Source organism: Podarcis erhardii, assembly GCF_964252035.2.
Source record: "Podarcis erhardii genome assembly, chromosome: 7".
Lineage (NCBI taxonomy): Eukaryota > Metazoa > Chordata > Lepidosauria > Squamata > Lacertidae > Podarcis > Podarcis erhardii.
This window is the reverse complement of record NC_138511.1, coordinates 19,048,037-20,014,080: the sequence shown is the minus strand read 5'-3', so window position 1 is coordinate 20,014,080 and position 966,044 is coordinate 19,048,037. Positions and strand designations below refer to the sequence as shown.

The 966,044-nt window shown below is 45.7% G+C and overlaps 7 protein-coding genes and 2 long non-coding RNA genes across 45 annotated transcripts; 4 read left to right on the top strand and 5 right to left on the bottom strand.

Moving 5' to 3' along the window:
• Nucleotides 1–7,719: 7,719 nt before the first annotated feature.
• PLEKHN1 (pleckstrin homology domain containing N1) lies at nt 7,720–66,132 on the bottom strand. 2 transcript variants are annotated; one of them, XM_081871016.1, is made up of 16 exons: nt 65,749–65,983; nt 59,911–60,010; nt 41,347–41,493; nt 39,570–39,650; nt 36,556–36,643; nt 30,842–30,966; nt 24,512–24,661; nt 23,618–23,698; nt 16,282–16,351; nt 15,606–15,760; nt 14,810–14,995; nt 13,844–14,113; nt 12,809–12,958; nt 12,232–12,456; nt 11,881–11,929; nt 7,720–10,381 (listed from the first exon to the last, which is right to left on the bottom strand). In XM_081871016.1, the coding sequence occupies exons 1-16, from the start codon at nt 65,826–65,828 to the stop codon at nt 10,191–10,193; spliced, it is 2,148 nt and encodes a 715-aa protein (XP_081727142.1). In that variant the 5' UTR covers nt 65,829–65,983; the 3' UTR covers nt 7,720–10,190. The 2 variants fall into 2 exon arrangements, with proteins under 2 accessions (XP_081727142.1, XP_081727141.1); XM_081871015.1 differs by lacking the exon at nt 12,232–12,456 and having other exon boundaries at nt 65,749–66,132.
• A 6,176-nt stretch (nt 66,133–72,308) lies between these two features.
• Nucleotides 72,309–195,371, top strand: NOC2L (NOC2 like nucleolar associated transcriptional repressor). Of its 2 annotated transcripts, XM_081870920.1 has the most exons (21): nt 72,309–72,389; nt 91,216–91,330; nt 112,818–112,967; nt 121,036–121,215; nt 123,454–123,655; nt 135,217–135,327; nt 135,622–135,742; nt 138,753–138,843; nt 142,478–142,556; nt 144,851–144,961; nt 145,687–145,800; nt 147,480–147,668; nt 151,770–151,909; nt 161,491–161,602; nt 167,597–167,710; nt 168,806–168,907; nt 172,592–172,735; nt 174,233–174,346; nt 175,463–175,607; nt 191,333–191,473; nt 193,710–195,371. In XM_081870920.1, exons 3-21 carry the CDS (start codon nt 112,897–112,899, stop codon nt 193,829–193,831), a joined length of 2,403 nt encoding a protein of 800 aa, XP_081727046.1. In that variant the 5' UTR covers nt 72,309–72,389; nt 91,216–91,330; nt 112,818–112,896; the 3' UTR covers nt 193,832–195,371. The 2 variants fall into 2 exon arrangements, with proteins under 2 accessions (XP_081727046.1, XP_081727047.1); XM_081870921.1 differs by lacking the exons at nt 72,309–72,389; nt 91,216–91,330; nt 112,818–112,967 and adding an exon at nt 119,325–119,509.
• KLHL17 (kelch like family member 17) lies at nt 81,268–115,933 on the bottom strand. 2 transcript variants are annotated; one of them, XM_081871044.1, is made up of 12 exons: nt 115,404–115,933; nt 98,636–98,895; nt 97,252–97,373; nt 93,736–93,957; nt 92,126–92,242; nt 90,376–90,589; nt 88,744–88,888; nt 87,068–87,235; nt 85,820–85,908; nt 84,761–84,834; nt 83,232–83,413; nt 81,268–81,961 (listed from the first exon to the last, which is right to left on the bottom strand). In XM_081871044.1, exons 2-12 carry the CDS (start codon nt 98,844–98,846, stop codon nt 81,733–81,735), a joined length of 1,773 nt encoding a protein of 590 aa, XP_081727170.1. In that variant the 5' UTR covers nt 98,847–98,895; nt 115,404–115,933; the 3' UTR covers nt 81,268–81,732. The 2 variants fall into 2 exon arrangements, with proteins under 2 accessions (XP_081727170.1, XP_081727171.1); XM_081871045.1 differs by lacking the exon at nt 115,404–115,933 and adding an exon at nt 114,598–114,700.
• A 240-nt stretch (nt 195,372–195,611) lies between the features above and the next one.
• SAMD11 (sterile alpha motif domain containing 11) lies at nt 195,612–535,982 on the bottom strand. Of its 10 annotated transcripts, none has more exons than XM_081870871.1 (16): nt 535,920–535,982; nt 476,930–477,019; nt 457,633–457,679; nt 356,879–356,970; nt 307,202–307,380; nt 292,097–292,147; nt 271,512–271,636; nt 253,305–253,397; nt 242,148–242,318; nt 231,259–231,409; nt 219,744–219,859; nt 218,140–218,218; nt 215,694–216,391; nt 205,708–205,832; nt 200,026–200,136; nt 195,612–196,066 (listed from the first exon to the last, which is right to left on the bottom strand). In XM_081870871.1, exons 4-16 carry the CDS (start codon nt 356,948–356,950, stop codon nt 195,818–195,820), a joined length of 2,220 nt encoding a protein of 739 aa, XP_081726997.1. In that variant the 5' UTR covers nt 356,951–356,970; nt 457,633–457,679; nt 476,930–477,019; nt 535,920–535,982; the 3' UTR covers nt 195,612–195,817. The 10 variants fall into 10 exon arrangements, with proteins under 10 accessions (XP_081726997.1, XP_081726999.1, XP_081726994.1 ...); XM_081870873.1 differs by having other exon boundaries at nt 356,930–356,970; XM_081870868.1 differs by lacking the exons at nt 457,633–457,679; nt 476,930–477,019; nt 535,920–535,982 and adding an exon at nt 360,327–361,259.
• On the top strand, nt 268,032–271,257 carry LOC309347088. Of its 2 annotated transcripts, none has more exons than XR_014158837.1 (2): nt 268,032–268,276; nt 271,113–271,257. It is a non-coding gene; the product is annotated as an uncharacterized lncRNA (long non-coding RNA). The 2 variants fall into 2 exon arrangements; XR_014158838.1 differs by having other exon boundaries at nt 271,110–271,257.
• Nucleotides 535,983–540,427: 4,445 nt separating the features above from the next.
• On the bottom strand, nt 540,428–885,075 carry RERE (arginine-glutamic acid dipeptide repeats). Of its 20 annotated transcripts, XM_081870748.1 has the most exons (25): nt 884,913–885,075; nt 884,084–884,702; nt 770,697–771,167; nt 744,655–744,725; nt 743,720–743,782; nt 698,373–698,478; nt 697,264–697,360; nt 691,811–691,915; nt 673,338–673,386; nt 668,818–668,942; nt 668,261–668,360; nt 651,443–651,541; nt 615,245–615,325; nt 568,143–568,305; nt 566,395–566,487; nt 565,378–565,577; nt 562,649–562,813; nt 561,460–561,579; nt 557,578–558,947; nt 556,411–556,633; nt 554,717–555,440; nt 547,404–547,448; nt 547,074–547,220; nt 546,186–546,366; nt 540,428–544,520 (listed from the first exon to the last, which is right to left on the bottom strand). In XM_081870748.1, the coding sequence occupies exons 3-25, from the start codon at nt 771,019–771,021 to the stop codon at nt 544,487–544,489; spliced, it is 4,686 nt and encodes a 1,561-aa protein (XP_081726874.1). In that variant the 5' UTR covers nt 771,022–771,167; nt 884,084–884,702; nt 884,913–885,075; the 3' UTR covers nt 540,428–544,486. The 20 variants fall into 20 exon arrangements, with proteins under 20 accessions (XP_081726874.1, XP_081726868.1, XP_081726869.1 ...); XM_081870742.1 differs by lacking the exon at nt 884,913–885,075 and having other exon boundaries at nt 556,498–556,633; nt 884,084–884,865; XM_081870743.1 differs by lacking the exon at nt 884,913–885,075 and having other exon boundaries at nt 554,717–555,437; nt 556,498–556,633; nt 884,084–884,865.
• On the top strand, nt 688,325–694,151 carry LOC309347075. Of its 2 annotated transcripts, XR_014158822.1 has the most exons (3): nt 688,325–689,066; nt 690,090–690,215; nt 693,372–694,151. It is a non-coding gene; the product is annotated as an uncharacterized lncRNA (long non-coding RNA). The 2 variants fall into 2 exon arrangements; XR_014158821.1 differs by lacking the exon at nt 690,090–690,215.
• A 9,928-nt stretch (nt 885,076–895,003) lies between the features above and the next one.
• Nucleotides 895,004–918,081, bottom strand: ENO1 (enolase 1). Of its 3 annotated transcripts, none has more exons than XM_081871164.1 (12): nt 917,935–918,081; nt 911,602–911,695; nt 907,314–907,409; nt 905,352–905,410; nt 904,556–904,625; nt 903,236–903,369; nt 902,040–902,262; nt 899,482–899,679; nt 899,087–899,288; nt 897,556–897,664; nt 896,584–896,642; nt 895,004–895,667 (listed from the first exon to the last, which is right to left on the bottom strand). In XM_081871164.1, exons 2-12 carry the CDS (start codon nt 911,684–911,686, stop codon nt 895,598–895,600), a joined length of 1,305 nt encoding a protein of 434 aa, XP_081727290.1. In that variant the 5' UTR covers nt 911,687–911,695; nt 917,935–918,081; the 3' UTR covers nt 895,004–895,597. The 3 variants fall into 3 exon arrangements, with proteins under 3 accessions (XP_081727290.1, XP_081727291.1, XP_081727289.1); XM_081871165.1 differs by lacking the exon at nt 905,352–905,410 and adding an exon at nt 905,702–905,760 and having other exon boundaries at nt 917,857–918,016; XM_081871163.1 differs by having other exon boundaries at nt 917,857–918,015.
• Nucleotides 918,082–922,960: 4,879 nt separating this feature from the next.
• On the top strand, nt 922,961–965,443 carry CA6 (carbonic anhydrase 6). 2 transcript variants are annotated; one of them, XM_081871047.1, is made up of 10 exons: nt 922,961–923,056; nt 941,850–941,992; nt 946,303–946,482; nt 952,928–953,076; nt 954,870–954,965; nt 956,346–956,412; nt 956,624–956,781; nt 959,313–959,436; nt 960,417–960,515; nt 962,186–965,443. In XM_081871047.1, exons 2-10 carry the CDS (start codon nt 941,914–941,916, stop codon nt 962,797–962,799), a joined length of 1,566 nt encoding a protein of 521 aa, XP_081727173.1. In that variant the 5' UTR covers nt 922,961–923,056; nt 941,850–941,913; the 3' UTR covers nt 962,800–965,443. The 2 variants fall into 2 exon arrangements, with proteins under 2 accessions (XP_081727173.1, XP_081727172.1); XM_081871046.1 differs by lacking the exon at nt 922,961–923,056 and adding an exon at nt 941,535–941,680.
• The last annotated feature ends 601 nt before the right edge of the window (nt 965,444–966,044 follow it).

Below are 966,044 nucleotides of genomic sequence, written 5' to 3'. Positions count from 1 at the left end.
TTCTCATACATTATCTTGCTGCAATGCTTACAGCAATCTTAAAAGGTAGGTCTCAGTTATTGCCCCCATATTGGAGATGATGTTGGGAGGGTGGTTTGAGTTGCCTAAAGCCATCCTATTGTTACCAGGATTTGTATTAGGGATTGGCTCCTTCACAGATGCTTAGCCGATACTCTGAAATGGCACCTCTGTCTTCAGCTGATGTTCCTTCACAGCTTCCTTTCTGCTCCTCTGCCTAGAGTTGCCAATGTAGCTTTGGGCTCTGCTTCTATGCCTTCAATGCAAGGAGGGCAAGGAGCCCTATTCACCCCAAGGGCCACATTTCATTTTGACCAACTTTCCATGGGCCACATGCCAGAGGTTGGTGGGGCCAGAAACAACACATGTAAACTTCACCTTTGTGTAGTAAACTGGGCTCCACACACGCTCTCACAAGCCCCTCTCTGTCTTCCATCCAGGCAAGCAAGAGGCATGATCAGAGTTCAGGGACACATTCCAGGCAGGCAAAAAACATTCAAGGAGGGTGTGGAACAGACTAATCAGTGATGTGGCTGGAGACAGTGTGAGGCCTTGGGAAAATACTGAGGGTCAAGTAGAGAGATCAGGGGTGGGGCACATTCAACTGCCAGGCCTGAGGTTTGTCACTGCTCCTTTAACTTCTATGCATCAACCAAAAATTCAGCAAGTGAAATGTTAACAAAAATCCAAATAGAAAAATAGAAATATGTGTACACAAAATAAAGTTTACAGCATACAAAAAAAAGTGCCAAATGAACCTGCATGTAAATGTTTCCTGGTAAAGGAAACTTTTTTCATATCATGCCATGCTTTGGCTGCCATCTCTCATCTCTCACTTGGGTAACTTTGTAATTTTAGATGTATATTTCAACAATCTGAGAGCTGGTCAGTGACGGTTTAGTACTCTGCAGCTTACTAGTGACTCCTGTGGATGTTACCACTGTCGGAGGAAGATAGGGGCAGGGGGAACACACCGCCCCCAGCAGCATGATCCCGGTGGGGTGCCATCGTGGCTGCACACCCCCCCCCCGTGCTGGACGCCCCACCCCCACAGGACGTGCGCCAGCCGCAGCCCCGCTTGCTCTCCCCCCCCCCAGTGCTGGAGCATGAAACTCTACATATGCATTTAGGCTCTATGTACAAATGTACAAGTGGTCCTCAGAAAATCAGTTCATGCACATTCCTGCCTAAAATCCATACGTGGGTAAGCCTGAGTAAATCCGGAGAGGCAACTTTGCATTCACTGGATAAACACATGGTTGAGTGAACTACTGACTGACTTGGTTCACCTGCAGTGGTAAGCCAAAGTATGACTTGTCGTGACCACATGAATGTGCTGGCTTTCAAAGAGGAGCTTCACATCTTCTGTGCTCCTCCCTGGGCTTTTTAGGTCAGTGGAGAATTAAAGCTAAGACAAGGTTTTACTTAGTGTGTTGCAGTGGAGGCTGCTGTATTTCGGCAATTGGGGCACTGCCCCACCAACCTTAGTTTGCCCTCAGCTAGCCTCCATCTATCTGCCTTCCTACTTCCATCCAATCCAGTGGGTGGAACTGGATGCCCAGTCTTCCTCTTCCTTAGTCTCAATGTTGCCCCTTGCAGAACTCAGCAGGGAGGAGGAGGATGGGAGTAAAACTAGAATTAGTTGGCTCAGCTGCTCTGGCTCCTCCTATCATTGGCTCTGGTACCCCCTACAGTTGGGGTCCCTGCCTTCTGCCCTACCAATCTCAACAGGCACCAGTAGCACTGGCATCATGGCAGAAAGAAGAAGCTTGTAACTCTGCCTCAGCCTCTGCCTAAAGTGAGATTGCTACAGACACCTGGAATTCCTCCAGTTTCTTTTTGCAACTGGGCCCTCCAGAGTGGGGAGGCAGCAGAGGGTGTCCAACGCAGCCCGCTGCATCAGGAAGACAGAGCCAAGGCTGTCTTCATGGAGATCTTATCCGAATGGCATCGTTTAGTTAGCATGATTGCTGCTTTGTTCTCAATGGGGAAGTGAAGGCGAGCAAAGTATTGCTATCATAAGAGGCGAGGCAGCAGCCGCCCTCCTCGTGAGCAGATCCAGATGAAATGTGGGCTCCTGGGAAAAATGAGTGAGCGGAGTATCAGAAACCGCAGCCAAAAATGGGAGATTAAAAACCCAGGAGTTTCTGCTCGGCTTGTTGGAGCAGCAGCTATAGCTTTTCTTCTTTATCTCCCTCGACTTTCCAAAGAAGGGTTGGCAATTCTCTGGTATTTCAGAGTTTTTAATCTCTGTCTTTGGAAGCGGAGAAGTAAAAAATATTGGGCCCAAAATAGATGAGAAGTTAATTTGCAGACGCAATCAGTGTGGCTGTTTTATGTTATGAAAATTGCAGCCAGGGAGGAGCCTGAGCAGTCCCAGAACCACGAGGAGTGCTTAACACCTTCATCCTTTACCACAATAAGAGGGCCCATGGCTCAGTGGCAGTGGTCCCTGCTTCAATCCATCTCCAGGTATGACTGTCTCCCATCTGAAACCCTGGAAAACCTCTGCCAACCAGTGCCAACTATAGACTTGATGGGCCAATGATCTAATTAAGTATAAGGCAGCTTTTATTGTTCCTGTGACTTAAGGGAAGGGACATAGTTCAGTGGCAGAGCATATGGTTTGCATGAAGAAGGTCCCATGTTCAAGCCACAGCAGCCCCAGGCCAGATTGGGAATGCTCTCTGTCTGAAACACTGGAGAGCCACTGTCAGTCAATACTGAGCTAAATGGGTCTATTTAAGGCAGCTGTGTTCCTAAATCTTCTCCCTGGAGCTGCTATTTGCATTTCAAGGGAAATGCTCATTGCCTTGAAAAGGGTCGTGGCTTGGCATTTACGTCTTTTTCATCCCAACAGGCTCCACCCCTGACCCACCAAGTGCCATAGTCACCAGATGTCACTAGCCTCCACTGTTACCTCACTAGGCTCCACCCCTTGATCTTCTGAGAACCACCCCCTCCATGTGCATATGGTCTGAAAGAGGAACCTCAGACGTGGGTGGGCCACATGTTGCCACCCAGAACTATCTACTTGACCCTTGGGACCATCCCCAAGCCCCAGCCCTCAATAGTTCTGCTTTGAACCCTCCCAGTGTCTTTCTTCCCTGGCTTGAAATATGTCCTTGAACTTTCACCATGCCTCGTGTTTGTCTGGATGTAGGAATGAGAAGGGTACATGTTCAGTGTGTGTAGAGATTCAGTTTCGTTGCTCCACCAACTTTTGCCTCTGGGTCCACTCACCATGGCCATGTGCCCCCTCCCCCCTAAAAGTTGTAACAAAAAGGAATGTGACCCTTGAGCTAAAAAAATAAAATAAATTCTCCATCTCCCGAGGTACAGCTTTGCTGCTAGCTTTAGTTTGTTTCCTTTTCAGTACTTATGCACTGACAACAAGAGCTTGTTCCTGCTGCACCAGCAATGACCTTGATGAGTTTATCGAAAGCCTTTTTTCCCCTGTGCTAAGTCTGCCAAGATGAGTGCAATTGGCCGGCATTTAGAGACCGTTGTCAAGGGGGTATTGGACTGCCCTACACAGCCTCTGCCCTCACCCAGCATCTGACGTGCGTTACTGCCAAGCAAATGAAAAAGTCAGACAGGTGCTTTTTCAGTCAACATTGTCTCCAAGTTTCAGCTCGCAGACCATGCCAGCAACCTCTTTCTGCAAAGAGCCCCTGAAATGTAATGCTGAAGGTTGGTGATATGCAAAGAGCCACCAGGACACTTCCTGTCTGTGGATTAACTATATATATGCATTCAAGATGAAATTAATATGATGCATGTAAAAAGGAAACCTTTTACGTGGAGGTTAAAATTTTTTAAAAATCTTAGGGTGATTCCAGACAACCTGTTTACTGAGAATTCATTCTTATTTGTTTGTAGGGAAGTTAGACAATGTTGGCTATTTAGTGAGTGTTCGTTCTGATTTGTTTGCAGGGATGTAAGATGAAGTTGTGCCAAAGCAAGTCCCATCCCCCACTTTGCTGTGCCTTCTCCCATTACTTTCCTTATGGCAAAAAGTCTGTTCTATTGCACAAAGAAGGTTGATGCATAAGAGCAGCTCCAAAGCATCTCTAATTGCACAACCTGAATTTGCCAGTATGGGATTGAATCCCGCTAAAAAAACCACCCCAATAGTTCAGAAGTCCTCCCCCATAAATTGTTTCTGTATTGGCCTTGGGGACATTTGGGGGGGCATATGCTTTCATTTTTCATGTTTTTATGGATGCTTTATGGGAAACAATTCATAAACAAAATGAAGAATGAAGCAAACCCTGGGTCTCTCCCTTTCTGAATTTTGGAGGTTAAATCCTCATCTGTTTAGGGGTGGGGTGGGGGTGACAGTTCATTTGTGACTTGCAAAGGCAAAGCTGCAAATACCACTTCAGTAAATGTGGGAGGTGTTTCAATGTGTTTGCTGTGCTACATTCCTACGGGCAGTGTACTGGCAAAGCAGAGATGCGTTTCTTAAGAGGAACCATCGCTTCAGTGGCAGAGCCTACTTTGCATGCAGAAGGATCCAGGGTCAATCTGCAGTGGCATCTCCCAGGTAGAGCTGGGAAAGACCCCTGCCTGAAACCCTGGAGAGCTGCTGCCAGTCAGTGTAGACCAGGCTTCCTCAACCGTGGCCCTCCAGATGTTTTGAGACTATGAGACTACAATTCCCATCATTCCTGACCACTGGTCCTGCTAGCTAGGGATCATGGGAGTTGTAGGCCAAAAACATCTGGAGGGTTGAGGTTAATGAAGCCTGGTGTAGACAATACTGAGGCAATATCATTAGCTGGATTCAGCTTAAGGCAGCTTCCTGTTTTCCTGTGTCTTAAGGGAAGGGCCATGGTTCTCTGCTGGAGCAGCCCGCCTAACATACAAAAGTTCTTAAGCTAAGGGCACCTCTGACAGCATGTCTGGGGAGAGGCTGATCACTCAGTGGCAGAGCACATGACTTGCCCAAATCTAGCCTTCTTCAGGATATGCTATCTTACTCTGACCACCTAGCCACAACACACATTTAAAATACATGGTTATTCCCCAAAGAACCCTAGAAACTGCAGTTTAACTCTCACATAGCTGCAATTCCTAGTACCCATAACAAACTATAGTTCCCAGGATTCCTGGGCGGGGGGAGGCATGTGCATTAAATGTGGCTGCGAACTATACATGGGCATAGCCTGGAGGGGGAGGCAGAAGGCAGCTGCCGCCCCTAAATCTAGTAAATAAATAAAAAATGCTTAACTAACTGAGGTTCTGTCCCCCCCACAACATGAAGCCTGCCCCCCCAACATGAATCCTGGCTATGCCCATGGACCTATATGAAGCAATTCCCTCATCCCACCCTGGAAGCACCAACTTCTGTGATCCCCCAGCTACTGTCTGAAGGAGGCCAGGCCAAGCACAGGCTCGCTACCTCAGAAGTACAGTGGTACCTCAGGTTAAGAACTTAATTTGTTCTGGAGGTCCGTTCTTGACCTGAAACCGTTCTTAAGCTGAGGTACCACTTTAGCTAATGGGGCCTCCCGCTGGTGCTGCGCCGCCAGCACAATTTCTGTTCTCATCCTGAAACAAAGTTCTTAACCTGAGGTACTATTTCTGGGTTAGTGGAGTCTGTAACCTGAAGCGTCTGTAACCTGAAGCGTCTGTAACCCGAGGTACCACTGTATGGACCACCAATGGAAAACCAATGACTTTCAGAGTTAGAGCACAGCAGTCCTGACCCCCATAGAGTCAGGTTCATTCACTTCATTTCATTCAACTCCCTGTAATATCCTCTCTCTCTCTCTCTCTCTCTCTCCAGAATTCAAAAGCCACAGGTATAAGTAGCTGTTTGATGCTGGCTCCTGGAACTGTGACATTTCTAATTGTTCTCTTCAGTAGCTGGGTCTTAAACTGATGCTCTGCTTATATTTGGGGAGAAGGCCAGAAAAAGCTCTTCCTTCAGTGGCTGCCTGGCTCTGCCTCCCATTTAGTTGCCCTGCCCATCACCCCACCAGCTCCTGTATTCACTCGCCACCGCAGAGAGCTACACACCCGTGTTTGTCACACAACCACCTTTGCCTGAAGGGAAGTGTGTGGGTTTTAAAAAATGTGCTTGGGAAGCAGAAACCCTAGTTGAGAGTAGAAGTAGGGGAAAGGGTGACCCTGGTGCATACATAGATCTTAGGATTGGGTTGCCCAGTTACATCAATAGAAAGGCTAGGTACCTAATTGGTGCTCCCATAAGCCACATTTTTTGTTTATTTATTATTTGCAAGAACTAGCAAAATGCCTGCAGTTATGGTGGAAGGGCTCATAAATTCAAGAACCTCAAGTTGCAGTCTGTTTAGGTAAAGGTTAAGGTAAAGGGACCCCTGACCGTTAAGTCCAGTCGCGGACGACTCTGGGCTTGCAGTGCTCATCTCACTTTACTGGCCGAGGGAGCCAGCATTTGTCCGCTCCGCAGACAGTTTTTCCGGGTCATGTGGCCAGCATGACTAAGCCACTTCTGGCAAACCAGAGCAGCACACGGAAACGCCATTAACCTTCCCACTGGAGTGGTACCTATTTATCTACTTGCACTTTGACGTGCTTTCAAACTGCTAGGTTGGCAGGAGCAGAAACTGAACAACGGGAGCTCACCCCGTTGAGGGAATTCGAACCACCGGCCTTCTGATCAGCAAGCCTAAGGCTCTGTGATTTAGACCACAGCCCCACCCGCGTCCCTTGCAGTCTGTTTACTGTACTCCATAGAACTCAAGGGCAACAGTTGGGAATTGAGCAGATCCTCATCTGCATAGCCACACCCATTCCTTTGGATAGCAATTTCCTTTGTTTCCAGGATGGGGGCAGCAAGTGCTGTGTTTCTTACATAGCCAGAACAGCATCACCCATGCAGAAGAGAAAGGTAGCACTGAGCATGGGAGATTCCTAGGTTTGCAGGTGTACAAAAATAAAAATGTATTTTTGGGGGGAGGGGGGGTCCTTTAAAAGAAAGACACCTCTCTCAAATAATAGCCCAATGGAGAAGTGAACTAGGGAACATGAGATGTTGATGTGTGTGTGTGAGAGAGAGAGAGAGAGAGGGAAGCACTTCACACTTCAAAATTTGGTTGCAGATCCCACTGTACTACTGTATTAACATCAAGGGCACTGAAGTTTGAATACACGCTCCTGCAAGATGTACCATATTTACTCGAATCTAATGCTCACCCTTTTTTGGCTGAATTATATTGTGAAAATTAAGGTGTGTGTTAGATTTGATGGTGCATTAGACTTGAGTAAATACAGTATTTTACAGCCTGTGCCTGAAATCTGTCTCCACCCTTCAAAAAGCCAGATTGCAGGAGTGATAGTAATCTAAAACTAGGTGACCTGGAAACACAATCCCAGCATATTAGGTTTCCCCAGCCAGTGAGTGCACCTTTGATTTCTGGGGAAATCTATTGCCTCACCTGTACAGGAGATGTGAGAGATGGAACTCAAACTAGTTCTAATGATGTCATGCCATAAATTTAGGCCTCTACTGCAGGTGTGAGTTGAACTGGGAAGTACTGTACTTTGAGATTCAACATGGATTTGAAATGTTTTAGCATATACTATAAGGTCCTTTAATGGGGCCAGTCCAGCGGCTAAGACTTATCATCACAAAATTGGTACCACTGCTCATAGTCACCAATAGTCTCATTCTCCATGAAATCTAGTTAAATTAAGGAGCAAAAAGCTATGAACTGTTACATATATTAACTTTATTCGCAGTATGGTCTTCCAAGAACGTGTCAAGAGAACTGTACAGCATGTAAAATCCATTACATTTGCAACTTTGCTACAACACCTCGCCCTCCTTATACACACATGCACACATATACAAACACACAAACACACCCTCTCCGCAAAATCTTTGAAAATGGTTCTAATGTAGCTGTGGTCTGAGCCCTGAACGTTTTGACACCCACCGTCTTTTTACAAGCTCCTACATCTGCTTTGTAAAATAATATTTTATTTTATTTTTTAAAAAAATCCTTCTACTCTCACTGGGTCTAAAGCTACCCCTTCCTTGAAAATACAAAAAAAAAAAAGAAAAAAGGAGAGACCTGCGGTTTCAAATACTGTACAGAAACAAGCACCCCCAAGTTGGTGTAACTCTGGACCAGCTGGAAAGATGCAAGGCAGTTCCAGGAGCACTCCACAGAGTTTTGTCAACAATCACACAATTGAATAGCATTTCTTCCTCCCACCTCTCCCACTGCCCCAAGGCACCCGTGTTTACATATTCAATAAAACATCAAAAAAAACAACAACAACTACATGTAAACTTCGCTGGTTGCCGTCTGTTTAAAGTCATATTTATTTTTATTTATTTATATAAAAAGTTCAAGTAAGGAAGACACACCAGGCCCTTTCCTGATGTGGTGCCACCACAACATAAAAAATCATCCAGTGAGGTTTTAATTGTTAAGAGTGCTGGACCAAGGTCTGGGAGTTCCAGGCTCAAATCCTCACTCAGTCACAAAGGCCACTGAAGCTCAGGATTGCTAGGGCAATGAAAGGAGGGGCTAGGCATGGCATGCCCTGAACTCCCTGAAGGAACAGTGGGGTATAAATGCAATTTATAATAAATAATAATAATAGAAGCAGACTTGACCTAATTGGTTGCAGTTCCTTGCTGTGGGTTTCAGAATTTGGAACCCGAAGATTTGTGGCCTCGCAGAGCTTGCCTGTGCCACCGGGTTGGTACTGGAGCCTGGGATGAATGATAAATGCAAGCCCACACCAGCTCCTTTGGATGCAAAAGCACTCTTTTCTAAAGCAAGGATGGGGAACTGCTTGGACTGTCCAAATGCTGTTAGGCAAACAGAACTCCCAGTGATCTCAACATCACCAGGAAGGCCAGAGTGGTCCCCCATCGCTGCTCAACACACGGCTCCGCCCCGAGGCTCCAGGGGGCCACACCAGGCCCAGCAAACCTCTCAACTGAGTACCAGAGCACCCGCCTTCTCAATTCCTCTCCCTGCATGAACATTGTGACTATCTGCCTCAGTGCTGGCACTGGTGCTCCAGATGTGACCACCACCTTTTATTCTGAAATTTGCTCACTTGCAGTGCTGCAAAAACCAAGAGGTCCTGGCACAACGCTGCAAGCTGCAGGCACACAGGAAGTGCAGCACCCAGCAGTGAACTGTGTAACATTTGAACAGGGCATGTTCACCTGGGCATTGGATGGGCATCTTCCACCCACATGGGTCTTAGGCAGGCAAGAACTAGCCCTGCCTCTTCTTCCCCAGGTGGCTGTTGTGAATGAAGCACATTCTGCACACGATCAAGGGAGGCACAGCCTCCTTGCTTTTTGTGGAACATGCTATTCCAAAAAAGCAGAGGTCTGGGTTTCCCTGGTAAGCACTAAAGTATCAGGAGAATAGGAAGTGGCTGTCGGTGTCATTCCCTGCTGCACACATCTGCCGGTGTTGCAGTTTAACATTTTCAAATTATATATACCCATCAGCACACCTTCATTATAGACTAAGCAGTTCCCTTGTTTTCATAATACTTCTCTTGCCACATCCCCCTCCCCCCCAAAAAAGAAAATTGTCACAGCTAGCAAGTGACTTTTCTTCTTCCTCTTCTTGCATAAAATGGCAAGATCCGTTGGTCAGATGCAAAAATGTGGGCTTCGGTCTCCACCAGCTGCAACAATGAGGAGTGCAGGGCCAATGTAATGTTTTTATTATTATTATTATTATTATTTTCTTCATAGCCATTACCAAGACTCCAGTGTCCCAACTGCGTCCACAAATGCAGGCACAGTGGATTGGATGGGGGGTTGGAATGCTCTCACTGAAAGCCCAGGCTCCTTTTCCAGACCTGTTTCTCATAGCACCACAACAGGAAGTGAAGGAACAAATCAAAGCATAAAAGTGTGCCTACAAGTAACAGGAAGGGCCACTGCCTTCTCTAGGATACAAAAACTTCTTACTTCCAGAGGAGCATTTTGTTTCTTTTTTTAAAAAAAAGAGGAGCCTGGTTAGTCTTGAGCTCAATTTTCCAATCCTTATACTGCCCCAGCAACAAAAGCAAGAGGAGCAGAGGAGAGGCAGGCAGCCATGTTTCTTTCTGAAGCTCTTTGTTGCTGCCCTCAGTGCTTCATATCACCCCCATCCCCTTTTAAGCAGTGGTAGGTCTCAAGTCCTCTCCTCCCCCCTTCAGCAATGGTAGATCTCGTTGTCAGAGACTGGCACCGTCCGTCGGAAACCCGAGCCCTTCGCCTCGGTCTCCCATATGTTGTCGTAACTGAAGTCGCTCTGGAAACTCTGGAGCTCGGCATAATCGTGGTAGGCAGAGTCGAGGCGCTCTCGTCCGCTGTCGGGCAGGTCGTACGTTCTGAGGCTTTCATCTACAGAGGCAGTGGATAAATTGAGGCACAGGAATTAGACATAATATCTAGACATAAACACGGGGAGCTGCCTATTAAGGAGTAAGGTAAAGGTGAAGGGACTCCTGACCATTAGGTCCAGTCGCGGACGACTCTGGGGTTGCGGCGCTCATCTCGCTTTACTGGCCAAGGGAGGCGGCATACAGCTTCCAGGTCATGTGGCCAGCATGACTACCAGAGCAGCGCACGGAAATGCCGTTTACCTGCCCACCGGAGCGGTACCTATTTATCTACTTGCACTTTGGCGTGCTTTCGAACTGCTAGGTTGGCAGGAGCTGGGACCGAACAACGGGAGCTCACCCCATTGTGGGGATTCGAACCGCCAACCTTCTGAACGGCAAGCCCTAGGCTCTGTGGTTTAACCCACAGTTAAACCTGCATGCAAATGCACCTATTTGAGGCCCAAGCTGGGAATCGGAAACCTTGTCCTCTGGCCTGACATTAGCAAATGTTTGACTGACAGATACAGATCCCACCATTGTGGAATTCCCTCCCAAGAGATGCACCAAGCTGCCTCCTTCTTTTGTTTTTAGACATGCTCTGGAAACCTTTCTACTCTGTGGAATCTTTTTAGGACTGACTGGTACGTGGCCCTTTTCCTAAAACCCAACCAAACTATGTTGTTTTGTTTATTTGCAAGGATTTCTACGCCACCATCACCACGAGAAAATTGTCATGGCAAGATCCACAGTAAGATTACATTCATAAAACAAAATATAGTAAAAAAATAAATAAATCAGTAGATCAGCTTAATACATTAAACATAGCAGAGATCACCCTTTAGGTAAAACCTGCGTGTAAATAGGTGAGTTTTAAGCAGGGGCCTAAATAGCCACTCTGAACTTGGCCACACTTCTGCTTGTCCCTTGACTAAAAAGCACAGGTTGTTTGAGTGATTTTCCACTTATCCCATGTTTTCTTGGTACAGGTCCAAGCAGTTTTGCCTTTGCCCCACTGCTTTCGCCCATAAAACCCACTTTTTAGCATTAAAGCGGAACAACTGGCAAACTTGGAAAACCTGATTGTGGTTTGTTCTGATTTAGTGCTAAACCACAGGTTTTCCTGGGGGAAAGCAGCAGGGCAAATGGAAGTGTGGATGAGGCTTGTGTCTGGCCATCGGAACTCTCCCCATGACACTCAACCTTAAGCCACACCCCCTTGCCACAAGCCGCACCTCTTCCTGGCCTTGCTTCACACCCTGTGTGCTTTTGCCTGACCTGAATGTTACCTTGAGCTCCAAAAATTGCCTCTTATGCATAGAAACCATATGGCTTGTTTGTTGCTCTGCTCCCTTGCTCCTTCCGCCCCACCCATCACTGGCATGTGGCTCTCACATGGTTGCCCAGGTGGGAATGCGCTCCTCGGGAGGAAAAAAGTTCCCCACCCCAATGTATTCTTTTTTTTAGAGTACTTGGAGCTGGGATTGTATTGTGAGACAGCCCAAGAAACCTGGGACTCACCTGATTGCAGCATGGAAGTTGTCAGAAATTCATCCCGTGATAAGGTGCTCTGAATGGTGGAGGGAGAAACAAAGTTGGTGTTAACAATGTCACTTAAATAACACAGATGGAGTCCAGAGAGAAAAGAAATCTTAATAACCTGTAACCCAGGAGTTAGCAAAACCCAAACACACTAAAGCAGGTGTGGGGGAATCTCTGGCCATCCAGATGTTGCTGAACTACAACTCCCATCAGCCCCAGCAATCATAGCCAAAACCCAAGGATGATGGGAGTTGTGGTTCCGCAACATCTGGAAGGCCACAGCTTCCCCACACCTGCACTAAGGAGTACTCCCCTTTAGACTGTACTCACTGAGGTCAAACAATCGGTGTCTGGAGAAGGCATCACTGAGAAATCAAAAATGGACCCGGGCATGTTGCATTTCTTTTGAGGCGTTTGCTCTTGCCAATGGTTGTCAGGCAGAGGTTGGGAGTTCTTCTTCTGCACCAGAGGATTATGGGAGACAGGGACAGACACAGGTATGGCTGGGTAGCCATTCTGCTGCTCCAAGGAGCTCTTTCCATGGTGTTTCATGAACTTCAAAGGAAAAGGAAACACAGCTATATTTAGCTGGTTATTCCAATGAGATTCTGTCTGACTCTACCTCTTATGAAGCTTTGTTTAAGGAACTGCTGGGAAACCTGTGGCCCTCCAGATGTAGTTGGAATTCATCTCCCAACAGAACTTCGAGAAAAGTTACTGACGCAGAAAAGCGAGGGGATGGCTCTCCTACAGATAAATACTTATTTAAGCTCAAAGGAGCTTGTACTTATTTCAATTTATGTCACACTGGTGGCTTTCCCTTCACAGCAAACAATTTGGGGATTCCTTTGTTAAACTTTGGGGAACCTTTTCAAGGAATCTACTGTCAACTTAACGTGCACAATACCTCTTCAAGGAAGTTGGGGTCTCCTGCTCTGTGCGAAGAAGGGGAATTTGGTGTATAAGGGTCAGCGTACATAGGGGAGGAAGGCAGAGGCATGTTCTCCAGGTTAGTGGGAGCTGGGCAAGTTCCTCTTCGCAAGTTCCACGGTGGCAGCTACAGGAAGAGAAAAGAAGGTTAATGAATGTGATGCCTCACTACTTGAGCAGAAATTGGTTCCAGGGAAAGGTTAGTGCACCTGCAAAATCATATGCAATGCAGTGCATGCAGGGAATTACGATGTAAGCACTGGAACATGGGAAGAAACTGTATAAAATTACTACTGGTACTAGAAGGGGAGAACATCAGACCTAAGAGTTGAATTAGACTTACGAGTCACTTGTCCCCTGAAAGTCTCCAAGTGACTTACAATGCATTTTAAACATAAATATAAATGTATCACGCCATAACAACAGAACAAAACAACCCTCGTAACAGAGAAAGGAAGTGTTGGAAGCACACCACTAACAAAACAACATCATCATAGTTTATCAAAGGCCTGGGGCAAAATGTTATGTCTTTCCCTGGCGCTGAGAAGATGTCAATGAAGGCATCAGGTGGACCTCACTGGGGACACCATTCCACAGACAGCCACAACTGTAAAGCCCTCTCCCTTATCACACCTCTGAGCCTCCCTTGAAGTAGACTTAGTTCCTTTTTAAAAATGAACTTCCCAACCTCTGATTTATACTAGCAGCAGTTCCCCAGGTTTTCAGGCAGACATCTTTCCCAGTCCTGCCTGGACCTCGGCACATGTCCTGCCTCTGAGTTGCAATTCCTTGCTACCAACGTAAGAGCCTGCTGGATCAGGCCAATGGCCCATCTTGTCCACCCAGATGCCTGTGGGGAAGCCTCAAGCAGAACCCAAGCACAAGGGGGACTCTCCCCTGTTGTAGTTTCCAGCAACTGGCATTCAGAAGCATTGCTGCCTCAGACTGTGGAGGCAGAGCACAGCCATCGTGGAGGAAGTTTGAACATTGGTCCCATCTCCTGGTCGCTTACATTGTTCACATCCAGATGCAATGGGGGAAGAGCAGGATGGTGGTGTTGCTGAACCACGGTGGAGTATGGCTCATTGTACACTGGAGAAAGGACTTCCCCACTGGGATGCTCTGGGATGAGCTGGAAATGGTTCCTTTCCCCATCCTGGCTGTGGGGTTGTGGCTGCTGGGCCAGTGGCCCACATTTCCCTTTGGATTTTCGAGAGCTTCCTTTCCTTTTCAGCTCAGCTTTTGGCATCCCTGTGCTTGTCGAGACTGGCTTTCCTGGACACTGAAATGAAAAGGAGAAATCATGTGATTTGGTTATATGAGAACCAAGCTCTAGTTATGTGCGTTTTCCTCTAACATGATGTTGATGGATTACGTTGATGGATCTCCTTGTTGTAACATCCTCTTCGGTCCTGGCTCTCACTGTGTCAGTTTAGTTTAGTTTTATTAAACATTTATTCATTAAATTTATGCTGGCCTGTTTTTTTTTATTTTAAAAGATTTATACACTGCTTAATTGTAAAAACCCCCAAGTGATTTACAAAAATAACGCAGCAATGAAATGATCAGTAAAATAGTTAAAAGCAACCAACATTAAAAAAAAGTTATTAAAATCAGCAACAAGCTAAAAGCCTGATTAAAATCCATGTCAACATTCTGCATGTCTGGAGAGGCTTGCCTAAACAAAAATCTTGTTAGCAGACTCCAAAAAGGGTACAGCAAACTCTCCCAAGCAAAAACCAGAACAAAAGAGAAAGCCATTCAAATTTGTTTAATTTATTGAATTCTCAGAATTTAATGTTTCTTGATGCAGAATTAGGATTACTATGTTAGAGATCCTGCCCCCGTCACAGAATATATACAAGCCCTGGTGGTGAGGTTCCTGAACATCAAGGATCCTGCTCATAAAGGAGGTGGCATGAAAACCACTTCATGTCGCAGCTTATATCAGCATCTAATTTTCAAAATTTTTACCTACCCGGACTGGTTGAGCCTGGGAGTCATCAGCTAGTCGGCATTCTGGCATCACACCAAATGACTGCCTCTCGGAAAGGGAGCCCGCGCTGTTCTGGGAGTGGTGTGTGGATGTTGCCCCCTTCCCTCCTGATGCCCAGGAGTTTGTTCGGCCATCAGACGTGAGTGAGCCTCTCCCGCTTCCTGAGAACTGAAGCAACAAACAAGGAAGAGGAGGATAGGGTTCCCGGTTATTAAATATTGCATAGTTACAGCTGACTTTCTTTGGGCCAATGTGATACAGAAGGACAGAGTGCTGGCTGCTGGCAACAAAAACCCAGGTTCAAATCCTACCCAGTTATGGATTTATCTGGCACAATCTACCTCTCAGGGCTGTTGTTAAGGGAAAGTGCAATTAAAAAACTGAAAAGTGCAACAGGAATGGTACACAATAAACGTGAACGGCAGTTCTCACAATTAATAATGTAAGAAGAACCCTGTTGGATCAGGTCAGTGGCCCATCTAGCATCCTGTTCTCACAGCGGCCACCCAGATGCCCATTCTGTCACACATTGGCATGATGAAGAAATAAAACCCACACAGATCTGGGACCACTTTTGCTCTCAAAGACTCCCACGGAATGGTATGACAATTGTAGGATGCAAAAGCGACACAACCACTGGAGCAACTACATCATCTCTGCCCCCACTTTGATGGGTCAGTAGCTAGTGCACAATAAATGGATGGGGAAACAGCCAGCTCCTAAGTATTCTGCATAGGTTGTTTTGTTTTAAGCAAGCGGGGAGTCTGTGGAACCTTACCTGAGCCAGGTGGTGTGGCTTTGGTCCTGAGAAGCTCTCCGATCCAGAAAGGGAGGAATCAGCATTACGGAACTGAGCTGTCTTCAGGCAGTACAGCCATTCTTGGTAATCGTCATAGCTGGGGCAAATCACCCGAATGGAGTTGATTAAACGGCCTGCAAGGAATATAGATGACATTGCCTTGAACGTGATTCGCTCGGGATGTCACACCGGACCATGGTTTGCAAGCTCCTTAACCCAGTCCTGTCTGACTGGCAGTGGCTCTCCAGTACCTCTCAACCTCCAGAACCTTTCCCATCACCAGCTCTTTGATTCTTTTAACAGGAGATGGCGCTGGGGATTAAACCTGGGGCCTTCTGCATGCAAAGTACTGTGTGCTTTATGTATGTATGTGCTTTACTGCTGAGCGAGATCAGCGGCTTCTTGATGATTTCTGACCCTGGATTGCTACTTCATTAGAACAAACCATAGTTAAAGCTTCCTTAACCAAAGTCTGAATGGAGCCTATGATTTCTCCATTCTCTTTCAAATGCTGCTTTCCCCCCACTCCTTCCTTGTAGAGAAGTGTCCCTTCAACGACTTGGTCTAATTATCTAAGGCACCACAATTTCTGCCACTTCCTCGGCCTGAATTAAACAATCCCCTTCTCACTTTATGCTTGTGATTTGTGGCATACCTTCTATTAGGAAAGATGTTTTCTCGTTTTCTTCAAATTGCACCTGGATTGCATTCAGAGGCAGTTCTCCCTGTTGGCAGAGGGGGTGGGATGGGGTGGGGATTAGTAAATTTGAAAGAAAAAAATTAACACACACCTTCCAAGCCTGAGTTTCCTCCTGTTGAAAATATTTTAAAATAAATAAGCAAATGCTGTTGAACTAAACTGGAAAACATGTTATTCGCCTATGGCAAATTAAAAATCAACTGAGGAGAGATCTGCACACACACCAGAACTTTAGGATCGAGTAATTAAAGTGTTGGAAGACAGGAGTGCCTGGTGTGCTCTGGTCCATGGGGTCACGAAGAGTCGGACACGACTAAACGACTAAACAACAACAACAATTAAAGTGTATTAAAGCACCCTGTGCGCATGGTTTTTTTGTTTAACTGGATTTAATTGCGCTAGGACAACAGGCTGTGGTTTGGAAAGTGACAGGGAAATACATGGAACACTGTGAGATGAGTGAATGACTTCTCCACGCCGTGTATAGCTGAACTGTGGAACTCTCTGCCTCAGGAAGCGCTATTGACTGCCAACCTAGATGACTTTAAATGAGGATTGGACAAATGTGGGGGAGGACAAAGCTATCCATAGCTACTAGCCATAACGACTATGCTCTGCCCTCCACTGAATGCCAGTCACTAGGAATCACAAGTAGGCAGAAAATTGTTGACTCATGTCCTACTTGCATGCTTCCCACGGGCTTCTGGTTGGCCACTGTGAGAACAGGAGGCTGGATTAGATGGGCCCCTGGCCTGATCCAGCAGGCTCATCTTATGTTCTTACCAGTAAGGTGTGTAAACACCCTGCAAAGGAATCAAGGGGCTTTGCCAAGGTCCTTTTTATTGAGCACAAATTGTGATGAATGCACATGTTGGTTATCCTGGTGATTATACGTGATCCTTGCTTCCAGCACTACTTATGCCTACTAAAGTTTTGGGGTGGGCACACTGTGTGCCCCATAGCTTCCTGCTGGCATCCTGTAATTTTTTATACCACAAAAGTTCTGGTTTGTTTTTTGTCCTACTTTTGTTGTGCTATAGTGCAAGAGCAATAATGCACTAACATTGGGAAAGCATCACAGATAATCTAATAAAGTGGAATGATGCGTTGGCAGTCCTGTATAAATCTACCACTAATGTGCTATTATTGCATCAATGATACGTTATGGAATACACCTGCAAAAAAACACCCCCACCAGTCTGAAGGGGCCCAGGACGAATTTTTGTTTTCATACAACTGCCCCGTAAACAGATCAGAACAAATGCTCAATAGAAATCAAATATAGTTTAACCCCCATGTAAGCTTTGAGCAAACAAATCAAGATGAACGTTCAATAAACAGGCCATCCAGAAGCACCATGATAGTGCCTCCAGTCACTATTTTATGGGAGGAATTCTAGTGCATACTGGTTTGGGCATTTTATGAGTTGAAGCACTCTGTCTCCCTAGCACAACAAATCTACCTTTAAAAAAAAACACTCCAGACTTTTTGCAGTTAGGGAAGTTATCTGCCCATGTTATCTAATAATAAACACTGGCAATAAAAACAAATCTAAATGCTTCTACTCCAAAGCATAGCCTTAAAAAGCTGGGTCTCTGTCTTGATTCTATGTTGTCAAAGACGAAACACCCACATACAAGAGGAGCCTATCAGGACGTTTGAGGAAGCTCCAATGTTTGCAGATCTATTTGTATTTTTAAATGAAGAGAATCCCCAAAACAGCTGAAAGAGAACTGAGCATGCTCAGTAGCCAAAGAATGTTTGTGGGCAAGGGGCAAGGGATGGGGTATTTGCTCAGCTCTCGTTTGTGGGTTTCCCACAGGCATCTGGTTGGCCACCATGAGAACAGGATACTGGATGGGGCACTGGGCTGATCCAACGGCCTGGCTCTTCTTACTTGAAAATATGTGGACATTTAGACAATGCGTAATGCAACCTCAGAGGGATTAGGGAAGGAGGGGGCTTTAATGTTTAGCTGTTTCCTTTGACAAACAAAAACAGAATTAGGCAAATCAAGGTCACTAGTTTGCATAATTTATGCAGGTTACAGAATCCAACTGTTGGTGCGTGGACTAGACAGCCCTCCAGTGGGGTGGGGAGGTTTTCTGATTTACTTTCTTAGTATCCAAGAAAAGGTCATATCTCACTGGCACACTTAACAGAAGCACCCCACACTGCAACAATTTGTTTCACGTCTCGCTAGTGTGTTTACCTAAAAAAACAGTTGCAACAGATAGACTCTCTGCACTTTGTTCTCCGAAACTCCTGAGTCATCATCCTAGTTTTGGATGCTCCCCAAACATTGTTTACTTTCCAATACAGTTTGCTCAGGGTAATGGCTGCAGGGGACTCAAGTTTGACTTTCCAAGTGACCTCAGTTAAGACGAGGATCTTGGAAAGACCAAAGTTCTGCATGAAGACCGAACAAAACAAACGTGTGTGTCTGTGCAAGAGGCAGAAGCCAGGGGAAAGACAGAGGTGAAAGGCAAATTCAGAGAAAGATATGCGAGAGGGATTTCTGGAGGTGGCTTCATTACTAAAACAGCCATTCCAGAACTGAGCAGGGATACAGGAATAGAGGCAGGGGTCTTTCCTAACCCTACCTGGAGGTGCTGGGGATTGGGCCTGAGACATTTTGCATGCACAGGTGCTCTACCACTGTATTACAGCCCTTCCTGAAATTACATTGTGTGGATTGTTGAGAAAAAACCTGCAAGCATGAGCAGCACCGAGTCCACACCAAGCTGTCATATGGAAGTGCCTAGTGTCTTGGGGAGAGGCAGAGGGTACCCAACTGTCCACAGGGCACCTCCTGCCCTCCCAAAACTGCACCCAGCTCTCTGGTGCCACCCCTGACCTCAAAGGAATCCTTGCCTCCCCTGCGAAAACAAACCATTCCCTTCTGAGGTATGTCACTTCAATTAAGCCAGTCCGTGGAGCTTGCTCTGACAGGAACATCCAGGAAGACCCATCGATTCCTCACTGCCCCACAAGAGGCTTTGGCTGGCACAGGTTTTGCAGAGCAAGAGGCGTTCTCTGCCATGGCATGCAAAGGCAAGAGTCTCCCTCCAATCTCGATGACAGCCCTAGCTCCCAGGGCAGATGTGGCGCAAGCCTGGCAAACCTCATTCATAGGATGCCTGATGTGGCTGTTCAAGAGGGCAAGGTCGAGCGCAGTGTCAGATCTGGAAGCAGAGGCCTGCAAAGACATGGACACATCTGCAAAGTGCTAAGGCTCTCCTTAGATTCTTGTGAGGGCGCTGCTTGCACTTGGGTTCTGCTTATGGGAAGCGTTAAGTACTTGGTGTCTAGTCACACTGGGTGGACTGCATTCATTGCCGCACACACCATCGCTTGCACCAAACCCAAAGTGACCTAATTTAGTTTTTTTTTGTTTTCTTTCTTCTGTTCAATTGGCAATGCACAAAGCCGGTCCGGATTCCAGCATCGTTGGGCAGGAATGAGGAATTCATGTGCAGAAGGGCGATGCCAAGCCCAGGCATGCCCCTGGAAAGCCAAGTTCCTGCAGTGGCATCACAGGTGGATGATGCAATGGGCGACACAGGGCTGAAAGTTTGCACAGCTGCACCTCTGCATCAAGCTCTACTACAAAGCCTGATCCTACAGTACAGAGGGCTGGCGTGACTCCTGTGGAAGTTGGCCAATTAGGACAAATAAGGTCTTCCTTCTGCCTTCTGCCAATCCCTACCTACCAGCTAGCTTACTTACAATCAATTGGGGTGGCTCGGCCTGTCACTGGCTCTGGCTCCCCCATTCAAAGTGTCTGAAGTCTTGCCACAGCAGGAACAGCCCCCTCCTCAGGCCCTGGTTCTGACCAATCAAGTCCTGCTCTGTTTCTTCCTCTGCCTTGGGCCTGCCAACCCAAACCCAAACCTGACAGCAGTGCAAGGCTCATGACAACTACTGTGGGGATTTGGTCCTCCATGATCAGCAGGGAAACAAAGACCCCTGTCTGAAACCCTGGACAGCTGCTGCCAGTTTAGACAATACAAGCTGAGGCAGATGAACCAAGGCAGCTTCCTATATTCTTACGCTCTCAAGAGGGGAAATGCAGACTGCTAGCTTCAAAGGAGGTTTCTATTACTGGGAATCACAAATGGGGAGATTCGTGTTCTGTTGCTATCCTGCTCTAGTTGGCCACTGTGAGAACGGGATGGGGAGAACTTTGGCACACTTGGTTTAGAGAAACATGTTACGCTTTCACTTCTGTTTTGGTGTCACAGCTGTTTTTCCTGTTCCTCTTATCGTGATGCCAAGGTCTCCATCTAAAGCAGCAAGTATGTGCACAAAGGTCTGATGAGCTTCTTCAGAGCAGACACAGACAGGGCATCGTGCCATCCAGCCTGACCCATCATAGCTGCCCTACGGTGTGCATGAAACATACAACTGCTGGGTTGTGATGAATATGTAAGCCTAGCAAGACCCAGATTAACAGGCAATAATGGGCCTCTGGCCTGATCCAGCAGCCAGGCTCTTCTCATGTTCTTCATACTTAAATCATGTCTTTGTTCCTGCAGTCTTTGGTTTTGCCTTGAAGGCAGTCAAAGGTGGCTCTAGGGAATGGGAAGCCACCCAATTCAGCCGGCTGTCCATGACAGTTGGACCCTAGCACATTACACCCCACAAAACCACAGGCATTTTTCCCCCTGTAACAACTGCCCAGCAATGTGCTCAGAGAATCCCAACCGCTGTAAGGATTTGCTATTTTAAAAGGAATCTCAAGATTGGTTCTGCCTCCTATAACCAGACGCAATGTGAAGACTTCATTGAATCCAAGGGTTCATCCTCTCAAGTGTACATTCTGAGCTCAGTTGTGCATGCCGAAGTATAAAATGTACAAGCCTTGGATCAAGCGTGAGGAGTGGGCACATAGGGTGGCATCTAGTGCTAGTCTAGCTCAGAGTAGACCCGCTGCCGTTAATGGACATGACTAAGGGCTCATCTACCCTTCTGCTTGTCCTGCACCAAGTGGCTTCTCCCGTGCCTTATATGCACAGATCGAAGCGGATTTCTGTTTTCCCAGGAAAACCCACTTTTCAGCACTGAGGAAAACCTGATTGACACTTGCTCCAATTCAGCAGTAAAGAACAAGTTTTCCTGGGGGAAAGAGGCGGGACAAGCTGAAGTCTGGATGAGCCCTAATTTAGGCCCATCAATTTCAATGGTTCTACCCAGAGCAGGGCTTAGCTGCATTCAATCCATATAAAGGTCCTTTGCTGAAACAAAGGGAAAAGGACCCCTGGCAGGAATTTACTTTTTTAAAGGTACAGGTTCCGGATTTATTTAGTTTCTAGTCACTTTTCCATTAAAATCAAAGCAATTTATAATAGAAATTTCTAAAAACATATTTTTAAAAGTTAGAGAATATAAAGTAATATGCTCATGGGTAAAACTGTAAAAATCAAAACAGAGGTGGAACAACCCAGTCACCTGGTAAGCTTTCTGGTCCTAGTACAGTGGTACCTCGGGTTACATACACGTCAGGTTACATACGCTTCAGGTTACAGACTCCGCTAACCCAGAAATAGTACCTCAAGTTAAGAACTTTGTTTTAGGATGAGAACAGAAATCGTGCTCCAGCGGCGTGGCAGCAGCAGGAGGCCCCATTAGCTAAAGTGGTGCTTCAGGTTAAGAACAGTTTCAGGTTAAGAACGGACCTCCGGAACAAATTAAGTACTTAACCTGAGGTACCACTGTACAGCCTCTCTAAATAAGCCCTGGGTTACCCAGAGCCAATTCACTGCCAGGGCCCCACTGCTGATGCTTCCACTGGTGCCCCCCCCCTTTAGTGTGTCCTCCCCACCACCACAAATGGCCTGGCACTCTGAGCAGCACCAGGCAGTGAGATCTAGCCACTCTTAATTTCCCAGAATGCCCCTCGCCTAGCATTGCTCTGAGGAATTGTGGGAAATTCCTGCTTCAAGCATTGCTGCCACAGCCTGGTCCACCACCAGGGCCCAGTGACAGAGGAGAGGGCCCCTGAGAGGACTTTACCCAGATCTTCCTCAACCCTGTAGCTGGTTCTTTACGGGTGAGTAAGGATTTGAACCCCGGCCTCTCAGGTTGTATGTAGCCTGACACTCTAACCACTATACCACACTCGTTCCACATAGATGTAGGTATGCAGAGCAGCATTCAGCCATGCAAGCCTTCAACTGTGAGTATGAAGCGATACAGCCAGGCCAACACTGCCTCCATGAGAAGGAGGCCACAGATGGGCTTGGCCTTTGAGCCTTGGGTGAGGTCACTTCTCCAGCTTCAAAGGAACGCAAATGGAGCCACCGCCCTTCTGGTTCCGAGACAGCTTAACCACAAATATTCAGAAGCCATAGCCGGCTTTCCAAGCAAGTGGACGGAAATATATTCCACGTTGGCCAACTTTACCCTCGGTCTCCCCCCTCCCCCCTTTTTAAAAAGGAGGTGGCGGCAAAGTATTTCCTTTGCCAAGAGCACTTACAGCCAAGGACACAAACGCTAGCTGACTTGTCAAGCAGAGGCTGATGAAGCCAGCTCACCAGACAGGAAGCACAGGCCAGGGCAGAAGAAGCAAAAGAGGTGGAGCATAGCAGCCCTCAGTTCACATTTCACCTCTGCCGCAGACTCAAGTCGCTGATCTGTCTTATGGGGCCGTTGGCAACGGCTCTGCCTGGATAGGCCTCTAGGACAGCTACATATTCCTGCATTCAAATTCCTCAGGGTCCCTTCCAACTCTACTATACGTCAGATATAGAGAGTGGTATTCAACTATGTTTTACTCAGAGCAGTTTTAGAAACTGAGATATGAAAGCTAGGAGCTAATGGCACCTAAAACCTAGGTTATGGGTGCAACAACGGAATGTCTAGGTGTGGTTTTTTATAACCAGAATACAAAGCTGAAAATGAATGAACTGCAGCTAAAATATTATGTTCATTTTTCACATGGTCTCGTCCTTCCCCTGCCCACTCCCCTAATATTCTTCAGAGGGTCTCTTCTCTAGTCTAAAGTAGCATTCAGAGGGTCTCTTCTCTAGCCTTCAGAGAGGCATGCTCCCTTTCCTCACACATAGAATGAAGATGTCTTCTAGGATGCCTGCATCTTGCTTCAGAAATACTGTTTTGAACCATATGCAAATTTAAAAGCAACAGACCAACGGACTAAAACTCACAGTATGGATTGATTAAAAGGTCTTTAAACTCAGGTTGCAGCCCTACTTACATAACACAGATATTATACAGTATAGGCAGCATTAAAGGGTACAGGGGTGTGGAGGGTGTTGGGGGAAGCTCCTACCTTAAAGTAGAGGCCGTTGCGTTCTTCGGATACTATGACCAGGGTGGAAGGATAGAGGATCAGTAGTCGGTCATGCTGCTCCTGTTAAGAGACCAAGAAGATCAAGGTTCATATTGAGCTCAAATTGAATATTCAACCTGCCTAACTACTCACTGAAGCCAGAAGTGCAGAGGGTACAAAAAAGATACAGAATTAGGAACATTGGAAGCTGCCCTATACTGAGTCAGACCGTTGATCCGTTTAGCTCTATATTGTCAGCACTGGCTGGCAGTGGCTCTCCAGGGAGTTTTCCCCAGCCATATCTGGAGAAGCAGGGGATTGAAACTGGGACTGTCTTTATGAACGTTGAGGCTCTGCTGTGGAGCCACAGCCCTTCCCTTACGACAAAGGAACACAGGAAGTTGCTTTACACAGAGTCAGACCCTAGCTCAGTATTGTCTATGGTAATTGGCAGTGGCTGTCCTGGGAATTGTAGTTTGTTAAGGAAGTTGGGAATTGTAGCTCTGTGATGGGTAAATGACAGCTACCACTGTTCTTTGGGGGAAGCCATGACTGTTAAAGTGGTATAAAACTTGCTCTAAATGTATGATGCGGATGTAACTCCTAAGTCTGGAGCTGACCTTAATCCTTTTTTGGAGTTTCTGAAAGACTTAGGCTCCTCTGGGAAGAAAACAAACAACAGATTGGTGATACCTGAACCTGCTAGGCCAAAAGAACCCCAGCTTCTTTGCTCTTCAATTATAATAAAATTCCTGACGTTTGTCAAGGGAAGCAGTTTGCAGGACCACAGCTCCTATACCAATCAGCTGTGTCAATCACTGGAATTTATGAGTAGCAAAAAAAATGATGAAACTTAAATATACTCTGTGCGGTGTGGATCATCGAGGGTCCTACCTGAAAGGGCAAGTGTTGCAGCTTCACTTTAGAGACGCAAAGGATGTCGCCCAGAGACTCCCGCTGGGTGCCTCTCCACTCTTGCACAGCGGCATTCTGCACAGACCACCTCAGCTGCTCTCTTCTGATGGAGCTCTGCTTACATTCATTCTAAAGAGGAAGGAAGCACGACAATGAAGGACGCAGAACTGTCCGCCTTGGCTCAGTGCTGAGCACAATGGGTGGCTTGCCGGCAAGACCACTATATCCATAGTTTGCCATTTAGAGACTTGGCATGATTAAGTGGTATACTAATAGCTCAAATAAATAATATTTTTTTAGTTTGAAAACTTGTTTATTTAATAATAATACAACAGATAAAATCAGCCCTAAAAACAGTAACTTTCCTTAAAATGCCTGCTGAGCTAGAAAAGTCTTTGTCCAGCACCTGAAGTTCAGCAAGGTGAGGGCCTCTCTAACATCAGCTGTGAGGGAGCTCCACAGAGTTGGGCCCACAACACTTCTGGTGAAGTAAAAGCTGTGTGTCTGAGACATGGAGAATAGCTAACAGAGGGTCCTCAGAAGATCTCAGTGATTGGGCACAGATATAAGGGATCAGGTGGTCACTAAGGTATCCTGCACCCAAGTTGCAAATTAATACAAGAATTTATTATAGTCAGCCAGGGCAAGCTTTTGAGAATTGGTGCTATGGGCTGGCAGTAGTTTGTCCCCAGCAACAATATGGCTGCAGCATGTTTCCCATAACCAGCTGTAGCTTCTGGGCCTTACATCACTGCAGAAATGGGGCCTTTTTGGTGGTGGCATCTGCCCTCAGGAACATGCTCGGCAGCCGCAAATAATGGTTGCTTTAAAACGCCACTGGGGGGGGGCACATTTTTTGCAGCATTTCTCCAGACTGTAACGTTTTAATGTGCCGTTCTGTTATTTATTTATTGTTTTATTGATTTTTTTGTGGTAAGTATATTTTGGTTTTAAGATAAACCGCTTAGGGATCATAGATGTTAAGCGATAAGAAATTATTAACTGGGAGGGGTGGCTAACACCCCAGAGGACAGGATCACACTTCAAAACAACCTTGACAGATTAGAGAACTGGGCCAAAACAAACAAGATGAATTTTAACAGGGAGAAATGTAAAGTATTGCACTTGGGCAAAAAAAATGAGAGGCACAAATACAAGATGGGTGACACCTGGCTTGAGAGCAGTACATGTGAAAAGGATCTAGGAGTCTTGGTTGACCACAAACTTGACATGAGCCAACAGTGTGACGCGGCAGCTAAAAAAGCCAATGCAATTCTGGGCTGCATCAATAGGAGTATAGCATCTAGATCAAGGGAAGTAATAGTGCCACTGTATTCTGCTCTGGTCAGACCTCACCTGGAGTACTGTGTCCAGTTCTGGGCACCACAGTTCAAGAAGGACACTGACAAACTAGAACGTGTCCAGAGGAAGGCAACCAAAATGGTCAAAGGCCTGGAAACGACAGCGGCGACCCACTAAGAAAAACCACGGGCAAGGAGAGCTCGTGGCCGTGGGACTCGGCGGGCACCAGAAGCCCCCCCAGAAGCGGAGAAGGGACCCCGTAAGGGGCTCCGGAACGTAGAAGGGGGAGCGGTGCTGTGAGTTCATCGCTCTTTCTGCGGAAGCGAAGCCGCGCGGCTGCTGCCGATGAGCGCCGACCTTTCTTCTTGAAACATTGGATTTGCAAGTAACATACCCGTGAGTAAGGGGTACAAAATTTTGGACTAAATTTTTAAATTTGGCTGAAAACGGGAGGCGAGTAACAGGAAGTCCGTCTCCCGATCTTGCTTATCAGATCAAAGCAAAGACTCCGAGAAGCGGTGAAGCGTTTTGAAAGGAGATTGTAAAAAGTGGGGACTACCGTGTATTTGCAGATTTTGCATCTAAGGGACAAAGTGGAAACTTTTTTTTAAAAAAAAATTTTGTTGGATTTGCTATTGGAACCTTCCTCTCATTTATGGATTATAAGGATTAAAAAAGGATAACCAAGCCGTCGGGCTGCCGCCGCGTAAGAGAACTGTCAAACCGCGGAAACTGTTGGAGGTTGCAGAGCTTGGAAAAATTAAAAAATAAGGTGCGAGATTGGCTGCATTATGCTCAAATTCAAGAGGTTTTTAAAATGGATAAAAAGGTTGGGTTCCAGGTGGAAAAATCGAAACTAGAGACGGAATTGTTAGAACCAAAAAATAAGATACTTTCGAGAATGTATAACTTGCTGCTTAAATGGAATACACAGGATGAGACAGTTAAATCTGCCATGATAAAATGGGCACAGGATATTGGACATAACATTATGTTTGAGGACTGGGAAAGGTTATGGAACACCGGAATGAAATTCACGGCATGTAATGCCTTGAAGGAAAATATTATGAAAATGGTATACCGGTGGTACATGACCCCAGTCAAGCTTGCCAAGATATATCACCTGTCTGATAATAAATGTTGGAAATGTAAGGAGGCGGAAGGGACATTCTTTCACCTCTGGTGGACTTGTCCAAAAGTGAAGGCCTTCTGGGAGATGATTTACAATGAGTTAAAAAAGGTATTTAGGTATACCTTTCCCAAGAAACCGGAGGCCTTTCTTCTGGGCATTGTGGACCAGAAAGTGTTAAAGAAGGATAGAATTTTCTTTATGTATGCTACTACAGCAGCAAGAATTCTTATCGCAAAGCATTGGAAGACACAAGATTTACCCACACTGGAGGAATGGCAGACGCAGTTGATGGACTATATGGAACTGGCCGAAATGACTGGCAGAATCCGAGACTTGGGAGAAGAAACAATGGAAGAGGACTGGAAAAAATTTAAGGACTATTTGCAAAAACATTATAAGTTGTATGAATGTTAAGAAAATGCACGATTTAGGAAATTTTAGCTTCAGCAACTTAAATAGGTGAAATGAAAATTAAGGTATAAGAATTAAGAGGTGGAATTATGAAATAATTTTATTATGTTTAATTTAAATATATAAGAATTGGGATATAACATTCTGAACTTAGAAACATGATAAATTGAAAGATACAGTAAGTTATGAAATAAGGTAACAAATTGCTGATGTTTGTATTACAAAGAATGCAGGGTTTGGAGGATGCGGGGAAGTCCAGTTAGTTTGTTAAAAAATATTAAGAAAAGTTGAATTTTTTTATATATATATTTTTTCTTTTTTTCTCTATTTTTTCTTTCTTTTTTCTGTATGACCTGGATTATAAGAAAAGAAACTCAATAAAAAATATTTTTTTTAAAAAAAAAAAAGGCCTGGAAACGATGCCTTATGAGGAACGGCTAAGGGAGCTGGGCATGTTTAGCCTGGAGAAGAGGAGGTTAAGGGGTGATATGATAGCCATGTTCAAATATATAAAAGGATGTCACATAGAGGAGGGAGAAAGGTTGTTTTCTGCTGCTCCAGAGAAGCGGACACGGAGCAATGGATCCAAACTACAAGAAAGAAAATTCCACCTAAACATTAGGAAGAACTTCCTGACAGTAAGAGCTGTTCGACAGTGGAATTTGCTGCCAAGGAGTGTGGTGGAGTCTCCTTCTTTGGAGGTCTTTAAGCAGAGGCTTGACAACCATATGTCAGGAGTGCTCTGATGGTGTTTCCTGCTTGGCAGGGGGTTGGACTCGATGGCCCTTGTGGTCTCTTCCAACTCTATGATTCTATGATTTGTTTTTACATTTTTTAATTTACTTTAAAAAAAAGTGCTGCTTAACTGCAATTGTCTCTAAGCTGCGTACATGAAATATACTACAGAAAAGGTAAAAATAAGTTAAAACAATGAAATCAGACTTCAGTTGAAATGCCTACTGGAACAGCAACAACAAAAAAATCTTCAGTGGGCGTCGGAAGTTCAACAGGGAGGGAGGGAGGCTGTCGGATCTTAACTAGGAGGGCGTTCTGTAAAACTGGGCCCACAATTCTGAACGCAGAAAGGCTTCTGGTAGATGTGAGTTGTGCATCTGAGCTGTTTCACTATTTAAGAAATACAAAGGCAGGCATTCGAGACCAAGTGTATCTGTCATTACTACTGCATTATGCTCTTTCTTTTTAAAAAAGCATATATTCCATTTTCTGTTTCACTGTAGTTAGAACATTTTGGGGGAAACATACTTTGAGATAATGTATGGCTAGCATGCCACAGACAGTCGCTACCTGCCCACTGTCGACTGACTTCCCTAAAAAGACACTTGAAGAAAATAAATAGGATCTAAATCCAGTTATCCCGGTTTCCGCTTCAAATTCTTTTGACAAACTATTTGTCAATGCTTTTCAACCTGGAACATTTCCCCCTTTATACAGCTACGGAAGCAGCAACTGCAACAAAGACTGAGCTGTCCGGAGCCAGACTGGAAATAGTGAGGAATGGGGGGGGGAAACCCCCCCCCCCAATTAACCTGCTCCCTCTCTCTCTCTCTCCCCAGATACTGTCCGGGAAAGGATTGCTCACCCTGGGAAACAGACCGAAAGAAGCCAGTTTCACAGCACAGAAGAGTTTTTCTGTTAAGGTATTTACAGGGGCAAAAACAAAACCAGCAGGCCTCACCTGTGTTTGAGTCTTTCCTCCCTCACCACCCGCACCTCACAGCTGCTGGTTCCGGGCTGGTTTCCAGTTTGCCTTACTAACTCATCATTTCCCACGCTGACTAAGCCTTTGTTTAAGGAAAAGATAAAAACCCCTTGGCTCCCCACCCAGAAAAGGGCTGTGCTTGTGGCACGGGAGGCAGCAGAGCAGCAAGGGGGTAAGGGAGTTGCAAGGGGTTTCAAATCGGGTTGCAGAATGAGCTGCCTTGGGTGTTCCAGACAGACATTTTCAGCACTTTGTTAGCTTTACTAGGAAGTATTTGTTTATTTATTTGATTCTGTTTTATGAATCACTTCCCATAAAATATCCCGAAGCAATGTCACAGTAAAGACACCCACAACAAACAATTAAAAGCAATTCTGTATGTCGAAACAGTTCCCTGTGGTTGAACAATTCAATGTACACAGAAACATAAAAGCAATTCCATATATAACCACAGTAAAAAAAAAAAAAAACATTTAATTTTAAAAATCAATTACAAATCCAACACAGCACCTTTTTTTTTTTTTTTTTGGCCTAGTGGGCCAGATCTTTATCAGCCCCCACACAACCTGCAGCCAACTTTGATGTCCACTCTTGGGCATGGTTTGGGGAAATGCCTTGCAAGCCAAACTGCACCCACTAGCAGACCAAGACTGGCCCACAAGCCAGAGACTCCCCAACCCTACAATACAGACTGGGAGCAGCACTGATAAGCCTGTTTCTTATTCCACTGTTCCTACAGAACATGGGCATTGTGGGGGTTTGCCCCAACTCTTTGTGTCAGAACCCAGATCTCCTGTGGATGTTATTGACTGATGACAGAGGGGTTGTAGGTGCACATAATAGATGGATATAGTAGAAAGGCAGGAGAGAGAGAGATCACTGGGAGCCAGTGTGGTGTAGTGGTTAAGAGCGGTAGTCTCCTAATCTGGGGAACCGGGTTCGGGTCTCCGCTCCTCCACCTGCAGCTGCTGGGTGACCTTGGGCCAGTCACACTTCTGTGAAGTCTCTCAGCCCCACTCACCTCACAGAGTGTTTGTTGTGGGGGAGGAAGGGAAAGGACAATGTTAGCCGCTTTGAGACTCCTGAAGGGGAGTGAAAGGCGGGATATCAAATCCAAACTCTTCTTCTTCCTCTTCTGGTTCAGTATTGTATACACTGACTGGCAGCAGCTCTCCAGGGTTTTCAAGCAGGGGACATTCCTATCCCTACTTGGAGATGCTAGAGACTGAACCTGGGACCTTCTGCATGCAAAGCAGATGCTCTACCACAAAGTTACAGCCCTTCGTGGCTTAGGCCATGTTAGACGTTGGACAAGACTTGCTTTGATTTTAATGTGTACATAAATACTGGGCCCAGAAAATTCTGCTGGCACCCCATAGCTTGGAGTGAGCCCTGACAGAAAGAACCAGAGGTCTCCCCCCCCCCAACACACACACACACACACACACACACAAATTGCATTTACATGTATAAATTAACATATGCAGACTGTATATAAATTTGTGCCAAAAGTCCTCTACGTACCTAGCAACAAACTTACACCTAAGCAGAGATCTTGTTATCTGGGTGTGTAATTCAGCAACCCATCAAACTCATCTTGCTGTTTTGTGAGATTCTACAGTCAGATCAATATCAGGGCAAGGGAGGAGAGTTTGGATTAGAACAGGAATTATAATCTCCGTCCGTCACTCCGATTTTTACATGTTCACCCTGCTGGCATGCAGGCCATCCCCACAGCACTCACCTGAGCAAGGAAAGGCATGTCGAAGCTCCCTCCATTTAGATGGATCTGCTTCTCCAAGTGGTAGAGCCAGCGCTTCAACTCAGACCTGTTTGGGCAGTAGACTGTCAGGGGGTTCAGCAAGGGACCTGGAAAGGCGAAGGATACAAGGAGGGCACGTTAACAGGTTGAACATACAATGCAAGACGCGGGCAGGATGGTCTTAAACAACCCTTCCGAGGGAGCTTGGGGAGGAGCTAAACTTGATGATAAGATGTGGCACTTCCAGGCAGTTACTATTTCCGAGTGGGGTTCAATCATGTAGCAGAAAATTCTCTGTTTTTCTTTCTTTCTTCTTGTTGTTGTTTTTTTCTGTAAAAGGTAAAGGTAAAGGGATCCCTGACCATTAGGTCCCACAGAGCCACCTGCATCCCTACAGTTTTTTCTGTATTAATTACTTAAACAAAATAAATAAATAAATAAAATTTGAAAATAATAATGAAAATTTAGGCTGCAAATTACAGCTGGTTGGGAGCCCACCCCGCAGAAAGACCAGACTTTTTACGATAAGAGAAGTGACAGAAAATTGCAACTTGGATGGCTTTAAAAGAGGATTAGACAAATTTCATGGGAGGAAAAGGCTAGCAATGGCTGCCAGCCTTGGTGGCTATGTTCTATCTCTCTGGTAGAGGCAGCAATGCTTCTGAATATCAGTAGCTGGAAACCACAGGAGGGGGAAGTGGTTGTTGCACTCAGGTCCTGCATTTGCGTTTCACATTGGGGCACCTGGCTGGCCACTGTGAGAACAGGGTGCTGGACTTGATGACCTAAGAAGAGCCAGCCAGATCAGACCAGTGGATCACCTAGCCCAGCATCCTTTTTCCACAGTGATCCGGCAGGCTCTTCTTATGTTCTTACAGACTGGAAAGTATAAGGGTTACTAAGGGTAACTCTTGCTTTGCCGCAATGCTGTCTAACCTCCCCACCAGCAAATCAGAATGAGATTGCTCATTAGGTAGCCCAAGTTGTCAAGCCTCCCTGCAAACAAATCAGGATTAAGGTTCAGGTTGTCCAGAGGCGCCCACTGAGATAATAAACTCAGGAAATTACATGGTAGAGCACTTCCTGGCTTGCACTATTACCATTACATCTGCACAAGTTGCATAACTGCAGGATCCATCACATTCCAATCTCCCTGCATACTGAGAATCAGGACCGGGCCACATTCATAACCATACATGCAAAACACTGTGATTCCACTTTATAAACAAGTCACGGCATATCTGTAGCTTCCTGCTGAAAGCCTGTAACATTTTCATACCACAACTTTCATACCACATTTGTTTTTAGCTGGGCACACATAACTGGTTTAAAAAACAGCATGGTTTCTTTTTAATGCTGCCTTTCAAATAGCATTTGCATGCCCTTTGAACACCTCGGTACAGTCTGCTACCTTTCCATGTTGCCCGCTGCTGGTCCACACCAGCAGGTGCAAAGGGGGCCAGGATGTTTCCATATGGCTTATTTTTCCAAACTAGATGAAAACTGGTTTTGGGGAGAGGGAGAGAGAAACGCACAAAACACAGTATTTCTCAAGAAACTATAGGGTAGATGTGGACTGTGGCTAACGTGTTTGTACACAGTAAACAGGGTATGCAGCAGCCTTTGTTGAATTATAGCCTAAGTATGCTCTTCCATGTGGCAATAATGTGGTAGCATTGGGTAAGAATCAAATGATGTGTGGGTGATCCAGTATAAATCCACCACTAAATGCCTGGCTGGAGTTGGATCCTATCCTCCCAGCTGCCTCTGCCTGCTGCAGCCGCTCACACACCCTTGTCCGGTCATTACGATAAGCGCCAGAGCAATATTAACCTCCCACTTCCAGTCTGACCGATGCTCAGCTACCCATCATTCATTGCCCCGCCTCTTGTTAAAACAAATACCAGGCACGCTTTGAAACGACCTGAATGGCAGTGCTTGGAGCCTTGTGATAAGCTGACACTCAGCAAGCCGTCATAACAAATCATTATCAGCAGAATGAGTACTTTGGCCTTCTGGGGAGGTTTCTGTGGCAGCGTGCTTAGCGCAAACACTGATTAATTTGGCTTTGCAATATCTTTGGGAGTCAGGGAAAAATACAATTCACTTTATGTGGTGCCAACTGGGGAATTGAAGCAGAGAGAAGTGGGGGTATGTGTCTGCTCTACTGCTGCAATGCTTTGCCTTACAAGAGTATATAAATTCTCTCAATGTATCTGCACTGGTTAGAAATGTGAGAACTTCAGCAAAATGTTGCGGCATAGAGTGTTCCCGTTCAGTGTTCCAGCCCACCAACTAGTTGTGCTCTTTCCAATATACTCCATTCCATTCTCCCCCTAACAGATGCTCAGTAACAGATAGGTAGCCGTGTTGGTCTGCCATAGTCAAAACAAAACAAATTCCTTCCAGTAGCACCTTAAAGACCAACTAAGTCAGTTCTTGGTATGAGCTTTCGTGTGCATGCACACTTCTTCAGATACAGATGCTCAGTATTCTGTGGCAACTGAACATGCTGAGCCATCACTGAGCTACTTAGGGTTTTGTTTTGGTTATTTTTTCAGAGGGGAGTTGTCCTGTTAGCCTTATTTTCCTTAAGCATTTTTATTATGATTTTTGTTACACTACAGCACAACACAACATTATGGTATTATACCATAACAAGGGCATGGTAAAAATAACTCCCAGTCATAGATCTGCTCTCCTTCTGGCAAGACCTGGGTTCAAATCCTCACTCAACCATTAAGTTCACTGTGTGCTCTCGGGTCAGCTGGTTTCTCACCGCCTAGCCTATTTCACAGGTTTGTTGTGAGATTTTTCCTGCTTCACCTGGAGATAATAGTTATGGAATATTAGAGATTGAAAGGGACCAAGGGGGTAATCTAGTCCAACCCACTGCAATGCAGGAATCTTTCTGCTCAACGTGGGGCTTGAACCCATAATCCTGAGATTAAGAGTCTCATGCTCTACTGCCTGAGCTACTGCAGTCGTCTGCTCATCTTCCCAACCTACCTCAAGGCTAGCAGAACAGAACTATTCTCCTTTCATCCCTGGAACTTCTCATGTGAACTTTTCTTTTTCTGCTAGGGAAATGAGAACACCGCCCCGCCCCCCCTTCATTTTCATTTTCTAACTTTCTTTTTCAAGGGAATTGCCCTTAAGGGGAGGAGGAGGAGGTATGCCTTGTGATTTTTTAGATTGCAGAGGGGAAAAGTTCACACCCTCTCGGTGAGCCCAGGTGCTTATTAACACAGTACCTGCAAAACCTCAGACTGTACCCAATTTCTCAAGCCCATTTTGCATATTGGGATGATTCCTGAATTTGGGCAAGCTGCTGCAGCCTAGTGACTCAAAACCTATGTAGGTAGTGCGCCGTCATCTCTCTATCCCTGCTCCTCCCTCCCAAAGCTCAAAAATGGATTCTTCTCCCTGCCTTAACATGTAGCAGAGTCTCTTCATGACCTGTTTGAATTTGGAAATAAGACAGAGACTGCATACAGACCATACAGTTTAAAAGCACATGACTCCCCCAAAATAATCTTGGGAAATGTAGTTTGCTAAGAGCATTGGGGAACTGTAGATCTGTGAGGGGTAAACTACAATTTGTTTATTTAAAAATATTTATATTCCACTACAGTGGTACCTCGGGTTACATACGCTTCACGTTACAGACTCTGCTAACCCAGAAATAGTGCTTCGGGTTAAGAACTTTGCTTCAGGATGAGAACAGAAATCGTGTTCTGGCGGCGCGGCAAGCCCCATTAGCTAAAGTGGTGCTTCAGGTTAAGAACAGTCTCTGGTTAAGTACGGACCTCTGGAAGGAATACAGTGGTACCTCTGGAGGTACTACTGTATTCATTTAAAAAATAATAATTATATATGAAGCCATAAAATAAAAGCTACACAAAAAAGTTAAAACTCAGAAATCAGCTAACCATTATGGAAATATGTGCACTTAACTGACTGCATAAGCCTGATGGAATAGAAAAAAAAATTCAGCAGGCATTTAAATGTTGAAACAGAGGACGCCTGCTGAATATTTATTGGCAGAGTGTTTCATAATGCTGGGCTGATGACACTAAAGGCTCAATTATTTGTTGTTGTCAAATGAGCCTCACCAACTCAAGGAACAACCAATGACCTCAGTGATCAAGTTGAGATATAAAGGCTCAGGTGGTTTTTAAGGTACCCTAGACCTGAGCTACTCAGGGCTTTCTTTATTAATGCGAGGGCTTTGAACCTAGCTAGATAGATGGATAGTCAGTGCAGTTGTTTAACAATGGTGTATCATGTTGTCAGCCAGGTGCCCCCATCAGCAGTCTGGCTGCCACATTATGCACCAGCTTGCCTTAGTATTCTCAGTGTAGATTGGCAGCAACTCTCCAAGTTTTCAGGCAAGGGGCATTCCCTGCCTACCTGGAGTTGGTGGGGACTGAACCTCGGACCTTTTGCATGCAAGGCAGATGCTCTACCACTGAGCTACATTCCCTCCCCAAGAAGCGTGACTTCCCTTTCCCAGGGGCTCACCTGGGATTTGAACCCAGGAGCTCTCATACCCAAAGCGAGAATCATACCCCTAGACTAACAAGACTACAAGCAGATGCTATCAGGACAGCCAAGTTGTGTGGCCGTGTCAGTCAGCCAACCCTTCCTGGGACAGCAACCTGTCTGTTCAGTGGCTCCAAGGGCTTAGTCATTCCTGAATTGCAGCAACTGCTGCTGCTCAACTACCAAGAATGATTGTTTAAAAGCAGGAGGTAGTCAGAGAGAGAAAGAGAACCCGATAAAGATTGTGGACTCAGACAAAGGCCGATGAGTGGGTGTCTTGGCACTGCCTGCCTACGTGCTTCCAGGCCAGATGTGTTTTGGCAACAGCAGCTGGAATTCAATGCTTATGTCTTTGGAGAGGGCCAACATGTTCAAACTAAAGGCCCATTCAGACTTCCTTTTTTGCCGCATTTCTAGGCACAGGCCTGCTCTGTAAAGCTCCACGTTTCAGCACTTTTCTTTTTGCCCCAATGCTTTCCTGTGAAAACCCATTCTTTGCCACTGAATCGAAGCAAAGGACAGCCAGCAGAAAACCCGAATTGCCATTTGTTCCGATTCAGCATTAAAGAGTGGTTTTTCTGGAGAAAGGGGCAGGGCGAAAAAAGGGAAAAAAAGCAGCATTTGGGTGAACCTGTGCCTAGAAAGGACAGGGTAAAAAGGAAGTGTGAATGAGCCCTAAAATAGTAGCTCTCAATTTGTGGGGTTTAGAGGAGATAGAGCATAGCTTAAAAGTGGCCGGTGGAGGTCAAAGTTAAAAGGTTTGCTAGGAACATAAGGCAGTTAGAAAGAACCTGTAGGGACCAATTAAAGGTGCTCACGAAGTGTTTAAATGACTTAGGCCCCAGATATCGGAAATACATCTCCTTCCCTACAGACCTTGGGCGGTAAGCTATTTTTGGTTTTGCTCATTTCACAATTGCAAAAGTTTTGCAGCACAACCCCTAACTGCCCCAACACACACCCTTTTCAGCCCTACTGATATCAGCTATTCTGTAGGTTCCCACTTTGCACTGCAAAAGCATTTCACCACCACCATCTATTCTCTCCCACTTAAGAAAAAGCACCTCCTAAGGAAAGCATTCATTCCACAGTCACCACAGAAAATGACGTCATACCAAAAATAGGTACGTCAAAGAGTGGCTTGCTCTCACCTGTAATTTGAAAAGCATGCATCTCCTGTTGGGCGCCCTTTGGGTTTTCAAGCTCGTTCAGCTGAATTTCTCTCAGAGGCACCAAGCCCTGTGAAAAGAGAATGTAACAATCTTATATCTGTCAACCCAACTGTGTTTACCAAAACTCGCCTTTTAAATCCAGAAGTGTATCAGAATGGATTCAGGCTTTGGTTGGATGGCGCCTTGTACGCCTCCTTCCAGCAACTCCTGCAGCACAAGCTGGTGCTAAACATATTGCTCTGCTTTCCTTTGGACCGCGATCAGCGAGACCGAGAGGGGGGTCTTGTCGTCTGGGCAGCCCAAGGCCTCCATACACACTGCCCAGGCTTGCCCCGCCCCCCAGAGAGGGCACTTCAGTGCTGCTGATGCAGCGGTTTGACTTCACCCCCAGAGGTGTACTCCATTGTCTCTCGAAACGGATGGGTGCCAACAACGACAACTTCCAACAAAGCACCCTGGCAATTGCAGCATGTTAAGGGTGCTGAGGGTGGCGCTGTGGGTTAAACCACAGAGCCTAGGACTTGCCAATCAGAAGGTCAGCGGTTTGAATCCCTGCGACGGGGTGAGCTCCCGTTGCTTGGTCCCTGCTCCTGCCAACCCAGCAGTTCGAAAGCACGTCAAAGTGAAAGTAGATAAATAGGTACCGCTCCAGCGGGAAGGTAAACGACATTTCCGTGCGCTGCTCTGGTTCGCCAGAAGCAGCTTAGTCATGCTGGCCACATGACCCGGAAGCTGCACGCCGGCTCCCTCGGCCAAAAAAGCAAGATGAGCGTCACAACCCCAGAGTCGGTCACGACTGGACCTAATGGTCAGGGGTCCCTTTACCTTTACTAAGGGTGCTGAGGGTTGTTAGGAGATCCTGAACGAACTACGGTTCCCAGCATTCTTTGGGGGAAGCCAGGACTGTTGAAGTGGCATAGGATGCTTTAAATATATGGTACAAATGTAACGACTGGCCCAGTTCCTGTGTAACTCTAGCCAAATCACAGCTAAGTGTGAGCGGGGGGGGGGCGTGTAGTCAGAGCAAAAACTGTGACTGCCTTGCTCCTTCCCCAGTCCTGCTGCTGCCTTGCTACCTGGAGCTAAACAATGATTTGGCTTAGTATTACATCCAAAACTGGGCTCGTAGTTTTTTATCTTGTCCAGCCAAACCATAAGCAGCAAGCCAAGAACAAACTCTGGTTACAGTTCATAGCTTGCCTGGAGCAAAACTGCAGGCAAGCTAAGCAGCACAGTGGGTAGTAGTGTAGTGGCAAATTCAGAAGTGCACAATCCCTTTCATGATAACCACAGCCACACCCCTTCTTGGATTATACAATAAATCTTACAATTATACAATTAGGGACGCTATGCAACAATCAATGCAGATCTCCGTGTGTTGCCATTCTGCTAGATCTATTATTTTCTGTGCATGTGTATGAGCAAATGATTTGGAGTGCTCCAATATATTCCACTGCATGTTAACAGAATTAGGATACAATTATCTTGAAACTGAAGCACCTGGGCGCTTTCAGTTTTCCCAAAAGCTTAGCTTTGGAGCACACAGGGGCTGAAAAGCTCCCCTTCCATGCTGATCGGGCATCTCTAGGGTTCTGTATCCCATTTTTCTAACACAGCTCTAAGATGCTGGAGACAGGGACCTGCCTTTGTGAAGCCAGATAACTACACCAATCAAGTCAGAGGCAGGAGCAAAGCGACTGCGATTTTTAGCTTTGAGTACCTGCACGCTTGCTCACTCATGCTTAGCCATGGTCTGGCTTAGTGTTCTGTGCAAACCAGGCCATTCTGTGCAAACCAGACACATGAGTTATTCCCACGATGGTATCTATTTGAATAATGACCTGATGCTACCCAAGAAGGAGGCCTAATTGACACAAACGGTAGGGGAGCAAATAAAACTGTTATGGACTCTTTGCAACAGGTGACTCATTGTGATTCAGCCTGGAGGACATTGGAAGCTGCCTTATACAGAGTCAGACCACTGGTCTGTCTAGCTCAATGTTGGCTAGGGGGTGGAGAGCCTTTTTCAGCCTGAGAGCCACATTCCGTTTGGGGCAACCTTCCAAGGGACTGGGGCCAGTGGTGGGTGGGGCCAGAAGCAAAAATAGTAGCCCGCAAATGCTACTTTTGCAAAGTAGGCTCTCTATCCTCCACCTTATCAGAGTTCAAGCACACACTTTAGCCAGGCAAAACACTTGGGCTGCTAAGCAGGGCCACTGAGCAACATGGTCTGGAAGAATTTTGATAGTCAGATAGAGAAGCCCTTTTGAACCTTGGGCATGAGGTTTGCCACCTATGCTGTCATTTGATGTTTATGGTCTGTGGGTCAATATAAACACAAATAACCCTAATGGCAATTTCAAATGAAAGCACAGGATACGTAGGTTTTGTCATGCCACAAACAAATTGGTTCTCAATTAAATTCCCCACAATGCACTGGGATTGCTCTCCCATGGGTCCACAGAAGAAATAATTCTCAAAACAGCTACACTCTGTGCAGACAGGTCAATCCACTTTACAGCGGTTATTTGGAAGACCAGGACCAGGCAGAATGGAAAAGGCATGACTCAGCAATGTCAAGAGAGGTCTGGGGAGGTTTCGCACCCTGAATGCACCCAGAAAGGCAAGAGGCTTTGAGATCCAAAAGTGTTTTTCCCCTTGTCTTGGTTTGCTGCATGATTCACAACCATGCAGTGACAAACTCATTTGCCTTGGATAACCAAGGGAAAGAGTAAGTCATTGCAGGGGTTGTTTATCTGCATCTCTGGCAGAGGGAACTCGGAAACGATTTATTTATTCAGATTTATGCCTCTGAATACCAGTTGCTGTGAATTGCTGGTGGGCAACGTGTTGCTGCACTCATGGCCAGCTTGCAAAGCTTCCCAAAGGTCAGCCACTGTGAGAACAGGATGCTGGGCTAGAAGGGCCACTGGCCTGATCCAGCAGGCTCATCTTGCATTCTTATGGTGTGTTAAGAGTCTGCCATCCTTTACCTGATAGGTGAGTCCATTTGGACCGAGTGATTGAAAATAGAGGTAGGCTTGAAAGAGCTCCAGGTAGCAGTCATTCATCTCCTACAACAGAATGAACACATTAAAAAAATGTATTTCCAGGGGACAGAGATCTTTAACATTATGTACTTCAAAAATGCCTTCTGGGACTGAAGGAGACTTAAAATTAGTAAAATTTAACACTCTAATAACATAAAGAGAAGGAGGAAACTATACACAATTCAACAGAAAGGAGAAAAGGGCAGTGTTTAAAATGTATAGTGTGGCCGAGGGCCTTCTGGCGGTTCCCTCATTGTGAGAAGTGGTGCATGCTCTGGTTATCTCCCGCTTGGACTACTGCAATGCGCTCTACGTGGGGCTACCTTTGAAGGTGACTCGGAAACTACAACTAATCCAGAATGCGGCAGCTAGACTGGTGACTGGGAGCGGCCGCCGAGACCATATAACACCGGTCTTGAAAGACCTACATTGGCTCCCAGTATGTTTCCGAGCACAATTCAAAGTGTTGGTGCTGACCTTTAAAGCCCTAAACGGCCTCGGTCCAGTATACCTGAAGGAGCGTCTCCACCCCCATCATTCTGCCCGGACACTGAGGTCCAGCTCCGAGGGCCTTCTGGCGGTTCCCTCATTGCGAGAAGCAAAGCTACAGGGAACCAGGCAGAGGGCCTTCTCGGTAGTGGCCCCCGCCCTGTGGAACGCCCTTCCAGCAGATGTCAAAGCAATAAACAACTACCTGACATTCAGAAGACATCTTAAGGCAGCCCTGTTCAGGGAAGTTTTTAACATGTGATATGTTACTGTATTTTTGGTTTTTATGGAAGCCGCCCAGAGTGGCTGGGGAGGCCCAGCCAGATGGGCGGGTTATAAATAATAAATTATTATTATTATTATTATTATTATTATTATTATTATTATTATTACAGGGAGCCAGACACATGGCCTTCTCGGTAGTGGCACCCGCCCTGTGGAACGCCTTCCCTTCAGATGTGAAGGAAATAAGCAGCTATCCTATCTTTAAAAGACATCTGAAGGCAGCCCTGTTTAGGGAAGTTTTTAATATTTAATGCTGTATTGTTTTTAACACTCGATTGGGAGCTGCCCAGAGTGGCTGGGGAAACTCAGCCAGATGGGCGGGGTATAAATTAATAATAATAATAATAATAATAATAATAATAATAATAATAATAATAATAACCCAATGGTGTGTATTAAACTTACAGGGTCAGCTCAGGACATCCTACTTGATTAAGTGATCCTGATTCTGCACCACTGCTTAAGCAATGCCTTGCTGGATCAGATTCAAAGCCCATACAGTCCTGCATCCTTTGCAAGAATATCATAAACTAACAGGCACTAGACTGGCCATTCAGAAATTTAGGCTCCATCTGTATTATATGCTGAAAGCGGTACTATGCAGTCTCGAACAATCATAGCTTCCTCCAAAGTATTCTGGGAACTGTCATTTGCTAAGGGTGCTGAGAGTTGTTAGGAGACTCCATTCCTCTCCCAGAGTGGTTTAGCAATCAATCCTTCTTCCCAGGCAACTCAGAATTGTAGCTCTGTGATAAGGATAAGGGCACCCTAACAACTCTCAGCACAAGCTATAGTTCCCATCACTCTTTGGAAGAAGCCATGGATGTTTAAAATGGCATGATAGTGCTGTACATGTATAGTTTAGAATCTTGTATCTACACAGCCTTGGCGTTACTTCTCTCAAAGCAACTTTTGGCATCTGCCTTTCCTCCTCTGCAGAACTCACCTGACACTGCTGAAATTTAAACTTGACCTTGGAGTAATAGATAATCTTCCCCAGGTTCCGCACCACAGTCTTCCTCCTTCCCTTCTTGAACAGGTTTGGGAAACGCTGGTCCAAATTTTCCTTCTCATTTTCCTGGTTGGTGAGGTTCTGCAAAAAAAAAAAAGGGGGGGGTTAGAAATATAGCATTTTTATTAAGATAATAATAACTAAAAAGTCAAAAATGGTTCATCACAACAGATTAAATCCTTAAGAACCAGCCAGGTTTGGTTTTTTTTAAAAAAGATGGCATTCAACAAACTTTTACTCAGAGTAGGCTCATTGAAATTAATGAACATGACAAAGTGAGATCCATTAATTTTAATGGGCCTGCTGTGAGTAAAGGTTAGTGGAATAGGACCCAATGTGTTTTGACACAAATTTTTTCTTTGGTTACGATTTCCTATGAATGTAATTTGTTTTAACTAATTTTAATACTGTGTTTTAAATGGTTGTATCCTGCCCTGGAATATGCTGTACTGAATGGAATCGGTATGTTTATAAGCGCCACATAATACTTGCACCTCATCTGTAAGAATTTATTTTTTAGTGTGACAGCACCAACCCTTTGGAACTCCCTGCCTATTGATATCAGGCAAGGTGCCTTCACTGTATTCTTTTCAGCACATGGCATAGACATTCTTATTTAGACAAGCCTACCCATATATTTAGAAAGTTCATATGAGCTTTAATTTGTTTTATTCTAATCTACTGTGGTTTTAACTTTCTTCATGTTTTAAATTATGGTTGTAAACTTTTAGTGACGCTTTTACTGCTTTATCCTTTCTGTAAACTGCATTGAGGCTTTTTTCTACAGTCAAGCGGTATTTAAATCATATGAAATAATAAGACTAACAGCAGGTAATAAATGTATCTTTGGTTGTTATTTTTATAATGACTTTATTTTGGCTAATTGCCGTGTAATTTCATGTTATTTCTCAGTTGGGTTGCATAAGTTCTTTTGGTGATTTAATTTAACGAAAAGCTTTTGAAAATGGAAGAAAGGGGCCAAAAGAACCAGCAATCTTTTTCTTTTTTGTACTGGCTTCCCAACTGGTAAAACTGAGTTTAGAACTAACTGTACATTTAAAGCACTATGATCCCATAGCTTCCCCCAAAGTATCCTGGGAAATACAGCTTGCCAAGGGTGCTGAGAGTTGTTCGGAGACTCCCTATTCCACTCGCAAAGCTACATCCCCAAGTCCTCTATGAAGAGGGACTGATTGTTAAACCACTCTGGGAATTGTAGCTTTGGGACGGGAATGGCAACCCCCCCCCCCCAGCAACTCTCAGTACCCTTGACAAGGATTCTTTGAGGGAAGCCATGACTGCTTAAAGTGGTGTGAATGTGGCCTTCAGTTAGGAGTCTAAAAGCCAAACACCACTGGACTCCATTCTTTAACGTGTTGCCTGCTGAACTGCAATGGCAGTGGTACCTCGGGTTACAAAGGCTTCAGGTTATGTGTTTTCGGGTTGTGGACCGCGGGAAACCCGGAAGTACCTGAAAGGTTTACGTTTGGGTTTCACCACTCGTGCATGTGCAGAAGTGCTAAATCGAGCTTCACGCATGTGCAGAAGCACCAAATCATGTCACGCATATGCACAGATGTGGTGCTGCAGGTTACGAATGCTGTGGGTTGCAGATGTGCCTCCATCACAGATTACGTCTGCAACCCAAGGTTCCACTGTACTGAATTTCACACGTGGTGCTAGTTTCATGTGATGTCAGTCAGTGCAGATCATAGTGAGCTAGATCAGCGTTCCCCAACCTTTTCCTGACCTTGGCCCCCTTCCGACCTGGTTTCCTTCCTGTGGCCCCCCATGGGCATAGCCTGGGGGCAGGGGAGAAGCTGCCCCCCAATAAGTAAAAATCAATACAAACCTGAGGTTCTGCCCCCTAACAAAAGCCTGCCTCCTAACAAAAATCCTGGCTACACCCATGCAACCCCGTCCTACCAGTAGAAAGGTAGCTATTTAAATGTTGTGTTTGTAAATAGAAGATGTTTTATTTATAGTTTTTATAATTTATAAAAAAATACCATTACATGTTGAAGCAGAAAAACAGAATCATGGAGCTGGAATGGATGCCAAGGGTCATCTTTCTAGTGCAACTTCCTGCAATGTAGGAAACTCAGCTAAAGCATCCATGACAGATCCAACCTCTTCTTAGAAACCTCCAAGGAAGGAGAGTCTAAAACCTTGCGAGAGAGATCCATCTTCCATGTATTATAAAAATTAAACAACACTTATTTGACCCCAGTTATTTGACACAGGTAAACCTCCAGGTACAACCCAAAAGGTACACAGGGAGTTCTGTATATCTGGGAGAATTTTAAAAAGCAAGTGGTCCTCACCAGCCTGGTGCGAAAAGATATTGTCATCTGGAGGAGCCCTGGCTTCCTAGATAAAACACTACAGCCCCACACACCCTTACCTGGGAGTAAGGCCTACTGAACTCAGTGCAGCTTTCTTCTGAGTAGACAGCTATTTACTAGATGCAAGTCAGCAGCACCAGATGACCCCACTCGGCTGAGTACTGGGGTGGATTTCACCCCGCGTCTTGCAGAGCCGGGCAGACGCTGCCAACGGGCCCACCACTGGAAGCAACAAGCAGCTCTGGCTCACCCAGCCCTACCCATTGCCACCCTACCACTACACTTACCTGACCTGGGGGTTCTGGATCGCGGACTCTACCAGTCAGAACTGGAGCCTCAGCGATCACTGTTTCCCGCTGGAAACAAACTGCTCCAAGAAAATGCACATGGCAGAAAGGAGCGCTAGGCCCTGGTGGGCCACCCCCCATAGCCAGCCAATCAGGATTTTTTTTTTTTTAAAAAAAATGCTTTTTCCCTTTCCCCTTCTCACTTCCCTCTGTCACCACCTAGCCTCCTGCTGTGGCCCCCTATTTATGTGATTGTCATCTGTGGCCCCCTTGGCATATCCTGGGGGTCCCCAGGTGCCATATATAGCCCCCGACTGGGAAACATTGAGCTAGATGGACCAATAAGGCAACTTCCTATGTTCCAATTTTCTCAAACCACCTAGAACCAAGAGCCAGCCCAGATCAAGGGAGAGGTAACATTCTCGAAACAAAAAAGCTGGCAACCCTAAATTCATCACAGATGCCTTTCCTAAAGAACAAGTGGTCTGGGGGGGGGGGGTGTTTGTTGTACAGTCTCCATGCCAGCCAAGGATTTAAGGTTTGATTACTGCAACCCGGACTCTCTGCTTACAACCCTGGAGAGGAGTCAATGAGGGGGCTTAAAAACAAACTACGACTAATCTCCTCCACATCCAGCATTGTGATTAACCCAGCTAAGAGGCTTAAGAAGGTGCTAACTTAATTTGAGCCCCAAAAGTAGAGGTTACCAGACTTGGGTGAAAGTCAAGTCCTGCAGCTGAGCTGCAAGTACACACACACCCTTCCTAATTCTTTGAACTCAGCTGCTTGTACAGCTCTTGCTTTTCCTTCTCAACCTGGACACAAATCTTTACATGCCCATTAGCCTTTATATGCTAAATCTTTACATGCCCCCACAACCATATTTGATCCAATTTGAAAACAGAAGCCATATGAAGACATCCACACCATCTCTCCACCCACTGGTATGGGCAAAAAGAGGGTGACTTTGAAAAACATTCAACCGCACTGATGCATTTGACAACATGCAAATGCAATGTGAAACACACTGAGGGGGCAATGATCTTGCTGCCCTTTAAGCCAGTAACGTGTACACATGTACATATGGTGTTTACTGGTGATTTGTCTACAGGGATGTTATATGGCAAGCAGCATTCATCCCATGTTCATCCTGATTTACTTGCTGGGTGTTTATATGCCCTTGCAATTAGTTATTCATCCATCTTTTTCAAAGCATTTCTCCATCACTTTTCAAACAGCAAAAAGAGTTGCAATTTTTAAAAGTTTATTTGTTGTGCTAGAGCACCAGAGCTCTTTAATCCACGTTGAATGTGCAAACCTGAAGTTCTGGTATGTGACTCAATCACTCCCGCAAACTACAGACAGCCTGGAAGCAGCCCTATATAAAAACAATGCAACTTTTAAAATTCCTGGAGGAATATTGCCGTAATATATAGGGATTTGTATCACGTGGATGACCATTAAGGAGTTGTATTCTCAGGCCGCTGGTCTATCTAGCTCACACATTCTGCACTGACTGGCAGCAGCTCTCCAGCGTTTCTAGCAGGGGAAATTCTCAGTCCTACCTGAAGATGTCAAGGACTGAACCTGGGACTTTTTGCATAAAAACCAGGTACTCTTACCTCTGAGCTATGTGTGGCATTTGATCATGGGGGGCCCCACCAGTCTAACATGGTACAGTCCAGACAGAGCTTTACCATCTCGTCTTGTGTTTGCTTGCAAGCACTAAGGTTACGAACAGCTCAGAATTTAAATCCCTCCTTGAATAATGTTTTCACAGACACTCAGTGCTGATGGCCACTGTTTGGGCAAATGCGGACTCAATTAGCAGCTTTATGTTTTGTTTCCAAGAACACAAGCGGAACACAAGAAAAGCCCTGCTGGGTCAAGCCAGTGGCTCATTTAGTCTATCATTCTCTTCTCCCAGTAACCAAAAGAGGCCTGTGGAGAAACGGATGGTTTTTAAGAAGTCATCCTTTTCTTCAGCATACATAATACACATTGATTTTTGACCCACAGGTGACTCTGATCAAACAGGATGGGGAGGTTTTTGAAGAGCCTGCAAAACCTGTTTATCCAGGACTGAGGACAAAGATGCTTCTTGTTATACAGCTTTCAGCTGTCTTCCATCTTCCCTTGTCAGAAAGCATCAGTACTGTACTCCCTTCCCCTCCGTCAAACGCATGCAGTGAAGCTAAGTAAAAGCACCAACTAAAGTCCTAGCTTCAAAAAGGGAAAAGTCTTTTGCAGCCTGAAGGAGAGCGTGGGATCAAGTGGCAGGCAGATAGCACAATCCAGGCAGGGCAGGGCCCCGCAGCAGTTAGCCAGTTCTAATCCATATATGCCTGCTTTCTAATAACTGGTGCCAACAGAGACAGCTGCATGAGCCCCCTTGATAGATGAAGGCTCAGCAGTTATTAGCCAGACCAGCATTGCCCTGGGTGGTGCTTTGGTTAGCTCACTTCTCAGGAATGGGCCTTCACCTCTCTGCAACAGCCACTTCAGAGACCCGTCAACAGCTAGAGAGGAACCAGTTAACTGGTGACAAGGTGCTAATTACCCACAAGCCCTTTTTATCTTGGGTTTCTCTGACATTAGCTGGGCCTAATTGGATCAAGACATCTCAAAGCCTACGGACAGATAACACCCTTTGGGCTGCAGGATTTGGTGGTATGCAAAGGAGAAAACATCTATGCCTTAGGACCTCCTAAGGTATTGAAGGTAGCTCAAGCAAGAATGCAAGAGGCATACGTTATCTTTTGCTACTAGGTCAACTTCCATCAATGCCGAAGGTTGCTGGCCTTTGAGCATCACTGAGTGCTTCCAGACAGTTATTGCTTTTAGGCTGGATTCAATCCCTCCCAATCAGGAAAGTGATGAGGAAGTGTGGGCTAACATTTGCTTTATGTAGTGTTTAACCTCTGCACAAACAAATTGGAATGAATGCTCAAGAAATAGCCAGTGTTGTCTAACCTCCCTGAAGACTTAAGTGCAAGCAAACCAGGATAAATCCTCAATGAACACGTCTAGATGTGGAGCCAGAGCTACTCCTCATACAATTGGAAGCTTTCTAATGGTCAGCTCACATGTTACTAAAAAGAGAGGTGGCTGCAAGCATCTCTTAATTTCAAGGGCCTTGCTCCTCACTCAAGCTGCCAGGGAGGTGCTTCTTGTACTAAGTGGTAAGAGAATCTGGACATGTTCAGAGGTGCACTTTATTATCACCTCTCATGCTCCAAGCATAAATCCCAACACTGAATTCTGAGGCTTAATTAAGGCCCATATGCTACTTCTTCACTGAAGAAACCTGGTGTCACTTTGGAATTGTAAGAAACCGAAAGATCAGTGCCTTTCTGAATCAGTGGTTAAAACCAGTGCACTTTTGAAAGGATCACTCCACCATCTTGATTCAAACGTCATCCAACTGTGTCCAAACACAGATGAAAATCTGCTCCTTGACCTCAGGAGCCATAATGCAAAATCTGGTTACAATATCTTAAGAGGTATCTGAATGCACAGCAAACAAAGATATATAGTATTTTCAAAATACTGTATGCAGTAGATGAAAGCCAGAAGCTTATGCATCTCTGCTACACCAAGTTGCCACTGATTCATAATTTACATTTACCACTGCTGTGGGTGGTAGGACTCAAAGCAAAAACAAATAGTGCAATCCTGTGCATATTTACTTGGAAGTAAGACCCAGGGTCAGGGCTCCTGCATACCTGAGGGTCTACTGGGTTTCCTTAGTAGTGGTTACTGGAGCCGTGGCTCCTCTGATCAGCACCAGGCAACTACCTTTTATACGTCCTGAAATGCCCTAAAGCTCATGAAAGGGATTGTGGGAAATTTAAAATGGTGACCAGTCAACAGTGAGAGTGGCGGGCAGCGGGATTTGAAGAAAGGCTCGGACAGCATCAGCGGTAGGCTTTGCCAGACACTGAGGCCTGGCAGCTGCCCCAAAGCCATTCAAAATATAAAAGAAGTAATGTGTTACAGCCCTCTGTTGCTGAAAGGATTGCAAGCTTTGGAATCACACTAAATTCTTCTCCAGGAATATCTGCCCTTATAACCAGAGAAAGAGAGAGTTAGTTAGCTACCTTTCCGTTCAAGCAGTCCTGTGGGGGACAGATTAGAATCTACAGAGCATCAGTGAGCATGTATCTGGAGATGGGAACGGCTAAGCGACAATTAACGATTTCACCGAGGGACAATTAAAGTGAGGAGAAAGAGATTAAATATTTGCTGCTGGGTTATTGATCACCTGCCAACCCTGAGACAGATAAAAGGGGGGGGGTGCAAGCCAGTCAGGACAAAGCTGTTGTGAACACAAAGGCTCAACTGGCAGGGAGGTTTTCCCAGATAAAAGAGATATTGGGGCAACCGCCGCCAACTGCAATTTTGGGGAACTGTTTGGTTGTAGGAAACCGAGCTTCAAATCTTTGCTGAGTCTCAAAGTTCACTCAAGGCTCATCCACACTCACCTTTGCTTTGCACTTTCTAGGCGTTTTTTGTTTTGTTTTGGTCCTGGCGTTTTCTCCAGGGAAAACCACATTTTACTGCTAAATCAGAGCAAACGGCAATTGGTTTTCCATGCATTGCTGTTTGCTCCAACTGACAGGTAAAATGTGGCCTTTCCTGGGGGAAGTGCCAGGACAAAAATAAAAGCTTAAACACGGACCTGGGAAGCCCAGACCTGTGTCTAGAAATGTGGCACAAAATGAAGTGTGGATGAGCTCTCAGTCGGCTTAGGTGAGTCGCCCTCTCTCACCCTAAGTTACCTCAGAGGATGGTGCTATCCAGATATCCCAGGAAAGGCAGGAGAAAAACATGAGGGAGCAAATCCAGAATCACAGAATGGTAGAGTTGGAAGGCACCCCAAGGGTCATCTAGTCCAACCCCCTTCAATGCAAGGAATCTTAACAGAAGAGATTCTAATATACTGAACAGCAGCAAAACTGACATATCTATAGCAGGGATGGGGAACCTTTTTCACACTAAGAGCCACATTCCCCTCTGGGCAACCTTTTTGGAGCCACATGCAAGTGGTGAGAGGGGTCAGAGGCAAAAGTAGGTGGAGCAATGAATGCAAATTTCACCTTTGTGAAGTTTCCTTTTTTTAACAAAAATGTTTTTTATTAAATTTTCCATTTTAACAATCCAATCAAATCACATTAAGTATTCCAAATTATACAAATACATATCATATAGTCCAAATATTCTGCCAAATTATAATTTTTTGTTGGGGCTTCCCATGCTTCAAGTTCAGTGGGGTTCCAATCATCTTATATTTCTACTGCCTTGAGTTTCCAACCTTTGTGCAGTTTCCATGCACACTCACACAACCCTCTCTATCCTCCGTCCAGGCACATAAGATGCATGATCAGAGTTCCAGGGTGCATTGCAGCCAGGCAAAAACACTCAGGGAGAGTGCAAAGCAAGGCCAGTGAGGGATGCAACCCAAGGAGAGCCTGGGTAAAGTTCCAAGGGACGGACAGAGAAGGTAGGAAGGCTACATTTGAACTCTGGGAATGAGGTTCTCCATCCTTTATCTAGATGAGTGGCCTAATTCTTACTGAGGTTACAGACTGGAGGTCAGGCTTCCCATGACTGGACACTGTTCAATACAGAAAAGTTCAGCAAAGCCTGGAATGTCAGAGAAAATCTTGCATTGGGACCCTTCTTTCAAGGACTCATTTTCTATGTGCAGGGAAATTATTATTGTGAAGGAAATCCCCCACTAGCATCCTGAAGCGGTACAGCTGAGACAGAGGTTAAACACCTGAGGGAGAAGAAGGTGGACATCTGATGTAGCTTCCAACATTCCATCCTGCTCTGCACTGCGAGAGCGAAACTCACCCTCTATTGACCTCTCAGGGGCTCAGCCCTCACAGACTTGAAATTCCACAGAGGAGACTGCAATGCGCTCCCCTCTCTCTGCACAGACGAGCTGCGCTCTCCCCCAGGGGTCTTTACACTCTGAAAGCTCTCCTGCCACACACACAGTGCACTCATCCTAAAGATAAACAGTTATAGTAATGTCCATCTCCTCGTCACCGAGGATGTGCTTTTCATTCGAGTATTTTCCATGCTTCAACACTGAAACAGAGGCATAGCACCCTGCAATCTGCACCACTTGCGCAACCACCACTGGCATCCTATTGTCCTGGGCTGCATTGTCCCCAGCCTTAAGGATATAATTAGTACGTCTGATTATCCAAATTAAGAACATAAGAGGAGCCCTGAAGAAACAGCCTGCTGAATCAGGCCAGTGGCCCATCTAGTCCCACAACCTGTTCTCAATGAGGCCAATCAGATGCAAGACCAGAGTGTAGCAACGCACTCTTCACTTGCGAGTCCTAGCATACTGTGAGTCCTAGCATATTGCCTCTGAAAGCAGAGGTAGAATACAGCCATGGTGTCTAGTGGCAACAGATAGCCTTGTTCTCTGTGTATTTGTCCAAGGCTGCATGTACGCCATACATTTAAAGCACTCCCCCCCCCACACTCAAATAATCCCAGGAAATATAGTTTGTCAAGGGTGCTGGGAACTTTAGCTTTTGAGGGGTAAACTACAGTTCCAAAGATTCTTTACAGGGGTGTGCATGCTTTAAATGTATGGTGCATGCACAGATTATCCTCTTTTAAAGCCACCCAAATCGGTGTCCATCACTATTCTTGTGGCAGTGAATTCCATAGTTAAACTACACACTGCGTAAAGAAGTGCTTTCTTTTGCCTGTCCTGAAACTTTCAACATTCGGCTTCATTGGATGTCTGCTAAGTTCTAGAGTTAAATCAGTTACTGCTTTTCACACTGTGTCAAAGCTGCAGATGTTCACTTGTCATGTGTAGGAGGGCTGATTACAGATCTACAGCTGTGATTTTCAGGACTCTCCCAAGTGATACCATTTGTACCTTTTTCCTGTTTAAAAACGCCAAAACAATGCTGGGGTGCACATAAGTTCCTGCTACCATATCAGAGCTGTAGCCTGAGGAGGCACAAACGTAACTTCAAAAGCAACAGCAACTGAGAACCATCTTATTTTAGGCTCTCGGTGGGCCCAGAGATCAGGGAAGAGCAAAGGCAGGACCAAGAATGGAATTTATTGCACATGCAAGCCTCGGACAGAAGCATTTAACCTAAAGTTTCTCAGTGCTTAATTATCAAGGGTAACCTTTCATTAGCACAGTCACAGGCTGATGTGTTCCACTTTCTCTGCTGTAGAAGAACAAAGCTGTCCAAAAGGGTCAGAACCCATAATTAGAACATCATGTATACTCTGAGGTTCAGATACATGTGGCCACAAAAGTATACCGCAGTGTTTCTTCATTAAATTCACAATTCTCGGTTATATGTGGAGGCACATGTCTCCACTCGTATACCTGAAAAGATTTGTGTAACAGTATGAACGACTGGGCTTCTGTATGGTTCTGGCAGGATCTCCTCTGAAGGCAAACAATTCTGCTGTGTCAGGAGTGACTAAATGACCACAATCACACCCAAAACAGAGCAGTTATCACATATCCGCAGTGAAGGCTGATTAGGAGGAGAAAAGGCCACTGCAGTAAATCACACAGAGACACAGCAAGTAACCTCCTCTGTTGGTGAATCCTTTTTATAATTAATCACACATAATCCTATGCAAATCTACTCAAAAGAAAATCCAATTGAGTTCAATGGGGCTTTCTGGCACTTAAGTGGGTATATAGGATTATAAACTGACATATCGCAGTATAGATGCTTTGGAGTCCAAAACATCTGCAGGGCAGCACTTTGCTGAAGGCACCATATTCAGTGCTGGCAAAAGAAGTAAGAAAACATCTAGCTCTCTTTCAAGAGAATAACTTGGATTCATATTTTAAAACGGCCCCTTCCACCTGCTCCCACACACCCCAGCATGCTACTTATTTTGTGTGTTACTACAATCAGCCACACACCCAAATTTAATTAGACGCCCTTCTGGGCATTAAGTGGCAACCCAGATTTTCATCTTCCCCCACGTTCCCAGGCTTTCCAAGCCAATAGGAACTCACTCACTTTACGCAAACCACCAGCAACATCCTACTAACTCACTAAACCTGATTGCAGCTTCAGATTATGTCTCAATTGGAATAGCAGAAATCCGAGTAAGAATGGTTGGTGCGAATGGGTCTATAAAGTTTAGTTCCTGGATTGGTGAATCCTAGAAGCTCCGTTGCCACATTTAAGCAGGCAATGGCAAGAATAGTGTGCCATTGAAAATGTAGGGGTGGTAGGAATTATTCCCGCAATGGGCCAGCCTTTGCCCTTTAATGTCTTCTGTGTTCGAGAACTCCTGAGGTGTAGAATAATTACACTGGGCAAATTGCACAGATACTATACAATCTTGTTCACATGGGATGATGAAATAATTGTGATTCATTCCAGAAATATCTTTTGCTTTGTCAGCCGGTTCTGCACGTCGTTTCTGCGTCTAGTTTCACAGTACAAATCCTTCATCCCCTGAAAGGCTCACTTTTGTTTTTCAATGATTCAACAGGCAAAAAGAATTGTGAACAGTATAGGCAAGTAAGTGGCTTAGTATCACTGACATACTCAAGAATCAAGAGCGGCAGGGCCCTCCCCTCACAATCAGTCCAAGATATACTAACTATTAGGCGAGATAAAAAATGACATTTGTTTAAAATATTTGGATGTCTCAGGCTCAATCCCCAGTGCACCCAGCTAAGGCTGAGAAGGCACCCAGTCGAGCATCCCAGACAACTGTTGCCAGTCAGAGTTAGATGGACCCATCGTCAGGTCAGATCAGACCCACACAATACATTAAAAGCACATGGCACCCGCCCCCAGAAAATACTGGAAACTAATTTACCCCCCTGCCCAGAACTACTGTTCCCAGTACCCTTAACAAACTACATTTCCCAGGATTCTTTAGGGGAAGTCAAGTGCTTGAAATGCTGCCTATGTATCTTTACCAACTGGAAAGTTCTCAAGGCAGCTTACAATATATACAAAAAATACAAAAGTGAGAGATGTGAAGTGTTCTTAAAAATGAAATAAAAAAATGGTTCTGGAATTCTCACAAAATTCCAGTCAAGCTGAAACCTCACATCAGTAAAAACACCAAGGAGTCTTATGGCACCTTAAAGAGACTTCATAAATATATTAAAACACCTACTTTTGTGCATTCAAACAGTTTTGTCAGATGCTCAGACCACAAAAGCTGGTGCCACAATACCTTTGTTAAAAGGTGCCACAATACTCTCTTGATTGTTTTCATTGCAGGAAACCCTCTGGAAATCTTCTCATAATAGCACTACTTTTAGCAGTTTGCATCACAAATGGGTAAATAAAGAGGGGGGAATTCCAATATCAGTTGAGATAATTTATCTCAATTTGCCTAATGCAAATTGATCGCAGCAATATATTATTCACAGACAGAGAGAGGCACCTTCACACTAGATAGTGTCTTAACTGGTGAATCATAACACCATCAGTGGAAATCTGAGGTCATTTCCTGCTCCATCACTTATCAGAATAACCCAAGCAGGGGGTAAAGAAAGACAATACCAAAGGTATGTGGGAAACAGATGAATAACCTCAAGCTCTTAACGTTAATGTGTGAAGGCAGGGATGGGGAACCTGTGTGGCCCTCCAGTTGTTGTTGGGCTGCAAAACTCCCATCAGCCTCAGCCAGCAGGGCCAATGGTCAGCGACGATGGAAGGCATACTCCAGGAAAATTTTTATTACAGTATTATTATATGCTGCCCATCTGGAGGGTTACAAACTGGCCACTCCTGCCGTATCACAGTGTATATAGTTCCATAATTTAACTACATGCTGTGTGAAGAAGCACTTTCTTTTGCCTGTCCTGAATCTTCCAGAATTCATCTACTAATAGGTTGTACCCGACTAAGGCCCCACAACTCTTTAAACAGGCATTGCCCTTCCGTCCAAGAAGCCTGGGAACTGTGTTTTGTTAAGGGCACTGAGAGTTGTGAGGAAACCCCCCATCACCCTCACAGAACTACAATTCCCAGAGTGGCTTAACAATTGATCCCTCTTCCCATGGACCTCTGGGAATTGTAGCTCTGTGAGGGAAACAGGGGGTCTCCTCACAAATCAGCACATTATCGTTCTTGGGGAAGACATAATTACTTAAAGCGGTATAAGAGGAGTTAAAATCTGTTTTTTAAAATTTATTTCATGTATGGACCGCTTGAGTATAAAAAAAATTAAAAACCCTCAAAGCTGTTTTCGAAGCGATAAAACGATAAAATCAATGGGGGGGGCAACAGGCATACTTTTAAAAGCGCTAAAACAGATTAAAATTACCTCAACCTTCTAAGCATTTGGGCGGGCTCATCGAAACAGGAATGTTTGCAGCAGGTGCCAAAAAGAGTACAGTGGAGACGCCCGTTTGATCTCAATAAGCAGGGAGTTCCAAATTGTAGGGCTTAGCCAAGATTTTGGGGGGAGGGCATCAGTTAGCGATGTATTTTTATTGATTTTTACTGATTTGGGGGGATCTGCAACTTCCTCTCTCCCCCCTCCCCGGCTATGCCCATGTGCTGCCGCACTAAACAATCAAGTTCTTACAAATGCAAAATGGGTATTACCGTATGTGGCACCTATAGACAACTGAAGTGGTTGAATGGGCACATGTGTATGGCACAGATGGGGCCTAAAGTCCTACTCAGAGTAGACCTATTGCAATTCATTTCAGTGGTTTCACTTCTGAATAGGACTAGCATTGGTTACAATGAATGAAGAACCTGCTCACCGTACCAAAAATGTACAAACCACTAACCTCCTACACACACACACACACACACACATATTAATGGAATATCATCAAGGGCCTTCAGGCAGAAGACATTTGGCTGGTGGCCTAAATAGGAAGAAACCAGAGTTTGGGGTTTTTTCACTCCCTTTATCATCACTCAGCAGTATTTCCACCCCTCTGGGCTGTTTGTATTTCTCACAGACACTCATTCATGCCCCCCCACTGCTCCAAGTGGAGGTTTAGATCATTTTGGGTTTCTCTCAGCACCTCACACAAGAAAGAGAGAGGATTTTGAAGCCCAGTTCCTAGCTGGGGGTTGATTGAGCAAGACACGCACCGACATGTCTCGCTTTGCTCCGCCTTAGCTATAGGTGAGGCTAGTTAAAAATTAAACTCCCTCAGACCTTAGCTAGAACGGAGAATCCAATGACTTATACTTTAATCACCACGGATGGCCACCATGTCAACTTTGGACAGCCTATTGCGTCACAAGGGTTGGGGGTGGGGGCTCTGAATTAAGCGTCTCCTTGAAGACATATTTAAAAAAAAGTGTGGTGGAGATAATATTTGTTATCTAAACTTCTCTTCCTTCCTCACAGAGTCAATGTTGTTTTTGCCCCAGGGCATGCGCCACTGTGCTTGGGAAATGTAGCAAGACAGGAAGTGGTTGACATCGGTCAAGGTCCCCAACTGCTATGGGCCCGAATTTCCGCCTTTGCCAAAGGTAATTCACTCTATCTTTTCTCTGCCTCAGGCACACACAATATCACCTGGTATTAAGAACCCTGTCATCCTTTCACAATCTCACTGATAGTATATATAACCCTCATATACGCAATTGTTTGTTACTGGTGGAGTTGCAGGTTTACTACAACTGCTGTAGCTAATGTGTGGCATGAGAGAGTTGACATGACCACCAACATTAACTCCTCCATTACAGCACAATTGTATCAGCAATGTGTCAGTGGTGTATTTATCCCAATTTATCAGTTGTTCTGCAACACTACAACATTATTGCTGTCTAGAGGGGCTATAGGGCAACAGAAGTGTGATGAAAACTCATACAGAACATTTGTGGAGTTAAAAGTTACAGGATTTCAGCAGAAAGTTACACAAGTAGAAATGAAGCACTATTCCTGCCCCCAAACCTTTTGCAGACAGAAGCAGTATTTAATGTGGGATAGTGTAGGACTGCCCCAATAGCCTCGTGAGCACAAATCATCATAAACACAGAATAAAAAGGATGCCTGAATGAGCCTTTACAGGGTAAATGCACAGAAGATTGCAGCTATAGGCAATGTAAACCAGGCATAGGCAAACTCGGCTCTCCAGATGTTTTGGGACTACAACTCCCATCATCCCTGACCACTGGTCCTGTTAGCTAGGGATCATGAGAGTTGTAGGCCAAAAACATCGGGAGGACCGAGTTTGCCTATGCCTGATGTAAACACACCATTTGACCCATCATGGTACTCCATGTAAGTTATTCAAAATAAATTACCACCGTACTCTGGGTTATAGGCACCTGGCTGGCCACCGTGAGAATAGGATGCTGGACTAGATGGGCCATTGGCATAATCCAGGAGTGTCTTGTGTTCTTAACGGTGTGCACATGTGTGTTTATGCGTGCATGTGTGCGCATGTAAGTGGCCTACAACAACCAGCCACAACACTCCACAGATTAAGGTTAAAGGATGCAAGGCAGAATCCTTAATGATCTCATAAAAGTATTTAAAAGACCGAAGTTCCTAGAAGAGTTTGGATTTGATATCCCGCTTTATCACTACTGGAAGGAGTCTCAAAGCGGCTAACATTCTCTTTTCCCCTCCTCCCCTCTGTGAGGTGAGTGGGGCTGAGAGACTTCAGAGAGGTATGACTAGCCCAAGGTCACTCAGCAGCTGCATGTGGAGGAGAGGAGATACGAGTCTACCTATTCAATTCACACATATTTTTATTTAATAAGATGTATATATTGCTTAATAATAATAATAAACCCTCTAAGCAGTTTGCATAAAATAATATAAAATATCCATAAGAAAATATAGATAAAATCAAAATGTCAAAACAAGTAGACATATTAACATGGTCAAAATATAAATAAAGCCAACCAATTTCAAAACAGCAAATGTACATATCTGGGCAGGTTTGCCTAAACGTTTTTAGCAGGTGTCAAACACAGTATGGTATGTTAATGGGCAAGGAGCACCAAAGACTAGGTGCCCCTTCCCCATGCTATATGATGTTATATACCCTGTAACATTATACAGCATTTGTGGCTGTGCAAGCAGGCACCCATGGAATAAGGCAAGCCTTCAAGTAAAACAAGTGTTGAGGGGAGGTGGGTTATTGACTTGTGGGTTTTCCTCTCTCCCCCCCCTTTTTATTATGTATTTTGTGCTTTCATCTTGTATTTTTAATGTCACAAACCACTCAGAGATCTATGGATGAAAGGCAGCGTACAAATTTAATAAATAAATAAATAAACCATAAATATTTCAAGAGCAGCACCTTGAATTTGGCCCGGTAACAAATTGGCAACCAGTGGAGATCTTGGAATATGGGTGTAATATGCCAACAGGGTCTCTCACTCGCTTTGAGAGCCAGCGTGGTACAGTAGTTGGGAGTGTTCGATCAGGAGCTGGGAGACCACAGTTCAAATCCCTACTCAGTCATGAAACTCCCTGGGTCTGTAGTTATTTCTCAGCCTAACTTACCTCACAGAGTCACTGTGAGGATAAAATGAAAGAGAGGCAGAACCATCTATACCACCTTGAGCTCCTTGGAGGAAAGATGGGATATAAATGCAATAAATAAATGTCCACCTCAAGCCCCACTTCCATTTGCATTATAGGCAGAGTACAGGCACCTCATTTAGAATGTTGTTGTGGAATTCCTGAGCAATCTAGAGTATAGTTACAGATAGGTAGCCGTGTTGGTCTGCCATAGTCAAAACAAAACAAATTCCTTCCAGTAGCACCTTAAAGACCAACTAAGTCAGTTCTTGGGATGAGCTTTCGTGTGCATGCACACTTCTTCAGATACCCGTATCTGAAGAAGTGTGCATGCACACGAAAGCTCATACCAAGAACTGACTTAGTTGGTCTTTAAGGTGCTACTGGAAGGAATTTGTTTTGTTTAATCTAGAGTATGTAAAGCTCTTTAAACTCTCTCTAAAGCACTATAGATGCTAATTATTGCATATAAATGCTACTCCTTTCCAAACATGTAAGCGTATCCCCACACAGCAAATTGATGGGGCTTTCAGCTCAAGCCATCTCTTAGCTTGGGGTGGGTCTCACCCCTTTGAAGACGTTGACTATGGCCTACAAAACATGGAAATTAAAGACTTCAGGCAAAAGGCTACTTCATTGTGATGGCAGTGTCACTGTGTCACAGAAAAAAGCACTTCAGTGGGGCAGGAGAGGAGGCTGGACACATCTGCCTTGTGCTTGTACGAAAAGTAGTTCACCTAGTAGATTAACATCCACGTTGCATGTTTCAAGTGCATGATTTCCCCCAAAGAATGCTGGGAACCGAAGTTCGTGTCTCACAGCACCCTTAATAAAATACATCACCCATGATTCTGTGGGGACGAAGCCATGTACTTTGAATATGCTCTAACTGCATGGAGTGGTTGTCTCTTGTGTGCCTCCCACAAGGCCTAGCTCAATGTTTCCCCTAACAAAACAGACATTGGTAATATTTTTGCAAGTGCAGCGTTTACAGTCAAGGTGGAAAGAGAACATTAAGGGAGGACAAACAAAACTGCTCCCAGCACAAATCCGAGGGTGAGGGAAAAGGTGGCAGTAAAATCTACTTGTGGGTTTGATCCAACATTTCCAGAAGCCCTATCTGACCCTGCCTTGGCTTCTTGGCCATTGCAGTAAAGTGATTTCTTTGGGGGGTGGGGGTGCGGCACTGCCACTGATAAAGCTCCTTAGCCAAGGGCACAAGGGACCCTAGGTACGTCTCATGTGGAACCATCTGTGTGCGTTACAGAATTACCAGCTTTTGCACCCTGGGAAGGATGAATCAGCCTAATCCATCAACTAGCTTCCTGCTTTCTCAAAAGAACAGGGAGAGCAGCACAATCCCTTCCTCCCCACCTTTTTGTAGTCATAACTCCAGATATACAGGTTGGTGACAGGGCTCTGTCACCATCTCCGCCCAGGGAAATACAGCATGAGAACAAGCAAACATTCCTCAATGGAGAAGGGATCTGGGCTGCACACACACCTTTACACATTTAAAGCACACCCTCAAATACTAGGAACTGCAGTTTGTTAAAGGTGCTGGGAATTGTAACTTTGTGAAGGTAAACTATGGTTCCCATGATTCTTTTGTCTGGGTGAGGGGGAGTTTGCTTTAAATGTGTTAAGGTATATATACAGCCCTGATCCCCATTCTGAATTCTTGTTTAAAAAGGCTCAGGGCAGGGAAATATTGACTGTGGGCTGGCTAATTTGTTTTAATTTTTAATCATGGGTAATTAAAAGCTCTTGTGCGTCATGATGACAATAGCAAGCCCACTGGCTGGCCAGCAATCATGCTGCAACTTTCACAGTGAAACAATTCTAAAGACTGTCATCCGTAGAAGAAGAACCCTGATAATTAAAATAAAAGTATGGTAATGATGATGATGGTGTTTTTAGATGTCCTAAAAGTCAGCTGTAGCTTTCCTCCTTAAGACCTCTGGGAACTGTAGTTTGACAAGGCTGTTAACTATCCTTAAAACAGGCATGCCATTTCTTCCATTTCCAAAAACTCATTGGGGCACAGCATGAAAATCTGTTTAAACCAGGCTGGCTTAACTAGTTTAAACCAGACTGCGTTACAGCGTGCAGAAGCAATTTTATTTGCGGGTTGAGGATTTGTGCTTACAAATTGCATCTCCTCAGCCACAAACTCAGTGAGTGGCCTTGCTCAAGGCCCTATCACAACCTCGGTTTCTCATCTGTAAACGGAATACAATAGTCACTTATCTCACCTCAGGATGTCCAAGATTAAAAGAGGGCCTGAAGATACACAAAACATTGGATAGCAGAAATGCCACCACCATTATTCAAATTAAGATCACTATAGATCTCAGAGCACTTACCTGGCCAGGAATATATTGGAGTATCTTGTCTGAAGTAACATCCCTCTCTTGTCCTGGTTCAAAACCAAAAAGGCTGGCTAGCTTTTTTTTGCTCTCTTGTCTGAAAAGCAATTTAAAAAAAAAAGAGTCAGGCGAGATCAAAGCAAGCAAACAAATCAAATCAGCAACGCATCAGGGTGGAATTAGCAACTTTTATCACAAGGCTTTTAAGTGTCCGGACCTAATGAACAGCTGGCCATCAATAACATTTAGGCTTAGTGAATTTCTCCTTGGGTTTTTTTTGGCGGGGGGGGGGGGGGACTTTGTTTCATTTGTCCTTCCACAAAGGAATGCTTCGTTCGGTCTCATTCCTCATCATGGATGGTCAAAGGATTCTGTCCTTCCCAAGGAGTGTGTTAAGGTAATCCTTTTTCATCTTCACAGTTCTCTAAAAGAAAGATGAGGCATGCACGCTCTCTCAGAACACATGAGTTTGAATATGATGCAACTTTAACGTAAGTAGTATGGAAGCTCAATATCATCTACACTAAGTGGCAGCAGCTCTCCAGGGTTTTCAGACACCCCCCCCCCAGCCTTACCTGGAGATGATGGGGATTGAAACAGGCCCCATGTTCTGCCTCAGAATCTCTTTCTCAAGGCCACTGTTGCAACTATTGCTGCAGGGTGCAATCACCCACACCCACACATGGATACCCAAAAACAAATAAGAAGAATCTGCTGCATCAGGCCAGAGCCCTATCTAGTCCAGCATCCTGTTCTCACAGAGGCCAACCAGATGCCTATGGGAAGTCCAAAAGCAGGATCTGAGCACAACAGCACTGGTTCGTAAAAGTTACCTACGATAGCTAAATCAGTAAAAGTGATTTCTCTCCCACACACTACACCAACAAGCAAATCAGTGCAGCCCTAAAGGTTGTATCCAACCATGTCTTACACAGAGCAGACCCATTGAAATTAATTGACCTCCACACTCCAATTACTTCCAGTGTGCTGCTACCACTGATTTGGGAAGTAGTGTACATATGGTGTTAGCCACCAAAAAGGTGAATGCACATAGTTTTCTCAAAGGAATCCTGGGAACTGTAGTTTGTTATGGATGTGGGGAATTGTAGTTCTGTTAGGAGGAAATTAAAGTTATCAGGGTTTGAGGGGCGACAGTCCTGTACTTGAAATGGGTGTGCTTCGAAAGTATCGCGGTTCTACCCAACGTGTTCACAGCCTTAGTCATATTCACTAATTTCAGCAGAACTACTCTGAGTAAAGGCATAGCTTTAGAAACAATCCTAAGTCATTTTTGCTCCCTGATTAGGGCCCCACATAGCATTCCCCCTGGCTAAAACCAACAGTCTTGTTGCACCATTTAAATAACCATCCCTGCCATCCCTGATTCTTCTTTCAAGGTGACACCAGCAGTGACTCAGACCCCATTAAAAGGCATTGTTGGTGCCCAGGTGCCAGCTGATGTCATGGAGGTATTCCCCTTTCCCCACCCACCATCACTCTCAGTCAACATAGTTTCGGCTCTTGAAAGCAAATTACAACATTTTTGCTGCATGGTGATGGGTGTTTTTTGTTTTGTTTTGTTGTTCTTGTTTTATTCACATGCTTCCTTCATGCTACTCCACACAGCAGAAGCAAATGCTTCTCTGTAAGGGGCTGTTGCATTCCCCATTTGCAAACAGGAGATTGTATTCTTAAACACACACACACACACACACACACACGCGTATGCAGCCAGACACATCTTATGGGTACAGACTCCAGATCACTTAACACTGATTACTTGCCACTCAGCATATTTAAACCAGGGGTGAGGAAACTGCTGAACTCCAGATGTTGTTGGACTACAACTCCCATCTTCCCTAACCACTGGCCATGCTGGCTGGGGCTGATGGGAGTTGGAGACCGGCAACTTCTGGAGGGCCCCCCAATTCAATGTACTGTACTGGTTTTGACTTATAAGGCCTTGAGCGGCTCAGGACCACAAAACCTCAAGGACTACCTCCCCCCCCCCCCCGTATGAACCAACCCAGACCCTGAGATCATCACCTGAGGCCCTTCTCAGTGTGCCTCCTCCTTGAAAGGTCCAGAGAGCGGCACCACAGGAATGGGCCTTTTCTGTGGTGGCTCCCCACTTGTGGAGTGCTCACCTGGTGCCTTCATTACATATCTTTAGATGCCAGGCAAAAACCTTTCTCTATAACCAGGCCATTGGCTGATTAAACAATCTATGGCCTTTTAAACGTGTTTGTAGGAGGTGGAGTTATTGGTTTTTTTGCTTATTATTATTTATTGTTATGTTAAGTATTTAGTTTTTCAATTTAGTATTTTTATGCTGTAATCAGTCCTGTGACCTTCCACCCTTCTTCCCCAGCAATATGCCATCTCTAGTACTAGAGGCAACATAGCCATTGTGGCTAGTAGCCCTGAGAGCTTTGTCCTCCATGAAGTTATCTAATCCTCATCCAAGTTGGAGGCTATCACTACTCTCGTAGCAACAAATTCCAGTGAAATATGTGATGTGACAAGACAGTTGCCACTCCCCTAACATATATATTTTTAATTGGAAAAACCCCCGAAGACTACTGCAAACCCCATGTGTGAGCCTTTGTGTACACATATATTATTTCACTAATGTGAGCAATAGCTGTCAATTGACGTCTCCTGCTCCATTCATTTGTCAATATCTTTTTAAAGGTTTTCAACCTAGTGTCAACTGCAGCATCTTGAGGCAGTGAGTTCCATAGGTTAATAATGCATCATTCAATGCATCTCTTGCAGTCACACCACGGTGTGTGCATGTAAATTTTGTGCCATTCCCTATACTTGAAGTGTATTCTTGTGAGAGAATTCTGTCCTGTAAAGAACATTCAAACCATCCATTTGCTCTCTCTATTACTACTGTACTTTCACTTGAGTGCCACAGGTTGCAAACCTCCACACACACCCAAAAAATATTCAACTGGGGACCCCTTGTTTTCACATACCGTCTGGTAGCACTGATCAGCTAACTTGAGTAGCGTTACTTGCAACCCTAAACAAAACAGACAGGCCCAGCATCTGTTGCTACCCTTGAATTTTAGCAAAGCCCCCATCCCCAAACATCTCTTGGTAAAGCAAAGAAGCAGACAGAAATTTTAGAAAGAAAAAGAAACTCAAGTGATTGGTAAAGAGGCCTATTGATCTTAAGGGCAGACACTGATACCCCAAAATATGGTTACAAATACAAAACCACCTTAGCATATGTTCCATTTGTTGCATTTTGCAATATGTGTTAGTTTTCTTTGATGTGTCAGAACTTGTGGTTTGCAATGTCGCACCTCTTGCCAGGGATGGCCATGAAGTGCTAACTAGGGCAGGGCAAAGCTCTTACTTCCTGTGATATCCCATCATGCACTTCCCTCTTCCCTCTCCAGAAGGGAATTAAAGCCACATCAACAAGAGAGTTCTATGAATTCTATGGCAGTCCATTAACTCTTTTGTTGATGATGCTTTAATTCCCTTCTGGAGAGGGAAGAGGGAAGTGTGTTGCTCCACTAATTCACAACTACTCATCTCGGCGCCACCAAAACCTAACAACGTCAAGTGCTTCGCAGGTGGATACAATGTGCAATCATATTGGCATTTTCCACCCAAATGGCTTGATGGGCATTGGGGACACTGCCTGGACACACAGCATTTTCAACATGCTACGTGATTTTGCATTTGCCCACAAATCCTCTGATTTTTCATGCAACCATAAGACGTTTAAGTCTGGATCTTGTATATAGGAAGTTGCCTTATACTAAGACCCTAGATCCATCTAGCTCAGTATCGTCTGCACTGACCGTCAGTGGCTCTCCAGGGTTTCAGAAGGGATATTACCTGCCCTACCTGGAGATGTTGGGGATTGAAACTAGCACAAAATAGATGCTCCACCACGGAGCCACAGCCCTTTACACAATTACCAGCATCAGTTTCAGGGTTCCTGCCTGTAAGTTTACACCCACATAGACACCTAAAGAAAGAAAGCTCAGGCGCCTGGCCATTTGGGCACTTAAAAATCTGAAAAAGGCACATCATCCCTGGATTGTTTTTCCAACCATGTTGGCACCAAGGAATTTGGCCTAGTTTTCCATTCCTCCTCCACATATACAAACAGTCACTTAGTTTTACTGTGCAGGTTCTATGTAAGGCTAGATTTTGTCTGGTGGGAACTGTGAGGTGGGAAAACCATGAGAATGGCAGGGGGCTCAACTACATCCCTTTTGTGTTGTCCTTTCCATTGCAAATCTGAGCTAGTTTTGTGAACGCATTATGAAATCTCCCTTTTTAAAGTGCTGTTGTGAAGCCCTTATGCTGCCACGAAGTTTTCAAACTTGATCAGTATCGAAGGTAGAACAGGAGCATATAGCTTACAACAGGAGGTTCTGGTGTTCAGATAGACTAATCCACGTAAAGCCCACACTTCAAATAGCATGACATTCCTACACAGAGGGTGGTTCTGTGTAGGAAATAGCACACAGGGCTTATCAGCAATGATCGCATAATGTGCATGTTGTCCATTTTGCTGGGACAACTTCTAGAGGGGTAGCCACCGCAGACACAAAGACTTGGGCACCTTTAAGACTCACAGATTTATTGGGTCATATGTTCTCAGAATTCATGCCCACTTCACTTGATGATGTGGGCTGTAGTCCACAACAACTCACACTACTATAAATTTGCGAGCCATTAAATATGCCACAAGGCTCTAATTTCACTGGGTACACTGTACACAACACACAGTGAAATCAGTTGTGTGCCACAATTTACATTCAGTGCTATCCATGTAGGGAAACTATGGTGAAGTACCGTAAATTACTATTTCACTGGAGTTCTGAAACTGATTTCAATTATGTAATGAAGAAATATATATATATAAAACCCCCATCTTGTTCAAAACTCTTATCATTACTTCCCTTGATTACACACCATTTGCCACTTTGGGGGCTCACCATGTTTCGAACATAGAAATACGCCCCCAAAATAGCAGTAAATATTTAGGATTATAATTCCTAAAGGATTATAGGAAGGGATTGAGGAAAGGGCTGCCTTTCTAACACTGCCTATAAGCAAGGGAAAGTTATTTCCAGTGAGACTTTGAATTAAAAGTTCATTTGAAACATTCGTCTTTCTAGAGACTGTATCTTAAACTTCTGTTAAATGGCTATTGTTATTTTAACTAGACAAAAACACACTTACTGGAGAGCAAAGATTGCATACACACCATGTATTTAAAGCTGATTGTCCTCCCTGAAGAATCCTGGGAACTGTAGTTTAACAGTGCTGGAAAATGTAGTTCTGTGAAAGGTAAATTACTGGGAGGAGGGTTTGCTTTAAATTTATGCTGTGTGTTATTATGAGTTATTCTGCATAGGACTGCCCAGCACATTAACGTTTTGCAATCTAACTCGAACCTTTTAATTCTCAAGTGGGATATAATTTTAAAAACAATTCAATTAAACTGAAGCCGTCAGGGGTGCCACTCCAAAGGAAACAAAAAAAACACACACACACCCATTTAAAATAAAGGAACTGTTGTCTCTCCACACACACAAACACACACCAGACACCGTCCTGTATTCCAAGAACTCCACCAAATTCTTTGCGTGCGATATGAGAAGTGTGGAGGTACTGTAACACTTGTCATGATAAATCTCAAGGAAACGGACATGCACACATTGCCTGACTTTTCTTGAAGAAAGCGAGACCCAGCAAGGGAATTTTATTCCCAATGAGGCTTTCTTTTTAAAAGAACAAAACACGCAGACAGCAGCAGCACAGAAAACTTAAAAGGAAAGATTGCGGCGTACTCACTCTTTCCGAAGCGAGGGTTTCCTGGAGAAGGAGTATCGGAACCTGCCAGGTGCCTGGGGGACGCAAGCCATGTTCCCCATGTTTGAGAGCGACTTGTATAATCCAAGAAAGAGTTGCGAGGAGGGGGGAGAGAGGAGCAAAAAGGCAGGCAGGCTCAGGGAGCCCAGGCGTCGGAGCGTGTGAAGCCAGCGAGGAGGTGTGTGCTCTCTGAGTGTGTCATGCAGACACTTCCGTCTGCAGCGGTGACTCTTATGGGTGTGAGCTGGGAACTCTCAGCCATTTGGCCAAGGGCTGCTTTGTTGCTGGGTTCACTTCCCCTCCTAGTGGATCTGATCACACACACAGCATGAAGTGGGGAGTCCAGAAAGGAATTCTTTGTTGATTGTTGCTGCTGCTGCTGCGTCTTTGCAGGTGAAACTAATGAAGGAACTTTTAAAGAGGCAATTGGGAGAAACTCTTGCCATGTGTTGTGAGAGAGGGGATTATTGTAGGATTGCCATATTTCAAAAAGTAAAATTCCTGACACCTGCAAAGTTTTTTTTTAAGGAAACCACCAAAATTGTTGAGCTTTTCATGGGAAAACCTAACCCAAAAATAGTAATTTTAAGCTTCTTTAGCTGTTTCCACTGCTTTTTCCATTGCATTGCTATACATCAAGATTTTCCTGTCATTTTGCCGAAAATTCCCCCAACACGCGAAAACTAGGACATGTCAGAAATTTTCCTGATGTTTGGTTAGCCTAGGATTATTGGTTTGTGTTTGTTCTTATTTCTTATGCCTTTTGTGTTTTTAAAATTGTAATTTTATCTTGTGAACCGCCCTAAGATCCGCAGATGAAAAGTGGTATACAAATTTTAATCATCACCCCCCTCCATGAAAAACTAGAGGTGTGTGAAGGGAAGCACCATTACTAGTTTTCTCCTGTAGACAGCTAGGCCTGCTGAAATGTTCCGCCAAAAAAATTTAAATTTCTGGTTCATTTTTTTTTTTGGTCTGACTTTAATAAAACTGGAAGCACAAGTCTGCTTTTCTTTATTTAGGATTGCAGTGAACTTTTATTCAGAGTAGAAAGACCTCATGAAATGAATAGATTTCAGTTAGTCCTGTCCATTAATTGGTCTACTCTGAGTAAAAGTTAATTGAGTTGCAGAGTTTTCCTGCAAGTTTATTTATTACATTTATCTCTCATCTTTCCTTCAAGGAGCTCAAGGTGGCATAGACACTTCTCCCCATTTCATCCTCACAACAACACCCCTGTGAGGTAGGTCAAGCTGTGCGAAATTGCGACCGGCTTCATGGCTGGGTAGGTAAATTAGGTATACTGTGGAGCAGGCTTCCTCAACCTCGGCCCTCCAGATGTTTTTGGCTTACAACTCCCATGATCCCTAGCTAGCAGGACCATTGGTCTGGGATGATGGGAATTGTAGTCTCAAAATATCTGGAGGGCTGAGGTTGAGGAAGCCTGCTGTAGAGAATGCAGCAGACAGATTGCTGATGTTTTGGTTGAGAACATGTGACACCATTGGTAAAACAGCTGCACTGGCTGCTCCTCTGCTACCAAGCCAGGTTCCTGGTCCTTGTATTAACTGACAAAGCCCTGAACAACTTACCGGTAGATCCAGGGTACCTCAGGAGTTGCCTGAACCCTTATATTCCAGCTTAATCACTAAGGTCACCTGCATGAGTGTCGCTGGTCATTCCCGAGTTGGTCAGGCTAATTTGACAACAATGAGAAACTGTCTTGTGCAATATTCTACCAGTAGAGATTCAGCAGGTGCCTTCTATGCCAGCTTTTAAACACCTGCTGAAAGCCTTTCTATTCCACCAGGCCTATGCAGGCAATTAAGAGTACTGATGTTTGTTTTTCCCTTTTTTGTTTTAAAATTGCTTTAAAGTTCTTAATGCATTTTCTGCATGGTTTTATTGCTGCAAACCGCTTTGGGGCTTTTTTTAATGATATAGCAGTATACCTAATTTTTAAAAATTATAAATAAACAAACAAATAAATAACGTGGATTTGAGATAAGGTCCCCACCATTCCCTCATCCATAATACACTACAAGAATTTGGGTAGTTTTGAAACAAATTGTTGGGGGATTTGTCTGTTTTATTTACTTTTACATTTACTTAAATGTAGTATAAGCACTGGTAACTGGGAAACACTGGCCTGCGAGCACTCCAACAGACTTTGAAGAAGCATAAACTCAGGAAGAAAGGGAGAAACAAGCTAAGAGGAAGGCATGTTTGGGAAACTGTCACCGTGATCAACTCCTGCCCGGAAACCTATGCCTCCACTTGTGGAAGGATGTGTGGATCCAGAATTGGCCTCCACATTCACTTATGGACTCGCTGTTAAGACTGTGTTCATGGAAGGCAATCTTACTCGGCTACGAGGAGTAAGAAGAAAGAAGAATGGGAAGCTGGACAAAGAAGAAAGAATATGGGAAGCTGGACAGCAGGGCCCGAGTGCAACAGCCAATCTCCCTACCTGTGACTCCTAGCAGCTGGTATTCAGAGGCATACTGCCATCGCCAGCGGAGGGTGTACGTAGTACTCAATGACTTCTGGGCTTCTCCAGGAATTTTCATCTCCTTCCTATAAAATATTAGGTCCCCCCAAATAGAGAGATGAATCAAAGCATAGGCAGCCTACCCCTCTCTGGCTGACTCATGCCAGTATCTCAATCTGCTGCGCCTCACTTCATAGAATCCATTAGGTCTACAAAAGTGTCTCAGTCCTGCTGTGTGAACTAGCAACAGCTGCTTTCTTAACTGATCAGGGGGGAAAGGGGGAAGCTTTAGAGAAGCAAACAGATGTGAATAAAACACTTGGCCAAAAGGTTGTGTGATTCAATTTTCAATTTTCTGTAGAATGGAAACATCAACAGGGATAGCTGAGGACAGCTGAGCCGGTGTATGGCTAGAGTTTTGGACCCGGACTTGGGAGACCAGGGTTCAAATCCCCACTCAGCCGTGATGCTTGCTGGGTAACTTTGGACCAGCCACAGTCTCTCAGGCTAACCTACCTCGTAGGGTTGTTGTGAGGATACTATGAAGAGGGGGAGAACCATGCATGCCACCTTGAGCTCCTTGGAGGAAAAGGTGGAATAGAGAAGTAATAAAGCATAAAACAAGTTTAAAGCTGATAGGGGGAAGACTATCATAAGTGGAATGCTTCAGCGTGTCAACAGAAATCCATGCTGTCAAAGGAAGGAGAAAGAGAGTAGTGTTTAACAGGGTTGTTGTGAGGATAATATGGAACGCTATATATGCCACCTTGAGATCCATGGAGGAAAAGGGGGCTATAAATGTGATGATGATTATGATAAATACATTACAGTGACCCAGCACAGAAACTGAATATGGAAGAGGGAGCCTATGGTTGGAAAAAGCAAATGTTGTGCAGAAGTTGAGTGGGGGAGTTGAGGAGGTTCCTAATCTTTGGCTCATGCTGTTTTTTCTGATTTGAATTCCCTCCCTCCCAAGCTGCTTTCCGCCTGCAAAATGTAAAAGCTTACAAGTAAAATACAGTACCTGTAATATATATATATATATATATATATATATATATATATATATATATATCTCATTTGTTGCGGGGTGGCAATTTTAATTAGGAAAATGGCATATGAAGAAAAGGATTGCAGCCGTGGGGCAATTATCCCATTAGCTGCTCTGGGCATACGAACACAGGAAGCTGTCTTATATACCAAGTCTGACCGTTAGTCCATCTAGCTCCGTATTGTCAACACTGACTGGCAGTGGCTCTTCAGGGTCTCAGGCAAGATTTACTTTCAGCTTTACCTGGAGATACTGGGGAAAGAGCCTGGCACCTTCTGCATGCAAAACAGATGCTCAACCACTGAGCCATGCCCCTTCTGTGCAGCCACCAGTTTAGTAGCCCTGATAGAATTACAATTCCCAGCAACTCTTAACAAACTACAGTGCCCAGAATTATTTGGGGGAAAGAGTGTGCATTGAAGGTATAGTGTACACACAGCCTGGATAGGCCCATTGAAGCAGAAAACTTTTCAGCAGGCGGCTGTCTAATGTTAATAGGCAGGGAGTTCCAAAGCATAGGTGCTGCCACCAGAAGTGCAGTGGTCCAGGGTCATGGACGGGGTGTTGTTTTTATTTCTGCAGCAGGGTCTCCCCAGAGTCCCAGAGCTACCCAGTCATCAGAAAGGGGAGCTTTTTAGCCCCAGAGAAGAAAGTATTCTCACCCTTTGTTCTGATTGGAACCAATCCAAGTGAAAGGAGATGAGTCAGACAGTGGGGACTGGCTCCTAAGGTCACTCTGGAGAAGGCATGTGGGAGGAAAACCAAAAAGGAGTTACCGGTATCTCTTTATGCTCCAAAGAAACACTGAAACCACAAGGTGCTTCCATTTGCAAGAGAATGGGGAATCTTAAGCGAGCTAGCTCAAAACCTCATGGTACTGCCCAGGGCTCAAGGTCAAAGGTCATCTTGCAGATGATCATACATAACTGGCCCATAGCTGTCAACTGTTCCCTTTTTTTAAGGGAAATTCCCTTATTCCGAATAGGATTCCTCGCAAGAAAAGGGAAAAGTTGACAGCTATGAACTGTCCTGTTCCAAATTCCAGTGGACTGGTGAGATACGAGGCTCAACTGTTAGCAGACATTCAGGACATCTTAGGACCATTTATGGAACTAGACAATGACCCCCGCTGCAACTGGGTGGACATTCATGATCAGAGGGGCAGCATTGAGTCATGGTTTCCATGACTTAGCAGATATATAACATCTGGTCTCTGACATATGCATTTGAGTTAAAAGGGGCCCATAGTAATGCTGGGTGTAGACAGGAGAACACAAGTTCCTCAGCGAATAATGGAAGTTGGGCTGCGAGGCCTGGAAATGTGAGACAGAACAGTAAAGGACTGAGACCCTGGCATTTATCACCTTCCCCAATATCACCCAGATCCGCTCTAAGAAGTTCACTGACTGCAGAAGGTGCTTACCTAGGGAAGGGGAGCTGAGATTTGGTCACTCCCTTAATAATTCTGCATTTAAGGTATTCTCTCGGTCAAAACCTAGGTAACACAAGTATAATGGCACTACTTTGAGACCCCCAAAGAAGCTTTGTCATTGACTCAGAAGCTCCCAGAAAGATCTCAGTATTCTCACTTGGAACTTGGCAAGGTGGGATAATAAGTGGAATAAATATTTGAATATATAAATATGGGGTGCCATTTCTGTTATGTACAATGGAACTTCAGGGGAAAGCAAGCTTAAGTCACTCCCAGAAGATATTGGAAGACTCCAAATCATTTGCCTATGTTTGTGCACAGAAAATAATAGATTTAGCTGAAATGCAGCAGGGAGATCTGTGTTGACAGTAGCAATGAGTTCCCTAATGATAATTATTGCATAATTGTAAGTTCATTGTATAATCTTAGAAGGGGGCATGGCCGTGAGCGGGCATGTCTGTGACTATCACAAAGGGACCCTGAACTTGCCAAAAGACCACTGGCTTCCATACTGAAGGAACGACTCCTTACAAATGTGGAAGGAGCACTGAGTGGCACTTGTAGAAGCACAAGTTCTGCAGATCAAAGTGCTCCTACATAATTTGCGCTTTAGAGGAGGTATGGAATTATTGACACAAAGTGGAGGAGAGCACCTGTGGCGAGAGGTCACAGAGGGGGAGGTGTGAGCACTCGTGCTGCTAATTCTCCCTTGCAAAACCTCCTCTCTTCCCACCCGTTTGACATCAGTGTCAAAAACAGGATTTTGCACCTGTTGCCAAATATCTAGCATTCGACTTATTTTCTGGACATTTGAACCCAAACTAAACTCAGCTTCAATTTCTTAAAACAGTATCTTTTTAAAAAGCAAAAAGCAAAAAACCCCTGCTCTATCATGGGATCCTGCTCCTGGTCTCCTTTACCCCTTCAATTTAATTTTATTTTTAAACAGGATTGGTGAGCAGACAGGCTCCGTGCTTGGAAAAACTGTATGCAACTGGTGTTTTATTTATAGAAATCTGAGTCTGGATTAAGGGGCTGGAGAGCAATGTGGAGCAGGTGGGAGGGAGTGTGGAAAAAGAATCTCACTGGCTGATCTCACATACCTACTCCGGTGTTAGTTACACAAAAATCAACCCTGGCATTTCCAGGAGGGATCGGGATGCAAGCTTTCAGGTCACACAGAACTGTTCCTCAGGTTAGATGTTCAGTGAAAGGTAGTGGGGGAGGTGTTGGGGGGAGAGCAAAGTGCCTGTCTATACTTCAATGTGAATTGTGAACCACTTGTGCCTCCTTTAATTCCCCCTTGCCCATGCGCCACTTCCCTTTCAACAACTGCTGTCCCACACTTTCTCTTCCCTAAATCTGGAGACACCCTACGTTTTGAAAATCCAAATAGAAGAGCTACACCGATTGCATAGGGAATCTCCACATTTAGGAAGGAGAAGGCAGTAGATACTGCCACATGGGGTTCACAGCCCACCTTAAGACAAGGTATGGACATACCCAAATATATCTCTGGGCAAGAGACATACTTCTTTTTAATTATGCTTTCTTCTCTCCATCTTCAGAAAGGGGAAAAGCTGTACATCAGTGGCAGAACACCTGCCTTGAATGCAGAAGGCCCCAGCTTCAATCCCCAGCATCTCCAGGTAGGCTTGGCAAGGCCCCTGTCTGGGGTTTTTGCACGTATTATTTTCCTTTAAACTGCTTCTCAAAGCGGCCTGCAGCCTAAGCACCAAATATTGAAAATGACAATATGTTGAAATAAAACATTCCGGATAAGATCAAATATAGAATACACATCTAAAGCAGCATAATTAACAGGAAAATAATACCTGCTGCTTTCAGTGTGTATTTAACATTATGGATGGGGGGGGGGAACAAATGCAAAAATAGAACAAATTTGCCTTATGGACCAGCCTCCATTGCCTGCCCTACTTAGACAACTGTCTGCAGACCTGGCCCAAGGGTGCAAATCAGACGGGTGCTGTTTGAAGGACTAGTGGCTTGGCGAAATTGCAGCCCATCAGGATTAGTTGCCTTGCTCACCATCTTCGTGTAACAACAGTAGACGATGCCAGAAATATTTACTTGTCATGACCTTAGAGGACTAGCATTGCAGAAGCAACGCCCAACCTTGTGAATGTACCGCAGGGCTGTGGAACTTGTAGCCTCCGGAGGTTGTTTGACTCCAGCTCCCCACAACTCTAGCCATCATGCCCCAATGTCTAGGGATGGGAAGGGATTGCAGTCCAACACCATGTTGAGGACCACACTTTCCCTATGCCAGCTTTGCTGTCTTTTGTTGGTTCGTGTGGGGAGCAAAGCAACACACTTTCAATAAGTTATCCAAACTAGTTGGCAAGCAATAGACAGAAAGGCAACCTGTTCTTCCTCTTTACTGATTCCTCCTCTTTATTAGCTACTTTTGGGTGAAGTAGATCACTGCCTCCCAAGCTTTACATTCTGCTTCTTCTCCAAGTTAGTCCTCAAGTGTTGAGCTATACTGCGCTAGTGTTAACTTTTTGCCTCCAGCTTGGCCACATGTCAAACCCTTTCTTAGGCTTGTTAGCCAGAGAGTAATAAACTGTGAGTTTTCTATATCTTTTAAACCAGCAACCTTACCAGGCAATTTCTTTGTGCACACCACTGGAGCTTATTTTACAGTCTGGACTTGGGATGTACTGAGCACTGGCTCCTGTTTTCAAAACGCACTCACTCCAGCATCTGCAGCTCCCTCCAGCATTGCAATGATGGCATGTGGGGTTCTGCTTTGCGCTGACAGCTTTTTGCCTCAGGTGGGAATGAAAATGCATTTGAAAAATTTCCTCCTTTTCACCTTGGGGCCTTGCAGCCCACATACCTGCCCTAAGGCAGGAGCCGTCCTGGTTGCCTCTGTTTGACAGCAGGGAAAGAGAGTCCCCAGATCAGCTCATCTGGACCTTCAGCAGCTGCTGTCAGTCAAGGCTGCTTCCTTCCATGGAAGGCTGCAGCTTATTAATTCCAAAGGGGAGCAGTTGGTTTGAGACAAGTGGAGTGAGCCGCTTGCTCAGATCAGTTTGCTAAGGGGAAATCTTTTCAGTCCTGGCTGAAAACCTCTCTCCGTTTCTTAAAAAGAAACTATGACCTTTCTAGGAAACTCTGGTTGGCACAATGCCTTTGTTTAGAGAAAAGGGCTTTTCGAAAAGGCAGCACACAGGTTTTCGAGAGGGATATTTTCCTGCTGCTAGGCTACCATATTGCTTTTTGGCAATGTAGCAAAATATTTTCTGGGTGCTCCTTTACCAGGGCACCAGTTCTCCTAACCTCCTCCTTATGAAAAGGCACCAAGTAATTCCCACTCGCCCTGTTCCATATGAGCACAGCTTGTATATATGTTCTGCATTAGTAAGAAATAAATCCTTTTGTGTGGCAGCAGCCACAATTTGGAACTCCCTGCCTGCTGACAGCAGGAAGGCACCTTCACAGTACTCTTTTCAACACCTGCTCAAAACATTTTTGTTTAGGCCAGCCTATCCGGACACACAGACTGCTGATATGTGTTTTAATCTGGCTTTTAGCTCATTGTTGATTTTAATTATTTTCTCAATGTTTTAAATAGTTGTTTTTAACTGGGGGTTTTTATTGGTGATTTCATTGTTTGGTCCTTTGAAGGTTTTCTTTAGAAATAATCAAGCAGTATATGCATTTCATGAAATAGGTAGATGAAGTAGTAGGTATGCTCACAAAGCTGCCGCTTCAGGTAACTCGTTTTCAGGGCTTTCCTAAACCAGAGGTATAACAAAACAGCCAGGACATTCTCTCACGAAAGTATTGCTGATTGTTTAGAGGAGGGAGGAAGCCTGTCTGCAACCTGGTGGTTCCCGTCCCCCGTCCCCCGTCCCCCAGTCTGCTCCCTCTTCCTACCAGACCAGGACTATGAGTTGCATATAGCACAACTTCAGAGTCCTTCTCCTGTCTGCTAGGAATGTAGGAAACAGGCTTATGTACTGAGCTAGACAATTGGCCTATTATTATTATTATTTATTGAATTTACGTATCGCCCTATACCCAGAGGTCTCAGAGCGGTTCACATATTGTCTACACCAGGGATGGGGAACTTCAAACCGGGAGACCAAATGTGGCCTTTCAAGCATTGGTACCTGGCCCTCATCTGGTACCTCCTCTTCTCCCCAGACCACACCCCTCACTGGCCTTGCTTCACCATCTTGAATGTTTTGCCAGGCCAGAACATATCCTTGAAGTCTGATTGTGCCTATTGCACTCCTCCTTATTCGAATTGTTGTTGAATGTATATCCCACCCTTCGTCCTCAAGAAGCTCTGAGCAGCAAAAAGATAATCACAAATACATCCCAAGACAGTTTAAAACATTCTAAAGACTGCATTTAAAAACTTCTAAAAGCAGCTACAATTTAAAACATTCTTCCATCCAGTGATCACGGCGTGGCCAGGAACAGGATTTTTCAGCCACCCAATGCCCAAGTGAACAGGAATGCTTTCAGTTGTATTCACTTTTGTCTTGGGCCCCACCCACCACCGGCATGTGGCCCTCAGAAGATTGTCCAGAAGGGAATGCGGCCCTCAAGCCCACCCTTGGTCCACACAAACTGGCTGCAGCTCTCCAGAGTTTCAGACAGGGTCTCCTCCCCAGCCCTACCTTACCTGGCAATGTCAGGGATTGAATCTGGGACCTTCTGCATCCAAAACAGATGCAAAGCAGGTCACAGCAGGTGTGAACTTGCCAGGTAAGATACAAATGCTCAACTGTGCACACTTCCAGTCTTGCCCAGGGAAGGGTGGTGAGTGCAAGAAGTGGTGTGCATTCCTTACTTTGCAGGCACACCTTTCCTGCTGCACTCAGGTGTTGCCTGTGGGCTTCCCATAATAAGCATCTGGCTGGCCAATGTGATAGTAGGTTGCTGGACAAGATGGGATTGTTGGCAATCTCTTTCTATGTTCTTTCACACCCAGTTCTTTCACACACTGCTTTGCAGCCAAGGCACCACCGAATCCTGAGCTTTTACTCAAAGACCAGTGCTAAGTGCTGAACACTTTAGCACTGGTCTCCAGAGAACACTTTCCATGGGATGAGCTCACATTTGCTCTCACCTGCAACACATGTGTACAGGGATTACATTCATTCGTTGACCACCCCCACCACCGCCAGTAAGTGGCCACACAAACACACCATTCAATCAAGGTAAGCTTGTTTGAACGTATCTGGTTTCTGCTGAACCCTAGTAGCTTAAATTGGGAGTCTGAGGGCGCCCTCTCCTGGCCCATTCTATCTCAATTATTAGCCTTTATATTATGTTGGTGCATTTGACTCTCTTTCCCCACAGGCCAAGGAATCCTGGAAATCACAGTTTACCCCTTGCAGAACTATAATTTCCAGCACCCTTAACCAACAACAGCTCCCAGGATTCTTTGGGGGGAAAGCCCCATGTTTTAAATGTGTAATACGGCGGTGACCCCAGATGTCAAATAACTTGGCTGGGCTTGAGTACTACGTGCCTTGACATAGGGGGCATGATGTTCTGCCTCAGGTGGCAAAATATCTTGCACTGTTCCCTGGCAACTCTCTCTCACACACCCCTCACATATTCACCAAAGATTAGTTTAGTGAGGAACATGTTTGGTGAATGTATAAGGAGGGTTGTGTGTACAGCCCTATAGCCACTGGCCCAACGCCACCCAGGAAGTACAGATTTGAACCCAGGTCTTCCTGATCCTCACTGGACACATAGCTTACGTACACACCATAAATTCTGTTTAAAGCACATGACTGCCCACGAAGAATCCTGGCCATTACAGTTTACCAGTTGCAGAGCTACAGCTCCCAGCACCCTTATCAAACTACAGTTCTTAGGATTCTTTGGAGGAAGCCATGTGCTTTAAATGTATGGTGTTTACATAGCCAAAGTGGTATAGTCCAGGATTGGTTTTGCCCCCTCATCTGCTGTGGCTGTGTGTATGTGAATCAAGGCTCATTTCAGACAAACCCACGTATATCCAGAATGTTGCAATATCCAGGAGGTTAAAATAATTTTTAAAATGCAGTACTCAAGAAAAAAACTTTTTTTTTTAATTTTACACACTGGCTTGTATTGCTCATATTCCTGCCCCGCCCCTGTTATAGTGCAAAAATTCAAAAACACAAAAGAAAAAGAAAAGTTTAAATGCACATAAATAAATTGACACACATTTACAGATACATTTAAAACAAAAATAGAAGGCTCCTCTGACATTGGCTGGTTGAGCTAGGGGTTTGCACCATGGGTAAGCCAGAGAGCTTTTGGGTTGTGGCCAGCGAAGTTTTGCTCACAACAGACCCACTGGAATTAACACACTGAAGTTTGCCATGCCCTTTAATTTCGACGGGTCTGACTCTGAGCAGGACGAGCGCTGGACACAACCCAGTATTTCCAGATTGTTGTTAGGGAGCAGAGGAGTGCCAGGCTTAATCTCCTCCCTCCCTCCTCAAGTCAGTTGCTACGGTCTTTGGACAATACATGCTCAACTCTGGATAAAGAAACGTCCTCAAAAGGCAGCAGGCCTGTGCTGGACAATAACATACTCTGGACAAAAAGCACTTCAAAAGTCATGTTAAGATTAGTCATTTTGGGTTAGTCAGTTGTGGGGTTGGATTAAGAAATGGCTAAAGAAAACCAGACAGACATAAGAGAGGCGATGGATGACTCCCCCCCCCCATGGCCATAAAAGGTACTTCTGCTTCACAGTTTTGCTTATCAAGCCCACAGTCACTCTCTCTCTCCATTGTTCAGAGTTCACAATTGCCTAAGCTTCTTTCTTCCATCTCTCGGTGTCACTTTGGGCCAGATGGATTTAGATGCTCTCTTCCAATGATCAGTGGCTCCTTTTAAACTCAAGGACATCAAGAAGTGGACATCAGTCTCTCTCCCTGTCACCCGTGCAAATCAAGATGTCCAGCCTAGTTCCAATACAACAGGGTGTGCATTAGCAGGGTAACTTGAGGAGCAATTCCCCTGCAAAAACTTTTTCGTCAAAATGGGGCATCCATCAGTGTTGCTCATAGGCAACCCCAAAAGAGCACCTTCCACAAGTGAGGTGTGCAGATGACACATTTCAACAGAACATTGTTCAAAGGGGATGCACCCCCAGGCTACAGGAGAAGTTTCTTCAAAACAGATGCTTTGTGGATCTAGATGATGGCTTGCCACTCTTCTTGCATTATGCTGTGGCTCACAACCAGGAATACAGGAAACGGCCAGAGTAAAAGACAGGTACACCTTCCCTAAAAAGAAGACAAACTGTGGACTAGGCTGGTCCCTGCCAGTAGTACAGACTGATGAAGAACTCTAGATCTTTGTACTGCAAGGAGAAACCTTGAATATCACATCAGAACCGCCCCTTTGCAACCTGCCACCCAAGAGCAGCAAGTGTTACCTACCTCTTCCAGCAAAGGCATGTCATGTGTCCCATGCCACCAGAGGCAAGTAAAGTATATACACATAAAAAACAAGCAGATGATGACAGAAGGTGACCAACTTGCCCCAACCACCAACAATCAAAAAGGAACTGAAGGCACTGATAGAAAAATAATAATTGTGTATCTTCTCCTAAAACAGGTGTGGAAAACCTTTGACCCTGCAGTTGTTGCTGAGCTACAACTCCCACCATCCTCAGCTGATGGCCATGCTTGCTGGGGCTGATGGGAATTGTAGTTCACAACAACATCTGGAGCACCAAAGCTTCCTCATTCCTGCCCTAAAATGTATTGCAACTGGCAAAGCCCTGGCAAAGCTTACTGGTGGAGAGATTGTTTATTCTGCGTGCTCAACTTTATTTTATTTCGAAAAGGTACTTTTAGAAGTAACTCCCCACCCCCACCCCGTTCAAAACATGCTCCCCACTTGCTGTTCCATGCAACCGGTGTGTCTGTATGAAGGGCTAAGCGTATCAGAAGCTGCACTTTCCAGGAAAAACAATAGCACATGCAACTTTATGGACATAAATGTTCCCATTAAGTTACCTATGCAGTGCTGTTGGTAAGCAATAGGACCATGAGCTGGTCCTATCCCTGCACAAAAAGGTTTGGCACGAGCTCACTAAGCCAGGCTGGGTGCTCTTTGGTTAAAGCATGTTTAAATGCACATTTAAAGCACATGGCGTTTCCCTAAAGAATCCATGGAACTGCAGTTTACAGAGCTAGAAGTCCCAGCACCCCTAAACTACCATTACTAGGATTCTTTAGGAAGGGAGAAACCATGAACTTTAAATGTGCATTAAATCCGCTTTAAATGTATGGCACAAATATGACTCAGGTTCCACTCTCTGCAAAAGTTCTTGTCTCCCATTACCAACACTAGGCCAAGGGAAATACCCACTCTTATCTAAGATACAACTCCCTGTTACCCTAAAAAGATTCGGAAGCCCACTCCAGTGGCCAAAGAAACCAAGCCTGAATGTCTATTGTAGATTAATTAACCCTTCAATGCAGCCACACACTGTGCAAGGAGCAGGGCAGGCCTATCATAACGTGAGCCAGCCAAGAGCCCACCAGTTGTCTTTGTAAAGGCCTAGCCTGTTATTGCCACAGCAGATTGATCTGGTGGAAGGATATGGAGAGAGAGAAAAGGAAGAAATGGGGGGGGGGGCCCAAACGAACAAGAGATCAGATAGGAGGGTATATAAAATAAAAATAAAACCAAAAGTCTTTAGTGAGATCAATTAGGCCACAGTTGCAGAATAGAGTCCAGAGGTTACTGAGGTACAAGAACTTCATCCGTTGCAATGGATGTCTTGGGATGGGTCGTCTCGAAGCTCCAGTCTCACCCCGTTCCCAAGCTCTTGAGCTGCACACAAATCACATTAAGAGGATAGTGTATAATGCAGTGAAATGTTATCTTAAAAGCAAACTCTTTCCTCCATAAGAGATGTTTTCATGGTGTAGGTGGGTCTCCAAACAAGGGCACTGTTCAAGTTTACAGTACAGATGCTACTCAAAATGTTTGTTATGCTCCAGTGGTATGTCAGTGGCCTTTTCAGTGCAAGTTCTTCATATATGAATGTGGCATTAAAAAAATAAAGAAAAGAATTGCACGCTTTCTCTGTCACACACATGTAGTCGATGCAAGCTTTTCCAAAGGCAATCCTTCCAAGTCACATCACACAAATCACAGTCTATGAGGAATTCTTCCTACGTTTAGCACTGCTCAAGCAAAAATAGAAATGAAGTTAGGTGACGACTGTAGGGACTTCAACTGAAATTAACTGAACAGTGTACAATAGCGCTCTGAAATGAGCAGGATCTGAACATGAACTGTACAACCATACTGTGAAATGAGTGGCCGCGGCACAACAGGACCCCGAAATAAGCGGAATTTGAAGAGCTATTGCCACATGCCAGTCTGAAATGAATGACCGTTGCACCATAGTACCCAGAAATGAACATAATTTGAAGAGCTATTGCACACTGAGCGTGTGGAATGAATGGCGGTTGTCCAACACCACCCTGAAATGAGCAGAATTTGAAGAAGTACCATCCTGAAGTGGGAGGGACTTGGGCAATGCTGCTCTTGAATGCATGAGAGGTATTTGAAGAGAGGGCAATTGAACATCTCTCTGCCCTCTCAATGGGAAGGCTGGGCAGCCCCCATTCATTTCAATGATATCTTTATACCAACCCACCCTTCAGCTGCCTCCTCCATCCCACGGATTGCACTTACTCTCTATTTGACAAAAAACATACGTTATCATCACCTGGCTCCTCCTCCCTTTTGGCAACTGTCCAACTTTTTTTTAAAAAAAGGAAGAAAGAATAGGGCAAATAAATAAATAAATAAATAAATAAATAACATGGAGTGCAGAAAACCAGGTGTGCGGGAAATGAAACAAAAAAAAAAAAACTTAAAGAACTTTAGAAACGCAAGCGTCAAAAATTGAAAGTTAACAAATACAGAATAATATGAACACAGTCTCGTAACCTTGCTCCACCCTGTTAAAAGTTCCTTCATTCTCCCTAAGTACAATCCCAGAGCACCGTTGTCGGGCTAGCTTCTTCCTAATTATTTTTGGGAAGTGGGGTTGAGGAATCAAAACAGCAGAGCCAGCACATTGGCGGATGGCCCAAAACCCATGCCACTGAAGAGGGCAGGAGAACGTCAGAAGTGGTGGCACATAACCAGGCTGACAGAGCGAGGGACCACTGAACATGTTAAGAGGGCTTGTGTTGCAGCCATCTTCCCTCCAGCCCTGTTTTATTTTTTTTTATTTTAAGGCATCCCTTTCAATAGACACCAGTGTGAGAGAAATAAGTGCATCACCTCACGAATCTGTAAGAGTACGCTATAGGCTTGGTAAGAAGTTTTGGCTAATTGTGACATTCACAGCTTACATTCAGCTGTTGGTGTAACCGAAACAAGTGATCCTCCTGCCTGCTTTAGATGGGCTTTGTTTCTTTCTCAATTTCTTTCTTTCTTTCTTTCTTTCTTTCTTTCTTTCTTTCTTTCCTTCTTTCTTTCCTTCCTTCCTTCCTTCCTTCCTTCCTTCCTTCCTTCCTTCCTTCCTTCTTTCCTTCTTTCCTTCTTTCCTTCTTTCCTTCTTTCCTTTCTTCTCGTTGTTTAAGCTCCATTGCAGGAGGTGGAACCAGAAGTCATGTCCAAACATGGAAGTAGGAGATTATTGAGTCCGGTCTTGACAGGACCAGGCAGAACCAGTCAGGTGATGATGAAAGAGATGGTGAAAACCAGGAGGGGCTCTTGGTGTGTCTTTCTTTCTCTTTTCTTTCTTAAAGAAGTGTGGTCTAAATCCCCATTTGGAGCTCCACCACAAGAACCAGAAATGGCCCCCTCAGAAAGTTATTACTAAAAATGTATGGACGCAGCATCAACGCCTTCATCACTCTCTTTCTTCACAAAGAATGGCTGCCGCAGGGGTCAGGCCAGGCTGGCTTTGCACTCCGACAGATGCTGCAGTCCCCTCGAGGCAAGGTGCGACCGGACTCTTTGTCAAAGACTCGTCGAGGACACCGATAGGGTAGGGGAGGAAGGGGGTGGGAAGTTGAGGAGTTCCAGCACAGCCACGCCCACGCTGCTGCGGCGGGTGAACATGCACGAAGCCGCCACCCACTTGTTGGTGCGTGGGTTGTACTTCTCGATGGAGTTGAGGCTGGAGCTGCCATCGTTGCCTCCCACTGCATATAGCCACCCGTCCATAGCCACCAAATCATGGGTGCTCCTGAGGAGAGAAAGTCAAACCAATAGGTTACCAGCTGCGTGGATAGTGTCATTCTGCAATTTGGCCACTAGGTGGCACCGGATTTAATTTGTACACAGGAAACCAACAGCAGATGACCAAACATGGCTTGCCACTCTTCTTGTTTTATGCTAGGGCTCACAACTAGGAATCTGGTCATCACGTCCCCTGACTTTTTTCTGCACGGACCACTTGTAGAGTTGCAAAATATTTAGAAAAGAGTGACTGAAATGATCAAAGGGGTGGAGCGACTCCCGTATGAAGAAAGGTCGCAGCTGCTGGGACTTTTGAATTTTTATAAAATGGTGAGCAAGAGGAGACGTGACAGAAGCTGGTGAAATGACACATGGTATGGAGAAGGCACAGAGAAAAGTTTTCCGCCCTCTCTCACCACACTAGAACTTGTGGACGTCCAATGAAGCTGAATGTTGGAAGTTTCAGGACAGATAAAAAAGCATTTTGTCACACAGCTCATGGTTAAACTATGTCACAGGAGTCAATGATGGCCACCAACCTAGATGGCTTTAAAAGAGGATTAGACAAATGCAGGGAGGAGAGGGCGATGAATGGCTGCAATTGCTGATGCCTGTGCTCTGCCTCAATAGTCAGATGCAGTGATGCTTCTGAATACAGCGGTACCTCGGGTTAAGTACTTAATTCGTTCCGGAGGTCCATACTTAACCTGAAACTGTTCTTAACCTGAAGCACCACTTTAGCTAATGGGGCCTCCTGCTGCTGCTGTGCTGCCGGAGCACAATTTCTGGTCTCATCCTGAAGCAAAGTTCTTAACCTGAAACACTATTTCTGGGTTAGCGGAGTCTGTAACCTGAAGCATATGTAACCTGAAGCATATGTAACCTGAGGTACCACTGTACCAGATGCCAGAAACTGCAGGAGGGGAGAGGGCTCTTGTGCTCTGGTCCTGCTTGTGGGTTTCACATAACAGGCACCTGGTTGGCAACTTTGAGGACTGGATAATAGACTAGATTGGCCTGAGCCAGTGAGCTGTTATTACGTTCACTTGAACATTGTTGAGGGTCTTGACAGAGCACTTACTGACTTTTTCTGCCTGCCGTAGCAACTGCAGTACGCTGCTCAAGATGATTTTTAATTGCATTTTGTACAGGCATGTCGCATACCACCTGAATGAAGCGCATGAACCTTCATTCAGTTTGGGAATCCCTGCCCTGAGGGGCAGCTTGTGACACTGCAGCTCATCCGCAGCCTCTCTTTGGAATATGCTGCTCCCTACCTCCGGATGTTCATGGGTGCCACACTTTCCCAAGTGTTTGTTTTTGGATTGTAGCGCTCCACCGAGTTAAGGCAACTTGTCCCATCATTGCCTCCTGCCACGTACAGCATCCCTTCCAAAACAGCCACGCCGGCACTGCTGCGGCGGCTCAGCATGTTGGCAATCGGAGTCCATGTATTGATCTGGCAGGAAACAGCAAAGGAAACATATACATACATACATACATACATACATACATACATACATATCCATAGATTAAAAAGAGCAATCATATAAAACTTAAAAGTATAACTCAGCCACACTACATAGATACCTGGAGCAACAATGGCTATGTTCTATCTCCACTGTCAGAGGCAGGGTGCATCTGAATACCAACTGCTAGGAGCCACTATTGGGGAAATGCTGCTGTGCTCAGGTCCTGCTTTTGGATATCGCAGAGGCTGGCCACTAGGTTAACAGGATGCAAGACTACATGGGCCTAGGACACTGTTCTTCTTATGCTCTTACGAGCCACATGAGGGGCTGACTCCCCTGCTTGCTTTGCTTGCCAAATCCCCTACCCCCACTCCACGTGCTGCCCCTCTCGCTTGACCTGATCTGCTGCTGCAAGCCCATGTTGCTTGGCTGTTATGCCCATGGCTCACTTGCCCTCTTCAGCTCACTGCTGCAAGCCCTGCTTGCTCGCCCGCTGCCCCTCTTGCTCTCACGCCACCTGCCCCCCTGCTTGGGGGCCTCCTCCCACCACAAGCCTAGCTCACTCACCTGCAGCCCCGCCACCCATTGTCTCCAATCTTTCCCACAACCTGGAGCATGCTCAGCCCATCGCCAGCATGGTGATGGACTCGCACAAATACAGTACAGTATATGGATAGGTTATTTTCTCCTTTGGGGGGTAATATGCCCCATGGAGGACCTTAAGGTCCATAAATAGCAACACCCTAGAGATCCTGGGCCCTAAGGAAGTTAGATTAGCCTCAACCAGAACCAGGGCTTTTTCAACACTGGCTCCGGCCTGGTGGAACGCTCTGTCTCATGTGACCAGGGCCCTGCAGGATCTGATTTCTTTCCGCAGGGCCTGTAAGACAGAGTTGTTCCGCCTGGCGGAGTCAATTTGACTCCCTCCCCCTCTTTCTTTTTCCTTTCTCCTCCTGTGATGAGGCTGCATTTTAACGTTTTAATGTTGTATTTTAATCTTGTTTCTTAAGTTGTATTCATTCAACTTGTTTTGATTGTTGCTTGTTAGCCGCCCTGAGCCTGGCCTTGGCTGGGGAGAGCGGAGTATAAATAAAATTTATTATTCTTATTAGCAGTAGTAGTAGTAAAGGCACACACTGGAAGGCAGAAGTCGTGCGGGGCTTTCTGTCACCTGCTGCTCGAAAGTTCTCATTGCAATTCATCTTTGCAGCCTGCCCCCCCCCCCCCGATTTTCCTTCCGGCTCACTCTCAGTGGCTCCATCACCACCCCGGTATATCCAAAACTTCCCACTCTTTTCTCGATAACCCTCAGTGCTTTGCCCCTTCCTGTTTACCTGTGGCTCATATTTTTCCACAGTTGCCAGGTGTGATGAACTATCATATCCCCCAACAGCATAGAGGTTGCCATCTGCAGAAGAAGAAGATGAAAAACACACACACGTACAACCCATGCATAAATATGCAGCAAAGCAAGAATCCCACCCTAAAACACACATTCAATCCATACATTTGAAGCACGCGCCTTTCCCCAAAGAAACTTGGGAACTGTAGTTTGACAAGGGTGCTGGGAGTGGTAGCTCTGTGAGGGGTAAATGACAGTTCCAAGCCTTGGAACAAGTGCTGCATGAGCACTTGAGTGTACAGAAAAGATGAGTGTGCAGAAAAACACCAGGCCACAAGGACTGAGCAGCCAAGGCAGGCTCCTCTGGGAAGAGATTACCTCATGGAGCGTGAAAACACACACACACACACACACACACACACACACACACACAGACGTTCCTTCCGGCCACTTTGCAGAGGCTTCCTCTGGTGCAAGGGGACATTAAACATTCACAAGGCAGCTTCTGAACTGTTCCGTGCGAGCGAGGCAGCAGCCTAAACAAGGCCGCCTGCTGTTAGGATTAAGTTTGCTTTTTGGACAGGTGCAGAGCAAGTGGCAGGCCAGGCATGTGGTGCCATGACGACAGCAGGCAGCACACATGAGTGGAAGGGGAATGACTAAGAAGTCCCTGGGGCTTGGAGGTCAGCAAACTGGAGCGGAAGGAAGAATGCATGGCACACGCAAAAAAAATCTGTACAGAAAGCCCAAAAGGAGCCATTCCACAACTGGGGTTCTCCGTCAAGCAGCTATGGAACTTATTGTAGTGCTTAGCGCTTCAAAGCAGGGGTTGGTTTCAACCCAAGGGCCACAATCCCTTCTGGGCAGCCTTTCAGGGGCCACATCCCATTGGAAGGCAGAACCAAGGACAAAAGTGGGCCAGCATACTGGATAAAACTATTTCATACAATTGCTTTGGGAAAGTGCCAAGCCTGTTATTCTGGTATGTTCTTAAAACAGCAAGTGTTCTCTCTCTCTCTCTCTCTCTCTCTAATTTTTAAGCCAGACTTACCAAGAGTTGCCACGCGGACGTATCTCCTTCTGGTGCTCATGGCTGCGATGGATGTCCAGGTGCCTGTTAGGGGGTCATATCTTTCAGCACTGAGGCAGGTCAAGAGAGAGGAATAAGTAGAATATGGTCAATAGTTATGGTGACTGTTAAGTTGTGGGTGAACATATCAGACGACACAGCGATTCTTCAAACAGCTCTTGTTTATTCACAAGCCAGAACAGAACTGGACTGAAGGGTTCAGTCAGTCTGCTTATATAGAGCTCCAGTACAACGTAACTGTAACAATTTTCTAAAACTATCCAATCACTGAACATCACTTTCAATCCCTTATTTGCATAACTATCTACAGTATCCCCCTGCTGGCCCAGGGTGAGAACTTCAGTACATAACAGTGACCAAACATGCATTGTAAAACAAAAAAACAGAAAGAGGGACGGAATAGCAGTAGACAAGTTTTTTGAGAACTGGATCTTTACCCATTAATTATTGGAATGTGAACTTTTAAGATGATACATATACAAGTCATAATCAAAGTAGATCTGTGGAAATTAATGGACTTATTGGTCAAGTCCATTAACTTCAACGGATTGGCACTGAGTAGGACTAGTATTGGATGCAACCCAACCATCCACCCATAGGCAACTCTCAACCTACACAGAGGTTACGTTCTGGGGATAACCCCTAAAGCCAAAATACATTGGGTGCAATGGTGGGTGGGATTGCCAGAGGGCCCCCCAACTTTTAAATCTTTTGTTATCTTCTTGTCAAGCGCATAAAGCTGAATGTGCAGAAGTTAAAGGTGCATAAGTTGGAGTTGCCTGCATATATTCTCTTACAGTATTTAAGAAATGTGGTCAGATGGCATTTTTCCTAGATGTAAGGAACTTGTAATTTCAATTGTATTCGGTTGTATCCAACTAGGTTTTACTCAAGAGTGGAATCCCTGAAATTAGCAGACCTAAATTAGCCCTGTTCGTGAATTTTAACGGGTTTGCATCACACCGGGGCCACATTCACATCATACATTTAAAGTGCTGTGATGCCACTTTAAACAGCCATGGCTTTCCTCCAAAATAATTCTGGGTGCTGTAGTTTGTTTAAGGGTGCTGCGAGTTGTCAGGAGATCCCCTATTCCCCCCAACTAAGCTACAACTACCAGAGTTTCCTAAGAAGAGTGATTGATTGTTAAACCACTCTGGGAATGAGGGGTGCAAGGTGAATGGCAAATAAGCCAATAAGCCCTCTTACCTGTTGAGGCACGAGGCTCCGTCATACCCTCCTGCAGCGTAGAGGAGTCCATGCAGTGCTGCCACCCCTAAACAGCTCCGCCTGGTCCCCATGGAAACCTCCGTCTGCCACGAGTTGGTGACGGGATCGTAAGACTCCACTGTGGCCAAGTCAGAGGTCCCATCGTAGCTGCGGTGAAACAGAGCCAGCGTTACTATTGAATATATTAACATATTTATAGTTTTAGAATTTTAAAATAATTCTATTTCTGTAAAATATCATTTGATAAAATTATAAAAAAAATACTACAAACATTTTCTAGCATAAAAAATATACTGTTGAGATGTATATATTTAGGACCTACCCTGTTCTTCTGATTGTAAATGGTTTCAAACTGTTTTTAATGTTATTGTTTTAAATTGTTGTGACATGCCCTAGGACATTAGGGTGAAGGGCGGAAAATAAATAACAGCAGCTGGCTAGTTCTATGTTCTTATGCTCTGACTAGCAGCAGCTGTCCAGGTTCTCTTTTAAAATGGAGACGTTAGAAAAATGCAGTCTGAATAATGGCACCCCTCTGAATCATCTCTGCCTTTTGCCGCTAGCTCCTAAATCACGATACATGGGTTGCATCCAACTAAGTGCTACTCAGAGTAGACTCACTGAAATGAATAAATCTAAGTTAGTCATGTCCCTTAACTTCAATGGGTCTACTCTGATTAGATCTAACATTGGAGACAACCAAATGCTAATAAGAATAAGAATAATACATATTTATCACTTCATACCAAAATAGGATTCTAAGGGATTTATAAGTTATAAAAAAGACAGCTACACAAACATATCAACATCCACAACTAAAATGCACAGTAGAAGAATCCCATTAAAACATTAAAAACCTAAACATTCACAATCAAAACAAGGGTCTACCTCTCTGCCTGTGGATAAATGACAGGATATTTATGATATAAATACGGTCATTGGCCTTATAAGTACAGTGGTACCTTGGTTTACGAACGTAATCCGTTCCGGAAGTCCATTCTTAAACCAAAGCATTCTTAAACCAAGGCATGCTTTCCCATAGTAGCTGGGGACTCAATTTGCAAATGGAACATACTCAACAGGAAGCGAAACATGTTCTGCTTCCAAGGCAAAGTTCACAAACCAAAACACCTACTTCTGGGTTTGCAGCATTCTTAATCCAAGTTGTTCATAAACTAAGCTGTTCTTAAACCAAGTTACCACTCTATTTCTTTTTTCTTTCTTTCCTTTCTTTTTTCCCTTCTGGTTTCTAAAATATTATTGTTCTGTATATTAGTTTGATTCTTATTGTATTTTATGTTGAAATTTTTCAATGAAAAATATATTTTAAAAAAACAAACATCCACAATCAAAATAAACAATTAAACCAACACAATAATTAAAACAGGGCACTCTGGTCAAGAGATCAGAGTAATGCCTGTGTAAACAGGTGTGTCTTCAAAAGCTGGCAGATGCAACAGGGAATGCGTTCCATAACACTGGAGCTACCAATGAAAACGTCTGCTTCCACGTTACCACTAGCCGATAATCACCAGGCCGGGTTCCATAAATACGAAATTCTCCCTCCCTGACATCTATTGCTCCCTTGAAATTATGTGATGACAGCCATGGGGGTGGGGTGGGGGGAGTGAGAGTGGCTGAGAATTATTCCTTACCCGCCCACGGCATACAGCTTGTTCCCAATGGCAGCAACGCCCACCCTGGCCCGGCGAGTGGACATCGAAGCCACCATGTGCCAGCGGTCTGTCCTGGTGTCGTAGGCCTCACAGTCACCATGGATGGCAAAGAGGCTGCCGCCACCTGCACGAAAACAGAAAGCGGGGAGAAAGTGACAAGCTGGAAGGCCAGGGGGTAAGGCCAAGGGGCTCTCCGCAAGCTCATCTCGGGGCTCAGTTCACACAGCTGTTTCTGAGGCAACCTCCTGTCAGGACTGGGCTATAGGCAATCCATAGGAGGTGAGCCTGAAGGCTGCTCCCTGCAAGTCAGTGGTTTGCACATGTCTGGCTCTTAGCCTTTGACTCCTGGCACCTGATAAGCTGCCGCTTAGGTGGGCTGCAAAAATGTTTGGGTGCAAAGCAGACCAAATTAGGGGTTCATCCTGGGGAGAGGGCCACACAGAGAATCTGAAGGACTGGATTGGGCTCCCCAGAGACTGTACAATGTACTATCACATGATGTAAAGTCCCATTAAAGTTGTGAGGAAACATGGAGGGATGGTAGGAGGTGACCAGGGAGTGTTGAACAAGCCCCAGCGGGGTAGGGGGGAGGATCTCAATGGAAGCAAGTAATAGCATCCAACAGGTAGCCTCTGGTTCTACAGAGAGAATAAGGAATCTGTCACCATAAGTTGTTGGGACTCTTAACTCCCATCATCATTCTCCATCATGTAGATCAGAGATGTCCAACCGGTCAACCGTGATTGATAGGTCGATCCCTGGCTGATCTTGGTTGATCACGGGATCCCTCTCGATCGGCAGTAGTGAAAAGCAATGCAGTGAAAGTCCCTGCCTCCTTCCTCCATCGCTCTGTTCCTCCATTGTGTCAAATGGGTGGTATTTAATTGTATGTAGCTGATGAGTTAGAAAACTAAAGTATAGTTAGATCTTCCCCTCTCCCAAAAAATCTCGACAACTTTGGCTTCCCCCCTCGCAGCCTCTTGTGAGTTGGACGTGCCTGATCTAGATAATATATTGTATAGCCCGCCAACCAGTTATCGTGGGAAGTGCAACAGCAGAGATCATTCAGTGTACACCTTAAGGGTAAATTCTGCTGTTAGTCAACTAGCCAAGGAAGGGGGAATAGGTGGAGGTTTTGCTTAGCAACCTGGCAGAGCAGCATGATCTTTAGCTTGTGCTTGCATGAGGTAGCATGTGCTGTGAGTGGCTGTGCAGTTGTGAGGCAGTTTTCCCTGTGTTAGATTGAATATCTAACCCTGCTCTGTACAAGGTCTGAACTAAGAAAAGACAAAAACCTCTCCGTTTCTTTCTTCTCAAATTATACACTGATTTTGTCTAGTGGGCTCGGAAAAACTGTTATCAGGATTTTTCTCTCTGTGTTCCAGCTTGCTTTGTTTATGTGATTTTGCTTAACAGTTATGACTAGACAGAGACAATCTGAACAGCACCCACAGTGCTAAAGTGGAAACGCCTCCTCAACAGGCCAGGAAGTTGTGCCACCTGCTCAATCATTCCCCTCATCTAGTCCTTCCTTTGTTCAACCTCCAGAAGTTCCCCCTCTCCCCACAACCCCCAACATCCAGTTCCTTGGTCTTGGCCAAGCCTCCTTACCCACGGCAAAGAGCACAGTGCTGGCCCCCTCGCAACGCCGGGGGCGCGTTCGGCTGTTACTAAGGACGCCTCTCTGCTCAGGCATGAGATGGTACTTGAGGGCTTCGATGAGAAGGTCCTTGCATTCTGACTGGTGCCGCACAAGCAGCTCTGTGTCGACGTTGCTCATCAAGAAGTCACGGCTTAGGAGGGGAAGCCGGACACACTTCATGAGCTGGGGAGAAGAAAGGAGAAGGTTTGGGCGGGGTGTGAGGGGGAAGGAAAACTGCAGGGTCTGGAATGGGAATCATGCATGAACAGGGTCACTTTCGGACAACCTATTCCTTGGGCATTGACCCAAACTTGTTTGCACTAAGGGTTGCACCCAACTAAGGCTCCATTTGCACTATGCATTTAAAGCAGTATCAATTTATTCATTGTATTTATATCTCACCTTTTTCCTCCATTTGAACTCTGCTGTTCCAAGTCCTAGTCCAACTCTTTAACTACTACCCCAGTTGAAATGGCCATGGCTCCCCACAAAGCATCCTGGGAACTGTAGTTTGTTAAGAACGCTGAGAGTTGTTAAGCAACCCCTATTAGCTACAATTTCCAGAGTCCCCCAGAAAGTGGGATTGACTGTTAAGAACTGTTGCTCTGTGAGGGGAAATGCACTGAGAAATTCAGAGATTTGCACATTTTGGAGGACGATTGTGCTTTGCTTTCTGCATCGTTTCGGAAAGTGCAAATTAGATAGATTTGATTTTAAACGTGAACTGAATCGAATTCCTTCCCGTTCTTAACTACAGCGGAATAAAATCAGATGACCCATTCATTCTTTCTCTCTGTCTCTGTCTCTAGAATGGCATCCATCGGTAGGCGAAAAAGAAGGCTGTCCTGTTTTTGAAATCAGTTGTGCGATTATGTCATACAGAGGGGTCAATAATTCTGTTCGCCACGATGAGTATTTCCTTTGGTGAGTAAAATAAGAAGAGCCATCCTTCTCCAGCTTGGAGCTGGACAGCTAGGAGGAATAATCACTTTTGTCATTGTAAGGTAAAGGTAAAGGGACCCCTGACCATTAGGTCCAGTTGTGATCGACTCTGGGGTTGCGGCGCTCATCTCGCTTTACTGGCTGAGGGAGCCGGCGTACAGCTTCCGGGTCATGTGGCCAGCATGACTAAGCCGCTTCTGGTGAAGCAGAGCAGCGAACGGAAATGCCGTTTATCTTCCCACCAGAGTGGTACCTATTTATCTACTTGCACTTTGAGGTGCTTTTGAACTGCTAGGTTGGCAGGAGCAGGGAACGAGCAACGGGAGCTCACCCTGTTGCGGGGATTCAAACCGCCGACCTTCTGATCAGCAAGCCCTAAGCTCTGTGGTTTAACCCACAGCGCCACCCGCGTCATTGTACGGTGCTGTAAACCAACAGTGCAACTGTGGGAGAATCCTTGGCACCTGCACCAGCTTGGAGTTAGCAAAGAAAGCCTGGAGCTGGTGGCTTTGTTGCTGGGCTACTGAGGCACTCTGGTGCAGCTGCAGGGATGAGCCACCCCACCCCTCTACAAACTTTGGGGAGGGAAGCAGTGACTTGTCCCTGACCTTGCACAGAAGCTTAGCCTGAGGTCAAGGAAGGTATGGAGGAGAGCCTGGAGACCCAGCAACCACCATTTGGGGGGTCAGATGAAAATAGCAGACTCTTGGCTATGTAGCATGCAACCTCCCTCCCACATTCATCCCAAACAGCACCGAAACCCGCACAGCCACGTACCCTGGGGATATGCTGCCTTCGACTGTCCACATCATGCTTCACCCAGCTCAAAACAGCTCGATAGACTTCCTCCTCTGAGGGCACATTGAGGCTGTCACTGGAGATGAGATCTAGCACCTGTAGAGGAGGACCGGGGTGGGTGGAGGGGGGTGAAAAGAATAGAAAATTTGGATTATTTCAGACACTGCACTGGAAAAATGGAATTGAACAAAGTTGATCCCAAGAACTGCCAGCATTTCTAAGCAGGATCCAGATCAAGAGATTGAGATAAGAACAACATAAGAACATTAGAAGAGGCTCACTGGGACCTCAGCAGACTGCTTTAACTATGTTGCTGTTATAGTGGGATTGCTTGTTGGTTATTCTAATCGTGAACATTCCATTTTTTGTCTTTGGATGGGGTTCTTTTATTGTGTGTGCTAGTGATGGGTCTTTATAGGTAAGTGCTTGGTTTTATATTTGAAAACCACCTAGCAGGTTACTGATCTCTCATCTAAACTCACTAATGGCCCCTTTTGCTGGTAGCAGCTGCCCAAGGATTCAGCTAGTGGTCTTTACTGCTACTTGAGAGCTTTTTTAACTGGAGGTGCCAAGGATCGAGGTTCTGCATGCAAAGCAGATGCTCTATCACTAAGCTACATAAACCATAGGGACATAGGAAGTTGCCTTATACTCAGACCATTGGTCCATCTAGCTCAGTAGTGTCTACACTGACCAGCAGTGGCTTTCCAGAACTTCAGATTGGGGGGTATTAAACCTGGGACCTTCTGCATGCAAAGCACGCCTCCCCCCCCACTAAAAACAAAAAACACAGCCCTTCCCAATGCTTCCCATCTACAAAGGGCATCACGGTGGTGCCTGCCAAGCACAGGCAACAGTGTCCAAGGAGAAGCTGGCATGATGCCACCAGCAAAGGCAGGAATGGCCTTATGGAAACGCAGGAGGAGTTTTAATGAGAAGGCACACTGGTGTTTTCTTACTGCATAAGAAGCACATTAGGTCAGCACGTATTTACATGCACTCTTCCTATACCAGCTGTAAAGCTTGGCCTGTGGCTTGGAAAAGAGATTGGAGGCACTGAAGTTGCTAGAAGGGAGGTACCTCCCTCAATTTTTTAACCCTTTAGGACTACACAGGAAGCTGTGCTATCCTGAGCCAGACTCACTCTAGCCATATTTATATACCAGGGCGTTTGGACAGCATTCACGGTGTTGGTTTCCCACTGAATCCAGACATTTGCATAAACTGATGGGACTGAGTGTCTGTGTGCAAAACCAAACATGGGGGATGGGGGAATCGATCACTCATTATACCAGGCTTCCTCAACCTTGGCCCTCCAGATGTTTTGAGACAACAATTCCCATCATCCCTGACCACTGGTCCTGCTAGCTAGAGATCATGGGAGTTGTAGGCCAAAAACATCTGGAGGGGCGAGGTTGAGGAAGCCTGCATTATACCTTTAGTTTGTGCGACTAAAACGTTTTGTGGATTTCATTTGCAAAGCTAGATTGCAGCCTCAATCTCAAGCAGGTGAGCGAACCCTGGTGCTGCTTCGTACCATTCACGAAACCTGACACACAAGGCAAAAAAAAGGCTGTGCAATCTCTTACCTGCTTGAGAGGCAGAAGCATGAACTCTTCTGTCTTGGAGACATCCACAAAGTGCTGCAGGACATATTTGTGGGCCGACTTCAACAGGTCGCTGCAGGAGTGCGTGTCTGCGAAGCCCCGGATGCCCAGGCAGTTGGAGGGGTCCAGCTGGCTCAACAGAAACTTGCAGCAAGCATCCCGCACCCCATTCAGCTGGAGGAGGCTGGCGGCAGGAAGCAGCGTCTGCAAGGCAAAAAAGCCTGTCACAGGCAGGTATCTCACTCCCCCCAACCCTCGCCGGTTGTGACACTCTTGGTCCTAATACCACCGTGGAACATCCGCTTCCATCCTTCTCCAGACAGCAAGAAACAATCTTAAAAGCTGAGACCTACAGAGAAGGACTTTCCCAACATGTTACAGTTCTTGAACCAGGATGCTAGGGGTGGGGAGCCTTTAGGCTGCAGGCCATTTTTATTTAATATATTTAAGAAGAGCCCTGCTGGGTCAGGCCGATAGCCCACCTGGTCTAGCATCCTGTTCACACAGTGGCCGGCCAGATGCATGTGGGAAACCAGTGAGCAGTATTCAAGCGCAAGAGCAGTCTCCCCTCCTGATGTTTCCAACAATAGCTATTCAGAAGCATTGCTGCAGCCAACTATGAAGGCAGATCATAGCCGTTGCAGCTGGTAAACATCGTTAGCCCTCTCCATCAATACATCTAATCCTCTTTTAAAGCTATCCAAGTTGGTGACCATCACTGCCTCCTTATATACTACTATGTACTTAAAGACAGTTCCTAAGCTGTTTACAAAGTGACATGTACAATATATGTAACAAGGAAACAACTGCAGCTAGGATTCTCCATGTGCAAAAATGGAAAGAAGCAGAAATACCCACTAAAGAAGAATGGATAAGTGAGGTGATGGATTATGCAAAATTGGCAAATTTAACAGCTAAAATAAGAGAACCTAATGATGAAGGCTTTGTGGAAGAATGGAAACGCTTTTCGGATTATTTATGTGCTGGGCCCGGTGGTAACCCATGAAACACGGTGCAGGACTGGTCCAGAATCTGGAGGTTCCGCTATGAGTCAGTCCAACAGGGCCAAGGCAGGACACGAGGCAGGAAACCAGTTAAGGACAGGTACAGGTTCTCAGGCAGGATCTAGCATACAGCAATGTTGCTCCCGCAACCTGGGGGCGGAGTCGGACAGCTTTTTATCTTTGTCAGGGTAGCAGCCAGTCCTGACTCACCTCCCTGCTTTGCCCGAAGGTCAGCACCCCTCCTGTGAGTACTCAGGTCTCTCCTTCTTTCAGATCTTAGTCTCTGCAGCTCGGGAGATATTGGTGGGTTACTAGACCAAGGGGCCACCTCAGCCTCCCCTGACCAAACCGGTAGTGGAGCAAATGTAAGTGATGGCCCAGCTGAAGGCAACGAGGTAATCCCCGCATCTAGAGCCAGGGCAGGCTCAGGCCCCTGACTCAGCCCAGCTGGTGTTTGTTGCAGGGGAACCTGTGCAGACTGGGACTCTTCAGGATCAGGCCCCAGGATCTGGTGCAGACTGTGTCTCCTCTGGTTCTAAGTCCGAGCCCGAGTCCCAGGCCATCACAATTTAGAGAAATATTATGATATGGTGAACACGCGAGTAGGATTTGAATTATGAGCAACAGAATGGATTAAAGATTATAGCACTTTTGTTTAAGAGTTTAAGAGATAGAAGACAGGATATAGCAGAGGGAGAGAAACAGAAAAAAACCATGGAAAAGGGAGCGGGAAGTAAAAAAACAAAATGTTTTTATTATGTATTGAAATGTATTGTGAAATTTTGGAAAACTTATTTAAGAAATCTTCCAAAGGGGAAAAACACACAAGGAAACAATCTTGGCCCACCAGGGGGTCTAAATTGGCCTGTGAAGTCATTTCCTCCCCAAACCACACCCACCTGCTGATCAGCTAACATCTTTAGGTGACACCAGCTGATGGGCAGGGTCCGATCTTGCTAGAACTCCTTCCCACTGGAGGCAGTGACGGCCACCAACTTGGGTGTCTTTCAAAGAGGATTGGACAAATTCATGGAGGCAAGGCTATCAATGGCTTCTATCCCTGATGGCTATGCACTGCCTCCACAGCCAGAGGAAGCAATGCTCCTGAATACCAGGTCCTGGAAGTTGCAGGAGAGAAGAGTGCCCCAGCCCCATAGCACTAAGAACACTTCTGCTTCTTGCATTTTGATCAGTTGTGTGTCATCATTTTTCTTTCCATTTTTTAAAATGGAAAGCTGTGCAGTCAGCACAAACATAGCAGGAAAGCTTCTACTTTGGACCAAGGCTTCCCTCAATTATCCTGGTTTTGCGCTGAGCAGTCTTTCAGCCGCCACCTTCTGTTGGAACCTACAAAAACCCAAGAGAGATCCACAGATGGGGACAGAGAAGGGGTTGCTCCAGGCCAGCTGAGCCAGCCTTGTTGGAAGCACTGCAAGACCAGCAGCAAACAAAGCCCCAGCCAGCCATCATGTGACATCATCGGGAATTGCAGGGAGGGCAATGTGATAAGATTACAGGCAGGCAGCATCTGTGGTTCAGGAGCCTGGAGGTGCTGCTGCAATTTGGTTTTGATACATAAATAGACATTAAACAAGACGGACCGAGGAACCTCATATGGCCATGTGGAATGCTCCTTGCTCATATCCAAGATGCTCCATTCCACTCCTTCTCTCACCCATCTCTCCAACTGTCCCCTGGCTCAGTCCTCATTGGGGTGGGGCTTTTTTGGGGTGGTGTGGGGTTGAGGGGATCTTCTGTTAGGATTTCCGCCCCCAAGAAAGTTTATTTTTGTACAACTGCAAGAATTGAGGGTTCTCTGCAGGGGGATTTCTCCAAGCCTACTGATACAGACCTCTGTGCGCATGTGCGATTGTGACTACAAAAAGGTCAACACCCACCCCTGAACGCTGGAAACAGAAGGAAATATAAAGGAATGGCTCGCCTGGTGGGGCAGCACAGCAGCAGCTTTCATGGCCCTTGCACCCAAAGAGTTGGAGGCTGCAAAGGCACCAAGTGGGGAGCTAGTTTGGTTCAGGGCTCAGACCTGAATGTATGAAGGTATGCAGACCATCACACCTCAGGTGGCTGGGCAAGAACTTGCAGACCACCAAGGCTGGACCCTCATTGATGCCTTTGCTTGAAGAACCACATGACTCTAGTCTGGCTGGGCTGAGAGCCCACCAGAAGGGAAGCTATGGAATGGAGGATCTGTGCCTGTTTTCAGGTCAAAGGTTCTGAAGTACCCTCAAGGTGGGCAGAGCCAGGAGGAAGAAGTCTGGAGACCCCAAAGGCCTCGGCCTGCTCCCAACCTTTGTTGAGCAAGTTGCTCCCTCGGAGCTGTCCGTGGTCCTGCCACTTTCGTCAGTGGGCATCAGACCAGAATGCCACAGCAGTGTTGTTGCCGCTTAACAGCAGAGGGTGCAGGTGAGGCAGCAGTGAGGACAGTTCCCAAAGAAACCATAGAAAAGATGCTGGTCCTTCTGGTCCATCTTACCTGTACGTTCCCTTCTCCCACCACAATCTCAGCCGTGTAGGCATATTGAACCAGCTGCTCCAGTGCCTGTGGGTCGATATCATGGAGTGTTATGTGGGTCTGTCGGCTTTCACTCATCTCATCTGCGGTGGCAAGGAAACACAAGGGAACTCCGTGAGGACGCCATGGGTATCTTAAGCAGAAACCCCTAGGTGCTTTATTGTGGTCACTGTGCCCAGCAAAAGCCAAGGCCCATCCAGCCCTTGGGAGGAGGAGGAGCCGCAGATCAGTGGCAGAACAGATGCTTTCTTTGCAAAAAGTCCCAAATTCATCTCTGGGTAGCAACAATCACAAGTCTTAGAGGTCTGAGGGAAGCCCTTGCTTCAGACTTGGCCCCATCTGCACTATACATTTAAAGCAGTATCATATACAGTCGTACCTCCGCTTACGTATCCCTCCACTTACGTAAACTTCGGGATACATAAGCGGCAAACCCGGAAGTATATTTCTGGGTTTTTGCCATGTGTGCATGTACAAAAGTGCTCTACCACCGTGTGTGCATGCGCAGAAGCTGTCCCTTTGGTTGTGGAAACCTTGGGATCTGACCGGAGCTCTGGAACGGATCCCGTCTGCAACCGGAGGTACCATTGTAATGTTAAACTGTTGTGGCTTTGTCTAAGACTCCTGGGAGCTGTAGTCTTTTAAGAGTGTTGAGAGTTGTTAGGAGACTCCCTCCCGTTCCCCTCACAGCTACATTTCCCAGAGTTCTCTGGGAAGAGGGGTTGATTCTTTAAAAAAAGCCAGAGACAACGCTACCAATAGCTCCCCCCCCCCACTTAGAGACCCATGCTGGTTTATACTGGGTGGACTTCACTAACTTAGACCAATTAATTTCAGTAGATCTGCTCTGAGTAGGATTTATTTAAAATGTCTGCTATATATATATGTCGTGATTAAGGGATATCTTCTTCTTCTTATTATTACGTAAGTGTTTGCCACCCTTGGCTCCTTTACAAAGAAAGGCAGGATATAAATATTTTTTTAAAAATTAAATTAGTGCCCCACATAGCCCCTTTCCCCTTCTCCATGAGTAGTAACACCAGATTAAATTATGCACCTATCAAAGTTCATTTGCAAGTTATCTAATGCACCCTTTGAGAAACTCTGCTCTGCAGCTCACCTGAAAGGGAAAGTCTCAAAGCAGAAAGAATTTCAGGGTTAATGAATTATGTGCAGCAAGAGGAATGGCACCAATTAAAAGTCTACTCAACTTGCAGAATTTCTACAGGTTGCAGAATTTTTGCCTCAACTGGAGCAGAACATGAACCATCTGGGTGTAGATTTTCAAGGCAACTGAGGCAAGGAGCAGGCGCAAGAGGAAGAGGATTTGGGTAGAGATACTTGCTTGTGAACATGGCGTGGAAGTAAGGGCTGCAGGAAGCCAGCACCACTTTGTGGGCCTTGATCTCCTTGGTGGCCACATGCAGCACAATGTCGCAGAGCAAGGATCGCTGCCGCATGCGGTTCATGCAGACGAAGGCGTCGTGGTAGTGCCGTTTCGAGTTGTGGGAGATGCTGTGCCCATCCCGGTTTAGGAGCTGCATTCCGCTTTCCATGGCTGCAGGCGGGTCGTTCCTGGCTCGTGGCAGCGCCCTCTCAGCCTCTCTGGAGAAACATTTTAGGGAAGGATAAGAAGCAGATTAATCACAGTTTGGGGTCCTAAACTCTGCTCCTTGGTTTAAACAACAACACCCTGCAGCCGACAACCTCCTTGCAACATTTCAGCTACCCAACCGGAAGCACCCTATATGAATGCAAAAGTGGAAAATAAGAAGGTAAGAAGAGCCTGGCAGCTGGATCAAGCCAAAAAGCCCCAAAGAAGGCCCTGAGCCCAACAGCAACTCTCACTGCTTGCAATTCCCAGCAACTGGCGTTCCGAGACATGCTCCCTCCAATAGCGGAGGGAACAGCCATTGCCAGTCTTGCCCTCTATCAATGTGTCGAATCCCCTTCTAAAGCCATCCAAGGGGAGCATGATGAACAAGAGCATAAGAAGAGCTCTGCTTAATTGGGCCAAAGGCCCAGCTAGTCCAGCATCCTGTTCTCCCTGTGGCCAACCAGAAGCCCCAAAGGAAAGCAGGACCTGAGTACACACTGCCTCTGGCAATGAAGGCAGAACTCAGCTCTCATGGCTACCAGCCACTGATACCTTCCATGAGTTCATCCAATCCTCTTTTACCTCCATTCACTATGAAAACCAGATGCGGAACTATGATGCGCCGCTGGCCTGATCCAGCAGGGAACTCCTTATGTTATTCATCATTGCATTATGTGGAGATGATTTAGATCAGGCAAATTCATGGAAGAGAAGGCTATCAGTGCCTACTAGCCAGTATGGCTACATTCTACCTCCGCTGTCAGAGGCCATAGGCTTCTGAATGCCGTTTTGCTAGGAACCACAAGAGGGAATAGTTGCTGTTGTGCTCAGGTCCTGCTTGTGCACTTTCCAGAAAGGGCAGCTGGCTGCCCACTGTGAGAACAGCATACTGCACTAGATAGGGCACTGGCCTGATGCAGCAGAGCTGCTTTTATGTTCTACCTTGGATGCTGGGTGGAACTGGACTTTATCCATTTAAATACTGAATGGTGGGGGGGGGGGAGGCATACAGTTTTGCCCAAGGCTCCTTCCAAAGCACAAGCCTCCCTTCCGCTGCCTCTGAGCACCATGCATTGTGATAACCACAGGCGCCTCGCCGGTAATAATCATGAAAAGGAATAATTAAAACCACTCAGCAGCCTCACATCAGATCCGCCCACAGGCAGTAAGTCACACGCATGTTTATCCGGGCCTTGATATTCATCACAAACACCTCCACACTGCTGGCTGCGAGGGCTTATGAGTATGTGTGAGCGTGCCTAAAAATAACTGGTCCACAGCTAGGAAGAGGAAGCAGTTTTAATTCATTCTTGCCAAAAGCGGGAGACGCATATGCCAAGGAGAGGGAGGCGGCGGCAGCGATGACGAAGACGGCGATGGGGACAAAGAGAATCAGACCACGAAGCAGCGCACACATGCACACGCTACAAGCCAGATGGACAGATGGGTGCAGACGCAGTGAGATGCCAAGCTTCCTGCAGCCTCGGAAGAGAATGGGGGGGGGGGAGCACCAAAGCATACAGAGCGCTTCCTGTGATGGAGGAGAGGGAACTCCCGTCCTTGTCTGGAACGAGGGGAGACATCGAGCGGCGACTGAACGGATGTGACTCCTGAGAGCCGCCCACATACAGCTGATCGTGCAAGCTAAAGGCAAATGGGAAGAGAGAGGAGATCTCGTGAAGTTAAGGAGCTGCCAAATGCACGATGCGCAGCGGGCGGGTGAATTAACATTTGCAAAGTATGCAGTGGCGGAAGCGCAAGGTATAATTATGACGGGTGGAAGGTGGGCCATGTGCTCCCCTCCAGCAGCCTGATTTCAGCAGGTGAGACTTTTTCAGGGTGGGGGATAAAATGTATTTTTCGGCTCCCTAAATGCCCCCTGAGTGGGGAACCTTAGGCCTGGGGGCCAAATGCAGTCCTCCAGACCTCTCTAACTGGCCCTTAAAATTGTCCCCAGGCCACATCCCTCACCAGCCTGACTTTGCACCCTCTTTGTTTTTGCCCAGCTAGAATGTGTTATTGAACTCTGTTCCCGCCTTTTGTCTGGATGGAGGAATGTGGGTGAAGAAAGTAGCCTCCTATATGAAGGTAAAACAAAAAACATTTGTTGCTGCACCCACTTTTGCCTCTGGCTCCACCCACCACCGGCTCCTGGAAAGTCCCTCAGAAGGGAATATGGCCCCTCAGCTGGAGAAGGTTCCCCATCCCCATCCTAGCCTTTCCAAAAGATTCCACTATGGCAACATCACTGACTCGCGGTCATCTGGCTAGGAGATTTCACAGCCCCCATGTGCTGGCCTTCCTGCAGACCCCTCAGAGTAGTTCCCACCTCTCAGCCGTGCAGGGGGTAGTGACTTGGGGGCAAGGAGTAGTTCCCACCTCTCAGCCGTGCAGGGGGTAAGACTTGGGGGCAAGGAGCAACCATCTTAAGCAGTGCACTCTCCCAAAGGTCCTACTGTACAAGCTAGATGGGACAATTACAATAGTTTCAACCATTCAATAGCGTTGTATCAAAGCTTTGGTAGAGGGCCCAGGAACTGGTCAAATCATAAGGGTGTGCATAACGGTGGAAGGACTCTCAACTGGGCTTAGACTTTCATAGGGACAACCTCTTTCATGTGCAGGAGCTATCCTGGGTCCTGAAACATCCTAGCATTTGCATGGTCTATAGTGGTATCTCGGGTTACATACGCTTCAGGTTACATACTCTGCTAACCCAGAAATAGTGCTTCAGGTTAAGAACTTTGCTTCAGGATGAGAACAGAAATCGTGCTCCGGCGGCGCAGCGGCAGCGGGAGGCCCCATTAGCTAAAGTGGTGCTTCAGGTTAAGAACAGTTTCAGGTTAAGAACGGACCTCCAGAATGAATTAAGTACTTAACCCGAGGTACCAATCTATTTGTATATTTAATTATAGTAACACCCACCACTGCCACCCAACTCCCAACTCAGATAGCCTCTCCAGGAGGATACAGTGGTTGATGGCATCAAAAGCCACCAACCGATCAAGGAGAAAATCCGTCTCCTCCAAGAACACCTGGATCTGGTTAGCAGCCACCCGCTCAAGAACCTTGTCCAAGAAAGGGAGGTTGGCAACTGGCTGGTAATTCCCAAAGTTCTCAGAATCTAGGGATGGTTTCTTAAGAAGCGATCACTGCCTCCTTGAAACAGGCAGGAACTATCCTCTCTTGTAAAGAGGTATTGACCACCTCCCTAGCCCTGACAGCTGTCTCCTTCCTGCTGGATTTTATCAGCCAAGAAGGGTAAGGGTCCAGAGCACAGGTAATCGATTGTGCCGATCCAAGCGCCTTGCCAACATCCTCGAGCCAGATCAATGAAATTCAACCAACAAAACAGGATTAGGCAGTGCTCTGTGTATCTCTTGAGAGTCAATTGCTGTAACAGTAGAGCTAAGGTCCTGATGGATGCAAGGAATTTTATCCTCAAAATGCCTAGCGTTCTGCCACCACTTTTGGGCCAGTGTGCTGAAGACCCGGAAAAGCTCTGCCAGATGGTATAGTGAGGATGTGCAATGGTTGTCACGACAGCCATGAAGTCCTGAGCCACCCCAGAGCCAACTGCCTCAGCATGGATGTTGAAGTCCCCCAGAACCATCAGTCTAGGAGTCTTCAAGCACTGCCGCCAAGATCAGCTCCGTCATGGAGACTGAAGGACACCAAGGTGGTCAGTAAACCAGGAGAATCTCTAATCTGTCCCAATTACCTACCCAACACCAGGAACACACACTCAAGATCCCCATTCAGTGGGACAGAAAACCTGGATAGAGACACACAGAGAGAATCTCTATAGACCACAGCAACCCCCTCCCTGGTCCTCAAGTCTGCCCTAATGCTGTACTGAGTAGCCAGGTGGGCACAACTGGGTAAAACCAACTCCTCCCTGTTCACCCACCCAGGTCTCAGTGATGCAGGCCAGATCAGCCTTCCCATCTACAATCAAGTCATGGGTTCCCAGCCAATCTGGCATTCAACAGCAGCAGTCGCAGACCCAAGGGCTGGCTGATAGGACCACAGTTCTTCAAGTTGAAGGGAAGGCTGCCACACTGCACAGTCACCTATACACAGGATCTTTTAAGACAATGTGTTCAGCAATCCTGAGAATGCAGAACATAAACAAATTGTCTCTGGGCACAAATCAAGAGAAAAGGTCATAGCTCGGAAGCAGAGCATCTGCTTTGCATGCAGAAGGTCTCAGGTTCAATCCCCAATCGTATCTCTGGGAGCATTGGCTGGGAAAGATGCCCTGCCTGAAACCCTGGAGAGCAGCTGCCAGTCAGTGTAGACAATACTAAGGCTGATGGGCCAATGGCATGATTCAGTATAAGGAGGCTTCCTATGTTCCTGTGTCTTAAGGGAAGGGCCGTGGCTCAACAGTACAGCAGCAGTTTTGCATGCAGAAGGTCCTGGGTTCAATCCTTGGCATCTCCTAGTAGGGATAGGAAAGAAGACTCCCTGCCTGAAACCCTGAAGAGCAGCTACCAGTCAGTGTTGACAATATTGAGCTAGATGGGTCCAATGGTCTGACTCAGTTCCTGTTCCTTACCCTCTGTGTGAAGCCTATAGCCTCACTAGGAACAGACTTTGCTTTGAGATCCCAGTTCGTTCATGAAACTCCAAGCTCTGTTGGAGGTAGCATCTTTTCAGACATTCCGTCCTCGTCTTCTTAAAGGCTTTCCAAGAGGAAATGCAGCCCTAAGAGTGAAAAGGATTCCTCACCCTTACCCATCATCCTGAGCACAGTTGTTTGTTACAAGAGAAGTGCCTGGCTTTCCGTGAGAAATAAATCAAAGCAACAATTAAAGGATTCTGAGAGCCCTAATGAACCTATACCCCAAGAAAGTAATCGTTGTAGCTCTGAGAGAGTCACTGTTCTGAGCACACTTTTTTTGAATCTGTCTCCTCTGGGCACCATTGGGTTCTGTCTTGGCTCATTCATTCACTGCCAAAGCAGAGATGCTATGGAGTGGCATGCTTTCAAGAGAGCCTGCCCATGGCAACTCTGAACAAGGAACTCTTCTATTCAATAATGTAAGATGCAAAACAGTTATTGTCCTAAGCAAACATTTTTTCAACTAATAATAGTTAAGGAAGTGGGACATAGTGGGTTGCCTAGGAGCAACTTGGGAATGACTTTTAAACCATATTAATCTGCTGTCATTAACAGCTAGTTGTTTCATGTCCGTTTACATGCAATTTTGTATTGATTTTTTTTTTAATGGTGAAGTGCCCTGGGAACTATTTGGCTTAAGGGTAACATATGAACGCTTTAAAGTCCTCAATCCCTTCCCCCATCCCTTCTTAAATTAAAGCCTTTTGTCTTTTTAAAAGGTTGAACTTCAGAGCCACCAATGCAAAAACTCTCTCCAGGAGAATTCACTTTGGATTAATGTTCTAGCATATATGAATCTTTTATTGCTAGGAGGGGGATCTAAACTTTGTTGATATAACAATAAAGAGCAGATCTGTACATACACATCACTAAATCTTTTATCTAATTCCCTTTTAAAGCCATCTAAACTTGGCTACAAGGGACGCGGGTGGCACTGTGGGTTAAACCACAGAGCCTAGGACTTGCTGATCAGAAGGTTGGCGGTTCGAATCCCCGCAGCAGGGTGAGCTCCCGTTGCTCGGTCCCTGCTCCTGCCAACCTAGCAGTTCGAAAGCACATCAAAGTGCAAGTAGATAAATAGGTACCGCTCCGGAGGGAAGGTAAATGGCGTTTCCGTGCGCTGCTCTGGTTCACCAGAAGCAGCTTAGTCATGCTGGCTCCCTCAGCCAAAAAAGCGCGATGAGCACTGCAACCCCAGAGTTGGTCACGACTGGACCTAATGGTCAGGGGTCCCTTTACCTTTACCTTTAAATTTGGCTAGCAAGCTTCTAAAGTGGCATATATTGGACAGGGTTAGGCTAGAAGCTGTTCACCCTCTATTAACAGGTGCTCCTAAGGGACTATATCTATAACCAACAGGTGCACAGGCTAAGATCTGCTGCAAGGCAGACCTTTTGACCTGAAAATCCTGCCCACTGTACCCAGCATGACTAAAGATTATCATTACTCAATGGCTGTGTTAGCATGTTCACATTAAATTAGTCTTGCATATAAAGCCTGTGTTTCCAATGCCAGATGCCTCTGGAGAGTCACTGTTCTGAACCTCTTTCCAACCCTCCTCCTTAGGGCATCCTTTGGTTCTGTCTAGGCACTATTCGGTCACTGCCAAAGCAGAGGTGCTATGGAATGACCTGCCAGTGTGGTGTGGTATAGTGATTAAGAGCGGTAGTCTTGTAATCTGGTGAACCGGGTTCGCGTCTCCGCTCCTCCACAGGCAGCTGCTGGGTGACCTTGGGCTAGTCACACTTCTTTGAAGTCTCTCAGCCCCACTCACCTCACAGAGTGTTTGTTGTGGGGGAGGAAGGGAAAGGAGAATGTTAGCCACTTTGAGACTCCTTAGGGTAGTGATAAAGCGGGATACCAAATCCAAACTCTTCTTCTTCTCTCAGATGAGGCTGCCCACAGCACCTTTGTATGAGTAACATTTTCAAGCAGGAATGTAGTACCCAGAATGGCAACTCATGCAGAGATACAGAACTCTCTCTTTTTTAAAAAAAAACCCCACACCCAACACCTCACACTTAGTAAACTTTTTCTTCTTTTTTGGTTTTTAACCCTCAACTACTTTATAGCCTGGGAAGTGGGGAAGAACCTGGAAATTACTTATGAACTCTGGTCAGTAAACATACCTACTCTTAGGCTACTTAAAAACAAACAAAACAACCATTTTGCAAGGGAGCTAGCAGAAAAGAGAGAAAGCAACCCATGCTTCTTTCACTAGCCCACTGTATTTTCATGTGTGTTGTGTATTATGATGCTTTCCGTCCACTGTGTCTAGCTGGGAAGTCAAGCAGACTGGTGGATGGCTTGATCTGTCTGTCCTCTGCCAGCCTCCTCACTCACCTGCATGAAATTCCTGGTTGTCTGTGGTACTAGGTGAGCTGTTAAATGCAAGATTGTGCTAAACTATAATTTAGCATTAGAAGCTGCAGCAAGACTTGGGCTTCCCCTTCTTCAGTTTGACTGCAAGGAAGAGATTGGAAGCTTCCATTTCTATTTTAAATGAGCCACAGTTTAGTGTGCCCTCTGAGCTCTAAACTGTGGCTAATCTTAAATATGCATTGTTGAAACAAGCCATCTTTGTAATCTACAATTAAGATTAACCACTGTTTGTCTGGGTTAGGAGTCACAACAAGCTGTGATTTATCTAAAACCATAGTTTAGCTTTACCATGCACAGTCATTAACGATGGAAATATATTCTGCACACGCTCAGAGGCAGTTTATTATTCTGTTATTCAGCATGTTCTAGCCCCACAGTCCTAATATTACCCATCAGGTCTGCTTGTTTGGTTCAGGTAATGTTGAACAGCTAAGCCTTCCATCTTGGTTGAAAGCTCAAGTCTATAGTGTACTATGGAAGCAAATCCGCTATCTCTTTTTTGCAGCCCTCAAACCAAGCCGTCCTAAAAATAGTCCTGGTTGTTTCAAAGGACATGACGCAAACCACAAAATTAATCACCCTCTCTGTTGCTAACACAGGTAGCTTCCAATGCCAGCCGTTGGGTTCAGTGTGGCATTTCATAGAACCAAAGGCCTTCAAATCCAAACTGGTGCTTAAAATCAGTCCACATAATTGGGCAAAGGCAACAGGTGCCCTAAGCCATGCACAGGGAGGATCAAGGCGTTGGCAGGCCTACAGAGCAGGCTGCTTTGGGCTCCAGCAAGTCAACAAAACCCCGCATTGTGATTACTTTATTTATTGTGTGCGCCACTTTACAAAATATAAGAGGTCAGCTCCTACATTGAAAGGTTTGGAGCCTAAATTTTGACACAGGGTAACACCAGGAGGGAAAGGAGGCAGGGATAAACAGGGCAGACAAAATAAAGATAATTGAACTTTCCCCAGTATTTTGAGTCACCAGAAATGTGGGACATCTGCCCTAGAGAGGCCCAGTTGTTCAAACTCGCTGCTCGCATTTTGAATACCCAGAATGCAGCTTTCTAAGAATGCCTGTGGGTTGCAAGCGGATGCATACAGAGCAATAAAAAGTTCAGAAATGAGCATGGAGAGCCACCAAATAGTTCCAGGGGGGTGGAGCAACTCCTCTATGGGGCAAGGTCACAATGTCTGGGGCTTCTTAGCTTAGAGACGAGGTGAGCAAGAGAGGACATGATAGGGGTGGTGGAGAAAGTGGACAGAGGAGAAGTTTTCTCTCTTTCTCTTGTGATACTAGAACTCAGGGATGTCCAGCAAAGCTGAATGTTGTAAGATTCAAGCCAGATGAAAGAAAGTACAGTGGTACCTCAGGTTAAGTGCTTAATTCGTTCCGGAGGTCTGTTCTTTTTTTTTTTTTAAATAATTTTTATTAAGGTTTTCCAAATTAAAACAAATTAAATCCAATTTAAAAACTTTTTCCAATAACTAGGACTTCCCCTCCCCACCCCCTCATGTATTCCAAATCTTCCAAATAAACAATTAGGTTCAACAAATTCTTATCCCCAAATTGCAATCATCCTCCATTACCCAGTTTAGCGTAATTCCCATCCCCCTAAGATCGATCTATTCCCTTCCACGAGTTTCCCCCTTTCAAACATAATACCCAAAAAAAAAAAACAAAAAACAAAAAAAACAACAACATAGAATTAAATAATAATTTTACAACCTTTGGATTCCAACTTTCCCTCCCCTTTTTCCCTGTTACGTTCCTCCTAACCCTCCATCTCTAATATCTTCCTGGAGTTCCCACATTGCGTTAAACCCACATCCCTCTGATTCTTTGCCAGTCTTATTAATTGCAAATGTCCAATCATTAAATTACGAATGTCCAATCCTAAAAGAAGTCTAACGAGAAGAGGGTCCATTTCTTCTATCCAGATTTTTATATCCAGGAGTAAAAACTCCAATTTTAAAACCATAAGCTTGTCAAATCTGGATATCCCAAATATCCCCTTTCCCATTTCTGTCCAGTTCTTGTTATTTCCTTGTTCTTGTCGGCCATTCTCCTCCTTTTTGTTTCTCTGTTCTCCCACAGAAATGTTCTTTCTCCAAAAGTTTCTAATATCCCTGCAGAGGCTTGTTGTTCAGGAACAAAACATTACATCATGATCCTTTCATTTTCCAACAGATAGTTCCATTGTTTCCTATAGTGTGTAGACCTCTGTAGACAAAATAGTGTTCCATTTCTGCAGTTTCCCAGGAGATTAAAAGTTCTAATCAACTGCACATGTTTCCTGTCAAAAACACATGCAATATCCCTCAGCTCCTCTAGGTGGATTCCCGTAACAAAGTTCCCTTCCAAAGCCCATCCACCAGTCCAAATAGCTTGTTTATCCTTATTTAAACAATTTGAAACAATTTATACCCAACTTATATCAAATGTAACCGGCAAAGTCCATAACCAAGTCTCTGTTACATTCTTCCGTTTTGACAGCTCCTTGACAGCTGTCAAAACCTGTCAAAACCTCCGTTACTCTTCTCCAGGCATTTTCACGAATCGCTCCAGGGATTCCGGGGGGGGGGGGTTGCTTTTTAATACAAATTCCACTTTTCTCCTCCGGCTCAATCTTATAAATTTCCCTCGCGAAGTTGCTAATTCAGTGAAATAAGGTTACTCTCGATCTTAGTTATCCATTCCTTTGTTTTGGCTCTTCTACAATTTCGGGGGGGGCTGACTTCCTTTTTTCCACCTCCCCCGTTCGCTCCAAATTTTTAAAAATTTGTCCCCTTTTTTTTTTGTCCATATTCCAATTACTCACGGGTTCTTCTTTTAGATCCAAATTTTCAATAGAAGAAGTCAGCGCTCTCCGCCGGATGGCATGCGGCTGCGCTCGGCAGGGATAGCAGAGAACTCAGGCACCACGCTTCTCCCCGGCACCCGATCCGGAGCCTTTAAAAAGGCTCCTTCACGAGTCGGGAGGGCGCTAACGGTGCCAGCCGAGTCTCCATGTCCACGGCCTCCTCTGGCCGTGGTTTTTAAGGGTCCCCGCATCGCCGGTGCGGTAGGACCCAGCCCCTGCCGAGCAGACTCCCTCCGGAGCTCGGAGGGAGTCCGCCATTCGGCGCTGGCGCCAACCCGGAAGTCCTCCGGAGGTCTGTTCTTAACCTGAAACTGTTCTTAACCTGAAGCACTACTTTAGCTGCGCCGCCAGAGCACAATTTCTGTTCTCATACTGAAGCAAAGTTCCTAACCCAAGGTATTATTTCTGGGTTAGCAGAGTCTGTAACCTGAAGCGTATGTAACCTGAAGCGTATGTAACCCGAGGTACCACTGTACTTCATAGTTAAACTATGGATCAGAAGGAGTCAGTGACGGCCACTAACTTGGATAACTTTAAAATTAGACAAATTCATGAGGAATAAGCTATTAATGGCTACTAGCTAGGATGGCTATGTATTACTCCCACTCTCAGTGGCAGCCTCAGAGTCTCAAGCGCAGAGAGTGCTGCTCTTGTGCTCAGTGCTCAGGACCTGCTTACAAGCTTCTGATAGGTATCTGGAAGGCCACTGCAAGAACAAGACACAGGACCAAGTGGGCCTTTGGCCTGAATTAGCCTCAGGGCTCTTCTTATGCACGTCTGTTTGGAAACCCAGCTGAGCTCAACAGGACCTGCTGGAAGCGTGCATAAGATTGCAACCCCATTGTTCTTTCTGCTGAGTTATTGTTTGCTTTAATCCCATCTGTTGTTGGCTGTCTTCTTAATTGCTTTAATTTGTGTGGGTTTTTTTGTTTTTTGTTTTACTTAGCTTGCTTTTAGATTTTTAATTTGGTGCCGTAAGGGGTACTGATGGGAAGGTGAGATGCAAACATTTTAATAACGAAAGCAAGCAGCACTATTCAGGTGCTGCAAACCCCTTTCTCTGCTCTTGCTGTAAGACACGGATCCAGTTCCTCAATCCTACAGGCTGCCTCCCACTGGCTTGTGGGCCTGCAGCTTTGTGGTATAGAGCAGGAATAGTGGAGGTGAGGCCCAGGGCCCAAATGTGGCCCCCTAGCTCTCTCAGTCTGGCCCTCAGGACTCCCCAGGTGACACCCTTTCCCAGCCCTGCTTCACATCTTCCTTAAAGGCTTTTGCGTGGCTGGAATAGAGTCCCTGAACTCTGGTGCCTCTTGCATTGCCTGGATGGAGAAAGAGAGTGATTTGTTTGTATAAGTATTATAAAATCCTGCATGGCATGGAAAGTGAATAGAGGAAAATTCTTCTCCCTCTCTTGTAATGCTAGAATTCGTGGAAGCTGAATGTTGGAAGAGTTGGGACAGAGAAAGTATTTCTTCACAGTTAAAACTATGGAATTTGCTCCCACAGAAGGCAGCAATGGCTACCAACTTGGATGGCTCTAGAAGAGGATTAGATATACAGTGGTACCTCTGGTTACATACTTAATTCATTCCAGAGGTCCGTTCTTAACCTGAAACTGTTCTTAACCTGTAGTAATACTTTAGCTAATGAGGCCTCCTGCTGCTGCGGCACCGCCAAAGCACAATTTCTGTTCTCATCCTGAAGCAAAGTTCTTAACCTGAGGTACTATTTCTGGGTTAGCGGAGTCTGTAACCTGAAGCATATGAAACCCGAGGTACCACTGTATTCAGGGACGTGGGTGGCGCTGTGGGTTACCATTGTATTCACGGAGAAGGCTCTCCATGGCTACGAGCCACAATGTTTGGCCACTGTGAGAACAAGATGCTGGACTAGATGGGCCACTGGCCTGATCCTGCAGGTTCGTCTTATGTTCTAAACCTCTGCCTTTTGAGTGGTTGGAATGGAGTCTCTTCTGCAAAGGTAAGACATCTCACTGTTGGCCCAACTGCTTTTGTCCCTGGTCCCACCTGCCAGTGTCCTGCACACATCCCTTGAAGGTTGTCGATCAGGCAATGTGGCCTTCAGGCTTTAGGTGGTTCCCCACCCCTGTGGTAGGGCACATACTTTGCCCACAGAAACCTCTGCTCAGAAACCTCTGGATAACTCCTGCCAGTAGACGTAGACCATGTTGTTAGACTCCAAATCCCATCAGCCTAAGCCAGCATGGCCAACAGTTCAGGGATGATAGGAGGTTCCTCATCCCTGTATTAAAATTACCTGGGAACTGGGAGAACCATCCAGAAAAAGGAGGCTCACTACTGTGTCTCTGCATGAGTGGCTGTTCTGGCTTTTACTAAAATGGATTAAAACAGGGACGTGGAACCTGTGGCCCTTCAGATGGTGTTGGATTCCCATTAGTCCCAGCCAACATGACCAATGGTTGGCATTGATGGGATTAGCAATCCAACAGCACCTGGAGCGCCACAAGCACACACACCCCATGTCAACAATACTGAGCTAGGATAGACTGCTCTGGTATAAGGCAACTTCCTATGCTCCTGTGTTTACTAAGTTGAGTTGGCTTGGAATGAACTCTCTTTGTGTTCTAAGCTCCTCGGAGGCTAGGCAATGCCTTCCTTTCTCTTCCTGCTGTGTGGCATCTACATCAATAGCACAACAAAATAATAATCTGGAATTCACAAATGCTGGAGGAAATTTGAAAAAAGAGCTGCCTGCATTGGTGCCTATACATCCCTCCTCTCTTAGAGGAATCATAGAGTTGGAAGGGACCACAAGGGTCATCTAGTTCAGGCACAGGCAAATGTTTTGAGACTATAATTCAGATGTTTTGAGACTATAATTCCCATCATCCCTGACCACTGGTCATGTTAGCTAGGGATGATGGGAGTTGTAGGCCAAAAACATCTGGAGGGCCGAGTTTGCCTATGACTGATCTAGTTCAACCTCTTGCAATGCAGGAATGCATGGAAACTCGAACATGGGACTCAAACGCACAACCCTAAGATTACAAGTCTCATGCTGAGCAAAACGGGCCCAGTCCTGGGGCATGCTCCAACCTGTATCCCCCACCATCTGTCATCCTAACAGTGGAATAAAGCCTGCTGCTCCACCCAGCAGGGGTGGCATTGGGCAGGCAGTTTGATGAGGCAGTTTGATCCAGGTCTAAAATTCTGTGGTTCTCAACCAGGCTTCGCCAACCTGGCACACTCCAGATGATTAGGAATGAAACGTCTATCAGCGCTGGCCAGCATGGCTGAGCTGGTGACAGCTGTAGTCTAGAATATCTGGGGGGCACCAGATTGGTGAAGTCTGATCTGGAGCCAAGAACCTCTGTACCACATCCAAGTATTGCTAGATGAGGGTCAGAAAGAGCAACTCATTCTTGTGTGGTGCTCTGACAATGGGGCTTCTACCATGATGTAATTGAATCAGAGAACCGTAGAGTTGAAAGGGGTCCTGAGGATCATCTAGTGAGTCCAACCCCCTGCAATGCAGGAATCTCAATTAAAGCATACATGGCAGGTGGCCATCCAACCTCTACTCAAAAACCTCCAAGACAGGAGAGTCCACCATCTCCCTATGGAGTCTGGTCCACTGTTGAACAGTGTGGTAAAGTTATGCTGCAAAAGGCATGCATGGGTTCTGAAGCACTGTCAGTAGGCATCTTGCCTAGGATACCAAGAAATGAAATGTTATCCCCACCTGGGGAAAAATACCCTTCATTTCATTTTTCATCCCACAATGTCTGAATTAAAATGAGCAGCAGTTTAGTTTTGGATTGTGCAAGAATGTCTACTCTGTATGTTTCAGACTGAGCCCTCTAACTGGAAGGAAGCAGAGAGAAAGCAGTGACTCATACAGAGACACAGCAGGCAGCCTCCTAAAAGCAGAGGCAATTCATCTTAGCCTTCCTGCCATGAGAGTAACTGAATAAATACCTGTTAAGGCAAGCATTCCACTAAACTGAACTTCTGATTCGTTTTTTATTTTTTTTTAATTATTATGCTTTTTAATTTTTTGTTTTATTGTTTATTTTAATTAGGGATATTTTAATGCCCCAGTGAATTTGCCGGCTGCACTTGATTCAGACAGGCCACAAAGTTACCTGTCTGTCAGGAGAGATGGATTGGAAGGAGGCAAGGTCAGAACAGGCAGTCATGCAGAAATACAACAGTCAGCTTTTTCAGGGCAGGTAATTTTCCTGAATCACTACTTGAAAGAGAGTAAATGAACCAGTCTCATTTGATCATGAGATGTGGCAGAAGGATCTGTAACAGGGAAGATTGACTGGAAGAAGGCAACTTCAGACCAGAGACTCACACAGGGACACAAATGGGATCCTCCTCTGAAGGCAGGTAATTCCGTTATATTTGTAGTGTGGGTGACTGAATGCTCAAATTACATCTTGTGATGAAAACAAAAATTACCTGCATTCAGTGTAGGCTGACTGGAATAAAAGGAAGCCCAGAACAGCTATTCATGCAGAGATGCAATGGGCCATCACCTGTGTGTGTGTGCGCACTGGGCTGAAATTTCATTCTCAATAGTAGACTAACAGCTCTCTCACAGGACATTGGGTATAACTCTTTTATCACAATGATTTTTTAAAAAGAAATTGCTGGAGAGTTACAAAACCATTGCTTCTGAAAGACTGAGTTATGCTTTCTTAAATGTAGCAAGGGGAAGGAAGAGGCATATAATTTATTAGCATTATTATTATTAAAAAACAGAAGCAAATAAGGTGGGTGGAATGCATTAAACAATTAGGAACACCCCCCTCCATGCACAAAAAGGTCAGTTTTGCATTGCAATTTACACCCTCCCTCTAGAGGGGGTAATCTTTCTCCCCCACTTACGGTATGCTTAATATCCGACTCAAATGTTAACATGTGAATGTGATCAGCACATGTTGCCATGCAGGTACATTCACAAAGGGGGTGGGATTGGCTGGGTGCCCCCTTCCCTTCTCAGTGTTCTTATATACTAGGAGTTTTTTTCTGCAAAGAGCTAGGCCAAAACAAAGACTTACAAAATGTCAATTTTTAATGGGGGGGAGGGGAGGGGAGGGGAGGATGCAGTTTAGTGCTCCCCCAGTTAATACTTTCTCATGATTTGCATCATTACATCTCTCCCTTGCATTCCCAGCCTAGAGAGGAGGGTGCAGTCAGAAAGTGAGTGCAAACGTATTCCGGATGGCCTAAGAAACAGATTCCTTTGTGTCCATATTCCACCGCCCGCCCCCCACTTTCCATAGGGCTAAAATTGACGCAAATGTAAACGGACCAGGTTGAAGGCGATTTAACAAAAAAAAAGTTAAGGAGGAGCTAGATTTTTTCGTCCCCACCCCCGATCTTTTGATAGTCCCAGTTTTATAAATGGTCATATTTGTCTTTGAAAACGCAAAGCAAATAGGCAGTAGGTTAGTTTTCAGATGGGGCTGGTGGAAGAATTAGTTTTGCTTTGATATACATACACACACTGTATATATTTGCAGCAGCGGGATCCTGCCAGGATATGCAAACTCGGATAGCCTCCTTAAATTTAAAAAAAAATAAAAATACACACATACAAAACTGATCTGGGTAGCAGCAATGCAGGCTTCTGATACTGCAACTGGAGCTTTTGGGAACGGGGCGGGGGTGGGGGGGGGGAAGGCGCGCACACGCAAAACCTGCATCCCATCCCCACCCCCCGTAGCCACTCACTTCCTTTAAAGGGTTGTGCACCCGCTGCACCCCACAATGACAAATCCGGCTCTTTTCAAAAACATTAAATTAAAGGAGCGACAGCTAGACTGCAGTTGTCTGAAATACGGCAGTCACCTCAGATAACCCCCCTCGCCGGTACACCAGCGCGTGTCTTCAAAAGCTTCCAACCGCAACACGATCACCCTCACAAGCAGCGGGATCGGGGCCCGTGCTTTGCCCCATCCGATCGACGCCTTGCAGCAGATTATTTGAGCCGCAGTTTCTTGGAAACGTGCAGCCCATAACGAGATCCTCTTCCCCTGCCACAACAGATGAAGGATTTTGTGGTGTCTGCATTGTTGTTCGTTGTCGTCTCAAATCGTACAGCGCCTAGCGCAAAGCGAGGCAAGCGCTTGCAATCGCACGCAGCCATCCTATTTCCATCAAACAAGCCAGGCTGGGTTTGTGTGTGTGCAAGGAAAACTCGAAAAGAGTAACAAAGGAGAAATGAAAGCCAGCCCATTTCACTGGGGGAGAGAGAGAGAGAGAAGAGGCGGGGGAAACGGGGGCGAGGCTGCAAGCTTTAGGCACACTTTCCTGGGAGTAAAACCCGGTTGAGGACCCTGGGGTTTACTCTCGTGGAAGCGCACGGGCAGGCTGCGTGCAAAAGTGTGCGTTTGAGATGCACCGCCAACCTTCCCGGTCCTGCAAAATGCGGTACCCAGGCTGCGTGAGAATTCCAAGTGGAGCCATTGCAGGTAGCACATAAAATTATACAATAAAACGAGACACACACATCTGCAATGGACCCACGTTTAGGCTGCAATCCTGTAAATAATCTGCCTCTCTTGTTCAGAACCGGTGCTTGCTTCTATTATGAATTTCCCCCGTTAGAAATAATAATAATAATCAGAGAATTGTGAATAAAAGACCGTACTCACCCAGTTGACACCTCCAGGGCTAGAAAGCAAAGGTGCTTTCCGTGGTCAGGCACTTTGCTCTCCAGATTGATGGATTTTTTAAAAAGTTAGCCGGTGCAAAAATTGCTTTTCCCAGCTGATGGGGCGATTGCTAACAGCGGCAAAAGCCTCCCGCTGGATTATACTCCTCTCTCCTTCCTTACTCTCGCTTCTCTTTGCACATATCAGGTCCGTCTTTCTTTGCTTCCCTTCACAGTGGAAAAAACACCAGCACTTTCCCCCACCCTGGGCTCTACAGCAATAATCAAAAGGAAGGCTTGTTAGATTTGTGTGTCTGTGCTGGTGTGTGTGTAAAGTAGCCGCCCGCTCTGCAGTTTTGCAACGGTGGGTCGTGCTGTGTAGACTGTTCCTTGGGGAACAGTGTCCTTACATCAGCTGTTCTCAACCTTTTTTTTTGAGGTCACAGACCCCTTGGAGGATCTGAGGAAAGCTATGGACCCCCTCCCCAGAAAAAAAAAATCACTTAAAGCAAATACGCACATTTTGCATACATTTTATGGAAAATATTTTTATTGAACAAAATTAAGTGAAACAATAAAAAGGAAACAAAATGCATTAAAAATGCAAAAAGACAGAAAGGGGGGGAAAGCATACACTTAATTTTATTGCGTCGGGGACAAAACCAACCCATTTTTGTCCCCCCGAAGCCCATCTTTGGACACCCCCCCATGTTTGTTTGTTTATTATTACATTTTAATACCTGCCCTTCACTCTAAGGTCCCCTACAATAATTAAAATACAATATTAACACTAAAACACAATATTAAACATTATTTTAAACGGTTCAAAACAACTTATTTATTATTACATTTGTATCCCACCTTTTCTCCAAAGGACCTGAACACACTTCTCCCCCTCCCCATTTTATCCTCACAACAATCCTGTGAGGTAGGTTAGGCTGAGAGAGAGAGGTTGCCCCAAGGTCACTTAGAGAGCTTTATGGCTACTCCACACTGGTAAAACGCCTCCTTTGCATTGAGCACTTGTCATGCAATGATTGCTATTGAACATAAGCAGGCAAAAGCTCTGCTGGTAGAGTACGAGACTCTTAATCTCAGGGTTCAAGACCCATGTTGGGGAAAATATTTCTGCATTTATGTCTACAGTTCCATAATTCTTTGAAATTCTACAATTCTAGGATGCTATGAAAAGACACATAATGGGGTTGTACTCAACACCAGTCTTATTCAGTGTCATAAAAGACCTGTACCCATTCATTTCAATGGGTACAGTAGAATTTAACTGGATACAACCCAAAATGTTTAACTCTAGATATCAAATTCATTGCCAACTTTATTGCTTCTAGCCAAAAACCAATATGGTCCAAAGTTACATATCCATCCAAAAGATATAAACAAATTATTATAACTATTACTATTATTATTATTATTATACATATTTATACCCCACTTTTATCCTAATCTGAGATTCAAAGTGGCTAAAAACATTTAAAAACATGATAAAATACAAAGTAAGAAACACAAACATGTTAAAAATAAATAATTAAAATATATCAGAACACATTCAGAACCACAAATGTGATCAGCATCATCTGCACCTTAGTTTTTAAAGGCCTGTCTGAATAGGAAGACCTTCACTTGCTGGTGGAAGGATAACAAAGAGGGATCTAAGGTAATATCTATTGGGAGAGAATTCCATGCATAAATATTACACTACCTTCTCTCCAGATTAAAAAACAGGTACACTAAATTCTCTTCTCCACAGATTTGCAAAACAAGCATACATAAGATTGGACTGTAGGCTACTGTCTCTCACGCTGTGTAGACACTATAACTTTAAAGCACATTCAGAGCATAGTCAATGAATTCTGGGCACTGTAGTTCACTCCTTACTAAATTACAATACCCAGCAACCCTTAACAAATTACAGTCCCCAGAATTCTTTGAGTGAAATAATGTCCTTTGGATGTGCTTTAAAGGTGCAGTGTATACACAGCTTCACTATCCCATATCTGCAATATAAATAGTTTGCAGGGTTGTTGTAAGTATTGGGGGGGGGGGGAGATAAAGCAGGAAGATAATAGAGTCTTGGGGCACTTTTTAAAAGACTTATTGTGGCATAAACATTTGTGGACAAAATGTAAATGCTAAGTACTGTATCACCATTCCCTCTATTTCTGCTGTCCATATGGTGAGTGCCAAGCCTTATGTAGCAAAAACAGCACCAACCCAAACACAAGTGGAACATATCAGCAGGCCACATGGGAGACCACAAGGTTTTGCAGAAGGACAAAAATATCCCCAAGTACCGCCCTATCAGTCATTTAAGATCCACTAAGGGATGCCCTGGTTGTTATTCTCCATTTAGCTTCTGCTGGGTAAGGGATGATGAAAGGCAGGGCATTCTCAGCAGTGGCCCCTCTGATTACGAAACTCTCTCCTAAATCACATCCTTTTGCTGCCCCCCATGTTGGCGTCACTTAGGCACAAGCAAGGTGAACATATTATCTTTTCACCTATATACCTTTAAAATGTAACCAGCCTTCTTGCCAGCACTGTTGCTTTGTATATGTAGTTTCAGTGTTGTTAACATTTTTTCTGTATTGTGTGACCTATGAGATACAGTATTGCCAACTGCTCTGTGCTCCCACTGGGTAGGGTCATAGCTCAGTGGCAGAGCCTCTGTTTTGCATGCAGAAGGTGCCAGCTTCATCTGCTGGGAGAGGCTTCCTGTCTGTTTTAAACCCTGGAGAGCCACTGCCAGTCAGTACCGTATTTACAATACAGAACATAGCTAGATGGCCCTAACGGTCTGAGCTGGTATAAGGTGCCTTCCTATGTTCCTATGTCTGTCCTTCCTCTGGAAAGGGGCTTCTTTTTCCAGTGAAGCAAGATCTCCCATATTTTTTTAGTCTCAACTTCCTTTTCCACTCTCAAAGGGAGAAATAGATCACTTCAACATTTGGAGGGGCGGGGATACAGTTTCCTTAGCACAGGGGTCAGAAAACTTTTTCAGCAGGGGGCCGGTCCACTGTCCCTCAGACCTTGGGGGGGGGGCGGACTATATTTTTTTGGGGGGGGGGGAATGAACGAATTCCTATGTCCCACAAATAACCCAGAGATGCATTTTAAATAAAAGCACTCATGTAAAAACACGCTGACCGTCCGCGAGTCGGATTTAGAAGGCGATTGGGCCGGATCCGCCCCCTGGGCCTTAGTTTGCCTACCCATGCCTTTTAGAAGATCCACGTCTTACCCCCCCCCCCCAGCCCTGGGAACTGTACTTTTTTAAGGGTGCTTGGAACTGTAGCTCTGCAAGGGGTAAACAGTTCCTGGGATTCTTTGGGCTCTCACCAGTAGAGAGCCAGTGTCGTGTAGTGGTTAAGTGTGGTGGACTTGTAAGCTGGTGAAGCGGGTTCGATTCCCCGCTCCTCCACCTGCAGCTGCTGGGTGACCTTGGGCTAGTCACACTTCTCTCAAGTCTCTCAGCCCCACTCACCTCACAGACTGTTTGTTGTGGGGGAGGAAGGGAAAGGAGAATGTTAGCCGCTTTGAGATTCCTTAAAGGGTAGTGAAAGGCGGGGTATCAGGTCCAAACTCCTCTTCTTCTTTGGGTGCGGAAGGGATATGCTTTGAATGCGTGTTGTGCACAGCAGTCACTACGTCTCTCAAGCTCTACTTTGGGCGAGTCCCCACCGTTCCCTATCACTCGTGCAACAGTCCCTTGGCACCTCTAAATATCTGAGAGCCTGCAGTGGGTACGAGAAAAGACACATCCGCGCGCGCACACAACTCCAAGCTGTGAAATTCAATGGTGCAACATTTCCCCGGAATCGGGTTTGTGTGTGTGTATGTGTGTGCGCAAACGCGCCCGCCCGCTTCGTGCCCTGTTCAAAGCCTGATTCCGTTTCTTTCCCTCCTCTCGCCGGGCCCGTGAACCTAAAGATCAACCGCGGCCGGCTTCTCTTCCAGTCTCCTCCTCCTCCTCTTTCTTCCTCCTCCTCTTTGCTACTGTTGCATTTTGGGAGAGGAAGTGCCCGGACCACGTTGCTGCCGCTGGGACCGGACGGAGGCGCGAGCGCAAAGCATGGCCGCTTCCAGCAAGAGGTGAGTGTGGCTTTGCAGCCAGGTAGCCTCGCAGGCGTTTAACAGAGCTAGCTCTTTTTCTAGAAGATGCATAATATCATGGAATGGTAGAGTTGGAAGGGATCCCCGAGGGTCACCGAGCCCAAATTCTTAAGTAATTCAGGAATCTCATCACGCGGTCCCGCCTCCATTTTGAAACCGGACCGGTCCCACCTTAGCTTTGCAAATGTGCTCGCTCCCAAGATATCTTCCCAACTGTCCCCTTGGAGGGTTTGCATGGTTTGCGGTAATCCGGGCTGTGGAGAAAGAGAGTAATGGAAGTTCTCATCCGTTTCCCCTGCGCGTGTTTGCGGATTTCCTTAAATCGCGGGGGCTGCAAGGAACACCTGGGAAGTTAATAGAACATTTTTTCATCTTCTAATCCCTGGATCTGTTTTTATTGGAATTGGTTACTTGTGTGTCTTCATGATCAGTGTTTATGGGGTTGTTTATATCGTGTGTTTTAATTACAGGTGCTCATATTTTAATCTTTACGTAGTTGGGTTTTTATACTTCGCTTAGGAATCTGCTTTGGCCTTAAGTAGATATACAGATAAATTAACAACAACAATAATACAAGTAATATACTTTTTTTATAAAGCTGGGAATTCGTTTCATTGAACACAGTAGGAATTATTTTCTTTTTTTCCTGAGAAACAGTGCTGAACTATATGGGCCATTGGCCTGACCCAGGAGACTTCTTACTAGGTTTCAGGGTGGGTTACAGCAATTAACACGCAATGTTAAAAATGGTTTAAAACAACTTACAATCACCTTGAGGTATTCAGGCTCCTTGGCCACATAAGGTTTTATAGGTCAAAGCTAGCCCTTTGAATTGAACCCAGAAACTAATCAGATACAATTGCTAAACGATAATAAAAATAACTTCAAGTCACAATGCACAAAACACCACAAAACATGCAAAACCGTGTAAAAGGATCACATTGAGAAACAAGGATTCATAACTTATAAAATTAATTGTTTTAAAATATCCTTGAACTTCTTTCCTCCCAGCTGCTTCTGCTGTTCTCAAAAGTCATGGTTTGGGAAAGGCTCCTAGCTAGAGCTGTAAGGTGGGGTAAGGCAGGTGGAAAAAGCCATTGCCTGATGAACAGCAGAAAGTCTCTCTCCCCTCACAGTTCTTTAAATTTGTTAGTTGCTTTCTCTTGCCCAAAGTGACTTACAACCCAACAGACAGATAAAAAAAAACCCCCATAGATGCATTAAAATCAATTGCTGTTATATACATAATTTAAATAAATACATTTAATTACTAAATAATTATCAGTAGGCAGTGCAGTCAGACCATTGCAACTGAAAGAATGAGGTAGGAAAGTCCTCAGTTTGCCCAGGCTTGTGGCCATTCAATCCTGAGCTATGGTCCTTGGTTGATGCTCTTGACATCTGAAAGGCAGATTTTTCCAGCGATGTTCACACCTCCTTGTTTTTTGAAACTCTGTTCTTTGTCTTTTGTTTACCCATTTTGTCCCTTGCCTCCATGGGAACAGAAAACTCGCTGAGCTGAGTGTGGATGAGTTCCTGACTTCCGGATTTGATTCTGACGCGGATGACGAGTTGCAGGAGGAAGCCTTGAATTCCAGAGAGGATGGGGTTCATAAAAAGCTCAGCCAGAATGGGAAGGCCCCCGTCAAGAAGAAAGGGGGGCTAAAATCGAAAGCCATGGAAAAGTAAGAGGAAAACATTCCTTGTTTTTAGAATTTTCTAAAATGCTTTTCATTACATTTTGAAATGTACAAAACAAACCACAGAAAATATTTTTTTTAAAAAAAAACATTTGAAATACAGTGAAGTACAGTGCATTAGAGTAATAGTTTTAGCTAATTTTTATTTTATATATTTCATCTTTGTAAAGCGCTTGGAGACTCTTGTAGTTTGAGGGTATATGACTTGTTCAAATAAAAAATAAAATAAATGATATCCAACTACGGTTTACTCAGAGCTCCCCCCCCATAATGTTTTGTTTTTTCATTTTATAATGTATATACAGTGGTACCTCGGGTTAAGTACTTAATTCATTCTGGAGGTCCGTTCTTAACCTGAAACTGTTCTTAACCTGAAGCCCACTTTAGCTAAGGGGGCCTCCTGCTGCTGCCGCGCCGCCGGAGCACGACTTCTGTTCTCATCCTGAAGCAAAGTTCTTAACCCGAGGTACTATTTCTGGGTTAGCGGAGTCTGTAACCTGAAGCATATGTAACCCGAGGAACCACTGTAAAACAGAGAGCAAATACAGCAACAGATGAAAATTAGAAGATGAAAAACAAATCTATAAAATAGGCATGTAGAATGAGTGCAGTTGCACTTGGGTAAAAAAAAAAAGCCCAAGTAAAGACTTATCAGCGTTATCAATTTATCAAATATAGTTCCAGATTTGCCAGCCTTGTGAGAAGAGTCGTCTTGAAAATGATGGTTCTGCTGTATATGTAATGAAAGAACACCAAGTCATAAAAAGTGTCTGGTGGTTCTAGCCCTTGTTATAATGGAGAAAATTATGTATGATTTTCTCCATTATAACTATACCTTGGAAGTAAAACAGAATCCGTTCCAGAAGTCCATTTGACTTCCAAAACGTTTGGAAACCAAAGTGCGGCTTCTGATTGGCTGCAGGAAGCTCCTGCATCCAATTGGAAGCTGTGGAAGCCCCATTGGACGTTCGGCTTCCAAAAAGAGTTCGCAAACCGGAACACTCATTTCTGGGTTTGCGGCATTTGGGAGCCAAAGCGTTCAAGAACTAAGCTGTTTGAAAACCAAGGTACAACTATATTCAGATGTACTTAGAGGGGACCCATTGAAATTTTAAAAAGATAGAGAAAGGACGAATAGTAGAACTCATGGACATGCAGTGAAGCTGAATCTTGGAAGGTTCAGGGCAGATTTTTAAAAAGTACTCCATGCAGCACATAGACTATGGAACTTGATCTCCCTGGAGGCGATGATGGTCTCCAACTTTAAAAGAGGATTAGAGAAAGTCATGGAGATTGAGGCTGTTGTTTGCTTCTAGCCACAATGACTGTGCTCTTTTTGCGCAGTTAGAGGCAGGAGAGTACTGCTGTGTTTGGGTCTTGCTTGCAAGTTTCCTATAAGCCTCTGGTTGGCTGCTGTGAGAACAGGATGCTGGACTAGATGGGCCTTTGGCCTGATCAGCAGCCAGGCTCTTCTTAAATTAGTTACAATTTCAAACAGTTGTGTGCCAAACCCCTGAAATGTACAGTGGTACCTCGTTACAGACGCTTCAGGTTACAGACTCCGCTAACCCAGAAATAGTACCTTGAGTTAAGAACTTTGCTTCAGGATGAGAACAGAAATCACGTGGTGGCAGCGCAGCGGCAGTGGGAGGCCCCATTATCTAAAGTGGTGCCTCAGGTTAATAATAATAATAATAATAATAATAATAATTATTATTATTATTATTATTATTATTATTATTATTATTATTTATACCCCGCCCTCCCCAGCCAAGGCCGGGCTCAGGGCAGCTAACAAGCAATAATAAATACAAGTTGAATGAATACAACTTAAAAACAAGATTAAAATATTGAAACATTAAAATGCAGCCTCATCACAGGAGGAGAAAGGAAATAGAGGGGGAGGGAATCAAATTGGCTCCAAGCCAAAGGCCAGGCAGAACAACTCTGTCTTACAGGCCCTGCAGAAAGAAATCAAATCCTGTAGGGCCCTGGTCTCATGAGACAGAGCGTTCCACCAGGCCGGAGCCAGGGTTGAAAAAGCCCTGGCTCTGGTTGAAGCTAATCTAAGGTTAAGAACAGTTTCAGGTTAAGAATGGACCTCCAGAGCAAATTGAGTTCTTAACCCGAGGTACCACTGTACATCCAAGTTATAAGCAATTGTTTCTAAATCTCTGTACTTTCAAAGTCAGCTCTTGAATTTTATTTCATTTTATTTTAAAGAAACCACAATTCCTCTCCCCTGATCAGGAAAGTGAAGACAGGGAAGGCTTCCCAACACAAAGACCAGCTCTCCCGGTTGAAGGAACGGGATCCGGAATTTTACAAATTCTTGGAAGAAAACGACCGCACGCTGCTGAATTTCGATGCCTCCGATAGCTCTGATGAAGAGGATGGGCTTCACGTGTTGCCAGAAAAACTAGAGGTGATTTGTTTCCGTTTTAAAAAAATGTATAAGCTGATTTTCAGTGATGCTCTTGGACAGTTGCATCAGGTCCACCTAGTGATGCCCTTAACATCATTTTAGTGCCCATTGAATACCTCTCTCTTCCCCATGGTATTTGACAGATTATGATAAATATTTCAGCTTATTCCTGCTTTCTGCTGCTGAGGTTTTGCTGCTTCATTGGGTCTGTTTACGGGTCTTTGTAATGGCTTTGTTTTAAGCCATTCTTTGTTTTTTGCTTCATCTTGACTCTTTATTTTTCATGAGTTGTTTGGATACAGGTTTGTTTGTTTTTTGTAACAAGTGACTAATCATTTTATTTATTTGACTTATATACCACCCTTTATCATAAGATTGCAGGGTGATTCACAATATAAAAATACAAGGTAAAAGCAAAAATAAATAGTTAAAACACAATAAAACAACAACTCTGCCTTCCACAAGTAAAAAAAAAATACTGATCCACTGTTAGTCCTTACTTAAGTTAGACCCATTTCGTGGTGCTCAGCTAAATGTTACTTAGAATAGACCCATTGAAATTAATAAAAATGTGTATGCTATGTCCATTAATTTCAGTATGTCTATGCTGAATAAAACTTAGCTGAATACCACCCACTGGAATGAGTGGGGCTGCCTGTCTTAGGCCCATGTATTTCAGCGGGTGTTCTCTGAGTAGGATTTGGTTGGCTACAACCACATTTTAAAATGGCATTTTAGAAAGCATTGATTCCTTAAAAACAGAACACAATAAAACAACACACCACACAACGATAAAACAAAATGGCGGCATGAAGCCTCAGTCTCCGGCAGGGAGGGAGGGGAATTCTTGATGCTATGAAGAAAACACGGTGTCACCATTTGCACCTCTTGAGGCAGAGAATTATGGGAGACAGGCCATGACAGAAAAGGCCTTGTCTCTTGTCACCTGTCTGGCCTCGGAAGGCAGTGGGACCCAAGAGGAAGACCTCGGAGGCGAGCAAGAAAATCCATGGCTGGAGATGTTTTATTGACGTTATGATATGTATGCTGTGTCTGCAAAGAGTTTTCCCAGGCTGAGGACGCAAGTTTTGAGAAAGACCGTGCAACATCTAATAATGAAACGGTGAGTTTATAGTTCTATTCTGCATATACAATTTTCTACATTTGCTAAATGTGACAGTTTTGTGATATGGAAGGAGTGACATCTGACGTAAGAGGACTAAGTGATTTAAATTCTCAGGGGTGGGGAGCCTAGAAGCTGCTTTAAGATCCAGATGCTGTGAAAAGCAGGATATATTCTATGCTCATGATAGTATTTTATTCTCTTGTTAATTAGGCTGTTTTAAATGTACAATTTATATTATGTACAGTATGAGCAATGTTTCCTTTTGAGATGTTTAAGATTTTTTTTGTTAGCTGTTCTGCGTAATTAAATGCGCATTCTGTAGTTACCTCCTTTGTAACTATATTTTCAAATCTTTATATTTTCAAATCTTTGTAACTATATTTTGAAATATTTAAGATAGTACTTTAGTTTCCTGTTAATTGTGGTACTTTGAATGTGTCACATGAATTTTAAGGTGCAAACACCTAGCAGCCTCCCCCGCCCGCCCCTCCACAAATACCAGTCCTTCAACCTTCAGCAATTTAGGAAATATCCCCTTGAAAAATAGACAATTTATTTTAGTGGATATAACTTAGGGCAAAAGCAGGGGTATTTTTAGCCTCCAGTTGAATTGTGAGACTCCCTCCCAAATAGGTAACAGGAAGGTCTTGATAAGAACTTTACAATATAGACTGGCTGAGTTCTTTTCACTTGCAAATACCTCAAACCTGTAAATGGTTTAACTTCTGCCAGCCCTCTGCAAAAAATAGATATTAAAAAATGGACCTGACAAAGGGGTATCTGCTATGTAAATGGAGACAGTTCTTTGTCCATAGACTCTATGGATAAATGAGAACAGCATTTAAATAGAATTCTCCAGGAAAGCAATTAACATGTATCCTAATCTATGACTGACAGACTTTTAAGGATGTTTGGGATGAGAAATTTGATCTCTGAGCTTGGTCTGATTTACATGCACAACTCATTTGTGAGACTTTTGCATGATGTGTTTGGTGGTCCCTGACTAAAGGGCTGGGCAATTTCCATGTGTCTTTCAACTGGTTAGACACTTCTGCTATGGGCTTCCTTCCCCACCTCCCTCCATTTGCGAGCAGAACAATAAAGATCAGCCTTGCATTTGCCTCCTGGTTCCTGCCCTCCTCACATTCCCTGACCAAAACATGAACTTAGGGGATGTTAGGTCCCTTGATGGGAAGTTGGACTTTGAAGTCAACCCCATTTTTTTTGTAACAAATGTATATTTAAATTTGACTTAATGTGCACAAGGTTTTTTACTTAATTTTCCTGAAAAGGGATCCTTGTTTGGCATAACTGTGGGACTCATTGAGTTGTCATTTGCATTCTCCTATGTTTCCACCTTCCAACCTACCACCAGCACAGTGATGCACTTGTGGAATCGCTATGGATGCATTGTGGCATGAATATGGATTAGGCTTAAAACATTTGCTTTGGGGCACATTACTCTCTTTTGTGCAAGTAAAAAATCCCAAACTCTTAATACACTATCCAGTAAAGCCCTAGAGCTAAACTTGCAATTGTGGCCATAATATTGTGGATATGCCCTACTAAGAGCAGCTTCACACCAGTCTTGGACACTTACACCAGTTTGCAATGTTAAGGAAGGTTCTACAAATAAAAGCACTTTCTACATTCATGAGTATTCACTTTGGGCATGCTAATTACATATGTACAATCACGCAGAAGGCTGCAGCTTTGTTAGTAACCAGTCAGTGGTTTCAGGTTGCGCTTAATGGCAGAAGTTCCAGCTGCAGCAAAGTTTGGAGGAAACCAGCCATTAACAGTGGCAGATTTTAATATGACCATTTTTTCCTTATTATTATTAGGCTGCAAGTTACTTTTGCAGCTAAAACCAGACATAGGCACAAACACCTCCTAGCTTGCATATGTCTTAACTTGCTGCTCTACTACTGCATCAAAAATGATGGAAACCTATGAAGAATTATAGCCTGAAGTGGGTGCTACATCTGCACAGTGCCTCTGTTTTTTGTCTTGTGACATTATCCTTGCAAGACTCCATGCATTCAGGCAAATAGCCTGCTGCTTTACTATCTCTTTGATGAAACAAAAGCGATGAATGCTCTGGGGTGGGGTTTTTTTTGGGGGGGGGTTCATTTGTTTTTTGTCCATATGCTCTCATCTGTTCCGGTTTTAAAAATTGCAGCATGCTCTTATCTGTAATTAATAATGCCACAAACTCTTACAAAGTCTGTGTGGGGTGGGCAGGACTCTCTCACACAAATGACCTGGAAAGTCTTCCTTGTGCTCAGAGAGTTGGCAGAGGAGGAGCTGACTGTGGGGCTGTGATACCACCAGCAGGGTAATTGGACCAGGCTCCCATGGCTGATGTTTCAGAGCCCATGGAGCCCCAAGGCTGGTTGTCCAAATGCTGCACATCAAGCCTCACTTGCTGTTGGAATTGAATTACCATTCCTCCTCCTACCATGAGCAGAGATAGACTGCAGAAAGGCAAACAAGTGCTGTTCAGTAATGTTTTATCCTGGATTGTTTTGTTTGATGTTTTAAAGTGGTGTGAACCACTTTGAGATTTTTTAAATTTAAAATACAAAGCGGTTTAGGAATGAAATGAATAATAATAATTTCATTTTTCTTAACTTTTTCAGATAAGAAGAGATGGTGCATCTGCTACTCACCAAGCAGATGAATCTGCCAAGTCAAGCCCAGTGGCACAGACATTAAAAACAATGGACAGTGATTTGCGTACGAAGGTGGAGAAGCTGTTCAACATTGCATACTTCGTTGCAAAGGAGAACCTTTCATTTGAGCTCTTTCCAATGACATGTGCACTCCTGAGGAAGACTGGTATAAGACTAGGCGAGGAGCACACGGATGACGAGGCAGCCAAACAGATTGTGCATTACATTGCCGAAAGCCTACGTCTGGAACTCAGGGACAAATTGAGTAAAACAGAGTTCTTTGGGATTTTGGCTGACGGCTCAACGGATAGGTTGGCTGTGGCATCTGATATAATTTACTTTTATTATATATTTGAAGGTGGACTGAAGTGCAGTTATGGAGCCATTAGGGAATGTACTAGTGAGAATGCAGTAGATGGGACATCTGCAATTGAGTCAGTTCTCCGTGACTATGTACCCGACTGGAAAAGCAAGCTAACGGCGATAAGTTTCGATGGGGCCGCTGCTAATATGGGGACTGTGTCTGGCATAGCAAAACAGTTCCAGGACAACTGTCCACGTTTAGTGGCAGTGCACTGTGTAGCTCACCGACTGGAGCTTGCGATAGGCGATGCCTTCAAGTGTGTAAAATTTGCTAGGGTCGCCGAAGATGTTGTGTGTGGTATATACACATTTTACTACAGTCGTCCTGAAAGAACGAAGGTGCTGAAAGATATTGATGAAGTACTGAGTGAAAAAGTGCTTCGCCACATAGGTATTCGCAGAACCAGCTGGTTGCAGTCAAAGAACCGTGTTGTGAAGGCATTAGCAAACAATCTCCCACTAGTGGTGGCAGATTTGGAGCAGATTGTGAGTAGTTCTGGTGCAGAGTTGGACTGGAAGGAGGCAGAACTGGAGGAGTACTTGGAGCGTTTGAAGTCGGAACGGTTTGTAAGGTTTTTGTTTCTCATGCACGATGTTTCGAACACACTCCTGAGACTATCTGAGGCGTTTCAGAGGAAGTGTGTGTCGGTTAATGATGTTGAAATCAGTTTGGCTTCGGCAAGAGAAAGGCTGCGGAGGATGGTAAAAGAAAGTGGCCCTCAGCTGCGAAAATTCGAAAGTACCGTGCAATTGGAAGACGGCGTGTTAGTGTACAGAGGTGTGAAAATTGTTTGTAGTGCAAGTGAAATTGAGTGCTTTGAGGAAGATCGACGTGTCTTGCTGAGTTCAATTGTGGAAGGAATAGACAAACGGTTGGACAGTATCAGAAACGACAAAGTTCTACGAAATGTGGAAATATTTGACCCATGCAACGTACCCGAGCCAGTCGGTGAAAGGGACTCGTCTACAAGTAACCATGGAGAAAAAGAATTGAGTGAACTGATGCAAGCATTGCCTGTCCGTGTAAAAGTTGACAAGGAAGCCATCATGGAGGAATATCAGGATTTTAAAGTGTGGGCCCGGAATAAGAGAGTCATCACATGTGAAGAAGCTTGGCAGCGTCTTCAAGCAGAGCCAACAGCTTCTGATTCATATATTAATATATGCAAAGTTTTGAACTTTTTTCAGGTTCTCCCACTTAGTACTGCGGAATGTGAGAGGGGCTTTAACCAGTTAAATCTGATTAAAACAGACATTTGGAATAGTCGGCTTGTGACTACTGTTGACGACTTACTAATGATCCAGATGAATGGCCCCAATCTGGAGGTTTTCAATCCTGAAAATGCAGTTAATTTGTGGTGGAAGGATGTTGCTGTAGAGCATATTGGAAGACCAGACTTTTAAAAAGAAAAACTATTTTCAAAACTGAAGTATGATACCAATATTTTTTGTTGTATAAGCAAAATTAAACATGTAAGTTCAGTTTATTCATTCACCTTTTGTAATAAACTTTGCAGTTATTTGTCCTTGTCACAGTACTCGTAATAAATTGTGCAGTAATCTTAGCAAATGAATTAGTGTTACGCTACGGTAATGATCATGATGCCACTTAGAATTGGTTTATGGATTTAGCACTAGCACTACATAAAATATTACTGACATACAAAGCTGTGTTACATACAAGTGTAGCACAATATTTTATATAATGCGCATGCGCATATACATATACTGTTATTAGTTATTCAAATGACAAGGTTGGCTGCTATTCCTAAGGCTGAGCCCCATATAGGTTTATAGTGTCCCAGTAGCAATTCCTATTAAAAATGTGATATTGAAAATGTGTCACTGGTGTGAATTGTGTATTAGTTTGCGTGTTTTGAAAAAAGATGACTGGAATTGGTAAAATGTGCAACAGAATCATTAAATATATTAACATTGACAATATGTAATATTCAATTTTTGCTTTGTAATTGTAATAAAAAGAGGGGGGGGGGATAGACATTCCATTGTGTTGACCGTAACCTAAGTTAGAGGTGCTTGTGGCAACTGGCTTATATATCTGAGTTTCTAACATTGATAGGGTGTTATTTGGAATAGGCCCACTGAAATTAATAAAAATGAGTAAGTTGTGTCGATTAATTTCAGTAGGTCTATACTGAATAAAATATAGCTGAATGCTGTACTGGAATGAATGAGGCTGGCTGTCTTACGCCCATTTATTTCACTGGGTGTTCTCTGAGTACGATGTAGTTGTCATTTTAACATGTGGTAGCCAATTTTTAAAAAATCACCGAATCCTTAAAATAAAACTACACCAATAAAACAATGCACCACAGAGCAACAACATAAGATAAAAGAGCAGCATCAGGAGCTTTTCCACCCCCGTCATTCAGCCTGCATGTGGAGAGAAGTGAGGTTACAGGGAACCAGGCAGAGGGCCTTCTCGGTAGTGGCGCCTGCCCTGTGGGACGCCCTCCCATCAGATGTCAAGGAGATGAGTAATTATTATTATTTATACCCTGGCCAAAACCGGGCTCAGAGCGGCTAACATCAAATGTATAACACATTAACATAAAATCAGGCAATCAATTAAAACACATCCTAAAATCAGATCAGGATCAGAATAAAATACAATCAGACCTTAAATGCTCACCAGGCCCAACTGTTTGTGGTGAACTTTATATTAGCCTGTGAGAAAAATTGGGAGGCCACTTTCATGCAGGTTCTTATGAAAGGGGAGGGGGAGTCAGACTGAACCTCAACCAAAGGCCTTTAGAAGACATCTGAAGGCTAGGGAATATTTTGATGTTTGATGTCTTGCTGTGTTTCAATTTGTTGGAAGCTGCCCAGAGTGGCTTCCAACTTTGTTATCAATCCAAGTATTACTATTATTATTTATTACACTGGTCAACAACAAATTTGTTGTCTGTGTTTTTTTCAGCTGATTTAGGACGAATCTGATGCGCTGAATCCAAAAATCACATTGGTTTTGCTCAATCAGGTCAAGTTTTTGAGTTATGGCCACATGTTGGTTTTTTACGTTTTTGTTCACATGTACGCTTGTGTGGAGCATTTTAGAAGAAGTTGGTGGGGGTAAAATGCCATGTTGAATAATTGTTTTGATTGGAAATGATTATTTTAATGACAAGAAGTATTCAGGTCTGATAGTTCTGGGTGATTATGTCAAAAAGGGATCAGTTTGAAGTCATAAAACCTCGAAATCTTCCATAAATTGGTGTGGCAAAATATAAAGTTATTTTGGTATTAAACTTGGTGGCCAGGATAAAGCTTGGGCGCCACACATGGTGTGCAAGGCATGCACCGAGATTCTACGTGGGTGGATCAATGGCAAGAGGAGTCTGAACTTTGGAATTCCCATGGTTTGGAGGGAGCCGACAAACCATGTCACTGACTGCTACTTCTGCGCTGTTGATGTGACTGGGATCAACAGAAAGAACCAGAGCAGCCTCAAGTATCCCGATCTTCAATCAGCACGTCGTCCTGTAGCTCATTGTGATGAAATTCCAGTGCCTGTCTTCGGAGAACTTCCTGACATTAGTGACGAAGATGCCTCCAGTGTTGAAGCACATGAAGAAGAAGAAGTGGTTCTTGAAGATGATGCTCCACATCCATTTTCCCAAAGGGAGTTGAATGATATAGTTTGCGACCTCAGCTTGTCAAAGGACTCTGCCGAACTGTTGGCATCCAGATTGAAGGAATAAAACCTCCTCTCTGACAGTGCTCGCATCAGCTTCTTCCGCCACAGGCATCAAGAGTACCCCTGTTTTTTCTCGGAAGAGAAGGACTTGGTGTACTGTGCAGATATTGCGCAGCTTCTGCTCAAGCTTGGGAGTGCCACAGTACGATCCAAAGATTGGATACTGTTCATTGACAGCAGAAAGCGATCACTGAAATGTGTTCTGCTATACAACGGCAACCAGTTTGCCTCTATACCCCTGGCTCACTCGAGTACACTGAAGGAGAACTATGAAGCGGTGAAGTATGTGCTGGAGAAAATTAGTTATGATCAGCATAAGTGGTTTATTTGTGTAGACCTGAAGATGGTGAACTTTTTGTTGGGACAACAGTCTGGCTTCACCAAGTACCCATGTTTTCTGTGCATGTGGGATAGTAGGGACCGTGCTCAGCATTACATGAAGAAGGACTGGCCTGTGCGGGAGGAATTTGGTGCCTTGCAGAAAAAGGAACGTCATCAATGACCCTCTGGTGGAAAGAGACAGAATACTCTTCCCACCGCTGCACATCAAGCTCGGCTTAATCAAGCAGTTCAAGGCTCTGGACAAGGATGGTGACTGCTTCACTTACTTGTGCCAGGCTTTTCCAGGATTGACCATGGAGAAGTTGAAAGCTGGCATCTTTGATGGTCCTCAGATCTGTCAGCTCATCAGAGATCCAGAGTTCGGAAACTCAATGAACGAAGTGGAACTGGAAGCGTGGAAGGCATTTGTTCTGGTAGTGAAGAACTTTCTTGGCAACAATAAGGCCAGAAACTATGCAGAGCTTGTCAACAACATGCTGACTGCTTTCAGAAACCTGGGCTGCAACATGAGCGTCAAGATGCACTACCTATTTTCACATATGGACCAGTTTCCTGAGAACCTGGGTCCAATGAATGACAAGCAGGGGGAGAGATTCCATCAGGACATTAAAGAGATGGAGACCAGGTATCAGGGTTGCTGGGGCGCAGTCATGATGGCTGACTACTGTTGGACTCTGAAGAGAGACCTCCCTGCTGCTGAGCATTCTAGGAGTTCCAAGAAACGGAAGTTCAAGCCCTGAAGTTTGAAAAATGGTGAAGCAACATGCAATTTACGTGTACTTACCTTTATCAATGCCCACCATTCAGTTTACAGTAATCAATGTTTCTATCAGGTAATCAATATATGTTGTTGGAAAAACATTTTTTTTCTCTTAAAAACATATTTAGGATGATATGTGTTGACAAAAATCAGCTGATAATGCCACAAAAATGTAATTAATTTTGTCACAAGATATGATTTTTTTCAAATCAACGTAGCACAAAAACCTGACCTGATGGAGAGAAACGGATGCCATTTCCTGATTCAGCAGTGCAAAAATACCCTAAACCAGTTGTAGAAATCTAGACAACATTCAAAAAGTAAAAAATGGTTGCCCAGTGTTATTATTAAGCCTTGGTGTTTGGTCAAAAATGCCCTTGATGCTATGAAGGAAACAGATGGCACCATTTGCACCTCTTGAGGCAGGCAGTTTGGGGAAATGGGTTTTTAACAGAAAAGGCCTTGTCTCTCATCACCTGTCATGTCTCAGTAGACCCAAGAGCAAGGCCTCCCAGAGCTCCTGGGAAGACTGTTCTTGGAATGGGCTGGATCAGGCCTGTTTCCCTGCTAGTTCAGCATCCTGTTTTCATAGTGAGCAACCTGATACTTCTTTGAAAGCTTGAAAGCAGGATCTGAGCACAGCAGCATTCTCCCTCTTTGTGATTCTCAACAGCTGATCTTCATTCAGAGGCATAATGTTCCCCATCGGCGGAGGTAGAACATAGCCATTGTGGCCTAGCAGCCCTTGATAACTCACTCCATGAATTACTCTATATAGTCCTTTTCTGAAGCCATCCTCACTGGTAGCCGTCACTGGTGGGTCTTGCGGTAGCTAGCTTGTGCTTCGTAATCTCTTGAAAGCAAAATTATCTTACCTCATCTACAATAGAGTGCTGTTGGTTGATAGATTCAGCCCATAAATGTGCTTCAGTGGTTGAATTGGTTGGCACATGAGTACTGTTAGATTGTACAAGGGTTTACGATGGCTATATATATCCTGGACAAAAATCCTTACAGAGGTCACCCTCTGGAGTTCTGAGTATCGTAGTGAAAATTTTAGCTGATGTCATGAGCTCTAGGAAAAAGCTTTAGAGTAATGATGTGGATTTTCCAGAATTTTTTTTTCTCCAGGTACTCTAAATTTGTATCATGGTTATTTTTGGTTTGTATCACTCCACCTAGAGAGTAATCTAATTTAGGATGTTAAATGGGCCAGAGATTAAGACTGGCGGATTCTAGCCAACTAAATTTTACTCAGAGTAAACACACTGAAATTAATAGACTTATTGGCCCACATTTAAAGCACTATTATGCCAGTTTAAACAGTCATGGCTTACCCCAAAGAATTTTGGGAAGTGACGTTTATGAAGGGTGGTGAAAGTTATTAAGAGACCCCTGTTCCTCTCACAGTGCTACAATTGCCCAGAATTTCAGGAAAGAAGAACTGCTTGTTAAATCACTCTGCGGATAGTAGTACCATCAGAGGAATGGGGGTCTCCTAACCACTTTCAGCACCCTTAACAAATGACACTTCCCAATCAATGGATTGACAACATGATAACACTGGCAACATATGAATGGATTGCCTATAGACATAGACTTCGGATGAATATATTGATATCTGTAACAGGTTTATGCAGAAGGCAGTAGGTTATTAGCAGCCATACGTAAGAATAATAATATCACTTATATCTATACCATAAGCTGTAGAAATGAAATTGAATTTCCTTGGTGTATTACACCAGGCTTCCTCAACCGCGGCCCTCCAGATGTTTTTGGCCTACAACTCCCATGATCCCTAGCTAGCAGGACTAGCAGTCAGGGATGATGGGAGTTGTAGTCTCAAAACATCTGGAGGGCCGAGGTTGAGGAAGCCTGCGTTACACTCTACTTCTGGCACACTTTTTCTTTTCCACATTTTAAAAAAAATCCTTTTATCACATTTCTGTATAAGTGAAAGCCTTTCAATTAAATAGCAATTAAAACAAAAACAAGTGGCACTTCCCAGGATTCGTTGGAGGAATCCATGACTGTTTATGCGATATAATCAGGGCTTCTGTTCTGACAGTACTCATTACTATGGAATACTGTTGCCTTTTTAAGATAACACTTTGGCTGCCCATGGCAGCCATTTTGTGCTGTGACACTTTGGCACTTTTATCGAACTCCAGATGCTTTAAGACCACTATTTTCTCCATCCCTGACTGCCCACCATGATTTTGGGGTGTGTTTGGGAGTTGTAACCCAAAACCTCTTGAAGAGCACCAGGTGGGGAAAAAGACTGTGCAGATAGCCATCAGGTCTGCAAGGTTTTGGATGAGGCTGGGCTTTTCCAGCCCTACATAAGCATGCCAGCGATCGAAACTCTGGGACCTTTTGCATACAAAGCATGTGCGCTTTTTATTTTTAGCGAAGCATGTGCTGTAACCACTGAGCTTCCAATGGCATTTGAGGGGTGAGTACACAGGCAGAGAGTCCTCTTCCAAATCTGCCTTCCAGGTATCTGAAAAACCTGCTGCTGGTGGCTTATTACATCTTTATGATAACCTCTTGGCACCATTGTAAAATCTTTTGCAGGAAGCCAGTTCTGATGAAGATGATGAAGAAGAGCAAACCAGCAAACGGAAAAAAGTGGACTTCATCAATGTAAATTTGAAGATGGTGGAGCATTGGAAAGCAGCTGCAGAGGCAAGAGATGAGGCCATTTGATTTCCTTCCCACTCCGTTTTTTAAGGGTAGCACTGATTAAATTGGGGTGCTGATCACCTGTTCTTGTGCCCATCCTATAGCAAGTATCCTAAGAAAACATGCGGCACGCTCTCTTTGGTGTTAATATCTAGCGTGCCGAAGGTGGCTGAACTGTTACACCCTGGGACTGTCGGTTTCCACATTCCTCGTCTTAATTTTTAATGACGCGAAGAAAGCTGTATCTGTCTGTCTCTCCTTAATCATCTTCCCATTGCTCTGTCCTCTTTTCTACAGAAGCAGCTCACAGCAAAGCTCTTCCACGAGATCACCCAGGCTTTCAAAGCCTGCGTGGTAACAGCCAAGGGGGATGCCTCGGGGATGGAACCTGGCAAGTACAAAGTCACTGATGGCACAGGTGAGCTTCCAGCACTTCTCATGCTTGCCTTTTGCCCCTAGTGGTGATAGAGAACCTACTCATGCAGCGGAATTGTGTGACACATGGGTTTAGTGGACTGTACCATTCACAACGCGGGTGGCGCTGTGGGTTAAACCACAGAGCCTAGGACTTGCCGATCAGAAGGTCGGCGGTTTGAATCTCCATGACGGGGTGAGCTCCCGTTGCTCGGTCCCTGCTCCTGCCCACCTAGCAGTTCAAAAGCACATCAAAGTGCAAGTAGATAAATAGGTACCGCTCCGGCGGGAAGGTAAACGGCGTTTCCATGCGCTGCTCTGGTTTGCCAGAAGCGGCTTAGTCATGCTGGCCACATGATCCGGAAGCTGTATGCCAGCTCCCTCGGCCAATAAAGCGAGATGAGTGCCGCAACCTCAGAGTCGGTCATGACTGGATCTAATGGTCAGGGGTCCCTTTACCATTCCATTCACAATATAGGAGGTTGAATGGGGAGCGGTCATAGCTCGGTGGCAGAGCATCTGTTTCACTTGCAGAAGGTCCCAGGTTTCATCCCTACATCTCCAGATGGGCCTAGGAGAGACTCCCTTCCTGAAACCCTGGAGAGCTACTGCCAGTCAGGGTAGACAATAGTGGGCTGAATGGGCCAGTGGTCTGACTGCGTAAGGCAGCTACCTTTGTTCATGTATTTGAAATCCGTCAGGAAACAAACCTGTTACATCTAGAAAGTGGCACATCAAAGAGACGGCTGATCCAGAACCCTAAACTGCTAGTGTTCTCCATGCAAGGACGATAATGTCTGGTGTCAGGGTGTGTGGGTGTCATTTTTATTTCTTTATTTGAAGATTCCTAAAATGCTTCGGAGCTACAGTAATATGAAACAGGAAAAGCGGTAGCTTAAATAAGCAGTAGAAGCACAATGACAAACATTTCTGCAGTTGCGTAAAGGTAAAGGGACCCCATACCATTTGGTCCAGTCGTGATCGACTCGGGGGTTGCGGCCTCATCTCGCTTTATTGGCGGAGGGAGCCGGCGTACATCTTCTGGGTCATGTGGCCAGCATGACTAAGCCACTTCTGGCGAACCAGAGCAGCGCACGGAAACACCGTTTACCTTCCCGCCGGAGCGGTACCTATTTATCTACTTGCACTTTGACGTGCTTTCGAACTGCTAGGTTGGCAGGAGCAGGGACCGAGTAATGGGAGCTCACCCCGTCGTGGGAATTTGAACCGCCGACCTTCTGATCAGCAAGTCCTAGGCTCTGTGGTTTAACCCACAGCGCCACCCGCGTCCCGTAGTTGCATAGCTGGTACTATATAAAAGGGCTGGGTCACCCTTTGGGGAAAGCCTTCCCAAACCAAAATGCATGCAAGTTGTTAAAACCCGAAGTTGTCCCTTCTGCGGTTTGGATGGCGTAGTCCGAAAAGATCCTGTGTCATGTGATTCTGCTGCTGCAAGTGCAGCTCAAAGTAGCATCACCAGGAACATTCTTCCTTTGTTTATTATGTACTGTTCACTCTACCAGTATTAGAGAAGGCTTAACTGCTGCCTCTCAAACTTTGCCTCTAAGGTGAGATTAAGTAGGAGGACCTCCATATTCCCTTGTGCCGGCAGGGTGTCCACTGAGAACTCACTTCCTTTCTGTAAAGGTGCCTGTAGTCAGCTCCCTCTGCCCCAGGGGAAGTGCTGTAGCGAAGGGGCAAAGCACCTGCTTTGGGAGGTCTCAGGTTCAGTTCCCAGTGGCATCTCCCAAGCAGAGCTGGGAAAAGATCCCTCTTTGAAACTCAGGAGTGCTGCTGCTAATCAGTGCAAAGAGTTCTGAGCCGGGTGGACAAATTACCTGGCACCATATAAGGCAACTTCCCATGTTAAAAGCTGGAAAATATAAAACGGCGTATAATACAAAATGCTTATCTAGTAACATATTAAAAATAGAAATACTAAAGGCATGTCCTCCCCACGAAAAGATGGGCACTGCCAGAGAGGCCTGTATAGTTACCATATTATCCTGTACAGTGGTACCTCTAGTTACAGGCTCGATCCATTTTGGAGTGCCGTTCGCACCCCGAAAAGCCCATAACTAGAGCACCGCTTCTGCGCATGCGCGATAGAGTGCTTCTGCGCGCACACACGTGCAGCGAAACCCGGAAGTATACATTTCCGGGTTTGCTGCGTTTGCAAGCCGAAAAGACGCAACATGAACCTAATGCAACACGAGGTATGACCGTATAAAGGGTATTTAAGAGCTACCCCTCTGGCTATACAGGAGCCATTCCAGTAGGGGGAGCCAAAGGATCATCAGTTATTGCTAAAACTTTGTAGTGCTATTTCACCTACCCAAATGGTTCTGCAGGGGGTGCCCCACACATTCTGATATACTCCTTGTTTATGTGTGTGTGTGTGTGTGTGTGTGTACACACACACACACACACACCTCTGAGTTGTGTTCAAGGGTTAATAATTGGCCCAGTAGGTGCATGCATTCATTTAGGCAGCTGGGCATTTTGCAAAATGATTTGTTTGTTTGTTTATAACAGGGCAGTCAGGTAGGTCTTGAGATAAAAGATGCAAATATTTTCAGACTCGCATGCAAATTGGGATTTTACTTCTTTTGTGTGATTCTTAAGTGTTAGATGCTGCTGACCTTCCAGTTCATTCTATTTAATAGTGCTGCCCCACTTTTTTTAACCCCCCCCTTTAAAGTTCCTTGATCAATTTAAGTCCTGTTCTCATCTTCCCACACCCATTTGCCCCCTTTTTACCAAAAGTTGTGCCGTGTATCCTCATCACCTTGAGGACTGGGATCTTGCTTTTTAAGCAAAATAAGTTCTCACTGAGATTCCTAGGAGGGTTGATGTCAAATTAATCCTAATTGTAGAAGTTTAGAGATAAAACACATGCATGTGCGCACAAACACACACACACAGCCTTGTGTGTGTTCTAGAACTGCTTTGTTCCTTACTGCAAAGGAAGTGTTATGTCTGGTTACGTAGGTTTGTTTTTCTGTCCTGTTTAGTGTTCAATACCCTGGTGTCCTTCTGCATTCGCGATCTTTTTAAACTGCTGCAGAAATTGCTTCAGGTGAAAGCTGCAAAAAACAAATCCAAGTAAGTTTTGTTTTTTTTAATTGGAGGATAAATCTTTGTCAGTGACTACTAACAACCATGGCTATGTCTCATCTCCACTGCTGGAGGCAGAATGCCTCTGAACGCCAGTTGCTAGGAATTGCATCTGAGGAGAGTTGCTGTTGCTTCCACATCATGGATATTGTTGTTTAGTCGTTTAGTCGTGTCCAACTCTTCGTGACCCCACAGACCAGAGCATGCCAGGCACTCCTGTCTTCCACTGCCTCCCGCAGTTTAGTCAAACTCATGTTAGTAGCTTCGAGAACACTGTCCAACCATCTCGTCCTCTGTCGTCCCCTTCTCCTTGTGTCCCCCATCTTTCCCAACATCAGGGTCTTTTCCAGGGAGTCTTCTCTTCTCATGAGGTGGCCAAAGTATTGGAGCCTCAGCTTCACGATCTGTCCTTCCAGTGAGCACTCAGGGCTGATTTCCTTCAGAATAGATAGGTTTGATCTTCTTGCAGTCCATGAGACTCTCAAGAGTCTCCTCCAGCATGGATGTAGTCTTCCCAATAAAATCATAGAATTGTAGAGTTGGAAGGGACCCCAAGGCTCATCTATTCGAACCCCCTGCAATGCAGAAATCTTAGCTAAAGCATCCGTGACAGATGGCCATCCATCCTCTGCTTAGAAGCCTCCAAGGAAGGGAAAGTCCACAACCTCCCAGGGGAGAACATTCCACTGTCGGAACAGCTCTTACTGTCAGAAAGTTCTTCCTGGTGTTTAGTCGGAATCTCATTTCTTGTCACTTGAAGCCCATGGAGCATCTGGTGAGAACAGGATTTTGGACTAGGTAGGCCACTGGACTGATCCAGCAAGTCTCTTCTTATGTTCTTAACCCCCACCCCCAGTTTGTTTGTTTTTTGGTTTTTTTAGAATGCTACAGATCTTTCGGTGTCTAACTTCCCAGATTCTTGTCATGGCATAGAACGCAACTGCTTTATAATATGATCATGGGACATCCAGAAAGGGACTCGGAGAGCTCGGGGTAAAAGTATTTGATCCCCTGCTAAATTTGCCCATTTGCCCTCTTGATGAAGAAATGACCACTCCACGACGGGCAAATTTAGCAGGGGATCAAATACTTCCCTCCCCCCTCACTGTAATTGGTGACAAACTTTATATTTTGGAGATTTGTTTGGCCTGCTGCTGGTGTCAAATTAAATGCGTCTTCTCCAGCACTCTGTTCAAATGGTAATTTTTGGATCACAACTAGGATTGTCATCGGTCTCACTTGATGCTCTTGCTCTTGTTTTGAAAATATATCTATATTCTCTCTCTCTCTCTCTCTCTGTGTGTGTATTTCTTTGATTGCCCTTGAATCTTCCCATCGTCTCCTTCCCTTTGAGCTGCATCCTTTGAGAACCACTGCATTAAAACAACAACTAGGCACTGTACAAATCGGTCAAGCCCTACCCACTGAATCTGAATAATCTGTTACTTACTGGCTGTTTACATGTGTATATTGGTGTTCACTCATTTTATGGATTTGTAATCCCAACATTCAGGGTCGAAAACATTTCCTTTTAAGGAGGGTTACAGAAAGGAGTTTTTTGTTTGTCTTTTTAAATCAAGACTGTAGCAACCATAAAACGGTAATCAAAACTGTACTTGGAGAAGAGGAGAGAAATTATGGAGAGAATTTCATAGAAATGAAAGTTAGTTTATGGCAGCTTTGCCCAACCTGGTGCCCTCTGTCTTGGACTACAACTTGCCTTGGCTCCAGCCAGTATGCTTTGGCTGACACTGATAGAAGTTGTAGCCCAAAAATGGTCCGGCTCTGTCTAAGCCACCTTCCTGTGTTCCTGTCAGAGTGCTGGGGGCACGTGAGGTGCTGTACCATCTGCCAGTGGCTGGATGCCCTGTTCTAGGCACCTTTCCGTCCCCCTGCAATCTGTTACTTCTCTTCTCAAATGCTCTGGCTATCCCCAAGAAACCCTCATGTCATCAGAGCTCAAGGATCATGGTGCTCTCAGAGTGAGAAAGGTGGCTGAAGGTTTGTCTGGGAGTCAGGGTTGGATTTTCGAGCTCAAACAGGGAATGAATGCAAACAGCTGGGTCAGTGGAGGGTACAATTAATCCTTTATTGCTTGCCGCGGGCATTGATTCTCCTGCATTCTTTGGCGCTGCCATCCGATCTGGCTGGGTTTTTGGGTTTGGGTGTGTGGGATTAGTGTTGCATGCATGCTTTTCTGCACATGAACTTGGCTTCTGGGTATACTTGGCAGCTTTCCTGAACTAAACAAGGTCAGACCAGGTTAGATGAAAAGAGGCCTCCCACTCAAGAGCATTTTAAAATTTTATTTTATCGAATTCATATACTGCTTAATTGTAAGAAGCAATTGAACCTCAAAAGCTGTTTACAGAAAGAATGAAACAATGGAATAATCGATGAAAACAACTATTTAAAACATAAAAACATAATCAAAATGCCTGCCAACATTCTACATGTCCCTATGGTTGTGCCTAAATAAAAATGTTTTTAGCAGGTGCCAGAAAGAGTACAGTGAAGGTGAAGGCAGGGAGTTCCAAAGTTGGTTCTACTCAGAGTAGACCAGTTGAGATTGTTGAGCATGATTTAATTATTACAGTGGGTCGGCTCTGAGGAGACATCAGTTGGATGCAACCTAGGCTAACCAATTAAATTCTGCTAGTACTTAAAAGGTCCTGAGTTCAAATGTCAGGCCAGCCATGGATTCGCTGGATGGTGTTGAGCAAGTTATTCACGCCCTCTCTGCCTCTTCTCCCTTACTATAAAATAGGTGTGGCATCTCCCTGTCTCCAAGGCCTGTAGTGAAATCGAGGTAACAACTGAAGTTTACCATGACAGCATGCTATAGATGGCATATTTTATCTACACAGTTGTGTGCATAGTCTGTACTGCTATTTTATTTTTATTATTTTAGGATTCCTTCCAGGAAAAGCAAAATTCTCAAGACTTTAGCTAAACTTTGCAGATTTAGCACATTTTATGCTAAATTTCAGTGGCCATTGTCCAGACACTTTGAAGCCAACCTTCCTAGCGACGAGTGCTAGAAGCTTGTTTTAAAATGAAACTATGGGAGGGGCAGATGGAAGGTTGTGGTTCTCAGGATACTGATTTCTGCACCTAATTCTGCGAGGTGGTCAATTAAGTTTTACTCAAGTAGAATGAGCACCGCTAAGTGAGGTCCGTTATATAAACACACGGGAAGGCTGCCACCAATTTTCATCTTGCGCTGCTATGCCTAAAGTACGTTTCTGAGTACATTTCAAAGTGTTGGTGCTGACCTTTAAAGCCCTAAACGGCCTCGGTTCAGTATACCTGAAGGAGCGTCTCCACCCCCTTTGTTCTGCCTGGACACTGAGGTCCAGTGCTGAGGGCCTTCTCGGTAGTGGCACGCGCCCTGTGGAATGCGCTCCCACTAAATGCCAAAGAGAAAAACAACTACCAGACTTTTAGAAGACATATGAAGGCAGCCCTGTTTAGGGACGCTTTTAATGTTTAACTGACTATTGTATTTTAATATTCTGTTGGAAGCCACCCAGAGTGGCTGGGGAAACCCAGCTGGATGGGCGGGGTATAAATTATTATTATTCATTATTATAACACACAATATATTTCTTTTGTTCTTTAGGATGGTCCTTCCCTCTTCCAGTCCGCTTTGGGGAAAGCTTCGCTTAGACATCAAAACTCACCTTGGCTGTACCATCCAGGTAAAAGGTGGGGAGAGTTGATGGACTTGTTTAAAAAACTGCATCCGTCACTCCTCATCCCTGTGACAGTGCCGTATATGGAGTCAGACCACTGATGCCATCTAGCTTAGTATTGTCTGCATTGATTGATAGCAGCTCTGTCCAGGGTGGCAGACAGGGGACATTCCCAACCCTAGCTGGAGATGTCGGGGTTTGAACCTAGGACCTTCTGCATTCAAGGCAGATGATGTACCACTGCGATATGGCCCTGCCCTTAAGAGATAGTGATGTAGGAAGCCGCTTTACACTCAGCCCATTGCACAATCATGCTTTGTTGGCTGGCAGCGGCTCTGCAGGGTTGCAGATAGGGAGTCTCTCCCAGCCGCACCTGCAGATGTTGGGGATTGAACCTGGGGTCTCTTGTGTGCAAAGCAGATACTCCACGACTGAGTGATGCCTTTCCACTAGTTACAGATAGTAGCAGGCTCTGAGTTCTGTCCCAGGGCAGTTGTGTCTGTTGTGACCAATGGGCAGAAGATGGAGTGAGCTATGGAACAGATATGATGATGATGATGATGATGATGATGATGATGATGATGATGATGATGATGATTTATTTGTACTCCGCCCATCTGGCTGGGTTTCCCCAGCCACTCTGGGCAGCTTCCAACAAAGATTAAAAATACATTAAAATGTCGCACATTAAAAACTTCCTTGAACAGGGCTGCCTTCAGATGTCTTCTAAATGTCAGGTACCGTATTTTTCGTCCCAGAGGATGCACCGGCCCATAGGACACACCTAGTTTTTTTTTGGGGGGGGGAAATAAAGGGGAAAAAAATCCCTTTATTTCCCCCCAAAAACCAGGTCGGGGAACAGTGGGATGGCGGCGCTGCACCTCCCTGCTGTCCCCCGAGCTTGTGGGGCTGCCCGATGTCTGCCTGAAGGGCGGGGCGCTCTGCTTCAGTGCTCTGTGCAGCAGGCTGCTATCCGCAGCCTAGGGAGCCCTGCGGGAACTCCCGCGGGCTCCCCAGGCTGCAGATAGCTTCCTGAAGCGTGGGGCGCTCTGCTTCAGGGTGCCCCGCGCTCCAGGCAAGCAGGCTGTTATCCACAGGCTGCTATCGGTGTGCACCGACCCCTCTCACTCTCCAAGCTTCAGCGAAAGCCTGCATTCGCCCCATAGGATGCACACAGATTTCCCCTTCATTTTTGGAGGGGAAAAAGTGCGTCCTATAGGGCGAAAAATATGGCCGTTGTTTATCTCTTAGACATCTGATGGGAGGGCATTCCACAGGGCGGGCGCCACTATCAAGAAGGCCCTCTGCCTGGTTCCCTGTAGCTTTGCTTCTCGCAATGAGGGACCCGCCAGAAGGCCCTCGGCACTGGACCTCAGCGTCCAGGCAGAACGATGCGGGTGGAGACTCTTCTTCAGGTATACTGGGCCGAGGCTGTTTAGAGCTTTAAAGGTCAACATCAAGACTTTGAATTGTGCTTGGAAACATACTGGGAGCCAATGTAGGTCTTTCAAGACAGGTGTTATGTGGTCTCAGTGGCCGCCCCCAGTCACCAGTCTAGCTGCTTCATTCTGGATTAGTTGTCATTTCTGGGCCACCTTCAAAGGTAGCCCCACGTAGAGCGCATTGCAGTAGTCCAAGCGGGAGATAACTAGAGCATGCACCACTCTGGCGAGACAGTCTGCGGGCAGGTAGGGTCACAGCCTGCGTACCAGGGGGAGCTGGTGGACAGCTGCCCTGGATACAGAATTGACCTGCGCTTCCATGGACAGCTGTGAGTCCAAAATGGCTCCCAGGCTGCACACCTGGTCCTTCAGGGGCACAGTTACCCCATTCAGGACCAGGGAATCCTCCACACCAGCCCCGTCCCCTGTCCCCCAAGAACAGTACTTCTGTCTTGTCAGGATTCAACTTCAATCCATTAGCCACCATCCATCCTCCAACTGCCTCCAGACACTCACACAGGACCTTCACCTCCTTCACTGGTTCTGATTTGAAAGAGAGGTAGAGCTATAAACTATAGTTGTTGCCTCCAGAGGAAAGCAAATCAGGCCTGCAATTGTGGTTTGGCCGCTTTACTCTTAAAAGCTCAAACCATGGTTTGGGGTGGGTGGGTGGGGGTTCTCAGTTGCAGTTAGTGAAATCCAATGTCTGGCCTGGTCTCTCGGTTGAACATTGTGGAAGGAGGGGCACTTGTGTGCCTCTGACCAGCTTAAGAGAGAGATGTACAATTTGGTGAGATTGCAGCTTGTGAGCCTCACCTGGGTTTTAATGCTTCCTGCACATTCTGCCCATTTCTGCAGCTCCTCTCATGTTTGACAGAAGCCTCTGTGGGAGCGGCTGTTCTCCAGCACGTCAGCTCCATTGTGCCTTATTTCTTGACTTTTCCAAAACAAACTCGGATGCTGCTCAAGGTGAGTTCAGCAGCTGGTGCTTTATTTATTTATCTAGTTTTAATGCCGCTCTTCAGCCAAAAAAGCAGAATAAATACTCCCATAGCGGCTTACAAATGTCAGCGATAAGTGATAAGACAGTGCCTTCTAATCTAAAAAGACACGGCACAAAAGGAAAGGTGATTGGGAGGGAGGAGGAATCAAGTAAAGGCAGAATTTCTTAATTCAGAGGCAGCCTTTGGATGTTGTTGAACTAACAACTCCAGCCATTGTGGCCAGTGGTCAGGGATGATGGGAGTTGTAGTCCAGAAACTCCTGGAGGGCACCACATTGGCAACTTTGATCTTAAGTTCTTTAGAAGAGGAAGAAATACCCTCTGAAAGTATCATTAGAAGAGGCGCTCACTCCTGTGTGAGAGAGGAGATGGTAGTGTTCCTCAGAAGCTGCTTGCCAACAATTGTTTTGTAAGAAAATAAACATAATGAGTCAATAATTAGATTAAAAATGTGCCCCCAGTTATCAGAATATTATCAGTTGATACACACCTACAACTGATTGACTAAATGTGGCAGCCCTATTTATATTAATATTCATTGTTGTTTGCTCTCCCTTCACCCTAAGCTTCCAGGACAGGTTGTGTGGATAACAGAGGTGGTCTGTGTTTTGAGATGGGGTGGAAGCTAGTGGACTGGGAACCTGTCTGCTGGTCTCTGTGTGCATTTCTTAATTCTTTTCTTTATTTCCAGCAAGCTACCCGTCTCTGGAGCACAGGCGAGGAAACCGTCAGGGTGCTGGCTTTCCTGGTGCTCAACAAAATCTGCCGGCATAAAAAAGATGTCTACTTGAACCCAGTTCTCAAGGTAAGGTGGTGGAGAAAAGCCACCTCAACGTATGCATGCCATACTATTGATGGGAAGGCATTGGTCCCCTATTGTCTACTGTGAGTCAAAAGGCTCAGGATCATGACAGGGGAACCTGCAGCCCTGAAGATGATCATGGATTCCCACCAGCCCCAAACAGCATGGTTAGTGCTCAGGAATGATGGGAGTTGTAGTCCAGGGATACCTGGAGGACCACAGGTGTCATGGCCCCAGAAGCTGGCCCCTCTTACTCCCCTAAAGAAGACATGGATGAGGAGGAAATACACACTGCTGCACGCCATGGGCGTAGCCAGGGAGGTGCAACTACCCCCCCCCAAATATCAAGTAAATAAATAAAAATACTTAACTAATTGACCGATTGCATCACAGGTAACCTGGTTCTGCTCTCCCTATATAAAGTCTCTCCCCACCACCACCCTAATCCTGGCTATGCCTATGCTCCACAGCCCTTCATGCCCCTGCCGTGGCCTGAGGATAGAGCACTCCCACCTTCCTCAAACTCCAATGAGCGCTCCCCATAACACCCCTGTCCATTCTGTACCGTAGAAGTCAGTGCCTGCAGAATAAGATTTTTAAGCCAGCTTCAGAGTTCACAAGGAGGTTGGTCCAGCAGTAGTACAGTAATACCTCCATGAACGTCCGCCTTGTCTAGCGTCCATTCTGGCAACCGGAATGGGTTACTTCCAGATTTGCTGCTTGCGCATGCGCAGAAGCGCTAAATTGTGCTTCATGCATGTGCAGAAGCGCAAACTGCTCTGTGCACATGCACAGACGTCACACTTTGCCCTGCATCCTTTTCAGCTAGCGGCTGGGGCCCTGGAACAGATCCCGGCCGCAAAACAAGGTATGACTGTAGAGGCCTTGCCGCCATACACTCAGGGCCTTGGCTGAAACAATGTCTTTCCATAGCTCGGTCACCAGGGCCTACTGGGAGCTGTCCTTGGTCCTGAACTGCCTTGATTCCTCTTCCCTACACTGCCCTGGACTTCCTTTTTGCCTGCTCAGACTTGCCCTTCTTAACCTGTTTACTGCCTTCACTTACCTGGCTAGCACCAAGCCCTGCTAGAACAGGATATATATGAATGAATGAATGAATGAATGAATGAATGAATGAATGAATGTTTTTTGATGGTTAGAGGCCTATAAAGTAGAGCAGGATAAAAGCTCCCACCTGCCCCTCCTTTAGATCTGATGGCAGCTTCAAACAGTGGGCGCAGTCAGATATGGGCCTCCATATACTTTGCTGCTGCTTTTTAAAACCATGACAAGTCTGCCTTCCGGGGTACCTATCGAAGCCCAGCAGTGTAAAAAAGAAAGAAAAGAAAACTATTATTTTCCAAGAAGCCTTCTAAGTAGAGGATCTTTTTTTTTTTTATTTCAGTCGGCAACCGTATTGGATTTGAAATTCTTTTTCTACATTTAAGTTTAAGGCGCATGCATTTTTAGGGACTACTGTTGATTTGAATTATCTTTTGAATGGTTTTTAATGCTTGTTTTTAACGGCCTTTTATTGAATGGCTTTAATGTATTCTTGCCAGACGCTCAGAGGTTTTATATTACAGTCAAGTGGCCTATATACTTTTTGCTAAAATTAAATAAACTTTGTTCTGGTTTCTTCCGACCCCCGACCCCCGCAAACTCCACCTTTTTCTTTATAGCAAATGTATATTTCCTACGTGAAGAACTCCAGGTTCACCTCCCCCAATGTCCTCCCTATGATCAACTTCATGCAACGGACTTTGACGGAGATGTACTCCCTCGACACCTCCGTCTCCTACCAGCATGCCTTCGTCTACATCCGCCAGCTGGCCATCCATTTGCGCAGTGCCATGGCCATGAAGAAGAAGGCAAGTTACAATGCTGCTTTCCAAATCTCTGGTGTGACTGCATTTGGAATATTGTGCACCGTTCTGGTCGCCTCAGCTCAAAAAGGGTATCGTAGAGCTTTGAAAAGGTTCAGGAAAGGGCAACCAGAATGATCCAGAGGAGAGGTTTTCAACCTTTTTGACCAACTTCTGCGGCACCCCTGTGGCGCTCAGGAGCCCAGTTATGTCGCCCCTTGCCTGCAGAGCTGGCAACCTCTCACTCCTCCCTTGTGGAGTGTTCCCTCAGCCTCCTCTTCCCTCTCCTTGGGAGTCCTCCGGGCAGCTGCTGATGCCGTCCTTGGTCTCTGAGCTGCCCCCCTTGCCCCAAAGACAGGTGCCTCTTCAGGCTGCCCCTCAGGGGACTGGGACTTGCCTGTCCATTCCCAACAGCAAGGGCTGGCTGGGCTCCCTCACCTGCTTGCTTGCTTACTTTGAGGCTGCCTCAGCTCCTGGCAACCAGCACCCCCTGGCCAGCCCCAGAGGCAACATTTGCCCAGGGAGTTTGTAGCCAAGGCTGCTTCAACCAACAGCTGTGCAAGCCTTTGGGAGGCAGAGACGTGAGAGGGCATCAGAGGAGGGAGGGAAAGAGAGACAGAGGCCAGTGTTGCCCGTGGCACCCCTGACCATAATTCAGGGCATGCCAGGGCGCCACAGGAATTGAGCCACTTTCTGTGAGGAAAGATTGCAGCATTTGGGGCTTTTGAGAAAACACAAGTAAGAGGTGACATGGTATGTGAAGAGGGAGACGTTTTTCTTCCTGTCTCATAGCACTAGGTGAGATATCTTTGTTCAGTTCTGTGTGGACTCACACACCAGTCCACTGGTCAAGCTGCAGAGAGAGCATGGGAGGGTCGCTTTCCCTAACTTCCTGTCCCAGCACTTCCTGTTTCCTGTCTAGGTCCTGAATCTCCCCATTTAGTTCCATTGCTCAAGATACACCTGGTGTACTTGTAACTTATCGACTGTCTACACTTATCAACTGTCTCCATACCTTTAAAGCACTTTCTTACCCTCAAGGAATTCTGGGCACTGTAGTTTCACCTAGCAGGAATTGCTGAGTTGCAGTTCCCCTTAACAAACTGCAGTGCCCATATTTCTTTCAGAAAAAAGGATGTGCCTCAAATGTGCTTTAAAGTTACAGTGTGTACGCAGCCTTAGAGAGGTCTGATATTTTTTGTTTATCCGTCTCTTGGTCTTTATTGAGGGGGTGGTGGAATAAAATGAGATATCCCTCACAACAACAGCCTGGCTTTATCAGCTGTCTTCTGATCTGGCGTGTCTTCTGTTGATATATGAAATCTGCATTTCATCGCATTAACTGAAAGCCCCACCAAGTAGCAAAGAAGATTATAGAGTCTCCCCACTTTGTCCTCCCCCCCCCAAAACCTCCCATCTTCTTTTTGGCAACCTGTCATTTGCCCCCATTTTTGTATCTGTTGCAGCCTGGGTCCTCCTAGACTCCCATTAGAGCTGTGTGTCTCCTGTTCTCCCCCCGCCACTCAGCCACCAGAGGAAAAGTAAGATAGGGTGGGAGAGAGCAGGTAATTCCCCCCCCCCATCCCTTTCCATCCCCAGATTGGGGTCTCATCCAGTCTGACGTGGACTTAATGCAAGGCAAATTGCTAATCCCCTCTTTATTGGTGTTTTAAAGTAAACAATACCGACACAGATTAGTGGGTTGATTTACACCCCTGGTGCTTGCAGGGGTTGGTTACCATGTTAAGCCTTCTCTCTCCCCCCCTTCCCAAAAGATGCTCAGACATGGCAGATAAGCTGAGGAGAGATAACCAAAGTCTAGGACCTTAATTGGATCTGTTTGGCTTCTCAGACCCTCAGCCGTGAGCCAGACAGGACCCAAATCCAGTTAGTTCCAGTATTAAAGCGTGAAAACCCAACAGGAATTAAAAACTGCCAAGAGATAATAAATAGACCAATTTGGGAAGGTGTGGGAGGAAAGAAAAAGTTTTCTATGAATGCCAGAAACATAACAAAAGTTTTTGGTGTCCTTCGAGTCTAAATGAATGTGAATGTAAGATATGAACTTTCTGACAGAGGAGCTGTTTGGCAGTCAGGTGGCCGGCCTTGGAAGGCGGTGGACTCTCTTTCAATGAAAGTTCTAAGCAGAAGTTCGGTGGCTGTCTGTCAGGGATTCTTTTGCTGTGATCCCTGCATTGCAGTTCCAGTTCTAGAAGTCTAACAATTGAATAACCAAACAAAGGAGGTCTTGCAAAGAGAAATGGGAATGCAAAACCTACCCCCCCCGCCCCCCCAGCTCTTGCACACACCTGCAGTCACATCTTGCTTCCATCAACCCCATATCTTTAAAGCGGTATTATACCACTTTAAAGAGCCTCCTTCTGCTGTGTTGGATGGCAGGTTGAGAGGAGTTCCCTACCAGGACAGACTTTGCTCATGTGCTCGAGACATCGATTCCATAAAACATATTTTGTTGCTCTGTGCAAAATATGAGCAAGCCAGGGCTGAACTGATACTACCCTTGCTGGTACCTTTCCCGGGAAAATCAGAGGCTCACTATGTCAGGTTCCTATTGGAAGACCGGACAAATGCTAGAACATTAGCAGTGGCAAAGTTTTTATCTGTGGTTGCAAGAACCAATGATCCCTATATTCTGAACAAAATGCTTGTTTAACCTGGAGGTAAGCTGTATGAATTGTGTATTGCTTTGTAACGATTTGTTGGGTCTCTGGACCGTAATAAAGATTGTTGTTGTTAAAGAGCCATGGCTTCCCCAAAGAATTTTGGGGCTTGTAGTTTAACAATGCTGAGAGTTTTGAAGAGACTTCTGTTACCCCTCACAGAACTACAATTCCCTGAGTTCCCCGGGAAGAGGGATTGACTGTTAAATCACTCTGGGAAGTGTGGCAATGTGAGAGGCATGGGCTGCTTTAAAATATGTTTAGGGGACTCCTCTCCAATCTGGTCAATTTTAAAAAAGAAAAAGTTATCGGTGGAGGAACCAGCACCCCCAAGTGGCAGAAAAAGTGAGATGGTTCAGGCAGAGTTTTAAAATGCCTAGGATTTTTTATTTTTTTCTTCGAGTGGTGCTTCTTTAATCAGTCACAAAAATGGCAGTGGGTGCCAGGCTCCATAGTCCAGTGTTTCCCAACCTTGTGCCTCCAGCTGTTTTTGGACTACAATTCCCATCATCCCTTGCCACTGGTCTTGCTAGTCAGGGATGATGGGAGTTGTAGTTCAAAAACAGCTGGCGGCACAAGGATGTCCAGTAGTCAGGGATTATGTTATAATTCAGTGACATCTGGAGGGCCACAGGTTCCCCATCTAAAGGTTCATGGGAGCTAGGAGCACCATGCAGGAAGGAGGTTCCATGCTGTGTCTCTGCATGAGTCCTTGCACTGGCTCTCATTAAGACTGGTTAAAATGGGGAAGTGGAAACTGCCCCTCCAGATGTTGTTGGACTCCCAGCTCCCATCAAATCATTGACTTAAGGCAGTGTTTCTCAAACTTCAGCTGATGTTGGACTACAACTCCCATCATCCCTAGCTAGCAGGACCAGTGGTCAGGGATACCGCAAGTTGTAGTCTAAGAGCAGCTGGAGACCCAAGTTTGGGAAACACTGAGTAAGGTATTGGGAGCAAGAAGAGGAGATGATAAGAAGTGACAATTGTGCTTTTTTTAACTTTGTAAACAGCTTTGAGGGCCTGATGGTCAGAAAGCAGGATGTGCAATTCATATTTGCATTGATTTTGCATTGCATTTGAAATTGTTACATTGGGGCCTGCGAAAGGCATTCTGCCCCTCCTGCCGCGTTCTTCTGTTTTAGTGATGTTATAGTTGCTTCCAGGTTCGGTGCCGTGCAGTTGGGTGCTCGTCAATCGGGAGTTACCTCTATATCTATTGTATATATATTTCTATCATTCAGCGAATTCAATATGTTTTTAGAGGAATGTGATTTGTAAATGCAGCTAAATGGTAAGTAAGTAAATAAATAAATAAATAATATGAATAAGATCCTCTCCCCCCCCCAAAAAAATGTATAAATTATGTTTTTTCAGTGACCTCTGTTAGAAGATCTCTCTATTTACCTCTTTCCTCACCCTTCAGGAAAACTACCAGTCTGTTTACAACTGGCAGTATGTCCATTGCCTGTACTTCTGGTGTCGGGTCCTGAGCACCATCCATCCAAACGACATCATGGAGCCTTTGATCTACCCGCTGACCCAAGTCATCATAGGCTGCATTAAGTAAGTTTTTCGTTTCCTCTGTGTCAGGCTTGCCTTTCACTTGTTTGCCTTTTGAAACCTATGTGCTCATCTCCCACCTTTCCTCTGAGGAGCTCAAGCTGGCGAAGAAAGTTTCCTCTTATGTCTTCTGTTTTATCCTGTCCCCTGTTTCCACTTTATTCTCACAGCAACCTCTTGAGGTAGGTCAGGCTATGAGTCGCACCCAGTGAGCTTTCTGGTCTAATGGGGAAATTAAATCCTGGTCTCTCAGGTCCTAGTCTGACACTCTAAGTGCTATGCTTTACTGGGTCTCAAAACATACAAGTCCACTCTCAAAATATATTAATTTAGGAAAACGGGTGGAGGAATGACGATGGGACCCCCAGTCCCTTGGATTCAGGAACAGCACCTGTGGTGGTCATGGCATCTGCTTCAGTGGGCCCTCGGACCCATCTGGGTCAATTAGCTGAGAACCAGGAACTGCTCAACTCACCTGCCGCTGGCACTCTAGTCTCTGTCTCAGTTGGGCTCCCTCCTTTCCCAACTCCCAAGACAATGACATCTCCTGGTTGACCTGCTCATGGACATTGGTCTGCCATCTGGGCTTCGTTTGGAGTTTTGAGAAAGTGATATAGGTGCCAGTCACAAAATGTCTGCTGGGAGGTGGGTGGCATGTTGCAAAATGGCCACAATGTTGAAAGAAGGGGGTGGGGTGGGAGGAAGACAGGACCAACAAATATAATATAGGCCAGTGTTTCCCAACCGGTGTTCCGCGGCACACTAGTGTGCCGCGAGACGTTGCCTGGTGTGCCGTGGGAGGGCATACTCATTGAAATTAGAATTAGACTTTTGCCCCCCCCGCCCGCCTTCAGAAGAGGTCCAGGACCTCTTTGCTCCCCCCTGCCTGCCTTCCCGGGAGAGCGGAGAAACGCAGCGTGTTTCTCCGCTGTCCCGGACAGCTTTTGAAGGCAGGCAGAGGGGAGCAAAGACTTTCGCCCCCCGCCCGCCTTCAGAAGAGGTCCAGGGCCTCTTCTGAAGGCGGGCAGGGGGCAAAGGTCTTTGCTCCCCCGTGCCTGCCTTCCCGGGAGAGCGGAAAGTCTTTGCTCCCCCCCCTTCAAAAGCCGTCCGGGACAGAGGAGAAACGTGCTGCGTTTCTACGCTCTCCCGGGAAGGCAGGCAGGGGGAGCAAAGACTTTTGCCCCCCGCCAGCCTTCAGAAGAGGACCTCTTCTGAAGGCGGGCGGGGGGCAAAAGTCTTTGCTCCCCTCTGCCTGCCTTCAAAAGCTGTCCGGGACAGCGGAGAAACACGCTGCGTTTCTCCGCTCTCCCGGGAAGGCAGGCAGGGGGGAGCAAAGACTTTCACCCCCCGCCAGCCTTCAGAAGAGGTCCTGGACCTCTTCTGAAGGCGGGCGGGGGGCAAAAGTCTTTGCTCCCCTCTGCCTGCCTTCAAAAGCTGTCCGGGACAGCGGAGAAACACGCTGCGTTTCTCCGCTCTCCCGGGAAGGCAGGCAGGGGGGAGCAAAGACTTTCACCCCCCGCCAGCCTTCAGAAGAGGTCCTGGACCTCTTCTGAAGGCGGGCGGGGGGCAAAAGTCTTTGCTCCCCTCTGCCTGCCTTCAAAAGCTGTCCGGGACAGCGGAGAAACACGCTGCTTTTCTCCGCTCTCCCGGGAAGGCAGGCAGGGGGGGAGCAAGGACTTTTGCCCCCCGCCAGCCTTCAGAAGAGGTCCTGGACCTCTTCTGAAGGCGGGCGGGGGGCAAAAGTCTTTGCTCCCCTCTGCCTGCCTTCAAAAGCTGTCCGGGACAGCGGAGAAACACGCTGCATTTCTCCGCTCTCCCGGGAAGGCAGGCAGGGGGGAGCAAAGACTTTCACCCCCCGCCAGCCTTCAGAAGAGGTCCTGGACCTCTTCTGAAGGCGGGCGGGGGAACAAAAGTCTTTGCTCCCCCCGCCTGCCTTCAAAAGCCGTCCAGGATAGCGGGAAGCGCTTCCCTGCTATCCCGGACTGCTTTTAAAATGCTGGCGGTGGGGAGCAAAGCCTTTCGGCCCCCGCCGGCCTTCCTGGACCTCTTCTGAAGGCCGGAGGGGGGGGGGAAGGCTTTGCTCCCCACCGCCAGCATTTAAAAGAGGTCCCTGGAGATTTCCCTATAGGCTTTCTTCTTGCGAAGCAAGCCCATAGGGAAATTCATCTTGCGAAGTGCCTCAAAAAATGGAAAACCCTTTCGTCTTGCGGGTTTTCAGTCTTGCGAGGCATTCGTCTTGCGGGGCACCACTGTATATATAGTCAATATAGGCACAGAGTTAATTTTTTAAACATTTTCTAATGGTGGTGTGCCTCGAGATTTTTTTCATGAAACAAGTGTGCCTTTGCCCAAAAAAGGTTGGGAAACACTGGGATAGGCAATCCCAATCCCACACAGCTGCCCTATCGGGGAGGGGGGGGGAGAAATCTCCATCAGCCACTCACTGAGGCCACATCTGTACTATGAATTTAAAGCAGTTATTCCACTTTCAAGAGTCACAGTTTCCTCAAAAAAATCCTGAGAAGTGTAGTTTGTTAAGGGTGCCCAGAGGCATTAGGAGACCCCCTATTCCCCTCCCAGGGATACAATTTCCAGAGTGGTTTAGCAATCCCTTTTCCCTGGAATTCTTGCTCTGTGAGAGGGAAAAGGAGTCTTCTAACAACTCTTGGCTCCTTTAACAGATCATTGTTCCCCGAATGCTTTGGGAGAAATGATGAGTGTTTAAAGTGGTATCATATGGTTTTCAGCCCATATAAAAGGGTAAAAAGGAAGCTCTTTGCACCTGCAACGAAAAAGAGGGCAGGCGTCCAATCCTGGCACCCGGTGAAATGTGGGCATGTTTAAGGGGGCATGTTCAGTGTTGGAGAGGCTGAGCCCTTGCTGAAATTTTGAGGGTTAATTTACTGAGGCTTTTTGTGGGCATTATAGGACATACCAGCGGGCACACTGGTGCCCATGGGCACCATGTTGGCAGCTCTCCCTGGGTTAGAACACCATAAACCAGCACAAGCGCAAAGTATCCAGAATGAGTGATGGCCCCTGAAAAGGAGCCGCTTGAGATTTGTTGATGCTCTTGACATATTTCTGCAAACCTATACCTGTATGAAGAACCCTGAATGTTTTTGTTATTTGAAACACACACGTAACACACTCAGGCCCACACCAGCTGATTCCGTGCTTTGGGACCACACTTGGAGGCTAATGGGTGTGCAGTAAATTTTCTAAAACTCCAGCAATCTCCAGAAATCCTGTTAATGCCGTGTCCAGATTGCACGGTTGGTTTAAAAAAAAACAACATCTACGTTGCTTGCGTTTCCAGGCTCCTCTGAGTGTTGATGAAGATAAACAGGTTTAAACGATTTCCAGAGCTCGCCTCTCCCCCCCCCCTTCAATCTCTCTCTTTCCCTCACCCTCCGAGATGTCTTTCCGTCACTTAAGCGGGGCTTTTAATTGTCCTGCGGACGAGCTGAGGCAGTTTTCCACCTGTCTAAGCAGATAAATCAGCTGCCTCTGAGGCCTCTCGGAAAGGTGAGCTCAGCAGGTCCCTGGGAGGAGAGGAGCGGAATTTTGCTAGTGTCTGTCACATAAGAGGACGGCTCTTGGGATGGTGTGCAAAAGTTGTTGTTTTTTAAACAGGCCCTAAAAGCTTTGAAAATGGAGGGTGTTTGTATCTAGAGAGACCAGCTTGAATTTTTAAAAGTTCGCACAAGCATTAGATATCAGGTATGCTGTTTATTCTAGGTGCAGAATATGGATGGAGCATGAAGAGGTCCTTGTTCCATCCATATTCTGCATCTAGAGTAACCCGTGCAGATCGATTGTTTGCATTTGTACAAACTTTTTAAAAATTCAAACTGGTCTCTTATGAATGTTTAAAAGGGTTGTACCTCAGTCAGTTAGAGCATTCGTCTTGCATGCAGAAGACCCCAGCTTCAGTCTCTGGCATCTCCAGGTAGAATTGAGAGAGAGCCCTGTCTGAATCCCTGGAGAAAGCCACTGCCAGTCAGTGTAGACAGTACTGAGCTAGGTGGACCAATGTTTTGACTCATCAAGCTTTTCCCTTAAGACATAGGAATGGAGGAAGTTGCCTTATATTGAGCCCATCTCAAAAGACATTGGTCCATCTATCTTGGTATTGTTTACAGTGAAGGCAGCAGCTCTCCAGAGATTTAAGCAGGGTTATCTCCCAGCCCTACCTGGAAAATACAAAGGGCTGAACCTGCAGCCATCTGCCGAGCCTCAAAATGGCACTAAGAAATCAAATAGTTTTCAGATATAGCTCCTGCAAAATGCTAAAAGACACCACGAGTTTTCAGCTGAAAACAGCCTTCCAGTGCAGTTCTGGAAATTTGGTTCATCACCTGTCACACGTGAGGGTAACCTTTGACCCTACAGATGTTTTTGAACTGCACCTCCCATCAGTCCTGGCCATCGACCATGAAAAAACAATACAGTCGTACCTTGGTTGACAGATGCCTTGTGACTCGAACGTTTTGGCTCCCAAACGCCGCAAACCCGGAAGAGAGTGTTCCAGTTTGCGAACATTCTTTGGAAACCAAATGTCTGACACTGCTTCTGATTGGCTACAGAACCTTACTGCAGCCAATCAGAAGCCGTGCCTTAGTTTCCGAACGTTTTGGAAGACGAATGGACTTCCGGAACGGATTCCATTCGACTTCTGAGGTGGTACCTTGGGTTAAGAACTTAATTCATTCTGGAGGTCCGTTCTTAACCTGAAACTGTTCTTAACCTGAGGTACCACTTTAGCTAATGGGACCTCCCACTGCAGCCGCACCACCACTGAGCTATTTCTGTTCTCATCCTGAAGCAAAGTTCTTAACCCGAGGTACTATTTCTGGGTTAGCAGAGTCTGTAGCCTGAAGCGTCTGTAACCTGAAGCGCCTGTAACCCGAGGTACCACCGTATTTGATAAAGATCGATTTCTTAATGCCTTTCAATCCCTACCCCCCTCTACACCACAGTGGCTTTTCACAAGTTGTTGACTTTAAATGTGAGGAGAGGGGTGGAAAAGAAAAGAAAATGGCAACAGATTTTAGAAGGAACACTTCTGGCTTGTTTTAATTTTAAACATGGAGGGGGGGTTTGAGAAGTGCACCGTGCTGGTTACTTTTTTTGCCCAGAAGGTGGCGCTTCACCCTCGAGAAACGGAGCCGCGAAAGAAACAATAGTGGAAGCTAATGCCGTCCGTGGGAGCTCTCTTGCTTCAGGCAGGAACCAGGGCAGAATTTAAAATGTGCTTAAACAAGATAACTAGGCAGCACAGGGGTTGCCGACAGAAGCTGGAATTGACTCCTTTCACCCGCTGCCTCCGAAGGCCCCCCACCCTCTGGCGCATGGTGGAGGGGGGGGGGGCTCGTCGGCCTTCGTTTCCTGCGGTTTGACAGAGATTTGAGGGAAGAGTTGTGGGGCAGGAATGTGGGCCTGGGGGTTCAAGAGTGCTGTGTGAGGCTGCCAGAATGGATTTTGGCTGTCGCTCTGTTAAAAAAACAATGCTTTGCCAAGAACAAGTGTGTTTGTGTGTGTGTGTGTGTGTGTGTGTGGAGTTAGGACTGAGAAGAATATAAGGGCGGCCGGGGTGGGGGGGTTGTCTCTCCAAGTTAATCACATATACCCAGAACCACCCTTCTTCTTTTCTCTTCAAATGTTCTGTTGTAATGCCATCTTTTTTCTTTAAAATGTAATTATTTCTGAGGTGCCTCTTGCTGCAAATACTTTGCCCAAAGTTGCCCACTGGGCAGGCGGTTTGAATGTGGTTCATTTGTCGTTGACACCAACCGCACCGCAACCACATTCAGACATGATGCTAGGCTTGTTCACACATTACCCTGAACACAGGTACAAGCTGTCGCTACATATACAGGCGTTTGTGTGGAAGTGGGCACACTTGCCTAGCTCAGGTGCTGCCACTTTTAATATTTTCTGTGAAGAGCTCAAGGTGGCATACACCTCCCGCCCTCCCACAACGACCCTGTGAGGTAGACTTAGGCTGAGAAGCAGCGACTGGCCCAAAGGCACCAACAGATCTTCGTGGCTGAGTGGGGAGTGGAACCCAGATTTCCCTAGTCCTACTCCAGCACCCTAAACACTATGCAGCACTTGTTCTCAAATGAACACAGACAAGACACTGGTTAAACATTGCGTGTGACTTACTCCTCGACTGTGCAGTTCAACTGTTTTGTGTCCTCAGGTACACAACTGTACACCCCTACTGTCTTCACAGAATTCCAGAATGTTTTAATAAGCTTTTGCCCCACAAATATAACTGCAGCTACTGCTCCTCTTGGTAATTTTCTTGGTTGAGAGTAATGTAGGGAGCTTAGTGTTGCCTACACTGGCTGGCAGCGGATAAACATTTATGCTTTGCGGGTTCTGTGTATATAGAAGGTGTATCATGGCTTGGCAGATGCCAACGAGGAACACAGGAAGCTCCGTTTATACTGAGCCAGACCACGCGTCTAACTAGCTCAGTGTTGTCGACACAGACAGGCTCTCCAGGGTTTTAGACAGCAGCCATCTCCAATCCTACCTGGAAATTATTTATTTATTTGCATTTATATCCCACCTTTTTCTCAAAGAGCTCGAAAGTGGCATACAAGGTTCTCTCCCTCACAACTACCCTGTGAGGTAGGTTCAGCTGAGAGATTGTGACTGGCCCAAGGCCAGCCAGTGAGCTTCAAGACTGAGCGGGGATTTGAACCCTGGTCTCCCAGGTCCTAGCCCAGGGGTCAGCAAACTTTTTCAGCAGGGGGGCGGTCCACTGTCCCTCAGACTTTGTTGGGGGCTGGACTATATTTTGAAGGGGAAAAAATGAACGAATTCCTAGGCCCCACAAACAACCCAGAGGTGCATTTTAAATAAAAGCACACATTCTACTCATGTAAAAACACCAGGCAGGCCCCACAAATAACCCAGAGATGCATTTTAAATAAAAGGACACATTCTACTCATGTAAAAACATGCTGATTCCCGGACTGTCCGCGGGCTGGATTTAAAAGGCGATTGGGCCGAATCCAGCCACCAGCCCTTAGTTTGCCTACCCATGTCCTAGTCCAACACTCTTAACCACTATGCCACACTGTCTCTGTGAGTAATACTAGGCTAGCCCAGTGTTTCCCAAACTTGGGTCTCCATCTGCTTTTGGATTACAATTCCCATCATCCCTGACCACTGGTCTTCTAGCTAGGGGTGATGTGAGTTGTAGTCCAACAACAGCTGGAGACCCAAGTTTGGAAAGCACTGGGCTAGATGGATCAATGGTTTGAGTAGAAGATCGCTTCCCATGTATTAAAAGAAGGACTGTAGCTCAGTGGAAGAGCATCTGCCTTGTAAGGTGAAGGTTCCAGGTTTAATCCCCTTCATCTCTAGATTGGGCTGCAAAAGATTCCAGGCCGGAAACCCTGGAGAGCAGCTGCCAGTCAGTGTGGACAATACTGAGCTAGTCTTCCAAGTCGATAGAAGACAGTTTCTGTGTTCCTCAGGCAACCACCTATCTCGTACTGCAGCCTTTTCCTGTCTCACGGCTCACCGGTCAGCTGGTCCGGCGACAAACTCTCCTGGCACATACTTCATTCCAGGCCTGTCCCTCGCCGCTGGGAAGTTTTTAAGCCGGCTGTCGCCTTGCCTCGCTCTCTGAAATTAATGGCCTTGGTTTACAGTAAATCTATACCTTTTAACAGGTTTATCCCCCAATCAATTAATTCCTGTAGAAGGTTTTCGTCATCGCTTTCGCCGGTTGCCAGGTCTCGGGGGGTGGGAAAGTAGATTTATTTCCATAATGGATCCAGTGATAATTATTTCACTATTTGGCGGGTGGGTGGGTGCGGGTGAGGGTGAAGGGGTGGTGTGTGATTTATATGGTGCGGCTGATGCAGTTTCTCGCCCTCGTTGGTTTTTACAATCTCAGCAGTCGCCGTTGCCATTTTGTGGGGGTGGGAGTGGGGAGCAGTGTGATGTGATTTGCTTCTCAGAACAAGAGCTGTGATCGGGGAATGACTTTGAAAAGTGGGAAGGACTTGCAGAGGGTGTAGAAGCAGGAAGAAAGGTGTGAGTTCCTGTAGATCTCTCCGTTTTTTTAAGCGGAGCAGTTGTTCTGGGAAGGCGACCCTTGAACTCTGTCCCTGATTGTGCCAGGAACAGGGGAACTCTTGACCAGGCATAGGCAAACTCAGCCCTCCAGATGTTTTGGGACTACAGTTCCTATCATCCCTAGCTATCAGGACCAGTGGTCAGGGATGATGGGAGTTGTAGTCCCAAAACATCTGGAGGGCCAATTTTGCCTATGCCTGCTCTTGACATTCCAGATGTTGTTAGGCTCCCACTTCCCATCATCCCTGGCCATTGGCCATGCTAGTTGGGGTTGATGGGAGTTGAAGTCCAGTAATGCTTGGAGAGTCACAGGTTCCCCCATCCCTGTTTTGACAAGTCTTCAGATCAGCCACTCGTGCAGAGAGACTACAGGGAGGCACCTTCTCTGTTGTCTTTTCCGATGCTTGCTAAGGACATTTGTATTTCAACCCATCTTCTAAAAACTTTTTTGATATCTGCTTTGGACTTTCATGGATTTTACTTTATAGACTGGTGTAGTTTTTGATCAGTTTTAATATTTATAGCTGTTTTTTAAGCACTACTTTTATATATGCAGTAATTTCAGCTGTTTTTATATACGTAACTGCTACATATAGATGTCATAATAATAAAAAGGAAATGTTGCATTTCCAGTTTAATAAAATACAGGGCAGAAACTCGTGCAGAGACGTAACAGGGAGCCACCTTTCTGAGCAGTACTTCCCACTCCCAGAAGCCTCTAGTCCAGGTGTGGAGAACTTCTGGCCCTCCTAATTCTGTTGGACCCCATCTCCCATCATCCCTGACTGTTGGCCATATTGCCTGGGGTTGATGGGATCTGGGAGTCCCGACAACTTCTGGAGAGCTAAAGGCTCTCTACCCACCCTTGCTGTAAAGAAATAAAAATCAGTGGCTGAGGCCTTATTAGCTTAGTTACTGTCTCATGGACTTTCAAGCCATGCTTTCAACTCCTTAGTGTTCATCCCTGGCTCAAATCAAACCGAAGTAAATGCAAAACTGCATTTTGCTTATGTTCATCCATTGTTGCTGTTCCTTTGCCTTGTCCTGCTGCTGGTGGTGGACAAAGTGTGCATTAGAAGGCCTGTAGAAATACATGTGCAGCTGTTCTGCCAACAAATCAGAAGAAGAAGAAGAAGATTTTGGATTTGATATCCCGCTTTATCACTACCCTAAGGAGTCTCAAAGCGGCTAACATTCTCCTTTCCCTTCCTCCCCCACAACAAACACTCTGCTGTGAGGTGAGTGGGGCTGAGAGACTTCAAAGAAGTGTGACTGGCCCAAGGTCACCCAGCAGCTGCATGTGGAGGAGCGGAGACACGAACCCGGTTCCCCAGGATTATGAGACTACCGCTCTTAACCACTACACCACACTGGCTCTCAGTTCTCAGGTTTGGCTCTCATGGCAGAAACCTCTATAGCAGGATAGAGAGTTTTGATTCTGTGGCTGATGACCGTTCTCCTCTTTCTCTCCCTGCAAGGCTGGTGCCCACAGCTCGCTTCTACCCCCTGCGCATGCACTGCGCCCGGGCCCTGACCCTGCTCTCGGAGAGCACTCGGACATTCATTCCTGTCTTGCCCTTTATCTTGGAGGTGAGTGCTCTTTTCACCAGCGTGCATGGCGCAGTAATAAAATATAAAGCAGCTTCCTGTGTGTTCAGGACCTCTTCCAGGTGAGGACAGGGTGGACCACCAGCGGCTCTGCTACCAAGACAGCGTCCTCCGTGGATTTCAGTGTACAGGCTGGTCTTTCGGACAAACTGCTCCCAAGTTGGGCTCCGCCTGCAATATCCACTTAAATCGGCATCGCACCGCTTTAAACCATTATGGCTCCCCCCAAAGGATCATGGGAACTGTAATCTTTAAACCGTTATGTCTTCCCCCAAAGGATCATGGGAACTGTAATCTTTAAACCGTTATGTCTTCCCCCAAAGGATCATGGGAACTGTAATCTTTAAACCGTTATGTCTTCCCCCAAAGGATCATGGGAACTGTAATCTTTAAACCATTATGTTTTCCCCCAAAGGTTCATGGGAACTGTAATCTTGTAAAGGAGGTGCTGAGAGTTGTTGGGAGACTCTGTTCCTCTCACAGAGCTGCAATTCCCTGGGAAGAGAGGGACTGACTGAGAAAACCACTCGGGGAATTGAAGCTCTGCCAGGGGAATAGGAGTCTCCTAGCAACTCTCAGCACTCTTAACAAATCGCAGTCCCCAGAATCCTTTGGGAGGACGCTGTGACTGTTCAAAGTGGTATGATACAGCTTTAAATGCATAGAACAGTCTTGTTTAGGGTTTTCTATGTTAACAGCAAAAGCTTAAACTTGGCTTGGTACCAAAGCAGCAGCCATCTGGCCTGGCGATGAAGAGTTCTGGAGGACTCCAAAGCTTGCACACTGTTTTGAAATGTTGTTGGCCTGATAAAGGTTTAGCTGTAATGTCGATTCTTACAGGTCCAGAATGGCTCCCTCTCTTAAGTTTTGCTTTGCAGTTATTTCAGTTAGTTGGGCTTGGTAACCGAACCCAAGGGGTTGTGCTGAAGACGGCTGCTATGCTGCCCTCCACATTTGGGACAAATTTTGCGCATCCCCTAGGAATCTGCCCCCTTCCCCAAATTTGAGCTGCAAGCTGCCTCTTGAGAACTGCATCGTGTGGGGCCACATTTACACCATATATAAAAAGTGCTGTGATACCATTTTAAGCAGCCAATGCTTCCCCCAAAGAACTATGGGAGCTGTAGAACATTAAAAGGTGCTGCGAGTAGTTAGGAGACCTCCCCCCAATTCCTCCCACAGAACTATAGTTCCCAGAATTCCCTGTGAATTGGTTGCTAAAACTGCACAGTGTGTGTGTGTGGGGGGGGAGTAGAGATTCTTCCAACAACTCTCTGCACCCTTAACAAGCTACAGTTCCCAGAATAATTTGGGGGGTGGGAAGACGCTACAACTGTCGCAAGTGATATCGCAGTGATTTAAGCATGGGTTGCGAATGTGGACTTGGGAGCAAATCCTATAGCGTAACTCAGCTGTGTAGCAGCCTCTGTGCAGGATCTGTTGCTTGCATTCATTATGGGGGCCCCTCCACACACTGTCCTGCTTTGCTGTTCCCCCCGCGTCTGGTTATTTGTGCTCTTTGAAAGGGGAGGGTGGGAAGGAAAAGGAGAAATGGCAGACGGTGCGAAGTTTTGGGTGGGGAGGGGTAGTGGTTTGGGGAGAGGCCGTTGCCTGGGAATTAGCCAAGCCACCGTGGTTTGCTGGGAAGCGAGAACCCTCCTGTGGTTATTTTTTTATGTCGTTGCAAACGTCCGTTTGTTAACCACATCCTTTCCGCCTGCAGCGGCCAGCGAAGGCCCCCCCCCGCACTCTTCCTCTCCCTCTTTCTTTCTTTCTTTCCCCCCCCCCCTCTCTCTCTCTCACCCCTTGCGGCTTCTTGGCTGTTCCCCTCCGTGCATCTGTTTCCTTCCTCCTTCTCGCTCCCCGCTTGCGCTGCCGAGCTCCCAGCCCTCAACCTCCGGTAGATAACAGGGTCCCAGCGGCGACGCCTCCTCCCTCGTGGCAAGCCACATATATCAGCCCAGCCACCCCCGTGGTCTCAGCGTGCTTTTCCTCCTGGCTTCCGCCAGCGACCACATCCGATGGCGCTGGGCTCATGCAACAGGCAGCTCGCCCACGGCGGGTGGGGACGGCGCACACGGGCTGAGCGCCTGCGTTGGGGAGATTTTGGTTCATGACTCTTCGCCGAAGACAAGCAGCCCCTTTATAAGAAGGAAGTTTGTGTGGGAATAAGCTTCTCAAAATGTGGAACTTCCTTTCAGTCTTCTGGTTCCAGTATTTTTGTGAGAGAGATAGAGAGATATAGATAGATATACAGTGGTACCTCAGGTTAAGTACTTAATTCGTTCCGGAGGTCCGTACTTAACCTGAAACTGTTCTTAACCTGAAGCACCACTTTAGCTAATGGGGCCTCCTGCTGCTGCCGCGCCGCTGGAGCACGATTTCTGTTCTCATCCTGAAGCAAAGTTCTTAATCTGAAGCACTATTTCTGTGTTAGCGGAGTCTGTAACCTGAAGCGTATGTAACCTGAAGCATATGTAACCCGAAGTACCACTGTATATAGATACACCCCCCCATAGCTGTCAACTTTTCCCTTTTCTTGCGAGGAATCCTATTCGGAATAAGGGAATTTCCCTAAAAATCGGGAAACATTGACAGCTGTGACACACACACACACACACACACACACACACACAAACACTCAAACACTCATCCAGCTTAGTTTTGTTCAGGAGCAGCCCTGTTGAAATCAATGGACCAGGATTAGTCACGTCCATCAATTTCAGTGGGTCTACTCTGATAAGGATCATGCTGTCCTGACAACAGCAATGTGAGGTAGTTTAGGCCTCTGAGCTGTTGTCCCCATAGCAGCCTGTGAGCTGTTCTTGTCTAAGATTTGCAGGTTGGTGGGGGGGAGCGACTAGGCCACTGAATCTGAGCCAGCATTCCCCAGAAGTTAAGCACTTGTATCGCAGGCGAGGTCCTGAGTTCAGAGCATATGCTCTACATGCAAATGATGATCTCAGGCTGAATCCCAAGTAGGGCTGAGAGAGGCCTCGGCCAAAAACACTGGAGAGTGGCTGCCAGTCAGCGCAGACGATACTGAGCTAGATGGACCCATTGTCTGACTTGGTATAGGCAGCTTCCTATGTTACTGTGTTCATGTATTTAATTCCCCACCTCCCTTTCAGAAACAAAACTTGCTACGTGTCGAAAATGGCACAACAAAGAGATCGCCACTGCAGAACCCTGAAGTGCTAGTTTTCTCCATGCAAGGACTTACGTTGTCATGGGGCAGAGATTTAGACAGGCCTGGTATGTTCCTAAGATTCAGCCCCATCTTCTGAGGTCACCTTATTTCCACCGTTGAAATGAATTTCTCCGAAATCCCGGCGTGTGCTTTGCGTGACAAAGGATGCAATTACTCTTCCCTCCCTGCTGCTCTCATCCTAAAGTAACAGCAGGGAAAGGGGCCTTCTGCGGCTCCTCTTTTCTCTAACTGTGCTTCCCCCCCCCCTTCTGCTTTCCCCCGTGCCCTTGTCACCACCCGCCGCTGACAGCCTGCACGTCTCCTGCCGCCCCTCCAGGTGCTGGAATTCCCCTGGCTCCTGCCACCGGAGATAAGAGTCGTGTCAGTGATGGGCCTTGACAGCCGCCTTGGCTGCTCTGGCGCGAAGAGCACCTGCCCTGCCCCCCCCCCCGACTGGCGGCTTCTCCCTTCGCTCTCCCTCTCTTGAGGGGTGAGACATGTTTCAGGAGAGGTTGAGTGGGCCTCTGGAAGGATCTCAGTGTATAGGGTAGGGGGCAAGACCCGGGGAAGGGGGTCCTACTGTTTATTCTTATTCTTTTTCAGAGGATTTCGTAGAATCGTAGAATTTGGCTCTACTGAAAAGTTTATTATTATTGCTATTATTAGGATAGGACTCTGCTCAAAGCTACTGCTGTCAATTATTTACCTCCTGACTTTTGCTCTAAGGTCCCAGCAGGGATTGAAGACTTTAAATTACAGTATTAAAAACTGTTTAGAACAACTTACAATCAGAAGAAACAAAACAAGGTGGGTCCTTGCTGGGATTCAGTCCTACTTGAAAGGAGGTGGAGATTCGGCTCTATTTTACAGCTAATGATTGCTATTATTTTATTATCCGGCTCTGCTTATGTTTAAGAGGATGCTGGAGGGCATTCCTTATTCTTTGGCGGCACTTGGGAAGCTGATTTTATTTATTTATTTCCATTTAGGGATTGCTTCCTGGAGTGATTTGCTATATAATAAAAGCATATGTGAAACAGAAATATTTAAAAAATGAAAAAAATGATTGCATTTAAAATGATAAAAACTCTCTCTGTGTGTACACAGTACAGTGTAAAACAAGAACAATGCATACTTAAAGAATCAATTCACACAGACTGCCAAGAAGTTTGCTCCACCGGCAGTAGCCCTTGTTCAGACACTTAATACAGGAAGGCAAGTTTGGGTAAATTAAGGTGGGAAAACTTTCCCCCATGTCTCACTCCCTTCTAACTCGCCTGCTCCTCCCACCTCCCCATAGGGGGCAAGGTTGCTCTGACAATCTAAAATCCATCTCTTTCCCCCTCTGCACTCCTTGGGTGTGTGTTTTTGGGGGTGTGTGTAGGAATAAGGAAGGTTAACTGATAAGCTCAGAGAGTCACAAGAGGAGAGACACAAATGCACTCAGCTGACTTTTTAAATGGTGGGTCGCTGATGGATGTGTGAGGGCCCCATTGCTTGGACTCCAAGGGTGGGGGGTGGGAGAGAAAGAGAGGCCCAGGACACGGAAAAGGGAATGAATAGTGATTCTGGAAGATGGAGGGGTGGTGGAATATTGTTCCACCAGGTGTTGCACAGCAAAGGAAGACCCAACATCTGCATACCCTCCGCAGTTTAGCTTATTGAGCTCTGGCAGGGGGTGGGGCAGATTTGGGCTGCTGTTCGTACACACACACACACACACACACACACACACACACCCTAGTGCTAGGGATCAAATTGCTTCTGAAATTTAAGGGAGGCTTGAAAAGGAGTTTATGATACAGCACTGTCTGTGTTGTTTGGGGTTTGATTCATTGGTTTGAAATGGCAGGGTTTAGGGGAAGTGAATAATATAGGAAAGCTGCCTTATACAGAGTCAGACCACTGGCCAATCTAGCACAGGGTTCATTGCACTGACTGCCAACAATTCTGCAGGGGGTTTCAGACAGGGGACATTCCCCAGCCCTACCTAGAGATGGTGCTCTAACCACAGCAAGCCTTTCATCGCATCTAAATTATTTCTTCAGATCCTTTCTCTACCAGAGACCTCACCGGGGTGGCTTTGGGAGAAGGGCACCTGTTTTCTCTCTCACTTCCCAGCCTCACAGGGTCGTTGAGAAGGTCAGTGAAAATTACAGAGCATTGACCCCGCATCATCTCGTAGGCGAGAGCTTTGGCTTAGATGGCCATTCTGCTTGTGCAGCGTGATTCTTTGCTTTTTCTCTTTAACGACCCCGGAAGTATAACCCAGAAGCAAAACCTTGCCTTAAGTCTGGCTAGCGAGCCAGGTTCAGGCATTGCATTAAACTGTAATGTTTACTCACTCGCCCCAGAGCCGGAGTTCTTGGCTTAATGTGATGTGTGAATGCAGCTTCTGGGTCACCCCCAGGTGGTGGCAGGGGAGCTTTCAGGAAGTTGGGTGAGGGGCGAAAATTGTACCCACAGGAACTTTGACACTCAGTAAAATGGCATGTACACCAACAGCTTTGAATGGTGGGTTCAGTTAACCCGGTTTGCTAGGGGAAGATTCTTGGTAATGCAATGGGGCTTTCTCACCCCCCTGGCATTCCCCCTCAATATCTCCCAAATCCCCTCTGGAGGTTCAGTAGAGTCCCAGGACAGCAAAGGGGGTGGGGGTGGGAGAGGAGAATTGTTCTACCTGACAAGTAGAAATCATTGTGCCATCAGAACGATTATAATAGCATGACACCAAATTCCTTCCTGAGCAAATAGTAAATACTAGATTGTGTCTTTTTATCTCATAGGTTTTCCAGCAGGTAGACTTCAACAAGAAACCGGGGCGCATGAGTTCAAAACCCATCAACTTCTCTGTTATCTTGAAGCTCTCCAATGCCAATCTTCAGGAGAAGGCTTTCCGGGTAAGGGGCGGGCTTTGGGGGCAGAGATGGCGTGGTCCAGCCTCTGGCTTTTCGGAGTAGCAGCTTTTGAAATGCCAAATTTATGAAATCCTAATCTTCCATATTTGCTTGTGTGGTTATTTCTACTCCTCCCTTCAAAGAAACGTTCAAATAACTAGAAGCAGAAGGATTTGGGGGCGGAGGGGGGGATAATGATTCTTCCCCAGCCCTGCCTGGAGGTGCCAAGGATTGAACCTGAGACCTTCTGCATGCAAAGCAGATGCTGTACCACTGAGCTGCAGTTCTCTAGTAAAATTTTTAGTTTGAGTACTATAGAATTAGAATTGGGGGGACACCCTGCGGGCAGTGAATACAACCATAAGCCCGTTTGCACCACCTAATTAATTACGAAACCAAGTCTAATTAAGCATCACCAGAAGTAATTAATATGAGTCATTATATATGTAACGTCTGGACTCTGTGATTTGGCCAGCTGTATGAAAGGTGCAGGTGTCCTTTGTTATAAAAGAGCTGAACTGGTCTTGGGAGGGCTCACCCGTCTGATGTTCCATCCCAGTGTTGTTGGACTCCCAACACCCATCAGCCCCAACCAGCACAGCCATTGAACAGGCATGATGGGAGCTGTAGTTTAGCACCACAGCCGCTGCCACGGTCTCCTCTCATCGGATGCGGCTCTCCATTACCTGATTGATCATTGGTAACTGGTGATGCTTGAGGCTGAAGCTCAGAGCAGTGCTTTGCAACTGAACTATGGTCCTCCTTTTAAAAAGAGCATTAAGTTCCCAGTCCTCATGGTTCTGAATTCAGCGCTCCTTGAAATAGGTGCACAGAAAGCTGCCTTTCGCCTATCTACACTGAGTGGCAACAGTTCTCCAGGATTTCAGACAGGGGACATGCCCGGCCACACTGGGAGATGCTAAGGCTTGAAGCTGGAGCTTGAACTGGGTTTTTCTGCATGCCTGGCTGGGAGATCACCTGGGTGGAGAAGCCATATACTTTGTCTCGAGTTCAGTGGTGAAAGGAAAGCAGAATACAAGCACTTGCTTTTCCTCTCTCTTTCTAACAAGTCCCCCTCTCCTGCTTTTTCCCACACAGGATGGGCTCATTGACCAGCTATACGACCTGATTCTGGAGTATCTTCACGGCCAGGCCTATACAATCGGTTTTCCGGAGCTCGCCCTTCCAACTATTCTCCAGGTGCGTCCAGGTGTCAAAAAACTAGCCTTGGGTGAAAAGGCACCTCTCTCTCTGGGTTAGCCCTGCCCCTCTATAATGGGGATCCTGACTGAGCTTGTTCCCTGTGTATGATACTGCAGAGACTTGACAACCTACAGAAGTCTTGCTCATCCAGGAAGTTGTCTGGTTATTAGCGGCGAGCAAACGTGCCCCATTTCTGGTCTGCATCACTTTTGTATTTGTTCACCCGTCAGTCCCAAATTCTGCACTTGGAACATAGGAAGCAGCCTTATATTGAGTCAAACCATTGGTCTATCTGGCTCAGTGTGGTCTGCACTGACGGGCAGCAGCTCTCCCAAGGATTCAGACGGGATAGTCCCTGCCATGCCTGGATCTGAGACCTTCTGCACACAAAGCATGTGCTCTGCCGCTGTTCTACAGCCCTTCCCACAGAATAATCATTGTAGAAGTGGTTTTATTGGGGTGCGGCCCAATTAAGTCTTACTCAGAGTAGACCCCTTAACTTTAATTGAGCTACACTGAGTAGGACTAGCATTGGATGCAACCCATCGCCTTTAATTTGCTGAGTTTGTCGATCTTTTATATTTCATTTTATTGTGCACTGAAGAAAGTTTGCTTGTTAACTGTTTATAAAGCCACAACTAAATAACTAAGGATTGTGCCCCAATCCTACTCAGAGTAGACCCATTGAAATCTATAGCCATGACTGAATCTGGTTCATTAATTTTAGTGGGACTGCTCTGAGGAGGATTTAGGCTTGTCGCCAACAAAGTAAATAATTTAGTTTGCAGTTTTTCAAAACATGCAAATTCCATGTGGAAATTTTCATTTAAATACAGGTTTTTTTAAAGTTGCATTTTCTCCCCATGTCCACTTCTAAATAGCAGCCATCCAGTTCAGAATTGCCTACTTTGACTGACAGGGTTTCAAGCAGGAGACATTCCCAGCCCTACTTGGAAATGCTGGGGATTGAACCTGGGACCTTCTGCATTCAAAGCAGATGCTCTACCACTGAGCTACGGCCCTTTCTGAAAGTGACGTTTTTTAAAAAATGCCCTCACTGCTTCCCATTCTGCTTGGGTGGGAGCCCTGTCTGCAGCAGTGCCGTTGGGGGAACGCCTTTCCTTTCCACTCTCTTAAAGACGCCTCTGCAGGGCTTTGCTTTTCCTGGAATTCCACCCCCTGCACCCCCTCCCTCTGGGCGTGGGGTTGGACTCCCATCCTGGCCTGCCTCATTCATGAAACGCGGCTGTAGCCTGGAAGGATCTCCAGAGGAGACTGTTACAACCTTCTTTTTGCTAGGGAGTCAGGCTGTAGTGGGCAGAGGTTTGGTTTTAAACCCCTGGACCCTTTGCCCAGGGACCTTGGGGTGGTCTCGTTTGCCCCAGAAGGTTGTTCGTAGGGAAGGAAGAGCTGCCTGTCCTCCTTCAATCTCTGAGGATAATCTGAGCTGGCTGGCTGTTTGGAGCAACCCGGGGGGATGCTTGCAATTAGCAGGAACACGCAGGCTTCCAGCTTCATCCCCATCCGTATGCCCTGGGGGAAAAGACTGTGAGAGACAGAGAGAGAGAGAGAGGGGAAGTGGGAAGGAATCAAGGAGAAAGAATGTCTTAAGGAAAGAATTTGGGAGGGGGACCCTTCATTTGGATGCTGAGCTGGCTTTGCGTGTAGCAAAGTTCTGTGTCTGTGTCCAGTGCTTGGCAGTTGCGGTCAGATCCAGATGCCCCGGCCCCTGACCATTAGGTTCAGTCGTGGACAATTCTGGGGTTGCGGCGCTCATCTCACTTTACTGGCCGAGGGAGCCGGCGTACAGCTTCCGGGTCATGTGGCCAGCATGACTGAGCCGCTTCTGGCGAACCAGAGCAGCGCATGGAAACGCTGTTTACCTTCCCTCCGGAGTGGTACCGATTTACTTCACTTGGGTGGCTTTAACTATCATTAAACTAACCCCATTCCAGCCCCAGGAGGAGAGTAGGGAGTGTTCGTGCGAGACACCTATGCACTGCAGCCGACGCACTAATGTGTTGTGACACACAGTTTGAAAGCTCTGGGTTAGAGTGTTGGACTAGGGCCTGAGAGATGAGGGTTCAATTCCCCACTCGGCCATGAAGCTCATGGTGGGGTGACCTTGTGCCAGCTGCTACTTCTCAGCCATACCTACCTCACAGGGTTGTTGTGGGGATTAATGAGCGGGAGAGCTGTTGTAAGCTGCCCTGAGCTCCGTGGGGGGGGGGGAGGAGATGGGGTATGAATGCAACAAATAAAAAAAAGAAATAAAATAAATGCCAATTGCAGGGGGGCAGAGTTGATGTTGTGCAGGGGGGCAGAGTTGATGTTGTGCTCAGGTGCTCTTGAGAGCCAGTGTGGTGTAGTGGTTAAGAGCGGTAGATTCGTAATCTGGGGAACTGGGTTCGTGTCTCCGCTCCTCCACATGCAGCTGCTGGGTGACCTTGGGCCAGTCACACTTCTTTGAAGTCTCTCAGCCCCACTCACCTCACAGAGTGTTTGTTGTGGGGGAGGAAGGGAAAGGAGAATGTTAGCCACCTTGAGACTCCTTCGGGTAGTGATAAAGCGGGATATCAAATCCAAACTCTTCTTCTTCTTCTTCTGTTTGCAGGCTTCTCATTGAGGCATCTGGTTGCCCAACAGGATTCTGGACTAAATGAACTTTTTTTTGTTCTAAGCTTCCCATTTTTATTTTTAATTTGGGGAACTATGGCTGCAAGGCATATAAGGTACCAAGGAAACTTCTCTTGCACAGCTCCTGATCCTTTCAGTAGAGCTTGTGCAGAAGAACTGCCCTGGTGGATTGTGGTCCAAAAAGTTGGATCTCTCTAACCCCGTACCCTTAACTCCAAATAACATGTTTATAAGGAACATAGCACCATATCAGGTTCTTCTTCCCTTCTGTAGTATGATGTGCTGATGTTGTGATGCCATCCCCACTCACAAGTGAATTCCACAATTTTGGGTTTGACTCTGAGCATACCATGCTTTGTCTAGATGTGCAGCTTCTGAGCCCAAAATTCCAGTGACTAGTGGGGCAATTCAGGGGAGAGAAAGATGTAAATGGCTAGCTTCGAACAAAGTTCAAACCTCAAGCTGCAATCAGTTAGAAATGAGAGGCGGGGGTCTATTCCCCCCTCTCCTTCTTAGGGCCATGTAAGGCAGGGGTAGGAAGCTGCCTTTATACTGAGTCAGACCATTGGTCCATCTAGTTCAGTATTTTCTGCACTGACTTACAGTAGCTCTCCAGGTTCAGTTTCTGGCATTTCCAGGTAGGGGCCAGCCTGAAACCCTAGAGAGCTGCTGCCAGTCAGTGTCGACAGTAGTGAAATAGATGGACCCAACAGTCTGACTTAGTATAAGGCAACTTCCCATGCCTTAAGGGAAGGGCTGTGACTCAGTGGTAAAGCCTGCAGAAGGTCCCTGGTTCAGTCCTTGGCAGACTCCCTGTTTGAAACCCTAGAGAGCATCTGCCAGTCAGTGTAGAGGGTATTGAGCCAGGCGGAGCAGTGGCATCACTCTGTACAAGGCAACTTCCTGTGGGATCCTGGATCCTGCGTTCCATGCTTTCCTGCACTTTTGGCAGCTGTGCCGTAGTGCGAAATATAAAGTTGTAAGGAGCAGAGTTGGGGAATTTAATGGGATCAGTTCGTGGAATGTCTCCTTCCTTTCCTGCAGCTGAAGTCGTTCCTGAAGGAGTGCAAAGTTGCCAACTACTGCAAGACGATCCGTCAGCTCTTGGAGAAGCTGCAGGAAAACTCTGCCTACATCACCGGCAAGCGGCAGAAAGCCACCTTTGGCGTCGCTAACCGGGAGGCTGTGGTGAGTCTCTGTTTTCTCTCTCTCTCTCTGGCTCAGCATCTCGGGAGAGGGGCTCTGACTGCCGCTTGGCGGAGCCTCGCGCAAAGGCAGGAAGGAAGAGGAGGGCTGGGCGTGGATGCCGACTCTCGCTTGAGTCGACTTGTGAAAAAGAGATCAGTCCACAAAAGCAACAACAACCCAGAGCTCTCGTTTCATGACGCCAACTAATATTTTTTAAGGCCGCAGTGGAAATCCCTTACGATCTCTGGCCTTTATGATAAAATTATTTAGAGACCTCTGTGGCTCTTCGTAACCACAGCCCTGTAGAGTGGCGGGGGTGTGTGTGTGTGGAGCTTGTGTGGCCTTCCAGATCTTGTTGGACTTGTGTCAGCCCACAGCCAGCATGGCTCAGTGGTCAGGTGATGGGAGTTGGAGTCCAGCAAGATCTGGGGGGGGGGGGGTTTACAGGCTCCCCACCCCTGCATTAGAAGGTGGCAGCACTGTGATGGAGGTAAGGAGGGGCAGTAAAGGCAAATGATGGCCTAAATCAGGGATTGGAGGCAGGCTGTGTGATCCTCAAGAAGTACAGTGGTACCTCGGGTTAAGTACTTAATTCGTTCTGGAGGTCCGTTCTTAACCTGAAACTGTTCTTAACCTGAAGCACCACTTTAGCTAATGGGGTCTCCTGCTTCCGCCGCGCCGCCGGAGCACGATTTCTGTTCTCATCCTGAAGCAAAGTTCTTAACCTGAGGTACTATTTCTGGGTTAGTGGAGTCTGTAACCTGAAGCGTATGTAACCCAAGGTACCACTGTACTTTGTAGGTATAAAATGCATGAAACCGTTTAAAAACAGAACACTGTAAATTTAGCAAAAAGAGGTGGTTCCCACAAAACAAAATACCTTGACCGTCAAAGGCTGGGGTAAAAAGGTATGTTTTTGGCACGTAGCAGAAGTTGTTCGGCGAAGTTGCTAGGTGCATCTTCGTGGGGAGAAGAGTTCCACCCTTGAGGTTCCTCCATTCCAATGCTTCTGGGCTTTCTTGTTCAGAGGCAGTTTATCTGTGATGATCAGTTTCTGAGCGAGGATGTGGGGGAATCTGTTTGACTTGGGCTGACACACAGAAAGCTTTTTACACAGCCTCCATCTGCTGACAAAGTTTTGAGGTGGTTGGCCTTTAGGCTTACAGCTGTGCTAACCTGCGGGGGGGGGAGGGGGGGAGAAAACTTCTCTTGGCTGCACTAATCCAGTGGATCAGAGTGGCCTTTGGCATATCAAGGAATCATAGGGATGCCCAAACAACTGTGTGAACGACTCCTAGAATCCTAATGAGCTAAGCCTGCCCTCCCCCCTTCAGTCCTCAGCTGCACCAGCTGTAAAATGGGCATAGGAATGCAGACACTATGACATGCCTCCAGGGGGATGGGGAGGGGAAAGCTGTGAAGATATGCTCACATGCTGGCTCTTAAGATGGTGATCACTTGCAGCTGACAACGGTATTTTCTTGCTTACCTTGACAGGAGCAATGGGAGAAAAAGGTCAGAGAGGAAGGGACTCCGCTGATGACATATTATGTGCATTGGAAGAAGCTGAGGGAGAAGGAGATTCAGCTGGAGATCAGTGGCAAAGAGCGGGTAAGACACAGATGGGGAAGCTGAGGCTCAGGGGCCAAATGCAGACCCCCCCCCAGCCCTCTCTCTCTGATCCTCAGACCACACACCTCTTCCTAGGCCGCACTCCTTCCTGGCCTCCTTCGCACCCTCCTTGAGTAATTTTGCCTGGCTGGAATATGCCCTTTGAACAGAATGGAGATGGAATCATTCTTGTCAGTGTCCTTCTGAGCAAGAGATGGGAAACCTGAGACCTTCCCAGATGTTTCCCGACCACATCTCCCATCACCCCCAACAATTAGCTGTGCTGGAATGGGCCTGATGGAAGGAGTCCAGCAACCTCTGGAGAGCCACAGGTTCTCCTTCCCTGTTTGAATAAATAATCATAATAATGTGCTTCCAGCTTCCTGGAGCCTTTAATCCAGGGTCCAAAACAACAACAACTAGAGGGCCATCCCTATTGTAATCTTAATAAGAGCCCAAGCAGCCACTCATGCAGAGACATAACAGTGAGCCTCCTTTCTGGGTGGGGTTTTCGGCTCCCAGGAACCTTTACTGTAGGGATGCAGGTGGGGGGAGGACTATGGCTTCCCCTGATATTGCTGGGCTGCCAGCTGCGTCATCGCTGACCATTGGCCATGCTGCCCGGGGCTGATGGGAAATGGAATTCAACAGTGTCCAGAGAACCATAGGTTCCCCAGCCTCTGTTCTAATCGTGTGTGTAGTTCTCTTCAGTTAAAGGGCAAGGGATATATTTATATGGGCTGTCATGCTGCTTCTTTAGGCTTTTGGGAGCCAGTGTGGTGTAGTGGTTAAGAGCGGTAGTCTCGTAATCTGGGGAACCGGGTTCATGTCTCCGCTCCTCCACATGCAGCTGCTGGGTGACCTTGGGCCAGTCACACTTCTTTGAAGTCTCTCAGCCCCACTCACCTCACAGAGTGTTTGTTGTGGGGGAGGAAGGGAAAGGAGAATGTTAGCCGCTTTGAGACTCCTTAAAGGGAGTGAAAGGCGGGATATCAAATCCAAACTCTTCTTGATGGCCCTTGTGGTCTCTTCCAACTCTATGATTCTATGATTCTATGATTCTTCTTCTTTTGACTGAAACGGGGAGGACTAAAGTTTTCTGTTCTCCTGGCACAGATGGAAGATCTGAACCTACCTGAAATCAAGCGGAAGAAGCCGGGCGAAGAGAAGGAGGACGATAAGAGGGAGTTCAAGGACCTTTTTGAGCTGGACAGTGACTCTGAAGAAGGGGAAGATGCTGTCGGCGGTCTGTCTGTCAAAGGTACAGCAGGGACTTTGAAGCTGGGGTGGGTGGGGAGAGCCGCAGTCTCCCCTTTGGCCACTAGGGGTTTGCAGTTGTCTTGTTCTCTTGAAAGCGGGAGTTATAGCAGCCAAAGCACACCAGGAAAGCCCCCCACTCGCAGTTGCAAGGGAATTAGGAAAAGAGCATCCCTTTGGACACTTGCTGCCGGTGTGTTTTAGCATTTGGGAATTGCTGGCTAGTTGTGAGGTTTGGTTTTGGAAGGGTTTTTTTAAAATGTTTTCCCCCCCTAAATAAACACAGAAATATACAAAGGCAAAGCAAAAGGCTCTGAGCATTGGGAGGTCCTGTTAGCAGCCGTTTGGTGAGGCTGTTTGCACATCTTTATTTCTGCTGCTTATTAAGATCACTGGATGAACAGTTCAGCAGATCCTTCAGGTGGCTGTTAACCAGAAGGTTGGTGGTTCGAGCCCAACCAGGGACGGTTGTGGGCAGGAGTCCTGCATTGCAGAGGGTTGGACTAGATGACCCTCAGTGGTCTCTTCCAACTCTATGATTTAGCACAAGCCTGCATTCAGATTCCAGAAGGGCGTCTATGCTACTGCTGCTGTTCAAAAGAGCAGTTGGTTCTGCACTTCTTTCCTGGTTTACACCTTGGTTGCTTTTGGTTAACTAACAGCCTTCCCCAGCCAGGTGCGACTCATTCACACTAAACTGTGGTTTAACGTGACATGTGATCCCAGCCATTGTATCCAGAATAGAGACTGAGGTTTGTTTTGCTCCTGACTTACCTCGAAGAAGCCGCCAGGAAAAGGCTTTAGCTACAGATTTGTAGTTTCCTGGGAGGGCAAGCTAATCCCCATCCTTGGTTCAAACAATGCTAAATTAGAGATTGTGGTTTGCACCCTCCCTGCAGTAGAGGGAAGGAGCACAGTGGCCAAGACCAGCATGTTCCCAGTAAACCATGGTTTTTCTGTGACTTGCAAAGGGTGGTGGGTCAGTGAAATAATATACACTTCATAACACATAACAAATACAAGGTAAAGTCAAAATGAACTGGTTGAAAACAAGGAAGAAAAATGACCAGCCTTCACTATTACCTCTGGTGGTGCTGAAAGCTTAAATACAGTTCAGAGATCTTTGGGGGGGGGGGCGTCTTCTCGCTAGGCTCAATGGTTTCCCCTAACTAGTTCATTAATCTACTGGGTTGTCTCTAATGCTAATCCTACTCCGAATGCACCCATCGAAGTTAATGAACGTGAGACTAACAGAGGTCCATTAATTTCAATGAATCTACTTTTGAGTAGAACCCAACAACTCTGAAATCAGGCAGCAGCCTAAGTTGCATCACCGTCTGTGAAGAACATAAGAAGAGCCCTGAAGAATCAGGCCGATGGTCCATCTAATCCAGTATCCTGTTATCACAGTGGCCAACCAAATGCCTGGGGAAACCTGCTGGCAGGATTCGAGCACAAGAGCTCCTGTGGTTTCCAGCAACTGGTATTCAGAAGCACTGCTGCCTTTGAATGTAGAGGCAGGGCATAGCCAAGTAGCCAAGAAGCATTCTTGGGCTAGAAGCGGAGGCTCTCGTGCTGGGCAAATCACCCCACAGGCTTGCTTTTGAGCTTCCCTGGGACATGTGGCCAACAGCTGGTGGGAATAAGATGCCAGACTCTGCAGACTCCGTCAGTCCGTCCCACTGTGGCAGTTCTTAATGTTGTGTTTGGGAGTTCCTTGCGGTGCAAATCTGGATTTTAGTTCATGTTTTGGGCATGGCCATGTATGGGCGAGCCCCTCTCACGGCACTCGGAAGAATAAACGAGGACATTGGGCCTGTATTGATTTTGAGCTGGTTGCTTGGCAGTCTTTGCTGTCAGCATTTTTTTCTAAGCCGAGTTGAGCGTGACTCTAGAAGAGGCAGGAATGCTTCTGCTGCTGTGTGTGTGTGTGTGTGTGTGTGTGTGTGTTGTGCTGGTGGCAGGGGCACTGGGTCGTAGCAGGGAACGGTGTTCGGGCACCCCTGGAGAGGCGGTTAGGCCACGCATGGCTGGGCTGCTGATGTGCCCGCCTTTAAAGCTAGCTGCCAACCCGGCGACACCATTCTCCCTGCGAGGAGAGAGGCAAGGGAAATCCTGTCAGCATGCGGCGGGCTGGCAATGCGAAATGAAGTGACACGTTTTGGAGGCTGGCGAGCCTCCCTCGGTGGAACGACAGCAGGAGCTGTCACAGCTGGAAATCTCTTCTCTCTTTCTCTCTCTGGTTCCCCAAAAGCATTGAGGCCATGTTTGTTTTCTCGGCGAAGGGCCATTGCCCAGTGGCAGGGCATCTACTGAGCTTGCAGGAGGCTCCAGGGTCAATGGCATCTCCAGGCGGGGTTTGGAAAGAATCCCATCCTGAAACCTTGGGAGAGCTGCCAGCCATGATACCTAACTAGATGGGCCAGTGGTCTGACTCTGTATAAGGCAGCTTCCTAACATTCCCAAAGTTGCAACCCCCCTTGAATGCAGCCAATTTCTGCTTTATTTACATGACCTTTTCAGCACATGAGGAAACCCGGGCCGGGGGATGGGGCAGGTGGGTGGGGCCAGAGACAAAAGTGGGCGGAGGTTCGGGTGCATCCCTTTGTATTGTAGAATACAGTGGACGCTTGGGTTGCGAATGTGATCTGTGTGGGAGGCACGTTTGCAACCCGCAGTGTCCGCAACCTGCAGCGCCGCGTCCGCTCACACATGGGTTGTTATTTGACACTTCTGCGCATGCGCAAAGCATGATTTGGTGCTTCTGCGCATGCACAAGTGCTAAAACCTGGAAGAAACCCGTTCTGGTACTTGTAAATACCCTTGAAAGCAGCTGTTACATACTTAACGAAGACATATTCATATATGAATTGTTGCTATGTAGCAGATAGGGACTAAGGGCTGCCATGGAGAAATTGCCACTGATACAGGATGTAAGGAAGAAGCACAACATACTTTGTGTTTGCTTGGCTTTTTGTGTGTGTTTAGTTAGTGTTTAGGAATTTGTGCAGCTGGGAAATCTGCTTGGTTTTTTTTTAAAAAAAGTTATTGGGTACTGAAAGATGTGGCCTAGGCAGAATCCCAAGGGCGGAATACAGAGGTCTTTCTTTTAAAATCATTTTTCTAGCCCTCTTGATTATATAAATCAGGGGTGAGGAGCCCAGGGGCCTGAGGACTAGACAATTTACTCTTTTTAAAAGAAAAAGAAAAAGGTGGGGTGAGTCTGCAGAGATGGATCAGGATTCCAAGCAAAACTTGGGAGTGTTGCATTCATTGCTCAGCTATCAGGTAATGAGAAGCTTGGAAAATGGGTGAGCCTTCTTTGGAAACAGTATGGTATTTACATAGGATGGGGTGGTGGTGGTTAGACCTAGGCACAAATTCTGCCCTCCCGGCTTCTCTATTTCACCCTCTGAACCCTCCCACAACCTCCTTGAGTGCTTTTGCCTGGCTGGAATATGTCCTGGAGCCCTGCTAATGTCTCTGTATTGTCTGACAGTGGAATGTTTATAGCAGGCATAGGCGAACTCGGCCCTCCAGATGTTTTGGGACTACAATTCCCATCATCCCTGACCACTGGTCCTGTTAGCTAGGGGTCATGGGAGTACTAGTCCCAAAACATCTGGAAGGCCGAGTTTGCCTATGCCTGGTTTATAGTGCCATTGAAAACCATCTGCTTTTTGCATACCTGGAAATATAGCCTTCTGTACAAAGGTAACAGGACACGGGTGGCGCTGTGGGTTAAACCACAGAGCCTAGGACTTGCCGATCAGAAGGTCGGCGGTTTGAATCCCCATGACGGGATGAGCTCCCGTTGCTCGGTCCCTGCTCCTGCCAACCTAGCAGTTGCACGTCAAAGTGCAAGTAGATAAATAGGTACCGCTCCAGTGGGAAGGTAAACGGCGTTTTGTGCACTGCTCTGGTTTGCCAGAAGCGACTTAGTCATGCTGGCCACATGACCTGGAAGCTGTACGCTGGCTCCCTCGGCCGATAAAGCCAGATGAGCGTTGCAACCCCAGTCGGCCACGACTGGACCTAATGGTCATTGGTCTCTTTACCTTTACAAAGGTAACAACCTCCTCTTTTTGCTCCGCCCACTCTGGCCTCTGGCACCACCCACAACTGGCCCTTGGAAAGTTGCCTGTATGGGAATGGGGTCCTCGGTCAGAAAAAGGTTTCACACCCCTGTATCCAAAAAATGGGTTTTGTACAGGGAGAAGCAAGATGATGATGATCATAATAATTCTTACACCTCACCCATCTGACTAGGTTACGCCAGCCGCTCTTGGCGGCTTCCCACAAAATATAAAGGAATAAAACAAAACATCAAACATTTAAAAGCTTCCCAAAACAGGGCAGATGGCATAGTAAGGTGTTCGTTGGAACTCATGACAGAAAAGCAGCCGTGAAGGATTGATTGATTGAGGCAGCAGGTTCCTAGTCCCCATGAATTCACTAGAGAGCAAGCCCCATCTCACAGCAGGCTCTTCCCTTGTTGACAGAATGCGCTTCCTATTTATGCTATAGCTGTAGTTTCTTGGCTGTGTTCAGATGAGTGGAAAATAAGCCGTTAATAGCTTGGAAATTACCAATTTTCTGTTAATTAGCAGCAGCTCACAGCCCCTCTTCCTTTTTTTTTAATTAAATATTGCAGTAGTTAAGCACTCATTAGCGTTTTATAGCAACTATAATCTCTGCGGAGCAAGTTAGTCTGGAGAGCAGCCTGGCTCCTGATAGTTAACCATTGCAAACTTAGATCTCTAATCAAGACTAAAGGGTTGTACCTAATGTTTAGACCCATCTGAATTTAATGGCCTTGACTCAGCTTAGGTTCATTAATTCCAGTGGGTGTACACTGAGGAGAATTTGGTTGGAGACAACCTTACACCAGAGTGGGCCTTATCCCATTTTGACTTCCTCTTTCTCCATTTCAATCATGAGGGGAATAAGGCCCTTTGGAGCTGTATTTTATTCTATGGATTCCCCCACCACCACCACTGAAATATCATAGAATCATAGAATCATAGAGTTGGAAGAGACCACAAGGGCCATCGAGTCCAACCCCCTGCCAAGCAGGAAACACCATCAGAGCACTCCTGACATATGGTTGTCAAGCCTCTGCTTAAAGACCTCCAAAGAAGGAGACTCCACCACACTCCTTGGCAGCAAATTCCTCTGTCGAACAGCTCTTACTGTCAGGAAGTTCTTCCTAATGTTTAGGTGGAATCTTTTTTCTTGTAGTTTGGAACCATTGCTCCGTGTCCGCTTCTCTGGAGCAGCAGAAAACAACCTTTCTCCCTCCTCTATGTGACATCCTTTTATATATTTGAACATGGCTATCATATCACCCCTTAACCTCTTCTCCAGGCTAAACATGCCCAGCTCCCTTAGCCGTTCCTCATAAGGCATCGTTTCCAGGCCTTTGACCATTTTGGTTGCCCTCCTCTGGACACGTTCCAGTTTGTCAGTGTCCTTCTTGAACTGTGGTGCCCAGAACTGGACACAGTACTCCAGGTGAGGTCTGACCAGAGCAGAATACAGTGGCACTATTACTTCCCTTGATCTAGATGCAATACTCCTATTGATGCAGCCCAGAATTGCATTGGCTTTTTTAGCTGCCGCGTCACACTGTTGGCTCATGTCAAGTTTGTGGTCAACCAAGACTCCTAGATCCTTTTCACATGTACTGCTCTCAAGCCAGGTGTCACCCATCTTGTATTTGTGCCTCTCATTTTTTTTGCCCAAGTGCAATACTTTACATTTCTCCCTATTAAAATTCATCTTGTTTGTTTTGGCCCAGTTCTCTAATCTGTCAAGGTCGTTTTGAAGTGTGATCCTGTCCTCTGGGGTGTTAGCCACCCCTCCCAGTTTGGTGTCATCTGCAAATTTGATCAGGATGCCCTTGAGTCCATCATCCAAGTCGTTGATAAAGATCTTGAATAAGACCGGGCCCAAGACAGAACCCTGTGGCACCCCACTTGTCACTCTTCTCCAGGATGAAGAGGAACCATTGATGAGCACCCTTTGGGTTCGGTCAGTCAGCCAGTTACAAATCCACTGAGTGGTAGCATAGTCAAGACCGCATTTTACCAGCTTCTTTACAAGAATATCATGGGGCACCTTGTCAAATGCCTTGCTGAAATCAAGGTAGGCCCAATCCACTGTGTTCCCTTCATCTACCAGGCTTGTAATTTTGTCAAAAAACGAGATCAGGTTAGTCTGACATGACTTATTTTTCAGAAATCCATGCTGACTATTGGTGATCACAGCATTCCTTTCTAGGTGCTCACAGACTGTTTGCTTAATGATCTGCTCCAGAATCTTCCCTGGTATTGATGTCAGACTGACTGGGCGGTAATTATTTGGGTCCTCTCTTTTCCCCTTTTTGAAAATAGGGACAACATTTGCCCTCCTCCAGTCTGCCGGGACTTCGCCTGTTCTCCAGGAATTCTCAAAGATGACTGCCAGTGGTTCTGAGATCACATCTGCCAGTTCTTTTAATACTCTTGGATGCAGTTCATCTGGCCCTGGAGACTTAAATACATCTAAACTAGCCAAGTATTCTTGTACTATCTCCTTAGTTATTCTGGGCTGTGTTTCCTCTGCTGAATCATTTGCTCCAAATTCTTCAGGTCGGGCATTGTTTTCTTTATCGGAGAAGACTGAGGCAAAGAAGGCATTGAGGAGTTCAGCCCTTTCTGTGTCCCCTGTTTGCATTACACCATCTTCTCCTCTGAGTGACCCCACTGTTTCTTTGTTCTTCCTTTTGCTACGAACATACCCATAAAAGCCTTTTTTGTTGCTTTTAACCTCTCTAGCAAGCCTGAGTTCATTCTGTGCTTTAGCTTTTCTGACTTTGTGTCTACACGTGCTGGCTATTTGTTTGAATTCCTCTTTGGTGGTTTCCCCCCTTTTCCTTTTTTTTGTACACATCCTTTTTTAATCTTAACTCAGTTAAAAGTTCTTTAGATAGCCACCCTGGCTTCTTTAGGCACCTTCCATGTTTCCGTCTCATTGGTATTGCCTGAAGTTGTGCTTTTACTATCTCCCTCTTAACAAACTCCCAGCCATCATGAACTCCCTTTCCTTTTAATATTACTGTCCATGGGATCTCACCCAGCACTTCCCTAAGTTTTATAAAGTCACATATACTTTCCAGATATTCTGTAAATTTTCCCCAGTCCTCAATGAACTTGTGATCCCGTTGGTATCTAATCTTCCCAGTTAGTTTGTCCAACTCTGCATAGTCCATAAGCTTCATTCTCCACTCTTCAAGGGTCGGTAGTTCCTCCTGTTTCCATTTCTGAGCCATTAAAATTCTTGCTGCTGTCACTGCATATTGAAAAAGCTTAAAGTCCCTTCTATTTATCTCACATCCTGTTATTCCTAACAGAAAGGCTTCTGGTTTCTTTACAAATGTATATTTCAACATCTTTTTCAATTCATTATATATCATCTCCCAGAAACCCTTCACTTTTTTACATTCCCACCACATATGATAAAATGATCCTTCTTTTTCTTTACATTTCCAACACTTATTACATGTTTTAAATATTTTTGCTAACTTAACCAGTGTTATATACCATCTATATACCATATTCATAGTATTTTCCTTTAACGCAGTACATGCTGTAAATTTTATATTTTCATTCCATACTTTTTCCCAGTCCTCCAATTGTATATTATATCCAAAATCTCTGGCCCAGTGTATCATAACCGACTTTACTTCCTCATGCCCACCTAACAGTTTGAAAGCACGTCAAAGTGCAAGTAGATAAATAGGTACCACTCCAGCAGGAAGGTAACCAGTGTTTCCGTGCACTGCTCTGGTTTTGCCAGAAGCGGCTTAATCATGCTGGCCACATGACCCAGAAGCTGTACACCAGTTCCCTCGGCCAGTAAAGCAAGATGAGTCATCCACGACTGGCCCTAATGGTCAGGGGTCCCTTCACCTTTTAAGTTGCTTCTAAAAGGCTTTGTGGAGAATCACTGGGAGAGCTGGAGTAATAGTAATGTAAGCTTCCCCTAAAAACTGGACTTCATTGCAGGAGCCACAGTCCTGTCCAAGCCATAGGTTGGGTGGGCGGGGCTAGAGGCAAAAAGGGGCGGGGCAATGATTGCTAATTTTACCTTTGGGCACCGTAGGCCGTTTCCCACAAACAAACTTGAACCACCCCCCTCTACCCTCCATCCAGTGAAGCATTGTTGCAGTTGAAGGGCACATTTCTAGACAGGCAAAAACGGCTGAGTGGGACTTGTGAGGGGCATGGCCTGGGGGAGAGAAGGTGTGGCTTAGAGAGAGTCCCAAGGGCCAGATACAGAGGAGCGGAGGGCCGCATTTGGCTGCTATCTATCATCTATCTATCACCATGATGAATTGGACTAGTGATGCTAAGAGGAATGGATGGTGTGGGGAGCCTTGCTTCTGTCTGTGTGTGAGAGAGAGGGAGGCGGGGGAAAGAGAAAGGTCAGGGGGTTTGGACGCCTCGGGCCAGAGCCGCGTTGAATTTCCGAGAACGAGGCCCCGTGTAAGATGGCCTCCCCTCGCCTGCCAGATTTGATCAATGGCCTGTCTGCGGTCGCAGTGGGGAGAGGCGGCGGCGGACTCATTCCTCTCATTTACCGGCTGACGGAGCTCCAGGAGGGGAGGCTGGCTGCTGCGGGCGGTTATTAATGGCTTGGGGAGAGCTGGTGGATTGCCTTGTCACGAGGCAATTAAAGCCGGCGAGGAGCCGCTTCGCTGGCTGCCGCCTCTCCCCGCGCCGGGGCCCGTAATGAGCGATCTGTCCGCATTAAGCGACGGTGCGCCTCTAATGAACTTTAGCGCGTTCATTCATTTATCCAGCACGTAATCATATTACGCCAATTTAATATTGGGGGGTGGGGAGGGAGGGGGGAGGGTTGTGTGGGGCGGCCAGAGGGAACGGTCTTCCTCTCCTGCCCCCCCCCCCCGCTCCCCGGTTCGTTACGGGAACGAATTTCCTGGTGCGTGACTGTGCATACATTACTAGCCAGCCTGATCTGTAATGAGCAACGATTGTATATGTTTGTGTGTGTGTATGTGTGTGTGTGGTTGTGTGCCGGGTGAGGTTGGACGTGTTCCTTTTATCAGATAATTAGCCTGTCGACCCAAATGTCAGTGGGTAAGGAAGGGGGAGGAAGAGGAGGAGGTAGGAGGAAGAATAGATTATGTAATAACCATAGATGATTATCTCAGATTTTACCTCAGGGGAGTTTTGTGCTTCTTTCTCTCTTCTCTTCTCTTCCTCTCTCTTTCGCTTATAACTTGCATTTCCCTGCCTCTTGTACGTTTTTGACTAAATGAAAGATATAATTCACTAGAAGTGTGTGTGTGTCTATACATTTACTCTGCCTGTTTGTAAAATGCAGCCAAACTTGTTGTTTGTGGTGTGTTGTGGTTGTTTGTTCTGCTGTTGTTATTCCCACCCCACCTTTCAACTGAGGAATTCAGCTGACAGCATGGCTGAAACAGCATCACGTTGCAATAATAATAATAATAATAATAATAATAATACATAAATTAAAACACAACCTAAAACAATGAACAGAGCTCCAAAGACAAGATTAGCTTCCCTCTCTATCTGGAGGATTGTGACGGAATTTGCAGTACCTAGAAAGCTGCCTTATTCTGAGACCAACCCCTTGGTCCATCTGCCAAAGTATTGTCAACACTGACTGGCAGCAGCTTTCCAGGTTTTCAGGCAAGGGAACCTTTCTGAGCCCTGCCTGGAGATGCCAGGGATTGAACCTGGGGCCTTCTGCGTGCTATGGCCCTTCCCAAATTTCTCTTTTCCTCTCTCTGTCTCATTTTCTGTCCACATCAGCTCTCTTGAGGTTGACTGGTATAATTTATTATGTGAACTTCATGGCTAAGTAGGGATTTGAACCCAGGTCTCTGGTCTCTCTGGTCATTCAGCTGCTGCACTGCTCCCTCCCTATAACATTTCCAGCTGGAGAGTTAATAGACTGGTTGTCCTTCTTAGACCTACTCCACTGTGGGGATAATCTGTGTGTTTCTGTGTGTTTGTAAGGATCAGCATTTGGTTATTTTGGGGTAGGGAGCATCACCAGTTGCCCTAAAATACATATCTTCTCTAAGGTGAGTGGTGTTTACAGCTGGGATATCTCATTCGGTAGAGCATGAGACTCTTAATCTCAGGGTTGTGGATTTGAGCCCCGTGTTGGGAAAAGATTCCTGCATTGCAGGGGTTGGACTAGATGATCCTCGTGGTACCTTACAACTCTACAATTCTACGATTCCTTATGCCCATTTTATGGATGAGGGAAACCAACGCATTGAGTAGCATGATGGAGAGAATGCCATTTTAGGGCAGGGGTCGGGGGAATCTGGGGCGCTCCATATGTAGCTCGTTTCTAGCTTCTGTCACCACTGACCTTTGGCCATGCAAGTTTGGACTGATGGGAGCTGGATGTGACCTCTGGAAGGTCACAAATTCCCCACCCCTGTTTTAATCAACCTTAATCAAAGCCAGAGCAGCCACTCATGCAGAGAGATAGCAGGCAGCCTCCTTTTCCAGATGGTGCTCCCAGGAGCCTTTAACACGGGAATGGGGAACCTGTGCCCATGATGTTGCTGAACTACAATTCCCACCATCGCTGACAGTTGGCCACACTGACTGGGACTGATGGGCACTGGGATTCCAGCAGCCTTTGGAGGGCCACATGTATCCCATCCATGCCTTGCTGGATCTGAGCAAATGTCAGCCTCGCGTTTTCCTACAGCGCCTGGGGCGAAGTGCCTCTGGGAAGCCCCCAAATAGGACATGAGCTGTTTTGACAGTGGAACGGACTCCATCCAGAGATTGTTAGGCTCACCTTCCTTGGAGGTTTCAAAGCAGAGATTGTATGACCATCAGTTATGGATGCTTTCATTGAGATTCCTGCATTGCAGGGGGTTGGACTAGATGACCCTCGGGGTCCCTTCCGACTCGTAAGATTCTGTGATTCTATGACTGCAACAGCTCTCCCTGTTCGGGAAGGGCCATAGTTCAGTGCAGCGCTGACACTGAGTGCAGACTGTACTGACCCTAGATGGACCTGGCTGTCTAAAGCGGCTTCTTATATTCTTGTGTCCTAAGGGCTCAGTGGTAGAGTATCTAACTTGCAGACTGAATGTGGACAATACTGAGCTCTATGAACCAGTGGCCTCATCAAACAGCTTCCTATGGTCCTGTGGTGTGCAGAGTGTCCACAGTGTGGAAGCTCAAGACCCAGTATTCTGGCCAAAATGTTTTGATGCTGCAGGATTGGGACCACCGAACTCATGACTTGAGGCTGGGTTGGTCACTCAGGTGTTCAGTGGGAATGAAATGCCGCAAGACCTCTGTGCCTGGAAGGACTGGCAGCACCCCCACCCCACCCCACCAGTATCCACAGCCTGCCCCCCCTCCAACCCAGCATGGCATGAAACAGACCCTTTCCTTGCAACGGCTGCAAGCACTCCTGAGGGTGGGGTGGGGAGGGTTAAGGGCGGGGAAGCGTGGAAAAATTTCCCATCTTCTCCCCTCCCCTCCCGCTGCACCTCCAGTAATAGCTTCATCGTTAAAGTGATTAATGCTGCCTTTAGAGCGCTCGCTTCCCAACCAAATTGTATTAAAAGTCAGGCTAATATCTCCGGTTCTTGCTAGCAGGGATTCCGGTGGGGGAAAGCGAGGTGGGGGGCTAGATGATGTGAACAGGATGTTCTTAACTCCGTAGTGTCTGGGGGCATTGCTGTTCTTTCCTCTGCTGGGGGGGTTGGTGTGTCTTGGGGAGCAGTCAGTCAGTGGGAAAAAGGAGTGGGAGGCACAGGATTCCACAGTGGGTGGTAATTCTTCCAACCCCCCCCCCTCCCCGGGCTCGTCCAGAAAGGCAAGCCAAATGCTCTCAATCTGTCGTCATCATCTCCTGCAAGGAGAGAGGAGTGATGTAGGTATTCAGTCCTGCAGGCCAAGGTTCAAATTCCTTCTCTGTCGTGAGGCTCCCTGGGTGGCCTTAGGAGATAGACCCTCTTGCGACCTTTCGGGCAAAAAGGGAGATGAGAAAAATTAATAAAGCACTTTGTATGTTTGGAAAGCTGGTGGCTGGTTGGTTTGTAGAGAGGCACCCGTGTCCATAATGGGGCTTTAGACGCAAGAGTCTCTGCCCCAAAGGAGCTTACAGTCTGAACTTCGGTGAGGGAGAAAGAGTGGCATCAGATTAGACCCAGTAAAATTATGTTGGGTTATGTTATGTCACAAGATTTAGATGTGGTTTACAGAAAGAATAAAACAATAAGATTGTCCGTAAAAATAATAATTTAAAAACATCAGTAAGTTAAATCCTGAGCAAAATGCATGTCAACATTTTATGTTTCTGGGTGGGCTTGCCTAAACAAAAATGTCTTTTGCAGGCCTTGAAAGGGGCAGGGTGAAGGAACCTGCCCTGGTGTCAGTAGGCAGGGAGTTCCAAAGTGTGTTTGCTGCCATGTTCATCAACTTCAGTGAGTCTACCCTAAGTAAGAACTAGCACTGGATAGAACCCAAGATCAAGAAGGCACAATAGCAAGCAAATTCATTTGATTAAAGCTGGATTTCACAGCATGTCATTGCTTTATTGAATTTGTCACCCCTAAGATGTAGCAATGGGGCCAAGTGAAAAAGGATTAGACAGATTCGCTGAGAGAGCTGGGTCTATTGGTTGGCCATTAGCTGTGATGGACAGGAACCTTCCTGTTCAGAAGAGCTGATAAAGTTACAAGCTTGCTAGATCAGAGGAATGCTGTGGATGTAGTGTATCTTGATTTCAGTAAGGCTTTTGACAGTCCCTCATATTCTTGCGGAGAAGCTGGTAAAATGTTGGCTGGATGAAGTAATTGTTAGGTGGATTTGTAGGTAGTTGAACTGATGGAATCCAAAGAGTGCTTACAAATGGTTCTTCATCAACCTGGAAAAAAGTGAAAAGTGGGGTTCTGCAGGGTTCTGCCCTGGGCCCGTTGTTTTTCAACATCTTCATAAATTATTTGGATGAAGGTACTGAGGGGATGTTAATAAAATTTGCAGATGACACCAAACTGGGAGGGGTAGCCAGTGCTGCGGAAGACAGACTTGGGATCCAGAATGACCTAAACAGATTGGAGAACAGGGCCAAAATTAACAAAATGAATTTTAGTAGGGACAAATGTAAGGTTCTACACTTAGGTAGGAAGAATCAGCTGTACAACTATAAGATGGAGGACACCTGGCTTGCCAGCAGTACATGTGAAAAATATCTAGGAGTCTTAGTAGACCACAAGCTTAACATGAGTCAACAGTGTGATGCAGCAGCAAAAGAGGCTAATCCTATTCTAGGCTGCATCAACAGACATCTAGTGTCGCAGTCAAGGGAAGTAATTGTCTTGTTCTGTTCTGCTTTGGTCAGACCACACCTGAAGTACTGTGTCCACTTCTGGGCACTACAGTTTAAGAAGGATATTGATGAGCTGGAACGTTTTGCAGAGGAGGGTGGCCAAGATGATAAAAAGTCTGGAAACCAAGCCTTATGAGGGCTGGTTGAAGGAGTTGGGTATATTTAGCCTGGAAAAGAGGGTAGGACTCAAACCAGTGGCTTCAAGTTACAAGAAAGGGGATTCCCGACCAAACATCAGGAAGAACTTTCTGACAGTAAGAGCTGTTCAGCAGTGGAATGGTCTCCCTTGGGAGGCTGTGGACTCTTCTTCCCGCCCTGTGGAACGCCCTCCCACCAGATGTCAAAGAGAAAAATAACTACCAAACTTTTAGAAGACATCTGAAGGCAGCCCTATTAAACATTAAAAGGAAGCTTTTAATGTTTAATAGGTTATTGTATTTTAGTGTTTTGTTGGAAGCCGCTCAGAGTGGTATAAGTAAATTATTATTATTATTATTATTATTATTATTATTATTATTATTATTATTATTATCCCTTGGAGATTTTAAAGCAGATGTTGGATGGCCATCTGTCATGTATGCTTTAGCTGAGAGTCTTGCATTGCAGGGGGTTTGCACCTGATGACCCTTGGGGTCCCTTCCAATTCTATGATTATACCTCTGAATACTAGTTGCTGGGGCTGCGGAGGAGAGGGCTGCTGCCTTCCTGTTCTGCTTGTGAGCTTCCCTGAGACATTTGGTTGACTACTGTGGAAGGTTCGCCTGGTCCAAGAGGGCTGTTATGTTAAGCTTGGGAGAAGGGGTGTCTGTGAAAATGAAGATTTCATGGGCGGGGAAGAGTTTTGAGGAGAGATTTGAATGAAGAGAGAGATGTGGAAAGACCCCCGCAGATGTTCTGGTTGGGGAGAGTTGCAAAGAAAAAAATGAGCATGGCAGATCCACCCAGCTGCTCTCCTGTGATTAAGCGTCTCCCCCTTTCTTTCTAGAAAATGGTTTTTAAAGTAAGTTACATAAGCCTGCCTATGTGCCCCCCCCCCCCCCGGCACCACGCACAGCTCCCTGGCTGCAAAGGTAATGGGAAATAATCAAGGTGCTGGCTCTTGCAATTGCCGGTCGCAGCTGAGCTCTGTTCGGGAGCCCGGTTTGGGCAAGCTTCCATCGCCAGGCAGCCGCTGCAGCTGATAACCCCTTTCCCCCCGCCAGCGGCGTGTGATGGATTGGGCTGGGGAGGGGGATGGCAGAAGAGCCACTTTTTTTTGTTTCTCCTGCGCTTGCAGAGATAGGCTGCTCAGGTGCTTGTCAGGATTATCTCCCGCAGAAGGCAACTCTGCCATCCATCTTCTGCTTGGTCCCCTGGGGGGTGGAGAGAGCTGAGCAGTCAGGGAAAAGGCAGCAAGGAAATCTTTTGAGCCAAAGTGAATTTGGGGAGAGGGTGGGTTGTTTTTTTCAAGTCCGTGTAAACCCAGGGGCTAATGCAGCCCCCCAAACATCTCTCTCTGGTCCTGGGAACTTTTCCTAGGCTGCCCCAACCCACGTGATGGTGCACCATTTGGTGTTCTGCTCAGGTGGGACCTAGCAGAACTCAGCTGTGATTGCCAGCACCTTCATTAGGGCTTCAGGGGTCTCTGTGTGTGGCCTGTTGGATAGGGGGCATGGCATGGCTGGAGTGCTGTTCCAATAGGGGGCATTTTCCCGCATAAGGAAGGGGTGCAACATTTGGGCCTTTTTCAGAGTTGACATGATAGAATCATGCATGGTGTGCAGAAAGGAAACTGAGAAATGCTTTTTTGCTCCCACAAGAGTCAACAATGGCCACCTTTAAAAGAGGATTAGACAGATTTGTGGATGGTAAGGCTGTCAGTGGCTACTAGCCAAGATGGTGGTGTTCTTTCCTCCAGTGTCAGAGGCAATAGGCCTCTGAGTGCCAGTTGACTGAGTCGTAAGTGGAGAGTGTTGCTCATGTGCTCAGGTTCTGCTAGCAAGCTTCCCGCTGAGGCATCTGGTTGGCCCCTGTGAGAACCAGATCCTGGACCAGATGGGCCCCTGGCCTGATCCCCCAAGGCTCTCCTTGTATTTGTATATTGAAGACTGCTTTGCTATGATGTAACACAAAATTTGGTTGCAAGCCATCGTGTCAAAGAATATATAGATTCCCCCCCCCCTGCCCTTGTTAAAGCGAGCAACACATGTTGGGTTCTGACTTGTTCTGCTACCTTTGTGTCCGACATCTGAGACTATGCAGTTTCCCGTGTTGCAAAAGTATCTTAAATGTTTTGATACCCTTTCTGTAAAAAATGTTTTTGTTTCGGTCTCCTTGCTGCAGGGAAATCAAAGGCCAAGAAGGACAGTTTAGATGACACTTCATTTGGCAGCAGTGAGGAAGAGGATGACAGCGATGAAGGAGAGTACAAAGTGGAGGACGAAGAAGAGGATGACGACAACGAGAGCTCCAGTGATTCAGATGGTAAGAGTGCTGCCACAGCTTCCTTTGGAGGAATGACGTTGGGCATATTGGTGAGGCGAGATGTAGGCTTTTGCTCCTGTGCTCCTGACCTCTAGTATGGGATCTGAAGGAATATGCCTTTTACCTGTTACGTTTTTTGAAAATGGGTTTCCTTGCTACGCAGCTTGCATTTTGCCAGGTGTGTGTGTGTGCATTTGTGTGTGACACACACACATTTCCTGGTTGTCATATATCTGCACACCTCGTACTGTTTTGCTGGTGATCCCTTTAAGAGGAGCAGCTGGTGCCCATGGAGGAAGGTGCTGGGTAGGATCCAGCCACTTACCCGCTACACTGGTTGTGTGTGTGTGTGTGTGTGTGTGTGTGTGTGTGTGTGTGCGCGCGCATACCAATTCCATCGGTTTGGCCTGAAAAGATAAGCAGTGGAGGTCCTTGAAGCAGGGCCCAGGGTGGTGACAAGCAGTGTTTTTGCCTTGGGTGACAATCCACGCAAACAAGAGAAGTCTCCGCCAGGAGAAGGACGTTGCTTGTCAAGAGTGCCACCGGCTCTGGCTGTCCTTTCCCATTATCTCCAAGTGCGCTGCTGCCTTCCCCTTCTCTCTGAGGGGTGAGGTTTAAAGGATGCAAAGCCCTTTTGGGGTGGCGATGATGGTGCAGGGATGTCCACCTCTCCTCCCCCCTCTCCTTAACAAGATTTCTCTCCTGGCTTTGAGGTGAAAATGAGAGGAGAGAGCTGTGCCCAGCCCCACTGACTGATTCACTGTGACAGATGGCAGAGGGTTGGCACACGGACCTTGGTGCCGTTGCCCAGAATAGATGAACAGCAGAGATGGGAGCGAACATTGGCTGGGAACGCTTGGCAGTCTCCTTGCCGGCTCTTGGAGCTATTTCTATCTGGGGCTGCCAGAGCCTGGCAAGGCAAACGGCTCCCACAGCTGCCTCTCTCTCTCAGTGCTTGTTTTGGGGCGGATGTTACCAGTTGGCCCCTCCCTCGAGATGTGCAGTGACATTTGTTGGGGGGGGGGAGGGAAAAAAACACCCTTCCAGAACTGCAATACTGTAATAAGCATTTTAGCACAGGGGCGTATGCACCCATGTTTCTGCGGGGGCCAGCACCATGTGCTTTGCACGCAGAAGGTCCCCAGGTTCAATCCACAGCATCTTCAGGAAGGGCTGAGAAACGTCCCTTACTGGTGGGTCTCCCAAGGATATCAGACCTTTATAATTTTAAAGCATTATTTACCTGTTCTTCACCCCAAAGTCCCAGGGACAGTTGCAGCCATTAAAATTATTTAAGCTTGATTTTTTCAATACCAGTGATCATCTCAAGCTTTGAAATGCAACTTGCGTGACCTGCTTGGGCAGAGGAGCTTTGGGGTACTGGCCTTGTACTGTCAATAGGTATAGGGATCTTGCTGCCCTCTAGAAGATATTGGAGCACCAATTCCCATCAGCCAGCATGGCCTATTGTCAGGGATGATAGGAGTTGTAGTCTCACGACATGTGGAGGGCCTTGCATTTCTTGTGTCTATCTTAATGTACGATGTTGCCTAGGAGTTGCAGCCCAACCGAATTCTACTCAGAGTAAACCTACGGACCCAGATTCAACTAAGCAGTTGCACTAGTGGGAGCTGGTAGAACAAGTTATGCAAGCACAACAGGCCCCCACCCCGCTATGGGAAGGGTCAGTAGAAAACCCAGAACAGCCCATGTGGGGAGGAAAAGAAAGACTGTTTGGTCTGGCACGCAGAAATGCTTGTGCCAAGGGATTCCTTTCATTGAAATAAATGGACGATGCAAGCCATGGCCATGAATTTCAATGGGTCTGCTCTGAGTAGGATGAGCACTGCATACAACCCCAGGACTGTTCTCTCCCCCCTAAGGATGGCTGGGGCTGAGATTTCAGGAAAAAAGTCTGCCCCATGTTTTAAACTCAAGAGTCCCATTTAGAAAGAGCAGTGCAGAGCGGTGGGGGACGGGGGACAACAACTTTTTGCACCATCCTTCCCAAAACGCCTTGTTTTTTGATTCCAAATTGCAATAAGAGGAGCACAGAAGCGCTTGTTCACCCTCCCTTCCATCCCTGCTATCTGGAAGATGCAGCGGTGGCGATAAATTAATTAATGCTTGTGATTAATTAGCAATGAGCCGCTTCTGCCTGCCTCTTTCTCCCTCTCCCCTCCTCTTCCTTCCTGATAAGGCAGGATTTACACCTCTCTCTCTCTCCCTTCCACAGGGGGAGGCAAAGGGGCCGGCCGCAAGGGCGTCAGGAAACAGCTGTCACGGGCGGAGCTGAAGCAGCTGGCGCAGGGACCCGAAGACATGGTGGAAGACTTGGACTTCTCTGATGCTGACTGACAGCTGCGCCAACAGACAACTGGGATGGGTATTGTGAGGAGCAAGGGGAATGGATCTGGAGGTGTTGCGTTTGTGGTAGGGTAACCCCTGTGCCCCTTTAAAGCAGGGGCAGGAAGTTGCTCCGCTGAGGCTGCCTCCCTCGTCCCCCAAGGCACCACTTGAAACGCAAAAATCTTGTGCAGCAGAGTTTTATACGTTTTGGAGAAACACAGTAAAATTTGTGGCTTTGCCAGCAGCAGTAAAGTGGCTCAGGCAAGGAGATAAAAAGGCCCTTGTTAAAACCTGCCACTTTATAAATAACGTGGGGAGGGCGGATCCGCCACCTCCAAATCCCTGTTTTGTTGGAAGGAAACCAGCCCCAAGCCCACCAGCATGGCCAGAGCTTGTGTTGTCCATTATTAGCCAGCCACTGCTTCCAGTGGGGAAGCACCAGCAATTAACTGGTGGCAGGTATCTCCTAATATTACCTTGCCTATTCCACAGAGCTTCTAGGGGCACAGAGAAGTCTTTCTTTGCCAGCCAGTGCCCTCTGCCATTTAAACCCCACCCTGGTACAGCTATGCTAAGCAGATTCTAGGAAAGAGAAGGGCTAATAGTTGGGTGCCTGTGGTCTCTCTTCATAGTGGGCAGAAGAGACTCTGCACTGGAACTGTATTCGCTAGATTCACCTCTGCTTACCCCCGACTCAACTCTGTGTATTATTTTTTGTACTTTTGCAAGACTCTTAAGGACACGGCTGGCCCACGGAGCAACCAATTTATAAATTAAGTGATTTCTTTTTTATTATTATTATTTAAATCGATTTGCTGGAAAGCGTTGGCCTGGATGTGATGGATAACGACCATTTACAATATATAAAGAAGCGAAGGTACCATTGAGCGATCTGTTTGATTCCCCACCCCCACCCCAAACAAAAGTAAAAAAAAAAAAAATGAATAAGGGAAAAAAGGTTGAGCGTGCAGGTGTTTTCAAAACAGAAAGGGTAAGGAGAGAGAAAAGCGGACAAGCATCGATCACATGATTGTTTTCCATCACTGTACAAATTGCGAGGTGGGGAGGGGGCAATGTAGAGCGCCCTGCCCCGATGGGCTCACTCGGGTACCTGTTACCTGGTCATGGGGGTGGGGGACCAGGTAAAAATGTGCAACTCCATATCCTCTGCAACAAGCCTCTTCCCCCCTCCCCCACAAAATACACACACACTCCCCCCACACAAACAAAGTAAAAATGGGACACACATCTTCTGTACACACGCAGTTTAAGGTGTGGGGGGTAAACTCTGCCTCCCAGCCTCTCCCACGCTCATCTCCCCTTCTGCCCCCCCCCAAGGCTATCATCATTATTATTATTATTCTGCAAAACAAGTCTGTGCAGTGCCCAGCAAGGAGGGGAACTTTCACAGTCAATCTGCAATGTTTAAGCAGCATGAAAATGCAGTTTTAAAAAAAGAGAAAAGCACACAAAAAACTAAAAAGCCTGTACCCCACAGAGCTAGCTGTGCCGTACCATCCAAACTGAAGTAAACATGGACCGGAACTTGGGTGTTGGGTCAGTTGTCTGTCTTTGGTATTGTTTCAAAGTTGTTTTTTGAGCGATGCATAGACACCCTGAAAGAGGAACGGAACAGGTTCCAGCGAGGGACACATTTCAGAAGTGGGGAAGGAAGAGTGTTTCCTCCTGGCGGGAGGCTGCGGTTAGGGGAAGGGAAGAAGGGGGTGCTGAGGGTCTCTTCCCCAAAGTTGCATTTTTGCAAAGGCAACAAAGAAAAAAGCCCAAACAAAGAAAAAGTCACGGTGTCCCTTTTCAAATTGCTTCCAATAAATCTTTGGATTACGCCGACCCCTGCCCCTTAAAACCCCAACGCTGAATGCATGATTATTCTCTTGGTTCCTCGGCTGGCTGGTTCCAGTGCTGGAAGGCCCAGCAGCCCAAGCCAGGGACCCTTGCGAGGCTGGCTGGCTGGCTGACTGCCTGGGGCTGTGCAGTTTACGAGGGCGGCTTCGACGTGTCGCTGAGGCCGGCCAGCAAAGGGTTCCCGTTTTCCTGCTTTGGCGAGATGCGGCTGGCGGGGAGGAGAGCGTTGCCGTACGGGGAGGAGGTCACGCTTCCTGTCGACGAGGGGCGGAGGTCAGCAGGAGGCAAGTCACGGTCTGCGGGTCGCAAGCCCGGGGGCTGGAGCGGGAAAGCCATGGGGAAGCTAGCCATGTACAGCACCCGGCCGACTCTCTTGGCTACCTGTGGAGGGAAATTGCAAAAGGAAGAGGGGAGATTAATGGGTGGGTTGAGAGGAGAGCATGCAGGCTTGTCTTCTAGCTGCAGTTCGTCTTCTGGGGTCAAGCAATGAGTGCCTGGTGCTGCTGATTCCTTAGCAGAATCTGCACAGGTCAGGGAGGCAGCTATGGAGCCTGGGCGACCCTAGCAGGGGGCTGTTTTGACAAAACAGAAATTCTGGAAAAGGCAATGTGCACAAAGTAGGCAAATTAAAACCATGTGCATACAAGCTGAGTAATTCCACACGCACACATTGTGGATAGTCTTGGTGAAGGTCATAAATAAAGGGAAGTGGTTGGTGAGAGGGGATCTCCACAGGAAAATCATATAAACAGAGACTGGACACATGCTTTAAAAGTCTATCTTGAGGACTAGCACCTTGATTTAATGGGGCAGGAGAGGACAGATAGTCATGCTAAATTTCACATAATCCCAAATTGCACATGTGTACATGATTGCAGAACACATGCTGTGGGAGAGGGGTCATTATGCTCCTGATATACTTATCATCAGAGCACTCCATGAAGACCCATTTGCAGATAGGGCAAGTGAGCCCTCTTGTCTCCCTAGAAACCAGTTCTCAGAATTCTATCCCACACACCCAACATGTTCCTTGTCACCCTCAAGTGAAACAGCATCCAGCCTGCTGACATTTGGGGCAGAGTCACCTGAAATGTGACCAGGCTATTTCTTATTTCAGACACACAGGGATAACAATGGCTGGATGTGGAGGGATGTTCCACGGGGAAGCTGCAGTCTGCGTTGGGGGACCACTGCTGTATCCGGGCTTCACATTCTTCCTCCACGCACACTTCAAAAACATCGTAAGTCTGGATCAGGCCAGTGGCCCATCCAGTCCAGCATCCTGTTCTCACATCACAGTGGCCAACCGGATGCCACAATAGGAAACCTGCAAGCAGGACCAGCGCACAAGAACACGCTTCCCTACTCAGAAGCATTACTGCCTCCAACTGTGGATGAACCTTCTGGTTATCACACACACACACACACATGCACCCGAAGCCCTGAGCAATCTTGCAATCTCTCTGCCGGCCCCCCAGCGACACCACCCTTGGGAAGCGGACCATGGTGCAATAAATACATTTTGCCGAGGCAGGCTTCCCCCCGCCTCAACCACCACTGGCCATATACATTTGTTATATTATGTTAAAACAATAAGGGCAACTTTATTACTTTCCCTGCAGCCCTTACTGTTTACGAGGGGTCTAATAAAAAGGTTCTCTGGGCAATTGTTCCCTGTGGATCAATTCTGCAGGAAATAAAACTGATTCAAGGAGGAAAAAGAAGCAGCGGCGGTGGCAGCAAGAAATTCAGGAGCACCAATCCGACTTCGATTGCACACGCAGGTTGTGGAGTGTTTGCGGGAGAGATACGGAAGTGAAATAACTGGCAGTAGCCTTAAAATTGGGCTTGGAGTGATACAGCCATCCCTTGCCCAAGTTTTGCTAACTGAATAATACTCTGGTTGTTTTGGGTTAAATACGAACCTCTGTTTTTTATTGAAGCTTTAACAAAAACCAGCTGTGTAGGTGCGAGAGCAGGCAGGGGGCTTTTGGCTCAGGATCGAAGGTGATTAATATAAGCCCACATCCCTGGGGCAGACGGGAGGATAGGGGGAGAGACTCGGCAGCTGGGGAGAGGGCAGGGGGCTACCATTAAATTGTTGACTGTGCAAATGAAGGCTGTGATGGGGAAAAGCGAGCAGCCTTTATGGAGGAAGAAGAAACCAAGGACCAGTATGTGCGTGCAAATGATGTTAATCCTGCAGCTTTTGGTGGTGGGTGGCGGGTGATGGAAAAATTTGGGAGATGGGAAGAAAGAGATAGTGCTCAAAAGCTAGCAAAACACCTAGACCTCTGACTCCTATTTGAACCCTTTCCTATGCCCTGTTTCCAGAACGCACTGAGAAAAGGTGGGGGGGGGGGAGGTGTACTTAGAAAAGCACCTTCTACTGCACTTAGTGGAGAACCAGTGGCCCCCTCCAAGTGCTGTTGGACTCCCGTCAGGCCCCAAGCTATGTGACCAGTGATGAGGGGTGATGGGAGTTGGGAATCTGAAGGGCAAAAAGTTCCCCAGCCTTGTTCTACCAAAACAACTTATCGACCGATATGTGAGTGTGCAAGCTTTTGGGTTACAGTAGAAGGCAAAGGAAATGTATAAAGCTGCTATTGCAGGTGAATCCAGAGCCCCATCAGCACAGGCCTGACCTACAGATGCTATAGAATGAAGTGGCAGAGTGGGACCCTGTCAGGCTGCAGAAAAGGAATGCCATCCTTCCATAATACCTTATCATGGGATGTGCTTATTAGCTAGTTTCAACCTTCCAGGGAGATGTTGCCAACTCCCCTATGAGGAAGGCTTACTTACAGCATTTGGAACGCCTTAAAGGGACCCTTGACAAGTCCAGTCGTGGACGACTCTGGGGTTGCGGTGCCGGCGTACAGCTTCCGGGTCATGTGGCCAGCAAGACTAAGCCGCTTCTGGTGAACCAGAGCAGCACACGGAAACACCATTTACCTTCCTGCCAGAGCGGTACCTATTTACTGTATTTTTTTGCACCATAACACTCACTTTTTTTCCCTCCTAGAAAGTAAGAGGAAATGTCTGTGCGTGTTATGGAGCGAATGCCTACGGATGGCGGGGGGATCTGCTGCAGTCGTGAGCAGAGGATCCATGGTTCCCCTTCCTTCCCTCCTCATTGGCTCACTTTGAAACAGCAAAGCGGGAGAAGAGCCACTGAGTGGGGAGGAGAGAGGGACAGAGAGCCTGCTTGCTTTAAAGGAGCAAAGCGGGAGAAGAGAGGAGCCGCTTACACTCGTGTCCAGTTGGCTCCTTTAAAGCAAGCAGGCTCTCTGTCCCTCTCTCCTCCCCACTCAGCTGGCTAAATAGCAGCAAAGTTTTTCAGCGAGCCGGGGAGGAGGGAGAGAAGCAGAGCCTGCTTGCTTCTCCTCTTATACCCCTCTTCTGCATTATTAACAGCATCCTTCTCCACCCACCCCAAGCGTGTTCATTGTCCCTTGAGTGCTTTTCCTTCCCTCCCTACTTAAAACGTGGTTACAAAGCATGGATCCACATGGATCCTCAGGATTTTTGCATTGGGCTACCTCAAACTCACCGTCAGATCACATGTCTGTGGCCACAGCATGAACCACAAAAAACATACATCCACTGTTTCGTTTAGAATATTTTTTTTCTTGTTTTCCTCCTCTAAAAACTATGTGTGTGTTATGGTCGGGTGCGTGTTATAGAGTGAAAAATACAGTATCTACTTGCACTTTGAGGTGCTTTTGAACTGCTAGGTTGGCAGGAGCAGGGACCGGACAACAGGAGCTCACCCCGTCGTGGGGATTCGAACCGCCGACCTTCTGATCGGCAAGCCCTAGGCTCTGTGGTTTAACCCAAAGCGCCACCCGCGTCCCTTGGAACTTCTTAGGTTTGGAGAAACAGTGATGGCCACCAACTTTGATGGCTTTAAAAAAGGATTAGATAAAGGCTCCCAATGGCTACTAGCCACAGTGGCTGTGCTCTGCCAGTCAGAAGCAGTGTGCTTCTGAATACCAGTTGCTGGAAACCACAGGAGATGGGGAGCTGCTCTTGTGCTCAGGTCCTGCTTGCCGATTCCCCATTAGGGGATCTGGTTGGCCACTGTTAGAACAGGATGCTGGACTAGGTGGGCCACTGGAGGAGAGCATTCAAAAGTGTGATTCCCCCACCCTCACTTCCACCTGCCCTGGGTTCTGTTCATCCACTCACACACACAAACGTCTGGTTGGAATAGGCCACTTGAGCCCTTAGACCCCAGCTGCCCGCCGGACATGCAGCCCTTAATCTTATTGAAGACAAATGTCAACAGGAATTCTGGATTCTGAGGTTCTGGCCTGCTGCATCTTGAGCACTCTTACCTGTGACCTTATCTTCAATGCGGGTCCCAGTTTTAACCCCATGTTATTCAGTAAGTGCTCTTCTGTCAAGAGGGGCAGAGTCTCGCCGTCTATGGCCTGTTCCCGGAAGACCTGTCAGGGGCAGAAGCAGAAAGCAGTGTGGGTAAGAGGAGCCCAGAGGAGAGCTACTTGGGATCTGAGTGCTGTGTTTTAAGAGAAACACAGAAAGCTGCCTTATACGAAGTCGAGTCTATTGGTGAACACAAAGCAAGACTAACACACACACACACAGTGTATAGATGTGAGCCTATATCATTATTGTTTGCCAACCTAATGAGGTTGGGTCTACGTGTGGGTAAGGTGGTGAGCTAAGCTGCAGTGTTGCACTTCAGAATGCAGGTGGGCTCTGTGTGTGTGGATGCGAACCCCATCCTATGCTTCAAAAAGAGAGCATCTGCGATCACTTTGATGCAGACTGCTTCCTGCCCATTAGTTCTGTTAAATAAGGTTATAGACCAATACAGCGCCCCACCCCCCAGCAACTGGCTCGTCATAATGGCATGGGTATTTCCATCCAGTGACATAATCAGAGACTCGTGAACAATACGATATTGCTCCTCTCTCTCAAGGGGACCAGTTTTTTGTATTTGTTGTTCGTGATTTCTTCCTTCCATTTTATCTAATACTGGGAAACTCAGTAAAACTTTAAAGAAAGAAAGAAAATAGGAAGAAAAATACCCTGCAAAGAAAGCATTTGGATTGGGGAGGAAATGTCTACCCCAGGCCTCTTCCTTTTGTGCTTTGAATATTGTTTTAATGGCTTGTTTATTACATAGTTTAATTATTGATCTTTTTAACGTAGTTGATTTACTATGTATTTCAATTATGCAGTCGTGTTTTTTTTTAAAGGCTTTATCCTTGTTATTCTGCTGTTGACTTTTGTCCATTTGTGAACTGGTAGACACCCGGAAATTAATGGGCCCAGGTTAGAGATGTCCATCAAATCCAAGGGGTCTATTCTGAGTAGGGCCACTACTGGAGACAACTGACTATTACCTCATTTTGCCCTGTACTCTTAAAGCTGGCGATTCAGAGGCAGGCACAGATGGGAGCCTGCTGTTCAAGCTTTTTTCCTTAAATCATAATAACAAAAAGGAAGCCGACAGCAGCTTCCTCCCCTTCTGGATCTTCTTTTTATAGGTGGGCTCTTCCAGCCAAGGCTGCTCAGGAGCACAGTCTCCTATCCCTGCCCCGTGACCCAGCAGGCCAGCTTGGCTGACAGCCAAAAAACCATCCCTGCGCTCTGCCACGCTTGCTTCCAGGCCTCCCTGGAGCCCATGCCAAGCTGTGTGCGATGCAACGTGCCATCAAGACACAGATGGACGGTCCCAGGGGCCGAGAGCACCAAGGGGGGGTGTGTGTGTCTGTTTCCAATACAGGGTTGCGCTGAGCAAAGACAGCCTTCCTCCCACTGCCCCCTGCTTTATTCCTAATGCAAACACTGTGGCCGGCTTTTTTCTTTCGGTTGCTTGTTTTTTGCTGGCAAGAGCGGAGGTCAGCTCTGTGCCAGACCTCCCCGGCAGCTGCGGTTTTTGGAGGAGAGAAAGCAGGCAGACAGCTCTGCAGCGCTGGGTCTCCCCGGCGGCCTGGCTTTCTTGCACAGTAAAAACCTGTTAAATGCAGAGCCCCGCTGTGGACCAAAAGGAAAAAGAAAAAGGCCTTATCCCTTTAACTCGTTCTGTGCCAAACCCCTTTTTCCTCCCCCTCCTCCTTCACTACCTCCCCCTCCTCCAAACCTCTTGGCCTTCCTGGCTCACTCAAGAGACCTTGTTAATAGGGTGGGGGGATTGTATTTTTCTGGATCAGGCTGCCTGGAAAGCACCACTGTGAAAGTGCAACTCTCTTCACAGGGAGCTCTGGGGTGGCTGCTGAAGGTTGGAAGAACTCTCAGCAACCCTGCTTGCTGTCTTGTTCAGCCTGGAGGAAGCACAAGGCCGGGAGCTGAGAGGGCATGCTTGTCCTGCCCATGCCAGTAGGTGCTGCTGGCACAAAAGCACACGGATGGCTTCCAAGTGATTCTTGCAAGAGAGGAGAAAAACAGCGGGGAGGGCCTTTTAGAGTGTTGCCACAACTCTATTCTGCACTAGGGGTGCTATGAAGGAGTCTGGGTTTTGGACTGGAGAAAGTTAAGGGGTTTTTTTTGGGGGGGGGGGGCGCTGCTTGAAGTTCCTTAGTGATGAAAGTACACGTGTTTGAAAGTACAGGTAAATGGCCCAGAAAAGCTAGGAAATAGCTGGATGCTCCCACTTGGAAGATGGGAGCCATTTTGGCAAAGGTGAGTCAACACACTGCCATCTGACTGAAGGGACAAAGCAAACTAGGGAGGGATGTGTGTGTCAGAGAGAGACAGAAAGAGAAGGAACAAAGAAAAGCTGCAGTTTTTAGAATAGGACAGAGAGGAAGGTGCTAGGCCAGCTCAAGACCATTTTGATGGAAGGGAAGGACCGTGTCTCAGTGGTAGAGCATTTGCCTTGTGCCTGCTTAGCTTTCTACATACTGCATCCACTATCGGCAATAATACTTATGCCTAGCTAATGACATGTTCATTTATATTAAGGCAACCAGTTTTAGGTTGTATCTGAGAGCCAGCATGGGCAACATGCCAGGGTTCGATCAGATGCCTGTATTGGAGGCAGTCCATTCTAGGACAGCCCTGGTCCAGTATGCAGTATGCACTTGATGCTCTAGATCAGAACAGCCCACCAGTCTGTATAGCTCAGCATCACCCACAATGACTGGCAAGCAGATCTCCAGGGTTTCATTCGGGGCGACATTTCACTGTAAGATGCTATAGAAATGTCATGATAGTAATATATAGCAGTCCCACCTACACAGAGCCTTCTGCATCTCCCGCCAATTCTCACCCTCTCCATCCCATTCGTGCCTCTGACCCCCCCCCCAAAAGCCAGCTGCCACAGCTGCCGCCCTGCAGAAGCCCCAGCCTTAGAGGGGGCTTTAATGAAGCGTGTCATGAGGGGATTAGCACTTGCACAGTGTGCGAGACGGTGGCGGCGGCGGCGGCGGTGGGGGGGGGGCAGGGGGCAGGCCCTGCCTTGAAAATGCACCACCCGCCTGCCACCCAGAAAGAGACAGGAAAAAACGACGACCCTGTAAGCAGAAAGGGCGTCACAGCCTCCCCTGATGCATTCCCAATTGGCTGGGGGAAGGGGGTGGGCAAATTATTTGGAAAGCAGGGGGCCTGAGACCCGCAGGGAGGCCTCCTCCTTTCACTGGCAGGTGAGAGAGCCGGCTGTGCTTAAAGAGGCACGTTTTGGGGTGCCTCGTGGGAGGTGGTTTGAAAAACGAAATAAACACTGGGCTGTAGCCCAGTGCTCGTCCTACTCAAGAGTAGACCCATCAATGCTGTGGCTAACTTAGGTCCAAACACTTTAATTGGTCTAAGAGTAATAGACTTAGTTCTTAGTTTTATATTTTGCTTAGGACAGTTAGAAACGTGTAATAGTATTAATAAAGGTGACGTATTTGATTCAGGTTAGAAGCATTAACAGGTTTGACCAGTTCCTCCTTCTTAGCCCTGCTTTGTGGGACTCTTTCTTGGAAGGGGAACATGGCACACGGGAACAAAGGAAGCTGCCTTGGTCTCTCTAGTGCACCTGATCTCCAGGGTTTCAAGCAAGGGATACGCTGAGCCCTACCTGGAGATGCCAGGATCGGAGCCTCCTGCCTGCAAAGCACTCCTTTCCCTGAAGGGCCTTGCTGTTCTGAATGTTTGGCTTCCATAGGATCATAGGAAGCTGCCTTGTACCAAGTCAGATCACAGGCCCATGCTCACACTGACTGGCAGCCGCTCTCCAGGGTTTCAGGCAAGGCTCTTCTCCAGAGCTCCCTGGAGATGCTGGGGATCAAGCCCGGGACCTTCTGCCTGCAGGGCATGTGCCTCATAGGGGCCCTGGAAGCTGCCTTGTGCAGAATCATGGGACCAAATTGGTCCATCTAGCATCAATACCAACTGGGACTCCAGGATTTCAGACAGTCCCAGCTGGAGACGCCAAGGATTGGACCTGGGGCCTTCTGCTTGCAAATCAGATGCTCTGCCACTCAGCTCTGGCCCTCCCCTCCCTGCTGAGCAGGTCTTCTCTCTGTTCCAAGTATACAGCCACCTTCTCGTTGCACATCTCAGGATCCCTTCCCCTGAAGCTGATATTCTCTCTCTCAATGGAGTGTTTATAAGAAAGAGGCCTTGGCTGACTCTGGTGCCGAACGAACAGACGGGGTTTTTGTATCCTGACCGGAGGCCTCACACTGAGCCACTTCATGATCCCCGCCTGGCAGTGATGGATGTTCCAGAAGGGCCTCTTGCCTTGGGGCTTATTCCCCCACCCACCTTCCTCCCTGCTCAATGCACAGGGTTAACCAGCAATTTTAAGTTCTACAGCTCAGACCTCCAAGCTGCTTGCACATAATTATCAGAAAAAAATCATCAAAAAACCCAGGATGTAAATAACAGCCGTAGATTTAAAAAAACCGTCTGCACGCAAAGAATTATTGATATTTTATCATTTATTTAAATATTTATCATTTGTTGTTGTTTTTATTTATTTTTTACTTTTTATTAACAACATTTTATTTAACATTTATTTATTTAAATATTATTTGGACACAGTGGTCTTAACAATGAACACCCCCCCCCAAAAAAAAAATCTTTGAAGGTGTGGCTATCCTGAAGAGGATAGTTTGAATGATATTCTTCCCTGTGACGGATGAAACAACTTTTGTGCTGTCTCTGGGGTAACTGTATGCTGGACATTTGGATAATTTGTATGGATTAATAAGGATAAATTACGTTAAATTACAACCCCAATACCTGTTAGGGGGGTTGGGAATATCCTTCATTTGAAATCCCAGAGAGCTACTGCCAGTCAGTGTAGACAATACTAAGGTACATAGACTAAAAGTCTGACTCAGTATAGGGCAGCTTCCTTTGTTCTTATAATGGTAATACTGGACTATAGAACAGGGCTTTAGTGTGCAATCCTCTGCATACATACTTGAGAGAAAGTGCTCTTGAACACGGTGTGGCTTACTTCCATGTAGGACTGTGTAGTCAGCAGCGGCAGGCAGTATTTACGTACTGGTATTTAGGGAACATGGATGTGCATGACCAAGCCTCTGCAGACAAGCCACAGTAGACTTACAAAGACACGAAGAAGTGCAGACAGTTGTGGTACTGAGTGCAGTATTCAGCTTCTTGAGATGTATACTTTTTTATTAGAAAAAAGAAATGTTTTTTCAAAGATCCCATAAGTTTCTAGACCCTATGAGACGGAGGCAAGGCCTGGCAAAACCTCAGAAAGCCAGAGGCATTGAGACAAGATTTCCAGTAGCTGGGGGAGGGTGGACGCTTTAGTGCCCCATGACTGGGATCAGCAGAATAAATTTTGAATAATTTATTCAGCTTGCAGAATTCAGTTTGTTAGGATGCAGAATTAAAGCAAGCAAGCAAGCAAGCAAGCAAGCAAGCAAGCAAACAAACAAACAAACAAACAAACAGGGAACAGCGCAGCCCTCTGATAGAGCCCTCCAGGAATCTGAAAGCAACTCTTGGCCTTGTTGATTTGCAGAGAAAGTAAGAACCCAAAGCCCCAGGTTTTCCCCTCCCCTCCTGAATATTTGGGAGTTTACCTGAGTGTACTCGGCACAGCCGGACAAACCGCCCACGAAACTGCAGACGTCCTCCACCGTCCACTTGCTGACGTCCTCCAGCGCTGGGCTGTCTTCACCATCCAAAAAGAGACCTCCCATGCTGCCTGGAATGGGGGAGAAGGTTTTTAGAGAGTTGGGAAATTGGGGCAGGGGAGGGGGGGCAGAGGAAACATAAATCACGAAAGTCCCACACGGACAGCCACACTGCTGCCAGGCCTCCCTTGCTGCCCATTGCATTATTTTCCTCCAGCCACACATCCATCTTTAATGAACTGTCAATTAAAACACCAGGCAGGGTCAATTTGCCCGCCGAGGCCTCCTGGAGATTCCTAGCCCCGAGGGTGGGGAAGCCAAGAGAATGACAGCGGGGCTGGGGGGGGGATGACACATTTCCAACTAATGTCTTCAATGTGCTTAATTTTCTTCAGCTGCAGTCAAGGGAGGGGAGGTGGGGGGGGGAGTAGAATCCAGCAAGGGCTGCAAACTGAAAAGCAACATCAACAGCCCCCACCAAGGCCAGCCAGCAAAGGTCTCTGACCACCTCTAAGTATGTGCTCAGGACAACAAAGGAGTTCAAGGAAGTGGCAGCTTTTCAGGAACATGGGAAACTGCATTATACTGAGTCAGGCCACTGGGTCCATCCAGCTGAATATTGTCTACGCTGATTAGAAGTGGCTTTCTGGGATTTCTGGGAATCTCTCAGTCCTTCCTGGAGATGCTAGGGACAGGAACTGAGCAATTGGAAGAAGACACACTCAAAACAGAGACTCGTGCAGAGACACAACAGGCAGCCCCCTTACTTTTAGGGAACAGGTTGAAGAGCTCGCTGGTAGAGGGATGGCAATGCTACCTGCTGTCAGGCAACTTGTTATCACAGAAAACTACAATGCCAGGCGCATGGCTTAGTGATAAGAGCACCTGCTGTTTATGCAGAAAGTCCTGGATTCAATCGCTTGTTATCTCCAGGCAGGGCTGGGAAAGACCCCCTGTCTGAAACCTTCAGAGAGCCACTGCCAGTCAGCGTCAACAACACTAGAGGACCCAACAGCTACCACTGAATCTTGTTTATAAAACTGTGAAATCTTCCAGATTTGACAGAACTCTTGTTAGTGAAACGTGAATGCCTATGAAATTCAAAAGTCTGTATACTGCCCTAAGATGAATTAAGAGAAGGGATGGGGAACCAGTGGCCCTCCAGATGCTGGACTCCCACTCCCATCAGCCCCTACAAGCCTGGCCAATGGTCAGGGATGATGGGAACTAGAGTCCAACAACCAGAGGGCCCACAGGTTATGAGCCACCCTTGATCTTCAGCTGCGTACAAACCATACAGTTAAGGAACATCTCACCCACTTCATTAATACTGGCACCTGTAGTTCATTAAGGGTGCTGGGAATCGCAGACTGGTGAGGGCGTAAACTACAGCTCCCAGGATTCTTTTGGGGACGGGATACGCTTTAAATGTATGGTGTGTATGCAGCCTAAGTGAAGGCAGACATTTACCTCTTTAGTAATCTCCTAATCCGAGAGACTTGCGTTTTTTTCAGACCTGAAGCTGTTTTTGCCAAACATTGGAGATCTTTCTCTCTTTCTTCCTCTCTCTCTCTCTCTCTCCCTCCCCCTCCCCACCACCCACCCATTTGAAAGAGCGTGGCGCTGACTTGGTAAATAGAGGAAGTGGAATTGAACTCAATTATTCCAGGCACAGCTAAGGCTCCGGCGAGACGCCTCCATCTGCAGCCGGAGAAGCAAGCGTCTCCAAAGGGATCTGGCAGTAACAGCCAACTGGTTCCAAATGATGCACTTCCTCCTTCCAGAGGCCGGCCAAGGATAGCAGCTCGGCCGAGTAGATGGGAACTGTACTCGGCTGGGCAGCTTGAACCTCAGCGCTTTGGCTCTGCAACGGGGGCATCGCTCCGGACCCACAGGAAAAATAGGGCAGTGCTCTGATCCAACTCTTCCATGGGACCAGAAGCTGTTTTCCAGAGGGGCTTTTCCAGCCTCCAATTTCAGGGCTGGCTTCTCTTGCCAACTTTTTAACCAAGCCTGATAGGAAAAAAAACCTGGTTTTGCTCAAGACACAGAGAAAGCGTTCAATGGCAAAGCACAAGCTCTGGCTCCGCCTATCATTGGCTCTGGCTCCGCCTACTGTTGGCCTCCCTTTCTTCTCCCACCACTACTTCCAGCACCCATTGACCGCCAATGGGCAGGTTAAACATACTAGGACAGCTCCTGCACTGAGCACAAGCAAGCAAGACTTTGCCAAAATAACTCTTCTCCCCAGTCTAGGTTGCCTCTGGTCTAGTCAGCATTTTGTGGGAGGGATCAGGCATAAACCAGGTTTGCCTAACTATTTGGAGAAAGTACTGTTGCCCCAGGGCAACAAATACACTTAGAAACACATCCACAAGGCAGAGGTTTGTGGTTACAGAAGCGATGAGGAAGTATCTGGATGTAGTCTAACCTCCGTATAACCTATGTCAAATAAACTCTGCACATAAAGGTTCAGGGGAAGAACACTTCTAGCCTGGACAGTTATAGAGTTCTGGACGGCACCTCAGTGTAGCTCCCAGAACTGGATGAAGGGCAGACTAGGAGGAATCATGCTCAGAACAGCAACTCATGCAGATTCCCATCAGGCATCCTCCTCTTCCCCTCAGCTGGGAAAGACTTGCAGTTTGAAATTCTGGATAGCTGCTGCCAGTCAGTGTAGACGGAGATCCAACAGACCAGTGGATAAAGCAGCTTCCTGACATCAGGTGCCCATGGCAAGTGATTCAAATTCTTTCATTTGCCATGAAGGAAAATATTTTTTCTTCTTTTTCTTGAGGAAGAAGCACTCCCCAACACATTTTTTTTGGTGTGCCAACTCTCCCCTGAGCTCGCCTGTAAGAATCCACAAGTATTTTCCACACAGCCACACAAACACAGACCCTGCCAAAATATTTATCTCAAGACAGTTCATCCTCCCTTTCGCAGTCACCAGGAAAACACACGGAGAGAATGTCTGCTGGCGTAAAAAATTCTGAGCTGAAGGATGGGGGGGGGCAGGAGACAGAATGATTTATTGGCAGTTACTGGAGGGGGGGGGGCAAGAAAGAGGAGATGCCTGATTTTGCCAAAATAAACAAGAACTGGTCAAAGCTCTGTGAGGACAAACAGCCACAGCGTGCAGAGACCCAAAAAATACGCCTGGTTCAGCTGACCAACCCTCCTTTCAGGAGAAGTGCATTTCTCTCTCAAACTCCCCCTTTCAACGCTCTCCTCTCACAGACTCAGTTAAATAGGAACAACTGACCCATGCCCGTGGGGGGGGGGTGTATCCAGGGATACTGAGAAGGCTTGCTGGTTTGGTGCCTTAAAGCCCAAATTCTCACTCAACCTCGTGCCCTCCAGCTGCTTTGGAGGAAAGCTACTAGGAACACAGGAAGCTGCCTTTTACTGAGACTGGCCATTGGTCTATCTTAACTCTTTGCCGCGTACACTGACTGGCAGTGAACCTGGGGTCTTCTGCATGCAAACAGATGCTCTATCACTGAGCTGTGGATGAGAGTCGTGGTCCAAAACAGTGGAAAGGCACCTGGAAGCCTGCCCTTTGCATTCTGCAAATAACGAGGCGATTATTCTATTCCCATCAGGTCAGGCTCCTGATTTTAATTGGGTTGGCACTGGCACCTTGAACGGGCCCACCTCCTTGCCTCTGCCCATTTTCCTCCTCTCGGCCTCTGGGCCAAATCAGCACCACTGCCCACAAGGAGAAAGGCAAGGCAACTCCCTGCTGACGTCTTTTCCCCTTTTCGTCTCACATGCTTCACGCTCAGCTTCCCAGGATTTGGGCTCAGAGGACTCCTTTGAACAGCTTCGTTAATTAATTCCACACAGCTCTCACACCCGGTTCTCTCAAGGGATGCCAGTATGTGCGGGCAGAAGCAAGAAGTTTCAAAGCATCTCTCTCTGGCCCCACAAGATGCAGAGAACACAGGAAGGGCCCTGCTAGACCACAGACACTGGCCCCAGACTCGCAACTGGTTTCCCACAGTGGACCTGAGCAAAATCCATCGCCCTCTCCCGCTTGCCATCCCCAGCAATTAGTGCATAGGAAGAGAGGGAGCTGCCTTATGCAGAGTCAGGCCACTGGTCCACTAAGCCCAGTGTTTTCTACACTGACTGGCAGCAGCTATCCAGGGTTCCAGGCAGAGAATCTCTCTCAGTCCTACCTGAAGATGCTGGAGATTGAACCTGGAACCTTTTGCCACAGTTCTTCCCTGAAGATGTAGCAGGATAGGATGCTGCCTATTCTGGCAGCTGGTCCACCAAGCTCAGTATTGCCTACCTTGACTGGCAGTGGCTCTCTGGGGTTTCAAGCAAGGGACATGCCCAGCCCTACCCAGGGATAGAACCTGGGACCTTCTGCATGCGAAGCAGATGTTCTTAGCACTGAGCTACAGCTCATGCCGTTGCTAATACTGGCTAGAATTCAAGCTATGTTAATAGTTGTGTGGGTCAAGGGGCTTATAATGGATCATGGAAACTGCTTGCCACGCAGGGCCAGGTTATAAGGGAGCGAGAGTGATTACACCGCAAAGGATGGCTCATTATGGCAAGTGGGATGCTGCCCCACCAAATTCAGTCTACCCACTTGCCTGCCTTCTTGCAGGTGGTGGTGGACTCAGCAGGGAAGAGGAGAACAAAACTAGAATGAGTCTGCTCTTCCTTTCATTGGCTCCGGCTCCACCTACTTCAGGGTGCCTGGCCTTCCACCCCACATACCACCAGCCACCATTGCTTTGGAAGTGGGGCCCACACCGGCCCCTAGCAAAGGACTGCTAATTTCTGCAAGGTTGCGAGATTCCTATCCTTTCCCACCAATGTGGGTCCAAGAAGCCAAACAAGCCATAAAGACCAGGCACCTCCCCCCCCCCGCATGGGGCCCATGCCACTGACCCACACAGAAAGCTGGGATGGGGGCTTAATCCATCTTGTTATTTCTTCCCCTGCCCTGCCGAGAGCCGGGAGAGGTCACCGAACGGCCCCGGAAGGCTGGCGTTAATTGCTCTCCAGACTGCAGATCGATAGGAAGATTTTAGCTGCTTGCTGGCTCCATCCTTCACCTTTTCCAGAGGACGGGGCCGGCCGGCGGGCAAGTGGGCGAGGGGGGTGGCGGTGTATGAGAGAAGAGGTTCGCGGCTGAAACGAGATGAGGTCATTTTGGCAGCGGCTGGGGTTTTCATAAGGCAGCTTGGGGAATTGACCCGGCAATCGACTGCCGTGTCGATAATTTTCTGTCACTGGGGATAGAAAATGGCTCTGCGCCTCCAAAGTGCCGGAGGAGCCAGCCTCCTCCCCCTGGCTCGTCCCCCCCCCCCCAGCCTGCTCCAACACCACCACTGTTCCCCCTCCCTGGAAAGTAGCCAGCCTCATTCAGAGCCTCCTGGATCATTTGCGGATATTAAATCTCTACCCTTTCCCCTTTCTGCCCTCCATCTTCCCGTCAGCCGCTATCTGGGTCTTCCTGCTTGCATTATCTAGCTTTCATCCCCGGCACGAAGGCAAGGCAATGTGTACACACACACGACTCACACGCGCACGTTGTCTCTTGGGGAATGCATCACTATGAACACAGAAAGCAGCTTTCTACCGAGTCAGACCATCAGTCTGCCTAGAGCAGTACTGTCTACACTGACTGGCAGCGGCTCTCCAGGGTTTCAGACACAGATCTCTCCCAGCTCAACCTGAATATGCTGCATCTCTGCTCTGCCTCCCCAAGAAGAGTTGGCTTGCATGCGTGAACAAGCCACTGGTGATAAAACTGCCTTACCACCCAAAAACGCACAAACCTTTTTCAATGGACACAGTGGCAGATTCAGGGAAATTTAGAGAATCAAGAGTGAAGGAATAGGCCCAAGGAGCAAGGCTGGATGAAAGCGCTTTGGGGGCCCAAAATAAGGAACCTCTTCCTTATTGCATTGCAGGGGGTGGGACTAGATGTCCCCCAAGGTCCCTTCCAACTCTAAAATTCTATGATTATGTTATCCCCCCCCCCCTCAAAGCAACACATCAAATAAGGTACCACAAAATTAGTCTTGCGGCATCTTTTTAAAAACTCTATCTAGATGAGCCCTATTAAGCTTAAGACTTTCTGAAATTAATGGACCAAAGCTAGTCATGTCCATTAACTTCAGTGGGTGCAACCCTTATCAATTTATTACAATATTAAGTTTTGTTAATGATGAGAAAAACCTAAAACTTCTGAGCATGCAAAGTTTCATTGTAACTCTCACCAGAACAAACACAAAAACCATTTTGCTGAAAAGAAAATACTCTGTGCACGACAGCCACCTTCAAACATCTTAAGGCAGGCTTCCTCAACCTTGGCCCTCCAGATGTTTTGAGACTACAATTCCCATCATCGCTGACCACTGGTCCTGCTAGCTAGGGATCATGGGAGTTGTAGGCCAAAAACATCTGGAGGGCCGAGGTTGAAGAAGCCTGTCTTAACGGGTGTCACATGGAAGATGGAGCAAGCTTGTTTTCTCCTACTCCAGAGGCCAGGACTCGAACCAATGGATTCAAGTTACAAGACAGGAGACTCTGACTAAACATCAGGCCCATCTTTCTGACGGCAAGAGCTGCTGGACAGTAGAACAGACTCCCATAAGAGGTGGTGGATTCTCCTTTCTTAAGTTTTTTAAAGCAGAGGCTGGATGGCCATGTGTCATGGATGCTTTAGTGGAGATTCCTGCAATGCAGGAGCTTGGACTATGATTCTATGTGCCATTTCAGTTTTCCGTCACTTAACCCATCACTGTTTTTCCGCACTTCCCAGCTTGGCCCAGCATAACCTACCTCACATGGGTGCTGTGAAGATATATAAGAATGTTGAGGAAACAAGTGTCCATGAATGAGCCCAAGCTCTGCCCTAGTAACAATTACCATGCTGTTTTTTTCTCTCCACACCATACATTTAAAGTGGATGGCTTCCTCCAAAGAATTCTGGGAATTGTAGCTTAGTACTCACAGAAATACAATTTCCAGCACCCTTGACAGGTTTTTTTTGGGGGGGGAGGGGGGAAGTAATGTGCTTTAAATGCGTGGTGTGAACATCAGACTGAGCTACAGTTCTAGCAGCAGTTGTTTTCCTGCCCTACGTACCAGCTCCGCAAACCTCGTGGTACACCAAAAAGGAGAAACCAGGAACGCCCAAATCACAAATAGGCATTCAAAGCCCCCCAGCTGAAACACGCTTTGAAAACACAGTGAGGGGTTACAGGAACTGATATGGCCAAGAAAAAGCTACATCAGGGCTTGGAGAAGCACCGCCTCTCACTCGCCCCTGCCCATCTGGGACCCATGCCCTGCTCTGCACGCTCTTAAAAACCCACATTTCCCTTTTAATCAGCCAGTAAGGAAACGCTCTTGCCAAGCCGCCTCATCTGTTGAGGTGGCTGGGGGTATTCCATCACACCCAACCATCTGTCAGGAAGAAATCACTCCTTTCTGCCCCGCCTTTGGTGGCGAGTGCCGGCGGGCTTGCCTTGACCCGATGAGCTCCTCTTGAAAGGAGGACGGCTTCATCACCCAAGTGGCTTGCATAGCCTCCATCTCTTCTCCCCAAAGCAGCTCCCTCCTCCTCCCCCTCCCCCACCAACCCACTTCAGTTCCTGTTCCCTCTTTCTTTCCCTGGCTGAACATGCTAGGTAGCAAACAGGAGGAAGGAAAAGCAGAGGCTTCGAAAACAAGCCTGAAAGTTTCAGCTCGCGTTATGGCGGCACTCATTCACACAAAATGACATTCCCCAATCTGGTGCCCTCCAGCTGTTTTGGACTACAACTCTCATCAACCTAAGCCAGAACAGCTGCCATTAAGAAGACAATATGTGCACTGTGAAACACGGGAAGGCCCATGCCTGGGAGGTGTACAAGTGCTCCTTACTCCAGGGGAAATTTCCAAAGGCAATTGTGCACACAAAACACCATGGGTGCAAATACTGAGATGGTTAAGAAGCATTCTGATAGGACTAAAAAGGTGCCCCCCAAATCCAGCTCAACTATACTTATGTCATGTCTTGTGAACAGCCCTGAGATCTTTTGATGAAGGGCAGTATATATATCTTAACAACAACACCATTACCTATTCCTTTCCAAATCCTGAAAAGCCCGTAATCATTTTTGCAGGTCCTTCTCTGTTGCCTGCCCAGCAATTTATCAACATCTGTCCTGGAGGAGGGTTTTCCAAGCAAGGCCAGGTTGACCTTGCAAGACCAAAAGGGCAATGAGATCACATTGCAACCCACTCAACCACACCTCACCTGCCAAGCATCAACTAGAGCTGGATGCACACACAAACAACAGCGGACATTAGGAGGGATTCTGGAACAAAAGGGCTGTAAGCCCAGCAGCCAGAGCATCTGCTTTGCATGCATCAGGCCCCGGGTTCAGTCCCTGGCATCTCCAGGTAGGGTTAAGAAGGTCCCCTGCCTGAAATCATGAGAGCTGCTGCCAGTCAGTATAGGCAACACTGAGATAGATGGACCAAGGCAGCTTCATATGTTACTGAACAGTATTCATTGTGTTGATGAATTTGCTGTTGTTTGCTTTATATGCTATTGTGTTTGATATTACAGTGTTTGCAATGTTTTTTGTTTTAAATGCTATTGTGAGCAGCTTTCAACATTTGTTGTTGGAAAAGCGGAATACAACTATCAACTCAACTCAGCTAGGTCCTGAAATATAATATCCAAAGAGATGTTTAGGGTCAACAAAGCTGGCTCAAGGTATCTCTCTCCCACCAGCAAAAGATACAAATGGTCTCCCCCCTGCCCAGTACAAAAATCAGCACATATTAAATAAATTCTAACATTTAACAACACTTTTTAGCACCTCACAGGTAGGAGGGTGTAGAATTGGGTGGAAGTTCAGCCTGTTTAAAGGGCCTGGAAAGCTCATTGCTGTTATTATTTGTTAAGTCCCTTTTCTTAGAGAGTGACCCAAAGGGACTTACATTAAAAGCCATTAAGAACAACCAAATAAAAAAACCTAAAATGTAGGAAGAGCCCTCCTGGATCAGGCCAATGGCCCATCTATTCCAGCTTCCTGTTTTCACAGTGGGCAACTGGAGGTGCATTGTGGGAAGCCTGCAAGCAGAAGCCAAGTGCAAGAGCACTTTCGCCGCACCTGCAGTTTCCAGCAACTGGTATTTAGAGCCATTACTGCCTCCAACTCCAGAGGCAGAGCGTAGCCATTGTGGCTGGTAGCCATTGATAGACGTATCCTCCATGAATTAAAAACACAGCCATACAGGTAAAAGGCAGGATTTACAGAGCCCAAATATGTCACAATGCCACCGTCAGAAACAATTAAACAATAACAAGAAAAGAAAAGAAAAGAAAAGAAAAGAAAAGAAAAACAACAGTAATACTGTATGAGAAAAAAGGTTATTATAACCAAACAAATCAGAAGGAAATAGAGGCCTGCTCCTCTTTAATTTAAACGTGTATCAGATCACCTTTCTTGGCCAGAGCAGAATCACAGCTTATGCATAGTCAGAGACTCTTTAAGAAAGTGGAAATACTGGGCTGGTGGGTGTTGTCATGTTAAAAGAAGGGAGAGAGAAGGGGTTCTCCACAGCGCCCCCTCCAAATCTAGAATCCAAGGCCATATCCACACAATATATTTAAAGCATTTTTTTGCCACTTTTAGCAACTACGGACAATTCTGGGAACTGTAGTTTATTAATGGTGTTGGGAATTGGGAAGTCAGTGAAGCTCAGCACCTTCATCAGACTACAGTTCCCAGGATTCTGTAAGGGGAGTCATGAATTTTAAAGGAGCGCAAATGCACATGGTATGGCTGTGAACCAAATTCTGCAAACGAAGGCACACTCCACCTGAAAATTCTGCACACTCCCAACGTCTGCTAGCGTTCTTAAATGTACCAATTCCACAGACAACTGTTGCCGCCACCTACCTGTGTGGAAATAGGGGCTCATGGTGTATGGAAAGCCAAATGGCAGAGGCTGCGGAGGTGGGAGTGAGGCCGGTGGGAGGTATTTTGCCTCAGTTTTGTTGATGACTGGGCCGAGGAGGTGGCTGGGCGACTCGGCGCTGGAGGAGCTGCAGGGGGCGCTCTGGCTGGCAGATAAATCACCCAGTTCCTTGGCACCATCGCAGGCTTTTGCTGCCTCTTTGCATTCCTTCAGCTCGCCAGCCAGGCTGCTGCTCTCGGCCTTTGTGCTGTCCAGCTTCTCCTCGCTCACGTCGGCATCGCTCTCAGAGTCCTTCATCTCCTCGTCGTTGCCGTCAGGGGGGCGGCTCTCAGACAGCTCTTTGGATTCGCTCTGGCCAGGCGCCTCGGCCCGGTGGTGTGTGGACTTCCGGCTCCCCCTCCGACTCCCTTGTTCCTTGGGCGGGGTGGTGGAGGCGCTGGGGACCCCATGGTTGAGCGACAGGAGTGGGGTGTTATTATGGCGGAGCACCAGCATGGCGTTCCTCCGCGAGAGCTCGTCGCGGAGCGGGTGCCCCTCGGGAATGTCGTGGACGTTGCGCAGGGCTGGGTGGTCCGGCGGCAGGCCCGGGTGCAAGCTCATTGGGTCGCTGGCCAGGAGCCGCTGGCGGTGGAGGTTCTCCAACTCCTTCTGGCGGATGATCTCTGCAGACATCTCAAGCCTAAATGGATGAAGGCAAATGGGTGAGATGGGTTTGGGAGGAACTGAGAGGCTCAGGGTCAGAGTCCTACCTCTCTGCCTTGCAGCTGTGAATAAACTACCCCCTCTTGTCTCCAAATTGCAGTGTCCCACAATTAAAATGGGGTGTGAAAGTGATCTACCTTGCAGGGTTGTTGAGGGAAGGGGGGGGACCCATCGGAATACAAATGGAGTGTGATACTTGCACAAATTCAAAGCACTACATCATCTGAGGCCCTTCTTCGTGTGCCTCCTCCATAAGACGTCTGGCGGTTGGCAACACAAGAACCGGGGCCTTTTCTGCGGTGGCTCCCCAGCTCTCTCCAGGGAGGTTTGCCTGGCGCCTTCGAAACATATTTTCAGGCGCCAGGCAAAAACCAGGTCTTGGGCTGATTAACATTCTATGGCTTTTTAAATGTGTTTTGGGGGGGTGTTATTGGTTTGTTTTTGTTTTATTATGTATTTTGTGTTCTCACTTGTATTTTTATGTTGTGGTCTACCCTGCAATCTTCGGATGAAAGGCGGTATACAACAAACAACAGAACACAAAACCAATAGCAGTGGTTCAGCAATGCGTATTGGGTGGGTCAGAACAGACACACTGAAATTAATGGGCCCAACTGAGTCACATCCATTATTTTCAATGGATCTACCAACCCTTGGAAGCGAGTTTTATCCATCTCCCTTTCCAGCAATATTTTCCCACCCCGACATCCTTGCATCACCCAGGTAGTTCTGCTTCCCTCTCTCCCTGCTTCCAAGTGGAAAGGGGAAGCTGGAGTCTAACCTGGGGAAAACAAAGAGGGAGGGGGGGCACTGCCAGGCAAATTGCAATGCTTTCCAAAACTCCCACATCCCAGGGAGATTCCCCAGCCTCCCATCTCCCCCCCCTTAAGGGGAAGGGAGGTTGTCCGGGAGAGAGCCCTTGGAAGGGAACGATGATAAACGTGTCTGGCACGGCCTCCAACTCTTTGGCTCAATGAAGCGTACCAGCTAATCTCTCCTTCTCAAAGGATATGCATGGGAGATCAGGGATGAATTCATGGCCAAGGCCCCCACCTCCCACAGCTCTAGCTAGAATAGGGGTCAGCAACCTTTTTCAGCCATGGGCCGGTCCACCATCCCTCAGACCATGTGGTGGGCTGGAATATATTTTTTTGGGTGGAAATGAACAAATTCCTATGCCCCACAAATAACCCACAGATGCATTTTAAATAAAAGGACACATTCTACTCATGTAAAAACACGCTGATTCATGGGTCGAAGGCGATTGGGCCGATTCCGGCCCCCAGGCCTTAGGTTGCCTACCCGAGCTAGAAGAAAGGGAGTGGGCCTCCTTCTTCTCCCCCCCCCCCCCAAAGCTGCCTTACACAGAGTCAGATCCTTGGTCCACTTACTGTCTACACTGACCGGCAGTGGCTCTCCTTGGTGCCAGGAAGGGGGTGCTTTTCAGCCATACATGGAGCTGCCAGGGCTTGAGCCTGGGACCCTTCTGCATGCAAAACAACTGATCTACCACTGAACTACAACCCTTCCCTTCCGACACCTAAGTCAGGCCACTGGCCCATTTAACTCAGTACTGTCTACACCAACTGGTAGCAGCTCTCCAGGCAGGGGTCTCTCCTGACCTAACCTGGAGATTCCAGGGATTAAACTTGGGACTGTCTACACGTAGAGAGGATGCTCTCCCACTGAGCGGGGGCCCATCTCCATCAACTGTGTGCTTCTCACCTGGCAAGGTTCTGCTTCCTCAGCATCTCTTGTTGTCGTGCAAACATCTCGGCTTGGGCTGGCTGTAGAAACCCGTAACCTGTGGGTGGGAGGGAGGGGAAAGATCTGGAGGTTAACACAAATGCATGGTTGTTCAGAAATACTAATGTAGTGTTAAATTCAGAAGTGTATCATCCCTTCACAATAGTCAAACAAGAATTAGGGATGCATTGCAACAACTAATGCTGATCTATATCTGCTGCATTTCAGCTAGATCTATTATTTTCTGTGCATGTACATGGACAAATGATTTGGAGTGTTCCAATAACTTCTTTCGGAGTGACTTGAATTGCGTTTTCCCCAAAGTTCCATTTCACATAATAACATTTGCTCACCCTTCCCTTGAAACTGAAGCCCTTTGTTTGCAGTGTCCCTACCTACTTAGCTTTGGAGAAGTTTCCCAAACTTGTGTCTCCACTTGTTTTTGGACTACAACTCCCATCATCCCTAGCTAGCAGGACCAGAGGTCAGGCATGATGTTAATTGTAGTCCAAAAACAGATAGACCCAAATCTGGGAAACCCTACTTTGGAGCATATTGAACAACAATTCCCTGGTGTTCTTTCGAAATGCCTTCTCCAGAATGACCCTAGGAGTCAATCTTCAACTGGCTTACTCAACTCCTTTCACTCTGACTGGCTCCAAATCAGCAGAAAGGATTAGAAGACTTCTTCTCAGTGGCTAAAAAGCTCTGCTTTTCATGCTGACTGGATGTGCTAGGACGCTAGGGACAGAGACCCTGCAGCAGAAATAGTAACAGGTCTTTGATTTCCCCCCACTCCAGAACCCTGGACCACTGCACTCAAATCCAGCCTTATGACGATTCAGTCCTGTTCCTAGGCCTCTCTCAGCCCTGCTCCCCAATATCCTGTTGGGGATGCAAGGGGCTAGCATCTTGGATTGTTTGCATTCAAAAGCATGCACTCCACCTCTACACTATGCCTTCTGACTATGAAGGATGACAAAGGGGGAAATTGGAAACTACTCAATTTACAATTCCAAAAACAACACACAGGCAGCTGTGCTTCGAAATCCGTACTTCTCTGAATTTTTGCAATGCATTTCTCCAGACAAGTAATATACACAAAGGCACATATATTAAGGGAATATCTGAATGAAAACGAATATATTAGCGAAAATATATAGATACAAAAACGTGTGTGCTAGGCAAAAGCACATACAAAGAATGCGTATATAATTAGCACAGTTGCACACAAAAATGTTGACAAATTTTCATGAGGACTTTTTTTTTAAAAAAAGAGAAAAATATTGCAAACTGACGTGGAAGACTGAAATTAGAACTGAAAAAAGTAGGAGATGGAAGGCTGTAGCCAATGCCAGTCCGACTCAACAGGAGACCAACTGAAATTAGTGGCCACAACTTAGGTCCAATGATTTCACCAGGTCCATCTTGAGTTAAAACTTAGTTGGGATACCAAACCAGAGAAAACTGACATGGACAGATTTGTCCATTGCTAGAGGAAGAACACCAAAACCGCATACCTCCCTCGCTCCTTGAACATTTTGCTGCATGGCATAATCCTCAGCATAGACAGGAACACTCACCTGGCGTCTGACACAAGGCCGAAGGTACCCCTAAAAAGGGGGGTCTCAAGTGCGGGCCTAATGCAATGTGAGGAGCGTTCTGAGGCGACAGAAGAGGGGGTGGATGGGACATCTCCCTAAAGGGAAAAACAACACAAAGCAGAGGGAAGTTAAGCACTTTACTTGTGTGTGGGGAGCAGGGAGTGTTGGGCCGCATCCACACCATCACTTTAAACAGCTATGGCTTCTCTCAAAGGATCCTGGGAGGACCTGTAGTTTGTTAAGGGTGCTGAATTATGAGGAGGCCCCTCTTCCCTTCACAGTCTTAAGAGCTCCCTGGGAAGAGGGACTGTCTGTTCAACTACTGTTGACAACAAACTTTTTCAGCAGGTGGCTGGTCCACTGTCCCTCAGACTTTGTGGGGGGCCAGACTATATTTTTGGGGGGGAAATGAACAAATTCCTATGCCCCCCAAATAACCCAGAGTTGCATTTTAAATAAAAGCACACATTCTACTCATGTAAAAATACCAGGCAGGCCCCGCAAATAACTCAGAGATGCATTTTAAATAAAAGGACACATTCTACTCATGTAAAAACAGTCCACGGGCCAGATTTAGAAGGCAATTGGGCTGGATCCAGCCCCCAGGCCTTAGTTTGCCTACCCATGGTTTAATCATTAGGAGAACTGTAGCTCTGGGAGAAGAACAGGGGTCTCCTCACAACTCTCAGCACCCCTAACAAACTACAACTCCCAGAATTATTTGGCTGTTTAATGTGGCATGGTTGTACTTTGAATGTAGGGTGTGTGTATGTGGCCTTGACCAAGTCTGTAGAAGCTATACAGTTTTGACATGCCCCTGGCTCAGCACATAAACACAGGGGCATGCTATGCAACCCACAGTGAACTGGTGAGCTTAACCAGGAGTGGCAGGGACAAACATATGAAAACACAAAGTGGAGTTTAAATTTCTCACCCTTCTTGTAAAGCAGGAGTGGGGAACCTCTTTTGGCCCAGTGGCCTACATCTTATCATTCTGCTCCCCTTAACTTAGACAGGTGGGCGGGGACACCCACCTGCCAATCATCCAATACCAGTATGATGTCATTTGACTGATAGGTTGGGAGGTCCCGCTCACCTGTCAAATGTGACCCACAGGGTGGTGGTGGGGAAAAGGTCTGCTTTGCCTTCATGTTCCCTGCGATGAACACAGTGGTGGAGCAGCACCCAGCAGGAATGAGCCCTGCCCTCCAGCCGATGTCAGCTGATTGATTGGCAGGTATGGTAAGGGGGAGGGAATTACCTCACAGACCAAACTGGACCCCCTGGTGGGCCAAGAGCTGAACATGGGCCAGGGATCCTACTGTACCTGTTGTAAAACAGGTGAATTAAGCTCCCTTGGTATATTGTTTGGACCAGTCTTGACCAGGAGACATTCTCTTACTGGTCCAAATACTCAAACAACCCCCTCAACTGCCATACATTTTGTTCTATGTATTGTATTCTCAGGTGTTTGCTGGAACAGTTCACAGTGGCATTGCACAGTCTCCCATCCAGACAGCATAAAGCAAGGATGGGGAGCCGACTGCTCCCATCATCCCTGGCCATGTTGGCTGGAGCTGATGGGAGTTGGCGTTCAACAGCATTAGGAGGGCCACAGGATTCCCACCCCGGCAAAAAAGATTAGGCAGCTCCCCTTGGCTTCCTTCCATGCATGGGCTCTCAGAGCACACTCAAGGAAGCTATTTGACTAGCTGCAATGGCTATGTCCCGCCTCCACAGCTGGGGGGACCGGTGATCTACCCCGAATACCAGTTGCTGTGAATCACAAGAGCTGCTCTTGAGTTCAGGTCCTGTTTGAGGGTTTTCCCGAAGAGGCACCTGGTTGGCCACTGTGAGAACAGGATGGAAGGTTCCAGTTACATTCTCATGGCTAACGCCAGTGTAACCAGCTAAACTCCCCACTGGACAAAACATCTATGGCTAACAATCTTTTAGCTAATAAGCCCGGGAAGCCACAGCGATTTCGGAATGTTGGGTTTTTCTCAACTGGGAACAGCCATTTATTTTTAAAAGGGCAAAATTTGCTTGAAAGATGACAAGGAGCCAGCAAGCATGAAATGTGTTTCCTTCCCCTGGGAAATGAGCATGGGTCCAGAGCCGTACCCTGCTTGTCCCCCCCTCCAAACCAGCACCGGCTCATTACACAAAAGTAGCACAGGCTCTCTCTTCAATCATTAGTAGCTTATGGATGTTTCTCAACACCAAATAATGTACTTTGGGGGCGGGGGGAGAGGATTCTAGTGATTAAAGCTGCAGTGCTGTACACTCTCTTGTAGGAAACCCGGGGGCCACATGTCAGAGGTGGGTGGGGCCAGAGCAACAGGTGTAATTCTTGTGTTTGCACAGCCATACAAAAGTCAGAAGTTTGCAGAAACAGACACAGACACATTTCTCCGTGTTCCAACCAGGAAATCAAGAGACATTACTGTCCTGCAGTTCAATGAAAAACCCAACCATGCAAAAGTCCCTGAGAAGGGTGTGCAGCAGGACCGGTGCGGGGAGTTGCCTGGGGAAGATTCTTGAGTGCCAAATTTGGCCCCTGAGCCTGAGGTTCCTCATGCCAAGCAGTTCCTAAACTGAAACCTGCCTATTCTTCAAAATATGCACGCCGCCAAATTTTACTGTTCTGTTTTCCAACAGCAACAACAGATTCAAAAACGGAATCAACAATAAGTTCTTTTTTCAAATAAATAAATTGCAAAGTAAAGAAGAAATGGGTTAAAATGAATGTAAGTTGTGGGTTGGGGGGGGATGGGGAAACCGAAAAGAAGCAAGATGGACAGACTCACCCACCGTCAGTCAGGAGGAAAACTAACCCCCTACCCATACTAAACAAGGGTGGACTACTAGATTGAGTAAAATCTCATCTCACAAGACCATTTATAAACACACACCAGTCAACACACATTCAGAGACCAAGTAAGATAAAAACAGAAGGGGAGAATTTTTCCTTCTAATGAGACTGCACAAATACTACGTGCGTGTAGACACACACAGAGATATAACTGAGTGGATTAAAATTCTCCCCTTCCGAGACCCAGGTCTCCATCCCCTTGTTGTCTCCCCATCTGTCCCTCTCCCCCGGCTTCCAGTCTGTCTCGTCCCGCTCGCTCCCCCCTGCTCCCCTTCTGTCCATCCCTCCCCGTCCCCCCTTCTTGCTTGCCACCCCCCCCAACGCCTAGCTTTCAGCTTTTCTCTCCTTCCCTCCCTCCTGAGCTCTCCTCTAAACTAATTGCACAGCTCCCGGTGTCTGGAAGAGAGCCACGGATCGATCCGTCGCTGTTGAAATGTTAATGCTAATCGTATAACGGCTCCGCCAGCGCCTCGCACTTCAGTGGCAGCGCCAATTAATCTCAGGTAACGCGGCGCATGACCTTCGGGGCTCAGCGCCGGGGCAGCAGCCAAGCGATGCTTATGTAATTACACCATGAAGTGTGTAATCACCTGCCCTAATCCCCGAGGCCTCACAATTAGCCGGGGCCCTCGGTCGCCGGGCTGCCAAGTGCGCTGCCACTCCGGACAGCCGAGCGGATGAATAACGGACAATTAAAGTGGCCTGGCGGGGGCCGGGAGGCGCGTCCGCTCAATCGTAATTAGCTGTAATCATGGGGAGACGAGAGCCTGGCAGACGTGCCGCTTGTTTTATAAGAAGCAATTTGGGAAATCAAGTGGCGCTTAACCGTTTTGTGGCCAAGCAGGCACATCCTCGCCCACCCCACCCATCGCTGCCCTCCCGTAAACACTGGCAGCAAGTGTGTGCGCACGTGTGTCTCGCAGAGATAAGCACATCCGGCGAGGGACTGCTGCTCATCCCGACTCCATCTCCCCCTTTCCCATCCCCATCTGTGTGCCTCTTTGCCAAGTGCACCTTCTGCCAGGAACAAGCCTCCACTTCTGTTAGGCCAGTCTTCTGGTTCCATCAGACTCCTCCCACCCTACCGTTTGCCAATGAAACACCTCGCCTCCCGTATCAGAGGAACGCAGGGAGCTGCCTTAGACAGAGTCAGGCTCCACTGGTTCTGCCTAGCTCAGTATTGACTACACTGGCAGGAAGTGGGTCTCCAGGGTTCCAGCCATCGGAGATGCCAGGGATTGAACCTGGGACCTTCTGCATGCAAAGCAGGTGCCCTACCCCTGAGCTCTCCCCTTAAGACATGAGAATCTGCCTTATACAGAGTCAGTTCAGTTGGTCCACCTAGCCCAGGACTGTTTGCACTGACTTGCAGCAGCTATCCAGGGTTTAAGGCAAGGGACGTTCTGAGTCATGCATGCACTGTCAACACTGACTGGCAGTGGCTCTCCTGTTTCAGACAGAAATATTTCCAAGCCCTATTTGGGGTGGTGCCTCCACTTACATTTAAGTTTTCACTCTGAGCAGCTTCACTGCTGAAACAACAACTCCTTTCGAAACTGGGGAAATGGAAAAATTGAAGGTCACTAGAACTGGCTGTAGCGATGATAGTCACCAGCTATGCCCCCTTCTAGATAGAGATAACTTGGTCATGGCAACCTCTAGACTACTGCAATGTGCTCTACATGGGGCTGCCCTTGAAGACAACTCAGAAACTTCCAACTGGTCCAAAACGCAAGAACCAGGTTACTGGCTGGGGCTCCATTTAGAACTCATGCATCTAATGCCCTAATACCTGACAGGCTGTCCCCTTTCTTAGTGACCCCCTTGGGTGCCATAAACGACGGGAGAGGGGGGCTTATTTGTGATTCCGCCACCTGCAGAAGTGCAGGGAATGCCAGCTCCGGAATTGTACACATGTGCTGAATACACACCTCTATCCTGCCCTTCGGCAGTTACGGTGTTTTTGTTTTGCCAGACCCGCTTCTTTTGCTCAATTTATACTGTTCTGTTCCATGTGGAACTGTTGTACATCTCTTCTGAACTTCAATGATTTAATCTGTTCTCATAGTTGCAGATTCTATTGTTGTAACCTGCCCTGGGATTTTGCGGTGAGGGGGCAAGCAAGAAACCTTATAAATAAATACTAAATAAATAATGGACACATCCCCACGCCCCGATATAAAATCAAAGGTCAGCTTGACTACACTTAATGTAATTCCAAAGGAAGTGGGTCAGAGTGATATTGGTGCTCTGGCTAGGATTATTCTTCACTCCCCTCTTCTGTGCAAGGCAGAATCTTGACTCTTCTCCTGTGTGAACTTTTTGGCTCCAGACTCTATTTACAGCAGAGCCTGTTTTTCTGTCTCTTTGAGGGCACATTGATTGGCTGTGACTCTGGGGCTTGGTGTGATTGCCAGCAAGATAAGAGGGAGGGGAGCTGTTGCCATGGGGCTGGAGAAAGTTATGCTGTGGTTTGTTGCTGTTGTGGGTTCCCCCCTCCTTTCCCTCCCTGGCTGCACAGGTTCTGGAAGAATTAAAAGGACAACAGACTGAACAAATTCAGCAAGAGAACACAGGGCTGTGAATGGGATGTTGTGGGTCTAGGAAAGTAGCTGGCACAAAGTAGCTTTCTTGAGAATATCACCTGTCATTAAACGGGGGTCGGGGTGGGGGGACACATAAGTTTCTAGTCCTTATGGCTGAAAAAATAAGTCTTGAAAAGTGTATGGCCCAAAACTCCAGAAGTCAAGGGGAAAGGGGTGGCTGCATCAGGCCTTCCCAGGTGACGGGAGGCAGGCCTTTTCTCCTTAATCCTATAGTAAAGGTAAAGGTACCCCTGCCCATACGGGCCAGTCGTGACCGACTCTAGGGTTGCGCACTCATCTCGCTCAAGAGGCCGGGAGCCGGCGCCGTCCGAAGACACTTCCGGGTCACGTGGCCAGCGTGACAAAGCTGCAGCTAGTGAGCCAGCACCAGCGCCGCACACGGAAACGCCGTTTACCTTCCTGCTATAAAGCGGTACCTATTTATCTACTTGCACTTAAGAGTGCTTTTGAACTGCTAGGTGGACAGGAGCTGGGACCGAACGACGGGAGCTCACCCCGCCGCGGGGATTCGAATCGCCAACCTTACGATCAGCAAGTCCTAGGCACTGAGGTTTTACCCACAGCGCCACCCACAATATTATATTAATCCTATAATTGCCCTAAAATGAATGGCTTATGGAAAAGTACCAAGACCTGCAAAATAAAACATGTAGAGAGCAATTATGCAAATCTCTTCCGTTTGCATTATATATACAGGGACACAGAATGCAGCTTCTTAGGCAGAATTTCAGATTCTCTTCCTCATTTTAGCCGACACAATTATCTGTGCTTGCGTGTATGTGTGTGTGTCAAAGTCAGACTATAGCACTACAGCACTACCTTTAGGATGTGGTGGAGAGTTTTAGTGTGACAGGTCCACCACTGGTGTAGTAATTTGTATGATCACAGAACCAAGGGGGCATTCATCCATCAATACAGGGCAAATGGGTAGGGTTCTGGGTACACACCCAATGACATGTGACATACTAGCATTAAGAAAACAAATCAGCATTTGTAATGATTCTGTGTGTACGTACACACACACACACACACACACACACACACACCCTAGTCAGCGGCTGGCGTGCAAAGGTATTAGGCGATTTTAACTGCATGTTGCTAAATTTGATATGTCCTTTAAGAGGAGACAAATGGTTCACGAGGCTTTAAAAGTATTGACTTTTCTTTAACAATAAGCGCTAATGGCCTTCAAATAATCAATACTTTAAGTCATTACGGGGTTACACATTATACCGTTAAAAACCCGGTGTATTGCATTTTTTAACCCCCTCTCCTCTTCTCCAATCACAAGCTCCCCACAGGCTTAAGAGCTACCTTTTAACAAAGAGGGAAAGAGGGCAGTTGAAGAGGACTAAATTCTAGGTTGTGCTTGCAAGCAAGCAGGCAGGCAGGCAGGGTAAAGAGCCATTGCGAGGCTGCACCCTGCTTCTCAAAAATTGGCTGCCAGTTTGTTTCTGGGAACATGCTAGCGTCTGAAGTCTTTTCGACTGAGGCCCCAAATATTTGAAAGATTGCACAGGCCTTTTGGGGGCCAAGAGAGGAGGCTCTCTTGGTGGTTCCACTGACCTCAGAAGTTCAGAGGTTGTAGTGGCTTGGGAGAGGATGTTCTCTGTGGTAGCCCTAAGCTGTGGAATCCCCTCTGCAGAGAGGTAGCGTTTGGCACCTTCTTGAATCTTCATTAAATTGTTTCCAACGTGTGTACATGCACCTCTTTACCCTGGCCTCTCACACCTGTGGTGCCTGTTTTCAGGACCCACCCTACTCCTGTGACTGTTATTTGTTTTAACTGATTTTTATTCTGAATTGTTGTAACAAGGATGGGTGCAATGGGGCTGAGACTGTGCTCCCCACTTTACTGGGATAGGATAGGGCACTTCCAACAGGGCCGAACCAGAAACCGCCTTATGCAGAGTCAGACCACTGGACCATCCAGCTCAATACTGTCTGCACTGGATGGCAGAAGCTTTCTGGGGTGTCAGGCAGGGGACGTTCCTAACCCTACCTGAACATGCTGGGGGCCGAACCTGGGAGCTGTTTGCATATACAGTGGTACCTCGGGTTAAGTACTTAATTCGTTCCGGATATCCATTCTTAACCTGAAACTGTTCTTAACCTGAAGCACCACTTTAGCTAATGGGGCCTCCTGCTGCCGCCGCTCCGCCAGAGCATGATTTCTGTTCTCATCCTGAAGCAAAGTTCTTAACCCAAGGTACTATTTCTGGGTCAGCGGAGTCTGTAACCTGAAGCGTATGTAACCTGAAGCGTATGTAACCCGAGGTACCACTGTACTGCAGATGGCTCCATAGCCATTCCACATTTATTTTGCATTTGTTTAGAAAGCCAGCACCCAAGTTCAGTCTCTGTCGCTATATTCAGATTCCAGGTTGACAAGAGCTGTGAAAGGATGGTCTTTGATGAGAACAGAGAGCTGCAGACTAAAGGGGCCTGGTAGCTGCAGGTGCCATAAGCTGGGCTGGCTGAATGGTGCAATTCTAGAGGAGTGAAGGGCAGCTTCCTGTGGTTATTAGGAGTTTTCAATACCCAGCTGTAGTTGCATCCAACTAAGTCCTACTCTGAGCAGACGTGACTAACTTGAGTTCCTCAGAGTGAAGGCAGCTCTTTGTACCTGTGCTTGACTGCCTTACTCCCCGCCCCCCTTCTCCAGCCCTAGCATTGGGGGGGGGAGTATCCTGGTTACCCCCTCTTTTCCGCAGTGCCACCTTCGTAAAAGAAGCCCGAGTCACTGCCAGGCCTCTTCTTCCCTCCCTCCTCCCTCTCTGCCTCCAGCTAATGGCTGAATTCTTCAGTGGCTAATTATTCTTGCCGCTGCTGCATCCGTGAACTGACCTAATCCCTGCGGGTTCTCGACAGGAAGCTGAAATGGAATTTTAGCACCATGCCAAGACGCTTCCATTCCATCCCCCCACTTTCTGTGCCCCCCCCCCCGCATCACGATGTGCATTATTGCCTGACTCCCGGGAAAGGGAGAGACCATAAATCTACCTGCAGTTTTGTTCCAAGCCAGAGTCTTGGGGGACGGGTCTTGCCCCTCCCGATCTCCCTACTCTGTCTCCCCCCCCCCCCAGTCATCCAACCACCGCTATCCACCCCCCCAATTCTCTGCCTACCTGCAGTTTCAAACACCCACACCCTTTGGGGGAGTCCAGGCATACACAAAAGGAGCTTTGATTGACCTTGTTGACTAAAAAAAAAATAAAGGACCCTGCCAAAAGGTGGGGTGGGAGGAGGAGGAAAAATTAACCCTTTAAACATCTCAACTCAGTGGCTGCGTACACACCATAAAGTTAAAGCACATCCTCCACCCCCCCAAAAGAACCGTGGGAACTGTAGTTTGCTTTTCACAGAGCTACCGGTCTCAGCCGTGTTAGCAAACTACAGTTCCCATGATTGGGGAGGGGGCAGGGGCAAAGTGTTTTATAGCTAGGGCATATATACTATGTCTCCAATGGGCCTCCCCACTGCCCCCAAATCAAAGCCTTGAAGCAAGCTATTTGGCCACACAGAACACTTCTGAAAGGAGGGAATAATGGTATCTGATGTTAGCCGCCCTGAGCCCGACTTCGGCTGGGGAGGGCAGGATATAAATAAAAGTTCATTATTTATTATTATCATTAAAACAACACCAGTGTCTGGTTTGAAGGCTGTAGCAGCAGCAGCAGCAGCAGCAGCAGCAGCAGCAGCAGCAGCAGCTGCTGCTGTTGTTGTTGTTGTTGTTGTTGTTGTTGTTGTTGTTGTTGTTGTTGTTTCTACCATGCCCATCTGGCTAGGTTTCCCCAGCCACTCTGGGCGGCTTTCAACAGAACATTAAATACAGAATAAAACTTCAAACATTAAAAACTTCCCTAAACAGCCAAAGGTAGCAGGCTTGCTGAAGAACAGGGGTCGGTAAGGTTTACCTCGCCTGGGCGGTTCACCCCAGCAGAGATCCCTCCATGGGCCGGATCACTGCGCGCCCCTGCGATTTCCGCCATTGGCGTCTGCACAGATGTGATTTCCGGCACTGCAAAAGCGAATCCCCGTGCCACGCTGTTTAGTGCAGCATGCGGCGACTTGCCGAGCAGGCGGCTTGGTTCGGGGGCAGCTTGTGGGACGGTTAAACAACCCCCATGGGCCACTTGGTTGCCTACCCCTGCTGAAGAAGGTAAGCAGGCCTGGGGCTGGTCAACACCTGGATGAAAAGCTGGTTTGGAAACACATCTGCCGCCTCCAGAATCAAGAATACTGGGGTAGATGGACCCATGCTCTGATTGTGTCCTTCTCCTATGCTCCTTTGTCATAAGGGAGGACAAATAGGCAGAGCATCTGCTTTGCATACAGAAAAGTCTCAGGTTGAAACCCCAGCACCTCCAGGTAGGACTCGGAGAGACCCTTGCCTGAAACCTGAGACATCTGCTGCCAGTCAGTGTTGGCATTACTTAGCTGACTCAACATAAGGCAGCTCTCTATTTTCCTATGTCTTAAGGGCCATAGATCAGTGGCAGAGCATCAGCTTTGCACAAAGAAGGTCCCAGGTATAAATCCTGGTCTCTCCAGGCAGGTCTGGGAACGTTACTTTGCTGCAACCCTGGAGAACCACTGCCAGTCAGTGTTGATGCTACTGATACGCAGTCCCCTATCTTCCTAAATGCAGTTCAGCTCTTGGGTTTGGAGGGAGGGGGGAATATGCACACAGGAAAACAAAATACCGTCCGCATGCTGGAAGCAAAGCAAACAACCGGAACTGAAATGGCCCACCTGTGATGGACAAGAGGGCCCATTTCAGATGCATCTTGCATTCTGCCTCCCCCGTCCTCCGGCTCCACCAAAGTGATCTTTCAGCCAGTCATCTGGCTGATTTCCAGCGCACGCAGAGGTGGTGAGGTTTCCTTGCTGACATGCAGAGCTGAAACCAGCCCCTACATCCACATTCCTGACAGATCTGTCTCCAGCATGTTTTGCCTGCTTTGGGGGTGGTTATGGGGCAGGTCAAGCAAAGTACATCTCCCCACCACCACCCTGCGCTCTCTCTCCCCCTCTCTCTCTCTCTCAGAGGCCTGCTCATTTTCAGTCAAGCTACACCAGGCACACCCCGGGGTACACAGGAAGTGTGCATGCACACGAAAGCTCATACCTAGAACTAACTCAGTTGGTCTTTAAGGTGCTACTGGAAGGAATTTTTTTATTTTGTTTTGACCATGGCAGACCAACACGGCTACCTATCTGTAACAGGAAAAAGCAGCCATCCAAAAAACTTTGCCTGCTCAGATGCACCGAGAGCACCTGCTGCGCGTATGCAGAAGGCCCCAGGGTTCAACCTGCAGTGGCATCTCCAAGTAAGGCTGTGAATGTACCTGGAAAGCCACTGCCAGTCAGTGCAGGCAATACTGAGACAGGGGGCCTTTCCCAGCACTTTCTGGCGATGCCAGTGAGTGAACCTGTGGCCTCCTGCATGCAAAACAGGTGTGAAGCTATGGTCCTCTTATCCTTCGGATTCAGGATTCAAACCATGCTTAGGCCAAGTTAGACTGAAAACCCAGAGAAATTCCATGGCAAGAAAGCAACCAGTGACCCTCAAAGGGCCTCTGCCCTCATGGCTGTACCTCTAACTTCCAGCACTTTCCTAGAGCAAGAAGCATTTGCTAGGGAGAGATCAGCTTGGTTGCTCCCCCCGTTTTGTGTTGTGCCAAATTACTCCTGATCACTGTGGGCCACTGCCTAGGAACCTTTTTTTTCTTTGGTCAACCAGAGAGTGGGGTAAACATGCTTAAAACGAACAAACAAATGAGCAAACTGGGTCCTAGTCCGCTGTCAGGATTCACACCAGCCCTCGATTTCGATTCTGATCTACCAGTGATCCATATCCTGCATGTGCTACTTACACCCTCAAGTAGTTCAAGGAACCCCCACCCGCCAGCATGCCAAAACAAATTTCAGCTGGGTGGGCATGAGCCAGAAAAGGAAGTGGGTAGATGGGTGGGGAAGAGATACAGGTCCCATAAAGGTTGCACTCTACCTCTCGGTGAAGTGTGAATCCCGGTGCTGAGGGAGCCCCTGCTTCCTCCGCTGGCTGGATGAGTTGCTGGCAGAAGGGAGATGTGCTTCCATGGTGCTGGGGTTGCGCACTGCGGCGGCGGCTGCCACTTCTTGCCGTGCCCGGAGGAGATCTGTGGAGGGAGGGAGGAGAAAACCCTAAGTAAGCTGGTGTGCTAGATAGGGGCCCCAACCCTGCCTGGATGTGAACTGGCTTCACTACTTCCTGGCATGTGATGAAGAGTCTCTGAACATAGGCAGAGTACATTATGTTTGCATGGGAGGCTGCCTTTCACCATTGGTACATCTAGCTTAGTTTTGTCTGCACTGATTGGCAGCAGCTCTCTGGGGTTTTGGATGGCAGTTATATATCTGCTTGATCATTTGCAAGTCTAAATGGTGTACATAAAAATAAACCATACGGGGGGAAATAGCTCCTTCAACCAAACACAGACCTTAAAACGCCTGCTGGAGTAAGGAAATCTTTCTAATGCGCCTGTGGTTGAGCCAGGAGGGTGCCTGCCTAATCTCAGTCAGGAAGAAGTTCCATGGGCTTCGGCCTTTCGCACTGAGATGCCGAGGACTGAACCTGGTGCCCTTCTGTATGCAAAGCAGATGCTCCAACACTGAGTTTTATGGCTCTCTGCAATTAGGCTGCCTTCAAATCTGGAAGCAGGGACAAGCGCCTGCAGAGCAGATAGGGATCAGCTGCCAGGCCAGCTTTGAGCTCCAGCACCTATTGCAACTGGCTCTCCTCCCCACCCCCCGCCCATTTGACAACTGTTGTTGGGTCGTCATTCCCCCCGCCCCGCCCCCAGCATTCACTTTGCCACCAAACAAGCTGTTTCTGCTTTCATGGAAAACAACCTCCCACCCCACCCAAAAGCGCCTCATGTGCTTGGACTGCCTCTCAATTTTTTTTTCTTTTCCTCCCCTCTTCCTTCCTGGCACGACAGGGGAGGGCGGGGGGAAGCCCTGCAAATCTCTAACATCTGCAGCTGCTGAGAGATTAAACAGAAGGTGATGGAAGCTGAAGAAAAAAGGAAGAAAATAGAAAAGAACACACGTCATCACCCCCAGCCCCGGGGAAGGGAGCCAGTACCCTAAAGCCTCCATCTTCCATCACAGATCATGAAAAGCATCCGTCATGGAGTGCTGCAAGGCAGCTGGAAGATGCCCCAAGGCACAGCCCAGCCACCCACACCACTGGCCATGCTACTCCCAATCTATCCTGCAAAGACCCTCTCACTTCCATTTCCAACCTTGCAAAGATAGGGGACCCTTACAGAAATTCTTGTACCATCCTCTCCCCAGTTCCCCATGGCTCCTTCTTGGCCAGTTCTCCATTCTACACCCTTCTGTCTCCCTAGTTGCTGCGACCCCCCTCCCCTCCCCCACAAGGAACTCTGCTTCTCCAGTGCTCTCTTTCAAGTGCCCTAATGGGAATCAGGCTCCTTCAGAGCGTTAAAGGGGATTAGCTCTTAAGAGAGAATTAGTGGACAACAGTGAAGAGAATCCTTCCCGTCAACACTCAGGTGCAGGGAGAGAAGCAGGGGTGGGGGAATCTCCAGCCAGAGCAATCCAGCTGTTGTCTGCTGGCAGAAATAGGAGCACTCAAAAGTTCCCTGACTAAACGGGGGCCTTTAAAACCCGAGAGCAAACTGTGCAACTAAACCAAACCAAACCCAGGATGAGGGTGTCCGTGCTTGGCAGAGAAAAGAACGAGTCACTTTGTTGCTCTGGAGAGGGTCCTGTCTGCACTCCCCCCCCCCCCAAAAGGCCATCCAACCATTGCTAAGCTGCTCAGAGCAAGAAGTTTGGACACTGCAGGGCTCCTGGGCCCCAGTTAGTGGTGCATGGAAGCTGGATAGGTGGAAAGAAGGCATCAACCAACTAATCCATCAGTTTTCTTATACAACCACAGACTCGTTAAAGAATCAATCAGTTGTTCAATAATAATTTTTTGTTATTGGGCATTCATGATGCTTTGCTCTCGCTATGTCATTGGGGCATTTACATGTGGCGCCTGCTTTTTATGCTTTGCATCTACAGATGTTTTGGGGAAGACACACTACTTTATTCCAATCAGGGCATGTCCCGTAACGTCTTGCCGAAATCCTTTTCAGGGCTCAAATGCTCCTGTTTGATTTCATGTCCTGCTTTTGTTGCGCCATGGAGGGAGAACACCCACCCAGATGGGAATAATGCATCCACATTGGGGGAAAGCCTAATTAATCAGAGCAACATGCAGTATAAATCGATCACTAATTTACTATTATCGCATTAATGATATGTTGCAAAACACAACTGTGACAACCCTGCTCCAGGTTGCAGGCAACTCCCTTTTATGGAGAGTAACCCTACTGAAAATAACGGGCCTAAATTACTTGTGTACATTACTTCCAACAGGTCTAAGAATGTAAGAAGAACCCTGCAGGATCAAGCCAATGGCCCATCTAGTCCAGCCTCCTGTACTCACAGTGGCCAACCAGATGCCCGTGGGAAACTCTCAAGCAAGACCTGAATGCAAGAGCCCTCTCCCATCCTCTGGTTTCCAGCAACTGGTATTCTGAAATTATGACCTCTACTTTGAGGGTCTACTAACATGGGATGCAACCCCTGTCTGGAGTAAGCCCCCAAAGAAAAAGCTTCTGCTGAGCTTTGCAGGAAGACTGCGATCCTCGTTCTACATTGGGAAGATGGGCTGGAGCTAGAACAGTTGTTTTGACAACACAGGTCCTACAACCCAAACGTGCGTTCCATCAGGGGTTTTCCTGCTAGACCATAAAGTTGAGAGCCATCGTTGAGAGACTGATGCTCATGCTGTGAGGTCCACCCGGTTGGCTTCTTGCATCAAGTGAGCATGGTAGGAAATGTCCAACCTGGAGGGACAGGACACCTGCTTTTCCCCCTGGGGTTTTTCCCTTTACACCTGGATGGGCACTCAAGCACCCAGACCCAAGTGGAGTCACCTTCTGGGACACATCCACTTATTTTTTAAAACTGTAATCTTTTAAAAAGCAGTAAGCCTTAAGTTTGGCATCGCGGCTAAGGGAGACCAAGCGCTAACTCAGGAAGTCAACAGAGTCACAGTTAACTTATGGAACACTCTGCCACAAGGTGCAGCAATGGCCGCCAGCCAGGATGGCTTTAAAAGGGGAAACTAGCCCAGTTCACAGCCATTGGCAATGAGGGATAAATCGAACGTTCACATTCACGAGACAGGAGGTCACTGAATACCAATGGAGAAGGGCTATGGCTTAAACTCCAGAGCAGCCACTCATGCAGAGACACGGCAGGCAGCCTCCTTTCTGTTTCCCCAGCTCCCAGGAGCCTTTAGTCCAGGGATGCAGAACCTGTAGCTCTCCATATGCCGGCTGGGGCTGATAAGCGCTGGGGAGTCCAACAACATCTCTAGGGCAACAAGTTTCCCCACTCCACTTTTCTTTCGGCCTCTGCAATTGGGGGACAGGGGTGGGTTGATACCACCACCGTCCTCCCTGTGCTACAAAGATTCCCAAGACAGTGGTATGTGAAACAAGCCTGAACACACTTGAGGCCGTGCATAAATGCCAAGCACGGTCATTTCTTACCCATGCTGCCTCAATGCCAGGATCCCCCAGGTCTCAAGTGATAGAGGAAATGGGGCACCAGCCACCATTAGGTTCAAGTGTTTGTGGAGCTAAAAGGCAACCGTCTCCAAGGCAACTCCACCTATGCAGGAAGCAGCCTATTGGTTCTCCCTCCCTTGCTCCAGCCTGGCAGGGTTATAAAAGCTTCCAGGGTCAGACTTGGGCCTTTGCCCAGGCCACAGACAACCAAGCTCTGAACCTTTCTGTCTGCTTGCCTCGACTGGCCGGCACCTACCTCCTTGCTTGTCTTGCAGACTTGCGCTGCTGGCTCAACCACTTTCCTACAGCCGGACACCACCTCAGCCACCAAGACTTCCTTTCAAGTCCTTCTCGGCTGCTCTCTCCCCTCCTGCGCGCCCTCTGAGCAGAGGATGCAGCCTGAGCGGCTGGTAATAACTCACCCATCTGCTGGGGTTTCTCTCTCTTCACTCCTCGCCCCCCCCCCCGCCGCCCCAATGCAACAGCTTGCCTTTGCTTGCTCTAGTAGCTCAGCCTGGCTGGGATTTATTTGTATCTCAGCGGCCCTGGCCGTCTATATATTGCTCTTGCCACGCTAAGTCTGCCTTGACCAACGTCCGTCTGCACCATCCCTGGAGCTCGGCTTCCGAGCTGCAAGGCTCTTTGGGCGGGGAAAGGGAGAAAGACGAGAGGAGAGAGAGAGACAGGAAAGGGAGGTGGTGGTTTGGCATGTGCTAGCGGGACTGGAAGAGGCATCTGCCTTGGGTGGCTCTTGCGGCTCAGTCTCTCTGAATATGCAGGGAATTCCAAGCATGAAGACTGTGTGTGTGTGTGTGTGTGTGTGTGTGTGTGAGAGAGAGAGAGAGAGAGAGAGAGAGAGAGAGAGAGAAGGATTGGGGTGAATCACAGACATAAACCTGATAAAATATGCATGTGTATGGGAAGCCCGAGCTTTGCAGGTAGATTTTTAACAGGGACAAAAGAACCCTGGGAACTATCATTTGCGCCTCACGGAGCTACCACACTCAGTGCCCTTAACAAACTACAGTTCCCAGGATTCTCTGGGAGGAATCAGCATGCTTTAAATGTATGGCATGTGCACAGACCAGCTCAGTGGTAGGAGCATGTGCTCTGCATTCAAGGAGTCCTGGTTTGAGTCTCAGTATCTCAAGGTAGGGCAAGAAGATATTCCCCGCCCCCTGGCCCAAAACATCAAAGAATGTATAAGCAGGACTATGGACTTCTTTCTTTAAAAAATAAATAAAATTGCACCCAACAAATTAATGGCTTTAGACAAGCCATGTGTTTGCACCCAGTCTTGATTTCCCTGTCCGTAAAAGTGGAAAGAAAATGGTCACACCTGGAGATGATGAGAGAGAGGGAGGGGGCGGGTTGTCACGTCCCGCCTCCACTGTTTTTCAGACCCTCCTCCAGCCCTCAGGAGTTGTAGTCTAGCCACACCCAATCACCTAGGATGCTGGCAGGTGCTGATGGGAGTTGGAGTCCAACCACGTCTGGACTGATTAAGGCTATCCTACACAATTCCAACTGCTGTTTTTCATTGAAATATCTTCAGCCAAAGAACCTAAGATTAAAACCTAAGACTTAAAAGAGCAGTCTGTCTTGATCAGAGCACAGACGCATATAGTGCAGCGTCCCCAGAGAAGAGGCCACCACGAAGCTCCCAAAGTTGGACAGGAAAGCAATACCATCCAAAGGTCGTGTGCCTCTAGACATGCAGGTTTCCACAAAAGAGGGTCTCTCCAAGAGCAGGTTCACTAATCTTGGTATGAAATCTTGCCTGAACCACTGAAATCTTTGTTCCTCCCCCTGAAATAGTACTCCTAGTCATGCTTTGCACATACTCTGCACCACCATAGCGTGCACACGCACGCACGTGCACACACGCACACACAGAGCTTCTTATACCCAGTGATAATTTGTAAGGTAATGGTAAAGGTAAAGGTACCCCTGCCCGTACAGGCCAGTCTTGACAGACTCTGGGGTTGGTGCGCCCATCTCACTCAAGAGGCCGGGGGCCAGCGCTGTCCAGAGACACTTCCGGGTCACGTGGCCAGCGTGACAAGCTGCATCTGGCGAGCCAGCGCAGTGCACAGAAACGCCGTTTACCTTCCCGCCAGTAAGCGGTCCCTATTTATCTACTTGCACCCGGGGGTGCTTTCGAACTGCTAGGTTGGCAGGCGCTGGGACCGAGCAGCGGGAGTACACCCCGCCGCGGGGATTCGAACCGCCGACCTTTCGATCGGCAAGCCCTAGGCGCTGAGGCTTTTACCCACAGCGCCACCCGCGTCCCCATGGCCACCCGCGTCCCCATGTACTAGCTGCCAACTAGATAATTTGTACTAGCTGCCAATTAGCTCCCAGGTTAAGTTCAAGGTGTGCATGCATGAGACACAGGTGGCACTGAGGTCTAAACCACTGAGCCTCTTGGGCTTGCTGATCAGAAGATCGGCGGTTCGAATCCCTGCAACGGAGTGAGCTCCCATTGCTCTGTCCCAGCTCCTGCCATTCAAAAGCATACCAGTGCAAGTAGATAAACAGGTACCGCTGTGGCGGGAAGGTAAATTGCATTTCTGTGCGCTCTGGTTTCCATCATGGTGTTCTGTTGTGCCAGAAGTGGTTTAGTCATGCTGGCCATATGATCCGGAAAGCTGTCTGTGGACAAATGTCGGCTCCCTTAGCCTGAAAGTGAGATGAGCGCTACAACCCCATAGTTACCTTTGAGTGGATTTAACCATCCAGGGGTCCTTTACCTTTTACCTTATTACTGGTATGCAAAGCCCTATAAAGCTTGGGATTAGGATACCTGAAAGAGCTTCTCACTCCTTGTATACCCAACCCATTATGAGGTATCATCTTATCAGGAGGTTTGTTCCATATGATGTAGGAATCGGGTGTTCAGAGGGGAAGAACCGACACTTTAGAAATCCCTCCCAGAATACAGACAGACAGACTTGGGTGCACATTGAAGGATCATCCTTTCTCAACAAGCCTCTGAAAGAGGAGATCTTTATCCCAATCTGTAAACGTACTGGATTTGTAATTGTTTTTATATACAAAATTGTTCTTTAATTGTTTGTATAGATGGAATTGTTTTTACATATGGAAACGTTTTTACATATGGAAATGATTTTTGCTATTTTTGGTTTTGTTCTTTTTACTGCAAACTGCTTTGAGGTATTTTATGGGAAGTGATTCGCAAATGGAATTGAATAAAAACAAACAAACAAACAGTTCCTACATTTGTATCCATGTTCAGCGGAGGCCACGAAGCTGAGGCAGCTAAGCCTCTCTCCCCTTCCCTCCTTTTCTAAAGCAGGAGCAGTAATCCTTCCACAGCCAGGTAATTAGCAATCACTAATTGGCGGCAGTTTGTACCAAGAACTTTGGAGGAAGCAGACAATGCTTTATTTATCACCACCATTTGATGCCTTTATCCCCAGGATGCCAGAATGGGTTTGCAAAGGAGAGGAGACAAGGAGAGTTTGTGGGAATAATACTGGAGAAGTCCTGTTCTCACCAGCTCCCCTGGCTGAGCCCAGAGGTGAGCGATCATGTAAGAGTCACCTTTTCTGAGCATCTCATGAAGGACTCGAGAACATGCAAGTGGGGGGACAAGCAGTTGCCTGCCCACTCACAGCTTTGGCTTGCAGAGAGCCTGCGTGTGGTTTAGTGGTTAGGATGTTGGGTTAGTGCCTGGGAGACCAGTGTTCAAATTCCCACTCAGGCATGAACCTCAGACTGGGTGACTTTGCTCCAGCCACCCACTTACCTAGCTAGCTAGCAAAAAGGGTTGTTGAGAAGATAAAAATGGGGAGGAGAGGGAAAAGCCCATCTAGATCTGCATCCAGTTCTCACAGTGGCCAGCCAGGTGCCCCAATGGGAAGCCCTGGACTTGAGTGAAACAGCAGTGCTGGCAGCCATTGGTAGCCTTATTCTCTCCCTATCAGTGGACCCGAGAGCAGAAACTTCACTTAGGAGATTCAGGGTGCACACACAGCTCTGGACTCCAGTAACACCTCGGTGCTGGTCTTGAATTCCTAGAACTGGCTGCATGAGGTAGACGCCTAATGGAAGAGCTGGCCCAGTTTGGAAGAGGCGTTCTGTCCTGGTGTATGAAAGAAGGATGGATGCCTGTTTGATGGTAGAGACTGCAACCTGTCTTTAAAAGCACTTGCATTAAAAACTGTCTTTAAAAAAACCCACCCCTGCTGCCTGGTTCATAGGTAGCACCTTTTTAAGCAGATCATGGTTGCAATCCTATACCCTCTTACCTGGGATTCAATGGGGCTTATGTCTGAGTAAATCTGCATGCACGGTATCTCATTATACATTCAAAAACACCACCACAGAGCTGTCTCCAGCTAAGTCCTACACAGTGCAGCTTACTGAAATTATAATGCACTTAAGCCAGTCATGCCCATCAACCTCTGTGGGTCTACTCTAAATAGGGGTAGCATCGAATACCACCCACAATTACTTAATTATTAATCATACTAATAATATTGAAAAGCATTTCACAATGTTCCATGTTAAATCACATTCCTGCCTCCCCTCCATACCACATTTAAGTTAGATATTTTATATTTGTGTGTGTGTGTGCGCGCGCGCGCGCTTTGGATACAACCCCCGATTACACTATTAAATATTGCAAACCTAATATATACAACACACAAACACAGATTCTCTGAATGATTTTTAAAATGAGGGTTCCCCCACCCCGCCCTGAAAGAAAAAGAGAACATCAAGCCCCACCAGATCTCACACGCTGAAAAGCCCAGAGAATTTTCTCCAGCCAGTGACTGCACACCTCCAATGTTTATAAATTAATTATCTGAAAAAGGCTGGCCGTGCTTTATTGCAGTGGGGGCTGCAATTTAGAAGCCTGATGCGCTGCCAATTCCAAGAGCGGCATTGATCCCGAATGACCGCAACTATCCACCCAAACCCTCCTCCGCTCCCGCCTCCTCCCTCCCCTCCTCCTCTCTTCCAGCAACAGCCCTGCCTCCCCCTAACCCACCGCCTGCCCGCGCAGACATGCAGAGGATGTGTTATTTACAATGCTACACTCTCTTGACGGTTTGGAAATCAAGAGTGATTGACACACGGATGCTACAGGGGACGGCAGTTCCAGGCGCGGGAGAAATGGAGAATGTGAGGATTGATGCAGATGGAGAACGGCATGTGCAAGTGGAGGGGGGGGGGAAGGAAGGAAGAGAGGAGAGGAAAGGAGAGACAAGCAATTAAAGAAAAAGAAAAAAATGGCTCCTAAATTATTAAAGGTTAGTTGGTGCCACTGGGTGTGCCCGCAGATAATCAGTGCTTTGTGCTGGCAGGAATAAAATTTATACTTGCTCTCACTGAGCTTATTTCTCCCAGGGAGCTTCTGCTATTCCAGGGTGAGAGATGGAAGGGAGTCCATCCTCTTAGCCATCCAGTTCTGCCCCGGAGTCAGCCTTCTGAATAGTTGCTTGCCTGGTTGCCAATGCAAGTCGAGAATGGTTGCCAGGTGATGCACAGGTACAAGAACAAGCCTTTTGCAGGCTACTGGTTTTGGTGGACTCAATAATTATGCAATTTATGTAATTAGTTTCGTAAAAATTTTAAACAGTGATATAAATAATGTCCTTTTGGGCAGAAGGCAAACTGCAGTTGAACGGAAGCAGCACTGCAAGCGGCAATGCCTTCTCTGGCCCCTACCTACAAGGCAGGCGTGGGAAACCCTTTATTAGTCCAACTCTCATCTGCCCAAGACTCCCATCTGCCCATCCCATCATGGTTGATGTAAACTGCAATCCAGCAACATCTGGAGGCACAGAGGTCCCCCATCCCTGCATTAAAGGCAGAATTCCAGGGAGAACGATCTGTCAAACGGAGGATCCACCATAAGGAGACAATTTCCTTCCTTGCAACGCCTCTATCCCACCCCTGATCTCCCTATCTCATGATCTGGGTTGAGTTAAAGGGGCTGGATGCCTCTCCCAGCTGTTTCTGATCCAGCAAAACACCAGGTGAGAAACTGCTGTTTCAAAAGAACCCAGCTAACATCATCCAGATGCAGAGGCAAATAACTTTTAAGTCCCAATGCTGAGTTAAAATCACCGCCTGTTGTTGCCCCAGGACTTGGGTATATGATCACAGAAAGCTACCCTCTACTGAGTCAGAGCACAGGGTCCATCTAGCTCAGAATTGTCTGCACCTGGGGTGAAGAACCTCAGGCCCAAATGTGCCTCCCCCAAGCCTCTCTTGCCAGCCATCACCAGCATGCTTTGCACTGTTTTTGCCTGGCTGGAATGAGCCCTTTAACACTGACATGCCTCTCACACTTGCCTGAATGGAGGATGAACTAGTGGATGAACTGTGTGCAGAAAATGAGTCTGCTGCACAAAGGTAAAAATCTGCATGCATTGCTCCGCCCACTTTACCCTCTGCTCCCCACCCCACCAACACTGGCATGTGGCACCTGGGGAGGCTGCTAAAAAAAAAGGAAGTGAGGCCTTGGGCTGAAAATTGTTTCCCACCTCTGATCTGCACTGGAGAAGGTAGGGATTGAATTTGGTTAGCGAAGCAATTGCTTTACCAGCGACCCACGGCCCTTCTCTTAAGATACAGAAATGGAGCTGCCTTATACTCAGTCACACCGCTGATCTGTCCAGCTCAGTGTGTTGTTTATACTGAGAATCTGTTTTACATGCAGAAGGTCCCAGGTTCAACCCCTGGCTGGGAATGTCACTTGCCTGAAACCCTAGCAGGGGTCCGCAAACTTTTTCAGCAGGGGGCCGGTCCACTGTCCCTCAGACCTTGTGGGGGACCAGACTATATTTTGGAAAAAATAAATATGAACGAATTCCTTTGCTCCACAAATAACCCAGAGATGCATTTTAAATAAAAGCACACATTCTACTCATGTAAAAACACACTGATTCATGGGCTGGATTGAGAAGGCAATTGGGCTGGATCTGGCCCCCAGGCCTTAGTTTGCCTAGCCATGCCCTAGAGAGCTTCTGCTGGCTAGTTCAGACAGCATTGAGCTAGATGGTCCAATGGTCTGGTTCAACGTAAGGCTGCTTCCTACGTCCCGCTGTGACTAATGTGCACTGCCTGGGGAAACTCAAGTGGTTGTGGGAAAACTGCCTTTAGGGGGCCATTCCCAGTGTTTTCTTTCGGGGGGCTCCATGATAAGCTTCCCAAGGGGTGGTGGAAGTGGCTCAAAGCTCCAGGCAGGCACTCTCATGATAAGACAACGAAAGGAGGTCCTCACCACTATGGCTAGGGACTGCCATGCTGTTGGCCAACTGGTAGAGGCGCTGCTGCTGCTGCTGCTGCTCCTCGAAGGTGCCATGCTCATTGAGGGCGGACATCATCCTCCTGTAGTGCTCCTCGGGGGTCATCTGAGTCACGGCACCCTCCAACAAGGGAGTGTGTGAATTTTCTGAGAGGAGAAAAGATGAAACATGAAGAGGGTGTGTATTCATTTGTTGCGTTTCTATCTCACCTTTTCCTCCAAGGAGCTCAGGTGGACTGGGTTTTCCCTGCTATTCATTTAATGTGACTAAACGTTAGGAAGAACTTTCTGATGGCAACAGCTGTTCAACCGTGGAACGGACTACCTTCAGACAGAGGTTGGATGGCCGTCTGCAGAGGGTTTGACCAGATGACCCTTGTGGGTCCCTTCCAACTCTAAAATTCCGTGATTCTATGAAAACGGCACTGAAAATAGAAATCACGTATAATTGCCCCAATAACCATCATGAATCACCATGAATGGCCAAGGAAAAGGACTTCTGGGGGCACCCATAGATAAAAATCAGCCCACCTCTGGCTCCCAACCATTTCTGCCACCCATTCCCCCACCTCACCCCTGAAACAGCAAAGGTGCCTCCAGGTTCTTGCTGCAGCACACGGTGGAAGATTAAAAAACCAGGCCTGGAGACGTTTGTTTACTGTAAGCAAAGCTCAACAGTAATTACCATTTTCTTGTTTTGGCAGCTTCCTTCCAACACTGTTTTATCTCTGATCATCCCCACAGGCTGAAGCTTTTCATTACTCCAGAGGAACTCCCAACATCAGTGGTAACATTGCGGTGCGGGGGGTGGGGGTGGGGGGGAGAGCAAAGGCAGCAAGTGAGTTGGAGGGGTGACGCCCCCAAATGCATGGGTGTGCATGCTGCAGAGCTCCCATCAGAACAGTTGGCGCGGTTAATTGAATCAGATAACGATCTATTAAGGGAACTGCTTTGATTGTGCCTTGGGCCCTGTATCTATGTGCTTGTGATGGGCACAGAGGCAGCTGGCTTCTGAAAGCAGAGCCTTCCTGGCCCAGGAGGTGATGACCAGGCAGATGAAGAGAAAACCCTCTTGCTTGTTTTTTAAAAAAATGTGTCAAGGCTCCAAAAACAAAAAACAAAAAAAAACCCCACCCAACCCCCAAACCAGAGTGAGTGTGAACATCCTGGTGGACAGCTTTTGACAAACTCTGCCAAAGGGCACCACAATCTTTGCTGCAGAGGGAGGGTGTGTGGTGCCATTGTGGGGGCATTCATTCACTTCCTAACATTTTATACTCTGCCTTTCTAGTATTTAACAGAGCTGGCATACGGGAGTAAAAGACACCACTGTCACAACCTTGCCTTTTTCTGATGCAGGGCTAGATGACCTGTGGCTCTTTGGACACTGCTGGACTTCACCTCCCATCACCCCTGATCACTAGGTCATGTTGGGGTCCAAAAACATCTGGAGGAAGCAAGGTTGGGAGAAGAGACAAAGCCAATACACTGGGTTCTCTGTCTTCATTGGCCAGTGCCCCTTGCCTCACTGGCAGATTCCAGTGCTTCTCTCTCAGACGGGTTTTGCTGCATACATGCCATATGTTTAAAGCACACGGCTTCCGACCCCTGCCCCAAAGAATCCTGCAAACTGTAGTTCACCCCCTCACAGAGCTACAACCCCCAGCATGCTGAACAAACTATAGTTCCCAGGATTATTTGAAGAAAGATGTGTGCTTTAAATGTATGGTGCAGACCCAGTCAAATTCCTACCCTCGCATCAGGTCAGGACACTTTGAAAAGTTGTAAAAGGAAATCTGTATCTTTACGAAGTGCATCTCCACCAAGGGGCCCACTCCATAAACCAGAAGTGCCTGGCTTCTCATGCACCAGGATGAGAAATCTCTGCCTTGACTTGACGCACATAGCATTAGGAGCCCAGGGAACGATGTCAATGAAAAATGCTATTGCCGCTTCATCGCCATGATTTAAATGTGTATCCCACCTTTCTTCCCAAAAGGAGCCCAGTGTGGCAAATGCACAAATGATAAAGTAAATAAAACATCTTAAACATAATTCCAACAGAGATGTAGTCGGGAGGGGGTGTGAAATGTAATAAAGGCTTGTTGGAAGAGAGGAAGGTCTGCAGGAGTTGAAAAGACCACAGAAAAATGTGTCTAATAATTAACAGGAGGGAATTCCAAGGGGCAGGTGCCACCACACTAAAAGCCCGATTCCAGCGCTGTGTGGAATGGAATTCCTAAGAACTGCAGGAGGCCCTCATCTGCAGACCGTGGTGATCAACTGGGTATAGAAGGGGTGAGACGACCCTTCAAATATCCTGGTCCCAAGCTGTAGAAGGGCTTTATGCACCAGCACTGTGAACTTAAAACTTCAACCTGCACCTGGCACTAAAAGCCGTGAAGACCTGTTGACTCTGGAGAGGAACGAGGAGGGGTGGCCAAGAAGGGAAGCGCACAAAGGGAGCTTTGCCCATGGTGGAGCAGGTGGTCTACACCCCAGGGAAGGAAGGGGGAGCAGCCGCAGCTTTGGAATTCCCCTTCTTTCTATTCCTGCCGCCGCCATCCGCCGCCGCTCCCTGCTGCTGAATGACAAGGCCTCCCACGCTTGCCCGCCCACTTGGCTCCCTGGAGAGAAAGCTCAGAAATGCACCAACTGTCTCAACTCTGCTGTTCCCCCACCACCACTCAGAGCCAAAGCTTGGTGGGGAGGGGAGGAAGCCAGGATTTGGGGAGGGGGAAATCACTGGAGATTTGGATTGTGTCGTTGCTTTCGGCTGGAGAAAAAGACTTGGTGTGTGCAGAGGAGGAATCTGTCCCAGAGATGATATCAGGTGCAAGGCGGAGAGAGGCAAAGTGCAGAGAAAGGCAGGGGTAGGTGGGGGGGGGGGTTAGGATGTGATGTGTGGAAAGAACCCAAGGGATATTTCTTCCCGCTCTACCACCCATCTCAGCCCTGCGGCTCTGCTGTCTTGCTTTGGTCTTTAGCGCCGGCGGGTTAAAGCCAGGCGCTTGATCCCATCAAATCTCCAGACGTCTCCAGGTGTGACATCAGGACTCTGGCTGAGCCACTCAGAGGGCGCAACCGAGACGGCAGCAGCTGCCCTGGCCTTCTGCTCCGCCTGGCGCACAGATGCCGCTCGGAGGCGCCCGTCCCCTGGCATTCCAGCTCACGTGACAACTGTGTGTGAACTCTGCCAGCACCTTTAACTGGCGCTTCACCCCCCACAATGTGAGAACACTGTGAGAGCGGGATTAGGCGGGTCTTCAGCCTGATCCAGCTGCTGGACTGTTATTTTCACTCCTATAGGTGCCTCCCCTATCTAAGAATCTACTGAAGGTTTATACAGAAGTAGCTTATTCCTTAAAATGAACCACACAGTGCATAGTTAAACAACTACCAGCTAGATAAGGGACGTGGGTGGTGCTGTGGGTTAAACCACAGAGCCTAGAACTCGGCGATCAGAAGGTTAGTGGTTCGAATCTCTGTGACGAGGTGAGCTCCCGTTGCTCGGTCCCTGCTCCTGCCAACCTAGCAGTTCGAAAGCATGTCAAAGTGCAAGTAGGTACTGCTCCGGCAGGAAGGTAAACGGCGTTTCCGTGTGCTGCTCTGGTTTGCCAGAAGTGGCTTGATCATGCTGGCCACATGACCTGGAAGTTGTACGCTGGCTCCCTCGGCTAATAAAGCGAGATGAGTGCCACAACACCAGAGTCGGCCACGACTGGACCTAATGGTCAGGGGTCCCTTTACCTTTACCAGCTAGATATGGTGAATGCCACCAACTTGGATCAATAGCTATAAGGCACAATGGCTATGTTCTCCCGTCACTCTCAGAGGAAGTATGCTCCTCAGCCCTCTGTCCATTCGTCAGCCCCGAACCTAAAAAGTTTTCACATACAGGAGAAGAGGGAATGGGAGACCTTACTGGCTACCTGAAGTGAACCAAAACAGAAAGGCAACCTGGATTCAGGAACAGAACTTTGGATTGTTGTGAACAACTGCCTAAGGAGAAAGCAGGTTGCTAGTCCTCACTATTGTCAGAAGGCTTCAGCTGCTCTTGCTTGGCAATCCTGCAGCGACCTGCCTAACCGCCCCCCCCCCCAAGCATCCAATCTGGTGCCCTACTACCAAGACCCACAAATCCCAGTTTGCACCTGGCACAGAAATTGAGAATTAGAGCAGTGTGAACATTCCTGTCTACTGGATCACATAGGAAGTGAGAGAACTCTCCTTGACACTGCAATTCCCCCGCCCCACCAATGCTTACATTAGCCTAGCTCAAAATTCCTCCAATGTGTTGAAGCTTCTCCTGCACTTATTTTTGCTTAAAGAAAGAGTAGTGGGTGGAAAGAGACAGTCCCCATCTCAACAATTTTCTCTCTCTCTCTTCAGCCACCAGCCTCTTAATAATGCAACTTCATTTCCCATCTCCTGTGGAATCTGGGGAGTTGATCTCCACACCTGTGTCAGAAGTGAGGATTTTATTGGCGGGAGACAAAGAGGAGAGAGTCAGGAGTCTTCTCCTGGGGCGGACACTTCCTCCACGACCTGCCAGTGCGGCTCCTGTTCCGGGCCTCTGATACGCTTCAATTTCCACAATAGAGGCAAGAACGTTCTGCTCAGTTTGACAGCAGGCACACCTGGACGGCCCCTGATTCTGCTGAGATAGGGCTGGTCTTTGATCTCCAGAGGAGGAAAGGAAGAGAAGGCTACCTGCTTCACAGCTGGAAGCTTTGGAAGCCCCTACAGGTGTCTCCCCTTCCCTCTTCCCTGGGTGGAAGGAGAGAGCAGAGCAAAGCAACACATCCTGTTGCTTCTCCATCCTTTTCCAGAGAGCATGCAGCCACAGCAAGTGCCAGTGGGCTACGCTAGGGATGGGCATATCTGTCAATATTGGCATCATTTTTCATATCTGTCAATATTGGCATCATTTTTCCAATCTTAAATTAAGTTCCCCACATTCCCACGTCAGTTTGAAAACTGTAAGCAATTTCCAAAGCTAATTTATCAGCTCTTTAGTTTGGATTTTTCTTTTTACTCGAGATTCCTGCATTGTAGGAGGTTGGACTAGAAGATTTTGGGGTCCCTTCCAAGTCTACAATTCTATGATTCTTCTAATATTCACATTTTCCTGTGTAGTTTTACCTAATGTACCCATTTCTGCAAAGCAATTTTGCCTAATATGATACATTTTCCTGTCTATAATTTTCACTGAAATATGCATTTACAGGCACCCATTATACCCTATCACATGCATTTTTGTACACATGACCCGGCTAGAGGACTGCGTTGCAAAATTCAGAGAAATTTGAATTTCAAAAGATGGTTACGTTTCAAGTATCATTTCGAAAAGTGTAAATTTGGACGGTTCGCCTTTAAATGCAAACCATATCGAGTTTATCCCATATCCCCAACTATAAAATACTAATAATGCTGTATTGCTGTAATAGGATTGCTGTCCCCTCTGATGTTCACGCTTCAGGGCCAGAACAGCCAGGTGGGGAATTGACGATTATGGTAGAAAGGGGGTTGCAGAAGCAGTTGTCAAGGTCAGTGCAGCATTATCTGGTTCATAGGGGAGGAGATTTTAGGGCTGGAACACCAAATAAAGGAAGGGGAACTCAAGAAGGTAACTATCTCAAAATGCAGGATATTCAGGTATAGCAGCATATGCATACAAACTCACACCCTGTAAACTGGGCAACGAAACCCTTGACACGAGAAGCACTGTCAAGTTGCTGTGCAACGAAAAAAATGATGGGCTTTCTCACACAGCACCAGGCAATCAGTTTATGGAACGCACTCTCCAAAAATGTTGTTGTTTAGTCGTGTCCGACTCTTCATGACCCATGAACCAGAGCACGCCAGGCACTCCTGTCTTCCATTGCCTCCCGCAGTTTGGTCAAACTCATGTTAGTAGCTTCAACCATCTCGTCCTCTGTCATCCCCTTCTCCTTGTGCCCTCAATCTTTCCCAACACCAGGGTCTTTTCCAGGGAGTCTTCTCTTCTCATGAGGGGCCAAAGTACTGGAGTCTCAGCTTCAGGATCTGTCCTTCAGTGAGCACTCAGGGCTGATTTCCTTCAGAATGATCTTCTTTTCCTTCAGGTTTGATCTTCTTGCAGTCCATGGGACTCTCAAGAGTCTCCTCCAGCACCATAATCCAAAAGCATCATTTCTTTGGCGATCAGCCTTCTTTATGGTCCAGCTCTCACTTCCATACATCACTACTGGGAAAACCATAGCTTTAACTATACGGACCTTTGTCGGCAAGGTGATGTCTCTGCTTTTTAAGATGCTGTCCAGGTTTGTCACTGCTTTTCTCCCAAGAAGCAGGCGTCTTTTAATTTCATGGCTGCTGTCACCATCTGCAGTGATCATGGAGCCCAAGAAGGTATATCACTGCCTCCATTTCTTCCCCTTCTATTTGCCATGTCCAGTAGGGTAGATGACTTTGAAGGGGGTTGGACTAATTTAATGGAGGATAAGGCTCTTCGTGGCTATGGGTTATAACATTTGCAAGGAGTTTCCATGGTCAAAGGCACTATGTACTGGATGTTAGTTGCTTGGGATGAACAGTGGGAGATGGAGAACTGTGCTCATGTCCTATTTGAGGGCTTCTCAAGAGGCACGTGCCTGTCCACTCTTGGAAACAGGATGCTGGGCAAGATGGGCCTTTGGTCTGATGAGGCCAAATTCTCATCTCGTCCAGCCTCCTGTTCTCACAGTGGCCAATAAGAGGGTCTCAGGTAGCCCAGAGGCAGGGCATGAAGGCGGCAGCCTTCCTTCTCTGTTACTCCTAAGTAAAGCCCTGCTGGATGAGGCCAGGCCAATGGCCCATCAAGTTCAGCATTTGTTATAACAGTGGCCAAATGTTGCTGGACTACAGCTAGGGATGCCAGAGAATTCTGTCAGAAATGGAAATAGGAGTGGATGTCGACAGGGCTTGCTTATTCACCCGGGGTCAAGAATGGAAATCACTTAAGTTAATATGAGCAGTGTATAGTATCATCATCATCATCATCATCATCATCTGCTGTTGTTTTTGTTGTTGTTAAGTTTGCAACTTTAACTAAATAATTCTGTTTCCTGCATTGTTTTTTATACTTCCTACCCACTGAAGTTAATTATGTATTTGATTCTATAATGAACTGCTGTCGTTTTAGTCATGGTGGATAGCAAATTATGTAGGTTTTAGTGGAAGCTGAACTGCAGCAGAAAGGAAGCAGTCCTGATTGCCATGAACATTGCACAGGATGGAAACTGCTTCCACCTTACCCCCCCCCCTTGGTATATCTGGCTGGAAAAGGACACAGATGGATGGACGGGAGGGCGGGCACACACACACACACACACACACAGTCACCAGTCAACCTCACATAGGAGAAAGAAAACCCTAGAATCTATTTCATTTAAACTTCTGCAGGTAACTGGAAGCACAAAGATCATTCTGACCGATCTCACACCAGATCTGATAATCTGCTGCTTCAGACTGAAACTGTCCATGTCAAAGAGAGTGTGGTGGGATGGGGGGGGGAGGAGATGCCAATCTGGGCAGAAATGGAGGTGTGGGGGAAAGGGAGGTCTTATTTGGGGGTCTGGGATAAGCAGCATTGATTCCGAATCCAAAAGCGATAGATAGTCAGGTCTCGGGAAAGCCTGATTAAAGCTTAGCTGCCTTCCTTCTCCAAGAGATGGATTAAACTGCTATCACCTTGATTAATTTTTCAGAGGATGCAGCTGTTAAGGGGGGGGGGAGAGAAGGGGGAGAAGGAGGAGGCAGGAGTTCAGAAACAGCCTGCAGATGGATAGCACAAACGTATTATGAGCAGCATTTTACAGGTTAATACCACTGTTAGGTCCCCTCTGATAAGCTGGCTGGCATCACTGTCTTCCTTGGTAGCAAAATGCATTTCAGCATCCTACCTGGATCCTATTGGAATATTGATGTCTGCCTAATTGCAACTCCAAGGAGAAGAGAGGGAGAGGGAAGCAGAGGAGGAAAAAGGAGAGGCAGGCTGGGGTGAGGAGTGGGGGAAATGGTTTCACAGGCTTGTGGACAAGAGGAATGTGCACTGGAAAACCAGATTCTTCTGGGATATTATACTGTCTTTGTGGTTTTGGAGCTTCTTCCTAGGCTTCTGCAACTGCCCTGCAGAACAGAGAACCCTGAGGTCTCGGTTCGTCACTTAATTGCATTCCTTTCCTTTTCAATAAAGTTCCCACCTCTTAGCATTGTGAAGATAAGATATAAAATGAAAGCAAGGTAAGAGGGGGGAAATACAGTATATATAGTCCTTATGATGGTGAAGCTAAGATAAAATTAAAAACAAGATACGGCTAAAAACAAAGTTTCTAGTCCTTATGATTGCAAAGGGAAGATTAAAATAGAAATAAGATACAAGTAAAGTTTCTAGTCCTTATGATTGTGAAGACCCTGCCTGGCAAAGTAACAAAGCTGCAGTGACTCCAGCTCTAGGAACAACAGGGAGTAGGGAGACGGATGCTGCTGGCGCCTTCTCCAGATTTCCCTGTGCCTCTTCAAAATGCCCAGAAGCAAATCTCCTGGCTGCCCACAGAAGCAACAGAACTAAAATAAAAGCACAGCCATCCTTTTGTTATCTTATGCCTACTTTTCATAGAATCATAGGAGTTAGAAGGAACCTCAAAAGGCCATCTAGCTGAACCCCTTGCCAATGCAGGCACTCCCCTGCTACAACTTCCCCAACAGGCAGTCGTCCAGCCTCTTCTCATAAGCCTCTGTCAAAGGAGTGTCAGGCACCTCCTGCCATCGGAAAGTTCTCTCTAATGCTCAGTTGAAATTCCCATGCATGTCATTTGAACCCGGTTCAGGCCCTGCTCTTTGGAGCAACAGAAAACAAGTTCGCTCCATCATCTAAGTGGAAGACCTGAAAACAGGTGTGGGGAGGTAGCCTTTGGTCCTTCAAGAGGTTGCTGAGCTACAACTCTCCCATGGGTTGTGCTTGTTGGGGCTGGTGGGAGTTGTAGTTCAGCAACATCTGAAGGGCCAAAGGTTCCCCACACTCAAGGTGCATTAATGACAGAGTTTCAAGCAAAGATATGCTCTCTCAAGCCCACATTCGCAGTATGTTTGCACTCAGTAACGTCTACACTGGCTTGGTCATGTCCACAGAATGGAAGGCGGCAGGATCCCCAAGGATGTGCCCTACAGAGAGCTGGCTTCTGGCACCAGGTCAATTGGCAGACCAACTTTGCACTACAAAAATGTTTGCAAACGTGACGTGAAGGCTAGTAGCATCAATTCTGCTGTGGGGGAAACCCTTGCAGACGACTGCAGCACCTGAAGACAGACAGTCAGGTTGAGCATCCATAGCAGTGACCAGAGGAGAAATGACTGCTGGGAGGAGTGCAGAGAGAAGGAACGCTGTGGTGCATCTGCAGTAGCACAACCAGATGCCTTCATCTGCCCCAGCTGCAACAAAACATGTCTCTCCTGCATCGGTCTCTACAGCCACAACAGGCGCTGCAACCTTCCAACAGTTTGACTTCTCCCCCAAAGGAACATTCTTCCATTGTCTCCCAATACAGACAGATGCCAACAACCCTCAGTAGAAATAACATTGGCTGCATCCCTGCGAAAATAACAGGCAGGACCAATTTAGGTCCAAAAATTTTAACAGGTCTGCTCTTGAGTTGGATGCACCCCATGATCTCCTGTCCGTCCGTCCCCCGCCCCGTCCCTCACTGCCTAAAACTTTGATATCAACAAACTGGAAGGTGAAGAAGGCATCTTTCTTAAGCCTTAGTGCCCTTTTGAACGCATGGCAAGGTCATATCTTGGCACTTTTTCTAGCCCACAGTAGAGTCCTGCTGCAGAAGAGCCAAGGAGAAAGAAAGTTGCTGCTTAAAAAACTTATTTTCACAGTAACTGTTAAGGCAAAACCTTTCTGACAACTTGGGCCCCTCAATCAGAGTGCAATCTCCATCAAGGTGTGTGCTATTGACTGCTAATTAGTTTTGAACTTAAAACAAGGAAACCTCTAGGGAACAGGGACAGGGCTGTAGCTCAGTGGAAGAGCATCTGTTGTTTTTAATGTATACTTGACTTTCTTCAGTAATGTTTTCTTCTGGATTACTTTACTTGATTTTTTTTTTAATGTAGGTTGCAAACTGCTTTGAGATTTTTTTTCTTAAAAATACAAAGCGGTATAGAAATTAAATGAATAAAACCCCCCAGATTCTCTAAGTAGGGCTGGGAGAGACTCCGGCCTGAAATCATGGAGAGCTGCTGCCAGTCAGTGTGGACAACACTGAGCTGGATGGACCAATTGTAGCTTAGTCCTAGAAGAACTACAATTCCCAGCACCCTTAAGAAACTACAGCTCCCTGGATTATTTGGTGGGGTGGAGGAGTCATTGCCTTAAATGTACGATGTGTACACAGTCTCTGCCTCTCTCACACAGGAACCTGGCCTCGTACTCCCCCATCTCTGTGCTGCACGGTAAAACTGCTTTTGAAACTTAGGGGCTTTCAAAAGCAGATTGCAAATATGGCATTGGGCATGTATGCAGTTCTTCTCTTCAAAGAAATAACTGTAATTTTAAAAATCCTGTTGATCACGCCCAACTCCCCCGAGTGCGACTGAAGTAGCTGCTTGTATTCCATACGGAAGTCTTGAAAAGAAAATGTTTTACTATAAAAACCCAAACTCACAGGCAGGAGGGAGCGGAGGGGGGAAGAGAGAAAGAAAGGAAAACACCAAGGAAGGAAATGGGACATAGTAATTTTTGTAATCTTAACTCTTGCTAAGCGGACAGGGGGCGGGGGAAATCTTACAGAATGATGTTCTCATCCGGTACTAAATTGTTCATAAAGGAAGGAACTTACCCAGATCTTATCAAGTCCGGGGGTGGGAGCAGGGTGCAGGGGTCAGCATAAATTAAGAGCAATTCAAGTTAAGGGACACCTTCCGTAGCCAGAAAGCTGAGAATGGAAGAACCCTTTGAGCTTTTATGAAAGGAAATTGCAGCAGCGGCATGACTCGGGGAGATCCTGCTGCTCCCCCCCAAAAAACTCCTCTTTCTCCATCATAAACGCCAACTGTCCCAAGCTTCAGAAAGTGTTATGATTTTTTTTAAAAAAAGGAACCTACCTTTTGGGGACTCACTTCGAGATTTCTTGCTCTCCAGGGGACACTCGCTGCTGCTGTTGGGTGAACACGCTCTTCTCTTGCCTAAAACTTCATCTGGAAGGGGGGGGGAGAGGAGAGGAAGAAAGAGAGGGAGAGAGAATTAGATAGAAAGGCACACTCTTCTTTCCATCACCGCCACCCTTTCATCCAGAGACTTTGGGGGGCATGTTGAACACACACACACAAATCTGGCTGAGCGAGGGAGGAGGGAGGGAGGGAGGGTGGGTGGCGGAGTGGAAGTCATATTGAGCTCACGGATATGCTTTCCTAATCATGCAGCCCAAAGGGACCCGGCAACCCTTCAGCACGCTGATCAATGGCCACCGTTTCCAGCCATAAATTTGGAAATCTAGTTTATTTCCTTACTGAACTGCATCATTTGATCGGCCGCCTTTCGTCCCCCGGGTGTGTCCTCGCTTTTCATACCCTGATGCAAAACAGCTGGGGTCTTGGCGGGTGGTTGCGGGGGGGGGGAGAAAGAGAGAGAAAGAAAGAGTATTCACTTCCCCCTTCTCTCTCTCACACACACAAGCACCCTGCTCCTCAATCTTTCTTCAGTCTCTCTCTCTCTCTCTCTCTCTCTCTCTCTCTCTCTCTCTCTCTCTCTCTCCACCCCTTCGCTCTTGGCGATCGCAAGATCTTCAGCAATCTTCTCCCCGCCAGACTGCGCGAGAAGCACTCAGCCTCTGCATCCGTGCAGTCCTAGCAAGCCAACGCAAAATATCTAATATACAATTACAACATCTCTCTCTCTCCCCCCACCTCTCTTTCTCAATTTCCCCCTCCTGCTTTTCCCTTCTCCTCCTGTACAGATTTAAAAATCAATATCCTCCCATAATAATGCTGGGGAGACTGTTTGTCATCGTCGCAAGCATCAAATTCTCATCTATCAAAAAGGCTCTGCCTTAAAGGGACTGCAACCCCTCCCCCTCCCCCCCCAAAAAAACACCCTGTGCAAAACAAGTATCATATTTTGTGCATGTGTGCATGTGTTGCAATTCTGAAAAGGCTCAGAACATCCCTTAATAGGAGCAGAACTCTGCTTCCTGACAATTTCAGCTGCTTCTTTTTTTTAATGTAAACAACCCCCGACCAAGCTTCTGGTCCTTATGACTAATGAAATCCCAGGATGCAAAGCGGTGGGTTGAGAAATGGGCTTCAGCGTCTCATGTACCTCTGTGTGTCCCCCCAAACCCCAACACGACCAAAGCGAGAATTAATTATGCACAATTATGTTTAAAAAAGATGCACACGAAATAAAATTCATGTCATTTTGCTCAAGTCGTTTAATTTATCTTTAGATGCAGAACTGAGCTTTTCCTGGCATGGAATTCAACTCGGTCGGGTGGCGTTTATTTATTTATTTAAGCACAAAGTCCATACAGCTCTTGTGCATATTTCTTTGCAACTGGTCACAAACCACATGAAAAACTACCCTGCTTGGATTGCGGGGACGTTGATTGTATTGCTGGTTGCAGTCCTAATTGCCTGCTGTTTAACAACCACTGTGTTGCTCAGATTGGGCAGCCATTGCAAATTAGGTGAAACAGTATCTCTTGATGGAACAGTTTCTGTGAGTGTGGGAGTATGTAAACTTTCCTGTGGATCAGAACACTTAATCAGGGGGGAAGTTTTCCCTCTGCCACAGAGTTTTGGGCAGCGAAACCTTTTACCCTGTTTTTTTCCCCTAATGGCTGGCAGTTTTATCTCTTTGGACTGATTTTTGAACGAAACCTTCATCTATTTAAGAACATAAAAAAGAGCCTTGAAGCTGCATCAAGCCAATGACCAATCTAGTCTAGCATGCTGTTCTCACAGTGACCAACCAGATAGATGCCTGTGGGAAAACCCATCAAGCAGGATCTGAACCCAAGATCTCCCCTCTTGCAGTTTCCAGCAACTGGTATTCTGAAGCATTACTGCCTCTGCAGTTTGCTTTTTTAAAAAGGAAAAGGCTACTGAAACTTCTCCCCCCCCCCCCAATCATGAAGTGAGTTCTCCCCTTTTCCATATCAGTTTGCGGAAATCCTCATGGAAAATTCACCACCGTTTTAGTGCGTGTTTTTCCTATTGTGCACATTTACATGTACACACATTTTTGTAAGGGGATTGCCGTGATGTGATGCAATCTTTGCACATTCTTTTGACTAATACATGCATTTTATGCACTCTTCATCCTAACATCATGACTTGGCTGGAGGACTGCACAGAGAAATTGGGAAAAGTGCAAACTTCTAAGGGTGGCTGTGTTTTGGCTTCTGTATGGTTTTTGGAAAGTGCATGATTTGGGAGATACTTCTTTTAATGTGAACTTAATCAAATTCCTCCCTCATCCCTGCTAACAACTGAGATGCTGACAACCAACTTTTTGTTCTTGTTTTATTATGCATTTTGTGTTTTTATGTTGCGTTTTACCCTGAAATCTACAAATGAAGAGTGGTATACAAATTTAATAAATAAAATAACTACTGAGAGTCAAGTACTTTTTTTTTTTTTTTTAAGGCCAGTCTGAGGCTTAGCCTCTATGGGAAACATGTGAATGTGAGACTCTATGGGAAACATGTGAGTGTGAGAGCCAGTGTGGTATAGCGGTTAAGAGCAGTGGCCTTGTAATCTGGTGAACCGGGTTCGATTCCCTGCTCCTCCACATGCAGCTGCTGGGTGACCTTAGACTAGTCACACTTCTTTGAAGTCTCTCAGCCCCACTCACCTCACAGAGTGTTTGTTGTGGGGGAGGAAGGGAAAGGAGAATGTCAGCCGCATTGAGACTCCTTCGGGTAGTGATAAAGCGGGATATCAAATCCAAACTCTTCTTTGGGGTATTTCTCCCTGCCTTGCAAGCTTGGATTCTCCTGAACCTGGACATCCCGCTGGCCGGCACGTGCAACACACTTGCCCCTAGAAACGGCATCCATGACAACAGGACTGTTTTCGCCCTATGCCCCACCAGCATGGGGCTGGCTTCCACCCTCCCTAAACCGTGAAAGAACAATGGACCGGCAGGTGAAAGGCGCCCAGTTGGGGTTTCGTGCCACGGCATGCAGTTGGCTCTGCCTGCCCTTTGCCGGCAGGAATCAGCGGAACAAAGGGAGAGAGGGGGGGAAAGGTCATGGGAATTACAGGGTGTAATTTAAACAGAGGGCAAGCCATCAGCACTTGGGGAGGGGGAGAGAAGGAAAAGTGGTTGGAGCCTAGAGGCTCAGGAGCCAACATCTGACTGGCTAGTTTAAAATGAATATGCAATGTCCTGCAACCGGCAGACCCTCGTTGGGTCTTGCTGCCCCTGCTGGGCTCCTCTGCCCACGGCCAGAAGGAATGCCTTAGGTGTGTTTTCCCCTCCTAATATAGGAACTCCTCCCCCGCCCCACAGCCTGCAAAACGCCACATGCATTTTCACTCCTAAAATAGGCTCAATGACGCTAGTCCCTATGGGAGTGCCATAGCCTGCAAAATGCCCAAGGTAAATTTTCAGTCTAAAATAGCCCCAATGACGTTAGTCCCTGTGGCAAGTTCCCTTCCCCCCGCCCCAAAGTCCCACAGCCTGCAAAATGAATTGAGAGTTTTCACTCTTAAAACAACCTCAATGACGCTAGTCCCTATGGGAGGTTTCCCCACAGTCCCTTAGTCCGTAATATGCCCTTGGTGTGTTTTCATTCCTAAAATAGCTTCAGTGATGCTAGTCCCTATGGGAGGTTTTCCCCAGTTCTATTGCCCGCAAAAAGCTTTGGGTGTTTTCACCCAAATATGTTAGTCCTTAATGGGATGTTTTCTCCACATTCCCAGCCCATCATTCTCCACAACTCCCATCAGCCTCAACAAGGATGGCCAAGGATGGCTGGAGCTGTCGTTCAGAAACATCTGAACATTTAAATTTTTTCGATATTGTTATAAACTTCTGTGATATCTCTTTATGGTACAGCAATATATAAATATTTTTAATAAATAAATAAACAAACACCTGTAGTTCGGCAACATCTGCTGTAGATGAAACAAAGTAGAATATAAAACATTAAAAACATACACAACACAAACAACTAAAGCAACAATGCAACCAGTTAAAAAAAGAATCAACACTGGTAGAACTGTATAACAACAAGAACCTCAAATGCAAGTTTAAGTAGAATCAGAGAAAAGGTATCAAGCAAACCTTTACACTACAGCATTCCACAAATTGTGGGGGGAGCCACCACCAAGGAGGCTCTCGCTGCTACCTTGTGCTTCAGAATGTTTACAAGTGCAAACAGGTTCTAAAGCAGAATGGCAGATAATCACCCCAATATCACCATGAGCTCAAATCTTAATGAGAGCACCACAAATAGAACATCTGGAGAGAGCTGAAATGGTGAAGGAAAGCCTTCTCGGAGAGAAGTGTTTCACTTTGTACATCAACATTCTGGAGAAGACCAATTGTTAGGCAATGAGCAATTTGAAGACATTAAGGGCTCTGCCAGACTGATGTTTCATTACTGGTATATTCTGAAACATGTTCTTGACAGAGTAATGGTGCATTAGTGATGGATTTATTGTGCTTTTGTTCTGTGATGCTTCCACATTATTGCCATCCGACAGAGCTAAAGTGCAACAAATATGGGACAAAAATAAACCAGACTATTTGTGGATAAAAAGTAATGAAATTTCAGCAGCAAGTTACAGGATACGCACTGATTGGAAATGAAGTGCAATGTGACAGGCGCAAGCAGTATTGAAAAAAGGATTGTGTGTGACTGCCCTGATAGCATCAAGAGCACAAATCATCATGAATGTGCAATAAAAAGGATATCCGGAGGGGCCCTGATTCCCAAGGTGTGGTTTTATTACACGAACAGCTTTGAGACGCCTCCTCCCAAGTCCCTTCGGAGAAACAGAGCAGAGGCAGGGGTGGGGGTGGCTTGCTTTCACAGCCTCCTCCACTGCTCACCTATAACGAGGCCGTTTACAAGGAGAGGTGTGCAGACATGCCCTGCAAAATTCATTTTTACAGCCTGTGTCGGGTCATAAAAAGGTGGTAAAAATTCATAGTATGGAAAACAAGCCCAGCTGTTCGTCTTTGTGGTGGAAGAAAGAGATCCAGGTTCATTTTGCAGATGATGCATGCATAGAGGACGGTGCTTGGGCGAGTGGCTGGGTGTCTCTTACTCTCACTTGTGTATATACGAGTATCAAATGGTTAAGATACATGCCTAGTGTCAGTGCCAAGCTAACCATGGCCTACCTTGCAGGCTACGCATGAATGAAGACTGTGCTTGGGAAGTGGGTAGCGTTTTCTCTTTCTCGTTACAAAATAATGTATCTGTACAGTTCAAAAGCACGCCAAAAAGTGCTAGTAGATAAATAGGTACCACTCCAGCGGGAAGGTAAACGGTGTTTCCCTGCGCTGCTCTGGTTTCGCTGCTCCGGTGCGCCAGAAGCGGCTTAGTCATGCTGGCCACATGACCCGGAAAAATTGTCTGCGGACTAACGCCGGCTCCCTTGGCCTACAGAGTGAGATGAGCACTGCAACCCCGGAATCGTTCGCGACTGGACTTAACTGTCAGGGGGCCTTTACCTTTTTTTTACATGTAAGTATTGTATGGTTAAGACACAGGCCTAGTGTTAATGCCACACTTAACCATGGCTGAATTTGCACAAGCTATGCATATGTAGAGAATGGTACTTGGGTGTGTGATAGAGAGTCTCTTTTACTCTTATCATTTCAAAATTATTTTTGTGTCTATGTAGGAACCAATGTCATGCTCGGTGTCAATGTCATGCTAACCAGGGTTTACTGCTCCCTCACATCTCAACCTCAGCTTGCAGGCCTGTTTCATGCCCTGGTTAAGAAAGGAACTTTGGCTAGCATTAATCCCTAGAATCTCCAAGTAAAGCTGGTGATGTCCCCCTCTCTGAAACCCTGGAGAGCTGCGGCTGGTCAATGTAGATGGGTCAATGGTCTGATTTGATACAAGGCAGCTTCCTATGTTCCTAACCTAGAGAAAGGGTTGTAGCTCACTGGCAGAGCATCTGCTTTGCATGCAGAAGGTCTCAAATTCAATCCCTCACATCTCCAGGTAGGGCTGTTAAGGTCCCTGGTCTGAAACCCTTGAGAGCCACTGTCAGGCAGTGTATACAATGGTATGCTGAATGGATCTATGGTCTGACTCTGTACAAGGGCAGTTTCTTATGTTTCTCTGTAACAAAACAGATCTCGAAAGCCTGAAGTTTTCTCTGCATATGAGAATCTTTTCTTTTCCGAGAAACTTACAGCCAATCCATGTGCTCACTATCATGTTCTGAGGACACAACAAAGCCAAGAAGGAACTAAGGTGAAAACTGTTTAGAAAGAAGACCTCGTCCTTTAGTCCACAGGCATTTCAAGGTTGATTCATTTTCTCAGGGTCAAGAGTTCATAAATAAATCAAGGCGGTTGGAAGGGGCTCACTGAGCATTCACAGACTGAAAACATCCTGAGTTTCAAATGTTCACAAATTTGTTTAATCCAAGGCAGTTGGAATCTGCTCATCTCTATATTATGCCCATGGTTTCTGATTGCCTTTCTGCCAATTTTGGTTTCTTCTTCTTCTCAGTTTCGCATCTTTCCAATATGCAGTTCAGTTCTCCACTTTTCCACATCAATTTGTGGTTTATTTATTTTAAAAGTCCTCCTGAAAATTCACCAGCAGTTTAGTTTGAATTTCTCCTAATATACACCTTTTTGCAAGGAGCATTTGATTTATTGTATTTCTATGCTGCTTTCCATTCAAATCAATCTCAAAGCGGCTTAAGAACAATAAACAACAATAACATGATAGAACATCACAAATACAGCATAAATCAAATAATATAATTAATGAACTATCAATAAAACACTAACAATCTATAAAACATTAACAAAGCAGCAACTAAAAATAAACATCACAATTAGCAAAAGTAATATTATATGATGAACAAATCAATACAGTCCAATATACATGCATTTGCAAAGCAACTTCCCCTAATATAATGCATATTTGTCTGCTATTTTCATTAATGTACTCATTTTTATGCACACTTTTATTCATTTTCGTACACATTACTTGGCTGGAAAATTCTACTGCAAAATTCGGAGAGGTATGACTTTTGCACGGTTGGCTGTGTTTCAGTTTGCGTATTTTTTCCGGAAAGTCTAAGTTAAGAGAAGTTTGCCTTTGAATGCACACTGAATAGAATTTCTCCCCCATCCTTACTTTCAGGGAAGGGCCCAGATTCCCTGACACTAAATGAACTGTGCTGCGTGAAAGAGTACTTTCTTTTGTCTGTACTGAATCTTCCGTAATCCACAAAGTTCAATATTATCAATGGGAGAAAAATTTACCCACTTTCTTCTCACAATGCTTGATTTTACACACCTTTTACTTGTCCCCAAGGACCAAAATGTGTGGTTATACAAACCAGGAACAGTGCATTCTTAGCACACAATTAGAGAAGAAAAAGTGGGGTCCCCAAGCTTTGAGGTACAGTGGGAATGGGGAACCTCAGGTGCGGGGGCCAAATCCCTGTCCATTTGGCCCTCATGACTCTCCTCAGGCAATAAACCCTCCCAAGTTACTCTCCTCAGCAGCTTTGTTTTTACACACACACACACACACAAACACAGTGTTTTTTGCCTGGCTATAAATGCATCCTCGAAATCTGATAAAGACTCTTGCTCGCCTGGATAGAGAAGGCTGTGTGTGTGCAAACTAGCCTACTGTACAAAGATGAAATTCCCATTTGTTGCTCTGCCCATTTTTGCCTGGCACTATCATGTGGCCCCCAGAAGGGAATGTGGCCCTTGGGATGAAAAAGGTTCTCCTCTCCCTACCCCTGCCTTACTGGGAACTCTGCCTGTACCACCACCTTAGGCCCATTACTCGTCTCCATGGAGAACCACAAGGCCAGAGCCACTGAACTGACGCATCCTCAGATACCCGGCCTGACAGTTTGGCGATGACCATTACCATTTCGTTTTGTCAGGGCCTCGGCCTTTTCTGCACCACTTTGAAGGCGGCAGCAAAGAGATAGCAGCTTCCAGGGGAGCAGGCAGCATGAGCCGTGCCCTGAGCGTCGCTTAAACGTCCGACCGCACTCATTCAGCCCCCACCGGCCCGTGACAGGCTTTGACAGCCAGACTCCTTAATTCCTTTTTCTTATTCCCTTAATCTGTCATCTTTATCAGGCCGGGGAAGTGCCAAGCAGCGTGCAGGAGCCCCAGCCCCGATCAATCTCCACATTACAGCTGACAGAATGGTGCTAATAACTTATTGATCTCGTGTTTGCCGAGCCCCGCCGGGGCCAAAAAGCCTGCCATTGATTGGCTTGAGGGAAAAGGAACCTCTCGGGCTGAGCGCCGAGCGGAAAGCCTTCAAATTGTCTTCTTCCCAAGGAGCTCAAAGACAGAGTGAGGGGAGGCGAAAGGGAGGGTAGGTGGGAGAGGAGGGAGAGATGGGAGAAAACTCTCTCTCTCACACACACACGGTAGTTCCGGGGTTGAGAAAATAATGGGGAGAAAAGATGGGAAAGGAGAAAATTAGAGGCAATATTTTGTAATAAGGGAGCCACTAGATTCATGGAGGAGAAGCCTGGCAATGGCTACTAGCTAGCTGGAACGGCTATTTTCTCCCCCACTCTTATCAGAGGCAGTATGCCTATGATTGACAGTTGCTGGGAATTACAAATGCTATTGTGCTCACGTCTGGTTTGGGAGCTTCCCCTGGGGATCTGGTTGAGAACGGGGTGCTAGACCGTGATGGACTTTTGTTCTGATCCAGCAGCCCAGCTCTTCTTATGGTCTTATTCAGCATACCCTCGTAGGCTTACTTTAAAAGGAGGTTACACAACTTTATAGAGGGGAAGGCTAGCACCTGGCTATAGGCCACTGTGGTCCTGTTCCACCTCTGCTGTTGGGAGGTAGTATACCCATGAATACAAAGTTTGTGGGAATTTCAGGTGGGGAGACTGCTCATTGGGGCACTGTGAGGACAGGATATGCTGGGCAAGATGGGCCCTTGGCTTGATCCAGCACAGAACTTCTTGTGCTTCTAGGACTTTGGTACGTTTGACACACAAATGTGTGTGACGTGGAGGAATCACTACAAGATGAGTTTCTCTCTCAGTACTCATGGTAAAACTTCACTTATCAAAGTCCACCCCATCTCTCACAGGCAAGTTGCAGGTTTGAGGAGGCTCTTGAGATGTGATGGGATCCCCTTCTAATTGGATGTCCTCTTGAGGTTCCCTGGGGTATGTTAAGAGTGGCTCCCTTCCATTTTTTAGCTGCTATATACAGAATATCATCTCTCCTCCAGGCATCCACCATTTTGTTTTCCATCCATGATGACTTGGGGACATTTCTAGTCCCACCTGGAGATGGTACCCAGGACACCTGCATTCAAAGCAGACAATCTACCACCAAGCTACAGCCCTTCCCTTAAGACACAGGAAGCTAATACTGAGTCAGAACACTGGAACCATCTAGCTTAGTGCCGCCTACATTGGCTGGCAGCAAGTCACTGGGATTTCAGGCAGGCGACATTACCAGCCGTAGCTGAAGATGCTGGGGATTGAAGCCAGGACCTTCTGCATGCAAAGCAGGTGCTCTACCACTGAGCCACAACCCTTCCCCACAGCGGAGAAGTGGGGAGAGAGAGAAATGCAAAACACAAGAAAATGGAAGAACAGAATTCTAGAAGTGAAGTGTGAGGAGGAAGGGAGGGAGAGTGGGGAAGCCAGGAATGAGTGACTGGGAAATTGAAAATGGGTGGTGGTGATTTGCACTGCAAAGTCTCCCCTGAGTTCTTAATTGGTTGGGCTCTTCCCCACCCCCACGATGCAGCTGCTCCCTGGCCAATTAGTTTCCCACTGCTAGAGAGAGAGCACAGCATCCACGGTGGAACAACAAGTCCTCCTGGCAGCCTGTTCAATACCTCTCTTTTGCAACTGCGGAGGGGGGCAGGTCCCTGGTTAATTTATGAGCTGTGCGGTCACATTACCGGCTTAACCCTTACATCTCAGCGGCCTTCAGGTGCGCCAGAGGACTGGGCCCCCTTTGCTCAACTTCAGCATCTCACGATGTCAAGTCCATCCAGGGGAGCAAAGGAAGCTTTCTCATGCAGAGGCATAACCACAAAAAAGTGCTGGAGGCACAGAATGCAAGAAAAATGAGAGAGGATAAGGTTCTTAAAGTGCCCCCTCCCAAGTTTATTGCAGCTGTTAATGCCCGACACTCAGCTACATATGAGTAGGGAACAAAATTCAACGTATTCCCCCCCCTCATACTGTTTTAACGAAAGGAGCTGCTCCAGAAGAAGGAAAACTTTTAATTACAATAAACTTTAAAGGTAAAGGGACTCCTGACCGTTAGGTCCAGTCACGGACGACTCTGGGGTTGCAGTGCTCATCTCGCTTTATTGGCCGAGGGAGCTGGCGTACAGCTTCCGGGTTATGTGGCCAGCATAACTAAGCCGCTTCTGGCGAACCAGAGCAGCGCACGGAAACGCCATTTACTTTCCCGCCGGAGCGGTACCTGTTTATCTACTTGCACTTTGGTGCTTTCAAACTGCTAGGTTGGCAGGAGCAGGGACCGAGCAACGGGAGCTCACCCCATCGCAGGGATTCGAACCACCGACCTTCTGATTGGCAAGCCCTAGGCTCTGTGGTACTTTTGATAAAAACCCTGTTGTCTTTCTGGTTTTCTTATACTTGGATGGCTTTATAATAAGATTATGGCCCATCTAGTTTAATACTACACATACTAGCAGCAGCTGTCCGGGGTATCAGGTAGGGTGCCTTTGCCCAGCACACAACATTGCAAGAACCTCTAAAGAAAACTGCTGGCTGAAGAATCAGCAGGCATGATCATTCCTCTCCACTTGTATTCCATGACTGGGCGTCTGCCCAATTTGATCAAAGGCAGCGCTCCGTGAGCAGAGAGATAATAACTCAGGTTATCAGATGATAACCGCTATTATGTGAATAACTCCATATGGCAATTCACCCGTGCTCTAGGAGAGGAAAGCAAGGAAGCGATCTGCTTATATATGAAGGAAGCAATTTGCTTGAAAATGTTTCCCAACCTCTTAGGATCCCAGATTCAAGAAAACCAAAACAGCATGAAAATTGATCGTCCTGCCAGTTTGAAGAAGAGGGGGTGGGGAACCACAGACTAAGTAACTGGGGGAGGGGGCAATTTAAATCACCCCCATCCTCAGTTTAAACAAACACCAGCCAAAAGAGGGTGGAAAGGCTGTCATTGGTTCTCCTGTTCAAACAGCTCTTCCTTTTGCAGGAAAAAAGGCAGCAATGACTGCCTGAGATGCTTGACCAGGAAGGAGTTGGCTTTCTGCTCAATTTCATGTAATGAGCAATCAGTTATAGGTTTTCTTTTAAATTAAATAATAATAATAATAATAATAATAATAATAATAATAATAATAATAATATCAGGAAGGTACAGTCAGGTAGTAAAGCAAAAATCATACTTTCACCTCCCAATTTGCTCCTTTATCCTCTGGGATCCCAGAAGAGGAAAGGGCAGTAGCCCAGTGGTAAAATACCTGCTTTGTATCCTGGAGGGATGCTGCCAGTCAGTGTAGGCAAAACTAGCTAGATGGGCCAAGGATCTGTCTCAATATAAGGCAGTTTCCTATTTCTTATGTGAAGGGCTGTAGCTCAGGGGTAAAAGGGAGTTACAGTACAGCGAGACCTGTTTGAGAAAACAAGGACGTTTAAAATCTGAGTTATGAATTGAACAATAGCGAAGAACGCAGAGACTGACTGTAATGAGGGCAAAAATCTCAAGACATCTGGAACATGGGGAGTCCGCTTTTGAAATTTTTTATAATTGGAATATATAATTGGTGGTATTATTATTATTGTAATTTGGAATGATTTGATTGGATTTGTCATTAATTGGAGGACTTTATTGAAAATAAATAAAAAATAATTACAAAAAAAGAAAAAAAGAAAAAAGCATCTGCTTAAGACACTGGAATATAAAAAGCTGCCTTACCGTCAAACCACTGAGTAAATCTAGCTTAGCACTGTCCACAGGGACTGACACGGTCCTTCTGGGTCTTCAGACAGGAACTTCTCCCAGCCCTACCTCAAGATGCTGGGGATTGAGTCTGGGACTTCTACATGCAAAGCAAGTGCTCCAACCACTATGCTATGGTATGCCTCTTTCCCTGTTGCTTGCTTGCTTGCCTCCTCCTTCTCTCCCATTCCTGCCTCAAGTACACAAACTTCCCTATTTGCATGCATATCCTCCTCCACCCTCGTGCCAGCCAGGCAGCAAGCACAGCCCGTAGCAGACTCTGCACTCCTAATACGCTCTTCTATGGGGTCTCCCCTGACATCTTCACACGGCTCTAGGTCCCATCCTGCTTCATGCTCTCCGCATGCTCTGGTGCCCGTGTGCCCAGCACTGACAACGTTCAGAAGTTCAAATAAATAATTTGGAAAGCTGTTTCCATTTGGAAAGCCAGTGAACCAGATCATGGTAACAGAAAGCAAAAATAAACTTAAAAATGGCACCACATCATCCCTTTTAGCCACTGAAGTCAAAGTCACTGATTTTGGAGAAGTGAAAAGTTATCTAAACAAAAATCTTGCAGTAATGTTACTGTGCCATATCCCACCCCTTCCATGTTGCTTCATTTCTTTCCTTCCTATGATAATCACATGATAATCACAATCAGCAACCATAGGCTCAGGGTTCATGATCCAGGATCCCATGGGGGATGGCTAATAATAAGAGTCAAGACTAGGAATAGAGAGATTCCAATACAGTGGTACCTCAGGTTACATACGCTTCAGGTTACATACGCTTCAGGTTACAGACTCCGCTAACCCAGAAATAGTACCTCGAGTTAAGAACTTTGCTTCAGGAGGAGAACAGAAATCATGCTCCGGCGGTGCGGCGGCCCCTTTAGCTAAAGTGGTCCTTCAGGTTAAGAACAGTTTCAGGTTAAGAACGGACCTCTGGAACGAATGAAGTACTTAACCCGAGGTACCACTGTATTCCCATAATTTTGCTCACAGGATCGTTTTGAGGAGAAAATGTGGGAGGCAAGAATCATGTAGGACGCGCTGATCTCGTTGGAGGAAAGCTGAGATACTAATCAGAAACATAGGTCACATCTGTGCCATACATTTGAAGCACTATTATACCTCTGGGAACTGTAGCTCTGTGAGGCCAGCACCCTAATCAAACAACATTTCCCAGGATTCTCAACTACTGTTAAAATGGTATCATAGCGCTTCAAACATGGGGTGTGGATGCAGTCATAGTGAATCGGGACGATGTCATGATGCTATACAGCCAACCAGATCAGGCTGCAGAATAACATCACTGAGAGCAATCAAGGGTGAGGGCAAACACAGGGGCAACTCAAAACAAGGCAAACAAAAAACCCGTTCTCCATGGAATTCTGAAAAAGACAATGGAAACCAACGGCAGTTTTTCGGGAGGTACCCAAAGCATTTGGGGTGACAGCAGGGCGGTGAGAAGAGAAAAGAGCAAATAGTTTTGAGTCAGCCACAGGAAGAAACTAAAAGACCCCAGGGCTGGAGCATTCCCTGCGGACACACGCAAGCCGATCAGCTCCTTCTTTTGACAGGCGCTGTCTTCATAAGCTTCCCACCCCCTCCTCCTCCGCCAGCCGCCCATCTTCGCTTTTGCATGCCCTGGCAGAGTGAATTAGCCAAACTGGATAGAAAGGATTGGATTTGTTTACAGACACGCAGCAAGCTTCTCAGGGAGGCTCTAAGTCTGTGTTTGATGTGCAAACCTCCAGCTTTGCCGCCATGCCTTTGTCAGGCGGACCCCGGCTCCTGCGCTCATCCCTTTGTGTGTCGCTCTCAATTAAGATTAAAAAGGGCCTTATGCCATCATCCTCCCTTCTCGCACACAGAGAAAATCCCTTTGTGGCAAGAGAGCAGCACCTTGTAGGCAGCTTCGCATTTATCTGATCTGTTGGGGGGGGGTGCGCAGCGGCACAAAGAGTGGCGGGAAGCCGGGGAGCGGTGGCGGGGGGAGTCAGTACAGCTCAACCATTAGAACAATTGCAAATCCTGCCACTGCGGGGTGGGGGGTGGGGAAAGAGCACAGATCCTGCAATGAATTAATTAAGAGCAAATTACATTTTTTTAAAAAAAATCAGTGGTCTTTTTTTTGCATTTGTCTGCTGAAGAACTGTGGGAAGGGGACAACGTCAGTAGCCATGGACTGCAGACATAAAAATAACAAGACTGTAGATACACAAAATAGACTAAGGCTGGGCTTTTTGCAGTCCGAGGGCCACAGTCCCTTCTAGGTGACCTTCCAGGGGGCCACATGACAGTGGTGGGCAGAGCCAGAGGCAAATGTTGGGTGGAGCAATGAATGTCAACATTACCTTTGCATAGTAGGCTAATTTCTAGGGAGGGAGGAGGCTAGAGGGGGTGGCACCCAGAGCACTCACTCAGAAATCTGAATGTGCCTAATAAAAGTTGGAGACTCCTGCCTTATGTGGTATAAAAATTCACCTGCTACAACAGGCATAGGCCAACTCAGCCCTCCAGATGTTTTTGGGACTACAACTCCCATCATCCCTAGCTAACAGGAACAGTGGTCAGGGATGATGGGAGTTGTAGTCCCAAAAAACATCTGGAGGGCCGAGTTAGCCTATGCCTGTTTTACAACATGGACAGAAGTATTTTGTTGAATGCAAGTAGGGCTATACCAGGTGACTTCATCCTATTATTATTTTTTGTGGGCAGCAAACCCTACCTGGGCAGCATTTGCAAGATGTGAAGCAACAGCGGAGGATCGGCTACAGTTATCGTTTTTACCACCCAGGGATCTGCAGGCAAGTGACCCCCCTCTCCTGAAGCCACAGCTCCTCTTTGCAAGACCTATGAACTGCTGCACAACTCATGAGTAGCAGCCGCAGCCGCCAGTGAGTCCTCTGTGGCAACCATTCAGTGCTTTACAGTTAAAGAGCACTCAAGTACACTTGAGTACATAATATGACAATGCACTCAGTTCTCAAAAGCGAGTGCTATTTGCTTTACGTAACACTTATTCTGTAAGCCATGCTCTGCTTGAGAGGGAGGAGGAGAGGTGGTACAGTGGCGGCTTAAAATACTAAGGGGTTGTGTCCAATGTGGGCTTAGTCAAGAGTAGACCCACTGAAATGAATGGACCCAGGTTAGGACTAGAATTGGATACAACCCTGGAAAATTGGGCTGGGAATCTGGGGAAGGGGGGGAGAGAATTTGATTCAGATAGCACTTTAAAGGTGAATCTACTCAATCTGAACTTTCCAAAACAATACATGAACCAAAACACAACCAATCCTTGAAATTCACACCACTCCCAATTTTGCACTGCCAGTTCTCCAGCCAAGTAATAAGTTAAAAAAAAGAGAGCATGCGCTAAGGTGAAGTGTGCATAAAAATGCCTAGATATGTGTCAAGAAAACTGCAAAGTTCATAACCCCCCCGAGATCTCACTGTAATATGTGGAAATATTTTTTGGAGTGATGTGTAATAATTTGATTTGATATTTTTAAGCGAAGTAGTTGATGTGTTGCGAGTTATGTTGTTTTATGCATGGTGGGGAAAATGGAAATTAATAGTAATAGTAATTTAAAAAGGTAATGCCTAGATAAAGTCACTCCCCACCACCACCAATCATACTTTGGACAGAGGATATGACTCTGCTGGCAGGTAAATACAAGAAAGTGCTCTGATATATGGACTCCTTCCTTACATAGTTGCACTTGCATGAATGTCTGCACAGCAGCTGGGGTCTGAACCACCAGCCATTTTCCCTCTTTCCCTTCTCCCCCCACATAAAATGTTGCCTTGATTAACTGTGATTTAGTTTGTATTGTTTGACTATACTTGTTTCTTTCTGGAAAATTCAATAAAAATCTATTAATTAAAAAAACATGAAACCAACACACAAAAATACACTATATTGGGGGAAATAGCTTTGAAAAAAATGTGTCCATATTAGGAAAAATTGCATACAAAAATGTGTATATTGGGCAAAAGTCGCTCTCAAATGCTGACGAATTTTAATGTGCCCTCCCCACTTTTTAAAATGGAAACAGACACAGAAATGTAGAGAACTAAAGATTGTAAAAATGAGAGACTGAGACGAATAGATTCCAACATCCTTAGCTGAGAGACCGGCTGGGATGTTTTACTCAGTTACGCTCAGTGGTTTAATTTAGCCTTGTCCTGAGCCGATTTCATCAGCGAGGCAATGTTTGAAGGAGTTAAGCAGCCCCCCAGCCCCCTTCTTAACACAGCACAATCTCACCTCTGCATTCTTGCAGAGAGAGCAAAGCCAAGCCCCAGCGATAATTATAATAAATCTTTTGGTGCTGGGCAGGGAGCGCACGCCTAGCCCTGCTCCATGATTAAGAGATCCCTGTAATACCTTATGGTCCCCAGTGGGCTGGGCAGAGCGGGGTCTAGCTAAGCATTGCATCAAACAAGTTAAGAATATCTCAATCATTAAGCGGCAACCCACGGCAGCTCCGAGCGCAATCGATGGGGCAATTAGATTTTATCAGCACCTGCTTCCTTCCCCCCCTCCCCCCGGCCTCTCCTCTCACATGTGCTGGCTAGGCAGAAGTCCAAGTTACACCTACCTCCCCTCTGTGAAAAGACAAGGTACAGCACCAGATTTATGCTTCCATTTAAGAACATAAGAGGAGCCTTGCTGGATCAGACTGGGGGCTCGTCTAGTCCAGCCTCCTGTTCCCACAGAGGCCAAAGGAAAGCCCACAAGCAAGACCTTAACGTAATACCAACTCTCCTGCAGTTTGCAGCAGCTGATATTCAGAAGCACACTGCCTCTAACAGCGGAGGTAAAACACAGCCAACAGGGTTAGCAGCCATTGATACCTGTCTCCTCCATGAATTTTTCTAATCCTCTTTTAAAGCCATCCTAGTTGGCCACTGTTGCTTCTTGTGGGAAACAGCTCCATGCTGCTTGAACAAGTACTTCCTTTGCTCTGTCTTGAATCTTCCAGCAGCTTGGGGAACCTATATAGTCGTACTTAGGGTTACAAACCTTACTTCTGAGTACACACAGATTCCATTCTAAGGGCCTAAACACTCTTTCTCAGCTCAACCAACCTCACAGTGCTTGCTATGAAGATACAACAAGGGGCAGACTATGTACACCACCCTCACAGCTCCTTGAGGATACAAGGAATACAAACATCCTAAATAGTTATTTAGGAGATTGCTGAAGCCTTGGATTGACCCCAGGACACATCCCTGTTTCCCTGCCTCTCTGGATCCTTAGCAGTTACCTCAATGTTTCCCTTCCCCTATCTTCAAGGCCTAGTTATGTTCTGAGCAACCAGTTCCTAAGAACACAGCAAGCTGCCTTATCCTGAGTCAGACCTCTGGGTCCATCCAGCTCAGTATTGTCTACACCGAACAGCAGCAACTTTGTGGGGTTTTAGACAGGGGGGCGTTCCCAGCCCTACCTGCAGATGCTGGGGATTGAACCAGGGACCTTCTGACTGGCAAGGCAGACGCACTGCTGTGAGCTACAGCCCCTTCCTTCACCGGCTGCTCACAAAAATAAATAAAGGCTCACAACAGAGCCGCCATCCATCCAATAGCCTCACTTGTTGATTTATGCACCATCGCCCTTTCAAAAGCCAGCCCATCTCTTTCCCACCAACGCTGTCAATGAGAGGAAGGATCAGCAGAAGATACAACCGACCTGTCTTTCATTCTCTCCCTCTCCCTCTCTTTCAGCAGAAGACAAGCCGGAGCCTGCTAAACCCCACAAAAGGTCAGACCACAGCATAAAGTCGAGGCAGCCACTCAAGCAAGGGGGCCGGCGGAGATGGAGGCACCGCGCGACAAGCTTCTGATTAATGCAATTACAAACCCAACCAAGGTCTCTTTCTGCTTCACTGCGTGCTTACCCACCCCCTTCCCCGCCTGCAGGCCTCTTCGCTTCTCTGGCGGAGCGTGCTCTGAACACGCAGGCCTCCACATCACAGGATAAACACCAAGGAGAGGCTCAGAATGGCCCAGGTGAGGGTCAAAACAAAAAGTCACCTTCCCAGGTCTGGGGCAGCAGCCAAACATTTGGGGGTGGGGACAAGGCACAGGGGCAAGGAGGGAGAAGAAGAAGTGATCCAGGAAGCTTACCTGCTGCCCCCAAGCCAACATCCAAGCTGCTTCTCTTGAATTCGCACCGGCTCTGGGTCTCTGGCATAACGAGCTGGCGACTCTGGTGGAGGTTGGAGATGAAGGAGGTGAGTTCGTTGTCCCGGCTGTGGAAGGGAGAAGAAGGGTTTCACTTACACAGCCAACTGCTAGCAAGCTTCTCCTGAGGCTCTTTTACCCTAACTGCCCTCTCCCACAAGCCAACCCTATGATACCCAAAGACCTCCTCCAAATGTGCATTTGGGGTCATTTGTGCTCATGGTGCTATCGAGGTAGTCACATGCAATCTTGCATTTGTTACTGTTTATGCCTACAATTTTTTGGGGGGTGGTCATACTGCTCTACTTCCAGGCAGTGCAGATTTTGTAACATCCTGTTGAAATACTGCACATGATCTGGTTCGTTTTGGTCGCTCTTTTGTTGCACCACAGCCCCTCCAGACAGCAATAATATGGTAGTGTTGGTGGAAGCATCACAGAACAACTAATAAAGGAGAATAAATTTGCCACTAATGCACTATCCTTGCATCAAGAACATGTTGCAGAATACATCAGAAAATAAAACACAAGGCGCTAAGAACTGCATTCTGCGAGTTTCCTTTTCCCCTTAAATAGTGATCTTCTTGTGTTGTCCTTTCTGCTACCTGTAAATGAAGTTCAAAAGAAGAGCACCTGATTCCCTATCAGGTTGGTGGGCATAGAGGACAGGGCTCTTTTGTTGGTGGCCCCACACCTGTGGAATTTGCTGATCTATTTGAGATCAGGATGCAGAGACTCCATCACAACTAACAACCTTCAGTAGACCTAATGCCCATGGATTTCTCTTCTGCAATTCATGTTCCGACAGAGATACGAAAACATTCCACAACATTAAATAATTCAGGCAAAGCCCTCCACAAATTTCTCTTCTCCCTGACATGCTACAAGGACTACAGAGGAGCAAAAACATCCCACAACATTAAAGAATTAAGGCAAAGGCAATTCCCAAGAAGGTTCATACTCACACAGCCAGCGGCCTTACTCTGTGCATCGGCAAGACGCTGCACATGACCGCCCACACATTGGCTCCACGGAGACCACCCTAACCAGTGAGTGCTGGGGTGAGGGGACCAAGAGTTATCTGCCAAATTACCTAGCAATTGTCCCTCTTTAAATAGCCCTCCTTGAGGCTGAATCCCTCCCCAGCAATTGGACCAGCAATGCTGTGGAGCTGCTCCCATGAGCCCGTCCAGAGTGTGGGAGGAAAAGGGAGGGGGAGAAGGGGCGCTAATCTCCAGTCCAGCGCTCTGCTTAATCAGATAAAGTTTATGACAGAAAAGTCATTAGAGGCAGGTGCTGTCGATGGGCGTCTGGCTCATTCAGACAGTGGCGGGGGGTTGCGCTATCTGTCCTCTTTTGCCCCAACCCCTTGCAGAACTGCTCTCTCTACCAAACCTGACCTTAACAGGAGTCTTCAAGCGATGTTAGCTGCAATCCTAAAGGGCTACCCTGTTCCTTCAAGGTGGAATCGCCTCGATGCAGCCATCTAAGTTACCATTTACGTGTGAAGAAGAAGCTGGTTTTCACCACTGGCCATTTAAATCATACCACCCAATCCATATCTCCTCTCCCCTGCCGTCCTGGCTCCTGCCGACACCACGGCAAGCAATTTCAAGGCTTATCCCTTGCCTAGATACCACCTTCGAGAAGCATTATGCAAAATATTTCCAAAGGAGTTTAGAGGATTAATTTGAGGCGATTATTGGTTCCTCTTAATCGTGCAAATCAATATCTCCGGACGTCAGGGACAAAGGACAGATAAAAGCTGCCGTCAGCACAACAGGAAAAGGAGGGTGGGCCGACCAGGGGTGGGGTGGGGTGGGGAAAGAGGCCTGACATGGTGGACATGCCAGTGGGTTTAATTGGCTTATAACTCCATCATCACAGCAGTCTAGGTTGCAAGTCTGTGCAGCTGTTTTCCTCCCCTTCTTATGTGCAATGACCACAGAATGGCATGTTATGTCAGTGCAATGTTCCATAGCCTGGTTTGTACAGGCAGCAAAATGAAGTTCCTAAAGATTTACGTAAATTTATATTCTGCTTCGTCATTAAAAGATCCCTCAAAGCAGTTTACAAAAAGAATGAAACAATGAAATTATCAATAAAAAGCAGTTAATCACTTTGAGGTTTTCCCCTCCAATAAAGTGGTATATAAATTTTATGAAATAAATAAAAAGGGGAGCCCTATTTCCTCTCACAGAGCTCCAATTCCCAGAAATCCCTTGGAAGAGGGATTGATTGTTAAACCATTCTGAAAATGGTTCAACCAAATGCAAATCTGGGAAGTGGGTAATAAGCTCCAAATAACTCCCAGCATCTTTAACAAGGTACAGCTCCAATAATTCCTGGAAGCCGTCTTGAAAGTGGAATCATAACACGTTAAACGCATGGTGTGAATGTGACCTCAGTCTCTGCTCAAAGAATACTAGATTGTCAGCTTGAAGACTCCCCAACTAAATTTTCTCGAGAGGCTAACTCAGGGATTGCTATCCCCTAACACACACAGACATCCGATCATGTCACTCTCCCCACACCCCTGTGTGGAAACAGGCCAGGAACAATTTCATCACATGTTGAACAGTTCCTATAGACCAGGGATGGGTGACGACCAGCCTCTGAGACAAATGCAGTCCTGCAAGCCTCTCCATCTAGCCCTTGAGATATATCCTCTCCCCCAGGGCATGTACCTCATTGGACCTACTTCACAACCTTCTTGAACATTTTTGCTTGGCTGAAATGTGCTAGTGAACTCTGAGAGGCCATAAAGCAGCTTAATATGTAAGCAAGAAAGTCTGAAAACCGCCCACGAGCATAATGCAAGAACCTCTGAGCTGGGGACAGCCGGGGGGGGGGGGTACAGATGCCTCTCTCCTAAAAAGAAGAGACTTCCTTCCGATATGCAGTGATTTTCTTTCTTTTTTCTAAAACACAGCCAGCTCTCCCATGCCCGCCCGCCCTCCCCCAAATACGCACATACAAATCAGATTAGTCGTCTGATCCCTTCCAGCAACGTATTTTATATATATATATATATTAAAAACGGATTAGAAAAGGAGGCCTAAGAGAGAGATAGGGATCTCCTGAGAGGTTGAAGAGGAGACAGATAATCTCCTGAAGGACTGAAGGTTGCCGTAACCATTTTCAATTTGACCAAGTTTTTCCTCCCTCCACCCCGCCTTTTTGCTAATTAATGCTTTAGAAGGTTTTCAGCGTTGACAGCGCGGAGGAGAAAAGGGAGGGGGAAATACAGAAGGAACACCCAATCTCCCCCTTTCTCACAGACAAGCAAATCAAAGTATGTCCCCTATCTTAACAGTTTTTACTGATAAGTAATGGCCGCTTCACGTATTACGTCAGGAATGGGTGAGAAAAGTGGAAGCGGCAACAAAATGCTGCAGTGGGGAGTGTTGCAACTGAGAGTTGCAGCCACCTAGCCAGCAATGCCCTTTCCCAGGAGATGCCATTCCATTTCACCTCCCTGAAACAGACTCTTTGACTCAGGTTGCACGTAACGCTGGGCCAAGTTATGGTCATACCCAATACTAGTCCTACTCAAGAGTAGACACATTGAAAGTTAAAAGTTAAAGCATGCAGGCTCCCAGAGAGAAGACTGCGGCCTCTCTGCTTCTCTCATGGTCCTATGTTGCTGTGAGTGAAGCCTTGGTTTGGCTTAGTGTGTCATGCACACCCAGGCTTGTGGTTTGCCTGGAGTACGACAAACCACAATCCTCTGACTGGACAACACATTAAGCCAAACCATGGCTTAGCTGACAAAAGGTTTAAAAGAGCACTGGGCAAATTCATTGTGAATAAGCATACCAATGGCTACCAACCTTAATGGCCATGCTCTGTCTCCTCACAGGGCAGGGCCAGAGAAGCAAAATGTGTCAGGGACCAAGACTCGGGAGAAGCAGAGTATCCCAGAACACCTGCTCCACATTCCTCAGTTCACAGTAAACCTCAACCCACCTCTGTTTAAGAGCCAGGGCCCTGCAATTGTCAGCTGATGCCCTTCTCCATGTTCCTCCTTCAAGGTCCGGAAGGTGGAAACACAAGAACAGGCCTTTTCAGTGGTGGCCCCCTGCTTGTGGAATGCTCTCCCCAGTGAGACTCACCTGGTGCCTTCTTTCTCTAGCTCTAGGTGCCAGGCAAAAGCTTTCCTTTTTACCTGGGCTTTTGGCCCTTAGTTTGAAGGATCAAAGTATTTGCAGCTTCTTTTGGTGGGGCAGAATCTCCTAGACTTGTCTTTTAGTTGTATAGATGTGTGCACTTTTTAGGGCTTTTTAAAAATAATAATTGTATTTTTCTCATTGGTTTTAGTATTTATTGTAAGGCACTTTCAGCTATCTTTATGAGCAAGAAAATAAAACAACAACAACAACTTCCATCAGCCCTAGCCAGCATGGCCAATGGCCAGGGATGCTGGGAGTGCAGCAACATCTTGAGGACCACCGGTTCCCTATCTTTCTTTTAAAAGCTGCTGCTTAAACTAATAGCCTCCATCCCAGCCTGATTGGGGTTCTTGCTTCACGGACTATTTCAGGTTAACCTTGGGTGACATTCAAACATGGCAAGATGCTTTGCAAGTGACTGGCTACCAAAAAGACAGAAAAATGCTGCAATTCAGCCCATAACAAACAAATACAATTGTTAATGTCTCCGCCCAACCACCCCCAGATTAATCTATTGTCTGCACGTAATGGGACTAATAGTCCGCTTGCCTTCTCTCAAAAGGCCAACTATCCTAATCCATCCTCTGTAATGGCAATATAATGATTCACCAACGGCAACAGGATAGCTCTGAAGCTTACAGGAAATGGAGCTCGAGAGGAGATATACATGTGAGATGAACTCTGGGCAGAAAGATAACCTCAGCTAACCACACTGGAAGGATGAACATAGCCAGGTGTTTGTGCTGTTTTGCTGACTCTCCAGCGAGTTAGTGCTCCCCCTATCCCACTCACTCTATTTCTCAAACCAATAAAATGAAGAAAATTTAAGAACCTCAAACACCCATATTATGCATGACTGGCTCTCGACTGATGGAAGCTGGATTCTAACAGAAAGTTTGCCTGCTTTGAAATTTCTGGAAATCTTAACGCATATATAGGTGCATTGGTGTCGGCATGTTCGTGTATACCAAACTTTTTTAAAAAGTTTTTTTTTTTAAAAAAGGTATTACTTCAGTGCCTGAAATCCTGGGCAGCTGCTGTCAGTCAATGTAGACAATATGGAATTAGATGGACCAATGGCCTGAACCAGCATAAGCTTCCTATATTCCTAATAAATTAAGAATTGGAGGTTCCAAATTCAATCCCAAATGGTATATCCTGGTAGGGCTGGGAGAGACTCCCTGTCTGAAACCCTGGGAAATTGCTGCCAGTCAGTGTAGACTACATTGCGCTAGAGGGACCAAATGATCTGACTCGCTTCCTATCCATGTTAGTGAGATGTGCAGGTGTACACGTACACACACCCGGATATTTCTTTTTAAAAAACCACACACCTTGTTATTAACATTGCATTTTATAGTGTTAATCTGCCCTGAGATCTTATACTGAAGGGCAGGAAAGAAATCCAATAATAAATACACACACACACACACACACACACACACACACAGACTTACAGGCATTAGGAGTCAGACATGTCTTTAATGGGGAGAAGGATGAAGAGGCTAATGGATCGAGGCAATTAACCAAAAAATAAATCAGCGTCAGGATCCTTGCGTCTCTCGCGCCAAGGCTGCCAGGCGCCTGTGGGGTCTGGCAAGATGTCGAAGTGTTAGCAGTCATAGTGATGGGCTGTCAAAAGGGAAGGGAAGGAGACAGCAGTAGTGAGTGGGGGGTGCTGGGAGGGGGAAAGCTAAGAATACAAATGAGGGACAGGGAACCCGAAACCTGTGTCAGGAACAGAATCCCAATTCAAGCCTGCAACAGACCTTTGAAACTGGAATTGGGGAGTTTGGTTCCAGCTGGGGAGTGAATCTAGAGCTGGGGGGTATGGAGGGTGGGGTGGGGTGGGAGAGAAAAAAAATCTATTTGGTTTACATTTATAGGCGATTCAACTGGATTTGTACTTTTCAAAACATGAGAACTGAACACACAACCATCCTTTGAAATTTGCACTTCCGCCGAATTTTGCATTGCACTTCTCCAGCTACATAGCATGTACATAAAGGCATATAAAGTGGGATAAAGTGTGCATACAAACACAGGTATTGATGAAAACAACATGCAAAAACATGTTGTTTTAGGTGAACCTGCTTTGCAAAAAATGCATGTTCTTAGGAAAAATGGCATAAATACTGATGAATTTTCGCAAGGACTTAATTAATTATAACAGCAAACTGGGGATGAAAGAGGAATTCAAGATTGCCAAAATGGGAAACAGAGAGAAACTGACAGATTTGCCCATCCCTAGTGACAATGCACCATCGCATTGAACAGCTTGATCCTAGCTACGTGCCCCCAAAACAGTCACTAACACTCACTGGATATTTATTTGGGGAGGGGAGGGGGTGGAACGAAAGGAGACCCAGAAAGATAACGAGATATGAAATACAATGGAAAGCCATTCCTTTTTAAAAAAAGAAAAAAGTTTTACTCATCTTGCCATCTCTTAACGATCCTTCCTCCGCTGCAGAGATCGTATTAAATTTCCCTGATCAATATAGTCGCCATAAACCTGTCCCGACCCTCTGCCCTTCCTTAACATATAAAATAAAATCCAATATGCAAAGCAAGGAGCCGTGTTGGGGCCACGACGGCAGCAGCACAGACAGAGCTGAAGAACCACAAAGACATTAAGGAAATGGACGGAGGTATCTGCCTGTGCATCCACCGGGCAAAAGCTGCAGGGAAAGGCGCTTCCACCTGGCCACTTTCAATATTACCTGTTTGGTGTGGATGGGGAAACTTGCATCTCCTGACATTGCTGGACTCCAACTCCCTTCAGCCCCAGTCAGCATGGTAAGTACAGTGGTGCCTCGCAAGACGAAATTAATTCGTTCCGCAAGTTTTTTCTTCTTGCGAGTTTTTCGTCTTGCGAAGCACGGTTTCCCATAGGAATGCATTGAAAATCAATCAATGCGTTCCTATGGAGACCGTCCGGGGACAGAGGGGAAGCGCCGCGCGCCTTCCCCTCTGTCCCCGGACCTGTTTTAAAGCAAGGGAAGGGGCAGCGGGGAGAATCGCTTCTCCCCGTTGCCACCCCTTGGTTCAAAAGGGGTCCGGGGAGAGAGGGGAAGGCGCGCGCCTTCCCCTCTGTCCCCTCTTTTGAGGGTTCAAAAGGGGCCCTCTGTCCCCGGAGATTGCGGGGCTGGCAACGGGGAGAAGCGATCTTCTCCCCGCCGCCCCTTGCTTCAAAAGAGGTCTGGGGACAGCGGGGAAGATGCGCTGCGCTTCCCCGCTATCCCCGGAGCTTGCGGGGCAAGCTTCGTTTTGCGAAGCAAACCCATAGGGAGATGCGTCTTGCGAAGCGGCTAAGAAAACAAAAAACTCCTTCGTCTAGCGAGTTTTTCATCTTCCGAGGCGTTCGTCTTGCGGGGCACCACTGTAGTCAGGGACAGACCCAGTTTGTCACCACTGGCATGCATACACACACACAGGCTGGGAGAACTCAATGGCACCCCCCCCCCGGAGGCTTCACCTGGCGCAAAACACGCAGCTAGCTCCCCATAGCTACGGTTTTGGAGCTGGAGTCCAGCAACTCGTGACCCTTCAGATGATGCCAGGCTTCAGCTCCCAGCATCCCTGACCATTGGCCATGCTGGCTGGGGCAGATGGGGACTGGAGTCTGCACATCTGGAGGACCAGAGGTTCCCCACCCCTGACTGACATAATGAAAGGCTCTCCCTTGAACAGAAAAGGTAAAGGTAAAGGGACCCTTGACCGTTAGGTCCATTCACGGACGACTCTGTGGTTACGGTGCTCATCTCGCTTTACTGGCCGAGGGCGCCGGCTTCTGGGTCATGTGGCCAGCATGACTAAGCCGCTTCTAGCAAACCAGAGCAGGGCACGGAAATGCCGTTTACCTTCCCGCTGGAGTGGTGCCTATTTGTCTACTTGCACTTTGACGTGCTTTTGAACTGCTAGGTTGGCAGGAGCTGGGACCTAGCAATGGGAGCTCACCCCGTCAAGGGGAACAGACCCACAAATGCCCAAGAAATGTCAGTCCTTCACTGCCCTGTGCAGTTGTATTATTTTGAAGTGCAGGATATAACCACAGCAGCTCCCATCGTGTTTCTGACTGCATAGGTTCAACGTATACAGCTCACAGAGCTTTAACATAGGAGTCTGCCTTTATACTGAATCAGACCATTGGGTCCATCGAGCTCAGTACTGTCTACCTTAACTAGCAGCAACACTTCAGGGTTTCAGGTGGCAAAGTCCTATCAGGAGATGCCGGGGATTGAATCTGGGACCTTCTGCATGCAAAGCAGGTGTCCTAACCACAGAGCCACAACCCTTCACTCCCTTTCGCCGACTGAAATGGAAAGTTCCATGCTTTTAATGAGAAATGCAGTTTATTCTGCAATGCAAGAAATGTTCCCATTTTGAATGCCAGCATGAAGTAAGTGGGAATCCCGCGAAAAAGAAAGGCAGTTTTAACAGACACGCCCCCCCCCCCCCCGTTTTACTGTCCAGCTTTTCGTTAGTTCATCTAACAGCAACAGAGTTCCCTTTCATACCAGCCTCCTGGAGAGTTGCAGCTGGCCCAGATAACAGGGCTGATTGGGCTTTTCAAGCCTCGGCTGCAAATCAAAACCATCAAATCAAACTAGATCACACGGCATACTTTAGCAGGTTATTATATCATGAGCTTGTCGTCCCAGTGACACAGCATTATCAAAAAGCTTGCAGGAACTGCGTGCCTGGCAGAAGACTTGGAGCTGGAACGGCCCTACCATTAGGGACAGTGAGGCGCATGCCTCAGGCGGAAGTGAAGTATTGGAGGGCGGTGCTGTGTAGGCCCCTGTCTACCCTGTTCTCTACTCCCATCAGCAAGCCTGCTGCTTTATCAAGAGGTCTGGAATGTGACGTGAATGAAGAAGCCAATCCATAAGCTCAGAGCCCTAAGAACAGGATCTGGAGTCAACAAATTTCAGGACACATGGCAAACCTTCCTTACGCTTATCTCTGGAGACGAAAATGACTGAAGCGCCCCAGCCCAAGCCACACATGGCTAATTGTGACTAAATACTTTGGGGGAAATCTCAAAATATTTTCAGCACTGATGAATGAAATTTGAATACATCCATGAGATGTGATTGTAACTCCCTGTGAAACATTTTCTCTCTTTGTTATGATTTATCTTTGTTCTTTTACGTTTATAAAAGTAATACAAAAATGTTTTGCTTGTTTTGAAGCAGGCCTGCTGCCTTCAGGTGTGGTTGGAACGAACAGCCCCATTGCCAGTATTGAAGTAAAACTCAATGGCCGGCCAGTCAGCTTCGTACATGGAACGGGAGGAGGCGAAGCATCATCATCTCCTTTGCCTTACACTTAGGAGGTGGAGTTTTTCAATGTGACACTTTGTGGTGTAACTCTGTTTGCATGTACGGCAGCTCCACATCTCCAGGTAGGGCTGGGAATGAAGACTCCTACCTGAAGCCCCAGAGAGCTGCTGCCAGTCAGTGTGTGCAATACTGAGCTAGATGGACCAACAATTCTGACTCAGGATAAGGCATCATTTCATGTTTCTTTTCCTGTCAGGCATCAGCGGGGAGGGGGCAGGGTGTCAACATCATTTACGGCCTGGGAATTTCTGCACTCAACTCTATTCGAGTACCAAAAGGCAACTTCTTTGCAAACAAAAAACGGATCTTGTTGCCAAAGTTTCAAGAAGAAAAAGGGGGTGGGGATGGGTCCCCGATGGTGTCACGCTTTGCGAGGCGTCTATGTTATTTAAGAACGAGCGAAACAGGAGCGATGTATCAGTCAGAGCTGCCTAAACGAGAGCGAACACCAAGGGACGGGGTAGGCGTGTAAATCAGCCAGAGCCTGCGCCAGAAGAAAAATAATGATCTTTTTATGGATGCCATTAAAAAGGGAACCCCAGCCTGCTCTATAAATACTGTTGCAGCACGACGACGCTGCCTGAACAACCTTATTTAACAGAAGCTGGCGCCTAACCTGTGAGATATATGAAAGATCTCAAGGACAGTTTGACCAGGTTGTGGTGTGTGGGTGTGTATACTTGGGTGAATATTGAAAAAAACAACCTTTGAAAGCAAAACTTATCCAAGCTCTTCAAGAGCAACACTCTGATCTGGGTTTTCAGTCCAGGATGTGAACTTGGGAAATTCCCTCTGGATAAGCCACAGAAAATTGAGTACTCATCCCTTCTGGGAGACAGAAAAGGTTGCCTGGACCCATCAGACATGGCATTATGGGCATCAGACACACATCTCCCTCCTCCTGAGGCAAGTGGTTGTGGCAGACGGAGGAAGTACTGAGGAACAAAAGTATATTGTGTGGCGTAGTGGTTAGAGTATTGGACTATGACTTGGGATACCAGGGTTCAAATCCCCACTCAGCCATAAAGCTGACTGGATGACCTAGGGCCCAGTCACTGCCTCTCAGCCTAGCCTATATCACAGGGTTGTTGTGAAGATAACATTGGGAGGGAAAAACCATGTACACTACCTCAAGCTCCTTGAAGGAAAAGGTGGTACCTCCGGTTATGCACTTAATTCGTTAACGGAGATCTGTTCTTAACCCGAAACTGTTCTTAACATGAGCCGTGCTTTTGCTAATGGGGCCTCCCACTACCGCCATCGCGCAACTTCTGCTCGGATCCCAGGGCAAAGTTCACAACCAGGAGCATCTACTTCTGGGTTAGCAGAGCTCATTATCTGAAGCGTTCGTAAGGAGGACGGTACATAACCCAAGGTTCCACTGTATATAAATGCAATAATTAGAATGCAGCGTCCCTGCACATTAAGCAGAAATACAGGAAAATGGCTGAGGAACAGTCAACCACCCGTGCTGCATGACCCCAATAAAAAGAGCTGCCTGGATGAGGTAGACAGGTGTGATGACAGTGGAAAGGCAGTGGAGATCCAACAATGAAGATGTGGGGTGGGGGAGCTTGGTAACCGCAACCCCACAGGGCACAGGCATTTGTGAGACAACATGGCACCAAAGTGCTGTTAGGCCCAATGCCAATGATTCTACCACAAGGGCAGAAAATGGCAACCCAGAGATGTGGAGTGTGCCAAACTCGAGCTGTAGATTCACCAAGTCGCCAACGACTGATTCCCTCATGCTCAGTCCGTCAAATCTAAACTTTTCTCCCTCCCTCCCTCAAAAGCGACAAGTAACAGTGCGGATGAAGAAGCAGTAATATGGAGGCCCAAATGGACAAAGCAGCTAAGGGGGGGGGGAGGAATAGGGGAAAGAACTGAGGGTGAAATGCTAATGACCCCAAGAAAGGAGATTTTCAGGTCCCACCCCTATTCCTGTAACTGTAATATGTTTTATCTGTTTTTAATTCTGAAGTTTAAATTGTTGTAACCTGCTCTGGGACCTGCTGGTGAAGGTAAGGTAATAAATCTAGTAGTAACTTTAATTCATAGGGTCCCAAATGGGGGGGGGAAAGCAAAGGTGGAAAAAGACTACTGAACTCACAAATCAAGGCTACAGATGGGAAAGAATTTACCACTTCAGAGAAGAAAGACTAAAGGACAGCAGGCAGGGTTGGTCTGGAGAGAGGGATGACTCCCCACCCTCTGCCTCCCACCCAGGGGAGGAGTCAAAAGCAGCCTTTCTCAACATGTGGGTCCCCAGATGTTGTTGAACTACAACTCCCATCACCCCTAGCTAGCAAGGCCAGAGCTCAGGAATGATGGGAGTTGTAGTCCCATTAACATCTGGGGACCCACAGGTTGAGAACCGCTGGTCAAAAGGATCCAGAGGACCCTTCCAGTAGTAGGAGGCAGCTTACCTATAAGGAATGCCCTGGGGCAACATTGGGCAAATTAACATTAATGTCTGCCCACGTCCGCCTCTGGCCCTGCCCACACATGTGTGGTGCAGACCAGGGTTCAAATCCCCAATCAGTGATGAAACGGGATGGGAGTGACCTTGGGCAGCCAGAGTCACCCAGCCTATCCTATTTCATGGGAAAGGATATGCTACCTTGAGTTCCTTGGAGGAAAGTTGAATGAAAAAGTATGAGGTCCCCGAAAAGTTGCCTGGAAGGGAATGCGACTGTCGCACTGAAAAAGAGCGGTTCCCTCGCTATGAGAAGCCATGTTAAAAGGAACCAGGCAGAGGGCCTTCTCAGTAGTGGCAACAGCCCTGTAGAACGCCCTCCCACCAGATTTCAAACAGAAAAACAACTACCAGACTTTTAGAAGACATCTGACGGCAGCCCTGTTTAGGGAAGCTTTTAATGTTTAATAGACTATTGCATTTTAATACAGTGGTATCTCGGGTTAAGAACTTAATTCGTTCTGGAGGTCCGTTCTTAACCTGAAACTGTTCTTAACCTGAAGCACCACTTTAGCTAATGGGGCCTCTTGCTGCCGCCGCGCCGCCAGAGCACGATTTCTGTTCTCATCCTGAAGCAAAGTTCTTAACCTGAAGCACTATTTCTGGGTTAGCGGAGTCTGTAACCTGAAGCGTATGTAACCTGAGGTACCACTGTATTCTGTTGGAAGCCGCCCAGAGTGGCTGGGGAAACCCAGCCAGATGGGCAGGGTAATAATAATAATAATAATAATAATAATAATAATAATAATAATAATAATAATTGAAGAGCTTGCTAGATGCAGCCAACCAGATGCTCACCAGAAGCCTGGAAGCAGGACCTGAGCACAAGAGCCCTCACCCTCCAGAGCACAGTCATCATGGCCAACAGCCATCGATAACCCCATCGATTTGCCACCCCTATTCTAACAGCCTCACATTCTCGTACAACCAAAAGGATTAACACCCTCTGGCTGCGGTTCAAGGGATGATTCGCAGTAAGAGGCTTCCCCCAGATATCCTTGGCTTTGCACAGACCAGCCTGCAGGCGGGAAAGGCCTTGAGCCAGCCAGCAAGGTCAGCCCTCTCCAAAACTCCCCGTTCGGTAAGACCAGGACCTCTGAGTCAGCCGAAAGAAAGGACGGTGATCTGAGAGAAGCTGACAGCTCAACTTGATCTGAGACAACCCCCCCACCCCCCCGTTTCCCACTTATCGCCTTGCGCACAGCACGACAAAACCTCCCTAATCGCTCGCCGCATGGCCAATACCTTTCTTCGCTGGTCGATGGCGGGCAGAACAGCCCCGAGAGGATAAAAACCTGAAGATGAGCAACGCAAGGATTTGGGTCAAGGCTCTCAAGCCTTGCAATCGAGTGTCTAATCAGCGAGCAGCGAGGGCAGTGAGACAGGGAAGGAGCAAATGTGCCGCTGCAGAGCGCAAGAGCTCTCCGGTATTGAACAGAGGGGCATCGCAGCCTGCCGGGAAGCCGCGGGGTGGTTTTCATCCGAGATGCTCAGATCAGCCTTGGGCAAGCCAACGTTAAAGTGAACAGGGCTATGCAGCCCACCAGATCTAAAGAGCACCTCCCGCCTGCCTTATTCTAATGTCAAGCTAGGGAGGCTGTAAAAGGGCCCTTCTCAGCTCTGCTAGGCTTTGGGATTAAGCACATCATGAGCTTCTCTTCTGTTCAGACAGCAAGTGCCTGGCTAAACTATAGCACTCACTCCCGCAGGAGGCAGCAATGGCCAACAGCTTGGACGGCTTTAAAAGAGGACAGGCAAATCTATGCAAGAAAAGGCTATCAATGGCTACTAGTCACAACGGCTATGCTCTACCGCTAGTGACGTAAGCAGTATGCCTCCATGTGCCCGTTGCTGGGAAGCAAAAGTGGGGAGAGTGAGAGCAGGATGCTGGACTAGGTGAAACAGGCTGTTGCCTTGATCCAGCAGTCAGGCTCTTCTTAAAAGGTAAAGGTAAAGGGACCCCTGACCATTAGGTCCAGTAGTGGCCGACTCGGGGGTTGCGGCGCTCATCTCGCTTTACTGACCGAGGGAGCCGGCGTACAGCTTCCAGGTCATGTGGCCAGCATAACTAAGCCGCTTCTGGCGAACCAGAGTAGCGCACGGAAACACCGTTTACCTTCCCGCCGGAGTGGTATCTATTTATCTACTTGCACTCTGACGTGCTTTCAAACTGCTAGGTTGGCAGGAGCAGGGACCGAGCAACGGGAGCTCACTCCGTCACGGGCATTCAAACTGCCGACCTTCTGATTGGCAAGTCCTAGGCTCTGTGGTTTAACCCACAGCGCCACCCACGTCCCAGGCTCTTCTTAGATTCATCTTATTCCATCGGATGGGTTTAAAAGGCGATGAGATAAATTCATGAAGAGTAGAGCTATTGGTGGCTGCTAGTCACGACAGCTTGCTTCTCCCTCCACCGTTGGAGGCAGTAGACTTCTGAATACCCGCCGCTGGGAGTCACACGTTGTTGGCATCTGTCTGTCTTGGGAGACAACAGAGGAGTGCTCCTTCGGGAGTGAAGTCAAACTGTTGGAAGGTTGCAGCACCTGCTGTGGTTTTTAGAGAGGGCCCAGTGCAGTTGGTCCAAAAGGAAGGTCCAAGCGTAAAGAGCAACTTTGCTTAAAGGAACAAGGGGCCTTTTTTTATTGCAGATACACATCTCTGCAGTGTCTGCTCCTTGCCAGAGTTCTGAAGGACTCTCCGCCTCCCCCGCTGCCCCCTGCTGTCTATCTCCATTGGCTTGCCCGCCTCGACCGCTACCAGCACCTATAAATCTTCCCTCTCAACATCCATCAAGCACCTGTGTTATCGATCATCCCCTGACCACAGCGCAATGTGGCTATTAATACAAAGACTCGCTGACAGGGCGACATGAGGGGTGCGCAGAACGAAGAGACACCCCAGCGGACTTCAGAGGCACCCCAGCGGACTTCAAGCTGGGGGAAGCGATCGAGGGTTCCCTCAAAAGAGGTGGCTTTCAGTTAGTAAATGGTGTCCCCTTGCAACACGGCCTGGCTGCCCTGCCTCTTCTCCCCATGGAATATGCAAGCATGGAACAGCACCAGGTGCATTTAGCGGGGAGCATTTCTGCAGGACACTCTTGGTTCAAGCGGGGCAATGGTGAGGCCAAAAAAGGCTTGACAACACACAGCAGAAGTTCAATGGGCATTGCAAAGCTGGCCTAAAGTGGGTCGTCGCAAGGGTAGCCCAATGTTCACTTTTAAAAGCAAAACAGAGAGAGAGAAATAGAAAAGGGCGTGGGGAAAGAACAAGCCTGCACTGATAATGTATACCAGTTCTATACTAGTCAAAGTGTCATGACCTCCCACCCTCCCAACCCCAATTCCTGGGAATTATAGTTTGGTGTGACTGCTAAACAAAACCCTGTTAGAGATCATCTAAGCCAGGGGTGTCCAACAGGTCGATCGCGATCTACTGGTTGATCATGGGGTGTCCCTGGGCAATTGCGGGACCCCCCACCGAAGTTCGCCCAGAAGGCTATGTGGCCCTCAGGCTGGAAACAGCTCCCAACACGCCCCAGAATTCTTCTGCAATATGAAAAGGTTTTTCAACAGAAAGAGATCCTTCGGCCTAAGCACTCAGAAAAGCACATGAAGCCTGGAGGCGCATCAAACAGCAGCATCTCCTCCAGAGATTACTTCTTTCCTTAACTTTAAAATGCCTTTCAAATTAAACAACATGAGTCTATTTACTGCTTTTTCTCCAGCTGTTGCCTGAAAACCACACAAATGCACCAATGATGTGCGTTTTGGGGGGGAGGGGGACACCTTTCACTCGCCATAATGCCACCTTCCCATGACGGTCTGTTTTGATTGCCAGCCACCAGCAACCATTTCCTTGTTGATGTTGGCCTCACCTACAGGAAGAACGTCCTGGTATGACAGCTGAGCAACCAGCACGAGATGTCAAAGCAAAGACAGCCTGGGCCTGGCTTGGTCTTTGTAATGTCTTCTTTCAGGAAGATGAGTATCAAGAAAGAAAAAGAATCTAGGCACCCTGGATAAGGTCCTGCAGAGCCAAGCTTGTGTGTTCCAGAGAGCTAAGAATGTACCTGAAGTGTTAAATAGCTTCTGTAAAACAGGTTGTTACTAACACACGCACACACGCGCACGCGCGCGCACACACACACACACACACACACACACACCCCACACGATAGCTGGCATTGATCCTATTTCATCTTTTTTAAAAATCTTTTTTTAAAAATTGAGTTTATATCCCACCTTTATCTCCAAGGAGCTCAAGGTGTAGCATGCATGCCCAACCCCACTCCTCATTCAATCCTCACATCAACTCTGCAAGGTAAGCTGGGCTGAAAGGTAGGGCCTGGACCAGGTTCACACACAGTGAGTTTCATGGCCAAGTGAGGATTTGACCCCTGGTCTCTTCAAGTCCCACCCTGACACTCTTACCACTGTGCCACGCTGGCTCTCGCAATAAAGGTACATCAGCCTAAGAGACAGTGGCACGCCCAAGGTCATGGGGGTATTCAATGCTTGTCCCACTCACGAGTAGATACACTGAAGTTAATGGGCATTACTAAGATCTAGTTATTTCAGTGTGTCTACTTGAGTAGGACTTATTTGAACGCAACCCACATGGCGGGTTTCACGGCTGGGTGGGGATTAGAGAACAAGAACCCAACACCTATCCAATGCTCTCATCAAATTTATCACTCTCTCTGTATGCTAAGCTATGCCAATTGTCCCACCCAGCCTTGGCATATGGCCCCCAGATGGTTACCCAGAGGGAAATGTGCCCCTCAGGATGAAAAACGTTCCTCCCGTTGTCCTAAAGGTATGAGTAGAAAGTTGAAAAGTTCTAAGAAGATCAGATCAAGAAGCCAATACTGTAAATATACTGAAGCTGGCTCTTGTGGATAAAAAGTTCTCTACATAGAGAATTCTCTACACAGAGTTGTAAAGGACTGTGAGAGTCAGCTAGTCCCACCCCCTGCAATGCAGGAATCTTTTGCCTAATGTGGAGCTCAAACCCACAACCCTGAGATTAAGAGTCTCATACTCTACCAATTAAGCTACTCAATTTAAAACAAATCCAAGATGCAACAGCTTCCCTTCCAGTTCTCTTGTAACTTCCATAGTCTGGTGCTGACCTAACACCTAAACACGATTAGCACTAACCAGAATTTGTCATCCTAACTGAAGTTCAGAGCCTCCCCCACCACCATACACAAAGTAAAGCCACAGCTAGCTCAGCAAGCAAAGTCCTGCCTTCATAAGGTGTTTATAGGGAGACACCAACAAGACCCCTGCTGTCCCTTTGTAAACAGAGTCTATAGAGGTAGAGAAATCATCTTATCCCTGGCTTGAAACCCATTGCACCACCTCAAGGATCACCTTAACACTAGCCTTGGTTTCCAAACCCACACTGAGTCCATAATTTTGTCTCGATACAAGGGGAAATACTTAAGGCATGGCTTTAAGGTGAGCTTCCCATAGGTTATCCGGTGGGATGGTGGATGAGATGGGGCTTTGATCTGATCCAATGGGGCTCTTCTTATGAAATTGGATATCAATGCTTAGCCACAGTTAATATAAACCAGTGCTATGGTTGCAAAGGGTTAATGGTACTGTGACCTGTCTGTACCACCACAGGGTCAGCAGCCCCACAGTAGGAATGGAGGAGCAATTAGTTTTGCTGGCATTTTAATAATCTGCACTTCTCGAACCAAAGCATGAACAGAAATACAGTTTCCTTCAGAATTTGCAAATTTTGCAACCCAGCCAATGAATGTGTACAAAAATGCATAAATTAGACGGTATACATAAAAATGTGTGTATTGGTGAAAACAACAGACAAAGGTAGGGAAGATTGCTGAAGTCAAAGCTGCATACAAAAACGTGTTTATTAGGAAAAATTCACACTAGAATGTGGAAATGTGAAGAAACTCAATTTAAGAATGGAAAACGGAAGCAACGGAGAGAAACAAAAACTGACCACCCTGCTCCTCAGTTTCATAACCTCTGTCCTGTCCTACCCTTACCAACCAATTAAATGTTTTAAGATCACACGAAGGGCAGGTTTGACAGATGTGGTGATGTGCCACCCACGCCACCATTCCTGTCTACTGTCTCACCCGCCACAGACAAAACATGAAACATGCGTCAATCAGGCTGGAAGCACAACTTTGAGCAGCTGTTCCATTCTCCTTACGCTTGCTAATTTGGCCAATTCTCCCTTGCAAGGAGCCTTAATTCTAGCGAGAGCTAACCCTGCAAACACACCATATACACATTTAGCTTGCACCACACAGAGCTACAATTCCCAGCACCCTAAGCAAACTATACCCCCCAGGATTCTTTGGGGGAAGCCATGTGTTTTCAATGGCACAGCCATGATGAAACCTTTTACTTGTGTAAATGATCCAGGTATGCTTTTGTATACTTGAATGCCCAAAGCTCGTGTCCTAGACTATGTACACGTGCGCTTTTAAATTTTTATTTAGAACAATTGTCCCCAGCCAGAGAAGGCTCCCAGAGCCACTTACATATAAGCAATTAAAACAGCTGACGTAAGCTGCGTACACATCATTCATTTAAAGCAAATTTAAAGTGCATTGCTTCCCTCTGGGAACTACAGCTTACTCCTCAGATAGCTAAAAATTCCCAGCACTACAATTCCCAGGATCCTTGTGGCGGGGTGTGTGTGTGTGTGTGTGTGTGTGTGTGTGTGTGCTTTAAATGTATGATGTGTAGCCACTTATAAGACCCAAACGATTAACTTTGGATTCACAAAGCAAAAACAGGAGTCCTCAAGTCCACTGAAGATGCTCAGCTCCCTGAAGGGCTGGGCTAGGTGTTGGACTCCCAACTCCCATCAGCCCCCACCAGCACAACCAATGGCGAGAGATGATGGGAATTGTAGTCCAACAAATATGTGGAGATCATTACTTGGCTATCGCTATGCTAGGCCTTCGGACTACAGGTCCAACTTGGGATCCTGACAGACCACATTTGCATGATTTTTTGTTTGTTTGTTTAAGTGTTGGGGAAGTCTAAAAAGGGAAAAAGTATCACCATTTTGATGCTTGGGGGGGGGAAAGCTTCTAACGATGCTTTAAAAAAAAGAAATAAAGGGAATGGCACCACATGGAGCCGCTTCTTTAAAAAAGATAGAGAGACACACTTAAGGCACTACTATATCAGCTGTGTGAATGGCTTCAAAGTACTGAAGAGAAAAGATTACCCTGGAGACCTCAGGAGACTGAAATATTTCCCCTTTCAGGAAAGGGAGGGGGGTGGAAGGAACCTCCCCACCAGCAATGGGGTTTTGGCATCGAGAATGCATGGGACCTGTTTGTATCTAATTAAACATTCTTTCATCGAGGACAACCGAGACAGCAACTCCAAGGTGACCAGACTGCTTAGGGGGGAGGAGGCAGGGCACCTTTGCAGACTTGGAAAGGAAGATCAAAGGAAGGAGAGGAAAGGAAGGCAGGTAAATTAAGTCAGGCTGTTCCCAGACATGTTGCAAAGGGTAAGAGACAAGACAAAACAACCACAGGCATGTAAGGTAATAGAGTATGCGCGACATAGTGTGGGACCAGTTCAGGATAATGGTTAACCTCAGAAGCAGGTTGCCTCTGGAAAAAGACCTCAGTGAACCTCAGGGTTTCCTGGATCCGATGCCCTCCAGATGTTTTGGTCTACAATTCCCATCAGCTCCAGCCAGAACAGCTGGGAGTCAACATCAATGGAAAGGGGTGCCATGTTGGGGATGAAAGGCTGGCTTACACCCCAACCCACCTCACATCCCAGAAATACCACCTACCTAGAATAGACGGAGGACTAAGGATTGGCTTGTATGTGTCATGTGGCTGAACTGTCAAACCTGCTGCTTAATGCTGGGTGGTGAAATGAGGGGGCTTGTTTCAGAGCAGCAGTGAAGTTGCCTGAAAGGTTCAAGGGTGCTTAAGAATGGGTGGCTGACATTTTGTTTTTGGCCCCTCTTACGAGGATGACATCTCCTCCTAGAATGTCCCAGGTGTACTGTCTATCCAGGGGCGGTGGGAAGAATGCTGGCCTTGATTTGTGCCTACCAGCTTTTACCCAATTCATTTTGGAGGGCAAGAATTGACTGTGTGACTGGGAGGTATCGCCCCCCCCCCATCAAAATGGTGTTTCAATTAAATGAAAAAGAAGTAAAATGGTGTTGCTAGAAAGGATAGTTTGGCTGCGTGCTAAATCAGTCGTGTGGATCACTTCAGCCGTAACAAACTCTGCAGGGGTCTACGTGACTCAAATTCTCTACCTTCCCAATTGGTTGTGCAAATTACCCTTTTCTGCATTTAGGTATGAGTTTTGATTGCCCTGATGAAGACAAAAAACGAAAGCGGGGAAGAAGAAGGAAAACCAAGAAACCCCAAATCACAGTCAACCCCTACAAGAACAACCTTCCATATTTTTAAGTGGTACCCAACAATCCCACCCCCAAATGCATCGTTATATAAACTCTTGGCCTACCATACAAAGAGGGGCCCCAAAATTGGTACCTGCAAGAGGTCTCACGGAAAGAGATGTTCAGATCCCAATGTGCATGTATCCTGTTGAGAGAGGAGGAGGAGGGAAAGGGAGAAAGAGAGAAAGAGAGAGAGAACTTTCAGTCGCAGGTGCTGAATAGGATGTTACAGCTCAGAGAAGCTCAGGCTCACAGACTAGGGGGGTGGTAACACTCCCTCATCTTGTAACCTCTGTCTAAAGTATTGTGTTCACCCTCTCCCACCTTTTCAATGCTAAAAGACAGCGTAGAGTGTCTATCTGCACAGACATTTGCCACAAACCACTGTTTACCTTTAAACCTGGGATGCAAGCAAGCTTCAGTCCCTGACCTGAAACTCTGTCTTAGAGCTAGTCACAGTTAATGTTGGCACAGAGGTAGCACAATACTCTAGTTATTTTTTTTTGGGGGGGGGGATCGGGTTTGAAGGAGGAAAGGAACAGAGGTGACTGGAGCCTACTGAGACTGGTGGGGCAGAAGGGAGGGAGCCCCAAAGTAGGTGGAGCCATAGCCAATGTCAGGTGGAGCCATTGTTCTTCCTGCCAAGCTGTCAAAAATTGAGAACCAGGAGGAGGAAGCCAAAGGCCATCTCCAGGGATGGATGCTATGAAGAAGGAAGGTGTATGGTGGCTGCTAAGGGCAGGCTGAGGTTGGTGAGGAAGTGCCTTGTTCATCCACTGCAAGAAAGAGAACAGTGAAAAAGTAAGGCACTCCTGATCCCTTCAACTATTAAGGGACCAGGAAATGTTATGCCTTCACCAGGGCAAAGTACTGCTTTAAAAAGCGAGCTGAATAAGCTGGCAGAAAAGCACGTTGTAAGGAGAGCCCTGTTGCTGGATCAAGCCCGTGGCCCACCATAGTCCAGCACCCTGTCCTCACAGTGGCCAGCTAGGTGCCTGAATAGGAAGCCCACAAAAGCAGGATCCCACCTGAGATTCCCAGCAAATGTATTCAGAAGCACAGTGGATAAGGGAGGCTGGTGGCAGTGAGAGATCGTGTCTCAAGTAACAAGATGATCTTCCAGGAAGGAGAAGAAGCCGAGGCCTGACATGTATTAAGGAAGCCCAAACGCTGCCTTGCACCACACACACACACACACACACACACACACACAAAAACCCGGTCACACTCCCTCCAGCTGTAAATAAATCATTAGCCCTTTCCCCGCCTCTGAAATTAATTCTGCATGTTCCGCCCGCAAGCTGGAGAGACAAGATTCCAGACAAGAGGCAGCCTAAATTTAGATGCTGACAAGTGACAGCGGATGAGATTTCCCCACCCCCAGCAAGCCTCTGAAGACTGCCTCAGGCAACCTACTTCATTTCAGATTCAGATTCAGGATCAAGTCCCCAGGTGGGATGATGCTCAGCCCCTGACTGGCTACTGGAGCTCTCTCACAAACTCACCTGGGAAGTCCAGGCATAGTAGGGCTAGAAACACAAGGTGCTGCCTTACACAGAGTCAGGTCAAGAGTCCCCTTGACTTAACATTTTCTATACTGATTGGCATCAGCTCTCCAGGCAAGGGACATTCCCAACCCTACCAGAAGATGCTGGGGACTGAACCTGGGACCTTTGGCAGGCAAAGCAGATGCTCTACAACTGAGCTAAAGCCCGTCACTAACCAGCTGATGAATTTCGATCTCCAGGCTGGTTTCAGCTTCCCTCCACTTCCTCTACCCACCCACACTGTCTGTGACAAGTCTACCAGTCCGTCTTCCCTGTCCTGGAAAGACTCCTTTGTAATTTCAAATCTTGGCTTGGCTTGGCTGGAGCTCCCAGATCATCATTTTCTGCATGGGAGTTCTAGAAGCTGTGGATTCGCTTTCAGGCTTAGCTCATCAGAGGCCAAACAGGAGGACCAGAGTGCAACAGCACGCTCCCCAATTGTGATTCCCCACTTTTAAATGGCTCAGGACTCCAATACCTCAAGGACCACCTCTCCCTATATGAACCAGCCCAAACCCTGGGATCATAATCTGAGGCCATTCTTTCGTGTGCCTCCTTCACAAGAGGTCCAGAAAGTGGCAACAGAGGAACGGGGCCTTTTCTGCAGTGGCTCCCTACTTGTTGAATGCTTTCCCCAGGGAGACTTGCCTGGCACCTTCATTGTGTATCTTTAGGCGTCAGGCAAAATCATTCCTCTCTTCCCAGGCCTTTGGCTGATTAAACAATCTATGGCCTTTTAAACTGTTAAGGGAGGTGGGTTGTTTTTATTTGTTACATTGTATTTTGTATTTTTGTGTTTTTATATTGCAAACTGCCCCGTGATCCTCAGATGAAGGGCGGTATGGAAATTTAATTAATTAATTAGTCATTTAAAAAAAAAAAAACATTCCCAGCAAGTGGTCTTCAGAGCCATGCTGCCTCTGGCGGGAGAGGGAGAACATAGCCCTAGTGGCTGGTAGATACTGACAGCCTTATCCTCCATGAATTTGTCTAATCCTCTTTAAAAGCTATCCAAATTGGTGAGCATCACTAGATCTCATGGGAATGAAAAAGTCATTTATTTTATCTCGTCTTCATTAAGGATGCAAGAGAAGCCTGCTGATCAGGCCAGTGGCTAATCTAGTCCAGCATCATGTTCTTACCGTGGCCAACCAGAAGCCTCTAGGAAACCAGAAAGTGGGACCCAGCAAACAAACAATATTGTCTCTGACCACGGAGGCAGAACATAGCCTTCCTGGCTATTAAGCCATTGATAGCTCTCTCCTCCATGAATTTGCCCAATCCTCTTTTAAAAGCCATCCACGTTGGTGGCTATCACTGTCCTATGGGAGTGAGTTCCAATATTCTGCTCCAATGAGTATCTCCCAGTTCTAGCATTATGAGGAGCAGAACCTCTGTCTATTCACTTCTTCCACACCCTGTATGATTTTACACACCACTATCAATCCCCCCTCTTGCCCCCCTTTTCTCTAAACCGAAAAGCCCCAAATGCTGTAACCTTTCCTCACAGGGGAGTTGCTCCAACGCCTTGAACATTTTTGGTTGCCCTCTATCTGAACCTTCTCCAGCTTTCTACAATATCCCTTTTTGCATGAGACGCCCGTTTCCCCCCAATAAGGCTTAAGACGGCTCAACATCAAAGCCGGCTTGGCTAGCATCAGAGTCTATTTTGCAAGAGAGAGAGAGAGAGAGAGAGGTGAAATTAAGCGCTGCAGTGAGGAGCGCATATTCATAACTTGGCAACTGCAGCTATCTGCGGAGCTGGATAATTAAACACCCATATTTAAACAAATGAGTAGGTAAGAAATGAAATTAAATCCCAATTATCTTCTATCTCCTACCCCCTCTCCTGTCCTCTTCCTTTTCTGGGTAGCTTAACCAAGCTCTGGCTCTGTCGTCGTCCCCCCTTTAGTTTCTAGGGTGTTATCTCCAATTAGATTTCTGGGGCTAATGTGCGTTTCGCTTTGGCGGGTTATTCATTCAATTGAAATCAAATTACTAATAATTTGCAAGCTATCAAGCTGCACGAGTCGTGTATTTGGGTGGGTTGGAGGGACCAAGAAGGCTCCTTATAAATTACTAATAATTAAATGGGGGGGGGGGAGATTTGAAGAGGGGGTTAGAGTGGGGCGGGAGCTAGAAGCAAACAGCAGCAAGGCAGCTGCTGACGTTCCCTTTCTCTGCTGCAACCTCCCCTGCCCTTCCTCTAACACACAATCAGTTACACAGGGTTTAATAAGGAAAGCCAGATGTGTCCCTCAACAACCAGAGGCAAGGCTTCCTCTCTGCTTGGAAAAGGAGGGGAAGCAGAAGGCGGCCTGGGAAAGGGGCCACCAATCAGTGGTAGGGCTTTGTATGCAAGAGCTACCAGGCTCAATCTCCACTTGCATCGCCAGGTAGGGCTCAGAAAGCAGCTTGGAGGGAAGCTGGCAATCACTGTGTGCAAAGACAGACCAAAGGCCTGACTCTGCAAAAGGCAGTGCCCTCTGTTCCCGGTAGTTGCTGGCATCTGTCTGTCTATAGAGACCATGGAAGAATGTGCCGTGGGAGCAGCGGTGCAGAATATGTTCCTTTGTCTTAAGGAAAGCTCTTTAAGCTTAGGGGTTGCGTGCCAACTTTGTGTATATCAAACACAAAAGTACATAATAAAAAACAAAAGCAAACCAATAATCCGTATTTTAAAGAAGATAGGATGCTAGCCAAAGGGCTGGTCGAAGTGGAATATTTCTGTCTGGCGCCTAAAGGTGTATAATTAAGTTGCCAGCTGAACCTCCCTGGGGAGAACATTCCACAAGCAGGGTGCCACTGTGGAAAAGGTGCGTTCTTGTGTTGCCACTCTCTCGTGGAGAAGGCACACGAAGGAGGGCCTCAGATGATGATTGCAAAGTTCAGACTGGTTCATCTGGGGATAAGTGGCCTTTGAGGTATTGTGGTCCTGAGTCATTTAAAGTTTAATAGGTCAAAACCAGCACTTTGAATTGGGGCCGGAGACTAATTGGCAACCAATGCAGTCAGCCCAGGATCAGCATTATATGCTCAAATCATCTTGCTCCAGTGAGCAACCTGGCTGCCCTATTCTACACTAGCTGAAGTTTCCAAACCATCTTCAGAGGCAGTATACCGCATTAGAAGATCCCAGGTTCAATCCCTGACATCTCCAGGTACAGCTGTCTGGAGAGCCACTGTCAGTCAGTGCAAACAATACGGAGCTAAAAGGACCAATGCTCCAACTCTGTACAAAGCAGCTTCTTCTTCTTTTATTTTTTAAATAAATAAAAACATGTAAGAAACACGCGTATCAATAAATAAACAGGAACTATAAGCCAATACAAAAGTGACTAATTGTTCATTCTACTGAGAAAGTTACAACAGACAACCTGGCATTTGCTAAGAAATGCAAAAAAAACCAGACACAATAGTAATTTGGGTCCTCAATCCCGTAGGTATCTCACAAGTTTCAATGAGTTTGAGGTGGCCTTCTCGTTTGATCATACAGGAGCATAATGGATCTTCCTGGCAGCTTCTTAAGGGAGCAGATGTAGCTCTGGGGTAGAGCATCTGATTTGCATGCAGAAGGTCACAGGTTCAATCCTCAGCATCTCCAGGTAGAGCTAGGAGAGACCCATGTCTGAAACCCTAGAGAGCCAATGCCAGGCAGTATAAACAAAACTGAGCTAGAAAATTCAGTGGCCTGGCTCAGTATAAGACAGACTTCTATACCCCAAGTGTTGCATTTTAAAGTGCTGTAACCCACTCTGAAGTGTGGCGCTGTGGGTTAAACCACAGAGCCTAGGGCTAGTCGATCAGAAGGTCAGCAGTTCGAATCACCATGATGGGGTGAGCTCCTGTTGCTCAGTCCCTGCTCCTGCCAACCTAGCAGTTAGAAAGCATGTCAAAGTGCAAGTAGATAAACAGGTACCGCTCTGGCGTGAAGGTAAACGGCGTGCCCATGCGCTGCTCTTATTTGCCAGAAGCGGCTTAGTCATGCTGGCCACATGACCCGGAAGCTGTACACCGGCTCCCTCGGCCAGTAAAGCGAGATGAGCACCACAACCCCAGAGTCGTCCGCAATTGGACCTAATGGTCAGCGGTCCCTTTACCTTTACCTAACCCACTCTGAGGCCTTAGAGTGAATGGTGGGAACTAAAGTAAGTTGTAATTATTTCCTAAAACAAATCAGTTGTTTATGGAAGGATGGCTAGTCAACATTCCTACTGTTAACAGACAGACAGACAGACTGACTGATAGTACATAAAATATATAGATATAATCAGACAGTATGTCTTTGCTGGGTGAAAGAGTGGATAAAACTTGATAATAAAGAATTATTGGACTTCGAAGGTTTTGATAACAGATTTGGATGGCACGCGTACTTATGGTATGGGAAGATGAAAATCCATAAAGGTTTTGGGAACCACATTTTTCGGAGTGCGTTAATAGAAATATGGGATAGGTATAAAAACCTATTAGAACCAAGAGTTCCACGCTGGTTATCCCTGTTGGAAGTTATGAGTGTAAAGAAAATTAATATGAGAGGTAAATGGATTACTTATGGTGAATTGACAATGAAAGGAGGAGGAAAATGGAAATTAAAACCATATGAGCAAGTTAAAGAATATGTTTATGATTGGTTGCATTACTTTCAGGTTAATGAAATGTTTAAAAAAGATATGAAAGAATGTGGTTATGCAGAAAAAGACTCTAGTTTCAGATTGACATAATAAATAATGATTGTAAAATTCTGTCAAAAATGTATAAGATATTGTTGGAATGGCATACGAAAGATGAAGAAGTTAAGTCGGTAATGATACAATGGGCCAGGGATTTTGGTCATAATATACAATTTGAAGATTGGGAAAAATTATGGAAAGATAACTTAAAATTCACTGCATGTACGGCGTTAAAGGAAACTGTGATGAAAATGTTCTATAGATGGTATATAACACCAGTAAAATTGGCAAAAATGTTTAAGACGTCTAATAAGTGTTGGAAATGTAAAGAAAAAGAGGGAACGTTTTATCATATGTGGTGGGATTGCAAGAAAGTTAAAAGTTTCTGGGAGATGATATATAACGAGCTGAAAAAGATGTTAAAGTATACATTTGTAAAGAAACCAGAAGCTTTTCTTTTGGGGATTACAGGAAAAGAGATAAGAAGAAAAGACTGTAAACTCTTTCAATATGCTGCTACATCTGCAAGGATTTTACTGGCCCAGAAATGGAAACAAGAGGAAATACCAACGATAGAAGATTGGAGATCGAAACTGACGGACTATGCAGAATTGGACAAGCTAACTGGGAAAATCAGATATCTTAAAGACCAAAAGTTCATCAAAGACTGGGGGAAATTTGTAGAATATCTGAAAAATATATGTGATGTGCAAACAATGTTAGTGGGATTTAAAGAAGCATTGTGAAATCTAAGAGGTATTGTCAAAACAATAGATGTGGGAGGGAAGACTAAAGACAATACTAAAGGAGAAGGAATGTGTAACTAAGAGGTACAGATGGATGATTGTCAGAGAAGCTGAAGGAAGTTCGAAAAGAGAGAATTTGTTTGTTAAAATTGGATAAAATTGTTTATTTGTGTTGTAAAACAATAAAAAATTATTATTATATATATATATATATATATATATATATATATATAATCAGACACATTCAGAAATCTAACAGGCCAAGGTGTTGTTAGGTTCTTAAATGCCCAAGATGCAAATCTGCATAAATAGATAGAGTGCCTCTGGGAAAGTTTAGATGACTCACTGGAACCTGTGCTTTTCAGCAGGTATGCAAAAAGAAAAGAGAAGAGTTTAACAAACTGATAAGAAAGGCAGGAGATCTGCATTTATATCCGGCTAAATTTTCCTCAGAATAAACTCACCAAAATTAATGCACACAAGTTGGTAGTGTCCATTAACTTCAACAGGTCTACTAGAACAAGTCTGGCTGGAGATATTGGGTTGTATGCAATGCTAGCCCTACTCCGAGTAGACCTATTGGAAGCTAATGGACATGATGTAGGTCCACTGTAGTGGGATTTAGCTGGGGCACAAGCCTCAGGAAAAAGACCGCAACTTATACCAGCATTTTCACCCATATATGCAATTTTATGCCCTTGTAGATAGTTTCTGTGTGTAATATTTGTTGGATAGCCGAGTGTCGGCTCGCATATTATTTCACAGAGTGCGAATTTGGAGAGGTTCTCATTACTCCACCATCCCTAACATAGACCTAGGTGGTTTTGCTCTGGGGCTTGTTGGAAGAGGGACCAGCTTGCCTTATACAAACTCAGAAAATTTGTCCCTTTAGCCCGGTACTGTCTACACTGACTGGCAGTGGCTATCCAGCATTTCAGGCAGGGAGCCTTTCTCAGCCCTACCTGGAGATGCTGGATATTGAACTTGGAGCATTCTCCGGGCAAAGCAGGTGTTCTACCTGGCTCCCTTTTAGGAAGGGATTTCTCCCAGCACACACTCAGCCTCCCCCTCTGCGCTGCCTGCCAGTTCCACAGCACAATAAAGTAGCCATTTCCGCTCACTATCAAATCTAAGTCCTCATTAGACCCGCTGCCGCTTCCTGGCACTCTGGATCAAATCCAGCGCTCGTTTCCCAGACGGATCTTAAATGTATTTTATTTATTAGGGTGACAGTCATTACTATGAAGCGGCGGCAGCAGCAAGCAGCTGTGCTGGAGGAGGAAATGTCAGGAGAACACTGAAGGGCTAGGCTGAGGAACAGCATCACTGGCAGGGAACGCAGTGGCAAAAGCCCAACCAGAGCTGAACCTAGGAAGCTGGGCCCTTGAATGGTGGTACAAACAGGCCTAGAGATTTCTCCTCCCCGCTGTCCCAACCACAGCACCTCTCTATACTACTACTTCTTTAGCAATCACTCGTAGCAGAGTAAGATTGTCTTCCATGAACACGGTCTTAACCGTGAGTCTGTAAGTGACTGCGGAGGCCAGTTCTGGATCCACACATTCTTCCACAGTGGGGGCGTTGATCAAGAGTAGGGTTTGCCAAATGTGCCTTCCTCTTAGCACGTTTCTCCCTTTCATCCTGAGTTTGAGCATCTTCAAAGGGCATGAGACCTTTGGTAAAGGCTGTTCTCCAAATGGAGCGCTCGCAGGCCAGTATTTCCCAATTGTCCTTGTTTATACTACATTTTTTTAGATTTGCCTTGAGAGTGTCTTTAAACCTCTTTTGTTGACCACCAGCATTACGCTTTCCATTTTTAAGTTCAGAATAGAGTAGCTGCTTTGGAAGATGATCATCAAGCATCTGCACAACAGGACCAGTCCAACAAAGTTGATGTTGAAGAATCTTTGCTTCTTCCAGTTCCAGTAGTTCACCTGTCTTCCCAAGTGATGTGTAAGAATTTCCAGAGATACTGTTGATGGAATCTTTCAAGGAGTTGCAAGAATTTGCCGGCTGCAGCTAATAAAGAGATGCCTCGATAATTTCCGCAATCTGTTCTATCTGCCTTCACAGCCATTGTAACATAACACTTGTTATCTTCTGCCTGTTCTCCTGTTGAGGACTTCTTGGATCATTCTTTGTCTAGCTTCTAGCTCCTCCCCTTTGACAACCCTGGTGGGAGTATGGGACTCCCTACAGCTTCGCTCACAAGGGTCATAGGAACGTGCAAGCCCACTCACCACAACAAGGTGATGATCCAGTGAGTGAGACCACTCTATACACAGAGATGGGTGAACACACCAACTTTGATTCCTCTCAATTTCTCATTTTTCCAGTCTTAAATTTAGTTCTCCACATTTCTACGTCAGTCTGCAGTGTTTTGTTGTTTTTGAAGGCCCCATGAAAACTCATCAGCATTTTAATGCAAACTCCTAATAATATACCGTACATACTGTTGCATGGAATTTTGCATAATATAAATTTTAGTTTTGCAAAAGGGGGCAGATTGTCTACCTAACAGAACTACAACTTTAAGGATTAGTGCCCAAGTTTGCTTTTTTCCTCTTCCCTCCCTATCCCTCTTACCTTTAGTGATTTTTTTTAGATTGCAAGCCTGCAGGCAGGGACTTGTCTTGCTTAACTTATTGTATGGAAGCTGCTCTGGGACCCTTTTTTGTTGCTGAAGGGCAGGGCACAAAAACACTAAATAAACTGATTGGCTGATCAATTGTAGGGCTGGTCCTTCTGTCAATGGAAGATAAATCCCAGACCTTTGCATCTTACGAGTCTTTTATCATCATCATCTTTTTAAATTAAATTTCTATACACCCTTCATCCAAGGACTGTGGGGCGCGTTTAAAATATAAAACACAAATCTACGTAACATACACTACCATGACGACTTGCAACAAACACACCCACACCCACACCAGTGGGTAGATGGTCCCATAAAAGCCTCAAAAGAACAAGTTTGGCTGGAGATACTGAGCTGTATCCAATGCTAGTCCTACTTGGGAGTAGACCCTTTGGATGCTAATAAATATGACTGAATGTAGGTACATAAATTTAAATGGGTCTGCTCCGAGGAGGATTTAGTTGAGCATAATTCTCAGTAGAGAGATTCCTACTTACAAAGGTTGCCAGAGAAGATGGGAGCCACAGACCTGACCCACTCTCTGCCCCCTTTGCACACAGCTGCGTCCCACAAGTGCCAGAAACATGTAAGGAGGGTGGGGGAGCAGGGATGCAGAATGGGGGGTGGGGGGGAGAATGGGGGCTGCTTTGGTTTGAACTCCAATCAATTAGAGAGGCAAAGAGCAGCAGCCTTCAGGGATGTCAGAAATAGATTTCCACTTAAGAGCACCAGGGATGCGGCTGACAGACTGACAGCCCCAAACCATTAAAGCCTTCACGGAGGCTGGCAATTTTGCTATTAGAAGATGGAAGTCTGGGTAAGAACGGCGCGGTGACCCGGTTCACTGGAGGCAAAGTGGAAAGGAAATGGGGGCAGGGAAGGGGGGAAGCAGCGGAACGGGGGAGGATGGGGGGCGGACAGAAAGTCCCCCCCCACCGCTAAACCACCGAGACACTCAGCCCATCAGTCAAAATAACAGCGGCGAAATGAGGGGAATTCTAAAAACGTATACCTGACCCTCCCTTAACCTCATCCATCAATCTTTCCACACCTCCCTTGTTCCAATCCGTAGTCTCTCTTCCCAACCCTCTCCCCTTCTCTTCTTCGAATTTACTGCGGGCTGTACGGACAACTCCCAGCACATTGGCGGGACACCAATAAAATATCCCAGCTACCCCTGGAGCTGTTTTGCCTGCTCAACCTGCGAGACTGCCGATTTAAAAGAGCATTTCCCACCAGCCCCAAGCCAAAAGGACTGTTGCCAGTTTTAAAAGACGCGTTTTGGTGGCGTTTCTTCTTGCTGGTAGGGGCACTTGACGTCAGCTGCAGGGGCCTGCACCGAAAGGTAGATTTCTCCACGAGTGGCTGTTAGTCGCTGATAGAAACTGAAGACCGTTCCATCAGATTCCTATTCTTTGTCTAGAGTGGGTGGGCTGGAGTGAGGATCTTACGCATTCAAACACACATACTAATAGGATACAAAATGTTGGTCCACTTAACGCAAGCCAGAGGCAGAAAAACTACAGTGGTGCCCCGCAAGACGAATGCCTCGCAAGACGGAAAACCCGCTAGACAAAAGGGTTTTCCGTTTTTTGAGGTGCTTTGCAAGACAAATTTCCCTATGGGCTTGCTTCGCAAGACGAAAACGTCTTGCGAGTCTTTTCCCTTTCCCCCCCTTTTTCTAAGCCGCTAAGCCGCTAATAGCCGCTTAGGCGCTAATAGCCACTAATAGCGCTAATCCGCTAATAGGGGATGAAAAAACCGCAAGACGAAGAGACTCGCGGAACGAATTATTTTCGTCTTGCGAGGCACCACTGTATAGGGGACGCCAAATAATTGTGGGATGCCAGTTGATGAGAATCACAAGTGAGGAGAGTCCTGTTGCTCTTGGGTCCTCTGCCGGTGTGCCAGAGGCATCTTGTTGTCAAGAGATAACAAGATGATGGGCTATGATGGGCTACTGGCCTGCCCAATCCAGCAGGGCTCTTCTTACTTAGCTTATTTTATTAGTGACTCAGCTGGTTAGTTTAAACCAAGGGTGGGGAAGCTCAAAGTCCAGGGCTCCAGGCAGCGGAGGTATAGGATCAGAGTTTGCATTCTCCTAGATGCCAACCTGGGAAGGTAGCCCAAGCCCCATCTGCCCCTCGCTTCCCTCTACAGCAGGTGCAGAAACTGTGTTCTCAACCACTGGACCAACTTATCAGTCTCCATCCGTTCAATCCGCCAAAGCCTGTCTTTGCATGCAGGGAAGTAGCTAACTCACCGAGGGTTTGAGATCCATTGGATACCCTCACCTGGTTTTGCCGGCCACTCAAAGCCATTCCAAGGGTGTGGCCACCATCACATGCCGACAGCTTCTAGGAGCCACGGGTGAGAGCTGAGTGCAGGGTGGGGACCAAAGGTAGACACACTAACCCAGAAGGAGCACGACATGTCCCCCACAAGAGGTACTACCCCTCCCCAAACACCCCATAAACCCTGGACTGTAGCTACTGACCAAAGGTTAAGAGTCACCTCTGTTGCCCTACTCACTCTGGACCTAGCCACCACTAGCATGTGGACCTCATAAGACTGCCTACAAGGAAATGTGGGCCCCAGACTGAAAAGGGTTCCTCACTCTTTGTGGCATGAAATACCACCACCTGCTCTTTGACTTGTGGTCCCGTGTTCACTTAGTAGCCTACTTGCTTCCTGCCAGCTCTTTCTTCCTCTCTTCCTTCAGTAACTTTGCCCCGGAGCTTCGTGTCTCTTGGCTCCACTGCCCTCTTCCTTTCCAGCTTATTCTCTGTCACTGCATCTCTGTCGCTTCCCCCACCTCCTGACCATTTGTATCTACTAAGGATTTTCATCCTATCAGGCATTATGACCTTTCGCTTCACCTTTGGAAGCTGCAGTGTCTGTCAACATTCTATTCCGGCAGCGTTCCCCGAGCAGTAAGGAATGCTAACATCACAGGCAGATCAATGAATGGCTAGTTTCTCTGGGAAGCAAACAGTTTTCAGCCTATAGGCAGATAAATTACCTGAGCCCCACGTGTCAAGAGATAACCTCTTCCTTAATATTCCAAACCACACAGTTTGTAAATCATTCTCTGTTAAATATGGTAGTACTATTTTGAAGTGGTATAGAGGATCTCAGTAATCCTCATTCCTACCCTGTAAGGCAGGCCAGCACTATTTTTGTAGGCGGGGTAGGGGGGGGAAAGGAGCTGAGATTGAAAAACACTCAGTGGCCATATTCAGACCTCACATTAAACCATGGTTTAGTGGAGCCAGGCCTACTCTCAGGCTCATGTGTTCCTCCCTTCCCCTCACACATGGTCAGGAGGATGAGCTTGGACTAACCTGAAAAAGGGTTTTACTAATCTATCGGGGGCTACCAAGAGAAGAACGGAATGTTGCATTCCTATGCTGGGCATGGAAGAAGTAAGTTTCCTATCTCTAACAACCCCACTTGCTGCTAGCCCTCCTCTGGCAGACCACTCACTTGCAATTCCAGGTCACCTATAGGCCAGAGTGTAATTGAAAGAACGAGTTAAGGGATAGCAAAAGCTTCCAAGCTCCAATCTCTCTCAGTGGAGCAAAGAAAGCAGAAGAGAGGGAGGACAAAAACCAGGAAACATAGACAGACATCTTCTCGACACACTAAACCATGGCTTAACACAGGGCAGGGAACCTGCAGAGGAGGATTATTAGTTTGTTTTGCTTTTGTTCTTCTTTTTATTGCATATTTGTGTTGTTTTAACTTGTATTTTTATTCTGTGAAATGCCCTGAGATCTTCAGACAGAAAACAAACAAGCAAGCAAATATAGACATCTAAGATTATAGCATTCTGGACCATTGGCCAGGTTGGTTGGGGTTGATGAGAGTTGGGAGTCCAAACAACTGGAGGGCACTATGCTGAGAAAGACTGGCTTAAAAGTGCACGGCAAAGTATTCTGAACTCATTGGTCTCAGAATCAAAATCTGTAGCCAAGGACGTAGTCAACTGGGGATTTTTCTAGCCTCGAGACCTTCCATGAAAACAGAGCGAGGCTGAAATCACAGGTACACTGGGAGGCAAGCGCCACTGGTGTATGTTATGCACAAAACTGGGATGCAAAATCTCAGAGGAAACCACTTTAGTAGATGACCAAGCCAACGACTAATAGTTAAAACTTTCTCTCCTCTTCTCTCTTTCCTGACTGTATTTTCTCGCCAATGAGCCCAAGCAAATCACTATAATTAAAATTCTGAAGATAAAAGCATTTTATTGGTTTGCAAACCCTGGGTATTCATCTAACAAACTATTCACCTCCCTCCTTAGTAAGACAAAGCAGGGCTACTGGAACAGAGGCGCTGAATTAAATGGGTAGTTAAAAAGGAAGGATGAACAATTTGGAGATGCTTTGTGCCTGGCTCCATAGCACATCGCGCACCCATGGTAGGGAAGGACGCAGACCTATTGCCCAGCTTTACATGCAGAATTAATAAACTGCATCCACAACAATGGCCACAAGAAACAGGGTGTCAAGTCAGAGATGCTTCTTTTTCCGTTGGGGTGGGGGTTTGGGGGAGGAGATGCTGTGCCACTCCAGCTCCCCAGACCTCTGCTGTTGGTGACCCGGCAAAGTGGGAGGAAAACGGCTTAGTGACTGGCAAGCAACAGGCACATAAAACCCCCTCACACACAGAACTAGAAAAGCAATTACACGCCTTTGCTCTCCCATTCCTTTGTTTTTATAGGGCTTGTTTCGGAATCCAAGCAACTCTGTGCATTAGCGAGCGCAGGGAGAGGATGGTGGTGGTGATGATCAAGAATAGCTGTAATGATACACTTGGGGGGTGGAGGGCAATGAGACACAGCTGCAATACATTTTCATTGCCTCTCCGTTACAAGGTATTACACAATGCATGCTTTCCCAGAGGAATCCAAAGTCTGGACTCTCTTTGGGGATTGCTTTGTTTCCCCAGAGGGAAAAATTGTCTCTCCTCTACCCATGGCAGCTACATTGCCAGGGGTGTAGAATATAGGAAGTTGTTTTATACTGAATCAGACCATTGGTCAATCTAGCTCAGTATTGTTGGCACTGACTGGCAGAAGCTCTCCAGCATTTCAAACATGGGTTTCTCCCAGCCCTAGCTGGAGATGCTGGGGATTGAACCTGTGACCCCCTTGATGTGGGGTAGCATATCTGCTCCAATAGAGTCTTTGTCTGTACTTGTACACTTAATAAAGCAAATATTTTTAAATGACATTCAAATCTCCAGTGATCTCTCTAAAGAAAATCAAACCCACTGCCTCTGGAATCTATTATGACTCAGGGAAGTGGGGAAAGCACAACAAATATGTTTTTTACAGCATAACTCTTCTACAAGAAGTGTGATCACAGAATCTTACTGTCTAGGCTTGCTTTCAGGGCATGTGGATTTTTATGAGCACTACATGACATCACAGCATGCCAACCAATGGCTTTCAAAGGGGATATGCAGCCATCCAATCAGAGACTTTTTGCAGTCTCACAACTTGCAACCGCTGGGGTAGAAGCACAAATGATCAACTCACACTCAATGCTTTGGGGTGTGTGGGGTGAGATAGGAAATCACAATAAACAAAATTACCTTCTTTTCATGATACTAATATGCAAATCCTCCTCTTGCTTGACATCAGGGTGGTGACCGTTGACCTTGTCACTCTCCTCACTGTCGTCACTGTGTGAGAAAATGGAGGGAAGCTCTTTCTTTGGGGTCCTGGTAGGAGGCAAGGGGATGGTCCTCTTCTCAGCAAGGCGACCCCGATTCTGTGGAAGGGGAGATATCCGGAGTCGAAGGAAGGGAAGGGGGGAGAGAAAGAGGAAAAGATCAGATTAGGTGACTCAATCAAGATGTGCTGAAGGGGGGAGGTTTTTTAAATAAAGTCAGTCATCTGTTGGGGTGGCTCTGTTGACACCTCCATAATCCCTATGCAAAACAAACTATAGTTAATGTTAATGGTGTGAACAAACCATCATCAAAGCTGAGGCGTACAGCAGATTATCAATTAGACCTTCGTTTCTTACATTACAGAATGATTAAAAGCACCAGAAAAGGCTGCTGCGTCTTTGTGTGAATCTTTTGTGGCTCTTGGCAGGAGACTGGATTCCTATGCAATACTAAATTGTGGTTAGCATTAACTAATTTTGTAAACCAAGTAGATGCTTTAATTAATGAGTAATCTTTAAGCACAGTTAATAAACCATAGCTAAGCTGCAGGGCTCACAAGTACAGTGGAACCTTGGTTCTCGAACGCAATCCATTCGACTCCCAAAACCGAAACCAAGGCGCGGCTTCCGATTGGCTGCAGGAGCTTAAAGCGGAAGCCGCGTCGGTTGTTCGACTTCCAAAAAACGTTCAAAAACCGGAACACTTGCTTCTGGGTTTTCGGCATTTGGGAGCCGATTTGTTTGTCAACTAAGCAGTACGAGAACCAAGGTTTCATTGTAATGCTATGCCATGATTTAATAAACCATAGTTTAATGCACCATGGTGCTTGGGAACCCTGAGAAATGGGACGAAACAGCAGTGGATGGGGGACTGCAGAGGGAAAAAGTGGCAGGCACAAAAGGGTTAAATACCCCTCCCACTTGCCACTCTAAAAATGCCTCCACACCCCCCCCCCCAATATTTTACATACAGTATTCAGCAACCAACACAGGAAGGTTCCAAATATGCAACAAAGTATTCAGTTGCACCCTAACAAAAATGACACTCCTGGTTGTTTTTTAAATTGAAGCCATTCCTGGAAATCTGAGCACAGCACCTATATTGAGCATTTATTCCAGCAATTGATGCTTTTGCCAGGGACCCCCAGAGCTCAATGCCTAACCTCCCCGCTCCACCCCCACAGCTAGATGTCGCAGTGCACCTCTTTCCCGCTAAGTCACAATTTATCGCATCAATTAAGAGTCAGCGGCCTGCAAATTCCCAACACACAACTGCCACGGGACTGCCTCGAGTGCGGCTCCAGAAGCAGAGGAGGGGGACGGTGCCAATCTCAGCTCATAAAAATCATTTAATGGCCATTATGGTACCTAAGAGCAGTTACTTGGTCTCAGTGGCTGCTCAGGGACTCATCATACTTAACTAGAGAAGGGGGAAGGAACAGAGGGTGTGTGTTGGGGATTGAGAACAGCCCTCGCGGAAACTATTCAGAGCCCCACACAGAGAGAAATAGGGGGTCCTGTTAAGCTTCCTTTAACAGCCCTGCCAGGCTCACAATCGGGGGTGGCTCAAGTGCACACTTATGGGTCAAGTGGCCTGCATTTGCGACTCTAACACAGCCTCTCCCCCAACTTGGTGCTCAGATGCTTTGGACTACAGACACATTTACACACTGGACTTTCGAGCAGCAATGATCGGTTCTCATAGAATTGTAGAGCTGGAAGAGACCTTGAGGGTCATCTAGTCCAAACCCCTGCAATACAGTGGTACCTCGGGTTAAGTACTTAATTCGTTCCGGAGGTCCATTCTTAACCTGAAACTGTTCTTAACCTGAAGCACCACTTTAGCTAATGGGGCCTCCTGCTGCTGCCGGAGCACGATTACTGTTCTCATCCTGAAGCAAAGTTCTTAACCTGAAGCACTATTTCTGGGTTAGCAGAGTCTGTAACCTGAAGCGTATGTAACCTGAAGCGTATGTAACCCAAGGTATCACTGTACAAGAATCTTTAGCCCACTGTTGGGCTTTTTGCCCAACTTCTCTTCTGCACTAGGGCAGGGGCGTGCATACGCACACACACTGCTCCTGTTGCACTACTGCTGGCTGAATGCAGAGTGGCATGAAACTAAATTTTATTAAGTTGGGTCCATTATTTTCAACAGGTCCACCCGGAGTAAAACTTAGCTGAATGCCACCCTATAATAATCTGGAGTCATTCCTCCAGATTAACCTAACACATCAAAGTTAATGGGTTGTAGTCAATGCTAGTTCTACTCAGATTAGATTCCTAGCACTGCAAGCCAATGGGCAGGCTTGCAATTTACTTCAGCATGATTCTAGTCCACTTTATTTAACCACCAGTAGCGCGGATGTTTTGCAGATTACCAAATGTGTATTAAGAGTCCTGAAGACAACGGAATGTAGACAATGCTAGTGCTTTTCAGAGTAGACCCCACTGAAATTAACACAACTTAGGTCCATTCGTTTCAATGGATCTACTCTGAGTAGGATTTAGCTGCATGCAACCCAAAAATGTGACCAAGAACTTTGCATCAACATGTGAAACATAGTCCCACTCATATAACCTACTGCATTTTCTATTACTGGCACACCACCCCGAACAATTGAAAATGTTCACAAACATTCCATGTCATCACAACACCTCAGCCAATGGCTAAGAGGCTTGCAAATAACCTGCCGCTCGTCTGAGCCTCACAGATACCATAGTGGAAAAGAGTTTCCTAGTCACTAAAAATTAGGTGCTAGGAAAAAGTTGGCTGAATTCAAGGTCCTAATTTGTTCTGGGTTTGTTTCCTTCTCGGGGAGTAACACAGCAACTGAAGCATATATCAAACATCTGAAACATTTCACAGTTGCTAGTCCAGCATCCTGCCTGGGAAAACCATCACCACCGCCGGACATGCACAGCCTCCAAAAAAATTTAAAACGGCATTTTAAGAGAGTCCTAGCTTTGTTCACTTCCAGTACAAACACTGGATCAGCCCAAAGGAAGTCCCTTTGGACGTGGCCTCCTTTTATAACCCTGAGATAATCCTCCCTTGCTAATAAGAGTACTGTGCATCATTGTGTGCTGGGGGGCAGGGAAGAGACCCGAATTTTATCTTCTGCCTCTTGACTTATTATGTTTTTGAATGTGTTGATAATACAATATAAGAAGAGCCAAAGGTCCATCTAGCCCATCATCCTGTTGGCCAGCCAGACGAAGTAACACATTCAAAAAGCAGGACATCAGTGCAGCAGTATTCTCCCCATTAAAATTAATTAATCTAAGTTAGTAACATTCCTTTATTACATAGAATTGTGGGGTCGGAAGGGAGGACAGACATCATCTAGTCCAACCCCCCTGCAGTGTAGGAATCTTTTCCCCAACGTGGGGCTCAAACACATGACCCTAAGGTAAAGAGCCCCACGTTCTTCCGACTGAGCTATCCTGAGTTCTGTTAAACTGGTCTACTCTGATTAGGATTAATAATGACTACAAGCCTACCTCTTTCCCCAAATCACATCTCATATTTGCTTAAATCTGCAGCTCTAAGCTGAGAGCGTGTGTCATATTCTGCTCTGATCTGCATTAAAGGCAACTGGTGAAACTTATCAAATGCCACACAATTAAATCCGAGGCCTCCTTTGAGCCTGAGGGCCCGGCAAATGGCCCTCCCACCTGACCACTGCTCCTCGCTCTAATTGGCCCTGTTGAGAGCTAGAGTTTAAATATGCATTTTAATAATATGTCATTGCTTTGGTTTTATCCCCATGTTGAAGAGCACTCCGGGTCTCCCAAGAAGACGGAAATCAAAGATGGAAAGGAGGCTAAAATTTCCACTCAAAGAGGAGCAAGTCAAGGTTAGCCATGTTGTTAAGACAAAAGCACCCCCAAACCACCCACCCAAACTAACCCTTCCATCGTAACTCCCACATGAAGCCACATTTTCCCCAGCCCATTTAAAAAATAAAAAGAGAAGACAACGTTTTTCCGCAGCAGAATAGGAAATAACCGAGACGGATCTTCCAGATGAGAACGGAGGGTTGGAAAGTACAAGAACAAGGGGGAGGAGGAAAGGAAGGACCCCTGTTCTCAGAGGGAAGGTCAAAGCGTATCAACGCCCTGGTTGTGATGTAGCACAGCTGCCAGAAAACGAGGAAGGATTCCTTCCAGCAGGTCCCCAGCGAGCATTTAATTGATCCCAGAGACGCCGAGGCCTCAGCTAGGGCAGAATTTGCAATGTGTTGGTTGGGGGGGGGGAAGAGACGGGGGGAGAGTGAGAGAGACCAGAGAGAGACGCTTATGTGAGGTCATGTGGTGGGAAAGGCTGGACATTTGGGGGGGGGCAGAAAATATTGCATCTTGACAGAGGACAGGGCATCTTCACTGTGGCTACCAGTCACACTGGTTATGTTCTTCCTCCCCGGTCAGAGACAGTATGTCAGTTGCCGGCACCACCAGGTGAGGAGAGCTCTTTTGTGCTCAGGTTCTGCTCACGGGCTCCCCATACGCACCTTGTTGGTCAATAGGTCAGCCTCTGGCCTGACCCAGTAAGTCTCTTATTATGTTCATATAAGTAGCAGTGAAGGAGGGCTGTTGCCTGTGGGCTTCTTTGAGCCATATGGGTGTCCACTATGGAAACTAAATAAAAAAAAATTAGCACTATAGAAACTGTACTAGATGGGCCTTTGGCCAGATCAAGCTACAGGCTGCTCTTATGTGGAGAAAGGAAGCCAACTCCTGAGTAGTTTAGCTCCAACCAACACACTTTTCGCCTTCCTGGCAAATGAATAAATAAAGGCAGCTGCAAACACGTATGCAGGAGAGGTTGTATAGAGCTCAGTGGCAGAACACATACTTGGCATGCAGAAGGGACTGGGTTCTTCTCCTACCTAGCTAGACTCCGTCTCGTGGGTCCCTTGCCATCTGTAAAGATGCCCCCCCCCCATCACTGCCTGGTCATCTCACCGAGCCTCTTGGGTGGAGGCCGAAGGTGCTTTTTGCCTACCATCACCACAGACCACAGAGAGAGAGAGAAGTCAAATGAGCTCCATATGGAGAGGAGCCCCCAAAGTTTTCATTCCCTTGTTTTCATTCCCTTGTTACTGACACACGAAGGTTTGGTTGCCCTCCAGGAGCCTGGAAACCACGGCTGGGAGGAGAAAAGGGAAGGCCCACAAATTTCTTATTAAGAAGCCATACTAAGAGTTCCTCAGAGAGAGTCCTCTGTCCTTCCCCGATTCCCACCCCCCGCCTGTTTTAAAGCCAGCTGCGATTACCAAAAGGGTCACACCAGGTGCCCAAATAAGCCCCCCCCCCGTCTCTCCCCCAGGCCTTCATTACACATTGCAAGCCAGCATCTCAACGCCGCCGATTTGTTTCGATAGCAAATCCAGGGGCTGGGGCAGCCCTCGCCTCACTTCCTGGTGCTTAACCAGCTTTGCTATTAAAACCCAGGCCGCTGATAAAACAAGCTTCTCGGGTTCCGTGCCGTCCTCTGCTCCGACGCTCAAGTAATGAGGAAATGAATAAAAGAAGAGGCAAGCTCTCTCCGCAGGCTTTGCTGCCAAGCGCGTTTCCCTCATCACCTGTCAAAAGCGGCCTAGTTCCTCGCCCGATTGCTAATGCAGTGCATCTCTCATACGGATAGGAATTCACACTGTGCAGCCACAAATGAAGCCAGGCAACCCTTATGGCAGGAAGTCTTGAGAGAAATGGGGGAAAGTTAGGTAGAGCCCAAAGGGCACATCTTGCTCTGCAGAACACCCACATGCACAAACTTCCACAAAATGACAGGGGAGGAGAGTCATCTTGTGGTGAGGTCCTGTTTGTGGGCTTGCTTACCACCGGGGCATTTGGTTGGCCACTGTGGGAACAGGACGTTGGGACTAGATGGGCCACTGGCTTGTTCCAGCACTCAGGCTCTTATGGTTCTTATGCACTCAAGTGGAAGCTGCGTCGGATGTTTGGCTTCCAAAAAACTTTCGAAAACCAGAACACTTACTTCCAGGTTTTCGGAGTTCGGGAGCAGATTTGTTTGTCAACTAAGCCACTCAAGAACCAAGGTTCCACAGTACTCTGCTATCCTAAACATGTCTTCTAGGGACTAAGCCCTGCTGAACACACTGGGGCCCACTTCTGTCTAATCCTTAGGGATTTGGTTTCTCTCAGTTTCTCAGTTTTGGTTTCTCTCAGTTTCTCATTAAGTTCAGCTCTCCACAGTTCCCCATCAATTTGCAATTTTTATTTTTTTAAAGTCCTCCTGAAAATTTGCACGGATTTCTCCCAATACACGCATTTTTTATTGCAGTTTTGTCTAATGTACACATTATTGCAAAGCAATTTCCCTTAACATAATGCATATTTTACCCTAACATATGCATTCTGAATTCTGGGGCACTTTACCCGGCTGGAGAACTGCTCTGCAAAATTCTGAAAAGTGTGAACTTCAAAAGGGGGCTGTGCTTAGGTTCTTGTATTGTTTCAGATTGTTAAAAGGAGTTTTGCCTTTTAATGCAAACTGAATCAGATTTCTCCCCTATCTCTATTAGTAGCACAAAGCACTGTAGCATTAGCTGCCTTCTGCTATGGACTTGACAGCAATAGCCGATATGTGGACTGCAGTCCATGAAAATGCAGTCCATAATGAATGGCGGTTACTTTGCTGGTATTCCTTCCGAAGACTCTTCATATTTTCAAGTGAGATTCAATTGCGTATCTGCAAATTCAGGTTGCGTAATTAAAGTTGAGTTGTGGCTTTTGCCCATGAAAACCTGGTCCTCCACCACTACCCCCCCCCCATTGTGACTTCTTGCAATAAGGAAAGTAATGGGGAAACACAATGAAGAGTGTGAAATAAGATTTGCTTGTGGCACTACCGTCTAACCTCTCTGCTATCAAATAAAAATGAAAAAAAAAATCAATAGCCAGCATCATCTAACTTTCTCATAAACTTTGTGCAAACTAATCAAAATGAGTGTTTAACGAACAGGCCTGGATGTGACCAAACCCAGCTGCATGACTGGAAAATATCCTGGACCACTACTAGGCTCAAAGAAATGGCAAACTTTCTGCCTCTAATTCCTGTGAGACCATCTCCACACCTCCTTCCCTACCTAACCTGTCTCAATGATGGATGTTTTAACTCTCTGCCCCTCACTCCCCCCCCCCAAAAAAAGACTATATTGTGGAAAACATATAACACAGAGATGGGGGGAAATTGGTTTTTCAGAACCTATTTTTTAAAGCAGTCTTTCTGAAAATGCTCCAGATGTTTCATAGAAGGGAAGATTCTTAGGTCACATCAAGACTGGAGATCCCCTTTTCAGCACAACAGGAAGTCATGCTCTGAAGCTGGTCCTTCAAGAAACAAAGACATGGTAGCAGAGCATTGGGCTAAGAAACCTTTCTTCTCAGCAAGGAACAAGATTCCTTAAAGCAGAAGGCTGCCCCCTGCTTGGAAGTCTTCAGCTGAGAGAAGACTTTGCCACCAGAAAAGGAGACAGTTGAATCCAATTCACAACGTGCAGGGAAGAATTCAGCTTCTTTGAATTTATTTAAAGCAAGTTCCTAGCCCTTCTAGTTACGGAGCTATGTTTTGAAAGGGCGCTAACAACAGCGGCTGAAATCTCAGAAGTCAGAGGTATTTTCAGGAAACTGAGTGTGGCATTTCACTATCTCTCCTGATCCCATGAGAAACCAAAATAAATTATGCAAATTTTGAAAGATTGTGCAAACTTGGTCCACTGAAATAATTTATCCAGGTTACAGAATGTGGTTTTTCTTGGCACAAAACTTTAATATGAGTCTGAGCATGGAATTTTAGTGTTGCCAGTCCCATACAAGCAAAGATTCAACAGCCATCCTCACTTTTTGCTTTCAGGTGTCTCCTGAACATCTTTTTTTATGCCGAAGGGCCTTTGCAGATGTTTCTTTTTGTTATTAGCCAGTCACTTTAACAATTATCTGTATTGTTTTAGTGATGTATTTTAATACATTTTTCTATTTATTAAAAAGAAAAAAAATTCCAGGTAACATAAATTATCTATAAGAATAGCCCTGTTGGATCAGGCCAGTGGCCCATCTAGTCTAACATCCCATCTGTACTCACAGTGGCCAATCAGATGCCCCAATAGAAAGCCTGCAAGCAGGACCTCTGCTCAACCAGAACTCTCCCTTTCCTTTGGTCTCCAGCAACTGGTATGCAGAGGCATTTTGGCTCTGACAATGGAGGCAGAACAAAGTAATTATCCTCCCTTCCACATCGGATGTTCAGGCTGTGAGTACCAATCCATATGTTGTCAGAACAGCACTCTCCATGCCCAAAAGGGAGGTGTTGGCAGGCTTGATGGAGCCCTGAAGTTTACATAAATGCAAGACTTCTTTTCAAACAACAACAAATAAACCTTGAAGGCAAACCCCGAAACAGCCCAATGAGAACTGAACATGCTCAGTATTAACGGAATGCTTGCTGACTGCCTGGTGGTGTTAGGAATGGAGTGGAGCAGCAGGAATCCTGAACAGCAGCAGTCCATACGCTGCAACGTTTTGTTGCAGGTTCCACATACCATTGATTCCTCCTCCTCCATGCAAGGATTGGTTTTTCAAAATAATCTTGAATTCGGTTAATGCCGCCCAATCCCTTTTCTGTGTTTAGAAGCAAGCTTCGCTGTGTTTCAATAGGGCTTATTCCTCAGGAAGGATTGTAGCTTTAGCCTTCTGAACTGAGCAGAGAGTTTAGAGCAAAGAGGTAAATATTGGCCCTGTCAGCTCGTAAAACTGAAGCCACCCGGATTCTTCCGTGCTTTGCCTTAGCCCAGGACCTGGAACAGCACCGAGCTTTTCTGCCGCCCCAGGATACCAGTAAATTCCACCATGGGGAAATTCCACATGTCGGTTACTTTGGCAGAACATCTGTTGGGAGGGTTCCCGTGTTCCTAGGGGGTAGAAACCTGCCTGGGCGACCAAACTCAAAGAAACGTCAGTTTCTTTCAGCAGAAGCAGCTGATTTTGGCATCCTTTTTCCTCCAGCGAGTTGGAATCTGGACACTTGGAAACTGGAAGAGTCCAAAACCATCATGAAAACCGGAGAGGCCAAGTGTATTCTCTCTTTTTTGGTCTGGAACAGATTGAGTTTCATGAATTCTGGCTCCTGACTCATCAGCTGCCTACAACCCCCCACCCCACCCAAACAATCCCTGAAATCAGACCCGAGATTCTCTCCCCCTCCCCCAAGAGACAGTAGATTGACCAGCTCAGGTCCATAAATTTAAATGGGTCAAATTTTAGTCGGACTTTAGCTGGATACAGGCCATTGGGAAAGAAAGTGCATGCAGACGCTTGCTTTTTCAAAGGATCAGAGCAAAGTCAGGTCCAGCAGAACTGATTTGAGCCTCAGAAAGCACACAGAGCTGACAGACGAAGTGAGGAAGTACGTAACTCTTCAACTTGCTCTTTTAACTCAGTGAACTTTTCAACACCCTCTCAACCAATGGAGCAGTGTGGGTCAGGACGGTGGCCCAGAGGCTTTGTGGGTACCAGCAGGAAGACCTAAAAGGGCTCCACTGCCATGCCTTGGGACCTCACAATCTCCACTCACAAATGTTTTCAGTGCTCTGCTTTCCAACTAAACTCTTCCCAACCCAGAACATATTAAGAGTTTGCTAGAATTTATGAATTACTCCCGGCTTCCCGGCCTTCTGCTTGTCGCCAAGGAACTGTGATAAACATTTGCAGGCGCAGAATGGGTGGAAAGCAGAACTGGCCAAGTTTTCTGACCTTGGCGGTATTCAAGCTCCTCACGTCCTCGCTTCCCTTCTCCAGGTCCTATATTGCCTTACTCCCCGGGGTGGGGTGGGTGTTGTAATTTGGAAACTAGAAAGTTTCCTTAATAGCTTTGTCAAGGGAGCCCCTGAACAATTTTATTCCATCAAATCAGGCTTCGGTCTAAATTACTCTTTGGATCTAGATGCCACTTCGGCTAAAAATTCCTTATTGCTTAGGAAGGCAGGATTGGGGGTGGGGGGAGGCAGCTGAAAGAAAAGCCTGGGCTTCGGAGATAATCTGCTTGCATTTACTCAAGGTGCCAATAAACGAGCACTGAAGGCAGATGGTAAATTCTTTGCACCTTTCGACTCTTTTGATCCACATCTGTTCGAGACAGGATGGATAATTTCGAGAGGTCAAGAGAGCAGTAGCTTCTAGACAAGAGAACCAAGAAGCCTCCTTTCTGAACTTGCTCCTGCTATTATTTTGGTGGTGGGATAAAAGACAGCATCCCGACCACCTGGAAATGTGGAAGGAGAGTGGAAAGGATCAAAAGGGAGGTGTGTGGGTGTGTGGGTGAATATTCCCAGTTTCACATCTGACCTGGACTAAGTCACAGCGCATTTCTATGCCAGAATTCTCCCAACTGCGCACCCATATTGAGCATCCATCCTGATTTGTTTGCAAAGAGATTAGATCATGTTCGCTATTTAATGAGTTTTCATTCTGATTTGTTTGCAAGGAGTAAAAGCAGGTGTTGTCCCACACATTCTGCTGCATTTTCCCATCATTATTCATACTGCAAGAAGTCTGATCTTTTGGAGAAGCAGGTTTGTTGTGCAAGGCTTCCCAATCAACTATAATTGTCTAATGTGAATTTGCCCTTATTGACTAAACCCCGCCTGGAAGCACCCGTAAAGTACTTTCAGATCCCCAAGCTGGCACTTCTCAACAACTGCCTCATACAAAGTCACTTCTTACATGTTTTATACATTTTTGCAAGTTTTACTGGTGTAATATACCATCTATATATCATTTTCATAACATTTTCCTTTAATGCAGTACATGCAGTAAATTTAATACTTTCATTCCATATTTTTATCCAATCATTAAATTGTATATTATAACCAAAATCTCTGGCCCATTGTATCATGACTGATGTAACTTCTTCATCCTTTGTATGCCATTCCAACAATATCTTATACATTTTGGATAGAATTTTGCATTCATTATTATTTCTATTTGAAATTTAGAGTCTTTCTCTGCATATCCATACTCTTTAAAATATTTTTTAAACATTTCATTTATTTGAAAATAATGCAACCAGTCATATACCGACTCTTTCACTTCTTCATAGGGTTTCATTTTCCATTTCCCCCCTTCTTTAACAATCAAATTTCCATATGTAATCCAATTCTTTCTCATGTTAATTTTTTTTAACACTCATAACCTCTAAAGGAGACAACCAGTGTGGAGTTTTTGGTTCAAGTAGGTTTTTATACCTATCCCATATTTCTATCAACAATCTTCGGAAAATGTGGTTCTCAAAACCTTTATGGATTCTCTTTTCAGCCCATAAATACGCGTTCCATCCAAATCTGTTATCAAATCCTTCTAGGTCTAACAGCTCTGTATTTTCTAATTTTATCCATTCCTTTAACCAACAGAGACATGAGGCTTCATAGTACAATTTTAAGTCTGGCAAGGCAAAGCCTCCTCTTTCTTTTGCATCAGTTAGTAATTTAAACTGAATTCTTGGCTTCTTACCCTGCCAGATATACCTTGAAATCACTCTTTGCCATTCTTTAAAAGTCCCAGTCCCCTTGATTATTGGAATCGTTTGATATAGAAATAATAACTTTGGCAGCACGCTCATCTTTATCGTTGAGATCCTCCCCCAAAACGACAATTTCATTCGTCCCCACACTTCCAGATCTTTCTTTATCCCATTCCACACTGGTATATAGTTATTCTGATATAAATCTATATTCTTGGGGTTTATCCAAATACCCAAATATTTCACTTTTTTCACCACCTCTATACCTACTTGTTGTTGTATTATTTCTGTCTTGTCTGGATCCATATTCTTAGCAATTATTTTGGTCTTTTTCTTATTCAATATAAATCCTGCCACTTGGCCAAATCTCTCCACCTCAATAAGTATGTTTTTAATACTTTCCGAAGGCTCTTCCACCGTTATGACCAGGTCATCGGCAAAGGCTTTAACCTTATATTCATTCTGGCCTACTTCAACCCCTTTTATTGCCTCATTTTCCCTTAGGGATTTTAGAAAGACCTCCAGCACCATGATGAATAACAGTGGCGAAAGTGGACACCCCTGTCGTGTACCTTTAGTTATCCCTATTTCATCCGTAATCATATCGTTTACAATTAATTTAGCTTTCTGTTCAGTGTATATTGCTTTTATTCCATTGAGAAATTCCTTCCCCACCTCCATATATTCTAAATTTTTTAACATGAAGTCCCAATATATATTATCAAATGCCTTTTCTGCATCCACAAATATTAACATAGCTTGTTTCTCATTTCTGGCAGTCAGATATTCCAAAATATTAATTATATTCCTTTTTTTAAAAAATAATATTTATTAACATTTTAAAGACTGCAAAAGAAAGACAAAGAATTAAACAAAACAAAACAATACAAAAACAAAAACACCACACAACACCAACCCCCAAACATTAAATTAACAAAATCAAACAAACACAATTTAAAACACATCTAATAAGTTCAATATCTTAACTTTCATTTACTTGTTTCAACGACCTCCTCACACCTCCCTTTTTGTATTCCACTTTAATTAACTGTTTCAGCAATTCCTTTCCATCTTCCTCTGTTTTCTGTCCTGTAATTTATCTTAACATATTCTAACCTTATTTTTCCCTTTAATATATAATTATCTTAACATATCTCAACTTTATTTTCCCTTTAATACTCTAATAATCTATTTGTACTTAATTCCTTGTAACATTTCTACTAAAGCCATATAGCTCCTTTCCAACATTTTTCTAACACTCATTAATTTTACAATATTTTTATAAATAGTCTTTAAACTTTTTCCAATCTTCTTCCACCGACTCTTCTCCCTAGTCCCGGATTCTGCCAGTCATATCCACCAATTCCCTATAGCCCATCAACCTGGTGATCCTCTGTCTGATGCTCTTAACTCTTTTCCAAGTCCCTTCTGCGAGTCTTCTTCATATTTATACATGAACTTTACTTTGTCTTCCACTGATCTTATTTTCATTTTCCTTCCTTTGAGGCTAAAGAGTAGATCTCGGGGAAACTCCCACCTAAAGATGATTTTATTCCTTCTCGACAGGACAACCAAATCTCCGTAGTTAAATCTAAGATCCGAAAGGTATTTCAGGACGTCTTTCAAAATTTCCACTCTTGACTGTTGTTCTTCTAAGTTCCTCTGGTATTTCCAACAGTCTCTTATTTTGTTCTTCTCTTTTTTCCCTCCTCTTCCAAGTGCGAGAGCCCTCACAGTTTTAATCTCTTCTTGACCCAAGTCCCGGTCCCAAAAGTCATCAAATTCCTGTGTAAGGAAATCTATCAAACTTTCCTTCTCCAGTTCAGGTAGGGCTCTGATCCTCGAAATCTGATTTTCTTTAAATTCAATCATAGCAGGCATCAACTTTTGGTCATCAAATTGCATCTGTAAGGCTGGGACTCTCTCTCTCTCCAATTGTGTTACTTTAGGTTCAACGGCAATAACTTTCTCCCTAGCCTTCTCCGCAGTTTGCCATGTCAAAGTAGATTCCTGTGTCAGTTTCTGAATAGTTTCTATATTGGTATTCACTTTTTGTCCCAAATTGTCTATTTTGGTAGTTACCACATCCACCTTTTTGTGAAGCTGTTCCAGTGAGTCACTTATCTTACATAATACAACCACTAAGGCCTCTTCTGTCAACATTCTTAACCGATTCAAGGTCCCCAGAATCTCACAGGTTTTTATCTTGCAGCTGGAAATTCCCCCAGCTCAACTCTTGTGACAGTTTCAAAAGCTTCCTCTAGAGGGAAACAGTTCCTCTAGAGGGAAACAGTTTCTATTTGTATTAGTCCTTTTAAACTCAATTCAAACAATAAAGTTAGTTTCAATTTTCTGTTACTTTTACTCCTTTTTAAACGCAGCTGGAGACAATGGAAACAATGTATTCCTCTTATTTAACTAACTGTCAGTGAACGTTCTAATCATGGTCAGTCCTGTTGGCAGCCCGTTTCCAGGATCGGAGCAGTGGTATATTAACTCTGTTAGCTCTCTCCTGCAGGTATACTCAGTCCAAAACTTTCCCCCCTCTTCTCCTGCCACCAAGGGGGGTTTAGTATTTTTTTACTGATGGAAATTTAGTCCTTTACAATAGGCTTTCCGAGACTTCAGCTTGCATCCTCATTGCTTCAATCTATTTACAAAAGGGGAAGGTGGACTTCCTGTTTTAGACCTCCCAGTTTCGGCACCAAATTAAGACGTTTAAAAATCCAATTCTCCGCTCTACTCACGGGTAGTTGCTTTAAGATCAAATTGTCCACAGGAAAAAGTCAGCGCTCTCCGGCAACAGATATGCGGCTTCGCTCTGTGGAAGAAGCAGTCAATTCGAAGCACCGCGCCGCTCACCCCACGTCGCTCCGGATCCCCGAAACCACGTTTCCCCGCGAGTAGGGGAGGCGCAAAAGGTGCCAGCCGAATCCCACGTTCACAGGCTTCACCCGCCTGATTTCTAGTGGGTCTCCGTCTTCACCGTGGCGGCCAGACCCGGATTCCTACGAAGCAAATTCCTGCCGATCAGAGGAATTCCGCCATTACCGGAGGCGCTAACCCGTAAGTCTATTAATTATATTCCTTACATTATCTTTCATCTGTCTGCCAGGTAGGAAACCCGCTTGATCCTTGTGAATAGTTTCTTGCAGTATTTTTTTAATCCTTTTTGCTAAAATACTTGCAAAAATTTTGTAATCTGTATTGAGTAGTGAAATAGGCCTATAGTTTTTAACTTGTGTTAAATCCAAATCTTGTTTTGGGATAAATGTAATAAATGAGAATATTATCCATAACTTCTTTCAAAGGTATTGACAGGATGTGTTTCATTTCTTTATAATAACTTGCTGTAAATCCATCTGGTCCCGGAGCTTTCCCTTTTTAAAGTTCCTTTATAGTCTCTTTTATTTCATCAATTTCTATTGGGGCCTGCCTCATACAAAGTCAGTCTGCTGGGTCCATATGACCCAGAACTATCTACACCAGGCATTGGCAACCTAAGGCCCATGGGGTGGAAGCAGCCCATGGAGGTCACATAACCGGTCTATGGACCCCCGCCACCCGCTCGGCTGGCTCCCGTGTGCCACGCTAAACCGGCGCAGAGTGGGGACCGCCTTCCACGATGCTGGGTGGCCTCCAATTGGCTGCAGGAAGCTCCTGCAGCCAATGAGAAGCCGTGCATGCCTCCTCTGTGCTGGAGATCGCATCTGTGCATATACAGATGCCGAAATCGCGCACTCGCACTCCGGCCCATGAAGCGATCTCCGCAGGAATTAAACGGCCCACAGCAGGTAAACCTTGCCAACCCCTGATCTACACAGACTGGTAGCAGCTCTCCTGGGTCTCTCCAAGCCCTATGTTGATAAACATGGGATATTTTGCATGCAAGCAAGAGCTCTGTCACTGAGCTACAGCCCTACATAGGTTGTGATGGTATGGAAATGGAAACTCAAATTGTGTGCAATGGAGAGTTTATTCAAGTAAATTTGTATAGGCATTAGGTACCTTCGATATTTCACTCAGTTTCATCCAAGAAATGGCTTCTCTTTAATAATTGGACCAGATCAGCAGAAAAACAATGGAAAACAAAGCAGCTAATGTGGTGTAGCATTAAGGGGGTCAGACTAGGACCAGGGAAGCCAAGGTTCTAACACCAACTCAGCTATGATGCTCCACAGGAGATGTCCTTGTCAACCTAACCTGCCTCAAAGGGTTGCTGGGCCGGCTGCCAATTTGTTTCCAGGCCAAGTTCAAGGCTGAACCTGGGAGGTCCTACATGAAAGGCAGGTGCTTACCACTGAGCTAAGGTGCTTTCCCTCAGAGTGGTCCTTTAGAAAAAGTATCCCCCATCTTCTCCTAAACTCTGGCAAGTATCTGGGAGTCCACCACATGACCACCACCCAAAGAAGTCCTCCAAGTTGTTCACTATGCTGGAAACTTTTCTTTTTTAAGGAAGGCTATGAAATTGCAAAAGCCTCTGAGAGAATTTGTATGAAGATCTCCATTGGCCTCTGCCCTTCCATATAAGCTTTCTCTTCCCCCTCCCCAAGAACACGTAAATTCCACACCAAGCCCATAAGAAATATGTGTGTGTGTGCGTGCAGAAATTTAGGTTTCCATTCACAACCTGCTTGATGATTTGTCTACTACATGGGGGTGGGGGTGTAGAAGAGATTTTCCAGCAAATTGCATTACTTTGTTTGGTCAATTGGCCTACAAATTGATTTTCCTGTACAAATAATGAACATTTATGGTTATTTTCCCTATAGGCTTGCTTTATTTGCCATGTAACAAAGAGTGATTTTCCTGGATTTTTTGGAGACCTGAGCTTATCGCTGTTAGTAATTGTGTGTGCCTGTGAATTTGGGGGAGGGGGAGAGAGAAGAGGAGGAGGTTGCAGACAAAAGGGAATCGCTTCTTGTGTTGTTGTAGGAGATGCTCCAAAGGGAGGGAAAGCAAGAACTATGCAGGAGTGTGTGCTATTCTACACACTAACCACGCATTTACCATAATGGCTACTTTGGCCCTGGGGGAGCAGGATGGCACCATGAGGAGGGAGGGGAGGATGCATCGCTGAGCTTGCAATGGTTACTTGCTCAGTGGCAGAGCATCAGTAGAAGGTCCCAGGTTCAATCCTCAGCATCTCCAGTTGGGGCTAGAGAAGACTTTGGTCTAAAACCCTGGAGAGCCACTGCCAGTCAATGCAGGTAGACAGACCAACGGTCTGGCTCAGTAGAAGGCAGATTCCTACATTCCTTGTTCTCAAGGGATGGGGCCAAAGTTCAGTGACAGAGCACTTGGCTTTGGATGCAGAAGCAGCTACACTGTACAGTAGTCATTAATTTCACTCCCCCATGTTATCCCTTGCCGAATTACCTGCATATTGTTCCACGGGCATTTAGGATATATTACAGAATGTTAGGTGACGTAGCCCCACCCTCCACTCCTGGATGAAGGTGAACGGAAAAAGAACTAAGCCAGGCCTCCCAAGGACTTCCTAACCAAAACACAAAAAGGGGGGGGGATTGCTGGCTCTCATTAAGAGTTCTGCTTCTCAGCCTGGAGTTCACTTTCTAAAGCTTTTGTGGGGGCCTCTGAGGAAACTCGTCAAGCCGCTGGCGAGTGGGGATGGGGGACAAACCAGCAGCTCCAACAAATAGCAAGAGTGGCTAGGTTGGGGCAACATTTGACAGCTTAACAGGTGCACCGAACAGCTGCTATATTTAGGAATCATTAGCAAAGTACATGTCTTCACACATTTGCAGAGAGCCTAGGATAGAGTCAAGATACTGAAATATTTTTTTTTGGGGGGGGGAGAGACAAGGATGAGAGAAAGTGGATTTTGCAGGCCCTTCACCTGATCGCTCCCACGCCAATTCCGCAGGAGCCCACGTGCAGACAGGTGGAATTGAGGGATTAGAAACTGAGAACCAGAAGAAAGACTATTGCAATGTGCTCTACGTGGGGCTACCTTTGAAGGTGACCCAGAAACTATAATCCAGAATGCGGCAGCTAGACTGGTGATTGGGGGAGGCCACAGAGACCACATAACACCGGTCTTGAAAGATCTACATTGGCTCCCAGTACGTTTCCAAGCACAATTCAAAGTGTTGGTGTTGACCTTTAAAGCCCTAAACGGCCTCAGCCCAGTATACCTGAAGGAGCGTCTCCATCCCCATTGCTCTGCCCGGACGCTGAGGTCCAGCGCTGAGGGCCTTCTGGCGGTACCCTCATCGCGAGAAGCAAAGCTACAGGGAACCAGGGAGAGGGCCTTCTCAGTAGCAGCGCCCACCCTGTGGAACACCCTCCCATCAGATGTCAAAGAGATAAACAACTACCTTACATTTAGAAGACATCTGAAGGCAGCCCTGTTCAGGGAAGTTTTTAATGTGTGACATTCCAGGTCTCAACTCTGGAAATTTTTGAAAAGAAGGGCAATTAAGATTGACAGCAAGAGGAGGTGTTCCCTATACACATACAGAATTTGGCTAGATGGCATCTTGTACACCTCCTTCCAGCAACTCCTGCAGCCAGATGTGGCGCTTACCTCTGTACAGCAGGCTACATTCAAGCAATGCAAAATCCAGGTGTCTACACCCTCCCTCTCATCCAGGCAAGCAAGAGTCATTATCACAGTTCAATGAACTTTTCCAGCCAGAGAGAGAAGAGGGTCAGTGAGGGGCATGACATGAGAGTGGGGCTGGGGCTAGGAAAGGGCATGGCTTATAAGAGTCCCGAAAGCCTGATGGAAATGTATGGAGGGCTGCATTTTGGCCCCCAGGCCTGAGATTCCTCCACCTGTGCTTTACATGACTCTTGAAGCAGCCATAGAATTGTATGTAGACAGGGGTCTCTAGAAAAGGAAGCACCAAGATGGGGTTGGCCTGTTGGCTTAGCCTTACGGCACAGAAGATTTCAACCATGGCTGCATGTTAATTCTGCACAAGGGACCAGGGAGTAACGATTTCTGCAAGAAATTCTGCAACACATGTGAGGGTCCTGCGAATTAAGGACTTTTGCACCACTATATTTGACTTGAATGAATTTATTCCGTGTGGTTTTACTATTTCACAAGATCGCTTCAGTTAATTGTGGGGAGGGGAAAGGGTGGATACAGGGCAACTCCTGATCATTGCAGGAAGGGGGACTGGAAGGACACAGAAAGAGCCCTCTTGGATCAGGTCAAAGGTAAATATAGTCCAGCGTCCTGTTCTCACAGTTCCCAATCAGATGCTTAAGAAAAACTTGCAAGGGCCGAAGTGCAACAGCAACTCTCCCCACTTTGGAATCCCAGCCCACTGGCATTCAGAGCCATGCAGCTTCTGCCAACAGAGGTAGAACTTAGGGTTAGTAGCCATTTGAGTAACTTACCCTCCACATTCAGGCATTCCTCAGGCTGTTTTGGATTCTGCAAGGGTACCCCTAAGGGCTAGAAACCTATGTCCCTTTTTTTTAAAAAAAAAAAAAAAAGAAGAAAAAAATTTCTTGGGATGAGAAACTCCACAAATCGCAGCACAACCTGTGCTTTGTCTCCGCTCCCGCAGAACTGCAGTACAGGCGCCATTCTGGATGTAACCCCGAGCCGTAGCCCAAGGCCATAGCGCAGCTCAGCAGATCAATACACAGTTGAATAAATAAATGGGCCGCCCAAGTGTTAGTTCAAGCCGGCGCTGTGACACGCCCCTGACAATATCGATTCCTGGAGCAAAAGCACTGTGCAATGACCCAAGAGCCTAGCATTGTAGTGTGTGCCAGGTTTGGTCAAAAGCCGAGACACAGAAAAAAATAATGCCCCAACACCTATGCATACAAGAAACCCACCACACTATGCTTTGAACTAACCCGTGGTGGTTTGCCCACAATTCTGCTGGATTTGCCGCATGCCATTAACTTCCCACAACAGCCTGCAGCAGAAGCCAGAAATATTCTGCAACTGGGGTGGATTTTTTACTTGCAAGGGATTTTCTTTCCTTCCTGGCTTGTTTTTAAACCTGGGAAACACTCAAAAGCAGAACCCCACAGAGTAAATAGGATTTTCCCCTATCCCCCCCCCCCCCAGTCCTTAAAACAGAAGCTGTACAGCGTAAGGACATAATAAGAGCCAATCAGATGCCTCTGGGAAGCCTGCAAGCAGGACCTGAACCCAACAAGAACTCTCCCCATTGTTGATTCCCAGCAACTGATTTTCAGAGGCATACTGCCTCCAACAGTGGATGAAGAAGATAGCCGCTGTGGCTAGTAGCAACTGCTAGCCTTACCCTAGAAATCTAGAGGGGATACTAACCTATCTTAGAGACAGGGCCAGCACCAGCAACCTTAAGTAACCACTGAGCACCAAGACCGTAGCAGTGGTCCCCAACAGTGATGTGCACAAGAATATGTTCAGAAGCATATTTTTTTCCCAGCGCTTTTTTTATCCACGTGTCTACTCAGAGCAAATCTTAATTGGATACCACCCTTGAGTGGGATTGGAGGGTAGGAAGAGTGAACAAGAGGGATGCAACAAGATGAACAAACTAACAACACAGCAATAGTCAGACAAGGCAGAACTCACAACCCTGGCCCTCAAGCCTAACTCCAGACCCCCACCCAAATCTGTTCCTTTCCGCTTGCACAGCCATTGCACAGTGAATCCTTTATGCCTTACAAGATGAAATCACAACAACAGGCTAAGTTATCAGCACAACCCCAGAGGGGTGGGTGTGCGCGCATACACACACACACACACACACACGCACGCACAGAGTGATGGGGGAGATTGTCAACATTCACTTTGTATTTTTCTAGCCCAGGGTGGCCGCGCTTGGGGTCAGCATCTGGCTGCCTGTCAACCTCCCGCTGTTCTCCGCTCCTTTATTTATTTATCTCTCCCTAACCCAATTTTCCGGCTGGAATGGCGAGAGAGTGACGGCAAAGTAACGCGATTGAGGCGCCCCAGGCAAAATGCCTATTACCTTTCCTGCCTCCCCCTTAATCAATAAAGCCGTTTTGCTGCCTGCTTCTGAAGCAGAGCATGCCATTCTGCAACAAGGGCCCTCACACCATGAGCGTGTGCAATCCAAGCCAGAGGGGGCTGTACCTGGGGTGTGCATTTTAATGTGGCTACTCTTCATGGTTGTGTGAGATGCATGTATGTGTGTGTTTTCCATATACAGGGTGCAAAAGAATGATAGTGAAGGCTGGAGATGGGAGTGTGCAATTGAAAGAACTGTGACCTGAGGGGTTGAGTTTTCTATGTGAATCTATGGGTTGGTATATGTAGATCTGCAAATATAGATATGTAGGAATGTACGAAGGCATAATTTTCTCTTCCACCTTGTATTCCTCGCATGCAACTGTGAGAACAGGATGCTGGACTAGATGGGGGGGGGGCGGCATTCTCAATCATGCATCATTTACGGATTGAAAGGAACAGCAACAGCAAATACAATTGATTTCCATTCTGGAAATGGGACGAATAAACAAACAGTAGCAATTTCTGCTCCCATTTCCACGTTCAGCAGAATTCTCTAACATCCTTATATGGAGGTTTGTAGAGATAGATATACATATGCACACAAAGAATAAGAACCTTTGGGGCGCTCAAGCTGAATATGAAAACACTGATTCTGGCCTGCAATTTGTTTCCAGCATCTTAGTATTCCCAGGTATACTACCTCTAAATAGGGAGGTTCCATGTCTGGCTATTATAGCATATAGCTGTCTGGAAATCTCAAATTTCTTCATTTCCCCCCAGAAGTGTCTGAATGCCCCACAGATTACAAATATGATGCAAATAAACAGCCACAAGACAGTGGGCTTAGACCGGACTACTGGTAAACAATCACATAAGTTAGCTTTAAATAGTACAGTGGTACCTTGGGCTTCAGGTTACATACACTTCAGGTTACAGACTCCGCTAACCCAGAAATATTACCTCGGGTTAAGAACTTTGCTTCAGGATGAGAACAGAAATCATGCTCCAGCGGTGCAGCGGCAGCAGGAGGCCCCATTAGCTAAAGTGGTGCTTCAGGTTAAGAACAGTTTCAGGTTAAGAACGGACCTCCGGAACGAATTAAGTATGTAACCAGAGGTACCACTGTACTAATTTTTTGCACACAATTCTACTACCTTGGTTGCTTGAAGCTTTTGTTGTTGAATGCATTGTCCCATGAGTCAACTACAGTATTTGTTTACTGGAAAAAGATAGCTCTTTGCTAGCACCCTGACTGGGAGAGACAGCACCATCCTGAATTGTTCTGAGCGAACAGTGTCTTGTGAATGTACAGGTGAAAACAAACAATACACTATTGTCAGCAAACCATCAACATTGTGCTGCCGCCTGTAGTCAGAAAGGTGCTAACAAAGCGCTATCTTTTCTAGTGAAAAAACACTTGATAACCAACTAGAAAAGGATAGTACTTTGATAGCTCTCTACTAACTGGAGGAGGCAGCACCATGCTAACAGTTTGTCGCCAATAGTTATCTTGCCTGTAGCTGCTGAAGGCGATTGGGCGGATGGGGACGAATTTGCCAATATTGCCAGTGACAGAAAAGCAAAACATTGTTTTGGCAGGTGCCTGTAACTGAACACTGTCTTAGTAGACATCGCCCGGCTTAACATACCTCTCACTTGCCTTTGGGCAAAACGTTTGGCCCTTGCTGAAGGACGGCAATTCTCATTATGAGCAGGGTGGGGAGGGAGAAGAGCGGCGTTTCCCAACGGTAAAACTGTACCCTGCGATGCATTACGGCCCAACTGGTTTCCCCCCTCCTGAACAACCCACTGCTATTGACATCCTTCCAAGATCGTTAAAGCAAACATCAAGGAAAGGGAGAAATTTGTTTGTTTAAGGAGGTGCAAGTCTTGACAAAACAGACCCTAATCAGTTATTTAGATAATTGAAAAGCCGCCAGGTCTTTGTTACCTGCCAGGGCCAAACAGGAAAGGCTGGGGAGAAGGAGAGAAAAACATAGACACACAAAAAAGCAGCCAGACAAGGACTAGGGCTCAAATAGCATCCAGGTGTGGAAATAAGGTTTGGCTCACAGATGAAAACCACACAGGGCTCGTTGTTTCAACGGCAAAGCTTGATCTTCTGTCCTTTGCAATAGTTTGTGTTACGGCTGTAAACACAGCAGTCGGGTTTTGTTTTTTTAAGTGGAAGAACAAAGGGGTACTATTTCTTTCTTATCCTACCCTCCTCCCAAGGAACTCTCAAGGTGGCATTGGTGGTCCTCCCCTCCGTTGTTATTTTCAGAACAACCCTGTAAAGTAGGGTGAAAGTGAGCAAGCTTTTTTAATGTGCCTTGGGAGCTTCTTGGCCTAGTGGGGATGCGAACTTATGCTTTGCCCCCACCCTGCCCTTAGTCTGACACTCTAACCATTGAACCATGCTGCCTCTCATGGGCAAGTCTAACTTGCAGCGTTGGTACACCAAGCAGATTCTGAGCAAAGATGTTTAGCTAGTGATATATGTTGAAAGGGACGCGGGTAGCGCTGTGGGTTAAACCACAGAGCCTACAACTTGCAGATCAGAAGGTCGGCGGTTTGAATTCCCGCAACGGGGTGAGCTCCCGTTGCTCGGTCCCTGCTCCTGCCAACCTAGCAGTCCGAAAGCACGTCAAAGTGCAAGTAGATAAATAGGTACCACTCTGGCGGGAAGGTAAACGGCGTTTCCATGCGCTGCTCTGGTTCACCAGAAGCGGCTTAGTCATGCTGGCCACATGACCCGGAAGCTACACGCAGGCTCCCTCGGCCTATAGAGTGAGATGAGTGCCGCAACCCCAGAGTTGGTGACGACTGGACCTAATGGTCAGGGGTCCCTTTACCTTTATATGTTGAAAACCAGATTATTGCCCAGCCCTAGTTTTCCACACATTACACTCCAGCCTTCTCCAACCTGGTACCCACCAGATATTTTGGATCTCTCCTGACTGGGGTGGATGAGAGTTGTGGTCCAAACCCTCTGGAGGGCTCGTGGTTGGGGAAGGCTGAACTGATCGGGATCCCCACCCTCTCAACTTGCAGAATTAGAATTATGCAAACTATACCCCAATGCCTGTATGCTTTACACTGATAACAATATTCACCTCTATATCTGCAAGGATTTTTGTTTTTCCGCTCAGAGTGGACACAAAGTAAAACACTGAAAGAGAGGGAGCAGACTAGCTTCTCACAAAAAAAAAAGGGGGGGGGGAGTATAGTTTGAAGAAGCCATGTTTGTGTGGTGCAGAGTTCAGGTTGCTGCAGGAATATATTCAACAGCATGGCCCTATAGCACTCCAAGTTTGGAATTTGATGATGATGTAACAAAATTTATGCACTGCTTGGTGTATTATTGCTAACCTCAAAATGTTTACCAATAAAACTTTAAAACTATCAATTGAAAAACAGCCAAAACCAGATATTTTAAAATACAGTAAGCCCACAACATGCATGCATGTAACGCACTCGAGCTTTGTGTGCGTGGCAAAAAAGTATATAAAAAGGGGGCAGGGTTCCAGGAAAAACGACTTTCACTATCCCACCTGCCACTGAACCCCATGTGTTTTGACTATATGCAATTTTGGCTTTAAGCGCGATCCCTGGGAACAGAACCCCTGTGTAAGTTGTGGGCTTGCTGTAATCAAATAAGTAGCTCTGAAGAAATAAGACACATGCAACTCCTACATGTCTAGAAGGGCTGGCCTAAACAAAGATGCTTTTAGCAGGCACCGAAAACAGTACAGTGAAGTCGCCTGCCTGACATCAATAGGCAAGGAGTTTCAAAATGCAGGCGCTGCCACACCGAAAGCCTATATCTTACACGTGCAGAGCTAGTACAGTGGTACCTTGGGTTAAGTACTTAATTCGTTTTGGAGGTCCGTTTTTAACCTGAAACTGTTCTTAACCTGAAGCACCACTTTAGCTAATGGGGCCTCCTGCTGCCGCCACGCCTCCAGAGCACGATTTCTGTTCTCATCCTGAAGCAAAGTTCTTAACCTGAAGCACTATTTCTCGCTTAGCAGAGTCTGTAACCTGAAGCGTATGTAACCTGAGGTACCACTGTATCATGCAGTACCCGTAAAGGGGCTGATTCCACAGACTGAAACCATTGAGCGGGCATATATATATATATATATATATATATATATATATATATATATATATATATAGCATAAACTGGTTCCAATCCATAAGGGCTTCATATACTATCCGTAAGACTCTGAACTTGTCTCTTACTTCCCTACCCAGTGGGAGGGGGGAGCATTTATCCAGAGTATATATATTTTTAAAAATTCCAGTACGAAGCTCCTTGCAACAGATTCCGTACAGCGAGACTTCACCTGTTAGGGTTCCTCCAGGAAGGCTTCCATGGCACACATTCAAAAAACTGCCAAACATCTCCGGAAAGGGAGGAGGGGGGAAACGCAAACAAACCTCAAACAGGATAGATGAGAAAAACCTCAAAAGCTCCTTTGTCCCTTTTGGCCGCCAAAAGACCTGCCTTGAATGGTGGGTGGGCTGCTGCGGGCTCCGCTCCCCAAACAGGTAACAAGCAGACTTTTGAGATCGCTTTAAGGTACACCTCACTCTCGCCTCCTCTCTCCTGACTGGTATGAAGCTTAGGGAGAGAAAATGTGCTTCTGGCATGCCAAAGAAACATAGAAAGCTGCCTGAAACAGAGAGAGACTTTTGGTCCATTTGGGAAAGGGACCCCAAGGGTCATCTAGTCCCACATTCCACAATGATTTTTACTAGATTACCTGCCCACCAATAACCATGTTTACCATTTCTGACTTAAAAAAGAGAGAGTAAAAATAACCTTTTTTTTGGTAAAGATTGTCATTAGGGGCAACTTTCATTCACCACAGGTGCACATCTATTTACCAGCCAGCCATAACCCCTTCTTCATAAGACTCCTGCAAAAACAAAGCTGATGGGGTCAGGGAAAGGATATGAAAAGTTATTGATCCGAGGAGAATTCATTTTACCTACAAGGGGACAGGACTTTCTCACTTATTTAATCAAGGGCTGGCATCAAAACCATAGCGAATTTTAGTATTATCTAATTCTACCTAATCTCATTCGATCACTATTGCTCCACCACAGCTGGGAAGGGGAAGTCTTGCCTGTTCTTGTCTTCAGGTGCTATCTCCTGTTGCCTTAGCAACGCAGCAAAATGCCATTTCCACAGAAGTCAGACCTACCACATTCGTCTCCAGGTTTATTTTTTAAAATACAGCCCCTATATACGGATGTGTTTAAACCCATATACAGGGGTTGTACTTGAAAATAAATAAACTGGGGTGCAGACATACACCCCCTCCCCAAGAGCAAGCAGAGAAAGGGGGAGGGGGAATCTATGCAAATCTCAAAAACCACCAGTGAGAGATGACGTTAAGAGGAGAAAACAACTCATTTAGTTCAGTTTGGGCCAGCCATCATCCCATGGGGCTCAGAGTGGCTTATAATGATTATATCTTCCTAAATACATAAAAATGTAAGGTGTCACCACATTCTGCAGTTCACGTGGAGGTTTGGAGTCCAGCAACAACTGGAGGGCCACAGGGTTCCCCAACCTTGTTTAATCAGCCTCAGTAAGAGCCAGATCAGGCACGCATGCAGAAACACAACAAGAAGTCTCCTTTCTGGACCACATTCCCCATCATCCCTGACCATTCATCAGGCTGGGTGCCGGGGCTGGTGGGAGTTGGAGTCCAACAACATCTGCAGGGCCACAGCTGCCTCTGTCTTGCTCTACTGAAACCAAGCCTAAGAACTCATAAGTGACCCGAACACATTAATCTTCCTCCGCTTACTTTTGGCTTTCCATCTCTTTCCCAGCCCCCAAGGGCCAATGGTCAGGGATAATGGGCAGTGGGAGCAGCCAAACAACATCTGGACTGCCATAAGTTCCCCGTCCCTGATTTACAAGGTTAATTACGCAGCTGGAGCCCTGCAAGGGGAAGAGCAGCTGGCAAAGGCCATTCTGAGCAAGAAAAACAGCTGGTGAGGGAAGAGGATTAGGAACTCTTGACTCCTGCTCCGTTCAAAAACCACAGTCTCCCAAACCTTCTTTCCATTTAAAAATAAAGCACACGAAGGTTGGGGTTTTTGTTACACATATTTGCACTTATCATTTGCACCACGGCCCGCTGTAGTGAGAGGAAGAGGAGCAGCAGCAGCTAAAGGCAAGGGACGATGGAGAAGAACTGTAAGTGGATCCGAAAGAGATAAAAGACTTAGCACTGGCAGTTCAGAGCAGACTGAAAAGGACCAAGGATGACACCAGGAGAAAAGGTCCATGAAGGTTAGTATCGCAACAGGGGAGCCAAGTGCTAGCTAGCATTTCAACATAAGCACAGGCTCCAGAAGGAGAGTAGGCATGACCGGAAAAAAGTAGACAAACTCTCAAACTCTTTTGTGTGTGTTTTTAAAAAGAGCATTAAGAATAGCCTTCTGGATCGTGCCGATGCCCCATCTAGTCCAGAATCCTGTTCTCACAGTGACTAACCAGATGCCTGTGGGAAACCAGTGAGCAGGACTCTCCCCTCTCCTGTGGTTCCCAGCAGCTAGTAATCAGAAGCATTTCTGCCTCCAACTGTGGAGCCAGAGCACAGCCATTATGGCTAGTAGCCATTGATAGCCCTATCTTCCATGAATCTGTCCAAACCACCCAAGCTGGTAGCCGTCACTGCCTCCTGGAGGAGCGAGTTGCGTAGTTTGACGGAGAAGAACTTTCTTTTATCTGACCTACATCTCCCAACGTTCAGCTTCATTGGATGTCCATGAGTTCTACTGTTACGCAAGGAGAAAAACTTTGCTCAATCCATTTTCTGCATCTCATGTATAATGCTATAAACCTCTACCATGTTACCTGTCGGTCGCCTTTCCACTAAACTGAAAAGTCCCAAACGCTGCAACACTTCATAGGATAGTGGCTCCCCTTGATCGTTTTGGTCGCCCTATTTGGAACCTTTTCCAACTCTGCAATATCTTTTTTGGGAGTGAGGTGACCAGAACTGTACAGTAACTGTAAATGTGGTCACACCATAGATTTTTATAACATTATGATATTGGCAGTTTTATTTTCAATTCGTTTCCTAATGATCCCTAGCATGAAATTTGCCTTTTCCAGGGCTGCCACACACTGGGGCTGGCATCTTCACTGAGCTATCTGCTATGACCCCAAGGACTTGCTTCTGGTCCATCACCTCTAGTTCAGACTCCATGAGTGTCATTGTGAAATTAAGATTTTTTCCCCTCCAACATGTACCACTTTATACTTCTTTACATTGAATTGCATTTGCCATTTTGCTTGCCCAAAAGTTGTTTACTGTCAAAAAAATATAAAAATGCTGTTGAGTCCTCAGGATTGTTTTCAATAAACTTATGTGTCTCTGCTAGATTTTTTTCCTGAGCAGAAGAAAAAAACAACCCATGTCAATACCTCTTTTTTCAAAACCCAAGAACACCCAACTTAAAAGAACACATGCACACACCCAGGTCACTTTCAGATGACTCGTTCATTGAGCATTCATTCTCATCTGTTTCCAGAGAGGTGAGATGATGTTCCTTCTGCAAGTGCCCATATTTAGTGAAACCTGACCACTGTGATGTGAATCTGGGCTGCATTCACAACATGCATTTAAATCACATCCCTGCACAATAAAAAAGAATCTGGGTTGGCCACTACGACGAGAATGCTGGACTAGATGGGCCACTGGCCTGATCCAGCAGTGCCCTTCTAAGGCGAGGAAATATTCCAGGCCTTTCTAGATCTGGAGCACCCCATTGCAAGTGGGGTGTGAAGGTCAGCATCATAGACTTTCTGTTTTCAGGAAGAAAAAACTTGAAAAATATCCACAAGCACTTCCCCTCTCTGGATTTTCCCTTGCCGCACCCCCGTTTGCACACAAAAGTTTCAAAAGGCATAGAGCGCCTCCATCAAGAAAGCTGAATAAATTATGCAAAGCTTAACAGATGCACGCAGCGAAGGACGACAGTTAGCAAAACATGTTGCAACAGCAGGATTTTGCTTTCAGAGCCACAAAATTGGGTAGGGGAGAAGGGCTTGAGAGGTAGAGAATCTTTAATTTTATTTTTAAACTGACTGCTGATCATTTATAGGAAATTATACAATTGCTCATTTGCTAAACTGGGCTTTTAAATAATAAATCTATCCAGATAATTAAAATACCGAGACGGTCTGGTTGAAACGCTGGCCAATTTGGCAAGTCCGATTGGAAAGAGCTTTTGCTCAAGGGTGTCCTCCCCTCTCCGCCATGTGCAAAACGAATCAAGAGCAATTAAAACTCTGAGCTCTAACCATATCCAGAATGTGCGTAAGGCTCTCCTTCTGCACATCTGGGAATTCCCACCCTTCTGTCTCCTTCAGGCACGTTACAACGGAATCCTGCATCGGATTAGACTTTCGACCCATGGGGAGGCATGATTTCCGCTCCGTCTTCACTATCATCCGGGAAGCAAATGAGGGCCAAGGACAAGAGGTAAGGGAAAGATGTAGTTATAAAAGAGGAGGTTCAATAACGTTTAGTGTATCAACCCCATCACAAGAGAGCTAAAGGTGGCCCTAGTGTTGTGGGGCCCAGGATGAATCCCTGGTGTGTGGGAGACCCTGTGCCTGAAATCCAAAAAGCCACTGCCAGTCAGTGTAGACAATACTGAAGTGGATGAACCAATGACCTGATTCTTTAGAAGGGAACTTCCAAAGTTCCTGTCTCTTAAGGGACAGACCAAAACTCGGTGGCAGAGCATCTGCTTTGCATGCAGAAGGTTTTATGTTCAAACCCAGGCATCTCCCAGGTGGGCTTGTAAGATCCTCTGCTTGCAACCCTGGAGAGCTGCTTTCTGTTAGTGAAAAACTAGGAAGCTGTGTCCAAACCCTACACCGATAGTATTTTAGTTGCCAATTAAAGACATCTATTTGCTTGGGCCTTTGAGGCATAAATGCTAGCAGTAAAGTCAGCAGCTGGTACTAATTTTAATTTTTGGAAATGCAGTTTCCGATGCTTTCACTGCAATGGTTTTCTGTGCCCTGGGCTCCTACCGGAAGACGGGTAGTATAAAAAGGGAATGACTGTTATAGATGATGGACCAATGGACTGAAAGTCTACATGGATGTGTCTACCTATGCATAAGAATGCAAGAAAAGCCCTCTTGGATCGAGCTAAAGGACATTAGTCCAGCACTTTGTTCTCACAGTGGCCAACTAGATGCATATGGGAAGCCTTGACTGGCAACAGCAAGTAGAACTTAAGGGCAACACAGCACTCTCTCCCCACTTGCAATTCCCAGCAAGTGGTAGTCAGAGGCATACTGGCATGGGAGAGACCCCCTGCCTCAAAGCCGAAAGCTGCCTCTGAGAGTGGAAGGGACTGATCCAAAAGTTGCAACTCTTCAGCAATAAGACATTTCAGTGGGAGGAGGGAAGAGAAGAGAAACCAGGGGTCACCAAACTTTTTTCAGCCGTGGGCCACTCCACATCCTCAGACCTTGTGGGGGCTGGACTGTATTTTGAAGGGGAAAAAATGAACGAATTCCTATGCCCCACAAATAACCCAGAGATGCATTTTAAATAAGAGGACACATTCTACTCATGTAAAAACACGCTGATTCCTGGACCAGCCATGGGCCGGATCCGGCCCCCGGGCCTTAGTTTGCCTACCCATGAGAGAAACCATAGAACGGAAAGGTGGCAGCAGCAGTAATTCCCCCTTCTTGGTCAGCTCAGCACTGGCATCTGTTGTGCAGCCAGATAGATCCTTGCCAAGTGTCTAGATGGAGGAAACAGCCTGCACAGAACAGAACCACCAGCTAACATCCCAAGGAATTAGGTAATGTGTGGAAGAGTGAGAAGGGGGGGACAAAACTTTTTTTAAAAAGTTTGCATGTGCTGCTGGAAAGAGCGTCCTCCCTCCCACTCACCCACCTCTCGTGAAAAAAAAGAAAAGAAAAGCCAATATTTAAAGGATGGTGTTGCTTCTACATTTCAGTGGGGGGGGGGGCGTTGAGGGAGTTTTTCTTGATCCTATGCGGAAGATGGGCACAGAGCATCACTGCCCGTTGGGGAATTTAAAACAAGTGCCTTGCATATGTTCACAGTGAAGTCCCAGCTGACAGCTGGTTCCCCCACCGCCAGCCTGAAAGCAGTTGCCACGAGCCAGAGTTGGGGACACTGAGCCACCAGCAAATTAAAAACAGTCGCTCATGCCCTGAAGCAGTGGAGACAGCCCCCGAGCAGTTTTAATGACATCTCTAAATAATTTTGACAGCGAAATTACTTATCGGAGCTCACCTTTACACTGCCCTTGACACATCACTAACAAGATGAGGCCGCTTCCCCGACCTCCCCATTTATTAATTTATTTGCATTCCTGCTCTTCTACTACTCCTCTTCCCACACGCACCCACACAAACACACACACAAATTCCACCCCAGTCCCTCTCTGATTTTAACAAGCTCATCTGAACCTGGGTTGTGCGCCCCAGCCAAATGTGTCATGCCTGTGACTGAAGCAGCGCTGGCCATGAGAAGTGTTTTGTGGGTCTGCACATGAACTGCCATGGCTTCCCTCCGGCAGGAGTGGGGAAGCTTTTTCCAAGCCGAGGGCCACGTTCCATTCTGGGCAACCTTCCGAGGGCCGCATGCCAGTGGTGGGCAGGGCCAGAGGCAAAAGCGAGTGGAGCAGCAAACGTAAAAATTTTAACCTTTGCACAGCTTCTGCACAGGCTCACATAGACTCCCGTCTCTATCCTCCAGCCAGGCAAGCAAGAGGCATCAGAGTTCAAGGGCACATTTCCAACTGGGCAAAAACTCACTCAAAGAAGGAATGAAGCAAGGCTGGTGAGGGGCCAAAGGGCCAGATAGAGGTGTCTGGAGGGAAGAATCTGCCCCCCCCCTCCCCGCTCAGCCTGAGGTCTCCCACCCATCATACAAAATAAATTCCAAAATCAAACCACCACCACCAACAACAAAATGACCATCTCAACTCAGAAGGTCGCCAGCTAACTTCTACAGAGCTTTTTTAAATGCTTTCAAAGAACTAGAGCATGAGACTCTTTATCTCAGGGTCAAGGGTTCAAGCCCCACATTGGGTGAAATTCATGCATTGTAGGGCGGGTTGGACTAGATTATCCTCATGGTCCCTTCCAACTCTATGATTCTATGAACTGAAAACGTCTATAGGTATACAGGCTGGTGGCAACTGGGGAGAGTAACTCCGCTGGCTTAAGCAATCACACCATACAGTGCAAAAAAAAAAAAATCATACAGACAGGTTTTCACAAAATTGGAGTAATAGAATGGACTGGGGGATAGACTTTTAAGTTTCCCTCTGACAAGCGCAGCAGGCTTGACCAACAGTGCAATCCTGAACCATGTCAACTCCAGACTACGTTCTAGTGCAGTGTTTCCCAACCTTGGGCCTCCAGCTGTTTTTGAACTACGATTCCCATCATCCCTGACCACTGGTCTTGCTAGCTAGGGATGATGGGAGTTGTAGTCCAAAAACAGCTGGAGGCCCAAGGTTGGGAAACACTGTTCTAGTGAATTCAATGGAACTTACACCCAGGTGAGCCCAGTTAGGATTGCATCTTAGTTTCTCTATGATGTTCACCTTCAGTTTTCTGTGGTTTCCACTTTCTGTGCAGCAGGGCCCTACCAGCTAACCACCACGACTTGCTCTCCAGAAACCAGACTGCAAAGCGCACTTGCGAGCAGAGAACAGGCCACTCCTGCAGAGCAGCTCAAAGGAGCAGCTCACAAACACACTGCCCGTCCATTAAGCACTGGAATTCTGACTCTGAAAGCTGTCTCCAAAGGGTGCAATTTCAACGTTTCCCCCAATAAATCAAACTCAATGTACCAGAATAAACGCCAATTCAAGGCAGCGTGAAACCACAAATAAAGAAACCCTCACCATGCAGAATTAAAGGTCTGCAGGGACCAAAATGATTGCAAATGTGAATTCAGGGTGGTGTGGGGGGGACGGGGGGGGGGCAGGAAAGGAGGATTTACCATAACAAGAACACTCTCCTGACACACACAGAGTGAACCTTGAGAACCCCCTCCTTAACAACCACAGGTGTTTGCCCTCAACTGAGATGTGGGAAGGCTGGAGGTGCGAAGGCCATCACAACAATCCCAATACAACAATGTGTGTGTGTGTAACTACGGCTGAAATCCTATGCACATTTATCTGGGAGCAAACCCCACGAAACAAGCTAAGTCAGGGCTGCTGGGAGTTGCAACCCTTGAGAGCCACAGATTTCCCCATAGGAATGGGCTGCAACCTCAATGCTTGCTTACCAAGGAGCAAATCTTATTGCACTGATGTGTGCTTAGCACGTGCAATGGTCCCAGGCAGGTGTACACAGGATTGCACCTGAAGAGAGGGATCTTATACGCATTTCATCCCAATAAGTAGGCCCGCTGAGCTCAATGAGGTTTGCTTTCAGGTTCTAATGGAATGGGGAGGGGAAGCTGCAACACAGACTCTGGCAAAGTGCATTTTAGAGCTCCTTACGTGGGGAGGCCGCCTCGTAACTTTGAGGCCCTTTTCACACGTTCCACTGAACCCTCAAGGGAGGAGCGGGAGATGGGTAAAACGCTGGCTCTTGACAACGAAGTTGCATTCCCTGCAGGCGCGACCTCGCTCCTGCGAGTTCAAAGTAACGTATGCACAGTAACTCTTTCCGTGCGCCCCCTCCCAAGAGAGGAGAAGAGGCTGCTCCCGGTAAGCCGTTCTTTTTCTCTGTGCAAAAGTGAGAGGGGGCGGAACTGAAGACTCACCGAGTTTGCAAACTCCTCTCGGCCCCGTGCGGGTCTCTCCCTCTCGTTTTTCTCCTGCTGCTGTCGCTGCAAGCAAGCAAGCAGCTCGCAGGCCAGCCAGCCAACGCGGCGGCGGCGGCGGCGGCGTTGGCCTCGTCCTCCTCCTCCATCAGGGGAGCGGGTGGCCCCTTCTCCTCCGCCTGCCCCTGCAGTGACCTCCCCGCCCGCCTCCTCTCCTCTCCAGCGCCGCGCCCTTCCGCCCGATTAGCCGCCCGGCCGCCGGGTGGGCTTGCTCAGCTGCGTCGCTTGATTGATGCGACGGCGGCAGCAGCGGGAGCGGGAGAGACGCGCTCTGCTGGAGGAGGAGGAGACGCCGCCGCCAAGGCAGCCGCAGCGGGCGAGACGTCGCTGGGAAAGGAAAGCAAGCAAAGGACAGCAGGCGCTGCAGCCGCCAGGAGGCGGGGAACACTTGTCAGAGGTCACTCCCGCCGCATGTTGTATCGCGGGGGCTGATTATTCTTAGAGGCGCCTTTTCAAGGTCCCCGCGCTAAGAGTCGAGGCTGCAAGTTGGGCACCTTCTCCAGAAACATATTGCGCACCCACCGTTTCTCAACCGTTGCTCCGTAGCTGTCGTTGGACTACAACTCCCATCATCCCTAGTTAGCAGGACCAGTGGGAGTTGTAGTCCAACGACAGCTGTGGCCCCCAAAGTTGAGAAACACTGTAAAATGCATCTTTAAAACATATGACTTTCCCCCCAAAAAAGAATATTGGGAGCTACAGCTTGTTAGGTTACTGGGAGTTGTAGTTCTGTGAGGGGGAAACTACAGCTCCCAAGATCATGTGTTTTGAATGTATGTCGTGGATCTGCCCTTATACTGCTTGAATGGTTAGGGCTCCCTCCCTCTCCCCCCATCCTGGGATCTGTAGTTTCCTAAGAGTGCTGAGAGTTATGAGATGACTACACAAACTACAGCTCCCAGGATTCTTCGGGGGGGGGGGTGTCTGCTTTAAGTAACATATGATGTGGGTGTAAATTTTTTAAACCTCGCCTTTCCTGCATGGAGCTCAAAGTGGCATAACATGGATCTCCCCGCCTTTCCCATTACAGCCTCACAAACAACTCTGTGAGGTAAGTTTGACTGAGGGTGACTGGCCAAATATCACTCTAGTGAGCATCATGGCTGAGTGGGGGATCTGAACTCTGGTCTCCCAACCTTTGATGCAACAGAGAATGAAAAACAGTTGTGGAGAATGTGAAGGTTTGGGTCTCTGCTTAGGAACATTGCCTAAAGACTGTAAAGCAGCCTTCTTCAACCTGGTGCTCCCCAGATCCTGTTGCCAGACTCCATCTCCCATCAGCACCAGCCACTATGGCCAAGGGTCAGGGATGATGAGGACTAAAATCTAGTAACATATTAGGGACAAGAATCTAGTAACATCTTAGGGACAATGTTTTGGGGAAAACTGTTTTTTAACACATTTTTACAGGCCAACATAAACCAGACAGAGGGACTTTGTTATTGAGCAGGATATAAATATTGCAACTAGCTAGGTATATACAATTTTAGGGTGCCTGCAGATTGTTAAGACCAGGGGTCATCAAGGTTTACCACCCACGATTCTGGCGTCTACGTGGACGCGATTTCCGGCACCGTGAAAGCAGGTCCCCGTGCTGCGCTGCGCCGGTTTAGTGCAGCGCGCGGGGACTCGCCGAGCAGGCAGCTTGGTTTGGGGGCAGCTCATGTGCCGGTAAAACGACCCCTGTGGGCCACTTGTGGCCCATGGGCCTTAGATTGCCGACCCCTGGTTAAGACTATTCAGGCGCGTACTGGGAAATTTAAAGGTAAAGGTGAAGGTAAAGGTACCCCTGCCCATACGGGCCAGTCGTGACAGACTCTAGGGTTGTGCGCTCATCTCACTCAAGAGGCCGGGAGCCGGCGCCGTCCGAAAACACTTCCGGGTCACGTGGCCAGCGTGACAAAGCTGCACTGGTGAGCCAGCACCAGTGCCACACATGGAAACGCCGTTTACCTTCCCGCTATAAAGCGGTACCTATTTATCTACTTGCACTTAGGGGTGCTTTTGAACTGCTAGGTGGGCAGGAGCTGGGACCGAACGACGGGAGCTCACCCCGCCGCGGGGATTCGAACCGCCGACCTTGCGATCAGCAAGTCCTAGGCACTGAGGTTTTACCCACAGCGCCACCCGCGTCCCATTTAGGTTGGTGCAAAAATGGATTAAAGCGCTCGCTCTGTCACCCTGGCACTTAAGGAAAAAAACCCCTGCTCTTTTGCAGTTAGGAAAGTGACAAGGAAATGCATTAAAAGGTGTGAGATGAACAAATGATTAATGGGAAGATGCAGAGACACCCTGCAAGCAAATCAGGGTGCATGTTCATTTTTGCATAACCTTTTCGCAGGCTGATCAGACTGAAAGCTCAATACAACCACATATTGTCTAACCTCTGCATAACCTTTATGCAAGGAAATCCAAGATGAATGCTCAATAGTTAAGTGACCTCCATGAGCCTTACTTACCTGACGGTAGCAGCAGAGTCCTCTGTGTGTGTATTTATTTCATCAGAAGCCCAGGAAATGTGCTGGGCATGGCAGCCGAAATTCTTTTGGACAGACTCAGCAGGGCTCTGGAACAACTATACTTAGAGTGGGGCTTTGGTGCACCTCTTAAAGGACACACCCCTTGATCCTAATGCCTGACTTGCAGGCACAACCTGCTACTCCCATTCACAAGGTAAAATGCGGTCTGCATTTCAGCCTGTTCTAGTACAGACAGATTCATTGTGAGATTAGACAGTCTATCCAGTGCTGGCTCCAAGCTTGTGTGTGTGTGTGTGTGTGTGTGCTTAGTGGGAGGGGGTAGGGCTCTGGGCAAGGCACCTTCAGGGGGCCCCAGTGATGTGGGGCGGAAAATTTCCCCGGTGCTTAATTCCGCCCCCCTGCCCACAGAATATTTTGCTTTTCCTAAGTTCAACAGCATCACAAAGAGGGAGAGAGTAGACAGGCTGGCTTTAATTTGAGCTCAAGTCTCAGAAAAGAAAAAGGGCAGCAACAACAAAAAAATTGTTCAAACAGCCATACGCATAAACATGCAAACTGATAAACATAACACCAAAACCAGAAATGAAGTATCGGAATAAACACGTAGGAAATGCATTGCCATAATAGGTTGGTTGTAAACATTTCCTTGCAAAAATCAATACAGTATACATTAACATGTAGGGTCTTCAGAGGCCGTTCAGTAGCTTTTGCTGCCCTACAGCCTGTCAGACAAAATTTAACAGTCCTGCATGATGTATAATAAGTGAAAAATACAAGTTATGCTTCAAGGGGAGTTGTTACTTGTCCCCGACATTAGGGGCTCAAGATACTGAAAAGAGCTCCACACTATACATTTAAAGCAGGGGTCAGGAAGGATCACTCCCACGGAGATCATCCAGACTGGCCAGACTGGCGCGGCACGATGCCGCAAATTGCGTCTGCGCATGTCCGTGGCGCCGGAAATCAATTCTGCGCATGCCCAGAAACCAAAAATCGCATCTGTGCAGAAGCGATTTTCGGCATCTGGACATACGCAGACGTGATTTCCGGTATCTGTGCGTGCGGATACGCAGTTTCTGGTGCTGCTCGGCGAGTCCCAGCACTGCGCTGGTTTAGTGCAGCGGGAGGGGGGGGGCTCACCAAGCAGGTGGCTCGGTTTGGGGGCGGCTCATGGGCCGGTAAAACGGTCTTTGTGGGCCGCACGTTGCTGACCCCCGATTTAAAGCATACTCAACACAAATTTCTCCCAAGGAAACTTGGGTGCTGTAGTTTGCTAAGGGTGCTAGAAATGGTAGATCTGTGAGGGGAAACTACAGAGTCTCTAGGAAGCTTCCAGGGAAGTCGTGTGCTTTAAATGTGTGTTGAATCTGCTTTGGATTTATAGTACAAATCTCCTTTCAGATATAGGGTCAAAATTATGTCACCAGGTGTTAAAAGGCACCGGGGCCCAGATTTTTTTGCAGGAGTTCCATCCGATGGAACAGGCACAAAGTAGTGGTTAAGCACGTAAGTAATGGACTTGCTGCAGGTGTGAGGAACCTTTGGCCCTCCAGATGTTGCTGCATGCTTGCAGGGGCTAAGGGGATTTGTAGTTCAGCAACCTCTGGAGGGCCAGAGGTTCCCCATACCTGACTCACCAGGTGGACTGGAAACTCACCTTTAATGTGGGAGGAGCTGCACCAGGCAACCTGTGACAGTTGCTGTACAGATACTTGGGATCATATGTGCATGGAGCATTTCAAGAGAATGATGGTTAAGGAGCTGTGACCATGTAAAAGCTGAGCCTTGAGCAAGGAGAAGCTCTTCCCAGCTTGTGTCTCCTTTAAAGGGGGAAGCAGGAGACGGAAACATAGCAAAGCAAGGTTTAAGTGATAATCTGTCAGACACCTCTGTTTTAACTATGGCTAAAGTTCAACCACAGATTAGCATTATATGCAAACTCATCGCCTCAGTGAGAAGCAGGCCCAAGATTTCATGAAAGCAGACACAAACTTCACTCTTGATTGGTGTAACAGTAAGCGATGGAAATGCAGGTGAATGGGACAACCCTGATGAAGCCCGCATTTGTGTAGGATGTTCCTGTTAAGGGTCTTATTTTTAACTTATCTTATGGTTTATACAGTGGTACCTCGGGTTACATACGCTTCAGGTTACATATGCTTCAGGTTACAGACTCCGCTAACCCAGAAATAGTACCTCGGGTTAAGAACTTTGCTTCAGGATGAGAACAGAAATCGTGCTCCGGCGGATCGGCAGCAGCAGGAGGCCCCATTAGCAAAAGTGGTGCTTCAGGTTAAGAACAGTTTCAGGTTAAGAACGGACCTCCGGAACAAATTAAGTTCTTAACCCGAGGTACCACTGTACTTTGGTTTTGTAAGCTACCTTAGCTGTGCTTGTTACAGAATGGTGGGATATAAACCATTAAGATGAAACACATTCAAAATAAACCTTTACTCTCCCCCCCCAGACATGATGCTTTTCAGTGAGGGGTCTGCTCACGCATTCAGCTGCCAGCAATTGTGAGTAGTAGCCAACTAAGTCTTACTTGCAGGAGACCCATTTAAATTAATGGGATATACATTAGCCATGCCAATTAACTTCAACAGGTGTACTCTGGGTGGGATTAGCACTGGATCCAACCCCAAGTGTCCAGGCATCAATTGACGGACATGCATGTGGGAATCGGACCCTGAAATAGTGAATCATTATTTCATGATAGTAATTATGGGAGCTAGATTTGAACCTCGGACTCCTCTCACCGAAATCCTAAACACTGGTCCCAGTGAATGTGTAAACAAGTGGCATCTGTAATAAAGATGCCCTATGATGCAACCCCATTCACTGGGAAACACAGCCCTTTCTGCTTGAGCAACCCTAATTTGAAGGAATGGTTAGAATAAAGGAAGCTGAGCCAGACCAATTGGTTAGTATGATAGACACTGGCTGGCAGCAGTTCTCAAGGGTTTCAGCCAAGGTGCCTCCCAATCCTACCTGGAGATGCCAGAGATTGAACCGGGAACCTTTACATGCAAAGCAGGTGCTCTACTACTGAGCTAGGGCCCTTCCTTATCAGCCTCTCACAAGGTGAAACAGTTCTTGGATTTTCCTAATGAGGTTTCAGAGGGGGGGAAATCAGTCAAGAAGCCGCTTCAGGCCATGCTGCAGTGTGCGTGGGGTGTGGGTGTGTGTTGCTTTCTGCTGAGCCGATTTCCAAATGTGGATCTATACAGCCAGATGCAATTTCCTCTTCAAATCAATGTTCCAACCCCCACTCGCTCTTTCTGGGTGGCTGATGTGGTCTCCAACCATTCACAGTGGTTGATTAAAGCCCCTGACACTACAAATTTGATTTGACCCAAGAGAAAGGGGGAGCAGAGGGGAGGGAGGAAAAGATGGGGGGTGGGGTTAATTTAATTTAATCTTTGCAAGAACAGGGAGTTCCAGGTTAGAGAATTTCAATGCTCACCCCTTTGGCTATGGAGAGAGCAGGCGGGGGCCATTTACCCCTCCAAAGCAGCCCCTCCTTCTCCTTACTTTCTATTATTAAAAAATAAAGTTAACAAGTTTGGCTGTCAATAAGCATTCAATACGATAGGCAGGCATTTGCTGCAGTCTTCAATCTAGGTTTACAACGGACAAACCCCACTCACTTCAATGGGGCAGACTTCAGAGCACACAGCCTGAGAAAGTGTCGGCTGCAATCCTCAGACATGCTTGCTACCTTGCTACCCAGTGACTTTTCTTTCTGTGCAAATATGTCTTGGATTGTGCTGTTTGCCTTTCTCCACCCCACACCCCACCTGCCATGTTTAAGAAAGGAAATGAGAATCAAAGGTGGGAAGAGGCCAGGAAGCAGTTGTGAAAGAAAGCACATATGGGGGGGGGTCCCCAACATAGGTTTTAGTCAGCAGCCCCATCATAACTGTGCAAGTTGATTGTGTGTGGGTGCATGCATGTGTGTTTTTGCTCTGCGTTTTCAAAATGCAGCTCAAGGGACAATGGAGTCAAGTGCAATGCACAAATCAAGGTATTGGTCCTCAGATCTATTATACATCTGAGCTGGGGAACTACTGGCCCTCCAGATGTTGCCAAACTACAACTCCCATCATCCCACACCACTGGCCACGCTGGCAGTGGCTGATGGGAATTCAGGGCCAAAGACTCACCTGCCCTTCCTGCCCTACACTGTTTTGGATTAGGGTATCTGAAAGACAACCTTTTCCCATGTGAACTGGCCAGTTGGTTACACTCAATCACTGGAGGCCTTGGGTTTGTTTGTTTTTGTCCCACTGTCTAAAGAAAGTTGTAGTTAGTGTCAGGGTAATCAAGACAGGGCCTGTGGCAGCAGCCCCATTATGAACTTTCTTAGAGACTTTTCTAGAGACACTATAACTGGCCTCATCCCTGATGGTTTTTAGGTAGGCACTGGAAGTGTTTTTATTTTTTTGTTTTTTTCCATTTTGGTCATGCGTTCTTCACCTGGATGCTTTTGCAGGGTTACTTTTGAGTAGCTGTCTATATACACTGGGGCATTGTCCAAGGAGCATAGGAAGCTAACAGACCATTGGTCCATCTAGCTCAGAAGCCTTTCTACAGTGGTGCCTCCGGTTACGAACATAATTCGTTCCAGAGGTCCATTTGTAACCCAAAACCGTTCTTAACATGAGGTGCGCTTTCCCTAATGGTGCCTCCCGCTGCTGCCGCACCACTGGAGCGCAACTTCCGCTCACATCCCGGGGCATAGTTCGCAACCGGGAGCATCTACTTCTGGGTTAACGGAGCTTGCAACCCGAAGCATTCATAAGGAGGGCGGTACGTAACATGAGGTTCCACTGTATAGGGCAGGGGTCAGCAAACTTTTTCAGCAGGGGGCCAGTCCACTGTCCCTAGTGGGGGGCTGGACTATATTTTGAAAAAAAATAAAATGAACGAATTCCTATGCCCCACAAATAACCCAGAGATGCATTTTAAATAAAAGGACACATTCTACTCATGTAAAAACACACAGATTCCCGGACAGTCCGCAGGCCGGAGTTAGAAGGCAATTGGGCCAGATCCGCCCCCTGGGCCTTAGTTTGCCTACCCATGGTATAGGGTTTCAGACTGAGACATTTCCAGCCCTACCTGGAGATGCTGGGGCTTGAACCTGGGACCTTCCAAGTGCCACTGCATGCAAAGCAGATGCTCTGCCACTGAACTACAGAGCTTCTCCAACGTGGGAGGTTGCATCATGCTATTGGAAGACTCCCCATTGTTCTCCAGCCTTGCTAAGATTGCTGAGCATGCTGTTCCCAGAAGGGAACCAACCGTTACTGACATGACAGCATTTTAAAGAGAGTGGGAAGTGGAGTGGATTTTATTTGGTGGATGGACTCCCAGAAGGATACTTTGAAGTTAAATATTTCCCTGCTTTTGAAAAGCCTGGTGTAAAACCCATCAAGATAACCTCCCTAAGAAGTTAAACAGTAAAAGACAATGGCCTCAATCCAAAGCTACAAAAACACACACAAATTCTGCAATATTGTTGTTCTTTCTACTTCAGTGGGAAAAAGCTTCACACATCAAGACTTCAACAGGGTGGGAACATCCCCTGATGTTGACAGAAATAGGTGAAATCTTGCTCCTATAATCTTTGAGTATACATTGGAAGGCCCTGTATGCAGACCCAAAGCCAGTGGCGGAGCTCCGGCACCGGGGGACGGAGAGCAGGCAGGGGCGTGGCACGCTGCCCGTAGGAGCATGGCGCCCAGCATGGGCAGAGGGGACAGCCGTGATGGCACCCCCTGGGATCACACTGCCGGGGGCGGTACGCTCCCCCCCCATGCCTCTTCCTCTGCCAGTGCCCAAAGCCACTATCTTATGCATTTGTTGGTCACCTGCAGCAAGTTTAGAATTAACTCCAGGCAACCAGGTAGGGAAGCATTGTAAAGGCTGGTTTTCTTTTAGGCTGACATATGGCTAACTAAGGGATATTTAGGCACTTGGGTTAGTAAAATAGGGAGAGAGAAATAAATTGTATGAACTTATTTGTAAGGCCGATCAAGACAAATAGGTGTGATTTAAAGAAGATTATACATGCTGAAGGTGCCACTGATTGCATATTTGCAGGAAGGAAGAGAGTTAGCCACAAGCACAGAGTAGAAATTTACTCTTTGCCTTATTACTCCTCTCTTTACAGCAGACAGCATGCTTTACACTTCCTTTGTAAGTGGGATTCTCCATGTACAGTGCACAACTGCTTTTGCACAGACAGCTGTACACATCTGCACATACAAAGCAGCTTCTCTGGATCCCCTGCACAGTAGCCACTTGGCAAATTGTACACAGACAGGTGTGAGCATGCCACTCTTCCAAAATGTGCAGCAATCAGCCACACAAGGACCCATGTTGGCAAACACCTTGTGAATATGCACTGCACAAAATCGCCCCAGTCATTAAACCTAGTATGACCCTATGTAGAAAGTACCATATATCATAAAGGACCAATTAACGTATATTAATGCAGACTCAGCAAACCATGTGTCAAAAGCCCCTTTCCCTTCCCAACAAACCTTCCCTTCAGATATGTATTTTATATGTAAATAGCCACACAATATTTTATTTAGTGCACTCCACAGCTATAAATTGTGTTGCTGTCAAAACGCATGTGACGTTTTTCAGCCTTATAGAATCACCATCTCAAGGAAACCTGAATCTGTTGTCCTTCCAATTATCATTGTTGCTGTGAAACCATGAAAATGGCACACTGCTTATGACACCTAGGATTAAAAGCGGGCAAGTTTAACCTATAATACTAGAGTTATAAAACAAACTGTGAAACACTTGCTTTACTACCCAAACTTCCAGGCACTCCATGTTCCAGGGAGTTCTACATGCTATAAACTATTTTTGGCTACCAATTTAAAATAATCATCTACACCAGGAGCACCTTTATAGTCCTCTTCTCAGAGAGCTGCTGGCAGGGTGGGGGGCTGTAGCGAGAATGACATGGAAGCTCAATAATGTGGCAAAAGCACGCAAGCAAAGCTTCATAAGTTTTTGCCCTTCTTTTAATTAAGAGACTCCACAGCTCTTTAGATTGACTATTTAATCTTGTTCTTCTCTGCCCTGCTTGTGCCCATTCTTAAGGCATGTTCATACACAGAGTGGCTGTCTGGGACTGAGAGGCACCCATTTGACCAGCCCAATCCTTGCAAAGTGGCTGGCAAGTTTTCTGACCTCCGTTAGTCCCACACACACACAGAATGTGTGGGGTATTATTTGTCTGTCAGTTTATTTTATAAGCTACCCTTCATCCAAGAAACACAGGGCGGTTTACAGTATAAAAAAAAACCACAAAAATACGTAACGTAATAACAAACAAAGCAATAACACCCCACCCGACCCAGTTTAAAAGGTCACTGGTTGTTTAATCAGCCCCAGTCCCGGGTGAAGAGGAATGTTTTTGCCTGGTGCCTAAAGCAAAGGCCTAGCTACCGGGGGAGGGTGGCAGCCAGGTTTTTTGCCCCTGGTGAAGCCTCCAGAGGGGTGCCATTGAGGCTCCCAGCCTCTGTGTGTGTGCGTGGGGGAGGGTGCCAAACCGGGTCTCTGACCCTGGTGAAATAGAGCCTAGTTCCACCACTGCCTAAAGATATGTCATGAAGGCACCAGGTGAGCCTCCCTGGGGAGACCATTCCACAAATGGGGGGCCACTGCAGAAAAGGCCTGTTCTCATGGAGAAGGCACACAAAGAAGGGCCTATGGTGATTGAAAGGTCTGGGTAGCTTCATATGAGGAGAGGTGATCCTTGAGGTATTGTGGTCCTGAGCTGTTTAAGGCTTTACAGTATAGGTCAAATGCAGCACTTTGAATTGGGCCTGGAAACTAACTGGCAGCTCGTGCAGTCAGGCCAGGATTGGTGTTATATGCTCAGACCGTCCTGTCCTGGTAAGCAACCTAGTCACTGAATTCTGCACCAGCTAAAGTTTCCAAACAGTCTTCAGAGGCAGCCCCATGGATAACACGTTGTTGTCATCTAACCTAGAGGTTACCCGAGCATAGACAAAAGACATTAGGCTATCCCTGCCCAGATAGGGGTGTAGCTCAAATACCAGCCAAAGCTGATGAAAGCACTCTGTGCCACCAAGGCCACTTGAGCCTCAAGCAACAGTAAAGGATCTAGAATCATAGAATCATAGAGTTGGAAGAGACCACAAGGGCCATCGAGTCCAACCCCCTGCCAAGCAGGAAACACCATCAGAGCACTCCTGACATATGGTTGTCAAGCCTCTGCTTAAAGACCTCCAAAGAAGGAGACTCCACCACACTCCTTGGCAGCAAATTCCACTGTCAAACAGCTCTTACTGTCAGGAAGTTCTTCCTAATGTTTAGGTGGAATCTTTTTGCTTGTAGTGTGGATCCATTGCTCCGTGTCCGCTTCTCTGGAGCAGCAGAAAACACCCTTTCTCCCTCCTCTATGTGACATCCTTTTATATATTTGAACATGGCTATCATATCACCCCTTAACCTCCTCTTCTCCAGGCTAAACATGCCCAGCTCCCTTAGCCGTTCCTCGTAAGGCATCGTTTCCAGGCCTTTGACCATTTTGGTTGCCCTCCTCTGGACACGTTCCAGTTTGTCAGTGTCCTTCTTGAACTGTGGTGCCCAGAACTGGACACAGTACTCCAGGTGAGGTCTGACCAGAGCAGAATACAGTGGCACTATTACTTCCCTTGATCTAGATGCAATACTCCTATTGATGCAGCCCAGAATTGCATGGCTTTTTTTTGGTGCCGCGTCACACTGTTGTCTCATGTCAAGTTTGTGGTCAACCAAGACTCCTAGATCCTTTTCACATGTACTGCTCTCAAGCCAGGTGTCACCCATCTTGTATTTGTGCCTCTCATTTTTTTTGCCCAAGTGCAATACTTTACATTTCTCCCTATTAAAATTCATCTTGTTTGTTTTGGCCCAGTTCTCTAATCTGTCAAGGTCGTTTTGAAGTGTGATCCTGTCCTCTGGGGTGTTAGCCACCCCTCCCAGTTTGGTGTCATCTGCAAATTTGATCAGGATGCCCTTGAGTCCATCATCCAAGTCGTTGATAAAGATGTTGAATAAGACGGGGCCCAAGACAGAACCTTGTGGCACCCCACTAGTCACTCTTCTCCAGGATGAAGAGGAACCATTGATGAGCACCCTTTGGGTTCGGTCAGACAGTCAGTTACAAATCCACTGAGTGGTAGAAGTATCAGTAATGGCTAGTGTCCATTGAGACTAGCAGGGTGGAGAGTAGGGAGCCCAAACAGAGCCAGAACCAATGACAGGCAAAGCCAAATAATTCAACTTTTGTCTCCATCCTCCTCCTTCTCCTCCTCACTGCTAGGTTCTACAAGGGGCAATGCTAAGATTGAGGAGGAGGAGGAAACTGACAGCTAGGGTCAACCCAACAGGACTGGTTATAAGTAAGAAGATGGGAGAGGGGGCTGCCTGAGGTTGGTGGGGTAATGCGTCATTTGTCCTAATGGATCCATGTTCTCTTATTCACGTTCACTGGTGCATTAAGGATAGGGCTTTGGGGCAGAGGGTGACAGTCGTACTGAGCAGAAGGGCCTTTCAAATACAGCAGGGTTGGCTTACTATACTATACAGTGGTACCTCTAGTTATGAACTTAATTCGTTCCAGAGGTCCATTCTTAACTGAAACTGTTCGTTCGCTAATGGGGCCTCTTGCTGCCACTGCGCCAACAGCACACGATTTCCGTTCGTGATCTCTACCAACAATTCTTAGACCATCTATGTACCCCAATGTGGAAACCAGAGACAAAGGTTATACGCTTCTTACTACAGGGGAGAGACCAGGAGCTCACCAAGACAGTAGCTAAGTTCCTCTATTTGATTTTTTGCCGCCGAAGTACGCTACAGGACCCTGCCCTTGCTGGAGACCCACAGAGGTGAAATAGATTGCTCACCTCTTCTTCCCTTTGGCAAATGATTATACTGTTGAAATGGCAATGAGATCGCATTGGCCTATTTATTCTGAATGTTTGTAAGTGATGCCAATAAAGGTTTGATGATGATGATGATGATGATTTCTGTTCTCATCCTGGGGCAAAGTTCTCAACTCAAGGTAACTCTTCCAGGTTAGTCGAGTTTGTAACCTGAAGCGTTTGTAACTCGAGGTACCACTGTATTTAAAATAGGTGAAGTAATACACATTACCATCCATAGCAGATGTCAGGAACCTTTGGCCCTCCATATGTTGCTCAACAACTTCCATCAGCCCTTGTAAGCATGTCCAATGGCTGGGGGTGATAGGAGCTGTGGTTCAGCAATATCTGGAGGGTCAAAGGTTCCATATACCTGATCCAAAGCGAACCCTGCCTGCCCCTGGTGAAAGCCTAAAATTAACTAACTACACCACAGTTCCCATTTTGTGGTGAGGAGAGATACCACTTTGTACACTTCCTGTTCAGCACGACAGCACCCAAAACAGGGAAGGGTGCTCATAAGAACGCACCCTTAGGTGACAGTGGCTCCAGCCTTCCATTGTGGTAGCCGTGTTACATTTGTTGCAGCAGAAACAATAAAGAAACTTCTTGACAAGACTAAAAAAATTATTAGGACCTAAGCATTTGGGCACTAAAGAGCCCCACTTCGTAAGAGGCACAAACGGTGTTTAAAGTGAACTAGCTCTGCGTTACCAAGTTCAGTTAATTAGTTAAAAACTCCCTAAACTACACCTGTAAATAATTCCCATAATTGCTGGGCGAACTGAAGATGAATTAAGTTTGTTTTGTGGGGTAGAAAGATGTAAAGTTCATCTTTGTGTTCATTCTCTTACTCTTTGGGCCTGTAAGCTTAAATATAATAATTACTGGAGGAAATAAACGACCCAATTCCACTGTGTAGTTTTTTAATGCTTCCTTAGTCTTCTGAAGTATATTTTATACTTTGGCACAGCAACTTATAACATTTAGATATGGTGGCCTCTTTCAGTGGGTGAGATGTGCTGGACTCCTTTTTTATGTAAACACAGTATTTTTTTGTTTTTGTTTCATTTTAGCTGTATATTGGTTTTAGTTTTATTTTTAACTCACTTTGAGATAATAATAATAATAATAATAATAATAATAATAATTCTGAAAGCTGAATTTTTTTATTTTGCCAAGGATCATTTGGACAAACTGTGAACTGAAAATGAATTAAACCAGTTCACTCTGTGAAGGGACAGGCGTAAACTTGGATTAATCCCTTTCTGGATGTGCTGAACTTAAACTAGAACTGGATTATCTTGAATGACTTAAGCTACAGCCTGTTACAAAGGTGGGGATACCTATGGGCCCCCGATAGGTCATCAGGATTCCAGCCCCCATTGTTCCTGACACTGTCTATACTGGCTAAGACTGATGAAAATTTGAGTGCAACAGCATCAGAAAAGCCACAGGTTCTCCACCCCTGGCCTACAGCAGGGCTGCCCTTACAGATGACTCAGAAACCTCGACTGGTTCAAAGTGCAGTGGCCAGATTACTAACAGGGGTTGTCTTTAGAACCCATTATAACCCCAAATAATTCCATTGGCTGCCATTGTTTCTGGCCCAATTTAAGGCGCTGACAACTATTCTTCTTACCTATAAACCCTCTCAGGTGTTAAAATAAACAGGTGTGGGTGTGTGGTAGTTATGCTACCCTCAAATTCGGGGCATTCCATGTGGCAGCCCCCAAACTGTGGACTTCCTCCATGACAGAGGTGTGTCTGACACCTTCACCGTACAGCTTTCCACGAATGCTTGAAGAGGCAACCTCTTCACTCCGGCCTCTGACACTTGAGGTGTGTGTTTTCAGGACCCTATTCTTACAAGCAAAATTTGTTTTAGCTGCTTTTAATTCTGAATGTTAAATTGTTGCAACCTGCCCTGAGACCTGCTGGTGATCAACAACAACAACAACAACAACAACACATATTTTCCCCTCTCAGGCAGCAGGGTACCACGCTTCCCAAAGGAGCAATCCAAGGTTGTACCACTGTACAAAGAAGAAAAGCCCACCCAGTGTCTAGAGCCTGGGGGCTCTGGACTTTCCCCAGCATATCTACTGAAGCTGGTGAGTGAAACAGGCCTAGATTGCTCGCCCTCCACTGCCAATACAATTTAATTGGGGTAGGTAGGATCAGACTCTCCAAGGCTGAATAACTGGCCATCCTCAAATCAGCTCTCTTAAGAGCACATCTACACTATGAATTTAAACCAGCCTCAGATAGGTTTTGCTGTGATGACCCTGAGGTCTCCCTCATCGCGCACACAAAAAAATGTAATGGAATTTTTGGAAATGAACATACCACAACCAAGCCATATACTGCAAATAATCAGCTGTCAATAACCACATTTGCACTTCACAGACCCACAAATCCTCATTTGGCATTCAGTGCTCATTTACAAATGTTTATAGGTACACAGGTGCACTTCTTACTCAACAAGCCTCACTTTGTGTTATATCACTTCGTTTAACACCACCTTTACCAGAAAAAAAGAATAGGATGCCATGCAATTGTCGAAAAGTACAGGTGCGAGTCAATTCAGCAATCACAAACTGAAACCCAAACTCTATACTCTTAAGGACATCACACTCTTCAACAGCGGAGAATTACGGATTCCTGCTCCAGATTCTATACACATAATGTGGGTTGCAAATCCACTCTTTGCCCATAAATATGATTTGAAAGGTGTGGGGCTGGGATCCCACCCCATTGTTTCATCAATTCAATTTAGAGTACAGCAAGGTGGTAGAGTGTGCAAAACCAGCTGCCTTAAATGATCATCGGTGTAATCACATTTACGTGAAAGTATCTCATTGATTGAAGTATCAGCACAGTTGAGAACAGGGCCTTGCATTTAATTGAACCCTACTAATCATGCTATACATTATTCCCATTTGTAAAATACATTATTCCCATTTGTAAAAATAATATGATTTATCCCCCCCCGAACATAGTGTTCTCTTCTTTTTTCAAGATAAGATTGTTATTCCTGCAGTCTTTTGCCAACACAGTTCCAAAATATGCACATTCCAATATCATAATCTAACTTCAAATCCTCTTACACTGACTATTTTGCACTGCTGAATAATATACCAGAAAGGGGAAATGGATGACCAGGAAAGCTGATAGAAAGCTCGCAAACACTCGAGTTGGCATCCTTGAACAGCAGTTTTGCCTGCCTATTGGAGGCTGCAACCCTGAGCCCTTCTCTCTAACATGGGAGCTAAAACTAGATGCATTCAGCATAAGAACATCACAGGATATAGCTCTCTCAATTGTCACTGAGGACCACAAACCACTGTCTCCCACCAGCAGTCACATACTGTATTTTTTGCTCTATAAAACTCACTTTTTCCCTCCTAAAAAGTAAGGGGAAATGTGTGTGCATCTTATGGAGCGAATGCAGGCCGTGCAGCTATCCCAGAAGCCAGAACAGCAAGAGGGATTGCTGCTTTCGCTGCGCAGCGATCCCTCTTGCTGTTCTGGCTTCTGAGAGTCAGAATTATTATTTTTTGTTTGTTTTCCTCCTCCAAAAACTAGGTGCGTCTTGTGGTCTGGTGCATCTTATAGAGCGAAAAATACGGTAGATACTTAAAAAACAGTGTGCACACCGGCAGGGGTGGATAGATGAAGAAATTATCAAATAGAAATGTGGCCAAATATTAAAACAGAGAAATTATTTCTTTGCGTTCTCATTTTGGTTTTTCGCAATCATCTTACCACTGGAGACGAAATTCGACACCCAGGGCAATCACAGATTGGAGGATGTACCTGTAAGATTCCTTTGGACATAAGAGTCTTCAAACTTTTCCCTGGATGAAAAAGAAAAAAGAGGGGAATGGGGGGAATGGAAAGAACAAAACAAGTATTTAGTTTGGCTTTTAAAAAGAAAGAAAGAGAGAGAGAGACTGAGAGGCTTTGCACAAAACAAGCCAGCCTCTACCCACCCACCCCCTTTTACAGGGCCCTGGCTTGCACCCTAATTGAACTTTGTACCCTGTGGAAATGATGAAAAGGAGTAGCAGCGCTCATTAGCCCCTATCTAACCTTGTTAAAAATGTTCGCCAGGCTGAAAAATAATAGGGGAACCCTGAAAAGGAGAGGCCTTGGAGGAGCAGCGCTGCTCTGCACCCACCCCGCCTCCCCCTGCATCAAGCAAACACCATTCAAGATGCCTGCATTTGCAATTCACAGCCATGACGCCAGCACTCAAAGGATAAAACACACACAACTGAAAGCAGGTAAAGAAAGGCAAACAACAAGCTGAAGAGACAGGCGGGGAGCGCAGCGAGCTTAGCCCCCGTCGCCCCTGAAAAACTCTTTTCTCCGTCCCTTGAACACCAGCTCTCCTCCCCAGAGGAATGAGGGGACTTTTCCTGAAGGCGGCCGGAGGAAGGGGGTAGCAGCATCATTAGAGCGGAGGCAGCAACAGCCGCTCTCCTCCTCCTCCTCCTCGAGGCGATCAATAAACAAGGCGAGGTGTCAGTCACCTCCTAATGGCTCTTGGGACCCTCGGCGTGACACATGCAGCCCTCGGCTAATGACATGTCAAGGCGGACGCCTCTTGGGCTTCCCACCTCCTTCACCCAGCTCTCCGGCCCCCGCTTCGCCCCAGCCTCAGCTGCCTCCCCGAGCCCGGGCAATGAAATAAAATAAAATAAAATAAAATAGAGGCGCGCGGGGGGGGGGGTGTAAAAAAGAGCGCGCGCGCCAATGCAAGCCACAGGGGCGATCCTCGCCTCCTTGCGCAACAGCAACGACGACGCACCCGCTTGCCGCTCCACTTTTCCCGGGGAAAGTCGCTGGGGCGAAGGTGTGGGGAGATTTTGTGAAATTAAATTGTTAATAAAGGGGGAGGAGGAGGAGGAGGAGGGAAGAGGAGTAGCCGCCAGCACAGACCTCCCTCCCACCCACCAGCTCCCTCGCCGCCGCCACCCACCTGCCTCGGCGCATTGGCGGATCCGGACTGAGCGGCTGGGGTTGGGATTTCGGTTTCTATTCGCATCAGCCCTCTCCGAAGCGACTCCCCCCACCCACAGGCGCGCTTCCAGAGCAGAGCAAGGCAGGCGCAGCAGACCCGCGGTCGCCCCCCACCACCCGCTCCTCCGCTTAACCTCAGCGTCGGCGGAAGGGGCGACCCAAAAGCATCGAGGCCAGTCCCGGATCGGGACGCAAGCGGCAGATCAACAGCAAGCCGCGGAAGACGCCACACTGCGGGTTGGAGGAGGGACACCACAGGTCCACGTGCCTCTTGCCTGTCCGAGGTGGGGGGGGGACCAGCTCCGCTCATTGCGACGCCGGTAAAAAATGCAACCTCTCACAAGACACACACATACTTGGAAATCGGCCCCGCAGAGTTCAGAGGGACTTACTCCCAAGTTAGGATCGCGCCCTGTAAGAACGCCACGCTACGCGCAAACACGAAGCTTGCGTTTTTGAACATCCCTTTCCTCCCCCCCCCCACTCCAGAAAGCAGCGAGGTTGCTGCGCCTCACTTGCCATGGGGGGGGGTGCGGGCGAGAGGCGAGGCCACCGCGCGAAAAGCGCTCCCGCCCGTCGCAGACGAGCAGCAGCGGAAAGGGGGTTCTCCAAAGTCGCGCCCAGCCGCTCCGGCGCAAAAGCTACACTCGAAGAGCGAAGAGCTTCGGGGGGGCGGGGGGGGCGGGGTGACGGGGCGGGCGCGCCGTTCACACATACACACGCCGAGCTAGACGTAAACAGCTGTGCAGACACCACCGCGAAGGGCGCCCAGCGCCAAAACCACAACTCCGCAGCCAGGCGAGCAGCGCCTCAAAGGGGACGCGCCGTCGGGGCAGCAGAGAAAACAACGCGCAAGGCAGCTCCAAAAAGGATGGGCGTATGTCTCTCTGTCGACCTTTTGCTCTTTGCAGTCCTGCTTCGATCCCCCACTACCCGCACACAAAAAGAGCCCAGAAACACACACCAGACTCCGGGCGCCAAAGCGCTGGCGGCTTCTCGGCTCTGCCTGGCCTGGAGAAGTTGCAGCCTCGGGTCACTTCGGAGGCGCGCTCCAGACAGTCCTTCGCTCCGCGCCAGGCGGCTCTGGTTTGAAGTGGAGGAAAGATGAGTCTCTTCCAATCCTCAACCTCACCCCCCCCTCCAACTGGCGCGCGCGCACGCGAGACTCCGCCACCGCCCAACAAGTGCAAGCTCCCCCCCCCCCCACGGGCACATGCTGCTGCCGCCGCCGCTCTTAAAAAAAATAATCCACCCTCGGTTTTACTTGGCCCGCAGAATACAAGAGGCGCGCATCAATAAGTCTCTTCAACTTTGTAAGAACGCGCGAAAACTTCCGTCCCCGCCGTCGGTTCTTTCGGATTCTGCGGCGCATTTGCGGCGTTAGTTCGTTCACACGCACGAAAGGCGAGTTTCATGTAAAAGCGCGTTTGTGTCAGTGGACTTTCCAAAAGTAAAAAGGGCTGTTTATAAAAGGTGGGGCGGAGGACAAGGACGCACTTACAAACCCTCGCGGAACATCATCCCGCACACCCGCTGGCCGACAGCTGTTGCCCCCGCTGGGCATCCAGGGATTCGGCGGTGGAGAGGGAACTGGGAACGCGCCCCCTCGGAAAACCGCGGGAGTTTCCCACTTTGACGGGACTCTCTTCTAACACGCGCCGATAGTTAACGCGGTGACGCCCCTCCCACCGGAACGTCGATCTCCGGGAATGAGCAAAGGAGTCAAGAGTGCCTCTGAACATGAACAGAGCTCTTTCCCCGTAACATTCAGTGAACAACGACCAACCCACCACGCGATTATGGGATAGCGGGGCGCGGAGAGACTTGAACCCAAGCCACATAGCAGTTTAGCAGTTGCACACTATTTCCGGTAAAACGAAGAGCCCTGTGAAAAAATAAAGCTTACCAAGCCTGCCCCCCCCCCTTATCTGAGATCGGGACGATGCAAAGGCTTGTTCCGTCTACCGATTGCTGAGGGAGAGGGAGTTTCAGCCTTCTAAGATCATACCTACTTTTCCCCACCAGCCGCCTGACGAGGAGCCCTGTGCGCCTCGAAAGCCGGCACTTTCGCCCCCGAGAGAAGCCAGCCGAGCAAGCAGAAAGGAGCAGCCCCGTCGCCTGGCGCGCCCCGGCTTCCCGCCCCGGCTAGCTCGCTCTCTTGCCCGCCGGCCGGCCGCTCGGTCGGTACCTTTGTGCCGGATGCTCCGCTTCCAGTCCTTGGCGGTCTCCCGGCCGCTGACGAACTGGAACTCGTTGGGAGTGAGCCACTCTCCCCGGTAGCGAATGGAGGGCCCTTTGCTGCCCTGGCACAACTTATTGATGTAGAGGAGCGCCTTGTTCTCGCCGCACTCCACCTCGATGCAAGGCTCGCCGTTGTCGAAGAAGGGCTGGAAATCCGGGATGGACGAGAAGCGCTCCAGCATCAGGTCCTCGGGGAGGGGGTGCGGGTGGGAGTGGGCGGCGGCGTGGGGCGCCGCGTGGAAGTCCAGGTAAGCGCGCTGCTGCTGCTGGTGGTGATGGTGGTGCTGGTGGTGGTGGTGCGCAGCGGTGGCGAAGATCTGCTCGTAGGCAGGCGGGTGCGGGGTCACCACGGGGATGGCGGCGGCCGCCAAGGGGACCAGGTAGTCGGGCAAGGTCTCCATGGGCTGGTTAAAGGCGGCCAGCGCCAGCTCCTCGCGGTCCGGGCGCTCCCTCTTGATGGCCGGCATGGTGGCGGCGACAGCGGCGCGCTCAGCCGGCGGCGGCGGCGGCGGCTGCTCTTCCCAGGCTGCAAGTTGCGCGCTTGGATTGAGCCTCCCGCAAGAGCAGCAGCAGCAGCAGCAAAAGCAGCAACAGCCCCAGCACAAGCAGCACCTTGCAGGCGCCGGCTGGAGCGGCGGCGGCGGCGGCGAACCCGCTTGCAAAGCTCCCCAGCGGCGCAGCAGCCAAGGGGCGCCGGGATCCCGCAGCCAGCAACCCGAGCTTAATGCGCCCGGGAGGAGTTCAGAGCGGTGGCGGCGGCAGCGGCGGCAGATCTGCCCCTCCGGGTTAATACTTGACATCTTGGCCAGGGAGAGGGCGCCGCCGCCGCCGCCGCCACAGCTGCCGCCGCCGCCGCCGGAGACATGGTTTCGGTCGCCAAAGGTTTATTGATCTCCACGCACACACACACACACACACACACACACACACACACACACCCGCCCCCGCCGCCGCCGCCGCCCCCCCCCCAGCCGCGGATCGACCCTGCGCCTCTGCCTAGCGACCTCTTTTCTCTCTCTTTCTCTCTCTCTCTCCCCCCCACCCCCCACTTTCCCGCCTGGAGTATCCCCTTCTGGCTTGCCCTGCCAGCCCACGCAGCCCTCCCTGCTCGTTTGCCTGGCGTTTTATTTTTAATCTGGTTGTGTGCGAGTGGTTCTTTTTTTTAAAAAAAGAAATATATATTACAGTCACCTAAAATCTTGCAACCACCACCAGCAGCAGCCTTATTTTCTCTCTCCGTTCCACGCGCGTAACGCACTTTCACTCCCCTGCCCCGCCACTTGCAAAATACGTAATTTTTTAAAACTGCATTTTTTTATTTTAAAAATTGCAATTGCTCTAGCGCAACCTTTGCAACATTGCTTTCCTTCCCTCCCACACAAGCCTGCAACTTTTCCACAGGTCTGTCTCCCCGCTATTAATAATAATTTTAAAAAACCCACCCACATGCATCCACACGTGCACCTGCAAAAGGGGATATTTCTCAAACGACGCCCAATTTCTAGGCTAGAAATTAAAAGCAACCTAGAATTTAAATAAATAAATAAAATTAAAACACTTTCACAGTCGACAATTCCCCCTCCCCAATAAACAGCGCCCTTGCCTTTACTAGAAGTAAGGGGGTTCTATTTGGCTGGGCTTCCTCCTACAGGCACCCCTGTTAGAAACATATATATTGATATATTTTCGGAAGTCAGAGTGGAGTTCTGAGACACTCCGACCAAACAAGCTTTTCCCTCCGCTGCCGATTCTGCAACTTGCCCCATTTAAACAGCACAAGGCGCTTGCAAAAAAAGGAGAGAGGCGGAAAAAGTGGAAGGTGGGGGGACTGACTCTAGGAGAGGGGGGTAAGCGACGGACAACCACCTCCTTCAAAGAACCACACGTCTCCCCCGTGTTTTTTTCTAAAGCCCAAATTAACCTGGGTGGGTTAATAAAGGTTGCTCTTCTTACCCGTGGACTCTGGATGCCTTTGGAGTCAGTGGGTGTCACTGGGCTTTGCCCCCGAACCTGTTTTCAGCTGGAAGGCTCACTGCTGCCTTGGGCAGCAAGAGTGAAAGTCTCTGTCTCATCTCAACTCTGGTGTTTGGAAAGATTGGGCTTCTGGATTAAGGTAAGTGTGGTACAGGCAGCTGTGAGCCCCTGCACATTTTTTTTGAGGGGGGGAGATTTTTAAGTGATCTTCTCATGAGCAATCTTACTTAGAGGAACATATTCTACATCACTGATAGGGAACCTGAGACCCACCAGAAGATGTTGGGTTCACAACTCTCACCATCTCCAGCTAGCAAGGACAACTGTCAGCACCAGGTTCCCCACTCCACCAATGCATTGCCCATGTTGTCTTCAGGACAAGTGTCTTAAACATCATGGCAGTCCTCTGTCATGGTTCTCAGTCTGACTGCAAATTTTCACTGCAGAAGCCTGGATAGCTCAGTTGGTTAGAGCCTGGTGCTGATAATACCTCTAAGGAGAACAAGGTGTTCCAGGCCAGAGTGGGGCTGACCCCCTTTTTGGATACTGCCCTTGTGTTTTGGACAGTCACACTACGCAAGGGTCATTGTGTTCTCCAGACAGTACTCTTGGAGCCCAGAACCACCACCTCCATCATAAAACTGGCCCCATAAAACTCTTGTATTCCTGTCCTGTTTACGGCCTTCCCACTGAAGCATCTGATTGGCCAATGTGAGAACAAGATGTTTTTAAACACCTGGTTTTTTTAATCAAGAATTTTATCAAGGTTTTTTTTTTTGTTTGTTTGTTTGTTTTTGTAAACCGCTTATCAGGTTTCTTAAAGCTGAGCACCATATAAATTTTGTAAAATGTAAAATAAATAAGCAAAGGATGCTGGATTGGCTGGGCCTTTGGCCTGATCCAGGGGCAAGGCTCCTCTTATGTTAATCTAGGTCAGGAAAGGAAGTTACGGAGAACATGTCCTTGGGGAGAGCTCTACATCTAAATATATATAAAGCACATAACCAAAAATGTACAGTGGTACCTTGGGTTACATATGCTTCAGGTTACAGACTCCACTAACCCAGAAATAGTATCTTGGGTTAAGAACTTTGCTTTAGGATTTTAGACTGACGCTCAGGTTCAGCCTACAGGATGAGAACAGAAATTGTGCTCTGGCGGTGCGGCGGTAGTGGGAGCCTCGTTAGCTAAAGTGGTGCTTCAGGTTAAGATAAGTTTCAGCTTAAGAACAGACCTCTGGAATGAATTAAGTACTTAACCCGAGGTACCACTGTAATAACTGTAATAAGAGTTGAATTCAATGTTAGTCTTACTCAGAGGAGAACCATTGAAATTAATGAACAATTTCAGTGGGTCTACCCTGAATAAAACTTAGTCGAATGCAACCCAAAATGTGGAATTGGATCTCTATTTCATACTACATTTGTTCTAAAAATAAAAATTGGCAGAGCTAGCAGGGGCCAAGAAAAAAATGACTGTGGGGGTGGATCTGGGACCATCAGTTGCCTGTCCTAAAACAACTGTATTTGGCTGCTGTCGCAGACAGACTTGTGGGCCACTGTGTCCCTGTTCTGAGGATGATCCAGTCCAGATGTTCTTATATAATATAAAGCAGCTGGAGAAATAATTTTTAAAAAAACACACAAGCAGAACACCACCACCACCACCCAAACCCCACACCTTTTCTTGACACTCCCTCTTGTTGAATGCCTTGTGCATGGAGGAAGGAGAAAAAAGTGGTGATCTTGGTTTGTGGTTCACAACTTGGGTGTGTCAGGGAGATATCCTACCTAATTGCCACATTTACTGCTTTCCATTAAAAGTTTAATGGCAAGGTTTAAAATATTACATTACATTGTACTGCATGTTTACTTGCCAATATTTCGCTGTATTTGATTATTTCCTCCTCCCCCCCAAAAAAAATTTAATGATGATGATGAGGCAAAGCTTGGCAGGCAGCCTACCAGAAAATGAACTATTTCCCACCCTTCATTTGGAATATTTGAAACTGTTTGTAGACAAGCAGCCCCGCTAAAGCTCTGAGAAAAGAGTGATGCTCAGAGTTTTCTGTCTCCCTGCTGGTCGCCAAGGACAAACCGGCGCCAAAAGCGGTTTGTCAGAGAAGCCTTGTGCCAATCTTGTCAGAGCTGAAGGAGACTCTGAATGCAGGAGGGCACAGCGAGGAACTCCCCAGTTACAGCTGTGCTCTGTAAAAACAACTCGGTAACTTTCTGATGGTGCATCCATGTCCAGTACTAGAGCATCCCTTTGGGAACGCTTTGAGCTCAAGGTCACAAAGCAGCCCATCCATCCTCATTTGCAGGGTAACTGAGTGCGATGCAGCCTAACCTACCTCTCAGGGTTGTTGTGAGAAGAGCTGCGTACTCCTTGAAGGAAAGGTGGGATTATAGTGGACGCTCAGATTGCGAACGTGATCCGTGCAGGAGGCACGTTCGCAACCCGCAGCATTCGCAACCCGCAGCGCTGCGTCTGCGCACGTGCGGGTTGCAATTTGGCGCTTCTGCACATGCACAAAATGTGATTTAGCCCTTCTGCGCATGTGTGACTTCTGAAACCCGGAAGTAACCCATTCCAGTACTTCCGGGTTTTGGCACGTCTGTAACCCAAAAAAACACAACCCGAAGCATCTGTAACCTGAGGTATGACTGTATCCAAAATTACAGAATAAATCCATCAGCTCCAAAATTTGCCTATTCTGGCTACATAGTAAGAGTCTGCTGGATCATCTGGTCCAGCATCCTATTCTCACAGTGGCCAAACAAATGTCTGTGGGAAACCCACTAGAGCAATCTCTCTTCCTGAAGTTTCGAGCAACTGGAATTCAGAAGCATTACTGCCTATGACCATTGAGGCAGAACATAGACATCGTGGCTGGTAGTCATTGATAGCCATATCCTTCATGAATAGCCCTTGACATAGCATTATCCTCCTACAAAGATTTGTCCAATCCTCTCTTAAAGTGGGTTGGCATCGCTGCCTCCAATAGGAGCAAGTTTCTCAGCTAGTACAGTGGTACCTCGGGTTACAGACGCTTCAGGTTACAGACTCCGCTAACCCAGAAATAGTACCTCGGGTTAAGAACTTTGCTTCAGGATGAGAACAGAAATTGTGCTCTGGTGGCACGGCGGTCTGGCGGCAGCAGGAGGCCCCATTAGCTAAAGTGGTCTTCAGGTTAAGAACAGTTTCAGGTTAACAGCGGACCTCCAGAACGAATTAAGTACTTAACCCGAGATACCACTGTAATTGCTTTCAAGTGATTTAGTGTCAGAGATTGGGCAGAGGAGGAATGGCAGAGACCACCTCCCCAGCCTGACCCTTCCAGGGAGGAGGGAGGAGGAGGAGGAGGAAGAGGAAGACAGTTTAGATTTACAACAGGGGTTTGCAGGAGGTCACAGCTCAGAGGAAGATGAGGGGAAAAGACAGGAAAGAATGGGAGAGGAGGAGGAGGAGGAAGCAGCAGAGAGACAACAGCTGACGGACACGGTGTCTTTAGAAAGCATTCCAGATCCCCCTCTCCCAGAACCCGGCGAGCCGTGAAAGTAGGAGAGCAAAGAGCTCAAAGACAGAGGGCACATAGCAGCACCCCCAGAAGTGGCAAATGAGGAAGTGAGAGAGATGGGGGTGGAGATTCGCTGCGGACCACGCCATTATCCAAGAGGTTGGGTTCTATAGCCTCTCCCTCTAATTACTGAATAAAAAAGTAAGAAACCTTCCCTTGTCTTTATACTTTCCTGGGCAACCAGCTGGGAGTTGTTGACAGCATCCTGACACTCAGACTAAGATCTGCCTAGCTTTACTCCTTGCAATTCTAACTGGGTAGGCCAAGGTCTGAAGTAGGAACTTCGGAAGCTGCTTTAGATCCTTGGTCCATCTAGTTCAGCATTGTTGACACATTGGCAGGGCTTCAGGGGGCGGGGAGATATATTTCACAGCTCTACCTGAAGATGCTGAGAGTGCAACTGTTGTGCCACAAACCTCCCACTTACTTTCTGTAAAAGGTGATGTCGGTGCCAACTTGAATAAAATATTGGGGGGCTCCAGGGAAGCTCCGTCTTTCAGAATCAATCACAAGATGCGACACACACACACACAATTTGAATGGCAATGCCTATCAACTGGGGAGAGGCTCAAATATTTCATTGGAGGGGTGAAGACCCCTTGATCCCTAGGGGTTGGCTCCAATGCTCCCCATTTCTGGAATGTTCTCCTCAGGGAGGCTCGCCTGGCGCCTTCATTACATATCTTAAGGCATCTGACGGAAACATTCCCCCCCCCCCAACAGGCCCTTGGCTGTTAAATGATCTATGTGTGTACGAGGGTATTGTCATTATTACAGTGGTACCTCAGGTTACATACGCTTCAGGTTACATATGCTTCAAGTTACAGACTCCGCTAATCCAGAAAGAGTACCTCGGGTTAAGAACTTTGCTTCAGGATGAGAATAGAATAGTGCTCTGGCAGCAGCGGGAGGCCCCATTAGCTAAAGTGGCGCCTCAAGTTAAGGTGTGTTGTGTTTTAGGTTTTTATTGAGGTTTTAAATGGTATTCCTGTAAGTTGCTTCAAGTCACCTTGTAGGAAATGCAACTAACAGTAACTAATAATAATGATAATAATAATAATTCCACAAGGAGGGAGCCTCCATTAATAAAGGCCTATCCCTTGTAACCACTTGGCCAGCCAAGGAAAGCAGACACACTCTTAAGAGGCCCTCCAACCAACAACAATTTCAGATTTATACACAGGAAGTGTTCTTTGAGTCATTCATCTTCAAGAGGTGGGTCAACACCCCAAACTAAGTTTTGTTGCCGCTGTGACACCAAGGCCACTTTTTTCTTTCCTTCCTGGTGGAGAGAGATAAGGCCCAAAACTTCACACGTATGCTAAAAAGTGTTTTAGAACAAGTCCCATTTGCAGACTGGGGTTAAAGGTGGATCCTTGGTCTATAAAAGCTGGAGAATATTGCTTTAAGGTACCTTGGTCCCACACCATTTACGGTCTTAAAGGGCAAAATTAGCACTTTAAATTGTTCCTTTAAACTGTGGCTGGAAACCTGCATATAGTTCTTTAAACCCAAGTGATTAGTTCCTGTTAGCAATCTGGTTACCACAGTTTGGACCAGGTGCAATTTTGCAAGACCAGGGCTTTTTCCCCCCAGCCGGAACTCACTGGAACTAGAAAAAAAAGCCCTGTACAAGACTATTCAAAACATCCAAGTCCTTACAGAGTCCTAGATCCCTGGCCTAGACTTTTAAGCTTGATATGCCAGATACTGAACTCAACACTTTATGCATGCTAAATAGGGAGCAACAGTGACTTTTGCAACCTATCAGCTTGTCTTGAACGCAGCGGAAATAATGTCTTGCAAGGAAGTCTGCTTCCCACCCTACCCAGCAACCGAGCTCCTGCAAAGATTATCTTCATTACTTTGCAGACGAGCTATGGTCCCTGTATACTGTAGAGCCCAAACAGAATATGTAGCAGATTTATTCTGCTTAAAGCTAATGCAGGGACTGTTGAATTCTGTATTATTGTAAGCTATCACATTCTCCAGAAACCATTCCAGAGGCTAAATATAACACTCTAATTGGAGGTGGGTGTGGAGTCAGTAACAACAAGCATCTTGTTGGCCATTGTGAGGACAGGATGCTGGAGTAGATGGACCAGTGGCCCATTAGGCTAGTCCTAATCATCTGGAGGGTTGCAAGACCCTCCAGTGTTGCCTGATTTTAATAAAGCACCAAAACATCTCTCTGGTCAGCTGAGCTCAACCACATGAAAGGCCAGTGTTTCTCAGCTCTGGACTGGGTGGTGGTAAAGGAATGATGTGGAATCTGACAGGCAGTGCCACATCCGAGGCTGGATATAAATAAGAAGCCAAGTAGGTGGGTGTTGGCTTGGTATACTAGCTTCGTGGGGCTGTGACCCATCTGACTAGTGGGCCAGCCTCCATGTCCGTAAAGGGATTTAATTTGGGGGTGCGGACTGGAGGAAAGAGATACAAACAATAAGTAAATTTTGTATGCAAGTGTGCAAAATGGCACCCACCTTCTAATAATGCCCCTGACAGCCGCTGATAAATTTAGCTTCTGTCCCAATGGAGACCCTAGAACAGCATGGGTCTCCAGCTGTTGTTGGACTACAACTCCCACCATCCCTAGCTAGCAGACGTGCCAGCTGAGGCTGATGGGAGTTGTAGTCCAACAACATCTGGAGTGCACCAAGTTGTAGAAGGCTGTCCTAGATCTTTTGCTCCAGGCCGTGTCTAGCACCACCAGGCACATGAGGCCCCAATGTGCTGTGCAGGGCAGCTGGGCAAGCGCCACCAAAGTCCTGCTTGGTGGGATCAGCATCGGAGGTCAGACTAGCCTAAGGCCAGACTGCTTCATTAGGGGAGATGTTTTGACAGCTCAGAGAGGAACAGCCGCCAAAGGGGAGGGGGGCGTAAGGGGGGCTTTGGGTGGGGTGATGGGGCTTGAAGCACTGAGGACATAAGGTCTTATTTAAAAAAATAAAATAAACACCATTACTGGAAAGATCCCAGGTTTCGCCTGCTTTAATCCAGCAGAGACCGAAAAAGGCCAAAGTTCCACAGTGATTTCTCGGAACGTAAGAAGAAATCTCCACAAATGCAATAAACATTCCCCCTTTCGTGAGCAAGGCCACATTCACACCATACATTTAAAGCAGCATTACACCACTTTAAACAGTCACAGCTTCCCCCAAGGAATTCTGGGAGATGTAGTTTGTTCTGGGTGCTGAGATTTATTAGAAGTTCCGATTCCCCTTTACAGAGCCGCAGTTCGCAGAGTGGTTTAGCATTCAGCCTCTTTTCCCAGGGAACTCTGGGAACTGTAGCTCTGTGAGGGGGACATGGGGTTCTCACAACCCTCAGGACCCATTAGCAAACTACACTTCCCACGATCCTTTGGGGGAAGCCATGATTGCTTAAAGTGGCATGATAGTGCTTTAGATGTCTAGTTCAGGTAGGGCCCAAGTCCTACTCAGCAGAGACCCATTGAAATTAATGGACCTAAGTTACACAGTCTCACTGACTTCAATGGGTCTCTTTTGATTCTCTGCTATCAGGTGTCCCGTGGTTTTTTGTTTGTTTGTTTTTCTTTATTTCCTCCCTCTCTCTGCTGCCCCCCCCCATCCTTTTACTCTTGTTCCCCGGGCAAGGGATTAATTGAAGTAAACCCATTGCCATGACAACCACACAACGTGGAGCTTTAATCAAACAAAACTCCGATAAGATGGGAAAAGGGAAGTAAAGACAGAGAAAGCAAAACCAAAAAAACCCAACAACAAAATATTAAAGACCCACAGTGAAACTATACCAGAGACAGGTGGCCTCTCTCTGCCTCCACTGCTGACTTGGTGAATGTTTTATACAGAGTTCAGTCAGAGGCCAGGCACCCTGACCGTGAGCGGGGCAAAGGGGTGCTTGACACCAATGAAAGGCAAGAGACAGCCAGGTCAGGGTCTGGGTGGGGAAGCTTCTTCCAAACTGGGGGCCGCATTCCCTTCCTGGGGCCACATGCCATTGGTGGGTGGGGCCTGGGGCAAAAGTGGGCGGAGCAACACATGTACATTTTACCTCGGTGCAGCAGGCTAGTTTCTAGATGTACTCACACACAAACGTGTCTATCAAGGCAAGCAAGAGGCATGATCAGGGTCCAAGGACACGTTTCAAGGCAAGCAAAAACACTCAAGGAGGGTGCAGAAGGGTGTGGCCTGAAGAAAGCAGGTGTAGCTGAGGAGGGGTGTGGCATGAGGATAGCCCCAGGGACCAGGCAGAGAGCCCTAGAGGGCTGCTTTTGGTCTCCAGGCCAGGTTCCCCATCCATTTGAAGACAAAACCACCCAACTCCCTTCCCATTCTGTAGGCTTCTCTGTAGCATAGCACCAGTAATACCAGTGGCTAACGTGCCCATGCCTTTCCTAGGTCCTACCCCCAGTGGCATAGGGACACGGGTGGCACTGTGGGTTAAACCACAGAGCCTAGGACTTGCCGATCAGAAGGTCAACGGTTCGAATCCCCACGACGGGGTGAGCTCCCATTGCTCGGTCCCTGCTCCTGCCAACCTAGCAGTTCAAAAGCACGTCAAAGTGCAAGTAGATAAATGGGTACCGCTCTGGCAGGAAGGTAAACGGTGTTTCCGTGCACTGCTCTGGTTCACCAGAAGCGGCTTAGTCATGCTGGCCACGTGACCCGGAAGCTGTACGCCGGCTCCCTCGGCCAATAAAGCGAGATGAGCGCCACAACCCCAGAGTTGGCCACGACTGGACCTAATGGTCAGGGGTCCTTTTACCTTTACCTTTACACCCAGTGGTAGAGCTTCATGCTCCAGCACCGGAGGTGGAGAGCAGGCGGGGGTGGGGCATGCATTCTGGGGGCGTGGTGCGCTCCCTGCAGGGGCGGGGCCTCCAGCACGGGTGGGGGGCAGCAGTGATGGAACCCCACCGGGACTGCGCTGACGGGGGTGGTGTGCTCCCCCTGCCCCCTCTTCCTCCGCCAGTGCCTACACCCAACAGTCGATATCTGCCAGGCTATGCGCCACGAAGGTTTTTCCTAGCCAATCCTGCTTTTCTTTAGAAGCCAGGAGCTTGCTTCAGGCTAGCATGCACAATGACCAGCTGTGAGTCCGGCAGCTGTGCGCCCCACTCTGAAAATAAGCCAACTAGCCAATTGTGAGTGCTGGTGAGGGGCAACGTGTATCGATCAATAGAAAATGATAGACATGCATACCTATATGTCTGTAAAAGAGATAAAGGCTGCACATTTAATGCGCGTTACAGTGGTACCTCGCAAGACGAATGCCTCGTAAGACGAAAAACTCGCAAGACGAAAGAGTTTTTCGTTTTTTGAGTTGCTTCGCAAGATGAATTTCCCTATGGGCTTGCTTCGCAAGATGAAAACGTCTTGCAAGTTTGTTTCCTTTGTCTTGCAAGTTTGTTTCCTTTTTATTAAAACCGTGCATTCACTTCGAGGAGCAACTCATAGCACGCGGTGTGGTAGCCTTTTTTGAGGTTTTTGAAGACTTTGGTGATTTTTGAAGCTTTTCCAAAGTCCGTGCTTCGCAAGACGAAAAAATTGCAAGACGAAAAAAACTCGCGGAACGAATTAATTTCGTCTTGCGAGGCACCACTGTATTTCTCTCTCCCTGCCCACAAGGTAGCATGTGAACTGCAATCTAAAAGATACGGCACTTCTTCAGGCAGCGCAAAATTAAACTATGGAACTCGCTTCCACAGGAGGGGCAGCCATGGCCACCAACTTGGAAGGCTTTAAAAGAGGATTGGACATGGAGGAGAAGGCAGTCCATGGTTGCAGGAAGCAATGCTTCTGAAAACCAGTGGATGGAAACCAAAGGAAGGGAGAGCGCACTAGTGCTCGAATCCTGCTTGTGGGTTTCCCACTGAGGCATCTGGTTGGCCATGGTGACAACAGGATGCTGGAGAAGACTGGCCATTGGCCTGATCCTGCAGGCTCCACTTAAGTTCTTAGTTTACCAAGAGTACTGGGAACTGTAGCCCTGAGAGGGGTAAACTGCAGTTCCCAGGATTCATAAGGAGAAGTCATGTGCTTTTTAAATCTATGGTGTGTATGCAGCCATAGAGAGGCAGGAGAAGCCTACCCTTAACAATGATTATTTTTCAGCAGGAGTTTTTTTGGGGGGAGGGGGGAGGAGAGACGCAGCAATTTCCCTTTGGTCCGCTTCATCTGTCCCTTCTCTCTCCTGCTGACTACTCATCACTGACTCCCGCAAGGGCAGTTCCGAGACAGACACGCCTGCAATTCATCAAAGGGGAGGCATAAGTCTTCAATGACAGGCCTACTGTAGCGTATCACACTGATGCAATGGGATGTTAGCACAGCACAGCACAGCAGAGGAGGGGAGAGGAAACCCCTGGAGGTTGCCAGCCCTCTCGCCACAGCAAGCCAGTCTGGACCTCACTTTAATGAATCTGTGTGTAATTGCAGTAAAGAGCCAATCTCCAGAAAGGGGTGGACAAAATCTGTTGACTGCAATTTCTCACCTAAGTTTCTCACTTTCCCAATCTTTTAAGTTCAGTTCACCACCGTTCTGCACCACTTTTGCAATTTTGCTCACAGATCATCAGGGTTTCATTTACCTTTTTGTCAAAGTATTTCTATACTACCCTCTCATAAAATATCGGTTTGTGTGTGTGTGCGTGCACACAGCAATATATAGAGAGACATTAAAAGCAGGGCAGAACAATCATTAAAAATGACTGGCTACTCAAGAAAATCTTAAACAACTGCATAGGCCTGTCAGCATAAAAAGGACTTCAAGAGATGCATCTCTGTTGGAAGAACTGATGGTTGCAAGGAAAAATCGGTATAAAATGAGATTTCCTTGGATGCCAAGATCCAGGGTTGGGGCAAGTACTCTTTGGTGAGAGAACCCGAGCAGAGATTAAAACCACAAGATATTCAGCAAAGTAAAATGTGGGAATATAGGCTACTAGATCTTTAAAATATGTCCTTGTGAGTTCTAAAACTCCCTTCTTCCCTTAGCGTAAAAAAAGACCACACATTTGGTAAGTTAAAAATGGCTTACTTACAAACTCTCCAAACTCAGATTCATGTGCTTTTCCATACAGCATTCGGAAAAAGTTGCATAGGCAGTAAAAACTAACTTAGTTACAGCGGTGAAAGTTCCTAAATTATTAGTATAGGAACACAAGAATGGCTTGTGAGTGCCATGCGGCTAAGCTGGAGCAACCAGCTTGTTTTGGAGAAGTGTAAATTTCAATGCAAATTGAATCAAATATCTCTTCCAACAGCAAGCCATTCTGTTTTCAGATTTTAAAATAACGATAAAAAATATTCACCTTACTTCCAGCCTCTAGCCACCTGCTTGGCTACAAGACAGGGCCAGCTTTAGACAGATTTTTTCCTTTTTTTATTTTATCTGGACAGGGCGGCTTCTGTCTTTAACCCAATCACTGACGGGAATTGGGTGGCAGACCAGCTGCTCCCAGAGCCTGAGCCCAGGTCAAAGCAACATCAAAGACAGAATCACAAGGCCTTTCAGCTTACATTTGGCACCTGAGTTTCCCATTTCATCTCTCTCCCCCTTTTGTGTTTGTAGTCTTGAAAGAAGGTTCTGAGTTGCAGCACAGAAGTGAGGGGCAAGGTGGGAACCCACCATTTATCCACTGATCTGACAGCAGGACATGCCCCCCCCCCTCCTCCAACACATGCACACATGTCAAAGCACTCAGGAAGTGTGCCCAAACTTTGCTGGAGCTATCAGACAGGTACATTACCAGGCTTGGCACCAGTCACTAAGGCCCCAATATGGCAGAGCCTGCTGTTGACTACTGCCCTTGCTCCTCCAGTTTAAGATCATGGGAAGATGGATCAGTTCAAAGGTCCATCTATTGCAGCATCCTGCTTGCTTGGATTCTGATTCTGGACCATGTCAAGGACTGGCTGGGTGCGGAGGAATGGTGGGAAGAACCAGCTGGGGAACCACCAAGGGAAGAAGGCTCAGAGCCCAGGGCAGGGTGGGTGGGACAACAATGAGTGGTCAGAGGGAGAAGACTGGGAAGAGGAGGTGTTGGAAGCTGAAGGGGAAACAGGGCTTAGTGAGCTGGGAGAGTCATGGCAGAGAGATGTCCAGAATCAGAGGCAGAAGCTGAAGCAGGAAAGGGGGGGAAAGGAGAGTCATAGACAACAAGCTCCCCACACCACCACCCCCAGTCTCCCAGGACCAGAAGAGGCGTGAAGCAGGAGGAGCAAAGACAGGCACACAGGTGCACTCTCCACTTGCTCGGAAAAAATACCAGAGAGGAGGAGACAGGGGAGGTGGGGACCTTTAGTCTCAGCAACTGATCCATGGGGCAAGACCTGCTCGGGAAGAGTTCCTGTGATCATTAGGCACGGCATTCCACCAAGTCTGTGCAGATCCCGTTTTTGCTAATACAGTGGTACCTCGGGTTACATATGCTTCAGGTTACATACGCTTCAGGTTGCAGACTCCGCTAACCCAGGAATAGTATCTAGGGTTAAGAACTTTGCTTCAGGATGAGAACAGAAATTGTGCTTCAGTGGCGCAGCGGCAGCAGGAGGCCCCATTAGCTAAAGTGGTGCTTCAGGTTAAGAAAAGTTTCAGGTTAAGAATGGCCCTCCAGAACAAATAAAGTTCTTAACCCAAGGTACCACTGTAAAGAGTTAACTCCAACTTTGAATAGTGTGGCTTACTGCCAGCTCGCTCTGTGACAAACCAGACCTGGACATGGTTCTGGTTGCTGTCCCATTGGTGCGGCTGCTGACAAGTCACTTGTTGCCCAGTAAAAACAGGACAAATGCACACATAGGCAGAAGAACAGGGAGGGAGATAGAATTACAAAGTGAAGCCAAAAGGCTTAGCAGCGCAAGAGACAGTGAAAAGGCAATTCAGTCAAAAGAGTAAGGCAGGGGCATGGAAGCTTTTATTCCACAAAGGGCTGTGTTCCCTTTGAGGCAGTCTGCTGTGGCTGAATGCTGATGGTAAGTGATGGGCTATGCTCAAACCAGTGGTGAGTGACACCAGTTCTCAGAGGGGGTGTGGCATCCCTTATCTCTCACTCTCTTTCTTCAACCTCCTTCTCCCCTTCCTTGACACCCTCATGAAATTAAGATGAGGGTTGTGGGTTGTCCACCCTTGGAGCAAAAGATACTGGATGGGAGTAGGAATAAGCCACTTTCATCCGGCATGTAATTGGTAAAGCCAGATGAATAGTGTGTTATGTGATAAACAACTTTCTCTTGGGGGTGGGGAGGGAATTCCTGCGGCAGCTTAAAAACCAGCGACATAAACAAGCCACCCCCAGTCTCCATTGATTCCAAGCTCAATACAGTCAAATCTAGAAATGAGGAACCCATCACACCAGCCTGATATGTGCTGATTTATGCTCCATACCAACAGTGCATTTAAAGCACATGGTTTTCCCTAAGGAATTATAAAACTGTAGTTTGTTAAGGGTGCTGGGAAATGTAGCCCAGTTGGGGTAAACAATGGTTCCCTGTGTTGTTGTTGTTTTGGGGGGCTGCTTTGTTTGTGTTTGTGTGTGTGCAGCTTTTAACAGGGTCCTTTTCCTTGTGGGGGAAAAAAAGAACCAGTAGCCTCTAGGGTTTGTTGCTGGTGTTGCCATTTCTGTTTGTTTGCAAAGATGCCCATTGAGCATGAGGATGACACTCAGAGGGTTTTAGTCTATAAAGCAGCATCCGTTGCTTTATACTGAGCCAGACCATTGGTCCACCTGTCTTGGCATTGTTGACATCGACAGGCAAAGATTCTCCAGGAAGAAGAAGAAGAAGAAGAGTTTGGATTTGATATCCCGCCTTTCACTCCCTTTAAGGAGTCTCAAAGCGGCTAACATTCTCCTTTCCCTTCCTCCCCCACAACAAACACTCTGTGAGGTGAGTGGGGCTGAGAGACTTCAGAGAAGTGTGACTGGCCCAAGGTCACCCAGCAGCTGCAGGTGGAGGAGCGGGGAAGCGAACCCGGTTCCCCAGATTACGAGACTACTGCTCTTAACCACTACACCACACTGGGATTCTGCCAGACATCTTCACTCAGCTCTACCAAGGGACGGAACCTGAGACTTTCTGCGTGTAAAGCAGGTGCACTTACCACTGAAAAACAGCCCCTGCGTTGATGATAACATACAAAAATAAGATACAAAAATGAGAATTAAGAGCATAAGTAGAGCCCTGCTGGATCAGGCCAATGGCCCATCTAGTCCAGCCTCCTGTTCTCACAGTGGCCAGCCAGATGCCCATGGGAAACCTGCAAACAGGACCTGGGCACAAGAACGCTCTCCCCTCCTGCGGTTTCCAGCATCTGGCATTCAGAAGCATCACTGCCTCTGACTATGGAGTCCCAGCACAGCCATCAGTAGCCCTCTCTTCGTGCATTGGTCCAATTCTCTTTTAACACCATCTAGATTAGCGGCCATCCCTGCCTCCTGTGGGAGTGTGTTCCATAGTTTAACTAAGTCCTGCATGAAGGAATTCTTCTATCCCTCCTTCAGTTCACATTATGCATTATATTAGGGGAAATTGCTTTAAAAAATGTGTGTATGTGAACCGAAACTGCATATAAATGTGTGTTTATTAGGATAAACCCACACTAAAATGCTGATAATTCTTTTTATGAGGAAAAAACAAAACATCGCTGTGGAAATGTGGAGAATGTAATTTTTTAAAAAATGAAAAGAAAAGAGAGGAAAAACTGAGAAGACAGAAGTGGACAGATTTAACCGTCCCTAATACACATGGTATACCAAGGTGGCCTCCCGGCTTCTCAGGGTGAGATGGCAGTAGACTTGTCCATTCCTAGTAAACATACATACACAGATGTATCTCAGCCTCCAGCCATCCGAGAAAGGTCTTCTAGCCATTAATGCCCATTGACGGAACATCTTTACTAATAGCTCAAGAAAAGGCTAAGGGAAAGGTCACCTCATCCCTCAGCTGCTATTGCAGTGTGCTACCAAGAGCGGTGTGCCATGGTGGGGCGATTCTGCCAACCTCTTCGTCCTGCCCATGGTTTCTGGTGAAACAGCTGCTGTGGACCAGCAACATATGAAAAAGAAAGGCTTGTTTAAGGCAGCTTCTTTGTTTACAGTACTACACACAGGTCTGGCAGTTTGGATATCTGAACCTGTGGTGGGTGGGTGTGTATAAATGAGGTTTGGGTACTAATTTCTTGTGTTTGGATAAATGATTTTTTTAATAACGAGCGTTTGGATAGCGGGACCTGCGTGTATGTGTAAAGGAAGCCATATATCCTAAAGACACCACGGTCTCCAGTGACCTTCATTTCATGGAAACCGAACCCTGGGAAAGTGCAGGTACCCCTGGAGTCTCTCACTGGTCTTGACATAACTCAGGGCCTCATCAAATTATAGAATTGTAAAGTTGGAAGGGACCCTGAGGATCATCTAGTTCAACCGCCTGCAATGCAGGAATATGCAGGGGTGTGCACAATCGTGTTGTGAGGATGTGGCCATAGTTCTCAGATGCTGAACACAAAAATATTCATACTCTAAGGCAATTCTGTCTCTAAATGCACACACACACACACACACACACACTCATCACAGTTCTTCCTCTACTTTAAACTGGGCACGTCTGGAGTGGATGGTTCTAGGCTCCCAAAAGCTTCTCTCTCTCTCTCTCTCTCTCTCTCTCTCTCTCTCTCTCTCTCTCCCTCTCCCTCTCCCTCTCCCTCTCCCTCTCCCTCTCCCTCTCTGGCCAAGCCAAAGACAATGTAAGCTTATCCTAATGAGATTTTGAGCATTACTTATCCCTTCAGTTCACCGAGGTTAAGTGCTATTGTAACTCAGCGACGGAAGCGGACTTTACAACCATTCTTTCAATTTTGTGGCAGAATGAAACAAGCCTGTATGAGGATCATGATGAGAATATTTACATTATTATTATTATTATTATTATTATTATTATTATTATTATTAGCAAGCCCAATGTGTGTACGCTACTATCAGGCCTCCTAAAGGGCCACCCATGCCCAGAACTGGAGTGAAATTCAATTCAGTTCACATTTAAAGCTGAATTTATCAGATCTACACTTTCTGCAACAATCTGAGGACTGGAACACAACCATCTGAATCTTGCAATAAAGTTTGCCAACTACACTACGTTTACAAACATGCATATTTTAGGGGAACAAGTGCATAAATGTAAATATATCAGTGAAAATAATGTACAAAAGCTGCCTTATAACAGGAGATATTGCTTGCAAAAAGATGTGCATATTAAGGGAAATAATTAGGATAAATTCGCACAAAAATACTGGAAATTTTTCATGAATATTCTTTTTAAAGAGAATTGGAAAATTGCTGAAGAAATGTAGAGAACTGAGTTTAAGATTGGGGAAAATGAGAAACCAAGAGAACCAAAACTGAAAGATCCTTCAATTCCTACGCAGGGAAGAATATTGGAAGCTGTGTTGGTGAAAGGGCATTGGTTCATCTAGCCCAGTACTGTCTGCACTGCCTGGCAGCATCAATTCTTCAGGGCTCTTTCATCATTTGCCACCTGATCCTTTTAATCAGATATGCTGGGAATTGAACCCGAGACCTTTGGCATGCAAAGCAGATACTTCATCACCAACCTATAGCCTCTCTCCCCACCCCATGCCATGAGCTGCTTTCAACCAATACAAACAGTTGGTCTGTTTAGCTCATTAAAGTCTATTTTGGACTGTCCACAGCTCTCCAGGGTTCTAGAGTCTCAGCCAGGCAAAAGTTTAACTACCTGAGGATTTTCAGCAGAACCTTTGCATGCAAAGGGGTATGTGCTCCACAATTTAGCTAAAGACTCACACCCAATGGAAGGACACAGAAATATCTGCCTTATCCTTAGTCATAGTGTTTGTCAATCTAGTCCAGCACTGCCTGCTCTGAATGGCAGTGGTGTCTGGCAGAAGACTTCTGCCATCCAGTGGAGGTTGGTCCGCCAGGGCAAATGGGGAGCTGTTCCACTAACCTCAGCCAGCCCTCACTTCCCTGCCTCTTTTCTTACAACCAGTTCAATGGGATGGCCCTGCCTGTCAGCTTCCTCCACCTCAGTCTCAGTGTTGCCTCTTGCAGAACTCATTAGGGAGGAGGATGGGGACAAACCTAGAATTAATTGGCTCCGCCTGTCATTGACTCAGACTGCACCTACTGTTGGTCTCCCTGCCTTCTGCCCCACCAATCCCCATGGGCGCCAGCTGCCACTGTAGACTGGGCTGCTTCAAATCTCATTCCTTCCATGGACTCATTAGCTGGACTTGCGGCAATTCTCTCTCTCTCCCAACCCTCCCTCCCTCTTTCAACCTTCTATCTGTAGTAACAGTACTACCAGCCTACCTTGCAGGGCCGTTGTGTGATGACTGTTTCCAAAGGCATGCATGATGTTCTTTGTAAAGTATACTGCATTAGCATCAGTCTGCCTCAAGAGAAAATGGAGGGTGCATCCCAGGGTGAAGTCTAACTGCTGCATTGCAGCACCAAAGAGACCTCCCCAGGGTGCAAGCCTAGGCGGTGTGTATGGAGGTCCTGGGCTGCCCAGAAGACAAGACCTACCTCTCAACATCGCTCATGTGGTCCAAATGAAAGCAATATATTTGGCACCAACTTGGCTGCAGGAGTTGCCAGAAGGAGGCGTACAAGGCACCATCCAACGATCTAAGGGACTTCACTCTAGATTTGTGTACTGTTTACTTCTTAGGTTTTTCTTCTCCCAAAGATATCCCACAAAGCACCGGGGGTTTAGGATCAGAGTTTTCCTTCTCCTAGATGGGTTACCTTCCCAGATTGACAAGCCCCATCGGCCTTTCACTTCCCTCTGCAGCACGTGCAGAAACCACCTTCTTGACTTTTGGACCCACTATTAGTCTCATCTGCTCAATCCACCAGAGCCTGTCTTCGTATGCATGTGAAGTATATGGTGCTATGTCAAACATTGTTATTATACGGATATAAATCCAGGACCCTTGAAAACCAGCATGGAGGGTGTGTCCCAAAGGTAAAGCTAAAGGGACCCCTGACCATTAGGTCCAGTTGTGGGGTTGCGGCCCTCATCTCGCTTTATTGGCCGAGGGAACCGGCGTACAGCTTCCAGGTCAAGCCGCTTCTGGCGAAGCAGAGCAGTGCAAGGAAACGCCATTTACCTTCCCGCTGGAGCGGTACCTATTTGTCTACTTGTACTTTGACGTGCTTTCAAACTGCTAGGTTGGCAGGAGCTGGGACTGAGCAACGGGAGCTCACCCAGTCGTGGGGATTCGAACCGCCGACCTTCTGATCAGCAAGTCCTAGGCTCTGTGGTTTAACCCACAGCGCCACCCGGGTCCCATCCCAAAGGTAGAAAGAATTATATAGAGCTTGGGTTTAAACAAGAGTGTGGGAAACTTCTGTGTGGCTCCTTCACATTCTCTGGTATGCCTGGGTCTCAAGCCTGTTGATTTCTCTGTGCCCCCCCTCCCCTGTGCCCCACCTGCCGTCGCCCACCTGCCAGCCACGGTCCTGATGCACACATGGCAGCTGCGATGGCTTCTCCCGGTGTAATTAACAAGGAGCAAAGGCCTTTGGGGATGCATTAGCCCCGCTTCAGGCAGCCGAGAGCGGATGGGAAAATAAATGGGCTCGGGAGCTCTGGGGACATTAGCGGGCCTGCAGACAGCGAGGAGGCAGCAAGTGGAAAAGAAATACTGCTAGCCAAAAGGGGGGAAGGATATTTACGTCCATTCCTCTTCCGTGCAGTGCGGCAGAGAGAAAGGGAGACGAACCGAACCGGAGAGAGCCGGGAAGGAGATTGAAGGCGCAGGGTAAGATGCTTGACATTTAGTTGAGCTGCATGGAGAAGGGGCCGATGCTAAGCCATAAGGTGGGGATCTGAGTGCAAAAAAAAAGGAACATTGAAAGAGCTCAGCTGCTGGATCTGGCCAAAGTACCATCTAGTCCAGTCCTGTTCTCATAGCGGGCAATTAGATGCCTCCATGAGAAATCTGAGCACAATAGCACTCTCTTCCCACTTGCAGTTCCCAGAAACTGGTATTCAGAGGCATTTTGCCTCTGATAGTGGAGGGAGAACATAGCCATTGTAGCTAGTAGACATTGCTGGCCCTAACCTCTATAAATTTGTCAAATTCTCTTCTGAGAAGAGTATCATGAATAAAAACAGGAGATAGGCGCTCCTGGGTCAAGCCAAAGGAGCATCTAGTCCAGCATCCTATTCTCACTGGAGGTGCCTATGGGAAGCCCCCAAGCAGGATGTGCCTGCAACAGCCACTCTCCGGAATCTGACCGGCACATCATGCTTATTCCTTTACACAGGAATCCTGCCAGAACAGACCAAAGAGGCATATCTAGCCTGGTATACTGATTCACGCAATGCCCACCTATGGATGCTTAAGAACATGAGAAGAAAGAAGAAAGAAGAGCCCAACAGATCAGGCCAATGGCCCATCTAGTTTAGCTTCCTGTTCTCAGAATGGCCAGCTTTCCAGCAACCGGTACAGTGGTACCTCAGGTTACATACGCTTCAGGTTTCAGACTCCACTAAACCAGAAATATTACCTTGGGTTAAGAACTTTGCTTCAGGATGAGAACAGAAATCGGCAGCAGCAGCGGGAGGCCCCATTAGCTAAAGTGGTGCTTCAGGTTAAGAACAGTTTCAGGTTAATAACAGACCTCCGGAACGAATTAAGTACTTAACCCGAGGTACCACTGTATTCAGAAGCACTGCTGCTTCTTTTAAAGCCATCCTAGTTGGTGGCAATCACCCCTTCCTCTAGGAGTGGGTTCCATATTGTTACTATGCACTTCAGGGTGGGGACAAGGTAATTTGCAAACCTGTCTTTGAGATATCACAAACTGCTCATCGGAAACAGGTGTTGTGTTCCTTTAACCTATTGATTTCAACCCCCCCCCCATAAATCTGGATTAAATTGGGTAGGGTATACAGGGTGGCATCTTTATGCAGACAACACTGTGGCCATATCCACAACATACATTAAAAACACTATTATACCAGTTTAACAGTCATGGTTTTCTGCCCCCGCCCTGGCCAAAAACTCCTAGGAACTGTAGTTTGCTGGTGAGTTGTTTGGAAAGCCTCTTTTCCTTTCACAGAGCTACAATTAACAGTGTGGTTTAACAAACAATCCCTCTTCACAAGGAACTCTAGAACTACAGCTCTCTGTGGGGAATAGGTATCTCCTCTAAACTCTCAGCACCCTTAAAAGATTACAATTCCCAGGATCCTTTGGGGGAAGCCACAGCTGTTTAAAGTGGCATGATACTGCTTGGGATGTATGGTTCAGATGTAGCTGCAAAAAAAACCCTGTGTGCATGAGAAGCATCAATTCCACAATAAAAACTGGTCTTGTAGTATCCTCTCTGAATAAAAATTCATATGGAAAGCCCACAAGCGGAACTTGGAGGTCCTGGCCCTCTCCTGATGTTGCTCGCCAGTAACTGGTATTGCGATAGTCGCAAGTATGGTTTGACACGGCATAACTTTGCACCAAACCTCCGAGGCAAATGCACAGTTGGGAAATGGAGCTGAGGACCTCGGGCCCAGGTGTGTGGCAGCTTGCGGCCCTCCAGGCCTCTCTACAGGGCCCTCAGGATTCTCCCCAGGCCACACCCCTCACTGGCCCTACTCTGCACCCTCCTTGAGGGCTCACATGTGTCTTTGAATTCTGATAATGATTCTTGGTTGCCTGGATGCAGGACAGTAGAAACCAGCCTACTGTGCAAAGGTAAAATTTACATTTGTTGTTCTAGCTCCTTTTGCCTCTGGCCCCGCCCACAACTGGCATGTGCCACCCCCCCCCCCCGCATTTGCCCAGAAGGGAATGTGGCCCTCAGGCTGAAAAAGGTTCCCCACACCCACCCTTAAGAAAAAGGAGAAGCCTGAAAAGGAAGTCTGAACAGCCTCTAGCATCACCCCCAGAGAAGGCCTCCTTTTTAACTGCCCCCCCCCAACAACACACACATACACACCACCCTCAACTAGCTGCATAATTAACAGCCTGACAACTGGGGCAAGCTACATGAAGGGAAACCCGCCAGCCCTGGGAGTAGGGGGAGAAGAAGGGTGAAATGTTAATTAAGGCCTGTAAACCATTTTAAAATCACTGGAATAAGGTGCCACAGCAGAACATCCAGCCCTTGACCAAATAAAACATATTTATTTTTTTTAATAGTGCAGCAAAGAAGATGTCGGCAGGAAAACTTGACTTTCTTTGCAGGAGGTACTTTCATAGTGAGCCTCCCTGAGTCAAGAAAATTACTTTTCTTCTTTTTCCATTTTTTGGGGACATCATCAGGACTGACGCCCAGATATTCAGTTGCCTGAGGCAAATGGGCATGTACTGTGCTGTTTCATGTGCAGCTTGCATTGGGTACACTCTGCAGAATCTTCAAGCAGGGCTGTCTGAAACCCTGGAGAGCTGCTGCCAGTCAGTGCAGACAATACTGAGCCAGATGGACCAATATTCGGACCCTGTATAAAGGCTCCTATGTTTCCATGTCTTAAGGGAAGGGCCATAATTCAGTGGGAGAATATTTGATTTCATGAAGAAGATGAAAGGCTCAATCGCTGGAATCTCCAGCTGGGACTGGAAATGTTGCCTGTCTGAAACTCTGAAGTACTACTGCCAGTCCGAGTAGACAGTACTGAGTAGAATGGACCAACGGATAAGTCAGCTTCCTATGTTCCTACATAAAGGTAAAGGTACCCCTGACTGTTAGGTCCAGTGGTGGATGACTCTGGGGTTGCGGCGCTCATCTCGATCTATACGTCAAGTGAGCCGGTGTTTGTCTGCACATAGCTTCTGGGTCATGTTGCCAGCATGACTAAGCCACAGCAGCACATGGAAACGCCATTTTCCTTCCCGCTGGAGTGGTACCTATTTATCTACTTGCACTTTGACGTGCTTTCAAACTGCTAGGTTGGCAGGAGCTGGGACTGAGCAACGGGAGCTCACCCGCGACACCGACCTTCTGATCGGCAAGTCCTAGGCTCTGTGCTTTAGACCACAGCGCCACCCGCGTCCCTATGTTCCTACATAAACTGGTATAAAATCAATTTTTTGCTTTACAGGGAAGATAAGAGCTCTGGCTCATTAACTGGCCCACCTCCAAAGGCACAAGATGCTGGCAAACAAATTCTGCCAGCTGTTCAAGCCTTTAGTGCAGAGATGGGCAACTGGGTGGCTCCCCAGATGTTGCCAACACTGCAACTCCCCATCACCCCCGTTCGCTGTGTACATCAGGAGAGATCAGGTTCCCCAACCCGGCTTTATATATTTTCACTCGTAGGATGACAAACAGAAATCCAACAGGTGCAGCAGCTCTCCGCCTCTATGCCCAGGAAACGAGGCTTCACCCTTGGTCTGAAAGGGAGGAACCAACCCGTTTCTTTCTTTTCCGATAATAAGCAATATACTTAGGCAAGAATGCAATGGGGGAATCTTAGCTTCCGATTATGGGGGAAACGTCGGGTGAGTGGGCGTCAGAAATAATATAGAGTCCCACCTCCGAGAAAGCCCTGCTAAGAAAGTTTGGCTAGCTGGAACTGTTGGGGAGGCGTCGTTGCTCCGGATCCCCCTTGCGCGGGGTCCCTTTCTCCGCCGCCGCCGCCGCCGCCGCCTCCCCCGGCAGCTTGGCAGCCGCCCCGGAGCCGCCGCGCCGCCGCCGCCACCGCGGGAGAGAGGTAATAAATAACCCGGCGAGAGGAGCGGCGGAGCCCAGAGGGCGGCGCAGACCCTGCTTCTGCCGCCGCCGCCGCGGTTGGAAACTCCTCCAGGCCTCCCGCCCCCGGTCGCCTGGAGCCGGCCGGGCCAGACGGAGGAAGGAAAGCAGGCGGGCGGGCAGGCAGGAAGGAGGCGCGCTCCCAAGCAGCCCCATCGCCCCCGGGGCGCGCAGCAGGACCAGGCGGAGGCAGGCAGCCAGCTAAGCAGCCTCCTCGCTCGGCGAGCTTCGCCAGCGGCCAGAGCAACTCCCGGCTTTGCCAGCCTGCGCGCCCTGCTCCGCGCCTTGCTTCCCCTCTTGGGAGGAGGGGGCGAGGGGGTTCCACGTGGCACCGGATCAGGGCGCAAGGAGGCGAGAGAACGAAGCCACCCACTGACACCCACCCACCCAGGCTGCGGTTTCACTGCTTGCCGCAGATTTCTGTTTGGATCCCAAGGGGCCAAGCGGATGCCACCTAGGTGCGATTGAAACAGCCCCTGGGGGGCGGGGGGACAACAACCCCAAAACTGACAGCTGCTTTCTGGCGCCCCCAGACACCCTCACGGTCTCCCTCCACTCTTTGCCACTCCGATGCGGTTTAGTGGGCGAGTTCACTCACCCTCCCCTTTCCCTCCCCAGGGAAAACAAAAACGTATAAAAGGAACTGAAATGGGAACGCTACTGAACACCCACCCTCTGCCCAATACAGTGGCACCTCGGGTTAAGTACTTAATTCGTTCCAGAGGTCCGCTCTTAACCTGAAACTGTTCTTAACCTGAAGCACCACTTTAGCTAATGGGGCCTCCCGCTGCTGCCGCGCCGCCGGAGCACGATTTCTGTTCTCATCCTGAAGCAAAGTTCTTAACCTGAAGCGCTATTTCTGGGTTAGCGGAGTCTGTAACCTGAAGCGTATGTAACCTGAAGCGTATGTAACCCAAGGTACCACTGTATACACATGCACACTTGATAGTTGGGTTGGGGTGCGGCCCTATATGTGATCCTCCAAGCTGATGTCTAAGCAGTTTTTTAAAGAGAGCATAATAAACTGCCTTATAGGCCACTGGTCCATCTAGCTCAGTTATGTCTGCACAGACTGGCAGCAGCTGTACACTGTTCCAGGCAGCAGACATTCCCTGGGAACTGTAGTTTGCTCACAGTGCTGTGAAATGGAGCACTGGGGAGGGGAACTACAGCTCCCAGGATTTTTTTGGGGGGGGGGGAGAGTCATGTGCTTTAAATGTTTATTGGCTATTCTCTGGTGGCTATGCTGTACCTGCACAGCTGGAGGCAGTAATGACACAGAAGGGGAGATGGCTTTTACATTCGGGTCTTGCTTTTGGGTTTTCTCGCAGGCATCTGGTTGACAACAGTGAGAACGGGATGCTTGGGATAGATGAGCCCAACACATTTTTATGTTCCTAAATGAATAGTGTTAGACCTGGCCAGACATCCATACTGACCACTCTGCAGGGTCATGGATGAGAGTCGCTCACTTTGAACAATGACCAGCACAGAGATGGGGAAACTCCCCCCCCCCCGGCTGATGTTGTTGGACTCCATCTCCCATCAGCCCCAGCCACCCTGGGCAAACATCAGTTGTGATAGGAGCTGTAGTCCCAGTAACGTAGATTCTGTAACCCTGTTTCAGCACAAAAACATTGTTATTCTGCCCCCCATCCCAAATAAGGTGGTGCTCTTGATCAGTAGCAATTTTGACAAGCACCTCTTTCAAAAAAATGCCTCCCATCCAATTTTCCTTCCCATGGACCAGAGGAACAGATAATAGTCCTTGTAAAGTGCTGTGTGTGCATGTGCAACAATATTTTTTAGGCCTGCAGGCACATTTTGATTTTTGAATGAGTGCCACAGGCACAAGCTGCTCTGGTCACTTCTCCCCCAACTCCCTCCCCACAACAAGACAGAAAGAGAGAAAGTTATGAGTGCACACATTTTTCTTCCCCCAGGGTTCTGAGTTAAAGTCAGATCCAGTCAAATTAATATGAGCATTGAAAAGCACATAGAATTGAAAGAGAAAGTGGGAAAGAGCATCACTCTTCCAACCTCCTCCTCCAGCTCTATGTGCTTTTAAATTGAGGAAAAGGGTACCACCCACAAGACCCTTGTCTGCCCCACACCCCATTCTCACCGCCCACTCCGCACGAGGTGCTTAAGGCATGATCTTTTCCTCCCTTGAAAAATGATTACCCAAACCAGAACAAGTCATGCAAAAATAGTAAGTTAAAAATTAAAATAATGCAAAATAATCGAAGCTATGTGCATTTGCATGATTTTGTTACGTTACAGAATCCAGCTCTTTTTTGGGAAGTGTGCAGAATTTGAAAGCATTTTAAAAAAACATTTCCTGCTACGCAGAATGCCCACCCCACCCCACTACCCTTCACCTCCCCAACCACAGCTGATGCGATGAATAAAATTGTGGCTGACAAGGGGATGAGCAACCAGACAGAAAGCCAGAGGTACTGGATGGCGTTAACCAGTTTTAACAAGCAGCAGGGGGTTGGGGTGGCTTGAGTAGCCCCCCCCCCCCCAAAAAAAACCCCCGGGATTTATGAAACATTGCCATGCCTGCTACCACACCTCTAAAGCACTAAACCACAAAGTGTTAAAGGAACAGGGTTCCTCTTTTTATCTTCTTTGTTTTGTGGCTTTTTTTTTTTTTAATCCGGAGCTGTCAAGTGCAAGGATGAAGGTTCCCCCAGCGGAGAGAGGGAGACAGCTTATGCGCTTGGCTTGGCTCCCTTCCTTTTATCCTGCCAGCCGCCCTCCGCATAGAGAGAGGGGAACAAGAGCTGCCTTCTCGGAAGAGGGGAATCCTGCACCCACGCTCAAGACTCCGGCACGCCCAGAAACCGACTCTCGCCTCCTCTCTTGTGGTTTGCCCTCAAACCCCCCCCCCCCGCCCGCCCGCCCTCCGCTGTTTCTTTCGAAAGCAGAGGTGGGGAGCGAAACTGGTTTGGCAAACATCTATAATTATAATCGCTTGGAGGTGTGTGTGTGTGTGTGTGTATGCGGCGGAGGGTGGGGGTAGAACCTAGTTAAATCTGGAGGTTGAGGGAGGAAGGAAGGAAAGCAGACATGAAAGGAGATACAGGCCGCCGGCCTTCCCACACTGGCCTGTGACTAGGGTGACATGTCGCGGCCTGCTGGTACCTAGGAGCACAGGAAGCTGCCTTCTCCTGAACCAGAGCATTTGTCCATTTAGCTCAGTCTTGTCCAAACTGGCTGGCAGTGACTCTCAGGGGTTTTCAGACAGCATTCCTAGCCCTCCCTGGAGGTGTGACTAAACCCCAGACCTCCTGCATGTAAAGCGGATGCTCTGCCACTGAACTAAGGCCCTTCCCTTAAGATATGCAAACCTAGGAAACGGTCTTATTCCAAGCAAGACCTTTAGTCTGCTTAGCTGAATATATTCTACACCGACTGGCAGCCACTTTCTGGGATTTCAGACAAAGGATCTTTCCCAGCCTTACCTGCGGATGCCGCTGGGGATTGAACCTGGGACCTGCTCCATGCAAAGCAGATGCTCTGCCACTGAGCCAGGACACTTCCCCATCTAACATACCGTATTTTTCGCCCTATAGGACGCACCGTCCCATAAGGCGCACCTAGTTTTTTGGGGGGTAAAATAAAGGGAAAAAATTTATTCCCCCCCCCCAGGCACGGGGCTGGGGCGGGGGAAGCCCGAGTTTCCCCCGACCCCAGCCCCCAGAACAGGCAACTCTCCACAAGCCGGGGGAGCCCAGCGCACCGAAGCCTCTCGCTCTCCAGGCTTCAGCGAAAACCTGCATTCGCCCCATAGGACGCACACACATTTCCCCTTCATTTTTGGAGGGGAAAAAGTGCGTCCTATGGGGCGAAAAATACGGTACATACCCTCTAAGTTGGTCCGGCTATGTCCATTCAAGCCTGGCATCTGTTTTCTGCATTTGAAGAGTGTAATTTGGGCACCTGTTTGCTTGGACTGATTTCCTAATTACCCTCTTTGATGCAAGCTGAAAAGTGAATGTACCAGATGGATGAGGCCTCAGGTAGAATAAGAGGGCGGATGGCATGATTTTTGGGATGGCTTCTTCCCTGAGGCTCAGGAGATGCTGGTTCATCTCCTCCTCCCACTCCTTGCTCCTTTAACTCTAGGCAAGCCTCTCCTTCTGCCTGCTGCTGGAGAGCCACAACTTTGGCTTTCTGCAAGAAAACAAACAAACACCCTGGTGCACTGATGGACTTCCTTGACGGTGGCTAACCCGGGTCAGTGCCATGACATGACATGCTCCAGTTCAACTGAGAAGCAGCAAAAGAACATGGGCAAAACCTACAATAGTCCTCCCTTCTCAGCATTGCAATACAATCGTCACAGTCAGTCTATGGAATTTGCTCCCACAAGATGGCCACCAACTTGGATGGCTTTAAAAGAGGTTTAGGCAAATTCATGTGCGAGGTCATCAATGGCTACTAGCCACAATGGCTATGTCCTTTCTCCATTGTTGGAGGCAGTATGCCACTGAATCCCAGTTGATGGGAATCACAAGTGGGGAGAGAGTTGTGGTGCTCAGGTCCTGCATTTGGGGTTCCCATATCTGGTTGGCCACTATGAGAACAAGATGCTGGACCAAATGGGTCTTTGGCCTGATCCAGCAGGGCTCTTCTTACGTTCTTCCTGGGATAAGTGGCTTCTCTCTGCTAATACTAGGTGCCTGTAGCAGCTCTCAGAAGCAACAGCCGGTACAGGAAACAGAAGGCTTCTTGCCACATGGAGGCTCATTTGCAGGCCCTTGTGAGAACTGGCCCAATGAATTACCCAAAGCAAGGCTCAGGTTAGCTTTGATTAAGGATAAGTAAGCACCCAAGATGGAAGGCACAAGAAGAAGGGGATGACAGAGGACGAGAAGGTTGAACAGTGTTCTTGAAGCTACCAGCATGAGTTTGACCAAACTGCGGGAGGCAGTGGAAGACAGGAGTGCCTGGCGTGCTCTGGTCCATGGGGTCACGAAGAGTCAGACACGACTAAATGACTAAACAACAACAAGCACTCACTTGCTTCACCTGAATATCAACCGGGCTGCTTGAGTGTTCAAGTACAATGCTAAAAAAGGGTTTTACTAAACTTGAGGGTTGTACTAAACTTGAATTTGAGCAGGGGAGGGGCATGACAAAGGTTCCACCCTATGCAGCTTTCACTTGTGACGCCCCAATAAGATTATACTTGACATGTCCAAATGGCTACTGGAACCCTCAATACATGGCCCACAGCTCTTTGGGAGAAGGAAGGTGTATTAATGTGAAAGATAGTATACAGTGGTACCTCGGGTTACATACACTTCAGGTTACAGACTCCGCTAACCCAGAAATAGTACCTTGGGTTAAGAACTTTGCTTCAGGATGAGAGCAGAAATCATGCGGCGGCAGCATGAGGCCCCATTAGCTAAAGTGGTCTTCAGGTTAAGAACAGTTTCAGGTTAAGAATGTACCTCCAGAATGAATTAAGTACGTAACCAGAGGTACCACTGTATTAATATAGGTTCTGGAATGCATACATGTTCTGTCTAGGCAGCGGCTGCAGGCTTAGTTATGTTCTTCTACAGTGTAAAGCCTCATAGGTCTTCCTGTTGTAACCCTATAAAACCCCTAGAACAGGTGAAGCGGAGGCCAAATACTAGCCAGGTTAGTATTCTGTGCCACTGTGCCATTCTGTGCCACTGACTGCCTGACATTTGCCAATTGGTTACTACTTTGAGTGGTGTATTAGGCTACTGGTGCAGATGGCCCACAGCAGCTGTTGCTGGGTGGAGAGGGAAGAAAGCCACGGCCGCCAGGCACAAATCGCTGATCTTAGAAAGATTAAAGAAAGCTCTGTAACAGCTTGATCCCAAAGGGCCACTTCCTAGGCTGAATTCCCCCACATGCATTTTTTAAAGGGGGGAAACATATGCTGCTCAGGCACGACCAAGGACAATGGGAAATCTACACTTGCACCAGAGTAGTGAGCCTAACATTTAACTCAGCCTAGCTCCTAAAGACGGATGCCTTAACGCAGACTTGCAAGTAAGTCCACCAAGGCGACTAGCCCATAATAGCTTGTGCAAGACTGTCTGCCTAAGAACATAAGAAGAGCTGTTGGATCAGGTCAAAGGCCCATTCTGTTCTAACAGTGGCTAAATAGGTGCCTCTGGGAAGCCCCAGACAGGGCATGAAGGCAAGAGCCCTTTCCTTCTGTTATTTATCAGAACATAAGGATAGCCCAAAGACTCATCTAGTCCAGCATCCTGTTTTCCCAGTGGCCAAACAGATGTCCCAGTGGGAAGCCTGAAAGGATGAAACAGTGCTTTCCCTACTTGGAATTCCCAGCAATGGGTATTCAGATGTGTATGACCTCTGGCAGCAGAGCTAGAACATAGCCCTCATGGCTAGTAGCCGTTGGCTACTATGAATAGCCATGGACGTAGCCATATATCCTCCTCCAAAGTCATGGTTCTCCAGATGTTGCTGGACTACAGCTCCCATCATCGCTTACCACTGGCCATGCTGGCTGCTGGGAGCCCAACAACATATGGAAAGCCATATGCTCCCCCACCACTGGGTCAACCCTCTGCGGTCTACATAAGTTGTTTGAAGTAGCGAGCTCCGTAAATCGTCAAGTGGAAACATGTGTTTGTAAACACAGCGGAAAGGCACACTGACATACCAGTTATGATGCAAAACAGCCACTCAGACAGATAGACAGACAGACACAGCCAAGCAGAAGATCAGCCAGTGTCTTCTCCTTAAGAAGATAAGAATGCAAGAAGAGCTCTGCCAGAACACATCGGGGAGGAAGGAACAAGGAAGCATCAATAGGACAGCACCCAGCATAAGAGCAGAAGCTGGATCAAGCCAATGGCCCATCTAGTCTAGCAACCTGTTCTCACAGTGGCCAACCAGATGTCTGTGGGAAGCACACAAGCAGGACCTAAGTGCAAGAGGACTCTCCCCTCCTATGGTTTCCAGCAACTGATATTCAGAAGCATACTACTTCTAGCTATGGAGACAGAGCATAGCCATCATAGATAGCAACTACGGAGAACCCTCTCCTCCATGAATGTGTACAATCCTCTTTTAAAGCCATCACTGTCTCCTGCGGGAGAGTTCCATAGTGGAACTATGTGCTCCTAGAACTACTTATTTTTCTTTGCCCTGGGACTTCCAGTATTTGGCTTCCTTGGATGCCCATGAGTTCTAGCGTTATGGAAGAGGGAGAAAACCTTTTCTCTATCCACTTCCTCCATGCCATGCATAATTATTTAAACTTGCATCGTATCACCACTTACTTGCCTTTTCTCTGTGTTAAAAAGCCCTCTTACAAAGTTGCAGTTCAAAGAGACCTTTTGCCCATGTCTTGGGTTCTTTTGGGAGTGGGGGCAAGCCACTATTGTATTTTAATATTTGTGTTGTATTTTAATATTTTGTTGGAAGCCGCCTAGAGTGTCTGGGGAAACCCAGCCAGATGGGCAGGGTATAAATAATAAATAATATGTTGTTGTTGTGGTTGTGGTTGTTGTTGTTGTTGTTGTTGTTATCAGAGAAAATGTCCAGTTTTAGTTGCTGACCACTGTCGTGTAGGAAGATCTCTTTCTGAAAGGCTCTCAGTGTGCTTTCAGGCTGTTGTGATTTCCAAGTGGAATTCAATCACATATTGGCAAATTCAGGTTGTGAAATTATAGCGCATTGAGACCTCTTGTGCATCAAATCTCCTTCCATAAAATATAGAATTTTGGGGGATAATCGTCGTAACATGTCAGCAGCAGCAACAACAACAAAAACAATAACTCTAACAGTCTTCCTACCCCGTCTCCTAGACTACTTGGTGTACATAGTTTGTAGCTTAGGACTATGCAGAAGAATGGTAAAAATGTTCATGGTTGCTTTTTCAGTAGAAAACTAAAGCTGGAGAAAAGCTTGTGACCTTGTTAGTTTCTATTTGCTCTGGCATAATCCATGCACATGCACCAGACTGCAAAGAAGTCCATTGGTTTAGCTCTTCCTTCAGCAAGTTTTATGGAGGTCAGTTTTTCTACCATAATGATATTCCAGAGTCTATGGTGCCATGCACTGAACTATGATACCACTTTAAACAGTCATAGCTCTCCCCAAAGAATCCTGGGAACTGTTGCTAAGGGGGCTGAGAGTTGTGACAAGGCCCCTCATTGCCCTTACACAGCTACACAACCCAGAGTCCCCTGGGAAGAGTGCTTGTATTGTAGCTCTGTGAGGGGGAATAACAGTCTAACTCTCAACACCCTTAACAAACTACAGTTCCCAGGATTCTTTGAGGGAGCAGCCATGTATGTTGCAGGTCTGGCTGTCTTCTAAGCTCCCAGCAAACAAATCAGGACGAAGGCTCAATAAAGAGGTCCTTAGGAAGTGGCTATAGTCTGGACGCAGTGGTTCTCAATTTGTGTTCCCCAGATGTTGTTGGACTACAACTCCCATCATCCCTGAGCTCTGGCCTTGCGAGTTAGAGGTGATGGGAGTTGTAGTTCAACAACATCTGAGGACCCACAGGTTGAGAAAAGCTGGCTCTGGAGTGACAAAATAGCAGCATAAAATTTGCTTGAAATCTGATGCTACCAGAGATTCGAATCGGTGCTTGTGGCTTGAGCTCCTTTCTCCAGACAGTTGTTGATCCTATCCACTCTCGCTCGCCTCCAACCAAACCGGTTCTACTTCATAGAACTCTGTGACCTGCCCTCTGTATAAATAGCAACACTTCCATCACCCTCCGGGGCCTGAGTTATCTCTCTACGCTGGATTGCTATGACCTGTTTGGCAAAAAAACATTGCTGCACCCAATGAGCCCAAGCAGGAATGCCCATGGCCTTGCTTACAAATTGTAGACTGAATTGCACGCTACAGCTGTTTGGAGTAGGGGATGCCTGGCATGATGGAAGATTAAGGCCAAGTCGGTGGGTGATGGGAGGAGAGTGGTGGTGGGGACATCTTCAGCATGAAGCCAAATGGGATCCCTTTCCACTGCTGGCCATCAAGCTGAAGACAAAAAGGTACATTTTTCAGAAGACACAGGAAGCTGTCTTATACTGATAAGACTCTTTCCTTTAAACATAAAAATAAGTATATCTGGTCCAGGTGGACCCAGTCATTCTTGGAACAGACTCAGATCAGGATCTGGATGTGCTGAGAAAGGCAAGGAGAGCTAAATTAGTGCTTCTGATTCAAGAGAAATGGGGTTTTTTTGGGGGGGGGTGTCCTGTGAAGATACTAGCAGTGCAGAATAGAGGTTAGTTCAAGGAGGAGTGGAAGCAGCTTATCCTACATAAGAAGCTGCCTTCGTCAGACCATTAGTCCATCTAGCTCAGCATTGTCTACACTGGGTGGCAGCAGCTCTCCAAGGTTTCAGACTGGGTACATTTCCTGGAGATGCCAGGGACTGGAAATGAGATGGAAACTGCTTTGAAGACACTGGTAGCTCAAGAATCAGCAAGGCGGAAGGCATAAAAGACTGTATGTAGCAGCAGAATAGCGGCAGAACTATTAAGTATCTCCAGATTGCATTGCAGAGGGTTGGACTACAGTATATGACTCTTGTGGTCCCTTCCAACTCTACAACTCTATGATTCTATACTGCAGAGCCCAAGCACATTTTAGGCTGTGTTTGAGCAGGGCAGGAGAAAAGCCTGTGATAACCAATGCGCTGTAGTGGACACAGCAGGAGTAGGCAAACTAAGGCCCGGGGGCCGAATGCGGCTCAACTGCCTTCTCAATCCGGCCCGTGGACGGTCCAGGAATCAGCATGTTTTTACATGAGTAGAATGTGTCCCTTTATTTAAAATGCATCTCTGGGTTATTTGTGGGGCATAGGAATTCGTTCATTTTTAATTCCCCCCCCCCAAATGGTTGCTGACCCCTGGGATAGAGTGTCGGACAGAGAGATTGCACTGGACGGAGAGACCCCACTCAGCCGAGAAGCTCAACTGACCTTTGGACAGTCCCCACTTCATAGTGTTGTTGTGAGGATAAAAGAAGTACCGGGTGGGGTGGGGTGGAGAGAACTATGTGCACCACACCTTGAGATCCCTGGAGGGAAGGCGGGATATAAATGCAACTGATAAGTAAATAAATAAATTAAAATCTGCTTGATTATCACACATATGTCACCGCTTTCAAGTTGGGAAAGCCCTCCTCCCCCAAGCCCCCTCTCAAATGCTCAGGGAGGTGAGAGCTGCGCTGTATGCATATTAATATGCAAAGTGTGCCTTCCCTCCTAATTAAATGGAAAACGCTATGATTAAAACTAGTCAGATAGCGCTGAGCGACAGGGCTTTATGCGCTCCACGTGGAAGGCCCACAGGAGCTCACGAGGGGAGGGGAGAACGGTGCCAGCCAGTGAGATTACTGGCAGAACGACTGGAACAGAAATGAAAATCTGCCGGAGGAGTCAGGGGGGAAAAAGGAGGAAAGGGGCATACTTGTTTAAAGGTAGATTTTAGCTCATGGGGAGTTTAAGAGGTGTAAGGCATGAAGAGGAATGAGATCCCTCCCACCTCAGGATCGTATGGTGTGGGGATCCTGGCTGATTCCCATACCAGCAACTAGTCCTGTCTCAAGCACTGCACCTCGTTATTCTAGCCCTGCTAAGTCCAAATAACTATTGAATACTGCAAGCAGACCTCACTTCCCTGACTGCATTTCCATTTTCACCCTCTCCTCTTAATGCACTGCCACCCTGCTTTGAGGGGCGCACTCATAGTGCCCTGCAAGGCCAGTGCCGCTTTGCAAGACTGACTAGAACGGTGCAGGGCTTGCAGGGTGCCCTAAGCTGTTGCATCCTTCCCACAGCACCCTCCAACTGGAGGGCAGGCAAGACGGACACAACAGGGTAGGGCATCATGATGCCCCTCCCAGAGAACTACCTCCAAGATAACAGCCTGCCCAGCTACACCTCTGATCTCAATAGAGACTTTTCCCAATCTTGTGACCTCAAGTTGTTCCAACTCTGATCAGCCCATGCCAACATAGCTGGCTACTCGCCATCTTAATTTGCCCAGAGACATTCAAAATTATAAATCAGCTTCTGTAAATGTATGCTGCGTGTGTCAGAGAATTCTGATGAAAATGAGAGCGGAAACTGATAATCTTCACCTGTTCTTCCGATGTCCAGAACAGAAATCAGTTCAACAAATATGACTGATATACACTATTGTTGTTGCTTTCTTGTCCTCAAATGATACCTGATTTATTACATTGCCCCCCCCCCAATATTTGCATGCTGTATCCTTTATACTAAAACGTGTGGGGTGGAATAATGTTACAACAATGTAATTACATAACTTAAGCTATCGACTGCATAAATTGTATAATTTTGTGACACTGGACAGCAAGACGAATAACATCGTTTCGGTGTAAGATGAACCACAGTGTAATGGAACATCTTTGCCCTCTTTCATCTCTACCTGTGCCCCAAATACTTTTAAGGACCTAGGAAAGAGAAGGAGGCAAGCAGGGCTGTCGGGAACCTGATTGCCAACCCCTCGGTGCTAACCACTGAGTCTTGGAGGACTTTGCTCGTATTGTTTTTAAAATGATTTCAAATGCTTTTAAAATGATTTTTTTTTAAATGAACAACCCAGGTTTCTTTAAACACATATACGTGGATAAGCCCTTCTTTGTAACAAGGGGGAGAAGATCAGCAGAGGACTGCCCACAGTGGGCAACTCCTAGTTAAGTTGAGGAGGAAGTGGAAAGGGGGGGGGACTAATTAATAGTAGGCTGGAGGCCTCCCTCCTGCTTCCCAAAGGTGTTCGGGGGGGGGTGTCACCCTAAGCCCAACTTGAAGCTTCCCTCACACCCACCCTCGGTCCTATCACACTTGCAGCAATGCTGCCCTAGGTCATTAATCTGGACCCAAACACACACACACACACATACACCCTCCCACAGTGTCACTGCAAGAGCTTGCACTCTGTCTTGGGGCCACGCTGCCTGCCTTGCATTTAATTAGCTCAGAATCCTTGCATTTCTGTTGCTATGGGTTTCTTTCCAGAGGAGTATGCTCTTTTTTCCTCACACCCCCCCCCGCCTCCCTCCCTCCCTCTCTATGTCTGCAGAAGTCCCACCAGCATTAAACACTTAAGTTTCCTACTGGAGAGCCGGCAACCGTTCCAATCCAAAGAATCCCAGCTATGTATGCGGACGCCACAGCACCTGGTCTGTGTAAAAAGTTATGCACTAGCTTCAGCAAGGGGGATATGTTGGGGGTAAAAACACATGGGATTGCACATGGACGACAGGGGACTCAGCGGCAAGTCACCATCTCCTTTTGCACACCTGGTGCAGCTCATGCGCAGGCAATTTTTGACAGGGTTTTAGGAAGCTGCCCTTATACTGAGCCAGACCACTGGTTCATCTAGCCCAGTATCGTTGACACTGACTGGCAGCAGCTCTCCAGGGTTTCAAACAGACATTCCCAGCCCAACTTGGAGATGCTGGGAGTTGAACCCAGGACATTCTGTGTGCAGAACAGATGCTCTACCACTAAACTACAGAACTTCCATTCTCTTTCATCCAGCAAAATATGATGGGTAGAGTTTTACATAGACTAACTCTCGGAAATCGGGTTGCTACCCAAATGTGCTACATTTCCCAAAGGCAGGCCTCCCCCCCCCCCAATTGTCAGCAACTGGTGTTCATTCACAGGCATACTGCCTCCAACAGTGGAGGGAAAACGTAGCTATCATGGCAAGAAGCCACTGATAGCTATTTCTGCCATGAATTTGTCCAGTTCTCTTTTAAAGCCATCCAAGTTGGTGGCCATCACTTCCTCTTGTGGGAGCAAATTCTACTTGAATCCATTTGAAAGTAATATATTCACTTTGCAGAATTCCTCCCAGCTTATGGAGGCTTTTGTGAGGTGTGTAATTATACATAGAAATTAGAAGCTGATCCATTAGCACTCCTTCCTTCACTTTTGCAGTGGCTGCAGGAAAATAATAATAATAATAATAATAATAATAATAATAATAATAATAATCCCCTCCTCTGGCCCAATCCTGCCTCATAATTTCTTCAGTGTTGCAAGTGTGGCCACCTCTGCCGCCTCCACTGCACCAGCCCTAATTCAGAATTTCCCACGTTCTATAAGTTTATGTTTGACATTAATGTTATTTAAACATCTCCTTATTTCTTCCCCCTTACAAATTTCATGCCTAGGCTTCTCTTTCTCTCTCTCTCTCTCCCTCAGTCTCTTTCTATTTTTTTTTAAGCGATAGTTTATGAAGAAAAGCTGACTCTACCTCCGCTTCGTCTCCTGGAACAGCTCCGACGAATAAAAAACCCACCTCGTCGGAGACAGTTTTATTCTGTTGATCGGAAGACTGCCAGCCCAATTTATGATGGAACATAAGATCTCCAAATCTGAATTTATGCCTCGCAGCATAACGACAGGTCAACGAGATTAAAAGTATGTTCATGAGAGAGCTGTAAGGCAATTTGGGTTTCACGGTTGTGTGGTGATTGGGCATTCAGTCTGAAAAGAAGAATAAAAAGGGATGGGGGGGGGTAGAGAAAAATCCCAACCAGCCTTAATAAAAAACTTACAGTTCTTGGGAACATAATTCATTACTGTAGCCTTGTAGTCTCCTTTACAAACACCCCTATACCACCACCATTAAGAGGACCAGGCACACACCCCCCGCCTGTAATTTTGGAAGAAGCGACCGAGGAGATAATGGCAGCAGTAATAAATAGCATGAATTAACAGCATAAATGCAGCCTTGTCAAATGGTCCTGACAGCGCAACTGAAGGGGGGGGGTGGCGGAAACTGGGGAGCTCCATCCCTCAAAATCAGGAAAATCTGCTTCTGCTCAAGTCCCATCAGCTTCTCCAAGGGAAAAAAAGGGTAAGGCAAAATCATGGATGGAGCCAGAACACCTAAGCCAGTAAAAGGAAATGTTCCTGGCATGATTGAGAAAGACTGCCCCCCCCCCCACCAGTGGCTCCAAGTAACCTAAGAGTATGTGCTTGGACATAACAGCACCATACCACAAAGCACCTGATTTTTCTCAAGTGGAAAGGAAGGCTAGTGGGTCACAGCATCAGCCTTGCATGCAGAAGGTCTCGGCTTCGTTCTCTGGCATTTCAGGATCCCCTGCCTGAAATTCTGGAGAGTCGCTGCCAGTCAGTGCAGACAACACTGAGCGAGATGCCATTTTAACATTGTGTTTTGATTGCTGTAACCCACCCTGGGAAGTTAGGGTGAAGGGCGGAAGGAGGAAAAGGAGGCGAAGAATGTAAGAAAAGATCTGTAGCTGGATCAGGCCAAAGGCTCATCTAGTTCATCACCCTGCTCTCACACTGACCAAGCGCTGCTGAGAGTACTATGTGCCCATTAAACATGTGAACAAGTGTTGCGGGTGGGTGGGTGTCTGCACATTCACTGGCGGAGGAAGGTGGGCAGTGGGGGCGGACTGCCCCGGGTGCCATCAATGAGGGGGGTGGCAAAATGCAACTCGCCGCTGCCTGTGGAACCGAGCAGGGTTGAATAGCATCGCGACATGTCCCCTTCCCAGTGAACGGCCAGGCTCTCCCTGCCCGTCCTGTCCATGTCCAGCCCTTGGAGGGACCCTGCCTTGCCTCGTGAGCAGCAGCACAGCTTCGAGTGCACGTGCGCACACACACGGAGGGGGGGTGACATTTGGCGCACTGCTCACCCGCGACTCCCAAGCCTACCCCGAGCCATTGGGGAAGGCTTTGCCGGCGGCCTTCCCCCTTCCTTTTGACAGCTTGGGGGAGGCTTGGGAGTCGCGGGTGGGTGGCACACTGTTGCCCCCACACTCCCGGGCTGCTGGAGGAGGGCAGGGCGTAGCTTTCTTTGACGGGGGGGGGGGGTGGAGGGAGGAAGGGGGATTTCAATGTGTGGAGGGGTGATAAAAAAAAATTCACACTGGGTACCACCTTACCTTGCTACACCACTGTGCACATTGTCCCTTTGCTTAAGAAATTCCAAGCACTACCAGGCTGTTGCTGTTTTCTAGTGGGATTCACTCACACACCAAAAAAGTCATGTTGAGCAAAAAAAGTTCATGTGGAGCTCTTGCACTACAAGCCTGCTGCCCAACTCTTCTCTCCAACTGACTTATTTTTTATTTTATTTTTAAAGAAGCGACAGGGAAATGCGCTGAAAAGTAGGATAACACACTTGCTTGACGCAACCTTGTCTAACCTCCCCACAGACAAATCAGAATGAATGTTCCATGAGCAGCTGACGTCATCTAGCCTCCTCACAAGCGTTTTGCAAACAAATTAGGATGAATTCTCAATGAACAGTTTGTCTGGAAGCCACCGCAGTTACCAGAAGGACCACAGCTCAGCTAATTTAAAATAATGAAGTATGGTGAAAGCTCTAATTGGCCGCTAGCACGCTAGCCTTTGGCAAGTAAGACTCACCTCCAGGCAATCTGGCTTTAAGGATCAAGAGAGCTGGGTTTTCCCCCAACCCCTTCAAACTGTTGACACACCTCAAAAGACTATTGTACACAGTGCGCAGCTGGCCAACCATATGCAAATCATCATTATGTATTTTTATTATCATTATTACATTTACATATCTGAGAATGGCAGGACTTTGGGGTCAGGGAGTCTGATATCAAGGGAGGACTAAGTCCCAATATAAGACTTGCTTCCTCATCCAGTCCAAGAGGGTTTGAACTTGATGGGAACTTCATAATAACTGACCTCATACAATTGATCACCACACATCTCTACAGTGCTTTTCAGCATATGTTGTCTTTCACAAACTTCAGTCTGCTTTCTTTTTTTTTTAATCACACTTTTTGAAACAATGTGCAAACTGAAATGCAGCTGTTCTTTGAAATATGCATGACTCTGGATTTCTCAGTGTAGTTCTCCTACCAAAGAATCTGTACAAAAATGTGTTTATCAGGGAAATGTGTGCATAGCAAAGCATATATTAGTGAAAATAATCAACTATTAAATTCGAAGAAATTAGTACAAATATGCTGATTAATTTTCATGAGAACTTTAAAAACAAAAACAAAAAAACCCCAATGCTAACTGATGTGGGGAACTCAACTGAAGATTTGAAAAATGAGAAACTAAGAGAAACTGAAATTGAGATTTGGCCATCTATATCCTCACACACATCCCAAAATACTCCCTGCACTCAGCACACTTCAGAGATCTCCCTCTTACACTGATGAGAAACTAAGGTTAAGGGAGGCGTGAGAAGTAACCTAGGGCTGCATCGAAGTCCTACTTGGTAGAGACCCATTGAAAGAAACATTTCAATGGGTTTACTCTGAGTAGGACTAGCACCGGCTACAACCCCATTGAGTAAATGGCTGAGCCAAGACTTCAACCCTTGTGCCTCAAGACAACTCTGTAACCCCGGAACATGTTTTCTGATTCTTTGTCCCCAAACCTGAAGAGAACCAGTGTGGTGCAGCATTTAGTGCATCAGACTAGGGCCTGGGAGACCAGGAATCAAATCACCACTTGCACATGTAGTTCACTGGGTATGACCTTGGGCCAGTCACTGCCTCTCAGCCTAACTTACCGTACTTCACAGGGTTGTTGTAAGGATGGGGAGGAAGAAATCAACACACACACACACACACACACACCTGTGTACATTCGCAGAGAACACCCTTCAGCCAATTCTTGTTTGCAGTCAAGCAACCAGGGTGGTTCTACATGAGCGTTTATTGCGCAATCATGATGATGATAATGTATGCAGGTTCCTTGCAGCATCCAGACAGCATCATTGTCGTCAAAACACTAACCAGTTTTACCCCCTTCTCCCCAAAAGAAGATTTAATCCAGATTTACCTTTTCCGGGGGAAATCCAATAAATAAAAAAAGCCTGTTGCCAATCAACTGTTTGCAATATCTCCATGACCCATTTGGAAGTTAATCTGCCATCTGGAAGCCATCTAATTCCTAATTCAGAGGTCTGAACAGCACTGGATATGGAAGAAGCCTGTGACAGATAGGGGTAAACCCTGCAGAAAACTCATTGGTTTCCCCATCTTTGGAGCGTGTTACGCTGCTCTTTAATCTCTTCTCTCTTTCCTTGGTGGGTGGGTGGGGGGAAGCTTTGCATGCAGGAACATAATGTATTGCCAGCAAGGATGAAACAGGGGCTGCACCATAAATCTGAACAAAGATGTCAGCTCTCAGATCTATTCTCAGATTGTCCAGCCTGGAAGTGAAAATCTCCAAGGGAACTTGGCCCCAGCTTCACAACCCAGTTTCCTGCTGGTTCTAAAAACCCATCTTGACTTTAAGAAAGTGGCTTGCAGAAATTTAAAAGGCAAGGTCTGGATACTATACCCTTGAATGCTGTGGCCTCCTGATATATATATATATCCACATGTGCATACACAATCAGTGCAGGGACCTCATTTGCAGCAGTCTTTACAACTGAGTTGTATCCAATGCTAGTCCTACTCAAAGCAGACCCACTGAAATTAGTAGCCACGGCTAACTTAGGCACATTGATTGCAGTGCCTCTACTCATGAGAGGACTTAACTGGGTGCAACCTCCTGGGTTACAGCTATGCACTCAGGCTAGATATGGTGGATCTACATGGAGAAAAGAGTTCCATAAATCCATCCAGATGATATTTTGCTAGTTCGGGCATCCCCAATATGGTGCCCAGGGGCAACATGGAGCCCTCAGAAACCACAACCCAAGTATCCACTAAGACCCCTGTTCACACCAATGTCTTTCTTCCTTTCTTGGTTTTTAATTTTTTTGGTTTTTAATTTGGTTTGGAGAGGGTTAGCTGTTTGGGTATTTTCCCCCTGACTCTGTTTTATTTTGTGTATGTGTGTGTGTAATGTTTTGCCTGTTCTGATCATCACCAAGCTTTCATCTGTGAAATAGGTATTTTGGGGTGACCACAACAGTTCCTTTGACTTCCAAGTGCGCCCCCCAGGGGTGACCCCTGTTGTTGCAACCTTCTTTGCAGATTTAAATCACCAGTGCATTCTAGCTGCAGAAAATGAATATTTGGTACATCCCAATACGTTATGATGCTTCTCTCCTGGTTGAATATATGATTGAAACGCTAGAACCAGGTAAGAATACCAGTCCATTTTTGTTTCTTCCAGTTTCTCATTTTCCCAACCTTCCACATAAAAAAGGCCTTATCAGCTCTTCATCAGCACTTTTGTGTGAATTTGTCCTACCATATGTCTTTTTTGCAAAGCAATTTCATTTAACAGAATGCATTTTTGCATGTAAATTTCAAACATATATGGATTTTAAAGACACATGTTACCCATGTGTATTCATTTTTGTACACCTCATGCAGAGGGATAACTGCACTGAAAAATTCAGAGAAGTGCAAATTGTAAAAGACGCCTGTGTTTTCAATTAACGTATTGCTTCAAAAAGTGCAAATTTGGTGGGTTCACCTTTAAATGTGAACTGAATCAAGTTTGTCAACCTATCCCTAGATGCAGCTGGACGGTCTTAGCAGAAGAGCAGATTCACATTGGCAGAAAGCTGTTCCTGTTTGTGTAAAAGGAGAATTCTAATATTATGTCAAAAGGCAGCCAGCTCCCAAATCCAGGTTCCCTGCCGCAGCCCTGCCGTAGGGCAGAAACTGGGGCAGCGCTTGTTTATTGAGCAAACAGGCCTCTGACAGGCAGTGAGATAACCAGGATATGCCTGCTCCATCTTTGTTTAATCTGCACTGTTGTCAGGCAGGGCGGCGGGCCAGTAAAAGTTTCCCCCTTTTTTGCTGCGGGCTCCAGGGGCGGACCAGCTTCAGAATTTATACAAATAAAGGGAAGAAACTCAAGAAGTGCCGGCAGCACCGATCTGATTACAGAGTCATTTATTTTCTGGTCGTTAATAATTTGTGCAATAAAGGATTGCGTGCCTTTCTGAGTTAGTAGGAGTTATTGGCACAAATTTCCCCTCCGCGCCGGTGTGAGGCTGTGCTTGGAACATAAATTATTAGTTTCTTATCGCTCTCCTCTTCATTTTTCATGCTGCCACGGCTGAATCGCCAGAAGCCAGCCCCCGAGTCTTGCTCTTATATTATGCTGCAGGGGCGAAGGCAGCAGACACGGTTATTTTGCCTTTAATTATACAACCGTCTTGCAAGCCAGCCCTTCCCCAGCCTTGGCGACTAAGGTGCTCGCAGTCTGTTGTTTGTGTGCATGCGGCGGCCTGCAAGGAGAGAGAGAGAACGCCAGGTATTCCACCATGCCGCCATGCTAACAAACACGTTCTTCGCTGACAGAAGTCGGGATGACAAAATGACAGCCATCCACCACCCCTGCCAAGTTCTGACAAGATATCCATCTGGAAGACGAGCAAGATGGTTGCATATGTTTCTCAGCAAGCCACCCTCATCGATAGCTTTGCGGGGCGGGTGCCTGGGACAGATTACAAATGCTGGCACACAAGCCTTGTGTATTGTTATTATCTGTGGCACTCGTAAAACAATATGGCACCAACGAAGGGAGGCTGGTGATGGCCAATTAGGTCACAGTATGGTTCAGGGCCAGAAGACTGGAAAAACAGGAAGCTGCCTTATATCATTGGTCTATCTAGCTCTCTAGGGTCTCAGGAAGGGGTCTCTCCCAACTCTACAGTCCTTCCCCTAATATTCAAGAACATCAAGATTCAGGCTTGATTAAAAAAAAAAAGAGGACTTATTCATATGGCACATAGTTAAACTATGGAATTCCTTCCTACAGGAGGTAGTGATGGTCCCAAACCCAGATGGTTTCATGGAGAAGGCTATCAATGGCAACCAGCCACAATGGCTCTGTTCTACATCCCCTGTCACACCTCTGAATACATACACAGGTGGGCAAAGTGCTGTTGTGCTCAAGTGCAGCTTGCAGGTGTCCCACAAGTAACCTGTAAGAACAAGATGAGGTACTAGATGGGCCATCGGCTTGATCCAGCAGAGTTCTTTTTACTGTTCTTATGGGAAGTTGCATTAGACCATTTGTCGATATGGTTCATTGTTTACACTCACTGGCAGCAGATCCCCAGGGTTTCAGGCAGAGCATCTTTCTCAGCCCTACCTGGAGATGAAAGGGATTGAGCCTGGGGCCTCCTGTGGAAATGGATTATGAAAAGACTTGTATGAAACAGACACAAATTGGGAATAGACTGGTCCATCCAGCACAGCCAGGAAATGCCACTGCTGGAACCAGGGACACTTGGCTCTGGGTATGGCTACCGCATCTGATAGATCACTGGAACTGTGTTCTGCAGCATCTTCCTGGGCTCTGAAGTGTATTCAGGCTGTGGACTGGCCCTGCCCAGCTGAGCTGTCATTGGGCCCTTCCAGGCAGGAAAAGCTACAGAAGGCTTCCTGTTCAGCTGATTCTTTTCCTGGTTCTGCTGCTTTCTGAGCATCTCTCAGCTCCGATTCTCAGCTTTGTTGTTCAGATCAGTACCCTGGCTCACCTTCCTAGCTTGATTCCCTATTCAAATCCCCTGGCACCAGTGTGCCTGCCTCTTCTGGCACCTTTAAATGGCTCCAGTAAATATTTATTTTGTGTTATATCACGCCTTTCACAGCAGTCATTTTGTGATCTGCCACAAACCCATAGCAACCACTTTGTGGCTTGCACCCACGGCATTTTCTCCAAATTCCAAACACGCGCCCCAGCTCAAAAAAGTTGACTCCCTGTATAGTTTCTGGTTCTCAGTTCTCTCCTGACATCTGCCCATGGCTCAGCCCTGGCAGTCACCCCTGAGCGGGGAGCGGGGAGGGGGGTGGGGGGGAATCTTTTCCATCATGAGGGCCACATTCCCTTCTTGGCAACTTTCTGGGGGCCACATGACAGTGAAGGCCAGGGCCAGACACAAAGGTGGGTGGAGCAATAAATGCTCATTTCACCTTAGGCTAGTTTCTACACACACTGACACAGTCTTCTCTATCCAGGCGAGCAAAGAGTCATTCCTAGAATTCAGCCAAGGAAAAACACTCAAGGAGGGTGTGGCCTTCAGAGAGGGGTGTGGCTGATGAATGGCCGTGGCCTGGGAAGAGTCCCAAGTTGCCAAGCCAGGTGGCCTAGAGAGCTGCAAGAGGAAGAGAGACAGTTATCTAGGCAGACCATGGAGAATGAAGCATTAAAAAATACATATGAAGGCTCCCACAGGCATTTTTACTCTGTTTTATAAAATACACTTTCGCACCAATATGGGACAGTATGAAGCAGCCCCAGTGAGGCCTGCTTCTCATCAGTAATGTGCTCAGAGCCCTCCCTGCTGTGCCGTGAATGTTTATATGCGAGGCAAGCAACATATTCTCTCCTGTTATGGGCGGGGGGAGGCAGAGCAGGAGAGAGAAAGTGGGACTGGAACACTCGGTGGAGCAATATGTCAATTCAAGATTGATGATTCAGCGCTTGGTCTGTTCCCCGGCAATTATGCAACATGGTAGGTGAGTCACTGATCTTTCCAAACTGGTGCTGGCATCCACCATGCAGCACCTATAGCGTCCGAGTGTCGAATATTTACATACCCAGTCCCCCACTGCTTTGCAAAGGAAGGGTGCTGTAGACAATGTCTCGGGGGATCCACTGGACTCGGGTTTACTAGGGGGCCAAAATGAGTGGGCTGCCCCTAGATGCCCTGGTCACCTCACCCCCAAAAATGGATTATCGTAGAGCTGGGAGAGGTTCAGAAAAGGGCAACTCCCCTATGAGGACAGACAAACATGTTTGGGGGTTTTAAGTTTAGAGAAAAGATGGGCAAGTGGTGGGTGACATAGCTGTCAACCTTCCCTTTTTTTGGCGGGAAATTCCCTTATTCCAGTGCTATTTCCCGCTGCTTCCCACTGCTATCCTGGATTGTTAGATATCCCGTAAACTGTCCCCGGGACAGGTGAGGCTGCTGATCCCTTATTTTCAAATCTCAAGGTTGACAGATATGGTGATAGAGGTGTATAAAATTATGGATGGTTACAGTGAAAGGAGTTAAAGATAAGTTTTTCTACCTCTCTCGGAATATGATAACGCATGTGTCTGCAGAAGCTGGGTGCTGGAAAGGCGAAAAAAAACACTTCTTCACACAGCAGTACAGCTATGGAATTCGCTCCAAGAGCTGGTGATTTGTCTAAAAGAATATTAGGCAATTCCTTGGAAGATAAGAGTAGCCATAATGGCTATGTTCTGTCTCCACCGTCAGATGCAGCAGGCCTCTGAATCCTAGTTGCTGGAAATCACAAGTGAGTGGAGTACTGTTGCGCTCAGTTCCTGCTTTCAGGTTTCCCATAGGCATCTTGTTGGCCACAGTGGGAACAGGATGCTTGACTAGACTGACCTTTGGTCTGATCCAGGAGGGCTCTCTTGTGCTCATATGGCCTTCAGAAGTAATTCCTTTTAAAAAATTAAGTCTTCTTCCTAGAAGCTCATAGTGCTGTACATGATTATTGAGCTGGGATGGCTCTCCCATTAGGAAGATTGAGTTAGTGACAGCAGAGAAGGACAGAGCTATGTGCTCCACATGGCCTGACCTGCGCTCCCTATGCTAGCTAGATTAGATCACTGTCACAGTCTAGCAAGTGGGATTCAATTCCATTGCCATTTTTAATTCCATCCAAGTTAGTGGTGAAACCCACACCTCAAGAGAATGAAATCTGCAAAATACATCTGTTTATATTTTGCTTGCCAGGCTGCTCTTTAAATGCAGAAGAGCAGGGCTGGTTAAAACAAACTAACAAAAAAGTTGGATATTCCATTCTTTTCTTGGCATAAATACCAATTGCAGGGAACCACAGGAGGGCAGACTGTTCTTATGCTTGGGTCCTGCTTGTGGGTTTCCCACAGGCAGCTGGCTGGCCTCTGTGAGAACAGGATGCTGGACTAAGTAGGCCTCTGGCATGATGCAGCAGGGGTCTTCTTATGACTGTCTATCGGGTTGCCAAACTGCCATTATACAGAAATGAGGTTAACTATAATTATAAATGATGAGTCAGCAATTATTACCATTTGGATAGGCTGAATCTCCAGAGACCCATTTTTCAGACAGTGAACTCAGGAGTGCTTCCAGATGAACGTGCAATTTCCAATCCCTGTGGTTCAGATCTGCAGGAGCCTTCTTCCCCTGCTTCGTCCAGATGACAAAATTGAGAATAGGCCTTACATTTGGTTTTCTAGTCTGAGTGCAGAAGCATTCAGGTAGAAACACTCAACTTCCATCCATAGCTTCAGTAGGAATAAATGAATCTGTCAATTTCAGTTTCTGTCAGTTTCTCCATTTCCCACCCTTAAGCTCAGTTGCTGGATCATCACCTTGTGGTGAATGGGCTTGCACGTTCCTATAACCCTTGTGAGCAAAGCCGTCGGGAGTCTCGTCACCCAAGGCAGTAAGGTCAAAGGGAAGGAACTAGAAAAAGAATGACCCAAGAAGTCCTCAATGGCAGAAAAAGGCGGAAGATAACAAGCAGCATGTTACAATGGCTGTGAAGGCGGATGAAGGCTGCAGCAGATAACAATCTACTGGTGTCTCCAAATTTTTTTACACATCTCTTGGGAAGACAGGCAAACTAATGTCAATGGTAATGGAAGAAGCAAAGATCACCAGTGTTGAAGTAATGATTCTACAACATCAACTTCGTTGGACTGGTCACATTTGGATGCCTGATTATCATCTTCCAAACCAACTACTCTATTCCGAACTTAAAAATGGAAAGCATAATGCTAGTGGTCAACAAAAGAGGTTTAAAGACTCTCTCAAGGCAAATCTTTAAAAATGTAGCATAAACACTGAGAATTGGGAAACATTGGCCTACGAGTGCTCCAACTGGAGAACAGACTTTACCAAAGGTGTTATGGATTTTGAAGATGTTCGAACTCAGGACAAAAGGGAGAAAAGTGCTAAGAGAAAGGAACGTTTGGCAAACCCTCACCATGATCAACTCCCGCCCGGAAACATGTTCCTACTCTGGTGTGTGGATCCAGAATTGGCTTCCACAGTCACTTACAGACCGTGTTCATGGAAGACAATCTTCAGCTACAAGTGATCACCAAAGAAGAAAAGACCCCACATTTCCACATCAGTTTGCATGTATATATTTTTAAATCCTCTTGAAAATCGTTCAGCATTTTAATGCAAATTTCTCATAATATACACATTTTAATGCAATTTTGCCTGGTATACCTGTTTTTTGCAAGCAACCTCCCCTAATCCAACACAGTGTTACATGTTATCTTCATCAATATATGCAAACTTTATCTTAGTATGCCCAGTTTTGTGCACACTGATTTGCTGGAGAACTACACAGCAAAAATCCAGAGAAGTGTGAATTTTGAAGGATGGTTGTGTTTCAGTTTGCACAACATTTTGGAAAGTGCTAATTAGGCAGGTTCACCTGTAGAAGCAAATGGAATCCTCTTGCTTTCCCACCCCTATATTCCAGGCAGCTGCTGTCTGAACACAACGAAGAAAAATATATCAAAGGATCCTGAATAGATCCAGGCTCCAAATTCCAGCTCACACTGCAGCATAAACTCTTCGCCAGGCATTGTAAATCTCTGCACAACCTGTAGAGATCCTCGCCAGAGTTTGATAAGAAGCAGCAGAAAAAAACAGAGAGCTAGATGGCTTGCATTATTTTGCACACACGCACAAACACTACTCCCTAGTGAGAGATTATATTTTAGGGGTACGCTGCTGAGCGATAATCAAAGCGGGTGGAAGGAATACAGAGCATACGCTGCAAATGCCAGCACTAGAGTCAAGAGTAGGAGCTGAGGAACAAATGCACATATAAAAATGGGGAATAGTTGACAGCACAAGCAGAAGGGGGCTCTTCTGATTACTTTCCAACCATTTCTGTAATGGCTGGGTCTGGAAGCAGCAGTGTAACAGGATGCCTATATTGCCAGAGGAGGCAATATAAGCACCCCCTGCTAGGGAAATTACTCACAGTACCTTTTCTGAATGGTGAAGAAATATAGACAGCAAGGGTTGAAGAGGAATTTGGCAATTACCCTAGCGGCGGAAACTCTTGCAATTAGTCATGCACACACACACATGCCCTTATTCATCTCTGGGCCTTGCCCCACCAGACTTAGTGCTCACAAGGAGGAGGAATACCATCCATCTTATCTGGGCAACAGTTGGCTTGTCTGTGTTTCATTTGAACGTGTGCAATTTTCAAATTGCTCTTTGCTGAAAGTCACAGCTCAACACACACAGACACCTAACAACTGCCACGTGGCACCCAGCTCTGAAATGGCAAATGATCAAGAAAGTTGGCTACACCAAGATGGACAGATCTGTTGTTTTTGGTTTCTCTCAATTTTAAAAAAAGTTCCAAATCCTAAACTCAGTGTGCTACATTTCTGCATTCACTTTCAAATGCTTAAAGCAACAACAGCAACAGCAACAGCAACAGCAACAGCAACAACAACAACAACAACAACAACAACAGTACTTCTGAAATTCTGTCAGTAGGGTTGGATTCACTGGACCCAAACCAATGGATTCAAGTTACAAGTAAAGATAATTCACCGAAACATCAGGAAGAACAGAAGACAGAATCGGGATTCAAGATGACCTTAACAGATTGGAGAACCGGATCTAAACCAGGGGTAGGCAACCTAAGGCCCATGGGCCACAAGAGGCCCATGGGGGTCGTTTAAACGGCCCATGAGCTGCCCGAAACTGAGCGGTCCACTTGGCGAGTCCCCGCGCACTGCACTAAACTGGCGCAGCATGGTGTGGGGACTCACTTCTGCAGTGCCAGAAATTGCATCTGCACATGCTCAGATGCCGAAAATAGCATCTGTGCAGATGCTGGAAATCGAGGCCGCATGAGCTCATGCACACACACAATCTGGTCCACGGAGGGGGCTCTACTGGAGTGAACTGGCCCAGGCGAGGTAAACCTTGCCGACCCTGGTCTAAACTAACAAAACAAAATTCAATAGGGACAAATGTAAGATTCTGCACTTAGGCAGGAAAAACCAGCTGCACAAATATAAGATGGAGGACACCTGGCTTGTCAGTAGAGCATGTGAAAAGAATCTAGGGGCCTTAGTAGACCACAAGCTTAACATGAGTCACCAGTGTGATGCAGCAGCAAAAAAAGCAAAGGCTTATATAAGATGCATCAACAGAAATGTAGTGTCCAGGTCAAGGGAAGTAACAGTACCACTCTATTCTGCTTTGGTCAGACCACATCTGGAATACTGCGTCCAGTTATGGGCACCACAGTTTAAGAAAGATATTGATAAGCTGGAATGGGTGCAGTGGAGGGTGACCAATACGATCAAGGGTCTGGAAACCAAGCCTTACAAGCAAGTTGTGAAGGAGCTGGGTATGTTTAGCCTGGAAAAGAGGAGACTGAGAAGAGATTTGATAGCCATCTTCGAATATCTTAAGGGCTGTCACATGGAAGAGGGAACAAGCTTGTTTTCTCCTGCTCGGGAGGGTAGGACTCGAGCCAATGGCTACAAGTTACAAGAAAGGAGATTCCGACTAAACAGACGGGAAAACTTTCAGACAGGAAGAGCTGTTTGACAATGGGATTGACTCCCTTGGGTGGTGGTAGATACTTCTTCCTTGAAAGATTTTAAGCAGAGGTTGGATGGCCATCTGTCATGGATGCTTTAGCTGAGATTCCTGCATTACAGGGGGGGTTGCCCTAGATGACTCTTGGGGTCCCTTCCAACTCTACAATTCTATGATTCTAAATTCTACTCAGAGTAGGCCCATTTAAAATGAATGGCCCCAAGTTAGCCATGTTCATTAATTTCAATAGGTCTAGTTGGTCAAGGACAGGCATAGGCAAATTTGGCCCTCCAGATGTTTTGGGACTACACCTTCCATCATCCCTGACCACTGGTCCTGTTAGCTAGGGATGATGGGAGTTGTAGTCCCAAAACATCTGGAGGGCCAAGTTTGCCTAAGCCTGGTGTAGGACAACCAACTAAGCACATTTTTACATGTTATATTTTGCCTAACAACACATTTTTTTGCAAGCTGTTTTCCAGAATATAAAGCATACTTGTAGTCACTAATACACACATTTTTGTGCATCTAATACACACATTTTTGGGTTAGAGAACAGCATCCAAAATTCAGAGGAGAGTGAATTTTGAAGGATAGCTTCATTTCATGAATTGCTTGGAGAAGTGTGAATTACAATGGATCACGGGAAACTACATTACACCCATCTAGCTAAACAACAACAACAATAATAACAATAGAAAGGAAGACCAACCTGGCCTCATCCACTAGCCAAAGAAGGACCACCTGCCAGTAGGTTACATCTGTCCTCCCTGCCAGAAAGAACATTTTCTTTGCAACTGTTCCATTTATGATGTTTTATATTGAGATCAACTCAGGATGCTTCATGGGAAGCAATTCATAAATGAAATAAATAATAACAACAACACTTAATAAGAACATTGTAACTGATGCCTGAGTTTGCTTTTCTTCCCTCCCAATTCCATTTTCCTTTCGTGTTGTGTCTTTTAGATTACAAGCATGATGGCAGAGACTGTCTCTACATTGTTTTTTTTTAAACTGCTCTGGGAGCCTTTCCCTATCCCCCCCAAAAAAGCTGAATAGCAGGATTAAAATGTTTCATATAAGTAAAATTATACAATAAATAAAAAGGTCAATATAAACCTTTCCAGGAGAAAAGCTGATCTCCCTAGGCAATGAGTCCTACAACCTCAGTGTGGCCAGCCTTCGCTAGAGCCCCAGCAAAACACATTTCAGATGCTAGAATGGCCTTAAGACACACACCTAACATATGGGGAAGAGAGGCCCTTCAGATATCCTGACCCTAAGCCATTCCCCATAACTTAACAGTGACAAGCAGCCTGGAAACAGATTGGGAAGTTAGTGAAGCTGCTGCAATTAGGGCAGGCTTCCTCAACTTTGGCCCTCCAGATGTTTTGAGACTACAATTCCCATCATCCCTGACCACTGGTCCTGCTAGCAAGGAATCATGGGAGTTGTAGGCCAAAAACATCTGGAGGGCTGAGGTTGAGGAAGCCTAAATTAGGGAGTCACATGGTTCTGACAACCACCCACTGTACTGGGTGGCCCTGAGGCCTTTGGCACACTAAAGGGCACATCCAAAGGACTCCAAGAAGCACAGTCTCCATCAGATGGATGGATATCACTTCTTCCTCCAATTCCTAGAGCTCCCTCTCTCTTCTTCCCCATGCTGTCTCCCTCTCTTGACAAAGACCCGCGCAGGATTTGTTTTCCTGCCACAAGCACCTGTCAAAGCCGTGCTTTCTATAAAATAAAATGGCAGAGAGCCAGCCAGCCTTGTTAAAATAACGCTGTTTTGCAGATCCACACCTCATTCCCCAATGCACTTCAATCCCTAACCAGGACTGCACCACCCACCAGCCTTTATAGTCAAATTCTGCAAAGCTGCCTCTCCACCTTATGGGATGTGGACAGCAGTGAAAGCGGCGGGAAGGGGGGAAGAAAGGGGTCGTTGTCATCACCATGTGAAAACTGAGGGAGGACTTTAAAACGGAAGGTCAGTGGCATGTTGGAGTGACTTGACCAAGCAAGATGAATAGCTGATGTGTGGACAGAATTGGACCCTAGTCTGCCGAGGGGGGGGACAGGTCAAACCTTTTCCAGGAAGTCTCCGGGTGATCTTTGTTTTCATGCGGTTCCCCTTCCCCTTATTCAAGCCTCACTTCACATAGCAACAGGGGCCTGCCTTTCAGAGGCTTAATTCTATCAGCAGAGTCCTGGACAGGAAGATAAATTGAGCCAGGTGTGTATGGCTGAGCTTCAGGTGTGGCGGTAGAATAGTTTAACTACGCACTGTGTGGAAGAAGTACTTTCTTGTATCTGTCCTAAATCTTCCAACATTCAGCTTCATTGAATGTCCATGAATTCTAGTTTTATGAGAGGAATTCCCAGCCCCCCAATCCATTTCCTCCTTTGTAGAATCCCTTTGTAAGAGCCTCAGGCCTGGGGCTGAATGTAACCTCTAGATCTTGCTCACTGGCCCTTAGGCCTCATTCTAGGTGGGACACACTCCCTTGTCAGTCACACCCCTCACCAGCCTAGGTCTGCACCCTCCTTGAGTATTTTGCCTGGCTGGAATGTGTCCTTGAACTCTGATCGTGCCTCTTGCTTGCTCAGACGGAGGACACAGAGGGCTCTCTCAGCCAATGCCTCTGCTCCATATTCTTTTTCCCTGGAGACTTGCCAAAGCCTGAGTCTCTGCAAGATGCTTTGATTCACACTGGCTTTGGGTGGGCCAGGGACAGACCAGGATAGAGGAGAATGATTATACAAATTAAAAACAAATTGGAATGTAAATGATGAACCTTTTTAAAAAACTTCCTTTAAATCCTTGAACTGAGGGCAAGTGACAATAATCTGAGGAACTGCCACTGTTACAGATGCCACATAATATTCATGACAAAGTTGTTAGAAATTGATCTTTTGGTGTGGCAGTGCCTAAAGTTGGGAACTCCCTGCCTATTGAAATCAGATAGGTGCCTTTGCTGTACCCCTCACACTGTCTGCTTATAACACTTTCCAGGCATGTAGAAGTTGTGTGCATTTCAACCTTTTTAGTTTATTTTGGATTTTAATTATGTTTTTGAATGTTTTTTGTTTTTAAAAAGGTATTTAAAAACAAACACCCAGACTTTTATTGATAATTTTAATGTTGTGCTTCATTTTTTACAAAACACATTGAGGCTTTATTGCAATCAAGTAGTATTTGAATTTTGTTAAATAAACAAATAAACAAACAGCAAAATAAATTATTGGGGCGCCTTCTTCTTACATTGAAATAAGGCCATATCCATGTAAACGGTAACGGTTTGTGCTCTCCATAGCAACTGTTATCCAAAGCTCTCCAGGTCCCTTGACAGGCATTAATTGATTAGGCTTCCCATCAATACTCTGGGGAGTTAAGTGACTAATGGACAACTAAACAGGGCACCAGGGGCAGGGAGGGACGGACAGGGTAGCCATCTCTCTCTCAGAATAGTTATATGGATTGCAAAATGAAAATACCTGCGGTCAGGTTTGGTCGAAGACATTTCCGTTACTATAGTAGAAAATATAAATTCCAGCATGTGTATACATACATACATGCACACACACACACACACACACACACACACAGAGGGAATAGTCGGTGGGGAAACAGAACACTGAAAAATGGAATGGGATCCAGAGAAGAGCCCCAAGTAGCAGAACTGTTTTCCTATTCAGCTGAGCTTGTGTAGGAGAAGCTCCCTGTGGACCACACCCCATGGGACAGACCTCAGTTCATGCCCCACCTGTGGCACACCAAGCACCTGCCTCAGGAGTATTCAGCTGACATTGAAAGGTGAACCTACTTTATCTGCACTGTCCGAAACAACTCACAAACTGAAAAGATAACCATCCTTCAAAATTTATACTGTGTTGTTGAACTGCAGTGCTCAAGCCAAGTCATGGGTACAAAAATGCATATACTATAGTGAAGTGTGCAAACAATGTAAATACTATTGACAATAACATAGAGAAGGAATAATATTGATAACTCAGATAACATCACATGGAGAAAAAATATTGTTAATTGGTGTGTATGCACCTAATGAGAGAGAAAAAACCGTGGATTATAAGAGACAGGAATAAATATTATTTGAACATATGAATGCAAAGGTGACTTTGATGGGTGATATGAATGGTGTAGCCTCCCTAGATTGGGACAGGACTATAAGGGTAAAAAATGATACCAAAGATTTTAGGATGACTGACAATTTAAGTTTAATTGACATTTGGAGAGAAAAACACAGAATAGACAATTTACATTTTATTTGAGTGCAAATAATTCTGTGAGCCAAACAGATTATGTATGGCCTTCTAAAGATTTGTATACTAAGGTAAAGAAGGTGGAAATTCTACCAAGAACATTATCAGACCACAACTCTATAATAGTGGAATTAAGAACAGGTACAAGTTCCCCAATGAGATGGAGACTAAATGAAAATTTATTAAATGATCAAGTAATATTAGAAAAGGGATTATTTTGAAATTAATTTAAACCAAGAGACAAATTTAAAGGTAGGATGGGATGCGAGTAAAGTGGCAGTGCGGGTTATTTATATATATAAGGCAAAGCGCATACCAAAGAAAGGTAAGAGAGCAGAAAAAACAAGAAATTTTACAAGAAATAAAAAGGGGGGAATTAATAAATTCCCCTCAAAAAGAGATAATCAAACAGGATATCAGGATGTTGCAAATGCAATATTCAATGTTAATAAACAGGAAATAGAGTGGAAAATGAAATATTTAAAACAGAAACAATTTGAACAGGTTAAGAAGCCAGGGAAACTATTAGCTTGGCAAATAAAGAAGAAACAATAAAAAACCTGCATTAATAGAATAAATGTAAGAGGTAGAGTTGTGGAAAATCCAAAAGAAGTAAGAGATCAATTTGTGAGGTTTTATACAGAACTATATTGAGCCAAACAAGAGAATTTAGAAGAAATGGGCAAATATTTAGAAGACAGCGGACTACTTAAGATACCCAAAGATAAAATGTCATTTCTGACTGGACCTGTCACAATGATGGAATTACAGCAAGCAATTTTACAGGCAAAATTAGGGAAGGCACCTGGACCTAATGGACTTTCAGCAATATATTATTTTAAAAATACAAGATTACCTAATACAACCTTTAAAAGATAATATTAATATAACTTTGAATACAAGAGAGTTACCAGAATCCTGGAAGAGTGCATACATAACTTTGATTCATAAGCAAAATAGAGATCCAGAGCTGGTTAAGAAATATTGACCTATTTCGTTGTTGAATAATGATTATAAACTGTTTGCAGACATATTAGCTAATAGGTTGAAAACTATATTAAAATAGGTAATCCATCAAGATCAGGCCAGATTTTTGCTGGGAAGACAAATGAAAGATAATATTAGAAACATAGTTGATGTAATAGAATATTTAGAAGTGAGAAATGAAAAAAAAAGCAGCTTTAATGTTTTTAGACATTGAGAAAGCATTTGACAATGTCTCCTGGGACTTTATGTTTAAGGTTTAGGAATATATGGGTTGTGGAGACACTTAAAAGGAGTTAAGGCGATATATACTGATCAATCAGCAAAACTGATAGTAAATGTATTGACTGAGAATTGTAAAATAACTAAAGGAACTAGACAAGGTAGCCCGCTGTCACCTTTATTGTTTATAACAGTTTTAGAAGTTTTGGCACAAAGAATAAGATATAATCAATAAATTAAGGGAATAAGCGTGTGACAGAGACAATATAAATTAAAAACTTTTGCAGATGATGTGGTGCTATCTGTAGAGGAACCAATGGAGTCAATCCCGAAAACACTGGAAGAGATAAAAAATATATATGGAGAAATAGCAGGTCTTAAAATTAATAAGGATAAAACCAAATTCCTGGTAAAAAATATGAATGGTGAGAGTAAAAATAAATTACAAAGTTTATCAGGCTTAAAGATTTAAAAGAAGATTAAATATCCAGGTGTGTGGTTAACAGCAAATAATATAAAATAAAAAAATTCCTTCCAGTCGTTAAGAGTCGTCAACAGGCTCATCGCAGCTATCTGCCAATCACCCATTCCCACCACCCTTCTGAGTAATACCCCTCCCCACCTTCTCACTATATAGAAAGGTCCGGTGACTTCTGTTTCAGTGTATCTGAAGAAGTGTGCATGCACACGAAAGCTCATACCTAGAACTAACTCAGTTGGTCTTTAAGGTGCTACTGGAAGGAATTTTTTTATTTTTTTATTTTTTATTTTTTTATTTTGTTTTGACCATGGCAGACCAACACGGCTACCTATCTGTAACAGCAAATAATATAAATTTGTATAAAGATAATTATTTAAAAACTTGGGAGAATTTTAAAAGAAATTTGCAAATATGGAGTAGAATGAAGCTTTAATTATTGGGTAGGGTGTCAACCATCAAAATTAATGTATTTCCAAGGATGTTATTTTTGTTTCAATCAATACTGGTGATCAGCAAAACAGATTGTTTCAACAAATGGCAAAAAGATATTTCTAAATATATCTGGCAAAGGAAAATACTGAGAATAAAACATAAAATAACTGACAGATGCAAAAGAGAGAGGATGTTTCTCTCTGCCGGATAGGAGATTATATTATGAAGCAGCTTGTTTGTGCTGGCTGAAGGAATGGTTGTTACTGAAGAATTCACATACCGTATTTTTCGCCCCATAGGACACACCGGCCCATAGAACGCACCTAGTTTTTTGGGGGGGAAGTAAAGAAAAAAAATTATTTTTCCCCCAGGTGCGGGGCTGGGGCAGGGGAAGCCCGAGCTTCCCCCAACCCCAGCCCCCAGAACAGGCTGCTATCCGCTAGCCGTGGGAGAGCCGCACGACTTCGCTAGTGGATAGCTTCCTGAAGCCTGCATTCGCCCCATAGGACGCACTCACATTTCCCCTTCATTTTTGGAGGGGGAAAAGTGCGTCCTATAGGGCGAAAAATAAAGTATTTTTTGATCTGAAAAGTCATGGTAATATTTTTGGTTGGCACGCTTACTTGTTGTCAGGGAACTGCCATCGGAGCCAGAGGGAGAGGGAGGGCTCCAGAGGGATTCCGGAGAGCGTCCCGGGAGGGAGAGAAGCAGCCCATCTTCTGGGGAAGGAAATCAGCGTAGCACCAGTGGAGAAGGGGGGCAGATGGGGGAATCAGCGAGGTGGCTCCATGACTCCTCGCCGGAGACCAGTGGGGAGAGCATAGGTCCTCCGCTGCCCACACCCTCCCTGCGCAGAAGGCTTCCGCGCAGGGAGAGTAGGCGGAGACTAGGCGTCAAAGAGCTTCTTTGCTGGAAGAAGTTAAAGAAATGCCCACTAACGGATTCTGCCAGCGATTGAGACAGCCACGGGTGAGTGGCTGTCTGGACAGAAAGGGTTCACTCAGGCAACCCAGCCAGGTGTGGCGCCGATTTTATGCACGAGCAACCCCTAGAACCATTACACTTGTGGTATGAAAAAGTGAAAGGACATAAAGATTTTACAAACCATATAATCAGGAAAAAATTGTATAGAGTATAGGATAAGTATGCAAACTTGTTGGAGACCAAAGCACCACTATGGCTTTCACCTTTGGCAGCCATAGTGGTGAAAAAGAAAAAGAAATTATGGGAAATTGGGCAACTTTTAGAAATTTATTAAGAGAAGAAGGTGAAGAATTTAAATTAAAATAATTTAAATTTACCGGCAATTAAGAAATCAATACAACCATTTTAAAGAAAGGAATGGAAATGGTTTATTAAGTATTTACAAACAAACTGTAAACAGATTAAGACATTGGCAAGATTAAAGTAAAAACCTGCAATTTCAAAATATATATGGGATATATAGGGGAATAGTTACAGTGAAGGGGGAAAGTATTTGATCCCCTGCTAAATTTGCCTGTTTGCCCTCTGACAAAGAAATGACCAGTCCATAATTTTAATGGTAGGTTGGTGCAATAATTCTCAAATTGAAGAAACACAAAATAACTGTCAACCTCCCTCGGTCCGGGGCTCCATGCAAGATCTCATTTTGTGGAATTGCAATGATCAGGAGAACGGTTATGAAGCAGCCCAGAACTACACGGGGGGAACTTGTCAATGATCTCAGGGCAGCTGGGACCATAGTCACCATGAAAACAGTTGGTAACACACTACACCTTGCAGGCCCCTTGCTCAATACAGCACAGGTACAGGCCCATCTGCAGTTTGCCAGTGCACATCTGAATGACCCAGAGAACTGGGTGAATGTGTTGTGGTCAGATGAGACCAAAATCGAGCTCTTTGGCATCAACTCAACTTGCCATGTTTGGAGGAGGAGGAATGCTGCCTATGACCCCAAGAACACCATCCCCACCATCAAACATGAAGGGGGGCATATTATGCTTTGGGGGTGTTTTTCTGCCAAGGGGACAAGACAGCTTCACCGCATCAAAGGGACAATGGACGGGACCATGTATTGTCAAATCTTGGGTGAGCACCTCCTTCCCTCAGCCAGGACATTGAAAATGGGTCAAAAGGCGAAATATTTATACAATCTGAAGAGAAACCAGAGAAACACAGGGAGGTGTGAGGAGGTCGCTGTAACAAGTGAATGAAAGTTATGATATCGAAATTATTGGATGTGTTTTTAATTGTTTTTGTTTTGTTTGGTCGATTCAATGTTTTAGGGTTTGGGTTGTGGGTGTTTTTGTTTTGTTTTGTTTTGTTTTGTTTTGTATTGTATTGTTTAATTATTTTTCTTTTCTTTTGTAATCTTTAAACGGCTAATAAATATATATATATATATTTTAAAAAAGACATTGAAAATGGGTCGAGGATGGGTATTCCAGCATGACAATGACCCAAAACACATGGCCAAGGCAACAAAGGAGTGGCTCAAGAAGAAGCACTTTAAGGTCCTGGAGTGGCCAACCACTCTCCAGACCTTAATCCCATTGAAAATCTGTGGAGGGAGCTGAAGGTTTGAGTAGCTACACATCAGCCTCAAAATCTTACTGACTTGGAGAGGATCTGCAAAGAAGAGTGGGACAAAATACCTCCTGAGATGTGTGCAAACCTGGTGGCCACCTACAAGAAACGTCTGACCTCTGTAATTGCCAAAAAGGGTTTTGCCACCAAGTACTAAGTCATCTTTTGCAAAGGGATGAAATACTTATTTCACTCATAATAATGCACATCAATCTCTGGCTTTTGTCTTCTGGGTTTCTGGGGTTTTTCCTGTTGCTATTCTGCCTCTCACAGCTACAATAAACCTACCATTAAAATTATGGACTGTAATTTCTTCGTCAGAGGGCAAACGGGCAAATTTAGCAGGGGATCAAATACTTCCCCCCCTACTGTATATAAAAGAATATGTTGATATGATTTGTAGTAGGCAGGAAGATGAAAAGAAATATAAAGAAGCACAGAAAGAGGGGGAAGGGAGTCAGAGTTTGAAATGTTAAAAATATGATTGAATAACTGTTGTAATATAAAGGTAAAGGTAAAGGGACCGCTGACCATTAGGTCCAGTTGTGACTGACTCTGGGGTTGCGGCGCTCGTCTCACTCTATAGGCCAAGGGAGCCGGCGTTTGTCCGCAGACAGCTTCTGGGTCATGAGGCCAGCATGACTAAGCCGCTTCTGGCGAACCAGAGCAGCATACGGAAACGCCGTTTACCTTCCCGCCAGAGCGGTACCTATTTATCTACTTGCACTTTGACGTGCTTTCGAACTGCTAGGTTGGCAGGAATATATAATTGTAATATATAGTTGTAATATATATAAACAAACATTTAAAATAAAATAAAAAACATACAGAAAATGCATATATCAGGGGAGATTGCACACAAGCTGATGTGGAAATGTGAATAACTCATCTTAAGAGTGAAAAATGAAAATATGAGAAAAACCTAAACTGACAGATTCACCCATCCCTACTCTTGCTTACCTGGATAGAAGATGAAGGGGTGTGTGGGTGTGGGTGTGTTTTTGCTCGTGTCCCAGTCACACCGGGCCACAAAGCAAACTGTGTGGACCTGAGTAGCGACACAGCTCTGTTCTCCTTTGGAATGGTTTGTTCTGCCTTGAAGAATAGCTCCCAGAGTTTGCACCTTCTTTTTCACCAACGGAAGCAAACATGAGAGCTTCCACCACTGATTCAGGATGCAGGCTGTTTGGAAAATGCATGTAGGGCAACCCCAGGCTATTTAGAGACTGAACACTGAGCATAAAATTGACCTCACTTTCATTGGCCGGGAATGATAGATTACCTTACCCTAAAGTACAATTTTATTGGACTGATGGGCAAGGGCAGACTTGCGTCGCTCTCCCATGCACTCAAGCTCGCTTCAGCAGAAGCCAGGCGCAGCTCTCTTGGAAAAGTAACAGGTTGTAATGTATGACCAAGCTGTGCTGCTCTTAATGAGCCACTCCAAGCTCCACGAGGCCCTTTGTCTTTCCCCACTCTAGCTCTGTGGCTTTCCCAACTAACTGGCGTGTTGCACAGATCTCTGCCAGAGCCTGGCATTTTCATGCCACACACACACACACTGCCATTCCCTTTCACATCCTCCTTATCCAGGGCACTGATAGCCTTACAGACAAGCAGCTGGTATGCTCATACTCTGGCCTTGACCCTCACACACTTGTCCACTGCCTTTCCATTATGCTTTCAGCAGATAATAACCATGAGGAAGCCTTGTAGCACTGCAAGGAAGCCCAACAGTTATTCATTCATTCATTCATTCATTCATTCATTCAACATATGTATATGTGTGCGTCTCATCCTTCTGTCTACAATGTTCACAGGTTGAGTCCCATTGTCTTCGAAGCCAAAATGACAAGAGGGAGCTATCAGCAGACTCAGGAGAACCTCAAGGGGAACAAGGATCCCCTGAAACAGCCCAATGAGGACCATGCTTGCTGAAACCCAGGATTATCCAATGAAGCAGAAGGATAGGTTTAGGACAGCCAAAAAGAAAGACTTCTTCACACAGCAGCACACAGTTTGTTTATATTGGGTTGTTAGTCCTACTCAAGAGTAGACCCACTGCAATTAATGAGCATGGCTAACTCCAGCCCATTAACTGTTGGGGTGCAACTCAGTTTTTATTGACGGCTAGTGGATCTGAATAGAAAGGAAGTAGAAAACTTATCTATACAACTGTTACTGAAATGGTTGTATTTTTCAATTTCTGTCTTTGACAACCACTTCTGAAATTTATAACGTTAAGAGCATAAAAAAAATTCAATAAATAAATAAAAACCCAGAAAATTTATAAAATTATGCATAGCATGGAGAAAATGGGTAGAGAAATGTTTTTCTCCCTCTCCTGTAACACAGGTACTCATGAACATCCAATGAAGGTGGATCCTGGAAGATTCAGGATACATAAAATAAAGTATTTATTTGTGTACCACATAACTAAGCTATGGAACTCGCTGCTACATGGGGCATTGATGGTTACCACCAACATGACTGGCTTTTAAAGAAGATTAGGCAAATCCTTGAGGACAAAGCTACCAAGGGCTGCTAGCCACAATGACCACATTCCATCTCCACTGTCAGAAGTGTTATTCCAGCAATACTAGTTGCTGGGAACTGCAGGAGAGGAGAGTTGCTCTTGTCCTTGAGTCTGGCTTGTAGGTTTCCCACAGGCATTGGCTGGCCATAGTAAGAACAAGATGCTGGAGTAGATGGGCCATTGGCCTGATACAGCAGACTTCACTTATGTCCTTAACCTCCATGTTAAGGAACAATCTACCTCTGAATATTAGGAGGGGGGAAACTGGGGGAAGGCTTTTCCTTGTCAGGCCCTGCTAGCAAGGTTGGCCACTGCTGGGAAGAAAAGGCTGAGTGAGATGGACCTTAGCCCTGACCCAGCAAGACAGTTCTTTATGTGTCCTTATAGGCACACATACACACAGAGAGGAATACTAGAAGGGGAGGAGAGAGCTTGTTGTTCTCTCTCCTCCCCCTCCTCCCCCCTCACACACACTCCATCCTTTTCCTTGGCTACAGACCTGCCTCTAACCCACCGCCATGACCCCATCAGCTATCTCAGCCGTAGCAACCGCAGCTGGAGTCACTGGGGATGCAGAGCAGAGTCTGTGATGAAGCCGACGGCGGCACATTTCAATTAGCAAGGCCGCCCCAAAGCCGACTCCAACATGAGTCATTTGCCATCCCGGCAGCTCAGAGCAAAAGAGAGAGGAAGAAAGAGTCTCTGCAGCAACGACCTGGATTAAAACCAGACTCCTCTGTTGTCATCGCACACAGATCTGTAGAGTTAAAGCCTGCCTTTTTACAGCCCCCTAATAACAGATGCCCTGTGAATGTCAAGGAGACAGATATCTGCAATTCCACAGAAGATGCACACAGCACACATCCCCACCCACCTACTCAGGGCTTAATTATGCAAACCCCACCCTTGCACAAAAGCTGATGTACATACTCAGGAGAGTCCATTTTCCAATGGGTTTGGAAGGGCAGGGAGAAGGATTTTACTTTTCATTCATCCTTTGTTTAATTGCATGAATTATTTGCAACGCAAATGGCCAAAAAACAAACAAAAACAAAATCACAGTTTGTTAAGGGTGCTGAGAGTTTTAGGAGACCTGTATTCCCCTCAGAGAGCTTTAATTCCCAGGGGTGGCTACTGTGTGGACAGGATGCTGGACTATATGGGTAGAGGTGGAACAGCCACAGTTCAGTGGTAGAACACCTGCTTTGCATGCAGGAGGGACCAGGTTCAATTCCCGGCGTCTCCAGGTAGGACCACTGTCTGAAACCCTGGAGAGCTGTTACCAGTCAGTGCAGACAACACTGAGCTAAATAGACTAGAGTTCTGGCTCAGGCAGCTTCTTACGTTTCTATGTCTTAAGAGTGTCAGCATCGCCCTTGAGCCAGTGTACCAACTGGAGTCATGCACTACAGCCCCGACTGGGCTAGGCGAGCTGGGTAGCACTGCCAGAGACCTCCTTTCCCACAGGAACAGGTCACAGTGCTGTGGACTCACAGCTTGGAGCTGAGAGCACCGGATTCACTGTCTCAATTATACAGTCGTTGCGCAGCAGCGTTTTGCAGAGTCTTGCAGAGTATAAACCACTCGGAGAGCAGCTCTGTAGAATATCTTCCTTTTATTCTATTGCTACAGCTATAATACAAAACTATATACAGAGCTACAAATTCTAAGCATAAATCAATGCTATACTCTGAGTGCCTGCAGCTGCTCTTAGCAGCAATCTTATCTATAAACACGATCTCTTGCACTCTCTCTCCGACACACTGACTGACTCTCTCTCTCAGAGACTGACTCACTTGACTAATTAAGTAGAGAGCAGTACATTGCTCCTCCTCTCTGTAGAGTCAGCAGAGACCTCAGGAGATTCTCAGGTATGGGAGGGGTGAAATCTCCTCATCCTCCCCCATTTCATCCGACCATTCAAGAATCTTTAACATAACTGCAATTTGCACACACACTCCAAAAGTTGTTCTCTGCTTACAACCTTGGTAACATATTTGCAGGTATCTCTCTCCCCCTTTATCTAAGACACTTTATCACATCATTAAACAGTTACTACAACCACTCTGTGTCTATTAGGAAAGAGTTAAAACATAAATCTCAACCTATAGTTTACACAAAATACACACTGTGAATACACAAATGAATAAGCAGCTTCTGGAAAATCTTCACACACATTTCTTCCCTCAAATACAAATTGACATTGCTAATTAGGCAGATTTGAACAAACCACTTTAAACACATGCTTGCTTCTTCAATCCTGATCCTTCAAATGTCAGGTAAGGAAACAAATGAAGCATTTTGTGCTACTACTCTCAGCACACTTCATGCTAGGTTTAAAAACCCCACCAGAGTTGCATGTGACCGCAGCCTTTGCAAACTCTTCAGAAAACTTTTTCGGTGGTACCCCCTTGGTTGTTCTCTCAGATCTGCGCAAAACTCTTTGATCCTCTTGTTCTGGTGCTTCCTCCTCTTTGGGAGAATGGGGAGCTAAAGTATATGAAGCTGCTAAGTCTGAATCAGCGTCAGACTCACCTGAGGCTTTTGGGCTCTGATAATCTGTGCCATCATCTGGATCTACATTGGCATCAGGATTATCAATCACATCAGAACTTGCCTCCCTTTTAACTTTCTTTGCCCCTTTTGCACCATCATCACAAATGGAATGGCACTGAAAAACGCCAACTCTGTCCCATTGTGGATTGTCGTCAATGCTCCTGGTCAGCCTTATGGTTTTCGTGTCTGTGATCAGGACACGATAAGACCCTTTCTCATATCCTAGGAAAACACCATGTTCTCCACGCTTGCTCAGTTTGTCACCCTGCGAGGTGTGCACCCAAACCTCCGAACCAAAATTTTTAAAGTGCTTCACACACGGCTTCCTTCCGTGAAGCATCTCATATGGGGTGCAATTTATACTAGACTGGTACCTCCTGTTATACACGTGACAGAAAAATGAAAGAGCTTCGGCCCAAAAAGGATTGGGCAGCCCCGAATCATGTAACAGTGTTCTGATTCCTTGCTGCAGGGTCTGGTTTATTCTCTCACATAAACCATTCTGCCAGGGTGATCTGGGCGTGGCCGTCCTATGCTCAATGCCCTGTTCAGAAAGAAAAGCCTCAAACTCTTCTGAACAAAACTCTCCACCCCTGTCAGTGAAAATACAACGTACATTCTCATTATGTACATTCCTGAGCCATTTACAAAACTGACGAAACTTGATAAAGGCTTCAGACTTTTTCTGCAGCAAATAGACCCATGCATATTTAGAGTAGGAGTCTATCAAAACCATGAAAAACCTTGAATTGCCTCTAGAGAGCGCTAGAGGCCCCACTAAGTCTGCATGAATGACTTCATATGGTTTCTTGGCCTCTCTCCCAGACTCTGTACCTTTGGGAGCTTGCCTTGCCTTACTCTCAGCACAAGAAACACATTTCATGTTGTAGGGACACTCTTTCAACTTCATACCCTGAACCATATCAGGCATTTTTGCCACAGCCTGGAAATTCAAATGACCATAAACACGGTGGTAATAATGAATACATTGGTCATGCAACTTCTCATTCTTATCAACAAATTGCAACACTCTTTCTCAGTTGCTTCTGCAGTACCTGTACCTGAAACAAAAGGCAATTGGTACAGACCATTTACACATTTTGCATATAGAATGAGCTTGCCATCTCGACGAATTTCACAGCGAGATTTAGCAAACACCACCTTAAAACCTTGATGATCAAGCTGGGAAACACTCAACAAATTGTCCTGAATATCAGGCGCATACAGGACATTCTTAATTGTTGCATTCAGGCTCTTTAAGAACACAGTTCCCTTAGCCTCACTCGTGATAACAGTCCCATCTGCTTGATGAATTTCTTTCTCTTGCTTCTCAAGCTGAACAAAGAGATCCTTATCTTTGGCTACGTGGTTGGAACAGCCAGAGTCGATCACGAAGAAACTCCACCCACGTTGATTGGAGCAGCGAGAGATCAAGGCCTTTGAAGTAGCAGGTGCTTGGGGATTTCGTCCTCCTCCCCCTCTGCCTCTGAAGTTTCCCTTCTTCTTTGCAGATTTCTTGCAGCACTGAAAACTCAAATGGCCTTGTGCTCCACATGAAAAGCACCGCCTCAACTTTAGTGCTTTAACAGCAGCAGTTTCACTTTCACTTTCCCCTGCTGAAGACTCAGGCACATTTTCAAGCACATTTTTAGCAGCACAGTCCCGGCTTTCTTTAACAGCCTGTCTGCGATCCCACTCATTCAAGAGCACGCTAGACACATAATCTTCTGTTAGCCGGTCAGAAGGCATTGTAGAAATCTGGGCAGCTACTCCATCGTAAGAATCATCTAGGCTATTTATCATCAGCATTGCAAACACAGCCTCTGAAATAGCCAGGTCTCGCTGAACAAGGTCCTGTCTGAGACGCTTTAACTGAGATAGATGGCTAGGCAAATCACCACCTTTCTCCAACTGCAACCTGCACAGCTTCTTGAAGAAAATCACACTGGAACCAGCATTTTGTCTCAGATGCATATCTCTCAACTTATGCCAAACAGCTTGTGCAGTCTCTTGACCCTCTAAGTTCACCAGCAAGTGGTCTGAAACACTCAAAACAATTGTCCCTCGGGCTCTCATGTCTGCAGCATGCCACTCAGCCCAATCATCATCATCCTTATCTGGAGGGTCATCTTCTATCGTGTGAAATAGCTTTTCCCTCTGCAAAAGCGCTTTCATCTTAACTTGCCAAACTGCATAGTTTTCAGGCGTGAGGAGGGGAAAAGATAGAGCCATCTGGCCAGAATGTGCACAGGCCATGTCTGCTATTACTTAGAGCAAGACACTTCCCTCGTGCAAACACAGATAAAGCCTTGGACTTCTTCAGCCACTCTCTCTCCCACTCAGAGCGCAATTAACAGGCAAACAGGGATGCTATCTTCTTTCTTTGGCAGTCAGCAACATACCTCAAGCAGCAGCAACAGCAACAGTGGCAGCTTGAGCACTCTGCTCCAACACAGCTCTGCTTCTAGGCACCACAAATCAGTCCAGCATGCAGCCTCCGTTCCACCGTCCAGCAATCAGCAACAGACACCTCTGGCGACTGGGACGACTGGAACAACAACTGGTCAGACGACTGGGCCCATAACCGATGTCAGCATCGCCCTTGAGCCAGTGTACCAACTGGACTCATGCCCGACTGGGCTAGGCGAGCTGGGTAGCACTGCCAGAGACCTCCTTTCCCACAGGAACAGGTCACAGTGCTGTGGACTCACAGCTTGGAGCTGAGAGCACCGGATTCACTGTCTCAATTATACAGTCGTTGCGCAGCAGCGTTTTGCAGAGTCTTGCAGAGTATAAACCACTCGGAGAGCAGCTCTGTAGAATATCTTCCTTTTATTCTAATGTAGCACCCTGCTTGTGGTTAACGCTTAGCTGGAATGAAATATTCAACGCAGCAATAGAGAAATTAAAATAGTAATTATTTGTCAGACAAATAAATAAGAGGCTCAGTGGTACGTGGTTACCAAGCTCTGGCCTGGCCTCCTGCCATTCTGGCCAGCACTTATATTCCCTTAATCCAGCCCCCTTTGCTCCTCCTGTGGCTGCCTCTGTCCAATCAGCCTGGTTGAAATTCCTATTGGCTGTTTGCTAGAGCCAATCACAAAAGATACACCCACAAAAGATACACCCATTTCCTTGCCCTTATAAGGGAGACAAAGAGCTATATATAAATGACAAATAAGTAATAATATATCTTACATGGAATCTTAATTACCAGCTCACCTCTTGCCCTTCTTGCCCTATTGCCTTCTAAAACAAATGGTTTAATCTTACATTTTATGTTCAACAGATGTCAAGGATCTTGAGTTTCACATCAACATTGAAAGATTTCCTTCATTTAATGTTTCTAAACAAAATGCCTGACAACTATATATCAAGACTGCTTGGATGGCGTCTTCTGTCTGGCAGGGGGGGGGCTGGTGGCTGACTTAATTTCAGGATAAATACAACTCTTACAACCATATGAAATAAGAATCTAGCATTCCTTAAATCCTTTGCATAATTACATTTAAGCCAATATATTTAAGCTAATATATTTCATACATTTATCATAGGTAGCCTCTTAAAAGAATAAAGCTTCTCAAAGTGAAAAGGAAGGAACTCAATAAAACACAGCTTTTAAAAGAAGCCTCTTCAGTTTGCACCTCCCCCTTTCCCCCTCCTCTCCAGCCTCAAAAAAAAATAGGAAGAAGCTGCTTCTTCTGCCAAGCCAGTTGCCTTTCCAACATTTAACACATTTTAACCTTTTTTAACTCTCTTAGTTTAAGAAACAGCTTTAGAAGAGACTTCCCCAAAAATGTTCTCTTTCCAGCTAAATGTTTTTCCTTCCATTTGCTCCTGGCCTTTCAACCTTAGAAAGAAGATCTGGCTCATTTTACTGGGAGGCACATTAGTATTATCTTTCCCATTCCTAATGGTGTTTTCTCAGCCTTGGGGCAGCATATGTAATTCTCCCTTTTTATGACTTTGAGAATTGTTTTTCTACTATAAATCAATGGGGCCCTTCTTGTCTTAGGAGGAAAAACATCTTGCCAAGGTTCTTTTAGGCAGCTGGTCTTTTGCCTGGCATGAAACATTTGAAAATCCTTTTTTTTAAGCTCATTTTTAAATACAAGCCTTGATTGAAATATATAGAAGCTTTGATAAAAATGCAGGCTTATGATTAGATGCCTCATTCCCCCCTTTCAAGCTCAAGGACCTTCATCCCAAGTGTCCTTGATAGCTTGACCTTCATCATATTCCTGAGGTAAAGCTCTATATAGGGCCATGATATGAGGTAGAGTTTCATTTGAAACCATCTTGCTAATTGTACTTCTAAAACATGAAATGATACATGGCATCATACATAAAACCAATACTACTACTGTCAAGAAAAACAAGCAAGACAATAGTATCCCTTTGAGTCCTGTGACATTAGGTAACCAATTGGTGAGCCATCCCATATCCCATCCTTCCCATGTTTGTACTGGGACATGTGCTATATTCTCCATCTTTGTGGCCAACACACGGATTGCCTCACCATTATCAGAAATGTTAAAGCAACAGGCATTCCCTGTCAAGTTCAAGACTCCACATAGGCCTCCCTGCCTGGCAAGTACATAATCCATTCCCATTTTCAGCTGCAAAATGGCGGCTCTACTTTCATCCAACTGTTGTGCAATAAGTCTCAAACTCTGGGCCGTTGCATTGGTTACAAGTTCCACTACTGCTTGCAATCGAATTATTCTGTTTAGATTATAAATAGGATCCCGTGCCCCTTGTATGAGCTCACCAGGATTCCAGGAGGCAGGATCATAATAGGCTATAATGCGCTCTGGCGGCCAATCATCAGTACCGCTCCAACTTTGGGTACTTCCTCCTGCTATATGAGAAATATCAGCATTCCTTCGTGTTCGCCTGGCCGAACTAGTGGGCATAATCCACATTGGTGGTAATACCCAACCCAAGAAACAAGTCCCACTCCATTTGGAAGGGAGTTTCTTGTATGCCCATTCTCCACATATCCACCACAACCATCGGGTCTGAGGTTTTTGGTACGGGGAATACAGAAGGCGAAATACCAAAAGGGGTAGAGAGTTCACAGTGCAGTATGTTAGATTGCCTTCTTCTGTCACAGTTATGTTCCACACCACTTTCCATGCATGAATAAAAGGAGGTGCACAGGGCAAGGCATTCCGAGTTCGATAGGTAGTACCGTGTGCCCAGGTATGACTATTCTTCTTATAATCCCAAGTATAGTGACAATGAGAAGAGCCTATCATGGGAGAATCAGCTGCATCTGATGATTTATGTACACAGAATTCCCCTTGTACAGGTATAACTCGTAATGGTTTAGTTGAGTTCCATCCGGGGAAATTCTGTATTTCAGTTTGGTGTGGCATTTCGCTTACCATACCAATAGCATCTAATGGTATCGGTAATAACGGCATACCTCCCTCTGAATCATCTGGCCCAAGAGAGCAAACAAGGCAATTGGTCCTATTTGCAACATTAGCTACCATTTCAGCTAAACCTACCCACATATTGTGGTCATGGCTGAATCCATATTTAGCCAATTTGGTCAGATTCAAGGACCCTTCCCCTTCCCAAGGGATCAGGATTAATAAAATCATGTTGATGTCTAGTATATGCATTCCTTCCACAAAAGATTACCTTATTGTGATAGCAAATAATTATTAGCCCCAATATAATTCCCCCAGTGACAGAAATGGGGAACCACCAAGACCAAAACATATATCCCGAGGATCCCCAATGAGTAATATCTCTGATAATTGTTCCACAAGGGGGGCAGTCAATCAATTGTATTAGAGAATCTTTCCGTTCACAGTCGCTGGTTCAGACGCTCCTCAAGCTTCAGGCGTGCGCAGGTCAGCCAGCTTCCAGGTTGTGGCTGCAGCAGGCCGGTCGTCAAATGTTGCCCGTGACCTAGCCCGTTCCCGGTAGGGCTAGATACAGGGGTTTTTGGAGAGAGTTAGTTTTAAAGGATTAGAGGGGTCACCTTTGCACGTCCAACTGCCTTCAGACTTCTTCAAACGAGAGTGATGAATCCAGGGGGTCACCTCAGCTACCTTCACCGCTGTTGGAGTAGAGAGCAAGACGGTGTAAGGTCCACGCCACTTAGGTGCAAGTGGATCGCGTTTCCACTCTTTCACCCATACGCTATCGCCAGCCTGGAACTGATGAATCGGCTCGGCAATGCTGCACGGCGTGCGCTCGAGGGCCCACCTGTTAAGAGAAACAAAAACACGGGAGAGAGATTGCACTTGTTCCTGTGTCACATGGTCTCCTATTTGTTTAAGGTCAGCTGGAATATCCTGAACAAAGGAGGGCGGTCTCCCATACAGGAGCTCAAAAGGTGACAACTTAAGTCTTTTTGTGGGTGCACACCGAACACGAAACAGTGTTATGGGTAACACATCTACCCATCCCAATCCCGTTTCCTGGGTTAATTTTGCCAATTGGGTTTTCAGAGTCCGATTCATTCTTTCAGTTTTCCCTGAACTCTGAGGCCTATATGCTGTATGCAGTCTCCATTTTACTTGTAGGACTCGACATACATCTTGTACTACTTGATCAATGAACGCTGGCCCATTATCACTTCCAATGCATCTAGGTAATCCAAACCTTGGGATCAATTCAGTGAGGAGTCTTTTAGTTACCTCTCGTGCCTTTTCAGTTCGGGTGGGAAAAGCTTCAACCCATCCGGTAAGAGTATCTACAAACACAAGGAGATACTTGAATCCCTTAGAAGGGACCAGCTCTGTGAAGTCCACAATTAGGCTTTCCATGGGGACGTATCCCACATGCTGAATTCCAGGAGGTTGTACCGGTCCCTGCCTGGGATTGTTTTTAGCACAAAGAACACATTTCTGTGAAATGCAAGTTGCTAATTGTGATAGATTAATAATATACAACTTCCGACTGAGACTCTCTCTAGTTGCAGTACCGCCAAGGTGAGTAGATTCATGATAATTTCTTACAATTGTGCCTGCTAGATGATGAGGTACATAAATCCTATTGTCCGGCAGGATCATCCAACCGTCCTTCACAACTGCTCCTTCCTGTTCAGCCCACTTCCTCTCTTCTGGGGTATAGTGAGGTTTAACTTCTTCTGGAACTACCTCTGGTATGAGGGCTGCTATAAATCCTCCCACAGGCTTTTGGGCTGCCTCTCGGGCTGCTTTGTCAGCAGCATGATTTCCTCTGGTTATTGGATCCCTTCCTCGTCCATGACCTTTGCAGTGCATTACAGCAATCTGTTCTGGAGCCCATACTGCTTCTAACAGGATTTCTACTTCAGGTCCATATTTCAAAGCCTTCCCGTGGGCTCCGATTAGACCTCTTTCTTTCCATAGAGCTCCATGTGCATGCAGGGTTAAGAAGGCATATTTTGAATCAGTATAGATGTTTGCCTTACATCCGGCTGCCAATTGCAGAGCTCTAGTTAAACCTATAAGTTCAGCCTTTTGTGCTGAGGTGCCAGCAGGCAAAGCTTCAGCTTCCACAACTTCCTCATTGGTGACCACAGCATATCCTGCCCGTCTGGCACCTTCATGCAGGTAACTGCTACCATCAGTATAATATACAACATCTGGATTTTTTAATGGCTCATCTTTCAGATCAGGTCTACTGGAATAAACTTCATCCATTATTTGGAGACAATCATGTGATTCCTCATCATCTACCTCTGGTAGGGGCAGCAAAGTCGCTGGATTGAGCATATTCACTACTCGTAGATGAATCCTGGGATTTTCACACAATAGGCCTTGGTATCTAGCCATCCTTGGGTTCGTTAGCCAATAACTACCCTTATATTCCATGAGTGTCAGAACAGCATGAGGTACATTCACATACATCGTCTGGCCAAAGGTAAATTTATCAGCTTCTTTGACAAGGCTCGCAGTGGCCGCTACTGCCCTTAGGCATGGAGGCCATCCTTTTGCTACTGAGTCCAATTGTTTAGACAAATAAGCTACTGGACGGTTCCAACTTCCTAATCTCTGGGTCAGGACTGCCGCTGCAATCCCATTCTGTTCATGTACATACAGCTGAAAGGGTTTTTCCGAATTAGGCAATCCAAGGGCTGGTGCCTCCATAAGTCGTTGTTTGATAACTAAAAAGGCTTGTTTCTGCTCAGGTCCCCATACGAATGGGTCCTTTTCTGCACCTCGAGTGCTTTCATGTAAGGGCTTGGCCAGACTGCTGAAATCAGGTATCCATAGTCTACAAAACCCTGCTGTTCCCAGGAATCCCCTAAGTTGTTTTCTTGTGGTAGGTTCCTTGATAAGGCAAATAGCTTCTTTCCTCTCTGGTCTCAATGCTCGTTGTTGATGTGAGATGTCAAAGCCCAAATATTTGACCTTTTCTAAACATAACTGTGCCTTTTTCTGGGAAACTCGGTAGCCAGCTTCCCAGAGCAAGTGGAGCAGTTCCTCTGTCCCTTCTTTACAGGTATCAAAATCCTTTGCAGCTAGTATAAGATCATCCACATATTGCAGAACCACCTTTTCTCCCGGTATTGAGGGGTAACTTGTTAGATCCCTCGCCAAGGCAGTGCCAAATAAAGTTGGGGAATTTTTGAATCCTTGGGGCAATCTTGTCCAGGTTAGCTGGCCTTTTGTTCCTGTCAAAGGGTCTTCCCACTGGAAGGCAAATATAGGTTGGCTCTGTGGTGCCAGCCGGCAACAGAAGAATGCATCTTTCAAGTCCAATACAGTAAAAAATGTTGCTTCTGGTGGGATCAAACTCAGCAAGGTATATGGGTTTGGTACATTTGGGTGCAAGGTCTCGATAGCCTGGTTTACGAGCCTCAAGTCCTGCACTGGCCTGTATTCATCTGTCCCAGGTTTTCGAACAGGCAAAAGGGGTGTGTTCCATTCTGATTGGCAAGGCTTAAGCAGACCATATTTTAATAGGCGGTCCAAATGTTTCTGGATGCCCTCCGCTGCTCGCCGGGGTAAGGGATATTGCTTTACAGATACAGGGGTAGCCATAGGTTTTAGGGTTACTACAATTGGAGCTATATTCTTAGCCATTCCTGGTGGGCTATTTTCAGCCCATACTCCTGGTGGCACCTGTAGAGTTCGGAGGAGCTTGTTTAATTCTGTATCCAATGTGGGTTGGACTTGCAAGGCTGACATTAGGCGCCATGATTGTTCCTTAGGTACTGAGAGGGTAATTATTCCTGCTGCTTTTGATGGCAGTTTCATTTCTGGACCTCGAGGAGTGAAAGTGATTTGGGCCTGCAATTTGGACAGCATATCTCTACCTAAGAGAGGTATTGGACACTCAGGTATATACAAAAACTGATGGGTTAAACGATGTCCCCCAATCTGGCATTCCAAAGGTTGGAGGAAAGACCTCTTGGCTGACTGTCCAGTGGCACTTTTAATGACTACACTTTTAGATGCCTTTTTCTGCAATAGTTCTGGGAGTACCGAGTATTCAGCCCCAGTATCAATCATAAAGTCTATTAAATGGCTCCCTAATTGAATCGTGACCGTGGGCTCCTGGAAGCCTAACTTTATGGAGTCCGGTCGTTCCTAGTCTTGGGTAAAATCCTCTTCTGCCAGTCCAATGAAATTGTCTCTACTCCGTCCCTGTCCTGGTCTCTGATATCTTCCATCTCGGATCATTCCCCGTCCCCGTCCCTGGTTTCTTGGGCCGGAGCCGGAGCCTGGGCCTGGGCCTGGGCGTACTTCTTCCAACCTCAGGGGTTCAGGACACTCCCGCTTCCAATGACCCTCCTTCTTGCAATTTGCACATTGATTCCTTCCCAGTGGTGGATTCCTTCCTCGCCCTCGCCCTCCATTTAAGGGGCGGTGGTCTTGCTTCACTGCTGTGGCTAGCATTACCATCTTTTCCTTCTGCCACTTCTTCTTCTCTTGCTTCTCAGCCTCATCCCTATTCCGATAAACTCGGCGTGCAATGGCCATAATTTGGCTCATCAGCATCCCTTCCCATCCTTCTGATTTCTGAATTTTCTTACGAATGTCAGAAGCGCACTGGGCCACAAATGTAGCAGTAATCATTCTGCTGTTTTCAGGGGCTTCAGGGTCAAAAGGAGTCCATATACGATAGGCTTCTTGCAGCCTCTCTAAAAAGTCTCCCGGACTCTCATTTGGTTTTTGTTCTACTTCTGAAACTTTAGACATATTAGTGGGCTTCTGGCATGCCCTGCGGATACCTTGCACAAGTGTCTGGCGGTAGGTGGTAAGTCTGGCCAGGTGAATTGCATTGTTTGGATCCCAATTAGGATCTTCCAAGGGAAAGTTATCTTGGAGATGACGGTCAATATTATAAATATTTCCCGCTCTGGCCTGCTCACGCAAATATATCTGTGCCTTTTCAATTATGTCTCTCCTTTCCTCAGTGGTGAACAGAGTATTTAGGAGCTGGCGACAATCTGTCCAAGTAGGGCTATGAGTATTTACTATTGAAGTCACCAAGTCCATCATAGCCTGAGGTTTTTCTGCAAAAGATGGGGTGTGTGTTTTCCAATTCATCAGATCTGTAGTTGTGAATGGAATATATTGCAGGGTCGAAGTTCGAGGTGGCCGTGGTCCGGGTTGCCCATTAACCAGCGCAGGCTCCTCAAGTGCATCAAATACTCTTCTAAGAGGGGCTACTACGTGATCTTTCTCTTCACTTTGCTCTAGGGGCCTCAAATCATAGGGGATGGTATCTGTCGCAAGGCGTTCTTTTAGCAGCTTTATACGCCTGGCTGTATTGCTTGCTGACCGAGCAAGGTCTCCCTGTAACTTCTGTAACATTTCTCTGGGACTTGGATGTACAGGGGTTTGGGGTGGGCAATCAGTTGTTCCACTAAAGGAGACTGTAGATGGAGGTCTATTAGGAGTCACAGGTGGAATAACCACTTCTGCTTGGGCTTTATTATAGAACTCCAATGCCTCCTGAAGATATTTATCATAATCTATCAAGGAATCAAGCTCTGTGACTCCACTCCCATTATTCATTCCAGTTTCTTGCCTTGGGGTTACAACTGGTGGAGTGTTTGGATTAAGCTCCCTTCGATGTGGAGCATAGGGTGGAGGTGGAAGCACCTCTTCCTCTGGCCCCTCAAAAATGGGTTTGAGTTTATTTGGCAAGATTCCTTTCCTAGCTTCGGCTTTTACAGCCAATAATTTGCATCGTTTGACTTTGCATTCCCTTATCCATGGAGGATTTTTATTTAATGTGCTCAGCCAGGAATCTATATATGGAAATTGTTCTGGGCACCCTCCAGTTTCTTTGGCGATATCAGTCCAAAGTTTGCTTACTAAATTTATATCAAAGGTTCCCTGGGATGGCCATCCAGTAATTTGTTTTGGCCATTCTAGTTCACATAACGTTCTCAAGCGCTCTGGCGTCATTTTGACTCCATATGCCCCTGAGAAGGCTTTCTTAAAATTATTTAACATACACTCAAGAGGTGTATTTTCCCCCTTTGAACCCCCAACTCCCATTGTATGGCCCTGTGAAGTATCCACTCAGTCACTCACAGACGCGCTTCGTGGGTTTCCTTGCCTAGATGGAGTCGCCTCACTAGGAATCGAAGTACTGCCCACTCCACACTCAGGTCAGCTACAGATTGCTCTGTACTTTCTCACACATACAATGCGCTGGATACTTCACCACACTCTACCTCCCAATTTTTCCCTTTCCCTACACCAGATCACCATCTGATGTACCCAACCATCTAGCGTACTCAGTTTCCCCTTACTGAGACGCAGAAGTTTGATCAAGACTTCTCTTCCTCCCAATTAATTGGAGGGCCAAAAATCCCTTTGTGCACTTACCCTTGGTTGGTTCCCTGTTTCCCCCGGTCCGTCGCCGCCAGTGAGCAGGGTATCAGACAGACGAGTCTTCTGCGTTCCCCCTGGAAAAAATTACCAGTGCGCGCTTTGGGTAAGCAGTTGTCCTCTCTCTTGTACCCTGCCCAGTAGGGCGAAGGGGCTGCGTTCCAGCAGACCACTTATCCGAGTCACAGGGCACCATAAAATGTAGCACCCTGCTTGTGGTTAACGCTTAGCTGGAATGAAATATTCAACGCAGCAATAGAGAAATTAAAATAGTAATTTATTTGTCAGACAAATAAATAAGAGGCTCAGTGGTACGTGGTTACCAAGCTCTGGCCTGGCCTCCTGCCATTCTGGCCAGCACTTATATTCCCTTAATCCAGCCCCCTTTGCTCCTCCTGTGGCTGCCTCTGTCCAATCAGCCTGGTTGAAATTCCTATTGGCTGTTTGCTAGAGCCAATCACAAAAGATACACCCACAAAAGATACACCCATTTCCTTGCCCTTATAAGGGAGACAAAGAGCTATATATAAATGACAAATAAGTAATAATATATCTTACATGGAATCTTAATTACCAGCTCACCTCTTGCCCTTCTTGCCCTATTGCCTTCTAAAACAAATGGTTTAATCTTACATTTTATGTTCAACAGATGTCAAGGATCTTGAGTTTCACATCAACATTGAAAGATTTCCTTCATTTAATGTTTCTAAACAAAATGCCTGACAACTATATATCAAGACTGCTTGGATGGCGTCTTCTGTCTGGCAGGGGGGGGGCTGGTGGCTGACTTAATTTCAGGATAAATACAACTCTTACAACCATATGAAATAAGAATCTAGCATTCCTTAAATCCTTTGCATAATTACATTTAAGCCAATATATTTAAGCTAATATATTTCATACATTTATCATAGGTAGCCTCTTAAAAGAATAAAGCTTCTCAAAGTGAAAAGGAAGGAACTCAATAAAACACAGCTTTTAAAAGAAGCCTCTTCAGTTTGCACCTCCCCCTTTCCCCCTCCTCTCCAGCCTCAAAAAAAAATAGGAAGAAGCTGCTTCTTCTGCCAAGCCAGTTGCCTTTCCAACATTTAACACATTTTAACCTTTTTTAACTCTCTTAGTTTAAGAAACAGCTTTAGAAGAGACTTCCCCAAAAATGTTCTCTTTCCAGCTAAATGTTTTTCCTTCCATTTGCTCCTGGCCTTTCAACCTTAGAAAGAAGATCTGGCTCATTTTACTGGGAGGCACATTAGTATTATCTTTCCCATTCCTAATGGTGTTTTCTCAGCCTTGGGGCAGCATATGTAATTCTCCCTTTTTATGACTTTGAGAATTGTTTTTCTACTATAAATCAATGGGGCCCTTCTTGTCTTAGGAGGAAAAACATCTTGCCAAGGTTCTTTTAGGCAGCTGGTCTTTTGCCTGGCATGAAACATTTGAAAATCCTTTTTTTTAAGCTCATTTTTAAATACAAGCCTTGATTGAAATATATAGAAGCTTTGATAAAAATGCAGGCTTATGATTAGATGCCTCACTATTGCTACAGCTATAATACAAAACTATATACAGAGCTACAAATTCTAAGCATAAATCAATGCTATACTCTGAGTGCCTGCAGCTGCTCTTAGCAGCAATCTTATCTATAAACACGATCTCTTGCACTCTCTCTCCGACACACTGACTGACTCTCTCTCTCAGAGACTGACTCACTTGACTAATTAAGTAGAGAGCAGTACATTGCTCCTCCTCTCTGTAGAGTCAGCAGAGACCTCAGGAGATTCTCAGGAGATTCTTGGGTATGGGAGGGGTGAAATCTCCTCAAAGAGAAGGGCAGGGCAGCTGCTCTGAATGCAGAACATCCCAGGTTAAATCTCTAGTATATACTGTACATCAGCTTTGGATGCCTTATGGAAAGCTACTGGAGAATATAATAAATAATCACAGCAATGATAGGGCTGGGGTGAGACTCTCCTGTCTGAAAGCCCTGGATAGCCACCACCAGTCAGTGTAGGTAACACCTGAGCTAGATGGACCAACATTCTGACTCCATATAACGCAGCTTTCTATGTCCCTATATTGAATGAGTTCAATTTTATGTAAAAGGCGGTATTGGAAAGTTGTCTGTGAGCCTCCTGGATGTAATCAGTTTTGTTCATGTCCGCCTCTTTGATTATAATGTCTGGGTTGTTCCTGAGATTATCTATGGCTCTCCTTTCAGCAAGGTTTAGATTTTGTTGCAAGCAGTGGTGTTTTCTGGTCACATCCATTTGGATTCTGTGGCAGAAGCAATCGATGTACAAATCTAGTGTGGTATTGCGTCCATCAGGAGGGGTCCATGTGGAGTCCCTTTTTGTGTAACATTTTTTCGGTGGTAGTTGGTGGTCAATGTTCTGTTCATTAATGTGTTGGGAGGGTGGTGGTTGTTCCCCAGTAGGTTGAGAGATGTTGTGTTGTGAAGATGTTGATTGTTCTACTGTGTCTTGTTCTTGTGTGTGTTGAAAGTACTCCTTCAGGCATAAACGGCGGGAAAATGCTTCCAAGTCCCCACAGAACTGGATCATGTGTGGGGATTTGGGTTAGGGTCATAAGGAGAAAGGGTGTCCTTCATACAAATGATAACCACCATCATCTAGCTACCCTTTGTAGACAATAACATTTATACAGCTTCCCAGCATCATAGGATAAAATCCAAAGAAATCAATTCTCCTTTTGGGAGAAGGGACATAGCTCAGTGGAAGAACACTTGCTTTCCATGCAGTAGCTCCTAGGTTCAATTTTTGGTGTCTCCTGGTAAGGCTGGGAATGTCCCCTGCCTGAAACCCTGGAGAACTGCTGCAAGTCAGTGTAGACAATAACTGAAATAGTGTAAGACAGCTTCCTATGTAGATAATTTGAAGCTTCCTATGTAGATAATTTGAAGGCCCCTGGCTCACAGATCAATTGCGGTCTCCTCCAGACTTTTGCTGGAAGCTTTTTTTCCAGGGCGGGGAACAGGGCCTAGACTCCTGTCTGGCTCTGCAAAAGCCCTATGTAACATAAGCCAGGTGACCTTACGGGAAAAGCAAGAGCATATCACCTGAACTTCTTTGCATCAGTGCACAAGGGCAGCCGCTTCTTACAAGGTCTGAGTCACCTCTGACTCATTCAGCCCTTCGGGGAAAGGTGGGCCTTTCCAGATCAAGTTAAGGTTATTGGCTGTTTTGGTTTTTTGTTTCGACTCTGCCAGGTACAAATGGAGGAGCTGGAGGCACAAGTCAGGTGCCCGAGTGGGTCATGCCCAGTGGCTGGAATGAACGAGTTCAGTTCAATGACATTCACTGAATTAGTTCAAATATCTCTGAACTGCACCTGCAAACAGTTCCCACAAATTGCCAGGGTGTTCATTGCAAGATGGATGCATAAATACATTTTTAAAAAATTTATTTTTGCCATGTTCACATATCATCAAAATGCCAGTCTGTATCACACACTCATTAAACCCAGATTTCCTCTTTGTGGGGGAAATCCACCAAGTTAAAAAACCTAACAAACCTGTGGACAATCAACCATCTGCAGTATCTTGATGAGCCATTTTACAATATTCACCCCCCCCCCCATCCCTGGCCCAATCTGGAAGCACCTCGTGTTGAGCATTAGAGATGGGGCAAGAAATTTGATTCAGTTCACTTTATTATTATCATTATTATTTATTAAATTTATTGAGTCACTTTTTCGCTCAAAGCAACTTACAATATTTTTTAGCAAAAAACAAACGTATACATCCATTACAACAAGTACTTTTAAAACCCACTACATTAAAACATCCTGCTCATGCAAACAGGCCATGGATAGTTAAAAGCTTGATTAAAAAGGAATGTTTTTGCCTGGTGCCTAAAGATATGTAACAATGGAGCCAGGGTGCTATTGCACAAGCAGGGAGCCGCTACTGAAAAGGCCTGTTCTCAGGTGACTGACAAATACACACGTTCTGAAACAATGCAAACCAAAGCACAGCCACCCTTTGAAATTCACACCTCGCTCCCCAATCAATGTTGACAAAAATACATATATAAAGGATGTGCATAAAAATAAGCCTAAGTGAAAATAACATACAAAAATTCATTGCACTAGGGAAAATCGATTGCAAAAAGGTGTCTATGAGCTTAAAACTGCATACAAAAAATGTGTTTATTAGGAGATATTCACACAAAAATGCTGTTGAATTTTCCATGAGGATTAAAAAAAAGAGAGGAATGTATTACTCATGCCTCTAGCTACCCCTTTTGTTTCTACTTTGATATTTCATACCTGTTTTCTGTGATTTTGTTTTATGCTTTTTAAATTATTTTAATAGGGTTTTTTAAAATAAAAAAATCTGCAATTTGTTGCAGAGATGTGGAGAACTGAATTTAAGACTGGAAAAATGAGAAACTGAGAGAAACCAACAGATTCATCCCCAATGAGCATCAGAGTGGGTTTCTCGGAAGGAAGTTAGGTTTCTCTGTGCATTTTTGGAAGATCCAGATTTGAAGGGAATGTTGATGGCTGAAAGCTGGACAGGAATAATAAAACTCATGCCTGTAGAAGCTGGAACAGCTGTGCTGAGATTTCTCTCTCTCTCTCTCTCTCTCTCTCAAACACACCCACCCACCCTAAAAAAACACCCCTATTTACTAGAGCTTGCTTCCAGGGAAGGATTCCAGATGCTCAGCATGAGACCAGCAGGAAAGTTTCATTCCCCCCTGCTGGGATATTCTGCAAATGCTGCCATTATAAAGCCATGACGCGCCCACATTTTCCCATTACTCACCTCCAGAGCAAGCAGGGAGGATCTTTATAGGGGAGAGGAAGGGAGAGCGTTCCCTGGAGTGCTCTCAGCATCAAGGGAGTGATAGAGCGTTGAGTGATTGTAAGCAGCCAAGCCAGATTCAGCAGCTACTCTCTTGGCCTTTAAAAAGCCCCAGAGACTTTGCCCAAGAACTTTGCCCTTTATTGGCCCGGGGTTAATACCTTCCTCTAGAGCCACTGTGAAGCTTTGCTTGTAACTCTTCTATCCTGATTAATCCCTCTCCCTACCAGGCAGACTTTGAAAAAGTCTCACGTCTTCATTCCCCTCCTCACCACCACCCATCACCACCAACCCTGTGCACTGAAATGCAGCATATAAAATCTGATGCCTTTTCTCCCATCTTCTACTGTTCTAGTGAAGATATGCAAGCTCTTTAGCTCAGCTGGAATGTGCACATGACAAGGTGAGCTACCGCCATTTCAGAAAATAGCTCTCCCCTCCAAGCCCTGGGCCCACTCCGGACCTCACCAGGACACCATTGGTAGCTAAATAGGGTTCAAACAGCTCTCCTCCTCCCTCTGTAAGATGTCCTGCTTGCAGGCTTTTGACAGGCATCTGCTGTGGCCACTGTGAGGCCATAATGCTGGACTAAATGAGCCCTTGGATTTCTCTTCTTGTGTCCTTATTCATTGTGCTCTCTTTGGGTGGCTTTAAAGAGGGATTAAGCAGATTCAAAGAGGATAAGGCTAATAACAATGGCTACCAATCATGAAAGTGATGTTTCACTTCCCCGCTTGGAGGCAATATGCCTCTCGAATACTAGTTGCCTGGAATCACAAGTGGGGAGAGATGCTGTTGCACTCAGGTCCTGCTTGCTGGTTTCCCACAGGCATCTCGTTGGCCACTGTGAGATGGGTGGGCCTTTGACCTGATCCAGCAGCCAGGCTCTTCTTATGTTCTTATCTTCTTCCCTTTTCTCTGACAGCAGTGTAGAGACCTTCAAGGCTGGTCAGTGGCTGAGGGTCCCATGGATGACCAGCCTAGCCTCAATGAGAGCCATGACCCTTTTTAGTTACTCAAAGATTTAGACCAAGCTAGGTAATAGAGATGTGGGCCATGCCATTGTATTTGGGGTAACTGGCAGGTGGCCACCACAGATGCCTTGTGGAAAGTGGCACTGTGGCCAAAGCAGCAGCAGCAGCAGCAGCAGCAGCAGCAGCAAGGAAGGCATGTGATGTCACCACAAGCAAGGCAGCACCCTGCCCTCATTCTGGTGTGTGTTGTGGGACAGGAGCCACTGTCAGCACCGTGCCAATGGCCCCCTCAAGTGTGGTGCTTCTCCTGGAAGCCCTGCTGGAGGCCTCTGCACCTTGGCAGAACTCCCAGCAGCACAGAACCTGGGGAACCGGAACATCAAGACATTTGGAAACATCAACCCCAAATGAATTTATTGTTAACTTTTTGAATATATTTTTTATCCCACTCTTCAGCCTATTACTGTTCCCAAAGCAGCACATGGGAGTGTGGAGGGAGGTGCCCTGTCAATAGACTACAGGCATTTCTGTCCAGACAGGCCGATACTCCCTTTGCTGGTGTTTTTGTTTGAGTAGCAGTTGGTGGCTCCTGTTCCTTTGGCTGTTGGAGAGCAGATGGTTTTCTCACTGGGCATGAGAAATAAAGGGAGTAAGACAAAAGCCACATGGCCGGCTCTGTGCGTCACTCCCAGCAGGGAAAGGCTATAAGCTCAAGTGGCTTTGTACACAGAAGGTCCCAGGTCCAATCTGTGCTGTCTCCAGGTAAAGTTGGAAGAGAACTCGTGTCTGAAACCCTGGATGAGTGTAAGGCACTTTCCTATATTCCTATTCAGGTAAGGGCTGCAGCTTAGGGGAAGATCACCCGTTTTGTATGCTGAAGGCCCCTGGTTCAATCCCTAGTATATCCAGTTACAGCTAGGAATGTCCTCTGCCAGTCGGTATAGATAACTCTGAGCTAAATGAGCAAGCAAAGAAGAGGCTCTACCACTGAGCTTTGGCCTTTCCTAGGAAGCTGCCATACCGAGTCAGACAACTGGTCCATCTAACTCAATACTGTCTCCACGGACTGGAGGTGGCTCTCTAGGGTTTTAGACAGGGGTCTCCCCCAGTCCTTCCAGGAGATGCTGGGGGTTAAACCTGGGACCTTTTCATGCAAAGCAGGTGCTCCACCACTGGGCTAAGCCCCCACTTGGATGACTCACCACTGAAGGTGTGAACCACCCCCGCAGCAGATATGTTGTCTGATATGCAGGTTGCCTGGTGTATGACCTTTAATGGCAGTTTCAGATAAACAGGTCTTGACTCAGATAATGTCGGGCACTTCCAGACTGTTGTTATTTTTGGGTGGGATGCAGTCATATACCAGCAAATTCAGGTTGCACAATTACAGACGATTTGGAGCTCTTGCTCAACAAACCTGCAAGTCTCCACCCTGCCCCTGCAGTGTAGGGGTCCTGATCACAGCTGCCAACTTTCCCCTTTTCTTGCGAGGAACCCTATTCGGAATAAGGGAATTTCCCTTTAAAAAAGGGAATAGGTGACAGCTATGGTGCTGATGCAGATCAGGATTCTATGCGCTAGCAGTTTACAATTTTAAAAGCCATTAATGTCATTGCTAATTGCGTGAAATAGCACTACATCTAGCCTGGCCCTCAAGTCTTCATTTCTGTAAGTTATTGTCACTAATATGTGCATTCATATGAATACTTCACCCTAGAATATACAGTTTTGTACACATATTACTTGGCTAGGGAATTGTGTTGCACAATGTGGAAAACAGAATTTCCAAGGATGGCTGTTGTTTCTCATATTGTTTCAGAAAGTGTGAACAGAGGGGCATTATTTAAATGCAGGGAGACCCACTATTTTGTGCATTTATAATTTTATAAGTTATGTGACTTTGCAGCTCAGTTTATCTTCTTTTTTTACAGTCTGTGGTGTTTTATGTATTGTGACTTTGTTCTTATTTCAATTGATTATAGCCTAGTAATGATTTGTTGTATATTGTGAATGATTTACTGTTTATTTATTATTTGCTGATTTTGAGAGTTGATTTTATCTTGTGATATTTATTTTTCAAATGGATTACAGAGTATGACTTAGACTGGTTTCTTTATTTTAGTAGTCATGTTTTCCACAATGCCTCATTTGCATCTTTCTCATTTTGTCATTTCGATGGCATGTACAGCAATGTAGAATGGTGGGATACAAATTTAAAATGTAATGTGAACTGAATCAAATTTATCCCACATCTCTACCGTTCAGCCACTATAGGACAAAACGATGGTTTAGTGTCACATCCAAATATGGCCAGTGTATGCACAGGTACATCACCTTTGCCTTGATAGCTTTCCTCCATTGTTATTGGCAAGTGACTATGTCCAGGGAATAGCATGGCTTGAACCTGGTTGCCTAGACTAGTCATTTCCAGATAGGTGACCTCCAGATGTTTTGGACTCCCATCCAAAGGGTGACCTAAATTTATTGATTCCCCTGCTTGTTGCTGTTTAAGAACCACACAGATTGAATGGGAGATAGACACCTGTTTCTTCAACTACTGTTCATTGCCATTTACTAAGAACTTGAACCTAAGTGTGTTTATTTCCTCCTCCCTCTCAATCCATGTTCCTTTTGAGTTGCATCTTTTTAGACTGTAAGCCTGAGAGCAGGGACTGCCCCCTTTTTTATTTAAATGATGTGTAAGCCACTCTGAGAGCCTTATTTGGCTCAACAGCAGGATGAAAAATTCTCTAAATAAATAAGCAGTCATTAGTGATGAAGAGTCATTAGTGATGAAGAGCCATTAGTGATGAAGAGGGACGCGGGTGGCGCTGTGGGTTAAACCACAGAGCCTAGGGCTTGCCGATCAGAAGGTCGGCGGTTCAAATCCCCGCGACGGGGTGAGCTCCCGTTGCTCGGTCCCTGCTCCTGCCAACCTAGCAGTTCGAAAGCACCCCAAAAAGCGCAAGTAGATAAATAGGTACCGCTCCGGCGGGAAGGTAAACGGCGTTTCCGTGTGCTGCTCTGGTTCGCCAGAAGCAGCTTAGTCATGCTGGCCACATGACCCAGAAGCTGTACGCCAGCTCCCTCGGCCAATAAAGCGAGATGAGCGCCGCAACCCCAGAGTCGGCAACGACTGGACCTAATGGTCAGGGGTCCCTTTACCTTTACCTTAGTGATGAAGGGGTTGTCCAGAGGAAGCCAGTGTCAAGTTTCAAGGGCAGGGGAAAGGTCATTGCTCAGTGGTCAGGTTTTAGCTTTGCATGCAGAAGGTCCTTGGTTCAATTCCTGGCATATCCAGGTAGGGCTGAAGAGATATTGGTCTAAAATCCTGCCGGTCAGTGTAAGCAGTACTGAGCGAGATAGACCAATGGTCTGACTATGTATAAGGCAGCTTCTTATGCTTTATGGGAAGGGCCACAGCTCAGTGGCAGAGCATCTGCTTTGCATTCAGAAGGCACCACATTCAATCCCAGGCAATGCCCCCTGCCCAAGAACCCTGGACAGCCCCTGCCGGTTAGAGTAGACAACACAGAGTTAGATGGACCATTGATTCTGACTCAAGAGAAAGCAACTCCCTGTGTCCCTAACAGGCCAGCACTACTTGCTGAACGCAGCCCACCAACCTATGAATTGTAGCTGCATTGTGTCCGACAACCCTCCTGCTGGTTCTGTTGCCTGTGTGGTTAAGACTGCAAAATCGGGGAGGTTTACCGAGTCCCGGCGGTGGTGGGCTGCATTCTGTTTGGTTGGTCAGAGGTCCTGCTGGCCCCTTTCAGAGGCATCTGTTGCCTGCTATTCAGGCCCAAACACAGGACCATCAACCAGACCTTGGCTGAGATCCAGCCAGGAAAGTCCTTGCTTGAAAAATATTCCTCCCCACTTTCCTGAAAGGCCAGGGAAAACAATTGGGGGTTGGGCGGGGGGGGGGGGGAGGTCTGCTTGTCAGCCAAGAGGGTCCTGAAAAGAAAGCTAGGGGAAAGGGCCCCCCTCTCCTCCATAATCCCCATTACATCCAGAGCTACAAAAAAACAAAAAACAAAACCTGGAGCCTCCTGTCTAAATGAATACATTAGCTGCCCCCACCCGGCGAACCCGGTGATGCTTCACAGTGGAAAATGACTGGCAGCTGAAAGCCCGGCGGGGGGGGGGGGGGGAGAGGCCACTATGCACAAAAGCCCTTAATTAGGAAACTGAAAGTGGTGGCGGCAGCAGCAGCAACAGCGGGGAAAGTGGGGTGGGGGTGGCGGGGGAGGGAAGAGAGAGGCCAGCCCTGATTGTGGGGGTCAACACTCCTTGAGTGGCTCTCTGAAGCACCAGCAATGAAGTGACCTCCCTAATCATGCGCTCCAGGATAAATTTGTGGTGGAGGGAAGGAAGGATGGCCCCCCCCTCCACCATATGTGTAAGCACATCTCAACTCCCCCCCCCCCAATGTCTCTGCTCTGTTTATCAAGCTTGACTATTTTTATTTTTCCCCCAAGCAGCAGTCGATGATTTATCAACATGACCACTAAGACATTAATGATGCAAGGAAAAGAAGAGGAGCAACAGAAGCCCCCCCCCCCACCGATTGGGGAAGCAGGGAGGGAATCATCTCCAGGAAGGGGTTTATATGTGGATGCCATACCGTGCATTTGTTAGGGGAAGCAGAAAGGGAGACACTTTAAGGTTCAAGTGCTGGGTGGGTGGGGGGGCTTTATGAGCCCAAGGGCCACATTTGCTTCTGGGAAACCTTCCAGGGGCCACATGCTGGTGGTGGGCGAGGCCAGATACAAAACTGGGCAGAGCAATTAATGTGTATTTTACCTTGGCTAGCTTACACACACACACACACACACACACACACACACACACACGTACATCTCTGTCTGTGCAGAAACTAGTCTCCTGAACAAAGGTAATATTTACATGAATCTCCTTGGCCATTTTTGCCTTTGGCCCTGCCCACCACTGACCTAGTAAATGTGGAAAATGTATTGCAAACAACAACCCAGAATGAAGGAAAAGCTGAATGTGGGAAGGCAGGATAGATATAGATATCTGCTCCCTGGCAAAATACCCTCCCAGCACATCTATGCTCAACTCTTAACAGCAAAATCACTCAGATCCATTGCCAAACATTGTGCCACAAATTAGTTCAGATTCATTGGAGGTCTCTGGAGCACTGACTAATTACAGCCCATGAGATAACAGAATCATAGAATTGTAGAGTTGGAAGGGATACTGAGGGTCATCTAGTCCAACCCAGTGCAATGCAATAATCTTTAAAAGATAGTACATGACAAATGGCCATCCAACCTCTGCTTAAAAACTTCCAGGGCAGGAGAGTCTACCACACTTGTGGGAGACCATTCCACTGTCAAACAGGCTCCTACTGTCAGAAAGCATTTTTTGATGTTTAATCGGAATCTCCTTTCTTGTAACTTGATGCCATTGGTTCAGATCCTAGCTCCAGAGCAGGAGAAAACAAGTTTGCTTCATCTTTCCATGTGACAGCCCTTTAGATATTTGACCAAGGCAGATGGGCTATGACTTCTCTTGATCGAGACACTATACTTATGTCAATGCAGCCTTAATAGCATTAGCTTTATTGCTGCTTGTTAGTAGTAATACCCCTTTGGGACTGATCCATGACAGGGCCTTCTTACTGGTGGCTCCTTGTCTTCCGAACAAGGTATGTGTCTCCCCCTTATAATAATCAGAGGAATTTACTGTATTTTTCCATGTATAAGACTAGGTTTTTTTCCTTTAAAATGTCAAAATTTGGGGGGCGTCTTATACACAGAAACATCTCCCCCATTTTCTTAAATCGGAGTCCCCCAAAATAGGGGGCATCTTATACATGGGGGCGTCTTAAAGACGGAAAAATATGGTAACAGCATCCCTTTTCACCTAGGCATGCAATGGCTAAAATGTGCTAATCCTAGCAGCTCTGAAATTATTATTATTTTTTAAAAGTATATTTATTAAGGTTTTAGAGGAATAAATGGGTTACAAAATAAATGTCAAAAAGAGTAAAAAGAGAATAAAAGAAAATACAAAAATACAGAGGTACAAAAAAAAGAGTTACACAATACAAAAAAAGAAAAATCAAACAATTAAAAACAAATCCATCTTTTCATAACTTATACTTCATTTACTTATTTCTCTGACCCCCTCACACCTCCCTTTTCTGTATTCCAATTCACATATTTAGTCCAGCAAATCCTTTCCCTCTTTGTTTTAATCTTAATCCAATGTCTTGACACATTGTAACTTTATATTTTCATCTGTTATCAATCTATTTTTGCAAGTTCATTCTAACCTTATTGCTAAAACCACTTCGTTTCAATCCAACATCATTTTAACTTTCATTAATTTTACAATATTTCTGCAAATAGTCTTTAAATTTTTTCCAATCTTCTTCCACCAACTCTTCTCCCTGGTCTCGGATTCTGCCAGTCATTTCCGCCAATTCCATGTAGTCCATTACTTTCATCTGCCATTCTTCCAGGGTGGGTAAATCTTGTGTCTTCCAGTATTTTGCGATGAGTATTCTTGCTGCTGTTGTAGCGTACATAAAGAAAGTTCTATCCTTTTTTGGGACCATTTGGCCGACCATGCCAAGGAGAAAGGCCTCTGGTTTCTTCAGGAAGGTATACTTAAATACCTTTTTCATTTCATTATATATCATTTCCCAGAAAGCCTTAATCCTTGGACACGTCCACCAAAGATGAAAGAATGTACCTTCGTTTTCTTTACATTTCCAGCACTTATTGTTGGGCAAATGATATATTTTTGCAAGCTTGACTGGTGGCAGCTCTGAAATTATAAGCTGTCAGGGTGATGTTATGTGACTGTTTCAAAATGTTTTGAGTTTTTTTATGGGTTTTCGACATTATGCTGAATTCGGCCAGTCGCTAGAGATTTGTATCCAACCAAGTTTGTATCTACTTATAGAGTAGACCCACTAAAATTAATGAACCTAGTTAGCCGTGCTTATGAGTTTCAATGAGTAGTACTGGCATTGGATACAGCCCTAGGTTTTTAAATGTTCTAAACTGTTTTTAAGAGTTTTAAATATGACTTTATTTTATTTTTTACTGTATTGTTCCACTATGAAGAAAGTTTACAGCACTTAGGACTTTTGAGTCTATAGAGAAAACGCATGGAGAAAGTGGATAAAGAAAATATTTTCTCCCTCTCTCATAAAACTAGAACTCGTATGTATCCAATGAAACTGAATGCTGGAAGATTCAGGGCAGATAAAAGGAAGTACTTCTTCACACAGTGCACAGTTAAACTATGGAACTCACTGCCACAGGAAGCAATGATGGCCACCAATGCGGATGGCTTTAAAAAAGGACTGGACAAATGCATGGGGGATAATGCTATTGATAGCTACTAGCCATGATGGTTATGCTCTGCCTCCACACTCAGGCAGTAAAGCTTCTGAATACCACTTGCTGGAAACCATCAGAGGGGAGAGGGCTCTTGTGCTCAGATGCTGCTTGGTGGTTTCCCAGAGGCATCTGTTGGTCCTCTGTGAGAACAGGATGCCAGACAAGATGGGCTATGCCCTGATTCAGCAGGATCGTCTTCATGTTCTTATGTTATTGTTTTGCCACTTTGTTGTTTTGCTGACCTGGGGTCCTTTGAGAGGAAAGATGGGACAGAAATCTGAAATAATACTAATAGTAATCAGAAAGGGGAGTGAAAAGCTGCAGAGGATTTCTCTGGAGAACTGAAAAGCAAGCTTCCCCTGGGATGCTGCACATCCATGCAGGCTGAGTTCTGCCACCCGCCCCTCCACTCGTAAAAGCCTCAATTAACTCTGCATTAATTATTCAATCAGAACAATGTGTCTCCGGGTCCCACGCAGCCCAGATTCAGTTACCAATGCTCCTTGGGAGAAAACTTGGCTAAGCTCACAGCTCAGGACATAAATATTGTACTTCCGTGAGCTTTGGAGTTGCTGGTTTGGAATTCCTTATTTCCCCAAATCTGTCCCTCCTCCTTCTGTAATCATTGCCTTTAGCAGTTTTAATTAATGTATATCCAGCCTTTGTTCAGAACAAAACACAGCAGTGCAGGGACAAGGAAGTGGGGTCTATCTGGGCTGTATCCAGTGCTACTTCTACCCAGCGTAGACCCATTGAAATGAATTAACACGACCATTTTAGGTTCATTCGTTTCAGTGGGTTTACTCTGAATAGGACTTGCATCTGCACTATACACTTAAAGCAGTATCAGACCACTTGAAATAGTCAAGCTTCACCCAAAGAATCATGGGAACTGTAGTTCCACTGCACAAATGAGAACCATTTGCTGGACCTCCTATGGAAGAAGCATGCAGTAGCCAGAACTACAGGGCATCTATTTCCCAACCTTGACCTATTAGCAAAGCCTTCAAGGTCCCCTCCAGTTTGTTTTGGGGTGTTGGTGATGTATTCTTCAACATGTCATTGGTTCAATAATGGTGCATTAGTGATGGATCATTACTGGACAATCCACAGATCATTCAACTTTCTTAGTCATTCAGCAATGCTTTCCAAATGTTATCAAATTATTGTCATCTGGAAGGGCACTCTTGCACTATCATAGAACAAAAGTGGGACAGCCCTCTCTCCCTCGGGATGTTTGCGGTATGAAAATTTACCAAAATTTCAGCAGGAAGTTACAGGATGTGCACTGATTAGAAACAAAGCAGTATGGATGCCCCAAAACTTTTGCAGGCACGAAACAGTACTGAAAGCAGGACTGCATGTAAACCATTCTGTGGTCTCTTGATGAAGGATGGTATATAAATTTAATAAATAATAATACCATCTTTAGCATAGATCATAATGAGTGCACCATAAAATGGATGTCTGGAAGAGCCCCACAATGCAAGGAAGTCACTGAGCCACAGGAAGCAATAGAAATCAGCAAGTCACTCTCTACCAGGTTTGGTGAAAAACCCTGCTTTGCATGGCAAGGCCTCAAACCCTTCCGGGGAGTGGAATAAAGACACATGAAATAGTATTTTTTGTTAATGGGTGAAAAAGGCCACAATTTTATTGGTTACAGAATGTGCGTGGCATTGGCTTAGGCACTGGAAACTACACAACTATATCTGACTCCTGCAGGAGTCTTGGAAGGGTTAACCACCAGTAGGGACTCCCCCAGGGTCACCGCTAGGGGTTGTGCCATGGCCCTAGCCCCCCATCTGGGGCTTCGGATGGAGACCACGCCCCCCAGATTCCTTTAACGGAATACCCTTGAATTAGGAGGGGTAGGTGATGGCCACTGCCTCCCCTCCCCTTCAACCTAAGACTCCAATGCCTAACCGCCAAACCTTACAAAGTTGTGACGATTTGCTACGAGGTAGGTGAAAAAACCAAATGGCTGGTGCCAATTTGCCAAGTGGAAAAATTTCTATCAGGCACTTTGGACAACCAAGGCGACCAACCGAGGTCCATAGCAAGGTCAAGAAATAAAAAAGCCTAACCTAAGGGAGGGCGGGAGAACTGGCCGAGCAGGGAGAAAAACAGGGACAAATCCTTGGCTGCGGGCAGTTTAAATAACCCGTTCCACGCCCCCGGACCGTCCGAATTGGACGGCCAAAGGTGACGTGGCTGAGGACCATTCAATGGCACAGGGGTGATCCTGCCCTGCGTGGATGGGGAGGGCTTGCTCCCAGCCCGCAACGACATCTCCCCGGGAATGTGAAATGCCTTTTAAAAAATAAAATGAAATAAAATCTCCAACTATTAACTTCAAGACCACTGGGCAATTTCACACATACATGTTTTCCTCTTGACAATTGCAGCAACGAACTGTAACTTGCATGTGTGAATGGAACATTCACAGATATTACACTGACCCACCCAAATATCTTTCACCATTACCAGAGGTGTTGCAGAATTCTGACAAAGAGAGAAACAGGAGTGGAAATCGCCAATATTCGCTCATTCGTCCCACATCCAAAATGGAAACAAATCTGGTGAATGCGGTCAGCATTTGCTACTGTTGTTGCTTTCATTCCTCAAAGGATATGTACCGTATTTTTCGCTCTATAAGACGCACCAGACCATAAGATGCACCTAGTTTTTGGAGGAGGAAAACAAGAAAAAAAATATTCTGGATCTCAGAAGCCAGAACAGCAAGAGGGATCGCTGTGCAGCGAAAGCAGCAATCCCTCTTGCTGTTCTGGCTTCTGGGATAGCTGCACAGCCTACATTCGCTCCATAAGACGCACACACATTTCCCCTTACTTTTTAGGAAGGAAAAAGTGAGTCTTATAGAGCAAAAAATATGGTAATTGATTACGCTTTCCTCCCTTTGGCATTATATTTCTTCGTATGGCTATGAATGGGGTGAAACAACTTAACAACACAATTTATGTAATAATGTAAAATTCTGCCATGGCAGACACAGAGACAAATAATGTGGGGGTTTTTTGGTGGAAGACAAACTGCAGTAGAACAGAAACGGTGCTGAATGTCATGACTAGAGCGTAGGATGGAAAATGATGCTTCCTTATATCCCTAACCATCACGGCGGGGGTGGGGGTGGGCAGGTGCAGCCAGACAAGATGCATAAACAGGTAATGCAGAAAACGGTCAGCTGTATGGTCCTGTCCACAGAAAACATAGTCCCCATATGTCTCTCATTCCTACACACACATATCGTTGTATCTGCCTTTAACTGCACAACTGCCACTGGCACACAATTGGACCTGCTTCCCTCACAAAGGTGATCACACCTCCTCCATCAACCTGCATATAGCTTCCCATGAGGAAATCCATGGTAGCCATCTCTTGGCAAACTGACTTGCAAAAAATCCAAACAACCCAAGGTTGAGTAGTGGCTGCAGCGGCAGCAGCCGTGGCTGGCAGAGTAAACAAACCAGCATATTTATACCATAGGAGCCATTTCCATGTTGCTCTTTCTTTCCCCTTCCAAAATGCTTCAGGGCAACAAGCGAGGGAGAGAAGAGTTGTAAATATTTCATTCCTTTCCCTTCTCTCGCCCCCCCCCCCCTTGGCAGCAAAACACCCAAAGTCTGCACTTCATCGAGTTGGGGAAGAGGGAGGAGAAGGGAGGAGGAGGGTATAAAAATGCAGCCTGCATGCATCAGCCATCAGGGAGCATCACACTCAAGCAGACGGATGGCTGGTTTTGCGATCTTCAGGTGCAAGGTTATCTGCTAGGGTCTGCTCTTTGGGGGCCAGTGAGGTGCTCAGACCTTGCACTGGGGCGTGAGGGAGAGAGGCCTCCAGAGCCAGCCTCAGATGTCTGGGGGCATCTGTGATATGGGCAGAGGGCATTCAGGGCATGCCAAAAGGTGAAGAGGAAAGACAACGCAGGCCAGCCTCTCACTCCGCCTCGCTGGCTCTTGGGCCTGCTGTGCAAACAAAGAAGGAAGCAAACAGAATTTGTTTTTGTTTTTCACATTGGGAAGGAGGAGCAGGCCAGAGTCAAACACCCTCCAATATTATTATTATTTCCAGTGTGGCGTAGTGTCAGACTAGGATGTGGGAAACAAAGGTTCAAATCACCACTAGGCCATGAAGCCCACTGGGTTTAACCTTGGGCTGTCTCTCTGCCAAACCTCCCTCACAGGCTTGATGTGAGGACAAAATGAAAAGAGGGGGAAATCATGTGCATCTCCTTGAGCTCCTTGGAGGAAAGAAGGGACGTAAATGCAATAAATTATAGCCTGTTTTCTATCAGAAGATCTCAAAGTAGTATGCAAGTGTCCGTCTGTCTATCTATGTTACAATAAAAATCATGGGATGTGGGTGACGCTGTGGGTTAAACCACAGAGCCTAGGACTTGCTGATCAGAAGGTCGCGGTTTGAATCCCTGCAACAGGGTGAGTTCCCATTCCTCGGTCCCTGCTCCTGCCAACCTAGCAGTTCAAAAGCACGTCAAAGTGCAAGTAGATAAATAGGTACCGCTCCAGCGGGCAAGTAAACGGCGTTTCCGTGCGCTGCTCTGGTTTCGCCAGAAGCAGCTTAGTCATGCTGGCCACATGACCCAGAAGCTGTACGCCGGCTCCCTCGGCCAATAAAGCGAGATGAGCGCCGCAACCCTAGAGTCGGCCACGACTGGGCCTAATGGTCAGGGGTCCCTTTACCTTTACCTTAAAATTATTTACATAACAGAATGTACAAACAATATCCATATCCATAATCAATACCCATATAAATAAAATCAGAGAGCAGTAGCACACATTATTAACAGTCTTGCTTGCCACTCATTTCACACCACCGCATACATTTCCTACCTCAAGCAATTTTTTTCTATTTACCAACCACTCAAAAATAAACCCTCTCACACTCAACAATATTACAATTCACATGCAAAGGATCACCACCAAGGAGACTCAAGTAAGATGCTCTTCCCATTTCGGAAGCACTAATGGGCTCATGCCCCACACCCACCAGACTATGTAATAATCCTCTCCTACCTCTCATCTGAGGAACAGAGGCAGTTATATACCTTATTTGTTTCTGCCAGCTGTTTAAAGCTGTTCTTTAAAACTGTTTCTCCAAACTTCTGACCACTGGTATGTCCTTAAACAAAAGAAGTTTAGGTTGGAGGTGAAAGTTGGAGGTGAAAGAGTAAGAACAACCCACCCTCAGAAGAGCCTATCAGCCTGGAGCTCCTGAGTGAGTCCCCATCCTTAGTATACGATTTGATTTGGAAAGGTGAGATCTGAGACTCATCCAAAGGAGCAACAGGCAGCCTCCTCTGAGGACAGGTAACTCTGTTGCATCCCAACAATAGATGTGGTTGCCCGATCCAAATCCAAAAGTGATGCAGCACATGGTTTTGAAATTCATGGTGTTGTGTTTTTTTTTTTTACCAGAACCACACTCAAATAATTGAGAGAATCAGGGCAAGGTGCTATGCGACAACACCTAACAGCAGGAACTTAATCCCCATAAAGGGGCTGCTCAGACAGACAAGTGAAAAAGACATCACTGCTGCAGTTAGTATGGGACTGAACCAGGGTGTGCATGTGCTGCCCTTTTTCTTTCTTTTCTTTAGGTCGTTCCCAAGACTTGCAAACGAAAACAACAGAGGAAAATATCTCAGCTAGGGGCTCCTTTGAAGTTTCCACCACATGCTGAAGGGACAACCCACTTTTCAGTTTAAATTTTTAAAGTTAAAACTTAAAAAACAGCTAGCGGCTGCAGGGGAGACTTCAAAGGAAGGCCAGGCTCTGTGCATACGGCGTTCTTGGATCCCGGCCACAGAGGACAAATGCAGATTTAATTCAGGAGCCTTCCCAAGTATCCTCCCGCAAGCTGGCTGCAGGGTAAGAAATTATGGTGGCCCAGGAAAAGGACAAAAAAAGTCAGGCAGGCCTTCCGATAAAATGAAGCATAATATAGGAAGCGAGAGAGTTGAGAAGGCGGATTCCTGCATGAAAAGGAACAGGTACAAATGCTGGTTTCGGCTCCCACCCTCCACCCTCCCAGCTCAGAGCAATTTCCATCCTGAAATTAGTAACTGCTTTGTTATGCCGTTTAGCTCGCCTACGTTTTCACCTCTCACTTGGTTAACTCGGAGGAGCGTCGTTAACTTTGGCTAGAGAAGCCAAACAGGGACTGCGGCTGATGGAAGTTGCAATCCAAAACACCTGGAGGCCACCAAGCTGGCAAAGGCTGGGATGGAGACTCAGCCACCAAAGTTGCTTCAGTCAGAAATAAAATGAGACTTCCATTTCTTTTAAAATGTTCTCATCCAATGACAATCATAACACAATCAAATACCTAGGCTGCGTACACACAATAGATTCCGGAATCAATGAAGACTGCTTTTTTTTTTCCTGCATAGGCTACACACCACCTAGATCTATTGCCTATATTTTGCCCCTGAAAAGCGCTTTTTGAGACACTGGTTTCATTCCCAAAATAAAAGCTCGTTGCAGATCCCACATTACTCTGCAGTGTATCCATTTGGAAACAGATGTAGGTGGTTCTGGCATTATTATTATTATTATTATTTTGGCGAGGGGGGGGGATACTACACCTGCCCAATGAAGTTGAAGGTGGGCCAAAGCCATATCATTATCACCACTTCCTTCTTCATCCACCTGGGTCAAGTGCAGGGAGGTTTGGCTAACCTATCAAGTAACCAGACCCACCCCTGTGGGCGAGAGGATCTAGAACTGATCTAAACTGGAAGCAGCATGTTATATTTATTTAATTATTTCATAAAATTTATGCACGGCTTGATTGAAAAACACACACACACAACTCAAAGTGGTTTAGTAAAAAACAACAAGGAAATCAAGGGGGAAATGACATCCATACTTTAAAACATGCAAAAGCTAAATCAGATTTAACTTACCTCAGCTTTTGAAGTATCTGGGCAGGTGTGTTTAAACAAGAATGTTTTTCACAGGCGCCAAAAATAATACAGTGTGAGGGCCTGCATGATATCAATAGGCAAGGAGTTCCAAAGGGTAGATACTGCCACACTAAATGATTGCGTTCTCACAAATGCACAATGGGTATTATGTGGCACTTATAGTAGCTGAGGATAAATGATTCCAGACTGAGGAAAAGTACATGTTTGTGCTACAAATGGGTTGGTGTGTATGCAGCCTTACTAAGGAGTCAGCCCAACTGGACTCATTGCGGCTTGCTTCTGAGTAAGTGGGTTCAGGACGGCAGCTGGCAGACTGCTGCGGTTGTTCTTTGTTGCTTAAACATGAGCAGCAAATTTTCAGAACCGATAAATAAATGTGTTTATGTCAAAGAGCTGCACAAAAATGCACAAAAAATAGAGGATCAAAGATCTCGCTTTAATTACCTTTCTTCCTGTAACGACACCGATCACTCACTGATGGAATGTCATCACTGCAAAAAGAAAAAGAACAATTCCAAAAATATCAAGCCCAGGATATACAGAGTATGCAAACAAAATGGGTATAGATAAACATTAGCATTAATATTATTTATTCAACATTGTTCACATTGAACAGAACAAGGCATCCCTCGCTATAGCTTTTCAGAAGTGGCTCCATATTTCTGGAGCACTCACCCGAAGGAAGAACACCTTATGCAGCTATTTTTATTCTATTTTATTTTCATGGGTGTTGTTGTTGTTGGATTTTTTTGTATTTTATTATTTTAGTCTGTAAACTTGTAAATTGCCCATAGGTCCATAGCTCAATGGTAGAAAACCTGCTTTGCCTACAAAATGTCCCTGGTTCAATCTCTGGCATCTCCAGATAAGACTGGGGAAGATTCCTGGCTTTAAACCCTGCAGAGCAGCTGCCAGTCAGTGCAGACAATACTGAACTAGATGGACCAATTGTGTGACTCAATATAAAACTATTTCCTATGTTCCTGTGTCTTAAAGGGAGGGCTGTAGCTCAGGGGCAGGGCATCTGCCTTGCATCCAGAATGTCCCAGGTTTAATCCTGGACATATCCAGGCAGGGCTAGGAAAGTTCCTCTGCCTGAAACACTGCAGACCTGCTGCCAGTCAGTGTAGACATTGAGCTAGATGGCCTGATGGTCTGACTCAGTATCAAGGACGGCCAGCCCATGAGGCAGCCTAAGTCAGCTGCCCTTGTACCTCATGTATTGGAAGCCCAAGAGGTAGAGTGTGGCATCATGAGAAAAGGCCTTTTTAGTGGTAGCACTCTGCTTATGAAATGCTCTTCCCAGGGAGACTTGCCTGGTGCCATCTTTATCTAGTTTTAGGCACCACACAAAAAATTCCTTTAACAACCCACAAGTCTTAATAAAAGAATGAGCAGTCAATCACACAGAGAGACAGTGGTAACCTCCTTTCTGGATGATGCTCCTAGCTCAGAAGAGCCTTTGGTCTAGAGATGGGGATGCTCTCACCAGACCACAACTCCCATCACCTCTGACCATTGGGCCTGTAGGCTGGGACTGGTGGGAGTTAGGAGTCTAACAATGGGGGGGCTTCAGGCTTCCCAGCCCTGGTGAGCATAGAAGCCTGTTGTTAGCTTGCGCAGTGGTGGTAAAAGACCCATTTCCTTCTCTGCTGACTAGATGAGACAGTCAAAACTCCATGGGCCTGCAGCGATGGTCATTGATTTAATTAGAAGCTGTGATCTCCAGCACATCCGAAAAATCGGCTACGAATGATCAAAGGATATTAGCTTTTGGGAGTCCCTAGCAAGCAGCATTATCACCTTCAGAGCCATCAAAGGAAATCTAACATCATCAAAGGTGGTTGGGGTGAAATCACCAATAAACCCACAAAAATATTTTATACAATTGCTCTTATTTTTATTTTATTTTAAAAGGTTTTTATTCCATGCAGGGCTTACTGTAAGCCACACCCCTGAAATTTGTGATTAGCACATTCTCTGATGTTTGAAAAAGGAACCTGTTTTATACCAGGATTGGTATTTCATAGAACTGTAAAGCTGGAAGGGATCACAAGGGTCATCTATTCCAACCCTCTGCAATGCAAGAATCTTTTGTTCAACATGGAGCTCATGCTTTACCGATTGAGCTATCCAACAACCCAACTGACCCAGTACCATCTGCTCTTCCTGGCAATGGCTCCCCAGGAGATCAGGCAGAGAAAAGGTCTTACCCATAGGAACATAGAAAGCTGCCTTACAGAGTCGTACCATTGGTCCATCTAACTCAGTGTTGTTTGCACTGACTGTCAGTGGCCCTCTAGGGTTTCAGGCAGGAAGTCTCTCACAGTCCTACTTGGAGATGCGCTACCACTGAGATTCTGCCCACAAAAACACAGAAGTCAGACCACTGGTTCTTCTAGCTCTCCAGAGAGGGGACATTCCTAACCGTGCCTGGAGATGCCAGGGAGTGAACTGGGACTGTTTGCATACCAAATGCAATGTGTTCAGTCAGGCACAGTCCCAGGGATGTGGAAGAAGCTTTTGTGGACCTGCGATACAGAGGTTCAAATTGGGCCAGTCACAATCTTTTAGCCCACTGTTTCTCAAACTTGGGTCTCCAGCTGTTCTTGGACCACAAATGCCATAACCACTAGCTAGCAGGGTCAGCGGTCAGGGATGGTGGGAATTGTAGTCCAAGTTTGGGAAACCCTGTTTTAGCCTAACCTACCTCACAGGGTTATTGTGGAGATATAACAGGTGGGCAGGACCATGTAAGCTTCTTTCAGAAGCGTCTTGTGGAGGAAGGGCAAGATAAAAACAAAAGTTATTACCAGTGCTCCCCCCGCCCCGCAAGGGGGTATTCAAGGGTACTCTCTATCAGCACCTCTTTGTTGTTGTTAAAAAGTGTAACAACTACATGGTGAGTACCGGCACCTGTTTTTCTAGAAAAGAAAGCACTGGTTATTACTATTATTATGAAGGATAAGAAATCCATAAAGACTTTTGTCACCATAATTCTGGCTTTCTTTCAGGACAAAGAACAAGAAGAAACAAGAGTAAGGTAGTCTAGTCAATAAAGGCTTCTGCTACAGTAAGTCTGGTCACCTTTCAGGTGCCACAAGTCTCTTTGCTCCTTATGCACTCTGCTCCTGTGTGTAGACCCCCAGGCTTACCAAGCCAGTCACCCCAAGCTTAATTTCGTTTTTACGAAACAAAGACTGCCCCCACCCCTTAGCACCACCATCACATAGCTGAGTTTGGGGAGCGGGAGCGCAACGAGGAAGGAGAGGGGCGGCAGCGCGGCGCATGGATGGAAAGATGGATGGATGCTGCGTTCCTCCCCTTCCCAAGAGGCCTTGATGGCGAAGGGGGCGACGACTGTGCGCCTTTACGCGCCGGGGTCAGATCTCCTCTTGGCCGCCTGGCTCCGCTCCGGCCTGACTGCCCCTCGCAGCCGGCAGTCGCGGGCCTCCCACGTGGAGCCGCCGCCGCCGCCGCCGCCGCCTCTCCTCCGTCTCCTCCTCCTCCGACAGCTGCAGACGGCGCAGCGCAGCGAGACTCCCCCGCTGGCAGATCGATGCCGCTCGCCTTTCATCTGACCGGCGGCGCTCTGGGGAGGGGAGGGGGAGGAATCCAGGCTTCCCGGAATCAGCAGCAGCAGCAGCCGCCGCCGCCGAGAGCGAGGGAGGCGAAGCGAGGAGGCAGGAGCCGGCGTTGTTTACTGGCCCGGCGCACTCACAGCCGGGAAGGGAGGGGAGGGAAACGCGGGGAGGAGAGCTGCTCTGGCTCCTTCCCTTCGTACGAAAAGGATCAGAGGAGGAGAAAGAGAGGCGCTGCTCAAAAAAGGCATGCCCAAGCTGCTTCAAGCACAGGGACATAACAAGGTGTGGGTCTATCCAGCTGGCCGAGGCTCTCCAGGGTTTCAGATAGGGAAACCAATAGCCTGGAGCTAGATTAGAACATGGGAGAAAATAGGAGACAGACTTGAACGAAATCAGGCCAGTGGTACCTCTCACATTGCCTGGCAGAACGTGGGAGCTTCTGAATGTGAAGAAGAGGCTCTGCCCCCCCCAGCTTAGGACCTTTCCCCAATGATGGGGGCAATGATTTGGAGCAGCACAGGTTTCTAATTCTTGCCAGCAGGGAGGGACTATGGCTCTCCATATGCTTCAGAATGCACACATACAAAATTCCCAGCTTCAGACCAGCACCTCCAGTTTAAAATGGTAAACGGTAAAAAAGAACATTTGTCTATTACAGAACCTAGGAGAGACTAGACAATGCTAAGCTTGATGAACAAATAATCAAACCTACTGTTTGGTCCCAGCTCCTGCCAACCTAGCAGTTCAAAAGCACGTCAAAGTGCAAGTAGATAAATAGGTACTGCTCCGGCGGGAAGGTAAACGGCGTTTCCGTGCGCTGCTCTGGTTCACCAGAAGTGGCTTAGTCATGCTGGCCACGTGACCCGGAAGCTGTACACTGGCTCCCTTGGCCAGTAAAGCGAGATGAGCGCCGCAACCCCAGAGTCGGTCACGACTGGACCTAATGGTCAGGGATCCCTTTACCTTTACCTTTACTATGATCCAATTTATTGTAGTTTGAATTGTAAATTGTAGAAGTTGCTGAAAGCTGTCAGGAGACCCTTATTTCCCTCACAGAACCACAATTCCCAAAGTGGTCCCCTCTTCCCCAGAAACTCTGGGAATTGTAGCTCTGTGAGGAGAACAGAGACCTCCAAACAACTAGCAGCACCTTTCATGAACTACAGTTCACAGGATTCTCTGGGGGAAACCATGACTGTTTAAAGTGGTATGATACTGTTTAAATGTATACAGGCGGTGAACATTTCTGTTCTGTTCCTAGTCCCTGTGCGTGTTGGCAGAGTGTATATAAGTGCTCCCTGGCCCTGTTCTGCTTCTGGGTCCTAAAGGACCCACACTTCAACAATCGCACAGCAATTGAACATGTCTAAAATGGTCATCACTGTAGTACAGAGGGGTTCCTATGTTCCTACGCTGTTCATGTGACCTAATCTGACCAAGAAAGACATGTTATTAAATTCTTCATAGCAGGCTGAGCAGCTCTTCTTACAGCAGCGGTTTGTTTTCCCTTCACAGGGTTAGTGAATCAGAAGAACCACATGGCAGGCACATCCATAAATACATCTCTCTTCTTCACCCCTTCACCACCTTTTTTTTTTTTTAATTCACACATGTACACACTAACCACCACACCCTGTCTTCCATCAAGCTTGTGTAGCATTTAAAAGTTCAAAGATATGATAACGGAACAGAAAATGGTTCATCTCTTATCTCTTGGGTGTCAAGAGTCTGAAGGCTCCTTGCTGTGGGATACCACAGCCTTTTTTAGTGTGCATGTGTGGGTGGAACGAGTAGAGAGGAAAACGATTACAATAAATGTGAAGCAGAAGACCAGAGGCAAACCCCTGGCTGAGACTTCCTTCTTGCTGAGCTGAAAACCAGAAATGCAAAACAGAGGAAGTTAAAAGTGGCTTTTTATCTCCCTAGCCCAAAAACAGGGGGTGTGGGGTTACAATAGAAGGGGTAGAACCTGGGGGTGATGATTAGATGGTTTTTATTTTTAGATTTGGCCTTAATCTTGCTTCATAAACAATGCTAGCGCTTATGCGCTCAATGTAGCCCTCTGATTCTTTTTCTTTCCCATGTGCTTTGGAGATGGGTTTGGTGGAGCTGCCTGCATTACACAGATTCACATGTGTCGCATGAGAGAGAAGGGGAGTAGGGAGGATAGGAAATGGCATTTACTATGTGTAGAACCATGTTACATAACCATACTTTCATGGCTGCATCCCTCACCAGTGCCACAAGAACACTTAAACGGTACACAGCTCAGCTAAAAGAGGGATTGATTTTCCTGGACATTTTGTCCTGTACTGAAAGGCCTCCCCCTGCCTCTTTCAGTGATAAAGGAACAATAAAGGGTTCACTTGTTCAGCAAACATTACAATGATCAGGCTTCATTCACCTTTAGCGACACCATCACATTCATTAACTGATGCCTGATTGCCTAGGACAGTGGTTCTCAAACTTTGTCTCTGGGCCACACTTTCATAATAAAAATTTGCTCGTGTCACACCAAATTTTTTATTGGTGTGGTTTTATTATTTTATTGGTGTGGTTTTATTATTATTTACATGGGGGGAGAGAAACGACTCCTAGCAGCGCTTGATTTATAACATAGAGCACAACTACCTTATAATATGATCAAGGGACATCAGGAAAGTATAAAACAATAGAGCTACATTAGGATATTAATCATTCCCAAATTATAATGATAAACGAGCCTCTTACATATGTACCTTAAGTATGCATACAAACTCCATGAAAGGTGTCAATTTGCTTTTGCCGGGTCATCACATTTATATTAGGTCTAATTTGGGACAAACAAACTCTCATCTCCTCATCAAGGCAAAGAAACCTTTCTCTTTTCTGACCTTTCATATTTATCAGAGCTGAAAATCCCTATTCACAACATGTGGAAAACTGTAGAACAGCCAATGCTCTTGATGTAAGGCAGGCATCCCCAAACTCGGCCCTCCAGATGTTTTGGGACTACAATTCCCATCATCCCTGACCACTGGGTTCTGTTAGCTAGGGATGATGGGAGCTGAAGTCCCAAAACATCTGGAGGGCCGAGTATGGGGATGCCTGACGTAAGGCATAGATACTGTTTCTGGGTGTGTGGGTGGGTGTGCATGTAATCTGGATACTATACTATACTATACTATACTATACTATACTATACTATACTATACTATACTATACTATACCATACCATACCATACCATACCATACCATACTGAACTACTTAAATGCTTCTTTACTTCTCCCTGAATCTTCCTGCTACACTTGCCATCCTCTCTTGCCACACCAGTGTGGATCGCCACACCCTTTGAAAACCACTGGCCTAGGGCTGTCCTTGTGGCCAGTCCAGAAGGACTGCCTTCATTCTAAATTGGCTCTGGACAACACCAAATCCAATGTGGTACATAGCTGTGCAACACTGCCACATTTACTATGTGATCTTTTGACCTGAAGCCTCACCCAAGGATGGAGACAGAAACTCTAGCAAAGAAAAATAATAATGGTGTAGCATCAGCAGCAGGAAAAGAAACTAGTGGCAGCACACAGCTCACAAACACACACCACACAAAGAGAAGTGAGCATTCACACGTTTAACGGTTTATTGTTGCAAATGCTCTACTTTGAACCCCAGAATCAAAACAGGTGCACTAGCAACCCTAGCTAAAAGTGTCTCTTTCTTTATGAAGAAAGTTGAAGAGAGAACGGGGCCTGCATAAACTTGGCAGGCTACCTCCTCTCCCTTTCATACCAGATTCATATTCTCTCTCTCTCTCTTACTGAAAAGGAAGACTTTCTGTTAAACTCCAGGAGTGAAGCAACTTGGCAAGAGGAGGATCGGGGGCTAGGGGGCACACGCATTGTGCTAATACCAGGGATCTTGTGGCCTACGGCTGATGCCTATTAAGCCAAGCTCTTTGGGGAATCTGTATGAATTCATCCTTTAAAGCCAACATATGTTCTGTGCCTTAATATTGCCAGGTGAGGACATTAAGATAGAGCAAATGTTAACCCAGAGTTTTGTGCACCAGTGCTGTAGAGTGTTCTCTCTTCTGAAATACAAGAGGCCACCATTGACACTGGCCTTCCACCAGCTCTTGAAGACACACCAGTTTGCCCAAGCCATTCCCCTGATCTCCTGACTTGAGCTTCCAACTTTAAATGGGTCTAATTGTTGTTCTAACTGTTTTAGTTGTTACACTGATTCAACTAGCTCACCCCAAGGCTCACAGGGCTATGCAGGACTATTTCCTGCACAGTCCATTTAGAAACCTGCCATGCCAGGGAGAATAACTGTATATAGCTGCTCTTTCTTCCTCACCTACTAGCTTTCTATGTGCAGTGAGCCTTGCAAATAAGTCCAGAAATGTTACTTGCTTTGATAAGCTCAGTTAGCAGTCCATCATACATGATATGTTATTTACGGCATGATGGTAGCCTAAAAAGTGGGAGGGGCCAGCCAGAGAAGAACATGCTTTCAGTTACTGTACATGTGGGCGATTAACAGCCAATCCTAACAAATGCATTTCCTTGCTAGTTAGCATGAGAAGGGGCCAAGACCACAGAGAGGTATTCCTGATAGGCAGACACTCAGGCCACAGAAATACAATTGGTAGAGAGAGCTGTGTGTGATGTCATTTCCCCTCTTCCTCTGGAGAGGAAGGAACATATAGTACTTCCTGTCCCTCTTTCTCTCCTTTATCAGCCATAAAGATAAATATACTCTGTGCTTGCTCCAGTCTCAGGCACAAGCCTGAGACTGTTTTTATTGTAAATCTAAGTATTTTACCTGCAAAGCTTTTACTGCTGCTGTAGCTGAAAACCAATGCAAGACTAATAAGTAATTAAATTATATATTATTTTTTAAGCCCGATCTTTATTGATCTAATTAAGTTATATTTTAAGCTTGCTTTTCAGTATGTTGTCTGATTTTTTTGTTAAATGGAGGAAGAAAGGGGGAAGCCATCTTACTTCATAATTGGGCTTCATTAAGAGGCTTCACAGCCTATTCCTACATGCTTCAATTTTGCTGCTAAGGATGGGACTTTAAAACTTCAACCAACACATGTGGCGGCCTGGAAAGATAAATTGCAATTAATATATCCTCTCCTACCTATCAAAACCCATCCCACAGTACAAACATTCCAGAGTCGCCTGGAGGAACTAATTTACAAACTGGAGCTTATTTTAAAGAAGAGGGGGGCACATGGCAGGAGGTTCCCATTAGAAGAAAGCAGGGCTCAACTCTCTGATAAAGGAAACTGGGGCATCCTGGAGGGGGCACACACATACAAGTGGTGGGAACTCCAAGGTGAAAAGCAGAGAGGAGGATGCTGGAGAGACTTGAAGCATGGACATGAAATATGGTAATGTAACAGCTGTTTAGCACATTAGACTGTTGGTGTGTGGGCATCAGGCCAAGGACTGCGAAGCTTGAATTGCAGCCATGATTCCTGTGCTCTACCTCTACAGTTGGAGGCAGTCATGCTTCTGAATGCCAGTTGCCAGAAGTCATAGGAGGCGAAAGACGGTTCTTGTGCTCAGGTCCTGCTTGTGGGCTTCCCATAGGCGTCTGGTTGGCCACTGTGAGAGCAGGAGGCTGGACTAGGTGAGCTATTGGTCTGATGCAGCAGACTGCTCTTACGCAAACAAAATCTTAAGGGCTGCTTGGAGAAACTGTTGAGTGTTCCCCTTCCCTGTGTTTACAGCAATTGTGGTTTTGTGTTTTTGTTTCCAATGCAGCAAGGGGTGCCCCGGTCTCGCTACATCATGAAACCTAGCTGCCACCTACTCAGACTATGTTTCCTGGAACCACTTGAAACCCAACAGATGTTTCCCTTTGTGATGCATGCAAAGCAGAGGTGGGAGGGCTGCTGCTTGGGGTGAGGCAGCCCACGCGTGTGGCTAAGGGATAGCCCCTATTCTCGGGCTTCCCCTTTTGGAACTTCCCTTGTACCAGAGGGCAGAAGGGAAGGAAGCTGATTTAGGGGAAGAGCTGCAACCTGAGGGCTAGAACAGCTGCTCTGCATGCAGAAGATCCCTGGTCCAATCCCTGGCTTCTCCATGGCTTAAATAATGGAGAGCTGCTGCCAGTAAGTGTGTGCCTTACTGAGCAAGTTGGACCAATGATGTGATTCCATGCAAGGCAGCTTCTTATATTCCTATGCTTAAGGGAAAGGCAATAACTCAGTAGGAAAACATCTAGCATGTGGAAGCTCCCAGGTTCAATCCCCAGCATCTCCAGGTAGGGCTTGGAGATACTCCTACCTGAAACCTTGGAGAGCTACTGTCAGTTAGCCCTTCCAAGTGAGTTCCAAAATGTCCCCTTAAAAAGTTTCTTTCCCAAGTTTCTCTCATCCCCCAGAATAGGAAAAGACCACACATTTGGTCAATTAAAAAATGGTTTACTTACAAACACTTCAAAGGTCAGATTAACGTGGCTTAGTTACAAAGTGGTGAAAGTTCCTAAATATTGGAATAGGAACTCAAGAGTGGCTTGTGAGATCTATGGGGTTTTGCTGGAGCAACCAACTCAAACCTCTTCATAAGATGAGCTTTTTGGATAGACTGGGGAAGAACAAAGGCTTGATTACCTAGCACCTCTCAAGTTGAGAGGAAGTGGACATAGCTAAGCCTGGCAGGACAGCTTACTCTATGGTATCAACCTCTTAATGTATTAATTAGACTTAAGCATGTTGCTTATATGAGGCTGGTTATCCCAAAATCTTAAGGGAGAGGGCCATAGTTCAGTGGTAGAACATCTGTTTTGTATGCAGAAGGTCCCAGGTTCAATATCTGGGTTTAACTGTTGTTGAACCAACATTCCAAACTTGTTCCAGCTCCACATGGAGCAATCCATCCTGAACTCTGACCTTGCCATAAATCTAGTAATTGGCCAAAGCCCTGTTTCAACTGGGATCATTCTTTAGAGAAGAACACTCTAGAGGAGAAAGACTGAACACACAGATTTGCTGGTCCATACAGTCAGCAAAGCAGCACATTATCAACCCTGCTGGATTAAACAAGGGTCCATCTAGCACCTCCTCTCTACCAGTGGCCAAGCAGTGGAAGAGGACTCTACCTCAGTGGTAGGGCATGTGCTCTGCACATAGAAAGTCCCAGTTCAATCCCTGGTATCTCCAGGTAAGGCTGGGAAAGAACCCTGCCTGAAACTCTGGAGAGTTGTTGGTAGTCAGTATAGACAATGCTGAGTTTGATAGACCAAGGATCTACCAGATGCCCTGACAATATGGCATGTGTTCAGAATTTGTCTGTTTTCATAGGAAATTACAGACGCTTGTGTATTTGCAACACGTATCTTACTCCAAGCATCAGGATTCATGAGACTCTGCATGCTGTAGAAACCATTCATTCCCTTAGCAATGAACAGCCTTTCATGTGCTGGCTTCTGAGGTGACTTGCGTTAGTAAACTGACCATAAGTTTCCTACTTAAAAAAGAATTAAGGATGTTTAATGGTACTCTATATTTAAACTCACAGTAGAACTGGTTCTGCCCTCAGAAGAACTCTTCCAACATTCTGTAGAATTCATTATCTGGATGAACAGGTTAGGGGTGAAGGGAAGCAATGTGCTGTACATGTGTGTGCATGGGCACATATGCGCACAAACGTCAGCATGGGTCCACACACAAAAAAATTTAATGCAATCACCACCATGCATCCTGTCCAGTCATTTCCTGCTGACAGCTGATTTTGATTTCCAACCAAGTAACAACTCACAGAAAACACACCTCAGGCCACAGGAAAGGGCAATCTAGTAATGGCAATTGACCTCGATCGAGTCTAGCTCAGGAACAATGGCCAAACAATTTATCTAAATATACAAAACACATTTCCTAGATTCAGGGAAATAGAATTCGGCAACCCTACTCTGGAGAAAACTTTAAGAATTCTAGTGTTGCTGTTGTTTTTAAAAAGGCCCCTTCAGCTTAAAAGAGCCTCCTTCATTAGCAGAGCCCACTAAGCCAGGCCAATGGCCCTTCTAGGCCAGACATCCCGCTCTCACAAGAACAGTCTCCCCTCCCGCAATTTCCAGCAACTGGTATTTAGAAGCATTAGCTATTCCCCTCCCATAGATACAATTCCCAGAATGGTTTAATAATCCATTCCTCCTCCCAGGAAACTCTGGGAATTGTAGTTCTGTGAAGGGAACAGAGACCTCCTAACAACTCTCAGCACCTTTCATAAACTACAGTTCCCAGGATTCTTTGGGGAAAGCCATGACTGTTTTAAAATGGTATTATAGTGTTTTAAACATCTGGAGCGGATGTGGCTTATGTGTGTTACTGCTGGCCACAATCATGCCAGGTTTATCAAGAAGCTCCACTCGACCCACCTGAGTCCTGGCTGCCAGAGGTAGGTGGGGTGGAATCTGAGGCCGAGGGGAAGAGCTGGCCTGTTTGTTTGTCTGTTTGTCTCTTTATTTCCCACACTTCCATTTTATTGCTCACAGCCACGCTTGGGCACGTTTTAATTAGCTTATTACTTTTTATCTGAGAAGACACGAGCCGGGGAATAGAAAACGGTTCCCAAAAAACGTCAGCAGCTTCCCTACATCTCTAGTGATTAAACTCCGCACTGCTCCAGCGCGGCAAAATTTTATCGCAGCGTTATTTCCTTTAGAGTCATAGTTGCCATAGTTGACTTGATTAATTCTCCATGCGCTGGCCAGCCTTCCCTCCCTCCCTCCCTCCCTCCCTCCTGTTCCTGAATATTCAGAGGAGATGCTCATTAAGTAAGGCACTATCGTTTACTACAGGAGTGGCGGGAACCCCTTTCAGCCCAATAGTCACATCCCATCATGGACAGACTTCTGGGGACCACATGCCAGTGGTGGGCAAGGCCAGAGGCAAAAGTAGGCAGAGCAATGGATGCAACTCTTATTTTCGTATAGTAGGCTACATTTTAATCCCACAACACTCTGAGGTCTATACTCTCCCTCCCTCCCTCTTCCTCTCCCTCTCCCTCTCCCTCTCTCTCTCTCATACACACATCATCATAATCTTCCATCCAGGCAGGCAAAAGTTATAACCACAGTTGAAGGACACATTCCAGTCAGGCAGTAACACTCAAGGAAGGGCATGAAGCAGAGTTAATGAGGACCTGAATAAAGTATTGAGGGCCACAAAGAGAGGCTTGAAGGGCCACATTCAGTCATCCCCTGATTTGAGATCTCGGTATAATTTCACTGGGCAGAGGAATCAGGATGCCTGTCCACACAGGTCAACTCTTGTCTGACTTTCCAGGGTTTTGTGAGCCTTTTATGAACCTGGGAAGTGAACATAGAAAACTGCTTTCTACCATGTTGATCTGTTAGTCCATCATTTAGCCCAGCATAGTTTACTCCCAGGATAGTTGTCGTGGTACTGTCTGAAGGATTTGAAGTACAACTCCCCAATAGAGTCCTTCTTTTTACCGTAATATTTTTGTATTTCAGCTACAATCAAAGGTAGTTGAGAGAAGCAACACAGCTCTGTTTGAACTTTGTAGGTGAGCTCAATTTTTCAAGGCCCTCCACGTCAGACTTTGATACAGGGGTGAGCCCATCTGCAACTCCCTTTACTTGGGATCACTGCCATGTGCACAGGCCACTCAAAGGGAAGAGAGAGATGGATTTAATTAGGCCATTGTCTTCTGCAAAAAAACCCCCTTCCACTCCTACCACCCCCATTCTTAAGGATTAACCCATATCTGCTCAAGTGTGCATGTTTGTTTGCTCTCAAAGAGCAAGAGGAAAAAACATGAACAGTTAACAGGCAGGATGGTGGAGGTGGTTAAAGATGCATCCCAGCTGCTGCGTTCAAATTTTAACCTGCCTACTCAGTGTAGGTGGGGGAAACAGTGAGGCTTATAGGTCAATTTCTGCCCCTCTGTCAGGGATCGCGAGGCTAATCCAGGGGAGGTAATGATCATCCGTACCAAGGGATGATGTTGCTAGACTAACAAGGAGTGGAATAGGCCAGGGGGTGAAGTGGTTAGAATACCAGGCTAAGACCTGGGAAACCAGGGTTCAAATCCCTGCTCAGCCACAAATAGGAGTGAACAAATCTGTCCATTTCAGTCTCACATTTTTCCAGTCGTGAGTGCAGTTCTTCAAGTCCTTGTGAAAATTCAGCAGCATTTTAGTGCAAATTTCTTTTGCAAAGCAGTGTTCCCTAACGTAATGCATTATTGTAAGTTATTTCCACTACATATGTGCATTTTTATGCACACTTCACCCCAGTATATACAGTTTTGTACTCATTACATGGCTGGATAACTACACTGCAGAATTCGGACAAGTGTGACCCTCAAAGTATGGCTGCCTTTTGGGTCTCATATTGTTTTGAAAAGTGTAAATTAGGTAAGTTCACCTTCAGTTGTGAACTGAATCGAATTTCTGCCCTACCCTTAGTGGTGTTCAACACACAAGAACAAGCGTAGGCACGGTGATTTAGTGCTTAGAGTCAGACTAGAACCTAGGAGGCCAGGGTTCAAATCCCCACTCAGCTATGAAGCTTAACTGGATGACCTTCGGCCAGTCACCATCTCTCAGCCTTACCTACCTCACAGGGTTGTTGCAAAAATAAAATGGAGGGAGAACCATGTATGTCGCCTTCAGCTCCTTGCAGGGAAGGTAGGACAGAAGTGTAATTTGTAATTAAATTAAAAACAACAACAACCACTATTCCCATTTCCCTCAGGTTAGCTCCTGACATTCGCTAAGCATTCACAGCCACCAATCACTGGGTGATTTTATGGGCTGTTTGCCCCCTTTGAGTCTGCTTGTTTTTCAAATGTCTTGCACTACTAGATCAGGGATTCCCAAACTGTGGCCTGTGGGCCACCAGGTGTCCACAAACCTAATTTAATGGTAGGTGGTCCACAACATGTCTGTGAAGAATGGCTGCAGCAGTGGCTGTGAATAGCCGCTTCAGTGGCTGCTCTGCCATTCTTAGAACCCGGCAATCTGGTCCAGTCCAGATGGACCAGACATGGAGGGGAGGGGAGGAAGCGCATGAAAGGAATGGAGAGGATTAAAAGTGTGAAAGAAGGAGTGATGAGGTGACTCGAAAGGAGTGGAAAGAGTCCTATGGAAATCAAATTGGAATGCGGTAAAGTACAGCATATGAGAAAAAGAAGCAATAAAAGTACAATTAGAAATCGCACAGCATCTAACACAGTGCATTTACAACCACCACAACAGGCAGAAAAAGCATGAAGCAGTCTGTCTAGAACCTCAGCAATTTCAAGTGGTCTATTGGGGGGGGGGGAGTTAGGTAATAACTATTCTAGATAATTCTGGCTATACACTAGCATGCTGATGCCTCCCTGTTGTTTTACAGAGGCCCAAGTTTGTCTCCAAATCCTGTCACCACTCAACCACCTGAGTTTGCTATTAGAAGGAATGGTAACTCAAGGGCAGAGCAAAAACAGATTGCTGAGCCAAACTCTAGAAAACCCTGGCAAACAGAAAGTCCTGTTCACACTGCCTTTACCATCTGAAAACTATTCCATCTATATATGTATGTATGTATGTATGTATGTATGTATGTATGTATATATGTGTATGTGTATGTGTATGTGTATGTGTATGTGTATGTGTATGTGTATGTGTAAGTATATATATATATAGTGGTACCTCGGGTTACATGCGCTTCAGGTTACATATGCTTCAGGTTACAGACTCCGCTAACCCAGAAATAGTGCTTCAGGTTAAGAACTTTGCTTCAGGATGAGAACAGAAATCATGCTCCGGCGGCGCGGCGGCAGCAGGAGGCCCCATTAGCTAAAGTGGTGCTTCAGGTTAAGAACAGTTTCAGGTTAAGAACGGACCTCCGGAACAAATTAAGTACTTAACCTGAGGTACCACTGTATAGAGAGAGAGGGAAAGATAGTTAGATTTGCTTTAATTCCATGTTTATAGATGGTGATGATTAAGGGACTGAGCACCTTCTTGAAGTCCTCAGAGTGCAAGCAGTCTCTTTGGGGTGTGGAAATAAGATCAGCAAAGCTCTTCCTGTGCCCTGTTGTTCCAACAAGCATGCAACAGCTCCCAGAGCGTCACTCTTGGAAGAGGAAAGGGGGCAGCTGCTTTGGCTACAAGGCAGACACCGTCTTCACGGGGATTAAGAGCTTTTTGCTCTACACGGTGTGCCATAATCCAGGCTGGCAGGACGCAGTCCCGATTAGTTATGCAAGAGCAGTTGTTCAAGGAGAGACTGGGGGCCAATGAAATAACAAATATCTAAGAAATTTGTGGCTTGTGAGGACCGTCTATTGCATTAGGAGGATACAGGCATTCTGAGAACCACTCTTAGCTTACAGGGGTGAGAGCATACCTGAGCATGTATAGAATTATGCATGACATGGAGAAAGGGGATAGAGAAAAGAGTTTCTCCCTGTCTCATAATACTAGAAGTTGGGGACATCCAGTGAAGCCAAATGTGGGAGGGTTCAGGACAGACAGAAGAAAGTACTTTGCCACGCAACTTGTGAAATTCACACTCGTAGTGACAGCCACCAGCTTGGATGGCTTTAAAAGAGAATTAGACCAATTCACGGAGGACAAGGGTATTGATAGCTACTAGCAATGATGCTCTGCCTCCACAGTCACAGGCAGGGCTGGATTAAACATTAAGCAAAATATGCACATGCTTAAAGGGCAATAAGGGAAAGGGGGGCATGAGAGAAATTTTCCGTTGCTGGATTTTTAACATTAATGGTCACGAACTGCTCAGCTGAGCGTTCATTTTCTCAGTTGAAGTATATTAGAAATCCCAGGAGAGCAACTATGCAACAAGGCAGGCTGGATGCCTTATCTCTACTATGTACAGAAGCAGATGTGTTACATAAGATTAGTTTTGAGGATCTTATCAAAGACTTTGCAATTAGAAAAAGTAGGATACATTTTTTTCAAATATAAATGAAGTGGAAGTATACAAAAATAAACATTATTTTCCATCTTACTGTAGATTTTGCTTCATTTCGAAAAATACAATTGAATTTTATGGTTTATTATTCTGATATTCTGATACACCCCCCCCCCAAATCTTTTAAGTGTTTAGGGTCTCTAAAGGTCTTAATCCAGCCCTAGTCACAGACCATAATACTTTTGAATACCAGTTGCTGGAAGCCAAAGGAAGGGAAAGTGTTCTTGTGTTCCTGGTTTTGGGCTTCCCAGATAGGATCTGTTTGGCCACTGTGAGAACAGGATACTGAACTAGGTCGGCTATTGGCCTGACTCAGCAGGCTCTTCTCATATTCTGATGAGTGGTACAGTCCCTGCATGACATGCAGAAAGAGCCAGGTTCAATCCCTGGCAACTCCTGTGAAAAGGATCAGGCAGAAAGTGACAGGGAAGACCTGTCTTTGCCCAAGACCCTGGAGAGCCGCTGGCACTCAGAGAAGAGGATGTAATCAATTCCTTTTTCCATCATTTCCCCATTTTTTAAATCTTAAATTCAGTTCTCCACCATTGCCACTTCCTTATTGATATCCTGATAAAACTTCATTAGGTTTTAGCACAGATTTATCCTGAAATACGCATTTTTTGTATGTAATTCCCCTAACATATACCGTATTTTTCGTCCCATAGGACGCTCCGTCCCATAGGACGCACCTTTTTTTGGGGGGGGGGAAATAAAGGAAAATAAAGAAAACTCCCTCGGGCTCCTCAGGCTTGCTGATAGCTTCCTGAAGCCTGGAGAGCGAGAGGGGTCGGTGCATACCGACCCCTCTCGCTCTCCAAGCTTCAGCGAAAGCCTGTATTCGCCCCATAGGACGCACACAGATTTCCCCTTCATTTTTGGAGGGGAAAAAGTGCGTCCTATAGGGCGAAAAATACGGTACATCTTTACAAGCAATCTCCCCTCAAGAGAATGTGTCCCTTGCCCCAAAATGATTTTTGAGTTTAGGTTAACAGCAAGAAAAGCAATTAAACAAAAAAATAAAAACAAGACTAGCAGATACATATCAGATATGATGTGTCCTGCAATAAACATGTTATGAGTGAACTAGTTGTCCATGTGAATCATTTCCCTTGACTGCCAGGTTAGGGAGATGATAATTGTCCCCCCCCCCCACTCCCATTCATGTGATGCATTTCTATGCACATCTCCTAATATTCAGGTTTCTGTAAACATTGTTAGCTGGAGAAGCATTAATTTCGAAGTATGGCTGAGTTTCAGTTACTGTCTTTTTTAGGAGGTGGGGAGTGAGAATTAGGAACTTTCATGGCACAATGCAAACTGGATCGCAGTTCCCCCCACATCCCTATTCCCCATCAGTTCCTTGATAGGAGGTCCCTTGGAAACCTTATGTATGCCGCCTTGAGCCCTACCACTGGGGATTGGCAGAAGATATGGACATCATAAATCAAATCAATGCTTAATAATAATAATTTTGCCTCTTCAGCTCTCCTGGACCACTCTCTTTGATTAGTGAAGAAATACGATTCAAGCTGCTTCAATTATTTATGTCCAATTTGGTTAATTCCCCCAAGCAGACTCTCTTGACGCAAAACGAAGCAAGGCAGATTTTTAAAAAGCAAAAGTAGGAAGTAGATGTCAAGGAATGTTTGCTTCCCACCCCTCCTCCACCTCCAATAAGTGTGCTTCTTTTTCCATACCTTTCTCCCCTCATTTTTCTACTGCAGCCAAAACCCAACAGATTGGGGAAAATCTAAATGTGACTTCAGAGTAGGTTTTGTTGCTACATCAGCCATTGACAACCTGGTACCTTCCAGATGATGGGGACTACAATTGTCATCAGCTTCCGCCCACATGTTTGCAGTTCAAAACGGTGGCCATGTTGGCTGAAGCTGATGAGAGTTGTGGTCCAAAACATGACCATGCTGTCTGGAGATGAAAGCAGCTGTGGTCTAAAATATCTGGAGGGCACCAGGTTGGCAAAGGACGTGTTAAGCTTTAATCCAGAAGCAAGCCAAGCAGAAATGCTAAATGCCTGGACTGAAGAGGTTGAGGGAAGCAAGGCAGGAGGCAGCAGTGCCGGAACAAATGCAGCCAGAGGGAAAAGACAAAACTGCCAGTCTCATGTAATGAACCATCTCTCCCACTTGGCTGCATCAGGCCTGGAAGTGTTGTCAACTCCCCGAAGTGCCACCAAACCCAGCAGCCAGGTCCCCCTCCCTCACCCCCCAGCCTCTCTGTCTGCTTCCCTGAAGGTGTGGGAGTTGGAAAGGTTGGCAGTGATAAATTGATTTCCCATGACAAAAAAACTGAGGCTGGCTGGCAGTGGGGAGAGAGGTGGATTTTACCTCCCCCACCCATGCTGCCGTTTCTGCCTCCAAACAAAAACAAAAATCTGACCTGTTCCCTGGCTTTGTGGCTTAGGGCCCTCGTATCTACGGGACTGCCTCTCCTGGTACACAGAGGACTTTAAGGTCCATGAACAACCATAGTTTAGAGGTCCCGGGCCCTAAGGAAGTCAGACTATCCTCCATCAGGGCCAGGGGCTTTTTAGTGATGGCTCCGACCTGGTGGAATGCTCTGTCCCATGAGACTAGGGCCCTTCAGAATTTAACCTCCTTCCATCGGGCCTGTAAGACAGAGCTATTCCGCCTGGACTTTAATTTGAATTTAGCCTGATCTTTTATTTCCCTTCCCTTCCCTCCCCCTCCCCTTTTATAAAGATCATCCGCTCTGAGACCCCACAGCTAATTCTCCCCTGGCCTCCTTGCTGGCCCAAGTAGGACCAATTCAGCCAGCTAGCCCTGGGGATTATCTAATGCTTATTCCCCTAAATTGATTTTTGAATTTTATTGCTATTCATGTTTTTATACTGTATTTTATGCTGCTTTTATAATTAAGTGTTTTAAATTTGTTATTAGCCTCCCTGAGCCCGGTTTTTGAACCGGGAAGGGCGGGCTATAAATAAAAATTCATTATTATTATTATTATTATTATTATTATTATTATTATTATTAGATGTGTTTGGTACATGCCTCACAGGGGCAATCCAAAGTATTTTGCTACCTGAGGCCACTGTTGGAGGCAGAATGTACAAGTGGCTTGTGGGCTTCCCATCTGGTTGGCCACTATGGGACCTGGCTAGATGGGCCATTCGCCAGAACCAGCGTGGCTTGGGGATGCTGGGAGAAAGCCTGCCCCTCTTACCTTTAGGCCCTGCCTGTGGGCTTTCCAGAAGAATCTGACTGGCCACTGTGAGAACAGGATGCTGGTGGTTTTCAGCAACGCCATATAAATCTGCATGGAAACCAAGAAGAATTACCATTTAATAAACAGCAATGTCCCTATTATCCCTGCCCAATCACTGAGGTCTTCAGGGAAGTCACTGTTAGTGGTCCTCTATGGCTCATATGCACAGCTCACATCCACCAGCAACCTTACGTTCAGCATTGTGAACTCCTTTCCAGTTGAGGTCAGACAGGCCCTCTCCCTGCTGAACTTTTGGTGCTTACTGAATACTATTTTGTTCCAGCAGGCATTTTAACCGAATTCTGATTTTGCAGTTTATTTTTTTCCCCTTCCTTGTTCACTGTTTAGAGATGGCTGTAATGAAGCAGCATATAAATTGTTTAATTAAATAAATATAATAATTGTCTAAGCAAACGTCTATGCAAATCTTGAGGAAACGAATCAGCATGGATGCTCAATAAACAGATTGGCAAAACTTCTCTCTCTCTCTCTCTCTGTCCCCCCCCCCCCCCCCCCGTTAAATTGATATGAGCCACCATGGGAGACAATGATTTGTCTGAAAAGCAAGGTTTAAAAATGCATTTTCCAAAACAATACATGAATTGAAACACAGCTAACCTTCAAAATGTGCACTTCTGCAAATGTGTACATCAGGGGAAAGTGTGCACAATAGTGTACATAGTAGCAGTTATATACTTTTTAAAGCACATTCCCCCTTGTGTGGTTGTCCACAAGCAAATCAACTGCTGCCACTATTCCTGTGCATTAGGGATGGGAAGAAATTTGGTGCAGTTTGTATTTTTACAGCAACCTACCTAATTCACACCTCCTGATGCAGTATGTGAACCAAAGTGAAATTTGATTTATTCGCATTATATTTGGGGAAATTACTTTGCACTAACCTCTATATTGGGAGAAATGCACTGATACATTTTCAAGAGAACTTTTTTTCCTGCAAATTGATGCAGAAACGTAGAGAATGACCTTAAGTCTGATGAAAACATGAGAAATTGAGAGAAATCAACATTGACAGACCTGTCAATTCCCTAGACAAGAGTACCTCTCACCATGGGCAGAGTCCACTTCTAAGACTCTTTAAGTTGGGAAGGGCCATAGCTCGGTGGTACAGCATCTGCCTTGCATTCACAAGGTCCCACATTCGACTTTGGGCATTGCTAGGTAAGGCATAGAGAGTTCCCTGTCTGACAGCCACTGCCAGTCAGTGTAGACAATATTGAGCTAGAGGGACCAATGGTCTGACTCTGTGTAAGTCAGCTTCCTATGTTCCTACACTCTCATCCAGCATGTACTCTCTAACTCAACTGCAAGAGGCGTAGCTGTTTTCAATCTTCTGCAGCAAAAAGAAGGAAGAGTCTTGTGCAGGGCCTGCCAGAGATCTTTTGGCACCTGAAGCAAGGTGGGCTACCAACGCTCCCCTGCCACAGATCCAGGCCCAGGCCCCAGTGTGGTGGGAGGCCTGAGGCATGTTGCTTCAGGTCTCCTCATTGGTGCGCCGTCCATGCTACAGCAGGAAGCTAGCTTAGGGGCTGCAGGGCAGACCACATGGCACACCATTCTAGCCTCTTTCCACCCTTCAGAATTTGCTGCCTAAGGCAGCTGCCTCACTCTGCCTCGTGGTAGGGCTGGCCCTGGTCTTGTGGCACCAGATTTATGGCTGTGTGCATATTCATTCAAAATTCAACCCCAGTCTGTGTAAACAATACTGAGCTAAATGGACCAATAATCTGACTCCATATAAAAATGCTTTCTATGTTCCTAATTACAACTCCCAATCCTACAAAACTAGGATTATGGAGTGGGGGTAATTTCCAAATCAGAAGCTGTGGCTTCTATAAACTCATAAAGAACCACCCTTCAGTTTTGTTCCACTGCCAACACCAGTTTCCAGCCAGCTGCTCTGAGTTCAACCTCCTCCGCAGGAGTCCTGGGGAACCCACTAAGCCAAACAAGAGGTTTCTTTGACTGCCACCTCTGCTTTTTGACAAACATGTTCCGTTCGGAGAATTCCCCCTTCTCCACCCTTTTCCTCCCACACCCGTACCATCTGGTTGTAGTTTGCACCATGACATGTTTCCTCTTGTGGTCCATTTGCTTTTCTTTCTTTCTTTCTTTCTTTCTTTCTTTCTTTCTTTCTTTCTTTCTTTCTTTCTGAAAGCGCAAACCCCAGAAGCAAGGAGAGAAATTTCCTCTGGCTGCAACAGTATGTTTGCATAAATTCATTTATCTATTTCCTTTCTCCACCCTCAGACATCAAATTTATTTATCAGGCTGGCTTAGAGGTGGATGGGTGAGAAGGAGAAGTTTGGGTTTTACTTTTCTGCCCCCCTAGAGACGCTGGGGGGTTAATTAACAGATTCTCTCGGCATCTGTTCCAATTTAGGAGAGCTGTTGGAGCTGGGGGCGGGGGGGAGTCATCAAGTTTAGCAGCAAGAGAGGGGATTCCGGCCCCTGAGCATGTGGGTTATGGGATGCCAAATTCCTGCAAAAATGCTCAGATATGTGAAACCTCGTTTCCTATCCTACAATCTGTGGGGAAGGGCCATAGCTCAATGACAGAGCACCTGTTGTCATGCAGAGGTCCCCAGCAATTTTGGGCCCAGGAGCACATTTGTAAATACAAGGACTCCTCCAAACAACCTGTTTGTTAAGCATTCATACTGATTTGCTTGTACAAAGTTTAAGCGGAGGTTAGACCAGAGCTTTCCAAACTTTTCAGGTTGGTGACACACTTTTTAGACATGTATCATTTCATGACACAGTAATTCAGTTTTACTAGCAAACCGGAGGTTAAATGAACCCCTTTCTAGTCCCGGGAAGAGAGTGGGGTGCATTCGTGTGACACACCTACACACTGCAGCTGACACACTAATGTGTCGTGACACACAGTTTGGAAAGTTCTGGGTTAGACCATGGCTAGACTTTATTGAACATTTGTTTCTGGGGTACTTATACAACAATTAGCATCCGTTCTGCGTTTGCTTACTGTGTGTTTCCACATCTTCCCATTAGGCCACATTTGGGGGAACCTTTGGCCCTCCAGATGTTGCTGAGTTATAACTTCCATCAGCCCCAGCAGGCATGGCAAGTGGCCAGGGATGATGGGATTTATAGTTTAGCAACATCTGGAGGGCCAAATATTCTCCACACCTGCGTTCGTCATTTATTCATTCCAAATGTTTCCCTGTCACTTTCCAAACTGCACCAAGTCCTGATTCTTTTAAAAAGTGAATTGCACAGAGCCTTTTAATCTGCTTTAACTCCGCAAATCTAAAGCACAAGCATGTCCTTGAATCCCTCCTGCGAAACAATTTGGAGGTACCCGAATAAACTGTTGTGGGCACCTCAAAACATCTTTTCTTCAGAAGAAAACTGCCCGTGCTTACAAATGCCACCACCAAAAAAACAGGGGAAATACCTATCTGCCCCCAATAAACTAAAACAGGCAAAAAATAGCAGGCAACTCTACTACACACACATCAAACCATGTCAAAAAAAGAGGATGCTGCTGGCTGGGGATGATGGAAGTTATAGTAGAAAACATCTGGAAGGCACCAGCTTGGGAAAGACAGATCTACAAACATTAGAAAGCAGAGCCATGGCAGAATTAGACATCAGCATGATGGAAGACTGGAAGGAGACAAGCCCAGAGAAGAAGATCATACAGAGACACAACAGGCAGCAGGTGATTCTGTAGTGATTCCTGCAGAGGCAGCAGGCAGCCTCCTTTGCAGGAGGTTACACTGAGCTCAGAGGAAACTCTTAAGCATTTCATATTATTTATTTCTCACAGTGCACTTCCATTCCTGGACATTGTTAAGGCTCCCTCTGCAAAAAGTGCAGGATAAATAGTAAGCCCCACTCTTTCATGGAAGAAACAAGATGCCGCCACCAACCAACCCCCCCCCCCTTTCTCCACCCCTCAAGGGAGGTCCTGCCTGCCTGCTTTGGGAAATGGGGAGAATCTTCACCTGGCAATTGGCTTTATTGTTTTTAATGAGCATTTTAAAACTTGCTCGTGGGGCTGGGCAGCTGGGTCGCCTCGCTGGGTACACGCAGGCACAGCCATTAATCCTCTTTACTCCAGCCTTGATTTAATTTATCATTAGGTTCGGATGAGAAATTTTATCCTGCAACACAATTCAGGGTGATAGATGAGAGTGTAGAAGCAGGGGATCTCCCGGCCTTGGCAACCCTCCTACTTTTCTTCATGCCCCAGGCTGGGGAGTGGTTGAGTAAGTGGAATGTATGAGGGGGGAGGGGGAAGCATTGGCTGTTGTTGAGCTGGATGGGAAAAAAATCACTGACCTTGCAAAGGAAGGCCTTAAAGTTCAGAAGGTGCTGGGGTCAAATCTCCAGATAGGGCTGGGAATGTCCCCTGCCTGAAACCTGAGAGCGCTGCTGCCATTCAGAGATAGAGGGCAAAGAAGCTTCCCGTGTTCCTAATGCACAAGTCAGTTTCATCACCAGTAGCTTTTAATATTAGATCTGCAACACAGGGAAAAGGAAACCTCCACCGGAGCTGGTTGCACAAGCCCTGGCCCAACCTTATGTTTGATCTAATTTACTTCCCTTCTTCCCTTGGCCCCAAACTTTGACCCGAAAGCAATCCAAAGCATTTGAAAAGTGAAAAGCAGGGCAGGGGGCTGGGAGAAAGTGCCACACAGCAAGTGGCTCTTTCTGTCTCCCGCACCTACACGCCCCCTTCCCCTATGTGCATTGCAAGCGCAGATTGGAGCGGTTGCTCCATTAACCCAGCATTGATCTCTCATCACACTTGGGAGGTAGCGATTAAAAACCTCCAGCCTTCCTTCCAAATTTGTATTTGAGGGAGGGGAATGGTGGTGGAGAAGATATTTTGGCAAAGCACAGAAGCCAGCAAGGAGGGGGGAATATGGAGGGACCTGCCTATTTCAATTTCTCATTTTACCAACCATAAGTTCAATTATCCACATTTCTATTTCAGCTTGCAATTCGAATTTTGTTTTCTTGTGAAAATTCAACAGCATCTTACATAAAAACACAAGAAAAGCCTTCTGGAACAGGCCCATATCTATTCCAGCTACAAAATCCAGGTAAACTGGGGTTGCATAATTTTAGGGTTCCAGCCAAGAACACTTTCCCAGACAACCTTTTTAAAGAAGCCTTCACATTCATTGCATTTCAAGTGCTGCCAAAATACCCAGAAGTTTGTAAACTAAGCATGGATTAGACAGGCCGGTTCTTTATTCACACTCCTAATCTGATTGCTTTTAACAATTCATTACAGATAGGGACGCTTAAAGCCTTGTTTAGCAACGCACGTGCCCTGTGTAAGTGTCTCAAGGGAGGCCCATTTGCTTTTCTTCCCAAGGTCAAACAGGAAGGCAGGCAGAGAGCATGGACTAGTGAATCCTTAGAAACAAGAGAAACCTAGGCCTAGTTCTCCCATATGTGGCAAGTCTAGTTATGTCCATACAGCACCAGGTAGGGGTGGTCACATGGTAGAACGTTCCTCAGTACCAAAAAACTTGTGTGTCAGAGAGAAGGCTAGGGGAGAGCCATTCATTCATTCATTCATTCATTCATTCATTCATTCTTCCACACTTTCCCCATCACCAGATTTAGGGTGGTGTGGGCTGTCCCAGTGGCGTAGCGTGGGTTGTCAGCACCCGGGGCAAGGCAAGTAATTTGCGCCCCCTAACCCGTGGATTTGCGCCCCCTAACCCGTGGATTTGCGCCCCCTAACCCGTGGATTTGCCCTAACCCCAGATGTTGCGCCCGGTGCGGCCGGCCCCCCCTGCACCCCCCACGCTATGCCACTGGGCTGTCCCCATACCCCCAGGCACTGAGCCAAGGTGGCGCATAATAAGAATAATAATATTGAGAAGATCAATAAAAAAGCAACCGTACCCAAGGGAATTAGTGTGAAAATAAGATTTTTTGGGGGGATGGGGGGCAGATGGGCAATAAATTTCATCCTCGGTCAGGGCACCATATTACCAAAGTCCGCCTCTGCTTCCCCTCTGAGGTCCTCAGTGTTTCCAAAGCATAGATAATTTATTTTGTGCAGAGGAATATCTCATCATGTTGCCTTCTCTTTATGGGGTTACAGTCCCTCTGAAGGACTGTTGCTTGAGGAGAAGTGGCCTTGGTGGCAAAGGGCTGGCTTTGAAGATGGTTTTGGAAACTGAAGCAGGTGCAGAATTTGGGAGCCCAGTTGCTTACTGGGACAAGACAGTCTGATAACACAACACCAATCTTGCCCCAACTGCCCCCAACAGCAATGGCTACCAGATAGTTCCCAGGCTCAATTCACAGTGGTGGTACAGGCATACCTCAGAGATATTGTGGGTTTTGTTCCAGACCTCTGTAGTACAGCAAAATTCACAATAAAGTGGGTCAATTTTTATTTTATTTTTAGTTTCCCAGTGCATATAAAAGTTATGTTTACACTATACTGTAGTCTATTAAGCCAAGACCCCCTGGCTGTAGGGGCAGGAGGTAAAAAAACTTTGGCTCTAGTCCTAGCCTGTTCCACACCCATGACCAGATGAGGGGCAGTGGCAACATTGGGCTTCCTTCCCTGGGAAGCAGGTGGGCTGCTGCAGCTGCAGCTGACTCCTCATAAGGGGCAATATCTGCAAAATGCAATAAAGCAAAGTTCAATAAACTCAGGTATGCCTGTTTTGCTACAAGACAGCATCTAAAAAAGCAGACATCACCTTGCTGACAAAGGGCCGTATAATTAAAGCTATGGTTTTCCCAGTAGTGATGTATGGAAGTGAGAGCTGGACCATAAAGAAGGCTGATCGCCAAAGAAATGATGCTTCTGAATTATGGTGCTGGAGAAGACTCTTGAGAGTCCCATGGACTGCAAGAAGATCAAACCTATCCATTCTTAAGGAAATGAGCCCTGAGTGCTCACTGGAAGGACAGATCCTGAAGCTGAGGCTCCAATACTTTGGCCACCTCATGAGAAGAGAAGACTCCCTGGAAAAGACCCTGATGTTGGGAAAGATTGAGGGCACAACGACAGAGGAAGAGATGGTTGGACAGTGTTCTCGAAGCTACTAACATGAGTTTGACCAAATGAGTTTGACCAAACTGCAGGAGGCAGTGGAAGACAGGAGTGCCTGGCGTGCTCTGGTCCATGGGGTCATGAAGAGTCGGACACGACTAAACGACTAAACAACAATGCCTGTATTGACCTATTTATCCTTATTCAGCTCAGGACCTCAAGGACCACCTCTCGCCATATGAACCAACCCAGACCCTGCAACCATCACTTCAAAAGCACTTTTTTGATTTTTTGATTCATTCTTACATTTCTATCTTACCTTTCTTTCAAAGAGTTTTATGTGGCTTATATGGTTCCCCATTCCTCTCCTTAGTTCATGCTTGCAACAACCCTGTGAGGTAGGCTAACCTGTGAAACAGTTACTAGCTCAAGGTTACCCAAAGAGCTTTCCACTGCGAAAGTATCCTCTTTCCACCTGCTCCTCCACTGCATCAGAAAACAAAACATTGTGCCTTGGGCAGAGGCTAATAAATCAATTCTTCCAGGCTATGACACAAGTCAAATAGTCTTACAGTCTATTAGCACAACACACATAGAGGGGAAGGACATATCCAGGATCTTCATAACTAAGCAACTTTTGAAATAAAGGCTAACTCTGTTGTTAGCTGCAGGGTGCTATGAGACTTTCAAGGAACATCATGCAAGGACAGCAAGCAACCACCTAAGGATGCATCGTTTTCTGTTCTGCTCTGTATTCGTCACATGCAGCACTGTTTCCATTCTGCTGCAGTTCATCTTCTGCCAAAACCTATGCTCTTTCTCTTGTTGTCACAAAATTATGTCCCTTATGCAATTTACATAATTATTCATGCAAATAACACTGCTATTCCATAATTTCAGTGCAAAGGAAACACAGTGCAAATGTGTGCAAGCGAGAAATATAATCAATTACATATCATTTGCAGATTGAAAGCAACAACAACAGGGAATATTGATTTGCTAGATTGCTTTGTTCCAACATAGGATGAATTCAAGAACACAATTTCTGCTCCCATTTCTACTGGAATTCTTCCAGATGTTGTTGCTACTCCAATTCCCATCATCCTTGACGACAGGTCATGCTGGTCGGGAGTGATGGGAACTGGAATCCAGCAACAGCTAGAGGGCTACAGATTTCTTATTCCTGCATTAAAAGGAGGCAGAGTTGTGATGGAGGTAGCTGGGGTCAGTAAAGGCAAGGGATGGGGCGGGGAACCTGTGCGATCCAAGAAGGTGGTTCTTTTGGTTTTTTTGCCCATAACATAACACTAATCCTACATGCCCTATTAAACAAGGAGGTGGTGCTGTGAGAATCAGATAAAACAACTAGATTTGGCCTGAGTGCTCCACAACACCATATTAGAAGCACAGATGGTTTAGACAGCAAATAAAAATGAGAATAATTTTGAAACTGGCAGAGACAGCATCCCTACCCAATGTGGTTTATGCATATTTCTTTAGTAGTCAAAGATGTAAGGTTGGAGAGAAAGGATGGAAATTCCGCCCCCCCCCCAAAAAAAAATCTAAATTTTTATACGGTTGTATTGAATGAAATTGTATGCAGAGCAAACCCAGTGAACTTAATGGATTGAGAGCCAGTGTAGTGTAGTGGTTAAGAGCAGTAGTCACGTAATCTGGGGAACCGGGTTCGCGTCTCCGCTCCTCCACATGCAGCTGCTGGGTGACCTTGGGCCAGTCACACTTCTCTGGAGTCTCTCAGCCCCACTCACCTCACAGAGTGTTTGTTGTGGGGGAGGAAGGGAAAGGAGATTGTTAGCTGCTTTGAGACTCCTGAAGGGGAGTGAAAGGCGGGATATCAAATCCAAACTCCTCTTCTTCTTCTTCTTCTTCTTCTTCTTCTTCTTCTTCTTCTTCTTCTTCTTCATCTAAGTCATCTTCATTACTTTAAACTGACTCGGAAACTTCAATTGCTCCAAAATGCAGCAGCCAGATTACTAGCTGGGGTTCCATTTAGATCTCGCATAACCCTTGTTTTAAAATAGCCATACTGGTTGCCAGTTTGTTTCCAGGCCCAAAGAGGCTAATGTTAGTGTTTAAAGCCCTAAACAACTCAGCCCCCAAATACTTGAAAAACCACCTCCTTCCCTACAGACTCCCCTGGATGCTAAGGTCAGCAAAGGGGATCCTCTTGACTGTTCCACCACCCTAAAAAGCTGACGGGGGTGGCAGCCTGGGAAAGCGCTTCTCTGTGGCAGCCCCAAAGTTGTGGAACTCCCTCCCCAAAGAGTTGCGCCTGGCACCCCATTATACAGTTTCCAGTGGAGAATTAAGAGGTACCTCTTCACCCTGACTTTTGACACCAGAGATGTATATTCTTAGGACCCACCTTATTTCTGTGATTGTAAGATGTTTTAAACCGTTTTCCATATTGTGCCTGAATTGCTGTAACCTGCCCTGGGAGCTTAGGATGAAGGGCATGTAAATCATCACGACCACCATACAACTAGCATTGGATACAATCCATAGCCTTTTTCTCTTCAGTCATCCATCCCATAGGCTCTGTGCGCGATGCTGGACACAACTTTTACCGGCTTTGAACACACTGGAGATTCAAGGTTGCTTCCAAATTAGCCCCCTTTTAGCACTTCAGGGACAACGCTTTCTGTTCAGTCAGCTGGCAGCAGAACTAAAACCACAGTTCCAAATGGCGCTTGATATATTATTATGATTTTATTAATTGCCTTCTGCACAGGAAGGAGAAAGGGATAACCTTCTCTGCTTGAGACCCTGGAAAGTGACTGTCAGTCAGAGTTGATAATGCTGGAGAACATGGGCAAAGAGGCTGATTTTTTTAAAAAGCAGCTTTCTTGGGGAACCCAAGCTCAGTGGTTTGTATGCAGAAGGTCCCAGATTCAATCCCCAGCATCTCTAGCTAGGACTAGGAGAGACCTTTGTCTGAAACCCTGGAGAGTCGCTGCCAGTCAGTCTGGGCAATACTGGGCTAGATGGACCAATGGTTGGATTGGTATAAAGCAGCTTCCTATGTTCCTACGTATTAAGAAAAGTGTTGTGTGCTTTGTACACAGAAGATTCCAGGTTCAACCCCCAGTATCTCCAGGTAGTGCTGGGAGTGACTCCCTGTCTTAACCCCTGGAGAGCCAGTGTCACCAGTGCTTTATTTTACGGCACTTTCTTCATTAACTCCTAGGCTAGCTCAAGGCAAAGACACCCATGTTAGCTAAGTCACTCAAATAATTCAGATCAGATTCCAGAGAAACAATAAATTGTGACAACACTGTACTGAACAAACACCAAGGGGGGAAAAGCAGTGTATAACTTGAAGAGAAAGAAACAGAGGTGTTTTGACAGGCCTTGTACATAGCAGGAAAAACATTCAACCAAACATACAGAGGAAAACTCCTGCAGTACTGCACAGCCAGTCAGAGACTTCCACACATAGTTTTTACTTGTTGGCGTGTGACTAACAAGTAAAACTTGGAAATATAGGTTGCAATACCATAAAATGTGCCCTTTAAAGTGAGTTCCAAAGTTTCCTTAGTAGAGAAAAAGAACGCACATTTGGTAAGTTAAAAATGGTTTACGTACAAACTCTCCAAAAGTAAAATTCATGTGCTATTCCATACAGTGTTCAGAAAAAGTTGCATAGGCATTAAAACTTGTCTTGGTTCCTAAATTATTGATATAGGAACTCAAGAGTGGCTTGTAAGAGCTATGCAGTCTGAGCTTGGAGCAACCAGCTCAGGAGTCCTCACACATTGAGCTTCTCAGGTAGACTAAGCAGAACAAGTCTTGATTACCTAGTCCCTCCCAAGGTGAGCTAAGACTGGCAGGACAGCTTACTTATGGTCTTAACCCCTTCATGCATTAATTAGACTTAAGCATGTTGGTTATATGTGACTAACTATCCCACACTTCCAACACCCAGCATCTGGGAAGAAAAAGGTACAATTCCAGACTTGGAAATCTAGAAGTGCTGCTGAACCTTGGGGTTTTGGTAAAGGAAGGGGAGGAGACACATATGAAAAGATTTCAAGGTATTTGAAGGAAACCTGCACAATTATACACTGAGGGGTGAAGTGAATTTATTCAATTTGTCCCCTTCTCTAGGGAGACTGTTATTTTGAAGGACTTTCTGGGGTAGGGAGGCATAGTGGAGCCTTTAGAGACACTGAAATCTTAAAGGGAGGTTGTTATGAAAGACCAACTCAGGGAGAACTCTGCCTCCATAAATCATTGGGGCAAAATGAGATTCATCTGCAGGTTGCAGAGTAAAATAAAAACCTCCCAGGCATGGAAGTTCAGCCAAGATGACAGACCTGCACAGCAACTATTTCTTGAGAAGTGGATTGTCAATTACATGACCAGCACCCCAGTTTCTGCGATATAATATGAGGAAAAAATGAGTGGGGAGTTGAGCTGCGAGGAGTGCTCTGGCAGGAGAGAGGCTGACTTTGATTCCAAGGAAACAGACATAAATTTCTGGTAAAGAACAGAATGGTCAGCACAATTTCTTCTGCTACTGACTGCTGTCCAATGTGGAAGACATTGAAAGGATCCTTCCATGGGTAGGACTTTTGATTTCAGTAATACTCATTTCCCTGGTCAAACCAGGGAACATGAAACCTGGAAAGGTGTTGGCACATTCAGGGCTGAGCATTAAGGCATTAAGCAAATCTGAGAGGAGCCTGCCCATAAATTTATTGTGGCTGTGCTGCAACTCCCTTATATCTTCTTATTAAAATTTGCATACTGCCTGTAAACTGAACATCATAAGGTAGATCACAAACAAAAACATATAAAATGAGAACACAAAATATAGAATAACAACACCCCCATGAGCCCCTTCCTACAAACACAATTAAAAGTCTGTAGATGGTTTAATCAGCCCAAGGCTCATTAACATAACAACAAAAGGAACAATACCCCCTATAATTTAGGAGGCCAAAGATGGTTTCATCAGCCAAATCCCTGGGTGAAGAGGCATGTTTTTGCCTGGCACTTAAAGGTATGTAGTGAAGGTGCCAGGTGAGCCTCCCTGGGGGAAACATTCCACAAATGGGGAGCCACTACAGAAAAAGGCCCATTCTCAAGTTGCCACCCTCCAGACCTCTTGTGGAGGGGGCACACAAAGAAAGGCTTCAGATTATGATTGCAGGGTCCGGTTTGCTTCATATGGGGAAAGGCAGTCCTTCAGGTACTGCAGTCCTTAGCTGCTTAAGGTTTTGTAGGTCAAAACTGGCACCTTGAATAGGGCCTGGAAGCTGATTGGTAGCCAGTGCAATCAGGCCAGGATTGGTTTTATATGTTCAAACCATCTTGCACTGGTGAGCAACCTGGCTGCCAAATTCTGCACTAGCTGAATTTTCTGAACCATCTTCAGAGGCAGACCCATGTGTTGCAGTAATCTAACCTAGAAGTTACCAGAGCATAGGCAACAGAAGTTAGCCTATCCCTGTCTAGATAGGGGCGCAGCAGAAGCTGATGGAAGGCACTCTGCGCCACTGAGGCCACCTGAGCCTCAAGCGACAACAAGGGCCACAGTGCCCTCAAACTACATACCTGCTTCTTCAGATGGAAAGTAACCCCATCAAGAGCATGCAACCTCCCATCCAAGTGATCTAGGGAACCACCCACTAACAGTGCCTCGGTCCTGTCTGGATTGAGCTTCAGTTTGTTGGCTGTCATCCAGTCCATTACAGAGGTAAGCAGATCCACAGCTTTCCACAACCAGATGTCCTCCTGATGTTGTGAACCACCCTAAGATCAGGTATAGGGCGGAATACAAATTAATGATGATGATGATGATGATGATTAATGTGCCAAGACCCTAGACTCCTTTTTAAGACGCCCAGTTTGGTTGCTATGTTCTTCATCCTGATCTCAGGATTCTGGGAATTGTACAGACTACAGTTCACAGGATTCTTTGGGGAAAGTCATGGCTGTCAAAGTGGCACATGACTACTTTAAACGTTCGGTGTGATGTTAGTTAGGAAGCAAGATCACAAGTTAGGATCACAGATTAATGGGTGTTACAAAAAGGACACCGTCTTACGAAGTCAAGGTGTTAATGTGTTGAACATCCAATCTGTACCATATTGTTTTTGTAATTGATAAGTGTTTCAATAAAGTATTTAGATAGGTAAAAAAAAATATAGCTTCACATGATAACTCTAATATTATGAGAGAGGGATAAAAAATTCTCTGTATCCACTTTCTCTACACCATGCATAATTTTATACACCTCAACCATCCCCTCCCATCAACGTTTCTCTAAACTAAAAAGCCCAAATGTTGTAACCTGTCTTCATAGGAAAGTTGCTTCAACCTCTTTATCATTTTAGTTGCCATTTTCCAGCTCTACAATATCCTTTTTGAGGCTCTGCGACCAGAACTGAGCAGAGTATTCAGAGTGCTATTGCACTATAGATTTGTATAACATCATTATATTGGCTGTTTTATTTTCTATTCGTTTCCTAATGATCCCTAGCATGGAATTCGCCTTTTTCATAGCTGCCACAGAGCGGGTTGGCATTTTCCTTGAGATGTTCATAGGGATGAGTGAATCTGTGAGCTCTGAATTCTTGAAGTTTCTCATTTCTCCAATCTTAAAATTCAATTCTCCACATCCCCCACCCCATTTGTGTGTGTTTTAAAGTCCTCATGAAAATTCACCAGGATTTTAGTGTAAATTTTTTTCTAATGCACATGTTTTGGTATGCAATTTTGTTTGAAACACACATTTCTGCAAAGCAATTTTCACTAGCACAATGCATTTTTGTAAGTTATTTTCAGTTAGTTGTGAAATTTCACCAGTATACTTTTTTTGTACACTTCATCCTAAAATATGCAACTTTGCATACATTATTTGGCTGGAGAATGGCTCTGCAAAATTCAGAGAAGTGCAAATTTCAAAGGGGAGGCTGTTTCAGTTTGTGTATTGTTTTCGGAAGGTTCCCATTTAAACCCAAATTGAATCAAATTTCTTCCCCTTCCCCAGCCATCCATTTTGATCCCAGTATCTCTTTACTGGTCAGACATCACCAGTTCAGACCCCAATTGGAGTCCAACAACTTCTGGAGGGTTACAGAGATTCTCAATCCCTGGTTTTAGCAGCAAATGAAGGGGGAGGCAGGAGAACACATGTGCTGCCATGATGGTTTGCCAGTGTCGCTAGAAAGGCTTTTGAAAACTTTTTTTAAAAATAATAATAATAAGAGCCCCAAGGAGGGTGTGAAGCAAGGTCAGCAAGGGGAGTGGCCCGGGGAAAGGGTTGGCAGGGTGTGTGGCCCATGTAGATTTCCAAGGGCCGGACTGGAGGGCCACATTTGGTCCCTGGGGCCTGAGGATTCTGCACTGAGAAAATACGAATTCTGTGACCTACAGAAATTATGGGACACACAGCCAATGGCCCATGTCAGAAGCACAGGAAGCTGCGGCATATGCCTTCAACTGCCTGCTCATCAGATTGTTTGTATCCCCAACAAAACACACGCGGGACTGATTTCTCTGTCATGCCAAGCACTGGAAGAGAAGACCACCTGGGAAGTATTTTGCCAGCGGTTCCCTCTCTCAACCGCCCACCCCTTCGTCCCTTCCGCCTTCCCCTCCCACTCCTGTCCATCCAGGGCTGATGGATGGCTATTGGTTTTGGCTTCATGCGACGCAGAAATCTGTCACTTTGTGCCAGGGAGAGGTGACAGCAAATACATCAGTGTGGAGACAGCCGTCGCTTGCGGATCACTTTCAAGGCCGCTGAGGGCTGAGGTCCTTTGATTTCCTCCCTCCTCTCCCACCCAATACTAGCTCCCACCCCCACCCCTGCCTTCCACGCAAGCAAGGCACAATAAATCACAGTTCGAATACACCCAATTGGCCCTGCATTGCATATGTCCCGACTCCCTGGCAAACCAAACAGCAGCAAGAGCAAATGCAGGGTCCAAAACATAAAGAGCCATCAGAATGGATACTGCATCTGTATTCAAACTACATTTCTCTCTCTCTCTCTCTCTCTCTCTCTCTCTCTCTCTCTCTCTCTCTCACACACACACACACACACACACACGAATGTGTTGGTTTTAACATACATAATTGTTTAGTCCGTGCAACTGTTTTTTATATACTTTTCTCATTTTATGGTTGTAACTGTTTTACTTGTTTTACAATTGTATATTCTGTTTTGTGGCTCCCTCCTGAATGATTCTTTCTTTATTTTCAAAAACCAGTGTAGAACATTATAAACAAAACAAAACGAAATGAAAAGCAGAAAGAAAAAGGAACCTAGGAAGCTGCCTGATACTGATTCAGACAATTGGGTCTATCTGGAGCAGTATTGTCCACTTTGACAAACAGCAGCTCTGTGGGGTTTAAGGCAGAGAATTTCCCCCCACCCAGCCTGGAGATGCTACTGAGGACAGAACCGGGGACTTTCTGCCTGCAAAGCAGATGCTCTACCACTGATTTCAGACAGGCAATATATTTACATACAATTCACTGAATGCTTTTGCCATAAGTCTCTGAGTATCAGTTTTGTTTGTAAGTGGAACCGAATCCCACCTGTCCTCCATGAATCTCACTGTCTCACTCCCTCTCTGACTTTTGGCTATACACAGATTTTGAGTAAGTTTTTTCTGGGAGTATAACTTCCCAAACTTTGCTGTACTATCTTGGTAGAGAGATTCCTTACAGACCTTTCCATAATCTGACCATAGGGGTTCTAGCTACTACTAGTAAACATCCCATTAGTGCCTTACATATTATGTGTATATTTAATTGAGGTGACCCGCCTGGGACCTTACAGTAAAGGGCTGGAAAGAAGTATAATAGAATAAATAATAAAATAAAATAAGTACTGCACAGTGTTTTTCTTGGAAGCACAACAACAGGGATCATTCGGTTAGTAATCTAAAGGTTAATTCTGTTGACAGTCAACCAAGAGGGGGTGGTGGTGGAGGTGCTGCCTAGAAATCAGGCAGAATGGCATGATCCTAGCTGAGGTGCTCCGAATGGCTGTGTAGTTCTGAGAGTGTTTTCCCCAGTATGTTTGGTTGAGTAAGTCTCCTTGCTCTTATCTAGGCCTGTAACTAAGACAAAATGTCTCTATGTCCCCCATTTCATATACTGTTTTTGTTTAGTTTGCCCAGTAAAGTGCAATCGTTTTCTTTTCTCTCTGGACTCTGTCTGCATTTTTGAAGTGACTCTTGTAACTAATGTTCCTCATTTATTGGAAGGACAGTTTATAAAGGTCAATCCCAATTTGGTACCTATTTGGACTTATGGACAGACTATATCACAATGTACATTCAAATCAGGCTTCATGGAATGCTCTTATTGCTAATGGCAGCAAATGATGGTAGGGTGTATTGAATGCTTGGCATAATCAGAGGAGACTCACTGAAATTAATGAACTTTAGTCAGTCATAGGTGGTATTCAGCACCAGTCATGAAGTTGGTGGGCTCATTGAAGTTAATGGACATAACTTAGGTGTCCTTATTTATTTATCATTACATTTATATCCCACATTTTCTCCAAGGAGCTCAAGGTGGCGTACATGGTCCCCTTCCTCCTCATTTAATCCTCACAACAACCCAGTGAGGTAGGTTAGGCTGAGAGACAGTGAATGGTCGAAGTGGGCTTTAGGACTGAGTGGGGATTTGAAACTGGATCTCTCAGCTTTTAACTAGGGGTGGACTTTGGTCTTTCAAATTTCAGCAGCACCCTGCGGACAGCCAAAATCTGGCACCTCCTGCCTCTCACCTCTGTGTGTGTGCAACGTCATAGTTACGATGCCCTGCTGTGCTTTCCTTGGCGCAGCACCCAGTGCAGAAGAACCAGTTACGCTGCCCTAAATCCACTTCTGTTCTAACTTAGGATATAGTTGATGCAGCCTCATGTCTATTGGCCTCAATGGGTCTATTCTGAGTAGGACCAGCACTGTATACAACTCAAGTATTCCCCGCACTCTGGTCTGTTGTATTTGCAAATATATATAAAGGTATTCTGGAACAAGGTTTTATGCCAGTGGCAGAAAGTCAGGGAGGCTCTGGGAAATTGTTCCTTGAACTGGCCGCAGAGCACAGCAACGTGAGCATGGCTCAGCCTTTCAAGCTGACGGGGAGTTTCCTGGCCGCAGTTCCCGTCGCCTCCACCTCCTCTCCTGCGATGCTGCTGGTTCAGCTGGGGACTACATCTGGAGAGCGGCCCAGGGGAGTGCTGCTTGGCCAGCCCTTGCCTCATTTATGGAGAAATGCCCCGCAGGTTCCAGGGGAAAGGGGGCCAGGAGGAGAGAGACCTCGCTGGACTGCAGACAGCCAAGATGATTTATGGGGCTTCCTGCAGATGGCATGTTCCAGGCAGAGAGGGATCCAGACCAGGAAAAGCAAGGGGGGGGGGGGAGAGAGAGAGAAACGGATCTGGCTGGTGCTGTCTTAAAGGGCTAGCACCAATTTACACAGCAGTACACTCGTTCCTGCTAACTGGTTTGGCATTTCAACATTTCTATTGATTGCATTCGGCTTTTCTAATCTTTTAATTCATATATTTATTTGGGCTTAACTCGCCTGAAACTACAGCTCATTAAAAAGCTCATTAGCAAGCTTCCTGAGATGCTTCTCTGGGCCTTATGCACCACCGGATGCTGGTTTTGGCTTCTGAGCTGTGGTTGGCAGCACTCACCTTATCACTCTGGCATGGTCAGGAGCTCCATGTTTTTTAGAACATGGCTATCACCCATAAACATGGAGGCTCACTGTGCTATCTTGGGCCAGTTGCCATATCTCAGCCTAACTTACCTCGACCACTGTGAGGATAAAATGGAGAGAGAGATGCACGTATGTGGTATATAAGAACAAAAAATAAGTAGACGAATAAATAATAGTCCACGTATATTTCAAGTAGGGAGGGGAACCTGTGGCCCTCTAGATGTTGCTGGACTCCACTCCCCATGGGGCCCCAGCATCAGCATCATGATCATTATTATCATCATCATACCCCACCATATTTTGAAAATCTTTCCTACCTTCTACCTGGAGATGCCAAGAGTTGAAAATCTGGGACCTTCTGCATGCAAAAGATGGGATCTGCCACTGGGCCAATGAAGGGCACCACTATAGAATTTTATATTCTATCCTTGTCCTTCCCCAGACCTAAGATACCGTAGAGAAAGGACACCTGCCTCACACTCAGAAAGTCACAGGTTCAATCCCCAGCATCATCAGGTACAACTGGAGGAATCCCTTTTCTAAAAACCCTGAAAAATCACTGCCAGTGTAGATAACACTGTAGGTGCAGCAATAGTTTAAGTTGGTATAAAGGAGTTTCATATGTTTCTATTATAAAGAGGAGGGTCATAGCTCAGGGGTAAGAGCGTTTGTTCTATACGCAAAAGATTCCAGGTTCAATCCTCAGCATACCCAGATAGGAGTGGGAATATCTCCCATAGGAAAAGCCTGGAGAGCCGCTGCCAGTCAGTGTAGACAATATTGAAGTAGATGGACCAATGGTCCGATCTGGTACAAGGCAGCTTCCTAAGTTTCACAGACCATTACCTCGGGTGCCACCATGCTGTTTTCCCTGATGTGTTCCTCCCTCCCTACTCCAACACTTGCAGCATCCAGTCATGGTCTTGGATGGGGTCAAGAGACTCTGAGTGGCACCTTGCCCCATTCACTGCAACATCAAATGCTGTACACTCTCTCTCTCTCTCTCTCTCTCTCTCTCTCTCTCTCTTCAGTTCGACTATCAGCACTGGGCTTATTTCACAGCAGATCAAACCACATCTTTGAAATTCCATATGGATTCCCAAGGGACCCTCTCCGTATGTTTAAAATAACAACATAAAAGCAGCAGCCGCTGCTCTCACTGCCAGCAGGACCCTCCCGTTCCCTGCTAGCACAGAAGGCGTGCAGAGACACAGCATCAGCAGAGAAGCCCACGTGGAAAGCGGAGTGTGCGGCAGCCCCTCCAGCGCCTCCTCTCCCCTCCTTCCTCTGCAGCCATCTGGCCTCCGCTTCGCCTTCCAACAAACCCTGTGGCTCTGTCCCTGCCTGGGAAGCCTCCTGTTTTTAGCTCAAGATGTGGGTCCAGAGATGCCGCAATCGGTACATTGCTCTGCTACACCATAAAGTTAAAAGGGGAGCCACGATTACAGAGCAGCAGCTCTCAAGTGTGTCTGAGGTTGTTTGCATGCACATCCACCCCCCTCCCTACAACCAGTTGGCGACCGCAAGCAAGAATGGAAGCCCATCTGGGGAAAGAAAGCCAGGCCGCCGACCCACTTCCTCCTGCCTTCGCCTTTGGCCGGCAGACATAGCAGGAAGGCCAAACCAGAGCTAAGCGGGAGCCAGGGACGGTGGTGACGGGGAGAAATTTGATGCAGTTTACATTTAAAGGTGAACCTCCCTCATTTGCTCTTCCCAGATGCATATAGTGGGGTTAAGTGCATGTATTTGTGTAAACAACATACAAATATGCATTATATTAGGGGAAGCTCCTTTGCAAAAAATGTGAACTTACTAGGCAATGCTGCATACAAAAACGTGTGTTTTAGAAGCTGGAACTAAACTGGAGATGAATCTTCAGGAGCTAAACTAGAGATGAATTTTCAGGAGGACTTAATAAATAAAATAAAATCACAAACTTCATCTTGGCTCCTGCAGATATAAAGTGCCTCCAGACTACTAGTGTCTCTCAGGAAAGATTCAAGCCCAGACCAGCGCTCTGAGTCTCTTCATCTCAAGAGCTATGTTGCCCTAGCCCAAACAACCCACCTTAATAAATAATCTAGTCGGTTTTTTTTGCAGAGGTGGTGGTGGGAAATGATGGGGAAATGCACTGAAAAGTGTGAGATGCACATTTAACTAGGAGGAAGACATATAAACTCTTGCAAGCAAATCAGGATGAATGCTCAGTAAATAGGCCATCTGGAGAAGCTCATAATATCCCTCTTGCTTCTCAGCCATGGAAGAATTCTGATTGGCACATATTAGGGAAGGGGGAGGAGGGAATCTGCGTCCCTCCAGATGCAGCGCTGGGCTCCAATTCCCATCAACCTGAGCACTGGCAAGGGACTGATGGGAAGTGGAGTCCAACAACATCCAGAGTGCCACATGTTTCCTATCTCTGTACTAAGGGGACAACCTATAGCACTCACAACGCAATAGCCCTCCTGGATCAGGACAGAAGTCCATCTCGCCCGGCATCCTGTTGCCTACACAAGTCTAAAGATTCAAATGAATTTCCTCTAATATAATTTTATTTATACTCTGCTTGATTGTAAGGTGTTGGGGAGACACTCAAAGCGGTTTACAAACAGAATAAAACCATAAAATCATCAGTAAAAAGCATTTAAAACATCTATTTACATTTTTTAATTAAAAAATCCCTGTTATTTTCATTTGCATATATGTACACATTACGCTAGCATGTGCATTTTTGTACACATTACATGGCTGAAGACTGGCATTGCAAAAGTCACCGAGATGCATAAAATATTGAACAAAGGCTGTGTTTTGATTTGCGTATTGTTTCAGCAACTGCTAATTTGGTAAAATCACCTTTACATGTGAACGAGATCAGATTTTTACCCCAGCTATAGTGATTGGTAATCAGAGGCATGCTGTTCCTGATCTTGGGGGTAAAATATAGCCACGATTACTTGTAGCCACTAATAGTCTAATCTTTCTACATTGTGTGTGCACAGTTTTGGGTGGGAAGGACGTTGGAAGAGCCTGTATGGAAAGGAAAATTAAATAGAAATATAAACCCAGCAAGTGAGCATTTGAAGTGGTCCTTCTTGCTAGCCAGAGGGCGACGCAATCCCCAGAGTCTTGTGGTGAGGCTGGAAGCTGGACCTATCTACCACTGGAAATGTTTGCAAGTCCCCCCCGCCCCCCCAAACAAACCCAATCCCACAGCAGTGGGGAAGGCAGGGGAGTGCTGAAAGAAAGCATTGGGAGAATAATAAATGCTTCATCTTTGCAACATCTCTGCCGTAGAAATGGAAAGCCAACTGCTTGCCCGCCCACATAGCCAGACCACTGCCCAGTCCCCAAACCTTCTCCCTCTCTGGGGCTGCCTATTTTTGGCTCAAGCAGAACACAAAAGCCCAAGCGTTATTCTCCCCACCCAACCTAGAAAGGGAATAAACTCAGCAGGCTGACAGACTGTGTGGGGAGCACAGAGTGAGCATCATGCTTCAAAAACATATTAATAGGACACATTTGCATTTATATTTAGGTCTTGAACTTCCTGCTGCCGCCACCACCACCACCACCAGCAATCCAATTCTCAGTCCTAAAACTTGTACTCACATTGGTCTGGAGTCTTGAGTGTTGCACCCATTTTACAAATGAAGAACTGAAGCCATGCACACAGGACTAATGGCACTTACAATATCCATTTATTGAACACTACCATAGAGTGTTTTCAAAACATTCTACCTTCAGAGAATACTTTCCACATTATCCTACAAGGAAACAGGAGCAGGTGGGGCTGTGGTCTAAACCACTGAGCCTCTTTGGCTTGCCGATCGGAACGTTAACGGTTTGAATCCGCACAACACGGTAAGCTCCCATTGCTCTGACCCAGCTCCTGCCAACCTAGCAGTTCAAAAGCGTACCAACGCTGCAACAGGAAGGTAAACAGCATTTCCATGTGCTCTAGCACTTGTTGCGGTGTCCTGCTGCTCCAGAAGCATTTACATGACCCGGAAAGCAGTCTGTGGACAAACACCGGCTCCCTCGGCCTGAAGCGAGATGAGCACTGCACCCCAGAGTCAAGTTTGACTGGACTTAACTGTCCGGGGGTCCTTTACCTTTATGGGGTGGTTTTTTTTACAAGGGAACCCTTGCAATGAATCAGCTGTGGGTTCTCCATGCATTGCAAAGGATTCTAGGGCATGCTTTTGTAGGTAAGAAACATTTACATTCCTTACCCCCCCCCCTGCCTTTGGTTCTTTTGTGTGTGCCAAATCCCAGACTCTCTGGAATGTGTCACTGAATTCTGATAATGCCTCTTGACAGCCTGAATGGGTTTGTGAGTGTAGAAACTAGCCTACTGTACAGTACTATGGTAGAAATTTGCATCAATTGCTCCACCCACTGTTGACTCTGGCTCCACCCACCCCTGGCTTGGGCCCTCCAGAAGATAGCCTCAAAGGTAATGCAGCCCCTGTGCTGGAAAAAGTTCCTACCTGCGTGCTATTATGGGGCACTCTTATTTATTGCCGCTTCCCTTTGCTGCCGGGGCTTAACCCCCAATCAGAATTACACCCGTCCTTTCCTCCTTCCTGTTTTGTTTTGTTTCTTTTCTCTACCCCGGTTTCCCTTTGCTGAGCCGAAAAATTCCTCCCGCAGCCTCTCTGTCATCCTGCTTTTCACTCAGGAGTGGCGCGGCTGTTTTCCCAAGCTAACCAGAAGCACATGAGCCACGGTGGTGGAGCCGGGCATGGTGACAGCTGCAAGGAATTACTTGTTTGGGATCGAAACAGAAAGCGGGGAGAGCCAGCTACTTCCTGAGAAAGCAGCCCTGTGTGTCCAGTGCTCCTCACGGGTCCGGAGCAGGGGGTGGCTGAATAATGCTGGAGCAACCATCCCCATCTTTCTCAGGCCTGACTCATTTCCCCAGGGCTTGGCAGGAGATCTGTACGGGAGGGAAGACAGAGGTCAACTTCCGTGGCGGCTACAAGAGCCTCGGAGGCATCCGCCACGCTCTCTCCACTCTGACCCCTGAGGCGGCAGCCTATTCATAGATGACTTGTGGGTGGGGAGGCGGGAAGAGTCCAGGAGAGGAGAGGGCCTCACAGAAAGGTCTACAGGGTGGGTGTGGGAGAACTTTGGAGGGAGGTAAATAAAGGATCACATTGTAAAGCATTCAGCAAGTGACAAATCAAAATTGTTCCCCTCCTGGAAGAGGGTGTGTGCACAACCGAGAAACAGAGGGAGAGAACTGAGCTGGCAAGTGCTCAATAGCAAGGAGAGATGGCACCCGCAATCATCAATTTTAGGGACTGGGAAATCTGTCAATTTCAGTTTCTCATTTTTCCAGTCTTAATTTCAGTTCTCCACATTTCCATGTTTCTTTTTTTTTTTAAGCCCTCATGAAAACCCATTAGCATTTTTGTGCTGATTTTGCCTAAAACAACACACAGACACTTTAGAATGCTATATACACATTTTTTGCAAAGCATATATTCCCTCATATTTCTATTTCCCCTCATATAATGCATTTTGCATGTTGTTACTAACATATACAGTTTTGTGAATCCTTTACTCTAGTATATGCACTGCAAAATTCAGGTGTACAAACTTCAAAGGATGATTGTGTTCTCATGTTGTTTCAGAAAGCGCAAATGATGTAGGGTTTTGCCTTTAAAGCCAAACTGAACTGAATTCCTGACCCATCCCAAATCTTGATACCAGGTCACAGGCCTAGGAGGAACTTCAAGATCAACTAGTCCAGCAGTGTCCTATAGCAATAGTTCATGCTTCCCAGGGCATGAGATGTAAAACCTGAAGGAGGATTTGGCTCACTGCAGTGAGAGCTACCTCTACTGTTGATTTTAACATTAACTAACTTGAACTATTCCTCCTTCCCTATCCACCAACAAATCAGAATGGATGCTCAATAGACAGATCATTTGGAGGAGCCCTTAAAAGCCTGGGAGAAATGTATGTTTTTAAAGGTCTTCTGCTGGGACCAAAAAGTTCACAACTCGGACATCAGTCTGGTCTTTCCACAGACAACACTGCACCACCAGGTTGCCACCCCTGGAAAGACCTTTTGCCTGCCTCCCCTTATGGTGGGAGCACCTGGAAGAGAGCTTTAGAAAACAGCCATGGGTTCATGGTAGGTATACATATGAGATAAGATGCTGCTTCAGGAAGCCTGGTTAGGGCTTTAAAGCACAAATGTGGAACCTGGGGCCCTCTGGGTGTTGGTGGAATACAACTCCCATAATCTCTGTCCATTGGCCATGCCGGCTGGAGCTAAGAGGATAGGAAGTCCAGCAATGCCCGAATGTCCACAGGTTCCGCATCCCTGCCTTAAAACGTTTACACCAGCACTTTGAATTGGGTCCAGAATGGACTGGCCGCTATGGTCTGAGTCAACTTTCCACCCGATGTTTTGGATTACACCTCCCATCCATGGCTGCGCTGTGGTGGCTGGGCCCGGTTGGGAGCTGCAGACCCCAAAATCAGAAGCGCACCAGATTGGAGGAAGCTGTACCGCACAAAAGGTATCCTCACCAATCTCTGAAGAGGAGTTTGAAATCAGAGACCTATTCCGGAGCAGCATTTGGCTGAGCCTTCAAGAATGCTCCCCCCCCAAAAAAAAACAACAACAACCGAGGAGTCCCTCAAGTTCTTTCCCATCTTGTTCAAAACAATCTGCCGCACTCTGCACCCACACTGCCCTAAGAGGCACACTTAGCAGGTGGGGCGTTGTGGCTGGAGTTTGCGCAACATGGCACCATTTCAGGGTGTTTTTTTAGAAAGGAGCTGGGGAGGGAAACGGAGGGAGCAGGCAGCGGAGGGAGCAGAGGGTCTGCATTCCTGTCTCTGCCTCTGGGGCTGCCTGGATACCTCAAGTCAGCTGTCAGGGGATAATAGGCGAAGAGTCCTAATTAGAAACCACCCCAGCTCGATCTGGGAGGGTGGGCACGGTGGCTCCATCTGGCTCGATGGCTTTTCTTTCTGCGGCAGGGAAAGGCAGGGAGAGTAAAGAGAAGAAGAGACAGGAAAGCTCAGTGGCGCTCTGAGCCACTCTGGCTGGGAGACGGAGACAAAAATAACCAGCCAGCACCAGGAGGCAAAAGACTAGGGGGTGGAGGGTGGGTGAGGAGAGGAGAGGATGGAGGAGCCCGCCTGCTCTGCAATGCTGAACAATGAGGCTCATCTCTCTCTCTCTCTCTCTCTCTCTCTCTCTCTCTCTCTCTCTCTCTGCGCTTCAGAAAAGATGCAAGGTGGAAGCAAAAAGAAAGGAAGGGCAACTGCGATGGGCTGCAGGGGTGTGGGGTGAGCAGTGTAAGAACATAGTAAAGGTAAAGGTAAAGGTAAAGGGACCCCTGACCATTAGGTCCAGTTGTGACCGACTCTGGGGTTGCGGCGCTCATCTCGCTTTACTGGCTGAGGGAGCCGGCGTACAGCTTCCGGGTCATGTGGCCAGAATGACTAAGCCGCTTCTGGCGAACCAGAGCAGCGCGCTGAAACGCCGCTTACCTTCCCGCCGGAGCAGTACCTATTTATCTACTTGCACTTTGACGTGCTTTCGAACTGCTAGGTTGGCAGGAGTAGGGACCGAACAACGGGAGCTCACCCCGTCGCGGGGATTCGAACCACCGACCTTCTGATCAGCAAGTCCTAGGCTCTGTGGTTTAACCCACAGCGCCACCTGCATCCCATTGTAAGAACATAAGAAAAGCCAAAAGCCCATTTTATTTATTTCATTTCTATCGCACCTTTTTCTTCAAGGAGCTCAACGTGGTGTACGTACATGGTCCTCCCCCTCCTTTATTCCCCACAACAACCCTGTGAGGTAGGTTAGGCTGAGAGATAGTGACTGGTCCAAGGTCACACAGCGAGCTTCATGGCTGAGTGGGGACCTGAACCCTGGTCTCCCAGGTCCTAGTCTGACAATCTAACCCCCTACGTCACACTGGCTCTCCAGCCTAACATCCTGTTTTCATAGTGGCCAACCAGATGCAAAGTCATCTCTTTTTTTTAGTTCTTTTGGAATAAAGATAATAAAACACAGGGAGCTGGATCACTGATCCATCTAACTCATTACTGACCACACTGACTGGCAGTGGCTCGTTAGCGTTTCAGATGAGGAATCTTTCCCAATCCTTCCTGGATCTGCCATTTGGGACTGAACCCGGGACCTTCTACATGCAAAGTAGAGGCTCTCTGCCACTGAGTTATGGTCCTTCGCCTTAGGAAAGCAGAGGTGGGGCATCTCCGTGGGTTAGAAAACATGAACATCTGAACATGCTTAAAGCCTGGAAAGGTCTGATCCACGTAAAACAAACGCGCACAATTGCCGTGAATGCAGAGGCTGAACGGGAACCAGTAATTCCCTGGCTTATCCCTGATGCTAACCTGTTCTAGCTGTCAGCTCCCCCTCTCCTTTCCCCAAAGCTTTTTGCGCCCAGCAGTTATTTGAGGCCGAGGCTGGGGGGGGTGTGTGTAATGCGGCTGCCCCCCCACTCCTCTCCCAGCTTCTCTTCCGCTGAGTTTAACCCAAGGTCAAGTAACAGCCTCGTGAGCTCTTGAGAGATTTAATTTTCAAAGCGCTCCCGACATCCCCTGCCTGACCACCACCGCCACCCCTCGCTGCTCTCTCCACCTCCGGGGACAGGCCTTGGCTGGCGGCCAAGGACTGGGCAGGCTGCGAGGATTTCGCTCTGGGCCAGGCTGACAATCAATAGGGGGGTTTTGGGGGGAGGGGGGAAAGGAGGGGGTGCTTTCTCCTCTTCTTCTCCTGGAGGGGGAAGAAAAGCAGCAATCCAGCAGGGGGGAAGGAGAGACCCTGGGGCACCTCTTGGCCTTTTCGCAGGCTTAGCCTTGCCTGCAGGAAAGCCTAGCCTGCAGTTCGCATAAGAAAAATAATGCTCACCGGGATGAGATGCATCACAACAGGACTTTGTTCACCCCCTACCCCACCCCAGTGAAACAAGACAGCTGTGGAAAATTGGCTGCCCGGTAGCAGTGGGGGGTGGGATGGCAGAGGAAGAAAGCAGAGCAAGGAAAGTAAAATAATTATGGAAGAAGAATGACTTTTTTCCCATTTTCAAAGAATGAATGTGCATACCCTCAAATCCCTTAGTTATTTTAGTTGGGTTAGATCTGGGGTTGCATTCGATGCTAGACCTACTTAGAGGAGATCCACTGAAATGAATGTCTATGATTAACTTATGTCCATTAATTTCAATGGGTTTGCTCTAAATAGGACTTAGTTCAACAGAGGCCCCCTGGTCTTAACAGGTGACAGAGAAAATGAGCAGAAATCTTATTGACCATTGCCTGAATAATTATTTGTAATAACTGGAGGAAAATGAAGCCACTCAACGTTAGAAGATTGGATATCAAAATTATGGGATTGTACTCATATATGTACTGAAACTAACTAATATGGATAGAGACAGGGAGAAAACAGAGCCCTTGAATCTTGGGGCTGAAAAACTGGATTATTTTTGTCAGCAAAATCTCTTAAACAAAGCAGATGGAGTCCAGAGAGAAAAGAAATCCTGATAACACTTCACTGAGGAAACTGAACAAAAATAGAGTACAATTTTAGGAAAGAAGGAACAGAGTGGTTCACACAACTCAGGTCTTGTACATAACTGGGAGATGTTTTATCTTGTGAATCGCCCTGGGATATTTTGATGACGGGTGGTATGAAATTTTAACAAATAATTATTATTTTAAAAAAACACCAAACATAGAAGAAACCTCCCACACAACTACACAGCCAATCAGGACATGTTGTGTGCTACATCAGCAAATGTGTGCTGCTCTGGTTCGCACTGCCTGGTTGCTAAACAACATCTCCCCCTCTCCCCCTCTTGGCTGACATTAAGACTTGCAGTATTAACCCTTAAGTTGCACATGGCATGATCTCTGGCGGAGGAACGGGAGTGCGGAGGGAGCGGACCGTGCGCCCCCCGCATGTCGGGTGCCATATCCCCACAGGCAGCACGTCACACCCCCAGAATGTGCGCCATGCCCCTGCAGGTGTTGTGCCATGCCCTCGCGGGCGGCGTACCACGCCCCCAGGGTGCATGCCACACCTCTGCGGGCGGCGTGCCATACCCCTGGGATGCATGCCACATCGCCGGGATGCATGCCACAGACCCAGGGGGGCACCAGCCATGCCCCCACCTGTTCTCTGCCCCCGGTAGCGGAGCATGCAGCTTCGCCACTGATGAAAAGGAAGGGCAAGAAAATGTAAAACCACTGTTAGGTATATGCCTTTCATTCATTCATTTTATCTATTTGCTAAATGCACTTCCCCTGTATTGTTATTATGGCAATATATTTATTTTCAAGTAATTTCCAGTTATGACAGACCAATGAAAGTAGGGTAGCCACCCACGCATCCTTCTTTACAGAGGACAGTTCTCCATTGGAAGGGATGTCTGGTTCAAATGGGAGAATTGTAAAAAGGGGAGAAAGGAGGGGGCCTGGTGTTTAAGAGTTACCACTTACGAATCTTTTAAAAAGACGTGTTGCATCACACAAAAAGGAGAGGGTGAGAACACAGCACAGATCTGCATAAAATTCGAATAAGCTGATTTAGATGCCTAGATACAAATGCAGAAGTAATAGGTTGCTTCCAGTGCTAGTCCTACTCAGAGGAACCAACCCACCAGCCATAATGTGGAAGGCCGTAGGGCAGCTCAGTCTGCTATGCTTGCAAGTTGTTGATGGGTAAACTTCAAGGTTACTCTCTTCTTTCTTCTTTAAAGGTAAAGGTTAAGGGACCCCTGACCATTAGGTCCAGTCGTGACCGACTCTATGGTTGCAGCGCGCATCTTGCTTTATTGGCCGAGGGAACCGGTGTACAGCTTCCGGGTCATGTGGCCAGCATGACCAAGCCGCTTCTGGCGAACCAGAGCAGCACACAGAAATGCCATTTACCTTCCCGCCGGAGCGGTACCTATTTATCTACTTGCACTTTGACGTGTTTTTGAACTGCTAGGTAGGCAGGAGCAGAGACCGAGCAACAGGAGCTCACCCTGTTGCGGGGATTCGAACCACCAACATTCTGATCGGCAAGTTCTAGGCTCGGTGGTTTAACCCACAGTGCCACCCGCGTTCCTCTTCTCCCTTTTTTAGGGAGTACTTCTTTAGGTACTTTATCTTTAAAACAGACTGGCCTTCCAATAGAGGATTGCCGTCCATATAGTAGGACACACAGACACTCTATTGACATTGTCCATATACAGTTAGGATCTGAGTAGCAGACTGAGCAGGCACACAGGTCACTTGGGCACAGTCTGTTGTATGGGATTTCTATTTAAATCACAGCAATTATTTCTACATTTGCATCTATGCATATAAATAACCACATGCAAATGTGATGCAAATCTGTCTCCTCTTTTGTCCTGTTCCTTGCTTTTACATTTGTTTCAGTGACACCTAAAATCTGGAAACAAGCTCTTCACCAGAAGGGCTGTGGCTCAGTAGTAGAGCAGCTGCTTTGCACGCAAAAGCTCCTAGGCATCTCAGCATCTCAAGGGAGGGACAGATAGATGGACCAATGGTCTGACTTGGTTTAAGGCCGCTCCTTATCAGTGTTTGAAATTCCCCAGGCACCAGGTGCATTTGGCGACTGACATCTCCATCTGGTTGAGTGGCACTGCTGCCTGAGCCAGATGACTCACATGCAACAAAAGATGCACATCTTCTGCTTCTGCGCTGCCCTGTGAGTCAGCTGGCTCGCAGGGCAGCGCTTCTGCACTTCCACTGCTTCTGCACTTCCACTGCAATACTAAGCACACTTTCTTGAGGGTAAGAAAGCCCCTCCGGGTGTGGCAGGGCTTACTTCCAAGCAAACATGCCTAGGGAGAAAGAGAGGGAAGAGCCCTCGTACCTACACCCCTAAGCTCGCCCAGCCCCACAGACCTGTCTCTTGTGAGGCAGTTGCTCGGTGCTTTGGAGCAGCCATGCTGGACTGGCTAGACCGCCCTGAGAGTTGCCTCTGCTGCTTCCTCCCCGTCCCCCCCCCCATGGCAGTATTAGTTCACATTTGGGGAGGGGGGCGGATATTGCTGTAATAGGCAAAATGTTAAATGTATGTTAAATATTTTAACATTGATGATATACACAATTCATTTTTTGCTTTGTAATATTGCAAAAAACCAAAAAAGGCGGCTAGACATTCCATTGTGGTAACTTGTACAGTGGTACCTCGAGTTAAGAACTTAATTCGTTCTGGAGGTCTGTTCTTAACCTGAAACTGTTCTTAACCTGAGGTACCACTTTAGCTAATGGGGCCTACTGCTGCCGCTGCACGATTTCTGTTCTCATCCTGAAGCAAAGTTCTTAACCCGAGGTACTATTTCTGGGTTAGTGGAGTCTGTAACCTGAAGCGTCTGTAACCTGAGGCACCACTGTATACTGTATATTAGTTCTTGTTGTTGTTCTGTTTTGTTTTCTACATGGATGCTATTTCTTTTTCTGCATCTTATATTACTCTGTGCACTTGTAATTATGTACTTTTTATCTTACAATGAAGAATATAAAATAAAAAGGTGCCATTTGTTGAATAGCTTACATATCTGAGTTCCTAATACTGCTGCCTATGTTATGTCATTAGAGAAGGATCATGGATCAGTAGCACAGCATCAGTTTTGCATGCAAAAGGTTCAAGCCCCAGCTCCTTTAGGTAGGGCTTGGAGAGTGTCTCTGTCTGAAACCCTGGAGAGCTGCTGCCAGTCAGTGTACAGTACTGAGCTACATGGACTAGTGGTCTGGCTCAGTGTACTGTGTCTTCCTAGATTCCTTTGCAATAAATTTAGACACACACCCCCCATGAAAGATAAGTGGGGTAAAGAACAATAACCCAACGAAGGCTCAGCATCCATGGGTGGCTCCAAAATGTTGAAAAACAGGATATGGGAGATGCAAAATAAGGTGGGAGGAACACGCCCCACTTTCATCTCTCTTGCACTACAGGATTTTATCCTTCCTCGCAGAGTTCCCTAACCCCCTCCTCCAGACTGTACCGCCCCCCCCCAAAAAAACCCTGGGCTTGTGCAGCATCCAGACGCCACAGGGATGCACGATGAGGCAGTGCCTGCGGGCCTCGCTCATCTCCGCCGCCCCTGACGCTCTTTCTACCTCTTGCTTCACTGCTTCGCCTTTCCCTGTTCAAATTGCCTGCGGGAGGGAGGGGAGGAGGAGGGAGGGGAGCGGGTCAGGATGCCAGCCGCCGCCGTGGAGGAAACCTCCAGCAGAGTCACGGCAGCCCTGGGCTAATGGATGCGCACCGCTCAGGCGTGGTTGGAGCCAGGAATCGAACTGCCGTCCCTGGGGAGCTGCGGTGGCGGCGGCAGCAGCAACAGAAACAAATGGCTCTTAGCAGAAGCAGAAGAGTTGAGGCTTACATTTTAGATTCTTCACCTACACACACACACACACACACACACACACACACGTACATCTCTGAGTGCAAGATTGTGCAGAAGCCCAGCTGCCTCAGCAGGTATGGCCTCGTTAATGAGCAATTAGCTCCCAGCCTAATTGGGCAGCAGAATGGCTAATGAGCCCAACCTCTGCTGTCTGTGCCCTCATTATCCAGAGGCTCAGTCGGCGGGAATATTGAACTTCTGTCCTGCTTCCGTAAGGGCAAAGACTGGAGGGAGCACAGCTCTGGAAGAATAACCAGAGCCACTGACTGCAGGGATGCTGTTTCCACCACCCTCCTGCTCCCAAAATTAATAATAATAATAATAATAATAATAATAATAATAATAATAATTGTAGATTCTTTTTCTCTTCCTTCCTTGCCTAAAAACCATCTTGCATCCCTCCTTGAAATCAAAACAAAACAAAACAAAACAAAACAAAACAAAACAAAACAAAACAAAACAAAACAAAACAATAAATAATAATAATAATAATAAATTTTATTTATATCCCGCCCTCCCCAGCCGAAGCCGGGCTCAGGGCGGCTAACAACACTAAAACAGTACAGCATTATAAAACAGTATAAAAATGGATTAAAATGAATTAAAATCAAAATTGATGGCAACCATAAACTAAAGTTTTGTAAAGATTGCCAGAGGAGGGAGTCAGGCTGCGCCCTGACCAAAGGCCAGGTGGAACAGCTCTGTCTTGCAGGCCCTGCGGAAAGATGTCAAGTCCTGCAGGGCCCTTGTCTCTTGTGAGAGAGCGTTCCACCAGGTTGGAGCCGCAGCCGAAAAAGCCCTGGCTCTAGTTGAGGCCAGCCTAACCTCTCTGTGGCTTGGGACCTTCAAGATGTTTTTATTTGAAGATCGTAAGTTCCTCTGTGGGGCATACCAGGAGAGGCGGTCCCGTAGGTACGAGGGCCCTAGGCCGTATAGGGCTTTGAAGGTTAAAACCAGCACCTTAAACCTGATCCTGTACTCCACCGGGAGCCAGTGCAGCTGGTATAGCACCGGATGAATGTGATCTCTAAGCGAAGACCCCGTAAGGAGTCTCGCTGCAGCATTTTGCACCCGCTGGAGTTTCTGGGTCAGTCTCAAGGGCAGCCCCACGTAGAGCGAGTTACAATAATCCAGTCTGGAGGTGACCGTCGCGTGGATCACAGTGGCTAGGTCAGGGCGTGAGAGGTAAGGAGCCAACTGCTTAGCTTGGCGGAGATGAAAGAATGCCGCCTTTGTTATAGCTGCAATCTGCGCCTCCATGGAGAGGGAGGTATCGAAGATTACACCCAAACTCTTAACGGACGGTGCTGGCACTAATTGCACCCCCGCAAGAGATGGGAGTTGCCCCCTCAGCCCCCTGTCGTCCCGTCCCAGCCAGAGGACCTCTGTCTTCGAAGGATTTAACTTCAGCCGGCTCCCACGTAACCATCCAGCCACAGCCTCCAAGCATCTGATCAGTGTGTCTGGGGCAGAGTCCGGGTGGCCGTCCATCAACAGATAGAGTTGGGTGTCATCAGCATACTGATGGCAGCCCAGCCCAAAACTCCGGACAAGCTGGGCGAGGGGGCGCATAAAGATGTTAAAAAGCATTGGGGAGAGTATTGCACCCTGGGGCACACCACACACCAAGGAGTGGCGGGATGACAATTCCCCCCCAAGCGCCACCCTCTGTCCCCGACCGGAGAGAAACGAGCGCAGCCATTGAAGGACTGTGCCCTGGATCCCCACGTCGGCAAGGCGGTGGTCCAGGAGTTCGTGATCGACCATGTCGAAGGCTGCTGACAGGTCTAGAAGAATCAGCAGCCCCGACCCGCCTCGATCCAGCTGCCTGCGGAGATCATCTGTTAGGGCGACCAGAGCCGTCTCAGTCCCATGACCAGCGCGGAAGCCGGACTGGAATGGATCCAGAGCCGATGTTTCATCCAGAAACCTACCAAGCTGTTCAGCAACCGCTCTCTCAATCACCTTACCCAGGAATGGAAGATTCGAAACCGGGCGGTAATTGGATAGATCTAAGGGATCTAATGATGTTTTCTTTAAGAGCGGGCGCACCACTGCCTCCTTCAGTTCCCCTGGGAATGTCCCGGTGCCAAGGGACAGATTGATGATATCCCCCAGGGGGGCCCGCACCTCGTCTGGACACGCTCTAATCAGCCAGGACGGGCACGGGTCGAGAGGACATGTGGTGGGCTTTCCAGCTCGGAGGAGTCTGTCCACATCGGCTGGGGATATCCGGTCAAAGTGGTCCAATACTGAACCCGAGGGCAGTCGAGGGGCCTCCAGTTCCTTTATTGTATCCAAATTGGCAGGGAGGTCATGGCGGAGCAACAAGACCTTCTCCGCAAAAAAGCTCGCAAATGCCTCACAGCTGTGTGTCAGATTGTTATTTAAATTTGGCTGTCCTTCGAGGGACGTTAAAGACCGAATTATACTAAATAATTGCGCCGGGCGAGAGCTAGCGGATGCAATGGAGGCCGAGAAGTAAGACTTCTTAGCGGCCTTCACTGCCATCTCATAGGTTTTCATAAAAACCCTATAAGATGTTCTTGAGGCTCCGTCACGGGCACCCCGCCATACTCGCTCTAGCCGTCTGAGGTCCCGCTTCATTTTCCGGAGCTCCTCGGTAAACCAGGGAGCCCGGTTTCTGCGGGGTCGCAGAGGGCGCTTAGGTGCGATCTCATTGATGGCTGCCAGGAGCTGGGTATTCCAGGCCTCAACAAGCTCAGTCAATGAGTCGCCAGGGGGAGAAAGGTCCCGCAAGGCTTGACGGAATCTATCAGGGTCCATCAGCCTTTGCGGGCGAGCCCAAATTGGCTCGCCACCCAAGCAGGGTGGGGGTGGAACGTCAATCCTGGCTTTCAGGGCATAGTGATCAGACCATGGCACCTTCATCGAAGGAAACATGATCACATCTATACCGATGCCAAAGATCAGATCCAGCGTGTGGCCTGCTTGATGTGTGGGGCCCGAAACAAACTGGGAGAGCCCTAGTGTCGCCATGGAAGACACCAGGTCCAGAGCCTGCGAGGAGGGAGTGGCATCAGCATGGATGTTGAAGTCCCCCAATACCAATAGGTTAGGGAACTCCAAGGCCCAGCCGGCCACCGCCTCCAGCAGGCCTGACAGGGTGGCTGCTGGTGCGCTGGGTGGCCGGTACACCAGCCAGACAGCCAAGCTCACCTCGGAGCCCCACACTAGGCCAACACATTCAATGCCGGGGATCGATGGCGATGGTAGAGCCCTGAAAGGACAATCTTCCCGGATTAATAACGCCACCCCTCCCCCCCGGCCCACAGTCCGCGACTGGTGGAGGACGGAGAAACCCGGGGGCGCCATCTCTCGTAAGGTAACAGTATCCCCTTCGCGCACCCAGGTCTCAGTCACACATGCCAGGTCAACCCCCTGCGAGGTGAAGAAATCTCGCAGGGTGGCGGTTTTGTTGCCTATAGACCTGGCATTGCACAACACCAGTGACGGAGGTGAGTAATCCTTGCTCACCCTACCCTCGTCTCTCGGGATGGGGCGCAGATTGGAAGGGGTACGAGCATATCCGTATCTCGATCCCCTTCGCCTATGACATCTGCCCCCACCGCCATACCTCCCTTGCCCCTCCACAGTAGGAATCCCAAGCCTCAGGCTCACCTCCATTTACAGAATATAAAAGCAAACAAACAAAAACAATTATACGAAAATAAAGCCAATCCCCACCCCACTCCACAACCACCCCACCCCAACCCAAAATAGACCAAAACAAAATAAAAATACATGGATAAAAATCACCGCTTATGGTGGTACAACAAAGCAAAACAAAACAAAAAACCCACACAGTTTAAAACATATAAAAACACTTCAAACAACTGCTGCCGCAGCACCAATATCCCCAAAGGTGCGGCAGTGATGAGCGTAGGCCCCGCCCCAAGGCCTGATGGAGAGTGGGCCTGCAGGGGGAAGCCCTCCCCACACGCACGGCGAAGCGGCAGCAGTGGTGTTCCAAGGCCTCCTTGAAGCCTTATATGCTGAGGTGGAGTCTGGGGCCCGCCCCCAGGCCCAAGGTGGAGAATGGGCTTGCAGGGGGAGCGGTCCTCCCCAAGACTCACCGGCAAAGCGGCAGCAGCAGTGTCCCGGGCCTCCTTGGAGTCTTTTATGCTGAGGTGGAGTCTGGGGCCCGTCCCCAAGCCCAAGATGGAGAGTGGGCCTGCAGGGGGAAGCCCTCCCCACACGCACGGCGAAGCGGCAGCAGTGGTGTTCCAAGGCCTCCTTGAAGCCTTATATGCTGAGATGGAGTCTGGGGCCCGCCCCCAGGCCCAAGGTGGAGAATGGGCTTGCAGGGGGAGCGGTCCTCCCCAAGACTCACCGGCAAAGCGGCAGCAGCAGTGTCCCGGGCCTCCTTGGAGTCTTTTATGCTGAGGTGGAGTCTGGGGCCCGTCCCCAAGCCCAAGATGGAGAGTGGGCCTGCAGGGGGAAGCCCTCCCCACACGCACGGCGAAGCGGCAGCAGTGCACAGGAAGATTCATTCACTCAGACATGGGGGTAAGTCTGCTTCTAGGGCAGAACTGGGCAACTCTGGGGAAATAATTTGTCAAGTGTGTCATGGCAGTGATGGGTAGAGTTAGAGCCAATGATGATAGCAGAGATGGGTGGGCAGATTGGGCCAGAGTTCCTGATGGTTCAAGCCAGAGCCCAAAATATTCTAGATAACCATGGCTGCCTCACACAATACAAGTTCCCAATCCAGTACAGGTCTACTTGGAACTATAACTCATTGGGTTTGAAGTGAAGTACGGTATGCAGAGCATTTTTAATTTTAGTAGAAGACAGCAACATAGATACTGAAAGTAGTTCCTTTCGGACTTTAGTGTATCCCTCTGCCCCCCCCCCCTTTATGGCACACAAAGGAAGGTTAAAAAAAATAATACCCTCACGCCATACAAGTAGAACAAAGTAATAAAATAAAATAAAATAACTTATCAATATGAATCACATAAAATACTGTCGGCTTCCACTTCCAGCCTTATGTATATGAAGCTATATCAGGGTTGTCAACCTGGTCCCTACTGCCCACTAATGGGTGTTTCAGGATTCCAGGTGGGCGGTGGGGGGTTCTACTGCACAAGCTGAATCCTCCTTCCATCGAGCACTGGTGGGCGGTAAGGAAATTTTACCATCAAGAAAGATGCATTAGTGGGCGGTAGGTATAAAGAGGTTGACTACCCCTGAGCTATATAAAAAGAAGGGGAGGGTACTTAACAAGTGTAGGGGGCCTGGAGGGAGAGAGAAAACTAACAGAAGGAAGGAACTCAGATGGGATAGAAATGGGTGCAGGCAATACTGAGCTAGATGGACCAATGGTCTGACTCAATATAAAACAGCTTCCTAGGTTCCTAAAGGAAGTGTGAAGAAAGTTGTAACATTGCCACTTGGGTTCAGAGCGAGGCAATTATTACCAAGACAGGCAAAAACTGATTTGTGCACAATTTGTCACGGGGGAGAGGGGTGCGGGGAGCAGAAGGCATACAAATAAATTGGCGGTGATGGTGGTGGTGAAGATGCCTGCAGGCATCTGGCTGGCTACTGTAAGAACAGGATGCTGCACTGTTACGATTCTAAAAGTATCTGTCCACATAGCACATCCTTCCTTTGGATGCAGTTACATGGCTTTTTGGTCCCAGCAAGCAAGGACTGTACCCTCCTACATTCATAAGTGAGAACATCACCATTCACTCTTTCTCTCAGTAACCCTGTCAAGGCTCCCTTCCCAAATGCTACAATCAAGGATCTTCTGTGTAAATAAGAACGGAAGCTTTATTCAAGGTTTCCGACACTACGGGTCAAGCTATGGGCTCAGATTGCTACAGGCACGGCTAGTGAGTTCGGGAACAGCACCAGGGATCTGAGACCAGATTAAAGATGCAAAGATGTCTCCACAAATTACTAATCCCCTCCTGTGAGGTTTTAAAGGTGAGATATGGTGCATGCATTCACAAGACACTTTCTCCCACATGCCTCCCCAAATGAGGGTGTGGGTCTGTTACCAATGGCGGAGGTGGTGCCAAGCTCTTGGTGATGGGGTGCTTAGTCCCCCTGCTTGCTCCTCCAGTTGTCCAGCCTCCTGGTTGGTCAATGCCCCCCATAGCTAGGGAATCTCTCTGCTCTGTGGGTGGGGCGGGACAAGAGGTTAGCACAGGGGTCAACAAACTTTTTCAGCAAGGGGCTGGTCCACTGTCCCTCAGACCTTGTGGGGGGCTGGACTATATTTTTTTTGGGGGGGATGAACGAATTCCTATGCCCCACAAATAACCCGGAGATGCATTTTAAATACAGTGGTGCCCCGCAAGACGAACGCCTCGCAAGACGGAAAACCCGCTAGACGAAAGGGTTTTCCGTTTTGGAGGCGCTTCGCTAAACGAATTTCCCTATGGGGTTGCCTCGCAAGACGAAAAAATCTTGCAAGTTCCCGCGGGTTTTTTTCGCTTTTTTTCGCCCTTTCCCTAAGCGCTAAGCCGCTTATCAGCTGTTCCGCTGATAAGCCGCTTCTCAGCTGATCGCTAAAAGCCGCTAGACCGCTAATAGCGCTAATCCGCTAAGCTGTCAATGGGCTTGCTTCGCAAGACGAAAAAACCGCTAGACGAAGAGAATCGCGGAACGGATTAATTTCGTCTTGCGAGGCACCACTGTAAAAGGATACATTCTACTCATGTAAAAACACGCTGATTCCCGGACCATCCGTGGGCCGTATTGAGAAGGCGATTGGGCTGGATCCGCCCCCTGGGCCTTAGTTTGCCTACCCATGGGTTAGCAGGTCTTCCCACCCTAACCTCTAACAGCAAAGGCACTTAGGGCTCTTCCTTTCCCAATGTTCCCCACTAATAACAGCATCCTCCATGCCTCCTCTGCTCCAATGACTACTGCCACCCCAGTTGGGTAGGACTTAAAATGTACCCTTTCAGGTGCTACCAAGCCATAAGCTTTAGCTGAGGTAGGGAAAGGGAATTTTGTTCAATTGACATTTTGTTTTGCAAATCCCTGAAACAAGCAATTCAAGAGATAGGAGAAAAATTAAATTCTGTTCGCAATTAAAGCCTACCAGATTTGCACTTTCCAAAACAACTGAAACACAACCAGTTGTGAACCACAACCATCCTTTCAGAACCACTACAAAAAGCGCACATTGGGAGAAAGTATGCAAAGAAATGCTTACATTAGCTAAAGTAATGTATGGTGGTGCATTATAGATTAAGGGAAATTGCTTGCCAAAAAGCGTGTTTTGGAGAAATGTACGTTAAAATGCTGAAAGATTTTCAGGAGAGATCTTTTTAAAATAATAATAAATAATAATAATAATAATAATATATTGATGGACAGATGTGGAGCTGTAGATAAATGAATTTAATAGTGGGAAAATGAGAGAAACAAATAGTAAGATTTCTCCATGATCAGATTCAGCCTAGCTTGCTTTACAAGCCAGTCTCGCTGCTCCTGGATTTCTATGGAGCAGACAAGAGTTGAGAAAAGCTGTTTCTCTTTGCAAGTCTCTTCCGTTCAGTTGTGTCTTCTCCTAGTGCTCCTTTTCCATTTATTTCTCTTTTCTTTTTTTTATGCTTTCAGAGAGCCCTGCTCCTGCCTTTCCCCCTTGCCCCTCCCGCCTCCCCTCAGTCATATTTTATTTATTACTTCCTGATTCTTAACGAGCCAGCTCCTTCCCCAATCATCGCTAATTAGATCGCGTGTCCCTTCATGAGCAGAGACATGCAAACGCGGCAGCACACACTTCCACCAAGGCCCTTCAGGAAATCGATGGCTGCGTCGCCCAAAGGTCACGTCGCTCATGCAGACATGGTTTAAGCTCGTAAGCCCAAACCATCGCCAAGTGGGATTAATATTGCATTCCGCAGAGGCGGCAGACAACGTCACTGTGGCCTCAATGCTGCGTTGATATTACAGAAGCACCTTAAAGATAGCAGCTCTCCCCGGTTTTATAGATATCCCTCTCTTTCCCCACCTCCTTGACAGGCTCAAAGCGCCGGCTACGGGCTTCAGGTTGCACCTTGTTGATTTCAAAGTCACGTCTCAGCCTTTGATATTGTCAAGATGTTTTCCAAGCCAGAAAGATGGCCTTTGAATTTCCCCCCTCTCCCCCCCCCCAGGGTGAATCCACCAACGGCCTCCAACACAGAGAAGAAGCGCCGAAGGCGTGCACATCATAATGGAGTGGGGGAGAACTGAGAACTGGGAGAGGATGGAGAGGCAGGTGCTTTGAAGGGATACATCAAGGAGCAATGGGATGCAAGAGCATGAAATATCCCAAAAGGCAAGTGAGCATTGTACGTAGGTACCTGCTGTAAACCTGGTTCCTTGCCTAGTATGACAGATGCATATACCAGTAAGGCCATTTCTGTTGACTAACAACACACAGAGGAGGCTGCCTGCTCTCTCTGCATTATATACTGGTTTGGCTTTGCCTCTTTCTGACAAGGCTGCCCACAATGGTACTACATTGGGTGTGATGTGAATGATGACCTGATCGCACCCCACACTCAATGCAGAAATGCTACCAGACTTTACAGGCTTTTCCAGAAGAGGCTGCCTGTTGCGGCCCTGTATGAGGCAGAACCATTTAGCTTCCACCAATCAACTTGCATAATGCGCCATATAACATTTATAGAATACACACATGCACACATGTTACAGAATTCATTCACACTCTTTCCTGAGCGTGAAAAGGAACCATGTAGATTCACTCAACGTGAGAAGGAACCATGTAGATTCACTCAGACTCCATTCTAGATGGTTTCTACTGAGTTTGCTGAGAGAGAGTAAGGCAACATCTTCGTTTGTTTATATGGAAATTTGCATCCCACTCCAACCTGAAGAGACCCTGAAGCAACTTGCAATAAAAACAAAAGTGCACAATCAAGAAAACAGAGTAAGAGTAATAGAGAGAAAAAATTCCAGTGACCTACAAAAGCAGCTCTATAAAAACTAAAACAGATTTATGTAGTAACTCAGTCTTTGCTAACCTGGTGCCTTATAGATGTTTTAGGCTACACCTCCCATCAGTCCCAGCCAGCAAAACCAATGGCCAGGGATGATGGGAGTTGTGGTCCAAAACATTTGGAGGACAACAGATTGCCAGATGCTGCTAAATAGCTAAATTAAAGTCCTGCTGGAAAGCAACCACTTTCAGGAGGCAGTGACAAGGAATTCTACAGACTGGGAGGGATGCAGAAGCATGGGCTGCCTCCCATTGTGACAACAGCAATTTTGTAAACCAGCAAGGATTAAAGTTACCAGGTTGCAATTTTTTGGTCCTTGATGGCTCCCATTTAACTGTAGGGGGTGGGGCACAGCTGTGAAGTGGAGGGGGGCAAAACCTTCCCCCTCTCTCTATGACTGCTGCTGTTGGGGGTTATTGCAGCAAGGAGGGTCCTTATTCTTTCCACACTTCCCATCCCCCCAGTCACAACGATGTTCATTTTGCCTGGCATGTGTCGACTTTTTTGAAGAACACTCAAGCTTACAATCAGTATCAGAATCCAACAGAACAAACCTGGCATGGACAGCAAGGCAGTTTTTGTTTTGGAAAAGTAACAGCTCTACATCAAAGCTAGAAACATGGGAAGCTGCCTTATACCGAGTCAGACTTTTATCCCATCTTGCTCAGTGTTGTCTACACTGACCGGCAGCAGCTCTCTGGGATTTCAGACACAGGTCTCTCCTAGCATTACCTGTACACGCTGCGGGTGGAACCAGGAGCCTTCTGCATGTAAAACTGACTGCTCTAAAACTTAGCTATGGCCTTTCCCTTAAGACATTGGAATATAGGAAGCTGTCTTATATATCAAGTCAGACCAGCTCCCCAAAGCTCCAGGCGTAGGCCATCTCCAGCCCTACCTGGAGATGCTGAGGACTGAAGGTGGGACCTTCTGTATGCAGAACAAGCACCCTACCCATTGATCTATGGTCCTTTCCCTTAAATTTAAGAACAGGCAAGTCTGATCCAGCAGTAAATGAAAATGATTAGAAAATGAAAAAATATGACAAACCTTTAAAACAGTCTCACCCAAACTCCTGACAGCTGGGCTCACCTCCCTAGCTCCCAATGAATACCAGAGGCACACTTTTGTACTGCCCTGGTGAATGAGTCAGTGGTCCTTATGTGCCTCTTGGGTTAGAGGAAGCCAGGCTTAGAGCAACAAGTTGTGCAAAAATGCAACAGGTACGCACTATCTGGAGAGTCTGTCTGATCCAAGAACACCTAATACACGGAAATGATGAAATTACTTGCTGCCCATCTCCCCCAGTGGAGGTTTGTTGGACAGACCAAATCGGTGACTCACACAGAGACACATGGTTTGGGCTCACAAGAGTTTTATGCATGCAACTCATTCATTTCAACATGGGCATTTTCACTATTGGCACTGGTGTTGCGGAATGCAGTCCCTACGAAAAAACGAGAGGTTCCATCTGTATTGGCATTCTGTTGGCTTTTTAAAATACAACCATTTACATGGACATTCCCTTGATATCTTGACTCAAGTCTCCTGTTTTACACTGTTGTGTTGTTTTAAAGGGATTGTTTTATTGTGTTTTTCCCCCATTATGCCATATTTTTTAATTATTCTGTATTTTAACAATGTGGTGCAATGCTGGGTTTTATGCTTTGTAAACTGCTTAAATGCCACCTGGACATTAAGTGATATAATAATTAATTAATAATAGTATTAATTGTAGTTTCTCTGAGCTAGGGATGGGGAGAAATAAAATTCAAACTGCACTTAAAAGTGAGTCTACCTAGTTTGAAACAACACGAGAACCTAAGCACAGCCATCCCTCAAAACCCACACTTTTTTTCAATTTTTGAAATGCAGTTCTCTAGCCAAGAAATGAGTTACAAAAATTCATATAATTCTCATACAAAACTCTCTCCTCCCTTCAAATCGCGAAATTTGGCTTTCAATATGTGTTTTGCTGCTTTTATTTTTCTACATTATCTGCTCTTGATTTGGAAAACACAACCTCTGTACTGCTTGAATGTTTTGTAAACTTGATTGTGTTTTTTGCTTGTTTGTATTCTTGATTTTATGTTAATTAAAAAACAAAACAAGTCAGAGAGAAGACAGGATAGATCCCTGCCTTGGCCGTCTGGCCGTGTTGGCCTGAGGGCATCCTTCTCCCCTGAGCCATCCTCCTCAATAAACTTCCTTTTCCAAACAGAACCAGTGCATGTTCCTAAGAGGTAGGCACTGAACTCTCGTTCAACAGTCACACTCCATGGAAGGAAAGGCAGGCTGGGACAATCTCTGTGGCCTGTTATTGCACAGGTCAGACTGGGTTGTTAGAAAAGGCGCCTTCCAGGTTTGGAAACCTATGTTGCTGCAACTGTGGCTGCAGCTGGGGAAGCAGGAGAGGGCACCAGAAAAACTTTGTGGCATTAAATAAATATATCAAGAGAAGACAGGCAATGTCTGCATAGGGCAAGGAAAAATAGCCTAATTGCTGGCCGTATGTTACAAATGATTTTATGGGAGAATTTAACTGCAAAGTGGCTTTTGCTGTGTTACCCTCCTTGGCCTCGTGGCTGTTTCCATGGAAATAAATGGGAGTACATTCTCTGTCTCTCTTGTGTGCTTGTGGTTTGTTGGTTTTTTCCCTGAAATTCTGATTAAAATCACTTTGGGAGAAAAAACGGCAGCTTTCAGGGAAATCCTGCTAAGCTTTTCCTTACCCAGGTGCCATCTTTTCAGAGAGGATCACAAGAGATTGGACTTGGTTTGTAAGATGTTGTTGCTCTTCAAGAAAGCCGAAATAAGCCAATAAAATTAGGGGTCGAGTGCAGAATCCAACTTCTTAAGTATTTTGAATTCATATTTATTTAAAAAATAAAAAGTTTCTGGTTCTTATGGGCTGCAAAGAGATGCCCGAAGGTTTGTTGGGTTTTCTATAATGCTTCTTGACTGGGGTGGCTAAAGTCCATTAAGATGTCATAAAGAGGACTCAGGTGCCAGCTTTTCAGAGAGCAGTTTAACAGACTGGACCTGGCATGTATTATGTTGTGGTTCTTTATAAAAGCAGAAAGAAGCAAATAAAATTAGCGGGTACCATGCAGCAATAACACCCACCTGTCAATCATATGATGCCGAATTTAACCTGTGAGGCTGATCCTGATATGAAAAACTGGCCCATGGAGCCAAAAAGGTTCCCCACAACATTGAATTTGACATATCAGTGATCTCATTCTCACTATAAAACAGCTTCCTATACAGAAAGGAAAGCTCAGTGGTTAGAACTCAGCAGTTAGAGCATCTGTCTGGCACGCAGAAGGTCCCAGGTTCAATCCCAGACATCTCCAGATAGGGCTGGGAATGTCCCCTGCCCAAATGTCCAGAGAGCAGAGACTGACCAATGGTCCGACTTGATATAAGGCAGCTTCACCACAAACCAGAATATGATACAATTGAAATGGGCCAAGTTTGAGTCAGGGGCTGTTCAGCTGATTAACCATGATAGAGACTGTTCTAAGTGCATTAAATAAGTTCACCAGTTGCATTCGGTTTTGTTGTAAGATGCATTGCTTTGTCTGTCAAATGAAGAGAACTGCGGGCTGACACTTAGCTGAGAGAGCCAAGGCAAGGCCACCAGAGGTTCTGGTATAATGCCCCCACTTGCAAATGAAATGAGACCAGCACAGGCTTCTTCTGCAAGGCTCCAGGAACTTGTAGAGAGCGGGAGTTAAACTTGTGACCTTGCATCCCTGCAAGAGACAGAACCCCTAAATCAAAATTAAACCACTTGCACCCTGAGAGGGCACCCTCAGGGTCACTTCTCCCATGCCAGCACTGGATGGGTCAAGCTGTGTTAATGGCTCTGTGGGACTTTCCTGCAAAACAGCTCTCATTTGCTGGAACAGGCCAATAGAAGATTTGCTGCAACCATAATGGATTCTGAGCCCATGGTGCCCCCAATTAGCTCTGGCTAAATGAGGGAACTGCAGGGAGAGACTCAAGGAAGCTTCTTAATACAGTGGTACCTCGGGTTAAGTACTTAATTCGTTCCGGAGGTCCGTTCTTAACCTGAAACTGTTCTTAACCTGAAGCACCACTTTAGCTAATGGGGCCTCCTGCTGCCGCTGTGCCGCCGGAGCCCAATTTCTGTTCTCATCCTGAAGCAAAGTTCTTATCCTGAAGCACTATTTCTGGGTTAGCGGAGTATGTAACCTGAAGTGTATGTAACCTGAAGCGTATGTAACCCGAGGTAGCACTGTACAGTATTAAGGCAGAAGAGGTCACGTGATACTAGAGACTAGGGAACTAATTCAATTCACTTCACATTTAAAAGTGAACTTATCTAATTTGCACTTTCCAAAACAATAGGAGAACCCAAGCAAAGCCATCTTTTAATATGCAGGCTTTTCCAAATTTTATAATGCAGGTCTCCAATCAAACAAGACTTACAAAAATGCATATTTTCAGAGACAGCGTGCACAAAATTAGTGAAATTAGCATATTATGGAACTTTTCACTGCAAAAGTGTGAATATTGTTGTCAAAGCTGCATACAAAAATGTGCTTATCTGGAGAACTTTGCACTAAAATGCTGACAATTTTTAATGAGGATAAAAAACCCCAAATTGCTGCAGAAATGTGGAGAACTGAATTCTGATTGGAAAAATGAGAAATGAAGCCAACCAAAACGGACAGATCTGCCCATTCCTGCTTGACTTGCCCTTTAAAGGCTTCCAGGTCACTGCTGCTCGCTGGTTTGAGCCAGCAGGGGGTGCTGTTGCTCCTCCTCTTCATTACAGATCAGAGAAGCTGGTGGCTGCCCACATGATGCTAGACTTCAGCTCCCATAATCATAGTCCTTGGACCATGGACTATGCTAGCTGGAGGCTGATGGGGAGTTCTCTGGGAAGCCACAGGCCCTCCCACTTCCCTGTTGCAGATGGAGGTTGCCTCAGCGTCCTCATGCCTCTTCAACTTCGCAAGTGGGAGGCTCTCTGCCTGCTGCTCCCTGCACCCACCCCCTTGCAGAAAGGTACTTTCCTACTCCTAATCCCCACACGGGATGCAATTATAAATAGATGACCGGGAATCGTCGGCCAGGAGAGGCACACATTCTGGGACTGGGACCAGCGACCCCATCCCTTCTCATCTTACCAACACAGTCACGACTGGCGGGGAAGTGGCAACGCCAACTCCCCCAGAACGTCTCATATACTGCTGAGCTGGGCTGGCGGAAACGAGCTTTGCAGTCCTGGCTCCTGTTCAAGCCCAGAATGTGATGAGGGCGCCACCCAAGGCCCGTCAGGCAGGGAGCCTTTGCTGACATGTGCAGATTTGCACCTGTGTAAGCCAAGTTGGGAGACTCAGAGCACCGCGGGCTCCTGGGCCGTGGGGGCAAGTGGACAACCATCACGCCAGAGTGCCAAAACCACCTGGGACTGGATGCACTTTTCGCCCCCTTTGGCTTCTGGGAGAAGTCCTTCAGACAGCTGTAACTAATGCTATGTTTTCGATGGCATCTAAGTGATGACTTCTTAATTCATTTTTAAGATCATGCTTGTTTTTTATAAAAAAAAATCGCTGCAGAGATTTCTAATGTTGTTGTTTTAAATGAGAGAATGCACACTAATATTATGTTTCTAATTCCTGTGTTCTCTTAAATGATTTCCATTCTACGCTGCTTCAATTTTTGGAAAACTGGACCATAAAAAAAGATAAATCAAAGAAATCCAAATCAACATGTTTTAAAGGCGAAAACTGGAAATGATTCTTAGAAATGTTTAGTTGGGGTTGGCAGTTATTTTAATTTGGGTATAACTGTAAACTATTTATTATTATTGTTGTTGTTGTTGCTGTTGTTATTGGTTTCTATTGATTTATTGGTTTGCTTGTTGCTCGTATAGGATATTTTGTTTTATAATGTTTGATGCTTTGTTGTGTTTTTATATATCTTGTAAGCCGCCCAGAGTGGCTAGGGAAACCCAGCAAGATGGGCGGGATATAAATTTAATAAATATTATTATTAAATGTGACAAAGATAAATTATTGGGGGCAGTGGACAATGAAAAATGGCAACTTTGTGAACTTTCAGGGAAGGGCTGTAGCTTAGTTGTAGAGCAGCTGCTTTGCACCCCAGTTATGTACGAGAACATCTCATCTAAAAGCCCTGGAAAGCCACTGTCAGTCTCATTGTAAGGCAGCACTCTATGCGGAGGAGGCCATAGCTCAGCAGTAGAACATCTGTTCTACACGCAGAATGCCCTGGGCTCAATCCCTGGCATCTCCAAGTTGGTTGGGGAAGATCCCCTGCCTGAAAAACTGGAGAGGGGCTGCCAGTCAGTGTAGACAGTACTGCCCTGATAGGCCAATGGCCTGACTCTGTGCAAGGAAGGCAGCTACCTATCTTCCTATGCTTGCTTACAATTTTTGAGTGCTTTACTAAGAAAGCAAGCCTGTTAATACAGAAAATGTATTTATTGAAATATTTCTATTACAAAAAAAAAAAATAATCATGCTACAATAAAATGCTGTATTAGAAAAATCAAAACTCATCAATAAAAATCAGCAAAATCAATCAGTGTCTCCTAGAGTATCAGGAACTATTGTTGATAATAGCAAAAGCCGTGAGAAGCCACAGGTATGTGGTCCACTAGCAGCGAGGATACGCCACTGTTTGAGCTCAACAGGAAGCGTATGCCACAACAGAAAAGGTGGCGCATCCATGATTTAGAGCAAGAACCACATTGGGAGGGGCATTCTGTCCTCTTGGGTGTGTTTGAGAAAAGGAGGGCGTCTGGCAGCCTTACTCTGGCTGCATTTACATGTAATAAACCAAGAACTCTGGCGAATAATGGCTCTTTCGAGGTCAGCATTTTGCAAGTGCATACTGGGAAATCCAGGTTTCCGCAATTAAAGTGGATTAAAATGCACTGTTACCCTAGTGCCACAAACCCACTTTAGAAAAAGAAACAAACTTTTTGCAGTTACAGATAGGTAGCCGTGTTGGTCTGCCATAGTCAAAACAAAACAAATTCCTTCCAGTAGCACCTTAAAGACCAACTAAGACCAACTTCCAGTAGCACCTTAAAGACCAACTAAGTCAGTTCTTGGTATGAGCTTTCGTGTGCATGCACACTTCTTCAGATACAGAAAAATCAGAAACTTCTGTTTCTTCAGAAACTTTTGTTTCAGTGTATCTGAAGAAGTGTGCATGCACACGAAAACTTTTTGCAGTTAGGAAAGAGTTGCGGGGGGGGGGGGGAATGCCTTGAAAACTGCCAGATGAGCGAGGGATGAATGGGAAGATGTATAAACACACTGCAAGCAAATGAGGACGAATGCTCATTGTCACATAGCTGCCATGTAGGGAAGTCAGAGAATTCCAGCGGGAATGGGTTACAGAAGCAGAAACGGTTGATGCTCGTTGATTCATCCCATGTCGGAATGGAAATCAATAGCGTGTCTCCTCCCCGCTGCCCATTTAAATTGTGTTTGCACTGAAATGACTTGTGTGGAAATAATTATGTCACTATCTTATACGGCAGAGAGATGTACAGTGTCATATTTAGTGAAAACTGAACTGCAGAACAGGTGGCGCTGTGGGTTAAACCACAGAGCCTAGGGCTTGCCAATCAGAAGGTCAGCGGTTCGAATCCCCACGACAGGGTGAGCTCCTGTTGCTCGGTCCCTGCTCCTACCAACCTAGCAGTTTGAAAGCACGTCAAAGTGCAAGTAGATAAATAGGTACCACTGCGGCGGGAAGGTAAACGGCATTTCCGTGTGCTGCTCTGGTTCGCCAGAAGCGGCTTAGTCATGCTGGCCACATGACCTGGAAGCTGTATGCCGGCTCCCTCGGCCAATAAAGCGAGATGAGCGCCGCAACCCCAGAGTCGGCCACTGGACCTAATGGTCAGGGGTCCCTTTACCTTTACCTTTACCTGAACTGCAGAACAGAAACTGACTGTGACAAATACAGGTCAGAATGGACCTCACTGCCTTCTGATAGCCCTGCCATCCTGCAAGCAAATCACAATGAATATTCCACGAAAAGTGAACATAGCATGACCTCTGTTTAACCTTTGTGCAAGCAAATCAGGACAAACGTTCAGTCAATAGGTTGTCTGGAAGAACCCACTGTGCATGCAGCCCCAAAACTCTCATTTAGCTCCCCCTTTCACACAAGCAGGTGGAACCAAGGAGAAAAGGCACAGCTCAGAGTTACTTCCAAGACTGTTGTTTGCTTTTCCCTAACAAGCCAGGATTCAAGAACAAACTTTGGGTTGAAGCAGGACTGGCCCTTCCATGAGGTCAAGCAAGGCAATTTCCCTCAAGCAGCCAGGGCTGAGAAGCAGAAAATTGGTGCCCCCTCTGGCCTGTGGTTGTTTGTCTGGCTGCCAGACCAGCTCCTTCTGCCCACTGTGCAAAATGCCTGCTCACTGTGGGGCCCTTTAGAGCATGGGTAGGGAAACTAAGGCCTGGGGGCCAGATCCGGCCCAATCACCTTCTAAATCCGGCCCGCGGGCGGTCCAGGAGTCAGCGTGTCTTTACATGAATAGAATGTGTCCCTCTTTTTAATGCATCTCTGGGTTATTTGTGGGGCCTGCCTGGTGTTTTTAACATGAATGGAATGTGTGCTTTTATTTAAAATGCATCTCTAGGTTATTTGTGGGGCATAGGAATTCATTTTTCTTTTCTTTTCAAAATATAGTCCGGCCCCCCACAAGGTCTGAGGGACCAGCTCCGTGCTGAAAAATTTAGCTGACCCCTGCTTTAGAGGGTCTGTTCTGTGGCCTTGCTCAGAGAAAAGGGGTCGTCCCTCGGAGCAAGGTGGCCCACCACTGCCGATTTGCCAATGCAACTAGAAAATCCTTTTTAAAAAATCAGCTTAAAGTTACTGTTCCACCTGACGAAGCCACAGCAGAGCAGGTGACTCTCCTGGGCCACCACACCCAGAATGCCTCTCTCTGACGAAGGAAATCCTTTCTCAGAGCAAGAGCACCATGTTAACAGTGGCAAAATAAGGTGGGCATGCGTGTGGGGGATGGGTGAGTGGTGGCAGATGGCAGTGAAACCACCTGCCTCTGGTTGGTCCCATGCCATGTACCAATGCTGGGTTCAAAATTGGGTAGCAATTCTGGCTTGTTAGGGAGAGACAAGCCATGAATCTGGGTTCAGACATAATGCCAAGCTGTTGCCTTCCAGGGATTGTGGACCCGCTCACATGCAAAAGGGGAAATGTGTGTGTATGTGAGGGGGGGGTGCATTTATTAATCCAAGGTGCCTAGCTTCTAGGAATGTGGACACTGAAACCATTGTTCCATACAAGTCCAGTTTTACCTGTCTTGACCAGCAGGAGGGGCTCTTCAAATGTCTCTTGTACCTACAGTCAAACCTCGGTTGTCGAACATAATCCAGAAGCTGTTCAACAACTGAGGCATGGCTTCCGATTGGCTGCAGGAACTTCCTGCACTCAAGCAGAAGCGGTGTCAGATGTCCAGCTTCCAAAAAACGTCCAAAAACCAGAACACTTACTTCCAGGTTTTCAGTGTTCGGGAGCCAAAATGTTCCAAAACAGAGGCGTTTGGGAACCGAGGTTTGACTGTATTTGACCACACAAACTGGAGATACTGGGGACTGAACCTGCAACCGTCTGAGTTAAGAGGAAATGCTTTTTCGGTGAGTAGTCGTCCCTGCCTTGCTTCCAGAATACCTGTATTATGAAATTATAAAGTAATGCTAATGATAATTTAAAGCCTTCTGCCTCTTAATGGGAGCATTGCTTTAGCTGATTCTACTTGAAGGGAAGTCAAAATTAGCTGCAGCTTTCTGCTAGTTACATTCTGTGGCACAGCGGGGTTTGCATCTATGAAATTTTATTTTTGTACTTGTTTTATTTATAGCTCCCTGCTTCTGCCCCAGCAGGGCACACAAGATGGCTAATCTGTGTAATAGCACCCTGTGGAAAGGGAGGAAGGGAGGCAGGTTAGCTGCAGAACATCTGCTTTGTATGCAGAAGGCCTCAGGTTCAGTCCCCAGCATCTCCAGATAGGGCTGGGAACACCCCTGCCTGAAGCCCTGGAGAGCTGCTGCCAGTCAGTGTAGACGATGCTGACCTATATAGACTAATGGTCAGACTCAATGGAAGGCAGCTACCTATGTTCCTATAGGAGAATGGGCTGTGATTCAGAGGTGGAGAACATACTTTGTATGGCAAAAGTCCCAGGTTTGATCCCTGGGATCTCCAGGTATGGGGGGGGGCACCTCAACCCCCAGAGAGCCACTTCTAGCTGGTGTAGATGATTCTGAGCTAAAAGGACCAAAGATCTGACTTCACCTACCTACTTTCTTTCTTACTTACTTACTTATTTATTTATAAAACAAATATTTGTATTTGAAGGTGGTGACCAAGAAACAAGAAGACTCCCACCTATTATACTCCATCTCACGGCTGAGTCTATAAATATAAAAACTCATTAAAACCACAAAATCAGCCAAATGAGCAGCATATGTATGTATGTACGTACAATATAAATAAATAAACTACTACTACTACACAGTGAATAAGATGCAGCTGATAATCCAGCAAGCATTATTGTCTGAGCAAACAGTTTTGTTTTTAACAAATCCTAAAATACCACCAGTGGCATCGCTTGTCAGGGCTCAGATGGGTGGTGATGCCATAAAAGAGGAGCCACCACAGAGAAGGCCCTGCTGACCGCTGAGAGGCTTTCACAACCAAGGTAGAGAAAGGCCTCTGAAGCTTGCATGTTAGGAGGCAGTTAGGAGGGGGGACTCCTGCGAGCATCTCTGCTCCAAGTGGTACAAGGCAGAAGTTGGTATAAGGCAGCTTTCTTTGGTCCCATAAATTGTTAGGGGTGAAAACCACAGTCTTCCTTGGGATGTGCTTCAGAGCACACGTGGCAGCCTTGCTCCATAACCGGCTGCCTTCCAGACATTTTTGGACTATAACTCGGAAACTACAACTACAACTACAACTAATCCAGAATGCGGCAGCTAGACTGGTGACGGCCGCCGAGACCATATAACACCGGTCTTGAAAGACCTACATTGGCTCCCAGTACGTTTCCGAGCACAATTCAAAGTGTTGGTGCTGACCTTTAAAGCTCTAAACGGCCTCGGTCCAGTATACCTGAAGGAGCGTCTCCACCCCCATCATTCTGCCCGGATGCTGAGGTCCAGCGCCGAGGGCCTTCTGGAGGTTCCCTCATTGCGAGAAGCAAAGCTACAGAGAACCAGGCAGAGGGCCTTCTCGGTAATAATAATAATAATAATAATAATAATAATAATAATAATAATAATAATAATTTATTATTTATACCCCACCCATCTGGCTGAGTTTCCCCAGCCACTCTGGGCGGCTCCCAATCAGTATTAAAAACAATACAGCATTACATATTAAAAACATCCCTGAACAGGGTAGTGGCGCCCGCCCTGTGGAACGCCCTTCCAGCAGATGTCAAAGCGATAAACAACTACCTGACATTCAGAAGACATCTTAAGGCAGCCCTGTTCAGGGAAGTTTTTAACGTGTGATATTTTACTGTATTTTTGGTTTCTATGGAAGCCGCCCAGAGTGGCTGGGGAGGCCCAGCCAGATGGGCGGGGTATAAATAATAAATTATTATTATTATTATTATTATTATTATTATTATTATTATTATTATTATTATTACTCCCATCAACCGCAGCTCATCCCAGGAAAGCAGGAGGGACCTAGGGACCAAGGGCTAAATACAGCTCCGCAGGCCTCTCTCTTTGGCCCTCAAGGCTCTTCTCAGGTCACCACAAGCCATGACCCCTATTCACTTTCACCTGACTGGGATGTGCTCTAGAGCTGCCTCTTGCTAAAACTAGATGATGAGGCAGGCTGTGTGTATTAGCCTGCGTGTTGAGATCTATCTGATTACTGCACAGCAGGAACTTGGCCTGATATTTAAAGCAGTTGTGGGGAACTTTTGGTTTTTCCAGATGTTGCTGAACAAGTCCTATTATCCCTAGTCCTTGCCCATGCTTGCTGGGGCTGACGGCGGCTGCAACATCTGGAGGGCCAAAGGTAAGAGGTATAAAGGTAAGTCGCATCCATTGCTCTACCCACATTTGCCACTGGCCACACCCACAACCAGCCATGTGGCCCCCAGAAAGTTGCTTATGTGGCCCTTGGGCTGAAAATGATTCCCCAGCCCAGTCAAAAAGGTTGCTTCCCAAATAAAGGTATCACTCAGCTCTGTGTGTCTTTACAGCTTGTAATTCTGTGTTTTTGTTTTGTTTTTACAGTGTTGAAGGGTTCCGCCCTCCCCCCTTTAGATCCCTTTGATAAAGAGATGACTCTCAAAATGTGTCAAGAACGTATCATTGGGCAACTGTTCCGCATACGGGTTGCTGGTACCTCTCATATAGCTTCTTAACCTTCCTCGCAACTCCCCCAAAAACCAGGATAAATTACGCAAAATACAGTTAAGTTGTGTAAAAGAAGACAGTCTTAGTTTGCACAGTACGTTCCTCAGCATTTACTGCTGTTGTCCTTTGCAAAAACGTAGCTGTGTGTAACAGATTCCCAGTCGCGGAATTCCCATTTTTTTCGGGTGCAGAATCTGGAACTGCTGGTACCGGGTTTCAATGGGAGCACAGAGGCTGCTGAATCCCCTACAGGTGGTAATAGGGAAAGTGAGGCTCGCTTCCACGGTCTTGGCGTCACAAATGGATCATCGGTCTGTCCGCCTGTTGGCACCAACCTCCTTGGCAGGGGGGCAAGGGAGGCAGCGCGCAGACGTCAGAGACACAGCCGCACGCAGACACACTTGGAAGCGTGAAATCCAGCTCCCCCGCTGCTGACAGCCAGAACGGATTGGACAACTTTAGCTCATTGCTACGGGGGGCAGTGGAGAAGAACCCACATTGCAGGCGAGCGAGAATCCTGTTCTGATCAACACCCAGCTTGGAATTTCCCCATCTCCTGTGACTTGGCTCTTTCCTTGGCTGCCGTTCCCCAGCCGTGCCTGGAAACTGTGAAGCAAACACAGCTGGCCTTGAACTCCCATCTCCTGACCTAGACGGTTGCAAGCCAATGTCAGAACCAAACAAAACACAGCTTTTGGTCTTTCAGCTACTTTACAAATAGAAGAAACTAAAGGTGATGGCGGGGTGGGGTGGGGGATTGGCTAGACAGCTCCAGCTGCCGGCAGGGTGCCATTAGTAGAGGGCAAGGCACTGATGAGTTCATGGTGAGGTAAAGGTATTTCTGAAGAACGGGATCATTACAGTATAAGGAACAATGCAGAGGTTACAAGGTGATTGATCATATGCAGTTGCAGCGGCAAAGCAAGGCAGTAATGCAGTTCTGCAGAAGAGGGGGAAAGACCTCAAGATGTGGTACTGGGTGCAGAAAGTTTTTAGTCCCCGTGGATGCCTGAAAGAGTGTCTGGTGGAATCTCAGAACTAAGCCAGAAAGGTGGCTGATTAAGTGCTTCTTTGTGGCAGCTGCCAACCTAGCAGTTCGAAAGCACATCAAAGTGCAAGTAGATAAATAGGTACCGCTCCGGCAGGAAGGTAAACGGCGTTTCCGTGCACTGCTCTGGTTCGCCAGAAGCGGCTTAGTCATGCTGGCCACATGACCCAGAAGCTGTATGCCAGCTCCGTTGGCCAATAAAGCGAGATGAGCACCGCAACCCCAGAGTCGTCCGCGACTGGACCTAACAGTCTGGGGTCCCTTTACCATTACCTGTGGCAGATAAAGCCCTGGGTTCAATCCCCAATGGCAACTGCAGGGAGGGCTCAGAAAGACTCACTGCTTGAAATCCTAGGGAGATGCAGCCAGTCAGTGTAGACAATACATGGACCAGTGGTCTTGCTCAGTACAAGGCAGCTTCCTATGTTCCTAACATAGGAAGGAGGTCAATAATTCCTAGTAGTTGGTGAGCAACTTTTAAATTTTATAGAAAAATAAAACAAAACATTATTGAAACGCCACTCATAATTATCTTTCTCTATTCCTGTACAGTGGTACCTTGGGTTAAGTACTTAATTCGTTCCGGAGGTCCGTTCTTAACTTGAAACTGTTCTTAACCTGAAGCACCACTTTAGCTAATGGGGCCTCCCGCTGCTGCTGTGCTGCCAGAGCACGATTTCTGTTCTCATCCTGAAGCAAATTTCTTAACCCAAGGTAATATTTCTGGTTTAGCGGAGTCTGTAACCTGAAGTGTATGTAACCTGAAGCGTATGTAACCCGAGGTACCACTGTATTATGAAAGCTCATGATCCCCCAATTATTTTGGTAATGGCAATACAATTTGGGACAGAAGAAAGGGCATTTTCACACAATGCATAGCTTATAGAATTCACTGCTACCAGATGTGACAATAAAGGCAGGCTTAGATTGCTTTAGAAAGTGGGATTAGACAAATCCATGAATGAGGACAGGTCTACCAATAGCTATTAGTTATGATCGCTGAAGAGAACCTCAATTTCCAGAGGCAGTGCACCTCTAAATACTGGCTGCTTGGGGCAGAAACAGCATAAGGGGACTGACCAGGGTGTGAGTTGCAGTCGGATTTAGTATAAAGCAGCAGCATCACTCCCACCCCCCAGAAAACCATCTTTTAGAAAGGAAGAAAAGGAAGCTCCACAGCAGGCAAGGCATTAAGAGGAGCTCCAATGTTTCATCTTCTGGTGGCTTTTGCTTTTCAAGCTGCAGCCTTATAAAAGTTCAGTTTGTTTCTTGCTTAGTCCCTTTGAGACCTGTGGTGTACCGTGAGTGCCCCCTAGTGTCTATATGAAAGAACTGAGCTTTATTTAATGCACTACTACAAACTAGCTAAGGGCCCATCAATTTGATGGGTGGTATTTGGAGAGATTGGGCTGCATGGGAACAATTCCTTTTAATAGCTGCAAAAGTTTCCAGCAGGGAGAGTGGGAGAACCAGGGTGGAATGACCAAAGAGGAAGATAATGCAGGATAAGTGGAAATGTGGAAATAAGTGGAATCTGGGAGGAAGGGAAATTATTATTTTTTCCAGGACGTAAGAAGCGCCCTTATTCAGAGTCAGATCATTGGTCCATCTAGCTTGTTATGTATACACTGACTGGCAGTGGCTCTCCAGGGTTTCAGAAAGGAGTCTCTCTCAGCTCTACCTGGAGATGCCAGGGATTGAACCTGGAACCTTCTGCATGCAAAGCAGATGCTCTACCACTGAGCCATAGCCCTCTCTGTTCTTAAGAGTGTTTGTTAAACAGGACTTGAATTGGTCAACATCCTCGTGAAGTAGCAGTTGTAGCCATTCTAGGCAACTCTGATCTCAGCCAAAGGACAGTTGATCTCCCCTCCCCAGGTAGGGGAGATATGCTTGTCTGAAGCCCTGGAGAGCTGCCGCCAGACAGTGTAAACAATACTAATTTAGATGAGCCAGTGGTATGACTCAGTATAAGGCAGCTTCCTGTGTTCCCAATCAGTTCATTTTTAAGGGCTGTTACGTTCAGTCAAATAGTTAAATTAAGTCGATAAAAACATTTTTGATAGAATGAAACAGTGCCCCCCCCATTAAACCAGGCAGCAGATTCTTAATTACGTTTTTAATAAAAGTTCTTGCAAAAAGTACAGATGGCAGGCACCATATTAAAAGACACATTCCTTCCGTGCTTTCTCTCTCTCTCTCTCTCTCTCACACACACACACACACCACACAGAATGTGGGTTGAGCAGGGAAAGACCAAAGTGGGGCCTAATTGGGCCCACCCAGCCTCCCTATTTGGCCTGTAAGGCCACTTTGGCAAAGGCATGCCTACTTGCCCTACACCAGCTGACATATATGGTGGCAGTTGTAGGGCAAATAAAGACATGGCTTAACTGAAAGGGGAGGTTGCAGGCACTGCAGATCAGCAGCATCTGCACACAGCCCCATGGACATCACTTTACAAGCACCAACTGATCAGCTGATTATGCTTAGCACTATGCAAATAAAAGGTCACCTGACATCACTGTGATGTCAGGTGACCCTGGCAAGACAAATCTGGTCCATGGGACACATCATGTTCTGGACCACCAATCAGATCCAGTTCCCCTTCTCTTTTCCAAGAGAACTGTTACTGCAACTCGTCTGAGTTCACACGGTTTGTTTCTCTGCACCCCTTTTGAATGATTGGATTTCATCATGTGCAATTTTTAAAAGCGTTATTCATTAATTGGTTAATCAGTTGAGATTAACCAAATCAGTTGAGATTAACTAAAGTGGATGGCAGCCCGGTTTATTTCTCATTCTGTCTCACAGCAACAGAAGGCACCATGTAGTGAAACCATGTAGTGAAAATGCTCAATATATGTCTGAAGGGAAATGAGGATGTGTTGTAGCTCAGCATACTGGCAGCTTCCTTTGAGTATTAGAGCTATCCATAACTTAGTGGCAGAGAATTTGTTTTGTTATGCAGAAGATCCCAGGTTCAATCCCTGGCATCTTTAGGTGGGGCTGGGAATGCCCCCCCCCCCGCCTGAAACCCTGGAGAGCCACTGCCAGTCAGTGCAGACACAATGCTGAGATGGACAGGCCTTGGTCAGAGTTGACACAAGGCATTTTTCCTAACTCTTAAGAGAAGGGGTGTAGCTCAGTGGTAGGACATATGCCTTGCTTGCAGAGGGCAATGGGTTCAATTCCCAGCATCTCAAGGTAGGGCTGAAAACGCACAACCACAAAATGGCTGCCACGGGGAGCATGGCATAACACAAAATTAAGAGACAACCATCCCCCAAAATATTATGCTTATCATGGGAAGTCACGCTATGCCGTGATGGTCCTGATTATGGAGATCACTCTCTCACACACAAAACACACAGTTGCAGTCTAATAATAACAACAGGAAGCTTTCCTCAGTACCAGGGAAAAATATACAAGGTGGCAACTCTGCTCTCATTTTACAGAAATTGCTTAGAAGGTATCTGTACATTTTGCCCCATACTCTTCTTTCTAGGAGGGTTAGGGACTTACTTTTTAGTGTTAAACGAAAGCTCACAGTCTGGGGCACCTGCCCAGGGCACCACTGGGAGCCTTCACAGGTGCCCAGGTGCCCGCCGGGTTGGTGACCCCTGAAATAAGCTGCCATCAAACCAAAACATAGACAGCAGTGCCATCTAGTGGTGAAAGGCACAAAATTACTCTTCCCAGGATGGTTTCATACTTGTTATTAGATCGTAGATTGCATTCGCATATATTTTTGCTGTGGATTTTAATATTTGCAGGCTGGATGCTTGTTATATTATGCTCACTGGGTTTCATTAATTTGATAAAATTAAATTAATACGTGGGGCCAAATTCCACGATTCCAGTTGCGGCAAACTCTGAGCATGTGGGGATTTTACCCAACAACAGATGGCAATATCTTTCTTTAGAACTATGCAGCAATTGTTTGCACAATTTCACACATATAACTCTTATTAAAATCAGCTAATATGGCAATCCTCTCCCCACTGAGCTTGGAGTAACAGGCCTAATTGAACTCCGTGGGATTACTTCTGAGTAGGCATGCAAAGGCGGTAAATTAATCTCTGTGTTGCAGGAGGGATAACAAAAGGTGAAAGGAGAATGAGAGGTGAGACCTTGAGAGACTGTGCTATGGAGGAAAAAAATGAATATTTTCACTCTCTGTCTCCAAAGAACATATGGACTTGTTTTGGTAAACACCATCAAAGTCAAGATCCCAAAGTGTCACTGACACACTCAGATTGTAGACAAAAAAAATGTATTATGACAGAAGTTTTTATGCACAGTTCACCCTATCAGTTGCATGAATTGTTGTTCCAAGCTGAATGAATTATCACACACACGCGCACCCAAACACTTTGGTCTTCAACCAGCCAACAGCAAAACCTTTCTCCACCAGGTGAGACCAGCACAAAAGTCTTAAAAACCAATCTGAAGTCTAGAATAGGTAACAGATGTTTCAAACCAGCCTTCTCTTTCTCTGATTAGCTAGATTGGCTCCCCTGAACATCAGTCACTCCTAAGACTTCATTCATTGGCTAAAACACTGAAAGATGGGAGGCTAGTTTCATACATTTAAAGCACACAAGCTTCTGCCCCAAAATCCTGGGAACTGTAGTCTACCGTCACAGAGCTACAATTCCCAGAACCCTTAACAAACGACAATTCCCAGGACTATTTTCATTTGGGAGGGGGTTAGGATGCGCTTTAGATGTATGGTGCGTGCACAGGCTCATAAAAAAATTGTGGAAATTTGCACTTTTTCTACATTTTGTGTCAGATCCTACAAATGCTAGAAACTTGTTTGTTTTTTTTAAAAAGAAAAACCAGAAAGCTGGGACTCTGGAGATTATAATTCATTCAGGGGAAAGAGAAAGACTCCCCGCTCCTGACAACCATGACTCCCAAAGAAACATGGACAGAACTGAAAGCCTTATTTTGAGAAATGGAGCCTTTTCTTTTAGAAAATAAAATAAAATCACCGCAGGAGAAGAATTACAACTGAAGGACTTGGCAAATAAATTTTTTAAAATAAATAAATAAATGAAAATTGTAGCTGCTTCTCTGTGAGGAGAGGTAACTCAGAACCTAAACATGGAGGAAGTTGGCAAAAGGGTTGTTGTTTTGGCTTTAGTTATTAAAATACAGCGATTTTTTTTTCAAAATAGAGACACACTTCAGATGTTTTCCCACTGTCTTGATATTTTACTCCAGTCCACTCCAACCCCATTACTCTCTCGCATGTACAAACAGCTGGTTCTTCCAGCAAGGTCAGTAAGGAAAGAGAAACTTACTGAGTGTATGAAATTAGCTTTCATGCCTCGCAGCCATCCTCCTTCCTCGCTCTCCATCTCTGGACAGTGACCGAGAGCGAGGGAAATGCAGCCGCTTGATTGGCAGAGGGGCTGGGTAGGCAGGCCCTGATGCAAAATGCCGCCACGGGATTGGCCGGAGGAAGGCAAGGCCGAGGCCTGCCCGGTTTCTCTGCAGGAGACCTTCTTTCTTGAGTGGTTTTTAACCAAAAAACCCCCCAAAACTTCACGAATTTTGTTTGTTAATGTTTCAAACAAGTGAGGGGAAAGATGTTTAAAATGAATGCTTAAATGCTTAAAGATGTTTAAAATGAATGCTTAAATGAATGTAAAATGAGCGTCTGAGGGAGTGTTAAAATGAGTATTTGCTCCAAATGTCAGGCTCAGCCCTGAGGTAGGGTTGCCATATTTCGAAAAGTAAAAATCCGGACGCAAAAGTTGAAGGGGAAAATAAAGTTTTTGGCCAAAGTTGTCGAGGTTTTTTCTTAGTTTTGCCCAATGTTGTTCACAGTGATTTCCGCCCGGAAACTGTTTCTGAAGGCTGAATTGCGGACATATGACAACCATATGACTCTTCCCTTACAAGTTCCCAAACAGAGGCAGCTCAAACATGGGGACAAGAGTCACATTCCACTGACCCACACACCAGCACAGTTATTCACGTGTTGTTCAAGGAGGGTACGGCCCATATGCAACAAGTGTGTGTCCTCTTTCGCACATGCACACTTTTGCACCTGTGCTAGAGGCAGCTTGCCCCCGTGCTTTGCATAGCATGTGAACAAGCCTCCAGTGGTTGACTGGAAGCCTGCATGCGAGATTCCAGCTGATTTTATTGCAAGTTGTGCAGGTGCAACAGAGGCAGTATGGATATAAAGAGGAATCTCGGGAGGCCTCACCTGCACTATAAATTTAATGCAGTATTATATCTCTTTAAACAGGGCTCCCCCCCCCAAAAAAAATCCTAGAAACTGGTTTGTTAAGAGTGCTGGGAACTGGAGCTCTGTGAGGGATCTCCAAATACCGCACAGCACTCTTAACAAACTACAGTTCCAAAGGTTATTTAGCAGAAGCCACCGTTGTTTAAAGTGGCATAAGATTGCTTTGAATGGGCATGCATTTTTATTTTTTATTTTTTGTATCTTTAATATTTTGTTGGAAGCCGCCCAGAGTGGCTAAGGAAACCCAGTCAGAAGGGTGGGGTATGTATGTATGTATGTATGTATGTACATATAAATAAATAAATACTATTATTACTACTCTCATTTACTAAACTTATTAATCACTTGATGTTACAAAAGCAACTCAAAGCAATGTACAATAAATTGCTCCAGAATAGCTTGATTGGGGGGGGGGGGCGCACGTGGAGGCAGCAGTGCTTCTGAATAACAGTTGCTTCTAAACTTAAAGCTACATGCACATCCTCCAACACTGCGGAATGCCTCAGTAGCCCATGTGTAGTAAAAGGCTCTAGGGTGCATTTTTAAACACAGTTTTGTTTAAAGCAAAACTTTATAAATACTCCTCTGACGATGCCAGTCTGTGTACAGCATAACATGTATCTCAGTAGGAAGCTACTTTTTTTAGTGAATGCTGCCACCTGCTGGCCAAATTCAAGAACGTTACGGGCGTCTGGCTGGGCAGGGATATGCAACTGTTATTTGGAACAAAAAATGCTAATCGTGACCATTCATTCAAGCACCCGTCGCTTAAGAACATAGTAAGAGCCTGCTCAAGTCAAAGGTCCAACTAGTCCAGCATCCTGTTCTCACTGTGGCCGACCAGATGCCTGTGATTCCCAGCAACTGATATAAAGAGGCACACTTCCACTGACAGTGGAGGCAGAACATAGCCATCCTGGTTCTATGAATTTGTCTAATCCTCTTTTAAAGCCACCCTAACTGGCCATATTACTCATGGCAACAGATTCCCTAGTTTTAGCTTTGTGCTATGTGAAGACATCTCTCCTTTCGTCTCTCCTGAACCTGGTCATGGTGGGCAACCACAAGCCACCATGGAAAATTTCCCACAATCTTCATGGCATAGGCATTCGTCCAGGACACTGTGGGAAATTTAAAATGGCCGCATGGTGGTGTAATCCAAGGAAGACTCGGCAACAAATGGTCCTGCTGTGGCGATGGCATCTCACCAGCCAACTGAGGGTACCCAGGTCCTCTTCTCCAGCTCTGCCTCCAGGACACAACTATTTGAAAAACGCTCCAGTAGCCACCTTGCTGTATTTAAAACAAACACAGAAAACCTGTGGCCCTCCAGATATGGTTGGACTACAGCTCTCTCATCAATATTTATTGGTAATTTGGAAATTTATTGAGAGCTTTGCAACAAAATGCTACTGGAGCAATAAAGTAAAATGCAAAACGCAAAGGATTGCCAACTCAATAAACTAACAGTAGAACCAGTTCTAGAGTACTATTATATGGTTATTATTCCATAAAATGGCTGGGTCGCTTTTAAGCACTGGCTATGCTGCCTGGCCTGACCAGAGCTGCAGACTAACATCTGTCGGGCTAGCTAGATAATCCAATACAGGGATGCTTAATTCACATTTAAGGTGCAGAGACCATTTGCTATGAGCAAATGGGGCACAGCCTCATCAACCCCCTGCCCACCTTCTTACTTACAACCAATGGAAGGTGGCTCTGGCTGCCACTGACTCTGCTGGTCTCCCTGTTTCTGACCAAGCAGTCCCAATGGGCACCAGCTACTGCACCTTAGTGAGCAAAGGGAAATTTCGTTGGGTTTGAAGAGTTTTATGACTCCTTCCCCAAGCCACTCCCTTCATGCACACGGCTCCAATCCTTTGGGGTTTCTCCTTGAATGAGACTATTTCTCAGAGTGTGCCCTTCTTCTCCCAGCCCCCAATGAATGCATCTTCTGTCATCCCAGAACAATACATTTCAAAGACGTATTAGGACAAAAGCTTTTGCTTGACATGGACAAAAATTGATTGGGGTGGTGACAGTGGCATTATCTTGTATCCGTTTCCCCAAAGTGGAGAGAAAAGAATGAAGCAGCAGCCCGAGGCAGGGAAATGGCATTTACATTTAGATGAAGGTGTTTTCTGCAATGGATGAATTCTAGTCACTTGGCATAGTGTTCAGCAGAGCAAAGGGAGGACAAGGGCTGGGGCGTGTGTGGCAGAGCAAATTACCCAGAAGAGGGAAGAGAACAGGAGACGGGATCAGACACAACTCCACACAGGGTCCTGGCAAGTCCATTGTGAGACATTTTGGTACCCAGGGCTGAAAACCTGAATCACCCCCAGGTTAATCAAGGTGGCAACACCATCTCTTTATTATAACATTACAGTATATACCCTGCCCTCCTGCCATGACGGATCCTGGCATTCATGGGATTCTCAAGGTCAGAGCTGCTTTGGTAGGGGTTTGCTAGTTTCTTCCTCTATCCCAATCCATTTTCCTTTTGTGTCTTGTCTTTTTAGATTGTAAACCTGAGTGCAGGGAGTGTCTTTTTCATAATGATTTGAAAGCTCCTCTGAGATCTCTCTCTCTCTGCCAAAGAACAGGATTATAAATAAATAAATATTTACATTTCCTGGATCAGCAGCAAAAATCTAATTTAAAAGAAACCAAAGAAGAGCAAAAGCAATGGCATGAAGGGTTTTAGGGCTCTGGTGCTTAACTAAGGCTGCCATATTTCAAAAAGTAAAACTCCTGACACTCGCAATGAGCTTTTTAAAGGAAACCACCAAAATGGTTGAGCTTTTTTGGGGAACCCCCCCCCAAAAAAATCAGCATGTTTTTACATGAGTAGAATGTGTGCTTTTATTTAAAATGCATATCTGGGTTATTTGTGGGGCATAGGAATTCGTTCATCCCCCCCCATATAGTCTGGCCCACCACATGGTCTGAGGGACAGTGCCCATGGCAGAAAAGGTTGCTGACCCCTGGTCTAAACAGAAGTTTTCCCCTTTCTCTCTCCCTCTCTGTCTCACACAATCACACGCACAGCAGAGGGAATGCTTAATCTATCATGACGCCTGCTACAAGACTCACAGGCATCATCCAAAACCCAGAGAGAGCTTGGGACAGCCATTAACTCTCAGACTAACCTACAATGGAAGGGTGGCTGTGAAGGAAAACACAGGGTTAACTCCATGCACACCCAACCATCTTGACACCTTAAAGGCAGGACAGGACGCAAATGTGTTACTTAAGAAAATATGTAACTGAATAGCCTGTCCCAACCATGGCATATGGCAATAGTCCACCTTACAGGGGCAAATGTCCAAAGGGAATGTGCTGTCTGAAATAGGACCCACCTCATTTTGTTACCTTGTTGTAGGATGGTCTTTGTGCAGTTCAGAGGAAACAGATGAGAAGATGCTTAGGATGAAGCCAAGCCACTCTGGTTGTTGCTTCCAACGAGGTTCATGGTTAGTGAACCCACCCCAACCTCATGCCCCATTAAAACATGCATGCCACACTTTTCAAACAAAATCAAAACTGCCATAGTGTAGCTTGGTTTTTATTTATGTCCACAAATATTTCAAAAAAATTACAAAATACTCAAATGGAGAGAACACAGAAGTCACGATTTCTGGGTTTTCTACTCTGTTTTACACTGTGTTATCCCATGGTAAACCTACTCATATATACACTAAGCCTCAAGATATATATATATAAATGTAGCTGTCAGAATGTATATTCTGCTTTTAAACGGTGCAGTGAAACTAGCTCAAACCAGGACGACACAGAACAAGAGACGGTTTGATTTTGAAAAAATAAAGTAAAATCACACACGCACGCACACACAAAAAGCAAAGTAAAATAAAATGGATTTTTGAAGTTCAAAGCAAAAAATAAAATCTTGCTTTAAAAAAGTTTTTTTTTCTGAAAAGGTAACTGTAAAAAGTTGGGAGATTCTAACAGAGCATGGTGGTCTTGGGAGAATCAGGGCAAATAACACTGTAGCTAATCATTAAGATCTGAGGACAAAGAACCTCTGGGCTCCCCACCACTGTGGAATGATTCATACTGTTACGTAAGCATAAAAAAGAAACCCAAAAGGTCAAGAGTTTATGAGGAAGCACAATGAAATGCATGTAAACTGTGGAGGGAAAGGCGTAATTAACTGGTACCGTTTGTCTGTCTTTCCTAGAATGGCGAGTTGCAGATGTTTCGGACTACAACTCCCATCAGCCCACTAGGTGTGGCTGATGGGAGTTGTAGTCCAAAACACCAGGAGAGCACCAAGTCAGAGGAGGATGGTCTGCAACATCCATGCTAAGTGTGTCTCCTGAAGGTACTGAAATATCACCACCCTCACCAATATGGCTGGTTCTGTTTTCTGAGAGAGCTGAGGGCAGTTAAAAACTAGATTATGCTTGCTGCAAGGAGGCGCCTTCAAAAAGACAAGGGAAGACAGAGGAGGACTGATAATAAGCAGATGGGGACGTCCAGCCTGTTCAGACAGATCATTATGCGAAGTTTATTCCATTCCAGATGACAGTGTTAAAACATGAGATGCTAGCTAGGCTTTTAAGCAATGACTCTGTCTTGTTAGCTTGCATCTTGCTGGACGTTTAGCACCATGAATTTAGAGTTTCCTGATGCTCAGTTCAGTGCTTCAGCTCTCGGCGGTTCAGAAACTGACCTGAGAAGAGGTGACCGTGACAATTCTGAGGACACCCCGTGTGGCTTGTGTGACCAAAATATGGTCCGCAGTTAGGCTAACTTCAGAACCACCTGGAGGGGCTGTAAGGCAGGTGGATAGCTTAATAACCACCAGCTATTTGCCACTGCACAGAGACAAGAGGCGTGGACTGCCAGTAAGGAAACAAATGGGAAAGAAGGATGGTTTGGGAAGAAGGAGGAGGAGTCAGGGAGCAGGGAGAAAGCTCCGCTCTCTGGACCAAGGTAAGAGGAACCCAAATTTCTGTTAGGCTGGATTAAAATTCCACCTGCCGTATGTGCTGTTTAAGAGACTGCTGAACGATTAGCTACGGGGTTATCTGATCAGGCCCAATGGACTCCTACCGCCACAAATAACAGTCTTCACAGCAAATGAAGCAGCCTTCCAAAAGGAACAAGAACCAGGAAATGTTATAATGAATGCAACTAACAGGAAAATGTGTTATTACACAGCCCTGCAGATTCCTGCACTAATCCAACTCATATTTTTTAAAAAAAAGTGTAACTAAACTAGCAGTTCGAAGGGAATTAAAAAATAGGATTCATACAGTTGTCATGTGCTTGCGACATTCACAGCTTCTGACAGAAGATGGTCAACCCCACTCTAAGCCTTCAGAGTTTCCCTGCCTCGTGCATTGGAGAGTGTGAATTTTTTTTACAAAACAAGGATAACTCCTAAGCTACTGCAAACAGCAGGCAGGAAAAAGGCTGCCCAAGGCACATTTATTGAGTCTTATTCTCACTCCACCATATCCCAAAAGAGCATTCAAGATGAGGATTTGTTTTTTTGGGGGGCGAAAGAAATTTACTCTGCTGCCTTGAACTGGGGGTGGGGGGGGGGAGAGAGTGAGACCGCCCTGGTCAATTGTGCCCTTGAGGTAAGACCAGGTGCAAATCCCCTTCTGTGCCCAGCAAAGCACACACACAAAAACAACACAAACCTGCTAATATTGGACCGATTAAAAACAAAGCCCAGGAGCGCAGAGGCGGCTTCCAGCTTTTAAGAGTGAAATTTAAGCTTTGCGTTCAGGGGGGCAATTTCGAAAAAAATGCACAGCTCTGAAGCAGCCCCTCTGCCTGTCCCTTTTCTTTCAAAATGTGTAACTTGTCAGGGATGGGAAGTTTCGATTCGGCACTATTCAAATAAATTTTATAACATATATAGAGATATTACTTGAAGGGAAATGGTTTGCATGTAAACTTCCATGCTATCTAAAGGACAGTCTGCCTCATATCAACAGCTCTCATGACTGGTGTGGGGCTTTGATGCTGGAAGGGTTCCAAGTGGGTATGCATGGAGCACATCCTGACATAGAGAATAAAGGAGAATTTCCTCCTTGAATTGAACGCCTTGTGGGGCTTGTGGCCAAAGAAACCATCACCGCATTATTGTTGTCTTAATTGGTAGACTCTGTGTGTGTGTGCCTGCATTTTTAGGACACAGTTTCAGTTTAATGCTATGTTTGTGGAGGAAAGGGGAGACATGGAGTAGCCTAACATTTCAAGAGCCCATTTCTTGAAAACTGCTACCTTTCCAACTTCTGCTTCAAAAAAACTCTTGCGCTGATGGAAACCGTGACGGCTTTTCGACAGAACCAGTGCAGGAATATGCGGTCTTGTTCACCGGCTGAGGAACTGAGTTATGTCAAAAACAAACCTACGAGAATGAAAAGCAATTTAGGATGTTCATGGAACAAATGAATTAAATTAAAAAGAACAGCGCACACGCACACACACAAAAAGAAAAAGAGTTGTGTTCTTGTTTTTTTTTTATAGAAAAAAACATATTATCCCTGCAACTCCCTTTAATGCTCATGTTGCTACCAAACCGTCAAGTCAAGCTCTCGACCACTTTGAAATTACTGACCCCTCCCCCCATGTCATCTTCCCTTTAATTAAAGGGATAATTATATATATTCCTCTTATATTAAAAAATCAACTCTGTATTCTTGTCAACATCAGGTAAGAAGTAACGGTTTTGTGATGTTACTGAAGAGAGAGAACAAGAGGAAGAGAGAGGAGGAGATGGAAGGAGAGAGAGAGAGAGAGAGAGAGAGAGAGAGAGAAAGAAAGAAAGAAAGAAAGAAAGAAAGAAAGAAAGAAAGAAAGATAGATAGATAGATACCAGGAGTTTGTGGAGATTATTATAATTTTTTTTTAAACCCTAACCCAAAAAAATTATTTACAGACTTAAAAAGCCATGCTGCAAAGCTCTCTTTAAAATTATGAAGTTTTCCTACAATGTATTAAAATAAAAGTAGATTTTTTTTCTTTTAAAATTCTTGTTATAGCACTTGGATTTTCAGAGGGTGTTATGCCACCTACTTGCCATTCTTGTATTTTTTTGTTTTTGTTTTTAAAGTGTATATATATATTTATATATTTATATATAAATTGAGTGTATTTCTTTGTATGCACAGTGGCTTGCATTAAGTTGTGAACCTGATTCTAGCACCTACTCAAAATGAAAAAAATGAAAAAACGAACCCAACCCACCCCCCTCAAACAACCCCCCCAAGAATGCCCAAGGAATTTCCTCTGATAACTTCCATCCAGTTCTGAGGGGGTTGTTTCTCTCTCAATAGGCTTCTTAACAGGTTTTATCATGCAAGGAGACTCCTGAAACTGGTCTTGGAAACATCTCTACAAATGAATTCTATAATATATGTGCTGATTTTAAAAGTCTCTATAGGTTGGGCTTCCTTGTTTGTTTTTTCTCCTTTTTCATTTTAAATAGAGAAAGGTATCTTGAAAAGATAAAATTCTCTTGTTTTTCGCAGTGTGTGTGTGTGTGTGTGTGTGTGTGTGGATAAACACATTCCATTTCTTCCCAAGGACTGGGATCTTCTGCAGCCAGAATTACAAATAAATAATTTATTACAACTGCTTGTCACTTTCTTTCTTCAGTCGGCTAGAAGAGAAGAAGAAAAAGTAAAAAAAAATCAGTTGCTTTTTTGGGTTGGGAACTTTTTCCTCCAGCCTCTGCAGTCTCTCCCCTCTCTCACAATGCAGAAGAGCTCTCTGCCAAGAACAGACAAATGTGGTAGTGAAGTAGACCTCTGTGTACCACAGATATCTCTCTCTCTCTCTCTCTCTCTCTCTCTCTCTCTCTCTCTCTCTCTCTCTCACACACACACACACACACACACACACACACACAGAGTTATGCATCCATCCACATGTTTTCCCAGGGACTCTGGAATTTTCAACTAGGACTTCATATTTGAAGTGAACATCCAGCCCTGTGAGTTATGTGTCTTTGTGTTCATGTGCTCGAAAATAGCAGTATGTGACATGAGGCTCTGTGGCCAGCAGGCAGGAGGGGAGCCTCTGGACTGGCTGGGCCTGGAATAAAAAAAAACACCAGGAGCCTGGCCTTCTGCAATGGCCAGTTCCCCAAGCAATGCCTTCATGCTCCACTTCAAGGACCCAGGCCTTCAAAAGGCTGAAGAAACCAACCTTCCAAATCTGACCAGTAATGGCCCTGACAACCTCTTTCTGTGGTTTCTCATCCTGGAGCTGCCACCACTGAGCACCTGTTGAGGCCCCCACCCTTAGTAGAGCCCCCACTCAGGCAACCCTTGGAGCCTCCTGGTCCTATGGCTGCTGTCTGTTCAAATGCCTTCTGTGAGCATCCAAGCAGGGACCAGAGTGAGGAGATGAAGCACCTCTCTCTGCTTGCCATGTACGTTCTAGGCAGCTGTACAAACAGAGTACAGCGCAGCAGGGAGAGGAGGAGATGGGACCACCCATCTTGCCTGAGGACCATCCAAAACCTGCAGTTGGTCGTGGTATTTTATAACAACAGTGGGTATAAGAGCAGGAAGACCTTCTCCTCCCTCAGAAAAACAAACCCAACTCTGAGGGCATGTGACACACTGCACGTTTGACACCTCTGGTGTAACTAACCTGTAAAGTGATAGGAGCCTAAAGCAAGAGAGCAGTTGTGCAAATGTGGCCAGTCTGGGTCTCCACCTTATGCTGCTGCCAGAACACACCTCTCCTGGTTCATTCATTCATTCAGTCATTATTCATTCATTCATTCATTCATTCATTCATTCATTCATTCAGAACATGCCTCTCTTGGTTGGTTGGTTGGTTGGTTGGTTGGTTCATTCATTCATTCACTCATGACAGGCAGCCCTCTAGATGTTGCTTGACTCCAGCTCCCTTCAGCCCCAGCCAGCATCTCCATTAGTCAGGGATGATGGGAGTTGTAGTCCAGCAACGTCTAGGAGGGCTACACGTCCCCTGTGCCTATTTTATGGTATGCTGCTTTTTAGGTGTACCTCGCAAAGCGGTTCACCAAAGACAGTTGCACAATTAAGCATCAATTAAAAAGGAAATGTGATATAAGGGGACTACCACTGCGAGGTGGATGGTGGCAGCTTGCCAGACCACTCCTTTCTCCTCCCTCATGGCAAGGTGGTTGCCCACTTGGGCGGTATACAAATTCAATAAATAATATTAATAACAAATAAATAGAGGAGGAATTGGCCAAGGGGCAGCATGCACGCTAAGGGGAGCTTGCCCCAGAGAACTTCTTCCTCCCCTGACAGCATGGGCCCAGCCTTACCTGTAATAGTCTTCTTGGCTGGGGAGGTGGCCCCCGTGCATGTGGGGGTGCCCATGCAGCCACTGCTGCTCCATGGCTAGTCTCTGAAGCTCTGCTGACTGAGCATGCATGGCCTGTAACTGGTGGGCTGCTGACATGGGAGGAGGGATGCCGCCAGGGAGGTCACGTGGGTAGGGGGTACCTGGGGAGAGAAAAAGAGAAAAGGTTGTCGCACACAAGTTTGGATTGGCCAAGGCATGTCTGGTAACTGCAAGCTGGGATAACAGTGACTGAGCAGATGGGTTGCACCCAATGCTAGTGCTACTCTATGCTGAAATCACTGGAGATGACTTGTGTGGGTCCACCCTGAGTAGCATTTACGTGGATGCGACTCAACTGTGGAACGCCGTCCACATAGGAAAGGGCCTGATCCCTGGTACGAAGAGTCTTTGAATGAGACTCCCGCAGTTCACAGCCTTAGAGAGACAGAGACAGCTGGGATACCAGGATAAATGCATTAAATCGCTGGTACCCAATAAAAACCTAAACTAGGTGCATTTGTCTATTAAAGACAATTGGCAATAATATCCACACGGTGTACAGAAGCAGGGTACCTCTGGACACCAGGTGCTGAACAGCATCCCTGCAAGGCAGGGGGGCAAATGCTCTTGTTGGAGGAATCTGATTGGCTGCTGTTCAAAACCAGATAGCCCTTAGGTCTTGCATTTTTCATCTGCATCAATCTTCCCCAACTTGCCACCCTCCAGATCTTGCTGTCAGACTCCAAGCCCCACCGGCCCCAAGCGGCATGGCCAATGGCTAGGGATGATGGGGGTCATAGTCCAACAACCTCTGGAGGGCATAGGTTGGGAAACACTGGCTTCCCAAGGGCTGCTATTGCACACTTACCAAAGACCGGGTGCCGGAGCATTTCGTGTTCGTGGGGCGGTTGCCCTAGCAACGGGTTTGGGATAGTGCCGGGAGGATAAGGGAAGCGCGCCAAATGGGGCCCGGCTGCCAAGGGGTCCACGAGGGGATGGACAGGTCCTGCCGAGCCTGCAAAAGGGAAAGGTTGGGGGCGGTAGGAAAGAGGGGGGGAAAAGCAACGACAACTTACCACCAGGCTCAGAAACCCTCATTTTGTTCAGGGGTCAAAAGCAACATTAATACTTGCGCAAATAGCTGAGCATAACCGGTAATTATCAGAAGCCTAGTCCCCCCTCCAACTGTGGAGCCTACTTCTCTGTCTGGAGTGTTCGCAGTGACATCGGGTGGCCAAACAGTCTTTGAGAGTTAAAACAAAAGGGGAGAAAAGGGGAGGGGGGGAACAGGAATGAGCTTTCTTATTAAGAAGGAAAAAGGGAACTGCGTACAAGAACAACAGAAAATCAATTCACCATTCATTTACTATTCCTTTTTTAGACACGTCCCATAAATGCCCTGGAGGTGGCATCTGAGGCACCGCACACAAGACACAAAGCGTATCATAAAATTAATCATAAAAACATTTTAAAAATAAGCCCCAATAATGCCACAGAATGGCAGAGATCCTTTTTCCTCCTATGAGAGACAAAGCTCTCCTAAGAAGGGGAGTTTTTCCTAAAAAGAGGGTAGTGAAGTAGCTGGATGGGCTCCTCAAGGTAGATGCCTCTGCTGAGAAGGCTCTAGACCACATTGCCGCCAGAAGACATTCAGATAATAGTGACACTGTCAACAATGTAAGGGAAACACGTGCAATATAAGCCTCTTAGAAGTGTTGCCTTTCCTGCTGAGGGTGGTTGATCTGCACATCTGTCTGCTAACCTCCCTGCTCCCCCTAGGAGTTTCATCTCACCCCAGGAAAAACCAAGTTCAAGGTCCCAGAACAGAAAGGGACACCATCATAGGGTTGCTATTTGAGGAAGGAGAAAACAAACAACCACAGGGGGCTATTTGCATATTTGCTGACAGATGCAGCACAAGCTGTTCATGTACTACCCAGCACAGAGCTTCACATCTGGAGAGTCCTCTATTTTTAAACAACCAGCTCCTAGCTCTTGTGGCTGCTGGGAAAAGCTTGAAAGTGCAAGGGCAGAGCCTGGTGAAATCTGATGCATGATTTCAGAGTTGCAGAGTCCCAAGCCTGCTTTCTGTCTCAAAGAGAGACAAAGACAGACAGACAGAATCATGGTGGGGAGTGAGATATTGTTTGTCTAATGATTGCTCAATGGTGAGAAAAATGCTCTCTTTGCTAACTCAGGGAAATGATCTTCCTAGTCATTACTACTTCACATGCTCAGAGGCTGGGCAGAACATCTGAAAACAGGTTCTGGGGCTAGGCCCCAGGCGAGGCAGTGATCAAACTCAGCTCCTGTGAAAACTCTGAAGCCCCTTCAGAACTTTACTTATAAGAAGGAGAAACCTTAAAATAAAACCGTGGACAACAGCAAATCTTCTGCCCTGCTTGCAAGATGGAAGAGCTTCATATGGGGGAGGGGAGAGAGAAGGGGGCTAATTGGACATGTGCTTCGTCAAGGTTCCTAGAAAACGGAGAAGAGAATCTGGTCAGGTCATTTTGACCCTGATTCTCATCCAAGGGAGCATATGAGCCCCTGGATGCTTTAATTAGGGTGTCTGCAACCTGAGTCGCTGCATGTCAGAGCAGCCTGTCTCAGCAGATTTCCTCTCGTCCTGCACTTGCATATATACATATTCTCATACAAGACCTTCCTGGTGAGCCTTGGGTTTTGTTAAGATTAGGGATCTCAGTCACCTAATTCTAAGGGATTCCTGTCCTAGGTCACTGCCTCCAGGGCCCCTCTATCATATGTCGAGAGAGGTCATGTTCCAACCCAGCATGAATCAATCCAATTAACGACACCCAGAAGATCCGCTGCAAATGGCATGCGTGATGTGCTACACGCAAGGCTTACAATATTAACCCACCAGGCAAGAGAAACACAGGAACACTTGGATCCTGAATTACAGCCTGGGGTTTGTATCACACCTTGGCCTATAAGCTAGCAGAGAGTCCATAGAGCTAGTGGGACCCCTCAGGGAGGGGCTATCAGCAAAGACAGCTTCAGGGACACAATCTGAACCTATTTCTAAAGAGCGAACAGTTTTAATCCCTGCAGAACTTGAGATCAGGGGGAGAGAAAGATAAGGGGAAAGTGTCATGTTGAGTCAGACTCATTGGGTCAACACTGACTTGCAGCAGCTCTTCAACTGTATGGAAAAACTTTGCACACAGGAGAGTGTGAGGTCTGACCTCCTTGACTTCCTAGCTCAAGACACCTGGAGGCGTTTGGTTAAAACGGCTCTCCAATGAGCACTACAAAACACCCCAAAATCTGGACTGAACATGTAGGTCACTGGAAGGTGGTGGCTGATGAACCTGTCTTGGGAAGGACTCTGGACTCTGGCTCTGTTCTGAACACAACCGCCCTCTGTCTCAACAACAGCATGGAGATGCTTGGTGCAATTAGCACAAGCACAACTCAGGAAATGCAAGAGTGTCTTATACAGAGTCAGCTCATTAAATTCAGTACTGTCTACACTGACTGGCAGTGGCTCTACGGGGCTTCAGGCAGGGAGTTTTTCTCAGCCGTTTCTGGAGATCCTCATCATCTGCTTATTTGATTGGGGAAGCACCAGAGCGCTCAGTGACAGAGCATCTGCCCTGCATGCAGAAGGTTCCAAATCCAACCCTTGGCATGTCCAAGTAGGGAAAATCATGGAGAACCAGGGCTGCTGGTTGGAGCAGACAATGCGGAGCTAGATGGACACATGGCCTGACTTGGTATAAGGCAGCTTCCTATGTTCCTACACCACTTTTCCCAGATGATGCTGGGGACTGAACTTGGAAACTTCTGCTTGCAAAGCATGTACTCTGGGCCCTCCATTAAGACAGGGATAGCCAACATGGTGCCCTCCAGATGTTTGCTGGACTCCCAACTCCCAACATCCCAGCTAGCATGGAAAATGATCAGAGGTGATGCGAGTTGTAATCTGGCAACATCTGAAGGGCACCACATGAGCTATCCCTGCTTTCAGACATAGGAATGGAAGACACTGTTCAACCATCTTACTAGTCCAACCAGCTTAGTACTACCTACACTGATTGGCAGCAGTTCTCCAGGGTTTCAGATAGGGAGCCTTTTCCAGCCTTACCTGGAGGAGCGGGGGATTGAACCTGGAACTTTTTGTATGAACAGCAGTTGCTCTACAGCTAAACTATGGCTATTCCCCTTCCAGCATAGAGGGGCATATGCAGCTTGCAAAACACTGAGCAGGGCACAAGGCCTGCCTTTTTGTATACTAAGCTATCTCCGCATGCCCTTGGATCTGTCATGTATGATCTAGCTGAGATTCCTGCATTGCAGGGGGTTGGACTAGCGGGCCCCCAAGGCAGTGGCGTAGCGTGGGGGGTGCAGGGGGGGCCGGCGGCACTGGGCGCAACATCTGGGGGTTAGGGTTAGGGGGCGCAAATCCACGGGTTAGGGGGCGCAAATTACTTGCCTTGCCCCAGGTGCTGACAACCCACGCTACGCCACTGCCCCAAGGTCCCTTCCAACTCTACAACGCTATGATTCTACAGTTTCTTTTGAAACCAGCTTTATCACTGAGTTTCCCTGAAACACAGAGCGAGCTTTCTTCCTGAGAAAGCTCTCTTGTAATAACGCCTTGCCTTAACCCAGAAAGCAGGGGCAGACTCTCTCCATCTATTTTTAAATGCAAGATTCACTTTGTTCTGTCTGCCTGCACAAAAAGTACATCTGCAGTCTGATACATTTATGGAGATCAGTACATTCTGTACTGCGGGTGGGGAGGCTTTTGTTACCGACCTTGGCTGCGAGGATGCACACATGCCCCCCCCCCCCGTGTCTCATTTAACTCCACTGTTATCATCCCGAGGGGAGAAAACAATTCCAAATCACCCACCTCAGCATGCAAAAAAAGAAAAGAAAATTGGGGGGGGGGGGACACCAATGAGACCAGCAAGCTCTAGCTTGTCTACACCAATGGCTCTTCAGGGTTTTAGGCTGCCTGAAGATGCCACTGGGGAGTGAACCTGGATCCTTCTGCATGCAAAGCAGCTACTCTATCCTGAGCCTGGCCACTGGTCCATCTGACTCAGCACTGTCTGCACCAGGGATCTTACACCTTTTCAGATCCCAGGACCCACTTTTAACCCAAACATGCATTTGGGTACCCATTTCTTAACCCTTTACCATACATTTGCATGGTAATAGCGCTCATTTAGATCAGGCCGTGACCCACAAGTGGGTCCTGACCCACCAGCTGAAAATCAGTGGTCTACACTGACTGGCAGCAGACCTCCAGGCTTTTTGGCAGGGATCTGGCCTGCCTGGAGATGCCAGCGAGGGACTGAGCCTGGGAACTTCTGAACGCAAGGCAAATGTTCTGCCACCGAGCTACAGCCTTCCCCTTAAGACGTAGGAAGCTGCTGTACCCGGAGTCAGGACACTGGTCTGTCTAGCTCAGCACTGTCCAGGATTGGCAGTGGCTAGCCAGGGTTTCATATGAGTGTTTTTCTTCCTTGGAGATCCCAAGGGAAGACACTGAGGATTCAAAGCAAGTGCTCCACTACAGAACTACAGCCCTTCCTCAATATTTAGGGGGGGGGGTTGGAAGGTGTTGGTGCTGGGAGTAGCATTGGGCAATATATCAATACATCACCCAGGACTGGTATTGGGCTGGGGGGGGGGGAGACATACCACTGGTGAAACCGCCATCGCACTCTGCCCCGGCAGAGGGGGAAAATAAACTGCATCAGTGAGTTGCCGATACAGCTTCTTCATCCCTCCGCTTCTTTAAACTGCTTGACTGAGGAGCGCGCTGCTGCCCTCTCTTCAGCAAAGTACTTTTACGGAGACAGAGGTGGGATGGGAGCTCCGTTAGGTGCTCCCCCCCCCCCAGCTAAGAGAGCCCTAACCCCACTCCTGCTTGCACTTGGGTAGGAGTGGGATTGGGGCTGCAGCCTTGCTTGGCTGCCTTTGTCTGGGAGGGGGTGCTGCGCCTTTCCTCCCAGAAAGACAGAGCCCACCCTCTGGGTGGAAGGCAGCCAGGTGGTGTAGGGGCTCTTTGATGCTGCTAGCAGGCAGCACACCCACACAGGTGAAGGCTAAGGCAGTCAAACGCACAGAGCCTGACAGGCTCAGTGTGCTTGGCTACTGCCGCCTGGTCTGTCTTTGGGGAGTGGGGGGCAAATGGGCAAGGTAGCTCGCCTGCCCCCATGCCAGAGAAGGTGGAGGCAGCCTGGCCAAGGAGCCCCAAGATCCTTGCTGCTCGAGCACAAGTGGCAGGGACACCGGGGCTGGCTCTGCGGGGGGGCAGGCGGCTCCTGCCCCCAGCTGAGCCTGGTCAAGGAGCCCTGAGTCCCCTGCCGGTTTCGCACAGGGGACTCAGGGCTGCCTCTGCTGGGAGCAGGAGACTTTCGGGCCTGCGAGGTGCTTACGTAAAAGCGTCTCAGCTCCCATAGGGAGAGCTGCGGCAGTTTCACCCAGCACCTTGCTGCCTGGGGCCAATGCAGCTTTTTTTACAACATTGCGGTTTATCGCTAAACCGCAACGTTTGGCTGGCAATACACTGCAGTGTTGAAAATCCAACATTGTGCAACCCTAGTTGGGAGGAAGCGGGTAAAAAGTGCCCTTTAAGCAAGTACAGGGATCTAGCAATGGAAAGGCAAGCAGTGAAGCCAGCTCCTTGCCTGTGCTTATGTGTGCGCGCATGCGCGCGCGCGCACACACACACACACACACACACACCTCTGTGTGCATGCTCTGGAGCCTCCCCATCTCTCTCTCAACAGTTTATATTGGCTACAATTATCTCTTGGGGAGGCAAATCGTGGGAAATATATTAAACATGCGTCCAAAGCAGGGAGGATCACCTTCTAAAAAGAGCAAATATTGCTCGTGGTCAGCACTCTTCGAAAATACATGCAACTCTCCCCTCCCCAGTGTTCTGCCCCCTCCCAGCATGTCCAGGAAACAGAACCCCCGATACCGTAAACAGCCCCAGTTCTTTAATGGGAGAGAAGGGAGGGGAGTGGTGTTTTCAGTTCTACCCCAATGGGGAAAGCAAACTGCTACACTTGGAGGTTATGTTACGGGGGGGGGGTCACCCTCCTCCTCCTGTGATGCTGGGTGTCTTGGGCAACGTGGATCCTGCTGGAGGGATGCATCATGGGCTCTGTGTTCAGGATCCTTGAAATATTAAAGTCTTGTCTCCCTTCCTGTCATCACTGGCGGGACTGTGGGTTTTCTCCAACTAAGTCCTCCTCAGGGCAGAGCCACTGAAACTGATGGACATGACCAAGTTAGGCCTACTTACATTAGCCATGTCCATCAATTTCAGTGGCTGATGAGAACTTAGTTGGGATACGACCCACTCTTTTGTTTCAAGCTGTTTTTTTAAACTGCTGCAACCAACCCTGGGAACTTATGGGTAAGGGTGGGGGGCAAGAAACTGAAATGATGGTGCTGGACGTTCTGCTAGAACAACACACTTTTCAAGAACAATCAATCCATCACAGAGCTTCCTACCCAGTCTGGAGCCTGTTCTTACAATGCACATGCACCAGTTTTAATCACTACCCACTGCTGCACTAAAGACTGGTGTGTATCACCAGAAGAGGCACCTTCCTTGAAATGGGTCAGGGTGGCAACAGAGGTGCAAAAAATAATCTAAACTGGAGGGCAAAAATACCCCACTTTGCACGATTCTTTGTCCTCCCTGAACGCCAGCCCTCTTCCAAAACATTCTACTAGAATGGAGAGCCTACTGAGCTCAAGGACGGATTATAGCAGTAAAAGGAGTAGAGAGTGACAGAGGACAGTGAACTCGGGAGACCTCACTCCCGTCAGAGCGGGGTAGGGATTACACAGACCCCAGCTTAAGACACATGCTAAGGACAAGTGGGCTTGTATTTGAGATCCTGAATGCCTCTCTGCTCTGCTGCAAGGCTCCCTTCCATAACTTCTTCTAAGCTGGAAGCTCAGCAACCTGCCTCCTGCTAAGTGACCCGACAGGAGGAGGAGCTGCACTGAGTCCATGACCCTGCTGGCCTCGCTATTGCCCCGAGTGGTTGTATTAAAGGCATTTCACATCAGAAATGTGCTTCGCAGTTTCTCTTAGGTTTGCCCTTAAAATGTTCCACCGTGTACATTTTTTCTCGTTTGGGTGATGAGGATCAAGGCTAAGTAAATAAAGGGACTTCCCTCCACAGGCTTGCGGTGGTTCAAATTCAATATGGTCCTCCCTGCACCACACTAGCGCTGAGTGCATCACTTCAAAATGCTCCTGTAAAAATGCTAGCGTTTTTCTACTCTGTGTAAAAAACAACAAAAGACTTCCTGCAACTTGAAAACTAACACATGAGGGACAAAAATTCCAAATTAGCTCTCCCAGGTACACCACTTCTTTTCATTTGCTGGGAAAAACACTCACCCCAAAGAAATAGGCGACCCCTCCCCACCAGGCTCAAAAGAAATGGACGGCAGCATGGAGCACACACAGCATGGAGCACACCGCTGCTATGGACTCACCTTGATGCAGCGGGTCCTGTTGATGGAGGTGTAGATGCGAGTGTATGTGCGAATGTTGGTGATGATGCGGGGTGACGTTGAACATCTGCAGCCGGGCCAAGGGGTCGTTGGTGAGCGATGCCATCCGCTCCGCATGTATCCTCTCGGCAGCCAGTCTGTCCGGGTAGCTCATTTCAGGCCGCAGCTGGGGGCCTGCCAGAGCGAGTCTCTCCCGCTCCAGGGGGTTCAAGCCCGGGTGGAAAGATGCAAACGGGTGCGGGCCCGCCGTGGGGGGGATAGTGAGGGCGCCGTGGCGGGCAAAGTGCTCCATGGGGTTGGTGGCGGGGTGAAGCGCATCGAGTTCCGGCGGCTTCACCTCGAAGCCTGGCTTCATCCGCTCCCGCAGCTCCCTCTCCCGAAGCTCCCTCTCCCGGAGCTCTCTCTCCCGAAGCTCCCTCTCCCGGATGGTGGGGTCCACGTTGTAGAGGCCGGGCATGTGGTAGGCCAGCAGAGGGTCGGTAGGGTTGAGGGGCACGAAGAAGGGGTGGTTGCGGTTGGTGGGGGACATGACGTGAGGCCGCGCGTACTCGCTGAGGGTCCGTAGCGCCGGTGTGTCGGGTCCAATGTACGGGGGGACGGCGGCGATGGTGGTTGGAGGAGGTTCGAACGACGGTCTCATGTGAGTTGGGCCACTCAGCTGGGATTCTCCAAGACGTCCTTCGTGTGATGAGCTGGATGATTTCTGCTGTACCAAAGAGGGGAGAAGAGTTTAGTAGGGGAACTGAAAACAGGCTCAAGACCTTTCCGTAGCTCTCACACAATCCTTCCTTCACAGGGTCGCTCTCTCCCCTGCAGCAAGGAAAAAGGTCTCCATGCCACAGCACTGGCAGCCTAGGTTTACCCACCTGGAGCATTTATGGGAGGAAGGTAAGGATTTTCAGAGGCACTCAGAAAAGAAGTTTTGATCATTTGCAAGTGTTGGGGAGGCTGCAACCCTCCAGGTGTAATTGGATGACAAATCCTGACATTCTTGACTGTGAGTTGTCATTCTGCACTGTCTGAATAGTCCTCAGCTTGCCCCCCCCCCCCGACCCCTGGAACAAAATTTATCCAGCTGCTGAAGTTCCAGGATTTTTATAGCCAAAGCTCCTCTTTGACTATGGAATTAAGAGCACAAGAAGAGTGGCTGCTGGATCAGGCCAAAGGACAATCTAGCCCAGCATCCTCTTCTGACAACTGGCCACCCCAATGACCTAATGGGAAGCCCCCAAAGCAGAACTTGAGTGCAGCAGCAGAAGCAGCACTCTTCCCAACTGGGATTCCTAGTATATGGAATTCAGAGGTGTATACTTCCTCTGACAATGAAGGTAGGGGTGAGCACCCAAGCTTCCATTGCAGGATCAAAGGTGGTCCCCAACCAAGTCCACACAATGCTAATTCAGGGCACCTGTCCTCTGCCAGCCTCTTTTTGCATGCCAAATAACCATCTGAATCATGCGTTCTGAAGTGGAGGTGAAGGGGAAAAGAGGAAATCCTTAATTCAGAGCAAGGGAGGAGGAAGGACCTGCCCCCTCTCAAGGTCACAGGGGAGCAGCGAAAACCCTCACATGCCAGGCCCGTGGAAATGCAACCGGACATCATGCAACCGCAGCCTCCGTTGGGCTCGAGACCCGCCTGGATCACCCCCTCATGGCTTGACAGACAGACAAACCTACCGCCGCTCTTTCAGCTTCTCTCTCACGCTCACGCTCTCTCTCCCTCTCCTTTTCCTTCTCTTTCTCCCGCTCCCTCTCTTCTCTTGCCTTCTGCTCCGCCTCCCTCTTGGCCTTCTCAATGGCCTCCTCGCGCTTCTTGGCTAGCTTGGAACCTGCCAGCGGCGTGAAGTACAGGTCTGTCCTCGCGCAGGAGTTGTAGCCGCGGTCCAGGTGCTTGTAAAACCTGGCAGCAAAGAAACCGGGTGGGGTGGGGTGCAGGGAACAGGGGACACAAAGCAACCATAAGCATTTTGAGAAGTAGGAGGCGGAATGAGATCCACCCCCCACCCCAACAGCCAGGAAGAAGTTTCCTTGTGCAACATATTGCGGGGGGGGGGGGGACTCTGGTAAAACTGGTAAATCAACAGATGTTGGGAAAATAAATGATTACAAAACCATCCAGGAGAGGAATACTACCCAACCCAGAGAATCAAAGTAAGTTTTTTATATACATGTATACTGTACACACACACACAAAAATAATTAATCCAAGAGGACAAATCAATATCGCAATATGCTTTGTGCTGTGCAATCTTTCAAGAGAACATTCTTTTTAATGCTCTTGAGTTTTCCTTATGTAGAAGTAAAACAGGATCTAAAGAGGTGTTCTACAGCCTCAAAATGCTGTACATCCCTGGCTCGTATCTCACAAATTTTCCATGCACCTTTTTATAGTTTTCATGTTGTAGCAACCTGGGGAGCTTTTAGAAGACCCTTATGGCTAGGATGGGGAGGAGAGAAGAGAATCTGTGTGATGACGCTGCCATTTTAGCAATTTTCCTGTGATCCTGGCCCTCAGAGAGCCCCTTTAAGGCAGGGGTAGCCAACGTGGTGCCCTGCAGTTCCAATTCCTCTCACCCCAAGCATGAATGAACAACCATTAGGAATGCTGGAAGCTGCGAGGCCAATGGTACCTGCAGGGCAGCATTATTGGGTGCACCAGTTTTAAGGGGATCCCAAGCTCTCCTAAGAAGGCCGCCTGATCCACAACTGCGGATGTTCAAATCACCAAACCATCATTCAATGTGGTGGTAGTGAGGGTGTTATGAATGGGCAGAGGTGGGAAAAAGCCCCGCTAACTTTTATACAGGTGGCAGTTTCCCCAAAGCTGCCCACGCCCTCCCTTACCTGGCTGACTCGCTGGCGTGGCTTGGCGTGTCCACTACTGTCGGCGCTGGCGATGGGCTCCGGGGCGGGGGAGGTGGGCTTTCCGGCTCCTCCGCCTCATCCGGAGCCTCTTCCTTGATCTGGATGGGTGGCATCGTGCAGGGCGTCACCACGGGGACGTTCCCAGCGCAGGCTGTCGACGTGGAGCCCGTTGCCTGAGGAGGGGCGCTGGGCACGGAAGGCGGCGTGGAGGTCGACGGGCAGGAAGGAGGCGTGATGGGTGGCGGCCCCCCGGGGACAAACGGGTGCTGGGGGAAAGGGGGCTGGGGAGGGACCTGGTGGAGGCTGGAGGAGGAGTGGCTGGCAGAGGGAGGGAGGCCCTGGCTTTGCGTCAGGACAGGGGGCTGCGCCGGGGAAGGCTGCAGCGGCTGGCTCTGGGGCATCAGCTGCAAGGGAGGAGGGTGGGCGGAGGGCGGGTGGTGCGTGGAGAGGGAGCTGAGCGGCTTCAAGGCTGGCGGTGGCGGGAGGTTGGAGTTCATGGAGAACGGCGAGGGCCCTGCGAGATGCTTGTGGGACGGCGGCATGGGGAGCTGAGGGATGGGGGTGGTGGGAGGCGGCTTGATGTGGGGCATGGTCAGAGGGGCCGGGAGGAGGGGCTGCTCTCGTGGCGGCGGGGGCTGCTGCTGCAGCGGAGACGGCGCCTGCAAGGGGGGCTGCACCGATGGGACTTGGAGTGCTGCGTGGGGGTGGGGCACAGCCTGGGGCTGCAGGGAGACCTGAGACTGAGAAGAGGACGAAGGCAGCGGGGGAGGCTGCGGCGCGAGGGGGAACGGTTGGGCGGGAACCGGGTGAGGCAGGAGCGGCTGCGCCTGGAGGTTGTGAGGGAGGGGCTGGATCTGGCTGTGGAGCGGAGGCTGGGGGTGGGGCTGGGGGACGGCGGGAGGCTGGGGCTGGCTGGAGGGCACAGTCAGGGGCTGCAGCGGCGGGTGAGGAGACGGCAGCCTCTGTGGGTGCAGCGAAGGGGCCTGCTGGATGTGAGAGTGGGGGGGCACCGGGGCCTGAGGCTGGCTGCTACCTGACTGGGAGACAGATGGGGAGATGTGGGGAGGCACTGAAGAGGAGAGGCCAGAGGTGGCTGGCAGTGGCAGCTGCGCTGAGACAGGGATGGAGGCGGGTGTGGGCTGGGCCAGGCCATTGGACGCCTGCAAGACTTGCTGCTGGGCGGACGAATCCGAGTCGCTCTCATTGTCCTGGGGGCTGGGGATGCTGGGCGAGGTGCTCCGGTTGTCCTGGTCGATGTCCTTCGGGTCACTGCTGCCCTCGTCATTCACGCTGCGGCTGTCAGAGCTCTCCCCCTCGCCTTCGGACGGGGAGTTGGGCCGGCTGATCTCCTGTGGACAAAAAGCATGGAGGAAACCTCCGTGTTAAAAAGGGTGTGGCTTATGGACACTGAGTGGCTTCCCAAATGCTGTCTGTGTGGGAAGGGCTGTAGCAGAGTCACAGAACCAGAGTGTAGACAACACTCAGCTATATGGGCCAATCATCTGACTTAGTATAATGCAGTTTCCTATATCACCAGCCAGGTTGGGAGTAGACAAAAGGGGGCATTCAGGCCAAGCCCAAGGCACTTGTTCCTACTGTAGAAATTCTAAATTGGTATATGGTCTCACTGCATAGTTTTCCTGTGTGGCAAGCCCCACTGAAAAGTAAGGAGCTGCACAGCAACATGTGCTCCCCAGGGTGGCCCCCACACAATAACTTGTGGATCATATTTGCCTGCTTCCCACTCTGCCACCCTTAATCACAGCAATCATTGAACTGGAAGGGACCATGCGGGGCATCTAATCCAACCCCCGGCCATGCAGGAAACCTTTGCCCAAAATGGTGCTCAAACGAATGACCCAATGTTGGAACCCTTGGGTCTCAATTTTTTTTTTAATCTTTCAAGTAAATAAGGGCCCTGCTGGAGCAAAAGGCCAATCTAGTCCACCACCTGCTAACAAGGATGCCTCTGGGAAGCCCACAAGTGGGACATTAAGACAACAGTCCTTTTCCTGGCACTGCTCCCTAGCACAGTGTTTCCCAACCTTTTTTGGGCAAAGGCACACTTGTTTCATGAAAAAAATCTCGAGGCACACCACCATTAGAAAATGTTTAAAAAATTAACGCTGTGCCTATATTGACTATATATACAGTGGTGCCCCGCAAGACGAATGCCTCGCAAGACTGAAAACCCGCAAGACGAAAGGGTTTTCCGTTTTTTGAGGCACTTCGCAAGATGAATTTCCCTATGGGCTTGCTTCGCAAGAAGAAAGCCTATAGGGAAATCTCCAGGGACCTCTTTTAAATGCTGGCGGTGGGGAGCAAAGCCTTCCCCCCCCTCCGGCCTTCAGAAGAGGTCCAGGAAGGCCGGCGGGGGCCGAAAGGCTTTGCTCCCCACCGCCAGCATTTTAAAAGCAGTCCGGGATAGCAGGGAAGCGCTTCCCGCTATCCTGGACGGCTTTTGAAGGCAGGCGGGGGGAGCAAAGACTTTTGTTCCCCCGCCCGCCTTCAGAAGAGGTCCAGGACCTCTTTGCTCCCCCCCTGCCTGCCTTCCCGGGAGAGCGGAGAAACGCAGCGTGTTTCTCCGCTGTCCCGGACAGCTTTTGAAGGCAGGCAGAGGGGAGCAAAGACTTTCGCCCCCCGCCCGCATTCAGAAGAGGTCCAGGACCTCTTCTGAAGGCGGGCGGGGGGCAAAAGTCCTTGCTCCCCCCCTGCCTGCCTTCCCGGGAGAGCGGAGAAAAGCAGCGTGTTTCTCCGCTGTCCTGGACGGCTTTTGAAGGCAGGCGGGGGGAGCAAAGACTTTTGCCCCCCGCCCGCATTCAGAAGAGGTCCAGGACCTCTTCTGAAGGCGGGCGGGGGGCAAAAGTCCTTGCTCCCCCCCTGCCTGCCTTCCCGGGAGAGCGGAGAAAAGCAGCGTGTTTCTCCGCTGTCCTGGACGGCTTTTGAAGGCAGGCGGGGGGAGCAAAGACTTTCGCCCCCCGCCCGCCTTCAGAAGAGGTCCAGGACCTCTTCTGAAGGCTGGCGGGGGGCAAAAGTCTTTGCTCCCCCTGCCTGCCTTCCCGGGAGAGCGTAGAAACGCAGCACGTTTCTCCTCTGTCCCGGACGGCTTTTGAAGGGGGGGAGCAAAGACTTTCCGCTCTCCCGGGAAGGCAGGCACGGGGGAGCAAAGACCTTTGCCCCCCGCCCGCCTTCAGAAGAGGCCCTGGACCTCTTCTGAAGGCGGGCAGGGGGCGAAAGTCTTTGCTCCCCTCTGCCTGCCTTCAAAAGCTGTCCGGGACAGCGGAGAAACACGCTGCGTTTCTCCGCTCTCCCGGGAAGGCAGGCAGGGGGGAGCAAAGAGGTCCTGGACCTCTTCTGAAGGCGGGCGGGGGGCAAAAGTCTAATTCTAATTTCAATGAGTGTGCCCTCCCACGGCACACCAGGCAACGTCTCGCGGCACACTAGTGTGCCGCGGAACACCGGTTGGGAAACACTGCCCTAGCAGAGAGGGATTGCTGGCTGGACACAATGATGGTTTAAAATCTACCTTACCAAAGGCCTTGCCCCAAAGGTCTATGTCAGGCTTCCTCAACCTCAGCCCTCCAGATGTTTTTGGCCTACAACTCCCATGATCCCTAGTTAGCAGGACCAGTGGTCAGGGATGATGGGGATTCTAGTCTCAAAACATCTGGAAGGCTGAGGTTGAGGAAGCCTGGTCTATGTCATCCAGAGCCAGCTGGGCCCACAAAAAGAGAGGCACATGCAAGTCAGGGTCTCTCAAACACATCTTTTGCCATGTGATGGCTGGGGGCTGACGGGAGTTGCAGCCCAAAACATCTGGAGGAAGGCAGATTGGCACAGGCTGCTCTAACTGAGACCTACCTGTGTTTTGGTTTTCTTGGCGTTGATTCGGTCGGGCTCCTCAGTGTCAGATGCTGCCTTTTCTCTCTGTCTCTTGGAACTCTTGAGAGGAGATGATGCCTCCTCTTTTATCTTCTGCTGCTGACGGGAAAGGAGTGGCGTTATTAGGGGAAAGCGACAGGAGAACAAATGGGAGTTCTTGTAGCCTGCCTGCAAAGAGCTTCATATGGATGACAACAGAACAGGTTATATTTCTTGCACAGCAGGATGGGGAAAATTAACGGTGTAGGAGTCAACCGCCCATGCTGTTGCTTTTCAAAGCAGCCCCGTGTGAATTCTGGGGCTCTTTGGAAGCCTGTTTGGGGATTCCACAAGGAGACCAAATGCAGTCTCAGGGGACTGCCCTAGGACGTGCCCATGAGATTTGAGGAAGGGTCTTAAACACACAAGGGTGGCGCTGTGGGTTAAACCACAGAGCCTAGGGCGTGCCGATCGGAAGGCTGGCAGTTCAAATCCCCGTGACGGGGTGAGCTCCCATTGCTCGGTCCCTGCTCCTGCCAACCTAGCAGTTCGAAAGCACATCAAAGTGCAAGTAGATAAACAGGTACCGCTCCGGCGGGAAGGTAAACGGCGTTTCCGTGCGCTGCTCTGGTTCGCCAGAAGCGGCTTAGACGTGCTGGCCACATGACCCGGAAGCTGTACACTGGCTCCCTCGGCCAATAAAGCGAGTTGAGTGCTGAAACCTCAGAGTCGGCCACGACTGGACCTAATGGTCAGGGGTCCCTTTACCTTTACCTTAAACACACACGTGTGACCAGCCACATTTAGGAATTCTGTATTGAAACAGCAGGGGTTCCTCAGCAGAATGGGGGAAAGCTTTCCTTAAAATGTTTTTTTTAAAAAACAAACCACTGTAGGGGATGTTAGCAAGTGTGTGGGGACCTTTAGCCTTCCAGTTACTGCTGAGCTGCAGTTCCCATTGTCCCTCTGGCCATTGACCATGCTTGCTTGGGCTGACAGGAGTTGAAGTTCATCAACATCTGGAGAAGCCCCTGGTTCTCCACACCTGGGATACAGCATTAGACGCTGCGGGGAAAGTTCTAGCTTGGATGTTGATGCCACCCACCTGCCAAGTCTTGGCCTGAACTCTTCTCCGACGAGTTACCAGGAAATGGACCGGAGAACATCCACAGGAAGAGCCCAAACTCACCTTGGTGGACTTCTTCACCGAATCCGCCTTGCTGTCATTGCTTGAAGTGCTGGCAGCGCTGGGGGAGTTGCGGCCGCTGGACCGGATGTCTTCGTTGATGGGGGAGGCTCTACCATCAGGGCTGGTTGGCTGCTTTTTGCGACCGCTGCGTAGTGTCGACATCTGCTGGTTTAAAGAGAAGGACAGGAAGCATGACAAAGGCTGCCTCTGGGTATCCTACAGAACTTTAGCCTCTCACCCATTGCATTTCCTCATGGATGCCATCTTTGGTCAATCACCCTTCCTTTTAGTGGTACTGGATGGTTTTCACACCAAGGAACTCTCAGAGATGGGTCCAAGCTAAGTTAGTGGGCAAGTTAGTCACTAACAGCTTAAGTGCCATGGATTTCTCTGGGGCCAAAGTAGGACCAGCTGGGTCTGGATCCAATTCTCAGAACACAAAGTCAACTCCTTTGTGCTCCCCCAGACCCCATCCCAGATGTGGGCCCTGCAGATGCTTTGGATTATGATTCTCATCACCCCAGCTAGCTGGGGATGGGACTCATCTAGAGGGCCTCTGTTGGCAAAGGCTCCCTTATTATCCTAAGTATCACCGGCAGGAAAACAGGACACTGCTCTACAGCCCCCGTCAATTCTTCTCTTTCGATTTCAGCTTTGGAGGGCTGAAAGCACAAGGCCACTGGTGTTCTCCCCTCAGAGTGGGGCAAAATGCAAGAGGGACACCCCATTGTTTTTGATGCTCCAGGCCGCAAAGGAAGAGAGGAAGCACAATGATCAAGCTAATCACGTACACCTAGTATGTTTACTCATGGGGTAACCACTGGCAGGTTATGTATTCATAAGCTAATGAAGCTGATCTGTTCTGACTCTCCTTTTCTTCCCTGAGAGCAGCAAACTCTGCACAGAGTAAAACCTTTTGCACTGAATTATTGTATTATTGTATTGTATTTCCTGATGGAAACTGGGCAGCTCAACAAAAACCTGGACCAGTAACACAAGGCCGCCTTGCTCTGTATTTCTTGTGATATGTGGATGCAGCCAGAGGATGGGCACCCGCCTTGCTTCTCAGATTTTAATAGCTTGCCCATGTTTTTTCAGCCTTTCTCTGAGCTGTGACCCATTCATTCCATCGTGCATGTTGAAGATTTATTTTCCTGCCTATGGATGATATGCTTTGGCTGCTGTTTTATTGGGTGTGCTTTACAAGTTTATTGTATGGATTTTAATGTAATGCAGTATCTCCCACACCCCATGATTTTATGTTGAACTTTGTGCTCTTAAAAAAATATCTCAGTCACTTGAAGTCTCCTAATGCGGCAAGTGACTAATGAATTGGAATCATCATCTTCATCTTCTTATGAAAAAAGAATTCATGCAATCTAAGTTTTAAAAATACACTGAAATAATAATAGTAATAAATAATAATAATAATAATAATAATAATAATAATAATAATAATAATATCACAGCCTTTAAAAGTATTGTAAAAATATTATTATTGTTATTATTATTCCATCTTATATAAATAATTGGTATAATAAAGGTTTTTAAAAATACAGAGACACAATACAAGAGAGCTGGTCTCGGAGGTTGGGGAGAAGGGCTTGGGGGCAGCCCAGGGTTTTCCTGAAACAACTGGGGAAGATTATGCAGCAACAATTAGCAGTGTTTCATCTGCTCCCTTCCTAATTTAGCATATGTCTGGATAACAAGAGATCATTAAAAGGAAGATAAAAGAAATAAAGAAAGAAGATGAAGCCAAATCAAGGAGCCGACAGTGGAACCTGACAAGGTGTTTGGCAGGTATCTTGATGCGACAAAAAGGGGGGGTGCTTAGACGTAAGCAAAGAGGAAGCTCAGCGGCCAACAACCCCAACCAGTCAGTGCTAATGAGAAGCTGCACCTAAAACATTATTCCACCTTCCTCTGCCTCTGATGGCGTTGGGAAGGGAAGCCTGCCTGTTTTGCTTGCAGGGGTAAGTTGGTCGATGTACAGATCCTCGAAGTGGTTCCAAACCCACAAACACACCAAGCAGTAAAATTTGGCAGCTTCTCTGAAACTGCTCATGGGTGCTACACAAAGAGGAATCCTGGCAGCTCAGTGGTTACAGCCTCTGCTCTACATTCTGGACATCCCAGGTTGAATCTTCAGCATCTCCTAGAGAGGGCTGAGAGACTCCAAACTGAAACCCCGAAGAACCAGTGCCAGGCATTTCTGAGCTAGACGCACCAATGGACCAGACTCAGTATAACACAGCTTCCTGTGTTCCTAGGTCTTAAGGAAAGGGCCACAGTTTAGTGGTAGATCATCAGCTTTGTGTTCAGAAGGCCCAGCTTCAGCATCTCTTCTGGAGAGTTGCTGTCCACAAGAACAACGTTGTGCTAGATAGAACACTAGCCTGACTTGGTAAAGGCAGGTTTATGTGTATGATTCATCTCTCTACATTCCTTTCCCCTTAGGTGGGAGGGCTGCCTCAACAAATCACTGACGGTCAGCACTGGGAAGAGAGCCTCTTGGCAAGACACAGCCTCTTTACTGTGCTCCATTAAGACCTACCTCTAAGATTAGCCGTCAGAGAGAGCAAGAGAGAGAGAGGTGGTGTATCACAGGGTGTGTGTAGAGGATATCTGGTACTCTGATTCAGGACTTAACAGTGCTCAGGCCCAGAAGCTGTTACTTTGCCTACAGCTTGGTAGCGAGGTTGCAGGGCAGGTCTCAGGCAGCTTACCGAGCCTCGACTCCGCCTTGTCCTCATGCTATGCTTCCCGCTGAGCCCATCATCTTCGTCTTTGACAGGCTTGAACATAAAGGGTGGCGGGTCCACCGGCTTCTCGATGGGGGGAAGCTCCCCGTACTTCTTGAAGTGGATGCGGCAGTCAGTGCACAGCAAGATGTTCTCCCGCCCGCCGTGGTGCCAGTCCTTGGAGGCTGTTGTTGGGGAGGGGACAGAGTGTGTTAGCATTATGAGACACAAGCTGTGCAAAGCAGGTAACTAACGTATACTTATATGCTCCTTCAAACTGCGCTACAGGGATATTACTTCTGGGTTGACTTATACGGGTGATGAAAGAATGATGAAGAATCTTCACAAAGCAGGTGACAGTTTCCCCTTCCTAGTTCACTTGCAGACAGTTTCCTAGTCGTTCACAAAGGCAAAACCTCCCCGGGTTGCGGGGGGTAAGGCAGACAATCCGAAAGGGGAGGTTGCAGCCCTCCTTTCTAATCCTGGCGGCTCAAGGTACAGCTTCTTAGACAAGCTCACCTAAGGATGACAAGGGCTTCTGCTACACTTGCAACAATGGTACAAGGGGCCTAAGAAAACATCCCTGACTCCGAGAAGCCCTTGAGTTACAGTGGGCACTCTGGCAGACAGAAGAGAACAATATATCAATGGTCGGAAACTTCAGGCCCAGGCCCCAAATGCGGCCCTCCAGACCTCTCTATTTGGCCCTCAGGTCTTTCCCCCCAGGCCACCCCCCCTGCTCCCAGGCTTCATTCCTCAACAGCCCTATGCCACACCCTCTTTGAGCGATTCTGCCTGGGTCCTCAGAATTCTCATGCCTCTCGCCTGCCCGCATGGAGAGATGTGCATGTAGAAATCTCTGGCTTCTACTGTGCAATGATAAAGAGCCACCTCTGTCGCTCTTCCCCGCTTTGCCTCTGGCTCACCCACCACCGGAATGTGGCCCTCAGGCTGGAAAAAGAGTCCCCGCCCTCAGCCCCATGCCCATGCAAAGGTGCGTACTGGTGGTGAAGCAGTGGCGGCAGGCGTAGCCTTTCAACTCTTGCTCGCTGTCCTCGCTGTCAAAGTCATCTTCACTGGCTGAACTCAGATCCACTAAGTGCACAGAAAGGAGGGAGGGAAGAGAGAAGAGAAGGGTAGAGCAAATAACTTAAGAGTCAGGAAGTTCCCCCTCCTTTGGCGTTGCTCCTCCTGTGGCATCTTGTTGCAGCAGCAGCAGAACCATCCATTAAAAAGAAAAAATTAAAAACTGGAAGGAAAGAGACGTGAGGGCAGCTTCACGACTAACAGATTTGTTATAGAAGCGCTTTTAATAGGCTGGAGCCTGCTTCATGTGTACAGTGTTAGCCCAAGTTGGCAGACAGATATTTAAGGGAGGGCAGAGATAAGCAGTGAACTTTTCTGGCCCAACCTAATGCAGGGATGGTTGAACCGGCCGCCCTCCCAGATGTTTTTGGATTCCAACTCCCATCGGCCCCAGCCAGCATGGCTCATGGCCAAGGAGGATGACCATTTTAGGCTGCAAAACAGACCGTGTGTCTATTCAAGACTGTAAGATCCCGTTGAGGCAGGGAACGGCCTTACCCGCACCCTGCACAGATGGAACCAGATAAATAAGCTGATGCAAAGTTGAATCAAGCAATGATGCTTCACTCCCAACTCCCATCCTCCCCAGCCAGCAGGATCAGTGGTCAGAGAATAGGGGAGCTGTAATCTAGAGACAACTGGAGGGCCACAGGTTCTTCATCCCTGCTCAGACATTTTATCTCTAAACCACACTTGGAGAACCTGCGTTTCCCCACAATAGGCTGTTGGAATACCTGTTCTGCAATTATAAGGAATAGGTATTTTTACGTGGCAGCACCTACACTTTGGAACTCCCTGCCTATTGACAGCAGACAGGCGTCTTTGCTGCACTCTCCTTGGTGCCTCCTAAATGCATTTTTGTTAGATGAGGCTACCCAGCTATGTAGAATATCGATGAATGTTTTAATCTGCCACCAATTTTAATCTTTTGAATGCTTCAAATAGTTGTTTTTGCCTATAATTTTATTGTTTTACTCCACTCTGAGGGGTTTTTTTAATAGTCAAGCAGTGTATAATTTTTATTAAAAGAAAGAAAGAAAGAGCTAAGGGATTTTTTATGCCACAAAAGAAGCTTTGATCAGATGCACAAAGTGTTTCCCCATTTTCAACAAATACACAGGAGTGAGGAACTTGTGGCTCTCCAAATGTCGCTGAACCACAACTCCCATCATCCCTGACCACTGACTATACTGACTGGGGGGTTAGGGGAAACGGGAGTTACGTGGCACCTGTAGAAGTGGCTGTTCTGCAGGAGCAATGCATTTGCATGTCCGTGCCACATAGACTGTGGCTGATTCTCTGGGGTTCTGCACGTGGGGCCTTTGTTCTATGTTGCAAATGATAGAACTGGAGTTAAGTGCAACGTTCCCATGCAAATCGGGGCAAACATAATCGCCTCGATAGCCAAGGTGAAGCTTCACCTATTATTTCCCCAGCAGCTTATTGCCTGAGCTTCCTCCCGCGCAGCACAAAACCAATCACTTGCTGATCCCAGGCACCTGCGCATCCGCAGGGATAATGAACTGAGAGGGCGAGCGCAGCTGAGGGCTTGAACTCCATTTTCCCGGCTACGTTCGGTCATAGGCAAAGAGCCATTACCTTCTGTTTTAGCCCCATGCATCTAAACAAGAGACAAATGTGTTGCTTTTAAGCCTGCTACTTACAGAATTCGCTGGAGGGGGGCCTGGAGGGAGCATTCACTGGAGTGGAAGCCGTTCGGGTTTTAATTCTCCGGAACACTGCTTGCCTCCGATGCCTGCGGTGAGCCCGGGAACTGGCCGCTTCGGGGGTTTTCTTCCAGTAGTAATAGAAGGTGATCAATTCTCCCTGGAAAAGGAGAAAGAATCACAAGGTTTGTCAGAGCAGCATGTGGGCTTCCCAGAGACATCTGGACCACCAATTCTGGGAACAGAGAGATGGGCAAGTAGATTTAATCTTACCTGGCAAGGCAGTTCTTACATTTAAATGACCCAGGAGAAGAGAAAAGGTTCAGGGGTTTAGGGTTCATTTATCGGTGGGTTGCATCTGATGCTAGCCCTACTCTAGAGCACACCCACTGAAATGAAAGGCCACAACTAACTTAGGTTCATTGACTTCAATGAATGTGGATTAGAACTTAGCCGGACACAATCCTGAAATGGGAAACAGATGATCCAAGAAGTTGATTTATACCAGGCCAGACTATTTCCCCACTTAATCTTGCATTGCCTTCACCAGCCTGGTTTTCGGCTGGGGCCAAGGGGAGCTGACACCAGCTCCTTCAGGGAGAGGCCATTCCCACAACCACATATCTGATCCTCACGGCTAGAGATGTTGGGGAATGAACCTGGTACCTGTCTGCAAGCAGAAGCAGGTGCTTCACCTCCGAGCTATGCTGCTTCCCCAAAGGAGTGGCTGGAGTGTGTTGGAGAATTGAAGCACAGCTGCTTTCAAGGGACAGGTGGCCACGGAGCACTCCTGTCCCCAGTGGGCGCTAATGATATCACTGCTTTCTTGCTAAGGTAACAGAGAAATGAGGCAAATAGCATCACTGTCTCTGCAAGGGGAATCTGCACACTTCGGTTGCTCTCTCCACATCAAGCTGCTTCTACACAAGACCGAGCGTGGCAGCAACCCAGCACGGTGGAGAGGGCAGGTTGCATGGGGAAGAACCATGCTGCCAAAGGATATTGTAAAAGGAACACAAGGTTGTTACAGCCTGCCGAAAACCACAAGAGTCAACCAAAGAAGGGTCTGCAAAGTTAAAACCAGCTGTGAGCTAGATGTCACTGGTGTGTCAGAGGTGGAAGAAGCAGCCCTAATGCAATTATATTTCATTGTTTTATGTAAGCCACTTTGGAGAGCCATTTGAAGTGAAATAAAGACCATAAAGATTTTTTTATTTTAAAAAAAATTGATCGTCCAAGGAAGTCTCTGCAGAACAGTGCCTAGTTTCTTGGGCTGGGATGGCAAATTAGAAGACTTGGCATAGGCCCCTGCCCCAAATGATATTATACAAGGTAGTCATGCTTCTTTTCCTTTTTCAAGCTGGTACTCAGATTTTACTGTTTGGTATTGGAGGGCATTACCATCACAAAAGGGAGGAACACACAGCTTTATGCTATATATGGATATTAAAAAATAAGCCACCCTAAGACTCGTGGCTGGGGGAACACACCTGAGATTAAAACATATTAAAGACAAGGCTACAGCCACAGCACCCGAAACTGTATTAAAGCAATCTATTCTTTTCTAATCTGAATATATACAGCCACGTTAAGATAATTAGGCAGTAAAAGCGCATGCCAAGAGAAGTCTGTGATAATTCCGCAGCGTAATGAAGCTGGCTTACGTTCAAAAACTGGAGTAGATGATATTCAAACTAGCAGATGTAATGTCAAGTTAAAGCGCAGTGTGTGGTTTTAATCTCCTTTCGCTTTGCTTTGAAACCCCATCATTTCCGAGCGGCTTGTCTGCCTCAAGGGTAAAAGGCGCTGCCTCTTTCAAGTTGCAAAGGGAACGGGAGGTGTTCTAAGGAAGCCTCTTGAAAGCCAGCCTCAGAACAAATGCACCTCAATTGCCCACAAGAGAAGGCGCCAGCGGGGGAGAGGTCCCTCTTTGAACCTATATGCGATCTAAAAATTCCTATAAACCTCAACCTGTTATGCTCCCTGGGTCACGTCTTGCGGGTCTGTGCATGAGTGAAACTCCCAGCCACAGACAGAAGGCCAGCAGCGGTACCGCTAAGTGGAAATGTGAACCTGGAAAGCTCCTGCGAGGGGTTGGCAACATGGCTTCAGGCTTTTGGAAGGCGAGAAATGTGACACCAGGAGCCGTGGATAAACAACAGGGAAGCATTTGATTTTGGAAAGAATTCAGCCTTGTTCTGTGTCTTACATAAACTCTTGGCACCTACTGACCTAAAGGAGTGTGTGAGAGTGTGTGTGTGTGTGTGTGTGTGTGTGTGTGTGTGTGTAGGGGAAGGGCCACAGTTCAGTGGCAGAGCAACTGCTTGGCATGTAGAAGGTCCCAGGTTCTGTCCCCAATGACATCCCCAGGTAGGGCTGGGAGAGACCCCTGCCTGAAACCCTGGAGAGCCGCTGCCAGTCAGTGCAGGCAATGCTGAGCTAGATAGATCAGAGGTCTGACTCAGTTTCCTATGAGTGTGTGTTTGTGTGCTAGCTGTGACTACGTAAGCAAGCAGAATGGAAAATAGGCATGAACATTTATAGGTAGGTATGGAGACTGTGTACGGCACAGCATTACGAACAAGGGATTCTACAGATTGGAGATTGTGCATTTTTGCAAGGCAAACACTAACTGTGAGTGGTAGCCAATGTCAGTCCTACTCAAGAGTAAACCCACTGAAATTAATCTCCATTACTAACTTAAGAGATATTAATTTCAATGGGTCTACTCTGAGCTGAACTTAGATGCAACCCTATATTGCAGCTATACATTTGCAAAGCATTTTAAAGTTTTCAAAGGTCTTCATTATCTACTTGGGATCCTGACAACAACCCTGTAAGGTAAGCTGGTAGGGATGCTGAGGCTGAGATTTAAAGAGTGAGTTCGTTGCATCGGTGAGATCTAAACCAGAGACCTCCAGTCAGTCTCTAGGCTACTGTGCTGTGCATCACTGTGTACATATGTTCCCCAGGGCAATGTGTGAAATTGAGGCAGACACTATGGATGTTAATACAGTAACTAGAAAATGTAAGAAGGGCATCCAGATAATCCTTGAAACCTGCTGATGACCGTCCACTGTAACCAACCAATGTGCAAAAAACCACACACACAAAAAACAACCACCTTTAAAGCTGTCAGTCTTGGCATACCACTCATATCTAAAAGCACAATGCTTAATGTTTATATACATAAAGTATGGATATTACTGACAAGCAGCCCTTGAACACAAGGTAAAACAAATCTGCATACAACTGAGCTCTTGAAGGAGCTGAATCATGGAATTTTCAGGGCGTCATTTGCAGAAAAGCAGCAAAAGCAGGGTGGTTGGCTGGGGCAGGGCAGAGATCAGCCTGATTAAGCCCCCAACAACTTAACTGTATCTGGGATGGTCTGGAGATGGGTGCCCTGAGACAATGGTCCTAAATATGGCTCCGATGAGTATGAATCTAGATCACAGTTTGGCCCCAATCACGTTACTGTGCAATTTTGGGGAGGAGGAGAGAGAGATTGGGGTGGATTTCGCTATTGTTTAGCCCCCACCTCCATGATTCCTTACAAGCCTGCAACTTTTATCACCCTGTATTCTCACAATATTTTAAAAACAGCAGCCAGGCTCTTAAATGCTTATGTTATGTTCCTGCTCAACGTGGGAAAGTAGAGAGGATGGAGATACTGGTGGCGGCAACAGTGCGCGTAACTCTGTGCCCACAACACATTTTATGCCCTCGCATGTTCTTTGAGCACCTGAACAGGACTCTTCTCAAAATGGCTAACTAAATGCTTCTGGGAAGCCCACAAGCAGGCCCTGAGTGCGACAGCAGCACTCTCTGCATCGGTGATACCCATGAACTGGTATTCAGAGGCATAATGTCTCAAACAGTGGAGACACAGCTATCATGATTAGTGGCCCCATTTAAAGCTGTCTACGTTGTATGTACTATCACTACATTCTGCAGTAGCAAATTCCATAGTTTAACCACTCACTGTGTGAAAAACTTTTTGTTGCTTGTCCTGAATCTCCCTGCAGTCCGCCTTCATTGGATGGTCCCAATGAGCTTTGGTATTAGGAGGGTGGGAGGAAAAGTTCTCTCTGTTTTCTCCATACCCTGCATAATTGTATTGTTTTATTCCAAGTACAGTTGCACCACAGATTCCAAGGTATCAGCAGGTTTTACTTTTAATCCCTTTCCTAACAGACTCTCTGACACCTGCTGCATGCTGGGCTGACATTTTCATCCGCTACCAAGGACAATACCAATATCTTTTTCCTAGTCCACCACTGCCAATTGGTGCCCCATGACTGTATATGTGACATTGGGGAAAGCTGAGGTGGAACAAGTGGGGCTGAGGATGCCAACCTTCACACATTCTTTAGGTACCTGCCAGCAGGTGTTATGTCATTGAGTGATGTGTTACGTGCATGTGTGGATAAGCGCCCCCCCCCCATTATCATGCAAAAGCTGGAAAGATAAAAGCCCTTAATGAAGATTAGGCTGACCTACAATTACAGAACTGTAGTGTTGGAAAGGACTCCACGGGTCATCTAGTCCAACCCCCTGCAATGCAGCAATCACAGTTAAAGAATCCTTGGCAGATGGCCATCCAACCTCTGTTAAAAATCTCCAGTGGAAGAAAGTCTACCACCTTCCAAGGCGATAATGTAAAATTTGGGGAACTGTGAGAGTGATACTCTTTGAAACCCATAGGGTTCTTGTGAACATGCTACATAGGGTGACTATCACATACTTGAAACTTTCAAGTCTTATTTTAAATGTATTATTGTTTTTGCGTTTTTAACAGTGCCTAATTATCTGATGGGACGCGGGTGGCGCTGTGGTCTAAACCACTGAGCCTTGGGCTTGCCGACTGGAAGGTCAGCGGTTCGAATCCCTGTGACGGGGTGAGCTTCCGTTGCTCGGTCCCAACTCTGCCAACCTAGCAGTTCAAAAGAACGTCAAAGAGCAAGTAAATAGGTACTGCTCTTGTGGGAAGGTAAACGGCGTTTCCATGCGCTGCTCTGGTTTTGCCAGAAGCGGCTTAGTCATGCAGGCCACATGACCCAGAAAAACTGCCTGTGGACAAACGTCGACTCCCTCGGCCTATAAAGTGAGATGAGCGCCGCAACCCCAGAGTCGTTCACAACTGGACTTAACTGTCAAGGGTCCTTTCCTTTTTAAAATTATCTGTTATGTAAATTGCCTTGAGACAGTTATAAGGTAATAAATGCATGTATTACACACATTTCTGAACAAGTCACCCTGCAAGGTCACCATGAAAATCTAGAATAAAAACACTTAATGAATGATTATTAGGATTACCTCTCTGAAAACGTAAGTTTGTGAATTGTGAGAAAAACCCTCGATCCATCTCTGAAACCCTAAATACACACAAACACATTATGCACACATTAGAAACCTCTGCCAGCAGGCTCAGTGGCACACAAATCCCACCCCAGGCTTTCCTAGTGGCCTCTCCTATCAAAGGCTATCATGTCTAGCAAAGGAATTAAATGCAGGAGTGAAGTGAATCGGAGAAGATTAGCAGCAGCATATTGGTGACTGCCTGGGTGGCAGGAGCTTGAGCACAAACAAAAGGACAAGCTGAGAAAGCTTTGGCTCTCCAAACAGGGGAGGCAAAACAGCTCCCGGCTTCACTGCAAGGGAGAGTCTAAGTCAATTGAACTTTAATCAAACATGCATAGTGTGTGCACGCCACTGAAAGCCCATCCATCGTGCATAAATTCAGGGAACAAAAAGCAGCTGCAGAAATCAATAGCCTACTGAAACATTAACACCGGCAATCATTGATCAAAAGGGCCCTTTATAAAAAGGGCTGCTTTGCAAATTAGCCAGTGGTGTCAGTGTATGGGTTGTTGTTTTTTCCTGCCCACAAGCCAACACAGGAACAGGCATGGACAAGCCTTGCAAAGGCCATTTTTGTTCCTTGCTGATCTCACATGGAAAGAGCCTTCGTTGCCTATTTCTTCCTATCTCTGTGCTGCAACTATGGCTAGCAAGACAAGACAGGATGATTTGACACCCGGTTCCAGGACCGAAGAGAGACCAAAATTGTCACAATGAACCTTTGTGTTCAGCACAGTTTTTCTAGCTCCAAAATATGCTCCCAGTCAAGCCAGCTTACCTTTAGTCTTTTTTTCTTTTCTTTTTAAAATATTTTCATGGCAGTGACTGAGTGTTCCCAGGCAAGAAATACATCAAAGTCACTTGTGAATAAGCCTCAGCATCAAGTGTGATTTTGTTCCGATTTCACCCTAGCCATCTCGCCATGGACCAGAAGGGCTGATACTCAAATTGGAATATGCTCTCCAGCCCTCTTCCATTGTGATGGGAAAGGCCTTCATCTACCAACCGCAAAAGATTTCTCCCAATCATGACTCTGTTCTACCTTTTGTTCAGATTCTGTCTCAGTGCCCTCCCCTTTATGCTGTGATTAATGGGCCAACTTGGGAGCTCTCTGCAGCTTTGGGGGAAATGGGTAGGGATGGTGGACCAAGGAGTCAGCAATGGAGCATGCAGCCCCAGCGCTTCACAGATGCCACTAAATCAGGGCTGGAGAACTTGTGTCCTCCAAATGCTGCTGGAGCAGATGGGAGTTGGGAATCCAACAACATCTACTGGAGTTAGGAATTCACCTCCCCTGCACTAAATGATCCCCCACATGCCCTGGCGATTTCGGCCATGAGACCTTGGCCATTGCCCAATCTTAGAACCCTGCTACAGGTGAGCGGGACTTGCTGTTCGGTGCCATCTACCATATCCCATGAGGTCCCTGTGACATGAAAAGTGGGCATAGGCTGCCCTTGTCACACACTATGCAGTGATGGCCGTGTGACACAGGGTGGCAACGTCGACAAAAATGAACCTCATTTTCTGAGCTCTAAAATAAGAGACAGATAAGAATGGGTGAAGTTCCAACACTTCCGTCCCCGTCCCCCCCGTCCCCAAAAAAACAACCCAACTGATCATCACTGCTGGTCAATATACCATTTCATAAGCAGAAAGAGCAAGTATTTCATGTGGTGAAAGATTATGCTTATGTGTGGTAAGGCAGTATCCAGGATGATGATGTGTGCTCGATTATAGAGGATGTGGCCTGCTAGAGGATGAAATTCAGTCAGTGAGGCCATTTTCTTTTTTTAAAGAAACAATGTCTACCTGTCAATCAACTGGTGCCACTTCAACAGGTAAACGACAACAGGTTTGATTGTGTTTTGGCTGTGCAGGTTAATTCCCCACATGGGAACACAAGCATAGCAAAAGCCCAATGCAGGGCTGTTTAAAAGCCCTTTTGCAAACAACCCCTTGCTGGTCTCAATGGCATCACATCAAGGAAGAAAATAAAACACCTAGGACTGAGACCTACAAGGACAAGGGAAGGCTCAGCACTAAAGATGTCAAAACATGCACAAACACAACACTGTATCGGAACTCATCCCCACATCCCAGGCACTGCTCCAGGCAGATGCATTTTCCAGCCTATCTGGAGGCGCCAGGGATCAAATCTATTCAGCTAGCTGTAGTCCTTCCCCAAGGGGGTGCTGTTCTACAGCAGATGCAACATTTGCTTAATTCAGCCCCTATTTTTCATGATAAGGGTGTAGGATTCACTTCTTCGTTTCTCTGTGACTAAATTAGATGTGAAACATTTTAATGCCACCCCTCTGCTTCAGGCGGCCTACAAAAGCGTAAATAGAACATTATAATCCTCCAAACAGGTGCAATGTTTGTTGGTCTTTAAGGTGCTAAAAGGCTTCTGGTTTTTGTCCACCTCCATTTTCTGTTTTTAAGTGCATCTTGTAATCTGCCTGGAACTATGAAATGCAGGGCCAAGCGGTTGTTTTTTTTTAATAAAACTACTCCACCTTGAGCAATTCTCGGCTTTAAGTGTTGCCTGCCTTGCTTTCTTGCACCTCCTTATCCTTATCGGTGGTTTCTCAAATGGAAAATACACAGTACAAGCTGTGCTGGTGCGTTTATGTTTCAAGTCTTGCCTTGGGTAAACACAGGATTAACAGTGTGTGCTGCGGAATCTAAGGGGCTGGAACTGAAGAATCACACACACACACACACACACACACACACACACAGCCCGCCACGTGAATGCATCAGCTTACCTTTCAAGTACCTCTTATGGCATCACAGAGCAAACAAGTCCCTAATAATTGCTCTTTAATTTCCCGAGGGCATAACTCTACCAAGAGGAGGAGGGGAAGAAAAGCAGAGAGAGGTTGAGATGCAATGCGCAGCCGTAATAAGACTCAGCAACCAGTCAATGGATATAGTGATTGCTGCTGGATGATACCACAAGCATCATGGTTCAAGTTAAAAGAGGGCAGAGAAGACCACTGAATTTCTGGAATGAACCAGAATAAAAGCTTCTGCATTTATTTGCTCCTGTCATTAAAAATCATACATCTGGAGGGAACAATCTGGGTCTGGCTTGGGACGAGGGGGGCTCTCTAAGGCAGGAAAAATCGACCAAGGAAGCAGCTCTTTCCCCACCCGTTTAAATTGTTCTGCAGCTATCCTCTGCATTTATTGAGCATTCTCTTTCTTTCTCTCCAAACCGGGAGAGAAACCCATCAACATTCATAGTAAATAAAGACTACCTTGGTTAATAAACTCTGTGTGACTGAGGCAGAACTGCAGCGAGCAAGGTTGGCAATTTCCTGGGGAAAAACTGAATCTAGTAATGGATATTAAGGAAGCCTATTCTGTCTTTCGGTTACAGTTCTGCAAATATGAGGTCTTCTTAAAGAGCTTCAGATCAAACCACATTGCCGTGGGGACAGCTGCTGCCTCACCCAAAACAAAACCCTGAAAGTTACCTTTCAGGTTAATGGGGCCTTCAGGCCAAGCACCCCTGTAGACCTCACAATGGCCAAAGAGGCCACTTGTGGGAAGACCACAAGACCTGAGCAGAATGGCACTCTTCCCCGCCACTTGATATTCAGATGCAATGGGGACAGAACATAGCCATCAGGTATCATGGCCAGAATAGGAGATTTATCAAGTTCCTGGTGGGTTGTGATACATAGGTGATGACCGTGCTTGGCTTGGCAGGTCAACAAGTTGGCCAGGCCTCCTCTGAATTTAGCAAACTGCCTTGCAGGCCCAAGGAAGAAGAATGGAGGAAGTCAAAGGGCAACCAACTTTACAAACCAATTTGTGCTCTTTCAGTGGCAGCTTCAGCCTCGTTTCATTAAGGGGTGATGGTCCTGAGCGTTATCCCCACTTTTTCCTTCACCCACGAGCGTCTGTCAGTGGTGACAAATAGTTTTGTGCCTGTTCTAATTAAGCAGCAAGTCTCAGCAGATTGCACAGCAGGGCTGATTAATGTCCACCCTGGGTCTGTGGGGACTCCACACATCCCCAGAAATATCTTACTAGGAGTATAAAAAGAGGCATTTAAAGAAACAATTAAGATTTCCTGCAGCATTATAAGAACACATGATTAAAAAATTCCCTCCCCCACCCGAGGCAAAATGACTTCCTAGGGCATTCCTCCTAAATGTCACAATCTTAGAACACACTATAAAACGTATACGTGGGAAATGTTAAAATTACAGCTTTCTCAGAGGGTTCTCTTTCCACTATTCTTAGAAGACAGCTCAAGATTATTATACTTCATTTCTCATTCAAACCCAAATGCCTGATAAGGCTCAACTTACTACCCCTTGTTTAAAAATAAATAAGTGGGATAATTAACGAGATGAAGCTTTTCCATCAATACTCAGGATCTAACTGCTACATCTGGAGTCATCAACTTCTCATGGTCAGACTGGCTACTAACCCTAATTTAACTGTGCACATTTTGCTTTTCCAAGGGATCTGTGTAAAGACCAGATGCAGTAGAATTAACGTTAGCCTTGAAGAGCACAAAGAGTTGGAAGAGGAAGTGGGAGAGAGTGTCACTCTTCCAACTTCCTCTTTCATTTCTATGTACTTTTCAAGGGGCGGAAAAGGTAACTACGCTCTCACTGCCTCACAACACTAAAGGGGCAGGTGAGGAAGGTGGTCTCAATGACTTTGCGAGCACCAGTGGAATACCCAAAAGCACCACTGCATCCATGGGTACCGCACTGGTGACTCCCTGATTCATGTGGTTTGGCAGCAAAATCTGTAGCTTTGGATATGAACCATCCACCATCATCTTCTGAATGGGAAACAGAGGGATTGTTCTTCTTTAACCTATAAATTTGGATTCTCCTCAAGGAACAGGATGACAAGCCGGATTATTGGGAAATCACAGGGAGGGTCATGAGGAGAATTTGGGGCCTTATTTTATTCGGGGGTGGGTCAGACCTCAACTCTAGTCTTTCTGGGGCAAAGATGTGAATAGCGGTACTTACTGGAAAAACACAGATTTCATAGTACTAATTTGCTTATAATGAGGGTAGTGGAGAGAGAGAGAGAAGGAAAAGAGCAAATGAAAGTTCATAAAACCACCACATTGATGCTTGCCAAAATTATCTAGAGGGGAGGCAGGCAACACTCCCCTCCAGTTCCATGGGTGCTGAATATATATTTATACACAAACAAGCACAGAGAAGCAAGCCAAAAATAAAAGAAAAAGAGCAACCATATGACAAGATATTTAAAACACAAACATACACAGAGAGAAAGACAGACAGACAGACAGAGAAAGAAGCCTGATCCAAACTATAAGCAGGGATTTCTGTTTTTCAAAACCTGCTTTACAATGCCCATTTCAAAGAGAGACACAAAATACAGATGTGGGAAGCAAGCCCAGTTGAGTCTTCGGATTATGCAAACTCACTCTTGGAGGCCCAACACTAAAGAAGGCTACCCAGAAGTAAGTCCCAGTCTAAAAGTGATTCAGCTGCTTGGTATGCAACCTAAGGATCACAAGCTTTAGATAATTTTGAATCAGGTTAGCAGCCTTGAATAACTGTCCATTGTATGTTGGTACTGGTATGCCACACTTTTTTCCTCTTCCAAAAAACCAACACTACAGTGCTAGGCTCTTGACAATGTATTTGCTATGACCCCACTGTTGGCTTCTCAACTTAGAGGAAGCTGGATGCTTTATGTCAGGATTTTTTTTTTGGGGGGGGGGGGAATTAGCATAGCACTGTCATTTGGCCTCCCAGGCCTGCTATCTTCTTCATTCTCATTCTCTCTCTCCCTGCCCCACCTACCACAACCACAATTCTGGGCTTGCAAAAGGAGGGAGCGAGAGCGAAGGGGGAACAAGGAAACCATAAAGCTGTTCAAACCCCACCATGCTCCATCCCGTAAACATTTTCCTATTTATCTGCCCTTCATTACATGTGCAATCTTATTATCTCTGCACAGCATCAAACTGACAGGCGTCAGGGTCACCCTATATAATGTACGGCGGCAGTGTTACATTTAATGATGGGAGCGAGACAAGACGAGAAGGATTGGGAGGGGTGTGTGGAACACTGCAGGCTGTTTTAAAGGGATCATCAGTTATATCTGTGCATTTCCCGAGGTGATAATTGAATGACAGAGGCTGGAGGGAAATCCATTTCTGAGCTCAGGGAAAGGGCTGTTAAAGAGAAAAATGCTTTTGTGAGGGATTTTTTGTTTTTGTTTTTTGCATGGGAGGCATGTAATGGCTGCCAAATAGGGGAGAAAAAGCCTCCACCACCCTTATATTTCATAGGTTTTATTTGGAGGATGGGAATTATCAAGCACAATCGAGCTTTTGAAATTGAGATGTTTATTTTTAAAAAAGGAGCTGGGACTTCAGGCACTGCCTCCTCCACAGCATGAAGTATTTTCTGTTGTGTCAAATCCAATTAATTTAAATGAGGGATCCCTTTCCCCTCCCTTAGCTCTGCAAAGGAGATGTAAAACACAGGGGCTGGCTTCTTCCATCTCCGCCATCTGGTTTTAAAATACGAAGTTAAACACTATCCTAATTGCGTCTTAAGCAGGGCTCAAGTTTGCTTTAGCATTAAGGCAAGAGAGTCTCATTAATCTCCATTCTTTATAAATTCAGGGGTGCTTGAACAAAGCTGCGAGTTACTAAAAACTTCATTAGTTTGGCGGGTGGGGGTGGGGAATGACTACAGAACACTGAGGAGCACACCATGAAGCATCTTGCTAATTAAAACTAGATTACACTTGTCATAACAAACACTTATTCCAAGTAGCAAATCAGTGCTGTTTCCATTCCATTTGTTCATTCAAAATGCTTCTCCAAGTCATTCATGCAAACCACAGAGAGCCTGGGTGCCACCATCCTTGCTCAATTCTGCTGCAGTTTGCGTCTATCTAAGGATGGACAGATAGTCGATGCGGGGGCATTAGTCCCCCCCTTACCTGAGGTTTGGGGTGGGGCAATGTATTTCACTTTTCTACCTTCAACCCTGTATTCAAAACTCATATTGCTCTAGGCGCATTTTGCGACAGGGAATTTCATTAGTGCAAGCAGTTTCTGAGCTCTGGGCGCAGTACTGCGCCTAAGATTTCAGATTAAAACTGCAGAGTGGGACCGTTTTCTGCCGCCCAACTTCCAGCTATTCTCTGAAGACTGGAGAAGAGACCCTCTTAAGAATATTAGGGGGTGGGCAGGGGAAAGACTAGACCAAGTGTAAAATGAACACAATATTTTAGCTGCAGCTCATTCATTTTCAGCTTTGTACTCTTGTTATTTAAAAAGCGCGCCTAGACATTCCGTTGTTGCACCCATAACCTTGGTTTAAAGTGCCATATAGTTCCTGTTTCTAACACTGCTCCAACCTATTTTCTCTGAAGTCGGTGACGCTGATGTTGGTGGAGTCAGCTTTCAAAAGTAAGCATGCTTAGGACTGAAGCCTTATTCCTTAAAATCCACAAAACTGAACAAACTTGGGAAGTCATACCTGAATCCTGAGGCAGAACTTGTTTCATTTCACAGGAATGTTGGTGCCCAGACTGGCTGGAGAAGAAACTGGGACATGTGACAAATCCTGCTTTGCAAAAGACACATCCACAGTCCTGAGGTACTGGCACAATGGTGTCCAGACTGCACTAGCATCCACACACACACACACACACACACACACACACCCTCTCACCTTGCTCCTTTTCAGGGCAACATTAGCAAAAATTGCCTGGATTCAAGAAATCAGCCAGTAGCTGCCTGTCACCCAGACCCATGTATCTTATTTATTTCACAAGATTTATATACCGCTTGACTGTAAAACACCTCAAAGCAGTTTACTAAAAGAATAATACAGTAATGTTAAGAGCAAAAACAGTTAAAAGCAACTATTTAGAACACTAAAAAACAACAACCCACAATAAGCTAACAACAGATTAAAACACACAGAATCACGGAGTTGGAAAGGACCCTGAGGATCACCTAGTGATTGAACCTGCAACCTTGTCATTATTGGCACCACACTCCAACTGAGCTTTGCCTAAACAAAAATACTTTCTGCACATATATAAATACCGTGTCGTCAGTTAAAGAGTAGACAATGGTTGAGAGTGTTTTGCTAGCCCAAAATTCTTTAGCAATTCAGTTGGATGGGACAGGATGCTGCTGAATTTAAGGGGAACCTGCTCCCTCACCCAACCTCACCTGGTAACCATTTGCATATACTTCATCAGAGACTCTAGACAACTCCTCAAGGTCTGGTATTGCCTTATTCCTGTACAGTGGTACCTCGGGTTACATACGCTTCAGGTTACAGACTCTGTTAACCCAGAAATAGTACCTCGGGTTAAGAACTTTGCTTCAGGATGAGAACAGAAATCGTGCTCCGGCGGCGCAGCGGCAGCAGGAGGCCCCATTAGCTAAAGTGGTGCTTCAGGTTAAGAACAGACCTCCGGAACGAATTAAGTACTTAACCTGAGGTACCACTGTACTGTGTTTGGATACAAGGTATTATGTCAAAGAATTTGCAGAACCTTTTCCTTTCTATGTCCTGCGGTGAGGAAATCCAGCAAGAATTTAAAGGAACGTGACTTGCAGTAGGGAGGAGAAACTGTTGAGAGCGAAGTCCCACTGTGAGTTCTTGTAGGATTTGTTTAGCAAAAATAAGGAGCAGCTCTTTCCTAGGCTGCTTATGTTTGTTCACTGACCTGCACAACACACTTCAGTCAGAACAGATGTTTATTGTTTTCCGTACAGATCCATGACGCAGCTGCACAAGGGTTGGCTTGAGAACAAGCCAGGGGCTTGGCCTAAGCGTGTAAGGGCAACGCCTCAGAGGAGGAGGGTGTGAAGTCAGAAAACTCAAGAGAGGAGACTTCATGGCAGCTACAGTCCTCTGCCTGTGTTCTGAACAAGTGTATCCAGAGAGCTCTGGAGGCTTGCGCTATCTACAAACTTGAACAGAAATGCCATTTTTTGCTTGCTTGGAAAACAGAGTATCTGTTGGCACATTTCACAGATAACTTCTCCTCCCAAGGGTCACTGGGATTAGCTGGCCTTGTGCAACAGCACAGAAGTGCAAAACCTCAATCCGTGAAGGACTGCAAGGCCCAACTACCAAGAGGTCCTCACCTCACTTTCTTCACTCAAGCCTTTTCCTTATTCTCCCCAACCCTCACTTTTCCAACACAAAGGCAATCCAAGGCTAACAACAACTAGCACATATAAAACATATACAGTGGTACCTTGGGTTAAGTACTTAATTGGTACCTTGGGTTAAGTACTGGAGGTCCGTTCTTAAGCTGAAACTGTTCTTAACCTGAAACACCACTTTAGCTTGAAGCGTATGTAACCCGAGGTACCACTGTAAACATTTGAAAACAGAACCATAAATTTCAAAAGAAAAAAAACAAGTCTCAGAGCAACTTATAAACTGCCTCATGTAAATTATGTTGTGGTAGCCTTTACAACAAACCTGTACAGTAGGCCAGTATTATTAGCCCCACTTTTGCACCACAAAATAAGAGACTCCAAGAACCTCCTATTAAGTCTCTGGCCCATTATGCTCCACCAAATCCCTTCCCAGCACGTGCTCTTAACCACAACCTGTTCAAGTGTCTCCCCTCTATGTTGAAAAAACAACAACAGCCCCTTAGGATAGAATTTACAAGCTACATGGGAACAAGAATAATTTTAAGAGCTGCTGGGTCAATTTAAAGCATGAGTAGGGACCCTGGTGTCCTCTAGTTGTTGCTGGACTCCCATCACCCCTCACTACTGGTCATGATGGTTGGGGTTGATGGTACTCCAGCAACATCTAGAGGGCCATGGATTCCTCAGGCCTGATTCATTCAGACTTTGGGGTGGCCCAGATTCTTCTAAAGAACTGAAAAGCCTCTCCATATATCATGCTGTGAATGTGCCACTCCAAGAAACACAGGGCCACCGATCTATCTGGTTCAGTGTTGTCTCAGATCTCACCTTCAAATTTTGAAAGGCTGCTCCCTACTTTGCTGCCCTGCTTCCATCTGGCCTGGGAGGGCAGAGCCCTGACTGATTCCAGCTTAAAAAGCAGCTGTGGAAGGCACTGGGGACAACCTTGGTGACAGTCCAGAAAAAAACATGCTGCTGATGACGCCTAGAGACAAATTGGGATGGGGTAGTGTTTGTGGCGCATTGTTTTTGCTGTCCCCCCTCCATTTTTCTGTTATACCTTATTATGAATCATGAGGATTGTTTAATTTTATTGAATAGATCTTAATATTTCCATTAATTTGTTGCTTAACTTTTGTTAACATTTTGTAACTTAGTGAATAATGTCATTCCCCTCCCCCCAATGTTTTGAGATGCCTCCAGCAAAATTTCCTATGGAAAGGTGGCATAAAAATAAATGAGAATGGATGGCTGCCACTTTCCAGGGCCTCAGACAGGGGTCTTTGCCCAGCTCTACCTGGGGATGCCAGGAACTGGACCTGGAGACCTTTTGCATGCAAGGCAGATGCTCTACCACTGAGCCATGGCCCTTCTCCTAATGATCTAGGAAACAGCCAAGAAACTTTTGATCAAATAAAGGTTCCTGTTGCAGGCTTCAGGAAACAGTCCAGCCCTAGAATTACAGTGCAACCCACAGCTACATTGCACTGGCAGGCAAACAAGTTCCAGAGGCAACTTCTGTCTGCCTCTTTCTCCAAATTACCCGCCGTTTCTCTTTTTTGGAAGAGCCAGCTCTTCTTGCCGCTTTCAAAGCGCCTTCTCAGCAAGGCAACTCTCAACCTGCGTGTCTTCTGATTGCAGTGGCGTTGCACAAGAAGCGATATTAAAACGCCGGCGTAATGTTTCTGCTGTTACACTGCAAACAAGCTGCTACGGACCCCCTTGAAAGGTCTCATAACAAGAACTTTCCCTCATAAATGCAACTCAGGAGAAAAAAATGGGGGGGGGGCACACCAAAGCTGCACAACTCAGTAAAGAAAAGAAAGCAGCTATTTCTACAACTTAATTGCTTGTTCTGGAAGTATGAATTCAGTGCAGCGATGAAATTAGGAACTTAGTGCTTCTCTCCCCAGCCAAAGCTATCTGAGGAGTGAAATAGTCCATCACTCTGAGAATGACAACCTTGCAAATTCAGCCCATGAAAAGTTACTTGCCCACAAAAAATGTTTGCAACGGTCACACCTAAATTAGGCTGAAGGCACAGAGTAGTGTTGCATTTAACTAAGTCAAAGGCAGAGTAGACATACTGAAAATCAATGAATCTAAGTTAATGATGTTCATTAATTACAACGGCATATATCCAGAGTGAGTCCCACTCACAAGTAGATACACTCAAATTAATGGGCATTTCCATCATAGGTTTAAACATTTCAGTGGGTCTACTTGGAGTATAATTAGGCTGGATACAACTCACGGGGTTGACTTTGAGCAGGACTAACGCTGAATACAACTCGTGGCCATATATTTTTTTTAAGAGGTGGGAGCAGTATGAGAGAGGATGTGTTTCCTGTGGTTCTGTAGGTACATTTCTTCTGCCTCACTTGTCACTACAAGTTGAACAGCTTTGAAAATCAGAAAAACCTGCGAAGAGAGTTTACCAGCGCTGATGTGGGACAAATGCAGACAACACAAACAGCGAGCCCCTTCTAAACCAGTAATATCCACCCTGCACCAGACATTTGTGGCCCAATGGCAACTGGAACAGGCCTTCTAGGCAAACGTATGCAATCAGTCATGCGACAAACTGACCGCAGTCTGAACTAGCACACTGCAGAGAAGGGTGTTCCCATGTGATGAGCTATTTGGTTTGGACTGGGCCTTAGTCCTGGTCTTACACAAGTTTGGGCTACCTGTAGAGAGGTTTTGTGCCATGAAGTGGAGAGTTGAAGCTGCCTCCCTTTCTCCCACGAGATTATAAACCGCACCCCCACTGCCTAGTTGCACCTTCCACCCCATGATTAGGGGACTGAAGTAGAGAGAAGTAGAGAGGTGGAATTTGAACCAAGTGCAGGCATCCAGAAAGAGCACTCAAGTCAAGAGTGCATCCAAGGAGAGGCACGTTTTCAAAGCCACGTGCCAGAGAGCGAGAGAACTTCCTCCTGGCTGACACAAGCACAACCACTGCCCTCCGAATTCTGTAGGAAAATGTTCCAAGGCACTAGAGCAAAAGCTCAGCTTGGCGGCCAGGCCCTCCTCCATTAATTAGGAGCGGGCCTCAGCTCTTCACTGTGCCTGCTACTTAAACCATTCATCACGTCCCCTTTCTCAATAGCAGCTTTTCTTTCCCCTTTTATTCTTTGCCTCCCAACTAACTTCCGGCTTCTGTTTAACCTTTCCATTTGTATGTTTGTCCAGGTGCAGAGCTGATAGCTGGCGGGTCTGCCAACAGCCCATCACTTGCATGTAAAAAAAAAAGGGGGGGGAGAGCAAAAAAGCAACTTTCCCCTGTATGAAACACACTGAATAGCCCAGCCAGCTGACACATCTGTGTTTTAATAAGAGGCCATTTTGCAATATCCGGCATTTCATGACAGCTGAATAATAATAAAAACCTGGAGGGGTTGGTGGTGGAAGCAGCCACTGTACACGGCTCAGTGTGCCAAAGTTACACAACTTAAGTTCATCGATTGTTTTTTATAAAGGCTGGTGACTAGGAGGATGCCATTTTATTACTTTTTTTTATCTTATCCTTCTGGCAAGGAGCTACGGGCTGTTCTAGGCAGAGGGGCTGGTATGTATTATCCCCAACAACTCTGTGAAATGGGGACAACAAACTTGCCCAAAGCACCATCAAGTGAAATTCATAACTGAGTGGGGATTTGAACCTGGATATCTGCCTGTCCAAGGCTCACCTAAGACACCGGCAGATTCCAGGTAGCCCCCCCCCCCCAAGGTCGAGGCCCCACCCTATAAGATCATCAAATTCTAGCTATATTACAGCCACTTCCAGAAACACCTGGTCCCCAGGTTATATCCAAGGCCTGTTTTCAAACTTGAGCAACCGGCTCCCATCCAAGCAGGTCATTCTAACAATCTTATCACCTTAAGAATTTGATAGCAGAGTTTGTTTCTTCTTCTCTCCCCACCCTCCTTTCCTTTTGTGTTGTGTCTTTTTAGATTTTAGATGTCAGAGAACACAGACTGTGTTGCTCTCATTAATCTGTAAACCTCCCTGGGAGCCTTTCTGGCTAAAAAGCAGGGTATAAATAGTTTAAATCATCATCAGTGTACCATAATGGCTTATGATGACAAAGATTACTTTCACACTGTGCATTTATATCAATTATATACTAGTTTGCTTCTTTGTTTTATTTAATTAAATTGCCTTTCTCCCAATGCAGGACCCAAGGCAGCTCACAATGTAAATTCAAAACATATACAGCTAAGAAAACCCCCGATCAGTTACAAATGTTGTTTTTTTTAAATTTTTTAAAATAAGTTCCCATATTAAAAACCACAATGAATCAAAACAGCTTTAAATGATTTAAAAGGACAACAAGAGAAGAAAACACACAACACCCACTATTAAAAGATCCTGCGGCAACATTCATGCCATGGGCCTGACCAAACAACAAAGCATTTATTTGCCTGCCAAGCAGAGAGAGGGTCAGGCTAGCCTCCTGTGGAAGGGAGTTCCACAGTCTGGGAGCAGACACTGAGAAGGACCTCTCATGTCCTCTCCAAATGTGCCTGTGAAGGTTGTGGGACCAAAAGACAGGCCTTCCCTGAAGATCTCATAACTTGGGTAGGGTCATATGGGAAGATATAATCCTTTAGCTAGCACCTGCAAAGGCTTTCATTGGTACCCTGGGAAGGTTCCTCTGAGCTTTCATTTAAGAAAAGTAGCAAGACTTAACCCTCATAGAAAGAAGGCTATGGGGCAAATTATGCAGCTACCTTCTAAGTTATTTATGTGAAATGAGAGCCAAGTGTTATATAGCCACCCTGTGTATTTTTCCTGATACTGAGGATTGCTCGCTGTTGTTACTGGACTGTGTGTGTGTGTGTGTGTTGTAATCAGTATTGTATAGTACATGGCTGATTTCCTATGGCAAGTATAATGTAATCGGGGTAGTTTTCTCTAACGCTATGTTACACCATGCTCCACAGCAGCCATTTTGGACTATGCCACGCCCCTTGTGGCAGCCATTTTCTGGCGCTCCCAGGACTCTCTCAAAAATTGCAATGTGCCCACTGGTTCCAAAAGATTGGCAACCTCTGGCTTAAAACGAGATGGGAAAGACCTCCTGACATGGTGTAAGGCAGTTTCTTAAGGAGAGAAAGAAACGAAAAGACAGGATAAAAACAGAAGGCTAAAAGATTTGGCTAAAAGATTAAAAAAGGTTCTAGTAGAAGAAATTCATAAAGACCAAGCGGGCTTTCTCCCGGGCAGACATTTGTCTGACAACATGAGGAATATAATTAATATTCTAGAAAAATTACAAGTGAATATCAATACCAAGGCAGTTTTGATATTTATGGATGCAGAGAAAGCCTTTGACAACATCTCATGGAGTTTTATGAAGAAGAACCTATAGGGGATGGGGGTAGGCCAAGGTTTTGAAAATGGTATAGGTGCAATTTACTCAGAAAAAAAGGCAAAACTAATTGTGAACAATGTGGTGACAGAAGAATTCAAGATTGAGAAAGGGACATGACAAGGTTGCCCAATCTCTCCATTGCTATTTATATCGGTCCTTGAGGTTTTGTTAAATATGATTAGAAAGGACCAAGAGGTTAAAGGTATACAAGTGGGAGTTAAACAGTACAAACTAAAAGAATTTGCTGATGACTTAGTGTTGACTTTACAGGAGCCAGAATCTAGTACTAAAAGGGTATTGGAACTGATTCAAGAATTTGGACAAGTAACAGGTATTAAGTTGAACAAGATGAAAACTAAGGTTTTAGAGAAAAATTTAACTGTGAATGAGAGAGAAAAGTTTCAGGAGGAGACAGGATTAACATTGGTTAAGAAAGTGAAATATTTAGGGGTAAATATGACTGCCAAGAATGTGAACCTGTTTAAGGATAATTATGAAAAATGTTGGATTGAAGTGAAAAAGGACTTAGAAATATGGTCAAATTTGAAGCTATCATTGCTAGGTCGAATTGCTGCGATAAAAATGAATGTATTGCCAAGGATGTTGTTCTTGTTTCAAACATTGCAAATTATAGACAAGATGGATTGTTTCAAAAAGTGGCAGAGAGATATTTCCAGATTTGTCTGGCAGGGCAAGAAGCCTCGAATAAAATTTAAGATATTAACTGATGCTAAAGAAAGAGGTGGATTTGCCCTGCCAGACCTTAAACTTTACTATGAATCAGCTGCTTTTTGCTGGCTGAAAGAATGGCTGCTTCTTGAAAACCCTGATGTGCTGGATTTAGAAGGTTTTAACAATGTATTTGGTTGGCATGCTTATTTGTGGTATGATAAGGTAAAAGCACATAAAGCGTTTAAAAATCATATTGTTAGAAAAGAACTGTTTAATGTTTGGATAAGATATAAGGACTTGTTAGAAAATAAAACCCCAAGATGGTTGTCACCAATGGAAGCGAAGGCACAGAAAAAACTCAATATGGAGGCCAAATGGCCGAAATATTGGGAAATTTTGGAACAAGATGGAGACAGAGTAAAACTGCAGAGCTTTGAAAAATTAAAAAACAAAGTGCGAGATTGGCTCCATTATTACCAAATAATGGAGGCATATAATTTGGATAAAAAAGTTGGCTTCCACGTGGAAAAATCAAAATTGGAAACAGAATTCTTAGATCCCAAAATCAAGAATTTGTCAAGAATGTATAACTTGCTGTTGAAATGGAACACTCAGGATGAAACGGTGAAATCTGCTATGATTAAATGGGCACAAGATGTTGGACATAACATTATGATGGCTGACTGGGAACAGTTATGGACCACAGGTATGAAATTTACGGCATGTAATGCCCTAAGAGAGAATTTAATGAAAATGATTTATAGGTGGTACATGACACCAGTCAAGCTTGCAAAAATTTATCATTTGCCCAAAAATAAATGTTGGAAATGTAATGAGATTGAAGGTACATTCTTTCACCTTTGGTGGACATGCCCAAGGATTAAGACATTCTGGGAGATGATTTATAATGAAATGAATAAGGTATTTAAATATATCTTCCTGAAGAAACCAGAGGCCTTTCTCCTGGGCATGGTCGGCCAATTGGTGCCAAAGAAGGACAGAACTTTCTTTATGTATGCAACAACATCAGCAAGAATACTCATCGCGAAGTATTGGAAGACACAAGATTTACCCACCCGGGAAGAATGGCAGATGAAGTTGATGGACTATATGGAACTGGCGGAAATGACTGGCAGAATCCGAGACCAGGGAGAAGAGTCGGTGGAAGAAGACTGGAAAAAGTTTAAAGATTATTTACAGAAATATTGTAAAATTAATGAATGTTTGAAAAATGATGGAATGAAGTTATATGGCTTTAGCAGAAATGTTATAAAGAATTAGGTACAGACAGATTGTAAATGTATTAAAGGGAAAAAATAAGGTTAGAATATGTTAAGATAAATTACAGGACAGAAAACAGAGGAAGATGGAAAGGAATTGCTGAAACAGCTAATTGAAGTGGAATACAAAAAGGGAGGTGTGAGGAGGTCGTTGAAACAAGTGAATGAAAGTTATGATATTGAAATCGTTGGATGTGTTTTTAATTGGTTTTGTTTTGTTTGGTTGACTCAATGTTTTAGGGTTTGGGTTGTGTGGTGTTTTTCTTTTGTTTTTGTATTGTATTGTATTGTCTTGTTTAATTCTTTTTCTTTTCTTTTGTAATCTTTAAATGGCTAATAAATATTATTATTATTTTTTAAAAAAGACATAGATGCACACAAAAAAATAAAAAATAAAAATAAAAACAGAAGGCTGAAAAGGGAGGAGGACACTGGCATTAAACAAGCTCATGCAAATGACTGGAGAGAAGGCCCAATAGGTTGTCCCAGTACTGCGGCTGGTGGTTTCCAGCAGGGAGGCAGCCACAGCAACAGCAACAGCAGCATAGCGCAAACACAGATGTTGTTTTCATGCAAATTATCTTGGTAATAAAAATTAAAATCAAGTGAACACAGCAGAAGGAACAGAGTAGATCACTAAATGGGGAGAAAATGAATTGCAGCATTTCCCCATGTAAATGCAAATAGCTTGATCTAGAGCTTTCTGTTACTATGCAGATACAGTAATAAATTAAAGTTGTAGCAATGCTAGGCCTATGCAGAGGAGAAGTTAATAGGCAAAATCCTAATGAAGGTTCCTTAATTCTAATGGTCTATTCTGAGTCAGGCAAGCACTGGACACAACCCATATTCTTTAAACTCATTTGCTTTATTGTTCTAGATTTTCTTTATCTGATGCAATGAATATGACTGGATAATGCTCTGTGTGTGTGTGTGTGTGTGTGAGAGAGAGAGAGAGAGAGAGAGAGAGAGAGAGGGAGGGAGGGATAAGAAATAGTATTACTAAAAACATCTCCTGGAAAGTTTTTCCAAGTATCAATGGGTTGTGCAGCTTGTTCTTCATAGAGATTGTTTAGTTTTCTATTAGAAATGTAAAGTTCTCAACAGAGCTGGCTTAAGGGCCTTGGTTAAATGAAAACACTCAATGGGTATTATGTGTGTTAGTTGGCTTACCAATGCCAGGCTATTTGTGTTATCAACAACTGTTGCTTTTGTGAATGGGCATGATTAGCAATGTAATTATCACAATCTGTACTTTTCTGCATTTCCTAACCTCCTGACCAAACTATCTACTACTACTCCCCCCATGTTGAAGTGGACTGTAGTCCATGAAAGCTTACACCATAATAAAGTAGTTAGTATTTAAGGTGCCATCAGACACTTATGAAAAGTCATGTTCCAAAGCATTAAGTCTTCTAAGTTGCCAAAGAATTGCTAGTTCTTGAAAAACTTCGACATTCCCACTTCACTTTTGTAATAACATTTTTTAAATAAGGAATTCAAACAGGCATTTTACTGGCCAAAATCCATTTCTCTCCCTCAAACCCCACCTTACACACACTTCAGGGTTTGTAACAGAACATGTAAATGTTAAGTACGATGATGCATGCATTTGCTGTGAAAAGACATCATTCCAAAGATTTGAAAAGGACAAAACTGTCAGAAGTCACAAAAATGAATCACAGATTAAAAGTGAAACATAATTTACCACCCAGAGAATACGCTGCAAAATAAGCAAATGTCTTTTGGCACCTTCAAGACTAACTCATTACGACATAAGCTAGTACAGACTATAGCCCACCTCATCAGATGCTTAACGTGGGGACGGGGAACCTGTGGCCCTCAAATTGTTGTAAGACTACAATTCCCATCATCCCTGATGAGCATTGGGCTGGCAGGGCTGGGACTGATGGAAGCCGCAGTTAAACAACCAGAAGGCCAAAGGTTCCCCAGTCCCAAGAAATAAACCAATGAAAAGCCCACATGATTAAGACACAACTTAATCCAATCTGATAAGACTGAGACCAGTTTAAATGCAGTGGTAGCTGGTGCCCATTGGGATGGGTGGGGCATAAGGGAAAGGAGCAGAACAGCAGGGTGGGAGCCAGAGGCAATGGCGGACAGAGGCAACTAAATTTAGCTTTCTCTTTATGTTCCTCCCTGCTGAGTTCTACAAGGACAACACTGAGACTAAGAGGAGGAGAAAGTTGGCAGTCATTGCCACCCCCTGGATTGGGGGGTGGTCAATAAGAAGGGCAGGGAGGCGGGCAGTGGCTGAGGTTGGTGGGGCTGCGCACCATTTGGCATAGTGGACCAGCCTCCGCTGTTATAATGCCTGCAGTTATACTGTGGCACTGTTGTGCAACTGGGCATCACCAATAGCTATTAGAATATAAAACAGTAGCCTAGTAAGCTCTTCAACATATACCACTTCCCCTTTGGGGCAACTGCAAAAAAAAAAGCCAGGAATGGCTGCTGCTGATCCCAGATACAACGTCCATCAATGCCTCCAACGCCCTCCCTGCACTTCTCCTTTGGGTAGTGCTAATTACAGCCCCAAACAAAATATTTATGAACCTGAGAAGTCCTCTGAATAAAGGACAAGGAGGCAATAATGAATTATGCTCAACATTTGTTAAGCCAGCACGGGGCAAACATCTGCTTCAAGGTTGCGGTGCAAACATTTCTATCAGCTCTGCCATCTTGTCTGGAAAATTACAAAGCCTGGAGGGGAGTATGCTATTAAAGTTTCAGCCTTTTGTAGAGAAGCCTTCCCCCTCCCCCTCCACCACACACACACTCTCTGATGCAAGTGTCATGTTGCTGCTGCTATGAGTATAATGCCATTTTTTAAAGTGCCACTCTCAAGGATTTCTTATTCTGCACGCACCCAGTGTAACAACCCACAATCAGGTAGACACAGTCAAGAGCGAGAAGGAAATCAACATGAACAGAGAGCAAAGCCAGAGAACATGCGAACATCTATGTGAGAACAGCTGCATTTAATAAAAGTTTCTCATTTCAGAAATATAACGCTTTTCATTTCACCCGTTTTGAGTTCTACTGCCGTACCCATGTGGACTAGAAACCTGGCATGCCTCTTAAAACTTAAAACTCAGCAAAATAGACTGGGCAGTCCCTGTAGCTCATGAGCCACATGCAGCCCATGTACGTTATAATACAACGCACACTGTTTTCTTGACAGGCTGATCGTTCTTCTCTTTTCAACTTCCTAGAAGACGGTGCACATCTTAACTGCTGATCACGCCTACCTAAGGTCTCTCGGAGCATTTCCTCAGCATGCATCTCCAGATACACGGGCCAATTTAGAAATGGAGCTTCAACTGTCCTTTTTATCCCCGCAAGCAGCTTGGAGAAAGCGGGGGTGGGGAGAGAGAGAGAAGCAGAATATAAAAGATGCAAATGGCAGGAGACTTTAAGAGACTATCTCCCGTTACCATTAGTTCTGTCTCCCTCCCGCTCCGGAGCCCTTCAATCCAATGACTTCCAAGAGCATGGAGAGAGGAGGGGGCCCGGGAAAGGAGAAGTAAATAAAACTCGAGATTAGATCCCATTCTGGGGTTATTTTCTTTTTAATACCGGTAACTAAATTGTGGTGCAGTTGCCATGGCTACCATCCGTGCCAGCCTCCTCTGCGAAAAGCCACATATGAGCTCACGTGATGCGCTCAGCCAGAAGGCGGAAGGCCACGCACATTCCAATTTTGTAACAATTTGCCATAATAGGGGAGAGATGAGAAGACAGTCAACTGGAAACAAAAAAATGATTTTTTGTATTGCAACAAGGAAGGGAGACCAACGGACCGGGGTTGGACAGCATATTTGCTCTCTGTCACCTTGTGTGCGAGACAGAGAAACAAAAAAGCAAGCCTCTATCAAACCTGAGGGCAGCATTGTGACTTTCTAATAATAATACAAAAGAGAACCCCTCTGCAGCACTGATGTGGAGAAAGGAGAATTGGCTAACAAGCACTCATCTATGGAAAGACAGGCCAGATCATACGTGCAGACAAGCAACAGTTTTAGAATCCTGTGCTGGAAAAAGCTCTTTTAAAAGGCACAGGGCATTAGTGGCTATTTAACATGCTAAAAAAGAGAAAACCCACTTAAATTATGTAAAAGAAGAGACTTTTTGCTTCATGGCCTCCAAGAAGGAAGCAGAGGGTCTTGGCTGGTTTTCACCAAGTGTCAAAAAAGCATGCCCAACCCGAAATAAAGAATTCTCAGGACTTAAAAACAAATGGAGTAAAAACAACCTTGTGAGGACAGCGGGCTGTATCCAATGAAGTCCTGTTCAGAGTAAACCCATTGAAATCAATGAACCTCAGCTACTGATGTCCATTATCTTTTTTTTTTTTTAAATAAATATTTATTAAGGTTTTTAAATATAAAACATAATAAACAATCTTACTTCTTTCACAACAATTTCATCACTTCTTTGGGCTCCCTCACGTCTCCCGCTCCCATTTACATCGTTAAAAAAAAATTTTCCAAACAAATTATCAACTTGTTTACGATCTCATGTCCACTCACACATATAATCTAGCGCTTCTTCCAAAAAGTTTTAGTGATGTCCATTATCTTGAATGGATCCACTCGAGTGGGACTAGCATTGGCTAGAACCCACATTTTCCTGAAAGGCAGATCAGAAAATTCTTTTTGTTCTTTTTAAGCACACCACAAGTAGTTGTTGTTGTTTAGTCGTTTAGTCGTGTCCGACTCTTTGTGACCCCATGGACCAGAGCACGCCAGGCCCTCCTGTCTTCCACTGCCTCCCGCAGTTTGGTCAAACTCATGCTGGTAGCTTCGAGAACCCTGCCCAACCATCTCGTCCTCTGTCGTCCCCTTCTCCTTGTGCCCTCAATCTTTCCCAACATCAGGGTCTTTTCCATGGAGTCTTCTCTTCTCATGAGGTGGCCAAAGTATTGGAGCCTCAGCTTCACGATGTGTCCTTTGTCCATGGAGTTTTCTTGGCAGGGATACTGGAGTGGCTTCCTGGTTCCTGCTCCAGGTGGATCACGTTTGGTCAAAACTCTCCACTATGACCTGTCCATCTTGGGTGGCCCTGCTTGGCATAGCTCATAGCTTCTCTGAGTTATTCAAACCCCTTCGCCACGGCAAGGCAGTGATTCATGAAGGGGACCACAAGTAGTACAGATGCCTAAATTACAGAAGGATTATCACAAAACACACACAGTTGTGCCAGACAGACCCTGGAGTAAGAACTGGCGGGGATGGAGCTTGGCTGAGCCACCTGGCAGTAACAACAACAGCATCACCAACTCATGGCTTTGAAGCAATTTAGGTCTCTGAAATCAACAATTCTGCCTCTAATCGTATATTTAAAAGAGGGACGGCAAAATCCTAGGGCCGAGGAGCCTAGTAAGGCCTCCCAACCCATTTTCCCCCAGGCCCACAAGACCCTAACTGATTTGGGGTCGGGGAAGAATTGCAAAGAAAACACGGTGCTGACATGGGCACCCTGATGAGGATACAACCTGTCCCCTCATCAGACTTGATTGAACTTTTGACAGTGAGGATGGATGATAACCACTCCTTATCATGAGAGTCTAGGGTACAAACACTAGGGTGGCTCCTGGAGGCAAAAGATGATTAACCACTCCTGCTTTAAGTGGCATAAATTGTTTCTCTTATCTCATTCCAATCATCCAAAGTTGTTCAGCAGTGCTTTGATGATGAAGCGATGTGTTGGGTGGGTGGAAAGTTCTAGAACATTAACATTTTGGGGATTAAAATTAATAAGAGGGAGAGAGGGAAGGGGAGGGGGAGAGAGAGAGATGCCACACAACAACAGCCACAATCAGCAATCAGCTCATCAACTCATTTATTGAATTTCAACCTCTGGGCTGAGCCAACATGGCCGCAACATTCCAATTAAGGATGCTCTTTAGCATGTCTTATTGGTTTTCCCTGTAAACAATTGACATCACTCTTAAACCATTCAGCAATCTGTAAATTAGAGCGCCTACAATGCCTGCTTCCTCATCCTATGAACCACAGAGGCCTCACTTCAAAGGTTTGCATTACTAAACATTTCTGCATTTTACGAGTGCCGACTCTGAACCTCAGAAGGTGATGTCATTATTAAACCCTGCCGTGCGGTTCAATAGCTGCTTTTTGCGGTTTCACTCGCTTCCTAAATTTGGAACACAGAGCGTCTTTCAACAAGTCTTCTTCGGAGGCAGAGGCAAAAGGTGTCCCAGGGTGAAGTGAGCTGAACCTGGCCGCCCAAGGAAACGCAGTCAGCCATTTGATAAAAAATGGAGACTGCATTGTCAGGAAGGGGACTCGGCTGGGTCAAAGAAGCCCTGAGGGAAGGCATCAAAGGACAGGAGGAGGAGACATATGCACTTCTCTTGAAGGGCTGTTACCTAATTAAAGGGTTTTAATTGATGGGTACACAATATCCCTCTGAAGAAGATTGCAGGTGTCTACAACCAATTATTTGCGGGAGTCTTCCCTGGGCCACGGTGTGCTGTGGGCGAAGCAGAACAAAGCTGCCAAGAGCAAGACTTCCACAGGGCAATGCTGGAAATAATTATTAACGGGATGCAGCTTGGCAATTCAGCCTGCACAAGGCGATGGCAGGGCAGAACAGCTGTTTCCCCACTGCTCTTGAAGGAGCAGGGGCTGAAGGAACAAAATGGGAGCCTTCGCAGTGGGCCTCATGTGCATGGAGGTTTCCCTTGGATTCGTGTTCTGTGCCAAGGCTGGAGGGGAGAAATGCCAAAAGAAAAGAAAGCTCCTGGCAAGTGAAACTTTTGGGCTCCTCTTTTTCCCTTTGTAGCAGAGCTCTATTGAAGAGGAGTTGTATGGAGAGGAAGCAATCCAGAGATCCCAGGTCAGAGAGTTTCCAAAGCAATGTTTGGTTTGCTCGCCAGTGCAAAAATGCATGACTAGCAAGCGCTATGTAGAGGGGCACAACAGGCACATCCACATGGAGGATGTGAAATAGAAAACCAGTTTGGGGGGTGCTAATTCAGCATGATGTCTCCCAGGGGATATAGAGGCACATGGACCACAAAATCCATGGTTGTGACTTGGTAAAAGTGAGGCAGCTTAAGGCTGAGGTTATTTCTGGCAAAAATACCAGTTGTTTTTGCTAGCCTGGTGCTGTCTTCCTTCCTGACATTTTGGACTACAACACTCATCATCCCTAGTCAGTCTAGTCAGTATGGCCAAAGAATGCTGGAGCCCAACACCAGCAAACTCTACCCTGGTGTTGTGCTGCCTGAACAGTCACTTGATTCTGTTGATGTTGAATGTTTGTGTCCAATAAGTCAAACTGATTGATTCCTTGGATCAAATTATCCAGCAACACTGCATTGTCTATTTTCCTTACACTGCACAGCCAGAATCTGGCTTTTCCAGGGCAGTGGATTATTGGCTTGTGATGCAGATGACTAAAGTTCCCTGGGCGCTAATTTTCACCTGACCAGCTTTCAACAAATACAAATCTACAGACTTTATATTTTTCCAATGAAAGGCATCTCTTGATATATAACCAGTGCATTTTGCTGTTTGAGTCCAACAGAGCAACAGCCATCTATACTGGGACAACCCAGTCAGTTGGGTGGGGTATAAATAATAAAATAATAATAACTCCTACTAAACTGTGCAGCGGCAGAACCATCCAAATGCCAGTCCTACTCAGAGTAGGTCTGTCCTGCTGATGAGCATTGTTAACTTAGCTCTATTAATTTCAATGAGTTTATTCTGAGTAGGTCTTATTTGGACAGAATTCATGTTCTTCTGCCAGAGAAAGACAAATTCCTGTGTGGCAACTGGTTTAAGCAAACTGAGCCAAAGACCAATCAAGGAATCCATCTAGAAGCTAAACCCATTCACAATGTGGAATTGCTGACATGGATACTCTTGTGCACATACATTTTAAAACTGTAAAATGTACCAGAAAGATGACATTCCGCTCTCAGAATTATGCAACCAAAACATGACAATTAGTTCTCATTTGAACTGAGATTTTCCAGGATACTAACAAAGCCACCAAATTTGGCAAACACAATCACCAACAAAAGCCGCAACCGCATTTCTAAACTCTCCAGCTGCTTTTGTCTTGAGCGCCTTTTCCTGCACTAAAAATTTAAGCCTGTCAAAAAAAAATTGTACCTAAAAAACCTTCGCAGATGAAAGACAAGCCTACCAGATTTCTCCTTTGAGGCTGAAACAGTGCTCCAATATAAACAGTATGGAAATTCAGAGATGCGGGTGAGAGGGTTAATATTTTCTACCCCTTTTTGATCACCGTGTTGTTTCTTTTTCATAAACTTGAAAGCTTTGCGACAAAAGGATTTGCTTCTGAAACTGGGCAGCAAATACCCAGATCATCAAATGGCACAGCATAATAGCAGGCGCCTGGAGTGCTGGGACACAACACGGAAGGCCTCGCGTGTCCCGATTCTGCCATCGCAGGAAAGGTCCAGATGAACAACCCACAGAGTTATTATGGGCTTTGCAGAGGACAGAGCAATGCAGGAAAGGAGGAACACGTGCTGTTTGAGCAGCCCTGTGTGTGCGAAGCAGCCCCTTGTGCATTTTATCAGAGGGCCTGGAAAACGGCAAAAGCCCACCAGGACGGCATTTCAGATCCCAAAGCAGAAACAAGAACGACAACAAAGTATGCATTTTCTGTGAAGCTATTGGCTTTCCAAATGAAAGCCATCACCCAAGCTCTGCTAGTTTACTGTGACAAATGAAAAAGCCAGGCAGGACGTGTGGCCTTTGTGTCAACTGAATTGGAGGGAAATCAAGCATGAATCCAGAGAAATGCAGCTGTCAAAGCTCCAAAAACACCCTTTTCTGGTCAACTAGGGGGAGAGGGAAAGGAAAGGGAAAGGGGAAAAGAGCCATGTACCATATTCAAAGGAGTTTAAAAGCGATGCGGATGTAACGCCCAACTACAGGGAAGGGCTGTAGCTGAGTGGCAGTGCATCAGCTGTGTGTGCAGGAGGTCCCATGTTCAATTCCCATGTCATCTCCAGGTAGGGCTAGGAATGTTTTCTGTCTGAAACCCTGGGGGGCCGCCACCAGTCAAGAGTAGACAATGCTGAGCAAGATGGGCCAATGGTCTAAACTGGGACACAGCAGCTTCCTATATAAAGGTCTTCTACAAAATGCAAGAAGGCCCAACCGTCAAACATCGCCTACTTGCTTTAGGGAGAAACAACACCTGTGTTGCCTGCATCATGGGAGAGATTCTGTATGGATCTGCTGCAAAAAGACCACACCGGCTCCTTTTTGTTGGGATGCCTCCAACATCACCAAACACCTGTTTCTATTAACAGTACAGCCCCCAATGCACCTTGCTGTGCAGAAGCTGCAAGATGCTTTCCCCAGAGTGGACTGCATCTCACAATACAGTCGTACCTTGGATGTCAAATGGAATCCATTCCGGAAGTCCGTTCAACTTCCAAAAAATTCGGAAACCAAGGCACAGCTTCCAATAGGCTGCAGGAGCTTCCAACTGGAGGCTGCGTCGGACGTTTGGGTTGCAAAGAACGTTCGCAAACTGAAATACTCACTTCTGGGTTTGTGTTTGGGAGCCAAAACGTTCGACTCGCAAGGCATTCGGGATCCAAGGTACGACTGTACTATGACTGTGTGCAGTCAGCATGTCCCTCAATCCAATCCTGTGGCTGGACCTTGATGCCAAGGTGATTTAAATAATTTGGGCATGCACTGCAGTCAACAGTCAACTCTGTACCACTCGCCATCGTTCCTGTCCTTGAGGAAAATGCCATCTCTTTTGATAAGCAAGTAGCAGTGTTTGAAAATGTTGCCACTGGACTCTTTAAGAATGAACCAGGAATGCAAAGCGAACAAGCTGAAACGTGGGAGGCAGGTTCACAGAGTTTGGGAGACGGAGATAAGAAAGTTTTCAAAACCTTAGGTTGCCAGCTAACAATCGTGGGTGGTTTATGTTTCTGTGGTCTGTTTTTTCATTTGCTGATGCTTCCTCCAAGTCTTTTTCTCTTCCAGTACCCCCCACATTCTCTGGGGGTTTCTTTCTTTTCAGCAATTTAGTGCAATTATTCTGAACAGCGCTGTCCATCTGTGCTGGATGGCCTAAGATTGCTGAAACAGAGAGGTATTTGAGAGCACTGTAATTGGGTGGGGTGGGTGGGGAGGTCATGTTTGGAGAATACAGGGAGCATGGAATATTCTCCCACCATCCCACACAATGGAAAACAAAACTCTACACTGAAAATGCAACATTTACCTTTGTTGAGTCAAGACACTATTAAGAATAACAGCATTAAGAACCACCTGCTGGATTAGGGAGGCTAGCAATCAGGATCTGAGCGCAACCCACACTGTGGTTTCCAGCAGCTGGTATTCAGAAGCATTACTGCCTCTGCCTCTGGAAGCACTGCACAGCCATCTTAGGCTAGGAGAACATAGATAACTTTCTCTTCTATGAATCTGTCTCATCCTCTTTTCAAGACAACCAAGTTGGTGGCCATCACTGCCCCTTGTGGGAGTGAACACCATAGTTTTAACTATGCACTAGGTTGGGGTCAGCAACCTTTTTCAGCTGTGGGCTGGTTCACCATCCCTCAGACCATGTGGTGGGCTGGACTATATTTTGGAAAAAAAATTATAAACGAATCCCTATGCCCCACAAATAACCCAGAGAAGCATTTTAAATAAAAGAACACATTCTACTCATGTAAAAACACCAGGCAGGCCCCACAAGTAACCCAGAGATGCATTTTGAATAAAAGGACACATTCTACTCATGGAAAAACACGCTGATTCCTCGACTGTCCATGGGCTGGATTGAGAAGGCGACTGGTAAGAAACCAGAGGCCTTTCTTCTGGGCATGGTCGGCCAATTGGTGTCAAAGAAGGACAGAACTTTTTTAATGTATGCGACAACAGCGGCAAGAATACTCATTGCAAAATATTGGAAGACGCAAGATTTACCCACTCTGGAAGAATGGCAGATGAAGATGATCGACTATATGGGACTGGCAGAAATGACCGGCAGAATCCGAGACCAGGGAAAAGAGGCGGCGGAAGAAGACTGGATAAAGTTTAAAGACTATCTTCAGAAATATTGTAAAATTAAGGAATGTTAGAATGATGTTGGAGAGTAATTAAGTGGTTTTCAGCTGTAATGCTTAAGAGATAGGGAAAATAAGGATTTGAAATAATTAAAAGAATTAGTGGAGGATTTGCTGAACAAACAATTGGAATTGGAATATAAGAAAGGGAGGCGTGAGGAGGTCGGGAAAATAAGTTAAAAGAAAATAAGTGGATGAAAATTTTATGTGTTTTTAAATTGTTTTTATTTCTGTATTTTTGTATTTCTGTATTTTTGCTGTTTCTTTTTTTTTGGAAAACTTTAATAAATATTTCTTAAAAAAAAAAAAGAGAGAAGGCGACTGGGCCACATCCAGCCCCTGGGCCTTAGGTTGCTTACCCCTGCACTAGGTGGAGGACGACTTTCTTTTGTCTGTCCTGAATCTTAAAGCAGCCAAAATGTGGGCGCTTTCCTATCCCACTGATTTCAAGGGGAAAGTTAAGTACTTGCTTAAGTCTCTTCCATCAAATCTGATGGATTTAAAAGCACCTTTAATTTGGATGGGTTCCGCCCCAGAGTAAGGTGGTAAATTCTTGAAGTTAGTAACATCAGTGTGTGAGAAACTTTAGGGGATAGTGTTGTGCTGTTAACAGGCACCAAACTACACCTGTAAGCCACAGACGATGGAAGAACAAAACTGAAGTCAATCCAGAACAGGAAGCAACTAGAGCAAGCATAGACTACTGTTTCCAGCTCGTGAGGAAGTCCCCTACATTTGTTGGTCCATCTGTCTGCCTCCCTTCCTTCTGGAATAAAATAAAATGGATTTGGGTGTCCCTAGGGCTTGTACTTGTTAATATGGATGTGTAAGCTCTGAATTTGTTTACTTAACAAAATTTACACGCCACTAGATTACAATAAAACCTCTAATCAATTTACAATAAACAAAAAACAAAAAAAACCCACATCTTTTCGCTAAATTGGTGCAATTATTCTACACAGCACTGTCCATCTGTGCTGCATGGCCCAAGATTGCTGAAACACAAGAGGTATTTGATAGCACTGTAAAAAGACAGTTTAAAAATGTATCTAAAAACCAACAGTAGGCAAAAAGGGATAAAAGTGCATGCCAACAATTTACATGTCTGTATAGGTTTATCTAAATAAAAGTATGTTTAGCAGTTGCCAAAAAGAGCAAGTGAAGGCAGCTGCCTTACATCAATAGGTGGGGAGTTCCAAAGGGTATGTGCTGCCACAATAAAAGACCAATTTGTTGCAAGTATTATGTGGCACCTCTGGCAGTGCCAGTTCTGCAGATCAAAGTGATCAAGTGGACATGTATGGCTATTGCCATGCCCCTGGCCACCACACATTTAACAAGCTGTATTGCTCTTTTTATATTTTGCTGGAAGCTGCTTAGAGTGGCTGGGGCTACCCAGTCAGGTGGGTGGCTAATCATCATCATCATCATCATCATCATCATCATCTTTACCACCACCTTGGAATCATTTTGCTACTTTCAGAAGAAGAAGAAAACAAGCAGGTAGTGGTAAAGAGAGATTATTTAAGTAATGAAAGTTTGGGAGCCCTGGCAAGTCGTCTCTTTTTCTTTTTCTTTTTTTTCTTTTTTTAAGGCAAGGGAACATAATTAAGCTTACTGGCAACAAAGCTAATCAAAACTCCAACAGGCACAAAGGGAAAAAGAAAACATTTCCCGTGTATCACATCCTCCCCTCTGGCCCGGCGCCCAGGGCTTTCAGTGCAACTTTTGAACAAAGACGAAAGCCACCTAATATATTTCGCAACTGCATTAGCAAAGGCCCCACCCCCAAGCAACCCTGGCTGCAAGGAAGGGCTTGAAGAAAGGCCTACCTTTTAGGTCAGAAAAGCCCTGCGTTCAGAAAGGGGGGAAATGCTACTGCAGGAGGAAGAAGGCTCTCTGGCTACCCAGCTTCACAGAGCGTGAAATAAGTCCCTGAGCCATGGCAGGAGAGGGCAGGGCTGCCCCATCAAAGCTAGTATGGGAAGTGGAAGAGGAGGAGGAATCAAACTGGCATTCCTCTTTGCTCCAATTAACCTAGGGCACTATCCGCCAGGAAGTTCTCCCATGCATGCAAAGCCACTTCGAAAGAGGCAAGAATGGAAGCATTTCTTGAAGTATTCCAAAACAACTGAAAGGATGTTCTGTGCAACAAAGCGGAAGGGGGGGTCCCAGGCTGGCGCAAGGAGAAGTGGAGGCTGTTGCCTTATAGCAAATGGGGCACTGCCCCACCAACCTCCGTGTGCCCACTAATTCAGCTCCCACCTGCCTGACTTACTTTCAACCATGCCCAGCACTGACTGTCACTTCTCTCTTCTTCCTTCGTTGTGGGGTTGTCTCAGGAAGGAGGTGATTGGAGGCAAAAAGCTAGAGTTAGCTGGCTCTGCCTGTCGTTCACTCTGGCTCCACCAACTGTTAGCCTCCTTGCCTTCAGTCCTAACAGGCCCAATAGCCAACAGCCACTACTGGCAAAGAGAGTCCTCCTCAAAAGAGCAGAGTCCGGGGCAAGTCTCCTGGGTAAGCTGTGGGCTGGCTCATCAGCCATGCTGGAGAAGCGTATTTGCCAAACTCTCTACACATTCTTTCCTCCCTTCTTCTCCTTATTTCCTTAAGAAAATGAGAGGGTAGGAAGGGGAGAAATGTTTTCCAAAAAAAGCCTATAGAGGACTTTATTTTAGCCTCCATGTCACCAGGTGTTCAAACTAGGCTGGCCCCAATCAAGATGGTGCCAGCCTATTCTGAAAGGTGCCTTACCCCTTATGTTGAGGCTGGCCACACCCAAAAGACACAGCTTCTTCTCCAATGTTGTGCTATTTCAAGTGGCCATGTAATACATCAGTGATGGCCAAACTTGTCCCTCCAGCTGTTATGGGACTACAACTCCTATCATCCCTAGCTAACAGAACCAGTGGTCAGGGATGATGGGAATTGTGGTCCCAAAACAGCTGGAGGGCCAAGTTTGGCCATCACTGTAATACATGAACATCTAAGGCCACCTATCCTAACCTAGCCCCCTCCAGATGCTCTGGGCTACAGCTCCCAATGGCCGTGGTGGCTGAGGCTGATGAGAGATGTAGGCCGAAACATCTGAAGGGCCTCAGGTTGTCAAAAGCTGACCCAAGGAAGCTTTTTTATAAAGGCACAGTTTTTGCCCAAGCACAACCCCTACAATGAGCCTTAACAAGGCCACTCACTAACTGCAGAGGCCTCCGCTGGTGTGTAGCCAAACAGCTGAAGGATCCTCCCTACCAGCCAGGAATGCAAACTATGCTTCAAGGGTCAAGCTGAGATGTTTCAAACAGGAAGGAAGGAGACTTGTCTAAAAAGCTGAAACTGCTTTATACTTCTGAGACCATGCATCATATTTCCTCAAACTGCGCAGGAGATGGGCACACATTTTGGGGCAGGTGAAAGAGAAAAGGGCCACTTAGGTCTTCCTTATCTTAGCTGAAAGTGGAGAGATCTCTCTCGTTGTCTCAGCGGGCAAAAGATACTGGAATAGCTTAAAATATAAAAAGAGAGATTTGCAGAGGGCCAACTGTAGCTCTCCAGGAACAGCCTCTTCAGCAAGTGATGAGGGAGCACAGTTTGAAGATGGTTCAGAGGGCAATTGCTTGTCAAACTTACTACTCTCATGACGATGTTTCCATATTGACTTGTCTGGTGAAGAGTCCACTTATGTACCTACTGGGATATCCCTGGAGATGGCAGAAGATTCTAAGTTTATACTGCCTGCTGGCCATGCAAAAGGAAGCTCCTTAGAATGAGTAAGTTCAGTATTGTCTACAAAGACTGGCAGCAGTAGCTGTACCAGTGGTTGCTGGGGACTGAACCTGGGACTTTCTGCATGACAAGTGTGTGTAATATCACTGACCTAAGGCCCTTCCCTAATGGCCAGGAGAGTCACAGGAACAAAGCATATGCCTTAAGACTGCTCTTTCAGTCCTTAGGGATCTCCAGGTATATGGGACCCAAACACAGTTGTACCGTCGACAAAATTCACATTGTACGACAATAAAATACAATACAAAAAATAAAAGAAGCAATAAAAATACAACTAAATCAGCACGAATAGTTAATGTGATGGATAAGCCATCTCCTATCTTTAGGACATGCCACAGACCACTAGGGATCACAGTCTGGGAACCCGCAGAATAGAAGGCAGATGCACAAGTTTCCAAAATATATAGCAGATCATGTAACAATATGAGGAACCACGTAGGAATTACTGGGGGAAAACAAGAGCATTCCAAAATTTTAAAAGTGTGTGTGTGTGTGTGTGTGTGTGTGTGTGTAGAAAAACCAGGCAGCGGGGCATTGATTTCCCCTACAGAATTTGGCTCTGCTCTCCCAAGTAAGTACCTTCCTCTCCCAGAAACCAGCAGCAGAGTCACTGGCTCACAGCACAGGCAAGATGCAATCTGCTAATGGCTCCCCTCTTGCTTGCAATAATATTTTACTTCTAGCACACAGTAAACCTGATGAACAAAAGCAAACATCATGGTTTCAATCTCCTAAGTAAACTAGAAAACAGAGCTGCTGCATAAATAGCTGGCTTGATTTACTGCCCGTGGTAAACAGAGCTAGCAGAATCCAATGTTGGCACCAGAAGGCCAGCTCCTGTTTTATGATTTCGGGGACAACTGCATCTGGAAATATATTTCGGGGCAAGGGAGGGGCTACTCAAGCAGGGCAGCAGCCAAGAGGTTAAAGAACTTGGCTCTGCTCCCGGAGGCTGCAGGGGACAGGCACTTGCTTTCTCTCACATTAAATGGCTGCCTCCAACTCAACTGAGCCCTAGTAGCTCACCATCATAGTCTTTGAAAGTCCATAAACAAGTGTAGCCAGCATGCAACATCCCAGAAATAGCTTTACCACCCTGCTCCAATAAGCAGCTTGGCTATGGGTAAACTTTTGTCACTGTGAAAATTGCAAACAATTTAAGCTGACATGGTTCCACACTAGACAACCTGGGTATTTTTAATTCTCTGTAGATCCGTTTTTTCCTATGTGCATGGATAACCAATGGTTCCTGTTCTAGATGTTGTGGACTCCAACTCCCATCATCCCCAGCTAGCATGGCAAATAGCCAGGGATGGTGGGAGATGCAGTCTGAAAAAATCTGGAAGGAACCATGTTGGCTACCCATGCAGTAAACTATGTGCATGTTTAATTCTTTTCTGTCTCTTTTTAATACTTCCATGTTATTTAAGTGTACTTCCTTGTCTTGGTTGCTTAATCCCTCACTGAAATCTCTCCAGAGGGATTGGTTCAATCTCTCTGTGGTGGAATGTCGCTTTTCCGCCTCCACTGGCACAAATTTGCTTTTTCCCATCTGTATCCAGCCGTGCATTGAGGTAGATGTGGTGGAAACAAGGCTGTAAGCCTTTTGGATATGCATAGTCTCAAGGTAGGAAGATGCATACCTGCCAGGCCCATTCAGAACACCTGTGCAAGGCAAAATTTGAAAACCAAAGACTTGCTGGTCAAAAATAGCACTGGAATTGCATACTCGGCTGAAGTTTTAAGCTATGAAGTCATACTCAGCACAAGCAAGCAGAGTCTATGCACACGGCAGGATTACACAAGTTGTCAGAATGTGGCTCTTCAAGCAAAGCCCTTCTTGCTATCAGCTAACATGGTAGGTAGATCATCAGCTTTAACAATCAGATCCTTAACCCATTTCGAATCCAGAAAAATCTGGAGAAAATACCTTCAGCTTAACTGCTTTCAAGGCATCTCCGCTAACTTCAGAGATCATGCCTACTGGTTCACATTTCATCATCTTTCTTTGGTACTAATAAAATTTTTTAAAAAGTAATTACTACTAAATTTAAGCCTGGTCAAATTTTTAAGACAAGTACATGGTACTTTGTGTTGAGATTCCTGCCTTGCAGGGGGGTTGGACTAGATAATCCTTGGGCGCCCTTCCATCTCTACAATTCTATTGATTCTAGGATCCATACCAGTTGATAATGAAACAAGAGTAGCACCATGTGTTTCAACTGCTCCTTTCCATCAGAAACTGAGTTCACATGGAGAGCTAAATGTACTGCTTTGGACAGGTGAGGCCAGCTCAAGAAAGAACCATTCTCACTGATGTGCTACCTTTCCATATGCAGAAAGCCTTTGATGGTGAGGAGGATTCAAACATGAGAATCTCCCTTTCCCCACCCACATCTGGGTGTGTTTTTTTACATGTACTGTCAGTCAGTCAGTCAGTCAGTCTCTCTCTCTCTCTCTCTCTCTCTCTCTCTCTCTCTCAAAGACACAAGGCCTCCCCACACCGAGAACTTATAATTTTGGGATGTTCTGGAAATCTCAGTTTCTCATATCCCTACGTTTGTTCCTAGAACAAACAGTCTGCGTGTGGTGTGTGGATCCTTGCTTAGGTGGCACAAGAACACAAGATGATAGCTGCTGGATCACGGCAGAGGCTGGTCTTTGCTAAGCGTGTTTGAGATTAATGGTTTAAATGAGTGGGGTAGACTAGACATTCAGTGGGGAAACATCCCTTACCGGGGGAGTTGGGGGAGGGGGAGAGATGGCTTTGCAGCATATGCGAATGGCTTGCCAATTCTGAGCAAACCAGCAGGCCCACTGTTGCAGTCTGTTGTGTGAGTGAGAGTGGGCAAAGATTTCAGGAGACAAGATTGATTGCGCGACTCGGAGGCCTGCATTTGTACATATTTACATTGAAGGGAACCAAATGAAGAAAAATGGATGTAAAACACACACACACACACACACACACACACACACACACAATCCAGTATGCATTGGAAGTTTTGTGGCAGCTATTTTGTAGCACTGCACAAGAACTAAGCATTCTGGAGGAATAGATCCATGAGGCTTGAAACATAGGATGGAGTAGAGAGGATGGGCTTCCCCCCTCCATAAATGATGCCCCTGCCAAGCCAAGGACCACTCCTGCAGCCTGTTGATCACCAGGCTGGACTTTAATGCAGCATTTCTGCTGTGGCTAAATACAAAAAGAGAGGGGTTGGGGGCAGAATCAGGCCATTATCTGACTTAATAAACAGAAGACCAGCCTGCAATTTCACAGAAACAAAAAATTCCTCCCCCTCCTGTAATATCCAGAACGAGGCAGGCCAGAACGAAGAGGAGCAGAAGCAGGGGTTGTTTATGTTGGCAGCCGATTCCATCCCTAATGGGAAATTTCAGCTTTGGTTGCATCAGGAAGAGAGATGAGGGAGGGAGGGAGGGAGAGAGCAAGTTATTAAGGTGGGGGAGAGAAGGTATGGTATTTGAAGAGCAGTGGCAACAACAAAAATGCTTACATGGCAAGTGAGAAAATTAAGAGCCAAGGCCCCAACGCTATATTAATATGCCTCATCATTAGGGAAACAAACCTTCTACACAAAAATAAAGACTTCCTGTGGGAAAGCAGGGCAAGAGGGTTGTGTCCATACTGTCTATGCACAATTAAGGCTCTGCTCCCGGCATTAAAAAAAAAAAAAAAGTGTTATGAGATCCACATTTAAAAGGGGTGGGAATGTCTGAGGTTCAGAGAAGTCAGGGCTTTGCACTGAGGGGGTGAAAAGCCCTTGCCTAAGCAATTATCCCATTCCCTTCATTAAAGGAAATTTGCAGTTTAAGTGGGGGCAGGTGGGAGGGACGAGGGAGAATCATTAACTCCAGCCAGCCTGCAAATGCACTGATGCATCTGTTCACAGTCAGCCTGTGTAGATTGCACAGGTGGAGCCGAGGACCCGAACAAAACTTCCTACCAAACTTCTGTGGGCTTAAGAAAAAAGTACAGTGGTACCTCGGGTTACATACGCTTCAGGTTACAGACTCCGCTAACCCAGAAATAGTGCTTCAGGTTAAGAACTTTGCTTCAGGATGAGAACAGAAATCGTGTTCCAGCGGCGCGGCAGCAGCAGGAGGCCCCATTAGCTAAAGTGGTGCCTTAGGTTAAGAACAGATTCAGGTTAAGAACGGACCTCCAAACGAATTAAGTACTTAACCCGAGGTACCACTGTACCGTATATACTTGAGTATAAGCCGACTTTTTCAGTGAGGGTCCTTTCAGGCTGTTCCTTCCTCGTCCTCCGCCTTTGCCACTGTCCGCGGCGGCAGAGGAGGAACGAGCAGCCCGAAAGCAGCCCTTTTGGGCTGCTTGTTCTTCCTCTGCCACTGCCGCCACCAGCCTCTGCCTCTCGGTAGCACCCTAGGTAGACAAGGGGACGGGAGAGGCTGGGGGGGGAGAAAGAAGCCCCCTCTGCTGTGTGCACATGCATGCACAAACACACACACACTCCGGCTCACCAGGAGGTTTGTGGTGTGGTGAACCGGCTTATACTCCAGTCAATAAGTTTCCCCAGTTTTTTGTGGTTAAATTAGGTGCCTCGGCTTATATTCGGGTCGGCTTATACTCGAGTATATACGGCACCATGACCTTTTCCAAACCACATGTGCAGCATTGCAATACATTGTGTGTGTGTGTGTGTGTGTGTGTGTGTGTGTGTGTGTGTCTTTTCAGCAGAAACTGTTTAAGAAAGCCAAATCGTGGGATTATGTAACACTAGATTAAGTGTTAATGAGCCAAGAATGCCACTGTTTGTCTAGGACCCTGAATCTAAAATTAAATAACTCTGGACGTTGGAAAGGGCAACACTGTGGTAATTCTTACCTCCCAAGGTACTAAAAGCGCCATTTGTTTAGCCCGGGCAGCCTGTCCCAACAATGCTGCCCTTGGCCTGAGAGGAGAACCGGAGACAGAAATAATGCCTTAAAAAAATAAATACACCTTTGGGCGCAGTCCAGCAATTTCAGGGTTCCACACATCATACCTCATCCCAACCTGTAAGCTGAAAGCTTATTTGGCCAATCCCTCAAAACAAATTCAGATGCAAGGGTGGGATGAGGAAGCATGTGGTACCGTACTCTTGGAATTGTACCAGTTGAAAATTCAACTCTGCAACCGCACATTTAGATGCTTTCCTAGCAGCCCCACCTCTCTCCCTCTCTCTCTCTCTGCACGTGGAAAGGCCACATTAAGATGTCCCAACCTCCCTGACATGCTAACTTCCTACTTTATGGTCACTTACAAAACATGTAATCTTCCCCTGGCATTTTTGTGCACTACAATCCCAAGGAAGACTGTACCACTGCCTTTTCGGGAACATTATGAATTACTTTCAACACACCTTTATAACAGCAATGGAATAAACAGATACATTCTTAGTCACCCTCAGTTATGGCCTTTCAGGGCCCAGCTATGAGATCTGACAGATGTTTCAGTCCAGTATTTATTAGAACACAAATTATTTTAACTGTAACATGCCCAGAGAACTAGCCACAGAGCAGGCTAGAAAATATAAATCAATAGCTGCACAATAAGATTAAAACCTTGGTTTATTGAGAAGGATGAAGGGAGTGTATCTGTAGGAATAGGATCTCCTTAAACCCTAAATTAAAAGACAACAACAAGAAATTTAACTACCATTTAATTTTTAAAAATGGAGGGAGGGGAGTGTACAAATTATGACAATGAAACATGAAAATCAACCTATAGCAGGTGAAAAGTCAGTTACTTGCAACAGCACAGCAAGTAACTATCACCTCCAGGCGAACAGAAACCAACCCCTTTGTAAAAAGAGACAGTTCTTTCCATTCAGGCTATCGAATAGCAGCAAATAACTTAAGACAGGTTGGTATGTGAAGGCAGGCAGGCAGGCAACTTGTTATAGTCTGGTTTGCAAAGGAAATATGTAGCATTAATTTATATGTCAGTAACTGAAAATAAAAATGCAAACCCTTCTTCCTCTCCAAGGTTCACATGCCCTGAACTATCCCAATCCCTCTAAAATTGTTAGGTTTTCCTGTGTCAGACTCAGCACACTGGTTTCTGTAAGCAGGAGACCAAACTCAGAATAAGAGGTGGTGATGGCCATCAACCTGGATGACTTTAAAAAGGGATCAGACAAATTAATGGAGGATTAGGCTATCAGTGGCTATGAGCCATAATGGTGATACCCTAGCTCCACTTCCCACCAGGATCAGGGGCAGTACATCTCTGAATGCCAAACTCTGGGGAAGCGAGGCTACTGCAATCTCCTGTCTTCCTGGGCTTCCCAGAGACATCTGGTTGGTCATTGTGGGACTGTGGATGCTTGACTAGATGGGTCTTTGTTCTGATCCAGCAGGGCTCTTCTAATATTCTTAGGAGCCTTGGTTCCTGCACAACCAGCTCACAAAATGTGAATGCAGAATCTGTTTATAAAAACATGCCCACCAGGAGCCCACACTCATTGGCGAGAGGTGCCCTTGCCACACTTGAAAAGCAAATGTAGCAGATACACAGGATGTGGGAGTCCTTTCCCACCGCTCTATTGAATTATAGAATTGTAAGAGTTGGGAGGGACCCTGAGGAACATCTAGTCTGATGCCCTGCAATGCAGGAACCTCAACTAAAGCAACCATGACAGATGGCCATCCAACTTCTGCTTAAAAACCTTCAGGGGAGTCCACCACCTCTGGTGGGAGACTGTCAAACAGCTCTTAGTGTCAGAAAGCTCTTCCTCGTGTTTAATTGGAATCTCCTTTCTTGTAACTTGAAGCCATTGGTTCAGGTCCTAGCCTCCAGAGCAGAAGAAAATGGCTCCATCCATTTAGATATTTGAAAGTGGCTATCACACCACCTCTCAGTTGTCTCTTTTCCAGGCTAAGCATACCCAACTCCCTCAACCATTCCTCATAAGGCTTGGCTCCCAGACTTTTGATCATCTTGGTTACCTTCCAGCTTGCCAATATCCTTTGTAAATTGTGGTGTCCAGAAGTGGACAAAGTACTCCAGGTGTGGCCTGACCAAGGTAGAATAGAGCAGGACTATGACTTTCCTTGATCTGGACACTATACTTCTGTTGATGCAGCCTAGAATGGCATTTTTTTTTGTTGCAGTATCACACAGCTGACTCATGTTAAGTTTGTGGTCTACTAAGACCCCGATATTCTTTTCACATGCATGCAAGGTGTCCCCCATGATATATTTGTGCAGCCTCTTCCTGCTTAAATGTGGAACTTTACGTTTTTCCCTATTGAAATTCATTTTGTTAGGAAGCTGCCTTATGATGAGTGAGACCATTGGTCCACCTAGTTCACACCAACTGGCAATGGCTCTCCAGGGTTTCAGACTCATCTCCACCTGGAGAGGCCATTGGAAATTGAAGCTGGGAGCATCTGCATGCAAAGCAGGTTCTCTGCCCCTTAATTAGGGCACTTTCCTGCAGCATTGTGCTTGGTTGCCGGTGGCAAGGAAATCTCCACTAGGAGACTTCTGGAAGGAAAGAATTAGGAAAGTTGGCACTTCTGCTCCTTTATGCCATGGGTGACTCATATGTTTATTTTATTAATTATTTAAAAGCACTTATATCCCATCCATATGTGAAAGCAGGCTAATAAAACCCATAGTAGGCTTGCAATTTTTTGTGGACTTGTTTGCAAGATGAGGAAATTTCAAACCAGAAGGAATATAAGCTCACACAGCCATTTAATACACATGCACAAACTCAAGTCAGAGAATACTAGCCTAAGGCTATGATTCTAATATAATATGCAGAAGGCACTTCCACTCAAGTAGACCCAATTAATTTAATGGGCCTAAGTTAGCCATATCCATTAATTTCAGCTGGTCTACTCTTGAGTAGGACTAGTTTTTGCTACAACTCACCAAAACTAACTCCTCTTCACTTCCCCTTGGACTGGGTTCTGGGTCAAAGGATGCAAATGGTAGGTAAAAAATTCTGGAGTCCAGATGCTTAGTATTTAAATAATAAAAATAATAAGCGCAGGCAAACTCCAAACAATATCATCCAAAACAAAAGATCCTCAGTTGTAATGCATTCTGACTGGCATTCCCAAGGTCAAATTCAAGGCAGTCACCACCAGCTAAATTAACCAAGGCCAGGTAAATATGCCTTGGAACTTGCACCCAAGGGTACAACAAGCTGGTCCTAGCTGTGTCATGATCCCAACAAACAAGAGCCACTCTTCCACTTCAAGGTTCGTGTTGCTCTACATTCACTTTCACTATGGGGTTGCCCTTTCCCTCCCTCCCTCCCTCCCTTCTTTCCTTCCTTCCTACTGTGCTATCCCATTCTTAACAATTTCAAGCAAAAAAAAAAAAAAAAGGTGGGGTGGGTCGTTTTAGGAGAAGAAAACAAATCAAGAAAGCTTGTAAAATCAAAAGCATTATTTTTTGTCTTTTTTAAAGCACACAAGAGCAAGTCTGTGTCCGGCCCTGCCCTCTGCCCCCCCTGCCCCCACCCCAATTCTTGAGCTCTGCCTGATTGAGGAGGCAAGATCAAGCAAGAGGAAACCTGTGGGCAAGAACAGGAAGCAGAGATTAAACAACCCATTGTAGGTCAAAGGTTACTCGCAGATCAGTTACCACTAGAGGCATGAGAGGCTGACGCTCAGTTGGGACCCCAACACAGGACATCAAACAGCTTGAGCTTCAATGCCCCATCTCCTCTAACACAAAATGTTTAGGCCTCCCACAATAAAAATGTGATGCTTGAGTGGCGTCAGCACCCTGAGTTCTTTTTTTTCACAGAGCCTGTAACTCTTCCCTGCCCCGCTTTTACCCTTCTTCTAAAGGGGAGGGCACAAGTTATGTGACTTGGCAAGTTCAAAGTCCAACGAGGGTGACTAGGCGAACCTCCTTTTTCCCACTTGACTTTGCAAAAAAATAATACACACACCCACACCCCGTATCATTGCAGAGAGTGAACAATTTAAAAGGACTTTGTTAGATACGTAAAACAAAAAATATCTGCTCACAACCTATGTCTTTATATATTTTTAGAAAAGCCAATGTTTGTTAGGGCGTGTGTCCATTTGTTTTGTTTTGATTTTATTAAGAAAAGGATATAACTTTCTTCCCAGAGCCTTTGTCCAATGAGAAAGTTATTAAAATGCAGAAGTTTACTTTTCCTTTATAATCGTTTGTCCGTAGCGGGGACAAAAAGCAAGAAAAACTCTGCAGGAAGCCTGCCTGCCTGGTGTATGTGATGTTACAATTAATCCTTCACGATGACAGGTCCTCGTGTCACAACACAGTAGCTCAACAGTCGTATTTTGCACCATGGAGGAAAACCTCAGAGTCCAAGTTACTCAATTAAATTAAAACCATGACTCACAATCACAGTGACTCTCTCCCTGCCTGCCTCTGTTCAGAGAAATGAAGACGGCGACATTTTCGTGGCAAAGAGGTTCCACCATGAGAAACCATTCTTTAAGCATTTGCTGAACAATCACCTTGATGTTGCTTTAAAAATATGCAAGTGTCCCATGGAACAAGCACCCAGGGACAAATACTACCTCTGCCTGCCGTTTTTCATTGCTCTTTTCCTAACCAAAAGGCAAAAAGGGAGCCTGTCCCTTCTACAAGCGCAAAGAGAAACTACCAGCAGCTCTGAAAACAGAAGCTTCTAGAGATAGGAACTACTAGACCTCAACCGATCCTAATCTCCCCTGCTTTCTAAAAGGAAAGGCATTTATTTCTTGTTTTCTCTAATGCAGGCACCTGCAAGATTTTCAGCAAAAATAAATAAATCTGTCAGCTGGATGGTTGTGTAGTGGCAGGAAGGATCCTATCGGCTGCGAAACAAAAACTGTCATCTGCTAACGGCGGAAGCGTTAAGTGACACACACACAACAACCTCCCGACACAGCCAGGGCAGACACCCCGACCCACCCTACAGAGACTTCTGTTCTTCGAAATGCAATTAGAATCGGCTTCAATATGGCCTTCAAGTTTAGCAACGCAACGACTATCCTTGCAACTATTATCATCGCATCATCCATTTAAAATTAGGTCTAAGCTGCGTCCCTAAACTGCCAGCACCATCTGATCAAACACGCGTTTGTAAAGTAAACTGGTTTACTTTCTCAAGCCTATTGCTTTGAGGGGGGGAAACACACACCCGCAACACAACAGCTCTGAAAACTGTCCCAGAAGCAGCCGAGTTAAAAGCCCAGCACAGGGTTAAAAGGCAACAGCTTTGTACGATCAAATGGAGGAATGCAGAGTGCCATAAAACACGCACACACAAACAAGTTACATAAAGTCCATGGATACTTACTGTTTCCTTATTGGGAAGCAGCTCTTTTCGGATCCTGAAGAAGTTCTTCCCATACTGTCTGAGCCCTTTAATGAAGCGTTTCTGTGTTTAAAACAAAAATAGAATGTCAGCAGAGGCAAAGAGAAAATCTCTTTAACCAGCACGGTAGTTTAAAAAGTTACCGGATTAGGGGTTGCACAAAAACATGCACAAATATGCAGGTTAAGTCCTACAGAAATTGCAAATTTTCAAATTTCAGTCTCAAGTCTCAACCAGGATTCAATGATTTTTTTTTAAGAAACACACGAGAAAAAACAACCTTTTAGCTCAAAATGACATAGGCTGTGTGCTTTGTTTGGAGGGCTTTGAGAAGGCAAGCTGCTGGTTTCCGTGAAAATAAATGTTGAAAACCTGAAGCAAGATCTAGTTCCATCTTAAGCTGGAGGTGGAGGAGCGAGAGAATAGTGCTTTTCCTTCTCTACAATTCTGGACAGAGAAGGGGGTTGCTGTCTGAGCTGTGAAAAGATGAAAAACTCATTCCGAGCTCAAAGCATCCAGGTTTCTTTTGAAAGTTTAAATATATTTATAGAGACAGACATATATGGAGAAGATTTCCAAATAAATCTCTTCCAGGAAAAGAAATAAGACTGCTTCACTATTCCCCACCTTTTTGGGGGGAGAATCAGTCCCTATTTAGTTCCAAAATCCAGGGCTGCCAAACACTTCCGTTTGGGCTTCCCAAATAATCCAGTTTGGCAATGATTAAAAACAAAACAAAAACAAACCGCAACACACAAAATACAGCCCACCCCACCTCCCCCAAAAAACTCAACACTTCTGTGTTTGCAGATTTCTCGGTTCCAACACTCCTCCCCTAAATACACAGAGAGTGGGAGGCGGGTGGAGGGGAGAAAAGAAGAGTTTCAAAGTGATGTTTAAATCCGGATCGAAAAGAGAGCCGGAGAAGGAGCAAAGGGTTTTTCAAAGCTCTCCCCCACCACAAAACACAAGCACGCGCGAACACCGATTGCACAAAAATGACTGACGTACAAACTGACACACACACACACACAAACAAACACACACCCTGTGGAGGGGTGATTTCCCTTCTGGGAGGGGGAAGAGGAGGAGGAAGAAGAAGAACTCCGAAGCAACAAACCAGCCGCCGCCAAAGCAGAGAGCAGCGTTTCTCCTTTGCCTGTTTCAGCCGCTGCTGAGAGTGGAGGGGAAGAGTCAAAATCCGGATCTCCAAGTAGGGGCGTCCTGCATGGAGGTGGCAGCGGAGGAGGCAGCAGCCGGAGGAGCCGGGGATCGCTTGTTACCCGGGGAGGCTCTGACACTACAAAAGGGGAGGGAAGAGGCGGCGGCGGCAGCAGCTTAACATGTGATCTGAGCTGGGCTGAGCGGCAGAAGGGAGAAAGAGAGAAAAAAGAGGCACCGGGCGAGATGCAAAAGGCGGCCTGGATCACCTAGGCAGACTCCCCACAGCAAAGGCTGTAGGAGGACCGTTAGCAATAGGGCCAGCCGACGCAAGGACCCTGCAGAGGTTCCTGGGGTGCAACTCTCATTATTCCCTGCTAATACCACCAGGCAGTAAAGGTAAGGGGAACCCTGACCATTAGGTCCAGTCGTGACCGACTCTGGGGTTGCGCGCTCATCTCGCTTTACTGGCCAAGGGACAGCTTCCGGGTCATGTGGCCAGCATGACTAAGCCACTTCTGGCGAACCAGAGCAGCTCACGGAAACACCGTTTACCTTCCCGCCGGAGTGGTACCTATTTATCTACTTGCACTTTGACGTGCTTTCAAACTGCTAGGTGGGCAGGAGCAGGGACTGAGCAACAGGAGCTCACCCCGTCACAGGGATTTGAACGGCCGACCTTCTGATCGGCAAGTCCTAGGCTCTGTGGTTTAGACCACAGCGTCACCCGCGTCCCAGAACCACCAGGCAAGTGAGTGCCAAATCTAAGTGCAATATAAATGCTGCTGCTTGTTAGGATGATCATGGCAAAGTGGCTCACATGCATTAATGCTGTAATGCAGGGGCGGCCGACTGAAGTCCTCAAGATGCTGTTGGACTCCAATTCCCTAGCAGCCAGCATGGCCAATAATCAGGATGGTGGGAGTTGTTGTCCAGCAAACAACATGCTGGATATCCATGCTGTGCTGATTACAACACTCAGCATTACAGAAGGGTGGGCTTAGACCAGGTTTGGGGAACCTCTGGCCTTCCAGATTTCCAGATGCTGTTGGACTACAACTCCCATCAGCCCCAGCAAGCATAAGCAATGGCCGGGGATGGTGGGAACTGTAGTTTAGCAAGATCTGCATGACCAAAGTTTCTCTACAGAGGAAAGGAAGGAGACTTGGCCCAAATCCCATACTTATTAAAACATGTATATCCTGCCTTTCTATCTGCAAGGCGGTTTAACAACACAAACATGAAGCACAAAAAATAATACCACCACAAACTCAATCACAAGTCAGTCTTAGTGAGTTTATGGCTGGGGTGGGGGTCAAACCCAGGATGCTGTAAACAAAGATTTATACAAATCCAATAGCAACATACAGGGAGGAAGAAATGTTTTATTCTGAGTTGACTACAAGATAACAATCTCCCTGACACCTCAAAAAACCAACAGCCAAGTGCTTAATTAAAATAGTAAAATATATTTAATAAACTTGTCCAAGTATGTTCAGAAATCAAATAGGTTACTTGTGCTTTCTGCCCAGGGGAAGGGTTCTAGGTCATTTGAAATATCAGCACTGCAATGATTTACATTTGATCCAGTCTCTATATTTTAGGAAGGTTTTGGCTGGATTCTGGCCACTGCAACTTTCTACCCCTTTGTCATGGTCCACTGCCCCGTCTTCTGGTCTAGCAGTAAATTCTACAACCTATATTGTGGGAAGCAATCTCCTGAGCATGCCTTCATGCTCTGAGTTAGTAAGACACCTATCCATCAAAGCTTAGCCTCTGATTAACACATTGAGCATACCCATGACACACATATCTGAGCAGGTCTTCCAAGGGGAAACTCTGGGGGTTTTGTTCTGCAAGAGGGGCTTGGGATCTTTAAAGGAGAATTGCCAACACTTTCATTATACAAATTCCCAGCACTCTTTGGGGGAAGCCAGCAGGGGTTGCCAACTTTTTTGGGCTCATGGGTACATTTACAAACAGGAGAAACACTCATGGACCCTGCACACACCACAACCAAACACACATGTCTACTGTCTACAAAGATGTATCTTTAAGGCCTACTTTCACTGGGAGACGGGGACCCTCCAGGCACAAGGGAACCATGTGGGTGCCCATGCTAGCAACTCATGTAACATTGACACACCCAGGTGTGTTCTTCTGCTTATTGTTTCTTTGTTCTAAAAGAGCAACAGACCTAACAGCCATTTTCATTTTTTGAATGTAGCTCTTAGCACCCAAGAGTGTGAATGAAAAGGCTCATCAGCTGTCTTTATTACGGACTTGTCTGCATATAATCCACTAAAAGCTATCAACACATTTGTGCTCTAATTTTTATGGGTCCTGAGCAGATACTGAAACTCGGATCGAAACATATTGAGATGCTCGCTAAATATAACCTAATCCCCAGATACAAAAAGTCTCCCCAAATAAAGTCTATTTTTAATCCATCTAGAGATCTCACTCAGAAAGTCCTTTTAAATTTTATGCAGGGGGTGGAGGGGGCCATGTAGCCATAAACACAAACAAGGATCAGTTCGGATTTTGCTACAGAATATGAGTAGATTGTGTTGGCTGAGAAAGATTCTCGTTTTAATGAGAGTGGGTGGGGAGGTAGTAAAAAAGAAAGGAAGACCCTAAGCCTAAGTAAGTGGGGCTGCCAGAACAAACCACTGGGTTGCATCCAATTTATGTCCTACTAGGGCAGACCTGCTTAAATTAATAAGCCTAAATTAGTCATGTCCATTTACTTTGATAGGTAGGATTAACACTGGGTACAAGCCATGGATCTCTAAGCACCATGGAATTTGCACCATTGGGATGGTGGTAGGTGGTAGCTTCTGTTCTTTCGTGGGCTTGTGCAACTCAGTTGGCTGGTCCACCTGGCTCCAGCAAGAAATGTTCTGAAATCAGATATGTCTAGCAACTCTACCTGCTGCTGTGACAGAAGGCCAGAGGTTTATTTTTAAACAGAGGAGCAAAAGCAACCCAAAGAAATGTCCCTCTCGCAGAGACATAAAACACCAGGCCTCTTCCTTAAATAACCACCAGCTTCCACCTTCCTGTCCTACTGGTGAAGCTCTATTACCCTTGGCTACTGCTTCTTGTAGCTTGGGGACCATTTTGCGGCTTGCTCTACTCTGACCCCAGTTTAATCCAGCAATTTCCGAGGTTCCCAAACCTCAGTAATCTCCCCGCCAAGGAACGAGATCCTTCCTCTCCTGTGCATTACTCTTGTGGTTTGCATCCTCATTTGTTAAATGCATTATGACAGATTATTTACTTTGGCCCCCAGAGTGGGGAATTGCGGTTGCTTCCCCTCCCCGCGAAAGAATTTAACAATTGTACCAGTATTGGGGGGGGCGGAGTTTCACAGTTCAAATATATCATCATCTTCTTTTTTTAAAGAAATGGGCCTCCATTTATTAGACCCTATAAGCAAGGGGGATCCAATGAGCCCCCCCCCCCCATGTTTTGGACTACAATCTCCATCAACAGCCCTATTAGACATGCTGGCTGGGGCTGATGAGAGTTGTAGTCCACAACATCCGGGGGGGGAGGGGGGACACACACGGACCGGACCACATTGGCTATCCTTGCTATAAGCTGCTTCACACCTTCAAAAAAACTCCTCCCCAACTTGCTGAGTGTTTCACTGGATTCTGGGGCATATTTAGGAAGGGGGAAGACCCTTAACAGTCTTGCATCGTCTAAACTGTATAGAGGCTAGAATCCCCCAATAGTTTTACATTTATAACTCAACTCTGGACCCCTTCTCAATAAAAAGCATAAACTTGTCCAGCCTTTTCCAGTCTCCTGATGTCTTGGACTACACAACCAATCAGGCCTGTCTCTGGCCTAGAGCCTGCAACACTTGCTTGAAAATGTAATTATCCAAACCACAAGTCTACCTATTCCAGCATATTTTTATTTATTTATCTCACTTTCCCTCCAAGGAGCTCTAGGTGGCATCTGCGGCTCTCTTCCTCCCAATGGCAATCCTGCAAGGTGGGTTAGGCTGAGAAACTGTGACTAGCCCAAGGTTGTCCAATGAGTTCCCAGGCTGAGCAGGGATTCAAACCCTGGTCTCCCAAGTCCTAGTCTGACACTCTACATCACACTGGCTCCCCCTCTTCTCAAAAGTCACAACAACTTGCAGGAACTAGTTCAGGAATCTGTGGCCCTCCAAGTGTTAGTGGACCGCACAACTCCTCTCACCTTGACAACTGATCATGCTGGCTGGGGCTGAGATGAGTTGAGAGTCACAATAAAATCTGGGAGGTGCACAGGTTCTTTACCGCTGTGCTAGATCTTCCTCTAGATTTTGGTCACACCTTCCTTTTGCCTGTCCTACTTCGACCATTTCAGTGGGTGCATACTCAGTTCGCATGGGAATTGGTTGGACCTGTTAGTCCTCACCATTATGCTGGAACCTAGAAAACATGTAATATTCCCTTGCGAATCAGTGGTCATGGGAAAACTCTACTAGGGGAGTTTGTCGGCCATCACTTATTAATGAACCCCTGGTAACATTCTGCAAGGAACTTCAGGGTTCAGCAAGGCTACTGGAGAATACTGTTCCTGGCAAGCCCTAAAAAAACTGGATAGAAAAATGTTTTTAGCTGCTTTCAAAAATTTCGTAACTGCTTTCAAATGTTTCAAATTGTAATTGTTTTGGGAATGTTTGCAACTGCTTTGTATTTGTTTTTAAAATGTGTATCTCAGATATAAATTCAATAAATCATCATATCATACCACACTTTGCTTTTGAAAGCCCTTGTCGATTTGGGAAGCTAGTTTGCCATGTATCATAATGTGCACAGATTATCCAGAGACCCAAGCCCAGAGCCTTTTCAGGTGCACACAGACAGTTGTGTACTTATTAGGAACCTGGCTATAGTTTTTGCAGATTAGCCACCACCATCATAATTATTATCAATACAGTGGTGCCTCGCAAGACGAAATTAATCCGTTCCGCGAGGCTCTTTGTATAGCGGTTTTTTCGTCTTGCGAAGCAAGCCCATTGACAGTTTAGCGGATTAGCGCTATTAGCGGTTTAGCGGCTTCTAGCGGATCAGCTGATAAGCGGCTTATCAGCGGATCAGCTGATAAGCGGCTTAGCGGCTTAGGAAAAGGGGGGGAAAGGGGGGAAAACCCGCAGGAACTCGCAAGACATTTCGTCTTGCGAAGCAAGCCCATAGGGAAATTCGTTTTGCGAAGCGCCTCCAAAACGGAAAACCCTTTCGTCTAGCGGGTTTTCCGTCTTGCGAGGCGTTCGTCTTGCGGGGCACCACTGTACATATTTCAGCTCTGCTCTTCTATTCAAATCAATACTCAGAGCATCTTACAAAAGATAATAGGGTTTTCCCCCAGCTTTCCATCACATCTATGTTGAACTTTTGGAAATTTATTGTGTCCCTAGAAAAGCAGAGGGCAGAGAACGAAAAGGACATGCTAGCTGTTGATCTCTGTTTTTGATAACTGATTAACATGCTCAACTGTGGTTTACCTCAGGAGCATCCCTGGTTCAATAATTTAAAGCTCTGAATTGCTTCTGTTGCACACCACAGGGCTGGATGAATGTGAGCCATTTAAAGATGAATCCATCTTTTTATAAAACAAACAAACACTAGTTTAACAAAGTGGCAACAGTCAACTGACAGATCTGGAATGCAGATTTAACAGGTTATCCAAAAACCTTGATGGAATGTTAATTGTTGCGTTTAATCACAGCTTGCGACAATTACCGTTTGCATACAACCAAGTCCTACTCAGAGCAGACCCACCAATGGATCTAAGTGAGTCAAGTCCATTAATTTCAATGGGTCTACACTGAGTAGGACTAACAGTGGACACAAAAGTGTGCTCGTATTTTATTACACACAAGTGGAAACTGCAATGAAGTGCTTCATGGCCCCTGAGCAAGTGGAATCCTCAGTGGGCTGTTTGGGGAGCCTTTTTCTCCACCCCACAAAGACTCTATCCCTAAAGCCTTTTTGTACTTCTGCAAACCTGGGGTCTCTCCCATGTCTTCTGATACCTCTTTTGTTGTGGAAGGTGCCTCTTGGCATACAGAAGTAATGCTACTGAACACATGCAACGGCTTCCCCCAAAGAATCCTGGGAACTGTAGTTTTTAAGGCTGCTGGGAACTGCAGCTCTGTGAAGTGTTTATAGGACGGGAGGGGGTGCTGTGCTATATATGCACATTAAATGTATGGTGTGTACTCAAGGACAGTCACACAAGGCAGGCTGCCAGCCTAGAACTAGAAATTTCATAAATGTTCTCCACTCATATGGCACTTAATTTTGATATTCAAAATAATAATTCACTGGAAGGTGGCTTTTAAAGGACATGGCTGCCTTCTAGGAATGAGTTACAGGAGTTAAGAGCCAATATATAAAATATCTACTTTATAATATCCCATCTCTGCTCCCGAAAGCTTTTTCCTCTTTACATTTTCTGCCTCCTCTGTTTAAACGTTTGCAGTAAAAGCAATCTTTGAATTATTTTCATATTCTACTCCAGGGAAAACTGAAATCGCTCCAGAGGAACAAAATAAATAAATAAATGCAGGAATCTATTTCCCACAGCAATGATATGCTAAATGAGGAGTGGGCAAAATAGAGCACACATACTCTCCCCGCCCCCCAGCTCCACCACACACACTCCAAAGAATTGTATCTGGTACACATGCTGGAGTTTAATCCAAGTCTTAAGGTGAGTAAAACCACAAAGGCAGGAGGAAAGCTATTCATTTGTTCCAGAAGGTAATGAAGCACAAAGTCAGTTTCTGGACCAGGGTCGCTGCGCATTTTTGCTGAAATCAACAGGTGCTTTTCCTTCCATCAATAATTTTCCTTCATCTTAAATTTAGTATGCTGGCTGTTTAGCCATAATAATAAATATTCATTCATTTATTCAGCTCATCTTACAAGAAACAGATGTGTATACACACGTAGGGTTGTTCATGTGTTACACTGAACAGGCACACAATCCATTTACACAATATCTACACTGATTCCTGTTCATATTTAACTGTGCACCGTCCGTGTACACAACAGCTGAGCTGTACAAACAAGTGTATGCCCTTTTTCCACAAAGAGACAGCTGGTCCCTGAGTCCAGTGTAACATGGGAACAAGCCTTCAGTCTATAAACAAATGTGGGATAGCCACCTCTGAATCTTCACTGACAACTCAAAGCAATACAGATTGGTAAAGGTAAAGGGACCCTTGTCCATTAAGTCCAGTCGCGGACGACTCTGGGGTTGCGGCGCTCATCTCACTTTACTGGCCAAGGGAGCCGGCGTTTCTCTGCAGACAGCTTCCGGGTCATGTGGCCAGCATGACAAAGCCACAAACCAGAGCAGCGCACGGAAACGTTGTTTACATTCCCACCAGAGTGGTACCTATTTATCTACTTGCACTTTGACATGCTTTCGATCTGCTATGTTGGCAGGAGCTGGGACCGAACAACGGGAGCTCACCCCATCACGGGGATTCAAAACGCCAGCCTTCTGATCGGCAAGCCCTAGGCTTTGTGGTTTAGACCACAGCGCCACCCATGTCCCTAATACAGATTGGTACTAGAAGCTAAAACCAATTCCCCTAGTAACCAGTTCCCATGGACCTCCTTGGGATACGGATATTTGCAACAGGCAAGTGGTCCAGGGCCGAGCCCTGAAGACAGCTTAGGAAAGAAGAAAACAACATAAACACCAGGGATGTATTTATAGGCGCCTGAACTCTGGCAGCAGCAATTCCTAAGGTATGCCCTGCCCAGAGGGAGGAAAGGCCTTCTGTTGCATCTTAGGTCAAGGCAATCACCCCTCTAAAATGTGCAGGGGTGGTCAGACAAAGAATAAGCCCCTCACCTCGTCACCCCCCACAAGCACCCGTTATTGAAGACAAAAGTATAAGGCGGGGGGACAAATCTTTTTTGTGAAGAGAGGCCGCTGCTCTTCACAAACTCTTCTGCTACTACTCTTCAAAAGAGATGGCTATTTCAGGAGTGGGGAACCTCAGGCCTAGGGGCCAAATGAAGCTCTTCCAGGGGCCCTCTCTCCTCTTCCTAGTGCTGGATCAGGCCAGTGGCCCATCTAGTCCAGCACCCTTAACTCACAGTGGCCAACCAGATGCCCTAAAGGAAAGACCGCAAGCAGGATGGGAGAACAACAGCACTCTCCCCGTTGGTGTTTCCCAGTAGCCAGTATCCAGAAGCAAACTGCCCCTGACAGTAGCAACACTAAGCTGTCTTTAGTACTTTAAAATGACTGCTGAAGAATGAGCAATTTACTGTGGAAAACAGGTTCATCATCATCAAACCTTTTATTGGCATCACATCCAAACATCCAAAACAAAGGAAAACAGGGTGGGGAGGGAGGAATTAGGCGAGCCCGATCAGCCCCAAGCTGACAATTCTCAAAATGCAGGTGGGGTTGGGAGGACTAATCCATCCCACCTGTGTCTTAAAATATTTGTCCATTTACAACAATTTTCCTTTATAAATGCTCCGCCTGCTTTTCTTTTCAGGAGAGGACGGTTGTAGGTAGTGATAAATATGAGCAAGATTTCTGTGGCCTCACAGAAATTAATGCTTGCTGAAGGCCCCATAAAAAGAACTTGTCATCAGGAGTTAAAAACGCAAACGCAGCGTGTATCTGGGTAGCACTTTTTTATTTTAAAAAAGCAGCATTAAGAAATTCTGTGGCTTGATGGATCAGCGGCCATTGTCGACAGACAATGCAGATATGTGCTTTGCAAAAATGGTTGCCATGGCTATTGAAGGGCTAGAACACAAGGCCTCCTAAAGCCATTTTGCAAGCTGACGCTCCCCCGCGTTCCCTCCGCGACATAATTTATTAGGTTCTCTGGTATCCCTGCCACGATGTGTAAACAGGGGGGCTATAAATAACCAAGAAGCGACTAGAAACAAGCATGCTAATGTTTGCATATGTGTTACTTGTAGGCCCCATATTTTATCTGCCGAAACAAATGGCATGACAAGATACACAAAGCCATTATGTTCTGACTAACGGAGCTCAGATGGCATGTTTATCAATGTGGCAATAATGCCATTCCGGAGGCTGCAGCTAAGGTTATGCACCAGGATTTCCATTATCGAGGGATTAGAATTTGCCAAGGAAGGCTGCAACTAAGTATTAAAATCCAGCACCCAGGAATCTGCTTGGCGTTCATGTTTTTTGTTTGGGGGGGGATTGTTAACAGAATTATTTCGTTGCTAATGCAAGCCATCCCAGACCTGCAAGTTTTTTCAGCGTGCTTAAAAATTCTGATTTGCTACTGAGCTCCATCCAAGGAGCTCCAGCTATACAAATGTGATGAAGGAAAACTAACCTTGCAAGGAAAAGTTTGCAGAACTCCGGATGGTGGCACCCAAGAAGACGAAACAGAGAGGTCTCTACCCTGGGCATTGGAAAGGTGTCAGGTAATTCTAGCAGCCTCTAATAAACCCAAAAGGGGGTAGGACCAAGAAACATGAGGGACAAAATGGTGGCTACTGGCTATGATGATGGCCATAGTCTACCTTGACTGTTGTAGGAAATATGCCCCTGAACGCCATTTGCTAGGGAAACAAAAGCGGGGAGAGATGTTATTGCACTCAGGTTCTGCTTGTGAGGTTCCCTGAGGCATCTGATTGGCCACTTTGACAGCAGGATGCTGGAGTAGATGAGCCTTTGTTCTTGGGTTTTGGTTTTGAATAAGGTCTCATAAATGTCAACTGAATCACTTCTTCTTTTCCTTACTCAATATGCCCCTCCAGGGCATTTGCAAAAATGATGTATTTTTTTTTTTTAAAAAAAGAGAGCAAATGTCAATGTACTTGTTAGTAGCACATAAACACACTCACAAACACATCTTCAGCTTTGAAACAAAAGTGTTACAAGCCTTAAAAAAAAAGGGGTGTGTGCCAGCTGCAATGGATTAGCTTGGAATAAAAATGATAGCATTTGTATTGGTACAAAATAAAGAGTGTACACAATAGGTTTTTCTGGTGAGTCGAAACTCATATTTTTCACTTTGCACGCCAAAGATGTATATGTGCCCTGGCAGTTTCCGCACAGACTACACCATTGGCATCACTTGTCCAGGCTTGGAGAATTGTAGCATATTACTCATATTTTGGTAAATGTGTCACTGTATTTTCTTGCCATACAGAAAAATCTAGTAAACCTTAAAAAAGAGAGAACTATGCACAAAAAGCCCTTGCTGGGATGACCAGGCAAGGGGTCAGGGATTTTTCTACGATGCACATAGGTTAATTCCTTCTTTCCTTTCTCTCTCTCTCTCTCCCTCTCTCCAATGATGAACATGGCTACTTTGGCGCAGGCAAAGTGGGCCAAAGAGCCTGCGGATTTGTGTTAGTGCAGTTTCTATGGGTGATCACCTTTATTATAGCTTTCCATAGGCATCTGGTTGACCACTTTGAGAACAGGATGTTAGGACTACATGGGCCTTTATCCTGATCCTGCAGGATTGTCTTATGTTATTACAGGCAGGCAATGAATTTGGCATCAGGTGACCTTTCAAATGTGTTGTGACGGGGGGATTATTGGTTTGTTTTTGTTCTTATTTTTATTGTGTATTTTGTGTTTGTGTTGTTGTGAACCACTCTGAGATCTACGGATGAAGGGTGGTGTACAAATTTAAATAATAGTAATTATTTTTATTATTTTTATTGTTTTTATTAGGAAACTGAGTTTGTGTGATCTGGGTTTCAGGGTGGGGTGTCAATTTGGGAAAATTAATTTAGTTTAAGATGACTTTAACTAGCGATTGTGCTTGTACTGAATGGGGAAACTGATGTGATTAGGAGGAAATGGTGGGGAAATTTGTTGGTTTGTCTTCTACGACATTAAAAGTCTAAATTTGCATTTCTCTACATACCTTAACATAGGCAACTTTGTATTGATAGGCTCACGGTCTGAATCATTTAAGTATGTAGTACCCTGCAGTAATCCCAAGTGCCAGGGGCTGGAAGTGACTCTCATATACACCTCATGTACCAAGGTATATTGTGTACGTTCATATCAATATACACATGTTGTACTTCTTGTTGAAGCGATCTTGATGCTGTAAATATTTGTAACTTTCTTTTATTGTTGTTTTGGGGTACATTGTCTGGGTGAAGTCCAGCTAATGGTGTCTAAGGGGTGCCTTCCTCAAGCAATGGGAGCAAACAGCAATGCCGCCACCTCTCTTTGGAGTTGGTACGTTCCGTCTACTCACATGCACAGCCAGGCTGTCATTAAAATGGCCTCCCTCGGGGGAATACCAAAGGAGCCCAGGATGGTAATCGGCTCCACCTCCATGGCGCTAAGCTCTTGAGCCTTTTGTTCCCAACAATAGGCCTCCCGCCGAACCGCCCCCTCCGCCCGCCTGGAAATATTGGCAATAGGCAGGCGTGAGCACAGCTGTGTGTGAATTACATATATAAACAGATTAGATTTGCAATATTTACGCCACACACAAACACATTAATAAGCGCATTTGCATACACACTTGGCTAAAATCAGATGGCAGGCGGGTAACCTTTCTTGCCCAGGCATATTCGTTTTGGATTATTGTGGAAATATAAACATGCGTGCATGTGCATGTGGGAGAGTGCGTGCCTGGGTTAATGTGACCTGAACGCAAGAGGGGGAAGAGGCACGAAGAGCAGCAACTGTGCACCTGGCAGGCATGGAGAACGTGCACAGACTGATGGCACAGATATGGGAAGCCTGTACGCTGCCCAAGCGAGGGGGGGGGGGGCAAAGTCAGGTGGAAGGTGGTGAATTTGCCAGAGATCTTTTGCAGATCTGCCAATTCAAAACGCAAACAACGCACCCTGACCAGGCAAGTGTATAAAACATTTAGGGAATATCCACAGCTCAGTAGGAGAGCACCTGATTTGCATGCAGAAGCTCCCGGGTTCAATCATTGGCATACCTAGGTAGGGACAGGAGAGAGACATATACACACACGCTCCAGTCTGAAGCTCTGGAGAGCTGTCGCCCATCAGTGCAGACCAACTTTTGTCAACCTGGAGCCCTCCAGATGTGTTGAGTCACAACTCCAATCATCACTGATCAGCGGCTGGGTGGGGCTGATGGGACTTGTTGGACAAAACACCTAGAAGACACCAAGTTGATGGAGGCTGGTGTAGGCAATACTGAGCTAGATGGACCAATGGTCTGACTTGGTATCAGGCAACTTTCCATGTCTCATGTTCCTAAAACACTGTTGATGTCAGCATCTCAATCATAACCTTGTGACCAGGGAACAAAATGTTTCAGACTCGTTTGAAATTTGACATCAATACGTACTTGGAAAGAGGCAATGAACAGAATTCCCTGGGTTCCCTGGAGGTTGTGGGCGTTAAATGTGTGCTTTCATGCACACAGTTGCAGGTATTTGTGCGTGTTATTCATCCAACTTGCACTGAACTAGTTGTCAATTCCAACCCACCATCTCTGTATTATAGACCTCCCTCCTAAGGCTGACTTGTTCGAAGACAAGCTCCTTTCAGGACTGTTGGGAGTTGGCCTTAGGAGATCATAGAGTAAGTTCACAGAAGGACAGGAAATGCCCATGGAATTGATTAAAATCCACTACTGTATTATTATTATTATTTTCTGCTGGGGCAGTACAAAACTGCTTTCATGACCTGCCTTGAACCTTCAAGACAGAACAGGCAGCCAGTACGTGGTTTACCTTTTAGAGAGTAGGACAAGAACCAGAAAGACCTAACTAGGTTCAAATCCCCATTCATCTCTCTCTCTCTCTCTCTCTCTCTCTGCCTAACCTACTACACATGGTTGTGAAGATAAAACGAAGGTGGGGAGAAAAGATTCCTGAGTAGCCACTCTTCAGATCCTGGGGAAAGAGTGAGATTTGAATGTAAGAAACAAGCACACAGGTGTATATGTATACACATCTTTATATATCCACCACTTCCTATTCCACACAGCAAGGAATTTGACTATTTCTCCCTCCCCGCTAAAATGCTTTCCTCAAGCGTTATCAGACTTAAAGTCAACAAAGCTCAGGGGCAATTGGCTCTAGACTGCAGTCTACCCCCATCCTATTCCTCTGGTTTAGTCCATCTTTAATTCAGATTTTAACTGCTGGAAGTTGATGTTAAAGCAGAGGGGGGGGGGAGATTTATTTTTTTTTAAAAAAAAGGTTGCTCAAGCTGGATTTCATTTATCAAAATATAAAAGGTGGTTTGAGAACTTGTCTCCTTTATGTCACGATAAGTCACGGTTGGTATCTGTATTCTGTCTGAATTGATTTTATGTACGGATTGTGGTGGCTGTTGTTTTACATGGGTTTTTATATAAATACATGCTGCTTAACTGTTTTTATGCATTGCTTCCAACTAAACCTGCAGACACATTAAACATTTAAAGCACATTTCGTCCCCCACCCCCCAAAAAAGAATCCTGGGAATTGTAGCTCTGTGAGGGATATGCTTCAGGTCCCAGGATTCTTTGAGGGGGAGCCTTGTGCTTTGAATGTATGGTGCGTCCTACTCAAAGCAGGCCTAAGTTAGCCGTGCCTATTAACTTCAGTGGTACAATCCTTTATATGCCAATGTCCAAAAATCTTTATTGTGTTGTGGTTTGTTTTGGGATGCCTCGTGGGAATGGATTCATAAACAAAATGAAATAATATGGATTACGGCAGCCTTGCCCAACCAACTGCCCTCCAGATGTTTTAGAATATTACAACCAGTAGAATAAAACACCTGGAGGGCACCAGGTTGGGGGAAGAATGCCTCCCACTTTGCTTCAAGCCAACCGCACTCTGGAACCAAGCTTTTTTGTTCTTGCCTTCCCAACTTCTGGGCTGCATCAATAGGAGTATTGCATCTAGATCAAGGGAAGTAATAGTGCCACTGTATTCTGCTCTGGTCAGACCTCACCTGGAGTACTGTGTCCAGTTCTGGGCAACACAGTTCAAGAAGGACACGGACAAACTGGAACGTGTCCAGAGGAGGGCAACCAAAATGGTCAAAGGCCTGGAAACGATGCCTTATGAAGAACGGCTAAGGGAGCTGGGCATGTTTAGCCTGGAGAAGAGGAGGTTAAGGGGTGATATGATAGCCATGTTCAAATATATAAAAGGATGTCACATAGAGGAGGGAGAAAGTTTGTTTTCTGCTGCTCCAGAGAAGCGGACACGGAGCAATGGTTCCAAACTACAAGAAAAAAGATTCCACCTAAACATTAGGGGGAACTTCCTGACAGTAAGAGCTGTTCGACAGTGGAATTTGCTGACAAGGAGTATGGTGGAGTCTCCTTCTTTGGAGGTCTTTAAGCAGAGGCTTGACAACCATATGTCAGGAGTGCTCTGATGGTGTTTCCTGCTTGGCAGGGGGTTGGACTCGATGGCCCTTGTGGTCTCTTCCAACTCTATGATTCTATGATTCTAACTATGGTGTGCTTGAGCAGAACAAAACTTAAGTCTGTGGTCTGGGCATTATGCTGGGCTTGTTTCTCCTGCTATAGGAAGGGAGAAGTGGGAGCAAGCAGCTTGCTTGTGGCAGGCCATCAACTGTGGCTTACGGAGACATGTGATTCCTGCCACAGAACATCCCTCTATTCTAAGGCAAGTTGCTAAAAGCAAACAAACCTCAGCCCCCTAGTCTTTCCTCCAACACAGAAGTTAGAGAAAGATCAAACTGGAAAGAAAAGAAAAATTGGCATGGAAGAAAGCATGCTATTAAAGGTGACAAAACATCTAAAGGGGGTTTCTCTATCAGGGTGATGGGGGAATGTACCACTATCACAGAATTGTAGAGTTGGGGGGGACCGCAAAGGTCATCTAGCTCAATCCCCTGCAAGGCGGGAATCTCAACACACAGTGCTCTATCCAATTTGAAACCATACCGGATCCTGTTTAGCTTTGCAAATGTGCTGGCAGTTTTATTGCTACACTGCCCCCTCTGAGCTCAGAACTGACTGGACCGCCCTGACCTCATAGTCCAACTTTAAAGATTGCACCCTTCATACATCCAAAGAGACCTGTCTTTACATACCGATGGATAGATAAAGATTTCCCAGTGCCACCTGGAGAAAAGGAAGAATTAGATCGTTTCCAACCCCGTGGAATCCTGTACTGAGGAGGACATTACCCCAACAGGCTGCCAGCAGTAAATCAATTACCCGCAAATGAAGAGTATTTATTCCACCCCCACTCTTAATAGCTGCCCCTTGATTATTGACTCTGTGTATTTCCATTACACCTCCCCGAGACAACGCGTCAAAGGCTGCCCTCGCTAAGCTCCCCTGCTCTCAACATTTCATGTCAGCTCCTGCTAAAGGTCCGTTCCTTGCCTCCTGGGCTCAGCGTGCTCGCGGCCTCCTCGATAAATCATCCGCCAACCGCGGCTCCATCGCTCCAGCCCCAGGTTGCCAGGCAACCAGCACAAGAGGCAAGTCTGAGGCCTGCTGACAAACAGCCAAGGGGGCTGAAAACAACAGACGTCTCTCTGTCAAAAAATTTGTTTCGGGAGAAGCAGCAAACACACACACACACGCACACACACACACACACACACACAGCCTCCTTTTCGCTCCTCGCTAAACACTGCGCGACTGTAAAGAATCAAAATCAAAAGGACTTATTGTAACGAACACGAACGCAAATGCACACAGAGGGGGAGACGCAGACACTTCCTGCTCAATTACTAATTGTTTGAGAGCTGCGGGGAGGCAGCGATCACACGGGCTGTATGGCAACAAGCGAGGCAATCCGGCGCGTGAGATGAAGTCAGAAGCACACAACCGGGAACACTATAATCTGAGAGAGAGGAGGGGAGCAGCCCTTCAGCGGCACAAGCGGAAGCTGGTGCACGGATCAAAGAGGGTTTGGGTATTGAAAGGGGGTGGCAGGTGGAACAAGAGACCGGGCGCCTCTGGGTTCTAAAGGCGGAACAAAAAATCAGTGTGTGCACATGAAAATGCACACACGCACGCACGCACACACACACACACACACGGCACTAGTGTTATATTGGTTAAAGCAGTGTTTCACCAATGTGCGCTGTTGTTGGGCTACAACTCCCATCATCCCTAGCTAGCAGGAACAGTGGTCAGGGATGATGGGAACTGTAGTCCGACAGCAGCTGGGGACCCAAGTTGGATCCAACATTGGGTTGGTATGTTGAACTAGGGCCTGGGAGACCAGGGTTCAAATCCCCACTTGGCCATGGAGCTCACTGTGTGTGACCATGGGCCAGACACTGCCTCTCAGCTTAACCTACCTCGCAGGGTTGTAAATGAGGAGGGGTGGGGACAGCCACGTAGGCCGCCTTCAACTCACTGGAGAAAGAAGTATATAAATGCATTAAGTAAATAGATAAACATACATGCACGTGTGTATATGTGAGATCGCCTAACGCCATCTGTATGCCCACTCAACTGCTTGGATTTGCAGAACTGACACAGGTGCCAAATATTCCACATTTGTAACAAATTGGTATTTCAGTGTGGCAGTATCCAAACTTTGAAACTCCCTGCCAAATGACATCAGGCAGAGATGCCTTCACTGTACTCTTTGCAGTGCCTACTAAAAACATTTTTTTATGTAGGCCACCCTACCTAGACATGCAGAATATTGACATATGTTTTAATTTAATTTAATTTTGCCTATTGCTGATTTTAAATTTTGTAAGGTTTTAAGTATTTGTTTTTAATTGTATTTTTACTGATAATATCATTGTTTTATTCTTCCTATAAACCACTTGGAGGGTTTTTTTTTGGGGGGGGGTTACAAAAGCAAGCAGTATATACGTTTGTTTTTGGGTGTGTGCATGTGTGTGCGTGCGTATGCGCAGAGAGAGAACACAAACAAACAAATGATATGACAGCAACCCTGACAGTCTGGGAAAGTGATTTGTGAAATGCACAGAGGAGAGATCTTTATAAACAATGACAATGAACTCCTCGTGGTGCAATAGGTATAGCCTTGTGAATAAAAGCCAGGGAAGGAGCTGTTGTAGCATAGTGGCATCTAAGAGGCTGAAAGAAAGCTCCCACCTCCCCAAATTGAACTTTGCTTCAGCTAATTCACTAGGGCTGCAATCCTAAGCATGCTCACCCAAGAATAAACCCCATTGAAGGCAGAGGGATTTGCAATTTATTTAAAAAGGCAGAAAGACTAGGCTGTGGGTGGCTCAGCTCTGCATGTGCAATAAGGAGAACAATATACTCAACCACTTTACAAGGATACTCTAAGGATTATGACAAGATAATGAACATGTAGGTCTCTGAACATTAATCTGCTAGAAATAATATTATTATACAAGGAGGATGCTACTAGAATGTCTTCCCACCCTTACTGTTGGGAGAAAGTCCAACTTTTGGAAGGCTCTCCAGCTTGGTTGCCTGGAAACAAGTGCTTACTCACCACAGGTGACCCAGAGAGTGGCCATTAACAAGCCTGGGTTACTCCACAGCCTCTTAGAGCAGTGTTTCCCAACTTTGGGCCTCCAGCTGTTTTTGAACTACAATTCCCATCATCCCTGACCACTGGTCTTGCTAGCTAGGGATGATGGGAGTTGTAGTCCAAAAACAGCTGGAGGCCCAAGGTTGGGAAACACTGTCTTAGAGCCTCAACTCAAAGAAAGGTTATGGCTGAGGTTTGTTTAAGGTGAACTTGTCAATCCATTTACTTTAAAGAGGGCATGGAGTTGGAACACCAATTACCTTCAAGGCTGGGTCTACCACCCTGAACAAGTTTTGCACTGCCATTCAAGGGGGATCTGGGGAAAATACCAAAGGGACAGATCGGGGCTCCCCACTGAGAACCAAGAACCAAAAGTTAAACATGTCCTTGACCCAGAAAAAACAAGCCAAGGATTTTCCCATTAATGTAAGAACTCTGCTGGCTCAGGCTAATGGCCCATCTAGTCCAGCATCCCGTTCTCCTAGTGGCCAAGCATGCTGCTTCTGATGTTGGAGGTAGACTACAGTCATCCTAACTAGTATCCTCTGTATCCTCCATTAATTTGTCTAAACCTCTCTGAAAGCCATCCAAGTTGGTATCTATCTTTTCTTCTCATGGGAGCAAATTTCAGAGTTCAACTAGGCGCTGTGTGAAGGAAGGTGTTCTTCTGTCTGCCCCAAATCTCCTAATATTCAACTTTATTGGATACGCACAGGCTCTACCATGAGAGAGGGAGGGGGAAAAAATGCTGCATTTACTTTGTCCACATCATGGCTTTTATATACCTCCGAGAAGTGCCCTAACACAACTAATCTGAGTTCTGATTAAAGTTGCTTTATGCAGGAAACAAATCCACACCCAACCACAGCCAGATTTACAGCACTGCTTAAGATTTAATCTTTCCGGGAGGCACTTCTAAGTGATAATTTAAAAAGCCAAACAAAAAAGAACATGATATACACATAGCCACGTCAAGTTTAACAGGCAACCAAACACAGGTTATAGCCAAAAACACGTGTGTGTGTGTGTGTGTGTGTGTGTGTGTGTGTGTGTGTTTCACACACTACTGGTCTGGAGTCACAAGCTTTCAGATGTAGGAAGCCTGGCTCTGGCAAAGACTTGTCTCTCCAATACACTTAACAGTCTAGGATAATGTATGCCAAAGTCTCCCACCGTGAGCTGACAGAAGAGAAATCCTAAAAAACCCATGATGTATTAGCTACTTCTTGCTTCGTGGTTTTATGTTCCCATAAACCAGATTAGCGCTCACATATGCAGAAATGTTTTTGATCCTTAGAACTGGAAACTTCCAAACAGCCCGCTTAACTCTGCAGAGGAAGGAACAAGTCAAAAGGAAAATTCTAAATATAGGAGCAAGGGAGTAATGAGAAACATGTGTAGCACAGTTAGCTCAGAACACCAGTATCTCCAACTCCCCTCCGAAAAGCACTGGCTTGCTCCGTTTCCTTCTTCTAGCTTCCCCCACCCAACCCCAATGGCAGAGCCAACACGGCACCCACTCTTTGGAGAACTCCAAACACAGAGATTAGGGAACAGGGGTGGCCAATGTGGAGCTCTCCCAAGTCTTGTGGACTCCAACTCCCATCAGCCCCAGCCAGCATGGCCAATGGTCAGGCATGACCAAAGGTGGAGCCCAAAACATCTGGAGGATGCTACATTGGCCATACCTGGATTTGAGTCTCAACATCAATGTTCTCAGGGCACGCAGGGTATTTTAAAATCATTTGTCAATGACCTAGCATTGAATACTGAAATTAAGTCCTCTCTTTGGACCCAAACTTGGAGCTCCTGGACTCAGCAATCACCTCCCAATTTCCCTTCTCCCCACACAAATCCAAACACAACAATTTACCTAACTCTGCAACACAAACCTGAACATTATCCTTTGGGATCATCCTAGTGGCTGCTGCTCCTAATGATTCTTGAGGTGCTTTTTTATTACTATTTGGGGAAAGGGCCTGCAATGGCCAGCTGCTGCCAATAATCCATCTACAAGGCCTGTCTGCTGGTCCTGAATCCAATGACCATTGGAAAATTGGGAAAGGATTTCAAACAACGTGGCAAGATTTTTATTCTATTTGGCAGAGGAGAAGCGAGACTGCTTTCATTACTGACACTAAACCAGTCTCATTAGCAGCTGACAATATTTCTATAGACATCAGAAGATCTGGGCCTTCCACAAGGAACTGTTTTGGTTCTGAGGTGAATGCAGATACCTTTTTTCTCAGCCATCTGAGCAAAAATATTTTGTGTTTTGTTATAGCTTGCTCTCTCGCTCTCTCTTTAATGACAACAAAAGCAAGAAGGAAGAAGAGAGGAGCATATAGCTTCATAAAGCTACTTTAATGAACTGGAAGTGTGCATTTGGAAACTGCAGCTGTTCCAAAGAGGGAAGAAATAAATCTCCTTAAACAGAAGAGGAAAGTGAAAGTGTCATGTCTCTGAACCTAATCCAAGTGTTAAGATGCAAGCCGTCAATAGGCAAGTGAAGGCAAAAAAAAAAACCTTAACTAAATAAGAGTCAGGGCGGTGTAATGGCTAGAATATGGGACCAGGCCCCAGAAGGCCATGGTTCAAATCCATGCTTGGCCATGAAGCTTAATGAGTGACCTTAAGCCCAGGCACAGGCCCTTGGCCTAACCTACCTCACAGGGTTGTTGTGGAGATAAAATAACTTGTAGTAAATTTTTGAATTATGGATTAAGGACAAGTTCTTAATAATTGGACAAAAATTGGAGCTAGTGATAATAATTGGACAAAAATTGGAGTTAGTGGTGAGATGCAGAACCAAAAATAAAACATAAGGATCCACAAAAGGGGGGGGGGAGTCAAAGGGGATATGATGTCTGTGTTTTGTTTCCTTTGTTGTTGTTATTGTTTGTTTGTAAAACTGAAAATCCAAAAATAAAATTAAAGGGGGGGCACACCACGTATGCCACCTTGAGCTCACTGGAAGAAAGGTGGGATGCCAGTGTAAAAAATAAACTGAACAAGACAAATATAGCAACACTCTTCTTCTACCATTCAACAAAACAAGACAATAAAAATAAAAATAAAAAAACGCTGACACACAAGGGAAAGGGGAAGGGAGGGAAGAGGAAAATAAAAACAAAAACACCGACACCAGTTTCTAAGCAGTTGCTCCTATAACGTCCAGCTGGCACAGTTTGGGGAGGAGGGCACAGGAGGCGCCTGGAGGAGCTGGGCCTTCAGCAAAGTGGATGAAATGAGCCTTCTGCTTGCTATCTCTCCTACTGAGGCGGCCTGGTGGAATGGCTGCCCCCCCCCCAGATGACAGTGGAGGGGAGAGAAGGCCTGACGGGAGCTGGCCTAGGAGTTCTGTTCCCTGCATAGCAAAGCCCCTCTGAAAACGAAGGGAGTTCAAAAGTAAGCACGGGGATTCAGGCGGGCGTGGAGTCTGCTGTTCAAAGAAAAGCAGTAAAAACATTTTTTAAAAATTCAACACTGGGGGCAGACGAGACCTTGGGTGTGCCTGAAGTAGCTCCTTGGATCCTGGCCCAAATATGCAAGACACTGTAAGCGATCGCTTGGAGAAGGCAAGCCAGGCCTAGCCCTGATTGGAGAGAGCAGCAAAAAGCTTGGCCGGAACCCAGAAAGTTAAGAAGATTTCTGTGCTGAAGACGCTGAAGCAGCCATCGCTGTGGACACCCATCAGGCAGCAGCTACCAACCCAGCGACTCTCCCCCCCCCTTCCTCCCTGCATGGTCCCTCGCCGCTCATGCCTTTGGCTGCAGCGTCAAGCGTTGCGCAACAAGCGCTGAAAGGCCGCGGCAGGCCCCAGTTTGTTCAAACCTCCATTAGGCTTTTGTCAGAAGCGTTTAAGATCTCCGCAGAAGCGACTGATCCGTTTCTACAACGTGGCTATCCAATTACCGGGAGAAGAGGCTGGGCTCACACGGCGAGCTTGGCAGCAATGGATAAAAAGGAGCTCTTTCCCCCTCCTCCCCGCAAGCAGATGATTCATAAGTTCCCTTTCTTTTTGCACAGGGGCCTCCGTATAAAAACATCTAGTTTAAGGGAAAGGGTGCCAATTTCTTTTTAGAACGTTACCAACGAAGGAGGTTTAGGAATGGAAGGAGGAACATAGGAGGCAGGAGAGAACCTGCAAGGGCAACACCAGCTCAGCGGGACGGGAGCCTGAGAACCAGGCTGGCTCACGAGTTTTCGGCACCCTGGAAATTACCTGCCCAAACAAAGCCTGTGCCACTCAGTTCTGCACCAGTGAGAAATGCATTTCTAAAATAGGTTTTGAAAATGAAGATGTCAAAAAAAAAAAAAAAGAGAGACTACCTCCATTCTTCTCCCCCCCCCCCCGACTTTCCCCCTGAACCAGCTCCACCACCCCAATTCCAATTCGTAGCTGGAATGTTTGATTTGAGTGCTTGAAATTATTCCAAGCCAGTGGAGGGTAAATATGGTGTGGTGTTTACTGGCTCTTCTAAATGCATGAGCTCCCGTGTGACCAATCTCACACAGCACAGCCTCAAAGCTATATAAATCTTAACAGGAAATTTTGAATATATGACAGGGGAAAGGGAGGGAGACAAGGAGGAACCGGGTGGTGAATCAAAACAGAGATTCAGAAACCAGCCAAAGCTGAGGGATGGCCTGGGTGGCAGGAGCTGCCTTGTCCTCGTGGTATGGACACTGGGACACGTTGCCCTCACAGATCTGATCTGATGGTTGGGGGGGGGGGCTGCTTCTAGGGAGGAGCTGATCTTTGTCAAGGGAAAGACAGTCAGAGCCTGTATAACTGCATTATCAGAATTTGTGCTTCAGCCTCCCTCCCACTTCCTGTTCCTTTCCACTCGTACGTTGTGTCTTTTTAGCAGGAATCGTCTTAGGACTGATTTTTGTAAGCTGCCCCCAAAGCCTTTGCGGTTAAAGGGTGGGGCATGAATACCTCAAATCAGGAAATAATAAACAGTCCAAGAAGCCTTGAAGTCAAGCTAAGTGTTCAGCATGTAGTCTGGCAGAAACACAAAACGCTGGACTCGTTCAAGAACTAAGGGTATTAGGGCTGCTGCTGTCCATTTTTCTTTGGTTAACTAGTGCCTGTTTCCCTCTTCCCTCCCCGTTCCTTTTTTCCTTTTGTGCTCTCCCTTTTTAGATTGCAAGCTTGAGGAGCAGGACTTTGTTGTCTGGATTGTGTAAATGACCCTGTGGGCCTTTTTCAGCTGAAGAAGCTGGATATAAATGCCTTTAATGAACAAACAAACATGCATATATACATCTGACAGTGCTCTTGCTGCTGTTGACTTCTGAATTATTTTATTTAATTGTACGCATTATATTTTAACTTGTTTTACTAGATGTATCTCACCTTGGGCACATTTTCTTTAAAAGGCAGTAAGGGAAAAGTGGCAAATTTTAATTTTGTAAGCTCCCTCTTCAAGAGTTATCCTAAAAGACAGGGTGAAATAAATAAAACTCCACTTTCACAGCACCCTTTTTTGGGGCAAAAGGCAGGTGAGCCACATATTATAAATAAAAAATACAGCATGTTCCTAGTCAAGTCTGCTCAGAAGCAAGCCCCATCGAGGTCAATGGGTCTTACTCCCAAATTAAGTGAGAACATGATTACAGCCTTAATACAGCTGTAATCTTCACCTTTAGAGATTTTGCTATTGTCTCTAGCAAGCGTCAACGCTTAATGGAACAACCCTATCCATACTTACCAGCATAAGAAAATAAGAAGAGCTGTGATGGATCAGGCCAGTGGCCCACCTAGCCCAGCACCCAGTTCTTACAGTGGCCAACCAAATGCACTAATGAGAAGTCTGATAGCAGGACCTGAACCCAACAGCAACTCTCTCTCCCCCCCCCACCTGCGATTACCAGTAACTGGTATTCAGAGGCAGACTGCCTCCAACAGTGAAGGTCGAACAAAGCAGTCATCACTAGTACTTATAAGAAAGCTGCACTTTGTTCACTCCCAGGCTAGAAGCATGCACAGGATTGCAACCTAATTCTTGGAGCGCTTCTCCGGCTTCTTTGAAACCTTCTATCCGACAGGATAATCATTAGCTTTACTCACTCTCTGTTACCCTTCTAACTAATTAAGAGCCTTTGGATGGATAAAGAAAATGATTAATATTTAGATCAGACGTGCCTACTACAGGAGGAGAAGCCTATTAACCAGAAAAGTGACACCTTCACAAACTTAAATTAAATAATAGCTCCCCCAATGCAGCTTCAGAGCCACCCATGGAATGGCAAGTCATTTAAATAACGTGAACTGAAAGGCAGGGCAGTGACGGATCGCGGGCTCTCCTTCACCCGCTCCGTTATGGTCCGTAATGGAAAGCCCACTCGTTTTTCAAACTAATTGAATATGGTTCCATTGCTTGCATGGAGGAAAAGCAGGGAGAGGCAGAAGCAAGGAGATTTGCTTCATTAAAGTGGGTTTTTTAAAAAAATAAAAATAAAATAAAAAACTCAATCACAGAGAACTTGCTTTTGGAAGAAATCTGTTTGATGCTAATGGGGGAAAAGATCAAAGACCGATGTCTATAACAAGAACAGGACCTGGAAATGAGGCAGAGGCTACAAGCCCAAGTGTTGTTCTTTTAAAAAAATACTAGGGGATTGGGTGCAAGAGGCAATTGGAGATTTCAAAAATAGATGCGAGGATACCACCCTTGTTTCGGAAACAGAAGCCTTCACCTCTGGAGAAGGGCACACTGTGAAGCTGTAGAGGAGGTCCTGAAATTCCTCAGCAAGGAAAGCCACTTTCGCTTTACATAATTGTCAGAGTCACCCGTGGTCCCAGCTCACAAGAGACCAAAGTCCACTGCAGCTTATGTACAAAAGCTTTTATTGAAGAACATTATTAGCTTTACATTCGAGGTCCGTGACTCTACGTCTGTTACACTTAGACCGCCGAAGTCCCCTTTGAGTCACTCCCGCCTCGACACCAGTTTAAGAGGCTTGTACTGGTCCACCTCTTTCTCTCTTTCCTTTTCCGCAGGGTCTTTCTGCCCCCCTGTGTTCTCTCCCTTCGGGACTCTCCAGAGGCTGAATCCTCTGCCGCCTCCTCCCCCCTCCTTCGGGCTTTGGGACCAGGCTCCTCCCCAGGACTCTCTTCATTTCCACGCGCCTCCCATTTTGAACTTGGCGCGCGTACGTTGCTCCTGACCTTCCTTTCGACAGTTACACTGCCCTCGATACTACTTTCCTCCCCTTCCGGCAGGACGTTTTGCCCTGATCTCCTTCCCCTCTCTGCTTCCTGTTCTGCTCCTTCTGACACACTGGTCACTCCTCCCCCCTCACTCCGTTCCAGCGGAGCAGCCGGTCTCGCTCTCCAACTCCCACTGGGGGTTCCCCCTTCGTTTCCCTGCTCCTGACTGCTTCCCCCTCTAGCTCCCCTTGGCTTGACCAGAGGGGCTCCCTTTTGGGAGTCCTCTGATTCACTGGACGGACTCATGGACAATCTTGGGTCATTGTAATCCTCTTCCTCGTCAGTCTGGAATCCTTCCCCCTCACTCTGCGTCTCTCTCCCTGAACCCCTGACAATAATGATCCAAGGATTTTAGGACTAGTTAAAAACCAAGCCTCTCAGACATTAAAAATCGCAAGTTCTTAGCCAGAGAAAAGCCTTCTATTTCAAGAGAGAGATAATTATAATGGACTCTCATCCTTTCAAAGCCAGTTAAGGAGCCAGTTCTTTCTTCCTCTACAATGTCTAACTCCCTGTTTATCGTGCACTCAGAATAGCCTATTACAAAAAGCACACCCACCCACTTCTCGAAGAATTTGTGTTGTGGGCTTGCATAGAATAGATAATCCTTTGCTCCCCACAACATTTCTAACAGGGACCAAAAGCAATACTGTGTATTATCCCCTGCCCCACAAGAGGCTACTTCTACAGAGATAAAGCATCCTCTGTTTTTGCAGAATTAAGCACTGGACTCATCTCTCTCTCTCTCTCTCTCTCTCTCTGCCAATTCCAGCTCTGGGAATGCGAGTGAGTGCATACCCATCCACTCATCCTCCTCTACAAAGCACAGCTGGCGTGCTGCACTCAGGTAACATCTGAACCACCCACCTGCTCTTAATAGACTAACACAGCACCAACTAGACTCTCCTTCCACACCCACATTTGGGGGAGTTACAGTTCTTCGGCAGAATCATTTCCCCACAACCCAGATTACCCCAGAAGATTTGACAGCCATGAAAGGAGCAGCAGTTGAGCTGGCTATCACATGTGCTGTGGGGCTCAGTGCTACCATTTTAGGATTCGGAAAGGGGGAGGGAGATGCATGGCAAAGGTTCTAAAGGTTATTCTTGGGATATATTCCAGACCAGTCTTTGATCAATCGGGTGCCCTCCAGATGTGCTGGACTCTCACTCCCATCAGCCCCAGTGCTGGTGGGTCAAACCATCAGGGAGGCAGCAGGTTGTTCTAGATTCAAACGCAGATAAAGTTGTGGTGTGTTTTGGATTTTCTTTGGGTAGCAGAATCAGAAAGGGAATCTTCAGAGAGGTGCACCTGCCGCAGTCAAGCTTCATTTTGGGGTAGTTTTGTTATAGCAGGCTTTCTTGGGTTTACAGTGGTACCTCGGGTTAAGTACTTAATTCGTTCCGGAGGTCCGTTCTTAACCTGAAATTGTTCTTAACCTGAAGCACCACTTTAGCTAATGGGGCCTCCTGCTGCCGCTGCGCCGCTGGAGCACAATTTCTGTTCTCATCCTGAAACAAAGTTCTTAACCTGAAGCACTATTTCTGGGTTGGCGGAGTCTGTAACCTGAAGCGTTATGTACCACTGTATTTCTTTTTCTTTTTTTAACCGAGATGCAACTTTTGCTGCTTGTGAATGCATGTGAGTTCTGTTTTAGATTATCTGGTTGCTACATTTTGTATTTTGCTTTGTAGGATGCCCTACGGAGTTATTTCTAGAAAGGGAACGAAAGCATTAGAAATACTAACAATACTTAGGAAGAATTTCCTAAGAAAGGTGATGGTGGGATGATCAGCTCTCCTGCGGAGCCCAGCTCCTGCCACTAGGTGGCTAGCTTTAGGGAAGAGCCCACACACCATTATTTGCAAACCTTCTCTCAATTAAAAAGAGGAGAAAAGCAAAACGAGGAAGGGAAAAATGCGGGAGTGAAAACTCAGACATCAACCAATCCATTTCTATCCCCGTCTCCCCGTCTTCTCAATACAGTGCCTCATGACAGATTATTCTAATTCGGCTTTCCACTTTTGGCACAACCACTGGCAGCCAGTCGCCGGTCATTGGCTTTGAGCATTGTGAAGCTGGCTGACATTAGCTCCCTCAAAACTAGAGATTCACCCTCAAGGACTTCTCCTTATATAATCCGAGCTGTCAGTCTCTATACCCCTCACCAGCAGTGCTCCAGTGGACCTCATTTATAAACGGGGAAATCTCATCCTCGTATAGATCAAACTGATTTAATGCCACTGCCACTGTGCGGATTCAAAGGCCACGTTCACATGAACAATTTCTTTAGTTTAAAAACCCCTTCGCAGATTTTCTCTTAAGCCCTCACTGAGCATTATCCTCACCACAGCCCTCTTCGTAAGGCCTGTCCTCTGACACGTGGGGAACCCCACATTGTATAGCAGTCTCTCTGTGTATGTATGTGTGTGAGAGAGAAAACAAGCAACAGGAACAGGTGAGCAGGACTGCTCACACTGGGTCTCTTACACACAGAGTGTGCATATGCTGCCATCTGACTGGAGGCACACAGGCTGTGTTTGCACATCATGGTAAACCACAGAGGAGTCTGAACAAGCCCAAGCACAGCACTGGACTCGTGTACACCTTCCCTATGTCCAGGGCTTCAGCTAGAGTCTACTGCCGCCTTTAAGGAACCTCAGTTTGATATTCTGTTTGAAACCTTGGTTTAAAACCCACCTGGATCAGTTTCTTAATAAGCTAGCGTTAAACCGTGGCTACGATTGCTGGCTTAGGCTTACTAAAATAGCCATCGTTTGTTTTAGACCAAGGTCCCTGGTCTGAACTGTGACATTAAGGCAAAGTTCCATAAAAGTGGAACCAAGCCCTCCTTATATGTGTGGGGCCAGTGGTGGGGAATACCCACGTCTAGGGCTTTGCTTATGCTTGGGTAGGCTCTTCTATGCAGCGTTAAACCATAGTTTAGTGTTACATGCAAACTGCGCCATAGAGTGCACCCCGGGAATCCAATGCAGGGTAGTGGGATCTGCTGCTTTCAAAGTGCCTGATGTTTGCTTCTATTTAGGCTTAGCTGGAATATGGGTACATCAAACAAAAACTAACAAGTGTCCAAGTTTGCAGTACTCTCTCGTGAAAAGAAAAAAAAAGAAAGGAAATCCCAGTGCAGCACGACACCAGAGAATCCTCGTCTTCTCTCCGCTTGGAGAAGAGTGAGGCACACCGGGTTTAAGAACACAAGAAGTGCCTCCTGGATCAATGGCCCATCGAGTCCAGTATCCTGTTCTCACAGCGGCCAACTAGGGGAACCCTCAAACAGGATCCGAGCACAAGAGCACTCTCCCCTCTTGCAGTTTCCAAGAACTGGTTTTCAGAAGCATTCTTAGAGGCAGAGCACTCCCATCACAGCCAGTAGCCATTGATAGCCTTCATGAATTTGTCTAATCCAGGCATAGGCAAACTCGGCTCTCCAGATGTTTTTGGGACTACAACTCCCATCATCCTGGACCACTGGTCCTGTTAGCTAGGGATGATGGGAGTTGTAGTCCCAAATCATCTGGAGGGCTGATTTTGCCTATGCCTGGTCTAATCCAACAGGGTGGGAGAGTTTGGGAGCAAGCCTTAAGCCTGCACCCTCACCTATGTGCAGAGAGGTGCTGATGAATATGCAATGACACCCAATGTGCTTTCAGCTGAATGCAAACTATCCTTGAGCCTCTGCGGAGGAATCCTTCCCACCCCAACATGCTTATGTCACTTGAGTGTTGAGCCCAACTCTGCCCCACTGTTTGCTACACCAAGCTGAAGCACAGAGGTAAGGTAAGGAATGTCCCCCTCCCCCCGACTATTGCTACTCAAGGGGACTCATATGCCTACCCTGTGGCATTTTTCTAGGCGGACTGCAGTAAATCACAAACCCCAGCCACATATTTTCTCGAGTCCCTTTCTTTGGATCTCTTGGCCACATATCATTTGTGAAGAGGAAGGCAAAAGAAAGGGTAGAGACGGAATCCTGCCAGTGGATGAGAGGGAGAGAGAGAGATTTCAGATTTTACAGCATCTTCCAAGCAATGGGTCTTTGTTTAAGTTACAAAGCTGTGCCGTTAAATGTTTCTATACACAGAAGGAACAAGATGTGCATTTTACAAACACACACACAGAGCGAGAGAGCGCACCAGCTAAAATGACTCGAGTTCTGTTGCTAAGGAACTACAAAGGATAATGGTATTGGCCCTCTTTTGTTTATGAAATAAATTGCTTTGGGAGAGAACAAATGCAGCCCTTTGAGCCACCTTGTGTCTTGTTCTCCTTTTTTAAATGAACACTGGAAAATGACTGTGAACAGCTGAGAGCGTAAGCAATCACCATTTTCTCTTAAAGGAAGAAAAGGCACCCTTGAAAATGAGATGAAATATGCAGTTTCAACAGCCAAAGTCTATAGCATTTATTAATCTTTTGAGCAGTAGATTTCTTCCTTCCTACCCTCCCTCACCGCCCCCAGCAAGAATGAAAAACGCCCCCCACCTTTTTTTTCTGCATGAAGCAAAGGACATATGAGACTAGAATATTTTCTGAAAATCCTCCTTGATTAAGGATGCCTGTGCCAAATTAAAAAAAATACTGTTGCCATTACAAATTTGTTTGGGTATTTAGCTTCTGGTCTCCAATATATAAAAGAAAGCAAGACCTTTTAACAAGGGCAACTCACCAGTGTAAATATTTGTGAGACACGGGTGGGAAGGGGTGAAGATTGTCAATATGGCAAGGGCATAATATCTAAAAATATTCCACGAGGCAGAGAAACATCGGATCAAGCATATGGCAGGTTAAAGCAAGCAAAGCTATAAAGGAAGCTAGGAGAAAGCGAACAATTATTGGCAGCAGTTCAGGAACCAACATGAATGAGCAGAAGGCACCAGAGTCGCCCTGTTTGGAAGTCAAGGCCCTGGGTGGATTCAACAGGAACATCGGAAGCTGCCGTATACTGAGTCAGACCCATGGGTCCATCTAGCTCAGCATTGTCTACACACTCACTGGGAGCAGCTCTCCTGGGTTTTCAGACATTTGTAGGGAATTTATCAATTAGTGTGGCAGAACCCACACTTTGGAACTCCCTGCCTATTTACATGTGGCAATGAATCCTTCACTGTAGTCATTCTGACACAGACTTAAAATGCTTTTGTTTAGGCAAGCCTCTCCAGATACATCAGAAGTTCAGTGTGTATTATTTATTTTTAGCTCCTGTTTGTTGCAATCGTCATGTTAGTATTTTTAATACCTGTTTTTAACTGTTTATCAGTAATGTTAATGTTATGTTTCATATCTTTGCAAACCACTTAGAGGTTTTCTTCGTCTTCTTTCTATTCAAGCAGGATATAAATTTTGTTTAAAAAAACAGATAAAATAAAATAAGAGGGAACGTTCTCAGGCTCAACAGGAAAGGCTGGTGATTGAACCTGGGACCTTCTGCTTGCAAAGCAGATGCTATTCCACTAAGCTACAGCCCTGTGCAAGGAAAAGTGCCTTCTTGGTGGTGGCCCCACAAATTATACAACTCCCGATTTATTTGTGCATCGGCTCTTAATAAACTTAAGTTGGACAAAACCCATTACTGTAATAATAATCCTGCTAACAGAGATCCTTTCGCTGTGGGCTCAGGAATTTGTGCATACAAATCATGTGTTCATCTAATGCTAGATTTCTTCTTGTTATGCCCACTTTATAATTGCACACTCTGGCACCACCATGCTCTGTTGAACTGGTTCATCCTCACAACCCACGCCCCCAGCCCATTGTCATGCTGTTAAAAGGGGATGTTTTTCCATTATGCATTACGCCTCTGGGTACCAGTTGCTGGCAGTCACAGGTAGGAAGTGCTACTGGGCTCAAGCTTGGCTACTGGACTTCCCACAGGCGTCTGGTTGAGCCACTGTGAGAACAGGCTGCTGGCCTATAAGGGTCATTGACCTGACCCAGAAGCCAGGCCCGTCTTATGTTCTGTTAATTGCACTTTAAATTCATGGTCTTTTTGCCCCAGTAAGCAGCTCTGCCCTTTTAGGCACTCTACGATGTCTGGTTTCAAATGAACCAAGGATGAAAAGATGTTTTGTTCCTCTCCTTGAGAACAAATATACCAGGAAGCATTTTGAGATGATGAAAGCCACGCAACCAATGTCTTGTCCGGGCAATCTCAGTTCATTGCATTACAAACATCTACAAGTGCATTGGGGGAAATTTAGTTTGCCGTATCTTGCTATTTTTTGGAGGGGGTGGGCAAGAAGGGGGATTTTAATTCGTATTTGTAACAAATGGAGCTTTGAACGTGAAGCCAGGTGTTGAATGGTGCTTAAAAATTTATGAACTTGTAAATCCACGAACATGGCCAATTAAGGTTTATCGCTATCAAGGATTAACCACCCTTGGATATAAAGTTAAGAGGTTATTTGAATTGGGGTTGTTTACTTCCAACCATGCAACATCCCCCACCCCCAAACAAAATATTTAAAAAGTGGTATACTTCAAGATGAAAGTTACAGTTAAGGTTACAGTGTGAGATTTCCAGAGAGACAAATCTAGGATTGTGCATCACTCAGTATCCTATTTTTCCCTATAAGGTATCTAACATTTGGGACACTTTAAAATTCAACTACAATGGACACCAGGTAGCAGAGAATTTGAAAGCTAGGATATGTAGGATATGTCTGCACTTGAAAGAGCTTGTCTGAAACCATGGACAGCTGCTGCCAGTCAGTGAAGGCAATACTAAGCTTGATTGACCAGGAGTCTGACTCTATATGGCAGCTTCCTATGCATCCAGAACTCTTATTCCAAATTTGCTTTGCCTTTGGTTAAAAAAATAAATAAATCTGCAGGGTGTCTGGTTGTCTACCCCTACAGTAAGAAAATATCCCCCTGCCTTCCACTTTTTAGAGTATTGAGTTTTAGTAAATGTGTAGATTTATGAGGTGCCCCTTCTATCAATTATTCCAGAATCTGAAGCTAACAGCATGGACACATGTACTTGATGGCTTTTATTTCTATCTATATACTGACGTAGCTGAAGAATACAAGCATTAATATACTGATTCCTATTCATGATGTAATGATAAAGACCAAATCCTTTAAAAGTGTATTTCAGGGTGTTTTGGGAGTGAAGGTTAATGCTTTCTCCCCTCTTCCCAGCTGGTTGTCTGTATCACACACACAAACCCAAACTCCAGCACAAGCCAGTTCCCCTTGATTTTTGCAAAGGCGACCCGAGTCCTGGGTCGTAAAGTGAATTCAATTAGCAAGCCTGCTGTTCTTCATAATCAACATCAGGATGCTAATTAAGGCCCCAGCGTCATGCTGCACAAACATCCCCGCGCATTACGGGGCTCCACAGCAGCCGGGAACTCTGCCTTCAGCTAGCATGCATAAACAAACAGAATTAATAACTATCCGAGTGTGGACGGGTGACTTAATCGGTTTCGATTAGATGCAGCTCAGCCTGGAGCCTCTATTATTTAAATATATTCACAGTGTTTAATTAAAAAGCCTAACAAACTGGGGGTGGGCTACTCGTCTTTATCTATATTTCTCCTGCTTTTGTTATCCTTTCTACGGATTCAACGTGTGTGCAGAGGTGCACATGCTTCAGATAAAAGAAGCCTGGGCCCTCCATGCCGAGGCAAGCAGGGAAGCCCCTTCAACGATGCTCTGCAAGTTCAGAAACTGTCATCGCAGGGACGTGGAACCTGTGACCCTTTGGACAACATTGGGAGCCCTGGCTCCCCTCAACCCCAGCCAGCAGGGCCAATGGTCAAAGATAATGGGAACATCTGGGAGGTTACAGGGTCCCTTTCCCTGTATTAGCTGGATCATCATCAACAACAACATCATTATTTTACTTAGATACCATTTAACGCCAAAATAAGCATTCCATTTTGGCATTCAGTGTTAATTTTTCAACAGATAAAACGCTTTTGCTAGTCTTGTGGCTGGGGAGATAGTGCGGGAAATATGTGGGCAGTGTCTGGTGTCATCTTGGAAGGCAGAGGCAGGCTCAGCTAGCAGCTAGGGGAGGGGTTCAAGGGAGGTAATGGTTCTATGTGGGCTCCCCACCCCCCACCCCAAGGCATCTGGTCATCCACTGTGAGAACAGGAGGCAGGAGTGGATGAGCCACTGGCCTGATCCAGCAGGGTTCTCCTTATGTTCTTATTAATTTGCCCAAAAGCAGCAAAAGCAAAACAGTGCAAGGTGAATTGAAACCGGGTAACTTGGATCGTATATGAGTCTTGCTAATGCACCCGTAGTAGAATCAGATGGTTGGTCCTCAGTTGCCCTCCCAGACAGCATATGGAAATTGAGATGAGGCCTTTTCAGATTTCCCTTTGGAAATTTCTCTCCCTCTCTCTAAAACACACACACACACACACACACACACACACACACACACACTTGCTGTGTTAGCAATTTTTCACAACTTGTGCCATTTTGGATTTGGTTTTTATCTGCTGCTGTTTTAAACAAACTGCCATTGTGACAGTTTTCATTATAAGCCACTATGTGGTGGTCCCAATCTTGCTGTCAAGCTGATCAGAGAGACCACCCAGGCCTAGTATGTCCATAGCATCCTAAAAGCTGTATGAGGTTATTTCAAACCTAGGATGAGTCAAACAGAGATGCTGTTTGGACCTGGATTATTCTCTGAGTCCCTTAAGAAATCCAAAGCCTACACAGTATTGGGGGTGGGAGGGGGGGCGTGAGCAAACTTTGTGACACCCCTGCAGGGTCCCTCTTTCTCTTTACAGAGTAGGTCTGGTCCGGAGAGAACAATCAGGGGTCTAAATAAATAAATAAGATCATGAAGTTCCGAGGGCGGAGCTTTAAGAACTCCTTACAAATAAGAGAACAGCTTGAGGTCTGGCTTTTGCCGACAGTGGAGGCCTGCCAAATGGAGCTGGGAAGCTGGGGAGGGGGAAAGATGAGATGATAAGCGGAGACTGACAGCAGCAATGCCGAGCTAATGATCGCCATTCTGCGCGCCCACAGCGCTCACTTTTTAGGGAGTGAGGTTTCATTCTTCATTAAGAGCGCTTTGCCTTCCTTTCTGATTTGTAAGGCTCCATTCTCTGTCTTTTAAGGCTGGCTGTTGATCAAAGCCGGGAGCTGAAATATCGGCAGCGCTTTCAGCATATAAAAGCAACTTGCAGGGGGCAAGGGAAGAGGAAGGAAGGAGGGAGGAAGGGAAAGAGTTCAGAAATAGGATGGCAGAGTCTAAGCACGGCGTGAATTTCTGTGGGGAAAGCATCTTTTTTCATCATGAGGGTCTCATTCCCTTCTGGGCAACCTCCTGAATGTCACTTGCCTATAAGCGACCCTGGAAAACTTTTTTTAGTTACACTGCAGCAGCCCATTGCCACAGTTAAGCTGTCTTCATAGGTAAGTAAAACAGATTCTGACGCTCGCAGCTTGCACCCTTTTATTCCTGAGCTTTTCGCAACCCCAGAAGAGAAGGAAAAGGAGGAAGGAAACGGGCTCACAGTAACCATTTTTACTGGCCTAGCTCCCAACCTCAGAATGCCAAGACTTTGGCTGGCACAAGTTTCTCCCTTTGTTCTGGGGCTGCCCTATAAAGCTTTCAGGCCCTAGATGTGCTGTCTGGAACCTCAAAGCAGCAGCTCTTCACCCTGCTCTTTGGACTATAATGGGGAGCACATTCAGGCTGCTGCCTTTACTACTACCACCACCCCCTGCCTAACTTGTGCCCCATTAAAGCCACATTCCCCGCAGCTGCCCATTAAGCTGCAAATACTCTGGACAGGGGCTACAATGCCACCATGCAACGTATGGGCCTAGCACGCAGCTGGTGCCGAGTTCAAACAACAGAGGAATGGCACCAGGAAGCTGCCTGCCTGCCTGCTTTATCTTGATTGACAAAGCCCTCAGAATCTCTGCCGAAGCCACCCGAGGGGGGAAAAAACAACAACAAGCACATCTGACACTGAAGCAGCTAAGAAGCGCGTTTTCCTGGCAGCCGGGTTGGGACAACCCAGGCGAGACAGGCCAGGGGGCTGCCCAAGGCAAATCCACAGAACTCTCTCGCGCCCGAGGGCTTTGCCACTGAAAAGCCGACACAGGGAAGGAAAGAACCCAACTCCGCTTATTCTACGGCTGTAGCATTAAGGAAGAAAGAATACATTCACCGCACCGCTTTGGCTAATTAGGTACTGGCTGCTAACAGACTGATGCAGCAGCTGCTGATCTGTGGGGTGCGAGAAACCTCTTCCTCTTCCTACAAACCCCCAAACTGATGAGATCGTAAGGAAAAGATTGGAAGAGGTTAAGCAGAACAGGAGCGGCAGCAGGTCCTCTCACCACTTCGTCTTCCGTCCAGCACTTCTCAATGAGTTTGGGCACAGGCTTCTTCACCAGGCGCTGGAGGGCTTTGCCGGCATCATAGTTGCTTTCATGTAGCTAAAAGGACAGAGAAAGAGAGAAAAAATGTAAACCAGATCAGCTACATAACCCAAGAGAAAAGGCGGTTGGAGTCAGAAGAAAAAGATGCTCTCCACTTCTTCATTTTAAGGAACCTTCCCCCCCCCCCCAAAGATCCACAGCCAAAGCAGATATTTAGGGTTGGTGGGTGTGCACACCACTCACCCACTTATTCCACTGGAAACAAAAATATGCCAAAACCAACAGACTTTTAAAAAGAAACCAGTTCCTGCACAGCCCTCCCTGGTTCATATTTAGCCAGATGGATGGAAAAAATTACCGTTCCAGAGGTTAGTATTTGCTTGAGGAACTGAGGAAAGGAATTCTGTGTATGTTTGAAGTTCACACCAAGCCCTCCACAGGTGCTGGTTGTTCCATATATTGGGGAGGCGGGGGAGGTATCTGGAAGCCTGTGTGCCATTGGGTTGAATCTGATATTAGTCCTACTCAGTGCAGGGCCACTGAAATTACCAGACATGGCTAACAACTCCATTAATCTGAGTGGGTGTGAGTATGACTTTATTGGCTACAACCCATAATATTTGGGGGCGGGGCAGGGTGGGGGTGGGAGAAGCTTGTTCACATGGCAATTACAGTTTTCGTATTAGGTTCCCACAGGATTTGCAAGGGCTCTACCTTGAAGATTTTCCATAACTGACACCAGGAATTTGGGAAGAAAAACAAGGCAGGATTAAAGCCCATCATGCCCACCATCTGGTGCCTGTAGTGCTCATTTAAAAATGTGTCAGGCCCTGCAAAACAACGCACTGGGCCTAAATTTCTTGGAAGACTCGGGATGGATAAAAGACAGGACTTCATCATGCCGTGCATAAACTATGGAACATGCTCCCACAGGAGGCAGGGGTGGCCACCAAGACGAGCACCCTAGTGTGCACTGAATTCAAAAGAAGTCAGCTGATACCATTAACTCTCTGGAACCCACGACACCAGGAGATCCCTTGTTCAAATTTGCAGTTCCCAAGCAGATCTCACCCACTGCTCCCAAGCAGCCGAAATCATGCCTAGGACCCCCAGGGCAGAGGAAACAGCATGTCGAAGTGGAAGCCCAAGGCCGGAGCCATACGGCATGTGAGCTTGACTACGCCTCAGCTCTACTGGTGCGTTCAGGAAGACGTGGGGCAGCAGAGCCAGCTATAAAGCTGCTCACTTGAAGCCTGGCCTTTACCGAAGCGGCACCTTCTCCTCTTGTGCTCCCTGGGACTTTTTGCTAGAAAGCTCCCCTACTGTCCAGAGCAGGGGTAGGCAACCTAAGGCCCAGTTGTCTTCTAAATCTGGCCCACGGACAGGACGGTCCGGGAATCAGTGTGTTTTTACATGAGTGGAATGTGTGCTTTTTTAAAAAAAAAAATGCATCTCTGGGTTATTTGTGGGGCCTGCCTGGTGTTTTTACATGAGTAGAATGTGTGCTTTTATTTAAAATGCATCTCTGAGTTATTTGTGGGGCATAGGAATTCGTTCATCCCCCCCCCAAAAAAATATAGCCCAGCCCCTCACAAGGTCTGAGGGACGTTGGACCGGCCCACGGCTGAAAAAGGTTGCTGACCCCTTGTCCAGAGCATCTGCCTGCCTCGCCAGACAGCTCCTTTACCTCCCTGTCAAAGCAGGATTTTGAGCCACATAGTGGGGGTGAGCAGGGAGGAATGGGGGCCCACCAGGCGAGTCCACCCGGTGCCAAAAAGGGCTTGCGAGAAATGGGTCAAGTCACTGTGGGCAACTTCCTTCAAGAACAACGCAACCCCTGCAAGCAACAAGCCTTGAGCTTAAACAAGGCACTGGTGCCACAGAAACCCATCAACGCTGCATCACGCTGCTAAGAGTCAGGGAGACACAGAGCCCAGCAAGAACTGCTTAGGTGAACCTTCTGCCTCTCAAAAGGATTGCTGCAGGTTTTGTCAGTAAATAGAAGCTTTTGTTTGTAAACCTGCTGTTGCTGCCACTGCCGCCACCACCAGCATCCATGTCAGGCCCATGACTATACTGGCAAGAGAGTGGAACAATGATTTCTTCCTCCTTTTCCTAGATCACAAGCTGGGATATACAGCTAAGATACCAGATCCTGCTGAGCCTGAATTCTGACAGGCAAAGGAGGCGGGCATGTCTCAAAATGCTTTTAATGTTCAGTACATGTGCCTGGGCGCCTGCCTCAGGTGCTCTCTTTTTTCAGGCTTCCATTCTCCAACATGCAGTATTACCATGTCCAAAAGCCAGAAAAGACTCCTGCTTGTATTTCTACTTATCAAACACGACCAATGTGCCTATTTATATGAAGAAAAGTAAGGAGGCCCCGTTTATCAGTTCCTGTTGTCCTTGACCAATGGCTGTGCTAGCTGGGTGCTAGCTGATGGGAGATGGAGGCCAGAAACACCTGGAGGGCCACGTCTGCCTTAAATGAAACCCACAAACACCACACCCACCCAGCTGTTCCCAATTTTGGCTGTGAGTGCCCCAGTAGCCTTCAAAAGAGAGTAGTCTTCACAAAATATATGGGTGCCTGCACCCTCTGCCTGCCAGGAAGCTTAAAACTGAATCAAGGCTGATTGGTTGCCCAGCTGAGCTCTGTGGCATGTAAGTGTAAGTCAAAGAAAGGCACTTCTGGCTACTGCTAATGTGGACACTTTCCACACACTTGGGCCACTGGATGATACATAGCTTACAGGTGCCACAGACCCTACCCCACCTAAAAAAGTTGCCACCACCCATCTAATGTGAGAGTTTGCTCAGCCTCCAGATGGGTGGCTGGGGGTGCTGTGCACATTAGCCACAAGCAACTCCAGACTGTCCCACCTTACATCTGTGATTAGGCTGAAGAACCTATGAGGCAGAAGAGATGAATCCCGGTCAGGTCTATTTTGAGAAGGAGGAGGAGGAGGAGAAGAAAGAAAACTAAGCCTTGTCTGAAAGCAGGATTTTTCGCTTGGCGAGGTACTCCAGTCCCTGCCTCCCTATTCATGACTCATGGAAGGAATCTATTTTTGACTGGAGGAACGGAACAAATTAATTTCCTTCCTTTCCTTTTACTGAACAAGCTTAACAAACTGGAAGGAGAACAGGGGCCGAAGGAGGCCAAGAACAATGGGCGGATGGCCGACTGCTCCAGGCTGGAGAATGCTTTGGGACAGGCTTTCCCAACCTGGTGCCCTCCATATACTTTGGACTACGATTCAGCACACACTGGGCTGGGGCTGATAGGAATTGTAGCCCAAAAGATATGGAGGGCACCAGGTTGGGAAAGGCTGGTGTTTGTGGGACTCATACGATCAGGCCCCATACTGTGAGTCTGGAGCCAGTTTTACATGTTTTCAGTTGCTCTCCAGCTGTTCAGTATAGGTGCGCAGTGTGGCTCCACCCACTTGGAACTCAAGCTCCTGAGCATGTCCACAGCATGCTGGTGTACATGTACGCACACAGGCCTGCCGTAGTCCTGCCAACACACACATCTTTAGTGCTGTCGCAATCCCACACCTACACATGCTCAAGCATGTCAAGAACAGCTCAAATGTATGAGAGTGGCATTGATCTTGCTCGCCCTTGACCAAGGTCAGACGATTGGGGTCCATGTAGCTGATACTGATGAGCAGCGGCTTTCCAGGGTTTTCAGACATTTTTTTTTTTTAATACAGAATAAGATATTTGTAGCTTTTATGTTTAGCAACTTCTCTGCAGAGATCAGCATTCCTGAACTCCTTCCAGCTCTGAAAACTGCCATCCGTGTATCGTGATGTTTAGCTGGTGGTATATCCCAAAGTTGAAAACCAGCTCCGTCCTTATTTCAGACATTGTGATATATCAGTATATTGCGATGTTTGGCTGGTGATGTATCGCGGTGTTGAAAACTAGGTATCGGCCAACCCTAGTTCTCTCACTGGTTCTAGTGCTTAAAGCCTTAATTAAGGAGCCACATTAGTACACACTGCAGCAGTTGTAGGGAAATTGTGGTCCTCTAGATGTTCCTGAACTACAACTCCTGTCTGCCCTGGCCATTGGCCATTCTTCCTAGGGCTGGTAAAGAGCATAAGCTCAGCATCCGTTGCTCTACAAAATAAATTAATCAAGAATCCCATTTCTTATGACAAAAGAGCTCTCTCAAAGGCATTAAATAGAAAACTAATTTACATGGAAGCGAAGTACAACTGACTAAACAAAGTCCTTTATCCATGCACTACTTATGAACGGAATCCTCAGACAGGGTGGTATTCAACTTTTACTCAGAGTAGACCCACTAAAATCAATGGACCTGCCTTAGCCTCATTCATTGCTGTGGGTATACCCTGAGTACCACCCACCAAATGGAAGTGTGTAGGACATACATACACACAAGATGCAAGCCATTTATATAGTTGCCCCCCCAACACAAAGGGGTGTTACACAGAGACAACACATGTAGAAACAAAATATAAAAAGTAAGATAAAAGAATGAGAATGGATAAATTTATATCCAGCAATTTGAATAATTCCAAATATTCATTGATGCTGAATATATATTTATTGGAATTTTACAGACCACCAGCCATTGAAGAACCACTTTGTGAATTAACATACATCTTCTCTCTCTCTCTCTCTCTCTCTCTCTCTCTCACACACACACACACACAAATAATAATAAATAAATAAATGAAGAAGTACCAATATGTGCCTTTTAAATCACAGCACTTCTTTCCTGCTGCCCTGCCCACATCCCTCAGCTACGAGAACAGACATTAAGCAGCTCTGGATCTCAGGCAAGAGCTTATTAGCATAAACTCCACCACATTAGTACAAGGGCTGGGGTGGCTTTCTTCTGCACTGGGGGTGGGGTGTTGCATTTTGACACCCGCTTTGCAACAGAGCTGCCATTTTCTGGCTGCGTGATACCGCAAATAAATTCTCCTCTTGGCATGGCTCAGCTGTCAAGCACCTCTGTTCGGTAATGAATCCATGAATTACGTCTTGCCGCTCTGACATCCCCGGGTCTTGCACATCAAAATATTGTTCTTCAGTTGTAATTTATAACTTAATTTAAACGTCCCTTTCCTCGTGACCTTTCCCTACATCAGAAGAGCATCACATCTGGCAGCTCTGGCTTCAGCAAGGCACTCTTCTGCAATTACAGTCATTATGAGCCCTGCCTGAAAGCCATCGCAGGCGCCGGGGCCTCAGTTCCTGCTACAATATTAAATAATTGGAGTCCATTAAGAACACAGCTAAATTTCAGACTGGCGTTCACAGGAGGGGGGGGGGCAGGAGGAACCTGAACAGGAGTAAAAGCGTTGCCAGGCTAACATAAAACCTTTCCATTAAACAAGGCAGAACTGACCAAATATCCTTTAAGCAGGTGGCATTTCCAGGGATTACCCCAGTTGAACTGGAGTCACTGTAAAAGGGCCGGGTATACTTAAAACATTTTAAGAACTGCTGTTGAAAAGCAGTGTAAATATCTTTTAAATGAACGCATGGGTTGTGTTGTTGTTGTTTTAAAAAAACCCTCTGCATCCAAGCAATCAAAATCCTGCAAAAAGTTTAATTCTGCAATCCGAATGAAATTGTGACCACAAATTATATTGAGGGCAATGAGACTATGGCTAAGAGTTGTAGCTTGCAGCAGGTACCATCAACTCACACAGCCCATGGGGCAACTATGCATCACCACCAGCTAATTTACGTAGCCTTGGATGGTGCAACCGAAGATATTTTCCTGTCGTATGCAACAGACTCCACATTTTAAACAGCACTAGGAGAACATTTATCTAAGATCAAGGAGCATCCTCTGTGATGTGATGTGTTAAGCAGAGGCAACAGCATAATATTTTGCATGTAGGTTGCATCATGTACATCCCAAAACTTTTATGATTTGACTAGTTTACCAGTCAGGTGGAAGGTTATAAACTGTAAGCATTATATATGAATGACTAGAAGATGGCTAAGGATTGTCCACAACCAGGATGTGAAACCATGATTTGGAACTGATTGCAAGCGATGGCTTGGATTAACTATTACCAAGCATTACAACTGCAATGGGCAAGCCACGCTGAAGGCCTCTTCAACTTCTCCACTTACAAGGTGACAAGACCTGCTGATATCTCCCTGACGACACTGTATGAGGTCAGAGCTTAGCAAAGCAAGTTAAATCACACTGCCGCTGTATGTTTGGGATCTTAACCTGCAAAGAAGCCATGGTTAAGTAAGCATTGTGCCCATAGCCGGTTCACATTGGATTCCATCTGGGATCGAAGCCTGTCTTTCAAGAAGCCAGGCTTGCCTTCTTTGCAAGTAAGAGGACAAAACTTGCTTGTCAAGCTGCAAAGCCGCTCAAAGGGAGAGAAAAAGACCACCCTCCACTGTTCTATGCAAGACTTTGACTGCACCGTTGGCCAACCAGCCCCTGATCTGAAGCATCAGGGCTTCCTTGCGCGTTAAATGCTGACAACTGGCCAAAAGACAGGAAGGGAAATCATTACTATAACCTATGCTAACATACCTTTAAATGCTTTCAATGTGGCTGTCTGTGAAGTTAATATACAAGATCTAGTCAGAGGGCAAGTTAAGCAAACCAAAGCAGGAAGTAATTTGTCTGGGTGACATCTTGCTTGTAACTGAATATCCCTCAACAGGCATTAAGCTGCCTTGGGTGTAATTCAGGAAAACAGGCTGCCATGTAATATCGCGGTTTATGGAAACGTCCCACTACTCCTTGTTATTAATAAAGAGGAACAATCAGCGATATGAACATGAATCTCCTGCATACAAAGGGGAATGAAGTAAAAGTTATGTTCGTTAAAGAGCAGGTTTAAAAAACAGGGAGGCAAAATGCAGGGACGCTGGGCTGCAAGTACTACTACCAGCACCAATATTACTACTATTATATATACCATTTAATCGCTATGGTGACTTCTAATCTTAAAACCAGTTCCATACACACAAAAGCAGGTACATGTGAGCGAGCGAGCGAGTGAGCACGCATGCACGCGCGCGCGCACACACACACACACACACAATGTGTTCCCTGATTCCACAATCAAAAGGAAGCCCCTTTCCATTTGGAGTGGCCATTAGCTCCAAGTCACTATAAATGCCACCAGATGGACTAGCTCTCACTTGTCTCAGCAAGGAGGGAATTGAAGCTGCCCACTCATTGTCCCAGCAGCCTTGAGGCTTCTCACTGGGAGAAACCAAGGAAGTCACTATCTTGGGATATTCTCCTTCTTTCTGATCACCTCACGGGCTGGTGGAAGGGCAGGTTTCACCTTCCTAATTCCAGTGGACTGGAAAAAGCAAAGATCACCAGTGTCAAAGCAAGGATTCTTCAACATCAACTTCGTTGGACTGGTCATGTTGTCCCGATGCCTGATGATAGTCTTCCAAAGCAACTACAGTGGTACCTCGAGTTACAGATGCTTCAGGTTACAGACTCCGCTAACTCAGAAATAGTACCTCGGGTTAAGAACTTTGCTTCAGGATGAGAACAGAAATCACACGGCGGCGGCGTGGAGGCAGTGGGAGGCCGCATTAGCTAAAGTGGTATCTCAGGTTAAGAACAATTTCAGGTTAAGAACGGACCTCCAGAACGAATTAAGTTCTTAACCCGAGGAACCACTGTACTCTATTCCAAACTTAAAAATGGAAAGCGTAATACTGGTGGCCAACAAAAGAGGTTTAAAGACTCTCTTAAGGCAAATCTAAAAAAATGTAGTATAAACACTGACAACTGGGAAACACTGGCCTGCGAGCGCTCCAGTTGGAGAACAGCCTTTACCAAAGTTGCCATGGACTTTGAAGACACTGGAATTCAGGACAAAAGGGAGAAACGAGATAAGAAGAAGGCACACTTGGCAAACCCTCATCATGATCAATTCCCACCTGGAAACCTATGTCCCCACTGTGGAAGGACGTGTGGATCCAGAATTGGCCTCCAGAGTCACTTACGGACTCATTGTTAAGACTGTGTTCATGGAAGACCATCTTACTTGGCTATGAGTGGTCGCCAAAGAAGAAGTGTTCACCTTCCGAATCCTGAGAATCTCCACTTCCATTTTTAAAAAACCACACACACAAAGGTTTCTATCCCTTAATTTATTTCTTATTACACTTACACCCCACCTTTCATCCACAGAGCTCAAAGTGGTGTACATGGTTCTCCCCTCCCCCAGTTTATCCTTACAACAACCCTGTAAGGTAGGTTAGGGCAGCTGAGAGATGGTGACAGGCTCGATACCACCCAGTGAGCTTCATGGATAAGTGGCAATCACCCTAGGCCCCAGATAACCCTAGTCCAGTTTGCTTACATTTTTTTAAAAAATCGATATTTTTTTTCCTTTATAAATTTGTTGGTGAATAGCCTGAGCCTGGGACAGATATTTTTAACTCTGGGAGTGGTCAATTTTTAAAATATACATTTGCATTTATTTTTGATCTAGAAGAGGGAGCCAGTCAGGCATTTTCTCCCCTAAATATTCAGCCCACCAGTTGGTTCTCCTTTGGCTCCGTGGGGCAGAAACCAGTCAGGCTTGCAATTCACCATGCAGAGACCTTCCCTCGCCAGATTGGCAGAACTGGGACACCAGTTTGCCACCAGGCAGCAGGAAAGGATTTCTAAGTCAACGTTTTAAAAGATTTCTTGCTCAGGAGCTTTGGAGCACTCAAAAGAAATAACGCAAGAGCATTAACGAGCTCTCTGCTTGGGGATAAACAAACACTTTGTGAGGTGCCCCCTCCCATGCCTGGGATCCTTAAAAAATAATAATAATTCAGTTTTGCCTATTATCACGCCTCTCAGGCCACAGCTGGGAGGCTGCTACTTATGAACAATAGTAGTCCATCCATCCAAAATGCCAGAAGGCTGAAAATCCACCCTTGAAACCCTGGAAAGCCTCTGCCAGGCTGTGTAGACAATACTAAACTACATGGAACAACGGTTTGAACCAGTACAGGGCAGTTTCATATATTTGTAAGAGGTAAGACCACAAATGAGACAGCGCCCAGGAAATGAAGCTCCCTAAGATGGGAGCCCTGTCCAATCCCCAAGCTTATGGTATCTTTCTGTAAAGCGGAGACGACTAACCCTGATGCCAATGCTCAAACTCCACTGTCAGAAGCAGGATTCTTTAGAATACCAGTTGCTGGATACTGCAGGAGGGGAGAGTTACTGTTGCACTCAGATCTGACTTCTGGGCTTCCAACAGGCATCTGACTGTCCACTCTGAGAACAGGATGGTGAGCAAGATGGGCCTTTGGCTTGATCCAGCACGCTTCTTCTATGTTCTTATGATAGGACCAAGCCAGACTGCTCTAAACATGGAAATTAAGAGTATAATGAAGAGCCCGTTGCATCAGACCGGTGGCCCGTCAAGTCCAGCACCCTGTTCTTCCAGTGACTGACCAGATGCCTCAGTGGGGAAACCTGCAAGTGGGACCTGCTCACAAGAGTACTGCAGTTTTTATTAATTGGTGCTCAGAAGCATTACTGCCTCCAACTGTTGAGGCAGAGCATAACTGTGATAGCCACCTCCTCCTTGATTTTCTTTCATCCTCTTTTAAAGCCATCTGAGCTGGTGGCCATTGGTGCTTCCCATGGGAGCGAGTTCCATGGTTCAACTATGTGTTGCATGATGAAAAGTACTTTCATTTATCGGTCATGAGGCAGATATTTTCATAGGGCCATGACACCGGCGCTTTTTAAAATCTTATTAGCCTGAGAATTTATTTAGGGATTTTAAAAAATCAAAACTGTTGTCATTGTGAATCCACTCCCCCCAACAAACAGCTCAATGAATGTACTGAAGTGTGGAATATGTTTATTATTTTATATAGGTCAAGAAGCCATTGGCTTGGGTACTACAGTTCCAGGAATAAGCATGGGATGAAGCTCAGTCCCGTCCCGCCCTGCCCCCCCCCGGTGTGTTGCAGTGTTACAACACAGTAATTCTTCGGATTATAAACTTAATTTGTTCCGGAGTTCCGTTCTTAACCCAAAACCGTTCTTAACCTAAGGCTCACGTTTGCTAAAGGAGCCTCCGGCGTAAGATTTCCGTTCTCATCGTGGGGCAAAGTTCGCAACCCAGAGCAACTACTTCTGGGTTAGTGGAGTTTGCAACCCAAAGGGTTTGTAACCCAAGGTACCACTGTACATATAAAAAAGGAAGAGTTAAGATGGAATTACCAGCACCTGCTCTTTGAGTAATCCATTCAAAATGCTTGTACTATGATTTGGAGTAAAGCTGTATTGACTTTAGAAGCACACACACTGGAGGGAGGGAGAGGGCAGGAAAGGACATCTGAAGCAACAATATGTATTAAAATTACGAAGTAGAATTACACAGACGCAGCTATAAAATGTGAGCTTTCAGCTTCTGAATTTTAATTAAGGAAGTGATGTACAAGGCTCCCATATATTAAGGAGAAAGGGGTGAGAAGGAAAGACTTTTTCAAGATTTAGATGGGTAGGAGGGGTGGGGTGGGAGAAATGAATCCACGTGCATTTGAGATTAACCCTCCGAGCACTGAGAGATAATGAGAGAGAGAGAGAGAGAGAGAGAGAGAGAGAGAGAGAAACCCTGCTCTTACCAAGATGTCTGCATGTTTTCTGGTGTTCTCGTTAATCTGTTCTTTTATGTCTGCTGATCTGTGAGCTATTAAAGACAGACTCAATGTCAATTCTGCCTTTGATGCTCTTTGAGGGGAATCTTAATGCTCTCTTTCTGCCTGTTCAGACTACTTTTTAAAAGATGTATGCAACACACACGAAAGCTGGTGAGGGAAATCAAGTAACTGGCTGCAATAGTCCTCACAGGCTCTCCCTTTTTTTAAGGACAGAGGATGAGACTTCAGTGAAGACACCTGCCCTTTGGAGACCACAGCTCAGCTGTAGAGCATGTGCTTTGCATCAGTGGGGGCTGTCGCCCACTGGGACTGGTGGGGCAGAAGGCAAGGGAGCATAACAGCATGGGGTGCCAGAGGCAATGGCAGATGGAGCCAACTTATTCTAGCTTGATCACCACACTCCTCCTCCCTGTTGGGTTCTACAAGGGGCAACATGGAGACTAAGCAGGAGGAAGCTGGCAGGTTGTCCTACCACCTTGGACTGGTTGAAAGTAAGGTGGTAGGCAGGTGGGGGGCTGGCAGTGGGCAGAATGAGGTTGGTGGGGCAGTGCCCCACTTGCCCTGATGGATCAGCCTCCGCTGCATTGCAGGTTACCAGGTTCAATCCAGGAGGCACTTCCGGTTTTCAAAGAGCAGGTGGCATGAGATGGGACCTGTCTTTCTCAATCACAGACTCTGGGGCAGCGTTCAAAACTCCCATTGTTCAAGGCACGTTTTGCGACAGGGAATTTCACTAATGTGAGCAGTGTCTGAACTCTGGGCGCAGGACTGAGCCTAAAATTTCAGATTAAAACTGCAGAGTGAAAGGAAAGGAGGACCTTTTTCTGCCTCCTCACTTCCAGCTACTCTCTGAAGACTGGAGAAGAGCCCCTCAGCTATGTATTCTTGTTATTAAAAAAATTAGCTTTGTACACAGCTTTGTACTCTTGTTATTAAAAATGTGCATCTAGACACTCCATTGTGGTGCCCATAACCTAGGATTAAGGTGCCATTTAGCTCCTAGCTTTCATATCTCTCTTTCTAACACTGCTCTGAGGCCAATGCCTGTCAGGGGACTAGACAATACTGAGCTTGATGGACTCATAGTCTAACCTGGTATACAATTCCTATAACCCCCAGTAAGGAACCCCCCAGTATAAATCCCCAGTAAGGAAGCCATGGGCAGACCTGAAGGGTGTGTTTCCTGCCCCAACCTACCCCCATCAGGAAGAGAGATGGTGCCCCATAAGTGGAACTCCTTGCCCCAAAAGACTACTTTATCCTCCGCCAGGAACATTGGGGGGGGGGGGAGCTCAGTGCCTCAAGAGACCGCAGAAAGCATCTATGAGGCCTCAGAGATAGTGTCCAAGGCCTTCCGAGACCTCCAAACTAGACTTCCAGTGCCTCTGAAAACCAGGTTCCGAGGCTGGGGGGCATGCGTGATGTGATGCTGTCACATTACAATGTGACGTCATTACATCATGCACGCTGGGCACCCATAACCTGGGGCCCAAGTTGGCTCCCCTGTCCTTCTTCAACAAGCGTTTCTGCTTAATGTGTTGATTGACTACTTAATGACGCTGGATGTTCTTGTATAGTGGGCTCACTGTTTATAGGTTTGCTTCTAAAATTTTAAGCTGCCTTTGTAGAACGGGAAAGGAAATTATACATCTCCCAGCAGATGCAGCCATACTGAGCAGGATTTAACTCCGCTGCTCATCAGCCGGTGAGGGTAAAATCCTGCGGCTTTGCCTGTGTGCACCAGTCCACTGTAGGGACCTGATGCACACAGCCAATGCAGAATCTGATTAGCAGGTGTGGGCCAATTTGACTCCTTGGTGTGCCAAGATCAGTGCACAGGCCAGAAATTCTCCACTCCCATTTCATACAATAAATAACTAAATAAAAGAGTAAATGTGGGTGGGGGATCCAGATTGCAACCTTGGCTGGGGGTGGGGGCTTTAATCCAGCATCCCTGTTGTTCTGCCCCACCAACACCACAGTACTGATTGAGGTCCCTCTTGCTCACTATTAACACTTAAAACAAGAAGAAGCCATTCATACAATTGCTAATTGCACAGTGTCGTGTCTTGTTTGGCCCCCAGTCAGCCACACACCTCATTCATTAACCTGCCTTCCACCTTGATGGGAAGCACTGAGCACAAAAGGGGGCTGATAATTACCAGAACAAACAATTTCTGTCCCACTTGATTTGCTGCGAAAAGCATTAAAATGAAACCAGGTGTTTGGTTTTTTTTTTGGGGGGGGGGTTGCCCATCAAAGCCTAAGCCACAGAAGGAATAAAATATAAAAAAGCTGGAAAAATTTACCCATGCTATTAAGCAAATAATCACTGGAAGGAGTTGTTCGACTAGATAATATAAACGCTGCACAGCGAAAACTTCCCCTGCTCTTCATTTCTATCGGGTGTAATTAACAATAAATCATACTGAGGGTTACAGCACCCTGTTATTACATAAATAAAACACTAGCAAAGAAGCTTGTCAGGACTGATTTATGTGAAGTGCTGCTCTGAAGTTTATTGCATTTCCATAATAAGAAATCATAGAGCATATCAATTTTTTACCATTAATCTTTGGGGCTGCATATTATCATTTCTGAAGGCACAGGAGCACACCCCCTTGGTACAACATGAGCTGCTTGCCAGTGACTCAGAGGACTGATCCTCAACCCACAAAGAGGAAAGGAAGGAGGAAGGCGGGCCAAGCCAGCAAAGGGTTGCCTCGCTGCTGTCGGGCTTTGCCAAGCGCCACCCCAGACCTCCTCAGCTCCGAGCCCAGGAAAGCCAAGCAATGTAGGGGCAAGTAACACACATAATCCTCCTGAATCATGGCTAGTGTTAGTACTAATCGTAGCCCTGTGGCCTGGAGCATCTCCTAGCAAGCAATGTCATCTTCTGTCCCTTACAGCTATTCCATAAAGTAGAAAAGGGACCAAGACTGCATATAAGCTGGTGCAGAATGCTGTGGCTAGACTGCTGATAGGGGCTGATGGTATGTGACACCTGCTAAAACATCTGCCCTGGCTGCCCATATCCTTCTGGGCCAAGGACCAACTGAACCCTTATAGTCCAGCTCATTCACTGTTTGTTGCCCCCCCCCCCCCGGCCAATGTCAGAGAGGCCTAACTGGCCTTCACCAGAAGTCCGGCATTTAGTACCACTGTCCCTTTGCCGTGGGACACTCTTCCAAGTGCTGATTTGGCAGGCACCCTCACTTTTGACTTCCAGGCATCTCTTGAACAATCATTTATGCCAAAAAGCCCGTGGAGCAGCCTAAAATGCCACTTAAGTAGCCAGGCATTTCAAATATTGCTTTCAACCATCCGTCAACCATTCTATTTCTACGACGCCTTTCTGAAGTTAAAGCCATGCTCAAAGGAGACTCACAACGTATTAAAAAATTACACTGCTACAAACGTAGCAAAATTAGTCATAAACGGTAAACAAGACATCAAAAAGTACACAACTGAATTGAACAATTTTTGCATAAATCATAAAGATACAAAAAATATATTTGAAGTGCTGGTTGTTGTTTTCACTACTATCTATCTACACCCACTTTTCATTTTTCATAATCCTTTTACAGATGACTTGTCTATTTTGTTTGCATAGTACACGCACACAATAATAATAAAAAGGAGTTCAGTCTCCAGTGGGAAAGGTAAACTTGATACTGCTGCAGAAATTTATGAAAAGCAAAATTCAGGCTGAATTCAGCTGCAAAAAAACAGCTCTAAAAATCCTGGCAGTGTTACCAAAACTTGCTGTGCTGCTATTTTCTCTTTATAAAAAACAGATGAAGGTATTCCACAAATCTCCTGCTCTTATTTGGGCCTTGCAGGGGCCACCATCCAGATTACCACTCAGATCTCAATACCTGCTCAGCTCTGTTCAGTAACTACCAATGTGATGCACAGGCACTGCTGGGCCCCTACTGTGCTTCTCACAAATCTACAGCAGACAAATCCAGCAAGCAAGCAAGCAAGTGGTGCTCTATATTATTTATGTGGAAGAGAATTATGCACTGTGGCTACCTGTCGTTGATAACGTCAGCACAGAGGTAGCGTGTCTGGCTTGTGAACCACAAAACCTCCAAGTCAACTCTCTTACCTAAGTCACTAAATTGAGCTTCAGGGAAGATGCTCCTCTCTCCACATCAACACTGGCACAAGACACTTTGCTGCCTGGAGAAGAGTCCAAGCTGCACCCCTCCCTGCTGAACACTTCAGGTCTTGACGTATTCCCTGCCCTCCCAAGCTACAGTACCACCTCAATAAAGTTGCTTCACCCTGCCATATGGCAGGGTCCTTTTGCTGGCTCTTCTCAATCTCAGCTACCCCATCTGCAATATGGCAATATATATTTTTGGAACGCCCTTCGGTTGCGTTATCAAGCTGGAGCCTTCTCTACAGTCTGAGATAGGCAGCAGGGCTCGTTTCATCAGCTCTGCTGGAGGGCCAGCTTCATCACTCACCTCCTGCCCCCTGAGCTGTGTCACCTGGTCATTATAAGAACAGCGATTTAAGAATTGGTGGTCTGTGTTTGATTCCCCCCCTTCCCTCCCTGTTGCTTTACCCTTGTGTGTCATGTTTCCCCCCTCAAGTTTTTATTCCTGTGGGTACAGACTGTTTTGTTTTAACTGATTGTATGTAAGTCACCCTGGGAGCCTTTTTGGCTGAAATGCAAGGTTCTAATGCTCTAAATAAAAATAAATTCAATAAGCCTTCTAAAATCTTTACCCAGTCGGTACCGGTATTGGAATTGAAGTGTTTTTATGCATGCACTGTTGTTCTTTTAAAGTGTTTTTATATTTATAATTGTTTCTTTAAAACGAAACATGTTTAATTCTGCAGTTGTTCTGTTTCCAGGAAGGTAGCTATGTTATTGAACAGCGTTGAGGATCTTAAAGACAAACAAATGTAATGAGATTTTATGGACTGGAGTCCACTTTATCAGATGAATTTAGTCTTATCCTGAGTCATCACAGAGTGGTGGTGTACACAAGTTGTATACAGGGTGTGGTGGTAGAATTGTCAACAGTGTGGTCAGTAGGAAAGGAAACACATTAAGTGAATGATATTAAAAGTGAGCTGGGGGAGGAGAACCCTGTTCCACTAGTGGGAGCCCTTGCACTGGCTTTCACTAGTGCACCATGTTAGTTGCACAGGTGAGTCCACATATTTATGTATTTGGATTTTCCCTACCAAGATCTGTGGCTACTAAATGGCCCACCAATGGAAGTAATAAAGATGATTCCTGCACAAGCAACTTCCAGCTTCCAGACTGCAATGGGATTAGAAATGTAATTAGAAAAGGAGTGGGTAGCAGGGAGAGGTTAGGATATGAACACCCAGTCTCTGTGGCACTGTAGCTGAGGCCATGGTAAAAAGTTGAATTCACAAAGCTCTTTGGTGATTAGCGGGTCTTCCTGCAGAAATCACAGCTTCTATGTGAGAAGTGATGGAGCAAGCTAAAAGCTGGAAAACTCACAGAAGCAGATGGCATCTCATCCCAAGTGAGAGCTAAGGAAATGTAAGTGCAAAATCACAGAGAAACTGAGGTCAATGTATTGTGTTGTACCTAAAAAGGAACAACAACAAAAAGTCCAATAAAAGCCCAAAACTGCAGGGGCACAGTGTGTTTAGCCATAAGAAGTACCTTTAGCTTGTGGATTTGGGTTCAAATCCCACTTTTCCCCAATTCTGAAAAACCATCAAGTGGTCTGGTATTGGGGCTGGGGAAGACCCCTGCTTGAGGCTTTAAGAAAGCTGCTAATGCTCAAGGTTGACCTGCCTTCATCAGCCTAGCATCCTCCAGCTGTTTTGCACTACAATTCCCATCAGCTGCAGCTGGAGGGCACCAGATTGGGGTAGAGTAGACAATATGTTGCTGTATACAGCCAATCCCATGACCCACCATTCAAAGATGGAAAAGCAAACCAGAAAGATGATTCTCATGTTTGGGAAGGCACCGGGGCAAGGGGGCGGGCAGGCCTTAAGATGACCAAAGACACATGGAGTAACCCAAAGTTTATGGGGGGGGGGGAGACAGCAACCTATTTCAAGATTAGTGCAAAGTTAATGGCACGACAGCAGGAGACTTACTGTGTTGAGTGCGTTGAGAGTAGTGTCATCGCGGGAGGCTGCGACACACCCGTCTTCCGTGGATCCTCCGTCGCACATCCCTGCAAAAGCTGCCATGCTCCTTGAAAGGACAGAAAAAGAACTGTTATTGCATTTGCCTAAAAATGCAAGAAGAGTATACAAAAAAGAAAAGAAAAGCTGTAACTCATTGGGAGAGCAACTGCCTTGGGATGGAGAAACTGCAACCCCCATCATCTCCAGGTAGGGCTGTGAGAGACTCCCTAACGGCGAGTGTGGATAATTCTGTGCTAAATGGACCAACGGCCTGACTCAGAATAAGGCAGTTCCCTATGCTTCTAAAAGTCTGCTGACAACAGTGCTCAGTTTTTGCAGGAGTTGCAGCTGAGCAAATTAAAATTTATACTACACCACAAGATTGGGAGATTTATCCCGAGCGCAAGATGTGGAATCCTTTGTGCATGCAGGAATTTAGACCTCAATCTCTGAGCAGGATGCTGCCGCCTGAAGCAGCAACTCCCCACTGCAGGCACGAGGGAGATGTGTTTGCTTCACGTTACCGTGCTGCCCTCAGGTACATGAGCAGGTCGCAGTCATTGACCCCAGGCATCCACACAAGCTCCTCGTGCTGCGTCACTGTGTCACTGTCTCCGGAAGGGAACGGCTGCAGCTCTGGGAGTTTGGCCTTGAGGGGGGGAAATTCAAGAGGCAGAAGAAAGAGGATGTTTGTTAGCACACATGCAGACACTGGATTGTATTTCCGAGCTCCACCAAACATTTTATAAAGCAAGCAGAAATGGACATGTAAAATACTCGCCCCTAGTGTGAAAAACAGCCTCTAGGTGACCAAATGAAGGTGGCTTGTGTGTGTGTGTGTGTGTGTGTGTGTGTGTGTGTTTGGAATGTGGCATTGTGCTTGTTTCCCACCCTTTCCACCATGCCCATTTCACAGCTGAGGAAGAGGCAGGTCATTTGCTTGATTGCTATCTCCTATAGCAGAGGTGAAGCTGAATTACATAGCCTCCTTGGAGACCTATAGTGCTTTGCCAAAAATATCCTCTTCCTCTGTCTTGACCCCTGCAATCCCATATCCAGTGCTAGATTTACATATAAGCTAAACAAGCTATAGCTTAAGGCCCCACTCTCTTGGGGGGCCCCAAAAAATGTAAAGGAAAAAAACTGGATGTACATTTCCAAAATATAAGATAAAAAACAAATAAAATAAAACCTACATACAGCAACAGTGTTTTGTGTTGTGTAGGCTCCTATTTGTTATGTGCAAATGGCTTTAGATACCTACTAGGTCCATAATATATTATATTATTTTATATATATATATATGTATGTATGTATGTATGTATGTATGTATGTATAGCATATATTCAACACAAAAAACAGCGACAATTTGTTGTTGACAAAGGACAGCTGGACATATAAAGGGCCCCATTACCTTCAGTAGCTTAGGGCCTCATCAAACCTAAATCTGGCCCTGCTCATATCCCTACATTCACTGCATCTTGGACCTGGAGATATCGGGACACCCCCCCCCCCAAAACTGACCCCACAGGCATTTCCAGAGTGTGAGAATGTGCTGTGGCATGAAGACACACTGTGTGCTTGCTGCAGGATTCAATTAGCAGCCTTGATCATTGACAGCAACGGTTGCAAGACAGTAAAAAGCTTTTCAAGCCTGTAATTACCTCTCACGGTTACAATGCAAAGCACATCTGAAAGGCTGTATTTTATATAGATATAGATACATATAGATACATCTAACCAGTAATTACATGCCACAGGTTCGGAAGACATTCTAGCACTCCACTTGTATTTTCCTGTGGTCTTTTTCTCCAGAGGGAAGAAAATGATGCATCAAACTTCACCACTGGTATGTTATAAAGTGGCTGTAACTTGCATCAGGAGGGATCGGAAGCAAATGGGCATGCTCCGACGCTTTAATGTATGCCTGCAAAGGCCAAAAATGGACCTGAACATGACACATTTATCTACCTTCCTGAAATAGTGCCAGCAGAACAAGAAGCTGTGAAGGCACCCCAAGAATATCCAGTAAAAGGAGGAGGTCCTCCTTCATTTGTAGTGGTCAATGTGGAAAAGCAACACTATCACAATGGAAGTATCCCTTTAGAGCAGTCTTCCAAGTCAGTCTACCAAAAGTTATTCGTCTCCCCTGCCTCAGCACACAAATACACACAAAATACTAGACTACTTTTCTGTAAAAATTATCGTTAGCAAACTGTAGCCTGAAAGCAGGAAGCTAATGTTTGAAAAACTTTCCTGCCTAGTCACCTGGAGTCGATAATTAACTTGCCATAGGTGAGTGAATTATTTCCAAGCCAGCTTTATAATGCAACAGGTTGGGATAGTCCAAAAATGCAACCAACTCTGTTTAAATCTAGGGTTGGGTTCACAAGTTCCTCGTCACACAAATATAAAAGTAGCCCATCTGGATCAGGCCAAAGGTCCATCTAATCCAGCATTTGTTTACAACAGTGGCCAATCAGGTGCCTATGAGGACCACAAGCAAGGAATGAAGGCAGCAGCCCTCCTGTGCTCTTTTCTTTGCTTCCCCCATCAAAAAGGATTAAAAGATACACTGCTTCTGAATATGGAGTCTATGTAGCTATCATGGCTAATGGATGCTGACATACCCCATCCTACGTGAATGTGTCTGATATGCCACCTCCCAAGATGAAATCATCCTGTAGATTATATGAGGTATGTATATTCAGAAATAAGGCAATTTTTGCTAGACTGCTGGGTTTGTTTGGCTGTTATATACAGGGTAGAACCCAATGTTGGGCTAAGTGAATTTTCTGTCAGCACAAGAATTCCTGCTTCTGCAACAGAACATTCTTCCCTGTCCCCTTCCTCCCCTCTGTATTATCCTAAATCTGTTCCAGTTTTCCCAGGTGTCTGGAGCAGATTTGGGGAGGGGGAAGGAGTCCCATTGTGCAAGGAGAAATCCTTGCATTGATAGGATAGGTTAGTTGAATACCACCCAAAGAGCCCCAATGTATCAGTTTTGCCCTATTTATTACATTTATACCCAACCTTTCCCCTCCAAGGAGTTCAAGAAGGTGTAAACAGTTCTCCCACTTTTCCATTTTATCCTCATAACAACCCTGTGAGGTAGGCTAGGCCAAGAGACAGTGACTGGCCCAAGGCTACCCAGTGAGCTTTATGGCTGAGCAGGGACTAGAACTTTGGTCTCCCAGGTCTTAGCCCAAGACTCTAACCACTACACCACACCAGGTCTCTTTTTATGTACAATTATGCAGGAATTTGAGTTGAGTGGTGGGGTGACTGCATGCAGAAGGTACCTTGTTCAATCTCTAGTTATAAAGGATCAGGTAACAGGCATGATAGGCAATACTTCTCCTTCCCCAAGAAAGTCACCAACCATCGCAGTAAGCTATCCTTGACCTAGAAGGCTGAACTGTCTGACCTGCTTGTAAGGCAGCTTCCTTACTGGCTAACAGGTGGCTAAAGGTAGTTAAACCTGTATTATCTTTTTGCATGGACACACCTGCACATCCATAGCTGGAGAGCTCTGGCAGTCCCCAGTACACTTCATCACACTTTACTGCCCATGAGCAAAATGGAAGAGATTACAATTTTAAACAACCTTATTTGGGTAGGAATTTTCCTACAAATTTCAGCAACACCTCAGGGATATACTTGATCATTCTGCAGCATAGTCTGTGGCATTATGAGCATTTAAAACTCTCCCACACACACAAAACACAGGAGAGAGAGAGAGAGAGAAAGAAAGAGAGAGAGAGAGAGAGAGAGAGAGAGAGAGAGAGAGAGAGAGAGATGCACCAAAGTGGTCTCTCCAATCCTGCCCTTAATGGGACTGAGAAGCAAAGTGTGGGAAAGGCAAGATTCCAACCTTGGAGGTGTCCAAAGTAGTACAGCAGCATATACAGATGTGAAAGGGTACCTTGGCACACACCCTCGAGGCCCTCATTCAAAATGCTATTTAATAAAAATTAAGCCGTTTTACACTGAGAGAAGGGATTATTCTGCTCGGCAAGGAAGCTTTCAAATAAGGCACTCAAGGGAGCGAGTCCCAGAAGGCTTACTGTGCAGAGCACGCAACAACCTAAGCCCTGCAGGGCTGCTTTTTTGAAGAAAGGAAAAGGAAACAAAAAGGCCGCTTGCCTCCAGGGGATACTATAGGATTTGAAGAGACTAGTGGTAAAAGAGGGGAAACGGTGACATGATAAATACCACTTGGCACTTATATAATGCTTTTGGGTGTTCATACAACAACCTTGCAGGATGGGTTGGTAGTATTATCACCACATGGCAACAGAGGGGACATCTGAACCTTTGTGGTTTGCTTAAGGACAACTAGATGCTATCCACACCACACATTTAAAGCACACGGCTTTCCACAAAGAATCCTGGGAACTGTAATTTTTTTTAAGGGTGCTGGAAATAATACCTCTATGAGAGCTACTGTTCCTATGGTTCACTGGTTGGGGTGGAATGATGAGCAGATGTGAGCCTCGTGAATTCATAGCAGAGGTGACATTTGAGCCAGGGGCCTCCGGGTCCAGAACTCATTCTCTTAAGACACCACGCCACACACGGTCCTGTCAGTGACTGAGTGGCTGCTTTCAACACAAGTGAGGGAAGACCCTTCCCCTCCCAAGACCACTCTGTGCTTTCTAGTGGGCTCAAGGCACAGGCAGCTAGGATGAGTAATAGCTCTTACAGTGTTCACTGCCTTGATAGTGTGTTTGTCTGTGCGGATGATATAGAAATATTTTCAAATAAATAAATGTTTGGGGGCCAATGGTCACTGTTGGTCTGTATGGGCAGAAGGGTTGTAGACCCTTAACTGATGCAGTGTCACAGAACACCTGGGCAGCCCTGGATGAAGATGCACTTCAAACACAAAGATCTGTGAGCATCCTGATGTGGCGTCAACCTCCCTCTTCGACTGCAGCATGCATAGGGGGACGTGGATGACACCTTGAGATTTGCAGATCGGAGATGGCCAGAAAGAGACAGTTCAGTCACTTGATGTTCCCATTATGTAAGGAAGTCTTACCTGATGACTAGGCCCAACTCGGATTTCACCCTGTGTGCTGTTCAACCGCCTGCAATGGAAAGATACAGAACCACCAGTGAGTAAGGGGAACCAAGTGGTGTAATGCACACCCTTCCTGTATTGGGTGAGCATGTACAGCCACTGCTTTGAGAGCACAACTGGGAATAAAACCACAGAATGTCTGGTTAGTCTTTAATGCCATTTCAAAACGGTGCAGGGAAAAATCCCTCCAGCCTCCAGCAAGACTCCAGAGCAGCCTTTGCTATTTTGGACTGTAACTCCCATCATCCCAGACCAGAATGGGTGGGGTGGGGAGAAGAGTTTTAAGTTCAGGACATCTGGAGGGCAGCAGGTTCGTGAAGTCGGCTCTGGAGGCTATTTTCCCCGTCTGCTAAGAATGGAAGTTTAAGATGGAAACTTGGTGCACCCCAAAACCAAAAACAATGTTAAAACAAAGTCATTTGATCAGCAACAGCATGTGAAGCAGCCCTTTGCAAAATGTGAGGAATGACACACGGTGACATGGTGCCTCAGCTGCTCCCTGTTCAGCCTTTGCCTAATGGGAAAAGCCTTTTAAAAAGAAACCGAGGCTGTGTCTGCTTACAGCTTGCATGAATCAAGAACCTTCCCCAGCACCACACACACACACACACACACACACACACACACACACACCAATCCTGGTTGCGTTTCAGAAAGACACCCTAGAGTGAAGGCAGAGAACGTGTGTGCCCAATCTGAAATGTCAGTGCCCAAAAAGCACGGGGGCGGAAACTGTGGTGGCAAAAGGGATCTGATTCCACCCCCACCTTTGTTTGTTTAATGTTTCATCCAAAGGACGTCTCCAGCAAGAGGCTGCCATCTAGCTGCATGCAGAGAATGCCACTCTATTTTAACTCCAATTCTGGCCTCCAGCAGCAGTTCTTAGCCCATTGGGCCCTCCTTTGCTCAGCATGGGACTCACCACTAACCTCTAACAGGCACACCTAGGAAAGCCTTGGGCTAAAGATTTCTTGGACACCTTAACTTGCAAGAATAGGTATTTTAGGGTTTTGCTCTCAGCTTTGGCACTGAGAGGCCTGCTGCTGCTTCTTTCTTTTCTTTTCTTTTTTTAACTCTGTGGCCCTGAAATAAAATTCCTGAGGGTTGGACCTTTGCTAACTAAGCTTAGTGCTAAGCTGTCAACCTTTATTTTGGGGGAAATGCCAAGAGCGTGGGTACCAGCTACAAACATTTATACTCTTATGGTTGGGAGGCAGCATCTTTTGTAAGTGTTTTCCTTTACATTTTCCTTTCCAAAAGAAGTACAATAACATTTCTTTTTTAATTAAATGAAAGATAAGGTTTTATTTCGGACGCGGGTGGTGCTGTGGGTTAAACCACAGAGCCTAGGACTTGCTGATCAGAAGGTCGGCGGTTCGAATCCCTACGACGGGGTGAGCTCCCGTTGCTCAGTCCCTGCTCCTGCCAACCTAGCAGTTCAAAAGCATGTCAAAGTGCAAGTAGATAAATAGGTCTGGCAGGAAGGTAAACAGCGTTTCCGTGCGCTGCTCTGGTTCACCAGAAGCGGCTTAGTCATGCTGACCACATGACCCGGAAGCTGTACACCAGCTCCCTCGGCCAATAAAGCGAGATGAGTGCCGCAACCCCAGAGTCGGCCACAACTGGACCTAATGGTCAGCGGTCCCCTTTACCTTTTAAGGTTTTATTTACTTAGGGTGAATTTATCCCACACTTTTCCTCCAAAGCTCAGAATAGCATGCAACAACCCAGTAAGTCAACAGAAAACCATGGAACGGACTCAAGCCATACGTAGTGAGCTTTGTGGCTGAGTACTGATTTGAACACAGGTTTCCCTGCCACCCATCTGACACACTGTCCATAACACCAGCTCTGGGTCAAAGGAGGTTTTAAAGAAAGCATTTTCCACACCTCAGGGCTTACATGCATTGCTACTTATGCCAAAAAGGTTTGCTTCCCCCAGAAGACTTGAGGCCCAGCATGAAAGGTCAGCAACTTCCAGGTTTATTACAGCTACTTCTAGGTGGGTTGGGATGGCAAGCTATTTCTCAGGGGCCTACAAATAATTGTTACTGATCTCTGAGCAGCCTGCTTCCATCCTGCTTATTTTAAGAATCATGTAACATTAAGAATTTGCTGCCCAAGTTTGCTCGTTTTCCTCTACTCTCCCCCAAATCTTTTTTTCCTTTTGTATCATGTCTTTTTACACTGCAAAGCCTGAGAGCAGGAACCACGTTGCTTTCAGCTGATACGTCAGTCGCTCTGAGGACCTCTCCAGCTGAGGAAAATAATCGCTTTCAATCAATGCTTTGCTGATCAATCAGCCATGAACCAACATTCCCTAAAACAGGTCCCTGGAATCAGCTGTGGGGAAGCTTACAGTCAAGAGCAGGGGTAGGCAACCTAAGGTCCGCGGGCCGGATGTGGCCCAGTTGCCTTCTAAATCCAGCTATTTGTGGGGCAACAAATTTGTTCATTTGCCCCCTCCCCAAATATAGTCTGGCCCACCACATGGTCTGAGGGATGGTGGACTGGCCCACAGCTGAAAAAGGTTGCGGACCCCTGGCCAAGAGCAGGTTACCTGAGAGACAGCTTTGTCCCTTATACACCCGGTAGGGCACTGTGGTCAAGCTTCTCCTGCGAGTTCCAAAGGTCTCAAAAGCCTGCTCTGCAGTAACTCAGAGTAGGGCTTTTAGTGTGGCTGCCCTGTTCTGTGGAACAGCATCTCCGACGAGATATTTTCCAGAACAATTGGAGGCATTTTTGTTCTAGGAGGCTTCCCCAGCTGAATGAACAGGTCTGTGCCATGGGTGTCTCCTTTTCTTTATTTTTAATTAATTTGCTATTATGTTCTCTCCTGTTTTTAACTTTTGAAAGCTTTTTATTATTATTTTGCATACATTGCCTTAATACATATATGTGGAAGGTGATGTAATAATAATTAACTATAACGGGAGAAGGAGATGACATTCAGGCAGGTGAATAAAAGTTGGCAACCTACAAAAGAAAAGAAGGATTCTCTAGATTGCTGTGGGCTGCCAGTGGAGGAGCAGAGTGCTTGGGTTCGATGCTAGGAAAGAAGGAGTGCTCTGTCCTACCTGCAACATCACCTTTATTCACCTACATGCAATTCCTGGTTGCCAGTGGCCACCGGGCTAGTGGTTAAATACCAGCCTGAAGAAACCCTAGCCAACCATACATAATCATATGCACTTTGAAGGTCAACCTGAATTTATCTGACCTAATTTTCCTCTTAAGGACGTGTATGCATGTTACAACATACCTAGATGCTCACTGCATACACAGAATCTATTTCAAACCGGTAACATCCTGCAGCTGCAATATGCCACTGTATTGTCTTCTCCCTCTATGGAGTTCACAGCGAGACAAGGAAAGATGAAGCGCACTTTTATTATGTAAAGGGAGGGGAAATGCATGAATAGGAATCAATGCTCGCCGAGTTGCAAAATACAGGCGGCTCTGTGTAATCTTTTCTGCAATCCCAGCTCTTTTTATTCCCACAGTTGGGTTTATAGTGAGAAAAACAAGCCGCTAAACCCATCCCTTTATTCCAACACCTTTCTGTACAATGGCTCCCTGCCCAGAAAGAGGTATAGCAAAAAAAGACGCTGTGTGGTCTTCATAAGAACACTCTGAACAGAACGAGGCAGGCAGGCAGGCAGCCGGGGCTGCGTTCTGGCCCCCGGGCTCAGCAGATTCAGACAGAAGCTCTGCTGTTGCTCAACTCTTTTCAAAAGATGCATCCAAACCCCTACCACAGGGTCGATATTGACACACACGCACCCCAGGTCGATGGGACTGCACGCGGGGTGAAAAAAGACCTAGGGGTTGAAAGGGGGTTAAAAAAAAGAGAGTCTGAGGTGGAAAAGACGTTTACAAGGTATGCTGCAAATATTTTTTAGAATTACAAAACAATAAGCCTCGGAAATAAAAAGTGTGGGCATGTAGGTGCCTTTGTAGTTAATAAGATGATTCCATGATACAAGAGTATCCTCTCCCGCACTTTTTATGTTTTGCAATTCCTAGCAATGGCAACTGATTGGTGATGATTAAAAGCTGACATATATTTTGATATTCCTTGACTTGATTTCATTTATACACCTAAGAATTTGGGCTGGGGCCTTGACAACTTATGAGGGGGGTATCAATGAACTCAGAAGTTTGAGAAACCCTGCCCTGGTATAAGAGGCTATATCCCAGCACAGAGACGGCTCCTGCACATTTCTGGAGCTAACCCTCCACATACACAAGGAGACTCTATAGCATGGGTAGGCAAACAAAGGCCCGGGGGCCGGATCTGGCCCAATCGTCTTCTCAATCTGGCCCACGGACAGTCCAAGAATCAGCATGTTTTTACATGAGTAGAATGTGCCCTTTTAATTAAAATGCATCTCTGGGTTATTTGTGGGGCCTGCCTGGTGCTTTTACATGAGTAGGATGTGTGCTGTTATTTAAAATGCATCTCTGGGTTATTTGTGGGGCATAGGAATTGGTTCATTTTTAGTTTTTCAAAATATAGTCCAGCCCACCACAAGGTCTGAGGGACAGTGGACCAGCCGGCTGCTGAAAAAGTTTGCTGACCCCTGCTCTATAGCGAGGTGGGCCAACTTCTCATACCAAGTGGGCCACACATTGCCTTGTTGCATGTGTGCAAGGGGTGGGGCAGGGTGGGGCAATCAAAAGTTGCCGCATGCGGTCCTGGGGCAACAGGTTGGACCACCCTGTCCTAAAGGGTATTTCTGTGTGTTGAGAAGCCCAGCCCTGTGGCTCCCCAAGAGGGAAGGTTATAAATGACAGGGGCTTTTCAGTGGGGATGAGGAGAAACTGAGGTGGGGATGGGGGAGACAGGATGGAGAGAGATGGGAAACCTATGGCCCTAAACAGATATTGCAAGACTACAACTCCCATCATCCCTGACCATTGGGCATGCTGCCCAGGACTAATGGGAGAGGGAATCCAACAAACACCTGGGGAGGGCATACACCCAGGCATCCCATCCCTGGGGTAAAGACTTAAGATCCAGGTCAGGCTTAAAAGACTACACTTCCTCTCGGATGGCATTCTACACTGCAAGATCTAGCAACGGGCTGCCGGCTTGGCCAGCTTTAAATAGGAACGAAGACATTCACAGAAGTCAAGTCAAGCAGTGCTTCCTAGTCGCCCTGGTTCTGCGTGCTACTGAATGCAAATTGCTGGGAAGCTACTGTTTGAGAGAGCTCTTGCCTTCATAGCCTGGGCTGAGGGTTTGCCAGAGGCATCTGGGTAGACCACTGCGAGGAGCAGGCGACTAGACCAGATGGACCTTTGGTCTGATGCAGCCCATGCATGCTCAGATGCATAAATTCCATCATCACAGAGCCATCGTTCTATGCGAATCTGGTGCCCTCAGGATCTTTTCCTGGACTCCAACTCCCACCAGCCTGTGCTGAGCTAGGGGGTGGTGGGAGTTGCAGTCCAAAACCTCTGGAGGTCACCAGGGTTGGCAAAGGCTGGAACACTTATTAGAACAGCTTCAGTGGATCAGCATCTCCACCCGCTTTCCCCAAGGTTTTCAAAGGCTGCGTCATCCCCTGCTTGGCTACTGTGGAATGGTCCTCGTTCCATATACTGCTTCTCTGGACACAAGTGCAGATTGTCACTTTGCAGAGGTTTTTATTTTACTATCTCTAGGCATACACATACAAGCATCGAGAAGGAGCAGGAAGATCAGCTAATTGCCAGAGGCATTAAAAAAAAAAAAATACACCACACATCTCAACCTACAAATCTCCAACACTGCTGCCTCCAGATATTGCCTGGATCACTTTGGATTTTGCCCTCCTTTACTCTGCACATCCCTCCCTCCTAGCTCTGTTTAAATATGAGAAAAGGAAGAATGCAGTTAAGAAGCATAGGGGTTTTTTGTGGAGGGAAGCTTCTGGGGTACTCGAAACTTTGAAAGAAGTATGCATTACCCTTGCACACACACAGACAAGGATAAAAAGACACAGTTGATTAAAAAAAATTATGTTAAGGTCAATGAGTAAATGCAACAATAATGGAGGGAAGTGTTGGGCTGTTTATTCCATGAGATGGGGGTGGGGGGTGGGGAAGGGATAAGGTTGGAAGCGGGGAAGGAGGGGGGAGGATGATGAGAGGAGCAAAGGAGCCAGCGCAGTGTATGAAATCTGACACCAAAGGAAAGCAATGTAACAAAAGTGGTATCCATAGCAACAACAACTTAATATTTCAGTCCCTCTTCAGCTGCAGCGGATTAAATATAATGACAAGATGTTCCCCCTTTGAAAAGTAACCTGTTGCCATGGAAACGCTGTAGTCTCTTGAATAAACAGGGACTGGACAGAAAGGAACTGGAGGCCTGCAAATGAATATCAAAAAGGAAGGGACTCTTCCCCCCACCGCCACCCCCACCTACCCCACCCCATCCCAGGGAGCACTGGAGCCCTCTAATCCTCAGGCAGATAAGTGGGGTGGGGGTGGGGGTGGGTGGTGTTGGCTACGAGACAAGAGAACTGCCCTTTCTGGCTTCGAAGCAAGGTGGGAATCAACGTGGGGGTCCCGGGTAAGTGGGAGAGAGAAGAAAGTAAGACTGATGGGAGGGCTGGACCATCAGTTTATATTTCCTTTGCAGGAGCTCAAATAGGAACATAGGAAGCTGCCCTATACTGAGTCAGACCAAAGTTCCATCTAGCTCAGCATTGTCTACACTGGCTGGCAGCAGCTCTCTGGGGTTTCAGGCAGAGCTCTTCTCCAGCCTGAAATGGGGGACTCAACCTTCTGCATGCAAAGCAGTTGCTCTGCCACTGAGCCACAGCACGTCCTCCAGATCCCCACGTTGTATGGGGACATTGGGACAGGCGCCCAACACAGTAGTAAAAGGGGCAACTTCAATTACACTATGTTTTAAAGGAGAAAGTAAAGAGCCTCCTGCACCTCTGCCTTTCGCAATCCTATCCACTAAATCCCACCACCACCTGAATAATGTACAGAGTTCCTAAAACCCTTCCCAGTTTGCAGAGCTTTGGCAAACCTTTAAGCAGTTTCATGACCATGGAGCAGCTTGCTCCTGTGTGCTGCTGGAGACTGACTCATCTCCACGGTCATGAGCAAGTGATCGCCTCCAGCCTAGCCTACTCAACAAGGCTGGCAAATGGATAAAACTCTTTGTGTAACAGAAGCTACAGAAATAACCAAAGGGCTCCCCCAAAAGCCTTGGGACTAAGCCGTTAGGCTCAGCTGGCCGATGTTAGAGCACATGTTCTATGTATGGAGGGTTTCTGGGTTTTGCCCATGGCATCTCCTGCTCAAGCAGAACTATGGAGGCCTCAACCTGCCTATGGTTCCTGGAACAGATGGACTAAAAGGTGGGCTTAGTACAAGGCAGCTGCCCCAAGCTCATGTCTTCCAGACGTTCTGTACAACACCACCCACGCAGGCTGGAGCTGATAGGAGTTGTAGACCAAACACATAGGACACATTCACACCCTACATTTTTAAGCACTATGATACCACTTTAAGCTGTCTTGGTTTCCCACAAAGAACGAGCTGCAGTTCGTTAAGGGTGCTGAGAATTGTTCGGAGACCACTGTTCCCGTCTCGCAGCAGTTTAACCATCAATCCCTTTCCCAGGGAACTCTGGGAATTAAAGCTCTGGAAGAGGAATAGGGGTCTCCTGGCAACTCTCAGCAACCTTAACAAACTACAGCTCCCAGGAGACAGCTTTGGGGGAAGCCATGCCTGCTTGAAGTGTTATCATAGTGCTTTGAATATAGGGTGTGAATGCGACCAAGTTGTGGAAGCCTGCCTGAACTGCCTTCCTCCTCTCCTTAATTCTTTCACACTTCCTACAGTGGATATTGCTAAATGGATTTCACTTTCAAAGATCAGCACCAAAATTCTGTATGTGCATTTGTTTTGTTTTTAAAGCTAAATGTCCCCTTCATAGCAACTTTGGGATGTAGGCTCTTTGGATATTGCTCTTGGCGCTGAAGGTTTGGAAGGATAGGAACGTAAGTTAAACTCATACTTCCGTTTCACAGATTGAGATGGCTTGGGGGGGGGGGGCACTTGCCAAAGGGCATCCTGGTTGAGGACCAAAGCCCATGTCTCTCTGATGCAGCCTGCATTTCCTGACTCTTGGATGCATCACAACTATTTTCTTATTTAAAAGCAAAAATACCCACCACCCTTCCTTTGCAATTTAGACAGCGAGCAACTGCCTCAGGGGTGTGTGGTGATATGGAGAGGAATGGGTGAAGCCATCAGCATTGCTCCTCAAGCTTCTCTGTTCCGGGCATATACTGCTGATTATGGGATGCTGAGGGCAAAGAACAGGAAGCTGCCACCTCCATCTTGCTCTGCTCATGAGCGTCCCCTGGAGTATCTGGCTGGCCAGTCACGGAGGCAGAGCAGTAGATGAGATCCTTGGCCCGATCCGTATTTTTTTATTTGGGAGCATTAGCAAAGCTAACAGACACCACCTGGCAGTGGTTTGAGTGAACTACTGGTGGTCCAAGGAGATTGTACTTCCAACCAGCTAGGTCAAGAGCAGGGAGTGGGGTCTGAGCATCTGAAAGGTGGCTTTATCTTTTAAGGGTGAACAAACCCTTGAGGACAGGGACAACATATGAGGAAGGGCCAGAGCTCAGAAGCAGAGTACATGTTTTGCAGGCAAAGGGCTGCAAGTTCAGCCCCTGGTGTCTCCAGAAAAGGTTGTGAAGTACTCATGCATGAAACCCTGCAGGGCTGCTGCCGGTCAGTGTTGACAATACTGAACTAGATTGGACTAATGATCTGGCTTGATAGAAGGCAGCTTTCTATGCTCCTATATCTATCCCTTTCTATGTTCACATAACTTTCTTTCATTTACAGATAGGTAGCCGTGTTGGTCTGCCATAGTCAAAACAAAACAAATTCCTTCCAGTAGCACCTTAAAGACCAACTAAGTCAGTTCTTGGTATGAGCTTTCGTGTGCATGCACACTTCTTCAGATACGAATCTGTATCTGAAGAAGTGTGCATGCACACGAAAGCTCATACCAAGAACTGACTTAGTTGGTCTTTAAGGTGCTACTGGAAGGAATTTGTTTTGTTTTTTCTTTCATTTGTTTGTTTTAGCATTAGCTGCTCAATCCTATTCCCTTAGCTTCTTGTTCTTTTTAACCTGCAATGGCCTCCAATAATTTCCCATTTTACAGATGGCAGAACAGAGGCTGAGAATGAGCAACATGCCCAGAGGAATGCCTGTATGCACAAAACGGAGCACTTGAAATATGACTATGGAATCAGGGCCAAAAATGCTTTCTATCTGGCCACATTTCAGCCCAACGGCTCAACTGTTCTAATAACTGGCCTACTGCCATTTATAGAATCCATTACATTGGGCCTTTCAAATATCCCCTTTTTGCTTCCTGGCACTGAATTGGAACTGATGTATGCAGCATTTGATTCTTCCAAGTAGATATGAAGCATAAATAGACACACCAGTTTAAAAGGATCCTGACCCAAATTCTGTCTTAGAATATGCGGGTGTGGTATAGAGGTTAAAGAATCAAAACTAGGACCAGGAAGAAGTCAGTTCAAATCCCTGATCAGCGACGAAGCTTTCTGGCTGACTTTGAGCAAGTCACTATCTCTCAGCCTCACAAGGTGAAGATAAAACAGAAGAGGATAACTGTGTGAGCCCTCCTTGCCTTGGCTACAGCTTGTGGTTAACCTTCTATTTGGGGAAAGGTTGTATCTCATTGGCAGAATATCTTGCTTTGAGGGCAGAAGGTCCCAGGTTCAATCCCCAGCATTTCCAGGTGGGGATGGGAGAGACCCCTGCCTGAAACGATGTAGAGTCGCTGCCTGTCAGTGTACTGAGCTGGACAGACCAATGGCCTCAGTATGAGTCAGCTCTTCTATGTCACTAAGAGAGAGCTAAAACACAAGCCTGGGTTCAAGTGTTACACTAAGCCAGGCCATGGTTTAGCTCGGCACGGAGGCAAAATGATCAGGAAGGAAGGGGAGTGGCTGCACTAAGCCATGGTTTGGCACTAAGCATTGGTTGGCTTAACGTGCCATACAAATCAAAGCAATAAAATGTTAACGTAGCAAGAAGGCAACAACTATCCAACAACAGCATGTCAAATAATCCATGAGAAGTTTTTTAAATAATTCAAGGAACCCCTCCATTTTAGGATCCTAGCTTGCTCTTGTTTCTTATACGCATTGACTAGAGTGCTATATCCAAAGGAGACAAATACAAGGTATACTAGTTGTATAACCGAAATTTTATTATTTTCTACCTGTGTTATAATTACAAAGTTATAAACATTTCACACGCTTCCATGGACCAGAAACACTATCTCTCTTCTACACGAATCACCCTTTACTTGTACAACATGTATCCAATGTTAAGTGTTACGAAGGAGCAGAGCCACTGAAATTAATAAACACATCTAACATGAGTCCATTAATTTTAATGGGTCTACTCTAAATAAAACTTAGCTGTATATAAACCCTCCTATTAGTGGTAGTGCTATCATTCTTGGAAAACTTTGATAACAATTTGTTTTATCTTTTTTTTTAATGCCAATACATTTTAAACTGGTGCCAAAAAAACTAACAAAGCAGGCACCAAGCAAACATGCCAGGAAGGCATTTGAAATTCTGGATGCTGCCACCACTGCAAAGGCCCTATCCAGAGGAGCCATGCCTCAAAGGGTGGGACACCTGATTTAGAATTAGAAGGAACAGGAGACAATATTCCCTGAGTTGAGGCGGGGAAAAATATTTATCAGCTTCTGTTAAAAAGGCTTGAGATTCTGAGGAACACCAGGTATAATGCTGAAGTATGTCAAAGGTTCACAAGGATGCAACATACACAAACATGACTTGTTTCACCTCCCACTCCGTGGCAACTGCAAATATGACTTTATGTCAAAGGTTAATTGTGTTCCACAACCACTGTTGTAGTTCTGGAGGAACCCTAAAGGTTCACACCAGAGGATGAGGTGATGGCCACAAATTGAAATGGGACTCTTAAACGGATGATACAATTGCACAGAGCAAGGTCAGCCAATGCAATGCCCTCCAGCTGCTGTTGGATTCAAGCTCCCATCAGCCTCAGCCAGTGTGACCATGGTCAGGGATGATGGAAGCTGCAGCAGCCGCAGGGCACCATGTTGGCGACTCCTGGGATAGAGGATAGACCCATTATTTACAAACATAATAGAATGAAAATAAAATGGCTGTGAGCCACTGAATGGAACTCTCATGGACAGAGACAGTCTACCTTTGAATACCAGGAGCTGACTGAGCTCAAACACAACAAGAGGGAGGAGGTGACTGTCATGCTGTGGATGTCCAAAACATGCTGGAATAGATTGTTTCGGTCTAGTAACACAATAACCATGTTAACAGGAAAAATATGAATATTAAATGCTCCAAAATGAAATACTTTCACTCACAGTACTTCTGAAGCAAATCCAAGTAACAACTGCAAAAAGCCTAAATTACATAAGAGAAATTATGTTGTATAAAACTAAGTCCCACTCAAAGAAGAACCAATGAAATGAATGGACATAACATAGTCATGTCCATTCATTCCCGTGGGTCAACAAGCCTCCCCAACTGCCCTGTCTCCCCAGAGAAACAGCAACTGATCCAGTGCAATATTCGACTGATCTGGACCCACGTCTACCCTGAATCCATCTCAATCCTGGGAGAAAGCCAAAAAATCACTCTGTGAAGATGCATGGTATGTTAAAGTCATCCCTAATTGGGCTTGAGCAGTTTTAACCTTGCCTTAAGACAGGTTTGCCACAAGGAACAGCCAGCATCACATTACCAGAGTAGGCTAAAACCATCAGATATACAGCCACAAAAATGCCATTAGCAAACAAGTTTTTAAAAGTTTTAACAGCAGGGTTGGGGAGAAGCCTCAAGTTAATTTGAGCTCATCAGGATACTGTGCAGACTTCTCTTTGAAAGTTTCTTGTGTCATTCTCCAAAACAAACAAACCAAGTCAAAGCTAAGAGAAAACACCATTAATATCCCTGAACGTGATTTTAGAGATCACCTAAAAACAAATAGCAAAGCTGCTGCATACACAGAATAATTTACGGACATGCTGGCACACAGCAATTGGAAAATCAATGTATTGGAAAGAAACAGTGATCTGCCCCCGGATTACAACGTACTGTCACATCAATTCATGCTGTACATCTGTGTTTGGTTTTAGAAACTCAAAAAAAGAAGAAGAAAAAGGATGCCCATTGGGTTCACCCAAGCTATCCAACAGGCTCACTTTACCATTATGGTCCCAACCATCACCGAATGTCAACAGGATCACTTGCTCTGACCATGGTTTAATTTGCAGATTGCAAAACTGGCATGCCGCCTTTCTCTGTGGAATTCAAAATGGCACAAACAAGGTTCCTGCTCCCACCTAATTTCAACAAGGGTGCCTACAGATTATGCCCACGCACCAAATCACTCCAACATTCTGCTTTACTAATACCAAAAAATGCCCACACAGAACAGGAATGGGTTTGAAAGCATGCAAATGACAGTGAGAAGGTACAGAGTGACCTGACAGAATGGCTCAGTGGAAGGACAATCTTAGGATTATGCTGCCATGGAGCCATATCGAAACACAACATGGACTGGGGGTAACAGGGGCATCGGAAAGTGGGAATTCTTAGTATGATCTCCTGCACAGTCTGTAATAGTCTGCATGTGCCCTGCTAAACAAAATTCAATATTCTGAGCTAAGGAAAGCCAAAATTGTACCCCCAGCAATGCTAAGCAGGTATTTGAGTACATTGCACACTTCACTCTGCTACTGTGGTTCAAAACTGTATTAAAATAATTTGCAGTATGTGGAATAAAGTGGTGACAGAGGAGCATTGAGGCAAAGTATGTGGGAATGCAGAGTTGCAACAGTACAGAGAGGTATTGACTGGAGATGGTCAAGCAAGACACTGCTCAACCAAAGACCCAAGTTCAGACAAGCTGAAGGTCCACTAGTTTTCCTTACCAACTTTCAGTGGGTGCTGCTCCTATACATATATTGCCATGGCAAGTTCTTGAGAGACCTACCAACTTGTATGGTTTTTCAGCGGCAAGTTCCCATACTCACCCAGAAAACATACAGTTCTGCCCATAACAGGCCAGGTCTGTCCCTTCAAAGAAGGCGCTCCTGACTAGAGAGCAGGAGGAAAATGAAGAGCCATCAAAGCCAACTGTCAACTTCCCATTGAATCCTCCTGGCCTGTTCCCAACACATAAATTAACAAAATTGCATACTTCACTGAGATCAGAGGAGGCCCTTGCCAAAGACCCACCAGAACATAAATCCTTAGTTGTAGTTATTCAATAGCAGACAAGACCCTTTTAACCCTTTAACATCACATGTACTGGACTTGCTTCAGCAATCTCTACGGCAATGCAGGGATGTGGCACAGATTCCTTTCTTTACAATATTCAACAGGCCACTTCAGTGGTTTTCAGTTTGTGGCCTGCAGAGACCCCTGGGTTCTTTAAAAGCCTGCAATGTCTTCTTCCAAATGATACAGTCAGGAATGACAAAACAAGCATCATCCACTTCCAACTTTGCCTGCAGTGTGTGTGTGTGCGCGCGTGTGTGTGTGTGTGTGTGTGTGTGTGTGTGTGCATTGGGGGGGGGGCTTTCTAGGGCCCAGCCTCAGCTGGGGGGCAGGAGTGTCCAAAGCCCCCACAAATCTGTTATACCCATACACCACCATAGTATTCTTTTGGAATCATCTGCAAGTCAAAAAGTCATCCAAGAAGTCAACATGGAAAAAGCTCTCCAAGGACTGAAAACGCAACGGCCATGGTAGCCCACCACTGCCTTGCCCAAGTTCATGGTTATGTGGCCTTAATTCCTTGAGTTGCCCACCCTGAGCAGACATTTCTAAGGCACCCAGCCTTAACAGCAAAGCCACCATGTTTGGGGTTTTTTTCTTTTTCTTTTAGGAAGCAGAGTTGCTTATGGGCAGCTAGGAGGAGGGTCTCTTGCTCTCGTCACCTGCCTGCCAAAACAAGCAAGACTGGCTGTCAAAGCAAGTCCCGTCCCTCCTCCAAAGCAGCCAATGGCTACGGATCTATGACCCCTCCTCCTCCTCCGCCCTGAACCCTTCCCCAGCACTGCCTCTGAGAGGCCCAAATATTTCCCTGCAGGCGCCACAGGCGAAAGCAGCACAGGCTGGCTCTGATACCACAACTAGCCAAGAGAGAGAGAGAGAGAGAGAGAGAGAGAGAGAGAGAGAGATATTACAAGTGCAATTTGCAACTGCAGAAGGAGGAGGAGGAGGAGGAGAGAGATGGGGTAAAGAAGACAGGTTTGCATGGCTTCTACATTTGATCTTCTCCCCCCCCCCCAAAAGAGCATGCACTCCTGAGCACCGATTTCCATGCATTTCAATGAACGGAGACAGCTGTGTCTACAAGAGATCATGCAATAATTCAGGCAAGTAAGGACTCCGCCAGAGAGGGGGAAATTGCCGAGAGCACTGTGACAGCAGGCAAAAAGGAAAAAGGAAAAACCCTGCATCACTCCCGAGGAGGCAAGGCCAGAGTGCTGTCAGCCTACCTGAAGGGGCCGAGAGGATCATCCATGGCTCTGGTGGGTGCAGCTGTGTCCCCTGACCTTGCCACTCCAAAAAAAGGAAAGGAAAAAAGAACAGAAAAGTCTGCCTGGCTTTCCCTACTCTAACTCCTCAAAATGGAGGCCCATGCAGTCTCAGATAGACCTGAGCGAGCTTCCACTGAGCTTGTGCTATGACCTAAGCCTGCACGCAGAACGCAGAAACTTCGCCCTCAGACTGACAGCACTGAGCATGTGCTGTGACCCCCCCTCCCTCGTCCACATGACGCAATCAATCTCAGACCCTGCCGTTTCCGTAAATAAAGCCCAGCCAACAGGCACGGCGGGCTGCCGTCGCCACAGCAGCTTCAGCTTCGCCCTAGCAAGCTAGTGTGCAGGGAAGAGGGGCCTCCGCGAGGGAATCTGAGACTAGCAACACGCAGGAGAAACCAGGCAGTTCCAATGCCAGCATTTTTTCCATTTGCCGTTTGCCTCTATGCTGCTGCGCCTATAAGTTGGAATGACCACCGAGAGGGATGGGGGGGGTTAACAGGGGGGCTTTGGGTCCAATTTCTACAGCAGCATTTTTTTTAAAAAAGAGACCGCCTAATAGAATTAAAACAAAAGGGTCATTTTAAAGTAAAACTGTGGCATCCGTGTGCAACCCCTTGGAGACAAAGCCACTTTTGCAATATTCTACAGCACGAATAACAATACGCAGAACCCTCAGAAGAAGCTGACATTTAATTACGTGCATTTCTCCAAAGCATTTTTGTGTGTACACACACACACACACACACACACACACACACACACACACACACAGAGTCCTCAGGCCATTATTTCTATGTTCAAGTCACTATCCCCATCAATTCTTTCAAAGGGCCTTGATTCAAATTTCTTGGTCGCACTGAAATGTGATAGAATGTGGGCTGCAACAGCAAGTGACTGATGAAAATATTCTGCTTCGTTCAAAATTAGGGTCCTGATTAATGACACCACCCATACACAAACACCACCGGCCCTAATTCCAATCCTTGGAGCTCCATGCCTCAGCTGATCTCAAAAGTGATACCGATTTGCTCCCTTTCTAGGTAGGCAGCCTCTTCCAAGCCATCTCAGTTTCTGGATGGTGCAGCTGCTAGCTGCTAAAATATTTGCTCTGATCATAAGACGAGCCTGTTGACACCCCCACAGTCAAACTGAGTCTGGGCTACGTCAGGGCCAGGATAGGAGTGTGGATGGTTGTGCCCAGATCCAGCCTAGAAGTGCAAATTCCAGAGGTGAGCTGTGCTAGTTTAAGCCAGAGCCAAAATCTGAGGAAGCAGAAGGCACAGTGGGAGGGGGGGAGAAAAGGGCCAGCCTCCTCCCATTTATTTGTTTGTTGATCAATCAATCAATCAATTTGCTAGCTGGCTTTAAAAAGTACTGCATTTTCCCCAAGATGGCATGCAGCATCCAATGAAATCAAACACATGCAATATTAAAGTAATAAATACTGTAATAATTCAGTAGAAAACAATAAAATAATACCATCTGTTGCTCCAGGTGATATCCAATGTTAATCAGAGTAGACCCATAGGAAGGAATGGGCATGACTAAATTATGCACATTAATTTCAATGGGTCTACAAGTAGCGCCTCTCAGAAAAAAGAGGTGCTCCTTGTTATGCCTTTCTGCACCCCGCCCAAAGTCTTGCTTGTTACTGTAAGAACAAGACTAGATTAGTACAACACACCTCAGTTGGTAGAGCATGAGACTCTTAATGGGCAGCTCGTTAATATCATCACACTGCAGATACCTTCCTATAAGGAGGTCCATCCTGCATGACACTGGAGTTGGGCCTTTTGTGTGGTGACACCTATCCTTTCAAACTCCCTTCCATTGCATATCAGACAGAGGTCATCTCTATTGTCTTTTCGGTATCTGCTAAGGACACTCCTCTTTCATCACACCTCCTAAATGCTTTAGCCCAGTTGGTTTTTGTACTGTTGCTATTGTTTTAAGTTGGTTTTAGATTTAAAATTGTGCTCTCTCTCTCTCAACACACACACACACACACACATATATATATAGAGAGAGAGAGAGGGGAGAACTGACTCCGACTCCTCCAACAGGAGACATGCGCTCCTGCTTTATGAAAAGGAGCCATTTGCCATCATCTGTTGCACAGATTTTCGTCTCAGAAATGGCACAACCACCACCAAGTCTTCCAAAAGGCACAAATCACCGAGAGTGAGAGGGTGAGTAATACAGCAGCCCTGATGTTCCCCCTCCCTTAACAAACTCTGCTCAGCAGGTTTTATGTTAAAGCAAAGATATATACAAGACTCAAACTTGCTTCCATTTTATGTTGTGGGGTCTCTTGGGAGAGCAGCGAGCTCATCAATAACACCTCTACTCAGGCAAGGAAGGATTTTTAGGTGTGTGTGCGTGCGCGGGCACTTTCCTTTTTAGCAAAAAATCTAGTCCATTATTATAGTACAGGCTTCCTGTCTGCACCCTGGCAGGAATTTTAGTACAACATAAAGAATCTGGCTGCTTTGGGGAGAGGAGGAGACAGCTAGATTTGCAACATGCTGAGTTATCTCTCGTGAGGTTCTAGCAATACACCAAAGAAAACCCACATACAAACTTAGCACTCACATGAGCATTCACATGAGACTCTACAACTACAGAAGCTCCAGCTTCAGAAGCTCTGCCTGAAGAGGAGCTTGAAGACAATCTCTGCATGCATGCAAGCCAATGTATCAGCCACAAGAATCAATCACTTGGAATCAGCTCAATAATTCAATGTGCAAGTTTCCACTTTACAAATGTGGAATGGAGGTCAAAGGAGAGCTGTACACTAAAGGACACCCACTGAGGGGCCGATATAAAAGTTCATTCTGTATCACGACTGCCACCACAGGCTATCTGAACAGTTGAGCCTCCCAAGAATATACAGGATTTATTTTTTTACAGAATATACAGATTCAACTGGCTGGATCGTCAATGTGGCACCTTTTAAAAGATTGATGGCACCAATACATAAACCACACAGTCCTGCTGACCCAATCCTAACCATTATTGCAGCCATCCAGGGTGGGACTTGGCAACACCAGCACTGTCAAAACAAACGCCTGAATCAGTTCTGAGTTTACATTGCAGGATCACAAACACACACATATCAATGCCTTGAAGACTGAGAAGGCTCTGTTAGAAATATTCAGAAATATACTATTGAGCAGCAATTAGCAGATGCTCACCCAGTTAAGAAGCTCAAGAGACTGAAGTGGAATCCAGACAACTCACTGCAGTTTTGGATCCATAGCTGGATCATAAATCAATGGAATGGGGTAGGGGAGAGAGACCCACAAGATCAATAATGGAACCTGAATGTGGGTGTGTGGCCACTGGTCAGTAAGAGAGCACATGGCTTGCATGCCAAAGGCATCTCCAAATTAAAGGATCAAAGACAACAGGATAGCAAAAAACCTGCTACCAGAGTAGTCAACACCAGGCAAGTGCCTTATAAACCAAGGCCAAATGTGATTCCAGTATTAGCTAGAAGCCCCTGGTGAACAAATGTCTCTTTATAATGGGAAAAATAAACCCAGAGCATGTGAATGAACGGGCTAAGTACTGTATCAGTAAAGCACAACATTTTAAAAATATGCAGAATTATACCTATTAAGGTAAAAAGCAGAGCACTCACCATGCCTCTGGGAGGGTAGCAAAGTACTAAACAGGAGAGGACAGCCTCTCCTGTATCCTCCACCTCAGTAAGAGACCTTGTATAGCCCTACAGAAAAGCATATGCTACGAATTCTTAGTAGATGGAAGGCAAACAACTCACCTTGTCTCTGGATTGTAGCCCAGAATGTAGAAAAAGGAATCCACCCGGGCTTTAAATTCTCTAGCAGCAAATATGTCAGAGAAATGGGAGATATTACACTTTCCCCTGCAAGACAGAGAGAAAAAGGGGCATTAGATCAGGTTCTGTACATGGATGACGGCTTATATAATTAAAGGAAAAACCAAGACCTCTTGTTGGTATTGATAAATGCAACTGGCCTGCTTTTTCCTCCTCTGGTGCTGTTACCACTAAACATAGTTAAAGAAATGCACGACCACATGCATCTTCTGACGTATTGAACAAGCTGAATATAATCCCATATTAAGTGAAAACAATTGTGGGAAACCAGGATTGAACATATTTTCCTTCTTAAAATACTTTATCTTAGCAAGTGTGATACTGGGGAGGTTTGTCTGGAGTTACTGAGACCATTTGCCTTGATTCTCACAGATGCTTAAAATAAAAGAATATCATGATATATTTTATTAGGTTTCTAGTCCTCATGGTAGGACTCTACAACAGGAGTGGGGAACATGTGGTCCTTCTCTAGATGTTGTTGAGACTACAATTCCCATCAATCCCAGTCATCATGGTCAATGGTCAGGGATGGATTTGTAGTCCAGCAAGAACTGGAGGGCCACAAATTCCCCTTTCCGGCCCTACAGAAACAGTTCTCAAACATAGGTCACTGTGAGCCTTCCAAATTCAAGAGGAGCTATTCAAGCCTGTTCAACTGAAGATCAGTTCCTAATGGTCATTTGTGTCCAAGGATGAGGAAAAGCATTAAAAACAAACAAACAAAGTAAGAGCAGAACTTGGAATCTGCACATTAAATGAGGAGACCCTAGGTACACCAAATACAGAACTCTAAAAATAAAAAAGACAAAATGTGGCTGAAGCCACTGAAACGCTATACAGGAACATCGGCTATTGTACCAATATCAGATACTGTCAAATGATCATTGAGCTTACTTCCAGCTATCAATGTCTACTAGTGATGATGACTATGTTCTACCTCCACAGTCAAAGGCAGAGATGCTTCTGGATATAGCTGCTGAAAACCACAGGGAGAGTGGAGATCAGCGGCTGAGCTCAGGTCCTGCTTGAAGACCTCTGGTTGGCCACTGTGAGAATGGGATGCTAGAGTAGATGGGCCACTGGCCTGATCCAGCAGGCTCATCTTTTGTTCTTATCAGGTTTGTTATTTATTCAGCCTCATGCCTGGGAAAGCAGTGTCCCCAAGGATTTAGAAGAAGGGAGAAGATTCTGCCCATTCTCTTTCCTTGCGCTTTTCGCTTAGGAGCCCCCTCCAAGAACACCACCACTAAATCCCAGCTCACTTTCAGCTGTTGGCTTAAAAGCTCTTAAGTGCTCTCTCTCTCACCCACACACACCGTACATTAACCACATTTGCTCACATTAATCCCTTACTATTCATGCCTCTCATTTCTCTTGCCCCGGCTAAATTTAGATTTAGATGATAAGCTCCTCTCAGCAGGATATCAGGAAGATGAATGGGTGGGTAATGGTGTAACCTAAGCTACATTCTTTTGTCCCATAGAACCAGCTGCCTTCAAGTTCTTCAACTGGGGTTTCTTCCATCAGCAACAGGCAAAAAAGACTGAGGAAGAGCATAGCCACCCACCTGCCAATCATCTGGCATCATGGTGATGAACGGGGGTGCAGTCCTGTTCTCTGCAGTGTTTGACAGGCCATGCCAGTTCCCCTAGCTTAGCCAAACCAGGCAAGACTGCCCACTGAAGTAACATCACCTGGTTGACATGTAGGCATGATTTAGGAAAAATGGCCTTGTGAACTGAAATGAAACCTCTGGCAGGCTAAGAGGCTCCCCTGCCCTGCCATGCAGGGACCAGGGAGACAGAATAAGAGAGGCTGCAAAGGCAGACACATTCTTCTTGATAAAGCACCACACATACAGATAATGTATTATGACTCTTTTTTCTTGAAGACTGACCATGCAACTGTACTATGGCAAACGAGTGCAGCCCCACCTGAGTACTGCAGCTGTGTAATACCTATTCATTTCAATAGGGCTTTGCTCTGGAAGGCCACATTAAGTCTCCATTCATTTCAGTGGAGCCATGATGGCAAAAGCGACTTCCAGGTTCGGGAGTGGTGTGACACTGAATGCCAGATGCTGGGGAGCAATAGCAGGAGATGCCCTGCTTGAGGGCTTCCCAGGAGGCACCTCACTGGCCATTGTGGGAAAGAAGATACTGGAATTCATGGACCTTTCATCAGATCCAACAGGACTTTTCTTTTCTTTTTTAAAATGAGGCTCCCAAAATTTCTCAATAAAGAAAGGCAGGTGAAATCTCTACTTACAGCATTCATTCATTTAGAAAATGTTTCTGCTACCTTTCAGTTAAAATTCACAAGGCAGCATAAAGAACAAACAACAGTAAATACACAAACCCCAACAGAAATACCCATAAAACAAAAGCAGCAGCTATTAAAACAAAGCCATTAAATGCAGCAGAATGGATTAAAGCATCATCAAGGCAACTTATATTACGATGGAACCTCGGGTTGCGAATGTGATCCGTGCGGGAGGCAAGTTCGCAGCCCGCAGCATTCGCAACCTGCAGCGCCGCGTCTGTGCATGTGCGGATCGCGATTTGGCGCTTCTGCACATGTATGAGTGCCGAAACCCAGAAGTAACCCGTTCCGGTACTTCCGGGTTTGGCGCAGTGCGCAACCCGAAATCACGTAACCTGAAGCGTCTGTAACCCGAGGTACCACTGTACACGCTGAAATGCCTGAGTAAATAGAAAGGCCTGGCACCAATATGGCAACCATGTTGGCACCAGGTGAGCCTGACTGAGGAGGGCACCACAAACCAAAATGCAGTTCCCTAGTCACCATGTGGCTAAAATCAGATGATGTGGTTAGATGTCCCAGAGGAGGGTCACAGGTGTTGACTGAAGATCATCACCTTTGCAGAACGCTCAGCACAAATAAATTAAAAAGATTTTCCTCCCACTGTTATCACCCTCCTGATAATCTTCCCTGTAGCTTTGCAAGAATAAGAGCCAATGACAACACAAGAGGACTGCTGTGAAAGATCCTCAGGGAAAATTACACACATACAAACCCTTTCCTGAGCATATGAGCCGACAATTAAATTTTCAAGCCCGGCACCATCAATCCAGCTCAGCTCACATTAGCTTGCGCTCTCCTCTCAGCATGCCAATTTCAGACTAAAAAGTCAGCTTCCTTGAGATATAAAAAGCACTCTGGTATTCTGGAGAAGATTACAGCGAGTGAGCGGAATTTGCCAGGTTTATCTTAGAAAACAACAGCTCTGTAATAAGTCAAATCAAAAGGTCTGTTTCCCTCCCCTACAGCAGAGGTTACAGCTGACTTGACTTGAAGGAAGCAGCTTCAGCAAAGTGGCTTTGAACAGGGAAAATGTCTCCAGATGGCTTTACTTAAAACACCATCTGAGCATTATCAGCAGGGAGATCATTCAGTTCACGTTTTGACAATATCCATGTGCTCTTCCTGCATGCCTGAAAATGAGATGCATGATGCCAACAGCATTTTCATTTGAATTCACCACAAGCATTGACTTATTCCCCAAAGATGAATGGTTAGGTCTTTACTCGTTAAGCCAACAAAGGGGGGAAAGGAGGAGAGACCAGGGCAGGGATGAAGGGAAAGACAGACCACACAAGGCATGGGTCAGCAGCATCAGAGTGGCTGTCTGGCTATCGTTGAAATCCCAAGGAACTTTCATCTTTATCTTTCTCTCTCTCTCTTGAAAAAAAGTGAGTTCTAAGTCCTCATGGCTCTTGGGGCAAATGACAAACCTTTTGCTACATCATGCTTTAATATGATCATCACCGCCAAACAAGTGAGTTTTCTAGACCCACAGTTCTATACAATACTTGCTTTGATTGGGAATTTCCAAGTATACTCCCAAGGACTACTTGCCCAGACAGACCATCTTTTTAAAAAATAAAAAAGTCTCAAACTTTTGGGGGGCTTACTCAGGCTGGATGGTTGGTTGCAGGAGGCTGATAGAGAAAAAGAATAGGCAAGATAAACGGCAGAAGTTCAGAAAGATGGCAGAAAGTGCAACCTTCACTTTTGCTATGGACAGGTATAAATTTGGCTCCGGCTTCTTCTCCACGTCAGGAGGTGTTCAAGTTTTAAAATCTCCTATGCGAGATCATTCCTCATAGAAAAGGAACAAAACTCTGGCCCTGCAATTCCTTCACGTTAGCTTCTTTCCAAGTTTACTCCACAAGACTCAATAATACAGATCAGGCCCACACATCTATCAATCTTGGGGCATGGGAGGCAATCAAATTCCAAATAAAAATACTGCAAATAAGGGAAGTGCACTTTTGGCACTGGCCAAGATATTGCCGTAGTTTTCCATGTAACTCTCAACAACTATGTCAGACGTGAGTATTCCCAACACAGATGATCAAGATGCATGTACGCATGTGGGAAAAAGGTTTGCAGGATCAGACACATAAAGTTGGCAAATATCCATAAAACTGACCTATGCACATGTCAGGTGCACAGCTAGCTTCTCTTAGTTTCCCTTCACACCTCAGTAGAATGCAGAAAAGCAAAGAGGAACCAGTGCTGTGGGCCTATCCAAATATAGCAATTTGTTTTTCAACACCATGCAACCCAAGCAGTACACAGTCAAAACAATCAAACAAAAAAAAAATCAAATAAAACCAAAGGACATAAGCAAGAACATGCAATGGGAGGAGAGAACAAAAATTAGAGGGCTAAATCTACTGAAATAAATGGATCAAGTTAATAGTGACTCAGATCTCACTCAGTAGCACCTTAGAGACCAACTAAGATTGTTATTGGTATGAGCTTTCGTGTGCATGCACACTTCTTCAGATACCTGGTACTTCAGGTATCTGAAGCAGTGTGCATGCACATGAAAACTCATACCAATAACAAACTTAGCTGGTCTCTAAGATGCTACTGAATGGAATTTTTTTATTTTGTTTCAACTACGGCAGACCAACACGGCTACCTATCTGTAACCAGATCTCACTGACTGCAATAGTAACCAAGTTGTGACTAACTTGACCCATTTATTTCACTGAGATCCTAGTTCCATTCACTTTGGATGCAATCTGAACCACACTTACCGGGGAGTAAGCTCAATTGAATTCAATAGGACTTACTTGTATAGGATTGCTCTGTTAGTCAGACTCCAATGCAAAATCTTTAAGTCACTGTCTAAACTACCATAGATAACAAAAATTATTAGATGTGGGCAAGGGGGGGGGGGAGGAGGAAGATTTCATCAGGAGACTAGCAATATCCGCAATGAAAACATTTTTTTAAAAAAATAGATGGAAAGAGATTCAGAACATTCTCCTGGTTAACATTCTTGGCCTTTCTAGAGCTTGTTACAAAGTCTTCTCTGCAATGGACTCTTGACAGCTTACCTGAGGGCAGCAGCATGATAGGTGTCAACATAGTCCGAAATGAAAAGCTCTCTGTTCTTGATCACTGGGTCGGTAATAACCAGCTCACGCCCAGAATCTGTGGAAAGAAAATCACACAAGTTCAACTGTGATGCCTCAAAAATATCGACATCAGCCACTCACTCCCAGGAGCAAAGGCAACCAAAGCAGAAGTTTAGAGACACAGAAAGATATTGAGATGTAAAGCACACATTTTGAGGGGGCGGGGGCGGGCATAGCTCAGAAGTCGAGAATCCCCCACCTGCAAACGAATCCCCCCCCAAAAAAAGAGGTTGATCACCCTTTTAGGCCCATAGGCACAACTGGATTTCTGAGCAAGTGCTATGGACACTGATGGTTACTCGCCTCCACCCACAAGACACCGGGGGGCGGGGCGGGGAAAACCACATGCATGCATATTTCACTCTTCCAAGGAATCTGGTGTGGAAATCGGATTCAACAGAATTAGTCTGAGCCTTGAAAAGCACATAGAGCTGAAAGAGGAAGTGGTGTCATTTTTCCAACTTCCGCCTTCATCTCCATTGACTTCTTAACGGAGAAGAAAATAGCCACCCTCACCTTCTGCTGACCAAGGTCAGAGAGAGAGAGAGAGAGAGAGAGAGAGAGAGAGAGAGAGAGAGAGACACACCTTAGAGATTTTGTGGAAACCAGAAGACAACCTCAAGGGTGCTATTGCACCATAGGGCACCACACTGGCAATTCCTTTTCTTCTGAAAGTATACATTTCTAGCCCTCATCTGGTGAGAAAGAGCATGAAGGGAATAGGGCAGCAGGGTAGAGGGAGATTTTGGAGTCAATAAGGACATCTGTCTCAATCCAAGGCCTCTCCTCTTGCCTGCCTCCTTATGTCTCAGACAATGGTCCGAAAGCACAGTGATTCTCCTAGATTGCTAAAGCTAAGTAGGCCTCAACATGATCACTGCCCATGTGGAAGACAGTCTGAGAAGCCCAATATAAGCTGGTCTGGGCTTTCCAAAGGAATGGCAGAATGCTGCTATAATGAACAGACAGACAGGAAAAAAACATCACTGGCAGCAAGGGATGCTAACCACGTCTGGAGCTCAGCTTACCATTTTCATTATGTCGGTCCTGAACTAAATGCTGGTACACAGAATCTGGAACTTCAGACTGGCGGTAGTACCATTTGACGTTCATGAGAAGGTGGTCCCGTTTGCTCTGAAAAGGAGCAACAAAGAACAAAGTTATGGGCAAGGGCTTTGGTTTAGCCAGCCAACACACTCCCTAAGCAGACGCACAAAGGAGCAGAAACAAGTTGCAAGGAAATGAGGTTGTCTTCCCCATCAGTACAGAGAAATCAGAAGTCAAAAGGTGCTAGAATTGATGCCTAAACAGCATCTCCCCACTTAAGGGGAAAGTGGCTTCTCAGACAATCAAGACTTGAGAAGACTACTCTCATAAGCAGGGAACCTTTGTACACACACCTGACATTACATTAGGGGCTTGTACCAAAAAAGCAGCAGCTTCCTAACCTTGCCTACACAGTTGGCACCTTCACTTAAGCTTCATTTGGTCCAGGAACTCTCGCCCCGGGAGATAACTTCCTTGTCATGCAAAGGAAGAATGTGAAAAACATTCCAAATTTAGATATTTCTGCATGAATGTTTTAAAAGCCAGCATCAAAATACCAAGTAACCATTTCACTTCAGACATTTTCTAGTTCTGTGCAAAGGTGCCTTGTTGCTATCACTGGCTTCAATTATCTTCTTGGAGAGTTTTACACTAAAGATTCTTCATTGGGTTAACACTGAGGACTACTCCCCACCTACAAAACCAAACCACACCAAACCAAATCAAATCAAATCAAATCAAGAGTGTCTTGGGGCATCCTGAGATTTAACAAATTAAATCACACCTTTCTATTGCTCTAGAATATGTAAAAGGAAACATAAAGCACCGTAGTGAAGTTAAGTAGGGTCTACGTGTAGAAACTGCCCAGTGTACAAAAGTAACATTCATTTTTGTGGCTCAAGCCTTAATCGGGGTTCCCAAACTGTTGTCCGCGGACAATGGTCTGCAACTTGCATTCAGGTAGTCTGATGCATTTCTCTGGATTTGTGGTTGAAGAGAGGTAATGGCAAATCCATCACTTTAAATATTCGTGTAGATTTTTGATTGTATTTTTATTGCTTCCTCTATTTCTCCTATTGTATTTTATTGTGTTTCAATTTAAATTTAGTAAAATGCAGCATATAAGAAATAAGAATCAAACAGCCTCTAACACAGCATGTTACAATTAGTATAACAGGTAGAAAGATAATTAAGTAGTTTGCCAAGACACTCAGCCAATTTTCAAGTGATCCTTTGGGGGGGGGCCGCTGATTTTGAGAACCAATGACTTAGATAAAACTCCATGTGCAATACCACAAAACATCCAGCCAGTGGCAGCATTGTGTCAAGTAAGACTCCTAGAGCGTGGCTGAAGCACATGTACCTGGTATCCTGTCCTTTAAAAGCAGTTCAAACCGCAAAAAAAGAAAAGGAAAAAAACATTTGCTGCAGAAGCTTGAGAAATAAATCAGCACTTCAAAGGTTTAAGCAAACATGAAGATAACTGCAGTCAAAGCAGAGCACTTGGGAGGGACTGTAGCTCAGTGGCAGAACACCTGCTCTGCAGGAAGAAGGCTTCAATCCCTCTGTTTAAAAGGATCTCAACTAGCCCTGCTGGGGAAAACCTTTGCCTGATAGGCTGCAGAGCCAGTGTCAATGAAAATAGGCTGGGAGTGGATGGACCAATAATCACATTAAGTGGGAGGGACTACAGATCAGTGCAGTGGTGGCTTGTGCGGGGTGCAAGACAGGGAGCCCAGTGATAGGTGGAGCCAGAGGCAAGGACAGGTGAGGGCAGCTAGTTCTACTTTTGTCTCCCACTCCCTGCTGGAGGAGGGAAACACCAGAGACTCCGGAGAAGGAAACAGGCAGCCTTGTAAGTAAGAAGACAGGCAGATGAGGGCTGGCTGGAAGCAGACTGAGGTTGGTGAGGCAGCACCCAATGGACCAGCCACAGCTGAATCAGCGGCTGGGCATGTGCTCTGTATGCCGAAAGTTCCCAAATTCAGGGTTGCCTCCAATCTTAGTCCAACTTGGGAATTGAAATAAATGGGCATGGCCAACCGAATGCAACCCTGTACAGTGGAACCTCAGTTTTCGAGCGTCTCAGAAGCTGAATGTTTCGGAAGCTAAACACCGAAAACCCAGAAGTAATTGCTTCCATTTTTGAACGTGCCTCAGAAGTCGAATGGCTTCCACTGCGTGGTTTTCTTTTTTCTCAATGGATTTTGCCAACCACCCAGTGCTCCTCGGTTTTCGAACATTTCGGAAGTCGAACGGTCTTCCGGACCAGATTATGTTTGAAAACTGAGGTTCCACTATATTCAGTTGCAAAACTGAGTCCCCCAGAATGCAACCCTCAGGCCATTCCTAGAGCCTCTGCACAGAGACTCATCTGCAGATCCCAAGGCGTAGGCAGCTGTATAGGAGACAAGTAGTTATTTGCAGATATTTGGTGCCCAAGCTGTTAAGCACTTTAAACTTAAGCACCCTGAACACAATCTACAACCAAGGGCAGCCGGCAATAGTATGACCTGGCAATTGCCAACTCATGGGTACTCCTGCCACCAAAGCCACTTGGGCCTCTAGTGATAACCAGTACAACATTTAAACTACATAACAGTGCCTTCAGGGGGAGTGCAACCCTGTCCAGAATAGGCTATTGCGCTACACTGGATCTTACAAGAGAGCCTAAAGTGAGACGGGCCACAGGACAATGGTAGAGCATCTGGCTTTGTATGCAGAAGGCCCTCAGAATCTCTGAGTACAGCTGGGGGAAGAGGACCCCATCTGAAATTCAGTGTAGACAATACTGAGCTAGATAGGTACAACACTGGTCAAAAAGACTTTCATGTTGCTGCCACAACACACACAGACTCAAGACCCACAAAGGCCCATGACACAAAAATTGTGTGTGCTCATTTATATGTATAGATCCAAAATTTAGGTCGCTGAAGAAACGAAGATGGCAGGTACCTGGGATACCATGTTCTGCAACATGCCCAGGAGTTATGTAAACCAGATATGAGGAACTTTTGGCCCTCCAGACATGGCTGAACAAAAATTCCTATGAGTTCTATCAAGCATAGCCCACGGCCAGGAATCATGCGAGTTGTAATTCAGCAACATCTGGAGAACCAAAGATTCCCTACACCCGCTGTAAACAAAGGAAAACATTAAAAGAGGTGGCTGGGCAGGTGATTCAGGGTCCAGCATGAAATACCTGGGACCCCACAACCACAAGTTATCCACTAGCAATATCCCTGGGTTGCAGTTTCAGTATTTGCGAATCTCTACCTACAATGTTTGTATGCAAACATCTGTGAACATGAATACAATAGATTTCAAAACACATGGGCCCTTGCTGGCAATTTTGGGGAAGATGAAAAAGGAAAAGTGCTGTTACCCCTCTCCAAGCAAAACCCCTGTTTGATGTAAGGCCCAGTTCTGACTGCTTGCCCACCTGCCTCCTCTCAGTGTGCCCATCTCATTTCCTTACATCATTACCTGAAACAAAAGAGAAGCTGGCAGCCGAATCAAGACAGGAACAGCTGGAGTTCAGGGATCTGGAATATGATTGGAACTACAGCCTGGGGAGAAGGGGAAGGAGAGTGCCCTTTTCTTTCAAGCACGTATAACCCACACAATATTCATTTTGGCTGTGCTTTTATCAAATCAGAAGCCAGAGTATTTGGCTTCCCTCTGAGCGCCTGCGGCAGAGCCGGCTGAATCTCTGTGTGCCCTGGACAATACCTACTGATGCTCATCTACCTGCAGGGCTTTATCCCACAGGCTCACTGCTTGCTCTCCTTCTGCTGGGGCTTTTTGTTCATTTGTAGCATCCCAGCCTCTGCATTTAGTGGGCCTGCAACTTGTGCTTCCGCTTTCCGTTTATCTCAGCTCATCCGTATCAAGATGGAAAGATGGGTGACAGAATGTACTGTTGCGGAAAGACACGAACAAACTGCAACCCCCAAAATCTACCACCATCTGCCATTTGAAGACACACACTTTAGCTATGGTGAGCTGAACTAGGACATTTTTAGGGTACCAAATACAGGGAAAGAACAAATGATTACCATAAACAGCTGCAATTTAAATGAGGAACACTGTCTTACTTAGCATCCTCTCTGCTTTCTGGAGATTACAGAAGGCATCACACTCACACATTTTCAAGCATCTTTTTGAAGCCATAAGGCCTAGGAAGGGACTTTTTCTTTTCAAAATGAAAGCCAGGATTTTCAGGAATCTGCATTCTGTATCCCTTAATAATATCCTGTGCCTTTTCTGCACTGCTGTTGAATCACAGCACTCGCGCTGCCTTAAATACTGCCTTGTCTCCCCTATTAACTTTTCTTCCTTACTGTGTATTATCAAGGGAAAACACTTCTCTGACAGCTTTAGAAAATGAATAATTTGATGTGATTTTTTAAAAAATAAACATTATTTAGAGGTCACTTTGGGGGACATATAGCCCATTATGGCTTCATCAGGGCTCCTCTCCTTGAAAAACCAACAGGGTAAGTGGAAGAGAGGGACCTCTCAAAGTTATAGGAAGTGCTGGACTGAGTTTGCCTGCCTGTGACAACCTGTGCAACAACAACAACAAGCAAAGTAGTTCCGTTTCCTCCAACATTTCATTCTGCAGGATGTTCGAACCCAGCCTCTCTGCAGAACAAGCACGGAGGGAAAGCGTTTGACCTAACAATCTACCATTTATAGCGGCTTCAAATTTATAGACCCCAAGCCTCAAAAAACAGAGGGGTCAGCGTTTGTTCCGCTGTGCTGACTCGCTGCCTTTGGCGCTTTACATCATCCTCCGTGCCAACATGGCAGGAGGTTGTGCTTTTGTGTTTTATTTTATTTTTTTACACCCACACTTAGAAAGGTAGCACATGAAAACCTCCTTTGCTGTTTACAACAGAAGCGCAAAATAACCAGTTACATTTAAATCCCCCGACAGATGATGCAACTGAAAAATGTGCTGACGCGCTAAATTTGCCACAATCTGCTCTCGGCTGATATCAGAGAAGCATTTCTCTTGCAAATCACAGCGCCCCTTTAAGGTATCATGTCCTGGTGATTGCTTCTTTTGTGTCCAATTAATTTAAAAGGCTTAACCATGGAAATCAGGCTGAGAATGTTGCTCTAGCACAGCAACAGTATCTCTCTCTCTCCGTTTGTAGAAACCAAATCTTACTAAAAATACCGGCGTCTTACACTATGTTATGTTTTACAATATTGCTATTTTCTCTTATCCTATAAGAGAATTGTTAATGTTGTGGCTTACTGGGCCTGCTTATAGGATTCTGTCTTTTTTTCTTTATTTATTTTTTGTATATTATAGTTTTCCCTGTTTTTGTTCCCCACTCAGGGATTGAAAATATTCAGTGAAGAGCAGGCTGTAAATACTGCAAATAAATAAATGAGGTGATGGACTCCAATCTCACTGCAAGGCAACTCTCCCCCTACTTCCCCCCACCACACACATCAACCAATATTTCCACTGGTTGCTGAAAAGGGGGACGATGGCTTAATTTCACCCCATTAATGCTGCTGTATGTAGAACCAGACTGCCATCTGTAGCTCTTTCTTACTCCAGCAAGTGGGCTTCCATGTGGCTATGGAAGTCAGAGAAGATGGCCACCAGCTTCCACACACAAAAGGTGTGAGGAACCTTTGGTCCTCCTGATATTGCTAATCCCATCACCCCCAGCAAGCATGACCAATAGTCCGGGGTGATGGGAACTGTAGTTCAGCAACAATGAGAGAGTCAAAGTCCAAACTTGCTGCATTGTACAGCTCCCCCCAGCACAGGAACAAAGGAAGCTGCATTAATACTTGCTTTGACTTCTGTACTATTTGGACTGGCTGGCTGGTGGTTTTCAGGGATCTTGGGCTTAGGGTCCTTCTGATCGTCAGGTGCTTGAGCCTTTGAACTGGAGGTGCTATGGGTTGAAGTGGGACCTTTTACATGCAAAGGAAGGGGCTGAAACACTGAGATATGGACCTGGCCACAACCAATGGGCCTTAGCTCCTGTTGGGAGACTGAATCACACTTCTTTTTTTTAAAAAAATGGCATCTGGAGCAAAGCCTTGATGACTTACCTTAAAGCCAGAGGGGTGGGGTGGGGTGCCCCGATGGGAGCAGGTGTAGCAATCATCCCTCCCCCAGATTCCTGCTAGAAAGCATGGACTCTTACTGCACCCCAGAACTCTAAATTTCCCTGCGCATGTCAGTGTGACATGCTCTGTACAGCACCTCCAACAGAACAACTCTCAAAGGCAGCCAAGCTACCTCTTTCGGCTCCTGTCCTCTTAACCTAAACCAACACAAAGACTGCAACCTTTAAACCTGTTAGTGTTATCTAATGACTGTTCCATCTACAAGAGCTTTTCTAATAGAAACAGGCCACGATGGCTTATCTCTGTGCACAAGCCAGCCCTCAAAGAACCGCCAGCTTGATTGAGCGCAGTAATGGAAGGCAGGAAATGAGAAGGCTTGGTTAAGCCGCAGATAATCGATCAGTGTATTCAGCGGAGTGTGAGCTGAGCCAGGGAATAAGCAGCTCGGGGTATCCAATACTGTGCCTTCCAGTACAGAAAAGTCCCATTTCTGTGATCTATGCAGGAGAAAGAATAATTTATTGACACAACAATATAGGATTCCCCCCTCCTCACCCCCTGCAACATACATATGCCAAAAATGTCTTGCTTTTCACATTTGTTATTCTTTACAGTGCAGAAAGAAAAATCTTTCACGCCTCCCATCCTCTGCAAGCTGAATGACAAAGCTGGGTAGTGGCTTGTGTTGTTCCGAACAACTCGTGAACCTGGAAATTAATTCACAGCCCCGTTTGTCAATTCTTTCAAATGTAAGGAAAGTGTTCTCTTTGCCTTCCAAAGTCCAGTATTTTTGCACTGTGTATGTGGAGTGTCCCATTTTTTTATGTGTGCAACTGTGATTCTCCTGTCAACAGCTGGAATAAAGCAGGTGAAATCTCAGAATCAATCTTAAGCTTTTAAGCTATTGCCAATTTATACATGCTGGCAAAGTAAACAATCTGGAGACCCAGGGTGGGGGTGGGGAGGCGCTCAACTTGTTAGAATTTGAAGGAAAAGCAACTCCCCACTGGAGAAGACAGAAAGGCAAGGCTCAGCTTAGAATCATAGAATCATAGAGTTGGAAGAGACCACAAGGGCCATCAAGTCCAACCCCCTGCCAAGCAGGAAACACCATAAGAGCTTAGAGGGGGAGAAAGATTTTCTCCCATTTTTATTTTTACAATAGGGGTGGGGAAGCAACCTGTATCTTCCTGAATATCTCCGGTTTTTCCTCCAGGTCTTGACATTTCTACTCAGGAATGGGTCAAGGATAACCTTGGCTGTCGCAAGGAACCCAGATGAGAAGAAGCTATATGCTGTGACAGTAAAGAAGGAGCCAGATCAAAATGAGACCTCTAGGTGCTGCTCCTTTCGAAAGATGCTCATCAAGAAGACATCCTATGCCCAAAAACCTAGTGTTGGAAGAAGTAGTTTTGTTTATTTTACATTTTGTGCGGGTTAAAAAAAAAGAAAAAGTTTTACACACAAAGCATTAGAAAGAGGCATCAATGTAAGATAGTGGTAGCTGGCACCTATTGGGACTGGTGGGTTGGAAAACAGGGAGGCCAACAGTAGGTGGCGCCAGAGCCAATGACTGGCAAAACCGACTCATTCCATTTTGACACCATCCCACTCCTTGTTTATTTCCTCAGAAGCAACACAAAAGAATTAAGAGGAGGAAGCTGATAGCCAGAGCTACCCATTGATTAGACTAAAGTACCGTCTTTTTTGCTCTATAAGACTCACTTTTTCCCTCCTAAAAAGTAAGGGGAAATGTGTGTGCGTCTTATGGAGCGAATGCAGGCTGCGCAACTATCACAGAAGCCAGAACAGCAAGAGGGATTGCTGTTTTCACTGCGCAGCGATCCCTCTTGCTGTTCTGGCTTCTGAGATTCAGAATTTTTTTTTCCTGTTTTCCTCTTCCAAAAACTAGGTGCGTCTTGTGGTCTGGTGCGTCTTATAGAGCAAAAAATACGGTGATTGTCAGGCAGGTGGGGGGGGGCAAGCTAAGGGCAGAATGAGGCTGGTAGGGCAGTGTCTCATTTGCTCTAATGAGCCAGCCTCCACTGAACAAGAGTCCCCGTCCTAAGGTAAAAATTCAGAGCCACTACCAAATCCATTTATAGATGGCTGTAAAAATTTACTGTTTAAGAGACTACTAATCCTTTTCATGTCTGCAGCTAGAAATCTATTAGGATAATATTGGAAAACAGCCACTAAATTAACTCTGGAGGCCTAGTGGGGTAGACTGTAGAAGATTGCTTTTTTGGAAAAAACAAACAAAGAATCTTAGAGCACTATTTCAAAATGATTTTGAAATAATATGTTTATTCAATACACAGAAAAGGATAAAAGTTATCTTCTCACCACCAGCTATCCCCGGCTCACTCTGGGACAATCTGGTAAGACAGAGAGTAAAGACACTAAACGGGTACAGTCAACTCTAAACTATTATCCAAGCCTGCCAGATATTTGACTATCTGTAACTAGATATTTGACTGTGCATGGAAGGATTTGGGGGGATGGGGTATAGAGGGTCTGTTTTCAGAAACAGAAATGTTTTTAGAAATGAATTCAGAGCCACACAATGTTGCATGCAACAAAGCTCAGACCTGCAAAGGCAGAAGGCGCGATGCCAAAAGCAAACAGAAGCAGTCTTCCAGTTTGCTTAAAACAAGAGCAATTTATTTCCCTATATGTTCCTTTTCGGCTTCGCTGAACTGAAAATTCAGAACACCTCTGTGCTCAGAGAAATGGGGTGGGGATATATACTTCTTTCTAAAGTGCACTGTTATTTTTATATTGCAAAGAAAGTATTTTACCTTCATCATGGGAAAGCGTGTGTGTGTGTGTGTGTGTGTGCGCGCGCGCGCGCTCCCAGAAAAAAAAAATAAACACTATCATAAACCATTTCACAAAAGGTCACAGGCCACTGCTTACTATCTCTCAATTAATCCCACTGAGGCATCTTTCCGCTCTGTTTCTTTCTTTATGTTCTTTGAATTTCGCTCTGTAACACCTGATGTGAGATAAGCCAAGCAGAAGCATTCATTGCTAGCAGCCTCTCATTTTTGCTTATAGGTGGCATGCTACAAGGGTAAGGGGCACAGATTGTGTTCCTTAAACCATATTTCAGTCTTACACATCTTTGTTTTGGTGCTAGACCACTGCTCCTCTCAGTCCAGACCAGTAGTTCCCAAACTGTGACACAGAACTGAGAATATATCTTTGACATAAATGAATGATCCCTGTTGGAAAGGGTAGTTCAATGGCAAGAGCATCTGCTTTGCATGCTAAAGGACCTAGGTTCAATTCACAGCATCTCCATCTAGGGCTGGGAATATTCCCCCATCTGAAAACCTGGAGAGCTGAGGCCAGTCGGACAAACCTGAGCTAGATGAACCAGTGGTCTGACCAGCTATAAGGATGTTTCTTATGAGTTCAAATACACTCAACAGAGGCTGCCACCCACTGCACTTCTGGCCAGTTTACTGCTCTATTCTTGTCTCCTTCCAGTCAGCTTTGGAGAATAGATAACTATTTGATCTATGCACTAGGGGCAACTAAACAGGGGTGGTGCATCCCATTTCGCTGCTTGAGGAGAAACAGGAAGTGTTGCTTTGCCGTGCCGCCGCCACTCCCATCACCACTACCTGCCACTGCCGCCCACTCTGCCACTGCTGTGTGCCCTGCCAGGAGGCACTGATTTCAGGTAAGATCACACCAATTTTGGGTGGGAGTGGTGAATCCAGCCCACGGACGGTCCAGGAATCAGCGTGTTCTTACATGAGTAGAATGTGTCCTTTTATTTAAAATGCATCTCTGGGTTATTTGTGGGGCCTGCCTGGTGTTTTTACATGAGTAGAATGTGTGCTTTTATTAAAAATGCATCTCTGGGTTATTTGTGGGAATTCATTCATTTCCCTCCCAAAATATAGTCTGGCCCCCCACAAGGTCTGAGGGACAGTGGACCAGCCCCATGCTGAAAAGGTTTGCTGACCCCTGCCTTCGTCTGTTAGGAATCCTTTGACCAACAGTTGAACTGGATGATGCCCGACACCCACCCACCCCAGTTCTAGTATGATGAGAGAAAAACTTTCTCCCCTTCAATATATACATATACATATATGCACACACATATACATATACACATGCAATAATAATACTACTACTAACAACATCATCATCATCATCAACAACAACAACAATTTATTATTTATACCCCGCCCATCTGGCTGGGTTTCTCCAGCCACTCTGAGTGGCTTCCTACAAAATATTAATATACAATAGTCCATTTAACATTAAAAGCTTCCCTAAACAGGGCTGCCTTCAGATGTCTTCTAAATGTCAGGTAGTTGTTTCTCTCTTTGACATCTGATTGGATGGCATTCCACAGGGCGGTTGCCACCACTGAGAAGGCCCTCTGCCCGATTCCCTGTAACTTGGCTTCTCGCAGCGAGGGAACCGCCAGAAGGCCCTTGGCACTGGACCTCAGTGTCCAGGCAGAATGATGGGGGTGGAGACGCTCCTTCAGACGCTCCTTTCCATTTGCTTCAAACTCCTTTAAGTTTCACTGCTAAACTTCATAATTCACTCTTCATGCACAATTAAAGAGAAACTCCAGAGAAACGGTTTCCCAGCCACCTGGCATTTCAGGCACTGGCACTTGCAAAACGTATGCTTATGTAAACATACTTTGTGTACTGTAGACACACATACACAGAAAGAAATCCCTGCACCAGATCATCCAGCCCAACAGGATCAAAACTGGAAGGCAAAGTCAACCCTGCTCACCCACCTGCAGTGAGGAAAAGGGGTTTGCAATAGCAAAAGCCCACCTGCCAGATCATTACTCAACCAGCAGCAACAAGCCTCCAGGAGGGTTCCTAGCAACTTGTCGCTTCCCATGCTCTGAGCCAAGTGCTCCAGAGGAAGAAACCATACAGAGTAAAGGTTTAGCAAGAATTGAGATGGTGCGGTTGCGGGTGGCAGGAAACCCCTTACAACCTAAAGGGCAAAGGACTGCAGCGCAGAAGCAGAGTTCAAGTTTGCAGACAGTCCAAGGTTCAATCAATGGCAACTCTAGGCAAGGCTGCTGCCAGTCAGTGTAGACAGTATTGAACAAGATGGACTAACAAACTGACCCAGATAAAGGCTATTACCTGTGTTCCTTCATCAATAAGCAAGGCATCATGCTGTAGTCTAGGCTAATCCTACTCTGGGTATGCTCTTTTAAATTAATGGACGTGCCTAACTTAGGTCCGTTAATTTTAATAGCTCTGTTCTTAGAAGGAGTAGCATTGGATACAGCCCACCTTGTTTGAGGAATTTGTGCTGGATGTTAACCTGCTACTGGGCCACATTCATGGTTCTGATACTAACTTAAAAGGCCCTATACACCTTAGTACTGGGTTATTTAAGAGGCTGCCTTATCCCTTACAGACCAAGTAAGTCACTATGTTCTTTGGCAGTTTCTCAAAGTCCCTAAATTATCAGAAGCCCACTCTTTCAGTGGAGCTGCCCCTATATTGTGGGAGAGCATCTGCCCCTGTACTGTGGAACAGATATGACAGGCACCCACTCTCTGTCCTTTCCAGAAACACCTCAGTAAAAAGCTGCATTTTTATTTAAAAAAATACAAAATGAAACTGTTTTTCTACCTTTTCAGGTGTTTTTATGCTTTCATACCAACTGAGCTATCTAGCTGCCATTAGATGAATGTAAAAGTGAATCCATATAACAGAATAATAAGAATAAGAATAAGCATACACACACACATGTACACAGAAGGGCCTAGTTCAGATGTCACATTAAACCAGTTTTAAATTAAACTATGGTTTAACGTGAACAAACAACATGCATTAGCATGCTCTGCTCCTTCCTTTAGGCAACCAGGAAGGAAACTGACCAGAGGCTGGCTACATGTTACATGTTTCTGTCCAAACAAAACACAAGCTCTAGTTATCCCATAACGTGAAGCCAGCCTCTAGACTGTTTCCTCCTGGGCCTGCCAAAGGTAGGATTGGAGCAGGAGCTCAGGGGTAGTCTGAGCAGTGGGTAATTACACAGTGTAATTTTAACTATGGTTTAGCTTGACACTGAACCAAGCCAGGGTGTTCTACAGTGTTGTTCCACTTAGAGGAACAGACGTTATGAGAACATGGCCCCCATCATCTCTCTTCCTCTCAAATCCTGTAGTCTTTCCAATTGTAAAAATCTAAAGGCCACAAGGCTGCACAGATTCTGCCTTCTCTCTTAACAAATCTCTACAGGAGTTTCCTCAACAGGCACTGATGGATAGAATACACTCACTGAAATGAGCCACAGTGACTTTTGAGGCCTGGTGGCGACTCACTACTGAACAACTTGGTTGGGGGCAGAGAGAAACAGCTTGGTAGTTGGGATGTAGCCAAGGAAGAAAGAGGTCTGAGTTTTGCAGTTCGGTTGGGTGAAAGGGACTTGAAGGAGGAGGCTCCAAGGTCATACGACTGCCTTGGAGGCGAGGGGGGCGACTGTGACACTGCAAGAAAAGACAAAGAACTGCATCTGGTCGCTTGCCTGCTCTCTTCCCAGCTCAACCTATATATTTATGAACAAATAGGTATCACAACATACACCCAAGGATTGAAGTGCTCCCTTTCTTTATTTGCAAGGAAACTGACCCAGAAGCAGCTGACCTGGAACCTCCTGGTTGCTTAGTAAGGCAAGGAAGTGTTGAAACAATACGAAAGGGATGATTCTTATTAGAACAATTCAAAAAAAGGCCATAAACACTTCTGATCCCAGCTTTTCTTCTCCACACTCAACCTCTTTCCTGCTCCACTCTACTCTGATTACAGATTAGGGCTCTCCCACCAAAGCAAATTTGGCAGCAGGGCTGCTGAAGGGAGTATTGATAGCACAACCCTCCTCCTTCCGCACTTTGCCTGATTAGCATTTCTATTGCTGCGCAGGGCACAGAGGACGCTGTAAATCAAACACACTCAGTGTCAAGCACAATAACCAAAACAGTTATCTGAACAACTAACGGGTACTAAGCATCGAATAAGTGCCCCGGCAATTAAATTCCATTACGGTTCCTGAGACTTTAAACCTGGAGGAAGGTGAGGCCCAAGCGAAGACGCCCTTCCAGAGGGCTCCTGGCATTTGTCACTAAAATGCCATTTCTGGCACTGAGTTCGCATCTAATTGCTGAGCAGCACCAGCTGCAGCATCTATTGCTAACATTAAAAACAAGCTTTGAAGCCGGAACAGGCAGCTCCAATAGATTCCTCACCTTTGCAAATATCAAGAGGAGGGACAAAGATCCCCCAGAAGCTCACCAAGAAAAATGGCCTTTTAACAACAGAGTACTGATAGGGGTTGAAAAGGCTAAATCACTAAAAACACCGAACTGCATAGGACCAAACTGCTTTTTAAAAAAGTGGTTTAAAATATAGTTTAAAGTAGTTCATGGGGGCGAGAGGAAACCGAGACAGTTCAGCAGGATGTGGTTGTGACAAACCACAACACCAGGAGACAACCAACCAACCCACACAATCAACGGCAATTCTTTTGTACTTTCAGCTAAAACAGAAACAAAAGCGGGGTCGGGTGGGGTCAGACTTGCCACGTTGGCATCCCACGGCAAGCAGGAGCGTCACACCAAGGGCAGGAAACTTGGGGATGGGGTAGGGATTCTGCACAAATCCATTCCCTCTTGCTGAGTTATTTGAGGGACGTGACAGCACCTCCTCACTTTGCCAGCATTCAAGGGATTGTCATCCCAAACACTGCGTGAATGCGAAAGGGTGTCAACATTTTCACATCATCAGGTTTTCCCATTCAGCGAAATTCCTTCTAGTTGGAACTTTTTCATAAGCTCCATAACATAAAGCAGATCTTTTGTCATTTTTAAATAAAAGATTGTGGGTGGGTGGGTAACTGTACATAAACACGTGTACGCACGCACGGCTTCTAAAAGCCCCCTGCAGAGTGAAAAGTGGTTTGCCACATAATACAAGGGATCTGCTGCTTGAGTAACCCAAGACAAGCCCTGCTGGATAAAGCAAAAAGATTCACGCAGACTGTTTGCAAACAGTGGCAAATCAGATACTTCTGCAAAGGCCACAGGAAGGGCGTGATGGAGATAAAAATTACCTACTACTGCTCTGCCACTACCAGCACCAACCAATATTCAGAGGAATGCCACTGCGGAAGACACTTTAACTAGGAAAGCTCATACTTGTGGATAGACCTGTCTTCGGTAAAACGCGCCTGATCCCCTTTCAAAGGCACCTAAGCCCATTGTTATCACTGCATCTTGAAGCAGAGAGGCACAAACCCAAAACCCGTTTGGGGCACATAGAATTAGTGGCTCAGCTGTCTAGACCCTGGTCACTGGCTCTCATTTGATCATGTACTGCAATTGCATACCATATGCACTATTGCCCTAGCAACTGTTGACTATTCAAGCAAACATTCCTGTTATGAATTATTTGCATGTTCAATGTTCCAGCTATCAGAATTGTTCTGTATACACACATTCTGGCTATCTTTAATTAGATTTCATTACCTTAATTGAGATGATGAGCATGTTTCTCTATCTACATCTTCAGATTGCTTTGTATATTCTGCACAGTACTTTGTATGTTCAGCACAGCATTAGGTACAATTTTTATCTGATATTTCCTTTCAAGGAACTCAGTGTGGCACACATGATCACCCCATACAATTTTTTTATCATTGCAACCCAGTGAATCAGGTACGGCTTTCTTACTGGGTGGGGTTGGAACCCTGGTCACTCCGGTCTACATCCAATCCATTAATCACTACACCATTTTGGCTCTCAAAAGAGAAATACCTCAAGCAATGTCATGTTGACCATTCAGAAGAGATGGATGGAAATGTGGATTAATGGACATTCCTGCAAATTTGAAAGTTGATGGCGCAATAACCGATTTTAATTTTTCTAACAAATTCCCTATCTTCAGGGAACTCTCTCCCTGAAGAGAGTTAACACCTCTATGCATTGCTAAGCATTGTGAAGTATGTCTTGTGGTGCATACCCAATTGATAAGAGGTAAAGGGCAGGTCTATTGAGCATCACTGTAGACCCATGAGAACCCATACATAAAAACACTTTGCTGTCGTTGCACTTTAGAGAGCAGAGGTGGGAAGCACTTGCCAGTCTGTGTTGACAATACTGTGATAGATGGACCAATGATCTGATTTTGTATCAGGCAGAGTTGCCTGTGTCCCTGTGTTCATTACTAATATTTGAATTAAGTCATCTCAGGGTTTCCAAAATCAGTTTCAATCAGCTGTACTTTTTAAAAAAATCACACAGTGCCTATTTTTTTGTTTATTTATTGCTGTAATTTATTACTGGGGTTTTCTTGTGAGTGTCACTTTAAAAAGGAAAAGCTCACAACCACACTTCAAGTTTCCCTGTCTTGTTTTGTTCACCAAAGCCAGCAAGCATCTGTGTAGGAAGAAAGAGCACCCGGGGGTCACGCCCTGCCTAATCAGAGGTGAAGATTATGCAGCAGACAGAATTACACAGAGTAGCAGGTTACACAGGCAAATGCAGGGATTGGGGGAGGGAGGGAGGGAGGGAGGGAGGGAGGGAGGGAGGAAATCAACAGCTGCAGCATCCAGATGAAAGATTTATAATGATATTTTACCACACGCCAATGGAATTTTGCACTTCAGAGTGTGAAAATCTTTTTTGCTCAGGGGGCCAGCCTGTTCTGGAACTCAAAAAGCTTAGATTAGAAGGCAACAAACAATATTTTGAGCTTTTTATATATTTTTTTAAAATGCACAGACGTTAACCTGAAAATCAGCAAACACACACATACACGATGTATTCAGAAGGCTTTCCAGCAGCCCTTTGCCTGGCATTAACACGATGGGCTGTACTCCATTCTGGTCTACCTAGGTTGCAGCGGTATTTTTTTGATCAGGTTACACAGCACAAGGAGATGAAATTTCTTATGAGTGCTTGTGTAATACAAATATGTAAAGCTGTGCTCTTAGTCGGAGGCCAGGAGATATGAGGACTTGGCAAAAGGAGAAAAAACATAACCTTCTGGGGAATGTGATTTTTTTGACAGAAAGGTTATTTGTGGGGTAAGGGGACACCAGAGTAGCTGTATTCCTGAGGGAGATGCCCAGAGCAGAAGACAGTATTATGGATTACATTCCTACTTTTGATGTGGGTTTTTTTTGTGATAAGCCTGGAAGCTAAAAAGGCACCAGAGAGCTGAAATTATCTAATTGATCCGCACAAAACCAGGTAACCTCTCTTTTAAAAACTCCCTTGAAAAGACAAGGGATTGTCCGACTAAAAACTCCCTTGAAAAGACAAGGGATTGTCTGGCAATCCATGACAGAGTTAAGAAGCCCAGAGTGACTCACCAAAAACTATAATAAGATAGAGAGCATAAATTAACATCTTTATCCTTGACAGGGCTAAAGCATGTATATTTTATTGTCTTAATTAAAGGGATCTCACTATAAATTGAACATCTGGGCTGCAGAGACTGCCACTGTGGTCTCAACAGCTGCAAGGGAGATAGTCTGGGCATTTGAAGTCAACCATCCACCACCTGGCTGCTAAGAGTAACTGGACATGGGGGGGGGAGGCCATAGTTTTGTTATCAAGCATGCAACTTGTTCATGGAAAATTTGAGAGTGCTGGGACATTATATTTTGTGCACACCTGGTTCACCATTAGTGTGTTGCTACTGTCCACTTACCTATTCTTCCCAGTCTCCTTCCTCCATTGTACAACATGTGCACACACATACACACCCCTTCTCTGAGTCATGACCGCTGCCTGCCCCAGCTTTTTATAAAGTCAGGGCAGGTGACCAAGATAGCTCTGAAGGCTGTTCGGCTGCCATTGCACCACACTAGTCCTTCCCCTGGCAGAGAAAAGCTACATGGCACCACTCCAGCTGCCTGCTCAGGCTGGTCACTGGCAGAAGTTATGCCAAGATGTGCAGGGCCTCTTATTGGGAAAGAGGTTGGCAGAACCAGCCATGTCAAAGAAGCTGTTGTACTGCACTCTTTCCCCAAAGCTCTTTTAAAGAGCATTTGTTCTGGATTACTAACTAACCAACCAAAGTATCATTGAGAATGTACCAGAAGTCGTAAAAAAAAACCTGCACTGTTTGGCTGTAAGCTATAGCAAAAATAAAAAGGGACATCAGAGTTGAGCCATGGTAGCTGGGACTGATGGAAGTTGCAGCTCCAACCTTCTGGTTGGGCAATAACTGAATTCTTTCATCGTTCCTTTGCAACTTTTCATGTGTACAAAGGGCAAACCAAGAACAGTTGTGTTTGCTGCCATCAAGCAATGCAGCCTAGCCACATCAGAAGAGCAGCAGCTGCCAGAAGGGGAACACAAGTATGACAATTACCTTTTCCCACCACTGAAAGAGGACCACAAATTGAGTTCTGCCAGGCTGCAGAACACAAGGAGTGCCTCATACATACAGAGACAGAACATGTGTCCACCCAGTTCAGCATTGCCTACAAGGACTGCCAACAGATCTCTGGAATTTCAGGGGTTCTCTCCCAACCCTACCTGGGGATGCCACTGGGGATTGAACCCAAGACCTTCAGCATGCAAAACAGACGCTTTGCCACTGAGCTACAGCCCTTCCCCTTTGTCCTTCCTGGGAGACAATCTAAGTTTCTTCCACCATACTCATTGGTCACCACAGAGGCTCAATTTAAGCCCAGTTACCAACAAATCTGAGCAGCTATTGATATATCACACTATCTGAAATAAAGAACTGTGCAGAGGCGAACAAGACAATGTCCTGGCAACTGCTACTATTTAAGGGTCTGAAACGGATGAATGATATTATCAATCACCTCATGGTCACTTTCAGCAGCAGACAAGCCAAAATGCATTCAAATGAAACTTTGTGTTTTGGGCTCAGCTAACAAATGGTGGTATTCCGGACAATCCAAAGTACAGTGATGAGTCAACATGAATACAAATAATTTGGGACTGCCGGACTGGCAGCAGGTCTACTGGGAAACAGAAGAGGCAGCAGCCTGGTGGCGGCAGAATCAACAATGTCAGGGGAGGGGAAGAAGCAGCAGCAGCCTGGCAGCAGGGGCACAATAATCAGCAGCCTGCAAAGCATTGCCACGGCAGTGGACAGCAGTGGCACAAGTGGCAGCGGCCTGCAAAGCCTTGTTATGGCGGCGGCAGTAGTGGCAGCCTGCGAGGCCTTGCAGTGGCAGCAGGAGACAGTGGCAGAAGCAGAGGTAGCTTGCAAGGCCTTGCTGAGGCAGGCTGCCACAGCTTCTGTCACCCCCTCCCACTACTGCCAGGAGGAGTTGCAGGCTGCTGCCACTTCTTGCCACCACGGCAAAGCCTAGCAAACCCCATTGCTTGTGTCGCCACGAGGCCTCACAGGCTGCCACTACTATTGCTGCCATCTCCCATCGCCAGTGCAAGGCTTCGCAGGATGCCGCTACTGGCAGTACCAGATTGTTTGTATTCACTATGACTCATTACCATACTTTGGATTGTCCTGAATCCCACCATTTGGTAGCCAAGCCAAAAACCAAAAGTCCTGTTGGGGTGTATTTTGGCATGCCTAGTGATAAAACTGAGTGTTCAATGGTTGATAATATTGTCATTTGTCCATTTTAGACCCCTAAGCAGTAGCAGTTGCCAGGACATTGTCCTGCTGGCCTCTGCATAGTTCCATCCTTATTTCAGATACTGTGGTAGACTGCAATGTTTAGCTGGTGATAGCACAGCAATGTTTAGTTGCTGATACTGTGAGGTTTAACTGGTGATAACATTGCAACGTTTAGCTAGTGAGTTATTGCAATGTTTAGCTGGTGAGTTATCACAATGTTGAAAACCAGGTATCGCCTAGCCCTTGCACACATTGTGATTCACAATATATTGCCAGCTCAAATATTATAAAACAATTATCACACTGTGAACTTCAAACCAGTGTTGGACAATATACTGATATATCGCCCAGCCCTACTGAGCGGCTGCTTAGCTTCTATCTCTCCTGCTAGATCCCTCCACAAGAAAACCTGAAGGACTGCTAGGACAGGGAAGGTTTCCAGCAAATTAGTCTCTGAGGTTCTCCACAGTCACATTCTTAAGTACCAGGAGCAGGGGCCCTTTCTTCAGCTTCTCTTCTATAATAGTGAGCAAAAGAGTCTATTTCTGCCTGGCACAAAGAAAGCCAGCTCACAGAACTTCTGTAGCAGCTTTAAGGCTGCTGGCAGCAACTTCTGATTAAGTGTATGCCTTGTTAGCCAGCCTTCTAACCCAAACCGAAGAGAGGGCAGAGAAGGCAAAGGACCCAACAACCCACAACGTAAAGCAAGAAGTCTTCTTCCACAGCAGTTTCCCTTGGTTATACTAGATAAGGCTCCAACTCCAAAATGGAAGGCAATGGATTCCCCACCCACCCTGCTTTCTTCAGCGCCATCAAGAGGGTATGTTGAAATCCAGTACTGATGCGGCACTATACCTCCCAGTTGCCACCCCTCACTCTGCCCAGCAAGAGAGAGGGCCTTACAGAGGATTGGCAGCATCTGCCTGGATTAAACTAAAAATAAAAATCATCATCCATTCAATGAAACACCAAAAGCAAGATACAATGAACTAGCTCTCAACTGCGATGTACAGGGAGTCTGCTCCACAGAACTTATAGCAAGATGACCGTGATGAATAAAGAGAAAATATCAGACTTGCACTTCCTTCTGAGGGCCTTTTCCCAGAGTTTGATATCATTTCACATTTTTATCTGTCATAAATGTTTTGATTTTACGGTGGGAAGCAGCATCTTATCCTGGAGTGTATATTTTGCATATTTTGAATAATCTTTATATACATAATTGGCAGATGAAGAATCAAAGCCCTGATTATATCGTGAGCCCTTATTTTTTCTTCTTATCTCTCCTTTTCTATGACTTCTAATTTTTGCTTTCTTTTCCTAACACTATCTCTATATTTACGTTTTGTTTTGTTTTTTGATGTTTCCTATTTTGGGTTAATGAACACACACACACACACACAGGAGAGAGAGAGAGAGAGAGAGAGAGAGAGAGAGAGAGAGAGAGAGAGAGAGAGATGCACCAAAGTGGTCTCTCCAATCCTGCCCTTAATGGGACTGAGAAGCAAAGTGTGGGAAAGGCAAGATTCCAACCTTGGAGGTGTCCAAAGTAGTACAGCAGCATATACAGATGTGAAAAGGGTACCTTGGCACACACCCTCGAGGCCCTCATTCAAAATGCTATTTAATAAAAATTAAGCCATTTTACACTGAGAGAGAGAGAGAGCGCTGATGGATGGAAGATGAAGGGCCCTGTTTGAGGGGTTGGGTAGAGAGATTCTCCCAGGGTAGGAGGATGGGGGAAGAGGGGAAAACTCTAAGGTGAGAGCAGGGAGGGCTCACCCTTTGTGTGGAATAAGGGTTAAGATACAACCTTGATATCTCCTCCTCTTCCCCTATCTTTTCTGTCTGTTTTATTTCTATTTAGATTAGTTTGGTTTATATTGTATTCTGTGTTGAAAACTTTCAATAAAAGAAATTGATTATGGAAGCAGCATCTTGATGGCAGAGCATCTGCTTTGCATGCATAAGGTCCCAGGTTCAATCCCTGGAATCAATTATTTGGGTTGGTAGAGACCCCTGCTTGACACCATGAAGAACCATGGTCGGTCAATGTAAACAATAAGGAGCTAGATGGACCAATGGTCTGGCTCAGTATCAAGTAGCTTCCTGTATCCATGTTTTGTCCCCCATCCCCCTTGAAGAGCCATCGCTAAGATTTGGGGCATATTCCCTGCACTTCAAAATAAAGGTTCACACCCAACTTCTGGGTACCAAGGAGACCAAATACCAAGTAAATTTTCCTCTTTGTTTAACTGTTATATTTTGGTACCAGAGTGTCCTCAAGAGCCACCCCAGAGTCTCAAAAGATTCATCTCCAGAGTTGTTTACAATTTCCAGTAATGTAGAGAAGGATTCCACAGGTCTAGGTTTGCCAGAAATGTACAAGTTTCCGAATGGGGTCGTATCGACAAACATGGATAAGTCACAAAATCAAAATGTCACAAAAGATGGCAGACTGCCAAAGACCTTTTTTGAAATGGCTGACAATATGGACTGGATTGACATTTGGAGAACTAAGAACCCCCTGGGAAGAGAGGGAACATTCTTCTCTGAAGCCCAACTGACTTGGACAAGAATCGACCAAATATGGATATCTAGAGGTCTGGCACCCAAGGTCAGAAAAGTGGAAATCTGCCCAAAGACCTGCTCCGACCATAATGCGCTGAAGATGGATATGACACTTTTGCCAACCGGCTCCTTTAGATGGAAGATGAATGATAGCTTGTTTGGAGATCAGGAGATCGTTAAGAAGGCCCAAAAAACTCTGAAGGACTATTTTGAAATAAATATGAACACTACGGTGGAAAAAAGAACTATCTGGGACGCAAGCAAAGCTGTGATGAGGGGGTTCTTGATACAACAGAACACTGTAAAGAAAAGAACACAAAATGAAAGGAAAGATAAGATTTTGCAGAAAATCAAAGAATTGGAGAAGAAATTAAGATCAAATCCGAAGTCACAGCCGATTCTGAGAGAAATTAAACTATATCAAGCTCAATATTCCAAATTGATAAACCAAGAAATAGAATGGAAGATTAAATTAATGAAACAAAAAACTTTTGAATCGGCAAATAAATGTGGGAAACTGCTAGCCTGGCAGTTGAAGAAGAGACAGAAACTAAATACAGTTACAAACCTAGAAATTGAAGGAAGAAATATCCAGAACCCCATGGAAATTAGAAAGTGCTTCCAGAGATACTTTAAAAAATTATACACTCAAGGGCCGCAAGATGAGGTTGAGATTAAACAATTTTTGGAAAGAAATGGACTAACAAAGTTGTCACAAAAAAACAGATTAATCCTGAATAACAAAATAACACAGCAAGAGATTGAACAAGCTATCCAGAACATGCAATTGGGCAAATCTCCAGGGCCAGACGGCCTGACCTCCAAGTATTATAAGACATTAAAAGACTATCTGATCCAACCATTGATGGAGGTCTGTAATGAAATTATGGAAGGGAAGAAGGCGCCGGAATCGTGGAAGGAAGCTTTTATCACATTGATACCAAAATCTGAAGCTGAAAAGACACAACTTAAAAACTATCGTCCCATCTCCCTTCTGAATGTGGATTACAAAATATTTGCAGACATTTTGGCAAGTAGATTTAAAAGAGTTCTTAATGAAGTAATTCATAAAGACCAGGCAGGCTTTCTCCCAGGCAGACATATGTTTGCAAATACTAGGAACATTATTGACGTTTTGGAACTTTTGCAAACAGATATAAATACAAAAGCAGTGTTAATTTTTATAGACGCGGAGAAGGCCTTTGACAATATTTCTTGGAAATTTATGAAGGGAAATTTGAATGAAATGGGAGTGGGACGGGGGTTTGAGAATGGGATTGACGCAATATATTCAGAACAAAAGGCTAAACTAATAGTTAACAATGTGGTTACAGAAGAGTTCAAAATTGAAAAAGGAACACGACAAGGCTGCCCGATTTCCCCTTTGTTATTTATTTCGGTTCTGGAGGTGCTCTTGAACTTAATCAGAGGGGACCGGTTGGTGGAAGGGATTCAGGTCGGAGCGAAACAATACAAATTGAAAGCTTTCGCAGATGACTTAGTTTTGACTCTGCAGGAGCCAGAATCTAGTACGAAAAGAGTATTACAACTGATACAGGATTTTGGTCGGGTGGCAGGATTTAAATTAAATAAACAGAAAACTAAAGTGTTGGGAAAAAATTTGACAGATATAGAGTCGGAACGGTTTCAGAGAGAAACAGAACTAACTATGGTTAAAAAAGTAAAATACCTAGGGGTAAACATAACAGCAAAAAACCTGAGTCTATTTAAGGATAATTATGAAAAATGTTGGTCTGAAATTAAGAGAGACTTGGATAGTTGGACAAAATTGAAGCTTTCTTTGTTAGGCCGAATTGCTGCTATCAAGATGAATGTATTGCCAAAAATGTTGTTTTTGTTTCAAACATTACAGATTGTGGACAAAACGGAGTGCTTCCGGAAGTGGCAGAAAGATATATCCAGATTTGTCTGGCAGGGCAAAAAGCCCAGAATTAAGTTTAAGATATTAACAGATGCGAAAGAAAGAGGGGGCTTTGCCCTGCCAGACTTAAAGTTGTACTATGAAGCCGCAGCTTTTTGCTGGCTAAAAGACTGGCTACTTCTCGAAGACACTGACGTGTTGGACTTGGAAGGTTTTAACAATGCTTTTGGTTGGCATGCATACTTATGGTATGATAAAGTTAAGATCAATAAGGCCTTTAAGAACCATATTGTCAGGAAAGCAGTGTTTAATGTCTGGACAAAATACAAAGACTTACTGGAAAATAAAACTCCAAGGTGGCTCTCACCTCTGGAGGCTAAGGCCCTAAAAAGACCCAATATGGAGGCCAAATGGCCAAAATATTGGGAAATATTAGAAAAAGATGGAGACAATTGGAAATTGCAGAGTTTAGAGAAAATGAAGGATAAGGTGCGAGACTGGTTTCATTATGCTCAGATTAAAGAAGTTTTTAAAAATGATAAAAAGTTAGGGTTCCAGGTGGAGAAATCGAAGTTAGAAACTGAATTGTTAGAACCAAAGACTAAGGTATTATCTAGAATGTATAACTTGCTGTTAAAATGGAATACACAAGACGAAATGGTTAAATCGGCTATGATAAAATGGGCACAGGACATTGGGCATAACATCATGTTTGAGGACTGGGAAAGGTTGTGGACCACTGGGCTGAACTTCACCGCATGTAATGCTCTGAAGGAAAATGTAATGAAAATGATATATAGATGGTACATGACCCCAGTTAAACTTGCCAAAATATACCATTCGTCTGATAATAAATGTTGGAAATGTAAAGAAAACGAAGGAACATTCTTTCACCTCTGGTGGACATGCCCTAAGGTGAAGGTATTCTGGGAAATGATATATAATGAGCTGAAAAAGGTATTTAAGTATACCTTCACTAAGAAACCAGAGGCCTTCCTTCTGGGTATTGTCGGCCAGAAGGTGTTAAAGAAGGACCGAACATTCTTTATGTATGCAACAACGGCAGCAAGGATACTCATCGCAAAAAAATGGAAAACTCAAGATCTACCCACACTGGAAGAGTGGCAGATGCAACTGATGGACTATATGCAACTGGCCGAGATGACTGGCAGAATCCGTGACCTGGGAGAAGAGAAGATGGAGGAAGACTGGGAGAAATTCAAGAAGTATCTACAAAAACATTGTAATTTGGTTGAATGTTAAGAAGGATGCTAGATTATAAAAAATTGGCCACCACTAAATTAGATTTGAAATTTGATGATAAGTGAGACTAAAGAAAATATAAAACTTTTTGGAAGAAGTGCTAGATTATATTTGAATGTGTGGACATGAGATTGTAAACAAGTTGATAATTTGTTTGGAAAAAACTTTTAACGATGTAAATGGGAGCGGGAGACGCGAGGGAGTCCAAAGAAGTCATGAAATTATGTCTGTGATAGAAGTAAGATTGTTTATTATTTGTGCATTTATATTTAAAAACTTTAATAAATATTTATAAAAAAAAAAAACAGAAATGTACAAGTTTCCAAGATAAAGGCTTCATAAACTTTCCCTGTTCTATTTAAGGTAACTTGCTTGGAATCAGGGTTCAGTTGATGACTGTAACTGTGATTAAAGGGAGGGAGGGGTGCAAAGTTTGTACAGCTGAGTGCCCTGAATGTTCACGAAATACAAAAGGAAATGCATACATGGTGCCATGCGCATTCCACTTTTGGACACCTGAAGTTGACAGATCTAAGGGTCCTGAGTGGGCTTTTATTGGGCAAAGGGGGAACTTGTCCCAAGCGCCGTTCAGCTGACACCACATTTTTAAAGTTATGGCACCAATGCAACAAAAGCGCGTTGATGGCGAGTCTTCGGCATTACCACTCAGCACATCTGGGTGCACGGCAATCCAAGCAACGGTCCACATGCCTGGTGCAACAAACTGAAAAGGCCACCCACCCTTCGTGACAGCTGGAAACTGGGGGAAACTAATAAAAAATACAAAGTCAAAGAAGGATTTCTTTTGTTAAAGTGGCTGTGTGCCTGACAGACAGATTACCCAGTAGTTGAAAGATAGATCTGAGGCAGAAGAACAAATATTTGGAGAAGGAGCTGAAGGTCAGCCGCTCCAGTTCTACCATCTGTGACTCAGCTGAAAGAGAGGTGATGGTAAAGAGGGAGGAGGGAGGGCTTCCCAGGACTTAACTCAAACATTTCAGCTCTTCAAAGGAAGGGTGGTTGATACACGGAATGCCTTCCATTAAGCATGCCAATCCATTTTTATTGTTTCTGAACTTCAGTGTGCCAAAATATCACTGGTGCATTGAGTAAATAAATTATGGCTCTCACTCAACGAATAAGAGCTTTTTATTTTACTTTAACAATATGAGTTTAATCAACTGATTAAATCTGAATAAATATCCATTCTGGAAAGCGAGAATCATTCTGAAGGAGGAAGTATACATTTAACTGCACTTGTGCATTATAGCACAGCAGGTACTGTTGTATTTATCTATATCACTGCCTTGCTCTCAGTGCAGGACCCGAGGTGGCTCACAGCACAAAGTAAAACAGATACAGTTGAAAAATACGCACACAATAAATATAAATATTTAAAAAACCATTGAGTAACCTTTTTTTTAAAAAAAAAAAGCACAGAAAAACCTATAATAATTTAAAAAGACTTGTACAGTCATACATTGGGTTGAATGCGCTTCGGGTTGAGCGCATTCAAGTTGCGCTCCGCAGCAACCCGGAAGTAACGGAGCGTGTTACTTCCGGGTTTCGCCGCTTGCGCAGACGTGCCATCACTAGTTATGTTTGCTTCTAGATGTGAACGGGGCTCCGGAACGGATCCCGTTCGTATCTAGAGGTACCACTGTACTCAAAAAAACCCCACCACAGCAGCCAAAGGTCTGCTGGAACAGGAAAGTGTTCCTTTTGCTTCCTGGCAAAAGGAAAACACAGAGAAGGCCAGCCTAGCCTCCTCGGAAAGGAGTTCCACAATCAGAGAGGCCACCAAGAAGGCCCTCTTTCATGTCCTTCGCCAAGCATGCCTGTGACGGTGGCAGGACCAAGAGAAAGGTAGGAGATAGGGTCCTTCAGATAGCCTTTGAAGAGAGGTACCCTCAGGAATATCAGAAGTTGTGTTATATAGAGTCGGGTCAAAGGTCCATCTAACTCAGCACTGCTTGCAGTGACAGCAGCCCTCCAGGGTTTCAGAAAGTGACCCTATCCTAGCACTACAAGGAAATGCTGGGCCTCAAACCTAGAACCGTCTGCATGCACAGCAGCTACCACTACTGAGTTTTGGCCTTATCTTCTATCCCGAGAGGGCTATCTAAGAGGGTATTAGCCAAATGGTGGCGGTGGTTATAATAAAATTAATATTAAAAAAGTAAACAAACAATCTGATTTATTGATTTGGAAGTTGAAACCCTGTAATAAATGTGCAGCCCACTTTGGGCCCATTATCCAAGATATTAAATAGCCTTCTTTCCTAAGAGTGATGGCTGCAGCTCCAAGATTTGAAGTCCCCATATTTAGGCAGGTTGCACAGTCCCCGAGCTGCCTCTTTCATCCCTCACTCTATATAGGTAAAATAATGTTCCAAGTGTCCGGAAGCAAAGTGGCTGAGAAACTAGACAGTGAATGGAAACCCAAATTCAGTGACGATACTCACTGGTGTAGGAGACAAGTCCTATGAGAAAAAGTTGGAGGAGTTTGGTTTGTTTATCTAGAGAAGAGGAAATGGAGAGGGGAACTTGAGAGCAGTCTTCAAATACCTGAAGGACAGTCACACTGAAAAGAGCAAACCTTGTTCTCTGTTGCTGAAGAAGGAAGGTCTAGATTTAGGTACACTTTGGAAGAACATTAAGGGTGGTAATTAAACCCAGTTTTGCTCAGTGAAATTAAAGCAGAATAACTAAGAAGAGTCCATTCATTTCAGTGGGTCAACGCTGAGTAAACCTTAGTTGAATACCACCCCTAAGAAAGCCTGATTGACTGTGACAACAGTCTGACACTAGAACAATTTAACTAACCGTAGGTTTAAGAAGGTCTGGAGATTATCAGTGTCTGGATGGGTAAAATGCCTGGGAACCAGATGGGAGGCTGCCTTGGGTTATTGTCTCTCCCCCCCTTGTTTTTCTACTATGATAATTTGCTTTATGTTGTAAACCATCCTGTGGTCTCTTGATAAAGGACGATATATAAATATGGTAAATAATAATAATAACAATAAGGCAGTGAAAAGGTGGGACGTAAATATAAGAAGGGAATGTGCTTTCCCTCACTGGACCGTTATCCATTAGGCGGCTTTGTATTGTGTGCATTGAGCAACAGAGTGGACTAGAGTCTATGTATGATCCTATTATCAAACGTCACTTTTGCTAGAAGTCTGCTGGGTGGCCTCAGACCCAGAGCTGTTCTCTCTGCCTCAGTCACTGAATATCATGTCATATTGACCCCCCCCCCTTACAGGATTGTGACAAATAGTAGCGAGACAACAGGTGTGAAGAATTCTGCTCTTAAGGAGTAGGGTCAAGCTTCTTCTAAATTAGACAGCATTATTGCAGTTTCGAAATCTCCATTTGTTTCTTTTTTCTGAACTATGTAGATAAGCAATTTCCACACTTGAAGGGAGGGAAAAGAGAAGTGTGTTTAGGATTAATGAACTTGCTACACAGAGAGCAGAAAGGGGATGGGCGGAGGAGAATCCTTATACACCGCTAATTTAATTAAAGAATTATCTTCTCAAAATACATCTAAATGGCCCCAAACTAATACAGACCCAACCAATCGCTTTCATCAAAATTGCAAGTTGCTCCAGATTCGAGCTGAGAATTCAACAACGCACAAAGCCGAAAAGAAATAAGTGTTTCTAGGGCGTTTTTTCAGCCAGAACTCACAGGAACTCAGTTCTAGCACCTCTCAGGTGGGCACCATTGCCATTGTAAGAGAACAAGGGAGGTGTTCATCGTGAGTTCCGGCACCTCTTTTTTTCTAGAAAAACAACACTGAGCACTTCCTTCACAAAGCCAACCAATGAGACCCAACCAATGTTTTTTAATACCTTGGAAACAAGTCAAGGAGTCAAAAAACCATTTCCTAGCCATACTGCATAGTCACAGAGACCACCACATTCAAATTTAGTGATCACCATGACATTCCACCTCCCTTGGAAATAAAAGCCCATTCTGAAAGTGCGAAAACAAATTTCTCTAATGAATTCTCTTTAGTGACTTATGAAGTGTAATAACATGTCTCTGGGGACTTATCTTCGCTCTCTCTCTCGCACACACACAAAACCTGAACAGTGCTCCAAGTACCCCCCGATGACTACAGAGAAAATCTCAACTTCAATAATCCTAAAGGTCAGGGGCAATATTAAATAAGACAGATGTTCTTGCTATTCGACATACTTAAAGGAGTTGGCTAAATTCATTTTAACTCCAATTGCTCCCAATAGTTATTTTTTTAAAAAGGGTTTAATTATTTTAAGATGCAAAAAAGAAGCCCATCACCTGCCGTGTGTGTGTGTGTGTGTGTGTGTGTGTGTGTGTGTGTGTTCTAAGAAGACAGCTTCTGTTTTATTTAGCAGCCAATTATCTGAACACCAGGTGTAGGAAATGGCTGTGTTTACATTGGGTGAACACCAGGAAATGAGACTGTGGGGGAAAGCGGCAGGCGAGAGGTCCAAGGTGCTGCAGCATTACTGGTAAGAGGTTTGCATAATTAAGAATCCAGGCAATTAGGTCATAGGGATGGATACAAATAAATTCACACCAATTTTTACAGCTCCTGTCAGTACACCACTACTGCATCCTGTCCCTTCCATAATGTTCTCCTTTAAATGAATAAAAAAATAGTTATGTATCTCCTCATTCACATGGGGACAGGACAAAAGCAAGCAGAACTATAATCCACCACCATAAGCGCGCACACACCCTGCCTTGTCTCCTGAACATCTTGTCAATGGAAGTAGGGAAGGGGAGAGTAGGGAGCTTTTTAAAGCTAAATTGTTTTAAAGCCAGGTTATAACGCAACCATAGGACAGGAAGATAGTAAGGCAAAGCAAAGGCAACTATATGGCTGACATTAAAGGCAAGCACCACTGAGTCTTATGGTAAACAAGAGGCTTACAAGCACCTGTCCAACACTGCAGAAACTGAGACTTAGGCTTGGGATCGGATAGGTGGAAGGCCAGCAAAAGCAATTAATGTGTGTTGAGCAAAGAAGAGGGGAAATCTGGCTCCTGAGCATTGGAAATAATCAATCCCTCTCCAGAACTATGAGGGCTACTAGTTTGTGCATATATATTAAAAAGAGACCAAGATTTTTATTACAGGATTGGATTCTGTATTATAGCATCTAGGTAAACTTCAGATCTAAAATGTTCTGCCACTTTTCTGCCAAGACAATCAAAGTTAAAAAAAAAACAGCCTCAAAACAGAATTCCAAAAGCCTCTTTGCACATGGAACCACAAACAACGCAGAATGCTACACAATTCTTAGGAAGGGATTTAGAAGGAGAGCTCTAAAATAAATGACTGTCGCTCAATGTCATACCAGGCTGACTACACCAGACTTACTACTGGAGCCAGGAAATATATTAAATTAAACCTGCAGCCACCATTAAGAGCGTAATCTGTTTAAAAGACTATTGTGGTAAACCACTACAGTGGACTAACTACTGGACACTGATGGAGTTTGCATTTGCCCTCAAGAGGGGGGCGGGGATCCAAAGGCATATATCAAGCTGCCTGATGTTGATCTATGTAGTCTGCTCTCGCAGAATGTAGCTCTGAAAAGTATATTTCTGTAAAAAAAAGGAATTTTAAAAAGAGGCAGGAGGGAAGGAGTCTCCCTGTCCTAATATGCAACAGTGCAAAGATTATCTACAGAGGACACTCTCTGAGCATCTGCTAAACACAGCAGTTAGAACATAGGAAGCTGTCTGGTATCAAATCCGGCTAAGGGTCCATCTAGCCCAGTATGGTCAACATGGGCTAGCAGCTGCTCTCTCAGGTTTCAGGCAGGGGCATTCTTAGTCCTACCTGAGGATGCCAGGGATCAAACCTGGGATTTTCTGTGTGCATAGCAGGTGCTACATCACTGAGTTACAACCCTTCCCCAAAGAAGAGGACTGAGCAAGTAGCCAAAGGGCAAGGAGTCACAAGTCATTCCCAGTACAGTGGTACCTCGGGTTACATACGCTTCAGGTTACAGACTCCGCTAACCCAGAAATAGTAACTTGGGTTAAAAACTTTGCTTCACGATGAGAACAGAAATCGTGCTCTGGCGATGTGGCAGCAGCAGGAGGCCCCATTAGCTAAAGTGGTGCTTCAGGTTAAGAACAGTTTCAGGTTAAGAACGGACCTGAGGTACCACTGTACTGGGTGGTGCAAAATCCCACGTGTGGGACTGCAGAGAATACAGGAAGAAGATATTTAGTTGTTGTTTGGAGAAAGGATCTTGCTTTGCAGCCTCCCACTAGCACCTCCTTGGGTCAGGATATAAAATATACAATGGTTCCTTGCTACATAACTTTGGGAGGTTATAAATAGCAGGAGTCCATTCATCCTCACCTGTGCTTAGCTGCAAAGGCACAAAAATAAAATGATCTATGGACAGCAAACAGGGAGGGTTGGTGAGGTGAGATAAAAGCTGACCGTGGTGGTTGGAGAGAGAGAAAAAGCTAGAGGGAACTGTCAGCTCTCCCAAGCCTTGCAAATAAATCTACAAAAGCTACTAGCCTGGAGGTACCTACCACCCCATCTCGCAGGCTACCGTTACTCACCCCAGGTGAGCTGAGTTGCTATTTACCTGCCTGCCATTCGTAATTTAAAGTTGCCATTTGCAGAACAGGAGCACAGCTGTGGATATAGATGGGGACCCTCTAGCCCCACCCCTCTGTGGTGTTCTGCCCTATCTGCCTGCCACTGGTTAGCCCAACACATGGCAGTGTCCCAAACATATGCCACTTACAATGCTCAGTTAACGTGTGGCCCCTTGGTTTTCCCCTGATCTCTTTGGTACAAGCAACCCAGATTGTGCTTAGCGTTGCTACAGACATGGGAGGGGAAGGGAGAACAGAGAAGGTCTCTTCCGTACCCATCTGCTGAGGGGGAGGCACAAATCTGTCTGTTTCCCAAGCAAAACGGAAGAGGGAGGGGGGCCCTGATGGGAGAAGCATATCTGTAAATCAGCGACAGTATAAGGAATAAAAGGTTGCTCCCTCTCTCTCTCCACAATCTTTTCCCCACCCCTCTGTTTTAATAACGGTATGAAAAGGCTAAATGCCATCTTGGCAGAAGCAGATCAAAGATCGGCAAGGGGGGGGGAATTATCCAAAAGGGATTCATAATGCAAGCTGGAATAATTTTAATACAAAACGCCCAGCAAATCTCACTCGCCCTCCTCCTCCCCGCCCGCCCCCACTGACAAATCGCCAGCTGAGGTAAATCCCAGATAATGAAACATTGTAAAGAAAGGCTCTATTTAATAATTTAGCCCCTGTCAAGGAGTTGGTATTGATTCTTGTTTCCAGCGCGGGGAGAAAATGTTATCTGCAGCCTTACAGCTCAATGACAGCATCGGCGAATTTAATCACCGCGCAAGCCCCTGCCACACTGTTCTTAAAACTGTCGCCTCTGATTCTTTGTCATCCTGCACCCGGATCCCTGCCCACTGATCCCTGCCACCTTCTCACAACCTATTTGTCCCTGCAATAAAAAGATTTCCAGCAACTCACATTAAAAGCGAGCTGTCAATTCTCATTTGCAGGCAAAGCAGCTTTTTTTTAAAAAAAATTAACATTGCTACACATAGCCTCAACCCAATCTGCCTCTTGCATTAATGAAGTGCGCTTGGTGGCTTAATAGTCAACTTAGCCTCGATACAGAGGATGATTATTATACCAGTCCTAGGACATCTGCTCCAAGGAACTGTGCTCTTTTTCTTTTTTTTTCCACGGAGGGGAGTGGGAAAGGAAATGAATTCAAGGGAAAAAATGTCTTAAAGGGGAAAGGGGGAGATATGGGGAGAAATAATTGCTGCCTATATTAATCAGCAATTTTTCCCCTGTACCAAAAACCGGAAAAGGTCAAGCATAGTCCCACAACTGGCAAGAGGAAAATTAGCCCTGAATTAATTTAAAGCTGCAGCTTTGTGGGGGAAACACAGAACCAATTCATTCACAGGGAGAATGAGACCATTAAAACACATAGGTGTTTGTGGCTGGTGCTGGGCCTCAGCACCCCCCAGGGAAATTTGCATTCAAAAGCATTATCCTGGCGTAATAAAGAATCTTAGCCCTCTTATTATTGGGCCCCGAAAAAAAGGAAACTCTGTGAGGGCATTATTCCCTGTGTCTCGCTCCCTTTCCAGGTGAGAGAAGCAATTCTTCCCTTCCCTTTATAACCCTTTGGATCACATCAAAACGATCCCGCTGGCCCTCACAGCCAAGGTCATCATACACAGATTTTCTATTACAGGGCACTGGAGGCATTTCACAACTGTCTTTTTATGCACTTCTCTCTTTCCATCCACAGACTATAAATTGTTACAAGGCCCTGGGGCAATCCCGCTCTATGCTCCATTCAAATCAGCCTTCTAGGAGGGAAGAAAATCATCACAGACAAGATGCTTCAATCAAGTAAACACACAAGCAACAAAGGGCAACCGCACCGCCTCTAATAACCAGCCCCGTTTTATGCGGCAAACCCGCCATTTTTCAGGTCCTTGGACATGCCAGAGTGTTTCGTTCTGGATGCAAAGCACAGCAGCCCTCGTTTGCATTTTAGAAAAATAGCAGAATATAACCAAATATAAAAACAAGCTAAAATAAAAATTGTGCCATTAAAATTCTTTGACTAGATATGCACTGGTTTCATTTGATTTTATGTTTAGAGTCAGGCTCTCATAAAAATGACAAAACTGTGACAAGGATAGGGTGTTGTGAATTAATTTGCCCCCAAAGAGCTTTTAATAATTTCTAACACAGAAGAAATAACGTTGCAGTCTCATCTGGATTTGTGTGGTTTTTTTCTGGGGGAGGGATGTATATTCTATCTTTTTTGTTAATCCAAATGGCCAAACCTCTCCACAGCACAGATGCTGCACTGCATAGGTGGAACTGTCTCCAGACCCCAGCTCTGGCACAGGACAGGACAGAATTGGAGTATAAAACATATGCATTTTATACTAGGGTTTGTAGCCCACTTCTCCTTTTCAAACTGAGATGCTGAAATGTGAAAACCTCCGCTTGTTCCGAGCCATCACAGTTATCGAAAAGCACTTGAAAGGAATCAAATCATGTGGTGCCAGACAGCTCTGTGCTTTAAAAAAGACACAGCCATAAGATGCTAGGGGGTGACTCCTTCACTCATGGGAGGTGTCAGAGAGTTAAGGTACTTCACCAGAGGCAAGAAAGCTGAAATTTGGGGAACATCTCACCCAAGGCATCCTATTTATGAGAGTGATTTGGAAGGGAACATCCAAGTCAGAAATGGGGAGCCTGTGGCAATGCCAGATTAAACCCCGTGTAATTTTCTTTCAAGATCAAATCAATATTATTTTGATCCATTGTTGTGGGGGCCCTAAAAGGCCCCATAGCCCAGTACCCACTCTGTCTATTTGATAATTCGGCACTGGCCTGTGGCCATCCAGATGTTGTAAGCCCCCGACTAATGGTGATGTTGGATGGGGCTTGTGGAAGCTGAAAGACCACAAGTTCCCCATTCCTAGATTTAAGTCAAAGCTCAATACATGAGTTTTACTCCAACAGAGGTTAGCACAGAGCAAATCCAGCAGAATGAGAGACATCCAATATTTGGGCTTTGGAAGCTGCTGTCCATTCACAAAACTTGAAATCAAGCTTGGGTTGAGGAATAATTCCCCACAATAGCCGGTAGTTGGACATGGTTGGTTGGTTGGTTGGTTGGTCATTCATTCAGGTTTTATACCCAGCTTTTCGCTTAGCTTGACGAAACAGTGTACAACATCATTTACAGACCTTATGACACTCTGGCAAAAGTGTCAGGCTCAGAAATAAAAAGGATCAGCATTAGTTGTGTGGACACTAGACCAAATGCCATCCTGCAACTCAACTGTCAGAATGAATGCACAGGAGATGAACACAGAAGCACCAGCAGCTTCAGAAAGAGCACCAGATGTATGTCTATTCCTTTCAGACAGAGGAAGCCCACTGTTGGGCTTAACTAGCAAAAGGTTGCCTTGTGTGTACCAGCCCTGTAGCCAGCAAACTAAATCTTGATGCACGCACACTCTTCCTTGCAAGTTCCACCAAAAGCAAACACACTGCAACCTGCTCCAGAGCTGAAGCTCCCCTCTTAGCACAAGCTCTTTCCTCCCTGCTCTGGGCCCTGAAATCAAGTTAGAAACACCATGTTTATATCAACTCTGCGTTACCGTAATCGCGTTTCCTGTTGCCCACAAATTGAATATGCCTTCAGTTCACTGCAGGATTAAGTTAAAAGGAGCAGATGGCGGTGCAGGAAGCTGCTCTTAAAGCAAATATCCTCTGTAATATTCCCTTACAGTGAGAGCTTCTCGGAAAGGCAAACCGCTAACAAAGGGGAAATGGGAGATATTCAGTCGCCGGTGCGCACGCTGCACTTGAGGTAAGAAAAGTAAGAGAGAGAAAAGAAAGACTCAGTGCTGGTAGGCTTTATTACTCTCTGTTTTTCTCTTCTTTTGGATGCACAGACTACGACTCACTGTGGAGGGAGCCAATATTTCTATCAGCTCAGTTGTTGATACACAAGGATAAATTGCCTTCTCTCTGCTCCCTGCCTACCTTCAGTACTCCAGGTGCCAGACCCAATTTATGAGATGCTAGTGATGACTTAGGCACCTGGATTTCTGCACTACTGTGCATAATTCAATGCTACTCATTTAAGCAAATCTTTTATATTCTCATTTTCCCTTCCAATGCACTGATCTTCAACTTGTGGTTCAGCACCCACTACTAGCTCATGGCCTGTTCCACAGTGGGTTGAAACTATAGCTCTACCACCATCAAAATGTGTGGTTAAAAAAAAAGAATTGGGTTCCCAATGCATTTATGGGTCTTGGATATGAAAAGGCTACTACTCCCAACAAGAATTGCGGGAAGTGATGGGGAAAAAATAGAAAAAAACAAAGCACAGAAAATAGAAAGAATAATCCATCAGTAAAATACGTCACCAAAAAATAGCCAAGACTAAAAGCTGCAGCAAAGGACAAAGTACAAGCAGAGCCAACAATAAATTAAATTAAGCAACAACAGAATCAAATGCTTGTTTAAAAAGAAGTGTAAAGGGTGGTTTTTGTATCTCTAAAATAATATGAACAGCCTAAGCATATAAGAGGAGCCCTGCTGGACCATCAATTTCTGCACTCTGCTCCAACTGCGACCAATTTGAGACCTCTGGAAACCCTCAAGCCAGGCTGCGAAAGCAACAGCCCTCTCCTGAAATTGATATGAAGTAATATTCTGTCTCTGAAACAGGAGTTGCATATAGCCATCATAGCTAATAGCCATTGATAGACTGATCCTCCATGAATTTGTCTAATCCTCTTTTAAAGCCATCTAATGCTATGGCAGCGAGTCCCATAAATTAATTACATGCTGCGTGAAGAGGTCCTTCCTTTTGTCTGTCACGAATCCACCCTGCTAGTCAGCTTCTCTGGATGACTCCCAAACTCTATTATTATGGGAAACGGGGAGAGAGGAAGAAACTTTCAAAGTAAACGGGCTGTCAGTGAAAACAGAGCAGGTAACGCCCAGGAAGGGAGTTGTAAATCAGAAGTAGCTGTGGACATGAATGGGCTGCTGTGAGCTTTTCTCCACCATGTCTACTGTTATGTGTAGGGCATGGCCACATTCACTTTGTATTTCTTGAGCCTATTTTCATCCTTTCTTCCCTCTCTTGCCTGGGTAGCTCCCTCAGCCATACTAGGCTGTATCCAATGTTAGCCCTAACCCATTGAAATCAAGTCTACTCTTAGGGTATCATAGCAGGATACAACCCACTGCACTTCATGTTGATGTCCTCACCCTTGCAATAATTGCTTCCTGAAAGGAAGTGGGTGGGAAGAAAGCCTAAATGCACCAGCGAGAGGACAAATCCCCTCCTCTTCTCACTGACACGCTCGGGTAACAAACCCTGCAAGCTGGCTAGCTTCTAATTCAGGGCTGGGAAGCCAGTGGCACTCCAGACTGGCACAGCACCGTGTAATCTTTAGACACCAACTCCCATCAGCCTGCATGGCCAACAGTAAGAACTTAAGAAGAGCCTTGATAAGGCAATGGCACGAAATGGCCGAAATGCTGGGAAATTTTGGAACAGGAGGGTAATAAACTGAAACTGCAGAGTTTTGAGAAACTAAAAGATAAAGTGCGAGATTGGCTTCACTACTATCAAATATTGGAGGTCTGTAAGTTGGATAGGAAAATTGGCTTTCAGGTGGAAAAATCAAAACTGGAAACAGAGTTGTTAGAATCCAAAACTAAGAATTTGTCAAAAATGTATAACTTGCTGCTGAAATGGAATACACAGGATGAAACGGTTAAATCAGCTATGATTAAGTGGGCACAAGATATTGGACATAACATTATGTTTGCTGACTGGGAAAGGTTATGGACCACCGGTATGAAATTTACGGCGTGTAACGCCTTGAGAGAGAATATTATGAAAATGATGCATAGGTGGTACATGACCCCAGTCAAGCTTGCAAAAATTTACCACTTATCAGATAATAAATGTTGGAAATGTAAAGAAAATGAAGGTACATTCTTTCACCTTTGGTGGACATGCCCGAGGATTAAGGCTTTCTGGGAAATGATATATAATGAAATGAAAAAGGTATTTAAATATACCTTCTTGAAGAAACCAGAGGCCTTTCTCCTGGGTATGGTTAGCCATGTGGTGTTAAAGAAGGACAGAACTTTTTTTATGTATGCCACAACAGCCGCAAGGATACTTATTGCAAAGTATTGGAAGACACCAGATCTACCCACTCTGGAAGAATGGCAGATGAAGATGACAGACTACATGTGACTGGCAGAGATGACTGGCAGAATCCGAGACCAGGAGAAAGAGACAGTGGAAGAAGATTGGAAGAAATTTAAAGACTATCTTAATAAACACTATAAAATTAATGAAGGCTAGAATGACATGGGTTTAAAAACTATGTGGTTTTCAGGGGTGTTGATTAAGGAAAAAGAACAGAATTATCAAAAACTATGGGAAACAAGGGAATGGATTTGCTGATTAGATAATGAAATTAGAATACAGAAGGGGGAGGTATGAGGAGGTCGGGGAATTTAGGTTTAAGAAAATAAGGTTTGAAATTATACTTGTCTTTTGCTTTTTGTTTGTGTATGTTTTTATTGTTGTTTGTGTTTGTATGTTTTTATTGGAAACCTTAATAAATATTATTTTAAAAAAAAAAGATAAGGCAATGGCATGTCATGGTCCAGCATCCTGTTCTCACAGCAGCCAACTGTGAAGCCTGCAAGCAGGACCTGAGTTCAACAGCCGTCTCCCTACTTGGGATTCCCAGCAACTGGCATTCAAAGGCACAATGAGTAGTCTAGACCAGTGTTTCCCAACCTTGGGCCTCCAGCTGTTTTTGAACTACAATTCCCATCATCCCTGACCACTGGTCTTGCTAGCTAGGGATGATGGGAGTTGTAAGCCAAAAACATCTGGAGGCCCAAGGTTGGGAAACACCAGTCTAGACCATCAACATCTGGTGGGCAACAGATCTGCACAACAGGCAAGACCATTGAAAGTGGTAGCCCTAAGTCCTCAACAGTGTTTCCACTGCTTTACTCTTTCAATTCACTAACTAGCAAAAGGGAAAAGACCCACCACTGGCTACGAGGCAATCTAATTAGAATCCATGCTGCAGAAGCTAATCAGCCTGAAAACTCAACCGGACATGCCAGTTCCCACTTTATTTTCTGTGCTACACACACACTGCCTGATTTACAGTGAAGTAAAACTCGAAGGCTTGCTAAATATTTAGGCTATGAGTCGATCTCTTTCCATTTCAATAAGATTATCAGCTCACCAGCTCAACGTTTTACGCCAACCCCGTCATGGTTCGGGGGCAACTGAAGCTCTGAATGACTTGGGTGCCTAAGTTCTGCATTCTACCACAGTGTCCTGTACACTGAATTCATCATCTGACACTCCACTCAGGATCTCCCCCACCATCTGAAGTTAGGTGGGTGGGGACCAGAGAAGGGTCCTTTCCGGTAGCAGCCCCTTGTTTCGGAATGCTTTTCCCAGGGGTACTTGACTCTCCCGAAGCTCAAGGAGGACATCTGTGAAGGCAGAGGAAGCTCCAAAGGACCTGAGGCATAGTGGGGCTTTGTTTTCACTGCTCAGCCTCCCCGTCTAAAGGCTGGTGTGTAGGGCAGCGCAGCAACAGCAGCAGCAGCTTTCTCGCAGGTCCTCCAGCCTCTAGCTGGCCCCAAAGCTTCAACTTTTAGATATTTGGGTCTGGGTTGAGGAAAGAGTGGGAGAGAGTGGTGGAGAACAGGAAAAAAGGGCATTTGGAAGCTTTTTAGAAGGTGCTCCCAACAATTTCAGCTACAAGTGAGGGGACTGGAATGTAACCCCCATGTAAGTGAGGGGATGCCTGTAATCCCAGTACCAGAAAACAAAGACTGCTGTTAAAAATTTGCTCAGGCTTTTAAACAGGCAGTATCAATTTACTGTATGTTTTACCTGCTTTATGGTAGTTATACGCTGAATTTTCCCACAGTCACTCCACACTGCTGTTTTGTATTTTAAGTTATTGTCTCATGCAGCTTAGCTGAAGGGAGTGGGCACTCAAAAGCTTTTATATAAACAAACAAACAAACAAACTGCTCCTATCATGTGGATGCACCTGAAATACCAATTTCTGAACAATGTGGATATGGGCAGATTTTCCCAAAATGGAAGACAGAGGTATAGGGCAAAGAAGAAAAAGGCCAGTGCCGCCACCACAGAAGAATAGCAATAACAGACCACCCCCAAAATCTAAACAAATGAGCCAATGAATGACACTGGCGGAGGGGAGATTGTCTTCATATTGCGAACAACAGAGCAGCTAAAGCACTAACAGCAAGGCATGACAGCTAGCAAACATCCAAGAGATCAGCTTCTTGGTGATTAGTCAAGATAAAAGAACTGAAGCTTTTCAGGAGTTAAGCAAATCATGGAGCTCTGCCCACACCCCCCAAAAAACGAAACAAGCTTTTAAATCCATAACATGCAAAAACGGGGAAGGCATTTGCCTTTTATGGGCTTCCTGGAGGCAGCAGGGTGGCTGATGCAGGATAAAAGAGGATAGGCCAGATCAGTGATGGGGAAACCTCTGGCCCACTGGCTTAATTGCTTATTTTTATCTATTTATTAAATTTATATCCCACCCTTCCTCCAAAAGGGATGAAACATTGAAAACAATTATAATACAGATGCAGATTGGGAAACATCTCGACTTAAAAGTCTTGTTGGAAGAGGAATGACTTCAGTAGGAGCTAACAAGGCAAGAGAAATGTTGAAAATAAAGGAGAGGAAATTATAATAACAGGAGCCACCATTCCTATGTTGTGCAGAACAACCCTCCCGGTAAGATGCTATCTTCAAGAAGCCCTCACCTGCAGTGATCAATGGAGTATATAAGGAGTGAGGAGATCTTTCCAGTATCCTGGTCCCAAGCTGCATAAGGATTTATGCCTCAAAACCTGCAGCATGAAGTTAGCCTGGCAGCTAATTAATCCCACCAGGCCTCCATCTTTGGTTTGTAACGCTATTTTGACCAAGCCATGTCTACCCACCTTACATGAGATGCCGTATATGGTATCAGTTGTGGGGCAGGAAAGACACGGCTGAGTCAAAAGAGGATTTGCAAGCAGACCCTATGCAGCATTTGAAAAGCACAGGGCTGTGCCTTTACTCACATGCTTTGATTGCAAACCTTGCAGGCAAAACTGGGTCACCCAACATTGAGAGGTGGGCTGTCCTGACCACCTATCAGTTCCGCACCCCTGGGTTAGATGAATCTTTGACCTGATTCAGCAGCGCTAGTCCTTATTTTATTTTTTTAACAAACAGTTGTGGCACTACCACGATCATTAACCATGCTGTAGAGCAGGGGTCAGCAAATTTACCTCGCCTCGGGCCAGTGTCTCCAGGGCGGGGGAGACACTTCCGGGTTGGAGGAGCACCGGAAATAGCTTGCGCGGATGTGCTGACCTGGATGTGCTGACCTGGATGTGCACCAGAAATAATGCTTGCGTGTACGCAAATAACGCGTGCACATGCGCACAAGCTATTTCCGGTGCTCCTCCGACCCGGAAATGGACAGCTGCGCAGTGCAGTGCCGGTAAGAGCGGTCGGCGGCAGTCGCCACAGGCCAAATAAACGAGTCCCTCGGGCCTTATCCAGCCCACGGGCCTCAGTTTGGGGACCCCTGCAGTAGTGCAGGTAGACAAAAAGCATCTGTAAACTGATACCAGTTTACAGGTCTGAATGCTGTGGTAATTAAATAGGGAGGGGGAGATCTCATCAGTATGAGGAGGAAGCAGTAATTGGTCACAGGGCTTGCCTTCCACTTCTGTGCATTTATTTCATGTATGCTACACAAATCTTCCAACCATCAAAACGCGTGCAAGGAAAATTAACATTGAAATGCAATCCCCATGAGCAGGAGAGCCTGTGCGGCATTGTTCTGCATTCTTACAATTCCGCAACATGCCTCTTTAAAACAAGGTTGCTGCCTTGATCATGGTGTCTATAGACGGTAAGTGTAAAGTGACCCAAGTCCACTACAAGGGCATCTTGTTCCTTTCACAGAGAGGAAAACAAAGCCCATCCACCATGTACGCTGCAATGCAACAGCAGCAGTGCCACCGTGTTCCATTACAAAGAAAAACAAATAGCCCCCCTAAGCCCAGTTTAGAAAGCTATACACGTCTTTTCGCACTTTGGAGAGGGCCCTGTTCAATTGCCACATCATCTGTTACTTTACGCACTCCGATATGCTGCAGGCAAATGGAAAACAAGATTACTCTTGTCCAATCAAGAAGGGATTTGCATGAAGTATTTGGGGGCTCCTGGGTACTTGGATACCTTATCTAAAAAATAGGGCATTTAAATAGGTACTGAGAACCCAGTTAAGTATTTAGGAAAAAACTATTAAAAATATAGTTTATATCTGCCTCCCACAGTCCAGTGCCCTCCAGATGTTGCAGGACTATAACTCCTATCAGCTCTGACCACTGAATCAGGCTGCACTAGACCAACAAACAGAACCAGCACCTGTTCATTATTCCTAATGAACATATTGAATGGAGGGGAGATGTGGAAATATAAAAACATGCGGGGGGGGGGAGGAATCCATTTTAGAATTTTTTTCTGCCCAGCCATATCTGAAGAGCACCTGGTTGGGGAAGGCTGGTACAGGATCACTCCCACCTTTGATAAGTAACCAGCTCTGGTGTGATCATTCCTGGAGGAACGAAAGATATTGGCACATCTCTCACAAACAAAGATCTGTTCCAATGCAGAACCAGGTCAAAATGTTTACAAAGGCATATGTGTATCTTTCTGCCAGTGTATGCATTACTATATTAATACTTGCACCACTCTGGAAACTGGAGGTTCTCATGCAATCAGAGCTATCCTGCAAAAGCAGAATTAATGGGGGGGGGGGGGGGAATAGCGTATTAGTGAAGACATCTGGCATGTTATAACAAGAAAAGTTGCCGTTGCTGTCTGGGAGCCAGTAATCAATTTTTTGCCTCCTCCAGCTACTCTATCATTACACTGAATTAGGATCTGCGAGTGAGGGAGATATATTAGATCATGGTGCACAGCAGAGCTTTGCCAACCGGATCTGGTTCAGATCAGACTAAAACAGTTTGGCAGTCTGCTGTGCCCTTAAAAACAAATCAATAGTGTTACTCTCTATGCTGCAATGTGCTGGGTGCCAGGAAATGTTAAGGTTTCCTGGAGAAAACAGACACTGAACCCTTTCCACTTTCAGATACACTCAAGAACAGCCAGTGGAAGGGCAACCAATTAATTTTAGATTTAAATCTGCATTTAAAAAAACACACACACACACACAACTGCAAGAGGCCACTGGAGAAATACGAGTGATCAATTCTAGGCAAGTCAGTCACCCAGCAATTAACGCAAAGGCAAAAGTTTGCGAGGAGGACTGGAGTAATGAGGAAAATTTACAACTGGGCCACCAGTTAATGAGCAAGAGAGACCTGGTGAAAGAGGCAGTAAAACCACTCTAATATTATGGCAAAGGGAGAATAGACTGGAGCCAAAATACAGCCCAAGGAAGATTTTGGGAGGGATTGGGGGTGGGGGAAAGAGAAAGGAGAGCAACTTCAAAAAGAGGGTATTTAATTGGGACTATCCATACAGCTTTCCTTGCTGCCAAGATTCCATAGTGTCACAGGAATAAGGATATCAAGCCAGCACAGCCTTGAAAAGATTTCCCCCCAGGCTTCACTCCCTTCCATTCTGAAATCAGGCTACATTTTGGAGCTGAAAGGGCTCTCCTGCCAATGAGCAGCTGAGCTCCAGACCTGGCACTTGTCTGCTTCAAACAGCAGCGCAGCCAGCAGCGCCGGCAAAGGTGCAATTGAGAGCTCTTGGTCTGTACTGGGTGGTCTTTGTGAGAGTGTGAGATTTATGCCAACAGAGACTGAAGGCTGCTCATTCAGAACTGCCACCCTCCTCTTGGCAGTGTTAGAAACTCAGATATATAAGCTAGGCGCCAAATGGCACCTAGGTTACAGTCACCACAACGGAATGGCTATTTGCGAGAGGGTTGGACTAGATGACCCTTGGGACCCTTCCAATGCTACAATTCTACGATCTCAACTACGTTGCTTGGCTGTAGCTTGTCCCAGGATGCAAGAAGGAGAAACAAAGAAAGTGAAAATGGAAATGGTGTTAACTGCAGAGCTTTTTAAACTGTTGCCACCAACCTAGCACCCAGAAATCACCACGTAGTCGCAATTGGACCCACTTCTGTAACACCTCCTTTCTGCAGCTATTCCTCCGCTCTCCATTTATTTATTTATTCCCGCCCCCAACCCGTGCAAAGCTGTGATCACATAAATAAAGTAAGCGTGAGCGAGTTACCTATATCACTGTGTGCTATTTGTATGGTATGATAATGTATTTTCCTTTCATTCACGGTTCCCTGAAAGCTCTTATGGGTGAATAATGCAAGAACAGTCAAGATGTTTCTAACAGTTGCTGCTTATTATATGTTGTAAAATGAAATAAAAACATTTTATTTCATTTTTGAGAGAGAGGGAGAGGGAGAGGGAGAGGGAGAGGGGGAGGGGGAGGGGGAGGGGGAGGGGGAGGGGGGAGAGAGAGAGAGAGAGAGAGAGAGAGAGAGAGAGAGAGAGAGAGAGAAGCAGGCAGGCTGTAAATATAGCTATTCCATAAAAGAAAAGTCAGCATCATGGTTAAGAGTTATACATCACTGCCACCCTAAGCTAAATGCAAAATCTGAAAGCAAGAGATTTAAGAAACACAAGGAGGTTGTCAAATTGTGCAGTGTGTGTGTGTGTGTTGTTGTTGTTTTTTTAAAAAAAGAAGATATACATAAAGGTACTAAAACATATTGTGCTCCGCTTCCCACGCTGTTTTGCAGACAGCTTTAATGTGTTGTAGCAGACCAATACTGACAACAGAAGCTTCAGCTTTCATTGCTGTTAATACCCTAAGCAATTACTGTTGCTCAGCAGGTACTCCTGCCCAGAATGGCAACTCGCACTGTAATCCAACATTATTTTTTTGCAGGAGCAATTCCTCCTGAACACCAAAGCACCTGCTAATGTGCAAAATTGCATAAATGGGGCTTAAAACGTCTCGTAGCTTTAAAAGCCATCACTTTTTAAAAAAACACCTAGTATTGTTCATGCCAGGGTATTATTGAATTTGCTAGAGAGCAGGGATTGAAAGGGGGGGAGTGGCATAAAAAAGGCTTTTTTTTTTTTAAGGAAGCTGGACTGGCTCCAAAAATCAGAAGGATGTGAAAAATTACCTGTAAGGGGAGAAACTGTACATAATTGAGATCTCCGGGGGGTAAAAATAGCAGACACATAAATATTGAAACAGACTGTCAAAGTAACCAGGGAAAGGAAGCACATTCTCTAACACCGCAGCTTTACAATGTTAACCAGAAGCAGCAGGGGAAGGGGGAGAGAGAAAAGGGGGAAGGCAGGGAGAAAGAAAAAAGATAGATTTGGGGAGAGGAACAGATGGTGGTTTACAGAGCTGAGCAACAGGCCACCCAAATATGTGTATTTTATTTAAGTTTTTGAAAAACAGATCTCTTTCTGACCTCAGAAGCAAGCTGGTAGGAAGTTCCTACATAATGCTGCTGTCTTAAATCATGTGTGGTCAGCAGATGTAGGTGGCAAAGAATGGCAGACCCACTGGGCATCATGTTCACATGGATCCTGCGCTCAATACACCTAAGCACACTTAGGCTCAGCTGGCACAGAATGCTAAGCCAAACCATGGCTTGGCAAGAATGAGCAACCAAGCAGGCACCTGGAGAGAAGATGGCGGCTTTAAAATTACCGTATTTTTTGCTCTATAAGACTCACTTTTTCCCTCCTAAAAAGTAAGGGGAAATGTGTGTGTGTGTTATGGAGCGAATGCAGGCTGCGCAGCTATCCCAGATGCCAGAACAGCAAGAGGGATTGCTGCTTTCACTGCGCAGCGATCCCTTTTGCTGTTCTGGCTTCTGAGATTCAGAATAATTTTTTTCTTGTTTTCCTCCTCCAAAAACTAGGTGCGTCTTGTGGTCTGGTGCATCTTATAGAGCGAAAAATATGGTACATCAGAACCTGGACTTATGGTTTATCTCCCCCAGAGTGGTATGCCATAGAGCAATCCTTGGCTACAGCTCATGCGGTGTGCCTGCATATAAGCTTTGCAGCAGGTGAAAAGACACATCTCTGCCCAAGACCCAGTATTGTCCACACTGACTGGCAGAGACTCGCCAGCATTTCAAAAAAGGGAGGCTCTCCCAGCCCTACCTGCAGATGCTGGAGATTCAATCTGGGATCACCTACACGCGGAGCGGGTGCTCTACCACTGAGCTATGTTCCCAAGGTTGGTTACATAAAAAATACAAATAAAAGACAACAGAGGACAGTGTAACCGACTTAAAAGAGTCAGCAAGATATCAAAGGTCAATGTAAGCACAATAAGAAAAGGTTAAAATTATACCGAAAGTGCTTGGGAAAATAAAAAAAGGTCCCCCGTCTCCCTGTAAGGTAGATGCCAAGTTCTCCAGGGTACCTTTCCACAGTTTGGCCACCACCAATGTGAAGGCCCTCTTCCCAACTTGCCATCCACCCCACCTCAGATGGCAGGAGTATCCACAGAAAGCCCTCTGGTGAAGACAATCTGTGGCCCTCCAGATACAGCTGAACTACAATTCCCATCAGCCTCAACAAGCATGGCCAATGGCCAGGGATGGTGGGAGTTGTAGTTCAACAACATCTGGGGGGCCAAAGGTTCTTGCCTAGTGAGTCTTTGCTGAAGATCTTAACCTACAGCTGCATATGGAGGCTAGGATGCATGGACAAAGTATGGCCTGGTATGAAATAGCTTCCTATGTTCATACCTAAGTCCACAATGGTAAACATGCAAGCAAGAGGGACATACTTGTGCAGGTCATAAAAGTAAGTCATTTCTTCCTTATCGTCCACAGGTGCCACACATTTATAGCTTATGAGAAATTACTAGAAGTGCACTAGAATATAACACTGTAGTAACCGTAGTAATTACATAAAGTGGCACCTAGTAGCAGCCCATGTTCAACCTCACAATGCAAAAATAACAAGAGATAGGTAAACAAGAATCATGACCATGGAGAGTAGCAATTGCCAGGAAGGTTTTGGTTGCGATAAAAAGTAGTCTTTGAAAAGTTCCCAATATTATGCTTTTAAAAATTGCTGTTGCTTACCAATTTGAAGTCTTGAATGCTACAGATGAAGTATGGAGTGTTTGGTCGCCGACTCTCAATATACACGCAATCTTTAAAAAAGAAATAGAAAGGAAGAGAGTTAATCTTAAATTTATGGCAGCTAGTTCCTCTATCCTGACAAAAATGCAGAGAAACCACACAACCTTTTCTATTAGATGAACAACTCACAATGAAAAGTACTATAAAATGTGATCTAGTGCAAAGAAAATAAATGAATAAATAGGTGAATAAAAATGTTTCTGCCTGGCACCTAAAAAAGGGGCTAGGCGTGCTTCTCTAGGGAGAGAATTCCATAAGCAGGAAGCCACCACTGAGAACACTCTCATGCTGCCACTCTCAGCACTGTCTGCTAAGGGGGCACATGGAGAAGAACCTCATGACAAATGTACGGTCTGGGCTGGTTCATGTGGGAAGAAGCAGTCCTTAAGGTACTGGAGTCCTGAGCCACATATGGCTTTTGTGACACTTTATATTGTTTTAAGGATCAATTCTCTGGGGAACTGTGTCACAAAAACAAGTACTGCCAGAGTGATCCCCATAATTAAACTGGCACAATGACCAGGTCACAACCTAACACAGTTATGTCAATGAAGACAGGAAACAAAGTCAAACTTCTTGCAGCTAAATAGTCATTAAAAATCCAACAGTGCTAACCTGGTTTTGCGCCTAATCGTGAAATCACTTACCCTATGACAAGCACAAGTTATTTATATGCTGTATGACCTTTCAAAGTAGCCTCTACTGTAAAATTGGACAACCAACATATCCTAAAACACCCTAATTCTATATTTTTCACTACAGATTTAATTGCCACTGCCTCTTGTTAAGAGGACAGGAAAACTCATGTTCTTTCATTAGATGAGAATGGGTTTTTGCTTTTTTGCTTCTATGAAACAATTTATATTGGAAGATATAAGGAGGTAAGCTAGTAAGAGCCACTGTGTTATAGTGGTTACAATGTCGAACCTGGGAGACCCGGGTTCAAATCCCCACTTGACCATGAATTTTGATTTTGAGCCAGTCACTGCCTCTCAGCCTAACTTACCTGACAAGATTGTTGTGAGGAATGAGGAGGGGAAGAACCATGCATACCATCTTAAGCTCCTTGGAGGAAAAGGTGGGATATACAGTGGTACCTCGGGTTAAGTGCTTAATTCGTTCCGGAGGTCTGTACTTAACCTGAAACTGTTCTTAACCTGAAGCACCACTTTAGCTAATGGGGCCTCCTGCTGCCGCCGCACTGCCTAGTTCTTATCCTGAAACAAAGTTCTTAACCTGAAGCACTATTTCTGGGTTACCAGAGTGTGTAACCTGAAGCGTATGTAACCCAAGGTACCACTGTAAATGCAACAACAACAATTTTTTTAAAAACTCTGGTGCCCAAGTGGTTATATTTGTCATATGTTATTATAGCATAAAATGTGCCCCATTTATCAAGAAGCCACAGTAAAAAAAAAAGGGGGGGGGGACTGTACAAAATCAGCACCTGCATTGGCTTCAAGATGGCTAACACTGGCAGACTGGATGTCAGAAAACAGGAAATCCTCTTTAGAGTGTCTATAAAACACTCCCCAATCTTTTGCAGATAGGCATCAAATGTTTTCCCATTCTGGCTGATTTGCACATAATGTAGCATCCAGTGTGTCTGTGTGTATGATCCATGGTGACTCAAGTTCCCCAGATGGAACTTCCTCAAATACAGGGCTCTTTGAGAAAGTCCGTTCAGACTAAAACCTGCAGGGCTTCTCAAGCCAGAAGAAAGAACTCTCCTTGTCAACAGGCAGAGACATTTCTAATCCAAACTGAGAAGGGAACTGCAGTTGTTGTGGGGTTTTGGAGGAGGAGGAGGAGGAGGAGGAGGAGGAGGAGGAGGAGGAGAAGAAGAAGAAGAAGAAGAAATAATTCTGCTATTATAATTCTCTGCAGGAGAAAGTTTCCATTTCTAAAAATGTCTCGTTTCATAACATTAATTAGTAGCAGAAATAATGGTTACAATACCAGTCAAATCTGACGGTGTTTAAAGATGCAATTAACATCTTAAAAATCAGATCCCAAGTCAATTTAAGACACTGGGAAATTTTCTGGTTCAGGTTTCTTTCTTTCCTTGAAAACCTGTACCACCGCACAACAAAGCCAGTATCCCCTGGTCAGGGTGGGATGGGAGTCTGGTGACACCAGAGCGCTAATCCCATGCCACTGTCCCAATATAAAGACCCAGAAAAGTTCCTGCCTTTCCTCAGTCTGGAAACCTCATTGCTGAGAGGGATGGTCAGGTAGGTTCCTTCCAAACTCCTAGGCTGCCCTGCTTGCCCCAAGGGACCAGTCCCCCCCCCTGGAAAAATAGGTGCTTGTATTCACCATGAAGTTGTTACCATCAGTGGCGTAGCGTGGGGGGTGCAGGGGGGGCCGGCCGCACCGGGCGCAACATCTGGGGTTAGGGCAAATCCACGGGTTAGGGGGCGCAAATCCACGGGTTAGGGGGCGCAAATTACTTGCCTTGCCCCGGGTGCTGACAACCCATGCTACGCCACTGGTTACCATAAATGCCACAACAAAAGGAGATGCTGGTACTGCGTTCCCTTCAGTACCCCCTGGAGGAAAAACCCCACTGCTTGGGTCCCAGACACATACTCCCTTCCCACTAGAAGTTTGGGTGCAGAATAGGGGTTTGCACAGGTTAAAACAGAAAGATTGAGGGACCTCTAGCTGTATCATTAACCTCTTCAGCTGCCCCCTCTATCTCCTTGTCCTTTAGTCTTGGGTTGCATCCTGTTTATTACTTCCTCTACCACAATTTCCCTCTCAGACCTCAAGACGAGAGGTCGCCTTCTAAATATCCTGAGAGAAGAAGAAATGAGCCAAAATGACTAGCTTGTTCTCCTCTGGACTAGTTAAAGACTAGAACTAGAAACCTTTTCTATCAGAGTTATGCATCTACGGCAATAAACTTTATTATTTTCTTACTGAAAAGCATACCTGTGTAATTGTAATAGGTAAAGCCTACTCTCTAACCCAGATTCACTAGCCAAACACGGCTCACTTGGCATTCTAAAGGGTTTCAATAGGTACAGTGGTACCTCGGGTTAAGTACTTAATTCGTTCCAGAGGTCCGTTCTTAACCTGAAACTGTTCTTAACCTGAAGCACCAGTTTAGCTAATGGAGCCTCCCACTGCTGCTGCTCTGCCGCCACATGATTTCTGTTCTCATCCTGAAGCAAAGTTCTTAACCCGAGGTACTATTTCTGGGTTAGCAGACCCTGTAAGCTGAAGCGTCTGTAACCCGAGGTACCCCTGTAATTGATCTACCAGCTCTAGCTGAAATTCACAGGGGTTCCCCCCAACCTCCGTCTCTGATCGACTCATTTAACCCCACTACATAGAATTGAGGGGGGATGTGGAAAGAGAAAGGGGGTGGGGACAATCAAGTGAGGCAATCAAGAGTGTCTCTTCTTTCCTTGTTTAGTTTTGTTCCTTTTCTTGCCCAGGAGCTGCAGATGGCTCCTGAGACACCGTTTGGACACGACGACGTGCCTCTTCCTTTTCTCTCTTGCTCACTTTCTGAAGCGTACATGCTGTTCTGCCAAGAGGCATATCTGTGAATAATCCACATGCAGAATATATTGTATGCTCTCTCTCTCTCCCACTCTCTCCCCATTGCTTTAATACCTAATTGTTGAAGAAGTGGGAGGGGAAAAGAGGAGGAAAGGAGACAGAGTCGAGCAATAGCTCTCCTACATCTCTTTACAGCCAGCAATTCTAAGAGTGCATTATCTTCACTATAAAGTCTCTTACGTTTATGGAAATATGTCTTTCATCCTGAAAGATTATATACCACAAGCTGAAATTGAGGCCCTATGCTGAGGAATTAATTTCTTCGATCACTGGAGAGGAAGAGAGGAAGAGAGAGAGAGAGAGAGAGAGAGAGAGAGAGAGAGAGAGAGAGAGGCCCAACCACCTCAAGGGATAAAATTCCTGCAACTGCTTAAGTGTGATACCACAAAATAATTCAACAGGGTGGAATGCTTAAAAACAAACAGACATTGAAGGATGAATTTAGATAAGCTGAGAGTATTATCAAAGATGGGATTTGACAGAATTTAAGCCTCTGGTTCTTTTGTGATAGGAGTGATGGGGTTTTATGCTGCCAGTGAGAAGGGGGGAGAGAAGCACACCTCATGTCAATGATTAGATACAGGATTTCAGTTTACAGCATCACTAACAAAGAGACCAGGACAGGGGCCACCCCATATACTGCACTTAATTCAACCATGCAGGTGGAACATAGAAAGCTGCCTTACACAAAGTCAGACCTTTGGTGCATCTACCCTAGTACTGTCTAAACTGACTGGCAGCAGCTTTCTAGGTTTTGGGGGGAGGAGTCTCTCTCTGCCCTACCTGGATATGCTGAGGGTTGGACCTGGGACCTTCTACATGCAAGGCAGATGCTCTCCCACTAAGCTTTGACCCATCCCCTATGGTAGACAAATATTGTGTTGGAAAAGGTGGTCCAACTGCCTCTGGCACTTATTTGTCCCTTAATCTGAAACACAGTTTGGGAGAAACTAGTATAAGAACACAACAGCCATGCTGGAACAGACCATCTAGTTCAGCATCGGTGGCCAATCAGCACTGTAAGAGGTCAAGGGTGGTGATCTGGAAGCAAAGCATGCAGCAGGCAAGTAAGCCGGTGGGGACAATCCAAAAAGTGGCTTTGTCTTCACTCAAAAGAATAAGGTGCTCACATTGAGGAGCCTGGCCAAAGCCTGAAAATTTATAGGGTCAAGAGGAATCCTATTGGCCCTATTGTGTCACCTGATAAGCACTGCACTAGAAGTTGCAGTACTGTCCTCCAGCCAGCCACACCAATGCTGCTCCTGACTGGTATATCCCAGTCCTGGAAATCAGCTGCAGTGGCAGACAGTATAAGGTACCTGATATTCGCTTGCCAACAACCTGGGGTGAGAGAATGGCAGGCAGGCAATCAAAATGTCACATCCATCCAGCTGGACCCAACATGTGAAAAATCATAACATAGCTGAAGCTGTGGTTCAGAATGTCTCACTTGGCAGTGCAAAAAGAAAAGAAAAAAGAAGAGGAGGAGGAGAAGGGTGAACAGGAGGCTTCTCCTTTGCTGCTTTTAAACCAAAGCCTCCTTTCAAGCGTCAAGCTGCAGCCTGTGTTTGAACTATACACCTTGGACTTCCACCTCACTGGCACTTCATCATCAGGAAGCAGATTCCTGGCATGTCAAGTCAGCTTGACAAACCTGCACTCACCAGATGCATCCTGGTAGAGCTAGCTGCAAATTCGTGACTCAGCCCACTAAAGCACAGAGATGAACTCAGATATCATGAGGTTCTACAAAGCTGTTTAAGATCTTTCAAGAGGGTTTGTGTTTGTGGTTCCCTCCCCCATGTATTTTTTTTTGGGGGGGGGGGACGGTAAAAATGCAAACACAACAGTAATTTAAAAGAACAGGAAAAATAAGAACTTCTTCAGAAAATTAGAGAACTCTTTCTTACAGAATTTACCTGACCATCAATACCTACCTTTGCTACTTCCTTTTTGGTTCAGAAATATGTAAATACTAGAATTTCCATAATCATTTAAAATACACAGGCACAGAAGTTTTAAAGCGAAGCAACTAGGAAACAATGCCACTGGAAAACAATGTCAGGTGTCAATTCTGCAACAGAATCTTTTCCATTTCTCCCTCCCCTTAATGTTTCCAAATTCCTTTTACCCCACTGCCAGGAAAGCTTTCACTACAGTTGCTTTTTTATTTTTTAAAAAGGCTCTTGTAAAACACCAGATGCCAGAAGCTAATCACTTCAGCTACCTACAATCTGCCAGTGAAGAATCCCCAACAGAGGGAGGCTTGAAGTAGCAAGGGTCCCTTGGCACATCACCACTTGAAGTCGCAAAGCCCTCAGCAGCTATGTAGGCAATGCCCCCAGTTTCCGGTTGTTCTTACATTGGATTGGTATTAAAACAAAAAGAAATTAATTCAACATTTGTAGGCCTTTTTGGAGGTGGGAGTGGGTGGAGGTGGAGAGCTCCCACCAGATTTTAGGATCCTGCACTGCAAAGAGCTGCATAAAAATTCAGGTTCCTATATACTAGCACGGAATTGTTAGTCGTCCAGAATATTTAAGAGTTTTTCCCAAACCATTCTTCTGCCAAAATGAAGAGGAGAAATAATATAATATTATTATAATATAATATAATATAATATAATATAATATAATATAATATAATAATATTATCATAATAGAATATTATGATGGCTGACTGGGAAAAGTTATGGACCACAGGTATGAAGTTTACGGCATGTAATGCCTTAAGAGAGAATATAATGAAAATGATTTACAGGTGGTACTTGACACCAGTCAAGCTTGCAAAAATTTATCATTTGCCCGATAATAAATGTTGGAAATGTAAAGAGATTGAAGGTACATTCTTTCACCTTTGGTGGACATGCCCAAAGATTAAGACCTTTTGGGAGATGATCTATAATGAAATGAAAAAGGTATTTAAATATACCTTCCAGAAGAAACCAGAAGCCTTTCTCTTGGGCATGGTCGGCCAATTGGTGCGAAAGGAAGGTGGAACTTTTTTTATGTACGCTACAACAGTAGCAAGAATACTCATCGCAAAGTATTGGAAAACACAAGATCTACCCACTCGGGAAGAATGGCAGATGAAGGTGATGGACTATATGGAATTGGCTGAGATGACTGGCAGAATCCGAGACCAAGGAGAAGAGTCGGCGGAAGAGAGGAAGAAATTTAAAGCTTATCTTCAGAAATATTACAAAATTAAGGAACGTTAGAAAGATGTTGGAAAAGAAACACTATGTGGTTTTAGCAGAAAAGATATAAAGGATTAAGTAAAAATGAATCGGTGAAAGAGAGAATGTAAATTTATAGTATATTAAGATAAACTATTAGGATAAAAACAAAGTTGGAAGGATTTGCTGGAATATCTAATTGAATTAGAATACAAAAATGGGAGGTGCGAGGAGGTCAAGGAAATAAGTGAATGTAAGTAAGTGATTTAAAGGTCGGACCTGTTTTTTTATTTCTTTTTTCTTTTTTCTGTTTCTTGATGATGTTTTTCTATATGTATGGTTTTTCTTTCTCTTTTTTGACCATTGGCCATGCTGGCCGGGGCTAATGGGCGTTAGAGTCTAGCAGCATCTTACAGGGAACAACACAGGGCTGATCCTGAAATGAACACCACTGACCACATGTCCTCAGACATAGATATGATCCAGCAGTTAAGAACACAAAAAGAAAAGCCTGCTGGATCAAGCCAGTGGCCCACCCAGTCCAGCATCCTGTTCTCACGGTGGCCAACCAGATTCCTGTAGGAAATTGGCAATCAGGACCTGAGCACAAGAGCCTTCTCTCCTCCTTTGGTTTCCAGCAAGGGGTATTCAGAGGCATTCTGACTGACAGTGGAGGTAGAAGACAGCCATTGTGGCTAGTAGCCACCGACAGCTCATCCTCCAGGAATTTGTCTAGTCCTCTTTTAAAGCCATGCAAGGACGCTTTAAAAGTAGATTTTGTTATGTGGCACGCCTTCCCTTACTCACCTGTTGAGTTTAAAGCCTTTCAACAGCACTGGTTTGTCCTGCCTTTCAAGTTGATGGCAAATATTCAAGATAATGCCACTTTTTTAAAAAATGAGAAAGACAGCAAGGAGATCCGCAGCCCTTTGACAATTTAAATTTTTTATTTAACAAAATTTTAATACCATATGATTGTACTAAAATCTCTAAGCAGTTTACAAAAATATCAGCATTCTCAATAAAAAACACCAAAACACTGTTTAAAAGAAGACAGAGAGAAACTTTCAAAGCCTGTATGTGTGCATGCACACACAGTGTAAATGAAATCCAATTTACTTACACACACACACACACACACACACACACACCCTCTAAACACAATCCAATTATGAGCCTCTTGGGTTTTAGTACTATAATAGTCCAAGCTTGCATCATCTAAACAGATCAACGCCTCGGGCTCTCAATGGTGCACTTTCTTCCTGGGGGGAAAAATGTTCCTTGAAAGCCACCAACATGGACCATCTACAACCCCCCTGCTGCCAACTCAGCGCTCAAATCCTAACTAAAAGCATCTTCAGCTGACAGGCACACATTTCTTGGCCCTGCACTTTCCTCCTGGGGGTCTTTCACAGCTCTCTGCTCTCCTGCTGCACTTTCCTCCAAAACAGACTGCAGCAACTGGCTCAGCACTGAAGGGCTACATCAGAGCTCTCACATTTTATTGGTACACAATTAACAATCTGCATAACATTTGCACTTATGATGATATATCCCATTTGTGCCATTTTCTACTGAAAGGCTAGAACAAGCAGATCTTAGGGATGTTCTGGAAATAATCAGAGATCTCCATGTACACATCCTTTTATTATTAAGCAAACAACAAAAGATCTCTTCACAAATGTACACACTGCCAGAGAGAGAGACATTTAAGTGCGCCTTCTCACTGCTGTGCTTTAAGCTGCGTGGAGGCCAGCAAAATTCTATTTATCAAGATCTGTGAGCAGTCCAAGACAATTAACTTCATCGGTAGCTGTGGTAATAGCAATAATGAAAGCATCCACTCTTGGCAAGTTATTAACAGTGCCTTTTTATTATTAAAGTGCCACATTCCATTGATATCATTTTTTAAAGACCCTCTTTTAATTTCTTCAGAGAAGCTCATTCCCTAAACACACCTGCCCTTGCAACAGGCACTTTCAAACCTTTGCCTGCCTGTTCCAACAAAAAAGGTGTTGCGGGGTGAGGAGAGAAGAGCACACCAAGGCTGGAGCTGGGTGCAATGGGAGAAAGGACACGAAAAGTAGCCCCACATCTCCCCCTCCCTCCCTGGTAATGCCTAGAAATGCAGCAAGACATGTGACTTGACACCTGCCTCTTCTGTTATCTGCCTCATTCCACTGTGTTCTACTCTCAAGGTACTGTTAGGAAACATCTCACAACATGCCTTCTTCTGCCCCCAAACCCCATGCTACTAGGCTCCAGCCTCACTAGTTCACAGCACGCTACCCTCAAGTCTCCAGGCTCCATCACAAGTCTCAGCCTCAAGAAACCTCTGCCTCTTAGGGCCCATGGACTTACGGGAGCTAAGGAATAGGAGCAGACTCAAGGGATACAGGAAGCAAGCATCTGAGAAAAGGGTGGTATGTCTCGCCATTCAAGGGAGATGTTCATGTCGCGTTCCAGCATCTCTTTTTCTAGAAAAATAGCACTGATATGTACTATCCGCCCTTTACCAGGAGGTCTCAGGGTGGGTCACAGCAATGTAAAATACAACATTAAAAACAGTTTTAAACCATTTGTACTCACAACTCGAGTAGGTTTACAGCAAAAACAGAGTGGCCAAGCAAGGGAGCCATGGAGTATTATGGCAAGGCGATAATAATACTAATTAGATTTCTTCCCCATCCTTTACTGCAAGGTCCCAGGGCAAGTCACAACAACTGAAAATACAGTATTACAAGCTAGGGGGCCCAGAGCAACTAGAGAGCCCAGAGGGGTGGATGAATTTCAAACACTGGCTTAAAGTAAACACAGCTACATCTCTGGCCGAGGGCCTCCCACTCCAAATCATTTTTCTAGCCCCAGAAACCCTGGGAGATGCTCAAGGCCTACTGAGATAGAACCCAAGAGCTTTTCCCTGTTATGTCTTGCAAACACCTCCCCTTCCTCATGTTTGGAGAGGACTCCAAATGCTGAATGACAGGGACTACGCCACTCAAACGTAGCAGGAGCACTGACAGATCATTTCCTTTTCAATGACAATTTTAAACAGCGCACCACTTTCCTTACAAAGCAGGCATTTGAGATAAGGCAAGGAAGGATGCGACAATGAAAAGGGATGCACATGAGGAAATCTGTATTATTTTCAGAAGGGGGGGGTGGAGAGAGAGAAGTCACCAGAGTGACAGGTAAGGAGGTATAAAATTTACCTCTTTTTCCTCCCCGCCACCACCCACATGGCTGACAACAAACAAATTGCTAGTCTGATCTTTTAGAGTCGTTTCCTGCCAAGCAGATTTTCAAGCAACACTGCTGGCTCCTTGTCAAGTAAACAACAACACACAGAGGCCTCTGCTCCTGCTCCTTAAAGGCTCCACCAATTTGCTGCCTTTCCTTGAAAGATACCAGACCAATTGCCTGCACGGTGCTCCTTATTTCACAAAAATGATTCTTTTTATAAACTGGCCTCATAGAGAATCCATTTTCTTTCTAAAGGGAAAGCTGCTACTGCTGCTGCTGTTTAATGGACTGTCAGTATAATTTAGATTTCATCAATTTAAACTCATTCAAGCCTGGCTCCTGATTGTACAGTAAATGGAACATATTTCTATTCAACAAAATTAATGACAGTTAATTGTAGTCTGGAGCTCCCCATTTTATGAAAGCAACAGTTCCCTGGTCCCAGCATCAAGCTACATGATTTCCCACTCCAATTATTTTCTCCTACTCTTTCCGCCATGCCTCTGATGCATGCTATTTTATAAGCCTCCCATTGCAAGACTAATGTACATTTTGATCTAGTATATTGTTTCCAGTTCTGACAGATATGCTCAATTTTCATGCAAACTGCTGACAGCTGAAAGGTAAAAGGGGAAGGAGAAGGAGGCAAGTTAAGAGCGTCTGGTCCTCAATTCTCACAGCAGTGCTAAAGGAAATTATTTTATTTTTTTCCGGCAAACAACCAGGAGAGAAGACTTAATGGTCCTGACATCCAACAGGAAACCACTGTGCCATCTTAAGTGTGCTCATCCCCTCAACAACAACACCCCCCTAACAGTAAACAATGGCATGACTATAGGCTAATACATTTAGTTTCCACAGTGAGCATAAATTGCCTCTGTACAATGAGACACAGAGTTTGATCTTTATTAAGATGGCAAAATTACCAATATTGTGAACCACCTTGTGATCTTCAGGGGAAGGGCAGTATACAAAGTAGCAATAGTAGTGATGGCAATAATAATAATAATAATAATAATAATAATAATAATAATACAGGTCTGGGTGACTAAGTGGGGTAGCGAGCATTTTTATGGGCTAGTAAGTTTGGAGGTTTATTTGCAAGGTCTGATTACCATGGCTATTGACATATATAAATCTAATAAATGTCCTCAGATTTGCTGTGAAGTCACAGTACCCACGGCTCCCTCGGCCGCAACCCCAGAGTCGGTCACGACTGGACCTAATGGTCAGGGGTCCCTTTACCTTCACCTTACCATGGTACCCAAAGCAAAATTGTGCCTAGAAGGCTAAGTTGAAACTTTCAGGTTTCACAGATAAGTCCAGAGGTTACTTACAGTGCCTGGCAAAGGTTTTGAACCCATAACAGAAGTTGGGCAAGCTTTTAGAGGTGGAGTAAGGCTTTTCCTGCTGATCTTCACTGGCAACATATATAGCCTTACAAATTAAAAAGAACCACCGGGGAGCTTTCCCCCACACTCCATTCCAATTTCCTGGGCCCCACCACATCAGCTTAAAGCTGTCCTGCCTTGGGCATACCTTGGTTCCAAAAGGAAGCAAAACAAGCCAACTGTCAGCCATCAAGAGCGCCGAGTAGTGCTTCCACAGCACTGATCTAATGGCTGTCTTCTTCCCCGCTTCCTGCCCAGTGTTAAGAGCTATAATAAGCTCGAAGGCCAGGTGGGACAAATGAGAAACTCACAAGCCCTTGCCTTGCCTGGAAGGCAACAAAGGTAGCTGCCTAATGCTGGGTCAGACCACCGGTCCATTTAGCTCAGAATTTTCTACACTGACTACCAGTGGCTTCCAGGGTTTCAGGCAGAAGATCCTCCCTGGAGATGCCAGGGATTGACCCTGGGACCTTCTGTATGCAACGCCACTGAGTTATGTATAGCCCTTCCTCTATTTACCCACTGTAGCCGTCCACATGAGTGAGCTACCATGCCCATGAATGCAGCCAGCTTCTGCTCACAAACCCATCAACCTGCCTCACTTTTTCCTCTTTTCCTTCAGCTTCTAGTGCATCCTTGTTCAGTCCATCCATCTACAAGTGCCCTGGATGCATTTTCAGTTTTATGCAGCCCCTGGCACGAAATAAATGATAACCCTCAGCGGCGATCATCAACAGCACAGAAGGCAGACAAACAGTAAAGGGATGTTTTTCTTTTAAAAGGACAAGCTAAAAGAGAAAGAAAAGGGATATAGACTCTCATAAACATCTGAATCATAACCCTTAGCAGACTCCATAATATCCAGAGTCAAATGGACTCCTTTGGGAGGGAGGGCAGGATACAAATTTAGTAAGTAAATATAAATAAACAAACGAAACCAAGCAAGAAGACAAAGAGACAACAAGTGATCAAAGGGCCCATCGTGCAGCACTCAGGCACTCATGACCAAATTAGCTAAGGGCCGACACCACCTCAGCAATTTGGAGGTCTCCAGTGGAGAAGAGCTCCACGCTGTTCTGTTGAGAAAACAGACCCATCTTCTCTGGGTCCATTCATTGCCAACACGCCCAATCTCTTGCTCTCCACTCTTGTCTAGCAATTTTCTATCCATCCACCCAGGGTTTTTATAATCAAGCCTTGCAACCTTTCAACAAGGTGTTTTGTGTTTAAAAGGCTTAAGTGCTACTTTCCTTTAAAAAAATAAGAGACTGCGAGATTTGAGAGGGGGTGGGGGGGAGCAGCGGCTATTGTTTGAGCCACAAATGGATTCCCACACTTTTCTATACAAGGAAAGCCTGTAATGGGGCTCACTGCAAAATTAGCACAGCTGCTTCAAACGCCAATCATACGGCAGAAGCTTTTAGTTATTTTCTCTTCAGCACAGTCCCTTTTGTCATCAGTTTTCGGGGGGGGGGGAAGGAAAGAAAAATCATAAGAGCCAAGACACCTGTCTAGACAAAGATGTGACACTTCAGAGAGCAGGAACACACATTTCACTCTCTCTTAAGGATGAAGTCACAGAGTGGACCGAGAGCCTAAACAAGAGATAAGCTGTATTCACTTGAAAGACTCCAAACCACCACCTATGGCAGCCTTTACCGGGCTGTATATGGAAAGAGACAGAACTGCTGGGCACAGTGATAAATGAAATAATTCAGTAACTAATGGCTCAAAATATCCTTCCACAGTGGAGCCTGCCTGTTGCATCTCTGTTGGAGTTGCCACTCTGCAACATAGAACACTTCCATATACTGTGCCAGACTATTGGTCCATCTACCTCGGTACTGTCTTCATGAGGGGAGGGGAAACTTTTCCAGACCGGGGGTGGCATATATCGAGGAAGGGATTTGCACACGGATAACACAATGTGGAGTTTTTCAGAGAAAGCAGAAAAAGGCACTTGAAAGGTTCTAGTGTTGGGAGTAGGGCAGCCAAAGGGCTACATTTCCCTCCTGGGGGATCACAGATTATTTCGATCATAGAGGCCAAGGACTGGAACAGGGCCTTTTGCCTACGTTCTGCCATTCAACTATGCTTCCCCCTACCCACTACACATGTTTAGTTGTTCAAAATGCAATGAAAGTGGAACACTATACAGATTCAGAGGATAATTGTGCTGAATCTTTGCTGGGGATGAGGGGAAGCACTGCCTCACAAAGCCTCATGGATGGGCCTGCCCTGGTTCAAATTCACACTCTGCCATGAAGCTCACTCTGTGATCTTCTGCCAGTCATACAATTCAAAATTAAAAGCCCATAAGAATTAATTAAACTCAATAAAAAGAGTTAAACGGCTTTCATTTGATCATTAATATTTTGTACTGTGCAGGCAGGCCCCAGTGTACACGGGGGTTACATTCTGAGGCACCATACATGTCGGTGAAATCATGTATATTTGAAACCCGCTGAAAATGCCTGCAAACACCCCATTCCGCCCCCGCCCCCACTCTGTCCTTTTAGTGATGTTTCAGTGACATCTTTATGACATTTCCGGGTCACTTCCAGGTTCAGCGCAATGCGCATCTACACGGTCACACACATATTGAGAATGTGTAAATGAGGGGGGGCTGCCTATATTTATATTTTTATTCTGTATATTGTTTCAAGATTTATTTATTTTTGTATTGTCTTTTGAGTTCTCTTTGGTATATTGCTTTGAGTTCTTTTGTATTGTATTTGACCTGCACTTTGTATATTATTTTGAGATCTTTAAACTATTTTCTATTCTTATATTGTATAGTGATCTGAGTGTCTGCATTGTACTTGATCTCCATTTTGTGTATGGTTTTGACACTTGACCTCGACTTCATCGTGCTTGAAATTTTGGTCTCTAGTATTTGATGACTTAAGTTTTGAGGTTCTTCTGAATATAAAGCAATTAACACATTTTCTAAACAAATTCTCTCTCAGCCTAACCTACCCCACAGGGTTGTTGTGGCAATAACATGGGGCAGGGGAGAACAAATGTACAACACCTTCAGCTTCTTGGAGGAAAGGTGGGATATAAACATAGTAAATAAAAATCACCCACTTCTTCATTGGAAATGAAAATTTCCCCATAAAACAAAAAAAAGGAAACTGGGGGGGCGGGGGGCGCTTAGCAAACCAACAACATGCCAAAAAAAGGGGGGGGATTCTGAATCAACATTTAAGATCAACATTATAAACTGTTTCCCCGTGCAAGTTTGCCTTCTCCCTCCTTCCCCAGGATTTTGTTTGCTTTATTTAATGAAATATATATGTGTGTGCAGATAGCTAGAAAGCTAAAAGAGCTGGTTTTAAGGATCAACCTCCATTTATCAGCCCTTAAGAGAGGCGCCATCTGTCATGCATTAACAGCTGCTCCATGTTTTAAGAGCCAGAACAACGCCTGCCACATAAGGGTTGGGGGGGGGGATGGAACACTGGCAGTGGGGGGGAGAGAGAAGTGGCAGAGATTTTCACCTTGTAATGTGCAGTTTTGGTTTTAGTAATAGGGCAGGTGTAAGGATTTCTGGTTAGCTCTCTTTATTTAAAAAGGGGGGAGGGGGAGGGGAGATAGCTTTCACGTGGATTCTTTAGAGTACTGATTCATCCTGAAGGACCGAGCATCCAACTTCCATGGGGGGGGCAGTACATAGCCCAGAAGCAAAGCAGACTGATTCATCCCTCTGGACACATCACATTGCACGCTCCCATATCGCAAGAAGAATTAGCACCTCAAGGTGGGGACAATTCTCTGCTATGTGGCTGCATCTTGCCACTAGACAGAAACACAGATTTGCTTTTAGTTGTGCTGTAAGCACCAGGGAGGGGGCACAGGACTGTAGCAGGGCACATTCCTTGCATGTGGAATGTCCCAGGTTCAAATCTTGAAATCTCTAGCTAGGGCTGGGAAAGACCCCTGGGGAACTTCTGCCTGTCAAGAGCACATACAGAACACAGGAAGCTGCGTTATACCAAGTCAGGCCATTAGTCCTTATAGCTCAGTATGGTTATACTGATTGGCAGCAGCTCTCCAGCATTTCAGATTGGGATTTCCAGCCATACCTGGAGATGCTGGGGATTCAACCGGGGACCTTCGGCCTGCAGAAGCCATGACCTTTCCCCAAGGGACTGAGCCAGATGGACCACTGGTCTGAATTGATTTAAAGCAGCTTCCTGTATTCCTAAGCCTACTTACAATGCAAACAAGATTCCTCCTGCTGACCCTCCAATGGCTCCAAAGGCAATGAATAGTTAACTTCATCATAACTGGCTTTTGCCGCTAGGAACAGGGCGTACCTCTGCAGCAGGGCAAATGCTCTGAATGAGAAGGGCGCCAGACATCTCAGTCCCTGGCATCTCCTTAGGTAGCAGGGCAAGAAAGATCTGATTACAGTCTTGGAGAGCCGCTGCCAGTCAGATCAGACTATCACTCGGACTCAGTATAAGGTAGCTTCCTTATGCAGCTCCTACCACATCCATAATAAACTGGGCACTAGCTAAGTGGGAGCCTCGCCACCATCAGTGGCTCAACTACTGGAATGTCATGGCATGTTGATAAGCTACCAAGAGGGAAGAGCGAGTCACAGAATGCTGATAATAATCACAGCCATTCTCAGACAAACAGAAAGGCGTAGTTAGAGGGACACAGGACTAAAAGGACAGGGGGGGGTCTCTGTGTGGTTGGCGGAAAACAAGAAAGGGCAGTGAGGCAAGGAACTGGGGCTGGAATTTATATATATATTGATTCAAGCTGAATAGCTAAATCTTTGGCGGCAGGTTCCTAGTTGCTTAAAAAAAATCTAGCGCTCTCTCTCTCTCTTCTTTTTAATTCTGGCACATTTGCCTCTCTCAGCTGGTGAAGCTGTCAGAACAAATAGAAGGCAATATCTGGAAGCAAGACAAACACATGGGTCAATGTCAAACACAAGCCAATCACTCTCAGGGCGAGAGCCAAATGCCTGCATTTCAATTTCACTCATGTTCTCCAACTCAAATACCGTTAGACTGCTTTAAAAAAAAACCCACCCATAACCAAACAGCTTTCCTCTGCTCTCTTTTTGGTTTTCAAAATGAGATTCTCTTTTTAATCCAAGAGCAGATTTCAGATTGAACAACAGTTTCAGCCATTTCCTTGGCGGGTACCAAGGAAAAGCATCGATGTATAATTATTATAAAGGGAACATTTAACAATTAATTGAGCCAGCAGAAGCTAAACCTCCGGGGCTTAGGAGTTCAAATGCTTGCTTGCTAAGCGAAAGGGCAGAGGATTGTAACTTAACCATAGGAGATTTCAGCCCAATTAGGCTCTGCGTAAATAAAATAAAATAACTCTGGGTCTGCTATGCCCGGGTGCAAATATGCCAGAGAAACAGACCAAATGCCTTCTGTTTCCCTTGCTGTGCTGGAAGGGTGAATCAACAGCACACAAAGGCAGGGATGTGTGTGAGTGAGGTGACAAAACTATAATCACCCTTGTGTAATTTTGCAGATAGAATCAGGAATGCATAGAAGCCACTGATGCCCAGCAGGGGAGGCAAGATGAGCCTGATGACTGGCCTGTGGGGGTTACTGTCAAGGTGTTTTTTGGCTCCTGAGTTCTGCGCAACTCCTGGATATTATCTCAATTTGAAGAATTCCACAAGGAGATGCTTCTTAGAATATTAAATAACATACACACTACTACCCCACCAACTGCTACTACTTTTGGTTAATCTTCATTTCTGCATGTGCATACTCAGACATCAGTCATACTGAAGAGAGTGGGCTAAACACGGTGAGAATTGGGATGCAAGGAGAAGGGGGACCTTAGATGTGTGGCAAAGCACCTGCCCTGCATGCAGAAGGCCTCAGGTTCAAATATGAGGAAGGGGAGGCAGAGAGAGGGGGGAAGCATATGCAATTCTTTCTGTTGCATGCACTTAAGTCTCAGTTACAGCAGGGCACAGAGACCAGGAGGCTGTGCCTATGGCTTTGCAGGGAAGGTGGGTTTTAAGAATGAGGTAATTAACACCATGGGATGCACTTCCTCAGATCCAGAGAAGATATTTCCCAGAACAGGAAGAGCTGAAAACTTCAGCAGCCCACTGCCCCACCACTTCTCTGCAGCACTCCCCAGGGCCTGCAGCTAACACTACCAGAACAGGAGCATGTGATCCTATTACTGCCTGAGATTCCCACCCGCCCCCCTCCTACACACTCCCCAGAAGCAGAAGCAGCTACATTCAGAAATCACCTCCTTCCCAGCATATAATAAGAAGGGCCGGGCGTCTTGTTTTGTGTTAACATGATTGTCTTGGGCCAGAGCACCCATCAGAAGCCTGAACAAAGGCCCAAATTACAGCCTTCCTGCTCTCCATTATGGGGCATCCACCCTCTCTCCCCAAGAAATAAGCACTCGAGGAGAGAGAGTGTGCCTTAACTGCTAAGTGCTCTCGCTCTTCCCCTTGGCAAGCAATCCTTCCATAAATGAGGATTGCACCCAGCCAGCTACAAAGCACTTAACAGCTGGCACCTACGCAAACAAAAGAAATCCTGATAACCTCAAACAGGAACTTTCCGCTTTCAGTAGCACAGAGAGAGAGAGAGAGAGAGAGAGAGAGAGAGAGAGAGAGAGAGAGCCTTTTCTTTACTACATTTCTCAAGTGTTGTACCACATTGCTTAAAATGGCGGGAGATTAAAAAATGGGACAGTCTTGCTCTCCTATTTGAGTCACCTAAGCAGGTAAGGAGGGAAGCAAGGTGGTCAAACTAGAATTACATAGTACTGAAAGCAAACTCGGCTCCTTATCTTCAACTCTCTTTGAAGCTTCACCAGAGATTACAAGAGTTATTGCTGCTCTTGCTTTTCGGTTTTTCCTTTTGTAAAATAAAAGAACACTAGCCCTACATGTTAACTAGCACACCAATGCCAAGCTGTTTGTGCTATGCCAATGTTCTGCCTTGTCAAACAGTCACTTTCACCATTTTGGTTCCAGGTAACAGTCACTGCCATTCTTTTCATATTAGTTTCCTTCCAACCTCATTCTTCTTCACAACACCCAAATGTGTATATATGCCTGTCAATTTGGAATTACACATCCATGCATATGATGAAGCTTGCGCCATAATAAATTTGTTAGTCTTTAAGGTGCTATAAAACCCTTTGTTGTTTCTGCTGCAGCAAACTAAAACACTACTACTCTTCTGGAAATCAACATTTTTGTTCACCATTAACATTAGTGGAATGATATCTAAATTCAAGCCTATATTGCTTGTGAAACAATACTGCAATAAAAAGTAGGACGCTACTCAAAATATAATTAAAAACAAAACTAATAGCATAGCACAATTCTATCAAGAGGAGGCTGGGTCCAGCAGTGGCCTTGAATTGACAGACTAGTTCATGGGTAGGCAACCAGAGGCCCGGGGGCCGATCCGGCCCAATCACCTTATAAATCTGGCCCGCAGATGGTCCAGGAATCAGCATGTTTTTACATGAGTAGAACGTGCCCTTTTATTTAAAATGCATCTCTGGGTTATTTGTGGAGCCTGCCCGTTGTTTTTACATGAGTAGAATGTGTGCTTTTATTTAAAATGTATCTTTGGGTTATTTGTGGGGCATAGCAATTCGTTCATTTCCCCCCCCCCAAAAAAAAACCAGTCTGCCCTCCCCCATAAGGTCTGAGGGACAGTGGACCAGCCCCCTGCTGAAAAAGTTTGCTGACCCCTGGCCTAGTTCCTGTAATGCATTGATTACACAGGTTTCCCTAGATCAAAATTACCCACACAAGTATCTGCATTTCCTTGTCAATCATCACCTTCCAGCGGTCCCCAGTGCAGTCAATCATGGGTCCACAAGAGATGTGGGATAATAATTAAAAAATCCCCACCCCCTAAGCAGTACACACCAATGCCATATCAAAATCTAAGGTGGGCTGGGAGGGAGGGAGGCTTCCAAAAAAAGTGGTTTGCAATGAGCTGTGATGGAATACAGAGGTAGTTTGTCTGTCTGTCTGTCTGTCTGTCTGTCTGTCTGTCTGTCTCTCTCTCTCTCTTTCTTTCTTTCTTTCTTTCTTTTTCTTTTCCTTCTTTTTTTTTTAAAAAAACCAAATCAACAAAACAAACCACAAACCCACATGAGCAGGTAAAAAGAAAAGATTGATGGGCGTAGTAGCCAGGATTTATTGGGGGACAAGCATTATGTCGGGGGAGCAGAACCCAGAACAGAGTCTTTTGTGACACAATTGGTCAGTTGGATATTTTTATTTATTTACTTGATGTGGGGGGGGGGGGAGCAGCTGCCCTCCCTGCATCCCCAAGGAGTGTCGTTGTTTTTGACCTCAGTCCCATGACAGAGTACTGTCCCTCCATACAACGATGAAGTTGAATTACCTGTCCTCCCAGGAGACAGCACACAGCTTCTCTGCCTGGGTTACTACTCTGAGTTTGTCTCCCTCCAATCACACCCAGAACAGTGAGATTCATGCAGAAACAGTGCGGGGTGGTGGGGCTCTGCCAACTGATAAGGTTCCCCCCCCCAACCACCTCTGGAAGAGAAATTTTGCAGATGCATGAGTGAAACAGGCCTCAAATTTCAACTTGGGGCACGTGACAGAGGGGACTATCCCTTCCGCTATCTGACATTTGAGAATCATCACCTTAGGACAACATACTAACCCAGGAAGGTACTATTTAAAAAAGAAATCCTTGCCAGAAAGGTGATCTTCCCACCTTCTGTTTAGCCAAAGCTAAATATAAAAATTCCCCTACTCACTGTTACCAGGGTTTGTTCCCATTGCCCTGTTTGCTGTTTATATAGTTGCTGATGCCATTGTTGGAATGGATCCTCACAAATCCTTTTAATCCATGTAGATCCTTTTAAATGGTTCTGGATAGCCAAAGCAAAAATGACAGTGTCCTCATATCCATCTGCTAAAGATGAGAGGCAAGCAGCCTACAAGAATGCAATAGCTCTCCCTGCCCCTCCTCCCTACCCCACCCCTCTGTTCAGCTAATCTCTCCTGCCCCTACCATTTTCACCTCAGGCCTTCTGATTGCCATCCAAAAACTGGCAGGGTCTTGCTTTTCTAAGCAGCAATATGCAATCCAGGGAAAATGCTTTTTAGCTGCTTTTGCCCAAGAGGGATATGTGTGGGAGAACAACGGAGGACCACAGAACAAGCATGCTAACGTTTCGGAGAGCGTCTGCAAATGCCACCAAGATCCCCATGACTGCCTATTGCAGGAATGCTATGGCTGGATTGCCAGCAATTCTACCCTCCATCAAGAATCCCAATCTTGTTGCATTAGACAGGTGCAGGTGCCAAGAGCCAGGGAGGGTGTTTTGCTTTTAATATATCAGCACTTAATTATCTGACTGCCAGCAGGGAGAGAAAGGAAGATGCAATGGCTTTCCCACACCTCTTCTGCCAGCCAGGTGACTGGAACCAATGTTGGCCTCCCCAAAAACAAAGAAAGCTCCATGTGACAAAAATATGTGGGTTCCCTAAGTTCTTCCCTAAATGTCACAGTGTGGTGATTTTTTGGGATTGGGTGGGGAGGCGATTTCACTACACAGTATAAAGGAAGAACAATTCAACAAGGGGCGGCTACCCTTCTTCAGTGGCAACTCTGTATTTTGCAGCTGTGAAAAGGAGCCTGGCCATTTGAGAAAGAATGGGTGGGACAGTAGTTAAGAGGCAGAACACATGCTTTGCCTGCAGGAAGTCAAATCCTTGGCATCTCTAGCTAAACAGGGTCAGAAGGAGATGGTAAAGACCACTTGCCACCTGAGTCCATGGAAAAGGGGCCGAGAGCCAGAAGAGACAATCCTGGCCTAGAGAGACAAAGAATTTGATGTAGCATAAGGCAGTTTTCTCTGCTCTCAAAGCCATCATCCTCATTTTTAAATAATAGAAACCACTCAATGCCACTTGAGGGCTGCAGAAAGTACCCACTTGCCTCCCTGCCAGAACCAATAAAAAATGTGCTGTTCATAGATACTGGACTAAAGAGACTTAGGGCCTGATCCAGCAGCCAGGCCCCTCTTTTTATGTTAACACTGGTGAAAATCTGCAAAATAAACGGGTCTAGTGGCGGTGATGGAGTTGAAGCAACAACTGTAACCCCAAATAATCTGACTAAAACCAAAGGGAAGGGCAGTCATTTTAGCAGCCTTGTACATTAGAACTCACAAAGCCCTCCACCAGTTTTTTCATGCTGAAAGAAGGGGCTGTAAGCAAATCGGGATGCATGTGGTGTGCAGTAAATCAATTTTGCTATTGTGACAAGTTGTTTTGACAAAAGCCAGGAAAAGGTTTGAAATGCAAAAAAAGTGGGGTGGGGAAGACAATAGAAGCCAACTGGGATAAAGGGAGGGGATAAGCATGATGGGCTGCCCCTTAAACACGAGCAGGATAAAGACAACTAGCAAGCAGGCGAGGCCACATCTGCACCATACATTTAAAGCACCACAATACCACTTTAAACAGTCATGGCTTCCCCCAAAGAATTCTGGGAGCTGTAGGGTTAAAGGGTATCAAGAGTTGTTAGGAGACCCCTAATCCCCTCCCAGACCTACACTTCCCAAAGGCACTTAACAATCAAGTCCTCTTCTCAGGGAACCCTGGGAATTGTAGCTGTCTGGAGGGAACAGCAGTCTCTTAACAACTCTCAGCTTATGAAAGCAAGTTCTGTGCGCTGCACAGAAGCGTACCCATTTTGGAAATGTGTGGTACAATAAAACACAATTCTAAATTGTCCAAAGCTGCAAGTCGGCACAGCCTGATGCTCACCACCAATCACCAACTTCCCATGTCCAGCCATGCTGCCTCTTGGCATCTGCCTCTTCACTGTCCAATACCAAAGCACTAGCTTCTCATATAACTTGGAAGCTACTTGGGACAAGTCCCCCCCGCCCCCGTTAGTTTGTAATGTTACATTCATATAGGTGTTGTTGTAATCCAAAGTTTACTTTGCATTATTTAACTACCTCTCTAGCCCTTCGAAAAAAGGGGGGAATCAAGGAAGCATCTTCTGCTGATGGGGTTCTAGGCTTTCAAACCTTTTCAGCAGATGTCAATCCAACACTAATGCAGCTCATATGTATCATTTTGACCTTCCCAAAGGCATAGGCTAGAACCACAAACCTTTCCAGGGCACGGAAATCTTTGTTTCTCTCCACAAATCAGCACTGAGCCCTAAAGCATGGGTAGGCAAACTAAGGCCTGGGGGCCAGATCCAGCCCAATCGCCTTCTAAATCTGGCCTGTGGACTGTCCGGGAATCAGCATGTTTTTACATGAGTAGAATGTGTGCTTTTATTTAAAATGCCTCTCTGGGTTATTTGTGGGGCATAGGAATTCGTTCATTTTTTTCCTTCAAAATATAGTCCGGCCCCCCACAAGGTCTGAGGGACAGTGGACTGGTCCCTTGCTGAAAGTTTGCTGACCCCTATCCTAAAGCAAAGCTTTTTACCATTGCATGAGTCAGAGTACCCCACTTCCACATGATAAATCAAAAGTGCCCTCGTTAAAGCCTTGTTTAGAGGTCAGCTCTTCTATCAGATTAGAGCAGGGGTAGTCAACCTTTTTATACCTACTGACCACTAATGCATCTTTCTTGATGGTAAAATTTCCCTACCACTCACCAGTGCTCAATGGAAGGGGGATTCAGCTTGTGCCGTAGAACCCCCCACCGCCCACCTGGAATCCTGAAACACCCATTAGTGGGCAGTAGGGACTAGATTGTCAACCCCTGGATTAGAGAGATAAGCACACCTGGGGCAGGCTTTGCCCAGGTTTCCCACTAGGCCATCCAAAGAACTCTGGTGCTGAATCTGATGAACCAAACATGGAAGTGACTACCAGAGCGGGGTGGACTCCTCCTCTTGAATCAGCATACAAGCCTTCCAGGAGTAGGAGGAGAAAAGGAGGGGATGGTGCAATGCACTATTAAACAGAGGCCACCTTCCATCCTGGATGGAATTACAAGTGACAGGTGTCTAATGGCCTGTGGCAACACTACACTCCCAATTACGGGGGTTTCTTTCCACCTGAGGCAGTGATCCAAGTGACCTGAACAGCGTAGTGTATTGTTAATGCTTTACAAAGAAGGAATATGGTGCAGAGGCAGTGTTTGTTTCCCTCAGACTTTTACAAATAATGATCCTGAGCATTTAAAGAGTGCTTCGGGGGTGTCGTGTTCACAGACACTGTAATTTGTGGTGCCCGATTCAAAGCACCATATACCTTGAAATCACCCAAAGTGGAGGGAAATCCAAGGCAGGTTTGGTTTCTCTTGTCGAATCCCTTCCCAGCCCTGCAGTTAACTGATCAGGGCTCCAGATATATTATACAGCAAGCAGAAGAGAGGGGTGGGAGACAGAGTTAAACCTCAGCACCTCCATGAAAGCAAATCTTCCCAGAGATGGGAAGACCTTTTTGGCAAACAAGGGTGCTAATTGTTCCTGGTTTTAGAAGGCAAGCTATGCCTGCAAGCAAATAATCTCAATTTCAAGTCAGGTTCTTCAACTGCAGTAACACACACACACCACACCACGGCATGGTCACCACCCACTGCTGTGAGCCTGAACAGCTGCTCTTAATGCGCTCCAAGGGCTCTTGATCCTCTGACCCCAAAAAAGTTCGGCTGCCCCAGCCCTGACCCCTGCCTCACACAAACAAATGACTGAATGGCTCTCAGCAATGGCTTGGGAGTATAAAAGAGTGGAGGCAAATTAACTGTAGGGAATGTATGGCCCTCCAGATGTTGCCAGGACTCTAACTCCCATCAGCCCCAGCCAACATGGTCTATGGTCAGGGATGGTGAGAGCTGCACTCCAACAACTTCTGGAGGTACACAGGCTCCTCCATCCCTGGCTTACTGAAAAAGCCAAGTTCTATCCACCCAAACACCTAAAAGAATATGCTGTTGAGGGTCTGGCAAACCTCTCTAGGGAGGGAACCCCAAAAAGCTGGTGCCATTACTGAGAAGGCCCTGTTTCTAAGGGATGCGCATGCTGAGCCATCAATGCACCACAAAGGACTAATTAGGGGGGGAGGAAAAGCTGTGTGTCAGAAAGGAACTAATATACATTTCACAAGTTAATATCTGCACTGTAGAGTTAACTGTAGCTGGCAGAAGAATTTACCCCAGTAGGGGAGCAGTCTTCCTGACCCCATTACATCTACCCTGGCCCCAAGGCTATCAAGCTTTACCCCTATCAACCCCACAGGACTAGGGCAATGCTGTTTCCAGGTAGAATTCAGTATGCACAACTTAAAAGCTACAAGATTTGCCTGTGACTCCACACAAGCCCAGAGCGTTAAGCATTCTATCAACACAACACATTAGAAAAATTGTTTCTGGTGATTTATTTCCATCGGTGTTTTCCCCCTCTTCTTTTGAAAAGCACATCAGTCTTTCCTTCCCACAGCGCTCTTCCAGCATGCCAATGATTTTTTTTTTACAGCAGAGCAGATGACAAATATAGTAGCGCTTGTAAGCTTGCTCTTTTGATAAGAGAATCAGGAATAAATACACACATCCTGGTGGAAACAAGAGCACTGCAAGTAGTCATGGAACTGGAGCATCCGCTACCCTGAGGAGCGGTGAACGCCCGCCTTAAAGGCAGCAGGTTTGGGGCAATATTAAAAAGACAGATAAATAATCAGCTTAATGGTTTGTTTGTTTGTTTGTTTGTTTGTTTGTTTGTTTGTAACATGCCCTTACCTTTAATTCTACAAAAATGCAATCATTTTCTTTGTATAAAAATATATATAAAAATAAATCATTGGGTGTTTGTGGAACTTGGACAAGTTTCTTCTCCTTGCCTGCAAAACCCTCCATAGACTTCCTCCCCCTCCCCTGCATCTCTCTGCCCTTATAGCCCAGCACACCTGCGACCTTCACCCACCCAACTCCATCACCCTTAGACATCTGAAGGTCTCCTGCTCTGTGTAACAAAGGCATAGGTAAACTCGGCCCTCCATATGTTTTAGGGCTACAACTCCCATGAGCCCTAGCTAATAGGACCAGTGGTCAGATATGATGGGAACTGTAGTCCCAAAACATCTGCAGGGCAGAGTTTGCCTATACCTGGTGTAACAGCTCCCTCTCATACTGGCCCATATGGCTGGAACAATCTCCAGAATGTCCCCATGGGATCACCTTTCTTGCTTACTTTAAATCCCTCCTCAAAAAGCCTTTTAGTGAAGCATCTGCCATAGCCCTCAGTCCCAATACCCTACTGTAAGCAAGCCAATGTTCATTTAATTTGAATCATTGCATATTATTTCCTGGTTTACCCCTCCTCTGTTCACCTTGCATTTATTTTTAAATAGCAAGTCCCAAGAGATAGAGATCAGTTGTCTCATTCTTCCTTAAAGCACCACATGTGTACAAGGTGCTACATACACAACAACAAAAGTCAGTTCCCGGTGCAACAGAGCATGCACTGGTCAAAATTATCCATTCAGCTATGGCAGCAATTTACATCCCTCCCTCCCGTCTGAACTTCAGCCAAGAAAACTAGGCTGGACAACACAAACACACCATGTGGTTCAGATTCCAAAGAGTAGGATCTCACTCTTACCTCCAGGTCTGTAGACCACATCATCCTCTGTGATGAAAGAGGTGATTTCTCCGTTGTCCGTTCTCTCATAGCGAGATTTCTTCTTGGGGGGTTTCTTCTTGTTCTTCTTTGTGGACTCCTCTGTGGTGGCGCTGTTGTTGTCATTGTCCTCGTCCTCACTGTGGTCGCTCTCTGCGTAATTCTTGGCTCCGCCTTCCAGGGTGCAGCTCCGACGGGGCCGCGAGTTCTCGCTCTCCCGTGCCTTCTCCCGCTTGTCCCGCTCTCGGTCTCTGTCCCGGTCCCGGTCCTTGTCTTTCTCTTTGTCCTTCTCTTTGTCCGCTGTCATGATTCGCCAGGTGCCTTCTTCTGTCCTCTCACGGCTGGGCCTCCGTGAAAGGTAGACAGTGAGCCTGGGCTTCAGTCTTCTGAATTTCTCACTCAATTCCAGGAAAAATTCGACCACTCCAACAACCCCAGCGTTTTAAAAAGGCTCTTTGAAAAGGAGGGGGGAAAGAAAATGTTAGCCATCAGAACTCTTCAACAACTATCTCAACTTCTTTCTAGGGAAAGATTAGACATTTAGGGGAAGGAAATATCAGTGTTAAAGTTCTTTCAGGCCACACAGCAGGACATTCAAACAACAGCCCCTATTATGCTCGAATGCCGTGCTTTCTTCTCTACACACAAAGCATGGCTCCTCTCAGACTTCCCAGCGCTCTCACACACTTATGTACAGCCAGTTCCATCAAACATGACTAAAGTGTCCCAGAACATTCATGGCAACATTGGCAGATGAAGATGATAGACTTTTTGGAGCTGGCCAACCTGACCAGAAGAATCCATGAACAGAAAGAGGAGTACCAAGAAGAATGGAAGAAATTTAAGGATTATTTAGTTAAATATTCTAAGATAATATAAGTAGTACTATTTGCGAGTACCAAATTGGCTTAGGAGTTAAATGTTTTAAATTGCATAACACTATGGATAGAAGTGAATATCATAAGAAAGAAATATGTTAATTGATTAAGTTAATTTTATTGAAATTAGTATTGGAAAACTGCTACAATGAGTCATATGGAAACTCAGCTAAAGGGAAGTCATTTAACAATGGTAACAAAAGTGGGATTATAATAGTTAGGATAAGTGTTGTATTTTTTTTGTTTTTTATATTGTAATGTTTTTTCTTTTTTGTTGTTTATGTTTGTTATAAACATGAAAAGCAATAAAAAAATTGAGGGGGGGGGAAGAACATTCATGGCAACATTATGCCAATGAAAGAGCGGGGCTACACAGATAGCAGCATGCTTGATTGTTGTGGCGGAGGCTGCTACTGAGAGCAAAAGTGATGTAGAATGTGTTGTCTTGTCCCCACAGCTCCCAATCTCCTGCAATCATGAGGTCTTTCACCCACGCACATCCAGCCTGTCGTGACAACAGTTCCTTCACAAATATAAAAATGTCATTTTGAGAAAGAAGGATTTGTTTATTTATTGCACTTATTAATTCCCCCACAAAGAAAGTGACTCAAGGCAAGTTATAAAATATTATAAAAAGTAAACCCAGTATAAATCCAAAACACAAACCTAAAAACACATCCAGACGTATGCAAAAGGTAAGCCGAACACATCCCACCCACTGGAAATATCTGATGTGCTCCAAATTTAGGGTTGAAAGCTTGGGTAAGAAACAACACTTGTACCTGGCACCTAAAAATAGTGATGGTGCCAGATGTGCCTCCCTGGGTATAGCATTCGGCAAGTGGGGAAGCTACCAATGAAAAGCTCGTTCTCATGCCACCACCTTCTGCACCTCCCTTAGAGGAAACATATGGAGAAGGGCTTCAGATGACAAACACAGGGTCCTGGCTGATGCATTTAGGAAGTGGTGGCCCTTGAGCTACTGGGGTTCTGAGCCACATAAGGCTTTTTAGGTCAAAATCAGCACTTTGAATTGAGCACCATATATTAATGTACTCTGAGATTCGAGTGTGGTGGGTGATTGGACCAAACAAGCATTGCAGTGCACCCTAATGACAAAATTTACTTTAAAGAGAAAAAAGAGGGGTACATAATTAACAGAGAAAATATTTTGAGCTCAGGTGGAGCAAATTGCAGAATACATATTGACACAGCCGTGGAATCTACAGACAACAATGATATCCAGGCTCACACCTCTCCAATAAGCCACACTTTTCTTTCCTGCACACAAGACTGCCATCGTCTATGAATGATAGCTGAGTGAAGAGGAAGAAGACTTTGCAACTCAGCCTTCCCAGAGAGAAAAACAGCCTCTGTTCATAACCTGCTACATAAAATTGCCCGTCTTCAAGTCAAGGGAAGGGCTGTAATAAGGGAGCACTGCCACATATTGTTAAAGCCTCTTGTTCTCACGGTTTGAAGCTAAGCCTTTTACCTGACGACTGCTTCCCTGTCAATCTCCGGGCCGCCAATCTGGACTGACAGGTTGTGTATGACAGGGGGGGGGGGCTTTTCTGAGTAACAGCCAACAGAAAAGCTGAAGCTGGGCTAAAACTGCCAGCAGCTGCTGCCCTAGAAAGCCTTATGACTGAACAGAATTTTGCACCAGTTAAGGAATCCATCAGCACACTTCTTGAGCAAAGGCTGGAGAGTTACAGTCTCTTAACGTTATGTGCCAGTGCACATAGTAAAGATACACTGGCTTTTAAAATGAGAGTCTTCACAGACAATGGCTTTTTCCAGCAGCCATCTAGCCCTAATAAACTACTACCACTCCTGCTTAATGTGAGTGGCGTGCTAGATTCTAGCAGAAGACAGCATTTTACAAAATGTAACTTATGTGGTGGCTAAGGGACTATGTCCCCAACACCCCTTTCACATATCCCCTCCCTCACAAGCTAGGTGGTCGGACAGCTCTCCCAGGATCTGCAACAGGAGGGTGCTCATATTAGCCTGCTGTATTGAGCACTGCAAGCACCCTGAATGCTCTAAAGTAGTATATAAATGCAAAGTGTCCGTATTCCTGCCCAGCCCTGGAACTTGAAATCTCCTCAGCGGAGGGAGGGAGGACTGGACCCTCCAGCAGATATCTAAACCTCAGAAATTCTGAAGAACTGCTGGGTCCAAACAGCCTCGCACCAGGACTGAAGGTCACTATACCAGCTGCTTGGGGTTTTGGCTGGCACTCAGACTTCCCACTCCCCATCTCCTCCAGAGCCACAGGAATCCAATAAGATGGTGAGCTAAGCAGAAGCTTCAGGGCCCCCAAAGTGCCCAGCTAGCTGCATACAGTGTGGAAAGGGAAGTGAATGGAAGCACACAGCCCAGATCAGAGTCTGGTTGAAAACCAGGAAGGGATGGAGCCTCGATTTCCTCTACAAGATCCTAGTCTGAGCTCCTTCACTGCTGAAGCAAAAACTCCAGCCTTCCTGAATTGGAGGAAATAGGCAGCTTCATAGGCCATTTTTTAAAAAAAAATATTGCCCAGCATTGTGTACTCTGACTGGCAGCAGCCTTCCAAAGTATCAGAGACAGGGGGGCAGGCTTTTCCCTTCACCTGATCCTATTAATGAGAAGACTGAATGTGGGACTTTCTGTATATGATACATGCTCTACTGCTGAGCTATGATCTTTGCCCTAAAAATAAAGCAAGATTTCAATCTTCATGGTTCTCAATACAGAGCGGATTTACAGCTGAAGCTGCCTTAGACCACCAGTCCAGGAAGCTTCAACCTACGCCAAATGGCAGCAGCTCTCCAAGATGTCAGATGAGTCTTTCCCAGGCCTTAATGGAGACTGAAGCTGGGAAGCTTCTGCATGCAAAGTTTGAGCTCTGTTGCTGAGCGATGAGCCTCCCTCTAAAGTGTGTGTGCAGCTATACAGTCACGTGGGAAAAGGCTAGTGGGAACTGGCATGTTCCCGCCTGGGGAGCTGGCGGCAATTGGTGTCTGCTGGAGGAAAAAGGAAGAGCAGCTGACATCACAGAAATAGTTGCCTGCTTCCCTCATGTACCATCCATGTAGCAGACGTAGTTATGTAATCAACATACAGGACTGCGGGTGTTGTTGTGAAAAGCCTCATGCATACCGCCGCCCCCAGTTCCTTCGAGAAAAGGGCCACGTACAAAAAAAATAAGAGAAGAAAGTTGGGTGTGTGTCAAAAAGTACCAATAGCAAGTGAGCTTGTGTGGCGCAGGGAGTGGAAAGAGGATAAATTGGGGGGCAGGGAGGCAGCAAGTCTTGTTCCTGAAATACAGTGGTACCTCGGGTTAAGTACTGTAATTTGTTCTGGAAGTCCGTTCTTAACCCGAAACTGTTCTTAACCTGAAGCACCACTTTAGCTAATGGGGCCTCCCGCTGCCGCCGCGCCGCCAGAGCACGATTTCTGTTCTCATCCTGAAGCAAAGTTCTTAACCCGAGGTACTATTTCTGGGTTAGCGGAGTCTGTAACCTGAAGCATATGTAACCTGAAGCGTATGTAACCCGAGGTACCACTGTATTAAGACTATGAAGTTGGGGAGTGGAGATGGCACTGGCAGTAGCTTCGTATTTTTCCAGCCAAAAGTTTGCGTCCCACACCAGGAACAGGTGACAGCCAGATTAGGTGAAGTATCCCTCGACCTCGTGCCATTAGTGCAATGATTTACCCTTGAACAATGAAACTCCCCCCACATCTCCTCCCCAATTCTTCTCCAGAAAGGGGGGGGGGGATGCAGAACAGATTTAAAGGGTGTAAGGGGGAGGAAAGTTCCATTGTGTAAGAAAGTTCCATGGAAGGAAAGGCTTAGTGCTGCTTTGGGTACAAGCCTAGAGTTCTGACCCAGAATTTAACCCACATTTTACAGCCTGCCAGCTCAGAGGTGCCAGGGTTGTGCACAGATGTGCAAAACCACAAAGTTTTACCACTGTGAAGCTTTGCCCATTTTATAAATTCTCTCCACTATAGCCCCCCACTGTCTATCATGTGCTGACTAAGCACAGCTTATCAGATGAGATTGGCTAGGTCCATGGGCCACAGTAAGATTTCCCACCTTGGAGAATATTACTTATCATGTTTGTACACTTCCCATAAAACTATATCCACACCTAATGCTTAAATGCTTGAACCTTTTTAAAAATGCAGAATTTTTCAAAAGGCTAGGTCATAGAATCGTACGGTTGTCAGGGAGCCAAGGGTCATCTAGTCCAACCCCCCTGCAATTCTAAAGTTCGTTTAGAATGCTTACACACCTATCAAGAAATGAGGGAAGGAATGTTCCAGCTCTGTGCACCTGAAATCTTTCCTCTTAGACCCTAACATTTTAAAAGAGAGAAAGACACCAAGCAATTCTTACGTCTCCCCACTGATGTCTTCTCTAGACCATGACAACATCCAAAGAGACAAACTGACTTCGCTGTTGTAACCTGAGGGATGAGGCTTCAGTTTCTCTTTTTCCTGAATGAGGGAAACATTCCAGGAAGACAGAGGTTCTCAGCTCTTTTCCCGCTCCTCAAGCAGCTGCAATCATTTCCTTTGACAATTTACAAGGGGGCCTCTCATGCATATAGCAATAAAGATATTATGTGATCTGGAAAACCTTTGGTACCAATCACATTTGGTTCCAAATTTCAGGGACATAGTGATGAAAAATTTGTACACACATTACTTATCTACCAGCTGCGGCTTAGTGACTGCCTAGTTTGCATAATTTACCAGAGTGATATACCAATATATTCAAATGTGAATGTAACACTTCAATTCACACAGCATTTTTCAGGGCGGCTCTCCATACTTAACTTGCGCCTGTGCTGGTTGAGAGGCTGGAGACCATAGCAAGAACACTCTCTAGGCATTAAGGCTCTCGTTCAAATAACCTCTCAAGATTGATTAAACCCATCTGTCCATGGTTATTCTTATCCACAAGCTCAAATTCCCAAGGGCAAGTATAGGCAAAAAAAGAAGCAGTGAAGATTTGGATGCAAATATTTTGCTTTCAACTTATGCACATTCTCATTCTGCTACGTTTTTACGGGTGTGGTGTGAGTAAAACATCACGGTTTCCCCAGCACTTTACCATAGACCCTAGATTGGTTGTACCTGTGCAATGAGTACCAAGTCAAACAGCTAGATCAGGCATAGGCAACCTTCGGCCCTCCAGATGTTTTGGCCTACAACTCCCATGATCCCTAGCTAGCAGGACCAGTAGTCAGGGATGATGGGAATTATAGTCCAAAACATCTGGAGGGCCGAAGGTTGCCTATGCCTGAGCTAGATGGTTAGGTGCTCTAGTGGTAAGTAAAGGAAAGAGTACCCAAGAGAAGGAGAGATGGAAACTAAAATGTCATGCACTAAAATGACATTGCTCCTTTGCCATATACAGTTTGCATTTCCCCCCATAGAGATGGCGGGGGGGGGGGGGAGGGAGGGAGGGAGGGAGGGGGGGGGGGAGAGAGAGAGAGAGAGAGAGAGAGAGAGAGAGAGAGAGAGAGAGAGCAAAAGCCACCGAGCTCCTTGTTGATGAAGCAAGAGTGCTTCTCTGCCAAAAAGTAATACAAGCATCAAGTCTGTCGACAACTTAGAGGGAGAAGAATGATAGGGTATAAATTTTACGTTGTAAAAAGGGGGAATTGGTCTTTAGCTGCTGATACAGACCTCCACACAAACACACACAGAGTGATCATTTTAGCTTTCTAAGGAGACGCAGATCTCTCTCTTCTCATGGGAGGAATATGAATACTGATTCCTGTTATTCTGAGGCCCAGGGACAAATCTATTCTCCAAAGGAGCAATAACTGGCCTCTCCATTACAAGCTCAGAGGCAAGAAGGGCCAGCAATCATGGCAGGAGGAGGGGAGGGTGTTACAATGGAACTTGTTGGCAGCCCTTGCAAGGAGATGACTCTGGCTTAGCACCTGCCATACTATCTTCAAAGTGTCATCCCCACAAAACTGTGTGCTGACCAAAGGACAGAAGACAATGGCCAGAACACCAAAAATGACTGGGAAAGCGGCAAGCTGCTTTGCACTAGAGGAAAGGAACTAGGAACACAGGGCACGGTCAATGTTAAGAATGCAGGGACCAGCATCACGAGAGACAGAGAGGAAGCACACAAGGATCTTGTGATTGAGACAAGTTACAGAAGCACTAGAGCAGTGGCTACAAGGCACCAGTTCATGGAGCTCTCGAGGGAGCAGCTCCTTTCTGCTGGTTTAATCCTCATCAAAGAACTCTAACAAGGCATGCAAACAGCAGTGACTAATTGGGGATGTGACTAGATTGGATGCCTTTCTGAATCCACTTCTTCCCACTCCTTAGGTAAATATCTAACAGACAGCCCCTTTCCCTCACCCCGCAGCAAGAGTGCCTGTATTTGAGGATATGCCCCTCCAAGGATGTGCTGCTTGTGAGCCACTGTGTTCATTTCCTCCACCCCGCCTCTTCTCCCTCCTCTAACCCATCCCCACTGAGCAGATGGCACTGCTCAACAGTATAATCAGGATTAGTCCCAACCTTTATTAATTAAACCAGCAAAACGCCTGGAAAGAACACCAGGGCACGGCAGGAGCTCCTGCTCCCGGTGACCCCCATGTCTGGAGCAAGAAGCTGGTTTGGCACCCTCTCCATTGTGTCCTTTGGTGCATCTCATTCTGACCCAAGCATGGTACTCATGATGCATGATTCCTGAAGTTGAGCAGGTCAGTGCCTGGACAGGAAACCGCCTGGGAACCCCTTGTACACCACCCCTAGTCTTCATCATGTCAGAAAGGTAGAACAGAAATAAAATATTTTTCTCCATGGAATTCAGTAAGAACTGAGCTAGCCCTCATCTGAATAACAATACCCTGAGTCCTCTCTCTTAGTCCTGCTAGAGCAAGGAGGGAGGGGGGACCTTTCAGCCTGGTAGGCCAGATCTGTATCTTCCCCCATCCCAGTGGGCCAATTCTGGCAGGTGTGCAGGACAACCTACCTATCAATCATCTGATGGGGCAAAGATACTGCCCAAACAAAACTGAATTCCCCATGCAAGATCAACCCTGCATTCTGCAGCCATGTCTCTGTGGAAAAGATGATTGTAGCTTCAGAAAAATGGCGTCATGGGCCAAATGAGGAGGCCTGGTGGGCAACATTTGGTCCATGAGCCAAATATTTCCTACTCCTCTGCTAGAATCTGATTTAGGCTCTTGCACCCTTGCTCTCCAACCATGCATTGTCAGAGACGGGGTGACCAAGCTCCCTTAACCCCAAAGCTGCACCAAAGCAACAAGAAAGCCTTCCTTTCCAAGGGTGGTATCAAGGAAGCATCAAACACACCTAGCCGCCTCTGTACCTGCAACGGAGACCTAGCAACTCTGCAAGGGATGGAGACAACCTTGTCTCTTATCTCTCCACAGCACAGAAGACAGCTCAAATTATCAGATGTGCCCAACATGCAACTTTTTGTCAAGAGCAGGAGGCAACATTTAGAACTCACTGAACCTAAGTGGAATAGACAGCTCATGGCTAAGTGCAACCAACATGTAATTAGCCTCTGTCAAACTGCTGTGTGTGTGTGTGTGTGTGTGTGTGTGTGTGTGTTTGTTCCATTTCCTGAAGCACCTTGTCACCTACAACTAAGCTAAGGCAAGACAACGTCCAAAACCAGCTACAACAACAGGATGCTTCCACTGCAATAGTGACTTAGTGACAGACCCCCATTTTTCCATATCAAATTGTGAAAGGGCCACCTACAGCTCTAGGCAATTTTTCCAAGCAGGTTGCATTAGGATGTCAAACAAAGGACCAAGGAGTCTTATTCTCCAGAACGTTAAGAACCTCACCCAGGAAACTCTGGCTGGAGCCCTGCAGCAGACAGCCAAAGCTTTTATTATTGTTGTTATTTAAAAGATATTTGTAAAACCCATGTCTATAGGCCTAAACAACTCCTGAGATCCAAACTGCAAGCAGACAACAACTACTGATTGTAAGTCACCTCCCGCAAAGGAGCAAGTTTGGCTGGTTTGTCTTGCCTGTATTTTTCCTCTCTTTAATCATCTATTCCCATAACAACTCTTTTAAGATTACACTGCTTACAATAGAGATAAGGTTCTGTGCTTACTTTTAGGGTCTCTAAGCAGGATGGGGATAAGCATTGGCAAGAGAGGAAGAAAAGTGCATGCGGGCCACTTTCAATCTCAAAAGTCACCCTCAAAACACACACAATGCTTCACTATTGAGTCATTAAAAAAAACACACACACAACGGAAATGCCGCTCCCTTCTAAACAGTCAGGTTTACCGCCCCTGCCACCACCCCACACATGCCCTAACTCTTTGATATGTTCAGTGATGGTTTATGTAATTCATGAGCTGCCATCCATGCCTTCCATGAGCAGGCGTGGAGGGATATGGGAAAGCTCAACACCCACAATGCACTGCAGCTCCACACTGGCTATGTGGGCAGGGCTTGCCATCATGCATGATGAGTCAGCATGTAAAAGAAATGAATTATGAGTGTGTAGGGAGGGGTTATGCAACTAGGTTATGCTGAATAGTTCTGAAAGCTGACACAGATACAGAACTGGGGCAGAGTAAAAAGATTAGCCAGAGCTAGAGCATGCAGAAAGGTACAGGTGCTCCCTAGCCCCTCAAACCCAAGGTTTCTGCAGGCGAAGCCACAGAATAACCATTCTTAGAACTATATTGGGGAAGGGGCCTGCTTAGTATTAAAAAGGTTCCCAGTTCAATCCTTGGCAAGTCTGAATAATTGGTACTTCTTATATACCAAAAGATTATAACCTTATGGCAAAATTAGTGACTTAATATGTGACAGGCCCCAAAAGAGAAAAAGTACTGTATTTTCCCCCCACCCACCCCCAAATCATTTTATTCCAGGAAAAAACAACAATTCCACCACCTGCCCCTGCAATGACTTCACCCTCTTCCCCACCCCCCATGACTTCACAGTTTCTGGAATTTTTACATCTTCCTGTGCCCACAAGGGAGGCAGGGTGTCCACATTTCCCAGGCTTATCACAGAGGTTGATTTTAAAAAAATCAGAGCCAGGAGGATGACAATGATAGCATCAAGAAACAATGCAGTTATTTTTAATTCTCCACAAAATGGAGCAGCGTAGAGAAAAGGGACAAGGCCTCAGTTGCGCAACAAGGCTAAGGAAGGACATCCAAGCAATCACCTCCTTAATAATAAACTGGAGCAAAGAGCAAAAACAAACAAATAAAAATCAATCATCTTTCAAGTTCCTCAGTAGATCTAGAATGTCAGTACACACTGTTCTCAATTCTTGGTTTTCCTTACACACACCCACACCACTCTAATTTGTACAAGTTCTCAACAAAATGACAAGGAGCAAAAGAGTGTTGTGTGCATGTATGTGTTCTAATGCAAATGAACACTCAAGTATGCCAGCCTTATATGCCAGCCTACAAAGTTGAGTATGCTTACCTGCACAAGATACTTATGCAAATATTTTATGACAGTTTTTTTTTTTAAAAAAAAAAAAACACAGTAAAAAGAACCATCCATTTTTGGAAAGCTGCTGTGCCTGGATGCCTGGAGGAAATTCTCACAGATCAGGGGAATGACTGCTACAATACCATACCAAAAATTGTCCAGCTGAAGAACAACATATTTTAGATATCGTGTTGATCCTAGAGCACTGGAGACAGCAAGCAGATGAAGGGCCTAATGAAGAATGCTATGAAGCTCAGAAACTTGTACACTGTGAACACAATACAGCTAGACTGGGACAAGCCAAAGCTCAGTGGTGGAGCTTCTGTTTTGCATAAAGGAGATTCCCTGGTTTAATTCCCAACATCTCCAAATAAGTCTGGGAATGCATTCTACCTGAAATGCTGGAGAGCTGCTGCCAGTCAGAGTTGACAATACAGAGCTAGGAGAACCAATGGCCCAACTCAATATAAGGCAGCCTCCTACATGCCTACTAAATTCAGTCACTTGAGATAGCACTTCACTGACTTTACATCTCCAGCAAAGGAACTGTGGAGATCTGACAGTATGCTATCGTGCAGAAGTACTTCCAGACAACATAATCATGAGTTTATATTGTGCAAGCTTCTGTGCATTCGGAAGCCCTGACGGGGCCAGGCATGCTGTTCACTGAAACTTATCACGCACCCAGCACTAATCTGCTAGCTTAACATTATTCCTCTTTCACAGATGTTGCAATGGGTTAAGCACGACTTTCTGTTTTATACATAATTGCACCTGAATGATACGGAACCCATAAAACTAAACATTGATATGTGTGGGTGGGTGTATTGGGCTGGGTGGGGGGAGTCCTCTAAAGTAAACTGTGCTAATACATCACGTATACTGCCAAACACACAGATGTTTACACAGATGTTTAAAGCTCAGATTAGGACAGGAGAAGTAAATACACTGGGGGGTTGGGGAAATCTTTGTGGGGTTTGGCAAGCTCAATAGCTTCGGTTTTGCAGCAATTTCTCTCTCACTGGCAGGCTCCCTTTCACACTGCACAAAACAACCGTCAGCACAGCTGCTTCCGCCATCACCTGACAAAGGATGGGAAAATGCGCTGATCACAGCGCTGCAGGTTGAGCAGGATTAAATTGCCTCTGCTATCAAGTCACCGTCTCACCCACAGAGCGTTTCCTGGAGAGAGTCTAACCTCTCACAAAAGAGAGAAAACAGCACGGACAAGGGAACATTTCCCCCATGCCGGCGAAGGAAATAAAAGTTATACGGAAAGAGAGAGAATGGGAGAAAGAGCACAAAATAGATCAGGAACCCTTTTGGGGGGGACAAGGCTAAACGAAAAGAATCTGAGATGTATAGGAAGAAAATGAGAAACTCAGCACAGGGCAAGTTCTCAGCAGATCAGGTGCATGCAGGGCTGCACGTAAGCAGCAATTCTGCAAGTGTGCAGAAAACGACCAAATAAAAAATTGTATTGGTGGAATGCAGCTTCATGAGAAACTCACATTTTATTTTAGAAGTAGCCCCGAAAGCCATGTTGATAGGACTGAAAGAATGTGGGGAAAGTTCAGAAGCAGGGGAGAATGAGAAATATTCAATTTGCACTGGCTGAGAAGATTCCACATCTGTGCCCAACCAGTAACTAGGAAAAACCAAGAAGGAAACATTGCAATAAGCTACAGAATGAACTGTGCCAAGTAAAGAGAGTTTTGCAGATTTTTTTTAAAGCACTCAGATATATCTTTGGATGCTGAAACTGATCTGTTTCTACTAAAATATGGGGCTCCTGCATGAGATGTCCCAGAGCTTTCCCCATCTTACTCAGCTTTCCTTTTCTTCTCTTGCTGCCCTCCTGGAAGTTTGGGCCTCTGTACATTCTGCAAGAACCTCCATCACTCACACAAAGAAGTGGTCGAGGGGATATTACTCCACAGCACACCAAAGTATTTTGTTTTCAAAGGTAAAGTGAGGGGAGGAAGGGACAAGACAACAAAATGGAGGAGACTTGCCCAGGATCCTTCTCCCAGGATGCAACTTTCCAATTAGACAAAGTGGAGGCAGGCAAAAGCAGTGACAACTTCCCGAGTGGGATTGCCAATGACATGGGCAACAAGAAACTGGAAGTCCAAGGAGGTGTGAATGGTTACCACATAGCTCTGGCCATACAGCCACAGCTATCTCATCCTGGGTCCTACAGCTGACTGCTCTTAACTTTTAAGTCCCTGGGAGCATGCCCACACTCATTTCCAAAGACCAAGTGGTAGGGACAATGAGGCGGCTAATTTTAACTTAGAAGCAGAATATTAATTGAAGGAGGACTGAAGTACTGTTGACTCTGTCCATGTCCAAGGTCCAAGATGAGAACAACTTGGCACAATGAAATCCCAGGATCCCAGCGTGCATCACAGATATCAGGGCTTAAGGTGTGCCAGCGACCCACAAGAACTTGCACATGGCATCTGTTTCCATGCCATCTCATCCCTGTAATGCTTGAAGAAACAACAGGTAGAAGTGTCTCAAACTAGGTGCATTTCCTGAACCACTGAGAGACTAGAGAGCATCTGCACGTTATCAAGGATTGAAGGGAAGGATGTCCAGGATCATGAGTGTGGTTTAATAAGAACAGCCCTGATGGATGAGACAACAGATCTAGTCCACCAAGCAGTTTCAACAGTAGCCAGAAAGATGCCTCTAGGATGCCACAAACATGCACAAAGGTACTGCCCTCATTCCCTTGCTTATCCCGGGATCTGGTTATATTTTAAGTTAGAATAATAAAAATTATAATGATGATGGTTATGTGGACTACTGCCTCAACATGGAGGCTTCATCTAGCTGTCCTGCCTAATAGCCACTTTTCCTTTCACACTCAGCCAACACTACATCTTGCATTTCAGTTTCCAGAGGTACTTCAGCTCCAGCATTTCTAGAAGTGAACAGCAGGTAGCCGCTTATGATCTCTGCTCAGCTGCATTCCACTTATTTTTGTTGGCATTCTTCATCCTGCTTTCCAACATGCAGGGAATCCCAGAAGTCTATACGAACCATCAACACACACCACCCACAGCAATCCCAGTGACAAGGAGCGAGCAAGCTAGATCTCTTCTTGGGCTGGACAGCAGACATACACACACACATTCTCACCCACTAGGAAACCTAGCAGCTTACATAAAAAGACATGTTGGACTGACTTCACCTTCTTGACCACACCATGGAGCCTGACTGGCTTTCCAACTTGAGGAAGGGAGGGAGCAGATGAGGTCAATTTGACAGTCCAGTGGTGGGCCACATAGCTGTGGTGGGTGAGGCCACAGACAAAAGTAGGGGGGGGATATGGATGAGACTCTTACCTTTGTATACTAACTAGGTATCTTCCTGCCACACACCAGAGCACCAGACATACAGGTTTGGAGAGCCACACGTCACTCACACCCAGGCCACATTCCCCACTCCTGCTATAGAGGAACATCTGAGGAAGTGGGCTCTAGTCTACATAAGTTTGTGTCATAATCAAATTGTTCTCCTCTAAGGTGCCGCCAAGAGTCTTTGTTGCAATTTCTGGTAGCCGTAGGTGTTGAACGCAGGCCCATGAGTAGGGCTCTTTGAGTGATTTTTGAATTAGTGTTCCAGGAAGGGAGACTGAATGGAAAAGTAAAATAAAATTGAAGGATGACTTATCAAGGGAAACAAGGAATTCTGGAAGAGATTATGTCAACAAGATTGCAAGGGGGAGGAAGGAGGAGGTCTGGCACCAGCCTAACCAAGGCAGGGAACATCCTGAATCATAGAAACAGATGCCACCAAAGTTTGGGGAATTATTACACAGCTCTGCCACTTACTGAGATGTTCCAAGCACATTTAATAGCTTTTAAAGCTTTGGCATCGCCCAACGCATATACAAAAAGCACCATCACCTGCAAAGTTACAGGGGCTCCCTGTATCATTACAGTCATCCCAGCTCCAGCCAAGTGCTGGAAACTGCTTGCCCCCTCAGAGCCCAAACTGCAATTGTTTTTACACTGCTAGCCAGGAAGGCACACACTGAAATTGGCCTTTCCCCTCTGCTTCTCTTCCAACACTCTCCATCTTTCCAACTTCATCAATTTATAATACCCCTACCACCAGTTATCATGCCATTACTTACATTTCTGGCTAATGTCTGTTCTCCTGCATGCATGCACACCCCAATGGATTATTGCAAGTGAGAAAAGCACAATACATCAGCTCTTGGACCACATTTTCCCACCTAAAACCATTTTTCAAGCAGCTTTCCTCCAAAGTAGAGGATGATTACTTTGGGTTTGAGACACCCAACAGATAAGCAGACACATAAACAGTGGGCAAAGTAACACATGATTCTTCCAAGCCAATTCTTATTTAACTAAACTTATATCCCATTTTCCCAGTAGTGATGTATGGAAGTGAGAGCTGGACCATAAAGAAGGCTGATCGCCAAAGAATTGATGCTTTTGAATTATGGTGCTGGAGGAGACTCTTGAGAGTCCCATGGACTGCAAGAAGATCAAACCTATCCATTCTGTAGGAAATCAGCCCTGAGTGCTCACTGGAAGGACAGATCCTGAAGCTGAGACTCCAATATTTTGGCCATTTCATGAGAGGAGAAGACTCCCTGGAAAAGACCCTGATGTTGGGAAAGATGGAGGGCACAAGGAGAAGGGGACGACAGAGGGCGAGATGGTTGGATAGTGTACTCGAAGCTACCAGCATAAGTTTGACCAAACTGCGGGAGGCAGTGGAAGACAGGAGTGCCTGGCATAATCTGGTCCATGGGGTCACAAAGAGTCGGACATGACTAAATGACTAAACAACAACATCATATCCCATTTTTCTATCGGTTCTAATCCTTCAGGCAGTGCATGGTATGGATGGATTATAAGACCACCAGCTACGAAATTAAAACACAAGAAATGTAGTGTCAGCCCAAAGACCCAGTTCACATCTCCATAACCCTGGCTGAGATACAAACAAGCAAACAAAACATCTCAAAAACAAATGCCTTGGCTGATATACTCTCTAAGAGCAAAGCAAGGCAACCAACCAATCCATAGGGTCTAGGTGAGCAGCAAGCAGGGAGCCTGACAGAAGAGCAAAGTAGGCAGAGCCTGCTTTGCTTCAGCAGTTCCAAAGGAAACAAGAAGAAGAAGAGTTTGGATTTGACATCCCGCTTTATCACTACCCTAAGGCGTCTCAAAGTGGCTAACAATCTCCTTTCACTTCCTCCCCCACAACAAACACTCTGTGAGGTGAGTGGGGCTGAGAGACTTCAGAGAAGTGTGACTGGCCCAAGGTCACCCAGCAGCTACATGTGGAGGAGCGGGGAAGTAAACCCGGTTCACCAGACTACGAGTCCACTGCTCTTAACCACTATACCACACTGGCTCTTGGACTGATGGCCGATGGACCCCAGCAACCATTGCTCTTCAACGAACCATGGCAGCAGTGGCATCATACTGGACCCTGTCCCTTTCAGACCACTGAGTTCCAAAGGACCCTTGGAAGCTACAGAACCCTGAGAGCGAGGGACAGGGAAAGAACGGCTGACTGTGTTCCCAAACAATGACACCCAGAGTCACCAAGATTCTGGCCACAGCTAAGCACTAAAACACAGCTTTGACTCGGAGCAAACAAATGGTGTTTGCAATGTTTGCAAATTGGTACAAAGTGCCAGGCACCAATGGGGGTGGGGGGTGGGGTGGAGAAACAGCACTGTGGTTGCGCTTGCAAGATCAGAGAGAAAAGGCCCCACTTACTGCTTCTCACATTAATACCCTCTAAGAGGTTTACATGCTTAGAGAGTCAGGTTTTAAAGATAATGTGAAATCAAGTCCAACAGAAATACTATGAGCTCATAATATCAAGGCAACTAAGCACACAGGGTAACTAAAAATATGGAGATGGCCGCTCCCTCCCACCCGCCCCTGCCACCTTTGCTCAAGCAAGCCAGACAGATAAATCTTTTAACAAGATTTGCATGGGTCATGTGTTACTAGTCTTAATAAACACAACAGGCCTATTCTTCTGCGAACTGTTAGTCTCATATTGCATGATAAAAAGGCACTGTGTTCAGCAAATGCCTGATTAAAAAGGAGGTTATGAGCCGCCACTGCTGGAACAAAGGAAGGCTCCCTTTTGAGAGAATGAATATGAATACCCACCATACATTTAGAGCACATGGCTTCCCTCCACGAATCCTGGGAACTGAAGTTTACCCCTTGTGGAGCTATAACTGCCAGCCCCTTCAACCAACTACAGTTCCCAGGGTTTTCTTTTTTAAGCCAAGTGGTTTAAACGTATAGTGTGTACATAGCCAGAGAAGAGAGGGGTGCATTTAGTTTTTCCCAGGGGGAGATTTTAAAGAAATCTCTCCACTTCACTCACAGGGTGGGTGGATGTAAAAGAATGTGTTCAAAATGGTCAACAGTCACATTTTTAGGGAGCACTAAAAGTCTGTGGAGGGAGCTGCTGAGTAAGTTTGTAAACTCTCTATGCAGTAGAGTTGGGAAAGAATGACACATGCTGTTAAAGCAAAATGTAGACTAGAGCAACAGGCAAGGCAGCATTTGCACTGTGTGTTTCTAACTGACGTCTCCTTGCCAATCACCAATTTTGAAAATGTAAAAGATTGTAAAAAAAGAAGAAAAAGAACAGCTTAGGCCTTAAAGCATCCCGCTCTTGGTTTTTAAGAAGATAAACTGTATGTGCTCAATTCCCCCTGGAGGCAGGCATGGAGCTGGTATTTGAGGCAGTGCAGCATAGCGGCTAGAGTAGGACATGTAGTCAAATAGCATTGGGAGGGCACCAATTCCTATCACCCACAACCGTTGGTCATGTTACCTAGGGTTATTCTGGAGTTGGGACACGGTGACTTCATTCCACTTCCTAATGAGTTGATGGCAAAATCTGATTGGGAACTTATTGATTCAGATGTTTGGGGGAGGTTGGGTGGCAGCAGCCAAGAGAGGACATTCTCTGTGGTTGCCCCTAAGCTGGGAAATTCCTTCTCACTGGAGGTGCATCTGCCACCTTCAATCCATAGCTTTAGACATATTCTGAAGAGGCACCTCTTTAGCCTAGCTTTTTGACTCCTGATAAATATGACCCACCCTATTCTTCTGATTATACATCACTTTAATTGATATTAATCTTCTGTTTTTGTAGCCTACCCTGGGACCTTATGGGGAAGAAGAAGTAAGAAGTAGGCAATTGGCATCCATCTGTCTCAAGAGACAATGGAAGAGTGTGCCATTGGGGTTAAAGTCTAACAGTGCCTGCTGTAGCTGTGGAGAGTAGGAAGTAGGAAGTATACTACTATAATAATAATACCACCACCACCAATAATTAAGTTGCATCATACATACCACAGTACAGGGCTTATATTCTATATTATATTTTACCATCCAATGTGTTCTAGCTTGAATAGGTTTAGTACATCAGGCTTCCATCTTATGCACACTTGCCTAGGAGTATACACCTTTAAACAAAGGGGAACTTGCTTCTGGGTAAACAGGCAAAGGATGGTGCTGTCTGCTATGTTAGCTCTCTCTCTCACACACACACACACATACACCCCAACCCAAACCACAACATACAAATATTTGGCACAGATCATTGTTTATGGCTCATTATTTTGTTGGGAATGACTTTAGCATGCATCAGTGTTGTTTTCTTCCTCCTCCTGCTCAGTAATAAAGTGGGGGAAAGCAATCTGGAACTGGTTGCAAGAGCCGTTAACGAAGCCCAGGTTATGAATGCAAAATGAAGAGAGTGCCATGTCAATTCGGGTCATGTTCTGATGTTTTTTTTAAAAAAAAAAGTAGAAGGGGGAGAGAAACAGATAATATGTCCAACTCACAGAGCCGCAAAACTAGCAGATAATTGCACTTGGCTGACAGAGACTGTAAAAGAGGAAGAAAATAAAAGTACTGTGGCACAACAGCTCTTATGCTTGCTGAGCTCACAATGAGAAAAGCTCTCTGGGAGTAAGATAACCCGGAGAGGTGGAAAGTGGTGGGGGACGACAATTTGACTTCAAAAGTTTTGCAGAAGACTACAAATTTATAAGAATAGATAAGCAACATTTCTCCTTCCCCCCTCCCTTTTAAGCATTCTGCCACTTGGACAAAGACACTGACACTGGGTGCAGGGCTCACTAGTTATCCAGACAGTCACATAGGCGTCTTTGGCCTTTGAAACAGTTCCCGAAGAGGTGACTTGCCAAGCTTTGCCCACACAGCTGCACCAGCTCACAGTGCTTGCTGAGCAAACAAGGGCAATTCTACAGTGAGCCCACACCAAGGCGATCCTTACTATTATTCATGGGTATTATCATATTTAAGACCTGCCCTTCACCATGAGGTCCTAGGGTGGGTCACAACAATGTAGAACGCAACCTTTAAAATACTTTAAAACAAATCCTGCGACATCATCTCAGTGGGAAGGAGAGGCTGAGGGGGCGCGTATTTTAAAAAAAGAAAGACCTTTTTTTAAAAAAAAACATTTCTGGCTTGCCTTTCTATTTACTAGAACACTACTAAGACAATTTACAAACTGCCAGAACTCAGCAACCAAGAAAATAATAGGTTAATTATTAAAAAATGAAAGAAAGCAACAGAATAACCGTGAAATCCTAGCCATGTCAACTCAGAAGTAAGCCCTATTGAATTCTATGAGGCTTCCTCACAGGGTTAGGCCTGTAATCTATGACAGCAGCAGCGCAAGCCAGAACGGCCATCATCTGTTTTAGAAGACTTGCGAAACAAAAATGCCTTTTTTCTGCCAGGATGGAAGGCGGCTCCCTATACCTAGCTCACATGTTTGGGCAAGAGAGAGGAGACACCAACTAAGTGAGCAAATTAAGCATGAATGATTTGCTCTTAGCTGGGCTGCAGGCCTGGTGCAGTTCCACACAAGCACTGAACATCACTTCCTGAGAAGTTCAACATCCACCTGAGGGAAAGCTTCTAGGCCTCACTCGCTGCAACCATTTGCATCAAAGTATGTGGCTAGTGTCTGCTGGAACCACCAATGTCTGAAAAAAGCAACTGGAAAGATGTGCAGTAGTTAAAGGAGCATGCATAGCTCCTTGCCCCCTTCTCAATCAATAGCAAAACCAGAATATTATGCAAAAGAAACATTATGCCCAACTGTGCTCTGTTGGCATAATATATGCAAGTCAGAGAATCCAACTTCCTTATGATTACTGTGGGACAAGCTTTCAAGCTGTTTCAAATGGAAAACACTCAGGCCTGGCCAGGGGTGGTGGAAGGTATAGTTCAGCAAAAACTGGAGGGTCAAAGGTTCCCCACACCTGCAACAGTGAGTCTTGATCCAGCAGCTGAAGACCACAAGAAGCAGTGATGGCCACCAGCTTAGATGGCTTTAAAAGAGCCATCATTTAAATTCAAGGAGAATAAGCTACCAATAACTACTAAACCTGATGCACAGTTGGAGGTGCTATGTTTTTGCATATCAGTTGTTAGAAACTACAGGTAGAGAGAGTGATGTTGGACTCAGGTACTGCTTGCAGGCTTCCCAAAGGCATCTGCTTGGCTGCTTTGAGAACAGGATGATGGAGCACTGGTTTGATCCAGCAGGCTCTTCTCATGCTCTTATGAAGAGTGGGGCCTTACAGTACATTATGCGTCCAAGCAGATACAAAGAACTCGCAATCCAAGGAGACGGGACCAAGCCCATCCATTTACCCTGTAATCCTTGGCAATAAGAAAAGTTGATTAACCTTGATTTCCATATGACTCTATCTCACCAATGAATTTCTAATCTGCATGTGTTGCTGAACCAGCAAAAAACAAATTGCAGCAGTCATGTAGAAATCAAATCCTAACCAACAGGTTCAAACAGCATTTTAGATATACTCCCTTCAACTCATCCAGTGGAGCCTCCCCAAATGAGGAGGAGGAGGAACTAAGTCTAGGTTCACTGCATTGAGGAGAGGGCGGGTGGAGGTCGTTTCTGCCCCCTTTGATCTGTCTGGTTCAGTCATGTTCTCATTAAGCCAGCCATAAATAAGACTGTCGCTGAGAAAGGAAGGAGAGTTGTTGGGCGTGAAATGCAGCTTCACACATCAGCACTTTGAAGACAGAAAGTGACATCCAAGTGCTAAGTATATTGTCCTTTTCCGCTGTCTCCACTTACCCAGCTGTATTTGGGGAGAAGCTAGAACAGGCTACAGGCTGGGAGTCAGAAATGGAAATCAGGTAGTTTTTCACAGGAGTGCTAGGGAGGTACACATTTCATGTGTAAATTGGAAAAGTGAGGTTGCACTCAGAAATTACCTTCAATACCTGCAAGGTGCTCCTGAAATGGTAAGAAAGCACTGGACTTTCAAGAGGCCTCTCTAAGTGCATCTAGGTTTCAGGGCAGGCAGCAAATTCACAAGAGTCCATTGCTGCAGCTTGCATCAACACCCAATACAGACCCAGTATAAGTAACATTCCAATAACTCACGGCTTCCGCCAAGCATATTATATACTATAAGCCGCCCAGTGTGGCTAGAGAAATAACAACTATTAATTATTATTATTATTATTATTATTATTATTATTATTATTATTATTATTTTCATTCATTCATTCAACCTTGAAAAGGTGAGGGCATCAGTAACTGCATTTCATAGCTTCAATGCCTTCAAGTCATTCCCACTCTTCCTTCTAGGTTTCTTGAACTGGTAAACTGTTTCCTTTTCAGAAATAAGGCTTCTATAAGAATGACACGCCTTAGGGGAACTCTTGCAAAGTGTGCCTTAGACACTACTAGCATTGTTGAGAGGGCATTGGGAGGGAGCTGTGAACACCCAATTCCAGATGGCCAAACTTCAACTAGGGTGGCAAAGAAATGCTGCAGAGATTCAGTCTGCTGGGACAAATGAAACAAAGAGATATGGACGTGGTGGGAACAGTTGATAATTGATGGGGGATTTCTAGAGTGGGAAGCAAACAAATTTTTTTAGTAAGCTTAGAAGTGAAGTGCATTTTGTTAAGTTCTAGAAAAAAACATGGCTTCTAGTTAAAAGAAAAGGTACAGGTTGGAAAGACATGTCTGTCCAGTGTCTTAAGCTGGGGCTGCCCCAGAGTCATTCATGACTGGACTTAACTGTCAGGGGTCCTTTACCTTTTGTAAGCATACTGTAAAGGGATCTAAAGCCATCTAATAGCGAACACAGCTGCTGAGTGCCAACAGGATTGTTCAGCCCCACTCTGTGGCCATCCCCTTTGCCTACCAAAAACAGGCCAAATGTGCTCTACAGAAGCCAAGAGTGCCGGGAAGGTCTAACTCAGCTTTCATCACCCTGAGTTGCCATGGCTATGCTGACTGGGGCTGATGGGAGTTGTAGCTCAAAACAAATGAAAGACACCAGGTTGGCAAAGGCTGTTCTAACCACAGCCTTCTCAAAATGAATAACATTCACTTTGGGAAACTTGTGGGGGTAAGGTCTGAAACAATACAATCAATAATTTGCAATGGTTGCAATCCTAAACCACAGCTCAGTCAGGGACTTGACTTTGAGCCCCACGTTGGGTAAGAGATTCCTGCATTGCAGGGGGTTGAACTAGATGACCCTCGTGGTCCCTTCCAGCTCTACAATTCTGTGATTCTAGACACAGTTACTAGAGGAGTAAGTCCCACTGATTTCAAACAGGACTTCCTCCTGAATAAACATGAATGGATTGTGTCGCAATAACCTTGGGCCATGAAGAAATTTGAGGAGAGCTGCTGCAAATCTATCTTGGCATCCAGCTCTGCAGTCCCCCAGGTGTTCAAGGGCCAGAGCCAAAGGGCAAGTTCAAAGAAAACATTCTACTTACAGAGCAATAGAAAATGCCCCATCTAAGGAATTATCAAGGCCCAACACTGAGCAGGTGCTTTGCATGAACAGCAGTGGGTGGGGGGGCAATCACAGTACTCAGAGCCAAACAGGAACAAGAAAATGTCTTCATTTCTGCGCAATAATGTGCTCTTTTTTTACTATCTAATGCCTTCAAAGCATTTTGTAATGGCGCTGGATCACAGGAGTCAGGTCAAGTAATGTATGAGTAGCAGGGGTTCAGTGTTGATGTCATCAGCACTTAATTTTTTTCCCCTCCCAGTACTAAAAGCGAAGTGGAGACAGCAGCTCAGCTCCTGTGTCAAGAGTTCTTCCCACTGGCCATCTTGACAAATGGCTCCTGGCATTCCCTCAGAACACCCGATGTTTTCAAAGCAAAAGAAAAGCAGGCAGCAGCTATGGAACAAGCAGTTGGTGTTTGCCTGCATGCGTCTGCAATATGTAGCGGGTTCCAGCAAATCATTATCAAGCAGCACTCTCCAGTACACCTGGCTTGCATCGCTGAACATGTCCTGAATCTTCCAGGTGCTTCTAGATCTGTAAAGACGGTGGGTTTTTACTTATTATTAAAGGCACAACTGTGAATTTCTAAGCCACTTTTTAGCCACAATTAAGACCGTCTTCTTCAGGGGAAGGGCTGTAGCTTAGTGGTAGAGCATCTGCTTTATTTGCAGAAGGTCCCAGGTTCAATCGCCAGGCAGAGCTGGGGGAAAAACCCTTGTCCAAAATCCTTGAGAGCCCCTGCTAGTCAGTGTGGGCAACACTGAGCTAGATGGACAAATGGTCTGACTTCCAATGTTCCTAAGGATAGCATGAATTCTACCTTCAACCTTGCACACAAAACGTTACACTATGCTAACTAGCCTACCCACACATACTTCCATTAGTCATTTGTCACCTGAATTGGGGAGGGAGCCAACTTTTGCAATGCTTCTCTATCTAATTGCTCGGAGGGAAAGGTTACTTGCCACAGGGGAATGTCATTCCATTTATAGTCCATTTCACACAGTTTCGTACTGCAGCAACCAGCCTCAGTGTTCAGAATAGCGTTCAAAATGGGGGGGGGGGGAGATACTACTCTTACCATAAACCATAGTCTACCTCAAAGTCAGAAATAGAAACCTAGTTCAAATTTGGAATTCACTTATGGTTTGCAGTAACAGTAGTTTGCACAATTCAGATGTCATGGCAAACTATAGTTATCTTGAATCAAGGAGAAAATGTAAGCATACAAGGGTTAAGCGTATAGGGGAGCACACAAACACAAGGTTTCTTCCCAATAGTCAAACCATGGTTTGCCCATGTTGCCAAGGCTGGGTCATTATATCCCATTCATCCTGTAACATTGCAGCTGGCCCCCAGGACAAGAGAACGCTTGTTCTCCATTTCCTTTCTATATTAAAGACACTTAATATGATGCTGATGGGGGGGCACATACATGTATTTAAACTTACTAATGACCCATATCCAGCTTCAGAACATTTCAAGTCCAATTTGGATAATTGTTAAGCAGCAAATTAGTAATCAGCCACTAACAGTTAACAACTGTGCACAAGCATAGCATTTTAAAATGTGTGGCAATAAACAAAGGAAATGGAGGTAGCTAAAGAGAGGAATCCTCAAACCGTTTTTTTAAAAAAAGAAATCCAATCAGGGTGGCAAAACCCATATCCTGACCAACTAGCCAGTTTCTATGTCACAGGAACACTGCAAGTGACAGCATACCAAGTCAAACTACGAGAGGTAGCCATAGTGGTGCTGAACTCCAGCTCCCATCAACCCCAGCTAGTGAAGCCAATGGTCAGTGACGATGCAAACTATAGTCCAACAACACTGGCTACCATAAGTACTAGCACAGTACAGTGGTACCTTGGTTTATGAACTTATAATCTGTTCCTGAAGTCCGTTCCCCCCCCCTTTTTAAAAATATTTTTATTAAACCATTTTAACAAAACAAATTATCAATCAAAATAACCAATTACATTTCTCCCCCCTTCCCTCCCTCTCCCACCCCCTAAGGACGTCCCTCAGCTCCCCTCTCTGATTTGTTTACACATATTATTCTCTGCATGTTAAAAATTGTACATATCATTGCTTGAAGTTCGTTCTTAAACCGAATCCGTTCTTAAACCGAGGAGCGCTTTCCCTAATGAGGCCTCCCGCCGCCGGTGCCCTTCCACCGTTCGGTTTCAGTTTGTAGACTAAGGTAAAGTTCGCAAACCGGAACACTACTTCCAGTTTTGCAGAGTTCGTAAACCAAATCATTCGTAAACAGGAATGTTCTTAAACCGAGGTACCCCTGTATTATCAACACAGACTAGAAATAGCTTCTCCAAGATTTCAGGAAAGGGTCCTTCTCCACCCTGCCTGGAGATCCCATGGACTGAACTAGAACTTTTTGAAGCAAGTGTTCTAACACCACATCCACTGAGCTACGGTCACTCCACAAACTACAAAGTTGGTGGGCTTTGCAGGTGTCTACGATGTCTTGATACCCAACTCAGAAGTCAAGACAATCTCTCTTGCTCGCATGCACACACTTTGCCTTTCCATACAGCATGTGTCCTCCTTCCAAAGCATTGCAAACTTTCCTCACAGTCTACATATCATGCTCTCTGCTTTTGTCACAGTCCTGTCAGAAAAGCTCAGGTTGAATGCAGTGAGCCCTCCATCTGTGATCAAAATTGTACCAGCATGTGGGTTCTGTAAAATCCTAAACCTTAATTCTGCTGCCTTCTACCCCAAAAGACTATCACTCTGATTTGTAACAAAACTGTCAAAAACTCACCCAAACCCTACCCTCTCACTGCATCTTCTGGGTTCTCCTGTTGCAGACTCTTGCTTATTTTAGCACATTCTTCTAAGACCCCCACACCCTATAGGGTTGCCACAGACAGGCAATTTAATTGGGGGAGTGGTGAAACCGCTTTGGCAAGTCTTTGCAGCAGACTCAAATGGGTAAAGACAAATTCAGCAGGGATTCAAGTCTGTGGGGGAGTTTCGTCCCCCTGTTTCCTTATGACAGCTCAGCCCTTCCTATATAATCTGTGGTCTCCCTTGCTTCCCCTCACTGGTATTTTGAAGATTATAAACATTCTCATGCCACCAGAGGGCTTTGCCCATAAACAGGAGTTAGGGTTACATATTTACAGACTGTGGCTCTGGTGAGTTTTCCAAGAGCACACCATTAAAAGCATGTTTGTTCACTTCCAGCCTCTCCCTCCTAATCGCCCCTTTAAATAGCTTCTAGTTTGGTGGGAGAAGAAGACAGGCAGGCAATGTCCTTTGCTTCCATCAGCAAACTCTCTTACCCAGATAACTGATGATCCTGCCTTTGGAGGAGAGGAGTTTCTCAAGAAAAGCAAATGCCCTGTTTTTATTATTTCTTTCCCCAATTTGACAAGAGAACAGATAGATCTCAATTTTCTGAAGCAAGTTGCTTGCTGCTATTTTTTATTTAGAAAAAAATGTAAGAAACTGATACTCCTGCTTTTGAAGAAGCTGTTAGCTAGCTAGCTAGTTATTTTAGTCATAGTCACCATTACACACACACCCAAGCAACATTCTCCTCTGGCAAGATCCACCTTCACACTGATCTGCTCTGACTCAGGGGATATTATGTCATCACTCAGAGATCTGAGCTGAGGGGGTCTGTTAGACAGATGGGCTATGTGAAATGACAGTTTGGGTAAGATCATCAGTCTGCTCCTTCCTGAAAACACAAGGTTTGCATCAGAATAGAGGGATGGGCAGGAGGGTAAAGCAATCTTAAAAAAATTATTTTCACAAGTAAAAACAAAAATGTTGCAATTGAAATTTCCACAGGAACACTGTCCGAACAAGTGTGAAAGAGAAGAAAACAAGAAATGTGCCAATTTTCAGAAAGTTTTCCAGGTGGAAAAGGCCCAGATTTCTCCACTTGCAATAATTTTTACAAATCCAACTCTCACTCTATCTATCTATCTATCTATCTATCTATCTATCTATCTATCTATCTATCTATGATACCAGCTTCATATGTTTGGCACCAGGGCAACGAGATGCCTAAGGTTCCTTCCCCTCCCCAGCCCTGTGTTTTACTATTCCAATTAGTACAAAGAATGTGCCTTGGTTACTTCTGACACCATCATACGCAGGAACAGGAGGAAACAATTGCAAAATAAAGGGAGAATACTGCTTTTCCTCCTCCCCCTCCTTCCCTATTTAAGTACATAAACAAACGAAACCACAAAATATTAATCAGAACAAGGCCATAGACAATGCACAGCTTTGACTCCTTAAAAAAGAAAAACCACAACCTTGTTTGGAAGAATGAGTGATCTATAAAGGGCTGGTGTTGCTACAAGGGTAATTACCAAGGGGATTGAATGCAGTCTGAAGCAAAAGAAAGTGCATCACTATTTCAAGATGTCAGACAGCTTTGTAAAAAGAGGAGAGTTAAAAGGGCTTCACCAGGGACATGCAGAGGATTCCCCCCCCCTTCAGTGGATGAGGAGCAACCAGCAGTAGAGCCTAACCTCTGTCTTAGAAAACACTAAGTTAACAGGGTTACTAACTAACTAAACTAGAAGTGCTGAATTTTTCAAGTGCTTAGGATCAAAATTGGCTTATGCAACTAGATGCCTCCAATGCTAGTCCTAGTCAAAGTAGGCTCACTGAAATTAAGACACGGCTAACTTATGTCCATTAATTTAACTGGGTCTATTCCAAGACAAAGTAGTTTGATAAATCCCCTGTGTTTCTCAGCATCTCAGCACCCAAGGTTCAGCATAGCCACGTGATTATCTTTAGTTTTGAAGACTAGCATCTGCAAGGAGCTATTCACAGAAAACCCTGGTTTTCGGCCCTTCCTTTTCACCGTTCAGAGCAAATTCCACTCCTCCTCCTTGACTATGGCTTACTGTTATCTGCCCCAACCCTAACCATGGCTGATTCTCACCACAGCTCCTGTTAGGATTAACTGGGATTGGAAATCAGGGCATCTGGTGGGCTGCCTAGCATTGGTGCAGTTGGCCACGTTAAACCATGGTTAAAGCTCAACAAAGAAAAGGGGTAGCGCCAGGAGTTGCACATTCCTGAGTAGGGCCCTCTATTTTACAAACCATGGTTTGCAGGGCATTTATATCAAAACAGCACTTTCTGCTGCATAATTCAGTGACTCTAACGGACTTTTTACAAAATGGAACTAGCACGGGGGGGCGGGGTCTTGTCTCTGTCCCCGCCCTTCAGCAGGACTAGGACTGCTCAGTATCCTAAGAAACCCCAAACCTAAGCGACAGTCTGCAGAGCCCATAGATTTTCAAGGTTTCCATGACGTAAGTAATCTAGCCCCCCCCCCCAAACGGAGCATGTTGACCTTTTACAATGAAACACATACACAAGGTTTGAAGCTTTTCCAATCATAGTTATAAGCAGCTGCCCAACTAATCCAGAGCAGAGTACATAAGGGGAAAAAAAGCTGCAGGCAAAAAGGAAGTCAAAGTGCTCAATATAATGGCAGGAAGTTATTTATACATGCTTGTACTACCAAACCTCTTGATGAATTTTGCATGCTACCAGCAAAGGCATCAGGATACCACAAATCAATGTTTGTCCACCCAAGTTATTTATAGGAATCAGGCTTTCTCCTTCATATTCACATTAGCAATGATATGCTGGATCCTTCCAGAGAACACTAAAGGGTCTATCTTAAGAGGTAACCACAGCTAGAATTCCAGCCACTACCTCCTTTAAGGGGAGACAACTGAAGCGTTGGAGCATTTGGCTACGATTTAATTTTGATGGCAAATATTTGACTTTGGCACGTCTAGTGCTGTGCCAAAACTTCAAATATTTGCACAGCTTAATAATTCCCAATATATTTAGGTGGTGTTTTTTAAAAAAAAACGGAAAACATCTCATCTCAAAAGGGGGGGGGCAGGGGCTAAAAAGCCTAAACCAAGGCTTTGTAACATCTTTCCTCAGCTAGAAAATATGCCTTGTGTCTATCTAAACTGTCTCAATTTAAACTAGATAAAGTTATTTTGGGATGACCCACAAAAAGCGGGGGGGGGGGGGGGGGGGGGCGGCTTCAAGACACTTGAAATAGAGGCCTTGTTCCACAATTAGCTTGGCCTCTTTAAAACTTTCTGATACTTAATGAAAGACTTTGCTTCTTATGCCTACAAGGAATAAAACATCTATGCCCCATGGTTATCAATTCAGAGGAGATGATGGAAGATTGCAGGGTATGTAAAAACTTAATTCACACCACACAAATAGGTATAATTGTAAAAATACAAACATGTATGTTAAAGCCCAAGAACAGCCAAAGAGCAAACTACCACATACAGAAATAACATAGAATCTAAAATACTAAAATAAAATGCCTGGTCAAGTAGGAAGGTCACAAGAATCCCAACTCTCCATCGCAAGCCCCCTAAGCAAAGCCGAATTAAAAAACAAAATGTACACTTTCTACATAAAGAAAAGCCAGCTCCCTTGAACAAACCAGATTCAAACATTTGGGGGGGGGGGTGTTATGCAGATCAAGCATACTAATATTTGCATAAAATAGCTACTGCAGAATTTGAATTTAGCGGAAAGACATTTTCTCCAACCCAAAATCCACAACAGATTACCCTTGTTTGTATGAAGTTCAGCTTTATGGAACTGGCACATCACTGTTTCCAAATGCCCTGCCCTTTAGCTGGGGGGGGGGGAATGTAACTTAACTGGGCTGCTAGCATTATGCCTCAGAAGCCTCCGACTGAAAAAGCTTTCTTGGGTAAGAACCGTCTTCTGCGCTGCCCCTTGCTCCTTAAATACTTTCATACACAGATTGTGCTTAACAAGATTTATGGTTGAAGACGATCTGGCGTTAATTTTAGACGTTGGGTTCATTCTCTCCAAAGAGCAGCCTATTTCGGTTAATGACAGAGCAACAGTCAGATTCGCCCCCCCCCCCAGCAAAGCCCTCTCCTCCCTAGTACAGTAGCGCTCTTGTAATCAGGAGATTAAGGCTGATTATTCATGTGTGAAATGGAGACTTGATCCCTTCCCTCTTACTGTAGGCTGCAGAGGAGAGACCCACATGTTCTTCGAGATTTCATAAAATGCCCTTAGAACTGCTGCACACTGCATTACCCGCCACTTCCCTTTATTGCATTAACAGGAGAAGGGGGCCATAAATAGTTGGCATTTGAAAAACACAACAAATCCTCCTTACCCAAAGCACAACCTTTGAACTTGCCTCCAGAGCTACATAATCAGTGTTTTGTCATGAGGCAATAGAAAAACATTCCTCAGAGTAGAACTGAGCATGTGCTTCTTCCCTTTTTCTCAGGCATGATCTTGGGCATTTGGTTCCAAAATGCTGCAGACCAGCTAGGAGTTTTTATAAAGGAGCAATGGAAGCTGGCACTTTAAAATAAGTGTTATAGTAAAATGTGAAAAGGAACTGATGTGTTTTATATTTTATTCTGTTGTTCCAGCAGTAACCCCTACATTCAATTCTTAAGTGCAGTATCTCATTCAATCAGGATTGTCAACAGCCACTCACTGACTCACCTGCTGCAAACAAAAATAAATTAAAAAATAAAAATTGGGTTTATATGCCACCCTCTAGCAAATCTTTGAGCAATAAAATGCAATGTACGAAATAACAAACACAGCAAACGATAAGACTAACGAGTCTAATGCAATTAAATGCTCTTTTGAAGCAAGTAAGACATTTGGGTTTTATAGTTTAGAAAAAAAGGCATGTAAAGGGGGACTAAGGAGAGTATAAAATTATGCAAGGCATGGAGAACAGTAGAGAAAGAAGCATTTATTTACTTAATGCATAATACTGGAACCCCAAGAGGTCATCCAATGAAATTGAATGGTGAGAGGTTCAGGCCAAACAGAATGGAGTATTTAAATCAAAACACATGGTTAAATTATAGACTTTGCTTCCACAAGATGTGGTGATCACCACCAATTCAGAGGGCTTTAAAAAGAAAGAGACAAATTCATTGTGGGGTAAGGCCAGAAAAGGGTATTAGTCAAGATATGAATATGCTTCTCCCAGGATCAGAGGTAACATGCCTATGTATATAAGCTACTAGGGGGCTTGTTAGCTTCACAAAGGTATCTGGTTTCCAGTTGCCCATAGGAGGGAATAGGATGATGGATGTTGGTCCAATCTGGCAGGGGTCTTCCTACGCTTGTGCTTGCTGCCCAAAGGTAAAGTAAAGGGGGGTGGGGTGCCAAGTGAGCCTTCCTATGCAAGGAGTCCCAGACCTGGAGCACAAAAAGCTCTAAATCTAAATTTGGGAGTCTACCATTTGACTCCCACAGATTCCCTGAGCCTGCTTTAGACCATTGATCCAACTAGCTCAGGGCTGCCTACACGCTCCACGGTTTCAGGGAGAGGGTCTTTCCCAGTCCTTCCTGGAAATACCAGGCACTGAACCTGGAACCTTTTGCACGTCAAGTATGGGTTCCAGTACTGAGCCATACCTCTTTCTCCAGTACTTCCCTCCAATGCAGAATGAACTACAGGGCACTCTGGTTTTTCCAATATCTGCTGCCTTTTTTGAAGAAATAACTATCAAATTATTACGCAGGCAAACAGAATTGCACAGCAGACACTTACAAGCATACCACAAAACCACAACTCCATCCAAAACACCTCAAACAACTGATGTTCAATGGGGGTCAGGACAAAAAATGTGCTGGAAACTTTTGCTCGAGTAACCTCACTCAAAATTGCCCCATAACACACCTCCTCTTCTCTTCTATACAATCCCACCCTCATCCCATTAAGCACTAAAATAAAAGAAATACATAGAGGATCATTAAAATTGTAAGGAGGACGGTAAAGTGATAGATTAGAAGGAAAATCCTCTCAGCCTTCATAATTACAGGGTAATGTTCCAGACAAGCAAACGCAGGAACACTGAAGCCATGCATCAAAGTAAAAAGCATATTTAGTATCTTCAGGACGGCAGCAATTTCTCAACGACAAAACCCTCCAAAGCAATCATGTGAGACTAGACAACATGAAGTCCCTCCCCCTTGTTAATAAGATGGATTCCTAACACTGAAATATCATCAATGGGCTAGCAGTAGACTCTTAAAGAGATTACGGTTATTCAACCAGCTAGCATATCATATACAACCCTAGCACAAATATCAGGGTAATGGGAAAGGGTCATGCACCATGTACATAACAAATGATTACACCTACACTATTCAAAACAATATGCATTTCTTGTTCTGAATAGATTTTAAAGTAAATCTTTCTTTGAACAATTGCCCAGTGGCATACTATATACTACTCCTTCTAGGTTTCGCCAAACTGCTGGAAAAGTTGTGCAAATAATTTGAATAAAATTATTGAATAAAAATAAGGCGGCTGTAGAAGCCTAAAGAAAGAAGGTAAGAAAATTTTGAAAAGCCATTTGTATATGTTTCATCTGTTTTGTAATTACACTTACCACCAAATCGGGTGCTATTGTGGGACGGTGACAAGGCCTCCCCTGGATCTGGTGGACGTGCTGGAGGTGAGGGGCTCTCCCAGGCTTGGGGGATCCCTTTTTGGCTTCACCCAGGCCCCCAAAGTGGATAGCAGCTTGCCTGTGTATTTGGTCAATGGCTGGCGGGCTGTGGCACCAGCCCTGCTCCTTCGTTAACTTAATTTTCTATGTGTAATGCGAATGTTACTATGGCTGATTTTAATAAATCATCTTATAATTTCAAGCTTCAAGGTGTCTTATTTACAACGTATTTCTTTACTATGTTATACATAAAGGAATGCATATTTCAAATGCATCTTTCTGTTTGTTTGCTTAAAGAATGTAGATTTCCCTGGGGGCGTCCCGCTGTTTGTTTTGTGTGTGTGTGTGTGTGTGTTTTTACAAGGGGGCAGTAGGCCAAATAAGTTTGAGAACCTCTGTATTGGATGAATGTTGGTCTAGCACCAAGGCTTTAACTGAGTGCAATACTTTACCCCTGAACCCTTTTAGACCCCAGATTACTTATGCAGACCTGTGTAGGCAGTTAGACTAGTAAAAGCTTGTGAGCTAGTTGCTTGTAAACTTCCAGGTTAAAAGGGAGTTCCAGGCAAGCTTTGAATCTCAGCCACTCCTTTTCTTGATAGAGGGGTGGGAGAGAGATCCAATGACAACATGCAACTCAAGGAAGTAGCACTAGGATGTGGATATCATATGCACACACACAAAATTCATACAAAATGTACTTTTCAAGTCTTTTTCCTCATGAGCAAATGTAACCATGGTCATAGATTGCCTCCTCCAAGACACAGGGTTTCCCCCTTGCCTATGAAACCTGATGCAGAACCAATTGAGTAACAAAAAAATCACCAGGTTTCTATTAAGCAGGCATGCAGGACCCAATTAAACCTATTCAGCACTGCTTGTTTCCTCCCACCCCCAGCAGCCTAACCTCTCCCATGAGATAAAATTTAAGATCTGCAGGCCCAGATGTAATTCACTGCAGACTGGCTAACTCCTAGCATGTGTTGACTGCTGAGCTGTTCCCCCCCTTGAGCAAGAATGAATGCTGCAGCACCAAAGAAATCCTTGCTTTAATTCAGTGGAGTATAGGATATTTTCACAAAAAGCCTTTTCAATATTCAGGGATGGTGAACTGATTGTGAAAGGACCGGATCCAGCCCCTACAGGCCCCATTTCCAAATTTTAAACTGAAATAGAGTAAACAATTTCATGTGTAAGGAAAAGAAAGACGCTTTTATTAAAAGTGAAATTCTTCCAACAGACGCCACATTTCCCATGCTCTTCCCTTCTTACCTGGGCTTGACAAACAGACTAAGGCATTCCTTCATGTGTATCAGTAACAGTGCATGACTTAGAAGGGGTTTTGAAGGACCAAATGTTCCAGTGCATTAAATATTTTGCCAGCCAGGGATGATATTATTATTATTATTATTATTATTATGAACAATCCCCCATTGCAGACTCTGGTCCCAACTATATTCAAAACATTCACAGCTGCACAAGCAGCAAGAACATGCCAATTGTCCTATTTATAGTGCAAGCTTTTAAAGGGTGTTCCTCTTTGACATGGAATTTCTATAGCAAGCAGCATCTTGAGAGAACAGTGTACATTTGGCATTTTGTGTTGTGTGTTGATGGAAAGCACTATCTAAGCAGAAATGGTAAAAGCTGAACCCACAACAGCTTATGGGAATCCAATCTCCAGAAAAAGAAAACTCTATGAAGACAAACACTTAGGCTTTCTGTCATTTTAATTTGTGAGCCACAATTCCCAGAGTTTTCTGGGAAGAGAGACTGATTGTTAAAACGCTCTGGGAATTGTAGGCCTGTGAAGGAAAAAACTCTCAGCACTCATAACAAACGAAAACTCCCAGGATTATTTGGAGGAAGTCATGACTATTTAAGGCGGTATGATACCGCTTTAAATAAGTAGTGCAGATGGAACCGAAGTTCTTGTGAATGTTGTGTTCTATTTACAGTATTTACAAACTGTGATGGCCTTTGACTTAGAACAAAGAGTTCCTATATATGGTTCTCTTCTCATAAGTGGTACATACGGGTGAGAAGGCAATGAATTATTTGCAAGGCTGCAGAAAGTGGATAGGTCTAGATCAGTTGTCTTCAACCTTTTCAAAACCAGGGCCCACCTTTAACCCAAACATGCATTTGGGAACCCACTCCTTAATTGTCTAAAATGTATTTGTATGGTGGCAATGCTGCTGTCTTAGGTTTGGCTGAGACCCAATAGTGGGTCCCAACTCACCTGTTGAAGACCTCTTGTCTCTCTTCTTGTTTTTCTACAAATGCTTTTTTAAACTGTGCAGTTGGAAGCGAGCCCACCAACATGCTTTGAATATGCAAAACACCCTCAAAATATATATTTTTTAAAAGAGCCAAACTTTTCCTCTTTTTTTGAAGGAAGAGGCAAACAGCCATAATGTGTTGAAATAGACTGCAGCCAATTTTCATACAGTATTCATAATTACTTTATTACACTGTGCACAGGTAATCAGCCTCCAAATGATCCAATAACCTTGGCTTGCTCATAACTCCCCTGCGCTAGGCTTCACAGGCGAGGGAAGAGAAAACCGAGCAAAACACAGTATGTTTTGACTACTTATAAAAGCAAGTTCTCTAGGGAATGCACTGCCAGATTTAAAGAGAGGGATTTTCCCTCGACTGCTCAAGGCTTACAGTCTCCTACATTCTCCCTCAATCATTTCCTTTGCACTGTCTTGATACTGCCTTGTAACATAACCACCTGCTGTGGGCATTCATGCTTGCTAAAAAAATATATTAAAAAACAAGCAATCACAGAAATCATCATGCTGTGGGTAAATATAAAATCAGGAGTTCTTGCATCCAACCTGAGATTTCAAGAAGGAAGAAAATAATCTTTTTCCTCCTGCACTCGCAAGAGAAGAAAATTGAATTAGAATTACACATTGATCTTGATGGGGGGCATCTTTAGAGTATCAGTTGGTTCAACTCAAAGCAAATAAATGACTGTAGGACAGGGACTTCCAAAGGTTGCTGGATTTGCTGGACACTTCAATACATCATCATTTGCACTCCACAGTAATTAATGCTAAACAACAACACACCCCTCCACTCTATACCCAATCCCTAATAATGACTTGCTGGAATTCACAGCCACAGATGGAGCAGAAAGCAATTAGGACAAATTCATGAAAGGATGGGCTTATCAAGGGCTATGATAGCAAAATGGAGCCCCCGTGTTCAGAAGGTGGTACAGACAATAAACAGGGGAGAGCTGTTGCCTTCAAGCCCCAAAGGTATGTAATGGAAACAGGATGCTCAGCTAGATGCACTTTTAGTTGGGTCCAGCAGGGCTCCTCCTTTTTCACATTACAATCCCCACTTTATCCATAAGAATGCACTCAAATGCTGGCAGGGATGGGTGGGTGTGCATCCTTTTTAAATCAATTATTGTACTGCCTTAGAGTACACTGGGGCAGTTAAAGCGTAATTGAATCCAGGATAAGTTATCAGTTCTGGGCAAGGGAACCCAAGTGACCAGCTCCTGCAAAAGTGAACATGGGCTCAAATTCAGCATGGAAGGCCTAATAGCCTAAGGAAAGCGGGAGGTGAGACATACATCAAATTCTCCAGCCACTCAAGAGGGATCACAAAATCAAGTGTTCATACCTCAGTGTTACAGAATCAGTCTTTTTTTTTGGGGGGGGGTGAGAAAAAGCATGCTGCATACAAGGTCCAATACATCGTCATGGGGGTGGGGGACATAATTGCTTTCCTAAGGCACCAGATCCCTAGCAAAGGCTTAAGGAGGATTCCCACAGCCTAAAACTAAGCAAGAAAGGGGTATTCAGCTCCTGAAGAGATTATTCAGCTTCTCCACATCAGTATTTCCAGTCCATTCAGACCCCAGACTAGGACAGTTTCAAAGTGGATGGTGCAACCACACTTGAAATACACTTCTGGTTGCCTCTCCTCCAAAGGTATATAGCAGAGTTGAGAAAGGTTCAAAAAAGAGCAGCCAAAATTATGATGGAGTGACTCCCTTATGAGGAAAAGTTACAACTTTGAAGTTGTTGTTTTCCTTTTTTTCCTTTAGAGAAAAGGCAAGTAAAATGTGACGTTACAGAAATAATTGTGCATAGTGAAGAGAAAGTTAAATTTCCTCTCTCAGAACCCTAGAACTTGGCGACACCCAGCAAAGCTAAGTACTAGAAGATTCAGGACAGACAAAAGAAAAGGCTAATTCATACACAAGACACAGTTAAATTAGGGAATTTCCTTCCACAAAAGGCAGTGGTGGCCACCAACTTGGATGGCTTTAAAAGATGAGTAGACAAATTCATAGACACCTTGAGGGCTATGTTCTACCTCCACTGTCAGAGCAGTATGCCTCTGAATACCAGTTGCTAGGAATCGAAACTGAGAGCATTGTTGCACTCAGGCCTGGCTTGCAGGCTTTCCATTGGCATTTGGTTGGCGACAGAGTACAGGATGCTGAACCAGATGGGCCACTGCGCTGATCCCAAAGGCTCTTATGTTATGTTCAAAAGCAGCCAATGCTGTGACACTGTGAGACACGGAAGTCATACTGCATATGGGCAGTGGGCACAAACCATAGGCAATAAGGCACATGTGGGACCTTTAGCTTTCTCTGGATTGTGCCCATCTCCTGCAAGGTAACAAGAAAAACCTAAAATCTTTCAGAATACCGACGGCCATCCTTTCAAGCAGCTCAACCTTAAAGCAAAACTTTTGAGGCCTTTCATGTTCAGCTTTGGTAGAAGAGTGTGTCTAGACTTTGGAGGGGGGAGGAAAGAGGGCACAGCAGCAACCATGTCTAACTTCTAGGAATTAAGACTGCAACGCAGCCAAGTCTGGCACAGAACCTTAGGTTGTTGCACCTAAATTATAACCATTTTCACAGAAGAAGCTAATCACAATGAATCATTCCTGGGAAAATTTGCACTCTTACTTCCCCCTCGAGGAAGTGTGCAGTCATGCTGCTAATGTAGAATTTACAGCTCTCATTTCCCCCATACTTTTGCGAATGGTGGGAAGAGAAAAGATTCTCTCCCTGCTGTCAGATGAGAAGTTGTCCTTAATAATAGAAACAAACACAAACCCATGGTGTTTCAGGGAAGCTTTTATGCAAGAACTGAGACCTTATATTGGCAAGAGCAAAAGAAAAATAGATTTATATCAGCCATTCACACCTTTCCCTGACACTATGAGTCCCTGCAGTACATCACAAGGTCAAAATTAAAAGGGGGGGGGGAGAGAACACTTATCTCACCTGCCAGGAAAAACATTTGTAAAGTGAAAATATATGACTCTTGGGAACAGGATGGATAAAATTCTATACCTGCATTGTAATGCTGTTTCAACCCATTTCCAGCATACCCTCCTGGTAAACTGAGAATTCTCTCCCATAGCAATGTAACAAACCTTCAACCCAATAAAAACACCAAAAAAGACTAATGCAGTCATCTTTCTGGGTCCTGGAAATCATGGTTTGCAAAGTGGGAATCAGCCTCATGAAAAATGCACTTGCCCCCACACCCATCTTGTAAATCAGAGACTGCAACCCTGATATGAAGTGAGTCTGTAAACTATGGCTTATTAGGGAACCTTGTTTGCATTGGTACATGCGTATCCTGAAGCCAAAGTTAATGTTGGGAAGGGGAAAGGAGCTCACCTCCAATTGCCAGGCAGTCAAAATATAGCACATTTCTTTTGTGGTCTAATGATTTTGCATATACCGTATTTCTCCATGCATAAGACTAGGTTTTTTTCCTTAAAAATAATGTCAAAAATTAGGGGGAGTCTTATACATGGATATATCTCCCCTCATTTTTTTAAATCTGAGTCCCCTTATACAGTAATTCTTTGTGATCTTTACAACAAAAAGACAAGACAAGCCTTTATTGTACCCACATTACACATGGGGAGGCTGAGACAGAGGCAGTGGCTTACCTGTAACCATACCTTCTCTCCCTCCCCACAGAGGTATCATACCTGAGCTGAAAACTGAACTGAGGACTTAAAAGACTCTTGCCTTTAAATCATTTCTAAACATTTAATTTTGGCTCCCTACTAACACTCTTTTCCCCATGCTTTCAATACCTGAATCTTGACAGCTTGCACCACAAAAACCAGGTGTGAAAGTGACTATACAGGCTCGACAGCCATTTTGCAGCATGATTACTAAATATGCATATCACAAATTATCCTCTGGCTCATTTTCATAGTTGACAAGATAGCCGTCTGCCCAGACATTGCACCATAGATGGGAATCTGTTTTAAATTCTTGCCAGGGTTTGCAACCAGGATATGGCCTGAGGACGACACTATTATTAGCCAGCATTTTTACATTATCACTAAATAACCTGATGGGGAGAGAGTGAAGACACCTGTCAACAAGGCAGAAGGCACCCTCAGGAGGCATTTCGCTTGAAGTCTGCTTGTCAAACATGCAGTACTTATTTACTGCGTTTGAGGGGAAAGCGGGTATACAAAGAGCTGACTGCAAGCTTACATTTTACCAGCAAGGGTCCAAGTGCATGGCTGATCAACTGCAGGCTTGTGATTGCCCTAGAAATTGCTGAACTCTCCCTTCTTCATGCGTCACTGCTCCACATTCTTTTAAATATTTTTATAATCAAGGAGTCAAAATGTTGGCCCCTGCCTAACATGCAGAGCAGCATAAGCCACACATGAACAGGAAAGGTCCAACCACAATATAGCTCAACAGTAGAGCACACATGCATCACAGCAGGGCCCTAGTTCAACTGTTGGTCTCTCCAGTTAAAAGGCTGAGGAAGCAGGGGATGGATGGAAATACTCTTGTCTGAGACCCTGGGGAGCTGCTGCCCATCAGAATAAAAAGCCCTGGGGTAGGTAGACAAATAAATTCAACCTGCTAGAAAACAGCTTCTTCCTATGTGTCTAACAACAACTGCAACCATCTCACGCAACTTTCTGCAAGTTTCACTCCATGTCCAAAAGACTGACCCATTAGGATGAATAGAGCGCTGCAACACCAACCTCAGCCAGCTCCTATCTACTTGCCTTCTTAAATGCATCCAGTCATGAGGGTTGTCAACTTCCTCCACTTTACAGTGGTACCTCGGGTTACATACGCTTCAGGTTACATATGCTTCAGGTTACAGACTCCGCTAACCCAGAAATAGTACCTCGGGTTAAGAACTTTGCTTCAGGATGAGAACGGAAATCGTGCTCCGGTGGCACGGCGGCAGTGGGAGGCCCCATTAGCTAAAGTGGTGCTTCAGGTTAAGAACATTTTCAGGTTAAGAACAGACCTCTGGAACGAATTAAGTACTTAACCCGAGGTACCACTGTATATAGAACACAGCAAGGAGAAAGACGGGGAGCAAAGTAGAAATAGCTGGCACTGCCTGTCATTCACTCTGCCTTGTGCTGGCTTTGCTTGCCTTCTGCCCCAAAAGTCTCATCCAATGAGTCTCATACCTGTTACCACAGTAAGGCAACACCTGCCCTGAAATTACGCAACAAGCGCTGTGCCCAGCAAAAGCCCTATCGGAGTGGCCTATGCTATAGTTTTTAATCTGACTCACTTCCCTGCATTGCTAAATGGCTCCATTCCCCACACAGACACAAATCCTATTTCCTACACCAACGTAGGGTAGGAAGGGTGAGATAGACAGAACTTTCTGATCCTCATAGTGAGGTTTTCTTCAAGCCATTCATTATTTCTCTGAAGAACTGCCCTACCGTAACATTCACCTGCCTCTCCTCCTGTATGGCTTACTACCAATTAATCAGGTCTCCAGTCAAGGCACCCTATTAGCTGTATGTACAAACAAATTTCATGCATGCTGAACCTTGCAGGTTTGGCCAGTTGCTCACCCTCTCCCCAACAATCTCTTCCACAGCATACATGCCTTCATCGCACCACTGACTGAGGTGCTTCCAGAATATGCAAAAGGGCAGCAACATTTGCTGCTGGTTGAGGCATACTGCTGAACCAACAATATGCAATAGAGGAATATTAGAAGCAATTGAGTCCTGACCCAAAGTGAAGGGACTGAAAGCAGTGCCTGATGCTGCAACATTGCTGAAGGTAAGCAGGTGCGGAACTACAGTGGTGCCCCGCAAGACGAACGCCTCGCAAGACGGAAAACCCGCTAGACGAAAGGGTTTTCCGTTTTGGAGGCGCTTCGCAAGACGAATTTCCCTATGGGCTTGCTTCGCAAGACGACAGCCCATAGGGAAATCTCCGGGACAGTGGGGAAGCGCAGCTCGTCTTCCCCGCTGTCCTCGGACCTCCTCCGAAGCCTGGCGGCGGGGCGGGGACACCTCCTCCCGCCGCCGGGCTTCGGAAGGATGCCCCGATGCCGGGCGGCGAGGCGGGAACGCCTCCCCCCGCCGCCCGGCATCGGAACGATGTCCCGAAGCCGGGCGGCGGGGCGGGAAAGTCTCCCCCCGCCGCCCGGCATCGGAACGATGCCCCGATGCCGGGCGGCGGGGCGGGAAAGTCTCCCCCCGCCGCCCGGCATCGGAACGATGTCCCGAAGCCGGGCGGCGGGGCAGGAAAGTCTCCCCCCGCCGCCCGGCATCGGAACGATGTCCTGAAGCCGGGCGGCGGGGCCGCGAAGCCTGGGCGCGCTGGCAACTCTCCGCAAGGAGCGCTCCCGCTGCTTGCGGAGAGGTCCGCGAAGCCTGTCCTGGACCTCTTCTGAAGGCGGGGGGGGGGGAAAAGTCTTTGTCCCCCCTGCTTGCCTTCCCAGGGGCTTTTAAATCGCCCGGACAGCGGAGAAGTCCTCCGCTGTCCCGGGCGATTTTAAAATGCCGCCCGCCAGAAGAGGTCGGGGGAAGGCGGTTTCCATAGGAACGCATTAATTGATTTTCAATGCATTCCTATGGAAAACCGTGCATCGCAAGACGAAAAACTCGCAAGACGAAGAGACTTGCGGAACGAATTAATTTCGTCTTGCGAGGCACCACTGTAATCAGTCTTTCCAACGATAGGCCCTCTGAGGTTCCACATAAGAACAGGATACAATTATTTTTAAAAAACAACAACACACACTCCTATTGTGGATTTTGTGTTTGCATAATTTTAAAAAATCAAAATAAAAGGTTCATCAGAAACATCATTTAAGAGCAGAAAGCTACTGTCACACCTACATCCCAAGTCACCCTCACCCCCCCCTCATCTGCTTATACCCTGCATGGTATGTCTTTGCTAGCCTCTTCACAATGTCACTGATGTGCTGCTTCTAGTTTCATTTAAAATACCTTTTCAGAATCTAGGATGAGGCATAAAACTGGCATAGATCCGTATTTCATTTCATTCTCCCAATATGTTCAGCTAATAGACTATCAATGGCTTTTCACCATGTGGCCAAGACAATGCTGAATACCACCTTCCTCTTACCTTTCCTATGAGCTTTCCCAGAGTCAACTGGCTGGGAAATGAGTGCAAGACTAGACGGCCCTAAGGCAATAAATATGGAATCGCAGGGGTGGGGGTGAGCCTTCACTGCTCAGAAGCGATTTGCACCCAAGCTTTCCACAAGCAAATTCCTATCCACTATATCACACCGGTTTCATTTCATGCTATGGTGTACTCAGTGGGTTTTACCCAATGCTAGTCCTACTCAGAGCAGCCCCACTGAAATTAATGAACATGACTAACTTGCACCCATGAATATTAACCAGTCTCCTCTGAGTAAGACTCAGTTGGCTACAACCCAATAGAAAGGCATGTGTCAACAGGCTGTCCCACAATTTAGGCTTCCAGACCCAGATATCCTAGACTTAAAAAATAAATAAATCCTGATGTGCCCTGGGCAGCTGTGCTTCTCAGGGCCTTGACAACTGCTCAAGTATGCATCTCTGAACAACAGACCCTGGCTACTGGAAGACACATCCTTACCCCTGAACTGTTTCTATGCCAGCTGGTTATTACGTATAAGAATGACTGTTTAAGAATTGGTGGCAGAGTTTGTTGGGTTTTTCTCCTCTTCCCTCCTTATCCCATTCCCCTTGTGTGTGTGTTTTTGTTTCGTTTCAGATTGTAAACCTGCAAGCTGGGACTGAATGTAAGCCACTCTGGGAGCCTTTCTGGCTGAAAATAAGGGTTAAAAATCCTCTAAATACGGTAAATAAATGCTGGCTTCCTAGGCATTGACCAGGTGGCTAGAACAGCACTAAACATGACTATGCAAACAGGTTTACCAAAGGGGGGGGAGGAATAGAGATATTTCCTGTCCTTCACCACCATCCCTCTGCCAAACCAAAGGAGCTTTTAAGAAACACACACAAAATGAGCCATTAGTTACCAACAGCAGGAAACAAAAGCCTGTTTAGCGCCCATCACATGAATTAAAAAGGGGAAGGGAGAAAAGGAAGTGTCAGCAAACTCCACCAAGCAATTCCAGGCAACCTCCAGTGTATGGTACACTACATTACCAAAGAGTCAATGCATTCTGACATAACAGCTGTACGCATTGTTACATTAATTAAAATAAAAAGGCTAACCCACATCCCAGGCAAGCGATTCGCTGAACCCTGCCAGCATTTCCTCAAAAAAATGCTGTATAAATTTAAGGAGCAAGTGGACTGGTTATAACCAATACAACAGTAGACTGGAGGGGTTAGGGGAAGCATGTGAGAAAACAACTGCCTCTGTTTGAATTTTTCTTTTTAATTCTCTCTCTCTCACACACACACACACACAGGCAGAGAGAGAGAGAGACAGAGACAGAAGCCCCACGCTATAAACTAGGAGAAAGCACACAAAGGAAGTGGCAAGAGGGAGAGATTACGTCAGCCCTCGCCTCAATTCATAAATGTGAACCACAGAACAAGGCAAATTCTAAACGGCCCTCCCTCTCAGGGATCCTGCTTAAAAAAAGGGAATGCACACACACAGAGTCAGGGCTTAAAAATATGCTACTAAACAGCACACGCTGATGCATCAACTTTCAGTAGCCACAGGGAGGGGGGTGGAAGAGAGAGAGAAACCCCACAGTGTAATCCTAGTGAATTCTATCCTGCAGCCAGATCAAATAACATTTGAAGAACAGCCCGCCAAGCTCACAGAGGCTGCCCAAGCAGAGTAACAATAAACACTGAAGAATCCTGGATTGAAGACACACACACACAGGTCGCAGGGATTTGTTACCAAATAGCACACTCCTAAATTACATGAGGGTTAAGAGAAGAGAGGTGGATCCAAATGGAAATCTCCTAATTCCCTAGCTGCTGTTAAAGATCTTTTCTTTTTATTAAAAAAAGGGGGGAAGAAGATATCTGTGCAGTGTAATTTCTTACTAGGCAACTGGGGCTGTTTTGAAAAGTATGGACTGCCTTTAAACAGCAATTCAGCCCCCAGCCCCCGAATTGCAGAGCTGGTTGTAATCCTGGAACTAATTGCCTAGAGATCAATGCCTTTAATACTATAATTATGTCCCCCTCAGTTTCTAAGACTTTCAATCCTGCTTAAATTAACTTCTTTCCCAGAAATGCACAACCAGAAGAATATAGCATTTCTAACCAGACTTTTTTGTCCTCTAAATATTAAAAAGACCAGAAACATGTTAACAACAACAAAAGGATAAACAAGACTTCACAGAGAAACAATCCCTCCAGTTCTCTAGATTCCCTTTCTGCCCATGGGGCTCAGTCCCAGAGCAAGTGGATGGAAGGCTCCTGTCAACTGCCATTTGGGTTCATGTATCATTAAAAAATCCCACATGGCTGAAAGGAGGCCATCCAATCACACATACGCACAGCACCCCATGTAGGGCAAAGCCACATGCCCTCCAGAGAAGCTGAAAACAAAATCCCAATTGTACTGAACAAAAGCAGAGCTGGTTTCTGTCTCGGGAAACAAGAAGTGGTTGAGCGGGTCTCCCTGTCACATCAACTGAGAACAAAGTTGAGTCAATATTATAAAAAGGGCCTTTTAGACTGAGCTGGGCACCAATTAAAAAAAAACATAAAAGGCATTCCAGTACACACTTCTGCTACACTCCAGCAAGTAGAGTGAAAGATCCCCCTCTACCCCCCCCCCATAAAACAAGAAAACCTGCACTGCAAACTTCTCTTGGATTTTTTAAAACAACAACAAAAAAGCTTAGCAAGCTTTTGAAGTTCCACCTAGCTTAGTACAACCTTTTGTTGTTGTTGCTAAACTTGTCTGGGAACAGAAATGTACAGAAGTAAAAAACCCCAAAAAGACTCATTTTTAAATCCCCTGACAAAAAAAGGGGGGACTTGTAACCTTAAAGTGTTCTGGAACAGTGCCCTGGGCCAATAATAGCTAGCACAATACCTACCAAGCAGATCCAAGTTTCCTTGAAATTATTTTCTCTCCCCTCCTCCTCCTCCCGCATTTCTAAGCTATTACAAATTAAGTGGAAGGAGTCAAGTGTTTTATCTACCCAGCTGGTGATATGTTTTTGTTGTTGTTTTTTTCTTAAGTTATTTTTCCCCCCTCTCTCAAGGCTGGGGAAATCCGAAGCCACACTCTAGAGGAAACTCAACTTGATTGTGATCTCTCTGTCTCCCATTCACACACAAACACATACACCCTTCAATGTAAACATCACTTAGGCAATCCAGGGAGATGACCCCACGCTTCGGGGTGCGAACCCCAACCTCAAACTGCACATTAAGTTGCCTCATCTTCACACAAGGAACCGAGTCTTGAGGGGGGATCCCCCCACCAAAAAAAAGACATGTGCGTGCGAGTCAGCCAGACCCACCCGCTTTAGCAAGCCCACCCCCCACCCCCCAGGCCAGGCGGCACACACTGGCTCACTCACCCCAGCCAGCCTTGGACTTTCCGCTCGGCAAAGAACAACAAGGAGGAGGAGAATTCCTGGAGATGCGGGGCCAAGGCAACCAGCCTGCAATCACAGCAGCTGTTTCAGTCTGACCCCGGCGGACCTCGAGCTGCTTCTCCAGGGCACGCAGGAAAGGAAGAGGGGGCTGCTGCTGCTGCTGCTGCTGCTGCGTTCAATCCCACATGCAATGCCCATGGAGGAGGGAGGGGGGAGGAAGAGGAAGGAAGGAGGAGGAGGAGAGGGGAAGAGAGAAAGAAAAGAAGGGGGCCAGAGGAGAAAGAGAGAGAGAGAGAGAGAGAGAGAGAGATGCACTTGGCGAACAAAAGGAGGCCCCCGCTTCACTGCAGCGCCGCTGCTGGGCCAGGCAGTGGTGCGGGCGAGAAGAGGAGCAGCAGCAACGGCGGCATTGCCCGGGCCGGAGAAGGATCCCGACTGGAGGAAGCGGCTGCGGCGGCAGCTCCCTGCCTTGGCGCGGCGGGCTGCGCTCCCCGGGCCCCTCCGCGGCACATCCACCAGCCGCCCTGCTTAGCTGCCGCTCCTCGGTCGCAGCCACCTCCACATGCCTCTGTGTGACCCAGTCGCTTTTGCTTTCAACCCAGACACCAGGAGAGGGAGAGAGAAGCACAGCCTCCCAAAGACAACAAGCGGCGGCGCGCGGGAAAACCCGGAGCGGAGTCCAGCAGCCTGGCGCTGCCTCCCGACCGGGCTCAGTGCAAAACGGCGGGCGGGCGGGCGGGCGGCCCGGCGGGGGCCACCGACTCGGAGCCAGCCAGCCCCCCGGCTCCGTGCTGAGCAGGGCCAGTAGGATGCCTGGGCTCACGGGCTGCTCGACCTCCTTGCCAATGTTGGGCGATGCGAGCGAGCGCGCACAGCTCCTGCCTCCCTTCCTAGATTTCTCTCCCCCCGCCCCAATCCGAGCCGGAACAGGGAGAAGCTGGCTGGGTGATTGATGGCGGCTCTTTAATAGCGTGGTCAGCTAGAAAATGCATCTGCAAGCAAGATATTAAAGAGGCAAAGCATCCCCGCGAGTGATCTGCCGCTGCTCACATCCGAGCGCGAGCGAGATGCAGCAGCAGCCCAGGAATATTAATGCAAAAGCAACCTTCTTCCTTCTCTCTCTCTCTCCCTCTCCCCCCCCCCAACCTTCCTGCTTCGGTTCTCACAAATGCAGATCAAACACTCACACGGCGTGGAGGAGACGCAGATCAAAAAGCAGAGAGGTGGAGGAACATTTAAAACGGCGGGGGCGGGGGAAAAAAGAAAACGGGACAAATAACGCTGAGGATGGGAAAGGCAAAAAATGCCAATTTAGTGGCACATTAGAGGCATCATGGCTACACAGAAGGATTGGGTTGCAGTTGATTCAACCAGTAAGCCATTTTGTTAAAATCCACCTACACCACCGCCCCCCCCTTTTGCACGGGAGAATAAATATCCATCTGTCAGCAGACGCTCCCTTTTAACATTACACTGGAGAAGAACTACACCTAATGCAATGTGAGATGTACTAATGCAGGTGCACCCACACACCCCATGCCAGCTTTGTTTTCAAACAAAACATGGCATTGCACGGGAACAAAAAACCTTTCAACCACCCCTCCCAAACTCATTAATGCAATGATTAGGAAGTAATAAATACAATGATGGTTTTGCCCCTCCCCAAAATTATAGCTGCGTCCACAAACAAAATGCATTCCCCACACTGCAATGCACAGGTAACCAGAAAATGGAGGATTTGTGGACCACCACCAGCACTGTGGGAATAGAGGATTTAAAAACTCAGTTCTCTTTTCTTTTATTGCGGTTTTTAGCTTCAGCTGTTTAATGCTACCTCAGTACTGTTTTTTAAATCCATAAAAGGAGGTTAAAAAGGGTGTCATGATCACTTTTACAAAGGGTCATTTCAAATGCCAAACCTGTTCAGAAAAGGCTCACTGAAATTAATGCCCATGAGCAAGTTTGGTCAACTAATTTCACTGCGTATTCTCTGAGGAAAACAGCTTTGAAGTCCCGCCACCAACTCCAAGTAATTTTCTGATTCTGCACACTAAATGTCATGTAAACATTGTGTTCCATAACCATAAATAACTATAATCTGAAACTCATCTTTGCACTTATTCCCCAGCTTTAGAATTCCCATAAGGATACACCAAGAGGATGGGAAGGAAGAGAACATGCCACTGAATTCCACCCAAAATGCCCAGACAGCTGGTAGGTTACAGGAGCAACCAATTCACCTAAGCTAGTGCTCAGTATTTAGCCTAGGTATCCAGGTTTCACATTTATTGCTTATTATTGATTGTATATTTATTGCTTTAGCAGCTGGCATTTTATTTAGACTGCTGTACTCTCAAGGCCTTTGCTAGATTTTTTTTCTTTTAAAGGTCTGTACTTGAAGCTTTAATCTATTCTGCACCAGCGACAAGCAGCTGCCTAAACCGCCAACCCAGCTAATGAAGTATAACACCCTTTGCCACCCTGAAAGGCCGCCCTGTGATCAATACACTCAGAAAGGCAGCTTGTACTGCAAGCTCTGCTCCCTTGAAAGATCAGCGCCGCACATTAGCTTCTCAATGGGAGCCCATCAGAGGGGAATGTGCTCAGTGAAAATAAGCTTCATAACCAAGAGGCTCAGTGATGGAACTGCACTGGCCAGAGCCAAAAAAAATCAATCCCAGAGTCAAGCGACAAAAGCCGACATTTCATTTAGCCCCTCTTCCAATTTTTTAATCAAGTGTGGCCTGCCACACAGCAAGCCACAGGAAGGACAGATTGCTCCAGCCATGGCTTGATGTAGTGTTTACCTCCCAGCGATTCCAGGAGAATTCTCTCCCCGTCTTACACATATTCAGGCTATGTGAAAAAATGTGTCGTCAATCACCAGCATCATCATAAGTCTGCATGGCAGAAAATGGGCTGGTATGAATGAGAAAGCCTTCTGTAGTTGTACTCAGAAACGTGTATATTTCTCCTGCAATGAATCTCAGTCTTAACCATTTCTACATAGACATACACATACCTCTAAGACTCTAGCATGCCTTAGTCCAGCCTTCTTCATTATGAGAAAAAAGACGGGTGGATGTGAGCCAAACAGTTGAGGTGGAAACAGAAATGCTGAAGCTACTATTGCAAGGGGGGGAACCTTTGCTGGACTCACTCTCATCAGCCCCATGGCAATGGATGATGAGAGCTGTAATCCAACAACTTTGAAAGGGCCACCAGTTTCCCATCCCTGTAAGTGTGACAAAGGCTCATCAAATGTCACAGTCACATGGCAATATAGCACCTCACCCCCTTTAGGAGAATCTTGAAAAATGTGGGGCATGTCACGAGGTGGTGAGTTTGTGTTCTCCCTACTTGCCTACAATAAGGTAAAGAATTCAGATAATTCCTTAGGGGCCTGGATCCACCCCCAAACTGTGCTCTCATTTCCTGAGAGAGACTACAGAATAAAAGGGGACAGCTTTTAACAAAGGATGCTCTACTCAGCTATCTCAAGTCAGGAACACCAACCCTGCCACCTGTCTGTCTGCAAGTGTCTCCATCTTAATACTAGCTTCCCTGAAATGCTTGGAACTATTATTGACCATTTCCAGTAACAACTAAACTGGACCAAACACATCAGCCAGAAGAGGTGAATGCTACATTTATTGGATCCCTTTCTGGTGCAGAGAACCAAGTTGGCTCAAATACCAATACAGGCTTTTCCAGTAGCAGTCAAGTCGGTAATCAAGGAGCAGTGTGAATGCAGCCCCTTGTGTTATCTTTTTGAGGAAAAACGCTCTCAATTTCTCACAGCACCTTCATGACTCCCTAATATTACAATGTTCCTTTCCTTCTTTTGGCTCAAGTGTTTGAAACATTGCATAGGTTCTAGAGACATAGTCTAAATAGAGGATGCACAGGGAAGAATTGTGCATTATAAACTTATATTCTTAAACAACATTGTATTTCCAATAGAAAAGCAGATAATAAGCTTACAAGGATGAGAAAGCAGCATACATGACATCTCTAGACAGTCTCACAGAATTGTTTCTTAACAACATTATATTACTAAATCGCACTTCTATGGCCACACTTGAAAAGTGGAATGACTTGCCAAAAGAGGTCCATCTCATTACTTCTCTGATGGCCCTTCTGCTGGTGTTGCATTTGGCCTGTCAAGGTATGAATCTCCCTGATTTGTTATTTGTTCTATTATATCCTCTTTGTTTATTTTATATTTTATTGGGGGCTACAACATGCAGATTCAACTGTAGGCTGCCTTAAGAGCAAGATAAAAAAAAAAAGCTTTACTCAACCAACAAACAAAAATTGAAATTTCCTCCCCAAGTCAGTTCTAGAAAGAGAAAACAGAACTGTCAGAGGAGATGTAGGATGGTAATAGTGTCAGATCTTGCAAACAGTCTCTCAAGCACTGTATGAAGCACATGCAGCAAATCTGACTCAGCAGATTTACACCCTGCATTCCTGCAAATAGCTCAAGATGGCATACATGGTGCTACCACCCAATTTACCTCAACAACAACTGATGAGGTAGGTTAGGCTGAGAGATCATACATGATTGCCAAAGGTTATCCAGACAACCTCATGCCTGAATAGGCAACTGAACACACATTTCAATTCAATAAAGTTTCAATAAAGTTTCAATTCAATAAAATATTCCTAGTTTGGCATTTTAACTGCTATACAAAACTGGCTCCCTGTAGCACTTAGATGTGAACCCATTACTATTTTAGATTCAGCAATGATGTGCATTGATATTTGTGCATCTAAGGCTATGTGCACCCCCCCCCCAAGAAGCCTGGGAACTGTGGTTTGTTAAGGATCCTGGGAATTGGAGGTGCAAGGTGGGTAAACTACAGTTTCTAGGATTCTTGGAGGGAGTGTATGCGTTTTAAATGTGTAGTGTGTGTACACAGCCACAAAAGTAAAAAATGAATTAGGAATCCAGTCAATTCTTCAAAGATTTGAACAGATTTCCACTTAAAATTACCGTAGTTTAAAATTAAACCACAGCCACAAAAGTAAAAAATGAATTAGGAATCCAGTCAATTCTTCAAAGATTTGAACACATTTCCACTTAAAATTACCGTAGTTTAAAATTAAACCAGCTGCAAGCAAGGGCAACCTGGCTAAAAAAAGGATCCACATTCCTCAGAGTATCACAGAAGAAATAAATCATAGGAGAAAACATCAACAGACTAAAGTGGTAGATCATATAATAGCTAGGGGTGTTTATGGTTAAACAGCAATACCCCTTAAAACACATGCATGCTTGCAAGCACGCTCACACAATCAGCATGACTGCCTGATGCTGAGTAAAGGCCACTCCCAATCCTGAGCAGAAAGAAATCCAGGCCGTGTTTCAGTGCGGCCTCCATTTATCAAAACAACCCTGTCATGTTGAGTACCATTAACAGATAATGAAAGGAGACAAGGGATGCAGTTACAAGCAAAGCACTCAGCCTTGTACAGGCCTAAGCATGCAGCCAAGTGAGCTGACATCTGACTTTATTATAAGCATTATAATTAAATAGAATACCTAGTTTAAGTAACATTAAGGTTGTGACACAAACCAACAAAAGCTGGGGAAATTCAAAGTAAAGCTTTGACACATTGTCATTAACTCCTGCTATTTGTAGGAGAGGAGAGAAAGAGAGAGAAAGTGCATTTTTGAATAAGATAATGTGTGTGCTTGAGAGAGAAAATAACCTAAACAGGTGAACACAGATTGCTTCAACGACTGAAAAGTCACCTATAACCTTAAATACTCTGTATGCTTGATATGTTTGCTCCCTGGTTTTCAAACCTGGGCTTCCTTGTATGTTTATCAGGGGTCCCTCAGCAAAGAACCTCAGTAAATGGAAGGCAAGCTTCTCTGAAAGACAGCTTGCCTGTGATCAATAGTCTTCGCTTGGGATGTGCAGGTGATGGGAAAGCATTCAGCCTGTTCTAAGGCACATTCTCACAGTTCCCACTGGTCCACTGATACAATGAGAGTCCTGGCCAGCCTTTTACAAGATTCGAGGCCTGGTCTATACATACCTTATTCTTCTGTGGAAAAACCTCCCTGCAATTAGAAAATACCCTACGAGCTTTCTTTCTACTTTCAGGGAGTACTTTATGGAGAGAGGGCTCTCTTACATTAAGGGAGCAATCACAAGTATAATCTCCCCCTCCCCACCTGCAATGTGAAGTCCTACTCACACTATCAAGTCAGACCATTGGTCCACCCAGCTCAGCACTGTCTATACTGGTTGAGCTGGTGTATCCCAGGCAGAAGTCTTTCCCAGACTCACCTTGCACCCATCCAAAATTCTATCACCTCATTTCATTGGAAACATTAGCTAGGTCTGGGACTTTGCTGCATGCACTAAGATAGAAAGGATTCCCAGAGAGCGGAACATTTCAAAACCACTGGCATACATAAACACACTGCACCACATCAGACGGGGACTGGAGGCGGGGCGAAGGCTTACCAAAAAGCACAGAACAGCCCACAAAAACATTCAATGGTATGCAACCAAGGTGCTACTTTCTGCACAGAGAGCACAGAAATAACTTCTACCTTCTTGCAAGAGCTTTAGTACACCTGAAGAACATTAAATGGATATATACTCCCAATATCTATTGGGTAACAGCCATCCTCAGAAATTCCTTCTGAGAGAATTAGCTCTTATCAAGGCATGCATAAATACTTCACCTAGTAGACAAACTGTGCCAAGAGGAGGAGACAGCTGCTTAAAGGCTACCAGATAAACATACTTCAGCAGGGAAAACTAATTGTAAGAGCACTTTGCCTTATCGGACAGATCACATTAGAAATGCATTATTAAAATTTACTAAGCACTTAAAAGCTGAACAGGTCACTATAGTTGGGGGGGGGGGGCGCCCAGAAGGAAATGGAATGGGGGTGAGTGGAGAAAAGAGATCACAGCTTACAACCTCTATGGCCTTCAAAACAAATTTCACACGCTTTGTTTAGCGAACACAATTTGCACTAACTAGAGAAAGTTTGTTAAATCCATTATCAAGAACAATGGAGATGTGATCTTGACAAATGTTGCTAAAAACAGGTTTGATGTGACGCTTTGTTGCTGCACGACCTGGAATCTGACCAAGCAAACCTGCTTAACTTATACCAAACAGAGCTTAGGGATTGCCAAAAATCTACCTCCCTGCCCCCAGTTAGGTTACATCTCATTCAAACTTTTTATTAATAACTAGGGGCTGCTGCAAATGCACAATCAGCTCACCAACCCCATCCATCCCACACCTGACTAAACATGTACAACACAGGCCCCTGCTCACTGTCTTGGCCACTATGGTGAGCTATACTGTATTTATATTTAAATTAAATCAATTATCTCCAAATTTCAGATCCTGAAGCTGAGACTCCAATACTTTGGCCACCTCATGAGAAGAGAAGACTCCCTGGAAAAGACCCTGATGTTGGGAAAGATTGAGAGCACAAGGAGAAGGGGATGACAGAGGATGAGATGGTTGGACAGTGTTCTCGAAGCTACTAACATGAGTTTGACCAAACTGCGGGAGGCAGTGGAAGACAGGAGTGCCTGGCGTGAAGAGTCGGACACGACTAAACAACTAAACAACAACAACATCTCCAAATTTGCACCTATACATAAAAATTACCATATGCAAATCAGTGTCCTCTTTTTCTTTGGATGCATAAGTAATCACTTTACTCTCCCCACCCCATGGAACCTCAGAAAACTGTCTTACAACTTTTTGCCCACACAAATTTGTAAGGGCACGTGATGTATTATCCGGCTACTTCCCAAGCCCTAAAGTGCACAGATATTTTACATATTGGCAAGTATTATGGAGGATGATCTGCCTTTCTAAGCTAAAAATTTCCCAAGTGCCTTGCAAATAGTGAATTTTTTAAATAAAAAAAATACCAAAAAATTCCTAGACATGTTTTCTTGTGAGTAAGCCTCACTAGACACTATGGACCTTTGCTTCTGAGAAACCACTCCCAGGATTTAGCTATATAGACATTTTATTTTGAAATCCAACAAGCCAGTTAAAAGATGTTCATTAACGACTTCCCGCTAGAGTTAATACCCCACTCAGCACATGGTTCTGCTGTGGGAAGCCATGACAGTTAAGCCGGTCTGACACAATATGAGGTTGGTACAACAGATGTGATCTACGTTTGTTCTCCAAAATGTTGGCACCAACCATGTATTTCTTTATCCAAATAAAGTAAGCAACACTCAAAGCTTCTTTACACACATGCACTGCACATTTCTCTCCTTGAAACCTTTTTTCTGCTTTCTTATCAGTAGCCTGCTTCTGGCTCTCCCTGCGTTGAGTCATCTCAATTCTGCTTTTCAGCAGGCTGTACTTTGAAAGCTCAGCAGGTACTGACTGTGGTCTTGTCTTTTTTAATATCTCGCCACCAACTGTCACCACCACCCTGGCGCCCACAAGAGAAACTGGCAGTTTTAGAATATTGCATAAGGAAGATTCCACAGGTCACAGCACCAGTAACTTAAAAATAATTTTCACTATTGTTATTATTAATTTCAAAAGGGGAAGGAATTTGTCTCTTCAAGTCTCACTTCTAACATGGGATGCTTTGATTCCATCCCAAACTACAACTCCAGAGCAAATGGTGTATGTTTCCTTTGAGCACTGTCTATGAAAACCATGAAGCTAAAAGTGAGCCTATTTAACCCCAGGATCTTCCAGGGCTGGAAAAGACCCAAACACCTCATCAGTCAGAAGTCTGAAATCTTGGCATTGGCACCTAATAATCCTCCTTGACTCCTCATGCAAAGGGCCGGTGCCAATTTCTAATTTTTTGGCAACTATGGAAAGGAGGTAGGAAGGAAGCTAAAGTATTTCCAACCTTGAAATGTTCTATTATTTCTCCATGAATATGCCACCCAAAATCATAGTTAAATATGAAGTACCCAAAATGCATTATTACTTTAATATAAAAAGTAAAACTTGAGGACTAATCTCCCTCATCATAACCAGAGCATTTAAATTGCTGTCTCAAGTCTTCACATAAGTAGAGTTCATTATTAAATTAATTGTTCATTATTAAATTAATATCAAAAAAATCAAAATTTTGATAATCACAAGGACCCCATACAATAGGACAATATTATTCCCCTCTAATGATGATGATGATGATTTATCACCACCCTTCATCCCAAGGTCCCATGGCAGGTCACAACAATTTAACATACAACCTTAAAAAACGACTTACCACCACAAGAATAGAGTGGGTCCTAAAATCTGCATATCAAGTGTCAAAGGCCAGGGTAAAGAAGTAAAGAGCCCTTTTTAAGGGCTTTCTGGGGTAACCCTAACTGTACCCCTTCATTGCATCTTCAGCACCTAGATGGTGAGCCAAGGTTGAAAGACCAGAGCTTGCTGAATAAAGGTCACCTAGTTAGTTTACAGCCTATAGTTCCTGGTTTGTGGGTTCAGTCTTAGCTACTCCACCTCACTAGCACTGGACCTCACTAGCACAGCACATTAACAAGCCCCATTATAGGAAATTGGCAAGTGCAAGCAACTTGCGTGCTCAAAAGCAACTTAGCAAGTGACTATTACTACTCCACACACTGAAACAGCAACCATAACAAAAGGGTTTAACTGCTAGAATTCTGACTGGCCTAGTCAGGTGGGGTCATATTACAACACTTCTGAAAGAATTACATTGGCTGCTTATTCGCTTTGGGGCCCAATTCCAGGTGCTGATGCTTATCTTTCAAAGATATAAACAATTTGCAATCCAAATACCTGACAATGCCCCTCTTCCCATGCATTAATATATTCAAATGAATCCCTTCTACAAGTCCAATTTGTTGGTGGCATGTGGGTTCAACAAAGAAGAACTTTTCTCTGGAGACATTCAATTTTGGAATATCCTTTCCAGGGTGGATCAACTGGAACAGACGCTAAAATTGTTTTCTGGCAAGAGGTTTTAAGATAGGTGAGAGATACCTTTTTCCAGTCAGAGGTCTGCATTCCCTTCTGGGAAACCCTCCAGAGGTCAGATGCAAGTGGGGGCTGGGGCAAGAAGCAAAAGTGGGTGGGGCAATTAATGCAAAGAATACCTTTGCACAGTAGACTAGTTTCTACACTTAGCTCTCTCTATCCTCCACCCAGGCAAGCCAGAGGCATTAACAGAGTTCAACGGCACATCACAGTCAAGCAAAAACACTCAAGGTATGATACAGGGCCAGCAAAGTGCATGACCTGGGAAGAGGGGAGAGGCAATGTGCTTTGGGGAGGGTTCTGAGGACTAGATAGAGAAGCTTGGAGGGCACCATTAGGCCCCTGGGCCTAAGGTTCCCTGGCCCTGTTTTAAAACATTTTCATATGCCCAGGCATTTAAAATTGATTTTATCGCCTTTGCTTAATAGTTCCGTAGTTCACTTGCTACTCAAAGTTTTATTGCCAGTATGTGTTATTGGGTTATTACATTGTATTAACACCCTGGCATCAGTTTGGATGAAGGGCAGTTTAGAAGTGTTTAAAATATATAATAAATGAAATAAATACAGAAGCTTAACCTGGTTTAGCGTAATTTCCGAAATGGAAAATCGTAGCTTGCAGCCAGCCAGAACACTAGGAATTAGAAGCCATGGTTTGAAATGGGTTTGCAAATTATGGCTTGGCGTGACGTCTCCCTTGAGGAAACAGTGGCTCTGCTTCCAGAGGCCAGTGCACTGACAGCAGCGGTGACTAGCCTGAAATGTTCCAGATGCTAAGGACTACAAACTGCATCAGCTCCAAGCAGCACAGTCAACAGTCAGGAATGACGAGAGTTGTATTTCATAACACCTGGAGGGCACAATGTTAAGCTACAGCTGAGAATGAATGCTGAGCATTTGGAAAACAAAAACAGAGGAGCTCCAAAATGGCATGATCTGAGTGTGTGTGTGTGTGTGTGTGTGTGTGTGAGAGAGAGAGAGAGAGAGAGAGAGAGAGAGAGAGAGAGAGATTTGGTCTAGACTTGGGAGAAAGTAGTGGACCTGTTATCTAACAGCCTGGTAAGATATCCCAGGATCAGAAATAGCCCCTTCCCTTGTCACCTGTGGCAAATAAAAATTACTACTAGTTAAAGAGGTAGAATAGTTTTTGCACATTGGAAGAGAAGGGCAAATAGCAGTGTCAAATATGAGACAAAAAGCTTCATGTCAGCCATATATACTGATGCCAATGAGATGTGCATACACAGATCTGCTCAGCAACTCCCTAAACACAATTTTATTTAAGGTAAACTTAACAAAACACAAACAAAGAGCTGGAGTGTTCAAGTCACTTAATTTCAAAAAATGGCACCGAGACCTTCAAATAGAACTAGCCTGTTCTGAACCTTGCAGACAAATGAAAACATTTAGACACAAACATTTGTCAAGGCAAAATTGTTAATAAATTCTTGTGTAAACTACCATGGAAGGTAGTTTAAGCCAGTGCTTTATTTAGGCTGGCTATTCTTTTAGCTAGCCTAAATTAAACACCAGCTACTGAAAAAGATGAACTCTTTCTTCCATGGAACCATCCTTCTACAGCTAACATAAAAGGCTGTTCAAAAACGCTGCCATTAGTTAAAATCTTACACAGTGCAAGTGAGTTTAAAACACAGAGGTCAGAAGACCTAAAGCAGATTCTTTCCCTCACATGCACCACAGGCTTTTGCAATGGTCTAAATCAAGCCAATTTTAAACAATAAAAGCCACCCTGCCCTCTCCACTATGCTCTTAAGCGTACGTTAAACGCTTGTGAATGGAAAATATGATACCTCTATCAACAGCCTGCGGTATGTTTAAACTATTATAATGTAAAGCATGCTTATTCTCACAAAAAAGCTAGCGGAAATGACTACCAAATGCTTCCTTTACAATCTCTCCAGAATAGGGCAGATTCTTTTAACTGGGGAGCACAGGGATGTGGGAGGTGGGGGGGAGAAGAGATTTTCCTGACATCCTGAATGTTAGCAGACTCTGCGCAAAACAGATGATATCCCTAGGAAAGAAAACTTTTGCTATGAATTCATCATCTTTTATGAGAGGCACACAGCAAAAAGGCAGAAAAACAGTTCTTCACATTTTTAGTGCGCTAATCATTTTTATGTTCGAGAGATTTGTTTTTTTTTCTTTGTGGGGGGAGGAATCAAGCGGCCTTTTAAAAGGAAAGTGACAATAACCACAGGAAGTGACCGTAGCTATAATAGTCTTTCCCTCAAGAGGGCCTGATAAACTTTTTTTTAAAAGAAAAAAGAAAGAACAGAACAGGAAGTCTGCAGCATAATGATGAAAAAAAATTAACAGACCAGAAGGACCAAGCTACAGAGCAGTTACAGATACAAGTCCAAAGGGAAACAGGCAGCCAAAAGGTGGTGGCGCTCACACATGGAATCTATGAGATCTACCCAAAGGAAGGAGAGAGAAATGCCACCCTGTATTTCAAATGTATACCTGGGGATGGAACTAATCAAATGCTCATTTCAGTTGAGCTCAACAATTGGAAAGAAGTCGTACATTTTTTTTCTCCCTCTCTGGCCCGCTTAGAATACACTAAACACAGACCATGGTAACAGAGTGCAAAGGAGTGAGTGAGTGTGTGCAGAAGTGGTATAGCCCACCTGCACACATTTATTGATCAACTGCAGTCATGCAAGAGACACTGCTAATTTGAAGCCATGGCTGCCAAACGCTGAAAGGACGCCTCCAAGACAGACAAGGTGAGATGGTGGGGAGAGGCACTCTCTCCGCATCAAACACATGTCCCAAAGCAACCAAATTTGGAGACCACAGCTCAGTGGTACACCACATCTGCTTTGCTTGGAAGGCCCCAGGTTTAATCCCCAGCACCTCCCGGGAAAAGGATCAGGTAGAAAGTGACAGGAAATACTTATTCTCTTTGCCTGAGGCCCAGGAGAGCTGCTGCAGATCAGAGAAAACAATACAGGAAAGAATGGGTGAATAGTCTGGCCTGGCATAAAGACAGCTTCCCATGTTCTCAATAATAAAGTAAAAACAATTTAGGTATTTTAAAATAAAATACAACAAAAACACAGATCAGATCAGTGTATTTATATCCGGTCACCCGACTTTTAAAAGTTATCAATAATAATAAGATAACTCAGACCCAAACAAAGCTATGTAAAACTGAAAATGTTATTGTTTTGCCAGGGAACACAAAACAACCACCAGGAATGTACACCAAGGAGGCTCAAAAGCTCCAATTAATGGCTCAGTCACAATGGTTTAGGGTATGTTACTTGTTGGTAAAAGGAAGAATAGCAACCCACGCACAAGGTTGTTGGGAAGAGAAACAGCATGCCGTACCATTCTTTGTACACATTAATGAACTACCCACCCACCACATTTAACTTCCAAGTGGTTGGTTGAGCAACCACACAGTTATGACCCTCCCCCAATACCTATTTTGTGTCTGCTGTGTCTACCACATACTTAATGCAGAAGGCTGCTTATGCCAGATTATAAACTGGTTCCAGTTTGCCATACATTCAAGAGCCAATGAAACAAGCCTGCTGCCATCCCCCTGCCCAGATGAGAAGTTGCTTACCCCATCCCCTTGGTTCACAACAGCAGCAAGAGGACCAGGGGAAGAACAAAATGACCACAATCTCCTCTCCCAGAACCCACACATTTTGCACTAAGCCAAACCATTACCTGACAACTGGGTCACTGACAGACACCTTGGAACCTGTTGTCGGGCAGAAAAGGCAGGATATAAATATTCCAAATTAATAAAACAAGACAAACATATAGACACTAAACTCCTAAAGAGCAACTCAAACATCTTCTTTGCAGTAGTGTTCCCTTAATCTCACTGCAAGGACAAATCTTCTACTCATACAAGAATTTTCTGCCCTGCACTCAGCAAGCCCCCAGATTCTAGCCTGTTCTTTTCCTGCACAGGAAGTCAAGAACAAATGTATCTTCAATGCATGACTTCACAGACACTCAAGCAGTAACCCAAGTCAACCTGTGCCCAGTTCTTACCAAGTACACCTGGGCACATCACTGTAAAATGTGCAGGAATTATTTTTGCTCAGATTGGTGCACCACAGGTTATGCTATGACATCATTTCCCCACCCCAAAATCAAATAAAGGGAAGAGTTAAGCTACATGCATACAGTGGTACCTCTGGTTAAGAACTTAATTTGTTCCGGAGGTCCGTTCTTAACCTGAAACTGTTCTTAACCTGAAGCACCACTTTAGCTAATGGGGCCTCCTGCTGCTGCCGCGCCGCCCGAGCACGATTTCTGTTCTCATCCTGAAGCAAAGTTCTTAACCCAAGGTACTATTTCTGGGTTAGCAGAGTCTGTAACCTGAAGCATCTGTAAGCTGAAGCGTCTGTAACTCAAGGTACCACTGTATCTACTTCCTCTCTCCCATTCCAGGGGTAACACATGACTACATGGGGGGGGGGGTCCAGCAGAGCTATTTTAGGAAGCTCAAGTAGGTGGGCTGTTGAGGGTAGAAGGCGACAAGCAGAGTACCCTAAGTCAAAACCATTCTTAAAAAATTAGTCCATTTACAGAAATAATGTCTTAATAACTGCAAGATAGTTAAAGTAAGGCACTGACACAACATTATATATATTTTTTTTAGTAAAATCATAATGCTTTGGACCAAGTCTGCCTCACATGTTCTCATGAGTAATGTAGCTGGCACAAATTGTGTAAATAAAGCTTCACATTTTGGAAAACACTGCATTACAGTTCCCCAGACACTTTCCTTCAAATCTTTTCAGAATGAGAGTTTGGCATCAAAAGGAATCTCTGATCTTCTGTTTATTTCTCTCTTCTCATTGAGAGTGAAGGGAAGCTATGCATTAAGATGTGGCAGAAGAGAGCACTGCAAATCTGCTACTTAGGAGGCAAAATCCTTCCTTCATAGCTAGACAAATTCCAGTATCTGACAGCAGTACAGTGGGGATGGATTTATACAATTTGTGTGCATAGCTGTCCTGCAATTGGTAACCTGGCTTCAGAGTGAAAACTTCTCTTTAGAACTCGAACCATCTTTCAACTGGAACCAGTATTAGAAACTGGGATAGAAAAGCTAGGAGCCAAATGGCTCCCAGGACATGGGTTGTGGGGCACCAAAACAGAATGTCTAGTCGCCATTGAGGGGGGAATGTTTGGTAACATTTTTTATTTACTATTTTGATAAACATGAACTAATACGCAATTCACATAAGAGACACATTCTTATGATCACATTTTTATCAGAAATTGTTAATACGTGTTTAATTTGGTGTTTGCAATAAAATATTGGTACCATACTTCAGTTTTCAAAACACTCTACTCTTTATTGTTAAACTCCTTTACGTATTGTCTGTGCTTAACATATACTTCGAGGCTTCAAAGCACATACACTACAGTAATTTGTGAGTGTCAGTCAGGTGCAAAAAATGGCACCCAGACTTTTTGAGGTACTCGCAAATGGAGAATCTTTGGGTGCAAAATGCACCTGGCACCTTGCTAATTTTGAACCCTGATTGGAACACATTAATAGTTTCCCCTTCTTTGAAAAGTTGTTGACTAATGCTTGCTCCATGTCACTACAGTGCTGTCAACACAACTAAAAGACGTTCGTACCACAAGAGTTAGCAACCTGACAACAAAATAGCATTAGCTCACGGATGGAGAAAAAGAAGGCATCTATTGCCAACTGCCAATTCTTCATGAATTCTTGATGTAAAGGTAGAATAAACTGCTCTGATGTCATGAGCTAGGGCTACACTGCTTCAGAACAGCAGCAAAAGGCTGGGTAGGAGAAAGAGAAAACCTCAGAAGAGACCAACCCCATGAAGAGGCCTGTGGTAATGCTTTAGGGAAGGTCCACAGGTCAGCTCAAAATAACTAGCTGCACACCTGGCTTGCCAGTAGTACATGTGAAAAGGCTCTAGGAGTCTTAGTAGACAACAGGATTAACATGAGTCAACAGTGTGATGCAGCAGCACAGAAAGCTAATGCTATTCTAAGTTGCATCAACAGAATCACAGTATCCAAATCAAGGGAAATAATAGTTCTGCCTTGATGAGGCCAAAGCTGGATAACTGTGTCCACTTCTGGGCACCACAATTTACTGTCACATGGAGGTTGGAGCAAGCTTGTTTTCTCCTGCTCCAGAGGGTAGACCCCGAAACCAATGAATTCACATAGCAAGAAAGGAGATTGCAACTAAACATCAGGAAGAACTTTCTGACAGTAAGAACTGTTTGACAGTGGAATGAACCCTCTTGGAATGTGATGGACTCTTCTTCATTGGAGGTTCTTAAACAGAGGCTGGATGGCCATCTGTCATAGATGCTTTAGTGGAGATTCCTGCATTGCAGGGGGTTGGACTAGATGACCCTCGAGGTACCTTACAACTCTACAAGTTCTATGTATTGCATGTACAAGCTCTCAGGCTCAATTCCCAATATTTCCAGTTTAATGGACCTTGGGAAGCACGTTGATCACAACGTCTCTGCCTCAGGTTTTGGACTGACATTGCCAGTCAGAGTAATAAATTACTGGGCTATGTGAAGCAAACAGTTCAGTATATAAGACAGCTTTGTGTGATTTTATAGTGCGCATTTTCAGCCACACAATCAAAAAGCAAGCTACCAATATCCAACATAGAATTCAGATAAGGGAACACAGCCAAACTCACCCCAACAACAGCTGAACGAAGGTTTGCGTAACAACAGAGAAAATATTTTTTAATTTTATTAGAAAACGTTCTGCAGAAAGAAAGCCTGTGGATCATAACACAAAATTGGATTTTTCAATAAATCCCCCATCAGAGGAAGATGCATGAAGCACTGACACAAAATGCCTGCTTTTTGAAACAAGTTCCAAAGATAACATTTTCCCCCGATGAAAGCAACTGATTACAGACGATAAAGCCCAAACTGAAACACATGTGACTATCAAAAGGGACATTTACTGAAGAACAAACACCCGCTTATTACGAAAATATTTAAACATTCGACATGGAATTCCAAACAAAAAGAAATTGGAATGGGGCGGGAGAGAAGTAAAAACCAAGTGAATACCTACAGATGGTGACAGATTTCTGCCAAAACAACAGCAGCACTGAAGCACAGCAAGGAGTGAACCAAGTTATAGATCCATATGAGAACCATTTGGTGGTAGAGGGGGAAATGAAGTGTGCCATCTTTACCAGGATAATATAAAGCACTTCCACTCACTAGCTAAGGACATCTGGTTTGTCTCAGACTGCTTTACACCAACTGGATCAAGCCGTTGGTAGTTTGTTCCTCTGCCACCTAGTGGCTACCTCCAACCATGCAGTTCAATCCTAAACCACACTTGGGAGAATTATTAATAATATACGAGTCCATGGGTAGGAAAATGAAGGTCCGGGGGCCAGATCCGGCCCAATTGCGTTCTAAATCTGGCCCACGGACAGTCCGGGAATCAGCATGTTTTTACATGAGTAGAATGTGTGCTATTATTTAAAATGCATCTCTGGGTTATTTGTGGGGCATAGGAATTCGTTCATTATTATTTTTTTCCAAAATATAGTCCAACCCCCCACAAGGTCTGAGGGACAGTGGACCAGCCCCCTACTGAAAAAGTTTGCTGACCCCTGTAACTCGTCAAAGAAAAACAATATGGAGCCTTAGTTTCACCTGAGAACGTAAGCGGATTAGACCAAAGGCCCACCTAGTCCAGCATCCTCTTCTCCAACTGTGGTGAACTAGATGCCACCAAGCAACTCAGGGCATGAAGACTTTGGATGGCTTTCAAAGAGGATTGAACAAATTCATGGAGAAGAAAGCTACTAGCCACAATGGCTATGTTCCACCTCCAAAGTCCTTATTTTATCAGAATTCAGCCTCAGTTTATTAATCCCATCCAGCCCATCATTGCTTCCAGACACCAGTTCAGTTCCATCTACTTCTGGGAGTGGACCGACCTGCATGGAGGAGTCAGTTGCTGCCAACCCAAACCTCACGTGCGTGCGCACACACACACGCATACACACAAACTACTGGATCCTCCCCAGTCCCCTCTAGAAAAGCCAGATCTAGAACATGATCTGCAGTAATTGTCAGTGCACAACATATTGTGACAGCCCCATAGCTGTCATGGCAGCCATGAAGTCCTGAGCTGGCCCAGAGAAGGCAGCATCAGCATAGATATTGAAGTCTGCCCAGGACTAGTGTCCTTGGATTCTCCAACACCGTACCAGAGATTGCTAGCTCTGTCAGGTAAGCTATTGGACATGTTATGCCTTTTCTCTTGTCATTTGTCCCCATAACATGAGTGCTCAGAGATACACTGCCTCTGGACAAGGAGGTTTCATTTAGCCAACATGGTTATAAAAATAGGACTTGCAACACAAACAGCCAATTCCAATAAACTGTCATTCCAACACTTTTGTTCCTACACTGGTCAAAGTCACAAGAAAATGGCACCTCTGCCTAACAAAAGATTCAGAGATAACATTCCAAGTTATTGTAAATAAGGCTTCAAGGAGTTTGTTAGGTTGGGTAACAGTTGTATTTCTCAGTATCACCTCAGTACAACCGCCTTGTCCTTGATTAGGGTATTGACAGACAAACTGTTGAATTTTAATGCTAGTGTTTTGTCAATAAGTATTCACGTACGCTTCACAAGTTCATTAATAATCCATTAAGGAGACCTAAATTAAAGCTTGGCAGGAAGGCAGCTTCCCTGGGAAACAAAAATCAGCCTCTCCTAGGCTGGCAAGAACTGCATGTGCCAAATGTGGCGTATTAAGATGTGAATACACATTTCTAAAAAGGTTATGCACTGAAACTATTTCAGCCTCCTTAATAAAAGGTATCATGACACAGCTGCAGAAACCACACATTAGGGTACCCATTTCACCTATGTTTTAACCCAGGGTTTCATCACACTACCTGGGGTTAACTTCTAAGAAGGTGGTGATTGCTATGGCCCTACAGCGGGAGAGAGCACATCTTCACAGTGTAAAATCAACTTCCGGAATTCACTACCACAAGGAGAGGTGATGGCCACCAGCCCAGATTGGCTTTTATGAGGAGGAGGATTAAACAAATTAGGAACGCAGGAAACTGGCTTTTACCAGATAGGGCTACTTGCCCAGCATTTTCTGCACTGGGGTCTCAGGCAAAGAAAGGTCCTGATTTGATTTCATTAATTCTTCAAATTATATCCTGTCCTCCTTCCCGAAGGAGCCCAGGGCATCCATCACCTGTTCTGATACATCTGTTGAAGCGGACTATATAGCCCACGAAAGCTGACACCGTGACAAATTTGCTAGCCTTTAACAGGCCACAAATCCTCTTGGTTGCTTTTGCTGCATGAGGCAAACATGTGTGACCTGTCCTTTTAACTGCAAGCTCCAGATGCTCTGCCCCATGGAATTCAAATTATGAAACCATATCATGCAATACAAGAAATAAAAGAAACAATTAAAATACAATTAAAAATCAGTCTGAATATTTAATGCAGACACGCACGTGGGACCGCTGGTGGTCAAGGGGCCACAAGATTCCACAGAAGCCTCCAGCAGTGAATGACAAGTCAATCAAGGAAAGTGAAAGCAAGGAGGGAGGGGATAAAAATTGAGAAGAGGCAGTAGCAACCCTAGGAGGCTAGCTTAAACTACAATCAGCCTCCTCCTTTGATTGTAAAACATTAGTTGATAAGAACGGTTAAGGAACAAGATCCTAGCTGTATACAATTCAGAAAGAGAGCGAGAGAGAGAACAGAACATCTGTTCTGTCAGCAGCAATGATTGTTCCATTTCCCACCCCCCTGAGCTTTTGAGGGCTAATTCAAGGTTCCTATCTGGATTTATGCAGTTACAAGATCTAAAATATGTGGAGTTATTTTTGGCAGAAAGGAAGCAGGGAGGGGGAAGGGGGGGTGGAGAAAGAGACCAACACCCACTTGCTGCTGTCCTTGGAACTTTACGTTCAGGTGTAAGGAAGCATCTCTTGAGAGTTTTCACTTCCACAGAAAAGCGTTATGAACTGTAGCTGCCCCAAGAGCAAAGAAGAATAAAACAGTTTGGGGTTTTAAGGAGAAGGGGTCAGTTACACATATTACAAGTTCTGATAGGTTTGGAAAAAGGCAACCAAAATGACCGAGGGGTCTGATAGAGCAAGTCCTGCATGAGAAAAAATGCAGCTTTGGGGACTTTTTAGTTTAGAAGAAAGGCAAGCAAGCGGAGACATGATAGATGTTTATAAAATTATGCATGAGATGGAACAAGTGGATAAAGAAGTTTTTCTTCCTCTCTAATAATACTATAGAACTCATGGAAATCTAATGAAGCAGAATGTTGGAAGAGTCCGGACAGATAAATCAAAGTACTTCTTCAGGCAGCACATAGTTCAACTATGGAACTCGCTCCCACAGGAAGCAGTTATGGCTGCTACATTGGATGAGGGGCTGAGAAAAACCTTCGAGTGCTGCTACCAGTCAAAGTAGACTCTATTGGGATGCATGGACCAACAGTGACTCAGCTATACAGCTGCAAATAAAATGTTTAAGTGTGTTGTAAAGTGCAATATACAAATGTGCCACTAGATGGCAATGGTGAGCTATGGCAAAGTCTATATATATTTCAAAACTTTTTTTTTTTTTTAAAGCATTTTCACAGCATTTTTTATGCATGTGTAGATTCCACCTAGGTCTGACTAAAGGCTGCTTCCAGTTTTCATGGGCCTATAAAACTTTCAGGATTTCTTTACAGTGGTACCTCGGATTACATACGCTTCAGGTTACAGACTCCACTAACCCAGAAATAGTGCTTCAGGTTAAGAACTTTGCTTCAGCATGAGAACAGAAATCGTGCTCCGGCGGCGCAGCAGCAACAGGAGGCCCCATTAGCTAAAGTGGTGCTTCAGGTTAAGAACAGTTTCAGGTTAATTATGGACCTCCAGAACGAATTAAGTACTTAACCCGAGGTACCACTGTACACAGCTCAGGATTCCAAGGGCTCTGGCATGTATTTCCACTTGTGAATCAGAGCAATAGATAATAACTCTGTGACTGATAGAACACTCAAGTTTGCAATATGCAAGATCCATGCTGTTTTCATTCCTGCACATTTACTTGCAATATTTACCTCAATGGTTTGCTCCTATGAACAGAGCTTTGTTTCGAAATGGCCTTTCAAATGGTTCACTGCTGATTAACCCATTTTCATGCCTTGAAGAGCTTGATTCCTATTAGTGCAGACCGCAATCTGCACATTGATTTTTTGCCACAGTCAGGATCTGGAGAGGGGGGTGGAGGGAAAGGACCACCACCAACAAGAAAAAGCAGCTTTTCAAATTAAGTTGCTACCCACATTGTTGAGTCGAATAGTCAGCGTTCCGAGAACACGATAAGCGCGCAAAACCAAATACACCAGCTATATACAGACATGTTTCTGCATTTTAAAGAATTGAGAAGGGAGACTGGGGGGTGGGGGAAGGAGAGAAGAGAACGAGGAATGTGCCAAGTACAGAATCATAGACAGTTCTGCTCTTAGTCAAAACAAAAAAATTCCTTCCAGTAGCACCTTAAAGACCAACTAAGTCAGTTCTTCCTACCAAGAACTGACTTAGTTGGTCTTTAAGGTGCTACTGGAAGGAATTTTTTTGTTTTGACTATGGCAGACCAACACGGCTACCCATCTGTAACCAGTTCTGCTCTTGTTAGCACCGTTGATAAAAAGGCTACAGTGCTTTCAAAAGGATTCAGAATTAGAAACAGACTCTTTTCTAGCTCTGAATTACCATCATTTTGCTCCATGCTAACCCCCGCACAATGGGACCAAGCTTCTCAAAAATATATGTCTCAAGCTGAAATGGCCTAGCAGGCTTCCACACACTCCACACCCCCTTTAAAAAAAATAAAATAAAACGGGGCTTTTATGCCAACAAATCTACACAGTTCTTGCCTGACAGCTTTCCACCAAGTTTTGCTGCAAATCAAAAGGTTTTATTTCATAGCCCAAAGCAAGTTTCGCCATGTTTAATATCTGACAGGGGAGAAGAGTTTTAATCTTCTCTCCAGTTGAAACAATTACCATTCCCAAGATCAGTCTTAAACTGGCAGTAAAAAAAAATAAAATCACTTATTTTACATTGTCAGTGAATATTAAAAAGAAAGAAAATGGCAGGCCGGTACTGAAAGCATGCCTTTTAGAAAAATCATGACTTTTGCTTGATGGAAAAGGTGAGCAATTTTCACTGCAGCAAAACCAATTTGTTAAAAAACCAAGAGGGCTCTGGGACTAGAAAAATTCCGGGTGCCTGGGTGCCTTAGCATCAAGAAATTTAAAATCATTTCAAGTCACCTTGGGGACTAGAGGCACTAAATATTCCCTTTCCCTGCGAGAGAAAAGAATACAAGGACAAGGTTCGTGAGCATCCTCCAGGTATATGCAGCGTAATTAGCAGAAGTTTCTGTCCAGTTTTCTGCCTCTTCAACAAGGTGTAAAAGGAGGAGGAGTTGCACAGAAGAAAATGGAGAGTTGGGGCAGGAAGATGAGGTTGTTGCAGCGAGGAAAGAACATGCACAACCATTTGTGTCCAAATGGCCTGCCCCCTACCAGCTTCCTTTGTATTTGCAAAAGCAGAGAGACAGGTGCCGGTAGCAAGTGAATGAGAGGTAGGCCTGTTTGGCAGGATACAGTGTACACCTGGTATGTAACTGGTTGCTTACCTGAAGGCCGCCTCTACTCAGCTGGAGGGGGACCATAGCCCAGTGTTCAAGCATTCAAGTACCTACTTTGCATTGCAGAAGGTCCCAGGTTCAGTCTCATATATCTCAAGTAACAGGTCTGGTGGAGGGGAGGGGGGAGTCTTCTCTCCGAGACCTCAGATAGATCTGCTGCCTACAAGAGTAAACAGCACTGGACTCGGCAGACCAGTCGTCTGCCTCAGTACAAGGAAGCATCATAAAGGATGGAGAGCTCATTGGCGGGGGCGGGGGGGGGAGGTACAGAGAGAAGGGGTAGGAGATTAGTAGAAAAGGCTGCGGTGGGGAATGGCTTCATGTGTACCCTTCAGTCTCAAGACGCTCATAAGTCTGGAGGTTCTAAATTTAAGCCATCACAGGCCACATCTTGCTCGTGCTCGCAAGCTACAGTCATTTAGCGGTGAACTTCTTAACCCACCCAGGACCAGCAGCCTTGAAGAAAAGATGAAAGACACTGAGCCACTGTAAACAGATGTGTCTGTCATGTCTCTAAAACAGGAATTGCATCTGGCACGGACAGTTAATGTTTATATATATTACCCAAGGACAAAAGTCTATATAAAGCAGGCTTATATAAATAGGAGCAAAAAGAAAAGACACTAGTCTAAAAATATGACTTGGGCATTTAGAAAAAGGAACACGTTCTTCACAGTGTCTACGAAGCACAGAATTTTCTGTCGGGTAGAGTTGTTTTATTGCTAGGCACCAGAACAAAGTGGTGGGGGGGAGAGTTAAAATTGAAGGAGTTGCACTTTGCTCTTGGCGGGTGATATACCATATTTACCACCTAGGAGAGGGGAAAAACCATGCAGAGTCATTCTACACATCACCACTGGCTCCCCCTCCCCTCCCCCAAAGTCCATCTACTATCTTCATTATGTTCCACAAATGCATGAAAAAGCCCTTTCAGTATTTAAAGTGATTTAAGCCAGCGAGAAAAATTCCAGTGCTGTGCTTTTAGAGCCACAATATTTTTCAAAGCCTTGCTGCGGAATCCCCTAGAGCTTAATAATTAAGACATATGGCCCGGAACCGGTCTCCAAGCCAAACCCAACGGCATTCACTCAGGGCTGGGGTTTTTTTTTTTAAGATGCCTTGTGGTCGGAAGAAGGAATGTACATCAAACTTCCACCACCTTTAAGCACTGGAATGCAGGAACCTCTGTGAAGGGAGCAACAGAGTAGGGCTGCCATAGACGTTGCTTTGTAGCACCCTCTAGAGTCTCCTTCCAGTCATTTCATGAAAGCCAGAAATATTTGCTAGCAATGCAGTATGGACTGATGTTTACAGTGCCCTTTGGCAACTTATTGAAAAAGGCCTTTAAAACAAAAATGCAAGCCACTATAGTTATGTTCCAGGCAAAATGCATCCCTCATTCAATCACCTAGTGGGGAAAAAAAGATATTAAAAAGCTTCCAAATGGGAAGAAGGAAACGGAGCCAAACCAAAAAACACAAACCAACTCCACATGTGTTGATATCAGTTTTCAGTGCCTGGAGTGAATTTTGGCTTCTTCAATCAGCTATTAGCACTTTTAAAGCGGGTTTTTGGACATTACTCAATCTGCAGAGGTAATTACCGAAGGTGCCTTTCAAAAGGCGCTTACACTAAGGCTGTAATTCAAACTCGGGGTTCCAGTGACAATAAATCACCAGAATATGACTATTAGAATATAACTGTATTGAGCAAATTCCTTGCTAGAAGTTGCTTTTTTATTTTTTACTGTACACAAAAAGTAACTTCTAGGAAGGAATTTGCTCAATACAGTTACAGTGGTGCCTCGCAAGACGAAATTAATTTGTTCCGCGAGTTTTTTCGTATAGCGAGTTTTTCGTCTTGCGAAGCACGGTTTCCCATAGGAATGCATTGAAAATCAATTAATGCGTTCCTATGGAGACCGCTTGCCAGGCTGGCGGTGCGGAGAAGGGCTTTTCTCCCCACTGCAAGCCTTCAGGACAGGTACGGGAACAGAGGGGAAGGCGCGCAGCACTTCTCCTCTGTTCCCGGGGCTTGCGGTGGGAGGAGGGTTTTTCCTCCCCACCGCCAACATTCAGAACAGCATTCTGAAAGTTGGCGGTGGGAAGGAAAACCCTCCTCCCACCGCAAGTCTTCAGGACAGCCATCCGAAGGCTGGCGCAGGGAGAAGGTCTCTCCGCCCCACCGCCAGCCTTCGGAGCAGCCATCCCAAGGCTGGCGGCAGGAGGAGGTCTCTCCGCCCCACCGCCAGCCTTCGGAGCAGCCTTCCGAAGGCTGGCGGCGGGAGGAGGTCTCTCCGCCGCACCGCCAGCCTTCGGAGCAGCCATCCCAAAGCTGGCGCGGGGAGAAGGTCTCTCCGCCCCACCGCCAGCCTTCGGAGGAGGTCCGAGGACAGTGGGGAAGACGCGCTGCGCTTCCCCGCTGTCCCGGAGATTTCCCTATGGGCTTTCGTCTTGCGAAGGAAGCCCATAGGGAAATTCGTTTTGCGAAGCGCCTCCAAAACGGAAAACCCTTTCGTCTAGCGGGTTTTTCGTCTTGTGAGGCGTTTGTCTTGCGGGGCACCACTGTACATTCTAATAGTCATATTCAAATGATTTATTGTCTTGTTAACCATACTTTTAAAAACATATTCCCCTTCTTTATTTTTACTTCCAAGTATTTTGGGAAGCTGCTCTAAGCACATGAAGTAGTACAGCCTACTAGGGCACACACAGGAACATTGGAAGTTGCCTCGTACAGAGTCAGGCCATCGTTCCACATAGCTCAGTACCGTCTACACTGACTGTAAGCAGACAAGTGAACACTCCCAGTGTTCAGAGTAGAAAACAAGTCCCATTCAATCCCATTACCCATCTTCATCTTGATTATCTGTAAAAACAGCAAGCTTGAGTTGCCAGCCTTGCAGCTCATGTACATAAAAATGAATCACTATTGTGGCTTGCATGTTCCAAACCATATTTAGAAGGACAGGTGTGTGCTGCAAGCATGCTCCCATGCTTAATTTATCCCCTCCCTTCCATGCTTTGCACACAGTTATACGATATACAATATATTTATTGTCATTGTCCCATGCAGAACAGTTATAGGCCATTTGCATTGTCGCTAGCCATGGTTAACACTAACCAGGGTTGTCCTCATAGTGTTTGAAACCACTTCAAACCCTGGTTTCAGAACCAAAAATTACCAGGGCAATCCTGATTAGTGTGAATGTTACACCTTGGCTAAAGTGGAGCAGAGGAAGAAGGAGAAAGTTCTCATGGGAAGGTGTTAAAAGAGAGTATACCACAGACTTTTTCATCTTCCAACCATGGTTGGGATATTAGCAACATTACATCTGTACTGGGCGTGGAGTGCATCCAAAAATATTTAGAGAAAAATACATAAAAGCTATGGTATGTGTGTGCCTGCATAATTCTCCACATGATTAGTGTGTGTAATTTGATTGTGTTATTTGGATGTACCCTTGAGCGACAATAGATGTATTCATCCCAACACAGTAAGTTTATTCTTCAGCTGGATGTTAAACACCATGCAATACTGAAGCAGGATCTTCGGTTTCTTAATTCCCAGGCTTAGAAAAACTTGCAGGACTGCAACATAAAAAGGTTCAAGGCAGCCCAGATTTTACAATGCAAAGAACACATATCTCTAAACTGACTTTCCATTTAAAGATCAACACTGAACACCTGTAAACTAAAACTGCTAACTACATGGTAGTTTATCTTACCAAAGTCATGAAACCGCACTGCTCCATAGGAAACTAAGCCGCCCACAGCTGAGGCCTGTCCATCTTCCCTGTTTTTATGTCAACTTTCCTTACTCAGTCACAGCCGTTGAACCCTTGTCATGCTAACCGTCTTTGTGAGCATTTTATCGCCATCTCAAGTCAAAACACTCACTCACTTCGACATGCATGTCTAAACTGAAAACTCCTTTCTGGCTCTGTGGGATTTTGCTGAGATGTGCAGAAACTGGCTTGCCAGAGAAGCAAGTGGAAATTGCAGAAGTGGCCCTTCCCCACATTTCTTGCCAATCTTTAAAAAGAAGTGTCTGTTACTGGATGGGCAGCTCCTCTGCCTCAGATCTCCAGCACAGGCCCAATAATTTCAATCTGTCCTCTTTAAAATTCAACCTCTGAAGGTAACCAATGACTTTCCATTATATTCTATTTTTTGCCACCTGGATTTCTCACCCTTGTATCATGTGCCAAAAATATAAAGAGGCACTGTAACATTTTCAGATATTCCTTCAACATTAATTCTTTAAATCACTGTAAAATCCAGCTTGCTGACCATGATGCAGTACTATTTAGAACTACACCTGCCACGGGAGCCATATTGCTGAAAAATTACTTGCCAATATGCCCTGCCCTGTGCGCAGTGTTATTTACGTAGTGTTGTTTTTTAAAGCTATCCTCCTATAATAGGGAATGAAAAGGAGGGGAGAGATTCATCAAGTACTATTACTGTGTAATCCTCTTTCCTGAGCTGCAGCGTCTTCTAACAAGATTGTGTAGCTTTCACATTGGATCAGCAAGACTGTGACCTCTGCTGGTAGTTTACAATAACCAATATTAACACCAGAAAGAGGGAAAGCTTGTGCACAAATCCTCCATGGGCTGGGTGGTCACAAGCAGAGAAGAGCTTCTGCTGTTGTGTGTGTGGCATTTTTCTTAAAAGTGTAGCGAGGCATATGTTTCCGGAAGACCACCTCACAGCGCACACAAGTGCAAATTATTAAGCACCAGGAAAGTGCTAGCCGGCATGTCTGCATGCGGAAGGAGGGAGTGTTTGCAGCAACCCAGTGGTGACCTTTGCCCAATGGGACTGTTCGGGCGGAAAGCAGAGAAGCCAAGGGTAGGTGGAGCCAGAGTGAATTATAATTAGAGTGAGAGCCAATGAGAGGTGGAGCTAATTCTCATTCTCCCCCCCCCCCACACACCCAGACCCATTCCTGCTTGAGTTTTTCAAGAGCAAAATGAAGGTAGAAACTGACAACCATGACTACCCCACTCCAGGGCTGATTATAAGGTGAGAAGGCAGGTGGGGTGGGGTTTAGGGCAGTGCCCCACTCTAATGGAGCAACCTCCATTGCAACAACCTCATAGAGTGTAATGCTCTCTACAGGAGCTCTTTATACAGACACACACTGAACGCACCGCATGGGATCTCTGCCAGTGAATCAGTGGAAGGCAGATTTTGCTGTCTCCACAACCAGTATCTCCTAGTTCAGCAGTTTTGTCCGTGGGAATAAAAGGGAGTAGCTAAGAGCTACACTGTTGAGAGGAATGAGTCTACTCTCTCCCCACAGATTGGTACCTGTGACCAAGCACCAAAACTGCTAACAGCATGGTGCCATCTTGGATTCCAATTTTCCCTTACTCTGATAGCTATATATGAAACTGCCATTTATAACACACATTGGACTATCAGGCCATATAGCCTAGGATTATTTACTCTGGAGCAACATTACGGGAGGGAAGTTTCCAGCTGCTACATCCTTTTGCCCTTGGAAACCTTATAAAAAGCTGCTGCATGAGAGGAACAGTGAGCAACATCATGGGAGGGGTGTTTCTAGAACTAAGGTGAAACTGGGAAGCTCCCTTGTTATTTTTTTCTGGCATGAGTAATCTTGTTATATTTACAGGATTGAAATGTGGTTTTCTGTGTTTTTAATTTTTTGTTTTGCTATGTTACGAAATTGTTACTACATTATTATTTTGCAATGTTACTATGAAATTGTTTTCACGGTGTTTGTTTCAAATGCATCCCTGTTCCTTTGCTGTAAGTCACTTTGTGTATGACTCTTTTGTGGAAAAGAGGCAGGGAAATAAAATGAATGAATGAATGAATGAATGACTGCCACTAGCTCTTCAGGGCCTCAGGCAGAAAGGGTTCTTTCCCTACATCACCTGTTACATACCTGGAGACACCAGGGGATGAACCAGGGATCTTCTGCATACAAATTGTGTATTCTACCCCTGAGGTATGATCTCCCCTTAGCATGGCAGAATGTTAGAAGCTGTCTCTTAGAGATGGACTTTTGACTCTTACACTACTCATACATGCCACCAGTGGTTCAATTTTGCTTCAGCTGATTCCAAAAGTGTTAGCTGGAGAAAACAAGGTGATGGGTGGAAGAGAAAGGAGATATTGAAGCTGAGTGCCTCTATACCTAAGAGCTCTTTATGATTCAGCCAAGGAGAACGACAGCTTTGACTCCAAAGTAAAGCTAACAGCTCTGCTCATGCACCTTACATTTGAACAAAGCCAGATGTTGAGCACCTTTCAACCCCTCTCCCCTTCAGCCAGTTCTGCATTCTGCATAAAGAACAGAGGAAGCATCCTGCTGGATTGAACCAAAGGCCTGTTTCCCACAGTGGACAATCAGATGGCTCAGGGATGCCCACAGGCAGGGCAGGATGGCAACAGCCCTCCCACAACATTATTCATGAAAACATAACAAGAATCCTGCTGGATCAGGTCAAAGGCCTATCTAGTCTAGCATCCTGTTTCCCCCACAACAGCTGGCTGGATGCCTCTCCTGGGAAGCCCACAAGAACACAGAGTCCCCTGCCCGCTGCTGCTCCCCAGCAACTGGTATTTAAAAATGCAACTTGGATTCCTTGGTTTGGGAATTTTTAAGGGAGGGGGCTAAAAGGCACTTTTACTGCCAAGATGAGTGGTTCACCCTCTGCCCCTACATCTGCAGGTGGAAAGTGAACTCCTCTGCTCATTATTGCCAAGCCAAGGTGTTACCACTGTATTTTAAAAGATCATTACTGAACCCATGGCACTGGAATTACCTCAATATTAACCTGGAATAACATTTCGTAATACAATTTTTGATTCATATGGCTTTGCTTGGTTAATTTCAAAATGCTATATTCAGCGTTCTGCAGTTCTGGGGGGAGAAAAGATCAATACCGCAATACAAAAAGGAGGCTAAGTGACCTTAAGTGCTGCTGTGTTTTTAAATTAAGATTTACCACCTAATGCTGCCAAGGCAGCCAAATCAGGTTTTAAAGGTTTCAATCAATGGTGTGAAGCCCACCTCTAAAATCCTTTGCTGTCATTAATGAAATGGAGGTGAAAAACTTAACTCTCACTTACTAGTTCCCACCCTAAGGTCCTGCAACAAGGTGCTTATCAGGCCTACTCAGAGGTTTGATACATATTATTCCACCCTCCCTCCAAAGCTGCACACATGATTCTCCCCTCTCACTCATTTTTCCCCACACAATAATCCTGAGAGGTGGGTTTGGCTGAAAAGTGTGTGCCTGGCCCCAAAAAACACATCTAAAGAACTTTATGGCCAAGCAGGGATTTGAACCTGAATCTCTCTAGTTCTAGACCAACACAACACTGTGCTAGTTCTCAGTGATCTGTTCACACATCACATTAAACCACAGTTTAAACCACTATCAAACTATAAACCAAATCATGGTTCATAGTTATATTAGAATAAGCAGCATTCTGGTGCAAGTTTCCTTGGTGCCCCTCCCATGCTCCTGCGGCCATCGAACTGCAAAACAAAACAATGGAAGAATCTGGCTTCTTGTGTCACCTAACTCAGGCTCTTAGTTTTTCTCCAAACAAACCATAAGCTGTCAGCCAAGAACAAAGCAATAAAAGTCAAATCTTGGAGAGAAAGCACAAGTCGAGATTACTATGGCACACGTCAGGCTCTTGCTTGTTCTGTCTGCAGTTCAACAGGAGCAGAGGTGGAGTGCTGTGGGAATTTTTTAGCAGCATGTACCAGCACTTTGCTTGCCCACATGAAATCAGAGTCCGCCCAAGGCACATATGTGCACAGTGCCTGCTATGATACCCTGGCACTTTCTTCTCCTGTCCAGATTCTAGTTCTTAAATCCTTCCAGAATTTATCATCATCTTAAGCCTTCATTAACCTAAAATAATTCTGCATGCTCTACAAAACATTTTGTCGCCATAATATTCATTGTCTTTCCCCACAGTCACCACCAAAAATACATTTCTTTCAAATATTCCCCCCAAACACTTAACGATGAACCTCACAGCTGTTCAAGAAGAGCCTATTGCATTCTCTAGTGTTAACTGGTTAAAAAAAAAAAGTCCAAACACATTTGCGGGGGGGGGGGGCAGCATGCTGCGAGGTCCCAAAAGGAGCCACCCCCTTGGGAGCTCAGCACCATCTGCCACTGTTACTATTAGCACAACACAGTTTCCACACACTGCCTCAAAGAGATACAAGGGATTGGTTTATTATGAAGCAATCTCCACACCAATCTCCCAAAATATGCATCTGGGATGCTAAAAGACGACTATATCTGGATCAGTTTGATATCCTCCCTGCCTTGAGCAGTGGGAAACTGCAGGCAGCTTCTTCCAGATCAGATAATCTTCAGACACAGAGAACTAGGCATTTATGATTACTTTCTAATAGTTTTGAGAGGTGCACGTTCAATATACCTTACAGAAGTGCAGCAGCCAGCACACAAGGCAGTGCTAGTCCAACAACATTACCGGGGTCAACCCCATCTGCTCCAAGCAAAACATAATCAAAACTGTTTCTCCCAGAGAGCTCCCTGGGTCAGATGAGGCAGGTAAGTGCAGCGTTAACCCTTTATGCCAGAGTGTAATTTCCAGATAGGTTGGATCAAAGAAATCCCTATGACTATGTTCAGCCTCCACTGTCAAAGGCTGTATGCCACTGAATGCCAGGTCCTGGGAATCACAGGTGGAGAGAATTGCTATTGCACTCAGGTTCTGCTGGCAGCCTTCCCAGAGGCAGCCGGATGGCCACTGAGACAACAGGATGCTGGATGAAATGAGCCTTTGGCCTGATACAGCAGGGCTAAACAGTCTTTACTCTATATTAGGCAGCTTCAACAAGATCCAGTGGGAAGAGCACCTCTGGTAGCTATGCAGGATTTCCTTAAAGTAGATATAGAACAGATTCCCTGAAGGTAAAGTGCTTGAGCCACTGCAGTACAGCATATGCTACAACGGTAACCAATGCAATGTCCTCCAAATCTTGCTGGACTACAACTCCCATCCTTCTTCATCATTGGCCATGTTCAGAGGGGCTGATGGGAGTCCAGCAAGATGAGGAGGTCATCACATTGTCCAAGCCAGGATATGGGATATCCTACCTATGGGATATCCTACCTACAGTTCTCACCTCTACTTCTTCTCATGATCTATGCTGTGCTTTCCTCACTGCCTCCCTCCCCTCTTTAAATCACACAGCTTGTTATCTTAGTTTTCAAAACAAAAGGCACCACTTTACCAAAAAGCCTACCACACATTGTCACTGATAGTTTTTAAGTGCTGTAGGTTATGTTCATTTGAGTAATTAAAAGAGAGAGAGAGAGAGAGACTAAATGAGGATTTACACCTATTCCTGGATGAGCTCTCCCATCACCATCTCTCTCAGCCTTCCTTTAAAAAAAGAGGCTTCACAAACACTTCTATTACATGCTAAATCCCAACACAGTGTTTTCATCTACTGTGACAGACCAAAAACGAGTGTACACCAAATACCCAGCAAATGCCGCAAGTATTTCTTTTAATAAATTACCGGGGGAAATGAGGGAGAAGGGAGAGAGGGAGAGGAGTATTGGAAGAAATGCTGCAAGCGAAGGGTGTATTGATGGGTACTGAATCCTTCAGGCATTACACAGTTCATGCAAGCTGATAGATCAGAATTACAGCAACCAGTTTCCGTCAAAGTCAATTACTCCAGGGACTTACTCGTGGAGGGCTGGCTTCTGTAGACACCTCCCGTAACCGTCAAATGCCACAGATGCTGGAGTGAAGAGGGAATATGGACAATCTGTCATAGCCAATTACCACCAATGTTTTATTAATGCCAGGGTACCGCCACGGAGCAAACAATAAAAGTCAGTTTGTTGGAAGAAATTACAAAAACAAAACAAAAAGCCCAGCCAGTTGGTTCGGAAAGAATCTTTCTGTCTTGCTCTATACTTACACACAATGTGCACACACATTTGATAGCCCTGAACTTCTACTGGAATACACGCAGAGAGAAAATAAAGTTTGACATGCCTATCAGCAAAATAAGCTGAGAAAGCCGTGGGTAACATCCAACATCATCATTAAACCACTGTCTCAAGGCGATTTACACACAAAATAATTAAAAACACAAAAACAGTACATTTAAAACAAAACCTAGTTCTACTCAGAGTAGAACCATTGAGCAATGGACATAACTCAGGTCCATTAATTTCAGCAGGTCTGATCTGAGCAGGATTAATGTTGTATACAAGCCCTTGTCTACAAACTACTGAAGCATCTATTCTATTTTGAGGCAGCGTGTGCATGAATCAAAATTTAAAAAATATATCGTAATCCTCTCTTTTTTTCAAGCTTAAGGTTTGCTGAAGCTTAAAGATTCTTAAGCATCCTGAAGAACACAGGTGAACAAACAACATACACGTATTTTATTTTATTTTATCAGTTATACACATTTGGTTTCTGGCCCCTATGGATGGCTGCCCTTGCCTTGTGACAGAGCGGTGGTGCAAGATGCTTGGTTTCATTTCTACATATGCACAAAATACGTCAAGACAAGAACCTGCAAAAGTGGAACAGCCTTTCCTCATCTCCCTTTATCCCCCTTCTTGTTATCTCTGAAAGTTCACCAGCTACATACACCTTTGTTCCTTTCTCTTATTCCCACCCTACATGATTTCTGTCTCTGATGTTCCCTTTCTGTGGAGCAGATAAAGCTGCAGTCCTAGGCAAATTTTGTTCTGTAAGACAATCCATAGCTTCCATCCCACAGCCCCATTTTATGATCCAATATTTTGCATTCACAATACACCTGCAATTTTCTATTCCCTTTAAATAAGCAAAACCATCAATCTTCGCTTTTTATCAGCAGGGGAAAAGACACAAAGTTACCAGTAAGAAATTGTGGTTGTGGGTTCCAGTGGTTTCAGAACATAAACGGTTTTAAAAAACAAAACAAAAAACAACAACAAATGACCCAGTTTGGAAATTACTAATAGCAAATGTTTTGATACACATTCAGAAGACCAAGGTATGTTCAGTCAAGAATCTTATCAATGAATGAGCTGCAAGTAAGTGGCTTTTTTTTTTTTAAGTACTAGGGGAAGAAGGAAAGGGAAATTGCCATTCTCTTTACATAAGCAAATATTTAAAATGAAATGAACCTATTTTCTAGACAGCTGCCTGAGACATAAATATGCCAGGCCTTTTGTTCCTTTAACAAGGCCTCTTCAATTCCCATTATAGGGAAGGAATCAATATTTTATTCTGATTCAATGTGTAGTTCTTCAAATCAAGCTTTCAATTGTGGCCTGCTCTGGAGAAATGGGATTAGGGGAAGGAGAACACAGTTGTAAACAAATGCTTCAGTTGCATTGACGGTTGAGGGGAACAGCAGGGATCCCTCGCTGGGGCAGGCACCTCTTCCCCAGAGAAATCACCTTTAGTCGGTTTGAATTAATGAGAGACTTTTGAGAGCGACAACAAAATTAGCCTAGCGACTTCTGCTTTAAACAAAAACATGAATGCTTTCCCCCCACCTCCCCTGCCCGTAACACAAGTTTGCACACACAGACCATCAAGTATATACTTGGATTTCAGTTCGTTCCAAGATCTGCAACATCTAGCATATGTCTTATACTCCCCTTGCGGTTTACGGATTTCCAACTGGTGATTATCTAAAGGGCTGTGTTTATTGAGCTGGCAATTTTACAGCCATTACAAAAAAAAAAAAAAAAGAGGTAGGAAGCTCGGTAGAGCGGCATTCCAAGCTCAGCAGCCTATCAAAGTGAAGGAACATGCGGACATAAAGCCATCATGTTTTTGCGACATCTCTCCATTATCTTTGCTGGCTATACCTCTATATAGTGTTGCAATGACAATGTAACAATGCACATGAAAGGACAGTGACTTTTTGCCGCTGAAGGCACAACAGTGCATGAGGCTTGTTGAAATTAATGGGGAGTGAGTTACCACCACAATCATCCCTGCCCCCAGCACACAAATAAAATGTTCCTGGCTGTTCATGGCCCTTACTGATATTTAGTGATGCTCTAAAAAGCTATTACGCACATCCTCACAAACCAATTTGTTGAGAGCTGGGTGCTTTACTAGCCAACCTATCCACACATCCCCATGTTAATAATTTGCTATATGTTGAAGAGCTGAAAGAAATGAAAACCTCATAAGAATTTACCTCCAGTTTTATGTAAACTTCCCTGCTAGGTTCATCTGGCGGTGACTGTTACTTGCCATAGGGTAGCAGGAGAGGCTTGTTAAGAACCAATGGGCTTACTCACATGGCAAGTGTGTTATGTGGTCATTTCCGTATATGCTTACATTAATGCAACACTCTTAAGAACCTCCTTCTTCCATGTCAGTCTGTGTTTTAAAATCATATTCCGAGGCCTATCTAGCTGTCTCTAGCCTAGGTAGGTGACAAATACAGTGGTACCTTGGTTTGCAACCGTTTTGGATTACAACCGTTTTGGATTACAACCACGTCAAACCCGGAAGTGAATGTCCCTTTTTTTGGATTACAACCCATTTTTGGGGGGAGGCCCCTTTGGCGAAAGCGCGCCTTGGGTTACAACCGGTTTTGGTTTACAATCGGACCTCCAGAACGGATTATGATTGTAAACCAAGGTACCACTGTATAGGGAAAGGGGCCTTCTTCAGTAGCATTCTGTGTGATATATGCTCCCCTGGCAGGATCACTCCCACAATAAGTTTTAGGCCCCAATTAGTTTGCAATTTTAGATATTATAATAAAACTGGCACCAACATTATAATTTTGAAACCAAGTCAAGACACAGAAGGATTACTATCAATTATGGCAGGCCAAGCAATACAGTCTTGCCTCTGAAAGCCAAACATCTTCCTATACAAAGCAAAACATACCTTAACACTAAATCGCAAAGCAAGCCGAGAAAGAGCAACACAGACCTCTTAGACAGGGAGTTCCAAAGTTGGGGGCACAGAAACCAAGGGAATCCATCTCCCTCATTCCAAACAAGGCCACATCCACAATACACACTTTAAGCACTATTGTACCACTTTAACCATCATGGAGAATCCTGGGAACTGTGGTTTATTAAGCGTGTTGACCTATGATTCCCAACACCCTTAAGGAACTACAGTTCCCAGCATTCTCCATGATGGTTAGTGTAGTACAGAGATTTTCAACCTTTTTAAGTCCACAGCTCCCTCGACCAGCTACATTCTTTCTGCAACACCCCTGTGGGGTTCAGGAGCCCAGTTATGTCACCCCTTGCCTGCAGAGCTGGCAGCCTCTCACCCTTTTCCGGACACTCTCCCTTGTTGAGTGTCTCCTCTTCTCTTGCCTCTCCTTGGGAGTCCTCCGGGCAGCTGCTGCCGCCACTCCTGGTCTCTGAGCTGCCCTCCCTGCCCCAAAGAGAGGTGCCTCTTCACACTGCCTCAAAGGGGCTTGGGACTTGTCTGTCCATTCCCAACAACAAGGGTTGGCAGGCTGGGTGGCTGCGATGCCTCACTTGCTTGCTTACTCTGAGGTCACTTCAGTTTCTGGCAACCAACACCCCCTGACCAATCCCAAAGGCACCATTTGCCTGTGTTGCTTGTAGCCAGGGCTGCTGCAACGCACAGCCATGCAATACTTTAGGAAGCAGAGACGGGAGAGGACATCAGAGGAGGGAGGGAAGGAAAGAGGGACAGAGGCCAGTGTTGCCCACGGCACCCCTGACCATCATTCAAGGCACCCCAGGCTGCCACGATACACTGGTTGAAAACCCCTGGTGTAGTTACAACAGAGCTTCAAAAGTATGGTGTAGATGTTTATCAACCAGCAGTTTGATTTATTTATTTATTTATTGCATGCCTCAATTTCCTAAAGAACATCAAAGCGATTTTCAAAAAATATATATGCAAACACAATAAAACCACACAATTCTTTTAAAAATAGATCACCAGCTAACTATCACGGGCGTTTATCTTAATTGTCTGCATAAGCCTGGTGGCAAATAAATGTTTTTAGTAAACACTGAAGGCTTCTGATGAATTTCTATTGGAGAAATATTCCACAGTGCTGGGCCAATGAGAATAATGGCAGATTATTTCAGCAATTGTTTTGGGATCCCTAAGGTAGCCTGGACCAAAGCTGTTTAGAGCTTTTTAACTACAGTGGTACCTTGGTTCAAGAACAGCCCTGTTTATGAACTATTCGGTATACGAACTCCGCAAAACCGGAAGTAGTGTTCCGGTTAGTGAACTTTACCTCGGTCTACAAACAGAAGCCAAAGGGTGGAAGGGCACCGGCGGCAGGAGGCCTCATTAGGGAAAGCGCGCCTCGGTTTAAGAATGGCTTTGGTTTAAGAACGGACTTCCGGAATGGATTAAGTTTGTAAACTGAGGTACCACTGTACTACAAAGACCATGAACCTAGCTTGGTAGTAGATGGGCAGCCAGTGAAGATATTTCAACAATGGTGTCTCAGATTGTTGGTCATGTGCCCCATCAGCAATCTCATTGCCACATTCTGCACCAAATGTATATTCCAGACGAGGTTCGAGGGCAGCCCCACAAGAGTGCATGGCAGTAATCCAGCCTCAAGGTTACCAACACATGAACTACAGTGGTCAGTCCAGAAGAAAAAAAAGAAAACCAGTGAGGAGTGTTGCACACGCACAGCACATATGAATGAGATCGTGATAATCAAAATAGAGAGTGTTGCAAGGTTTTAAGCCACTGAAATGTTCAGCTGGATGGCACTATTTTAAAGAAAAGGTGTCAAGAATGATCAGGCCTATTATTGCTCAAAAATGGCATACACAGCGCTAGGAAGTTTTGCCTTTCACATTTCTCTCTCCAGGAAATGTGTGGTGGTGCAAGTTAAGAGGCCATTTTATGCCTTAATGGAAGAAAGACCTCTCAGAAATCAAACTGTGAGCTTCACAGAATTTGGTGGCTAGTGTGTTGGGTGGAGAGAAAGAGGGGAAATTACCTTCACATTTATTAAGTCAATGAACAAGAACCTTTCTGAAGCATTTTCCCCCCTAAGGAGAAAAAAATCACATTTGAAATTGGCTGTATAACAACAGTCAGGCATCTAAATACACACACCCTTTTGCTTAAAGCCTCTAAGTACACACACTGAGCTCTATATTTAACAGCAATCTGTCCTATAGCTATTAGAAAGATGTATAGCATGCTGTTTTAATAGAGCTTAAATGAAAAAGGATCAATATTATTTTAATTTTTAAAGGTCTGTTTATGAAATGTAATCATCCTTCATTAAAAATGCAAGCTGTTCTTCAGCAAGGAGGTGAGCATAAATGATGCAGAGTTTGAAATCTCTCCAGGATAATCACCCTCTCTTGGGGGGGACTGTTGAGATGCGTCATCACACCACTCAAGCTGCTATTATTAAAAAGTGCTTTCCTTTAAAAAGTGCTTTAAAAAGAAAAGAGAGAGAGGGCGCAAAAAGGAGGATCACCCATTCCAAAGGATAAGATCACCCATTCCAAAGGATAAGCCAAAAGCCAACCCAAAATAAATAAATGAATGAGAAAACATGGACATTCTGTTTATTTAACGAAATGTATATATCGCTTAATTGTCGTAAGACCTCTAAGCGGTTTACAAGAAATATTAAAATCATCAATAAAAAACAGTTTAAAAACATTTGAAAGATAATTAAAATTAATAGAAGATTAAAATCTACGTGCCCTGATAAGCTTTCCCAAACAAAGCCAAAAAGTGATAGAAAAGGCACCTATTTGAGGTCAAGAGGCAAGGAATTCCATAATGTGGATGCTGCCACACTAAAACAACAATTTCTTACAAGGGCAGAACAAGTATTGTGTGGCACCAGTTAATCCCACTTCCACAGACCAAAGCAATCAAGTGGGCATATATGGGGTAAAAGTGACCCTGCAAGTAAACTGACCCCAAAGCATGAAGGGCTCTCTATAGCAACAGCAAGGCCTTGAATGTGGCAAGGTATTAAACAGGCAGCCAAACAGGCAGATCTCTGAGAAGCGGTGTTATACCCTGACAGGGTCTTACTCTTTTCAGCCACTCTGCTATAGCATTCTGCACTAGCTGCAGTTTGCAAGTCAAGTACTATGGAAGCCCTGCATAGAATGCAGTGATCCATTATTTAAATCACCAGTGTCTTAACTACCATGATCAAGCTCTCCTGGTCCAGAAATGGTCACAGTTGTCATACCAGGTGCAGCTTATAAAAGGTGCTTCTAGCCACTGAGGCTACCTAGGTTTTCAATGACAAAGCTGGATTCAGAAGCACCCAGAGATCATTTCCTGCTACCAGCCTACCCAGACGCATCTTGAGCACCATCATCAGGCACCACCATATATATATATAGCTAGGAGATTAGGATCACATATAAGAAACCAAGTCCCAGTAATGGGTACATCTACAACAACAACATCCCACACTGTCAGGCAGAAAATAATAATGCTACCACAACACTCATATTACTAATTATATTTAATAATGAAATAATAAATATTAAATATATTATTGAAATAATATATTAAAAAAAGAATTGAATCATGATGTGTTCCAAAATGGGGCACTCATCATCAGAGAACATTAAGAACAGCAGTAGAAGGAAAGGAGGTCTTCCCAATACACATTCCAAAACAGCAAAGATGTAATAAAGAGATGTCAATGTGCATATTCAACATTGGATCAGGCACATATCTCATTCTAATGGTAGAAGCCATCCATCCACACTGCAATGCTTTCAAGGCAAGGTGCATTCCAATTCCTCTTAAAATAATGAACTGAGTTGTACTGTGGTTCTACATTAAGACTGTATTTACACCATACATTTAAAGCATACTGTTTTCCCCAAAGAATCCTGGAAACTGTAGTTTATCCTACAGAGCTACAATGTACTAGAGCTCCCAGGATTCTTTAAAGGGGGTGCTTCAATGTATGGTGTGTACACACCCAAAGTTTTTGTATCAGAGTTTTTACTTGAGCCCATTTTAATGCATTTTTTTAATTGTATAGGAACGAAACAGTCTACTCATCAGCAGATTAGTGATGCAGATAAAGAATCTGTTATTTTTCACAAAATTGTAAGCCTAGCTGTATTTATCAATGCTTTACAAAAAACGAGTGATTCAATCACCATATTAACTAAGCTATTGTTCTCTTGCTTAAAAAGAAAAGTAATCAATACAACCAATACTTCAGAAAAACCAGGTTTTTTTAAGCAAGAAAATTCCACAAAAGTTAAAAAAAATACTTCCCCGTGTAGCCTGGTATGTCATTACTGGTACAGCCTCTCATTATTATAAAAAGAAACGCACCCTCTTCGTACACTGGACTTCAAAAGGCAACTGAAAAATGTTCAAAGCCATGTCTCCTGCCATATTAGAGGCAAGACCTTTCTGTTTAATTAAAAATGCTAATGTGAGCGGTCGTTCCTCAATGTGGCTGCATATGGCCAATTATAACACAAAGTTTTTAATGAATAAATCCTCCATTATTAATCTCCAGTGTTCCATCTCTTTCAAAGGGGCAAATTGGCGTGACATACTGAATGCAGTATTGCAAATAATTCCAGATACGCCAGTTGCCAACCGTCCATTTTTGTGGCTTTTTCTCTCCACCCCCCACCCCGGTTATAACATCTGACTTACAAGCTGCTACCTTAGGGAGGACAAATGAAATGCTGAGGTTACTGAAAGGTCTGGCAAAGGAGTGCCACCTGCCCCCACTGTATACAGATGCTGCATTTACAGAGCCACAGAGATCTTGCCTTGCTGGCTATTGAAGCATCACGTACATAGCAATTCTCTCTCCACAGCCTGTCAGGAGACTATTTGCCAATATCTCTATCATTTTCCCCCCGTCTGAATTTCTACCTCAGAAGGAAGATACCAGCATAGGTTTAGCACAGCTGCTTCCAAGGACAGCGTCACACAGGACAGCTTAAGAAGTGTTTGGTTTTAGGTTTTCATACAAGACACACACACCCTCCCCTTTCTAATTTTTTTATAAATAAGACCCACAAGGTAGACAGTGCTGACAGAATACGTTACAATGGAGCTGCAAGAGACACTACACAGTGTTCGGTTGCTCCATTTCCCCAGAAGATTCATTACAGGTACATTAGAAAGTCAAATCAGGCAGGTCTGCAGTCTGTTGAAAGCTACAATATGAAAGGAGGTTAATAGAAGCGCATTTCATTTTAAATGGAAGACATTTAGGATTTGCAAAAGCAACTTTACGATAGGAATCCAGGGGGTGCGTGGGGTGCCCACGCTTTCACTCTGCATCTTTTCAGGTTCAATTTACTATGCTGTCAAGTTGGTTTCCCACAAAAATTGGGAGGTGTAGGTGTGCCTCTCTCTCTCTCTCTCTCTCTCTCTCTCTCTCTCTCTCTGTCTCTGTGTGTGTGTGTGTGTGTGTGTGTGTGTGTGTGTGTGTGTTAGCCAACATTTCCCTACCTTAATTATAGGATTTCCTCATGTCTTCATGCACACCTGCCACAGACAGATCTATTTTCACCATTATGGGCCCACTGCCAAGCTCTACACAGCTATCTCGATAGCCTGGAATTTAACAAACTACTGTTTATTTAGCCAAAACTGAAGCCTACATTTTACAAATGCATATATTGAGGAAGAGAGAGAATGTGTGTGTGTGTGTGTGTGTGTGTGTGTGTGTGTGTGTACAAGGATGTATTATAAATTTTAAACCAGAATAATAAAGCCCCTTTTGCACAATATAATTCAAAGCCATTAACAAGAAAAAAGTGTCATTAAGATTAAAGTTTCATTTCTAGGGTACAATACATTAATACCACTTGGCAAGATGCTGGCAGGTTCCTGAGCTTCAAGCTACAAATCATGCTATCAGAGCCTATTAAATAGTACTGCTTTTCTGCCTCTGTTTTAGAGTAAGAACCTGGGTTAGAAGCTTCTGAGTACACCAAATATCCAGTTTTGCAACAGCAGAGCAACAAAATCATCACTAATTGACCATACAAGCTTCATTACAAAGAGAAAACTATATTTTGGGAAATGATTTCTTTATAGGCTTGGTTGTGTGGACAAACTCGGCATGAGGGTTCTCAAGCTCAGGGTGCTGGTCTTAGATGGATGTTTAGATGCCAGGTGCCATTCTGAATCAAGATGGCAGACAAAAATGAGTATTTGGCATGACGGGACCAAACTACACTGATTTGGATACCTCTGAACATCACCCCAATTGGCAGGACACTTCCAAACATGCACCAATTTGGATGCCTCTGAGGATATTGTTGCCCAACTCAGTACAACGGTTCCTGAGATGGTAGAGGCAATCTGTGTTTATGTTTGGACATCAGGCACCATGCTGAATAACGATGATGGACCAAATTAACCCTAATTAAACATTAGCTCCCACCACAGAATGGACACTGTGTGGCACTTGTAGAACTGCAAGTTCTACAGATCAAAGTGATCGAGTAGGCATGACGTAGGTAAGGCAATTCCACAAGTAAACTGGTCCCAAGAAGTTAACACCTTTAACTCAGCCCAGCAGTGAGATCATCATAGTGTTAACCATTTGACCAGGCAAATCAAGCAGTGGTTAACCTGTAGCCCACCAGGTCTCGTTGGTAGTCCTATCAGCCCCAGCCAACATGGCTAATGATCAAAAATGATGGAAGCTGTAGTGTAAAAATATCTGGAGAGCTACAAGTTCCCCCATCTCTGCCCTAGACCATGAGACAGAGACAGCATAGCTCACTGGCGCAGCATATTTCAGGGCAGATGGTCCCAGGCACACCTATGGCATCTCTAGCGAAAATGGTCAGGTAGCAGGGAGAAATCTCTGCCCCTGGAGACATGTTGCCCATCAGATTAGATGAACAAAGAGTCTTAAGGCAGCTCCTGATGCTATCCAAGAACGTCTCCTTTAACTCTGGGGAAAAAAATCTAAGCTCAAACAGCAGCAGCAGAAGTTATTAAAATTAATGCATCAAGCCATCATAACTCTGTCCTTTTTATTACTGGCAATATTCCTACTAAAATATCAGCCTGCTTAGCTGCTTCAGTATGTCTTGCTGAATGCTCTCTTTTGAAGACACAGATCGCTTTAACATAAAAATCAAAATGCACAATCGTGTTAATTTGACAAGGTGGTGGGGGGGAGGGTTGAAAGAAGAAAAGGATACAGCTTTGGTGTCAGGTTTATGGCGCTCACAAAACATTTTCACATTAAGAAGCAACATCATTTATTTCTCTTCCCTGCTTCTAGCTGTGGCAAATTAAAGGATATTAAATCCTTTCGCCATCCTTCCTGTGCCACTCAGATAATTGACATTTTTAAAACTGCATGTCAGAACTTGGTGGGTGACCAAAGTAAACATTTCCAGAACCAAGATAAACAAAGTAAGGCCAGGCCAATTCCCTGGGTGAATGAGCCAGTGCTCAGGGTTTTTTTGTAAGTAGCACAAAATTAGTTGTTTTAAAATAAATAATAAAAAGCCACCCAAGAAACAAAAGCTGCCACTATTTCTCACCCACATCCCGCTAGTTAAAATCAACTGTGCGGCTGGCCTAAACTAGGAGAAGCCATTAGAGCAGAACTGAAGCAAAGCTCTCATATGTGGCAGATGTTGCACACAGCAGATCCAGCAGACTTAGCAAGCTGGCAACAGCCAAAGGGATTTTCCACCGCTTTAGAGTGCATCTTATCAAAACACTCTCTGCCATGGAGCTTTTGTGTTCTTAGCATTTAATTGTTGCACCTGCTTTGAAAAAACAAGAAGCCCAGGTACTTTTGTGCAGCGGGCTAACATGGCAGCCGGTTGGTTGCCTTCACCATCACTACAGCTGCCATGCTGCCCCTGATACTGTGCCGCTACTCAGAGACACCAGGTAAAACAAGGAACACTAATAAGTATTGCTCCTGTAGTAAACTGCCCACCAGTTAAGATCAACTATTGAGGCTTGCTATCCGCTTCCCCCACCATCAGCAGTCCAACCTCAAGAGGACTGGCAGGCCTTGTGGCAGTATCCTGACACAACTCCCTCCCAAGAGACCACATGCAGGAGGCCCCAAGTTCAATCCCCTGCTAACTTCAGTTGAAGCATCAGGTAGAAGGTGATGGGAAAGACCTTTTCTGCCTAAGACCCTGGAGAGCTACTGTCAGTCAGAGCAGATGATACTAGATGGACCATTATGACCTATGATACTAGATGCCATTATGACCTGGCATAATGGCAGCTTCCTATGTTCCTATGCATATTTAATGCACAAATCCACTGAATTGCCTACTTTTGCCTCTAGACCCAGCCACCACTGGCATCTGGCCACTAAAAGGTCCCTCGGGAGCCCTCAAGCTGAAAAAAGATTGCTCACCCTTGCTTTAAGCAATGAATAGGGGTGTGGAGGGGAGGCTGCTGATTTTTCTAGCCTAATAAATTTTGCTTACCATCCCAAGTCTGTTTTCCCCAAGAGTTTCTACTGGATAATTGGAGCGGGGGGCAGGGGGTGCAAAGAGAGAGAAAGAGAGCCACTGTGTTAAAAAGCAAAACCACACAATTATGGGCCCTTTTGACAGAAGTGTTAGAAGAGCTTATATTTAGACACTTGGGGCATCGCCTGTTAATTATGCTGCGGCTCAATAATGCACTCCTTAATTAGTGTACACACATATTTCCTCCACTGAATAAGTCCATTGATATTCTGGGCTCACAGATCTTCCTCTCGTCGCAACAAGTTCAGTTTTCTTCTGATGAAGAGAGGCTGGGACAAGATTTAAGAGGCATCTTAATTAAATACAAACGTAGGGTGGCAAAGGATTGCTGGATTTATCATTCAAGGCGGAACATTTCCAAAGGAACAAACATTACTGCAGAAAAGAATTATGGAAAAGGAGGAGAGAACATGATTATTCCAGCCCAGCTTTGAAGGCGTATTTATATCTGCCTAGGGCCAAAAGAACCGCACTGGCAGAGCTGCTTTTTAAAAGTCAAAATTTTCCAAAACATGTTCAGTGAAAGATCTGCATCTAATTATTCATCTGGACCATCTATGACCAAGGTCACCAGGCTGACACTGTCTGTCATATACCACCTGTTGCGGCTTCTTATTTACTAAACTGTGTGTCTGATTTGCCAACCTTTATTTTAGATTTGAATTGGGAGAGAAGAGAAGATCTGCTCAAAGCCAAAATCCCCAGAACTGCCATCAAGCCACACATTCCCCTTTCAACCCGCCTGTATCCTTTCCATTGATCTGAACAAGCATCATGACTCGAAGAAGGCAAGCACAGAGCACAGACTTATACAGAAACACAAGGGGTGACTCCAAGGACTATGCTGTACGTACCTACATTCAATACAATGGTATCACTATCCTTGCCCAAGAAAAAAACAAAACAAACTGGAAACTGAATTACCCACCACAAAAGGTAAACAAGCAGAAGGTGTACCTTTGAATGGCAATTCACTCAGAACAGTGGCAGCCACCTAGCAGACATTAGTGGATGTTTCCTTGCAACAGTGTTTGGAAATTACCAAATTAAGCTGGTATGAGTGCCAGACACTGAATCAGGGTGTGTATTTTATATATATCATTAATGGAAGAGCTCTTTGCTCACAAAGGGAGTGGGAGAGAAGTTGATAGCTACAGCATCACTGCACAAGAGCCCAAGTGATAGCAAGCATTGCAGGGGCAGGCAAAGCCCACAGCAAATGCCTCAGCATGCCAGCTACCAACACTGAGCTTGGGTAGGATGTCACACACAGTCTTTGCTTTTATTGTAGAGAGCTAAACTCCTCATTTTCTATCATCCTATATATTTAGCACAACTGGCTTTTCCCCATTTCTGGCTGCCTGAAAAATAACCTGTATCACCACCTTATCATAATTAGTATTTGCAGTTCCAGATTGTTTTCTAGAAAGCTCTCAGATATCTACTTAAAAACACTGAGGAATGGGTCTCAGCACATTTGACATTTAAAAACCACACAACAGCTAGTTCTTAAAATTATAAAAAAAAAACCTTAGTAGGCAAAATGTAATGCACATCTCCATCCCCTGTAATGTGAAAATATTTTTAAGACTTTCAAGAGGGAAGGCATTAGCTGTTGAACTTGAAAAGGTTAGGTAATTGTCATGCTGTCTGAACTTCTCAGTGCTTCTGATATCACATCAAGACTATTTTTGCACAGCAATGCTCTAAAATTCATCGTTGGCAGCAAGTTCTGAATGGTCCCCGAATCCATTAACGTGTATGTGATCGCTTTCAAAGTGAACTTCTAAGAGAAGCATCTACAAAACTTCCTGAGTGCACTGTAGTGTCCAAGGAATTAAAATTACTTCTTCCTAAGTTTGTTAATAACTCATAGTGCACTGGCAGGCATTCTATGGCCAGAGAAGTCTGCACAACAGCACTCATTTGTAAATATCAGCTGCTGGGAATCAAAGGCATACTACCTCCAAAAGTGGAGGTAGAATCTAGCCTACTTCTCCATTAATTTCTACAATCTTCTTTTAAAGAAATCCAAATTGGTGGTCACCACAACCTCTTCTGGAAGCAAAGTCTATAGCTTAATTATGCAGCATGGGAAGTCATACTTTCCGCATATTCACAGCAACTGCTGCTTCATACCATTTTTATTGCTGCAAGCATTTGCATACCTCGAAGACCTCATAACTGTCTCTTTTTTAAAAGGCTTACTAAATACCTTTTATTTCTCATGCAGGTCAATGAAAACACAGTTTAAAAGGCCATATATGGTCTACTTAGCCAAAGGCCTGGGAGAAGAGGAATGTATTTGCCTGGCACACAATGTGTGACAAAGGTGCCAGGCGAGCTTCCCTGGGGAGAGCCTCCCAAAAGCGGAGAGTCACTGCAGAAAAGGCCTGTTCTTGTGCGGCCTCAAATGATGATTGCAGGGTTTCTACTTTCCTCTTGCACAGAAGAAGGGGGTTATGCAAGATGAAAAATGCATGCTCTGCTCCCCTCATAACAAGCCGCAGTTCATTGTGACATCTAAATTGAGCCTGTATCTCTGTGCTGTTCCCCATGCAAAGGACTATATGCTTTGGCAGGATGCACCTTGCTGACCAACAGGCCTAAAAGCAGCCTGTAATTATAATTACACCACTTTTCTCCAAGTTTCATTTGGGGTTCCTCTATAAATTGAGTAAATAGCAGACAACTGAATGAAGGCAGCTTGCCTACGACTACTTGCCTTTCCATTACCATATTGAGGCACAGAGGGGATACTGGCAATGTTCTATAATACACGGATCAACCTGGGCAACACTGAGACCCATCACTGCTCCAGGACATGATGAAAACCCTCTGCAATGCACCTAGGTTCTATGGCAGATATCCAAGGGTGTCTTGACAGACAAAACCCAAATCAGAAAAGAATCCCAAAATGGAAGTAAATTTGAAATTACCGGCTGTAGCAGTTGAGCTGTTTGAAAAGGACAAGGACGGCCCAGGTTCAAATCCTCACCCAGTCTCAGTATTAATACTGTCATCACCAAACCCAAATAAGGATGTTTTGGTGCCATCTCATGGCAATGCAAGCAGATTTCTTTTGTGAGGATAACACAAAGATTATCTGTGTTGGTGTCTGCAAAGGATTCATATTTTCTTGCTTGGAACTATACAACCTGCCTAGCTTCTATTATTAAAAAAGGATGTTTACTCAAAAGTGTAACATTATTGTTAGAGAGCATACAGAATCAGTTTATATCAGTACAAGATGGATGTCGCTTACTTATATCGCTTTAGTATGAACCATAAAGCATTACAATGAAAGGCACTCAGGCACAGCAAATCTTGTTAAATGCATTTTGATAACACCAGAAAAGGCATCCATCGCTTTCATTACTGCTGCTGCAACATATTTCACAGTTAATACTAAACAGATCTCATTGAACACAATCAGGCTAAGCACTGGGTTTCAGCAGATTGTTTATCTGAGCATGCAATTCCTCCGACACTTTTCACGTCAAGTAATTGACCATCACAAGAAGAAGAAAAAACTACACAACCAGCTCTGGCCAAAGCTCTTTTGTTTCAAGCCGGCCCTTAAATTTTCCATGTTCCTTTTATTGCCAGAATATTTTAGAGCCTGCAAAAAGCATTTCCGCTGCCTTCCATTACTTTTAAGGATACAGTATTCTACTGATCTGCTCCCGCAATGTTCCATTCACTCTTACCTAAATTGCACCAATATATCAAGCAGAGCACAAAACCAGCCTGAACACAACTTAAGCCTACAATATTGTGACAATGCTATTTTGTTTTTGTTTTTCAAAATGCCAATTAGCTCCCCAATTCCTCTAGATATTAGTCATTCAGACAAGGATGCCAGTAAGCATTAGATGCCAATCATTCAAATCCCACCATAAATATTCCAACCCACTGCTCTGTTTTAGATTCCTACTACCTTGGGCAATTAAAGTTGCAACTCCATTGTATGGACACTGATCACTCCAATTCACCCCACCCACCCAAGGTCTGCACTTTGGATTATCAAGGTTTGCACAGAGTCTTAAGCATGTACATCCCAACCGCACTAGACATCCCAACCGCACTAGACTATACACTTCAAATCTTTGGTGTACAGATTGCGTTTCTATGCATATTTGTTCCTATGTAAATGTGATTATCTTGTTTTAGGGTACATGTGGTGGTGGGGCACATCTATGTAAGGGACTAAATCAGTTGATGAGCGTAGGTTAAATCCTGTGCAGTTCAACTGCATGTGCCAGTTCCCCTGCTGCAAATAGGCACACACAGCCGGAGCACAGCATGGGGCTGTCTGAAAGCCCTTTTGCAAATAGCCCTACCTTGCTCTTTAAACCTCCCATTTTCTGAGGTTTAAAGAGAAGCACAGGGGTGCCTGCAAAGGGGCTTTCAAGCAGTCCCCTGCCATGCTTTGAAGTTGCAGCAATCAGATCCTCAAGGTGCAGCATCTCCGGATGCTGTAGTGACATCATGTGATTGACAGATGGGTAGTCCTAGCCATTTGTCATCTTTGGCCTAGTAGGGGTGGGGAGATAATAATCTGTCCCACTGGCGAGGATGGAAAAGTTCCCAGCCCCTGGCAAAGGGCCTGAAGCCAAACCAGCTTGATTCTATCACATATTTAAGTGGTACAATCCGAAAGTTACAAGAATACATTGGTTTGGAGTCTATCCCCATGCTATAGTCCCAATACAGTGGTACCTCGGGTTACAAACACCTTGGGTTACAGACTCCGCTAACCCGGAAGTAGTACCTAGGATTAAGAACTTTGCCCCAGGATGAGAACAGAAATCGTGCGGCGGTGGCGCAGCGGCAGCAGCGGGAGGCCCCATTAGCTAAAGTGGTACCTCATGTTAAGAACGGTTTCAGGTTAAGAACGGACCTCTGGAACGAGTTAAGTTCGTAACCAGAGGTACCACTGTACTCTACTGTAAGCAAGCAAAGGTACATACAATTGAAATAATGGCATACTCTTTTCCTGTTGACCTGACCCCAGTGGCTATTTCCATGCCCTTCCTCCATTATGTCCAGTTTTAGACTGCAAGCCTGTTCCTTGTACATATACATAGATGCTATATAATATTTTTAAATCATATGATGTGTAGAGATGTAGCATCTTTTAAAATTTGGTCTTAAAGTCAGTACAACATGTAAGGCTCAAAATATTTGAAAACTGAAATTTTAAAAGTTACTAGCCTTGCTTTGCAGATAACATGGAAGCACAGACTACCGACCTCTGAGCAGGCTAGTTTTTTAAAATTGTCTCTACCAAAGTAGGCTGGCAAAGGAATGTAAAGAGCTGAGGGACAAGCTTCTCTTCCTCCACAGTTAGTAGGGAAAATAAGTGGACTGGCAGAAGAGAAATAGAGAGATCTACCTCTCCTTTTCCCAGTCCCCACTCAGTTGCCTTCATGGAATTCCTGATTGCCTTTGGTGAGTTCTTAAATGAAAGTGTGCAACAGATATTCATAGAATAGGCCACTTTCAACTCTCCCATTTAGACATCCATTGCATGGTGGAGGTTTCTCCCCCCCCCCTCTCTCTCATAGAAGGCAACTGGTAAATACAACACAGTATAAAACCCAGTACACAGTTTAATTAAAGTTAAAGTAATATATGTCACTGGGTGCTTACCAATTTTTTCATGCCAAAAAGAAGCATGAGCCCCTATTAATTATGGCTCTTTTAATCTGGCAAATTAGAAGGCAGAATAACGAGCTAAGCGAAGTGCTCGACAGATCTTTTCGCACTGAAAGATTAGTTTCTACAAATTATAATTGCCTTGGTTTAAGATACGAAGCAGCTATTCTTCTGGGCTTTTAACAGTGTTTGGCTGCAATTTGTATGGAGATGTGCTCTGAAACCTGCAACATAAAAGTGGAGAATGCAAAGTGAAAGTTACTCATTTTGCTACCAGGACTTTTGGGTCACTGCCTAGGATCCTTTCTGGTAACTAGAAACACCTCCAATATGAGTGAAGTTGACCATTCTGACTTTAGCCCAACGCAGTAAAACATGAAGCTGGACTTCATGTCTGTGATACTTCATGCTTCAGTCGATCTACTTCTTGGGTATCTAAGTGCTTTACCAGAAAAGATTAACAGGGTTGAAATTTTAGCTTCAGTGCCATTCACTGAAACAATAATAAAGAATCACAGCTTTAACACACACACAAAATACTATTTTATGTGGGAAAGTATTTGATAAAAGCCAAAACTGGCCTCCAAAGTAAACAGGTCCTCTTCTTAGAGACAGATTGGGTAGGGGAGGAGAAAAGAGTTGGTATCTCCTGAATTTAGGGAAGAAGACAACAGTGCTCTGATTCACATATCATGCTAAATTGTGGTTTATTAAACCATGGCTTAATGTTATTTATGAACCCTACCTAGAAGCTTAACTATGATTTGTTGACAGCCCACAAACCACCATCTGAAGCCATGATTGTGACTTGTTTTATCTATGACTTTGTGTTACATATGAACCTAGCTCACTTCCTTAACCATAGTTTGTGATGCTCACCAAATCATTGCTTTTTTTCTGGGGGTACTCAGGAAAGGTTAAATGTGTGGCACTTACTGTAAAAACTTCATGTTGAGTATCGAGACCTTTCCCCCCCCCCCCAAATAAAAAGCACTGCACCCAACTATAAGTGCATTAGGCAAGAGCAGCCAAACTTTGGAGAAACAAGCTACAGTTAGTGCTACAGCTGTGCTACAGCTTGTGGTAATTCATGTTTGTTAAATGAACCATGGCTGCTTAAACAAGCAATGGCTTAGCATTATGTGCAAACCAGGTCATGTGAAGGTTTAAAGCAGGGGTGCAGAACCTATTGCAGCCTGAGGACCACCACATTCCCTCATGACTAACCTTCCAAGGGCCAGAGACAAGGAGTGGACAGAGCAATGGGTATGACCCTTACTCAGGTACAGTTTGCAGCATTCCAGCTACACAAAAGTCAGAGGTTTCTATATAAACCCATACACTGTCCAGCCATCCAAGCAAGCGATATCATAATAGTTCAAGCACACATTACAGCAAATCATAAGCACTTGAGCGTGTGGCACAGGGCTGGTGAAGGGTATGGCTTGGGGAAAGTCCAAGAGCCAGACAGAAGCACCTGAAGGTCTACATTTGGCTCTGAACGAGAGGTTCTTCACCCTTAGTTTAAAGAAAGGTGGTATATATATTCATCCATTTACCCACATTGAGTAAAACATGACACTGCTACACACCAGAACAGTTTCTTAGAACAAGAACATAAACATTAACCAATTGCCACCAACCTCATTGTTTCATATGCCTTTATGGAGCTCTCCGCAGCAAGAAAAGCAGTTGCAGCACTTGAGAAAGAGAGAGGTGGAACAGAAGATTTATGCAACAGAAATTACGAGTTGGATGAGAGTATGTAAGCTTTCCTGAATCACATTTCTGAAAAGCAAACAGGCAAGCAAACTAGTGTCAATTCCTCCATGCACAAACTGGGTAGGGAGGGGAGAGGCTGGGAAAAAGACCATCAATAATATCTGTAGTGTATACAGCACAGAAGTCTATTCACGACCCTCACAATAGTTTGATTTGGCAATGTAACAATACTTGGCTGTATAGCTTGGATGGACACACAGTGTTGTCAGTTAGTGACCTTTAAATAGCAATGTTCCATCTTCCTGACACAAAAGGACATGGAAGCAAAAAATGGGAAGGGCAAGCTCATGTACCTTTCATGTAAGGCAAAAGCCCCACACTTCTGAGGTCATCTCATGCAAGAAGAAGCAGTCTTGGGTCATCACAGGAGCCCAGCATTCCTCCAGGAGCTTGTTCAAGATTCCTCAATTAGGGTAGCAGTGATGGTGGACAGGCTTCACCAACAGTGAGTTTACCAGCTGCTACTGATGCTGGCCTGCCATGTTTAGCCACAGGAAAGCATTTGATGCATGTTAAGAGCACAACACTGATTCCTATGGGGCAAAGGTGAGGTCCAGCAGGGCTCGCCATTCCCCTGCATGAACTGGATGTACATTCTAGAATACATTCCAAAATCCTCAGCATTCCCCACAAGTTGCACAGTAGTTGTACTAGGGTCCCTAGGCAGAAGATTAGCATGGAAAGGATTCCCCAAATGCAAGAACTTTGAAGTAGACCACTGAGCATTCAGCACTGTAGGACAGCCAAATTTGGGTCCAGTGTGTCTAATGTATCACCCCATATAACTCACTCTTGGAAAAAGTAAAGAATCAGATCTACTGAAATTTTGCCAGTGTGTTCACATTCACACTGTTCACATTATACAGGCCATGAACTGCACGCACAACAAACAGCATCACTGTAAACAACATGCATCTCTCAAAAATATAAGATGGAGTTATTCAGGAGTTCTAATCAATCCCAATGTAAGAGACAAATCCTTGCCTTTTACTCATTTACACTCAAGGCTGAACACCTATTTTTATGTATTGCCAGAATAAAGTAGTCAGTAACTAAGTTGACAATACTTTTTAATCTTACCAGGTTATGTACTACCTCAACCTGAACACAAACCACCACCACACAGAGTAAGCAAATTTCTAGCCTGTTCAGATGTGATTTCAGTTGCAGCAAATCCAGGAGCCACCACCCATCATTTTATGCTGCTTTCCCTTCTGGGACTTTCAGTTCAGCGGAATGCCCCAAATATCATTTTGGTTTCCTAACTGTAAATTTAGCCCAAATACACCAAACAGGGTTACTACCTTAGGACATATATATCATCAATTCCAAAAAAAGCAAGTCTCAACAAGCAAATCGGCACAGTAATGAAAACTGGTAGCATGCTTTGGGAACAAGCGTGCATACTTCTTACGATCATGCACATCCTCCCACCGTGATGGCTCCAAAGCTTTTAAATGTTGCAAGTTTTGTAGTAAAGGTTATTCTGAAGGCCAGCCAAGCTCTACTTTCTGAAATGTTTCAGTGACCCAACGCCTCCTTAAGATGTCAGAGCTCTGCCTGCCCTCTGGCACCAATCACCTTCTTTGAAGCCCGCAAAGGTTTAAAGAGACCAAATCGAACACTGGAGAGACATCAAAAGGCATAGAGGCCTGTTTGCCAGGGGTTTAAAGGGACTCGATGCTCAGAAAAAGCAGAGGAAGCAATTTAAGGCCATCTTGATGACAGAGGAAATCAAAAGGGCCTAAATTCATGGGGAAAATCACATCTCTGCTGCATGCACATCAGAAGCATATGGTGTGATGGAGAGTACTTTTGCTGCCTGTCCCTTTCTGGCTACAGTCCTTTGAAATCTCATCCTCTTTTTAGGGGGTAAGAAAGCATTTGTAATCAATGGAACAGCAGTTACTGTCCTCTTGCAACAGTCTTAAGCAACTGAAGTATGCAGCCAACCCCAACTCTGGGGATTCCAGGTTGTCACTAAGAACAGGGTGGAAACTTTATTCTAGAACAAAGCAGAATAAAATATACAGGCAACTCCGCATTTACGTGTGTTCAAGGCATGCGCGACTGCACACATTGTGGCAAACCCAGAAGTGGCATGAAAAGGGTCAAAAATGGCCCTAAAAGATCACAAAAACAAAATTTTGCAATCCCAGGAGCCCTTGCACCAATCTTTGAGACCTGTGGAGAGTTCAAGCAAGGAGGCTTGGAGGGAGTGATAGTGGTGGAATCTGCAGAGTTTTGGGCAGAATTTGGAGGAGTTTGGGGAGGAGGAGTTCGTTTTTTGAGAATTTTTGTGAGGTTTTTTTTTGGAGAATTTTTTTGAGATGGCACCTAAACGCAAGGTATCGTTATCTTCTTCAGGTGCTGAGAAACCCAAGAAGTAGTGAGTGTTGCCCATGCTACAGGAAAAATTGAAAGTGCTGGACTGTTTACAAGATGACATGACTGTGTGTGCTGTGGCACAGAAGTATTGCAGGAATGCGTCCAGTATACATGCCATTAAGATGCGGGAGAAGCAAATCCGGTCAGCAGTGACAGCGAGTACACCTATAACTGTGAAAGTCACCAGCCAGGTGTCGGACAAGGCCCTGGTGGTGGCACATAAAACACTGAACCTGTGGCTAGAGGACATGAACTGCCAGCTTATCCCCATCAATGTCGCTTCAATTTGAAGAACATATACACCAATAGTGAAGGTGCAGCCACAGACCAGGAGGCTGCCCAAGTATACCCTGACCAGCTGAAGAAACAAAAGTGCCAGCTGTCCATCAGCATGTTTCTCTGCAATATACCATAAGCAGCAAGCAAATCTGACCCACAGCCAAGCACTTTGAGGTACCGGTCTACCCTGCTTGTTGTTATTTCCACATTGTCCACCATTGATGAAGAAGACTGAGAGCCACCATTCATGCCAGTCTAATAAGTGCTGCTGGGGTTTTTTTAAAAGGGTTTCCAGAGGTTTAGAGGGTGTTTGCAGGCTTTTTCAATGGTGTTCCCACTTAATGCGATTTCACTTACACATGCGGTGCCTGTCTGTACACAGCTTTCATTGCCAAGCGCTTCCAAGATGTGAAAGACCTCTTTGCAGAGCAACTCCCACCTGAGGGCCACACACACAAATATCCCAAGGAAGTTTAATCCTAGTGAACACATCTCTCAAGATTTCAGCTACGCAGAGTCAACTAGGTAACCCTATGGGATGTGTGACAGCCATCAACCTTTCTTTATCATGCTTTCAATAGGAGTGCAGAGTCATTCCTTACTAAATCAGAGCAATGAAGAACCAAACTGATAAAGGAGGACAAAAGAGACACAATCCAACATTAACAACTGATGGTTACAATAAGAACAAGTCTGCTGCATCAGGTCAAAGGCACATCTTGCACAGCATCCAGTTCTCACAATGGCTGACCAGATGGAACCTGCAAGCTGGACATGAACACACAGCAGTGCAATATACCAGATTGTGGACTTTCCACCCACACACTTTCTACCCCACCTCATGTAACACTAGGAAACAGGCCTTTCTAAACGGATACAACATTTTAAGCAACGATTGCACCACACCCACAAAAATATTTTCAGTTTAGGAAGCACAGCTTAGCTGTATATCATGGACACTTCCATAGCAATGGTCAACAACGTACATGTTAGGCTGAGTCATCTGTGAAAACTCAGGGAGAAAAATAATAGCTGCTGAAAACCAGAGTTCAAGCTACCATCTGGCACTGAAGTAAGGGGTCAGAGCCAGAGAGTCCAAGGTTACCAAAACAGCTAAGAGCAATCCAGATGCAATTCAACAAAGCAGCCTGGGTCACCATCAGGAAGTCAGGGGTCACCTCCACACTAAGAGAGATGATCCAGAGTCACAAGCAACACCCATGGCTGAGCAGCATTCAAGTATTTATTCATTTATTATTTAAAGTATTTGTACCCTGCTCTTCAATGCAAAAAAATAAAAATAGACCAGATAGGCTTAAGTTCGCTTCTGCCTTCAGATTTACAGTCTAAAAGGACAAGAGATTGAGAGGGCAAAGGGTTCTCATAAGTGCTCTTTCTGCCAGGGAAGGGCAGGGGAAGAAGCAAGCTTCCTGCGGCTGCTGCTCCTTTGGCCAATGGAAAGGACCAGCTTGGTCTCCCTATTGCCATGATGTTCTTCCTTAGAATAAATGGAGAACAGCCTCCCATTGGCCTCTGATCCCCTGGCTGATGGGAGAATCAGACAGTACCGTCTTTCAGAATTTAATTAGGAAACAGGAGGAGGGAAGAAATTTATGTTTCCCAGTTCAGACATGGCAAGCATTAAAAATGGAAGACAAAAGTATAGTGACTCCAGCCCTCATAGCAGCGAGTCAGGATGCCTCTCTGCTAGAGCATGGCAACTGGAGCAGGGCGATATCTGGTTTTCAATATCACGATATATCACCAGCTATTCATTGCGATATTTCAATATATCACAATGTTTTAAATCAGGCTAGAACTATGTAGAGGTGAATGTGGTAATGCCCTGGACAACTGCTACTACTTATGGGTCTAACTCTTAAACTGATAAATTTTTATTTACGGTACCTTTAACATATTGTTAAAACAGTTATAGTACTGCTGTACTGATAATGTTTAAATTTGCACATTTTCCTCTAAAATTAAAGCTGTAGAAGTAATTCAGTAGCACAGATATCAAAGGTAAGGTGAGAGAAAGTTTCCTAAAAATTAGTTACATTACTAAACAAGAAAAAGCCAATTCACAATCACTGTCACACTTTTAGATATTCAAATATATTTCACTATTGAGTCTTAGTTGAATGTGTGTATCCCATAACACCAGTTATTAGATTGTCTGTTAATTTTCTGTTCTAAACCATTGGAAACCATTGGAAAAACAATGCTAAACAATAAGGAAGGCATTGGCTGCTCTTATGAAGAGAGAAGCAAGTCAACATTCTACATCTGGTCCAAATAGAGCGCGCGCACACACACACACACACACACACACACACACACCATCCACCCCAGTCATGCCACATGCCTACTGACCTTCCCCTGAACTCCCAGCTGAATCAACAGCAAACAATGGATTCTGCTGGACTGGCATGGGTGGTAGATACAAATCCCAGTGCCACACATTCCCCTACAACTCCAGAAACCCCAGCTGTGTGCCACGACACCAAATCCAAAGTAGGGAAATGTCCTGCAGAGACATACCCTCAAGAAAGCTGCCAATTGCACTGTGAAAATAGCAACCTCTGCAGTTCAAGCAAAGCTTGCATTCAAGGAACTTAAAAGCACGGCAGCATCTGAGCACTAAGGCTGCCTTGCACCCGTCAGCTTTCGCTCCCACATCACCTTCTGATCCTCTCCAAATGCTGAGCGAACAGAAAAATCTGGTTAAATGCACAGAAGAGGCATTTTAATGAAAAACTGCAAATCAAAGCAACAAGGTAAAAAAAAAAAAGCTAGGCACAGGAAAAACATCAGGCATACAAAGAAACAATAAGAAGAAATGGAAGTGTCAAAGCAGCAAAGAGAAAGCATTTTAATTTAAAATGAAAAGGGTGATGTGAGACAAATACCTTTTATATATATAAAAAATAACTAAACTGAGGGGGGAGGAAAAACAGGAAAGAACACAATGCAAGAAACAAAGCAGAAATACTATTTCTTTTCAAGTAGGAAGGGGGAACTGCAGAACGCACAGAATAGAGAGCGAGCCTATATAAAAAGGTCTTAATTTCTAATACAGGAGCTTCCCACGTAGTTTGCATTAACAACATTTTTAACAAGCTGCTTAGGGCCTAAAACTACAGTGAATTTAAAATGTACAGAAGACTGCTAAGCTACAAGCAAACTTGAGACCTGAAGCTCAGAGCATTAGCTTCAAAAGCCTCTTTGCCAGATTTTAACACATGCACAATATGAATTAGGACTGCTCAGTTAGATGACATGAAAATGGTTCCCCAACTAACCGGGAAGAACTTTTTTCTTTTAAAAAAGTCATCATTTCATAGAAGAGCCCACACAAAAAACATGAAAAGCCAAACTGTTTCTTCGAAACAGCACCCCCCTTTTTCTGTTACAAAGGAAGGAATGCCTCCAAGATGGGTCCTGATACAGCACATGTAGCTTTTAATGATTGCCTTTTTCTGTGCTTTTAGCTGCTTCTATTTTAGCTATAAGCCACTTTGAGTCTTTGTCAGGAAAAAAGGCAGGCTATAACAACAACAACAACAACAACAACAACAACAACAACAACAACAACGGCATCATAAAAAACGAAGGAAGGGCTTTTCCCCACTCCAAAACTGCTGTTCATTCACATGAAGACTTAGTTAAAGAAACTTACTGAAGCAGTCATGCAACAGTCTTAACTTGTGTTCAGATAAGAAAATTAGAGGTTATATCCAATGTAAGCCCTACTCAGAGTAGAACCCTTGGAATAAATGGACATAGGACCATTCATTTCAAAGGGGTTACTCCAAGATAATCTGACAAGATACAAGCCAGTTTCCCCATGTTCGGTCCTTGGAAACATCTGGGTTAATAGGCACTGTAAAAATATTCAAAATAAATAGAATCTAAATGTATTAACAGGGAAGCACCCTTCATAAGAACATACTAACAGCCCTGTTAGATCAGACCAAAGGCCCATCAAACCCTCATCCTATTCTCACAATGGCTAACAAGATGACTATGGGGAAGTCTGGAAACAGGACCCAAAACAATAGTACCCTCCCCACTTGTAATAGCCAGCAACTGAGACTCAGAGGCATACTGCCTCACAACTGGATTTTCTATTACCCTACATTGAGAAACAGGCCACCAGCAATAGAAACTGCATTTACTAGAGTTAGCCCTGGCCCACAAGAATTTATGCTGCAGTGATTCTGTTCCAAGTCTTCTTAATTTTTGCTGCAACAAACTAACACAGCTATCCCTCTGCAATCTGGTCCCATGGAAGTTAAGGCTCCCCTCCTTCAGGTTATGTAGAAAGAAACAAGCTTTCCCTAGAAGATTTGAGGATTAAAATCTTAACTGGAGTAATGCATGCCAGCCACCTTCTCTTTGAGTAGAAGCTAATAAAACTATGAAGGCTTGATCTTCACTTGAATTCAGGAAGACTCAAGCAACTGGGTTTAAAACATGTCAATCAAATCCTGAGTTCTCCACATACATCAAATATTAGCACTGTATTGTGTCCACACCTTGACATTCCAGACTTGCTTTTATACCTGCTGGCTCACCAGTGCAAAGAATGCTATTAAAAGCACTTTGGATTGTAGCAAAACCAGTTTCGAATGTGGTTTGTTTTAGAAACAAAGAAAGCTGCCTTTCACTCACATGGGAACCACAAGAAGAATTCCACATGCATTTGCTAACACTCCCCATCTCCCCCGCCCCACCCAAAAGTAAACCACCACATCTTGGGATTCTCATTTTATATCTGAGCCCTTAGTGCCTCCCAAAAATTTAAATCCTCACTCTCACAAATTTATTTTGCTCTAAAGAAAAAAATAAAAGATTCGCTACCACAAATTAATATGTGTGTGTAGCACAGATTGTATTGGGCCATTTTCCAGAGACAAACTGCCAATCAAATGAGAGCATCAACATAAACTACCAAAAAAGCAGAGAGTCAAAGTGCAGAAAAATCTCCAAGCTGTCAAGACATTGCCTTTAGAACAAAGACACCAATATCCTGTGGTGTTTTTGAAAACAAATTTAAGTGTTTGTTCTTTTCATCTTATTTTTGTTTTTAAAGCAAAAGATCAAAGGGGACCCTAGTTGCCAAATAGAAAACCCTAAGAACCACATAGAGAGAAAGGGAAGCACGGAGGGGGGAGAAGAGGGCTAAAGGCTTCAAGTAGTTCAGAAATGACATTTATAAATGAAAAAAGGCAAAGGGGCGAAAAGCTGAAAGATTTACCATCACCCCATTGGCTAGGGAAAAAAATCCCCATTCTAGATATTTCAAAGCAAAAAAAGGAGCCAGGTGTTTTCCATTGCCCTCTTGCCAAAAAAAGTATAACAACTGATTCGGTTCAAATCTCATAATACTAAATCAGCTCCATTTCCTAAAGGTTTTTTTAAAAAGAAAAAAGATTCACTTAGGTGACCTCTGCAGGAACACAGAGAAAGAGCAGGTCATCAAGATTACATTTAGAAGTCATTTTCAACCTTTCCCTGCCAAGGGAGAAAGAGAGTCTGTTTAAACTTCAAGAGAGTGCAAGGAGGGAAGATCTGAAGTGATCTGGAAAGGGGCTGTAAGGCAGGTTCCCAACTCCTGCTCTGTTTCAGCTGGAGGACCACATTCCCTTTTGGAGTACCTTCCAGAGGCTGTGAACCAGTGGTGCCAAGGGCAAATGTGGTCAGAGCAATGGATGCAAGACTTACCTCTATCCAGTACGCTACATCCCAGACACACAAAAATTCAGTAATTTACACAAACGACTTCCATCCTTCGTTCACCAAGCAAGAGGCATTATGACCATTCCAGGGTGAATTCTAGCCAGGCAAAAGAGCAAGGAGCAAGTTTTGTGAGGACTGGGGAGAGGAGCTGAGAGCTCAGTTGCAGCATGACCAGAGGAGATTCTGGACAGCCAGGCAGAGAGAGGGCTGCATTTGGCCCCCGAGCCCAAGGTTTCCACCACTGTTATCAGATGCCGGATAGCAAGTGATGGGGAAATACCTAGGGAACCAAGTTGAGGAAACAATCCTGAGTTAAGATGCACCGATGCTCCAACTTCAAAGATGGCAGCTTTGGATATTTGGTAAAGCTCACCTGTGCTTCTGACATGGTACTGGCTTCTGTTGCTTAGACATGTCTCGTAGTGTACCAAGCTTGTTGGCAGCCACTGTCCTACCTTGGCTGCCTCCTTCAGTTTTCAAAATACAGTGGAACCTCGTGTTACGTACCGTCCTCCTTATGAATGCTTCGGGTTACAAGCTCCGCTAACCCGGAAGTAGGTCTCCTGGTTGCAAACTTTGCCCCGGGATGCGAGCGGAAGTTGCGCACTGGGGGCCCAGCGGCAGTGGGAGGCGCCATTAGCGAAAGCGCACCTCAGGTTAAGAACAGTTTTGGGTTAAGAACGGACCTCCGAAATAAATTAAGTTTGTAACCGGAGGTACCACTGTAGTTATTTCTCATCTCCCATGCCAGTTGCTCACCTTCAGCATGTTACCTTTGGGCTGAGCAAAGTCGTATCATTAAAAAAAAAAACAGAGCAAGCTCTCCTGCAAGTGACGCTTCCACAACTTCACAGGGCACACTGTGTCAAGGCAATATTTCACAGGTTGTCTGAGGCCCAAGCCCCCACCCCACAAAAATAAAAACCTGCATTTGAAGCAGCAAAACACTATATACCCTTACTGGTAAGTACAATTTCAGAACAGCTAATCAAGAACAGAACAAGGGAGGAAATAACCAGGGTACTAGACAACACAAGCTCAGGCTACATTGTCCTCTATAAAAGCAAAACAGAGAAGAGTCAATTTTGTAAGTATATAGGGGACTGGTAGCATGAGGACTGAATCTCCTTCCCCACAATGCCCAATAGCTCATTGCTATTAGCCTCCAGATGCACAAATGGCTCCTTAACTCCTTCTTAATATTGGGAATGGCAACAAATGCTTGGGCAGAGCCCTCACCTTTTATGCAGCTTCATTGCTCAATCTTCTGAAGGACTCAAAACACAAGGATGTAGGAATGAAAACAAAGGTAAATAAACAAAGAGGAAGGCCAAAGTCTCCATCACTCTCTGTACTGAGTGAGAGGGAATTAAGGAGCCCACTGTCTGTGTCTCAACATGCACAGAATCATGTGCATGTTGTGAGTGAGGACAGGGATGCCCAAATTCACCTCCATATCCAGCATCCCTCTTGCCTCTGGCAAATGCTACCAAAGCTCTGTGTCAAAGCGCCAGAAGCCACCTCATTCTCCATCAGACTTAGGAAGGAAATGTGGCAAGGGCTCAACCCTAACCCCATGCTGGTTGTCTGAAAGCAATTCAATGCCTCTAAAGCTCAGAAAGACATCAGAGACAAGAACTCAAACACTTCAGTGCAGATTCTGTGTTAACTGCAGATTAGATATCCTATCAAGGCCAAGCATGACTTGTGGAAGGGCGATAGCTCAGTGGTAGACTATCAGCTTTGCATGCAGAAGGTCCCAAGTTCAATTCCCCAGCATCTCCGGGTACGGATAGGAGAGGCTCCTGCCTGAAAACATGTAGAGCTGCTGCCAGTCAGTGCACATCTTCATATAAGACAGCTTCCTCTGTTGGGCCCTAAAAACACAGCCAGTGTTACTTACTTATTATTACTTTAAATTCTAAATTTAAGTTTCAAAACTGAAAATTTAAAAAAGTGGTTACAAAAATAAATATGATTTAAAAATTCCCCCAAAAAATTATTGATTATTTAATATTTCTAAGGTCTGCCTAATACAGGTCTGCCTTACTGGGTTCTATTTTGGATAAATGGGTCTTCTTGTAGTAAAATATAACAAAATAAGACCAAACTATAATATCAGTTGCTTCAGACATTACTTTAGAAAGATACTCAATTACGGTAAAAGGTATCTGAAAAGCTAGTTAGGCTTTTCTTTAAAAAATGTGTTCCAAAGCCAAGTGATAGCTTGCAACTGTGTGACAGAATTAACGCTTTGAAAGAATTCTTGTTAGTATTTCATTTCATGAACATTACAACAATTCATGAAACAGAACCCAATAACGCAGACAGGTATTTACAAAATATTTATTCTAAATATGATCTCATTGAGAGCCAAAGATGAAAATTTGCAGGTAGCTCTTAAAAATATTAAATAATCAATAATTTTTTTTGGAAAATTTAAATCATGTTAATTTTTAATCACTTTTTTAAATTTAAATTTTGTAACTTAAATTTAAATTTTAAAGTAAGTCCATCATGTGACATATCATATTAAAGCTCATAAAGTTCTGAAGGGATTGATGTTTTAGAGTGGTGTTTTTACTTTCTCAATTCTGGGCTGAGCTTTTAAGGTTTTTGTGTAGTCCAGCAAGGCCGAATTTTTTTCAAACCCTTATAATTCACAAAGGGGTGAGAGAAATAATTAAAATTTTAGATTTAAACTTAGTTTTGATCATTCAACAAGTGTACAAAATATTAAGAAAATTGGATTGACATGAGGTAAAAAAGTTTGATCACTTGATATAGAATAACCCTCTTGTGAAAACATCACTGACCAGGGAAGAGCCTCTAGAATTGACTCCCAGTTCCATTTGAGCATCTTCACAATCCATTCTGACTATCGGTCCAGAAAATGTTAAGTCGTCTTCTTGCAAACAATAAGAGTAATTCCAGACACTTTCTTTGGCCAAAATAATATTACAGGCAAATATTATGTTCATTGATTTAAAGCCACAAATGAGAATGCCAAGCCGCAGTTCTGCCACTGCACCCTACCTCAAAAATAAACTCCCATTAGTGTAAATGGATGTATGCATACATAATGAGAATAGGCTAATTTGTATTCTGTGGGTGAGGTAAATTAAAGATAAACAGAATCCAGGTCAATTTAGGTTGCATTAGTGAATACACCTCCTTTCCTGGCTCATTTTCATTCGAACTCATTTTTAACTCAGATTTGTTTTAATTTCACTTTATCACCTCTGAACATCTAGTGATTCTTTCCAATTTACTAGAGGTGGCACACAGCACAAGCAGCTTACCATGGCAATTAGTCTGATACCCATGCCCAATATTTTTATTATAGCAGGGGATTCACAAAGCATTTCAATGCATGCCTCCTCATCCATTTATATGATGGAACAGACCAAATGAAGCCCACAGTATGTTTTGAAACCCCAGAGACATCAACCCCATAGGGGAAAACAAGTCTTTATACAAAAAAGGGAGGAAAGGGCTACAGCCTCCTTTGAAAACAAAACCAGCAGTATTAGTGGCTGAGGCACACAGAGAAACTGGAGTGAGTCAAGAGAAATTAGGGAGGCCAACCCACGTTCCAAGACGATTGAATTTATCTGTGTCGTTTATTACGTATGTATGCTGTCTGTATTACATACAGGCTTTATTACATATGCATACTGCTTTTCCTCCACGGCACTTGGGGTGGCAGACATAATCTCCTTTTTCCCTGCCTATTGTATTTGACAAGACCTTACACTGAGGCAAGTGGCTTAATCTCCATCAGGTCTGTAAAATGACAATATGGCTTTAGATTGTTCCGAGTATGGTCAATCAATAATAAGAATGTCAGCATCCTTAATAATAGAACAAACTCAGTGATTTCAGAACAGCGCCCAAGATTTGTGCCTGCTCTGGCATCTTCCATCAGTTCTCATTTTGTGAACAGAGGGGTCACTATGCAAGCTTGAATAGGAGCTTTGCCTCCTAAGGAAGATGCATGGAGGAGAGGATTGTTATTCTAGCAGTGTCACCTACCTGGAGCAAACCCACACCATACATTTAAAACACCATACATTTAAATATATGTTGAATATTTAAAGCAAATGGCCTCCCCCAAGGAATTCTGGGAACTGTAGTTTGTTAAGGTTGCTGGAATTGTTGCTCTATGAGGGGGAAACTACAGTTTCCAGTATTCTTTGGGAGTAAGTCATATACTTTAAATGTACATTGGATGTGCTTTAAATGTATGGGATGAACCTGTCCTCCATCACATCCCCTGTGGGTAATGAGTTTTGTTTTATTTGATGCAGAGGACAGTCTGTTACATTTTATACACATTCCTGTCCCTCAAGGGCTATTAACCACAATAGCTAAATGTGTCCATGTTAGCATGTACAGTAATATACAACCAGAAATCCAGATGCTGGAAACCAACAAAGAAAAGCCATTCCTTCCATGCCCTTTTCTGGGAAACATCTGGCAGGACTACAACTCTCTTCATCCCTGACCACTGGCCATGCTGAATGGGACTAATGGGAGCTTGAGTTCAATAACATCTGGAGAGCCACATGTTGCCCACTCCTAGAATAAATGGTCCTTTTGTCCAATCCAGCAAGGCAGTTCTTCTGCCCTTGGGGGCTAACACTGTCAGAAGATACAACTTAGGAGTCCAGGCTCTGCAATTAGCTGGAAAAGCTAGCAGACATGGAGAGTTAAATTAATAATTCAGAGCAGGGTCTTGTCGAAGCTCATTATTACAAATACCTCCCACCACAAGTCAAGTCCCAGTGAAAACTCTTATGTTCAACCACTGACCTATTTCTTGGCCAGACTATGTCTTATAATGGCATCCCTATGAAATAACTGCTGGCCTAAAAGCAAGGCATGGAAAAGAGAAAGATATACAACAAAAAACAAGGAGGGTTATGAACCTGAAGCCAAAGGAATCTGGTTACTAGAGAAGCATAGATGGAATTTCATTACAAGGAGATTAGTTAATATTTGTTATCCATTGCCAAGGGCTTTAGAAGGAACAACTTACATTCGAAAGGATGCCAGGAACGCTTGGAGGTTAAGAAGTGAAGCAGGACACAAAAAGCTACCTTAAGCAGACAACCACCCTCTTCATCGTTGAGGGATTGGGGGGGTATACACAAGGGGATGGCAGAAAGCAGAAGACAGCTCACAGTTTGATCCCCAGACAGCTTCTGGTAGACTACCATGGCCTGCTGGAATCCCTGGTCTGATCCAGCAAGGGACCGCCTACATTCTTCTCAAGCAAGAGTGTGCTCGCAGATAATTTAACACAGACTAGGTAAAGGTAAAGGGACCCCTGACCATTAGGTCCAGTCACGACCGACTCTGGGGTTGCGGCACTCATCTCGTTTTATTGGTCGAGGGAGCCGGCGTACAGCTTCCAGGTCATGTGGCCAGAATGACTAAGGCGCTTCTGGCGAACCAGAGCAGCACACAGAAATGCTGTTTACCTTCCCGCCGGAGCAGTACCTATTTATCTACTTGCACTTTGACGTGCTTTTGAACTGCTAGGTTGGTAGGAGCAGGGACTGAGCAACAGGAGCTCACCCCGTTGTGGGGATTCAAACCGCCGACCTTCTGATCGGCAAGTCCTAGGCTCTGTGGTTTAACCCACAGCGCCACCTGCGTCCCACAGACTAGTGATGCCTTAATTGAGAAGGGATCCTAAGCACTCTTGTTTTGTACAGTAAATTTAAAATACACTCATAAAAAATTAGATTGGTGTACTGGAATACCACACAAGACTCGGGTCAGCCCACCTCTGCCACAAAGCGATCCATATACAAACATACCTTGTAGGGTTATTGGTTACTCTTGCCAGTGTTAGAAACTCAGATATATAATCTAATTGCCAAATGGCACCTTAAATATGGGTTGCATTTGCCACAATAGAATTTCTAAGTGCAGGTTTTTTTTTGGGGGGGGTTGCAGTGGGATTATTATTTTCATCATCATCATCATCATCATCTTTATACCACTTTATATTTTTTGAAACAAATCTCAAAGCAGTTTACAACACATCAAAGCATCAAATAAAACACTCCAGAATAAAACAAATTTGATCTTCAAGGAAAATATTTCAGATCTTTCTCTAAGTGACATTTTGCTTTCCCCAGTTGCCGACCTGGCATCTAGAAATCTCCCCAGGTGGCAATTGGACCCACACCAGTCACAAAACGTGCCTGGCACCTGACTAGTTTCTGACACTGTCTGAAACATGAGAAGGTGTCAGACTCTCTTTATCAAAATCAGTACTGCCTGTTCTGGCTGGCAGCAGCTCTCCAGGATCTGAGGCAAAGAAAAGGCTTTCCTGACACCTCCTACCTGAGTCTCTCAACTGGAAAGAGCCAGGAACTGAACGTGATAATTTCTGCATGCAGAACAAAACACACCTGTCTTGTGGACATAAGGTGCTACATTCAGGAATAAGGAGGAATGAATACATTGTTACTCAGAAAGCTCTGGCAATTTTCTTTGGAGGAATAAAGGGAGACCACTCTATGCAAATTGGAAGCCCAGGATTGTATCCAACTGAGTTCTACTCAAAGTAGACTCACTGAAATGTATGGTCCTAAGACAGTCATGCCCATCAATTTCAATGCTTCTACTCTTCGGCTGACTTAACACTGGCTACAACCTCTAGAGTTTACTGTTATCACCTTTGAAATTCACTCACACACAGGAACAGCAGGAGAAGCTAAGTCTAAGAAAGGGAAGAGGAAAGAAGGAGCTTTAGGTGGATGTTGGCTTTTCTTCCATTCACCTTGGATGGCCTCTCTCTAACCTTGTAAAGGCAGAAGTAATGGAGTAATGCTTCCCAGCTAAAAAAGCAAGGGGGGAGAGAGAGAAGAGGAGGGGGAAATGCTTTATTTCTCTGTAGGCAAGCATGGCTCTAACTATGAGAGAAAGTGAACAATAAGATCCCACCCTAGGCATTGTGTGGGTCTCTCCCTCTCTTTCCTTCAGTCCTCACTAACTAATAGATTAGCATAGCAGCTCACCACCCACAAGAAGAAATCATTAAAACGAAAGAAATTGATCCTGGCAAATAAATTATAGTGCATGCTCCAGGAACAAAACCAAAAGAAGTCAATCACTTTTTAAATCAGATTCCACACCCAGTAACTGTACTTCCCTCACCCCAATCTTCAGGCTCCCCACATCCTATGAAAGCAGTCTACACACATAAAAGCACACCAAATGGGGTGCTATTGTATGTATTTAGCACCTAGCTGTGCCAACAGTTAAGAGTTAAATTAAGTGTTAGCAACAAGAGTAAAATACACTTATAATTTCTTGCTTGTTGTAGAACATGACATTTCAGATATATTTGTTAATTGAAAAAAAACAAAGGCATTCTAAATCTTGACATACATTTGTAATAAACAGAGACCAAATGTTTATATCACTTATAGTAATGAATACTATTGACTGGAGTTTCACTTTACAGCAGCAGAACTAGGCACACACACAAACCACAAAAGGGGATATATATATATACACACACACATATACCGGTACACTTTTTTGTAAAATGACATGGTACTATAAAACCCAGAAATAAAGCTGTTCACAAGCAAAGTCAGCCACTAAATTAAAAGCAACAGCAAAACAGTATTCAAAAATAAACCAAACTCAACCACATGCTTGAATGAATGAAGGAATGAATGAATGAATGAATCATTTTGTTTTCTTACAGCCAACTTCACCAACTGTTATAGTTTTCAGGAGTTTAGCTTCTGCTCTCTCCCCTCCCACACCTCTCTGTTCTCAAATATCTTCCAAATCTTAAAAAGAGGGGTGAACATATATGTACTGTATGTGGCTGTGCAAGTCAAAAGCAAGTATCTCAGAGAGGGTGTCTGTGATTGATACAATCTTCTCTTAATGCAATCAATGCAAACATCATGCATTCATTCACAAAATGGGGCACAGCTTACTCTTTCCTAACAACCCATTTGGGAGGGTTTGTGTCTCTCTCTCTCTCTCACACACACACACACACAGAGAGAGAGAGAGAGAGATCACACTGGGAATGGTTATCAACTAAAACAGTTCACACACAAGCTGTACTAAAATAAAAAAGGGAAGTTGATATGTTTCCATATTGTACAGAGAATAGTCTCTTCCCATCCCCAAATCTTCTACAAATCTTCCATCTATTTAAAATGTGCATAGAAGACAAAGTTATCCTTTATTTTTTGGAGGGGAGGGGGTTTCACCAATCAGTGACTGGTAAAACAAAGAATGAATCTAACTAGATATCAGCAGTGGCAGGAAGAAAGCAAATGTTACAAATCACCAATTTCAACCTCTTTTTGAATTGCATCCACATGGACTCCCAATATCCATTCAAGAGTCATCTGAAGAATTCAACACTCATTCCGATTCATAACATGCACATACACAAAAACCCAGTTTCTCAAAACACTTCATGGAGTGGCTGGGGCAGAATCAGTCTCTAACAACAAAATCTCCAGTTCTCTACCGAAATCTTTTTGAGCTACATGTGAAACCACCAGGTGTTTAAAGGGGCCTTTTAAGCACACCTCAACCAAAACACACACATACACACACAAAAACCCTTCCAATTTCCCACCTACCCCATATCACTTCCTGCACAAACCATGGGGAAGGAAATAAATAAAAAAGCAAAAAGCAATTCAAAGAGAACTTCCTTACTCACCTTCACCTCACAGATCACACCATCAGTAGATTCTTTTTGGTGGTGGGGGTGGGGGACAATGGGTAGATCCCAAGGAAAGTCTGAAAGAAGCAGAGGAAGAATGGGATGGGGAAGGGAGAGTTGGGGAAGGGTCAGGGCTAAAATGTATGTGTTGCTGAGGATTTGGGTTTCTGGGAAAGAGGCTATGGAAGCCCCCCAACAAAAAAAGGGGGGATAGAAAGAACGAGATTGTGGAGGAAAAGCAAGAGATGTGGTGATGGGAGGGGGCTTCTATTATGAATGGAAGCAGGGGAGGGGGAGGGGGGGAGACTGACTCAGTTGGATCCTCTGATGCTTATGGAGTCAGATTCTTCAGGGTTTGGGGTTGTTTCTTTTAGGGGAGGCGGAAGAGGCCAAAGATTGAGGAGGGGCCCGAGACTGTTGTGGGAGGAGACAATGTGCTCAGTGGGGGTGGGGGGCGGATGAGGGGAAAGAAAGAGGGATTGAGAGAGGGCTGGGGGGTCGTGCTAGAGGAGCAGGAGGAAGCCAGTGGGGGTGAAGGAAAAAGATGGGTGAATATTGAGGAGGGGGGAGGAAGAGATAATCCAGCCAGCTCAATGCACACCCTCCTCTTTTCCTTCTGTGGGGAAATATATATGCAAAAGCGGGTGAAGGGAGAGAGAGAGAGAGATAAGCAATAATAGCAGCAGTGTGAGCTCCTCTCTTTTCTTCTTCCTCTCTCTCTCTCTCTCTCTCCTTCCTTCTCCTCCTCCTCCTCCTCCTCCTCCTCTTCCTCACACAACCAAAGAGACACCCAGCAACCACCCCCAGACAGGCCAGCGCCACATACCAGTATCGCGCCTCCTCATTGGCTGCTGGAGCCGGTGTGTGCCTGTCTATGAATGTGCGTGTGTGTATATAGATGTGTGCGGTGGGGGAGGAGGAGGAGGGACCTCATGACCCCGGCAAAGAAGCCGCGACCAATCAGGGCAAAGGATGGAAGTGATTTAAAAAAGAGTGTGTGTGTGTGAGAGAGTGCATATGTACGTTTGAGTGAGTAGGAAGGGAGCGGGATTGGGATTGGGCGAGGCGGGAGGCCGGGGGCGGGGATTCTTCCTCGCGCCCGCGACGGTTGGCGCGCTGAGCTTGGGGGTCGGGGGGGGGGGCGCTACTCCCCTCCCCCGCCCTTCGCCCTCAAATACAGGCAGTTTCCCCTCATGTATTTTTGTATCTTCAAAGTGTGTGGTTGTGGGTTCCCCCCCCCCGCGGTCCCTTCTTTTTATTGAAGTTATCTAGCTGAATTTCTTTATATCTCCCTTATGTAAATTCTATTAATTAGCATATTACTGCATTTAATAAATGTATGTTGGAGTCTCTATCATAAGAGTTTTCATTATGCCACCGTATAAACGTGAAATGTCGCCATGATCATTTATTACATGTGTAATCAGTGCCGGATTTACGTTTAAGCTAAACAAGCTATAGCTTAGAGCCCCACTCTCTTGGGGGCCCCAAAAAAAATTAAAGGGGAAAGTTATAAGATAAAAAACAAATAAAATAAAACCTACATACAGCAACAGTGTTTTGTGTTGTTTAGGTTCTTATTTGTTGTGTGCAAATCTAGGTCCTACTATGGACCTATTTCATAAATTACCATATACTGTAGCATATATTCAACACACAAAAACAGCAGCAATTTGTTGTTGACAAGGGACAGCTGGACATATAAAGGGCCCCATTACCTTCAGTAGCTTAGGGCCTCATCAAACCTAAATCCGGCCCTGTATATGCTGCCTTTCATGGGGAAACCCCAGCCAGATAGGCGAGGTATAAATAATAAAATTATTATTGTTATTATTATTCATCTGAAGATCGGGGGCAGTTCACAACATAAAATGAATGCAATATGTTCACCATGTGTTGGTTATCGGCATGGGCATCATCCATATATTAATTGTGTACTACACTAAGGGATACATGGAGCAGGCTATCATTGATTTTCTTTACTGCTGAATGCCAGATCTGCTTGGAGTAAGACCTCCCTCATCCACGATCAGATTCTGGACCAGAAGGTCGATCTGGTCCGTATGGCTTGAGACCTGGGTGGGTGAGCCTGGCAGAGTTTGCCTCACCCCGCTACTCCCACATGGGTACTCTGCAGCATCATGGCTGACTTGAGTATCAGCGACGGGAAGTTGCTGTGATCTATAGAGATCCCATCTCTCTCTTTCTCCAGGCTCCCTGCCCATGGAGAACCTGCAAATGACTCTATAAGGGCTCCTGTGTCCCCCATAAGGGAATAAGGGGAGATTTTAATTTATTAAAGGTAAAGGGACCCCTGACCATTAGAACCAGTCGTGGCCGACTCTGGAGTTGCGGCGCTCATCTCGCTTTATTGGCCGAGGGAGCCGGCGTACAGCTTCCAGGCCATGTGGCCAGCATGACTAAGCCGCTTCTGGCAAACCAGAGCAGCGCACAGAAACACCGTTTTTCTCAAGCAAGAGTGTGCTCACAGATAATTTAACACAGACTAGGTAAAGGTAAAGGGACCCCTGACCATTAGGTCCAGTCGTGACCGACTCTGGGGTTGCGGCGCTCATCTTGTTTTATTGGTCAAGGGAGCCGGCGTACAGCTTCAAGGTCATGTGGCCAGCATGACTAAGCCACTTCTGGCAAACCAGAGCAGCGCACAGAAACGCCGTTTACCTTCCTGCGGGAGTGGTACCTATTTATCTACTTGCGCTTTGACGTGCTTTCAAACTGCTAGGTTGGCAGGAGCAGGGACTGAACAATGGGATCTCACCCCGTTGCGGGGATTCGTTTATTACAGTGGGGATATAGAGTGTGTTTCCCTGCCGTTGGGCAATTGGGACATTTGAGGGAATCTGCTGGTTTACCACCCTGTGCCTGAGCTGACGCTGGGACTCAGCTACACAGCTTCAAATAAAACGTTTTAAGTGTGTTGTAAAGTGCAATATACAAATGTGAGATTAGATGGTGACGGTGAGCTATGGCAAATTCAATATATTTTTCAAAACTTTTTATATATAAAAAAAAGCATTTTCACAGCAGATTTTTTTATATGTCTGTAGTTTTCACCTTGGTCTCAGAGGACTGCTGGTTCTGGGAGACCTCAGCATTCATTTCAAGGTGAATGGCCCTGGGGCAGTGGTGGAGGAAGAGGAGTGTGGGGAAAGCGTACTGCCCCCGGCAGCACGATCTCGGTGGGGTGCCATCGCGGCTGTCCCGTCCCCCCCGCCATTGCTGGATGCCACACCCCTGAAGGCAGTGCGCCACGCCCCTGGGATGTGCGCTAGCCCTGCCCCCGCCTGCTCTCTGCCACTGCTCTGGGGTGGTCGCACTGTATGATGACCTCCATTGGGAGAGGGGGGGGGAAATGTGTCCCTGTTAATTCTCAACCTCTCAGCGGCTTTCAGTACCACCAACCATGGTATCCTAGTGGCTGTCCAAGTTAGGGGCACTGTTTTGCATTTGTTCTTGATCCTGTTTCAATGGATGTTTCCCCACAAGGATGATTGAGGAGTGCTCTTCTGACCTGTGGAGCCTTCAATTAAAAAAACAAACCCATACAAAATATACACTGATGGCAAGGTTTTTCTAGCTGGGAACGTCTGATAAGACAAAAGGGTATTCAGTTGTGGGCACTTGTCTTCTCTCAACAGGGATTTTATAAAGATATATACATATTGTGTGTATGTGTAATACATATATTTTCATTTTATATCGTGTATATTGTAATATTCCAAAATCATAAAGCACCTTGGCAGAAAGGCGGTATATATGAGCAGCAAATAAATAAGTATGATCAATGTTCCCAATAAGATACATGGGATATTTTGTCAGTGTGTTTTTGTTTTTTTTAATGCAACGTATAGATATGAAAAATAAGTGAATGACAAAACATCTACCTCTGTTTTGTCATTCATTCATATAGATACATACTTCTTAAAGCATCAAACAAACATTTGCCCTGGATCCCAGAAGGTTGTGATTAATCACTAAAGCAATATATTTATTACAATGGCTAACCAAACAGATATATTAATTTTTTAAAGGCAGAAACTGAAACATTTGCCACAACCAGCTGTTTGTTAGTCACTGTATTTGTGTGTGTGTGTTACTTTTAACAAGAAAAATATAGCTCCATATAGTCCAATATATGGAATTTCTCTCTGTAAATATATACCCATATGCACACCAATGTGAAATGCTCGATTAATAAAATACACATGGTACATGATGTAGGGGTAAATGTGTATTTTATTAATGGCATTTTTATGCCATCTTATAAATGCAAAATATTCACATATATTAAAAAATGCATATCATGGGCATTCTTTTATTTACTAATAGAAATTCTACTTTATAAACTCAAAATGTTCACAGTTTATAAATACATATTATATAATAAATACATATTATTCAAATTTTCTTATAAAAGAAGGATGGGATCAGTATAATTAGGCAGAGTGAAGCAACCGCTTTAGGCAACCGATACTGTACCTGGGAACAGCAATGAAGGCTCTGTGGACAGCAGGAAATAGCTTGAACCGGGTGTGATCTTTTACAAAATAAATAGAATGCATAGCTTCTCAGTCTTTTAGAATTTATTGAGGCTCCAAATTAATGATCCTCAGCTTCGAATAAAATATAGGGTTAACCTTTTAGATCAAGCTCAGAGTAGACTATTTATTATATTAGTACTAATAGCATTAATTTGATGTGCTGCAAAGGTCTCCACACAATTTGCAACCCATTTGAAATGTATTTTCTTAGGTTAAAGGGGTCGGGGTTCTTAGGATCCTGATAGTGGGTGATTACATCAAAAGGGACATATGCAAAGCCTCCAGATGTCATGCCTCATCTAGATAGCATGGGAAGGAGTCCATGATCACAAAACACATTGGTACCAATGTGACCACTGCTCCATCTAGCTCAGTATTGTCTGCACCTGAATAGTGGCAGCTGTCCAGGATTTCGAACAATGCTTTCTCCCAATGCTACCCAGAGATGGTGGGGAGTGAACCTGGAAGCTTCTGCGTGCAAAACTGATTCTCTACCACCATGGGTAGGCAAACTAAGGCCCAAGGGCCGGATCCAGCTCAATCGCCTTCTGAATTTGGCCCACGCTTAGTCTGGGAATCAGCGTGTTTTTACATGAATAGAATGTGTGCTTTTATTTAAAATGCATCTCTGGGTTATTTGTGGGGCCTGTCTGGTGTTTTTTACATGAATAGAACGTGTGCTTTTATTTAAAATGCATCTCTGGGTTATTTGTGGGGCATAGGAATTCGTTCTTCTCCCCCCCCCCCCCAAATATAGTCCAGCCTGTCACAAGGTCTGAGGGACAGTGGACCGGCCCCTTGGTGAAAAAGCTTGCTGACCCCTGCTCTACCACTGAGCCACAGAAAGCTAGTGTAAGCAATACTGAGCTAAATGGACCAATGTTCTGACTCAGTACAGTATAAGACAGATTTCTGTGTACATAACATTCTCCTCTGTAATCTGAACTCCTATTAACTACAGCCGTAACCTACTACATCCTTCTATATTAAGCTCACGTATATTTGAGAAGATGAACAGATAAGTAATAGCAGGTAAATTGCCGATCGCAATTCCCCATTCAGCAGCCAAGAGGAACAATAAAGAAAACCAACTCATTCCCTTTTTTTTTTTTTTAAAGAGCAACAAAAATTTATTCTGCAATCAGGAAATTGCAACTCAGCCTGCGATCATGATGGATGAGTCATGGCCTTTCCTCAGCTCGCTGTTAAAGCAGAATGAAAGGCTAATTAAACAGGCAAATGTCAATATGGTGATTAGCTTACCGTATAATATTCTGATTGGCTTTTACGGATGACCTTCCTCCACTCCCCTACGATTTGAATAGGTACGCCTCCCCCCCCCCCCTTTATGTTGTATGTCTTAGGGATTGAAGATGACCAACATGCTTCTTCCATATACATAACATATATGCAAGACTGCAAAGATGAATTCAGATTCCTGTGCAATAGCCTCCATTTTTAAATATGCCCATTTCCCCCTCCTGGCTTTGTACAAATACGCGTTAATGACCATCACACCCTAGGGACAGTTTGCAGAGTCCGTCCAACCTGCGATAACAATCCTTTTTTTCCTCTGATTTATCTACACATTCAATAGGTATTTGGGTGCAGGGGGAGAAAGCAAATTGAGTCAGCAGCCAACCGGAAGATGTGTTTAGAATGGCTCCTTTTTCTGTGTGGCAGGCAGAAATTAAACACATCACTTCATCCCCGCTATAATGGATAAAAACACCGTGGATGAATTTCCCTGTTTATCATGTAGCTATTAAAGACAGAGAAGTCCAGGAGGGGAGTGGCGGCTACATTAATATTTGTTTTGTTATGTATTTTAAAAATGTATTTCTGCTCTGGACTTGTCGTGAAGAAAATGTCTTTACATAGCCCAGTTCATTTTGTGGCATGTTTTACAGTGCTGGTGTTCCTGGCTTGGAATCTCCCTCCACACAGGTACTGCCTTCTACCTAGCCAGACCCATTGGTCCATCTAGCTCAGTATTGTTTACACTGACTGGCAGCCTCACTCCAGGGTTTTTCAGGCAGGGAATATTCCCAGCCCTACCTGAAGATGCCAGGGATTGAAGCTGGGATTTTCTGCATACAATGTAGATGCTCTGCCATTGAGCTGTTAAATTGTGGGTGAACATATCAGATGACACAGCGATTCTTCAGACAGCTCTTGTTTATTCACAGGCCAGAACAGAAATGAACTGAAGGGTTCCGCCAACCTGCTTATATAGAGCTCAACTACAAAGCAACAGTAACAACTTTCTGTAACTATCCAATCACTGAACATCACTTTCAATTCCTTATTTGCATATGCGGACCTGAGTGAAAACTATCTACAGTATCCCCCTGCTGGCCCAGGGTGAGAACTTGAGTACATAACAGAGCTATGGTATTTCCTGCAAAAATAAAGTAGGCTTCTAGTCCTTTGTGTCTTTCAGTAAAGGGCTGGTCCTTATATAAAGTCAGACCATCGGTCCAGACAGCTCAGTATTTTCTACACTGACTGGCAGCAGCTTCTCCAAGGTTTCAAACAGGGAATATTTTCTCAGCCTTAACAGGAAATGCTGGGGATTGAACCCAGGGCCTTCTGCAGTCAAAGCAAATGCTTTTAACTTTTTCCAGAAACAAAAAAAAGACATTTTTTGTTCTGATAGCCTTTCCCAGCTGGATAATGTTCACTTTTTAGTCTTGTTCTCAATGCATTTGTTGTTATTAATTGTCATATGTGTAAATTGCCTTGAGACAGTGGTTTAGAAGGCAACTAATAAATCAATGATAACAATAATATTGTCTGCACTGATAGGCAGCAGCTTTCCAGGGTTTCTGGAAAGGGTCTTTCTCAACCTTCCACGGAAATTGAACGGGAACTTCCTCCTAGTCCTGATTAACTGCAATTGTAGACTGAGGAGTGAGCCGTGAGACTAGTTCCCCTCCTTTCTTGCAGAAGTGCCAAATGCTTTATTGCAAAAGTACCAATGAATGTTGAGAAGTAATGACCATCCCTGGCAGCGTTTTGCCCCCAAAATGGTTGAAATAGCAGAGCAGCTGTCCTCAACAGACGTGCCTCCTTTTTTCCACAAGAGGGCAGAGTAGCTCAAAATACAGTAATTGCAATGGTTCTCCCAAATATTGAAACATCTTGCTGGAGAAAGGGGTGTGTGTGTGTGTGTGTGTGTGTGTGTGTGTGTGTGTGTATACATATATCTATCTATCTATCTATCTATCTATCACAAAGGTAGATCTTAATTTAACCCTTGACTCTTACAAAAGGGTGTGGACCCTCCCAGTTCCCTTTCTGGGAGCTTCCCTTTCTTCTCCCAGCCCCCCACCCTGATACTGAGAAAGGAAGTTTTTAAAGGGAGTTGATGTTCCTGCCACAAACCTTTTCTGGGGTGCAGCCACAGTTTATCTGCTTTGATCAACAAAGCAGCTAAGCTTCTTTTGGACACACTGGGGCTGCAGCCACCTAAGTCCTACTCAGAGTTGACCCATTGGCAGTACTAGACCTAGGTTAATTAAACTATGGAACTCGCTTGCACAAGATGCAGTGATGGCCACCAACTTAGATGCATTTAAAAGATAGACAAATTCATAGAGGGCATAGCTATCAGCCATGGTGACTATGTTCCACCTCATTGCTGGGAATTGCAAGTGGCCCAGTCATTAGGCTCATGAGCACATTTGGGTTTTCAAGCCACAGAACCTCTCAGGTCGCTTTTCTCCCCAAGACCATTCTCCTGAGCAACGCAGAGTGCATGCACACACTTCATTTTCCCCATGGGGTGTGGGTAAAATTCAGATACATTAGTATTAATCTGAGCCTTGAAAAGCACATACCTGTAAGAGGGGATATATCGTATGCATCACTCTTCCAACTTTCTATGTACTTTTCAAGGGAGAAAATTCTAACCATCCTCACCACGTCATGACCAAAAGGACATGGAGTGACCCTTCAGATGTGAAGGAAATAAGCAGCTATCTTCTCTTTAAAAGACATCTGAAGGCAGCCCTGTTTAGGGAAGTTTTTAATATTTAATGCTGTATTGTTTTTAACACTCGATTGGAAGCCGCCCAGAGTGGCTGGGGAAACTCAGCCAGATGGGCAGGGTGTAAATTATTATTATATTATATGGAGTAGGAGATCTTGATTCAAGAAGCTTCCATGGGCACCAGGGAGAAATCTCATATGCCTCATTGCACCCATTTAATTTTTTTATTTGCAGGAAAACACTACTAAAAGCTGCTTGGTAAATTCACTTGGTCCTAGATCACCAGTCCTCATCAAAGGGGTTGCAACACCACTATGATCATGCAAATGTATCATAACACATTAAGAAATCTGTCCCCAAAGGCATGTTTGGGTTAAAAGTGGGTCCTGGGTCTGTGAAGGTTAAAGATACTGTTTCAGTCACAAGTATTTCTGCACAGAGACCACCAGAGGGCACTAAGAATCCATCCAATTAACTTTTGCCTTAATTTACAGTGCCAGAGTTTCATCAGCCGTGTAACTATTTCTGTGTTTGCAATTTTATCTGCTGCAGCATTTAACTGACGGAATTGCTCAGGGGCTGTCGTTTTAATATTTAAATGTCATTTCTGTGTCAAATTTGCATTTAATGCACCTTGGGAGCATAATGCTGCAAGGTGGTTCAGAAACCTAAATAAATTTTTTGGGAACAGCAGCTGTCTTTTGCTAGAGGTGTACAGTACCAGCATTTAGCTTTGAGGTGGATCTCTGCAAGCCAGGGCTTGGAGCTGCAGGCACACAGAAAAGGTCTGGGTCAGTGACTCTTCATAAACCCTGCTTAACAAACCCAGTCAGTGTATAAAGTGAGGGGCTGTTTTTGAAAAAAGAAGGGAAAAAAAAGATGCTAAAACTGCAAGCCTGGTAATAAGAGCCATCAAGATGCAATTTTTCCCTCCCAGTGTGGGAATACCTAAAAAAAAGGCCAACTATTCCTGCCCTCAACACAACTAAAGGTAAAGGGACCCCTGACTGTTGGGTTCAGTCGCGGACTCTGGGGTTGCGGCGCTCATCTCGCTTTACTGTCCGAGGGTCACGTGGCCAGCATGACTAAACCGCTTCTGGCGAACCAGAGCAGCGCACAGAAACGCCGTTTACCTTCCTGCCGGAGCGGTACCTATTTATCTACTTGCACTTTGACGTGCTTTCAAACTGCTAGGTTGGCAGGAGCAGGGACCGAGAAATGGGAGCTCGCCCCGTCACAGGGATTTGAACTGCCGACCTTCTGATCGGCAAGTCCTAGGCTGTGTGGTTTAACCCACAGCGCCACCCGCGTCCAACTCATCTAGTGGCTTCTAAATACCGTATTTCTCAAGACTAGGGCAGAGAGTCAAGACAATGAGATCCTGATGGCCAACTCGAACATGGTGGGACAAATCCTTTTTTGAGAGCAGATATTAATTGCAAGTTTAAGCCATCCAACTTTCACTTAGCCTTTCATCCCAATCATAATTTAACTTGATTGTATCATACATATCACCCAGTGCATGCCAAGTGGCTGGAAGCTACGTTGATGTATGAAATGTACTATAATTTTGTTGCTGAACAGCGTGACCTGGAGACAGAAGGGCAGTTACCAATGTTTTAAACTTTGAGAAAGTCAGTGCGGGAATGTGGAATTTGTGGGCTTCTAGATAATGGCCACTAGCTGTGCTTGCTGGGAGCTGGAGCCCCTACAACATATGGAAGGACAAATGGGAGCTACCTATGCCACCTTTTTGGAAGACGGGAGATAAAAACCAAGGATAATGAAGATCACTTCGAGTATAATCTTCTCCACTTCCTCACACACTTTTGGGAGATGGCAAGACAAATGGTCAGAGTAGCAGATAGGGGTCAAAGCAGGTATGCCCCATTACAGTGCTGGGACCAGCTCGGCCTACAGGTTGTTAGTCAAGAAGTGGCAAATGGGCTGTTTGGTGAAGAATGAAGTGAGCTGTAGGCCACATTCACACCACACACTATGCCACTTTGAACAGTCATGGCTTCCCCCAAAGGATTCTGGGAGCTGTGAGTTATTAGGGTGTCTCCTCATAACCCTCAGGACCATGAACAATGACAGCTCCCAGAATTATTTTTTTTTTTGGGGGGGGGGGAGCCATGACTGTTTAAAGTGGTATCAATGTACACATGGTCCTAAAACATGTAAGAGGACAGACACAATTTCGCGATTGCCAATAGCCACCATTTTCTCTTCTGATACTGCCAAGGCTTCTCTCTCACATGCAGACACAGCCATCTCTCTCTGAAGGCTGCTCTCTCTATCTCACACCTTAAAATTATCTGGTCCCCAGACACCTTTCCATTAAGAACTCCACACCACACAGACGTTTCTCTGTTTTTATTTACCTCACATGAGAACTACTATTTTCTGTTTTGCAGGTACCTCAGGCTGCACTGCAAGTTACACAGCTTCCACACACTAAGAGGGGTGGGGTGGGGTGGGGGGCTTTTGGGATGGGGTGGGGAGGGAAGCGGAGGAGAAAGAAACACTTGTTACCCTCCGTCATGAATAGGGCTACCCCCAAAAAATATGGCAGCAGCTTTACAATTTTCATGCCAGCATCACCGGGACTCTTAAATCTTTCTCCTTAGTTTCATTATGATGAATGAAACACTCTCTAGGGAAGAGTGGGGTGGGGTGTCGGGAGTTGTCTGTTCACAAAAAGCAGCCAAGCGCTTTAAGAAGCAACAGATCAGAGCTGGGGAGGCGAGAGAAGGAAGATGAAACGCACTAGATGAATTGTAGCCTAGGATGAGAGGACCTGCAAAAAGTTTTGTCTTTCCCCCCTACACATCAGCTGCCCTTAGTTTTTCTTTATTTTGTTTCTAAATTTAGGTGACTAGTGCTTTCAACCGCAACTGGGGGGGTGGGGTGGGTCGGGGAAAGAGGGGAGCCTCGTTGGAGCCAAAAGCGGGTTTAGTTGACGCGAGGGTTCCTGAAGTTTCTGCCGGCAAAGCGGGACTTGTTCCCCAGCTCCTCTTCAATCCTGAGGGGAAATGGCAGTGGAGGGAGTAAAAAAAAAAAAAAAAAAGACAAGCATGAGGAGCAATAATTTCCAGGAGAAAGGATGTGTCCAGAATCTGCTTTTTTAAAAGAAAAGATCTGTACTGATCAAGTCAAATGTCTTGTGGCACTTGCGGAGTTCAGAGAGTAATTGGGAAAACCCCTGTCCCCCTGACAGAGCTACAATTGCCTGTAAAGAGGGATTGAGTGTTAAACCACTCTGGAAATTTGTAGCGCTGTGAAGGGACATGGGGAATCTCCTGACAACTCTCAGCACCCTAAACAAACTGCAACTCTAACAAACATGTTGTTAAGATATTCCAGGTGGTGTTTTAATTTATTTCCTTTCATAACATTTACATACTGCTTAATTGGAAACCATCACCCCAACCCTCTGTAAGTTTACAAAAGGAATAAAACACTTCAATTATCAATGATCAAAAATCCAGTTAAAAATCACAATTAAAACCTTCTTTAAAAACTAGCTGATTAAAAAACCTGCCAACATTCTACATGTCTGGAGAGGCTCCCCTAAGCAAAATTATTTTTAGCAGCCATCAAAAACAATACAGTAAAAAGCCCCTGCCTGATGTCAACAGACAGGGAGTTCCGAAAGTGTGGGTGCTGCCACACTAAAAGTTTGATTTCTTCCAAGTTAACACTCCAGTATTTGTTCCAAATTTCATTGTTTCAACCACTGTCGATATTCCTGCATTTTTTTTTTGTATTTTCTGTTCTGTAAATCATTTCCAGACATGAAATTTCATGTGAACTGTATGAACACATAAGTCTCCTGTGCAGCGCATGCCATAAAACAGGGTCAACAGATATGATCTACCTCCCTCAACACACTTCAATATACATCTAAGCAAGCCCAAATTCCTCAACTTAATCCTTACCTCAGAAGCTGGTTATATTTGGCTAGACGTTCAGACCGACAGGGAGCACCAGTCTTGATCTGTGGAGACAGAAATTAAGCAAGAAACAATAAACACGAAGCATAATAGAATTATCCCTCCCCGCTTCCAATCCTATTCTCCTGCCTGCCTAATGAACATACAAGGCAGCAAATGATGACCCCTCCTGCTCCCTTCCAACACTACAATTCCACGATTTTACAAATGATGTGTTTTCTGTGGGCTGGGATTTTACATTAAGCTGCTTAGAGTTAACTTATCTCAATACTGTTATGGTGGATACTGCTGGTCTAATTACATAAAATTTGACACAATTTTGTTGAATTTATTCCGTGTATATATTTATGGGCTTTATCTATCGAAACCCTACCCAAAGTAGACACACTGAAATTAATGGATCTAAGTCAGTCATGCCCTTTAATTTCAATGGGTTTTCTCTGAGTATGGCCAACAAGAGCTACAACATCCAGCATTTTTAGCTTCGAGATCTTAGATATTATATTCAGCAGTCTAGAAATAGAAATAATACTAATACAGTCATACCTCGGGTTACAGACACTTCAGGTTATGGACCCGCTGAAACCCGGAAGTACTGGAACGGGTTACTTCTGGGTTTCGGCGGTTGCGAATGCGCAGAAGCACCGAATTGTAACCCGAGCGTGCGTAGACACACTGCTGCGGGTTGTGAACATGCATCCTGCACAGATCACGTTCGCAACCTGAGCATCCACTGTACTTAAAAGCAGACTTCTAAGCCTATGTAAGCCAGCCTTCTCTGCATGCCTAGACATGTGGCTTCCCCAAGTGTTGCTGAACTGCAATAATCCATGATCTTTGGCCAATGCCAGCTGGGACTCCATCCCATCATGTTCCGGAGGGGACGCAGGTTCCCCCTTCCCACCTTGCCCTGCAACTAGAACGCAAAAGCAGCCACCTCAGCATGGAAACACTCACCTGTCCAGTGCACAGCCCAACCACCAGGTCAGCAATGAAGGTGTCTTCAGTCTCCCCAGAGCGATGGCTCACCATCACGCCCCAGCCATTGGACTGGGCGAGCTTGCAGCTGCAATAGGAAGACAAGAGATGCTAGAAATTGATTCATTTTACAAGCAGGCTATTGAGACTACATACAAGAGCCAACTGAGTCGCTCCCCTCGCTTGGCACCAGCCATTTCAAGATTGCCTTATGTGCATCTGCACTTCTGCCTTTACAAGGGGACTGGGTGAATTCAGAGAAGACATGGAGCAGACAGGTAATAGCTTTACACCAGTCCAGACTATTAGCAGCAGTTGCCCTTGACCCCCAGCTGTTTGCAGATCTGCACATAGTCCCTTTCAACTAGATCTACTATGTCCTGTGTATGCACAAGTGTTCCAATATCTTCTTTCAGAGTGACTTAAGTTGTTTTCCTGGAGGTTGCATTGTGCGTAACAGAACCAGCAAGCACCTTGTGTTTTCAGTGTTCCTCAATGCTTAGCTTTGGAGCATACAGATCAACTCCTCATCGGTGATCTTCTCCAGTGACCCTAGCAGAGAGCCAATCCTTAGTGGATGATTCACCTTCCTTCAACTCCAATTGGCTCTAATCAGCACAAAGCATGAGAAGGCTCCTTCTCTCCGTGGCTAAAAAGCTCTCCGTTTTTAATGCTGATGGGGAGGGCTCTGGAACAAACCATTACACTGCTGAGCAAGCCTGTAAAGCAGGGGTAGGCAACCTAAGGCCCGTGGGCCGGATGCGGCCCAATCGCCTTCTCAATCCGGCTCGCGGACGGTCCGGGAATCAGTGTGTTTTTACATGAGTAGAATGTATGCTTTTATTTAAAATGCATCTCTGGGTTATTTATGGGCCATAGGAATTCGTTCATATATATTTTTCAAAATATAGTCTGGCCCACCACATGGTCTGAGGGATGGTGGACCTGTCACGGGACTGCCAAGGAACACCTCTGAGTCGGGGGGTGGGGAGAGTCTGAGCAGGAACGATCAGAAGGAGACAGAGAGGAAGTGACGGAAGGGGAAGAGGGAGAGAGCCAGGAGGCTGGAAGGCTCTCCAATGTGGAAGCAGAGCCCCAGCACCACACAGGGGGTTCAGGAACAGACAGAGAGCCTATGCCTGTGCCTTTGGCACAGGAAAGGAGAGGGTTAAAGTGCAGGGATCAGAGACGTCCCATGAAGCTCCCCCGCCTTTTCTGTTAGAGGAGAAGCAGGAGAAGACCACTCCCCGAATCTGAACTGGACAATTCGGATGCATGATTGTACTGTGCTGCTTGTACGTATGTAAAATAAAGAACTGCAAATATCTCTCTGAGTGAGCAGAGGGTGCTTATTGCGAGGAGCATACACAAACCATCACAGGATCATCCCACGGATGAAAAAGGTTGCTGCCCCCTGCTGTAAAGTATCTGCCCACTCCTGCTCTCCACTGATTCCACTTCCTGCTCAACCGCCATTTCCTCCCCTGCGAAAAGCAAGGGAAAGACTTACGCCTGGAGCGACTCTGTGACAGAGCCAATCTGGTTCACTTTCAGCAGCAGGCAGTTGCAGGACTTCTCTTCCACAGCTTTGGCAATGCGCTTGGGGTTGGTAACCGTCAGGTCATCACCAACAACCTGGATGCCTGCACTGGCGGTGAACTTCTTCCAAGCAGCCCAGTCGTCTTGGTCAAATGGGTCTTCAATGGAAACCACTGGCCATTGGGGTGGGGGAAGGAGAAGGACAACGTTACTCAGGCGGGTGGTTTACCAGTTACATACCCAGCAAATGTGTGGCCTTTCTCATGTGCTCACACAGTCCTCCCTGTCACCGCTCAAGGTGACAATGGTTCTCCACCTTCTTGTGCCTCCCACTCTGCCCACCAACAGCGTGTGGCCTTCACTCACATGGGTAATTCTTGACAAAGCCCTTATAGAGGTCAGCCAGCTGGTCAGGAGTGATGTATCTGCTGGGATCATCAGGGGACTTGAAGTCCAGGTCGTATTTCCCATCGCGATAGAATTCGGAAGCCGCCACGTCCATCCCAATGACAATCTTGTCAGTGTAGCCAGCCTTGCTGATGGCAGTCTTGAGCAGCTCCAGAGCTGAGGAGGAGGACAGCAACAGAATTGGGGTTTTTTGAACAGAAAGGTTCATCATCCAAGGTTTGTATTCAGTTCATTTTATGATCCAAGTGCTGCCTTTTTATCTCGTGCATTGCTTTGAGTAAAGGGTACTAAAAACAAGACATAAATTTACTTGTTCTGTGCTCTAAAATGGGAAAGCTCTCATGAGTCGATATCTCCTTTCTCCACAAGCGTCATCAAAGAAGGGCCCCAATGGCCAGAACATGACACCCAGGGCCTGATGAAAGATCCTTTGGGATTAGAGCAGGGGGTACATTGGCCCTAAAGAGCATTTTGCTAGTGGCAAAGCAATCCCAAACTATGGAACTCATTCCCACAGGAGACAGTGATGGCCACCAACTTTTGATGGCTTGAAGACTGCTCTTGCAGGCTTCCGAAAGACATCTGGTTGGCCACTGTGAGAATAGGATGTTGGACCCGTGGCCTGATTCAGCCAGCTCTTATGTTCTTAGGTCTCAGTGAGGTGGGGGAAAGAGAAGGGGGAATCCTTCCAAAGCCCACTCAAGGTGGTTCCCATTACACATCTCCCTGCTCTCCCCAGCAACAGCAAGTCTATTTCAGAGAGGGAAGACCCAGCTACTGAGGCCCTCAGCTGCCAGCTTGGCTGGGAGAGAGGCAGGAAGTGCTGCTTGTACCCCCAGAAGAGGCCCACAGCAGCCAAGAGAGCCTGTCTTCCTGTACAGTAAATAGCCTGGAGTGACACAGCATGGCCGGGTGGTATTACAAATAAAACGTGTAAGCAGCCATCAGCGAGTTTTCCGCATTGCTCGAAAGCAATTCTCGCCTACCTCCTGGGGGGATTCACGCTGCCTCAGCAGCTGTGTGACACCGGAGAGACACAGAGAGAAGGGTCACAGAGTTCCGTTCCTCCTGGCTGCAGGGAGGTTCACTCAGTGCCAGCTGCCCCACCAAGTATCAGGCCAAGAAAGGCCCACCTAATGCAGCACCCTGCTCTCAGAGTGGCCAACCAGATGCCCTGCATTGAAGGGGGCTGGACTAGATGATCCATGGGTTCCCTTCTAGCTCTACAGTTCTAGGATTCTATGCTCCAAAAGGAATACCATAAGGAGGGCCTGAGTGTGACAGCAACTCTCCCCACTTCCATTGGCCCCACTCGGTTCTAGTTATTATGAGGGAGGAAAAAAAATATTTATCTAATTTCTTCAGGCTATGTGTAATTTTATACAACTCTCTCATGCCACCTATTTTGCTTGCCTTTTCTCTAAACAGAAAAGCTCCAATGCTGGAACCTTCCCTTGTCCAGAAAGGTTTTATGCATCTGATCCTTCGCAAAGCAGCTATGCCCAAACGCAGAAATCCAGAAGGATTTAACGCTAAAGTGCTTAACAGTAGAGTGATCACTGCACATTGTGCACTATGGGGGAGAAAAGCTTTCCTCTATCCACTTTCTGAACACTGCATAATTTTACAAACCACTACAGTGGTACCCCGTGTTACGTACTTAATCTGTTCCGGAGGTCCGTTTGTAAACCGAAACCGCTCGTAACATGAGGCACGCGTTCACTAATGGAGCCTCCTGCTGCTCCCGGCGCGCGACTTCCGCTCGCATCCCGGGGCAAAGGTCGCAACCGGGGGCATCTACTTCCGGGTTAGCGGACCTCATAACCCGAAGCATACATTCATATGTAACACAAGGTACCACTGTATCATAAGTCTCCCCTTACTTGCCTTTTCTCCAGATTAAAAAGCCCCCAATGTTGTGGAACATTTCCTCGTAGGGAAAGACTGCACACTCTCCTTTTCTCTAACCAGTTGTGTGTGGTTACAGGTAGGTAGCCGTGTTGGTCTGCCATAGTCAAAACAAAATAAAAAAATTCCTTCCAGTAGCACCTTAAAGACCAACTAAGTTAGTTCTTGGTATGAGCTTTTGTGTGCATGCACACTTCTTCAGATACCTAACTAACTTAGTTGGTCTTTAAGATGCTACTGGAAGGAATTTTTTTATTCAGTTGTGTGTGGGGCACCTTTGGCCCCTCCAGATGTTTCTGAACTACAATTCTGAACTGGCCAATGGCCAGGGATGATGAGGGTTGCAGTTCAGCAATATCTGGAGGGACAAAGCTGCCCCACATCTGCTCTAAACCAAAAATGGCCCCCCTCCCTTACTCAACCTCCCACCCTAAATGGGATACTATCTTTCTTACTGCACTGACACTTCTGCAACCTTGCCTTTTCTGTGAACTAGAAAACCCCAGATGTTGTAACCATCCTTGCAGGGAAGGACATAGCTGTAGGTTGTCTGCATGGACTCTGCACACCAACTCAATAAGGTAGTGAAGAGCCGATCAATCCATTACCTTCTTTGTTCTCCAAGATGTTGGGTGCAAAGCCACCTTCATCGCCCACGTTGGTAGCATCTTTCCCATACTTCTCCTTAATGACGTTCTTCAGGTTGTGGTATACCTCGGCGCCAATGCGCATGGCTTCCTTGAAGCTCTCGGCCCCAACAGGGAGGATCATGAACTCCTGCATGGCCAGCTTGTTACCAGCGTGGGAACCGCCATTGATCACATTGAAGGCCTGGAAGGTGGGCAAGACGAAAGGGGGAAAGAAAACCCAAGAGGTTAATGCTCCAGAAATGCAATCTCTCCCAAAGAAAGCCCCATTTACATTGTTGGCTTATTATTATTATCATCATCATTTTTTATTTCTATCCTGCTTTTTCTCCTTGGATTCAAGGCAGCTTCCAACTTTTAAAAACATCATTATAAATTACAAAGTAAAAAACACAAACGAGTTAAAAAACCAATAATTAAAATACATCAAACACGCATTTAGAACCAGCAATTAAAACATAGTTTGCTTTGACAGCTGCCCAGTGATCAATATCATCTGCACCTTAGTTTTCAAGGGCCTGTCTGAACAGGAAGGTGCCAGATGGGCGGGGTATAAATAATAAATTATTATACGATTATAATTATATTATCTCTCTTAGGAGGGAATTCACACAATACAGGAGCCATCACAGAAATGGCTCCCTCTTGGGTTGCCACCAACTGTGCTTTTGATGTTTACAGTATCATACCACTCATGGCTTTCCCCTATAATTATAATAATAAATTGTTATTTGTACCCCGCCCTCCCTGGCCAGAGCTGGGCTCAGACCGGCTAACATCATAAATAAAGAATCCAGGGAACTGTGGTTTGCTCAAGGTGCTGAGAGTCGTTTTCCTTCCAGAGTTACAATCCTCAGAGTGGTTCTACCACCAACCCCTATTCCCAAGGAACTCTTGGGAATTGTAGCTCGGCAAGAGGAGTAGGGTTTCCCTGAACAATTCTCAGTACCCTTAGGAAACCAGTTCCCTGGATTATTTCAGGGGAAAGCCATCTGGTTGGCCACCGTGAGAAACAGGATGTTGGATTAGATGGGCTGATCCAGCAGTCAGGTTCTTAACAAGACGAGAGCCACTGAACTCTGAAAATCCAACATGTTTGCTGTTTTTCCACCCTTAATTCACAAAAGCCACTGGAATGGCAACAAAGGAAAACTTACAGGGACTGGCAGAATGACGTCCTGGTTCCCAGCCAGATCAGCAATGTGGCGGTACAAGGGAACCCCCTTCTCAGCAGCACCAGCCTTGCAGACAGCCAGGGAGACGCCCAGAATTGCATTTGCACCAAACTTGGCTAAGGTAGTAAGAAAAGGAGGTTACTTGAGAGACTGCATGGTTCCTTACATGTCCAGCAAGTCTCTGCAGTCTGCAGAAGAGATTCTCCTGTAAGTTCCAAGATCTCAGAAGCCCACTCCACAATGACTTGGAGCAGGGCCTTCAGTGTGGCTACCCCATTCTGTGGAACAGCATTTCTTTCAAGATACGCCCAGCACCCATGATAGGCACCCACTCTCTGCACTTTCTAGAAACAACTGGAAACACTTTTGTTCCAAGACGCTTTCCAAGCTGCTGTGTCTACTTGGCATAGTCTTTTATGTTAATCTGCTTTCTGGACTGTTTTTATTGCACTGTATTTTATACATTGCCTTGTACCGCATATGTTGAGGGTGATTTAATAAATGCTATATTATTTTTTAAAAATTAATAAAAATAAAATGTTTAACAACAAAACTGCTAGAGAAAATGTATCATTTGTTTACAAAATTTAAAATCAAGTCAATTTGAAACACTGGTTTTATTTGAGGTATGAAATTGTGTTTGTTTTCATCCAGGTTTTAGGAAATTTTATTGAATGCTGTTCCTATTTTTTTTTGGTCATTTTAATGTAAACCTCTTGCAGATTTTCAATCATAGGAAAGTGCAAATAAACAAACACCTGGCTCAGTCCACTATGTTTTCCTTTCCTTACATTTAGTAGGAGATGGATGATTATAGTAAAACAATGCAAGAGGAATATTTCCAAACCTAGACTCCTTTCTAGCAAAAGCACTTTCTCTCCAATAAAATGTGCATAGGAATATTAGGAAACAGTCTTGTGATGCATCAGACCATTAAGCGCATCCATCTCAGCCTTGCCTACCCTGATGGGCAGCAGCTCTCCAGAGTTCCCAGAAAGGGAACATTCCTAGCCCTACCTGGAGATGTTGGCAATTGAATCTGGGGTTCTGCATGCAAAGCAGCTGCTCCACCACTGAGCTATGGTTGTTCTCAACTCGGGTGTGGTTAGCTGCAGCATTTATGAAGGAATTGTGACTTCTTTTATTGTGCTATAAATCTTTCAGGCAGCAGAGAGGCTGAGAATCACCTGAGGAGCACCTCTCAAACTCACTAGCACAACAGTTTACTTGCTCTTGGACCCAACCCAGAGCATTCATGGCTGCAAAATCGCAAAGGTGCACTTGTCCAACCATTCCGCTTACATTTGTTCTCTGACCCGTCCATATCCAGCATCAGCTTGTCAATCTTCTCCTGCTCCACAACACTGATGTTCTGCAGGGAATAGGAGAAGAGGTAAGGCAACCAAAACAATCCACTGGGGGGGAAACCTCATGTTTACATCCTGACTTATGACTAAGCGGACACTTGCCATCGGTCCAAACAACACACCAAGGAGAGGTAACCCCGTCACTTCATTTTAGCACACTTCACCTCAATTAAGAATTGAAAATTGCCAGCTGAATAGAAAAACAGCCTAGGCAGCTCATGTGCTTTTTTAAAAAAACAGGTTGATCGGTAATGTCTGCAGATCAAGCTGCTCTTAAAGGACCCAATTAACAAACAGGGCGGCAACACTGAATTAAATCAAGTAAAACCCCTTTTGACTAAATAGATCCACGCAGGCCATCGGGGAAGACTGGGGTGGGGGCAGAGACATTAAGCTGCCTTATGGGCCACCAACCTGAACACCCCCCCAAATTAGCTTGCAAGGAGGGAGAGCTACAGAATAAATCTTGTGCACTGGGAAACATTCTTAAGGCAGGACTCGGGAACTGCAAGCAGTTTTCCACCCATAACATTATTTCATGCCGTTTTAGAATTCCCACAGCGCTTCTTAAACATGCTTTCGTGTTCATGCATCCAAAAGAAGGCCATTCGCTGACGATGGTAAGGAGCTTAGTATTATGCTGGCTTTCTCACCCATAAAAAGAACGTTAAAGAGACTGGGAACGGCTACACTTGCACTAGAGGGGTTAGTGAAATAAGGAAGGCTCCTACCTTGTTAACCAGTGCAGGGGCAATTGTTTTATTGACGTGCTCAACAGCTTTTGAGACACCTGGAAGGAACAAGCAAATCAATCACTAATCCAATCCACCAAAGGCGAAAGCAGGCATTAGTAGAGGATCACTTGCCGTTACAGCCCCAACCACCTAGCCCTCAAGACAAGATATATATATATTTTTTAAAGGGGTCAGCACGCTAGTCCTTTTTTTAAAACAGACAAAATTATGTCACTGAGGGAATAGCCATCGTCTAGGAATGCCTGCCGGAAGATTAGTCCCATAGACCATGCACAGAGGAGGAGCCTGCCTGGAGTCAGGCCAGGTTGCAAGCACACATCCTTTACCTGAGTACACAGTGCCGGCGCCAGGAATTCGTTAACATATTTAACTGCTCGGGAGACGCCTGGTGGGAACCGAGTGGACGAGGAGGGAAGAGAGAGACGGGAGAAAGGAGAAAGAAGGGAGAGAGAAAGATGAACGCCCACAAGAGACCACAAAAGCAGCAGTAGCAGCAGCAGCATGCAAAGGGGGGGGGGCAGGGATTCACAGCAAAAATGACCAGAGGACCCATAATCAGGAGTGGGGAGCAGGAAAGAGGAAGAGGCTTTAGGTCCATGCAAACCTGACAAAACCAGAAAGGCTTCATTTAACATTAGCTCATGCCAGACATCACCATCCACCTGTGGTCTGCGCCAACTATAGATTAAGCAGCTCAAACCGTAGCCAAAAGAGCAGCAGCCAAAGCATGGCTTACAGATGCTTCCCTGATTTATTTTCTTGTCCTTCCAGTGAAGCTCCGGCAAACAGCCTCTGGAGACCAAGCAATGGCTGCAACCACAGGGTCTATGTGCTGGTTCAGACACTGAAATCAATGGACCCCTAAGCTACTCATGGTTATAATTTTCAATGATTCTGCTCTGAATAAAAGTTAGTTGAATGCAACCCAGTAGTTTTAAATCAGTACTAGATTTATATATAATTACACCCACTGAATTCATTCTTTTAAAAATGTAACTTGCTTTTATTGGTGTATTTTTAAATAAATGTCTTGGATTATCTTTTATGAACCACTTGGAAGTGCTTGAGAAAGTGGAATATAACTTTAGTTAAATACATAATAAACAGCAATCCCTCCTGAGGCCTTATGGGCTGTTGTATCAGATGTTAGTCCTGGTCAGAGCAGACATATTACGGGCACGAACTTAGGTTCATTTATTTAAATGGATCTACTCTGAGCAAAACGTAGCTGGACCCATTGCTTTTAAGTACATTTGCCAGCATTCATCCCAGAGGCACCAGGCGGACTGCTCTGTGGAAGCCTAGGGAGACTTTCTGCATGAGTCAACAGGTGACATGCTAACTCCCTTTTCAACTTTCTTCCATTTCTCTATTTGTGTCTATTTTAGATTACAAATTCGTTTGGGGGCAGGGACCGGCTTAATTGAAGGCTGTGTTGCACATCAGCCTTCCCCAACCCAGTGCCCTCCAGATGTTGTTGGATTTAAGCCACTCCCCTCCTGCACCTTTTCCCACCAAGAACAGGTGAGTGAATGTGTGGGGGCTCCTCCCTCAAAGCCAAGAATGATGGGAACAGCAGTCCAAATAACCTGGAGAGTTTAGGCTCAGCTGGCAGCTTAAATTGTGTAAGGATTATAAACCAAGCCATTTCAATCAGAACGTCGACACCTCTTTGCCACATCACCAAAACTATTTTTGCATGCAGGGAGGAAGGCAGCAAAGCTTGAATGGACTAATTTTGCAAGGCCACGGGAAAGGGTCCCTTACGCAATGCCCTTTGCAGAATCTCGGCCGTAGCTGGGAGACACAAACCGGGGGCGGGGGGCAAAAAGAGCAGTAGAAGGAGCATCTGTGGAACAGCACCCAGAAGCACCAAGTTGGGAGAGCAAAAGAGAAAAAACAACAACTAGTTCATTCACCACACCAGGAAAGCTTTACCTTTCCCCAGGAAACGGGTCTTGTCATTGTCGCGCAGTTCCAGGGCTTCATAGATCCCAGTCGAAGCTCCACTTGGAACAGCAGCTCTGAAGAGACCTGGAGAAGAAGGAAAAAACAGTATTGGTCCTGGCAAGCTCTGGGAAGACAGAGAAACATTTGCACAGAACTATCTCACAGTGGCACATAGAGATGAAAGAGGAAGTGGGGGAAAGTGTCGCTCTGCCAACCTCCTCTTCCAGCTCCACTTTGACCACCTAAAACTGCGATGGGGCAGGACGGCCCCTGGCGTTGGCTGCAGCCTAGTGGGGCCTGAGCTCCTGCCTGATAGCTCAGCAGCAGATTAAAGGCAGGAAGACCTCAAGTCACATGGGTGGAGGCTTTGTAGCTCAGCATTCCTTTCAACCTTTGCAGGCAGGTGGTGGTGTCCCCCTGCCCATGGTGGGAGGGGCATGAAGCAAAGTGGGCGGGGCAAAGGATGCCAGTTTTACCTTTGTACTGTAGGCTGGCTTCCAACACACCCCTTCTCTATTCTCCTCAGGCAGGCAAGAGGCATCAAAGCTCAAGGACCTATTTCAGCCATGCAAAGACACTCAGGGAGCGTGAGAAGCAAGGCAGGGCTTGGAGACAGTCTCGAGGGTCAGGCAGAGAGGACTGAAGGGCTGCATTTGGGCCTCTGGGGCTGAGATGCCCTGCCCCTGACATAGCTGTGCCTCAAAGGTTGGTTGCCACTTTAATGAACACTCAGATAAAGCTTTTTACAGACGGACAGTGTTCGTTCATTCAGAGCAGGCCAGATTAGTGCACACCTCGAGTCCCTGGGAGAGGGTGGGATTCAAAGGGATTGAGCCGCTGTGTGTCTCCTGACCTGGCACCCGGCCACCTATTCTGTGCCTTCCTCTAACGCAGGCTGTGCTCACCCAATTATGCGTCCTCCTTCCGTGTTCCTTTATTTACCTTCCCCTTTATTTAGACACACACAATGCTTTGTGGCTAGGCCTGGTGTCCCAACAGGAAGCAGCAACTATTTCTCTGTCGCCCTCCAGACGCCTCCTTCCTGTGTAGCCTAATGATAGCTCCTGTTTTGGAAGGATCTCATTTGGAATCCCTGACAGGGCTCGCTTGCAATCCTGCTATAATTGGGGTTGCCCTTTTTTAAAAAGAGAAAAGAAAGAAAAACTCCGCTCCGCCGCTTCTTGCGCTGAGAGGCCTCTGTCGGTTCACATCTCCCTCCCTTTCTCTCTGCTGGCCACTGTGCCTTTTGTTATTGCTGCTCCTTTGTGCAAAGCACAAACTAAGCACAGACAATAGCATTTGCAGGCTAGGCAGGGAGGGTGGCCTCCCTCTGGTCAAAATCAAGAGAGGGTCACCCTAATGAGCCTCCGTTGGGCAGGGAGAGTTGGCATCTCAAGGCTGGAGAGCTCTGGCTTGTAAAAGAGGAAGATGGGCACTTGTCCAGCCAACATGGGGGCTTTATCCCCAAGCAAGCACTAAGAAATGACATCTGCACTATAAATTTAAAGCATTCATGGCATCTCCCATAGACTCCTGGAAAGTGGCGTTTGGTAAGGGTGCTGAGAGTTGTTAGGAGACCCCTATTCCCCTCATGAGGGACGTGGGTGGTGCTGTGGGTTAAACCACAGAGCCTAGGACTTGCTGATCAGAAGGTCGGCGGTTCGAATCCCCACAACGGGGTGAGCTCCTGTTGCTCGGTCCCTGCTCCTGCCAACCTAAGCAGTTTGAAAGCACGTCAAAGTGCAAGTAGATAAATAGGCACCGCTCCGGCGGGAAGGTAAACGGCGCTTCCTTTACCTTTTATTCCCCTCATAGAGCTACAACTCTCAGTGTGTTTTTAAAATCTGTCCTTTTCAGGGGACTCTGGGAACTGTAGCTCTGTTGTGGCTGGTAGCCTTATCCTCTATGAATTTATTTAATCCTCTTTTAAAGCCATCTAAGGAGAGTAGATTTGGGGTCACCAACCATACAACATAAATAGAAAACTGCACACACATTTTACTTTTCCAAGGGATCTGGGAAAAGGTCAGATGCAGAAAAATTAATCTGAGCTTTGAAAAGCACATAGGAGATGAACTGAGGAAGTTGGAAAGAGGCACTCTTCCAAATTAGTTCCATGCACTTTTCAAGGGAGAAAAAAAGAAACCACCTTCACATCCTCCTGGACCAGAGGGGCAGTGAATGGGAAGGGAGGGTTCAAAGGCTTTGTGGGCGCCAGGAAAAGACCTCAAGAACACCATGGCACCCACAGCTGTCCTGGATTCACTATGCTAGCTAACACTTGGAGAAGAAAACATTCCCCCTAAATTTTAAGACACAATGGATGGAGGCAAAAATTCTGGGAAAGCCCCAATTCACACTGCCATCTCACTGCAAAATGGCAAAACAAAAGGCCATCTGCAAGGAGAAAAGTAGCAACTGTGCAAAGGGCTAGGTCTGAACATTTCACCCTTGCTGTGCTCAGTGGCGTAGCGTGGGTTGTCAGCACCCGGGGCAAGGCAAGTAATTTGTGCCCCCTAACCCGTGGTTTTGCGCCCCCTAACCCTAACCCCCAGATGTTGCGCCCGGTGCGGCCGGCCCCCCCTGCACCCCCCACGCTACGCCACTGGCTGTGCTCATTTTCTGCTTGCAGGGAGGTGTGGGAAATGGGAAACCTCAGCTGCAGGCCAAAATGGTACAGCCCTCTACCACTTTGTTCCGCCACATGCCTAGACTCAGCCAATCAGAAAAGAGAACGCAAGTTATACCGGCCCCCACTGCACTCAGCCAACCCTCCAACCTGGCTCAGAACGTTTATGGACCATTCTCCCCCCACTTCACACACACTGAACTGCCCTGCCTTCTCGGTTATCTTCAGTGTATCGGGTTGCCACAGAGGCCACCAAAATGCAAGGCCAGAAGCAACTGGCTGCAGTCCACCAAGGACGGCTACAGTAAGATGTCATCCTACACTCATAGCAGCTGGAAGTTTTATTTTTATCTTCAAGCTTTAACATGCTGTTTGCTGGGTGGCGGAGATTTTGACACATTTGACTGTCCCGCCCCTCACCCTCCCTCCACACACACACCAAGTTTTCCTTCAAACTACACCACAAAACCTTGCTGTATAACAGATGGTGGGGGAGAGAATGAAGGGGAAGAATGATCAATGGCTTGACTCAGAAATAAGGCAGCTCCTTATGTTCTCCAGAGTCAAACATGAAATGGAGGCGGAGACTTTACCCCCATCCCTCTTCTATGTCCCCTGAATGAACCATGGAGGTCAACCACAAATAATGTGTTTAGAGGAAAACAAGAGGCTCATTTTTCCAGTTTGGTGGCTTTAATAATAATAATAATAATAATAATAATAATAATAATAATAATTTATTTATAGCCCACCCTCCGCAGCCGAAGCTGGGCTCAGAGCGGCTAACAACAGTAAAAGTAACACAGTTTACATAAAATCACAATCAATTAATTGAAATACATTCTAAAATCAATTCATTCTAAAATCAATTCAGAATCAAATTAATTGCAACCATTGGGGAAGAGTTCTATGAGGATTACCAAAGGAGTGGGTCAGGCTGTGCCTTGGCCAAAGGCCTGGTGGAACAGCTCTGTCTTGCAGGCCCTGCGGAAAGATGTCAAGTCCCACAGGGCCCTAGTCTCTTGTGACAGAGTGTTCCACCAGATTGGGGCCACAGCCGAAAAAGCCCTGGCTCTGGTTGAAGCCAGCCTAACCTCCCTGTGGCCCGGGACCTCCAAGACGTTTTTGTCTGAAGACCATAAGGTCCTCCGTGGGACATACCAATCCAACATTTGTCAAGAACAGAAAGTGTATTCTTAAACAATCATACATATAAGTAGCCATACATAAAGGTATATAAGAATCTGCTTTACAGAGTAATGCCCATTGAGCTCAGTACTGTCTACACCAGGGTTTCTGCAAACTTGGGTCTCCAACTGTTTTTGGACTACAACTCCCATCATCCCTAGCTAGCAGGACCAGTGGTCAGGAATGATGGGAATTGTAGTCCAAAACAGCTGGAGACCCAAGTTTGGGAAACCCTGGATCTACATTGACCGGCAGTGGCTCTGTGGAGTATCCCAGGCCTACCTGGAGATGCAAAGGATTGAACCTGGGACCTTCTGCATGCAAAGCAGGTGTTCTTCCACTGAGCTATAACCCTTCCCTGTAGAGAACCCTACTATATCAGACCTAAAGTGCCATCTAACCAAGGACCCACTGCTAGAAGAGGTCTCAAGGGATAGCAGACATTCAGAGTTAGCTTACCTTTGCTGGTGTGCAGGTCTACCTCAACAGTGGGGTTCCCACGGGAGTCAAAGATTTCGCGAGCATAGATCTTGAGAATGGACATTTTGTTTCTCTGTGGAGGAGGAAGAGGGAGAAAACAGCACTTTTAAACTTAAAAAACAAACAAATACACAGCACAATGGCCACCAGTGTCCTTGGTGGCCCAAGATTCCCAAGCAACATAGTAAGTTGTCATAATAATAATAATAATAATAATAATAATAATAATAATTTATTTATATCCCGCCCATCTGGCTGGGCTTCCCCAGCCACTCTTACACATAGTTAGACCATTGTTCCACCAAGGGCCACACCGGCACTATTTAAAGCACTATGAGGCCGGCTTAAACAGTTACTAAACATTCTTTAAACAACAAATTTTGGGAGCTGTAGTTTGTTCATGGGTGTTGAGTTGTTAGGAGGTGCCAGAGCTACAGTTTGCGAAATGGTTTGAGAATCAGTCCCTCTCACCCAGGGAACTCTGGGAATTGTAGCGCTGTGAGGGGAATAACTCTCAGCACCCTTAAACTCCCAGAATTCCTCAGGGGAAGCAGTATCATAGTGCTTAAATGTATGGTGTGAATATGACCTAACGCATGTCTATACAAACATTATGTACTATCTCTTAACAGGTAAATAAAAAAATTGATAGTTTCTTTTTAAAAAAAGAGTATGACCTAATGCAAAACTTTCTGCACATGAAAAACTGCGGCCTGCCCCCAAGCCAGTGTGGTGTCGCCATTAAGAACGCTGCACTAATATTCAACTGGGCTATATGGTTGCCTGCCTACTGCCAGTATTATTATTCATTAGAAGGTCAATTCCTTTCAGAGAAGAATGAGAAAATGGGAAGACTTGAATTTTGTGGAAACTGGGGGTTTGTTTGTTTTTAATGGAGCATGCAGGTCTGGAATCAGTTGCAGAAGCTGTTCGGGGCAATACAGTCTCTGCATCATCTATGCTCCCTCTAAGACTAATGCTCTTTGCATGAGAATTAAGTTGAAGACCATCACTGCAGCCTGTGGCAGTGAGTTCCAGAGTTTAACTATGCGCTGTTGTGAAGAAGTACCGGTACTTTCTTCCATCTGCCCAGAGTCTCCCAACATTCAGCTTCATCGGACGACAACACTGGGCTCCAGTAATATGAGCAAGGAGAAAACTGCCTCTGTGTTAGATTTCTTCAAGCTGTGTGAGATTTTAAATGCCTCTATCATTTCCTCTCCCACTCACCTTTTCTCTAAACTGAAAAAATCCCAAGCACTATAATAATCATTTCATCGCATGGGAGCTGCCCCAATCCCTTGATCAGACAGCCTTGATATATTTGATCTTTTGCAAACCAGCTATCCCCCGAGGCAAAAAGCCAGATGGATCCTTGCAAAGTCGGTGTTTAATACTAAGCTGATACTCTCCACTTTCTCTTTTGAAAAGTATCTGGATTTTTTTTTTTTTTTTTTTGCAGGAAGCCTCTTATATGCAAAAGCTACTGCCTAATAACTTGCCTCGTTGTTGTTTTTTAAAAAGAAGCAGCAGAAGCAGCTAATGCAAAAGGTTATTTAGTCTTCTGCCCAGCAAAGGATACTCACTACATGCTGGCCCAGCTGCCTAAACAGGCTACAAAGATGAGGCGGCATTAATATTACTCAGAAGTCCTTGAACAAGTGACCTCCCTCTAAACCCCGCCCCTTCCTGCACAGCCTGGCGTAGATCATTGCAGCACTGCAGCTATTCAGAACTGCATCCAGCTAGTTCTCTGTTTAACCCTCTGTCTGCAGTCTTCCCCTTCTGCCTCCCTGGACCCGGGGCTGGTGGGTATTTAAAGACTGGAATGGAGAAAGTAGATGCACCCATTATCTACCAAGAAGTCTGGACCGTTTAAAAAAATCTTTTTTAAAAAGTCACAACAGTTGCAGCACTAACTCTACAAATATCCCACAATCGCTGGGTTGCGTTGTTTGGCATAGAATGCAGTGTCCTCCAGAGGACCTCAGCTTTCAAAGGGAATGGGGGATCAAGCGGCTAGTCCTCAAGAGCATAAGGACAGGTGGCAAAGCTTCTGCACTTTGGACAGGCGTGCGGAAGCTACTCCTGCTGGAATTCCCTCATCTGTACACCTATTAAAGGGGCAGGAGCCCTAGATTTCCCTTTTCCCCACCTCACTACTCTTACTGACTTCAGAAACTTTGGAACCTGTGAAGAATGAAGGGGGAAGAGCCATAGCTCAGTGGTACCGCATTTGCTTTGCATGTCAAAGAGAACCCTTATCTGAAATCCTAGAGAGGTGCTGCCAGCCCGTGCAGACAAAACTCAGCTAGGTGGACCAGTGGGTTGACTCAGTATAACGCTGCTCCCTGCGTTTCTAACAGGTAGGAGGCAAGCAGGATTTGGGAAGCATCACAGCTCAAGTAACAGAACATGCAGAAGGGTCCTGGGTTCAATTTCCCAGTATCTCCAAGGGAGGCTGGAAGTGTCTGAAAACCTGGAAAGCCACTGAGCCAGTGGTCTGATTCAGTATAAGGCAGCTTCCTATAGTGTCCTTGCCACACCCAAAGGAAATACTTTTGAGATGAACATGCATCAACCTGCACAATTAATATGTCACACAAATCAGAGCTCACTCCCCCCACCGCTGCCCCAAAGCACACACAATTCTGCCCTTAGCAAGAGGACAAATTAACCAAACTGAGAGTAAGTGGAAATTATTAAGCTCCAATTTATTCCAGCTAACACAGCCAATAATAGCCAGGTATGATCTACTATCTACTCCAACATCACCTTGAGGGCAGCAGGTTCCCCATTCCTAACTGAGGCCCCTGATAAGTTTCATGGCACATGCTTCAAGCCACATAAAATGGACTCTTCCATTTGTGTCTGAATCTGCGGGTTTGGAAGTCAGTGAGCATCATTTCCTGCCTGCCTCAAGATGTCTAATTCTGCCCTGTGACTCAGCATTTCATGTAACTGAATTAAAAAAAAAAAAAAAAAAAAGAGGAGACTGAGCTCAGGAATGAGGATGGCTCAATGTCTGTCCTTCTCCACCCTATCCAGCCACATGTCCCTAGATTCCTCAAGGAAACCAGATTTGACCTCTACACCGTGTGCCCTTTGGAACAAACTATTGACCTTTTTTTGCCAAAACTGCTGATTAGAATCCAGAGAGGAAGGAAAACTAAGCCTGGGTTTAATTCGTTTTTTAAAAAACCAGATGTTTCAAGGACTTCCTTCCACCTCTTCCTCTCCTCTAATCCCCTACTTTTCATCTGGCTCGCTTCCATGCTTCTCCCTATACCTGGAAAAAGCCTTATTAATCCATTCAAGATGCCACCCTGAACTGAGGCCTTTTTTCATGTTCCCACTCCACAAGAGGTCTGGAGGGTGGCAACACAAGAAGGGACCTACTCTGTGGTGGCTCCCTGTTTGTTGAATGCTCTCCTTAGGGAGGCTTCACCTGGCACCTCAGTTACATATATAAGATCCTGGCTGGCAAAAAGGTTTCTCTTCAGCCAGAGCTTTGGCTGATTAACATTCTATGGCCTTTTAAATGTGTTTGTGGGAGAGTGGTTATTGGTTTAAGTTTTATTATATATTTTGTGTTCCCATTTTGTATTTTTTGGTAGTGAACTGCCCTGTGATCTTCCAATGATGGGTGGCATATATCATCATCATCATCATTATTATTGTCCTCTGTGAGCTAAGAGCTTTTGGAAGCTTCTTTGCAAAGCCTGCATAGGAGCTCTGGGCAGGGTTTTGTTACTCTTTCATGCTGTTTTAGTCACCACTTAGAAGAGCTAAGCAGTAAGGAACAGCATCCCCCAAACTCTGCTTTATTCGCTTTAGTTTTCAAAATGCAAGAGATGCACCTTTCTGGGAGATATTTAAGAATGGGCAACACGTCATGCTCGGGTATAGGAAGATTTTAAAAACTAAGGTGCTCTAGGCAGCTGATGTAAGAATCTAACATTCAATATTTGGGAAAGGAGAGATTAAGGACTGCTGCTTTTGCAAGAGGGTCAAAGAAGAGATGGAACTGCAACATCCACTATTAATCATTACTCAAACAGTACAGGTTTCGTCATTAGATACAGAAGAGTCTTGCAGCAATTCTAGGCTACAATGCTAACCATGTCCACTCAGAGGTAAGTGCAGTTAGGATTGCAGCCTAAGTTCAAGTCCACACAATACATTTAAAAGCATATAATTTCCCCCAAAGAATTGTGGGAATTGTAGCTTGTTAAAGGGAACTGTAGCTCTGCTGGCTGACCTACAGCTCCCAGGATTCTTTTGAGGGAAGCAATGCACTCCAAATGCAGTTCTGTTAAGTTCTGCTCAGAATAGACCCATTTAAATGAAAGGAGCCATGGAGCCATGTCCACCAACTTCAGTGGGTCTACTCTGAGTAGGACTAGCACCAGATACAACCAATGGGGCCTTAGAAGAAAATGTAATTAACCTCAGGCATGGCTTCCAGACATCACAAAGCTGTTGCACTTGCAGCAAAACCAAGACATCTCTCCCTCTGGAAATGGTTAAATAAGCTTCTTAGAAACTCAAAGAGCTTCTCCCAGGAGGAAGACTGCATCAAAAACCTACCCCTGCACCAAGGGAAAGTCCATCTGGTGCAATCGATCCATGACGCAGATCCTCCTACTCATTGTAGTTAAGGAGGAAGAGGAGGGGCAGTTAAGTTGGGTGTGAATCATGAGGCTTAAAAAAAAAGTCTTCCTTCCTTCCTTCGGTTTTTAGCACATGGCTGCAACATTCTGTGTAACCCAGCAACTGCCACCCTCATAAATCCATGCTCAGCTTTGCACAACGGAATGTGGCATGCAAGGCATGATAGCCTAGAGACATGAAGCCTGCTGCCACACATGTCTCCTAACCCAGCTGCTAGACTGCTGCCTCCTCCCAGTCTTGGAATTCTACAGGATGGTATTTTAGTTACGTTCACATTTTTATGTAACCAGGGAACTTCACAGACAGGGTTACAGAATTTGAGGGCCTCTGCTATGTGGGCTGGTCCCTAGGAAAGCATCAAAGTTCTAAGAGCAGGAGAAGGAGGAAGTGTTTGGTAGTGTGTTAGGTAAGGCACTCCTTTTTCCTTCCTGCTCAAGAAAGGTTAAAAAAAAACCACACCAGTGGGCTACTGAGTGCTCCTTGCGGTGTTTCACATAGACCTGATTGAGTGAAAGCGAGGCCAGCAAGGTGGATAGGGAGGAGAGAGATAAGGAGCTGATCACAGCATGGTGCACGCTGTAGAATCATGCTCTGGCCATACTTCTCTCACCCCCAGACCACGCAAAGCACTGCAGGTAACAAGTTTCCATCCTGGTTTGTCATTAAACTAGCCTCATCTTCAAGTCAGTATTACTTTTGGAGGGTGGCAGCTAGTTTTATGGGTCTCTAGAGTACTTAGAGAGGGCTTTCCTAGCTCCCATTCCTTGGGAGGGTCAATCACGCCAGGATTAACCCTTCGTGGGAGGAAGTAGGAAGGCGAGGAAAAAAGATACCCAAGATCATCCCTTGCACAGCTACTCTGCCACTTATGCTTCTAGAGGTTGCATGCACACCATACATTTATAGCACCCCCACAATAAATCTCAGCAACCTTAAACTACAGTTCCAATGTTTCTTTTTCTTAGGGAGGGGGGGTCTACTTGAAATGTATGGCCTCTCTTCCACACCCCATTTTCTCCAATAGACTGACACCGTTTACCTCTAACCACACACTTTACAGACATTTACAGAATCCAGGCCCTTATGGGGCTAGTCCGTAGGAAGGAAGGCATCCACCTCACCCTGGACCTAGACGAGCCAGCAACTTTTATCTGATCTTGAAACTGCTTAGAGAGAGAGAGAGAGAGAGAGAGAGAGAGAGAGAGAGAGAGATGGAGCTGGTTTTAGAGGCCTATAATGGGACTTTACCGGAGGACCTTGGTAACCTTCCTAGTGAAATGATATTAACTTCGGACAATGATTTTTTTTTGGGGGGGGGGGGAATGCCCGAGCTCGGTCCTTTGTTCGCCCTGCTAAAGGAAGTCCTGACTTCACAGAACCAGTTGGAACGGCCCCTCCACCCCGTATATTTGCAATGGAGACTCCCTCCCCTCTTTCCTTTTCTGCAAAGGCTTCCCCGTTGCAACATTTTTGCAAGCGTATCCTTCTTCCCTAAAGCAACAAGCTTTCTCCCTGCTAAGGAAGGAGAGATTTTAGGATCCCTCCACCACCATCACTTACCTGTGACTAAGCTGGAGCGCTATCAGCACCTGCAAAATAACAATAACAATACTAGCAGTATAGAATAATTTTCCTTACAAAAAAAGAACGACAACAGACGGCTAATTGGAACCAGCACCGCTCTCAGCTCGCGCTCCCGGGCAACTGGGGAAGATCCGCCCGGCTCGCGCTGAACTATAGTCCCGTCCATGCAGATTAGGGGCACCCTTCCCGGCTTCTCATTGGCTGGCCTGGCCCCTTTGCCTCTTCCTGATTTGTCGGGAAGGGCCTCTCGCCAGCTCAGCCTCCTGGCGCGTGCGCTACGTGCCCGAGCGGGCCCTTTTGCTGAGGCTGCTCGCCTCCATAGATGGCTCTTTTCTTTTTTTTTAAGTGATGGAAAATCCCCATTTTGCTAAGCGCAGAAAAGGGGGGTGTTCTGAAGCAGAACAGCCTCGTGGTTCTCTCCCCGCCCTCCATGCAACAGTTGCAAAGCGGCACAATTCGCCGGTAGCCCTAATAAAAGCTAGGATTTATTATTTTCTCTCTGTCTCCAAAATTTTATGCTACATAAAGCAAATTTTGCATATACACATCGAAATTTAAAACCGGATAAATCATTTTTATCATTCAAAATGTAATATACTGAAATCAAACTTTTAAAGACAAAAATGTTAGCTTTTTAAAAAAGTTACATAAACCACATTTTTTGATATCTGCATCAGTTAGAAATCAAGGAATTCTTTAATTTATTTAGGTCCAAACTTTGCAACATGCATCCCAACTATCTAAAGTTTTTGTCTCTCAGCCTAGCTTACCTCACAGGGCTTTTGTGAGGAGAAAAAGGGGGGTGGGAAGCAGGGAAAGAACCTTTGAAAAAACAAAAAATATCACTAAATTAATTTTTCAGGTTTCATGCATGTGGGCACAGATGCTCAAGCCTATTAACTGGATTACAAAAAGGTGGCCATTATACAAGAATGCCACCATCAGTCTCAAGTCCTTTCATCGGTTGGTTCAAGTTTATCTGAGCACGTGTAGAGTTCCTTTGTAAAAAAAAGGAACATTCTCTGCATGTGCTCAGAGGCAAGCTCTAAACTACCTTAATCATATGTCCCACAACAATAAACAAGATCTGATTAATCTAATGATATACAGTGGTACCTCAGGTTACATACGCTTCAGGTTACATACGCTTCAAGTTACAGACTCCGCTAACCCAGAAATATTACCTCGGGTCAAGAACTTTGCTTCAGGATGAGAACAGAAATTGTGTTCCGGTGGCGCAGCAGCAGCAGGAGGCCCCATTAGCTAAAGTGGTGCTTCAGATTAAGAACAGTTTCAGGTTAAGAACGGACCTCCGGAATGAATTAAGTACTTAACCCGAGGTACCACTGTACTTATCTCGGTACAATCTTATACATGCACCATCAGAAATAAGACCATTGTAGTTAAGAAGAGCCCTGCTAGGCCAACTAGAGCCGAACAAATTAATAATAATAATAATAATAATAATAATAATAATAATGGGGTGGGGGTGGGGCAAATGGCTCTCTGGAATCTCCTCAGGCCTCACTCCCTGTCATAGGCCACAGCTTCTCTGAGTGCTTTTGCCTGGGTGGAAAGCTGGAAGGTGCCTCTTTGCTTTCCTGAAAGCAGTATGGAGAGACATAGTGTTGTGGGAACACCTGACTTTTGCATGCTGGCTGGCTGCACAAAGGTAAGAATGATATCTTTTGCTGGTGGCCCCACCCTTCTGGCAACATTGCCCACAAGAGAATGTGACCCTGGAGCTGAATATGGCTCCCCAGGCACTGAACTATGAGAACAATAATAAGAGCCCTGCTGGATGGGGTCAAAGGACCATTGAGTTCAGAATCATGTTTCCCAGGCGCTGTGGTCTAACCCACAGAGCCTAGGGCTTGCCGATCAGAAGGTCAGCGGTTTGAATCCCCATGATGAGGTGAGCTCCCGTTGCTCAGTCCCGGTTCCTGCCAACCTAGCAGTTTGAAAGTGCAAATAGATAAATAGGTACCACTCTGGCGGGAAGGTAAACGGCGTTTCCGTGCGCTACTTTGGTTTGCCAGAAGCCGCTTAGTCATGCTGGCCACATGATCCGGAAGCTGTACGCCGGCTCCCTTGGCCGAGATGAGCGCTGCAACCCCAGAGTTGTTCGCGACTGGACTTAACTGTCAGGGGTCCTTTACCTTTTTTTACCTTTACCTCCAGCAGACCCTTCAAGCAGGGCATGAGAAGCAACAGACCTCCCTTGTTTGTTCCCAGCATTCAGATGTACACTGCCTCTGAACATGGAGGCTCCATTTAGGCACATAGCTATGGACAAACCCGCCATCACGGTCACCACACCAAGTGGCAGTGAGCTCCATAAGACAACCCCTTTCTCTTTAACTGACTTGCCAGTCTGGTTCTCCCCTCTCTCCATTTTGCCCTCACAACAACCCTGTGGGGAAGGTTAAAGCCTGAGATTTGACGACCGGGCCAAGGTGAGCTTCATGGCTGAGCAGGGATTTGAATTCTGGTCTCCAGTGTCATAGCCCAACACTCTAACCACTAGGCCACACAAATTGCAGATGACATAGTGGGAGAGACTTCCTCTGTAGGCAGCAGTTGCAAACAGGTGGGTTCTGCATGTTTCACAGACATAACTCTGTAACTTATACAGCCCATTCAGAGCACTTTTGCATAAATTATCCTAGGAAACCTTACAACCGTGCTGTAGGGTACGCTGCTATGATATGATATTTTATTACTCGCTCACTCACTCCTTCCCTCCTAATATTGTGATTAAGTACAGAGATGAGGGCTAAGGGACCAGTTGCTTCCTTCAAGCCACCTGGTGCGGAGCTGGGAAACCTGATGTCCTCCAGATGTTGTTGGACTACAGCTCCCATCATCCCCGAGCCTTGCCCATGCTGTTTGGGGTCTGATTATACTGAGTATATCCAGCAGCATCTGGAGGGCCACAGCTTCCCCATCCCCAAACTAGACAGTCATTTGCCTTTCCCCCCAACAGAGCTACGCTTCCCAGGGTTCCCAGAATGATTGCTAAAAGCACTTTGAGAATTGTAGCTCTATGAGGGGATCGGGGCCGCCTAACAACTCTCAGCACCCTTAACAAATTACAGATCCCAGAATTCTTTGGGGGAAGTCAAGACTGTTTAAAGTGGAATAAGAATGCTTTAGATGAATAGAGTGAATGGGGCCTTAGGATCAGAGCTGGAATAGATTTCGGTGGTCCTCTACAAGATCTACTCAGTACAGGAATTACAATGCACATCGCAACCATCTACACAGCAAATTTTAATTTTTACACGCCTTTCCCCCCTTCTTCTTATAAGACTTAATTATTTCTGGATTAGGGCACATTTCACTCAAGAAACCCCTTGCTTATCAAACTTTAAATAAATGCACACAGAGAGTTATTGTCTGGGGTGCTGTTTTCCATTAAGGCGCACCTTTTCCAGTGGAGATTTTGACCCCAGACCCTTCAAACACTGCGAAACCACACCAGCTCTTCCTTCTGCAAAAGCAGATGCCCATGCTGTCTTTCTGTTCGCTTAACGCCTCCTGTTCCCACCTCGCCCCCATCGTGAGAAAGAATTCGGTTGTTTTGAAAACGAGCGTGCAAAGCGCCCGATTCCATCGGCAGCACATCCAGATTCTCACGGAAAAGCAAACCGCATAGTTATCCCAGAGGTGGGAAGCAAAGAAATAATATTTTTTCAAATGCCTACAGAGCAGAAAATCAGTGAATGACCAGTGATATCCCCCTCTCCCCGCCGTAGAAGCCTTATCTCCCCAGTCTATGGCTCCTGCCAAACTGTACAATACTATGTTATTAATTATTATTTTTTTGAAAAAAAGAAATAAGCTGATGCAAGGAAAAATAATACCAACACCTGAATTATGCCAGGATTTTCAGCACGGATGCCTCCCTGATAGAGGCTCCAGCTACAGTATAGTACAGTACTGTAACTTTGTCCTGGGCACACAATCTGTTGAATGTAATAATTCAGAGCGTGTGAGTCCAGGGGATTGTTTGGTTCATTGCAGGAGCCATGAAAGGTTCTGTCACTATAAATGTGTTTGTGTTTAAGATGGTACAAGATGGGGCTTGAGGGGAGGGGGCTGTATGGTTGTCAGCTGCAGTGAACTACCTGCTGCACCTCTGGATTAATTAAAAGGGATCCCTGACCATTAGGTCCAGTCGTGACCGACTCTGGGGTTGCGGCGCTCATCTCGCTTTATTGGCCGAGGGAGCCGGCATACATCTTCCGGGTCATGTGGCCAGCATGACTAAGCCACTTCTGGTGAACCAGAGCAGCGCACGGAAACGCCGTTTACCTTCCCGCCAGAGCGGTACCTATTTATCCACTTGCACTTCGGCAGGAGCAGGGACCGAGCAACGGGAGCTCACCCTGTCGCAGGGATTTGAACCGCCAACCTTCTGATCGGCAAGTCCTAGGCTCTGTGGTTTAACCCACAGCGCCACCTGCGTCCCTCTGCATTAATTAATTCCCTGTTTGCAAGTCTTCCCTTGAAAAACTGGGACTTTCCGTAGTTATTTGGTGCGTATCTAAATGCACTCTGCACATGCTCAGGAACACCTCTGGAGGCTGAATGTGAGGAGTAAGGGAAATAAACTTGTGGAACTCAGGAATATGCCTGATTTGGAAGTAGCAATGGACAAACCCGGCAGGAATAGGTGCCTCCCAATTAGTTTCATCACACTTAGCAAACTACAACTCCCAGAATTCTTTGGGGGAAGCCATAACCGTTTACCGCAGTATCATAGTACTGTATGGCAAAAATGTAGCTTTTAGAAGGAGGAAACTGGGAGGCCTCCGTGATGTGGTTGTAGGTAAGAGGGCAGACAAGTGGGGCCTGACACTGGGCAGTGATGGGGCAGTGCCCCATTTGCCCTGACACACCACCCTCCACTGTTACTGCAACGTAATCTGGTAGCGTTGAATGAGCAAAGCTCATGGACTGGAATATAATGGTAAATAAGGGACAAAGAAAGGAGATGGGGAGGTTTAATAGTAGAACCCAACTCCCTCTTGTGATGTCACAAGCAGATCTATATATGGCGGAGAGAATCTTCACAGCGATCATGGATGGAATGGGGGCAAAGGTACCCACATCTCTAAGGCCAGGACCATTTTGAGATCTCATAGCAACTACATCACTGCACATCAGTCAGGTGAGTTAAACTGCATGCATGTGAAAGACTATGAACGTAATGACTGTTTTCCAATCCATGTGGAATTGTGCATCGTAATTAATTATTTCACTGAAATAATTAAGGACACAATTTTACAGATTTTTCCAATAAAGGAAGCCTCTAGATCAGGGTTTCCCAAAGTTTTGACCCCTTTGTGGTGTGGGAGGGTGGTGTCAATGGGGCTGTGCAGGAGGTGAATACAGACTTAGAGATTCTTTTAGAGGGGAAGCCATGTGTTTTAAAAGTCCTTTAAATGTATTGAGTCGATGTGACTTAAAATCAGGCCTCATTGTCCTTTCTTCACAGGCAGAGGTCACCCTTTCCCCACACTTCTTCATAACTCTCCTTGCTTTCTCCTTGTGAGGAACTAGGCCTGAGGGCCCATCCTATGACAGGAGTGTCATATTTGATTGTTCAGATGTGTGCCCCATTCATTTATAAAGTGGTTCAGGGTCTATTTTACACACCGAAAAGGAATGGCTGTGACCTGAGGGGAGCTAAACTCTCCCTTTCTCCATATTCCAAGCACTTTTCTTCACAGTCCGCTTCATTTCCATCCAGGGCGGGTATGGTGGGTATACCAGCAGTGATGATGAAATGTGATGAAGTAATGTAATTGTTTCACCTAAGCTCACCTAGGAAGTTTGTGGCGGGGAGGATTTGAACTCGCAAGTTCCTGGTTCATCTTAGCCATAGTGTTGCACCAACTCTAACTGTAGACTGTCTTGTTTGATAATTATATTTCGAAATCAAGTCCGATCCACAGAGTGGAGAGAATATACAGTGGTACCTTGGGTTAAGTACTTAATTCGTTCCAGTGGTCCGTTCTTAACCTGAAAGTGTTCTTAACCTGAAGCACCACTTTAGCTAATGGTGCCTCCTGCTGCTGCGCGATTTCTGTTCTCATCCTGAAGCAAAGTTCTTAACCCGAGGTACTATTTCTGGGTTAGCGGAGTCTGTAACCTGAAGCATCTGTAACCCGAGGTACGACTGTATTTCATTCAAGAGGCATGAAGCGTCTCTTCAATATTGTCATTCAGGGCCTGGTTTTTACAATTTTGAAGCTCCGCAATGCAGAAAGAGTCCTGACACCTCTCCCTGCTTTTTTGCTTCTGAGGAACTGGGCCCAAGAGCTAAATACGAAAGGAATGCTCATATATGACTGTTCAGATGTATGTCCCATTTATTTATAAAGTGGGGAGTTGGGCAGGCGGGGGTGGGGGGGTCTATCCGTTACTCCCAAAAGGTGTAAAAAATATATAACTTCTTTGAGGGAAAGAATGAGCTTTAAAAGCATACTGTCAAGGGGACCCATTCACACTGGGCCATTCCTGAGGTACATCTTGATTGCACAATAATTCTATTCTTCATTGTATTATTTTGCTTTCGCTAATTACTCTTTGGGCTTTTATAAGCTAAAGGAAGGAAGGCTATCGCAGAGAAAACCAATGCATAATACAGTAGCTGCAATGTTTTGCTTGTAGACCGCACAGGTTATTGGGATCACCTGATGTCTCTGATGTCAGGTGACTGAGGGGTGGGCAGCGCCGCTCGCCTGTAAAACTTGGCTTGTGGAAGTGGAGAGATAAGGGCCCAGCAGCTGCAGCAATAGGATGAGTGGACAGGGCAGTGATACTTGAGGTGAGGACTGGAGCCTGGCAGCTTTGTCCCTATGCTTCCCTATGTCTTTAAATGGTGCCCCATATCCTGAAAAAGAGGTGGTCCCCTCACTCTGCCTCATTTTTTAAAAAATATATTTCTAGGTTGCTTTTCCGGGCAAAAGCCCATCCCAAGTGACAGACTATCTTAAAGCAAGTAAGCTGAAGGGTTGGTACTGTATTGTCTACACCAGTGGTGGCCAAACTTGGCCCTCCAGCTGTTTTGGGACTACAACTCCCATCAACCCTAGCTAACAGGACCAGTGGTCAGGGATGATGGAAATTGTAGACCCAAAACAGCTGGAGGGCCAAATTTGGCCACCACTGATCTACACAGACTGGCAGCTGCTCTCTGGGGTTTCAGACAGGGACATTCCCAGTCCTACCCGGGGATGCCGGGGACTGAACCTGGAAACTTCTCCATGCAAACAGATGCTTTACCGCTGAGCTACGGACCTCCCCGTACCCTACTCTTCCCCCCCTCCAAGGCCACCACAAGTTAGCCTATCTGCAAATAGACAACCGCTAAGCCTCCACAAATTATTATTTATAAATCCTTGCTTGCTTGCTGTTGGTGGCACAGAAGAACACCTGCTCTTCCACCTTCTCCTTCTCCTCACATTGGTGTTATAAAATTGCATTTTCTCATCATTCCCCTCAGCCAGACAAAAAAAACCCCAAACAAACCCCAAAGTGTCTGGCTAGCATTTTGGAAGATGGAAAAATGCCCCATAAGGCCTATGTTATTGTGGGCATGCATGAAGAACTCTCTACCCAACGAAAGCAGCATTGTGTTTGACCACTGGATGTCACAACTCCTCAATGCACAACGCGGCTGAAAAGCCAGAGGAATCAAGCCGAGTGTGGGAGCGGTTCTACGCAAGCGTTTCCAGAAAGAGAAGGGGGGGAAATGTTGTTTTTTCTCCCTGCCATAGAATCGTGGAATTGGAAGGGACCCCAAGGGTCATCTAGTCCAACCCCCTGCAATGCAGGAATCTCAACTTCAGCGTCCATGACAGGTGGCCATCCAACCTCTGCTTACAAAAAAAGGAAGGAGAGTTCACCACCTATTGTGGGAGACCATTTTACTGAGAAACTGCTGTTACTGTCAAAATGTTCTTCCTGATGTTTAGGCGGAATCTCCTTTCTGGTAACTTGAATCCAGAGCAGGAGAAAAACAAGTTTGCTCCATCCTCTGTGTGACATTGGCACCCTCCTGTCCTTCATCATCATCACTTTTAATTTGTATACCGTCTTTCTATCTTACAATACTCAAGGCGGTTTACAAGCTGAAGAAACAAAGAATGTACACCTTATAACGAACTAATGCAATACAAAAAATGTGATGATAAAACATAGCTTTAAAATATGCAACCTACATCAAATAAAGTAACATTCAACAATCATTAGAATAATATAGAATAATAATATCGGCATATAAAAATTAAACAGAAATCCACTCTTAACAATTACAATAAACGATTTCTAAACTGCAATCAATAAACAACGGCATCCCACTGTGCATAAAATAATACAATACAAATTGATAAGCAGAGACTGGAGGGTGGGGCAAGGCAGGTGGAAGAAGGCCTTGCCTGATGAAGCCTCTCCCCTCACCCCTCTTTGGAGACAATGGAGCAGTGCACTTTTGGGGAGGAGGTCAACGTGTTGGAAGGTTGCAGCGCCTGCTGTGGCTGTAGAGACCGATGCAGGAGAGACATGTTTTGTTGCAGCTGGGGCAGATGAAGGCGTCCGGTTGTGCTGCTGCAGATACACCACAGCGTTTCTTCTCTCTGCACTCTTCCCAGTGGCCATTTCTCCTCTGGTCACTGCTATGGATACACAAATTGACTGCCTGTCTCCAGGCACTGCGGTCATCTGCAAGCAATTTCCACATGGCAGGGCTGATGTTGCCAGCATCCATGTTACTTCTGCAGACATCTTTGTAGCACAGAGTTGGTCTGCCCATTGGCCTGGTGCCAGAAGCCAGCTCTCTATACAGTACGTCCTTGGAGATCCTGCCACCTTCCATTCTGTGGACATGACCAAGACAGCCTAGATGTTGCTGAGACAGGAGTAAGAACGTGCTGGGAATGTGGGATTGGGAGAGCACCTCTTTGTTTGGAATTGTTTCCTGCCCTGTGATACCACAAATCTTCCTGACCAACAGCACATGTGGAAGATGTTGGGGCATTGCTCCTAATGGTTGTAAGTTGCCTACGACTTACTTCCACAAAGCAGTGTGCTAAACACAGGCCTGGTAGACCTTCGCCTTGGTATTGACCATTAGCATCACATTCTCCCACACCCTTTTGGAGAGGCGAGCAGTTGCCGTAGCTGCCTTGCCAATACGCTTGTCCAGCTGGTTATGGTGGAACCCAGGTAGACAAAATTGTCTACCACCTCAAGTGTGTGGTCACACTTTTAAAAATAATAATAATAATAATGAAAGTAAATATTTTATTATTGGTCACAGAATACACTGTTGAGTCTAGAAGGTAAGAGCCAATCTGCATTCAGTTGAAGCAAACTCACTACGAGTCGCAGTGTGGCAGCTTGTATTCTTCTGGTCCATCAAGCTTCAGTGATACTTCTTCCAGCAATCATGCTTTATACGGTCGAAGTTCCAGATGTAGCTGAAAACCACATAGGCAGTTAGCATCATGGCCATGCCACCAATACCTGCTTTCTTCACATCAATGTACTTTTTAACAAATCTGGGATAGCCTCCTCGGACAGCCGCAACAAACCCAGCTGGGCTGCAATCTCGAGTTGCTAACCAGTTTGGCAACTGCCCCACTTTTACATCCAGCAGCCTCACATCTTTTACTGGAACAGGTCGGTCCTCCATCTTGAAGCTGCCGGAGTGTCTCCCTGCTCCTCCGCTCGCAAAGGCTGCTGGGAGAAGATTGCGCACGCGGGGGCTCTGTGGTCACAGTTTTTAAAATAAGTTGGCAAGCCCACTCCCCGCTGACCAAGGTGCAACAACAAACTAGACCTTAGGGGGAGGGACTCCATATCACAATGATCTGCAAGCAGAAGATCCCAGTTTGAAACACTTGCATCTAAATTTAAAAGGATTTGGTAGCTGGGGATGAGGAAGAGATGTAGCCGATACTCTGGCAATCCACCACCAGCCAAAATAGATGCAACTTGGCAAGATGGAGAAAGTCTTTGTTGTAAATGCCTGTGCAAGCCTGAGAGGTAAACAGAACTCTTGGCGCAGTGATAAGGTACCCTGCTACCAAAGGATTCTGTGGGACCTGGAAGGCTGTACAGATTCTTACACTTCATATTGGTCCAGTCCAGGGCCTGAGATTGGATAGGACAGCTGGGCTAAGGCTAGCTTCTGAGTCAAGACTGAGATGAGATTTGAATTCAGGGTTTGAGGGCTCATCAACTCACAGTGTTAACTGATGCATTTGAATAGGGCAGATGGAGCTCAGGGAGGAGGGAAACAGATAATGCTTTACTAGTTAAACTGAATGCAAACAGCGCATCCTACAAGGAGAAATAAAAAGAGAGGTTTTGCCTTTCTGTGTGACCACTCCCATTCCCACCATGGCAGCATTACACAAAACCTGCAGATCGCTTGGGAACTCACTACCTGCAAATGCTTAATGTTTTTTTAAAAAAAGCTTCCCGCCATCTCATTCATTATTATTCCGCATGATGCATGCAAGATCAGATGGTGTTATTCCTTCCCGGCTTCCCCCACCTCCCCTTCCCTGGAGGAGTCATTGCTTTTGACATCTGCATTGGTCTGTGCAACGGCAGAGCTAATCAAACATGGCCCACAGTGCCTTGTGTAATCCTTGTATATCCAGGGCTGGGTAAATAGTCATTGAGGGAGCGGGTGGCGCTGTGGTCTAAACCACTGAGCCTCTTGGGCTTGCTGACTGATCAGAAGGTCAGCAGTTCAAACATAGCTGTCAGCTTTTCCCTTTTCTTGCGAGGAATCCTATTTGGAATAAGGGAATTTCCCTTAAAAAAAGGGAAACGGTGACAGCTATGGGTTCAAATCTGTGCAACGAGGTGAGCTCCCATTGCTCTGTCCCAGCTTCTGCAAACTTAGCAGTTCTCATGCACACCAGTGCAAGTAAATAAATAGGTACCACTGCGGTGGGAAGGTAAATGGCATTTCCGTGCGTTCTGGCTTCCATCACGGTGTCCCGTTGTGCCAGAAGTGGTTTAGTCATGCTGGCCACATGACCCGGAAAGCTGTCTGTGGACAAATGCTGGCTCCCTCAGCCTGAAAGCAAGATAAGCGCCGCTACCCCCTAGTCGCCTTTGACTGGACTTAACCATCCAGGGGTCCTTTACCTTACCATTACCTTAAATAGTCATTGAAATTAGCTGAGAGAAAAGCAACTCAGCCATTTATACCAGCATCACCTGCCAGGGATTCCACCGCGGAGCGTCACCTCTGCACCTGCGTCTCCAAGCCTGAAATGATTATGTTCAAAAGTCTCCTTGCTCTTGCTCAGAGGTTGAGAATGTAGAGTTTAGATTCACCAGAGGGGGGAATGTGACATCAGAACCCCTAACATTCATTTAAACTGGGCTGTTGGCAGAGGGGTGTCACCAACTTTTTCGGGCCTGTGAAAATATATTGAATTTTGGGAGAGTGCCATGGGCATACACTCACGGTTGCTTCTTTCCCTCCACCTTCCCAGACCTGCGTCATAATCCAACCACACCCAAAGGACATGTATGTTTGTGTCCACATAAAGAGAAATATGCTTTGTTTTTCCATGGAGTCAGAGTAAAAGATCAGATCTAGTAGAATTAAAGCAGCTCCTCATGAATGCTTGTGGGTGGCAACCCTCCACACCTAGCCCGCAAATCCACCATTAAAATATTATATTATTTATTTAGTGCATTTCTACCCCACTTTCAGCCAAAAAGGTTCCCAGAGTGGCTTACCTACAGTGTGTATGTGAAGAAGTGTGCATGCACACGAAAGCTCATACCACTAACAAACTTAGGTGGTCCTGGAAATATAAGGTGCTACAGGAAATATTTTTTAAAAAATTTGTTTTGACTATGGCAGACCAACACGGCTACCTACCTGTAACTTAAAAGGTAAAGGGACCCCTGACCATTAGGTCTAGTTGTGGCTGACCCTGGGGTTGTGGCGCTCATCTCGCTTTATTGGCTGAGGGAGCCAGCATACAGCTTCCGGGTCATGTGGCCAGCATGACTAAGCCGCTTCTGGTGAACCAGAGCAGCACACGGAAACGCCGTTTACCTTCCCGCCGGAGCGGTACCTATTTATCTACTTGCACTTTGACGTGCTATCGAACTGCTAGGTTGGCAGGAGCTGGGACTGAGCAACGGGGAGCTCACCCCGTCGTGGGGATTCGAACCGCCGACCTTCTGATCGGCAATTCCTAGGCTCTGTGGTTTAACCCACAGCGCCACCCACGTCCCTACTTGTAACTTACCTATAGTTAATTAAAGCAAGACAGTCCCTTCCTGCAGGCTTACAATCTAAACCCCCACCCCCACCACAACACGCAAGGGAAGAGGGACACGGAGGGAAGAGGAAAGCAAACTCAGGCACCAATTCTTTAAAAAGTTGTTCTGATAATGACCAGCTGACACAGTTCAGAGCTAAGAGGTTCCTGATACAGCTGGTCTGTTGGCAAAGCTGATGGAATGAGCCCTCTAATTTGTTAAAAATCACATTGGTAGACTGTACAGTTGAAATCACAGACCTGGTGTTTGCCAGCGCTGCAAAAACATTGATCCGAGGTATGGATCCTCATGGAAGAGACCAAAGGTTTTCTCTTTTGTTTGTTTTTAAGACAGCGATGAATTTAAGAGCAAGGTATTTCTCAGCACACACAAAGTGTTTTCCTGTTGCGATGGGGTCTACAGCTTCTGTTTTAAACCAATAAAGGGACAGCTAGTGCAATAATTAGCACTGGGCTAAATTCAGTGAGAACTGACGACAAAGTTAAGATCAATAAGGCCTTTAAGAACCATATTGTCAGAAAAGCAGTGTTCAATGTCTGGACAAAATATAAAGACTTATTGGAAAACAAAACTCCAAGGTGGCTATCACCTCTGGAAGCTAAGGCCCGAAAAAGACCCAATATGGAGGCCAAATGGCCAAAATATTGGGAAATATTAGAAAAAGATGGAGACAATTGGAAATTGCAGAGTTTGGAGAAAATGAAGGATAAAGTGCGAGACTGGCTACACTACGCTCAGATTAAAGAAGTCTTTAAAAATGACAAAAAGTTAGGGTTCCAGGTGGAGAAATCGAAATTGGAAACAGAATTGTTAGAACCTAAGACTAAGGTAATCTCAAGAATGTATAACTTGCTGTTAAAATGGAACACACAAGACGAAATGGTTAAATTGGCTATGATAAAGTGGGCACAGGATATTGGCTATAACATCATGTTTGAGGACTGGGAAAGGTTGTGGACCACTGGGTTGAACTTCACTGCATGTAATGCTTTGAAGGAAAATGTAATGAAAATGATATATAGATGGTACATGACCCCAGTTAAACTTGCCAAAATATACCATTTGTCTGACAACAAATGTTGGAAATGTAAAGGAAATGAAGGAACATTCTTTCACCTCTGGTGGACCTGCCCTAGAGTGAAGGCCTTCTGGGAAATGATATATAATGAGTTGAAAAAGGTATTTAAGTATACTTTCCCCAAGAAACCAGAGGCCTTCCTCCTGGGTATTGTCGGCCAGAGGGTGATAAAGCAGGACAGAACTTTTTTCCTGTACGCAACAACGGCAGCAAGGATACTCATCGCTAAGCATTGGAAAACCCAAGATCTACCCACACTGGAAGAATGGCAGATGCAACTGATAGACTATATGGAACTGGCCGAGATGACCGGCAGAATCCGAGACCTGGGAGAGGAGAGGGTTGAAGAAGATTGGAAGAAATTTAAGATGTATTTGCAAAAATACTGTAATTTGGTTGAATGTTAAGAAGGATGCTAGATCATAAATAATTGAGCACCACTAAATTAGATGGAATTGGGATGACAAGTGAGAAATATAAACCTTCTGGAGAACTATTAGAGTATATTTAAATGAACGGGGCACAAGAATGTAAACAAGATGATAAATTGCTGGTAAAAATTTACAATGATGTAAGTGGGAGCGGGAGACGTGAGGGAGTCCAAAGAAGTTATGAAACTATGCTACAATACATGTTATATTGGTTATTATGTTTATACTTGTATTTAAAAATTTTAATAAATATTTAAAAAAAAATTAATAAATTCAGTGAGAACTGGGTTTTGATCCCCACTCAGTTACAAAGCTTACGGAGTGACTTTCGGCCAGGTGTCACCTCTCTCACCCTATCCCGCCTCGCAAGGTTGTTTTGAAGGTAAATGGTGGGAATGAGGATGCCTTGGCTCAGCCTTTCTCAACCTGTGGGTCCCCAGATGTTGTTGAACTACAACTCCCATCACCCCTAGCTAGCAAGGCCAGAGCTCAGGGATGATGGAAGTTGTAGTCCAACAACATCTGGGGACCCGCAGGTTGAGAACTGTTGCTTGGCTAGTGCAGTCAACCTGGTGCCCTCCAGGTGTAGAGTACAGCTCATGAAGAACTGGGGGGAAACAAGACATAGCATCCAAACTAGACCCTTTCCCCCCCCAAAGTGAGAGAAAAATCTGGCGCAGAACGATCTGGAGCCAACCTGACCTGATCTGGACCTTGAACCAAACTTGCACAGTCTCCTCCACCCTCCTTGCCACCAGATCTCCCCACCCTGCTTTGATAGGTCCAAATAACTCCAGAGCCTCAACTCACTCCAGCCAAATCCTGAGTCGACCTGAATCAGCTGGATTCATTCAGGGATCAGGGATTCAAATGGAGCCTGGGCACAGGCCTGGGCACTGCCTCCTCAGTGGCATATTATTCTGGGATGGTGTTCTTGCGCTTCCAGGTCTCGGAGCCCAAGCTGGTACTCCAAACTTGCTACATTCTGGTGCTGAATCTGACATTTTCTCCTTGGGGATCCTTGGGGATAGATAGATAGTTTATTACGGCCATAGGCCCATATTCAATAGATCATGCAGCAAAACAGGTATAACAAAGTAAAATTAATAAATTAAAATACGTTTAAATCAAGTACATCTCAAACCGTAAATTTCTACATTCCATTAAAATAAGAACAATATAGCGCTTAATATATGAAATTATCAATATAAATCAATATTATTTAGGCAAAATCAATAATCATAGAGTAATCCATTTTTCCTCTTATAAGCTAATACTGTTATCAGAAATCTGGCAACAGAAAGAGACCTGCTCGGATCAGAATCTTGCAGTAAATGTATTAGCTGTTTTTCCAAGGAGTCACCCGAGATTTCCAATAATAAAGGGGACAAAAATCTGATCCGAGAAACTGAATGTAGTGAACAACAGAATAGTATATGTTGTAAGGATTCTATAGATCTATTATCACATACACGCACCGCTGAGATCTGACCATTGTAAAATCTATTATTCAAGACATTGGAAGGAAAGGCGTTAAATCTTGCCTTAATAAAGGCATATCTGTGGACCGCTACAGACAAAGAAGTCAAATAGGATGGTATCTGCTGAGAGGGCACTATGCCAAGATTTAATGGTGAGCAAGTGCCATTACCCAAAATGGTGTTTTGTTGTAAGTCAATCTCCTCAAGTTTTTGAGTGAGGATGTTTTTTGCTGTGGCTAGGTCCAGTCCCAATAATTCTGATGGAGACAATCCATAGGTCACTACTTTAGAGTGGATCTCTTTTGCCCATAGGACGGGAAAATCATCTCTCCAAAGGCATTGGATCAGATACAGATTCGGGAGCCTATGCCTTAAGGACAACCAACAGCAAAGGCTGCGCCTCCAAAGAGTATTTTCTAAAGATATAATTTTTAATTCTAGGCGAATAGCTGCGTTACTAACGCACTGTGGAAGTTTTAGCAGTCGTCTTAGAAATTGATTTTGGGTTATCTCCAAGGGCATCAAGTTTACTGCGGTCCCCCCATAAAGGAACAGCATATGCCAATGCTGCAATTACTTTAGCTTTGAATACTTTCAGGGCAGATGGAACATGAAGAGCCCCATCCGAAAAGAAAAAGCGCAAAAGTGCAAAGGATTGGGCCTTGGCCTTGTTTAAAATATGTGCAATATGCGCCTTCCAACCCAGATTATATTGGAGAAAAACTCCCAGGTATTGAAATTTATAGACCTGTTCAATAGGTTTCCCATCTAATTGCCACTTATAGGATTTCTGACTTTTTGAAAAAATTAGTACTTTTGATTTAGATTGATTTATAGTAAGGGAATTGGTTTTACAGTATGAAACAAAAAATTTTAATGCTCTCCTGAGGCCAATTCTTGAGAAGGATAGAATCACAGCATCATCAGCATAGAGTAATAATGGGCAACGATAGTTTGCGAGATGGGGGGCATGGATGATTTCCTGAGATTCAGCCAATGGTATCCTCATGTCACTGATGAATAAATTGAAAAGAAAAGGAGCTAGGATACATCCTTGCCGGACTCCTCTGTTGATGGGCACAGAGTTTGTGAGATCGCCGGCTGGGGTTATTCTCACCCTAGCAGCTGACCCCTCATGCAGCTGGATTATTAACCATAAAAGTCTTTTATCAATTCCCCATCGGGCCAACTTTTCCCAGAGTAACCTTCTGGGGATGCTGTCAAATGCAGCCTTAAGGTCGATAAAAGCCGCACAAAGTTGGCCTCGGTTTGAAGAGGAATATTTTCGGGCTAGATGGTGCAAGACTAAAACATGGTCCGTAGTTGACTGGTTCGGTCTGAATCCTGCTTGCTCGGGGCCTATCAATTTCTTTTCTTCAGCCCATTGGGTAAGTCTATTCAGCAGAAAACGTGCATATATCTTTCCAACTATTGACAGTAGACTAATATTCCTATAATTCTCCGGGGAGCCTTTTTTATATATTGGAATTATAATAGCGTCCTTCCATATTTTTGGCACCCTTCCAGTTGCATTGATAGCATCGAAAGTAACAGCCAGGATTTTTGCCCACCAGTCAGAATGTAGTTTTATGGCTTCCGCCGGAACCAAATCTGGCCCAGGGGCTTTGCTGATTTTAAGCTTAGAGATTAAATTCAAAATTTCATCGGGGTCAGTAGGAGACCAGACGGGGAGATGATCAAATACATCATCAAGAGCGTTGGTATTGGGTTCTGGAGACGCAAAATATTTCCTTAAAAAGGATTCCCAGACCGGGGCAGGAATTATTGTTAAGGGGTATCTCCTTGATCTTCTATTAACCAATTGCCAAAATTGCCGTGAGCTACGTGAACTAGAGGCGACTATAAGCGCCTGCCAGCAATTTTGTTGCCACTCTTGCTTAGCCATTCTCTGGGCTTGCTTATATGCTGTTTTTGCTTGTCGGTAATTCCTAGGTAATACTAAAGCACCAGAAGATTTATATTCATTGTAAATGGCACAGAGATGTCGTCTAGCTTGTTTGCACTTTAAGTTAAACCAGGGGGCACCAGTCTTAAAATGGGCCCGATTTACTTGAGTGGCTGGTACTGTAAAAAAGGACATAAGATCTTCTGTAAGCAGAGCGAATGAGTTAATAATTTGTTCATGCCCATACAGATCTAAATCTAAAACAACATGGGTTTGAATTATCTCTTGTTGGAAAAATTCCCTATATTTTTGGGCTTGAGTTACTGACCATTTTATTCCTCTCACTTGTTCTGCAGTATTTATTCCCATATATATGGGGTGTCTAGACTTGACAGGCTGCCAGTCTAGGGAAAGCTTGGCACTCAAGGGGAGATGGTCGCTCATTTGGACGTTTTCTATTTTAAAATAAGAAAAACTTGGGAATAAATCTCTGGAAACAATAAAATAATCGAGAACACTATTTGTAAGTGTGCTCAAATGAGTAAACTCACCCGGAATATCCGGGGGACAATTTCCGTTTAAAATTATCAAATTCATACGTAAAATCAGCTGATAGAGAAGGGTTCCCGCTTCGTTGACCCTATTATCTTTCGATTTTCTCTGCATATAGGGGGAGAGATCCAAATTCTGGTGATCAGGTATGACCCACCATTTGGCCTTGCCTAGCGCTTCCCAGTTTGCAGCTGTACAAGCATTAAAATCACCTCCCACGACTGATGAAATGTTTGGGAACTTAGTGTAACAGAAAGCTAGGTGTTCTTCAAGTGTTTCCCATTTGGAATGGAGGTCCGCTACCTGTCCCCCAGGGGGGAAATAAACTAGCTGGAAGGAAGATGGTATCATATCCATTTATATCAATCACGTCCTCTTCCCAAGTTTATTGTAGGAGAATTATTTGGAATAAATTAACAAATTTTAAGAAGTCTGGATCAGATTTCTTCCCCCTCCATCCCGCAATATTCCAGCATAGAAATGACATCCAGGAGTGGCTGGGTTGGTCGTTAGGTAGTCAGATCATGTGGGAATGGGATCCTAAATTTGGGGGAGTTTCAGCTTCAAAAAAATCAGTAATTTTCCTCTGAGAAGGTGGCAATTGTGCTATACATCCCAACTGTTTAGATTTATTGGGGTGGTTTGGCCGTAAAGTCGTGCCACTCGACTCACTAAAGGCAGATGTTAGGCCTAAGATAGTCGACTTTTCAGAGCCAGATGGTAGAATTAGGGGGGTATTACTTAGAGAAAGCGAAATTAAGTCAACAGGTATCGTGCCACTAGTGGATGATCATTAATTGTTTGGGTAGTTTTGTTAATACGACCTGTTGGGTCTTCAACCAGATCACTCTTCGGGGCTGAAAGTAAAATGGAGTCGTCTCTCATTTGTTGGGCTGGTTCAGCTGGTTCTGTTACCGGTTCGATGGTATCTATGGATTTATTCAACTTGCACACGTTAGAAGAGAGTGGGTTAATAAAGTTACAAGTAAGTGAACCCATATGGGGCACTTTACATGGAGAGCCTAATTCAGATTTGTTAAGTTCCCTCATTTTGTCCCAGGCAGATGTTGTAGCCATATTTGCCTCGGAGATGGGATGCATGATAGATGGATCTGGTAATGGGGTTTCCGCCTCCAGAATGTGGAAAAGTGGATTCATCTCCACAACAACCTGTTGGCTGGTAGGCGTGGGTGCCTTCCCAACCCACAGGTCCAGTTCTTGGTGGTATAAGCGTGGGACAGAATCTGAAACACAGTCTCTATCAAGCATATTTTGTTTAGATATTCTCAGCTGTTCCTCCGTCACTTTTGTCAGGCAGGAGTGAAGGGTATCAATTTTATGAAGTATATCTTTCTGAACTTCTTGCGGGAGAACGCTATAAGAGTGGAGTAAGTTATTGTCAAAGCTATCAAGGACGATTCCCTGATTCTCCGCATACCTGGGTCCAAGGGAGTCCAACATTTGAGAGTCATTGGCATCCAGACCAGTAGGATATTTGGAGATGTCCTCCGCAGAGTTTATATCAATTAGAAGGTGTTTGTCAGTCTCATGTTGAGTTTTTGGCAAGTTTACAATATGAGGGATAAGTGGAATTGGAGGTGCTTCATTTTTGAAGTACCTTGAGATTCTTATACCCCTCGTCTCCAGGTGTTCTCTACATTTGTACACTAGTTTTGCCAGTCTCCCATCATAGAATGAGACCACCGCTCTAGCGAGGAATCGGTTGAAGTATAGATATTCCACTTGGGCCAAATCAGTAGGGTTAATAAGGATGCCTGGCATATAGATCTTTAAAAGGTTCAATAGATGGGCTTTACGCTCTTCTTGTGACAGGAGTCCTGGAGGTTTAGGATAATTTGATAAAACGAGCTTGTTTCGGTACAACACCAGATTACAGTTTTATTTGTCAGATTTGTCAGATTTCTCTTCTTAGAGGATAATTTGATAAAACGAGCTTGTTTCGGTACAACACCAGATTACAGTTTTTATTTGTCAGATTTGTCAGATTTCTCTTCTTAGAGGAATTGGTTTCATCTACAGATAGAATGTGAGACCATGGATCTTGGATCAAAATGTCTTGCTTGGAATTAGGTGTTTGGGCTTTATTAGCCCTTTGTTGTGGCATTCTTCTACACAATCCTCTCTCTGCACAGCCGGTGCAGGAGCGAGAAGTTTCAGTTTCCTGCTGATTCTCACTCGGCTTAACTTTACCCCTCTTCTTAAAGGGCCGAGTGCTTTTTGTTTGTGCTCCCTTTAGGGTAGCTCTTTTAGAGAGAGGTCTTAGATCACTCCAATGAAAGCCTGATGTTCTACAGCCACTCCTGGTCTTCACCATTATTTATCTTGTAAAGGTCGAGTTGGTAAAAGTCTCATCTCGGTTCATTCTCTCACAAACATTCTCCAATATATTAAAGGGATAGTTCGCCTTTTAGTCTTTTCCCCCTTATTTCTTTCTTGATTTGATATTACAGCAGTCCATGCAAGCTGCTGTAAAACAATATAATTGTAATTCTCTTCTCCACCTTGTTTTTTCCTGGATTGTATTTCAAAATGCAGTGGGTTTGACCTCCTCTTTCTCTTGCATTAATTAAGCATCTGGTTAATCTCAGCTATCTTTCCATTCGCTTCGGTTGAACTCCCAGTCCTTTGTACAGCTTCCAGCTCAAAGAAGGCTCTAGCTGCCGTAAGATTTATGCTTAATTACCTATGTTTTGATAGCTTTTTCCGGGGGACCAACCGTGCTTGCAGATACCAGACGCCTCTTTTCTTTGGAGAGTCTGCCGCAGGATCACTCCCGAAGTCAGGCTTTCTCTCCATGGGGAGGGAACGCTGTTGTGGGCATCTGTGGTCTCCTTCAACTCTGGAGACCCCTCCAACGCCTCAGTGTGTCCTTTTAGATGCAGGAAGCCCTCCTGGGTCTTTTGGGAGTTGTGAAGCCTAACAAGGAAACGGAGGCTTCGAGAGAAAGACTAACGACCAACCGCCTCACGAGCTTTCTGGGTCTGAGCAGTAAAACAATAAAACAATAAACTAAAAACAAGGAGAGGTGATGAGGCAGCCAGTAAAACGTTAAAAATATAAAATTAAAATTAAGAAGTGGCTAAAAACTACTTGAAAGCTGCAAAGGATAGAGGGGGCTTTGCCCTGCCGGACTTAAAACTTTATTATGAAGCAGCAGCTTTTTGCTGGCTGAAACCATGGCTACTTCTTGAGAATACAGACATTCTGGACCTGGAAGGCTATGATAATAGTTTTGGTTGGCATGCATATTTATGGTATGACAAGGTAAAGGTACATAGAAATTTCAAAAATCATATTATTAGGAAAGCATTGTATAATGTATGGAATCGATATAAAGATTTGTTTGAAAGTAAAACCCCCAGGTGGCTGTCACCAATGGAAGCTAAGGCGGTAAAAAGATTGAACATGGATACAGACTGGCCAAAATATTGTGAAATTATAGAATATGATGGTGAAAAGCTGAAACTACAGAGTTTTGAGAAATTGAAACCTAAAGTCCGAGATTGGTTACATTACTACCAGATTAATGAAACTTTTAAGCAGGACAGAAAACTAGGATTTCAGAAGGAGAGGTCAAAGTTAGAAACAGAATTGCTAGAACCCAATACTAAGAATTTGTCTAGAATGTATAATCTGCTGCTAAAATGGAATACACAAGATGAAACGGTTAAATCAGCCATGATTAAGTGGGCACAAGATATTGGTCATGATATTATGTTTGCTGACTGGGAGCAGTTATGGACCACAGGTATTAAATTTACGGCATGTAGTGCCCTGAAAGAGAACATAATGAAAATGATCTATAGGTGGTACATGACCCCAGTCAAGCTTGCAAAGATATATCATTTGCCCAATAACAATTGCTGGAAGTGTAATGAATGTGAAGGAACTTTTTATCACCTTTGGTGGACCTGCCCAAAGATTAAGGCCTACTGGGAAATGATCTATAATGAAATTAAGAAAATCCTTAAGTGGACATTTGTAAAGAAACCGGAGGCTTTTCTCTTGGGCATGGTCGGCCAATTGGTACCAAAGAAAGATAGGACCTTTTTTATGTACGCAACAACAGCAGCAAGAATCCTTTTGGCGAAGTATTGGAAGACTAAAGAACTACCTACTCTGGAAGAATGGCAGACCAAGGTGACTGAATTTATGGGACTGGCAGAGATGACCGGCAGAATCCGTGACCAGAGGAAAGAGACAGTGGAGGAGGACTGGAAAAAATTTAAAATCTATCTTAAAAATTGTTGTAAAATTTCGGAATGTTAAGATGTCAGGGGATTGGACACTAAGAATTACAGCTATAAATCGAAATTTATAAAGCAGAAACTCTTTTTAAAGAGAATTAAATATAAAAATGGGATGAAGAATTGCTAAAAATTTTGAAATTTGGATGCAGTGAAGGGGAGGTTTGGGGAAGTCGCATTATGTTTGTTTTGTTTTTTGTTTATGTTGTAAAATCAATAAAAATTATTATTAAAAAAAAAATAAATAAAAACTACTTGAAAGCTTAATAGAAGGCGGGAGCTCTGACTAGGCTGCTGTCTCAGTCGCCATCTTGGTCGTCCATCCTACTCATCCATCTGTGTGCCTGAAGTCTTGTTTATGAAATTTGCATTGCGCCCGAGGCCCTGAATGGCCTCCCGCACGGATGCTGACCAAACACAAACCGGCTTTCCTTCAGCACGGTGGCTACACCACATGCCTTTATACCAGGGGTCAGCAAGGTTTACTGGCCATGGACTGGATCACTCCCATGGAGATTGCCTGTGGGCCGGACTGGTGCAGCACGACACCGGAAATTGTCTCTGCACATGTCTTCAGTGTTGGTAATCGCTTCTGCGCATGCCCAGACACCGAAAATCGCAGCTGCACAGAAGCGATTTTTGGCATCTGGACATGCGCAGACGCGATTTCCAGTATCTGCATGTACGCAGACGTGATTTTTGGCGAATCCGCACACTGTGCTGCACTGGTTTAGCACAGCACGCGGAGGACTCGCCAAGCAGGCAGCTCGGTTCGGGGCGGCTCGTGGGCCAGTAAAATGGTCTTTGTGGGCCGCATCCTGCCCATGGACCACACATTGCCGACCCCTGCTTTATACTATAGACCCAGTGCATTAGTAGGGAGACTATTCCAGCTCGAGGACCACATTCCCTTCTGTGAAAACTCCCAGGGGCCACATGCTAGTGGTGGGAGGGGCTGGATGCAAAGGTGGCCAGAGCAACAAATGTAAATGTAAACATTATTTTTGTACAGTACCCACACACGCTCTGTCCTCCGTTCAGGCAAATGAGGCATGATCAGAGTTCAAGGGCACTTTGCAGCCAGGCAAAAACACTCAAGCTTGGAGTGAACTGGACAATGTTGCATTTTTTTCGGGGGTGGGGAGATACCTATGACTCCCTGTTTGAATGTTGATTCCTTAGTTTGGGGGTGGCGGTGCAAAACGTAGGGTTCACGGTACAAAAGGGTGCAAAAATATTTCAAAACTTTGGCACCAGTTTGGAGTCATCGGGCAATGCTGGAGTTGGGGGTGTGTGATACCTATGGCCCCAAATTACTCAGTTTTTTGGGCGTGCAAAACATGGGGTTTTTGGTGCGAAATGGCTGCAAAGCTTTGGCACCAGTTTGGAGGGGATCCCACCCAGATTTCGGGGAATGAAGCTCAGAGCCGGGCTGGTGGAGGGTCAGCTCTGGGAAGTGGGTGTGTTTTGTGTCCAGGCAGAGGTCCAGGCAGAGAGTCTAGGAGGGCTGCTTTGTCCCCCGGGCTGGAGGTTCCCTACCCCCCTCCCTGCCCTAATGCATGCTGGGAAGCATTAAACATTAATGCTTCCAGGACGCTGCTGTACAGAAGGCCAATAATGCCGGCTCCCGAGAGGGGAGACCGTGAGCTTTGCAAAAGTACAGAACGTTACATTGCCTTGGTGCCATTGACCTTGTGCTCTTTGCTGTTTTGCCATCCCATTAGAGTGCCTGGCAGCTCTTCTCCCAGGTGGGTCAATAAGATATCATTAGGAGATGTAAGCTTGGGGGGAGGGAATACCCCAGCAGGTTGATATATGTTATTGTTTTGGCAGGGAGCAGGGAAAGGTGAGGCTGAGCGCGTGGGGCGGGCGGGGGGAAGGCTGGCTTTAAAGTAAATTGTTATTTACTCTTTCCAGAATAAATAAGAGAAGAAGACGGGCTGGTTCCTCGCTGGCACCTGTTTTCAGACTTGGGAGAGCCATGAGGACTAGCGGCTGGGTGTTCCCCCTGTTCCTTTTGCAGCTAAGCTCTTCTCACATCCTGCACTGGACCTACAAAGGTAATAAGGAGACAGAATTGGGATGGGGTGCGAGGAGAAGGAGGGGTAGGCAGTAGGCGTTGCGTTTAACATTCTCCCTTCTGTTGTTGGAAACCTGCAGGGTTGACACCCCGGTTGAAACGAAAGGCTTAGATTGAAACTGAGCTATAAGCTAGGCATATTTGCTCAGACATAAATCCAATTGGTTTCCAGCAAGATTTCCTTCCGAGCAAATAGGATCAGGATTGCAGCATCAGCGCCGTAGCCCTACGCATGTAGGCTTAAAAATAATGCCAAGTCTGCGCATGTGACGGAATGATGGGGTTGAAAGGCAGTGTGGCATAGTGGCTAGTGCGTCAGACGAGAGATTGGGGAGATGCAAGCATATATTTAAAGCACATTCCCTCTCCCCCAAGAATCCTGGGAACTGTAGTTTATCCCTCACAGAGCTGCTGTGGTTAGCTCTCACATCAAACTACATATCCCAGTTCTTTGGTGGAAATGTGCTTTATATAGTGTGCACATGGTTACAGATTCAAATCCCCCTTTTGAGCTCTGAAGTGGTGACTTGGAGAAGTTTACAACATCTCAGCTAGCTTGACTCACAGAGTTGTTGCAAGGATTTATTTAAGTTTCCGGGAGGAAACATAGGGTATCAAAGGACTAAATATAAATTGAGGTGGTGGTGTGGGTTGTACCATTACAGTGAGAGATATACAAGTTGTTGTTGTTTTTAATGTTGTTCTGTGTAAAGGAAAATTACATGCCTGCAGGAAAAAAAATATTGTTTGTGGGGAAGGGCAATATAACTCCCTTAATAAAATGAAGCAAGAACTTAACACCTCTTATGCTATGTTAGGGTTGCCATATTTCAAAAAGTGAGAATCCGGACACAAGAGTTGTTGAGCTTTTTTGAACTATTTTTAAAGGAAATTTGCCCAAAAAACAACACTTCCGACCAGTGTTCAAAACTCCCATTGTTCTGGATGCATTTTGTGACAGGGAATTTCATTGGCGTGAGCATTTTCAGAGCTCTGGCCGCAGTGCTGCGCCTAAGATTTCAGATTAAAACCGCAGAGTGGAAGGAAAGGAGGACCTTTTTCTGCCTCCCCACTTCCAGCTACTCTCTTAAGACTGGAGAAGAGACCCTCTGAAAAATAATAGGGGGGTGGGCAGGGGAAGGACTAGACCATGTGTAAAATGAACACAATATTTTAGCTGCAGTTCATTCATTTTCAGCTTTGTATTGTTATTTTAAAAAGTGTGCATAGACATTCCATTGTTGCACCCATAACCTAGGTTTGAGGTGCCATTTGGCTCCTAGCTTTCATATCTCAGTTTCTAACACTGCTTCTGACATGCGTTGCCATACACTTGGGTTTTCCTGGACATTTTTACAGATTTTCAGAAATTCCGCCCAGACTCTATTTCCGACGGACGAATCCCGGATATGTCCTGGAAATTCTGGATGTATGGCAGCCCTAGCTATGTACATAATCTATATACAGTGGTACCTTGGGTTAAGTACTTAATCCATTCCTGAGGTCCGTACTTAACCTGAAACTATACTTAACCTGAAGCACCACTTTAGCTAATGGGGCCTCCTGCTGCTGCCGCGCCACCGGAGCACAATTTCTGTTCTCATCCTGAAGCAAAGTTCTTAACCTGAAGCACTATTTCTGGGTTAGCGGAGTCTGTAACCTGAAGCATATGTAACCTGAAGCGTATGTAACACGAGGTACCACTGTACTGTGTGTATATATATATATATATATATATATATATATATGCAGGTTTTGGTGTCCTCGGGTGTCTTCCCGTGTAAAAGTTGGGGTGTCTAGGCGACGTTTCGACGAGGTCTCACTCGTCATCTTCAGGCTGGTGCTTTCGGCTTCTTGTTACTGGAACAGAGCTCTGTTCCAGTAACAAGAAGCCGAAAGCACCAGCCTGAAGATGACGAGTGAGACCTCGTCGAAACGTCGCCTAGACACCCCAACTTTTACACGGGAAGACACCCGAGGACACCAAAACCTGCATTCCTGTACCCGTGAAAATCTACGAAAGCATATATATATATATATATATGCAATTACAGTGGTACCTCGGGATGCGAACAGGATCCGTTCCGGAGCCCCGTTTGCATCGCGCACAGAACGCAAGATGCGACGGCGTGTCTGTGGGTCACGTTTCACTGCTTCCGCACATGCGTTTGATGTCATTTTGAGCGTCTGCGCATGCGTGAGCGGCAAAACCCGGAAGTAACGTGCTCCGTTACTTCCAGGTTGCCGCGGAGCGCAACTCGAACACGCTCAACCCGATGCACATTCAACTCGAGGTATGAGTGTATCAGCAATGCACATATATTGTCAGAAAACAGTAGGGAGAATCTATCCCTGGATTACAGGCTGCTCCCCACAAAACAGGAACAGAGGAAATGGAGTCAGACCAGACCACTGGTCCACTGAGCTCAGTAGCACTTACACAGACTGGCAGTAATGCTGCAAGACTGTGCACAAGGATCTTTCCCTTCCCTTCCTGGAGATTCCAGGGGTTGAACCTGGAACGCGTCTGCAGGCAAAGCAGATTCTCTAACTGCTCAGCTCCAGACTCCAGTCCTTCATTCATATGACCAAATCGATCTAGAATTGGAATGAGCAGTTGGCTCAGGCTCAACTAGGGAGCATCATGGCTGACCTGGGCACTAACGGGAGCTGTCTTCACTGTGACTCTCAACTCAGGGATAGCCATCCTGGTGCCCTCAAGATGTTCCAGACTACAACTCCCATCATCCTGACCTTTGGCCCTGGGGGCTAGGGGTTGAGGGGAGTTGCAGTCGAACGTCATCTGGAAAGCCGCGGGTTCCTATCCCTGTTTTGAACAGTCTTAATAGCAGCCAGAACAGCCACTCATGCAGAGACACAGCAGGGAACTTCCTTTCTGGAAGGTGCTCCCAGGAGCTTTGAGTCCAGGCATGGGGAAGCTGTGTCTCTCCGCCCCCCATATTGCTGGACTACAGCCTCCACCATCCTTCTCCATTAGCCATTCTTACAGAGGCTGCTGCAAAAAGGCCAACGTGTCTGTTTTCTGCCTCGTCTCTGCCGCACTTTCCTTTGGAAAGCGGTGTGTGGCAGAACGGATCAGTGCCTCTGACCGCCAACAAGAGAACTGACAAAGATGAGAGGAAAGGTTTCCGTATCGATTGCAAACAAAGCAGGGAGGTTTTAGAGGCAACCTTGAGGCCCCTACCAGGCCGTAAGAGCTAAGTATACTGATAAGAGAGACATAGGGAGAGAGAGAGGGAAGAGCCTTGTCTATTTGCATGAGTGGCTTTAAAGATTTGGATATTAAAAGAATATTGGAGCTTTTACAGGCAAGCCCCACCACACTACCTAAACAGGCTGTTGTTTACAAGCTGCGGTTGGCTGCCCTGCCCTGACTTGCTGTGATGTCATGGAATGTATTTTATTAATTAAACAGCAACGTCTTTAGAGTGTTTATACACCAACTTCAGGGAATAGCTAAGAAAGTGACAGGCAGCAAGAGGAGATTCACTTGGATTCGTCTGAGTGGTCAGAGCATAAGAACACAACTTCTTAGGGAGGTATTTAGCACATAAAGCATTGCTTCACACCACAGATTTAAAGCACATTTAAACCACATGGCTCCCCCCCCCCCAAATACTGGGAACTGTAGTTTACTTGTCACAGAGCTACAATCCCCAGAACCCTTGACAAACTACAGTTTCCATATTGTTGTTTTTTTTGAAGGGGGGAAGCCATGTGCTTTAAATATACAGTGGTACCTTGGGTTACATACGCTTCAGGTTACATATGCTTCAGGTTACAGACTCCGCAAACCCAGAAATATTACCTCGGGTTAAGAACTTTGCTCCAGGATGAGAACAGAAATCGTGCTCCAGCGGCAAGGCAGCAGCGGGAGGCCCCATTAGCTAAAGTGGTGCTTCAGGTTAAGAACAGTTTCAGGTTAAGAACGGACCTCCGGAACAAATTAAGTTCTTAACCTGAGGTACCACTGTATGGTGTACTTTCAGCCTAATATTTAACAGGAGGGAATTCCAAAAGGCTGGAGCCACCACACAGAAGGCCCTATTCCTGTATCATATGGACCTCCTGCAGGTGGCCCTCTCTTGTAGAGTGCGAGTGATCAATTGGGTATATAAGAGGAGAGACATGATAGTTCAGATATCCTTGTCTCAAGCTGCCAGGCTGTGTGCCTCAGAACTTCTACCTAAGACAATTTCTTCATTGCAAGCTCAGCCTGACAGCCTCTCCTCTTCCTCTCTTCCCTCCTCTCTGACGTTGCTTCTGAAGGGGAACTGGATGAAGTGCACTGGGGAAATCACTTCCCAGACTGCCTTGGAAAGCGTCAGTCCCCCATTGATATTCGGAAGAGGTCTGTCCAATACTCTCCAGAACTGGAACCGCTGGAGCTCCACGGCTATGCTGGGCCCCTGCAAGGAACCTTCACCATGACTAACAACGGGCATTCAGGTGAATATGAGCAACAGGTAAAAAAGGTGGTGGATCTGCTGAATGGCTGTGGGGAAGGGAGGACCATGGCTCTGTGGATGAGCATGCAAGATGTCCCAGGTTCAATCCCCAATGGCATCTCCAGGTACAGCTGGGAATGTCCCCTGCCTGAAACCCTGGCCAGCTGCTACCAGTCAGTGTAGACCATACTGAGCTAGATGGAGCAAGTGTCTGACTTGGTATAAGGCAGCTCTCTGTGTTCCTGGGAATGTGTTTACCTGCCATGTCAAGTCCCAATTCACTTCCCAAATGCAGAATAACAATTCAAGACAAGGGTTATTTTCTAGATAAGCAAGCTCTTAAGGCTGCTAAATCAGCCCGTCGGTTGATAATAACAAGACATTTCAACAGTTCTTATTCTTTTACAAGGGGCATTTATTATGAGACTGTAAAGTAACTGAGCATTGTTATCCTTTGTATTACTACTGTGGGGTTGTCGCTTGCCTAAGACCATGAAGACATAACATTTTGCAATCTCTGTTTTAACCATGGTTATGAGATCAGGAGAACTCTGGAAACTTGTAGCCTCCCTCAGCCTCTTTCTCCTCTTCTATGCCATGCAAATGCTACACTCCCTTCCCTAATCAGCATGAACCATGGTGTAGCTGTTTGCCCAAGTTTAAGGCAACCATATTTAGCTTCAAACCCATCTGAAAACCAGATGACCCTTGAAAGCATGGTCATCCTTAATCCCATTTAAAACCAGGGTTAGCTTGAAACTAATCTGAAACCAAAGCTAGCTTTAAACCCATTTGAAAGCAGGGCTTTAAATCCGTTTGCAACCAAGGTTAGAAGCCGGATATAAGTGCCAAACAGTCCCTGTTTTAAGCGTGGTGTGAATTTTGGTGTGATGCATAACATCAACCCTGCAATGTCTTTCCAATACCTAGTGATGGTTGAAGTCAGAGTTGTTGGTTTTTTTACATTTTCAGCTGACTGTCATTCACAAAAGCTTCTTTTTTTAATTGAACGAGCTGCCTCTCCTGATCTCGTTTATTTCAACTTCTTGCTTTGTCATCTCTTTCTTTCTTTTTCTTTCTTTTTTTTTTAAAAAAAATCTATTCTGCTAATTTTGTGCTGATTTTCTCAAACTAGAGGCGGGCGATGCAGTCAGCACCATGTACACAATCGAGAATGTAGGAGATGTTTGCATTTGTTCATGAGACATTAAAAAATAAAAGGACAAAAGAACAGCTTCCAAAGTTATATGCTGGCTAATCCTTCCCGTGCACTATGGGGATATTTCTAGAATTTATTTCTGACAATGCATAACATGATGAGCAGCGGAGCTGATAGATAAACTCACTGTGTGGGGTTTTTTTTATACCAGTATAATGTGAATTTGAAAAGCAGGGGAAATGTAGGAACACAGGAAGCTGCCTTATCCCATGTCAGACCATTGGTCAGTCTTGTTCAGTGTTGTCTACACTGATTGGCAGCAGCTCTTCAGGGTCTCACACAGGGAACATTCCTAGTGCTACCTGGAGATGCTTGGGAATCCTGGGAACTGTATTGTTTATTCTTTTGGGGTTATTCCTTCAAATGGCCATTGTAGTGGTTAGCAGCATACTACTCCTAAAAGCCTGGAGGTTCTATTTAGCTGTGGGCAACAGCTACCAAGACTGCATAGCCACCATAGATTTAAAGCACATTATTTCTTCCAAAGAATCGTGGGAACGGCGTTTCCATGCGCTGTTCTGGTTCTCCAGAAGCAACTTAGTCATGCTGGCCACATGACCCGGAAGCTGTCTGCAGACAAACGCCGGCTCCCTCGGCCTATAGAGCGAGATGAGTGCTGCAACCCCAGAGTCCTCTGCGACTGGACTTAACGGTCAGGGGTACCTTTACAGTGGTACCTCGGGTTACATACGCTTCAGGTTACAGACTCCGCTAACCCAGAAATAGTACCTCGGGTTAAGAACTTTGCTTCAGGATGAGAACAGAAATTGTGCTCCGGTGGCGCGGCAGCAGCGGGAGGCCCCATTAGCTAAAGTGGCGCTTCAGGTTAAGAACAGTTTCAGGTTAAGAACGGACCTCCAGAAAGTATGTAACCAGAGTGGCTGGGGAGACTCAGCCAGATGGGTGGGGTATAAATAATAAATTATTATAATTATTATTACCACTGTACTTTACCTTTACCTTTAAGTTAGGCAGCATTCATACCATACGTTTAAAGCACTGTGATACCAATAATTCTGGGAGTTCTAGTTTGCTAAGTTAGGAGCAGAGGACCCCTACTGACCTCTCAGAGTGACAATTCCCAGAGTTCCCTGGGAAGAGGGGGGTCCTTTGTTAAACCACTCTGGGAACTGTTGCTCTGTGAGGGGAATAGGGGGTCTCAGGAGCCCTTAGCAAACTACAGTTCCCAGGGTTCTTTGAGGGAAGCCACAGCTATTTAAAGTGGTATTATTCTCTCTATTTGTGTAGTGCTTAGGGTGTCAGACTAGGACCTGGGAGACCAGGGTTCAAATCTGCGCTCTGTCATGAAACTTGAGTAAGTCATTTCCCCCAGCCTAACCTACCTCACAGGGTGGTTGTGTGGATGAAATGAGGGGGGCGGCATGTGTTCCTTGGAGAAAAAGGTGAGGTGGGAATGCAATCAGAAGCAAAAACAAGAAGCCATGGATGGCTGACAGATTTTGGGGGTGGGGGAAGCAGTGGAGCATTGAGACAAACTGTCTCCAGGGAAAGGAATCTCTAATTGTATTGCCCCAAGAGATCATTGTTGAGGCTGCCTGCTTATTATACACGGCGGTGTATGACCAGCCTCTCATTAGGGGGTTTCAGCACAGCAGTATTATCAGCCTTTGCTCTCTGAACATTAGTTGTTGCTTTTTTGTGAACTGCTGTTTCTGTCGAGTTCCCTTCCCCTGGACCCCTTCCGTCTCTTTAGCATTCTGTATTTTGCATCCAGGCTCATTAACAGCACCATTGTTGCTGGTCAGCCTGAACCAGTTTTTCTCAGGAGTTCATCGGCTGCCCAGGGCTTTGGCAAAACCCTGGCAATTTCCTTCGGCATGGCGGAAGAATAGCCCCTCAGTCACAGAACCATAGAACTGCTGAGTTGGTAGGAACCCAACAGGTCATCCAGTCCAAACCCCTTCAGTTTATTTTTTGGGGTATTTATCCTTCACACTCTGTGCATGCACAGGGGGAATGAAGGCACTGCTTCTCATGCCAGCCTCTGCAATCTCCCTGCCATCATTCTCTGCTTTTTGTTGTTTAGTCGTTTGGTTGTGTCTGACTCTTGGTGACCCCATGGACCAGAGCACGCCAGGCACTCCTGTCTTCCACTGCCTCCCACAGTTTGGTCAGACTCATGTTCGTAACTTCGAGAACACTGTCCAACCATCTCGTCCTCTGTCGTCCCTTTCTCCTTGTGCCCTCCATCTTTCCCAGCATCAGGGTCTTTTCCAGGAAGTCTTCTCTTCTCAGGAGGTGGCCAAAGTATTGGAGCCTCAGCTTCAGGATCTGTCCTTCCAGTGAGCACTCAGGGCTGATTTCCTACAGAATGGATAGGTTCGATCTTCTTGCAGTCCAGCACCATAATTCAAAAGCATCAATTCTTTGGCGATCAGCCTTCTTTATGGTCCAGCTCTCACTTCCATACATCACTTCTGGGAAAACCATAGCTTTTACTATATGGACCTTTGTTGGCAAAGTGATGTCTCTGCTTTTTAAGATGCTGTCCAGGTTTGCACTCTAGCCACTTCTGAGTCCCAGGAACTGGTATTACTGCCTGCAACAGAGGAGACAGAACATTGCCATCATGACTAGCACATTATTCCCTATGAATTTATCTAATTCCCCTCTTAAGCCATTGAAGGAGAGCAAGATGACTTAGATTAGAACATGGGTAGGCAAGCTAAGGCCTGGGGGCCAGATCCGGCCCAATTTACTTCTAAATCTGGCCTGCGGATGGTCTGGGAATCAGCGTGTTTTTACATGAGTAGAATGTGTCCTTTTATTTAAAATGCATTTCTGGGTTATTTGTGGGCCATAGGAATTTGTTGTTATTTTTTCCAAAATATAGTCCGGCCCCCCCACAAGGTGTGAGGGACAGTGGACCGGCCCCCTGCTGAAAACGTTTGCTGACCTGACCCCTGACTTAGAACATAAGAAGAACCTTGCTGGGTCAGGTCAAAGGCTCATCTAGTCCGGCATCCTGTTCTGACAGAGCCAGCCAGGCCAAAATTGTTCTTTGCCAGCCACTGGTACACAGAGACACCTGCCTCTGACAGTGGAAGGAGGCTGTACAGTCTTCCCTTAATCGTTTGTTTGCATTCCTAACCACAAAAAGAAGTCAGGTTTGCTCTTTCCAAAGTGTATTTGCTGGGGTGTAAAAAAACCAAAACAAAAACGCGGTCCTGGTTGTCAGTGGACTTTCCTCCCAGTTTGGCCCAATGACCTTCTGTGCAATTCTGTTTTGCTTTCCCCCCACGTTCCCCTCCCCATGTCGACCAGGCTGCTCAGAAAAAGTAAACAGGGAACAACCCCAATTATGAAACCACGGTTCAATGCATGATTACACAATTAAACCGTTTGGGTTTTTTTTGTTTGTATATCATTATGGCACTTGCTGCAGGCTGTGTTTGTGGGTGTATTTTTTATTTTAACTTCAGTTTTTGTTTTGATCCCATCCCTCACAAGGGGTATAATCTGCAGAAAGAAACATGTTTTCGGTTGGCTTGCCCTCGGGAAAGCTCCTGAACAAAAGCACTCATCTCCTTCTGAATTCCAAAGCAGGAGGGGAATCAGATCTGCTCATGTTCCTTGCAAAGGAATGAAATGTTCTATTCACAGTTTGGCAGGGGATTTTATAGAAAGGAGGAAGAGTCAGTTGTTTCCTGCGCGCGCGCGCTCTCTCTCTCTCTCTCTCTCTCTCTCTCTCTCTCCCTCCTCTTCATTCCGGATTAGATCTATGGCTCCTGAAGTAACGACCAAGTTAATATTGTTCTAAATAACAATAATTGCATTTGTTAGTTGTTTGGGACCAGTTTACCTGTGAGGTATTGCCTAATCACATGTATGCACTCTCGACATCTTCCATCTACAGAAATGGCACTGTTGCAGGTGCCACAGAATATTCATTCCACATTGAAATTGATCTTTTAGTGTCACAGCACTTACACTTTGGAACTCCCTGCCTCTTGATATCAGGCAGGCACTTTCACTGTGCTCTTTTAATTTCCTGCTGAACATGAGATGCCTGCCCAGAAATGTCGAACATTCACGGGTGTCTTAATCATGTTTTCAGCTCGTTGTTGGTTTTAATTCTTTTTGAAATATTTTCAATAGTTGCTTTTGACTGTTCTATATACTGATCACTTCACTGTTTTATTCTTTTTGTTAACGCTGTTGAAGTTGCTTTTTACAGTACAGTGGTACCCCGGGTTACATACGCTTCAGGTTACAGACTCTGCTAACCCAGAAATAGTGCTTCAGGTTAAGAACTTTGCTTCAGGAAGAGAACAGAAATTGTGCTCCGGCAGTGTGGCAGCAGTAGGAGGCCCCATTAGCTAAAGTGGTGCTTCAGGTTAAGAACAGTTTCAGGTTAAGTACGGACCTCCGGAACGAATTAAGTACTTAACCCGAGGTACCACTGTATATAAATTTTACGAGATAAATAAATAAGAAAAAGAAATGTCCCAAAGCAGTTGAATTAAAAAATAAGATACAAGCAAATAAACTTGATCAAAAGCCAAATGTAAAAGGATATACATTATAAAATTCCTAAAATAAGAAAAAGAAGCTGAAAGATGAGCTAGCTTAACCACTAAAAGCCTGGGTAATTGAAAATTCCTTAGGCTGGCATCTAAAAACTCAGGATGATGTTTCCAAACCTGTTTCTATCCTGTATTACAGACATGCAAATGCAGCCATCCCTTGTTGTAAACAAAAATCTCCCCTTCACCCTCAAAACCAGAAAGGAAAATTATTACTCCTAGGTGGTGGTGGTGGTAGTTGTTGTTGTTGTTGTGTGTGTGTTTTTAAAAATACCAATGTATCTTGGATTCATCAAGGAGGCATGTTTTAATAAGAGGCTCAAAGCAGGCTGTTTTCTGGCTCTCACTCCTTCTGCTTCTGCCATTGCCTGAGCAGCTGTGATGCTATGGAACATTCACAAACATTCTAACAGTTCTGGGGAGAACTGGCCAGCAAGGGAACCTTCACAAGTGCAACTTTTTAAAAGGAAAAGAAAAGTTACAAAGGTTTGTGTTTATAAATGTTACTGCAACATTCTTTTACGTTGCTCTTGCACGTTGTGAACAAGGAACAAAATCAAAGTGGATCAATCAATCAATCAATCAATCAATCAATCAGTACTCATGCGGTTATTGCAGCCTTGCTGTAACAGAGTTGTTTTCCACCTGACCTCACTTCCTGCTTTCACTCTGCCTCCCAGTCCAGATAGACCTTCCTTCAACCATGACCATCACCAAAGGGCTACCTGGAACCTTCACGGCTGTCCAGTTCCATTTCCATTGGGGAGGAATGGATCTTGAGACCAGTGGCTCGGAACACACAGTGGATGGGATGAGGTACATTGCTGAGGTACATTTAATTGCTTGTTTGGTTATTAACACCCCTTTATATCCCAGCTTTCCTTTCAGGGAACTCAAGATGGTGCGCTAGGTTCTCCAGTGGGCTTTAAGTCTGAGTCGAGACTTGAATCCTCATCTCCCAAGTTGTAGTCTGACACTCTTAACCACAACACTGAGCTGGTAGAAGCTCTCCTAGCTTTGGAAAGACACCCTTCTGGGCAGCTTTTAGAGGGCTGCATGCGGGCATTGGGCATGGCCAGAGGCGAAAATGGGCAGACAAGCTTTTCCTCTATCTGAGCTGTGTTCTGGTCGTGGGTGGGGATTGCCTGTTCTGAGACATGCCCGTTTGAGCACTCGGTTCGAAGGCACGAGATCGAATCCTAGCATTATAATGTCTTTAGCTTCCTCAGGAAAAATGTTGAGGGGTTGTTTTCCTTTACCTCCATGCAGAGGAAAAAGGGGAAAAACCAAACACCCACACTCACAAACCCATAGGAAAAGCAGAAGGTACTTTATACTAGGTCAAGACTATTTCCGGTTGAGCCTGGTATTGCCGACTGACTGGTAGCAGCTCCCTAGCAGTGTGGGATTTGAGCACATGGTAAGTAAGTCACAGCATAGGGCCTCAGATCATGAGGGGCCTCCGAATACAAAAAAATTAAAAATCCCCAAATGTTATGGTTGTGCTGCAGACCGCAAGCCAGCGATCTAAGGCCACACCCATGCATACATTTAAAGCACTCTTATGCCACATGCAACAATCATGGTTTCCCTCAAATAATTATGGGAACTGTAATTTTTTGAGAATTGTAGCTTTGTGAGGGGCCATAATTATTATTATTATTTTAAGTGCTATGGGCCCTTTTAAATTTGATTTATGTTAGGGCCTCAACATGTCTTCATCTGCCCTGCTCTTCAAGTGTCAGGAACAGAATGTTTTCCCATCACTTCCTATTACTGGAATAAATTGAAGGGAGAACTGCAGCCTCTGAATTAACAATTCTTCAAGAGGTTTAGCACCATCACCTTTGGTTTTACTCAGGAGAATAGGTTGCTTTGTTTTGCTTGTTAATCGCTCTACAAATGCTAATTCACTTACCAACTGCCAAGATGCCTGCGTTATCAGGGCAACCTTTTGTGGGTGTGAATGGCCTGTTAAGAGTGCAATTAGCACAGACTCACCTTCTCTGCAATTCTTTTCCTTCTGACCCCCATTGATTACAATTGCCACCAGCCATGGATCAGGCATCCAGCAGAGGGGATTATTGTCCAGGAAACCTCATGCTATTATAAATTGGTCAGTCTGTGAAGAGGCAGGAAAAAGCTTTGCTTTTCCTGCAGGAGAATAACACAGCTACCCTTTTTTTGTAATTGTTGCTTAAAAACAAAATCAAACTAGAGAGACACAAAGGTATAATGATTCTGGTTTCACAGACAAACTATAGGATTGAAGAATGGCTTGGAACAACTATTTCTTCATAGACTATCAGGATCAAATGTAGAAATATATTTTTTAAAATAAAAAAAATGTCCAGTAGCACCTTGTGCATGCACATGGAAGCTCATACCAAGAACAAACTTAGTTGGTCTCTAAGGTGCTACTGGACATTTTAAATATATTTTAATATTTAATATATTTTAATATATTTTAATATATTTTTAATATATTTCTACTACGTCAGATCAACACGGCTACCTACCTGAATCTAGGATCAAATGTGTATGTGCAAGGCATGTGCTCTACCACTCAGCTAAAGGCCTTCCCTGGCTTTTTAACCACTGCCATCCTTATCCTTTCCCCAGCTGCATATTGTCCATTACAACTCAGCCAAGTACGCAAGCATCGAGCAAGCGAAGCTTCAGCCGGACGGCTTGGCAGTTCTGGCGTTTCTCTTCGCGGTAGGTGGCTAATCCAGGTGGAATCTATCTATTTAATTTGAAGATGCATTTGGGGAAAGTTTCAGATTCCCGAAAGTTAGTTGCACAGGTTCTGAGATATAGAATTGGCGGAAAGTTTGTTTGTTTTTCTTCTTCTGGCGAGAATCCTTTGCATGCTGTTGCAAACAATTTGGGTTTTAAAAAGAGAGAAACCACGAGGGGGCGCCAGACAAAAAGAAACTGCAAAATGCGAAAGAATGTTATCTCTGTGGCTTTTCCCTGTGTCAAAATGTAGCGGTAAAGCAAGCATCCCCAACCTGCAGCCCTCCAGATGTTTTGGCCTACAACTCCCATGATCCCTAGCTAACAGGACCAGTGGTCAGGGATTATGGGAATTGTAGTCCAAAACATCTGGAGGGCCAAAGGTTGGGGATGCTTGTGGTAAAGCATATTATCAATGAGTGGAGAAAGAGAGAAAACATAGAAAGCTGCCCTATGTTGATCCATCTAGCTGAATATTGCCCACTCAGACTGTCATTGGCTCTCCAGGATTTTAGGGAGGTGATATTCCCAGTCATATCTGGAGATGTCAAGTATTGAATTTAAGGCCTTCTGCATACAAAGCAGGTGCTATAACCACTGAGCTAGAAGAAGAAGAAGAAGAAGAAGAAGAAGAAGAAGAAGAAGAAGAAGAAGAAGAAGAAGAATGATAATATTTTTTTATTTATACCCCGCCCTCCCCAGCCAAGTCCGGGCTCAGGGTGGCTAACACTGGATATAAATACAGTTAAAACATTAAAACAAAAAACAAAATTGTTTTCAATTATTGTTTTCAACAATTGTTGTTTTCAACAATAATCAATTTATATTGATTAAAATATAAGTTAGAATACAGTTCTTAAAATGCAGCCTCGTTTTAGTGGTAGCCTATAGAAGCTGAGGCTCCAATACTTTGGCCACCTCATGAGAAGAGAAGACTCCCTGGAAAAGACCCTGATGTTGGGAAAGATTGAGGGCATAAGGAGAAGGGGACGACAGAGGACGAGGTGGTTGGACAGGGTTCTCGAAGCTACCAGCATGAGTTTGACCAAACTGCAGGTGGCAGTGGAAAACAGGAGGGCCTGGCGTGCTCTGGTCCATGGGGTCACGAAGAGTCGGACACGACTAAATGACTAAACAACAACATAGATCAAAGCCATAAGGGGGGGGGAATGTCAAATATTCTCCGGGGCCAACTATCCATGATGGTCCTACATGGGCCAGCAAAAAGAGCCAAGGGAAAATTTATATACAAATCCCATATAAGGGGTTCCATAAAAAAAAAAAAAAAAATAGACATTCCCCACATTCATTTCCCATTTGAACATGCCCCATTTTAAATACTACCCTTCTTTCTTGCAGGATGGCAACCTAGAAAACACTTACTATAGCGACTTCATTGCCAACTTGGCCAAAATCAAGTTTGCAGGTATGTTTCCCTTTAAACCTTGGCATGGTATTTCTTGGTCAGGCAAGATGAAGGTGGTTGATTTTGATTCTTTACCACCCTGGTTTTGAGCAGTAGGATATTGCTGCAGTGCTAGCTAGCTGCTGAAAGCTGTCGCCCAGTATTTGATCTGCTTTGGATATTGCATAAAATTGCTAAGCTTTTATGTGTGTGTGTGTATTTTTTTTTTTAGGGCAGTCAACTACACTCAACACTCTGGATCTCCTGGCCATGCTTCCAGAAAACCTTGCCAATTTCTATAGATACCAGGGCTCTCTGACCACACCTCCCTGCACAGAGAACGTGATTTGGACTATATTTGATTCACCTATCATGCTGTCTCACACGCAGGTAAGAAAGCACTGCTCTGCATTGGTCTGTCTGTTCCTTTTGTTGTTGTTGAATTTATCAGTCGCTTTTCAGAATTAAACCCCTGAAGCAATTTACAGCAAGGTTATAATACAGTAATATAAATCATATTAAAACCATAGGCTATTGTAATGAGGTATGGGGTTGCTTGTGCGTAAGGCGCAAACTGCTCCGAGCTGAGTAGTTTGGTTAAAACTTTCCCCAGGCTGGACAGTCAGTACACCGTGACTGTCTCAATCACTGGCAGAATCCGTCAGTGGGCGTTTCCTGAATTTCTTCCAACATAGAAGTTCTTTCACACCCAATCGCCGCCTGCCTTCTCTGCACGAAACCTTTCTTCACAGAGTGGGCGTCCCCAGAGGAGGTCCCGTGCTCTCCCCGCTGGCTTCACTGGAAGAGTCCTGGAGCCTTCTCTCCGAAGCTGCCTCAGACTCCCCTTTCTTCCTGGCGTCACGTCTATTTCCTTCCCCAGCGGAAGCTTCCTCTCTCTCCTTGCTGGTTCCCTCTCCAGCATCATTTTGGAGCCTCACCACCACCCTTGGTTCCGATGGCAGTTTCCTGACAGCTATGTAAACAGCATACATTTAAAGCACGTTTATGCCACATTGTGCCCTCCAAAGGATTTTGGGAAGTATAGGTGGTTAAAGATGCTGGGGGTTTTATCACGGAGAGGGAGCAAACTACAGTGGTACCTCGGGTTAAGTACTTAATTTGTTCTGGAGGTCCGTTCTTAACCTGAAACTGTTCTTAACCTGAAGCACCACTTTAGCTCATGGGGCCTCCTGCTGCCGCCGCGCCTCCGGAGCACGATTTCTGTTCTCATCCTGAAGCAAAGTTCTTAACCCGAGGTACTATTTCTGGGTTAGCGGAGTCTGTGACCTGAAGTGTCTGTAACCTGAAGCGTATGTAACCCAAGGTACCACTGTACATGGTCCGAGCCCCATGTTGGGCAAAATATTCTTGCATTGCAGGGGGTTGGACTTGATGACCCTTAGGGTCCCTTCCCGCTCTATGATTCCACATTTCCCAAGATTCTTTGGGGGAAGCCACATGCTTCAAAAGTATGGTGTGTACTCAGCTAAAACATCAATTCATTGGGGCAACCAAAACACCTGGGAAATCAAGAATGTACCGTATTTTCCCGTGTATAACACGCCCTCGTGTATAAGACACCTATTTTGGCGGACTCCAAATTAAGAAAATGGGGGGAGATTGCCCAGAGTTGCTGAGCTTTTTTTGGGGCGGGGGGGAGGCAGAGTTGTTGAGATTTTTTAAAGGGGGGGAACGCTGAAAATCGCTCACCCAATTGACCTACCCCACCACTTGCACGCGTTGCAGAAGCCACCGTTAGTCTGTCCCCTTGCCAGCAGAAGCTGCCAATCGCCCGTCCAATTCATACAGCGACAGCCAATCAACACCAGCCCTTGACGCAGCCACCAATAACACGCCCAATAGCCACTGACAATCTCCGGCTCGCGGCAGCAACCAATCCCATGTCCCCCCTATGCATTATCTGCGTATAAGACGACCCCAAATTTTTAACATAACTTTTTAATAAGAAACATCATCTTATACACGGAGAAGTATCGTATTTGCCTGGCATGGGAATGCTGTCAAAACAGATGATGGTGTCAGGAGCTTGTCCTACTCGAGAGTAGGACCCTGGCAGAGTCACATGCCTGACTGGCATGTTCCCTCGCTCCTGGTCAATCGTTTGGGAGCTTCAAAAGCTTTCTTTTGCCCGAACATCACAGCGACCGATGCCAACAGACATCGGCACACTTAGGGATCCGCAGAGTCTTCGCAGCTTGCATAACAGACCTCAGCAACTTAGCATTTTGGCTAATCTACTTTATTTACATATAAACACACACGGAGCACTGCAACATGGCTCTCTCTCTCTCTCTTGCATCAGACAGCAAAGAGAAAAAACAAAGGACAATAGTCCCACTTCACGGAACACAGTAACACAAACATCCTGTTTCCGTCACTTCCCACTCTGTGGAGTCAAAACATACACCGTCATGTGATAGACAAAAATCCCATGACTGCAATCATGGAGCAGGAATTCTAACAGTCGAGTGGACCTTCCTGGGATAACCATCCCACAGGGAGCTATTCCACCCTCTGGAGTTAACGCACAAGGCCCAGATTATCTCAAGGCCCAGGCAAGTTCATATGAGGAAAGATGTTCCTTTAGGTAAAGGGGTCCCAATTATTTATTACTCTATATGAGTAGATTAGTGAGCCCCAGCAAACAGCTTGCTCCATCTCCCACTTCAAAACCAAGCAATGTTGAAGATGAACCAGCAAAGATGCTGCAGTAGAATGTTAAATGTTGCAGCCTGTCTACCTTCTGTTCCCAAGAGGAATGGCTCTAGGTCGGGTCAGCAGCAAGCCTTGGAATGTGAAGCAGCCTTGCTGTTCTGTTTCCAAAGGTAGGACAGAGGTGGAATGTCAAGGAAGAGGAGATTCCTGTTATTCTTGAAAATATTGCTTGGCTTTCTTCGTAGGTTAAGCTGCTGGAGAATGCCTTATTGGACTGGGAGAACAATACCCTGAGGAACGATTACCGCCACGTCCAGCCCCTCAATGACCGGATAGTCCAATCGTCTTTCCAAGCCAAGGTTACCAAAGGTACAATTGAGTAGCTTAAGGCCAGCAGGGAGGCAGGCGACAGGAGTGGAGGACCCTAGGCCTTAAAAGCATGAGAAGAGCCTGCTGGATCAGGCCAAAGGCTCATCTAGGCCAGCCCCCTGTTCTCACAGTGTCCAGCCTCATGCCCCAGTGGCAAGCACCCAAGCAAGACCTGAGCACAAGAGCCTTCTCCCCTAGCATAAGCCTGCCTTATGTTATTGCAGAAAGCACCGCTGAGACTACAGTCATACCTTGTGTTGGTTTCTGTTTGCCACTGATCAGCTGCTTAGAGTCACAGGACTCTGTTTACATTCCAGACACATTCCATACTGTTGGAAGTCTCACGGGAGAGGAGACGGATGTGACGATATTGGTTTCCTGTTCCTTTGTTCCTTTGTTGTTCAGTTGCTCTCTGCTCTCACAGGGAGAGGTTGTATTTTTCTTTGCTCTCTGCGTAGCTTAGTAATAAAGCATAGCATGTAGCCAGAAATCTCATCACTTCTGCTGCTTTGGAAACTCTGCTGAACGGGAATGTGCCTGAGGCCTCATTAAAGGCTCAGGTCATTAATTATTTGTCAGGGGGCAATTCCGAAGGAAAATGAGCTTTATCAGCTCGGTCGCAGCGGAGATACCTACACCTTGGAAGTTGAACAGAATCCGTTCTGGAAGTCCGTTCGACTTCCAAAACCTTTGGAAAGCAAAGTGTGGCTTCCGATTGGCTGCAGGAATATCCCCGTCAGATGTTTGGCTTCCAAAAATAGTGCGCAAACCGGAACAGTCACTTCCGGGTTTACAGCGTCTGGGAGCCAAAAATGTCTGAGAACTAAGCTGTTCAAATAATAATAATAATAATAATTTTATTTATACCCTGCCCTCCCCAGCCAAGACCGGGCTCAGGGTGGCTAACAAGCAAGGTACGGCTGTATGTAGAAATAAGAAGAGGATTAAGCCTAACTATCATTATCCTTCCATTGCTCCAGAAATGTGTCACCCGTCGATCGTCTCTTCCACACTTGATGAAATACGGACTCAGCTGCAGGCGATGAAGAAGCACGTTCTGGCTATCATGGGGAAACCTGGTAAGAGAAAAAGACTTCTTCCCCTCCCCACGCCCTGATTATTTATGGCACATTTTCTGTTCTTAAATTTTGCAAGTTGCTAGGAGACTTCTTATTTATTGGATTTAGGCCCTGACCTCCCTCTCCAAGGAGCCCAGGGCACCAAACAGATTTACAAACAAAAACAAAGCGAACACATCCTAAAACAGGTTAAAACACTCTAAAAATGATGACAATTGAAAACATTAAAAAAAAAACCCCAGTTGCGATTAAAAACATTCTTCTATCCAGTGATCTTTGGGTTGCCAGGAATTGCATCCCTCAGCTACTAAATGCCTGGGTGGACAGGAATGTTTTCTTTAAAAAAAAAATAATTATTCAGTTTTAAACATTAATAATCATAAGCATTTATTAAACATTAATAATCATAAGCATTTATTAAACATTAATAATCATAAGCATATAGGATTCCCTGAACCCTTAGACTTCTGTCCACCCCTCCATGGTTTCCATTGTCAAACCTTTTCTACTGCATCTTATAGTTTCTCCATTTATCTTAAAAATCCATTTTTACCTTAGTTTTTCATACATCACAAGTGTTGCTATAATCCTGCCAAAGCTTTTAGTTGTTTACAGCGTTCTCTTAAATAACTTATAAATTTCCCCCATTCCTTGTTAAAGTTTCTATCTTCCTGGTTTCTGATTTTCCTGGTCATTTTTGCCATTTTGGCGTAAACCATCATCTTTATCAGCCATTTGTCCCTGGTGGGGACTTTATCTTCTTTCTATCTCTAGGCCAGTAGCACCCGCGCCACTGTCGTTGCATACATAAATAGTCTTTTCTAGTCTTTTGGTATTCCTGCATCTAGAATTCCTAATAGAATAGCTTCTGATTTTTCCACAAACATTATTTTAATAAAAAAAAATTCAACTCATTATATATCATATCCCAGAATGCTTTGGTTATCCTGCACATCCACCACATGTGGTAGAATGTGCCTTCCTTCTCCTTACACTTCCAACATTCATCTGAAGCAGTTCTATACATTTTTGCTAATTTAAAAATGTAAAGGACCCCTGACAGTTAAGTCCAATTGCAGACGACTCTGGGGTTGTGGCTCTCATCTCGCTTTACTGGCCGAGGGAGCCAACGTTTGTCCGCAGACAGTTTTTCCAGGTCATGTGGCCAGCATGACTGAGCCGCTTCTGGCAAAACCAGAGCAGCGCACGGAAACGCTGTTTACCTTCCTGCTGGAGTGGTACCTATTTATCTACTTGCATTTTTGCCGTGCTTTTGAACTGCTAGATTGGCAGGAGCTGGGACCGAGCAATGGGAGCTCACCCTGTCCCGGAGATTCAAACCGCTGACCTTCTGATCGGCAAGCCCAAGAGGCTCAGTGGTTTAGACTACAGTGCCACCTGCGTCCCTTTTGCTAATTTATTAGGTGTTAAATACCAGCGATACATTATTTTCCTTCAACGTACAGCATGCTGTAAATTTTAGGACAGGAATGTTTTCAAATTCATCCTGAATTCATCCAGCTGCTCACATCCCCTTAAACAAAGGGCAGTGGGTTATGGTTCCGCTGGAAGAGCACCAGCCTATTGCAGAACGAGCAGCTCCGATGGGTTGTCCCAAGTGTCCATTCAAACCCAGCCCACGCCTGAGAGGTTCTGATTGGTTCTTCCAGGTCACATCCCGGTCCATGCCCAAGCTCTTTACTTCTCCCGTGACAACACGGCCAGCTACGCCGAGGTGCGCCCCCTGCAGGCCATGATGCTCAAAACCTTCACGCTTTGCTTCTGGGCCCAGAACCTGAACGAAGGGCGACAAACGGTCTTCTTCTACTCCACTCCGGAGAGGGACAACGAGCTGGTGGTCACCGTGGGCATCGACGTGGGCGTGTCCATTGGGGGCACCTCGGTGCAGTTCGACTTGCACCGCAAGTCAGAGGAGTGGGTCCACCACTGCATCACCTGGGCCTCCGACTCGGGCACCGTCAACCTGTGGGTCAACGGAGCCAAGGGCACGGTCAAGAACGTCCAGAGAGGCTACGTGATCCAGAGCGGCGGGAAGGCTCTCCTCGGGAAGTACAAGAACCCTGTGATGGACATCTTTGCTAACCCGTTTTCCGGTTGGATGAGCCACGTCAACCTCTGGAGCAGCCTCCTGGACAATGACGACGTCCAGGAGCTCACCTTGTGCAAACATGACAACCTGAAGGGGGATATCATATCTTGGGGCGAAACACCCATGACCTTGTGGGGGGGAGTGGTGGTGGATGCTGACACCAGCTGCGGGTGATTCTCGCTGATCAGGCATGAATCCGTGCTGAGAGGTAAAAAAACAAAACCCTGATTGGTTGGGACGCAAATGTAGTCTTTACTCCCCACCTTTCCTTCAAGATATCCAGATTATAGACTGATTCTCCTTCCACGCCGAGAGCTTCTCTACGTCTTCTAAGGTCTGGGCCAGATCCTTGTGGGGAGAAGAGGGGATATTCTCGTTGCAGGAAAATATCGCCATGCGATGAGAATGCCCCGTATTTCTTTCATGTTTATTACCGATTATGTCAGCATGGAATGGAAATGAACACAAACTGCAGGAGAGGGCGAGAGGCGGAGAGAAAAAAACACACCTCATTCTGGTTGTACTCGATTTTTTGTTGTTGTTTATGAGATCATGTAGAATTGTCTACGTTTCAGATACTTCTCCCTGCATAGCATGATAATCCCTGTAGAGAGGGACCCTGGGAGAAGTAAAGGTAAATCACCTGTTTGTGCCACATAGAGTCCTCCTTATCAAGGCAGTGATGAGAGATAGACAAGGCCTTAGATTAGCTGGCAGATTTAGCCCTGTGAGGCTAATGTGAGGGGTGGGAAGGAGACCCCCACCCTCTTCCCATCCCCATCAAGTTTGGGCCACATCCTCACCATTCATTGAAAGCTGCCCTTACGCCACTCTCTTCCCCCAGAGAATCTTTGGAGCTGTAGTTTAAGGGTGCTGGGAACTATAGCTCTGCAAGGGGTTTTCTAAACACTTTTGGCACCCTTAACAAACTACTGTTCCCAGGATTACTTTGGGGGAAGCCATGCCTTGTTAAAAAGCGGTGTAAGAGTGCATTAAATGTATAGTGTGTGATGACTACCTATCTGCCTAAACATTTTGCATGATTCAGAGCCATCCTAGATCCCTGCTTGGCCTGTTCCCTTAAGTCCCGAAAACATATCCTCCAGGAAACAGACTTTCATATCTGCATGGGTGTCATTGATGCCACATCTGTACTTCATAGGATCCTGGTGTGTCTGTGTGTGTGTGTGTGTATGTGTGTGTATTGGTGACATTGTTTGTTCCAGCTTTCAAAATAAGCAACTGAATTTTATTTCATGCATGGATAGACATATATACTTCCTGATATATGGTTACTGCCATTTTGTTTCGGAAGGGAAGATTAGCCTGCAGGCGTGATCCTGAGAAAAACCACATTTGAATTTAAATCAGAGGTTTACAGACCTCCAAGCATTTATTGGATATATCATCTGGGTGTGATCCGAGTACTGAGTTTAGGTTTATGAAAACAGGAGGGCACAGGCCTCTCTTTGAAGCAGAATTATCTGCAAACCCCTTAGGGCTTAACCTCAATCAACTCCACCTGGGAAACTGGAGAGGGGATTAAACCACTGCTGTGTGCATTTCATGGCAAAACAAACATGTTTGGGGTTTTTTGTTTTCTTCTTTGGGTCGTAGAGGCAGTACAGCCATGTTATAATGATAATAAAGTATGCACCAGTTAAACCTGGCTTGTCATTCCTGAGTTTTAGCAACACTAAACATCCTTGTGTTTTTTTCAGGCTTTATAAGATGGCTTTTATTTTTTATTTTTTGCTCTATTTACAAAAATAGACAATATTTTGTACAAAATGTATCCCCCTGCCAGGGAGATGAAAAATAACAACCAATCAGCAAACAACAAACACAATATCTACTCCTTTTACAAAATTGTCTTTTTAGACACTCTTCCCCTTTGTTCATAGACAAATACTGTTTTGTTGTTTTGTGGGGCAGGTGAGAAACTCATCATACACCTTGAAACCAAGGACGCTTCCAGACTGTCACTATTTTCAAGAGGGATTCAATCATACACTGACAAATTCAGGTTTCACCATTATAGTTGCTTGGGAGTGTCTGTAGAACAAATCTACTTCTCTTTTTGCAGTAAGGAAAGTGATGGAGGAAATGAGCTGGAAACTGTGGATTAATACTTGCTGTGATGCAGATTCATTTAACCTCTTGCAAACGTATTAAAATGGATGCTTAATAATAGGCAATCCAGAGGCACTTGAAGATCAATCATATATTGTGATGAACCTTGTGTGTCTTGTTATATGAAGTCCAAACAAGCAACAATTAAAAACGGATGGGAGAGGGCAGACAGTGAGTAAACAGAAACCCATAATAAAACTGGGAGATTTAGGTTGAAGCTCAAAACTTACTGGGCAGCAAGATCAACTGAACATGCTGGGACCCAAAATTCTTGAAAAACAAGCATTTGATAGCATTGCCTGGTCCTTAGGACAGCTCGGGTTAATTATGAGAGCCCACCTTGATTGTTGAGACCAGCTGAGCATCCCAATAAATGGAGTGTGCGGCTGAGACCATAGCTGCATCTAGAAAGCCACAGATTCAATCCCAGACAGCTTCAGATAAGGCTGGGAAAGAGCCCTCTATGGAACCCCAGAGAGCCATAGCTCAGTGGTAAAGCATCTGCCTTGCACACAGAAGGTCCCAGGTTCAATCCCCCAGCATCTCCTAGTATAGCCTAGAATATATCCCCTGCCTGAAACCTGAGAGTCACTGCCAGTCAGTGTAGGCAGCACTGAGCTAGATGGACCAACAATTTGCCTTGTTTTAAAGCAATTAATCCTTCGTTCTGGGTTTTATTTTATTTTTTAAAGTATTTAGCACTGGGCCAGGAAAAGGGACCCACTGAGGCAGGCCTAATTCACACATAGGTGGTTCACCTGGCTCTGCCACTTCAGGTTGCATGTGGAAAGCTAGCATGTCAAGGGCAAGGCTAGGTTTACACTATTCTAATCTGAGCATGCTATAGTTTTCTATGTGAAAGGGGTTTTGGTTTGTTTCCATATATACACACCACCCAGGAGAATCAAGCCTGTTCGGTGTGAGAGAAATTGTTAGTTCTGTTGATACAAAAACCTACTGCGTTTATCAGTTCTCTCCCATTTCCTTCCTTGGTCCAGAGGTGGCTGGTTCCTGTTGGAGCTGGTAGGGTGTAAGACAAGGAGCTCACCAGCAGGTGGAGCCAGAGTAAATGACAGACGGAGCCCGTCTGACTGTAGTTTTGACCCCATCCTCCTCCATTCGGTTCTATAAGGGCAATACTGAAACTAAAAGGAAAGAAGCTAAACTTTCTGTTGAGTAATAAAGGAGGCAGGTGGAGTGTGGCTTAGGGCAAACGGATTTGCCCTTAATGAACCAGCCTCCACTGACTTGGCCAGTATCCCTTGGCTGAGATAACCCACTGCCGG

Coding starts and splice junctions, on each gene's coding strand:
- PLEKHN1 (XM_081871016.1), bottom strand. CDS start 65,828: ATGGGGAACATGGCTTGCGTCCCCCAGGCACCTGGCAGGTTCCGATAC. Junction 16,352..23,617: donor GCAACGGCCTCTACTTTAAG/GTAGGAGCTTCC, acceptor CTCTGCCAACAG/GGAGAACTGCCTCTGAATGC. Junction 12,959..13,843: donor TGCATCTGGATGTGAACAAT/GTAAGCGACCAG, acceptor CTCTTCCTGTAG/CTGCCACCGTGGAACTTGCG.
- KLHL17 (XM_081871044.1), bottom strand. CDS start 98,846: ATGGAAAGCGGAATGCAGCTCCTAAACCGGGATGGGCACAGCATCTCC. Junction 90,590..92,125: donor GAAGGCAGCATATCCCCAGG/GTACGTGGCTGT, acceptor TCTTCTCCCCAG/CTCATGAAGTGTGTCCGGCT. Junction 84,835..85,819: donor CGTCCGCGTGGCAACTCTTG/GTAAGTCTGGCT, acceptor CTTCTTCTGCAG/ATGGCAACCTCTATGCTGTT.
- NOC2L (XM_081870920.1), top strand. CDS start 112,897: ATGGATTGGAAGGAGGCAAGGTCAGAACAGGCAGTCATGCAGAAATAC. Junction 112,968..121,035: donor AGTCAGCTTTTTCAGGGCAG/GTAATTTTCCTG, acceptor CCATGGGAACAG/AAAACTCGCTGAGCTGAGTG. Junction 161,603..167,596: donor TCTTGCCCTTTATCTTGGAG/GTGAGTGCTCTT, acceptor TTTATCTCATAG/GTTTTCCAGCAGGTAGACTT.
- SAMD11 (XM_081870868.1), bottom strand. CDS start 361,179: ATGTCAAGTATTAACCCGGAGGGGCAGATCTGCCGCCGCTGCCGCCGC. Junction 242,319..253,304: donor TCGAAGTGAGTCCCCAAAAG/GTAGGTTCCTTT, acceptor TTCTCCTCTCAG/AAAATTCACACACTCCCTTG. Junction 216,392..218,139: donor AGGAAGCAGAACCTTGCCAG/GTGAGAAGCACA, acceptor TCATCCATTTAG/GCTTGAGATGTCTGCAGAGA.
- RERE (XM_081870748.1), bottom strand. CDS start 771,021: ATGACAGCGGACAAAGAGAAGGACAAAGAGAAAGACAAGGACCGGGAC. Junction 562,814..565,377: donor CAAGGCGGAGTCGAGGCTCG/GTAAGCTGCCTG, acceptor TCTTTAAACCAG/CAGATGTCGACACTACGCAG. Junction 547,449..554,716: donor ACAGGACCCGCTGCATCAAG/GTGAGTCCATAG, acceptor TAACTCTCAAAG/ACTGTTTGGCCACCCGATGT.
- ENO1 (XM_081871164.1), bottom strand. CDS start 911,686: ATGTCCATTCTCAAGATCTATGCTCGCGAAATCTTTGACTCCCGTGGG. Junction 899,680..902,039: donor CATCTTGGAGAACAAAGAAG/GTAATGGATTGA, acceptor CCTCCTCCTCAG/CTCTGGAGCTGCTCAAGACT. Junction 895,668..896,583: donor AAATATAACCAGCTTCTGAG/GTAAGGATTAAG, acceptor ATTTCCCCTCAG/GATTGAAGAGGAGCTGGGGA.
- CA6 (XM_081871046.1), top strand. CDS start 941,550: ATGCCGGCTCCCGAGAGGGGAGACCGTGAGCTTTGCAAAAGTACAGAA. Junction 941,681..941,849: donor CCTGGCAGCTCTTCTCCCAG/GTGGGTCAATAA, acceptor TACTCTTTCCAG/AATAAATAAGAGAAGAAGAC. Junction 956,782..959,312: donor TCATGCTGTCTCACACGCAG/GTAAGAAAGCAC, acceptor CTTTCTTCGTAG/GTTAAGCTGCTGGAGAATGC.